Below are 1153433 nucleotides of genomic sequence, written 5' to 3'. Positions count from 1 at the left end.
GTGCTACAACCTGGTGCTTGGGACCTGCGACCCCATCCTGGCTGCTCCGCCCACTTACACCCCCCCCTGCAGACATGGGGCTCCGGCCTCACCAAGCTGGGCTGGGCAGTCCTGAGTCTCCTTGGGTTCTGACCGGGGAAGAGGTCAGAGGTCAGAGGCCACTTCTCTTCTTAAAGGTCTAAACTTACACTGAGGTTTAAGACCCTCTTGGGGGCAGCCCAGGGAATGGCGGGGGTGGCGGGTGGGGGGGCGGAGGCCCTTTGCCCTTTGCTCCCCCCCCCCCAGTGCCCCCTGCCCACTCCCAGCCCAGGGGTTGCTCATCCAGGCACACCGGTGGGGGGTTGGGGTTTTTAGGTCATCCCCCCACCAACCCCCACCCCCTCCCCACGATCTTAAACTTTGGTCTCAGGGTTTGCTCTAGGTTCTAGGAATGCAAAAACCCTCCGTTTACCCTCTGTGCCGGATGCTTAAAGACCCAAAAGCCCCGGAGGTAGTGTAACAGGGAGCCCTAGCAGAAAAACTCATTCACTCTTAGTCCAAAATACCTCTCAGCATCTGAGAATGGGAGCCTGCCCCGCCCCGGTCCCAGAGCAGCAGTGGGTGAGACTTCATTTCCCCTCTGAGTGGAAAGAGCCTTCCGAGAGAGCATCCCAGACATCTCATTAACAGGATGCTGGATGCCCGGTGCTGGAAGGGGCCCACAGGGAGACCTCGGTCACCTTTCCACACTGAGCCTGAACCCATCCGTGTCACCGCAGTGCACGTGTCCTGTAACAGGGAACTCTCTGCCATAACTTTGAGATGTTGCTCACTTGTAGAAAATTCCTCCTTAATTCAAGGCAAAAATCTGCCTTTCTGCGACTTCCGCATGCTGATTCTGGTTCTGTTCCCCAGACGGGAAAAAAAACAAATAAACAAAGATCCTCCCCCAGAGAGCCCAGGTGGGGGCAAGACAGAAAGCGTGCTTCAATGATTTCCAAGAGCTAAACATTCCCCCTTTTTCCCCCCAAAGTTTATTTAGTTATTTTGAGAGAAAGAGAGAGAAGAGGGGCAGAAAGAGGGAGAGAGAGAGAGTATTAACAGGCGCTGCACTGTCAGTGAGGAGACAATCTCCGGGCTCGAAACTCACGAAACGTGAGATCGTGACCTGAGCTGAATCCAAGGGTCAGACGCTTCACACGCTGAGCCGCCCAGGCACCCCCAAGAGCTAAACATTCTTGAAGTGTGACGTCCCTGGGTCCCCCAAGGGCTCCTCTGGTGATCGGGACTCCAGGGCTCTGGGGCTAGGCTGGCCCTTGGCTGGTAGCATAAAGCAGGAAGGGAGAGCAAGAAGGCCAGGCCTGGGGCCAGGTCGGCCTCCTTGGGAACCCAGCTGCTGGGATGGGCAGGGAGGATCCCATCTGCTGGGCAGATCAGAGCCTTCAAGAGGGGATAATAGCGGATTTCGACTGGCGCCTCCTGGGTGCTAGGATTTAACTCATTTTATCACAACAAGTCTATAAATTAGGTACTATCATTTCTATTTAGCAGATGATGAGACAGAGGCACACAGAAGTTGAGTAACTTGCCCCAGGGCACAGAGCCAGGAAGACGTGGCTGCACCACGGGGCGCCTGCGTGGCTCAGTCGGTTAAGCGTCCGACTTCGGCCCAGGTCAAGAGCTCACGGCTCGGCTCGTGAGTTCGAGCCCCGCGTCAGGCTCCGTGCTGACAGCTCGGAGACTGGAGCCTGCTGCGGATTCTGTGTCTCCCTCTCTCTCTGCCCCTCCCTAGCCCACGCTCGCACTCTCTCTCTCTCTCTGTCAAAAATAAATAAACTTAAAAAAAAAAAAAAAAAAGAAGTGGCTGCACCAGATTCAACCCCCTGCCCCCAGTTCAGTCCAGAGTCCACTCTGCTAATCACTACACGGTGTAGCAGGGCATTGCTCAGACGTGGAGGGTGGGGAGGGGGACTCTAAGCAGCCCCTGCATTCTCACTGCTTGTTTATAGACTTGGACTTGGCTCAAGATACCATGGGACTCAACACCCACTTTGCAGATTCAGGAGCGGATGCCCACCCAAGTAGGAGCTCGAGCTCAGGCAGGGGCTGCCCGGCAGGAGCTGGATACGGAGGGAGGAGCTGTCGGTGGGAGTGGGAACCCCAGAGGGGACTTCGTCACTGCTGGAGGCATGTTCAAGGCAGAGAAGGAGATGGGGACGGGAAATATACCCTGGTTCCTCTGATTCTCCTAACCTCCAATCTCTTGTCGATACCTCTCGTTGGCTGAACCCAGCTGCCAACGGAGCCAGGAAAGGCAGCTTGTAGGGGGCAGACCCTGTGGTGAGCGCAAAGCAGGGGAGTGGATGCATGCACAAAGAGGTAAAAGACTGGCACGTTTGCAGATAGGTGACCTCCAGAGAAGAGGTCTCAGAAGCAGGCTGAGGAGTGATCATCTCATTGGGCCAAGGTAGCCACTAACTGATTCTCAGACCAGATGCCATGTCTGTTACATCTTCTGTCATGAGCTCGAGCCCTGTGTCTTCGGGGGGCAGTCATGGATGAGAAATCATGCTTCTTCTCAGCCCTGGGGGACCCCCTGGTCTGTTGGCGAAGGAAGCAGGACAGAGAACGTCAGCCGGATTTCCAGCTGCATGAAGTTCCAAGAGGGAGTCTTGGGCTAGTCTATTGCACCTGCTTCAGGGACCTCAACATTAACAGAGCTATGCCTTTGAGTGGCTGGTATGAAGAATTGAGTCCTTCTTCACTCAAATTGTATCTATTGATAAGTGAAAGGGACCCCCCCCCCTTTTGTACTGGGCATAGAACTCTTACGATGGTTAATTTTATGTGTCAACTTGGATGGGTCAAATGTTATCCTGGATACTTCTGTGAAGGCGTTCGTTGGATGAGATTCATATTAAAATCTGTGGTCTCGGAGTAAAGCAGATTACTCTCCCTAATGCGGGTGCCATCTTCCAATCAGCTAAAGGCTGTAATAAATCAAAGATGGACCTCCCCCAGGCAAGAAGGGATTCTGCCAACAGACAGCCTTTGGATGTAGATGGCAGCTCTTCCCTGAGTCTCCAGCTGCCAGCCTACCCTGCAGATTTTGGACTCTCAACCTCCACAAATGGTGTGAGACAATTTTTTAAAAATAAATCACTCCCTCCTCTCTTTCTAGCTCTCTCCCCGCCCCCCTCTCTCCATACCGTTGGTTCCATTTTTTCTGGAGCGCCCTGGCTAATACACCTCCAGTAGACTAAGGATTTGATTTAATGCTCCCTTTTGGAGACAAGGCACATGGACTGCCACACGGGTGGACCTTGGAAAATTGTCCCACTTTAGCATGCCCAAACGTCTCGTAGGGTGAACCATGCTAGCACGACTCTCTACGCGAGCAGCTCTTGGGGAAATCAGTCTTGTGGATGGAACATGGCATTCCTTCCAGGCATGATGGCTTGACCTTTGAATGTCCTATGTGTGCTTGCTACGCTAAGGGGAGTCTCAAGCCACCTGCACCCATTCCGGGTTCCAGGCTTTGTCCCCCAGGACCTTAGGTGGCACTAGAATTTGCAGCACATCCTGCAGGGTGGAGGGACTGGCCTTGTGTGCTTTTACGGGGACTGTTGGACCAATGCTACCTCTGCTGTCCCCTGGGAGAGGCCCCTCGGGATTCAAGCCTGTCTTTGCATCCTGGAGCATGAGTCACTTTCGACCTGTGGACATGCTGGCCAGGAGCGTCCAGCTCGCTCGAGGCTCAAGACCACTGCCCACCCTGGACGCTACGTACATGGGCGCGTGTAAGGTTTCTGGGCTTTCCAGCCTGCTTGACATCATCTGTTCCCTCCTCTTGGGAGCCTCTTAAAGCTTCCTCTTGAAAACACAGTGTTCTTTTTATCTTCCCCTCTCCAACCCCCAGCACGAGGCTGAGACGGTAATACATAATTCATGTTTGTTAAAGAAATGAATGAATATTACCGGCCCCAAACGATGGCCGAAGAAGCGAGCGTATCACAAGCTGGAAGATTTCTACCTTATGCTCAGACCACTACTGGGGGAAAAGGCAGCAATGTTGGTAGATAAACTGCTCTTTTTCTCTTCATCTTCCTGCTTGCCCCCCAGCCGCCCCAGGGGCAGACCCTAGGAATAGCGGCGTGGTGGGTCACAAGGCTGTCACAAATACCCCAAGGGAACCTCCGGGTTCCTTAAGTACACCACCTTTCCCCTCTGTCAGCAAACATACTGGACGTCTCTTGAAAAATAGGTTTTTCACGTACCCAGGAACATTTGTAGTGAAGTGCATACATACACTGGCCATTACTTTGGATTGTCCTTCAGTTTTAGGGGGTTGGGTTTCTAGAGTCTAAAAGGAGCTCTAGGAAGCCATTCCTATTGCCAATGATAGTCAGCTAAAAGGGGCACTCGGTTTCTCTCGGGCGTCCTCCCTCGTCCGAGCTGTAGCACGTTTCCAGAAAGACTGGAGGGTTGTAAAATTGTAGCAAGAAACACACATTTTGAGTCACTGGCTCTTGGCAAAATTTCTAAACTCCTTTTCAAAAGAACTAAAGAGGACTCAGTCTAAGACCCCCGCCGGAGGTCAGAGCGAAGGTGGGATTCCACCCTATGATTCCGAGGGGTAGAGCAAGTCTGGAAATGGGCGAGGGCACTCAACGAGGTTGGCGATCAAGACCAAAGGTCAAGTCCATGGGCCAGGACACAGGGATGAGGAGCCAACCCCGCATGGAGTGAAAAGCAAAGAGGCATTGGGGGCAATTGTGAACACTGGGGGGCCTGAATGGTGTCCCTTCAGAATTCAGATGCTCAAGTTCTAACCCCTCGTGCCTCAGATTGTAATCACGCAAGTTCCAGCTTTGGAGATAGGGCTTTTAAAGAGGAGATTGAGTTAAAATGAAGTCCTTAGGGTGGGCCCTGATCCAATATGACTGGTGTTCTTATAAGAAGAAGAGATTAGGACAGAGATAGACACGGAGGGAAGACTGCGTGAGGACCTATGGAAAAGACAGCTGTCGACAAGCCCAAGAAGAAAGAAGCCTCAGAAGAAAACAGCTGTGCTAACACCTTGATCTTGGGTTTCCAGCGTCCGGAACCGTGAGCGCATAAACGTCTGCGTTTTAACCACCCCGAACAGACGAGGGGGGCTAACGGTGCTCTTGCCTCAGTGTTGTTGGTCACCAATCAGTTGAGTCAGAGCTGAGTGGGGCTGAGTTAAGGATATGGGTAACTCTTATGTGGCTTCCATAAGCTTAGGGAAGAAGGGACAGAACGGAAGGTGGCTGTGAACGTTGCCTGAGACAGAGTTCCCCGACCCTTCAGTTGGAGTGAGCCTTGTGGGAGGATGGCCCCTCCCCTGCTGACCCTGCTCTGAATGCTGAGTCTTTGCACTTCCCCGGGTGCTGAGACGCCAAGGGGCTCAGGACTGTCAGCCCGCCCTGCTCTGACTCAGCCTCTGCACCTGCTGTACCCCCACATCCGGCTCCTGACGAAGGCAGATAAGGCAGAGATGGAGACTCCCCGCTCAAGCCAACGTTGGTAGAGAACTTGCCCCATCCCCAATGTGTTACATCTGCCTTCTTGTTCCTGTCGGGCTCGGTCAAGGCAGAAAGCTCGCTTTCATTGAACACCCCTTTTGGTTGGTTGAAAGCTCCGCGATGGTGTGACTCACTTTGCAGGGGCCTGGCCTGGAGGGATTTAAACGTGTCTGGAGGCTGGGTCCATAGATGCTTACGTACCCGGTTTCTAGGCGAAAATGAGTCTAACCAGAGGAATTTTCTCCCACTACTGTTTGTTTTTACATCGAATGTATTTTATGTCCCCGGAACAAGCGAAGCAGTGACAACTTTAATCCAGCATAGTAACTCATCGCTGTGCAAAGCCTCATAAGTTGCGGTGCGTTTTACTATCCCTGCTTCCTCACTCGTGAGTCACAAACACCCCGAGAGGCAGGCAGGATGCGCATTGGTAACGCCTGTCTTACTAATAGGGGAAAGTAGTCAGCGGGTCTCGGATCGGATGTTCCAGTTCTGCCCCGGCACCGTTTCGATTTCTCGCTGTTTGATTCTCGTGGATAATACTTTCCCGGTGAACTGCCTGGCTTTGCAGTGTATACTTTCCCGGAAATAGCTAACCTGACCCACTCTGTGACCGGCTACAGACACAGCCTGGGACACATGCTGACACCCGCTAGGTTCTGCACCTGTAGGAAAAATCTTTGTTGTAGTCCTGCCTCCAGCTCGGGGAGCTGAGACAGGAACTCCGATCCTTGCAAGTGAGTGTTAACCTCGCTGTGCATCAGAATCACCGGAGAACTTAAAAAACTTTTTTTTTTTTTTTTTTTAAACCGATGTGTTTGGGTCCCACCCAGAGATCTGGGTTTCATTGGTTGATACCGTGGCTATTTTTAACTCCTCCAGGTGATTCTTACCCGCGGAATGAGCGGGGCACCACTGGGCCAAGTTGTGACCCATTTTACGTCTGGTCACCAGTTGAGGAAGCGTCCCTGGGGAGCCGGGCCTGAGACGTTAGAACCATCATTTCTCCTCAGCAGTGCCGCTGGCTGCTTCTTGTACCTGAACTTCTCTGTGGGTCTCCTGCCAGGCTCCTGGTTTCCCATGGGAAAGAACTGGCCATCAGCCGGGTTGGTGGAAAGTTTGAGGCAACAAATCCTACCTGTGTCAGGCCAACACAGAGACATTGGGCTGATGGCTGCTGCAAAAAATACCTGTAAACTCCTTTTTCTTGTCCTTCCTGAAGTCTTTTTTTAAAGATATTTATTTATTTATTTATTTATTTATTTGGAGAGAGAGTGAGCGGGGGAGGGGTAAAGAGAGGGAGACAGAATCCCTTGCAGGGCTCGAACTCATGAACCATGAGATCATGACCTGAGCCGAAAACAAGAGGCAGATGCTTAACTGACTCAGCCACCCAGGTGCCCCCGTCCCTCATGAAATCTTAAAAGTTGGCCTAGGGGCGCCTGGGTGGCGCAGTCGGTTAAGCGTCCGACTTCAGCCAGGTCACGATCTCGCGGTCCGTGAGTTCGAGCCCCGCGTCGGGCTCTGGGCTGACGGCTCAGAGCCTGGAGCCTGTTTCCGATTCTGTGTCTCCCTCTCTCTCTGCCCCTCCCCCGTTCATGCTCTGTCTCTCTCTGTCCCAAAAATAAATAAACGTTGAAAAAAAAAAAAATGTTGGCCTGGCATGGGGGGAGGCAGAAGAGGCAAGGCCAGAACTGTTGACCCACCCTGGCGGGCATGGCCACAGTGGCCTTTCCTGGACCTGGCTCTGGGTTGCTCCCTGAGGTGTTGGCTCTATGTCAGGGGCTGCGGGGGAGAAGCAGGGCCTGAGGAAGGCTCAGGAAGTGTTCTCAGAGGAAGCAACATTGGAGGTAAGCTTGGAGGGGGAAACGGAGGTCCCAGAAGTCAAGATGGGAGGGGACGGGAGCTTCCTTGGCCAAGCGTAGAACAACTTCACTTCCCAAACTTACGTATTGCTGTTTCCTTGGAAGGGGAGAGCGGCACTGGCTGATTCGGGCCAATGGAAAGGCGTAAGGAGAGTCTGTGCTTCCTCGGACGCCTTGTGCAGCCGTGGCTGAGGACCCCGTGCCCAGGGGGCTCGGCGCACTCACAGATACTGCAGTTAGAGCTGGGGCATCCACAGGGACCGGAGAGTTCACTCTGAGCCCTGTGGGATCCATGGTGCCTCTTAACCCTCACCGTTATCACATAGTAAGAACCATATTGGCTCATCAACCAACGGCACCGTCGTCTCCCAATCCTGTGCAGCAAACGGAACAGGGATCACTGTCCCCATTTGGTAGATATGGAAACTGAGGCTCAGGGGAGTTAAATGACTTGGTGAATGAACAGAGCGGGGACTAGATATCTGCTGCTTCTGGGCTCTGGACGTGAAGGGCTCGTGGGTTCTTTTTCAGGCAAACCTACGCGTACATTGTGTGAAGGAGGTTAAAATAGCCTTTTGTGACATCTCCACCGTGATGACACCCATACCCGGCCCCGTGGGTCACTGACAGTAGCATTTTAACTCACTGTTCACTATGAACTGCTCCGAGCACCTTACTCCATGAATTCACTCAATCCTTAGAATGCCCAACGTTTACAGACAAGGAAGGTGAAACACAGGTGTTAGGTGACCCGAGGAACCGTCCCTGCTCTTAACCGTGAGGCTCCACCACCTCTCAAGGAGGCAGGGGCTTCCGAATCAGACCCGGCAACTGTGAATCCGGGCCTGCTGTGTGTTCGCTGCAGGACTTCAGGTGGCGACTTCCTCATCAGAGGCTTCTCGCACCTGCTGGGCCAGGGAAACCCTCACCCTGCTGGCTTGTAGAGGTGAAACGAGGTCACGTCTGCAAGCGAGGTCACCGCCCAGCACGGTGCGGGGGACCGGGCCATGTTCACCCTGGAACTAACATCGTCCACATGGAGCCGGTCGGTGGGACCGTGTAGGAGGCTGGGGGAGCTCCTCGCAGGTCCACCGAGGTGACCGTGCTCTCCTGTGGGCCTTGCAAGGCCCCGCACACCATTCTGCCAAGGCGGAGCGTCTACCCGCAACTGGAAATGTGGCATTAAAAAATTGCCGCGGCAGAACCAGCAGCAGTTGGGAATCCAGGCAGTAATAAATTAAATGATGTTCCCAGCTTCTATGGCTTCGTCGTGGCCTCCCGGGAATACATTTCAATATAAATAATTTACCAGGTAAAGGGATATTGAGCCTGCCCGGAGGAGCTGCAGGGATCATAATAAATTCCGTTTTTGTGAATCAAAGAGATGTGTCACCTTGTAAAGCGAGGACCCTGGACCTAGAGTCTGAAGTTCTGGGTCCCTGTCCTAGGCTGGCCACCAAGCAGCAAACCCACTGGGTGGGTTTGGGCAAACCCCATCACATCTCTGGGCCTCCCTCTCCTCCCTGCACGGCGGCCTGCTCAGGCCGCACAATCCTGGAAGAATTTTCTTCGTTGTTCTCTCGCCTCTTGCTAGCCGCTCCACAGACACAGTGCATTTTGGCCAAGTCAGGCCACCTGCAGGTTACTTGAGAGGTGTTTCCTACACGTGCCCATGCACACACACGCACACGCACACATACGTCGCAGAAAGAAAAAGTCCTTCTCCCGAGGATGAAAATTAATGTAAGCGATTTTTTTTTTTTCCAAGGGAAGCCAGAAGGCAAGTGGACAGGAGGGCGAAGTGGAAATTCGAATTGCTGGAGCCTCTGCATCGAAAACATTAACTCTCTCCTCGCGATAGCTTGGAAAGGAGCGCGCAGTCCATGACGAAGAGAGTTGGATGTGTCTTTGCCGGAGCCTCTCCAAACCTCCCTCCTTTTGCCTCAGGCTGGGTTGGCTTCTTGGACCCTGAGATCATTTTCTTTCCTCCTCTGGAGCACTACCCCCGCTCTGATCAGGAATCTTACTGTCATAGCCCATCGTCAGACCCAGGGACCTCTCTCCCTGGCTTGCCCTGCATTCTACGTCCAGCACCAGCTCGCGTTGGGGTTGTCGTCTGCTCTCTAGAAGCTGCTTGCCTTGTTCCCACTTCCCCGAGCTGTGACTTGGTCAGGAGCTGAGTGCCAGAGCCGACAGAGGCAGCCAATCCCATCTGTCCACCAGGGAATGAACAACCAGAGACGTGAAAAGCTCTTCAGCTCCAGATCAGCACCAAAAAAAGACTTTCCATTCTAACCGTACCTCGATTCCAGAGCAGAGTAAATTCCACCACCCGCCCTGTAGTCAGAAATGCGTCCTGGGTGCGTAGAAAGTCACCTCGGGACGCAAGAATTCTTTCTCTTTCTCTCTGTCTCCTTCCCTCCCTTCCTCCCTTCTTTACGGAAATACTCCTCGAGCACATGTGATGAAGAAGAAACTACAGACAAAGGAGGTGGGGAGTGAAGACAGAGGTTTGAGCTCCCCAGTGGGAGACGCGGAAACATCAGGCAACAGTTACGAAGTGGTGCATTAAGTGCCGTCAGAGAAGAGACAGAGGATGCTGGGAGTGTAAGGAAGGGGCGCCTTATCCAACCGGGCAATAAATAAGCAACCGATGTCAGCAAAGCTTCCTGGGGGAGGAGATGCTCAAGCCATAAGAACAGGGCGGGGCATAGAACGCGAGCAGGGTGCTCTGGGTGTTCTGTAATTCCGCTCAATTCTGACACTATCTAGGGAGAGCATCTGATCCTCCACGTGAAGGGCTCAGTCCCACAACGCTGCCCCCACACTTCAGGTGCCCGGCACAGATCCAGGTGGTCACGTGGTCTTCTGAGGCGCTATAGATTGGAGATTCCAAAGACCCGTTTCTCGAGTTCCTTTCATTCGCTGGAGTGGCTCATTCAGGGAGAACCCAGGGAGATACTTTACTTTCTGGGTTACCAGTTTATTATGAGAGGGTATAACTCAGGAACAGACAGATGTCGGAGATGCACAGGGCCAGAGACGGGGGAAGGGAACAGATCTTCACGGTCATCTCAGAATGCCACTCTCTTCTGCATTTCCATGCGTTCACCGGGTCACCGACCCAGAAGCTCTCCAAACCCTGTCTTGTTTATTTACTTTTTTTTTAGGGAGGCCTCGTTGTGTCGGCATGATTGATTAGAATATTGGCCATCAGTGACCGAGTCAACCTCTAGCCCTTCTCCCTCCTTGGAGGTTGGGGGTGGGGCCATAAATTCCAACCTTCTAATCACAAGGTTGGCTGCCCAGGTGACCAGTGCCATTGTGAGGTGCAGTCCCAGAGTAGCCTCATTGGCATAATAAGAGACACCTTTATCGTTCTCAACATTGGAAATTCCGAGCGTTTTGGGAGCTCTGCGCAGAAACGGGGACAAAGACCAAATACGTATTTCTTAATTATAAACCACGTGGTCACAGGTGCAATGCCACTGCTTGGGCGAAGCTGACACAGGGGAAGGGAAAGACCCTTTGCTTCCCACAGAACCTAACGGGGACCAGCGGGCACCGTGGTTTGCAGAACCCCACCAGGAGCGTCACAAAGCAGAGCATAGACCGTCGGTGCGCCGCCGAGGGCTAAGAGCTGAAGAATCGGCCCAACGCTCTGGGTGCAGTGTGGGGAGGGAATCAAAAGGGTAGGGGATCCAGTGAGGAAGAGGACATCCTTCTCTGGTGAGGACACTGTGGGAGCCCGGGGTCAGGCCCGGAAGAGGAGTAGAGCTGAAGTGAAGAACCGTGGAGGTCCAACCACGCAGGGGTGCAGCACGGAAGGACAGATGGGAAGCAAGGGTGAGCCGCAGACACCTACTTGGGTAGGAGGGGACAGTGGTGGCACTGTTCCCAGAATAAGGCATGTGGGGGAAGAGGCAAGTGAAGAATTAGGAGAGAAAGAGGAGGAGAAGCAGGCATTCTTCCTCTGCTTATCGACTTCTAAGAAAGGGAAGGTCACTCCTCTGCAAGACGTCGTTCCGCTGTTGGCTAGAACGGCTAACGACCTTGCCCTTTGGTGAAAGAAACAACCTGCCTTTGCGTAGCTGCTATGCACAGATCCTAATGCTGCCCTCCAGAGCAGCCTAGAAAGTTTGTCTTTTCCCAGACAAATATTTGAAAGCAATAGTTAGCCAAAGGAATGAATAAGAGGTACGTTAGGGCTCGTAATTCAACATAAGATGCTCAGAGCGTTTGTTTGTTTGTTTTGGCTAAAAGCCATGATAGCTAAGCTCCTGTTAATAGCAGGCTGTGGCTTGAGGCAGAGAGGGGAGGTGACGGATGTCTCCAGGCCGGGGCTTTCCAGGGACCTCGATGAACCCGGACAGGAGGATACGACGGAGTCAAATGCCAGCCCCTCGGAGGCCCATCCTGGGATAGACAGGGGAGTCTCAAAGGGTCGGCCTACATATGCTACTGAGAGGAGGAAGATGTGATGGACAGAGTGTGGTCTTAGCCTCGGACATTCTCTGGTCGAGAAGAGGTGCCTGATAATGCCTGTGGGGAAACACACCTCGCTGCTGAAATATCAGACCAGAGGAGACATAAATCCCACCCATGGCCGCCATGCAGAGACCGATGAGGAGCCTTGGGAGAACCTGAGGGGCCAAAGGAGACCTTGGGAAGAACCCTTGTACCTGTGCCCACGGAAGACGCAATGATTGAGATTGTGGGGGGCAAAAAGGCTGTGGGGACTGAGAGTGATAAGAAAGATAGGATTTCTGATAAATCCCCCATGCTAGTTTACTAGGGCTGCCATAACAGGTTCCCACAGACGGGGTGGCTTAAGGAACAGAAATTTGTCTTCTCGTGGTTCCGGAGGTTGGAAGTCTGAGACCAAGTTGTCCGCAGGGTTGGTTCCTTCTGAGGCCCCTCTCTTTGGCTCGTCTTCTCCCCCCGTCCTTCCCTGTGTGTGAGTACCTGCTCTATCTTTTCTCCTAAGGGGAGCCATGTTGGATTAGGCCCCACCCGAATGACCTCATTTCAACTTAATTATACCTATTTAAAGACCTGCAAATACAATCCCATTCTGAGATATTCGGGGTCCAAACTTCACCATGTGAATTTTGGGGAGGGACACAATTTAGGTAACACCCTTTACTGCTAATGCTCTTTTGACAGTGCTCATTCTCAAGCCCTGAACACAACGGATCTATTATAACTGAATAGCACACGTGGTCTGGACCCGTCCCCAAAGCATCCCTCATTTGTTTTGTTGACTTCTGATCACCGTTTCAGGGCCACGGCAGACCCACAGTATCCTTCCAGGCTCTGCCTGAAAATGCAGCCTGAGTTAACAGCTCTCAGTAAGCTGGGAAATATTTGTGAATGAAATCTATCAAAACCTAGCAAACTAATTATTCATGCAGTGTCGTATGGAATAATAACCTGTTGTCTCACTTTTTTTTCCCAGAAGCCTATATAGATTTTTAAATTTTGGTCCAGCGGGAGGTAGATATTAATGATCTTTAGGAGAAAAAGTTAATAATTCAATATGATGCATCATGGCACTTCTGTACAAATGTGGATCTGTCAATGTTTCAAGAGGTTTAGAGAAGGAAGTGATGTGACATGTTCTTTTGCTCGTAGGTCCTCTGAAAAAGGCAAAGGAAGCCTAATCCATCAAGAAACCTGCTGGAGTTCTTTCTAAATTTTTCGAAGCATGAATACCCAATATAGATATCTTTATATTTTCCCTGTTGGATTTCTAATTTTAAATAGGCATGAAGACTCGTTTCTTATATTGCTGGACCTATAAAATTTACACTGAAGCTTGCTATTATACTCAAACATAAAATATCGTACATTTTTTTTTATCTCACATGAAAAACCAAATTCATCAGAAACTTATGAATTCAAGGTTGCCTAAGAGCTTCTGATTCCTAAGGCTTTTTAAAAGATTATAGTTTTACTCCACATGCCTACAGAGGAGGTTTCATATTATTAATAATAATGGCTAACTTTCATAAAGTTTTTACTCTGGGCCAGGCACTCTGCTATGTATTTTACATGGCATCATTTCATTGAATTCTAACTACATATTCCCAAAGCTTAGAGAGCTCGCATAACTTGTCCAAAGTCACGTAACTAGAAAGTGTGGGAGCTGAGAGTCAAACCCAAGGCTGCTTGTCTCCACAGCCTGACTCTCCCAATTCCATGCCACACAACCTCCTGTATTATGGGGAGCAGTGGGATCCAAGATGGCGGCTAGGAATCCCTACTCTGTCAGCAGATATCGACTGCATGCACTATGGGGAGACTCTGTGCTAGATACTGTTTATACAAAAATGGAAAAGAAATTGCCCTTGCTTTCCAGAAGCTCTGAGCCTAGAAGAGGAAGACAGCCACATACAGAGTAGACTGGCCCATGACATGTTAAATGACGTAGCAGGAACAGCCCAAAATATGTGAGCACAGAGGAATGTGCATCTCACTCTGCAGGGGAGGGGGCAGAAGTTTGCAAGAGGTCGTTGACATTTGCTCTGCGGTTAGAGGTAGGAGTAGGAATTTGCTAGGCAGAGGAGGTGCCCTCTGAAAGATGGGGGACTAGGGTTCTGAAAGTGCCCTACTGTGGAGCAGCGAGAAGTTCAGAAGGGATGTTCAAGAACAGCTCTGAGGCTACCAGCTTGGGACGTTTGGTGGATGGCTGAAATCAGGCAGAGAAAAAGAAAACAAGTCTAGTGGTGGAGTGTGGAATTTCTGAGGCTTGCGGTACTTTCAGGGAGAGATCAAGAAGAATAAGAATGGTAGGGGCACGGATTTGGGCATCATCAACAGACAGGGGATTGTGGGAGCCAAAGTAGTTGATAAGTCACCCAGGGCTGGGGGGCATGTAGAACAAGGGACAAGGATAGCAAAGGTGGAACCCTGGGCAAGAATGAAATCTAGAAGGCAGTTAGAATGAAATCTAGGGGCAGTTAGAGATGGCAGAACTGGACAAGAAGACAGGGAAGACCATCATCAAAGAGGTAAGGGGCATACCAGCAAAGGCTTTGAGACCTAAGAATGGTCAATAGTGTTAGATGCTGCATAGACCACTGAGCAAGAGGTTGGGAATAGTCGACTGACCAGTTATTAGTGTCCCATTTCAGCAAAATGGTCCAGGTTGAAGAAGGAAGACAGTGTCTATGGGGAGACTTGAATACGTCAATGAGCCAAGAGGTTGGAAATGGAGACACTCGGGTTGAGGTGGTTAGCAAGCAGAGTAAGGTGAGGAACATGGGGACAGGGCTGAGACCTCTGTCATAGAGAGAGACAGTCTTTGGAGGAGGTGAGAAACATGTATCTTAAAGTTAGGAGAAGGGCGCCTGGGTGGCTCAGTCGGTTGGGCGTCCGACTTTGGCTCAGGTCATGATCTCGCGGTCTGTGAGTTCGAGCCCCGTGTCAGGCTCTGTGCTGACAGCTCAGAGCCTGGAGCCTGCTTCAGATTCTGTGTCTCCCTCTCTCTCGGCCCCTAACCCACTCACATTCTGTTTCTGTCTCTCTCTCAAAAATAAATAAACATTAAAAAAAAAATTAAAAAAAAAAAAAAGGTAGGAGAGAAGGGTAGGTGTCTCCATGGAGACAGAAGGAAGGGAAGGAAGGAAGTCAAAGGAATTCTTGGGTTGTGACTTCTCTTGGCCCCCGGGGAAGATAGGGGAAAGTCACCCGTGAAGAGCTGGAGGAGGGCGGGACATGGAACAATTTTAATGGAACAATTATGGAGCCAGTGAAGATAGTAATAGCCAATGGAATGATGGGTCAGGGCCTGATCAGGGACTGGCAAGGGTGTCAGAAGCCATCTATAAATTTGTGGTCTTTTTTTTTTTTAATTATTCATTTTTTTTTCTTCCCAAATTTAATTTAAGTTCTAGTTAGTTAACATGTAGTGTAATATCAGTTTCAGGAGAAGAATTCAGTGATTTGTCACTTACAAACAATGCCCAGGGCTCATCCCAGCAAGTGCCCTCCTTAATGCCCATCCCCCATCTAGCCCATCCCCCCACCCACGTTCCTCCATCAACCTACAGATTTCTAGAAGTCTTAGGACCTGGAAATTTATGTAACCTTCAGTCACACTTGACCATTTTGGAGGAAGGTTTTGTTTTTTTTTTTTAAATAGGCAGTTGGATAGATCCCAACCTAAGGATTTCCACGCAGGGGTGGTAGGATAGAAATTTCTAAATAGAAATCTAGAAGAGATAAAAAGAGGGGGGGGGGACGGGCAGGAAAAGAAGAGGAGTGGGGTTGCGGGTGCCTTATACGACTTCTGAGGAAGTGCTTTCTGAGTAATGGCAGGGGTCCAGCTAGAAGCGAGGCAGGAGGTCAGGAGTACAGGATCTGCTTCCCTTTGCTATACCTCCTTTCCCCATTCACACCCGTGTCCCCCAGGCTCACGTCTGGCCAGGTTTCTAGGCTTTTCTCCCCGCAGAAGACAGAGTTGGCAGTGGGAGGAGCCAGGGAAGTCTACTCCCCAGGGTGAGGCCCACCCCCACCTCACACAGGCCTCCTCGCCTGGGTCCTGGGCTCAGCCGGCAGAATTAGCCTGAGGGATAGATGGGTCACTACCCTCACCTTCTCCCATCCCCAGAGTTTGGGGAGTGTAGCTAGTGAAACGTGAGCTGGGTACACTGTATTTCTTTTCTTTTCTTTTCTTTTCTTTTCTTTTCTTTTCTTTTCTTTTTGTCTTCTCTTCTTTTCTTTTCTTTCTTTTAACTAGAACATGGTGAGCTGATCCCTTTCTTCATCCCTCCGAGATCACTGGGATGGAAATCAGGAAGTACCTATTTATTGGCTACAGGTGAGAAGCCAGGTAAACTCCCCCCTCCCCAAGCCTGCACTGGGTCACTCCTGATCATTCAGGAGGCCCCACACACAGGGCCTGATTGGGATTCTGGGCACTGCACACACCGGGGCCGTCCTGTGGCCTGGCGGAAGGGAAGCAGGCCTGGATCACCAGCCCATGACAGGACGTCGAAGGCACCGCACCTCACCGAGCTGCATCATCGATTAGTCCCTCCTAGCCCCGCACCTGCCAATAGCTCTCTCAGCAGCCTTGCGGATGCCTGACATGCTTGTCAGGGGATCGGGAGTGTCAGCGACATCCCAGCACCGAATCAATGAGGATCACCTACAGAATACTGAGCGTGATAAAGGACAGAGGGTCAGGGGAGTCATAATAATTGCGTATGGCTGGGCAAAAGCCCCTGGCTGAGAGCATTAAGGGGATTTTTTTCTCTCTCTCTCTCCAAAGACTCTCTCTGTGAAAGACACAGAAAGCAGGCCCTGGAGAAGCATTCACAGCTTCTCTGCTCAATGAGGCCGGATGTCTTTGCTGCATCAGAGCGGTCTGCGTGGCCAGGGCTGATAAAGGATGGAAAAATACTTCTGTCTCCCCTACCCTGAAGTCTGGATCGCAGGGAAGCCGGACCGGTTTACATCCACACTGAGGCGTCCAGGTCAGACCTTTCTGGTTTCTTCCTGCTCTGTGATTCTGTGCCTAAAAGGTAACATCAGCGACTCAATTGAACGTGCAGTATTGGGTTTTTCTTTTTCCGTGCACTTGAAAGTGCAACGCAAGTAGCAAGTGCTATTCTCTCTCTCAGCTAGAGCCTTCGTTCCAAAGTATGACTTGGCTTCTTGGCAAGAGGCTCCAAAAATAAAGTAGTTAAAAGTGATGCCTTCGGGAACTTTTAGGACAGCAGAGCGTCTCCAGTCCAGGCTGCGACTGTTCTAAACACCATTGCTCTTAAAAAAAAAAAAAAAAAAAAAAATCCCTTACCCAAAAAAGCAAAGGCTCTCAGTTTCCTCACATTTCTTCGGTCTCTCCAAAAGGCAAGCCTGCCAATGGTAGGAAATGACGGTGTGGCAAGTCGCCGAGAAGTTTCTCTTTCAAGGACACGCCGCCAGCCACTTCTGGTGGCTCTGGACTCCATCCTAGCTGGTTGACCCAGTTCGGCTGAGAATGTGATGCTAGAGAATTCTCCAGCCCTCCCCTTCCTGCTTGCACACAGGGGGACGGCCTCTACTGTAGATGAGGTCGTATTCCTTAGAAAGCTTCACGGCGCGCTGGCCATCAGCAATGCCATACGTCCACGCGCGACCAACACTGGCGCTTGTCTGGGACCACCGAAGACAAACGAGCCTCTCCCCAAGCCTACAGCTACCGCGAAACATTACAGCTTCTCGTGGAGTGCCCGAGAAGCGGCAATTATTGGTTAAAAGCCATTTGAAGGTCCTATTACGTTGTCATGTAAAGCGGTCTTTTTCCCAGCGCATGTTCATTGTCAAAGTCATACTCTAACAACATTAAGGTTATGAAAAACAGGAACAGTCCACTTCTAATAGCTTCATCTGAACACAACTGCCATAAATAATAATACTGCAAGTACATTTCAGTAATAAGTCTTTGTCCACTTTTCTGGTTATTTCTTCCTAAGGTCATATTCCTAGAAGAGACATTATTGGCTCCAAGAGCCTGGACATTTTTAAAGATTATTGATACGTTTTGCCAGATGGCTTTCCAGAAATAGTGTTTTACTGCCTCATTGTTGTCTAATTTACATTGCTCAGAGTATTAATGAGCTGGAACGCTTCAAATGTTTATTAACCATTTACGTATCTTTCTATGAATTATTTGCTTACTTCCTCTGTCCCTATACCTTTTTTGTCAATTTGCGTGGGCTTTTTCTTTTTTATTAAGACTATCATATTTGTTGCCAAAATTTTCATTTGTCTCTTAATGTTACTGACATTTTGATATACAGAAATTCAACATTTTTATGTATTTATTTTATAATTTTTTATGTTTACTTATTTTTAAAAACATTTTTTTAAATGTTTATTTATTTTTGAGAGAGACAGAGACAGAGACAGAGCGTGAGTGGGACAGGGGCAGAGAGAGAGAGAGAGAGGGAGACACAGAATCCAAAGCAGGCTCCAGGCTCTGAGCTGTCAGCACAGAGCCCGATGCGGGACTCAAACCCATGAACTGCAAGATCATGACCTGAGCCAAAGTTGGATGCTTAACCAACTGGAAAACGCAGGCATCCCTACTTATTTATTTTTGAGAGAGAGAGTGAGTGAGTGGGGAAGGAGCAGAGAGAGAGGGTGAGAGAGAATCCCAAGCAGGATCAACGCTGTTAGTACAGAGCCAAATGCGGGACTTGAACCCACAAACTGTGAGATCATGACCTGAGCCAAAACCAAGAGTAGGACGCTTAACTGACCGAACCCCCCACGAGCCCCCCCAACATTTTTATGCATCTAAATTTATCCTACTCTCCCTCGTTAATTCCTGAATAATAATAATAATATCATTTATTGGGCACTTGTTATATGTTAGGCCATCTGTTAGAGGCTTTGAGCTTATTTTCTATTTGGTCTGTAGGTAAAGCACCAGAGATAGGTTACGATATACCCATTAGACTGATGAGCATATGATAATAATGAAATAAAATAATAATAATAATAATAATAATAATAATAATAATGGCTGACAGTGAACAATTACCGTGCCCTGGGTGTTGTTATAGGTACTTTAAATGTACTATTAGCTCATTTAAGACTCTAAACACTCCCACAAGGTAAGAATGATTATCATTCTTGTTTTATAGAGGAGAAAACGGAGGACAAAGAAGTTAAGTAAATTGTCCAAGGATACACAGCAGGAAAGTGGCAGAATTAGCCGGTGATAAAGATACAGATCTCGGTCTGACTAAATCCACAGCCCAGATCTTTCTGCTTCTCTGTATTCCTTACCTATTCAGTTGTAACACTTGGCTTGGCTTCTGTCATCCCATATTTAAGACCTCCATTTATATGGCTCTTGTTTTCTTCTTTTTCTCATGTCTTTTGTTGCCCGAATTATGTCTTCTGTTGCATGATATTTCATCTGTTACGTAGCTTTGGAAGATAAACATCTTCTATTTTATTCTGTGGGACCTCACAGTATCTGGGTTTTTGCTACTTAATGCCACACACCCCCCAGGCAAAGTACCATAAAAATAATATATAAAAAACCATCAGGATGATGCTTTGAAGGGAGATAACACTAATTTCTCTAACGTGAATTGTATATCTTGGTTTTATCCTTTTGTGTTGAAGGCTGTGGCTGTTTCCAGAAGTCATGCCTCTATATAATTGAAGTGAGTAGTTGGGACGTTTAGACCTTCTATAAATTTTCTTTAGCAGAAGCTCACGAGACCAGCAGGAAGGGGGGAGGCTGGAAAGAGTGTGGTGTGCAAGGGAAGAACAAACGTATGGAGCACGTTCCAGAGCAAAGGGCCAGCATTGACTTTAGGGTCTTAGACAGTGGAACAGTGCGATTGTCACGGGCAGCTTTGCACAAATGCACGCTCTAGAGCCACCATGTGAGAGAACGTTTTCCTTCTTCTCGGAATGCCTACTACTTTCAAATTTTGTTCTCACGGGGAGCTCGGGGCAGGCAGATAAGTTACTTGTAGATAACTTTTATCCCTCTGAGCTTTGCTTTGCTGGGGTGGCCTCTGAGTAGCCCTCACTCCAAGGATATTAAGCTCTCCGCCTAACGTGGGGGTCTCTGGAGTCTCCACCGGATGATCAGCAAACTCACCACTTGGGCTGGTTGGAACTCAAGAGTCCCCCAATTCTTATTCTGCTAAGTGAAGTAAGCCAGGCAGAGAAAGACAGATACCATATGTTTTCACTCCTATGTGGATCTTGAGAAACTTAACAGAAGACCATGGGGGAGGGGAAGGGAAAAAAAAGTTACAGAGAGAGAGGGAGGCAAACCATAAGAGATTCTTAAGGACTGAGAACAAATGAAGGGTAGACGGGGGGTGGGGGAGAGGGGAAAGTGGGTGATGGGCATTGAGGAGGGCACTTGTTGGGATGAGCACTGGGTGTCGTATGGAAACCAACTTGACAATAAATTATAACAAAAAGGGAAGAAAGAAGAGAAAAAAAGAGTCTCCCAATTCTGTGTGAGCTCTGGGACTTGTTGAGCTTGAAGACCCCAGTCATTCTCAAATAAGTCTTGCTTATTTTGGTGCTGCGTACATAGACTACCACTCAAGCAAAGAATCAAGGGGACCCCTGTGCAGATTTACGGTGCACTTTTCTTGCAAAGCTTCCTGCTTTCCAAAACTCTGCCTTGAATTTCCAGCTGCCTCAGCCTCCCTAAGTTTCAAGCTCTATCTCCTCAACTCGGCGAGGCGGCCCTGTTGTGTTCCCTACTCACGTTTTCTCAAGGTAAAGCCAGACAACCATACGGCCACCTCGTCTGTTTCTCTTCCCCTGGGTTCAGGGTCCTGTCCTACCCATGGCCCCAAAGTCTGAAGACTTTGGATTCGTAGTCCGAAGCCTGAAAACACCATGTTCGGTTTTCTGGGTGTTTATGGTGGTGATGTGGGGACGTCCAATCCTTATTACTCCCGTGTGGTTCCCACAAGCGTGAGAACGATCGCAATACCACAGCCTAATGTGCCTGATGAGCGAATGCCCCTGTGTGAATCTGCTGCTCCCTCGATTTGTCTGAGGGTACTCAGGCTTCTCTGGGCTGAGTGTTCATATGTTGTTTAAAAAGATGTATTTTTTCCCTACAATATGGCCCTCTCGGTTCAAGTCAATTACTTCATCTGGTGCTCATTCGAAAAGCAAAGATCTGTCCCAGCAGGAGGAAAAACTCCCTGGTTGGATTTACTGAAGGTCCCGCTGAGCTGATTTTCCAAGGGCCATTTTTACTCCACACAATTTTTACCTTGTGGGCTGACTTAACCCCCCCCCCACACCTCCCCCCTCCCCCTTGCCAAGACACAACTTCAAAATACTTAGATCCCCTTTCAGAGGTTGGGTGAACCTGCAGTTCTGCTTAGCAGCCATAGGGGTGAGGAGTTTTGCTTTCGGCTGAGGGCTGATCGCTTCTCTTCTCAACTGGAGTTCCAGAATGCTCTGCCACCAACCTTGCACTGTTTATGAGTGCTCGTGTCCATTTTAACCCAGGCCTACTTCTACCTAATGACATGTTCATACCTATTAGCTTTCTTTAATGAGAGAATCTGGGTATTGTAAATCTGGGCGGTTTGGTATTAAATTTTCACTCTTCCTCCTGCAAGGTAAGCCTTCGTTTGCTCATTTGTAAGTGGTGGTAATGATTCCCACCTTGTGGGGTAGTTGGGACAATTGAATGAGTTCATGCCCATTTAGTGTTCAACTCTCTGGCATGGCCTCTTAAATTCACCTCTCCACGGAAACTGCTTCCGTCAGAGTCACCGATGTCAATGCCTACCATGTTGTCAAATCCAAAAGACTTCTCTGCTTCCCTGTTTTTCTTTTTAATTTTTTTTAAGTTTATTTATCTTGAGAGATCGAGAGAGAGAGAGTGAGCAGGGGAGGGGCAGAGAGAGAGGGAGACACAGAATCCGAAGCAGGCTCCAGGCTCCGAGCTGTCAGCCCAGAGCCCGACGCGGGGCTCGAACTCCTGAGCCAGGAGATCGTGACCTGAGCCAAAGTCGGACGCTTAACCGACTGAGCCACCCAGGCACCCCCAGGCTTTTCCCTCTTGATGTCATATCCATATATGTTTGCTAATTCCTTGAGCACACCAAGCTGTTGGGTTGCCCTTGCCCTTGCCCTCAATCCTGTCACTTTCCCCAGAATTCTGATCTCTGCCTGCCTACTTCCTAGTCATTTTTTAAGAGTCAGCTGAAAGGTCACTTCCCTAGAGAAATTTAATCCGTCTTTTCCTTTCCAGCATCTCTACCCCTTTCTTACTTGTTCTCGGATTTTCTTTTGGCAAGTGAGCAGTCTTGATGGGGCAGGGTGTCAAGGTGTCCAATTTCCCCCATTCATTCCCACCAGCCCTCTAAGGAGTTATCACATGACCCCAGCTAAGCCAGTAAGTTGAATTTTGCTCAGATTGATCCAAGGGAGTAAAATAGTGGGAACATATTTCTTCTGAGGGTGATGCCTGAGTAAGTCCGTTTGTTGGCTCCCGCTTCCAGATCCCTGAACTCCCATGGTTTCTGTCCTTCCCAAGGTTAACTTGTCCCGTGTTAATTTTGATTCTCTGGGCTACTCTATCTCCTTTGAGCAAATAGGAATAAAGGGATTTATTTAAGGAATAAATAAAAATTCCTTATTTTTGTGTCAGGTGACACCTCTTTATGTTATTTACTCGCACAGAAGCTGAACTGATATGCATCCCAATCTAAAGTAGGCCCCACCTGGTTTTCTATCTTATACGACCCCGTAACAATTTCCTAGGGTGGCAGTAACCAAGTAACTCAACCTGGGTGCCTTAAAACAACAGAAGTTTATTATCTCACAGATTATGTGGCCATCTTGCCTCTCTCCGTCTCTGTCTTCAGAGAGAGGCATTCTCCTCTCTGTGTCTCTCTCCTTTTCTTATAAGGATACCAGTCACATCGGATTAAAAGCTGACCCTCCACGAATATGACCTCATCTTAACTAGCTAATTACATTTACAATGACTTTATTTCCAAACAAGGTCCATTCTGAGGTACTAGGGGCTAGCATTTCAACATAATTTCGGGGGGTGCTCGCTTCTGCAGCACAAGTTGGAACACCATAATTTTGGGGGGACACAATTCAATCTAGTGCCCTATTTTTTTTCTTTTGTGGTGCTTTCATTGTTTGCAAGTACATTTTTACTTGTGAGCCTACTTGTTTAAATCTTGTCTGCCCTATTAGTCCCTGAGGGCATAAACTGGGTCAGTTTTATCACCACTCTCAACCCCGAGCCTAGCTCAGTCCCTTGTTGAACAATGATGTCAAATAGAACAACTAGCTAACGCCTGGCACATCCAAGACTCCAAGAAATGATCGTTCTTTTTGATTCTTTACGGAACTACTGGAAAGTTCTACACTAAGTGTTTTACCAGAATCTACTGTATTCTGTGTATCCAAGGACAGGAAAGAGGATGGAGGTAACATCCCCAAGAGGTATGTGTGTTCTTTTTTAAATATTAAGAGTCATGTGTAGCTGAAGAATGGAATGGCCCTGCCTGGCCCCAGGTGTCTCTCAGGGGGCCATGAGCTTCCAAGTATGAATAAAAAGGCCCCCTCTATGACATTGTGGAGCACAGGGAGCCCTCGAGCTGTCTGAAAGAGTGTCTGCATCCCTGCCAGTGTTCATCCTTTACCTGGGCCATCCATTTCCCACTGGCAGGGCTTTCGCTGTCTGGCTCAGGCATGGAATATGAATCAGGCAATCCCCGGTATCCAGAATTAATCATTTCTCCTTCAAATGGATTGTGTACCCCCAGAGCATTGAGTTGGGCCAGAAGCTCGGGAGTCTGTTGTCTAAAATGATTTTCCAACTTGGCAAGAATGTTTCAGCTGGGAAGGGGGAAGAGCTGAGTTAAGGAGGAGATTGTTAAAGCTTTGGGATAAGAACAATTATTGTGCAGAGGTGAGGTGACATCTGACTGCTCACCGGTAGAAGGATGGCCAGGCCGTAGTGGGAAGGGTGGCAGGCCTGATCAGGATGGGGGATCATGAATCTGCAGTGGCCTTTATCTGAGGGTGGTCTAAGTTTCTGTAGCAGGGCTCAGTCACCTGAGACCCAAAATGTGGATTTCACTCAGGGGGTGGGTTTTGTTGGAGGGGAGTTGTGCCGGAGGTGGGGGTAAGCGATTTGAGACTGGAAATTTCCACAGGGCAAAAGAAAGGGGGGGGGGTAGTCCCTGAAAGGAGGTGAGGTTATAGTGTAGAGCATTAGCGTTTCAGATTTCAGAAGTGCAGGCACGCCGAATGAAAGGGAGAGATCCATTGCAGATGGCTGAAATGGAGTAGAAGTGGAAGTCACTGGAATTGAAGAGGTCAAAGGCCCGGGAGGCGAGGGCAGCAGTGGGCTACTCTCTTTCCTCCGCATCTACATCTCCAGGCCATGCCAGGCAGGCTTTGGGCCCACCAGTCAAGGGAAGCCATTCTCATCAAGGTCAACAATAACCACCCACTGCCGAATGTCTACTCCTCTTCGTATCCCACCTGTTGGCAGCATTTAAGAAGTTGACCAATCCCTCTTCCTTGAAATGTCTCCTTACTCGGTGCTTGTGTCCATCTCTCCCAGCCACCCACTGGCCACTCCTTGTCTGTCTTTCGGACCGTCTAATGTGGACGTGCCCAGACTCTATCCCCGCACCTCTTCCCTACACTTGCCCCAGGTGTTCCTTCCCACCACCATGGTTTAAATGCTGTCCCCACCCTGATGTCTCCCAGCGTACATCCCTGGTCTCTGCCTTGCTCTTGAACCCTCGGTGCCTGGATCCAAACACTTTCTTGATGTTTCCAGTTAGGTGCCTAATTGGCAGTTCAACTTTATTTTTTTTTTTTTTTCAACGTTTATTTATTTTTGGGACAGAGAGAGACAGAGCATGAACGGGGGAGGGGCAGAGAGAGAGGGAGACACAGAATCGGAAACAGGCTCCAGGCTCCGAGCCATCAGCCCAGAGCCTGACGCGGGGCTCGAACTCCCGGACCGCGAGACCGTGACCTGGCTGAAGTCGGACGCTTAACCGACTGCGCCACCCAGGCGCCCCTTGGCAGTTCGACTTTAACATGCCCAAAATAGATGATTCCCCTCCGACTAGACTTCCACCCCCACTGGTCCTCAGCTTAGATGCTGGTGATGCCATCCTTAGGCCTGCTGCACGATGCCTCGCTTCTCTGTGTTCTTGTTCTCATCTACGGAACAGAGTGAATAGTGGTGCTTACTATACAAAACTCTTACAAAAAAATTAATTGAATTATTGCATTTAAAACTTATTATTGTGTCCCAACTCATAGAAAATGCTCAATAGTTGTTACCTGTTGTTGCTACTAATATATATATGCAAAACCCTGACTCCGCATTGCCTCCGGTTAACTGATAATGAGCTCTTGATAATGTAACTGACCTAAAGTGGAGCTGTTCTTGCTTAAAACCCATTAAGTCTGGCTTAACAAGAAAGAGCTCAAGTAGGCACGTAAGACTGGGGGAGGTAAGAAATTCCTTATTGCTATTTTAAATTTTGCTTTGGCCGCCAAAACATCTGCATAAAAATGAATGTTACATCTGGATGAAAAGGAACATCTCTGCTTTCAGACATTCTGAGCCCGTGAGGCCAAGCGTCTGGTCTTTGGCAAACCTTGGGCAAACGCATTCCCCCGGGAAGCCTGTGCATGTCTGGGGGCCCAGCAGGTTTTTGTGACGCAGGGCCCAGGCTTCAGGGTAAGATTGGGCGGTAGGGAGAGCTCCCCGGCAAAGCTTTGTTCCAGGTTCTAGGAATTTAAATAAATTCTGTTTTCAATGATCTGCGCCTTTCTTAGCAAACAGATGTTTAACATCACCTAGCCGTGATATGACAATAATCAGTTGGATTTTCCAGGCGGCCAAGAGGAAAGGGAAGGAGCCATCCACCTCTCCTGGGGCATGACTGCAGGTTTTGCTTGCTGGGATCCTGCACCTTCTTTTTCCCCTCCCCCAACCCCTTTGGCATATTCTTCTGTGAGAGAAGATGTGACTTCAAGCCCCCACCGCTCTTCTTTCACAGTCGCCATCTTGGTCGCCCAGGCCTCTTGCACATGGATCTGGAGTTGGGGGAAGTCGTCTTCCATCTTGCTGTGCCTGCAGAACACCCCTCTTTGTGTGCGAAGACCGTCCTCTTCCACCAAGATGCGGCACTGGATGGGATGCCTTCAAAAGAGTGAGAAGGGGGCACTGCTCTCCTGGGCAATCCAATCAGCAGCCTCATCCTGAGGGGTCAGTGGGGTGCTCCCAGCCGGGTTCCCTTCACCTCCAGGATGATATTTACGGCAGCTCAGAGGAGTAGGCTTTAAATTAAAAAAAGAAAAAGAAAAGAAAAGAGAAGAAAGAAGGAAGGAAAGAAAGAAAGAAGGAAAGTCAATAAACCAAGGGATGCTAAATTTAAACTGTTCAGGGGAAATCAAATCTAGAGTCTTGAGAGAGAATAAAAACAAATAAATGAAGAGATTAACCTCCCTGGGGACTCTGTTACCGGTTTCTCTGACTGCCTTAAGTGACAATTTTTATAGTTCTGAGTATTCTTGCCCCCGAAGCTCTTGTCATCTAAGTGGAAGGGGCACAGAGACGATTGGAGAAAGGGAGAGGGACGGAGGCTATGTCTCGGCACGTGTCTATACATCCCCACCACGAAATGAACCCGCCATCCAGCATGCATGTATTTCGTGTGCATCACCTCGGAGAATGTACCGGCTTCATTTGCAACTTCCCACCAAATCTGTAATTAAATACTTGGTATTTATGCCCACAGCCTGACAGAGGACTGGGCATCAGTTTTCTTGTTTCCCATGAATTCTCCCCAAGACTTAGGGAAGGACGTGGGAGAGAGGGGACGTCTACGGTAGAACCTGTGACAAATTAGTCGCTGGAATTTTCTGGCCAACAGAAGATATAGAAGAATTTGTGAAGAAGCATCAAAGGGAGTAAAAAGAGAAGGCACAAAGAAAGAAGAAGAAAGGAAAAAGGAGAGAAGGGCTATTATGTTACAAAAGAATAAAACGAATACATGGTGGGCAAGAGAACTCTGTCCCCAAAGCCAACGAAAGGTTTGAGAAGCAGGAGTGAAAGGGCTGATTTCAAAAGAGAATTACCCCCTTTCAAAGCAGTCCCTTTGAAAGTTGCGTCCCTTCCCTGGAACTATTTTGACACGAGCCTAAAAATACACAAACCTAGAAAAATGTCTATATAATTTGGACAGTCATCCTTTTCCTAGAAGCCATGCTTAATAATACGAAATATGAAATAGTTTTGTGTGCACACAGATGCATCGCAACGAGTGGTTCTCAGCCCTCTTTGAGCTTTAGAATTACCTGGGGAGTTCATGAAAAAAAAAAAAAATTACTGGTGCCCGGATCTCCACCGAAACCCTGCTGTGGAGCTCCAGTAGGGCCGCTGGTGGTTGCTGTTGTGGTTGTTTGTTTATTTGTTGTAAAGCTCCCTGGGGGACTCCAATTTCAAAGCCCAGTCAGATTGGATGACCACTGATGGGGGTCTTTGCTTGACGGGGGCCCTCACGCTGTTCAAGATTAACTCAAGTCTCATTCCCTTCGGAAGGTCGCCTTGACATTCTATCCGATCTCCTCCCTCTCCCCAGATTCTTTCTCTGTTTTTCTGTTTCCCTTTCCTCGAGATTTGCCATTTCTTTCTTTCTCCTTGTCTTCTTTTTCTCTAAGAGGATCGTATGTTATTATTTCTTTTTGGTCTCGAATTCAGAAGACCCCTGCTTAGTGTAGTGGGTAGGAGGTGGGAGGGCAGGTGAGGGGGTGATGGGTAATCGGTTGTTAAGACTATAGCCCAGAGAAGGCCACAGAGAAAGTGCTCTTGGCTTCTGTGGCCTCCCCTATTTTCTGCAGCAGCACTCAGGGCCTCCTACGCTCCAGGTTTACGGTGTTTCCATGACCCCCCCCACCCTGGGGCAGCCTCTTCAGCTGCTTGGGTCACTGCTCACCCATTTAGGGGATGTTACAAGAATTCCTCAGGCTTTGTAACTTGCAACCCACCTTCTGGGTTAGAAGCTGCACTGAAACCTGCTCACCAGAATCCTCCACCAGCTACCACTTTTCAAAGCGTAAGCCAGGACCTCTTGGGCCCTGGGGACTTTGGAAGCTGTCTCTCCCACTGCAACTTTTTCTACTCTCTTTAGCTCATTTTGTTAGCTTGGGGAAGAGGAAGAGTCACCGCTTGACTCCAGCATCTTTATCAGGAAGTCAGCAAAAAAGTTTTCAGTAGCATATAATAAAATGCTAATATTATGGTGTTCAATCAAAAAAACCCCAGTGATCGGTTTTGATAGTGACTAGAGTTAATATAAAAAATGTGGGCAGAAACACAACAAAATGATAACAGCAATGGAACTCTCATGGAGGGATTATGAAAGAGGTTAATTTAAAACTCTTCAGCAGGGGCACCTGGGTGGCTCAGTCGGTTGAGCGTCCGACTTCAGCTCAGGTCACGATCTCACGGTCCGTGAGTTCGAGCCCCATGTCGGGCTCTGGGCTGATGGCTCAGAGCATGGATCCTGCTTCCGATTCTGTGTCTCCCTCTCTCTCTGCCCCTCCCCCATTCATGCTCTGTCTCTCTCTGTCTCAAAAATAAATAAACATTAAAAAAAAATTAAAAAAAAAAAACTCTTCAGCAACTCCTTAACTTCTCCACAACATTCTTACTTCGTTTTTACAGTGATAAAAGTGCTGTAAAAACCCCAACATACAGCACTCCTCTTTGGAGACAGAACGCTTTATTGCATAATTCTGTCCCTGCTCGGAGAGTTAACCCTGCTTCTTTGAAATTGTCCTGATTCCGTGGTCTCTTCTATGACTTTCCTAGTTGGGGCTTATCTTCATCCAAAGCCTTGGGCCAGTTTGGTGATTCAATGAGTGATCCGGCTGGGAAATCCCACTTTACCCCACTGATGGTTGAAAAGTGTGGCTGAGTGGTTGGCTTCGAGTCTCCTCATAGGGAAGAGCTTCCAGATGCTTTGCACGCTGACAACAGCTAATGTGTCTCAAGTGCGTGCCCTCTGCCAGGCACTGTCCCAAGCGCTTTACATGTTTGAGCATACTTAATACACAAGGCAGCCACATACATTTGGAATGATTTCAATCCCAATGATGTAGAGGAGAAAATCAAGGGTAAACAACTCGCTCAAGATCCTTCAGCAAGTGGCCGAGCTTGAATCTAAACTCTTGGGCCCAGACTCTCAACCACTGTTCTGTTCTAACCCTTGCAGCAAGATGGCAGCATCATTGGAAAGAAAGCAATGTCCTGAGGAGAGACCTTGAAGAGGGCAGCAGAAGACTTGTATGGGTGTGATAGATCTGATGTCATTGGTTCCAAGCTGCCAGATTAACTGTAGATGGTGTGTGAATGAGTGGGGGAACAGAGTGGTGGAGTGTTATTCATATTGGGTCCCGACCTGTCCCCAAGAGCATGGACGCCTGACTAGTGTCAGCCAGAGAGCCTGGTACCTACCAAAGAAGGCACCTCAGGACTCATTCGGCATCTACATGAAGACCCTCACCTGCCATCCTGCCTTGGGAGGGGCAATTGGTCAGACAGGACAGCATTCAGGGCACCGTCGCATTTTTTCCCTTAGGACTCATTACCTCGCAAGCATGCACCTGCACACGCCCCTTTTCCTGGGCGCTAATAGGCGCATTTAGAACTTTAGAAGCAAAGGCAGGGCTCCAGTGCTTCCGGTCAGGGCTGATGTATGACCCGCCTCCCTTCTCTCTCCCTATCATCTTCCCTTTTCTCTTTATCCTTTGCTGGCATTCCTCCCGCCCTCCTTCTTCCTTCACTCACCCTCCTTTGAACTGTGTTCCTAATCTTTGGAGAGGTCAGAGATGCCTTTGAGATTCTGTGAAAGGTATCTACTCTCTCCCCACAAAACACGCACACGCGCGCACATGCACACACACACACACACTTTCACGTGTGTGTGTGTGTGTGTGTGTGTAGTTTTACCATGGACCAGTCATGAGCCTCTCAGAGCCTTCAGAGATCCCTCTCTGTGGGTGGGATTCTTCCTTCTTCCTTTCCACTCCAACTGCAGGAAAGAGCATGGCCTTCACGTCTAATGTCCTGTCGGTCAACCAGGGAGTGAGCGTGCCAGCTCCCACCTCCCCACTCCCCTCAGGCCTTTCTTGTGGCCCCGAGGTTGAAAGCATGGACCCCATGGGCGGGTCATCTGGGTAAAAATTCTGGGTCTTTTCTTCAGGTATCCGCCCTTGATCAATTTTCTTCACTAGTGAAGGGAGAATAACTTTAACTCCCTTATAGGGATTTATTATGATTACTTGCATTAATAAATATAAAAACCCTGAGAACGATGCCTGGCAGGGAGTAATGATATAACTATTTGACAGTTTTATTGAGTGCTAGGTGAAAGAGGGAACAGAATGAGCCTTTGTTTAGAAGACTCCAGATAGCTTCCTCCTCTCTCCTCCCCTCCTGTTTACTAGGGGATAGTAGAACCCGGTAAGAACAGTCCTAAATAATTTAAACATCCAGGAAACAATTAAGCCCTTCGGGATGACCAAGATCCGATTATTACCATCAAGGAGCTTAAAAGTTAGCTCCAGAAATAAAATAACCAAAACTACTATAACGCAAGGCAGAATCTGACGAATCGTTCAAAAGAGGAATAAATCAGGGGCTGAGGAAGGGATTTTGTCCAGCTTTGGAGGTGGAAGGCTCCAGAAACCCAGCCAAGCTAGCTTGCATAAACGGCAAACTATTTTGTGACTGTGGTTTCCCACAAAGTCCATGGAGTATAGCTGGGCACTCCATGGACTTAAACTGGAAACAGGAAGGAAGTGCCCATCTGGGAATCTTTCACTGCCTCCTGTGTCTGCCCCTCCATGTTTTTGTCTCTCTCAAGTCTCTCTCTTACGTGTCTCTTCCATTCTCTTTCCTTGCTCTCCAGCATTCAAAGTCACAAGCGGTGGCCCTAAACCCACATCCACATGATCTCTGGGGTCCGTGTACCAACAGATCAATTCCGTCTCTACAGAGCTTCTGTATATGGTTGGGCAGGTTGGGCTGTGCACAAGGGTACCCACCAAAGGGTAAGTAGTGGCTGAAATCTGGTGAAATTCTCTTACTAATGTTTATTGACAAAGCAAGGCCCCTGGGCACATTTCAAAGGAGGTGGGGATGTGTGTTCCTACCATGGGACTTTGTGGGCCCAAAAGTATTTGGGAACAGCTCTAGAACACAGGCCACAGGACAACCCGTCCTCCTGAAGACAGACAGGTGCCTGCAGGGAAAAAAGGACCTGGGCATTTGCTTATCTGGATATCATACAAACTGGTGGAAAATAGTAAACGAGGAATTTTAAGGATTGGTTGAAGGCCAGGTGTGGACTAGGATGTGATGTGAAGCTCCTGGGGGCTCTAGTCATGGGGGAGGAGATTCCTACCTTTTTTTAGGCTTTTACTCCTGGAGCCCCACCAAGCTCTCACAGGAAGGATGGGGAAAATGCAGAAACATTGGTGGGGGTGGGGGGTGGGGAGAGAAATGACAGCCACTGTTGAAACTCCACAGAGAGCTTTCTCCCTTACAGAGCAAAGGGTTTCATCTGCAGGGGATGTATATTGTCAGGGGCCACCCGGCCCAACCCCAGCCTCCATGTTTTACCGAGGGGGGTGGGCAGGGAAAGCCTTAATCTGCGGGAGGCTCTCCTCAAGGACATAGACAGAAAATGCTGGGGGCTACTCACTGCTGGAAGGGAAAGGAATGTGGGTGCAGGGACAACAAAATCTATCTACTTTTGGAGCAGGGACAGAAACAATGAACAGTTCCATCCTAAGGAACTGTATACTCCAAAGATATAGGCCACTGTATACTCCAAAAACTGGGACTTGATTAGAAAATTAGAGAACACTCCCTACCCCTCACATGCAAATAAGCAGAAATGGAGAAACACCTTTAAAGTGTTGAAAGCGGGGCGCCTGGGTGGCTGAGTCAGTTAGGCATCCGACTTTGGCTCAGGTCATGATCTCATGGTTTGTGCGTTCGAGCCCTGCATCGGGCTCTGTGCTGACAGCTTGGAGCCTGGAGCTTGTTTTGGATTCTTTGTCTCCCTCTTGCTCTTCAGGCAGAAGGAATATTATTAAGATAAGAAATTTAGATCCGCACAAAGAAATGAAGGGTATTAGAAATGGGATAAACAGGGGCGCCTGGGTGGCGCAGTCGGTTAAGCGTCCGACTTCAGCCAGGTCACGATCTTGCGATCCGTGAGTTCGAGCCCCGCGTCGGGCTCTGGGCTGATGGCTCGGAGCCTGGAGCCTGTTTCCGATTCTGTGTCTCCCTCTCTCTCTGCCCCTCCCCCGTTCATGCTCTGTCTCTCTCTGTCCCAAAAATAAATAAAAAACGTTGAAAAAAACAATTAAAAAAAAAAAAAGAAATGGGATAAACAAAGGTAAAATGTTGTATTTTTTCTTATTTTTCTTAGTTGCTCTAAAACAATAACTATATAAAGCAATAACAGTAATGATGCATTGGAGTTTATATCATATGTAAACTTTGGAAATGTATGGCCACAATGAGGAGGGATTAGAGGAAAAAAATGGAGAGTATGTTGCTACAAGGTCTTTTCACTACACATGAAGTGATATAATGATAAAATAGAGGTATGATTAAAAAATGGACTCAGATAATTTAAAAATGTAGATTGTAAACCCTAGGGACACCACTAAAAAGTTAAAAGGAAATATAAATAATAAGTTAATAGAAAAGATAAGATGGAACAGAAGATAAAAATGCTCACTTGAGAGCAGAGAAGGAAAGAAAAAAGAGGAAATAAGCACAAAGAACAAATACAACAAAATGAGCTAGCAAAAGGGATACATTTTTATCTAATTAGATAAATAATCACGTTGGGGGCACCTGGGTGGCTCAGTCAGTGAGTGTATGACTCTTGATTTTGGCTCAGGTCACAGTTTGTGGAATTGAGTCATGCATTGGGCTCTGCACTGACAGTGGGGAGTCGGCTTAGGATTCTCTCTCTCCCTCTTTCTCTCTGCCCCTCCCCTGCTCACTCGTGCTCTCTCTCTCTCTCGCTCTCAAAACAAACAAATAAACATTAAAAATTTTAACTATATCAATGGTCACTTTAGATGTGAAAGGTATAAATGCACCTGTTCAAGATAGACAATGCCAAAATGGATTTAAAAAAATAAAGGCTCAGCTATATTTTGTCTAAAATGAATACATTTAAAAATATAAAGACATGGATAGGTTAAACGAGAAGTGATGGAGAAAAATATACCATGAAAATATTAACCCAAAGAAAGCAGGAGTAGTTCTATCAATTTTGGATAAAATGAACTTTAGAATAAAGAAGACTATTGAGGATCAAGAAGGATATTACATAATAATAAACAGTTCAATTCTCCAAGAAGGCATCACATTCCTAAACTTGTATGAACCTAACAAAAGAGATTCAAAATCCATAAAGCAAAACTAGATGGGTCTGAAAGGAGCTATAGCAAATCTACAATTACAGTTGGAGACCTCAATACTCCTCTCGTGTCATAGAAGTCTTTATTTAACAACAGCAAAATACACGTTTATCTCAAATGCACATGGGACATCCCTCCAGATAAACCGCATTTGGGGCATAAAACAAACCTTAATAAACTTAAAAGAATAGAAATTATACAATGTGCATTATTGGCTCATATAAAAATTAAACTAGAAATCAATAACAGAAAGATTTGGGGGGTAGCCCAAATATTTGGAAATGAATGAATGACCTGAGTCGAAATCAAGAGTTGGATGCTGACTGAGCCACCCAGGGGCCCCAAGGGCATGTGAGTTTTACATTTGGAGGGATATGATCACACCCATTTCAACCAAGGCAACGTCAATTTACACGCCCAGCAGTGGGTGTGAAAATCTCAGTTTCCACATATCGTCATCTGCACGGTGCCTGATCAGTCCTTTATCCTCCACTAGTCTGATTGGTAGAAAATGGTGTTTCTTCTTTAACCATTCCTTTTCATGTATTTCCAAGTTAATTGTACATATTTCTCTATGAAGTGTTTTTCCAGGTCCTTTGCCTACCCAATTGTCTGCTGATTAGTAATATTCTTCTTATTGATTTAAAAGTACTGTTTATAGTTTAAGGAAACCAACCATTTCTCACATATGAATAATTTTCCACACTTTGTGTTTTGATTTTGTTTATCGCATTTACTGCCATCAAATTCATGAATCTTCTATTCCATGGCTTGTGGTTTTTGTGGGCTGCTCAGAAAAGCCTTGCCCATTCTGAGATTATTCTATTGTCTCATTTTTTACTTCTAAATTTTTGATCCATCTGTGATTCATTTAGGTATAAGGAGTATAAGCCATTAAACTTTAAGGTTGTTATCAAACATTTGAAAAGAATCTTGTGGTCTTTTTCCCCCTAAAGCTTGTATTTTTTTTTTTTTTTTTTTTACAAATGATTCTTACTTGCTGAAAAAAATCTGAAAATACACAAAAGAAATAAAGAAACCACACAAAACAATTGCCCAGAGATACCTACCATTATTTTATTATACAACATTTCTCTATTTAAAAAAACCACTATGTAAAGTTTTCTTTAACTACTTTTAATTTTTCCGGAAAAATATGGAAGAGCGTTTGCACCATGTTCTATCACCTGCACTTTCCAGCACACAGCAGAGCGTGACTCTCTGTCCAGGTGCATGTTTTCAAGGCCGTTCTGGGCTGAGCATGAGGGTGAAGTTGAGAAGGGGAAGGTGAGGGCGTGGAGGCTTCTGGAAGCCCTCCTTCTCTACGGAGCTCAGCAGGGACAGGAAGTCCGAGGACCAGTTGGGTTGAGGAGTCATACGTTAAGGATGGAGGAAACCACCCTCTTGCCGACCAAGGCACTATGGGGGAAGTGAGAAGGGATGGAGGGAGGACGAAAGCAGAGGGAGGAGGAATGTTCTTGCCAGTAGATGAGAGAAAAGGAGGGGAGGGTGTTGAGGAGGTAGTAAAGCCGATGCAAGAGGGACGGATTTTAAGAGTCTCTTCTGTGCCATTCCAACCTCCAAGAAGCAGACGAGGTCATCGGTTGAGCGCAGCTGGGACTGGTCTCCAGGAAGTGGGAGCATTTGGACCAGAAGCTCTGGGAGATTCAGCGGGGAGCCAGCAAAGAACGGCAGTGAGAAGCCGATTAGGGGAACATTCATGGCGGCCACACGGCTTCCTCCAGCACCACTTGGGACTCCAAGAGCAGGAAGGACAGGAAAGAGGCTGGGGCATGGCCAGGGTGCAGGCTGGGGAGATGGGCACAGGAGAGCCCTCTGGCCAGGAGGAAGAATGCTTGGGTGTCCCGTGCTGGAGGACAAATGGAGGGAAAGCTGACCTTCATAAGCGCCTGCCCTGCCCACTGCACAGGTGGCCTGCCTTCTGTCTTCTCCTTCTCTTCCTCCTCCTCCTTCTCCTTTTTTAATGCTTTATTTATTTTTGAGAGAGGCAGAGCACAAGCAGGGGATGGACAGAGAGAGGGGGGTACAGAGGATCCGAAGCAGTCTACATGCTGACAGCAGAGAGCCCGACGCGGGGCTCGAATCCACAAACCCTGAGATCATGGCCTGAGCCGAAGTCGGAAGCTTAACTAACCGAGCCACCCAGGTGCCGCCCCCACCTTCTTATCTCAGAGTTTCCACGTATTCCCCTCCCCCATCTGCTTGGCCCCGCCTGGCTTCCAGCTCATCATCTGTTTCTTCCTCACAGTCAGGCCTCCTGGTCTCCAGCTGCAGACCGCCCCCCGTGCCCAGATCCCAGGGAGCAGGCAAATCAAGCAGTGCCCCTATCCCTGCATTCCTGAACTGTTCAGCAAGGTTGGTGGGTTCTCCACATACCCTCCCATCACCACTGGGTCCCACCTGTTCAACGTGACAATGTCTTGAGTGTCTTGCTGGCATCAGGCCCTTTGCTGGGCACGGGGGGTCCAGACATGGATCAGATCAAACCACTGCCCGGAAGCAGCTCAGAGCAGGAGGTGCCCGGGGGAACTTATACCTCATCCAAGCAAATGAATCTGATGCACGGGGTCCTGCAAAGGGCCGGAGAGATGAGCCCGTGCGCAAAGGCTCAGAGTTACCATGAGCCTGCAGCGTGGGGTCCCCAGGCATCAGAGTGACTAGAACCCTTGGCTCGTGTGGTGGCTTTGCTGCGGGTTGGGCTGTGGTTCCTCAGTTGCTAAGATGGGACCTCAGGAAGGCCCCACATGAAACTGGCCGGGCTCTCAGGGCTGCCTGGCCACGTGGGTCCCAAGCCTGCAGAGGGGGCGTTCTGCTCTCTGTCCTCTGAGCTGGATCTCTGCTGTGGGAAACCGCTCTTCTCTCTTCCCAAGAGGCTTGAATTCCTGCCAAGGCCTATTAAGCGTGGGGGGGGGGGGTGCCCCTCGATCCGTGTTTCATGGAGTAGGGTGTTTCCAAGCAGGGCCACGCCCTCTCTCTGGGTGTCAGTTTCTTGACCCTGCGGGGAGACAGGGGGGTCTGGAAGGCGCGTTAAGTCTCCGGGCCTGCGGTCCGTGCGCCTGGACCCCAGCCTGTCCTCTCTTGCCTCTTCTCCCTGCCCTCTGCTGAGGCTGCGATTTATTCTAATCCTCTCCAGCAGGACACATGGTGCACCGCGCTCCATCATATGCTAATAATGTAATTATGCGGTTATAGGATCAGGTCAGCAGAACACTGGCCAGGATGGGGGAATAAATCAGAGCCGGCATTTCAGGGAGAAGGTCCAACTGCCTCTTCAGCAAGGCCTCTCTGGGCTCCCAGCCCGGGGCGTGGGGCCTCGAAATGGGGTAAAGTGAGGAAGCACCATTAATTTGTAAGGAAAAGGTTTTCAGCATTCCCAGACCCCCAAAGTTACCTCTCGTAGGCTCTTCTTCCCTTGGGACGCATCTTGCAAACGAACGCACACTGCGTAGAGATAAAGCCGGGACGCTGGCCCAGGGTTCAAAGCTCCGGCCGCTTGTTGCTGGGAGGCTGAGTGTAGTTCCCGGGGAAGGTGCTAGGTGGCGCCAGTCTTGCTGCCCCGGGGCGGGGAGGGGCGCGCTGCCTCCCAGTGGCTCCCTGCAAAACCAACGCTGAACCCTACTGTCACTTTTAGCCTTTTTTTTTTTTTTTTTTTTTTTTTTGGAAAAGTGAAAATCCTTTTCGGATTTCTTTCAGTAGGTGAAAACAGGTCCTAATGTCTTTTCGTGAAAGCAAAGTGGCATGTGAACCTTGGAAAAGCGGGGGGGGGGGGGGGGGGGGGGGTGGATACCTGGGTTACTCTTTCACTCTCACAAGGATACCGGAGCTGGTGGAGGCGGGGTAATGAAAGACTGGCTACGCACCCTGGGGACTGAACTTGCGTCTTAAACTTGCACGGTCAGGGGCCATTTACCATCCTTCCCTGGTATCCACACAACTGCAGTGGCCGGGGCAAATCCATCACCGCTGGGCAGGGAAGGGTTTTTGCAGGATGTTGGCTCAACACCTCGTCCCTTGGCTTTCCTGTGTCTGACTTGCATAGATGCAGGCGGGGCCTCTCCCTCCCAATCGTGGCAAAGATTTGCTTATGGAAAAAAATAGCAGCACCGTGTCCACAGCTTCTCCAAGTGAGATGTTGGCTTTGCAGGAAAGAGTTCTCTGGGGGGATGTCTTAGGACTGCTTAAAAAAAAACACAACTATATATATATATATATATATATATATGTATGTATGTATATATATATATATATGGCATCTGGGTGGCTCAGTTGGTTGAGCAACTGACTTGATTTCAGCTCAGGTCATGATCACAGGGTCTTAGGATACAGCCCCACATCAGGCTTTGCACTGAGTGTGGACCTTGCTTAAGATTCTCTGTCTCTCTCTCCCCCTGCCCCTCCCCTGCTCATGCTCTCTCTCCCTCTCTCTCTAAAATAAAACAATAAAAAGAGAAAAAAATCTATATAAGAAACAAGGGGCCATAAGAAACAAGGGGAGGGGCACCTGGGTGGCTCAGTTGGTTAAGCGTCCGACTTCGGCTCAGGTCATGATCTCACCGTTCGTGGGTTCGAGCCCCACGTCAGGCTCTGTGCTGACAGCCTGGAGCCTGCTTCAGATTCTGTGTCCCCCTCTCTCTCCGCCCCACCCCTGCTTGTGCTCTGTCTCTCTCTGTCTTTCAAAAATGAATAAACATTTAAAAAATAACATTAAAAAAAAAAAGAAAGAAACAAGGGGAGAGAAGTCTAAGTATTAAGGAGGAACAAGAAAGCAAGTTCAAGGAGGCCCCACGACGGCCTCCGGGAGGCAGCCGGTAGCTCATCCCCTAAAAGGTCCCCTCTCCTCAGCTCCCAATGACCTTGAGATTTCTACTCTGTCTGGTCAGCCTTAGGGTCACTGCTATGAGCTCTAGAGGAGGGCCACGCCTCCAGTTTTCAGTCACCAACTCTTGGGGTGTAAGGGGAAGAGACGGGACGAAAAAGAAGGAGAACAAAAATCTTTCAAGGAAGCTGAAGTCGAGAAGGTAGGAAGCAGACTGAGTGAAATGAGCCAGGGCTGTGGGGAGCTGACTTAATACTTATCAGACCCTAGTGACAGGGCCCCTCGCTTGCTTTCCTCTGTCTACTGGAAGGATGGGCTTTCCAAGGCGGGGACCATGAGCCCCGAGCAAGGATTTGTTTATGGAAATGCAAAAGGAATGTTAACGAGGCTGTCCAGAGGCCCCCTCTCATCTCCTCCTGGAAGCGCTCACTCCCAGGAGCCCCTTCCCCTCCAAGAACTTCCCAAGACCTGGATTTCATTAAATACCATGGAGATAAAACACTTGTTAATCATCTGCAAAATTTGGACTCTCAAAGGCCCGTGTCCGTGGTTCTCAAGATGCAAACCCCGGGCCGGCAGCATCAGCAGCACCTGGGAACACGCTGGAAATGCACAGGCAGCTAAATTCAGTATCAGCAGCAAGGGCTGGAAAGCATCTCTCCTTCAGCAGCTTCCCCTCTGGCTGCCGGTACCCAGGGAAAGTGCCCTTGTCCTGCAGAAGCAGGGACAGACCAACACGAGCAGAGCACCTCACAACAGCAGGGCGAGGCGGGTAAGCACCCGATGCCCAGGCTGCCATGATGATGCCATGACGATGTCCCGGCGGGCTATTATGTCACTTCTTTTCTGTAGCTGAATCACCCAACCACATCCCCCTCCCCCCCCCCCCCAATCACTGGGGCAGTCATGCTGGATGTTGTTAGGGCGAAACCCAGAAAGCTTCAGGCTCCTCACCATGGGGTTTCTTGGCCGCGGTGCTCCTTCTTGTCTGCGCTCATGTGGCCCCAGAACCGGGTGTTGCCCGGGGCCCCTTCCTCCCTTTCAGGGCCACCTTGCTTCCACTGACCATTTGCAACGTCCCTTCTGCCACAGCTGGAGACCCACGAACAACTGTTAGTCCTTGTCCTTGAAAAGCCCGTTATGCCAGTAGAGAGAGGAGATTAAGACGGCACCCATGGGACGAGATAAATATATTTAGGGACAATAATGGCGGAAGACGGGCCAGACGGGACCAGGCACTTAATCAGCTGGGAGAACCAGGGGCGAACTACGTCGCTGTGCGGGTCGGAGACCCCGCAGCCCAGGATGCGCGGCCGAGGAGGTGCCAAGGGGTGGGAGTGTCTTGAGGGGTGAAAATGTGGGGGAGGAAATGTCATGCTCACTCACTCTCAAGGCTTCTTGAGAAGCAGCCTGCCCGGGGCTGGAGGGTCATAACCGCTCCAGCAGAAGAGTTTTGTGTGGTGTGTCCAGATTTTGAGCAGCCACAAGGACCTGTCTGTCTCCTGCTGGGCAGGAGTGGGCTTGCCTCTTGCTCCTGGTGAAGTAGGAGTTCTCCCGGGGCTAGATGGGGCTGATGGGGAGCCATCCAAGTCAGAGGAGACAAGGGGAGACACAAGCTGGAGAGGGGACAGGCTGGATCCTGAGAAGGCTGAGCTGGGCTCGGCGACTGTCCCCCGGGTAGAAGCCCCTGCTTTCAAGGGACCAGGGCATCTCGCCAGGGGGTGCGGTTCCACAGCCCAGGGCGGGACAGCAACCCTGCCTGGATGGCACGTCCGGCCACCGTGCTTTCTCGCTCCTAAAACCTCTTCCCTCCCTTTAGGCAGGATGGAGACACTCCCGACAGTCAACAGTCACCATGGGATTGAGCCTCTTTGTCCTGAGGGTTTTGTTCAGGTGTGTTTAGTTTCAACCTCTTTGTCTCTTGAAAATTTTCATTAAGAAAAAAATCTTAAAAACCTGTAAGTTAAACATGCTTGGGTTTACCCTGTTTTGAAAATCCTCCCTGTGTTAAGATGATCACGGATTAAATGCATTTAGAGAAAAATGCCCTAAGATCCCTGCCATCACGTTGCATCAATGCTGAAATTCAAGGGCAGGCTGAGGCCGTGGCTGACAATGATTCCTAGGACGTCAGCAGACCTAGCAGCCAAGGGCATCTCCCCTGCCTTCCCCATGTCACAGATAAACACCTGAAGTCCACGGAGGTAAGTTAGGGGTCTTGAGAGATGAAGGCAGGTCTTCCGAGAGATCTGGTGGATGGCTGTTGAGGGCATCCGGGCCACATCAGCGGCCCTTGTGCCCATCGAAGTCTCTGTGTGTTTGCAGGGGGTTAAACTGACAGAGGCCTGATGCTCTGGGCGAGGCTGGCTTCAGGGCAGCTCTGATTCTAAACAAAGGCAGCCCCAGCCTGAGCACTCTGTCTGCCGGCCTCACTTCTCTGTGGCCGGGTTCCTACTTAGAAAGAGAACAGCACACACAGGATTAGCAACCCCAGCTGCCAGTCCCCCACCACCCGCTGTGTTCCGACACTGGCCACCCGCTGTCCCCAAACGCCTGACACACAGTGCCATATTTCATTCTTACAACAGCCCCATTTTGCAGCTTTGGAAACCGAGGCACGGAGTGGCTAAGCTTTAAGTGGACGGGGACAGAAACCTTCCGGGTTTGACTTACAACGGACGGAAAAACAATCGAGTCAGCACACGTGGGTGGGCACAGTGATGCCACCAAGGAGATGAAATGCTCTCTCCAGGAGCTCTGCAGAAAGGTGACCTCTGAAGCTGCTCAGAAGAGCAGGATGGTCCTGCTGGGGAGGACCCAGTTGGGAGCTGGCACGCGGCCGAGGAGAGGGGATACTGGGTCAGCCATAAGTCGTGGAGAAACCCCAAGTCATCAGACAAAAGAAGCTAGAACCGTGGCCAGGGCCATGAGATGTAGGAAGGGGGTTCAGCGATAGAGATGAGTTAAGCTAGTTTCCAAAGAGGCAGGATTAGATGGCCAGGAACTGGTCGGATGATAACAGAGCTTAGGCACCAAGACGAAGCGGGAGGGAGAGACAGGTGTGCAAATAGGGCTTAGTGGAGAGACGTGCCAGGACCCCCAGGACTGGTCATCGAACCCAGTTCCAGCACATGCACTAGAGAGGAACTGTGGTTTAGAACCAAAGTTAAGGCCCAATATGATATGCTGCCTTGACATCCGGTGAAACCAAGAGGGCTCGGAATGGCTCACCGCAAGTTCCCCTCCTCAGATGAGTTCCGCCTTGTCTGCCCCCATGGATAAGGGCCCCCAGCCAAGCGGCCCCTCTCATCAAGGGGACCAGGCACAGTTCCTGCTTATCCCTCCCCGAGGAGCGGGTTCCAGTTCCCTCCAGCTCGTGGAATTATTCAAGCAAGCCAATCATATCTTCCTGAGGGAACCAGGAGTTACCCAACCCTCTTTTTTTTTTTTTAATTTTTTTTTAATGTTTATTTATTTTTGAGAGAGACAGAGACAGAGTGTGAGCGGGGCAGGGGCAGAGAGAAAGGGAGACAGAATCCGGAGCAGGCTCCAGGCTCTGAGCAAGCTGTCAGCACAGAGCCTGACCCAGGGCTCGAACTCACAAACTGCGAGATCGTGACCTGAGGCGACTTGGGATGCTTAACCAACTGAGCCCCCCAGGCGCCCCTACCCCACCCTCTTAATACCACCAAGCCTGCCCCTCCCAGCTCCTCCTTGATCACTCTGTTCCTGAGCATGGTCCTGCGAGGAGTACAATGCCCTCTTCCCCCAGGCCATGAGTATATGGGATCAATAAATGGCCCTTGACCTCATCTAGCCAGTGTCGGGTTTTGTGTTTTTGGCCATGTCTATAGTCCTAGGGAGGAATCCTTCCCTCACAAGTCAGGTGAGTAGAAGATGATTTATAAGAACAGGCCCTGTCTATGTCCTCAAGGAAGCCAGCTGGGAAGACAAGTTGTGACAGATAGGGTTGCACAGACCAGACAAGAAATGCGAATCATTCATTCACTTGACGAACAAGAAGTGAGCCCCCAGTCCATGTCAAGCACTGCTGTGGGCCCTAGGAAGGAAACAGACAAACTGTCTAGAGAAATACAAGCAGAGTCCAAGGGCTAGAAGGACTAGGGTAAGCATGGGGTTGCTATCTTGTTTATACAGGGCGGTCACAAAAGACCTCTCTAAGAAGATATTTGAACAGCACCTTAAAGAACTCGAGGGAACAGGTCACATGAAAATCCAGGGGGAGAAACATTCCCAGCAGGTGGGAGAGCCAGAGCCAGAAAAGGCACTGAGATAGGATGGAGGGATCGCTGAGCGCTAGAAGCTTCTGGAAAAGGGGGACTTAAGTACACCTGAGGAATGTGCAGGTTGACCCAAGAAAACTTGTGAGCTCCTATGTTGGTCTCTTGCATCGGCCTCTTTGCCTGGTGCCCAGGAGCTCAGACACCTGTAAAGAGAGCCTGGTGACACTGGGACTTAGACCCCAGGCTAGATTCTGAGACCAGCTCTGCGTGCCTCCATTCCTACTCCCGCCGGACAGGACCCGGTGCTTACAGCTTGTACTCACTGTAGACCTGTGCAGGGGTCTGTCTCCAGAGCAGATCGGGACGCATGGCGGGGGCGGGGGGGGGGGGGGCACAGACATTTGCCTCAGTGTCCCAACACCCACTTCTGTTGACCACCAGATGCTTCCTTCCCACTAGCAGTGTGGGGGTGCTCCTTCCACGAAGGAGCTCACGACCTGCTCCCTCTTGCTCCCCAAGGGCAAGGAAGTTTGCTTAAAGTCATGAAAAAAATATGTCCGAGCTGCCTCCAAACCGTGGGCTGTTCTGTTCATGGAACAATTCCTGATGTCTTACTTTGGGCAACTCACTGTCCTAGGTGATGGCCTGTCTAGACATGAAAAGACAGACACGGAGCTTGTGCCTGATTTGTCCAGCCCCGCGAGACCCCTTGAAATCAGAAAGGCTGCAGTACCTCTTGGTTCCTGGAGTTGACACTGCTCAGTTAAGTGCCCCGTCCCACCACCGAGAGCCAAGGCCATGACCCCCGAGCTGAGCCACTGGCGTGGCTGCTCGCCCACCTCAAAGCAGACACAGGCTGTGGGCACGTGGCCGCAACACACGGATACGCACACACATGCACATGCACATACACCTGCACGCACACGCCTACATTCATGCGCACATGCGTGCACACACACACACACACACGCAGTCCTTTCCCTGCATAGGATTTCTGCCTTCCATGCCAGCGCCTTTCGTCCCGATTAATTGCAGCATTTTTATTGTGATTAAATTTACTTATTTAATACATCACACATATATCTATAGAAGAGAAAATATATGCATTTATATGCATAGAATGTATCTGTACATAGGCAAGCGTTTGTGGATGAAACAAACCTCTGGAACTGGCTTGCAAATGTCTCAAGCTCCCCCAAACTGGGAGGCATGCATTTGTGAGACAAAAATAGCAAAACGCGGTCATCGTTGAAGCTGGTGTTTAGTATACGATCGTCTCTACTTTTGGAAGTGTCTGAAAATGTCCAAAACCGAAAGGTAAATAAAAGTGAATCAGGGATGCATGTACCAACTGGCAAATAATCATGAAGCAAATGCCCATGTAACCATCACCCAGGTCAAGAAATAGACAATCGCCAGCACCCCCAAATCCTCTGTCCTCCTGCCTCCCCAGACTTTTGTGCTGATTATGCTTTTGTGAGCATAATCTCCTAGATCCCTTTATAGTTTTACTGCCTATGTAAACATTCCTTTTTTTTGGGGGGGGGGGAGAGCAAGAGTGCAAGTGGGGGAGGGGCAGAGGGAGAGAGAGAGAGAATCCCAAGCAGGCTTCATGCCCAGTGTGGAGCCCCATGTGGGGCTCGATCCCACCACTGTGAGATCACGACCTGAGCTGAAATCAAGAGTCGGACGCTCAACTGACTGAGCCATCCGGGTGCCCCCGTGTGCAAATGCTCCTGAACAACACAGTTCCCTGTTACGGAGCCATGCAAATGGAATTGCATGGTATGTGTTCTTTTGTGACAAGAGGGAAGATGATGAGACCATCTGGGGAGAGAACATGGGTGAACTGAGAACAGTATTAGTCTGTCCTTCTTGTGTGAAAGAGGAAACCAGGGCGCAGAGAGGTGGAATTCTTGCCCACGGTGCCGCGTGAGGAAGAGCTGAATACCCGGTCTCCTCACCGTAGGGCAGAACTATTCTGCTTGTCCAAGTTTTGTTCAAGGTTATATATTCTGCAGTAAGACTGGGAAGAAGGCCATCACAATGGCTTGCATGAACTTCACGAGGACGTCTGGCCACCAGACGGATTTGTGCACAAGGCAGCTTGCTCAAGGAGGTGTAGTTTGTGAGGTCACACAGGACACGGCCCCCTGGGAGCAACTTTAAGGACAGCGTCATAGAACGGGAGGGCTAGGGCTTTACTTTTACAGAAATGTGGGCCGTACATGACAGGATGCAGGTGGGCCAACGATGGCTCCCGAGGTGTCCACACCCTAGTCACTAGAATGGATGTCACCTGTGGATGTTACTTTAGATAGTGAAGATTTTGCAGATGTGATTAACTTAAGGGCCTTGAGATGGGGAGATTATCCTGGATTATCTAGGTGGGCGCTAAATGCCATCACAGGTGTCCTTATAAAGGAGAGGTAGAGGGAGATCGCAAACAGCAGAGAAGACAACGGGGCCCAGAAGTAGACAGCCGAGTGATGCAGTCACAGGCCGAGGATTGCCAACAGCCTCCAGAAGTAAAAAGAGGCGAGGGACAGATTCTCCCTCAGAGCCTGCAGAGAGAGCACGGCCCTGCCAACACCGTGACCGCCCAGAGAAACTGACTGCAGACTTCAGGCCTCCAGAACCGGCGAGAGTAGAAATCTGGATTGTTTCAAGCTACCAAGCTTGTGGGAATTTGTTCCAGCAGCCATTAAGAAAATAATACGGATGTATTTATTGAATGTCTACTGTTCTGGGCGCTTGTGACGAAAGAGTAAGTTGGACCAAGTCCCTGATGTCGAGGCGTCGGAATAATCCGGTGGAAAGAGGGATATGTCAAGAGGGCTGCGTGGAGGAGGTGATGCGGGGGTCCCACCCCCGCATCAGACGCTCAACCGACCGTGCCACCCAGGCGCCCCACGGTCTTGTACTTTTAGCTTCCACACTCAGGTGGGCTGTGTTAAGAGGGTACAGCTGTTCGACGGCCAGAAAGAATGACAATTATCACTCCACCAGAAACGGAGGGCTGGATTTAAGGATTTTGAGGACATCGTCAGAGATAAGTGTCTCCACTACAGAAGGAAATTAAGAAACCCTGACGCCTGATTATTATGCTTTTATTAACTCCCAAGGAGAGCCCTTCACTGCCTGAGCGGAAGCTCTGACATGGCAAGTTGAATGCCGCTCTCTGTCGCTACATAATGTTTTATGATCAGCACACGTGGATGCTGTCCTTTATGAACCATCGTCCATTATAGAAACAGCAGGTGTTTCAATTGCTACTTCTCTGATCAGCCCAGTCTGACATTTCGAGTATTTTATATTTCAACCCAGAAGGCAGTTGTTAATGGCTTTATCCTGAGCATCTCGGGAGGCTGAAGAGGTGATTCCGGGGAGCTACTTCATGCCTAACAGGGACTTGTGAGCCCCCAGGGCATCTTGGATTATTCAGCCAGGCCTGGCCTTACTTCAGAGAAGTGCTCTCCCTGGAGCGGAATCTTTTCTTGCTTCTCCTTCTGCAGGGATTTCCACAAATTCGGAAGGACCTTGGAAGGATTTCCATTTTTCTGGAAGACTGGATTCGCTCTTTAATTGTCGTTGTTTTTATAATAACAAACTTTCTTTTTTTTTTTTTTTTTTTTTTTGCTAAGCAAGGATTATAGATTTCCTTTACTTAATGCCACAACAGCGTGAAGGTGCACGGATTCTAATCCACATTTCACAGCTGGGGACACTGACCCAAGAACAGCTGAAGTGATTTAGGCAGCAAGGGAACCAGGATGTGAGGTCAGGGCCATCCGATACCGGGGAGTGCCTCCTCTCTCTGTGCACACAGCTCTCATGTTTATCCTTAGCTGTGGCCACTCCCAAGACAGGTAGAAGGGCTTCCCGCTTAGATGCTGCTACGGTGACGGAAGCTTCTGGAAGCGGTAAAGAAAGGCGGGGGTTTGCGGCAACTGGAGATCCTGGTGAGACCCCTAATGCCTACCTGAGAAGTACGGATGCTTGCTGTAGGAAAATTAAGCGAACAACCGTACCATGTTCAAGACTTGGGACAAAGCGGCCACGCCCCGAGTGGTGGAAGTGGCCGTGGCCTAAGAAGCCGGCTCCTGACAACAGAGGTTGGTCAGCAGAGGCAGGAAGAGGCACAGTCAGGGGCAGAGGCAACACCAACAACGCCAGAAGCATATGGCGGGGTGCAGGTGCCGTCAGGGTTTGACTCACCATCAAGCCGGAGGGGCTCCGTGCCATGGCCCTTGGGAGGAGAGCATTGGTGACCCCTCTTGTGCCTTCAATTTGGCAGCGGCCAGTGGGGGGGGGCATCTGGGTTACATCTGTTCTCTGCCCACTTGGTCTGTGCCCACTCGGGCTGCATTTCTGCTGCGCGGCTCGCATCTATCTTGGCCACTCTCCCTCCGGGGTGATCACCGCTTGACCCCTCTCAGACAGAAACATTAATGCTGTGGGGAGTGGTTATTAATAGCTCAGAGTTGTCACGTGGCTAATTTAGGGGAGATAAACGGCTTTGCAGCTTTCATCTTCCCCAAATGAGAGAGAAAAGGAAAAAAATTGCCAGTACCAAAATAGATATTTCTGGATAGCGGCTTCTAATATGAGAATAACGCCGAGATTTCCCCCATTTATTTGATGTGCTATGAAGTCAAATCATTTCCAAGCAAAAACAAACACATTACCGTATTTAAAAAAAAAAACCAGATTATTTGAAAATGCTAACTCTTTTAGGTATCTGGGAAAACTAACAGAGGTGGAAGAATGGGGGGGAGAGGGGGCGGGATATGATGATGTCTGCATTTCAGAGGATGCTGGGCTTGACTGAGATAGTTGGGCTTCCTTGGGTCTGGAGTGTGCCCATCTGACCAACGTCTTTCCCGATTTTCTGCTCTTTGGCCGGACAACCCATCACCTGCCACGAGCTGGGTACTAAAGAATACGGCAGGATGTGAGTGCTGGCGTGTAAAAGTGATCCTGATCCATTACCTTCTGGTACAGAACTGTAGGCTTGGTCTTCGAGCCCCAAGCGCCTTAGCTGCCAATGGAGAAAATTTTTCTTTCCCGGAGATAAATCAACCCACCGATGTGACGTAAAACCATAAGCGACCCATGAATTTGTTATATCTCTTTAGAGTCCTGCAGCCGTGGGCACTGTGGGCCGCTTAACCCTCCTGCCCCCATTTGCTTCCCTAGGATAACAATTTTCACATCGAAACGAGAGAAAAGACTGCCACGGCCGGTGAGACACCAAGAGGAAGCAAACCGTGTAGAGTCGTTGATTCGCTTCTGAAAGTAAAGATGACCGCAGCCAAATTCTAAACCCAAGCAGTGTTGCTGGGTCAGGAAACGGAAATAAAGCTGTCTCATTATTTCGAGCTTTTTCTGCGTGAGTGTGATGTGTTTCAGGGGACTCAATTTAGAGAACAGCCAGAGGACCCTTTGCAAGACTTTTGTGGTCAACCGGGTTCTGTGGACACCCTGCGATCCGGGCAGAGTGGGAAGGCCATTAGCAGTCTACACTACTGCAGACTAAGTAATCACTTCTCTGGGGCCTCAGCTCAAAGTCTTGAGACGCGAGCCCCTGTTTCAGACGTGGCCACTTTGGGAGCCAATTCCGCCAGAGCGGATTAAAGGCGCGTGGTAGAACAAATCTCTTCTTCTATTAAAGGCATCTTATCCTTGCCTTTTGAAGATATGACACTGCTAAGCCACAGTCACCAGCATGTAAACTAGGAGCTGTTTTCCCAGGAGTGGAGAGGGATTTATCCCGTTCCATCCACATGTTCTGGCCTGCTGCTTCTGCGAGAATTGTCAGGCACCTGGCCAAGGTCAAGAGAACCGTCCTTGCTCCAGAGGCTGGGACTCAACAAACAGGCTGAGAGAGGGAGGGACGCTGTGATCCCTTCAGCCAGCAAAGCTCATCAAGCCCCAAGGGCAGAAGCAACGATGGGGGGAGAGAAAGCTCCGTTGGAGGAAATATCACCTCGATTTGCTTCATTGTGAAGGCCTCAACACCATCCCTTTTAATCAGAGCATTCTCCACGAAGCCTTTAATAAATGGCCCCATCCTTCCATTTAGTAACATCCTCAACTCCTTCTTGGGGGAAAAGGCTACAGGGATTGAGACACAGACAGATACCACGAAGGAAGTATAGACCTAAATAGAAGATAAGTCTGTTAGCAACCCAACAGATATATATGATTGAATAAGGCAAAAAAAAAAAAAAAAAAAGCTATCACAGTTGGGGAGAGTGGGGGGGGGGGTGTCCCATTCCCCAAAATCAGAATTTGATTTATCACAAATACTCATTGTTCTTGAGTCCCACCCACCCCCCCCCCGAATTATATTAATTCTTCAGGATAAACCAACATCTTCTAGATCAATTTTTTTTTTTCATATGGAACATCATAGGAAGGACAAAGCAAGAGTTTCAGCATTGGGTCTGTAGTAACGCAGGGGTGAGTTTTTATGGCAGTCTCCCCTGGCGTTCCTCAGTGTAAGCAGAGGGGCCGTCTGCTGCGGGAGTGAAACAATATAGCCTTTTCCAATAGTTGGGTCTAACATCCTCAAGCTGCGGTATAGATCAGAATCATCTGTGGAACTTGTTAAAAAATATAGATACTGGGGCCCCTCGCCATAGATTCAGACTCAGCCAACTGGACCGGGCATCTGTATTTTTAACAATCTCCCCAGGTGACCCTGGTATCTGCCGAAGACTGAAAAACCTCTGGTCTCTTCAGGTTCTGGAACGTCAGCTTTTCCAGGCCGCTCGTTCTACCGGCCAGGGTTCTTCTCTGGGGGCTTGTTTTTATATTTGCTAGACATGTTGAGCTACTTTAGGTAATTGCTTCAAAGGACACCCCACTGGACTTCTCCAAGTAAACAACCAAATCAATAATCTCTAGACATTTAAAGCTTTACTTTTATATACCAGACCAACAAATGCAAGAAGGAAGTTTCCCCCATGTCTGGAATTTTCGCAGATTTCAATTGGATGGCATGAATTAAAGTTGTATTCATTAAACACCAGGAAGGTAATTATGTTTGAGAAGATATAAATGCTTTCCCCTGTGGCTAGGAAGAAAGGCATATTAGAATCTCTACTGGATTCATTTCCCTTTCTCCTTGTAAAAATTTTCTCTTTCCAGGATGCTTTCTGTGCATCTGCATAGGGCTCCCGTTTGAGTAATTTGGCTGAAGTGGCCAGGTGAAAAGCAGTCACTGTGGTAAAAAAAAAAAAAAAAAAAGTTAATGACGTTGTTTCTTATTAATTAAATAAGTAGCAAGCATGTTTAACAAAAACTGGTCTTAAAAACCCACAAAACTATTTGTACGTGCATACCACAGTTGTTAGACGAATCATGAAATATGGTAGCAAAAGATATATTCAAATATCCATGAGTGGAGGTGGCTAATCCATGAGTGGAGGATGGGATCATGTCATCATTAAACGTAGTCCAGTCACCATTAAAAGGAACAAAGTTCTGATAGATGCCACAAAGTGGATGAAGCTCTAACATATTATGCTAGGAGAGAAGGATGACATTAGCAAAATGGCGGAACAGGAGGTTCTCAGCTCACATTCCCCCGACACAAGTAATAATCTGGCAGCCATTCGTGGACAGAAGTGCCTCTGTGGGAGCTTTGGAAACCAGATAGAAGGTTGCAAAACCCTAGTGAAGCACAAGGCCGAAGGGAGCTGAGGTGAGAAGGCTTGCCCACGTCCTAGTGGCAGCCTTGTTGAATGTGGTCCACTGCAGAGGGATAGCAGTGCCAACGCCATCCCCTTGTGGGCCCAGCTCTAGCTCCCCTTGGCCATCGTTCTGCAGCCAGCCCCAAGCGCCAAGGGACCCGAGAGGAGCTACACCTACCCATGACCTTGGTAAGAGGCTCGGCACGCTTGGCATTAACTGCAGATTCCGAGGCCGCCCTGTGACTCAGCTACGGCCCTGCTCTCCCGTGGTCCAGAGTCAGCTCTGCCTGCCTTGGGACCCAGCCCTGCCAGTCCCAGATACGCTCCTGGGATCAGGCCCATCGAACTCAGTCCTGATGGTGGGCCCTGAGGCAGCCCTGTGACCGGCCCCAGCTCTACTTTCCTGCAGTGTCAGAGTCAGTTCTGCCTCAGAGGCCCAGCCAGGAACCCGGCGGAGCATGCTCAGGGACACAGTCAGAGCCAGACCCAGCTGCTCCCCTGATAAGAGGCCTGCTATTTGCAGATCTGGAAGTGGCTCTGAGAACTGGCTCTCTGGAGCCTTCTTGACTATGGTCCTGTCGGTATTTCCTTCCACCTAGGGATCCAGCCGGAACCATTCACCCACACCTTTGGTAGCAGGCTGTCCAGCCATGTACCCATCCATACACCTGGCAGTGGGTACCTGACCCGGCTCCAGCCCACTCAACTGTGATTCCAGACGCAGTCCCATCAGGAGAAGGTATTTACCTGCTAAAATTGGTCTATAAAGATGTGTTTGCTCCTTCAAGTGAAGGAGCATCGTAGACATCAATGTAAGGCTATGTAAATAGTGAAAAAAATCGAGCAAACATGACACGACCAAAGGAAATTAATAAAGCTCTGGTAACTGACCTCAAAGAAATAGAGACCTATGAATCGCCTAACAAAGAATTTAAGATAATGGTTTTAAGAAAGATCGGCAAACTACAAGAAAATACAGACAAGCCAACAAAATCAGGAAAATACATGAACAAAATGAGAAGTTCATCAAAGAGATAAAAACAAAAAAGAACCAAACAGAAATTATGGAGCTGAAGAATACAATGAATGAAATGAAAAATGCAGTAGAGAGCTTCAATAGAAGAAAGAATCTGTGAAGAAAGTAGAATAAAAAAAATCAGTGAGTTCAAAGACAGATCATTTGAAATTATCCAATAAGAAGAGAAAAGAGAAAAAAGAATAAAACAGGATCAACCCAAAGAAGATTACCCTGAGACACATTATAATTAAATTATCAAAAGTCAAAGACATAGGGATGCCTGGGTGGCTCAGCTGGTTAAGTGTCTGACTTCAGCTCAGATCATGATCTCACAGTCCATGAGTTCAAGCCCCACATCGGGCTCTGTGCTGACAGCTCAGAGCCTGGACCCTGCTGCAGATTCCTTGTCTCCTTCTCTCTCTGCCCCACTTGCACTCTGTCTCTCTGTCTCTCTCTCAAAAATAAATAAACATTTAAAAATTTTTTAAAAAAAAGTCAAAGACAGAGAATTTTGAAAGCAGTAAGAGAGAAATGACTTGTCACATACAAAAGAACGCCCATATGTCCATCAGTAATTTCTCAGAAGAAACCTTGCTGCCAGGAGAGAGTGGGATGATATATTCAAGAGCTGAAAGATAAAACTCCCAAACCCCAATTCTATACCCACCCAAGCTATCCTTCAGAAATGATGGAGAGATAAAAAATTTCTCGGAGGAACAAAATTTGAGGGAGTTCAACGCCACCAGATCTATCTAACAAAAAATGCTAAAGGGAGTTCTTCAAGTCGAAACAAAGATGTTAATTAGTAACACGCAAACATACGAAAGTATAAAGGTCACTGGTAAAAGTAAGTATATAGTCAAATTCAGAATACTCTAATATTGTAGTGGGGCATATAAATCTCTTATAACTTTAGTATAAAATTTAAAAGATGAAAGTATTAAAAATATGCAATGATTTGTTCATGGGTACAGAGCATATAAAGATGTAACTTGTGGCATAAACAACATAAAATTTTGGGAGTAATAAGCTATTAAATGTTTTATACAAGCCTCATGGTAACCACAAGAAAAAGTCTCTAGTAGGTACACAATGATAAAGAAAAGGAAGTAAAGCATGCTGTTACAACAAATCCTTACAAGGGAGGACGGCAACAGAAGAAGAAAAGGACAAGAGAGCTACAAAACATTCAGAAAACAACACCATGGAGGTTAAGTACTTACATATGAATAAATTAAAGATAAAATAGATTCGATTTTCCAACCAAAGGGTATAGAGTGATTGAATGGATTAAGAAAAAACAAAAACGAGGGGCGCCTGGGCGGCTCAGTCGGTGAAGGCACCGACTTTGGCTCAGGTCACGATCTCACGGTTTGTGCGTTTGAGCCCAACACCAGGCTCTGTGCTGACAGCTCAGAGCCTGGAGCCTGCTTTGGATTCTGTGTCTCCCTCTGTCTCTTCCCCTCCACTGTTTGTGCTCTGTTTCTCTCTCTCTCTCTCTCAAAAATAAATGAATATTAAAAAAAAAACAAAACCTAGATCTAATTATACGCTGCCTATAGGAGACTCACTTTTACTTTAAGAAAACATATAGGCTGAAGGTGAAGGGACAGAAAATATATTCCATGTAACCAAAAGGGAGTAAGCGTGGCTATATTTATATCAGACAAAATAGACTTCAAGTCAAAAACTGTCACAGAGACAAAGAAGGTCATTATATATTAACAAAAGGGTCAATTCAACAAGAAGATATGAAATTACAAATATATATGCATCCAGCATCAAAGCACCTGAATATATAAAGCAAAACATTGACATATCTGTGGAGAGAGATAGACAGCTATACAATATTTGTAGAAGACATCAATACCCCACTCTCTAATGGATAGATCATCTAGACAGAAGATCAATCAGGAAACAGTCGAACTGGACAACACTGTAGACCAAATGGGTCTAACAGGCATATACAGAACTTTCCACCCAATAGCACAAGAATACATGTTCTCAAGTACACGTGGAATGTTTTCCAGGATAAATCACATGCTACGTCATTAACAAACTCAAGAAGAATCATTCCAAGTATCTTTTGTGACCAAAAATGGAAGGAAGCTAGAAATCAGTAACAGGGAGAAAACAAGACAATTGACAAATATGTAGAAACTAACAAACACACTCTTGAAAAAACATTGTGTCAAAGAGGAAATCAAAAGGGAATTTAAAACATTTTGAGACAAATTAAAATGAAAATGCAACATACCAAAACCTATGCGAGGTAGCAAAAGCAGTTCTAGAGGGAAGTTTATATTAATAAGTTCCAACATTAAGAAAAAAGAAAGAGTTCAAATAAATGATCTAACTTTACACTTCGAAGAACTAGGAAAAGAAGAAAATCTAAGCCCGATGCTAGCAGAAGAAAGGAAATAATAAATGGCTTCATGAATGAATTCCACCAAACATTCAAAGAAGAATGAATACCAATCCTTCTAAAACTATCCAAAAAATGGAAGAGGGAGGAACACTTCCAAACCCTTTAAGAGGCTAGCATTACTTTGATACTAAAACCAAAGACACTACAAGAAAAGAAAACAACAGGCAAAAATCTTTGGTGAATAAACCAAATTGAACAGCACATTAAAAGCATTATACGCCATGACCAAGTGGGGTTTATCCTTGGGATGCAAGTATGGTTCAACATCTGCAAATAAATCAATGCCATACATTACAACAACAAAACGAAAGAGAAAACCACATAATCATCTAAGTAGATGCAGACGAAGCATTTCAAAAGTTCAACATCCATTCATGATAAAAATTTCTCAACAGAATAGCTATAGAAAGAACCTACCTCAACACAATAAAGGCCGTATGTAAAAATCCCACCCCTAATGTCATAATCAATACAGAAAACATTGAAAGCTTTTCCTCTGCGATCCAGTACAAGGCAAGGATGTCCCCTATCACCACTTTCATTCAACATAGTACTTTAAGTCCTAACCTGAGCAATGGTACAAGAAAAAGGATAAAAGACATCTCAATCAAAAAGGATGAAGTAAAATGATCTCTGTTTGCAGATGATGTGATCATATATGTAGAAAACCCTAAAGACTCCACAACACAACACAACAACAACAACAGCACCTGTTGGAATAAATAAATTTGGTAAAGTTGCAGAATACAAAATCAACACACAAAAATCAGTTGAGTTTCTAAATATGAACAATAAGCTATCTGAAAGGAAAATTAAGAAGAAATATCCATTCACAATAGCAACAAGAAGAATAAAATACCTAGGAATAAACTTAGCCAGGGAGGTGAAAGTCATGTACACTGAAAATTCTAGAACATTGGTAAAGGAAATTAAAGAAGATATAGATACATTGAAAGACACCTCATGTTCATGGAATGTAAGAGTTAATAATGTTAAAATGTCCATACTACCCAAGGAGATCTATAAATTTCTATTAAATCCTGATGACATTCCTTAGAGAAATTCATATTTCCCAAAAATTCATATAGAGCCACAGAAGGCCCCAAATAGCCAAAGCAATCTCGTATAACAACAAAGCTGGAGGCATCACACTTCCTGATTTCAAAATATATTACAAAGCTACGGTATTCAAAACAGCACGGCACTAGCATAAAAACAGCTGTAGTAGACCAATGGAACAAAAAAAGACCAGAAATAAATCAACACATCCATAGTCAACCGATCTTCAATAAAGGTACTGAGGACATACAATGGGGAAAGGATAGTCTTTTCATTAGATGTCATTATAGGTCATTCATTCACAAGACAAGTCTTAGCAAATTCAAGAAGAATCCTTCCAAGTATCTCTTCTGCCTAAAATGAGATGAAGCTAGAAATCAGTAAGAGCAAGAAAGCAAGTCTTATTTGGTTGTGGGGAAACTGAACATCTACATTCAGAAGAATGAAATTAGACTCATCTCACACAACATGCAAAAATCAACCTGCAATGGATTTAAGTCTTTTTTAAAAAAATTTTTTTTAACGTTTATTTATTATTGAGAGACAAAGTGAGATAGAGCATGAGCGTGGGAGGGGCAGAGAGAGGAGGAGACACAGAATCCGAAGGAGGCTTCAGGTTCCGAGCTGTCAGCACAGAGCCCGACGCGGGGCTGAAACCCACCAACGGTGAGATCCTGACCTGAGCCGAAGTCGGACGCCTAACCGACTGAGCCACCCAGGCGCCCCGTAATGGATTTAAGTCTTAAACATAAAGTCTGGAACAGTGTAACCACTAGAAGAAAGCAGGGGAGAAACTTCCTGACATTGGACTTGGCGATGATTTTTGGACTGTGACGCCAAAATCACGTGCAACCAAAGCAAAAATAGACAGGTGGGATTGCATGCAACTAAAAACCTCTGTACAGCAAAGAAAACAATCAACTGCCTGAAAAGACAACCTAAAGAATGAAAGAAAATATTTGCCAACCATATATCTGGTAAGGGATTGATATCTCTACCCAATATCCTGTGCAAACAATAGCAAAAATGATAGATAAATAAACCTCAGGTGAAACAACGGGGACTCAGAGAAGTTATATAACTTTCCGATCGTCCCAGAGCTAATCCAAGTAGGAGAAGCAGAGGACCATGGCTTCTGAATTTAAGTCAGTGTTCCTCTTATTCTGCGATGCTTTGAGAACTAGATTAGAGTAAGCCTTAAATGATAGGTCTGACATCAGAGAGAAAGGTCCCAGACTCCAGACTCACAAAAGCGAGCAGCATAACTCGGATTTTTCAAGAACTTTTATCTGGCCACCTGACTCACCATAGATCCATGGGTTTTTGTAAGGAGGTGTACAGACGGAGCAAAGCACACTTTGGAAATGAAGGATCAGTCTGGCTACGAATTTGGAGGTAGGTTGGCGCGCAAGTGGGGAAGAAAAACTCAGTTGGAGGATGTTAAGTCAAGTAGAACTCACCACTTCAAAATTCTTCTCACTCATTTCATCTTTTATTGAGCGTCTACGATGTGTTAGGCACTAGGCCAGGGTGCTAGTGTTTCTTCTTCAATGTCACGAAGAGGTCCAACAATACCTCACCATCTTACAACCCTTTCCTTGTGTCCTTCCACTGTTCAGACCTTCAATTATAAATCCGGCCAGCAATATTTGCTGACCAGGCCCTATGCTGAGTTAGAAGAGGCACACACAGAAAAGATAGGCTTCCAACCTCTGGTCCAGGAATGAAAAAGTCAAATAAATGATGGAACCGTGTTAAAATCAAAGCCTCTGAAAAGACGCAAAGTAGATACTGAAATTTGATACGTATTTGGAATGGCTTTTAAAATTATTGCATAGTGGTGAGATAGCAAACAATTTGCAAGACCTTCAACTTGGATCCTTACCTGTACGATAAGTAAATTCCAGATGGATGAGAGCGTTAAAAACAAAGAGGAAAAGAAAACCATAGAAGAAATTCTAAGATCATGTTTCTCTCCTCTTTAGATGGGAAAGACCTTTCCAAGCATAAAAGCAAGAGACGAAACCATATAAAAATATCCATAGACCTAACTTCACAATTTTTTTTAAAAAAATGTACACACAAAGAAAAATACTATAAATGATATTGATGGAGGTCTCCCAGAGCAATTTGGTGCTGTGAGTTCACAGGTTGAATGATGCCCTTTGCTAGAAACTCAGCAATGATAGATAAAACACAAAAGGCAAAACTAAAGGATAGATTGAGGCTCAAGTACAAGATAAACATCTCCTTGGACTGGATGCAGCAGAAACTCAAGCCAAAGTCCTGGGTTTGCTGGACCCCCGGGTCTAGCGTCAGGCTGAGTGTAGCATTCCTAAGCTACAATCACTGCTCTGTTTGAGGACGGGAGCTGGAGAGCGGCTTTCTGAACTTGATCATGAAAAGAGCCCGAAAAATAAAGCTACACACTACTACAGGTGGAAAATAGTTTCAAATCATACACCTGATCAGAAACTTGTATGTAGACTAGATAAAGAATTCATACAACTCAACAATGAAAAGACAAATAACCCAATTAAACGTGAGTAAAGGATTTGAATAGACATTTCTCTAGAAGAGACGCAGCAGAATCCCCATTTATCCGTGGCTTCACTGTCTGAGCTTTCAATTACCTACAGTCAACTGTGGTCCAGAAGCAGATGACCCTCCCCCTGACATATTGTCAGAAGGTCATTAGCAGCCTGATGCTGCGTCACAATGCCTATGTCATTCACCTCACTTCATCTCATCACATAGGCATTTTATCATCTCACATCATCACAAGAAGAGTGAGGACAGTACCATCAGATAGTTTGAGAGAGAGAGAGAGAGAGAGAGCACATTCACGTAACTCTTATTACAGTAGACTGCTATAAATTGTTCTATTTGGTTACTAGTTATTGTTGTTAATCTCTTACTGTGCCTAATTTATACATTAAAGCTTATCACAGGTATGTATGTATGTATGGGGAAACACATAGTATATATAGGGTTTGCTACTCTCTGGGGTTTCAGGCATCTGCTGGGGGTCTTGAAATGTATCCTCTATGGATAAGTGGAGGGGGGGGACTATTGTACTCAAGCCACCAATAAACACATGAAAACGTGCCTGACACATAGCCTTAGGGAAATGCAGATCAAAATCACAGTGAGAGGTCACCTCACACCCACTGGGATGGCGCTAAGAAAAACAGTGGATGTTGGGACACCTGGTGGCATCTGACTTCAGCTCTCTCTCAAGAATAAATAAATTTCTGTCTCTCTCAAGAATAAATAAACACATTTAAAAAAATGAAAACAATGGATGACAACAAGTGTTCTCAAAGACGTGGAAGAAATGGAATTCTCATACGTTGTATGAAGGGATGTAAAATGGCGGAGGTGCTGTGATGTTCTTCAGAAGGTCAAACCCAGACTTACGATGTGACCAAGTAACCCCATCCCTAGGTCTATAGTCAAGAGATTTGAAAATACATATCCATACAAAAACTTATACAGAAACGCTTATATCAGGTTCCATGAACTGAACTGTTCCCCCACTCCAAAATTTGTTATTGAAGTATGATGGTATTTGGAGATGGGGCCTTTGGGATACAATTAGGTTCAGATGAGGTCATGAGGATTGGGTCTCCCCATGGGATTAGTGCCCTTATAATAAGAGACACCAGAGTGCCACCCACCTTTCTACCACGTGAGGACGCTGCACAAAGGTAGCCATCTTCAAGCTAGGGAGTTCACACAAGAACCCAACCATACTGACACCCTGACCCCAGGCTTCTAGTCTCTAGAACTGTGAGAAAGACATTTCTGTTGCTTTCCCCTCCCAGTCTCTAGCATTTTGTTATGGTGGCCTGAGCTAACTAAGACAGATTGTGGCACCAAGAAGTGCGGTGTTTCTGTAAGAAATACATGAGGTGTAGAAGGGAAGCGGTTTGGGGACGGCGCAGTGGGTAGAGGTCAGCAGAGTTTTGAGGTGCACGACAGAAATATGGACGTCAAAAGTGATTCCGTTGAGATCTTGGATGCAAACGAGGAACACGTTATTGAAAGCTGGATGAGAGACCGTCCTCGGTATCCAGGCACAAAGAACGTGGCCAAACTATGTTCTAGTGTTCTCTGGAAGGTAGAACCTGTGAATGATGACATTGGGTATTTAGCCGAGGAGATGTCTAAGCGAAGTGTCGAAGGAGCAGCTTGGTTTCTCCTGACTCCTTACAGTAAAACACACAAGGAGAGGGACGAATAGAAGAAGGAGGCGTGAGACAAAAGGGAACCGGAACTTGGAAATTTGGAAACATCTCAGCCTATCCACATCGCAAAAAAATGAGAAAAAAGTGTTCCAAAGAGTGTTCTAACGGTGTGACTGAACAACCATTTGATAAAGGAAGCCTGGGTATGACTCGTGGACTTGATCCGGCTCAGCCATCTCAGCAGGAGCCAGGAATAGAAATGGTGTTATATTAGCAAAGACACTGCCAGTTTGGACCAAAGGAGACAGAGAGAGCCTGTCCAGATGAAGGAAGGCTCTCAGACTCCCTGGATTCTACAGGGACTGGACTAGAGAGATATTCAGCTATAATGTGCACTGTTTTTTTTGTTTTTTTGGGTTTTTTTTCCCATAAAAAAAGGAAGAATGACCCCAAAGATGATTCTGAGATCAGCGGTGCTGCCTCTTTGGTTTCAAAGAACAAAGGCATCACCTCAATTTCAACAGGCCGGGTAGTCTCCATCTCAGAGCCTTGGAGGCAAGACCTCTGCCTGGGAGAGCCAAGGGGAAGGGAATGCCACCCCAGTGGGTCCAAAAGTGGGATATAGAGTCAAAGAGGATTATTCTCAAGACTTAAGACCTAATGGGATTTACCTCACTAGGTTTTGGAATTGCTTGGGACCCATCACCCCTTCCTTCTTTCTTATCTCTCCCTTTTGGAATGGGAATGTTTATCTTCTGCCTGGCCCATGATTGTACTGCACACAGGTTGGTTTCATAGGTTCACAGCTGGAGAAGAATTTTCCCTCAGGATGAATAGTACCTTGAATCTCACCCGTATCTGATGATACTTAGATGAGACTTTGGACTTTAGAGTTTTTGCTAGCAAGCGCTGAGGTTTGGGGACTATTGAGGTGAAATTAATACATTTTGCATGTGACAAGAACACACATTTTGGAGAGCTAGGAGCAGAATCTTCTGGACTGAATTTTGTCTCCCCACCTCCCCCAATTCATATGTTGAAGCCCTGACTCCCAATGGGCTGGTAATATAAGGAGACAGTCTTTGGGGGTGATTAGGTTGAGATGAGGTCAGGAGGATAGGGACCTAATGATGGGATTAGTGTTCTCATAGGAAAAGACCACGTGAGGACACAGCAAGAAGGTGCAAACCAGGGACACAGGCTTCACTAGAGACTGACCGTGCTGTCACCTCAACCTCGGACTTCCAGCCTCCAGAACCGTGAGACATTAATTTCTGTTATTTAAGCCACTGCGTCCACAGTATTTTCTTAGGGCATTGAAGATGACTCATCCAGGAGAATTATTCACAAATGGAAAAGTAGAAAGAGCCCAAATATCCATCAGGTGATGTCTAGATACATAAAATGTGGTTTGGCCATATAACGCAATCCTAGGGAACCCTAGAAAGGAATCAAGTGCATGCTATAATACACGTTACAGGCTGCAATATGGAGGAACCTGGAAAGTACTACACTAAGTTGAAAGAAGCCAGACACAGAAGACCACATTATATCATTCCGTTTGTATGAAATGTCCAGAATAGGCAAATCCACAAAAATAGAAAGCTTAGGGGTTGTCAGGGGCTGGAGGTAGGGGGGAATTGAAGAATGATCGCCTATGGGTGCGGTGTTTCTTTGGGGGTTGATAAAAATGTTCTGGAATTGGTGGTGATAGTTGTACACCTTTATAACGGAACTAAAAACTACGAGGGTGCCGGGGTGGCTCAATCTGTTAAGCAGGTGACTCTTGATTTGGCTCAGGTCATGATCTCAGGGTGGTGGGTTCAAGCCCCACCCTGGATGTGGAGCCTGCTTGAGATTCTCTCTCTCTCCCCCCCTTCTCCTTCCCTGCTTGAGCTCTCTCTTTCAAAAACAAACAAAAAGCTACTGAATTGTACACTTCACAAGCATGAGTTTTAGGGTATGTGAATTATATCTCAATAAAAGCTATTATTTTAAGGATGCTGCCTAGGGTTATATCTCCTGGCAAACTGTAGCCCCAGGGAGGAAGGTGAACATAAACTTAACCTTTAGATTAGGATACCAAGGGACGCCTGGGTGGCTCAGTGAGTTAAGAGTTCAACTTTGTCTCAGGTCATGATCTCACTGTCCGTGAGTTCGAGTCCCTCATTGGGCTCTGTGCTGACAGCTTAGATCCTCAATCCTGCTTCAGATTCTGTGTCTCCCTCTCTCTATGCCCCTCCCCCACTCATGCTCTCTCTCTCTCTCTCTCTCTCTCTCTCTCCCTCAAAAAAATTTTTTTTGTTTTTTAGATTACGATGCCAAGACATGGGCCAGCTCTGTCTCAATATCAACACAAAGCCCAGTCTGGATCCAAATCCTAAGGGATCAGGTGGAAGCAACTGCAAACCACTAGACAGAGAGGATTAAATAATGAAAAACAAACAAAAACAAAGCCCATAGAAAATTGCACTGTAAACCAAAATATCAAAATACAAGAACATACGTCCCATGGAAGCCAACAAATCAACATTCAGGACAGAACAGAAATTCATTTGTGTGAGATGAAATTTATAGAACAGTCTGACAAAGACTTTAAAATAGATATCATCAAGATACTCAAAGAGAAAAAGAAGACATATTCTCCATTAAAAAAAAAAAAGAAACTATAAAAAACAAGTGAGGCTGGGGGAAAAAAAAACCAGCAAGTAGGTACAAAAAAGAATCAATTAAAATGACACAATCCCAGAAAAGGGATCGCTACAATTTCAGAAAGTGGAAACAAAAGGATGATTAATTAATCAGACAGAATTGAGAAATTCACCCAAAGGGTATCACAGAAAGGCAGAGAAGGCCAAGCAAGAAAGAGCAGTTAAGAGACTTAGAGGATAAGTTGAGATGCCTCAACATTTAACTGGTAGGAATTCTAGGATCTCTAGGATATGAGAATGGTGGGAGCAATGGAATTTTCTTAAAGAAATAATTGGTAGAAATGTTCTGGAATTTCATAACAATAGTCTTCAATTTGGAAATGCACTGCAAGTATTGAACATGATGAAACTATATAAAAAGCTCAGGAACATACCCTCAGGAACTCAACGTATGAGGGAGACAGCATCATAAATTAATGGGGAAAGTAGTACTTTTTTTTAGTTTATTTATTTTGAAAGAGAGAGAGAGAGAGATAGCATGAGCGGGGGAGAGGTAGAGACAGAGGGAGAGACAGAGAGAGAAATAGAGAGACAGAAAGAGAGAGAGAGAGAGAGAGAGGGAATCCCAAGCAGCCTCCACACTGTCAGCACAGAGCTGAATGTGGGGCTCAAACTCATGCAACCGTGAGATCACGACCTGAGCTGAAACCGAGAGTCAAACACTTAACCAACTGAGCCACTCGGGTGCCCTGGGAAAGCAGTACTTCTAATGAAATATGGAAACTACTATGTTCTTATTGCATACCATAAATCAAATAAATTTTAAGTGGGCTAAAAACCTAAGTTTCAGAGGCAAAGCTTTAAAACTTTTGGAAGAAAATATAAAAGAATATATTTATAATCTTTTGGTAAGGAGGGTCTGCTTAAAAGAAAGCACAAGACATGAAGGAAACATTGGATAAATTGGATTACTTTAAAATATAAAACGTCCTTATAATCAAGAATCTACACACTTAGAGAAGATATTTACAATATACGAAACAAATAGCTATTTACAGAACATTTAAGGAATGTCTACTGCCAGTAAAAAAAGGCAATCTAACAGAAAAATGGACAAACCATATGAACTGGCAATTTATAGACGAGGAAACCCAAATGATGACTGACTATTTATTTAAACATTAAACAGTGAAAGGTCTCCATTTCACAAGTAATCATGGAAAGACAAATTAAAAAAAAACAATGAATGTCAATTCACACCTATCAGATAGGCAAAAATTTAAGTTTAACACTACTGAATGTGGGTAAGATTGAGGAGAAACAGAAACTCCATTACATTGCTAGTGGGTGTGCACATTGCTATAACAACTTTGGAGGTAAATTTGATCGTATCTAGTGAAGCAGATTTTTTAAAAGTGTATTTATTTATAAGTAGTGTCTACACCCAGTGTGGGGCTCACACTTACAAGCCATAGTCGTGTGCTCTTCCGACTGAGCCAGCTGGGTACCCCTAAAGCAGAAGATTTTTTTTTTCAACGTTTATTTATTTTTGGGACAGAGAGAGACAGAGCATGAACGGGCGAGGGGCAGAGAGAGAGGGAGACACAGAATCAGAAACAGGCTCCAGGCTCTGAGCCATCAGCCCAGAGCCCGACGCGGGGCCAGAACTCACGGACCGTGAGATCGTGACCTGGCCGAAGTCGGACGCTTAACCGACTGCACCACCCAGGCGCCCCCAGAAGATTTATATACTCTACCGCTCAGGAAAGAAATTCTCACCCACGGCCAAAGGAGATATACTTACGAATACTCTTTGCAAAGTTGTTTGCAAAAGCAAAGCAAAACTAAAACAAAGAAACGAGGAAAAGAAAAAGGAAACAATAGGAATATTCAATCCATTCACAGAATGGAGTAATCATTTGTGGCATGGCATGTTAATAGAGTAAAAATGAATGAGTTACGGTTACATGTATCAAAGTTGGCAAATGATGAAACAATTTTGAACGAAAAGAGCAAGATGCAGAGGGAAACATGCCAAATACACATTATATACATACAATGAAAATATCAAAAATGCCAACACTTCAGTACTAACAGATAAAATAGAACCTTGGGAAAGAGTAATTTCTAACATGTGCTGGACAGGTGCTCAAGGTTCTCATTGTATCAACTACTCTTGTGAAGCAACGAAAATGAGATGAGCACGCAAAAGGAAGTTGGAGGAACAGGCAACTTGCAAGAAGAGAAACACGAGCGACCCGGGAGTTCAGAAAAGCGAGTTCGATATCACCGCGAAAATGCAGGGTGAAGCGGCAACGCAATCCGCTTTTTAAATTTACCAAATTCTAGGAATGTACCTGCAGGAGGTGACCAGGAAGTCTCATAGAACTTTACCGTCAGGGATATTTGTGGTGAAACAATTAAAGTGGTGAAAAAATATATATATGGCCATAGAATGGGTGCATCAGTCCAAGCCAGCAACCTGGGAGAGATTCTTGATTTGTCCTATCTTTGTACTCCCCATCACCAAAGACGGACAGTTCTACTCAACTAAATTCGCTGTCACGCCTTTGTGGGTCACAGTTCAGCACCTGGGAAGTTGGGATGTGTCTTTCCGTCACTGCCAGCCAGGGGGCAGTCATGACGTGGCCGTCCTCTTCCAGACTCACTCATGGAAACTTGCAAAATAGGTGTTACTTTCTTCTTTAAAGCTTCATGCTGCTAGGCTGGAGTTCAGGGAAATCAGCCTCTTTCTGAGAATTGCAACAGGATGTAGCCGCTTGTGGTTGGCACAGTCAAGTTCAAGTTCCATCCGGGCGTGGCTGTATGTAAGACCAGCTTTCCCAATTGCCTTCTGGCTCCATTTTAGGGTCCCTTGACATTCCTGACTCCACTTCAGATGTTTCGTTTCACAAGTTGAAACCGGCTAAGGGAAACAAGCAGGTACAACCAGGAAATGGCATTGTTAACGGGAGCGAAATGTGAGGAAATTGAGACAAAACGAAGCAGTTCATGTCAAGCTCAGAATCTATCATCCTTGAAGCCAATCGCTTACAGGGCATTAACGCAAGTTCTGGTTGATGCTAAACAGTTTATGCGGGGTGTCTGGGTGGATCAACCGGTTGGGCGTCTGACTTCGGCTCAGGTCGTGATTTCATGGTTCGTGGGTTCAAGCCCCGCATCGGGCTCTGTGCTGACAGCTCAGAGCCTGGAGCCTCCTTTGGATTCTGTGTCACCCTCTTTCTACGCTCCTCTCCCACTTGCTCTCTCTCTCTCTCTCTCTCTCAAAAATAAATAAACATTTAAAAAAACTGTGTTGGGGCTCCTGGTGGCTCAGTTGGTTAAGCATCCAACTTCGGCCCAGGTCAAGGTCTTACGGTTTCTGAGTTTGAGCCCCACGTCGGGCTCTGTGCTCACAGCTCAGAGCCTGGAGCCCCTTTCCGATTCTGGGTCTCCGTCTCTCTCTGCCCCACCCCTGCTTTCTCTTTTTGCCCCACCCCCGCTTGTGCTCTGTGTCTCTCTGTCTCTCAAAAAATGAGTAAACGTTGAAAAATTTTAAAAATAAATAAATAAATAATAAAAAAAATAAACGGTGTAATAAACCGTTTATACGCAGCCAAGCTCAAAAGTCACATGTTCGCATCAAAACTTCACGGTGCTCACTAGAACTATAATTAACATGTAACTGAACAGTTTATATTGAACCAAAGACAGACTTTGTATATTCCTCTCCAAAGTAACATTTTAGGATGGCTTGGAGTGTGGATGTGTCGTTCAAACTAATGTGTGTATGTGAAGCCAAGCTCGAGATCACGCACTCATTTCAAACAAAACTCATAAGCTTTGTAAACGCTGTATGTGCAAGCAAACAGAAGAAATGGTCCCTGCTCTGCTTATCAAGAGGTCATTGGATTCAGTGACCTCTTGTTCCCCACCCAGTTAAAATCAGATATGGGTTGCTGTGGAATGAGAAGGGTAATCTTAGCAGCTCCACTGGGGAAAGCAATTCAGGGACACACAAAGAAGCATCTGTAGGTGCTCTAAAGGAACGTACAAAACAGTGACGGGGGATAAAGAGTTAATATCCTCATTGTATAAAGGGCCTCTAAAGATCTGTGAAGTCTCTAATAGATGTATGGGCCAAGCACAGAGAGCTCACAAAGGAGGACATACAATCAGCGAAGGAACATTTGAAACATATATAAGCTTGAAGGAAATCAGAGAAATGCAGACTAGGACCAGAAGTTCATTTTACCTATCAAATCCCTAAAGATTGAAATGATAAACCATCTATCTTTGTTTAGGTTACAGTGAAACAGGAAATATTATATCCTTGTGGGAAGGCTCATTGAAAGTCGCCTTTCTGGAAAGCAAGTTGCCAATATGTAAAAAAGAGACTTAAAACATCCATGCCTTGGGGCGCCTGGGTGGCTCAGTCCGTTAAGCATCCAACTTCAGCTCAGGTTATGATCTCACGGTTCATGGGTTCGAGCCCCACGTCAGGCTCTGTGCTGCGAGCTCAGAGCCTGGAGCCTGCTTCGGATTCTGTGTCTCCCTCTCTCTCTGCCCCTCTTCCGCTCATGCTCTGTCTCTTTCTCTCAAAAATAAATAAACATAAAAAACAACTTTTTAAAAAACACCCAAGCCTTGCTCATTTATGCAAAAAACAAGACAAAAACACACCGCAGGAAGTATATACTGAAAAATGAACAAACTGGTTATGGAGGCGTGGGGAGGCATATGGAGAAGAGGAAAAGGAGAGGAAATCATAAGGAGAGACAGGGAATGACACTTCTCTGAATTTATACGCCAAGCAATCCTAAGATGTTACTTTTGAGAAGAATGTTCAAAGTCTGTCTTTGGTTCAATATAAACTGTTTAGTTCTGAGATTTAGAGACAGACCCCCTCAAAATAAATGAATAATTTAAATCAGCCAAGGTATGGAAAAACCCAGGCTAGAATACAGATGGCAACAACTGAACCTAATTGTGGAACAAATAATTAACCTCACTGATAGTGGTGAAGAAGAAAAGAACTAACCTTAGTAACATTGGAAAATAGGGTTTTGACTACTTACTGCAAGACCAAAGACAAAAAAAAAAAAAAAAAACAGTATAAAATACTGCGCTCAGGCTAGTAAATGTATTTCTAGCAGGGGTATGGGCTAACAACTCTGAGATGACTTTATGTGCACAACTAGGAATGAATGAATGAATGAATGAATGAGTTGTAGATAATATCTGCAGGGTTTCTCACTGTCAGAGAAAGTAGTTAGAAACAGGGAAAGGGGGGTGGGGGAGGCTGGGTGGCTCAGTTGGTTAAGCATCCAACTCTTGGTTTTGGCTCAGGTCATGATCTCAGGGTTAGTGAGTTCGAGCCTCACCCCGGGCTCTGCGCGGACAGCGCAGAGCTTGGCTGGGATTCTCTCTCTTCTTCTCTCTCTGCCCTTCCCCTCCCGTGCTCTCTCTCAAAATAAATAAATAAAATTAAAAAAAAAAAAAAAAGAAACAGGGAGAAGGGGAAAGTAAAAAAAACTTACCCTGTGGTTTTGAGTTGCAACTGGAGATATCAACAGGAGCTCCTAGTTTTCAGTAGAAAAATGCAGAAATAAACATAGAGGGGTTTGCGTTTGTGGACCGCTATCCATACATGCATTTTCTAGCTGTGTCAATTGAGAGGGCCCGGAAGCAATGAGGACACTCAGCAAGCAGATCTTTATTTCTAAGTCACTCCCAATAACTAGAATCAAGACTTCCTGGAGAAGCGGATGATGAGCCTGGAGCATTTTGTGTTGCCAGAAATTAACGAAGTGCTGAAAAAGAAAGGGGGTGTGTCAGAAGGGCATAGGAGCCAACACTGAAGAAACTCCTCATCGCCAAGGATGCACTCAACGGAATGAAAATGCAACCTGCAGAAGTGGAGAAATTATTTGCAAACCGTATATCTGATAAGGGGTTCGTGTCCAGAATATATAAAGAACTTCTACAAATCAACAACAAAAGAATCAAATAGCCTAATTAACAAATGGGCAAAGCACTCATATATATACATTTCTCCAAAGATGGTGTACAAATAACCAATAAGCACATGAAAAGATTCTCAACGTTACTAATCGTCAGGAAAATAACACCACACCGAGATATCACCTCACACCCTTTAGGATGGCTACTATAAACGACAACAACAACGACAAACACCCAGAAAAGAACACGTGATGGCAAGGATGTGGAGAAATTGGGACCCTTTCACGCTTATTGGTAGGATTGCAGAATGGTGCAACTGCTCTGGAAAACACTATGAAGGTCCCTCCAAAAATTGAAAATGGAAGTACCAGGGGCACCTGGGTGGCTCTGTCGGTTGAACATCAGACTTTTGATTTTGTCTCAAGTCATGATCCCAAGGTCGTGGGAGCAAGCCCTGAATCATGGGATTGAGCCCTGCATTGGGCTCCACGCTGAGTGTGGAGGCTGCTTAGGATTTTTTTTCCCCCTCTCTGTCTCTCTGTCTCTCACTCTCTCTTTCCTCCACTTGCATTCTCTTGCTCTCTCTCTCTAAAAAAAAAAAAAAAAAATATATATATATATATATATATATATATATATATATACCAGAGGATTCAGCAATCCCCACTTCTGGGTATATATACCCCAAAGAATTGAAAGCAGGGTCTTGAAAAGATATTTGTACACCCCTATTCACAGCAGCATAGCCAAGAGCCAAGAGCCAAGGGCCCGGAGCCGGGAGGTGGGAGCAATCCAAGTGTCCGTCGACAAATGAATGAATAAACAAAGCATGGTATATACATCCAAGGCAATATTATTCAGTCTTAAAAAGTAAGGGGATCCTGTCACAGGCTACAAATGGCAAACCTTGAGGCCATTATGCGAAGTGAAATAAGCCAGTTACAAGATGAATGCTATATGATTCCACCCACGTAAGGTACCTAGAATAGTCAAATTCACAGAAACCGAATGTAGCGCGGTGGTTACCGGGAACTGGGGAGAAGGGGATACGGGGACTTGTTTATTGGGTATAGAGATTCAGAAGAAAGAAAAGAAAAAGAGGAAAAGGTTCTGGAGATCTGTTTCACGATATGAGCAGAGTCAATGCTCTGGACTACTGAACTACACTCTCAACAAGGTTTAAGATGGTAACTTCTATATTATGTGGTGGGTTTTTGTTTGTAATGTTTATTTATGTTTGAGAGAGAGAGAGAGAGAGACAGAGTGCGAGCAGGGGAGGGGCAGAGAGAGAGAGGGAGACGCAGAATCCGAAGCAGGCTCCAGGCTCCGAGCTGTCAGCACAGAGCCCAACACAGGGCTCGAACTCATGAACCGTGAGATCATGACCTGAGTTGAAGTCGGATGCTTAACCGACTGAGCCACCCAGGTGCCCCTACACGGTGTTGTTCCAACCGCAATATACATAAATAAATTGATGATAGATAGATAGATAGATAGATAGATAGATAGGGGTGACTCAGTCATTTAAGCATCTGACTTCCACTCAGGTCAGGTCGTGATCTTGCGGTTCATGAGTTTGAGCCCTGCACTAGGCTCTCTGCTGTCAGCACAGAGCTCACCACAGATGCTCCATCTCCCTCTCTCTCTCTCAAACATCTAATAAATAAACATTTAAAAAATAAATAAATTTTGAGAAGAAACAGGATGTTTGCATAATGTTAAAAAATCTCCCATCATCCAAATATTTATTCATTACAAAGGCAAAAATAGTAACTGCACCGTGGAGAAAACTGGCAGACAGACATCACCTTAACCGAGCGATCAGGGTCAACATCACCCAAAAGAAGACTCATCAGCCTTAGGAGCCTCCTGATGTGATGCACCGGGAAGGGATACAACGTCACGTCTGTGATTTTTCTTCCCAACAAATGCATAACCTCAGTCTAATCATGAGAAACCATTGGGCAAACTCACATTTAGGGACAGTCCACAAAACACCTGACCAGTGCTCTTCACAAGGCCTCAAGGTCATGAACAGCAAAGAAAGACTGAGGAACTGTCACAGATTCCTGTCCACAGAAAAATATGATAACTAAATATAATATGTAACCCTAGACTGGATCCTGGACCAGATAAAGGACATTATTGAAAATACTCATGAAATTTGGATACAGTCTATAATTTAGTTAATAACATTCTTCTAATTTCTAAATTTCAAGAGGTTCACATTAGGGGAAGCTAGATGAAGGTTTATAGGAACTCTGTGTACTATTTTTGCAACTTTTCTGTCAGTCCAAAATTATTTCAAGTTGCAATTAAAAAATACCCATACACTGGGAGAAAGCCCCCTGGAGTTTCTTTTCTGGCAAACATTCCTAAAGAAATACAAAAGATGTGGGGCATGGGGCGCCTGGGTGGCTCAGTCGGTTGGGCGTCCGACTTCCGCTCAGGTCACGATCTCACGGTTCGTGGGTTCGAGCCCCAAGTCGGGCTCTGTGCTGCTAGCTCAGAGCCTACAGCGTGCTTCAAATTCTGTGTCTGTCTCTCTTTCTCTGTCCCTCCCCCACTCACACTCTGTCTCTCTCTCTCTCAAAAATAAATAAACATTTTAAAAAATTTGTGAGGCGCCTGGGTGGCTCAGTTGGTTGAGCGTCCGGCTTCAGCTCAGGTCATGATCTCGCAATTCATGAGTTTGAGCCCCTCATTGGGCTCTATGCTGACAGCTCAGAGCCTGGAGCCTGCTTCGGATTCTGTGTCCCCACCCCCCCCCTTTGCCCCTTCCCTGCTCACGCTCTGCCTCGGTCTCAAAAATAAATAAACATTGGGCTAAATGGGTAAGGGGCATTAAGGAATCTACTCCTGAAATCATTGTTTCACTATATGCTAACTAATTTAGATGTAAATTTTAAAAAATAAAAAATAAAATTAAAAAACAAAAAAATAGAAAATAAATAAATAAATAAATAAATAAATAAACAAACATTAAAAAACAAGTTAAAAAATACAAAAGATGTTTATGGTGCATTACTAATAATAATGTGAAAAATTAGAAACGACCTATATGTTCCTAAAAAGGATGCTGGTTAGTAAATTATGGTCTCTAGGCTCTTGGATTTAAACATAATCTGTATGCTGTTGACACCCAAATATATGTCTCTGCTGATAGAGCTGATGGCTGGGATCATATCACCGCTTAGAGGAAGGTCTAAAAGGCACATCAAATTAGTGTGCACAACTCCAACCTCAGTCTTCCCTATGGCTTAGGCAAAACCTACAAGTCATTCTTTTTTTTTTTTTTTAATGTTTATTTATTTTTGAGACAGAGAGAGACAGAGCATGAACGGGGGAGGGTCAGAGAGAGAGGGAGATACAGAATCCGAAGCAGGCTCCAGGCTCTGAGCGGTCAGCACAGAGCCCGACGCGGGGCTCGAACTCACGAACTGTGAGATCATGACCTGAGCCGAAGTCGGATGCTCAACCAACTGAGCCACCCAGACAATTTCATTTCCTTGTCTTCCAGACTTGCTCCAGTAACAAGTGCCTTTGCTCTCTCCCTCCAAAACATTGCTCCCCGGGACGGAAGCCACCGCCATCTCTCCTGGACCACCGAGCAAGGCTCCTCACTGATCCCTGTTTCCTCTGTATGCTCTCACTACTCTCCATGCTGCAGTCTGAATGATGTTAAAAGAATACCATAAAACCTTGGTTTGCGAGCATAATTCATCCCAGAAACACGCTTGTAATCCGAAGCGCTTGTATATTCAAAGTGCGTTTCCCCATAAGAAATAATTAGAGGTGCCTGGGTGGCTCAGTTGGTTAAGCGTCTGACTTCGGCTCAGGTCACGATTCCACGTTCGGGGATTAGTGCCCGCATCAGGCTTTGTGTTCAGAACTCAGAGCCAGGAGCCCGCTTCGGATCCTGTGTTTCCCTCTCTCTGCCCCTGACCCACTGACGCTCTGTCTCTCTCTATCTCTCAAAAATAAGTAAACATTTAAAAAGATGTTTTTGAGGTAAAGAAATAACGGAAACCCGGATGATTCATCCCACAACCTGAAAAGATTCATCTAAAAATGATTATAATACTGTAATACCATACAAAATACTAAAGAGAATAAAAAGTATAAAGACAAATAAACAAATGAACCTGCACTTACCTTTGAAAACCTTCGTGGCCGGTGTGAGGGAGACAAGAGAGAGGAGGGTTGTTGTGTAGGACGACTTTCACTACCACTAACGGAATCACAGCTATCTGTTGGCTCAGTGGAATCTTTTTCTGCCTGGGGACCATTGTGTACGTTCACGTGGATGTTGACTAGAGGACAGTATTAATAAACTCTTGTCATATACTGTGTTTAATGTAACTGGCAATCAGGCAGCAGAGGAAAGGGTCTTTATCTGCGGGCAGCCTGACCTAGAATGAAGCAAAGCATTCCTAAGCTTCCTCTTGTCTGGAAAAGCAAAGGACTGTCCACAGGTGCGTGGAAGGGACAAAAAATACACGAGTGCCAGTTGAGGGCACCTTCCAACGTTCTGAAACCTCACTGATTCCCGCTAAACACTGCCTGAGACGGAGCATCCAAGTACGGGAGACAATCACCGACAATCCCACAGCGAAAGAGAGATAGAGAGAGAAGAACCATTGGCTCAGCTGTGATCATGTGATGTTCAGTGTCACATCCCACTCATATTGCAAGACACTGCCCGTTTATCAAGTTAAAATTTGTTAGAAGTGTTTGCTTGTCTTGCGGAACACCCGCAGAGCAAGTTATTTGCAATCCAAGGTTTTACTGTGCAATGACCTGATCCTCCTCTGCCTAATGCCTTCCAGTGGTTCCCCATCACACAAAAAATAAGGTTCAACTTCCTTAGCGTTCCCTACTGGATTCTACAGGAGCTGGCCAGGCTCTGAGCTCCAGCCCTGTCCCTCATTCTCTCTGCTCCTCTGTCCTGGGTTCTGGCCACAGTGGCTTCATTCAGTGTCTGAAACAGGGAGCCTCTGCCCAGAAGTTTCTTTGCCCAAATCTCCCCATGGTTAATACCTTCTTGTCATTCAGGGATTGAAGCAACTGTCACTTCTTTGAGGGGCCAACTTTGACCAGTTAACATAAAGCATCCCCCACCCCTACCCAAGCATCATTCCCTATGTCAACGATGTCTTTTACCCACCACGTCTGAGCACTAGTAATAAGTGACAGTCTAAAATTATTTTGTTCCTGCATTTGCTCGATGGTTAACTTTCTGCCTTTCTTGAAAACATAATCTTCATGAGAACAGTTAAGTTGGGGGTGCCTGGATGGCTCAGTCGGGTAAACGTCTGACTCTTGATTTCAGCCCCGGTCAAGATCTCACGGTTCATGAGTTCAGGCCCCATGTCAGGCTCTATGCTGACAGAACAGTGCCTGCCCGGGATTCTCTCTCTCCCTCTCTCTCTGCCCCTCCTAACTCGTGTTCTCACACGCATTTTCCCTTAACCATTTGGAATAAGTTGCAGACATCATGGCAGTTGACTCCTCAAGGCTTCCTCATGCACTTTCTAAGAATAATGATGTTTTGCTACATAGTATCCATATCATAATTAAGAAAATGACTAATTCCATATTGTCACCCAATATAAAATCCAAATCTCTCCAACTCTCCTCGAGATGCCTTTTATGTCAGCTGTATGGGGTTTTTTTTTTCTTCATCCAGGATCCAGTCTAGGGTGAAGCACTGTGTTTGATTATTATGTCTCTTTAGTCTCTTACCTTGTCCTTTAATTTTTCATGAGGTTAACTTTTGTAAAGCCTGAGTTCTTCAAAGGGCCCAAAGAGTCCATGCAGTGTACTCTGAATCTGCCTGATTATTTCCTCACGGTGTCAGTTGACTGTATCTTCTGTGTTTTCTTTCAGCTCAAGGCTAACTCCACAGCTGCAATCCAATATGGCGGCCCCCTGCTGCATGGGAGCCCTTGGAACGTGGCCAGTGTGACTGGAGAAGTGAATGTTCCCGTTTACTTAGTTTTCATGAATTCATTTTTAAGTGTTTGCACGAATGCGCTCTTCAGTTATTGGGAATTTTAAAAGTATGTTTGGGATGACTTGAGTATGTGAATCTGCTTTTTGAGCTGTGTATTATGTTGAGAGTTGCATAGAGTGGAAAATACCGACTGACTTTTGAAGACCTAGAAATAAATTAAGGATCCCCATCCACCCATCCATTCGCCAAATCTGAATTCAAACCATGGTTTAAAAATTCCAACAACACAGCCCCCCACACAAGCACAATTTAAAAAGTCAGAGAGAGGGGCGCCTGGGTGGCTCAGTCGGTTAAGCGTCCGACTTCGGCTCAGGTCATGATCTCACGGTCCGTGAGTTCGAGCCCTGCATCGGGCTCTGTGCTGACAGCTCAGAGCCTGGCCTGTTTCAGATTCTGTGTCTCCCTCTCTCTCTGACCCTCCCCTGTTCATGCTCTGTCTCTCTCTGTCTCAAAAATAAATAAACGTTAAAAAAAATTTTTTTAATAAAATAAAATAAAATAAAATAAAATAAAATAAAAAGTCAGAGAGGAGGGGTGCCTGGGTGACTCAGTCAGCTGAGAGTCTGACTCTTGATTTCGACTCTGTTCATAATCCCAGGGTCATGTTATCAAGCCCCCCATTGGGCTCCACACTCGGAGCCTGATTAAAATTCTCTCTCCCCCTCTGTTCCTCTCTCCTCTCCCCCCACCCCCCCCCAAAAAGTCAAAGGAGCAGGAAGGCAAGGGCTAGCTGAAAATGACTCACCAGGTTGTAAATTCTACCGGGTGGAAATCACTATCTCCCACTCAACCAGTGTATCTGTGGTGCCTATGCAACACCTGACACAGAGTTGATGCTTAATGGATATTTTTGAATGAATGAGAGTGAGTGAGTGAGTGGTCAGGCCTTTGAGGAAGGAAGAATGGCATTGCTGGGAGCTGAGGGGGCCCTTCGAGCAGCAACAGACAAATGGTGATGCCCCAATCTAGAGCGAACAGAGACAGGGAGGGCTGGGAAGGCCTGGCAAAAACCCAGGGCAAGGTGCGCACGCACCTTGCCCTTCCTTGGGCAAGGTGCGCACGCACCTTGCCCTTCCTTGGGCATTCTTTGCGTGGGCCTGTTTTGGCGAAAGAACCCCCTGAGAGTGGCAGCCTGGCATGGTCCCCGCTCTGGGACGTGTCCCCGGCAAGCAGCACTGCTGGGTGACACTGGCATTGGTAAGTGGCCTGGCAGTGGCACAAGCCCCGGGGAAGCTGGATCTGGCCTCCCAGTGCCCCGAAGAGGCGCACCCACAAGAACTACGGCAGAGACCCTCCGTCCTTCCCGGCCACAACCCTTGTCTTTCTTTTGTAACGGAGGAACAGGCGGGTTGCAGATGGGTATCTTGGATCACAAGAGTTCGCTGGGCCAGGTACTGAAATACCATCCGGGCACCATCCTGATCCCAATACACACTTGGTGAAGAAGGTATGAGCATCGCCAGTTTAGACAGGCAGAAACGCGATTTCAGATGGGTTGAATAATTTACCCAGAGCCCCACAACAGTCAAGCGTCTGTGCCGGCTTCTGAGACGAGCAGGGCCCCAAGTTGATGCTGTTTTTATTCGTCTACCTGTCTCCGCAGGCAAGTAAGACTGTATAATACCACCCCTCCCTGGGGGTGTCCTTGCACAGGTCTGGAGTCTGTGCGGAACAATAACTCGATCCTGTTAAGTTGTGCTCCCCTAGATATGCCGCTTTGTACATTTATGGCTCGACATAAATCTTATACATATGTATGTGCGTATTCCATATTTACATTACGTATGCACACATATACATTCATAGGTATGGGTAGCAAGACTTTCTGTCTATACATAACTAGAAAAGATGTTATAGAGAGAAAGTCTTGCTACCCAAATTTCTGGATCGTATTATTAAAAGCTTGAGGGAAAACCTGTTAACTCGTAAGTCAACTGTCATACACCTATCTCTCATAAAAATGGCTTTTCACATTTGAATCTGAGCCAGTCCCTGGAACAGCATAGAACTCTCTTCTTGCAAGACCAGCACTACCAACAGAGTCAGAGGTTATTGTTTTTTGGGGTTTTTTTTGTTTATTTATTTATTTTGAGAGAGAGAAAGAGAGAGAGAGAAGCACAAGCTGGGAGGGGGGAAGAGAGAGGGAGAGAGAGAGAGAGGGAGAGAGAGAGAATCCAGAGCAGGATCCACACTGTCAGCACAGAGCCCGACTTGGGGCTCAAACTCGCGAACCGTGAGACCACAACCTGAGCTGAAATGAAGAGTCAGCAGCTTAACTGACTGAGCCACCCAGGCACCTTCGTTTACTATCAAATCGTAGCCTTGGCTAAAAGTGCCAAAGCTTGGAAGGCAACCCTATGCCGCTGAATCTAGGCAAAGGCAGTGGCTCGGATGAGAAAATCGGGTAAAAACTGAAAAGATCTGGAGGGAGGGAGGGCGAGAGGATGTAACTCTGTGACCTACTTGTTCGCGTGTGTGGGATCCAAGGCCATCTTGAGAGGGCTTCCTTAGGCAGGCAAAAGCCTTCTGTGTGCTTTCCTCAACATCTGCCTAAAATGAAACACATCAAGTTAAACTTGTTAAAGTCAACGTCAGAAAGAAACTTTAAGTAAACAAGACAATGGCTTGAGGATGTAAAGGACAAGGCTTTGCAGGAGTGCGGACTTGTAGATTAATTGTACACGTACAAGAATTAGCGTGTTTTCGTGCCATCAAGTTACATCCTCTCTTTCACTCACATCATGTACCCTCTGGTGGTAGAGGCTGGGAAGTTTCTAAAATAGGGTACCTGATGCAGGTGGCTGCTCAATCGGTTAAACTTCTGACTCTAGGTTTCAGCTCTGATCGTGATCTCATGGTTCATGAGCTCAAGCCCTGTGCTGGGCTCCATGCTGATAGCACAGGGCCTGCTTGGGATTCTTTCTCACCCTCTCTCTCTGCCCCTCCCCAGCTCACACACACTCTTTCTCTTTGTCAAAATGAATAAATAAACATTAAGAAAATAAAGAGGGTGCCTTGGTAATGATTCTCATTTCTTACAACTAAAATATGGCTCTACCTAAAGGCCCCCGTAGCCTCTCATGGGAAACTGCCAACTCCCTAGAATGTTTTTCTTGCCATCAACTGCTACAAATACCTTTGAGCTACACATTTCTGAAATTCATCAGGAATTTTCTTTGAGAGATAGACCAAAATGTCTTTCTTTGGATTTGGAGGTTTTATTTTTTTGGCTATCTGAATTCTGCACTTGGCCAGATGTCGTAACCTGCCATTATGCCAGCATCAGTGTCATTATAAAACCGCGCTGAAATAATTTCTGTGACAGGTTTGAGTAGTAAATAGAGAGACAGCTTAGTGTAGCAAAACATTTTTCAATTTTAAGTAAAGAATCGCTTTTAAAAGAAGGAAAAAAATCCTCTTCCCATACCTCGAGCGTTGACTCAAGTCATTTTTATTTGTTACTAAAACATATTCAAACATTAAACAAGACATGAATTCCTTAGGTTTTTATAGCTCCTAAGCTACACAATCAAAATAAATATTAATATTAAATTTAAACAAAATACAGCAAAAAACAACAGTACTTTTTGTTTGTTTACATTTATTTATTTTTGAGAGACAGAGAGAGTCAGAGCACAAGCGGGTGAGGGGCAGAGAGAGAAGGAGACACAGAATCCGAAGCAGGCTCCAGGCTCCAAGCAAGCGTTCAGCACAGAGCCCGACGCGGGGCTCGAACTCACGAACGATGAGATCATGACCTGAGCGGAAGTCAGACGCCCAACTGAGCCACCCAGGTGCCCCAACAGCACTTTTAAATTGATGACACTGAGTTCCTCTATCGTTAGGATATAGAATGTCATGGCCGATGATTACTCTTGTGTTAATGACTCAAAGATAGCTGGATAAATGAAATTTCACATATTTTTCTTTATTTACTTTATTTATTATTTTTTTAAAAGTAGACTTCGTGCCCCGTCCGGAGCCCAATGTGCTACTTACACTCATGACTCTGAGATCAAGACCTGAGCTGAAATCGAGTCGGATGCTCAACTGCCTGAGCCGCCCAGGTGCCCCGAAATTTCATGTATTTTTAAATATACCAGAGAGCTGTGCAAATAAGTTTAAGGGAATAAATTCCAGAGAGGAGAGAGTCCTCTCTAGGGGAGGCAGAGATCTCACCTAGAGGTCAGCCAGCTTCCTTCCTAGGGGCATTTGCCAAATTTGGGCACAAGCAGAGATTCAGGCTTACGTTGGCAGAGAACTCCATGAGGGAAAGAGACACCATTGATTGTGATTTTTAGTGACCTTGTGGACTGGCATGAAGAAATGGAAGATGGTTTTTCCTACCTGTCAGTTTCTGATCACACAACTTTTTACAAAAAATGTTTATTTATGAGACAGAAAGAGGAAAAGAGAGAGAGAGAGAGAGAGAGAGAGAGAGGGAGAATGCACATGTAGGGGAGGGGCAGAGAGAGAGAGGGAGACACAGTATCTGAAACAGGCTCCAGGGTGTCAGCTCAAACCCTGATGTGAGGCTTGAACTCACGAACTGTGAGATCATGACCTGGACTGAAGTTGGATGCTTAGCCGATTAAGCCACCCAAGGGCCCCTGATCACATAACTGTTAATGAGTGCTGTGGCTGTGATTAAAAATAGAGCTTGGGGGGCACCCGGCTGGCTTGGTTAGTTAAGCCTCCGACTTCGGCTCAGGTCATGATCTTGCGGTTCGTGGGTTCGAACCCCACATTGGGTTCTGCTGATGGCTCAGAGCCTGGAGCCTGCTTTGGATTCTGTGTCTCCCTCTTTCTCGGCCCCTCCCTAACTTGTGCTCCCTCGCTCTCTCTCTCTCTCAAAAATAAATAAACATTAATTAAAAAAAAAAAAAAAAGAGTAGAACTTGGCTAAAAAGGCAGAGGAAGAGTCCCTTTAATCTGGTTCTTGAAAAGGATAACCCCTGGGGGAAGCCCTGACATAGACACGAAAAATCTCACCTTCAATATGCTTGAAAACAAAGGGGAACTAAAAGTAACTGACACTGCAACCCAGCCCCAATGCAGCTCAATTCACTGATAGAGAAAAAAAAGCATGTTTCATCTGGGGAGAATAGCATTAGCCTCAGCCTCTGCCTTTTTTAATGCACATTATCTGGCACGAAATAAAGAATGAAGAGCTTTTCAGGAGACTATGACTCATGCTACTTTGTGCATTTATATTTGAACATAAATGTTACATATATGTGTATGAGTATCATATATATGTATATATGTGTGTGGCATTTTTCCTACTTATGGGAAGAAAGTCTTGCCATTCAAATTTCTGGATCATATTATTAAAAGTGAGAAATAACATGATTCCAGAGAAATAACATTCTATTGAAACAGACTTACAGACAGCTCAAGCTTTAAAATTAGCAGAGGACTTAAAAATAATTGTATAGGGGCACCTGGGTGGCTCAGTCGGTTAAGCATCCGGCTTCAGCTCAGGTCATGATCTCGCAGTTCATGATTTCGAGCCCTGTGTTGGGCTCTGTGCTGACAGCTCAGAGACTGGATCCTTCTTTGGATTCTGCGTCTCCGTCTCTCTCTGCCCCTCCCCCACTTGTACTGTTTCTCTCTCTCTCTCAAAAACAAATAAAAACATTAAAAACATTAATAATTGTTATAGGTATGTTTTAAAAAAAATAAAATCTAGACAAAAATGGATGGAAAGGTAAAATTGCAAGAAATAAATGGAATCCTTATCAATGAAATACCATCCTGGAACTTAAAAATATAATATTTAAAGGGAAGAAAGGAAGGAGTGGGGAGGACAGGAACTTCCAAAGTGGTGGAGTGAAAAAAAGAAGGGCAAACTTTTTAATTTTAAAGAAGTTCAGTTTATTCATTCTTTTCTTAAAAATAACATTTTTAGTATTATTCTAAAAATTTTTTACTTAACTCAAGGTTAGAAACATTTCTCCTAGGTTTGTTTTCATCAAGAAGTTTTGTAATTTTCTCTTAATTTAAGTCTATGATCCATTTTCAGTTAATTTCTGTACATGGTTTGAAAAGAAGTTCTGAGTTCCTTATTTTATTTTTTATTTATTTATTTTTTTAAAAATCTTTAACGTTTGTTTATTTTTGGGACAGAGAGAGACAGAGCATGAACAGGGGAGGAGCAGAGAGAGAGGGAGACACAGAATCGGAAACAGGCTCCAGGCTCTGAGCTGGCAGCACAGAGCCCGACGCGGGGCTCGATCTCACGGACCGCGAGATCATGACCTGAGCCGAAGTCGGCCGCTTAACCGACCGAGCCACCCAGGCGCCCCATGAGTTCCTTATTTTAAATATGGATATCCAGTTTTCCAGCATTATTTGCTGAAGAGACCCTCTTTTACCCCACTGACTTGCCTTGAAGGCTTTGTCAAAATTAATCCATCGTAAATGAAAAGGTTTATTTCTGGACGTTCTATTCTGTTTAATGAATATATATACCTATTCTTTGAAATCTGCTGTTGGGAGTTCTGAAAATTTGTTCTTGTTCAAAATCATTTCAGTTATGGATTTCGATGAGAATTGCATTGCGTGTATTGCTCAACTTGGGAGAACTCCTGTCTTAACAACATATGAACATGGGATGTATCTTTACTGAATTTCTCTCGCTACGATATACGTATGCGTAGATCTCTCTAAATTTACAGTAGAGTTTACTGAACTTATTGGATGTATGTGTAGACTATTTTTCATGACATTTGAGAAGGTTTCATCCATTATTTCTTTGAGTATTTTTTCTGCCCCTTTCCCTTTCTTATCTGATCTGGTTTCCTACAGGTCTCTGAGGACCTTTTCTTCCTTTTTTCTTCCTGTTCTTCCAATTAGATAATTTCTGTGGGTCTGTTTTCAAGTTCATGGATTCTTCCTTCTGCCAGCTCACATCTGATCTGCTTTTGAGCCCCTCTGATGAATTTTTCATTTCAGTGCTCTTCAACTCCAGTTTTCTTTTTCTTATTAGTCATTTATATCTTTTAATTTATATATAAATGAAAATGAAAATCACAATATAATAAATACCGCATCACACCTTCTTACCCACTAGAAGGACTCTAATAAAAAAGATTGACATTAATAAGTTCAGTGAGCATGTAGAGAAACTGGAAACCTTATGGTAGAGGGAATGTAAAGAAGGCACAACCACTTTGGAAAAACAATTTGGCAGTTTCTTAAATAGTTAAACCAACACTTAATGATATTACCCAATAATCTCACTCTTAGGGATGTATGAAGAGAAATGAAAATCTGTTCCCACAAAAAGACGTATACGTGAATGTTCATGGTAGCATTATGCATAATAACCAGAAACTGGAAACAACCAAATTATCCATCAACCGGTGAACAAATAAACAAAATGTGATGTTTGCATGCGATAGAATGTTCCTCAGCAATAAAAAGGAACACACTATTTATACATGTTACAACTTGATTGAACCTCAGAAAAGGTATGCTAAGAAAAGAAGCCAGACACAAAAACTACACATATTTTAAAACTATATTTCTAGGAAAATTCTAGAAAAGAAATCTCTAGACACAGAAAGCAGATCATCCCATTGATTATCTGGGGCTAGGAAGAGGGGTAATATTTTACTATAAATGGGCATAAAGGAGCTTTTAAGGGTAATGAAAATGTCCTGACACTACACTGTGGTGATGATTGCACAACTGAATAAACTTACTAACAGCCATTGTACCATATGCTTATAACGGGTAAACTTTACAGTATATAAATTACATATCGATTAAACTGTTATAAAATCTGACCAGGTATTGCAGTAAGGAAAAATTACAGGCCCATCTTACTCATGACCACCATGCAAAAATCCTACCCAGAACATTAACAAACCAAACCCATGAATATATAAAAAAGGATACTATATCGCCATTAGATTGTGTTATTCCAGGAATGCAAGGTTGGTTGAACATTCAAAATTGGCCCATGCAGTTGTCCCATCAGCTTCTGTCGGGTCAATGGTGAGGGCTCTGCCGCCTGACTCAGTGTGTGCTCCTTACTGGTTGCTTGTTTTGCCAGGTAGTTTGGGGGAGCTCCGACCCTTGGTCCCAGGGGATCTTCATTGGAAGCATGGTCGGGTTTTGTCTGTGCCTAGACCATGAGGCAGATGCTTACTTCTGCCTCAGTCAGATGGAATGGAACTTTGGCTTTGGCTGTAAGCAGATGGGATTCCCCACAGTTACTCTTTCCGGAAAAGCAGGCGATGACCTTCCAGTCCTTGTGCTTACTGGCCATTACTGTGGTTGGGCTGGTGCTGGTAATGGAGTTGTTCATAAGACGGCAGGGAGCCTAGGAAGGAACCCATACTACAGAAGCACTAAAAATCCATAGGAATTCATAGGGAATGTGTAAAGAAGACTTGTGTGTGGAGGAAATCCTCAGCGTGGCCCCTTTTTGTGTGTTATCGGAGAATATTTAACACTCCTACAGAAGCAAGAAAGTAAGAGGCTGGGGTGAAACTGCTAAGTTATGTTAAGCATACACAAGGAGTAATCTATTAGCTTGTGGGATAAAACACGAGTAGGGATGTGTGGGTAGGTAGTAAAACTAAGATAAAACAAGGAAGAGCTTAGCATGGACTGTTACAGGCAATACCTGAACATACATCCCTAACCACCTTTCTTAGAACATTCACTAAAAAGGTCTTACAATTCTGAAACTTCCCTCTGTCCCTTTGAGATGTATACATACAACAGCCTACAACTCCAGAGTGTCTTTGTCAAGGACCCGAAAGCCATTCCTTTGAAATATAATCCTGGGAAAGGTAGGGTCTCTGTCTCCCAATCTCCGTAGGAGGAAAGCATCCTAACTCTGAGAGTTGCCAGCAACAGACAGAGCTGATGTAATCAACATTTACACTAAGCAACCCTTGGTAATTTTTCACTTCCCTGACTCTACTGACCCTTACTCATCCCCCTCCCCAATTCCTTGTTCTCCTATTAAAATACCCAGTCACCTCTGCACAAATGAGAGTTCATCTCAGTTCGGTTCAGTTCAGTGTGGACCTCTTCCCTACTGCAGTAGTTTATTACTGTTCAAAATCTGTCCTTTTCAGTCTTCAGTTAATATCTGGCTTTGCCTATCTCTGACACCACAAAAGTCGGGGACAGGAGGATAGTGATGGGCAAGAGTGCTGGAGTGGAGGGGCTCCTGGATGCTGAAGTCCTCTTTCCTCACTAGGGCGGTGGTTATGCAAGCAGCTGCTCTGTGTTGAGCTGCCCGTTTTTGATTTGTAAACATTTCTGTAGATGTGTTGCCGTTCATGAGCTTTTAAAAGGGTTAAACAAAGAATAATTGGCTCTGCTGCTCCCCAGAGGCTCGCGCTACACGAGTTGTTTCCTAAGAATGTGAACATAAATGCCGTTCGTTATCGGCTTCAGGAGAAAACCTGCACAGATTTAGGTATTGCTGATATGATTCATTGTAGGAAGAATATAGATTTTTATGTATTCATGGCTTTCTGAGAAGCCACTTGTATTAGATTTTAAAACTTTTGATGCAGAATCTTTCCATGGACTAATGGTTTTTTTTTCCTTTCTTGAAGTGTGTATATGACAGCACGGGAAAGTCATCGGGAGTAATATCCTGGTAAATCTTGGACTTTGAAGGATGTTGCATATTACTGTAATTTTTTGTGTCTTTCTTTATTTAATTTTTAAGAACAGCAAACACCTACGTAGCGCTTACTATGTGACAAGGCCTAAGTGTATTACATGGATATTATTAACCCATTTAATCCTCAAAATAAGTCTCTAAGGTAGGTACTATTTCTATGTCTATAGACAATGACACTGAGGACCAGAGAAGTTAGGCGGCTAGGTCAAGATCACACAGCCAATAGTGGTAGAGCTGGACTTTGAACCATGTGGCCAGACCCCCAAATGTTCTTAACCAACAGGCTATGTTGTCTTCTAAATGGAGATTTAGAGATGAATAATGGTATTGGATACGGCAAAACAACAACGTATTACGCAGTTTAAAACATATATAGGGGGCGCCTGGGTGGCTCAGTCAATTAAGCGGCCGACTTCAGCTCAGGTCATGATCTCGCGGTCCGTGAGTTCGAGCCCCGCGTCGGGCTCTGGACTGATGGCTCAGAGCCTGGAGCCTGCTTCCGATTCTGTGTCTCCCTCTCTCTCTGACCCTCCCCTGTTCATGCTCTGTCTCTCTCTGTCTCAAAAATAAATAAAAAACGTTAAAAAAAAAAAAAAAACCATATATAGGATTAAACTAAGTGTGAGTGCCTGAGTATACGACAGACAATGGCCAGACCATATATAAAAACAGAGCTAGGGCCCACAGTCTGCAGTAACCAGCCGAGGAAACTAACCTATCAGCAGAGTAGCCGGCCATGAATCAAGCTTCTGTCTCTTGCAGGAAGTCAGACAGCTTGCTTCCAGCAACTGGCCCAGGACGCTAAACAATAACCAACAATACATGTTGGCCTCAAATGACCAGGATCTGATGCAAACACCAACAGCTTACCTAATTTTTGTCCCCACTTGGGCTCAGGATCAATCAGACAAAGTGAAATACACTCTCCAAGCCAATGAATGGTGTGGCATGCTTCCTGCCTAGGATCCCCCTACAGCTTCCCCAGGCTGACCGCCTCCCCTCAGGGCCCTGAAGGCCTCCACCCACCCCCACAAAGCTCTCCCCCCCCCCGCCTGCCTTTGAGTCTCGGCCAAGCCCACGTGATGGTGGCTGACTCCCGGGGCAATCACAAGTTCTGAACGCACGGCCTTTGCTTTTTCCCATTTGATTGGTCTTTGTTTATTTCCACAAGAGACAACAATTAAAAAAATTTTTTTTAATTGTTAAAAAACTTTTTTTAAAGTATTTATTTGTCTTTTGAGAGAGAGACAGAGCTTGAGCGGGTGAGGGGCAGAGAGAGGGAGACACAGAACCTGAAGCAGGCTGCCAGCACGGAGCCCGCCGCGGGGCTCGAGCCCACGGACTCCAAGATCATGACCTGACCGAAGCGCGTAACCGACTGCACCCACCCGGGTGCCCCCGGTTCCTGCTTACATTCCCTCTGCATACCAACCCTTCCCAAGCTTCTAGCCAGAATTCATTCCCTCTTTAGACCGCCAAGGCAGGACTTGGTCTCCAGTCCCAAACAATGAATGAACTTTGGAAGAGGTTTCTAAAAAGGGCCTCAGAATTTCTTTAGGGCGGACCACATGCCTGTGTACCCCGGGGGCTATTCGATGGGAGGCCCCGTCAGGACTGGTTCCAAAAAGACAAAGGAAAAGGGACTATTTGACTTTGAAAATCCCTGTTCCAACTGCGAGATCCTGCACTTTTCTGATTAGACAGAATGAAGGATGAAGCCTGGCATTTACCCATTAAAGCAATGACGAGTAGGTCTAATTTGTGGTATCTCTAACTGATAGTTTGCATTTTAAGGTTAAGATATTTTATTGCTTCCAGATGGTCAGCTAACTTCCAGCCAGAGGAACATTACTGCGGAGTTTAAGAATAGCTATGATGCAAAGAGAGATTTTAATTATCATGTAAAGGATCTAATTAAAAAGACATACAGTAGTCGGCTTTTCACATGCTCAAGCCCATAAAAATCAGTAGTTTAAAAAATTACCTTAAGAAAGAAATTGGAAAATTATTCAGTTTGAAGCAGAGACACTTGAGGAATTTCTCAAATTGGGGAACCAGAATTAGGTTAACTGTTTGTTCCTAGAGGCCTTGATTTCCATGTTGTTCCTTGCATTTTGTTTTATGGCACAAACTGGTGGAAGGTTCAAGTCTTTTTGCTTCTTTGTTAGTTTGTTTCTGGAATAAGGCAGATTCTCTTCAACGAAGCAAGCAAGCAACCAACCCATCAAGTTAGTAACCAAGTGATGAATTTCTGGGTCTCTGAACTCGAGACTGAGATTCAGAATCAGATTCTTCCACTTACTGGGTGACCTTGGGCAAAGCACATAAGCTCTGTGAGCCTCGGCTTTCTGGTGTGTAAGATGGTAAGTCCTCTCCTGAGGGTTTCTGGAGGGTACCATGAGACAATGAAAGTCAGCTATTGCTTACCTGCAGAGTCTTAGAACGTGCGCTCATTCACAGAGGAGGCCAAAGACTCTGGAAGACCTGGGCCTGGCAGGAATTGTACCGCGAGATACTCGACAATGTGCTGTTGTCTCTGCGACTTCCCCTCCCTGGCTCCTGAGCTCTGCAACACAGGGACATTTTGCAAGAGGAACAGAGGGGTTTGTAGCAGGGATGGGATAGAGAGTCTTGCTGCAGGGAAGCTGAGCTCTTTGGACTTAATGATTTGGAACCAGGTGGCTACTGACGTGTGACACGCTGACAATGAATAGACACCGTCTCTCCACGATGCCCCTGCACCTCCCTGCTTCAGGACCTCCTGATCCACCTACCCCAAATTCTCCGTGTGATACCTTGGGGCTGGTGCTGAAACAAAAAGCTGCAAATGGGAGCCTGGGTGGCTCAGTTGGTTAAACTTCCGACTTCGGCTCAGGTCATGATCTCACGGTCGGTGAGTTCAAGCCCTGCGGCTGGCTCTGAGCAGACAGCTCGGAGCCTGGAGCCCGCTTTGGATTCTGTGTCTCCCTTTCTCTCTGCCCCTCGCTCACTCTCTCTTTATCTCTCTCAAAATAAATAAAGAAAGGTAAAAAAACATTTTGTTAACTCGAGTGACAGTAATAGCCTTTCCAGAAACTGGTGGGTTATAGGTAGCTAATAACTCCCTAGAATGTCCTTTTCTTTACTCTTCGTACCTTCCCTTTTCTCCTTCCTGCCTACTATGTTCAGAAGTCCGATTTCATAGAATGAGAAGGTTCTAGACCATACCTCTTTTCCTCCAGAAACAAAGCACAGACTAATGCAGCATGTGTCCACTGTATCCAGAAGCCCAGTATAGTTTACATAACTATCATGGACAAGAAGCTTCCAGAAAATTAGGAAGGCAACTGGGTTAGGGCAAGTGACTCCCTACAGCCAAGTACATAGAAGAGTGGGATTTGTGTCTAGAACATATAAAGAACTCTTACGAGTCGATGATATCATAAACAACCCATTTAAAATAGGAAGAAGAAGGGCCTCTGGGTGGCTCAGTCGCTTAAGTGACTGACTAGATTTCCGCTCAGGTCACGATCTCACAGTTCGTGAGTTCAAGCCCTGCATTGGGCTCCACGCTGGCCGTGCGGAGCCTGCTTGGGACTCTCTCTTTCTCCCTTTCTTTGTCCCTCCCCAGCTCACTGTCTCTCTCTTTTTCAAAGTAAATACACTTAAAAATAGGAAAAAGATTTGAACAAATATTTCATGAAAGAAGATTTACGAATGACTTACGAGCATATTAAGAGATGTTTACTGGGGCGCCTGGGTGGCGCAGTCGGTTAAGCGTCCGACTTCAGCCAGGTCACGATCTCGCGGTCCGTGAGTTCGAGCCCCGCGTCGGGCTCTGGGCTGACGGCTCAGAGCCTGGAGCCTGTTTCCGATTCTGTGTCTCCCTCTCTCTCTGCCCCTCCCCCGTTCATGCTCTGTCTCTCTCTGTCCCAAAAATAAATAAACATTGAAAAAAATAAATAAATAAAAGATGTTTACTGACTTTTGTCCTGTGGCAAATTAAAGTTGCAATGACATACAATTTCACACCCACTAAAATGGCTAAGAGGAAAAAGGCTTGCCATACCAAAGCACTGGTAGGATATAGAAGAACTTAATCTCTCGTATGTTGCTGATGAGGATGTAAAGTGGTACAGCCCCTCTCGAAGCCAGTTTGGCAGTTTCTGATGGAGTTAAACATACATTTACCTTATCTGCCAGTGATTCTCCTTCTAGGTATTTACCCAAGAGAAATAAACAATTTGTCCACACGAAGACTTATATATGGGTGTTTATAGCAGTTTCTTTATATTAGCAAAAACTGGAAACAACCTGATTTCCAGCAACAGATGAATAGATACATAAATTGGAGTATCTGCATACAGTGGAATATTACTCAGCAAGAAAAAGGAATGAATTATTGATACATGCTCCAATATGAATGAATCTAAAAATAATTATTCTCTGTGAAAGAAGGGAGCCAGACCAAAAAAGAAAAAAAAAGACTGTGTATTGTATAACTTTATTATAAAGAAAGCAAATGAATGTCTTCCTGGGGCTGGAGTTAGAAGACATTGACCACAGAGGGGTATGAGGGAACTTTCTGGGGGTGATGAAAATATTCCCTATCTTGGAAGGAGATCCTGACATTTGCAACGACATGGATAAACCTGGAGAACATTATGCTAAATGAAACAAGCCAGACACAGAAATATAAATAACTGCATGATCTCACTTATATGTGCAATCCAAAAAAGTGAAATACGTAGAAGGAGAGATAAAAATAGCAGTTAATAAGGGCAGGAGGTAGGGAAAAGGAGGTGATGTTGGTCCAAGGATACAAAGTTACAGTTATGTAGGATGAGTAGTCTAGAGATGTAGAGCACGGTGATTGGAGTTAATAATACTGCATTGAATACTGGAAATTTGCAAAAAAAGAGTAGATTTCAGGTGCTTTTATCACACGAAAAAGTAACTATGTGAGCAGATATATTGATTAGCTAGACTGTAGTAATTATTTCACTATGTATATGCATATTAAATCATGTTGTTCGCCTAAATATATACAATTTTTGTCAAAGAACAAAAAGTAAATAAGCAACTGGCTAAATAAAAGAAAGTATTCTCGGGGCTCCTGGGTGGCGCAGTCGGTTGAGCGTCTGACTTCAGCCAGGTCACGATCTCGCGGTCCGGGAGTTGGAGCCCCGCGTCAGGCTCTGGGCTGATGGCTCAGAGCCTGGAGCCTGTTTCGGATTCTGTGTCTCCCTCTCTCTCTGCCCCTCCCCCGTTCATGCTGTGTCTCTCTGTGTCCCAAAAATAAATAAACGTTGAAAAAAAAAAATTAAAAAAAAAAAAAGAAAGTATTCTCTATCTAGAAAGTGATGGTTGTTACATGACTAAACGGATGTGTTAAAACTCACTGAAATATACACGTAAAACTGATACCTTTTGTTGTATGTCATTTACACCTCCGTGAAAATGAGGAATTACCCTGGGGGAGCGAGAGCTAAAACTCGCAGTAGGAAGGCAAATCAGTGGTGCCAAATAGGAGGTTTTTGGTGTTTCTTTGAGACGGATTTTTTCCCAGCAGAATTTTCCCACCATTGTAGCGTGCACACAGTTTTGTTTCTGCAACTAAAATAGTGGTGTGGCTGGTGAAGATTGAAAACCAGAGAGTGAGCAGGTAGCTCTACATAAAATCGCATCTATCATGCTGCGTAAAGCCAGGCTACCTGTAAGTGGCAGAAGGTAATGGGAAATCAGTTTTCTGAGCTCAGAGAATGTCAGCTAACCTGCTTTGATAGGCTTGGAGACATGAATATTCTAAGCTTAGGGATGCTATTATGGGTCTGGAAAGCCCAGGGCAGATGTTCTGATGTTGGTTTTACGGATACCCACAAAGAAACTCTCCTGTGTGTTGGACACAAATAGGCTTTCACCTCCTATCAGATTCAAATATCTCCATTATTCCTTTTCACGGGAATACAACTCTGGATGTAGAATCATATCTCAGTGGGAATTCTGCATATTTCAGGCTGAAGGACATAAACAAGGGCCAGTGTGTGTCACCAGCACGACCCATTCAGACCAGCAGCCGTTCACTTATGTTTTCAGTTCATCAATTCACTCACTTAGACAATATTCATTTTGCAGCTTCTGCGTGCAGAGTGTCCGAGAGACCATGTTTCTGACATTGTCTCTCACAGTCCGTTTGGGGACAGACATGTGAACAAATAATTCTGATGTAACGTGATCATCGAGGTGAGTGTTCGCGGAGCTGTGAGAATTCAGACAAGGGGGTAAGTCACACAATCTAGGGAACTAGGAAGGATTTTGCACACACCCCGGGCACATGCAGACACTGAGGCATAGACAGAGGTGTCGAGGGCCAGTTTGGTGAGAAATCCCTTCCCTTAAACAATCCATGTGAGGATCTCATCTGTGGATTTCTCCTAGATCCATTTAAGGCTGAAAATAACCAAAAAATGAGGAAAGTTGTTTATAGAGTATCTCCAGCTCTGGGCTGAAAAGGATCGGCAATCCTATTTCCTTCACCCAGCTAAGGTATAAGCCATCTTCTGGGTATGAAGAAAATACCACTCTGGTATAATTTATTCATTCACCTTACTTATTAATGTGTGTGGACGTGCTTATTGATTGCCATTATTCAATTGTACGGATACATTTCCCCCAAATCCACAGGGTGCTGGGATCTGGTTACATCATTCTTTTTTTCTTTTTTTTTTAACTTTATTTATTTATTATTTGAGACAGTGTGTGAGTGGGGGAGGGGCAGAGAGGGGAAGAGAAAGAATCCCAAGCAGGCTCCGTGCTATCAGGGCAGAGCCTGACTCGGGGCTCCATCTCACGAACCTTGAGGTCATGACCTGAGCCAAAGTCAAGAGTCAGATGCTTGTTTAATTGACTGAGCCTCCCAGCCCCCCGCAGGCCCCCCTGTTCCATCATTCTTGATTTTTATTCTTTCTGCCTTTTCCCCCTCTCTCTTTGGATACCTCTACCTGCTTGTCCTCCTAGGCAAAAAGATCAATAAGAAAAGATGTCATTTGCAAACTTTGCAGTTACATTCTGAAAACGCACTGCCAACAAGGTTAATAACAGAGCACTCTGGGGCTGACCGTGTAGCGAGAGAGTGGAGGCAACGATTCCGCCACTGCCTTCTCTGCCTTCCTTCCAGTTGTGGGGTTTTGCTATCTACCTGCATGGAGGTGTAGTGAAGATGAAAAGTAATCACTTGCAGGGGCGCCTGGGTGGCTGAGTCCGTTAGGCGTCCGTCATCGGCCAAGGTCACAATCTCGCGGTTTGTGAGTTCAAGGCCCACGTTCGGCTCTCTGCTGTAGGCGCAGAGCCCGCTTTGGATCCTCTGTCCTCCTCTCTCTCCGCACCTTCTTCGCTCTCAAAAATAAACATTAAAAAAAAACATTTCTTAGGGGACCCTGGGTGGCTCCATCGGTGAAGCATCCCATTCTTGGTTTCGGGTCAGATCAAGATCTCGAGGTTTCCTGAGTTCGAGCCCCGTGTCTGCCTTTGCACTGACAGTGCACAGCCTGCTTGGGATTCTCTGTCTCCTCTCTCTCTCTCTCTCTCTCTGCCCCTCCCCCGCTCGCGCTGTCTCTGTCTCTCTCAAAATAAATAAATAAACTTAAAAAAAATAAAAGGTACACAGTCGGTTAAGCATCCGATTTTGGCTCAGAGCCCCGCATCGGGCTTTCCCACTATCATCGAGGAGCCTGCTTCAGAACCTCTGTCTCCCTCTCTCTCTGCCCCCTCCCCTGCTTGCTCTCTCTCTCTCTCTCTCAAAAATAAACGTTAAAAAAAAAAAAAAGAAAAAAAGAAGTAGTCATTTGCAAGGGTCAGCTCTGGGGCAGGGTTTGTTAAACTCATTTGCAAATCCCTCTGGTGGAACCTGAGAACCAGGCGGTGGTCTATGGATGGGCGTATTTTGTGAGAAAGGGAATCACTTAATGTGCATTATAAGCATATACAGCTTACAAAACAAAGGTGAAAAAGGCAGCAGCCTGTAACGGTTCAAAGCACGAACTCTCGAGTTAGACTACTTGGTTCAAATCCTGGCTCTTATCTTTACCCGCTGTTGAAACTGAACAAATTAGTAAATTTCTCTGTGCCTCAGTGTCCTCATTTGTTACATGGGCATGATAATGACAGTACCCACCTTATAGGGTTCCCGTTTGGACTAAACTGAATTAATGCATGTAAAACATTAATCAGTCACGTAAGGAAAACATTAAATAAATTAAAAACACGACCCACAGCAAGCACCCGATAAAATTTGCTTTATTATTTTGTGGATATTACTTTCTCACACGTAGCTAATTGAAAAGAGAAGTGGGTTCGTTTAAATGCAAAAGTTCAGGGGCGCCTGGGTGGCTCAGTCGGTGAAGCGTCCGACTTCGGCTCAGGTCGTGATCTCGCGGTATGTGAGTTCGAGCCCCGCGTCGGGCTCTGTGCTGACTGCCTGGAGCCTGGAGCCTGTTTCGGATTCTGTGTCTCCCTCTCTCTCTGCCCCTCCCCCGTTCAAGCTCTGTCTCTCTCTGTCTCAAAAATAAATAAATGTTAAAAAAAATTTCTTTTAAATGCAAAAGTTCTATAGATAATGATACAATTGGTACTTAAACATTAAAACATTAGTGAGTGTGGGTGGTTCTGTCGGTTAAGTGAGCGACTCTTGTGTTTTGACTCAGGTCATGATCTCATGGTCGCGGGAGGAGTTCCACGCAGGGCTCTGCACTCAGTATGGAGCTTGCTTGGGATTCTCTCTCCCTCTCTTTCTGCCTCTCTCTCGCGCTCGCTCGCTCTTTCAAAGTAAATCAATAATCATTAAAAAAAAAAAAGATGCGGGGCGCCTGGGTGGCTCCATCGATTGAGTTGTCGGACTCCTGATGTCAGCCCAGGTCATGATCTCACGGTCGGTGGGGTGGAGCCCTGCCTCAGACTCTGCGGAGACAGCACAGAGTCTCCTTGAGATTCTCTCTGTCTCCCTCTCTCTCTGCCCCTCCCCTGCTCTCTCTCTCTCTGTCTCAAAACAAATAAATGAACATTAAAAAAAATTCTCCTGCTCCCTCTGCCCCCCCCCAACTTTCACTCAATAAAACAAACAACAAACAAACAAAACATTGCTGAATATATCCACAGTGCGGAAGGTTGGGGTGACTGTAATGAGCAGAACCCCCAAATTCAATGGTTTCAAGACAAGAAATGTACTATGTTGTAAATAGTACAGGGTAGATGTTTCCAGTTAGCAGGTGGTTTTGCACCATGTGGTGTCTGGGAGCCCCAGAGTCCTTTCGTCTTGAGGCTCTCCCGGCCCTGTGAGCCTCCCCATTACCTTCATGGCAAGGGCGGGTGGCCACCTTGAGGTTCTAGCACATAATGGGGGAAGAAGGTCCCAGCTGTCTTGAAGTCCCTGGCCCGGGAGGGGCCACCCCTGTTGGCTAAAACTTACTCAACGTGTTCACAGCTGACTGGAAGGGAGACTGGGAAGCACTGGGTTGCTGCGTCCCAGGTTTTGACGGACAGCTAGCTGACTCTCAGTGTGAATGGTTGATGTGTGGGAAACACTGCCCTTGGGGTTACTGGCAGGATTCTTCTTGGGGCTAGGACCAAGGAGCAAGATTGCAGTCAAGGGGTTCCCGGTGACAGGGAAGGGTCGGTGAGTTTTAGGCCCCCTGCCATTTAACACTGAGCTTTACTTTTTCCTCTTCTGCATTGTGATTCCCATGATACGCTCGACTCTTAGGGAAGATCTGTTACACAGAACGGCCTCGAGTTGGAGGTGCCTGAAGTGTGAAGGATGGGACGGTGATGGGCAGATGACCCACCAAGGTGTCATCACCCTAATCCCCAGAACCTACGAATGTATTGATTTACGTGGCAAAGGGACTTTGCAGGTGTGGTTAAGATTTAAAGACCTCGAGGGCACCCGGGTGGCTCAGTCCCCTAAGCGTTGGACCCATGATTTGGGCTCAGGTTAAGGTTAGTGAGTCTGAGCCCTTCATTGGGCTCTGAGCTAACAATGTGGAGCCTGCTTGGGATTCTTTCTGTTTCTCTGCCCCTGTCCCCCACACCCCCCAAATAAATAAACTTAGAAGATTAAAGACCTTGAGAAGGGAGGGGCACCTGGATGGCTCAGTTGGTTAAGGGCCTGACTTCGGCCCTGGTCATAACTTGTGGTTCATGGGCTTGAGTGCTACATCGGGCTCTGTGCTGACAGTTCGGAGCCTGGAGCCTGTTTCAGATTCTGTGTCTCCCTCTCTCTCTGCCCCTCCCCTGCTTCTGCTCTGTCTCTGTCTTTCTCTCTCTCTCAAAAATAAAAACATTTCAAAAAGTTTAAAAGACCTTGAGAAGGGAAATTAGTCTGGAGTTTCTAGGTGGGTCCACTCTAATACTATGAGTTCTTTTTTTTTTTTCTTAGAGAGAGTGAGAGTGGAGGAGAAGAGAAGAGGGAGAAAGGAGAGAGAGAGAGAGAGAGAGAGAGAGAGAGAGAGAGAAAATCTTAAACAGTTTCCACGCTCAGCATAGAGCCCTACTTGGGGCTCAATCCCATGACCCTGGGATCATGACCTGAGCAGAAATCAAGAGTTGGACTCTCAAACGACTGAGCCACCCAGGCGCCCTGTAACCGTATGAGTCCTTATAAACAGAGTATCTTTTCTGGCTGCATTCAGAGAGCTAATGTGGCAGGATGAATTCAGCCTGAACTGATTGGCTTCAGGACGGAGAAAGGGGGCCATGAGGCAAGGGATGTGGGCAGCCTTTAGAAGCCAGAGAAAGCAAGGAAATGGATTCTTCCCTCGAAGCCCCAGAAAGGAGTGCAGCTGCCAAACACTTTGATCTTAGCCCCGTGAGATCCATGCCAGACTTCTGATCTATAGAATTATAAGATCAGCTTCTGTCGTTTTAAGCCTCTAAGTTCGTGGCAATTTTTCATAGTTAATACAGGAACTTGTGTCCTTGGTTTGGAAGAGATGGTGAAGGACGAAGCATGGAGACATGGGAAAAATACTGACTGGAAATCCAAGGGCCATGAGCATGAGGGGACAAGGACAGCCAGGCTAAGGTGAGCAACCCCGGAGAATCTTACCCTTAGAAGCACTTGGGGAGGACGTTAGGCTTCTCATCGCAACAACAATGGAGGATCTAAAGGAAAGGGTGACCCAGGGGCTGGGGGAAACCTGGGGACAGTCAGTTTACACATCCTGGACCATGAAGTAAGTTGACGATAGCCAAGGCAAAATCCCACCGACTTCTATCCATCCCGGAAATTCTCCCTGCACCATGAGGATTCCAGTAGCCTTGCTCGTTTTCCGAGTACTTGCTCGTTTCCAGAGTACTTGCAGAGTATTTTGGGCTGTTCCACGTGGACTATCAAAAAAATACACTTTCCTAAGAATTTTCTCCAAATGAGCTGCTGCATTCAAGCAAAATGGCGCAGGAAACTCTGGTTTCAAAGGCCACCTCCTGGAGCTTCGTGAAACCACCCAGCAGAGTGAGTCTTGAGCCCAAACTACCACCCATTATAGAAAAGTTGTTGCTCTTCACTGGCCATTGCATATATAATGAGCAAGTCCTCATGGGGTATGTCGACATGCATTTCATATGCTCTGGTGCATCAGTTGGTAGGTAGCAGGTTGTGAACAAAGGAAGATGTGTCTAGAATACCCAGAAGCAGAGTTTTCATCCTGGAAAAAAAGGCAGGAGGTCAGTGGTTTAACAAATGCCTCCAGCTCACCCACCTCTGACATCTGTTCTTGGAGCCGGTCTAACCAGGTTGGACTAGAGCTGGCACGGCGCTGAGTGGGGGTCAGGGAGTGGGGCCCGAAGCACTGCAGGGTGGAGAGACTCCACGACTGTCCCTCTCATGGATGGTTGGAGCCTCTGGCCACCTACTTCCTTTGTGAGCTTCCTCATCCGGTCAGGCCAGAGCCCTTCTGAGCATCATCACATGGCATCCATGTGACCCATCGTGAGGAAAGCCTAGTGTCTGGGCCTCTCTTGCACATACTCATACTTACCCCAAAGCCAAAGCAAACAAGGGTCCAAGAAGGGCCTTAATTCAGCGGAGCACCAGGCAACAAACAGGCAGTGAAAAGTCACTTTCGAGTTCCTTATTCGCACTTTTCTCTCTCCCTCTTTTTTGTTGTCACTTAGAATCAGCGACAGACAATCTTTTGGTTGTTATAAATGTCCATTCAATTCAGAAAGTTGCATATACAGTCTGGTGGTTCTTCAAAAAATTGAAAACAGAAATACCGAATGATCAACGAATTCCACTACGGGGTATTTATGCAAAGAAAACACTAATTCGAAAAGATACATGCCCTATTTGCTGCAGCATTATTCACAATAGCCTAAATATGGAAGCAACCCGCGTGTCCATTGACAGACGAGCGGATAAGGAAGATGTGGTGGGTATATATAATGGAATACTACGCAACCATATACAGGATGAGATTGGGCCATTTGCCACAAGTCAGGTGGACCTAGAGGGTCTCGCGCTAAATGAAATAAGTCAGACTGAGAACGACAAACATCCTATGACTTCACTCATATGTGGAATCTGAAAACAACCCAAATAAAGAAACAACAAAAAGCAGAATCAGAGCCATAAATACAGAGAACAAACCGATGATTTCCGGGGGGGGGGGGGGGGGCAGGGATAGGCAAAATGGGTCAAAGGGACTGGGAGATACAGGCTTCTGGTTATGGAACGCTACGCTTGTGGTGAACGTAACATAACATATAAACTCATCCGGCCACTATGCTGTATACCTGAAACTAATGTAACATTGTGCGTCAACCATAATAAAAACGAGTTGCATGTATAAATAAAAGAGAAGGCTTGGGCACACAAAGGACTGGAGTGAGGTTCATCTACATCTGAGATGTTTCCATATTGAGGCCTTCCCAAGGGAGCTATCCTTGGGAGGGGTGTGGGGCGGTCCTTGAGTGAAAATAAGAAGGGGTCCAGGGGCAGAGAGGTGGGAAAGGGAGTCGCAGAGAAGCCAGTTGCCCTGAGGCCTCTGAGCTTGGAACTCTGTGACTCTGAACAAACAGGCCCAGCCCACCAGTGCCCCATGGTTAGGCCGAGTTATTTCTCCTAAGAGCAATTCAATAATTTGGTGTTCTGATTTATCCGTTACTTACCTCTCCTGCCCACAACAGGCACATGCCGAGTACTGGAGAAGTGTCCAATTAATGAGTAAATCAATGAATAGGTACTTGGTAGATAAATCTATGGATAATTTGTAGATAAAAAGCTCCATATGTTAGGGGTTCTCCCCCATGGCTTCCTGGAAGCCTGGGATGCTAAGCTGGGCCTTAAAAGGGACTTTGAGTTTAAAAGGAATCCAACTTCTAGTAGAAGGAAAGGATTTTGGTGAAAATATAACCCCAGGACTTGCATGCAAGTTGGCCAACAGGCAACGATTGCGTTTGAATGGTGGACCCTACCAGGAAAAGATGTGAAACATGCATGGCCATCATACGTGCAGTGATTTAGAAATTATATCCATGGGCGACTCTCGTTGCATGTATCAAATATCAGTAAAGTTTGATTTCTTTCTTCTTGTGGATAACAGTAAACAGAAGCTCTAATATTTTCTTCCCATGCCCCAGTGGGTTGCCTTCTGTGCCCACATGCTACTGGCTGATGAGATTATGGTCGGAAGAGAAGGCCCTGGGTTTGGGGGGTGGCCTACGTCTCTTGGACAGGTGGATCTGGTTTTGATGCGTGTTTCTACTAGCGACTAGCCTTTCTCCCTTCTAGGGATTTTAATAACAGATGATAATAACCAGCATGTACTGAGGGTTGACAGGCTGAAATACAAACGATGTCCAGACCGTATGGGGCGGGGGGTCTCTGATCATCTCAACCTATGCAGCATCCAGCCTGAGAAGCCCACCGCAGCCTCTCCAAAAGTGGTTCTAGATGGTGAGGACATGCTCCGTCACTGCCGGCTTCCCTGATTTTTGTCCCTGCCTCCAACTTAGGACCAACCAAAGAAAGTCGAATATGCTCCCTTATTCAATCACATAGAATGCCCCACTTCTCGTGAGCCTGCCTTTAGCTTCCTAGACCAACAGCCCGCAATCAGGGCTTATCTGAAGCATCCCCCGCCTCTTCTACTATAAAACTCTTTCCTCTGTCTGCCTTTGAATCTCTGCCAAACGCAAGTGATGGCGGCTGACTCTCTCTTGCAGCAAACTCTGAATAAACAGCCTCAGCTTGTCCTCCGCGGGTAGTCTTTGCTTATTTCCACAATGCTTACTATATGCCTCTCACTGGCTGAGGGATTTACATGTATTAGCTATTTATTCTTCGTGACGTAGTATAGTGGCTATTATTCCTGTCCATAGCTGGGGAGGCAGGTGATGCCCCAGAGAAGTTAAGTAACTTGTTCACGGTCACACAGCTAAGAAGAGGTACACCTAGGGCTGATACGATAGGCACACAACGCAGCTTGGTCTCTCCCCCTCTACTTAACCCGCCTCTTATCCTCCCCCCACACTACAATCTTATCCCTCCCCCCCTTACAATGTGCCGTGAATTCTTGAAGGGGAAGAAGGTAGATTCGTGACTTTGTTTTTTTCCTCCTCAAACAAAGCAAACCTTCCAGTGAAATAAGTCAGGCGGAGAAAGACAAACACCGTATGATCTCATTGACATGTGGAATCTAAAACAAAAACAAAAAACCGAACTCGCAGATACAGGGGACAGATTGGTTGGTGGCTGCCAGAGGTGGGGGGGGGGGGGGGCTAGGAGGGGTAGGCTGGCCAAACGGATGAGGGAGATCGAAAGGCACACAACTTATTTGTAAGTCGCGGAGAGGGTAGGTCGTAAAAGCTCTCATCACACGAAAAAAGAACTGTACGGTGACAGGTGTTACCTAGACTTACCGTGCTGGTCATTTCACAAGGTAAACAAATCTCAAATCATCACATTGCACACCTACAACTAATATAATGATATATGCCCATTATATCTCATTAAAAAAAATCAAATGAAACCCCCAGTTTGTGCTGCTCAAGATTTTATGGGAATGAAGGCCCCATCTCTCTGCTTCCAGCAAGAGAGAGTAGCTTGGCCAAACCTCTGTAGAGACATGAGCCCCTGGTTTTCTTGATGACCTCCAACTGTTTCTCACTTCTGTGATAGGCCAGGGTGAGATGTGAGATATTCTTAACAGGCCAGGAAAGGTGACACAGCAGGAACCATGGCTGATGAGTGAAAACTGTATGTGGAATCGAAATCCTTCATTAACCATGGACAGAAATGCATTCATCTCCTTCCTTTCGGTGTGCTACACAAAGACAAAAATACCAATGAAACGTTTGGTAAACTATCAAAAAATGTTTGTGGTTTCACTGAGTTTTATGATTAGGAAAGATTTTTGGAGCCATCCAAGAGGGATTTCTTATTTATTCTTTTTAAATTTCAATGCTTATTGTTTTGAGAGTTAGGGACACAAAGCGAGGGAGGGGCAGAGAGAGAAGGAGACACAGAATCCAAGCAGGCTCCAGGCTCGGTGGTCAGCACAGAGCCCGACGCGGGGCTCGAACTCACGGACCGTGAGATCATGGCCTGAGCGGAAGTTGGATGCTTAACCGACTGAGCCACCCAGACGCCCCAGAGGAGTTTCTTATTTTAAAGTCAAGAACCGATTTGCTTCTTGGTAACAAGTGGAATAGAGCCAGGATCTCCTGGTGAGCCAGCCACATGGCCTCGGAGGTGTAGTTTTGTTGGTCTTACAAGCTGGATTGGGGCAAGTGTCGGGTAGACAGATGGCTGTCGCTGATTGAGGGAGGGAGGTCACCCACCCCTCTGGGAGCCTCTGGTTACCAGGCAATGGATGACTCCGTAAATGGGTCCTTCAGTCTTTGTATCTGTGGTTTAAATGGCCAGGTGGGTTCCTTCCGGGCCTGAGAATTTACTCAGCAGGAAGACCCTCTTCAATTCAGTTCCATCATTTGTACAAGCTGCCGGACTTTGTCCAGAGTGTCCTTTCTTTTAAACAATTTTTTTTGATGTTTTTTTTTTTTTTATTTATTTCTGAGACAGAGAGAGACAGCATGAGCAGGGGAGGGGCAGAGAGAGAGGGAGACACAGAATCTGAAGCAGGCTCCGGGCTCTGAGCTGTCGGCACAGAGCCCGACGCGCGGCTCGAACTCACGAGCCGTGAGATCATGACCTGAGCTGAAGTCGGACGCCCAACCAACTGAGCCACCCAGGTGCCCCGCAGAGTGTCCTTTCTTCTATCAAGATATGCAAGCCACTAAAGAGTTCCACCAACTTGGAGTGCCTTGGTGCCATCTGATTTCGTAAGCAGCTGGCATACAATAAATATGGAACTGATTACGGTTTTTGCATATCCAGGCAGGATTTTGACTTTTTGGTGTCACTGACCACGTTGAGAATCTGATAGAAGTTAGGGCTCTTGTCCCCAGAAAAACATCCATATGACACACATGCACAATTTTTTTTAAGTTTATTTATTTTGAGAGAGAGAGAGAAAATATGTGAGTGGGGGAGGGGCAGAGAGGGAGAGAATCCCAAGCAGGCTCTGCGCTGTCAGCACAGAGCCTGTTGCAGGGCTTGAACTCACGAACCGTAAGATCATGACCTGAGCGGAAATCAAGAGTCTGACACTTAACCGACTGAGCCACACGGGCAACCCCCCCACCCCCCACGCACAAATTTTTGTATCGGTTTGTGTTTATGGACTTTCTGAAGTCTTTCCTGGGCACCTCTTGGGTGGAGAAGCTGGTTAGGTTCATGGAATAAAGAATTAAGGATCCAGGAGCATCTGGGTGGCTCAGTCAGTTAAGACTTCGGCTCGGGTCATGATCTCGCGGTTTGTGAGGTTGAGCCCCGCGTCAGGCTCTGTGCTGACAGCTCAGAGCCTGGAGTCTGCTTCTGATTCTGTGTCTCCGCCTCTCTCTGCCCCTCCCTGCTTGTGTTCTGCCTCTTTCTGTCTCTCCATACTAATAAATAAACAAAAAATTTTAAAAGAACTAAGGATCTGGGGCGCCTGGGTGGCGCAGTCGGTTAAGCGTCCGACTTCAGCCAGGTCACGATCTCGCGGTCCGTGAGTTCGAGCCCCGCGTCAGGCTCTGGGCTGATGGCTCAGAGCCTGGAGCCTGTTTCCGATTCTGTGTCTCCCTCTCTGCCCCTCCCCCGTTCATGCTCTGTCTCTCTCTGTTCCCCCCCCCCCAAAAAAAATAAAGAAATAAACGTTGAAAAAAAAAAGAACTAAGGATCCAGTTCAAGTTAGATACCTACCAACTGGTAACGTCTCCCAGCTTTGGGTAACGTCGTTTTCCCTAAACACGCTCTCTTGCTTGGGTGCATGGGTGCGAGAAAGGAGATGGTGAGCCTGATTCAGAGGTCAGGTATTGCTGGGCTGGGGGCAGTGGGAGAATACGTATATATGAGGATGTGTGAACTGTGGCCACCACTGGGAATGTGTTTGAAGTATACAAGTAACCAGAACGAAAGAACAACCAGGAAGGGTAGAGAAGGAACTCGGGAGGGGATGGCAGCGCTTAGATACTTGGAAGGGAGAGAAGGGTTGCTGGTGTCTGGAGAGAATATTCGTTTGGGATCGTGAGTGGGAAATTTCCAAGCAGGACTGCAGGAATGGAGCACTTCTCTGGGAAGACGGTGCTTAGGATGTGAGCCTGACAGCGGATCTCTCACCGAGTCTAGGGTGTTGGATGTCATTGACGAATGTATGCACGCGGAAGGTGAGGAGAGAAGCCTGTCTGCTGCATGATAAGATCATTGGTTAATTTGCGCCAGGGATCTCTCCGCCTTCAAAGGGAGAAAAGAAGTCTCTCTGAAGTTGAATCTTGCCTGGAAACGTCTCCATTGCTCCGAGGGGGGGTCTGCTGCTACTTTGCTTCCTGTCTCCTACTCCCAAACAGGCACCTGCTTGGAAGCCTGACGCACCTGGGTTTAGAGCCACTTACCTCCGCGGGACCCTAGCCCAGTGCCTCGGCCTCCCTAGCTTCCGTCTTGCAGCTGAGTAAATGTTGGAAAATTAGCTTTGCAGAAGCTTCCACTGATTGTGCCAGCTTCCCTCTGGGTACTCAGGGACAGGTACAGTGGGGACCCTGCCTGCCCCGGTGCCTGTCATGTCACACAGCTGCTCAGTAACTCAGGTTTCTACCCTCTCTGTTCCTTTCATGCCCAACGCTGGTGGGTCCCTTGGGGCTTCTGGACGTGGCTTTTTCATCGAACTGCTTTGTGTTCACTTTCTGTAGGTGATATAAAGCAAAACCAACAAGATCCAATTGAACTCGGGCACAGAGTTCCAAGGGAATGAAAATTTAAAAATTTGTTATATTTTTCAGGCACGCTTCTGTTAAAAATTGATATCTAAAATAATAAATAAGCAACAAAGCAAGCCCGCACACCAAAGACCCAGTAGTAAAAAAGAAATAACTTCAGTGCGATAGAAATGGTGAGGTGGAAACCACCAGATTCATGGCCCTCTACTGCCCAGCCTTATTTGTTCGGCAGCCTCCTTTCTTTTTTTAGGCCCAAGGAATTAAGTGGATCAAGAAGGGTCTTTGAATTCCAGCCTTTCCAGCTCCTGGCTTGGGGAAGAGGAAGAGATCCTGGAAATCCAGTAGCCCAGATGGGCTTCTTAGGATAAAATGAGGGTGGGCGCAGAAACCGTGACTCAGACGACTAGAATTTTCACTCCGAGAGAACCCACCCAGCCCGCTAACGCGCGGCCTGGCTCCCAAAGTAACAGAATCCGAGTCTCCAGGCCAGATTTTCCCTCTAGCCATTCCCGGCCACGCAAAGCGGAGCTGCGAGCACACAGAAAGGGATGTCTTCATCGCCTCCCAGGATGGAACAAACCCGCCTGCTCGGGGAGTGCTGAGAACCAGAGGGTCCCTCCGACGCCGCCAGCAGCCAACATGACTTGACTGCCCCCATCCCGCGCGGTCCCTACTCGCCGGGCGCCCCCACCCTTTCCGGGTGCGCGCGCACGAGCGGGCGAGCCGGGGAGCTGTGCGCCTGGCAGCCTGCGGGTGGCGGCGGCCGACAGGCTCGCGGGGAGAGGGGTGGCCAGGGGCGGCGGAGGAGGAGCTGGCGTTGCAGCCGGTCCCCTCGGGCCGCGCCCCGCCCTCCGCCGCCACCTGCGCGTCCCCTCCGGGCTCTCCAACCCCCGGGCCAGGGCCGCGTGGGCTGTCGGTGCCGCAGCGGCCGTATCACTGCGTCCGCCAATTAGGACACTCGGCGTTTGGCTCCGTGGCGCGCGGGACGAGCTGAGCTGCCCGTTCTGGCGAGCGGAGGGGGCGCCGGCGCGCGTCCCTGCCGCCGCGCTCCCCGCGACGTTTTCGGCGGGGGTAGAGAACTGCTGTGACTTTTGAGGTCCTGCTCCTCCTTCCGGCCGGCCTCGCGACGCGCCAGCTCGGAGCGAGGCCAGTGTGACCGGCAGGCCCCGAAGGCTCACTGCGTGAGGTTGGGGCTTGGAACGCGTCCGGGCGCCCGCGGCGCTGTGCGCGCTGGTGAGTTTGGTGGCGGGGTGGGGTATCCCCGGCGCGAGGGGCGGAGAGGACGTCGCGCTCTGCCCCTTGGTCCGCCCCCTAGTGCTGCCCCCACTTTGAGAGTAATTGAGACTTGAGCGTGACTGCGGAGCCGCGAGGATGCGGGCTCCGGGCGCGGGCTTTCCCTCTGCCCGGCGTGATGGAGCGGGTCGCTGAGCGGAACAAAGGCGCCCGCCCCGGGGAGCGGGTCCTGGGCTGAAGACCGCGGGCCGCGCGCCGCGACGGCCGCCTGCGGACGAGGGTGGTGGCCGTGTGGCCCGAGGCGCGGCGCGCTCCCCCGCGGGCGGGCGGCAAACCCTGAGCCCGGCACCTGCGCGCCACTCCCGGGCTTCGCTCCCGGCGGCCCGAGGAACAGCCGCGAGCCACTTGCTGGTGCCGCGGAGAGACCCACGGCCCCCGGCCCTTCGCCGAGAAGCCGAGGCGCCCGGAAGGGGCCGCGAGCCGTGAACTGAGCAGGCGTCTCCGGGAGCACTTCTGCACACCGAGGGCTTCCATGGGAGCGATTTCGCTCTCCCCCTGACCGCCCGGTCCTCCCAACCGTCTCCGCTGCCGGAGCATCCGCGCTGTGGGGCCGGGAGCCGCGGGGCTCCCCGCCGGCAGTCGGGAGTGTGAGGCTCGCACGGCTCCCCGGCAGCTCCGCGCCTCGCGGGAGCCCGAGGGGGCGCGGGTCCGGGGCGCGGGCCGGCCGGGCGTGTTTGATGGCTTCACTGAGAAGAGTCAAAGTGCTGCTGGTGTTGAACTTGATCGCGGTGGCCGGCTTCGTGCTCTTCCTGGCCAAGTGCCGGCCCATCGCGGTGCGCAGCGGAGACGCCTTCCACGAGATCCGGCCGCGCGCCGAGGCGGCCAACCTTAGCGCGCACAGCGCCAGCCCCATCCAGGATGCGGTCTTGAAGCGCCTCTCGCTGCTCGAGGACATCGTCTACCGGCAACTGAATGGTAAGGAGGTGCGCTGGCGCCTACGGGGGCTCTGCGCGGGCGGGCCGGGCACCGGTAAACCCCTGGGGCCCTTCGCGCGGTGGGGGAGAGCCGGCGCCTCCTGGCTCCCGCAGGCTCCCTCTCACCCCTTCCTGCCCTGTCTTGGCCGGGAGGCCGGGGCTGCTGGAAAGAATTGCCTGCTTCTACTGTGCCCCAGCTGTAAGTTTGCTTTTATTGTGGAAACATGTCAGTACAGCTGGCTCCGGGTCCCCGCGTGCGGGAATCATTACCTGGCGACTCCAGCCCGAGTGCAGAAACTAGTCGCGCGGCCAATTGGGACCGGAGGCGCAGGCCGACTTGGAGAAAATAGCTCTTGCAGCTTTTAGCGTTTGGTGGGGTCAGACAGGGAGGGACGTTGGCGGGCTTAAATGTCTGCAAAGTCAAGGCCTCAGGTCTGGAGCTAATGCGCTTCGGTAGTAAGTTGGATGAATATGTCATCTCTGCGAGAGGTGGGGTGCACAGCGAATACGGAGGACTCCTCCCTTCCTGCTGCCTTGGTGGAGGCTGCTGTTAAAAACACACCCCGTTTCTCGCCCAGAGCTGCCCGAGGGCGAATGTTACAGTTCGCTGGTGGGTCGGGGAGGCAGCGTTTCAGAGCGTAGCAGTTAATGACAGTTGTCAGAATCTGCCCCATCTAAAATGTTCTCTTCAGCGCTCGGCGAGCAGGGGAAGACTTAATGTGCCCTGGTCACACCTGGTCCAGGGACTGATGGGTCACTGGACACTTGCTGTCCCCGAGGTCAGAGTATTACCTACCCAGAGTGCAAGCAGCTCTCCAGGGTCCACAGGGCTGGTATCCAAGGCAGACCCAAGGCTGCCATCCCCCTTCCGGAGCTTCTAACTCATAAGAGTTCTAGAACGACAAGTCATTGCAAAAGAAGGAGGGTATCAGATAGTTCTCTCCCTGCACCCCGGGGAGATCCCTGCTGGGTCCTTCTAGGTGGGCTGTGGTCAGATCTCTGCGCGCCCTTTGACGTAACCCTGTGGTCTTCTTAATGTCCTGTAACAAGTATCCAGGGGATGCTTTGAACTTGTATCTGCCCTGGGGAGCTGCAGTCCCCAGTTCATTTCCGGACAAAGTAGGAGCGTAGGGTGTGCTCCTTATGATTCTGCACGGATACCTGCTATAGACCCACCCGGAGGACCCAAAAGAGAGAGTGCGAGAAAGCCTGGGTCTCGCCGTCAGGCTGCACTTAGGGACACAAATTATTTTAGTATTGGTTTCAGTTAGGAAACAAAATATGGTATAGCTACACCCCCAAATGCCTCAGAGAGGAATAATAAAATTCGAAATGATACTTACTAAGTGCACAGACATGCAAGGACTCATTAAGCCTTTATAGCAATCCTAGGAGGTAGTAGCTGATACTGCCCGCTAAGGAGCTTGGTCACAGTCAGGGGGTGAACTTGGACGGTCTGTTCCAGAATTGAGGTTCTTAGCTGCTACATCAGCCTGCCTCAGTTTTTGGCACGTGTCAGAGTCAGATGGAGGGCCCATTAAGACACGGGTTTCAAGGGCGCCTGGGCAGCTCAGTCGGCTGAGCGTCAGACTTTTGATTTCGGCCCAGGTCATGACCTGGCGGTTCATGGGATTGAGCCCCGCATCAGGCTCTGCGCTGATGGTGCGGAGCCTATGTGGAATTCTCTCTCTCTGTCTCTGTGTCTCTGTGCCCCTCTCCTGCTCTCTCTCTCTCTGTCTGTCTGTCTGTCTCTCTCAAAGTAAATAAACATTAAAAAAGAAAAAAAAAAGACATAGGTTTCTAGGCCTCACCCCCAGAGCCTCTGATTCAGTAGGCCGGGGGTGGGGGCCCGAGACTTTGCATCTCGCCTAGCTGTGGCCTGGACCGTGGCCCACTCCCTACACTGAGCAAGCAAAGAGGAAAATCCATTCTCCCCAGGCCACTTGGGTCCAGCTGGGTGGGGGAGGGGGGAGGAACTTCTGAGAAGCCAGGAGCCCGCTTCAAACGGGCTGGGAGTCTGGCTTCTTTGCCCGTGTGCTCTTCTGTCTTGTTAGCAATTCCCCGGGGGCTTAGGGGTGCAAGCCCTTTATTCCTCAGGAATTAATGGGGGCCTCTGGGAGCCTGGCACCGGGCATAGCATAGGAACAAGGCCACTTGGGTCCAGCCCTTTGGGTATGAGGTGGGAGCTGGCATTTTCAAGGTTGCTGAGCTTTCTCAAACCTTCCCGTGAACTCCTATGAAGTTCCGACAGGAGGGACTCAGGGACAGCTCCGCACCCCCCCCCCCCCCCCGGCCGTGAGCACCGCTACCCCTACTCACTCTTGGGACAGGTTTGTTTCGCGTCCCGAGAGGGGGCCCGCTGGGCTGGGCGGCCAGGGTGACCCAGGCTTCCTCAGAAGCCAAGTGTCCAACTCCTGAGTCCTGCCTTTTGCAAAAAATGGTTACAGGTTGTTATCCTTCCTACAGGCTGAGAAGGACACTTTATTTATTTATTTTTTAATGTTTATTTATTTTTGAGAGAGAGAGAGAGACAGACAGAGCATGAATGGGTGAGGGGCAGAGAGAGAGGGAGACACAGAATCCGAAGCAGGGTCTAGGCTCCGAGCTGCCAGCACAGAGCTCGACGCGGGGCTTGAACCCGTGAACTGCGACATTGTGACCTGAGCGAAGTCAGGCGCTCAACCAGCTGAGCCACCCAGGCGCCCCGAGAAGGACACTTTAAAGAGAAGGCCGAGATGCTGGTATGGAGGGGAAGCTCACAGAGAGAGAGAGGAGCTCGTTTGTTCCCCTCCAGGCTCTGTCTTGCACCTGTGTTCCCATTTCTTTCCGCGAGGGCCCCACTGCTGCCCCCTGATGTTGCGGCCGTACCCTCTGCCCAGGTCCTTGCCCTTGGTCTCTTGCCCGCCTTCCACCCAGCACACGTGGCTCCAGCTACCAGATTGGGAAACACCCCTTCCCGAGGACCCAGCTTCCGGTGGCTTTCTGTTTCCTCAGGAATCACGGGCAAGCCTGGAGGCCGCCACCGCCCCAACCAGCGTGTCCCATGCTCCCACCCTTGCCCGTTACCTTCCGCCTCTTCCGGCCAGACTGACCTGCTTGCTGGGATGCCCCACATTTGCCTTAGGATCGTAGCCTCCACATGTCAGCCCCAGCCTTCGAGAAGTTGTCTGGGTGTGCCGTCCCTGCTCCCTTTCTATAGTCCTCCATCCTTGAAAGTTTGTCTCAAGGTCCTTGCCCTGGTGGTGGGAGTGGGGTCGTGCCAGGCCACACGTCTGAGCTCTTCCTGCTCCGAGTTGCTTGAGGCTTCCTTGTCAGCACTGCTTGGTAACCCTGGCTTATATTCTTGTGCCTACGTGGGTTTATCTTTTGAGTCCAGAACTGGATGGTAGGCTTTTTCAGGGCTTGAACCATATTTTGGACTTTTTAGTATCACTCATATCCTTCAAGCATCTCCTGCACCACCTTGTACGGGATGCGGGCACCTAAGGTTTATGGGCTGATTAATTGGGCGGTAGGTATACATCGGAGGTAAACAGTAGACACAGAGGAAATAGTCTGGACGTTGTCGTGGCTGGATTGGGCTGCGTGGATGTGGTGAGGGGGAAGGGGCTGGAAAGACATGGCTGGGGAGACTGAGCGTGAGGAAACCACCCTGCCTCTCGCATCTCCCTGCCGCCATCTTGCCTGGGCCATCTTGAGGCTGCTTTGGTCCTTCCCCCGCCTGCTCGAAGGGCTCCAGATCCTTCAGAAGGACCTGGAAGTCAAGCAGTTGTCTAGAATAGACAGCAACGCCTTTCGGTATGTTTTCTTTCCATGTGTGATTTTATAATATGAATATGGGTTTATATCCCTTTTTTTTTTTGTAGGAGAAAATTAATTCGTGTTTATTGTGGAGACTTGGAAAATCTAAAAGACTTGCATGAAAGACAATAATGCTGTGTTTAAAGTATCTTAAGAAATGGCGGCTTGGTACCAGCATTAGGAAAAATGGACCAAGGGATGGACAGATTTCTTGTTAGAATTCTCCTGGAGCTCTGTACTTGACTTGGGACTTTCTTGTCACCTTGTGAGGAAACTATTTGCTTCTCCCATTTTAGAGCTGAGCAAAGGGTGAGAAACAGAGATACTGTGCGACTTGGCCGCGATGACATAGGCGGAGAAGGGCAGAGCCAAGATTTCATGAATATTACGGTACTTGTCTCCAGCCCAGCGCCCTCCCGAGGAGTCAGGGTGAAGAGGGAGGACGGGTGTGATGTTTCACTTGCCTCCCCCTTCCCCCCCATGCAAGCACCGGGCTCTGGCTGGGCACCCCCTCCCTCATCACGCCCCTGTGCAGTGAGACGGAAGGGCGCGTGTCACTCTCCACTAAGCCCGGGGCAGCTCTGTCATCGGAGGAAATGCAATCGATTCCGGGTAGGTTCCAAATTTAGATTTTCAGAAGGATATTGAGCAGAAGCAGGGTTGCTTGAAGAAATTGAAAATCTTTGCGGGAACAGAGGGAAGTCAAAATTACCTAACCGAGGCCTGCCCCCAAGCCCCAGGAGGCAGACCGAGCTGTGGAACCCACCAACAGGTTCTCGGTCACCCGAGCGCGGCCTAGCCGGCCTGGTGCCTCCAGACGGAGGGACAGGGGTGGAGATTTGCCCTCGTAGGCCTCCACGGTGGGGGGGGGGGGGGAGTCAGCAAGAGAGGCTGGCATTTTAGGCATGTCTTCAAGGATGCCAGAGCCAGCCCGGAGCTGTTTCCCCTGTGCTGCCAGGATACAGATGGGCGCGTGTGGACCCCCAGCACTGGATGGGACCGGCGTTTGCTGTGGGAAGGAGGTAGGGGGAAGGAGGCGAGGGCCAACGTTTGTGTTAAAAATCACTCACTGCGATGAGCGTCAGGAGGAAAGCGGAGGCAGCTGGAGCCTTCGTGGGCTGCCTGCAGGCAGGCCTCTGTGGCAGGCAGGGGCCCCAGCTCCATGCACAGGGGGGAAGGCTCAGTCCCTTTCCCTCCGATGGCCTAGAAGCGTCTGCTGCAGCCAGCCCCTCCTGGAGACACGGGGAGCCCGCTCTTGGGCTGCCCTCAGACGCGGGCACAAGTGTGCTGGCCGGTCTGTGCGACAGGCAGCTTGCCAGGAGGTTCAGCTGCTGCCTGCCCGGCCCAGAGGTAGTGGGGAAGAGGCCGCCGTGTCATTCTCGAGGAAGAAATCCAACCCCCTGACCTTTGCTGTTGCCAAATCTGGAGTGTCCTTTGTGGACAGGAAGGAGGCTCGGTAATTAGAGCCAGACTTGACGACGAGAAGAAGGAGCGGGGACCTAGTAAGGCGAGTGTCAAATGAAGAAACTCCGAGATCGGAGAACCTGCAAGCCTTTTTTTTTTTTTTTTAAGATACAAAATTGGAACGGGGCACATGGGTAGCTCAGTCGGTTGAGCGTCCATCTTGGGCTCAGGTCACGATCTCAAAGTTCGTGAGATCGAGCCCCGCGTCGGGCTCTGTGCTGACCGCTCGGAGCCCGGAGCCTGCTTCAGATTCTGTGTCTCCCTCTCTCTGTGCCCCTCCCGCGGTCACGCTCTGTCTCTGTCTTAAAAATAAATAAACGTTTAAAAACATGAAAAAAAATACAAAATTGGAAGAAAGTGTGTTCACTGGGGCATCAGGCAGACTGCACTGGCTTACTGATTCCGTCCCGTGTTAGCTGTGTGACCTTGGACAAATCACTTCACCTCTCGGCTGTGAAACGGGGCCCTTGTGAGTCGGGATGAAATGGAATTTGGAAGGTGTGGCCCGAGCCCTGGGGCCCGGTGTGTGGCACCTGGGAGAACACAGACACCTGGAGGGAAGGGACTCTGCTGGCCAGTCCCCCGCCCCGCCCCCCACATCCCTGATGGTGGGAACTGCACTGGCCCCTCATCAGTGCTCAGCAGATATTTGTGGCCCGAACGGATGAACCGCTAGCCGTGCTCTGTGGCAGAGGGTGGTCACAGTTACCTGTGACGTAAGGCTCAAAAGGGGTACAAGGAGGTCCTTTGCCGTCTCACTTGCTTGGTCTCTGATTTAATTGGACTCCTTCTCTCTTCCGGTGTTTGTCGGAGGCCGCATTCCGTTTCCTTCTTCCTCCTCCTTTCTTCCTCTCCCTCTTCTCCTTCTACAGATGATGCCTTTGGGTGACGCGCTTGAGGCCGAGGAGATCTGTGTGCCTCAGATCCCGTTGTAGAACATGCTGGTCCTTCACGTGTGTGAGGAGCGCTGCCTCACCGCCGGGCGTGGGCGGGAGGCCCGCACACAGAGAGGGTGTTGGAAAGGTGCGTTTGTGGTTTTAACAGGTGCACGCACTAGGTTCTGGAAGAGTGTTGGCACAAGTGTGGAAGGACGGAGGCGCGGACTCGCCCCACGGGAGGTGCTTAGCCGGCAAGGGCTCAGCTTGAACAGGAGAACTCAGAAACTTAGGACACGGGGACCCGAGGACGCAGGTGGGGAGAGCACCCCGGGGCCTGAGGTGGAAGCAAGTCACAGAAGACAGTCCGGGCCCGGGAGCGGGAATCCGCAGGGGGGCTGGCGTGGGGAGCAGTGTAGAGGCGCACGCGTGCGGGGATCTAAGGCAGGCTGCGTGGCGGGGGAGCTGGTTCGGAGGGCCAGGTGGAGACTGCTTTGAGCCCCAGGCTGGCTTGGACTTACTTCTGTAGACATGGGGGGTGGGGGGGGACCGGGTGGCCCGGGGCACCACGGCGACGTAAGGGAACCGATGTCACGGTTCAGGGCCAAATAGGTGGGAAAGTGGGTTAAGATCCAGTGGTGGGTATGAGCTGCCTCTGCTACAAGACGCAGCTGGCCCTCCGAGCTTCAGAGGCCGGGGTGCCCCTCACTTTGGAGCCCTGTCCTTGGCCGCATCCTGTGCCAAGAGCCAACACCTGGAATCGCCCCCTCTGGAAAATCCGAAGCCTTCCTCAGCGCGGAGCCCTGCGCGCTCCCCTTGAGCTTGCTCTCCCCTCACCTCCCCTGCTGCTCTCCTTGTGGAACCTCCCAGCCCCCTCCGCCTCCCTCCAGTCTTCTCCAGCTCAGCTCCCTGCCGGGGCTCCCCTGGCGAGCCCGTCGGGAATCCTTCTGGCGCCTGATCTCTGTGTCCTCTGCTCCATTTACCTGTTGTCCCCCTCATCCTGAATCAGCTTATTCCCCGGGGAAAAGTCCCACCACGGCGAGGGGGGCACCCTTAGGACGCACGCCGTGCAGTCTTATGGTGGGAGGGGTGGGGGGGGCGCAGCTTGTCCCGGCACTTCTAGTCCACATACCACACACAGCTTCCTGTTTCCCCGGCCAAGAGGCAGCCTAGGGGCTGGGGGACTCTGCGGAGGGTCATGGTGGGGATGAGGGGCTGGGGAGTTCTCTGCTCCAAGCCCAGTCTTGCCCTCCCCCTGCACGTGTCTGGCTTTGTCTCAGCTGTGGCTGCTACGACAACGGTCCCCCGGGCCTGCCTCCTGGGGCCACCACCCGGCCTCTGGGCCCTGCCACCCCATGGAGTGCCCTGTTGCAGGGCTGCACCTGCTTCCCTGCCTGGGGCCCAGGGGACCGAGAGATGGAACCCAGAAGTGCAGGAGAGCCAGCTCTCAGAGGGATGGCCTTTGACGGGGGAGGCGGGGGGACAGAAGCTCCCCGCCTCAGCAAGGAACTTCCTTTCCCTCCCTGCTTTCCTGATGCCCCGTTGCACTCGCTTGGTGGAAGGGCCTTCTTCCGCCTTAAGTATTGCTCCTCGTAGGTCTTTAGACTGTTCTGACATATGGATGGCAATTGGCTTAGCCACTGATAGAGAAGTTCTCCCTTTTAATAATGTCCCTGTCATTGCTAACTGCCGAGCCTCAGCCTTGCCATGCATGAGAAATAAACCGCTGCCATCATGACAGGCGGCCACATCCAGACACCGACACATGAGCGAGCTGACGGTTAATAGGGGGCAGGATTCTCCAAGTGCCTCCTTCCATCCTGGCCCCAGACACGGTGGCTAATTGTGTGATTAGTGTTTACTGAGGGATGTCTAATGGCCATCCATGCCTTGTTAAGTGCTGTACCTCCCTGTAGAAAGAACACTGAACTAACGGGAGACCCGGGTTCTCATTCTGCCGTCTTTCTAGGGACCAAAGTCTATGCATGTGTAAATGAGAGTTAGGTGACTTTAATTCTCGGATTATGGGTCACACCCTTCTCTTCCTTCTCTTTGCCTGGGTCTGCTTTTAGCCCCTGTTCATCTCTGCCTCGCATCATAATGAATTGTGTATACGCGGCGGACCCAAGAGTTTGCAAGAGAATACATTTTCTTTGTTTCTAAAAATCCTTCTCTAGGTCGTTTGGGAATCAATTGGCCATCAGGTGACTTGTTCTCTCTTAGCAAGGCCAGAAGTAGTGGCTTGGCTTGGCATCATGAGGTCGTCATGATGATGTAATGTCGGAGCTAATTGTATTTCTCTTGGTCTTCGTGGTGACAAGATGGCTGCTGCAATTCCAGTCATTGCCTCTCTGTACAAAGAAGGAAGGGGCCACATCTGCTCCTGCTGTTGAATCAGGAAAGAAAATCTTTTCCAGAAGTGCCTCTGGCGTGCTCTGCGTGTGGTCCAGAAAGTGGCCACGTGACCGGCCTTTGCTTTAAGGGACTAGAAGATGGGACTCAGAAGTCCCGGAGTCAGCCAACTAGAGATCTCTAAGGGATGGCCTTTGATGAGGGCCAACAAGGAGCTCCGCCCTCAGCAGGGGAATCTCCCTCCCTTCCAGAGAATAGTTGCTTTCCAGAGAGAGTATGGCGGAGGCAAAAGAGGAAAGAGAGCATGGCATTTGCATTGTGAAGCGTGGTGCCTGCCAGCCCCTCCACACCCCCAAGTGCATTTTCAGTGAATATTAAAATGAAGCAAGAGTCTTTGCTAACTAAACGTCCATGAACTAGAATACTCAGATCCTAGGGTTAGCTTGGATTTGCCTTGAAGACATCTCACCGATTGAAAACGACCATGCGTAGCCCTATTTGGTCACTGCTAAGGTGCACATTTATGTGTCTCTGAAATGGAGATTCATTTTAGGGTCAGTCATGTGTCATAGTTTAATTGGTAGCACTTTTTCCTCTGCGAGTACACAAACATGGTAAAAAAAAGTTTAGAGTTGAAGGCGTCGTAGATTTGGGGAATGTCAAGTATTTGTATATGTGTGTACCGTAGTTTACCCTACAAAGGATTTTTATTGGGCACGTAGTACGTATCAAGTGTTTTGCGTTACTTGATGGTACATCAGATCTTCTTACACCATGAGGCCCGTTTCACCAATGAGGAAGCCGAAACTTTGAGAAGTAAGTGAGTTGTCCGCAGGCACCTCTCTGTGTCTCCCTTTGTGTGAGTTGTCCGGAGGCACCTCTCTGTGTCTCCCTTTGTGCTGAGGTCGGTACTCGCCGACCCCTGGATGTGTGACCCAGTCCTGATCAGCGTCGGTGGCCGGACCGGGGATTGCAGAGTGGCGGGCCTGGGGGTGCAGTGACACAGTGGTGGCGGGGAACCTTCCTCCCCTCAGGTTTTGCAGTTACCAGCGTGTAAAGTTGTAAAGCTGTTAGTTCTAGGGCTCTCAATTATGCTGTGAGAGCTTCAAATCCAGCCCATAATTAGAACAAAATGTGAGAAAAGTGAAATTGATATTAAGTTAATTAAAAGGCTTTGCTTATATTTGCAAGGAAATTAGCGCCACAAGAGTGCTGACAAGTGCACATTGTTAGTTTCTTCTTCGTGTTGGGCAGCCCTCGGCAGGCCTGAGGCAAGCTCTGTCCTTGGCTTCTGCCCTGTGCCCTCTCTACAGTCTAGTCTCCAATTTATTGGTATTCATGGTGGCTTTAATTGGGCAAGCTCGGTGTGATCCTGTGAGGGTCATTCTTCAATGGAAAACAAGTCTTGAGTAGTAGCCACACCATCCAGCCGAGGGCCCCGGACCCAGAAGTGTGTAGACACATCCTCCTGAGAAGCTGATGCCACGAGCTGGTCCGCGGTTCTCTTGAGTCCAGAAGGGAGGCCCTTTGGCTCCAGTGCACCTTTCTTCTCATTCCCATTCACCATCCTGATCTGTGCTGGAGACTTGAGGTTGAGTATGTGGTGCAGAACTTTAGTTGGGAGCTCCCGGAAGGGAGGGACAAGTCTTTTTTACGACACTGTTTATACCAGATCAGGGTCTGCATTAGGGAAACGGACGTCAGGCGGCCCAGAACTTTCCTTGCCTCTAGCTGGGGAGGCAGAGCTAACGCCTTTGTTCGCCAAGGCATTTTCCTCTCCTCTTGGGCACACAGCTGATCTTCAGAAAGCCTCGCCTGCAGTTAAGTGGGGCCATGTGACTGAGTTCTCGATAGAAGGTGGGTAGAAGGGATGTTCGTCGCCGGTAGGCCTGGTCCACAAAACCCCCTGTGGAATCCACGCTTTATGTCATTACCTGCTAGTGGTGGCCTTGGAGTCCACCTCTCGGGGGACTGTAAGGTGGATGGATCCTTAGTCCCTGAATGACTATGTGGAACAAAGCACTATCCTCCACAGCTCTCTCTTGATGTCCTCGTGCATTGGACCATTGTTTTAAGCCCTTGAGATCGTGGAGCTTCTCTGTTACAGCAGCCAGTGTTAATTATCCTAATTCCATTAGGTAGGCCTACAACACTTGTCCGGAGGCTAGACCCAGAGACTCTGGGTCTCTGTCCTTGACCAATATGATCAACATGTACTGATTGGGTTGAACAGTGAGTGGGGGTGGGGCAAGGTGGTTGGATTGAAATCTACCTGGTTCTGGACTAGCTTCTCTCTGTCTGATCTCTTGGCTTTAAGAAAAGAGTCTTGTTCCTTAGTGTCCCGGTGTTCTATTTACAGAATGATGGAATGATTGTAATCATCCCCTACTTATGCTCCATGTTGGAGCTGAGGGATAAGTATTGAAATATAGCTAAGCTGTTTGCAATTATAAAGAACTAAATAATATATGCATTGTCTTTATTACGGCTTCTGCTGATAGGAACTGGCATTTTTCAAGAGGAGACAAACTGCAAAGGTTAGCTTAAGAATTAGCAATTTAAAAAATCATGATCTTTGCTGCCGCTGCATTTTAAATCATGCAAACATTTATGTTTGTGCCAAAGTTCCACAATCTCTTTTAGAGCAATTACTGAAATGCATTCACAAGATAAAAATGGAGTTCAGGGAAGAATATTTAAGAGCCCTCTAATGATGTTACAAACTTTGCTAATTTGCCAAGTTGTTCTAAAATCCACTTTCCTTTTTTTTTCTTTCCCCTGCCTCCCCATCTTCCCGCAATTGAACTGATTCCAGAAGATTTGAGGAACGGGGCTGAAACTAATAGTAAAATACACAACTCTTATAACGTACCTTTTCAGGAGCTCCGTCTCTTCCTTCGTCAGCCGAAGGGGAGCACTCAGGAAGATGTAAGCACCCCCGGGCTGTGTTTAGTTGCGCAAAGTGGTTTGGGGAGAAGACAGCAGTTACCAAATGGATGCTTTGAGTCAAAAGTCTTCTGCTGCTCTTCAGGAACTTGTGTTCCGCGACCCTTGGGGAAAAGTAGACTGCCCTATGTGTTCCTTCTCCCCCTCCTCCTCTCCCTCCTCCTCCCCCTCCTCCTCCTCCTCCTCCTGACTCAGAGGCCAGCTTTGCACAACAGCAGCTGGTGACGGGCTTGTGGTCCCTCCCCTCCCAGCCTCACTGCTAGGTGGGTGTCCCAGCTTCCTCTTAAGGGCTGCGAGAACCCACATCTGTCCTCCTTCCCCACAAGAAAGGATCTCGTGTTAACGGTGCACAATTTTGTCAGAACGTGAGTTCATGGTTACCTCTCAGGGACGGTTCTATTGAAAGCCTCATCTTAGTGGAGACCGTTCGATGCCCCTGAATTCTGGACAAGAGCCAGATGGGCGACCCCGGCCCCGCCAGCTGCTTCCCTAACCAGCTGATCTCCAGGGAGGGCCATTCGGTGGACTGAGCATGGGCTTTCGCGTTTGACAGATTTTTCTCGAACTTCCTCTTGGCTACGTAACAAAGCCAGACCCAACCTTGGGTTTTGGGCAGCTCCGTGTTGCTGAGCCTCAGTTTACCCGTCGGGAAAAACAGTAGCTCCTCCTGTGAGTATGATAAAGACCGGATGAGATGACATCTGTCGAATATGTTGCAGCATGCCTGTAAATAGGAGAATATTGATGAATGATTCAGTTAATACTGCCGCAGGGGGGGTCAGAGCCATTATCGCTCTCTGGAACAAGACGGCCCGGCCCCTCTGGGACTGCTTTTCTCCCCAGCGAAATCTAGATGGGCTCTAAAGTGTGTTCAAGTTCTGTAATTGTGTGGATCAGACAGGTAGAGTCAGTGATTCAAAGGCGTCTTTTCCTGTAGACAGCGGTTGGTCAGCATTGGTCAGATCTGCATTGTTCGGCAGCAATAAAAAGTTCGGTCCAAAGGACCGAGAAAGGATTTCTGTAACGTGTGGTGGTTTCAAAATGTGTCTGCAATTTTTTTTCATCCCTCTTCCTCGCAAAAGGTGGAGTGCTTCCCCTCCCATGGATCATCATCGGCTGGCCTTAGTGACTGCCTTTGAGAGGCTAGAATTCAATGGAAATGATGTCGCAGGACTTCCTAGGCTGGGTGGTAAAGGACGATAGAGTTTCTAGCAGGTGCTGGCTCTGCGGATGTGCTCCTTTGAAGCCTTGAGCCACCTGTCAGAAATCAGGCTGACCTGAAGCCGCTGTGCTGGAGAGAGACCCCCGGGGCGGGGGGGGGGGGGGAGAGGAGGAAGGGAAGGGGAGTGGCGGGGGGGGGGGGGGAGAGTCTCAGCTGTTTCTGTCTTCCCAGAGCAGGTGCCAGACGTGTGAGTGAGTGCGCTTCAACCCTACCCTACCCCCACCACCCTTCCCCACCTCTCCGCCCCTTCCCACCCCTCACCCCTCTCTAGTCTTCACCCCCCACTTCTCTCCCTTCCCCACCTATCCCTCCTCCCCACCTATTCCCCTACCCCACACCACCTTGGCCTTCAAGCCTCCCTAGCTGATACCAGCTGGAGCTGAGAGGAGCCATCCCCACACCCCCAAGTTCTGCTTCATGAGCAAAATTACATGGAGTTGTGGTTTTAAGCCAGTAACTTTTTGGGTGGTTTGTTAAACAGCAAGAAATAACCGGAACGCTGGGCCAGTACCTCTGTGCTCAATAAGGTGTTCTTTTTCTTCTTAACCACAAGAAACAGATTCCTGGGCTGCCTGGTTGGCCCAGGGGTTGAGCATCTGAGAGTCGATCTCAACTCTTGATGTCGGCTCGGGTCACGATCTCACCGTCGTGGGATCGAGCCCCGCATCGGGATCCGTGCTGAGAGTTCGGAGCCTGCTTGGGATTCTCTCTCCCTCTCTTGCTCTGCCCCACCCCTCTGAAAATAAAGAAAATAAACATTAAAGAAATAGGAGATTACTGATGATGATGGCGACGGTGATGATGCTAACAGTGATAACTATGACAGTAGCTAACATTTACTGTGCATGTGCTTCAAGTGCCCAATACTGTTCTAAAGACTTTATATGGACGTAAAAGTGGGAAATGAATTCTTTTTCTTAAGTCTTGGGTTTATATGCCACTGATAGGCTGTGGGTTGCAGCGTGATTATCGCAGGGGGGGTCAGGTTGGCCAAGAATTTCAGACATCTTTTCGCCAAGTTCCTGACTCGGCCAGGACGCGCGTGCGCACCCCTGGGGTGCTGAGGCAGGAGAAGGAAGCGTGGCTTTTCTGCGGCAGCTCCTTCCCGCGAGGGCGTCTCCCTTCGCTGAGCTTGAGCATCGTGTCTGGACTCACGGACTCTCACGCCAAAGTTCCTGACATCCCACTGTACTCTCACAAACCTACCCTCTTCTTCACCAGAAGTTAAAATAAGTCCCTTGAGCTTCTTTTCTTCTACTTAAGCAGACTGAGAAGTTGGGGGCTTGTCTGGACTATGGTCTTTTTCTTTTTTTTTTAATATATGAAGTTTATTGTCAAATTGGTTTCCATACAACACCCAGTGCTCATCCCAAAAGGTGCCCTCTTCAATGCCCATCTCCTGCCCTTCCCCCCCTCACCCCCCATCAACCCTCAGTTTGTTCTCGGTTTTTAAGTCTCTTATGCTTTGGCTCTATCCCACTCTAACCTCTCTTTTTTTTTTTTTCCTTCCCCTCCCCCATGGGTTCCTGTTAAGTTTCTCAGGATCCACATAAGAGAGAAACCATATGGTATCTGTCTTTCTCTGTATGGCTTATTTCACTTAGCATCACACTCTCCAGTTCCATCCACGTTGCTACAAAGAGCCATATTTCATTCTTTCTCATTGCCACGTAGTACTCCGTTGTGTATATAAACCACAATTTCTTTATCCATTCGTCAGTTGATGGAAATTTAGGCTCTTTCCATAATTTGGCTACTGTTGAAAGTGCTGCTGTAAACATTGGGGTACCAGTGCCCCTTTGCATCAGCACTCCTGTATCCCTTGGGTAAATTCCTAGCAGTGCTATTGCTGGGTCATAGGGTAGGTCTGTTTTTAATTTTTTGAGGAACCTCCACACTGTTTTCCAGAGCGGCTGCACCCGTTTGCATTCCCACCAGCAGTGCCAGAGGGTTCCCGTACCTCCACATCCTCGCCAGCATCTATAGTCTCCTGATTTGTTCCTTTTGGCCACTCTGACTGGCGTGAGGTGATATCTGAGTGTGGTTTTGATTTGTAGTTCCCTGATGAGGAGCGACGTTGAGCATCTTTTCATGTGCCTGTTGGCCATCTGGATGTCTTCTTTAGAGAAGTGTCCATTCATGTTTTCTGCCCATTTCTTCACTGGATTATTTGTTTTTCGGGTGTGGAGTTTGGTGAGCTCTTTATAGATTTTGGATACTAGCCCTTTGTCCAATATGTCATTTGCACATATCTTTTCCCATTCCGTCGGTTGCCTTTTAGTTTTGTTGATGGTTTCCTTTGCTGTGCAGAAGCTTTTTATCTTCATGAGTGGACTGTGGTCTTATAACGAGGAAACGCATCACCATCTCACTTTTCCCAGAGTGAGAGCGTTTCATTTCAGTCCAAACTAGGACAGACGATGCCTACGGCTTTAGCCCTTCACTGAAGACCAGGGGACGCCACAGACCAGTGGTTCCCATGCTTGTCCGAATTTCATATGCACTTGGGGACCTTTGGGGAAGTACCAAAGTACCAGCTCCCAGATCCCTCAACCCAGAAGTTCACATTTTGCAGATCCCGGTCAGACATGGCTCTGGAAATCCTTATTTTTCAAAAGCTCAGTAGGTGATTCTCATGCGCAGCTGGGAGGCACCGAAACAGTTGCCGCCTGTGCTTTGAAGTGCTTCTGAGTCCTTTCCTCACGGCAAAACCTTTCCCGCCTTCATACCTGCAGACTGCTTCTTGGAGAGCAGATATCACCCCTGGTTTCAGTGTCTGCATCTGTAAAAATATCATCGATTCCACCGGGCTGTTGGGAAGCTTAGATGAGTTTTACTCGCATGGGATGTTTGATACGTTCCTGGCTTCTGGTAGCTTTTTCTTTTTTAACTTTCAAACGCAATTAACGTGACTGCCAGCATTTGCCTCTTCATTTCAAGATTTCGAAACGTGCCTTCAAAGCTGCTCTTTTCTTTTTCTTATTGTAAGAACGCTTCACATGAGACCTGCCCTCCCGATCAACAGGTGTTGCTGTGACCCAGGCAGGTGGCGCCTCCTTTTGGGGCTCACGGCACCTCTGTTCTGCCCACGCCACACCCACATCTCATGGCACCTGGGTGTCTTTTGTTGGGTAAGCTGGATCTGGGTGAATGTATTTCTTAAAATTTTTTTTAATGTTTATTTTTGAGAGAGAGAGAGAGAGAGAGAGAGAGAGACAGACAGACAGAATACAAGCAGGGGAGGGGCAGAGGGAGACAGAGACACAGAATCGGAAGCAGGCTCCAGGCTCTGAGCCATCAGCACAGAGCCTGACCCGGGGCTCGAAGTCATGAACTGTGAAATCATGACCTGAGCTGAAGTCAGATGCTCAACCGACTGAGCCACCCAGGCGCACCCCCGGGTGAATAGACTTCATTCTGTTTGCTGGGAGTACAGTTTTATCTTTTTCTGTAAAACCTACTTGTCCTCTGATGTTTGCTAACTCAGTTGACCGTGGTATTGACCTTCTGGTTTTACAAGCCTCTGCCTTCAATCTGTTCGTAGACAACGGTAGCTACCGACAGCAGACTCGTGAGACCTCTCATGTCTCTTCTGTCGCTTTCTGCTCCCTGTGCCTGGTGTGGCCCCATGTTTGACCGAGGACTTGGGAATTGACTCTGGAAGGTTTCCATCTCCGAGCTCTGCTCCTGGAAGTCTGTGTTGCACTTTGCCACCACTGCGGTATCCCCAGCCAAAGTTTGGATCAGGCCACTCCCTGTGCTCTGGTTGCCTGTTTATTTTTTTTTTAAGTTTATTTATTTATTTATTTATTTATTTATTTATTTATTTAGAGAACGAGCAGGGTAGGGGCAGAGAGAGAGGGAGACAGAAGATCTGAAGTGAGCTCTGCCCTAACCGCAGAGAGCCCGATGCGGGGCTCGAACTCACAAACCGAAGTGTGAGATCATGACCCGAGCCAAATTCCAGCCAGGTGCTTAACCCACTGAGCCACCCAGGTGTCCCCGTTCACCTGGGTTTTGTTCTGTGCCCCCTGGCAATGCTTGTCTTCCCTTAGCACGAAGGCGCCTTCCCTGAAGAAGGCGACCTGTCATCTCAGAGCTCCTGAGCGTGATGGGAGTCTGTTTGGACCTGATATCTTAGTCTCCGAGAAGACAGGTTTCTGCAGTGTGCGGAAACTTTCCACAGCTTATGAATTCTTTCCTGATCCTGTATGGTTGTCTTGCCCACATCTAATTGCACATGCCTTAACGTAGCCTTTTTTTATTTTCCCCTTGAGTCTTTCGAAAGCGTTCAACTTGGTTCTCACTCATAATGCCACCCATTTATGTAATTTAATAGAATTGTGTCATTCCGGTAACAAGCACGGCTGGCGCGAAGAGGTTTGGGAAAAACACAAGGGGTTGTTGGCAGGTATACAACTCAACCGGTAAGGGCAGAAGCAGAGGTGGGGGGGTGCCCCCCAGCCTGGTCAACTGCACGCTGGCACCTGTCTGCATCCAGTTCCACGGAGGTGATGGAGGGGTGGTGGCCAGACTGTCTGCGTGTCACTTAGAGAGCATCCATGGTTTGTTCGCTGTGATAAGTCAGGAAGCGGGGAACATCAGAAATGAGAAAATAAGACTTACAGCTCTGTAGCATTAAGATAAGAGCCTCTTCTTCCTTCCCTGTTAACATTCTTAACATCTTTAAGATCATGCTTGCATAGAAATGTTTGCGTCCTATGCTTTCTCTTAACATTTTTATACAAATACTTCCCCGTGCTACTAAGCACTTCACAAACATTAATTTTGGTTATGGTACGGTATTTTCATGCAACGGTTTTAAATTTTTTTTTTTAACGTTTATTTATTTTTGGGACAGAGAGAGACAGAGCATGAATGGGGGAGGGGCAGAGAGAGAGCGAGACACAGAATCGGAAGCAGGCTCCAGGCTCTGAGCCATCAGCCCAGAGCCCGACGTGGGGCTCGAACTCACGGACCGCGAGATCGTGACCTGAGCTGAAGTCGGACGCTCAACCGACAGAGCCACCCAGGCGCCCCCATGCAACGGTTTTTACCGTAAGTCTCTCTCTGTCCCTTCCATATAGGCAGAGATACAGATTACAGCATTAGAAAAAACTCAGGTTTTTTCCTTCCTCTGTGGGGAAAAAACCCGGTTCTTTCCTCCTGTTTCTGTCCTGTGTGTCTCCTTTATTACTCACAGAGAACACTTCATTTCTGACGCTTCTGGTCACCAAATGTTGTGGGTTTTCCCCACCAAGCAATTCTCTGTGCCTCCAGCTGAGGGGTCTATAATGCAACTCAATTCTGATGCTGTCTACCTGGGGAGAACATCAGATGCCATAGGTTAAGGGCTCAGTTTCACAAGGCTACCCCCCTCCTCTCCCCCGCAATTCAGATGTCCGTCACAAGCCCGTGTTGTCCCCTGAGCTTCTGACCAGCTAGCTCTAGATCAGAGTTTCCAGGGACCCCCTCCTCAGGTTCGATCGATTTTCTAGAGTGACTCACAGAACACAGAAACTTTCTTACTCACTTTCATGGGTTTCTTATAAAAGGATATGGTAAATGATACAGTTGAATATCCAGATGGAAAGGATGTGTAGGGCTGGAACATGGGGGCATCCATGCCCATTTGGGGCACTGCACTCTCCCAGCCCCCTGATGCGCTCAGGAACCCGAAGCTCTCGGAACCCCATCCTTTTGGGATTTTACGGAGGGTTTGTCATAGAGGCACGATGGATCATTAACTCCATTTATACCCCTTCTCTTTTCCAAGGAGAATGGGGGGCGAGGCTGAAAGTTCCAAGCTTCTAATCATGGCCCAGTCCGTCTGGTGCCACCTAGAGTCACTGCGTTAGAACAAGACCTTCTTATGACCCAGAAATTTCCAAGGGTTTTAGGAGCCCTGTGTCAGGAACCAGGGTCAGCGATCACTAGAGAACAAAAGATGCTCTCAGTGCTCTTATCACTTAGGAAATTACAAGAGTTTTAGGAGCTCTGTGCCAGGAGCTGGGGCCAGAGACCAAATATATATTTTCTGTGATCTCACAATTGCTTTCAAATTTTTGTTATACATAACGGTGTGATGAACATCTTTATATATAGAACTTTATATCCAGCATCTGATAGAAATAGTCTCATGTGGAATCGGTAGACCAAAATGTATGGGCTTTTTAAAGACTTTTGATATATTTTGCCAAACTGGTTTCCCATTAGGTTTGTAGGAGTTTATATTTCGCAGCAGTGTGTCAGAGTCCTCGCATTACCTTTGTCTTCTTTCACAACGAAGAGACGGTACAGTTTCTAAAACCTTGCTAATTGGATAAACAGTCACATCTTCTCCTTTTAGCTTCCATTGTCTTGATTGGTAGTGAGATTGAATATTTTTCCAAATACGATTTATTTGCATTTGCTCTTGGTGAAATTTGAAGCTCTGCTTGATCTGTTAAAAACAGAATTTATCTGTTGATTAATGGAATTGTTGATTTGCATGCATTTCTTATGTGGTGAAGAAATTATCTTTGTCTTCAGTATTTATCACACATGTGCTTTCCAAACTCCTCGCTTACCTTTTAATGTCGATGCTTTCTTTGGATGGGATGTAGTGGCTTCACATTTTCCTGGAACATTTAACTTCACAAGTTGTCTTTGATTCGGGGTTTGAAAAAAATACTCGCATGTATTTTTTCTGGCTTTATTTAAAAAGTTAAGTTGAATTTTTAGCTTATCACTAAAAATATACTTGGGAATTATGCTGGGGGATTATACTTGGTAGTTGAAGTTCTAGCTTGATCTTTTCCACTTACTTTAGTTATTTCAGTCCCATTGGTTGACCTTCCCACTGACTCAGGCTTCTCCTTTGTCCTGGTCTCAACTGTTATATACAAAAGAATAATGTTTCTGACATGTCTGTTCTGCGAATGTCGTGTCTCGACTTGAATCAGTACCAGGTTGTATTAATGAATGCGATCCTACTAGTCCTCATCATTTATCTTCTGTTGGTCTTTTTGTCCTTAGATACTTATTGCCATGCCTCTTTTTGGTCACAACATCCACGTACTGGAATTCCTAATTTTGTCGGTCTTTCGCAGACCAGTACCATTCCTGAGGGAAAGGTATGTGGATGACAGATTTTCAGAAATCTCGTTTTATATTTTTCCTTGGCTTTTACATATATGTGCCTTAAGTACAGCATTTCTTTCTTGGAGTCTTTTCCCAGCAAGCTGCGGCATTTTATTCTGATAGTTAGTACTGCACTGCAGAAGTTGAGTCCGTCTGTCCGGCCATCCACTGATCCATGGATCCATCCATCTATCCATCTAGGACCAGCTATATAATTCGCAGCGCCCACTGCAACATGAAAATGCAAAGCACCTTGTTCACCCATCATGAACAATTTCAAGATGGCGACGGCAGGACATTAAACCAAGTGCAAGGCCCTTTACGTTCAGGGCTTTTTGATTTCACGGGCGCTTACGGAGCCCGCGCTACGTGTTGTGTGCTCTCAGGGAAAGAGCCAAGGTACAGTCCGGTGGGGGGGGGGGGACATAGGCCACTGAGATGTAACGTTGTCCATACCTGATGGAGGTGTGCCCAGGATATTGTGGATGCACAGAGGAGAGAGAACTCCGCCAGACCTAGTTGCCGGAGAAGGCTTCTGGAGGAGACGGTCCTTTTACTGGTGTTCCAAGGCTTTTGTTCTACGTGATGCTGGGAACCTTTGGAGAGTTTTGAGCTTCAGCTGGTGGGTGGCATGCCCCAATTCGGGTGTTTTCAAGAGATCACCTTGCTGTGTGCCAGTGACGTTGTAGGGGACGGCGTGAAAGCAGGAGTGGAAGAGATTGGAAGGCCGTTGCAGCATTCCAGGCCAGGGGAGGTGAAAGTGGTGGCTTGGACCTGTTTGGAAGTAGTGGAGGTGGTAGGAGGTCTCACATCCCAGGTGTATTTGGAAGATAGCACTGGGACGATCTGTGGATGGAATAGATACGAGGTAGGAGAGAAAGAGAGCAATTAAAGAGGACTCTGGTTTTACTCTAATCAGTTAGAGAATGGAGTTGCCATTCACTGAGATGGGAAGACACGTAGGAGGGCAGGTTTGGGAGGGGATGATGCATCCAACTTTGGACACCTTGAATTTGGGATGCCTATTAAACATCCAGGCAGAGGGGCACCCGGTGGCCCAGTCGGTTGAACGTCCGACTCTTGATTTCTGCTCAGGTCATGATCCCAGGGTCGTGGGATCGAGCCCTGTGTCGGGCTCCACGCTCAGAATCTCAGAGAGAGAGATTCTCTCTCTCCCTCTGCTCCTCTCCCCCACTTCCATGCTCTCTGTCTTTCTAAAATAAAGACAAACAAACAAGACATCCAGGTGGAGATGTCGAGTAGACAGTTTGATGTGCGGTTCCGGATCTCGGCTTGATCTAAGAGAGGGGGCAAAGGTTTTGCCCAGGAGGTGGCTGGAGAAGTGAAGAGAAGCAAGGAACTGGCAAGAAAATGTTTTTTATTGTTATTTTTTATTCGGGTGTAATTAACATACAGTGTTATATTAGTTTCCGTTGTACAATGTAATGATTCAACAATTCTGTACATTTCTCAGTGCTCATCATGACAGGTGCTCTCCTTAGTCCCCTTTATCTGATTTATCCATCCCCCCCCCCAGGGCAACCACCCGTTTGTTCTCTGTATTAAAGAGTCTGGTTTTTTGTTTGCCCCTTTTATTTTTCTCTGTTCATTCATTTTGTTTCTTAAACCCTACATAGGAGTGAAATCATATGGTGTTTGTCTTTCTCTGACTGACTTATTTCCCTTAGCATCGTACCTTCTAGGTCCATCCATTTTGTTGCAGATGGCAAGATCTCATATTTTTTTTATGGCTGAGTAATATTTATATACATATATACCACATCTTCTTTATCCATTCATCTGTGAACGGACACTTGGGTTGCTTCCATATCTTGGCTCTTGTAAATAATGCTGCAATAAACGTAGAGGTGCATATATCTTTTCGAATTAATGTTTTTGTTTTCTCTGGGTAGATACCCAGTAGTGGAATTACTAGATCGTATGGTAGTTCTGTTTTTAACTTTTTGAGGACCCTCCATACTGTTTTCCGCAGTGGCTGCACCAGTTTGCATTCCCACCAACAGCTCACGAAGGCTCCTTTTTCTTACATCCTCGCCAACACTTGCTATTGCTTGTGTTTTTGACTTTAACTATTCTGACTAACCTGCTCGAGACACAGAGGAGGAGGAAACAGGTTAAGAAAATGACATTGACCCACTTTTAAGGCTCTTTCCCCCTCATTCATTAACCAGACAGGGGTTCTGGAATATGGAGTCATGTCTCTTTCTTTTGGAGAGAGCCAGTCTGGTTCACATTTTTTTTGCAGGAGATGATGAAGGTAATTTCTTGATATTCATTTATGATGAAGACAGAATCACTGCCACTTAAATGTTGCATTATTAATGATTTAGGAGGAAATGACTTCTTTCAGAAACACCAATTCTGAAGGCGTGTTAGATGGAGGCTGGGTAGTAAATTACCTCTTCCAGGGGACACGCCTAAAGTATTGATGCGCGTCAAAAACGATGCAGTGATTACCTTCTCTGGGTTGGGTTCAGGCAGTCATGATTTTGGAAGGAAGTCCAAGATCAATTCGCTTATAACACTCAGCACATTTTAGAATCCCAGCTTTGCTCATAGAATTCATTACAATAGGATTGATCTATTACTAGGGGGAAAGCGGGGCTTTCTAGAATCAGTGAATTTGGAACTGAAACAGAACATTTTCAGATTCAGGGAAGAGCCAGTGGGTCCCATCCAGGCCATTCTCATCTGACCTTGTGAGACAGTTCTGCCATTATGTGGCTATGCCTAGGCATGATGGTAAACTATGCAGGGACACGCAGCACGTCCTCGCCCCCTTTCAAAATTAAGAGCAATTTTTGCAGAGAAAGGAAATACCAGAGAAGTGCACTTATGTGGGACTTGCCATGTGTATTCTGTCTCCTGTCTGAAACTCGGTGAGCAGACAGGGACAACAGAGAAGATCATTTTAGTCAACCGGGTAACCTGGTGAGTGTGAGTGTGTGGGTGTGACAAGGTATGCATTTTATCATTATCCCATTTGCTCACTTTCAAAAGAAGTTGTTCTCTGAGGCCATTTGCTGTGTTCCGGAATGGATTAAAACCTGCCTTTATTTCCAGTGAGTGATTTAAATATTGTATAGCTCATTTATAATTGAATGAAAATGCGGTGGCTCTACAGATTTTGAAGACATTCTCTCCAAAAGGCTGTTTTGTTTTCTCTTTTTGAAATAAACATGAATTAGCATAAGAAATAAGGAGGCTGGGAAAGGAATCAATAAAATTAACTGGAATTGGATTTCACACTTTGAATGCATTACACGTCCCTATTAGGGGAGATACGGAGCAGAAGGGAATCAGTTCAAAGAGAAGCTGAGGCTCATGAAAGAGTGACCTACTTCAAGAGGATGAATATTTAAAATAGGAAAAGCTTGAAAAATAATTCGCTTCACATTGATGGATGGAAGTGCAAAATAACAGGGAAGCCTAACGGAAAGACAGGTGTTTCCATGGGGTGCCTGTGTGGCTCAGTTGGGTAAGCGTTGGACTCTTGATTTCGGCTGAGATCATGATCTCATAGTTCATGAGATCGAGCACCACGTTGGGCTCTGCGCTGACAGCATGGAGCCTGCTTGGGATTTTCTCTCTCCCTCTTTCTCTGCCCCTCCCCTGTTCTCGCCGGCACGTGTGTGTGTGCGTGCGCGCGTGCAAGTAAATAAATAAAAATTAAAAAAAGAAAAGTAAAGACAGGCTTATCCAGAATTGAGTAAGGCTGGGCTGGCACCGTGTTGGGGCAGCCCAGAGGTATGGGGAGGAAGACCAGGCTTGGATTCTGATTTAGGTTTGGGTTCTGGTGCTGCTGATTAGTTTATTTCAGATCTGTGTTTTCATTGGCACTCTTAAAACTGTTTTCCTTTGCATTGCAAATGAAATTGACTTGGCTTGACTCGAATGTTAAAATTAAGGCTGATAAATGTTTTTAGGTCAAACAATGTGCAAGGAATTTAGGAGTTCAGACCAAGCTAAGAGCCTTCGCGTGGAGGGGCAGAGTATGGGGAACGAGTGCCTCTACAGAAACGACATACAGCCCTCCTGGACTAGGTGGCCAAGGACTTCAGGGAAAGCCACCTTCCCTGCCCGAAACTCTCCTGCTTTGGGGGCCCTCTGAGCAGGGAGTCATTTACGACATGATGGATAAATATTCAGGGCGGTGAAGTTCCTGCTTTCTGAAGAGTTGTCTTTTGCAGAATTGCATTGACTTTATAGTTCAAATTCAGTGTGCGCATCTGTTGATTTTTCTTTTGCAAATGAATGTTGGTGCTCAGCATAGAGCAGCCCTGTAGAACCCAAGTAAAGTTTTCCCTTTACCTGGCAAATAAATGAATTTCCTCCTGACCGAAATGGAGATAATAACACCCATCGGATTTGTGCAGAATTCTCCATTTCTTTATACTTACTTGGACTTGGAAACAAACCTCAAGAGACTCTTAATGATGAAGAGGGTTGATGGAGGGAGATGGGTGGGGGGATGGGCTAGATGGGTGATGGGCATTAAGGACGGCACTTGTTGTGATGAGCCCTGGGTGTTGTATGTAAGTGATGAATCACTGAATTCTACTCCTGAAACCAATATTGCAATATTAAAAAGTTTTTTTTTTAACAGCTTTACTGCGGTATACAGAACACACAATAGATTCTACTTGTTTAAAGGGTACAATCGGATAAGGTTTGAAATATGCACGTTCTAGAGAAATTGCCACCATCAAGCAAATGTATGCATTCATCACCCCCCAGTTTTCTTGTGCACGTTTGTAATAATGCTTCCCGCCCCTCCCACCTGCCTTTCTCTAGACAACCACTGATATGCCTTCCGGCACTATAGATTAGTTTGAATCTTTCCCTAGCTTTACATAATGGGGAGGGGATAATATAGTGTGTATTCTTTTCTGGCTGACTTCTTTCCCCCAGCATAATTGTTTTGAGGCTCATCGATGTTGTGCTTTGTATCAATAATTCATTCCTTTTTATTGCCGAGTATCTTCCATTATGTGAGTAGCCTGCAGTTTATTCATTCTCTCATAGATGGGCATTTGGGTTATTTCCAAATTTTGGCTTTTCCAAATTTTGGCTATTCCAAATAGGACTGCTATGAGCATTCGTGTAAAAGTCTTCGTATGGATATGGGCTTTTGTTTTTCTTCAGTAAATACCCAGGCGCAGACTGGCTAGATCATGTAGCAGGTAGATACTTAAGAAAGTATTTTTTTTTTAATTTTTTTTTTTTAACATTTACTTATTTTTGAGACAGAGAGAGACAGAGCATGAACGGGGTAGGGGCATAGAGAGAGCGAGACACAGAATCGGAAGCAGGCTCCAGGCTCTGAGCCGTCAGCCCAGAGCCCGACGCGGGGCTCGAACTCACGGACCGCGAGATCGTGACCTGAGCCGAAGTCGGACGCTCAACCGACTGAGCCACCCAGGCGCCCCAAGAAAGTATTTTTTAAGAAACGACCAACCCGTTTTCCATTTTATATTCCCGCCAACAGTGTATGAAAGTTCCAGTTCCTCTGGATCTTGTCTGTACTTTTATGTTTGAGCCATTTTAATGTGTGTGGTGGTATCTCTCTGTAATTATAATTTGTATTTCCCTAATGACTAATGACGTTCTGCGCTCACTCTTCGCACATATTTTAGTTTTCATTTCTCGTGACTGAGTTTTGAGAGTTCTTTGCGTATTCCTGATACAGTCTCCCCATCAGATATGTGATTCATAAGTATGTTCTCCCAGACCGTGGCTTGTGTTTTCACTTTCCTTAAAAGCGAATTTCCAAGCGAGGCTTTAAATTTCAATGAAGTCCATCCAGTTGATCGGTTTGTTCTTTGATGGATCATGCTTTGGTTATCTCATCTAAAAAGGCTTCACCTAACCCACCGTCACAAAGGGTTTCTTCCATGTGTTATTTTATACATTTTAAGTTCTGGTTTTACATTGAGATCTACGATCCCCGTTGGGTTCATTTTTGTATATGGTGCAAGTTATGGATGGAAGTGTATTGTTTTGCCTTCTCGTATGTGGATATCCAGCCGTTCGATCGTTTGTTGGAAACACTCCCCTTCTCCCACAAATTGCCTTTTTGTACATTTGTCAAAAATCTGTTGACCACGTATTTGTGGGTCCGTTTCTGTTCTCCCTGTTATGTGCGTGTCTGTGTTTACAATAATACCACACTGCCCGATTCCTGTAGTTTTGTACTGAGTCCTAAAATGGAGAGTATTAAGCCCCTAACTTTGTACTTGTTTTCTAAATGTTGTTTTGGCTGTTCTAGGTCCTTTGTATTTCCATATGCATTTTGGAATCAGTTTCTGCAGGTGGGGATCCGCTCCAGTTGACCATCTTTTAAATGCATTGTTGAATTGTGTTTAGAATTTCTGCATCTCTGTGTCTGTTGGCTGGTGGCAACAGACACTACTCCTGACCCAGTGTGAGTCCTGGCCACTGTTAACCTCTCATCCTTCTGGATGGTTCTTTCCCCAGCCTTGGCTTCTTTCCTCACACCGATGCCTTAATCAGTATTCCGTTGATGTCGGAGGGTGCCCCTGTGTAGACCTCTGGGATGTTCTCTCTGTGCAGTCACCCTCTCCAGTGCTTTGTCCTGTGAATTCCAGCTGTCTCCGTCTCCCTGGACCCTCATCTCTATCCCTCCAACTCAGGAAGGCTGCTGGCCTTTGCCTAGGTTCCTTCTTCCTGTAACGTGGCTGGGAAACTCTCAAGGTTGTGGCACACCTCATTTGGTTCCTCTCTTTTGGCGATCATTGTGCCTTGTTGCCTGATGTCCAGCGTCTTGAAAACTTTTTTTTTTTAAATACATTTTGTGAGGGCGTCAGCGTGGCTCAGTCGGTTAAGCGTCTGTCTCCTGATTTCGGCTCAGGTCGTGATCTCACGGTTGGTGAGTTCGAGCCCCATGTCAGGCTCTGAGCTGACAGTACAGAGCCTGCTTGGGATTCTCTCTCTGCCCCACCCCCAGTCTCTGTCTCTCTCTCTCTCAATCAATAAACATTTAATACGTTTTGGTGATTTCAGGTGGGGGAGTAAATTTCTCCATCTTGGAGTTACTCCATCTTGGAAGTAGAAGTCACTCTCGTGAGTTTTACATGATGTTTTCTTACGTTGTTTGGTCTGGTTTCTAGATGGGGTCTTGCCCTAGCCAGGCTGTCTGGCCTTCTGTATGGGAGTACAGGTTCTTTCCATCCAGAGTCCTCCTTCCTTTGTCTTCAATTTATAACACCTTATCTCAACTGTGGTCATCGTTTTTATTTCTTTCTTTATTTTAATTATCTTATTTTTAAGACTTTATATTTTGAAAAATTTTTTAATGTTTATTCACTTCTCAGAGAAAGAGAGCATGAGCAAGGGAGGGGCAGAGAGACGGGGAGACACAGAATCTGAAGCAGGCTCCAGGCTCCGAGCTGTCAGCCCAGATCCTGACGTGGGGCCCGAACTCACGAACCGCGAGATCATGACCCGAGCTGAAGTTGGACACTTACCCGACTGGGCCGTCCAGGCTCCCTTTTAAGATTTTATTTTTAAGCACTCTCTACACCCAGTGTGGGGCTCGAACCCATAACCCCGAGATCAAGAGTCACATGCTCCACCGACTGAGCCAGCCAGGTGCCCTTGTTTTGTTTTTAATCGTTTCTCTTTTCCATTTGACCCCAGTCAAATTAGACTATAGGATTGTGACTGAGTTTTATTTACATCTTGCTCTGGTAGCAAATGTTTGTTTATATCATAAAAAAGTGAATTGAGAGTAAATGAAATTTTCCATTTCCATAGGGGTACGTAGGTTGCTGTTTTTCCCCTTCCCCCTTCAGAGAAGCAGATCAGCAAAGGATATGTGCTGTGTGAAGGGTGAGGCTTTATTCAAAATTTAGCTTATTTGGAATTTCGGGTGTGTGTTCATGTGCACGCATGGGTGCCATGGTGATGGGGTGCTTGGTGTTTTAACACTGCGAAAGGATGGCTCATTGGAAGTTATTGGCCCCCAAATAATTCATGGTAAATTTCTCTCCAGGAGATACAGGTCTGGGGCCGTATGGTCCTGAGCTCTTTAATGAAAGTTGATGAAACAAATGCCATTATGCTTTATAGCTATACAATCTTGGCTGTATAATTCATTTCCTTATTTCGCCCAGGTCGCTGAATGGGATAAGGGCAGAATTGCCAAAATATGTGATCAAAAGGAAGCCTCTGTGGGAATTTTGTGTCTTATCTCTGTGAAGCCACTATTTTAGAGAGAAAATCTATGGTCTCAGAAATATTCTCGTCAGAAATGTTTGATTTCCAATGACTCGCAAGTTACTAATCCAGAGAAGTGCATTTACTCATTATTACTGCCATGCACTCTGCTCCGTTCTCCGCGATTGGTGCTTGTAGCTGCGGCAGAATGCAAAATGCAAAGCAAAGGCAGACTGGGTTTTTCACTGTATTCGAACAATTTGGAAACTTGCATCCCGCTGTAATGGAATTTGCCGGCTAGTGCCGAAGGATTTTTTGATTCCGAAGTTTTTGTGCTATTTGCGTTTGCTTTATTTGAAAAAGGTTCTGGGACGTTGCCAAAGACAACTGGGAATTGCTTGAAACTATATTAGAAATACACGCAATGTGGTTGAATGTGGAAGCATAGCTGCATATGTTGTGAGTCATTCCCAGAGTCCTTGCGGGGCCGGGTATGGCTTTTCTTTAAGTAGTTGCGATCACATTTGTAAAGAGACTGGCAATCATGTGAAGACGGTGGGGTGATGGGAGTTTTTACCGTTAGAACAACTTGAATGAAAGTTTCTAGAGTGTTTTCCTTGACTGTTTTCGATTTTCCACTTGGTGTAGATTTCTTTTTGAGAAAAGACACACCCTCCCCCAATCCACTGTCCACTCTTCCGGTCTTTTGCTTGACTCTTTTTGGCCCTTGGGGGCACCTGGGTGTGCTAAAGTGAGAGTGGTTGTAGGGAAGGCGAGGGATTTGAGGACTCCGTAAGAGAAAAACACATAGGACGGAAGAAAACATGGTAGAAGGATTTCGGAAGAGGGTGAAGAAACAAAACAGAGAGATTAAGGCATACGTGTTTATCAGAACTGTTGATGAACTTAGCCAGGTTTAAGAGTGGATTGTAAGAGCCCTGAAATAATCCTTCTGGTCTATTAAAATTTTTAAAAATGGTTATTTATTTTTGAGAGAGATTGAGACAGAGCACGAGTAGGGGAGGGATACAGAGAGGGGGAGACACAGAATCTGAAGCAGGCTCCAGGCTCTGAGCTGTCAGCACAGAGCCCGATGTGGGGCTCGAGCTCACGAACTACGAGATCATGACCTGAGCCGAAGTCCAGCCCTTCATCAACTGAGCCACCCAGGCGCCCCCATCTCGAGTCTTATCTAAGAATCTTGGTTATCCCCACAGCAATGGTTAGACGAGATCTTGGACTGCTCTTTAGAAGGACTGAAGCCCCCACAAAGACCAAGCCCTCTAGAGTGAAAGCTACCTGAGGGCAAATGTGTCACCATCTCCCAGTTTCTGCCTTGCCTTGCACATAATAGTAGCTTAGTAAATGTTTACTGAGTAAATCAAAATCCCTGAGCCCTGAAATTGCCCCACACTTCATTACTTTGTTTTTAAATAAGAAGAATAACCTGATTACTGAGATCAGCAGTATAGGGTGGCTTTGAAATGTCCTGGCAGCTTCCTCTTTGGTTTGAAACGAGGATATTGTTGTGTCCTAAAGGTGAGGAGAAGAGCAATTATGGATGAACTGGTAGCAAGGAGAGAAAAACCCGGGGAGGGAGATGGGGCCGGGCAAGAGCAGATGTTAGAGTAAGGTTTGGGTTTTATGTCCCGGCAAAGTGACTGTGTAGTTTTTGCTGTCATGATTATGACTGATCTTTTTTTTTTTTTTTTTCGTATCACAACACAGTGCATGGTGTAGCTGCTGGCCACTGGCCCTCGACACTGTCACACCCATTCCAGGAGAACCAGCGGGGGCGATGGGCAATAATTTGGTTGTTTCCATGAGCCTCAGATGGGGTAGTGTGCGTAGGGCCCTCCGGAATCCCCAAGGCTTGGCAGAATGGTTCTGGATATGGGTTCCGGCATCCCAAGCCAGGAAACAAGATGGCGGACCTGCGTTCCTGGGGTCACGGTGTGATGATAGACTTGACCCCTTGGCCTGTGCGTGTTTTGATAAGGTGATGTGTATCGATGCTTCATGGAGGAGGAGAGTGTTTAGTCCAGTGACATGACTGAATATTTAACTTTCTAATATTATTATTATCTTTCCTTTTAAAAGTAAGCCACACGCACTCAGGGCCTTTGTCTGCTTTACTCACGTTGCATTCTCAATATACCTGGAGCAGTATACCTCTCAATACCTAGGCACCCCGTAGATAGTAGTTGAATTTTTGGACGGCATAACTGCAATGCACGGGGGTCAGGGAAGGAGAGGAGGACCGAATGCCCTTGTGCTTGAACCTGTTGCTGTTGGCGATCTTTTCTCTGAGGCAACGGAAGAGATTCTTCAGTGCTTACCATGTGCTAGGCACTGATTAGACAGATGGGTAAGGCCCAGCCCTGCCCTTGGGGAGCTCTCACTTAATAAGGAGAGTTCTGGGGGCAAGGAAGCTGTAGCCATAGGACTGCCGGGGGCGGGGGGCGGTCCGCGGCAGGTGCAGGGGGAATCTTGGTAGGATCTCGGGGGTCAGGGAGGGCCTCCCAGAGGGGACCTCTGAGTCCATCAACACTGGTGTTGATACCTGCATAGGATGGCAGGGAAAGAAGCCGGAGGGGTTCCTTTATGCAGAGGCCATGTCAGAGCACAGGTACCAGGGTGTGAGACCTTGACCCCATCAGGGATGTGCGCATGGTTAGGTGTGTCTGAACCCCCGGAGCTTCCGGCGGCCGGGGGGGCTCCAGGCATGGACCAGAATTTCAGCGAAGCCACATGAAGAAGAGGCCCGTGTGTTGTGCTTGGGAATTTGGATTTCCATCTGTGAGAAGTAACCGGAGGTTTATTGTTGTTTTCCACAAACCTTTCGGGCGAAACATTTCAAACACCGTGTAAGTAAAGGCAGGAAGGACAGCGTATGATAACCCTACGCTCAACCCCTAGATACTACAATTCAGGTTTTTCCATATTTGCTCTAGCCATCTTTCTTTTTTGTTTTAAGCTTATTTATTTATTTTGGGAGAGCGCACGTGCACACACACGCATACGTGCGTGTGCACAAGCGGGGGAGGGACGGAGAGAGAGGGAGAGAGAGAGAATCCCACACAGGCTCCGTGCTGTCAGTGTGGTTTGATCTTGGGGTTTGATCTCGAGGTTTGATCTCACAGACCGTGATATCTGAGCTGAAATCAAAAGGCAGACGCCCAAATGACTGAGCCACCCAGGTGCTCTGCTCGTGTCCATTTTTTTATATCTCACATGTCCATCTGTCCGTCTGCCCATCCATCCTAAGCTGTCGGTTGTCTGTAGGATTTTTTTTTTCAATATATGAAATTTATTGTCGTCTGTAGGATTTTAAGCAAGGGAGTGATTTGTTTCAGAGGAGCCCCTCTGGGAAGAACAGGGAGGATGAAATAGAGAAGGAAGGGAGTGGAATTTGGAAAGACTCCTTGAGCCCGTTGAAATTGTTGAGATGAGACTTGACAGTGGCCTTGATGGTGGCCCAGGTTTGATAACTGGGTTGGAGGGCAGAGGGCTCAGAGATGTTTATGAGGCTATTCCAGTGATTATGGCTCTGTAACAGATTGTCACAAAATTAAGTGGCTTAAAATAGTGACAGTATTAATTTTGCTTATGAATCTGCAATTTGGGCAGGGCTGCTTTGTTTCTGGTCTACCCAGTACCACCTGTAATGGCTCAAGATCAGGGTTCTAGAACCATCTGAAGCCTCAGTCACTGACATTGGGGTGGCTCTTGGCCAAGATCTTATTTGGACACCTAGATGTGTTCTCACCATGTGGCTGGGATTCTTCACAATATGGTGTGTAGATTATAAGAGTGAGTATCGAGAGAGAGAGAGAGAGAATGAGGACACTAGTTGGAATGATAGTAAATTTTACGGTGTGGCCTCCAAGGTCACATCCCATTGCTTTGGTCACATTCTGGTCATCAGGGCAGTCTCAAGTGCAAGAGGAGAGACAATAGTCCCCACCACTTGATGAGGAGTGGCAAGATTCCAGAGGGGCGTGTGGGTCTCGAGATACTGCTTTTGGCCACTTTTGGAAAACACAGTCTGTCCAGGGACCGAAATGGCGGGATTTGTACTTGGATGTGGGGAGAGAGGAAGTGCAAAGAATCTGAGCTCACATTCAGACCTCTAGGGTGAGGGGGGATCATTCACAGAAAGGGCATCGTGGGTAGGGGGACAGGCTGTGCCAGGGGGATGATGAGGAAAGAGTTTGATTTGGGGTCCCCTTGATTTGTTAGTAAATCCCGCATCAGAACAGTGTCATAAACGACTGACCTACAAGTACAGCATTATCCTGGGAACAGAGAACTTGAGTTTTCTAGTTGTTTTCTGGTAGCTTTGGGCTGAGTGGGGTTTCCTGGCCTCCCTGCTGGCTGGGAAAGCCATGGCCCTCAGCACCTGCTTCCTTCAGTGGAGTCGGGTCAGGACCCAGGACTTACTGAATTCATCTAGCAGGTATTTATTGAGCACCTCTCGTATGCAGGACAAAAGAATTCTGCCCCAGAGGAGAGGGAGGCCCAGCCTCCATACTCACAAGTTATGGGCCATTTATCCCCCTTACGGCTCTCTTGGTCCCTAAGTAAATCTCAGCATCAACTAGATTACATCCCCTCCCTCTGCCCCTGGGGCAGGAGGCAGAGCCGGTGTCCAGACGACCCTGCCCAGCATTGCTGTCTCCAGTCATCCGGTGTCCCAGAAAGCCTGCTTCCCTGGGAACCACCCCCCAACCCCAGCTTCCCGGGTCTGGACTCTGATTTCGTTATCATCCTGCCTGGGTGGTTCTGACACTATTTATTCTGAAAACCCTGACTGAAAAATCTGATTCCCTGTAGCTTGTACACAAAGGACTATAATTCAAGGTAGAAAGCCCTGAAATGCTGAAAAAAGTTCCATGGAGGGAGGGAACACTTCTGCCTGGGGAGAAGAGGGCAAGTTTATTTGAGGAGAGGGCATTTGAGCTCTGCTTTGGAAGTCAGAAAAAGCTGGATAGACAGAGATGATGGAGATGATGGAAAGAACATTCCAGTTAGAGTCCCAGCTTGAAAAGAAGAAGAAAAAAAAAAAGCGGGGAACAGGACAGAAGTGTGTTTTATTCTAAATGATTTAAAAACATTTTTTTAAACATTTTATTTACTTTTGAGAGACAGAGTGTGAGCAGGGGAAGGGCAGAGAGAGAGGGAGACACAGAATCCGAAGCAGGCTGCAGGCTCCAAGCTGTCAGCACAGAGCCTGATGCGGGGCTTGAACCCACCAACCGTGAAGTCATGACCTGAGCTGAAGTCGGACGCTTGACTGACCGAGCCACTCAGGCGCCCCAATTCTAAATGATTTTTGTCAGTGATATCTTGATAGGAGCATGCATGTAGTTTGTGTGGGGCCCTTTTCCTTTATTTGTGTCTTGACCTTCTTGTTAAAATTAGTTCGTGTTTCCTCCTGCCTAGATGCAGACATTTGCTTTTATCCAGAAACCTGAGTAGAACCCTCCCGCTGAATCTACACCGGAGGGTGTCTGAACAGAGTCAGCAAATTGGGAACAGTTTGACTTAGTCACAAGTTGTGAAATATTTTGGAAAGAGTTCTCACATTTTAAAACCAATACTCGAGTTTGATACGGAACGTACATTTATTTCTGTTAAGGTTAGGAAAAACCAGGAAGGTGAAGTGTGCTTGCCTGAAGATTCAGGTAATCTTCTGGAATGTGTATTTTCCAGTAACCCTCCATTTCTAATTCGGAGACCACTTCATACGTTTTATTTCCAGTAACATTCATGCCTTCCTGTAGATTTGAGTTACCACCTATAGTCGTTTGTCTTTTGCTTCCTTTTCCCTTTTTCTTTCTTTCTTTCTTTCTTTCTTTCTTTCTTTCTTTCTTTCTTTCTTCCTCTCTCTCTCTTTTAATTTTATTTATTTTTGAGAGAAAGAGAGAGCGTGAGCAGGGGAGGGGCAGAGAGAGAGGGAGACACAGAATCTGAAGCAGGCTCCAGAATCTGAGCTGTCAGCCCAGAGCCCGACACGGGGCTTGAACTCACGGACCGCGAGATCATGACCTGAGCTGAAGTCAGACGCTTAACTGACTGAGCCACCCAGGTGCCCCGAAACTGCACGTATTTAAAATATACAACTTTCGGGGCACCTGTCTGGCTCCGTCGGTGGAGCAGGTGACTCTTGATCTTGGGGTTGTGAATTCGAGCCCCATGCCGGGTGTAGAGATTACTCGAGAATAAGATCTTAAACAAAAATAAATAAAATATACACCTTGTAAGTTTTAATGTAAGTTTGTGCTCTTGGTACCGTCACTACGATCAAGATAACAGTAGGTTTTTGAATTTTTTTAAGAGATCATATGGCTCGTTAATGTCTTGTGTTTTGCACATTGCTTTCTGATGCAGTGCCTCATTTTGGTCTTCATAATGTTCCTGGGTTATGGACTGAATGTTTGTTTCCCCATTCCCCCCTCCTCCTCCCCGACCCCCTACCCCAGTTCATATGTTGAGATCCTAACCCCGGATGTGATGGTATTTGGAGGTGGGGTCTCTGGCGGGTGCTTGGGTGATGAGGGTGGAACCCTTGTGAATGGGATTAGCGCCTGGATCAGAAGAGGCAGGAGGGCTTCCTCTTCTTCTCCGCTCTGCAGCGTCCAGGAGGCCAACCAGGAAGCGGGTCCTCACCGGACATTGGATCTGCCGGCACCGTGGTCGTGGATATCCCAGCGTCCAGAACTGTGAGAAGGGAATGTTTGTTGTTTGAGCCACCCAGCCTCTGGTCCTTTGTTCCGGAATGAAGACGCCCTAGTGAATGGACTGTGGCTCTTAATGTCACCCTTCTGCAGATGAGACATTGAGGTGACGTGTTCGGTGACGTGGCCTTTTCACGATACCCGCCGTGCTCCCTTACACCACTACCCCCCTGTGATTCTGAGATCCATAAATTGTGGCCCTGTCTTCGGGAATTCAGTTTTATTTCGAGCGGGGAGAGGAAACCGCTCAGAACAGGGCCAGGTGAGTCTGGGGCCGAAAAGGGGGAGACCGTGGAAGTTAAATAGAGGCGTTTGGACCCGATGTGGGGTGCAGCGGGGAACAGGGCAGTGTTCGAGCAGAGGAGTCCTGGGGCCAGTGGGTGGCGGTGTGTGGGCCTCAGGGAGAAACAGGCAGGGAGCCTGGTTTGGGACGCGTCGTGCCATAGGCTGGTGTAGTGTGATGAACGTGGTTGCGGAAGCGAGAAGGAAAACAGTAGAGCCTTTACGAAGGAAGGACTAAGGGGAAATAGGAGATGGTTGTAAAAGAGAAAAGAGGAAGGGTCCAGGGTAGACTGCTCCTTCGTGATGTCTGTGTCCTTTCACTGCAGAAGTGCCCAGTGAATGTTGGTTGCAATAAAGCAGATGACGGTGGGGGAGAAGGGAGACGGGGTAGAAGCTTGCTTACAAGCCCCTAAATTACCACCTCCTTAGCTTGTATGCGCATCAGAATCATCTGGAAGGCAATTCCTGGGTCTGTGGGTCCGGAGGGCGCTCCCCCAATTTGCATTTCTAACCAGTCACGCACACACTGCTGGCACAGGGCCCCACACTTTGGGAACCAACGGCTCAAAGTCAAAGTCAAGCGAACGGTTATGAATTCTGCTGTCTGCCCTTTACGCTTCGGGGCTGACTGTAGAGGAATGTTTTCCTCTCGGTTTTGTCTGCTGGGATTGACAGTCAGAGAGGTGTCTTTGGGATCATGAATCACGATTTAACATTTGCAAGAAATCTACTTTATGACCTCCCGTCAACTCCGGAGCCTTGTTTCGGGAGCCTCTCGGGTAACATTTTGAGAGCACTGTGTGTTCTGCCACAAGTTCTCGGGGAGCCAACGAGAAGGCTTTCCGAACGTTACAGAAGATCCTGGGTCCTGGGAAGGACAGAGCCGGCTGGCTCCGGCCGCAGACAGATTGGGAGGCACTCCTGGGATGGCGTTCTGCTCATTAGCTCATTCGCGGAATCCTGACTTCATGTGTCATCAGGTAGGGCATCCTGGGCATTCCTCCAATTTGTCAGGGGTCTTCTTGAGTTTCTGCTTGGCTTGCAAAGAAGAGAATGTTTCTGTTAAGGAGGCACCTGGCGTGCTCAGGCTTTGCGAGCGGGGCCTTTGGATGCAGAGGGTAATTGTTTCTTAGAACAAACCGTGTGCATTTCGTGCCAGTGCAGGGCTGTGGGCGTGTTGTGCACCTGGAGGGGTTTGCGGATTCTTTGAGGATTTGAAGACCCAGCTGTGCAAAGTGACGGGGTTCAGCCTTTTTCTTTTTTTTCCATTTAGTGCCAGTTCATGGCAAGGACTGAGCCTGAGCACTTGGGAGCACGTCCACTCTCTACCTGGACGTGTAACCATTTCACCCATCTGGTCTGACGGGACTGATGGCTTTGCTATACCTTATCCCTCCCAGTGAAGCCCCGAAGACAAGACGAATCATCCCGGGCACATACCACTGTCCTGGGGCTGGCACGCCCTCCACACATTGAGGTTTTCCTGCTCTGAGGGGATGAGTCTTACAAAGCCCCCACTCCCACAGTTTTTGAGAGCCAGGGGCCTTACCAGGGGTACTGAATTCCTCCTCTGAAGGGATTTTCCTTTCCTTAGCAGCTTCCCTGGGTGAAAGTTGATTCTGGGCATTGCTCACCAGGACCTTGAAGTCTGACCCCTTCAAGAACCACCCCCCCTCCCCACCATAAGCTCGAGTCTGGTGCCCCTGCGTGTCTGTGAAAACCAACAACTAAAAGAAATGGCAGCAACAGCCCTACCTTCACTGAGAGCCGCCTCACAGCGTGTTAGGGGCCGAGCTGTGCCCCCACAAAGTCATATATGAAGGTCCCAGCCCCCAGTGCCTCAGAGGGTAACCATGTTTGGAGATAAGATCTTGAAAGAAGTAAAGAAGTTAAAATGGGGTCTTCAGGGTGGGCCCTCAGACCATGTGACTGGAGTCCTTGGAAAACGGGAGATTTGGACCCAGCAAAAATGCAGCCATCTGCAAGCCAAGGCGAGCGGCTTCCTTCCTTCCCGAAGAAATCCACTCTGCCCTCATCTTGATCTCAGACTTCCGGTCCCCGGGCTGAGAGAATCCATTTTTGTTGTGTAAGCCCCCCACCCCCCGGCCCGGCCCCCAGGCAACTGTTGAAGTAACCCAGATCTGCCAGATGATGTAACCCTTCTCTGAGCTTGGGTGCCGTGGCCGAATTGTGCCATCGCCCCAGTTCTGTCCCTCAGGCCTCTGTAGAAAGTTCTCATCACACCCAGCCCGTCTGCTGCTGTCCCTGTTGACACACTTCACCTCACGTCAGTCCTTCCCATCTCAGCCCCACCATCTGAGAGACTTACCCTCTGAGGATGGGGCCAGGAGGCCGTCTCTGGCTAAGTTTTCCAGCTCCCAGGCCCAGCTTTCCGACTTCCCTTCCCTCACTCGAGATGCAAAACAGCTAGTGGCCTTAAAAGGGCTGTCCGCGTATTTCCCTTCTTGGTTTTGTGGCATGGTGGGTGTTATTAAAGGCCCATTTTACATTGTTCTGTGCGTAGCTACCAAGTTGGCATTAAACAATTCTTTTTTTTTTTTTTAATTATTTTAATGTTTGTTAATTTTTGAGAGACAGACAGAGACAGCACGAGCAGGGAGGGGCAGAGAGAGAGGGAGACACAGAATCCGAAGCAGGCTCCAGGCTCCGAGCTGTCAGCACAGAGCCCGATGGGGGGTCTCGAACTCTTGAACTGCGAGATCATGACTTGAGCTGAAGTCGGGACATTGGACTGCCTGAGCCGCCCAGGCGCCCTGGCATTAAATGGATTTCTAAGGTAACTCTCACAGCAGCACTAAAAATTGTATGGGAAATGATAGAGGGAGTTTAGGGCAGTGCATGTGAGTTCTGAATCTGGAATCAGCCTGCCGTACGAACCGTGGGGCTTGGGGGCATTATCCAATTGTCTACAACTCAGTGTCTGTATATCTACAAGATGGGGGTGAATCGCCGTCAGTCATGGGGTGTCGTGCAGCGTAGAGATACAACATATGAAGCCGAAGCTATCTGGAGCGAACACTCAGGAATGGTTGCTTAGCTGTTAGCAATATTACTTTCGTGGTAAGGACCTCCAAGATAATTCGAGACTCCGACGTGCCCTCTAAATCAATAGAGATCTGCCCTGTCGGATACACTAAATAATGGTGCTTATGATCTTTATGTGGAGCATAAGTTACTCTATACAGGTTCTCCAAAAATGGTAATCCACGTAAAGAAACCGTGCACGTGGCTGATTTTTGAACAACGCGAATTCTGCTTTTTTTGGGAGTCGGTGAGTCCTTAGATTTATAGTTCCGGGTTAATTTCCTTTTGTTATTTGAAACTAGAAGTTAGATGGGGCGCCTGGGTGGCTCTGTGCGTTGAGCGTCCGACTCTTGATTTCGGCTCACGTCACGACCTCATGGTTTGTGGGATCGAGCCCCACACCGGGCTCTGTGCTGTCAGTGCTTGGGATGCTCTCTGCCCCTCCCCCACTTGCTCCCATTCTTTCCCTCTCTCTCTAGATAAATAAATAAACCTTAAAAACAAAAGAAAAAAACTAGAAGGTGGAACTACATTTCTCCCTACTTTCCCTTCTCCCTTGCTCCTCTCCAAGAGAAAGGAGCTCTTTCTTCTTGTTTGGCTTAGAATCGAGGACCCCCGTTTCTGGTGAGGTGGGCCGTAGCTTGTGAACACCCCGTGCATGGGAGCGTGGGCTCTTTGGCTTTGTCTCGTCCGTGCTGCGGCCCTAAACTGAGCAGGGCCCCACCTCCTGGGTCAGCCCAACTCTCTTTCCGTTTTTGCTCTGCTCCTGTGGGCATTTCATTGCCTTCATAGCGTAAGGGGCGCGTGGAAAAGCTTGCATTTTGGGTTTGGGCTTAGTAGAGAGACTTGTAGAGCTCGATCCTCAACCCCGTGCATCAGCCAGGTTGCACTTCACGTTGGCCACGGCCCTTGGGGTCTGACCGACCTCACGAGCCCGACGGAAGGGACAGGTTTATTAGCCTTCTATCATCAGCACTCCAAACTCAGTTGCCAAACAAAAGGGTCTTAACGGCCATTATTTCTCTAGCCAGTACCAAAATGAGAATGGGTTTGGAGCAAACTTAGCTCCCTGGTCCTGTAAGTCAAGGCTGATGCTATATTGGGAAAATAAATATTTTCCCTAAGGCAGAAAAGCCTGAGCCTGCAGCAGGTAGCAACTTCCCTCGGGTCTGGGCCCGTGTTTCTCGTATTTTCTCTTTTTTCTCCTCAATGGTAAACATACAGGCAGATCACCGCCCTCACCTGTGCTCCCCAGATTTCCTTCCTGTTTTCTCTGGATTTTGCATTTAAAAGCAAAGCTTAACATCTCTGACAGATGGTCCAGGCCACAGGGTAAGAAGGACTAACCGCCAAGAGGCAAGGACACCTGCCTTAAAACGACCAGTCATTCCACCAAGAGGATCTGGGAGCAAGACGCGGTGAAATTTTTTCGAGGGGCGGGTAGAAAGCTCTCCCGAGTTTTGCCGACTTTTGTCTGCTTTGTGTATTGACAGCTGACACTGTGGTTAGTGTGGGTAGGTGGTTTTCTTTTGAGAGAAGCCACAAAAAGAAATTGCTTCCTAACGTCATTTTGTCCCCCGCCTTGTCCATTTTCCATCGTGGGATTCTTTGTCCTCGAGAGGAGAGTTTGTGCTTAAGAGGAGAGAGATGCTGACCTTGTGGTAGGTAACCTACAAGATGTCCGGGGTATGGTGCTGCCTGTTCAGAGCCAGGCCACTTGATACAGTGAAGTGTCTGCTGCAAAGCTTCGGACACATCACCGGGTCACTGGACCCAAGCGTATCTCACCAGAAATGGGCCCCAGGGAGAGTGAGGATACAGGGAAGGTTTGGTTGTGTCTTTTTGCGGCCGTAGCTCAGCGTAAATGTAGAATACACCTGGGTAGGTTAAATGTGTGTGTTTTGATTCATGCCCCACCGCTCTTGAATGAGGTTTCCATACAAGAAAGAGAGGAAGATGGCAAAAAGATCGGATGCTCCTTGGAAGGCAGCCTGTCTCATGGCCCTTCTCTCGGCAGTTGTTTCTGCCAACAGGGGCCGTGGGGTCGCGTGCGTGGTGCGTATGGGCCAGAGCCACTGATCAGAGCTGGTCTGCAGTCCCAGTCCCTGGAGAGGATGGGCTGTCAAGGGAAGGAGTGGGGGAGGTGGGAGCGATCTTGGCCATGAGGGCTGACAAGTCAGTGTGATCCAGTGGTCAGGGCAAGGGGAAAGCTAGGATGTGGGTCATTGACGCTGTGGCCATCCTCTGAGGAAGCCCCTGTAGGGATGTCATGGGTGGGGGGCAGGAGAAGGGTTGGCCTGGCCTCCGCTGTCCTTCAACCGGAGTGTCTTTGCTTTGAACTTCTCACATATTGGGCCTGTCCCGCAGGACTGTTTGAACAAAGACTGTAGATGAAATAAGATTAAAAACCACTTCTGAGGAATCCCAAGGGGCCTGAGGCTTGGTCATTAGGAACAGCTGGTCATTAAGAAGGAGCAGCTGTACAAGATGGGCTCGAACTTGAATTTCAAATGTCAAGTGAAGAATGCAGAGTCTAAGAGAAAGACAGCCTAGTTTAGGGGGTCAGATCCTACCCTTGTGTTTTTTGAAGAAAATAAATAAAAGGTTTTTTGTGTTTTTTTGGATTTCTAAATCGATGTTTCATGTACACATGGAGTGAAATGTAACAGGTTTTAACTGTACAACTTTGATCAGTTTGATCAGTTGCATTCGTGTAACACCAATATATAGACCAATTCCATCACTCCAGAAGGTGCTCTTACCCCCCTTCCCAGTCATTCTCCATCCACCAGAAACAAGCACTATTCTGGTATTTTCACCGTAGATTAGATTTGTCTATTCCAGTACTTAACAGAAATGAAATCATCAAGTACAAACTCCTGTTTCTGGTTTTTTTCTTCTTCTTCACTCAGCGTAGCCTTTCTGCATTTATTTTTGTCAGAGGTCTATCGACTTTTCCTTAAAGAAACCAATAATGATTATTTTAGGCTCCACAAGGGTTAAGTCTCTGACGATATGCAAATGACTGGTCACTGCTCTGTTTCAATAAAACTTTATTTACAAAAACAGGTGGCCATTCCACAGGTGGAATTTGCTGACCCTTGCTCTATGTCTGTTTAACAAATTTTTTTAAATTACTTATGAGAAGTATTCCACGTATGAATATATCACAATTTATTCAAACCTCTGTTGACGACACCCAGGCCGTTTCTAGTTTCTAGTTTGTGGCTATTATGAATAAAGCTACTATGAATGTTTTTGTGTGAAGACTTTCATGAGCCTAAATTCTGATTCCTCTTGTAGAAAAACCCTGGAGTGTGATTACGGTCACACCCCACTGTCATATAGGGTAGGCGTATGTTCCACTGTTAAAAAAAGTAACCAGTTCTGCGAAGTCGCTGTACCAATTTATACTTCTGTCAACAACGTATGAGAGTTCCGGGTGCTCCTCATCCTTGCCAACGTTTGGCATTGTCAGTCTTTTTTCATTTTGGTGGTTGTCGTGGGTGTGGGGTCGTGTCTCATCGTGCCGTGAATCCTCGACTGATACGGTTCCATCCTAGGAGTTGTTATTTCGGAGTTATTTCTGAGGTGGCTGGAAAGACCATGCTTCTTCCTATGATCAACCTTCCAAGCATTTAATAGCTTCTCTTTACATAGACTCTGGATGAGTGAGTGGCATGGGTATATTCAGCCTTTGACAGAATGTATTTTCGTCTTTAATCATCGTCTCCTTTAATCGTCCCCATGAATCAGATTTGACACCGATATCCCTGTGTCTTCTTTGGTGTAAAATATCCCACTTCCTTGGTTCAGTTGGTGGAGTAGAGCTGGGAAAAGGGTGTTAGCAATGACGTCATTTCTGGTTTTACAAATGTCATGCTTAGAGCTTTAAGACCGGGCTGGTCCTCGTTTATCAAAACACCCAGTTGATTCCTTCCTGCCATATGGTTGATTTTCCCTGGGGGTGAGGGGAAAGATGGAGAAAACAGACCCATCTGCTGCTGGTGATTCTGTCTGTGTTTGGATGTGGAGTTTAATTTGTATCAGAAAATAGCGGTATTTTTATTCCACTGATTTCCTTTTTTTTTTTTGTTTGCTTCTTTTCTAAAAGAATAAAATCTGGGAAATTAGCTACAGAAATAGCAAGTAAATAATAAAATAACGTGGTTTTGGTCCAGGTGCAACAGAAAAAAAGGAATGTAGTAACATGCCCAAGGTCACTTAGCTTGGACGGTGGTCCTACTTGAGTGGGTATTTGAAGTTGCAAATTACTTGGTGTTTCATGTGATACTTCAGTGAATATTTTTTCCCTACCCCGAGGGTGGGGATTTGGCATCTTAAGGAAAAAAAAAAAACAAGCAAAAAAAAACTTCTGGATCCTCAAGTTCAAATAATGGTATTCCCAGGAAGGTCTGATATTGGAATTAGAGGAAGGAGAAGGGTGAGGTAGATTTGGGAGAAGAGAACTTTTTCTAGAGATTCAGCCATGCGATGAAATAGAGCCTACCCCTGGCATTGTGGCTGACTGGTGGGGACACGAGGTGATGGGGGCAATAGCCTGGGTGTTGAGGAGGAGTTTGATTAGCCCTGCATCCCTGGCTGTCATCGTTGAATCTCTCTGTACCTCTGTTCTCTCATCTAGAAAATCGGATCCTTGGATGTGATCTTTCTCCCCTCCATCTCTAAACTTGACTCATTACTTAGAGCAACTTCGGTTTCCTCCATTTTTGTTACCCCTTTCAATCCAACAGTGATGTCTTGGTAAAGTTGTGAACCACACACCAGCACCCGTCGGTGTTCCAGTGCGGTCTCAGATTTGTATGGTCCTGTTGTAACAAGGTCTTTAAGGAATTAAAGGGAACAAAGAGATGGGTAAGAGCTGTCTGTCCCTGTGTCTGGAGACGCTACAATGGCCTCTGGCCACAGCTTCTGAGTGTTACACCCACCTTTAGGTCCCAGGGATGTGAGTTGACCTAGACAGGTGTTTGCCTGGCCCTCGGCCTGGGGTGGAGGGGCTAAATGGGGATGCATTAGTAGCTGACGTGTATTGAGCACACAGTCTGTGTTTGGCACCTGCTGAGAACTTTACACACATTACCTTATAATGTATCCTTAGAACAACTCTAATGGGTGGATATTGTGATTAATGCCATTTTACGAATGAGCTCACCCTAAAACCTTTAAGTAATAACACACCTAAGATGACAGAGGAGGGGTTTGGACCTCGGTTGTTCAATCTGGAGCCGACGATCTTAACCATTATTTCATGAGTAGCATCATAATAACAATATCGATAAGCCAATATTTCTCGACACTTGCTCTTGGCCAGGCGCTGTGCAGACCACTGCGCGTGGGCTGGGAAGCTGTTGGTGAGGATAAGGTTGGTTGGCAGGGTGGGCCAGATTTAGGGCAGGGGACATGCCGTGGGTTGGTGTTCTGTGTCTTCTTAGATTCTGTGTTTATGTCTTTGGCATCCATTCATTGCAGAGCCAAACTAACGGCCAGAGGTGTTTTGTCCTCCCCTGTGATCCAGAGCCCATACTCTGAACCGCCTTCTATCTAACTGTCACTCACCAGGCCAGTATCCCCCCCCTGCTTTACATCAACCCAGGGCCAAGTGCGCAGACAACTGGGGACAGCTGCTCTGCCCCAAGTGTGCCGGAATTATTCAGACTGCCAACCCTATGCTGTTTACCTGCCCTGCTTTGCTGTGGCCTAACCTTTTGCCTCAACTCCTTCTGTCTCCTGAACGACTCCTGGTGTGTCCCCAGGTGGCCCTGTGTGGTGTGGTTGTGTGTGTGTCCCCTTTCTCTCGGGAAATGTAAGTAATAAATGTCTTCTTTCAAAGGCATTGGCCTCCCCGGTTGTGGCTCAGTCACTTCCATAAATTAAAATCCTATGGTACCATTGGAGCGGTGACAAGGCGCTGACCAAAGAATGGTCCTGAAAGGAGATCCAGACACTGGAGAATGGCATCGTCGACTCTGGGCACGTATATATTTAAAAACCTGCCAAAGAGTCCGTTGGGTCTTTGGGGAGATACTTGAGGAACAAGTTCGCGTAGCAGAGCCGTAGAACAAGAAGAAGCCTGGCACCTGCCTAGCCTGGTGTGCAGAAGAGATTTAACCTGGCAGACCAGAGACCGTTATCTTCACGGAGATATCTACCTAACAGGTTGGCCCTTGGCTGGCATCTGAGAACTTGGATTTTGAGAGAGTTTCCACCCTTTCCTAGCTGATACGAGTGGCCCACGGTGCCTAAGCTGTGCAAATAATATGGTTTATGCTGTGCCCCTGCTTTCCTGCTGGGAGGCTGGAGCTTAGGTATGTGGTGGGCCTTTGTGACCAACCCCCAGTCATAACCGTGGGCACCGGGTCTCTGATGAGCTTCCCTGGTAGGAAATTTTTCACGTGTGTTGTCACAACTCCTTGCTGGCAGTGCTAAGTGCATCCTGCGTGACTTTACGGGGAGGAGATTCTGGAAGCCTCTGCCTGGTTCTCTCTAGGATTTGTTCCTTGTGCCTTTTCCCTTTGCTGATTTTTTGCTTTGTATTCTTTCCCTATAATAAGTCATAGCATGAATGTGACTTAGTATATACTGGGTCCTGTGAGTCCCCTCCTGAGTCATCGGCATGGAGGCGGTCTTAGGGGTCCTCAACACACCCGAGTTTGAAACCTGCTTATGCTGCTTAATACTGCGTGGCCTGGAGACTATCGCCAAAGTAGAACCTTATTCCTCCCCTGTGAAACAGGATGAAAATACCAATTCAAATGGGTATGGTCTGGGGTCAGTGAGAAATACGCAGCTAGTAGCCTTCAACAAATACTAGTTATTTTCTGCCATCCCATCCAAATAAGTAGCACTAACCAACTGAGTGATGTTAACCAAAATGAGTGATGAGTAGGTGGATGTTGCTTGCCAGAAAGGAAAGACCTTCAGGTATCTTCAGTTTCCGATTATCGTTTCCTTAATCGACTGGGTTATGTTCCTTGCTCTCTGTTGATCTGGAATATACGTATTAATAAACTTGACCCTGTACCAGAGAGTGAGAAGAAGCCAAAAGACTTGGAACCCCCCGCATTTTCCCTAGGATGTCTTGACTAGCAGTAAAGGACTGATGCCAGCACAGAACTCTAAGAATGAAGGACCTTGCCGTTACCCGTCCCCTAGCTTATGTAGCTCTGGAAGGTGGGGATCTCGCGTTGGCCAAGAAGCCCCTGTACTCCTGGGGTCTGCAGGTGCTGTGGCTGAAAAATTCAGTATTGAAGGGATTTTTATGTCTGCACTGCATCTAGAAGGTCTCCGTGTTTCCCATCAGGGAGACTTTTCGCGTGTGTGTGCTCCCCTCTGCTCTCCTAAAAAAAGAAATCTGGGTCAAAACTGAGTGTGTAGTTCCCTTCATTGATGTGCTGGCCGCAGGGGTTCTTGAACTCCAGCTGGCTTTATAATCACCTGGAACATTTGTTAAAGCACAAATTGCAGGCACCATCCCCAGAGTTTTTGATCCGTAGGTCTGGGTGGGGCCTGAGAGTTTCCTTTCTAAATGGTTCCCAGCTGCTGCTGCTGGTGGCCGTCACACTTTGGGCAGCTCTGTTACGAGGATGCAGCTTCTGTTACAGCATAGCTGGCTCTGGCTAAGGAACGTCTCTCTTGTTTGTCAAGAGTGACTCATTTAAGCACCTGACTATGCTGCGTTCACCCTAATTAATGGCCTAGGGGCTTAAGCCTAATTTACAGGGTAAGAAGCCCTGAATTTTCTCTTTGAATGATCTCACAAATAATCTGTTTTTTTCCACAGATGACGTTTCAAGTCTCTTGTTTGTTCTCTTGTTTGACTTGTGTTCAGAATACCACTATTGCTACTGTTGTAACTTTTGTAACCCACTGGTATATATAAGTGGTTTGAGCAGCTGCTTGTGGATTAGGATTCACGATCATCCATCCATCCATCCATCCATCCATCCATCCATCATTCCATCCATCCATCCACCCACCCACCCATCCATCCATCATTCCATCTATCCATCCATCCACACATCCATCCATCCATCCATCCATCCATCCATCCATCCGTCATTCCATCCATCCATCCATCCATCCATCATTTCATCCATCCATCCATCCATCCATCCATCCATCCATCCATCATTCCATCTATCCATCCATCATTCCATCCATCCATCATTTCATCCATCCATCCATCCATCCATCCATCCATCATTACATCCACCTATCCATCCATCCATCATTGCATCTATCTATCCATCCATCCATCCATCCATCCATCCATCCATCATTTCATCCATCCATCCATCCATCCATCATTCCATCTATCCATCCATCATTCCATCCACCCATCATTTCATCCATCCATCCATCCATCCATCCATCCATCCATCATTCCATCCACCTATCCATCCATCCATCATTGCATCCATCCATCCATCCATCCATCCATCCATCCATCCATCCATCATTTCATCCACCCACCCACACATCCATCCATCATTCCTTCCATCCATCCATCCATCCATCCATCCATCCGTCATTCCATCCATCCATCCATCCATCCATCATTCCATCCACCTATCCATCCATCCATCATTGCATCCATCCATCCATCCATCATTTCATCCACCCACCCACACATCCATCCATCATTCCATCCATCCATCCATCCATCCATCCATCCACTCACCTATCCAGCCAGCCATCCAGCCACCCATCCATTCATCAGTCCATCAAACCTCCTATCTGTCCAGCCATCCATCCGTCCATCCATCTGCCCACTCACCCAGCAACTCATCTACTCAGTCATGCACCCACCCACCTGTCCATCCACCCATCTATCCACCCAGCCAGCCAGCTAGCTAGTCAGCCAGCCAGCCAGCCACCCTTTTACCCAACATAATGTGCTGGTAGGCTGTAGAGTTATAAAGAAAAATAAGAGGATGTTCCTGTTCTCAAGAGGTTTATGGCAATAAAAACTCCTCTTTCTTGTCTTCCCTGGAGAAAATGTGTGTTTCTTTCTTCCTAGTGAGTTGTGATTAATAGTTGAATCCATTGGATTAATACCATCACTTCCCTGCAAGCGTTCATTTCCTCAGAAAATGTTTTGAGAAGTCTGCTGATTTCTTGAAGTAAAGGCGTAAATGTTTTTAACCCAATACCTTATGTGGAAAGGCAGTTCAAGGAAGCTTTTCATAGCCTCTGGGTGTTAATGACAGAAAGGTTTTCTTTGAATTAGGATGCTGCTTTTCAGAAACCTCTGCCATGGTATCAGGTTATCCAGAAAGACCCATGTCTGTTTCAGTAAGCCCAGCCAGCGGCTCTGTGCAGGATGGTTGGGGAAGGGGGCGTTTGCAGTGATCGAGCACCCCTGTGAATAATTCTAGAACATCTTCCTGGGGCTTCTTTGACCAGGGACCACTTTGGCTTTCGCTGCTTTAATGGTTCTTACAGGCCATTTCTGAAGGATTTAAGATGATGTCTTTGCTCCAAGTGTCAGAAATCTGCATTGTAAAGTTTTCTTGAAATATCCGAATTGGGGCGCCTGGGTGGCTCAGTCAGTTAGGTGTTCGACTCTTGGTTTCAGTTCAGGTCGTGGTCTCACGGTTTGTGAGTTCGAGGCCCACGCTGGGCTCTGTGCTGAAAGTGTGGAGCCTGCTTGGAATTCTCTCTCTCTTCCCTCTCCTCTCTCTCTCTTTCGAAAATAAATAAACACTAAAAAAAATCCGAATTATTTTCACCTCTTCTTTTCCTTGTCCCATCTTAACGTAAACAAATAGAGCTCTTTACATGGTTGTAGTCATTATGGATATTCAATTTTTTGGCTTTTCTCACTTCGCATTATTTGGTAAATGTTCTTTTTCGCTCCTACATGGCCATAATGACTTGGTAATAGTTACAGTTTAATATGCTTGTATTGCTTTTCGATTTTCCATGGCTGGATATTAGGTCATTTCTATTTTTTTAACGTAACTAAATGCTTCTGCACCTAGTATCTACATACATACAGAAAGAAAAAAACCAGGCACACTCTTTTTTCTTCTTTGGGATTATTTACATTCATTTCGACGACTGGGCTATTGTTCGTGTTGGTATAGTTTCAATTACTCTTGATACAACGTGTGAGACCTTCTTCCCGAGGAACTGAACCCATTATCTCCCTGCCAAAATTGAGCTTAGTAATTTTTCTTTGTTTTTCCAATTTAATAAGTTAAAAAAATTCTTTTAATGTTTTTATTTATTTTTGAGAGAGAGAGTAAGACAGAGCGCGAGCAGGGGAGGGACAGAGAGAGAGGGAGACACAGAATCCGAAGCAGGCTCCAGACTGTCAGCTTGGAGCCCCATGTGGGGCTCGAACTCACAAGCCGGGAGATCATGACCTGCGCCGAAGTCAGACCTTAACCAACTGAGCCACCCAGGTGCCCCTCCAATTTAATAAATTTTAAAGTGTATTCCCACTGTTTTGGTTTATACTTCTTTAATTACTAATACCATTTAACCTTTTTTCAGTTATTGGTTTACTAAAGGAGTTCTGTTTACCCTCGTGTTCATATTTGTGCTGGAGACTGTTGATATGTGATTCCTTTGTTATAGATGTTTACATATATACTCTGTGTGTGTGTGTGTGTGTGTGTGTGTGTGTGTGTGAATAATACTTAGGTCTGGAAATTTCCAATGCTGTGTTTTCTTTTTAATTAGGTTTTCTTGGCTTCATAAAAGCTGATGACTTTATAAAAATACATAAAATAACAAGTTCTGCCTGTTTGGAACTCAGATATTAATTGAATGGATGGATATTTGAAGACTCTTCTAGTATAAGTTTAGAGCCACTTGGGGGAAGGATGTTGTTACTACGTTTTAATTTTTTTATTCTTTATGCTGTATTTTCATTTCCGTGACTTAAAAACTCTTGAATTTTATTTAAGCAAACTTTACCACCAACAGAGGATTCGAACTCATGACACCAAGATCAAGAGTCATGTGCTCCCCTGAAGGAGCCAGCTGGGTGCCCAAGTGTCATTTTTTTTTTTTTAATTCTAGCTTTTCTGGTGGGTTTGATTTGTTTTATTTAGCGGTTTTTGCCACCAAATTCAGATAAGGTATGGATCTCAGCTAGTTTGTCTCCATTTTGTCATTTGGTTTCTGTCCTAATGTTTGCAATTACGTATTTTTCACTTACGCGTTGATTTAATTCTTAAAAGTTTGGGTCATCTTTGAGGGGCCTCTTGTGTCTCAGTGATCTGTGGCTTGGCTTTGAGCCATTATCACTGTTTATGATATGCTTGTTGTGAACACATTCTGATATTTAATGGAGAAAGTCCTTTTTATCCCTTTCCTCTGAAAAGTAGTGTTTTTCCTTTTTTTCTGTTTTTAATTGCATTTTACGTACGACAGTTAAAATAAGGAATGAAAAGCTTTACGGAGCAAAAGGTACTTTTAAGAGCAGCCCTCCCCTCTCTACCAGGGAGATATACTTAGAAGAGTGTTAATTATTAATTTTTTAGGAATTCATCACCCATAACTGTAGTCATCTATTTGCTATGTACCTATTTTTAGAAAATGATTATGTCGTACACCTAAAACTGACACAGTTATATGGCAGTTATATTATTTCAATAATAAAAAAAATTTGTCACACAGACAATATTACAACAGTAGTAAAGAAAATAAAATGAAAAAAAAATCACCCACGGTCACCTGTAATATTTTTTGAAGCGTGTATATAATTCTGTTTAAGTGTATCTGAAGTTTTATATGGTTTTAATGCTAGCTAAACTTTAGTTTCATATTTTAAATGTATCCATTTGACTTTATATCACAAATTTCTCCATATTATTATGTTTTAAATGATTATTGTTTTACATGGCTCAGTAAACTCTCTTCCGTTGAGTCCGTGTTTAATAATTGATCTAACCAGTTCCTTTGTTAAGTATTTAGGCCGTTTTTATAGTGTTTTGCTGTTACAGATAATATAGTAACAAATGTTGCAGTACATACGACTTTTTCTTATTGAGAATTATTTTTGGGGATATTACACCGCAGTGAGGTCACTAGGCCAAAACGTATAGACGTATGGGTGTTTATACAAATTGCCAAGTTGTTTTCCCAGCTTGAGAATGTGTGCAAATTGCATAATGTAAACGAAGCCTAGGTGAATTTTACTACAGCTTGGCTTTCTTACATAGATGGGTATAGTTACCTTTGCACCTCCTCAAATTAGCAGTATGTCTATTTCATGAGAACAAGGAGACACATACTGTATTTCTTTGAAGTTGACCATTTCTCCATTTGTTTATTTATATGATGCTTCTTGTAGGAGTTGGGGCCCCTGTCCAATGTTTCCATTCAAGGGAGCTTTCTTGAGCGCCCCTCGAGGGCCAGGAGGCACAGACTCATTCCCCCAAGTTCCTTGCCAGGGATTCCCTCAAGGTAGCACCAAATAGACAATGTGCAGCCTTGATTCTAAATTAGCATTCGTGTATCTGCAGGGTTTTCTCACGTGATTCCATTTCCCGTGTGAAGTCTAGGGAGAGGTCCTGGTGTTCGCGCAACAAAGCTGGTGGGTTTCCAGAGCAGGCTTGCTGAAAACCTCCACTGGGGCGGGGTCCTCTATTTTTATGGCTGGAGGATGCACACCATCTCTGGGGTCTGATGCTTCGCCTCCTTGTTTTGTTCGCACTGTACAAAGTTCTGCTCTTCTCCTCGGGACTGATCACATGTACAGTGTCTCTGAAATCTACCAGCCTAACATCATGATTCCTTCTCCTTGTCCCATTAAAGAGAGCCCTTCTCATGGGGCACCTGGGTGGCGCAGCCGGTTGAGCGTCCAACTTCGGCTCAGGTCACGATCTCGCGGTTCGTGGGTTTGAGCCCCGCGTCGGGCTCTGGGCTGATGGCTCAGAGCCTGGAGCCTGCTTCCGATTCTGTGTCTCCCTCTCTCTCTGCCCCTCCCCCGTTCATGCTCTGTCTCTCTCTGTCCCAAAAATAAACAAACGTTGAAAAAAAAAATTTTAAAGAGAGCCCTTCTCTGAATTTCAACTTTGATCAATTGTGTTCTGTTTTTTAGTAAACAACTTATATTTAGACTTTGATCCAGTTTCAGTGGCTTTCTGTGTTTAAACTTGTAAGTTTAAACTGTGCCCCTTTGTTGTCAGGCCGTATTTTTGTTGTTGTTGTTTGACTTGTGACATGGCATATTTTTGAGCTGCTCCCTATCTTCCGTGATATGGAATCAGAATAATTTTATTTACCTTCATCTTCTGTAGTGATCTGGAGGCTAGATCCCCTATTGAAGTCTTCTACTCATGTGCACTAAGGCCTGAAGGAATTTCATCTGGCAACATGGATAGTAGGGGTGATGGAAACTCGTCGGGGTGAGGGTGGGAATAGGATAGGAGGCATGTCCTATCAGGTGGACTCTCCGAGAAAGGGCTTTCCAAGGTAAAAACCGACATGCCACCATGAGGAAGTGTCACCAGTGCCTAGACTTTTGGGGGAGAGTAGCGAGAGATGAACAGACAGCCAGTGAACTGGTCTTGGGGGCCTCGCATGCCATATTGATGCGAGTGAACTTGATCTTGAAGTCACCACGAGCTATTGGAGCTACGCCATCAGCATTTCTTTGAAATGGCAGAGCAAAAGTTCACCGAAGAAGGTTTTCCGGCCACTGCTTTTGCCTGGGTATTTGTCAGAGGCACACGTTTGGAGTCGGTGACGTATGTTCCGGAATGAGATCGACGCAGAGCCATAATTTTGATTTAAACAAGATGGTTCCGTGAACAACAACACGTACCTGCTCCCAAAGGGAGATTGATCAGGGGAGAAGTAGCCTCCTCACAGATTCCTGCAACCAAAAAGCCTCCGCCAGACTGACCCACAACAGATTCCCCCCGAAGAAGCAGGTGTGACGTGGCTTTCACGTTGTGTTTGTTTTAATGTAATCCATGCTCGTAAAATCACATAAGGTATTTCTGTTTCTTTTCTTGTGTAAGAAGTTTCAGTATTTTCATGGTATGATACGTAATTCCAGAAATGGAATTTCTTGTTAATAACATTATACTCACAGGAAACAAATCATTGATTTCTCACTACTCGACTTGCTACTTTTGTTCAGTAATTGATTAGGTCAGGGGGTGGCAGACTTCTTCTGAAAAAGCCTGGAGAATACATAGTTTCAGCTCTGCGGGCCATATGGTCTCTGTCAGAACCATACACCCTGCCTCTGTAGTGTGAAAGCAGCCACAGGCACTACGTAAACAAATGAGTATAGCTGTGTGCCAATAAAACTTTATTTTTGGCCCGTGAAATTTGAATTTCATATAATTTTCATGTGTCACAAAATATTATTCTTCTCTGGATATTTTTTCCACCCTGGAAAAATGCAAAAATCTTCTTAGCTTGTAGGCTGTACGAGAACAGGCCATGGGCTGGACTTGGGCCATAATTACTGGCCCTCTGGCCTAGGTCGTTGGGGTTGTCTGGATAGCTGTGATTTACATAACTCACTCCATGTGCTCGGTTCTGTGCTGCACACTTTTCGCGCATCAGCTCCCATAATCTCTCGTGAAAACCCTGAATTATATTTATTTATAGGCAGGGAGACTGAGGCTTCCTGAGTGCCCAGGGTTATGGAGTCATCATGTAAAATGGATGATGGGGTGGCATAGTGAACTGAGATCTGCCTGAATTTAGCTTGAACTGTAAATCCCTGTTCTTTTCTTTTCTTTTCTTTTTTTTTTAGAGAGCGTGAGAGCAGGGGAGCGGGGCAGAGGGGCGGGGGGTGAGAGAGAAGGAGAGAGAGAGGGAGAGAGAATCTTAAGCAGGCCCCACGCTCAGAGTCCAATGCGGGGCTCAATTGCATTACCCTGGTGGGATCATGACTTGAGTTGAAATCAAGAGTTGGAGGTATAACCAACTGAATCACCCAGGCGCTCCTAAAAATCCCTGTTCTTGAGGAGTTTACAGAGTTGTGGGGAAGAGAGTGGGCAGTTCAATAATTTTGTAATTGTCATACAATGTCATAATTCAGCCAGTGAGCAGATTTCCTAACTAGAACGTACTAATAAATAAAGCCTGGGATGATTCCTGGGTCTTTATCAGACTCAGTACAGGAGAGAGAAGAAGTTGTCTAGGCGTGAATCTGGCTTCACTAGTTGGAAGTTGCATTGACCTTCAAGTTATTTATTCTCTCTCTGCCTCAGTTTCCTCATTTTTACATGCAAATAAACATAGTTGTTTGCATGGGGGAGTTGTCAAAAGGATTACATGAGCTGGGATATGCTAAGTGGCTGGCACGTTAAATGGGAGCTGTTGTTACTATTCTGAACTTCCAGTCAAGTAAAACCCCCATAGCTATGTTTAAAACTCATGCTGCTGCTAAATATTTTCTCCCCATTCTATTTTGATGAACTTATTTTTGGTGAAAAAAGATTACATTTTATGGGCCAGCAAAGTTGTTCAGTGTATTTTGCCTACATTCAAATATTAAACTGCAGGAGAATTTACTTTTGTATGTAGTCCTTACTAATGTTTGGGGTGACTTCTTTCAGGATGAACTATATCACACACCTTCTCTTCCTATATTTAGAATTATTTCGCAGGGCTTAGCAGAACCCTTACATTTGTTAAACTTCATTGTAGGTCTTTCAGACTTGGGAGGGCTTTGTGGGTATATGTGTCCATACGTGTCTAGTTTTTTTTTTTTTTCTTTTTTTTCCTTTCTGTAGTTGTGTATCTTCCTCCAGCAATCGGTTTGTTTAAACTTTATATTTCTCATTGGCTTGGTATTTTAAACGTAAGAATTTTTTTTTTTAAGTTTATTTCTTTATTTTGAGAGAGATAGAGAGAGCATGCGGGGAAGGGGCAGAAAAAGAGGAAGACAGAATCCCAAGCAGGCTCTGCACTGTCAGCATGGAGTTTGACACACGGTGCTCGATCTCACAAAGTGTGAGATCGTGACCTGAGCCGGAACCAAGAGTCAGATGCTTAATGGACTGAACCACCCAGGTGCCCCGGTATTTTAAGCTTTAATAGAAAAAAATATATATAGGTATATTTATATAAATATAAAATTTATTTAGGAACGTGTAATTTATTTACTTATTTAATGTTTATTTAACGTGTATTTGTTTATTTAATGTTTTATTGGCTTATTTTTTCATGTTTATTTATTTTTGAGAGAGAGAGAGAGCGTGTGAGTGAGCACAGGGGAGTGGCAGAGAGAGAGGGAGACACAGAATCAGAATCAGGCTCCAGGCTCTGAACTGTCAGCACAGAGCCAGATGCAGGGCTCAAACCCACCAACCGTGAGATCATGACCTGAGCCGGAGTCGGATTCTCAACAGACCAAGCCCCCCAGACGTCCCTATTTACTTAATGTCTTAAACATTAAACATTTAAAAAACAAGAGAGAAAATTATAAATTACCCTAGAGATACCAATATGACTATGCATAGTATTTTCAAATGACTCTTCTCCATCATATGCATTGTTATTTCTCATATGTAATGTTGTGCGTTTGTGTTTATTTCTTGTTTATATTTACCTGAGGAGGGGGCACCTGGGTGGCTCAGTCTGTTGAGTGTCCGACTCTTGATTTGGGCTCAGGTCACGATCCCAGGGTCGTGGGCTCGAGCCCTGCATTGGGCTCTGTGCTAAGTGTGGAGCCTGCTTAGGACTCTCTCCCTCTCTCTGTCCTCTCTCTCCCTACCCCCACCCCGCCCCTCTCCCCTGCTCTCACGCACTCTCTCTCTAAAATAAAATTAAAAAAAAAAATAAATTTACCTGAAGATTTTGTTTTTTTAGAGTTTTGAAAAAAACAAAACAAAGCAAAGACGTTTTTGTGTGTTTTATTAACAATTGTAATCAGAGAATTTGACTTCTATAATAGTTACTTTTCTGTACCTAATGGCATGTACTATATTATAAATTACTGTCCTATTGCCTTCTCTGAAAAGGAGAAACATTCTGTTTTCATTTAATTTGTTCTGATTTTCCGCTAATTAAGCCCTATTAATTATATTGTTCAGATGCATGTCATTGCTCTTAATGTACCAGATTACCAAATTGTAACAGCGTGGCTTTATGGTAAATCACTACTCTGGCGATTCCATCAAGTTCTCTACATTGGGCAATCAGTCTTTATTTATGTATTTCACTGACATTTGTTATTTGAGAAATTGTTCGACATTCTTTGGTTTTCAGTTCTTAGTTTGCCTTTAACAGTTTATAATGACCATATGTAATTTGTTAAGTGAATTTTGACTCACTCCGTAATGTATCCATTTTTACCTTTTTAATTGAAGGACAATTAACAAGCGGTTTTATGTTAGTTTCAGGTGTATGACAGAAGGATTCAACCATTGAACTACTCAGTGCTCATGGAGATAAGTGTACCCTGGATCCCCTTTATCTGTTTCACCCATCCCCCCACCCACCTCCCCTTGGGCAACTACCAGTTCTGTGTATTTAAGAATCTGGTTTTTTGTTTGTCTCTTTATTTGTTCATTCGTTTTATCTCTTCAGTTACACATACAAGTGAAATCATATGGTATTTGCCTTTCTCTGACTCACTTATTTCGCTCAGCATCATACTCTAGCTCCATCCATGTTGTTGCAAATAGCAAGATTTCGTTCTTTTTTGTGGCTCAATAATATTCCATTAAATTTAATGGAATACATATATATATATTCTATAATATATATTCTATATATTCTATTACATATATTCTATACATATATTCTCTAGTACAGGTATTGACACTGGACTTGGTTCCATATCTTAGTTATTGTAAATAACGCTTCAATAAAAATGCATGTATCTTTTTAAATTAGTGTTTTTATTTTCTTTGGGTAAATACCCTGTAGTGGACGTACTGGATCATATGGTAATTCTATTTTTAATATTTTGAGGAGCCTCCAGACTGTTTTCCACGCTGGCTGTACCAGTTTGCATTCCCACCAACAGTGCATGAGAATTCCTTTGTCTCCACATCGTCCCCAACACTCGCTATTTCATGTGTTTTTATGTTAGCCATTCTGACAGGTGTGAAGTGATGTCCCATTGTGGTTTTGATTTGCATTTCCCTGATTATGAGTGATGTCGAGCATCTTTTTATGCATCTGTTGGCCATCTGTAAGTCTTTGGAAGAATATCTATTCGGGTCCTCTGCCCATTTATTAAATTGAATTTTTGTTTTTTTGGTGTTGAGTTGTAGAAGTGCTTCGTATATGCTGGGTATTATCCTCTTATCAGATCTATCACTTGCAAATATCTTCTCCCATTCAGTAAGTTGCCTTTTTGTTTTGTTGATGGTTTCCTTCACTGTGCAGAAGCTTTTTAAAAATTTTTTTTAAAACTGTTTGTTTATTTTTGAGAGACAGAGACAGACAGAGAACAGGAGAGAGAGAGAATCCCAAGCAGGCTCCACACTCAGCACGGAGCCTGACATGGGGCTCGACCTCACCACCGTGAGATCATGACCCGAGCCAAAACTCAAGCTGGACGCTTAACTGACTGAGCCACCCAGGCGCCCCTGTACAAAAGCTTTTTATTCTTGTGTTGTCATAATAGTTGAATTTTGCTTTTGTTTTCTTTGCCTGAGGAGACATATCTAGAAACATGTTTCTACAGCTGATGTCAAAGAAATTATTGCCTGTGTTTTCTTCTAGGAATTTTATGGTTCCAGGTCCCACATTTAGGTCTTTAAATCTGTTTCGAGTTTATTTTTGTGTATGGTGTAAGAAAGTGGTCCAGTTTCATTTTCTTGCATGTAGCTGTCCAGTTTTCCCAACACCATGTGTTAAAGAGACTGTCTTTTGCTCATTGTATATTCTTGTCTCCTTTGTCATAGGTTAATTGACCATATAAGTATGGGTTTGTTTCTGGGCTCTCTCTCTCCTGTTCTATTGTTCTTTTGATGACCACAGCTTTGTAGTGAATCTTGAAGCCTAGGGTAGTAACCCTTCCAGATTGCTTTGGCTGCTTGGGGTTTTTGTGTTTTTTTTTTCATGGTTCCATACAAATTTTAGGATTCATTGTTCTAATTCTGTGAAAAATATTGTTGGTATTTTGCTAGGGATTTCACTAAATCTGTAGATGGCTTTGGGTAGCATGGACATTTTAGCAATACTGATTTTTCCAGTCCCTGAGCACGGAATGTCTTCTCATTTGCTTGCTTCGTCTTCTGTTTCTTTCACTGATGTTTTATGGTTTTCAGAGTACAGGTCTTTTAATTCCTTGATTAAGTTTATTCCTAGGTATTTTTTATCGTTTGTTTTGTGCGGTTGTAAATGCGATTGCCTTCTTAATTTATTTTCCTGCTTCTTCGTTATGAGGGTATAGAAATGCCACATGTTACTGTCTACTGATTTTGTATCCTATTTTACTGAATTCACTTACCAGTTCTTGTAGTGTTTTAGTGGAGTCTTTCGGGTTTTCTATATATAGTATCATGTTACCTGCAAAGAGTGAAAGTTTGACTTCCTCCTTACCAATTTGGATGCCTTTTATTTCTTTTTCTCGTCTGACTGCTGTGTCAAGACTTCCAGTACTATGTTGAATAAAGGTGGTGACAGCAGACATCCTTGTCTTGTTCCTGACCTTAGGGGAAAAGCTCTCAAGTTTTTCCCCATTGAGGATGATGTGAGCTGCGGGTTTTTCCTATCTGGCCTTTTATTATGTTGAAGGATGTTCCCTCTGAACCTACTTTGTTGAGAGCTGTTATCGTGGATGTTGTACTTTGGCAAATGCTTTTCCTGCATCTATTGAGACGATCATCCTTGTTTTAGCCTTTTTCTTGTTAATGTGATGGATCACATTGATTGATTTGAGAATATTGGATGGACTTTGCGTCCCTGGGATAAATCCCACTTGGTTGTGGCGTATGATTTTTGTTTCGTTTTTGTGTTTAATGTAGTGTCAGATTTGGTTTGCCAATATTTTGTTGAAGACTTTTGAATCTGCGTTCGTTAGAGATATTGGCCTTAGAGTTTTCTTTTTTTGTAGTGTCTTTATCTGGTTTTGATATCAGGGTAATAATGCTGGCTTCATAGAATGAATTTGGAAGGCTTTCTTCCCCTTGGATTTTTTGGAATAATTTGAAGATAAATCAGCATGAACTCTTCTTTAAATGTCTGGTAGAGTTTACCTGTGAAGCTCTCTGATGCTGGACTTTTGCTTGTTGGGAGTTTTTCGATTACTGATTCAGTTTCATTGTTAGCAAGCAATCTGTTCAGATTTCCTATTTCTTCCTGTCTCAGTTTTGGAAGATTACATGTTGGTAGGAATTTATCCCTTTCTTTAAGGCTGGCCAACTTGTTGGTTTATATTTTTTCATAGTATTCTCTTACAGTCCTTTGTATTTCTGTGGTGATGGTTAATACTTCTCCTTCATTTCTGAATTTGTTTACTTGAATTCTTTTATTCCTTTTTTTTAAAAATCTGTACACATCCTTTTATAGTGACTTTTTATTCATGTGTAACAGATTTTGCTTACTAATCCAGTCAGGAACTCCTTTTTTCCCCCCTGCATGGGATAATAATTAAGTTCTTTTATATTTGGCGTTACGTTTGGATCATCTTCTGTCATCTAATGATTATTTTCATATTTTTAGTTCTTTTGACATTTCTTTCCAATTATGACTGCAGAATTCTGGCCATTCCTCAATGGCCGTATTCCTCCTTCTTCTTCTTCTCCCTCCCCCCCCCCCCATTAATTTTATTTTTCTGGTAACCAGACTCTACTGTAATATTACTAAACCATATTGGTCAGCAAGCATTATATCTATGTACATACCTTTAAGTTTTTAACTACGTAGGGGCACCTGGGTGGCTTGGTCGGTTCAGCGTCGGGACTCTTGATTTCGGCTCAGGTCATGATCTCAGGGTTCTTGAGTTCAAGCCCCATATCAGGCTCTTTGCTGATAGCTCGGAGCCTGCTTGGAATTCTCTCTCCCTCTCTTTCTCTGCCCTTCCCTCACTCACTTGTTCTCTCGGGCTCTCAAAATAAATAAACATTAAATTTGTAACCACTTAACTCAAACCAATAATTTTGGTTTAAAAATACTTTAAATAACAATTATGTGTATTGAAGGTGATGATTTGATTGAAGCATGATGATTTGATATACCACGGCATGGTGCAATGGTTATTATAGTCAAGCTAAGTTAACCTATTGCTTCTGGACATAGTTACCATTTTTTTTGTGTGTGTCTGATGGGAACACCTGAAATCTGCTGAGTAAATTTCCAGTATTCAGTACAACGTATGAACTACAGGCATCATCCTGTACATTACAACGTTAGACTTCCTCATCTTGCATAGCTGTAACTTGGCGCCCTTGGAGCAAAGTCCTTCTCTCCACCTCCCTGCCCCCCGTTTAACCACCATTCTACTTTGTGTTTCTGTGTTGCCACCTTTTTAAGATTGCACTTGGAAGTGAGATCATGCAGGGTTTTTTTTTTTTTTTTTTTCTTCTCTTTCTGTGTCTGGCTTATTTGACTTAGTATAATAAATCCGCAATTTTGGATCCTCTCAGTAGAAGAAGAGCAGGTGGGTCCCCCTCTCCCCCCAGGCCCTGCACCCAGTTCCCAACTTTTCCTTTACACGCAGAAACTTTGAGAAGCTCAGAGAGGTTTTTGTTTTGTCTTTGATGCCATACTTTATCTGGTTCTCACTGATCTGTGATTGGATTGATTCTTATTCCTCACAGTACGGCAGCCCTTCCCATTAGTGTCCTTTATTTATCTTTTGGAGTTGGCATTTAAACTCAGTCGCCGCTTTGAAGTAATTTCAGAAGTGAAATTTGTCAGAGCCATAAATAATTCCTTCAGGAGTTGGACACATTTAGGTCTTCTGTTGGAGGTGCTCTGGAGTGACAGCTTTGCAGGGCAAACAATGCGTGGAATTCTCTGCTTTTACTTCTGAGGATTTATGTGTATGGCTGAGGTCTAAGATGAGAATTCCAAGAAAAGGCTTATTTGTTCTGTTTGTTTAAGATGCGATTTGTTCTTTTCCTTTTTCAGTGCATTAGGAAGGCATTTCCTAGGAGAGATTGGGATCTTCCTCCTTGCTTGTGGATGCTGGAAGGAACATCGAGAGCAGCATTGGTCTCCAAACTAAGTTTTTAAACAGTCCAGGAAACCCGTCTCCTTCCAGAGCACGTTTTCCTTTATTTTTTGATACGGCTTTTATAGGCGCTTTTCACAATTTGAAGGTCAGGTTCCCCTTTGTATTCCTGTGTCTCTCCTAATTTCTCTACGTCTCCTCCGTTCCCTGGAATATTGTTTCATTGATGTGATGTTTTGCAGAACCACTATGGCTTTTGACTACATTTCTGGGATGTTCCTAATTGGTAGCATTTTATTGTAGTCTTTTTTTTTTTTAAATGTTTATTTATTTTTGAGAGAGTGAGAGACAGAGCAGGAGCAGGGGAGGGGCAGAGAGAGAGAGAGACACACACACACAGAATCTAAAGCAGGCTCCAGGCTCTGAGCTGTCAGCACAGAGCCCCACATGGGGCTCGAACTCATGAACCACGGGATCGCGACCTGAGCCGAAGTCAGACGATTGTAGTTTTCTTGTAAACCTCAGTTTAATCTTGATTGATTTTTGTAATGCCACCTTTCATCTTTTCATGAGAAGATGCCAGTTGTTTCCTGAATGCCATTTTTGATTCTGGTAGTTGTTACATGTTGGTGATCAAAGTGCCGTTCCCAGCCCGCCCCTCTGGCCGGCTCCCCAGGGCTTTGAGCTTCTCGCATGGAATACATTTTCGTCAATCCTGGGTTTCTGATTTTTTTTTTCTTTTTATAGTGTTCAAATTTATTTTTCTGGTTTAGTTGTTTTCTGTTGCATTAGTATTTTTAGTTGGAAGAGCTTGTTTTGTTATCTTCCGTTGCTGGAAAGTTTTTGTGATCATTTTTCAAAGTGATCTATTACTGTATTTTACTTATTTCCCTGATGTGGGTATGTGAACTATTCCAACTTTATTATATTCATTTGTATCTTGGTTATATTGTGATAATAAAATTGAAACTTCTAGACAAGAGAGGATTGTAAAATGTTCTCTCATGTACCTCATGTAGGTAACCACCTGGCTTTAGTAATGATTTTTTTTTTTTAGTCTCATTTTATTCACACCCCACAGACCCAGTGTTGTCCTGCAGCATTAAAAAATTTTTTTTTCCACATTTTTGTTTATTTTGAGAGACAGAGCAGGAGCGGGGGAGGAACAGAGAGAGAGGGAGACACAGAATCTGAAGCAGGCTCCAGGCTCTGAGCTGTCAGCACAGATCCTGATGCAGGGCTTGAACCCACAAACTGTGAGATCGTGACCTGAGCCAAAGTTGGGCGCTCAACCCACTGAGCCACCCAGGCGCCCCTGTCCCGCAGCATTTTCTTTAAAATTTTTTTTAACGTTTTATTTATTTTTGAGACAGAGAGAGACAGCATGAACGGGGGAGGGGCAGAGAGAGAGGGAGCCACAGAATCGGAAGCAGGCTCCAGGCTCTGAGCCATCAGCCCAGAGCCCGACGTGGGGCTCGAACTCACGGACCACGAGATCGTGACCTGAGCTGAAGTCGGCCGCTTAACCGACTGAGCCACCCAGGCGCCCCTGTCCTGCAGCATTTTCAAGGGAAGCCTAGATGTTACGTCATTTCACCCGTCAATGTCACATATCAGAGTCCTGGGCGTGGCTGGTGCTTCCTCATGATGGTCCCTGGCTTTGCCCCCCTGACCCCCGTATTTCCTATAAACTGGTAGTTGGATTGAGAGCAGGTGTCCTCCAACATTGTGGCCTTAGGACCCCTTGGCAATCCTACTGGTTATCGAGGACCGCAAATGCTTTTATTTACGTGGATTGTATCTACTGATACGAAGTACGTTAGACATTTAAAACTGAGCAATGTGTAAAACACAAGTTGACCTCAGCTTGCCCTCCATTGGTCACAGAGGACGTCATCATGTGTCATGCAGCTTCTGGAAAATACCGTATACTTGGGAGAGAAGAAGAGTTTGAAAGTTGTCTTCCTATTATCCAGAAAATAGTTTGGATCTTGTAGATTCTGTGAGAGGTTCTGTGGTTCTCCCAGAGGTCGCAGATCGCTGGAAAGAAGCACATTCACGTTCCTCTTTTTGGGGTGGTGGTGGGGACAGGGTTACTTCAGATGGTACCACGTTCCCTGCTGCATCCCATCGGGGGGCACGTGAGGTCTGCTTGTTCCCCGTTACTGCGGCTGACATTGACCCCTGGTTATAGCTGAGACCACGCAGGTGGACCCGGTTTTGGAGCAGGTGTGGTGTGCATTTGAGAAAAGCCCACGTTCCGCGTCTCCTGCACCCTGCTTTTACGTACTTGGTTCCACTTTCTCAAATGCTTTTACTTAATAAGCATTTTAATTTTTCACTTGGTTCCCATTTCTTCTGCGAGAAGAATTTTTCTGGAATTCATGACGTTTTTTGCCTTTAATATATATTGCCGCAATATGGTTTGGGGATGCAACGCTAATATTTTGTTCGTGTATTCTGTCCTCTGTTGTTTATACACTTCCCGTGTGTGTGTGTGTGTGTGTGTGTGTGTGTGTATGTGTGTTTTAGTTCTTAACTTTTTTGCTTCTGTTTTCACTTAGTATTTTTGTCTTAAATTTTTCATTTGTGGGTATAAGGCTGCACCTGCATTTGATTAACCCGATTTTAATCTTTATTTATTTATTTATTTAGGAAATGATATTTTGTATTTTAACCCTAGGTGTGCTTAGTTTCCGTGAGCTTTACTTAATCAGCACATTGTTGCACTTGATTTACTCCAGATGGAGAATTCCCTTGTCAGACCAATCAGATTGCTTTCATCCAGGGCTATTAATATTTAAAATCGCTTACATCATTCCAGTTTTCCCGCTATTTCATTTTTACCTCTCTTAGTCTTTTCTTTGTCACTTTTATTTATTTATTTATTTAATTTGTTTTCATGTTTATTTATTTTTGAAGGAGAGAGAAACAGAGCGTGAGTGGGGGAGGGGCAGAGAGAGGGGGAGGCACCGAATTCAAAGCAGGCCCCAGGCTCCGAGCTGTCATCACAGAGCCCCGATGCGGGGCTCGAACTCACAAACTGCGAGATTGTGACCTGAGCTGCAGTCGGACGCTTGACTGAGCCACCCAGGCGCCCCTCTTTGTCACTTTTATAAAAGCACCTAAGTCACAGGTACACACGTTATTATTGGAAACTTCAGTGATTGGGGAGCAGAAATGCAGAAGCTTTTCCACGAGTTTATCCACACTCCAGGTCAACAACCCAGCGTGTGCCTTTTCAAAACCTTTTCTTTGCGCCTATCTGCAAATATTGCATCGTTGAAATGAAAGTAAATACTTGGGTTTTAAAATGGGTTTTAGAAATGACAAATGGCTGTGGACCCTGGGTTTTTTTTGTTTTTTTTGTTTTTTCCCTGCAGCTTTCTTTTTCTTTGTCTTGTAACCTGACACTATGTCTTGGAGATCCGTCCACGTTGATGCAATATCTGACTGTATTCTCGTAGATGCTACGTGGGCCGGTGTAGATGCACCAGAGTTCACGTGGCCGGCCTGCTCTTGATGGGCATTAAGATGTTCCCCTGTTTTCCTGTGGCACCACTGCCATCGTGAATATCCTCATTGCAGCCCGTTTGTGATATTTATGGCGTTTCTCCCGGAAATAGGAATACAAAATGGAAAACTGTCCATTTTGAAGTGTAATGGATGCCGTGTTCTCCCAACACAGCTGCACCAAGCAGATTTCCGTTCTCATCCCTTGTCCATTTTTCCATCGGGTTGTTTGCAGGCGCCGTTTACAAGTTCCGGGTGGTGGGGCGCCTGGGGTGACTCAGTCAGTTAAGTGTCCAACTCTTTTTTATTATCTGTTTTGAGGGAGACAGAGAGAGCACAGGGGGGGAAGGGGCAGAGAGAGAGAGAGGGAGAGAGAGCATCCCAAGCGGGCTCCGCGCTGTGAGCTCAGAGCTCCGCACGGGGCTTGAGCCCACAAACCGTGAGATCGTGACCTGAGCTGAAACCAAGAGTTGGCTGACTGGCGGAGCCACCCAGGCGCCCCTAGCGTCCAACTCTTGATTTCGGCTCAGCTCGTGATCTGACAGTTTGTGAGCTCGAGTCCCGCGTCAGGCTCTGCCCTGATAATGCAGAGCCTGCTTGAGATTCTCTCTCTCTCTCTCTCTCTCTCTCTCTCTCTGCCCCTCCCCTATGTTCTCTCTCTCTCAAAATAAATAAACATAAAAAACACACAAACAACCCACGTTCCAGGTATTAATCCTTCCTTACGTTTGATTTAAGGACAGTTATTTGCTTCTAGTGTTTTGCTTGGCTTTTAGCCTTGTCAGTGGCTTTTTAGTTTTTAATCTTTTGGAACCTGCTCATTTTTTTTTTTTTTTCTGCACTAGGATTTCTCAATCCCTGTATTGTCTGTGTGATTCTGTGCTTTTGCATCTTTTAAATGTTCCAGTGTCTGGGAGATAATCTTTTGACTTCTTCGTCATGTGATTCCACGGTCCTCAACACGTAAGACAAATTATCTTCGTGACTCCACGCTGAGGGGGAAGGCCAGTTACTGGGGAGACAGGGGTCTTTTCCCCGGCAGACGAGACCTCTTTTCTTGTACTCTGTCCTCAGGTACCAGTAGCTTGTATTTTCTAATCCCTCCACGATGCCTCGTGCCTCTATGCCCGGATGTGTGTTCTTTTCCAACTGGAAAGTGCCCCTCTTTTGCTAGCCTGTTGGTTGCTGGATGCTTCGAACGTGCGGGGCATGCTGGGAGGCACTTCATATGTAATATGGCCTCTCTGCTGCCTGCCGTTCCCCTCCCAGGGCTGGTCGGTCCTCTCCAAAGGTGACCCTGGATGAATCATCCCTCCCACACTGGATCCATGTGGCCAGTGACTTGCTCTGGCCAGCACGGTGTGGTGTAAGTGAGGCCATGATGATTCTGCGCATCAGCCTTAAGAAGGCCTGTGCGCCCTCGTGTGCCCAGAGCTCCGGTGTCCGGGAGAGGCCCTGAGACGAAATGGACACAGGGAGGACGAGAAGGCCGGCTGTACCAGCGTCCGGCCGAACCCTGCCGTCTATCCGTCCCGGCCAGGGCGCCACACCGTGGGCGAGGCCATCGTGAAGCTCCATCCGTCACCTGACTGTAGTCCTAAAACCAGCAGGAGAACCGATCAGCCGAGCCCAGTCAACCCACAGAAGCATGAGCGATCATGGGAAGTAAAGAAATGGTGGTGATTTGAAAATGCTAGGTTCAGAGGACGATCTTATGCCACGGTAGATAAATGGAACGAAGAGGCACGGGTAATTGCTCTGACATATAAAGGCCAGGGATTATTTGAAAAGGCTGTTAGCAAGATGGTCAGCAGGAACTGTACTTTTAATCAAGTGTCTACAGGGGTCCAGGCATCGTGTAGATAATGCCCACGTATTTTGCGGGGAAAACAGCTGCGTGTTCTTCGTGGATCGTTAATTTTATAAGAACCTGAGTAATAACAACTCCAATTTATTGAGCAGCTAGTACCGGCCAGACGTTTCCTCTACACACTTCGTGTGAGTTACTCTTAGCAGATTCATATACTGTGCGGGTTATTCCTGACCGACTTCCGCTCACGCTTCAAGACGGTGGCTAAAGGGAGAAGGCCACCCGTATGGGCTGCCCCGATGGCTGTCACGTCCTTGCTCCCCCTGGCCTGTACGGTGCCTGCCGTCCAGCTCCGGGCACTTTGCGCCACACCCTGTCTCCCCCTCTCCTGACACCTGCATGTGACAGTGGTTGGCGGGATTAGCATTGACCTTCGTGTGACTGTGTATGTGCCGTTCCCTGATAACCCAGGGAGCCGTGATCGCAGTTTCAAGCTTGTACGGCTTTCGGGGTTAATAATTGCCTCGCTTTTTTTTTTTTTTTCCTTTTCCTTGCTTTTGGATATTTTTTTGTTTGTGCTTATGGTGACTATCCCATATGCTGCAACAAAATTATAGACCCCTCTGGATGCTCTTTTTCCACATGGCCAAGCACATGAGTTCCATTTTCTGTTGTGTTTGTGTTCTTTCCTGGGAGACGGTCCTCCTGGGGCCCCGTGGTTCCTGCTGTGAACCCTCCTCCTGGGGTTCCTTCTGCCTCCTCCTGTGCTTGGGGCCGTTTCCAGGAGCTGCTTTTCTCTTTTTGATTTGTTCCCTCGAGATCATTGGTTCGACTGTATATGTATTTGAAATCTTTGCCTCCTGTCTTTTCTGGAATGCTTCTCCATCAGGTGTTGCACCTCCTCGATTGAACCTCTCTCTGGCTTTACTTATTCCCCTCCTATGTTTTTGCCTTTTTGTCTTTTCATCCAGTTTTTTTTTTTTTTTTGGAAGGCGGGAGGAGGTTTGGTCTCCTGACTCTTCTCTTAAAAATTTAAAATTTCTGTTCTGTTTGGGGCGCCTGGGTGGCTCAGTCAGTTGGGCATCCGACTTTGGCTCAGGTCACGATCTTGCGGTTCGTGAGTTCGAGCCCCGCGTCGGGCTCTGTGCTGACAGCTCAGAGCCTGGAGCCTGCTTCAGATTCTGTGTCCCCTCTCTCTCTGCCCCTCCCCTGCTCATGCTCTCTCTCTCTCTCTCAAAAATAAACATTAAAAAAACTTAAAAAAAGTTAAAAAAAGAAATAAAATTTCTGTTCTATTTAATCCCTAAAGCGTTTTCTTGTCCTATAGTGCTCCTCTTCTCATCTCAATACCCCGGTTCTGTTTTGTGAGCTCAGTACCTGGCCCTTGAGTCTCTGAGGATCATGGTGGGGTTTCCCTTGTGCTCTGCATGGGGTCTGCACGCTTCACGCTCCAAGCGTGGTGTTATCTGTTCTTTTTTGGCACCTGCCCTCGCATTGCTGATTTTTCCTTAAGGCCTGGTTTCCTTAAGACACTTTGTTCTTTCTTACCCAGGAGGAAGTTGCTGAGGCGTTAGGGAACTTTCTGTACCCCCTGGGGTAGAACAACGCTGGTCCCCACCAGTGGACACTCGAGAAGACATGGCTGTTTCACTGCGTGTCACAGACTCAGATGTGTCACCCCAGCTTCGTATGTTGAAGTCTTAACCACCTACCTCAGAATGTGACCGTGTTTGCAGATAGGGTCTTTAAAGAGGGAACTAAGGTATAAGGAGGTCATTAGTGTGGGTCCTAATCCAACGTGACCCGTGTCCTTACAAGAAGTGGAGCTTAGGACACACACACACACATACACACACACACACACACACACACACCAAGACCGGGTGAAGCCTCAGGGAGCAGGCAGCCATCTGCAAGTCAAGGAGAGAGTCATCTGCAAACTCGCATGGTTCATAGATTTTACAATTCTTTTATTTCTGTTTTGGGAAGTTTTCAGTAGGAAGCCCAGAAGCCTATGTTCAGTACAATGTTTTCCCTAAACTTTGTTGATCACGGAGCTTTTCTTTGTTTCTTCTGATGTTAATTGTGATTTTTTTTTAGTTTTGTTATTTATTGAGAGAGAGGGTACGTGTGTGCGCATGAATGGGGGACGGGCAGAGAAAGAGGGAGAGGGAATCCCAAGCAGGCTGTACGCTCAGTTTGGAGCTGAGGCGGGCCTCGATCTCATGAACTGTGAGATCAGGACCTGAGCCGAAATCGAGAGTCAGATGCTTAACAGACTCAGCTTCACCCCGTTCCCCCTGTTATTTTAATTTATATTCACTGTTGTCCAAATCAATAATCTCTGCCGTGGACATCTGTCAGAAGGCTTGCACCCTGTCCTGGCCTTTCCAGACACGGTAACCCTGAATTCCCTCCCCCATCCTCAGCCTGGCGCACTTGGAACTGACATTATACTTAACTGGAGCATGGGATCCTACTTGGTTCAAAACATTTGGCCCACGCCGTCCTGGTCAGAACCACCAAACCACGAGAGAACCTTCTTCCCCAGAAGAAACGTGCTGACGCCTTGATCTCAGACTTCCAGCTTCTAGAAGCACGAGAAAACGCATTTCTGTTGTTTGAGCCTCCCAGCCCGTGCTCCTCTGTTCTGGCAGCCCGAGCAGACCAATATACCCGGCGAAGCCTGCCCATCAGCATCTGTAGATCTTTCCTCTGGGGCCCTTCAGTTTTCCTGGAGAAGAAGTTCCCCGTCTTCTGCCAGGTGGGAGGCCCTCCATGAGCATCTGTGGCTCAGGATGGGGCTCGGGGCGGGGAGCTAGACTTCCATCGTGACCTTGCTCTGTTCCCCTGGATCCCTTGGCCTCCTCCTGGGACAGCCTGGCCACTGGGATTTCCTTGTGTTTCATGACCTCGCGTGCCTGGAGAGCGTTGGTCAGGTCTGGTAGAACGTCTCTTCATTTGGGCTCGTGTGAAGTTTTCTCAGGCTTTGACCGAGGGTTTTGGATCTGGGGGGAAGGACACCACAGAGGGGATGTGGCCCCTCCAGGGCGTCAGGTCAAGGCTAGGGTACCTGATCGAGAGAACTGGTGATGTTCATTGAAATGACTTGCGAAGGGGGTGTCTGCCGGGTTTCTTGCCCATGAAGTTCCAGTGTGGGGGTAAAGCTTTCTTCTTTGTAACCAACGTGCCTTTGGGGGATGCTTGAAGCCTATGCATGCATCCCATTTCTCCTTAAACTTTTACCCCCCAGTTTTTAGCATTCATTGGTGGGCATTTCCGGAAGCAGTGATGACTGTGGTTTCCGGTGGAGATTTTCTGTTTCTCTTATTCCTTCCATACTCCTCCCAAATGGAATTCTGTAAGGAGAAGTGGTCCCTTCTCCCCCATTTCTGTGTTTATTCAGTCATTTATTTATATCAGTAGGGATAGATGTAGGCATACTGATTTTATTCTTTGGGCCATATCCAGTACTCCGTTTATTTCTTTTGTTGCTCAGATTGTTCTCGCGTTGGCCATCGGGAGCTCTGTCAGATGGTCAGGTTGGTTCTTTTGTGGTTTTGATGTGCATCCAACTTTTTTTTTTAATGTTTGTTGTTTATTCTTGAGAGACAGAGAGAGACAGAGTACAAGTGAGGGAGGGGCAGAGAGAGAGGGGGACACAGAATCGGAAGCAGGCTCCAGGCTCTGAGCTGTCAGCACAGAGCCCAACGCGGGGCTCGAACTTGTGAACCACTAGACATGACCTGAGCCAAAGTCGGATGTTCAACCGACTGAGCCACCCAGGCGCCCCGCAACTTTTTTTTTAAGCACTTTCTTACTTTCTGATGCCACAAGATGTTCCAGGCTCATCTTGTATAGTTCATAGGTTTTTAAAATTCTTTCACTTCGGTTTTGATGAGGTTTCAGAAGGAAGCAGAGAAGCATGTGTTCAGTGTTTCCTCTAAACTTTTTTGATCATAAAGGCTTTCTTTGTTACTTACAATGTTATTGTTATTTATTTATTTATCTGTAAGTTTATTTACTTATTTTGAGAGAGAGAGAAAGAGAGGTAGGGGGCAGAGAGAGAAGGAGAGAGAGAATCCCAAGCAGGTTCTGCACCATCGGCAGGAGCGTGATGTGGGGCTTGAACTCATGAACTGTGAGATCGTGACCTGAGACTAAATCAAGACTCGGACGCTTAACTGACTGAGCCACGTGGGGACCCCTGTTATTTTAATTAATATTCATTGTTGCCTAAATAGTCTCTGAAGTGGACATCTATCTGTTAGAGGGAGTGCATCCAGGCTCCGTCTTTCCAGAAACCGTAACCTGAATTTCCCGCCCCATCCTTAGTCTGGTACACTTGTGGCTGACGTTATACCTACCTCGAGCAGAGGATCCTGCTTGGTTGAAAACATTTGGCACATGCCATCCTGGTCAGAGTCACCAAACCACGAGAAAATCTTTCCTAGGGCTTTTGGGAAGGGGGGTGGGGAATGACTAGCTCTTTCTTCCATAGAAGCAACCAGAACTGTTCTCCCTTTTGTTGGCTCATGCTGTGTTCTGGAACATCAGGTTTGGAACTGCCACAGCCGCTTTGCCACCGTGAACTGAGAGTCAGGTGCTGCTGTCGGGAGCTGTCACCAGAGAGCCCGAGGGTGAGGCCAACCCAGGAAGGGACAGGAAGCCAGAAGACCCTGTACCTTGGGGCTTCGTTTGAGTTGCTGCTGTAGAAAGCCTCACCCAACCTCCGTCTGGACATCCAAATCATGAACCAAAAGACTTCCTTTAGTGTGGAGACCAGTGTGTGTGTCATTTTCGGATAACTTCACTTTCAACGAATAGAATCTCTTTCTTACAGAAATCGCGCTTTATTGCCTCAAATGTGCAAGCAGGGTATGCAATAGAGATAGGAATGATCTCAGTTGATCTGCAAATATTTTGAAGCAAGCGCAATCTTATTTTGTGTTTCCAGGTTGGTGAGCGCTTTCCGCTCTGTCATGAGGGCAGTGATTACGCTGGAAGCTGCCTCTTTGACAACTGAGGTGTTTAGGACCGTAAACTCCCTGCCTGGGGCCATTCTCTTAGAAAGTTAGAATCAAGTCCAGTCCGTAAGCAGGGCTGTCTCTTAGTTTTCACGTACGGAGCAGCCCCGTACTGTGTCACCTAAGCAACTTCCCCAAACATCTTCTTGCCGTGGATGATACGGTCTGCCTTTTGACCAGGCAGTTACCTCTTAGGAAATTATCTCGAGGAAGTAAGTAGGTAAATGTGTTTATACAACATGCCAGAGGGTTATTGCAGTGTTGTTATTACCCAAGAAAATTGGGTACGGCGTAAAGGGCCAGTAACAGGCAATTCTGTTAAGGAAATTATGGCGCATTCACACAACGGCGTGCTATGCAATCACGACCCAGCGATGTCCGTGTATATTTTGACATGACGCGATGCTTATAATGCACTATTAGCTGAAAAAGAGAGCAGATTAGGGGCACGTGGGTGGCTCAGTCAATTAAGCATCCAACTCTTGGTTTCGGCTCAGGCCGTGATCTTATGGTTCGTGAGTTTGAGCCCCGCGTCGGGCTCTGTGCTGACAGTGCATGGCCCGCTTGGGATTCTCTCTCTCCCCCTCTCTCTGCCCCTCCCCGGTGCTCTTGCTTTCTCTCTCTCTCTCTAACACATAAAAAACTTTAAAAAAAGAAAACGTATTATATCACCGTGTCGTATGATCGCCTTTTGTAAAAAGGCGTGGTTTTATGTGCATATAAAAATTAGCGGTTCTGTTGTAGATTTTTTAAGTCCCTTTGGTTATTTTTTTAATTTTCCTAAATCAAACCTACAGCACTTGTGAGTAATGTATTAAAGCTAATTAAAGCCAAAATTAGCTTTGCGACACCAGTACCCTTCTTCAGGAGCTTAAATTTCTGAACAGGTGAAGCGTGTATGAGGGGCAACTTCAATAATTGGTCCTTTAATGAGCTGGCAAGGCCTTCCGGGGCCGTGACTTAGGTGTTTTCCCCACCACCCCACCTGGCCCTTCTCGGGCGCTCGGCTCAGGCAGCCTGGGGTGGGGGAGTTAGGGCATCCTCTGGAGAAGAGCACGGCGCCGGTGAGTACGAAAAGCAGTGGATCTGGATTCCAATTTGGGAATTTCCATTTCCGACCTTCGTGATCCAGTCTGAACCACTCCTCTGTTGCGTTGGGCCGTGACAGTGGCTTTCTTTGCTTTGCGGCAGTGTCGTCACGGATGAGGTCCTGCACCTGGAAGAACCTTGTAAACTCCAGGAAAACGTCATCGGAAAGGCTCCGCGGTCCTGTCACGTCTTGTTTGGGACAGAAGCTGCGACGTTGGCCCTGCCCCTTACATTTCTTGGCTGGAGAGTCTGTCCCGTCCTGTGCTGCCTTCTAAGGAACCACACATCAGAATGGAAGGGGGCGGGAGGGCAGGGGGATCATCAGGTCCTCTCCAGCCTTTGAGCCCCTCCTTAGAAACTTTGCTTCATGCCGTCAGGAAGGGAGACCCTGGAGGTCAAATGGCAGGTCCTGGAGCTCTGGGGAGAACCCGGTTCTTTCCAGGCCACCCTGTGTGCGTCCTGTGGGCACCCTGTCTGACCACCCTCCTCGTACCGTTCTTCTCCTTTGCGTGGCTACACGATTTGGATGCTTTGGGCTCTTCCCATAAGCCGTGATTATGTTCCTTTGGCAAGAGACCTCTGTTATCCCTCCTGCCCCCTTTGCTTGATGGCTTAATTTCGTTTGCTCCCACCATTTGATTTGATTTGATGGCGTGCAGCATGACGTCCCCAAATCATTTCTGCCTGTTAAGCAAACATATATTTCTGGGATTGATGTTTTAATTTAATGAAACACATTCTAATGAGGGTCAGCTGCAGCCATGAATTTTTTATGAGTGATTTGCTGAAAAGCACATCAAATGGTAACATCCTGTGCTTGGCTGAGTGAGCCTGAATCCTTGTTCCAGCACATGGACTGAGTGAGACATGAGACAAGATGCTGCTGGCCTTGGGTCCCTGGCTTCTCATGCTGTGGGTTTTGGTCAGTCCCCTTTTGCTTCTGTGTTACGGCTCATCGGATGCCTTATTCCCAGGCCTCCCTTTCGTTGTTACAAAGAGGGAACATTTGGGAATGTTCAGCCCATTAGAGGAGGAGACGGTGGTCCCAGAGTACCCCAGCTTGGTATTTGCTCCAGGGACTCGCCATCAGGATACATCGGGGCAGGGAATTATGAGGGCCTTGCTTGGCGCGCGCGCGTGTGTGTGTGTGTGTGTGTGTGTGTGTGTGTGTGTGTTGGGTGCAGGGTTGGGAAGGAGAGGTCAGAGTCTCTGTGAAGGAACCTAGGGATTATAGAGGTGGTTTCCTACCCCAAAGCCATTTTCCCCCGTGTTTGTTTCTTGTGGCAGCTGTAACAAATCACCACGGACTTAGTGGTGTAAAACACCAGATGTATTCTCTCGCGATTCTGGAAGCCAGATGTCTAACCTCAGTACCGCTGGACTGACATCAAGGTGTTAGCAGGGCTTTACTACCTCCGGATGTTCTGGAGCGAATCTGCCTCTTCCCGCTCCTGGTGGCCCCGAGCAGGCTGGTGGCTGCCTGGCTCCAGCCTTTCGGGCCAGCTCTCCGGCTCTGTCTTCCCCTTGACTTCTCCTCTCCGGTACGTGTTGGTTGAATCTGCCTTTGCCTCTCTCTCTCTCTTTTTTTTTTTTAATTGATTTTTTTAAAGTTTATTTTTGAGAGAGAGTCAGAGTGCGAGTGGGGGAGGGGCAGGGAGAGGGGGAGACACAGAATCCGAAGCGGGCTCCAGGCCCTGAGCTGTCAGCACAGAGCCTGCTGCGGGGCTCGAACCCACGAACTGCAGGGTCATGACCTGAGCTGAAGTTGGACGCTTCGCTGACTGAGCCACCCAGGCGCCCCAAGCCATTCTTATTCTTGCTACGGAGAGAAGTCCCCCGGCTGTCCCCAGCAGCCTCTGATGTCCAGGCGAAGAGGTACGGGATGGCTTGGCTTTGCAAAACGTTCCCAACTCAACCCAACAAATGAGGTCTGTGCTGGTGGCTAGGCCCTCCTCGTACGTGGGATGTGTGAGAAGTCACGGAGCCACCCACCCCCGTCATTCAGCTCAGCGTCTGTGACCAGCTGTCCCCAAGGCGGGGCAGATGCCTACTTAGGTCACCCCAGGCAGATGGCGAATAGCAGGGTGGGGCCGAGAGCAGCAGCGTGCATCTCTGATGGGCCCACACTGCCTGAGCCAGCGGGCCGCTTTGCTTGGAGGGACGTGCAGGGCAGGCCTCGGGCATCACCCAGCGCAGAGGACGCTGGGCTGAACTGGAGTCCATGACTAAGGCTGCCGGAAGAGGCGCCACGGCGAGCAGCCCCAGCGGATGGATGGGCCTGGACCCGAGAAGAGGAAGCAGAGAGTGCTTCTTGCATTATCATTATTGCTGCTTCTGCTCTGCGCCTCTCCCTCCCCTCCGCGAGACCGATGCTGACTGATCAGTGGTTAAAATTCAGGTGGAGTCCTCGTGTATCTGTCGAGATCCGTCAGCCTCACGACACAGAACACCAACTAACCGCACGTGGAAGAGGGGTGTGTTTTCCTCCCAACCGGGGATGTGGGAATGGGCCGCTGCGGAATGGCCGGGCTTTCCCTCCCTGCGGCAAGAAGGCTGCCACAGCTCCAGGCGCGCTGCCTACGTTCAAGAAAGAGGGAGGGAGGGTGGCGACAGCGTCTGCGGAGCAACAGATTTCTCAGCTCCCCCAGCCTCCGGCAGACTTTCCCTTTGTCCCTTTGGTCGGAACTCTGGTACACGGCCACTCTTAGTTGCAGGGGAAGCTGGGACGGCGTCTTTGGGGCCGGGAATGAGGCTGGGTTGGGCGGACAGAGAACTTGGGTGCCTGCCGGGAGAGAGCGTTATGACCAGCGGAGCCAAGGAAGGCGGAGGCGAATCCAGACCCACCCCTGGGCGTGTCTTAGGTGGTGTGAACTTCAGGTTCTGCAGATCCCCGACACGGGCGTGTCCAAAGGTAGGTCGCATAGGCCTGGTTCTCAAAGTGTGGTCCCGAGGGGGTACCCTCAGCATCGCCTGGGAACCTGCTACAAAAGTAAACTCTTGGGCCCCACCCAGGCACACTGGATCTGAAACTCTGGGGGGGGGGGGACCAGCGAAGCCCCCCAAGTGATTCTAGTGCACGCCCAGATTTGGGAACCACTGACTTGGAGGCTGGGACGTCGGAGATCAGGGTGGCAGCACGGGCGGGTTCTGGTGACAGCCTTCTTCCTGGCTTGTAGATGTGGCTGGCTTCTCGCTGTGTGGAGAGAGGGAGGCAGAGGGAGGAGGGGGCGGGGGAGAGGAGGGGAGGGGGAGGGAGGCCCAACTTCCATCCTCACCCCCATCCCCCTACCACTGCCTTGGGGGTTAGGGCTTCAACATATGATTTGGGGGGGGGCGCACGGACATTCGGTCCATGATGACCGGGCAGTGGTTGGTCTCGCCTGGGACACATGAGGGTCTTTAGCGTTCCGGCCTTCCCTGAGTTATGCTCAAGGTCACCATTCACTTTGGAGAATTCCGGATTGCCACAGAGACCACTGAGCCCTGGGATACTCAGTGGGTGTCCACCAGCACTAAGTTTGGGACGTGGGGCCAGGATGGCAGGAGCAAAGCGAGAGGAAGCCGGATCCCGCCCTCCAGGGTCGTGTGCTAAAGCCCCGAGGAGAGGCCTCCATATCCTGTGCCCTAGACTGGACTGTTTGTCCCCCGGCTCTAACCAGCCCGTCTCATTCATGCGGGAGTGAAGGCTCCCCCTTGGGGCCGTGGTGGCCAGCGTCATTGGGGCGGGTACAGCTTTTCAGAGCATGCTCTGCCTCCAGTGACCGCTCCCGGGTGACTTGTATTTTCGGGAGGCGGGGAGGAGGCATGAATACAGAAGCTAGAGCCGCAGGAAGAGTGGAAGGCGAGGGGGGGGTTATATGTGATGAAGAGTGGGTGCATTTCCACCACGAATTCCGAGTTCACACACGTCTTGTCACGGAATCGTTGGAACAACTCTGTGAAGGAGGTTACGCTCCGTGTTACAGAAGGGGAAACTGAGGCGCAGAGCGCCGGAGTCTGCTCCAACCCCCGGGTGCAAAGCTGGCTTTGACACCCTCGGTGTTGTGATGTGCACATGATGACCGTAGCTAACACCGGTGTGTGATGCACAGGAAAGGTGTTAACAGAGTAAATCCTGAGTTCTCAGCACTGAGGAAAAAAACCCTCTTTTTACTGTCTCTATGTGAGATGGTGGTGCTAAGGGTACTGCAGTCATCATGTCACAAAACACGCAAGTCAAGGGGTGCCGGGGTGGCTCCGTCGGTTAAGCATCCAACTTCGGCTCAGATCGTGATCTCACAGTTCGTGGGTTTGAGCCCCGTGTCAGGCTCTGTCTGTGCTGACGGCTCAGAGCCTGGAGCCTGCTTCGGATTCTGTGCCTCCCTGTCTCTCTCTGCCCCTCCCCTGCTTGTGCTCTGTCTGTCTCTCAAAAATAAACATTAAAAAAAAAATACACAAGTCAAACCATGAAATGGGACACCTTAAACTTACACGGTGATGTATGTCAATTCTACCTCCATAAAACTGGGAGAAAAATCCCTTCGGTGTTCTTCCGAGAACCCCAGTGGCCTCTTCACCAGACACGCTGTTCCCTAACCTTCCTTTCCATGCATGGCATCTGTAAGTGATTGCTCTGTCCACAGCCTGGGGCTGGGGTTACGCAGATGGCAGTCCCCCTCACCTCCTGGGCTTATGTCCCATTTCCCAGAAGTGGGGTGGTATCAGAGAGAGGACAGAGCCAGACTGGGGAGCCCCTTACGTAGGCTGTGCACCCCGGATCCGCGTCTCGTCCTGGGTTCCGAAGCCTGTAAAGGTGGAAGAAGCCATGTGAGGGACTCGTTCACTGCAAGTCACATTCAACAGTAGACCCCAGAAGGCCGGTAAGTTGAATTGCAGGAAGAGATGTGCCTGTTACAAGGCCTAGAAAGTTCGCATTGGCTTGACCGGCACGAGAGCTCTCTGTTGACCACATGGAAAGCCAAAGAAGAATCAGAAGTTGACTTTGGGAGCCTAGAACCCAAACCGGCTGGAGGAATGTGTGGGTGATGGCAGCGATCTGGGACAGAGGATACACCTGTGGTGCCTCGTGGAGCGGTGGTCTTGCCTTTGGGGCTCTCCTTCCGTGGTTCATGCTGCCCCATGGGTCTCTGGAGCACATGCTTCTCGCTCCAGATGGTTTATTTTTAATGTTTATTTTAATTTATTTTGAGAGCGAGCGAGTGAGCGAGTGCACAAGTGGGGGAGAGGCAGAGAGGGGAGACAGAATCCCAAGCAGGCTCCACATCTTCAGCGCAGAGCCCGATGCGGGGCTTGAACTCACAAACCGCGAGATCGTGACCTGAGCCGAGATCAAGAGCCGGACACTTAACTGGCTGCGCCCCCCCTCCCGCCCCGGGCGTCTTGCTCCAGATGTTTTCACACGGTCAACCAGGCTGCAGTTTGGGAGCCATCCTGTCTCTTTCAGGTGACTTTGCACGGCTGATTTCTGAGCTAGTGCACGCTGACGTTACATCTGATCTTGGAGGACAAACCGGAGGTGAAGGGCAGGGGGTGGGGTAAAAGGAGAACTAAAGCAACCTTCATACGCTGGTCGGATGTTCTGGGATGGATCTTGGCTTCATCCGTGGTGCTCGTTAACCTTGTTCTTACTTTCTGCAACGGGAACCCCCAGTACTGGGCCAGGTTGCTTTTATTCCCACCCTTGAAGCCAGTCCCAGTGTTACGGATGCTGATTGCCAAGTTTGGGACCAGGAGATTTGTCCTGGCCTCAGATGCCTCTCTGCGCCTCGCCTTCTCCTGCGTCGTGAGATCCCTGGAGGTTTGACTTTGCCCCTCGCGATAAAAAAAATACAGTCTGCTTCGCTTGGTTTTGCCCCCGTTGGGAATACAACCCTCCGCCCAGGGTCTGTGGCTTTACGACACCGAATCCCACGTTACTCAGGGTCCCCGGTTGTCATGCTACAACACAGTTTTATTTTGCTGTTTTTGTTTGCTGAGGACCTGCGGTGACTTGGATGGAATTACTGCTGGAATAAATGATGTATGAAATGAGAAATCTTTGTCCAGTGCTGCCAGAGGGAGGGAGAGGAGAGGAGAAGGCTTTCAGCAGAACCACCGTTGTGCAGAATTAGTCCTGATACAGCCAGAAAGCACAATAGAATAAGACAATGAATCGTCATATATTTCTTTCCATTTTTACTGAAAAGCCAGGCTTTTATCACTTTTCCATTACCCCTTTGAGGCTCCCGGCAAAGGAGAGTGGATCTTACACCAAATGAGAGCAAACTTTCATGTGGTCCAGCCCTTCCCAGGGGCCGAACACAGGAGGGCGTGATGAAGGGGTATTTTTCTTCTCCCCACCCGTGTTCTCACTTTGGGGTGACCCTTTCTTCTCCCTGGGTCCCAGCGCCCTTGCCCTGTTCTCTCTTTGGCCTGGACAAATCTGCTTTCTTAGGAAAGGAGTGGCCGAGCTCATCCACACTGAGGTTTCGGTGGAGGCTAATGCTTCCTTGCTCAATTCCCTTGCGGTGGTCGCAGGTGGGTAACGTGAACGGTGGAAAACTGAGATCCAGGGTCGGAATCAGGCAAACGCAGACTTTGTAGGGCAGAAAGCAGGTTGCGCATCTCTGGGCCGGTGCCCGTGAGGTTGAGCGATATGGCCACACTTCCCACAGCCTGGCTGCCGGGTGGGCCCGGTCTCCTCGTCGGGTCTCAGAGCTCTGCAAACCACACACACTTGCCTGCCTGTCAGGTGGCTTTGTTTTCTTTTTCCAAGGAGTGGGCGATTGCACCGTTTGGCCCCAAGGCTCCTGCTCTCCCACCTGGGAGGGCCGGGCCAGTGTTCCTTCCGCCACCACGAACTCCTGGAGCTCCAGATGAAGCCTCCAGGCTGTGCTTGGAATCTGCGACAAGAGCGACAATAGCCAGAAACGTGGAATCCAGGCCAGCCCTCAGCGGGGCACCTGCCCTTGACCTCACTCACAGCACTTCTGTGGGGGTGTTTACAAAAACTGCACCTGCTGTAGTAGCTGATGGCCGTGCTGGGGAAAAATAATAATCTCAGCCACTGGAAAGAGAAAAGGAAAGAAAGTCGGGCCGGGGAAGGAAACGCCCCATACCCTGCCCTACTTTTGTCTCTGCTACATGCTCACGGAGTGTCCTTGAAGGAGTCGCCTTAGCTCTTGGTCTTGGTTTGTTCCTGCCCTGGCAGAATTTCATGTGTGGCTTGCCAGAACTCCCAGGGAATCTTGTGCCTCCCTGGCAATGCACAGGCATACTGGCACGTTTGGGGCGGGGGTAGAGAGTGGGAGGTAGGGCCATAAGTCATGGGAGTGGAACAGGTTCCAAGATGAGAGAATTGAGGCTTAGGTAGGTCAAGTTATTTTCCTGGGATGGAGTGTGAGAATCTCTCCTTTTCAGACTCCAGCACGGAGACTGGCACGTAGTAGGTGCCCCATAACTCGTTGGTGGCTTAGTAGGAGTTTGGGGCCTGGGGGGGGGGGTGGTGTTTATCCATGCTCCACCCGTGTCTCAGTGTCTTGGTTGATTCCCCTGCAAACTCATGTGCGCTGGATCCTTTGCTTGTGATGGGAGATGGCTTGGGGGTGGTTGCGGTGAGGGGCACTTGTCAGCCCCCTTTCTAGCCCATCTGAGTTTGAAATCACTTGCACGACAGGCACAGGAGTCAGGCCAATGGGATGAAAATCTATCAGCTTTATGAGTGATAGAGGCTGGCCTCTGAAGGGTGTGGCTTCAATCCATGGCCGTAGTGGGTTTCCTACTTTTACCCCACAATGACACTTCTCCGCCAAACACAACCGGAGCTGGACAGCTCCCCTGTGAGACAGCACGTCCCACATGGCAGAGGATGTATCAGCCACACTCTGTCTGGGCAGGTAAGACTGCAAGAGAGAGAGCCCCAGAGGGGCCGAGCTAGAGCCACGACTTTCTTCTCCGCTGTCCTAATCAGGCAAGTCAGTCTCGTTCTGGAGTGGGGACAGGGGGAGAGGTAGCTCCATCCACCATTTATTAAATCAGTGGGTTAAATACCAAAGGCTGGGGGAATACAGGTTCCCTTAGCCCTGTGATCTCTTGGATCCTGTGTTTGCTCTTGTCCCAAGTAAAATAATGCCTGATGCCCCTCTTTCTATGCAGTTAAAGCCCATCCTCTATCAAAGCAAGGAAGTCATAAGCAGGACCCAGTATCCGTGCCTTGGGCATTTATGCTCCGGTGTCATCCCCCCCTATGAGTGTGGGTAGGACTAGTGAGTCATTCTAATGAACACAGTACAGCAGGAGTGACTTGTGACAGTTCTGAGATTAGGTTATAAAAAGGGCGTGGCTCCCAATCTGGGGCACACTCTCCTGGGACGCTTGGCTGGGAGAACCCAGCTGCCATATGGGGCAGCCCTGTGGAGAGTGCCACGTGGCAAGGGTGCGGGGAGGCCTGACAGCAAACATGTGAGTGAGGCTGCAAGTTGAGCCTTCAGATGAGACAGCAGCCCCAGCTGACAGTTTGACTGCAACCTAATGAGAGACCTTGAGCCAGAGGCACCAAGCTAAGCTGTGCAGATTTCCAACCCGTAGAAACTGAGATAATAAATGTTACTTCAAGCCACTCCACTTGGGAGTAATTTGTTATGCAGCGATAGCTAGCTAAAACAGAAATCCTTCTCCTTCCTTCCACTAGGGCCCTCCAGGTGGCATTACCAGGAAGGCCTAGGGATATCTTAACCCCATGGCTTTTTTTTTTTTTAATTCTTTGTTTATTTTTGAGAGAGAGTGTGTGCACGAGCACGGGAAGGGCAGAGAGAGAGAGAGGCGAGGACAGAGGATCTGAAGCGGGCTGTGTACCAACAGCAGAGAGCCTGATGCGGGGCTCGAACTCACAAACCCTGAGATCCTGATCTGATCCGAAGTCAGACGCTTAAGCTTAACCAACCGACAGAGCCACTCGGGCGCCCCATGTGGCCCGTTCTTTGTAAGGAGAAGAGACCGCCTGTTTGAAAGCAGCTCAGCCAAACCAAGCCCAGGATTTTTTTCACCCCAGGCCCCAGACTAGGGATACAGCCGAGCTGGACCACGTGATTAGGCTCTGCAAACAGGTTTAAAAATAGCTTTACTAGCTCGCACTTTGAAATTCCAGCCATCCATTTAGGAAATACTGCGTGTAGCTAGAAAAATGATTTTTACATTATTACTTTTCAGGAACAAAGTGATAAGTGACTTTGGAGTCAGGAAGTGGTTGTTTGCAGAGTTTATGAAAAATAAGGTGTCATCCTTGTCCTATATTACATTGGAGTCGCTGGGAGTTAGAACTTAGTTTTCTTAAATTTGGGTGTTTTGAGGGACCTTGGACATATTGAAATAAAAGAATGCCTCACAGCTACACAGAAGTGACATTTCCCACTTTTCCCCTCCAAGGATAGAACAGTATGAGCATGCTGACTCTTTTGGGTCCTTACCAAGGGGCTCCTGCGCAGAGGCCAGGGAAGAGCCTGAAATAGATAGAGACACATGTGTTGCCCCAGCCGCCTTAGCTGAGACCAGAAGAATTGTCAATTATATTTAGAGAAGACATATTCTCAGACCCCAAATATACTTTCTAACGGCATTTGGGGGATCAGGCCGTTCTGTTTCCCTGGCTCTGAGCTTGTCCATGAGATCTTTGCAAGCGGCTTGTTTTGACATCATTCTGTGCATATTCCCAACGTTCCAAATCCCCAAGGAGACAAGTGCCTTCGGGCGCCTCTTTGCTTTCTTGTTCTTTCTCTCCTTCTCGGTTTGGCTGTTCTGGTGAGGGCTCCGATGGGGGAGTTGTTTGGGGGAAGTGGGATCCTTGGGGACAGGTACCCTGTTTCTGTTGTGTCCTTCACCCTTTGCGATCAGGACTGTCAGTTGGCCCATCTTCCCTAGACACGGACTTTGCCGCTGGATACGTGGCCACCCAGGAGAACACTGCATTTGCCAGGCTCCCTTGCGGTGTGGTGGCAGAGATATGATCTAATGGGATTTGAACAGAAGTGCCACGTGCATTTAAAGGGAGGGAGAATGTGCCCCTCTGCCCTTTCCCACCCCCCACTGGCTGGAACGCAGGTGTAGTTTTGAGCCAACTTGGACCCTAAGGAAGAGGGGGCAAGCTAGAGATGGTGAGGAAGAGCCAGGGCCCCTGGGGACTTTGTCAAGCAAGGCTGCTCGCCACGTGCCTCATTTCAGCCGGTGTCACTTCAGGTCTCGGTCACACAACAGAAATCATGTCTCAATTCATTGACCCGTATGTCCCCCAGGGTGGCTGTCACTGGGCCTACTATGGAAGGGATGAATCATGAGTCGATGAACAAGTCACCAGCCCAGGTAAAGACAGCCACCTCAGGTGGACGCAGAAGGCCCCTTCCTTCTTCAGTCTGTGGCCTCCAACTACTGCTTAGGCCATTAGAACCGTAGGTTTGGAGAGAATCTTCCAGATCCTCTCTCTAGTGCACTCTTCACTGACATCAACTTCTGTGCGTCATTCTTGGCCAGTCTGGCTCCCAGCCTGATGACAGAGGAGGAACATGACAGGGTTAGTGGCCAGAGAGAGAGTTGGGACTGAGGAGAAGGTGAAGAAGCCGGGCAGGCAGAGCAGGCTGGGGGGGGCGGCCATGATGAAATTGGGCAGCTCGGTTCTGAACAGAGGGGACAGGCAGTTCATCCTTTGAGACCAGGGGGAGTGGGGCTGGATATGCTGGAGGTGTTTGCTCTGAGGTAGAGGTCCAGGGGCCGAGGGAGATGAACTTCATGGAGTGAATGAAGCAGCAGGCAAGGTTGTGTGCTGAGCCCGGTGTGCGGCTTAAACAGGACGCTTGAGTGGCCTTGTGACGATGTGCCACAGCCCCAGTGAGTGGGGAGCCTCAAGGACCTGTGTAGGGCTGACCAGGTGCCCAGCTGAGGTACTAGAACTTACCGACAGTCCACACTGCGGTGCGATGCTTTTGGGAGGTCTTCAGCCGTGGTGATACGGGCCCAGAGGCGTGGTGTGGATTGTAGCCTTGGTCCAGGGGAGGGTTAGGTTGAGGAGTGCCCCGGGGGCCCTGGGGGGTTGAAATGAGAATGGAGCAATGGTTTGGGGGCCAACCTTGGGGACTAGGTGGGGAGAGAAAGGAGATACAAGTGATGCTGGCTTGTTGGGGCAGTTTCCGCGCGAACTGGGAGAGGAAGGAGGAGTATGGAAGGCCTGGCCTGCTTTCTCCCACACACTGGGACAGTCCTGTGACTTTTCCTGACCATCCTCCTTTAGGGTAGCCTCCTCGAGTCTCTTCTTGCCCGCCCCCGGCCCCCACACCGGCCCACCCCTGCACAGGACACATTCCTCCCGGCTCTGCTAACGTCCTCGGAGCTGGTCTAGTTCGGCGCACCCTCCTCAGCTCCCACCTGCTCACCGTGGGACCGTCATCATAGAGGACAAGCTTGCCGTGGTCATTCTGGCTTTGACCGAGCGCCCAGGCACCGCCAGCCATTCCCCGCTTTCTAACCCTCTGGCATTGATTGTGCGGCTTGTTCGTTCTTTGGAGAGAGACAAAGAGCTTGGTGGTCAGGAGCTGAGATTTTGGAGGGACACAGACCTAAGTTTGGTTGGACTTTAATTCTGCCTTTTATGAGCTGTGTGACCTTCAGTCAGTTATTCAGTCTCTGTGAAATGGGGGTAATGGAGGTGCCAACGTAAGGAACAAAAGATTGCTTGCGAGCTTTGTGGGAATGATCTCAGGATGAAGACAGAGACAGGGATCCTTAACATGGCCTAACCCGGGATTAGAAATCAGCCACCGGGGGTGCCAGGGTGGCTCAGTCCACTAAGGGTCCAACTCTTGGTTTTGGCTCAGGTCGTGATCTCACGGTTCATGAGATCGAGCCCCACCCCGGGCTTTACAGGCGTCGGACCTGCTTGGGATTCTCTCTCTCCCTCCCTCTCTCTGCCCCTTCCCTGTTTGCACTCACTCTCAAAATAAGTAAATAAATTAATAAAAAAAAAAAAAGCGATCAACCAATGAAACCGTCCATCTTTTGGGAAGGACTCCCATGAGTCCTTCTGAAGAAAGGCAATTAACCTGTGTCACACAGCCCCACCCTAGACACTCCCAAAGAGCCCATTGTGCTTGTGTTGTTTATTCGCTCACAGACAACACACAGTTGAGTAATTACACTCTAATTCTTGGGCACCCAGTCGTTCCTATCTTCCACCCACCTACTCCGTGGAAGCTTTGTTCCAGCCTACAAATAACGTGACCGAGATCTGTGGGTTTTTCTACCCAGACACACACTTGTATCCCGCGGGGGCCGTGCTGACAATGCGTGCTAAAAAGTCAAGCGACGGCAAAGCCATCTTGATTTTGCGAAGCACACTGCAGCGCCTGGATATAGAGGAGGGCACCGGTGTGAAGTAGCCTACGTTAATTGTGACACTCCAGGCAAATTTGTCGTCCTTGGGCTGGAAAGGAGGCAGCCGAAAGAGTAAAGCAGCACCAGGCCGAGCGCAGTTGGAGACCCACGACTTTGCCGTGAAAGAGTAGGGGCTTTGGGGGCACCTGGGCGGCCCAGTTGGTGAAGCGTCTTGACTCTTGATTTCGGCTCCGGTCGTAATCTCGTGGTTCGTGGGTTCGAGCCCCGCATCGGGCTCTGTGCTGACAGCTGGGAGCCTGGAGCCTGCTTCGGATTCTGTGTCTCCCTCTCTCTCTGCCCCTCCCCCACTCACCCTCTGTCCCCCTCTCAAAAATGAATAAACATTAAAGCAATTGAGAAAAAATAAATACCACTTAAAAAAAAGAGTGGGTACGCTGCAGGCACCCCAGGCATGCGTGCAGTTTCTCGTCCTGAGCCCCGAAGGTGACCAGCCCTGTGGACGCTGGGGACTGAACTGGGTGGGTGGGTAGATTTTCCGACTGTCTGACGGGCAGAGGCTGGAGATCATTAAAGGGAAACCCATGTGCAAATTAGCATTTCAAATTAACTTTCTGGAGATGGAAATTTTGAAAAAAAAAAAAAAAGGCACCGAAATCACTCAATAAAAACTGGGGGAACCAACACAAGAAGGCGAGCCTGAGTCGTGAAGCTTGCGGAGGGTAGAATTGTTTTGCAAAGAAGTGAACTTGCTACCCGATATGGTTGAGGTTTTGCCAGGACCCAGAGGTTTCCAGCTAGCTGGTGGCCTTGTAAATTCGGAGTCACACTTTTGGAAAGCCATTTGGAAGTACGTATCATGAGTTATAAAAATATTTCATAGCTTCTTTAATTGGCTCTTTTTTTAAAATGTTTTTATTTTATTTTTGAGCGAGGGAGACAGGGTGTGAGCAGAAGAGGGTCACAGAGAGAGAGGGAGATCGAGACACAGAATCTGAAGCGGGCTCCAGGCTCTGAGCTGTCAGCACAGAGCCTGAAGCGGGGCTCGAACCTACAAACAGTGAGATCAGACCTGAGGCGAAGTCGGACGCTTAACTGATTGAGCCACCCAGATGCCCCTTTTATTTATTTTTTAATTGGCTCTTTTTTTTTTAAATGTTTTTATTTTATTTTTGAGAGAGACAGAGAGAGAGACAGGATGTGAGCAGAAGAGGGTCACAGAGAGAGAGAGAGAGAGAGAGAGAGAGAGAGGGAGGAAATATTTCATACCTTCTGAACCGGTAATCTCCCTTCTGGGAATGTATCCTAGGGCAGTCAGTCTGAAAGAAGGAAAAAGTACCACGTGCATGATGATGCTGCTTGTCTCGTTGGTTTTCATACTAAGCACTTGGAAGCGAAACTTAGGGGCACGTCAGGGCTGGAATGGTGACTTAAATTATGGCGTATCAAACCACAGAGCATCCCCCATTCATTATAATTACGAAGAGCACGGGAGCGATTGCGTTTCCTTTTCGGACCTCCGTTGTGGGAATTCTGCTGAAAGTCAAGTTCTACTTTGGTCACGGAAGCATTTAAAAGAATCATTTTGTCATCTGTACAACGGGTGTGATGATACTGCATGAGGTTAGCAGCTCATTCCCCACCCCCATCCAGGCTCTGTTCTTGGTCTGTCCATCTGTCAGCTCTTTGAGTTTTCCCTTCGACCCGCCTTGGGACAGTGCCTACAGACAAGTGAGCTTGGACAGCTCGTCGCAGGAATGTCAGAGTTGGGCTTCCCAGTGCACGTGGTTTGACGCGAAAGGCAACACCCTTAACTACCAACCGGTTGGGTCTGCTCTGCCTCTGCTTTCTTGGCACTTTTCTAAGAGTGTTGTAGAGGTAACGTATGCTCCCTCTGGGCTTGGCATTTCGTGGGAACTCCGTAAACACTGGCTGCTAATCACCATCCTCATTATGCTGTTTGTATAATAAAGTAATAAGAAAAAAATAACAAAGGTAGAATTAGTACCTTGAGGTTCATGGATATGGTGGGTAAGGCTTCCAGGTAATGCTTCCAGATCCATGTTCTATGGTAATGAATATAATCTTATGGTCCCTCTTTAAATAACAGCATTGATTACAGATTTTCTTACTGTAACAAAGCCATGGTAGGACGAACACTGGGCACTTTCAGCCTGGATGAGGCCAGAATAGCACAGATTTCCGGCCAGTGGGGTCAGAAATAATAACAGTTCATTTTAGTATGGACCTCTCTCTTCATTTATGATGCTGTGCCTCTCTTTGGCACTGTATCCTTTTTTTTTTTTTTAATTTTTTTTTAACGTTTATTTATTTTTGAGACAGAGAGAGACAGAGCATGAACGGGGGAGGGTCAGAGAGAGAGGGAGACACAGAATCTGAAACAGGCTCCAGGCTCTGAGCCCGATGCGGGGCTCGAACTCACGAACCGCGAGATCATGACCTGAGCCGAAGTCGGACGCTTAACCGACTGAGCCACCCAGGCGCCCCTGTATCCTTCTTTAAAAGCGTTTTCATAGCTATTTTTTCTCTCGTTTATTTGGTTACACACACGTAGTAGTCTCTTCACTTAGCAGGTTAGGGGCTCTAACCTTTTTTTGATTGCGTACCCTAATTGGCGAAATTTTTTGAGCGCACACCTCCTAATACTTGCGTATTTGTTTGCTTACAAATTATACGTGTGGCTCACAGTGCTGACAGATCGTATGTGAAAGCATGAGATGGTATGATGAAATAAACAATGTTTAAAAAAATACTTTTCATAACATCTGATTTAATAGCACAGCAAACCTTTGTGTGCTCATTAAAATATCATTACTGGTCGTATTTTCAACGAGAGCCGTGTTAGTGAATATGTTTTGTCGTTTTCAGAATCCTGCCTTGGTACTTTGTGGTACGGTAGTTCAAATATCTGGTTTTAATTCACTTATTTTTGGTTTCAGTAGCTGCAGAGGTACCTAAAGAAGATATGTAGACCCAAGTGGGAGAAGCTCGTAGGCGGGAGGGCTCACGAAATTGTGATGCTCATTTTTCAATCCCATCCGTGTGCTATGCAAAGGTTTTTTTTGAAATTCAGCTAGTAAATTTTCATTTCTCATGATGTCAGTCCCTCGTTCTTGCATCGTAGCTGAAAGGTGTTGCATTTCAATGTTTTTAACAAATGGGTTCAAAGCCCGCTGAAATTCTTCATTTGAAAGACATTTAAAAGACTAGAAAAATCCGTTTCCAAGTTTTTGAAGTGTGCAGATATGAGTTTTTATAAATTGAATTACAGCATTTTCGGCCACAAATCATTAATCATGGAGACCTTTCCAAACATCCATTTTCAAAAATGCCTCTCCAGTGGTACAAGTTTTTTTTCTTTTTTTTTTTTTCCTTTTGGAAAGCATTGCTTTCTCATTCATCGTTAAAATGTCGTCTTTACCTTGAGGGAACAAATTAAGCATATGTATTTTTCCTGAAAATGTCTGTCGGATGCCATATGCTTTCCATAGTCACCTGGCACCCAAGAATAGGCCATCAAAGTTTGATCTTTAAAAAAATAATACTGTGCCATTTCATTTAAATCTGCAACTCATCTTAAGTTCTTGGACGTGAGCTAACCAGGGAACTGCTGGGTGTTCCAGAAGATTTAGGTCGCTGCCCATCTCATTCCAGAAGTTTGGTAAAGATACGACTGCATTTTAAAGATCCTGTGTCTTCACAGTTGATGTCCTCAAGCCCTTGGTGGCCTTTGCTACGGTCACGTGCCAGGAACGATGCAGTAAATGAATTTCACTGCGCAGCTGTCTCTCTTAACTTAGTCCCCAACCCTTGTTTTTATTCCCGGCAAAGTTTACCATTCCATCAAGAGCTACGTTCAGTTTCCTCCTGAAACAGAGTTTTCATTTAGGAAGTCATTTACTTCAGAGTATGAATTTCCCGTAAATCTTTTGTTAATTGACTCCCCCCCCCAAAACAGTGCCGTATGCGTGTCATTACGGAGATGGAATCTAGCAAATGCCGCAAACCGAACCATGCTGAGGAACCCTCACCCCAGAGCACGGCCAGCCTCCAGCCGCGCACATCTTCCTCAGGTGTCCCTCTTCAGATTGTCACCGGCATTTCCAGTGCATTTGCCAAGGGTATTTGCTCACAGAGAAGTGCGTTTATTTAACTTGTGTGCAGATTGTTTTGCGTGTGGTAGTTCAGCTCGTTTTGCTACGTTCGAAAGCACAAGGGTGTCTCCAACAGGGCTTACTACCTTTCGCTACTGGTAAGAGAGCTTAAAAGAGAATCAGAATGTTTGTTATTTGGTTCCGGGAAAATCTGGAGGGCACTTGGATCGTGTCTAGTACGATGTTAGTTATCGCTGGAAACATTGCCGGAATTCATCTTCAGTTTCTGGAATGTTCCAGTGTGTGTGATGGTCGCCTGCTATGGCTAGCTAAAAGCTCAGGGCACACTGTATGCTTGGGGTCAGGGTCACTGTTGTGATAGTGGGTATGCGCTCACGTACTTCAGTTCTTTTCTCGGTGATTCCTTTTCTTGTTAGCGGCTCCGTGTCAGATTGTCACTGCTTTATCTCATGTTGTGGCTGAAGACAAGCTCCCATCGGGGGGGGGGGGGGGAGAGTGTCAGCTGTGCCCTGTTTGGGTGCTAGCTTGTGTCCACCCTACTCCCGTCACCCTCAGCGCCCACGTTCTTTGCAGAAAACCTTGAAGCCTCTCACCTGTTTGATGGAGGCCGATTTTGTTAAAGCTCCGCCCTCGAATTGGTGCAGCCACGCGTGGACATGTGTAAACCGTGTGCTCCGCGCCGGGCTGTGATCCAGCCCCCCACCCCCCGGCAGAGTGGGTCCCTGGTGCATCCTCTGAGCTGCAGGAGTGCTGGGCTTACTTGGGCCACTGGACTTTTTTATTGTATTTGATTTATTTTTCTTTTTTTTTTACCATATGTGACATCTCCCCCAGTGGGATGCCATCGTTAGGGCGTGCATTACATGTGGTTAGATTCAACATCCTTATGTTTTCAGATCAGTAAGCATTACTGTAACAAGTTGGAGTGTAGGCTTGTAATCTTTCCTCTGCAGTTCTGAGACGCAAAGGAGAGATGGCATCCGAACCCACAGAACGTACCCCACCACGAGTGACCCCTAATGTAAACTGTGGACATTGGGTGATAATGGCATTCAATGTAGGGTCACCGATTATTGCAGATGTGGGGGAGGCTGTGCGTGTGCGCGGACAGGGGATACGGGGAAAGTGTCTGTCCCTTCCTCTCAGCTTTGCTGTGAACCTAAAACTTCTCTAAAAAATAAAATCTTTATATTTTTGTATCTTTTAAGAATGATTTTTTTTAAAGGTGGTAAAATCTAAACCCTATCTGAACATAAGGCCATTTATGGTGTGCATTTATCCCATTTAGTGGGACTGTGGTTTTTTTTTTTTTTTTTTTAATTTTGTTTTTCAACGTTTATTTATTTTTGGGACAGAGAGAGACAGAGCATGAACCGGGGAGGGGCAGAGAGAGAGGGAGACACAGAATCGGAAACAGGCTCCAGGCTCTGAGCCATCAGCCCAGAGCCCGACGCGGGGCTCGAACTCACGGACCGCGAGATCGTGACCTGGCTGAAGTCGGACGCTTAACCGACTGCGCCACCCAGGCGCCCCAGTGGGACTGTGTTTAATATGTATACTGCAGGAATATTTATGTGTTTATTTGGGGTGCTGGTCAGGGCCCATCAAAGAGTATTAGGTCATATATATATATATATGTATATATATATAAAACCCGCCCCAACCCCATTCTGATTCTGAAACCGAGCTGGGCTCAAGGTTTTGGAGAGGGGACGTGACCCTGTAAGCTCTTCGCGTGGCCCTGTGGATTCTTCGGCTCTCCCTGGTGTGCATGCACCCCACTCTTGAGCACCCCACTTTTGAACATACAGAGAGTGAAACCAAAGCCCAAGGGAGTTGTTGCTCGCTCCCAAGTCACCCAGCAAGCTGGAACCAGGAAATGAGACCGGGCCAGCACCGCGTCCACTGAATCCCATCCTGTTGCCCACCTGAGGAGAAGATTCTGGGTCTGGCGGCGTCAGCCGTGAGAGCCATTGTCAGCCAGTGGGACGAGTCTAGAATCACGGAACGTTCCAGTCAGAACATTTTGTCAATGGCTTCCTTTCCATTTCACTCACCCATTCAACAGCGTATTTCTTGATCCTGTGCTAAGAGTCACGCTAAGGCTGTGGAGGCCAAGGTGAAATGTCTGTTCGTTACCGCCTGCCCTGAAGGTGTCTTCCGTTTGCTGCGGGACAGACGGGGATGTATGCAGGCTGCATGCATACGATTCCAGTCCAGCGTGCTAACCGCTTGAGGCTCAGAGGAGAGTCCGTTCTTCCCTCTGCAGACTGGGTGAGGATGGGCCCAGCGGGAGAAGAGCTCTTCAGCGGACACAGGAAGGTTGACTAGGACTTTCTCAACCTAGGGAGGGAACAGCATGGGTAAAGGCATGGAGGTTGACTGGGAGACTTGCTATGTCTCACTGCATCTTAAGGTTGATTTATTTATTTTTGAGAGGTGGGGGAGGGGCGGGGGCGGGGGGAGAGAGAATCCCAAGCAGGCTCCTTGCTGTCAGCATGGAGCCCAACAACGGGACTCAGTTTCATGGACCGGGAGGCCATGACCTGAGCAGGGATCAAGAATCAGACGCTTAACCGACTGAGCCACCCAGGCGCCTCCCCCCCTTTTTAAAGTTTATTTATTTATTTTTGAGAGAGCGCGAGAGACAGAGTGAGAGAGAGTCACTGTATCTTAGTATATTTCAGTGTTGGTATGTTTCAGCTCAAGGTTAGGAGGGTTAACTTAGAAGTAAGCAAGGTGGGGGAGAAACCAACCCAGTTGGTAGGGGTCCTGTCATCCCAGACCCTGTGCTGAGGGGTATAGATTTCCCCTGTGGAGCTAGTGAACCCGTTTGAACAGGGGAGGGATGAGAGTTTGTCTAAAAATGCTCCCCCCATGGGGTCTACCCCCCCCCTCAGCAGCTCCTTATGTGGCATCTCTGTGTGGATGATGGAGTGGCCTCTGTGCGACCACTTCTGGGACATTACTGGGTTCAGGCAGAAATTAATTTCTTTGGCGTGGCTCACAACGTGTAACTTCCACTCGTTTTAAAACCTGGTATTTTAGGGCGCTCGGCACAACCTCAGCGTGCCCTTTTTTTGGGAAGTGGGTGCAGGGTACGTCTGTTTAATTCCTCCTGCTTTCGCAGAGCCTGGTTGTCTTATTATTCTTAACTATTATTAAAAGGAATGATAAAAAGTAATTAACCATCTGGAACAGATTCATGCTTCCCATTAGTCAGGGCCTCCATTATAAAACCTCCCCAAAGTTCAGCCTTGGAAATAAATTCTCCAAGTAGGTGGATTAGCTAATGAGTTTTTCTTCTCCAAAGGCGAGCGTGTTTTCCCGCACAGCCGGTACGTCTCTGCCCATTTATCAAAGGGGGAAAAAGTAGAAGTGAAAATGGAAACAACGTATCAATATAATTTACTGTGCCAAAGTTATAGATTTGATATGGTTTTTGTAAGGCTTCTGCGCTAGACTTTCCCACTAATATTTATGGATTTAGTGCGGCTAGTAACGTTGGCTTATTCAGCCAGTGCTCCCTTTGGGGTCCTGGAAAACAGCCCCCGTCCTTGCAGTCTATGATGGGAAAGCTAAGGATGGATGTGAAGCGGGAAAGCACCAAGAGGAGAATGTCAGGGGCCTCAGCCTGTCTTGTCTGGGTCCCACTGTGAATTTTAGGGGTACTCGGAATTTGCCCCAAAGGGAATCATGTTGTCGTAGGTAAGGTGTGCGTCCTGCTTGCGTTCCATGAATCACTCTCTAGACCCACCGCATCCTGGGCATGGAGAGGCCGTCTGACTCCCCCGAAGACCCGTGTGACACAGTGGCCCGACCGTGTTGGACTGCCACACTGGCTGTCTGTACACATGAACCCAGATTGTCGCTTCCTTCTGCTACTTCCCTGGTGTCCCACCATTGCCGATACCCAGGAGCTGGGCTGGGATTCGTCATCATTCATCATTCCCTCCCGATTCAGGGTTGCCCTTGAGCTTCCATAAGCCTAAGCTTATGTAGACCCTAAAAGTTCCCCCTTGGGGAGAAGGGTCTGCCCTTGGTGCTTCTTCCTTCCTTGAACATGGGACCAGGCCTCCTCCGAGGGCTGGAAGGCTGATGCCCCATCATCTGTGTCAACAAGAAACATTTGATCTTCCCCGGGTCTGAAGCTGCTCACGGCGTTCAGAGTTCCCAAGGTGCAATGCTGATTCGTGGCCAAGAGTGAACTCTTCATGCTCCGTGAACTCTTCTACAGTCTTGTATCAGCCTGATAAGGTTTAGCTTAAGTACACTTTCCTTCATGAAGCTTTGATAATGCTGACTTACAAGTCGATTCCATTCAGCAAATATTTACACAGTGCCTTTTGTGTGCTGAGCCCCGTGCCACACTCTGAAGATACAGGGACGGATGAGGCATAGACCTGTCCCTTAGGAGCTCTCAGTTTGCTGACAGATGCCTGTACAGAAAAGTTACAGATAACTATGGTAAGGACTATCAGAGAGCTCTCCAGAATATATGCCACGGGAGCCTGGAGGAAAGCCTTCCCATCTACTTTGGAGGCTTGGGAAAGCCTTCACAGAGAGGAGGATATTTCTTCTGGGACTTCATGCACTCATAGGAGTTTGCCAAGTTGAAAACAGGATGGAGCAGGGAGGGAAGTTGAGGCGGGAGGACAGTTGTACGCCATGCTTAGGGCTTGAGAGGCCGTCGGGCGGGGCGCGGTGTTTCCTTGAGACCGAGGCTCAGGGTATTCGGACATACAGGGTGAGGCTGGAGCCCATCCAGGTTGTATCTCCTGATGTTGCATTCACCTTAGACCCCGAGCCTGGCACGCCGCGCCCACTAGGAGCGAGGGGCTTGGATGGGGACCCAGGATGCGTTCACGGATGAGGGCTCATGTCCGTGAGCCCTGAAGGAGCACCTCCCTTCAGGAGGGGTGACTGAATATGGATGTCTGGCAGATCCCATGCCCAGAAGTGTGGAAGGCAGCGGTCAGGGCTGCAGGTCCCTGAGTAAGAGGAGGGAGCCCCAGTGAGGAGAGAAAACAGGAGAAGGTCGTGCCAGCTGGGGATGAATGGCAGTTGCATTTTCCGGTTTCACACATGCTTGTCTCTACCCTTCAGATAGATTATACATATACTTGAAGGCAGAGGGGATGGCTTTATGTTTCTTCTTAAGTCCTATGCATTAGGGGGGCGCCTGGGTGGCTCAGTCGGTTAAGCGGCCGACTTCGGCTCAGGTCACGATTTCGCGGTCCGTGAGTTCGAGCCCCGCGTCGGGCTCTGTGCTGACGGCTCAGAGCCTGGTGCCTGTTTCCAATTCTGTGTCTCCCTCTGTCTGACCCTCCCCCGTTCCCCCGTTCATGCTCTGTCTCTCTCTGTCTCACAAATAAATAAACGTTAAATTAAAAAAAAAAGTCCTATGCGTTAGGGTCTAGCAAAGTATTGTCAGAGCACGTGAGAAGTCGTGCTCCTTGCTGACAGTTAGAGTTTGTGGGGTAGCGGAATGAGAGGTCTGGGTGCTTCTGGAGGCTGTGGTCCTAGATGACTACTGGAGACGGCGTGTTTTTGTCCTCCCCACCCCCACATCCATATGTCGCGAGCGAACCCCCAGTGTGATGATATTTGGAGGTGGGACCTTTGGGAGGTGATCAGGTCATGATGGTGGAGCCCCCATGAACGGGATGAGTGCCATCGTAAAAGAGCCCCAGACGGGTCCCTTGTCCCTTCTACCACGTGAGCTCACAGCAGAAAGACGGCTGTGTGTGAGCCGGAAAGCGGGTCGTCATCAGACATGGATTCTCCTGGTGCCTCGATCTGAGACTTCCCAGACTCCAGATCCGTGAGAAATAAATATTTCCTGTTTAGGCCACCCCGGTTTTGACGTTCCGTTGTGGCAGCCTGAACGGACTGAGACAATGGCTTCCGTGTGGACACCGGTAATGAGTGGCCCCTGTCCGGTGGGTCAGATCTCATTCAGAGAATGTGCTTCGTAGACAGTGTCAAGTATAAGAAGGGACATGAACAAATTAAAGTGTATGCAGAGGACGGAGATCTGCTGTCCTGTGTCTTGTCCTGTGAGCAATAAGGGAGCAGAGAAGATGCCAGGGAGGCCTGTGAGTGTCGGGTAGGTGGGTGCGAATCACCGTCATTAAATATTTGCGGGAGCGTCGTGCGGAAGGATTCATTTTGGCCCATGTGGCCTCAGGGGCAGTGGACAGAAGTTGCATTGAGGCAGTCTTCTGCTTGCCGCTGGTGCTGCTTAAAACTGCACCAGGCTATTTAGAAAGAGCCAGACTCCCCGGATGAGAGGCGAGCACGGCAGGGGCATCGTCGAGGAGCTTCCTTCTCTAGGTGGGGGATCCCACCAGATAATCTGCAACGTCTCTTCCAGTTGGGGGTTTCTGTAAATCTCTTGACGCTTCTGTCATTTTGCCATCCTTCCCTGGCTTCTGACAGAGGCCAGGCTGTGTGAAGACCTCAGAAGCCGAGAGGGTGGCTGACTGACACCCAGCCTTTGTCTTCATTATTTCAGTGTGTGGGATCCATTTGCCAAGAAAAAAAATGGGGAAAGTATTTTTAGCCAAGGCATTTGCTTTCATGGGACCCAATTTCCTAGAAAAACTCTGTTCCTCCCCTTTTATGCTAAACCTTATCATTCCGCAGGATTTTTACTCCTTGCGGTGCTATTTAGATTATTTACTTTTTTCATCTCTTAAGCCAGTTTGGTTCCAGAAGGATTAAAACCCAGGTGTTAAATTTCACCCTGGAGAGACAGCATCCTATTGGCTGCTACTGACAATACCCCCCTCCCGAGTGGGCAGCTGACTTCGGAGCGGGGTTCTCAGCCTTGCCTGAGATCTGGATTCACTTGGGAAGGTTCGAAACAATCCTCATACCCAGGCCATGTGCAGACTGGTTGGATCAGAAGCCCTGGGTGGGGCCAGGTGCCAAAGGTTTTTAAAGCTCCCAGGTGGTCCCATGTGCAGCCGAGTCTGAGAACCATGATTTAAGATACATTCTGGACTCCCCCCTGGATGACCTCTTGGCTTCTGTTCCGTTTTGGACCTTAAAGGGATTGAGAAAAGCAGCTTGCTGGTCCCACGCCTGCCACCTGTGTACTTTGGGGAAGTTCGGAGCCTCTCGATGGAGCCCCTAAGAAGGTCAGTTCTATGTGTGTTGTGTCCTTGACCTGGTTCCTGGAAAGGAGCTCACTCGGGTGCTGTTGGCTATGATGATGACAGTGTTGATGATGTTGGTGACGTTGGTGATGGTGATGACGACAGTGTTCATGATGGTATTCATGGTGATGACGGTGTTGATGATGGCGGCAATGACCACTGTGGTGTTGGTGCCGGTGATGATGATGATGACTGTGTTGATGATGACAGTGACAATGCTGGTGACGGTGTTCAGGACGACAGTGCTGCTGCTGGTGACAGTGTGGATTGATGATGGCAGTGATGACAGTGAGGTTGATGTTGGTGATGGTGATGATGACGGTGATGATGACAGTGATGATGATGGTGTTCATGATGATGACAATGACATTGATGACGATGACAGTGACAATGCTGGTGACGGTGTTCAGGACGGCAGTGCTGCTGCTGGTGACAGTGTGGATTGATAATGGCAGTGATGACAGTGAGGTTGATGTTGGTGATGGTGATGATGACAGTGATGATGATGGTGTTCATGATGACAATGACATTGATGACGATGACAGTGACAATGCTGGTGACGATGTTCAGGATGGCAGTGCTGCTGCTGGTGACAGTGTGGATTGATGATGGCAGTGATGACAATGAGGTTGATGTTGGTGATGATGAGGACAGGGATGATGACGGTGTTCGTGATGATGACAATGACATTGATGACGATGACAGTGACAATGCTGGTGATGGTGTTCAGGATGGCAGTGCTGCTGCTGGTGACAGTGTTGACGATGGCGATGATGATGGCGATGATGATGTTGGTGATGATGAGGACAGGGATGGTGATGACAGTGACGATGACAATGATGTTGATAATGGCAGTGATGGTGACGATGAGGATGAGGGTGACAGTGTTGATGGCATGATGATGATGATGGTGACACCCCTGATAAACACCAGTTGGGCATTTTCCCGTGTAGCTGTGTCCTCTGTGCCAGGTGTTTTGCACATGAACTTCATGTATTCCTCTAAGTACTCATAGGTGGTGATTACTATTAATACCTCACCGTTTCCACATTACCAGTTCCATGGAGAATGATGACATTTGTGGAGCACACTGGAGTAAAAGTGTGACAACTGCAGGGGCCGGGGGTGATAAGCCTGGTCCCTGTTCCAGGAGCTATGAGCACAGAGGGGATCAATATCTCGGGCAACCCCCAGAATCCCACCTTAGGGCTGGGAAGCTCCGCCTTTTCCGCATCAGGATGGTGGTGGAGAAGAGTGCGAGGATTAATTGTTCTGTTGGTGTCTTCTGTACATGTCACTTCTCATTGGCAGGTGTTCACAAGGCATGTTTTTAATTCCTAAGGAATGTTCTAGGCTAAATGGTGTTCCCCCAAGTTCGTACATTGAAGTCCTAACCCCCCAGCACCTCAGAATATAACCATGTTTGGAGAGAAAGCATTTAAAGAGATAATTGAGTTAAAACGAGGCCTTCAGGGTGGGCATTAATCTCATATGACTAGTGTCCTTATGAGAAGAGGAAATTAGGACACGGACATGGAGAGAGGGAAGACCATGTGAGGACACGGTGAGAAGGGAGCCATCTACCAGCCAAGGAGAGGGACTTCAGAGGAAACCAACGCTGCCCACATCTTGTTCTCAGACCTCCAGCCTCCAGACACCGTGAGAACACATATTTCCGTGGTTTGAGCCAGCCAGTCTGTTACCTTGTTCGGGTAGCCCACGTCGGCACATCAGGGACAGAGTCCTCTTTGCCATTTTCTGGAACCTGCCTTTAGATGTTCCTTGGGTTTCTCCTGCCTCTAAAAGGGTGGTTCTCAAATTTTGGCAGACTTCAGAACACCCCGCGGTCTGATCGGAGCAGATTGTTGGGCCTCACCCCCAGAGGCTCCGATGTCCCAGGGGGAGCCTGGGAATTTACGTTTCTAGTACGTTCCAGGTGTCTTCGTCGGCTTGGGCTGCTGGGAAGTGCCGGGTCTGGAGGCTGGAGGTCCGAGATCTGGGTGCCAGTTTGGTCAGGGTCTCGTGAGAGCCCTCTTCCGGGTTATGGGTTGCTGATGTTGGGTTGTGTCCCCACCTGGCGGAATGGGAGGGGCCAGCTCTCTGGCCTTTTCTTACCAGGTCACTCATCCCATTCACGAGAGCTCCACCCTCACGACCTAATTACCCCTCAAAGGCTCCGCTTCCAGATACCATCACACTGGGGTCAGGGCTTCGACACGAGAATTCTGGGGGACACAGACTTTCACCTCATGACACCGGGGGATGTGGAGGCTGATGGTTTGGGGACGGTACTTTGGAAAGTGTCGTTCTCACAATCACAAACCGGTAGGTGGCCCCCGGCCGGCCCTCCAAGTGCCTTTTGGATACTTTGACTTTGGGACCGACGAGGGTCCATCTGTGTTCACCTGCCCGGGGCAGCTGGTGTTTCGACGCCTGCCCCTTTCTCTCCCTCTGACCCTGTCTTCAGGGTCTGAGGGTGCAGTAAACGCTTCATTTCTCATAGGTCTCTTCGTTGGCCAAGCAGAAGGGCATAATCTTTATCCAGTTTGGAGTCCCTCTGTCCATGTTTTTGGGGTTCCTCTCTGTCCTTGTCTCACAGACGCACGTAGATCCCTGGGGTTATGGAGGTGATGGAGAAGGCCAGCAGCTGTGTTCATAAAGCTACTGGAAAAAGGTCATGAACGCTGACCTTTGTGTTGAAGACCATGTGAGGACAGAGTGCTGAGTGGCTGCTTGGCACAGGGAGGAAAGAGAAGACTCAACAGAGCTACGTAGGGGCGTCTCACCTGGGGTGTGCCCGAGGAGCAGAGATTTTCCCGGCACAGAGGAGTGCGGGGCTCCTGAGACTGTGGCACATGCAAAGGCACGGGGGTTGGCAGCAATCCAGCCTCCCGGGGAAAGGGTTGAGGAACAAAGGGTGGCTTGAAGCAGACGTTCTGTGGGTGGAGCATGGAGGGAGCCGAGGCAGGAGAGAGAGGTTGGTGCCGCCCCCGGGAACTGGGAGTTTGGGATGTATCTTCAGGAATGAGGACACGTATCTCATGCTGTTTCTGTAACAAATGACTACAGGCTCTGTGGCTTCAAACAACACACATTCATTCTCTTGTCAGTTCTCGAGGTCAGAAATCCAAAATGAGCCTTACGGGACTAAGGTCGATGTGTCGGCAGGGCTGTGTTCCTTCTGGAAGCTCCAAGGGAGACTCACATCTGCCCCTTGCCTCTGGCAGCTTCTAGAGTCTGCCGCCATTGCTCGGCCGCCGCAATGGCATTTGATTCTCAGCTTTTATGGTCACGTGGCCCCTCTGATTGCTTCTCGTGTGTCTGTCTTATGAAGAACCTTGTTTTTAGTATTTCTTTATTACTATCATTTTATTCATTTGTTTTTAAAGTTATTTTACTGTTTCTTAACTTTATTTTTGAGAGCTTAAGTGGGGGAGGGGCAGAGAGGGGAGGAGGCAGAGGATCTGAAGGGGGCTCTGCGCTGACAGCAGTGAGCCCCCAGGGTGGGGCTCGAACTCCCAAACTGTGAGATTATGACCTGAGCCAAAGTCAGATGCTCAACTGACTGAGCCACTCAGGCGCCCCTGTTACTGCCCTTATTTACGGCCTGGGGCTCGCCCAGACCATCCAGAATGAGATCCCGGATCAAGATCCCTAACTTAACACCTGTAACGCTCACCGTTTTGCCAGGTAAGGTAACATTCGTAGGTTCTGGGGATCAGGACTGGATGCCTTTTGGGGGCCATTATTCGGCCTGCTGCAGGGCAGCTGAAGAATTGGAAGTCACCTCAATAAGTTGAGAGAAATCCAGTGTGGAAGCCCAGCTCTGCTGGTCCCCAAGGGCGTGTGACACTCAAATGGTGTCATTGGGGGTGGACAGGGGACGGGGGCTTGAATGGAGAGGAAAACAAATTGGAGCGAGTTGCGTGAATTTGGTAGCGGAGGCTCAGGGCGTAAGAAGCATTTAGGATGCCTCTTGGGTTTCCAGTGGTGTCATTAATCAAGAGGAGTACAAGTCCTTCTGTGCCTGGCTCACTTAGGACTCTCAGGAATCCTCCCCAGCATGCCTGCTAAGGTCCCTGGTGCGCCATGCTTCCTGCTGGTAGACGACACGCTGCCTGGTGCATCGGCCTTTACTTTACATTTTTTAGGTTGCAAGTTTTTTGAGCACCTTGCAAGGTGGCGGCTGCATTGTAGGCTCTGATTTCTGTCTCGTCAGTTTCCTGTGTTTGTGTGTGTAGACTTTCGGGTGCACATGGGCAGCAGCTGAAGCCAGGAACCGTGAGATCCGCTGGTTGCTAGGACACCTTTCTCACTTTCCATACCTTCCAGTAACGACGATGGGAGCTGAGTTGTTAACCTTGATCTCCTTGGTTATGATTTTTTTTTTAGTTTTCTCCCCTCCAGGAAGTCATGTATCTTCCAGGATGTCATGTAGTCTTTAAAATGGGTGTAAATAAACCTAATAGCTGAAAATGGCTTGGAAATCATTTGTCAAGGAGGGATAATTCAGCTGGAAATATTAGAAAGCAATTTTCAAGGCCACTTGCCTGGGTATTTCCAGAAACGTGCTCTCCCTTGAGATAGTATTTCTTGCATCCGTTTCAGTAAATATCTGTTCATTTGCTGATGGATTTTGAAACGTTCTGTCGCCTGTGTGTTCTGGCTCTTCCTTAGCCTCCTTTATCCTGCTTATTCCTCACAGCCACAGAGAGTAGTAGATTCCTTTGTGTAAAAGCAAGAAATGGGATGTCGAAGGGGACTTTCCTTTTGCTTGGGAATTTCGGTTCCTGTCCCAAAGCTGAGAGCAATGAGAGAGGGTTTTCCATTGTGCAAGGATGGTGGGATTGGTCCACACCCTCAGCAGCTTCTCCTCTGTGTGGACGAGATGTGTTCGTGGAGGAGAGTTGGAGGAGAGGTGGGGTGCTTGCTTTTTCCTCAGTGGGAGTGACTCCCCCAAATAAAGCAAACTCCACAGAGATTGGGGGTGCCTTCCAGAAGAGGAGTCTGGCGTCTCCTCTGGCTGGATGCTTGCCAAATCATAGCTCTCATGATGGGAGCAGAGTTTGATGAGAACCTTCCCGGAAGCCCTGGAGTGGGGAAGAAATTGACACGAGTCCTCAGGAGGGGGGAGCAACTGCGGGGACACGGGGGCCCTGAAGGCAGGAAGCCAGGAGCAGGCAGGGCAGACCCCCTGCAATGTCTCCCCTGCCTCCAAGGCAAGCAGGTGCAAGTCTCCTGTGGCCTCTTGGAGGCCTGGGGGGGCGGTGGTGCTGGAAGGCAGGCCGGACGGGGAGGTCTGCTGTGGGGAGGCCCCGGGCACTGAGATGACCAAGGTCAGGTCCAGGGAGATTTCCAAGAGAGCGGGTTGCCACATCCGGGGGCCCTGTCCTGTGGAGGTCTTCATGGCACCAGCTGGGGGAACCCCTCAGATGTGCCCTGCAGGCGAGCCGACCTTGGATCGCCCGCCAGACCTCAGCAGCAAAGTCTTTGACAGACAGGTGTTTGCTTCTCTTGCTTTATCTAATCCATTCTCCCTTCACCTTCAAGGAGTCAGGAGGTGGGGTTGGAGGAGGAAGAAACTTGGAGGACCAGCGGGTGGTCCCCCTGCCTGTGCAGGCCCTTGACCCGTGTAGGGGTGGGGGGGTGCTGGGCGGAGGTGGGGGGGCCAAGCTGGGAACTGGATGTGGATGGAAGCATTCAGGCTGCGCCTTTTAAATCTGAAAACGGAGTCGTAATTTCCTGACATGTTTTGTTCTTATAACTGAGAGTGACGGGAAGGCTGAAGAATCTGCCTGAGGTGATCACCGGGCAAGAAAGGGGGTGGGCGGAGCTTGGCTGGGGCAGTGACAGAAGAACCTCGAAGCCATTGCCTTTTCATCCCCCTGAGTTCAGCCCATTCAACACCTTTGTGAAAAAGGCTGACTGGAGCACAGCGCGGGGCATCAACCCAGGATCGGTGATTTAATATATTCGGCGAACCGCGTGTACTGATTGAGCGGCTTTAGGAACTATGCGTGTGTGTTTGTGTAATCACATCGCTGCGTATAATGTCCAGCATACAGTAGGCACTTAGAAATGTGTCGCCCTGAGGGGTGCCTGGGTGGCTCAGTCACTTCAGCGTCTGACTTCGGCTCAGGTCACGATCTCACAGCTTGTGAGTTCAAGCCCCGCGTCGGGCTCTGGGCTGATGGCTCGGAGCCTGGAGCCTGCTTCGGATTCTGTGTCTCCCTCTCTCTCTCTGCCCCTCCCCTGCTCACGCTCTGTCTCTCTCTCTCAAAAATAAACATTAAAAAAAAAAAAAGAAATATGTCTCCCTGCTTCCCCACACATCTAATACATGTGCTTTAACCTCATTTAATCCTCACGGCCATCTCGTGATCAGGTACTGTCAGTGCCATTCTCCAAAGAGGAAGCTGAAGCCCAGAGAGGTTAAGAAACTCACCTAAGGGTATACAGCAAATGTGGAGGAGCAGGGACCTCTCCAGCACCCTGGCCTTCTGGCTCCTTGAGCCATTTTCTCTTTCTCTTTCGCCCCCTCCCTTTCCTTCTTCCTCTCCCCGTCTCCTCGGTCTCAGTATTTTTTTTTTTTTATTACAGAATTTTCCAAACACACAAAGTAAAGAGAATAATATAATGGACCCGATACACGCTCACGCAGCTCCAGCTATTCTCAATTTATTGGCTGTGCTCCGAACCCCACGCTCTTCTGCCTTTTTTAGCAAATTTGTTTGAGGTGGTGGATGTTTGCTGAGCGGACGGATGAAAAAAAAAAAAAATAGTGAGGAGTAATTGCCTTTTGACACAGAACCGAAGAGCTTAGCTTCGGTTTAAGTTGCCATTCCCCCTCCCACATTCTGAAGTTCAGCTGCGTGGAAAAAAAAAGAAAAAGAAAAAAAAAGAAAGCAATTCAAGGAATTTAAATTCTGCATGCTGACTTAGTTTTGTCCTCATCTTATCTGACCTTATTTAGTAAGACAAAAAAAAAAAAAAAAAAAGAAGAGATCAGGAAGGCATTTTCCAGGGATTTCATCATGACCCTTTAAATGAATTTCCCATTTACACTTATATAATTGTTTCATATTGGATAGTCTTAATAATATCAAGTTTCATTTCTAAAGCAAGCTGACAAAGGCTTTTAAAGACACACTCATTCAAATGTGTTAGAGAAGCTGAGAATAATAATGTGCTGCCAGTTCATTTACTTTCAATATTTTCTGTCTAAAGGTGCCATCCTTTTTCTTAAAAAAAAAAAACCAAAAAACAAACAAAAAAAAACAACCCACAGTACAGAAAAAAAAAAACCAGTCCACCCAGATCCCTGTCCCCAGTGCTGTCATGTCAGAGATGGCCACCCTTTCGAACCCAGCCTGCATTCAGCCTCAGACCTGTCTCCGAGACCTTGTGCCCAGGAAGCTGGCTTTGCTTAAGGAGCCAGTAGCGTTTTTTGAAAGACTCTGATCTTCCGGGAGAGAATTGAAAAACCTCTGGCCCTCATTCAGGTTTTTCCTTTAAGTGAGATTGATCGAAGTCTAATCTTCAGGTGACAAAATTCACGTTTGTGGGTGTGCAGCTCTGCGAGTTTTGGCAAAGTGGATAGCCACGTATCTGTCAAGACCGTGAGGATCCAGAGCTGTTTGGTCACCGTAAAAGCTTCCCTCGTGGCCTCTTGTGGTGGAAGCCTAACCCCGTTCTCGGGCAGCCACTGATCTGGCCCCTGCGTCTATGGTTTTGCTTTTTCTAGAATGCCATAGAAATGAGAATCATGCAGCATGTAGCCTTTGGCATCTGGCTTCTTTCGCTCAGTAGAGTGCTTCTGAGGTTCGAGCCGTGTGGCTGCATGTATCAGGAGGCATTCCTTCCTTCTTCATGCTGAGCGGCTGTCCAATGTATAGAGGCACATTTGGGGTGTTTCCAGTGTGGGACAATCATGAATAGAGCTGCTGTTAAAGATTCATATGCAGTCTTTGTGCGAACATATGTTTTCCTTTCTTTTGGGTAGAGAGGTACGAATGGGATCGCTGGACCCCCCGGTGACCCAACAGTTGCTCCTTGTCCTTGTCGACACTTGGTATTATCTGGTTATCTTTTTAGCCCTTCTGTTATGTGTGTCGAGTTTTCTACGTGCAAGGATAGGAATGCATTATTTAAAACCTGGCCTCAGTGATTGCTCCCGTGAGCCTTTCTTGAGGAAGTTGCCTGCAGGATCCCTTGGGTACGGGTGCACTTTGCTCCACGAAGTGAGTGAGTGCTTTGGTGAGGGAATTGGCCGCGTAGCGCCTGGCGAGGCGGGCACGGCAACGGGCATGGTGGGAAGAACGTGGTGTTGGCAGCCTGGGACCAGATTCTCTTTCTGCCACTTATCGTGCCCTCAACATCCAGCAAATCACTCATAGCCTGCGCCTGCCTGTCCCCTTCTGTGAAATGGAGATAATCATGGCGGCTTGCCCACCCTACCGGAGAGTGAGGAGGAACCTTGAAAATGGAAAAGTGCCATCCGCAGAAGAAAGAAGGGCATGATTATTTTCATTGCTATTGGGTTGCTGCTGGCTAAAACCCCAGGACAGAAGTAGAGCATTACTGTTATTAGCAGTGAAGGTCGAGGGGACTGGTTTTCATCTGCTTTGTTATTTTTAACCATTTTATACACATATAATCCCATGAAAATGCCAAGAAACTGCCGGGAGTAGAAGCAGCAGGTTCTGCCGTGATTTTTAATATAAAATTCTCTTTAGGCGAACACGACCTCTTGTAATCACTCACCTTCCTTCCCAGATACCAATCCCCTGCAATGTGATCGGAGACCTTGCTCATAAAAGGAGCTGTTTATATAGTTTGTGGATTATTCCTTTCCCCCCCACTTTGGACCATTTGTTTTACTGCTCAGTGGCATTCTCAGTTGGTTCAGACAGGAGGAATGGAATATAATGAAATGTAGGCTGGATTATTTTTTCCCCTGGTGATGGCTGTTGTTGAAGGTTTGACTAAAATGTCGTGTTTTGGGCTCTCTGGGGATCTGAATTATTCATGCTGTATATACCCCTTTTCCCTCTGGTAGCAAAGTCAGCAAACAGTTGAATGAAGGTGGACCATGGTTTCTATCTTCTATGCCCCAGAATATCATGTTCAAAGTTTGTGTGGAGCAAAATGTATTAGGAGCTTGGTTCTCATTTGTCCATTGGAGACAACAAATACTTCTTTCTGGGAAGCAAAAAGGGGGCAGAAAAAAAGAGCCTCTGGCCAAGCATTCTCTGATGCATCAGGTTACTGATGGTCAAGTGCAAAAAGCGACACTTCTAAAAAATTTTCTTTAATGAGATTGGGTGGGGGGGCGTGGGGGGTGCAGGGAGGGAGAGAAGAAATGAATCCGAGGTCTCCACTGACCTCTATTTTAGTTTCAGAGACTCGTTTTAGAGATGTAAACCCACAAGAACAACGCCTGGCTGCGAAGCACAGCACGGAAACACTCATGTTCACATTCAGGCAGTGCTGTGCTGGCAGAGGCAGGCTGAGCTGGTGTGTGGGGGGTGGGCTGGGGGCCTTGGCAAATGTTCCTGCCATGGTCAATTTCAAGCTACTGGTAATTGACAACTGGCTTGCAAAGTTTCAGAATATTTAACAGCCTGCTCGCAGAGCCGACTCCAGCACACCATTCATTTCGAGAAGCATTCTGCTTTTGTCAGTGATCCACTTTCACATGCTTCATTTTCCCACAGATCCCCTTTAGAAGACGTTTGTCAAGTGCACATCAGTGCACACAGTACTAGGTTAAAACACATTGGCAGATGTCACCTGCCTGATTCTGGTTTGACTGGAAAACGCCCTCACCCCTCTGCCAGGTGCTCCAGGCCTGTGGATGCCCCAGGTACTGGGCGACTGGGAAAGTTCGGGGCTTTCTTCTGATTTGCATTTCAAAGTGAAGGCCGGAACTCCTGGAGGAAAAGTTAGTCTTCCAACCAACAGCTTGGTTATTGAGGTAGCGGTGTGCAGGGGACCAGTCTCAGACCCACCTCTGGGGGTCCGTGACCCCCTGTCTTCTGGTCCCTGGTCTCTGTAGAGGGGCTGATGCAGCCTGCAAGGGTCTGTCTCAGGAGTCAGGTCCCCAAGAAAAGCGCTGAGTGGTGTCAGTGGTGGGGGGCCCCATAAAGCGAACGCAGAAATAACAGGAAGGGTTGGTGTTGGTCTCCTGCTGTCCTGGCGAATGGTTTCATCTCTAGAACCCCAGTTTCCTGCCTGGGTCAAGTAGATATAATCCCTCCATTATAGCAAGGGTTCTCAGATGGGGGTCCCCAGATCAGCAACAGCAGTAATGCAGATTCCTGGGGCCCTCTCCAGATCCGGAACCAGAAGCTCTGGGGGTGGGTCCAGTGATGGGCCAGTGCTTACTGAGCTCTGCAGGTGACCTCAATGCCTGCTGGGGTGCAAGACCCACGGAATCATGGGGCGGTGGATGTGAACACTTGGCCCGGAGCCTGACACAGGCTGCGTCAGCCGCGGTTCCCCTGGGGGCACTAGGAGGCAGAAAACATTTCAGGTGGTCTGCAGGTTGTGGAAGGGGACAGATAATGCTGCCAGCTCTTTGTTGGTGACTTTGTGGGAAGGCGTGGCCAGGAGGAGGAAGGAAGCAGGGTTGCTTTTGCAGGATCAGGCAATGAAGCACCTCTCTCTCAGGTGTAGGCTGCCTCATTCTATTGTTGCCCAGCTTACAAAGCTCCCTTCTCTTAGTTGGGGCGCGGTGCTTTGACTCGACTCACGGAGCCCTAGGAGAACTTGATCTTGCTGCAGAAGGGGAAACAAAGGCACGATGGACCACCCTTCCTACAGTTCAACCCGTCAGCTTCCATCCCTCCCCGTGCTCTTACTTGCTTTGTTTTCTCCGTAACACTCATCACTCGCTGCACTTAAGTTTATCATTTGTTATAATGTTTACTTGTCTCATGTTTCCCTTGCCTAGCAGATTATAAGTACCATAAAGGTGTGCCTTTGTGTCCTCCGTTAGCCTAGTGGCCAGCGTGCAGTAGAGGTACTCGTAAAGGTCTGTGGATGGCAAGGGCGAGAGGATGAGGGAGAATTGTGGGAGACAACAGCCCAGGGCACTTCACAGATGGAAGGAGACGTGTTTTGCATCTCAGTGTGTCTGAGCTTTCTTAGATGATCTGGAAAGCACTGAAAAAGGCCATTAGAAGGCAGAGAGCAGGGATGCCTGGGTGGCCCAGTTGGTGAAGCATCCGACTCTTGATTTTGGCTCAGGCCACGATCTCACAGTTCATGCGTTCAAGCCTCGCATTTGGGCTCTGCCCTGGCCTGTGCTGAGCCTGCTTGGGACTCTGTCTCTCCCTTTCTCTGCCCCTAACCCACTCATGCGCTCTCTCTCTTACAAAAGTAAATAAAACCTTAAAAAAAACAAAACAGAGAGAGCAAAACAAAACTGGAGGCATCACCCTTCCTGAGTTTGAAATAGATTACTACAAAGCCATGGGAATTAAAATAGTATGGTCCTAGCAAAAAAGACAGACCTATAGACCGATGGAGAATAAGAGAGCTCTGAAATAAACCCGCACATTTGCCGTCAACCGATCTCTGAGAGGGGTGTCAGGAAGGCAGCATAGGGAACGGATAGTCTCTTCAACACATGGTGCTGGGGGAACTGGATGTCCACGTGCAAAACCAAACCAAATCGGACCCTCATCTTACACCATTCTCAAAAATCAACTAAAAACTGGGGCACCTGGGTGACTTAGTCGGTTAAATGCCCGACTCTTGGTTTCAGCTCAGGTCATGATCTCACGGTTTGTGGGTTCGAGCCCCATGTCAGGCTCAGCGCTGACAGTGAGGATTCTCTCTCTCTCTCTTTCTGCCCCTCCCCTTCTCTCTCTCTCTCTCTCTCAAAATAAATAAATTAATTAAAAAAACCCAGCTCATAACAGATTAAAGACTTGAACGTAAGGCCTGAAAAGGTGAAACTCCTAGAATAAAATCTTTTAAAAAAGCTTCTTGACCTTGGCAGTGATTTCTTGGATATGACACCAAAAGCACAAACAACAAAAGCAAAAACAGACAAATGGGACTGTGTCAAACTTAAAAGCATCTATGCAGCAAAGGAAGCAATCAGCAGAATGAAAAGGCAGCCTACACAATGGGAGAATATGTTTGCAAGCCATATATCAGATAAGGGTTTACTAGTCAACATATATCGGGAACTCATGCAACTCAATAGCATAAACCCCCAAATGATCCAATTAAAATACTGGCAAAGACTTGAATAGGCCTTTCTCCAAAGAAGACCTACAGATGGCCAACAGATACATGAAACGTTGCTCCACCTCACTAAGTACCAGGGAAATGCACTTCAAATGAATTACCACCACATGCGTGTTAGGATGCCTGTTATTAAAAAACAAAACAAAACCCCGAACTAAAAAACCCAAACAAACCCAAACAAACCCGAAAAGCTAAGTGTTGGTGAAGATGGAGAGGAACTGGAACCCTTATACATTGTTGCTGGCAATGTCCGAAGGTGCCTCTGCTATGGAAAACAGTATGGAGTTTCCTCACAAAATTCAAGATAGGATGGAAAGAATAGACTAGAATTACCATATGATCTAGCAGTCGACTTCTGGGTATGTATCCGAAAGAACTGAAATGTGGATGTCAAAGAGATGTTTGAACTTCTCTGTTCTTCGTAGCCTTATTCACAATAGCCAAGAGGTGGAAACACCCGAAATATCCATCAACGAATGAATAGGTAAAGAAAATCTGCTATATACATACAATGGAATGTTAGCGTGAATGAAGGACATCCTGCCATATGGAAGAACCCGGAGGACATTATGCTAAGTGAAATAAGCCCTTCGTGGAAAGACAAACACTGCGTGATTCCATTTATATGAAATATCTAAAATAGGACCAGAGAGGGGAATGGGGTTTGCCAAGGGATCGGGGAGAGGGGAGCTTGATTTTCCATGGGTATAAACTTTCAAACAGGCAAGATGAATGAGTTATGGACATCTGCTGTACAACGTAGTGCCTATAGTTAACAATACTGTACTGCGTGCTTAAAAAATTTAAGAGAGTAGATCTCATGTTAAACGTACTTAAACACCAGTACCACACGCCCCCCCCCCAGCAGAAAAACCCCAAAATCAAAGGAGCCCAGGGAGACTTTGGGAGGCGATGGATATGTTTATTATCTGGGTTGTGCTGATGGCTTCAGGGATGTATGCATGGGTCGAGACTCCCAAATGGTTTACATTAAATATGTGTGTGGGGAGGTTGTATATTAGTTACACTTCTGTGGAGCTGTAAAGAAAGAAGGGAAGGAAGAAAGAAAGTAGTCCTGGGGAGGGGAGACGTTGCTCCTTTTAGGAATACCGACCAGTACGGTGTCTCTTCCCAGGGTCACCACCTGTGGTCCTGTTTTCATTTATTTGCATGTTGCTTTCCTGCCCTGCGTGGTCACCCCTGAAGGAAAACATGTCAATTACACAAAGGGGGAAAGAAACTTGAAATCCATTGTTCTTTTTAGTCTGAAAAATTAATTTGAGAGTAAAGCTGGTATTTGGAGCCTGAGATAATTGGGCACGCTTTTTTGAAATTCTGTCTGATGGGACTTAAGGGAAGGTCAAGTTAGGTAATTCGTTTCACCTTTGAGGTGTGCCCAGGGGAGGGAGGGAGGAGGGATCCAACAATAAGTTATGGTAGTAGCATAATATATAATAATAAATAAAATAAAATCATTGAGTGTATAACAAGTAATAATTACATATAATTTACAATGACTATGTATATACTTATATTACTATTATGTATTATATATTATTGTGTATTATATTGTATAACATAACTAATATGCATGTTGTGTAGAATATGTAATACTCATTTATAAATACATTATTAAAATTTATAAAATATGCTACATATACATAATGATATTATCATTACTTAATAAACTTGATTATTATAATTATTACTTGTGCGTGTATATATATGTGTATATATGTATATATACACATATATTTATTATATATATACATATATATATAATATATATATGTTGAAAGGGGAAGATTTATTATAAGAATTGGCTTGAGACCCAGGAAAGCCAGTGGTATATTTCAGTCTGAGTCTGAAGGCCTGGGAACCACGGGAGCCGATGACAGTTTCCCCTTCCGAGGGTAGGAGGCGATGAGGTGAGCTATCCTAGCTCCACAGTGAGAGGGGTTAAGTGACTTGTCCCAGGTCACCTGCACCCTTGTGTTAGTTTCTCAGGACGCTGGTGACACATCGACCACAAACTGGGTGGCTTACAACACTGAGCATCTGTTCTCTCAGCTTTCTGGAGCCTCAAAGTCTGAAGTCAAGGTGTCCGCGGGGCCGTGCTTCCTCTGAAGTTCCAGGGAAGGATCCTTCCTTGCCTTTTCTAAAAGCTCCCGGTGGCTGCGGGCCATCCTGACTGTTCCTCGTCTTGTAGGGGCATCACTCCAGTCGGTGGTTCCATCTTTACATGGACCTCTTCGTCTGTGTGCGTGTCCTTTTCTTATAAGGACGTCAGTTGTTGGATTTAGGGCCCATCCTAATCTATCATGACTTCATCTTCATTACATCGGCAAAGACTTCGTTTCCAAATGAGGTCACATTCTGAAGTTCCTGATGGATATGAATTTGGGGGGGGAAACACCGCAACCATTATAACCCTGTGTGTCTGTCTGACTTCGGAACCGTGTCTTCTCTGATGCCCTGTGCAGGCTACAGCGTGAGGCTTCCGTGGAGGTGTGCCCCAGCCTAGCGGAGCAGAGGAAGACGGGGGGGGGGGGGGGGTGGGGAACAGGGTCTGGGGGCGGGGAGAAACTTCCACCAGCGGGTGACATTTGGCTTTGTGAACGTTCTTCGTGCTATTTGGCACGTCAGCTTTCTTGCCTTGTTGTGTCTGCGCTGGAGATTGTACGTTTCGTCAAAATTAAAGAGTTCTCTGACTCATTTAATGTCTATTTCACAGTCCTCTTTGACATTAACCTGGAATTCTTTGTTTGTGTTTGGCCAATATATCTCGGGGCGTGCTTTTAATTGGTCTGGGTGGTGATGTTTCGAGCGTGTTTTTGTACGAGGACAGGGAGTAGCATTTTTCTGTCCTGTTGGGAGCTTTTTACCTTTGGATGGGAGTGAGGAACATATAGGGAGGGGCGTCCCTGAGGCTGTGGGAGGGGATGGGGGCCAGGGCGCAGGAGGGCACAGGGAGCCCCGCTCTTAATTTCCTCTGGTCTTCACGGTACCTACCTCACAGGGGCAATAATCCTCCTAGTGCCTTGGAAGTTGAGGTGTTAAGCAACCTCCCTGTGGTCACGTGGCTTATTGGTGGCATCGCAGTTAGGTCACTGTCCCAGCGTGCCTCTACTGTCCACTCCCACCAGGACAGGAAGGCGGCAGACGAGGGCGGAAGTGAAAAAAAATCAGGGTTAGGACATGGATTTAGAAGTCTATTTGTCTAGTCATCGAGGCCCTCTTGGTTCCAAGTGACGGAAAAACCACTTTATCCCTGATTAAACATGAAAAGGAGGAGGCAGGAATTTATTAGCTCCTGTAACTGGGAAGTCTAGGCTTGGGATGAGGTCAGATCCAGGCGTTCAAGCGATGTCTTCAAGACTCTGCCCCCTTTCTATCTGGTAGACAGGCTTTTTCCACGTGGGAGCTAAGGTGGGAGCTGGAGGAAGAGACTCCTCTGGGAAAGTTCCATCAGATAAGTCTTAGGAAAGTCTCTGGTCTGGATTGAGGTGCATGTCTATCTCTGAACCGCTCATAGGGGCTGGGGATCTAGGGTTTGTGATAGGACTGGTCTTTATCACATGCCCACTCGTGCCTTAAGAGAGTAGGGTCACCCTTGTCTGCATAGGGTGCGCCTTCACATGGAGGAGAGGAGTTCTGTTCCCGCTAGAAGGGGGTCAGGATGCTGCACAGGGAAGAGCCACAGATGCCCGGAGGTGGTGGTGGTCTTACCATGAGAGGAGATCGCTTCAGCCCATGAATGCAAAAGAGTTGGAAAAGTTGGAACCACAGGAGCAGCTCTTGGGAAAGCCTGGGGCTCCAGGTTTGAGAAGCAGTCAGAGGGGAGGCGGGGCTGAAATGAACACGGTGTTATTCCATGGTGCCAAATAGCACGCTGGGCACCGTCTGGGTGGACTGTGGATCCAGATGTAGGCTGTCTCCTCTCTGGCTGCTGTAATAAAAATATCACGGACCCAGGGGGGCTCAGACAACAAACATTCGTTCCTCCCAGCCCGGGAGGACCAGCATACCAGGAAGTGGCTCCTCCCCATATGTCCGCCTCCTCTCCGTATCCTCATCTGGCAGAGAGCTGAGAGGCGGGGCTGGCTGTATTCTTCTGGTAAGACTATCAATCCCCTCATGGGTTCCCCCCTCGTGACCCCATTACCTCCCGAAGACCCTACCATCACATTAGGGTTTCCATTTGTGAGTCTTAGGGAGACGGGGGGTGGGGGGCGGGGGGCGCAAATATTCAGTCTTTAGCAGGAGGCGCGGCAGGGTGGGGGTGGGATGGGGGGAGCAACGGCCAGGCCATAAAAGGAGAATGTGTTCATAGATGGGCCAGTAGAACATTTCCGCCTTGATATATACACAAATCGATTACGTTTCAAAGCCTCCCTTGAAAGTTAACTTCGGGAGAAACCCATCAGCCACCCTCGCTCTACACTCTGGCCGATTCCCTGTGTCGCCCCCGGCCCTAGAGCGTGGGCCTGGTGACTTGCACAGGTCGAGGCGATCCCGATGGCCTTCCCCTGCTGTTGGAGGAGAGGTGGCCATCTCGGATCGCCAGCATGTGGCTGCCCCTCTGAGGGAGGGAGACAGAATGCCCTTTAGCTCAAAGGAATTGGCCCCCTTGAGCTCCAGCTCCGTGCAGACAGGAAAGTAGCCCACGTGCTGGAATCTGAAAATGTCCAGATGTAGATGCGTGGGCCCGAGACGGGTCATTTGAGACGTGCTGCTGTGGCCTGGACTGGACTTGGCTCCTGCATGCCGTGGTGGCCCAGAGCATGACAGGGCCCGTGAGGCAGCTTCTCGGTTGAACTAATGAATATCACATAGAGGTGCATTGTCTCTTTTATTTGTGCTTTTCTGCCATCCCTTCACCTTTTCCTTTTGATCATATCACCGGATTAAGCCCTTTCTGAAGTCAACTGGCGTGTCAATGCGCCACGGTTTCCTTATGCTGGAAATTGTGTCAGTAGTTCTGAATTTGGGAGAAAATTATATATATTTTCTGATATCAGAAAAATCCATTTTGACCTAACCACCTCCCTGTGCGGGAACAATCTTCTACTCAGTGTTTTGAAAATTCATTTGTAGTGGGAAAAAAAAGGGACCCAGAGATTGCAGGTTATACTCCTGGGATGAAGACAAGCCGTCTTCAGGAGCCAATTCTATTCTGGAACGAACCTGGTTCCTTCTCATTCCCGTGAGGGTCCAGGGGACTGGCTGTCCCCCATGTGTTCACTGTTTCTTTAAAAAAATTTTTTTAATGTTTATTTTTGAGAGAGAGAGAGAGGGAGACAGAATGCGAGTGGGTTAGGGGCAGAGAGAGAGGGAGACACAGATCCGGAGCAGGCTCCAGGCTCTGAGCTGTCAGCCCAGAGCCCGACACGGGGCTTGAACTCACCAACCGTGAGATCATGACCTAAGCTGAAGTGGGACACCCAACCGACTGAGCTACCCAGGCGCCCCAGTGTTCCCTGTTTCTTTCACAAGGTTTTCCAAGCTTCCCCTGGGTGATAAATGAGAACTCCACTTTCCCTGGGCTCCTGGGTCTTTGCCGAACCTTGCATTCATGGGAATAAACTCAAGAAGCATCCACGTGGTGAAGGTTGCTGTGTGAAATCCCAGACTCATTCAGTGGGATGCTTTCTTCTGTGAGTTAAAAGGCAAAAGCCTGTTCGTCCCAATGGTGACTGGCGTGCTTGCGCCCCCGACAGCGAGAGTGAGACCTTATTTCCAGCTCGGTTGAGCAAACATGTGGGATTCAAGACACAGCTCCATGAGGACCCTTGAGCCCAGTGGCAGAGACAGGGATCGAACCAGGGCATCAGCAGAGTGTGGGCACAGCAGTGCTAGGGAGAAGGGAAAGTGCTGTAGCATTGTGTCAGGCATTTGGTGGATGCTCCTTCCATATTGGTTGAGTGAATGGATGGATGGATGGATGGATGGGTGGATGGATGGATGGATGAATGGATGGATGGGTGGATGGATGGATGGATGGATGGATGGGTGGATGGGTGGGTGGATGGATGGATGGATGGGTGGACGGACGGATGGATGGATGGACGGACGGATGGATGGATGGGTGGATGGATGGACGGGTGGATGGGTGGACGGACGGATGGACGGACGGACGGATGGACGGACGGACGGATGGGTGGATGGATGGATGGGTGGATGGGTGGATGGGTGGATGGATGGGTGGACGGACGGATGAATGGACGGACAGACAGATGGATGGACGGACAGACAGATGGATGGATGGGTGGATGGGTGGATGGGTGGATGGATGGGTGGATGGATGGATGGATGGATGGGTGGATGGATGGACGGATGGGCGGACGGGTGGGCGGACGGATGGGCGGACGGATGGGCGGACGGATGGACGGGTGGGTGGGTGGATGGGTGGGTGGATGGATGGGTGGATGGATGGATGGACGGGTGGGTGGATGGACGGATGGATGGGTGGATGGACGGATGGACGGGTGGATGGGTGGACGGACGGACGGACGGACGGACGGACGGATGGGTGGACGGATGGACGGGTGGATGGGTGGACGGGTGGATGGGTGGATGGGTGGATGGATGGATGGATGGATGGATGGGTGGATGGATGGATGAATGGGTGGATGGATGGATGAATGGGTGGATGGATGGATGGATGAATGGATGGATGGATGAATGGATGGATGGACAGAAGGGCCTCAGCCAGACTGGACAGCATGTTTATATGGCAAAGGGAAAGCCTAGCGCAAAGGAGGAGGAAGGCAGTGCAAATGGGGGAGAGGGGGTTGGAGAGAATGTCTCACGTGGACTCCGGACTTGAGTGAGCAAAGCAGCTGTGATGTGCCTTAACCGTGTGGTTCCCAGGACATATTTCTCCCTCTTGCTTGCTCTTATAATTTGTGCTTCTATTTTTTGTCTTGGGTTAATTATTTTAATTGATTATACTGCAAGCTGCCTTCACATTATCCTCCTATGTAGGTGTGTGCATATAAATCAGTTAAAAAAAAAAGTTAGGCTTTTCATTGAGTTATAAAAGCCAGGCTCGCCTCTCTGGGAGTCAGCATCATTGTGCACTTGGGTAAGATTATTTTTCCATCTCTTCCAGACAAAGTATTTTCTTACAGGGTTCTCGACAAAGGGTTCTGTGAGCTTTCATGGTTAGAAGGTTCTTTCTCTTCCATAGAACTGTTCTACCTTCTGCTGCTCAAATCTGTTTTCTTTCGGTCCATGGTGGAGATGCTTTAAAATTAAAGCGTTTGTGTTTATGAAAGGAAACTCTGAGCTTCTTTTCATAACTCAGCCAACTATTCGAAGGAACAAACATTAGAGCACTGATGTGCTCTAACCCTGATTCAGAGTTTACTGGGGCTTGAAGCTTATACCATTTTGGCTTCCCTTTTTAAAAAAAGGAATGCAGGGGTGCCCGGGTGGCTCAGTAGGTGGAGCATCTGACTTCGGCTCGGGTCATGATCTCACGGTAAGTGAGTTCGAGCCCTGCGTTGGGCTCTGTGCTGACAGCTCAGAGCCTGGAGCCTGCTTCGGATTCTGTGTCTCCCTCTCTCTCTGCCCCATCCCCACTCATGCTCTGTCTCTCTCTGTCTTAAAAATAAATAGAAAGATTAAAAAAATTTTTAAAAAGGGAATGCAAATTTAGTAATATGAAATTAGGTGCAGAAGTAAATATCTAGAATGAGGGAAAAGATTTAAAAAAAAAAGCCAAGTTAAAAAAGCTGACAAATATCACAGACATCACAAAGCCTGAGAAAACAGTGTGTTTTTATTAGCTACCTGATACACCTTTATAATCCTTTTTCTTATGTTTTTGACCGCATGTTATTATTAGACTTGTCATGTGACAACAATTTGGAATGTCCTTTCCTATTGAGAGAGTATGAAGTAATTCAGTCTCTCATCCTTGGCTGAGAAGGATGAGAAGGATGAGAAGATTGATCCTTCTCTTTTTTTTAAAGAGTTGATGCTTGGGGCATCTGGGTGGCTCAGTCAGTTAAGAGTCCCACTCTTGATTTCGGCTCAGGTCATGATCTCGCAGTTTGTGAGATTGAGCCCTGCGTCGGGCTCTGTGCTGACAGTGTGGAGCCTGCTTGGGACTCCCTTTCTCCCTGTCTCTCTTTCTCTCTGTCTCCAAATACATAAATAAACTTAAAAAAAGGAGTTGATACTTAAGAAAATTAATTTTAGCCTCGCCACTCAGTATTGGCAATGTCCTCTAAATTTTGGGATTGTTGTTGAATTTGGGGTGGCTCCTATCCATTTGCTATATGAGCTGTAGGATTTCAAGGCTTTCACTTTTTTTTTTTTTTTTTTGTGGTCACTTGTATTAAATATACTTTGAATTGATGACATTATGAGCCTTCTTGGAAGCTATTCCTACCCCAGGGAAGCTCACCATTATATGAAAGACAGAGAACTGTCAAACGCGGACCCCACTGACCTTAAAAATAAATGTGTTGGGGCGCCTGGGTGGCTCAGTCGGTTAAGCGTCGACTTCAGCTCAGGTCACAATCTCGCGGTCCGTGAGTTCGAGCCCCGCGTCGGGCTCTGGGCTGATGGCTCAGAGCCTGGAGCCTGTTTCGGATTCTGTGTCTCCCTCTCTCTCTGCCCCTCCCCCGTTCATGCTCTGTCTCTCTCTGTCTCAACAATAAATAAACGTTAAAAAAAAAAATTAAAAAAAAAAAAAAATGTGTTCCCAGCTTAAATGTCCCAAATCAGATCCCAAATAACCATCTTTTCTGGTACTCCTCCCCACCATTGCGGGGCCGGGGGGAACTGTCACAAAAGTAGACAGGGCACTTAGCCAATTGCGATGAAAATATTTTGCTTTTGCAAATTTTATAGAAACCTCTGACCATGTGCACTCACTGTTAGCACCCTTTCAAGGGCCTAGCAGGGGCCCGTGTACGTGAGGGACCCTGAAGCGTAAGCTTATTCAATAGCTTCGTGGTAAATCCTAGCTCAGTATTCGTTGATTACTTCTGAATGTGAATATTTACTAAGCCCTCCCGGGTGAAGGAGCTGGGATTGCACACCCTGGTGTTTTCTCTTCTCTAATGGACCTCTAAAATTAAAAAAAGAATTTTTTTTTCTTTTTCCCTTGAAATAGGCATTAAGAATACTTGCCCAAATGATAATTACATTTCCTAACATCTGTGTGGTGGTTTACAATTTGCAAGGGATCACAGGGCTTTATTTTATCTCCACTCCACTCCAGCCCTGTGAGCTAGACAGGGCCAGTACTATTCCTGTGTGCAAATGAGGAAGCTTGCTCTGAGCCGGCCGCGGCTCCCATCTGCCTCTCAGGAGGTTCCGCCTGCAGCAGGGGGCATCTAGGTGTGAGTAGGGACCACGGGGCACCATCCCGAGGCCCGTGACGGTGCTGGCTCCAGCTGGCCCGTGTCCTCATCTGTCAAGGAGCGATGACCTCCTAGAGGTGACCCTCGGGCCCTTTTCCTACCCTGTCCTCTACTTGGTCCAGAGCAGGGTTCCTGCCTCTTGTCTCAGATCCAAATATCGGTAAAGGGGCTTTTCTCTCCCTTATTTCTCTGCTTTGGTAACCTTTTCCTTCCTGGCATCATCCCGAAATTCTCTCACTGTGTCTTTTCCGGAATGTGTGCCCGGAGGCGGCTGGATCATGGTGGAAATGATTTCCCTGCTCCTCGGATTTCAGAAGCACGTCCCCGACTCGCAGGCTGTTGCTGCTGCTGTGGGTGCCCTGGGCCCAAGGGCAGTGCGGTGGCCCTGCTTTTTGGACAGGTTCTCTTGACTGTGGTTCCACTGCCTTACCTCCTGCTTTGATGCACACGTGCGTCCGGGCATTCAGAGGGTCCCACAGTTTCAGAACCGGGTTAGAACAATACACATTGCTGGCAGAAGTGTAGCCGGAAGGTGCAGGAGAGGGGAGTCCATTGTGGACTCCAGGAACATTCTGGTTCTGGATACATTTCTTTCGAGGGGACTAACCTCTCATCATATTTAAAAAAAAATTATCTATTTAAATAATGCTGAAACATGCTTTAGTTCATATAATTGAAAAAGACTGTAAACTACATAATTCATTGTGCCCATTATTTACCTATGGGGAAACTGAGGTCCAGTGATGGGTGGTTAGGAGAGAGAGAGAGAGAGAGAGAGAGAGAGAGAGAGAGAATCTCAAGCAGGCTCTGCACTGTCAGCACAGAGCCCGATGCGGGCTCGAACTCACAAAACCATGAGATGACGACCTGAGTTGAATCTGAGAGTCAGACGCTTAACCAACTGACCCACCCAGGAGGCCCCATAGTTTAATATTTATATTTAAGTGTTTTTTCCTTCTTTTAGTTTTCTTTTTTCTTTTCCAATTTAAAAACATTTTTTATTTTAGAGAGAGAGGAAAAAAAAAGAGCAGGGGAGAGGGGCAGAGGGAGAGAGAGGAAAAATCTCAAGCAGGCTCCACGCTGAGCTCCCACGCAGGGCTCAATCCCACAATCCTGGGATCATGACCTGAGCCGAAATCAAGAGTCGGGTGCTCAACTGACTGAGCCACCCAGGCAACCCTCCTTTTCCAAATTTTTATGTTTTTATCATAAAAGTGACATAGCATAAAATTCATCCTTTAAACCGAAGTGGATTTTATGTATTTCCATGCTGTACAGCTATCACCACCGTCTAATTCCAGAATACTTTCATCAGTCCCGAAAGAAACCCCATGGCTTCAGCGCCTGGGTGGCTCAGTCGGTTAAGTGTCCAACTTCAGCTCAGGTCATGACCTCCCCGTTTGTGAGTTCAAGCCCTGCTTTGGGCTCTCCGCTGTCAGCATAGAACCCGCTTTGGATCCTCTGTTACCCTTTCTCTCTGCCTCTACCCTGACAGCCCTCTCTCTCTCTCAAATAAACAAGCTTAAAAAAAAGAAAGAAAGAAAGACACCCCATAGCTTTGGTGCCTGGGTGGCTCTGTCTGTTAAGTGTCCAACTTCAGTTCAGGTTATGACCTCCCGGTTTGTGAGTTCAAGTCCTGCTTTGGGCTCTCCGCTGTCAGCTTAGAACCCGCTTTGGACCCTCTGTTACCCTCTCTCTCTGCCTCTACCCTGAAAGCCCCCCCCCCCTCAAATAAACAAGCTTAAGAAAAAAAAAAAGAAAGAAGCCCCACAGCTATTAGCCCTTGAATTACAGGTGGATGTGTCCTCTTTCAACTTCATGAGGAGCGTCTTTGGCAAGATTTCTGCCCAGGCAAGATGTTCCGGAATGTGTTGCTTGTTGAACGAGCCCTGGATCACAAAGCCTTCTGTCTCATGGCGGACCTTGCATGGGGAGGGGGATGGGAGGCCCTGGCCAGACTTCGTCGGAGTGGTGGTGGTCGGGGGGGAAATAGATGCCCATGGAGCCCCCTGTGCTTTCCAAGCCCTGGTGAGCCACAGCCAGTGCGTCAGGAAAGAGCTGAGCTGCAGAGGGACTGTCTGCAGAGAGGCAGCGTGCCACAGTCCTGGTCGTCTGGTCTATTAAAAGCTCCCTCGACACCTTTGGCAAAGGCACCAGTGTTGGCTGGTCACATCCTCCTTTGGATCCTTAGCTTCTGCCTCTGAAAACCCTCCTCGCTGTTCCCTTTGCATGTGTTGTTTTGTTCTGAGTCTCTCTGCTGTGGATTACTCTTGTTCTGCAGGCTCGTGTGCGCAGACCCCAGAGAGCCGCGTTCCGTTACCCCAGGCGGTAATTGGAACCCGTGTGGTTGGACAGGCGCGACGCTGGCCTGCGTGCTCATCTTGGCCCCCTGCCCGGCGCTGTGACCCTGACTGAGTCACTCACCTTCTCTGGGCCTTGGTTTGCTCGTTTCTAAGTGAGTTGGTCGGAACAGATGATCTGAAAGTAATAACACCTGCTTTACAGGCGTGGTCGGGATTAAATGAGATAATGCCTGCAAACCCTTTGGCACAATGCCTGGCACATCGCTTACGTGTCCCCCAAACACTGTTAATATAAATATACCTATCCTTATTAATAAAGTAACAGTAATAAACTGGCTCATCTGTCCAGAATTAACTCCTAAATAGCCGATGTCCCAACCCCATTTGGTAAATAATTTGTAACACCATCTTTATATCACCTTTATTTATTAGAATAGGTTTTCATTTTGACTTATTTTAGTTATAGTGGCTTTATTAAACTTGAGAAATTTTTTTAGCGTTTATTTATTTTTGAGAGACAGAGAGAGAGCACGAGCAGGGGAGGGGCGGAGAGAGAGGGAGACACAGAATCCGAAGCAGGATCCAGGCTCCGAGCGGTCAGCACAGAGCCCGACGCGGGGCTTGAACCCACGAACCGTGAGATCGTGACCTGAGCCGAAGTCAGACGCTCAAGTGACTGAGCCACCCAGGCGCCCCAGCTTTCTTCAAGCTTTTAACATCTTGGAGCAACCCTCTTACCATTTTAAAGAAAAGAATTTTAACTCTTCTTGTCTTTCTCTTCTTCTATATAATTTCTGTAACTTTGTATCGCTTGTGTAGCTATTTTGTCAGGTTGACCCTGGACCCCACTGGGCTGGTGATCAGAATTGAGTTCTATTACACCTACATCTTGGTTTGTGAAAACTGGTGACCTGGATTCTTTGGTCTTTTCCTCTAGTAAGAGGATGTACCTTTCCATTGGCTTACATGTTTTCTGTCTTTCTAAACATGTATTGTCAGGTTTCTTCCTAGACTGTTACTTATTAACTATTTTGACTGCTATTTTCCCCATCTTGTGTTCTAATTGGATTTTGCCTCAGGAAAGGTGTTGGTTTTTAAAATTTTATGTTGTATTTACCTTCTGCCCGCTCATGTCTCTGACCTACGCACTAATTTTCAGAATTATTATTTTCATTGTCTTGTGATTTCTATACATATAATCAATGAATGTGCAAAGAATGATAACTTTCCATCCTTTATAAGGTTGATTTGCCAGAAGATCGTCTCTTTAATTATTTTAAATCATTTTCCATTTATTTATCCAACTGTGCAATTTGTTTTTCTGGTTTCTGATTCGTTAGTGTCTGCAAAATTTTATCACTGTTTCCCCCTCCCGTTTTCTTTCTTTGTTTTTCTCACTTCTTCAACAGAATGCTTGGGGTTCATTTATTTTTTTATTTTTTTTTGCTTTAATAATAAATTTACTTAAGGCCATGAGTTTTACTCTGACTAGATCCGGGTGCATATAACTCTAACATGGATTATTTCCATCCTAGATATTTTCAAGTGAGTTATCGTGGTAGATTTGGTTTTCTTTTTGGATTCCTAGTTTTCCAGTTCTCCCTCTAGGAGAGTGAGGTCAGTAAGAAGGTGTCACTCTATGTAGGGGGCCACGGAATGCAAAGGCAGACAACAGGCTCTTCAATGTGGTGCTCCAGACTCTGGGCTGTATAAGCCTATAAAGGTCTGTGTAGACAATGGCGGTTAATCACAGGATTGTTTTCAAATCTTCATGCAGTGTGGATTCTTTTTCATTGAAAGGTCATTGTTATCATCTTGTTTCATTGTGTTGTGGACTGCATGGGGGCTGGCCAATTTTTGCTTCTTAAAAATTTTTTAAGGTTCTTTCTTGTGGCCCAATGTGTGATCGGGTGTTGTAAATGTTCCATGGATGCTTGGGTTGAGAGCATAGCATCTGTTTATAGGATACACGTATTTACTTATACATCCGTTAATTCAACGTTATATATCTCCAAATGCTTTATGTTATTATTTACGTGGTTATGAACTTGACGTTTCAAGTATTTAAAGAAGTTTCTGGAAAGAGCTGTCTTGTTCATTTTCTCTGACGATTCTGGTATTCTCTTATCTGCCCACTGCCCCGCCCCCGGACATGATAGTCTATATTAATTATGAATTTTACCTTTTGTCGGTTTATAAGTCATAAGTCCTATGTGGTCCTTTGACGGCTTCCCCATACTTTGTACTGTTCCCTCACTCTCAGTCTTTGACTTCATGGGTAGTATTTTGTCTTTCTTGTTGCCATTAGTAATTCTCTTTGAAGTTAAGAAGCACCTCTTGAGCCTATAGATCTCTGTTTATCTGAGGCAAGAATGAAGTACTTTCTTTTGATTCCTCATTGTGTAGGAGCCAGTCTAGTATTTCTTACCCCCTCCCCTCACAGACATGCAGGCATGCTTTTGATTAACGAATCCTTGACCTTCGGGACCCAGGGTGTGTGTGTAGGTGTGTGTGTATTATAACATATTCCCGCATATTACGGCAGCTTTAACACATACTACAAATACGTATATAAATATAATGTAATAATACACGTAATATATTGAAATATGGTGGATGTATATCGTTGGGCATAGATGTGTGGACACACAGACGCATGCATATACACACGTATGTATTTTTCCTGCCGTGTGGATTGAACTCGGCCCCCATCGTGGCACATGAACCTGCCTTGCTGGTAGTTTGGTAGATTCCTCCTCCCAAGGCTGCAGATGTCAGGAAAGATATGGACCTAAGCCAAGTTCTTTAACCCAGGTTCTGCCACTGTGGCTCTAGTGGACTAAGGGGAAGCCTTCCCTCACCCCCACTGCCCGCACTTCGTTACGTTCAGATGGATTTAGTGGAAACAGTCGGGGCTCTTCCTCCCGCACCCCGGAGAAGCCATGTCTCACCTGTGGTGTGCTACATCTGCTCTGGGCCTTGATCTTCCCTGAGGCCACAGTCTCGAAACTGATCTTTTAGTTAACAAATGAATTAATTCTTTTAAGTTTACTTATTTTGAGAGAGAGAGGGAGTGAGAGAATCTCCAGCAGGCTCTGCCCCGTCAGCGCAGAGCCCAATGCGGGGGCTCGATCTCACGAACCTCGAGATCACGCCCTGAGCCCAAATCAAGAGTCAGATGCTTCACTGATGGAGCCACCCAGGCGCCCCGCGAAACCGATCTTACAAAACAAGAGGGATTTGGATCCAATGTTCATAGCTGCGTTACTCATGGTAGCCCTAGACTGGATTCCACCCATATGTCAACCACCGGGTGAACGGATGTATAGACTGGTGTGTTCGTATTGTGGGGGACCATCCAGCCGTACAAAGGAATGAACTTTGTACTGACCCATGATCCAGCCACGTAAAGTAATGACATGAGTAATAGAGTGGATGAGTCTAAAAGAAGTATCGTGTTGAAAAAAGGAAGCCCCTACAATAGGATTCCATTTATAAGAAGTGCAAAACAGCAGAAGCGGCCTCTGGTGATAAAGTCACCATGTGTTTATGTCTGGAGGAGGGGACAATAGACTGGAAGGAGGCATAAGGGGACCTTACCACGTGCTGCAATGTTCTACATCTTGTCTTGAGTCGTAGTTGCCCATCAGGTGTTCACAGAGCTTTGAAGTGAGTCGAACTTTGGGTCTGTGTATTTTATTTAAAAAAAAAAATTTTTTTTTTTAACGTTTATTTATTTTTGGGACAGAAAGAGACAGAGCATGAATGGGGGAGGGGCAGAGAGAGGGGGAGACACAGAATCGGAAACAGGCTCCAGGCTCTGAGCCATCAGCCCAGAGCCCGACGCGGGGCTCAAACTCACGGACCGCGAGATCGTGACCTGAGCTGAAGTCGGACGCTTAACCGACTGCGCCACCCAGGTGCCCCAAGGGTCTGTGTATTTTAATCTCGGTAAGTTATATGTCAATAAATTACATGGCCATGGTTGTTGCAACAACAAATGGGGGAATGAGATACCATTTCATAACCACTAGGCTGTGGTGAAACAAGCAAAAACTAACAAGTATTTGAGGATGTGAAGAAGTTGGAAGCCTTGCGCCTTGCCGGTGGGAAGGTGAAGTGATGTAGCCATGTGGAAAAGAGTTTGGGGGTTCTTCCAAAAGTTAAACATAGACTTAACTGTATGACCCAGCAGTTCCAATCCTGGGTACATACCCTAAAGAACTGAAAACAGATATTCAAACAAGTACTTGTGTGCGGATGTTCATAGCAGCATTGTTTACAAAAGAGCCAGAAGGTGGAAACAACCCAAATGTCCGTCAGTGGATAAAGGGATAAACAAAATGTGGTACGTCCATGGAATGGAATGCTATCCGGCCACCAAAGGAATGAAAGTCTAATACAGGCTACAAGGTGGATGAAAGTCAAAAATACTACGTTGAGTGAAAGGAGCCAGGCAAAAGGTTACATATGGCATGCTTCCATTTAGAGAAATATCCGGAAAGCAGATTAGTGGTTGTTGGTGGCAGGGTGGGGCGAGAAGAATGCGTGATGAGTGTGGAGTTCGCTTAAGGGGTGATGGAAACGTTTTGGAATTAGAGGCGGTGGTAGCACAACACTGAATGTACTACATGCCACGGAATTGTGCAGTTTAAAACGGTTCGTTGGGTGTTATGTGAATTTCACCTCAATTTCAAAATATCAGTATCATGTAAAACAAAAAAAAAAATCGGGGGAATAAAGTAACACGTTAACCTAAATTCAATACGATTCATGAACAAAGCAGCTGAAATTGAAGCTGAGGGTTGGCCCAGGGGCCAGAGGTGAGTGTCGGCATCTATCTCCTCGGGCTGGTCCCACAGGCAGGCTGCTCCCCTGTCTGGTTCTGACCCCGCGTTTTCCTCTGAGCTGACCGTGGAGGCGGCCACAGCCCGGCTTTCCTGTCTTTGTTCCGAGTGGCTGGGTTTTTCAATTTCCAAAAGTAAAGGTATGTTCAGACCTGGCTTCATCAGATTTGTACTTCGTTTTTATTTCCAGCGATTTCAGTGTGTGTGTTCGCCATGGGTGCATGGGCCTGTACCTTCTACGGGATATGGATAGAAATCTATTTTGGGGGTGGAGAGACCTGTTTCGGAGGTGCCAGACTAAGGCTGTTTTAACCCCAAGATATGGAATATGATTTTTTAAAAAAAAAACAGTGGCTGCCTGTGGGAACTTGGCAGGGTAACGGTGCTGATGGTGTGACTTGTGGGTCTGTCACATCTCCCCGAGTGGGCACGTGAGGGTTTTCACCCCAGCGGCTTGTAGACGCTGTGTCCCTACCCGTGCAGCTGACTTGCAGGGTGTGAACGCCAGAGGCAGAGCCTTCTGGGCACCTACAGGCAGAGAACGTTACACCTGCTCACAGGACCTTGGGTCATCTTACAGGTGAGCAGGCCCGAGCCCCGGAGACAAGCGACTTGAAGGGCTTGTGGGGCGCTGGGGGCCCATCTAGGAGACGGGTTTTCTTGTCTTATGATTAGCTTTTTCTGGAATGCTTTTTTGATCCGTGTTGGTCTTCGTCTTGTGAAGTAACCTCCAATGTGCCAGGTGCTTGACCTGTGTCACGTCTTGAGTTCCTCGCAGCAGACCCGTGAGGTGGGGGTTATCTACCCCACTGAACAGACAAGGAAACTGAGGCTTAGGCAGACTTAGGATCTGCAGCACTTTGACTCCCCTCAGCCCTGGCTAGATGCCTGCTGTGTGCCAGCCCCTGAGCACACTCTCCTGTCCCCGTGGGCTGTTGCCTCCCCGGGGGCCGGATGGATAGGGTTGAGCACAGAGATGACGTGTGGTGGGGCGAACGGCAGTGGTCAGGCAGAGCTGTGTGTCCTTCATGTGTCTGTGCGTTTAGGTCCCTGGGGGGGGATGATTCGCCCTCATGGTCACAGCCTCACAGAGCCTGCTCTTCCTTGGCGTCTGGCACTGATGGAAGAAAAATGCCTGCTATATTCAATCAAACTTTTGAAGGAGATGATTTAAATTGTTTTGATAACACCCTTGGGAGTTGGGGCTCCTTTTGATAATTTAGGAACGTGTGCTCTCATTAAAGACAGGAGGTGGATTTGAAGTTTTCTTCCTATAGGGAGGCTTGTTAAATTCACAAATCAGACTGGCACGGAGGTCGGCGTGCTGGCCAACAGGGAGACATCTGCCTGTCTCCTGTCCTGTGTCCCCCCTCCCCGCCAGCCACAGCTAACATGGCCGAGCTCTTCCAAATCACTGGCTATTGGACGTTCATGGACTTGGACAGGATAACAAATGGAAGGGGGTTATTTTCTGATTCCAATAAGTGAGAAACGGCTCTTCTTCCTAGCTTGGAAGGCAAGTCATCGGTTTCCTACACACCCTGTGCACACATCGTTATCAGCGTGCTGCTAGGCACAATTAAAAATTGCACACGGTATTTCTAAAAGGGGAAGAAGAGAAAAGGCATTTCCAGAATCCACACATGCCCGCTGCCCTTGCATCTCCTCACAGCGTGGACGCCGTGTGTACAGTCTTGTGCACACGGTGTGTTCCTGAGCGGCACCTGACCCTGACCTCGAGCCTCCAGGCCCTCCCTCCACCCCCTGGCATAGGCTGAAGAGACGTGAGCTGCCGTCAGGGCCTCAGAGACTGAACTTGGTCTTTTTTCCATAATTTGTCATCAGCTGTTCGTTGTGCTGTAACAGAAGCTTGTTTTTTTTTTTTTTTAAACAAATATTGAATCCATTTACATTTAAAGGAGCTATTGATAGGGAAGGATTTCCTATTGCCATTTTGTTCATTGTTTCCTGTTAGCCTGTACTTCTTTTGGCTGTCTTTCTACAGGCATAAAGTTTCAGTTAAGCAGGATGGATACATTGCAGAGGTCCGCAGCACAGCATCGTACCTACGGTTGACGATGCAACGTTGGATACTTACAAATTTGTTAAGAGGTTCAAGCGCGTGCTGAGTGTTCTTATCACGGTAAAATCAAGTTGAAAAAACAGTGAGTAATGTAAATGGTAGATAAATTAAGGAGTCTACTTAGATGAGAAAAGAATTTAACTTTCATCTGAATGAACCTTTTCTTGGTAGCTTCTGGTTTTCTTTACCCAGGGGAGGATGGTGAGGCACCTGCTATGGGTGATAACTTTAAAAATAGTCTAGGGGCGCCTGGGTGGCTCAGTCGGTTAAGCATTTGACTTCGGCTCAGGTCATGATCTTGCAGTCTGTGAGTTCGAGCCCCGTGTCGGGCTCTGTGCTGACAGCTCAGAGCCTGGAGCCTGCTTTGGATTCTGTGTCTTCCTCTCTCTCTGACCCTCCCCCGTTCATGCTCTGTCTCTCTCTGTCTCAAAAATAAAAATAAACGCTTAAAAAAAATAGTCTAAGTAGGTACAAAGCATGATCATAAGATGGGTTCTTAAACATACACTGAAATTTATGTTTCAAAAATGAGCATTCCCTAAGTTAAATGGCCACCTTGGAACTCTATACAGTAATTTCAGGGATTGAAAGATACAGGCATACGTGTGCAAGGCTGTGTGTGCACATGTACCCTCTCTTGATTGTTCTGGGCGCACAGTCTTGTCCTTTGCTTCCAGGCTGAGGTATTTTCACCGCGCGGAAGGTTACCGCAGCGGGGAGAGGTAGCCAGGCTGAGTTGGTGAAAACCCAGAAATACTGTTTCACTGGATTTTATTAGTTATACCAAATTTCTTATTTCCAGAAATATAGCATGACTCATCTGGTTCAAAACAAAACAAAACAAAACGAAAACTGTCTCCCTTGCAATTCTGTTGAACTTGCCTTATTCAACACGGGGCACTCATTTGAGATCAGGAGAAGCAACTTTCATGCATTATATTTCATTTCATTAGTATACTAAGTATACTTAGCATACTAAGACCCTTAAAAATAGGATGGCTTCTGTAGGTTAGGCATGCCAGGCTTCTTGGTGTCACTTCATTGCTATGTTTTTGTTTTGTTTTGTTTTTCATTTGCTTCATAAATTACACCAAAGTGAAATTAGCCAGCCCATTCTGCGTGAGCGATCCCTGAGTCCGAATTGGTGGGGTCTGTTAATAACCGCCGCTCATATATACTTTGGGATGCCTGAGGGGAAAGAGAGCGTGGTCAAATACAGATACGGTGCTTTTTCTGACTTGCGCTGCAAAGATGTCTGATTCTAATCTTTCTTGTTAAGACCGTCATTATGGATACTTAGCACATTGATCCCTTCTTCGGGAGCGATTCACAGATACTCTCCTATTGGGAAATGACTCTCTTTGTTTCTTTGTGACTCAGATTAGGTTGGCCTCCCCTCTGAAGAAGACGCCCTTACAGTTGATGAAGAGCCACATTCCTTGCAAGACTTGACCCTGAACATTTGCGATTAGCCCTTTGTATTTCTCTTTCTGGACGTCTAACAAAACTTGGAACATTTGTCTCTCCAGGATCCAAATACGAGCTGAACTCCTCAGGGGCGGCTGTGAGGCAGGTATTTTAAAAACGACCACATCAGAGTTATCTGGAGAGAGTAGGCAAGAGCTGGCTTTTATTTCTCCACACGTGTCTTCGGGAGCACGTGTGTGTATTTGGGTCCATCAAAAATATGAAATGAACGTGTCCCTCAAGAATGTCCGCGAAGCTTTCAACTCTAACTTCTCCGGCTCAGCTCTCAAGCATACCTTGCTTGTTTGTACAAAACACGCCTAGATCCCGCTCTTTGGTTTTGGCCAGCTTTCCTACTTCAGGGAATCGGCAGAACTCAAGCGGTATTCATTCATTCATGGATTCAATTTGCTCTTTTTCACCCAGCAAATAATTTTTGAGCATTTACAAAGTGCTAGGCCTGGTGTAGGCTCTGGGAACGCAAAGTCCCTGGCCTCTGGGAGCTTATTATCTGGAGGGACTGACGAAGCAACTGTCTACATACTCCGTAAGGTGACGATGACGGCTGGGAAGAAAATAAGGCCGGGTAGGGGATGGAGGATGGCAGGAGGTTTGCTTTTATTTAGGAAGGGAAGAAGCCTTACAGAAGGACTTTAGGCAGAAGGGGCAGCATGTGCAAAAGAAGCCAGGGGATAGCAAGGAGGAGGATGAGCAGGTGGCTTTTGGGGCACACGGTAGTGACGTGGTGGGAAGAAGTGGTCAATGTTGGGTGTATGTCAAAGGAAGGGCTGACAGGGCCTCCTGAGGCCTTTGGCGGGTTGAGGGCAGGTGCGGAGCCCCAGAGGGCGGCTGGAAACCTGAAGCTGCTCTGGGATGAGATGGGGGGGGGGGCACGTGGGAGGGGCGAGTTTGGGAGGGGCCGTGGGAACTTGGGGCTGGGATGCTGAGCTTGGGATGCCTGTGGGACACCCAGGGTGAGATGCTGTGTGCACCGGTGGGTATCCGAGTTTAGAGTTGAGGGGAGAAGCTTGGGATGGACAGAACACCGATGTGTGGTGAGTATTTAGCGCATGGGACTGACTTTAGGGACTTAGGCAATGAAGGGAGCCTGAGAAGGGAAGAGAAAGAAAGGAAACAAGCTGAGGATGAGCCTGGGGCCATCTTTTGAAGCCAGAAAATAAGAAGGAATCTCCAAAGGAGACTGAAAAGAAGCCACTGATAATAGGATGGGAGAAAAAAACCAGGAGAGGTTAGTGTCCTGGGGTGGGGGGTGGGGGGGAAGGGAGAGAAAGGTATTTATTGTAGCAATTGGCTCAAGGCACTTGTGGTGTGATTCAGTCTGAGTCTGAAGGCCTGGGAAGCAGGGGAGCCGATGACATTATCCCCGTCTGAGGGTAGGAGATGAGGTGAACTTCCTAGCTCGACAGCGAGGCAGACAGTAAAAGGGGATTGAATTCCCCCTTCCTCTGCCTGTTGTTCTAGCTGGGTGATGGTACCCGCACTGGGGAGGGCGGCCTACGGATGGGTGAACAGAGTCCGCTGGTCCACCAGCAACACCCACACAGACACCCCCAGAAAGAATGTGTAATCTGGGCTCCCTGTGGCCGGCCCAGTTGACACACAGAAGTAACTACCACGCTTTTACTCAATCCATCACAACAACCCTATGAATTAATCCTAGTATTAGTATCCCCCAGTCACAGATGAGGAAACTGAGGCTCAGAGAGGTTAAGTGACTTGTCCCAGGTCACCTGCACCCTTGTGTTAGTTTCTCAGGACGTTGGTGACACATCGACCACAAACTGGGTGGCTTACAACACTGAGCATCTGTTCTCTCAGCTTTCTGGAGCCTCAAAGTCTGAAGTCAAGGTGTCCGCGGGGCCGTGCTTCCTCTGAAGTTCCAGGGAAGGATCCTTCCTTGCCTTTTCTAAAAGCTCCCGGTGGCTGCGGGCCATCCTGACTGTTCCTCGTCTTGTAGGGGCATCACTCCAGTCGGTGATTCCATCTTTACATGAACCTCTTCGTCTGTGTGCGTGTCCTTTTCTTATAAGGACGTCAGTTGTTGGATTTAGGGCCCATCCTAATTCAGCACGACCTCATCTTGACTAAATTACATCCGAAAAGAAAGGAAGAGAGAGAGAGAGAGGGAAAGCAAGCAGAGAGAAACAGAGAAAGAAAGAGACAATGCAGATGTGACACGACTAGGGATGGGCAGGGTGAGCCTCAGACCGTGATACAGATCTGACAAGAGTCAGGCTCTTGGTGGATTCTTGGTTGTCTTTCGCGCACCGGGCAGGAACGATTAGGCGCTAGTATCCTGGCCGTGTTCAGTCACTGGCTGGGGCTGCCCGGGAAGACCGTGGCCACTGCGCCCAAGACGAGGCCGACCCCAAAGGTCCTAACAGCTGGGGGCTGTGCACTGGCAGGTTCTTTCTGGAAGGGAGAGTCGGGCACCACATGTGCACGGCTGCTGTTCCTGGTGCCGTAGTTTCTTGTGTATTTCAAGGGCTAGTTTCTTGTGTATTTCAAGGGCTCCTGTGGAGGGAACCAAGGTGGTACTCCTCTTTCCTCATTGTCGGCTCAAAATGCAGCTTTGCCCCTTTTGTCTGGTTTGTTACCACTCATCCATAAACTGGCCAGCCTCCCAAATCCTTCCTATTGCCTCCTTTTCTGCGTGCCCCGTCCGTGAGGATTTGTGCCTTAAAACGTAAACCCCTCTTCCGACGTGTTAGGTGGGGTGCTGGAGAGACGACAAAATTACATAGGTACGCTCAATCTGCCATCTTTCCTCAGAAATCTAGTATTTGTTTCCCCAGTGGAAAAAAAGACAAAGCACAGAAGAGGAAGGGAAGTTAGGCGTAAAAAATACTGACTTCCCTATTGGAAGAGTCAATGACGGAATGTACAGGTCTAGAATTGAATGAAATGAAATGGGATGGAGAGATGGGTTAGGGATCCGTCAGTGTGCAGGTGGAAACTGAAGCTATGGGGGAGGGGACGACCACATGGGTTCAGGCGTTGGGTCTCCCTTTGCAGCTTGAATGACCTTGGGGAAATTACCTAATGACCCTGAGTAGTTCTGTAAGTGTTTGGTTACATTCAGTCAATGGGCAAACCGCTGGAAGTGGAGAGGGTTTTGATGAAGCAGTGTTACATGCGGGTTTTTGTTAGGAAATGCGTCAAGGGCATCATTCTTGGACTATAGCAAGGTCTGATCGGGAGACACCACTCAGTTTGCAGGGGTGCCGAGATGCAAATTCCTGACGTTTGCCTACCTGTGCCGACGGGATACCTGCCGTTTGGAGAGCTTCCGTTCGTGCTTCCTATCCGGGTGTTTTTGCTAGAAAATGATCTGCTACATGAGCATCCGTTGCTAGTTTTACCGGAAAGTTAAGTGTTTTACTTAGAGGTGTAGTATTTTTCCCTCACTGGGTGTTAGGGACTGAATTGTGTCACTCTAAAAATAATATGTTGAGGTCCTAACCCCAGTACCTCAAATGTGGCAGCATTTGGGGAGAGGGCCTTTGAAAGGTCATTAAATGAAGATGAGACCATCAGGGTGGGTCCTGATCCAATTTGACTGATGCTCTTAAAAGAAGAGGAGGGTAGGACACCAAACACAGAGGGAAGACAGGCATCCCGTCTGTAAGCCGAGGAGCGACAGCCCCATTGGCGCTTTGAGTGTGGACTTCCAGCTTCCAGAACTGTAAGAAAATAAATTTCACCCACTTTGTGGTGTCTCATTAGGGCAGCCCCCGCCCACTAATACAGTGGGGCATGGAAAGAATAAGGTTGGAATTGAGGTAGATGTAGATACAGATGCAGGTGTACAGACTCTTAAAATTAAATACCTTAATCCCTGACTTCATTATTTTTCTTCTGTCAAACATAATCCGATTTGGAGCAAAAAAAAAAAAAAAAGGCTTCGAGCGCATTTTAATTTTTGCTAGTTTCTTGGGAGGGGCTTATTTATTTATTTATTTTTCAAACTCCCGTTCCCCAGACTAGTAAATTAGTAAATGCTCAGACAGAAACTTTCTGTGTTAGCAAATCTTTCCCCTACTTTTTTTTTTCCTGCGGTGACTCTCCTTCAATTGCAGATCAATTCTGGCTCCAGGCGAAAGCACCACAATTGCTTTCTTTTCTCTCTGGCTGACCCACGAGGAGAATACGTTTTTCTTTCCCTCAGGATGGCAGATTCTGTCCCGGAAATTCACAGGAGTGAAATTGTTAGCAGTTGTTCTTCAAATCTGGCCCTATCTTTTGTGGAAACTGTTGTCTTCTCCGACATTAACTTCACGTTTAAAGAGGAAATCTATCGACCATTATGCTCAGAGTGCCCGTTTTTTGGTGGATGTCCTATAGTCGGCCACAGCGGGGCCCCGCTCCGGGATGCTGTCCTCATAGCTCCACATGGGGTCAGTGGCAAAGGACACATCAGGCTGGTTATCAGGTGTCCCCGCCTTTGACTGTGGAACTGGAGAGTTTCTGTGTTTTAACTAACATTTTGGATCTTGCAGAGATCTTAGTTGTTAACTGGCCACTGAAGATGGTTCCCGAACAATTCATTTGCAACTTTTTTTTTTTTTAAATAGTCTAGGTTCCCTGGAAAACCACTGGATGTCATAAGCAGGAGAGTATCATGATTTGATTTATACTTAAAAATTTTTTTTTAAATTGTGGTAAAATAGACACTGCATGAAATTTACCATCTTAACCATTTGTAAGCATGCCATACGGTCGTTTTAAGTACATTCACTGAAACTCTAGATCCGTTAAATGACCCCTCGGTCTTGCCTCTCCCCAGCCCTTGGCAGCCATCATTCTCCTTTCTGTCTCTGTGAATTTGACTCCTATAGGGATTTTATATAAATGGCATCATACAGCGTTCGTCTTTTTTGTGACTGACTTATTTCACTTAGCACAATGTCCTCCAGGCTCATTCATGTTGGAGCACATGTCAGAATTTTCTCCCTTTTTAAGGCCAAATAATATTCCATTGTCTGGATAGACCATTCTGCTTATCCATTCATCTGGATGAATGGACGTTTTACTTACTTGCACCCTTTGGCTGCGGTGAGTGATGCCGTGAACATTCTGCCTCGTGAATGCAAATATCTCTTGGAAGACCCTGCTTTCAATTCTTTTGTGTGTATACCTAGAAGCGGATTGCTGGGTCGTCTGATAATTCTGTTTTTTACTTTTTGGGCGGGTGGCGGGGAGCCACCACACCATTTTCCATAGCAGCCGCACTGTCTTACATTCCCACAGTGTATGAGGTTCCAGTGTCTCCACACCCTCATCAACCCTTGTTCTTTTCTGTGTTTTCTTGTGGTTTTTTTGTTTGTTTGTTTTTTCTTTTTTTTTTTGTTTTTTCTTTCTTTTTTTTGTTTTTGTTTTTTGACATAGCCATCCGGTGGGCGGGAGGTGGTATCTCTTTGTGGTTCCCAGCACCTTTGTGACTTTCCGCTGGGGGTGCGTCATGTTCTCAGGTGCTGGTGCTCAGAGACAGTAGGATCCAGTTTCTGCCCTGAAAGAGGAATCTCATGGTCTGTTGGAGGAGAGACGCATCCAGACAGAAAACTATAATACGTCATGCATGCGTGGCGATGGAGATACGTCTTAGGAGAACACGGAGGGGATGCCATCAAGGAAGACTTCCCCAAAGTGGGGATTCTTCTTGGACGTATTCTCCAAAGCCCGCTTGGGAGAAGGAACCAGGACAAGAGAAGCTAAAGTTAAGCTCCAGGCAGTTGGTAGGTTTGGGTTGGAGCGATCTTTTGGGAACGGAACGTTGGTGGACGTGTTTTCTTCTTTTAGCGTAGGTGTCTGTCTGGCTCTGAGAGATGGTAAAGGGTACTTCATTGGGATACGTCCTTCACAGTTTGTGGTTGTCCGCAAGGGGCCAGACTGAGGCGAGGCCTTTGGGAGAAAACGGGAACGGGGGCAGGTGGAGCCTGATCCAGGGTGATGGGTGTTTGAAGGGGAAGGTTTGAAGGCTGTGGGTTAGGGGGCGTGCAGTCACGTGGGGGAGAGCCCAGGGGCAAGATGGCAAGACTGGACGGAGAAAGTACATAAAGGCCTGCTATGTAGGAATGGTGCCACTGTTGTCATGGTGACTCACATTTGTCGAGCCTCAGAGGCTATGTGCAGAGGAAGAGAGAAGGACTGAATTGCAGTCGGAGGTGGGCAGTCTGGCTGCCGGGCCTGGGACTGAAGCGGTGTGTGATCTCACCGGTGTTTCTGAGGGTTGTCCCGACACCGAGGCTGCTCCGTTTCCGCTCTCATGCCTCTGCACTGCCTTTTCTAGGATCTGATGTCACGAGATCTGTATGCTTTTCTCAGGGAGGAGACACACACACACACACACACACACACACACACAGCATATAATTTTGCTGAACTTCTGTACTAAACACCCCCCCCCCCCGTTTGATTTAGCGCTTACGTATTTAGCGTGGGCTCCTTGTAAGGCTCCCTGCAAACTTGTCTATCTGTCAGAGAGGACTGAGAACCCCTTGTATCCCCAGAACCCTACAGAGTGTCGGACACTTTGCAGATTAGTAAACATGGCGCGTGAATGAGTGGATGCGACGCATCTTGGGAATATGGAGGTGGCCTGGCCAGCCCTCTGGGCTCCGCTCCCGGAGAATCTTTCCTTCCTCTCTGCTCTCTCTACCCACCGCATCTCTTGGCTCAAGTCCTTTTTCCTCTGACTTGGACAGCTGAGGTCACCTTCAAATGGACTTTTCTCCCTTCAGTGTCATTCTTCTGACTTGTGTCAGTCAGGGTCACTTTGTATCATCACACGCAGACCTGGTCACGTGTTTTCTCTTTCCCAAAGAGAAAGAGACCCAGAAACCCAAACCCATGAGGCTCTGCAATCTGATTCCCGTCTGTTCCTCCGGCCTTACCACCCTTCCCAGCTCGCCTCTCTCCCATCTCTTGCTGCCCCGAACTTGCCTCTTCCTTCTGTGATTTGAAGTTGATGCCTCTCCTTTCCCTGGGAACATGCTGTTCCCGCCTCTCTTTGGCCTGGCACACACTGCATGCTTTTCGGAGTGAAATCCTCATGTTGCCTCCTTAGGGAAGCTGGTCACGCCCCTTGCAAGGCGAGGGCGCCATCACTCCCTTTGGGTTCCCATTACCTTTGTGGAGACCTTCACTGTGTCACTTACCCCACAGATCCCCTCAAAGTATCTTCTACTTGTATTTATTCCCGTACTGATTTCAAAAATGGTTTAGGCCACAGGAAAATGAGATACAACAGAAGGACCCATATGGATATCGAACGTTATATTGTAGTGGCAGTCGTAGCTGTGTGGAGGGGAATTCGTGACAAGGGGACAGCAGGAAGGAAGCTAGGCGCCACGTGAACTTGAATAGCGTTACGCGTTCGGTTCCGCGCATTTGCCAGAAACGGAACCGGAATCTGCGCTGGTGCTTTCGACGAAGAGATGTCATCCAGGTGGCTCAGCTCGTCTCCGGGATAAAGCGGGTCAGGGGCAGCACACCCAAGCCTGGTGCTGAGACCCTAAAGAGAGTTCCCGGAAGTGGGCTGACCCCGAGTCCTATCACGGTGTCCTCAAGGGCATGTGAGGCAAATTGTGCCTCATTGCGTTTGTTTGCAAATCCCGGAAGAGCTGGTGGTGTCAGAGACCATGAAGACATTTACTGTCTACCTAACAGGAATCCTAGAAGTCCAAGGTCCCAGGCTCTTTAGGAGCTCTGAGGTGTCAGGTGCGTGGTTCTAGTCCTGATCGCTCGCACTGCTGGCTTCGTGGTTGATCCAGATGTCATGCCCTGAGGGTGGGCATCTCAAGCGGAGTCAAAGGGCTTTCCTTTCTATCAGAGAGGAGTGGTTGCTCTTTAGGGGTCTCTCCCCTATATTGGCCAGAGCAAGGTCACGTGACACCCCTGAGCAGCACAAGGGCTGGAGAAGCGTCCAGCAGTGGGGCGCGATGGGCTTACGCCACCTTGATCATTGTGGGGCTGGGCCGATTGCCACCCGGTCAAGGTTCTGTTAGCAAGGAAGGAGGTGCGAGCGGAGGAGAAAGGGTTTGGGAAGACAGCTCAGAGGGACGGCCTCAGTAGGCCCCTAACACACCAGTCCAGTAGACCCCCGTTTTCTAGGAGGCAAACCCAGTGTGCAGCTCAGCGTTGATTAGATTTATTCCCAAAATAACTCTCGAGTCTTCAGAGGGATGGCCGCCCTGTATTTCATTTCGGAAAGCCTCTCTGTGGATGTTATTTTATTGCTACTGACCTTCTCTGTAACCTGAGCAGCAGGGAGCTTGAAAGTGAAGCTTCCTGACAATATCCGGAGTGAGGGTTTGCTGTGTGGCCAGTTAACTCTGTGTTGTGTCCGTGAGCCGAGATGGGAATAGGGGACCACATGCCCTCGGCAAAGTTGACGAACCCAATGAGGATGCCTGGTTCTCAAAGGTGTGTGGTGTATGTAGGCTTGGCAAAGACTCATGTGGCTCAGGCCTTCCAGCTAAGCCACGCTGGGGTGGGGTTCACTGGTGATCCCACCAGATGAGGAAGCTTCTTATGGCTGGAGATAGCCTGAGGGTCAAGCCCCTCCGCAGGGAGTGAGCCAAGGGTGTGCTACTGGAGACGATGAAAAGGCACAGTCAGAAAAATGCTGCTCTAAGGAACCTGTTGGGCGGGGAGGAGGAGGGGAGTTTCTCCCTTGGCTTGGATCCTACATGGCGAACCAGTGGGGGACACGTATCAGGAGAGAACCGAAGACCGTTGATCGCAGGTACTACAGTTAAATGACTTAGCTCTGAAAATAGATTTGATCATCCATCAGGCTTGAAAACCCCATAGGAAAGCGAATGTGCTCTTTGGGGGTTGGGGGATAGACTAGAGGTTGTGGAAGCCCAGTTACAGGCTCTCCCCTAAACCCCAAGGATTTCACCAGAGCGCAGGCAGAGAGAATGGCCCACCTATGGTTCCAGGTTTCCATATCCTTGGTAGGTACCGCTTGCCCCAACACATTATGGGTGAGCTACCCCGTGAGACACAGCGTCTGGCTTTGCAGCCGGAGTTGGGCTGAGCTCCGCTCCAGTCAGCTACTCTGGAACCTTCATAAGCTCAGAGAAGTTGCTTCCTCCTCCTCCCCCACCAAGGATAGGTTTCCAGAATTCAGCCAAGAAGGGAGGAAGGAGGGGGGCAATTCAGAAATAAGCATCCCAGAGGTCACAGGTTGGATACAGGCAAAGCCAATGGTCCCCTGGTTTCTTCTCTCCAGGAATGGCTTCCCATTCACCACTTCCTCCACATTGTGATGGATTTGGGCCTAGTTTGGCCCACATCCAATGTCTAATGGTACTGGTTTCCAAACCGTCACTTCCTCATAGAAGGATCAGAAAGTTCTGTGTTTCTTGAATCGTCCATCTGGTAACTTAGATGTGCCAACTGCACGCTCTAGACCTGGGGAGCATTACCTGGAAGGTTGTAGGACCGTTCGAGGAGGTGTATTTCTGGAGAGCTACGTTAGGTGGTCTGGGAAGGCCTGGGGGTGAGGGAGCCTCTCTGCGTAGCTGAGGGAGGGGGTGGGAAGAATCCCTCCCCTGTTGCCCTTCCCAAGACCATATTGGCCAATATGGAAATGAATTCTCAAGAAACACCGGTGTCCTAAAAGGACGGCAGAAGGTTAAGGGAGTTTTCAAAGCAAGTAAGCCAACAGAAAGAAAGTAAAAATGTTTCCAGACAATAAAACAAGGCACAAATTGAGATTTCTGATGAAGGAGATAAGCTGAAAGTGACAAGGTTAAAATTTTTAAAAATACAAAATAGAAGGAGTAAAATTTGAGACAGGTGTTAAAAGTAAGTTGGTAAGAGAATACTTTTTGAGTGAAATAGAGTTTAAAAAATAAACACTTGAGCTAATGAGAACAAAGGTGGATGGAGAAAGAATTTTGGGGGGGGGGGTTAGAGGATGAATAACGTACAAGATCGAGAAAGTGGAGAGGGATCCCAGCTTACGCTTCTGTTTTGCCTGGAGCACAGATCGGATGCTGTGGTTCAGGACGAGGTCCGCGATTTGTAACTGAGGAAACTCCCAGAACCGTGGAGAGATGACGCAGGGTAGCACAGCTGGTCCGTGTGGAGTCATGACAAGGACACAATTGGGAGGGTCTTCCCTTGACTCCTTAAATTTCTGAGAAGGGCCGACGAAGGGATAGGAGCGTTCACGTTTAAGGATGTAGATGCTGTGCTGGGCGTTTGTTCTTACGGGTCCCTTGTGTGGGGGAAGCAGAAGACGCTGCAGCCGAGAAGGACCTTGGCGGTCACTGAGACAGAAGAGGACATCACTCTAGAGTATCGCTTACCTTCCCACACCAGCTGTCCCTGTGTCTGCCTCCGCCCGTCAACTTTCACCATTGTCTGTTTGCCTGGATCAGAACCTTGGTGTGGGCCGCCCCTTCCACGTCACCATTGCTAAAAAGCCCTTGAGAATTTGGCAGGGTCATCTGTGAGTGTGTTATCGGTCTGCTGGGGCTGGCATAATATAATATAACAGACCGGGGCGGGGGGCTTATAGAACAGGATTTCGTCGCCTCACAGTTCTGGAAGCTGGGAGTCCAAGATCAGGGTGCCTGCGGGATGGGTTTGCCCCAAGGCCTCTCTCCTTGGCTTGCAGACGCCCTCTCCACATGGAGGTCTTCCTGCCTGTGCTCATCCCTGGGGTGTAAGAAGACGCTGGTCCAATTGGATTAGAAGCCACTGTGGTAACCTCATTTGAACTCCGCCACCCCGGTGGAGACCCTCTCTCCAAGTAGGGTTACATGCTGAGGTCCCGGGAGTTGGGAACTCAACACCCAGCAACATGTGACAGGGCGTGTGCATGCAGTACACCTCACCTGTTGCCCTTGACCTACTTTAATTACTTGTGTCATTAGTTGCTTCGTGTCCGTTTCCCCCTTTAGCCTGTAAGGTGCATGAGCCCAAGAATTGTGCCTGTTTTCTTTGTGGCCAGATCTCTTCTGGGGCAGAGTAAGTGCCTCACGGATCTATGTTGGCTGACGGGAATGACTCTCTCCCTTTCTATTCCCTTTGGTGCACCCCTGACATGCGTCTCGCTGTGGCCACCGCCTTCCGAGCCGTGCTCACAGCGGATAGTGCACTGGTTGTGCTCGGCGGGCTTGGCAAGGAGGGGCTCCCCCAAAGAGAGATACCTAAAATTCCAATCCAGAGTCCACGCTGGGGAGAGCCGTAGACTTTCCCACTTTATAGACCTCGTTTCTCTTTAGCAAAGAATAATTATCTAGAATGAAAGCAGCCTCAGAAAAAAAAAATCTTCAATGTATCAGGTGAATATTTTGCAAAGGAGACTCTTTGACCTTAAAAAATGGTGAGCCATAGCTCAGTGAAAGCTAATTAGGGAGAGAGCATGCCTGTGAGGGGGGGGGGGGGGAGAAAATGCATATTGACTCAGAGTTTCTCTCTATGAAGGCAATTTGTATAACAATGAGTACATATTGGGTTGGAGGCCGCTACTGGCTTATTGGAAGCCTTCCAGGGCAACTATTGTGGTAGATGCCGAGCCCCCTCAGAAACCTGGTTTTAAAAGGAAATTAAATGTGACGGGTCGAGTTGCTGCAATTGTTAGCCTCGGGGAGGGAATAAAGGGGACATTTTGTCATGTGAGATGTCAGGAAAATTCACGAAGAGCTCGCGAGTCTGTCCACTTGAAAAAAACTCCCGCCCCTAATGGAGTTGGAAAAAGATCATTTAAGTTTGGCTATTAGGCGCTATGGCGGGGGGCGGGGGGGGGGGTGCAGATGTCCTCCTTCATCCTTATAGGGACAGTGGGTTTTTCTACTTTTGCAAAATAAAACACACCTGAAGGACAGTGTGGGTGTGTAGTTTATTGCTCTGCAGACAAGGGGATGAAAAAGTTATAGTAGTTGGTTATTCCTGAAGAACAGAAAATTGGGGCGCCCGGGGGGCTCAGTCGGTTAAGCGTCCGATTTCGGCTCAGGTCATGGTCTCACCGTTTGTGGGTTCGAGTCCTGTCTCGGGCTCTGTGCTGAGACAGCTCGGAGGCTGGAGCCTGCTTCTGTCTCTCTCTGCCCCGGGGTTAGCTGTGGGGGGGGGGAGTGGCCCCGATACCAGAAAGAAGGGCCACGGAGGCCCTCTTTCCGCGTGCATTCACTGCAGCTCTTTGGAAGCGGAAACTGGCATGTCTGTGTTGGGGGTCTCTTAGGGTGCATGTGTTGTGTGGGTCATCATTTCTCCCAAAAGGCTTCCAGGTTCTTCTCAAGCCAGGAGCAATAAATTCGGGGTGTTTCTCATAGGTCGTTTCCACTAACCCTTGCCACGAAGGTCATTTTCTACGAGGCGGAGAGTGGCTGGGGCGTGAGACTGTGTTTTCTTTTGGTCTGTTGCATTCACTTGCATCTCGGTTTAGTGAAGTGTCCAGACTCTTCCACCTGCCTAAACCTGCAGCCTCCAGGTCGAGGCTGTTGGCCGCACTGAGAACCAGGGCCGTAGGCTTCTCCGTGGAACACTTAACCTCTGCTCTGCCTCCTGTTTGTTTTCCTCAGTGGGGGGCTCCAGCAAGGGAAGGAAGCAAAGTGACATGGGACATAGAGGAATCAGGAGCATGTGAGACGATCCGGGAGGAGAAAAGACGGAGAAACCTGTCCCGGCCACAGAGGCCTTGTGCTCCAGGGATGGTGGCGACAGTGATAGTTCCGGGGCTCAGAGGAAGCCGCCTTTTTCTGTGTGTTCCCAGGCAGAATTAAGACCAACGTGTGAAATATCAAATGGTGAGGCCGATATTAACCCTATTCAGAGAACATCTAAAATGAACCCAATGGGGGCGCCCGGGTGGCTCAGTCGGTTAAGCATCCGACTTCGGCTCAGGTCATGATCTCACGGTTCGTGAGTTCGAGCCCCCGTCGGGCTCTGTGCTGACAACTCAGAGCCTGGGGACTGTTTCAGATTCTGTGTCTCCCTTTCTCCCTGTCCCTCCCCTGCTCACGCTCTGTCTGTCTGTCAGTCTCTCTCTCAAAAATAAACAGACATTAAAAAAAATTTAAAGGAACCCAATGGAGGAGGCTGTTTGGGGGCTCGCGTGTGAGCTTGAACCTCCGGAGGCGTTTATTCTGAGGCTGGATTCCATCCCGGCGGCACAGTGGAGGAGGTGTATCCTGCATTAGGTCGAGGACTGGAGTGGCCCTGGATGAGCCCAAAAGCCTGAGATTTGGGGATTCATATATTTGGGGGGGCTCTTTTGCATCTGCTGAATTTATTGAATCTCCAAGAGGTTGGATTTTGCCACTTGTCCACGGAGCGATCAGTCCTAAGCTAGTGCCTGTGTTGCTGTAGCTGGGCCCGCCCAGGTCCGGAAGGATCTTGCCTCTTGCTTCCCTCCTTCTGGCTTACTGCGATGCCACGGGGCTCTGACACTCTGTGTCGGGTGTTGGGACCTCACAGCTGCCCACTGTGCGGGCCGCACGTAACCGCGGAACCCCTGGAACAAAGGCCTTTGGAAGTCTGCTGATCTCCAGATGCCGCCAGGTTATTCCACATCCTTCGTTTCCTGACAGATGAGCTTTCTTGCTCGTGTCCTCATTCTGTCACATACGTTTTCACACCGGGGCTGCACGGAGAGGAGCGTGGAATCTGAGAATACAAGGGGTCTCAGACACTTTTCAGCCCCCATTTCACACGTGCGAGTTTCGTGGCCGGGATTTGCGTGAGGCCGTCGTCCCACCAGGGCAGAGAGGGCCCTGGGGTCCACAGACCCACATCCTCTGCATGCCAAGGCTTATTTATTGATTGATGCTTTTGTCAGGGTAACTGTTTCCCGTAATGATCTAGAATAGAAGGAACGCCATATTTCTCTGCTCTTTCTTACAGAGGCGCCTTGGAAGCATTACCTGTACCTGCTGCCTTCATTCGTTCTCTCTTGTTCTCTCTCGAGCCTGCGCCAGGTTTTGGTTCCCTGAAGCTGGTCTTGTAGGATTTACTGGTGCCTTGGCATGACCAAATCCAAGGGAGCGTTCCCGAAATCCACCATTTCCGGGTTTTCTGTCTCCATGCCAATTTTCTTGTCACGGCTCTTCTCTTTCTGTCCCCTGCCTGTTGGAGTGCCCAGGGCTCAGCGTTCAGGCTTCCTTGTTCTCTGTGTATCTCTGTTGCCTAGGTGACTCAAGACCATGTCTTTAAATTCCCTTCGGACACTTGGGTCAATGCTAATTTTATATCTCTAAAGCTGACCTCATCCCCTATATGCTTGACATCTCCATTTGGACGTCTCGTGGGTGTCTCCAACTCAGTGTGTCCCAACGGAATGCTTGTCTCTGTGTCACGCCCACTCGTATCCAAAATCTTTTCCTCCCCCCGTTTTCCATCTTACTGAACGGCACCGGCGTCCAAAATTCTTTGTTGCTCAGGTAAAAAATGTAAGTGAGCTCTTCCTGGAGTCTTTCTTTCTCTCCTGTGTCTTCAGATAGACGAATCTAGCCTGAGTTTGGCCGGGCTTGCTTTTTAGCTACAGATGGCAGCCAGCTGTTCCGTGTGCGTCTCATCCTCCTTGGACCAATGGGCCACACAAAGCCTGTTGTCATGTTGAAACCAGGTGAAGAGGTGAAAGCCGCCAAGCGCGAGCACATTTCAAGCTTCTTCTCGGGTCACGTCCTCTAGTACCTTGTTGACCCAAGCCAAGCTTCATGGCCAAGCCCAGAATTAAAGGAGGGGAAGTAGCCTTTGCCCAGCAAAATGGTCAGGCCCAACATTAGTGGGGTGGGGATGTGTACTCTTCCCAGGGAGGTGGGGGGCAGAAAGTATGTATTTCCTGAACAGAAGTCTAATGTAGCACGTTGGAGAAGCATTTAGAGGGGAAATGTCCTTATCAGTCAATGGGATCTTTAGCCAACAGGGTCTCTTTATGAGGACCTGGCTGTTCATTTTTAAACTTGTGGTGCTTCTGAGTAGCTCTTTGAGAATGGGTGTTTTATGATTTCTAGTTCCTAGAAGCAGGGATGGTCATGGTAGCGGTGGTGATGGTGATGTGGATGATGATTGTGGTGGCGGTGGGGTGTGTGTGTGTGTGTGTGTGTGTGTGTGTGTGTGTGTGTTTGCGGACGCGCGCATATTAAGGGAAGGTGATGCTGGTGATTTTTAGGAGCGAAGGAGATAGCAACACTTCCCTAAAGGGGTGCACTTTTATGTTGTCTTCTCTTCCTCGTCCCTTTTCTGATTTCGTAATTTACCCTTATGACGTGGCCACTGTCGTCACTCAAAAATCTGTGGATGTCTACGTATGGTATTGAAAACGTATATGCTTTTTACAGAATTTGGTGAAGGTTAGTTCACTGCCTTCTCCCCCTCCCTTTTTAACCCCTCTCATTAGGAATAGAACCCTAGGAGGAGGGTTCAGGGCATGAGAAGGGAGGAGTGGAAGTTTGCTCTGAAACCTCTTAGGACCGGCAGGTGCCAGACGAATGTGGCAAATGGCATGGTCGGCAATGTCTTGCATGCATTTGACGCCAGCGAATTTTGTAGGTCACGGCAGGGGACTTTCTCCAATTCAGCATATTTCCCACCCAGCCCTAGGTCAGCCTTTTTTCCCCCTTGTGTAGTTTTTATGAGTGATGCGAGGCTAAGTGACACAACTAACCCGTGCAGCCAGCGTCTCTCATCCGTCTGCTCTAAGCAATCTCGATGATTGCCAAGTGCGTTGCTTCTTTATTTTATTAGAAATAGTTTTTTTCATCTACACGCTCAGACATATGCATCAGCTAGAGCCTGGGCCAGCCCGGAGGCATGTGCTCATCACCTCCACGCACAGGGGGATGTTTGTGCCAATGTCTGCTTGGCACGAAGAGGGAGATTCAGGCCCTTTTGGTCCTTTTTATCAAGCACAAAATCTGAGAGTGCATTTCCTTAAGGCATGTCTGGCAAGCTGAAACACATCGACCCAGGTTCTGGCTCCACCTCTGACTGTCCTCTGTGGTCTGAGGGGCCTTCGTAATCCTGACTGGGCCTCCCTTTTCCTTTCTGCGGAATGTGGATAGGGCTCTTCTGAGGATCAAATTAAATAATCTTTGTAGAAAAGATTCCAGGGAGTATAAAGTTCATAATACATGTACGATATGTCATTTTGTATAAAACTGCAGTTTGAAAATTTATGGACAGTTTGTTCCAAAGGCACTTCAAGCACATAACAATGATTCATATCTCTTGGAATTGCAAATGCTGCATGAACAGTTTGGTTAATGGGCAAAAATGTACTTCTAGTATTCTGGGCTCCCGGGGGGAGCCACATCCAAAGACCTATTAGTCATCATTTTGTCTTCTAGGATAGAATCCAATGGCGGACGACCATGGGTGATGGAGTGGATGTATGTATCCCCTTCTGCCAAATTCAGATGTTACTGCCCCAACCCTCAATGTGATAGTATTAGGAGGTGAGGCCTTCGGGAGGTAGTTAGGTTTAGAGGAGGTTATGGGAGCGGTGTCCCCGTGATGGCACTGGTACCCTTAAGAGGAGAAGAAGACACCAGAGCTTGCTCTTGTTCTGCTACGTGAGGACACAGCAGTCAGGCGGTTGTCTGCAAGCTGAGAAGAGAGCCCTCACCAAGAACCAAAGAACCAGCACCTTACTTTTGGACTTCCCAGCCTCCAAACCTAAGAAACAAATGTCTGTGGTCTAAGCCTCTCGATGTATGGTATTTTGTTATAGCGACCTGAGCAGGCTAAGACATCATGGAAAATTGGAAACCATGGTCCTATCACATGACTGAGGAGTGGGTATGTTTAGCTTGGAAAAAAGAGAATACGAAGACAGGTCATGATAATGTCTTGAAATATCTGAAAATAACAAGAAAGTGTACTTATTTGCATGACAGATAAACCAGGAATGCCCTGCCCTGCAAGGTGGTGAGTTCTTTGTTTCTAGAGGACTATAGCAGAAACTGGGTGGCCATCTCTCTGGAAGTCCCGCACTGGATGGTGGTGTGGAGAAGCAGCTGAATTTTCCTTCCTTCCAACTCAGGATTCTGTGTCGGATCCCGGGGGCACTCTTGCCATTAGATAGAGGAACGATTTATTCCGTTCTCTTCTGCCAAGAAGCAGCTGACACGGTTGAACTCTGTGAGTTCGTTCAAGATATCAAGACTCACAGAACCTTCGGACATCATGTCTGAGAAGCACTGAGGATACGGGACAGGAAATGTCAAAATCATTATAATGCAGATGTCAACAAATGTCAAGATCATCACGCTAATAAATGAGCTGGGGATTTTATAATGATTTGTTAGGAGTTCATGAAGCAGGGCTTACCAGTTTCTGACATGTCTCCAGGAGATGTCTGTGTCAGCACTAGAACATACGTGGTAATATATTTGGCCAGTGCAGCTCATAATGCACTCGTTCACTTATTCATGCGTTCAGTGGCTTGGCTCACTCAGCTATTCGTTCACGTGTGCAACATGTACGAAGCGCTTCCTATGTGCCAGGGCGTGTGTAAGACACAGAGAGGTCTTCTTGTTCCCAGGAAGTGTGACTGAGTCGTCAAGGGCATATATGATATGATAGGATCCGTGCTCTGGTTCAGATTTCCACCAAGAGGCATCTGACTCTCTGGCCAGGGCGGTGTTCAGAAAGGGTCTGCAGGTTTGTGTCGAGTCGCGAGGATGATTGGCGGAGGCACGGAGGGGCAGTGACTTTTTAGAGGCGTCAGCAGAGTGTGGGATAGCTCAGAAGAAACTATGAGGCAGGGGGAAGGGTGGAGGACGAGGCTGGGCAGGGAGTCAGCTAATGAGCGGCTTTGTATATTACATGGAGAGTTTGGATTTTTCCCGTAGCAGCAGGAACGCACTGATGAATTTTAAGCAGGCAGTGATCAGCCTGGTGTGCCTCACACCCTGGCTTAGTCTCCCTCTGAGGGCTGGGTTAGGAGTTGACTGCAATAACTCGAGGACTTGGGCTTGAATCCAGGGATGCAGAGGAGGAACAGGGTCAAGAGATACGCAAGAGGGAGTCCCGAGAGTCGTTGGAGTAATGAATTAGAAATAATATGCGTATGCGATGGGGCACCTGGGTGGCTCAGTCAGTTCAGCGTCTGACTCTTGATCTCGGCTCATGTCTTGATCGCATGGTAGTGAGTTCAAGCCCCACGTTGGGCTCCATTCTGGACGTGAAGCCTACTTAAAAAAAAGAAAAAAAATATTTATATATATATATATAAAACACAGATACGATTAGCATATTTGTTTCACATAAGTATTGTATACTGATAGTTGAAATGCTTAGTACAGTATAGTGCTTTGCATCTAAAGGACATTTGTCAGTCTGAGTAATTATCACTAATATTTGTGTCCCAGATGGTACTCTCCTCTCTCTCTCTTTTGACAATGTTTCCGGGCTAGCTTTTCCATTCTGCTCATGGGCCTATCATTTCTTGTTCCATTGTCTAGCTGTCTTAATTATTAGAGATTTTCCGTGTGTTTTAAGCCCCTCCGTGGCCCCCTCTTCATGCGTTTCTGAGGGGTGGTCCCTGTTGAGAAGTTGGCCGGGAATATGCCTGGAATATTGCTTACTATGAAGTTTATGGCTGCAACGTCCCGATTGTAAGGTTTACAACTTCCAAATGCCGAAGCATCGCAGAGGAGCTCCCTGAGACTCCGTGACCTTCAGGAGGCGCCGAGCCTCTGCAGAGACCCCCCTCGCACGCGCTCACCCAACTGGGCCGCGTGGCACCGTTGGCTGGCGTGTATGTGTGCGTGAACGGGCACACACGTGCCGTGGATGTTGAGGAGCTTTACGAGTTGACAAGGCACCAGACCGTATTTCGCTGCAGACTCCATCCGTCCTGGAGTTTGTGTGTCTGTTGTGAGTGCCGTATCCCTACTTCTGGAAGAATAATGCTGGTTACCTGTAAACTTGTGAGTTTAAACTGTAACCCAGGAGAAAATTATGTCCTCCGTCGTACGGGGGGGGAGGTAGGAAGGTGGCTCGGATTCGATTTACAGCCGTGGCTCTTTATTTTTGCTGCCACCATGGAGCCTTTGTGGCTTGGGCCTAACCGAAGATGGACGTGGGCCGAGCGATTGAGTTTTTCCGAGCGGTCGTCGGGTCTCTGCAACTCCAGATCCCCGGGCTCCGTGCGAGATGGGCAAGGCTCCTCTGTCATCCACAAGTTAGGTGTTGACCCAAGTGCACTAGAAGGGAATTTCTCAAATTTCAAAAGTCGGGGTTATTTTTATGGCTTAATGTTTGGAAGATGGGATGACTATCCAATATTTAGAGGCTCGCTTCCCAGTGGATATGTAGAATTTCCTCCCGGTGACCCTGCCACTTGAATTCTTACTGCTTTTATTTGCTAACTTAATATTGGATAGGGCCGCCCCGCCCACTTTTCTTCTTAAAACAGAAAAAATCTAAGTTTTCTTACCTCTGTGTTCTGCTGGGGTAATTTTGGAGTTTCCATTCCCTCTACATTAAAGGGGAGAAATTTATGTCTTCACGGCATCGCACCTTCTAATTCAAAAGCACGTCTCTCTGCCAAGTTAGATATGTCTCGTTTTATTCCCTTTATTAGAATTTTATAATTTTCTCCCTATTGGTTACAGTTATTTCCAGATGTATGGTCATATTTGTCGTTTTAATAAATATCATTCTTTTTACATGATATATTCTAGTGGGTTATCGCTAGAATGCAAAACACCGGGAGCTCTTGGCTCATGGCTCTCCACATGGCTCCAGCTCAGGGGTCCCGACTGAGAAGGGAAATTGCCTCCTGCCCCTTTTCTTCTCTGCCCTGGAGGTGCCTGCTTCCCGGATGTGCCAGTCTTCAAGGGCACCAGGGCCCTTTCCACGGCCAACTCAATGGCCTTTCTCAGGCTCGACTTCCCTGTGACATTCATCAGCGTGGACTCTCTTTTTTTGTTTTTAATTTTTTAATGTGTATTTATTCTTGAGAGAAAGAGAGCGTGAGCAGGGGAGGGGCAGAGAGAGTGGGGGACACAGAGTCCGAAGCAGGCTCCAGACTCTGAGCTGTCAGCACAGAGCCCAATGCGGGGCTCGAACCCACGGACTGCGAGATCAAGACCTGAGCCGGAGTCGGATGCTTAACCAACTGAGCCACCCAGGTGCCCCTAGACTCTCTTCTTTATGACTGTATATACAACTGTAATATGCAGTCTTTTTAAAATGTTTATTTATTTACTTTTGAGAGAGAGAGCTCAAGTAGGGGAGGGACAGAGAGAGGGAGAGAGAGATTCCCAAGCAGGCTTCACCACAGAGCCTGATACAGGGCTCGAACTCACGAACCGTGAGATCGTGACCTGAGCTGAAATTAAGAGTCGGACGCTTAACCGACTGAGCCACCCAGGTGCCCCTGTAATAAGTAGCTTTAATTGTTCTTCTCTTAGTAGACGTTATCTCATGGACACGTAGTTATGTTCTTTCTTGACATCAACTATTCACTTTATCACAAATGGCTCTGAGTTGAATCTCCAGATCTTTCTCTACTCATCCGTATACTCGACAGTTTTTAAGACCTCCCCGGGCGTCAGGCACTGGGGTGACTATGTCCCTGCCCTTCAGGGGAGTGCCAAGATGTGGCACCGCGGGAGATGCCACCCCCCGGGGATAGGTGGGAGGCTCTATCTGTCCGTATCCCAGCAGGAAACAGATGGCACACCCAGAAGAGGGATTGAAGAGAGTTTAGCAAAATATTTACCAAGTTTCAGAGATCCACAAGATTGACAAGGGATGCTGACTCACCTAGGGATCGCCACAGAGGAGAAAGCTGTTGGCCTGCCAAACCCTGCAGGGGGGGAGAGGAGGGAGCGGTTCACAGAACACAGGGTTAGCTATAACCCCGGGGGTAACCCTAGGACAGGGCTGCCCTGTAGCAACAGCGGCATAGAGAAAGCAGCCTCTATCCAACCACTGTCTCGTCGGGAGGGAGCTGGGGAGTATGTACCCCAACTTCTCTCTCTTTCCATCCATCGTGTCTGTTGGTGGACTCCATCCCAAAGCCATAGGGCAGGGGAATCCCTGATGCTGTCTCTGTCGGTCTGTCTCCCGGGATAGGAAGCAGGGAAAGAGGGTGGACGGTGGATCTGGAGAGAAACGTGAAGATTATTTGGTAGAAGTGGTGGGGGATGGTTGACCTCAACTGGCTCTTCCTCCCTTTATCTTTAGCTTGACTCTGCAGACTTCAGCTGAAATAACTCAGAAGGCAGGGCCCGGAGGAGGGAATGATGAGTCTTCCCAGGCCGAGTGCCAGGCAATGACTCTATTCCCACCCCTCTGTCCCTCTTTTCTTCTTCTTCCCTTTGCTCATCGGAACTTCCGTGCCTACAAGCTCACTGTGGTCGGCGGCGGCCGTAACTGTTTCTGGCCAGATCGCAAAGGCACTTTCAGAAGAGAAGGTTCCCAGATGCACGGAGTCATCCCTCCTTGCTCCAGTGCTCACCTTTCCTGGCTAAGTGAGGACCGACTCGAGCCTTGTCGGTGATCTTGAATTCTTATTTATCTTTGCCACTGCGTTCCGGGGCCTGCTAAGTAGGCACATGAAAATGCCAGTGAAGATTTTTGCTGCTTTGTTGAACCTTTCTGGCAGATTAAATTGGGGGGAAAATGGGAGCGCACGGACCACAAAATATATAATTCGTAGTTGTCACACTGCACCGTGAAAAATGATCTTTTTTGAGGCTGCTAAGTGGGTGCCTTTCACAATGGAAGAAATAAAGCTACAGAAAGGGGGGAAAAAAAGACTTCACCGGGAAGTGTCGTTCCCTTTGTGTTCTTGGTGGGATTAACATGCATTCCTAGTCTTAATTCCTATGCCATTTCAAAAATGAATTCCTTCCCTGGCCCTTCTGCCTGTTTGGGAAAGGCTGGCCATGGACGATGCGGGGCAAACACAGCTGGGATGCATTTTAGCTCGGAGGTGGCATTTAATGGACAAAAGAAATGCTTTATCATCAGGGGAAGAAAAAGATGCGCTAACCCAACCACCCAGATGACGTAAGAGGAAGAATCAGATGTTTTCCATTGAAGCTGCTCGGTTAGATTGAAGGTCAGTCGTGCCCCATTCCAGTCATCTCCCTCCTTGACCCTTGGGCTCTGTGCTGGCAGGAAAAGCCATGAAAGGCCGAGCTGGTGGCCTAGTGACAAGAAGGGAAAATCCAGGGTGAATGGGCAAAAGTGCACAAAACAAGGAGGAAAAAAAAAACTCCCCTGAAGTAGTCCCTTCATCATCTTTTTTATTATGCATGACGTCATCCGTTATATACATCACGTATACGTCGGGTAATAATTCTGTAATGAATACTGGTCGCTTCCCAGTGGGGCATTACCAGGCCCTCTGAGGCCCTTTGTGTGCGTTACCCAGTGAGGACCCCGTCTCTTTTTTGCGGTTGTTTCTAGTTTCACGAAATAAGTTTACAGCTTCGAACTGTGTTTTGATTAGCTTTTGAAACCTTGGAATTCTATGCGTTTTTAAAATTTATTTTTAATCCTCATTTTTTTTTTTAACATTTATTTACTTCTGAGAGAGAGAGAGCATGGTTAGGAGGGGCAGAGAGAGAGGGAGACAGAAGATCCGAAGCAGGCTCCTCTCTGTGAGCGCAGAGCCGATGCGGGGTCTCAAACTCACGAACCGTGAGACCGATGACCCAAGCTGCTGTTGGACGCTCAACTGACGTAGCCACCCAGGAGCCCCCATAGGCATTTTTCATGTTTGCTTTTCACTTGCTTTTCACTGAGTGTCTGAGATTCATCTATTTATCCGTGCATTTTCATAGCTGTGCGGTATTCCTTTTAATGAGTTCCTGCCATTACTTTGTCACCATCATGCTTTCCCATGGTGGTTTGTTTCTTCCCAAAGAATTTCCTGGATGGAACATTCGTGTGTGTGTGTTGGAGGCTCCATTACTTAGGAAGGTCAAATAATTAATCCTTCAGATATTCCATTTCTTCACCTGTCAAGGGATCCTGGTAACACCAACCTTGCCTGGTTAATGCAGAAATGGATGTAAAACCATTGCAAATATTAAAGTCAAAGCAGTGATCATTAATAGGTGGAGGGAGGGTGGTCGAATGGATCTATGGAGACAAGCAAGCAGCTTAACGACGTGGTTCGCACTGGGATCTTTCTCCATTCCATTAAGTCTGGGTTCCTTGAAGTCTTGAACTTGGAGTGTACCTTCAGTGAGGGAGCATATAGAGTGGTGAAGATAGAAGTTTTGAAGGATGCAATTCCTCCTCTAGATATCGTGAAGTTCCTGAGCATCATCTGTCTTTCTCCTTCTTGCTGCTTGATAGCTGCCCCCAGCCTTTCCCCCCCTGCCCTCTGTCGCGGCTGTGGGTCCTATCATGCTGGCGGCTTCCAGGTTCATATCTTGGGTTTGTCTGCCACCTGAACTTCCCTGGTCCTATGTTTCAGCTCCAGACGGGACATCTGAGTCTATCTGGATGTCCCTCGGGTGCCCCAGAGACTGCAAACGCAGTACGGGGCTCATCTTTGTGAGTGGTGTTACCGCCCGGTTCCTGCACCGGAAGCCGGGCTCACTCACTTCTTCCCACGCTTTCCCACGCTAACACTTGCTGTCTCCTGCCCTGTGATGGGATCTCTTAAATATCTCCCAAATCTTTCCTCTCCTTTTGATCGCTGTCACCACTGCCGTGAAACGAGGTCCCCGGCATCTCTTGTCTGCTGCTGCAAGAGCCTTGGAACTGGTCTCCTTGTTTGTCGCAGAGGCCGGGTTTTGCCTTCCTTTGGATTTCTGACTGTATCCAGAAGCCCAGTCTGCCTTCCATTACCAACTATGGAACTTTGACAAAGTTCCTACATTCTCAGACTCAGTGACCTCCTTTGTCAAACAGAGATCTAAATAATACCTTCCTCATGCAGTTGTCTAGAGATTGTGGTACAGTACATGTAAAAGCACTTAGCAGGGCGCCCAGCACGTGGAAAATGCCCCTCTGTCCATGGTAGCTGCCCCTACTGCTCGTGACTGGGGTCTGTCCTTGTGCGATCCACCTTCTAGGAGAAGTTTGTAACTTATGCCTTAGTCTTGTTACTTTGCTTTTCTATGCTTTAGGCCCCGTCACTTATAGATAAGAATCTATATGACTTTTGTGGGCTCTAGGTGCTTTGGCCTTCGTGAGTTTCTTCCTCCATTAAAGATGGTATCAGAAATTCTATTTTATAACTATGTTGTTTTGATTTTAAAAGAAATTTAAACACTTTCCTGGGCCCCTAAAACTGACTCTAGGCTCTGTGTCTACTGTGATGAATAGATAAATCTTCTGTGAAGGGTACATGTGCCTTCTATCTATCTATCTGTCTATCAATCATCTATCTATCTATCTATCTATCCATCCATTTATCCATCCATCCATCCATCTATCCATCTATCTATCTATCCGTCCATCCGTCTATCTATCTATCTATCTATCTATCTATCTATCTATCTATCCATCCATCCATTTATCCATCCATCCATCCATCTATCCATCCATCCATCCATCCATCCATCTATCTATCTATCTGTCTATCTATCCGTCCATCCATCCATCCATCCATCCATCTATCTATCCATCTATCTGTCTATCTCTCAGTTGACTGAGTGATCAATCGATCGATCCATCCATCCATTATCTATCCTGATCTAGTCTTGCTGAAGTTAATCCCCCCACCTTTTCTTTTCTTTTAGTTTTTCCCTTTCCCCTCCCTCTGCCACTCTCTCCCCCTCTTCCCTTTCTTCCTTCCTTCCTCTTTCCCTCCTTTCCTCTCTCCATGCCTCCCTTCCACTTTTTCCTTCCTTCCTTGCTGTCTTTCTTTTGTGTGCGTGCAGTCATTTATTTCTGTTCTTTTGTTTATTATTGCTTTCTTTGGGTTGCCTCTATCTTCCTAACTCCTCAGGTTAGATGCTTACCACATTAATTATCAGTCTACCCCCCCCAATATATGCATTTAAGGTTATATAGTTCTTTCCAAGTATTGCTTTAGCACTATCCTACAAGTTTTTTAAAAGATTTTTTAATGTTTATTTATTTTTGAGAGAGACAAACAGAGCGTGAGTGGGGAAGGAGCAGAGAGAGAGAGAGGGAGACACAGAATCCGAAGCAGGCTCCGGGCTCTGAGCTGTCAGCACAGAGCCCGACGCGGGGCTCGAACTCGCAAATCGGGAGATCATGACCTGAGCTGAAGTTGGATGCCTAACCGACAGAGCCACCCAGGCGCCCCACATCTAAAATATTCTTAAAAGGGTTTTATTCAGCATTTCTCGGTATATTACAGGAGACTTTTCATGTTGTTTTAGCCTTCCATCTTGTTGGAAACAGAATCGCCTATCACAGAGTGGGTTTTCTCTTATAGCTTTATTGAGATATTTTTCGCATACCATATCCTTCATCCACTTAAAGGGGTACAGTTTTGTGGCTTCTAGTATATTCTCAAGGGTACGCAAATATCACCACAATCTAACTCCAGAACATCATCCCCACCTAAAAAGACAGCCCACATACCTTAGCAGTCACTCCCCGTTGCCTACCGCAATGCCCTCAGCCTGAAACAGATACTTACCTACTTTCTGTCTCTGGGGATTTGCCTGTTCTGTACATTTCACACGAACAGAATCATACCTACATAGGTCGTTCCTGACCAGCGTTGTTTACTTGGCATAATGTTTTCAAAGTTCATCCGTGTTGTAGTGTGCATCGCTATTTCCTTCCTTTTTTATTGCTTAATAGTATCTCATGGTGTGGTTCTGCATTTTGGGTGTTCATGCATCAGTCGATAGACATGGGGACAGACATAGGGGAATAATGCCCCTACGAACATTTCCGTCCAAGTTTTTGCGTGGGCGGATCTTTTCATTTTTCTTCGGTCCGTACCCAGGAATGGCTGGGTCACGTGGTCAAATGATGCTTTAGCGTTTTGAAGAACTGCCCGACCGGTTTCCAAAGTAGCTGTGCCACCTCACGTCCCTACTAGGAATGTTCTGCGATGAGTGAGTTTTAAACCCAGCACAGGTGTTCGTACTTGACGTGGGAAGCATTCTTAGAGATTTTCGAACATTGTGAAGGTGAGGTTATCTGTGTGCGTTAGTGGCACACAGATGGTGGGTGGAATGAGAATTCAAAGATCGGGAAGTTCATGGGAAGTGTTGGAATGATCTCGTTCTCTGTTGATGGCCCCTCTGTTGGGATGATGGCAGGCAGGAAAGATGTCAGGGTGCCTGGAGGTCATAGCGGACAGTGGAAAGGATTCTCAGGTAGAAAAATGATGTTCACCTGCGACCACGTCTGAGATGCTTGCTCGACCTCTGCTTTTTGATCTTGATCTCACAGAAAATACATTTCTGTTTTCAGAGAAGCAGGAAAGTCTTGCCATTACGCGACGGAGCCCCGTTCTGTGACCGGAGCAGATTTGTTGGCCTTTGACTGGTCTAGGGATGCCTTCCTGGGAGGTTCAAATCCTCCTCAGCTTTATGGGCCGCCCATCATGAAAGCTGAGGGCACGGTTGACATCTCTCCTCTGTGCTCTTCCTGCCAGAGGCAGCAATGGGATTCTTACGGATAAAGTGGTGTGTGTGTGTGTGTGTGTGTGTGTCTGTGTGCGTGTGCGTGCGCACGCATGCCCGCGAGCATGCCTGAGTGTATGCTGAGTGGCTTGAATATTTGAAATGGCAAAAGGGAACGAGAGCCCTTAACAACAAAAGTTTTCTAGGCCTGAAGTAAAATCTCCCGTAACTCTTGGATTTCGAAATTGCCCATCAAGCTGTTTATCGTATAATGGAACAGTAGGTATAAAGCTGCCACCATTCTGGGAACTTCCAATTGCTCAGTGAGGCTTGTTACAGAGGCCTCCTACTCTGCTTGGCACAGTTATCACCCTTATGGGGTTTTTCTGTCTATGATTTGTTCTCAAACATTCTGTATTTCCTTTTGCCATTTAGATGAAATTTAAATAAAACCATTAGGTAAAGAACTGTGTCAGGTTGTTACACACTTTAAACTCATGATAAAATCAATCTGTATGTCATTCTCTGTTCAAATGAAGCAAAAACACTTGCGGGGTTGGCCGTTCCTTGTTACTGGCTGTTCTCATTCTGTGTTGTACGCGTATCTCGTGGAATATGGAGCCTTGTAATTGCCCCACGGAGAAAGGAAAGCCGGCCTGGCTGAGCCTCAGTTCTGTCCCATTGTGTGTGTCCTTCTTGGTCTGCGTTGCTCCCAGTTTAGATGATCTCTTCCCTTTTGTAGACCTCTATCCAGTCTGTTCCCCAAAGGAGGGAGAGGCTTCTTCTTGGGAATTAGACTCAACCCCAGAACTCCCAGTTGCCCTGAACTTCCTCTCAATATGAATGCGTTCAGGGCATAGTCCTGGATTGATAAATTGGGGACGTAAATTTCTCTGTGACAGGTAATGGTAGAATTTCCATCAAAGCCATAGCTCAGTTTGAGTGATGTGTCCTGATGTGGTGGTTTTCAAATAATTCTTTTTCCCTCCTTTTTCTAGGCTTATCCAAATCCCTTGGGCTCATCGAAGGTTATGGGGGACGGGGCAAAGGGGGCCTTCCTGCTACCCTTTCCCCGGCCGAAGAAGAAAAAGCCAAGGGACCCCATGAGAAGTATGGCTACAATTCCTACCTCAGTGAAAAAATTTCACTGGATCGTTCCATTCCGGATTATCGTCCCACCAAGTAAGTTCTGGTTGGGTCATTCAGAGCGACTTGCCACGTCATAGGGTTGGGTGTAGACCTGAGTCTGTGACATGTTCTCATGTTGTTTGTAACTAGCAGAGGAGCTTTGATCTCACTCAGTCTCCTTCACAGTCAACAGACCAAGTACTGTTGACCATGAAATATGATCTAAAGTATTTACATTTAAAAAAATAATTTATAATTATTGTTTGCTTACTTGTTTTTTTTTTTTAATGTTTATTTTTGAGGGAGAGAGAGTGAGGACAGGTGGGAGGGGGTGGGGGCGGGGGACAGAGGATCCAAAGCGAGCTCCGCACCGACAGCAGAGGGCCCGATGATCTCGTGAACCTCAAGATCGTGACCTGAGTTGAAGTCAGATGCTTAACCAACTGAGCCACCCGGGTGCCCCCAATAAAGTATTTAAATTTTTATAAAAGGAACCGAGAAACGTATAGGAAGGTCCTCAACCTTAAAACCTTCAGTTTTAAGTAAAAAACAAAAATCGCCATGATTTCTACCTAGAGACTGCAATTTGTCAAATATTAGTATATTGCCTTTGAGTCCGCCTTCTATACAGATTTATGATTATGTGATATATTGTTTGTGTCCTTTTTTCACTTAATATTATTTCATGAGCACTCTCTGATGTTATTAATTATGCTTCATTATGATCATCATTATTTCCATTTTCGGAAATTTGGTTTATTGTCAGTTTTCCATAAATACCAGTTTCATAAATAACAATTTGATGGATGTCTGCGCACTCAAATCTTTATGTGTCGTGATTTGGTATTTATTTTCTCAATCCACGCTTCTTAAAAGTACAATCCTTGTAGCATAGCATAGGACTACGTTTGGAGACTGGTGATACATTTTGGGATCTTGTCCTCTAGAAAGTTTATGGCAATCCTCACCCCAGTTGGAGTAGTACCTGTCCCTTCCCAGACTGGGTACTCGCCTTTCAAAGACGCTTTGCCAAGCTGATGGGTGAGAAAGTATGTTCCGTGATTGTTTCAACTTCTACTGTTTTGATTGAGTCTTACCTTTTAAACAAGTGGTTTGCATCTTGATTGTCTCTTGAAAGGCCTTTGTTCTGCGGGCTCAGATTCAGGAATCATTTGTTTTCTCCTTGGGAAATGGAGAAGAGGGGTTGGTCATAGAATCAAGATGCTGGAGGAAAACCTGTTTTCTAGGGAGGCATCCACGTTGGCTTAACGGGTTCTTTGTTTTCTGTTAGATTTGTAGTGTCTCCTTTTTCCCATTTAGAGTGTGTCCTTGCTTAGAGTAGATGATTCCTTTTTCAAATGGATTTTGTACAAATCAGTTAAGTATCCTGGTTACTGAGAGAAATAGATTCAAGATAAAGAAAATTATCTTAAATGGATTTAAAATTACAGCATTAGCCGAGAAACCTGTTAAATCTCTCTCGCTCTGCCTAATAAACATATATTCATTTTGAATCGCTAAGAAAACATACGTCACCCCTGTTGGAAGCTGTTTTGTGTTCCTGGACTTTTGCTCTCAAACACATCTGGCTGTTTTCATTTCCTGGTGCTCTCTGATTAGCCTTTCTTATTTGGATGTTGGCAAATAAACAGAGCAATGTGGGTTGTTTTTTTTTTTTCCACTCCTTTGGAAATGAAAATGTTTCCAACGTGGAGCTTGCTGGAAGTGGGTCAGTTGAACAGATATTAGTGAGCACCTATTATGTGCCAGATGGTTTTCCCCATATTAGAGACAGAATATCGGCAAAGACACAGTCCTTGCCTGCTTACTTCTTCTCTGGGGATGGAGGCAAACTTGTAGGCAGATTGATTTGGCACATTGTGGTCTGTGTGGTGTGTGTCAAGCCAGCGACGTACACAGCGTGATGCCTGAACTTCATCTCAACCCTTTCACCCCATGAAGGGTCAAAGGGAGAAAGATACGGATGGACCAGGCACTGGAACAACAGCAGAGTTGGGGGCACAAAGAAAAACATGGTGAGCTCGGCGGGATGGGGGGGGGGGGGACGCGTAGCTCAATCGCGCTCTGTTAACTTAGCATGGTGTCTTGAACATACGACCTGCATCTGGCCCCTCCTGGAACTTTATTTACTAAGATGATTGGAAAGAACTGGAGAAGATGGTAATCTACAAGGGACAACAGAGCACGTTAGGGGATGACGTCAAGGAAGAAACACCTACACAATTTTGGAAGATCGAAAGAGGAGGGGTGAGTGGTCACTGACAGAAAACTGGATGAGGCTGGGACCCCGCCTCCTGCATATGGTGCAGTGGGGTGGGAAGAGCTGAAGAATGCAGCCCAGTCACATCTCAGAACCCCAGAGACTCAGGCTTTGGAGGCCCTGGGTACTTCTGATGGCTGGGAGGTAGATTGGAAAACAGGGATTGCAGCTGTATCCCCAAATTCTTTCCCCCACACCACACAGCCAGGTTCTGCCCTTCCCTGCCTGGAAGAATATGGGAGATCTACTCTCCAGAAAAGGCGAACTCTGGGCTTGAACTCATAAGATATAGGCTAGGACAGAGAATAGGGCCACATACCATTTAGGGACACCCTCAGCATCATTAATTGCCCCCCGCAGACTTTCACACCCCTGTAAATGAGTACAGTTTGAAGCATCTATTCTCAGGAAACCAGGCTAAGAAACAGGCTGACCGATACGATAGTTGGCTCCCCTCCCCAAGTTTCTGAGTTCAGCTCAATTTTTTTAAACAAATATTTAATGTTTATTTATTTTTGAGAAAGAGAGACACAGAGCACAAGCAGGGGAGGGGCAGAGAGAGAGAGAGAGAGAGACACAGAATGTGAAGCAGGCTCCAGGCTCTGAGCTGTCAGCACAGAGCCTGATATGGGGCTCGAACCCAGGAACCGTGAGATCATGAGCTGACCTGACGTAAGGCACTTAACCGACTGAGCCACCCAGGCGCCCCAGAGTTCAGCTCACTTAGTAGTAAGGCGTGCCTGTTGTAAAGCTCCATTTGTCTACACATAGCTGTCTTAGTCTGAAATAAGAAAGGAGAGCCAGGATCCCTGGACGTCTCTGGAGAGTCTCCGTTACAAAAGGCCTTAACAACAGCAACAACAATAGAAAAGGCGTCTGGAAGAGGAAGAGACTATAAACTTGAAAACTCGAATTGGTGGCTCAAATCATGGAATGTCTTGTTTTATTCACGGAACAAGACCTAGTGCTCTGGTAAAGTAATAATTGGAGAATAACAGAGAAGCCTGGGAAGTTAAAAATAAGGTGGAAATAAATAATTCACTAAAAGAGTGGAAGATAGCACTGAGAGAAACTTCTGGCAGACCAGCCGGTAGACATTAAGTAATAGGAATATTAGAAAGAGAACAGAGAAAACAGAAGACAATGGTCAGATTAAGGTACCTGGGTGGCTCAGTCAGTTAAGCATCTGACTTCAGCTCAGGTCATGATCTCACAGTTCATGAGTTCGAGCCCCGCATCAGGCTCCATGCTGACAGCTCAGAGCCTGGAGCCTGCTTGGAATTCTGTGTCTCCCTCTCTCTCTGCCCCTTCCCCCACTCATGCTCTTCTCTCCCTCCCTCCCTCTCTCTCTCTCTCTCTCTCAAACATCAACATTAAAAAAAAACAGGAGAAAATGGTCAGATTAATGATGTAGCATAATTTTCCAGGACTGTAGTTCATAAGCTTTCAGGTTAAAAGGTCCCGCCCCATGTCTGTGGAATCACTGAAAAGAAAAATTAAACCCACATCATGGCATGTGAATGTTTTTGCACAACTTCTTAGATCACCCCTCTGTTTTCTAGCTGGGATGCTGCCTGATTCATGAATGAATCATTTAATAAAGCCAGTGAGATCTTCAAATTAAAAAAATATGTAAATGTAAAATTTCAGAACAGCTTGGAGGAGGAGAGAGTCCTAAAAGCTTTCGGAGAGGAAATGTGGATCAAATAAATCGTTGGTATTGGATTGCACAGTAGCAACGCTGCACTCCAGGAGAGGAGTTGAAAACACTGCTTTCGACCTCAAATTCCGTGGTCAGCCATTGAATTCTTTGTGCCAAGAGGGAGCCCAGAGTAAATATATTGCATTTCTGTAGGGTCTCCGCAATTGCCCCCTTCCCTGCATCTGTTTTCAGCAAGCTTCTCAAGGATATGCTCCAGTAAAACAAGGGAGTAAAGTGAGAAAGAGAGTGGTGATAGTATTGAAGAGACAGGAGGGTACTAAAGGCAGATCCCGGGAAGCCGATGAAGGAATGTTCCAGAGTCACATTTCAGGGTGACAGCTGTGTAGCCGGCCAAGAGAGCAGGCGTTCCGCGTTGGAACAGGAGGATGGAGGGCTGTAGGCGGTATGTCTCCGAGGGAGGCCAGGGGACAGAATTATTTGATTACCTAATGTTTTTGACTACAGTAAGAATAATAATAATAATTATTATTATTGCTATTGTTGAGGCAATTGACATACATTATATTAGTTTCAGGTGTGCAACATAATGACGCGTGTGTACATTGTGAATAGACCGCGGCAAGTCTGACCAGTGTAGTTAACGTCTGCACATCGGTAACAGGTTGTTTTTTCTTTTGAGATCTTCTGTCTCAGCAACTTTCACATGTGAATACACTATTACTAACTGTAGTCACCACGCCGTACATTACATCCCCAGGACTTACTTTATTACTGGAAGTTTCTTCCTTTTGACTCCTTTCACCCACCCCCCTGCCTCTGGCAACTACCAGGCTCTTCTGTCAATGAGCTTGTTTTCAGATTCCACATATATGTGAAATCACCCAGTGCTTGTCTTCTTCCAAATTATTTCACTTAGCCTAATGTGCCCTCCAGGCCCACCCATGTTGTCACAAATGGCAAGATTTCATTCTTTTTCATGGCTGAATGGTAGTCGTGTGTGTGGGGGGGGAGGGAGAGAGAGAGAGACATTTTCTTTATCCATTCATCCACTGATGGATGCTTACAGTGCTTCTGTATCTTGACTACTGTAAATAATACTGCAGGGAACATGGAGGTGAAGGCATCTTTTTGAATTCGTGTTTTCATTTCTTTTTTCGGATAAATATCCAAAAGTGGACTTGCTGGGTCTTATGGTAGTTCTATTCTTTATTTTTTTGAGGAACCTCCGTGCTCTTTTCCACCAATTTACATTCCCGCCAACGGTGCATAGGGATTCCCTTTTCTCCTCATTCTTGCCAAAACTTATTCTTGTCTTTTTGATATCAGCCACGTGTGAGGTATTATCTTGTGGTTTGGATTTGCATTTCCTTTATGATGAGTGATGGGGAGCATCTTTCCACGCGCCTTTCGGCCCCCTGTATGCCTTCTTGGGAACAATGTCTGTTCAGCTTTTCTGCCCATTTTCTGATTGGATTGTTTATGGGTTTTTGTGCTATTGAGTTGTAGTACATTTCAATATTAATCCCTTCTCAGATATATGATTTGCAAATATCTTCTCCCATTTAATAGGCTGCCTTTTCATTTTGTGGGTGGTATTTTGCTTTGTTTTGTTTTGGTTTTTGCTGAGCAGAAGCTTTTTAGTTTGATGTAGTCCCACGTGTTTATTTTTGTATTTCTTGTCTTCGCAAGATTTTTTTTTAACCATTCTTTTCAAAAGTTTGGGACTGAATTAGTGATAGAAACAGAAGGCAAAAAAAACCAAACTTCTGACAAAGCAAAGCAATTGTTAGCCACACGGCGGGGGGAGCAAGAGTTTCTTAAGAAAGGAACTTTAATTGTATATACACTCTGGCTCAGCTGGGGACAATATGGTCACGCAAATGTAAACGCTGGATATTTACTTACCCGCAAATTATGGTATAGCTGTGTTAGGAGAAGGAGGGGGGCAAAATGTGTGTGGAGGCGTGGGGTGTATCAGGCCATTCAGTCTCCATCCGCAGAAACAGAAAATCAATTGAAAAGATATAAAATTTAAACATGAAGAAATAGTAGTGTCATCATTGTTGTTTAGGTACATGGAGATTACAGAAAGGAGACGGGACTGTATAGGTTTGATTTTCATAAAATGAAAGTTTAATGAAGCATTCAGTGTAATCTACACCAGGAAAACATTGAGCGCAGGCTAGGCAGGGCGAAAGTATGGGAGAAGAAAGGAAGAGATAGGTTCGGTGACGTGACCACATTTGCCTTTTTTAGGTTGTTCTGGCAGCTATCTGGAAGCTGAATTGGAAGGTGGAATGGGGGATGAACTTGAGGGATTGCTCATGGGCCCTATAGGGAAACCAGAGGTACCACTGCAAATAAATTCTGGGTTCCACGGCAAAAGTTACCAACTTAACCTTTGCTAAATTGCGGATTAACCGTTGCCATCCAAGAGGGGCAAAGGATTTACCTGTAGAAGCTCTGACATCTGAGCCCTGGGGGTGCCGCAGGGCATTTAAGAGAAGATAGCCTGGGCCAGAGGACTGGGCAAGTTCTTGGATTTGAGGGTGCGGGGAACAGCACATCCACTTTGGGCTGGAATAGACCTTCGGGAGTGAACTGTGGAAAGAGAAATTGGAGGGGAGGCAGGTGGCCAGATTGTGAGGGACTTAAGTGCCCGCCTGGGTTCCAGCGGGGACTTTATCGTGGTCAGTGGAGGGGAGGCAGGTGTCTGGGGCCGGGGTAATTTCCTTCCTCCCATGCAGTCCGAGCCCGGGAGAAAGTATCCCTTGATGGGCAAGATCCTTTTTGTGAAGTCCTCCCAAGTGTGGGGGATTTAAATCAGCTGGTTTCAACTGAAATTTTGTACAGAAGCTTATGTTGCTTTAATTCTTACTGTTTTATTCTCATGCCATGCTTAAGAAATTTGTTTTTCTTATAAATGTGAAGGAAGTTTTAGATAGTAGTGGGATTAACCATTTGTTTCTGTTGCACTCAAATGGCTTCCAAAATGTTGTTTTCCGTTTCATTTCAATTCTGTGTGGTTTTTTTTCTTTCTTCCACCGGACAGATAGTTTAAATCTGTACGAATCCCAGACTGTCAATCTTGCCAATTTCATTTCTTCACTGCTTTGAAGCCGAGAAAGATACCATCCCTCGGAAACACTTAATAAATATTCTATTCTGTTCATGTTGCTTTTCCGTGACTCTTCTGTTTAGCTCTTTTATCCACCTAGGGTTTATTTGAGAATATGGTACCAGGTATGTATCTTTTGTGTAAAATGGCTGTCCGTTTCTTTTCAAAGCAGCTTTTGCCAAAAAACTTGTAAATCACTCTTGTTTGGAGGTGCTATGTTTAATGCAGTTTGTATGTTTCATCTATGTGGGCTTCTTTTCTAAGTTGTACACTGTTCCTTTGGCCTCATGGTTTTTTTTTCCTTTCTTCTTTCAAAAAAGCTATTAAAGATGCTTTTTAAACAATTTTTAATGTTTATTTCTGAGCGAGCAAGAGAGACAATAGCATGAGTGGGGGAGGGGCCGAGAGAGGCGGAGACACAGAATCCAAAGCAGGTTCCAGGCTCTGAGCTGTCAGCACAGAGCCCGACGCGGGCTCGAACTCATGAACCGCGAGATCATGACCTGAGCTGAAGTCGGATGCTTAACTGACGGAGCCACCCAGGCGCCCCCAAAATGGTTTTTGTTGGAAGTCTCCAGTCAATCTGCCGGGCACTGTGCTGGCAGCACGGAGAGGAGCCAGGCCCTCTCGGAAATCCGAGAGCGGGGGAGGCAGATGGATGTTCGCAGGAGTCAGAGAGCAGTGCAAAGGTAGCCTTGGTCATACTGGCCAGAGGGGAGTTTTTCCTCCAAAGAGAAGGCAGGGCATTTAAGAGAAAACAGCCTGGGCCAGAGGACTGGGCAAGTTCTTGGTGCGGGGAACAGCACATCCGCTTTGGGCTGGAACAGAGTTTCGAGAGTGAATTGCAGAAAGAGAAGTGGGAGGGGAGGCAGGTGGCCAGATTGTGAGGCACTTATGTGCCAGCCTGGGTTCCAGCAGGGACTTTATCATGGTCAGTGGATGCCGACGAAGGGCGTGAGGCAAGATGGTACTCTTGGTACAATCCCTTTTTTTTTTGATTTGATAATGATTAACTCTGACAGGAATGCGTAGGATAGGTTGCAGCAGGTGGGGGCTGGTAGCAGGTTGGCTGAATATATTTAGTCTTTTCTCCATCCACCCATTTGTGGAGTGCCAACCGAGTGCTAGGCCTTATCCAATGGGGAGGATATTGTCCCTCTAATAATAGAGTTTTATTATTATCATACTATTTTTATGGAAATGGTTTCTCTGTAGCAAACCAAGAACTAGGCAGGGATGGTGCGGGCGGGCACATTCGAGAAAAACTTTCTGGGAATCGGTCAGATGAGGCCATTAATTGGATATGGATGAAGTGGGCACAGTCAGAAGTTTCTAGCTTGGGAGACCGCGTGAAGTGATTTCGTTAACCGTGAGAGAGCCCTGCAAAGGCTCGTGTTTTGCATCACAGACGGTAGTTTTGTTTGTCCGCGTTTTCCCTTCGGGGGGGGGTTTTCTCGAGGCAACCACGAGACGAATGTGCCAGCTTTGTTCATCACGTGACAACGTGTGTGCGCTCGAGGCGGTGACATTTGGTGACACCAGCAGCCAGCTAAGGCTTTAAAAACCCCACTCCTGTCCCTTGCGGAGGTCTCCCGTTCTATATCGTATCATGTGGCGTATTAACGATCTGCTTGCCTGATTATCTGGTAATAGGGGGGAGGTACCACCCAGCAGCACAAAAATCCGTCTGTGCTTATGAAAGCCACTGCTGAGATCCTTGCACACTTTTTATGGCTGGCCTCCTCCTCCCAGATCGTGTCGGTAATTTATGGGCAGTTTCTACTGCTGTTATCTTCAATTTCTCCTTTGGCCTCCTGCTTACAAATCCACATGCCAGGTTTCTTTGGAATTCATTTTGCTTCACTTAAAAAGCCCCCTCTTTCCTTCATTGCCACAAATTCTAACCGGTTACATTCCAACGATGTCCCCGCATTGGACACACCTGGCCGTGGGATGTCTGTGGACCGTCTTCGTGTCATATCCAGAGGACAGCTGCACGTGTGGGTATGGAGGTCAGGAATGACATCCGGGCTGACCATGGAGATTTGAGAAGCATCCAAGTCCAGTGGGTATTGTGGGCGGAGTCTGTGTGTGTATGCAGGTGATGGTGTTATAATTACCCGACTCGAGTTCTCTGCCCCCTGTGAAAACGAAGCATCTGATTATTGAATCGGTGACTGGGCTTTTTTTTTTTTTTTTTTCTGAATCGTTTCTCCGGTGATCAACATCCCGTGTCTCGTAGGTTGGTTTTCTAGTAGAGCGAACGCACCTTAAAGAAGGTCAAGAATCCTGTGTTACACTTTGTCTTTCACAGATGTGGGCACAGAGGGTAACTGTCCCATAAATACTTGTTGGTCGACGTTATAAATCGGTGCATGCTTAGGAGTGCCTCTGAATCACTAACCACGATAATTATTCCCTTTTATTGACTGCCTTTTATGTTTTGTCACTGTGCTGCATGTTTTATTGATCTTGTTTAAATTTAACTGCTCTCTGAAGGAGCTGTTCCCCTCTCTGTTTTATAAATGAGTTGAAGGAGGTTAGGAGAGGTTGAGCAACCTGCCCGAGGTCGCACAGCCCGTAAGTGCTGGAGCCTGGAGTCACACGCAGCTCTGTGTGCATCTTCGAGGCCTGTGCACTTGCCTGCACACCAAGGTTCCTCTTCAGGCCGTGCCCTGAACCTTCTAGTCCACGCTGGCACCGTCAGAAGGAAGAGAGATTCTGAGTCCGAGGAACAGGACAGTTTCTTCGGAGGTGTGTGTGTGTGTGTGTGTGTGTGTGTGTGTGTCCGCGTGCGTCTACTTCCTTCGTTTGCTTCTCTTCGTCCCTTTTACCCCTTCCAACTGTAACAAAATTCCCCCACCACGAAACTGCATTTTGAATTTGATTAAGTGGTGCACATAAGGCCCCCTCGTATGTGGTGTGGTATAATTGAAACTCTCTTTAAGGGATACAGTATTTTGGGGGGCAAAACTCAGAAAAAATGAAGAGTGCGATATTTATAAGTTTAGGGAGTGTCTTACCATAGAGTTGATTTCCTCTAGAGGAAGGAACTTCTTTGGCTAGAACTGGTCCTCACCCACAGTGATGGGAATATGCAAACGGCGGTGCCCTTGGTTTAATGTCCCATCATTCCCAAAGTATTTGTGGGTGAACGTCGATCCCACTTTTGTGGGTTCCCTGGGTCTGAAGAGCGTGTCTACATCACTTCAAAACCTTGATCCGAGAGCTTTTACAGAGGTCAAGAGCATGGACTTGGAAATCTGTCTGAGTTCCAAGCCTAGCTTTGCCTCTTCCTAGCTCTGCGCCTGTGGGCAAGTTATTGAACCTTTCAGTGCCTCAGTTTCCTCATATGTAAGGTGGTGATGTGATGGTGTTTACTTCATGGAGTTGTTGTGGGGAGTAAATCGATTATGTCTTGGGAGCTCCATAGACTGAACTACCAGGCCACCGTCTGAGCCTTTTCTCGTATACGAATGATACCTGATCCATAAATATTAGCTGTCGTTACATCTTAAAGATCCTTCGTCGTACATACCTCTTATCCTTAAAACACCTTGCATGTAATGACAGAATCATTGGGAAAATATCTACCTGAAGAGTAGGGCACAGCTGTATGTCTCTAATTTGGAAAACTCAAATCTAGCGTAACGAGCATTTTCTCGTCGTCAAGTCGGCACAAAAATCCAGGGGACCCAGCCTGAGACAGATGCCAGGCTGGGATGAGCTCCTGGGAAGGACTTGCCCAGGATCTTCCCAGCTGACTCAGAAGGCCCAGCTTTGGGATCTACCATAGCCTCCGTATGAAGGAAGGTCAGTTGGGTGTTCTGAGGGCATAGGACGCATAGCACCGCCTGCCCCTGCTTTGCCATCATCGACAGCAATTTGACTAAAAAAGACAGTTCACAGTCAGCCCTTGAATGACGTGGGGGTTAGGAGGCGACAATCTGCCTATAACACATGGCTCCCTAAAATCTTAACTACGAATAACCTACTGCCGACCAGAAGCCTAACTCGTAACAGACACGGTTGATTAACACATATTGTATATGTCACATGCATTGTACGTTGCCTTCCTACCCTAAAGTAAACTAGAGCTAAAAGGAGATGCGATTAAGAAAACCATCAAGAAGAGAAAACACATTTACGGGAGTGTTCTGCGAAAAATCCGCGAATGAGGCACTCACGCAATTCAAACCCTGCTTGAGTCCAATTCAGACAGTTCAAGGATCAGTTGTAATCTGTGTTCTTTACCTTTGCAAAAATTGAAATGATTTCTTTCACCACATGTTAAAATATTTTCTTTTTTTTTTTTCCGTGTGAAGGGCTGAATGTTGAAAAGCCCAGAATGGTTCTCAAAGGAAGTTCTTTGGAGCTTGCAAAAGAAGTAGGTTGCTGGGCTCAACGGAGTCCTTGGTCTGAAGTCTTGGCCACTCTCGATGAATCAATTCCTTATATGGAGAACCTCTGAGAGGGTAAGAGAGTTTTAAGAGATTGGATGTTGTTCCGCTGTGGCCTCGTGTTCTCAGTGAAGTTTTGAGTTTTGAGACTTTCTGTGCAGCCGCTCCAAGGTGGAGCCTGACCCGGCCTCTGAGGCTGGCCGTTGGCCTGGGGCAGCTGCGGGGAGGGCGAAGGAGGTTCTGCCTCATCTTCCAGGCTGGTCTGGGGTCCGCACAGCACAAAGAGAACCCTTTGTTGCCTCAGTCAGATGCTCCTGCCTTAAAATCCCCGACCGTTACAGTCAAGAGGCAGATGGCCCAATTTTCATCATTATTTCCTGCCTTTTTTTGCAACCGTGGAATCTTGGAATAAATGTGATTATTCAGACAGGGGTCTTCTGGAATGTTCTTTGGGTAAAAGTGTGAAAAGTGGAAGCTCTAGGGCTCCCATCCCTGCTTGTCTAAAGGCATGGATTCTCCCAACATGGCAGTTCTCAGTCTTGACCAGGCATTGAAATCACCTGGGGAACTTTCCCCATTGGGATGCCGATACTCTCCCCGACAGCGATCGACTCACAATCTCGGGGAGTGGGGCCAAGCATCAGTATTGTTTTCTGTGGTTTTTGTTGAAGCTTCCCACTTACCCCAGTATCTCATCACATTGATACTCAGCAGGCTTGTCATGTTTCTGGAAGTGTGGCCCTTGCATTTGACTTAAATGTGAAGTCTTGGGGTGCCTGAGCAGCTCAGTCCGTTAAGCGTCTGACTCTCGATTTCGGCTCAGGTCATGATCCCATAGTTTTGTGGGATCGAGCCCCGCATCGGGCTCTGCGGTGACCTCGGGAGCTTGCTGGGGATTCTCTCCCTGTCTCTCTGTCCCTCCACTGCTTGCACTCTCTCTCTCTCTCTCTCTCTCTCAAAATACATTAATTAAAAAAAAAAGTGTCAAGTTTTTGGCCCTGCTAGTTAGATTCGCCTCCCAGTTAGCCCCCTAGAATGGGGAGCTATAAATCTTCATCCTCACAAGCTGATTCACCTGTGTGATTTCACCTGCATGATTCTTATTTTTAAAACTTTGAGCGTCTTGGGACCCCACCATTTTCTGAGATGGGAGAAAGTTGGTGGAAGAGAAAACGAGGGGCAGGGCAGGGCAGGGCAGGACTTTGCACGCTTGGGGAAGTTCTCATCCTTCGTTATTGGTTTACCTTCCCTCCTACCCCTGTTCCCTCCCATCCCATGTCCTCCAGAGCATCCATTTGATAAATGAAACTGAATAGAAATCAACCTCATTTTGGAGCATCTGGGTGGCACAGTCAGTTAAGTGTCTGACTTCCACTCAGGTCATGATCTCGCTATTCATGAGTTCGAGCCCCGCATCGGGCTCTGTGCTGACAGCTCAGAGCCTGGAGCCTGCTTTGGATTCTGTGTCTCCTTCTTTCTCTGCCCCACCCCTGCTCACGCTCTGTGTCTCTCTCAAAAATAAATAAACACTAAATATTAAAAAAAAAAAGAAATCAACCTCATTTTGAATGATCTTTCTTTTTGTACTTTATTATACCCCCGTGAAACGGTGGAGAACCCTTCAGAGTGTTTCAAACATAGAGACTAGGGTCGAAAGACAGATTCACAGCTGAGATGCTGCTTGTGCTACCAAGGGCATCGTAAGCACGGGGGTCAAAGATTTAGCTAATTTTTAAGAAAGGACTCCACTTCTAGAGGCAATGCCAGCCTGGCTGCCCCAAAATTTATGAATTGGCAAAGTTAATTTAATCTTTCATTTGAACCTGAGAGAATTCTCATCTAAATGCATTAAAGCGAGGTTGCAGGAAAGATTCCCTTCCATTTCGGTTCCAGAGAGCTTCCTGGACCAGTTCCAGTTGCTTGCATGGGGAACTTGAAATCTGCAGAGAGAAACCCAACGTGAACCTCGTCCTGTCTATGCAAATGCATCCGCTCTGTGGCGTGTTTACAACGGCCAGGGTTATTGAGTACCAAATGCATGTTCCCCAGATGTAGATGTGACCATGGGAAATGGAATTCTTGATTTATAACCTTACGTCAAACCAGCGTTGGGATTTACAGCCGTGGTTGTCCTTGCTTCTGCAGCCCTTTGATGCTGTATGTCAGGACTGCAGGCATGTCTGAACCATAGGCAAACAGCTCACCTCTAGTAATATTCAGAAATTCCCACAATGCCTGTACCTGGGGACTCTGGCAGTCTGCAACCTGTGTCCTTCTAGGGGATTCTCCTGCCTGCCCAGACCTACTGCCTCTCACCGTAGCAGTGCACCTGAGTTCAAACAAATTCCCTCTCTCTCTCTCACACACACACACACACACACACACACACACACACACACACACACCCCACATGAGAAAGCCCAAGCCAGCCTACACGAGCCCGGTGTATGCAGCCTGCCGAATTCCACTCTGATTTGTCTAGTGGCTAGTTATGTGAAATTCTCTCCTGAAAACATTTGTTTCTCAGCCTGGATATAATCAATAGAGGCAAATGTCTCTGCAATCATCAGGCCTTTTTTTTTTTTTTTTTTAAATGTGTGGAGTTCTTGGTTGTTTTCGTTCTGTGAATAAACGTCCCCCGAAGTGGCAGCCGGGGAAGTGCCACGGTGCTCTGTAACAAGGTGAGATTTACAGCGCTGTGAGAGCTGGGGGGGGGGGGGGGGGATGCATGAGGCTTCTGGTGGAATGGGCGAAATGGGCTAAATTCAGGTATTAATGGGAGTGCTCTGTGCACACTGCAGAGGGAGACAGGCTCATCAGTATTACAGATGGAATGTCCTTGGAGTTAATTTAGAAAAAATTCTGATCAGCCGACAGAGCTTTGAGGATGGATGCAGGCAAAAGAAGACTGTGGCATATGGAGAGAACATATTTGTTCTTGGAAAATCAGGAGAAAATGTTTAATGTCATCATAACCTCATTTGCATAAAAATAGTCATAGGCAACAAACCAAATGAAAGCAAGAGAAGACGTGAGAGAACCAATGCCGGGTCGAGTTGCGTTTCATTATGAGGAACATAAATAATTCAGTCGAATAAATAAATACAAAATCGCTTCAAGTAGACGTACCGCGAATTACCATTCCTTGAAAACCCCTTTAATGGTACGTGTTGCGATGGCGAGGGAGCAGGATGTGCCTCTGTGGGCAACACGTTTCTGTACGCTTGACCCTTGATGAAAACGTCGAACTCTCCACAACTCTCAAATGCTTTGTGGACACACGTGAAATTTTCTGTAACACAGGCCTATTCATAACATGACCTTGAAGAAGGTCTTAGATCTTTGTCACTTACACAGTATCTGATTCACTTACACAGTATCTGATCACGGGAAGTTTGAGGAGTCTAGGACTGCCCTACGCCAGATACAGAATTCTTTTATTTTAAATTTTTTAATGTTCATTTATCTTTGAGAGAGAGACAGAGCCCGAGTTGGGGAGGGCAGAGAGAGAGGGAGACATAGAATCTGAAGCAGGCTCCAGGCTCTGAGCTGTCCACACAGAGCCCAACATGGGGTTCAGACTCACGAACCTTGAGATCATGACCCGAGCCAAAGTTGGGTTCCTAACCAACTGAACCACCCAGGCACCCCCAGAATTCTTTTTTTTAAAATGTTTATTTATTTTGAGAGAGAGAGAGAGAACAGGGGAGGGGCAGAGAGAGAGAGAGAGAGGGAGAGAGAGAGAATTCTAAGGAGGTTCCACACTCAGCACAGAGCCCCACACGGGGCTCAATCCCATGAACCATGAGATCACAACCTGAGTCGAAATCAGGAGTCGAGCGCTCAACCAACTGAGCCACCTGGGTGCCCCAATACAGAATTCTTAATAAATGTTTGGAACCTCGGTGGCAGCATTGGAGCCATTGTTGTTGTCTTACAAAGTCTGTTCAGGAGAATTCTTTGTTTGACTATAAATTGTGGCATGGAGGAAATTGACAGAATTTATTAGCTAATTGATTTCAATAAACACTTTCAAGGACTATGTAGAGAGCCAGGGGCAGGTTCTGTGGGAATTGTAACAGATGGGTGTCACACACACAAACATGAATGTATTTCTTCATTCAGCAAATACTCACTGATCAGCTCCCATGTACCAGGTACCGGGTTGGATGCTGAAATGGTAATGAAAGACAGATGATAAACTGGGAAAAATAAAGACGAGATGGATATAGATTGCGGTAAGTGCTTTGAAGTAAATAAACAGAGTGCTGATCTACAGAGTAACTGGAAATGAGGGTGTGCTTTAGAGGAAGGTCCACTGGGGAAAGAGAGGTGTCTCTGATGGTGACCTCATATAGAAATATGGTCTTTGCCAATGAAACTAAGTCAAGATGAGGTCATACTAGATTAGGGTGGGCCCTAAGTCCAAGGTAACTGGTGTCCTTATGAGAGGAGGGGAGACACAAAGACACAAACAGACACAGAAGGAAGAAGGATGTGGGAAGACAGCGACAGAAGGTGCAGTGATAATGTATCTACAAGCCAAAGAATGTAGCAATCTCCAGGAGCTAGGAAGAAGCAAGGGTGGATTCTTTTCTAGAAACTTCAGAGCGTGGCCCCAAACACCTTGATTTCATACTTCTAGCCTCCAGAACTATGGTTTTTGTTGTTCTAAACCACCCATTTTCTTATGGAAGCTCTAGGAAACCAATTCTAATAGTAACAGAAGTCACTGGAGTTTTGATATAGGGAAGGGTCATGATCTGGTTTATGCTGTTAGAACATCATTCCGAATTCTTTTGGAGCATGGGCTATACAGAGCAAGAGTGAAGCAAGGAGTCCAGTTTGGAGGATGGTTCAGGCAGGGGATGATAGCAACTCCGATTAGGTGAGCCTAGGGAGGTGAAGAAATGAGAAGAGGCTTGTGTTGGAGGTAATCAAGGGAGACAGCCAGGTTTTAGATGGAACCATATGGGTGGATGGTAGTGCCATTTATTGAGCTGAGGACCGAACACCGAATAGATTTGGGGAGATATTTAAGCATTCTACTTTGGACATCTTAAGTAGAATTATAGGATGAGCATCCTATGATGGGAGATATCATATAGGTGATTGAACTATCTCTGAATCTGGAGCTCAGATGGGAGGTTGGGGTTGGGGATACACCTTTGGAGGCAGCAGCAAAGAGATGTCCATCAAGACTGAGGTCACTAAAGAGGGCTGGAGATGAGGCAAGGGCTCGGGATTGAGTGTTGGGTCATTCTAAAATTTAGAGACAGGAAGAGGAGACAAATTAAGTAATGGATGTCAAGAGGGAACAGCAACTAAAGAAGGAAGAATCTGGGAGAATGTAGTGATCTGGAGGCCAAAAGAAGAGCGTATTTCCAGAAGGAAGGAGTGGTCACTAGCCATGAGTGGTGCTGAGATGCCGGAAGAGTTCAGTGGGTTTGGCAACAGGAAGTTCACTGATGATCTCCATAAGGGTATTCAGCCCTGATGGGGATTGGCAAAGGAAGGAATGGGAGAGCAGAAGTGGGGACAACAAGTTGACTACTCTTGGTGGTTTTTATTGTGAAGAGGCGAGGAGTCATGGGATTGCATCCAACGGCTTTGGGAATCAAAGTAGGTTATTAATATCATTATGTTTATCTTAAATTTCCATTATGATATAACTTCACACAGAAAAGTAGCAAGAACAGTATAAAAAATTTTACCCAGATTCCTCAGATGTTAACATTTTCTAATATTTCTCTCTCTCCATATGTACATATTTTTTCCTGAACTGTTTGAGAATAAGTTGCAGACACGATGCACCTTTCCCTCTTAATACCTCAGCGTGTGTATCCTAAGAACAAGGACATTCTCTCATTAAATAAAAAAATTTTTTTAATGTTTATTTTTTGAGAGAGACAGAGTGTGAGCGGGGGAGGGGCAGAGAGAGAGGGGGACACAGAATCCGAAGCAGGCTCCAGGCTCCGAGCTGTCAGCACAGAGCCCAATGCGGGGCTCGAACTCACAAGCTGTGAGATCATGACCTGAGCCGAAGTCAGACGCTTAACCGGCTGAGCCACCCAGGCGCCCCACGTGACATTGATATTTTCTGTTTTTTTTATTTGTTAAAATTCTAGCAACTATATATATATATATATATATATATATATATATATATATACTACATATATATGTTTATTATATATGTGTATGTAAACACATATATAACACATATGTAGGTTCCATGCTGGGGCTCTAATTCACAACCTCAAGATCAAGAGCTGAGCTGAACAAGAGTCAAGACACTTAGCTGACTGAGCCACCCAGGCACCTTGACATTGACATTTTTGAAGACTGCAGTCCAGTTATTTTGAAAACCATCCCTCAATTTGGACACGTCTGTTCTTCAGAATTAGATTCAGGTTATACTATTGTGCAGGAATACTCCCAAAAGTGATGTGTTCATCTCAGCACGTCTTATGAGGACACATGTGGGATCTATTTGTTTCATTACTGGTGGCATTAATGTGGATCACTTGGTTAAAGTTGGTGTCTGCCTGATAGTTACATTTCCTGAGCCCTCCAGTAAAATGTTGAATTAGTAAGAGCTAGGGGGCTCCGTTGCCTCATTAGGACGATAGTAAAGTTGTGTGCCTGGTTAAGAAAGTAACAATTCCGATTTTCTTGAGTTTTTTTATTAGGATAAGTCGACATTGTTGAACGGTTTTCAGTATTTTCCATACTTCTACACATAATCGTAGATTTTCTTCTCCCCATATTGTGTATTATGTTATTAGAGTTTCTAATACTGAATCAAGTTTGCATCCCCGGAATAAATTCCACTAGGCCATGGTGTATCACTTTCTGAACGTGATATTCACTCATATCATGTTAGAACTTTTGCAACAAAATTTGTAATTCTCTCTTTATCTCTCTCTGCGCTCTCCCTGAGAGGTTTAGGTATCGATACCTACAAAAAAGACTTAGGAAGTTTTCTCCCTTTCCAATGCTCTGGAACAATTTATGGAGAATTATGACTGTGTGGTCTTTGAACGTTTGGTAGAGTTTACCTGTGAAACCATCTGGTGCTGGGAGTGCTTTATGTGGTAACTCCTTGATGGTTTTTTCTATTTCTCCTTGGGAAACAGGTCTACTAAAGGTTTCTGTTTCTAATGAGGTCAACCTTGGTAAACTGCCTTTCCCTAGGATATTGTCCAGTCCATCTAGGCTTTCAAATTTATTTGTATACACCTACAAATAATTCTTTCAAAGAAAACTGTTTCAGTAGTGATTTTTCTCTTTGGTTTCTTATATTTTTGTGCTTTTTCCTTTTTTGATTAAACTAGGTTGGCTTGTTTTGTAAATTACTTTTTTAAAAACTAGAATTTTGATTTATTGATGAGATAGTGTATTTTTCCCTTCTCTAGCTCATTGACGTCTGCTTTTGTATTTATTATTGCCTTCTCTGTATTTCCTCGTGGCTTACTTTGTTGTTCTTTTTCTAGCTTTTTGAGCTGGTAATGAAACTCAAGGATTTTTATTGCTAAAAGAGTTTTTTAAGTTTATATTTACTTAGAGAGCACACACAAGGGGGGGAGGGACAGAGAGAGAGAGAGAGAGAGAGAGAGAGAGAGAGAGAGAGAATCCCAAGCAGGCTCTGTACTGTCAGTGGCTCGATTCCAGAAACCGTGAGATCATGACCTCACATGATCACGTATCAGACGCTCAACCGACTGAGCCACCCAGGTGCCTCTATTGCTAAAAGTTTTTAAGGCTTTGAATATTCTTATTTAAGGCTTGAAGTTCCCCACTGACATTATGTGATGTTTTCATAATTATTTCATAATTTCATAATTATTTCAATAATTATCATTATTTTTCAGAAGTACTTTAATTTTGGTTTCTACTTACCCTGGACTCATGATTTGTTTAGTACTTTTTTAAAAAGTTTCCAGGCTGATGGCTTTAAAATATTTATTAATAATTTTTAATTTTATTGCATTGTGATCAGAGAGTGTTGTTTGTAATATTTCTGTTTTATGATAGGTACTGATGTTTCCTTTGTGATTATTTTTTTAAAACTTCTCCCAAGGTTGAAAAGAAGGTATATTGTCTTTTTCTAGGAGTGAAGTTTGATGAATAACCATCAATTCTGTCATATTGATAGCATTATTTAAGCATTCTATATGTTTACTCCTTGTCTCTTTGGTTTGCTTATGCTAAGAGTGGGGTGTTAATATTTCTTATCAGTCTGGGTTCTTGCCTATGTTTTCTTGCATCTAGTGTATTGATTCATAAAGACAGTTCCTGCACTATTTGGTGCATAGATATGAAAAATGTTTATATCTTCATGGTGAATTATGGCTTTTAGCATTAAAAAAATCACCTGTGTTCCAGTTAATTGATTGCATTTAATGCCTTTTGTCTTGTATCCATTTTCGGTGGTATTGGGATCATGAACCCTGCTTTTTCCTTTTTCTACTGTTAATGATAATTTGAAGTTTTGAGGGTTCTTTGTCTTACAGTAAAGCTATAATTTTATTTGTTCTTTTACACATTATTTATTACTATTTTGGAAAATGTGGTGAGAAATTGGGATTTGGGGAGCCCCAAATTCTCATTGCTGTTTTTTTAAAAAAAATTTTTTTTTAATGTTTATTTTTGAGAGACAGAGAGAGAGACAGAGAGAGACAGAGCACAAGCAGGGTAGGGGCAGAGACAGAGAGCGAGACACGGAATCCGAAGCAGGCTCCAGGCCCTGAGCTGTCAGCAAAGAGCCCGACGCAGGGCTGGAATTCCCGAACTGGGAGATCATGACCTGAGCCAAAGTGGGATGTTTAGCCGACTGGACCATCCAGATGCCCCTCTCGTTGCTGTTTTTAAGTTGGGAGATAATTGGATTTAAAGTTCGTTACTGATGAGCATATTGACCTACATTGATGAAGCAATTGCATCAAAATCCCATGAGGTTCTTGGTGGACTTCTTAGACTCCACTCTATGTAGACTGGATTAGAATCCCTGGAAGTGAGGCCCAGCAGTTTGTATTTCAAGGGACGCCTCAGTGGGTTCTTTGCTCATTAAAGTTTGGGAGTCACTGGTGTAGGCGGGAAAAATGATAAAGTCAGATACGGGAACAATTACGCTTGGTCACAGCACTGCAAAGCTAGAATTTGGGGGACTTCGGGTAACTGATGGGATATTTATGGGCCCCACCATGTCATCATTTAGGTATCCATTCAACAAGAACTTATTGGTCACCAGTAAGTTCTTTTAGGTTCATTTATTTCTTGATGTAAATTATAGCCGTCAGAAAGTTAAAAAAAAATCTCTCCATATATTGTATTTTATACCTTGCTATTAGAGAGGAACAAATGATAATCTGGTATCTGAGATTTAGTAAAACCAAAAGCCTTTTCAGTGTCTGTCGTTATACGCAGTTCAGGCCAATTTCCCATGCCTCGTCTGTCCGCTGGGTTTAGAGCGTTGGCTGCTGTTCCGTGGCCACGTTCCTGGGAACTTGCAAAATGACTCTTCCATCACCAAGTACTTCTTCCTTCTGGGACCCTTGCTTCACTGGCTCCTGTGACCTAGAAATCACATTTCTTCCTTTTCCTTACAAGTTGCGATAACAGAGATCACATCTTATCTGAATTGGTGGTCTTACTGTCTGGATGATCAAGGGCGTCTGGGTGGCTGAGTCGGTGAAGCGTCTAACTTTTTTTTTTTTTAAGTTTTATTTATTTATTTATTTATTTTTGAGAAAGAGAGAGAGAAAATGAACGAGTGGGGGAGGGGCAGAGAGAGGGAGACAGAGAATCCCAGCGGGCTCTGCACTGTCAGCATGGAGCCCAACTGCACCAAACCGTGAGATCATGACCTGAGCCGAAATCAAGAGTCGGACGCTTAACTGACGGAGCCATCTGGGCGCCCTTAAAGCATCTGACTCTTGCTCTTGGCTTAGGTCTTGATCTCAGGGTCATTCAAGCCCTGTGTTGGACTCCACCCTGGCCTTGGAGCCTACTTAAAAAAAACAACAACAAAACTGGATGATCAGACGAACTAATTTGTAAGCAAACGAGTTCACTAAAAGTTTTCAGACAACAGCTAGGATATCACCTTGTTTGGAGTAGATTTAGGTTAGACTCCGTGTATCTTCGCTGTAACGTGGTCGAGCCCATATGAAATTGCCGACACTTGCCCAGAACTGGCAATTTTCCTGGGATGCAGCCTGTCACTTCGGTTCTCTGAAACTTGGCCCTGGGTGTGGTTTAGCTACTGGCTTCCTGTTAGTCGGAATAGGCAGGTAATCACTTTATGCTTTTTGCTTTATTATGGGTGAATTATTTACTTCGACACCTTGTCAGATTTTTAAACAGTTCCTTTTTATGCAACCAAGGGCTCAATGAATTATTTCACACTCGACTGGAAGACCTTGAAGGGAAATCGGCCCAGGCTTGGGTCATCGTTTTTCAAAAACTGGTCTCGCATTTTCGTTGGGAGTTGGGAGTCAACTAGCTTGATCAGCGTGCCTCTCGTGGCAAGCCTGCCTTAGCACTTGAACCCCACTGCCTGCATTCTTCGTTTCTGGAAATGGCCTTGACACTCCCTTTCCTTTTCACGCTCCTTTCCTGAGTGAACGCTCTTACGCTTGGGAAGAATCTTCAGTTGAATTCAACAAATAGCAGTTGTGTCTTTACCGTGTGGCAGACACAGAGCTAAGAGCTTGAGGAATGTGGAAATGGACGCGATGTGCTCCCTGACTGCAAGGAGGTTTTAATCTGGTGGGAGAAGTGGGCGTGTGTGGCTGGAATACTTGGAGGCGTAAAATAGCCGTGACATTGACTTCCCACTGAGCTTTACTCTTGTTGCATAGATTGAACGCCTCCCGCTTCAGGTTGCAAAGCCTGGCGACACAATATATGTTGTAAATAGCATTGCATCTTGGCTATAAATGAACCCAGGGAGAGAGAGAGTGGGGAGAGAGGGGCAGAAAAGGTGGAGTGCAACGTGGACATTTGTTGTGGACATTTGTGGCTGGGCCCCGGAGTGCCGTTCACGTCTGGAAGGGGCAGGCTCTTTTCCCACGTGAGATTTTTGTCTCTGTGACTAAGAACACTTTTGGTGAGCGGGTCTGTGTGCAAACTTGCATTCTGCCCGTGAGCCTGTGTGTTCATGCTTAACTGATTCAACGAGTACATTTCCCCCAACATATTACACCAAATGTACTTAACGGCAATTAGAATGTTTGCCGCCTGCTGTGTGCAAATCTCCCCAGAAAACAAAACTCTCCTAAATGGCAGTATAAGTAATTCTGAAGATTAAAGCCAGTGATTTGCAGAGTGCTTGGTTTGTTTGCTTCCTGCAAATATCAAGATTAACAAAGAAACTCATTGATCCCATTTCGCCTCCTCGAAGCTTGCGCGTGGGCCTGAGGGAGTCCATCCCACGTGGCCGCGCGATTCACATGAAGACTTGCTCGTGCTTTCTTTTACGGCCAAGATGCTGATTCGGGGGGCGTTTCTCTTGGCAAGCGTGTCTCAACAAAACAGATCGGCTTATGTATATTTTTGCAGGAAACGCTCCACCCAGCCCTTCCCCAGCCATGGCCCCCTCGAAGGGTCCGAAGCAAAGCGCGACCCGTTTACGGCTGTTGAAAGGGCAGCTCAGGTCCCAACCCAAGAACGTAGTCTGGTTGTGTGATGTTGGCTGGATCTCAGCCACTCTGGGCAACTGTGAAAACAGGGCCTTGAACAAAACGCTCTTCAAACCTCCCTTCCATTGCTAATGTGGTAATTTGCTCCAGGCCCAATAATTTTGGACCACGGATGGTGTGCCCTGGGCTGAGCCAGGCGCTGGTAAACACGGTCGCAATCGTGAGGCAGAGTCTTTGCCGGTTGGAGCAGAGACGTCTTCTCCAAACACACGTGATGTCCCGGTTCCCTCTGGTTTTTTTGTTTTTTTTTTTAAGTTTATTTATTTATTTTGATAGAGAGAGCACAAGCAGGGGAGAGAAAGAGGGAGAGAGAGAAAGAATCCTAAGCAAGCTCCACACTGTCAGCGCAGAGCCCGATGCGGGGCTGGAACTCACGAACTGTGAGATCGTGGCCTGAACTGACACCAAGCGTCGGATGCTAACTGACTGAGCCACCCGGGGGGCCCCACTCCGTAGCCACCAGCTGCCCATGCCAGCGGCCATTTTAGACAGTTTCTTGGGACAGCGTTACCTCCCCATTCCTTGTCATCCAGACCTTCCTGCCCCCACTGCCATCCCCCCGCTTGGAATTCTCCGATTTCCAACCGTCTGCCCTTCGTCCCCCATCCCAGGTCCTTCCCATTCCTCGCTCCCCACCTGGACCCGATAGATGACTTGCCCATAAGCTGGTAAGTGGCAGACCCAGGATTCAAGGTCAGTCCTGCTCTCTATCTTCGATGCCAAGGGTGGCCCGTGTACCTCTGGCCTCCTCATCAGCTGGGACTTGTTAGAAATGCGGGAGCTTGGCCCTCGCTCCACACCCACTGCATCAAAATACGCTTTTTAACAAGATTCTCTGGTGGTTCACCTACATCGTCGAGTCCAAGAAGCCTGGTCTGAGACCGGCACCCTGACCCAGACTCTCAGTAAGCTCGCAACCACTGAGGCATCCTGGCCGAGTCCCCACTAGCCAGGCGAGGTCGGAGGTGGCCTTCAAATGCCTTGACTTGCACACCTCCTGTGCTTCTCTGGTGGCTGAACCTACGGAGCAGATACCCCGGGGCAGAAAGGCTGTGCTGCCCTACTGTTGTCCAAGCCCGAGGACTTTGCTACATCTAACGTCATTAAAAGCCACCGGGGCAGTGTGGGAAGGTCAGCGGAAAGAACCGTATGTCCAGTAATTTTCAGCCAAGATAAATGCAGCAAAGGGGGTTCCCAAAGGCTGTTGAATAATCGTACGCGGACCGATACGGAGGCAAAGCGCACGAACTCCCGGACTGATGAGTAACCACTCAGCGCTTTCTTCCACCTGCCACACGCATGTTTGCACCCTGGCTGCTTCTCTGCACACCCACAGGCCCACGGCCCTCCTAGCACTAGCCAGGACTGGGAGAGTCTGCTACCCATGACCGGACATCACCCTAAGAAGTCCCAGCGGGAGGTACCCTTCAGCACTCTTCTCGGCATCCGTGCAGATTTCCCTCGCTGGTACTTAAAGGCGGCTACTTGGGGCTGTCTGTGTCTCCAGAAACCCTCCGATATTCCACCCTGAGCAAGCCCCATCGCTGCCAGTAATTTTGCATCTTCTGTAGTCTTGTGCTGTCCCTACCGCCGCACGTCTACCTGGACACAGAGACTGTGCGCGCAGGGAAAAGCTATGGAATTCTCCTGGGCCACCGCCAGCCCCTGTACCTGGAGCAGAAGGAAGACGGATGTCTGGAGCCAACCTCTTCCTTCAGGGAGGCTCCCCGTTCATCAGGACAGAAGACGCAGCCCAGGGGTACCTTCGCAGAGGCTGGGGTCTGCCTCGCGCCCGACCTTTTAAGCCAGCCCCTCTTCTGTGAGGTGTTCACGTGGGAGTGGAATTTCCAATTTAACATCACTTTGCCAAGTGATGGCACCCCTGTAAATATCCGTTTGCACCAGTGTACAAAGTAGAAGATTTTGTGGGGGGTTGCAGACATTTTGCCGCGTATGTATATATTTTTTTATTAGAACCCGTTGGCAGTTACTCATTAAGGCAGTTTTTGAACACAGACCCACACAGATCCAGAGTCAGGGAGTAACATGTCTCAGGACGAGAAGAGTCAGATGTGCCAGGACACTCGTTTTGAGAAAGCCATGACTTCGCCTGCTAGACCTTAACATGCTTCCTGCCTCCCATCAGTCCTGCTGGCAGAATAGGGAACAAGATTCTTTAAGGCTGTAGGCGCACGGGACCAGAGGGACTCATTTGCTGGGGCTGAAGGCCAAGTGAACATTCCTCTTTTTAAACTTGCTTCTCTGCTCTTTCCTTTTCATCCCTTGCTCTGGGAGGAAGCTTTAATTCACCATATCTATTCTTCCCCACACTGCTCCTCGTACAAAACACGACATTGAAATATACAGATGTTGCCTATGAGTTTCTGACGGCCATACCCAATAGATTTTTCAAGTCTTTTTCTAATTTACTTTGTTTTTTTAATTTCTATTTTAAGCTTATTTATTTATTTTGAGAGAGACAGAGAGACACAGCATGAGTAGGGCAGGGGCAGAGAGAGAGGGAAAGATAGGATGCCAAGCAGGCTCTGCACGGTCAACGCAGAGCCCGACATGGGGCTTGAACTCATGAAATCACGAGATCATGACCTGAGCTAAAACCAAGAGTTGGACGCTTAACCGACTGAGCCACCCAGGCGCCCCTAGTGTTTCTAGTTTATTTATTTATTTATTTATTTATTTATTTATTTATTTATTTATTCTTTTTTTTTTCAATGTATGAAGTTTATTGTCAAATTGGTTTCCATACAACACCCAGTGCTCATCCCAAAAGGTGCCCTCCTCAATACCCATCACCCACCCTCCCCTCCCTCCCACACACCCCCCACCCCCATCAACCCTCAGTTTGTTCTCAGTTTTTAAGAGTCTCTTATGCTTTGGCTGTCTTCCACTCTAACCTCTTTTTTTTTTTTTTTTTCCTTCCCCTCCCCTATGGGTTTCTGTTAGTTTCTCAGGATCCACATAAGAGAGAAACCATATGGTATCTGTCTTTCTCTGTATGGCTTATTTCACTTAGCATCACACTCTCCAGTTCCATCCACGTTGCTACAAAGGGCCATATTTCATTCTTTCTCATTGCCACGTAGTACTCCATTGTGTGTATAAACCACAATTTCTTTATCCATTCATCAGTGGATGGACATTTAGGCTCTTTCCATCATTTGGTTATTGTTGAGAGTGCTGCTACAAACATTGGGGTACAAGTGCCCCTATGCATCAGCACTCCTGTATCCCTTGGGTAAATTCCTAGCAGTGCTATTGCTGGGTCATAGGGTAGGTCTATTTTTAATTTTTTGAGGAACCTCCACACTGTCTTCCAGAGTGGCTGCACCAATTTGCATTCCCACCAACAGTGCAAGAGGGTTCCCATTTCTCCACATCCTCTCCAGCATCTATAGTCTCCTGATTTGTTCATTTTGGCCACTCTGACTGGCGTGAGGTGATATCTGAGTGTGGTTTTGATTTGTAGTTCCCTGATGAGGAGCGACGTTGAACATCTTTTCATGTGCCTGTTGGCCATCTGGATGTCTTCTTTAGAGAAGTGTCTATTCATGTTTTCTGCCCATTTCTTCACTGGATTATTTGTTTTTCGGGTGTGGAGTTTAGTGAGCTCTTTATAGATTTTGGATACTAGCCCTTTGTCCGATATGTCATTTGCACATATCTTTTCCCATTCCGTTGGTTGCCTTTTAGTTTTGTTGGTTGTTTCCTTTGCTGTGCAGAAGCTTTTTATCTTCATAAGGTCCCAGTAGTTCATTTTTGCTTTTAATTCCCTTGCCTTTGGGGATGTGTCAAGTAAGATATTGCTGCGGCTGAGGTCCGAGAGGTCTTTTCCTGCTTTCTCCTCTAGGGTTTTGATGGTTTCCTGTCTCACATTCAGGTCCTTTATCCATTTTGAGTTTATTTTTGTGAATGGTGTGAGAAAGTGGTCTAGTTTCATTCTTCTGTATGTTGCTGCCCAGTTCTCCCAGCACCATTTGTTAAAGAGACTGTCTTTTTTCCATTGGATGTTCTTTCCTGCTTTGTCAAAGATTAGTTGGCCATACTTTTGTGGGTCCAATTCTGGAGTCTCTATTCTATTCCATTGGTCTATGTGTCTGTTTTTGTGCCAATTACCATGCTGTCTTGATGATAACAGCTTTGTGGTAGAGGCTAAAGTCTGGGATTGTGGTTCCTCCTGCTCTGGTCTTCTTCTTCAAAATTACTTTGGCTATTCTGGGCCTTTTGTGGTTCCATATGAATTTTAGGATTGCTTGTTCTAGCTTTGAGAAGAATGCTGGTGCAATTTTGATTGGGATTGCATTGAATGTGTAGATAGCTTTGGGTAGTATTGACATTTTGACAATATTTATTTTTCCAATCCATGAGCACAGAATGTTTTTCCATTTCTTTATGTCTTCTTCAATTTCCTTCATAAGCTTTCTATAGTTTTCAGCATACAGATCTTGTACATCTTTGGTTAGATTTATTCCTAGGTATTTTATGCTTCTTGGTGCAATTGTGAATGGGATCAGTTTCTTTATTTGTCTTTCTGTTGCTTCATTACTAGTGTATAAGAATGCAACTGACTTCTGTACATTGATTTTGTATCCTGCAACTTTGCTAAATTCATGTATCAGTTTATTTATTTATTTTTTAATTAAAACAATTTTTTTCAATCTTCATTTATTTTTGAGAGAGAAAGCACAGAGTGCGAGCAGGAGAGGAACAGAGAGAGAGGCAGACACAGAATCCGAGGCAGGCTCCAGGCTCCGAGCCGTCCGCACAGAGCCCAGCGCCGGGCTCGAACCCACGAACCGTGAGATCGTGACCCGAGCCGAAGTCGGACGCTTAACCGACTGAGCCACCCCGTGGCTCTTTTTCTAATTTAAAGAAACTCCACAAACAACAGTTGAATGTATTACTTATAAATTATGTAGATGTATATAGAGCAAAACACAAAGTCCTTCTAAAGCCCCAGACCCAAACCTCACTGTTCTCAACAAAGGTGACCACTCGTGGCTGCTTCCTGTGTCTGTCTGACATTTGCTTATGCGTGGATGTGCCAGGCATGCTCATTTTTAATTTTGCAGGGTGCTGCTAACTTGTTCTTTAAATGATTTTGCCTGCTTATACTCGAACCAGCAGTGTATGAGGGTGTCTTTCCTCACATTTGACAGGACTGTGTAAGATCTGTCTTCAATTTGTTTTCCCAACCCAAAAGATTAAAAAAAAAAAAAGTACTTTGTTACAGCTCTTGGATGCATTTCTTTGATTACTATAGAGATAGATCATCTTTTCATGTATTTATTGGATATTTTTGTTTCCTTTGATTTCTGAGAGAGATGTGGTGAATATCTCTCAGTATGACTGTGGATTTATCTTTTACTTCTTGGATTTTCTTTTCTTTAAATTTTTTTTAATGTTTTTATTTATTTTTGAGGGACAGAGAGACAGAGCATGAGCAGGAGGAGGGGAGAGGGAGAGAGGGAGACACAGAATCTGAAGCAGGCTCCAGGCTCTGAGCTGTCGGCACAGAGCCTGATGCGGGGCTCGAACTCACGAGCTGTGAGATCACAACCTGAGCCAAAGTCAGATGCTTAACTGACTGAGCCACCCGGGCGCCCCATACTTCTTAGGTTTTCAGTACCTTTTGCTTTGCATGTTTTCAAAGCATGCTATCAGGTGCATACATTCATGACCGTTTAATTGTCCTAAATCATACCTTTTATCAAAAAGAAATATTTCTCTGACCCTTGATCCCTTCATGTTTTTTGCCAAGTGACTCTACTTATCTTCTCATTGATTACCTCCTTCTCTTGCCCCACCTTTTCAAAACTTCTTCTTTGTTGCTTTGGAGTAGCTTTCTAAATGTGGTTTCAGGGGCGCCTGAGTAGCTCAGTTGGTTAAGTGTCCCACTCTTGGTTTCCGTTCAGGTCATGATCTCATGGTCTCGTGAGTCTGCGCCCTGTGTTGGGCTCTGAGCTGGCAGTGCAGAGTTGATGAAGGATATGGGGCCAAATTCTAATCCCCAGGGGTTTCTCTTTATATGTGGGGGCTGGGAGATGGTTCTTGCTTGGCTGCCATTGTGATGTGTGGTCTACTGGCCTCGGATGTAGGCAGAGATGCCCTTCTGTTGGACATGTTTATTGCTGATTTCTTGATGGGTCCCTCTGAGCTACGTGAGTTTTCTGGTAAGGGGTGGGGCCTGGTTCAGGTGAGGCCCCCTAATGCCAGAGGCCTCTGGGAAATCGAGAAATCAGATCTGGCAAGTTGCCCACTTTTTTGCCGGGTCTCACCAGCCCTCTGGGTCCAGAGCTCCTCCCAAGTTTAGTTTCAGAGGTCAGCTCGTTCCCTCTAGGGCTCTGCCTATAAGATAAAGTGCCTTGTTCACAGTTTTGACTTGAACTGAAAAACATTAGTTTCTGCCAACCACGTGGTGAGCTGCTAATTTATGTAAGAGATCAAGGAAATACTTTTTGTTATGTTCTTTCTTCAGGATGGGGTAGACAGGGCCCTGCCAAAGATCCACCCTGAGAACTAGTGGGTAGGCCAGAGCTTTGGGGCCTAGGAGAGGAATCGGAGTGTCTGAGCCAAGCCTGAGTACCTTTGGAAGATGTCTCTACCGGGTCATCTGTAGAGCAGATGAGCGGGCTCCGTGAGGACCTGGGGTTGTGATCTGGGCGGTCTGGAATGAATGAGCTTGTTGGGCAGGGAACTTACGCACCCATGTCTTTTCGAGAGCTCAGAACTCGGCCTCTGAGGTCGCATCTTGGCCTTGCTTGCAGGGATGCTGTTCTTTGATTTAGACACATGCCCTGTGCTGTCATGCCTCTTCCCTGCTCAATAATCCTTGACTTCATGGCTTCGCACTGCTGGAGGACTTAGTCTGAATTTTCTAAACTGCCTTCAGAGCAACCTGGTTGACCGTTGGTTTCTTTTCTGCATCCCGGACATGCCCCGAAACCCCGATTTCTGCTTCTTGGCGGTGCACTGTACGTTTTCTCTCCTCCGTTTTTACACATGCTGTTCATTTTGTTTTGCTCAGAGAATTTTGCCCTTTGTCCCGTCTCTCCCTTCACCGGTCCTCACCTGGAAATTACCTACTAATGCTTCTTGGTGAGGGCACATTTTCTCTCCGCTGCAAAACCTTCCCTGGGTCTGGGTGGGACCCCCATCTGTCTCCTTGAAGGCAGAGATCTCGGACCATCCTGAGCAAACTTCCCTTGTGACATGTAGCATTCCGTAATCGTAGTTACGATTTACCTAGCTTTTTCTCTTATGGGGCTGTGAACTTTTCCAGGGTAACAGTGAGGTTTTTAAAAAACTTTCTGTATCTTCAACACTTTGCTTGTCCATAATCGATGTCCAATATGTGCAAATGTCACCATCAACCTGTTGTTTCCAGGTGATCTAGATACACTGGTCCTAGGGGTGTGGGAATAAAAGAACAAGTGCTTTGTTTTTTTGTTTTTAAGAGAGACACAAGATCCATGTCAAAATTGAGGGATGGGCGCTGTCTTCCATCTATCATAAAATATTTGGAGTTACACAAAGTCATCATCCTCAGGCGGGAGAGCTTTCTCTCCAGTGATCTGACGTGGCATCTTCAAACAGGTGTAGGAGGTACCCTGGGAGGAGACTCAGTCTTCCTACAAGTCTAGGGTCTTCATTAAATCTGTAGGATTCCAGAACTGGGCATTCCATATAACCTCTTTTTGCCACACATGACTAGATGCCTTTTTTCTGTTTATTAATGTATCTTACAAATACTTTCTGAGCATCTGGGATGAGCCCTTCCTGTGTGCTGGAAATGTATCAGCCGAAGAGATGTGGTCCCTGATCTCATGAAACCTACTGGCCAGTGATGGGAAGGGTAAGGGTTGGGGCCTTCAGCTGCATGGACAGATTTATTATTACCACTGTGCCTCGTGTACCGTTTTCTATAGCTCCCTTGCTGGCCCAAGATAGGAGGAATTGAGTCAATGCGTTATAGGTCTCCAAGTTAGCATAAGATCTTACCCGTGGGTTTTTTTTTTTTTAATGTTTATTTATTTTTGAGACAGAGAGAGACAGAGCATGAACGGGGGAGGGGCAGAGAGAGAGGGAGACACAGAATCGGAAGCAGGCTCCAGGCTCTGAGCCATCAGCCCAGAGTCCAACGCGGGGCTCGAACTCACGGGCCTCGAGATCGTGACCTGAGCTGAAGTCGGACGCTTAACCGACTGAGCCACCCAGGCGCCCCACCCGTGGGGTTTTAGAAAGGAAGGCATTACCTGGAGGAAGGTTGAAAACTGTGAAAATTACCTGTTATTAACATGTCTGAGAGATGGTACAAGGTGACAGGGAACATTCTATAGGATATCGAGAAACCACTGGGAAAGGCATTTAAACAGGAATGAAGTTTCTTTTCATGCCCTTCTAGTCCGGAGCAGAAGTATGTCCTAGTGCAGAAGTCATGGGGTTGTTTGATCAATCGTTATTAATGGGCTAGACTAGCTGCCTGGCAGGCTCAGTTGGATGGCTCAGTTTCTTTGTAAAAGAAACCCATGCTGGGGCTCTCATCTCGTGCAGCATTATCATCATTGTAAATGGGCAGTTCCCATCACCTTAAGAAATTGGCAGATGGCTGGAGCTAACGCCGCCACTTAAACAAAATTACAGTTATTTCATATTTAAGTTTCTCTTGCCCTTTCAAAGCTATGTGTTGACTAACAGAGGAAGGCTTACAATCGCAGTGATCGGTTTTATGTTTATTATACCTTTATGGTATAAACCCCTTATTATATAAGGCCCTCTTGGAAAAGCTTCTGGGTAGAGAAAAAAGGTGGAGGTCCATTTCAGTCGGTAGGCATGCTTGCTTTCTAGAATGGATAACGTGAGATCAGGCCACATGATTCTTTTCCCCCATCTGCATTTCAACAGGTGGAACAGTTGTGATGTTGGTTTTGACTCAAGACTTCTGTCTCCGATTGTGGCCTCAGAAGGCCTGTTGTGGGGATGACATGGTTGTTTCTTATTCATGCCAACTGACGTCATGCTCTCGTGTGAAAATCCAAGAGCTTGTAGTCCGGCATTGCGACTCCCTTTAATTCTGCAATATGGCTCAGTCATTCGTGTGTTAATCTAAACTGATGTGTTTTTCTGTGTTACATTTGCTCACTCTAAAAAATAAGAGCAGGAAATGTACAAAGAAGCAAGAAAAAGTTATTGACAATTCCACCACATAGAGGCAAAATGACATCTCATTATTGTTTTGAGTCTTTTTTATTACTCGTGATGGTCTGCCTATTTTCATATGCGTGGTGTTTATTTCTTTGGTTCTCTGAATTGTCTGTTCATGTTTTTTGTTTATTTGTCTGCGTTCTTTGGGCCCTCATTATCTTCTCCCCTTGTAATTGCTGTGAATTTTGCGGGGGGGGGGGTAGTTTGCTGTTTCAATTTTATTTTCGTGATCAGAAGTTTGCAAATATTATCAAACTATTGGAGATTCTTCGATATCCGGAGTTTGCATGAATATTCCCTCACATTTTTATGTTGCTTTCCTTTTATTTTGAGTTCTGCACTCAGCCAGTTTGTTTATTTAAAATGTTCTTTTTGGGGGCGCCTGACTGGCTCATTCGGAGGAGCGTTCTAGTCTTGATCTTGGGGGTCGTGAGTTCGAGGCCCACGTTGGGTGTAGAATTACTTAAGTAAGTAAATAAACTTAAAAAAAAATAAAATTTACTTTTAGTTTGTTCGTAGGGGGGACTCTCACTGTTTCACCCAACAAAGAGTGAGTAGCCCTAACATCATTTATTGTGGAAACTTCTCGGCATAAATTCTCCAAGATCGGATCTGTTTCTAGCATCTTACCTCTGTTTCACATGTCCATCATCTGGTTCTTGATTAGATGCTATTCACTTGACATTGACTCCCCTCAACCGTTTTGTTATTTATTCTCGCCTGTTTATTCTTTCCGGTCAGTGTTGGGATTATTTGTCAAGTGGTAAAGTTAGTTCTATAGAAATCTTTGAAAAAGTAACATTTGTAGTATTTCTAACTTATGAAAGTAACGCATATTTGTATAGAAGGTTGGAGGTTACCGTTAAATGTCAAGGAATAAGCACGTTAAAAAAGAGCATTCAAGCAAAGGAAATTGGAAGGAGGGTGGGGCAAGGAGTGATTAGCCAAAGGAAGGATTGTTTCAGACAAGGCCACCTTCCCTTAGTGGGGATGGCTGGGGGTCTTTTTCGGTGGGTTTACCTCACTTTGCTCTGTGAGGGATGGAGAAGGGCTCCTGTGACCAATGACCTCATCAGAGCCAACCAGAAAATTCCTGACTGACTAGTGAAGACAACATTTCTGGGGGAGGCGGAAACTGCAGTTAGGTTAGATGTTCGGCCCCAGTTTGGTGACTTGGCTTAGCATTAGTGACGTCATCATGCCTGTGGCTTTGTTTAGTAGACAAAAGCCAAGACATATGTCTCTGCTCAGACCCTCCTGGAGAAACGGTTTTGTTTTTCAGAGGCTAAGACAAAGGTCGTTGGAGTCAGGTAGATCTGGGTTTGAAGTCCAGCTCTGCCTACTATTCACTTGCCTCTGGTCTCAGTTTACTCATCAGTACAATGGGTATACCTACATTCCTGGCTTACCGTGAAAAGTAATGGGATAATGCGTACACTGGAAGGTTCTTGGCCCAACGCACGGCTGCAGAAGCTGGGCTCACACACGTGTGTGTGTTTGCGGGATGGGGGGGGGTCACCTTTTGTTACTCATCCTGCATTGCCCTCTCGGAGCAGAGGGCCAGCCCAGCGCTTCTCAGGTGATGGCCAAGGGCACGAGAACCCCTGGAGGCTCACGCTTGGACCCGCAATAGCCCCTCACCTTGTTCGGAAAGTCAAAGCCGATCGTGTGGCCGCGCCCAGATCCCGTGGGTGGGGAGATAGACTTGGCCTCTTCAGTGAGAAAAACCTCCTGGAAGAAGTCACTTGGCAAAGGAGCCACGCACACGGAGGGGTGAAGGGTTAATGCCTTTTGCCACACAACATAAACAGAATCTGCTGAAGCCTCTGGCGGTTCCGGGAGGGAGAAGGCGTTTTCGGATTGAGTAAGATAAGCAGCATCAGGTTAACACTAAGCTGAGGCTGGGGGTGGGGGGGTGGGGCTGGTGTGTCGGATTTGAGTCCCATGGTGGAGGGCCTGCCCTTGGGGATGGCTTTCTGTGTGGAGGTACCATAGCACCAAGGACGGAAGGGTGGCCCAGATGCAGGAATGAACAGAAGTGTTTTTGTGGTCAGTGTCTCTGAAAAGGCAGGCTGGACTGGCCAGTTTGACCAGAGCAAGGAAAGGAAAGGAAAGGAAAAGTCGTCCATTGGGTAATATGTTTCTCACTGCCTCACTGAAGTTCTAGAAGACAACTTTGGCCCCAGATTGGAGCTCCGGGAGGGGCTGGGGTGGGAGAGTGAGGCTTCGGCTGAGTGCAGAGCCTTTTTAGGGTCCTTCCGTTTCTCTGAAGGATCAGATTGCCCACATTTTGGATCTGCTGGGCCTTGGAACAAGGCTATTTATTATTTCCAGTTGGGATCATTTCCTAATGCGTTTTGGCCTCCTGTGGCCATGGGGGGGGGGGGTCCCCGTTCATCGCACTCCCCTTCGGAAGGTTATGGGATAAATACCATGTGTGAATAACTTAGGCAGCATTTCTTGTGCCTTAAGTGCACTGAGGTTTTCTTAGCTCTGGCCTGAAACTGTCTGCATTAATTTACCCTTAATTGCTTTTAGAAATTCTGTTCCTGAGCCATTGCTTAATAAAACTCCAGGGTTTTTCTTTTCTTTTTCTGTTCTCGTCAGTTGGCTACAACAAGATTAGCTTCCTCATGCCCGGAGAGATCCATCTGTTGAGCTGAGAGTCTGAAGGATGCCCCTCCCCACCCTTCCCTTCCTCCCCCCCCACCTCCATCATCCTCTCCACCCTCCCCCCACCCCCCATGTGTGGCTCCTCCCTTCCCTTCTAGAAAAAGCATGCTGCACAAAGCAGGGACCCGTGGTCAGAGTTGAGGGTTAAAGAAGATGAATCAACCCTTTTCACTTACGAAACAAAACAAAACCTTCCAAAGATAAAGAGACACAGGTAGGGGGTGCCCATGTCATGACCTCCTGCCATATCTTGAAACTGTCATATCTGCCACCTGGCCAAGGACGCTGAGTCTCAGACCTTGTCCTTGGAAAAGCAACTCTTCAGGACTCGGAGAAAGAGATGTCCCAGGAAGCCTGGGAGATTCCATGGTACCTGTAGGTAATCAGCTCAAGAATCAAAAATGGCTTCGGGAATATTCCAAGAGAAATGTTTGTAGGAACCAGGCTGGCAGGGGAGGCCTAGAGCTTTGTTGATCCTTTGGTGCTTGAAAACAGGGTGTGGGCGGGGCACTGGCCTGTCACTGACGACTGTGCCCTCTGGCCATGTGCCCTGGGTTCTACCCTTCCTCTGTGCTTCTGTGGGAAGCCCACAAAAGGTGTGAATTCTCGTCCCAGGGAAAAAAAAAAATTCCTACGCCCACCACATCTCGCATTCAATTTGGGAGGCTTTTCCTGGGGGGCTCTGTGGACCCCCAGGATGGGACCCCGTCTCAGGCATAGAGCAGGCTGCATCTCGATTCATGAAAATCGCCCCAGTGTGACTGATCTGCGGGAGGCACAGGAACTCAGATGCTGAAGTAGGCAGTTCGTCCCAGAGCCTGGCTGCGTAGGAACCGAGCTAATGAGGTGTGGAGCTCCTTCCTGGATGAAGTGCCGAGCTCAACTTGAGGAAATTAAACCACTCAGCAAAGTGTGCCTTCTCCCTGGTAATGAGCGGTCCAGTAGAGGGGCCTCGTGCATCCCGGTGGCTCAGCCCCCTGTCTTGTTTTGCAAGGTTTGCTGTTGCTAAAAATGATAGCGCTCTTTCCGTGGATTATAGGAGAGGCTTGATGAGGAAGGGAGAAAGAGAGGGGCTGTCGGCCTGGTTAATGCACTTGACCTAAACAGGCTTTCGGAATTTGAGTTCTGATTAGTAAATCAAAGGAGACAGCAGGCAGTCGAGTTCAGGGTGGTGTCTTTTTTAAGTGTTGAGGTGCCATCACTGATGTTATAATTCGGGAGACGATAAGTGATGTCTTTGATCATAAAAAGAGCAGAGAGAAGAAATAGGAAAGGTAGGAGGGTTTTCACGGGTTCGTGCAGTAACCATTTATCTGCCAAGGACTGGGCTGGGCTCTGGGGAAACAAAGGGAGCCCAGCTGCCCCGAAGTGGGAGAGAAGAGAGTGAAGGGCATCAGGATGGCAATTTGCAGAGGGGGAGAACGCAACAGAGGACAGGGACCTCACATCAGGCCAGGACGTGCCTGGGGTGGGGCTGGAGGGGAGGGGCGTGTTAGGTCCAAGGAAAGGCGCTTTAGGCAGAGGGGAAAGAGTGTGCATTGAGAGAGGGCATTCCTGGTTGCGGGAAGTATGGCTGCTCCACGGTAACTGGGGGCACGAGGTAGGAGCTGAGGTTGGAAGGATGAGCTGGGGCTGAACTGGGTGCCAAACAAAGGAGTTTAAACCTGACTCTGAAAACAACGGAGAAGGCGAGGAGATAGTTACAGGGGGAGGGTGTCCTGATCCCATTTGCATTTTAGGAAGGTCATGCTGGGGGCACCTAGGTGGCTCAGCGTGGGCCTCTTGATCCCCAGGTTGTAAGTTCGAGCCCCGTGTTGAGTAGAGATCACTTAAAAATATAATATTAAAAAGAAAGAACATGCTGGCAGCAGTGTGGTGGATAGAGTGAGGCTGAGCTGTAGAGGGGGCCGGCTGGAAGCAGGGCTCCAGTAAGTGGCTTTCGGTGACATCCAGGAGGGAAGCGTTGAGACGTGGAGCCAGGGCAGTGCAAATGGCGGCGGGGAGAGGGGCGAGTGTCACAAAGAGAACCTCAAGATGGCAGAATCTTCAGGATTCGGTGACCGGCCAGATGAGGTGAATGGGTCGTGATTCTAATGTGCCTCCCGAGAAGAGAGGGCGGTCCCCTGCGATGGAGACAGGAAGGCACAGACAGAGCGGGTGTCAGGTTTAGGCGTGCTGACCTTGGGCTTGCGAGGCGTCCAGGTGGCCACGTCCAGTGGGAAGCTGTTGCTTAAGCCGAGGTCCAGGCTAGTGATGCGGGTTTGGAAATTGCAGGGCGTGACAGTTGGAGCCATAGATTAGGAAGAGGTCGCCTAGTTAGAGTCAGCCAAGGGCAGAGAAGGAGCCTTGAGGAATTTGGGGATTTGGAGCGGGAACAGAAAGGGCAACCCGGGAAAAAGAACAGGGGGCTGGGGCCGATCAGGTGGGAGAGAGAGTGGAGGTGTGACTCCGGGAACCCTGGGTGTGCCAGCACCCAAGAGTGAGTCACATTTATATGAGGTGAGAGGCAACAACGTTAAATCCTGCAGCAATGATGGTCGGGAGGTATCTGCTGATTCCGGCCACACGGATGTCATTGGAAACTAACAAGAGCGGTTTTTGTGCGAGAGGGTAACTTGAGGCCAAAGGATGAGAGTGGAGTGAGGAACCAATGGGAGACATGGGAGACGGAAGGAGACAAGGAGAAGAAAGACATCAATGAAAGCTGTGGGAGAGACCCACATTGTATTTAAATGGGAGAGACCTGAGCGTCTGGCTTCCTGACTCTGCTTCCTCCGGGGGAGGAGGGACAGAGGGTCCTTACATGTGCGTGGCTTCTCTCATCCGCACCTGCAGAGGAGCCACGATGCGGAGCTTGATCAGGATGGGGGCCCAGGGTCTGCCCGGTTGCCAGGGGATGCTGACCGACGCTGATGCTACAGGCCCGTGACCACTTTTGGAAATTCCTGCCGATGGCCTTGATGGCCTTGATTTCCTCGGTGGATTAAGAGGCACGCTTCCCTGCAGGAGGGAGATGAGCCAGAGGGGAGACTGGTAAAAGCAGAGAGCAGTGGGGAGGCAGGGGAGGGTTGGAGGCTTTGACCTGCCTTCCAGAGAAGCTTCAGGGCAGGTCCTCTGAGGGCCGTGAAGACTGGAAACCTCGGATTTGTCTTGTCATCAGCTGCAGGTGTGAGACGTTCTCTCTTTATCTGTCTCTATCATTATATCAAATATCATTATATTTACAGATGGATGGAGAGAGAGAGAGAGAAAGGGGGGGAAGGGAGAGCTAAAGAGAGAACGAGAAACATTTATTTAAAGGAATTTGGCATACGTGATTGTGAAGGCTGGCATATCCAAAAACCTGCAGGGCTCACCTGCAGCTCGGAGACCCAGGGAGGAACTCATGTTGCAGCAAGGATCCAAAGGCAGTCTGCTGTCCGAATTCCCTTTCCCCCGGGGGGACCTCAGTCTTTTTTTTCTCTTCAAACCTTCCAACTGATGGGATGAGGCCCACCCACATTATGGAGAGTAATCTGCTTTAACCCAGGCCTACTGATCTACATGTCAGTCTCATCCAGAAAAAAAAGTACCTTCAGAAACCTCTAGAATAACGTGTGGCCAAAAGACCACGGCCTAGCCAAGTTGACCCATAAAACTGAGCATTAGAAGCAGTTAGATGTGCTTTGCGATCTGACTTCATCATCTGGCCCCCCCGTCCACAGTTGGCCGGGGAGAGGAGGGAGCAGTTTGTCTCCTTGCTGGACGGAAAGTGAAGTTGCCGTTGTTGATGTGACACAGGAAGTGAGTGGAACGTTCTGAAGTTCCGTGTCAGTTGGCAGGTGTAGTGTCAACGTTCATGGCCTTTTCCGGGCTCAGGAGCTTGGGAATTTTTGCAGTAGGGCTTCCAAGGAGGAGTCCCATTTCTGTTCTTGATTGCCCATAACCCATGGGTTGGCATAGCTAAGATTGGCACACGCGAGCCATGTCTTTGGTTAAGGATGTGCCTTCAGCGTTTACGGACTCACGGAATTCAGGCAGCGGCAAAGAGGTGACCGTCTGACGCATTTGCCTTTTCCTTTCTGATTACCTCTATCTGGCAAGTGGGCACCACTATTTGGAAAATGAATCCCCTTGCTAAGTGGCTGGGCCACAGCAATGCATTCTTGGGGATGGGGCCCTTTTGCCTCTCAGTTGGAGATGGCGGGGTCTGCTGTGGATCAAGGAGGGTGAGCCCAGGCCAAGGAAGCGTGTGGCCATCCAGGTCCTGGGAGCTGGTGTGCTCGTTCCGGAAGCCCAGGGGATGGTAGTACACGGGTACGTTCCAGGCTTTCTCTCGTACGTAAAGCGCATTCAGAAACTGAAAGGTAGGGACGCCTGGGGGGCTCAGTCGGTGAAGCGTCTGACTCTTGGTTTCGGCTCAGGTCATGATCTCACGGTTTGCGGGTTCGAGCCCTGCGTCGGGCTCTGCGCTGACAGCTACGAGCCTGCTTGGGATTGTCTCCCTCTCTCTCTGCCCCTCATCTCTCTCTTTCTGTCTCTCAGACAGAAATAAATAAACATTAAAAAAAAAAAAAAAAGAAATAGAAAGGTAGACACTCCAGGACCCGGACCCTCCATTTTGACGTGGATCTGAGGTCGGGCAGCCATAGAGGAGGAGGCCTCACCTGCCACCACTACCCACAGCAGTGGAAGGAGCGGATGGGAAGATGTGTCTGCCCCAAGCCTGTGGCTGCTTGGGGTCAGTCGAGGTGGTGTTTCCTGACTCAAACTACCTATTCCGTTTGATTCCCCCCTCTTTCCTCCCTCTGGTTTCGCTCTGGGCTGCCGACACTGAGAGGGCATGGGCTCCATGTCCACTGTAAAGAACCTTTATTAATTGGCCTTTCTGACCCTATGCATGTGTCTGGTGCACTTGGGAAATGAAAATGAATCACCCTGGTAGGAATTTGCAGAGCCGGCTGTGACCCTGTGGTTCCAAGCCCTGGCTCCCCACTGCTCCGTCTGTGAACAACCTTAGCTAGATTCTTCTGGAAGGCCCCGGAAGGGAAACAGAAGGGACCCTCGTCAACCGTTCGGCATTTAGCGTTTACCGCACTGCATTCCAAGCTGCCTTGTTCTAAGTGTTGAACGTGTTTTAGCTGCAAACCCCAGGACTCTTGGCTACTGACGGCAGGATTGGGGCCCGGGCAGTGCTCGGTCACGGGTCCCCACACCCTAGTGAGACGCCCCAGAGCCAGAGCTCAGGGTAAGCAGCCAGGAAGGCCCAGCAGATTGGCCACGAGGTGACCATCCGTGTGAGCTGAGTGACGGGAGAGATTGGGTAGGCCCTGGAAGGGGAGCCCTCACCTTAGGACCCGAGGGATTAATGCCCAAGTGGGACCAGAGATAAGGAGTAGAGCCTGAGTGCAGGCCCTGTGGGCGCCTGCCCTGAACTGGCCCCGTGTGCTATCCCGTGTTTGGAAGAGTCAAGACATCAGATGAAGAAGTTCCCTTCCAGGCACCCTTGCTGCTGTCTTCAGGCAGCTTGTGCGACTCAGGGCAAGTGACTTCACCTCTCTGGGCCCCCAGTTTCCTCCTCTGTGAAATGGGGATGATAATACCGCCTACCTCAGAAGGTTGCTGTGAGGGTTAAATGAGACAGAACAGTACATAGAAGCTTCCAGAAACTTCCGACTCACAGCCTGCACTTGTATAAATGTTGGCTAGCATCACCGTCATCCTCGTCTGTAAGGTCCTGAGATCTCCTGGCCCACGTTGCATCTCCATTCTCTTACAGCAGTGCAGTGGGGATGTTGTAGGGTCATTTTGTTGCCAGGTTGGCAAACTGGGTCACAAGCGTCACTTGGCCCCTCTGATCTGTGTACCACGTGGGGCTCACGTAAGTTGTCCTTAAAAGGAGGTCCTGGCACGGGCAGCTCCTTGGGCTTCATTTCCTGCTTGGAGGCCTGGTGGTTTCCGAAGTGGCCAGTTCTCTTCAGCTCTCTTCTCCTCGCTCAGCATCAACCAAGGGAGGTCGTGGATACTTTTGGTGTTAAATGAAGTCAATGCCGGGGCGCCTGGGTGGCTCGGTCGGTTAAGCGGCCGACTTCGGCTCAGGTCATGATCTCGCAGTCCGTGAGTTCGAGCCTCGCGTGGGGCCCTGTGCTGACAGCTCAGAGCCTGGAGCCTGTTTCAGATTCTGTGTCTCCCTCGCTCTGACCCTCCCCCGTTCATGCTCTGTCTCTGTCTCAAAAATAAATAAACGTTAAAAAAAAAATTAAAAAAAAAATGAAGTCAATGCCAATGGCTCTGCTGTGAGGGCGCCGAGAGAAGGGGAGACAGTTATCCTCGGGGAGCTACCAAGTTCAAGGGAGTATCCCAGGCATGTGGAGAGATGGACAGACAGACGTAAGGATTGATAGAAGGTGTCTGACAGATCTCACGAGGTTGGTTGTTTGTCTCTGCTGGCTCTTCTCTGTGAGATCGGCTTTCCAGGGACTGTTCTCCTCGTAGCCCTCGGAGCAGAGGGCTGGGCTTGAGTTGCTTTGTAGCCTCTCTACGGGGCTTTAAGTGTTTATTGACAATTATCCAGACTTCTTAATGGGCGCCTGGGTGGCTCCGTCGGTGAAGCGGCCGACTTCGGCTCAGGTCACGATCTCACGGTTCGTGGATTCGAGCCCCGAGTCGGGCTCTGGGCTGGCAGCTCGAAGCCTGGAGCCTGCTTCGGATTCTGTGTCTCCCTCTCTCTCTCTCTCTCTCTGCCCCTCCTCCCCCCACGCTCTGTCTCTCTGTCTCTCAAAAAGAAAAAAAAGAAAAAAAAGAAGAAAGTTATCCAGACTTTAAGACAGCTTGCCTGCCAACCATCTTCTTTAAGACAAGATTGTTTCTTGCTCACTGACCCGTTTCTGAAAGGAGGCCTGTGATTTCTGGGACCCAGTTCCGAGCCCGTGTTGCTAGAGGAAGCCCACAGGATGCCCCCCCCGGCTGTGGATTTGGAAGTACTTGGCAGTTGCTGTGGCATAGCATCCTCTGCTCATTCCTGGGTGCCTCGCAGATCCCGAATCCGTTCTTTTATCCTCCTAAACCTTCCAGGCTACTCCTACCTGGGTTTTGCAGCTGGAAGGCCATCGGGGCGGCAGGAAACACGTCGGGTTCTGTGTGTTCCACTGTGTACAGACGGGGGCGGGAAGCCAAGCTCTGAAACCGACCTCTCCTTCCCCGAGTCGGCCTGCCCTGCCACCCCGGCCACCCCCGAGAGCACTGTGCACGCCACCGAGGCAACTGGGCGCTCAGCACCTTCTGCCTCCTCGGCTCTGCGGGGACTCGGGAGGGAACGCTTGGCTGTGGGTCATCAGGCCACAGCGGGAATTCAGTGTCAAGTCCTACGGGCAGGAGCCGTTCTTTCTCTCTGCATTTCTACGGCCAGTGAGCCTCTCTCCCGGCAGCAACCATCCTTCATCTTCCGCCCTGTCTGGCCCCGGGGGTGTGATTGTAAGTAACGTGTGTATGAGTCAGCACCTACTCCTCAGTGCTTAAAAGCCTCAGTGAATAAATAAATACACTTAAAAAAAAAAAAAAAGACCAAGGAAAGAACTCTGATTTTTATGACAGTGACTGTATTCATCTCGTCTGCCCATTGGGAAAGCCTGAGGACATGAGGCCCAGGAGAGGTGCACTGTCAGCTGGGCAAGGATAGAGACCCGGGTGGCCACGCTGGGGAGGAGACTCCTGGGTGGGTCCTGCAAGGAGGGTCTGGGCTGCGTGAAAACTCTGGAAGCCTGGCCCATGCGTTGGGGAGCATACAGAAGGGAACGGAGGAGCCGAAAGGGGGGGTGGGGGGGGCAGCCGGGCAGACTGGGTCCTTCCATCAGTTGGTACATTGCATTGTCACGGGGCTCTCAGATGACCCTTGTGAGGTCTCAGGCAAGCACCACAGCTAGGTGTGGTGCAGATTATTTTGACAGTTTTAGAGGTGAAGACCTATGAACAGTGTACCCCGTGTGTGACGGAGCGCTTTCTCATTTTTGAAATCCCTGTCCCCCCCCCCCCCCATCCACCGTGATTTACCAAATGGCCACCTTGGCCCATGAAGGGGCAGGGTGGGGGCTTTGAGGCTCCCCCATTTCCCACTTTACCCTGGGGGCGGGAGTTGCCTGCTCTAGCCGAGAGGCTTGACTCAGAACTCAGTCCTGATTGCATCATGACCCCGTTGCCTGTGGGTGGGAGAAGAAGGTGCTGGGACACTGCAGTCTGGTCTTTCTGCTTCTGCGTTCCAAGCGCCAGAAGCTGTTAAAAACCAAGGACCAAAGACACTTAAGCCCTGGGGCTGAGCGCTGGGAATAGGTGGGCGCGTCCGGAATGTGTGCTCACAGGGACGGGCTGGTGAGTAAGCTGCCCAGGTTGGTCGAGGGGGCTCGGAGGGACCTTCTGGGGTGCCCTCCTCCCTCGGATCCCCGTGCAGCAAATGAGATGATTCCCGCCGACTGCCCGGGAGCCCGTCAATAACCATTCTAATCTCCCTGGCAGCCCCAGAAGTGAAGTTACAGCGACGTGGTAAAAATGAGGCTGCATGATCAATGGATCCCTGGACGTTCTCCAGGAGACACAAATGTATCTTGTAACAAAACTTTATTTTCTTCCGAAAATTGCCTGCCTGATTAATATGGCCCGACACAGCCCAAGCTGTTCCGCATAAAAAACAGCCGTTTTTCTTGCTCTTTCTTCAGTGCTCTTCCCCCTCACTCCATTCCTTCAGCTCGTTGCCTTTGTTTTTTCCTCTAACACCTGTGCTATATATTGTCCGCTCTCACACGAGGAGGAGGAGAATGTATTGAAATGCCTTAGCGCCCTCTCCCATGCTGTTTGGTTTCCGCTTGGTATTTCCAATGCGGCTCAGCCTAAGCAGAGGACCAGATTCGTGAGTGCTCCCCTGGACGGAGCGCGGTGTTCCCACGACTGAGCCACGCACGGCATGTTCTCTGGGTATCAAGCTTGCATCACCGGGAGCTCCAGGGAGGCCAGAGCTCGACACCCCTGTGTCCAGCCTGGGTGAAAAGGACTCTTCTCTTTTATTCCGGTTTTCAGGGATGAGGGAGCTGCTGGGTCTTAGGAGGGAGGACCTCAAAGGCAGGCGGTCCCGTCTCCTGCCCCCCCCCCAGGAGATTCTAGGAACGCGTGCCAGAAGAGATGGGGTGTACCCGGCAGCACGCTCCTATGCAGGCCGAGGACCCGCTTCCTTGAATACGATTATTTACATGTGCCTTTCGTGTCTGATTCTAGAATGCAGGCTCCACCCGAGCGGGCTGCTTGGTTTGGGTTCCCTCAGAAGCAGACCCTAAGACTAAGATTTGAGTGCACCATTGATTCGGAAGGTGGAGAGAGCAAACACCACCAGGGCCGTGGGGAAGTAGGACCTGGAAGGGAAGGCCTCCCCCTTAGGGTGTGGTATGCAGATGGCTACTGTGGGTGATGGAGGGGGGGAACCCTCCCTCGTTTCACTAGGGGGACCCTGGGAGCCCTTGTAAACCGCTGCCCTTGGAGTCAGCCTGCTCCTGGGGTGAGCGAGCTGGGGTATTCATGCCTCAACTCTTGGCCGCCTCTGGATGGGAGCAGATGGGGGTGGGGCGGCAGCAAAGCAGGCTCCAGGCATGGAAACGCAGGTGCCCGAGTAGGGAGTGGGGCAGGTGGGCAGTAAAGTGGGACCAGGCGGTGTGAACGGGCACCCAGGCCGCCTGGGAGACGCGAGATACGTACCCGAGACTGCTGCTTCTGGTTCCTTTGGGGCGGCAGGTTGAGGAGAATTGGGGCTGGACCCCTTAACGATCTCCTCCTTAGGTTCCAGTCTTTGTTCTCAGCCAAGGGGGGCCCGGAGGGAACTGGTGACGCACACCTTGGGCGCACGTGGGCCGTGTCCATCCGCAGCGCCCATGCCTTCCGCCTTCCTCTGACTCTACTCGGCTGGCTCTCTTCCCCCAGGTGCAAGGAGCTGAAGTACTCCAAGGAGCTGCCCCAGATCTCCATCATATTCATCTTCGTGAACGAGGCCCTGTCAGTGATCCTGCGGTCAGTCCACAGCGCGGTCAACCACACGCCGACGCACCTGCTGAAGGAAATCATCCTGGTGGACGACAACAGTGACGAAGGTATGGGGGCCGCCAAGCTGCACGAGTGTTTTGGAGGGAATCGTGGGAGCGCGCCGTGTCAGCAAGGGGGAAAATGCCACTTGCATTGTAACACGAGTCCACCTGTCTTTGTCTCCTGTCCCTGGGGCATAGCTACAGAGAGGAAGACATCTGGGCGCACGAGCACTGGCCCATTAGACCTCGAGGCCTGCAGGGCTCTTAGGAATAAATGACTGGCAGGGCACCCTGGGTGGCTCCGTCGGTTAAGCGTCCAGCTCTTGATTTCAGCTTTGGCTGGTGGAATCGAGCCCCATGTCGGGCCCTGCACTCACAGTACAGAGCCTGCTTGGGATTCTCTCTGTCCCTGTCTCTCCCTGCCCCTCCCCAGCTTGCTCATGCTCTCTCTTTCTCTCTCAAAATAAAGAAACATTAAGAAAAAACTAAGACATTACCGGTGGGGCGTCCAACTTCGGCTCAGGTCAGGATCTCGTGATTCGAGCCCCGCATCGGGTTCTCTGCTATCAATGCAAAAATTAATAAACATTAAAAAAAAAAAAAAAGAAGTTACTGACCACATAGATGGACTCATTTTCCCTTCTTCATATTACCTAAAGTAGATGACAAGAAGCACCTAGATTCTTCCCCACTCCCCGCCCCAGCCCTACCCACTGCCACGGTCCTTTCACAAGAGGTAAAATAAAAAATGAAATTCTGGGGGCACCTAGGTGGCTCAGTCGGTTGAGCGTCCGGACTCCGGGTTTTGGCTCAGGTCATGATCTTGAGGTTTCGTGAGTTCGAGCCCTGCATGGGGCTCTGCTCAGGTAGGGTAGAGTGTGCTTGGGATTCTCTCTCTCTCTCTCTCTCTCTCTCTCCCTCTCCCTCTCCCTCCCTCCCTCTCTCTCTGCCCCTTCCCCACTTGAGCTGTCTCTGTCTCTCTCTCAAAGTAAATAAATAAACTTAAAAAACAAAACAGTGAAATTCCGTCCTGGGAGGGGAACCACTCATCTTGCATCCGAAGTCCTCTCTGGGCCGCCGAGCCAAAAATGACTGGAGGTAGAGACGAGCAGTGTTCACAGGTGTTTTGGAGGTCGGCTCCCTTTAGAATAGTGGCTCAGTTTAAAAAATATAAAACAGGCGGGGCGCCTGGGTGGCTCGGTCGGTTAAGTGTCCGACTTCGGCTCAGGTCATGATCTCGAGGTCCGTGAGTTCGAGCCCCGCGTCGGGCTCTGTGCTGACAGCTCAGAGCCTGGAGCCTGTTTCAGATTCTGTCTCTCTCTCTCTCTCTGCCCCTCCCCTGTTCATGCTCTGTCTCTCTCTGTCTCAAAAATAAATAAATGTTAAAAAAAATTTTTAAAAAAAGTTTTAATTAAAATATATATATATATATATAAAACAGGCAGGTATTGGGCAGCAGGAACAAAAATCCTCCGGGGTCCCTGGAGGCAGGTCAGGGGGAGGCCTGGTGTCCAAGTGGCGGCGGATGAGTCTTGCTAACCGTGCCCTTGTGTTGGCTCCTGGCCTAAGGTAATGCGCTGTGCTCGCCGCAGGGAGAAACCCCCACCAGCTGATGCCACAGGAGAAAGCCAGCCAGGGTGCGCGCTGAAGGCCAAGGAGGCTTATCTTCTGAGCCACGGGAGGACTAGGGCAGGCTAAAGCCCTGGCTCTCAGCGTGCTGGGTAGAGAAGGAGAAAGATTACCCCGCGTGTGCTCCCGGGCTAGGAGAGGGTGAACAGGAGCCAGGACGATGCCACGGGTGCCGTGTGGCACCCGGCTATCTCCGGGAGCTCAGGGCTGAGCCACGTCATTGGCCCGGGCACTGAAGTCCCCCTGCCCCTTCTGAACTGGCTGGCTGGGCCCCCGAAGGGCTCCCGTGCACCTGGGCCCAGCAATATCCCAGTCGGGTACCGCCTTCTCCGAGGCCTCCAGAGTTGGAGGACGGAGGGGTCACTGGCTGTATTTTTCACATCCTTATTTTTCTCTTTTTACCTTTGGCCGTTCCGCCAGGTGTACATTCTGCTAACACTGGCCCTGGCGGTCTTCTTGTGAGAACATGGCGCGTTCAGTTCCTTGGAGCCTCTAAGCCATCTGGCGAAGCCTGTCTCCCTGACGTGGCTCCCAGAGCCCCTCGCGGCATGCGGCGTGCCCACCGTGGACCCCTTGCATCAGCAGAGGGCATCCCTGATCCTCCTTCCCTCCAGTTGGTGGCTGAGTCCCACCCACTTGTTCCCCAGGTGTCCCCTGTGGGTGCCCTGCTCACAGAATCCTTTGCTGCCGTCCTACGGCCCTAGCTGGGTGCTCCCCCAGCACCCATTCCCCTGCCCACCCAGCACGTAGCACGTGATACCTCCCCGTCTTGCACAACTGGCCTCCCACGGTGCTGGATAGGACGGGGTTTCTCAGGGCCCGTCTGGCATCGGCCCTCGGTGAGTCTCACCCAGCCTGGGAGTGAGTGACAAACATGAACGAGGCTTGCAAAGGGCAAGGGGGGGGGGGGGCTAAGTGGCCTTGTGGCAGGAAGCGGGGCAGAGAAGAGCTCGCACACCCAGAGAAAGCGGGTGCCGGACGGCATTGAGGTGAGGACCCACGGCCAGTGGGGCTCCCTCCCCTGAGGAGATCTTGGCGGAGCTCAACCAGAGAGAAATGGGGGTCCAAGCTCGTCTCAACCAGAATGGAAACTCCGGTCTCTGGTGGGCGTCTTAGTTTGGGCTGCCCCAGGAGCAGACCCTGAGACAAAGATTTGAGTGTGTCAGTTGATTTGCGAGGGGGAGAGAACACCTCGAGGGGCTGGGGGGAAGTAGGACAGGAAGGGCGTGATATGCAGGTGGCCCCTGTGGCTGAGGCAGCTTAATCCCACTTGGGGGACTCCGGGAGCCAGGGGTGTAAAGCCCCCTCCTCTTCTGAGCCAGTCTGCTCCCCGGGGTACTTAGGCACCTTCTTCAGCTTTCCCCTCAGAACCTCCTGGAGCCCCACCCTGGAGGAAATTCTGCTCCAGGAGGTCTGGAGTAGGGCTGAGAATGTGCATCTCTTACAAATTCCCAGGAGGTGCTGATCCTGCCCCTACAGGAACCACACAGTTGAGAACCACCGAGTTACCATCTCAGGGGTTCGCATGTAAATAAAGCTGTTCAGTGGGTGAGAAACGGGGTGGGAGAGATATTCGGTCCAGCCTGATCATCAAGTTAATTCCCATTCATCCTCCTCTGTCCCCCCACCCACCCTGCAAATCCCGGTGGACCAGGAGGAGACTATATTAACACTCTTTCCCCCTTTTCTGTCCTTCCTTCTAGCTTCTGTATTTTCTCCAGGCTAGAAATACCTTCTCTTTAACTGCAAGAGGGACTTAACATTTTTTTTCTCTGTTGAGATTTTCTTTGTGACTGGTATTATCGAGTTTTGTAAATGTTCTATATACACTTGAAAAGACCCCCCCACACACACTGTAATCATGGAATTGAATTCCTGCCAGACATCAATTTTGTGTATTTAGATAGACTACGAGTTTATTTTCTTAAGGCTTTTTGATGATGGTGTTTTCAAATCTCCTCCTACGATGACTTTTCCTTCCCATATCCCTAATAATGCTTGATTTCTGTATCTCGTTGTCAGTTTCTTTGGTAACTGTAGATTCGTGTCTGTGTGGTTTCATCGTTAGTGGTGGCTATCACCCTGATGTAATACTCCCTTTATCTTAAAAGCATCCTTTTTTCCTTGCCTCGAATTTAGTTCATCTAACCTTAATATTGTTATCCCTGCTTACCTTCTGCTCAAGTTTGATTAAACCATTTTTCCCCAGCCTTACTGTATTTTCCGGTCTTAAAAGTAATGCGTGCTCTCTTTGTAGGAAACTTTGAATGTATCAAAAAGTAACTGGAAAATACAAATACCGCAGAGAGTAACTGAAGGCAACTGTTCATTCCCCCCGTTCTCCCCTTCTTAAAAATGTTTTTTTTATTAGAGAGAGAGAGAGAGAGAGAGAGAGAGAGAGAGAGATCTCAAGCAGGCTGCATGCTCAGTGCAGAGCCTGACATGGGGCTTGATCTTATGACCCTGGGATCATGACCTGAGGCAAAATCAAAAGTATGATGCTCAACCAACTGAGCCAGCCAAGGGTTCCCCCTCCCTTTCTTTTTAAAAAAATTTTTTTAATGTTTATTTTTGAGAGAGAGAGAGACAGAGTGTGAGCAGGGAAGGAGCGGGGGGGTGGGGGGGGGCACAGAATCTGAAGCGGGCTCCAGGCTCTGAGCTGTCAGCACAGAGCCCGATGCGGGGCTTGAACCCACGAACCATGAGATCATGACCTGAACCGCAGTCGGACCCTTAATCGACTGAGCCACCCAGGCACCCCACCCCCTTCTTTTTTTTTTAATGCAGGTGTTACATAGTTGAGATCCTATAGTAAAAACAAGTTAATATTCTTCCTGTTTCCTCCCCTGAACTGTGAAGCATCATAGCTCTCTTTTTATTAAAAAAGATCTCCAAACATCATTTTCATGAGGGTAGAGTTGTCTATTCTCAAGCCGGTCATGCCTGGCTCAGGTGGGAACTAGAATCCCACAGCTGTATGTTATCATATCCATTAAAGGAAAACCAAGCTTTATCAGGAAAAAAAAGAAAGAAAGAAAGAAGAAAGAAAGAAAGAAAGAAAGAAAGAAAGAAAGAAAGAAAGAAGGAAAGAAAGAAGAAAACAGAGAAAGAAAGGAAAAAGGAGAGAGAGAGATGGAAGGAAGGGAGGGAGGGAGGGAGGAAGGAAGGAAGGAAGCAAGGAAAGAAAGAAAGAAGAAAACAGAAAGAAAGGAAAAAGGAGAGAGAGAGAGAGATGGAAGGAAGGGAGGGAGGGAGGGAGGAAGGAAGGAAGGAAGCAAGGAAGCAAGGAAGAAAAGAAAGAAAAACCACCTGGTCCAGGGAGTGTGTGAATAAAGCCAGAAGGCTCAGGACCTGTGTGTACAGGTAAGTCAGGGTCTTTCACTTGTTAGGTTTGTTTTTACATTTGTTTCATTCGGCTTGAGTACTGATGTTGACCCAAGTTAAACCCAAGTGAGATGCAATTCTTTGTGCTCCTGTACATTAAACCGAAATCCCTCGGGCAAAATTTACCAGTGATCGCGGCGCACCCAGTCCAGCGGGCACTTTCCTGCTCTGATCCGGCCACGTCTGACATTGTTGGTGGCTTCCTTCCTGGCCCTTGTCTCCTCCTGAGACCCCAGCACCGCTGTCTTCTCTGCCTTGGCTCCCTGCTTCGAGGGGATCACTCATGATTCTCAGTGTCGGGACACGCGGGGCGCTTCCTCCCATGGGCACATGGTGAATGGTCTCCAGATCCGTCCCTGCAGCGCAGAGCAATTCAGCCTCTCCCCTGAGCTCCAGACCTGCGTCCTCTCTCTCCTCAAGGGCCAGGGTCCCTCTGAACCGTAAGCTCAGTCTGTCCTATGACTAACTTAGCATTCTCCTCTTGGCCTCGCAGACCTGCTTCTCGTTATCTCCTGTCAGTGAAGGGCTTTACCTCGTCACCAAAGACCAGAAGGCTTTTCATTCTCTTTCTGCTCTGTTTCTCAGCATCTGCTTAGTCCCTCTTGAGCGTGATCCCGCCTGGCCGTGTCCCAAGCCACTGGTCTTTGTTCAGATCATCAGCATTTTCCCGCTTTGATCTTTGTTTGGGGGGTTGAGGCTGAGGGAATTCAGGTGCACGGAATTGTATCAATCATCACTCTTGCCACACCCCGCCACGGTCATCCTTTATGATTTTCCCTTACTTTTTTTTAAAGTTTATTTATTTTTGAGATAGAGAGTGCAAGTGGGGGAGGAGCAGAGAGAGAGAGGGAGAGAGAGAATCCCAAACAGGCTCTGAGCTGTCAGCGCAGAGCCCCACGCGGGGCTCAAGCCCACGAACCGTGAGATCATGACCTGAGCCGAAATCAAGAGTTGGATGCTTAACGGACTGAACCCTTCAGGTGTCCCTCTTGTCCCTTACTTCTAATTGAGACAGAATTCACATACCATCAAATACACCCTTATGAAGTGTGTATAGTTCAGTGGCTTTCAGTATATTCACGACGTTTTGCAACTGTAACCACGATCTAATTCCGGAATATTTTCATCGTCCCCCCTGAAGAGATCCTGGACCTGTTTAGCCATCTCTCCCAGGTCCTGGGGCAACCACCAAGTATTTCTGTCTCTATGAATTTGCCTCTCCTGGACATTTGCTATCAATGAAATGTACAGCCTGTAGCTTTTGGTGTCTGTCTTGTTTTCGTGCAACGTACTGTCGCCCAAGTTCATCGTGTGGTGGCATGGATTTACGTCATTTCTTTTTGTGGTTCAGCGACATTTGGTTGTGTGGAGGTAGCACATGACCTTTCTTTATTCTTCCATTGATGGATAGGTGGGGCGTTACTGCTTTTTGGTTGTTACGAATAATACTGCTAGGAACGTTCATGTAAAAGTTGTCGTGTGGAATGTTTTCAGTTCTCTTGGGTACCTACCTAGGAGTGGAATCGTTGGGTCCTGTGATAATTCCACGGTTCATATCTTGAGAAGCCATCAGACTGTTTTCCCCAACGACACGGTTTTTCGCAGGAGCGGCACCATTTTGCATTCCTACTGGCCATGTATGAGGTCCCAGTTTCGCCACATCCTCAATATTTGTTATTTTCCTTAAAAAAAAAAAACAAAACACAAAGGCCACCGTGGTGCGTGTAAGGTGGTATCTCATGGTTTTATTTGCATTTCACTAATGACTGATTATTTTGAGCATCTTTTCGTGTGCTTGCTTGCCATTAGTCTGTCTTTTTATTTAATTTTTTTTTTACTCTTATTTATTTTTGAGAGACAGAGCACAAGTGGGGGAGGAGCAGAGAGAGAATGAGACACAGGGTCCGAAGCAGTCTCCAGGCTCTGAGCTGTCAGCACAGAGCCCGATGCGGGGCTTGAACCCACAAACCATGAGATCATGACCTAAGCCAAAGTAGGATGCTCAACCGACTAAGCCACCCAGGCACCCCCATTAGTCTGTCTTATTTGGAGAAATGTCTATTGAAATCTTTTGTCAACTTGAATTTTATTTATTTATTTGTTTGTTTGTTTATTATTTTTTGAATGTTTATTTTTGAGTGAGAGACAGAGTGCGAGTGGGGGAAGGGCAGAGAGAGAAAGGGAGACACAGAATCTGAAGCAGGCTCCAGGCTCCAAGCTGTCAGCACAGAGCCCGACGTGGGGCTCGAACTCATGAACTTTGAGATCATGATCTGAGCCGAAGCGGACCAACTGAGCCATCCTCGTGCCCCCTTTTGCCGATTTTTAAAATGGGTTATTTGTCTTCTTAGTGTTGAGTTGTAATTGCTTATGTCTTCTGGGCACACACTCTTATCAAATATATTCTGTACGTAATTTTGCAAATGTATTTGCAGATATTTCCTTCCATTCTGTGGATTGTCTTTTCTCTTTATTGATAGTGTCCTCTGATGCACAAAAGCTTTTCATGGTCATGAAAGTCAAGTTTTTTATTTTTTTCTTTGCGTGTTTGAGCTTTTGGTGTCATATCTAGGAAACCATTGCCTAGTCCAAGGTCACAAAGATTTACACCTATATTCTCTTCTAAGTGTCTTGGAGTTTTAGCTCCTACATGTAGCTCCATATCCATTGTGAATTCATGTTTGTGTATGGTTTGAGGTAGGGGTCCAAATTATTATTATTTTTTTGTCCCATGAGGATATTCAGTTGTCCCAGTACCATTTGTTGAAGGAACTGTTCTTTTTCCCATTGAATGGTCATGGCATCCATGTCAAAAATAAATTGCCTTGTAAGTGTAAGGGTTTATTTTTGTACTTTAAATCCTATGTCATTGATTTATGTGTCTATCCCTGTGTGAGTACCGCCTTATCATTATAACTCTTCCTTTATAGCAAGTTTTAAGAATCAGGAAGTGAGTCTTCCAGACTTATTCTTCTTTTTCAGTATTGTTTTGTCCATTCTGGGTCCCACGTGTTGACATGTGAATTCTGGGTCCCACGTGGGACATATGACACGTTTGTCCATTGCTTCAAAAAGGCAGTTGGAATTTTGTCAGGGATTTTGCATTGGATCTATAGGTCAATTTGAAAAGTATTGTCATCTTAGCAATATTAATACTTCCAATCCATGACGTGGAATGTCTTTGGTACCTGGCTGGCTAAGTCAGCAGAGTGTGCGAACTCTTGATCTTGGGGTTGTGATTTGGAGGCCCATGTTGGGTGTAGAGATTACCATGACATGGAGGGTCTTTCTGTTTATTTAGATCTTCTTTAATTTCTTTAAACAATGTTTTATAATTTTCAATATGAAAGTCTTGCCTTCTGTTTTTTTTTAAAAAAATGTTTATTTATTTATTTTGAGAGAGAGCGAGAGAGCACACACATATGCATGAAGGAGAGGGGGCAGAGTGAGAAGGAGAGAGAATCCCAATCCTGCTGAGCGTGGATCCTGATGCAGGGCTCGAACCCACAACTCTGAGATCATGACCAGAGCCACAATCAAGAGTCGGATGCTTAACTGACTGAGCCACCGAGGCTCCCCTACAAGTCTTGCTTTCTTTGTCTAAATTTATTCCTAGATATTTTATTATTTTTGATGTTGAATTGTAAGTAGAATTGCTTTCTTTATTTCATTTTTGGACTACTCACTGCTCGCGTATAGACATGCAGCTGATTTTTGTATATTGATCTTGTATTCTTCTACGTTGCTAAACTTGTTTCTTAGCTCTGATTGTGTGTGTGTGTGTGTGTGTGTGTGTGTGTGTGTATACTTCAGAGCTTTCTGCCTGTAATGTCACGTCACCTTCAAGTAGTGACAATTTTACTTCTTACTTTCCAATCTGGATGCCTTTTATTTATTTATTTTTTGCTTAGTTTTCCTGGCTCCTGTATTCTTTTCGTGCACTTTTTACGAAATGCCTGATATCCTATCATGTCAAGAACAAGAGTACTGACCCGTGTACTATCTTAATTGTTTCCAAAGGCTTCTTCTGGAGAAGACAGCTAAGTCACGAGCGAGCTCAGGGAAACACAGGACACACCCTTGTGGGGACATCTGGCAGGCTGTTGTGTGCACCAGTGCTGGGGATAAGGCAAAAATCGGGACCGAAGGAATGGCTGCTCTGTGTTTTCTGCCGGCGACCTCATCAAGGCGCATTGCCTACTCTTAGAAGGAGGTCGAAGCAGACCACGTCTGGGGGATGAAATGAATGTCCTCCGCTGATCCAGGCAGCGGGCATGGTGAGAGAGAGCACAGACTATGTCAGCCTGTGGTCAGAATATCCCATTATAGGGAAGAATGGGGACAATCTATCCTCATTCAGACATCATTTGACTCATCAGAGCAGCAAAGATGACAAAGATTAGTAAGAGTCCGTGTCGGTGAGGATACAGAGAAAAAAGACTCTCATATCCTTCTCATGGGACAGAACCGCATATCTGAACAATTTATCAATTCATATTGAAAGTTCTGGGCTCATTCAAGCAATCTATCCTCAGTCGAAAATGAGGTGAGTTTGCAGAAGCAAGAGTAATGGCAACTCGCCATGTGTCCGCCTCAAGTCCCGCTGCCCCGCTGTGGACAGTTGGCTGCAGTGGCTATAGGTCATTGTCACCTTGGATCCCTCCTCACCATCCTCCTGGGGACCTCCTTTGCCCCCTCTCCTATGCTAAATTCCAGGCTTTTCTCTTTTCTTGGTTTACGTGCTTATTTTGGTGCAACATAACAGCTAGGAGCCTCCTTAAGGGACTACGAGGAAGATAAAGTCTTTTGAGATCATCCGTGTCTGAAGAAAGCTTTATCCTCATTTTCTGTGTGATCGATGGCCTGGTTGAGACAGATATTCCCTTCTTTCAGATTTTAATGTTTTGGCTTCATTATCTTTTTTCAATGTTTCGTAAAGGAGCCAAAGGCATTCCGATTTCTGATTGTGTGTGTGTGTGTGTGTGTGTGTGTGTGCGCGCGCGCGCGCGTGTGTGTGTGTGTGTTCTCCTTTCTGGAAGCTGGTGGAATCTTCCATTTTGTCCCCAGAGTTTTGAAATCCACGATGATGAGCCTTAGTGTGGGTCAGTTTAGTGGCTTCAATCTGGAATCTAATGTCTGTCAGTTTTCGGAAAATTTCTTGGAACATTCCATTGATAATCCCTCCCCATTTTCCTCGTTTCTCTATTTCAGCGTCTCCCACTATTCCATTAGTAAGCCTCTTGGGTGGAGCCTTTAATTTTCTTATTTTTTCTCTGCCACCTTATCTTTCCTTATATTTTTGCCCAGCTTTGTTTGCTCTCTCTTGAGTTTTATCTTCCTTCCCTTCTAGTCAGTTTTTTTTATCTCTGCCATCATGATTTTACTTCCAAGTGCCCATTTTTACTCTCTGAGAGTTCCTTTTTATAGCATATTGTTCTTATTTAATAGAAGCAATATGTTTTCCTATCCCCTGGAGGATATTAATAATATTTCGTCTTTTGTTTTGGTTTTTTGTTTTTCTCCCTGCACAGTCTGGTTCCACATGGTTTTTGCTCTTTGCTGTTTGGTTTCTGTCTCCCCGAGCTGAAGCCCCCCGCCGAGGTCTGGCGAGCCTGCTGTCTGCTCAGGATCGCCACCAGTTTTGACAGTAGAGGGTTGCAGGGGCTGGAGCACAGGGTAGGGATGGGGATCTAGTGATCAGTTTCCTTTCGAATGGCCTTCCTTCTGGTGCCCCTCATTTCTGTTTCCCCAGTTTAGTCACCCCCAGTTCAAGAGGTACCCGGTGCGTCTGGCTTCATTATCTCTCGAGGATTCTCCGGTGTGTGTTGAATTGGTTTCTCAGTGTTTCCCATGGTAGCTGGAGGTCGGCTGCTAGACATCTCTCAGCGCACTTTCTACCACTTTCCAGCTTCCCCGGTATTGTGGCTGGTGTCTCCTCTTGTGTTTTCTCTGACCCTGGGAAAGCATGTGTGGGTTTCTTTCATATTAAAAAAGGAATCAGTGTTTTCGGGGTTTATGCTTCAGGGAAGCATCTCACATTCGTGAGTTAAATTCATCTCCCCCCCCAAATTCCATATTAATTTTTAATAATTAAAAAAAAATTTAACGTTTGTTCATTTTTAAGAGTCAGAGAGAGACAGAGCGTGAGGGAGGGGGCAGAGAGAGAGGGAGACACAGAATCTGAAGCAGGCTCCAGGCTCCGAGCTGTCAGTATAGACCCCGACGAGAGGCTCGAACTCACGGACGGTGAGATCGTGACCTGAGCCGAAGTCGGACGCTTAACCCACTGAGCCACCCAGGCACCCCAGTTTTTAAGAACTTTTAATATGGATTGATAAATTGCTCTCCAGATATGTGGTCTGTCCCACGAGAAGGATATCAAAGTGTCTTTTTCTCTGCATTCTCATCGACACTGATTCATTATTTCTTTTTTGTCTTTACGGTTCTGATGAGTGAAAAATGACATACTTTTAAATCTACATTTTTTTTTTAACCCTAATGATGACGGGAACTTTTTCAAATGGTTAATTGTCTTTATTTTGATAGAGATTTGCCAGTTGATGACCCCTCATTTCTTTTTCTCCTGGAGAATTTGTCTTCGCTTTACTGAATTGTGAGAACTTTATAGATATTAAATAAACTTCTTTCACAGTCATCTTATGGGCGTTTCTCCCCAACCTGTGCTTTTGACTTTAATTTGTTTATTGTATTTTTTGACAAATATAAATTATACATTTCTACATAGTCAGATCCATTAGTCTTTTCTTTTAGTGACGCCCCGAGAAAGTTACTCATCATCCTCAGGTGGCGCAAATATTCATGCATATTTTCTTACAGGTAAATCGTTTTGTTTTTTTTCAAAATCAATTCCCAGTGGATTAAACATTTTCGTGTTCAGGTATAAGAGTTTCAGCCTGGAGACTCTGGTCTCAACATGTGCTTATCTCAATTTATTTAATACTCTATCCTTTAACCACCGATTTGAGATTTCCTATTTTCATATGCTACCATATTTCAGATGTGGAAACATGGCGGCTGAATCACATGAGGACTGATTGGTTTTGGAAGAGGGGGAAGAGGAGGGAGGAGTTATGGAGGGGTGTTGCCTCCGGGCACAGGATGGGTATTGGTGCTACTCATTAAGAGGGGGAATGTAGGGGCACCTGGGTGGCTCAGTCAGTTAAGCGTCTGACTTCGGCTCAGGTCATGATCTCGCGGTCTGTGAGTTCGAGCCCCGCGTGGGGCTCTGTGCTGACAGCTCAGAGCCTGGAGCCCGTTTCAGATTCTGTGTCTCCTTCTCTCTCTGCCCCTCCCCAGCCCATGCTCTGTCTCTCTCAAAAATAAATGAACATTGAAAGGATATGGCAGAAGTGGTGGGTATGGGAGGGGGACTGAGTTCACCTTTTTGGATATGTCAGGTGCAAATTCCTGTGGAAGTTCATTGTGCCTTCCAAACTCAGATGAGGGGTAACTTCAACTATCAAAATAGTATTAATGGTGGGGCACCTGGGTGGCTCAGGGGGTTAAGTGTCCGGCTCTTGACTTTGGTTTAGGGCATGATCCCAGGGTCGTGGGATCGAGCCCCACCTTGGGCTCTGCCCTGGGTGTGGAACCTGCTTGAGAATCTCTCTCCCTCTGCCCTTCTCCCCGCCCCCTTCTCCTTCTCTCTCTCCATAAGTGGCTTAAAATAGTACTGGAATAAAATAATATTAAAAGAACATTAGAGTCTTCTTCATTTCTACTGTCATAATCCTTAATGCATTTTCAAATAGGTCTTCTCCATAGTTTTCAGCTACTTTTTAAAAACTTCCCAGGGGCGCCTGGGTGGCGCAGTCGGTTAAGCGTCCGGCTTCAGCCAGGTCACGATCTCACGGTCCATGAGTTTGAGCCCCGCGTCAGGCTCTGGGCTGATGGCTCGGAGCCTGGAGCCTGTTTCCGATTCTGTGTCTCCCTCTCTCTCTGCCCCTCCCCCGTTCATGCTCTGTCTCTCTCTGTCCCAAAAATAAATAAAAACGTTGAAAAAAAAATTAAAAAAAAAAAAAAACTTCCCTCATTACCTTCTTTGTTCTTAAGCAATAGCATGTGGAGGAAAAAGCAGAATCGAATCTGGTGTGGTGTCGGCCAAGGCACTTACCTTTTCCGGTGTTGAGTACTTTGGGGGAGAGCAGTGGCTTTGAGGCAGGGTTTAAACTGTCAGCTTTAGAGTTAATCCTTGCAAAAGCCCACAGTGCAAGTCCCGGGAGGTATGATAAAGGATGTTCCCACTGAGGGTGCTCGCGGTGCTATTGGATTTGCCAGCTCCAGATCATTCTTGGACACTCTTCTTCTGGGTTACCTCCCCTGGGAAGCCTTCCCGGATTTCCCAGCTGCAGCAGGGTTCGGGGCCCTTCGCCTCTGCTGCCCGGGCATCACTGTGGGGTTTGGCCCCCCACTTGGCCTGCCGCCTTGCTTTTGCATACTTGCCCATCTCTGGACAGTCAGACCCTTGAGGGCAAGAACCACAGCTCCTTCTGCGCTGCCTTCCCAGGGCCCCCGCACGCTGCTGAGTTACAGCGATTGCTGAATATGTTCAGTTACTGCGCGAGCGCGAAGCTTTCTTTTTTGTACTTCCTCTGACATCATCCTGGGAGGTTCTGCATTCGGCGTTGCTGTGCGTGTTTGGGCTTCGATGCTCTGGTTCTCGTGGTTTAGGTCTCAGAAAGCACTCATCTCTGGGAATCATCTCTTGATGATCAGGTGTCCACTTGGTCCCTACTCCTTCCCTGGGGGACCAGCCCACCCGGTCAGGCTCTTCTCTTGGGTGACTCATTCAGAGGGTGAAAGCAGGGTGGTTCGAGTTAGAAAACTTTTCTGCGTGGAAGGTTACACCCTCCGGACTTCCAGAAGGGATTTTGGAGACGGCGCAACGGCATTGTTTGCTTTTCTTCCTGGTGTATAATTGCGGGGATAGGAGGAGTCCTGTGTTTCTGGAAGATAACGGTTTCCCCTGTGTGGTGGAGGCTCTGAGTCAAGCAGCCAGGAGACAACTTGTTATCACGCAACTCCATGCCCCGTGCTGGGCCAGGCTTCCTTATTGGAACGTCACCTGCCCTTCCCCTTGCCTGTAAAGAGCCTTCCTAATCAGAAACAATGCTTGGTTTTGTCCCCTACCAGATCACCGCAGTGTGACGGCGTTTGCTCTGTGGGTCTGTAATCACAACTAGGTTGTGTATTTACATTTCTCCTCATGTATTTTCAGGCCACGAGGGGGAAAGATTAAGAAAGAGAGTGTAGGGGCACCTGGGTGGTTCATTGGGTTGAGCATCCGACTTCGGCTCAGGTCATGATCTCGCAGTTCGTGAGTTCGAGCCCCGCGTCAGGCTCCGTGCTGACAGCTCATCGCCTGGAGCCTGCTTCGGATTCTGTGTCTCCCTCGCTCTCTGCCCCTCCCCCCCCCCCCGAAAAATAAACACTAAAAAATTTAAAAAAGAGAGTTTGTGTGTCTTTACACTGGAGATCGTGAAGGAACCCCAGTGAAAGCTTCATAGTCTAACTGGCTTTAAAAAAATTTTTTTTTAATGTTTATTTATTTTTGAGATAGAGAGAGATAGAGCATGAACAGGGGAGGGTCAGAGAGAGAGGGAGACCCAGAATCTGAAACAGGCTCTGGGCTCCGAGCTGTCAGCACAGAGCCCGATGCGGGGCTCAAACCCACGGACCACGAGATCATGACCTGGGCTGAAGTCGGATGCTCAACCGACTGAGCCACCCAGGCGCCCCCTAACTGGATTTAAAATTCACTACTAAGACAAAAACCCCTCGCTATTCTGAAACAACTATAAATTCGCAAGAGGTTGCAACAATGTATGAGAAGTCTTATGTGTCTCCACTCAGTTTCTCCCAATGGTTACCATCTTGCAGAACTCTAGTGGAGGCTTATAACAAGTGCGCTGACTTGGGTACCATCCACAGAGCTTAGTCTGATTTCACCAGTTGAACACGCGTGTGTGTCTGTGTTGGTGCGTGTGTGTGGAGACAGTTCTGTGCAGTTTTATCACAGGTGTGGATTCTTATAACCAAACACAATTAAGGTACAGAGCTGTCCTGGCACCTCAACGCTCCCCGACGCTCTCCTTCGATACCCTTGACAACCACTGATCTGTTCTCCAGCCTATAGTTTTGCTGTTGCAAGACTGTTCCCTCGGTTGAGCCGTACGGTATTGAATCTTCGTGATTGGCTTTGTACACGCCGCATGAGTCCCCGGAGATCTGTCCACGTTGCGGGGTGCAGTGAGTTCATTCCTTTTGACTTCTGCACAGAGTTCTGTCATACGGCTTCACCACAGTCTGTTTGACCCCTGGCCCGTCGGAGGACACTTGGGTTGTCTCAGTTTGGGGGTTTTCGCAAATAAAGTTGCTATCAGTGTTTGCGTACAGATGTTTGTACGAAAAGCAATATTCGTCTCGGTGCCCAAGAACACAACTGCTGAGTCTTATGATGCCTGCAGGTTCAAACGAGCTCTTTTGGTCATTTATTCCATTTGGGTGACATCCCCTCGGTGCAAAATCCGATTAACTCTTGGTCTTCCAACCCAGCCTCCCGTGGAGGAGAAGTTTCTGTTTTAACCTTGGTGTCCTGACTGTAGTGCCAAAGGGGATAGTTGCACTCTACAAGAACCAGAAGTTATCTAGAATATGTGTTGAAATGTTTGCCTTGTGGTCAGACTTTGGGTTCACACTGATAGGAACCCAGTAAGAATGCTGGAGGGTCCGACGCATCCTAGTGATAAGAGTGAGGTTGGGCTAGGGGCCAGTCAGCCCCAGGCATTTAAAAGTGTTTGCGAATGACTGGCCGTCTCCAGAGAGATTTGGGACATATGGAAATAGGAAGAAGATACAGTGGGGAGACGTTCTCAAATAGAGGCAGGGAAGCTTGGGGCACACAGAGGGAAGGGTGTAGATGGGATTTGACTTGTGAGAACTGATGGATGGACTGGAGTTTCAGAGAGAGGGCATCTCAGATATTGAGAGCCTCACCGAGCCACAGGATTAAGGAAGGGGAGTGTTGATGTTCTCCAGCAATGCTATGCAGCCTCAGAGCAAGAGGGATGCCAAGGGCTGCTTGAATAGCCCAGCCCGGGTTGGGGATCCGCCAGGATAGAGGTGGGACAGGTGGAGATGTGGAGCAAGGAAGCCCAGGGATGGTTGAAATAGTTGTCAGGACAACCAAATAAAATCACTTTCACCTTTGTTCCTCCAAGAGCAGTGTTCCAGCTTTGACCATATTTTATTGGAAAAATGAGCTGGGTACTTGAGTTGGCATTGACACGAGTGTCTGTAGATTACTTTAGCCCCAAGCTCTGGTCTGCTTGCTCTGGTCTCAGGCTATGCTACGGGGTCTGGAAAGGCCCCTGACCAAGACCAGCAGAGAGCCTAGAGCAAACCCTTTACTTACTCTCGCCCTTATGTCCTTATGGCAAGATGGCTGCCTTCAGAGTCATGAGGGTAGGTCCTGACCGGCCACCGATTTCCTGCTCTTCTCACGCGTGAGAGAGGACAACCAGCTGCCAGTAGTTCACCCCCAAGGGATGTACAAATGCAGAGTGGGTGTCATTCGGCAGCTCAAGATGAGTGCTTCTGACCAGGCGTGGCCCTGCCTCCCCAGGTGCCCCTGGCTCGGTGTAAATGCAACACAAATACGTCTGGCCCCACAGCACTCCCTCTTCGCGAGACTTTGCCGGTTTCATTCTTTTTCCACATCAAAACATCCCTGCCCTGTGTCGCCAGCATGCTCCTGTGCAGTAGTCCAGCTCATATCTGTTCTGCCCGGTCTGTGCCTGTAGTCTACATTTGGATGGTCACCTGGGTTAGCAGAGACACACGAGGTTCTGCAGGCCTTCGGGACCCTAACAAAAGCTATTTACAGAAACACTGTCGTGCTACGTGACGCTTCAACACGCGCTGTTGTTTTGTGAGCACGCACTAGCGTCTTCCTTGTGCGTAGGATCTGCGCTGCCGTTGACCTTGGAGCATTCAGGGCTCTGAATACAGAGTCCCCAAATGCTAGGGAAGAGGGGGCTGACCAGATGCCTTGCTCTAAGTTATTGCATTCCTGGGCTTGCCAATAGCATTTAAAGAAAACTCGAAGTGACCAAGCGCCAAGATGTGACCCCGTTGTCTCCAAGGCTTCGTGTTTCTTGTGTTCTGTTTTGCTCTCCCCCCCCCCTCCGCCCCACCCCTGCCCTTAATGATGGTGACTTTTGCTATTTCAAGGAAAAATTTTTGCCAGCTTCAGAGCATTCAGAATCAATATCACAGTAAATAAGAAACATAATGAAAGAAAAACACACTCCAGCCTGTAGACAAATTTTATCGCTTAAATTCACACGTTATTATTAGAATCAGCTGCAAATACCAGACTTTCTACTGCCTTTTGATGGGGCAAGGTAGGAGAATGCTCTTTTAATTTGGGGCAGCAACTTGGAGGCACCATCTATGGGCATTATGATGTTTCCCATTTGGGCTACTTGTCTTTTTTTTTTTTTTTTTTAAGGTGAAATTTAAATGGAAGAAGCAGTGGAGAGGAATTTCTTAACAAAGGAATTGAAATCAGGGATGGCTTTCCTTTTCAAAGCGCCTCTCATGAATGCACAACTCTGTGTGATATATTTAGTTTAACACTTTGGTATTTTGTGCCTCACATCCCTTTTCTTGCTTCTTTTCGTCTTTTGCTTTCTTTGGTCCTTGCTTTGATCTCGCTGTGGAATAGCCTTTAAAACGCTTTCACACACAGCAAAAACATCTCTTTTTAATCTCCTCCATTCTTGCTGAAGTTTTCTGCTCCCGCCTCTTTTTTTTTTTTATTCTTCCGTCCCATAGTCAGAAAATGCATTATTTAAGTCACAAAGCTGAGAGCTGCCCAGAGAGTAAAATATACATCATAGCTGCCTTCTGTGTTATTTCAGCATGCATTTTCGCATGCTCGCTTTCTCTCCATGGCTGTTCGTAAAGGCCAGGATTTCAGAGATAGTGGAGAAGGGACCCTGAGTCACTGCTGTCCCTTCAGGGTCTGGTGGGACTGTCTGGAGGAGCTCAGGGTTCAGCAGGTTCTTCTAGATGCCTCCCAGCCCTTTTGAGCCTCTCCATCAGCCATGGGCTCGTTCTCTGGAGAGGGCCAGCCGGCATCCATGGACAGGTGCCTAGAAAGGTAAATGCATGTACCAAGCCCAGAGGGAGTGAATGGATGCTTCAGAGTTACAGAGAGGGCCAGTTCCAGGACAAACCTGGAGCCTCAACGGCCTTGTGTGAGGTGCAATTCTATGTGAGCAGACGAACAACGTCGGGTTTCACAGCCTCGCATCCACAGGAATCAGAGGCAGGATGACAGAGAGCACGGCCATGTCACTTACACTTACAGTCACTGCGTGACTTTCGGTAAGGACTTTACCCTCTCTGTGCCTCCTTTTCCCCACTCATAAAATGGGGATAATAACAGAGTCATCATGCGGGTAAAAAGAGTTGATCCAGCCGAAGTGGCCACAACAGTACGTGCAACTTCGTTCGTGCCAAGAAGTGTTAAATGTTAAAGCAAAAATTGAAAACAAATAAATGTTAAAACCCAAGGGGAGCACATCTGAATAGTGCCCGGGAGCATCTCGTGATTAGCTGACTCTCTCAGTCAGCTTGCTTAGCAGTTTCGGCATCTAGATGTTTCATTATAGATACGGACGAGCATAGTGTTTGAAATGTTTGAAAAGTTGTAATTATTAGTGAAAAGGAACTCTGCATCCATGAAGTCGGCCTGGCCAGGGTGTGCTCAACTCTGAAGCTAATGAAACTGATGTTTGGGGACCTCTCCCTGGCTCGGTCCCCCTGACAATGTGTTCATCCCAAAGCCCTTGTGTTTTTGGAAAACGTATGAAAGAGAGATTTTCTTTTCCTGAAAGACGATCTTCCAAATTTTGCAAACTTTAGGTCCTCCAAAACCCAGATTTGTTTCTGGAACTTAATATCTCCATTTGACCAACGTGAAGCCCTTGTATATAGTTCACGGCCAGGACAGGCAACCAGGTTTTTCCACCTTCCCTTTTTTAACTTTAAAGGTAATTTTTTTAAAAAATGCCTTATTTGGGGGCACCTGGGTGGCTCAGTCGGTTAAGCGTCCGACTTCGGCTCAGGTCACGATCTCACGGCTCAGGGGTTGGAGCCCCGCGTCCAGTCTGCTGCCGTCCGCAGAGTCTGCTTCAGATCCTCTGTCCCCCTCTTTCTCTGCCCCTTCCCCCTCTCAAAAATAAATCAAGATTTTTAAAAATCTCATAAAAAAAAAGACACTGCAGAAATGTAGGGCATCGTGACTAATGGCTGCTAAAACCCTGTGTTGAAGACCGTGTTTTCTCCCTGAGTGATCTTAATGCCCCCAAGCGCAGTGAGCTGAAAGTTTTCATCAGGGATGGAGAGGAGGCTGGTGCCAGGGGATTCTAGGGGTATGACACCGATCCAAGGGCTGGGCCCTCTCCTCAGAGAGGCCAGAACCCCATTCACGGAGCCTGGAGTTGCTTTGGGAACACGCTTCCGGCCAGATGACCCAAATGAGGGTTGGAAAAGCAAACTGGCAGCAAAATACAGAAGCAGATCTTCGGTGAGGCCAGGTGTTAACGTTCACACTGAAAACACCTCTCTTTCCCCAACTTCCAAGTTGACTCCTGCTTGCACACCGAAAGGCCACATGCTGTGCGATTCCATTTTTATGAAATATCCAGAAGAGGTAGATTCCTAGAGATGGAAAGCAGATTAGTGGGTGCCAGGAGCTGAAGTGGGGATAGAAAGTGGAGAGGGACAGCTCAGTGGGTGCAGCGTTTACGTTTGGGGTCATGGAAAGTTCTAGAACCTGATAGCGGTGATGGTTGCACCACACCGTGAATGCGCAGAATGCTACTGAATCGAACACTTCAAAAAGAAGCAAAAATGGTCGATCTCATGTCATAAAAACAATGAAAACGAATCCATCTGTGCTTTCGAGAAGTTTTGGGTTCGTGTGAGAACTGTCTGGGGCGCTGGTCAACCCTGCGAATGCCAACTAAATGAGAAACTCTTCGGGTGTGCCTGGGGACCCGCATGTGCACAAGCTCCCAAGTGATTCCCTGGTAGGGACCCCATTCTAAGGAAGGCTGGCTTTGAGGCAGGCGCTTTTTGGGTTTTTTTGCTCTTAATCGGAACATGCCATATGTGCTGTTTTCTCATCACAGCTGTCGCAACCCATGCATTGCCAGCTAGCGGCATGCCCAAAGCTCAGCAGCCGCTGGCAGGGAGATGCATTGGTTATAAGTGGCTGTGGTGGTGACAGTGGCACTGACGGTGGCAGATGTAATATTGGTAGAATTGTGGCACTCGTAGCGATAGTAAGAGGAGTCATGGGAATGAGGCCAGAGTCCGGGAACACATGAGGTCCTCATCAAGGGACTGACGTAATTGTGAGGTCACTCCGCGCAGGGGTGACCGGCAATGGGGATCCAGTTTTGGAAAGACAAACCCTTGCCGTGTAGACTGAGTTCACCTTCAAGGAGCTCAGTCTTTCAGATGAGGCAAGAGAAGAAGGTTCAGGTAGGGAGAAAGGCAGAGATGGGCGGTGGCACCCCTGGGATTCTGCGACTTCTGCTCAGTTCGGATGAGTCCTGTTGCACACACAGGGACGGATTCATGCGGACAGCGTTGCAGAGGTGGTCGTCTCTAAGCCAGAGCCGCCCAAAGGGTATTCATCAGGAGGGTGGCAGCAATAGCCCTTGGGAACTTGTTAGAAATGCGAGTTCTTGGACCACGCCCCAGGCCTACTGGTGATTCTGATGCAGGTCAGCATTTGAGAGACGCTCCTCTAAGCTTAGACTCATTCTCCTGTCGCCATTTTCTTGAGAATTAGGACATTCGGTAAGTCTCATCGCCAAGACATAATAACCGAGTGAGGGTTGAGAGGCGCAGACGTGGCCCAGCCCTGGGCCACCTGGCCACCTCCAAGTTTACATCTCTGTGGCACCGAGGTGTTCGGGAACAGGGAGAGATGGTCCGCAAGATCAACACTTGCTTCCGAGCAGGGCTTAGACACGGGACAGATGGTTTATTTTCTAATATCCCTGAAAGGGTGGGATCTAGATATAACTCTGTAATAATGTTTCCGCTGTAGTTCTCAGTCTTTATAACTTTCTTGTTGCCAATATGTACTCCTTAAGCCTGGATGACAGGTGCTGCTTTCACTGGTAAGAACAAGATTTATCTCTCTTCTGGTCCCTTCTGATCACAGGCGGTGTCTGCTTCTTCCCCCTTGACCTCCCCAAATGCTATTTACTGAAACCTTAAGAAACACAAAGATTCCCAAATGACTCTGGACCAATTTAGTAGTGGATTTTATAACACTGGAAGGCAAACATTTATTTTCGCAGACATGAGGTTTGGTTTCTTTTCTCCGCGTTTGCTGGTGAGAAAAATAACGTGTAAAATGTTTTTCTTCCTGTTAGGATAATATCCAAACGTGGTTTCGTCTGTCAAGGATGATAAAGGATCGTAGGTGGTGGAGATGACATTTTTTAGCACTGTCAGGTTGGGGTCACCTTAGCATTGTCACCTTCCCCGGTGAGCCTGGGGCCTCGATTTTACTTGGGTTGACTTGTGGGCTCTCTCGCTTTAAGGCGATTTCCGAATCTCAACACCCCAATGCCTCAGACTGTTAAAACTGTGTTCCTCCGGGATTAGTCTTTCTGGAACTCTCCTGAGCTCTCCTACTCATCCACTTCTCTTGATGCGAACCTATCCCTGCAGGGCACAGCTGTTTCCAGAAGGGAATTCCTTTTCCTCTCTGGTCCCGTCAGGAGCCTACTGTTTGTCTAGATCTCTGGGCCATTCTCAGCTCTCATTTTCTCGAGTGCATTTGACTTCCGTGACATTGGATGTTGGGTTACACTTTGAGGATAAGAACTGTGTCATCCTCAGCCATGCAGGTACCCTGTATGTATTTGTGGAATGGGTACACGTGTCTTCCTTTTTGGAAACTCCACCCTTGACGGGATTCCGCCCCCAAGACGCTGTTCGAGCCAGCCTTGCTCCTTAGCTCTCCTTCCTGCCTCCTTAACGGGCATGTGTCCCAGCCTACTGTTCCAAGTCCTCGCTGGCATCTGCAGTCTCTCCTATGGCATCATATCTCACCATTGCGTCCCCTACACTCTGTGCCTTTCTTGTCACCTCTGGGTCACTTGTTTGGTTCAACAGTCTACCCGAATGTCTGCCGGCACCTCAGCCTGTCCCCAGGCTGTTCTACTTTTCTTCTTTATCTCTTTTTTAATTAGTGACATCTTCCCCGTCCCCCAGACACTAGTGATTCCGCGGTACCTAAGAAGACTGCTTCTACGCTTCCGTATTTCACTGCGTGTTTACGTATCCTGGGGTAGTTAGAACACATGTCCAAACCTTCCGCTTAACTCGAACACTACCTTCTTCATGGGCACCCCAACCAAAATACTGTCTCCCTCTTTGTAGCACTTCCTTCTGTGGCCATTTGTCTTGGGCCGTCAACTCCATTTTTCTTGTCACACTGAATGCCGTCAGTTTTGGAACATCTCGCACGTGCTTAACTAGATCGTAAGCGCCTGGGGGAAGCAGATCGTGTCTGAAGCGATTTTTAAAGGCAAGCGAGGGCACGAGCCACTACCTTCTGAAGTACAGAGCCATGTACAGGGACTGGGAAAAGAAGCCTGACCAGTGCCACTTGTTCCCGGATCCTGCTGTGATCCCCCAAAAGCCCATAGACCGACACTTCTGTTGCATTTAGAACAACGTGTCCCCAAGCCTTGCAAGTGAGGGTGCTGTCTACCCCTACGTAGGCGACCCTCAGACTTCAAAATGACATTGACTAGCTAGAAAGAGAAGCTGTCAGTCATGGGAAGTTATAAAATTGACCTCTATCGGTAATATTAATAGACCGATTATTGTTAGAAGTGACTTTTATTGAATGCTTACTACTAAGGATTAATGTGTTCATGTAGCATCTCATTTAACAGCCCTAGGGCCGGTACCAAGGCATTATCCCTCTATACTTTTCAAAGCCTTTTAATGCCCGTATCTCAGGAGCCTTGAGGTGTAGAAGCCAGTGGTCGTGAGTGACACTGTCCCGTCACTCTCTCCACCCTGGAGTCGTAGTCACAACCACTGAGCAAATGAGGAAACCCCTCGGCATTTGGACACAGTGACTGGCACGTATGGGAGCTGACACCCAGGTCCCAGGCAGAGCCACAGTGAGGTCCCAGGCAGCCAAAGGGTAACCATGCCTGTGGGTCTCCTGGCGGGTGCTTAACATGCAGCGCTCAGAGCGTCCTCCCTGCACTTACGGAGATTCCCAGAATTCCTCCCACCGTGGGCCAATCCAAGCGAACGGGCCGGTCTCCCATTATACCTTTCTGTAGGCGCGGTGCCCACGCGGGATCCAGCGCCTTCCGTGGCACGTCCCTCCATCCCCTGCCCACCTACCCGGTACTCACGAGGAGGACTGAAAAACCAAGCAGGCATGGCCTGCCCAACTTTCTTGCTAGAATTCTTGTTCTGAGAAATGTAATTAACAGGACGATCCAGCCAACGTTCAGTCAATAGATGGTTTCTAGAAGCCGAGGACTATTTGGGCACCCCAGTCCCATGTATTTGGTCATCTTCTCTCACTTACCGTGAGTGAAGAGGCAGAGGGTCCCCACAGCCTGGCTTCTCCACCAGCTCCCTCCCCAGCCCTGGGGTGACGGCACGGATATTAGCAATACTGGTGAGACCAGTCGGTGAAGACGTCGACGCTAAGTAACTTGTTTTTTAAGTTTATTCATCTATTGAGAGACAGAGAGAGGGGGGAGAGAGCGCGGGTGGAGGAGGGGCAGGGAGAAAGTGAGAGGAGTCCCAAGCAGGCTCTGCGCTGTGAACACAGAGCCTGACGTGGGGCTTGAGCCCATGAACGAGGAGGTCGTGACCTGAGCCCGGACCAAGTCAGACGCTTAACCGACTGTGCTGCCCAGGTGCCCCAACAATAAATAACTTCTTGAGGGTGTGTGATGTGCCAAGCATGCACCAAGGAAGCCCTGTGCATTTTGAGCTTAGCGGTTCTCAAAGTGGTTCCCCATAGCACAGCATGGGCACCCCCCCCCCCCCGGGTCTTGTTAGAATCACAGATTCTCATGGCGCGCCCGGGGGAGCCCCGTTGATCAAGCATACGATTCTTGCTTTCGGCTCGGCTCGTGATCTCAGGGCCCCGGAGATCAAGCCCTGCTCCAGGCTCTGCACTGACAATACGGAGCCCGCGTGGGATTCTCTCTCTCTCCCTCTCTCTCTGCTCCTCCCTCACTTGCATGCATGTGTGTGCACATGGGCACATATTCTCTCTCTCAAAAATAAATAAATAAATAAATAAATAAATAAATAAATAAATATTAAAAAGAAGAAGAAAAGAAACACAAACACTCAGGCCCCACCCCTGACCTTTTGAAAAATGAAACTGTGGGGGAGGGGCTCAGCAATCCGTTTCAGCCCCTCCAGCTGATCCCTCCGCTTTGAGAGCCATCGTTCTAGTGTAGAGGCCCTTTTCCATCTTGGGTGCATCTTCCTCAGGCCCCCTGGGTGGCTCTGAAACCTCTCCATGTGCCCTCCACCATGTGGATGGAAAGAGGGAACATTCTTACCAACGCCGGCTACCTACTCAGGGTTGAGCAGATATTTACGCTATGCCAGCGATCATTCTAGGCATTCAGTCTCTCTCTCTCTTTTTTTGTTTCAAAGAAAGAGAGACGAGAGGGCACACTCATGGGCAGGGGAGGGGCAGAGGGAGAGGGAGAGAGGGTCTCAAGCAGGCTCCACGGTGTCCGTGCAGATCCCGACACAGAGCCCGACCTAACAACCGCAGGATCATGACCTGAGCCGAAATCAGGAGTCAGACGCTCAAGCAGTGAGGCCACCGGGCGCCCCGGCGTTCTGTCTACATTGACTGGTTCACTCCTTATCACCACCGTATGAGGTTCTTACTCTGATTATCATCGCCTTGTGCAGATGAGGAAATTGAGGCATGCACGGATCGGGTGAATCACCCAGGTGCACTCAGGTGATAAATGGCAGCGCTAGGCTCTGAACCCCCGACAGTCTGACTCCAGTGTAAATACCCAAGTGCACCTTATATCTCCTCAGAGGTTTCTGCCCCTTCCCCACTCAGGTTCCAGTTTCCCTCCTTTCCAAACTAATACTCCCCTGTATCAGTTTTCTTGGGCTTCCATGACAAGGGACCACAGACTGGGGGGCTTAAGCAACAGAAATTTACTTTCTCACATTTCTGGAGGCGGCAAGTCCAAGATCAAGGTGTGGGCAGGGCTGGTGTCTCCTGAGGCCTCTCCCCTTGGCTTTCAGATGGCCACCTTCCCGCTGTGTCCTCTGCGTGCATGGCCCCTGGTGGCTCCAAATCTCTTCTTACAGGAACACCGGTCAGATTGAATTAGGACCATATTAACAACCTCATTAAATTCTTTTTTTTTTTTTTTTTTTTTTAGTGTTTATGTAGTTTTAGAGAGTATGAGCAGGGGAGGGACGGAGAGAGAATCCCAAGCAGGTCTGCCGTGTTAGCACAGAGCCTAAGGGGCTCGATCTCACGAACCATGAGATCATGACCTGAGCTGAAATCGAGAGTCGGACGCTTAACTGACTGAGCCACTCAGGTGCCCCCAACCTCACTTAAAATTAATCAGCTCTTTAAAGTCCCTATCTGCAAGTATGATGATATTCTGAGGAAGTGGGGGTTAGGGCTTTGACAGATGAATTTGGGGGGTACACAGTTCAGCCCGTATCGTTCCTGTGTCTCCACCATCCGTGCATTTGGCTGACAGGACCCATTCCGTGTCTCTGTGCCTTGGGGACTCTCTGGCTCCCATCCGTCTGCACACCCCGTGCTCTATATTTCCTCCTGGGTCACATGACTGCATCCTTCCTGGGGAACAACAGCCGTGACCTAGAGAGCTCAGCCTCCACCTGTGCTCAAAAGTATGGCTCTAAGCTCCCCAAGGTGCTGTGTGTAATTAGGAAGAGAGACGTCTGTATGACGTCTATCAACACAACCTTTTGGGGTTTCTCTGGAGTGAAGTCAGGGGTAACTGTATCTCTTAAGGTATTGTTTGCGGACTATTTGCATCAGAATCATCTGGACTGCTAGCGACCTCCAGCATGAGTCTCTCCAAGAGGGGGTCCTTGCAGTGTGCCTGTCTCTGAATCCCCTTCCAGGCAGCCCCTCCCCCTCCCCCCCCCCCCCCACCTGGTGACTCTCTGCACAGAGAGGCGTCAACCGCCCCGTCTGCGATGTCAGGCACCTTTGGCTGTGTCTCAGCTCCTCCCGTTTCTAGGTGTGTGACCTTGGGACAAGTTAGCCACCCTAATTGTGTTTCTTAATTGGCAAGGTGGAATTAATGGAATTAATCTAGCTACCTCCTAGGTTGGGGTAAGGATTAATCTAGATCATATAAAGAAAGCACTCTCCACCACCTGCTTGTTGCAGAAGGGAAAGCGTTCAGTTTCTGGTAGCATTACTCCTGCTGCCATGGCACTACCAGGAAAAGATTGCTTTGTTATCCTAAGACCAAAGTAGCAACCTTGTTAACTTTGCGTCTGATGCGCGACTGTGGGTTTGGACCACCCAGGCCATGTCCTATGAGAGCCAGTGTGTGTGTGCAAACGGGGAAACCCATACAGAAGTTGATAAACAGGACCCAGGGGACAGTAGGAGGGCAGGAATGCTGGCCTCGAAAGGAGGAAAGACCACCGAGAAAACAAGCCTCGAGAGACATCTGGTGGCCTGCGGCAGTCAGGATGTAACAGCCAGGCGCCGATTCTGTCCAGCTGTCTACCTTGGATGCTGGGAGGACGTTGCCATCCCGGGTCAGGGTGTCGGCAATGTCTTCTGACTCTCAGGCTGCCTGAGTTGTCTTTTCTGCTAAGATCACCAGCGTGCCAACTCTTCTGCGTCTCCAGCCTTCCTGGAGATCTTGTTGGCATCACGGCGGGTTGGACACACGTTTGAAGTGACACGGTTATGGACCTTCTTGCATTTTGTCATTTGTAGAGGAGCTGAAGGCCCCGCTGGAAGAGTACGTCCAGAAGCGCTACCCTGGGCTGGTGAAGGTGGTACGCAACCAAAAAAGAGAGGGCCTGATCCGAGCTCGCATCGAGGGCTGGAAGGCGGCCACTGGCCAGGTCACTGGCTTCTTCGATGCCCACGTGGAATTCACAGCAGGCTGGTAGGTCACAAGCTGGACCCTGGGGGCACCCGGCACCTGCAGTAGGGTGGTCGGGAGGAGCTAGAATCTGGGAGGTGGAAACGTTGCCTGTTCCTTCTGGGGCTAGTAGAACAGTGGAGAAGGGTTGGTTGACAAAGAAGGTGAGAGCCATACTGTGGGATAAAACTGGGAAGCAGGGAGAAGTTTGCTGTCTACCCGGTTCTCTGTTGTTGTGGCCTCCACCAACCACCACCACCATCGTCATCAAAATGCCCGGTGAAGGGGCGCCTGGGTGGCTCAGTCGGTTGGGTGGCCGACTTCGGCTCAGGTCATGATCTCTCGGTCCGTGAGTTCGAGCCCCGCGTCGGGCTCTGTGCTGACAGCTCAGAGCCTGGAGCCTGTTTCGAATTCTGTGTCTCCCTCTTTCTGACCCTCCCCCGTTCATGCTCTGTCTCTCTCTGCCTCAAAAAAATAAATAAACGTTAAAAAAAAAAATTAAAAAAAAAATACCCGGTGAAAATGACACACTGATTGGACAGAACTCGAGATGATCCTTGCCAAGGGGATGAGACAGCCATGTCTCTTCTCTTCTCCCACTTTGTTTGTTCCCTTTTCTGAGGAGGATGGTTGAGTGCTATTTGGAGGGAAGAGATCCATTTATAATTCCACCTACTCGGGTAAAGCCTCCTGGAACATAAGGGATTATCTTTAACATCATTTGGAGGAAGGGAAGGGTGGATCTTTGCAAATGTGGCCCCGATGGTTTCCCAGGTGAAAAGCACAATCTAGGAGAAACTGGAGGCCACCCAGAGAGGAGAAGACTTAGGACTGCAAGAATCGTGAAGCATCAGAACGCCCAAACCTTCAGTGGGCATGCTTATGGTTGAAAAGCACGGTCATGTGGCTGTGACTGACTGCCCAATGGGAAACTGAGTCAGAGGTGAAATAACCTGGGTTCAGTTTGCTTACTTCCTAAGAAGCAGAGTCTTTAATTTCACAAACGCTGCTTGTAACCTGTGTTAACTCAGTGGCACCATCTTGAATATGATCTTGAACTTGATCTTGATCTTGAACTTGAATACCCTTCGTGGTACCAGATCGGAAGAGCCAGTGCCCCGTTGCCCATTAAACATTACAAAATCTGTTCTTCTTCATTTGCAACACATCTTAGAATCCCTTAAGGGCCGGACCAAAAGAGAATGGCTATCACTTGGGCACGTGACGATCTGCACCCTGGGATCACAGGTAACACAGGCCTGTTCAAGCGCACATGGCTGTCCATTGCCGTCTCAGGCACCAGTGTCCTGCCTGATTTTTCTGCCACCGTTAGACCCTGGTGACACACAGCTGTAGGTTTGCAGCCCTGATCTCCTCTAAGCTTCAGGGTTGTTTATCTTTTAGAGTGATGGTTGTCAGAGTGTGGTTCCCCGGACCAGCAGTGCCATTGGGAACTTGCTGGAGAGGCAGAGGTGGGGGCTCCCCTCAGACCTGTGAAATCAGAAGCTCTGTGTGGGTCCAGCACTCTGTTTTAGCCAGTGCTCCGGGGACCTCTGAGGCTCGCTCAGGTTTGAGAAGCGTTGAGCTGGAAGCCTTCTGAACAGAGGCCCTCGAATGTTCCATGTGGAACTTCTTGCCTTTATTTGCCACATCCTTGCCTCCCCGTTTCTTTTCTGTCAAAACTGGCGACTCTTCCCGCGTCCCTTTCATTGGCTCCTTCCGTCCCCATCACGTTACCCACCCGGTCAACCTCCAGCTCTGGCTGCTCTTCCCTTCTGTTTCGCCCATCTGCCCTTCTCTCTTGGCTTTGACCTCCGCTTGCCCATCCTCCGTCTTCATCACCATGCCCCTCAACGAATAGCGGGCTGCCGGAATCCTCCTTTTGACAGATGTTTCCTGGATGCCTACCACTGTCTGAAACACTGTCCTAGGCTGGGGTTGGGGTCACCAGCTGTTTGGACTGGCCTGGTGCTGAGGGATTTCCCAAAACGCAGGACTTCTAGTGGTAAAACCAGAACAGTCCCGGGCAAACTGGGACAGTTGGTCACTCGGCTGGGGTTCAGAATCTGACAAGATTCGGTATCTGCCCTCAGGTAGTCTGTAGTCTAACTGGTCTCTGTGAGAGAGAGGCTGTGGTCCTTCACACTCAGCTTCCACACGTCGTCTGCATTCTGAGACCCAAGGAGGTCTTTGTTGTGACTTTAGGTACCTTACTAAAGTCAATGGGATTGGTAATAGCGACTTTTATTTATTCAGGAAAAAAAAAAATGTTTTTTTAATGTTTATTCATTTTTGAAAGACAGACAGAGACAGAGCACAGGCAGGGGTGGGGCGGAGAGAGAGGCGGACACAGAATCTGAAGCAGGCTCCAGGCTCCCAGCTGTCAGCACAGAGCCCGACGCGGGGCTCGAACTCACCAACGGTGAGATCGTGACCCGAGCCGAAGTCAGACGCTTAACTGGCTGAGCCACCCACGCGCCCCTGTAATAGCAGCTTTTAAAACTGGCATCAGTTTTAGAATATTTGCTGAAACGTAGTTCGGAAAAGAATGGACGTTTGGGTTCAGTGGCTTATAATTTGTAACTCTAAAATGGCTCAATTCTGTACGGATTACACACATGGCCATTTACGCAAAGTCCTTCCAAGACTAAATACTTTTTGTTGAAGAAATTGGACTTTGTTCTCCCTTCTTGGAGGGCAACACTGATACTGAAGTTTGTGGAGCCTGTCACCTCATATACGTAAAATGGAAATATGACTATAGGAGACAACGTAGGAAATGAGTAATCGTGTTATTTTATTTTATACGCCAGTCTGCTTTATGTGAAAATATTAGAGGTTTGAATCAGGACTTGTGGAAACTTAGAGCACTTAAGCTGTTCACCGTAAGGGGTAAACTAGGAATTGCTCAGGGAATGGCTGGACTACTTAAGTCTGCATTTGTTACTGGGCTAATAAACACTGTTCAGACAGCCACCTAAGGAAAACTGAAATTTTGAAAAATAAGACCTGCAGATTAACAGTTGGTTGGAACGAGCGCTGGGCGTCGTATGTAACCGATGGGCCACAGGGAATCTACCCCCAAAACCAAGGGCGCACCACACACACTGTCTGTCAGCCAGTTTGCCAATAAATCACATTAAAAAGATAAAATAAAGTCTGCAGATTAGCAATCTGATCGTTGCTAAAGCGGGCCGTTTTTGTTCATGGCTTTGAGGTAGCTCGGGTGGCACCCTAGATATGCTACAGTTCCCCCTGGGTTTTTTTTTTTCTTTTCTAATATTTATCTATTTATTTTTAACATATAATGTATTGTCAAGTTAGCTAACCTACAGGGCACACTGTGGGCTCTTGGTTTTGGGGGTAGATTCCCGGGATTCATCGCTCGCTCCCTGTTTTTAAAATCCAGGAAATTAAAAAAAAAATTTTTTTTTAACATTTATTTATTTTTGAGACAGAGAGAGATAGAGCATGAATGGGGGAGGGGCAGAGAGAGAGGGAGACACAGAATCGGAAGCAGGCTCCAGGCTCTGAGCCATCAGCCCAGAGCCCGACGCGGGGCTCGAACTCACGGACCGCGAGATTGTGACCTGGCTGAAGTCGGACGCTCAACCGACTGAGCCACCCAGGCGCCCCTAAAATCCAGGAAATTTTAGTTATGGGCGACAGGTCTGGGGAACACGAAATAATTTATTATTATCTAAAACCATGGCTAGGTGGTGGGCATTTCAGCCAGAGCATTTAGGGCCGCCCAAGGGTTTGAGTGACTGCTCCCCCTACTCGGCACTGGGGTGGGACAGGGGGGTAACAGGTCACGTGGACACAGGATCGGCGGCTGCTCCACATCGATGGTTAGCTGCTGAGCTTCACTGGAGATACGCTTCTGGCTGGAAACCGCAGGAATGGCAGAACGCAGACAATTTTAAAATCTCCCGTACAAATCAATATTGAAATGAGAAATACATGTCCTAGCTCTGCAGTCTGACGTGACAGGACGCGGGACCCCGTCTAGGACGTACCGTTCTCGTGGCTCAGGGAGGAGAGCCTTGGCCGCGGCTATTAAATGTTGCTGTAGGATGTGACGTCATCTCTTCGGCTCATCGCCCATTGGCCAGAGTCGGTCACATGTCCAAGCCGACCGTTCACGGGGTGGAGGGAGGGAGTGCGCCCCTCTGCGGGCCCGGTGGTCAAAAGCGGGGTGTCTCCAGTGAGGGGTGCGAATAACTGGGAACAGGTGCACCTTCCCTCGCGGACTGGGAGGTCCCCCTGTGCAGTTCCAGAAGCGTTAGAAGAACCAAGGTCTTCTACCCTAGTGCCCAGTAACCTTCACCGGAATGCTTCTTTCCATATCCAGGCCACCAGACCAGCTGAAGGAAGCGTGGCCCAGCATAGGACACAGTGGAGCTTAGAGTTAGGGCGTGAAGCCAGACCATCCAGCTTAGAAACCCGGCTTTGCCACCGGCTGGCTGTGTGGCCTGGGGCGAGCGACTTAACCTCTCTGGGCCTCAGTTTCCTGACTTGTCAACTGCTGCTCATACTCTCTGCTTCCCAGGACCGTTGTGAGATTTCCGTCAGTCGGCTTGGCCTGCGTGGAATGTTTAGAATGGTACCTAGCATGTAGTAAGTGCTCCATAAACATCAGCTACCATTAGCCCAGTAGGAGAAATAATGTGTGTTCGAGATCAGCAAAGACAACGTGTGGACAGAGTGACTTTTGACGAGGTGGAGAAGATGGAACAAGAGCTGAGAGGAAGGAGAGAGCTTTCCCTCCAGGAGAAATCAGGGGAGGCTTCTCGGGAGAGGCGGCACTCGATCTGGTAAGACTCCATCGGCAACTAGACTTCCTGCCAGCGGCCAAGGGCATTCCCGGAGGAGAACAGCGTCGGCAGATGCTTGGAGGGGTGAAGCTCGGAAGCATATCTGAAAGCCGTGGCAAATCAGTCCCAGTTGGCTTCAGCCTGTATGGTGTGCGCATAAGCAACGGAGGCAGTAAATGGCCCAGGGTATATTTTATTGCTCGCTTTAAATAGAAAGATGAGATGAGCCAACAGGTAATTCAATAGCTTGGAAATGAAAAGAGATGGGAGGCAGGGCGAGGGTTCTCATTATTCTTCCAAATAATGCAGAGGAATGGGATTTTCACTTGACTCTTTTCCAAAGCCTTAGCTCTGTTCGAAGCAGGGAGATTAATGCCCTGGCTTACGAGGGCCATCTTTTCCTTCTGGAACATGGGAAACGGCGCTTTCCTACGTCTGCCTCGGAGACGCACACGAGCGGGGAAGTCTGACCATTTGCTTTCCCCTAAGCTAGCGGGGCTGCACCTTGGGCCTGGAACCAGGTCCCTGCCTGTCTCCCGCTGTAGCCCTGAGGGGACAGGCTAGCTGGGAGGCACGATTCTGCCTGCCTTTGCTTTTAATTAGTTCTCGCCTGCCATCGCTAACCAATTCAATTAGATCCCTTTTAAGAAATCAATTAAGTAATCAATTAAACCAACTGAAATAGTCACGCACACCGAGAAGCTAGTGAAATGCTTATTAAAACCAGGCCGTCCAGGGCAGAAGTGACCCATTTTGGGGAAGAAAATCCGGCTCCTGCAGAAGAAGCAAGGAGCGTCACCCGGAGCCCCGAGGGGGAGATGGAAACGCTAAACTCACTGGTAGCCGAGAAGGCCTTGCCTTGGCTGATGTCGTCAGCACAAAAGAGAGGCCTCGTGCTTTCCGGGGGGTACCCCCCAGATTCCGAAATCTTGCTCGGGGCCTCTCAGGCCGGGATCCCCCTTGGGCCAGGGCCCGAGCCGCCCTGTGTGCTTACAGCTGCACGACCCACCTGGGGCAGGTCACTCCCGTGCCTCAGTTTCCACCTGAGCCCCAGCCTCCCCGGGGCCCACACTTCCCCGTTCCTTCTCCATGGTGCCCGAGTCTGTGCCCGTTTGAGGGGTGGGCGTGCCTCAGGAGAGAGACTTAACTAGATCTACTTCTCTGTGTTGCAGGGCCGAACCGGTTCTGTCCCGAATCCAGGAGAACCGGAAGCGAGTGATCCTCCCGTCCATCGACAACATCAAACAGGACACCTTCGAGGTGCAGCGCTACGAGAACTCGGCCCACGGCTACAGCTGGGAGCTGTGGTGCATGTACATCAGCCCCCCGAAAGACTGGTGGGACGCCGGAGACCCCTCTCTCCCCATCAGGTCTGTGGCGGGCAAGCTCTGGGAGCCGTCGCGTCCCCAGATCCCCGGGGACACAGGAGCCCCGGGGGGGAGGGCGTCTAGGAGGGACCGCCTGGGGCAGACCGGCGGCCTACAGAAGCTGCTTTAGGACTTCAGGGTATCTTCCCATCGTGGTTTTCTGGCTGAGGAAAGACATTGCTTCTTGAGCTTAAGTTTTCAAGGGCAGCTCAGCAGACGGCAGTACGGAGAGACTGGCACGATAGGAACGTTCCCCTCCCTTTATTCTCCCTTCGGTCTTCATGTCTGGTGAGCTGTGTCCAGGAGCTGTGTGGTTCGAGAGGCGTCCATTCCTGGGGCTTCCTCGTACCTGCAACCTTCCCTCTACCCTTTTGCACGATGCAAGAATGCGTAGAAACAGACACTCTTTGTGTGACCCTGGGGCAGCTGGAGGGCCTTGGGCTGCTCCGCGTGACCCTCGCCCGGGTCCCACCCTGCTGCCCCCGGAGACAGGGAGACCAGTACCCCATGGCGCAGCCGTTGGGGGCTCGCCTCTAAAGGATGTTGAATGACGTGGGTTGACTTTGATGCCGTGTTCGTGCCCCGTGGCCGCTGTGGCAAATCTCTATCCGTGTGGTGGCAGGAAGCTCCGCAGATGTATTCCCTTCCATTCTGAAGGTCTGAAGTCCGAAATGAGCTTTACGGAGCTGGGCTCAAGACGTGTGCAGGGTGGAGGTCCTTCTGGAAGCTGTAGGGAAGAGTCCATTTTGTGCCAGCTTCTAGAGGCCCTCATTTCTCGGTTTGTGGCTCCATCACATCCCTCTTCCTCCCCTGCTGTCTTCGTCACATGCCCATCCTCTCCCTTTGGCGTTCTTGCCTTCCTTGTGATGGCATTTATGGTCCGCGCGGATAATCTGAGCTAATCCCCCTGCCCGAGGTGAATCACGTCTGCAACGTCCTTTTTCCCATATAAGGTAGCATTTACAGGCGCCGGAGATTAGGGGGTGGATTTTTGGGGGGGGAGGGGGCATCGTTCAGCCCACCACGGTTGCTCTGATTTTTAACCCAGATGATGCCTGGTTGCCGTGCGGTGCTTTCTGTGAGTGCCGCCCAAAGGCCAAACCCACTTGAAACTGTCACGGTTCTTTCTTACGTTAGAAGAGGGGGAAGAGGCTTTCCTACCTTGGCTTGGTTCTAAGGCAGTGTTTGTTGGTATAAAGGGGGAGTACCAAGAAGGAATTGTGGAACAGGATGAGAAGCTTCTCCCAAGTAGTCGTGAAGTTCTTCCTTGTGGCATTCTAAATAACTGGGAAGCCTCATGTTCCTTTACTTTCCTGCCCAAATGGAAGAGTACAGAATTGATCGCATTAGAGTGGAGCTGCCCGTGGCAGATTTGTGCCACAGCCTCGTGAGGTTTTGGGCCAGTAACTTCCTCCACCAGAGATGCCTTGTGACTCAGTTTCCATCCCCACCTAGACATTCAGTGTCCTTGTGCAATGCTTCGGGGCCACGCTCTTAGAATCCTCGCAGGTAATTATGCAGGCTCATCACTAAGGCGTTTTCTGAGAAGCAAAGCATAACCTTTGAGATAATTTAAGTTTAATGGGTGATATACCACCTCATATCCCTTAGGATGGCGACTATCAAAGAAATAAACAAGAGTAGAAAACAAGTGTTGGCAAGGATACGGAGAAATTGGAACCCCTGAGCTTTGCTCGCGGAAATACAAAACCACGTAGCCGCTATGGAAAACAGTGTGACGGTTCCTCAAAAAAATTAAAAGTAGAATTACCATGTGGTAATTTTCACATCCGGGTACATACCCCAAAGAGTTGAAAGGAGGCTCTCGAAGAGGTATTTGCATGCCCGTGTTCACAGCAGCATTTTTTCACAATAGCCAAAAGGGGGAAATAACCCAGATGTCCGCCAACAGACGAATGGATGGATTCAATGTGGTCTATACCTACAACAGAATATCATTCAGCCTTAAACAAGGAAGGAAATTCTGACGCATGCTATGGCATGGAGGAACCACGGGGACATCATGCCAAGTGAAATAGACCAGTTACCAAAGACAGATATTATACCTCATAGAAGGTACTTAGAATGGCCAAATTCATAGAGACGGGCAGTAGAAGGGGGGTTGCCAGGGGCTGGGGAGAAGCCAGGATGGGGAGTTGTTATTTAATGGTTATAGAGTTTCAGTTTTGCAAGATGAAAAGCGTTCTGGAAACTGGTTGCACGATAACTTGAATGCAATTAACACTACTGAACGGAACACAAAGGGTGCTTCATCCCTGACCCACAGGGAGGGAGGCTGACCTCCAGCCTTAACCGATAAGAGAACGGAGGTGTGATGGTGGTGTTAGCCACACAAGAGGGAAAGAAGCGGGTGCATCCTAACGCTGTAACATGCCCTGAAAACCTAGCTATTCCCCATGGATGAAAGGCGCTAGGCAAAAATGTAGCTTGTATTTTATGAGTTATGGTAACATTAACAGATGATTAATATGCACTTAAAAGAGACTCAAGAAAATAGAGTTGTGATCACGAGTCATTAATATTACATGTATCTCTGATGCCCAAAACAGAACCCAATACCGATGATCTCTTTTTAATGTATCCTAACTTACAAAATGCTTAATCTGTTAATAGTTGATGGGGATACTTAACTGTAGGAAGGAATTCTTATGGCCCTTCTGATGCTGTTAGGCAGATACGATGTGATTTCTTAAATGTTGGGACATGGTAGCTTCCCCCTCCCCACTGTGATTCTAATATTTTGATAGTAATGATTTTATTCTGGCGAAGGATGGAACGAGGAGAACATTTTCACAATCGAAATGGCATTAGACTGGATGAGGCCGTGGATACTGAATCTTCCCAGCAGACAACATAACGTAGGAGATTTTTTCCGTTAAGAAAATGTACATCCTTCGTTTTACTTCTTTCCCTTTTTCATATTTGTTTGTTTTGTTTTGTGGTTTCTCCTGCCTGGTAAACAGTTTATTTCCCAAGTTTCGGGCAAGGAGAGAGCACAGGTGCCATGAAAGAGAGCAGAGTCCAAGTGTATGAGGGGTGGGGGGTGGGGACTGAAGAGAAGGCTCACCAATAAGGAGGCAGCTGCTCTTAGCCCCGCCCTGGGGGATGGTGCTGGGCTGGGGGATGGGGACACAGGCTGGCTTTGTCAGGTCCTCAGACTTTTTTTAAATTAAAAAAATTTTTTTTTAATGTTTATTTATTTTTCAGACAGAGAAACAGAGCACAAGTGGGAGGGGGCAGAGGGAGAGGGGGAGACACAGAATCTGAAGCAGGCTCCAGGCTCTGAGCTGTCAGCACAGAGCCCGACATGGGGCGTGAGACTGTGACCTGAGCCAAAGTTGGACGCTTAACTGCCTGAGCCACGCAGGTGCCCCCGGGTCCTCAGACTTTTAAGAGAAAACACAAATCCAGATCATTGCATGAAATCTTCTGGCTTCTAAATGTTGGCCAAAAAAAAATGCCTCTTCTTCAAAGCTCTGGGAGACCTGTATCATTCCCGGGACAGCTGTGGTCCATGCTTCTCACGCTGGGGGCTGTGGGCACCGCATGACTGGGGGATTTGGGGACAGTGTTACTCAGAGTTTTAGAGCTTGAGTTAAGCCATGCAGGGTCCCGCTGTCACCTCCAATATGTCGCTGCCCTCTGCTGCTGAGATTCTCCAGTGAAAGACCTTGAGGAGCCATGAGCCAACTCTCGCCTCTCAGAGGAGGGTCTCAAATCTGTCTTAAGCCCCGATTTTTCTCCAAAGTGCCATCAAGTGCAATGTCACATCAGTAACCTATCATCAGACCAGCAGATTTTAAATGTTTTCGTGTCAAAGGCCTCTCGAATCATCTAATGAAAGGCGTAGATCGTATCAGCCCTGAACACGTACAAGCGGACAGAACTTTGCGTGCAGTTTCATGCAGTTTATGAATGCCTTAATGATCCACAGGGCTTTTATTAAGAACCACTGCTAGGTGTTTCTACTTGGCTCTCCCAGTTGGAGAGCCTCTCTTTACCGTTCTTTATCACCCACGAGACTATATGCTTTAGGAAGCCAGGACTGTGACTGGTTCACAGTTGTATCCCCAGTGCCTAATTACTCCCTTGGCACTTAGTAGGTTTGCTGGAAGTCTGTAGCGAATGAATGAATGGATGAGTGACATCTGAGGCTCCGAACGGCGATCAGGGCTAGCGATTAGATAGAGACTGGGATTGCCCAGAGGTCCCTTAGAGAAAGACAAGGAGAGCCCCAATATTTCTGGGATGGAGGGAACCTACGTAAGAGCAACCAGCAAGTGATGATGAATGGTCAGAGAGGTAGGAGGATGATCCGTGGAGTCCAAGACTTAAGACCAGGAAGACCGGAAGCACCATTGGGCTTAAGGGGTCCACTCATCACAGCCTTGGTGAAACCATTTTAAGGGACTCTTGGAGTCTGAAGCCAGTTGGCCGTGTATGGAGGAATGAATGGGATATGGAGGAGTGGTGGGGGGCGTGGTTTGAGAGCAGATTATGCTTTTGAGATGTTTGGGGTAGACTCAGAAAGGTGAGGCGTAGAAACTATGGAGGCGGGTAAAGATCAAGTGATGTGTAGTTTATTTATTTACTTATTTTTAAAACGTTTATTTGTTTATGAGACAGAGTGGACAGGAGAGGGGCAGAGAGAGAGAGAGAATCCCAAACAGACTCTGCAGCATCATCTCAGAGCGCCACGCAGGGCTCGAACTCACCAACCGTGACATCACGACCTGATCCAAAATCAAGAGTCAGGCGCTTAACTGACTGAGCCACCCGAGCACCCCTCTTCGTCCTTTTTAATCATGACCACCTTTAAAGTGGCCGCAGGCCAGCATTCCTTCTGCATCCCGTATCTGGTTTCCAGGATTCACACACCTTAGTCCTGCATGGGAGGGAAGAGGCGACTTCCCCCCACACAAGGCTCCCTCTACTTCACAGGCCACTCTCCCTTTGCTAAGCCCGAGTCAGGCGGCAGTGAGGATGTTTCTTGTTGCCAGAAGCATTCACCGCCGGGCTTGGGGACCGATGGTAGGATCCCCATTCGCTCCGGGGAGCACTTCACTCCAGGGAGCCTCTTCTGACACAGTCCTCTTCCTAAACTCCACTTGCTCGTCAGCTGTTTCTTGAACTTCCTGCTTGATCTCCTTGAATATGACATCTGTTGTCTGAACACCCTCTTCCCGAATGAGGACGCGAAGAGTGCTATTTTAACACAGTACGAACAGTTGAGGGCACCGAGCAAGGGGAGGGAAGGTCTGAAGGCATCGGAAGGAGGCAGGGGGGCTGGTTGGGAACGAAGGACCCCGCAGAGCGGCGAGGAGGTCAGGTCCAGGACATGAACCGTGGTTTGGTCTTGAAGAGAAGAACAGTGAGCTCATGCTTTGTGACCCACATTTTCTTCAGGAAAGAGGAGGAGAAATCATCCTTAAGAGTGAGAGCTAGGCGGGGTGCCTGGGTGGCTCAGTCGGTTAAGCCTCCGACTTCCCCTCAGGTCATGATCTTCATGAGGCTCATGAGTTCAAGCCCAGTGTCGGGCTCTGTGCTGACAGCTCAGAGCCAGGAGCCTGCTTCGGATTCTGTGTCTCCCAATCTCTTTGCCCCTCCCCTGCTCAGGCTCTGTCTCAAAAATAAATATAAACATTAAAAAAAATTAAAAAAAGAGTGAGAGCTAGGCCTTGCATGGGGGTTACAGGAAAGCAATAAAGCTCTGGAATGATTTCTGGAAGGAATAGGAATGGGCGAGCCGACCAAGAACAGAGAAGTCATTGACGGCGGTCTTGAGGGTCCAGGAATATACATTCACCAAACTTTCTGTGAGAATTCCCTGACAAAAAAAGCTACTGTGAATTCAGTTGTCCTTTGATATAAGCTTGAATTTTATGATCTATAACATTAGGCACATATGTGTGAAAAATAGTAGCAAAAAATAAGGACGAGGGGATATCACCCATGTAGCCTGGAGGCACCTGGGTTGGGTGCACCATGAATTCGTGGAAGCCTAGCTTAACTCAGCAGTCTTCAGAGATGTGTCGCTCACAGCTTGGGAAGTGCTGATCTTTACAGTTCTTTCCAGCTGTAAAATCCCGTGCCTTTTACCAGCCGGCAAGGGTCCGAGGTGTCACCAGAGATGGGACATTTTACAGCACATTGCTTCCAGGGCACTGTCTGGGGCTGAGTCAGGCACCCTCTGTGAGGTGTCAGTCGTGCCTTGCTGCTCTGGGTTAGGTGACCCTACAATTAGTGGCATTGCTCATTAATACCTAATTCAGGCCGATGATTAATAATTAGCAATCTTAAAGCCAACATATAATTTGATAATAATTATAAGGTATAGGAGCCATTAGAGGCTGTTAGATTCTTAGTTGAAAGGGCTGGCTTGGGTATGCGTGGTTGCTGGTATCTCAAATTCTGTACACAAATGTATATAAAGGAGAAGGGTTTTATTTATTTTTTCCCTCCCTGGAGGAAGATGACTGGCTTACACAAGGGGGAAATCCTTACGTGAAGAATCAGATTTTCTTAGACTTTTAAATAGAGAGCTCTTCCCTGTGCACCAGCAGATATATTTTAGGAACCAATTGTCTGCTCAGCGTTGTAGGAACTTTTGGGGGGACGGTGTTGGTAAATGACATGATCCTCCTGAAGGAGATCGTAGGCTGATTGGAGACAGAGGACCCAAGTGCGCACAATTGCCCTTTGGCATCGGTGAGTGTGCATTTATGGGAGGAAAGGAACTTTGTGAGAGGGGTGGATGGGGGAGCTCATAGACACCATAGCTAATGTTGGAATTTTCTACGCGCCAGGCATTAATCATACGCTTTACGCATTGCATTTTACACATTTTATACATCGCGGTATCCATTTACATCTGATACTAGCCCTTGGAGGTAAGTATTGGTATGGTCTCCACTTCACAGGCAGGGCTGCTAAAGCACGAGGGCAAGCACTTTGCCCAAGGTCACACACTCTGTAGGGCATGAAGCTGGGATTCCGGTCCGGTTACCCAGAGTCTACACTCTTGCCCATTGTGCTGTCTGTCCTGGGAAAGACGGGACCTTCTGGACCTTGCAACCTGGCACGGTAGACGGGAGACAACACAGTTAGAGGCCCGGTGGTGAAATTGGGTGTGTTTGGGGACCCGCAAACCTCAGAAAAGCAGTGATGCTCGCGATTACCGATTTGTTACAGCCGAAGGGTACAGATTAAAATCGGTAAAGGGACCAGATGCATAGGACGGTGTCCAGGAGAAACCAGGTGCGAGCTGCTGGACATCCTCTTCCATGGAGTTGTGTGGACAGTACTCCGTGTCCCAGCGGTGAGAGGTCACAGCGGGTGTGAGGCATGGTCAGCCAGGGAAGTTGACCTGAGCCTTAGCTTGCAAGGTCTTTAGTGGGGGGTCGGTCATGGAGCGCCGTGTGACTAACCTCGGCTACGCAGTCTCCAGCTCCCCACGCCCAGAGCTTTAAACTAGCACGGTCCAGGGCTTCTGGCAGGCAGAATCACTCTTATCAGGCAGGACATCTCAAGGCCTTGTTAGTTATCTCCCTGGGCCCTGGGAAGAGCCAGTTCTTTCTTTGGAAGGTGCAAGGTTTGGGCAACCCAAGTCCACTGAGTTAACCATTTGCCTCACCACGAGCTTGGGTATTTTGGGCACGGTGAGGAAGCTAAAGGTAGGGAATGTGCATTAAAAAGGAGAGGCAAGACGGGAGACCATGTAGATCAAAACAGGAAGTCTGCTTGATGGAGGGTTCTAAAAACCAAACAGGGGAGGCCAGACTCGATCCAGTGGTCCAATGAGATAGATTAAAGATGGGCAAAACACTAATCGGGGAGACAAGAAGTGTAAGAGCAGTTGTCTAGGCCTGGGGAAGGGACAGGGAGAGGAGAGACGGATGATGAGTCCAGGGCTCTCGGCGGGGAGTGATAAAAATGCCCTAAAATTGATTCTGGAGACGATTGCGCAACTCTGTGAACATGCCGAGCGCTGTTGAATTGCGCACTGTAAATAGATGAATTGAATGGAATGTGAATTCCACCTTAGGAGCTGATGGCCATCAGCAGATGGCCGATCTTGCAACAAGATGAAGACAGTTGGGTATGAACTCGTGCCTTCTCGTCTTGTGTGGTCCCCCTTTTGGGGGAAGTGGCAGGGCAGCACCGAGCACAGCGGGCAGTTAAACTGGGGTCACATCCCAGAGCAGCAGAATCTGTCACGGCTGAGACTCAAGCAGGGTTTCAGAAAACGAGGCACATCCTGGGCAGAAGGTGACCGTCTCACTGAGCCAGGGCCTCGTCTTGTTGACCCACCTGGACTGTGTATATGATGCTGGCCGTCCTGCAGCATGTGTGGACAAGGACAAATTAAAGACCACGGTGCTTAGGACTTCCCTTTGGAAGCCCTTCCCTAGGAAAGGAAAGTCATAAAAGGAATCTAGCTCCAGGGCCATCTGAAGTCTGTCCCAGTTGAGGAAGAGAAAAATCACAATGGAAGAGTTCTACCTTCCTTTCCTGCCTTGCAGTCTCCCAGCAACAGAGGACTGACCTGTTCGATTTTGCCACCAACAGGGTCTGTGTCATTAGGCCGGTCACCCCTCCTCTGTAGATGAGCTTTTCATTTTCTCATCCCTAAACCATGTAAAGCGTGTAAAGGTGTTTTTCCCAGGAGGAGAAAATTTCCATAACACAACTTTGGGCTCCTCTGATGAAAAGCACTCATTGATGCTCTCATGATCCGGCAGGAGGTGTTGTAGGTAATCAGTTTCAGTGAAGAGTTTTACTACAGAAGCAAGACGTGAGGCATTTCACAGTTAAAAATAACAACCCTCCACAAAAGTCGGCTTGCTTTCCTAGGGGGCCAGTCCTGGAGGAGCCCAGTGAGTTGATAGAAGGCATTCGTTTGGTCAATCCTGGTCAACCGTGGGGTTTTACACCCCTCCGCAGGAAGCATTGTTCCGAATACGATCAGGCCTAGGGGTTGGCTCCTCTTTGCTTCGTGAGCCTTTGTCGATTCCTCCTGTGTATAAACCTCTGTTCAGAGCAGAATAGAGGCTACTCCACCTGGGCTTCAGTCCTTTGCAAATTCATCCATGCTTGTGCATTTTTGAGACCCCCAACAAGAATGGAGTGAATGAAAACGATCGCTGGAGAAGCCATGAGTGGGTGCTTGTCCTGTGAGAGTATCCAGGGGAAGACATGGCCACTTCTTTACAGAATTTGCTGTGTGGTCAGATGCTTAGCTGGAAAGAATGTCTAGTAGTGATCGCAATTGATCGGGACTGTGAGGAAGCAGCAGCATCCTCAACTTTGTCCCTTCCTGGGAAAACGGCAGGTACACCCACGGGGAAACAGAGGATGGCACACGTCTGCTCTGCCTAGCCATCCCCCGGTGACCGCGGCCTTCTCGCGGTGCTCAGAGCTAGGAGCGAGCGCTTGTCAATGACTCCGTGTGTCTGCAGCACGATGGGATGGAGAAACATCGCCCAGGGTCCCAAGACCTGTTTGGGGGCCAGATTTGACCACCGGCTTTGAGCCTCCGTTTACTTCTCTGCAAAAGGGCTAGATGTGCTGCAGACCCATTCGACGGGACCTCGGACAAGCTGCTTTACCTCTCTGCTCCTTAGATTCTTCAGTAGTAAATGAGGGTAATAATCTCTTTTTTGGTCCATTCGTACAACTCTGAATGGTTATGAATGATTATGACAAATGACCTGCTCATTGGATTAGCCCTAGTCAGTATCCTACGAACGGAGCAGAGTCCTGAGCGCTAACCAAGAAGTGGCAATTTCAACGAAAGCGTTTTTGCCCAGAAAGAGAAGAGTCCCACGGCCTTCAAGTCGGTCCTTTCCGGGAGGCTGTTCATTATAAAACAGAAGTGTGCTTGCACATTGGTGAACACACTGCTCTTGGGTGAAATAAATGGTCTTTCTTGACATCACCTGTGTACCCTCAACACCAGCCTGGGTAGATCAATTCTTATCTTGGCGTGACACGCTGATATCGCTGCTGGTTGCCTTGCTTTTGGAAGCAAAATTCCCAGGCAGTGCCCTGGAGCCAGAGCAAGGCTTTGCAGGGTAACCGTTCTCCGTGATGACAAGCAGAGACCTGCCTCCATCAACCAACATGTGTTATGACAGCTCCTAGCAGCCAGCAGGTAAATCTGAATAATGCTGGGAAGGCTTTCCTCCCCCCTTGCAAAGAGGCTCAGTGTGCTGCGCTGCCAAGAGCAGATAAGTTTCATTTGAAACGTAAAGGCTTTAAAAATAGAAGATGCTTTGCCTCTGAGTCAAATGCCCGGTTCCTGCATTATTGCCGGACATAAATAGGGACGCAGCGGTACCGTTAATTTTCCAGATTGATCTGGCGGGCCTTCAGATCGGTTGCAGCTGGAGAGGTGTGACTGCGGAAGGAGCGGGGAGGGGTAGGCTGCAGCCATTATTTTGGTAGCTTTAATTCCCCTTTTCTAGATGACTCCAGAATGTGCCATCTTCTGGCCTTGCGTAGGTTTTCCTTCCCCTGCCCTTTCTCACATTTCTTTTTTCCACTCCATCCTCAGAGCCCAAAAAGCAGTTGCAGAAGACGCGCGGATTGAGTTCAGAGCAGAAAATTCCCTTTCCTCCTTTATTCCCGGCTGCCCCATCGTTTTCTCTACAGTGCAGTTTAGAACTCTGGCCCATCCCGTCCTCCGTGTGTGATTGTTCCCCGCTGTTTTTGAGGGTGTCCTCTGGACGAGATGACTAAGGTACAGACTCTAACGTGTTCCCACGCCCGGTCAGCCTTTGCCATTTGCTCAGCTCGCCGGTGCACTGGCCACAGTTCGCCGCCTCCGCACAGGTTAGGGCGGATCAGGCTTTGCCAGTTGCGCGTTTATTACGTTTGCGGCTCCTTGTGGAGCCTAGCCCCTATCCGTTTTTTTTGTCCCCTCTTACGGAAACACGGGAACATGTGACTTTTATTTCTCTTAGATTAGAAAGAGAGCAAGCAAAGTCCTCTGTTAGTCTGGGAAATTAATTGTTAAGTACCGATGGCCGAGTTGTGGTGGCCAAGTAATGAACTTCTGGCCGTCCAGCCTACGTAAATGACCGTTTCCTGCTACCTTGGTGGGCCCCGAGGGGTTCCTCCTCCTGCCGACCCTGCACGGTTTCCAAGGCTGTGGGAGTTTTACCCAGACCTTCCCAAAGTAGGGAAGTTCGGGTTGACGCTTCACAGTATCTCTCTGGAGTTCGAGGTGGAAGTCTTCGCTGGTGCCAGCGTGGCTCTAAAAATAGCTTCTGCAGCCAGGCACACGGGAAGTCAGGGGCAGCGGGCTTCATTTTCTCCCCGAAGTCCGGGCTCCGGGGTCGTTAAGCCACTCGGGTGACGCATCCTCATAGCAGCCGAGAGGCTGCGACAAGCTTGCTCTGCTGTTATGGACAACAGAGTGCGAGTGCCGTGTGTGGAGCAGTGGCCCTTTCGAAAGCCTTCTGAGAACGGGCAGTGTGTGAGGTCCGGTAAATCTCACCCGCACGGAGCGTCCTTTGTACCCCTGGTAGGGTGCCCAAGTCGATATTTTGGAGTTTGACCTCTGTGCGTCAAGTTCAGTGGACCCCCAGATGCCTAAGAAGGAGAAAGGAGAGCGATGTGCCTCGAGTGCCTTTTATGAACGTTGAATTTCCGACGGCGGCGGACGCGGTGGCTGCAGACGGTTTGGCAGACAGAACCGGCCGTAGGTTGAACCATTCCTGCGCTGTAACCAAATCTGGGGTTTCGAGTGGAAAGATGGGCTCTGAGAACCACTCTGGGCAAGTCCCAGCTTTTCGCGTGGGACGCTGGCTTCGTCTCCCATCCTAACTCAAAGAATTTGTGAATTTACGTATTTATACGTAAATACGTAAGTTTGTGAATTTCCGTACTTATACCTTTTTGCCATCGCTCGGGAAGGTTTACAGCAAGTTGGCTTTCGCCTGCACGGAGGATCATACGGACATCTACTCTGCCGGGTTTTTTTTCAGTTAATTTATTTATTTTGAGAAAGAGAGAGAGAGCAAGTTGGGGAGGGACGGGGAGGGGGCAGGAGGAAGGGGGAATCCCAAGCAGACACCAGCACGGGGCTTGAACCCGTACACTGTGAGATCATGACCTGGGCCAAGATCAAGAGTTGGACGCTTGACCGACTGAGCCACCCAGGCGGCCAAACTGACAATAACTATTAATCCAGCAGCTGCTGTTACTTCTATACGTACCACTACCAACAGGGACCGACGTGTTATTATGAAGCAAATGGATCAAAAAGGCAATGAGGCCAAAGAAAGGCCATTAACGTGCGTTTTTTTTTTTTTCCACCCCGTCCCCGGCACCCTAGCCTCAATGAAATGCTCTGATGTGGACACAGACAATAAAACAGCACACCAGCCATTAAGTTGTTAGGAAGAGTCTTTAGTTTCTTTCAAATGTCTTGGACAGACAAGTGCAGAATATGGAATCCTTCATTGACGTACCAGCAAATACGTATTGAGCCCTCGCGACACGCCGGGCTCATCAATTCAGAAGTCTAGGGACCTGCCGCTGGGTTTCTGTTATTGTCCTTATGGAAACGCTCAGCCTCGTCCAGGAAGAACGCTCAGTCTCAGACGGCGTGTGGGGGGTGGGGGAGAACAGGTGTGGCGACAGGTGTGGGGACAGGTGTGGCACCGGTGGGCTTAGCCCCCCTGTGGCCAAGTGGAAGCCTCGGGGTCTCTGTGTGTCTCTCCTTCCCTTGGGCGGTGTCCCCGCGCCACCTGGCAGCTCCTGGCCCGGCCACCGTCGCCAGTAGAGGACTCCGGCCGGCCTAATCGCGATCTGACCTCTCGGCTTGGTCAGGGCCCATCTGCCTCCGCGACCTGGGACTTGTGCTGGTGGCAGACACCTGAGCTCGGTCATCTCTCCGCCTACCCATCCCAGCCTCAGCTGCCGGCCCATGTTGCCTTCAGGAGAGACCCTCAGCGGCTCTTCTGGATTTCAACTCAGCCGCCCCCTTCCCTCCAAGGGAGCGGGGCCTCTTGCCCCACGGCCACGCTGTTCCATCATAACCCGGCTGATGAGACGGGCCCCAGATGGATACGGGGCCACCTGGGGCAGGCTCCTTCCACAGCCCCCGTAGACAACGGAGGCACAGGCCCCCCTACGCCCTCTGCGCCAACCTCACCGTGCCGCACTTCACTCCCTCTCTCTGTGCCGAGACCGGGTGCACGTCACTGCTCATGGCCGTCCTGCCCCTGTCACCTTCCCATGGGACCATAGGCAGGAAACCGCAGACTTTCATTTAGAGAACATCTTCCTCCTCCTTGGCCCCGGCCCCCCGTCCTTGGCTTTAGGGGAGCAAGAGGGTTTTCCTCCAGTTAGGAGAGCCCCGTGCCCTGCTTCCTCCGAGCTGAGCGTCACTCCCGCAGGAGGCGGAGAAGGCCCCGAGAAAACTCCCAAGTCGCCCACCTTGCAGCTTAGAGCAGTGGAGTGAAGGTCATGTAACCCAAAGGAGGAAAGCACGTGGGTGGTGTTCGAACTGTCACCTGTGCCACACAGGCTGTGCCTTTTCTGGAGCAAAGAGAGGAGTGTTTCTGAAGGATAGCTTCCCCGAGGCCCTTCTTCTGCTCCACGTTCTAGAGGACACTTGGGGACAGCGGTGATGACCTCTGCCTTTCCCTGGTTTGTTTATTCTCCAGCTCCTCTGAGATCCCTGCCCTCCTTTCTCATCTGCAGACCTTGGCCCCACTCTGGTCCTGGGACCAGGGCAGCCGACACGGAGGCCCCAGCTGTGGTCCCGGCCCCCACGGCGCGAGCCGAGAAACAGTGTCCACCTCTTGAACCCTGAGCCACTGCGCATTCCTGCAACTCTTCTTCCTCCAGGGAGGGCACGCTGCTCCCATAGGCCTCTGTGTTGTTCCTGAGGCTCCTGGAGTGGGGTCTCCACGTCGAGACCTTCCGCCCCACCAGTGTGCTCTGTCCCAGAACTCTGGCTTCTTGGCGGCCAGGGGCCTTTCCTTTGTCCAGTCTCTCTGTCAGGGCTGCTCCCACTGGGAGTCCTAGGCTGCTGGAAATCGTTGCTGCCAAACCTTCCTGGCCTGGAACCACACCTCTGAATCCCGTTCCTCGGCTAGCCTCCTGCACCCCCGGCCCCAGCTCCATGGCTCACTTTGGATTTCCGGCCACCCCACGGCTGAGCTCTGATTGGAAGTTGCTGGAACCCTCACTTTGCCATAAGGACTGAACTTCTCCAGTCGACCTTTGGGCTTCTGTGGCTGGAACGACCCCATTCCTTGACTCCAAAAGAGCACCTTGACCTTTCCACCCCGCCCCCCACCTTTGTGTATCCCTTTGAATATACTCTCGAGCCTCAAAGTGGTCAAGAATGGTTGTCTTGATGGATTGAGAATGTTTACGTGACCGGGGTGACCATCCTCTGCCAAACCCTACAGTATCTCAAAAGTAACTATGCACAGAAAAAAAAAAAAAGAAAAAAAAAATCACTGATGCTTGTAGACATCCCTGCAAAACGGGAATTTTTGCTTGGAGAAACTTGAAATTGCAGAGACTTCAAATTCGAAAGAATATGAGGGGGGAGGAGCAGAGGCTGACAGCCATGAAATTAGAGCTCTATAATTTGTCTATAGGCATTCAGGAGGGGAAGAAATAGGAGTCATTTTCCGCTCTGCTTCTAATCCAGATGTTGTCTTCCAGCCCAGCAGAGGAGAACAAGGACAGTGGCGAGGAGACTGGGGAATTTGAAAATCACCCTGTAAAAACACTTCTTTTTTTTGTATTCGTATTGTTATGTATTCATTGTAAATTTAATGTTCGCTGTAAAAACTTAAAAATCCAAAAAAAAAAAAAAAAAAGAATTAGATAATCACGCGTCATCATGCTCCTGCTGATAACCGTGATTAACATTTCATTAGGGTCTTACATGTTTTAAATTATTTTGTAGCTTTATGGAAATGGCATACGTCTGTGTTTTAAAAGTCTGATCTATATTCTGCAAGGCTCTCTTCACTCTCTAAAGGGACCACTCTCTACTCTTAAAAATGATCCTTTTTGTCTACCTGTCTCTCTCTAAATAACATACATCCAGTCCTACTTGTTTTTTTGAGATTGAGGCATGATTTCTTGACTTCCCACTACGGGGGATAGGATAAAAGCTCTTTATCGCTCACTCACACCTACCCCTGCCACATTTTACATCTCTTCTCATCTCTTCCCCGTCCTCCATTATAGTTACATTCTAATTTTGTTCAGTTCATTTAAAAATATTGGTATTATTGTAATAGCATACTCCTGATCCCCATGGTATACGTTGATTATTTCCCCTGCTCGGCTTTTTGTTTTTCCTGTACTTAATCATTGTCTATTTATTTGTTTACTTTGTTTTCTATATATTTTAAACTAATTCAACTTCAGACCCTCTGGCTCTTGTCTGAATTCCCTCTCAATCATCTCAGCCACATTAGATATTCTGTCCAATTCATCTGTTTGAAGAAAAGTCTCAAGAGTGCTCTGGCCCTTTCCATTGGGACTGGCTGTGCAATACAACACAGATTCTAGGGTTCCCTTCCCCTCTCTCCCGTGTTCTGATCTCATGTCTTTATTTTCTTGGCTTACTCCTTCATTTTAGTGATGCATATCCTCAAGTAAAGTTTTTAGTCCTTGCATGTCTAAAAATATCTGGATTCAAGCTTCCCACTTGGAATGATTTTTCTTTCAGATTTTGAAGGCCGTGTTCTACTGCCTTCTAATTTTCAACGTGGCTATTGGGAAGTTCAGAGCCATTTTGACCCTGGTTCTTTGAAGGTGACTTGTCATTATCTCTTTTTTTTTTTTTTTTTTTTTTAATTATACAGCCACTTTTGAAAGCAGTTTGGCAGTTTCTTTTTTTTTTTTTTTTAATTTTTTTTCAACGTTTATTTATTTTTGGGACAGAGAGAGACAGAGCATGAACGGGAAAGGGGCAGAGAGAGAGGGAGACACAGAATCAGAAACAGGCTCCAGGCTCTGAGCCATCAGCCCAGAGCCTGACGCGGGGCTCGAACTCACAGACCGTGAGATCGTGACCTGGCTGAAGTCGGACGCTTAACCGACTGCGCCACCCAGGCGCCCTGCCATTATCTCTTTAGAAATCCTTTTATCCCAGGTATTTTGAAATTTCCTGATGATGTACTTTGGGATTTACTTTCATTAATTGTGTTGGGTGCTTGGTAGAACTTTCCAATGGAAACTCATATTTATTATTGATGTTCTTTATTTGTGTGTGAGGGGGGTGGTGTTTGTTCTTCATTTTTGGAACTCGTTTTATTTGTGTGTTATACCTCCTGGGTCAGTTGTCTAATTTTTTTTTTTTTATCTTTACCCTCCTACTTTTCATTTTAGGACTTTTGACTATCCATTCTGGGAAATTTTCTTAACCTTCTTTTCTAAACTTTCTATTTCTGCTTTTGTATTTTCATTTTCAAGGGTTCTTACTGGTTCTCTAACTCATCTTTTGCTACAGCAGCCAGTTCTTGTTTCATGAATGTGATATATTCTCTTAATTACCTGAGGCTATGAATGCTATTTTTTCAAAACAAAAAAGCACTAACATCTTTCAGACATAATGTACAATCAAAGAATCCAGATCCCAAATAGTATACACTGTTGTATTCTTTTTATAGAAGTTTCAAGATCAAGCACAACCAATCCACAATGTTAGAACGCAAGATAATTAACCTTTGGGCAGGTAACCACAGAGTAATGACTAGGTGAGCACACAGGGAGATTCTGGGAGTCTGGTCATCTTCTGGGTCTTGACTTGGGTGACAGTTAAATGGGTGTGTTCAGTTTTTGAAAAGTGACAGGGCTGAACACTTGAGATTTGTGTGCTTTTTAAAAACTGTCTGTTCTACTTCGATAAAGAGTTTTCATTAGGAATGACAACTGGCCACATTTCTGGAGTCTTTATAAGTTCTAATAATTTTTGTTGACTTTCTTGATTTTCTTTTATTTTTCAAGATAGAGCATCACATTATGAACAAATAAACATAGCTTTGCCTTTTTATTTCTTTTCATTATGTTTACCTTTTTTATTGCCTTGGTTGAAATCTACAGAGCAATATTGAATATTGATGGTGATGGCTTAATGAAATGCTTGAATTATTTTTACCATTATAACTAATATTGGATGTTTGTTTTAAGAAGATAACAGATTCGGGAAATTTTCTTTCTAATTTTGTAGGAGTTTTTCTTGAGAATACATATTTAATGTTTTCGCATGGCTTTTGGCATTAATCAACGTGATTAATTTTTCTCTTGATTTATTAATATTTTGGAATTATATTAATAGATTAGATTATCTAAAATAGGGCCATATTTGTATTCCTGGAATAAACTCTACTTGGTACTGGTGTGTTAGTTGCTAGTATTTTTTGTTAAAATTTTCAATCCTCAATTGATTAGTGACACTTATATATAGCTTTTCCTTCTGATTGTGTATATGCTGTATTTCTTTAAAAAAACAAGCAAAGGCCTTCTCGAGGGGCACCTTGGTGGCTCAGTCAGTCAAGCTTCCGACTTCAGCTCAGGTCATGATCTCACGGTTCATGAGTTTGAGCCCTGCCCCGCGCTGGGCTCTGTGCTTCCAGATCGGAGCCTGGAGCCTGCTTCTGATTCTGTGTCTCCCTCTCTCTCTGCCCCTCCCCCACTCACGCTCTGTCTCTCTCGAAAATAAATAAAAAAAATAATTTTTAAAAGAGCCTTCTTGAATATAATTCACATGTCCCACGTTTTATCCATTTAAAATGTATAATTAAATGAGTTTCTGGTATATTCAGAGTTGTGCGACCATTACCATGATTTTAGTACATACTCATCACCCTTAAAAGAAATTATTTACTCAGTTCCTCTGCCCCCCACAAAAAATGACAAACTTTTCCATGTTCTTTTATGCTCTGGGCAACTTCATTCAGATTGCTTGGTATTTTTCTATTCCTAAAAAAAAAGACAGAATTTACTTGTAGGACAATCTAGGTCTAATGCCTTTTTGGATAGTAATCTTGGCTGACTTTTCCAGGATTTTAAGTGGTTGGCCTATGCCAGTTTTCAGCTCTCTCAGCTTTCTGGATTGACATTTCTTCCATTCATGTGTCATTAAAACATGTAAAAGCTTCTTTATGTTTGTGGTCAAAGCCCTTTTCAAGTCCTAATGGCACTTACATGGTTTTTTTTTTTTTTCTCTCCTTTTAAAATTAGATTTAATTTTATAATCTATTTAGTTGGCCTTTTCAAAGAACCAGCTCCTGACGTACAGTCCCTCTCTTTCCCCCTATTTGAATTCTACACCTTGTTTTGTCCTCTCCCCCTTCCCCTTGGTTTCTTGCTTTCTACCCTTTGAGTTGAAATCTCCATTCATTTATTTTCCTTTTGTCTTGCTTAATAGCAAAAGCATTTAATGTTATGTGTTTTCCTCTGAGAACAGACCTTGCCACAGCCCATAAGTTTTTATATGTAGTGTTAGAATTGTCACTATTTTCTAAATAGTGTATAATTTCAGGTTTTATTTTCTCTTTGATCTAAGAGTTATTTGGAAGTCTTTTTTTTTTTTTAATAACCCAGTGGTTAGATTTTAGAAATGTAAACATTTATGCTGAATTTCTTGCTTTAACTTCATCGCGGTGATTTTTTTTTTTAATTTGTTTATTTTTTAAGTATGAAGGTTGTTTTGGAGGAGGGCTTACTGTATGATCAACTTTTATCATGGTTATTGGGAAAGAAGCTGTGTTATGCATTGGGCAGAACACTGGTATGCATTTCTCAGTTATTGGTGTTTGTCTGCTCACTTCGCCCCTGAGGAGTCGTGTGATCTGGGCTGAGCAGGGGTGATGCTCTGTCAGCCTTCCGTGCAATGTCTCAAGGGAAGGGGGATCTCTGGGCAGCACAGGCTTAGGGGCTCTGGAGCAAGCCTAAAACATCTTGCACTTTTTTTCTTTATTTTCTGGCAAGTTCTGTTTCATGAAGTGTGGTCAGAGCACTCGCTTTGCTGAATCCTGGGTAGCTGCTTCTCCATTTTCCTCCATGTGCTTTAAGAGGATTGCCAACTCTGCCTAGACCCTGGCCCTCAATTCTCTGTCACTCCTCATATTCTTACTCGTCCTGGCCATCATTTCCTCTGCTCTCCTTGTTGGTTCAGCGAGCCCCAGACTGTGAACTCCATAAGGGTAAGAGTCATGCTCGCCTTGTTCATTATCCTCTCTCAAAGGCGCAGACTCCGGCCTGAAACGTGGTAAGCCCACATTTTTTTTGCACGAGTTCAAGTTGAGAGTGGCTGCCTGGGTTGGGTGGGGGGAGGGGGCGTTGTGCCAACGAGATTTCATTTACTCATCATTCATACTTATATTGCAGGTTTGGTTTGTTTGTTTGTTTGTTTGTTTTTGTCTAGCGTAATACCCTGGGTGATCAGCACACTTGATTCCAAAGTGCACACTATTGGCATTTTTTGTTCTCTGCCCTTTACATGTAAGATAGCCCGGTGGGGGGCGGAGGGGGAAGCGGATGTGGAATGGCGAGGAGGTAAGCGGGGTGTGGGTGCTCTTCTGTCCTCCTCTTTGTTTCTGTTTCAACTCTTCTCGCAACGCCCTCTCCCCTTCTCCGCAGATCCCTGGTGGACGCCTAGTGTCTTCAGATCCCTTCGGTCAGTGTCAGCAGACGCGCACTGATTGGCTCCTTCAGCTTCTCTGTTCCAGCTCCTAACTGGGCTTTCCACGTCCCTCTTTCTGTCTGCACCCTCTCTGCGACTGACTTGCTCATCTCCTGTAAATTCGTTCATGCTACAGTGCTAAAAGATCACAGGACACTAAGTTCCAGGAGTATCACAACTTTTTGGGTTTGGGGGTTGTGTTTTGGGGTGTTTTGAGTTTTAATGAGAGTCTTTATGCATCTCATTTATTCGTTCAGCAAACGTTTCGTGAACCTCACTGTGATTAAGGCACTGTACCAGACCCTGTGGGACCAAAGATGGCCCCACTCCCAGAGAAGACAGCTGTCTTTCATGAGCTTGCAGTCCATGCTCCCCAGTCTGGGTTGGGGAGAAAGCTTTCCATCTGGACCCTCAATCCCATTGGGCAAACACAGCCCTGAGCAGGTGATGACTTCTCTTTAAGGGGTCATCATGTTTGCATAAGAGAATAAGTCAACTGTAGGAACCAAGTAGACCTGGATGAAACCTTGGTCCCAGGACTTGTCCGCTTTCTGTCTGGTTAATTTCAGTGGGTCTCAGATCCCACGAGAAGTCTCAGGAGAGATCGTGGCCACTGGGGCTTCCGTGAAAGTTAAGGTAGATGACATGTCGTGACTCCATCTACCTGAGGGTAGGCCGTATTGTGGGAGCCAGCGTGCTGTTAGCTCTTTGCTACACCTCTGGAAATCAAGTGTGGGGCCTGGGAGGGGAGGGATGTTTGTGCTGTTGCATTGGCATTTTAAAATAAGCCTCTTTGTAGAAAGGAGCTGATGACATTTTATCTCAACAGCAGGCAGAAACAGAAGGCAGGGCCCACAGCCACCCCCTGCCCCCCGCCGGCTCTGTGAAGTCATGCTGTGCTCCCCAGTACGGCCCCTGTTCTCACCTACCCCCATCCTGCCAGAGAGCGCCACAACAAAGCTCATCACGAGGGCTTGTTGAAGACGTGCTGCCAGCCTCGGTAGCCGGCTGATCCTTTCCCACCACACGTGTAGTGGGACTCTCGGTCCCGTCTACCAGCAGACGCACATCTGATTGATCTTTGGTTGCCCCAGGAACAGAGAAAGTCGAGCTCTCCCACCGAATTAAAAGCTGCATGGAGCAGTAGATGGGCACATCAGATACCCAGGCGGGGCTAGAGATTTCCATCAAATAGGCAAGGATGTCAGTGTTGGACCACAGCAACGGGGGCAGTAGTAAACCGCCATGAGACTTCTATTTCTTAAGTAGAGTTTTTGGTCGCAGATGGCAGATAAAAATAAATAGAAACTGTAGGGGAGGAAAAATCTCCTTTTCTGTTCTTCTAGGTTGTCAGCTAGGGCTCCTGTAACAAAAGATAATAAGGGAAAGTTTTAAAAAACAGAAGCTTATTAACATGTGTATCTCTTACATGTACCTGGGAGAAATTCAAGGATGGGTAAGCTCAAAGAGGTGGCTTAGAATTTGGGCTTAAATGCCGTGTTCTGTTCAACTAAAACAAAGTAAGAAGGGTGTGGAGGAAAGCATTTACAGGAAAAGTACTGTAAGCAAGGATAAGGTTGTTTTTTTTTTTAATATGTTTATTTTGAAAGAGAGAGAGAGAGAGAGAGACATGGAGAGATGAGCAGGGGAGGGGCGGGGGGGGGGGGGGGAGAGAATCCCAAGCAGGTTCCACGCTGTTACCCCAGAGCCCGACGTGGAGCTTGATCTCATGAACTGTGAGGTCATGACTGATGAAGTTTTAGGGTGATGGTGGGGTTTGTGGGGTTCGGAGCTGACAGCCAAGAAAGAATTCTTGAAGATGTCTTTGGTGCAAAAAGGTGTTTTATTAAAGCACGGGGACAGGACCCAGGGAGTTCCTGAAGTTGATTACCTTTTTCTAATAAAATGGTAGACACTTTTATCAGTTTGACCATCTGTTTTTTTGTCCTTTATTGTTTCTGGGTAGCCTGGAGTGTCCAAGGGATGTCAGACATATCCCATGGAGCGGGGGTCGGGTGGGGGGCAGCGGTGGTCAGGCTTGCTTCTGCCTGGCCTTCAATTTGCCCCATAGTCTCTCATCAATGACCTGAGCCGAAATCAAGATTCAGAGGCTTAACGGATTGACCCACCCAGGTGCCCCAAGGATAAGGAGTGTTGCTCGGGTTTAAGTCAGAGCCTTCTCCGTGGATAAGAATCTCTTGCGATTTGGAGCCCTCCTTCGCCTCCTGGCAGAGTGAGAGGCACCCTTACAAATGGATTATCTCCCTTATAAATGTTAATTTCCCTTACAAAAGGGAAGCTTCTACTCTGTTTCCAGAGCTGCTCCTGTGTCTACTGTTTCTCCAAATAGTCAGCTCAAAATAATCTTTATGCCAGAGAGGCATATTGTGGGGTGCCACATTCCTGTCCCCCACAGTGATATCGTTGCAGGTTTTTTTACCTCAATACCCAGGGTTCGTTGTCTCACTGCTTTGAAGAATGAAGAGGTGGACCCAGGATGAAATGGGCAGCAGGCAAAAGTTTATTTGAGTAGAAGATCAGAAGGTAAGAATAGTATGAAAGCTCTCTTTATAGAGAGGGGACGTTTGAAAGTGAATGCCCGCAACTATAAGAAAGGGACTTTGTTTTATACGGTCGTGGTCAGCCCTGTTCCTTCTCCCTTGTTCGTTCTCAGGTTCTCCCCTTATTGGCTTGATAACTCTAGGTGCTGGGTTGTCCGTTCCTGATTGACTTGATTCCACTGTGTGAGGAGTCAGACTGATCATACTGTCCCTTGTATAACAGAAATTTTATGGTTTACCTGTTTCAGTTAGGTATTTTGTTTGTCAGATTCCTGAGGAAAACCGGAGGGGGAGTGGGTGGTGTCTATTCCATTTTTAAGAGGAACCTTATACCCCAGGGAATTTGCTCGAGGTCAGATGCTCCCAGCATTGTTTTAAAATAGGTATTTTCAGGGTGCCTGGGTGGCTCAGTCGGTTAAGCGTCTGCCTTCGGCTCAGGTCATGAACTCATGGTTTGTGAGTTCGAGCCCCGCATCAGGCTCTGTGCTGACAGCTGTATTGGCCAGACTGTCACCACCCCATTTGTCTAGGTCTTACAGACTATAGACGCCATAGACTTGTCAAGGGAAAGCCAAGTGTGAACACTGGAAATACCATCTCGTGGATGTTAGATGAACACCTTGAGGGGGGAAAAAATGGAGACGGAATGCGGGAGTGAGCCTTTCATTTTTCTTGAGCAGAAGGCACCGAAATAAATTGTTGCCCTATTGCACTATCTTCTCATTAAGAAGCTGAGTATCTAATGACTTCTATGCTAAGCATTCAAAACAGGGAGGTGATAATGGAAGGATTTCTTCCAAGCAGAGTAAAATAGTCCTTCATCCGAAAGCAGTGGAAGAGTACTGGAGAGTGATTGCCGAGGGCTGGTTTTCTTTCATGTGTGTGTTAATTCAGTGTCCTTTTTACCCAGTGGGGCATAAACATACATCATTTAAATTAACATAAAAAGTCAGAAATGGGACCTCCATTAACATAGCCTCAGGAGGGAATAAGTGCTTCCATTTGATTGCTTGACTCCCTGCTGGGCCTCCCTGAGCTGGGCCACCTGGCAGGGGTCTCCCGCGGATCCCCTCCAGGTTCTCTGCCTTTCATGGTCCTGCTCTGGAGTGTCATTCTCAGCGGCTTGTCTCATCTCTGTGCCCTGTCCCACAGATGTCCCCACAGGTCTGAGTTATTTATTATGTAACCGCTGTAGGCTTGTCGCATGACCCCCTGGAACAAGAAAGAATGTATGTCTTTAGGTTTTGAATAAAGTAAAAATTGACGTAATTGGCTAGATGTCCAGGAATGCCACTCTTCTGCTCTCCTGTTCCCACCTGCTTCAAGAAGGATGCAGGCGTCCCAGGAAAAGCAGAACCTTGCACTCAGTGATGGTGGGGATATGAGCTGCTTTGCGTTACAGATACACCCCTCCTGGACATCTGGAGGGTTCTACCCTCGTTGGGGTGCTGTGGGGACCTGGGCATAGGACTCCCCTGTAGCGGAGAACCGGAAATCAGTCCCTTGATCCTCCTTCCCGTGTCAAGGATACTTATGCCCACCCCCAGGCATTCATGCCCTCCATTCAAAGGGTGTTTAAGAAATGGATGACTCTTGTTAAAATCATCAGGAAGACTTCATTCAAGACGATTGTAACAGGGCTTACCTCTGTTGTAATAGGGGAGAGAGCTCAACTCTAAATACAAAGACAAATCGGAATTTATAGCCAAAGAGCAGGGTGACGGGGTCAGTGAATAGAAAATCACTAAGAGGGAACATCACCGGTGGGGGGATTCTTGCTAACCTGGCCGAATGGGATTCTTCCCAAAGGCAGGCCAAGTGCTTAGGCATCCAGGGTGGGGGATGAAGAACCTGATCATATTCCAGTAGTGGCGGATTCGCTCTAAACTGACTTTGCAGGATCCCTGCTAACACAAGACTCGTCAAGGAAGGACCTAGAAGTCCCAGGTGGAGAAGAGGGCTCAGAGGAGCCTTGCTGAAGTTTGGTCAAAGACAGAGTCATCATTAAGGGATGCTCTTGTACTCTCCCTTTCCTCCATGCCCTAGATGCCCTAGCTATAAACAGGGGTGGGGTGCAGGCTTTCTTTGGAGATGCCCTGAAACAGAACAAAGCTGTTGACTGGCCCTTCATTCTCTTCCCCCAGCATAACCTTCAAACCACAAAGAGTCGCTGGAAAATGATCTTTCATTCTTTCCTGTCTCCTTGTGCAAACAAAAAGGACAGGGGTTAAAGTGCTCCTTGGTGATCCTTTCACGTTGCTTATCTGTGACTCCCACTGGGTCTGTGCACGGCATCAGGATCCCTAATACCCCGGTGCTGGGGAGCTGGAGAGGCCCGGAGAGGCGGTTGCCTTCTTTTCTGGTTGTTTCCCTTCCCTACTGCTGTTGTCTCCAGCCTCCTAAACACACTTCAGTTCCAGAGTTCCAACGTAACATGTAGAAGAAAAACGTTAAAGAAACTTAACTTGAACTACCCAGCTTGCTCTCTGGAGAGTGTGCTTTTTCCTATGGGAGGTTTGATCACCTTTGCTCCCCCCACACAAGATGAATGCAGGGCAAGACCACATACAAAAGAGATGATGCTTTCCTACCCAGCTTCATGTCCTGCTACCGTGTCTAAGCCACACACGCCCAACATTGGTGGGAATGAAATTCCAGAACAGCTTCTTTCTTTGTCAAGTCTGTTTAATAAAAGCATTTGCTCCTGCTGGGCCTGACCCTCCCCTACTTTCTCCCTTTCTTGGGTCTAGTACTCTTTCAAGTTATGTCTGTCCACAGTGCTTGGGAGGACAGCAGTTGGGGCTACAGAAGCTGGAAAGAAGAGGCTTAAGGGGCCACCTGGGTGGCTCAGTCGGTTTAGCGTTCGGCTTCCGCTCAGGTCACGATCTCATGGTTCACAAGTTCAAGTCCTCTGTCAGACTCTGTGCTGACAGCTCAGAGCCTGGAGCCTGCTTTGGATTGTGTCTCTCTCTTTCTCTGCCCCTGCCCCACTCACGCTCTGTCTCTGTCTCTCTCTCTCTCTCTCTCTCTCTCTCTCAAAAAAAAAAAAAAAAAAGAATAAACATTTAAAAAATAAAAGAAAAAGAAGAGGCTTAAGGACAGTTGTGTCCTTGGCAAGGAACTGGGGTGGAGTTTGCAATGCGTTGGAGCCACTTGCACGTCAACTGTACTGTTGTTATACATCGGTAGGGTCAGCTGTGTCTCCCAAGTATGCTTGTATTCGTGAAAGGTCCATACGCGATTAACTGCTGACTGTATTATTATTATTGGATTAATTCACAGTGATGGGGGACACGGTGATGTCTAGAAGATGGTGATCATCCATGGAGAAACACAAAGGCGATGAGCCCTATTTTTCATCAGCTTGTTTTATGTAAAAGACGCGTGCTTGAAAAAAATGGCCTCAAAAGTAATTTCTGCATTTTAATACTAATTCTCTGCCCCCCTCCCATGGCAGGACTTGGCCTGGTATGCTACCAGCTTAGTGATGGAAGATTTGGGGTCCTGGGGACCCGAGGTTCATGCCACTGAGTTCCGTTGTAGATGGCAGAAAACATAGATAGTCAAAGAAAGAGCTCAAAGTCTATAGGGACACCTGAAGCCCAAATACTGGGAAAATCAGACATGAAGAAAATTAGTGATGGGGACCAAAGATCTTCAGAGCCAAGGTCTATTGGTAACATTACATAGGTGCACCAGGGGCCTGGGGCGGAGCTTCTACACCAGCTGGGCCTTGCGTCTGGATTTTATGAATTGGCGTGTGGGGGAGGGTGCAGGTGTGTTCTAGGACATTCTTGATATAAGAGATGGGCTCCCCTAAGCTCACTGGTTTGTGTTCCTCCCATCTTGACCTTGGACTGGCAGCATCTGCCCCAGCCCAGGCCACCTTGATTGCTCGTCCCGGGGCTTCTTGCCTTCCTGTACTTATCTTTCTTCTATTCTGTCACTCGTTCATTCTTCTGTCGTCCGGTAACAATTTACTGAGCTGTTAATCCTTGCTGGGTTCAGCGTCACAATCATAAGCCAAAATAGAAGTTTTTTCTTAAGGAGGTTGGAGATTGGGTGGGCCATCACACCGATGAACTCACAGTGACAAAGTAAGCCAAGTGCTTGCCAGTAAGGAACGTAGTGCTGTAAGAAGGTAATCAGGGAAGTTGTCCCCGTGATGGGGACACTGGAGTAGAGATATGACAAATAATAGGAGTCCAATAGACAAAGGAATGGGAGAGGGAGGAGAATGTTCTGGGCTCTTGGAATGGTCAGTGAAGGTTCAGAGATGGGAAACAGTATCATAGATTCCTGGAATCTCTAGGAGGCTGTTGTTGGAGGGAGGAGGGACGGAGGAACTGTGTAAAAGAAGGTTCTGGAGTCCCAGAGATCTGGGTTCAAATGGTGGCTCCACTGTGTCGCTTTGGGCAAGTTATTTAAACTTTCTGTGCCTCAGACTCATTTGTAAACGAACAGCGCTGCCAGCACTATGACTAGTTAACAATACTTAAAATTGCTGAGCGAGTAGATAGTAAATGTTCTCACCACAAAAAAGAACACACGTGCATCAAATCATCGTTTTGTATATCTTAAATTTACACCATGCCGTATGTCCGTGATATCTCGAGAGAGCCAAACAAACAAAACAAACAGTAGTAGCAATCGCCTAGAACAATTCCTGGTCGAGTGTTTGTTACCTTTGAAGACTGCAGCCAGGGAACAGAGGATCGATGTGGCTTTATCACGCACTTGGAGATGTGGTCCACTGGAAAAAAAATGTTGGTCCCAAGATGTGTCGTACCCTTCCGTTAATATTGTAGTCGAGCTCAGAAATGAATGCCAGTGATATATTTCCAAAACTAAGAGAGAAGATATGAATACAAAATTAAGTTTTGGGGGAACGTTGGCTAGTTGGTTGGTTAGTTGATGTTTTGACTCTCCTAGAATGGAGAAGAAACACCAGTAGAAGTCAGATTAAGGGGAGCATTTTGAGTTGAATGTCCCTTTCCAATGCCAGTCATCTGGAGTAATTTGTACATCTCTCTCCGGAAGGACAAAAGCCTCTTTTTAAACTGCCAACTTTTAGAAATGGAGACGTTGATCCAAGAAGAAGGAGGGAGATGATGTAAAAACCATAGCAGAGATTTAAAGCAGATCAGAAAATGAACAGACTGGACTTTGCTTAATTAACTAAGACACCCAAGGGCACCCGAGTTCTGCAAACAGGTGACGAGGAATCACAAACGGGATCAGTTGTCTGATGCTCACATTTCAGAGGGTGAGGGTGTGTGTTTTGCATATTGAATCATATGCGGGCTCATATTTTTTTTTATATTCAGAGGGATCATTGATTGGTTTTCTCTGCTTCCCCCACCCAGTTTTTAAGAACTTTTTTTCCTATAGAAATTCATTATTTGGGATGCTGCTGTGGACTGAAGTCCTGCCCCATCGGATTCCCCAAACCATGGCTAACCCGTCGGACATTTAGAACAACGTCCGTGCAGTTTTAAACTCTAATTACCTGTGATCCCAACGTGACTGGGCCCCTGTGGGAACAGCCTCCGCACCCTTCCAGGAGTAGGGCTCGGCACCATATGCTCAAAAAACAAATTCGGCTCTGCAGAGCATGTTTGGTGTGAAATAGACTGCACAGGCAATTAACGCAGGAGGAAGCAGAGAAGACCACGTCACCTGCCACAGCAATATTTAACAAAATTGCTATGAAATACCTGATTCTACCCTTTTGTTTCCTCATTGGCTGCCAGTCACCTTCTCCTCCTCCCTGTATCTTCCTGTTCTCTTACACCAAGCACGGTAACTCCTAGCTTTTCCCATCTCGCTTTTCCCACGTCCATCATCCCTCTTAGCAAACAAAGGACCCTTCTCTGCGGCATCCTTTGCAGTTGGGAATTATAAACAACAGACAACGCTTTCCTATCACAGATAATTTGTTTTGCGGTTTGCATGTGTCTGTTGGTTCAATCCTAATGTTTGCGTTTTATGATTGTGCTCTGAAGTAGTTGAAAAATATCCCGCCTCTCCCCAACCAGGCACAGCATGTGTCTACCCTCAGAGAGCCTGATCAGTGCTTCATTTTCTGTGTGGGCTGTTGTGAAAGATGTTTACTGATGTTTACTATTTTACCCAAAGCAAACTACAGGCTTTTATGGAATCCTGGCAAAGCCAGCTTAATAGGACATGACTGGTCACTTGGTCCAGCCATCGCGTTATGACGGCACAGCTCAGTGGGCCCTGAAGCCAGACCTTCCTTCTTAGCTGGGTGACCTTGGACAACTCTCCTAACCTCTCTGGGACTCAATTTTATCATCTTTAAAATGAGGATAAACAATAGCACCTATCTCATGGGCTTGTTTCAAAGATTAATGAGTTGATGTCACTAAAGCATAATTTAAAACCGTGCTCTGCCTGCACATAGAAAGTGAAAACATAACATTTCATTCAAGTTATTAATTCACAGAAGAATCAATAAGATGTTAAGTCCAGTTCAAATGAAAGTTTGATTTACAGAGATTTATATCCTTTACCAGAAAACAAAATCATTACAGGTAGCATTTGCCTGTTCCCTGCCTGTTCTCTAGAATGCAACAGCTACTCCTGCGGTGAACACCCTCCACCCCCACCCAAAGATATGCACATCCTCACCCCCAGGACCTGTAACCGTTATCTATATGGTGAAAAATGGTTTGGTGGCTGTGATTAAATTAAAGATCTTGAGATGAAAAGATTATCCTGGATTATCTTGGTGGTTCCTACCTAAATGGAATCACATGTATCCTTCTAGGAAAAAAGCAGAGGGAGACTTAATGGGCACACACACACACACACACACACACACACACACACACACACACACACTGAGGCAGTGTGACTACAGATGCAGAGTGGAATGACATGGCCACAAACCAAGGAATGCCAGGAGCTACCAAAGGGCGGGAGAGGCAAGGAACGGGTTCTCCCATGCGGCGTCTGGAGAGAACACAGCCCTGCAGATGCCGTGATTTCAAAGCCCGGTGAAACTGACTGATTTCTGACTTCTGGCCTCCAGAAGGAGAGAGAGAGAGAGCATAAATTTCTGTTGCTTTAAGCCAGCAAGCGTGTAGCAATCTGTAACCACAGCCCCAGGAGCTGACTTCAGAGGTGTAAAATAGCCTCCTGAACAAGTCAATCCAAAGCCCGGACTCCCTGGAGGGCGTGCTGGACCACACCCAGAGGACTGCGGAAGGGATTTCCAGGAATCTCTTTTACCCATTTCTGTCTCTGGATATTTCTTCCTGACAACCTTGGGCCGGGGTACCTGCACAGTCTACAGTCCTCAGGACATACACGGAGCATCTGATCTGTGGGAAGCATCACTGTGCAACAGCTCTAATACTCTGCTCTTACTACAACTAATTCATTACCATCATTGTTTTTGTGTTCCCAGCTGGTCCTTGTCTCTGTGTGGGCTGTGTTGATGGGGACCAGTGATTCACTTGACTAACTGGGACCCATATCCTATGGAAAAGAACGATGGGATCATGCTGGGGGGGGGGGGAGGTTGTTCTCGTTGTGATTTGTGTTTCAGCACTTAAGTGCAAGGGCAAAAGCGTCAGGTGTTGGCGGTGATGGGCTTTGTAGTATCTAAGCCTCCCCAGCTCGATGTCCTGAGCTGCTGGGGAGATACAGAGAGCAAAATGGATAATTAGGTGGAAAGATGTGTGGTTTTCAAGGAACAAGAGTCACGGAGAGTACCAGTAGGATACAAAGAAGCTTGCTCACAAACCCCCTGGATAGCAGACGAAACTGCCTTATTGCTAGCTTAAAAAGAGATTGAATTATTATTATTATTATTTTTTTGGATGAAGGAGGGAAAACCATAGGCTGATCAGAACTGAATGTGACATTTAATAGCGTATGGAATTAATCTGGGACTGTGGCTGTCAAGGAGGTTGGGGGAGGGTTTTGTCCCCCAGGGGACATTTGGCAGTGAATGGTGACATTTTTGGTCAGCACAGCCAGGGGTGCCGCTGGCATTGGTTGGTAGAGGGCAGGGGTGCTGCTGTTGCCTGCCCAGGATTGCCTTCAGTGAGGGCTTTTGCAGCCCTAAAGGTTAGCAGTGCCGAGGCTGGGAAGCTTGCATCCGGGGCCGAGAGTTCCAGACTCCCAGAATCCGAGCCCCCAGAGGGACCCTAGAGATCATGAAGTTGAGTGGTTTCCAGAGGACATCCTTCAGATCCCACAGGGTGGGATGAGCAGGCCCTGGGAGCTACAGCAGGCCCAGTGCAGGGTGCGAGGTGGTCCCCAGGGGCCACCGCGTCACCAGCCCCTCTCTCCTCTGTGTTGGCCTGGGACTGAGCATTTCAGCTGGGTGCTGTTGCTACTCAGCAGAAGTTCGAAAATGACGGGCGTGCTTTAATCCTTCTCTTTTGTAGCTGAAAAGTACACGTCCGGCCGCCGGAGCTCCCAGGCAGCGACGGCGCCCTTGGGAGCCCAGCGTCCCGTCTGCCCCCGCGCCATAGCCGACCCTCTCGCGTGTCCCCTCAGACCGCGTCGGAAAAACCTGTGGCTCTTCAAACCATTGTCTGAGAAATCTTTCCGACAGGAACTGGTTTAGTTTCTGACCGTCATGAATGGTTATTTGAGGATCTTATTGAGACTATTTACCGAGGCATTCACCAGCCCACCCTGTTGTTGGCCCTGAACGTTCAGAGGGTATAACATTTACAGCTGAGATGATCCAATTTCAGTCCACATGGTAGGAGCTGGAGTTTTCAGTAAATCCACAGCTTCCGTGTTGGCCTCCTCCACGCAGAAAGTGGCGAGGACCGGGAGAAATAAGCACACACTGGGTGCCCCGCTGTCATCCTGTGTTCCCTCTCTGTGGCTGCCTGGCCCCTGTGACCACCCTCCTCCTGTTTCGGGGGAGATGCCACCCCACGTCCAGCCTTTCGGAGATCGGAGCGGAAACTCGCCTCCCCGCCTCCCTTGTAGCTCAGGTCTGAGGCAAGAACCAGCTTCCCCAGCCAGACTCCCCTGGGGGAGGGTGGGGGAAGACGGCCATCGAAAGACGCATCAGCAAGTCCATTCACGTGACGGGGAGGAGAAGCCTCTGAAAAGCTAAACCGGTGCCTGTTTTTGTCGGGGTGTCTTGTCCCCTCTTGGCTGAGGGCCTCCAATGGTAAAGTCCTGTGCAGGCGAATCAGCTAGGGTCAGTTCTGTAGGTAGCCACTCAGAACAACTCCTGGGGGCGCCCAGGTGGCTCAGTCGGTTGGGTGTCCGGCTTTGGCTCAGGTCATGATCTCGCGGTTCGTGAGTTCAAGCCCCGCATCGGGCTCTGTGCTCACAGCTCGGAGCCTGGAGCCCGCTTCGGATTCTGTGTCTCCCTCTCTCTCTGCCCTTCCCCTGCTCGCACTCTGTCTCTCTCTCTCTTTTTCTCTCTCTCTCAAAAATGAACATTAAAAAAAATTTAAAGAAAAAAAAAAGAAAAACTCCTGATGCAGAAGAAGTAGGACACTAGAACTATCTCAGAGACCAAATCACTTGGCGTTGCTGCATTTCTGTGAAATACCGTAACCCTCACACGAAGCTTCACCGCTCCCTCCTTCTCAGCGTCGCCCACCCTAATTAGGCAGCTTTTGGAAACACTCACGCTAGTATCTTGTCTAAGACCAGAAATCGTCCTTTACCGTTGAGTTCAGGGCTGCTGGCATTAGGAGCGAGGCGTTGCACGGCCCATGGCGACCAGATGCACGACTGACTCAATCTCTATGCTTAGATTTCTAAAAATGTCTCAAGTAAAGTAAAAACAAAAAGTTAAAAGAGTTTTCCCCCCAGCTTTTCACCGTGTCGCTTCCGCACGCTCGGCTTCAGGTGGGCTCTGTCTTAAACGGGTTCTCGGGAAAAGCCACAGAGCTGTGGCTGCGACAGGCTCAGAGAGCCACCCTGATGACCGTCAGCACGGCTTGAGGACGCTCCGGTAGCTAATTGATTCGGCCAAGAGAATTTGTGGCTGATGAACGGCACAAACCTTTTCTTCTCAGCCGGTCAGTGAGAAGGAAGTCTCCCGAATTCCGTCTTCGCGGGGGACTTTTCTTTCTCTTGTGGGGGGACGCGTTCATTTGCAAACAGAAGCATGTTTAAATGTCTCCGGAACTGTCCAGAGACTGTGAGATCCAAGATTATGTTTGCAGAGGCCGCGCGGGGCTCATGCTCGGTTGGACAACAAAATTGCCTTTGAACGGGCCGGGGCTGGAGGACCTGCTAATGGTCTGAGTCAAGGATCCCTCTGATATTCTCGGGCTACAGGGCCCACTTTGTCGCCACTCCAGCCATTTTTCCAGAAAGCGTTCAAGTGGAGACATTGCACCAGAGCTGCCTTTATGAGATGTGTCACGTCTTCGTGCATGAGGCTGACAGAGCCATAGTCTCTCTCCTTTTGAGGTGAACCCCTTCTCGACCCAGCAGGTCTTTCCGCTGAGAAGAGGCCCTCTGCCCCCCTGGCGTGTGTCTGTCCTTTGAGTGTATAAAGCCTGTGTTTCCCAGGCCGTGCTACGCCAGTTGGGCCGATGTTAAAGCTCGGTCCATGATAACAATCACAGATCTGTGGCTCTTGGGAGACCCCTCACGGGGCTTTTGCAGCGTTTGGCTGGGCTTCTTCCCGGGCAGGGTCTCTGCGGTCAGGCCACCCGGCTACCGCACAATCCTTTCATTTCTCTCTCCTGCTGTGCTGTCTCCTGTTCCTCTGATGCCCCGGATGCCAGTCCCATGGGTGGCATACTGCCCGACACACAGCTGTCCACACTCACCCGAGGTGCTTTGGTGCCTGATGCCGAGGACTTGGTCTGTCGTCATTGCAGAAGGGGCCGGTGTCTATCGTGCTGAGGCTTTGAGCTTTCAAACCCAGTGTTTTCCGGGGCGCCTGGTGGGGGGGGCTCAGTCGGTTAAGCATCCGACTCTTGATTTCGGCTCAAATCGGGATCTCACCGTCTGTGGGTTTGAGCCCCGTGTGGGGCCCTGTGCTGACAGCGTGGAGCCTGCTTGGGATTCTCTCTGTCTCGCTCTCTTCTCTCTGCCTCTCCCCTGCTCACACTCTTGTTTATTAACTTTAATAAAGTTAAAACATAAAAAACCCACAACAATATTTTGCTGAATGAGCCCTTTCACGGCAAGCTGGTCAGCCTGGAGTTTGAAAGCCTTTGCAGTTTGCCCGTGAAGATGAGAAAACACACAGCCCACATCCTGGCCTTGTGGTCCCCTGTCGCCTTAGACCGTGGCCCCCCAGCTTTGTACCAAACCGGTGCGCTTTCTCAAGAGGTAGCTTGGAATCCCTCATAAGTACCCATGGGATGAGTCCTTCCAGAAGACACAGTCTGCAAGATAGCTGGGTATGGCCGCTTGGTGCTGTGACGGTGGGCCTGGCTGGACTACACTTCCCAGAATTCCCCTCCCTGTAGGTTTCCGATGGGGTGGCCCACAAGACTCCTGGGGGAGATGAGAGTGGAGGTGAGGCAGTGGCCACGTTGTGCACGTCGCACATGCTGTCGCTCATCTGCTGGCTCGGGTAGCCAGCCCCTCTGTGACTGCTCTGCTTTTCCGGTAGCTTCCAGAGCTTCTCCAGCTCTCTCGCACCGGATGTGAGTATTTAGCTCCATGAGGAAGGGCCCCGGCTTCTGTGGGAAGCCCCAAACCACCGAGGCCAGAGACAGCAAGACACCCGGACAAGGTTTGTCTGTTGGCCTGGGCTTCGGCGCGTGTCTGGATTCCAGATTGTTCTCGTTTCTCCTCCTTATATCCATCATCTCCCCTCCCTGACCCTCCGCCCTGTGGAATTCAAGCTCCAGCATCAGACGTGGAGACAAGAGCCTTCCAGAGTCGGCTTGACTGCTCCCACGGTGGTGGCAGCTCAGATCCCTGCACCACACCCGACACCCTCACCCCCACCCTTCCCTTCCGCCTTCCTCCCTCCCCCTCCCCAAGTAAGGCCCCCACCCAGGCTATTCACGGTGGGGCATGAAGGTCCAACCCCCTTGCCTGACTGGGGGCATCTCTGTAGGACGGCTGGCTTCAGCAATAGTCTGCGGTCCCTGTCCTGTGTGCATCGTAGTTCAGCTTCTCCTCCGCCCAATCCTGGACGTGTGCTTGCGTCTCCGTGGGGGCGGCCAAGTTTCTCCTCCTCAAGCATCTTTCAGTCTCCTACTAAATTTGCTGGAGCATGAACAACACGAGTCTGTCATCTCCTTCCTCGGCCATGCTTAACTGATAACAAGATAGACCATAAGGAAACTAGAATCTGGAATCTAGAGCCGGTGGGTCAGAAGTTTCGTGACGGTACTGAAAGCCCATCCAGGGAATCGCTGGGAGCTAAGCTGAGTCCAAGCAAGAAGCAAGCCCTTAGACAGAACGAGGGGCAGGTGAGGAAGAGCGAAGGGCCCTGCCAGCATGGGGATCGTAGAGTGTCTGGGCAGGCAGGCTAAGGGAGTGCACAGCAGAGAGCAAGACCCAGTGTCGCATCGGACCAGAATCCCGGGGAGGCATACGGTATTTGCCGCGGGGAATGTGAGGGAACTTTCAGGAGAGAGACAGGGTCTGCACAAGGAGCAAGACAGAACCCCTGTCACTCGTCGGAACACCAGCTGGAGCCCAGGTTCTGAAACTTGAGCGGCATCAGGATCACCTAGAGGGCTTGCTGAAACGGTTCCCAGCCTCGCCCAGAGATTTTCTCATTCAGCAGGCCGAGGTGGGTGGGGCCATGCAATTTTTTTGACATGTTCCCAGGTAATCCTGATGTTGCTGATCTGGAGAACCCTGACATAGAGCAAGACCAGAAGACAGGTGAGCCTGATACGGACACCTGAACACCAGCTCTGAAATGCCTTACTCACCATCAGCTCCTATCAGCAAGGACAGAAACCCGAAATAAGGTCGGAGAGTCGCGTGAAACAGACAAGCTGATCTTAATCGATAGACTTTGGAGTCCGATGTTCTCTATGGGAAGTGAGTCTGCTACTCTGAGCCCGGTCCTTCATCTGTAAAAAGGTATCAGGTAGGGTTCCGGTAAGAATTGCCAGAGGTCAGATGTGGAAGGTGCTAGCGTGAAGTCTGGCCAGAACAAGCCCTCACTAGACAGAATGATTGCCCGATGGAAGAATTAGATGGACCAATGGAATGATCCCAAGCCCTTCATAAGTGTTTGTAGGGCATGTGGGGTGGTCGGGGGATGAAGGCGAAGGGGAACGCCATCTTAAATGACCGGCTTTGGGTTCTGTGGGCAAAGGGAGCCAGTCCCTCCGGAATTTTGGCCTTCGGGTCCCTTGGGCTCTGAATCATGCTCATTCTGCTGGACCTCCCTGGTAATACTGAGTAGCTGGGGGTGAGGGTGGGCCTAGCGGTAAGAGTAGTGGTACAGGTGATCTTTATTTTTCCTCAGGGAATGTGAGAAGCTGTCCGGATGGCTTTTCTCCACCAGTTGCATTTTACAGCCTATGATTTGTAGTGAGGGCCGTCATGGCCACAAAGCACGCGGCATTATTTATATGTTTGTTCCCTGCCTTGTTCCCGAATGATTTAAGGCAGCTGCACACCCTAGTAAATTCATCCACTATCAGTGCCCGCGGGGAGAGGCAGAGTTTCGTTATCAGCCCAGGCAGGTCGGCTTGGTGGACTGGTCTTAGCAGGAGACCCCAGTGCCATCTTGCCGTCCGGAAAAGATAACCCGGAGTGGCCGTACGGAGGACTTGTTTGAGCACACGCTGCTGAGCCCCACGATTGTCCGGTTTATTAGGTCTAAGGCAGCCCCGAGGATACGCATTTCTAACAAGTTACCCGATGCTGCAGATGCCGCTGGTCTGGGAGTCGCGCTTTGAGAAGCACTGACCTGGAGAAATTTATGCTGAAGTCTCTCCTCTCAAAGCGTGAGCTGGGTACCGTGTCCATGCCCCAGCGATAACTGGGCCTGTTTTAGGTTCTCTCCCCACCCACAGAGCTGCCGGGAGCCTCTCACTTGTACCCACCTTCCTCAGGCATGTCGTGTTCTAGAACTTTCCAACCCTGGCTCCTGTGGAAACCCTCAGTCCTCTGGCTGTCACTTTCAGGGCCGTGGCCGGAGCATCCTCATTCAACCGTGTTTTCACTGAGACATGGGATGATCTGATGGGTGGCTCTTTCCTGGTGGAGCAGAGGGAGAGAGAGGACTGAGCCTTTGGTGGCAGATAGACCTGGCTTCAGAAAGAACGTGGGCCAGGGACGAAAGTGGGTAAGTGACCCCAGTCCTCTCACTCATTAATCTGCAAACTGGAGAGAATACAGTTTCGTGGAACGGCCGTGAGGAATCGGTTGTACAATACAAAGTACAGCTGACCCTTGAACAACACGGGTTTGAGCTGCACGGGTCCACTTACACATGAATTGTTTTCAATGAATACAGTACAGGACTGGAGATGTATTTCCATCTCTTTTTGCTTTTCTTTTCTTTTTTAATTTAAAATTTAGTGAACTTACAGCGCAATATTGATTTCAGGAGTAGAATTCATTGACGCATCACTCACGTATAACACCCAGTGCTCATCCCAAGTGCCTTCCTTAATGCCCATCACCCATCTAGCCCGTCCCCCACTCACCTCCGCCCATCAACCCTGTTTGTTCTCTATCATTAAGAGTTTCTAGTGGTTTGCCTCCCTCTCTCTTTGCCCCCCTTCCCCTGTGTTCGTATGTTTTGTTTCTTAAATTCCACGTATGAGTAAAATCATATGGTATTTGTCTTTCTCTGATTATTTCACTTAGCTTAGTACTCTCTAGCTCCATCCACGTCATTGCAAATGGCAAATCTCCTTCTTTTTGATGGCTCAGTAATAACACCCCATTGTGTGTGTATATATATGTATATGCATAGGTATAAGTACATATACATATGCTTATATATATATACATATACGCATACATATATATGTATGTATATATACATATATTTATATATATGTGTGTATATGTGTATATACATATGTGTAAGTACATATACATATACTTATATATACATATATACATACATATACATGTATGTATATATACATACATACGTGTATATACATACGTATATATACATATACTTATATATGTGTGTGTACATATATATTATACATATGTATAAGTACATATACATATACTTATATATATACATATATACATACATACTTATATATGTGTGCGTATATATGTATATACATATCTATAAGTACGTATACATATACTTATATATATACATATATACATATGTATGTGTATATATACATATATACATACATATGTATGTATATATATACATATACACAGGTATATACATATATACATATACTTATATATATGTGTGTACATATGTATTATACGTATGTATATATGTATATGCATATACTTGTATATACACATCTATATATCTGTATATCTATCTCTATGTATATATCACATTGATGAGGATGTGGAGAAAGGGGAACCCCCTTGCACTGTTGGTAGGAATGCAAACTGGTCCAGCCACTGTGGAGAACAGTATGGAGGTTCCTCAAAAAACTAAAAATAGAACTCCCCTACGATCCCGCAGTTGCACCGTTAGGTATTTATCCTTTTGATTTTAACACTTTCTTTTCTCTAGCTTACTTTATGGTAAGGAGTTGGCATATCAAAAATATAACGTGCAAAATATGAGCTGATCGACTATGTTGTTGGTAAGGCTCCTGCTCAACAGGATATTAGTAGTTGAGTTTTGGGGGAGTCAAAAGTTGTGCTCGGATTTTTCCGCTACACAGGAGGTCGGCACCCTCACCCCTACGCTGTGGGAGGGTCATCTATATTTGACACCATATTGTCATTTTCCCCTTTTCCTTCCAAAACACATCCTAACAAGAGCCGTATCTTGAAGGAATGACCCACACGGAGAGATGGGGGGCCAGGGTCTCCCTTTAGCATTCCTTAGTTCACATGCTTGTGGATGGATGGGTTTCTTTCAGCCCCCCGGTTTCCCCTTGGATCCAATCAAATTGCATGAGCAAATAAATATTTTAGTGGAAATGGTCAGTGTCCAGAGGAAATAGTTCTGACTTCTGCTACTGCTTGTATTGAAATTTGGACACGTCCCAGGTGTCTGGGCTGGGTGTTGGTGCAGAGATCAGCACAACATAGTCTTGTCTCCAGGGAGCTCAGTCTAAGCCCCACTCGTGCCGGGGTTGGTTGGGGCTCTCTTGGGGCCTTTTCCACCTGAGCACCGAGTGCAGAAATGGGTCCCTCGGCCCCTCTGCCAGGGCACATGTGTGCGTCCTCTACTGTCAGGACGCCCTTGACGGGGCCCTGATTCACCCTCATGGTGAAGAAATATGTGCACTTGGTGAGGAGAAGGAAATGAGTTTTGGTTGGCTCCCTTCTCTGCCCTTCTCCTTTCTTCTTCACATCATGCAACACTCTCCATGCCTTTGCCTCTCCTCTCTGAACAATGCAAGTATTTCTGTTTAGATCTGTCAGGTTCCTTCTCCCTCCCTCCCTCTTTCTCTCTCTCTCTCTCTCTCTCTCTCACACACACACACACACACACACACGCGCACACACACACACACACATCCCTTCACTATTTTCTTTCTTACTGAAGTCAGGTTGACCTACAATGTTATAGTACTTTCAGGTGGTCAATACAGAGATTCGACAGTTCTATACATTACTCAGTGCTCATCGTGATAAATAGTCATCATCTATCACCAAACGTCGTTGCTCCAGTAGTATTGACTTGTCGGGCTGACCCCTGGCACCTCAGCATGGACTGTATTTGGAAGCTGGCCTTTAAAGAGGTCATTACGCTGGGGCCCCTGGGGGGCTCAGTCGGTTAAGCGTCCGATCTCACAGGTCATGATCTCACGGACAATTCCCTTGCTTCCTGTCTCCGTGAAGTTTATTTTATACCTGCAGGTTTGAACCTCTCAGATCCCTTTATTTCACCAACCCCTCCACCCCTCTGGCGACCCCTAGTTTGTTCTCTGAATTTATGAGTCTGTTTCTATTTTCTGTTGTTGTGGTTTATTTTGTTTTTTTTAGATTCTACATATAGTGAAATCGTAGGGTCTTTGTCTTTCTTTATGTGACTTGTTTTACTTAACGTAACACCCGGTAAATCCGTCCATGTTGTCTTGAGTGGCAAGATTTGGAAAACAGTATGGAGGCTCCTCACAAAAATGAAAAAGCAGAAATATTATATGCTGCAGTAATTCCACTACTGGCTCTTTACCAAAAGGAAACAGAAACACTAATTTGAAAAGAGCATGCGCCCCTGTGTTTATTGCAGGATAAGTTATTTATAACACTCAAGATATGGGAACAATCAGAGCGTCCACTAACAGAGGAATGGATGACTATGGGGTTTATACACAGTAGAGTATTACTCGGGCATTAAAAAAAAATACCTTTACTATGGATGGCCTTGATGGCTCTACTTCACGTCGTTTACACACAGGGAAGAATGAAGTCCATCAGCTTTTTTACGAAGCAGAGGAGAGAAGCCGAGGAGAGCCTACGTGGGTCCTGGGTGAACAATGACCACGGAAATAGCTGTCTTTACTGAGCACACATTACCATGTGCCAGGGCCTGTGCTAACCACCCTCCATAGATTAATAACCTATTCTTCAAAAGAGGGCTGTAGATGAGGCAGAAAGACCTTGCGTCGTTTGCCCACGGCTAGCAGTGGCAGGGCCAGATTTAAATGTAGTGCCGAGGTCTGACCCCCAGCACGTGGGGCCCTAACCACCAAGTCCTGAGCAGGCTTGGGAAGGGAGTCGTGTCTTGGCACAGCCCCCGTCACTGGAGGACGTTTGACGGTCGCACTGGAGGCTGGTGACCTGTCTGCTGGAATTGGAAATGACCCTAGTGCGCCTCCAGCCCATCGTCACCCTTCCCTCCTCTCTTCAAGTGTGTGGGAGGTCGGAGGGTTCCGGGAGTGTCTGTGCTTGGCCCAGAGAGTGGTAAAATCCGCAAGCCCAGTGGCTGCCCGTGTCATCAGAGCTGAGGGAGCCACGTGTGGTGTGCCCGGGAAGCAAAGAAAGGACTCAGAAGGGGTTCGTGTTCATGGAAGCACATAGAAGAAGCTCTCCGGGCTTAAGGGTGAGGGGCTTTGAGGCGGCAGGGGCAGGTCCCACAGGAATGCCCAGGGGGCTGCAGACCACCAGCAGCGCGCCTTCCCACCTTCCCCGGAGTGTCTGCGGGCACGAAGCTGTGATGGAGTGAGTGGGACGCATGGCCACCTCTCTTCGGTGAGGGTGGGGAGGCCCTTGGCATTAGAGGGGAACATTTCCCCCAGAGAAAGCTGCAAGCCACATGGCCCATTTCGTGCCCACCACGTTGGTGAGGCCACTAGCTATGGTTTGAACCGAGGGAGCCAAAATGAGGCCCTGCCCTCCCCCTCCCAGCACTGAGAGCCCCCAGTGACACGAGACACTCTCTGCCTCCCCTCTCAGGCCCGTCCCGCCCCGCCTTCCTGTCCTTGTCCCTGAGAAGGAGGGTGAGGAAGAGCAGGTGTTTTGGAGCCCGACACGGCCTTCTCTCCTATTCCAGACTCTTCCAGCTGTGCTGGTACAAGGTAGGAGGGCTGGGGCAGAAGGAGATCATTGTTCCTAACTGTCCCAAGAGGGAAATTCGGATCTCTGTCCTCCACCCGGGAACAGAGCCTAGATAAATCATCGGATGTTTCTGTCTCAGGCAGCTAACCCGCCTCTGTGTCTTAGTCTCCAAGGCTGCCGTGACAGTTTACTGCAGACTAGGTGGGGGCGGGGGGGGGCACTCTAGCAACAGGTGCTGATTTTCTCACACTTCTGGAGGCTGGAAGTCTGAGGTCAAGGTGTGGGCAGGGCTGGTTTTCTCTGAGCCCTCCCTCCTTGCCTTGCAGAGATGGCCGTCTTCTCCCCGTACCCCCACAGGGTCGTCCCTCCTGTGTGTCCGTGTCCCTCTTCTTATGAGGACAACAGCCACCTTGGATCAGGGCCCACCCTAATGACCTTGTTTTAACTTAATTACCTCTTTTTTTTTAATTTTTAAAAAATTTTTAAAATATTTACTTGTTTTTGAGAGAGAGAGAGAGAGAGAGAATGCAAGAGGGGGAGGGGCAGAGAGAGAGGGAGACACGGAATCCCAAGCAGGCTCCAGGCTCCGAGCTGTCCGCACAGAGCCCGATGCGGGGCTGGAACTCACGAGCTGTGGGATCATGACCTGTGAGATCGGACATTTAACCGACTGAGCCCCCCAGGAGCCCCAACTTAATGACCTCTTTAAAGACCAGTTTCCAAATACAGTCCATGCTGAGGTGCCAGGGGTAAGGACTCCAGCAAGGATTTTGAGGAGACCGCGTGAATTTCGCTCCCGAATACTCCATTACATGTGGCCCACTGCGGCCCCGTGGGAAGCACGCCGGTTTCCTGGAACGCTGGCTCAGATTGCCACCAACAGCCTGCTAGGGTTAGTGATGTCCTCCGCGGCTGCCCACGCGTGTTCTCGTTGCTGCGGACGGATGGATGGCAAGGCCAGAAGTGCCAGGAACACCATCTGTGGGCTCAGTAGGAACAGCTTCGAGAATGCAGGTGCTCTGTGCAGCGACTCGTCCTACAGATGGCTGCGACTTTGGGGAAGAAGAACATCCACAAAATGTATTCTACTCCATGAGAAAAGGCAGTTTGCAAAACAGATAGGACAGCATGATTCTATTTTAAAAGGATGTATGTGTCCACTTGCACGCGTGACCATGTCTTGTATCTGTGCAACCAAAGATGTCTGAGGGCACAGCCCACGGTGGGGTTTATCCTTGTGGGCAGGAAGGTGGGCGGTTGCCATTTCTGGAAGTTCTTAACCTGTGTTTGCCGTGTGTTCTATGATGACTTTATATTGCTTTTGTAACAGAAAAGAGAGAAAGGGCTATGAACGAAGGGAAAGGGAGACCCAGAGAAGGCAAATGCTCTGCCTCGGAGCTGGGAGTCAGTGACTGGAATTGGGATTTCTGGTCCAGGACTTGAAATGTGTCAAAAATCCAGAAATACCAAAATTAAAAGCACCAGATCAATGAAAGAGTGTTTAGTAAAAGTTTATTGTGCATATAAGAACAGTTTGCTAACTGGGAGCTTTCACGCCCAAAACTGATAGGAAACTCAGCGGCGTGAGGTTACAGGATGGCTTATAGAGTGAATATGGGGATGTCGTTGAACCTTTACGATAATTCGCCATTACGTGGGGGGTTTCCAGATGGCAGGGGATTGGTTAAAAGTGATTTTCTTACATTGTCTTTAGGGCCGTGACTTAAATCTCTTTTATGCTTATCAGAGGCATTGACAAATACCCTAAGTTGTTTTTCACTTATGGTCCGTGAAATACTAGGTTCCCTTTTGCTTGTGTGGTTTAAGGGGTTTCTGTCTGCTCAGGGAATTTTCAAGTCTGGCCTCCATTTTGTGTGGAGTTAGGGGTTGGGGTCCAAGAGTTAGGGGTTGGGGCCCAAGAGTTAGGCGTTGGGGTCCAAGAGAGAACGGGGTCCAAGAGAGAATGGAGGGGATGAACGTTTGCCCAGAGTCAGGATGGCCGGGAGAGGATGGGGATACGGCAGAGGCTGGGACCCCATCTGTACAGCCATGAAGCAGCCATGAGGTAACTACCAGGCTGCCTCAGAAAGCCCTGCAGGTGGATGTCCAAGCAAGAGCAGATAACCGCATCAAAGAGATGAATAGGGTTGAAAGATGACATTTAATGTCCCTCCTAACCCTGAGAGTCTGTGATCCTGTAAAAATGCAAAAGCCCTAAGTTGAGCTGTCTTTGAGGACACGGTGACATTTGATGCTAAGAGCATCTGTTGATATTTTCTTTGAAATCTGCACTGTGCCAACTCTACCTGTAAGGATGACCCACAGGACGTGGGAATACTTTGTAAGTCTCCATAGCAACTCTTTCGGCAGAAGTGTATTTTTAGGGGGATCCGAAGGCAGGAGGACAGCGGGGCATTATTTTTTTCATCTGTATACTTCATGTCCGCATTCACTACCGTTTAATGAAATGGCATTTCTGTCTCAGATTCTTCCTTTACCTGTATTTTAATACCATCACCTGTCATGGGTTCCCAGTTCGGGCCGGGTGTGCAGATGGGCTGATCACGGACAGGTGTTCTGCTTGGACCAGGAGCGTTTCCGGTCTCAGGGGATGGCGACTGGGAGGCTATTTCCTAAGTGGGAGAGATTGACTGTAACCAAAACCTGGTCCAAGCGTGCTGGCTCAGATCACCGGCAAGAGAAGGTAGTGCAGATGGGAGCATTTTCGTTTCATAACGAGTGGTCTGGAGATTCCCAGGAAAAGCGTCCTTAAACTCGGACAAGTCACGAACAAGGCCATTTGCTCTGGCCTCCATCTGCTTGAGATGCGCTCCCGAGTTCTTTTTCCCCCTCCAGATTTTACCTGTTCCACTAGAGCCATTTCAAATTCATATTCTTCCTCTATAAATCCAACCCTGGCTCCTCCATCCCCATTGATGGCTTTCTCCTATAAATTTCCTGGAGCGATTATTGGCAGTTCACTGCACCGCTTTATGCTGTGTCTCATTATGCTCTTGAATGTCTACGAAAACATTGTTGTGTGCTTCTGTCTCCTCAGTGTCAAGTCAAGTGCTGTGAACATGGTAGGCATTCAGTAAAGACTCTCTGTGTGTTTTGAAGGCCATGGTGATGGTGGGCAGTACTTGTCTACTGCACATTGATTTTGTACTTGGCTGAGGTTGACCTGGATGGCGGTCCTCTTTGTCCCTCCATCCTGCCATCGTCGCAGGTGACTTCAGCGTCTCCAGGGCTGCCCCTTCTAGCACACTGGCTCTCTGATCCTTGGCTTCCTCCTCTCCACCGTCCTCCTGCACTTGGCTTTGTACCCCCACTCTTGTGGCCACACCTCTAGAGCTCGTCATAACCTACAAAGCAGTAATGCAGACATGCGTCCCTTGATACATCGTTGCTTGCACCACTGGCGTTCCCACTCTGGGCGTTCTTTGATGGCATTGGAACTTGGAGAACACGACCCCCTCTTCTTTCTGTTGTGGGGGCTCCTCTTCCATCACCCCCTCCTTCCCTACTTTAGATTCCAGGGCTCATCATCAGTCATGCCGTTAACTACACAGTAAGTGCTCCGGGTCCTTCGTCTCTTTGTCATACACGTATGGCAGAGCTCAACCCTGGATGGGTCTCTTCCCGATGGACTCGTGCCCTGAGTGGTGTTAGGGACCCTTACTCCAGGGAAGACGGGCTCCTGATCACCAAACCCACAGTGTAAGGGTGATTCCGACTCTCCGTAGTTAGTGTTTCAGTTTGGCCACCCTCCCAATCCAAACTTCTGACCACCCTTCTCCCATGTACCAAGGGAACACATCCTCTGTCACCGAGGAAGCAAAAGATATCCTCAGCTCCATGGCTGCAGACACAGACTTCTAGAAACATCACCACCTTCTCCTCCTTCCCTCCTATTACACTAGAGGGACGCTGTCTTCTCCTAAGTGGGTTCCTTCACCTACACTCAGGATGCAATCCCCTGTCTTCATAGGCTCTCTGTGCTGTTTATTAATAAGCCCTTTCCTCTTTATTCAGCCTTCCCCCACCCGCAAAGAGGTCTGTCCCACTGGTCTTCAAACATGCCTGAGCTCTTGCATTAAAAAACAGAACAGAGGTGCGTGGCTGGCTCAGTCGCTGGAGCGTCCAACCCTTGATTTCAGCTCAGGTCATGATCCCAGAGTCGTGGGATCAAACAAACCCTGCTTCAGGCTCTGGGCTGAGTGTGGACACTGCTTGGGATTCTCATTCTCTCTCCCTCTGCCTCTCACTCATGTTCGTGCTCTCTCTCTCTCTCTCTCTCTCTCTCTGTCAAAAAAAAATAATGTAAATAAATAGATAAATAAGTCATTAACAACACAGATCAATGTCATATTTGCTGGTATCTACTCTCTCTTGTCCCTCATGGCCATAACTCTTAATTTTTGCTCACCATTTCCTCACCTCCTGTCCATTCCTGTAGCAGATCATCTCTTCCAAAGATAACCACACCAGTATAAATCCCACCTCTTTTGCTCTTCTGACACTGTATCACTGACGTGGCTCCACTGAGAAGTTGGGTCCTGGGAAGACCTTTGGAACTGTCTCAGCCAATAGAATGTGGTGGAGTATTGCTGTTTGACCTCTGAGGTTGGGTCATAACAGGCAACATGGTGTTTCTCTTTCTCTCAACACACATCTTGGGAGCCTTGAGTCAACATATTTGGGGGTCTGGCTTCCCCAAAGCCGCCATGTTGGGATGGCCATGTGGTGAGGCCACATGGACACAAAGAGAGATGCCCAAGGAGCCCTGCCGTTTAAGTTTTCCTAGTCTCAACCACCAGGCATGGGCATGAGGAAGACTTTGGATGATTCCAGGCCCCCAGCCTTTGAATTGCCCTAACTCACACCGAGGAGAATAGAGACAAAGCCATCCCCACAGAGCCCTGCCCAAATTGTAGATTCACAGGCAAAATGTATGAGCAAAGACACTGTTACAGCCCACAGTTCTGGAGTAGTTTGTTAGCCCAGTCAACTCTTAAGGTATCCCAGGCCACCTTTCCCCCATCACATGTTTAAAATGGCTCTTACCATATTGCTACGTCTGGCAGGTTATTGCTTAGACCTTCTTTCTCTGGACAATTAGCCTCTACACTGTTGACCGCCCATCCCTGAACTGCTAGATTCCGTTGGGATCCATCGTATAACCCTCTTCTGGACTCTCTTGATTTTCTTCTACTTCCCAGGCTACTTCTTTTCCCTTTTTATACATGATTTTGTGCCTGTTAAATGCAGAAATTGTTCAAGACTCAAGCCTAGTCTTTCTTCTGTTTCCATTCTCTTCTCCCCCATCTAGGCAAGTTACTCTAGGTTCACATGTCTATGAACCCCTTCTGCGGATGAATCACAATTTCTATCTTCTCCGGGCTCCTGACCCATATGTCCAGTTTCCTGCTGGCAGTTCCCTCTTGGGAACGTCAGTGTTAACCTCAGATTCAACAGGGCCAAGATTTCAAAACTGTACTTGTGATCTGCTCCTCTCTCCACCTGCTCTGCCTCGAGGTTCATGAAATTCAGTCATCGCTTGGACGCTGTCCTACCAAGACTTTGCGTAAGACAGGGAAAGTTCTTGCTCTCGTGAGCCTTTGTTCTAGATATTTGGAGCAGACAAATACATAAGTAGGTAAATAAATACATTGAAGGATAGGGACAAATACCAGACAGCCAATTCTACAAAAGGTAACGCGCCGAAGACAGTCTGGCCGTCATGAAGAGAGGACACGAAGGCAGAGACACGAATGATAAAAAGAGCCATTGTGCAAATGAGAAATGAAATACTGGTAGAGGATATGTTCTAAACCCAATTGTGGTGATCGTCGCACAACTCTGTGACCATACGGTAAACTGTTCATTTACACGCTCCGAGGAAGCGGATCGTGGTTTGTGAATTATAATCCCAATAAGCTTTTGTTAAATAAAACTGAGCCACCACATAGAGACTGGGGGGGGGGGGGGGTGGGCGCGGAGAGGAGCATTCATGGCAGAGAGAACAGTGATGAAAAGCCCCCGAGTAGAAACAAAATCTTGGAATTTGCGGGAAGGTCAGCGGATCCCCTTGCACACTCGGGACAGTGAAGGGAATGACGATCGGAGGTGGACCGAAGAGGAAGGCGCCAGCCGGATCGTGCGGCGAAGCCGGGCCTGGGGCTTGAATTGTGTCCTAAATGGGGTGAAAACCATGGGGTAGAGGACGGAGGTGGCAGGACCCGGCTTGATAAGATCCCTCCAGCTTCTGGGTGGAGAAGGGACTGTAAGAGACACACGCAGAGGCCAGGAGGCCAGCGTGGAGGCTGCCGCAGGAGGCCAGGCAGGACAGGCAGTTGGTCAGACTGAAGGGTGGATGCGGGCTGTGGGAAGAACTGGGTGTAGTGGGGCTGTGTTTTGGCGCTGCAGTCAACAGAACCTGTGGGGGGCATTCAGTGCAGGGGACAAGGGCCCGAGAAGGATTGAGCATGATCCCTAGACCTTGGCCTGAGCCGTGGGGTGGAGGGTGGTGGTACCATTTCTAGGTGGCAGAGACTTGGGGGCGAGTGCAGAGCTCCACTTCGGCCGTGTTAAGTCTGAGAAGCCCATTGGGCATGCAGGTGGGTGGAAACGCCTCGTAGGCAGCTGGATTTATGAGCCTGCGGAAATCAGGGCTGGAGTGAAAGCTTTGGGAGCTCGGTGTTGTTATTTAAACCCACGGGGCTGCAGAGGTCACTGAGGGAAAACGGGTAGTTACACAGCGAGGACAGGAGACAGGGTGCAGAGCCCTGAGGACACCGACATACAAAGAAGGAACAGCCTTTGAGCAGAGAGGAAACCCGTGGACCTTTGACCAAAAAGGAAAGTGAGGGGTCCTGCCGCCCGGCCGGTTACCCAGCCGGAAGCATCGTCCGCATCCCTCACCCGCTGTGTCCCACTGAGCCGTCGATGCTAAGTCCTGAATATTTCTCTGGTCTCTCCCACTGTGGCGCAGTCACTGCACGGGTTGACCTCCACCCCCTGCTCGTTTCTATCCCAACTGCACGCTTCGGGTTTGTGGCAACATGCAAGTTGGATCATGGCCCGCACGCTCGAGTGCCCCGACACAACATAATGCAATGGTTGCCCTTGGCTTTTGGAGCTAGGAGTCTAATCCTTTACTTGGCCCTAGAGTCGGGGTGCTCTGGCCTCAGGTACCTCACCAGCCCCGGCTGGAACAGTTTCAGCCTCGCTTTGCCCCTAGCACACCAGCCCTCCATCTCTTCTGCCTGCCACATCACCCCCCACCACCACCACCACAGGGCCTTTGCACATGCTAGTTCCTCTGCTGGGATGTGTTTCTTTGCCCCCCTCTTCCACCAGTTAATTCCTCCTCATCTCTCTTTTAGAGCGTCTTCATGGCGTTCTCCAGGAGACCAGATGCCTCCATTATATGCCCTTAGCATGCGTCTCTCTTTCTGAGCGTCCAGCTTTGGTGAATTGCGTGATTCCCTTTGATCCCATTCCCCACCCCCATCCCCGAAGACAAGGCTTTGGAAGGCTCCCCACAGATGCCTGCCTCCAGAGAACTTGACAAAACAAGTGAGGACAGAGAGAAAGAAGCAGGTACTTATGCTTTGTGACATCGAGTACTTCTCCCTTTGTTCAACCCGAAGCTTTGCTTAGCTCCTTGATAAAATAACAGATTCCACAAAGGTGGGAGGCCACACGCTCCATTGCTCCAGTTTTCGTCTTTCTGCCTCTTGGCCAAGGCAAAACCAAGAATCCAAACCAAAGAGGAGTCACACTGGCTGGGGTGTGGAGGGAAGTCCTCAGAAGGCACGTGTCGTGCCAGCATCGTAGGGTTAGGCGTAGACCCGCCCTCCCTTGTCTGAACAGTTTCGATCCTGAACTTGGTAACTTCTTTTGTCCTGCAGTGAAGATTACATTCAGCCAGAATGATGAAAACACTTGACGTTTATGCATAAGCCTAGGTGATTTCTGGAGAAAACCTCGTCGTGGGTCCAGAGTCATCACAGGTCCAGAATAACTTCGAGATGGCTCCGTTGGAACGCCTCGCTGGGAACAAACACTTATTCACAGTCCCCCTTTGACCCTGAGGTCGGAGTCTTTTGTGGGCCGGCCTTGACACACCGAGAAAATTCACCCGGCTTGTGTCTGTGAGCACATCTGGGCCCTGAGCCGACGTGTTGCTTAATCTTTAAGCTGCATTCCTTTAACGCAATAGCAATTTGCATCTCCTGATTACCTATTTATTACCTGCCGGATAAAAGAGGGATCCAGAACACCACGCACGCTTTCCCACAGGAGGAAAGGAGCCGGGCCACGCTGCAGGTCTGCGTGGCCGGGAAGTGTTTGAACGAGGGACGAGGGAGGAAGAGGAAGCACCTTCCTCCATGATAAGCTTAATTGTTTTAAGCAAGGGGATTTCAAGTCGCACACACCTGGGATCAGCATTCAGCTTACAGGTTTTGCTAAGCTTGTGTGACAGGATAATCTCCTTTGTTCAATGCCCGAGGAGGATATTTTCTGCATTATTAGACAAGTCAATGAAGATAAAACAAAATATTAACTATTTTAAGCCGCACTAGTCCACCCCAAAGAAATTAAGCTGCCTCTTCTAATCGTGCCCAGCTTCTTTGTCCTGATGAGAAGGGGGCTGAGCTGCGGGCCGTGAGGCGGGCGGTTTGCAAGGGCCCGCGGCCCCCCACTTGTCAGGTGCTAGCAAGTTAGGTGATCTGTGAAACTGGGGATCTTGGTTGCAGGCAGGGAAAGAAAGAAAGGAAAAGTAAATGAAATCCACAGCAGCGTGACGTCCGTCAGCATATTTTAAAAAGGCATCTATGTCTCTTTTGCAATTATGTTAAGCCAGCTAATCCTGTGTCTGGAGCTTCGGCAACTTGGAAACAGCAGAGCAGTTCGGCAGGCAGCAGGGTCCTGTCATGCAAAACCTGCCGGTCCCGTCTCTGCCCCTGGGATCCTGTATAATTTCTAGTCGGCTTTTTAAGACAGAAACCTGGCCACCGGCACCCGAACAGTGACAGCATCCGCCGGCTCTTCTGGCCCCTTCGAAGCGGGAACCGTCATTAAAAACCAGAGAGGTGAGCTCGCGCGGCCCTTCCCTGGCAGGTCAGCTGAGCCGCTGGTGTTTCACGGGAGCCGCTGCCCTTGCTGGTTTAGGTGGTCGGTCCCGGAGCCGCCAGGACGAGCCAGACCCTCCAGATCCCAGCCTTGGCCAGGCGCGGGGGCTGTGGCCGCGGCTTTGCAGATGAACGACCTGCTGGGGGTGTCACAGGCTCCCGGCTTCTCTTCAGAGGACCTGTCCCTCCCCCTCGACGAGCCTCACACCCACAAGCCGCCACAGGACACGGGCCTGGCTTTACAGTTTTCCACTCCAGAGCCTTTGCCCGGTTGCAGAACGTCAGGGGTTCCCCGGGGGCAGACCGTGGACACCTGTGTGGGTGCGTGCGCACCTGAACCCGAACGTGGACAGCCCCTCACCTGCGTCACCTTCCGGCTGCTCACCTGTCCTATCTCTGTTAGTTCTGGTGCTCAGCACCGTTCTGGGTGTTTCTATTTGCTGTCTTATTTAATCCGCACAAGACAAGAATGTTCATGAAGTGGGTATAATTATCTCTGTTTTGTAGCTGAGGAAACGCTTGGCTTCCCTGAGCCTTCAACTTGCCCAAAGCTCCTAAGTTTGTGGCACAGCTAGGATTCAAACCAGAGCCTGTGTCCTTGCCCGGGATGTCCCCAAGGACCCGGAAACTAGGATTCGGGGCAAGAGCTTTAGTGGGGGGGGGGATGATCCCCAAAAGCACTGTGAAAGTGTATGCGTTTGGGGGTATGTTTTTGTTTTTGGTTTTTTTGTATGGCAGCCTCAAGCAGAAAGAGCATTGTACCGGGAGGGGTCACTGCCTCTCCCCGGGGCCTCAATGGATTTCTTTAATAACTGTGCTTCCCCAGGGACGCACTTTGTCTGGCCCGACGCCCCTGGGCGTCGGGCCAGAACTGCACCCGGGGATCAGGCCCCAAGGCTTGCCAAAGTGGCTTCTAGTGTATTCACAGTGCTGTGTAACCATCGCCACCGTGGATTTTATAGTAGTTCCGTCATCCCAGAAAGAGACCCCATACCTCATCACCATCATCCCCTAGTCCCTACATCCCCTCCAGCCTAGACAGCCGCTCCGTCTACTTTCTGGCTGTAGATTTGCCCGACGCTGGGGCCTTTGTCCCCCATCAGCCGGGTCGCTCCTGATGCTGATTCCCTGGCACGTCCAGCCTTCCCAGAGTGCAGGCCCCCAGGCCAACCCGCGTCTGCCCAGAGAGCACAGAGCACACCCAGGCCGAGAGGCCTGGGAGCTGGAGGCCGCAGCGGGTGTGGGAGGGCCTCAGGGATGCCGGCGAGGTGCTGTGTGCTCTACCCATCCGTGTATCTTCTCTGCTTCCGTCCATTAAATCACCTCTTTTCTCCCAAGATTCAGGAAGGCTGATGTGGAAAGCCTCTGCTCCTCCGGTCCATCCCATTTGGTTGGTCCTCTTCCCAGGTGGGAGAGTAACGTAGCTTTAGAGGGTACGGTCAGGGCATGGGGCCCGAACAGGGAGGTGACGAGGCTTCCAGGTGCAAAGCAGGGCAAGCGGGAGTTTGCAGGGATCCGACCGGAAGCCCGGGGCCCAGAGTGGGTGCAGTGAGGGGCGGGGGGCATGAGGAAGTAGGGACGAGAGGGTGGGAGAGGCAGATCCTGCAGGAGGGCTCTTGGCGACCTTGGTAAGGAGTTGGGATTTTCTTCCAAAGCAAGGGGAGCCAAGCTGTGAAGCCTGGTAAGAAGGGATGTGACCTTCTGATTTCCTAGTCCGTTTGCCTAGGACTTTGGCCCTTTAGCACTGGATTCCTGTTGGCCTTCTCCAACCCCACCAGTTTCTGTAGCCCTTAAACTCCAGTCCAGTGACACGGACCCCGTCAGTAGCACCCTTGCTAGCCCAAATAGGACTTTGTGCAAATTAGGGTAAGGCACAAGACACTTTAGTGCCATCTGCTGGAAAACCATCATAATTAATGTACCTGTGTATGATGGTGCCCCTTAGAGTTGGGCAGTGCACAACCTGCATAACTGTATAGGGCAACCCTGCCCGCCACCCACGACAAACTTCTCTGATACTGTTGCTTGGATCAGTCAGGGTTCCCTTCTCTTGTCAGACATCCCAGAATCCCGCTTCTGCTTGACATTTTTGGTAGCAACTGCTACCCATCGCCTGGATGGAAAGGAATTTTTTCTTTTATCTGCAGTAGAGTTCCCTCAACACTGACTCTCTGTTAACAAACAGCTAATTTGGGATCCAGCCTCCCAAACCATGGGATGCGTGCTGCATCACTGAGGTCAGCTTTCCTTGCCCAGCTGTGTCAGAAGCGGCCTGACAGGGAGAAGCCACTTAGGCTGGTGGTGTTTCTGGCTCTCTCCTAGTCTCCCGTGGGCACAGCCCCTGACTTCAGCATCTGGGTCAGCCTAGCTCCCCGGGCCTCACACGAGGTCTGCGGTCTCTCCACCGGCCTCTCAGAGAGATGCCCCTTGAGAAGATGCCTGCCCGGGTCATCAGCACAAAGGCTCAGGGGACAGCTTTGCTTTCTGGCTCCCTCGGTTTCCCTGGCGGCCCCCTGAGAGACGCCGGAGGCTGGGCGGATTTTTGAGGCTCTCAGATCTACCACCTGGGAAGTGGCCCACTTTGGCTGTGCCACATTTATGCCAGTAGTGACTGAGCCCCAGTGCTGCCCTAGGCATTATTCTTCCTGTCCCTTCCGACAGCCAGCGTGGGCTCGGCTCCCTGCGTGTGGGCAAAGGTGGGGAGCGACGGAGGGGAGTGTGGGGGAGAAACAGGCCCGAGGCCCAGGTTGCCTGTCAAGGGAAATATTTCATTCTTGTCTAATGGGCCAAGATTCCTTTAGCAACAACCTGGTCTCCTCTTTTCGAGCACTGCGATTTCCCAGAATGGCCAATGGAAACTGTAACAGTACATTAAGTAGAGTTTCTATGCAATTAAAACACATTAAAATGGCAATTAAGTTTCACAAACAGCCTTCTCTATGTTCCCCGGGTTGATTAGGCCGTTGGTGCTGTTTTCAAGGAGGATTGTTGCAACTAAAGGCTGAGTTGTCATTTTACAGATTGAGCCGTTCTGTGGGAAGCAAGGAACCCTGCGTTCTAGGTCTCTTATCCTTCCCTTGGCAATTTCGGGTTTTTATTTTCGTTTCTCGATTATGGAAAATTTCAAGCTCGTGCAAAAGTTGAACGGTATAACCCACCTCCACGCCCCCCGTCACCCAGCTTCAGCAGTTAGCAGCTCTCGGGCAGTCTCCCCTCGGTTATTATTTTTTCCTAAAGAGAAGACCATGTAAGAGGATTCTGGTAAGAGAAGCTGATGTGGATTAAAAGCTCTCTAGATCCAGGAGACCCCCGCCCCTCCGGGCAGAATGCAGGCAGGTTGGGGGGGCTGGGGGGACAGTCCTGGGCAGATGTCCCTGCTCACTGCCTACTGAAGCTTGGCCGTTGGGGAACAAACTAGATCTCCCATCTTTCTCTCCGGCTGCCATTTTTCCACGGGTGGGCTTCATGGTCTAGAAGGCACTTCACTGGGGCTGCCGCTAGGGCCCGATGAGGTCGGGCTTCCGAGGAGCACCCCCCCCCCCCCACCAAAGGTTCCGACGGGGCCCTTGGTGGCGCCCCCTCCCTCCTCATTCGCGAATGCCGACCCCTCTTCGCAGGGGCTCATCTTTTCTTTTTCGCCTTTGCTTTCCCTGGGTGGGGGAGGGGAGCTAGTACCCTTCTCATTTTGATCATCGAGGAATGAGGTAACTGCTCAGAAGCCACAGGGACTAGTAGCAGAGAAGGAGTAGGACTTGGGTGTCACTGTTTCGGGCGGGTGACAAACAGCTGCTGTCCTCGGCGTGTGTCCTCACGTGTCCCTTGTGGGATCAAGTCGAGAACCCCTTCCTTTCCCATGGCCGTCCGGGGAGGTGGAGAGACGGCCGTTTTTCTTCACCTCCTTGCCGGCCTCCTGGGCACCTGGCGCCAGGTCCCCAGGCCTCCTTCAGAGAGCAGAGGGGGTGCAGGATACGTCTCCTTGGGGCCGTAGGCTTCCTTGGGGAAACGGAGACATGGAAGCGTGTGGAATTACCCCAGGCCGGCCCAGAGCAGCCCCACCCGCTGGCCCGAGCCCACGGTTGACACACGTTTCCTTCTCTTCTGCTTGTCGCTCTGTCGTCCACGGCAGAGTCCCTGTTTCATCCCAGTTTCTGCCTGGGAGGACGGCTTTCGTCCTGCGGGGCCGAACGTGCCACGTTTGTCCCAGCCAGAAGCGACCACGGCCTCTCGGCCTCATGCTTGGTCTCTCCGAGCCGCACGGGCACAGCGCCGTCCAGGGGGTTTCCTGGGCCTCCTGGGATGGATGCCGTCTTGGCCGGTGTTTCTATTCCATCGGGGCCACTGTTCCTCAGGGCCTGAACTGACCCCTGGGGCTGCTGACAGTAACGCAGAAGTGTCAGAGACCTCAGGACGGGAGCCCTGTTGCCCCGTTGGCCCGGCCGTATTGCTGTATTGCGTAGCTCGTTGATTTTCACGTGCCGCGTTTTTAGGAATAACACAACGTGGAAGCTTCTGTCTGGCCCATCCGTGTCTTTACATTCTCTTTCCGGTTTTGTGGCTGCCGTTCCTATCAGATCAAACATCGCTCTGTAGAAGACATCGAGATGGGTAATAGGATCATAAGGATCAATCATTTGAGAAAAAAATATTTACCACCTGCAACTACACGCCAGGGGCGGTACTAGGTTTAAGGATTTCAGGGATGAATGATAGAGAGGGCCCCTCCTTTCGTGGCGCTTACAAAACTACAGTAGGGAGAGACATGAAACCAATCAGCCCCCAAGTAAATGAAAACGGAAAACCTAAGCCTGTGATACATGTTGTGTAGGAAATTGAACAGAGGGGTGCTAGGGTGGCATGGGCACCACTCCAGTGAAGGAGAAAAAGAGCCAGCTGTTGGGAAAGGGTTGGGACCAGGAGCTCTCATCTCTGAGGGGGCAGCTCGTCCAAGATCCCAGGGGAGGCTTGGTCCCTCATGGGAAGGAGAGGGTGGGCAGTGGGCAGGAGCCAGTGGGGGAGGAGAGAAGGGATCGAAGGCCAGATCGTGCAGACCTTCTCTGCCAGGGCAAGCAGGTAGCATTTATTCTTAGTTCAAGGAGAAGCTCTGAGAGGGTGTTGAGCAGGGGCATGGCATGATCTGGTCCAGGTTACAAAAATCGCCACGATGTGCCAAAATGCTTACCGGCAATTGTGTGTGTGTGTGTGTGTGTGTGTGTGTGTGTGTGTGTGTGTATTTCCTCTCCTATCTTCTGTTGTTTCTGCACGTTTCCTGTTTCCCTTGGTTTCTGAAGAAGCCAGTTTTTTGATCTTCACATTGTCATTTCCACTCGTCCTTTCCTCCGGGACCCAGGTTCTAACCCAGAAATGGCTTTCTTCAGGGAACTCTGGCTGGGTCGTTTGCCATCTGTTAAAAATCATCGTAACCCGTTATGCTTTGAATATGGTACTTCTGAAAGTCCTGGATACGCTGTGAGATTTAACCAGGATACCGTTAATCACCCAAGAGACACAGTCCACCGCGTGCTCCTAAGATCAATGTGGCCTGAGATTGTTATTTCCAGAATGCCTCCTCACTCCGTGAGTCACCAGGAAGCTTCAGAATGGCTGTATAGCTCCACAAATTTGCAGCCTTCTCTAAACATGATTTGGAAATACTCTCACGCCGCCCCTGGGGTAGAGGGAGAAAAGATGGATGTTCTGAACAGCGCGTATTTCTAAAAGCCCACTGCCAGACAAGATTAAAACCTCTGCCTGGAAAGAAATTGGAAGATTCTCCGCGCCCCAGTAAATGGTTCCGTGCCTGGTTTTTTGTTTTGTTTTGTTTTGTTTTTCTGTCTCTTGCATGGATTAGGTAAACGGTTTAATCGGCGAGCATTGGCCAGTTCATTCATTTATTTACACATTCATTCATTCTGTAAGCATACCCTCCGGGCCAGATGTCCCGGAGGGTGTTGAGCAGAGAAAGACCTTGGCTTTTCTCTTCAGGAAATCATGAGGGTTCTCCGGAGTCATGGTTGAGAATCACGGGGGCATATTTCTGTTCTCTCAGTGACAGCGTTAGCAGCAGGTTGGGGCAGCTTCAGCACAGATACAGCCGGGAGGGACCAGCAGGTTGGCTCAGGGAGAAGGACAGCAGGTTGGCTCAGGGAGAGGCGTGATCTGGGAGTGGCTGTAGCAGCTATTCTAAGGAGGCATGCTTAAGTGCTGTGTAAGTGCAGGAGGCAGGAGGGCTGGGGGAGTGGGGGCAGAAATGAATGAGGCTGTTAATCTAACCAGAAGGCAGCAGTATTCACTCATTCGGTGAGCATCTGTTGAGCACTTACTGTGTGCGGGGCTTGGTATAAGACTCCGAGAAATCAGTAAGATGCAGTCTTGGCCCTTAAAGTGGTCAGAGTCCAAGGGAGAGACACAGATTTAGATACGGAGTTGTATACAATGGGGTCAGACTATGGTCCATGTAGGTGCATGGTGTCCCTTGGGGACCCAGGACCTTGCGATCCTGTGTGGACTCTCCAAGGACTCTTCCTGAAGAAAGCGGTGCTAGAATTGCATGTGAAAGGAGGTGGGAAGGGATATGCAGGCAGCGGGACCAGCACGGGCAAGGGCAGGATGGGGTGTGTGTAAAGCTACAGAAGCATGCTTCAAGTGGGTGGTGGGAAAGACCGCTGAATGGTGGGACCTTATTCTCGGTCAGCGTGATTCTCAAAAACATGCTTGGGCAGGAAATGGGAGCTGGAGGTCAGAGCAAGCATGGCGGGAGAGGATGGGGTCAGGGACGGGGGGACCCAGCAAAAGGACCGTAGGACGAGAGACTAGGAGAGAGGCACAGGAGCTTGGATTGCACTTGCCGAGTGGTGGATGATTGTCACTGCCCTGTCTCACCAGGACACCTGTGCTCATCTGCTAAGGGCTCAGTGTGATCTTTGAGCACTCTCTGAAGTATGATGCTGACCTCCAGGTAGCCATGGGTGGAGAGCCAAAGCTGCCTGGAGGAGATTCCTGAGGGCCATGGGAGCCACTGAAGACTCTGGATGTGTGTGTGTGTGTGTGTGTGTGTGTGTGTGTCCATGATGGGTTCTGGGCTTCCGGAATGTCACACGCACCTCTTTGTGGCACAATAGAGCTATGACTGTGGGCACTCAGACAGATGCTGGCTCTGTCCTTCCGAACCCAGGTCCTAGGGCTGGTACGCATTTGGATGTTTGCGCGTTTGTGTGCTCGCAAGTCAGGCGCGGGCCAGGCTTAGCACACCTGTCTCCAGGTGGCCAAAGCAGCCAGGCCCCCCGAATGTGAAGGCTGCCTTCTTCCTCCATTCTTGCTCATGCGCCCAGGGAGCCTCCTCAAGCCCCTGCTCATCTTTCCCCGGCGTCCGGGTCACAGACTTCCAGGGCCTCTCTGGGAACGCATCTTTGTATTAACCGTTGCTTCCTGTAACTTCTCCACGGGAACCTCTAGAACCCTGGTGCCAGCCAGGCGGCCTCGTTGCCTCCCTCTCCCCTGCAGGTGAGGACGCTCAGGGTTCAATCAGATCACAGTGGCTGAACCCAGCTCTGGGCCTGCTGCCGACGTAGTCTGCTCCTCTCTCTTCCTTCGTGGGCTTCTCGTGTCCAGGTGCCAAGCCCAGCACGCTTCATTACTCCAGCTTGCTTGGAAAATGGTCTCTTCCTGATACATGTGGCGGCAGGTGGGATCTCATCCATCACACTGCAGGGAAAGGATGCAGATTACCAGCTGATGGCATTGTTGCGTTTATGACACGTCTGAAACAGTAACAGATGGTCTATATTAAACGTGAAACTGTTGCGTGAATATTCCCATAATCGTAGAGATTTTCTCCCCCGAAAGTCTTGATTCTGGAAGGAGTCATAGAACGTGAGACCATAAGGTCCCCCGGGAGGCTTCTCGTCCAAATGTCTTATCCCACAAACAAAAAAACCTGAAGCACGGTGACGTTACGTGATTTGCCAAGGGTCACTTGGGTAGTTCGTGATGAAGCAGCGAATGAAATTTGGGCCCAGGCCATTCAGGCCTGTGTTCTTTGCACAGCGCTGTGGGGCTTCCCGATCCAGGCTTTGTCTCCTCTGGGAGACCAAAAAGCAGAAAAAGCCCACAGGGTTGATACATTCCCGGCACAATCCCTTCTCTGAGCTTCGAACAGTCGTCACGCCCTTTCTGAGGTGATGCAGGTGATTCTTGGGGCCTCTGCTGGTGTGGACTGACCACACCCGCTAGCCGTGTTCTTCAGGCCTCCTACCTGGTGGAATCTGGTTTCACCTGGGGTCACTTCTTGAGTCACGGGGGACGTTTGGATGAGTAAGGGGAGAAATCCTCTAAGTCGTTGGTCTCAAACTTGCTCCCTAGACCAGCAGCATCAGAATCCCCTGGGAACTTGCTAGAAATGCAGATTGTCTGCCCCACCCCCAGACCTATCAACCGGGAAAGTCCTGGTTTGGGCCCAGCAAATCCAGGGGACCGTGGAGCTCTGACAGTACTCTACCCAAAATCCACACATGACCTCGGTCTCCAACTGGCCGAGCAGATGATCGCAGCGTAGCAGAGGCACTTACTAAAACATGCAGTTACTGCCCTTGGAGAAGGTTGTTGAAGAAAGTGAGGTCATCGTGTTCCGGAGAGTAGAACTTCTCTGTGTTAACCTCACAAAGAATAATGAGAGGCAGTCTTATCAGTGCGCGTCTTCGATTGACGAGAGGTAGGGAGCATCACCTTTCACTGTTCTGATATTTGTACCACTCACAGTCCTTGTTTGTTTGTTTCTTAAGTTTTAATTTATTTATATTGAGAGAGAGAGAGAGAGAGAGAGAGAGGCAATGGGGGCAGAGAGAGAGAATCCCAAGCCGGCTCCCTACTGTCACTCAGAGCCTGATGCGAGGCTTGAACTCACGAACCGAGAGATCATGACCTGAGCAGCGATCGAGAGTCTGACGCTCAGCCAACTGAGCCGCCTGGGCGCCTCAGTCCTTGCTTTTTTTAATTTTAAGTTTATTTATTTTGAGAGAGAAAGAGAGAGAGAGAGAGCTCGAGGAAGGGGAAGAGAGAGAGAGGAAGAGAGAGAGAATCCCAAGCAGGCTCCCACTGTCAGCGCAGAGCCCGTTGTGGGGCTCGACCTCCCTAAGCGGATGAACTGTGAGATCATGACCTGAGCCAACATCAAGAGTCAGATAACTCAATCGACTGAGCCACCCAGGCGCCCCTGTCCTTGCTTTTTTGTTGTTTACTCTTGCCCACCTTTGAAACTTTTGTGGGTCATTTTGTTTTGAGCCTGTTGCTTGCAAGCAGTATGTGGATGGGCTTTGTTTTTATGTTCTGAGCTCGGGGATGATTGTCAGAAATAGCACCATCACCCTTACTTGGCATCCTGGGTTACAGCTTCTCTGCTTCCTTGGCTTTTGTTTTCCCTCTTTTCCTCCCACGTGGGCAGGTCTTTGTTTTTGTCTTTTCAGGAGATTTGTGGAAAATGCACATTTCCCTTTTGATTCCATTGCTTTTCTTTGTGTTTTTAGAAATTCGCGAAGCCTGCATTTTCAAACGATCAGAGTCAGGAAGATATCTCTGTCGGTTGAATTCTCTAAATACAAGGTGTTTAACTAATTTCAGTGTTTCCTGCTCCCCATTTCCCTCTCTTCTTTCCTTTTTTCTATGAATAAAATCTGAGGCTGTAGGTCGACATTATCTGCTTATTAATTTTCCCATTAGCTAAGCTCCCTTTGAAGAATAAGATTTAACAGTCACGTTTACTTTTGCGACCGCCTCTATGCTAATGATCAGACTTCCCTGTTTAGATGATTGTAGTGCCAGCCACAAGTTCTTTGAGTCTAGAATATTCCCCTTTGCCTTCATTGTGATTCTCCTCTTAGGATGTTGAACTTTTTTTTTCCCCCTCCGAAAAGAGTTTATATGACTGCTGCCTGCACACGGTGCCAGGAATAGAAACAGGACCTTGGTTATTTCGATTTCCTTCTCTGTCGCAAATGCTGACATCTTTTCCCGAATCTGTACCCGGGTCCTCACAAACTGGTTAAGCCTCGTCAGAGGACCAGGCGAGACTTTTCATGTTGAAGTGCAAAATATATTCTTTTGCAAGCTGCAACCACACCATGCTTTTTAACATTTCCAGGCACTGCCCTGCTTCAGTGACTTTACCAGCACAGTCGCATCTGGTTAAAATGCCTTCCTCGTCCACTGATGCCCAGAGGAGCGGCGTCAGCCACCTCCTCCATGAAGCCCGTGGTCATCTCCAAGCTCAGTGCCATCTCTCCACGGTCCCTTCATCTTGTGGCACCTCACTTGAGGCAGTGATCATTTTCTCTGCTTTCTTTCTTAAGAAAGTTCACGTCCCCATCCCTTCTGTCGCTGTCTGAGCCCTATTAGATTCTTTCATTAGAATTTTAAGGTAGAATCTGGTCCCGTTTATCTGTTTATTTTTGGGTCCAGCCTGTATCTAGCACAAAACGTATTGCACAGGAAAGGCATGCCATCCATGGTCGCTGTAATGATAATGATTGTTGTCGGGGACAGCCAGCAAGCTCTAAATGAATGAAGTTAATTCAGCATCTGTGAAAACATCCCTTCAGTAACATACTAAAAGGGAAGGAAGGTCTAAAGATAGTTCAGCACGATATAGAAAGTTCCTGCAGAAACCCATCAGATAGGTCATTAGGCAATGCAAATCCATAGAAGAGAAAAACTGGAACAAAGTCGTCCCATAACACCACCGTTTAAGTGTGAGGAACTGGTGTTTTAACCCTGATCATGTAAGACCAGCCTGTGAGAATGCCATTAGGTTTCGCGGTAGGTAATTGAAAGGAGCTCGGGAGATTTCAAAGCCACAACTGCACGGACATCCCTTTTCCCTCTTTCCTGTGGCCTGATTGTTACCCTGTCCTCCTCAGGCTGTCACTGAAGGCTCACTTGACTCTTGTCGTCAAGGCTTGTGTCTACTTTTAACTGTCTGGTCTTGTTTTGTGCTCGTTTTATACTTGGTTTGTTAATCAATATTTTCCATCCATAGCAAATCTTAAACTGTTGCAAAATCTCGAAATGTCTACAGTAAAAAGCACGAGACAAGAAACTTGGCATTTCATAAGAAGAGACCTTGGGCGCCGGGGTGGCTCGGTCGGTTAAGCACCCAACTTGGGCTCAGGTCATGATCGCACGGTTCGTGAGTTTGAGCCCCCTGTCGGGCTCTGTGCTAACAGCTCAGAGCCTGGAGCCTGCTTCGGACTCTGTGTCTCCCTCTCTCTCTGTACCTCCCCCGCTTGTGCTCTGTCTCTCTCTCTCAAAACTAAATAAACATTAAAAAAAAAAAGAAGAGACCTTTATTTTCTCCTTAAATACATGTGCTCACACACATGCACACACACATTTCCCACCATAACCCTCCTTCCCTGTTTATTCATCTTTCTTAACTTAAAAAAAATATTTTTAATGTTTATTCATTTTTGAGAGAGAGAGAGACAGAGCATGAGCTGGGAGGGTCAGAGAGAGAGAGGGACAGAGGCGATTTTAATTTTTTTTTAACGTTTATTTATTTTTGAGACAGAGGGAGACAGGGCGTGAGTGGGGGAGGGGCAGAGAAAGAGGGAGACACAGAATCGGAAGCAGGCTCCATGCTCTGAGCTGTCAGCACAGAGCCCGACGGCCTCGAACCCACGAACCATGAGATCGTGACCTGAGCCGAAGTTGCATACTCAACTGACTGCGCCACCCAGGCGCCCCCATCTTTCTTCACTTTTGAGATATGATCGCTGAATCAAGGTTTTTGCCAAAATTCCCTTGAGTTTTGGGGGCTAAGTAATCAAGGCAAGTGTGCCAAGCCCAAAGGGTCCCTGCAGGGAGATACAAAATCGGCAGAGAGCCTGAAAATGATTCATAAACTCTCCTTGCAACCTAGGAACCTCAATGGGAGTTCTCACTTCCGTTGTCTCTGCTGGAAGGTTTTAAACAAGCGTAACACATGCATGTCTCTGACCTCACGTCAGGTTGTCCTGTGAGCTGATCCCAGCTGGGAGTGCTCCATCAGACGTGGCCGGTGCTCCAGTCTTGCCCTTTGCATCAGCAACAGCGAAATTAAGAATAGTGCTTATGCTGTGTTATGGGGCATAACCAGTTGACCCCTGAATTGTAATGGCTTCACCAACAAGAGGTCGTTGTCGCTTATGTCACATGTCCTCTACAGGTAGGAAGCCACGCTGCAACCCCATAACGCTTCTCAAAGCTGTGGGTTCACTGAGCATACATTGTGTGTCTTCTTATTTGGGGGACCTTGGCCATTGTACCTATGTGTACGTCATTATGTATCATGTGGTATGTGTTATCCTTATGGAGGGGACAGGAGCAAAGACAGCCAAATGGCACCAGAGCACTTGAAGATCTCGTTTGAATGTGGCCTGCGTCACCTCCGTCCACGGGCCATTGGTCCAAGCAAGTCACACGACCAAGCTAATGGTCAGTGAGGCGGGAAGGTCCTCGGGAAGGCATGGTCAGAAGGGGAAGGATGTGAACAGTTGTGTTCAATGAATGTAATCTATCTCCCTTTATAATTCCACTGCATCAGGGGGGAATTAGGAACCCTAGTGAACTTAGTTACCAAATGGTAGCTGTCACTCACAGCAAGGAAGGATCGTTTGGCTGGATGGGTGGATGGATGGATGAACTTACAACAGAAAAAAATAAATGAGAAGAGGCTCGACAGCAAAAACACAGATACCTACGATTGAAACCCCGTGATATAAGATTAAATGTGAAAACAAACAAACAAACCGAGATTGAGTGTAAAAGAAAACGTAAGGCTACATATGACATGGAAATATAATGCGCCAGTGATTGAAATGGCCCACCTGGTGGCCAGGGCGAAGATAGAATGATGGAATACCTAGCTCTCTTTTGGTGGTAGTGAGGTGTGTAAACAGACATTACGAGCGACAACTTCTCCCAGCTCTTGGCTGGGCTCCAGGAAGGCTCTGTCATTTGGTTCTTTGCGTAAAGGAATTGAGTGGTGCATGGGATAATACCCTCGGTGGATGAGGCATGCCGTGCACAACGCCTCTGGAAGAGGGGAAGGCGAGTCACAGCTAGGTAATTAATAATCCGCGAATTTTAGTTATGTTTACCTGAGGATTTGGAAAGCTGATTGTGCCATCAAGAATTCATTGTGTCCAAAGTGTTAAGTTGAACGCTTGGGCTTCTCTATGGAGGATTTGTGAACCATAATTATGCATAAAATGTAAACAAACTTTTGTTTAGAAATAAAGATTAATTGTGATAACGAACCTAGAAGCATTTGCTCAATGGCGAGCTTTGTGATGAGCACGGTGAACAGGAACAATAATTAACAATAATTAATACTAATTAACAATAATTTCTGGCTTAGCAAAGATATTTGGCTACCTATTTCTCCTACTTCCCTGGTCACCTGTCCCCTAACGACAGAGGTCCACTGAGAAGGCGGCAAGTCCTGGGTCCCTGCCGTCCCTTCAGCATAGTTCGTATAACTCCTGATCACCCGGGTTGACTGAGGTTTGGTCTTAAAATGGCGTCATTTCTAAAATGTTAACTTCTAGAATTCTGGTTCATCGCGAATTAACAGCAATCTGTGTTTGTCTGTGCGACACACACACGCACTCGGTTTTCCTAAAGACTTTTTTAAGAGGCATGTTGGGAGATGAACACCCCATTCCCCACCTCGGTTATTCTTAAAGTGTGCTCCGGGAACACACAGCACCTGAGTGCACCTGAGGCTCACTGTTCTCAACACTGATTGCACAAACCTTCGAAATCAGCGTCTTTTGTAGGAGTGCGGGAGTTTTATTTTTAACAAGCTCTCTTGTTGATTCTTAGGCACAGAGTAATCCGGATCAGCATTGCCCAACACAGCTTCCGGTGAGGATGGGGACGTTCCATTTCTGCGCCATCCAACATGGTAGCCGCACGTGGCTACGCGGGCCCTTCAGACGTAGCCCGTGCAGCTGAGTGACTCAATTCTTTATTTCATTTTGTTTTAGCGGAGGTATATTGAAATGCAAATAGTTACACGTGGCTGGTGGCTGCCACTGTGTCGTTTGATGCAGAGCTAGATGAGAAGTCAGCAGCAGTGACAGAGGCAGTAACAGTAATCACAATAGCTGTTCTTTGTATGTGATCTGACTCTTGGGCTTTTCGAGTTTGCTAAGTACTTCCCGTATATTAACTCACTGAAGCCTCACAAAATTCTAGGGTATTTCCTAATGGCAGTGAGTCGGGCAGGGATTGCTCAGGGACACAGAAGCTGGGCTGGGGCGGGGACGGGGGGCGGGGGGGGGGGAGGTGGCGGTTCCAGCAGAATATTACGGCAGGTGTTCGTTTCACCTGCGGACCCAGTGCGGGTGGTGCCAGGACCTGTGATCTCCACTGGAGTTTGGCACTTCTGTCCTCCTTCACTTTTAAAAAACATTTTTTTTAAGTCTATTAATTTTTGAGAGAGAGAGAGAGACAGAGCGTGAGCAGGGGAGGGGCAGAGAGAGAGAGAGGGAGACACAGAATCCAGAGCAGGCTGGGCTGAGCTGTCAGCACCAAGGCCGACGCGGGGCTCGAACTCAGGAACCGTGAGCTCATGACCTGAGCCGAAGTGGGACACGTAACCGACCGAGCCACCCAGGCGCCCCTGTCTTCCCTCACTTCTTGAGAGATGTAGACCCAGTTTGAAGGCAGGAGATGTATCCTGTTTCCTTCGCCTGACTTCAAGCCTCCTGCCAGTGTCTCCCATTGGCAGAATCTAATTTTATGGCACATATAATCTGTAGAACCTAATTTAATCAGAACCTAATCAGAAATCTAATCAGAATATAATCAGGCAGAAGGGTCTGGAAGATGTCATTTGGGCACTCCCTGTCCCAGAATCTCAGTGCAGGGTTTAGAAGCTTGGTGCTGGGAGAGAATAGACAAAACGTCTACATAGAGTTTTGCGATCAGCATTTCTCTGAAACTTCTGTGTGTCGAAATGTGTCGATGATGTCATCACTTTCCAAGCTCCACAGCACAGGTCAGACAGTGTCTCCTGGGATGCTTGGATCTGAAGGACCGAATCTTGACTCATCGTCAGTGTCCACATTCGCTTCAGCCAGGATGTGTGCGCAGGTGTATATGCACGGGGGCGGGGGGGCGGCCAGCCCCTTTCACGGAGTCTTCACCCCTGTTTTGCTAATTGGGCTCCTCTCTGATGAGCCTCGGGGCTCCCTTCTGCAGACCTTGGAGCTCTAGAGACAGCCCTGAGGAACCTGCTCCTTGCCTTTTCTGCTGGTCCAGTCCTGTCCATAGTTCTCCAGTGTGCTCCTCCCAAGTGGGGAGAAAGAAAGGAATGAAAAATACACGGAAGCGAACTCGTCTCTTGCTACACCTGTTTCAAGCTTCTGTGCTTCTCCCAGTAAAATCCCCATGGCCTTCGCAGGGTCGTTTGTCGCCTCCTTTTACCGGCTGTGTCGTACGGTTGCCCGGGTTGTGCAAACTCTTCCTCTTCGGAGCTGGACTAGACACGGCGTCCACCCCCATCTTCCATCCACAACCTCAGGCCAGGGAGAAGCATCGTCAACACTCACATTTCTCTTTTACCCGACACTCAGACCAAGACATTGGGAAATGTATTTCTCGGTAAAAAAAAAAACAAAAAAAAAAGCCTGACTTCTCTAAGGGACGCTCTCTTCCTCACGTGGCTTGAACGTCCTCACGCGGACGCGAAGCAAAGGAGTGAGGACCGGGACCAACACACGTTAGCCACACGAGGAAACTAGCTCGTGGATTTAGTAAGCTGTACGGGAACAAAAATGTGTCCATCTTTTGCCAGAATCGATGAAACATATACGAAGTGTGACGTCTTAGAAAATCAGGGAGGAAGGCATGAGACTATATATCCTCGTCTCTTGCAGTGGTTGATGACAAACTTTTTTTTTTTTTTTTAAATTTCTGGTTTCTGTAAGCAAATAACTTCAGAGCTGTATTCATTCGTGGAGGCTTCAGCGAGATGGTCTCTTTCCCTAGCACTGCAGAGCTTTTCCGCAGACGCTCACCCTCAGGAGACGTGCCAGGCAAGGTGATTGATTACGTGGGGTTGGAGTTGCCTGTCAGAGCCCATTTTCCATTATTCCAGGGGGACGGAAGGATGTGCGCAGATCACAGGTGTACTTCTGGGAGTGTTGTTCATGCAGCTCTGCTGGGCTGAGGTGGAATCATCTCTGTACCCCAGCCCTGGGAGTTTCTCGGGTGCTTCAGGCATCGGAGGGAGAATGATACAACCCGACATCTTGCTCCCCAAAGTGATGAGGAGCCGGGCTGCCCGGCTGTCTGTTTCCCTCCATCTCTGAGGGCAGGAAGATAGTGTGGAAGGGACATAGAGCTTTCTTCCCATCATCCTTTAAGAGGGCAAGAATGATATTTCAAGAGGGAAGCCACATTTGTGTTTCTCTATCCAGCCCTACTGACTTGTGGTGAGCAGATATTTCTGCCAGATTCTGGCAGTAGGTGGCCTGAATCCAAGCTTTGGGACGATTAGTAATTTTTCTTTTCTTCGGCGTCTTCATCCATCTTGCTACCTGATGAGAAGGTGGCAAGAGGGGGGTGCGAGCCAGATGCCAACTGACGTCTGAGTCGAGCTCATGCTGTTCTTCTTCTGTTATCTCTTTGTCCGGAAGGGTTACCCAAGATCATACTCCCTGACGGATGGGAAGCCCAGATCATATCTGTATGGGAGAGAAGGGCCATTGAGTAAAATCGGGTGCATTTCGCTTAATGGGTATGTATTTTCACCTGTGCAGTAAAAGTGTGCAAAAATTCTATCTAGGGACCATTAAGTGCTGCTATTTACAGATGATCGCGCGCACGCTAAGTCATCCACTCTGTGGTGCTCCCTTCTAACATATGGCCTGCTAATGACCACGCTGGCTGTGTCTCTAGAGTTGGGATCAAGCATCTGTGTTAGGAAGAGCGGTGGGCGTGAAACCCTGGTCACGTGGGCATGATTTCATTTTACCTGCTTATTAAGAAGACAGATGTCACTTCTGGGCCAAGTGTCAAGACCCGACAGGGTTACTTAGCAATTGGAATATTCGTCGGTAAACATTAAGCACTTCTGCACCTGAGACTGATTTCCCCCAGGCAACTTAATTTGTAGAAATAAATGCATTTAATTTCTAGCAGTTGGAATGTTTGACTCCGCGTACCGTAATGCTGAAGCCGTGTCTACGTTATGGCCCAGCCAGGCCATTATCGGGGCTTGTTTAGTAATAAAAATCAATGATTTCAGCTTAACGGCTCATTTTATGACTCAACTGACTGTCTTAACCATCAGTCTATTTGGGCATTTAGCTATCAAAGATTAAAGACGAAGCATCAGTGACTGTGCATAGCAAGAAGGATTGTTTATCAACTTTGGTCACTGCTCTTCTCGCTAAGCTCCTTTCCCCAGAGATAACTAAGAAGGCTCGACATCATCAGTGGACGTGTTCACCCGGGTTGCTGATTACACCCAACACTCTGCTTTTGGGAGGCCCCTACGTCTGGGCTTTACCCTTTTACCTGGCACAGGTTACCCAAGCCCCGGATGCAGCCATGTTCACGTTCAGGTGGGAGCAGGGGAGACAGACTTTCAGCCTCGAGGAGCCTCTTGTATAATGGGCTGTGCACGAATATGGATAAGCTGGGAGTTACTTTAAGTCTGCCCTGGAAGGGGTGAGTAGTGGCAGGTGGTTGGCAAGACATGAACTTGGAAGAACAAGATCTTTTACGTCCTGACCTCACAAGGTCAACCCCGTCTTCTGGTTCCTCCTTCTTTGAGATACCCACGCAAGGACTCTACGCTCCTGTCCCCTTGGGTTACTTTGCAGGCCCTGAACGTACCCTGCCCATTGAAACCCCCTACGTCCCCCCTCTCCGTGAGCCCATGATCCTTCTGCTGCCTGGGATGCCCATTGTCATATCACTGCATCTCTGCCTGGTGATTACGTATTCATTCTTTAAGTCTCAGCCCAACACCTCCTCCTTTTTACAGCTTTCTCCTGAGTCAGTCACTCAGCTCTAGGACGGTGGTCTCCATCCACCTTTTATATTTTACATTGCATAGTATCACCTGATTATTACACCTAACAAACCACAAGCTCTTCAATGGGGAGAATTGTGGCCTGTGTATCCTTGTGCCTTCAGTGTCTAGTATAGGGTGGTGCATTGAATGGTGGCCTCCCCAAAAGATAGGACCCCTGGAGCCTGTGATTGTGACCTTGTGTGGAAAGGGGGCTCTTGGCAGATGTGGGTTCAGGATTTCTAGATGAGACCGTCCTGGATTGTCTGGGTGGGCCCAAGATTGGACCGCAAGTGTTCTTACGGGAGACAGAGGAAGAAAAGACGTGGACACAGAGGAAAGGGCCAGGACTGGAGCTATGGAACCACAGGACAAGGAACGCCTGGGGCCACTGGAGGCTGGAAGGCGCAAAGGCAGATTCTCCACAGGAGCCTTCAGAAAGGGTGCAGCCTGCCTATGTCTTGATTTTGGACATCTGGCCTATAGAATCCTGAGAGGAAGGGTGCCTGGGTGGCTCAGTCAGTTATGCCTCATAATCTCACGGTTCGTGAGTTTGAGCCCCGTGGTGTCAGTGCAGAGCCTGCTTGAGATCTCTCTCTCCTCTCTCTGCCCCTCTCCCTCTTTGTCTGTCTCTCAAAATAAACTTAAAATTAAAAAAAAGAATCCAGGGGCGCCTGGGTGACTCAGTCAGTTAAGCGTCAGACTTCGGCTCAGGTCATGATCTCACAGTTCATGGGTTCAAGCCCGGCGTCGGGCTCTGTGCTGACAGCTCAGAGCCTGGAGCCTGTTTCGGATTCTGTGTCTCCCTCTCTCTCTGCCCCTCCCCCTCTCATGCTCTGTCTCCCTCTGTCTCAAAAATAAATAAACATTAACAAAAAATTAAAATCCGTAGGGCACCTGGGTGGCCCCGTCGGTTAAGCATCCGACTGCGGCTCAGGTCACGATCTCACAGTTTGTGGGTTCGAACCCCAAGTTAGGCTCTGTGCTGACAGCTCAAGAACCTGGAGCCTGCTTCAGTTTCTGTGTCTTCCTCTCTCTCTGCCCCTCCCTCACTCTCTGTCTCTCAAAAATGAATAAATATTAAAATGAAAAGAATCCTGAAAGGATACATTTCTGATATAAACCACCCAGTCTGTGGCATTTTGTTACGGCAGCCCTAGGGAGCCAGGATATAGAGTGACCGATACAGAGTCAGAGCTTAGCTGTTAAATGAATAAACATCGATAATTCTGTATTTGGAGCACTTAACCGGTTAAAGATATTTCGGCAGAAAAGGGAAACTTTTGAATGTGTCTTCTGCCCACATTTTTATGAGCCCGACTGAAACCCCGAAATCTGAGCTCAAGCACGGTGCTCCTCCGTGAAGGACCACGTCGCCTCGTACGCCTTCGAGCCCACAAGGCAGCCGCACATGTGGGTGAATCCGTACCCTCCGCTTCCAGCAGGGATGAGAGACTAAGAACTCTAGTTTGAGCCCTGCAGTCAACCTGACAAGACATGGCAGATTGCAGAACAAAAGTGCACAGGAGAGATCATCAATTAACCTAATAAAATTGATTTAAAGGCCTTTAAACTTGAGAGTGTGTTCAGTGCCTATGAAAGATCTTTCTAGTCCTTTGAAGTGATGAGATAAAATGATCAATCGCCCTTATCAACCTCCCTTTTTTGGTAATGTGATGGCGGGAATAGCTTCTCCACTGTCATATTAACCCTCATTTTGTAAAGGGTCTCTACACTTTTCTTCGCTCCTGAGTGCTCGGGAGCTGAGCCCGTGAAACTCATCTCTCCCTCATCGCTCGCCTCACGGTGCATCAGAGCGGCCGTAGGAAGCAGCACAGGACAAGCACTGCCCTTTCTCTTGGAGGTTTTCTTGGAGGCGGAGTTTTTAAAAATGCCATTCGAATTGTAAAAACAGGAAAAGGTTTGTCGTAAAAAATTCAACCCATATGAGGGTTACGTAAGTCAAAAGCCCCTTATCTTCCTCCCTTCCTCTGAACAGTTGGGCACATAGACTTCCAGACGCTTTGTTTTATGCATTTACCAATATACGTGTGTGCGTGTGCGGGTTTCTGTGCGTGTGTGTATGCCCGTAAATATACATGACATCTACAAAATGCAGTACATTCACCAACTGTTTTCCCGACAAGTATTTTGATGGCACCTACGATGTGCCAAACTTGGAGTACCTCATTCCTATTATTTTGCAGCTTGTTGTTTTTTGTTTTGTTTTGTTTGTTTTGTTTGCTTAATCCACCAAGGACACATTATTAACTGGAATTTAGTTCCTCCTCCGTCTTTTTGGCAGGTGAGTGCCATCCTGTTCATCTTGCAAAAGAATTATTTACTGAGCACCTACCATGTGCCAGCACTGTTCTAGGTGCTGGGCTTAAAGCAGTGCACACAATGGATAGAGGAGTCTGTCTGTCCTGTGGGACATTTTCATCAAGACCTATTATTGACGGGCACTTGGTTATTTCTATTTTTTTCTCTTCCAACAAATGCAATAGTCAATAGCCTTAAATGTATGCTTTGCTATTTCTGGGCCAGTTTCCCAGAAGTAGATGTGTTCTGTTCAATCACGTGAGCTTGATGGTATTGTAATTCACCAACTGGAAAAAGAGGTTCGAACTGCCCATCAAGACAGCACGCAACGGTGGGCCATTTTCTTTCTTGGCCCATAACACCTGTCAATAGCTGCGTTATTAGGTCTGCTTCTCCTGCTTGGAATCCCCACTGTGCGCTCACCTGCCCTGGATTCTTGAAGCCACAGGACAGAGCTGTGCCAAGGGACCAATGGTCACTTGCCACCAAGTGGTATGGAGAGTTCGTTCTCGGGTCTCCTAGACCCACACAGCTCCCATTCATAACCCCCTCTCTCTGTGTAATCTGGACACTACGCTTACTCTTTCCCACCCCCCAACCCCCGACGATGTGAGGAGAGATGAACTGGAGCCCCTTTCCATGAAATCTTCCTGAGAACCCAACGCGATCGAACTGCAAGTCTGAAACCGCGACGGGAAGGACAACCTCATTACAAATGCGACCATTTGTTGGCTTGCGTGTAATTTCTTTCTGAATTATTGCTGCTCTCTTATGAATACACATGGAGGCCCCTTTTCAGAGAGGACTTCTTTAAGCAGAAGGGTTACTGAGGAAAGAATGTGCTAATCAGGCCCGTGCATTCATTTGCTACCCGATAAGAATTTATGGAGTACTTACGAAATGGAAGACACTGTGTTAATTGCTGTTGATGATACACCAGGGGACTAAAACAGGGGCACAGTTTTAGAGCAGGAGAATGAGATCATGTAGGTGAATGACTGCATGGTAAGGTGGAGGGCCTTCAACACCCGAGAGAGGTGCAGAACAAGGCTTGCTTCGAGGCCGCAGGAGGCAGACGTCACTTCCCTTGGCCATTGATGGCCCCGTGTCTCTGGCAGAAGCCGTTCTTCTTTAATAAAAGATAATGATAATCTCGAGAAGGTTATTGAGATTGCCAAGGATGTAGTGGGGGCAGGATACACAGATCTGCGTTCTACATCCCCTGCCCTTTTGAGAATTAAAATATACCACAGGTATTTTTCAAGCAGATTTACCCAGGCTCCTTCTGCCAAGGTTAATGAATCCAGAGCCTCATCAGATTTAAGATCCCACCTGGCAGATGTGTTGAATCCCAATAACTTATAAATTTGAGCTATCAGAATAGAGAAATCAAGCCTGTTTGGTGTGGGAGGGTTTTTCAGGAATGAGATGCCTGAGCAGTTAGTTGGTTCCAGGGTCTCCAGGGGGCAAATACTTGCCCTTTTAAAAAGGGAGCCCACGCTCCAAAAGAATGTCATTTTTCCTTGTCCTTTGTTCCAAGAGTTTCAGTGACTGTGGTTGGGGATGTTTCTCATTCTGTGCCCCGCCTGTGAAACTGACCCTGGTATATTTCCCATCCAGGTCATTTCCCCCTAACATAGGAAGGAAATGAACGATGCGTTCTCTCTCTCCCACCAAAAATGATCAAGTCCAGAGTGGCAGGAGTTCATTCGGAGAATGGGCTGTGGCGAGCAGTTTCCCCCTTTTTGCAAGCCAGCCTTGTCCTGTCGTTTATCCTCTGCAGCTGTGGGCTAATTCGGCCTGAGCAGGAAAAGGGGGCTCGCCACACCAAGGAAGGAGAGTTGCCTTGTGGTCCTGGCCGGGGGCTGTTGCGTTAGCCCCGTGGACCCTGAGAGTCAGTTAATTTTGCAAAGTTTACCCTATTAGCATCCCAGTTGGCATCTGCCAGGGTCTGAAAGTATCTCCCTGCAAAGAGCCCAAATTCATACCTTGAAATCCTCCTGCCCAATGTGATGGTATTAGGATGCGGGGCCTTTGGGAGGTGATTAAGTATAAAGGCAGAGCCCTTATGGCTGCGATGAATGACCTTATACAAGAGGTTTGAGAGAGCCCCTTTGACTTTCAGCTTCATCATTGATGAGCTAGCGGTCTGATTTTGTGCAAGTCCCTTAAATGTCTCTGAGCTTCCATTGCCATCCGTAAGGTGGGTAATTTGATACGTGCGTCTCCATCACGTGGATTCTTTGTGGATCAAATGAATTACACGCATTAACCTTGAAAGCTTTATTGATAAATTATAAAACTTTATTCAAATGTAGCACACTTCGTAATCTCCACTGTTGGCAACAGAGAGACATTGCCCAGGCTCCAGGACCTTGCTGGCCAGTGTTTCCATGGCAGGATCCAACTTTTATATCTTCTAATCCCTTTTGCATTCTTTTCTATCTCTTTACATGCACTAAGGGTAATTTCATCCATCTGTCCCTTTGTTCACTCTGTTTCGCTCTTCATCTAGGCATGAGTTATCATCCGACTCGCCTGTTGTGTTTTAGATTTCAAAGTCTATACTTTTCATTTCTAGAAGTTTTGTTTCATTATTTTTCACATCTGCTTGTTTATTTTTCATAGGGTCTTATCCTTATGGTTTTGACCCCTATTTTGAGGTTTTTAACATTTGGAACATTTCAGTTTTGTGCTCTCTCTCTGGTAGTTCTGTTATCTCAAGTTCTCGGGGGTACTAATTCCATTGTATTTGCTGATTCTCGCTTATGGTAGATTGTTCCCTCGTATGTTTGTAATTTTAGATTGTGAGCTCACCTTCTGTGGAGCTTCTGGGTGGGAATTCTGGGTTGCATGTGGATCTCTCCAGTGAGGTTTTTGTTTTGTGGTGTTTTGTTTTTTATCGAAGTATAGTTGACACACAACGTTACATAGTGAGGTTTTACTTTTGCTTTTGCTACTCACTCCTGGGTGTCTTCACGCTGGGACTGTATTTCATGCAAATTTCTAGGCTTGGTGTTTCCTGACCGTGCAGCCAATGTAAGTTAAAATCTCAAACCCTCTTAGGGGCAAGTAATTATGAATTTTCAGAGGACACTTGTTTCAGGCACAGAGCTCAAGAGGAGACAGGCAGGTTTCCTTGGGTTTCCTTGTGATTTGGGCTTTGAGCAGATTCTCTGAAGGCAGACAGTCTACACAGTCACTGGGCTGAGAGTTGAGGGGACCCAGCGTGGCATCTTCTCTACCGTGTTAGAGCAAGCACCCGCGTTTTCTATATTTCAGCATGCCCAACTCTCGAAAGCAGGTACCATGACTTGTCTAAAAGCGTTGCCGTGAGAATCAGATGGACTTACAAATGTATGTTAAGGTCATGGCCTTGAACCCACCGTATAGGGAGCAGTCCATCCGTGGTAGCTGTTCTCGGTCTTCCCACTGCGGAGGTGAAGAAACTCAGACCCAGAAAGAATCAGCCATGGACCGCTGGATGAGGCATTGTCCCTACTTCATGGTCAGGCCATTATCTGTCCCTCATCAACCCTCTCATGGGCCCACTTGTTCACATTTGGGTAAATTGGCCTGCCCTTAAACAATTAAAAGAGCTGAGGGTTTTATTTTTTTATCTTTTTCTTTTTCTTACATTCTGTCTCAAACTTACAACAGCATCCCTGACTTGAGCCTGCAGCGGGAGAGAAAGCCAAGCTGAAAGAGGAGGGACCATCACTGTTTTCATTGATAATGAAGGCAATTTTCCAACGATAAAGAAGGCACAATAAAAGCTATCTCACATAATGGCTTTCATTACCCATTCTCCAGTCTTTTCTAAACAATAGGTTATTAGCCATATGCAATAGGGGCTGAAGCTAATTGTTTTCCCTATTTTTCAAATAAAGAAATGAGTTGTACGCAGTGATTTCTTAAGGACACTTGTAGCGCTAATATTCTGTGAATTGATTTAATGGAGAGCACTGTGGAACAGTCAGAAGTTCATGGAGACTGGGAGTTCTTTTCATCTTGGGTTTTCTTGAGTGGTAGAGACACATCCCTGTTTTACTCCAAATGACAACAAGAGCAGCCTTTCCTTACAGCTTTCTGCACGTGGCTTATCTAGGTTCCGTGTCGCCCATCCCTCCTTTGTCACAGGGGAGGAGGCTGGCTGGTCTAAGGGTTCAGCTTTCGCAGCCATTTTCTCGGTGACTCCGAATCAAGAATTCCCTCAGCCGTTGACCTGCTCATCTGCGACGGGACTGATTCCCACCTGCCTCCTGTACAAAGTTACCGTGAGATTGTAATGAGATGGACACACTTAGGAAGTGTGGAATCTGGCATAAATGGAAAGGAGGGACAGCTCTGCTGGGGTGTTAGATTGTCTGTTTGGATTATGTGCAGAAAACAGTTAACATAATAGGCCCAACTATTTATTCTCTAAAACCGTTTATTCTTTTTTTTTTTAATTTTTTTTTAACGTTTATTTATTTTTGAGACAGACAGAGCATGAACAGGGGAGGGGCAGAGAGAGAGGGAGACACAGAATCCAAAACAGGCTCCAGGCTATGAGCTGTCAGCACAGAGCCCGACGCGGGGCTGGAACCCACGGACCGTGAGATCATGACCTGAGCCGAAGTCAGACGCTTAACCGACTGAGCCACCCAGGCGCCCCTAAAACCATTTATTCTTGACACTGAGAAGGTTGGCCCTTGGCTGGCATCTTGGAGTGGCTCCATAAGAGTGGCTTATTTCACCCAAACTGTACAAACAATGTGGTTTATGCCAAGCCCCTGCCTTCCTTCCGGGAGCCTGGAATTTTGGGACCTGTTAGGCAGAAGGTACCTCCATAGTGAACAAAAACGCTGGGTACTGAGTCTGTGGGGGGGTCTTCCTGGTAGATGGCATTTCACACATGCTGTCACAGCACTTGGTTGGGGGACATCCTGTCTGACTCCAGTGGGAGAGGATCCTGAGGGCTTGTGCTTGGTTTCTCCGGCTCTGTTTCATGCACCTTCCCTCTGCTGACTTTTCCTTCTCTCCGTTTGCTGTAATAAATCATAGCCATGACTTTGACCATATACCGAGTCCTGTGAATCTTCCCAGTGAGTAAGTAATTAAACCTGAGGGTGATATGAGGGATACTGAGACCCAGAGGCCAGGAGGTCTGTGGCTTGGCCACCGCATTGCACCGGACTCCCCTATATACCTCATTCTCCCCAGGGCCCTGACCGCACAGACTCAAAAACAGAGACTGTGACTCTCCACAGGGCTAGTGTCTCGGAGAAAGAACAGGAGGCAGTGGGCCTGGCTGAGGCAGGAAGAATGGAGGCTACCAGAGCTGGGAAGATACACATGCTTTAGAGTACGGGGAGGCTCTGAAGTTGAGATAGAACAGGAGGAATCTGCCTGAAGGCTGGCCTGTGCCAGGGGAGGGCCCGACCCACGTAGGCCTTGTGGACCACTGCCAGTAGTGTGGTTCTCCCTAAGGCCAGGGTCAGAACCCATCCAAAGGTGACACAGACTGGTGGGGGAGAGAAAACCCCATGAGCTTTGTCTGGGAGAGCTTGGGGTTCAGGTCTTGGTTACACACTTACTAGTGATTTGCTGCTGGGGAAAGGATTTACCTCCTGTGTGCCTCAGTTTCCCCATCTTTCAGTTGGGTATATTAATAGTACCTCCCCATAAGCTGTTGGATGGAGTAAGCGAAATAATGTATGTAAACGCTTAGAACAGTATCTAGGACGTACCAAGTACTCAATAAAACAGAACTGTCAGAACTATAAGGGGGTTCATGGCAAAACTGTAAATTTAATAGCCCAGGAATCCCTGCCCCTCAAGCCAGGCAGCAGAGGCTTACAGGGCACACGGGGAGAGGTACCCCTGGGCCCATATAAAAATCACAGCTGCCCAGTCAGTCCTACATAAACATGCATCTGTTCTGATTTTCATTCTGTGACTCTTCTCTCTGGGTCTGGATTTGACTCTGACTTCACTTGGACTTTCTGATCTCTTCACTGGAAAACGTTTGGAGCCCTGTCTTCTGAACTCTGAACCTGGCAGGGGTACCAGGCGTAACCCAGCCCTGTACGAATGGCCAGCCTCGTGCCTGATCTCCCCGGCTTTCTCTCTGCCAAGCTCCCTCCTCCCACCCAGCTGCTCCCCATGCATCACGAGTCAAAGCTGTTCTTAGTAGCTCATTCCCTCTTGGCTTCTTCTCAAATCTCCCAGTGACAGAATTATTCTGCTCTTTTGGACCCAATTTGATGAGTGTGGATGGCGGAGAGGCAGTGCAGTCATCATAGCTATTAAAGGTGGAAGCGTGCTCTACAGCCGATTTGTGCTGTCCAGGCTCTCCCATTGCTGAATGCCCATGACAGGGAAAAGAGCAGTGTGGCCATTTCCCCAGTCCTGGGGCCTGGACGTATGGGTGGGGAGACACAAGACAATGAAAAAGAGAATAATACCCTTGCCAAAGGAATGCTAGGGACAACAGGGACTCTAGGGGTTGAGAGCTGCTGTGCTAAGCTAGTCAAAGGATCCATGGAGGCAGCTGGGCCAAAACTAGCCCCATAAAATACAAGGACTTGAGTGGAAGACAGCAGGGGACGGTCTAAACACAGGGGAAGAAGCACAAATAATCTTGGCCTTTGAGTGAGGAGCAGAGGGTTCAGAGAGGGAGGCGATTCTAGACAAGTTGAAAAGTTTTCCTGCTGGAAAGCTAAGAAAGGGCCAGATCTCAGTGAGCCTTGAAGGAGCGCTGCCTAGAAGTTTCGAATTCGTCAGGTAGGTGTTGGGGACACCTTGAAACTGAGGCATTGGAGAATGTTCCCAGGCAGAGCCGGCGGGTGTACCTGTGCTTAGAATCCGCGACTCGTCTCTCCTTCCTCATAACAAACACAGCTAGGAAGGAACAATTTCATTAAGGAAAAAGGCAGCAAGAGTCCTGTTCCTGTAGAGGTTTGCTTAATGACATATGTTACATCTCCTGGTGATTATCAACTCATCAGCCTTCTAAGGAAGTAACCGACAACATTCGCAGTTTATTTCTCCGAGCCAGGGAGTAAATGAGGGTATGTAAGAAATCGCTTTGCTTTTGAGCTCCTGGGAGTTCTGGGTGAAGTCCCTCGGCAGCCTCTGCGCTCTGGTAACCATGTGCCCTCCATGCTTAACTCCTTCCTCATGCCATTATTTCCAGGAGGGCAGGGATGACACAGTTCATGTTTGATGTTATTCTAGTGAGTTCTGACACCGCCAGCCTGCTTGACCAGGATTGTCGACCCTCTGGACACCTGATCCTTTGTTGATCTGACTCTTAAGTGGAATTCCAGAGGCTATTAGACCATGTGGGTTGAGAAGGTGATCGAAGGATCACGGTCCTTCATGAGCCTTTGGCCTTGGCATCTACAAGACCATGAGAACAGATCTTAATGTAAATCTGATTATAATATAAGATTTAATATGTCTCAGTATACTGAAAAAATATTTCTTTTTCTCCTTGAGTTGTATTAGAAAAAAAGCCCTTTTCTGTCATCCCAGCTTGATATATGCCAGGCCCAGTAGGGGACGGGGAAATGACAAACTCCTGGGAGAATTTTAGAGGAAAAAGAATCCCGTCCTGTCACATGGGTTTTCTGGAAGAACAGAAAAAGAGGTGTAGAGGAAAAGCTTGGTAGATTCTCCACAGAAGCATCTAGAAGAGAATATGTGACATTCTCAGCTGTATACTCCCCCTGCTCACTTAATACCATGTTTGAGCATAAGGCCCCCTCTCGCCTGTCTTTCAGTGCATAAAACTTAATGTACTTAAAACCAGAATAAGTAGAATGTGACATATGCAAAATAACTACTAACTCAAATGAGTCCTGCCCTAGTTTGAAATTGAGAGCAGTGGTTGCTGGTGTTATATTTTTAAATGTAACTTTCTCTACATCATTCAGTATTTTTTTAAATGATGTTTTAACAGCTCCATCATGGGCATATGCCAAAATACATTTAAGTGTTTCTCTGTTGGTGGAAATTCAGAAGGTTTTTGTTCTCTGTGACAAATAATGTTTTGCCTAAAATTCTTACACAAAAACTTTTTTAAAAAATCATTATTTCTTTTTCTTTCCCCATCAGACTACTTATAAGATTATATCTCCGTTTTTTCTTTTTTTAATTTCATTGTGATGTGTCTAGGTGTGGATTTCTTTTTATTTTTTCTGCTTGAGATTTGTTGAGCTTTTTAACTCTGTGCGTTGATGTCTTTCCTCAGTTCTGGGATATTCTCAGTCATTACCTCTTCAAATATTGCCTCCGCCCTTTTTTCCTTCTCTTCCAGCATCTCACAAACCTGTGTCAGGCCTTATTGTATTCTTGATATAACCTACCCTCTTTTATGTATTTTTCATCTTTTTGTCTCTCTGTGCTTTGTTCCAGAAGGTTTCTTCTGACCTATCTTCCACTTTAATAATGCTCTCTTTATTTGTGTCTAATCCGCTATTAAACTATCCATTGAGCTCTTAATTTTAGTTAACTTTTCAGTTCTAGATTTTCTCTTTTTTCTTTTTCAAAACCTGCTGTCTCACTTTTTATATAGTTTCCAATTTCCTGCTGAAATTCCTGCTGAATTTCCTGCATGAACTGGCCCTCCACCGTGGTGATGGGGAGAGGTGTCTGGGTTGCAGGCTCTCCTCTGTAACCTTCCTGGGCCTTGTTGACGTTTAAGCTTGCTTAAAACCTTTCTGTTGTCTCTCATTTCTACGAGCTTTACATCTGACATCTTGACCCTAATGCTTCTGCTTATCTTTGATTATGTGTTGGAGAGTGTGTTTGAAAAATTTGTTACTGAATGAATTTGAAACCCAGGATGATATTACTTGCCTCTAGGCAGAATTTTTGTTCACTTCTGTCAGGAGCACAGGAGTACTAGTAACCCTGATTCCTTTAATCAAAATTCAAGAGTTGAAGTCCTCTGGGCTACTCAGATGAAATGAAGTAGACTTGTAGCTTATGGGAGGGCAGGCTGATTTCCAGTAGACAGTTACTCTTAGGTCAGCCTTTCATTGTCCTGGCCAAAAATAGAAGGTGGTTTATCAGGTTGCCTATCATGGTGGGCCCTGACATCTATCTTTTAACTCCCTGGTCTTTTGAGGCTGCCATAAATGCAGCCCCTCTTTCTGTACTAGTACATAGCTCTGGGCAGAAGCAAACCTAGTGTTGGGATTCTCTCCCTTTATTCCAATCTCGGCTAGATCTCAACTCAATACTTTACATCTTGTTCATCTGTAATGGTTTCATTACAATTCGAAAGTTGTAACCCAGTGTTTTCTCATTGGCTTTAGTTGGAAAGTTGTCCAAATCATGTAATCCAACGTTCTCAGAGGCAGAAATCATTATTACTCTCTGGGATAAATTCATAGGCATGGGGTTTCTCCACGTAAGACATATACACTGTGACGACTTGTGCGACATTTTGCCAAATTACTTCCCAGAAAAGTTGTTTTTCTTATGTGACTCCTTTGTTCTTTCCTCTCCTAGTTTTCTGTTGGTGTCTTAGAGTCCGTTCACTCTTCTAAGTGCTCCAAATCCTGTAGCAAGTTTTAAACTGTAGTTGCACATCAGATGTGGAAAACGTTGACTTTGTTTTTCTGTATTTGAATTCAACTTGATCTCTAGTCCCCATTTTCACTGATGATGAAAAAGAAAACTAATCTTGTTGTCTGAAGGAAATTCAGTTTCTTTGAATTTAAAACTGCATTCTCTGAAGTCATTTGCTCTGTTAAATCATGATTAAACGGGCTGTTCTATGTAAGCACTGCTCTTTCCCGTCAAAGGGTCTTCCTCTCCTGCTTCCCCTCTTGAATAACTCCTAGGAGCAAGCATGAACTGGCCCTCCACCGTGGTGATGGGGAGAGGTGTCTGGGTTGCAGGCTCTCCTCTGTAACCTTCCTGGGCCTTGTTGACGTGTCTCATTCCTCTCATACGTGTTTTATCCCCTATTCACTGCTGATACCCCTGGTCCTGGTCCTGAACCCCAGGCACAATATCTGCATATTCCATGCCCTCCATTTCCCTGACTCCCTTGATCTAGCCTTTTGCTACCATTCCTCTGGGAAATGAGGGAGCATCAGGATTTCTGGCAAGTCAGGAGCTGGCTGTGGGCACTGGAAACACTATTTTAAGTCTTCTGTCTGCCTACACATCACTCAACCATCTCTGCCCCACGGCCTGGGTATTCTGCAAGGCATTTTCCCTCCTGCAGAGTGCTAGGCAGTGTTGGGAGGAAGAAATTCTCTTTTCCTTTCAAAGTCCTTCTAGCTGGACTAAGAACAAAATTAACAGGAGATATTCACAGGAGAAAATCAGGTTTAGTTTTGTACCTATGGGGAATCCACAAGGACACGAAATTCTAAAGACATTGAGGCAACGCGAGGCTTCTATGAGCTAAGGAGGGTTGTAGGGGGCCTGAGGATACAAAGGGGAGGAAGACCACTAGCAGGAAGGAGAGAGGCGCTGTTTGGAAAACAAAGGTTGCCCTATTATGCAGATACATTGTTTTAGGTAAGGAGGAATCTCTGTGAATAGCTCTCATCCTCAGGATCCACATATGAGTGAAAACATACGGTATCTGTCTTTCTCTGCCTGACTTATTTCACTTAGCATAATACCCTCCAGTTCCATCCACGCTGCTACAAATGGCCAGATTTCATTCTTTCTCATTGCCAAGTAGTATTCCATTGTATAGATAAACCACATCTTCTTTATCCACTCATCAGTGGCTGGACATTTAGGCTCTTTCCATCATTTGGCTATTGTTGAAAGTGCTGCTATAAACATGGGGGTACAAGTGCCCCTGTGCATCAGCACTCCTGTATCCCTTGGGTAAATTCCTAGCAGTGCTATTGCTGGGTCACGGGGTAGATCTATTTTTAATGTTTTGAGGAATCTCCACACTGTTTTCCAGAGAGACTCTTAAATACTGAGAACAAACTGAGGGTTGATGGGGGGTGGGGGAGGTGGGTGGGAAAGTGGGTGATGGGCATTGAGGAGGGCACCTGTTGGGATGAGCGCTGGGTGTTGTCTGGAAACCAATTTGACAATAAATTATATATATAAAAAAATAGCTCTCATCCTGGTACGGGCTGTCTTTTCCAGTGTAAATTTAGGCAGTCGAGAAGGAGGCAAAGTTTTTTTCCTGAATCTGCTGGGTTTTTATTGCCTTTGACTCAAAATAATCATCGCACTAAAGTGGCCCATCTTGGAGTAGCCTGTCTTTAACCCTCAGGCAGCAAGCAAAACTCTTGCTTTCCTAGGTTCAAATCTATTTGCAGAGTTTCTCTTCCCAACCCGGACTCCCAACCGAGATGGTAGGACTAAACTAAACACCGCTCAGAGGAGGCCTGGCTTCAGGTCTGTCTCCCTTTCTCCGCTCTCTACGGACTTCGCCCCCAACCCACAAAGAAGTAGCCTCTCTTTGGGATTGGAAAGATTCCATCCGCCAGTGGTTCTAGACCCCGGTCGCATGCCCTTTTAAATCGAATCTGGATGTAGATCGGTTGAATCCAAGTGTCTGGGAGTGAGCCCAAGCACAGGTCGTTTATGAGTGCTCCCCAGGTGATCCCAAAGTGAGCCAGCGTTGAGACCCACGGCCATGTCACAACCTCCATCTTGTGTTTGCCTGATATTTCAAAGGAGGTTCAGACTCAGAAAACATCTTTCTCCAGCGCATGGCTAATGCACTTAAAATCCTGATTTTGAGACGGTTTCGGAAGTTAGTTTCAAGAGTCAGTTTCACAGTCACAACTGAAAATTAACACTTCTTTGCTTCTTTTCATCTTAGTTCTGACAGTCTTTACTCATCTCAAAGCTATGACTGCCTCTGGATGAAAGTGAAGCCAGAATAGAAAAGCAAACTCATATATTTCAAAATACATATTTTATTTGCCTGCTTCCTTATAGCTACTTTACTGCTAATCTAACCATAAACAAACAAGGCCATCAGAAAGCTATGTTCTTACTTTGACCTCATTTTGGCCCTGAAAACAATTGTCCTCATCTTATTATACTTGGATAAATGCTGTGGGCCGATGCCAAAGAGTGTTTTAAGAAACAGAATTGTGGAGCGTGTGGTGTTACTAAAGTAGTGTTTTGAGGGGACGGTTGACCAAGTTCCTCAGTGGAGAAATTTGGGCGGGGCGGGGGGGCGGGGACTTAGGGGCCAAGTGTCTGTACTTGTCTTTTAAACATACTTTAGACACTGCAGATGATTCCAGTAACTGTGTTTGCAATGACTGCCAGAAAGCCTGTGCTGCCTTTCTCCACACCTTTATTAAGCGTACGTTACGTACGTTAAGCTCACCCTCGGCATTATCTTATTCTGCTCATTTCCCCTTTGCTCTGTGTTCCCATTTAGTTCTAATTGTATTTTATCCCACAGCGCCCGCATTTCTATAGGATGTCCTCAAACCTTCTCAGAAAGATTCTCTACTATGCACACATCTCAGTACTCTTCCTTTAGTAGGGGAGGGAAAATGATTTTCCTTTTACCCTTCTAGGTTCTTGGCTGAGGTCCCCCCTGTTATAAAAAGATTCATAGGAGAAAAACAAATGTAAGTTTAATAACATGTATGCCTTCTAGATAGATGGGAGAGACCAAGGAAAACCGAGTAACTTCCCAAGGTGGCCCAAACCACCACCCTAAACACCATCATCAGCTAAACACAAAAGAAATATGGTGCAGAGAAGGGAGGTCTGTCAATGGTGGGTGGGGGGGGGGGGTACCAGAAAAAGCACAGTCAAACAAGGGTAAGGTTTATTATGGTGACTTAAGTGGGTGTCTTCTCTATTGATAAGAGTTTCCTTCTCTTCCTAGTACAGAGACGGAGACACCCTTACAAATGGAGCTTTCCCTTATAAATGGAGATTTCTCTTTTCCGAAGGGTAGGTTTTCAGAGCTTCTCCTGTGTCTGCTGTTTCTTAAAGATAACCAGCTCAAGGTAATCCTTGCGCCAAAGAGGCATATTTGGGGCGGGCAAATTACGCGCCCTTTCACTTTCTTTGCAGAACAAGGTGTGTTGCCAGCCTAGGTGTGCACTTTTGAGTGTGCGGCCCAAAGCCTTCATCAGATTTGCTCTGACATCAGCCCTGGTGTCTGGAGGGATGCTCACCCATCTTTTAAGTCTTTCTCTCCCCAAGTCCCTTATCTGTCCTTTTCAAAGTTATCTTTCTTCCAGTCACCTGGTACCACGTGGCCCCACATGGAGTCTCTACTTCCCTCCAGGCCTCATGTTCTAGGACAGAGTTCAGTAAACTTTTTCTCTAAAGGAACCGAACAGTAAATATATTAGGCTCTATAATCCAAAAGAAAAATTCAAGGCTATTACCTAGATGCCTACAAAGAAGAGGAAAAAACAATTTCCACAAATATTTTACCGATGAAATCCAAACTGTAATAATCATGAGTACAAATTTTTGGAGTTCATGTCTACTAATGAGGATAATGGAATTTTTGTTGGGGGGAGGGGTAACATGTTGCCGGTGTTCTCACCCGCACGTCCGTATGTTCATCTATAAACAGCATTCTTGGCTCTCGGGTTGGACAAAAACGGGCGGTATAATGTGCTGACCTCTGTTCTAGACCTTTCTTCTTTTTTTTCTCTTCCCCAAACATTCACCCAACCTGTACTTGATCTCACAAGGTAGCTAACCAGACCCTTAAATACACACATATATGAAGTGTTGATGGCTGATAATGGCTTAATGCCTTACCGCTTCTTTAGAAACTTTGTGCTTTTGCAAAAATTGTCTTCAAAGGATTATTTGCAAATCGATTTCCCGAAGCCTACAGAAAATGTGATTAGCAAAGAGCCAAAGTGTTATGCTGAGAAGATTACTTGGAGGAAACATCTTACTAGAGAGTTTTGATGTGGTCTTTGTTTTAATAAAACAAGCCCGGGCAAAATCAGCCAGCCAAGGAAATGCTTTTGGAACTGGCAACTTCAATCCCCGCTGGCATTTTCTGCATCTGTGAAAAATCACACTCCAGAGAGATGAGCCTCTCCTTTATCCTCCGCAAGGAAAGGCTCTTAATACCCAGACAGTTCACTTCCCAATCTGGAAGAAGTTGTTGTTTCGGTGTGAATTATCTCCTCGGCAACAAAAGAGAGAAGGGCTGCCTCCATTTAACAGACGAATCACTGGCCTCTGGGTCCGATTTTCTTGTGAGATATCTGTGCGCTGGATACAGCATTTGCTTTTTAAAAACGCAGCGCGGTCCTTACCCTTTTGGTATTTGTATGTATAGCAGAGGCAAATGGAACTCTGAGTATTAAATTACTGTACTGTGCCAGTTGAGAATTCTATGCAAGCCAGCCAGCTCCTTCCCCCAAATTGTATTTTTAGTGCGTAGCAGCTGCAAGTTCCCAGAAATCTTCCGAGCGGGACCACTTACCCCACCCAGTGCGAGAGCTCTTAGCTGCTGCCTGTTTTTGGTGATCTTGTTTGGGAGACAGCCGGGATACCTAGGAGGGGGTGGGGTCAGACACACCACCAGGTTGCTCCTGGCTCTGGGCTTAACGTGCACGTGTCTGCCCTTGACCAGTTCCCCTGACCCCTAACCCCCGATTCCTCGGCTGGAAACTGGGACGAGTAGTATCTACCAACGAGAGCTGCTCTGAGGGTCAGGGACAACTGGATTGTCCCAACGCAGCATCGATACGTCCGTTTTTTCGGCACGGGGCGTTGTTGGCCTGGATGGTGTGCCCAGTTCTTCTCCCCCATCCCTGCTCTGTCCTTTGGTCACTTGAGCACATCGGCATCTGCGCCATGGGGTGGCCGAGGAAGGGCGACATCCACGTGAGACACCCCCTTCTGTGTGTGAGGAAACGGTGTCAGAGTCCTCGTCATTTGAAAGAAAGGCACTGGAGTGAGTACATTGCGATTAAGCAAGCTGTCTATTGCTGAAGAAGTTGACAAGATCACCCAAATACCCAGGGCTGGTTGTACCCTGGGAACGAGATTTGCGGAAATTCTTCGAAGGATAACCCCAGGGATGGCGTAGAGTTTTCTAGGCTTTTCCTGCAAACGGGGTCTTGGCGTTAGAAGGTGCTCCGCAAACAGACCTGGCCGTCAGCTAAAGCAGAGCTGGGACCAATGAAAATGGCAGGTGTTTGAGTCTGAGGACCGAGGAAGGCAGCGAGTCCCGGGGAGGCAGGCCAGCTGGAATCATGAGAGGAGAAAACAGGGTGAGCCCTGGATCCCTGACTCATGAGCCACGAATTTGGAGACGTGGCCACCAGAGATGGGGGCCAGGGGGCAGCTGGGACCTATGAAAGCAGCAGTGGGTATGAGGCAGGCAGGAGCGGATATCTCAGCTCTAATACCCTCCGCGGTGACCAAGATCGCGAGCCACGCCGTGACATGTATGCACCCTGGTAGGAGTAGTCACTGCAAATCAGGAGACCGAGGGGCAGAAGAAAGACCCTGGCCAGTGGGGGCCTTCCTTCTGAAAACAGCACATCACCTAGTCCCATGGGCCACAGATCAGCAGAGTCTGTTTTCTAGCACCTTCTTTCCCCTCTACCCCTGGAGCCTGCTCTTTCCCTGGAGCCTGCTCTTCCCCCTCCAGTGGCCTCGCTCACCCATGATAACAAGGGTGCCGTCACTGCAACCACGAAACGTTTTTACTAAGAACCCACTACCGAAAAATCGTGTTTGCTTGCTCACTAGGACGGTACCTACAGAAGTCCTCAGGACTTCGCCTGACATAAAAAATTCTTTTTTTTTCAGAAAGAAAGACATGTGCTTTGAAGGGCGGGTAGGATTTGGATGGATGGAGGTGGTCCCAGGGAGGGCAGTTCAGAAGAAGGGACACACCGTCTGAACAACGAACAGCCCAGAGTCGCCAGGCCGTTGCATCTGTGGGGCATGTGGCTGGGACGGTACCGAGGAGGACTTGGGAGCGAAGGATGAGCCCGCCCTCAACCGAGGAGAGAATAGGGAGCCAACGAAGGGGTGTGGTGGTGGGGGGGAAATACCTACAACCCAGACGGACCCGTTGGCCCTTACGAGGAGAGGAAGTGTGGACGCTGAGAAGGCTTTGCATTTGGTGGACATTCTCCCTTCCGCCTCCCCCTCAGCTGGAACCGTTGTATGTGTTGCGCATCTTCTGTGCGACAGCAACAATAAAAGTGATTATTTTTAATTTCTGTTCTTCTCCTCTGTAATAGAGCTATTAGACTTTGGCAGATCCCTTAATATGATTATCATTTTTGAATGATTCTGAATGGAAATGTTTGCACTAATGGTGGTAATCACAGTTGAGTCTGAAGAACTTCACGTTCCGGGATCCCGTCCGCCCCGAAGCGCAGTCGGCTGTGGCCGGCAAGGCCGGGCAGGTGGTGAGGAGACCAGAGGGGAAGCGGGGCAAGGTTCGCCTCTTGGTTCTCAGTGGAAGGCCGGGTCTGGCTAAGCCTGCCACCCCTGGGGCAGCTCCCAGGTGGGGCTGGAAGATGGCCTGCTATAGCAGAGACCCGCTTCTCCCCGGGCGAGCCCCAGCGGCTCATCAGCGGCCAGGCGGTTCCAGAATTCAATTTTTTTTAACTTTTTTCCTTTAATGTTTATTTATTTTTGAGGTGGGGGGAGGGGCAGAGAGAGGGAGAGAGAGAGAGAGGGAGACACAGAATCCAAAGCAGGCTCCAGGCTCCGAGCTGTTGGCACAGAGCCCAACGCGGGGCTTGAACCCACAAACCGTGAGATCGTGACCTGAGCCGAAGTCGGACGCTTAACTGGCTGAGCCACCCAGGCGCCCCGGGTTGTTCCAGAACTCAAAGCAGTTGTCCCGCTGACCTCACCAGCAATGCCGGCCTGCCTGGCGGGGGGGGGGGGGGGGGAGACCCAGACCCAGTTTGATGTTGGCCACCTGCTGGGAGTCTTGCCCTGCCCCCAGCACTGTGGTCTTTGCTTCGCGGAGGCCGCCTCTGGTTCCGGCCTCCCTCGTCCACTGTCCTGTCAGGTGCCACCTCGCGAGAGAGCCGAGACATGGAATGGCGTGCTCTCTCTTCTTGACACACCAGCAGGTTTCTCACCGTGACCTTTCGGGGACCTTTCCACATGCTGCCACCAACGATAACGGTCACATATTTGTTCCACGTCTGCATTTCCTTAGGGCCGGTCACCTTGCCTTTCACCTTCAGCTTCTGACAGCCACCCAGGATGCATACAGAGGCCTGCTTTCCCGTGGCCATGGGCCCTGGTGCCACCCTGGCCCGGTTTCAGCGAGGAGGCCCTAAGGGACCTCTCAGTTCTGCTGCGAAGGATCCTGGGGCTTCTGGTAGAGAACCTAGCCGAATGTGCTGAACAGAGCTGTGACCAGCAGAGAGGGGCCCCGGAGCGGCTCATACTGTGAATTCCCTCCTTGCCACCACGGGTGAAAAATCTCATCCAGATAAAGCCAGTTACACTAAAATATCATGCCGCTTGACAGGGCATATTTCCCAAAGGGCAATGCGAGAGGGATCTGGAGGGAACGAGCAGCCCGTCTACCTTCCGTGACAGCGAACATTTCGTGCTTTGACGCCCTCCCTCCCCCGCTCCTTCCTCCACGTGTCTTCCTCCTTCTCTCGGCCTTCTCTGTTCTGCGCCCCTCCCTGTCAGCCCCAGCTGTGGCACACGCCCCTGCTGTCCTCGGCTTCCGGTCCGGGTAAGCAAGCCAGCATGTCCCAGAGATGTCACGGAGCCCTTCCCCAGCAGGGGCGGCTCAGCTCTGTTAGATTCATTCGTTTATTCAACAGTAGACAGCGGGCACCTGCTCTGTGCCAGTAAGGGCAGTAGGTCCTGGGAACAAACAAATTAGAGGGACAACTTGATGGCTCTGGGGGAGATGGCCCCACGGGATAGGTCTGCTGGCACCAACACAAATTCCTAAGTCCCTTCTCTGTAAACCTGGTTCCATGATCCTGGGCCGCACTCAGGGATCTGCATTTTCTTTCTTGCTTTCTTTCTGTCCATCTGTCTCTCTTTTTTTAAATGTTTATTTATTTTTGCAAGAGAGAGAGAGAGAGAGAGCGTGTGAGTGCAGCAGGGGAGGGGGGGGGGCAGAGGATCTGAAAGCGGGCTCCATGCTGATAGCACAGAGCCTGACTCGGGGCTCGAACTCACGAACCGTGAGATTGTGACCTGAGCCTAACTCAGACGCTCAACAGACTGAGGTACCCAGGTGCCCTAAGAATCTGCATTTATCTAAAGAGCCGTCCTGGTGATGCTGGTGCCCCTGGGCCAGTCTCAGAGAAACATTCTTTCACCCATGGGGTTGTGCCCAGAGCCACCCGTCCAAGCGTGTCTGTTGACTGACTGTGCCATCTGATGTCGGCTGCCTTGCTTGCCCTCGAGGGGTTAGAAAGTACAGCATCTTGGAGCAGGAGTTCATTATACGTGTCTGTGAAGGTTGGGAACTTGGCGCTGCTGAGCACGGGCTTTGGGGAGATTGCCTTAGCATACCCGAATTTCTTGATGTGCTCAGCACTTGCTCTCAAAATTGAGGTGGCCCGGGTGCTGCCTCATGTTCCCCCTCCTCTGCAGACCCCTGCACTTTGCTGGCATTTCTCTATCACTGGGGGGGGGGGGGGGGGGCTGGCTTTTAGCTCTCCCGGAATGACCCTCCCCTGCAGTTTGCCCCTCCTGGCTGTGTGATAACACATCCTCCACCCCCCCTGCCTCCCTCCCCCCCCCCCCCCCCCACCGATGGTAAGTAGGAGACAGCCTGTGTTATCATCACTGGTTGCAAAGAACAGAAAACTATCTAACACGGTTTGAGTCAAGGAGGTAGAACAGAATGACGCGGGGGGTCCCACGTGACCCAGGGGCGGAGAGCAGAGCCCGGGCCTGTCAGCTGATGGGAGGCCAAAGTCATTAGGCAGTCCCTTGCCAGGGCCTCACACCCCCACCGGACGTCTGCGTCCTGCCTCCGCACAATCGTGCACTTACGCGGGGGCCCCTGCAGCTGCCCCAAAGTGGCGCCCTGAGTCCTACAGACGAATGAGACCAGCAGCCTCCTGATTCCAAGTCTCAGGAATACCGTGATTCGGTGGACCCAGTTTGGGGTTTGGTGCACATTCCCGGTTTAGGTAACTGAGCTCAGGGAGGGTGGGCCCGCAAAGTGCTTTTCCATTCTGGGGGGGGGGGGGCGGTCAGCTGCCTCTCCCTGAGGGGCGCGGGGCTGGGAGAAAATGAGCAAGTGACGTGCTTCCTTTCCCTGGTGTAGCGGGCATGGCAGAGGGTGGCGTCCCATATATAGAGGTGTGATTGGCATATGATTTGTGGAGACAACATTATGGATGGGCCTCACAATGAGAGGGCAAAGGAACAGCATTCACGGAGCCCCTCCTGTATGCCGACTGTATCTCTTTTCACAGCAGTACTCTGTAGGGACTTCTCTGGGGTCCAGAGCACTCCGTTAACATCCCATAAGTACGGTTTCCAGTGGGGTGGTGCCGACATTCACACCAGGCTGATCAACTCCGAGCACTGATTTTTCCAGTGTTCCAGCAAAAAATGTGTGCTTAATAAATGGCTGTAATGAAAAGAGTAACAACCGAGAGATGTTCCATGGAGTCAGAGATCTGGACATTAAGGTGAGAGTCAGGTTCAAAACCAGGAGCCACTGAAGATCTGACATTGAGGTTTATGGTTCGGCTCAAGAGAATTCCACCGAATTAATACTTCCTGGTGGCCCCAGTGGGGTTTCACCTGCCTGCCTGTCTCTTTTCTCGAGGAAAGCATCTCAACAGCATCTCTGGCCTTTGACAGTGTGGGCGTTTGCCGGCTCCTCTCCAAAGACTTTTCTGGAGAGTACAGTGCAGCAGAAGGGCCACGGTCAAGGACTTTGAAGTTTGATGGGTCCTCAGCCCTACCCTGTGTCACCAAATATCCACGGGCCTCAGCTCTTCCGTGGCGATGGCCCCACCTTCTTCCCAGGGCTGTGGAGGTTTTTAAACGAGACGGTGCCTGAAGAGGGCTTTGCCCTTGTGCTTGAGGCTCCTTAATTGCTTAATAAATGGCTGTGATGAAAATAGTAACATTAATCATAGTACATAATATTATTAGTATATAACAATATTAATTTGTTATTAGACTTAGAGTTGCTCGAACACGGGAAGTATGTTGTGTCTTTCTCTCCCTGCTACAGCACTGGTAAGAGGCCTTAGATATGGTAGGTGGGAGAAAATATTTGCTGAATGAATTTATTATACGGGGTACCCATAAAGTCTAGAAGCAGAGGCGAAAGGGCAGAGTCCAGGATCGGCTGGTATGACCCTGCAGTACACGATGTAATACTATATAATACCAGACAATATGTAATGTATCGGCATGCCGTCTGTCCTTAGAAAGCGTGGTTCTGTGCTTCATGGGGAATTGCAGTGAACGTGGTAGATTAATACCGCAATCCTGTCAATTCCGCACATACGTCCTTGATATTTTGCTTCAGACGGTGTCTGTCTCTGATTTTCGGTGAGCCAACTCGTGCCTTTGGCCTGCCCTGGAAGACAGAATGAAGGGGATCAATAGATACAAAAATAAAGACTGAGTCTTTGTTTCCGGACTTGATGGTCACGGGCCACCCTGCCGATCCTTTTCGTCTTTCCTGCTGGGCATCCCCTTCTCGGCGGGCGGAGGCGGTCTCTCTGTGGGCACCAGTGGCCTCCTGGATGAGTCTTCTCCCTTCTCGTTCCTCACCTCTGAGCTTCTCCGCAGCTGCCCAGGGATGCGCATCCCGTCACATGGCCGTTGCCAGACATACCATGAGAATCGTTCCCGTGTTTGCAGACCCCACGTGTCATGGGAGCCCATCCTGTGCAAGCCACCCAGAAGCTTGGTTGTCGCTAGGTGGTTTGGGTCCCCGAGTTGGTCTGAAGCTCAAACAGAGCTTTATGCAAAGAGAGCGTGTGGGAATCGAGGATTTCAGGGAAGCTACTTGATTTGCCGGAGTGAAACCCAGCACCTGTTGTGATGGCTTCTGGTTTTGTCACCTGAGTGGCTTCAGCTCCCCCTTTTTTCTTCATAGAGACGTAATTACCATATAACGCTGTGTAAAGCGTACATGTTGACTTGATACATTTATACGTTGCAGTATATTATATATTGCATATAATATTATATATTGCATTATATATTGCATATATGTTGCAATATTATATATTGCAATATGATTACCACCACAGCATTAGCCAACCCCTCTGTCACATCACGTAATTATCATTTCATTTTGTGGTGAAAACATGAAAGATCTAATCTCTTAGCATCTTTGAAGTATATGGTACAGTATGCTTGACTATAATCACAATGCTGTGCATTCGATCTCCAGAACATACTCATCTTGCGAGTTTAGACCCTTTGACCAGCATATCCCCCACCCCACCCCCAGCCCCTGGCAACTACCATTCTACTCTTGGTTCCTCTGAGTCCATACATAAGAGACAACCTACGGTGTTTGCCTTTCTCTGTCTGACTTCTCTCACTTAGCGTGATGCCCTCAAGGTCCACCCGTGTTGTTGCAAATGGCGGCATTTCCCGCTTTCCCATGGCCGAATGATACGTCGGCTGACTGTGACTTCGTTCTCTCTCCTGCAGGACACCAGCCATGATTGGCTGCTCCTTCGTGGTCAACAGGAAGTTCTTTGGTGAAATCGGTCTCCTTGACCCTGGCATGGATGTGTATGGAGGAGAAAATATCGAACTTGGAATCAAGGTTTGTGCATGGCATCCTTTCCCCCTGGTTTATTCGTGTTTGTGAGCACCGCCGCCTGATCGTCCTTCGTGTGTGTTTTAAAGCTCCTTTAGCTGGTGAGTGGCAGGATCGTTCACCCATCCCCCTCTCCTGAGGATGTGCCAGCCCGGCTGTCCCAGGGGGAACGTGGGGAACCCTGGGCTTTCCCTTCTCCAAAGGTTGAACAATGTGTTTCACGCCTTGGTGACCCAGCTTGGACCTGAGCTGCAGAATTCGGTCCCCACATCCACCCAGTTTTGACTCTTCCATTAAATGTTTCTTAAATTCAACTGTCTCCTTAAGTAGTATCCTATCGTATACATGTCGACGATTCAGGTACCTCATGGAATCATAAGATGCCAGAAGAGAGAAGGACCATGTTCTGTGGGACCCTTCCTTTCCTTAGAAATGCTTCTAAGGGGGTGGTTAGGGAAGGGTAATGATAGAACATTACCCAGATCAGCTTCACTGTTGAGATATTTTGGGTACAGTTGACCCTCCAACAACGTGGGTTTGAGTTGCACGGGTTCACTTACATGCAGACTTTTTTCGATAAATACAGTACAGTGTTGTAAATGTATTTTCTCTGCCTTAGGAGTTTCTTAATCAGGTTTTTTCCCCTCTGGCTTCCTTTGTTGTAAGAATACGGTATATAATACACATAACACAAAATATGTGTTAATGGGCTGTGTACATTATTGGTAAGGCTTCCGCTCAGCAGTAGGCTGTGAGTAGTTAAGTTTCTGGAAAGTCAGAGCTTGTACATGGATTTTCAACTGCACGCAGGTGGGTGGTCAGTGCCCTGAACCCCTGTGTTGGGTCAGTTGTACTGTGCTTTGCTCAAGATTTGCTTTGAAAAGCGAATTCCAGTGTAGAAAAAATAAAAGTTGAACACACTGATGCATTCCGACCTCTTTGTTTTAGAGTGAAGTCAAATGAACCCCAGCCAGGGGTTTGGCTTGGGTGGCTCCTTGAGGACCCAGTAACCACTGAACTGGTATGTCTTCCTCCATACCACAAAGAGCAGGTGGTCGTTGTGTCCCTAGCTGGAGCCTCTGTGCCCACTGTCCTTTGTCCTGACCCTTTTCATGCCTGAGCCCCTGAGAATCAGGCTTGTTAGAAACAGCTCAGGACACAATACGAAGTTTTTAAATATATTGACTTTCCTTTGCTTTCCTCTTCTGCATTCCCGTTTTTGTTCTACCAGGCGGACACTCAGTCTGGATCCCCTACCCTCCTCAAAGCCTGCTCTCTATTTGACTCTCTCATCCCTCACTGCCCAATACCTTCCACCAGCCCCTCGTCTGTACTGAATCCCCCTTTGTGGGACGAAAGGCGTCATGCCCTCGTGATGTAATGACCTCCTGGGATACATGAGTGAAAGGGGATGGTGAGGACGTTCCCTGGATCCTAAAATCGCTCCCTTTTGGAGACTGCAGACTCTTCCTGTGCTGTCAGTGTCAGCCTGGGTTCTTTCCTCGATGGAATTTGCATAGGATTTCTTTGTAAAGCCCATCAATTAAAACGCCTATGAATATGATATTATAGCGAATACATTTGTCATTAATCCGTTTGGAATTTAATTGAAGGAAAAGATCTGGACCCAGCACGATGAACTTGGCCTGTGACTCAAACCTCTACCCGTCCTGTTCCCGTCCATTTCTCCTTGTTCTGTTCTGCCGCTTTGTTTTCTCTTTTCTTTTCTTTTTTGTTTTAAAGTTCTCACTGACCTGTAGCCTGCCATAGAATTTACTTACTTATTAGGAGTGTTGGTTTTCGTCGACCTTGCCCTCAGTAGATTGCCCTTTACGGGGCCCCGATCTTTGCTGTTTTCACCTTTGTGTTCCATGCATGTAGAACCATGCTTAACACATGGCCCGGTAGGTGTCTCTTAGGTTAATGCTTGAATGTCTGTTAGGAATCTGTGATAACTTGTTCCAGGTACCTATCTGCAAAGGAAATGAGCTGATGGGAGCCCTGCCTTGAAAAAGTTAACCTTTTTTTTGTTTGTTTTTAATTTTATTTTTATGATAAGAGATTTGAATGTCTCTATATGCTGTTAGAAGGAAGCCGGTGAAGGGTAAGACATCACCAAGAGAGGGGAGAACCAGATGATGGGGGGGAAACACTGCCCCTATGTGACCAGGCACATAGGTAGAGGAGTTATGGGGACAGGAGGGACTCTCGGATTGATTGCCACTGCCTGCTGTGTTCTGGGGGAAACAGAGGCGGTGACAGCAGAATTCACGGCTAAGGCTTGCTAAGACGTTGGTCTCCCCACGTTTGCAAAAGTATTTGCCTTGCAGTGACTTGGAACTTGCAGAGGGCAGCGTGGGGGGCTCTGCCGGGCTCCGTGGAGATGGTGGTCCTGTGTGGCTGGCCCCAGCCATGAAGGGGGCAGGGGGTGTGTTGGCTTCTACCCCAAAGCACAGCCCGAGACACCAAAGCCGGCTGTACCACCATCCCAGGGGCCAGTGGGTCCTACTCTGCACGCTCCCCAGGAACAGGCTAGAGTGAACGGCCCATGGAGTCTGCTCCCAGTCCTGGCTTCCCTATGGTTCAGCTCCTGGCTGTTCTCTGCACGTCTTCATGAGCACTTCAGATGGATCGAGGCATGGATCCCACCCTCCTGTGCACTTACCTGCCGCTTACTGTATACCCAGGCATATCCAGCATCCACGCTGGAGGTGTGGGATTGTTTATGCCGTATTCCCGTAGATTACGTCGTCCTGCCAGTTGTGAGCTGACTCCACAGAAGCCTTGGTTTTCTGCCAGTTCTCTTTTTTTTTATGTTTATTTATTTTTGAGAGAGAGAGACAGAGACAGAGTGCGAGTCTGGGGGGGGGGCAGAGAGAGAGGGAGACACAGAATCCAGAGCAGGCTCCAGGCTCCGAGCTGTCAGCACAGAGCCCGACGCAGGGCTGGAACTCATGAACCGCGAGATCATGGCCTGAACCGAAGTTGGACGCTTAACCGACTCAGCCACCCAGGCGCCCCCCCCAATTCTTTTTTTTTAAGTTTATTTATTTATTTTGAGAGAGAAAAAAAAGCACGAGTGGGGGAGGGGCAGAGAGAGAGGGAGAGAGAGAATCCCAGACGGGCCCCATGCTGTCAGCACAGAGCCCAATGCAGGGCTCAGTCCCACGAACTGTGAGAGCATGACCTGAGTAGAAGTCGGACACTTAACCCACCGAGCCACCCAGGCGCCCCGGTTTTCTGCCGATCCTTAAAGCAGGAGTCGAGTGCTGTTGGTGCCATAAAGACCAAGACCTGGGTTCAAGGTCCACGTAGTTACTGTCTACGTGGTACTCTGTGGTTCTCAGGGTGTGGTCCCCGACAAGCAACATCGACCTCATCTGGGGCTTGTTACAGATGCAGATTCCCAGGCCCCATTTCGCACCTGCCGAATCAGACACCCTGAGGTGTGGCTCAGCAACCTGCCTGGCGACAAACCATCCAGGTGATTCTATTACACACCCAAGTTTGAGAGCTGCTGGTCTACACCACAGCCTCAGCCAGCTTCCTGGTTAAACACATGCCTTTTCTCAGAAAGTAGCTCGGGTGAGGGTCCACACCTTTCAAGGCTGGGTGCCCCTCACAGCCACTGCAGGCCCTCAGGGCGCCCTTCCCCCTCCCCTCACCCGCAGCCCACCTTAGCCGTCAGCACCTTAAGTCGTCCTTAACTTCAAGGGCAGGTGTCTGGACCAAGTGACTATAAGGTTCTTGAGGACAGGGCTCCCTTTTACATGAGGTCATCGATGTAATCTATTTTACAAACTCTGTTCATTCTCTTGCATTTTGTGCTATTTCATGCTGTTACGGACACAAATTAGATGACAAAAAGGGGCACCTGGGTGGCTCAGTTGGTTGAGCATCTGACTCTTGGTTTCAGCTCAGGTCATGATCTCATGAATCAGGAGCCCCACGTTGGGCTCTGCACTGACAGCTTGGAGCCTGCTTGGGATTCTGCCTCTCCCTCTCTCTCTCCCTGCCCCTCCCCGGCTTGCACTATGACATTCTCTCTCTCTGTCTCTCTCAAAATAAATAAACATTTAAAACAAACAAATTAGGTGAATAATAAATACATTGTTAAGAAAGCCATCCCCACTGCTTGAAAAAAAAAATCAGAGCTTTGTTGAATATACACACACCTGTATGGAATTTTCGTTTAGTGCCCATATACAGTTATACACATTGACCTGTAAGAAATGACACATCTCGTGCTTTAGTTAAGTAGGAAAATTTTAATACGAGCACGCTGTCTTTCTTTGTGATTTTTTTTTCACCAAGAAATAGGTCCCCCTGCAATCTTTCTAACTGTTCTTTGAAATTTTTGTTGTTGCCTTTTCATTCCATCCTAAGTGAGTAAGGATGAATCACGAGAGTCGGCATGCAAAGTCTCACTGTGGTTCAGGGAAAGATACTAGCAGGGTTGACTCCAGGGCCGTTGCTCAGGTGGAAGGCAGCTTGCCTGTGACCAAAACGATCGATGCAGGGAAGGGGTGGGGGTGGGGGGAAGCTCTTCAGGACTGAGAGAATAAATGAGATGAGAAATTGAAAGGTTTCATCTTGTTCTGAGTAACATTAATCAGAAACTATTAACAAGGCATATTATAGCAACATATCTAAATGGTAAGAGCAAAGAAATTCTCCAAGGAGAGAAGACCACTTAGATTCCTTTTAAGTGGTGTAAAAAATCAGATGGCTTCAGATTTCTCCAGTATGTCCGACTTCTCTGGGAAGAGAAGGCACTGTCTTATTCTGAAGCCTTGTAAAAAAGAGTGACACACAAGTTTACCGAATCCTGTTGGGCACAGCCGTCCCTAAAGGGAGACAATAGAAAGACATGATCAGATCCTCTGGCTCTCGGAAAACATCTTTCCTTGGTCAGAAAGCTCAAGAACTAGATACAAGGCAGAATTCCTGTGTGTGTGTGTGTGTGTGTGTGTGTGTGTGTTGTTGGCAAGTATTTGCCAATTTGTGGCAAGTATCCTTGCCTGCTTCGGATTCTGTGTCTCCCTCTCTCTCTCTGCTCCTCCCCCGCTTATGTTCCCTCTCTCTCTCTCTCTCTCTCTCTTTCTCTTTCTCCTTCTCTCTCTCTCTCAAAAAATAAATAAACATTTAAAAAATACTGTACTGTATACTTAAGTATTTGCTAAGATCTAGAGGGTGTGGGGAGGCACAGCTGGGATAATCTTCTTACCTGGCTCAGTCCAGCCTAGAACCTTCCCTGTGGTTCAGCTTTTGCAGGAGGCTCCACAATGGTCGCAGCTGAGATTCAGACCCATCACGATGAGTGATGGCAAAGGATGGATGTATTTTCATTTGCTTAGAGTCACGATAACGTTCTTAAACAGCAGAGTTTGACCTGGCCGCCACAGTTGCCGGTGGCAGAGTACGTAATGGCCCCGGGCCACACCGTTTTCCTAAGGAGTTTGGATGCCATTGTCATGACCCAAAGGGCCCAAGGTTGGCAGCCCCGCCATCTTGCCCAGTCCAGTCCACTTGAACTCAAGACACTGAAGACCTGCCTCGTCACCCATTTGGACCTCCCGGGCTCAAGTCTGCTGTATCTATTAAATGTTGTGATTTGGGTAATGGTCACTCCTGGGGGAACCAGACCACTGGTTCGATTTAGTTTTCCTGATCCTTAGAGTGTATGAATCTATTCCCCCTTCCCCACTGGCGTTGGTCATGTCTGGCCATGCAAATGACTTCGTAGTGCAGGATTAGAGGGTGTCTGCGATAAAATTCAGTAACTACCAGTGTGATCAGTGTGAAAAGACAGGCTGGGAGGACGCTATGGGAGAATCTAGCAAGGGAATATAACTTAGTCTAGGGATTGGGAAGAGCTTGCCTAAGGGAGTGATATTTAAGACTTTAAAACTAAGGTGAATTGAAATAGGCAAAGAAGGCGTGTGGGAGAAAGAATGTTCGAGGGAGTTTCAGTTAGACGAGATGCGTAAGTCCTAGAGAGCCACTGCACAGTATAATGCCTATGGTTAATACTCTGTTGTATACTGGGGAGCTCAGGTGGCTCAGTCAGTTAAGCATCCGACTTCGGCTCAGGTCATGATTTCGCGCTCTGTGAGTTCGAGCCCCACGTCGGGCTCTGTGCCAACAGCTCAGAGCCTGGAACCTGCTTCGGATTCTGTGTCTCCCTCTCTCTCTCTGCTCCTCTCCTGCTTATATTCCCTCTCTCTCTCTCCCTCTTTCTCCTCTCTCTCTCAAAAAATAAATAAACATTGACAAAATACTGTACTGTATACTTAAGTATTTGCTAAGAGGGTATACCTTGTGTTTTTTAAATTTAATTAGCTTATTTTATTAGGATAGACTTGACCTATGTCACTGTATACATTTACGTTTTACAGTATGATAGTTTGAATTATGTATTTTGTGACACGATTACTGCACTAAATTTAGTTAGCATCCACCATCTCATATAGGTACAATAAAAAGAGAAAGCAAAAAAAAAAAAGTTCCTCATGTTGAGAGCTCTTAGGATTTACTCCCTGAACTAACAACTTTCATATAAATCCTAGAAGTGTTGACTATAGTCATCGTGCTGTACTTGTTACGTCCCTAGTACATATTTATCTTATAATTGGATGCAGCTTTATTTTTAATATCTTTTTTTAATGTGAGAGAGAGAGAGAGAGAGAGAGAGCATGAGCAGGGGAGGTGCAGAGAGAAGGGGAGACACAGAATCTGAAGCAGGCTCCAGGCTCCGAGCTGTCAGCACACATTCCTGATGCGGGGCTTGAACTCATGGACCTTGAGACATGACCTGAGCCAAAGTCGGATGCTCCATGCACTGAGCCACCCAGGCGCCCCAATACTTATCGTATAATTGGAAGTTTGTACCTTTTGACCACCTTTCCCCCTCACCCCTTCCCCTACCTCTAGTAACCACAAATCTGATCTCTTTTTCTAAGAGTTTGTTTGCTTGTTTGTGTGTTCTTAGATTTTGCATATAAATGAGATCATGCAGTCTTTGTCTGACTTATGTTATGTAGCATAATGCCCTCAAGGTCCATCCATGTTGACACAAATGGCAGGATTTCCACGTTGTTTTTTTTTAATGGCTGAATAATATTCCATATATATATATATAGATATATATATATATCTATATATATATCTATCTCAACTTCTTTATTCATTTATCTGGTGATGAATACTTAGGTTGTTTCCACATCTTGGCTGTTGTAAGTAATGCTGCTATGACCATGAGGGTTCATGTATCTCTTCAAGTTCGTGTTTTCATTCCATTTGGATACATTCCCCAAAGTGGAATTGCCAGATCATATGGTCATTCTGTTCTTCATTTCTTTGAGGATCCTCCATACTGTTTTCCATAGTGGCTGCACCAATTTACCTTCCTACCAGGAGTGCACAGGGGTTCCCTTTTCACCACATCCTCGCCAACTCTTGCTATCTCTTGTCTTTTTGATGATGACCATTCTCACAGGCAGGAGGTGATAGCTCATTGTGGTTTGATTTGCATTTCTCGAATGACGGGTGATATTGATCATCATTTCATGCACCTGTTGGCCTTTCGTGTGTCTTCTTTGGAAAAATGTCTGTTCGGGCCTTTTGCCATTTATTGATTGTATTTTTTTATTATTGAATTGTGGGAGTTCTTTATAAATTTGGATATTAACCCCTTATCATATATGTAGTTTGCAAATATTTCCGTAGGTTGTCTTTTCACTTTGTTGATTGTTTATTTTGCTGTGCAGAATCTTTTTGGCTTGACGTAGCCCCCACTTTATTTTCTATTGTGTCCCTTGTGCTGTAAGCGTCAAATCCAAAATATCATTACCAAGACCCATGTCAGAGAGCTTTTCTTCTGTTTTCTTCTAGAAGTTTCATGGTTCTGAGGCTTACATCTTCAGTTAATTTTTGTGAGGGGTGTAAGCTAGGTGGCTAGTTCCATTTTATGACATGTGAATATCTAACTTTCCCAGCACCATTTATTTAAAGAGATGACCTTTTCTCTTTTGAGTATTCTCGGCTCCCTTGTCAAATATTAGGTGATTATATATGTTGGGGTTTATTTCTGGGCTCTCGATCTTTTCCATGATCTGTCTGTTTCATGCCAGTATCACACTGTTTTGACTGCTATAGTTTTATAGCATAGCTTGAAGTCAGGAAATGTGATGCTTTCTCTCTGAACTTTTTTCTCAGGATTGTTTGGGCTGTTTGCGGTCTTTGGTTCCATATAAATTTTCATATTTTTTTCTACTTCTGCAAAAAATGCCATTGGAATCTTGATAGGGATTGCATTGACTCTATAGATGGCTTTTGGCGGTATGAACATTTTTTTTAATGTTTATTAATTTTTGAGAGAGACAGAGAGAGAGAGAGAACAAGTGGGGGAGGGGCAGAGAGAGAGAGAGAGAGAGAGAGAGAGAGAGAATGCAAAGCAGGCTCCAGGCTCTGAGCTGTCAGCACAGAGCCTGACACGGGGCTCGAACCCACAAACCATGAGATCATGACCTGAACTGAAGCCAGACACTTAACCAACTGAACCACCCAGGTGCCCCTGGCAGTATGAAGAATTTAACAATATTAATTCTTTCAATCCATGAATGGGGGCTATATCTTCATTTATTTGTGTCTTCATCGATTTCTTTCCTCAGTGTCTTAAAGTTTTCAGAGTAGAGATCTTTCGCCACCTTGGTTAAGTTTATTCCTAAGTATTTTATTGCTTTTGATGCTATTGCAAATGGGATTGTTTACTTTATATTTTTTGGATTTCATTGTTAGTGTATAGAAATTCTACTCATTCTTCCCTGTTAATTCTGTATCCTAGAACTTTACTGAATTGATTGATTAGATCTAACATTTTTTTTTTGGTGGAGTCTTTAGTTTTTTCTATACATAAAATCGTGTCATCGGCAAACAGAGAAACTTTCGCTACCTCCTTTCCAATTTTGATGCCTTGTATTTCTTTTTCTTGACCGATGGCTCTTGCAGGGACTTTCAGTGGTTGAATGGGAGAGGTGAGACTGAGCACACTTGTCTTGTTTCTGCCCTTAGAAGAAAAGATTTCAACCTTTCACTATTGAGTATGATATTAGCTGTGGGCTTATTATATATGGGCTTTATTATGTTGAGGCACGTTTCTTCTGTACCTAATGTGTTTAGATTTTTTACCATGAACAGCGTTTGGTCAGATACTTTTACTGCATCTGTTGATGATCGTATGATTTAAGTGTTCTTTTTTTTTTTTTTTTTACCTTGTGTACTTTATTTTTATCTTTTAAATGTTTATTTACTTTGAGAGAGCACAGAGCTCAACACGGGAGGCTTGATCCCACAAACTGTGATTTTGACTTGAGCCGAAATGAGGAGTTGGACACCTAACTGACTGAGCCCACCAGGTGCCCCAAGGATTCTTTTATTTTAAGTTTATTTATCTTGAGAGAGAGGGAGCACACCTGTGCCTGAGTTGGGGAGGGGCAGAGAGAGAGGGCGAGAGAGAATCTCAAGCAGGCTTCTCACTGTCAGCACAGAGCCTGATGCGGGGCTCGATCCCGTGAACCGTGAGATCATGACCTGAGCCAAAATCAAGAGTCGGGTGCTCACCCGACTGAGCCACGCAGGTGCCCCTGATTTAAGTGTTCTTATCACAAAATAATAACCATGATACTAACAGTAATAAGAATTAATAATAGTAATTAATTAGTAATAATTAATTAAGAATGTGGCAGGAAATTTTGGAGGTGATATGTTTCTAGCATAGGTTGTGGTGATGGTTCCACAGGTATATACATATCTTCAGACTCATCAAGTTGTATACATTAAATGTGTACAGCTTTTTATATGTCAGTCATACCTCAGTTAAGTGACTTAACAGAGAGAAATGATATTTTAGTTAGAGTAGTATGTGCAAAGGTTTGGAATCCTGAGAGGGAAATACTCTTGTAAGTAAGAATTTGGCTTTTCTTTAAGGACCAGTGTGAACATTTTGAAAAAAAATGTTTTTGAAAAATAAAAAAGATATATATACATACACATACACACACACACACGTGTGTGTGTGTGTGTGTGTGTGTGTGGTCCCACATACCCATCACTCAGCTCCTTTGAAGAGATTTAAAGGAAGTGAGATCATCCAAGTATTTGTTTTTTAAACACTTATTTATTTTTGAGACAGAGCATGAAAGGGGGAGGGTCAGAAAGACAGAGGGAGACACAGAATCCGAAACAGGCTCCAGGCTCCGAGCTGTCAGCACAGAGCCGGACGCGGGGCTCGAACTCACGAACCGCGAGATCATGACCTGAGCCAAAGCCGGACGCTTAACCGACTGAGCCACCCAGGCGCCCCCAACTATTTTTTTTCAATAAAGGATCATTACGACTGCCGTGTGGAAAATGGATTGTAAACCTGAGTTAGATTCAGAGGAAGAAAGCCTCAGTGCGGGAGCTTGGACTCTGGTTGGTTGGAGCAGTGGGAGAGAAATGGGCAGATTCAGAAAGTAGAAGAGACAGCGTATGAGGAGGGCTGAGTATCTGAAGGAAATGGCGGAAAGTGTGGGGGTGGGGCTGACTCCCACGTTACTAGCTTGAACAACCAGGAAATGCCCTTGCTACTCTGACATAAGGAACACCACCGGAGGAGGTTTGGGAGAAGTAGAAAGGCAGTGCGTTCTGTTCGGTTTCTGAAACACTCAAGTTCATCCAGCAGGTTGTTGGCTCTGTAGGGATCACGCCAAGGAAGAGAGGCCTAGGCCTGAGTGCGGGGGGGAGGGGCCTGGGCATCTTCGGTCCGGGGATCACATTCGAAGTCGCTAGAAGGAAGAGGTTGTGTAGAGAAAGACAAGAAAGGATAGGACACAAGTCCAGAAAAAAAAAAAATCAACATTTAAGGCGTGAAAGGAGCAGCTGGAAAGGAGACTAAGAAGGGGGCACAGAATAGGAGAGAAGCCGGGAGAGTGAGCTCATGGCAGGCGAGAGAAGGCCACCTGTAATCACCCAGGGTTGGTCCTAGGGACAGGAGGCATGGGGAGGAGGTGGGGAGCTGAGCACCACTGGGGAGGTATAACAGCACCTGGTGGGTGGCCGAACCTTAGGAATGAATGAGAGGCGAGTGTGAAGGAGGCTTCCCGGCTTTCCCGGCACCTGGGCGGATTCACGTCGTGAACACTGGCACAGAGGAAGGTCCGCGGGTGGAGACTCGAGGAGTTCCATTTTAAAAACTTTGGGGGTTTAAAAACGCAGCGGCCTGTGACCCGGTAGTGAGATATCAGAGGGAACGCGGGAGTAGGATGGGGTCCCAGCCAAGAGTGTGAGTTGGTTGGCGGGGGGGTAGGTTCCAGCACAAGTGCGGGGTGTTCACTGTGGCCCTCGGGGTCTGTGAGGTGCTTTAGGCGTGGGCTGACCTACAGGAGCTGGGGCAGGGTGACTCCTTTTGTGGTTTGAGCCAGTGGCTTATTGAAGAGTTAGGAAAATAGTGTGTTACTATTGTTGTTTTTATTGAAATGTAATTAACATGCAGTGTCCTATTAATTTCAGGTGTATCGTGTAATGATTCAACAAATTCCATACATTACTCAGGGCTCATCACGATAAATATATTCTTGGTCCCCTTTCTCTATTTCGCCCATCCCCCTGCCCACCTCCCCTCTGGGCAGCCCCCAGTTTGTTCTCTATATTTAAGAGTCTGGTATTCTGTTTGTCTCTTTTTTATTTTTTAAAAATAGTTATTTATTTATTCATTCATTCATTCATTTATTTAGAGAGCGAGCACACACACAGATGTGCATGGGCAAGAAGGGGAAGGGGAGAGAGAGAAAGAGAGAGGGAGATAGAGAATCCCAAGCAGCCTCCATCCTGTCAGCACAGAGCCCAGTGAGGGGCTCGAACTCATGTGCCGTGAGATCATGACCTGAGCCGAAACTAAGTTAGTCACTTAGCTGAGCCACCCAGGCGCCCCTGTCTCTTTTTTATTTTGTTTGTTTTGTTTCTTAAATTCTGCATGCGCGTGAAATCCCACGGTGTTTGTCTTTCTCTCTCTGACTGACTGAGTTCACTTAGCATTATGCCCTCTTGTAATGGCATAATATTACACATGGCTGTAAATGGCCAGAACCTACTGGATGGGAGAAGGTATTTTCAAACGATATATCCAGTAAGAGGTTAATACCCAAAATGTATAAAGATTGTCAACACCAAAAAAGCAAATCATCTGATCAAAAAATGGGCAGAGGACCTGAATAGACATTTTTCCAAAGAAGACATTACAGATGGCCAGCAAACACATGGAAAGATTTTTTTAACTGCGTATTTTTGGGAAAAGATTTTAGTTTTTTCAGGATGTTTAGAGTGTTTATATCTCTGCTCCATACTCTAATTTCACCCAAGTACATGAGTTTCCTGCCTCTCCTCCCGTCCCACCATGCTTGTTTCTATGGCACCTCCCAAAAGGAGATGGTGAGGCCCCCACAAACTATCAGAGCAACAGCCAAGGAGCCACCTACCTGTAAAGATTTAAAATCTGCAGTGACACCTTGCTCTTATCACTGCTGGGTGATATTCTCACCATGGGGCAGGATAGTGCTTTATAGGGCATGGAAAGAGCAAGAGAAAGTTAATTTAAGCAGTTTATGGCATTAGATAGCAGGCTCACTCTGCTATCTCTACTCAAATGTATCACCATCCCCTTAAAGATGAAAAATAAGCTCATATATGTAGAAAGCTGAAAACACACACCCACGTGTACATGCACACACACCTCAAGAGACCTTCCAAAGGACAGCCAGCAATGTGGTGTCGGTTGTAGAAGAAAATGGCCTCCATAGAGTTGCTAAAAATTTTTAACGCTAATTTTGTATGTGCTGGGAATCCCACCGTGAGTGGGTGAGGGGGTGTTGATTATTTTGTCTCTTGCTATTTTTCCCCCTCAGAACAAATTGGAGCATGAAGAACTCAGTCATTACATTTTATGTTAATTTCTTTTATTTTAATTCAAGATTTTATTATGGAAAATTTGAAACATACACAAAAATAGGACAGTCTAATGAATCCAAATGTACTAATCATTTAGTTTCAACAAATAACAACATTTCGCTATGTGTTTTTCAGTTACTGCCCCTCAGCTTTCTGAAAGCAAATCCCCAGACGTCTTGTCATTCAGCTGTAAAAACTTTAGAGTGCATGGCTTAACATAAAAAGAACTTTTTCATCACAGGCTCAACATAAAATTACATTTAGTAAAATTCAATACCCAGGCCATGTTTCTCAAGAATATTTCTCAACATTCTGGAAGATGTCTCTGTCCGCCCCCCCCCCCCCGCCCACACCCACACACCCACCCACACACACCCACACACACACACACACACTTACAGTTGCTAGAACATTCCCTACCTTTATTATTCTCATATCATTCATTTGTCGAAGACACCACGTCCTTTGTCCAGGAAAGTTTTGCACAATCTGGGTTTGGAAGATTGATTCTTCTTATTGCCTTTAATGTGTTCCTTCTGATCACCATTTTCTCTAAGCTGTGCGGTAGTCCCCCCTTAACTGGGGTTTCGCTTTCTGTGGATTCCATTATTCATGGTCAACTGTGGTCCAGGAACAGGTGACCCTCCTGACTTAGCGTCATCAGGAGGTCAGTAGTAGCCGAACGCTATGTCACAGTGCCTACATCGGTCAGCTCACTTCATCTCATCACGTAGGCATCTTATCATCTCACATCTTTGCAAGAAAGAAGGGTGAGTGCCATACGATCAGATATTTTGAGAGAGACCACATTCACATAACTTTTATTACAGTATATTATCATAATTATTAAAGTTATTAGTAGTTCTTCCTGTTAATCTCTCACTGTGCCTAATTTATAAATTAAACTTTATCAAGTTTTTATCACATTTTGTGATGTTGAGTTTCAGCAGCGGCTTTGTGTATTGTCAACCTAATTCATCCATTATAAAAGTTCCTCATCAACCTTTCACCTAAAGGTTTTAGTAGCCAGTAATGATCATTGCCTAGATCCATTATTTCATTAAGGCCTACAAAATGGTGATTTGTAAATTCTGCATTAATTCTGCATTTATAAGCTGTAATTCTATTTAAAAGGAACCTTCCCTCATCAACTATTTGGATACTCAGAAATACAGTTCAAATAGGAAGGGCAGGGTAAATGCTTAATTCGTTCCTTTTATTTAAACATTTTGTAGAATAATGAATTGGTGCCATAGCAACCCCCAAAGATGACCAGTGGGGTCTTTTTCCCCCAGTAATATTATGGACTCATATATATATATATATATATATATATATATATATATATACACACACACACACACATAATGTGTCTAAATCCATTACAGTCATTATTGATTTGTTTCCCCATTATATATATGTTTTTGTTGAGGTATTATTTAATACAATAAAATACACAAATTCTTAAAAATATTTATTTATTTTTGAGAGAGAGAGACAGACAGACAGACAGAGTGTGAGCGGGGAGGAGCAGGGAGAGAGGGAGACACAGAATCCGAAGCAGGCTCCAGGCTCCGAGCTGTCAGCACAGAACCCGACACGGGGGCTCGAACCTACGAACCATGAGATCATGGCCTGAGCCCAAGTTGGAAGCTTAACCAACTGAGCCACCCAAGTGACCCCAAAACACACAGACTTTTAGTCTGCAGTGTGATAGATGTTACAGTTGTATACCTCCCTATAATCACCTCCCAAAACCTGATATCGAACATTCCCATTGCCTGAAAAAGGCCCCCTTTGCCCCTTTCCTATCATTTCCCACCGCTACCCTACGCCGCATCATCCAGGCAACCATTTTCTGATTTCTGCGACTTGTTTGTGTCTTGAGAACTTCACATAAAGGGGATGGTATCTTACATACTTTACTCTTTCAGCGCGAGTAAAGTTTTTAACATTCCTCCTCGCCGTTTTATTTGTCAGCAACTCCTTCATTCTTATTGCCGAGAGGTATCTACTGTGTGAATATGTGATAAATTTCTTCATTCATTTCCCTCCTATTTTCTGAGGAATAGGGGGTTGGTTTCCAATTTGCATCTGTTATGATTATTCATGAGAAAGTCATTTTTGGACAGATGTTCTGGTTTGTCTTGGGGAGATACCTAGGAATTGAATAGCTAGAATATAGGGAAGATGTATATTTAACTTTTTAAGACACCACCAAACAGGTCTCCAAAGTGTCATTTACCACTCCCACCAGCCCTGTATGAGAGTTTCGGGGGTGTCACATCTGTATCAGTATTTGGTGTTGTCAGTGTTTATTTTAACAAATCTAGTACGTTTGAAGCCGTACCTCAGTGTGTTTTGAATTTACATTTCCTTCATGGCTGATGACACTGAGCAGCTCTCCTTGTGCTTTTGGGTAATTTGTGTATCTTCTTTCGCCCATTTTTAAAACATTGTGTTATTTTATTGTTTACTTGTAGAGGTTCATTATATGTGTAGTGGATACTAACTTCGTATATACGTACTCTGACTATTTTTCTCCAATCTGTAGTTTATCTATCCACTTTCTGCTCTGTTTCTTCTAGAAGCTTTATGGTTCCAGCTTTTACATTTAGGTCTATGAGCCATAAAACCCCTGGAGAAAACCTAAGAGAATATATTGAGGTAGGCAATACTATTTTGGACTGGACACAAAAAGACACTAACAATTTTTTTTCTTTTCAACGTTTATTTATTTGTGGGGCAGAGAGAGACAGAGCATGAACGGGGGAGGGGCAGAGAGAGAAGGAGACACAGAATGGGAAACAGGCTCCAGGCTCTGAGCCATCAGCCCAGAGCCTGACGCGGGGCTCGAACTCACGGACCGCGAGATCGTGGCCTGGCTGAAGTCGGACGCTTAACCGACTGCGCCACCCAGGCGCCCCAAGACACTAACAATTTTTTAAGTGACTAATGAGACTTAATCAAAATTTAAAACGTCAGCTAATCAGAGCATACCATTAAAAATGCGTAAACAAATCCACACCCTGGGGAAAATATTCACAGTGTGTGTATCTGAGAAAGGAATTTTACCCAGATTCTATATGACAAATCTTAAAAATCGTGAGGGAAAATTAGCAAGAGATTTGAACACCCACTTTGCAGAGCTTTCTCAGTTTTGGTCTCATTTTGTATATTTCTCATCCCTGACCTGGAATCAGCCATTTCTACAAGAAGCCCTATTTCCTTCCGATGGGAAATAGTAAGACTTTGGTATCCAACCTATTAGTCAGGGTGCCCATTGCTGTTGGAGTATCACTGTGTTGCCTTTTCAATGAGCAAAGCTAGACAATATTGAGTTTTATAGACTGAGAAATGTAGATCATGAGTTTGTACTAATATTAAGAATTTTTGTTTATTTATTTATTTTGAGAGACATAGAGATAATGCAAGTTGGGGAGGGGCAGAGGGAGAGAGGGAGAGAGAGAGAGCCCAAAAGGGCTGCCGGCGCAGAGCCTGATGCGGGGCTTGAACTCATGAAACAGCGAGACCATGACCTGAGCCAAAACCAACGGTCAAATGTTCAACTGGCTGAGCCATGCAGGCGCCCCTCATGCTCCTATTTCTAATTCAAGTTTATGATTACAGGGTTTTTGCTTCTTTGCTTTTATACTTCTCTTTTACTGAAAGACTTGGTTCCTGTTCATGTAATTTCTTATTTGCATGGTTCTACAACTGTATAAATAATGGTTTCAAAATAAGAATGCCAGCTAGCTAGTTAACTGAGTGAAACTTAATACTTCTTTGTGGTTTGTTTTCACATTCTTGGTAAAGGATGTCAGCACTGTATGGCAATGGGCAGTAAAGTTCACTTGCTTTTCTCTTTTAGCCTTGACAAATCAGTTGGTTGGAGTCATTTGACCTAAAGTTTTGGCTTGAAAATTTTGTTTACAGCAACTTTAGGCTCAGAGTCAAATTGACAGAGAGGTACAGAGATTTTCCATATACCCACTGCCCCCACACATACATAGCCTCTCCCATTTCGATATCCCTCACCAGAGTGGTACGTCCGTTACCCTTGACGAACCTACGTTGATACATTGTTATTACCCCAAATCTGCTGTTTATATCATCGTTTTCTCTTCGTGTACGTTTCGTGGGTTTGGACAAATGTATAATGACGTGTATCTATCATTTAGCATCATACAGAGTATTTTCGCTGCCCTAAAAATCTTCCGTGCTCTGCCTCTTTATTCCCTTGTCCCCTGGTCCCTCGCAACCACTGATCTTTTTACTGTGTGCGTAGTTTTGCCTTTTTCAGAATGTCATATAGTTGGAATTGTACATACAGTACATGCAGTTGGAATCGTAGAGTCGGAATTTATTTTCAGAGCTGAATAGAAGTCCATTGTCTGGGTGTACCACAGTTTACTTGTTCAAGAAAGACATCTTGGTCGTTTCCAGGCTTTGACGGTTAAGAATAAAAGCGCTCTAAACACCCCTAGGAAATTTTGGCAGTCCTGTGTATAGTCACGGCAGCGTGCACCAAACACAGCGTTCGGGCTGATTTCTCTCCAGCACCCTCTCGGGCTTTCTGGTTCCGGTGCCCGGCAACGCTTACTGCCAGAGGAGCTGCGAGTCGGGACAGCCGCTTCACGTGGAGTCATTTTGTTAGTAAATCTGCCCCAGCCCACCTTCCTTGTGGCTGAGCTTATGGATCCAATGAGAAGGGGGGTCTGTCACTGTTATCATCATCATTATTATTGCTAGAGCGTTGGGAAAAAAATTCAAGAACTGCCAGGCATAAAAAGAACACTGAGCCCCTCCCCCCCCCCCAAAACATCTTCTTGATTGTCAAAGCTAAATTAAATCCTCACGTACGAGAACTATGTCAGAGAGGAGAAATAGCCCGTTCCGGGGTAAAAACAGGGCCCCCGGAGCTCTAAAAGGGGGAACAGAGCATGACCGTCATCAGTGAGTGGAGGGAGGGAACAGAATGGACACCAGGGAGAAAAGCCCACAGGCCTCCTCCGTATCCTTCGTCGCGTGGTGCGTGTTTGCACCATAGCTAATCTGTATTCATGGTGCCTGAGAAGATAAGCAAGGGGGTAGTGGACTTGAGAATGGGCGGCCACGAATGTCATTGCATTTACATAGGAGAGGGAAGCACCTAAAAATCACGCCTGCCATCGATTGGCGTAACACTGGGCCAGACACTGTGCTAGGCACTTTATAAACATCAGGTTAGTCAGTCTTCATGACAGATCTGTGAAGTAGCCGTTATCGGTTCCGTTTTACAGATGATACGAGGATGGGCAGAAGCCAACTAATTGGTCTGAGATCTCACAGCTCGTGAATAGAGGAATCAGAACTCTACCCCAATCTGTCCGACTTCGGAGCTCTTTGTGGCTTTGCTCACCTGTTGCTTGGTGTATTTATTCATCCAGAGCCTCATCCATCCACCCCCTGGGTAGCCGTGAAAGCTGCAGATTATACCCCGGTGTCATCACATAGTAGGTGCCCAGAGTGTTGTCCGTATACAGTACAGATCAGAGAGTCATTCCGTTTGTAGTCGATACGACGTCCATAATTCCTGTGTAGACACACAAATAGATCCCATGCCCGTACATCTATTTCATGTGATACACTATCTCATATATAGAGAAGTGTAGTCATGTAATAAACAAAAATGTGTTTGAAACAGCATGAAATTGGATTTCCTCATCCATAAATTGTGTTATATTTATGTCTAAGTTATAGTTCGAGAAACAGAACCGCGATGTTGATATTTTTATAAATGGTGTCTAATGTATTTCTATTAAGGGGAGATATATTTGCTGTGCCGAAATGTATTATCATAATAGCCAAACCATTTACTCTACCACTGGAAAATGGTGCGGTATTCTGCCGGAGATTCCACTTGCCTGCTCCCAGGCTGCCAGATCTATTGTAAATTATTGTAGGCGTCTGTGAGTTATTTTATAGGAAGCATCCATCTATTTTTACAACTCCGAAAAGTCTGTCACTCTCATTCATCTCCCTGGGAATAAAGCAATAATGTGATTCTCTATAAATGTGAACCTGAATTTACACCACCCTCTCCAGTTGGGACGTCAGTGATGTGGGTGATTTATAGCTCTGTTGTCTCCGGGGCAGGGGACTGGAAAGTGGCATCCTGGCCCGGTGTGTTTGTTGCCATTTTCAATTATTTCCGCAGAAAAAAAGGGGTGGGAATCCACCTGTCCCCATTCGACGTAGGATGTCACTGATGTGTTCCCTGTACCATGTGGGCTCGTTAAATGCCATGGCTCAAGGGCCGGTCCTAGGGTCCTGAGCCACTCCGTTCAGCTCTGGGTCCCATAGTTGGGTGAGATGTCTGTAAATGTACCCAGGGCACCGTGATGTGCTTCAGCCTTGAGAGAGCATCACTGCAAATGCTTACATTTCAAGGCTTCAGCAGGAAAGTGGTCGAATATTTGGGGGCTTTTTAGGGATTTGCTGCCCTGTGGATGGGCCTGTTAGGCAGACCCACATTATCCATCTACAAGAGCTTGTCTAGGAAATGTCCCATGTTTCATCCCTTTTTCCCTTGATAGGATGCCAAGAGGGGGGGGCATCCTTTTGTCGGTTGCTTGGGACCAAGGCTGTTTGGGCCTGAAAATCTGGCTGCTTCCAGGACCAGGAAAGTAGGCAGTGGGAAGAGAGCCTGAATACTCACTAAAATGTTGAGGTAGGGGATGTGAGCAGGAGTCAGGGCTGGAGTTTGTAGCCAGAGAACTGGAGTTCCAGAAAGACCAGAGAGATGATGGATGGGGCAAGCGATGCACAGAGAAATCCTGGAGGACTGCCGGAGGCAGGTGAGATCTGGTGCCCTGGGCGGGCTTTCCCGTGCATTCTGCAGTATGGTGCTTGGGTGGGCTGGCTGCACTTAAAGGTCCTCAGGATAAGGCAACTCATCCCTGAGCTGTTGTCCCCACTGAGGAGTCCAGATTCAGGCATGAAAGCCTCTCTGACCTCTCTTGATCATATTCTGACTCTGGAAGGTTTGTGCTGGGGGCTGTCCCTAATTGAAACCATTTTTCCTAGAAGGTCGGTTATCCTAAGTGTTACACGCCAGTCTGGCTCAGCAAGAAAACTTTGCATATGCAAATGGCCTGTATTATTGCGGAAGCTCTTATTTAAATGACTTCGTTTGGGGAAAAGAAGCCTAAGTGGAAATAGGGTGGCTGGATTTGCCAATTGGGACCCTCAACTTTGCGGCCACTGTCCGTCCCTTCGCCCATGCGTGGGCACTTCTAGCTGACAGCCACATGTAGCCACTGTCTGCTTCACAGAGTATGAAATGGCTTCCCATTGGACTATTTTGCAATTAATTCTCTCCCCTTTTGAAAATCTAAGTGGGAAATATATTGTGCATTTGACAACTCCATAAATTTTAAAATACTCAAGCTTAGAAATGCAACTCCGTGCTTCCTCTATGCGACAGGAATAGAAAGAATTAAAACCTCGCATACTTTTCAAAATTTGCATTTAGACTCTTCTCAACCTTTTTGAGGTGCATTCCAACTCCATTCCCCCTGCCCCCCACAAAGACACCCAGGTAGGAAATGATAAAGGTCCATCCTGTTGATGTAAAAGAGGTGAGAGGAGTGTGCACATTCAGGGAAGAGTTATCATCTTCTCTTTTTTCCCCCAAAGTTGTCCTTTTTATTTTCTCACCCAGAAAATCAGCCAGTTCTTCGGGCTTGGAATGGATGTGATAAATTCGGAGCTCTTTTTGGGGGGGAAGTTATCAAGGGAGAGTCATCCTAGAGGCATGCCGCGGATCTGGAACAAATTAGGGTGGCTGCCAGGGTTAGAGGGCACAGGGGCAGCTTTGAGGCTTGCTCTGAGGGGTGGGGATGCGCTCTGAAGATGCTCAGCCTACTTAAAGAGACCCAGCAGCTATGACAAACTCTAGGAAAGCTGTTGAGATGGGAAGAGATCTCCACCCAGGGGGGAAAGTGGGACACACAATTTCTTGAGAACCAGAAGACAGAAGAGGCAGATGGGTTGGAGGGAATTGGTTGATGTTCAAGTTCTAAGTGTATGACCAACAGCCCCAAAATAAATGCCTTAAAATAACAACAGTCTTTTTATTATCTCTTCTGGGTATCCAGAAGAGTATCCAGCGACACACAGGGTATGAATTGTGCCCCCCGCCCCCACCAAAAGATATGTTGAAGTCATAACTCCCAGTACCGGCGAAATGACCTCATTCGGAAGAGAACTATGAGTCAACGTATTTCTTTTGCTTTCAGCCACCAGTTTGAGGTCTTTGTTACGGCAATCCAAGGAAACTAATAATACAGTGGGGATAGTTTGTCTCTGTTCCAGGGTGGTTGGGGCATCCGCTGGAAGGATTTAAAGGATGAGAGTTGGAATCATCTGGAATGTTCACTAACATGCCTGGCAGCTGATATTGGTTGTCACCTGAAACCTGAGCTTGGCTGTCACGTAGAACACCGGGTGGTCTCTTGGATGGGCTCCTTTGGGCCATTTGACATCGCGGTGCTGGGTTCCAAGAGCATCTTTAAAGAGCCAGGTGGAAGTTGTATCACCTTTTATGACCTTGCCACCGAAATCACGTAGTGTCATTTCTATCGTAGTTTCCATTCGGGGGAAGCCCTGGGCTCAAGAAGAGAAGACCCCGCTTCTTGACGGGCAGGATGTCCAGGTCACGTTCCAAAAGTGCGTGTGGGATGGGATAGACAGTTATAGCATTTGTGGAAAATACAGCCTGTACATTAGAGAAGGTTCCACCCCGCAGCTTGTGTGGATTAGACAGCCCCATCGAAGGGCAGGGGCAGGGACCGTCTCTCCTTCCTCCCGTCGCTTTTTGATTCTGCCATCTCCTTTATGGCATGTCTGTGCTGCCACGTTCGGTCCTTGCAACCATGGTCTGGTCCCCCACCAGAGAAGGAACTAAATTCTGTCCAGTAAACATGTTCGGGGTCCTGTGTGCAAGAAAGCGAGCTAAATCCTGTGGCAAGCCCTGTGTCTGCAGAGAAGAAGGTTGCTGGCCCAGAGGAGTCCTAGTGATGGGCCACAACAGACGTGCCCCTAAGGCCAGATGTGATTTACTGCTGTACATCACGTGGAAGCAGAATGTGGGGGAACAAGGAGACCGAATGGGGTCCCCATTGTCAGCCCCCCCCGACACCCGTTGCTGCATGATCGCCTCGCATGACAAGGTGGAGCCTGTTGGTCTCCTACGCTCAGCTGTATTAGCGCCCTGGGCTCATTTCTTACTCTGAGGGGGATGTAGTTTTCTAATTCAGAAGGCAGGAACAGTCCACGTTATAGAAGAGGCGGGTCTCTCTGCCAGATATTGGTTGACGCCCTCAGCAACGGCAAAGTGGGTCCTTGACGTCCTGCAGTTGACCACTGGCTTTTCTCCGTCAGCAGGGATATGGATAACACGGAACGTATCTGTTGATCTCACACATGTGAAGGTACACCAGCTGTGTTTATCGTTTGTCTGCAGTGGGCGGGAGGGGTTTTTTGTTTCCAGGGTGACTTTGGGGTTTGTTTGGAGCCTTTCTTCTTCTTTTTTAATTTAGTAGATGTAAGGCAGAAAGTCCTAGGAGATACCTCTGCAGACGCGAGGTGCCTCAACCCACTTTCTAGAAATGTTTTCGCACGCAGTTAGAGGTGAACAGAATCCTGTGGAAATGCCTATAGTTCAGCCAGTCAACAAATACTTAGTAAGCGTCTCCTGTGTGCTGGCCTGGGGTATCGGGAGGTCTCCCACGTTGTAGAGTTGATGGTCTGGTTGGGGGATCAGGCGTTAAGTAAGTAGGCATGCGCAAATAGATGGTAATGCATTGGGGTAACTTATGTGAAGGAAGAGAATTGAGCAGGATAAGAAAGGACGGGGGGTCAGGTGGTGTGCTGGGGACATTTGTGGGTGGGGAGGTCCTCTCTCAGGAATGGTATTGAAAGCATGACCTGAAGGGGAAAGGGAAGAGCAGGGAGCAGCCAAGAGTGATCCAGACAAAGAGCAGGACGGATAACATCTCCAGAGACAAATGGAATCGTTGGGTTCCAGCCCCTGGGGAAAACCTGCGTGGCTGAGCAGAAGGCTCAGGTTGAGAGAGATGAGTTTGGAAAGGCAGGAAGGGGCCAGGTCTTACACGGTCTCGTAGGCCACCTGGCTCACTGGGGACTTTGTCTAGAGTTAATGAGAAGTCCCTGAAGGAAGAAACACATGGTCTGTAACAGACTTGAGTAGAGACAGGGTTAAGAGGAGGCAGACTGGTCTGATCACATCGGCAAAGCCCTGACCAAATGTCTATAGGGGTTTTGCTTTCTTATATTTAACGGGTCAAGGCCACGCTGTGGCAGTCGGACCCTTGAGTCTCTGGGGGACAAGGCCTTGGGCAGGAGTGGCCAGAATTTGGGGCTCGGCGGCCAGTGGAAATTTAAACCCAGGATATTTCTTCTGCCTGATCGAGCTCTTAGGGTCATCCATTAGAGCAGAATTTCTCGCGTAGACACTAGTGACGATTTGGGCTGAGCCATTCCTTGTTGTGGGGGGAGGGGGCGTCCTGGTGTTGTACGATGTGTGGCAGCATTCCCAGCCTTTGCCCACCAGATGCCAGTGGTGCCCACCACCACTGCCACTTTGTGATGACCAAAAACATCTTCAGGTATCGCCGAGTGTCCCTGGCGGGGAGGGGCGGGGATCAGAGCTGGCCCTCGGTGGAGAAGCACTGATTTAGACCATGCCTTCTCAACGGGGTAAAATGCTCCCTGGGCGGTAAAAGCAGAGGTTCTTGAGGAGTGAAAATCGTCGACATGACAGTGGTTTACAGCCCTCCAAAGGGCCACCGTACGTGAACAGATATATAGTGTATCCGTGGTATTAAAATTGCATGGGAGAGGAAGGCAATTGAAAACAAAACATGTCTAAGAAGGCTTCTTGGGAGGGCAGTAATAAAAAACAAAATTGAGAAACACTGCTCTCGACCAAGGGAGAACGGTTTTTTTTCCAGGAAGCCGGAAACCTGGCTGAAATGGGCAACCAGAGGGCCCAGCAGGAAGGGTCCTGGAAATCGAAATGGGGAGCCAGAGGGCCCGGCAGGAAGGGCCAAGTAATCACTAACAGCAAAGGCTAACAGTAATCACTGATCACGTGCCACGCATGGGGCCGAGTGGTTTGAGCGTGCCCGGCAGCACCCTGACGTAGCTGGGACACTGAGGCACACTCAGATTCACAATAAACAGCGTCCAGAGACCCTGCCCTCTACCGCAGTGGGCCAGGGCCAACCCGGGGGTGGAGGACCATGACCTCAAAAGCCCATCAGAGGGGTTTTCAGGAAATGGGGGGACCAGAGGGTCCTTGGGGGCTGGGAAGGGAGCAGAGGGAGGCAAGGTAGCAGGGAAGGAGTGGGCAGAAAATGGAAAATTGAGAGGTTAGACCAGGAGGGAGGGAGGGAGCCAAGAGTCCAAGAGGCATGCTAGCGAAGCAGCCTCAGAGTTCAGTGAGATCCTTGATACAACCTTCTCCGGGTTCTTCTGCCTTCTGTCTCTCTCCGCCTCAGAGGCTGCATAGTGGGTTTGGAGTGGGCGGGGCCGTGCCGCTGAATTCTTCCCAGCCGACCCATGCAAGGCTGGCCTTGGCCGCTTCTTTTCCCACCCGCCAAGTAAATCACTATGGCTCCTGACTTCCCTCTGGGGCCTGTCTCATCTGAGCTCGCTCTTGTCCTAAGTTCGTGATCTTTAGGAAAGGAATTTTGCAAGCATCCCTGATTTAAAAAAAAAAAAAATGCATAGAGTATATTCCTCCCAAGCTGTATATCTACACAGAGAAATAACACTATTTCATGCTCGCTCTCTCTCTCTCTCTTTGGCAAATATTGCTGTCTTCTCAGAGTTGGAATTTTAGCTCTTTTATCCTCACTCTATGTTGAGAAAGGGTTTTAGGTTCCAGTTTGAAGGTCCCGTTGCCGGGGAGGCAGCTCCAAGCCCCCAGGACGTACCTCGAAACAGACTGACCCTCCTTTGCTCGTCGAAGGCGGTAGAAGCTGACTCTTGGGTGTTTCAACTTTGAAAAGTTACGGTAACGTAGAGTAATTGGAGCATTTCAAATTAAGAATGGAATTGTGATAATTGACTCTACGTGTCGTTCTCTCCAAAATAGTTCTTGCACGCAGATTACAGCCCGCTCCTGCCTCTTTCTCTGCAGCTGTTAAGGGTCCAGAGCAGCTGCGGGCACGTTGGAGGGGAGGTGTCCCCAGGTCACTGGCGGGCTCCCGGATCCACCGTCGAGTTTTGTTGGGAGGGACCTCAAGGTTGCTGTGATGGGAGCATGAACCGGGTCTGGTGTCAGCCAGCCTGTGCCTGAATCCCTCTGACGACGAGGTGGCTTGCCACCTAGCACCCGTCCTACTGCTGAACCACTCGGATCCCCTGGAAGTCGTGTTTTTAGCAGCCTGCATCGTAGAGCGCTGACCAGACCCTATCGCTAAGTTCTTGTGACCTTACTTCATTCCTAGAACTGCCCGGCGAGCTGTTATCGCTATCACTGTTGCAGAGAAGGGGAAGTCACAGAGCTGGCAAATGTAGGAGCCGGGTCTTGGCCACGGGAAGCCTGACCCCAAGGCCTAATGAACCACTGTGCAATATCGCCTTATGGTCTATGGCACTGTCGTGTCAGCAGGACGTCTGCCTGTGGCTCTCATGCAGCGGTACTGATGCTGCCCGTTGCCATTTTGGGAGACGAGTTCAATTCCCCTTCTGCACAAAATTCCTCAGGCTGCTTCCCAAAGGCGTGCTTCCCTCCCTTCCCCCTTCGGCCCCCTTTAGTCTTTACTGCCGGAGGAAGAGAGTATGTAGGTAAACACACCCAGTTCCTCCCTGGTTCCTTGAATCTCACGCTTCAAGATCCTACTGGCCGGGGTCTTCTCCTCTTGTGTTGCCCAGAGAAGAAGCTGACTCTTCATATGTGGCGAAGAGCGGGACCGGGGTGGGGACAAAGAGCACAGCCTGTTCCCCGTTCTCGAAGTTATGCTTAAAACCCAAGATCACATCTCGCCGTGGATAGAGTGGATAAACCCGCTTGTTTTCTCAACAGGCAAAGGGATGCTTGGGAGAATTCCCTTCCGAATGAATCACAGAAGCTACACTGGCAAGACATGAATCAGGGATACCTAGGAAGCTCTCCCCAATCTTCACGCCCAGACTTGACTCCTGCTTTGGCACTGTATGGGTAAACTTCAGGACGACCGCCCGTGTGCCAACATTCTTATTCATTCCCTTACCCATTTATTTCTTCACTCTTGACAGAGCGGAAGAGGTTCTACTAAGGTTTCAAGCAGAGCACTGAGTTTGGGGGATATACACATGAAGAAGGCATAGGTCCTGTTTTCAAGGAAGAAAAAGAAGACGCCCGTAGTTACAACAGGGCCCGATGAGCACGAGAATACAACTGTGCCGGGAATCATTGGGATTACGGGAGAGACTTAAGGCTGGAGGATCTGGAGGCGCTTCTGAGGACGCCTTGAAAGGCGCACATGAGTAACGGTGTTCCAGAAGAAGGAAAGGACACATGCCGAGGAAGGTGAAATCCCTTCCGCCTAAGGGAAACATTCCAAGACCAAGGGAGGCCCGTTGGTATAAATCACATTGGAAGCGCTTCCCAATTTAAATGTTTATGCAACTAATGGTACACAGTCCTTCACACGTCGCTCACCCCATTCCAAACCTGTCACCATTTGTGGCCCGTGCGCTCAGATGGCCAGCGCTTAGTATGAAGAGAGTAAAGGAGGCTCCACAGTTCTCAGCAATATTATCTTTTCGTGAAATTGTCCTTTCTCTCGTCTCCTTCCCCCATGGGGATGTCCTCTTTTCATTGATCTTTTATAGCCTCTGATCTCATCTCATGGCGGTCGTGATACATGTCTATTTTCGTACGGTATCTGAAGGAAGTCTTGTGGTGTCCTGGTGGTCTGCTTATGGAGTCTCATCTCTCAGTTGGCCTGACACCCACCCTCATGATCCCCTGTCCTGCCTTTATGGAAATGGTCATAAGATTCGTGAATATTTCTTAGGAGATCCTTGGCTTGGCTGAGTTTACTTCAATTAGCTTTAGCCGTTGTAACCCTCATTCACACACACACACACACACACACACACACACGTGCGCGCGTGCATGCACACCCAAATCCCATCTTGATTTATAATCTTAGATCACAGGTCTCTACGATAGGGTGAAATAGACTGATACACTCAAGAAACCACAAGCAGTGTTGATGGAGAGTATGATGAACTTGAAATAGGTGGGGGGAAGGCAAAGCAACAAAATTCCTTGGTGGTCAGAAATAAATGGCCCATACCCATGGGTCTACTCCTCAACTTGGATGTCTTATTAAAATACAAGCTGATGTCACCAAGACTGTGATAGGATGACAAGCTTATGAAAAATGCTTCCGATACCAGGGTGCCTGGCTGGTTCAGTGTCTGACTCTTGATCTCAGTTCAGGTCTTGATATCAGGGTGGTGAGTGCAAGCCCCGCGTTAGGGTCTGCACCGGGCATGAAACCTACTTAAAAAAAAATGCTTCCAGTACTGCCCGAGGAATAAAAGGGTGTTATCATCAATTCATGAACTCAAGAAGGTATGTGAGTGCACACACACACACACACACACAAAACCAAAACAAAACAAAAACAAAAAACAAAAAACATCGAAAGCCCTGGAAATATTTTGTAACACAAAAGAATAAACTCATTAGAGCATAAAGTTGCACCGGAATAATTTCTTACTTGAGACCAATGGAAAAGTTAGAAATCAATTATTACACATTCTCAACAAGGTAGAGGGAGGATTTATATCTGTTAATCATAGACAGGGTGGTACATCATAAGAAAATGGAATTAAGACTCTAAGAGACCATGAACTATTTTTGGGGGGTGCACTAAAAAAATTTTAAAGGGCCCTGAAGAAGATAAATAGATAAACAAGAACGATTTCCGAAGGATTGTGGGAAAAGACAACTGACATAGAGGTGTAATCGACGAAGAATAGGAGTGCCCAAAGAAAAAGAGACAGAAACCTCTCCAAGGAAAAGAGGGCGAGAAGAATCTCCTCCCATCTGTTCAATTTCACCCTTCCTCTAGTGCTTTCTCAACAGAGCCAACCAAGTGCAAACAAAAGCCCTTCAGTCCTTGTTGATGGTCAACGCGTTGGGAGCCACACTGATCCTTCCCAAAGAACTGTGTTAGTCAGGGCAGGATAAGCCCTGCGGTGGTAACGACTTCACCCTGAATCTTGAGTTGCTTTAATACCTAAAAATTTTGTCTCATAAAAAGTCCAGCAAGAGCTTTGGCACTCTCCACGAAAGTCGCCTTCAAGGGATCATTTAGGAACCCAGCCTGCTTCCAACCAGGACACCCACACTACCACGTCTCCGGGAAAATCCTGTAGTCCTGGCATGATTATGGCAAGTGCCTCTTTCGCTCCCTGAAATGTGCATGTGAGTGCATTAAGTTACGTGGTCATCCTATCGTTGCACGATCTGGAACTGGCTTCCAGGTCACTGCAGCAGGGAAGAGGGAAACTGGAGACCCTTGTGCCGATTGTGTTCCTAAATGCTTTGGCCCAGGGCGATGCCTGCTGTTTGCACCTACCGCTCATTGGAATCACAGTGATTTATTCATCTCACTGTAGGGAGGCCAGGACACGAAGGCGGGCACACGGAGAGTCAACAAGCGGGAAATATCGCTGTCACAATAACCTTCGTAAAATCCGACATTAAAGGGAAAGAGCTACACAGATACAGCATCAAAATAATGAAGTCTCCAAGAACAGTCCCATAATTTGAGCCCATCCGCTATAACCGCAGAAGGGATCCAAACTCTGCCTGGTGTTTTTACACTACCTGCCTGGGTCCACACCAAACACCATCTCATTTTTTGACCCAACTGTGTATATATAGTTCTTGGACATCCTTTATTCTTCCTGATCAAAGCCACCTATCTAACTCCTCGCCTCCAGGGCCTTCATTACCATTCCATATCTATGGCTGACATTGGTTCGCTTGTTCTGAATCTTCTGCCTGGGCTCGCCTAAGGATATTATGGATGCAGAGTGAGTGAGCATTTGAGGGGTGGTCAGGTACCAGCAGGCCTGAAGCAGGAGGAGTGGCGACACAGATGTCCCTTTGTGAGTAGCCAGAGCCTTCAGGAAGAAATTATATAGCTGATATGAAAGGTATAATTAGTTAGACTTAATCATATTTAACAAACACTTATTCATCAATTACATGACGAATGAGCAAATGAACACACATAATTATAAAGGTAAATATTTTTAGAACTTGAGTACCTCCGAGAAGGAGAATGGAACTTCTTTTCAAATGCCCGTGAATCAGTCACAAAAAAATTGATCGTATCCTAGCCTGCAAAATTGTCATAGATCTTAAAAAGCACAAATGTTTCAGATCTGGCTCTCTGATCACAATATCGTCAAACCAGAAATCGGTAACATGGGATTAAATGAAAAGAGCACGGGGGGAAAGAAGTGTTGGCCTTCTCTGGGCACCTGGGTGGCTCAGTCAGTTAAGCATCCGGCTCTTGATTTCAGCTCAGATCATGATCTCACAGTTCATGGGATCGAGCCCCACGTCAGTCTCCATGCTGACAGCGTGAAACCTGCTTAGGATTGTCTCTCCCTGTCTCTCTGCCCCTCCCCTGCTTGCACGTGCTCTCTCTCTCTCAAATAAATAAATAAGCTTTAAAACATGTAGTGTTTAAAGATGCCCCAAATACAGCATCGTTGGTCAAAGGAGAACACCAAGAAAATCCATAAAAGCTGCTAAAAAAATAATAAGCGGAAACAGTACTTGTCAGAACCCCAAGGAATGTTGCTCAAGTACTGCTCAAAGGGTAGGCGGCTTTCGTGGCCGTAATTGTGTGTGGTGCTGGGGGGTCAGGAATCCTGTGTCTCCACCCCTATACTCTGTTCCACATCCAGTTCATCCAGGAGTTCCCTCTGGGCACCCTCAGGCTGTCTGCCGGCAATACCTACTTTCTGTGCCCATTGCCTGCCCTCATGTAGTCCCGTTTCCACCCATGTGGGATTTTCCAGCAACCTCCTCTTTCTAAAACAGGGACGGGCCTGCTGTTCCCCTGTGAGAAACATGTACTGTATCCCTACTGCTGTCAGGTTGAAATCTGTCCTCTGTGGGTGGGCCCTTCAAGGCCCCTCCCACGGAGGACCCCAGTCGGACGCACTGGATTTCGAGATCCCAGCTCAAGTGCCAGCTGGCCTCGAACTTACAAGTAACCGATCGTTCAGTCCAGCCCACACTTCCCACCTTGCTCATGGTGGGTGTGAAAGTGTTAGATTGTAGACCGACGCACGTCTGTTGACTTGTCTTTTCCCCCCGGTAGCTTTTAAGCTGCTTTCCCGTATTCTTCCACGTCCCTGAATTGCTTTGCCCCTCGTCTTCCTCGCTGGGCCCCCGCACAGGGCTTTCAGGACAGAAATACAAGACCAACACATGCTACGTGACAGAGAACACTTCTCAGGTCCTAGAGCAGATGTAGGCATCCAAACAGCAGTTCCTCTTGTTGGTGTTAATATATTAAACTCTTGGGAAAAGGGGAGAAACTCCATATTACCGTGAAAGTGCCACAGGAATTCAGAGAAAGAGGAGGATCATGGTGTAGAATGACCCAGGGTGCCATGATATGTTGCTGGCTTGGCAGAGGGAAAACCCTGGAACGGTGAAGGAGCTCATGGCCTGGGATTTCTGGCTGGAGGGATATGGTCCAAAGAAGAGAGAGGGAGTAAGCGTGGGGACAATGGAGGGGCTGCCTTAGCTGAGGGGAGAGTCCCCAAAGGGGAACCCAGGACATGAGTTTGGACGGTTCCCACAGCCACCCCCCAATCACAATTTGGGGCACGTGGGCCAAATCTCATATCTGTAAAACATCAGCGATTGAAGCCACCAGTGTCATTCAGACCGAAGTAGGGTTTCTTACATTCTTTGAAAACGTTCAGCCGGCTCAACAATGTCTATAAGTTCCAATGGAATATCCCCCCCAATGTAGAAGTCTTTACTGTTTGCAAACTTGACTAAGAGAGTGAGGTCAGACCTGAGCTCGTGTGAGTGGGAGAAGAGAGAATTTGGCTGAATTGTTTGGATTTTTCTCTGTGTTGGTTTTCATCCCACACCGCACAGAGGCTAAGTCTAGTACAACAACACATACCCCATCCTAAGGGCTGTGCACATGGAAATAGCCCTTGAGGCGCTCAGAATTAGTCACTTTATATCGTGCATAATTCCCCTGCCCACATTTCGGTATGGACGACTCGCCTTCAGCTCATGCCCTTCGTGCGTTCAGTTAAAATTAGTTAAATCAAAAGAATGTGTGGAAAAGAGATTGTGTTTAGCAAGCCATTGTGCTGATATCTGATTAAGTGTAAGCTTTCTAGCCTGCTGTGTCAATGAGATGTGCTCTCATATTAATAAGCTGCAAATTCTAAATAATTGCTTGATAGAATGAGAACCTGAAGCTGTGGCTTCCTTTCCAGAATGCTGATTATTCCCCTCCCAGAAGGCAAGAGGACCCATTCCTACAGACGCTTCCCTTTGGGAAGAAAGGGACATTTTTGTCCTGGCGCATTGACAGAGAAGACTAAAACTTTCCTTGGTGACTCTTTTGTTTCCTTTCGTCCGAGCTTCTGGTTTAGTCCCGCGTCTGCAGACATCAGCTGGGCAAGGTGAAGGCTCCCGCATGAGCCACTCCTATTTGCCAGGCCCCCTGAATGGCAGCTACTTCTCTTTCTGGTCAGAGAATGGAAATTCTGTTTCCTGAGCCAGCAGAGTCCCCACAGACAAACAGAGTTTCCGCGGGGGGGGGGGGGGGGGGGTGCTGGGGGCGGGGGGTGTCATAACCCAAAGGCGGACGACCTGGCCACCCTCTCTCTCTGATCTCTAGGATCTAGCAGACATTTTTGATGCAGAGAGGCTCAGCTCTGAACCCAAGCCAGCACTGGTTGTTGGTTCCAATTAAAAAGCAATTGCATTCCCAGTAATTCAAGGCTGCAGCCAAAAATACAGCATGTTCAGAAAAGCATGATCGTTTTTGAGAGGCAGTAACTCCATAAAGGGCTAGATGCTGCCAGGGAAGGCTAATGATGGTACATGTGTATGTGATAAAAATTCTGAAGTTCAAAGACGAAACCATAGTAAATGATTTACTTTATTTGTAGATGGCTCTGAGGGTTTCCTGTTGCTCTCTTTTTTTTTTTTTTTTCCGCTCCAGCATTAAGCAGCCCATTTATTAGAGGACACATAGAAATTGACCTTTGTCAGACAGCAAGGAAACAGAGCAATCATATTAAGGAAATCAAAAGCGAAAATGCCAAAGGGTCTGCATGAACCAGCCCTGGGAAGCAGTGTCATTCTGTAGGTGCGTCAGCCAGATCAGCATCTGTCCTATCTCTGCTTTCTTGGAGGACCAATAAGGACCCAGAGCTGGAAGAGGCATTCCAGATCATTACGTATGGTCTCTTCCACTGGTTGAATGGTTATGTCTGGGTATTTCTAGTAACCTTCTCTCTCTGGCTTGCCTCCGGAACACAGAATTTCAGACAGTCGTGAACCCTGATTTTTTTTTCAGGTCTAGCTCACTGTAAGATCTGGGCGAAGTCGCTGAACCTCTCTGGGTGGGTGTTGGGAGTTGTGACTCATTTTAGTTTGCTCCTCTTGGTTCAGGGTTTTACAATAAAACGGTTCAACCTCGTCTCCGTCGAAATTAACATTTCAAAACAAAACGGCCCCCTTAATCTCCCTTTTGTGTGTCTGTATGTACCTATTAAGTGGGGCCAAATCCGGTTTCTCTTCCAGCTGGAAAGAGCCAAGAGATCACCCCCGGGGGTCATTTCTAACTTCACACGTCTAGTTTTCCTTAAGGAGGGAAGGATGACTGCTTCCTACCAAGACAGCTTGTTTCAAGACCAGCGTGACTGGCAAGAATCTTCCGGCACCACCGTGGTAGTTTCTAGCGGGTTAGTGTCTTGTGGAGAGGATCATTGCCCCCAAGGGAAGGTGCCGGGCAGGGGGTGGGGGGTGTGATGGAGCAACAGCACCCGCACAGGGCTTAGCTCATTGCCAGTGCTTCATGTAACCGAACAGACTGTTTGTCATATTCAATTTCAGATGTAATTGTTCAGTCAGGACCTTATCCAGACTAGCTTCCAACCCACTAGCCCGTTCTGCCCCCTCGTCCTGGGGTCTGTGACTCTGTTGTTTTCCCAGCCCTGTGTCCACTGGCCAGCCCCTGCCTGGTCACCTAGGTTGTTGGCCACAGGTGTGGCTTTTCCAGCCCGTGGAGCAGATTCAAGCATTCTGGCCCCTCTTCTGTCTACTCTTGAGAAGCAGAGTGTTTCCTGCTTTCTTACTCGCTTACTCTACATCAACTTCTTTTCTATCCAGTGGACTCTGAATGAATGCGGCCATGAGAAGAGGCATGGCCTCTACTTGGCTTGGTGGGAGGAGAGCAAAGAGGCTTTCTCTGATGATTCCAGGAGGCATCACCCTCACCTCTCCCACCTCTGACAGGGGCAGGGGCAGCACAGGGCAGCAGGAAGAGCCCTGAGGTCGGAGTCTGAAACCCAGGTCCCAGTTCTGAATGTGGGATCTTGATGGGCCAAGACCGTGCCTCTGCCAAATGGAGCAAGTGCCTGTTCAGCTGACCTCACAGGTGGATGGGGTGGGAGGCCCCGAGATAATACATATGGCGGCACCATGGGAACTGTTACCATCTGCACACCTGTGCCCAGAAGGTGGTCTCCCAGCCTCTGCCTCAACCAGATGAGAATGGTGCTCGGACGAGAATCTGGGAATGTTTGTGGGGCCTGAGATGGACAGTTCATGCTGGTACCTCAAGAGAAGCTTGAAGTCTTCCAAATCCAAGATTCCTTATCCTCCTTTCTCTTCAGGAACTTGTTGGCTGCTCTTGTCCTCCTTTCTTCGACCCTTCCCTCTCCTTTTAAATTGGCCAGTCTCCTCCCCTTCTAGCTTCAGTTTTTTTCTCCCCCCTGTTCCTGGCTCCCAGAAATGGGGAAATGGGGCTCCCACCACCCCTTCCTTCAGATTTCCTCCCTCTGTCTCCTCTGGATGGCTCGTCTGGAACTGTCTTCCCTTCAATCACCAGAGACTTTGCGTGAACATTTTGAGTTCTTGTCCTCCTGAACCGTCCTGGCCTTTTTCTCCTTTCTGGTCTTCCCTTGCCATCCTCCTCCTCCTTCTCCTGAGGGCATCTGCTTTCTAGTTCAAGAAAGAGCCAAAAGGTAGCTTGGCTTAATCATCCTTCTCTGAGCTCTCCCCCTGAGATCAGGAACACGACAGGGATGTCCACTCTCACCTCTGTTGTTTAACATAGTGTTGGAAGTTCTAGCATCAGCAATCAGACGACAAAAGGAAATCAAAGGCATCAAAATTGGCAAGGATGAAGTCAAGCTTTCACTTTTTGCAGGTGACATTATACATGGAAAACCCACTAGACTCCACCAAAAGTCTGCTAGAACGGATACACGAATTCAGCAAAGTCGCAGGATACAAAATCAAAGTACAGAAATCAATTGCATTCTTATACGCTAATAATGAAGCAACAGAAAGACAAATAAAGAAAGTGATCCCATTCACAATTGCACCAAGAATCATAAAATACCTAGGAATAAACCTAACCAAAGATGTAAAAGATCTGTATGTTGAAAACTATAAAAAGCTTATGAAGGAAATTGAAGAAGATATAAAGAAATGGAAAAACATTCCATGCTCATGGGTTGGAAGAATAAATATTGTTAAAATATCAATACTACCCAAAGCTATCTACACACTCAATGCAATCCCAATCAAAATTGCACCAGCATTCTTCTTGAAGCTAGAACAAGCAATCCTGAAATCTGTATGGAACCATAAAAGACCCCAAATAGCCAAAGTAATATTGAAAAAGAAGACCAAAGCGGGAGGCATCACAATCCCAGACTTTAGCCTCTACTACAAAGCTGTAATCATCAAGACAGCATGGTATTGGCACAAAAAAACAGACAGGCAGACCAATGGAACAGAATAGAGACTCCAGAGTTGGACCCATGAAAGTACAGCCAACTCATCTTTGACAAAGCAGGAAAGAATATCCAGTGGAAAAAAGACAGTCTCTGTAACAAGTGGTGCTGGGAGAGCTGGACAGCAACATACAGAAGAATGAAACTGGACCACTTTCTCACACCATTCACAAAAATAAACTCAAAATGGATGAAGGACCTGAATGTGAGATAGGAAACCATCAAAACCCTAGAGGAGAAAGCAGGAAAAAAACCTCTCTGACCTCAGCCACAGCAATTTCTTACTTGACACATCTCCAAAGGCAAGGGAATTAAAAGCAAAAATGAACTATTGGGGCCTCATGAAGAGAAAAAGCTTCTGCACTGCAAAGGAAACAATCAACAAAACTAAAAGGCAACCGACAGAATGGGAAAAGATATTTACAAATGACATATCGGACAAAGGGCCAAAGGGCCAAAATCTATAAAGAACTCACCAAACTCCACACCCGAAAAACAAATAATCCAGTGAAGAAATGGGCAGAAAACATGAATAGACACTTCTCTAAAGAAGACATCCAGATGGCCAACAGGCACATGAAAAGATGCTCAACGTCGCTCCTCATCAGGGAACTACAAATCAAAACCACACTGAGATATCACCTCATGCCAGTCAGAGTGGCCAAAATGAACAAATCAGGAGACTCTAGATGCTGGCGAGGATGTGGAGAAACGGGAACCCTCTCGCACTGTTGGTGGGAATGCAAACAGGTGCAGCCGCTCTGGAAAACAGTGTGGAGGTTCCTCAAAAAATTAAAAATAGACCTACCCTATGACCCAGCAGTAGCACTGCTAGGAATTTACCCAAGGGATACGGGAGTACTGATGCCTAGGGGCACTTGTACCCCAACGTTTCTAGCAGCACTCTCAACAATAGCCAAATTGTGGAAAGAGCCTAAATGTCCATCCACTGATGAATGGATAAAGAAGTTGTGGTTTATATACACAACGGAATACTACATGGCAATGAGAAAGAATGAAATCTGGCCTTTTGTAGCAACGTGGATGGAACTGGAGAGTGTGATGCTAAGTGAAATAAGTCATACAGAGAAAGACAGATACCGTATGTCTTCCCTCTTATGTGGATCCTGAGAAACTCAACAGAAGACCACGGGGGAGGGGAAGGAAAAAAAAAAGAGAGAAAGGAAGCCAAAACATAAGAGGCTTTTAAAAACTGGGAATAAACTGGGGGGTGGGAGGGAGGGGAAAGTGGGTGATGGGCATTGAGGAGGGCACCTGTTGGGATGAGCTCTGGGTGTTGTATGGAAACCAATTTGATGATAAATTTCATATTTAAAAAAAATCATCCTTCTCTGTTAATTGGAAGAAGATGTCCTATTCTTGAACTTGTCTGGTAGGGGGTTAAAGGTCAGAAAGCAAAAAGACCTGGATTTTCCACGGGAAAAAAAAAAGACGACATGCCCCCTTTAAGAATGGGAGCTCACCCCCACATGTCGCCAATCACGCACCGGTCGCCTAAGATGCACCCTCCATTCTCAACATTATCTTGACCCCTTGATTGGGGAATGGATGGAGAGGGGCCTTCTTTGCCGTGTGCAGAACCCTGGACTCATAGATTCACGGTAGCCCTGGAGATTCTCTCTGCAGATGGTTCTATGGACTAGAGTCAAACTTTGTCCACGCTCAGTGGCCAAGGGGAGGAGAGACTGTCGACACCTGTCCACACGCTTTCCACTTTAAGTGGAGACTGCATCCATGGGTCTGGTGCCTAAGGTTTGCGTTTGGCCACAGGTCCCTCTCTGGAGAGTGGGTGTGGAAGGTTGCCTCTGTCGACCAAGAAAACACTTGCTCTCCAGCCACTTCCGCCTGGGGACTCCCGCGTGCAGCTGGAGGTGGGACCCTTGTCAGTCTCTTCATCCTTTCATCAGTGTGACTGAGATTCCAAAGAAGGGAGGCAAGTGCCGTTTCACCCCTCTCCCCTTTCCCCTGGGAAAGTTGGATGTGTGCAAGGACACGGGTCCCATCGCTTTCCTTCTGCTGTTACATGCGGGGAAATGTGAATCTCTTGGCTTCCCTCTTGCGTCAATCCATTGCTCATTTTTCACGGTTTCTGGAAGTTTGTCGAGACCATTCGTCTCACTCAGAGAGTCATTTTGAAATAAGACGGGGAGAATTGATAGGAAAAGGCACCAAACCCATTTGACAGGAGAGGAATGATCGTCAGAAGCATGAAGCCTTTCCGGGGTCAAGTTTCCACTCACCTCTTCAGCCTTCTGGTTGTCCTTCTTTTCTGGCATCAGAAAGCACGTCCCCCCGCCCTTTGGATAAATACCAGGTTTGTTCTGATTCTCAATTCACATAAGCTTGCAAATTCAGATCACACTTGAAGACCAAATTACTGCCTTTGGGACAATGGCCTTTGTCTGATTGCTAATTGGGGATTTAGTAAATAGCCCAAGAGACAGGATTTGGGTCCCAGATTTCACTGGGCTGCATTTTTTAGAAACACAGTTAATTATAGGCTTAAGTCATGTATTCAAATGCAGATAGGAGAGAGACCACATTCCCACATTTTAATTGGATCTTTAGGTAGAGAGAGTTTCAACTGTGTATTCATTCAGTGTGAACACACTTTCATTTTAATGCCTGGCTTTTTTTTTTTTTTCTCTCTCTCTCTCTCTCCCTTGCCTAATATCCATGCCCTGAACATCTTCTTTTCTTCTCATTGTACTTGATACTTGTGACAGCTTCATCAGTATCCTTATCTGTTACATTGCAAACTCCCTAAGAAAAGGGTCTGTACCTATTTTATTTATCAGTGCGCCCCCTGGTATCTGGCATGTTGTAGGCCTTAGCAAATTTTTGTGAAATGGATGGATGGAAGGATGGATGGATGGACGGATGGAAAATGCATAAAAGTGTCTTTTCCTGCCTTCTATTTTTGAAAGCCGTGATAAGACCATAGGACCCTGAGATGGAAACGGAACCTTCACTGTGCCTCAGAGCGCTCTCTTGGCTACTCTTCCAGATTAGCCACGTACTGGGTCCCTAGGAAAGGGATCTTGTCCTTTACTTTAGAAGTTTAGTAAAACTATCTTTTCTTCGATCATGGTCTCTGGGGCTCATTTTTTAAAATGGGTCAACATAAGAAAAGAGACTGTCTCTCCCGGGTAAAGGTCTAAGAACCTGTTTATTGTTCACTCCTTGGTGCTGAGGGACCAGTAGACCCCAAGCGCTCGTCTGCCCAGCTCCTTTGCTTCCAGGGGATTTTTCCGACGCTCAGTCCTTTGGAACGATGGTCCTACGGGAAAAGAGCCTGAGGGGCAGGGCCACAGGCTGGCCGGCGTTAAAGCATATCACGCAGGGGAAGGGGGACCCAGCACGGAATGCACATGAACGGAGCCCCTGGAGCGTGCCACACGACAGCTGTGATGTTGGGCAGGTAGAAGTCCTGCTTTGCAGGCTGACGTTGTCAGATTGCTCTGTGTATTCGTCCGACTCTTCTGGGCATTCTTTTCCTGGGGCTCGCTGAGCACAGAGTGATAGTTTTACTACGCATTGAAATAAAAAACGAGAGCCTGCTTTCCCAAGTGATAGAAGCATCAGTTCAAACGCCGAACACAGCGGCCGTGAAGACTTACCGCGAGCGGCCGGAACCCTGGGTCTTCAGAAGAAGTCCTGTCGTCCCCAGAATGAGTGGCCTGTGTTTGCAATGCTCCATGGGCCTCTTCTCACGCGCACCTGTGTCTCCCTTAGCTTCGCCAGGCTTTATTCTCGGATGCGGGCGCTCACCCTTGCTCTAGTACAGTTTGAGGTTTCTCCCTGTGTCACTTTGGGATCTGCTTCTTTCTGGATGTGGCCTCTCTCAGAAGCTGACCTGACTCCGTCCAGTGGGGGCTTTACCACTACCGTTCATAGGCCGGGAGGCTGGCCTTCGGGTCTGGCTTCCGGCAGGAGGAGATCCAAGGACCGAGGCCAGAGGCCGACTCTTCAGTAAATGTGGATTCTCCCAGCCACGTCCAAGACCCTGTGGCAGCGGGGAGTGGACAGTCAGCTTTTGGGTATCAATGGGAGTCTTCCTCACAAGACCCCAGGCTGGACTTTGGGGGGTCCAAAGGGAGACGAGCCGGGGGTCCTCATGCTTAGACTCTCCTCACAGCCCATCTGCTCCTAACATCACCCCCTGGTCCCCCTCCTCTCCGTCTCCTCCCCCCTGCGTTTTGTCCTCTTCAAGGCCAAGTTCTCCCTCTAAGTTTAAGTGTCTTTTGACCGACACCCTTCACCTGCCCCTTTCTGTCTCCCTGGATCTGGATCTCCTTCTTTCTTTCAGAAGATGAGCTCCTCAGCTCCCTGGAGAAGGGCACGGGGCTTATCAGAGGCTAACGAAGTGAGCGATGGGGAGTTAGGGAGCTGCCCCAGCAGTCGACATGCCATCCTGGGGTCCCCTCTAATCATGGCGGAGGCAGTTCCCATGGAGCGCGGGGAGGTCAGCGTGGGGTGGGAGCAGCCCTTAGGTCAAGGTGCTCGTGGGTTCTCGGTACCAATTGCTGCCTTTCTTCTCAATGAGGGCCTGGGGGGGGCAGGTGGAATTAAACCAGATCTTAAAACAAACCCACTGGGGATGCCTGGGTGACTCAGTCCATTAAGCATCCAACTCTTGATTTCAGCTCAGTTCATGATCTCATGGTTCGTGAGTTCGAGCCCTACATTGAGCTCTGCACTGACATTGTGAAGCCTGCTTGGGATTCTGTCTCTGCCTCTGTCCTGGTCGGTCTTGCTCTCTCTCTCTCTCTCTCTCTCTCTCCCCCTCTCTCTCAAAATAAGTAAACTTAAAAAACAACTTTAAAAAATCCACTGGAAGGAAAAATGGCATAAAGAAAAATTAAGGAAAATGACTGGTGATTTCATCAGTAACCTTCATCCGTTGTCTAGCGCCCTTGTTCTCAAACTCTTTGGTGTAAGCTCCCCTTCACAATCCTAAAAATCATGGGGGACCCTCAAAGGGTTTTGACGTATATATCTCCTATCTATCTGTTTTTACTGTGTTATAGAAACTAAAGTGGAAGTTTCAAAAATATATATTAAATCATTCAGAACAGCAACATACATATGTTTCACATGTTTATGAAAAGTAAGTGTATTTTCCAAAAAAAAAAAAAAAGCTATAAGGAGATCGTTCCGCTGTCTTGCAAATCTCTGGATGTCCAGCTTACTAGACAACAGGTGGTTCTCATGCCTGCGTCACGCATTCCATTAGTCGTCAGAGCAATGGCATCATCCCACATCATGGGCCCTTTGGAAAATTCCACTCGTGAGACAATGACAGCGAAAAAGGTAAATGACATCTCGGTATAACTCTGACCTCGTGGGCCCCTGGAAAGGTCTCAGGGACCGCAGGGGTCTCCCGGAGCGTACTTTGAAAACTGAGGCTGAACTGCGTAACCAACTCCGCGTTGCTTCTTTGGTCTGCAGCCTTTATAAAACCAGACTCCAGGTTGTTAAGGAAACAGAAACATTCAGTGCCGCCTGTGCAAGATGGTAAGCAGACATCATCGAGGACCACCGTGACAGGCGCAGGGGCCGGTGCAGTGGGAGGTCTCAGTCGGGGAGAGGGACGGGACTCCACTCTGAACCCAGCGTGGGCAGGTAGGAATTTACAGCCATGGAACAGGGTCGGGGGTGGGGCGGGGGTCAATGGACAGGAAATTGTTAAGAGGAAATTTCCAGGGGTGAAGGGAGTTTTGGCCACACCCACCTAACAGGACTCTTGCTGAAGATGGGCCAGAATGTCAGATAGTACCTGGGGGATGGTGGAGGACGAGGAACCTGATTGGTCAGATACCCACGTGAGGGGTTCTTGGCCAACTGACTTAGTGGGGCTCTAGCTGGAATTGGAGTGTCCAAAGAAGTGTACAGACGGGCCCAGGAGAAGATTCAGGAGGTTGTTTAATGTTTAGTCAAGCAAAAAAAAAAATCTTTGTCCAAGTATTTGCCTTGCCTTGGAGACTTATTTTTTCTCCTCTCTTTTTAAAACTGCTTATAAGTTTTTAGCGTTTCTGTGTTTTGTTTCTTCTGTGGGTGGGGACGTGGGCCAGAGTAGTGGTTCAGAGAGGGGGGAGTCTGACGGGTGCCCGGGAAGGTTCCTGGGCTTACGGGCGCTGTGAACCCTGGGTTTGAGTCCAGGGCCCATGAGCTGCATTACTTCTCCTTTCTGGACCTCATTTTTCCAGTTTCTGAAATGAGCGAGTTCAATAGCCTTCAAAGCTCTGACAGTGCGTGTGTTTCTTTAAGACTTATACTAGCGAGGGGGGCCTGGGTGGCTCAGTCGGTTAATGTCTGACTTTGGCTCAGGTCATGATCTCAGGGCTCATGCGTTTGAGCCCCATGTCGGGCTCCCTGGAGCCTCCTTCGGATCCTGTGTCTCCCTCTCTCTCTGCCCCTCCCCCGATTGCACTCTGTCTCTCTCTCAAAAACAAATATGTTTTATAAATTTGAAAAAAAGACGACACCAGCAAGGCCAGCTACCTTCTCCCACCTGTCACGAGCTAAATTATTTCTACCTGACAGTCATATGCTTGCGCCTAACTCCCAGCATCTCAGAGTGTGACTGTATTTGGAGACAGGGTCTTTAAAGTAGTAACTAAGTTCAAATGAAGTCATTGGGGTGGGCCCTAATCCAATCTGACTGGGGTCCTTCTAAGAAGAGAAGATAAGGACACAAATATGCACAGAGGGAAAAAAAATGGCCGTCCATGTGCAATCCAAGGAGAGAGGTCTCAGGAGAAACACAACCTGCCAACACCTTGACCTTGGACTTCTAGCCTCCAGAACTGCGAGAAAGTTGATCTTTGTTGTTTAAACCTCCCAGTCTGTGGTACTTTGTTACGGCAGCCCTCGTGCATGAATGCACCGTCCGGGATGTTCTCTGAGCCCGCATCCGAGTGTTCAGCAGGCTATTGCTTTTAACGTGGTCTGAATTCTTTGCGTTTGAAACAGCTCCTCTGGGAGAAGACGAACATAAGCTAAAGATTCTTCTGAAGAATCTGAAGAATCATCATCTGGGCAGTTCCAGAGAGTGCTCAGGGTGCCTGGGCACTAAATGTGTCTGTGATGCTTCTGTAACTTTGGTTTGTCTCCCAAGCGAAGAGAGGGTGAGAAATGATAGGCATCTTCAAGGTAGAATGAATCTACCTTTGGTTGAGGAGAAATCAGGAAATGAATTTGAGTCTTTGGTGTCTGGCCAAGGCTCGAGCTAAGCCTCGGGAAGAGAGGGTGACCGTAGGAGCCATGATGTTCCTCAGACTTTCTACCAGGGCAGTTCTAGGCAGGATTTCAAAGCTGGCGGATAGGGTGTGAGGGCACTGGTGTCGGCACCTCCAGCCGATCTGCGTGAGCCCAGCTGGAGACGTTCTGGTTTTTACTGATGGACTTCCAATGACCTGTGGCCTTGGGGAAAAGGAACATGAGTTAACAAAACCTCGGGCTCCTTTTTTTCCTCCTCACAGTGCGTTCCTTGGAATGCCAGTTCCATGGGTCGTCATAGGTGTCCTGAAAAATTAAAGTAGTTGTATGTAAGCAAAAGTAATAGGGTTCGAAGATCCTGACAGAAATGGAAGTTAAGGGGGCTTCGCTACTGAGTGGTCTTGGTTTCCCAGCTCTTTGCAATGCTGAGTGTGCTGCAGGTGTATCAGAGAGAAGCAGTTCCCAGACTGGTGCTTTCTGCAGAGAAGCTTGCTGTGCACTCCAGAACAGCCCCTCCAGATGGTGCACGGGGCTCCCGTTGGCTGCCCTGAGACGTCCGAAGGAAGAGCAGTGAGTGGTCACAGGGTAAATGGCAGAGGAGCAAGAATATTGAACATGACCAACCAGATGCACGACCGTGGCTGCCTCCTCCTTCCCTTCCTCTCCCTCTTCCTCCCCCTCCCCCCTCGTCCTCCACCTCCCCCTCTTCCACCTCTCCCTCCTCTGTTATCTCCTCCTCCTCCTCCTCCTCCTCCTCCTCCTCCTCCTCCTCCCCTGCCAAAGAATCACAAAACCCAACAGGTAGTTTATAGATAAGGGAACCTGCTAAAATCCATAGTTAAAAAAAAAACCAGTGTGTATACCCTCACTATAACACACAAGGGACATTGAAAGGTGATTTGCAAGAATGTGTATATTTCAACCCTCCAGCACAACTACCAACTGACAAGACCCCCTCCCCACATACATTTCCAGATCCCCCCTGGCGGCAGCCCAGCACCACGGCGATGCTGCTTCTTTTTTTTTTTAATATGAAATTTATTGTTAAATTGGTTTCCATGCAACAGCCAGTGCTCCTCCCAGCAGGTGCCCTCCTCGATGCCCATCACCCACCCTCCCCTCCCTCCCACCCCCCCATCAACCCTCCGTTTGTTCTCAGTTTTTAAGAGTCTCTTATGGTTTGCCTCCTTCCCTCTCTGTAACTTTTTTTCCCCCTTCCCCTCCCCTATGGTCTTCTGTTAAGTTTCTCAGGATCCACATAAGAGGGAAGACATACGGTATCTGTCTTTCTCATCACACTCTCCAGTTCCATCCACGTTGCTACAAAGGGCCAGATTTCATTCTTTCTCATCGCCAAGTAGTATTCCATTGTGTATATAAACCACAATTTCTTGATCCATTCATCAGTGGATGGACATTTAGGCTCTTTCCATCATTTGGCTATTGTTGAGAGTGCTGCTATAAACATTGGGGTACAAGTGCCCCCATGCCTCAGCACTCCCGTATCCCTTGGGTAAATTCCTAGCAGTGCTACTGCTGGGTCATAGGGTAGGTCTATTTTTAATTTTTTGAGGAACCTCCACACTGTTTTCCAGAGCGGCTGCACCCGTTTGCATTCCCACCAACAGTGCGAGAGGGTTCCCGTTTCTCCACATCCTCGCCAGCATCTAGAGTCTCCTGATTTGTTCATTTTGGCCACTCTGACTGGCGTGAGGTGATATCTGAGTGTGGTTTTGATTTGTAGTTCCCTGATGAGGAGCTTCATGAACCATATGTGGCCTGCGTGCTTACTGAGAGTGATATGGTCCCCAACGGGACGCATGCAAACAGACATACAGAATGTCTGTGGTGTTAAAATTTCATGGCAGGAGAAAGAGTGGGTGGCTGCTAGGGAGAGAAAAATTGCTACAAATGTTCCAGTTTGGGGCAGCAGGGACAGGGGGGTGGCAATAATGAAAAGAAGGTTGAGAAACATTGATGTGTAGTACCAGACCACATCTTTTCTTCCAGTCGATCACAAGCTGATACTCTAATAAAAGGCAACAAAAATGGATGTCTAGAAAAATAAAATGGGGGGGGGGGGTAGGGAGAAACAAGCACAAGGCCCACGTTTTTATTATTAAGTTCAACTGACTGAAAGTTACTCACCTGAATTACTATAAATGCCTTCAAAGCTTATTCACAATTTCCATCCGAATCTTTTTTGCAGACCGTTCGGGGACAGGCAGCGGTCTGTGGGCCACACTTTGCGGAGCCCTGATCTGGGGACGCTGGTGGGGGGAGAGAAGCAGGGGTGCGCGGGACAGGCCTCGGGGAGGGCATCCCCGGAGGGTGTCGAAGCAGCAGCGGGAGTTGGCTGGTGGGGAAGGAAGAGGAGTGTTTTAGCAGAAGGTGCAGCCTGGACAGAGGCACCAAGGCGGAAGCTGGTGGCCCGATGGATGAAGATGAATGACGAGGTGTGGCTCCGGCAGAGGCAGGGGGCCGAGGGGGAGAGGAGGCCAGGCAGATTCTAATGGAGATTCTAGATTGAGATTCTAATGGCACCCATGGACCCCCTTCCCGAAGACTGAACAATCTGGGGGGATGGTTTTGCCATCCATGGGTCCATTGGAGGCTCCAGATTCAGAACTGGGTGCAGACAGTGGAGCTGATTCCTCTGAACCCTCCTTCGGAGGTGAGCTCCTTCCCTCCCTATGTCTGTGGGTCCCAGCTGTGTGCTGACCAGAGATCTGGGGGGAAAGCCAAACCCTTCCCTTGGCGGGGCTTCTATGCCAGAGGAGCAGAGTTACTAAACCCTAGACATCCCGTGAGGACCAGGGCTTGATGTTCTCTGGGCACCACCTCCCTGGCCCCAGGGCAGTCTGGTTCTCCTTCCCATCCCCCCCCCCCCGACCCGACCTCTCCCTGTCAGGCCACCTCTGCCTGTGGATCCCCTCTTGTGCACTTCCCGTGAGCTGCCACTGGATGAGCTGTGGTGGCGGAGGCCACTCGAGACCGGGATGTCATTACGCTTTGGGGATTGGCACATATTTAGTGGGCAATTTCATCCGTGTTTGTACGGATTGAAAAAAAAAAAAAATGAACCAGCAAGTGGAAATGTACCCAGAGAGGCAGCTGGGATAATTGGCCTTCACAAACACACAAGAAGTACTCTTCTAAAAATACCGGGGCAACACTGGCAAGGCAGGCCAGGGACTCAACTCAGCAAGAGTTGAAAACGGCAAGGATGAAATGTTTGGATCTTCTGGTACAATCCGGAAACAGTGGAGGTTGGGGCTGGGGACCCAGGGGGGAGGTGCCATTTTGGATGTAAAGAAATGAGGCAGAGCTGCTATGGGCCGCACGGTTGGGTTTGTACCCCAAATACCAGGTGTGAGTGCTGAGGCCGCGGGCTCAGCAGCCGGATCTCTGGTTCGTTTCTTTGTTCGACAGATATTCATCGAGCACCTGCCAGGCCCCGTGCTGGCACTGGGAATGCAGCATAGTCCCTGCCCTCATGGAGCAGACAATACGCAAATACATAATATGGAATAAGGGGACAGAGGTTGGGGATGGGGGGAAAGAAGACCGTTTTGAGTAACGTAGGCGGCGAATGTTTGGGGGATAAGGAGGTATTTAAGTAATAGGCCCGAATGAAGTTAAGGGACAAGTCATGTGGACTTCTAGGGGAAGAATACTCCAGGCAGAAGGGACAGCAGGTGCAAAGGCCCCGCGGTAAGAACAAGCTTGGCCCAGTTGGCGACAGCGGGGGATCAGTGTGGCTGGAGTGGCATGAGTGAGAGGTGATGGCGGCACAGAAGAGGAAGACCATTGCCCGTTCTTTGAGTTTGCCGTGTGCTCTGAGTAAGGTGGGAGCCATGGGAGGGTTTTGAGCAGAAGAGTGATGTGTTTGGTTTACATCCTATAGGATCCCTCTTTGCTCTGTGGGGATTCTACTGTTGGTGGGGCAAGAGCAGAAATGGCCCGGTTAGGCAGTTAATAATCCAGGTGAGAAATCACCAGGTGGCCTCGACTCAACTTGAAGACGATGACAGACTTTGGAGAAGAGAAAAATTAGCCAGCAGCCGGTTGAAGATTTTGAGAGCCTGAAGCAAACCTTCCAGCACCCTCTGCGGGGGTCCCAGAGGCATGTCAGATGGGGATCCTTTAGATGATCTGGAGATGTTTAGCCCAAAGACAGAAAGAAAAGGGACAGGGGGCCTGAACCCTTTCTTCAGATACCTGAAGAGATGCTCTTAACGAGGAGAACCATTAGGGCTGTAGATGAGGAAGTGTCTCTGTCCAGCCTCGCTCTCCCCGCAAGGACAGGCTGCTTGGGTGATATGAGGTCCCGTCACCGGAAGTGAGTGAGCCCTGAGGGCCCCTCTGCCAGGATGCTATGCATCCTGGGAGCCGCCCCAAATCAGAGTCGCCTGTGCATTCATTCATTCACCACTGAAATCTACAGGGTGTGACTATCGAACACGATCTGGCCCAGCCCTCGGAGAGGGGAGGCAGTGCTGGGGGGGTGCCAAGAGGGCACAGAAGGGTGGTCACTGGGGCCAGTGTCGGGAGCACAGCGCCATCAGCCGTGCCGGATGGATCTGCGGGTCTGTGTGTACAGGGGGCCTGGCTGAGGAGAGGACCTGGCTCCTTTGTAGACACCGACAACCCGGCAGGGGGTGTGGCGCGTGGGAAGGAGCCGTGGGGATGGATGCCCAAGGCGCCAAGTTCAGGTAGGCGGACAGGCTTCCAGGTGCCGGTCCCCGCGGGAGGCATGCGAGGTGAGTTGTGCGCACATGCGTCGCAGCGTAGGCGCCCTGCCCGGGGTTCTGGCATTCTTTTCGATGTTTAAAATGCTGCGTCAATCATCATTTCTCTCGACTTCTGGGTTTTTACGGCGCCCTTGGAACGCTGCGTACGGGGAGTGCCTCACTCGTCTAGCCCCAGACGCAGCTTTGCTCTGGACCGGGAAAGCTTCCCCATCGGCAGCCTCCATGGGCAATGTGGGAGGTTTGCATCATAGCAGGAGGCCTTCGAAACCGTGGCCCATGCACCCGACGCCTTATGGAAGGGGCAGCCAGGCTGGACGGTTCGTCCTGAGGTCCGGGCTTACCCCTCCGGTTGGCCGGTTACGTCTGGGGAGGGCCCGGCAGCACCCATCCGAAGCGGGACCCCGTTCCTTTACCCAGCAGGGAGCGTTCAAGGGGACCGTGGCCGAGGAAACGAATGCAGCTGTGGGTATGTGCCGCCTCATTATTTATTTATTTAGGGAGATCGGCCGCTCTCTCCGCTAATCTTCATATAACATGCCTCATTGCCCGCTGAAGGGCCTGAGAGGTTGCTTGGAGCATTTGTTTGGCTGAATTTGTTTTCGAAGTCCTGTTTCTGGTTGCTCATTAATCGCTCGCCTGGAAACACCACAGAGGAAGTGAGTCGTACTCGAGGGAAGCCAGCGGATGGCCCGTCCCGGGCACCGTTGGCATCGGCAGGTGGGGACCGAAGGAAGAAGCCCATTTTGACTTTCCATTTGCAGCCATATGCTCTCGGCTGCATCAAGAATTGTGAGGACAGCAGCGCTGGGCGAGGCAGGGACAAAGGAGGGGAAGCTTGTGCTTAGGGCCCAGACCCCGCTCAGAGGGGGCACCTGCCTCACAGTGGAGCCCCCCCACCCTCTATGAGAAGGCCCCTTCCCCTCCCCGCCTGTGTCTGAGGCTGCCAGGCCTATCCACCCTGGTCCTAGACCCCACCCGGGTCCTAGCTCCCCTGGAGTTATGTCCTGAGGAGTATCCCATGCCTTCCCATCCCCACCCCCCAGGGAGCGCACTTTGACAGAGGACCAGCTCCCTGGGGGATGTGAGGCCTGGGGCAGGGGTGAGGAGGCATTAGGGAGGGGGCTGTTTGGACGGGTGGGTCTTCCCTCTGCACCCAGGCACTGGCCCCTGCGTCTTCTCCAGCTTCCCTCAGACCCCTGGGCTGGGCTGGCCCACCCCTTTGGTGGCTCTGTCGTCTCTGGCACCTCCTTACACCTTCTAGGCCATGGGATTGTTTGCAGATGTCTTTGATTCTGGGGCATTCCCTCCCCATGCTTTCTCCAGAAGAATGTTCTGGGTACCTCAGCAAGGATTAGGCCGAGGCAGCCAGACTCAGTTGTCTTCAGGCCTCCATTACTCAGTGGCTATTTTTTTTTTTTAAGTTTATTTATTTATTTTGAGAGAGAGAGAGAGAGAGAGAGAGCACGAGCAGGGTAGGGGCAGAGAGAGGGAGAGAGAATCCCAAGCAGGCTCCGCACTGTCAGCACAGAGCCCGATGCGGGCCTCAAACCCACGAACCGTGAGATGGTGACCTGAGCCGAAACCAAGACTGGGACGCTTAACTGACCGAGCCCCCCAGGCGCCCTGCTCGGTGGCCCTTTATAAACAAGGAGCATTGTTTCAGTGAATTCTGTTTTCAGAATTTTCCCCCCTCGAATGCCGTTTCCAACAGGACCTGCTTCCTGCCCTGTGCAGCAGCCCAGCCGCCGTCCCTGGGGTGACGGGGTGAGGTGCAGGCCCGCTCTGTGTCCTGAGGCTGCAGGTCTGAAGCCCCACTGGCCAGCCTGGCTCTTTCTGGTGCCCAGTTTGGGTCACTTTCTGTGAGACGGGCCGAAGGTGGGCGGGCCCAGAGGAACACCGCCAGGGGAGCCACTGACAGAGACCTCTGTTCCCACTTAGAGCTCCCTCGGGAGCCCGGGGGGCTGGTGGTACCAGGATCGCATGCCACACGTCCACCCTCCTGCCTTGCGAAGCCCCACCATTAAGCACAGGGGAGAAGACCAGTCAGAGAGCCTATTTCCTTACGCGGCGGCGTGTGTGGACAAGCCAGAAGTGAAATGTATTCAAGAAGGGGCTCGAGCAATTTGGGGGATAGGAGTTCAACAGGTAATAATAATTAAAACATGAGTTGGTATCTCTCCCCCCCCCCCCCCCCGTTTTGGGGAAGGCATCACGGAGGGGAACGAGGACACCCAAATCCGAAGTTGCAGGCCACGTTCTGCCCCTCGTTCGCTACGAAGCAAACGCCGCTTGACTTCTCAAAGCTGCAGGGTTTCGTTATGAAGTGGAAATTCCAATTGTGGGAATTAACTGAAATAACCTACAGAGTGCCCAGTCCTGGGCCTTGCGCATTGGCCATGGAATTCCTAGGTTTCAGATGATTGTAACGTTCATGTAACAAGGGCATCCCAATGTCACGTGTCGGCAGTGGGGGCCTCGCAGATCATAGAACTGACCTGAGGAGCCGGTTTTATGTTCGGAGACCAGGTTTCCTGAGAATCCGGAGCTCGCCAGTTAATATTCTGCGAATCGGCAAACGCCCGCAACGTGTGAGGCATCGCTGTCGGTGTGCTGGGGTTGTGACGAGGGATCAGAGAGGCAGGCACTGGCCCTGGGTGACTTGATGGCGTGCTGGGGACATGAACAAGTGAACAGCAAGCAGAATGGAGATGCTACGGCTGAAGAAGTAAGGATACGTGTGTCGGGCAGGCAGCCCCGATCCAGGGCCAGGGAAGCTTCTAGAGAAAGCGACCTCACGATGGGACCCGAGGATGAGGGGGAGAGGTGGTGGGGTGGGTGAGGAGTGCTGTGGGCATTTGGGATTGCAGGTGGCAGAGCCCACGGCAGGGACTGACACAGTCGCCCTGGGGCTGGAGCAGGAGAGGTTCGTGGCGGGGAGACGGGAGCAGACCCTCAGACGCCCGCTCTTACGGGCCTTGTGGGCCTTCTCAGGGCAGCATGGAGCCACAGAACAGATGGAAGAAGGGGGCACCAAGGCACGACTTGCACGTTAGAAAGTGCATCCTGGCGGAGGCGTTGGGCGACGGAGATGCAGTGAGACCACTCAGGAGCCCCCCCCCCCCCCATCCTCCCAGGAAGACAGCAGATCAGGAAAGTGGCAGCAGAGATAGAAAGAAGCAGGTACTTTTAGAAGCTGTTTCAGAGGGAAGACCACCAGATCCTAGCGGTAAGTTAGCTTTGATATGAAAGGAGAGGGAAGGGGGTGCCTGGGTGGCTCAGTCGATGGAGCACCTGACTCTGGATCTCAGCTCAGGTCATGATTTCACAGTTCGTGAGTTTGAGCCCCGCGTCGGGCTCTGTGCTGACAGCGTGGAGCCTACTTGGGAGTCTGTCTCTCCTTCTCTCTGCCTCTCTCTCACAATAAATAAACAACTTAAAAAATAAAGAAAGAAAGGAGAGGGAAGTTCCCAGGTTCCTTCTTTGGACAACTGGGTGAGTCCCATTCACTGAGATGGGAGGAGCACATTTCATGGTGAGTTTCGGATACGTTTCTGAAATCCGCAGCCCATCCAGGCAGAGGGAGGAGTTAGATTTATAGGTCAGAAGCTCAGCAGAGAAATACAAGCTGGGGACTTGGCGTCAGCAACGTGCACACAGCCACCCACCACGGGGGGCTGGTGAGAGGGGCCCTGGGGGAGCCCCAGCACACAAAGTCCAGGGGAGATGCCCTCCAGGGAGGAGCCACCAGCATGGTGGAAGGACCAAGAAGCCAGCCAGTCCTTACCAGCTCCCTGCTCCCTTCTTGGCGAGGGTGACTTTACCTCCTGTCTGGATCACTGCTGGAGCCTCCTCCCTGCTCACCCTGCCTCTTCCCTGCCCCTGCCCCCCACAGCCCATCCTAACACAGCAGTCAGAGTGATACTCTTAATACTTAAGTCAGATCACGGCGGTCCTCTGCTCCAAAACCTTCACTAGCTCCCCATTTCACTGGAAGGAAAAGCTAAAGTCCTTTCTGTCTCCTACTGACCCTCCAGGGACAGACCACCTGCCCGGCTATTCTCCCGCCTTCTCTCCTTCAGCCCCACTGACCTCCTGGCTTTTCCTTGAGCTTCTGCCACAGGACCTTTGCTCTAGCGCCTCCCAGTGTCTGGAATGCTCTTCCCACAGCTCGTTCTCACCACCTTTGTGTTACAGCTCTCCCTTCCGCTGCCCATAACCCAGCCCTGCTGAGTCCCCCACCTCCCTTCGCTTCTTTTGTCTATAGACTTATTACGACCTTCCAATGTGCTACATAATTTACTTACTTACTTCTTATGTGTATCATTTAGTGTCTCTCTGCCCTTGTTGAAATATCAGCTCCACAGGGCAGGGACCTGTCAGCATTTTTTTTTTCCTGGTGCCTGACACATAGCAGGTGCTCCCTAGATGAATGAGTGAGATAGGGCTGAGCACTGCAGACAGATTAAGGGGTTAAGAGTGCCCTTGGATTCGGCGCAGGGCGTCATCTGTCACACTGGGGACAGTGGATTCAGGAGTAAGACAGGGCTGCACTGCGTTCAGGAGCGAGGTGACCGGGGAGTAAACTGCTCTGAAGCTTGACTGTATGGTTTCGGTATTGGATTTACTTTGTATTGCCTTTGGGGAAATAGAGACTTGGGCACATTTCGCACTGATCAGAAAGATCCAGCAGAGAGAAAGGGAGACCCTGCAGGTGTAAGGGGCAGAGAAAACCAGTGAGATAAAGCCCTGCGGGAAGAACAGGGCTGGAGGGGCCGATGTACAGGTGGAAGCCGCACCCCCCCCCCCTCCATAACAGGAGGAAGCGGGGAGCCAGGCAGGGCTGGAGGCGAACTAATTTGGTGACAGAGGGTGGGGCGGCTTCCACCTGGTGGCTTCTGTTTGCTGTCATCAGCTGAACGTGAGGGGCGGTTGGAGGTTTGAGAACAGACAGGGAAGCTCGCAATTGCGGCAGCGGGGACCGAAGAGGGAGGCTTAGCTCCTCCGGCAGCATCCAGGGTCCTCCTGAGGACCTCTTTACGGCGACAACCAGTGTCTGTATGCTTTTCCTCCAATAGTAGTTTGGGTATGGGTCCAGAGAATGCAGACCGTCGGTCCCCTCCAAGATTGTGGCTTTGCCAAGGGGACGCAAAAGAAGGGACGTGGCGCAGAGGTTACAAGAAGTGACAGAGAAGGGCCTGTGAGCTGAAGAGGCACAGGAGAGCAAGGGAGGGCCAACGGCGGAGGCACAGTGTAGGCAGACTGCCAGGGTTCAGACCCCAGCTCAGCTACCATCCAGCTCGCCGATTCGCGCCTGGGTCTTAATTTATAAAGGCGACTGCGTAATGACGCAGAGAGAGGTCAGTGCCACTGAGACAGAAGTGCACTCTGTTCATAGTTCCCCAGGAATGAGAGGTTGTCCGCTCCACACAGGACCACAGCAGGAGGCACCAGGTTTGGTCAGGAGGCCGAGAGAGGGGTGACTGGGTTTCCATGGAGGGGGCAAGGCAGGACATTCAGCCGAGGACTGCCTACCTTGAATGACTCAGGCCGGCCTTGGGACCGAGGGGCTGTGCCTGGTTCCCCGATAGCTGACCCCGGGAGATTTAGGGCCGGGGGGACACTGGCCTGGTGTAGGAGTTAGACAAGAAGGTGGTTCAGGGTATGGGCTCTGGTCCGCCGTGAAGACGGAAACAATCCTGGCTGTTAGTTTGGCTCTGTGATTAACGAACACCAAATAGATACACGATCTAAGACAACACAGTGAAGACACTGGGTGTCCCGGGGCAATTTGCTTAAACTCTCTTTGCCTCAGTTTCTTTGTTTCTGAAGTGAGCAGCGTAACAGCACATAGCTCGTGGCGTCATTATGTGATTGAGTTAGTAATGAGTCAGTAAATGCCAAGTGCGTGGAACACAGTTAAGTGTTAGCTCGTTACTTTGTTATTATTTTATTATCCCAGGCATGAAGCGGCCTGAGGCCCTCTTTCCGGAACACGTTTAGTGGGAGAGAAGAAAAAAAGCCTGAGGTCAGAGTGGGTCACTCTGAATGCAGCCAGGGTGTAACCGTGGGACCAGGGGCTTGCCGCGGAGCAGGGAGGTCAGTGGAGAGGAGGAGGTGGGGACAGTCCTCCGCGCTGGTTCAGTACGCAGCTCACGAACGGGAACCACACGCGATGTCCCCGTGCACAGCCGGCATTTTAGACCATCTGCTGCATCTGTGAAATAATGGCACCGGCACAGAGTGTTATAAAATGAAGATAGGGGGCTGGCCCTCCGTGGGAGGGTCAGGGCGGTGCTTTCTGGGGAGGGTCCCTGGGCCTCGGAAGGTGAGTGGGATCTGGATGGGCAGAGAGGACAGGAGAGGGAGCCTCTGCCATGGGCACAGGGCGGGTAGTCACTGAGGTTAGAACGGACGGGAGAACATGCGGTGAAGTCTAATGGGGATAACGGAGGAGGTGAGTCTGAACGTGGAGGCTTGAGCCACAGTAACAGATGGAAAGAATGAAATGGACCTTTTGATATTCTGATGTGGGTACCTGCCCTCCGTGTGTAGTGAGGCCGCTGAGTCTGGATGCTGGGTACCGAGGCCCATGACGCTATGTGACGGGAGAGTATTGCTTTAAGGGGAGTCCACAGAAAAACGGTTTGAGTGGACACAGGACGGTTTGATGAGACAGTCCCACACTCCCATCTCCATGCACACAGCTGGGAGAAAGGCTCCCCTTCTCCTCCCGGCTGTGCCCACAGGTGTCCAGATGGCCATCCGTCCATGCTTCTCTTCAGGCTGGTGTCTGTTCCACCACCAGAGGCTCTGACGCAGAGTAGGTGCCCAAGGAAGTCCTTGGGGACGGCTCGGCTCACTGCCACAGGTGAACGTGAACTCCCCGTTCCCTCTGCCATGGAGATGAATAACCGTGAGCAGCCTGGAAACACTGAGACTCACCTACACTGCAGCACACAACTGGGACTGCAAGCAGGAAGGAAATGCTTTAAGCTCTTAAATGCTTCGTGAGCGTGCACAAAAATCCTATTATCCCCGGTATCTATGCAAGAGCTCGGCGCACCAAACTTTCTGGGGCTCATAAAGCATCGTTCCTAGTTGCAACGTGGAGCTTCTTGTTTTTGCTTTATCCATTTGAACCTTCAGGTAATCTCATCAGAGGGGGACGCGCTCAGACAAGGCGAAGGAGAGGGTGGCTGATTGCGGGGAAGAACGCAGCCCTTTCCATGAATATCTCTCCGGCACCATTTGCTCTGAATAAGGATAATCATTTCTCGCAATCTGGAAACCATGTTATTTAGAAAATTAGGATAAGTGCAAAACAAAGCAAGAGTGGGGGAAAAAAATAACTTTCATCTTCGCATACAAGAACGCTGACAACAAGATAAATCAGGCGCCATTCTCCCCTGCGAGATTTGCATGAACGTGATTTCTTGTGGTGGTTCTTCCACCAGTGATCGTTAATTTTTATATCGATCATTTCATCCGGCCCCTTGGCGAGGAAGGAGAGATCACGCAGGCTTCACGTTGGCAATGGAAATCAAGCGTCTCTTTGGCTTGATTTTGCCTCTTGTGACACCTGTGTTTGTGGAGAGAAGGCTCTTCATATTCATATTCTCCGTGTCTCAGATTTTATAGGCGGCCACAACCCCGAAACGAGAGCGGTTAGCCTGGGGTCCACACATCTCCGAGGAGTCTTGTGATAAAATCAAGGGGGGACTGTAAACTTGGTCAGGAATGTAAAATACCTGTTTGTGTTCACTAATCTCCATCTGGCACTGGTGCTACAGGTCTGCGTACTATCAGCCGAACCCGGGTTATTGTCTCCAGCGCTAATCACAGACCTGTACACGTCGTGTCCCAGTTCTTTGTGGACGTCTTGAAATCCTCCCGTCTGCGTACAAATTTATGATAGTCGTTAAACCCACACTAGATCTTGTTCCTGAAAGTGTTAAAGAATCACATGGGGGCGCCTGGGGGGCTCAGTCGGTTAAGCATCCAACTCTCGTTTCAGCTCAGGTCATGATCTCATGGTTTGTGGGTTCGAGCCCCGCGTCAGGCTGCATGCGCACAGCGTGGCGGGCCTGGCATGTGTATTTTAATGAGCTTAGAGAATCCACTTATCTGGAGCTTCGTAGAGATCTGAAAACGTTTGTGCCACGGACACCTGTGCACTCTGGTGAAGCCTACGGAGCCCTTCTCAGAATACAAATGCTTCAATAAAACAAAATGCACAGAATTACAAAGGAAACTAGTTTTCTCTCTGCCTCTCTCTCTCTCAAAATAAATAAATAAACTTAAAAAAACAAAACAAAACAACAACTCCCCAGATGATGAGAGTGCAGCCAGCCCATGTCCGAGGTCTGTTATTTAGAAACCTCTGACTTAGGGACCCCTGGATGGCTCAGTCGGTTAAGCATCTGACTTCCGCTCTGGTCACGATCTCGCAGTTCATGGGTTTGAGGCCCGTGTCAGGCTTTGTGCTGACAGCTCAGAGCCTGGAGCCTGCTTCCGATTCTGTGTCTTTCTCTCTCTCTCTCTCTGCCCTTTCCCTCACTTGTGCTCTCTTTCTCAAAAATAAATAAACATTAAAAAAAAAAAAAAAAAGAAGCCTCTTACTTAGATCATCTGTATCCCAATAACCAGGACTCAGAATTTGGGGTTGGTGGCACTGATGAGAGGCTTGCTCACAGAGGGGCAGGGTCTTCTTAACTTCTGGAAGTGTGTGTGGTGAGAAAACATCTGGGCCCCTCACTCCAGATGTGTGTGCCTGGGGCATGGTCCCCGGCCTCCCTGAGCCTCAGTGTCCTCATCCACAACACAGGCTTGTCGGGAGAAGGGAAGAAAATAACGAACAGGGAGCACTTTGCAGGGAGGCGGACGGGTCGAAAGTCAGCCGCCGTTGTTTCTGTTGATGCTGATGATGCCTCGTTTGGGTGCTAGAAATTCCGAGGCTGCCGAGGGAAGCGGTGCTTGTGGCACGACAGCAGGACGTGGCTTCCAAAGTTTGGTAGGTCATTTCTGCTGGAGGTGGCAGTCTGCTGTTAGAGGGGCTCCAGCCTGGGGCCGACGTGCCACCGGGAGTCTGGGGCTGCCTACTGACACCCCTTCCACGAGAGTCCAGTGTCACTCCTGGTTCACCCCCCTCTTTTGGTATGAAACCAAGCGTCTCATTTTGCCGCAAAGAAGCCCCTTCCTGTCTGCGAGCCAGAAGCTATTTTTCCTCTGTATGGAGGGACTTGGAACAAATCTCTTCTGTTTCTGAGAGGGGATTTAAAATGGTTTCCCGAAGCGGGCCTCCAAGCTAATAACAGAAGGTGCTGAGGTTTCGTGGGCAGCCGAATGCTTCGCGTCTTTCAAGATTAAGTGCTTGGAAGGAATGTTTTCTTTTACGGACTTCCTTCTAGATTTTTCCAGAACCTTCTATGGGCCTGTCTTAGGTGGGTGCCCCTAAGGCAGTACCCTGTCATCAATCCAGGGAAGATGTAGGAGGGATATCGTATTAGTGAGCCCCGACTGCCCTAACAAAGCACACAGCCGAGGTGGGCGTCACAACAGAAATTAGTTTTCTCACACGGCTGGAGGCTGGACATCTGAGATCAAGGTGTTGGCAGAGTCGGTTTCTTCTGACACGTCTCCCCTTGGCTCGTACAGATGCCATCTTTTCTTGGCACTCTCATACGGTCTTCCCTCTGCGTGTGTCTGTGCCCTAATCTCCTCTCTTTTTTTTTAAAAAAAAGTTTATTTTATTTATTCTGAAGGAGAGAGTGTGCGTGCAGAAAGAGCAGAGAGAGAGGGAGAGAGGCAGAATCCCAAGCAGGCTCTGTGCTGAGAGCACAGAGCCCGATGCGGGGCTTGATCTCCTGACCGCGAGATCATGACGTGAGCCGAAATCAAGAGTCAGATGCCTAACCGACTGAGCCACCCAGGCACCCCTAATCTCCTCGTCTTATACAGGCACCAGTCGTGTTGGATTAGGACCCACTCTAGCGGTCTAGAGGTCATTAAATCTTAATTCCCTCTTTAAAGGCCCTGTCTCCAAATATAGTCACATTCTGAGGTACTGGGGGTTAGTATAAATGTGGGGGTGGGGACAGGGTTCAGTCTCTGACATGATTTCTTTCTCCTCCCTGAGCACTCCTCAGACGACCCAGGGGTGGCCCGAAAATACGGGCGCGTGTGACATCCGTTGGGAACGTCACACACGAAGAACTTCAATCACAGGATGGATCGTGCTTCAGATTCTCCAGGACAAAAGCTGGGGAGGCCTCTACACATACCCTGAGCTGATGGTTCTTTAAGGTTTCTAGATCAATGCTATTCAAATGGCACCCTATCTAAGAAGTGTCAAAACCCAACCCCCCACGCCCCGGCATCTTTACAAAAGTTAAAAAGAAGGGTGCATTCAAGATCATACAATGTCAGCCTTGTGTTTTCTCGGAGCCAGAGAGTGGGTAGACATATTTTAGTCAAGTTGGCTTTCTTTCTGAGCGAGCCTTCTGTGAATACATAGTACTGACACACAGTCTGCCCGACGGGCTCTGTGGGAGCCAGGCTGCTAAGCGGCTTGCGGCAGCAGAAGTCAGCAGGTAGGACATGACATTTTAGAATTGTTCAAATAGACCCCCAGGCCTAGCAGATATGCCGGACATTGTGTTAGGCGAGCAAGAACAAAGCAGCGCCAGAAAGGACTGTTTAAAAATTTAAAAGAACCTTTCCCTTGATCAGCTGCACTGCTGGCTACTATTCCAGCAATTTCCAGAATGCGAAGCTGGCCCCAAGCAGAACAGAGAATAGAATGGAAGAGGGCAAATTGGTGACATTTTCAATATCCATGTACAATACCCAGCATCCATGGAAGCAGAGGAATAGATTGTTTCCTGGGAGAGAAACTGAAATAAAATGATCAGATCGGAAGGACGCTCGGTGAGGCCACCTGCTTCGGGACGTCTAATCCATTCAAAGCATGGGATTCCTGTATACATTTTAAAACTCTACACACTTCCAAGTCCAGACAGGGGATAGCGATTCCCCGGCCGCTGGAGCAAATCGAACCGCCTCATCTGGGTGGCTTGCCTGAGGTCTTCGTAAAAGCCCATTTGTGGATGGATGTTCGAGGTTGGCAGGCGGCCTTCCGTGAGGTCATTCAGGGACCTCGGCTCCTTCTTCAGGTGACTTCCGTGAGCGACTTCCAAGGTCCCTGTGCAGCAGGAGAGAAGGAGTGGCAATTCTGTCAGGCCTTGGGTGACGCAACTCCCCAGGCTCATCCACGCTGGTAAGGAGGAGTCTTGTAGGACCCCTGGCTTCGGGGAAGCCTGGACGCACGACGCATCGCGTGATTGCCTGGTCCTTCTAGGAACCAGAATAGCGGTTGGAATTCAGCAAAAGGACCGCTTTCCATCATTTTCTCAGTATATGAGAGTCCCCTCCAGGTGTTAGGATTCTTTCCTGCTCAAAATCCTAACGGTTATGCGGAAAAACTGACAAGATTGTGAAATCTACTGGTGCTGTAATTCATCAAGCTGCAAGCCACCAAGCTACAGACCCAGAGTCACTTAGGAGGGTCATCTTACGGTTCTGAGTTTCATTTTGTGCCTAGCCCCAAGTGAAGCAGATCCGTTTGCCTTTTCTCGTCTGTCAGTCACCCAGCATCCCCCAGAGCACCGAATGGCCTGAAGGCATGTAATTTTTGGTCTTCAGACCCTACTATGCTGACAGCTTCCTCGTCCCTAAGGACGCACACCCAGGTCCCCCCGGACTACCGGGTCAGGCATTTTGTCCCTGACTTACTGCGCCCCAACGCTCCACCTTTTCCTGACTTCCAGCTCCTCGTCAGCTTCAGAGACCTCACGGTTCCCCGACACCTCAGGCTTCTAACCCGATTTTTAGTCCAACATTTCAGGGGCGCCTGGGGGGGCTCAGTCGGTTACGTGTCCGACTTCAGCTCAGGTCACGATCTTGCAGTTTGCGAGTTCGAGCCCTGCATCAGGCTGTCTGCTCTCAGCAAGGAGCCCACTTCAGATCCTCTGTCCCTCTCTCTTTCTGCCCCTCCCCCACCTGTGCACTCTCTCTCTCTCTTTCTCTCTGCCCCTTCCCTGCTTTTGCGCGCGCGCGTGCACACACATGCACTCTCTCTCAAAGATAAATTCCAACATTAAAAAAAATTAAAATCGGGGCGCCTGGGTGGCGCAGTCGGTTAAGCGTCCGACTTCAGCCAGGTCACGATCTCGCGGTCTGTGAGTTCGAGCCCCGCGTCAGGCTCTGGGCTGATGGCTCAGAGCCTGTAGCCTGTTTCCGATTCTGTGTCTCCCTCTCTCTCTGCCCCTCCCCCGTTCATGCTCTGTCTCTCTCTGTCCCAAAAAATAAATAAACGTTGAAAAAAAAAATTTTTTTTTAAATAAAAAAAATTAAAACCTATTTGATGCTCTTAGCAGTGTATGCAAAAAGAAAAAGACTGGTAGGGAATCGTTGGAAGGGCTCTGGCGAACCTCCAGCCTCGGAGGAAGCGGTGGATGACCCGGCTCAGGAAGGCAGGACCACCACTGCTGCTCCCAGCACATCAGCAGGCTCCCGCCACGAACCTTCTCGCTAACTGATCGGCTACCTGCGAGGGACTCGGTGTCTTTATATCTTCCGAGTGGGAGGTGGAGTCCGCTTCTCTTTAAATTTAACTTACGGTTATCGCTCTCTCGCTCGCTCTTTTTCTTTGCCGACCCTGGGAACATGAGTGCGTGTCCCCCAGTTCCCAGGGGAAGGAAGTTGCTTACGCTCCTCGTTTCGGCTCTAGGAGAAGCAGAGGGAGGGATAGAAACCTTCCTACACCCAGACTGTGCTTCTTCACAATCCCTTACCGGGAAGGCCAGTGTGTTTGGTGATGCTATCCCTCCAGGAACGTCCAAAGCTGCTGTTTGTAGATGGTGACGGGGACGGGGGCACGGGGGTGCCTGGGCGGCTCAGTCGGTTAAGCGGCCAACTTCAGCTCGGGTCATGATCCTGTGGTCTGTGAGTTCAAGCCCCGCGTTGAGCTCTGTGCTGGCAGCTCAGAGCCTGGAGCCTGCTTCCGATTCTGTGTCTCCCTCGCTCTCTGCCCCTCCCCCACTTGCTCTCTCTCTCTCTCTCTCTCTCTCTCTCTGTCTCTCGCTCTCTCTCAAAAATAATAAACATTAAAAAAATTTTAAAAAGGGGGGGATGGGGAAACAGGCTGCAGTTCCAACCCGCCCCATTCGTCCCACTCTTAGGAGAACTGGAGAGAAAGAGCATCAGTGACACTCCCTGTTATCGACAGGCTGGCTTCCCGCCAGGCCCCGGAACCCCACAGCTTCTCAGCCCCCCAGCGCTGCCCTGTCTGCACCTCCCAGGTGGTGTCTGTGGCCACAGTCTCAGGAGGACCAACCTCAGGTCGCATCGTGACTTCCGGGCCAGTGCTCAGGTCCATGTGAGTGTCTCCTATGTGGCCGTCCTTGCCCTCTGAGCCTCCGTGAACACCCGGCACCACTTTACAGCAGGTGCACGCTAGGAAATGCTCCGGCCTGACCCCCTGGGGAAGGATCAGGGGGCTGAAGGTCTGTCCAGCCAGGCAGGGCAGGGCCAGCCATAGGAAAGCCCACATCCAATAACAGATGTGGCTTGGACAATACCCAAACGTGCACAAAGAGACTCATGGTGCCCCAAAGGTGAGGCCTGTGTCCCCTGCCCCAGCATCAGCAACCCTTGCTCTCCCCGCGATCATAGGGTCATTATCTCCCACCTGCCCCTCCCATGCACACTACGTGCCTGACTGGCCGCGTTATAATGAACGGGAGGTTCATCTGACAGCTAAGGGGCGGACGGGCCATTTCATCTGCTGGAGCGGTCAGTGGGTCAGTCCTGGCCTCTCCCCACCCCACCCCACCCCCAAAGTACCGGCAACCCTGTACCCGCTGTCCCTTTCTGCAGATTTCTGAGAGTGGTAATTGGCAAGGCCTTTCATTTACCCCAGACCAGGTTGGTTTCAGTTATGGAGCTCTAGAAAGAGCAATGACACCCTTTGAGGACATTTTGAACCAGGGTGACGGGATACTCTTTGAAGCATGTGGACATTCCCGTCTCCTTCCAGATCACCGTGCTTGATAAAACTCCAGCCCGTTGGTGTCACAGACACATAATTAAATATAATTCACTTTCCTCCTATGGCGAAGCATAGTTTATCTCTAATTGCACCCTACCAGCCCCTCTTTTATCCTAAGTGAGATTGCAGGCTAAGTGATAGTAGAACATGGATGCATAGGGAGGGGAATGAAGGCTGTTAGCACCCACCCGCCTTCTGGCTGCTTCCACACCAAGGTTCTAAAGCAATCTTCAACACTTTCCTGGAATTCTAATTTTAAGCTCTGAGAAAAGAGCAAAGACTGTGTGTCAGATGTGCATCTAAATTATCTTTAGTTCCTTGGCAGCATTTAGCTCTGAGCTCTGGTCTTAGTAAACGCGTAGAGGGTATCGAATTGGGTGACCAAAGAAGATCGGTTATTACAAGTTGAGAGCATCAGGCTGGGAGGGCAGAGGGATACATGCTTAATACCGACTTACTTGGAGCTTCTTACACAAGGAGGGACTGTCCAAGGGAAGGAGTCTGTGAACAGTGGGAGGACAGAAACAAGAATGAGGGAAGACCCGCATAGGGAGATCCTCAGTGGTGGGGAAGGCACAGGGCAGGGGCAGAATGAGCTGAAAGTGCATGATTGAGGCTGTTTGGGGCTCTTTTCCTAACACAGAACCCTGGGTCCTCTCCAACAGTAACATGCTACCAGGCTGGGCAGCAAGGCTGGGCTACATTTTAAACTGGTAAGAGCATAGACCTGGTCTTATTTGTCCCGCCCCCCAATATTATGCTTTCAAACACATAAGCAGCAACCACACAAGTGGAAAGAAAAGGAAAGAGCCCTCCCACCATACCTTCCGTGCTCGATAAGTCAAGCTGCTTTCAGAATGTATGCATTTCTCTCCTCCTCTGACTCACGTGCCATTTTACCAAGCTTCATTTTAATTCCTCATCTTGTATTAAGAGAAATGACTCGCATCCACTGGCGATCGAATCTAGGTATTTAGAGGTTCTTGCCACTGTGGTGCTTAAATTGAGATATGTCTTCAGGTCCATATTTGTAAATCTTGTTTCTGAGAAACGGTAATAAATCAAGCAGAAGATTGAGATTGAATTTTTGTTAAAGGACTTTAGGAGGAAAGCCATCACGCATCTGTCCATTTTAGTGGGATAGAACAGACATTTCGGCCACAAAAAGCCAGCTCGCCATCTCCAGGATGGCAGAGGGGAGCACGGAGGAGCAGGGCCACCCCCTGGGATTTCGAAGATGAGCCCGTGTCTTTGGGAGGTGGGTTACCAGAGAGTCCGCAAAAGAATTGGCCGGATGGGAATAACAAATTAAAAGTTCTCTTAGCTAGGAATCTATGTTATTTTGAACAGATTTTACCAGCAGACAAAAGGCTAACATTTGCCTGCATTTGGATTACCGAAATGGGGTTATTTACATAATTTCTGTGTTGAACGTTCCTCTGGTGTTGCTTTTAGCAATGTAAATGGGCTTAAATGGCTTCCACAGTGATTTCAGCGTGATACCAGGAAGAATTTGTGTCCATGGGAAGGAGGCATCTAGAAGACCAGCTTCAGAGAGGCAGGGCTAGACTCCCTGGGGGAAGGGACAGAAGCCCCCAGTATAGGACTTCTAGGTTCTGTGGAATCAAATACACAGGTCTGGCCGTGAGAGGAGTCCAAGCTGACGGAGATCCTGTAGCTGAAGGTCAGTCAAGTCCACTTCTCCTCGGGGGATGGCCGTATCCCCCGAGAATCTCAAGGTGCTGGTCACCAACCACAGGAACACATCAGTGTTTATCGAATTCTAGGCTCTTTGACTTCCCTCCCGCCACCTTTTTTTTTTTCAAGGGGCGAGATCTTTTTCCTCTTACATTCCAAGTCTACATGACAAAATAGAGAGAAAATCGTGTTTTCTTCTCTCCCGAGAGATGTCAGTGATGTCCCCTGTTACTTTAGGTATATGTGCCCGTGAGCTGGGGAGAAAGCTTACTGAAGACAGAATGGAGGTCTTACAAGGAAATTTTATTTCCTGCACCCGTTGCTGGCCGGCTGACCTGTCAACTCCCTTGAGATTCTCCCATTGGAATCCAGATATTTATCGTTCTATTCTAGAGCAAAGCCAACTCTAACTTGTGAAAAGCAGCATCTTGGAAGACACCAGAGAAAGACACCGAGTGACTGGGGTCTGAAGAGCTGCCTCGGTTGGCTTGCCTCTTTGGCCAACAGACTGGGATGGACAGCATTGGACACCCATGGTTGCCCTGGGAACAGCACAAACTCTGGAGATGAGGGTGGGGTAGAGGAGAGAAAAAAAAAAAATCTTCCCTTCAACTCTTCTAGGTTCTTAGCTAGGGCCCCTGTAAGAAAAGACAGATTAGCAGGAGAAAAGCAAACAGGTATCTATTAACGTGTACATCTCACATATACCTGGGAGAAACTCAGGGATGGGAAAACTTCAAGAGGTGGCTTAGAACTTGGGCTTGAGGGGCACCTGGGTGACTCAGTTGATTAAGTGTCCGACTTGAGCTCCGGTCATGATCTCATGGTTCGTGAGTTCGAGCCCCACGCCGGGCTCTGTGCTGACAGCTCAGAGCCTGGAGCCTGCTTCAGATTCCGTGTCTCTCTCTCTCTCTGCCCCACCCCTGCTTGTGCTCTGTCTCTCTCTGTCTCTCAAAAATGAATACACGTTTAAAAAAAATTTTTTTAAAGAACTTGGGCTTGAATACCATCTTTAGCTAAAACAAAGGAAGAGGGGACCAGTTATGGGAAGAGGACCGGGAATAGTACTGTAAACAAGGATAAGTCTTATTATGCAGAGTGAAGTCAGTGCTTTGTCTACGGATGGGTCTCTTATGATTTGGAGGCATCCTTCTCTTCCTGGTACAGAGGAGAAGGTACCCTTGCAAATGGAGATCTTTTATAAATACAATTTTCCCTTACCAAAGGGGAACTTCTGCTCTGTTTTCAGAGCTTCTCTGTCTGCTGTTTCTCAAAATAATCAGCTCAAAATTATCTTTATGACAAAGAGGCATATTTCAGGGTGGCATATTCTGGTCTCCTACAGTGGCTGTGCTTGGGGCCTGAACAAGGAGAGACAGATAGAGACGCCAAGAGGCACCTCTCTGCGGAGGGCCCCGAAGGGCAGAACCCCCCCCACACACACTTCAGACACAGACTTGGACGTTTCGGGGAGACCGTTAGGCTGGAAAAACCAGCACAGCTCATCGGCATGCCTGTTCTGCCAGTGTATCCAGTGCTCAATCAAGAAGAAACCTTCTAGGAACTCAATCCGGCCTATTCTCTTCTTAGTTGGTGCCGGGAGCAGAGAGAGAATAGGGGATCAGAAATCTCGACTTGGAGTGATGGTAATAACGATGGCCCAGATGACGTGTATGGAGAACTTTCTTGGAGCCAAGCGCTACTCTAAGCATTTGACAATGAGATGTGCTAACATCTCATTTAAACACCACCACGATCCAGAGAGGTAAGGACTGTGATTGTCCTTCACTACACAGGGGAGGACATTGGGACAAGTTGCCCCAGGCCAGCTAGCAACCAGTGGGGCCAGGGACGGAAGCATGCAGTCTGAAACCTGGGTCCAAGCCCAGAAGTTACATCACTGATCTCCCTTTGAAGGGCTGGAAGGCTCTATGGTGTCCCTACATTTTTACCTCTATAACCTCAAGTGGGCCCTCATTACAGCTCTGTGGTACAGGCAGGTAGGTAGTACAACTCCCATCTTAGAGGTGAGGACGCCTTAAGCCTGGGAGGCAAGAGGAAAAGGACTTGTTTAACATCACACAGCTAGTCCTCGGAGGAGGCAGGACAAGAATATTGGCCTCTGGGGGCGCCTGGGTGGCTCAGTCGGTGAAGCGTCCGACTTCGGCTCAGGTCATGATCTCGCGGTTCATGGGTTCGAGCCCCGCGTCGGGCTCTGTGCTCACAGCTCCGAGCCTGGAGCCTGCTTCGGATTCTGCGTCTCCCTCTGTCTGCTCCTTGCCTGCTCACACTCTCTCAGTAAACATTAAAAAAAAAGAACACCAGCCTCCGCTGCACAGTTCTTTTCCTGCACCTCATGGCCATCTCCATGGCAGCTCTACACAGGGAAGGACTGATTTGAGAGGCCTTGAACCCTAGAGCATTTGGATGATGGAAAGCAAGGAGAGGGAGTGAAATGACACTGGAAGCCAACTTCATTTCCTCCACACGGCCTCTACTAATACTGAAAAGACAAACGACCCAGTTACAAGTTGGGCGAAGGGTCTGAATAGACATTTCTCCAGAGAAGAGACACAGATGGCCCATAAGCCCGTGAAAAGATGCTCAACATCATTAGCCATCAGGGAAATGCATATCACAACCACAACAAGAGGCTACTCCACGCCCAGCAGAATGGCTATCATCAAAAAGATAGACAATGGCAAGGGTTGGGGAGAATGTGGAGAATTTACACTGCTGGTGGGAATGTCAAATGGTGCAGCCACGTTGGAAAAGATCAGCAGCCCCTGGAGAGATTAAACGTGGTGTTACCATACGACTCTGCAATCCCACTCCTCGGTGTATACCCAAGGGAGACGAAAATATGCCCATATCCGCACCAAACCCTGCAAAGTCAGATGCTCAACTGACTGAGCCACCCCAGGTGCCCCCACTCAGCACTAGTTGAGATCTGAGATCTGGTAGAGTCAGTGTCACACCCTATGCCAATACAAGGAAGTGCCATCCAAGAAATGTGTTCAGTAAGTGGCACGGTCGGGATGTCGACTGGTTCACAAGGAGAAAAAACCAGCCTCGGTGCGCGCCTAGAGGCTGCCTGTGATAGAGGGTGCACCCTAGGTGCACCCAAGGCAGCCTGGAGATCTGATTCAGGGATAAACCGGTGGTCTAGATAACGTGCCTGAATTCATTAGTTGGGGGATTCTTGGTAGTCTCAAGATTATTCCCCAAGAAGGTCAACGCTGGGGTGGCCAGCGTAAGGAAGCCGGTGCCCTCCCCTGGTGATGACCCTGACCCTGAACCCTGGGCCTGTGGTCTGTGGTGTAGGGAATCACAGACTTAACACCAGGGCCAAAAGAGGCTCGGAAGTAGCCCCCCCCCCTCGTTTATAGATGAGGAAACCGGGGGGTGAGGTGGGGTAGAGTGAGTGTGCCCAAATTCTGGGAGAAATGGAGCCCGTGGGCTTTCTTTACCAGATACCTGCTCAGTATTTCTCAGCTTGTGCTAGAGAATGCCTCCCGGTGGTGTCCAGGCTGGACTGGGCCGGCTGGTGGTGACTACTCCAGGGTAGCTTTGCACTATGAGCTAGGGTGCCAAGGAACCGCAGTCCCAGAAGCACGAGGGTGGTTTTGGGTTTGTGGGCCGAAAAGTTGGGGAGACTCAGATCTTCCTGGTGTTGAGTCCTATAATAAAGGCCCTTGGTCAATCTGATTGTCCTTTCTGTGCCTGTCATGTTGTATCTCTAGACCGTTTCTATTTTTTCCCTTCATTTCCTCCCTCTCTGCCCCCGTCTTATGCCCTCTGTCTAGACCCATCCTACGAATTCGCCCTCCGTCCCCACTGCATTCATTAGTGTGTTCACATTCGCCCATTGAACAAGAATTTGTCAGGTGCTTACTGATGTGCCAGACCCAGCGCTGGGCACTGGGGACACAGGATGACATGGGTCTGGTCCTCAACGAGCTAACAGCCCAGTAAGGAAAAGAGAGAGTGATACTCTCATACACCCACTGTGTGTGTGCGTGGCACACTCACACAATCACAACTGCGGTAAGTTGTACTTGCACAAGTGTGTACAAGTACTACGTGAGTCTGCAGTAGGGGGCTCTGCCTTTATGGAGGGGCTTCCCTGGGGAAGCAGCGGTTGAGCTAAAGGCTGAAGTTGGAGGAAGAGGTAACCAGGCAGAGAAGGAAAGAGTGTCCCGGGCAGGGGCTCAGCAAAGGCTCCAAGGCTGGAAGGACTGTGGCACATGAAAGAAGAGAAAGAAGGCTCGCTGTGGGGGAGCTGCACACGAGGGTGAGGCGGGCACGGGAGTCCTCCAAAGCCATGTTAGGATTCTGGACTTCATTCTCAGAGCAGTGGGAGCCCACGAAGCGTTCAGGGGAATGACGTGATCGGATCACGGCACTCTGGCTGCTGAGTGGAGGCCAGACGGATGGCGCCATGGGCACGTGGGTGCCGCGGTCCAGGTGGTGACAGCTTGGAGTGGTGGCGGAGGAGCCGGTGGTCTGGTGGTCGTGGTGGGTGTTTGGGGAAGTGGCTACAATCGAGCCACAGTTAAGAGGCGTTCGTCTGCGGGACTTGGTGACGGACTGACCAGTGTCTGGGGAGGTGAGTGCTGAGCATGACACCCGGATTTCTTTCTGGATCCGGCAGCTTCCTGTTGAACCTTAATGACTAGGGGGTGGGGGAGACGGAGGTGCAGACCCTGTAACACCATCCAGGGCTTTTTCCAGAGACAGCTGCCCCCAGATGGCACCTGGGGCATCTCGGGACAAGTAGCTTTCATGTTCACTCGCTGTTCACACTCTAGTGTCACGGTTGAAAATTCTCACTAGATTACTTTGGCTCCAAACCTACTCGTTCCTGAACAATACTTTCTGCTGCTTTGAGCAACAGCTGGCCTCTAAAAATGGTGGAATGGGACCCAGACCTCGAATACTTGAATTCTCGTAGTGGTTTCCAAAGCTGGACAGACACACAAGATAATGCACTGGGGTCCAAGGGGAATACATTAGCACCTCCATGGCTGTATGATTTTTAAATGTCTCTGTCCTTAAATGTATCGTGTGTAAAATACATTAGTACGATAGCACGGGCATATATTTTTAAATGGATAAAGTCAACATATTGGCCTTCAGCTGTTCTTTTTCCAGTGGAGAACATATATCAAAAATGTTTAGAGGCCACTGCCTCTGTGATATAAATGAATCAGCCACATTGGCTTCAGCTCCTGGCTTCCGCCATGTTTCCTGGCCTCCTCCACGGCTGCTCACCTCCACCAAGGTGGTGACTTCCGGCTCCTTGACTTTGCCCCCTTACCGTCCAAGCTCCTTGGTGATGGAGGCACCAGGGAGAGCATGGTCTGGGCAATACCTGGAACTTTAGATCCCCAGCATTCCTGGAGCCATCACCCAGTGGTCTGAGCTCTGGCCAGGCACATCCTACCTTCTCTTTGCCTCCAGTCATAAAACCACAGTCTCAGAAAAAGACATGAAATGAGTTTAGGCCAGTGGTTCCCAAACCTGGACACATCACAATCACATGGGGGATTTTTTAAACCACCCAGTAGTCCCTCAGTAGTCTCCTCAGAGAATGTGATTCATAGGTCTCGGGTGGGATCCAAGCGTTTGTTATTTTAAAGCATCCCTTGGGGATTCGGAGGCACAGCCAGGTTTGGGAACCAGCAATCTAGGCCAGCTTCTCGTCCTGCCCTTGAAGGGAAGACGGAGACTCTGGGAAGTGCAGAGGGCATTCAGGGAGATGGCCAGACCGGCTGAGATCCAGGCATAATTCCGGAAATACCAACTTTTGCCTAGTCTGATGACATACTTTCCATCATCTTTTTTTTTTTTTATTTTTTTTTTAACGTTTATTTATTTTTGAGACAGAGAGAGACAGAGCATGAATGGGGGAGGGTCAGAGAGAGATAGGGAGACACAGAATCTGAAACAGGCTCTGGGCTCTGAGCTGTCAGCACAGAGCCCGACGCGGGGCTCGAACTCACGGAGTGCGAGATCATGACCTGAGCCGAAGTCGGCCGCCTAACCGACTGAGCCACCCAGGTGCCCCCTTTCCATCATCTTTAAGACTCTAATGAGTTAGTAAAATACTTGTTAGACAATATGAGTTGAATGAATGAAATTCACCAAAAGATGGAATTAAGCCAGCGCACCCTCGAAGACTCTCCCCGTGGAGTGATGGTGGAGAACTCAGAAATCAATGGCACCCTTTGACATCTGTCTCCCATAGTGTCCTCTTCCCCCAGGGTATCATGTGTCCTAAGCAGAAAGGACGTGTCCCGCCTAAGACTCTTGTGATGCTTTTTTTCTTCCAGAGCCTTGGGCAGGCTTTCTGGCCCAGGGCACGATGCCACCACCCTACGTCCAACTACACAAGCAAAAACCCTGGGAGTCATTCTTGATCCTTCTTTGTCTCCGCCATATCCAACCCGTTGCTCAAGATTTTGCCTGCTAAAAAGCCTCAAATCTGTCAACATATCTGCTTCTATTCCATTGCCCTAGCCATTTCTCCCAGCAGTGACGTTAAGACCCTCCTGCCTCCTCTGCCTCCCCTCGCCTTCCTGCTAGTCTGTTTCCCACGCTTCAGCCAGAGTTCACATTTTCAAACTCATACCTTTCGGTGGCTTCTCATTTAGAACGAAGATCAGTTTCCTTCACGTGGCCTGCAGGCCCGGCTGGTGCAAAGCCTGCCTGCCCACCCAGCTGTATTTCATGCTATTGTCCTCTCTTCCACCCTTGCCCCGACGCAGCCGCATGGCTGTTCTTTCAGTTCCTTGAATACTCCTTGAATATTCCATTCATGCGAGTTGTTTGTGTAAGCCCACAGTTTAGTGACTTAAAAGAACAATTGATTTGCTCATGATTCTGGAGTCTGGCAGTCTAGGCTGGGGTCTGCTGGCCGATTCCTGTGCCCCTCATAGCATTGGTGGGCTCGTTCACGCATGGGTGGTCAGTCAGTGGATTGACCGGAGGAGCCCCATCCAGCTGAAGCTCCGGGCACGTGAGTGAGCCCAGGCTGGACCCCCTTCGCCCCCATGGTCTTTCATTCCCAGCTCCTCCTTCACAGCATGGTGGACTCAGAATCCCAAGAGGGGGACAGTAAAACTTGCAAACCCTCCCAAGGCCTGGCCTTGGAGAGTGCAAAAGCTTCTACCGCATTCTACTCACCACTGCAGGTCTGAAGACGAGCCCAGATCCAAGAGGAGGGAAAGTCGATCCAACTCGTTGATGGAAGGAGCAAAAAATCCACGTTGCAAGGGAGCGTGGGAGAGATTGTTGCAGCCGTCTTGAACCCAGACTTTCCCCCCCACGAGGCTGCTGCATCTGTGCTGGCTGCCCCCGGAGTTGGGCTCTTGTCCAGTTAGCCCACCTCTTTAGCCAGGTTAGCTCAGTCTAGGCTTTCTGATTTCACCTTACCTGCCCCACGTCAGGGATGCTTTCTCTCAGCCTAAGGGCCTGTCCCTTTGTTGGATGCTGGTTTTTCCAGCACTGTGTTGCTTTCCTTCATTGGAATTGGCTCTGCTTCTGAGAAGGCACATCTGCCTGTGATTATTTAATTAATGTGTTTCCCTTTTAAGATCATCAACTTCGTGAGAGCAAGGACTTGTCCCTCGACACTCTCCATGACATTCCCATGCTGGAAAGCAGGCTCTGAGTGGAATTTTTTGGATGAATAACTATGAATTAATTAATATGTGTTATTGGGGTCAGCACGTCTCCTGATGGCCACCACTTCCCAGGCAGAGGGTCACCAAGAGCCTTGCTATGGCTTCTATCCCACCAGGACTTGTCCCCGAGCTTGGACTGTGCTATCTTCCTGGCCCATTCCAGCCCATCTGGAGGGCCTACCTCCTCCTCTGGGGAGGACCTCCGGGCCTGGAGTGCTATTCCAGGACGGTCGTTTCCTCTCTTCTTCCTCCTTGGCATCACAGATGTGCCAATCAGTCTTTCATCCCCACCTACTTATTCATTTCCCCTGGTATAATGTCCCCCAGTCTCCATAGAACCTCGCCATTTGGGCCGACAAACAGTAACGGAAGGAAGGATAACTTCCTCGGGAGCAGCTGTACTTGAGACGCGTGTAGCTAGTGCTTATGTCTGGCGGAAGGATGAATCGATCACTCCGTTTATGGAGCTACCTTTTTGCTTTCATAGCTCTCAGGTAGAGTAGGAAACTGCGTGAGTTATCAGTCCCCTGGATCAGCCCTCAGCAGCTGCCTTAGTTAACCTGTCGCTTTGTTTCTAAGGTATACAGTCTACCCTCGTGAATGGCTTCACTTCTACACTACATCTACACTCAGTCATTTGACCACGGGCAGACTTCACGTCACCCTGTCAACACTTAGGGCCAGCTCATGAGCTCTGCTGTGACCACTCCTGCCAACTTGGAGAAGAGCCTCCCAAGACTTGAGAATCACTTGACCCACTGGCTCCTTCCGTTCCCCTTGCATCGCACTGGAGATGGCTTTGTGCGGCAGGAGGCTGACCTTGGCACCCCCAACGATGACACCCCTGACCCTGAGGGTATCGTTGGTGCCACTTCGGGCCCACTGAGTTTCCTCAGGCCATGGATGCACACCCTGTCCCCCTCACTCACCCCACCCACAGAGGCACTGGCCAGACATCTTGAGTGAGGTGCAAGCTGTGGCTGAGGAAATTCTGGAGGATCCATGACCGCAGGCCCGCTCCCCCTGGATTGGTGGGGTCAGAGCTGCAGGTGCCCACCGAGTAAGGGCTGGCCTGTTGGTGTGGCCCGGGGTTAGGGTGTGGTTCTGGGTCCCCCGCTTACTGGCTATGGATTGTAAACAGCTTAACCTCTTGGACCCTCAGTTTCCTCATCTGTGAGGATTTCATGAGGTACTTGGTGTTGGTGCCTGGTTGTAAGGATTTGGCTGGTCCTACGTTTTGGAGCAGGCCTAGCGAAGACACTTACCTCTGTGAGTGGAGGGTCTACGGAAGTGGAGGATGGAGGAAGGATAAAGCAGAGAGGAGGCTAGGGCTGCTCCTCAAGGCCCAAAGGACTGGGCTCAGTTTGCCTCCCACACCTACTGGGTGTTTGTGTGTCTTTCTTCTTCTTTTTCTTTTGTTTTTTCCTTCCTCTCCCTTCCTCCTCTTCTTCTTCTTCTTCTTCTTCTTCTTCTTCTTCTTCTTCTTCTTCTTCTTCTTCTTCTCTCTTCCTCCCTTCCTCCCTCCTTTCCTTCCTTCCTTCCTTCCTTCCTTCCTTCCTTCCTTCCTTCCTCTCTTTATTTCTTCCCTAACTTTAAATTACCCCCTCTGCCCGGTATCTCCAGAGTAGTTTGCAGCCTGTGTGTTTCAGTGCTGTCATTTTCTGTCTCATACAAGATCTGCTGTTGCTAGTTGCTCGTGCTTACGACCCTAAATCCAGTCCAAGTCACTAGAGGTGACAGACTGAGGTGTAGACCAAGGCCAGGCTGGCACAGGATGGTAACAGGAATGTGTTCCAGGCAGAAGAGGTCTGTGATGATGTTACAGGCATCCGGGCCAGTGCTGACACTGGTCATTCACTCCAGGTTTGCTGGGCCCAGGAGAGGGCTGTCTGTAACATCAAGATGCTAAACAGTCCGAGAACCCTTTGCCTCTCCCCAGACCATACAGGAAAACCTAAGTGGCTCTGAGTTGGTGTCCATGAGTATGCCAACTGGTATCCACATGGCAGAGTCCAGAAGAGGAAGTCACGGTCCCTGCTACACACGACAGATGTGCTGTGCGGCCTGCCTCCCAGCTGGCACACCATCTCCCACTCTTGTTTAAGAGGCTTGGGGTCTGACCTGGACCCTCTGCTCTGTCAGCCCACTCCTAGCAAGGGACATCTGAAACAACTTTCCCTAGGGACAACCTGAAACAATCGGAACAATCCCGATCTTGGTCTATCCTGACCTTGGTCTGGACTGCTTACAGAAGACTGGCACCAAGTTGGTCTGCCTGTGGGTTCTGTTCCCGCCTGGAACCTCCGTTCTTGTTACGGGGTTTCTGGCTTTTGCTGAGGCCCCTCATACACCTGCACACGTTATCCCTACTCCGGAACTGGTTTTCACACAACTCTGCTTTGGATTGCATTATTTCTCCTTAGCTTCCCAAACTGGAATCTACTCCTTGAATCTTCTTTTCCCATCTCTCTGGGGAATTACTTCTCTATCTGTTTATTTTTGTCACCGCTTTGTTGAGATCTTCACATACCATTACGATTCACTCATTTAAAGTGCACAACTCCGAGGCGCCTGGGTGGCTCATTCGATTGAGCACCCAGCCCTTGGTTTCAGCTCAAATCATGATCTCACAGTTCGTGAGATCCAACCCCGCGTTGCGCTCTGCACTAACAGCGTGGAACCTGCTTGGGATTCTCTCTCTCCCTCTCTCTCTCTCTGCCCTTTCTCTGCTCATGCTCCCTCTCTCCCAAAATAAATGAACAAACATGAAAAAAATTTTAAAATTAAGTGCACGACTCAATGGTTTTTAGTATATTCAAGGAGTTGTTCAGTGATCACCTCAATTGATATTAGCACATTTTTTTTATCACCATAAAAGGAAACCCCATCCCCACTCTACCTTCCTCCAACCCCACCCCTAGTCCTAGGCAACCCTTAATTTTCTTTCTGTCTGTATGGATTTTCTTATACTGAACATTTCACATAAATGCAATCATAGAGTACGCTGTCCTTTATGACTGGCCTCTTTCCCTTAGCATAATGTTTTCAAGGTTCATCCATAGGGTAGCACTTACTGGTTTTTGTCGCTCAATAATATTCCATTGTATGGATATATCATCTTTCGTTAATCCTTTTATCAGTTGGCGAATATTTGCCTAGTCGTAGGTTATGAAAATTTGCCCTTATGTTTACTTCTAAGAGTTCTACAGTTTTAGCTCTTACATTTATGTCTTGGATCCATTTCAAGTTTGCATATGTTGTGATGTGGTGGTCCAGATTCATTCTTTGGCATGTCGTCCCAGCACAACTTATTGAAAAGACTATTTCCCCCCGTTGGATTGTCTTGGCACCCTTGTTGAAAGTCAGTCAGTTGTAGAGGTGAGGGTTTATTTCTAGACTCTCCGTTCTATCCTGTCGTCTATCCTTATTCCTCCACCGCACTGTCTTGATTATAGTAGCTTTGTGGTAAGTTGAAATCAGAGGTGGAAGTCCTCCAGCTTTGCTCTTTCCAAGGTTTTTTGGAGTCTCTTGTATTTCTACATGTATTTTAGGATTAGTTTGCTAATTTCTGCAAAGAAGCCATCTGGGGTTTGGATGAGGATTGTGTTGTCTTTAAATCAATATGGAAAGTGTTGCCATCTTAACAATATTGGGCCTTCCAATCCATGAATATGGGATGTCTTTCCATTCATTCCCTGAATCTTGAAACTGCAATGCCACATACCTGTGCCACTCTGTATCTTTGCCTATTGCCCACCCCAGAAATTCAGCTACCTGGTTTTACCTGGTAAGGTCTCTTGCCCCCATTCCCTACAGGCATTGGCCGTATTTGCCTCCTTGACATGGCTTCCTTCCACTGTCAGCAGCTGCCATGACGACGCAGGGGGAACCTAATGGTCAGGTCCCCAAATCAAGCTCCTCTGGACCACTCACTGTCTACCAAACCCTTAGCTTACAGTCTCCTCCTTGAAGGTGAGGATTCATGGTTATGGGCAGAATTTTCCATCTGTATCATTTCCCTATGGTGCAGCCAGAGTTGGGAAATAGAAACAGAAGACCACACACACATGGGTCTTGCCACCGAATTCAATCAGTGAAGATCCAGGGATGGTGTACAAACCTGCAGGAGGGTCCCAGTATCCTCAAGAAGGGGGTCTGGGAAAGTAAAGGTAGAGGGGCTTGAAGTATCCCAGGTTGGGGTGAGCATATACATTGTCTGTGCTGACTGGGTCAGCTCACCAGCACACTCTCCCCACCAGTACGTTTATTTCCACAAAATAGTCCTTCCTGACAATCAGGAGTGCTTTGTTTTGCCTGCCTGGGACTGGGAGAAGTTGGACAGTTCAGCTTTTCCATGCAAGCAGGGCCTTTTGGGCCTGGATGCCTGCCATGCCCATGCAGAGAATGGCAGGTGTCACTTCCTTGGGCTTTTGTATCCGTCAAAGGCAACTACCATATCAGCCTTCCACCCGCATGTTCCAATTCCAGCAACAACAAGGGATGCCCGCCCATGATACCATTGGGGCAAATGCTTCCAGAAGGCTGGGCATCTGTGCTCTTAGGACTCCATCATAGAGCATATTAACGATGCGTAAGTAGCCTGTTGTGCCCTTGGTGCTGATATGAATAAATATGGTTTGCTTTTCAGTTTGAATTTTCTGTTCTAGGTCTGCAAGGCCCGACTTCAGCCAGGTGGGAAAGAAAACCTCCATGGGTGCCAACTGTGCACTACGAAGAGCTTAAGAAAATCCATGTGTCACCAGGAGCCACCTAACTAAGGCTCTGGGCCTTAGTTACCCAGAGCTCTATTTTAATATCCTAAACTATTTTATCTGTAAAAGTCTCCCAAGCCTTCTTTTACACCTGTTTTAGTTAGGTTAGTCTACATTGCAGTAACAGACCAACCTCAAAATACATTAAAATGTACTTCTCACCCATGCTGCGTCCCCTGACCGTTGCCTTTGGGCCTTGGGGAGGGGCAGTGGCCTCTAGGGATTTCCCTGTCAGGCTGATCAAGTCCTCCCTCCTCCAGGTATGGCTCTGTGGGGGCAGCATGGAGGTCCTGCCTTGCTCACGGGTGGCCCACATTGAGCGGAAGAAGAAACCCTACAACAGCAACATCGGTTTCTACACCAAGAGGAATGCTCTCCGGGTTGCTGAGGTCTGGATGGATGATTACAAGTCTCACGTGTACATAGCGTGGAATCTGCCACTGGAGGTAGGGCCCCAGCAGCCCTTCCCCATCACCCCTGGACCAGTGATCCTGTCAGACAGGTCACTGATGGTGTCTCCTCAGAAAGATGCTTACACTTGCAAAATTGTAAGAGCATTTTGAAGTGGTTCACAGATCTCCAGGTGTTGGAAACCCTGCTTTACGTGGGGCCTGGCACAATGGAACTCTCGAAATCCAGTTACAAAGAGTAGAAGGGTCTTATTGAATTAATCCCAGCCATACTGTAGTCATCCGGATGCCCTGCTCCTGAACGTCCATGGTGTTCTGGAAGCTTCTTAACCAACAACTCCACGATTTGCCCTCACTTTGTGCCCTCCCACGGAGCTCCACCTGCCCCATGACATACACCCCTACCAGTTTACATGGCTCTTCAAGTCTCCTCCATATTCTTTCCAGAATACAGCCTAAGAAAACCCCCGTGTTGCCAAAGCCTCACAGGAGTATTGTGTGATGGCTGTGCCTTGATTTGGTTGGAATCCCTGCTCTGCCGCTTACCAGCTATGCAGTCTTGAACAAATCCATTTACTGTCTCCATCCCTGAGGCTCCTTGCCTAGAAAATCCTTCTGAAGGTGACTGCGGGAACTGAATCTAAAGTACTCGCTTAAGTAATAAGTACTAAAGTACCCCCATCTAAGTACTAGAGTACTCAGTTTAAGTACAGAGTACCAAAATCATCAATCTAGGTGCATGTAATGCACTTAGATCCACAGCACAGCAGGGTGACCCCCCAAAGTTGGGTTTATCTCTTCAGTCAGAGTACCTGTAGGTGTCTCAGCCATGCCCTGAGAGAGTCGCCTAGAATTGTTCCCTCTGAGGACCGGCAGATTTCAGGTTTCAGGAGGCGGCAGCCCAGAGCCGCAGACTGTGTGCAGGATTTCTAGATAAAGAGGGTAAAAGTGAAGAATTTGTATCATGTTGTTACAGTTATTGAGATAATGTTCCCAAGCATTGAAGCCCTTTTGGCCATAATAGCACTTTGTAGCTGTTAAACCAGAAGTGATTTGACATGTGGTTATTTATATAAAGATAGGTACCCCTTGCTGAGCCCTGGCTATGTCCCTGGCACTCAGGAAGTATGATCAAAGGAGTCCCCTTAAACGTACTCCCTAAGCAGTATCTCATTTAGCACCTCCGTAACGACCTCATGACAGAAGAACTTTCTGCCTCAGTTTCCTTGCCTATAAAGCAGGGATTGTTGACATTCATCTCCTGGGGCTCTTGTGAAGATAAAAACAAGGCTTAGAGTATAGCAACTGTGAAGGGCTCAATACATGCTAGCTTGATATTATGACGTCCATTTTACAGGTGAGTAGACTGAAACTCTGGGAGGTGACGTGTGACTTGCGTAAGGTCCTACGTGTAGCACACGGCAGGGCAGGGCTGTGAACTCACATCCTTCCTCGACTCTCCCCACAGCCCTGTGAAATCAGTGCAATCAGTATTATTATTCCCGTTTGTGAATTTACAGTGGCAGTGTGACTTAGGGTCATAAGCGCTCAAGGCGGCTGGCCGTCTTCCGATGCACATTTAGGGGGGTTTTCCTTTAACACCACCATTTGGCTGTTGAAAGGAGAAATCTTAACGAAATAATATGAACTTCCCCTGGCCCCCGAGCTGCCGCCTGGCTGCCCGCCATTGTGGAGACAGCGTCCTGTCCCTCCTGGTTCGCGGCCATCTTGCGGCGGAGCCTGTGGAGTCCTATTTCAGCTAGTTTATTTTCCCTTGTCAGCATGTAATGAACCCATTACAGGTTCATTTCTGTAAAAGCAGAGTGAATTATTCATTAGAACATCATTACAAGCTTTGCAATGGAAAATTATTTTCACCTCGGTGTATAATGAACTTCACAAAGAGCCAGCAAAGGGGGGAATCACACGTGTATAGAGAAGAAAGACAGGAGGTGGTTATAGGCATTTATTTTCCTGTCTTAATCAAATAATTCCTCTAATAACTGGCTCTGAGAGTCACTGAGGAAAGGAGGGAAGATGCTGGGAACATAGGTTGTCAACATCAGTGCGTCCTAGGATCCCTTTTGTGTGGTGATGATAAGGACGGCTCCTTTGGGGGGCTGCGTGCTGCACTCAGGGGACCGTAGTCTAGCCTGGGGCTCTGGGATCAAATGAGTCCCCTTAAACCTACTTCCCAAGCAAGGATGCAGGACATCAGGTTTCTCTCTGATGGCTTTCCTCAAAAGCCACCCGCCTTCTTCTCTGGCCAGAGCTCCCCAGTCACTAATGCCCCTTGCTTCTCTGTACTTTCAGAATCCAGGAATTGACATTGGTGATGTCTCCGAAAGAAGAGCCTTGAGGAAAAGTTTAAAGTGTAAGAATTTCCAGTGGTACCTGGACCACGTTTACCCAGAAATGAGAAGATACAATAACACCATTGCATATGGGGAGGTAATTAAGACCACACATGCCCTCAGCTTGGATGGCTGTGCAGTAGGCTGGGGATTGCTCTGATGGGGGAAAATAGAGGACAGATCCATTCATTCATTCATTCATTCATTCATTGAGTGTTTTTCGGAGGTACAGACCTGGCAGCAAGGCTCTCACCAGCTGGTGGGGGGACACATGTAATAAATGTTACAATGGGGGGACCAGAGGCTCTGGTAACCTGTTCTGTCTGGGGTGTAGAGTGCATGATCAGTTCTATTTGGGACATTTTGACTTTGAGGTCCCCCAGGACCCGTAAGAGGGACGTTGAGCAGGAAGTTGGAGATAAAGACAGGCAGTGACTGGAGCTGTCCACTGCTCAGTGCTGGCGGCCAGAACAAAAGGACAGACGCTCTTAGATCTTCTATGACGAGATAACATCAACTCTCTAAACATTGAAATAGATAGACTTTTCTCTTACTACAAAGGCCATTAGTATGCATTTCAGAAAAATTTGAAAATACTAATAAGGGGCAGCGAACACGTACAAGAGCTTTTGATGCACCAGGCACTATTCTAAGTGCTTTTCACCTGTGAACTCATTACCCTCCCTTTATGAGTATTATGTCCATGTTGTTGACAAGGAAGCTGAAGCTGAGACTTGGATGAATTAAATAATTACCGAAGGTCTCGGGCTGTAAGTCATGAAGCCGGCCTTGGACACAGGCATTCTGACATCATAGGTGATATGTACATTTTGATGTGTGGTCTTTGGGTGTGTGTCTGTGTGTGCATTTTTTACTAAAAATATACACATATGTATATTTTTATAAACACATCTGTATCTATGTATTGCTGCAGCCATGGTGTCCACGTGTGTAACAATTTGAAATCATAACATACAAGGAATATCTGTGTCATTTCTGCAGCCTTAGTAATGACTGTGCATGATGCCACCTTTGTGTGCCGTGTTTTGCTCGATAATACAGACGTTTGTGTTATTTCTATTTTTTCAATATCGTAAGCACCACTGCTGAGAACGTACTGTGTATAAGCCTTTTTACTTCCTTCCGTTGTGTGTTTGGATGAGGCACAGAGTGAGGCCACGGCGCGGGGCGCCAGATGCACCAGACCCGCTGGTGACACCCCCCACTAGCTCCAGTATTCGGGCTGCTTCCCAGAGCTGCTTGCGGCTGAAGCTAAGGCTCTCTTTGACTTACAGTGTTTCCTTTTTCTGTAACTGTGTATTTTCCCGCTTCATGCCCGATGCCTTTTATGGGAAGTAAATAAGGGCCAGATTAAACTGTCAGGGTGTGGGCAAGGTGTCCCTCTGCAGCCAGAATCTGGAATGGGAAGCATGTGCCTTGCAGGCACAATCCATATAGTGATTAGGGGCGCGTGAAGACTGAATCACTGCACAGGGCTATCGGGAAGGTGAAACGAGCCGGGATATGTTGAGTTTTTAGACCAGTAGCTGGCACTCAGCAGTGACTATTAACAGGCGCAAATTGCCTTATCTCTTCTTCTTTAAAACAAAAGTGTGGTCTGGGGGTTTAGGGTTATCAAAGTAAGGTCAAATAAAAGGAGGCATTGAAAAACAACAGGCTGTAAACGGATTATTCGTAAGACAATTGGGTGAATTGCCTAGTTCTTTGGAGAAGAAAACAGTTGAGATCCTTGCAGCTCACCATATCCTGAAGTGTATTTCAGATGAACTTTAGCGTTAAATGAAAGAAATGATAATAGGACCATACGGAAATGCATGTGCAGCTGGTCTCTGAAAGGGCCAGAGCTTCCTAAGAATGAAAGGCTTGGAAGAAAATGCAAAAGTAAAGGATAATGGATCCGAGCTTATAAATATTAAAATAATCTATACATCAACTGAATAGAGAAACAATATGCCAAACCACAAGAATAGTATAGATGAATGGACAATGCAAATAATATCTAATGAGCTCCACAAACTGAATCACATCTTAATAATTAATTTAAATAAGAAAATAAAACACCCCCAAAGAAAAATAAAGTATAAGAGAAAACACAAATGGTTGAAAAACATGGACGTTTTTCGTTGATTTCATCATCGAAGACATTAAAATGCATTGAGGTCGCTTTGTGCTTCTGCCAAATAAACAAAGGTTCATTTTTGGAATACATGTGGGCATCCTGCCAGTAAGATCTTGGTTATATGAAAAATCACAGGTCCTCTGGTGAGGGTGTAAATTGAAACAAGCTTTTTAAATAGCAGTTTGAACCACATGTATTAAAAGGCTTAATGAGAGTCGCACTCTCATCTCTACCCTTATCCTAAGCAAATACTTTGAAATGAGCACAAAGATTTGAGAGTAATTGTTCATCTCCGTGACTTTTTTTTTATCAAAAAATTTGACTCTCACTTGAAGGTTAGTTAAATATACCATATTAATCGTTTGAAATATTTGCAGCCATTTCGAAAGGTATGTACAAAAGTTTAATGACTTGAGAGAAATGTTGATAGTCTAATTCTTAAGAGGAAAAGGTCAGGATTATAAAATTGGATTAGCTACTTACTATTTTAGATTGAAAGCAAGTGAGAAAATAGCATGGGGAAATGGAGACACGGGTTCTAGTTACCTCTGGGTGGAGAGACAGGCAGCTTTTGTGAGGGTACTTTGTCATGTGTTCCCAATTATTGCTAATGTTTATATGATAATACCATAATGAGGAGGAAAACAGTATTAAAAAAATAAGGAATAAAAACGGGAAAATGAAAGACGATGGCCAGGACCCAGTTCCACAGGCTGTGCACTGAACAGCTCCAGGGCCTGTCATTCACATGAAGTACGATGTAAATGATGTCTCTGGAGCTGAACAGTGGGGTGGCCATGGAGTCAACGTAGAAATCATAGACTGGTTTTGGGGAAAGGGGAGGCTTTTGTTTTTGCAAATCTCTCTATCTCTTTTAAGTAAGAAATTCAGTGCATACGCTCTATAGGAAATATAAAGATGAAACAAAAGTGATTCCAAATCCCAATTCCCAGATATGATCAGTGTTAACATTTTAGGGCATTTGCTTTTATCACTCCTTCTCGGCTTGCTGAGCTCAACATATGCTAAAATATATTTCATATGGACTATAACATTAAATGAAAGAAGTCAAACTAATCAGATTCAGTTTGGTAACAAAATCTACCATTATTTAGACAACTCTATTTCTAATACTCCCTCCTACTGGTTCTTTTCACCACACCAGGCCCCCGAGCAACAGGAAAAAGAAGAAGGCAGAGTGAATATCGTACTATATTTGCAATTTATGTCCTCCGGTTTTCATGTACAATGCTGTTTGAGAGTCTTTCCCCAGGCCAGTGAATATCTCTGGGTTTAATGCTCCTTGCTCCTTCCCAATTTTTTAGCGGGCTTGTTTCTTGGCTTTAAAAAAACGTCCTCGTCACGTGAATTATCTGTGTCTCGTTGTTAATTGCATTATGGTAACCTGTAACATTCTGTTAAGTTTTTACTTAACTTCTCGTTAGTTCAGGGGCACCTGGGTGGCTTGGTCGGTTAAGCATCTGACTTCAGCTCAGGTGATGATCTCACAGCTCGTGAGTTCGAGCCCCGCATCAGGCTCTGTGCTGGCAGCTCGGAGGCTGGAGCCTGTTTCAGATTCTGTGTCTCCCTCTCTCTGCCCCTCCCCTGCTCATGCTCTGTCTCTGTCTCTCTCTCTCAAAAATAAATAAAAGATTTTTTTTAAATTCTCATTAGTTCACAGGCAGTGTAATGTTAGTTTCAGGTGTGCAGTGTAGTGATTCGACCCGGTTATATTATACTCCACTTGACTCTTCATGTTGGAGACTCAGGGATGAATTTTTTTCTTTTTTTTCAAAAAACGTTAGAAGCAGTGAAGTTCCTGGATCATGGGGTGGTTCTAGTTTTTGAACCTGTTGCTCATCACAACAAGTGCCCTTTTTAATCCCCATCCCTCCCCCACCCCCCATCCCCCTCCCCTCTGGTAAGCATCACTTTGTTCTCTATAGTGAAGAGTCTGTTTCTTGGTTTGCCTCTCATTCTTTTTCCCTGTGTTGTTTTGTTTCTTAGACTCCACATGTGAGTGAAATCACATGGTGTGTGTCTTTTTCACACTGATTTCACTTAGCTTAATATCTCTAGCTCCATCCACATTGTTGCAAATGGCAAGATTTCATTCTTTTTTATGGCTGAATAATAGTCCATTGTGTGTTTTTTACCACACCTTCTTTATCCATTCATCACTCGATGGACATTTGGGCTCTTTCCATAATATGGCTGTTGCAGATAGTGCTGCCGTAAACATCAGAGTGCAGGTACCCCCTTTAAATTAGCATTTTTGCATTCTTTGTACCTAGTAGTGCAAAGATGCTCGACCTCACTCATCATCAGGGAAATGCAATGAGATAGCAACTCACACCTGTCAGAATGGCCTAAAATCAACAACACAAGACACAACAGATGTTTGAGGATGCGGAGAAAGAGGAACCCTCTTGCACTGTCGGTGGGAATGCAAACTGGCGCAGCCGCTTCGGAAAACAGTATGGCGGTTCCTTAAAATTTAAAACGAGAACAACCCTACGATCCAGCAACTGCGCTACCTCTAATGTTTTGTTTTGTTTTTAATTCGTCCCCGAGTCTCCAAAATGAAGGGTCAGGGGGCATGTAACACAAGAACGTTAACACACTTTCTCCTTGACTGAGAAAGTTCATCAACTTCTCAGCCTTTGCTAATATTATCTGGGGTTTGGGGCACAAACATTCTTTTCCTTTATTTCCTTTTTATACCTCTCAGAATAGCTTTACGGTTAAATTTGTTTCAGTAACAAGATGTACGATTATTCAGGCAACTGTATTTTAACACTTACTGCTAGCAGTCCTGTTTGCCATGCCCAGACCCCAGCGTGGTGACAGAGGGAGACAGACACCTCTGAGCAGGTGTCAGCCCCAGTGTTTTTCATCCTGACCACAGCGATGGCGCCCAGGCCCACTTACAGAGTAAGCCACCTTCCCTTGCTTTTTAAATGTCTATTCACCTCTATTAGCTGGAATGCTTTAACGTGATTTTTTAAATTTTTTAATGTATTTTGAGAGAGACAGCGCAAGCAGGGGAGGGGAAGAGAGAGAGAACAAGAGAGAGAGAGAATTCCAAGCAGGTTCCGCACCGTCAGCGGGGAGCTCCGTGCGGGGCTTGAACTCATCAACTGAACCGTGAGACCATGACCTGAGCCAAAATCGAGTCGGACGCTCAGCCAACTGAGCCACCCAGGCGCCCCTGCCTTAACATAATTTTTAAAGAAAGACATGTGCCCACTTTATGACCTGATTCTTCCATGTATGAGATACTGCTTTTCCACATGTAAAAGCAACTCAGTGAGCACAAAAACATTCACCGGGTCTTTGGTCAAAATTCTGTGGTTGGCTCATACTGTCCTCGTGGCCTGAAGTGCCTCTGCCCCTTGTTTGATTTTATTCATCTTTGTTTTTCTCTTACCATTATTTATATGAAAGACCATGCACATACGGTATGCATAAAGCATACAGGTGCAGCATAATAATATACAGCAATATAATAATATACAGATGGAATGGGGACGTGTTTTCGTTGCCGTCCTGGCAAAAATTCAGTCTTGCACGAGCTCTTCCTGTGTCTGTCTCTCCAGACCATGGACTGTTTCAGGGCAAGGACTGTGTTGTTTATTTTTGCATTCATTGAACTTAGCACAGTCCCAGGCACGTATGAGGCCCTCCATAATATTTATTAAGTTACTGAATAATAGATTTCTTTGCATAAACATTAGAGACAAAATTGAAAAGCCTGGCATTCTGAAATCATTATAGGGAACAAATATGCCATAAAAACAATACCTTAATATATTAGGAGCGCTTCTAAATCTACAATAAAACCACCAGAGATCCCAATGGGGAAATAAGCAGATAATTCTTAAAAAGGGAAACAATTGCTACACTTGAAACTCTCCAATTTCCTATTAATTGGCAATTCATAAAAACAAGAATGTCTTTCCTCACCTCTCAAAACAATATTCTCTATCACCTGTAATTTTTATTTTAGACTTCTCTTAAAAGCTTCATTAGACTCCATTGGACACATTTTTATAATACTGCTCTTGTGTAGACATTAAAAAAAAAGACATAAGCAAAATACATTTGGTAGATGTTATCACTTTCAACATCTTAATTCTTCTGAATTACTTTTTGACTCAGAAGTTTGCTTGGGTTTTTTTTTCCACGTAATTTATCCTTCGCCTCATTGAAAGCATCGACAGTGAGCGTGTCCTCAAAGCATCTACAAAAGAACTAAAACACAGCACGGGGCTCCAAGGCGACTCAGCAGAGATCTCTTGCTTGGGACCTTTTGTCCAACATATCTGATTCATCACTTCTACCCCTCTGCATACATTTTTGGTAACTTGGGTTTAAAGCAATACCCCCGCCAATTTCTTTAGAATTTTTCTTCCAAGCAGCTTTCTTTTTTTTCCCTCCAGCTTTATTGAGATATAATTGACATATAAAGCTATATAAGCTTAAGGGGTCCAACATGTTGATTTGACACACTTACATATTATAAAGTGATTATTGCCATAGAGTTAGCTAACACCTCTGTTACATCCCCTAATTACCATCTCTTTTTTTGGTGATGAGAACATTTAAGATGATCTAATCGCTGGGTGATTTTCCAAGTATGTGATACAGTATTATTGGCTATGATTACCATGCTGTGCACTAGGTTCCCCAGCATCTAAGTTTGGATGTTTGTATACTTTGACCAACACAATATTTTTAAAGCATGAAACTCAGGACTAATAAGTCTTTACATACCTTGTGGATGGGAATAGAAATTAGTTTGAAGCTCCCGGAAAGGATTTGGACGGCAGGTTTTGAGAACATTAAGGCAGCCCTAACTTCTGCTACCGTAACCGCAGTTCTAGGATTATTTTCTTAATAAAACCTGAAGGGTGAACAAGCTTTACACAGTTGCTCATTATGGTCCAACTTGAACAAAACGAAATTGTCTCAGAATTAGGGAAAAAAATTAACCGAATTCGGGAAAGGATGGTGAGCGATTGTTACTTTCTTCTACAGTTTTCAAGATATCTCAGTAGGATGGGGCTATTTTTGTAATCTTTAAAACAAACAAAAAAAAGGCAGTGAAACTCTGCTCAGTTGCCTGAACCTAAACACAGTTTGGGAGCACAGAAGCCAAGTGCCCCTTGCCTCCCTTCTTGATTTGTCTCTGGTTAGTTTGGTTTCCATGGAGGAGACCGAGTGTAAGACCAACAACGTTTTCCCACCGGTTTGAGATTGCAACATGGCGGGTGGGATGGACACCAGTCTACGTTCCAACGAGACAAATTCTTCCATGTTCCCAGAGAGATGTGCGTAGCTAGGTTCTGGGCTTTTGTCTTGGGGACTTCGGTCCGTTCTGCCACTTCCAAACACCTAGCATGGTACCTGCCACCGTCTAGGCATCCAGTAAGTATTCTTTGAATATGTAGATAAGTACAGAAATATATAAATAAATTGTTGCTTGGCGGCAGGGTTTTTGTTTGCTTTGGGGGATTACTGGTTTTAATGCCTCCATGCCAGCAGTGACTTCAGAAACTGACCCATGATTCCCGGGGTTATTAAAAGCAGTGTTGGTGTCGAGGCCCACTCTGGATAACCAGTGGGTAACTGGTATTCCTATGTCCAGATGTTCCCTAGGCTTCTCTTCTGTGCTTGGGACGGGGGAGTTGTGTGTCAGCAGGGGCTAGGGGTGTCGCAGGCAGAGCGCTCATGCCTACACCGTCCGTTGAAGGACTTTGTCTTTCTTGCCAAAATGATCACCTCACAGAAAAGTCCGAACCAAGTCATGGCGGAACAAGGGTTGGGCAGCGGAATTTCCACCAGATGAGCTCTGATGGGTGATGTTTTGCCTATTCCTACAGCTTCGAAACAACAAGGCTAAAGACGTCTGCTTGGACCAGGGGCCACTGGAGAACCACACAGCAATACTGTACCCATGCCATGGCTGGGGACCCCAGGTAGGAGCCCATCTCTGACCAGGAGGGGAGTAAAATCACCAGCCTCCAGAGGATCTGTGGGGCATCTGTTGTTCTCTACTTTGTAGCTGTTCTGTGTTCTGAGATTTTAAGGAGAAGGGCGGGGCGGGGGGGGGGGTGCATTCTGGTTGTTCCTGCGTAGCAGTTGGGAAAAGATTCATGAGTGTTTGCATCAGCACAGATATTAAGAGGATCAATGGGCACACTGCATACCGGATAGAGAATGTGAATACATTTCAGAGCCATGTGCAATTAGGCAAGTATCTGCCACATGGGCATACGTTCTAATCATAACTAAATATGCCCGCTTACATGTACTTCAAAGAAATAACAGACTTCCTCATGAGAACATGCCTGACATGTTCATCCCGGAGGACCAGCTGGGTGGTAAGTGTGACCGGGTCTGTAAGTACAAGAGCTAAGTGCTAACTGGGGAAGAGAAACGTGCCAGTAGTAACATTTCAGAGAACACACGCCTTCTCCGGTTTCTCAGGAGAACACAGAACAACTCAAAAAGGGCAACACATTCGACCAACATTGTGAAAATAGAGCCTAGTCAATGAATTTCCCTTGGCAACTTTGTGCTAACCCAAGGTGTGTGCGCACATGTATGCATACGTGTGTGTTTACGTATGTATGTGTGTGCATGTGTGTGAATAAAGAGCTTCGCAGAAATTGTCTGAGATTTGGGAGAAAACGTACCCAAAAATGTCATTAGACTTGACATTCACAAAAGTTTAAGACATTTTTTTTATGTCAACTAATAGGAATAAAAGGCAGGCTACAAACGGGGAAAACATTTATGATGCGGTCCTCGTGGAGCACCAGACAGGTGATTCTGAGCCAGACTCAGTGATTCCCTCTCTCTGGATCTCAGTTTGCTCCTCTGTAATAGGAAGACACTGGACAAAATGCCCCGTCAGCTCCCTTGGTCCGTCTCTTGTTCCGTGAACCCAAAGACATTCAGTTGCCAATTCACATTCAGGAGTCACGCGCACACGTTCAGGCAGGCATTCGTTACGGCTCATGGGTTTCCTCTGTTCCTGGCACTTTGGCTTCCCGTTAAGCCAATACCTGGAAGGAGAGGAATTGTGTTCTCTCTACCATCATGACAGGTAGTTCTTTCCCTTTTTTTAAGTGTACTTACTTATTTTGAGGGAGAGGGAGCAAGCGTGAGCAGGGGAGAGGGAGAGAGAGAATCCCAAGCAGGCTCTGAGCTGCCCAATGTGGAGCTCAATCCCATGAACCGTGAGATCAGAACCTGAGCTGAAATTGAGAGCCAGACATTTACCCGACTGAACCACGCGGGCTGCCCCATGGCAGGGAGTTCTGATAGTCCAGACCCTCAGCATCCCTTCAGTGTGTGACAGGTCCTCTGAAGGTGGATAATGGGTACTGCGAGACAGATCGAATCCTGAGCCCTTTGCTTCTGGGGGGTAGACAGGCAGCATGGGGAAACTGAGGCACAGAGGAGCGAGTGCCTGTGAGCAAAGCAGACGAGAACCCACGCCCTCCAGCCTGACTAAAGTGCTCTACATTCAAACCCAACCCATGTACGTCAAGATGATTTACTTGGCTAAAAGCACGCGTGGGGAGCAGGAGAGCGACCAGGCTCTCCACAGGGAGGCACTCCAAGCAAAGGCATTAGGGACTAACGAATCCAGGGAGTGTCTCCGTTCATTTATCCGTTCGCTCAACAAGTGTATCTTTCTCACTGACCGCAGGTGCTGGTCACGAGTATATATGGCGGTGGGTAGGCTTTGGTCCCTGCTCTCAGATGGGCTCCACTTGAGGGAAGAGACAAAGAGACAGGAGACTCTATAGTATAGGAAGTGTGGAAAGAACAAGATAGCCCGGGGGCTGGAACACAGAAGGCGGCCCAGCATGGCTGGCGCTCAGAGTTGCGAGAGGGGAGGGCTGGCTGGGAGATCATGCAGAAGGACATGGAGAGGTGGGTCTCCCAAGGCCAGAGAAGGCATGCTCCAAGACACAGGTCCTTGCCTTCATGGTGCAGCAGAATCACCTGGAAGGCCTGTGAAAGCCTTCTGGGTTCTGAAATTCTGCCCCCCACCCCCCCCAGAGCTTCTGAGTCAGGGGGCCTGGGGTGGGAGGGGAGATTTTGCATTTCTAACAGGTTACCAGATGATGCCACGATGCTGGCCTGACCAGTGTGGGACTCGACTCTGGGGGTACTAGGGAACCACCAGGGGCGCCGGGCGGGTGGTGGTGATGGCTTAGATCGGGCTTAGATTGAACTCTCGGAGGAGTTCAGAGAGGGGTGGATGCTACGGAAGCATCCTGGCCATCGGCCCCCGCTGACTCTCCAGCTCTTCCCTCGCAGGGTCTGGAGGTGACAAGGACCCTGGAAGCCTTGGTGACCCGGGCAGTAGAGGTGGGGAGCCGTGGCCTGCAGGGGATGGTCAAGTCAGACATTTAAGAGGCCGCATCTTGGGACAGGCCATATGACAAGCTGGCAATCGAGCCCAACTGGTGCTGGGTGAGCTGGCGGGGAGGGGGACATCGGGACGTGGTGGTATCGCACCAGGAGGGCAGCGGGAGCCTGGACGCTAAGCCCTGGGGATGCCGGCTTCTGAGCCACACTGCTGTATGTGACTGTCATTCGGGAGATGCCGGGAGTAGCGTTTGGAAAAATACTTAACTCCCAGGTTTCTCCACCCAGTGTTCCGAACAGGTAACATTTGAGCTAAGTACTTGCTAACTGTGGCATAACAGACCCTGTCATGTTTAGATATCTGCATAATCAAAAACTGGCCTGTGAAGCCAACCTCTGGGCATGAGAAAAGGAATCAAGGTGGTCTAATAAATGTCTCCCAGAGATCTGAGGGCTTCCCTGTGCGGCTCCGGAATTCATCTTTCCTGGGTTCCATCTGCACACAGGGCTTTTTCCAATGGATTCTCCTCCCATTTAGCGGATTATAGAATGAAAAAGCAAGGGAGGCTGTCCATTGCCCCCCCCCCCCCACGCCCCAGCACTGGGATGAACACCTAGGAGGGGACCATGGTTGTTTTCCATCAGCTGATTTTTTTAATTAAGTCTAATGTTGTTTTCTGTTCTACCACATGTTCTGAATTGAGAAGGCACCCTGGGTACTTCTCGCCAGCTGCCAGGCTGACCCCCCCCCCCCCACCGTCGCTCGTCAAGGTTTCCTCCCCCTCCTTGCAAAACCACTCCCTCTGCGCTGGGAGTGAGTTCCCCACCAGTCACCGTGCCTTGGCATCTTTTAAAACCGCTCCGTAAAGTGCTTTGGGCAAACAGAGACTGAATCAAAGCTCCTGGAAGGAGGCAACTCCCAGAAGAAGAAACTGGCGTTCCACGGACATTGTGAGCTTAATTAATGGACTCTCGGTCGTAATTTATTATCCGACAGCAATTAAACAGAGAGAAAATAAGCACCGAGGAGGGTGATCGCCTGTCTTCCAACATGTGTTTGCCAACAAAATGGAAAAGGTTCCTTGCCACTCGGAGAGCCTGCTCTCTCACAAGTGTCTATCAGCGAGCTGCTGACCAGCCTCGCTCTTGTCCGGTTACTAATGTGGATTGGACACGTGCCCGTTTCTTTTCGAGCTCAAGTTTTACCTAAAAATGGGGTGTCAACGATGCAGCAATAGCCTCTGGTGTCAGCTCGACCTCATTGAGAGCCGGGGTTCTTGTCTAAGGAGGCCCTCGGCTCCCCCACCCGACTCCAGGCTGCCAATCTGGGCCCAGGTCAGGTGGTTGCCCTTCAGGTCTACCAGCCATGAGATTGGCCTCTTCTGTCAGCCCCTTCCTGCTCCCTCCCCATCCACCTGGTCAACCTGTCAGCCACCCCCGGCCACTCCTTCTGATTTCCCTTGAGGACCAAGGGCAAGGAGAGAGAAGGGTGGGCAGTGCTGCCCCCAGGGGCCCCCAGGCACATGCGCATCTTCCTTCTTACCCTTAAACAGCCCCAATGGCTCTGGGCTGCTCTCTTGAGCCCCTGCCGCTGAGCTGTTGCTGAGGTCCCAACGGACTGTGGCCCAGAGCTTCATGGCACAGCCCTGAGCACTGGGCCAGAGCCATGGCTGGGCGGAGACAGGGAATAGAAATGCTGGCGATAGGGGCACCGGGGTGGCTCGGTCAGTTAAGCATCTGACTCTTGAGTTCAGCTCAGGTCATGATCTCACAGTCTGTGGGTTTGAGCCCTGTGTCGGGCCCTGCGCTGGCAGCGTGGAGCCTGCTTGGGATTCTCTCTCGCCCTCTCTCTCTCTTTGCCCCTCCACTGCTCGTGCTCTCTCTCTCTCAAAATAAATAAATAAACATTAAAAAATTGTTCATGCTGGCCGTAAACCCATTTCTGTTTTTAGTGATATGTTTAATCCTACCGGGTGGGTAGTCCCCCCCCCCCACCCCCGATTTTACAAAAATGAGAACATTGAGTAGCACCATGACATTTTTCAAACTCAAGTCCTGTGACTCCTGGTCGTGAACCCTGGGCTGTGGCATCTGGCACGTTCTGGGAAGCCTGTCTCATTCCCTTGAGTGAGCCCCCATGGTTCGCTAGCCCACGGGAAGGCATGGTGGAAGGACCTGTGTTGAGCACGGACACAATGCTAGGCAAGAGGTAAGGGCAGAGGCATGGAGGTTGGTGGGGAGAACATGCATATGGCATGTTCGGGGGACAGTGATATGGTTGTTGTAGGGCAACCAGTAGGGACGGGGTATTGAGAGCCCTGGGTGCCAGGAAGAGGGGCCGGGGCTCCCCCCTGAGCATCTCGGGTGTGGTCCGGAGAGCCGTGAGCCACCAACAGCGCGTCACAAAAGCCGACTGGCCCGTGAGTCCAACCCCAGACCTCCTGAAGCTACGGCCTGAGAATCTGCATGCTGTCATCTCCAAGTGTTTTCCTGTCTCAGTCAACACCGTCTGTTGGGCGTCCATTACGGGCCAGGCTGTGTGACTTACAGGTCAGATACATCTGTATTTGCCCGACATGAGGCCCAGTGTCCCAACCGAATTCTTCTTTCCAGTTTATAATACTACTACTTCTATATAATCGGGGTTGGTTTTTTTTTTTTTTCATTTTTGCGGTAAATTCATTCTTGTTAGCGTTAACTGCAAGGTTTCCCTGACACAGGCCGTCAGGTCACCCCACCTCAGTCGAGGTCTGCCACCTCCAAAAGTCCCTTGAGCCCCTTTGTGATTAATCCCTCCCTCTGTCCCCAAATTTGAGGCCCAACTTCACCTCCTGGAACGGCCCACCAGGCAACAGTTCTGGTACAGTTTCCTCCCTGAGCCGAGGCCCACAGCCAGCACGCCAGCACAAGGTTGGAGTCGGTGGTCCCCTGGGCGTTCAAGGCGCTCCCCATGAAACAGCCCCTAGCTGTGGCGGAACATTCTTGGAGGTGTGTATCACAGAGAGGGGTGTCAGGCTCTGTCCCAAGGGCCCCTGTGACTCCCTGCACTCCAGGGAGGTATCGGAGGTCTCTCTTCTGCTTGCCCCCCCCATCAATACGTCTTATTCTTTCTCCCCCTCCTTTTCAGAGAAGCTCCCATTCCTTGCCCTCGGTGAATTCATCACCAGAATGACAGATGAGAATTCTTTTATCCTGTAATTAAATTTAATCTGATCTTCGACTTATTCTTTGATGGCTTCATCTTTTAAGTGATACATCATCCAAACACCTTGTCACGATGATGCATTGTGCCAGGAAGGCGCTGGTGCCCCCCTGGAGTGACGGGGCTCCCACAGCTATTAGCACGCGGAAGGCACTCGGAAAACGCGGAAGTTAATGACATCCAAGCAGCCTCTTGGCTTCCAGGCAAAGTCATGTAAGCGTTGGGGCTCGGGCTGGAACTGTTGAGAGCGCACTGAAGGTACCAGCCCCGGAAGGATGGCTTTGCCCCAGAAAACAGACCTGTGACTTGGGGGACGGGCCGTTCGCATTTGGTAAGAAGCAGGCCCGGGAATCCCTTTCAGTTCCTGGAGAGCATCATGAGGCCAGAGCTGGGGAGCTTTAGACCTTGTGGGAAAATCGGGTTGGAGGAGGGAGGGCAACTACCCATGTTAAGGAAACCTGCAGAGACAAAAAGAGGAGGGAAAAGAGAGAGGAGGGGAAAGAAAACGCCAGCGCTCTTTGACACATCCGAAATATGACACCACCGAGTCTCTGTACCATTCATTTCCATCTCTCATCTCCTGTGCGGTATTTTTAAAAACCCTCTCCTTGCGTCCCAGTGCAACACTTTATAAATTCATTTTGCCTCGTTGCAGATAGCAGGAATATTAAGCGCTTTGTTGTTGTTGTTGTTGTTGTTGTTCTGACTCGTCTTCTCTCGAGATATTCAAACTGCTTCTGATTTTATTATTTCCAGGTTGTTAGCTCCTGCCTTCCAGGCCCTGCCTCCATCCAGCCTTTGTGAGCGTCCCTGGTGCCCACCTTCTCTGTAGACCTCCATGCGCTTTGCACTTCTGAGACTTTCCCGAGGCTTCAGCTTTGCTTCCCTGTTTGATTTCCGATCCCCAGTTCACTTTTTTAAATTACCCCTGACAAGTGGGTCTTGAGGTCCACGTACAGGAAGCAGGAATGCCCAATTTCCTAAATGGCATTCGGAAGTAAATGCACGTGAATTTTATCTTGCTTAAGGAGGACTCCAGGGTTAAGGAGGAATTACTGTATTACTGCTCTCTTGCCAGAATGGGTTGATGAACTATTCTTTCCAGAAAATCAGAATTCTTTTCCAGTAGAGATCCTTTTTTTTTTCTTTTTTCCTTTCTTTCTCAATTTCAGAGAGAGAGACTGAGGGAGGGAGAGGGGCAAAGGGTGAGACACATAGAAAATCTCAAGGAGGCCCCATGCTCAACATGGAGCCTGACCCAGGACTTGATCCCATGACCCTGGGATCATGACCTGAGCCAAAATCAAGAATCGGACGCTCAGACGACTGAGTCACCCAGGTGCCCCTCCAGTAGAGATTCTTAGTTAAAACTCTTATGTCTGCTTAGAAGTTTAGTGGATTTTTTTCTCCAGCTACAAAAAGTGATCCAGGTAGATTTTGTGTTAATATTAGGTATGGAATAAGGAAACTCACACTGAATAATCAGATGGTGACCACATTTTCAACTGAACCTTTCTCCCTTCCTTGCCCAGAGCTGTTTAATTCAAAGAAAGTCACTGCTAATCTTTTCCTTTTCTACTAAAGATGCAACAGCATTGCAATGAGTTTGGAAAAAAAAAAATTTAATCATCCATAATCTCGCCATCCTAAAACAACTATGATCATTTCCGAGGTGGGCTTCCAGCCCTTGCATTTTCAAAGAAGTATGTTGCCTTCCTAGGCTGTTCACAAATCGTTGAATTAATAACATCCCTTCTTCTGAAGGACAAGAAGAGGGAGGTGGAACCTACTGGTGAAGAAGTCTTCAGTGCCTTAGCACTACCAGGAGCAGTGGCGAAAGAGGAAAACATTACAATAGCCTCACCCCCTGGCCATTTAGTGCTGAGAGTTTCAGCGCTTCTTTGGAACAGCAAGGTCTGTCGAATGGTTATTTTCAAAGACGTTGCTTGTTCAGAATGGAGACGGTCTGAGAACCTGGCCAGTCAGAGTTAAGGGCAGATCCTGAAGAGTTTATTGCTAGTGCAGCTCAGGCCGTTGGTCTAAGATGTCAGGGCCTCCGAAGTCTGAGTTCCCATCAGAGAAGGCCAGAGGAAGACCAAATGTCAGTAGCACAATGTTCTAGACTGTTCTTATCTACCGTCCTACCACCTGCCTGGCTTAGAAGGTAGGGGTGCCAGGTTTGGGACAACTTTCTGGAATCCCACCCACATGGGGACCACCAAGGGTGCCATATACACTGACATTGGTTCCAGAAAAGGGCCTTTTGCAGATTTCTCTGTGCCGTGGTGGTGTCATCACCAACCCCCTTCCTGAGAGTGCTGCCCTGCATGGCCTCCTGGCTTCCTCCTGCAGCTACAGGGGCCAAGTGTCAGGTGACGGAGCCTACTTTTCAAGAGATTCCTATCTTGCCTTCCTGATACTCTTCCCAAAATTAAATGTCTGCAGGGCTTGAATCTGTGGCCCTCCATGGAAATGGAAATGTCAACCAGCCAAGAACTGAACACCTTCCCAAGAAGCCTTGCAGGAAGGCTTCGTGCACAAGGATGTGGGTTCTCGTCAGCTCGGGCTCACTATCCCCTACTTAAATGGTTGGTTTGGCCATGCACAGGATAGGAGATTTCAACCTGGGGGACGTATGGTCACCCAAAGGCCCACGCTTGCACTCCAGATACTTTTTGTCATGGCATTCTCTGTTGGGAATGAGGCTCCTAATTGCAGTCATCTGTATTTGAGCCAAGGTGGGTAGGAGCTAACAAGAGCCATGCATGGCTAAGTGGAGATCTCTGATCTCTGCACCTTAGCGAGACTGGAAATCAGGAAATGATACTTCACCCACATCTCACATCAAAGTTAATTTTTTCATGGTGATGCTGAGAGGTACCTTTCTGTGTGTGGTTGGCTTCTAAGCTGTGATCTTGGGCAAGACACTGAAGCTCCTCGTACTTCAGTTTCCTCCTCTGTAATGTAAATATCATAATAGTATCCACCTCATAGAGATGCTGTGTCAGTTAAACAAGCTAATCGATGAAACGTTCTTAGACGAGGTCCACGGCACATGTCATAGAAAGATGATGTCCATGGTGCTGAACGTGAGACCTTGGGAAAGCTTCAGTTTTCTAAGAGTCAGTTAGGTACACAGTATTCTACTTTTTGAGGCTATAAAAACCAGGAACAAATAGCAGTGAAAACTTGAACATCCCCAGGCACTTTGAGCACCTCAAATCCTCGTATACCTTGCAAACAGTAGATTGGACCAGTGATATCCAAGGTTCCTTCCAGTTCTCAGGTTTTGGGACACATGAGCCTTCCATCATTCAGCTAGACTTCTAGCTTGGTTCAGTTCTTCAAGGCAATGTTACCTGGAAAGCGGGTTATTTGGAAAGATGGATGAGACATGGAGACTCCTACCGCCTAGGAATTCATAGTTAATTAAGGTGTTATTGTATAAAATAGCTTGGCGATTGGCTGAGTCCAACCACCAGTATTTTTTTTTTTTTACTTATCAAATTTTTGCATATTTGCAAAAATTAAAAAATTTGAGAACATGGTCCAGGTTCTGGAGAAAACTCCAGCCTCATAGGTTGCCGATAGAAATACAAATTGGTGCCATTTTTTTTTTGAAGGGAGTTTGGCAATCCTTACCAAAGCTACAGTATGCTTACTTTTTGACCTAGCAATCCCCTTGCAAAAATCTACACTGAAGATACATTTCCAACAATGTGAAAACACACATGTGCCCTCCTGTATTATTTGCAGTTGCAAAATATTGGAAACCACTTTAATGCCTATTCATAGGCATAACATGGGCCATCCCTGTGAACTCATACTGAGTGATTTCCCCATACGGTTAGATGCAAAAGGCAAAGTACAAAGGAAGATGCTTAGTATGCTAACCGTTATTTAAGACAAATGGCCTCTGAAAAGTAAATACCTTTATCTGCTCATTTGTGCAAGAGATTCAGGAAGGATAAACCAGAAACTGATGAGATTGGTTACCTGCTGGAGGTGGGTGAGAACAGGGTGGACAGAACGTGGGAGCAGAATAAGGAATAAAAGGGGAGTGACACCTCTCAGTGCAGTTTTCTGTCAAGTCCTGACTCTTAGAACCACCGTGATATTGAAAATCTCTGAGAAATAATAATAATTTCAACATTTGAAGATGTAAGGAAGAAGACCCACAATAGGATGCAAACAGTAAATGAAAAAAAAAATTCACCCCACTAAATGAATAACATAACTGCACTGTTGGATGGGGAAGAATAACGCCAATCTCAATGGCTTGGAACTGGTTTGGACAGTTTTGACTGGATTCTAGAAACTTAAAGGAAAAAAGAACCATTGCCAATAACGCATTCTAGTCAGTAAGCTTGTTTTCCACAGGAGTCTGGGTTCACAATTCTGAAACTACTGTATGTGAACAAGTAAGTATATAAAGTATGGATAACGGACATGATTTCACTCATAGGTGGAATTTGAGAAACGTAACAGATGTTCATACGGGAAGGGCAGGAAAAATAAGACAAAAACAGAGAGGGAGGCAAACCATAAATACGGAGAACTCTTAAATACGGAGAACAAAATGTGGGTTGATGGGGGTTGGGGGTGGGGAAAATGGGTAATGGACATTAAGAAGGGCACTTGTTGGGATGAGCCCTGGGTGTTATATGTAACTGATGAGTCACTGGAGTCTATTCCTGAAGCCAAGACTACACGGTGTGTTAACTAACTTGAGGAGAAAAAGGAAAAAGGAAAAAGAAAGTATGGATACTGGGAACCTGGTCTCTTGCTGTTAGAGAAAAAGGTTATAAATAAGGAGAGGGTATGGCTAGAATGAATGTTGAGTTGCAATGTGAGGGATCAGGATGAAGTTATTTTATAGGTGTATGTAAAAATATATAAATATACATGTATAAAACATACAGCGAGGTGTAGAAATAAATTTGTAGAAAATGTAGGCATAAAAACAAATGTGCCTATGGGTTGGTGTACATACATATATTTCCTAGCTCTGAGAGCGTCTAGAAGCAATACAATCCAGTAGCAGTGAACACATCTAGCACCCAGATTTTGGATGACCCCAGGGATGGAGCGGAAAATACAGCGTAAGCCTGGAAAACCTTGTGGGCGGTGTCAGAAGAAAAGGAAGTGCTCTTCAAAAGGTGTTGTCTTCTCAACAGAACGTAGGAGCCACCCCGAAAGGAGTTCCTTACGTCCAAAGCTGGAACTATATAGCTGGAACAATAAAATATTGGATTGTCACTCATATGACTTTTTAAAAATGCATGAGTCCACAGTGACATAAACTCATGGAGAGAGAGGATAGCTCTTCCTTCAGTAGAAGTCCGCTTAGCAAATGTAGAAGGAATGTGGGAAGTGCAAATCACCCCGAGGCAGTCATGCCAGTAATATCTGTTGAAGTCCAGAAGTAACAATGGACGCTAAACTTGGTGGGTGAAAATATGATGAAAACGGAGATATTTTCAGTTTCTGAGTATCTCCCTTTATAAAGGGAAAATAGTAACTTCACAGTTGAGAAGCCCAAAAGACACCGCCTTAACCAAGTGATCAAGGTTAACGTCACTAGTAATGAGACCTCACAGACCCCTGATCTGATGCCCCGAGAAGGGCACAGCCTCACCTCTGTGGTTTGTCTCATTAAAAATGCACAACTATGACTTTAATCATGAGAAAACATCGGACAAACCCAAACTGAGGGACATTCTACAAAATAATTGCCCGGTACTCTTCAAAAGTGTCAAGGTCATTAAAAACAAGGGAAGACTGAGGAGCTATCCCGGATAGGAGGAAATTAAGGAGACGTGAGAACAGAATGCAGTGGGGGATCCTGGAAGAGAAAACATAGATGGAAACTGCTGAAATTTCTGGGAGGTCTCCGGATTAGTCCATAGGATTGTACCAGTGTGAATTCCCTGGCTTGGGTGATCATGCCATGATTATGTAAAAGATACTAACTTTCAGGTAAGCCGGATGCCAGGTATACTGGAACTCCCCGTACTATATTTGCAAATTTTTTGTAAGTCTAAAATGACTTTGACCTAAAAAGTTTTTAAAAAACATCTTTTGAGAGGTCTAGTTGACTGGAATTATTGGAGGAGAGGTCAAGGGAAGGGGTGAGGGAGGTTGGAGGTGATACTCCCCTGGCTTCACCAGGAGGTAGATAGTGGTGCCATTGTTGAGATTGGAGACATGGGTTTTGGAGGATGATGTGAGTTCTGTTTGGGGCGGCGTGAGTTTGGGGGGGGTGGGTCTTGGAAACCCCCACAGTGATGTCCTCCAGGCAGCTGAACATTCCAACCAGGTGCTGAGGACAGAGCGGGAGAGGCAGATGGGGCTTTGGGGGGGGGGGGGTGCACCAAGGGAGAGCAGAGCGCCGATCCTAGGACAGACCCTAGCATGGCTCCACATTTAATGCTGCTGCCCCTCTAAAGGGGTGGCTTTAGAGATGTAAAGCTGAGTTCTGAGAGTCCCCTCCAAGTCCACTCCAGGCAAGGGCATGTAAGATCTGGATCAAACTGGGGGAATGAAGTGTGGGGTGGGGAAGAGAAGGGCAGGAGCGTAGCAGGAGACCCTGCTGTGGGATCCAGCCTTCTCTGGATCAGGGATCCAACTAGAAGTTACCCACAGACCCAGCCAGAGAGAACCCAATGGTCCAGGTAGCCACCTGGGGGTACTCGGCTTCCCGGAAGTATTGTTGGGGCTCTTGGGCCAGCAACCCTTGGACAGATAGCTCTGAGAATAGGCAGAGAACGGGAAGGAAGCTGGGAGTGGCTGAGTGCCGGGAAGGAATGGGGCCAGGAAATGCTGGCCCCATGAGGCCACGTGGGAGCCCATCGGAAAGAAAAGAAGTCTGGTGAATTAGAAACAAGGCCCAGTTCTCAACTGGCACATGAGGTCAGGGGGGAATAAGAACAACAAAACATACAGGGCTTCCTATGCCCCATGCCTTCTTCTCACTAATTTACTTAATTCCACAACTACCCTATGACTTAAATTGTAAAATTATCCCCATTTTGAAAATGAGGAAATAGAGTCTCACAGGGCTTAAGGCCTCAGGTCATAAAACCATTATGTGGCGGTGCTTAGATTTCTAGAGCAGGCTCCACGGTCCAAGTCTTTAGCCATATAATAGACTGCCTTGTTGATGACACAGCACAAAGCCAGGAACCCTGTTTCAATTGGCAAAAATGAGAAGGTGAGACAGATTTAATTAAGATCTTGCTAAAAGGGGAGCCAAGTGTTTGCCGGCATTTCCACACTACACCCAGATAACAATCCTACCTTCTTATGACACGCCACAGAGGCAAGAAAGAAATGTATCTGTTCATTGCAAAATAGAGTCTTTGCTTCCTGTAACTCAGGGTGAGCTTTGGAGGCATGCTTAGGAGTTGTCTCCAGATCTCTGGGGATTGGAGTGAACCTGCTTGCCAGCCCCTCTCCCACTCAGCTCCTCTAACCCTCATCCTGGTGCTGCCCTCATTCCAGAAGGCTCCCAGCTCTCTCCATAAAGTTATGGCGGCCAGACCCTGCCATCCCCCGCCTCCACTGGCGATGCCTTTCGTCTATCCACTCCTCAACCTATCTCTGCAGGAAAACCACCCCCAAGGTTTTGTGGCATGAATGTGTTTCTCTGTTAGTTCTTGGTAGCGGTGCATTTTCTGGAAATCTAACACTTTCATCAAGCATGATGAGTCCTAATGGTGGAAGAAGACTGAAGAGGGAGGCCTTTGGAACCATCCAATCCCCTAGGAACTAGCTCTCCCTACACAAAACATATCTGGTTCTATCGCCTACCTTCTAAGCTCCCAGGTAGATTTTTAAGTCAACTTTATTGAAGTAGAAGATCAGCACAATACACGTCATCTATTTCAAGTGTACACTTGGATGAGTTTTGACAGGGTACGTGCCTGCAGATCTCCCTTCCTGATCAAGCTACGCGACATTTCCGTTTCCCCCAAAGATCCCCCCTGCCCCCGTTCTCCGCCCCCAGCTGCCAAACACCATGTGTCTGCTTGAGATACAGTTGGAGACATTTTTCTTCCCTATTCATTTTGGGATCAGGCACACTCTGGACAGTGACAGAGAAAGTCTGTTTGTTTTTAAGAATGTACATATGCACGCGTAATCACCAGAAACCACTCCTTCGGCCAAGCAGCAAACAAATACATTCAGCCTACAGCAGGTTCAAATCGATGGAACCCGTCTCCCTGTGTCCGGAGTAGAAGGTGGGGAAAATGCATTTTTTTCATTTACCAGTGTGTTTCTGCACTGACTAGGCCTGGTTTTAAAATGACGAGAAAGACCCTTAATGTGAAAGCAATTGCAAGCCATGTTTTTGTGGACAATTCGATGGATTGTGCTGTGCTCCAGAGTCATTCCACAATCATTTGGCTGGTTTTTGTTTATTTGGCTATAACCTGCTTATTTCACTTTTCCCTCAAGGCTCTTCAATGTGGGTTAATAGTTGTGTGTGCCTCTTAGATCATCTCAAATAGAAAATTCTTTTTCTCCGCTAAATGAGAATTAATTGTATTTGAGCTCAGAGGGTTTTTTGTTGTTTTTTTTTTCCTAATGCACTAGGGTTGTGGATAACGGCATTCGTTTCTCCTCTTGGGCCCAGCAGCCAAACCTAGAATAATCCCATTCAATTCAAAAGGCATTTATAGAGCGTTTGCTTTCTGCAAGATACTTTCTCACTCCTTGTGCAGTATAAAAACGAGTAGGATGCTGCCGTCCTAAAACAATAGCAGCAACAACAACAACGAAAAGCTATAGCAAGGAATGTCACAGAACACACAAGTAGATCGCATCTGGGCAGGGGCTTTGTGGAACCAGGGGAGATCCGATAGGGGTAGGGTGGGGATATATTCCACACAGGGAAGACTTCTGGCTGTTTTTGAGAGACCTCAAGTCACCTGTTGGACCGAGCCAAGAAACAAAGAGTTGCAGCTGAAAAGCTAAGCTGGGGACTTATAATAGAAGATCATGGTTAAAAAAAAAAAAAAAAGTTTATTCTTAAATCAGAGGGTACTAGAGCAACTGAAGGTTGAAGCAGAGACTGATAGGATTTGAACGTGCAGGAGTAGGAAGGACAAGCAGAAACTGGAAGGGCCTGGAGGTGGGAGATCAGGAGGAAACACAGGAGAGGGGAATGGGAAGACTTGTAGCTTTGGGGATGGGGGAGCGCGTAGGGGGAAGATGACCCAAGGTTGCAAACCTAGAGCCTGGGAAGAGCTCAGGAGTACGGGTGTATAACAGGGAGCTGATTGCCTGTGGGCCATAACTGGGGAAGCGAGAGGCAACAAGTTTCGGGCAGTTACCGACTCAGAGGAGGAAGCTTCACCCATTGGCTCCTCGGTGGAGCACGTGATGGGTGAGTACATGCTTCTCCTGCTCTTTGTGGGATTGCGTCGCTAGAACATCGCAGTGAGCGTCGCAGTGAGCGTCGTACTGAGGTGGCAAATCCCACAGACAGTGGCTTGGCCGTGACTTTGTGGGGGAGCACGTGGGCAGAAGGTGAGAAGACAGCTTCCAACGACAGAGCAGATTAGATACTTTGAAGGGTCTGCCCACCGCTGCATAACCAGATGCTAAATCAACTACAACAAATATCATTTTAAACCCATGCTAGCTGCACAAAAAGTGGTTGTATCCATTACAATGATTTGCTGCATTAACAAATCACCCCAAGACACTTTCAGATAAAGAATCTGAGAGGGTTTCCTATGACAGATAGTCACCAAAGGAAATACTTCTTCTTGTAGAAGGAGATTGAGCTCAGAAGAGTGTCCTGAGGAAAGAATGAATTATAAACAAAGAAATTTATAAACATACAAGTCAATCCAAAGAAACGTTTCTTGGGGCGCCTGGGTGGCTCAGTTGGTTAAGCGTCCGACTTTGCCGCAGGTCATGATCTCACGGTCCATGAGTTCGAGCCCTGCATCAGGCCCTGTGCTGACAGTTCAGAGCATGGAGCCCATTTCAGATTCTGTGTCTCCCTCTATCTCTGCCCCTCCCCTGTTCATGCTCTGTCTCTCTCTGTCTCAAAAATAAATTAACGTTAAAAATTTAAAAAAAAAACAACAAAAAAACTTCTCTTACGTAATAAGAATAATGTCTACATTGGGGCAAGGAAATATAACCAAAGGCTGAGCAGTTAAAAGGAGGTGACCAAATTTAGTGTCCTAACATCCTTGAATTTTATTGAGTGGAGTAGACATTTGAATATTGAATAATTTGCAGGGCACCTGGGTGGCTCAGTCAGTTAAGCATCGGACTTTGGCTCAGGTCATGATCTCACGGTTCATGGGTTCGAGCCCTGCGTCCAGCTCTGTGCTGACAGCTTAGAGCCTGGAGCCTGCCTCAGATTCTGTGTCCCCCCTCTCTCTCTGCCCCACCCCTGCTTGTGCTCTGTCTCTCTCTGTCTTTCAAAAATGAATAAACATTAAAAAAATAAAATTTAGAATATTGAATAATTTGCTCAGTAGTTAACATTACATTTCAAGAGTGAACCGTAAAATAATAGAAATGAATAGAATTTCCAAATCCATAGAGGAGAACAATGAAATATGATAATATTCCAACAAATCAAACTGAACCAATCCCAACTAAAGCAAATAAAGGAGAAAAGGGAAACAGAGAAGGCTGGATGCACAGAAAGCAGAAAGAAGGATGGTAGAAATAAGGCCATATATATCATTAAGTGCAATAAAAACAAATTGACTAAACATTTTGGCTAAAAAACATAGATTGTCACCCTAGTTTTTTTTTTTTTTTTTAATCCAGGAGTATTGTGTTTCTAAGAGACACATCTAAACATAGGAGAGAGAGGTTGAAAGTAAAAGCATGGAAACAGGCAATTCTAAAGGGCAGGATGCTGGGGTAACTAAACAAAGCACCTTCCACACAAAACGGATTCTTAAAAATGAAGTGTTCTGTTTCATGACAATGAAACTCACCAGGATGGTAGAATCCTTCTCGGCTTGGGTGCTCCTCTCACATCTGTTATCGTCTCCCCTCTTTCAGTGCAACCACTTGAGTTGAGACCTTCATCAGCCCCTTCGCCTTCCATCATGTCCCGTGGCAGGTCATTGCCCATTTGGCAGCCAGTGTGGTTTTCCCACAAGTCAGGTGGCTCCTCAAGAAAAAGCCCCAATCCCTAAGCGCCATGTGTCCACATAATGCAGTCTCATCTGCACTCTCTCCCACCTCCCCGCTTCTGCCCCATCACAGCCATCACGCTCCCTCATGGTGAGCGATGCCTAGATCATCCAAAACACTGCATTTCTTCTGGTCTCTAGGCCTTTGGATATGTGCTCACCTTGTCTGATCTGACCTGCCCTCTCCTACTCAGTTGTTCGGCTGACTCCAACAAAGCTTCACTCAAATGCCCCTTCTTCTCGGATGCCTTTTCTGACCTCCCTTTTCTGAATCAGGGCCTCTTCTGCTCTGGCTATAAGAGCCCACTAAGAGGTGGGGATAGAGCCATGAACAAAAAAGACAAAACTTCTGTCTCATGCCTCTCACATTCTACTGGATGGAGCCAGACAACAAACCCTATAAATAAGGAGAAGATATCATCTATAAGGAGATAATATGTGCTTGTGAAGGATATAAAGCAAGAAAAGGGATATAGAATACATGGTGAGGGTGAAATTTTAAGTAAGATGGTCAAGAAGATGACATTTAAGCAGGAACTTGGAAGAGGTGAGAGAGTGAGCCATTCAAATACCGGGGAAGGAACATTCAAGAGAGAAGAACGGCCAATGCAAAGACTCTGAACAGGAACAAGTATGGCCTATTCATGGACCAACAAGGAAGCCAGTGTGGCTGGAGTGGAGTCAGCAAAGGGTACAGTGGTAGAAGTTGAGCACAAGCAGCTATTATTAGGTAGCATTGGGTCTTTGTAGCCCTTTGTAAGGATTTGACTTTTATTTTGAAGGAAATGGGAAGCCTTTGGAGGATGTTGACCTGACTCCAACTTGAAATAACATCATTTTAAATAATGTAATATTTTAAAAGCAATCATTGATTGCCAATATGGCAATCCAATGCCATATTGAAAAAAAAGACCAAGGGAGGCAAGGGTGAGAGCTGGGAGACAAATTAGGAGGCCATTGTACTAATCTAGTCAAGAGACAAATGTGGCTGGGTACAGCGAGGTAGCAGTGGAGGTGAAATCTGAGTGTAGTTTGCTAATGGTTGAATATGGTGGGTCAGGGGAAGAGGCGAGGACGAAGCCAAAGTGTTTGGACCCAGCAACTGGAAGGATGGAGTTCTCATGACCAAGATAGAACCAATACTGTTTTGATCCTATAAATCTGAAATGTTTATTAGAGCCCCAAAGGTATGTCCAGTGGCGAGTTAGATAGACAAATCTGGAATTGAGGAGAAAGTTTGGTTCGGAGATAGAAACTTGGCGCAATTAGCCAAGTTAGCGTATAGATGCCACTGATAGGCCCTAGAATGGCAGGCTCTCCAGGAGAGGTGGTTTCACCTGCACCCTGCGTAGTGTCTGGCCCACAGTTGGTGCCTCACGGGAAGACTAAGAAAAAACAATTGAAGTTGGTAATTAATGAATCCTGTTGACCTTCAAGAGAGCAACGTCAATGCAGAGTTGTGGTAGCAGCCAAATTGCAAGGCACTAAGGAAAGAGCGAAAACCAAGGACAAAATAAGGAGAATGAAAGCTGTGACTGGAGATTTTCTGGGCATAAAGATCTGGTTATGCTTGCAGCTTGGAAGAAATGAAGGAGAAGGGAGAAATAATGATTTAAGGCACCTGTGGAGCCAGGAGGAGACGGAGCTGCAGGAAATGAGCAAATGTGAAGGAGGGGAAGTATTGAAGGGTAGAGAAGGTAACTTCTCCATAAAGTAGGAGGCAAAAATCCCCTTGACCAGTGAGGGCCCAAGACACCACGCTACAGGTCAGGATGAAGGGCACATTTTAAGAATCTAGACCTTGCTGGGGACGGGAAGGATGCGGGCTGGCAGAGTCACGTGAGGCAAATAGATAAGATGACTTGGGGCACCATTGGAATATGGGTCCGCAGCGGGTGCAGGCAGTCGGCATCTGGCCCTGACCCTGTGGAAGCAGGAGCCAAGGGCACCTGCACGGCCAGCAGTCCTGAGCGACCAGGAGGTACCAGGGTGGCTGCCGGTGGTTCACAGAGATATATTAAAGACCCTGCTTGCACTAGCAATGGACATTCCAAAAAGGAAATTAAGAAAACAATATCAGTGACAGTAGCATCAAAAAAGATAAAATACTTAGGAATAAATTAACCAAAAAAGTATACGTCTTGTACACTGAAAACTACAAAACATTGTGGGAAAAAAATGGAAGACCTAAATAAAAAAAATATACACTGTGTTCTTCGATGGAAAGACTTAACTGCTGTTACGGCAGTACTCCCTGAGTTAATCTACCGATTCAGTGCATTACCTATCAAAATTCCAACTCCCTTTTTTGCACAAATGGAAAAGATAATCCTAAGATGCATGTGAAAATGCATCTGGACCCAGAGTGGCCAGAACAATATTGAAAAAGAACAAAGTTAGAAGACTCACACTTCCGATTCTTTTTTTTAAATATAATTTATTGTCAAATTGGCTAACATACCGTGTGTACAGTGTGCTCTTGGTTTTGGGGGTAGATTCCCCCCCACGCTTCCAATTCTTAAACTTACTACAAAGCCATACTAATCAAGCCATTCTGGTGCTATCATAAGGATAGGCACATAGATCAATGGAACAGAATTGAGAGTCCAGGAATAACCCTTCACATTTATAATCAATTTTTTTAACAAGGATGACAAGACAATTCAACAGAGAAGAATAGTCTTTTCAACAAATGATCTTGGGACAATAAATATTCACCTGAAAAAGAACAAATCTGGACCCATGCCTTACCTCATATTTGAAATTAACTCAAAATGGATCAAAGATCGAAAGGTAAGAGCTTAAACTCTAAAATTCTTAGAAGACATAGAGGTAACTCTTCATGACCTTGGGTTTGGCACTGTTTCTTGGACATGATATCAAAAGCACAAGCAACCAAAGGAAAAAAACTGATAAATTGAACTTCCTCAAAATTAAAAACTTTTGTGCTTCAAAGGACACTCTCAAGAAAGTGGAAAACCAACCCACAGAATGGGAGAAAATACATGAACTCATACATATACCTGAAAAAGATCTGGCATCCAGAATATATAAAGAACTCTTACAACTCAACAATAAAAGGACAATTTGTCCATGAAAAAAAAAATGGGCAAAATATCTGAGTTGACATTTCTCCAAAGAAGATCTACAAAGTGGCCAGTAAGCACATGAAAAAATGCTCGATGGCATTAGTTACTAGGGAGATGTAAATCAAAACCACAATGAGATACCACTTCACACCCAGTCGATGACTAGAATTTTTTTTTAAGGAAAGAAAACCAGACAATAACAAGAGTTGGCCAGGATGTAGATGAATTGGAACCCTGGGCATGTAAGCTGGTACAGCTGCTTTGAGATAGTTTGGCAACTCCTCGAAAAGTTAAGCACCAATTTACCATATGACCCAACAATTAGCATTTCTACTTCTAGTTATATAGTTAAGAGAATTGAAAACCTATGCCTCACAAAAACTTATATGGGAATGTTCATAGTGGTATCATTCATGATAGCCAAAAAGTAGAAAAAAGCCCAAATAGCCATCACTTGGTCCATGGGTACCCAGAATGTTCAAGAAGAAAATGAGATACTCCCACACCACCTTGGAGGGAGACACCAGATCATGTTGCACCAAAGACTTGAGAGGAGATGCCGTGGGGGTGGGAGAGTTACAGAAGACCCTGTGGAATGGAGAGAATTGCCCTGAAGTCTAGGAAAGTTGAGGACAGAATATTCTAGAAGAGGAGTAAATAGCTTTTCTAGTCAGGGAAACAGCTGGAGCAAAGCCTTGGAGGTGGAAAAGCTATTGTACCTGTAGAGGACAGGGAGCAGAGGTCCTTAAGGAAGGAATAACATGTCTTGGGAGCTGGGAGGTGGACTAGACAGTGGTCCAAAGACACCACAAAGACTCGTGATCTGGGACTGAGACAAGAAGGAGGATGTGGTCGGCATGAGGTCCAGACATGCACCACGTGCATGAGAAGCAGTGTGAGATCTGTTGGCGTAACTTTAGTACCATCGTCCTTTCAAGACCACAGTCCCCTTCCCACGACCCTTGGCCAGGTCCGCAGAGCCTCTGCTTGTGCCCTCCTCGTATGGGTCTTTGGCTTGGGAAACCACCTTCCCCCAGATTGGAAATCCTATAGGACCCTCCTCAACCCTCCCTGCCCAACTCCCTTGGGGCTGGCACTTGGCCTTTGCAGGTCCTACTGGCTGGGATCTCGTCCTTTGCTCACAGACCCTCAGAAAAGAGAGCCTCTGACTCCTGGTGGCATTTAGCTTCACTCTTTAAACATCTGGGTCACAGATATGCTCAGTTAATTAATGTTCTTAGCACTGTTCATTTGCCTGCTGGATAATAGATTGATTCATAATTTCAATAAGCAGCTGTGTATATCTTTCCCCTGAACATAAAGGCAGCCTGCTGTCATTCATCACTTTGCATTTGGTGAATTTGAGTATATTCAGAGAGACATTGTTTAGGGAGGGGTGAGGAGGGCTTCTGATTTTATCTTTTTGCCTCTAACAATCACTCTGATTTGGAACTAATTTGGGTTTAAAGCACACGTTACCCGCATCTCTCACAAGGGCACTTAATAAAGCCCCTGTCACTTGTTTCAGAGGGCACCAGGTGGGCTCTCCTTTGGTGATCAAAGCAAAGGGTTTCTGAGTGGTTGTCCTCAGGAATGAGGACCCCTGCAGAAAATCCCATCCCCTGGAGAAGAGGCACTGAGCAGAGCTGCCTCCTTGCTCCGTTCCTGACCAGAAACGCCCAGGCTCTCGGGAGGAGCCCAGGGTCACATAGGAGGAGGCCCTTCTGCTGCCCAGCTCTGGCCCAGGGCGGCCAACCATCGGGTCTCTAGGGTCCCAAGGAGAGAGGCCAGGACCCTGCCAGGTGACCAAATGTCCTCATTCCTCAGTTTCTTCGTCTTTAAAATGCGGAGAGCAGTAGAAACCTATCTCAGAGTTGTCGTAAGAATTACGTTCTTTATCCTCTGCGAGATGCTTAGAAATGGTGCAGGGTATGCCTTTAATACACGCAAGCTGGTCATTTTGTTTTTTAATTCATTCAGCACCAGCTGTATATTAACGATCTTCACTCCTGCCCCTGCCCACCTCCTAGGACGTGAGAGCAAAAATGAGAGATGTATCTTCCTGTCTCATTGCCCTCACCAGCCTGCATTGGCGTTATCTCAGGGGGAACACAGCCCCATCCTTACATTCCCAGAAACCTGTTCCCAGGCTGGGCACACAGAGAACTCTTCAAAACTTGCCTGTTGGAGTTTAAACGAATAGACATGGCTGCATCTTTTAAATGATGTCGTTCACCACGTTGATAACATCCACAAACACATTTTGAGCACTTGGTCTGTCATTTTCCCCCAGCAAGGAATGAAATTAATTAGACGCAGTCTCTGGCCCCCAAAAGAGTGCAAAAGACAGATGGATGCATTCGCTCAAAAGTTGGTATCCAGGATTATAAACAACGTGGACGAGCGGGAGAGGGAAGCCACTGAAGTAGCATGGACCCTGCCGTGGGAAGGGTTAATAGGCAACAGCATCTGTGTATCAGTCAGCTCTTGCTGCGTAACAACTACTCCAAACCTTAGTGGTTATCATTGCCCATGAGTCTATAGGTCAGCCAGACGGTTCTGTGATCTGGACCAGGCTCGGCTGACTTCAGCTGGGCTCATTCACACATCTCCTGGCAGCCAGGAGGCCGGCCGAGGGCTGCCGAATCTAGGACAACCTCATCCACTTGTCCGGTGGTTGGCTGGCTGTTGGTTGGGCCACCTGTCCCTCCTCCTCTGGCAGGCCATCCAGAGCTTCCTGCCAGGGTGGCAGCAGGTTTCCAAGAGCAAGAGGGTGGAAACATGCAAGGCTAAAGGGCTAGTCCAGCACGTGGCACATCCTCCCTTCCGCTATGTTCTGTGGGCCAGAGCAAGTCGTCGGTTTTCAAGGGATGGGGAAATAGAGTCCACTTCCTGATGCACGTGGCTCTAAAAGTCACAGTGCCCAGGGTGTATAGAAGGAAGGAGTGAAGGATGTGGCTGTTTTGGCAATCTACCACAATCCCCCAGGATTTGTTGCTGTGCGTGGAGCCGTCAACAAGTGCCAGGACTGTGTCACACATTTAGGACGCTTCTGCTTTCTCATCACTGTAAATAATGGTGCAGTAAAGACCCTAGACATGCACTCATGTTTGCGGTTGCGATCGTTACCTTGGGATGGATGTCTGAAGGGGAATTTATTGGGTCAAGAGAAGAAAACATTTTAACAGCATGGAGCCTATATGTTGAAATTCCCTTTTTGACCGGCTGTAGCAACTTACCCCCGCTCCAGCCCATGACAAAACGGGAATAGGGTTGTTGCTGTTGTTGTTGTTGTTGTTTTTTTAATGCGGTATCGCGTTGCTGTTTTAGTTTATCTATTTTAACACCTATCAGGTTGAATGCTTTTTAATGTGTTTCTTTTTTGGTGAGCTGCCTCTTTGGGCACTTTACAGCAGGGTGGAATGAATGAACGAATCCCAATTTACAAATGGGGAGGAAACACCGGCTCAGAGAGGTTAAGTGACTGCTTCGAGGGGGCCCCGCCAGCTGGAAGCAGAGCCAAGCTTTGAAATCAGATGTCCTGTGCTTTTACTGATCCCTGCTCCCCCCGCGTTGCTGAGCAGAAGGCTAGAATCCAGAGACGCTGACCGAGGGCATGCTTAGAAGAAAATCAGACCGGCCCTGGGGGAGCAGGATCCAGCCAGGGAGGGGGCTTCCTGAGCAGGGCTCACCTGTGAATTGAGTGTTTGGTGGCCAGGACCGCGGCACTGGCAGAGGCCTGGATGAGACGTGCGAGCCCGAGCCCCCTCTCCCCACCTCTCGTCTGCTCTCTCCCCAGCTTGCCCGCTACACCAAGGAGGGCTTCCTGCACTTGGGAGCCCTGGGGACCACCACGCTCCTCCCTGACACCCGCTGCCTGGTGGACAACTCCAAGAGTCGGCTGCCCCAGCTCCTCGACTGTGACAAAGTCAAGAGCAGCCTGTACAAGCGCTGGAATTTCATCCAGGTGGGTACCCCCTGGGAAGGGCCAGCACCCCAGAGCAGGTAAGGCTGCTGCAGACCACAGGGAAGTCCGACCTCCCCAAGGAACGGTGCCCAGGAAAGCACACCAAAGGTCTCCAGCCCCGGGCCAGCCTCGTGAACCCAGGGCACGTCCGGGGGGAACCGGCGGTGGCGGGGGCCTTCCACCTGGGACAGCTTCCGGGTCCCTTCGGCAGCACCAGGCCGGCTGGGCTCCGGCAGATCTCGGGAGGGGAGTGTGGGTGATGTCCCTGAAATCTGCTGTCTACAGCCACTGCGATTGAGAAAGCCAGACCTTGAATATCCCTGCAAATTCCACATTCCCACACCGTCGCCCATTGGGGCCGGTCCCCTGGCTCAGCCATTCAGACTTGGTGAAGCGGATGGCCATTCTGACTTCGGGGTTTCTGGATGGTCCCTCCCCCTGGGCAAACAATTTTGGTGGGACTGTTCCCCAGGAGAGGCCACGCGCCAGGACTCTTTCTCTGTCTCTCTCCCTGTCTTTCTGTCCCTGTCTCTCTCCCTCTCTCTCTCTCTCTGCCTTTCGGCCTCTTTTTCTCTCATGGTCTGATCCCTCTCTTTCTCTCTCTATCGGTCTTATTCTCTATATCTCTGTCTCCGCCGATCTGTTTCCGTTCTCTGTGTCTCTGTCTCTGTGTCTCTCTATGTCTCCCTGTCTATGTCTCCATCTGTCTCTCCGCCTTTTACCCAGAACGGAGCCATCATGAATAAGGGCACGGGGCGCTGCCTCGAGGTGGAGAACCGGGGCCTGGCTGGCATCGACCTCATCCTCCGCAGCTGCACGGGCCAGAGGTGGACGATTAAGAACTCGATCAAGTAGCGGGGAGGAGCAGGGGCCCCCGGAGCCTGGCCCCCGGGACAAGGTCTGCCCGTCTTCTGGGCCAGCCGCACTGGTGAAGAGACAGCGAGGAGCCAGCCGGGGCTCAGCAGCCCTTCCGGGGCTTCTCCAGGGGCCCCGGATGGAGACTTGGTGTCCCCAGTGGGCGCCCAGCTGCCGTGAGGCTCGTGCCCCCTGGAAAAGCCCCCCGACCCTTCTCTGGGAACCCGGGAGCCGTGTCTTCTGCAGCCTGGATGTGGACCTCGTACCATGGAGTGAACCCCCCACGTCCTCCTCGTCGTCTTCGCAGCCACAATCAGGACTGGGACCGGCAGGGGCCCCTCCTCGTCCTCATCTCTTGCAGCTGCAGCAGCTCCTGAGTGCCACCCCGACCCTCGGCAAGGTGGGGGGTGGCGCTCAGTCACATCCTATCTGCCCCTCCTCAGAGGAGGCAGTCAGGCCCTGGGACTCCGTTTCCCTGGAGGTTGCTTCTGCCCCGATGCCCATTTGCAGCCCGAGGCAGCCTCCACCCCAACCCTTAGCGGCAGACGGCTTTGGTGGCTACGGCCCTGGACTTTTCTGGACCCTCCCTTAGATGGCCTGGAAGGAATTAATGCTTCCACGGGCACCAGGGCGCTAGGCTCTCGCGTTCGGGGGCCAGCTGCTCTGCCCGTGCCCGCAGGGAGCCAGACACAGAAAGAGGCTGAGCACGTAGGGAGGTCATGGCTGTGAGGGGCCCTCTGGGCTGGAGCCGGGCCAGTGCGGCTCTGCCCTCGGGAGACCAGGGGGCCCTGACTCATGACCAGGGAGGCCGCCATGGGAGCCTCCACCTGGAGCTTTAGGACTGAGGCCAGCACAGCACGGGGGTCGGGGCGGGGTGAGGGCAGGACCCTGGAAAATGCTCCAGGTTCATCTCATCTCACCCCATGCTCTGCTGGCTGACAGGGGAGAAGGCAGTCGATTCCTCTCTGCAGAGTAATAATTGTTTTCGATTGCCCTCTGGTTAGGGTGCACTTGTAAATCAGAGTTAATATATGGACGCGTGTGCATGCCTACGAGTGTGTGTGCCTGCGTGGTGTGCGTGTGCGCGTGCATGTGTGTGTCTGGGCGTGCGCCTCCGAGTGTGTGATAGAGCGGGTGTCAGAGTGTGGCCTCGGGCTTGCCGCTTCGTCGCTCACCTGGATCAGGGCGAGGCTGCTGGAAGTATGGGGGGTTGGCCACGCATCTGTGGCCAGGAGGACGCGGCCCAGCCTGGCCCCATGTGGTGCCCCAGATGGAAGGCTGTCCCTTCTCCCGGGTCCCTCTCTGTCCCTCATGCTGTCCCCAAGGGCCAAGCCCTGCCCAGAACCAAATCCTGTAGTTGCCCGGTTTGGGGTTCACAGTGTCTCATTTGGTGGCATCTTATTGGTGATCCCCCTCCCCCAATTCCTCCCTTGTGAAATAAATACATGTGAGCACTTCCCCAAGCAGCCTTGTTTGCTTCTTGGTTCCTCCAGAGCCCGGGGTTTGGGGGGGTAGTTCCTGGAACATGGCAGAGGGCTCTTTCGGGTGGGGGGTTTGGTCTTACTGTAAGCAAAAGCCGTCGCTCGCAGCACGAGGCTGTGACAAAGCCGGTCGGCACTTGCACTCACCCCCCGAAGCAGGACAGAACCTGACATTTTGGTGCTCGTGTACTAACCCCCTTGCGGACCCCAGCTTAGGAGGCTCAGGCTGGTGCAGGAAGCGGAAAAGGGGAGGAGGGTTGAGATGACCTGGCTGAGCCCCTCCTGCTCGTGGCAAAGTGAAATCCTTAAAGATTCCAGGCCTTCCATCATGGAAACGGGTATGGGACTCACGGTCAGGGGTCCCCTCAGCTGTGACAGTCCCTCTTCCCTTCGAAGAAGCCCAGAAGGTCCGTCTTCTTTGACGTCACACAAAACACAGACACGCGCACCAATGGCAGTTGCCATGTTTCTTTCGGGTTCTAGGAGAATCAGGGTCCAGGAGCGTGCTGATGGAAAATGCTGGAGTCTCGGGGTGACCGTGAAGTGAAAAGAGCTGAAGGTCTGCAGGTTCCCACGGGGCTCAAGGGATAATATCACAGTGTGATGCCTTGGGGGAGGAGTCCTACCCTGACTGCCTCATACTCCCTCTGTGTGGGTCTGAAAGCACAAATATGAAGAAGGAATCATCCTGTTTTACCATTTGCTGAGGTTTTGATCCCAGATCCCGGTGAGGCACCAGGGAGCACCTGGGAGACCCAGGGAGGCCTGGGGGAGGCCTGGGAGGGCACCAGGGAAGATCCTTCATTCTACAGGAAATGGGCCAAATGGCCTCAAACCAAAGTAAGCCTCGAGGCCTGCTCAGTTCTCTGAAGGAACAGGAACCCACACCCTCTGGGGCTCTAGCACACTCGCTGGATGTGGGGGTCCTTGGTACTCCAAGCCGAACCTCTAAGGATACAAGGCAGCAAGGATCCTGGAACTTACCAGAGTGAAGTACTCTTCTTCAGTGTCACACGCAGCAGGACAGGATGTTTGGGTTGGCTTATTTATGTGTGTTTGTGGGGGAGGGTAGTGGTGCTGGTTCAGGACCGTGGGACACCCTCTGCCTCCGAACACCAGTGCATGGGCCCCGAGTCTTGAGTCCAGCATCCAGGAGGCCTGGGCTGTCCGTTTATATCAGCACCTGCCGTCAGCACTCACCTGGGTTACCTCCCAAAGACTGGGCCCCCTGGGGAAACTGGCCCGAGCGTGAGGCCAGCATCCCAGGACGGCACCCTCTTGCCGCCACAGGGCAGGAGGTGGGGGGTGGGGGGGTGGGGTGGGGGATCAGAGACCAAGGCAGAGAGGAGGAATGAGCAAAGTTAAAGAGGGAGGAGAGAAAAAAGCAGCAGGGCCCTGAGGGAGCCTTGTGTCCAGTCCTTTGGAGGACTTTGGAAGGTCCGGAGCCCCACATCTTTGCGCGGTGGCATCAGCTCCAGACGTCCGGCTCCAGGGGCATCTCACACGCCTTCAGCAGGTGTTGGGCGTTGGCACCGTCTGTATCCCCATACCTCCGTCACCCCCAGCCCTTGCAGGGGGGATGATGCACAGGGAGTTGAGCCCCGACAGCCTTTGCTCCACACACCCCTTCTGTCTACTTAGTCCCTCACCTGTGCCTCCGTGCCCCTGTCTGGTGACAATTTCTTCTGCTTTTCTCTAAGTTCCCCTCTCTGTTTATATGGCAAAAACATCACAGATGGTATTGCTGACACATGCCCAAGCCCCACCACAGATGTCTTTGAATCTATATGTGTTATTTCTCAAATGTGTTCTCTATTCTTATTCTGGTGGCCAGAGAAGGAGAAATGCGGAAGGCTGAGAAAGCACAGTCTGGGCCGGAAGCCGCCATGTTAACCCACTCCAAGCCCTTTTGCTTGGTTTCCTGAAGCCGTTCCTTTGCATCTCATATATTTTCCCCGCCATTCTTGAATAGCATCCCGGTTTCCCAAATGGCAGAAGTCAGGCCCGGCCAGAGCAGGCAACTCCCCCAGGGCTGTCGTGTGAGCTGTCCCTGATCATGCCGTTTCTCTCCTTCCACCTTGCTTGGGACTGCTGCTCTGAGAAAGGCTGAAGGACAGCCCTGCCAACTGCCCCCATTCCCCCACCCACCCTGGAATGACGGTCCCCCAGGGGATGGGCTTGGGAGAGGCCGGGAGCCTGTGCAGGAAACCAGAAGGCCCAGAGAGAGCATGCGCATATGCAAGGTGGGGCGGGGTGGGGCAGAGAGAGTGGGAGAGAGAGAGAGAATCTGACACGGGTTTCATGCTATCAGTACAGAGCCCGATGCAGGGCTCTATCTCATGAACCGCGAGATCATAACCTGAGCCGAGATCAAGAGTCGGATGCTTATCCGACTGACCCGCCCAGGCACCCCGATTAAGCTTCTATTTTAATTCCAGTTTCGCTAACCAACTGTGCTGTATTAGTTTCAGGTGTAAAATGTAGTGATTCAACACTTCCATACATCACCCTGTGCTCATCACGACAGGTGCCCTCCTTAATCCCCATCAGTCATTTCACCCATGCTCCCACCCACCTCCCCCCTCTGATAACCATCAGTTTGTCCCCTATCCTCAAGGCTCTGTTTCTTGGTTCGCCTCTCTCTCCTTTTTCTCCCCCTTTGCTAGTTTGTTTTGTTTCTTCAGTTCCACGTATGAGTGAAATCATATGGTGTTTGTCTTTCTCTGACTTATCTTGCTTGGCATGATAGTCTGTAGCTCTATCTCTGTTGTTTCAGATGGCAAGATTTCATTCTTGTTATGGCTGAATAATATTCCAGTGTGTGTGTGTGTGTGTGTGTGTCCATTCATCTGTGGATGAACGCTTGGGCTCCTTCCATAGTTTGGCTATGATAAGTCATTGCTGATAAGTCATGAAAGGCACCTTAGCCTCTTGTTTCAGTCCAGGCTCCAGATCAGCGGTTGGGCTGGCAGGTCGTCAGCTCCTAATCAGTTGCCCTTCCTCTTGGCCCGAATCATGAATCTGAGTCTCTTGGCCACTCTGCTTTCTCACTTATCAAGCAAGTTCCCGAGACCACGTATTGGCAATCAATGGTGGGCCCCAAACTCCAGAGGCCCATTTCAGTTCAGTTCGACAGTTATATTTGGACACTGATCCTTTGGCTTGCGTTTTAAGACTTCTTGGAAGAGAGAGAGAGAAAAGGCAGAAGGAGCTAAAAGACAGCGAATATCTTGGTCTTCAGCCATTAAAGATTATCTTTGAAAGAAGAACATAGGGGCGCCTGGGTGGCGCAGTTGGTTAAGTGTCCGACTTCAGCCAGGTCACGATCTCGCGGTCCGTGAGTTCGAGCCCCGCGTCGGGCTCTGGGCTCATGGCTCGGAGCCTGGAGCCTGTTTCCGATTCTGTGTCTCCCTCTCTCTCTGCCCCTCCCCCGTTCATGCTCTGTCTCTCTCTGTCCCAAAAATAAATAAAAAACGTTGAAAAAAATTTAAAAAAAAAAAAAAGAAAGAAAGAAAGAAGAACATAGACACTAGGTATTGGGTAGTCATGAAGTGGGGCCTACTCCCATCAGCACAAATGGGGATCTTTTTACAGATTTCAGTGTTCTTTCCCCAAAGAGGGCCCAGCTGATGGCTCTTGCAAGCACGCTTCCAGCTCGAATTAATCGGCTGCCTGTTGACGGGGGCTCCCCACACTGCCCGAGCACAGAGAGCCAAGTTGAGGAACTAAGGAAGCCAAACAGGGATCATTGGTGCTGCCGATGGTAACACGACACGAGACTGTCAGACCCGGCTAGCTCTTATCGTCATCCATAACAAATAGAGGCTTCATAAAACACCAAGATCAAACATCATCTCGTTCACTCTTTCGTTGGATGCCCACTTACCTTAAGCACTTAGTACCAACTCCGTAAACAGCTTGTTCTGGAGCGGAAAACTCATTCTGATGGTGAGCCAAGCCAAGGCCACATCTCAGTAACCTCCTCCCACCGCCCACCCTTGGAGCTCTGACACGATCAACTGTCCCTTAAAATCCACAGTGTGCCTTAAAGCCAGTGCCCTACCTTGAAGTTTTAACAGGGCCAGTTATAGCTGAGAGAAAAACAGCCTGTATTCCAGTTGTATCTGTGGACAGAGGTCACTTCTGCCATCCAGCGAAATGGTTAACTTTCTTGGCTAGGGAAGCCGTCTCCCCTTTGCCGCAGGATTAGTTACATGTTGTGGAAAAATGTTCATCTACTGTTTCTTTCTTTTTTTAATGTTTATTTACATTTATTTTTGAGAGAGAGAGCAAGGAAGGGGCAGAGAGAGAGACAGACAGAGAATCCCAAGCGAGCTCCCTGCCGCGAGAGCGGAGCCCGACGCGGGGCTCAAACTCACGAACCACAGGATGGCGATCTGAGCCGAAATCAAGAGTCGGATGCTCAACCAACTGAGCCACCCAGGCGCCCCCTCATCTACTGTTTCTAAAGAAAATTAATGGATGGAATCCTTCTCAAGAAAAAAAAAAAGATTCTCAGACCCTCAGGTTTGACCTAATTTATTTTGTACTGCAGTGTTTCTCAAATATGTATGAACATAAAATGGCTTTTTCTCATAGCTCCGTTACTGCTATAAAATAAAATAAATTTACAAGTCGATACAAACGAATCTACAGAGTCAATAAAACTTAACGTTAGCATTCATTCAACCTGGTGGCGGCCTGGCCTGTTGACGCTAAGTTGCGGCTGCTTCGACTGCGGTGATGGTAACAACGGCCTTAGCAGAGGTCGTGTGTCTTGTGATAACCTGATCATTCCACCTCTTTTCTGTATCCCAGCTGCTTTTGAAATACTTATTCACCATTCACTAGTGCAGCCCAGATTTACGAGCACCCGGGACGTAGCTAAGGGTAGAGCCGTGAGCGAAGCAGATAGAGACCCTGCTTTCCAGGAACCCATATTCCACTGGCTTTCCTGAGGGGCAAACACATTGATATCAAAATCTCCGCTCCTTCCTTCTCTTTCACCTGGGACAGCTCCTGTAGAACTATTTGGTGCCAATGCTGTTGTGACACCGACTCAAAGCCCTGTCCCAAATTCACGATGGGCGCTAGCTGACCCCCCAGCTGATTCAGAAGATGCTTGTATTAATTTTTAGGCAATTAGCAAAATGAAGACCCAACATTTGAAAATCTGACAGATGTCCTACAGCTGCAGGAGTCCGAGAACCTGCAGGTGCCGTTGGAGAAGCAATGCTCGGGTCTCTTTGCATTCCGCAAAGTTGGATAAGGACGCAGTACCCGCAGATCTGTGATGGGTCTCATCCCTAGGGGACTTGTTTCCAGCTCTTGCTTTTCTTCCAGCTGCTCACCTTTTGGTCACTCCCAAACTTGGTGTCCTATGTGGACGAGAGCAAACCCTCCTAACTGAAAAAAATCACAGGATTGTTTTTTTTCTTCTAATTTTCGATGTGAAGCAAGAAATTGCACCACAGGACTTTGGAAAGCATTGGTCAGAGCGATATTGGAGAGTCTTGGGGAGCTTTAGCAGTATGACTGGGACTCATTTTTTTCAATGTTTATTTAGTTTTGAGAGAGAGCATGAGTAGGGGAGGGGCAGAAAGCTAGAGGGGGACAGAGGATCCAAAGCAGGCTCCGCGTGAACAGCAGACAGCCCAATGCAGGGCTCGAACCCACGAACTGTGAGATCACGACCCGAGCCTAAGTCAACAGTCGAACGCTTAACCGACTGGGCCGCCCAGATGCCGCTGAAGGGGGCTAATCTTTTCACTGAATACGTAGTTCCTCGGTAGCTAACATTATAAAACCATTCTCCCTCAGTCCTGGGAGCCTGGGCTTGCACATCCCAGATCCAGGCTGGCAAGGCAGGAAAAGTGGGGTTTCCGGTGGCCACAGTGAAATAGGCACTGGGCAAATAAACGTCAGCATGAACTTCAGACGTTGAGGTTTCTGCAAAAGCCTTTGGCACGGTCGCTGGTTAGTTATAATGCTGGTGTTTGTAATGCAGCCCTGCAGATAACAAAAAAGAATATACAGGCCGCGTGGTGTTTAAATGTTCCCCTAGACTTTTTGACACTGAAATCACACAGAGAACAATGAAACCTCCCCATCCTGGCCCAAGGCACCAAACCAAGTTCTGGTGCCCAAGTTCACGCCTCCAAAGTCCTCATGAGTAACCAGCATGGTGCTAGGCTCGAAGCAGGTGACAGGTCTAGAGGAAACAGCTCCCTGCAGGAGCCTGGGGAGAGAGGAGGCCAGAAACTCCCATCAACCCTGGGCCCAGTCTATCCACAGCCCGACTATGACCTGACCCTGACCTAGATGGAGAGCCTCTGCTCTCTGAGGCTCCCCCCCCCCACCCCAGGCCTGTGACAATCTCACAGAGGTGTCATATCAGTCAGGGCTCAGCCCTTGACAGCTGCGACGTAAAAATGAGAGATGACAGCTTAGCAGAAGAACGTTACCGCCTCTGAGGAAGAAAGAATCCGTGCTGTGGGTAAGTGCTGGTGGGGAGTTTTTTGCTCTGGTTTGTTTCCATTTTGTGTTCTAAGTTGTTTTTTTTTTTTAAGTTGATGTATTTATTTTTGAGAGCGAGAGAGCAAGCAGGGGAGGGAGAGAGAGAAAGAGAGAGAGAGAGAGAGAGAGAGAATCCCAAGTAGGCTTCAGCGGCCAGTGCAAAGCCCGACACTGGGCTTGATCCCGTGAACCGTGAGATCGTAACCCGAGCTACTATCAAGAATCGGCTGCTTAACTGAGCCACGCAGGCAACTAGGTTTTCTTTGTTTTAAATTATGCGCTCTTTAAAGATCATTCTTCCCCACAAGGAATTACCCAAAGGCCTGAGGAGCCTGGGCACAAGCGCCCAGAGGTTAACGCAGGCGAATGCAGGCCGGTATTTCTCTCAAAGGCCGGGAAGGTTTGGTTTGGGTTCCGATACAGTTTGGGTAGTTTTGGTTTTCATTGCTTTCCTCCGATTGCTATTGGTTTCTTCATCGGGCTGGTGCGAACCGCCTGTGTGCTTGGCGGGAATTTGCTGGTCAGACCGAGCCCGCCTTGTGCCCTGGAGAGCGGGGCACCTAAGTGTGATTATCACTGTAACTACAACCACCACCATTATCTGAGCACATGCTGTGTGTGTGTTCCCAGCAACCTCTGGGCAGATGCTACCATTTTCCCTTCACAGATGAGACACCGAGGCTCAGAAAGGTTAAGAACCTGTCCTGACCTCACGGGGCGTGCAAGTGGAAGGTGTGGGTCTGTCTCTCTCCAAAGCACGTGTCCATAACCACGAAGCAACACCGTTCGTGCAGGCAGCTGTGCTCGGCGGCCTCTGTTCTGATACGAGACCCGCAGATTCGAGAGGAAGCGGACGATTAAGCTGTCACCAGCACGATGTCCAGGGTCTGCCGAGGTTCGTTGACTTCAGTCCCCGGGGGGGGAAGCTTCATCCCAACGAGGCAGCAGTTGATTGAGAACAGCCAGTGCTGCCGGAGGCGCCGGCCTCCTGTCTCAAACCTCTACTCCCCTGTATCAGCTTGAAGTTCCAACAAAACGCGTGCTCTGAGGAGTCACAGAGGACGAGTAGCCAGTTCTGCCTGAAACGGCTCAAAGACTCCTCCGCAGGCTAGGAAACTAATCTGATTCGAACAGGAGCAAGCTGCACACATTAATTGATGGTTGATGAGAGAAATTAGATGATACAAGTAAGTAATAACAAGAGGAAGATAACATTAATAATCCCACCGCCCAGAGAGACCTTGAAACACTATTCGTTGCATTTCCGAACATCCTTCCCTACCCATAACTTCGTATCTATGACACATGACGGGGTTGTAACATGATTAACCGTAATGAAATAAATGGAAGTTTCTGCACTTTGGTCCGAAAAGCCGGCTGTACTAATGTATGCTAGGGGAGACACGGCTTAGCAAGCATCTAGTATAAGATGAAATGAGCTTTATTTAACAGTTGCCTCCATAGGAGTCAGCAAGCTCCAAAAGAAGCCAATGGAATCTCGGAGCGGAAAATCCAGAAGAATCCGGCGCTCATCCTGCCACCTTGGAGTCCACTCAATGAATTCTATTCCAGGTAATGAGCCTGGAAATCACATCTTATTAAGGAAGAAATGAAGTGTGTTGAACGCAGCAGAAATGGCCACTGCCTTGAGGGCTCAGTGGACCACCAAGGGTCGGGGCGGGAGAATGTCCACGGGAGACAGTTCGGATTGCTTCTTCGTGACCCAGAGAGTCAGAATGAGGCTAAACAGATGGAAGCCAGGCTATGGCTTTGAGTTTAGTGTAAGAATCCGCTTTCTAAACAGAGCCACGCACCCAAAGCTGGAATGGGGGGGGGGGTCTCAGAAGGGCGTGAGTTCCGCTCCTAGAGAGGTTCAAGCAGACGAGATGGCCCTTAATGTTACTGCCAGTCCTGTGCTTATAGGACTCCACTGTCCTCAGCTGAGTCTTCTGATGGCTCCCTGTCCCAGCCTCCACTGTTGGTAAAAATGTGAGCTGTGCTGTCAGAAGTGGGTGTCAGAGAGCTTTTTTTTTTTTTTTTTTTTTTTACAGAGATGCGCATGACAGCTGGGGGATGAAAGCTGTACTTGTTACGTGTCACTTGTGAAGAGGTGGACCGGACTTGACAGTTCCCAGTTTATTTAACTGGATGACTCATGAAAAGGAAAATAAAGCACATCGTTCCTTTAAAAAAAAAAAAACAACACATTGCTTAATATTTAATCGTGGGCAAAGTAAAAATGCGCACTCCCCAGTGTTTATTTCAGACAAAGGCAACAGGTTTACTTGAGGTCTAGCACTGAGAAGGGAGGAAGCTACCATAGACTCTTGTGGTTGTAAATTTTCTCCATAGGAAGAGGCATATTTCAGGTATAGAATTCCGAGTCGATTATGTAGATACTTCACCTAACAAAGGGAGAACATAACCCCCTACTCCTTACATGTGGCTTCCTTCCAAAGAATGCAGTGTGATGGAGGGAATAACTTGACAGTGGAGGAAACTGGCAAGCACTACTTCAGACAGGTGATGGTCAATGTCAACACAAATCATACTACTGATATGATGTGATGAAAATGGCACTTCCCTCTGCTGTTTTCCTCCAAAGAAAACAGGAAAAGGAGAAGAAGAAGAAGAAGAAGAAGAAGAAGAAGAAGAAAAGAAAAGAAAAGGAAAGAAAAACTCAGAACTGCAGTCAAATCATTAGAAAAACATCAGGCAAGTTCCAGTAGAGAAGCATTCTACAAAATACCTGACCACATTGCTCCGCAAAACCATCAAGGTATTAAACACAAGCTATGTACAATAGCCAAGATATGGAGGCAGCCCAGTGTCCACTGATTGATGAATGGATATAAAAGATGTGATACACACACACACACACACACACACACACACTGGAATATTATTCAGCCATAAAAAAGAATGAAATAATGTCCTTTGGTGGCTAAAATTAACAACTCATGAGACAACAGATGTTGGCAAGGATGCAGAGAAAGGGGAATGCTTTTGCACTGTTGGTAGAAATGCAAACTGGTGCAGCCACTCTGGAAAACAGTACAGAGTTTCCTCAAAAAATTAAAAATAGAATTACCCTACGACCCAGCAATTGCACTACTAGGCATTTATCCAAGGGATACAGGGGTGCTGTTTCGAAGGGACACATGCACCCCCATGTTTATAGCAGCGCTATCAACAATAGTCGGGGGCGCCTGGGTGGCTCAGTCGGTTAAGCAGCCGACTTCGGCTCAGGTCATGATTTCGCGGTCCGTGAGTTCGAGCCCCGCGTCAGGCTCTGTGCTGACAGCTCAGAGCCTGGAGCCTGTTTCAGATTCTATGTCTCCCTCTCTCTGACCCTCCCCTGTTCATGCTCTGTCTCTCTCTGTCTCAAAAATAAATAAACGTTAAAAAAATTAAAAAAAAACAATAGCCAAATTGTGGAAAGAGCCCAAATACCCATCCACTGATGAATGGATAAAGAAGATGTGGTATATATATAATGGAGTATTACTCAGCGATCAAAAAGAATGAACTCTTGCCATTTGCAACAACATGGATGGAACTACAATGCATCATGCTAAGTGAAATAAGTCAGTCAGAGAAAGATAAATATCACACGATTTCACTCATATGTAGAATTTAAGAAACACAACAGATGAATATAGGGAAAGGGAAGGGAAAATAAGATAAAAACAGAGAGGGCGGCAAACCATAAGAGACTCTTAAATACAGAGAATAAACTGAGGGCTGTTGGAGGGGAGGTCGGTAGGGGGATGGGCTAAATGGGTGATGGGCATTTAGGAGGGCACTTTTAGGGATAAGCACTGGGTGCCATATTGTAAGAGATAAATCGCTGGGTTCTACTCCTGAAACTACACTGTATGTTAACTAACTTGAATTTAAATTAAAAAATAAAAATAAAAATAAAATAAAATGTTGTTGCATCATCACAAAAAAAGAAAGAAATCTTGCCATTTGCAATGATGTGGATGGAGCCTGGACAGTAATGCTAGGGTGGAAAAAGTCAGAGAAAGACAAATACCATATGACTTCTCTCCTATGTGGAATTTAAGAAACAAAACAAACAAGCAAAGAGAAAAAATGAGAGAGAGAGAGAGAGAAACCAAGAAACAGATTCTTAGCTGTAGAGAACGAACTGATGGTTACCAGAGGGGAGTTTGGTGGGGGGATGTTGGAAATAGGTGATGGGGGTTACCTGTCGTGATGAGCACTGGCTGATGTATGGAAGTTTCAAATCACTATATCATACACCTGAAACTAATATGACACTGTATGTTAACGACACTGAAATTACAATAAAATGTTTTTAATTAAAATTAAAGTAAATTAATATTGGTTAATTATAACAAATGCATCGTACTAATGTGAGGTGTTGATAATGGGGGGGAAACAGTGGGTTGGGGGACATATTGTGAGAACTCTGTATTATCTGTTCAATTTTTCTGTAAATCTAAAACTGTTTTTTTTTTCATTTTTTAATGTTTATTTATTTTTGACAGAGAGAGAGAGAGAGAGCATGAGTGGGGGAAGGGGCAGAGAGAGAGGGAGACACAGAATCCGAAGCAGGCTCCAGGCTCCGAGCCATCAGCACAGACCCCGACACGAGGCTCAAACTCACAAACTGTGAGATCATGACCTGAGCCGAAGTCGGACACTTAACCGACGGAGCCACCCAGGTGCCCCTAAAACTGTTCTAAAATAAGTCTACTATTACTATTACCACGACTACTACTACTGAGAAAAAGACGGTGTCCATGGGCATTGTCTCTCCAATCATCGCTGAATGCCACGGTCTGGGAATTGGCTGTGCATCTGTCCAGGAGACAGCCCTGCCATCCTCTTACACTCAGCCATGATTACCCATAACAAAGGAGGCATGGCCTGGGGGCATTTTTCAGAACCATAAAAGTGCAATGACAAAGACAGCTTAGTCGATACCATTAATGGCTATTATGGAAAAGCCAATTGGGATTTGGAGTTGCAGGATTCCATCTTTCTGCTCCCTTGAGGAGAAAGAAGATAGATCAGAAATTGCCAGCTCCAACCCCCCCCCCCTTTTTGGCACAGAACCTTGGCATTGCTGTGTGCAGCAAGGCGCCCAGCTAGGAAACCCCATTTCCCAGCGCCCCTCATGGATGGGGGTAAGTAGAAGTATTTCCTCTGTGGAAAGAGGCCCATTTGGCTTGGGGATCTATCCTTTGGCCCTTGACCTCTCGTTCTTTTGCTGCCATGATATGATGGCTACAGCTGCAGCAACCATGTTGTAAGTATAAGGTGACTTTGAGAACAGTGCAGTAGAAAATAAAGATACCCTGGGTCCCTGATGAAGCTATGGTACTAACTCTGGGTTGCTACTTCGGAATTTCTTTACACGGGACACAAATAAAGCGAAACGTAAACCTTTCGCTCATGCAACCGTTATTTGGGATTCTCGATAATGTGGCATTGAACCACATCTTACTGATTCAGAGACAAAAATCTCTTCTGATTCAGCAAACTTGATTCAGGGTGGCCTAAAATGTCTGCTGCAATGGCTCAAGCCTGAAGGTACAGATATATACATATCTATGTATGTATGTAATATATATATATATATATATATATATATATGCCTCGAGGATTTAGGCTAGGCATATACTGCCTACATCCATTCCCTCCAAAATGATAGTCCCTAGCCTCTCACTCTCACGCTCTCTCTGAAAAGAGAGAGAGAGAGAGCACAAGAGTGAGTGGAGGAGGGACAGAGAGAGAGGAAGAGAGAGAATCTTAAGCAGGCTCCACGTTCAGCACAGACCCTGACTCCGGACTCGGTCTCACAACTGTGAGATCATGACCTGAGCCAAAATCAAGAGTTGGACGCTCCACCGACTGAGCCATCCAGGTGCCCCTTTAGTCTCTTTTGAAAATGGATGAATTGGTGACATCAGGTGTCTACATTTCCCCCCCAAGACACCGTAGTGGATGTGATGGGCGTCTCTTTGGGGCTGACCTTTCACTGAAGTGTGTTTGCCTCCTCACACTCCCTTTCCCCTTCTGGGCCGGATGCAGACACCAGTGGGATCTCAAAGGACAGTGGAGCCATAAGGTGGAAGGATGCTCAGCCCCTGAACGACTGCATGAAAGAGACCCTCTCATTGGCCCGAATACCAAACCAGGGTTGTTTTGTTGAGCCATTATATGTTTGGGTCTATTTGTTACTGCACTGTAGGCTACCCTAGCTAATACAAGCTCATACATATAAAAGCTAATACAAGCTTTTATACATTGTGTTGGCTATCTATTGCTGCATAACAAATGATTCCAAAGCTTAGAGACTTAGAACAACATTTGCACCCTCACAGTTTCTATGGGTCGGCTTCTGAAGGCAGCTTCTCTGGGTTCTCTGCATGGGGCTGGAGTCATTTCAAAACCGTGCTAGGAGAAGATCTCCTTCCAAGATCTATGGTTGTTTGGATGATTCGGGTGGACTGAGGGTTGGAGTTCTTTGTGGGTGGCTGGCCAGAGGCCAGAGGCCTCAGTTCTTTGCCGTGGGGCCCTCATGACACGGCAGCTTCATCAGAGCAAGCGAGAACACCAGAGAGAAAAAGAGCTAGAGAGACTGAAATCAAGATCTCGTGTATCCTAACCTCAGAAGTGAAATCCCATCACTTCTGCCATTTGCCATTTTCTAGAAGCAGGTCACTAAATCCGGCCCACCCTCAGGCAGAAGATACACAAGGGCCTGGATGTCAAGAGGCAGCAGTCACAAGGAGCCATTCAAAAGCTGCCTATCACACACACGAAGGCCCCACAAGAACCCTGCTTGAATCCGGTATTTACCCTGATTTGGTGAGGCCTAGCTACATGAGGAAACCAAGACCCAGAGAAGTTAGGTAGCTTGGTCAGGGTCCTCGGTGGTAGATGGAGAACCATGTGTGGGACCAGCACCTGTGTTCGTCTCACCGCACCACCTTCCAGGCTTCAGGGACATCGTGTCCAGCAGTGAGCCCGGATGTCTGGGCTGCAGGTGCATTGTGTCTGGTAGTGACCTTGCATGGATGGGGTAGCAATCCATTGCATGAGAGCCTGAAAAAGAGGCTGTCCACCCACTTCAATCCCTGTGCAGGGTCCCTGCTTTCAGGAGCTGCAGTCTGGTCCCCAGCCCCAAATAGCTGATCACAGCCTCAGTGTGTGTGTGTGTGTGTGTGTGTGTGTGTGTGAGAAAGAGAGGGAGAAGGAAGGAAAGAGAGGCAGGAAGGGACAGGGAGTGACAGTAGAGGCATATATAAAGAGAGAAAGAAACAAGTTCACAAGGAAAGGGAGGAAGAAACAGCATTGGAAATGCAGATGAGACATTCAGAGAAAGCCGAAGAGATAGAAAAAACAACAGAGAGAAAGGAAAAGAAAGAAGGAGCAAGGTACGTAGAAAGTGTGGGAGACCGGCAAGAAAGAAACTAGCAGAAGGGAGCGGGCTGGTGGTCCTGGGTCTTTTGCCAAACCTTCTCCCCGGCCCCGCCCACCCCGCCCACCCCGCCCTGGAAGAACTGTCCGGGGGCTTCTCTCACCTGCAGGCCCAGCGCCCCCTGCTGGAAATCTGGGTTTACATTCCTCAATGGTGTGGAAGCCACTCCCCCTGCTACCTGTTAAGAGGACAGTAAATTGGGGGATCTGACGGCTGGGTCTGGCCCCGGTGTGTGGAATGGTTGCCATGGTTGCCGAGGACGGCGGCACGATGTGCAGCTGGGCGGCCGGGCATGTTGGTGGCTGGATGTGTGAACAGAGGCTGCCTGGGCCCCGCGGATGACCTGTGTCCCGTCGGCGGCCCAGAGCGATGCTGCCACACCCCCTGCCGGCGCCCGGCATTGATTTCTGTTGCTCCTTTCTCTAAAATGAGTTCAAAGAACACGAGGGGGGTTGTGACACTTGAGTGACTTTTCAGGGGATGGCGAGGAGGAGGAGCCCAGAACTCGCTGGTACCTTCCCAGGGCGCTCTGGTCTGACAGGCGGTCCCAGCCCCGGGTTGACCTGCTACCTCCTGGCATTTGAAGGCCCGCCAATCATTTTTAGCGTTTTCCATGCAGGGGAGCCTCTTGGCGGTCGGTGGAAGCCTATAGACCCCTTCTTAGAATAACATCTTAGAGGGGCGCCTGGGGGGCGCAGTCGGTTAAGCGTCCGACTTCAGCCAGGTCACGATCTTGCGGTCCGTGAGTTCGAGCCCCGCGTCGGGCTCTGGGCTGATGGCTCAGAGCCTGGAGCCTGTTTCCGATTCTGTGTCTCCCTCTCTCTCTGCCCCTCCCCCGTTCATGCTCTGTCTCTCTCTGTCCCAAAAATAAAAATAAACGTTGAAAAAAAAATTAAAAAAAAAAAAAGAAAACATCTTAGAAATGTGTGAGATAAAGTACGTAGCGTTACAGAGAAACCCGGTTCTCCAGAAACACACAAATTTTATGGTACAGAAATATACGTACCTTTTTGTTAATACATTAAATAAAATATATGAAGAGCCCGATCACTGTAATTTCAAAGTTGTAGGAGTACATACATCACAAGGTTTCTGCAACAACTAACCCGACGTGAAACTGTGATTTCTACTGGTCACATTCCATCTACTGTGGATGGACTTTCATAATGGAAGGAAATGCTAAATGTCACTGGGAGGTGAAAGACACGAAGGGTTCAATGATTTTCCCACCCAAGTTCACGGACTCCCTGAGTTCTATACATGGAGCCCTCAGGCGTCCGTGGGTCCTGAGGTTTAGAAACTGCAGATATAGAGAGTTCTTGTCCAGGTCTTACTTGCCGAGGCACTTCTGGACGCCAGACAAGTTTTCTTGGAGCCTATCCCTACGTGAGTTAAAGGCAATTCCATGGATGTTGCCCCAGCCACTGATAATAGCGATGACAATAATACACTTTGGTAAAAGAAGAGTGGCCAAAGCATCTCCCATGTTGACACCCATGCAAGGGGCTTTATTTCATCTGATCTGTCCACCCCAAGCCCCATAAGCAGCCCAGACAGCCCCACAAAATCCCAGAACAGTGCTGACTTCCTGGGTCATCACAGCCAGCTCCCATACCAGGGTCCTGGGGCCGGCGGGGGCGGGGTGGGACGGTCGTGAGCAGGTCAGCAGGGAATCTGGGAGCCTGCCTCTCAGCCTGCCCTGGGAAGCCCCTGCCAGAGGCTGTCAGCAAGAATGGTTCTAGAAACCAGCTCTCCATTACTCTTTGCTCCCAGCTTTCCTGGTTCCAACTTCCATTTTGCCACGCACCGGGCCAAAGATGCTTGCCTCCGTCACCTACTTTGAGGACCTACTTTCAACACGTTTCTCCGGTTTGATCCCAGGGGGAGCATTTGCCCCATAGGCTCTCTCCCATTACATATAGGAAATACTTTGGTCCTCCCCTGGCACCCATGGGGCCTGGTATAGCCTTTCCCGTCAGGCCTTCTTGCTGGCAGAGGATGATTACGAGGCTAACAGATGCTGTCAGGCCTTCCACAGTGTGCACTGGCCGACTTCCAAATGTCCTTACCCGTGTCTCTTAGCCTAGGGGCTTTCCACGGCCACCAAGCAACGCCTGACGGGAGTCGTATATAAATATCCAGCTTCTTCCTGCTCAAATGGGAAAAGTCTGAGCCATCAGAATTTGGGGAAGTCATCCATGCCAATTCCCCGAATCTCCCCCACAGAATTAAGCTCAGGTCATCCAGGCGGTGGCTGGCTTTATCGGCCGCCTTCCTGTCCCTTCTGGGGTCCTGCTCGTCCCAGATAAACTGGCTGCACTTGAAGGTTTGTCGCAGTGTCTGTGTGTGAGGGGAACGAGCTAAGACAAACAGCTACCTCGTTCCCTGGCAGGCTTGTCTCTGGGGGAAGGGATTGTGGTCCAGGGGCATGGAGCTGGTCTAGAGTCCTTTCCTGTTTGAGGAAGAATCACAGCTAACTGGATCCAGCCTCGGACCCCAGGCCAGGCCCTGAAGCCCCTCTTTAGATGATTTGTGAGGGGTAAAGGGCTCTCTGATGGGGTCTTTTGGAAACTTCCATGCATGTGCTCATCAGCTGAAGTTACAGGGGATGTATCTATGGGGCAGGAAGAGGGTTCCCAATATTCAACATTCTCCAAGTCTGGGAACAAGAATCTCTTTCCTTCTCTGTGCCCTCTGACATACTTCTCTTTCTAGATTCTTCCTGCAGGATGGCTAGTGAGGGCTCCTCTGTGAGTTCGGGATTTTACAAAGGATAAAAGCAGCTGGCTTCGGGGGCACCTGTGTGGCTCAGTCGGTCAAGCATCCAATTCTTGATTTTGGCTTAGGTCATGATCTCGCAGTCACGAGATTGAGCTCCCTGTTGGGATTCCCTTTTTCCCTCTCTCTCTGCCCCTCCCCTGCTTGCACTCACGCTCTCCCTCTCAAAATAAATAAACATTAAAAAAAATAAGCAGTTGGCTTCGAACACTTCAGTGAATGACCTGCCATAATTTCCCCTCAAAGTACAGCTGTAGCTAACCTTCCAGAAAATATGGGGGAGGGGTGGGTTATCCAGCTGTGCAAACAATGCCTACATCTGTGATCAGATCCTTTGAATACAACAGCATCTGGGCCACAAAGCAAGGACCAACCCTTGTGTCTACAACAGACCCAAGGTCACTAGGAATCTAGAGCTGGTTAATTCTGCCTATCAGGGCACCTGTACAGAGAGGCCAGTTACTGTGCCCACATGTCACAGGTGGGCATGGCCAGGAAACCCCTTGACCCTCGTAAAGTGGCCAATAGGACAGACAAATGTGCTCGAGACAAGCTCTAAGGTTAAATATGGAGTTCGAGCCACCGTGGACACCATAGAGAGGACAATAGGGAGCAGACCACTGAGTGAAGACCTCTGGAAACTTCTGGCCTCCTGGGCCCTGCCTGTGTCTGAGCCTCCTTCCCAGAGGTTTCAGAAAGAAACACTGCGCCGGCGCCATCTAGTGAGCAAGAGAAGAAGTGCCACAGTTGAGATGATCTTCAGCTCGGAGCAGAACCTCTAGCTTCATCGGCCGACCAAGCCCCCTCGGTTCATCGAAATTTTAGACAGTCTCTTCCTGACTCTAGGCCCCCGGCCCCCCTTTCCTAAGAGCATTTACTTTAGAAAACTTGCCAATGAAAAGTCTTTCTCCGCCCTTTGGAAAGATGTATAAATCGTCTCCTGCCTCTTGCCAATTCTGCAACACAGGAATGTCTTTCTCACGGACCTGGGAGCCGTCCCTTTGAACTCTAGTCATGGAGGAAGACAGCAACCTTATCCCACAACTTCTGGGGGTGGGGGTAAGAACCCAACTTAGATGGATGCCCATTAGCAAGCGCAGATGGCCGAATCACAGAGAAAACCATCTGCAAACTTGGGAGTAACTCAATGTACTGGACACATCCTATCGTTTGGCCTCCTCCCTGGCCTCCTCCAGGGTTCCCTCCCAGCTCACCTCATTGCACAAAAACTCTGCTGCCTTTTGCTTCAGCAGAGTTGCGGACAATCTTTCTCCCCTATTGCCGTCGTCTTGACTAAAGTCTTCCTTGTCTGCTCCTCTTGTCTGATGCCATTTTTCTTTGACATTCTTAACTTAGCTCTCCTGAGGCCCCTTCTGCAGGGCCTAACGTCAGTCCCAGGAGGCCTTAGGACCAGCAGAACCTCTCCCGCCCCATCCATCAGGGTAGGCAGTGTCCGCCCCAGTGCTCCCAGGGTCCTCTTGCCCAACCCACTGCCCTAATTCAGGCCACTGTTCAGCAGAGCAACCCCACCACTCTGAGTCCAGAAGTGTGGAACAGAGAGCTTCTGGGATGCTCTGGGAGAAGGTGCCATTGACTAGGCCCTCACTAATTTATTCCCTTTGAAAGCTGTCTTCTCTGTTGCTCATGGGATGCTGGGTAGAAGGGGTGTAGTCAGATGTCAGGCCGCCATCTTGATTTCATTCCCACACCAAAGAGGCTGTGATCCTGAAACAGGAACTTGGGCACACAGACTCCTCTTCCTGGGACACCTGTACTTTGGTGCCGCTCCCCAGCTCATTGAAAAAATTTCAATCACCCACTGTCTACAGCTTCAGGCTTCATGGTCCCCAGTCTCAAACCACAAGGACCAGTTCTGAAAACTTAGGTTGTTGGCAGTTGTATGAAGAACCATCTTTAATTTCTTCAAAGATTCCAGAGCGTTTGTTTACCTCGGTGGTCAACTTGTGGTACAGTGTCCCCTTAGAAGCTAGAAGAAGGGCTCTCAACCCCCTTTATAAACAGAGCAGAGAGAGGGGCGCCTGGGTGACTCAGTCAGTTGAGCGTCCGACTTCAGCGCAGGTCATGATCTCGCGGTCCGTGAGTTCGAGCCCCACATCGGGCTCTGTACTGACAGCTTGGAGCCTGGAGCCTGTTTTGGATTCTGTGTCTCCCTCTCTCTCTGCCCCACCTCCCCCCCCCCCCCCCACACACACACACTCTGTGTCTGTCTCTCAAAATAAATAAACGTTAAAAAATTTTTTTTAAACAGAGCAGAGAGAGACGCAGTCCTGGTCAGTGGTGACTGCGGTGCACGTAAGACGCGAGCTTCCTTCATTTCAAATTTTAGAAGTGAAATTACGAGTGTGTCGCCGTGTGGGTGACTTTGGCCGGGAGGAAGTTTGTGTCAGGAAAACTGTTTATCTCTGCACATTCTCCTCAAATCTTCTTTTCAAGACAGGATGTCCTGGCGACTTAGAGGCTTCCAATAGTTTGTATGTGTCTCCTGGGGTCCATAAATGAGCTGCAATTTTATGAAAATGGAATTGACTTGACATGTAGGGTCTCATCCATTACTGCCAAGTAAGCGACAGGTGGGCAGTTGGCGATAAACTTAAGCGTTCATTTCCAGCCATTCAAAAGCAATCCCTCTAGGTAAATGGGTATTTCAAAGTTCAGCCTTCCTCTCTCTTTTTTCTCCCAGTTTTACTGAGCTATAATTGACATTGTATTAGTCCAACATATACCACATAACGATTTGATATCTGTAGGTGTTGCAAATTGATTCCCCCAATAAGTGGGACGGGATTCCCATCACCACATACAGTTAGTTACACATTTTCGTGTGCGTGATAAGGACTTTTACGATCTATTACCTTAGCAACTTCCAAATGTACAATACAATATTGTGGTGGTGGTGGTTGTTGTTGTTTTTCATTTGAGAGAGAGTGCACGTGTGCACGCGGGAGGGGCAGAGGGAGGGAGAGAAAGAATCTTAAGCAGACTCCACGCTCAGTGTGGAGCCCGACGTGGGGCTCGATCCCATGATGCTGGGATCACGACCTGAGCCGAAATCAGGAGTCAAGACGCTCACCTGACTGAGCCGCCCAGGCGCCCCACAATATGGTATTGTTAACTATTGCCGCCGTGCTGTGCATTGGATCTCCAGGACTCAATTGATCTTATAACTAGAAATTTGTACCTTTTGACCACCCTCATCCATGAGTTCGGTGTTTTAGATTCCACACAGAAGTGAAATCGTATGGTATTTGTATTCCTCTGTATGATTTATCTCACTTAACATAATGTTCTCAGGGTCCATCCGTGTCGTGGCAAAGGGCAGGGTTTCCTTTTTTGTTAGGGATGAATAATATTCCACTGTGCGTATATACCCCATCTTACTTATCCATTCATCCGTGGACGGATACTCGGGTTGTCTCCGTGTCTTGGCCGCAGTAAAATGGGGGTGCAGACATCATTTCAAGAAAGTGGTTTTGTTTTCCTTAGATAAATACCCAGCAATGAAATGGCTGGATCACAGGGTAAGCTCTATTTTTAATTTTTGGGGGACCCTCCATGCTGCTTTCCAAAGTGGCCTTGCACTCTCACCCACAGTGCACCGGGATTCCCTTTTCTCCACATCTTCACCAACGCTTGTTTTCTCTTGTCTTTTTGATAACAGCCACCCTAACCGGGGTGAGGTGACATCTCATTGTGGTTTTGATTTGCATTCCCCTGACGATGAGCGATGTTGAGCACCTTTTCATGTACCTGTTGGCCGTTTGTATGTCTTCTTTGGAGAAATGTCTGTAAGTTCCTCTGCCCATTTTTAAATCAGTTTGTTTGCCTTTTGCTATTGAATTGTAGGAGCTCTTTATGTATTTTGAGCATTAACCCCTAAGAGTACTTGCAAATATTTCCTCCCATTCCGGAGCTTGCCTTCTCCTTTTGTTGCTGGTTTTCTTTTCTGCACAAGACGCTTTTTAGTGTGATGTCTCTCTCATCGCTTCAAACGTACATATCCTCATATATCATGTGCCTCATATATATGGCACATGTGGGGTGCAAGTGGGGTGGCGGGGGTGGGGTAGGTATCTCTGGTTTCCTTGCAGTCCGTGGGGCCTCTGCTGACCTCTACTGGAATGTTCTTCATTTTGTGTCCCAGGGATGGGCTCAACAAGTAACTGAGTTACGTTGGCATCTACCTACAATAACCAGAGGTGCCTTCTGGGCACAAGATGCCATATTTTGTGGCCACTTTATCCTGTCCCCAGGCTTCCTCTGTACCATTGTTCCCCTCACTGATTCCAGGTCCCTACAGTGGTGCCTGCAGAAATTTCTAGACTCCCTATGGGCCCTGCCTAGGCCATAGGAAACTGGAAACCTCATCGGTCTCACTGGGCTGGACACCATCTCTACAGTACTCTGACCACCACATGTTGGCACAGGGCAGCCTATAGGTAGTTGGTTTTTCCACTAAATTCCAAAGCTCTGTCTTCTTTGGCTTTCTTTCCATCTTTCCTCCCTTCTCCAAATCTCTTCTGCACACCTCCGTAACTGAAAGGGGAAAGGGGATTGCCCTCCTTCCTGTGGGCACCAAAAATCACCTTCCTGCACCAAAAGTCGCACGAAAGCCTACATTCAAACCACCCAGCTTGGCTCTTGCTCCATAAAGGGAGACTATTGGATGCTAGAAATCCTTTCCTCTGTCAGCAAAGCCTACAACTGCGGGCTTCTATTGACTGGGAAAAGTGGAATTTGAAACACAGAACCACACAAGGACCTTTTGTCTCAGGCCACAGCCACCTTCTCTTCGAAACAATGAACCTTCTCATCTGATAGGCGAAGGAGAGACCTCGTGGCCCAACCAAACGTCAGGAATTATTGGGAATAAAATTACATTGCTTTATCATCTAAGAACACGTGAGTCCTTGTTAAACAAGATTTTGCACGTACATCCATTTGGGGGGAGGAAAGCAGTCAAAGCTTCCATCACATTCTCAAAATATCAAATTACCAAAACAGAACCGCTATTTTAAGGCATCTATCTGGCTAGTCCTGACAGTGTAATTTGCCCCAGACATTAACGTGTCAACCTGGAAAAGCTCATCATGATACCTTCATGCACACTGGAGTGCCCCAGCATCTCTTTGTGGCACGCAGAACGATATCACGACCCTGATCTTATAGGTAAGAAAGACAAAGCACTGGTCCAGCAGCCAGTGAGTGTGGCCAACTTTCGGGAATGTCTTGGCCAATCTCATTGGTTTTCAGGGGAGGAAATGAAGCTCTGAATGAGACACTTACCTTCCCCACCCCCACCCCCCCACCACCATCGGTGCAGAAACAAGACTGGAAGGACTGAGAGCCTCAGGAATGGAGCGGGACCAATCGTGGTGCCGAGGCCCAGACAGGCAGATGATCTCCCATCCTGGAAACAGTTTCTGTACCTGAAAATGCTGTTGCCGATCATAACCGGCAAGATCAAGGTGTGATGGGAAACTGAAGATGGGAGGAGGGGGGTTAAAGCAGCATTAATGACATATTTTAAGACACAGCCGATGAAAATTCTATAGGGAGTCTCTTCTGAAAACAAATCAGGGCGCCTGGGTGGCTCAGTCAGTTAAGTGGCCGACTTCAGCTCAGGTCATGATCTCGCGGTCCGTGAGTTCGAGCCCTACGTAGGGCTCTGTGCTGACAGCTCAGAGCCTGGAGCCTGCTTCGGATTCTGTGTCTCCCTCTCTCTCTGACCCTCCCCCATTCATGCTTTGCCTCTCTCTGTCTCAAAAATAAATAAAAACATTAAAAAAAAAAAACAAATCAAATTCCATGGCATTGAAGACTCTGTCTTGGAAATGATAGTTTTCCCAAATCACCATCTTCAACTGTTCAGTAATTGTCAATAGCCCCATGATCATCTAGGGCAACTTGTCCTGCAAGTTTTACGGAAAGCAAGACAAACTTTTTCTCCCTTTAGTGTTTGTGACAAAGCCCGTCCCTACTGGCTTTGTTAATTGCCTTCTCCTGTTTCCCCTCCCTCCCTCCCTCCCTCTCTCCCTCCCTCCCTCCTCCCTCCCTCCGGCTTTCCTTCCTTCCTTCCTTCCTTCCTTCCTCCCTCCCTCCCTCCCCCACCCTCCCTTCTTCCCTCCCTTCCACCTTTCCTCCTTCCCTTCCCCCCTTCCTTCCTTCCTTCCTTCCTTCATCCCTCCCTCCCCCCACTTCGTTTTTCCCTCCCTTCCACTCTTCCTCCCTCCCTCTTCCTTCCTTCCTTGCTTCCTTCCTTCCTCCCTCTTTCACCCTTCTTTCTTCCCTCCCTTCCACCTTTCCTCCCTCCTCTTTCATTCCTTCCTTCCTTTATTCCTTCCTCCCTCCCTCCCTCTCACCTTCCTTCCTTCCTTCCTTCCTTCCTTCCTTCCTTCCCTCCTCCCTCCCTCCCTCCTCCTCCATCCTCCCTTCTTCCCTCCCTCCCCCTCCCTCCTCCTTCCTTCCTTCCCTCCTCCCTCCCTCCCTTCCTCCCCCACCCTCCCTTCTTCCCTCCTTTCCTCCCTCCCTTTCCCCCCTTCCTTCTTTCCTTCCTTCCTTTCTCTGATCCTTCCTCCTTCCCTCCCTCCTCTTTCCTTCCACCCTCCCTCCCTCACCCTTCCTTCTTCCTTCCCTTCCACCTTTCCTTCCTTCCTTCCTTCCTTCCTTCCTTCCTTCCTTCCTTCCTTCTTTTCTTCCCTCCTTCTTCTCTCCTCCTTCTTTCTCTTCTTTGTATTTTTCCCCACGGGCCACCGCTCAGTATTGTGAACCCATATGCGGCCTTTTCATAAATTACTGCCTCTCTGGGTTTGATCTTGGCAGCATGAACCTGGAGTTTGCAGCAGAACACAGCATGCTCCGTGCTGATGCCTCGTCCTTCCAACAAGCGCCACACGGTGGCGAGAGCACACTTGTTCTGGAACGGTTCAGTTTAATGGGGCTAAACTGGGTTGTTGACAGGTTTTAAAAGACCAAGGATTTTCAATATCTGGTTTAGGCATAAAGCTGAATTATTTCAAAAACCTGGGTGGAAAGGAAGACATCCAGATGGCCAACAGACACACACGAAAGGATGCTACACATCACTCACCGTCAGGGAAACGCAAACCAAAACCACGGTGAGATGTCACCTCACACATGTCAGAATGGCTGAAGTCAAAAAGATAACCCATAACAAGTGTTGACGAGGATGTGGACGAAAAGGATCCCTTGTGCACTGGTGGTGGGAAGGCAAACCGGTGCAGCCATTGTGGGAAACAGTACGGAGGTTCCTCAAAAAATCCAAAATAGAAATACCACACGAGCCAATAAGTCTACGATTGGGTATTTACCCCAAGAAAATGAAGACACTAATTTGAACAGATACACGCATTCCTCTGTTTACTGAAGTATTAGTCATAGTAGCCAAGATATGGAAGCAACCCAAGTGTCACAATAGACAAGTGGATAAAGAAGATGTGAGATAGATAGATATATATATATGTATATATATATGTGTGTATATATATGTATATATATATGTATATATATGTGTATATATATATGTATATATATGTCTATATATATATATGTCTATATATATATATATATATATATGACGGAATATTACTTAGCCATAAAAAGGGACAAGACCTTGCCATTTGCAACAACATGGATGAACCTAGAGGGTATTTTGCTAATTAATCACACCTATAAATACAGAGAAAACACTGGTGGATGTCAGAGGGGAGGGGGCAGGGGGTGGGGAGGGGGGAGTACAGGTTTCCAGTTAAGGAATGTATCAGGCATGGGGATGAAAGGTACAGGGTAGGGAGTACAGTCAAGGGTATTAGGTCGTATGACGACAGATGGTCGTTACACTTGTGAGTGTAGAATAATGTACAGAATTGCCAAATCCCTATTTTGTACACATGAGACCAATGTTACGCTGTGCATCAACTATAATCAAGCGAACATATTTTTTTGAAAAACCGGGCATTTTAAACAATTAAAAAAAAACAAACTTCAGACGGAGAGGGCTTGTGCCTCCAGCTTTGTGATACAGAGTCATCAGCAGTTCCCCCTGTGACATCTGGGGAGCGATTAAAAATTCAGATTCCTGCGGCATGCCTGGGTGGCTCAGTCGGTTAAGCGTCCGACTTCTACTCAGGTCATGATCTCACAGTTCATGAGTGCGAGCCCCGCGTCGGGCTCTGCGCTGACAGCTCGGTGCCTGGAGCCTGCTTCGGCTTCTGTGTCTCCCTCTCTCTCTGTCCCTCCCCCGCTTGTACTCTGTCTCTCTCAAATATAAATCAATATTTTTAAAAAAATTCAGATTCCTGGGCCCCACCCCCCCCCCCCTACTGGTTGAACCCCTTGGTGAGAGGCCTGAGAAGCTCCGATTTTATCAAATTCTCCAGTGATTCCCATGCAAAGAACCCAGCGCTGGCTGGTAGGAGCTTGGGATTGCCATGGCTGTGGTAGCCTGGGCGGGGGGGGGGGGGGGCACGGCGGGGGGTGAGGAGTGGGGGACAGGAGCAGGCATTTCCTTCCAGGCTCCAACCTGGCCCCTTTGGCAATCAAACTCCATTCGGTGATCTGAGCCTGGGTCTCCAAACCAGCACTTGGTCTGACCCCTTGGGTGGCGTTAAAAGGGTACGTTCTGGACACACAGAGCCTTCATCTCTGACCACTGTAAGGACTGGAGTCCTTATGCCTCCACTTAGGGCTTGTTGGAGGTCAACTGTCTTCAATGCTTTCCTCACCACCTGCCCCGGACTTACTCGGGGACCTCACGGCAGCTCTTCTCTCTTCAGAGAGGAAGAGATCGTAAACGATCGAGCACAATGCGGAATAAGTATGATCATCAACATCGTTGCCTGTGGAAGGCAGGGTGTCGAGGGTCCCCGTGTCACCCTGTGTCCCGTGATTCGTAAGACAGACTCCCAGGAGCCAGAAAAGCGGTCATCCCCCAAATTATGGTTTATTTCAGTGGAAAGGTACAGCTGAAAATCAGCAACCGAGAAAGGCAAGAGTCCAGGAGAGACCAGGCGGAAGCTTCCGGTTGTGCACGCCCAGTGGTCACGCAGACAGCACCAAATCCTCCCCGCGTTGATGTGGGGCCTGTACGAGGTCTCGTTGATGTGGGACCTGTACGAGGTCTCGCCAGCCAGGGAGGCTCACAAGAAATTGGCCCAGGGCTCTTCCTGGGGGTCATGTAGGCCTGAAGCAGCTCACTGACCTTAGGTACTCAGTACCCAGCCCCTCACCCCACCCCCAGAGGTCAAAAGGATAGACCCCAGGCAAACAAAAGCAAACACTCATCATAAATCACTTAGCTTACGCACACAATGACCCCCTCATCAGCCAGGATATTCCAAGGGGAGGCTCCCCAGGGGTCTGGAAAAGCTAGTCCTGAAGGCCTTTGAAATGTGCAGGGTCTTGGGGGGGGGGGGTGCTGCTGCTGAGTTAACCAGCTAAGCAGGCCAGGCAAGAGTTACTGTCAACATCTGATGCACTGGGAGACGGAGATTGACATATGACAAACGTCAGGGCACTTGGGTGGCTCCGTTGGGTTAAACGTCCAAGTCCTGATTTCCGCTCCGGTCGTGATCTTACAGTTCGTAGGTTCGAGCCCCGAGTCTGCTGAGGGCGCAGAGCCTGTTTGGGATTCTCTCTCTCTCTTACTCTCTCCCTCTGCCTCCACCCTGCTCGTGCTTTGTCTCTCAAAAGAAACAAAACATTTTTAAAATTTAAAAAAGAACTATGACAAAGTCACAGAGGATAAGACAAGAAATGAGGTGTCCTACCGCCAAAGGGGTACAATTCAAGACAGGGAAACTGTGAAAAAGCGACTGAGTGAAACGAGCAGCGCTGACCAGGGTTGCTGCTGGTGGAAAAACCCAGCCAAGGAGAGCGGCTGTTGGAAATGCCCCTGGGCGACCGTGTGCGGGGCTAGGGTGCTGAGACCCCCAGCCTGCAGCCGGGCTAGGGGAGAGGATTGTTCATATGCTCATTCGACTTCCGTCTGCAAGCTCAGGAAACGCACAGAACCAACAGCTTCAGCATTTAAGTCAACATGCGGGGGACAGGCTTGCAGGTCCGGGGGCACAAACCAGGGTTCAAGGGCGCGCCCAGCCTGGTGCCAGGCTCCGTGCGGGAAGGCAGAGGGCAGGGGTCCTGGTCTTGGCACCAGCCCGTATGAGGTCACAGGGTCCCACTCTGCTCTGCTGGCAGCAACAGAGACAGTCACATGTCACCTTTCTTTGTGTTTCTTTTTTCTTTTCTTTCTCTCTCTCCCCCTTCCTTTTCTTTCTTTCTTCCTTCCTTTCTGTTAAATAGACAAAAAAAAATTTTTTATTCGAGAAAGAGAGAGCGAGCGCACAGGTGGGGTAGAGGGGCAAAGGGAGAGAGTTTTTTTTTTTAACTTTAAAAATGTTTATTTATTTTTGAGACACACACACACACACACACACACACACACACACAGTGAGAGTGGGGGAGTCACAGAGAGAGAGGAGACCCAGAATCCAAAGCAGGCTCCAGGCTCTGAGCTGTCAGCACAGAGTCTGACACGGGCTCGAACCCACCAGATGTGAGATCATGACCTGAGCCAAAGTCCGAGGCTCAACCAACTGAGCCACCCAGGTGCCCCGAGAATCTTTTTTTTTTCTTTTAAGTTTACTTACTTTGAGAGAGAGAGAGAGAGAGAGAGAACAAGAGCAGGGAAAAGTCTGAGAGAGAGGGAGAGAAAGAGAATCCCAAGCAGGCTCCGCAGTGTCAGCGCAGAATCCGACGCGGGGCTCGAACTCCCCAACTGTGACATCATGACCTGAGCACAAATCAAGAGTCCCGTGTTCAACCGGCCGAGCCACCCAGGCGTCCCACAAATGTCACCTTTTTGGGGGGGGGGGGGCTACAAAATTGTTAGAGCAGCAGCTCCCTGGTGTCCTACCTGCCGCCCCAGAGGATCTCCCTCTACCCGGAATTCTGGTCATTTTTTAAAGAGAAAATGCTAAGTACTCAGCATAAAAACAAAACCTTTCACAGCTCAGAGTCCAAGCGGGTGCAGCCCCACAGCCGCAGGAGCAACAACAGCAGTACAGGATGGGCTAGGACTCGCGGGGGAGGGGGGGACGACGCTGAGCTGGATGCCCACCCCGCCCCCACACGCTCAGGGTTCAGGGTCACCCTGCCCAGCGGGCGGAGGGCCCTGGAGAGTCCTGCGGGGCGGCGGGCGGCGGCGGCAGAGAGCACCGATCGCCGCTAGAGGGCGCCCCGCGGCCGTCACCGGAGGACCCGAGACCAGCCGCCGAGAGCGCCCCGCTCCCTGAGCTCTGCCAAAGGGACCCTACCGCCCACGGCCTTGCCCTGCCCTCCCCCCCATCAGCCCTCGCCCTCTGGGCCGCTTCAGCCAACCCAGCTCAGCCACTTCTCTGGTCCCTGGCACCTGGACGCCTCCTCCGTGCCGCCCTCCCTGCCACACCCCGTGGACTGATTATGGATTCTGGTTGGTCCCAGAGGCTCCAGGCGAAGGTCTGGCCATCCGCCTTTCTGCCCACCGTGGGTTTGCACCTTTAGGGGTGACCCTACGAAAGCTGGGGGCCCGCGACCCGCACGGTGGTAGGGAGAAGCGCGTCCCCCACCCCCCCACCCCACCCCCCCGCCCGGGTGCCGATGTGTCCAGGCTGTTGGTGTGGACAGAAGCCAGTGCCAGTAGGAGGACCGCTTCCGGCCCGAGGCCGCCCTGGTGTGGCTGACTGGGAAAGCCAGGGTCGCACAAGGAGGAGCAGCCCCACCAGCCCAGCGTCCTTCTTGACTCCCAGGCGGGAAGACAAAGAGAGGGTGCTGGCAGAGGACCCCCTGGGGCAGGAGCCTGGAACTCCGCCAGCCCCGAGAAGGGCCTGCTGGGTCACCACCGGCAGGTCCCTCTGTCTCTCTGCTCTCCACACCTCATCTGTGGAGTCCTCGCTTCAGGATAGGATTTGCCAGGAGCCTGGGGACAAATCTATGAGGACAAGCTTTGTTCAGTAAAGGCCATCTAGGTGGAAAGGGAAGGTAGAAAAAAGGAAGCAAGGGAGAGAGAGAAGAAGCCTGTGCCAAAAATCCAATGCTCGCCATGACCATGTGGACAAAACAGCAAATCTGGTATTTTCCTAGGTGCCAACTGGCGTTGTGATACCCTGTCCCCCCAGGAACCTCACTGCCTGCCTCTCAGTCCACCCAGTGCCCTGCCCTGCCCTGCCCTGCCCTTCCCTTCCCTCAATACCATGTTCTCAGAGCTTCCAGAGACAACCTTGATGGAGGAGGGAACAGAGTGACCCTGCGTGCCCCCTCCCATCTTCGTCTCTGACACGGGGTCCCTGGGCCTCAGTTTCCCCATTTGCCAAAAAGGCTCCCCTGATTTCTGAAGTTCCTTTCTGCTGGCTTTCAAGTAGCCAAATTGTCCAGATTCTCAGCCTTCCCTGGTTCAGATTACAACTGCCTGGGGAGCTTTAAAATATTATGGTCTGGGCGCTCCTCCTCACCCTCCCCATCCTGATGTAATTGGTCTGCGGTAGAGCTCTGCATCAGTATTTTTTCAAAGTTCCCCAGATAATTAGAAAGTGCAGCAGAGGTGGGAACCTCTGGCATCGAATTCCTGCTGAGAAATATTTGCATCCTCTTAGGAGACTCCTGGAAACTGCAAAGTCCCCACTCAACTCCTCCCTAATGGTTGAATAACAAGCATACTCACAGGGATGGAGTGATATTTGGGGACAGCCCCCCTCGAAGACTTGTGAGCCTTGTGGATAATAGGCGTGACAAGCAGAGAGCCTCTTTGTCTCTCTGTCCTGCCTCTCTGCACCTTCCCCCCCCTGCTTCCTGCCTGGTGCTACCTCCCTCCCCGCCCCCCCCCCCCCCCCCCCCCGCCGCCACGCACACCCATCTGGTGGCAGTTGTGTTGACTGATTGGTAGAAGGTTCTGCCATCTGGGATGGCTTTCTTTGCAGTCTTTCTCCCCAGCTTCATGCCGTCCTTCTCTAGGACAATGTCCCTCCTCACCCTCCACAGGAAAGGACTCTTTTCCTTCCAAATGTCCACAGCCTGAGCTGGCAATCAGAATCCTACTGCTGAGGGTCAGGGGTTTGGACAGGAGAGCCCAAAGGGAGGGGGTGATCTCTAACAGCGACATTCCCTGGGCCACATTTGGAACAAACTCAACTGCATCCTCATTGTCCTGATTCAGACCATTCTGGGAAGTGAGATTCTGCAGCTTTCAGATTGTTGGGAAAAGCTGTAAGGGAAAAGGCAGGGTCAGGACTAGGGGGACCTGGTTCATGTCTTAGTTCTGCCATTAACTACTTGGTACATGACCTTGAGCTTGGCACTTCTCTCTGAGCCTGTAAAATGAGATACTACCAACTATTCCTTTCAGCGATGACTTTCTATGACTTCTGTCACTCTCTGTGGCACATCCTGGATGCCAGAGAGAACAAAATGGTCTTATGGCAACAAACAGGAGCCGGTTGAAATTTATTCCATAATTACTTGAGCACCTCCTATGTTCAGGACACTGGTGTAGGTGCTGGGAATATGGCAGTAAACTTGGTAAATCCCTTCCCTCCTGGGGCTGGCAGTGTGGAAGGAAGCCTGGCATTGGGTATGGGGCCCTCCCGTTGCACCTTTTACATCCTGGCAGGGGGAGGCACTGTAGGAGCCCCAGCAGTAGGGTTCTGTGGAGCCCACAGAAAATTCAGGGCAAGGTGCTACTGGTAGGAGCTCTGAGCTGTAGAGACGTTGAGTAAAGAGCTTCCAGGCACAGAAGCCAGCACTGAACCAAGAAATCTGTTACCAAAAGTGTGATTCTACAGTCTCACTAAAGTCTAGTTGCTTTTTTGGGAGATTTTATCAGATTTTCCATACAGATAATCATGTCTTTTGCAAGTAAAGACATTCTAATCTGGATGCATTTTATTTCTTTTTCTTGCCTTATTGCACTGGCCATGGCCTCCCCATACAAGACTGAATAGAACCAGTGAGAATGAACATTTTTGTCTTGTTCCTGATATAAGCACAAAAATATTCTGTCTGATACCATTATGTCTGAATGTTAGCTGGGTTTTTTGTAGCTACTGTTTATCAGGTTGAGACGGTTCCCATAATTTTGGGGGCTCCTGGGTGGCTCAGTTGGTTGAGCATCTGACTTCAGCTCAGGTCAAGATCTCATGGTTTGTAAGTCTGAGCCCCACATCAGGCTCTGTGCTGACAGCTCGGAGCCTGGAGCCTCCTTCAGATTCTGTGTCTCCCTCTCTCCCTGCCCCTCCCCCACTCACACTCTGACTGTCTCTCTCTCTCTCTCTCTCTCAAAAATAAATAAACATTAAAAAAATTTTTTAAAGAATGGATTTTGGGTTTTGTCACATGCTTTCTCTGCATCTATTGAAATCATTTTACATTTTTCTTTTTTAGTTTGTTATTATGATGAGATTTACATTGATGGATTGATTTTTAAATGATAAACCAAGCTTGCATTCCTGGGATAAACCTCTGTCAGTTATGGTGTGTTATTCTTTTTATACGTTATTGAATTTTATTTCCTAATGCTTTATTAAAATTTTTTGCATATGGGGGCACCTGAGTGGCTCAGTCGGTTGAGCTTTCAACTTCGGCTCAGGTCATGATCTCACAGTTCGTGGGTTCGAGCCCCTCAACAGGCTCTGTGCTGACAGCTCGGAGCCTGGAGCCTGCCTCGGATTCTGTGTCTCCCTCTCTCTCTGCCCTTAACCCACTTGTATTCTATCTCTATCTCTCAAAAATAAACATTAAAAAATTTTTTTAATTGTTTGTATGTAAATTAATGAGGGATATTGGTTTGTAGTTTTTTTTTTCTTTTGATGTTTTCTTCAGAGGTTTTAGTATTGGAATAATTGTGGCTTCATAGAAAAGGTTCGGAATTTTTGTATCCTTTTTAATTTTCTGAACGAGTTTGTGTGGGCTTGATATTAATACCTCTTCAAATGTTTGGTAAAATTTACTGCTGAAGCCATTTGAGGCTGGAGTTTCCTTGGTGGGAAGATGTTTAGCTAGACTCACCCTTTCAATACTTATGAAAATCTGTAGTGATATCATCGTTTCATTCCTGATACTGACTGTTTGTGTCCTTCTTTCTTCTTTTCCTTCTCAGTCTGATGAAAAGTTGTCAATTTTACTAATCATCTCTCCCCAAACCAGCTTTTGGTTTCATTTATTTCCTTCACTATTTTTCTGTTTTTGTCTTCATTCATTTTGCTGCCTGATCTTTATTATTTCCTTCTGCTTTAAGAACGACTTTACTGTAGTAAAGTAGATATACGGAGTATGTCTGCTGGTGACAAATTCGTTCAGCTTTGGTGCATCCGAACACTCTTTACTGTGTCTTTGTCTTTGAAAGATATTTTCCCTGCATAAAAAATTCCAGGTGAGCAGATCCTTCTTTTCAGCATTTTAAATATATTTCTTCAAGCACTCCCATGTTGTTTCCTGATATCTACACTCACTGTCAGTTTGATTCTTTATACATGATATCTTTCCCCACCTCCTGGATGTTTAACTCTCTTTGTCACTAGATTTAAGCAATATATTGTAATATATTACAGATATAATATATATTGTATATATAATTGTCTTCATATTTCTTGTGCTTGGAGTTCATTGAACTTCTTGGATCTATGGTTTGTAGTTTTTGTCAAATTTGGGAAAGCGTTAGACATTATTCCTTCACATATAATTTTCTATTGGATGCCCGAGATTGTGAATTTTACCTTGTTAGTTGTTGGATAGTTTTGTATTACTAACAAAATTTTTGAACTTTTCTCTGGAATACACTTGATTGCCTAGGAAGAGTGAACGTTTCGGTCTTGCTTTTTTGTTAGGCACCAAATCAGCATTTTAGTCTTGGGTTAACTTTCCCCATGAGTGAGACAAGACCTTGCTTAGTACTTTTATTGGGTTGAATAATGTCCCCCCTCCCAATATTCATGCCAACCTGGGAACCTCAAAATATGACATTATTTGGAAATAGAGTCTTGACAGATGTCAGTAGTTAAGATGCCGTCACGGCGAATTGAGGCGGGTCCTGAATCCAAAGACTGGTGTCTTTATAAGAAGAGGAAACAGGGGCACCTGGGTGGCTCAGTCCATTGAGCACCCGGCTCTTGATTTCGGCTCAGGTCATGATCTCACGTTCGTGGGTTTGAGCACCACTTGGGGCTCCAAGCTAGCAGTGTGGAACCTGCTTGGGATTCTCTCTCCCTCGCTCTGTGACCCTCCCCAGCGGGCGCACACATGTGCACACGCTTTCTCTCCCTCTCTCTCAAAATAAAGAAAGAAAATGTAAAGAAAAAAAAAGAGGAAACAGACACAGGAATGATAGCCATGTGGAGGCAGAAGGAGAAAGCAGGAGTGATACAGATTGAAGCCAAGGATTGACAAGGCGTGCCGTAAGCCCCAGAATCTAGAAAGAGGTGAGGGAGCATTTCCCCTTCGAGACTTCGGAGGGAGCATGCCCACCCCACCCCCCGCCAACATCATTATATCAGACTTCCAGCTGCCGGAGCTGTGAGGGAATAGATTTCTATTGTGTTAAGCCACGCAGTTTGTGATCATTTGTTACAGCAACCCTAAAACACTAATACGGTACTTTCACTGATGTCCATAATTGAATTGTGAGGTTTCTACGCTGGATTTGGGAACAGGCATTATCTGAGCTGTTTTCTCCCCCAGAATCTGATAGAGTCCTTAACGCACATTTGATGGTCAGCGACCGGATCCTGCAGGAAATGCTCTGCAGGCCCTGAGTCCTCTGTGTGCACCTGTTACCTCTCCAATCCTCCGCCTGTAACCTCCAGCCACTCGGCTGTCTCCGAGTGTCCAGCTCCGATTTTTCAAACCAGGAAGCTCGCCAGCCTCTGGCTGACGTCCAGTGTCTCGCAGAGCTTCGTACGTTTGTCCTTTTGTCTGATTTTGTCACGATTTCATGTGGAGTGATCAGTCCTGGTTACTCCATTTTGTCTCATATATTTTTTTGTTGATCTCAGGGAAGAGCTTTTCCTGTCTTCAGTAGGGAGCTCACTTGTCATGTGGGCTTAAGATTTTTTAAATGTATATTTGTTATTTTTTTATTACATAAATTTTAATTACTGTTGTTCCCTCCTCCATATCTTTAAAGTTTTTAGACGTATAGAAATATTGAAAGAAATAGTGAAATGAACACATGTATATCCTCAATCTAAATTCAGTAATTATTAACATTTTCCCACCTTTGCTTTCTCTTTTCAGTTCTCTCCCTCCCACCCATCTCTCTCCCAATGTGACTACTAACTCATAATTTTTTATTCATTGTGTTAAAAGCAATCGTGGTTTCTCTTCTCTTTTTGAGGTTCAGATCATTCCAGATTTGGCCAGTGGCATCCCCTTCATGCTGAACTCTGATGGATCTCCACTATTCTTTGAAATTTGCTTAATTACTGGCACAACTGTATGTCCCAGATTCACTCTGTATTTTCTGAGCCCAGCTCTAGAATCAACCCAGTTCTTTCTGGTGGCTTTTTGAAACCAAGCTCTGGTCACCAGGTGTCCTCATGGCTGTAAGAGTGTCTTTTCAGCTGTCAAAAAGAATGAAATCTTGCCATTTGCAACAAGGTGGATGGAGCTAGAGTGTATTATGTTAAGCAAAAGAAGTCAGAGAAAGACAAATACCGCATGATTTTACTCATATGTGGAATTTAAGCAACAAAACAGATGAACGTATGGGAGAGGGAGAAAAAGAGAGGGAAACAAACCATGAGAGACTCTTAAATACAGAGAACATACTGAGGGCTGCTGGAGGGGAGATAGGTGGGGGATGGGCTAGCTGGGTGATGGGCATTAAAGGAGGGCACTTGTTGTGAGGAGCACTGGGTGTCGTCGTATGTAAGTGATGAACCACTGACTTCTCCTGAAACCCATACTGCACTGTATGTGAACTAACTAGAATTTAAATAAAAATTCGGAAAAAAAAAAAAGAATACCATAGTGCCAGGATAAGCAAAAAAAAAAAAAAAAAAAGAAAAGAAAAGAAAAGAAAAAAAAAAGTGTCTTTTCCTCTATGTCCTTTCTGTGGAAACAGCCAGGGAATATGTTAAAGTGAAAAGTCATGAGTTCATTGACATGCCCGTTTCAAAATAATCATTACGAATTTTGGTCCACTATTGCATTGCACAGTATTTTTAGTTGTTTATGTCTTTGTGAAACGAGTATTACATTCTAAAAACACATTCTTAAACTTTTACTTCTGTAATTCCAAGTTAGGAAAAAAATCTGTAGGCGTTTTCTCCTTTTATGTAAAACGAGGAGAAAAAGTATCTTTTCTTAACCGGCCCCCTTCCCATCTCTTGTTAGGTCTTCATTAATTTCATCTTAGAGTCAGACAGAAGATTTAAATCAAGGATCTGCTGTTTTCTTGATTTGGCTCACCTTGAGAAAGATAGCTAAACCCTCTAAACCCCCCTAGTTTTGCTGCCCTATCAGGATTAATAATAAAATCTGTTTTATATGGTGATGCTTAGGATTCGATGAGATAATAAAACTACTTAGCCAAGTGCTCATAGTGATCATTATTAATGTTATTATATTTTATTACTCATTTTGCGATATATGTCTCTTTCGATTTGGGGGGTTGAGGCTAACACTTACTCTATAGTATTTGCCACAATAATTTAGCACCAGCTCTATTAAACCCTTCTGGGCTTCGCCACTGGTCCCTTTATGGGACAAGCTCTTCATTTTTGAGCGAGTAAGTTTGAGGTCTGTCTCAGGTTGTCCAAATACAATCTGATTGCTTTAAAATGTAGGTATGTTTACACTATTTCTGGTACAGTAAACACTAGCCACGTGTGACTATGTAAATTTCAATTCAGAATAACTAAAATTAAAGAAACTAAATTATACAGTTCTTGATTGGCACTGGCCACATTTTGAGTCCTTGATAGCCACATATGACTTACGGCTTCTGTATTGGACGGTACAGATAGAGAACATTCTCATCATAGAAAAGTCTATCAGAAAGCATTGATATAGACAATACTATATTGTTTTCTGATACCTAGAGGTTCTTAGAACAGTCCAATTTTACGTTCCTTTGGAGATAAATCACCTTTCTTTTTTTATTACTTATTTGAAGACTTATAAGACTTTTTCCTTTATCCTTGAAATTCAAAAAAGAGAAGCCCTTTCGTTCGTTAGCACAGTAAATTTTTTTCCACTGCTTAATTTAATAAAAGTACACCAGTGATATGTGAATGTAATCATGGTGTGCGTTTATGAAATTTTAAACAAAGTCAATATTTTCTAATTGAAATAAAACATGAAATGCCAAAGTGTATGGAATTAAAAATTAAACCTCCTTCATTACCCCAACTCTTCTCCCCAGGGGGAATTACTGTTAATAATTTGGTATACATCCTTAGGCATGCTTTATGTAAGTAGATATTCACAAGTTAAAAGCGTGTAATTGAGACGTTTTCCATTAATTGGCTGACACAGCATTTACTGTTCTATAACCTGCATTTTTCACATAACAATATTTATTAGAAATCTTTTTGTATCTATTCTATTTTTTCTAAGGCTGGGGAAAATGCCCTCCTGCTGAACATTTGAATTTCAATTTTTTTTTCTTTTCTAAAAATGTCATGATGTATATCTTTAACATGTACTCTTATGCCCACCAGATGTCTAAAAGCCAGTGGAAGCACTGGTTGAATAATACATACATTCACATTTTTTTTTTTGCCTCCCCAAAAGACTTCTCCAGTTGATAGCTCTATGAACAATATAGGAAGATATCAATGATACAGTTTTCCACACTGCTGTTAACACTGGAGAGTATGATTTACCATTTGTTTTTGGTAAATTATATGGTAAGACTTAACTTCCATATTGTCTTAATTGGGTGGGACCAACTTACAAAGTCATTCTGAAAAGAGTCCTTTATATTCTCTGAATATTGACCCAAGGACTCCTCTTCTCTGCACATGGGACGCGTAGCTTAGGGTCTCTCCATGTCTATATAGCGATATACATTCTCTTCCCCTACAGCTTTCTCCCCAATCTCTGGTGTTTGGACTCCTCCTGCATCCACTTGGCCACCGATATAACCTCCCTCCCATCCTCTGAACACTTGTCAAAACCACAGGGTCTCTGATGACCTTTCTCTACTGCTGATGACATCTGACTGGACTCTGAAGGTAGGAGGGAAGGAGACATGGGTCCTCTATTTTTGTGATTAATTATCAAGGTTCCTGTCTATACAGGAATATTTAAATAAAATATATTGTACATACTTTGAACATGGTTTTTACGCATTATTTCACAAATATTTATATGCATTAAATGTTCTACATCTTTAAGCGCTGCATTATCCACTGTATGGATATTTCATAATTTATTTCATCAACTCACTATTGACACATATAAACTGCTTCCCAAACTTTTATATCAAAAATAAGTGTGATGAATATTTTTGTAACAAGAAGTGAAATAGTTGGGTTAAACATATATATATATATACACTAATATATACATATTAGTATGTATATTATATACTATATGTTAGTATACTACATATATACTATATTTACATACTATATATTAGTATATATATTAGCATATATACTAATATATTATATATTATATAATATATATTATATATACTATATATATTAAGATTTTATATATATATTAAGATTTTATTATATATAAATATATAATATATATTTATTTTATATTTATTTATCATATATATTTATATATATAATATATATATATTTATATATATATTAAGATTTTATTTTTAAGTAATCTCTACACCCAACATGGCGTTCAAATTTACAGCCCTGAGATCAAGAGTCACATGTTCTACTGACTGAGCCAGCCAGGCGTCCCTGATGGGCATATATTAATTTAAGGCCAAAGACAGCAAGTTTTCTCTAGATATACTATACCAATTTATGATCTCCTCGGTGATGTATGAGGTCCTAAAGAATTTTCCTATATATATATTTTTTAAATATTTACTTCTTTTGAGAAAGAGAGAGTGTCCACACACGGGAGCACACGTGCAGGGGAAGGGCAGAGAGAGAGAGGGGGACAGAGGGTCTGAAGCACTGACAGCATAGATCCCAATGGGGGGCTTGAACCCATGAACCTTGAGATCGTGACCTGAGCTGAAGTCAGATGCTTGACTGATTCAGCCACCCAGGCACCCCTTTCCAATGTTTTCTTACTTAAAGTTTATTACTTAACCTTTTACAGAGAAGACTATGTATGAGCCATTTAAAATTAATGTTTTTAATGGTGTGAAGTAGGACTTCTTACACTTTTTAAAAATTTTGTAAATAGTGAAATTGAATAATCATGCAAAAAGTTTATAAAACATAAATAGGTTTCTTATTACTACCAAATGAACATTGTGTGGTTTCTCACTTAGTTAGAGAAAAAGAATATAAACAGCACCCCAGGCCTAGCCAAACCAAGGCCACAAAGATTTACTCTTATATTCTCTTCTTATATTAAGGTCTGTGATCCAGTTTGAGTTAATTTTTCTGAATGGTGTGAGGTAGGGGTACAAATCTATTATTCTGCATGTTTATATCTAGTCCTAGCACCACTGTTGGAAAGACTATTCTTTTTTCCACTGAATTTTATTGTCATTCTTGTTGAAAATCAGTTGACCATAAATGTGGTTTATTTCAGGACTTTGAATCCTATGTCACTGATTGTGCCAGTGTCACCTGTATTTGTTTGCTATAATTTAATAGTTTTGAAATGTGAGTGTGTGACTTCTCCAACTTTTTTTTTTTTTCAGGATTGTTTTGACTCTTCTAGGGTCCCTTGTATTTCCATATGAATTTTAGGATCTGCTGGTGAATCTCTTTAGGAAAGCCAGATGAGGATTTTGGTAAGGATTGTGTTGAATCTGTAGATGATTTGAGGAATATTGTCATTTTTACAATATTAAGTCTTCTGATCCTTAAACATGGAATGTTTAGAGATAGTTTTACTTCTTCCCTCCCAAATTGGATACTTTTAATTTTTTTCTTCTCTAATTTCCCTGACTAAAACTTCCAGTACAATGTGAGAATGTACATCTTTGTCTCATTCCTGATGTTAGAGGGAAAGTTTTTGGTCTTTCACCATTAAGTACCCTACTAGCTTAAGGGTTTTTGCAGATGCCTTTTTTAGGTTGAGAAAACTCCCTCCTATTCCTAATCTGTTGGGTGTTTTTTTTAACATAAAATAGAATGTTTAATTTTGTCAAATGCCTTTTTTGGCAACTATTGGCATGATCGTGAGGATTCTGTATTTTATGCTATTGATACTAATGCTATTACACTAATTGATTTTTTTGATGTTAAATCAACCTTGCATACTTAAGTTGCACTGGGTCATGGTGTATAATCTTTTTTATATGCTGCTAGGTGGTTTACCAGTAATTTGTTGAGGACTTTTGTGTCCATATATTTATAATGGATATTGGTTGGCAGTTTCCTTTTTATTGTGATCTCTTTGACTAGCTTTGGAATCAGGATAATGCTGGTCTCATAAAATGATATGTGAAGTGTTTCTCCTCACTTCTTTAAATGTATGGTAGAACTGACCAGTGCAACCATCTGGTCCTAGATTTTCTTTATGAGAAGTTTTAAGTTTTTTTGCTCACTCTTTTTATAAGTTCATTTTATCTTCAATTTCTTCTCGATTCTGTTTTGGAACTATGTGTTTGGTCTACAGTTGTTCATAGTATTTCTTTATAGTCCTTTTTATTTCTGTAAGGTCAGTAGTGTTGTCTCCTCTTTCACTCCTGATTTTAGGACTTTGAGGTGTTTTTCCTTTTTTCTCCCCCCTCAGTCTAGATAAAGATTTGTCAATTTTGGTTGATCTTTTCAAAAAACCAAAATTTAATTTTATTGGTTTTTCTCTACTGTGTTAGTGTTTTTTAAGATAATTTTTTAACTGAGATAAAATCCATGTGACATAAAATTTACCATTTTTAAAATAAACATTTTCATCACCTCAAAAAAACCAAAAAACCCTGTACCTATAAGCAGTCACTCTCAGTTCCCCACTCTTGCCACTCCTGGCAATCACTAACCTGCTTCCTGTCTCTGGATTTTTCCTTTCTGGACATTTCATAAAAATAGAATTATATGATGTATACTTGGTGTTATATGATGTTACTTGGTGAATTATATGATGTTACTTGGTGTCATTTCACTTAGAATAATGTTTACAAGGTTCATTCGTGTGGCAGTTTGTATCAGTACCTCATTCCTTTTTATAGCTAGATAATATTTTATTGTGTGGATATACCACATTTTGTATACTTGTTGATCAGTTGGTGGATATAGGTTTCATTTCTATTTTTTTCACATATTATAATGCTACTTTGAACATTCTTATGCAGAATTTATTTGAACATATGTTTTCAATGCTCTTGAATATATACCTAGAAGTAGAATTGCTGGGTTGTATGGTAACCCTATGTTTAATGCTTTGCCAAACTGTTTTCCACAGCAGCTATATCATTTTACATTTCCACTAGAATGCATAAAATTGTTGACAGTTGAATTGCTGAATTGTTCCAAATTCTCCACGTCCTCCTCAAATCTTCTTATTTTCTTAAAAAAAAAAAATCATAGGCAACCAAGTGTGTGCAAATACACTGTGGTTTCAGTGTATTTCTCTAATGACTAATGATGTTGAGCATGTTTTCATATGTTTATTGACCATATCTTCTTTGGCAAGTTATACATTTAACTCCTCAGCCTATTTTATTTTATTTATTTATTTTTCAACGTTTATTTATTTTTGGGACAGAGAGAGACAGAGCATGAACGGGGGAGGGGCAGAGAGAGAGGGAGACACAGAATCGGAAACAGGCTCCAGGCTCTGAGCCATCAGCCCAGAGCCCGACGCGGGGCTCGAACTCTCGGACCGCGAGATCGTGACCTGGCTGAAGTCGGCCGCTTAACCGACTGAGCCACCCAGGCGCCCCTCCTCAGCCTATTTTAAAGGTTGGATTATTCCTCTTTTTCTTGTGAGAAACTATTACAATGGTAGTAGTTTTTCATATATTCCAGATACTAAATCATTATCAGCTATATAATTTCTAAATATTTTCTACCATTCCTTGGGTTGTCTTTTCACTTTCTCGACAGTTTTCTTCAAGGTATAGAAGTTTTTATTTTCTATGAAGTGTGATTTATCTGTTTTTACCTTTCAGTGCTTGTGCTTTTGGTGTCATATCTAAAACAATGTTGCTTAATCCAAAGTCATGAAGATCTAAACCTATTTTTTTCTTCTAAGCGTTTTATTGCTTTAGTTCTTACATTTAAATCTTTGTTCAATATTGAGTGAATTTTTGTATATAAGGAAAGAGATCAACTCCATTCTTCTGCATGTGGATATCCAGCTGTCCCCCAACCATTTATTGGAAAAACTGTTATTTTCCCCACTGAATGGTCAACACCTTTGTCAAAAATCATTTGACAATAAATGTATATAGATTTATTTATGGGCTCTCAATTTTATTTCATTTGTCATTTATCCTTATGCCAGTATTACACCTATTTGATTAACTTGATTTTGTGGTAACTTTTGAAACTGGGAAATGAGATTCTTCTAACCTGGTTCTCCTTTTTCAAGACTGTTTTCGTTGTTCAGAATCCTTTGCATTTCCGTCTGAATTTCAGGACCAACGTATCAATTTCTGCCAAAAAGGCCGTGGAATCTTTTTAGGGGTTTTGTTGTATCTGTATTTAATGTTAAATCTTCCAATGCACAAACATAGAGTGTCTTTCCATATAGGTCACTTTCATTTTTTTAAACACTATTTTGTAATTTTCAGACTACAGCCCCGCACCTTTTTTAAAGTAAGCTTTACACGCAACATGGGGCTTGAACTCATGACCCCAAGATCAAGAGTCACATGCTCTACCGACTGAGCCAGTCAGGCATCCCAAGACTTGCATTTTTCTGATTAAATTTATTTTGAAGTATTTTCTTCTTTTTGATATTATAGCAAACATAAGTGCTTTCTTGATTTCATGTTTAGACTTGATTGTTAGTGTCTACAAATACAATTAATTTTTGTATATTAATACTGTATCCTGCAATTTTGCTGAACTTGTTTATTGATTCTAATACTTTTTGTTTGTGTGGATTGTTTGAAGTTTTCTACATACAAAATTATTTCAACAGGTAATAGAGATAAGTTTATTTCTTCCTTTACAATTTGAGATCACTTTACCCCCATACCAATTCTTTGGCCCAAGCCTCCAGTGTGGGCCAAAGAATGGACATCCTTGTCTACTTCCTGATATTAAAGGAAAAGCTTTCAGTTTTTCACCATTAAGTACATTTTTAGCTGTGGGTTTCTCTAGATGCCCTTTATCAAGTTGAGAAAGCTCCCTTCTATTCTTAGGTTTTTGAGGTTTTTTTTTTAATCATGAAAAGGTATTAAATGCTTTTCCTGATACTACTGACATGATCACGAAGTTTTTGTCTTATATTGATATGGAGTATTAGAATCATTGATGTTTTTGGATCATAAGCCAATTTTGCATTCCTATGATAGATTTCACTTGGTCGTGGTGTATGATCTGTATCGTGAGCTACTTGATTTGACGTGCTAGAATTTTGCTGAGGGTTTGTATGCTTATATTCAAAAGGGACATTGATCTTCAGTTTTTTCATGTGATATTTTTGTCTGGCTTTTGGAACCGGGATAATACCGGTCTTATAAGAGGAGTTGTGAAGTGCTCTCATATATTTTACAGAGATTTTAAGAGAAATTATGTTAATCTTTCTTTAAACATTTGATGGAACTCACCAGTGAAACCAGCTGAATCTGTCTGGGCTTTTCTCTGTTGGGTGATTGTTTACTGATGTAATACATTATCATAGATAAGTTCAAATGCAAAATAGCAAATTCAGAAAAGATTTCTATTTTTTGTCTTGAGTCAGTTTTGGTAATTTACATATTTCTAGGAACTTGTTGATTTCATACAGGTCATCTAAATATTTAGAATACAATTGTTCACAATGTTCTGTTACAATCCTTTCTTTTTCCATGAGATCGGTAAAAATGTCCCTTTTCTCATCCCTAATTTAGTAATCTGAGCCTTCTCTATTTTTTCTTGTGGTAACTCTAACTAATGATTGTATATTTTGTTGATCTTTCCAAAGAACTAAACTTTGGTTTTCTGTGAGTTTCCCTGTTGTCTATTTACTTTATATATACCCTCCATCTATATTATTTCCTTTCTTCCTCTTGTTTTGGGTTTACTTTCCTCTTTTTTTCTGACTTTTTAAAGGTGAAAAGGTGGGTATTTGATTTGAGGCTGATATTTTTCAGTGTATGCATTCACAGCTATAAATTCCTTCCTAAGTACTGGGTTCACTGACTCTCTTAAGTTTTGGTATGTTATATTTTCGTTTTCATTCATCGCAAAGTATTTTCTAATGTCCCTTGTGATTTTTTCTTTCACCCATTAGTTATTTAAGAGTATGTTGCTAAATTTCCACATACTTATAAATGTTCCAAATTTTCTTCTGTTATTGATTTCTAACTTCATTCCATTGTGGTCAAAGAACATACTTGGTATGATTTTAATTTTTACAAATTTAGTTAGGCTTATTTTGGTCTATAACCAAACAAATGGCTTTCCTGGAAAATATTTTCATGAGCATTTGATAAGAATGTGTATTGTGATGTTGGGTGGAGTGTTCTATAAATGTCTAATAAGACTACTTAATAGCTTTTCAAGTTTTCTATTTCCTTGTGATCTTCCATCTGATTTTTGTTCCATTAATGAAAGTTGGTTATTGAAGTTTCCAAATATCATTGTAAAAGTATACATTCTTCCTTCAATTCTGTCGGTTTTGCTTCTTTGTATGTTTTGGAACTCTGTTGTTAGGTACGTGTATGTTCATTATTTTTATATCTTTTTGATGAGTTGGTCCTTTTTAAATTATATATCCTTTTTTTTTTGTCTATAGTAACAATTATTGCTTTCATACCTATTTGGTTTGATATTAGTATAGTCACTAGAACTCTCTTTTGGTTTGTATTTGCATGGACTGTTTTTTTATTGTGGTAAAATAGGTATAACATTTTCCATTTTCATCATTTTTAAATGTACAACTCAGTGGCCTGAAATAAATTGACAGTGTTGTGTTAGCCATCATCATCTATTTCAAGAAGTTTTTCATTATCCCAAACAGAAACTCTGTACCCATTAAATAATAACTCTCCATTCCCCCACCCCTCCAGTCCATGGTAACTTTTATTCTACTTTTTGTTTCTTTTTTTTTTTTTAATGTTTATTTTTGAGACAGAGAGAGACAGAGCATGAATGGGGGAGGGTCAGAGAGACAGGGACACACAGAATCCGAAGCAGGCTCCAGGCTCTGAGCTGTCAGCACAGAGCCCGATGTGGGGCTCGAACCCACAGACCGTGAGATCATGACCTGAGCCGAAGTCAGAGGCTCAACTGACTGAGCCACCCAGGCGCCCCTCTACTTTTTGTTTCTATGAATTTGCCTATTCTTGATGCCTCACAAAGTGAAATCATATGATATTTCTCTTTCTGTGTCTGGCTTCTTTTGTTTAGCATAATGTCCTCAATGTTCATCATGTTGTAGCATGTATCAGAATTTCATTCATTTTTGTGGCTAAACAATATTTCATGGTATTCGGATGATACATTTTATTTGCCCATTGATGTGTTGATGAACTCTTGGGTAATTTCCACTTTGTGGCTATTGTGAATAACGGTGTTGTGAACATTAATGTACAAATATCTGGTAGAGTCCTTGCTTTCAATTCTTTTGGATATAAAACTAGGAGTGGAACTGGTGAATCCTACAATATTTTTATGTTTAACTTTTTGAGGAGTTGCCAAACTATTTTCCACAATGGCTGCACCATTATCCATTCACACCTGCAATGTATGAGGGCTCCAATTACTCTAAATTCTCAGCAACACTTGTTATTTTCTGTGTAATAGATAACGGCCATCATAACACATGTGAAGTGGTATCTCATTATTTGGACTTGCATTTCCTTTAGAACTAATGATGTTGAGCATCTTTTCATGTGTTTATTGGTCATTTGTGTATCTTCTTTTGGTAAGTGTCTATTTATGCCTGTGCCCATTTTTCAGTCAGGTTGTTTGGTATTTGGTCTTCAGTTGTAGGAGGTTTTTAAATATATATTCTGCATATTAATGTGTTATTGTAGGTATGATTTGCAAACACTCCGTCCCATTCTGTGAGTTGTGTTTTTACCTCCTTGATACATGTCCTTTGATGCAGAAAGGTTTCAATTTTGATAAAGTTCAATTTATCAACGTTTTTCTTTTGTTGCCTGTGCATTTAGTGTCAGATCTGAGAAATCATTGCCAAATCCAATAACATGAATATTTTCCCTATTTTTTCATCAAAGAGTTTTATAGTTTCAACTCCTCATTTAGGTCTTTGACACATTTTAAGTTAACTTTTGTATATGGTATACAGTTAAGGGTCCAACTTCAGTCTTTTGCATGTTGATATCCACTTTCTCTTCACCATCTGTTGAAAAGACTGTTCTTTCCCCATGAATGGTGCTGGCCTGTTTGTCAAAAAATGAATTGACTGCACATGTGAAGATTTATTTTGAGGGCTAATTATTTCATTTCATTGGCCTATATATCTGTCTTTATGCCAGTACCATACCCTTTTGATTACTGTAGATTTGTAGTAAGGTTTGAAATTATTTTTGGCTATTTGGGGTCCCCTGAGATTCTATATGAATTTAAGAATGCTTTTTCCATTTCCTGGAGAAAAAAAACACCATTGGTATTTTGATTAGGGATTGCATTTAATTTATGTCTTATTTCATTTCTTCCACCCCCTTTTATAGTTTTTGATGTACAAATATTTTACTGATTTCATTACATTATTCTGAAGTATTTTATTCTTCTTGATGCTATTTCAAATTTTTTTTGGATATTTTTTCATTTTTGAGACAGAGAGAGACAGAACATGAACGGAGGAGGGTCAGAAAGAGGGAGACACAGAATCCGAAGCAGACACCAGTCTCCAAGCTGTCAGCACAGAGCCTGACGCGGGGCTCGAACTCACGGACCGTGAGATCATGACCTGAGCTGAAGTCAGACGCTTAACCGACTGAGCCATCCAGGCGCCCCTTCTTGATGCTATTTCAAATAGAAGTGATTTATTTTCCTCTTGAATTGTTCGTTGCTAAAATGCAACTGATTTTTGCATGTTGGTTTTGTGTCATTCAACTTTGCCAAATTAATTTATTAGCTTTAACAGTTGTGCGTGTGTGTGTGTGTGTGTGTGATCTTTATGATTTTTACATATAAGACAATATCTTCTGTGAACAAAAATAATTTTACTTTCCCAATTTGGATCCATTTTATTTTTTTCTTTCCTAATCCCTCTGGCTAAAACTATATTAAATAGAAATGATGAAAGCCAACATGCTTGTCGTGTTCCTGATTTTAGAGGAAAAGCTTCAGTCTTTCACCATTGAGTGTAATGTTAGCTATGAGTTTTTCATACAAGGTCTTTATTATGATTAAGGTAGTTCCCTTCTGCTGTTAGTAGTTTTTTTTAAATCATGAAATGGTTTTGAATTTGACAAGTGCTTTTTTTGCATTGAGATGATCATGTGTTTTCTCCTTCATGCTATTAACGTGGTGTATTACATTGATTAACTTTCATATATTGAACCACCCTTGCATTCAAGAATAAATTATACTTAGTCATGGTATATAGTCACTTTAATATGGTGCTGAATTTGTTTACTAGTATTTTGTTGTGGAGATTTTTGCATTAATATTCATAGAGGATATTGGTCCATAGTGTTTGTGTGTGTGTATATGTGTGTGTGTGTGTGTGTGTGTGTGTGTGTGTGTGTGTTTTCTTTGTCTGGCTTTGGTATCTGGAAAATGCTGGCTTCATAAAATTAGTTAGGAAGTGTTATGTCCTTTTCAATTTTTAGAACACTATGGAAAGTGTTTAGGTTAATCCTTCTTTAACTGCCTGGTAGAATTCATAAAGCCATCTACTCTAGGTTTTTATTTGTTGAGATATTTTTGATTGCTTATTTAATCTCCTTCATATATCTTTAGGTCCATGCATATTTCTATTTATTTATGAGTCAGTTTCATAATTTATGCATTTCTAGGAATGTTTCTATTTTTTTAGGTTATCTAAATTGGATATTAAAAACTGTTCATAATTTTCTCATAATATTTTCTATTTATGTGAAGTTGGTTAATGATGCTCCCACTTTAATTTCTGATTTTAGAAATTTAAAACATCACTCTCTTCTTTTTGTAATCAATCTAGCTAAAAGGTTGTCCATTTTTTAAGAATCTTGGGGCGACTGAGTCGGTGAAGCGTTTGACTAGTGATTTCAGCTCCGGTCACGATCTCACAGTTCGTGAGACTGAGCCCCACAATGGGCTCTGCACTGACAACAGTGGAGCCTGCTTGGGATTCTCTCTCTCATCTTTCTCTCTCTCAAAATAAACACATAAAATCTTTAAAAAAAAACAACAGAACCTTTCGCAGAACCACACTTTGTTTCATTGTACTTCTCTACTGTTTTTCTATTCTCCATTTCATTCGTCATGTTTTAGTCTTCATTATTTCCTTACTTTTTCTACCTTTGGGTTTCTCTTTTTAGTCCTTTGAGATGTACAATTAAGTTATTGACTGAAATCTTTCTTCTTTTTAATCTGTTTACAGCTATAAATTTCCCTCTCAGCACTGCTTTTGCAGTATCCCACAAATTTTCATATGTCGTGTCTTCACTTTCATTTGTCTCAATATATTTTCCAGTTTCCCTTGCGATTACTTCTTTGAAATTGGTTGTTTAGAAGTGTGATGTTTAATTTCCACATAGTTGTGAATGTCCAAGTTTTCATTCCTTTATTGGTTTAGTTTTATTCCACTGTGATTAAAAACATACTTTGTATGATTTCAACTTTTAAAAATGAAATTTTAAAAATGTCAACATTTAAAAATGATTTCAACTTGTTTTACATCCTAACATGTGGTTAAACCTGAATAATGCTCTATGTGCACTTGGGAAAAAAGTGTATCTTGCTGTTGTTGGGTGTAACGTTCTGTATGTGTCTGTTAGTTCTACCTAGTGTATAGTGTTGTTCAAGTCCTCTATTTCCTTATTTTTTTATTTTTTTTTATTTTTTTTGACGTTTATTTATTTTTGAGACAGAGAGAGACAGAGCATGAACAGGGGAGGGGCAGAGAGAGAGGGAGACACAGAACCGGAAGCAGGCTCCAGGCTCTGAGCCGTCAGCCCAGAGCCCAACGCGGCGCTTGAACTCACGGACCGCGAGATCGTGACCTGAGCTGAAGTCGGACGCCTAACCGACTGAGCCACCCAGGCGCCCCTTCTATTTCCTTATTGATCTGTGTGATTGGTCTAAGAATTATGAAAAATGAGTCTGTTGTAGATAACATTTGGATGGATTCTATTCTATTATCCAGTCTGATATTCTCTACCCTGTAACAAGAGGCTTAATTCATTACATTTAATTTTATTACTAATAAAAAAGGATTTTTCATAAATAAATATATAACTTCTGTTATTTATCTATTTATTTTATGTGTCACTTTGTGTTCTTATGTGTCACTTATGTTCTTTGATTCTTCCATTATTTCCTTTTTTGCTGCTTAGTATTTTTTATAGTGTACTATTCTTTTGTTTCATTTTCTATATCTTTTTTAGTTCTTTCCTTAAGAATTGCTTGGGGCACCTGGGTGGCTCAGTCATTTGTGTCCTACTTTGGCTCAGGTCATGATCTCACAGTTTGAGTTCGAGCCCCGTGTAGGGTTCTGTCAGCTCAGAGCCTGGAACCTACTTCAGATTCTGTGTCTCCCTCTCTCTCTGCTTCTCTGCTGCTCACACGGTCTCTCTCTCAAAAATAAATAAACATTAAAAAAAAAAGAATTGCCTTGGGATTATAATTAATATCTTAAGGTGATAACACCCTAGGTCAAATAATAAAAAATTAGTCAATAGTATACATCTGTTTTCATACATTTCCTTCCCTCTCCTTTTATATTTTTATTGTTACAAATTATGTCTTTGTGCATTGCATGCCCATTATAATAATTATTATTTATAACTATTATCATTATTATTTATAACAATACATATTTATAATTATTATTTTATAACAATTATTTATTTTACTTATAATTATTATTTACAATTATATTATAACTTATATGATTATAAATTTATAATTATTATTTATGGCCTATTAATCAATATAGAAAAACAGAAGTTGCAAACCATACCAAAAGTACAATAATACTGGTTTTTATATTTACCTATGTGGCTAACATTACTAGTATTCTTTATTTTTTTATAGCTTCAAGTTAATGTTTAGTGTCCTTTCAATTCCTCATGAAAGATTCCCTTTAATATTTCTTATATGGCAGGTCCCAATAGTAATAAGCTTCTTCAGCTTTTGATTACCTGAAAAAGTCTGGATTTATTGTTCATTCTTTTAAATGTTTGTTTATTTTCGAAAGAGAGAGAGATTGAGAGAGAGAGAGAAGAGAGAGAAGGAGAGAGAGAATCCCAAGCAGGTTCCATGCTGCTAGTACAGAGCCCGACGTAGGGCTCAAACCCATGAACCGTGAGTGAGATCATGACCTGAACCAAAATTAAGAGTCAGATGCTCAACTGACTGAGCTACCCAGGCACCCCTCGTCTTCGTTCTTAATAGCTAGTTTTGCTACAAATCTATTTGTCTTGGTTGCTACAAATCTAGTGTCTTAGTTGACAAATATTTTCCCCTTGGACTTTAACAATATCATCTGATTGGCCTCTATCCTCCATGTTTTCTAAGGAGAAATGAGCTGTTAATCTTATTGAAGGCTGCTTGTATGTGACGAGTTGCTTCTCTGTTGCTGCTTTCAAAATTCTCTTCTTGTCTTTGAATTTTGACAGTCTGAATATGACATTTTTAAAAAATTTTTTTAACGTTTATTTATTTTTGAGACAGAGAGAGACAGAACATGAATGGGGGAGGGTCAGAGAGAGAGGGAGACACAGAATCTGAAACAAGCTCCAGGCTCTGAGCACAGAGCCCGATGCGGGGCTCGAACTCACGGACCGTGAGATCATGACCTGAGCCGAAGTCAGATGCCTAACCAACTGAGCCACCCAGGCGCCCCATGAATATGACATTTTTTGATGTTTATCTCCCTGATTTTATCCTCCTTGGAGGATAGTGGACAAGCAGTATCTCTTTAAATTCTTTGAGAACCACTTCCATCTGTGAGGTTTAAAACAATAGTCAGCCTCTGTGCTTGCCCCTCAGCAATCAAAGCAAATATCAGAATTCAAAACACACAACCTTGATGTTTGGAGGACATGAGTCTCATTGCCCATGTTGGCTCCAGCAAGATACACAAGAATGCTGGCTACTCTCCCCACAGCTGCCTACTGTGGGGTTGGGGGCTGGTATGCAAAAGGCCATAATTCACTAGAATTTATTGAAGTTCACTAGCTTCTTTACCAAGTTCTCCCATGGACACACTGCAAGTGTTCAAGTAGATGCCAGAGTTCTCAACTAGTAATTTCAAACAGTTTTTGCCAGCTCAATAGTTGCTTAGGTGGAGGGACAGATTTCTAGATCTCCTGACTCCACCATGTTCTATGATGTATAAATTTTTACATCTTTTTACTTATCATTTGCAATTTTGAATCTGTAACAAGTCTCTTGCAGACAGCATGTAGTTGGATCACGTTTTGTAAATCTAGTCTGCCAATCTCTATCTTTTAGAGAGTTTAATCCATTTACATTTAATGTAATTACCAACAAGGAGGCATCTCTGTCATTTTACTACTAATTCCTATATGTCTCTTTTGTTCCTAAATCCTCCATTACTACCTACCTTCTTTTGTGTTAGATATGATTTTCCAGTATACCATTTTATTCCCCTATCATTTGTTTTCCTACATTTTTTGAGTTATTTGCTGAGTGGTTTCCATGGGAGTTGTAATTAATATCTTAATTTGTAATAAACTAGTTCAGATTAATACCAGTTAATTTTCAATAGAATATAAATACTTTGCTCCTATAATATCTTGGTTCTTTCATGCTGTCATTTTTACAAATTATACCTTTACACATTATGTGCCCATCAACATAGATTTACAGTTATTGCCTTTTTGCAGTTGTCTTTTGAGTCAAATAGAAAAAAAGGAGTTACCAACAAAAATGCATTTATGCTGTCTAGTTCTCTCGATAGAGAATCTGTGATTGAGTTTTTTTCTTTCAACACTTTGACTATATCATACCATTAGCTTTTGGCCTTCATGGTTTCTGATAAGAGACCAGCTGTTAGGCCCTAATCTAACAGCATTCCCCAGATGAGTTCAATATAGCATTTACAATATATTTACAATATAGTAAATGTCCCTAGGATGGAGAGTTTCTGGCTCCCTTAAACCACAGTTGTAGGGAGTAATGAAGAGAAGGGACCTTTATTAAATCAGAGAGATGAAGACATAGCTTGTTCTACTTTAGGTCTACTTCAAGTAGACTCCCTTCTTGTAGTTTGGCAGAGTTCTTATGGCTCGGAAGGAGGACTATGTGTTGTTAATCCATTATATTTCTTCATTCAGTCTCATTGGTTCTGAAGTTATTAGGAACTGCCCTTTAAACTCTTATCTTTGGTTTCCAGGGTTGTATTTTCCCATTTTTACATCTGCACGATTATTTTAATAACACTTGGGAGAAGGAAAATGAAGCATTATCCATTATCTTTCAACAATGCATATAACTTCTCGAGTGGCTTTTACACCAAGAGAAACAGTGAAGTAAGGAAAAGCATGGAAAAAAAATACCATAAGAAACTAGAAGCCCTGGGGCAGTTGGCTGGCTCAGTCAACAGAGCATGCAATTATCCATCTCAGGGTTGTAGGTTCGAGCCCCACATTGGGTGTGGATTACTTAAGAAAATAAAATAAAATCTTGAAAAACAAGAAACTGGAATCCCCTCACGAAAAGCTGTCTTTCTTTGCTCTGTAGAGTGGCAGACAAGAAACTTGTCAGGAGGGCACTAATTTGTATGAATATATAAATCTCTTATAGTTAAGCTATCTGTGGTCTCACATTCCTGTGGTTTCAGTTACCTGTGTCAACTGAGGTCTGAAGGCAGATGATAGCACCCCCCGTTGCTATTCATGATGCCTACGTTATTTACCTTCATTTCATCATGAAAGTGTTTTATCTTCTCACATCACCATAAGAAAGGTAAATGCAATACAGTAGGATATTCTGAGAGAGAGAGACCACGTGCACGCACGTATTTATTATATATATTATAGTTACTTTATTATTAGTTATTGTTGTTCATCTCTTCCTGTGCTTAATTTACAAATTAAACTTTATCATAGGTTTGCACGTATAGGAAGAAACATGGTGTATATGGGGTTTGGTCCTACCTGTGATTTCGGCCATTCACTCGAGGTGTTGGAATGTGTCCCCTGCAGAGAAGGGAGACTACTGTATTTGGAAACTAAAGAACATCCACATAAAGCCACAAGTCATTGCAGGAATCAGATTGTGCGGTGAGGGTCTCACATGTATATTTCACATCGGTTCTTGCCGTAAAGGCTTCTATCCTGACAGGAAACTGATTCTCAGGGCCCTCAATATGTGACATGAGGTAATATGTAGCTGCAGTGAGGACATTTGAGAAATGGCTCAGCGCTCAGACACCCTCATAAAAATTCTGGAATCTCCAAACTTGCTGAGAGAAGGCAGGGGCCGTAGTATTGCCAAAATGAGTCAACCAAAGAAATTTCACTTTTTTTTTTTCTTTTTAACCTCTGGGAAGGGAGTTCAAAGCATATTATTTCCGAAAGCCAAGCAAAGAAAATTCACTCCAATGATATGGATATTTGACTTTATACTTCTTAGGCAAGATAAACTATTCTTTTGTGTGGGCCGACGTTGAGACTCTTGCCAACATTCTACTTGGGTTTAATAGGATAGATTACCTCGGAGCTTCCCAGAGTCAAAACAAGCAACCAGCCGAGGTTGCTGAAGTCAGAGCAGTAAGATCTTCCAGAAATCACAGAGGAACCTCAAGTTAAAGAGAAAAACCACAGGAGTTCAACTTGATTTCAACCCTCACATTTCCTGGAAATCATTTGCGAAAACCCAGGTTTGGCAATGAATCTGTTAAATAATTGAGCTAAGGTCAAGATTAGCAATGTGTGTGGTGGGACGGTGGGCTCATGGCCAAGAGGTTTGATTGACCAACTGCTTAGGTGTGCACATTGTAGAAGGGCTTTAAATGAGCCCTGTGCTGGGCTGTTCATTTGAGTTGAGAAGAAGCCTCTCGGGATGGTGTCCTGATCCCACAGCCACTGCCGCTGCCTATTTAGACCCTAGGAAATCCATAGGTTTTCTCTCCCAGTTGTTTTGGAAGTTGATGGCTACAAAGGAAGCAATCACATGGGGCGCCTGGATGGCTCAGTGGGGTACGCATCCAACTCTTGATCTCAGCTCGGGTCTTGATCTTAGGGTGGTGAGTTCAAGCCCCGTGGGGGGCTCCGCGCTGGGTGCGACGCCTACTTTAAAAAGAAAAGAAAGAAACAATGACAAAGTCCAGCAGCAGGATTTCTTGTAATGTGGAAACTGAGACACCATACTCTGTCTCCATGACACCAGCCTGGGTACCCACTCAGAGACGGCTTTGATTTTACTCCTACCTTCCAGCCTGCCGCTGGCACAAAACCCCCTCATCTGCCCAGTTTCTGCAGAGCCAGGCTGATGCGGGGCGTACATGCTACCGACGCCTGAAGGTGAGCAGTTTCCCTGAACTCTGAGTATGGGGACGTCCCCACGCTTGGATGGTGGAAACTAACCAAGACAGGCTGCAGTTTGCTCTCTGGCCGCAAGGTGGAGAAGGAAGAAACGGCTGGGGAAGGTTTGAAAACAAATTCGTTTAGGTGGCTGCCTTTTTTGGCGGCTTATCGAGGGCAGAGAGACCAAACGGCCACTTGTTTTTCGGCAGCAAAAGCTACTTAGCCCAAATCTATCTGCTACCGGTTGGATACCCCAAATTTGCTCAAATTTATCATGATTTAAACTAAATTCAGTGACTCCCCCACCCCTTCTCAAACCAGAACCCCAGGTCTCCCTCAAGCCACATCAAGTCAACCACCAGGCACTGTGGCCTCTCTTTCCCCAGTCTGGGTCCTGACCTCTTCTTCCATCCCCACTCTCACTTTTTGCGGCCACGATCGCATGTCTCCCCTGGATTAATGCAAAGTCTTCCAACAAGTCTCTCAGCCAAGTGCGCCGTGCCTCTGGGCTTTGCACACGCCGATCCCTCTGCCTGTCACGCGCCATCCCCCCTCTGCCCGGCCGACTTCTTTGTCCTGCCCCTCCAAGAATTCCCCTACAACAAATATAAATGCGAACAATTTCAGGAAGGTGGCGTATCCGAAGAGGGAGGGGAAGGGAGAATGATAGATCTGAACTGCAGTATCCAAGGCATCTTAACTGTTTTCCTTCTTCAAGGAGGGAGGGAGGGTGGGGGGGCGGGGGAGGGAGAGAGAGCGTGAGAGTGCGCACGCCAGAAATCTCAACCAGAACATTGACATCTATTAGAAGTGGATGAAAGGTATACTGTTGTCTGTTTTACGTGGGTTTGAGATATTTCGTAATTGAAGAGAAAAAACGTGTTAACACAACCGATGTTCCTCCTTGGTGTTGCTGTTATCTTTTGTGGCGAATCCTTCCATAAGGCTTCTGATCTTGGGCTGTAATCACAGGCTTACCTGTCTGTGCTTTCTATGAGACTCTAAGCCGCCCGGGGGTCTTGTTTATGTTTCTATCTGCCTCCTGTTAGTCCCCAGTCGACACCTGCCAGGTACCCAAATAGGTCTGTAAAGAATTGGCCGGATAGTGAAGGCTGGTGCTCCGCGGTGGGGTTGGTGGTGGCAGGTGTTGAGGAAGACCCACAGACATGAGAGGAGGGATGGGTGTAGACCAGCTGAAAGCCCGGCCCCCATCCCAGCCCAGGGGGACCGAGCATTAAGGCTGTGAAGACCTTGATCCCGGCTGAGACCAAGCCGGTGGCATAGATGCTGTGGCTTTCAGGGAGGGTGAGGGGAGAGCCAGCGGTGAGCCCAGTTCTTTGGTGCCGGATCCTGTAGGTAGCGCCTTCGAGAAGCTTAAGGCGCTGAACCTAGCGTATCAAGGAGGATAATTCCTAGACCGGCTCGAGGAGCTCAGAAATAACCAAACATGTAAACACAGGCTCGCCTGATTTTGACCAAGGCTTGGGAGCCAGGGTGCAGGGGCGGGAGGGGAGGGAAGGTGATGGAGGGGAGGGCGGGCACAGGAACCTTGTGCTCCCAGAGAATTCGGATATCTGGGCGACGTGAGGTAATCTGGTTTGTTTATTTATTTAGCAAACACTTATTGAGGACCTACTAGGTGCTGGGCATAATACGACACGCTACATATAAAATGATGAGAAAAATAAGTTGTTGTGTGTCGGTCACATGGCTGGGGCTGCTCGCTCATCTGAAGTTACAGATGACCGGGAGTCTGCACAACCCGCCTCCACCCTGCACACAACAATCCCCTTCTGGCCGCAGATGCCTCAGGGGCTCCCCAGCCCCCCCCAAGTTCTCTTTTCTACGACAGGGCACTTCATCCTTGGAAGAGAAGCCTGGTAGGAGGCACGGAGGGCCGGCGCTGGAGAGACCCTGATCAAGAAGAAACAAGTCTGTGTGGTTCCTGGGCCACGGGGGCTCGAACACGTGAGGATCGGGTCTGGTCCTTTGTGCCTAAAGGCCGGGAAGAGCCAAGCCTGTCCCAGGGGGTGGGCTCCTGCCTGCTCTGCCATTGCTTCTGAGAGGCAGGATTTTCTGCCTGGGGCAACCGGGAGCTGGGCCAGTTGCCCCAGATGACAGCCTGAGGCTCGCATACACGTGAGCACCTGAGAGCCTCCCCATGCCTCTACCTCCTGCTTCTTTGTCTCGTTCAAGGCTGCTTTTGTGCTCATTTTTTATAACGGCCTTATTGAGATATAATTCACACACCAGACAATTCATTCCCCCTTTCCGCTCTGTTTTCTCCTGCTGTCATCCAGATTATTAACCTCAGGGAAGACCGGGGAGGGGGAGTGTCATCTATCCCACATACACCGCTCCCACCCCTTTGCTTCCTGGCAGCCATGGCTTTGGCTTTGGGAAGGCAGGTGGGGGAAGGCCACGAAGCGCCTCCAGTTCAGGAGCCAGCGGCACCTCCCTGGGAGGGAGAGCAGAGGTCTCTGCTGCCCCACACACGTCTCTGCTGCTGTGCTTAGGACATGCGAGTTACAACTGCAACCCCAGCCTGGGAAATACTTCCCGAGAAGGCTTTACTAGGAGCATTACTGAGGGACCGCCCGGGGAGATGGCTCCCCATCCCTGGCCTGCCACTTGAGGCAGTGAACCCAAATGGTCTGAGCCAGCGTGTCCCCTTAGCACAGCCCAGAAGCTCTTCTGCATCGAGGCACCTGCCCTTCTTCCTCATCCTAGGACATTTGGATGTGAGAGAGCAGGGTTCTGGCTAGCTCTGAGCTGCAGGGCTGATTGCTGAACATCGCTCAAGCCAGAAGAGCTTTCTGGCCACACAAGTGGCCGGCACCACCAAAATTGTGGAAAAATCCCCATGGGATTCAAAGGTACGTTCATAACTTGAGGGAGAGCTTTGATTTACCAGGTCTGAGCCAATGTTCAGGCTTCACTGTCTCTGTGGTTCAGGGGTCAGAGATTTGTCATCCCACCCCACCCCCGTGGGACTTTTATCCTGCAGGACACTCCATGCTGGGGTAATTACCCCAGAAGAATACATATTCGTGACTAAATGCTCCTTGATGATAAAAAAATATATTAAAAATCAGATCAGAGAGGATAAAATCCAAGTTATTATCACTGGAATTTGCCAGAGGCCCCCTTTAGCAGAGAGAAAACCATGTGTTTTATGCCAAGAACACCCTATTTTTAGAATTTTTAAACGATAACAAATGCTTAGTGATGTTACCTTGTAAGTTGCCCCCCGAGAAGGTGTATAAAATGCAACAGTGAACAAGGGGTCTCCTGGGAGATCCTGGGAGAGTCTATTCAAATGGATACTCAGCTTGTTGCCTCAGTACAAGACATTTGGGGAAATGTGTGAAAAGTGCTTTACTTTTGAAAAGTAAAGAAAAAATAAGAGATGCCCTCATGGTTTCTGGCATCAGGAGGTCAAGGTTCTGGTCCAAACTCAAGCGGGATCTCTTAGTGTCCTTAATCAAGTCACTTAACTTTCTGGTGTTCTTCTTTTCCCTATTGATAGAAGGGAATGGGTGTCTCTTTTTATGCTAGAGAAGCTCCAATAACACTGCAAATTCCAGAAGTTTAAGGGAAAGCTATGTAATGCCTGAATGCTAACATTGGGGAAGAATTTGGCAAATGCAATCCCGAAAGGGTGACACCATTAGCTTGGGTGTCTGCAAATGTCTGCCCTGGCCAGAAGATGTTTTGTTCTTCTCACCATATGATCCATAACCAGCTTATCCCCCTTATGCCAATCATTCCCTTCCAAAGCCCGACCGTGAGGACCAGATCCCCAGCCGCTTTCCTGATCCTTGCTTCTAGGAAGAAGGTGATGCCGGACTGCCGTCCAAATGGGTCTGGTTGCCCTCCAGGGTCACAGGAGTGAATTTCGTGACAGGTTTGCAAGCCACACCACAGATAATGAACTGAATCTCTCCTCAAAAGAAAAAAAAACTTTTATTTTTTTCTATTGCATAAATAATGGTAAATTAGACTCTTTTTTTTATACAGATTATATATTTACAGACAAGTCTGGTTACAGAAAACATCTGGTAAATATGGCAGTCAGTTTTCCTTTATACACTAAGAGGACATAATAATATATACTTCATTGGATTAGTAAGTTGCATGCCAAGTTAATTTATATTAATATTTACATTTTATATAAAGATTTCCTTTTGACTAGTCTGCTGACTCCCATCACTTAATAGCAGAAATAATCATCTAACACGGAATGAGAAAAAAAAAAAAAAAAAGGAACATGAATGAGGTAAATGGGAAGACTGTGACCCAGGATTTCAGTCTGAGTGGCCCATTCTGGAAACGAGAGCTGTCAGGCTCCAGGTATACTGATCCTAGGATCCTCAGTTGTGCTCCAGTCTGCATCCAGCCACTATACTGTGCTTTGAGAAACAAGTCACGTCTCCAGTCTAATGACTCCTAGGCTCACTGACCCCACCCCTCCCATCCTCAAAAGATGACAGTTTGCCAGCCTACTGCCTGACCAGACTTTCTGGATCTGATTTCCATCCAAGGGCTCGGTCTTTGGTTAGTCCTTGGATAAACAGCTTCTTCTTGGATTTCAGAACTGGTGGTGGGGTCGGGGGGGGGGGGAGTCAAACCCCACTAAGAAGCCATTCAAGGACCCCTGAAACCAGATTTCCAGGTCAGAAAGGAGGAATATTCTTTGATTTTCTTTGGGGAGAGCCGAGAGACCCTGGCTTGTGTAAGATTCTACCAGGAGCCGAGAGGACCCTTTCCTTTCCGGACCAATCTGGGTCTTTCCAGGGAAGGTCAGTAGGGCTTCTATGAAAACAAGCTTATGTGAAAATCTCAGTCCAATTCAGGTAGAGGTAAAGGGACAGAAACCTAGGATGTTATGTTGTCATGGGGCAGAAGGGCTAGGGATTTTATGCGTCCAGCGGTCACTCTTGTCCTGCCCTCCACCCCTCACCAGGGTCGGTGTTTCCAAAGCAGGCACCTGTGCTCAGCATCCCTCAGCCTCCAAGAGACCATCCCACAGCGGCTGGTCTCCCCAGACTGCTAATCTCATTCCTGACTATCGTGAGAGACGGTGACTCTCTCCCTTCCGCAGTGTTAGGAATAATTGCAAACCATTATCACATATACCGGAATGGCCAGGAAAAAAAAAAAAAAAAGAAAAGAAAAAAGAAATGACCAGAAGTTGTGCTCTTTATTCAGTAGCTTCTAGTTAGGCTTTCTCAGATGGAGAGACACCCACTTTGTCCTGGGATCTGGCTTTCTTTCACTCTACTGATCCCGGAATTCTCATGCCCGTGATCTGCCATCAAGTGATCAAATCCCCTTACTTTTCACCCTGGCTAAGCCCATCTTTGATGTTCCCTTGAGTCAGCAAGACCTTAGGGCGTCAACAAAACCTCTTACTTGCAACACACCACGCATTTGACGGAAACCAATTTGCATTGTTTCACCTACAGACAACGGACACCAAAAGAGATCCTTTATTACAACTGCCTCTTGGGACCCGTGTGAGAAAAGAAACCGCCAGTCCCCAGTTCATGCGGGAATCCGGCCCCTCTCAACCCTAGGCATCATCTTGACTTGTTTCAGACAGACAGAGTCACGATGGGCGGGCTCTTCTGGTTTCCCTTTCCTTTTGCTTTAGCGATGAGAGAGCTGAGGCCAGGAAGGGAACGTCACTCAAATGATCGGGCTGGTGGGCGGCCGAAGCACGTGAGGTCCTGCACGCGATCGTGCTCCCTTACGTCTGGCTCTACCCTCTGCTCTCCTGGCCTCAGTTCAACAGGTCTGAGCCCAGACACAATGCCCCCCGGGGGGGAGGCATTTTGAGCTTGGCAGATGTCCCATCCCCCAAGGAAAGACGAGCTACGGCCTCCACTTGACGTCTGCCACCACCCGTGTCACTGGGGTCAGGTTGATGGGCAGCCCCGTGGCACTCAGTCCCCCGCAGGCCACAGATTCAGGGAAAGCGTCCAGAGACCAGCCTCTGCAGCCCTTCACAATCTTCCTTTTTCTCTCACAGGTCCAGTGATGCAGCAACACCACCCTTGAAGTTTTCATTCCCTGGAATATTCCTTCCTAATTAGCCTCCTCCTCTACTCCCCTGGAAAATCCCAGCCCTGCAGCCCTTTCACTCGGACAATAACTTCTAACATTGTGAGAAGCACTGTTTTGAAAGCCAACCCATCAAGCTCAAGGAAAAGAGGTGGATGAGGGCTCCACCCACCATGGGTGTTGAACCGATTAAGCTACCCAAAGTCGGGGCAGGCAGGGGGCAGGGGGCTGGGCGAGTCTTTTCCGGGTCCAGAGGGCTGTCTTATGGGACTGGCAAAACCTGATTCTTTGCGGCTATTACCTCAAGCCAACGGAATCAAATTAATTTTGCCGTGAAGACTTTCCGAGCTTTGTCACCGCGTCCCTTGAGACCATAGAAAGAGGGTCCCAAAACCAGTATAAAGTAGAAACCATAGTCATGCGCTGTGGCCATGCGCATTAGCAAACGAGCACGGCAGACTAAGAGAAGTGTGTGGCTGGTGTGTGCATTTGACCTTATTCCTCCCCCAACCAAGTGTCAGTGGCAAGGCCACATAGCTGAGGACAGTCCCCTGAGTGATTTAGTCAAAGGAAGTATGAAGTGAAGCTGGACAGTTCTGACATTTAGATGGCTGTGGAGACAGGGTCCACAAGGGGCAGCCCGCCCCTCCTCCACTTTGCTAGTGGTTCAAATAATTCCACTGGAAACCCCTAGCTGCTGAAACATGTTACTTTGCTATTTCTGATGGATCTTTCCCTCCCCCCCAACCCCTTCCGGGACGGCCGAGTAATGAGGAGGTGAGGAAAGACGGCTATGGTGAGGGCTTAAGGTTCCAGACTCTTAGCCCCGTGAGGATCCCTGAAGAGGCCAATGGGAAAGTTGTGAACTCGGGTCACTGCAGACAGACGTTCTCCAGAGAGTAGTCCTCCTGGGAATACAACCGGTATGTGCCCGAGTCCGGAAGCCTAGGCTCGGCCCATCTGTATCATCGTGGCGCTATGGGAAAAGGGACTGTTCCCTGCAGTGGGGTTCCAGATCTCCCTACAACTCCGTGGAGCAGGGTGAGTAATACTATCGCCATGGGCTTTTGGAGAAACAGTGCAGTGAAATGACCCAGTCTGGTTGGGGACCTCCAGCTGGGAGGAGCAGAGCTCAGCAGCGACCGCGACCATGGAGAGAAAATGGCACAGCAGAAACAGGGTTTCATGACATGTAGCCACACACGTGGCCAGGCCAGCCAACCCCAGGACCTGTGCTTGGCCATCACACCCTCCCTCTTCAGTCATGGTCCCGGGGAGGCTGCCAGCTACAAGCTAAAAGCAAAACTCGCTTTGATTTATAACCTGAGTCTGAACTGAAGCCTAGAGAAGGCATTTAGAATGAACGAGAAATTTCCCCCTCCCAGTTCTTAGATGCATCACTTAACGATTCTCTGCATGGGAGGTGAGGGGCATGACCCTCAGCATGACCTTGCCAGCTTTCACTAGGTTCTCTGGCTAACCGCGACAGACCACTCGTCATGTGCGACTTGAGACGGGGGACAGGTATGGAGAAAGGACACGCCTCGCGGTACACGTCTTGTTCTCTGCAAATAAAACACCTAGAAAGTTCAGAAGCCTCTGGGCTTGCCTAAGACCCCACGTAAACCTCAGTTCACTTCAGTTCACATTTCTGGCTTGTGGGAGAGCCGTCTCAACAGGCGAACAGATGCTTTTAAAGATTGAGGCTTAAAATATTTTTTGCCTTCCAAATGACATTTCTGCCTTTTCGCCCAGATGAAGGGGTCCTTGCTCTGGGCCCTGGGAAGGGGGGGGGAGGCGGGGTGGGGAGAATACCACCCGGCTTTCAGGTAGCTCCTGTTCTCCTGAGCACATGGAAGGACGGTTTCAAAACACCAGAGAAGGCAGAGAAACCGCCAGATTTTTTTGAGAGTAATTTACCCCACCAGGGGGGATATGGGTGCCCGGAGCCCGGTGTTCTTTAAGAAAATGTTCCCTATTTTTGTGTGCCTTGGCAAACTCAGGGTGGAATGCGAGGGTTGCCATGGCAACATCACCCCCCCTCTTTTTTTTACAGATTGGTCACGTGGGACCCACGCACATTCTGGAAGCCACTTCTAATAGTTCCCATGCTGGGTCCTGTCTGGGGGCTCTGTCTGCTTCTGGAGCGATAGGAGACAGCTTTTTTGTGGGGCCAAGGAGACCAGGGTCTGCATCCCTTGTCCCCCTAGCAAAATGCATCCCCGATCATCCCTTGTGTGCTCTGGGGGGCACGTGTTCTTACAGCAAGAATGAGCCACGCTTTAACCATGAGCATCATAAGTGCTGTGTGTGGGTGGGCGGGGGGGGGGGGCACGGGGCTGAAGTAGCTGTGGAATGGACAGGACCTGGGGTGGGGCTGCAGAAAGTCAACATCTTAAGTCTTACAAAGAATCCCGACACCTCTGAAAGACTGTCCAGGCAAAGCAGCCAGGGCTAACCTCGCAGACACAAGCTCTCGCCTCCCAAAGTGTCAGGAGCGCCTCTAACTCTGGGCTGTCTCCCCACACTTCAGCTCCTGGGTGCCATGCGTGACGCCACCATGGTGGCAGGTCAATGCCAGCCCACCCCAGAGGAAAGTTCTATAGCTTCCTTTTCGTCCTCTCTCCCTGCAAGGGATGCCTGCTCCTCGAATCCCTCCTGGGTAGGATTCGCGGGGCACTGGGAGAGGAAAAGGGTCCTGTTCAGGGAGAGGATGCCGAGGCCTCGAACAGGCTGTTGGTGCCTCTCCAGAGCTCTCTTTACTCTCCACCCCTGCACAGCGGCTCATTTCTCTTCTAAGCCGCACATCCTTCGGGGACCTGGTTCTCCAGGGGGAGGCACAGAACTTGCAGCCAGCCTTTGAAGAAGCGTTGCGATCCCCTCTCACGGGGCAGCGGCCTTTGGGAGTCCTCCCGGGGTCTCTATTTAGTCTACTTTGGCTCCCCAGGAAGGCACGGCCTAGAGGTTCAGGGGGTCCTTCCCATCCAAGTCCAGTTGTGGGCGGGGGGGAAGGTAAGCCGCTTGGGGCAAAAACTAATGACGCAGTCATCTGTGTTAGTGTTCTGCGCTCGGACCTGTCCTCCTTCTGGAAGCCCATCCTGAAGGGACCGTGGGGAGTTGGGCAGGGGGAGAGAGAGGAGGCAGACGTGCACTGGGTATTGTGGCAGGGTGGAGCAGGCAAGGGGGAGAGGCAGGCTGTTGCCTTCCTTGGCCTGGAAGGAACTCCTGGTAAGACTCTGGGCATTTTCCCAGCAGGACCCTCAACCCCCAGGGCTCTCGGGAGCTCACACCTGCTCCGTACTATGGCTCAAACCCTAGTTTTACTTGTGCTCATCAGGAATATTTGTGGGCTCCCACCGTGGGGAAGTTTCTACAGCTGCCCCCAACCCCCCCCCCCCCCCAGGCTGCTGCAGGAAGTGCTTGCAGAGTCGAACTGGAAAAAGACCCTAAAAGGACAAGTCAGGTTGGAAAAGGCGGAAAGGGAGAAAACGGAGAGGGAGGGGACCCTGAGGGAGGGGTTCAGGGGAAGCCCCCCCCGCAAAACCTAGAGATGAGACATTCCGGCACCTCCATACTGGAAGACAGGGGAAAAGGGAGAGGGAAAAAGCACGTAGCTTCAGGATGCAATGGAAAGAAAGGGGCGCGACACCATTCTACTACAGAAATAAAGACCTGAGCTTGGAAAAGTGCGAAGGAAAACACGGTATGGAAAGGTTATGGGCCGATCGGACTGTGCAAGCTTGAATCAATAGCGGTGGCTGATACGGCGTCTGGGAAAAGTCGGGAAACTACAGGTTGACATGCCACTGAAGAGGGACCCTGGGCTTCGGGTCCCTCCCCCCCCCAGCGGAAGTACTGCGCAGGCAGGAGCGAATTACCTGCTGGCTGCGCTGCTTCCCGTCTCTTTGTTTCCCCGGGTGGGGGGAAAACGAGTCAGTTGCAGAATCTGACCGCTGCAAGAGGTGATGTACGTTTCCGTCTTTCCACTGTGGACCGTATTTCTCTTTTGCTCGGGGGACGACTAACAAAGCAAGTTGGAAATGGAGGAGAAGATAAGGTGCTCGAGGCCCTTCGCTGACCGAGGTCTGCTGGCACGGAGGCGGGTTCCGGCTCCGCGACTCCGGGCGAGTGGGGTGTGAGGGTCCCAGGCCCTCCCCGCACCCCCCACCCCCGAACTACCTGGCCCACCCGAAAGAGGCGGGGACGCATGTCGGAGGACGAGCTTATACCGGGAGTAAGCGATTAGGAAAGGGGGATGTCACACACGAAGGAGCCCAGTATATACGTCTGTCTACATGTCTATGTTACAGGGATGCCCACGAGAATGCTTTTTTTTTTTTCCACTAATGGCAGCACAGGTGGCAAAAGCCGGGAGAAAGGCTCTCTGCAGATTCCAAAATGCTGGTGCGCGATGGGCTCTAGGAACAGAAAGCCAAGTGCCGACGGAAACCGAGAGCTCCCTAACTCTGCCAACAAGAGTCCTCTAGAAAAGGCAGTAAGAACGGAAGCGAAGGGGTGCGGCGCTGCACCCCGCTCGATGGCTTTCCCCTCACGCCTTGGGGTGGGGGGTGGGGGGGGGCTCCACTGGGTGGAGGAAGGAAGCCCCCTCTTCCGTAGCAACCCAGCAGCCAGCCTCTTGGGACTGAGGGTTCCCGCAGCCGGGAGTCTCCAGCGGACCCCTGGGGTTGAAAGGACTGGGGGCACGGAGGTGGCCGCGGGCTGACGCCTCGCCCTTGCTCTCTTAACACCGCCAGCCTGGGTGGCCCCTGGAATCCCGGGATGGAAATGAAGTCTCTCTTCAGAGTTCCTAGGGGTGGTTGAAGCAGTCACTGGGAACTCCTGGCTATTTTATTGCATTAGGAAACAAAACCATTAAAGCATTTAAGACAGCCCTTTGGTGTCCCTGCCAAGGAGATGAAGTGAATGGGCAACACCTGTTGCACTGCAGCCTTGGGGGGGTCTTCGCCCGACCGTGCCTGGTCTGCAACCGTATCTGCTTTTGCGGAGGAACAGAGTCTGCCCGCTGGGCATGCGCATGCGCGGTGAGCTGGGCACGCAGCCCGGTGGGGGGCGGCCTACTCCATGCCGCTCCGGAGGATCTGGTTGGCCGCGATCAGCATGACGCTTATGATGAAGGCCATGGCGAAGGCGCAGATGAGGCTCTTGCGGACGCAGGTCTGCCTGTTCTGTTTCTGCGCGTGCACTGGGGTGGGGGTTGGGGTGGGGGAGCGGAGGGCAAGGAGACGCGGGGTGGGGGTGGGGGAGTGGGGAGAGGGGGGAGAGAGAAGAGAGAAATGACACAGTGAGACAGGCTGGCCTCCTCCTCGTCAACAAGCCCAGTTCTGAGGCTGAAGACGGGTCACACCGACAAGCATGCCCCGGACCATCCTCGGACACTGAACACCACGTCCTCTGGCAAACCGTGCGAAACAGTCAAAACTTGACCAGAAGCCAAGAGAGATGTGATGCTCAGAGGAGGGTACAAACTTCCGGGTGCAGTAGAGCGCCAGTGACTTTCTGCGCAAGAAGAGAAATGTAACGTTTTGGAGTTTCGCAAAAGGCACCGTCCGGGCACGGCTGTGTTGGTTTCTGCAGAACGCCGGGCTCCCATTTCTGAGGCAGCTGCTAGATTCAGATGCTTCCCTACGTATTCACGCTGGGCCGGAAAGCAACTTACCTTCCAGAATTGTTCTTGGGTGGCTGCTGGTCGGGATGACCCTAAATGACTTCTGGCATTACTTGAGTTACGCTCGCCAGGGGGGGGGTTCTAAGGAGGGGTCCCTGGGCAAGCAGCATACACATCCCTGGGAGGTTTTTAAAAAAAAAAATTTTTTTTAATGTTTATTTATTTTTGAAGGAGAGAGAGACAGAACATGAGCGGGGGAAGAGCAGAGAGAGAGAGGGAGACACAGATCCAAAGCAGGCCCCAGGCTCCGAGCTGTCGGCACAGAGCCCGCCGTGGGGCTCGAACTCACGAACCGCGAGATCATGACCTGAGCCGAAGTCGGAGGCTTAACCGACTGAGCCGCCCAGGCACCCCCATCCCTGGGAGCTTACTGAAAATGCAGGTGCTCATGCTGGACCCCACGCCCAGTCTACCGAATCAGAAACTCCAGGGATGGGGCCAGAGATCTGTGTTTAACCAGGTGATTTCGGTGAAGTCCACATGCTGTGTGGACAGGACCGGTGGGAACCCAGGAGAGAGTCACAAAGCTCTGTCAGACCTCTCACAGGCAGGGCATCCCCGCCCCCACATCCTGCGGCACCAGGGGTCTGCCCTTGGGTCCTGGGATTGTATTCTTTTCATCCTTTTGTTGGGCTACGTCTTGCAACAGCGTTTTTATAAGGCCCTTAAGAAACCATTGGTAGGTCTGCATCAGTTGGGAAAGTAATATGGACCAGAGACAGAGAGATGGAAATCACCAGAAAGTAAAGTTTTGGTCAAGTGTGCCGAGGCAGAACAGATCTCTCTTCCATGCATTGCTTCCTATACCAGAACTTTTCCTTCTTTGAGTCTGCACCACCCCCTCCCCTCCCCATCTGTCTGTGCATCCGTGATCTTTGCACACAGTTTACCACTTAGCGTAGGAAAGAAATCTGTGCCCTGGAGGCAGCTGGGAAGCTGTGTACAGCAGAGCTACTCACTGGACCAGTGGCAACAGCACCATCTGGGAGTTTGATGTAAATGTAAATTCTTGGGTCCCACCGCAGAATTCCCGAATCAAAATCTCTGGGGGTGAAGGCCAGGAATTTATGAATGAATAAATTCTTCGGGTGATTAGGGAATTGCTAGGCCCCACCCCCAGAATTTTTGATTCAGTAGGACTAGGTGGGGCCAAAAAATTTGATAGAGTTTGAGTTGCTGGGGACCTGACAGGTGTGTGTGTGTGTGTGTGTGTGTGTGCGCTCGTGTGCGCGTGTGTGTGTTAGGGACATAGGGTGGGGGGTATCGGGGAAGATGGTTCTTCAGATTCAGACGTTAAGAAACCCAATGCCAGGGGGCACCTGGGTGGCTCAGTCAGTTGAGTGTCTGGCTCTTGACTTTGGCTCAGGTCATGATCTCATGGTTGTGAGGTCGAGCCCCATGTCGGGCTCTGTACTGACAGCATGGAGCCCACTTGGGATTCCCTCTCTCTCCCTCTCTCTCTCTCTCTCTCTCTCTCTCTGCCCCTCACCTACTCACGCTCTCTCCTTCTCTCTCAAAACAAATAAATAAACTTAAAAGGAAAAAGAAAAAGAAACCCAATGTCAGAAGAGCAGCAGAACATTTTCAGATTACCTTCCATTTTGAAAAGAGGTCCTTCTGCTGGATGTTATACTCTACCTTTGCAAACCTCCAGCTGAGGGAAAGTGGGTTTTCTTTGAATCGGACCGGATTATGGCATGGAGAGAGGAGGTGTGTGTGCGGGCGCGGGGGAAAGAAATGCAACTTCCCTTCATATTGCTTGCAATCTCTCTGTACGAAAGAAGAATGGCAAGAGAAAAAGGTCAAGGTAGGGTCCACATGCCGTTCAAGAACCTAAAAGTCATTCAGTTTCAAGTACGTCTTCCCGTTGACATTCGGGGGCTCCTCTGAAATCCCTGGAAATCACATGGAAGAAGTGGGAAGCCGGGGATGTTTCCAAAGACAAATGGAGCTTTCCCTAAGAGAAGGGGTGTCGGGGGCTTGTCAGGGGGCCTCTGTAAATTACATCAGGAGGGTTTCTCCAGCAAGCCACGTTTCACAGAGACCCAGGGCCCCGTGACGCAGCTCTGCCCCCACCCCCAACACTTGTTGATTATTTCTGCACTCTTAGGTGCTGTCTTTTTTTGTTTTAATGTTTTTATTTATTTTTGAGAGAGGGAGAGAGAGCAGGAGCGGGGGAGGGGCAGAGAGAGAGGGAGACCCCTAATCCGAAGCAGGTTCCAGGCTCCGAGCTGGCAGCACAGAGCCTGACGCGGGGCTCGAACTCACGAACCATGAGATTGTGACCTGAGCCAAAGTCGGATGCTCAACCGACTGAGCCACCCGGGTGCCCCTCTTGGGTGCTGTCTTGTTATCTTTAATCCTGGATCCCCTGGGCTTTTGCTTCCCTTGGGTGATTGAAAGTATTTTTGGTTCCGTTCTCAACTTGCTGATCATATCTGGGTCTTAGAATCTTACAAATTCTTACCCAGAGGAACAAGATTTCTTTGGTGCCAAGATGCCCCTGTCCCAGGACTGGGCAAATATAAAAAAAAAAAAAGTGCCAGCCCTCCCTCGGTAAGGAAAAAAGGAGGTGGCGTTTAAGAAGGAAAGATCCAGGGCTGAAAATAGGAGGATGGGAAAATGGCGTATCTGGCACTTTCTGAGGGCTGGCTAATTTATTCTGGGAAGTTCCTCAGCATAAACATGCTTCTGAAGGCAGTCATCTACCTTTCCTTCCTGAGGGCTAGCGAAGGCCGAGAAAAATTGTGTGATTACGCTGAGGGAGAAATTTTTGGCTGAAGCCCTTCTTTGTGAAGGACACTCGGAAAACAAGGTTACAGGCGACAGGATTATCCCGCAGGAGAGCGGCTGCACCTTTGATCTGAAAATCCTTCAAAGCAGTAGGAGGGGAGAGATAAGGAAGGAGGAAAGGCCTGGAGACCTAATAGGGTGTACTTGAGGCCATGCAAATCCCAGTCTAGACCAAAGTCCTATAAGCAGGGTGGCACTCCCAGCTTGCTCCTCTCGGTGGCCCTGAAACATCATCATTTCAGCCTCTGTGCCTCCACAAGAATCCTGTGACATCCAGTTCTCACGTTGTCATAAATCGTGTGGCAGAGTAAAAAAAAGTCATGATTTCGGAGCCAGACCCAAGTCTAAATCATAGTTATTCCACCTCTCGGCTGCGTGACCTTGGGCAAGCAAAACTTCCTCCGGCCTCAGTTTCCTCATCTATAAAATGGGAGCATCTATAAAATGGGAGTAGTAAAAACTGCCTTGTTGTGAAGAGTGAGGATATATGAAGGTACTAGGGTATGTTTGTGCCCACGGAGTGCCAATTCTCTTTTGTAAACCTTTAAAAACTTTTTTAATGTTTATTTTTTGTGAGAGAGAGGGAGGGGGAGAAAAATGTGGGGGGGGAGGGGCCGAGAAAGGGAGACAGAGAATCCCAAGTGGCCTCCGCGCTGACAGCGGAGAGCCGGATGCGGGGCTTGAACTCACGAACCGTGACATCGGGACCTGAGCCGAAGTAGGACACTTAACCTACTGAGCCACCAGGGCGCCCCCGGAAACCTTTTCAAAACTTGCCTTCACTTACTGAACCCCGCCTGAGTAGGCCAGGCGCACGCCGCGTGCTCTACACGTGTCATCACAGACCTGCATGGTGGCCGTCCCCGTGAGAGCTGGGTGTGTAACTGTCCCTTGACAGGTGGGAGCCTCTGAAGCTCCACGAGGTGGAGTCCAAGTTCATTTGGCCAATGGCGCAGGTGGGGCTTGGGCCAGGGTCTGGTTCTAACACCCGGGTTTAAAACTTCTGCACAAACTCTGCTTTCTTGACCTTTCGCTTAGCGACAGGACACTCAGCGATAGGAAGATCCAAAGAAAAGCCACTTCAAACCCCTGATGTGCTTGACGGTACAGCCCGTCCCGGGTTATTGTGTTTGTTGATAATAATTCAAGGCCCGTCTTCGGCTCTCACACATTTGCACTGTGCTACAGTTTGGGGTTTTACTCTGTGTCTAGGGTTTGCTTCCCCAGCAGAACTCGGGCTCAGCCCAGGATGACCTGTGACTCCGGGTTAGGGCTTCTCTTAACCACCGCGTAGGAACAGCCCCGGGGCAAGCGACTGAACCTCTCTGAGCCTCAGTTTCTCTCTCTGTGCAAGGAGGTGATGCTAACTGTTCTGCTAATGTCGAGCATCATCTCAAAGATGAATGAGCGGATACAAAAAGTGAAACCCACACCCAGCTGTGAATTGCCAGACAAGTGCAAGAAGTCCTTGTATCCCCTGAGGGCTGGAGGAAAGGTCTGCTCATTTTTCTCCCGTGCTGGAGTGAGCATCCGAGCAGTGCTCCCAGACCTTTGCCGTGGTCCCTTCCCTCGTGAATTCGTTCCGGGCTGCAGTGAAACTCACCTTCCCAAAGCAGCACTTAGTATGCGCCTCGGATTCCCGCAACCTTTCTGCAAACGCTTTCTTGCTGGGGAAGCGCGTGCCATCCAGCATCTCAGCTCAGCTGGGAGGACCGCCGACCACCTCCTGTCCCTTTCCCACCTCTGCTCCTAGACCACTGTGCCTCCTTGCCGAGCAGCTTCTGTTTCAGGTGAGCAGGGGTCCCCACGCATCCCCACACGAGACTGTGCGATGCAGTCCAAGGCTTGGCGCCCGTTCTCTCTGCTGGGGGTGCCCGCTGACCTTCCCTCTCATTTCTTCTGGGCGTACCCCAAACCTCTCTTCCCTAGGAGGCTTCTCCTGAATGTCTTGCTCTCATAGAGCCTGATCTTTAAATTTTTATAATGATCGGACTCTTTTTTTTTTATGTTTATTTATTATTTTGAGGGAGAGGGACGGGGAGAGAGAGAGAGAGAGAGAGAGAGAATCCCAAGCAGGTTCCGCACCAGCAGCGCGAAGCCCGGCCTGGGGCTCGAGCCCACGAACTGTGAGATCACGACCTGAGCTGAAACCAAGAGTTGGATGCCTAACGGACGGAACCACCCAGGCGCCCCATGGACTAGACGGTCTGTCAATACTTGCTTATTTTTAATTGAGATGGCATTCCCATACTGTAACATTCAGCCTTTTAGCGTGGACAGTTCAGTGGCATTCACCAGGTTGGGAAAGAATCCCCACTACCCAATTCCAGAATGTGTTCCTCACCCTAAAAAGAAACGCCACACACATTAGAAGTCACGCTTCGTCCCTTCATTCCCGCCTCCCCAGCCCCTGGCAATCGCTAATCTCCTTTCTGTCTCTATGGAGATACCTCGTCCGGGCATCGGGCATAGCAGATACATGCAAATGTACAACGTGTAGCCTTTTGCGTCTTCCTTCTTTAACTTGGCCCAGCCCATGCATGCTGTAGCCTGTGTTGGTCCTTTATTTCTCTTTGTGCCACCTTTTGTTTCTCCGTTCACCAGCTGATGGACGTTTGGGTTGTTTCCAGTTTTGGGCAATTATGCATAATGCTGCTAGAACATTCTTATACAAGTTTTCGTGTGGACGTGTTTCCAGCGCTTTTGGGTCCAGATCCAGGTAGGAGTCCAATTTCTGGGTCATATGGTAACTCTTTTCGAGGAACTTGCAACTGAACACAGAAAATGGCAAGAATGTATCATGCTGCTGGCAATCTTTTCCATGTTTCTCTTCCCATGGGGCCCGAGCTCTCTTTGCAGCAGAGTGGTTGACATAGGAGCCCAGAAGGAACATGGGGGGAAATTGACACAGGAGCACATAGAAGTGGGGTCTCCAGTTTTCTTGAAAGCTTGGTAGCAAGTCCTGAACACCTACAGACTCCTGGATGCTATATGGCAGGACCTGGGTTTGTGAGCTCAAGCATCAGACAGGTTTTGCTTTGTTACTTTACCAGATTTAGGGGCGCCTGGGTGGCTCGGTCGGTTGGGCGGCCGACTTCAGCTCAGGTCATGATCTCGCGGTCTGTGGGTTCGAGCCCCGCGTCGGGCTCTGTGCTGACAGCTCAGAGCCTGGAGCCTGCTTCCGATTCTGTGTCTCCCTCTCTCTTTCCCTCTGCCCCTCCCCTGCTTGCTCTCTGTCTCTTTCTCAAATAAACATTCAAAACAAAACAAAGAACAAAACAGATTCACACTGCTCCACTCGGCAAATGACAGGCAGTGACTCTTGGAGTTTTCTCCTGGAGTCTGCACGGATTTTGCCACGGACCGGCTGGGTGACCCTGGACGTATCGGGCTCATAATCCCTCTGGCTCAGTCTCTTCGAAATGGGGCTGCGTGTCTGGAGGCTTTGGCTCCCAAATGAGGCGAACCAGAATCATAACAATTCTGATTAATTGCCCCCACACAGACCTCTATGTAAGTGATATTTCTGGCAGGGAGCTCGGGGCTCAGGAATGTTTAAAAACAAAACAATACAAAACCCATCTTAGGTGATTCTCACAATGAGCCAGAACTACCAAGTCTGGGAGCTATTACTGCTCTGTGATCCTTCCAGGTCTCACATTTTATGATTTTATGAAACTGAATATTTCCATAGCCTAAAGTGGAACTAATTAAGAGCTCCTGAAAGTGAATATTCTTTTTTTTGTCATTTTTAAAAAATATTTTTAGTTACTCTTGAGAGACCGAGAGAGCGAGGGAGCAAGCACGAGCGGGAGAGGGGCAGAGAGAGAGAGGGAGACCCGGAATCCGAAGCGGGCTCCAGGCTCCGAGCTGTCAGCACAGAGCCCGACACGGGACACGAACTCACGACCTACGAGATCATGACCTGAGCCGAAGTCGGACGCTCAACCGACTGAGCCACCCGGGTGCCCCTGAAAGTGAATTTTCTATACATCAGCGAGACCAAGAATGCTCAGGTACCCCAGGCAAGACCTGGAGACAGAGATAGATGATGTGGCCGAATAGCAGTGAGACTGCCATGTTTTATGATACCTGTTAAGGGGAAGAAGGGCCACCCCTCCTTCTGGCTCCTTCTCTACCATAAAATCGTCTCAGGTTTCTAGCCATCAGACGGCCAGGTCTTGCTTGGAGGGTTCCACTGTGGACCCTTGGTGAGGTGGCCAGGTGTTGTTCTGGCCTTTCCGACAGACCTTCCTCTTCTGGGAACGTAATTCATCTTTTGGTTTGGGGATCTGTAGCTCAGTCTTCAGACTGATTGAACTCTTGGTCCAGGGCTCCACCTTCCCCCTGCAGCAAACCAGACTGGCCAAGTAGAGTGTGCCAAGCTCTTGGCTGGGTTCAGGGTTAGGCATACGGGCCAAGCAGGATTGATGGGAGCCCCTTCTTGGAATGGAGGTGAATCTTCAGGGAGAGAATCCTGTCACTTCGGGGAGAGACAGCCTGCCCAAGATCGAAGCCAACAGAGAGGAAAGAAGGACAGAGACTGGGAAGGAGACAGTGACCGACTGGGGGTTGGGAGGACGAGGGAATGTCGCTTGAGCTCTTTCGATCCAGGTCAGCCAAAGTTCATCCCTTTGCCAATATTTTTTAGTTTAAGGGTGTCTGGGTTGAGTTGCTGCTACTTAAAACCAAGAGGCCTGACTGGTAGTTTTAGCACCTCCGATGTTGGCATCGACTTGACTTTAGGAGTGAAGGTGTCAAGAAGAATGTTCAAACCCTGCACATTTGGTCCCTGTGCCATCCTTCAAAGACGATGTGGCATTCTAGCAGTGGGGACGCACGACGTCTCCGGGAAAAAAAAAAAATCAAATCAGGAGAACAGACCTGGGGCCAGGGATGAGCTAGTTCTGTTTCGTTGTCTGTTTCGAGTGCTCACTCCTGTGTTCAGCCTTATACAAAGTAATCTCACGTGTCACCTCATGTCCCAGCCACACGAGGCAGTCATTGTGTGATTCCCATTTCATGGATGAAGAACATTAGGCTCTTACTGTGTATGTAAGTGTCTCAGGCAAGTGACCTCAGACAGGACAAGGCAGGATTTTCAGCCAGGCCTGTCCAGAGTGCAGAGTTGGAGTCCTCAACGACCAGGCGTACTAATCAAAACCAGTCCTCCAGCTGTCTACCTCGTGTCTCGGAATCTCATCACTCCTCACTCGTGGCTCTAGAAAACTTTCCTGCCGGACTGCTGTGAAGGATTCCCAGATAGAAGAAAAAAATCCCTTTCTGTCTGAAGTCCCAAATCTCTCTGAAAACTGTGTCCTGTCTCACCACCTGCCACGGACCCTCCGCTCCACCTTAACCTCCACCCGCAGAGAACAGGTTTTATTTAAGGAAATTCATGGCACCAGGCAAACCGAGAGCAGATGGTGTAGGAGACGTGTTATGCCCTTTTCATTTGGACGGGCCTGAAATACCCAACGTGCACGGCCAGGTGATGGGACAAGGCTCCCCATCTGGGTGTGCATTTGACATCCCAATAGGAATTCTGCAGCTTCAGCAGGGATGGCTGGCCTGGAGACCTTAGGTTTGGTTGCAAATTCTTTCTGACCTTCCGCTGAGCCAGAAATTGTTGAAGCTGGATGTGACCGTCATTGTCCAATCTTTGCATTGCAGAGGTGAAGAAGAGAAGGCTGAGAGTTTCTAGAGAACTTATGCAGGGTCACATATCTAGTCCAGCCAGGGGTGGGCACGTAACCCGCATGTCTGCGCAGTGATGCTTTGGGAGCTAGGGAGCTACCCGGCCCGCGTCCCCTCCTTTGACATTTATTTCTCTCGTCCATCATCCCGAGGCACTGGATGGCGCAGAACAGCTCTGCCATATGCCTTTCACAGAAACGATTTCTCCCCCCCCCCCACCGTTGATGATTTCGCTTTACTTCCTTCTGCCGCGCGTGTTGTCAGAATGTCTAGAAAAATCTGACAGCTGGTATTCCATTTAGGGACAACATTTGGGGGATGTGTCTTGAAAGGGCTCACACACAGTCTTGCCGCGCCTTCTACTCAACTTCCAAATATAATATGACTTTCCTGGCGATGACATGAAAAACGAGTGACGATGAAGTGCCATTCCGTAAGGGGGCCTGAGACGCCTATGTCTGGCTAAAGGGAGCCAGAGGAACAAATGAAGGGGCAGGGCCTTGTCAGATAGCCCCGGGTTCACACCCTTCCCCGGTATTTGACCTTGGACGAGTGACACCAGTCTGCTGAGCCTCGGTTTCCTCATCTGTACCAGAGGGGCCACAGAACTTCTCTCCCAGGACACGCTGACAGGTGAGTTGCTCGTGTTAACAGGTGACCGCCCCTGGCTGCCATGCCAGGCAGTTCCCTCCCGTCCCTTTCCTCTTGGACTGTATCAATATGGAGGAAGCAGTAACACATTAGAAGCGGTAAATCAAACTTAATATATATAATATAATTTGTTAGGTGAACCCTTAATAAGGATCCGGTGACAGGCAACTAGATGACCACAAGGTCAACCACAAGACCACTCGATTCCTCATGTGTCAGCAACTGGACCCAAATAGACAAGAATTTGTCTCTCAGCGTCACTGGGCTTCTGTTCTCCAAAAGTGAAATGTCTGGTGATTATAAAGGAATCACACGGAAGCAAAACGTCTTAAACCTCTCATGTAGCCCGGATGGTGAGTGGGCATTGCGGGTAGGCACATAGTCCGGTAACTAGCCCATTTCAGTGAATGCTGACCTATTTATTTTTCCAAATAGTTAGAACACACATATTGAAAACTGACAGCTCAGAACATTGAACATAATTGATCTTAATGAGGGAATTCAAAAAGATCTGGGGCGTTGGGAACACCTGAAAGGCATACTTTGAGTTGAGGATTCTCTTTGGACCGGGGGCTGGGTAGACTGCCAGCTGACGGGTTTTGCCGGAAAGCCCCTGAATTCAGTGCGATTCAATGATCTCATGCCCAAAGCACCCAGCACGGTGGGTGACACTTGGTCCGGTGTTTGACTCAATCTGAATAATTTCTCATCTGGAAGCCAGGTGTGAATAAAGGAAAGGTCCACTTCAGAACCCTTGAATTAGATTCTTCTGGTCTCTTCCCGGCCTTAATAAGGGCTTCTGTAGATGACTTCTTTGGGTGCTCCAGGAAAATGGGTTCTACACATGACATGAACCCCCAACTCAAGGGTTTCCTGAAGACAAGTCAAGAAAGCTGTCCTTCTGTGTACCTTGGAATCTCATCCTAGTCCTCTTGTCCTTCCCCTGGGAGAAGATGGAGACATTCCTGCCTCCTTATGATCACAGAGCCCTATCTTCCGTAAAGGTAAGGCAGATTAGAACGCGTGAGGGGCCGTGTGGATGTGTCTGTGCGTGCACGCGTAGCTGTGGTTTGCGTTGGCCTAAGAACCAAACGGGTAAAGACAACAAAATCAAGCCAAAGGGAAAACTAAAAGGAGAAAAAGAAAAACATAAACCTCTCCCACCAAAGGGGGCCACATCCCCCCCACATCCATTCATGTGGAAGGAATGATCGAGATTTCCTGACTTAATGGACAGAACCTGAACACGTTTGTACAAGTCTCAGACCCAAGATTTGTAAAAGCGAAAAGTATCATCACTGGTGTAAAACAATGCTAGGGCCTGAGGAAGGCCTCCTGTTCGGCTCTAACAGGCTCCACGTCAGGTCGTGCATATCAGCATTTTCAAACCTCTGCTACGCTCCAGAATCTCAGTCTTGACCCCCAATTTGCTGAGCTCAGAGTTATTTGATGTGCGCCTCTAAATTCCATTCTACCAGGGCGCCCGGGTGGCTCAGTCGGTCGAGCATCCCACTTCGGCTTAGGTCATAATCTTGCAGTTCGTGGGCTCGTGCCCCGCGCCGGGCTCTGTGCTGACAGCTCAGAGCCTGGAGCCTGCTTCCGATTCTGTCTGTCTGTCTGTCTCTCTCTCTCTCTGCCCCTCCCCTACTCGTGCTCTCCCCCTCTCTCTCTCAAAAATAAATAAGCATTAAAAAAATTAAAAGAAACAAATTTCCATTCTACCGCACATCAGTTTCATTGACCAGCTCATCCTTCCTTGCTCAGAGACAGGGCAAAGACCTGCACTTTTAGGTTTCTTTTTTGTTTCTTCATTGGTTCCTTCCTCTGACATAAAGTAAGGCAAGATTCCCAGTCCCCTTGGATCTCCAGGCTTTCCAGGTTGAGCTGATCAGCGTGGGTATATACCTGCTGCAGCCAAGTTGTTTGGTTTGATTCGTTTTTTGCTGCAGCAAAATTTTAACAAGAGCAGGAGGGAAGAGCTCCCTGGGAGGGTAGGGAGGAGGTCAAGGTCGGCCACAAGGCCTCAAATGGACTCTTCCAGCCCTAGGGCACCAGCAAGGAGCTCAGCTGAACACAAACCAATGAGCTCACATTTCAGGCCAAACGGCACTGACATAATATTAAAACAAACACAAAACAAAAAAACCCTCTGATGTGAAAACAAGCAAAACGGCTCATGTAATCCACGTTGCAGAGGGCATTCAAAAAAGCAATGTGCTAATTACAAAGCAATGTTTCTCTTATTCAAGAAGGCCACAAAGTTTAAAGCATTCAGCACAGCAACTGGAACGTATCAATAAACCCCACGGTTGGTAGCTGTTGCCCATGTTATACGTACGAATCAATTAGAGCGGACTCAGGAAGACTTCGATTTGGAAACCCCTTTCTCCCTCAGTTTATTAATATATGAGCTTTTGAATAATAAAAAGACATTGCTTAGGGTTCAGATTCCTTCCCAGTGCAGTCTGACCTTTCCCAAATTACTAAGACTTGTGACATTTCTCTGAACAAAACACCGATCCACAAACGAAGGCTCTTGTGGAAAACAAGATGTCCAGAAATACTCCCCTCTCCCATCTCCAGAGCATTTGCTGACAGTGGGGGGGCTGGAGCCCCCGATGCTTCCATTGTTGGAACACACAGTCTGTCATCAGGGTGGAAAGAGCTGGGTCAAGATGGATGGGGGAGGCCAGGCCTGCTGTTTTCTCAGGTGTTCCTCCCATCTCTGCCTGCCTCGCCCCTACTCACCCTCCCGATCCCCCTGCCTGTCCTGCTGCACATGTGGCTTTGCCTGTGACCACCCTGCTCTCGTGTGGTCTCGCGTGGCTCCAACTCCAAATACAGCCACTGATGCCCCAGCCCACGTGTCACATGCAGGCCGACCGGGGCAGCTTCTGGACCACAACTGGGTTTTGTTCGCCACACACAGCGTTTTTGAAAGATGTTTGAATGCCTACAGAAGGGGGCACAGCTCTCAAGTTTACCCCAATCCCTCCCTATCCACCACGCCCCGTCTCCCTGGCTTGAGTTAATCGCACTTATCACCTCAGAGTAGAAGCGTCTCTTCCTGTCATGGCCTTTAATCCTGCACACGATGCAGCGGTGTGGCCCGGACAGGACCCCTGGGGGCCCAGGTCCGAATGAACCACTGTGGCCCCCTGGACTAACTGCGTTCTGCATAGACTCCCCGCTCGGCCGGCTCTAACGTGGCGGCTCCGAGACCAGGCAGGGCGAATGCCATCCTGGTGGCTATGAGACAGCTTCCCAACGGTGTGCCCCGATTTGTGTAAGTGTTCGGGAAAAAGAATAGAAAAGAGTGGCTAGACCTCTTTAAGAGATCCCAGCCCTGAACAAGTTAAACAGGCCTGATATCCTGTTTTAATGTCATTAAAAAAATCTTTTTTTTCTATTCATCAGGGTTGTTAAAGCAGTTCTGATTTTCAAAGTTGAAAGAGGGATTGAATTATTTAGCTTCCCTGGAACTTTCTACTGATTAGGGGATCAGGTAGGCTGGTTTTGTTTTGTTTTGTTTTGTTTTGTTTTTCTTACCTTTTCTTTCATGAGCCCAAGAAAAATGGCCTCTCGTGGGTCTATATTTTGGCCCCAGGGAAAGCTTCTTTCTTCTGTAAGTACAGGGTTAAGTTCGCGAGAGTATTTTTGTGAATGGGGCTGTTTCTGACCAGTGCCTTCAGGGAGCAGAGCACAGAGGCAATCCTTTCCTAAGGGTCCTGCGAAGTAGGTGTAATTATCCTGATGTTTATAGGTCAGGGTACGCCCTCAGAGAAGGCACACCTGGTGGCCAAGGTCGCGCACTTAGCCACTGGACTTGACCCGAGTTGGGCGCTGGAGTTTGTACCACTCCACGCAGCGCCCTGGTGAGTAACGGCAAAGTACCACAAAGCTGCCCGTCTAATCACAGACCTGAGAGAGCCACTGGGGAAAGACAGGGTCCCTAGAGGTCCTGCAAAAAGGCAGGGTTTGGGGGGGAAAATGGAAAAAGGAAAGGAAAGGAAAGGAAAGGAAAGGAAAGGAAAGGAAAGGAAAGGAAAGGAAAAAAAGAAGAGAAAAGAAAAGAAAAAAGAAAAGAAAAGAAAGGAAAAGAAGAGAAAAGAAAAAAGAAAAGAAAAAAAGAACCTATTGCATCTTTGCGGAAAGGATCTTGTAACCTCAGTCCTGGATTCTTGGCTTCAGGACAAGGCCCTCCAGCCCCGACTGTAAATTCACTCTTCATAGCGAGGATGTGAAGGTGTTGGCCGGTCCCAGACCAGGTAGGGGGCGGAATCGGGGGCACCTACCTCCTTCGAACTCTGTCTGGCAGTTCTCTGAGGTCTCCTGCAGGCTCTCCTCCTCGTTGATGATGATGTTCTCGATGTCCTTCATTGTCAAGTGGTCCCGGAAGGCGTGGTAGAGGATGTGCTTCAGCTCCTCCAGAGTTATCCTCTGCATGTCGAACTGTGGGGATAAAGAGGGATGAGCAGGTCTTGGGCGCATGGGGCTGAGAACTCAGCCTGGGGCATGGCTGCCAAGCCCCAACAGCCCAAAGCTCCCGTGTGGAAGCTCGGCTCAGCTTTCCAGGATATCAGATGAGCAACATTTCCATCGTGTTCTGCTCCAAGCATACTCGTGAACTTGCAGGCACTTACTGGGGATACAGTGAGCGCAACATATCCCCCTCGGTTGAGACTCCCGGAGGAAAAAAAAAAAAATGCCACCTGCTAGTTGGCCTCCCACTCACCCGGCCATCTGCCGTCACCTCCGCACGCCATGCACACCTCACGGGCTTGGAAGTTGTGTCACACCTCAGATAATGCACACATCTCTAAAGATATTCTGTATCTCCTGAGAAGCTGGCCGTTCCCGTCTTGCTTTAGATACGCATCATGTTCTAACAAGATAACATCCAAGTTCAAAGCCGTGTTCATGAGGAAGGAAAGCTAAAGGGAGGTGTGGCATCCCCCAGTATGGTCTTCGTGTCCTCGGGAGAGTCTTATACTCTCCTTCTCCATTTCTACCGGGTGTGGTCCTGTCACTTCCTTGGCCAATGAAATGTGAGCAGAAGTCACATCCGCCGCATCCAATTAAAAGCTCTAAAGGCCACATCATGTGCTCTTTCTCCTCTGCCACGAGAATGGCGTGCCCCATGTGGGGGCTGTTCCTTCCGTCTGGGCCCCAGAACAAGGATAAGGTGGGGAGGATCTGCAGATACCCCATTAAGGAAAAGGAAGACGAGTACGAAACGCCCTTCATTGTTATCAGCCGTAGGCATTTCAGGCTTGTTTGCTAACTGGGTTTAAGTCAATGATACAGAGATTATACAAACCATACAAAGCATATTTAAAAAATAATACAAAAAATTTCTATTAAAAAAAATACAACCACGCACAGAGGTCAGAGGCTACCGTAACAAACATTCGAAAACACCATGTTCCAGGGCCAAGGGGTGGGAGATGAGAAACACGTGATTGGAGGCTGGAAAGATAAAGACCCACGGATGTTATGCAGAAGCATGACACTCGGTTGCGGCATTGCCTGTGATGATTTGAAGGACAGGTATATGTGGGAGGAGTTTGTGGCCTTAGGTAATCAGTCTGGGGAACAGCATGGTTGCAACTGGTGGTAACGCACAGGGTGAAACCAGAAAGAGGTGGGCTCCTAACATTAGCAACTCAGGCAACGACAGGTGCTGGCGAGGACGTGGAGAAGGAGGATCCCTTTGGGGGATCCCAGGTGCTGGCGGGAAGGCAAACTGGTGCAGCCCCTCTGGAAAACAGTATGGAGGCTCCTCAAAATATTAAAAATAGAACCACCCTACGACCCAGCAATTGCACTGCTGGGTATTTACCCAAGGGGTAACAGAATGCTGATTCGAAGCGCACGTGCACCCCCGTGTTCACAGCAGCACTATCAACAACAGCCGAAGGAAGGAAAGAGCCCAAATGTCCATCTACTGATGAATGGATAAAGAAGATGTGGTAGGTATAGACAATGGGATATTGTCCGGTGATCAAAAGGAATGAAGTCTTACCATTTGCAACAATGTGGATGGACCTAGAGTGTATTGTGTTAAGCAAAAGAAGTCAGCAGAGAAAGACAAATATAAGAGTTCACTCATATGTGGCATTTAAGAAACAGAACAGGTGAACCCAGGGGAAGGCAAGGAAAAACAAGATAAAAACAGAGAGGGACACAAACCGTAAGAGACTCTTAAATACAGAGAACAAACTGAGGGTTGCTGGTGGGGTGTTGGGTGGGGGGACGGGCTACATGGGTGATGGGCATTAAGGAGAGCACTTGGCGGGATGAGCACGGGGTGTCATATGTAAGTGATGAATCACTGAATTCTATTCCTGCAATCATTATTACACTCTATGTTAACTAAATTGAATTTAAATTAAGAAATGCGAAAAAAGAAAGAGGTGAGCTCAGAGTGAAATAAGTCAGAGAGGAAGACAAAAATCATATGATTTCACATATGTATGGAATCTTAAAAAAAACCCCAAACAAACATAACAACCTTGAGCTCAAAGATACAGAGAACAGATGGCCGATTGCCCGATTTGGTGGGTAGGCGGTAGGTGAATGAGGGAAGGGAATCAAAAGGTACATGCATTCAGTGATGAAATAAATAAATTCCGTGGGTCTAACATACAGCATGGTGACTGCAGTTAATAACACTGTACTGCATATTTGAAACTAAGAGAGTAGATCTTAAAAGTTCTCATTGCAAGGGAAAGAGTGTGCAATTACGTGTGAGGAGGGATGTCAATTAAATTTATTGTGGGGGCGCCCAGGTGGCTCCGTCGGTTAAGTATCCGGCTCAGGATGTTGGCTCCGGTCATGATCTCACGGTTTGTGAGTTCGAGCCCTGCAGCAGGCTCCGTGCTGACAGCACGGAGCCTGCTTGAGATTTTTTCTCTCTCTCTCCCCCCCGCCCCTCCCCTGCTCATAATCATTCTCTCTCTCTCAAAATAAAGAAATACACTTAAAAAGATGATTGTGGTGATTATTTTGCAGTATATACAAATATCCCATCATTATCAGACACACAGGAAGCCAATGTAATGTTATATGTCAATTATATCTTAGTTTTTTTAAAAAAGGAAAAACAAAACAAAACAAAACAAAACAGGAGAGAGAGATGAGCTCAGGAAAGAACAGGCCAGGAACAGAGACCACTCAGAAATTCCTGGTCTTGCAGAATGGAAAGAAGCAATTGTTTTTCATCTTCAACCAAGAAGAGATAAAATTGAGAAATGCTATAAATTACAAAACAAATCAGAGTGGTCCTTATTAAAACCTCTGGAAATGCTAAGTGACTCTCCAAGGAAATTGGTTATTAGGTTTAGAGAGAGTTATGTCTCAAAATAATTGTGGATGTGGCTATTAGCAAAACACAATTGAAATCAAGATTTAAAAAAAAAAAGACGAATTTTTTGAGAGAGCTCTACTGGGCAAGAACCAACAGCATGGGATTAAAAGGCTCTATCACTACTCAAAACATAAAATGATCTTTGGGCTCCCAACCTTTTATGGGCACAAACCATTAGGAGAGTAAGTGACATAGGCCCAAAGCAAGGTGTATTCCAAGGCCCTCATCAGGAGGGAAGGAGACTAGTGGAAAAGGGCAGAAGGTCTCCCAGATGGTGAAGCTGGGAATCATTCTTGACATCATTCAGTGAAATCAAGAGCAGTTTTCAGGAAGCAGAACCAGGATCTAATCAAGGAATATTCCTCACCCCAAAGTCTGTACGGCAAGATTTTAGAATTGCTCTAAGCTTTTGACTGCTATGTGTCTTCCACTGTTTTCTTCTTTCTTTCTGGATGGGATTGTTTTGGGTGGTTAACCCGAGTCTGTTCCACCCTTATATGTTGAGTGTGTTGGGGGCGAGAGGAGAGGGATTTGTTTTTTTAATCCATATGTCTCCAGATCAGGAGGAACCATACCCAGATTTAGTGTATATCATCAGGGTCTAGACCTTGAGTCTTTTTGTTCATTTATTTTATTTATCAAGAGACAGAGACGGGCAGAGAGAGAGGGAGAGGGAGAGAGAATCCCAAGCAGACTCCACACTGTCAGTGCAGAGACTGATGTGGGGCTTGATCCCACAAACTTTCAGATCGTGACTTGAGCCGAAATCCAGAGTCGAACGCTTCACCAACTGAGCCAGCCAGCTGCCCCTAGTATCTTGAGTCTTACGTATTGTAATTGGACGGGATTTTTGAGTGTTTCTCTTGGGTAGGGATGAGTCTATTTTGTGGCTAAAGGGAGGAAAATGAATATTTGCGAGCAAGGGTGTGGGCTGTAACAGGTTTTACTGTTTCTAATGATTTTTCCCCCTCCCTGTGAGAGGATCCTATCTCCCTGCCCATTGTCCCATTGATGTCAGGCTTGGGCCAATTGAATGCCAGTGAAAGCCATATATGAAAGTGATGGGTGTCCAAAGAGAAGTCTCAAAGCCGTCTTGTGTTCTGCTATTTCTTTTTTCCTTCTGTCACAAAAACACTTGTACCAAGTAGGGGCTGCTCCTGCACTGTGGCTCCTGGAATGAATACGATGTGGAGCTAACCCACAAAGGGCAGGCGATTTGAGAGAAATAAACCCTTATGTTGGCCACTAAGACTTTGGGGTCTCTGCAGTATAACTCACCCAAGAATGCATACAGAAATGTTTTAATTTAATGTGGATCACGGTGAAAGAAAGTTCTCGACCTTTTTCTTTCCCGGCTCTCTTGGTAAAGCAGTCATTACCTTGCTTGAAATATGCCCTTCTTCTAACAAATGAAAGGGGGTTTGAAATTTGCCGGAAATCGAAATGATTTAAATCTAAATGATCTGAATCGAAATGACTCAAGTTTGCCGGAAATCGAAATGACTCAAGTTCAAAGCCGTTTATATAAGTAAGAACAACTGAGGTGGGTGTGTAAAGTGGATTTGTCTGCTGCATCACAGTTTAGTGACTATGGAGTGAATTATGAGACGCACCTAGGGTTGACTCGCGGTCTAAAGCGTCCTTTAGATTTGATAGGGGAGCACGTGGTTGCTAGTCTGGGTGCTCCCAGAAGGTTGGCGAGATGCAGGAAGAGGGTGATGGACGTCACAGATGAGAAAATTTGGGCACGCCATCCACCGTGCCGCGATCAGAGACTGAGAGTGACAAAATCAAAGAGACTCTGAGAAAATGAGTAAGAATTTCCTGGAAGGCCGGAGGAAGGACCAGAGGAGCCGGAGAAATCCAGCTGAGACTCTGCTGAAAATCAGAAATTAGGTGAAAAGAATCAGCCAGAGTCTGACAAAGTCAAGGCAAGATGCAGATTCCAGAAATCTCTATTTTCCTTTCATTCACCTATCTGGGTCATCTTTTAATAATAGGATACTAATATTTAAACAAAATTAATTAAGTAGGATTCCAAGTTTCCTATGTTATCAGAATAGATCTCTTTTGCAAGTTTGAAAGGCATCACTGTCAAACATGATGCCAACAAGGATTCCTTCCAAGATCATCAGTCCCTGAGCTTTTTAATTTTACTTGAGTCAATTTTGGAATGATGTGCTTTTTTTTTTTTTTTCCAGAAAACCGGCCAAAAGATCAGCAGGCAGCTATACTCAATAGTGCCGCAGTTTTAAGTTTCTCTCAGTACTTTTTAAGAAATTTTTTAAAACATTTATTTCTTTTTGAGAGACAGCGAAACAGAGCACGAGCAGGGGAGGGGCAGAGAGAGAGAGGGAGACACAGAACCCGAAGCAGGCTCCGGGCTTTCAGCACAGAACCCGACGCGGAGCTCGAACCCACGAACGATGAAATCATGACCCGAGCCGAAGTCAGATGCCTAACCAACTGAGCCACCAGGGTGCCCCTCTCAGGACTTCTTACATCCCATTGTTTACTTACAATCCTACTTGTGTTTCTTTCTCCTGGGTTTGGTTTTTGTTGTTTCATTCTGGTTTTACTAGATCATGGCTAAAGAATGCAGCCGGTACATCTGTTCTTTTTCAGGAACATAAGAAGTTTTCTATTATGATATCTCTGCAGGGTCAATCGCACAATCATATTTATCTCCATTAATTATATTACGTAGCCTTACAATTCTAATCTGCTATCTCCTATAACCTTATTTTCTGGGGACTACTTGATTTGTCAAAGACCGTAAGTAACTCATTAAAGTCTGTGAAGGGAGTTATATCTCCAAGTCCTAATATTTCTTAAATGAGGCCATTCCTTAGTGCAGAAAGATTGATTTCCTAATCCAACAAATAGTTATTGAGGCTGACTCGATGCCAGACTCTGATGGAGATGCAAAGGTGAACAGGACATGGATCTTGCTCTCAGAAGACAAGCCGATAAGTAATTTTAATCCAGTGTGTTGTTAGCCAAGCCAGGGGAAGCACAGGATGGCTTGGGAACCCCTGGGAAAGGCAGCGGGTTCTAGAGAGCTTTCTGGAGGACGGGGCTGCAACCAGAGACCTACAGACGTTTGCTGGGTGAGTGGGCATGGGAGACAGGCAAAGGGAAGCCATGTTGGCCACGTGTCACGGCTCTACCAAGACCTAGGGTGTGAAAGTTGACATAGTCCTTGAGTGGCCATAGGTTGAGGTCTTCTGGGGTCTGGGAGCAGGAGACAGTGGTGGAGGATGCAGGGAGAGTCGTGGGGAGGGTGCTAATCAGTGAAGGTCTTGTGTGCTCCAGTAAGGGACTTGGTTGCTTTTTGTTTGTTTTCACTTTTTTGTTCTTATTGTGGTAAAATATACATAAGCACAAATTTACCATTTCATCCATTTTCAAGTATACAATTCTGTGACATGAAGTACATTCCCATCATTGTGTAGTCATTACCACCAGCCATCTCCAGAACTTTTCCCATGTTCCTCAGCTGGAACCCCATGTCATGAAATGCCATCTCTCCATTGCCCCTCTCTGCTACCCACCCCCCCCCCCCCCCGCCCCTGGGACCCACCATTCTACTTTCGGTAGAGAGTCTAACATGCGGGGCTCAACAGTCGGTTGAGCATCCAACTCGATTTTGGCTCAGGTCATGATCTCAGGGTCGTGGGATCAAGCCCCACGTTGGGCTCTGTGCTGAGTGTGGAGTCTGCTTAACATTCTCTCTCTCCTGCTCTCTCTGTCCCTCCCCTGCCTGTGCTCTCCCTCTCAAAAGAAAGAAAGAGAGAGAGAGAGAGAGAGAGAGAGAGAGAAAGGAAGGAAGGAAGGAAGAAAGGAAGGACAGAAGGAAGAAAAAAGAAAGAAAAGAAAAAGTCTTAACAGGAGTCTAATACCTCATAGAAGTAGAATCATACAGTCTTGTCCTTTTATGGCTACCTAATTTCACTTGGGTTTATCCACGCTGCTGTGGGCCTGCAAATATCTGATCTTGCCCTTGCTCTCAGTTTTCTTGGGTATATGCCACCCAGAAGCGAAAGTGCTGAATCATATGGTAATTCTAGGTTTAATGTTTTAAGGAATGGAGGTTGGCTTTTATCTTTTGGGTAGAATGGGGTGCCATTCAAAGATTTTCGCCGGAGAAATTACTTCCTCAGGTTTGGGCTTGAGAAAAATTCTCCTCCGTGGACAAGGGGCAAGGGGACCAGACGAGAGACTATTAAAGCAACAGCTTTAGAAAGCATGGCGGTCTTCACATAACCTTCCAGGCCCAGGAGGGAGCCGTTCCTGCCCAAGGTGCCACATCAGCACACCAAAGCTTAGATAACTGTTGTGTCCTTGTAAATGCTCCTCTCCACCAGAAGCATCCAGTGAGTCGATTCCCAAACACCAAGCCAGCGCTGGGCCTCCTCGCCCCAACACAAGGAAGACCGTGGGGCCCCAGCCAATCAGATATTTTCTCTTTGTCTCATCCTTATTCTTTATTCCTTATCCTGTAAAAGCCTCCGGCCTTCCGCCCCACTTTGCAGTTCTCTGAATGCAAACTGTCCGCTTCACGAAGTGTAAAAGTTTGCTTTTATCACCCAAGTTGTCTTCTTCGATCCCTCTTTAGCAGCGGGCCGTGGTGACAGAATCACAAACCATGCAAGAGCGTGATGGGCAGGACTCAATGATTCATTGTGTGTGGAGTGTGAAGGAGAATGAGCCAATCAGGATGACGCCCGTGCTTTATGTCCAGCCGGATGGGGACACAGAAAGAAGGAGCCTAGAGAGAAAGGTGACCAACTGAATTCTGGATGTGTGAGCTTCGGAGGTTCCTGAGGGACAGCCCAACGAATAGCCCGAGGGGATATCTAGATATGGGCTAATGATACAGCTTTGAAAGTCACTTGCCTACAGATGATAATAAAAGTCATCAGAAAGGATGTCAACACCCGGGAAGAGGGTATGGAGTGTGAAAAAGCCCAGGAAAGGCACTGGGAGGACATCAAGATAAACAGGTTACAGGCTCCATCCATTACAGAACGGGCAGTGACACTGATTTGTAATAAATTTATATTTTGCTCTTCCGTTTTTTTGTTCCTGGTTCCTCGCTCACAGTGCCCCAAACCCTTGGAATCTCCAAAGTGATAAGAGCAACGGAAGCATCTTTTGGTAAAATATTTGGTCTCTGGTCCTCAGTTCCTGCAGTTGCCTTTGGCCATAAGTGGGGGTCTGGTTATTCCCAAGCCCCTTTCAACTCCAACTGGGTTTATGTTAATGAGGTGACTTTTGGAAGTCTCTGTAAGACGGGGGAGCAGGTGGCCAAGGGAACCAATCCTGCACAGATGGTTTGTAACTTTCAGTTCCACCCCCGGATTTCCAGGGAGGAGAGGGGCTGGAGGTTGACTCAGTCACCAGTGTCCAATGTTTTAATAAATTGTGCCTAGATTGTGAAGCCTCCATAAAAACCCAAAAGGAAGGGATTTTAGAGAGCTTCTAGGTTAGTGACACTTCCCTGTGCCATTGGGTCAGGACCCAAACTCCATGAGGACATCTCTTCCTTTGTTTGGGATCTCACCCTATGTATCTCTTTATCTGGCCATTGATTTGTATCGTTCAGTATCCTTTGCGATAAACCAGCAGTCTAGTGAGTAAACTGGTTTTCTGAGTTCTGTGAGACGCTCTAGCGAATTAACAGAACCCAAAGGAAGGGTGTCCCAGGGACTTTTGATTCATAGCCTGCCAGTCAGAAGGACGGGTAACAACCTGGATTTGCAACTGGCAACTCGAGTGGAGGGCAGTCTCGCGGGATTGAGCCTTTAGCTTCCGGAATCTGATACTGTCTCCAGGTACATGGTCAGAATTGAATTGAATCACAGGACCCCCAGCTGGTGTTGCAGAATTGCTTGGTAGTGTGAGCAAAAAACTCCCCCACACAATGGGATTGGGTACAGGACTGCAGTATACCTTCAATCAATACACACAATCAGCCATTAAAAACTTATGCAAGTGCCAAAAAGAGACTAATAAAACAACAGCAACAACAACAACCCACCTCAGACTCTTAAATATGGAGAGAACAAACTGATGGTTGCCGGAGGGGAGGTGGGTGGGGGATGGGTGGAGTAGGTAAAGGGGATTAAGGAGTGTGTTCGTCATGATGAGCACTGAGTCATGTATAGAACTGTTGAATCACTATATTGTACATCTGTACCTAATATAACACTGCATGTTAATTATGCTGGAATTAAAGAAATAAAAATTTAAAACCAAAACCAAAACCAAAAGCTAGGAGCCTAAAGTTTCAAGATATATCAAATTATTTTTCAAATCACCTGTGGTGTCAAATGATACTAAATTTATCAGGCATATGTTATCCAAAAATAATTCAAAAAAAAAAGTTAAGTGCCTTCTATTTGAAAAAAAAATGTTTTTACATCAATATTGCTGCACCGGTTTTCTTTTGGAATCGATTTTCTGCTAAATCTTTGTCTCCTTTTAGGTTCTTTTTAAAACGAAAAGTTTATTTATTTTAAGAGAGAGAGTGCATGAGTGGAGGAGACAGAGAGCTAGAGAGAGAGCTAGAGCGAGGGAGAGGGAGAATCCCAGGAAGGCTCCATGTTCTCAGCATGGATTTTTTAAAAATGTTTATTTTTGAGAGAGAGAGAGAGAGAGGAGAGAGAGAGAGAGCAGGGGAGGGGCAGAGAGAGAGAGAGAACGAGACATAGAATCCGAAGCAGGCTCCAGGCTCTGACCTGTCAGAAGAGAACCTGACACGGGGCTCAAACTCACAAACTGGGAGATCATGACCTAAGCCAAAGTCAGATGCTTAACCGACGGAGCCACCCAGGTGCCCCGGATTTAAAAAAAAAAAAAAAAATCTAACCTGAAAAAAAAATTAAAAAAAAAAAATCCAACCTGAGATTCTTTGCTTTTCAATGGTGGAGGCTAATTCCATTTTTATATTGTAATAAACATGTCTGGCTGGACTTTTATTTCATCCTCTGCTTTCTCTATGGTTTCCTTGCTTTTTATCTTTTGCAAAACATAAAAAATAAAATAAAACCCCAAACCTATAGTTGTTCTGTTTTGATTATACCGGTGGATATCTTTCCATTTATCAAATGCATTGCTTAGGCCATGATTTCTTATATTATCAAATTCAAGAAATTAAATTGCATTTTCTCATCTTTGCTTGCATATGATAAGAAATTTTGTAATACCTTTATTTCTGACCTCTTATCCACCACTTTATAGCCTTGCTAAGTTTAATTGGAAATTTACTATGACACATTTCCTACCATGAGCATTTTTCTAGAATAGTATTTGGCTTCTGCATTTAATTTTACAACAAAATTTATAACAGCTTTCTGCTACCTCATTGTATTTAATTGATTTCCATGCTCGTTTCCATTTTTCTACGACTGTCCCAACGCTGAGTACCTGACTTTCATCCAAATATCTGCTAAGAGAATTTTTGAAAATAGTTTGATAATGAAGCATTTGTGAACACTACCTTTTCTGAGTTCTTATAATCTGATACTTTGCTCCCACCATCTCCTATGACAGAAAACTCAGCTTGGTATAAAATTCTAGAATCTCACAAATCTCCTCAAAGCGCCCTCGAAACTTCTATTGTTTAATGTGAGGGAGGAGCAAAGAGGTCAGATAGTGGCTTGCGTTTTTACTTGGATGATCATTTCTTTCTTCTTCCTGGACTCTAGTGGGAATATTGCATTATGACATTTGAAAAATGTTTTCCATGCTGTGTTGTTATATGATTTGTATTTATTTATGTTTACCTTTAAGATTTTATTTTTTAATTATTATTATTATTATTATTATTTTTTTTTGAGAGAAAGAGAATCTCAGGCAGGCTCAATGCTCAGCCCAACGTGGGGCTCGATCCCACAACCCTGGGATTATGACCTGCACTGAAATCAAGAGTCTGACGCTCAGACGCTCAGGCGCCCCTGAGGTTTTATTTTTAAGTAATCTCTGCACCCAACGTGGGGCTCAAACTCACAACCCCAAGATCAAGAGTCATAGGCTCCACCAACTGAGCCAGCCAGATGCCTCAAGTTACACGTTTGGCATTGATCTGGGCTGGGGTTTTGTGAGGGGTGTTTCATATTTACACAAATGTCAGTTTCTGCCTCCTGCTGTTTCCTGACAAGGACTTTGACTGCTGTCTTTCTCCTGTTCTATGAATAGGTCCCTTCCGGGAACACAAATTGTTCTAAAGTCTCTCCCCATTGTTTCTGTACTTTTTACCTCTTCTCTGATCATTTTCATCTCTTTGCTTTGTATTTCACATCACTGCTTCCCCTCTCCCCCCATTGTTAATTCCGCTCCTATGATCCCCGGTTGAAGGTGTTAATTCTGCAGTGTCATTTGATTCCTTCCGCGGTCATTATTTTAGTTCATTCCCTTTGTGCCCAGACTGTTATTGTTGCTTTTTTTTTAATTGATCCAACATCTCTTGCGTTGCTTTTAAAGATTAAAATATTAAAGAACATCAAACAGGCATCTTCTACAATTCTTCCCTGATGCACTTTGCAGGCACGCTCCTCCTCTCTATGCTTTTCCTTAGGCATGCTACATTGTAATTAATCCGATGCTACAGTTGCTGGTGTTTCTGTTTACCCATAAATGAATGAGGAAATGTAGGCCTTGCAGAAGAGACCAGGTGGGATGTCTCAGTGACTCAGAGACTCAGTGCCGGGTTGGCTGTGGGACCTTTGCTGAGCATCTGCAGCTGTGGGTATCTATGATCTCCCACCTGCAGCTCCTTGGGCCATTCCTCAGGTGCCGCTCTGTGGATTTGTGGATGCAGGTTACTCTTGCTCAGGAAGCATGGCGCTCTCTCTCTGTCTCTTTTAAGTTTATTTTGAGAAAGAGAGAGAGAGTGGAAGAGAGAGAGAATCCAAAGCAGGCTCCCCGCTGTCGGTGCGGCCGAACCCGATGTGGGGCTGGAACTCACAAACTGCGAGATCGTGACTTGAGCCCAAGTCGAAGGTTTGACAGACTGACCCGCTTCGGGTGCCTCAGGAGGCGTGGTTCTCTTCAGGTGGGAAGATCCTGAACTCGTCTAACGCAGAGGCTCTAAAGTGTATTTCCTGGACCAGCAGCACCAACGGCACCCGGGAACTGGTCGGAAATGCAATTCCTTCAGCCCTATCCCGGGCCTCCTGAGTCCAGGATTCTGGGGGACGGAATCTAGCAACCTGTATCCAACAAGACTGCAGGGGATTCCCTCGCTCACTCGACTTTGTACCAATAGACATGAACTTCTAGTGCAGAAGGGAGACCCAGGGCAGGCTGCCCCCGTGTGGCCATCTACCGTGCTGATGAAACATGCCAGTCCTTCACGCTCTGCTCTCCTCCGCGTCATCGATGCTGGCGATCATGGTCTCTAAGTAGGTGCGTAAACAGAGGAGTTGGTGGGACCCATTGGTACCGCAGGCTTCCCGGAACTCCTTACCACCGCTCTCCCCACCAGGGGTTCTTTGGTCTGTTCGCGCACCTCTGCCAAGAGGTGGTGGGCACTCTGAAGGCCTGCGCTGTGCCTTACACGGCGTCCACGGCCAGTCCTGTCACGGAGCCTGGCCCCGGCCGGCTGCAGGACAGATGTTCGCTGAAAGAATAAGCGTGAGTCCTCCATTTGTTCTAAGCATAGTCCTTCCTACGTGCCTTCCCTCTCCGTCCAAGCTCCCTCCACCCAAAATCCGACAGAAGGCCGGAAAGAGCCCCTGTGCCATGGGACCCGCCATGCTCAGATTCTCTATCATTTCAAGGTGGAAGAGCAGCGTCATTGAATGCATTTTCCTGCTGTGAGAGGAACCTCAAGGGTGCCTGAGTTTTTAGCGAAGCCCTGAATTCTTGATAAGGTGTAATACTCGGCTGCTGGACGGATGGAGCTCTCTTGCTCTCTGCTGGGCTCTCTGCTCTGTGAGGAGACAGCGAGACGGGGGGCCCCCGCTTCCCTGACCGGACGGATTCAGGTGGATCCAAACTCCCTCGCCACGGGAAGGCATGAAATTAATTCGATGACATAGTTCGTTCTCCTCCGGAGAGAAGCATGGGCTGAATGAGCTCCGGAACATCGCCCACTTCTACTCTTTTCTCCGCCCATCTGCAAAAGGCCTCATCCTACCCAAAGACAGCTGCCCAAATCAGTGGGCCAGAGCTTGTCAACCAGGGGGTGGAGCTGTTTACCATGGTAGTGACCCCTGTCATCTGGGACGTCCGGATGGGGTCTTGGCAGCCGGAGTTCCGCTGCGTGACTGAATGCTCTCACCCATTTATCTTGGTGCAGCATAAACATACAGCCGTCTTCTCTAAGTGGGCACCCATGGGGCAAGGCCACACAGGGTCATTTGATCTGCAGAATTTCCTGCCCGTGCCTCCACCCTTCCTGCTTGGCCCCACACCATGGACAACACAGCTTCCCCCGTCTAGTAAGAAGTCCTCTCCCGAGAAAGGGCATGTCTTGCCATCAGCCTGCCAACCGTGTCCAGGGGTGAAGCACAGGAGATGCCAGGGTAACCAGAGAGACCTCCAGAGTCCTTCCTGGCCCCAAGATTTTCTCACATGGACAACCAAACCGGGAGACTGGGCTGTAAAGGCATGGGGAGACCCCTCCCCACCGTGAGCAAAGGGGCAGACACATCTGGAGCCTGGACAAGATGAGCAGACCGGGCAAAGGAAGAAGAGGTTGGTGGAGTTGACAGCGGGCATCAGGCTGTGATGGATCCATTGGACTCACGAGAGTCCCCACACTTGATGTGGGGACATGAGGACAGAGAGGAGGAGAGTGCGGTGTTCCATGGTCCCATAAGGAACCGGCGCAGGTTAGCCCGGGGATTGGCTCAGCCTTTGCAAACACCCCAGTGCAGTGGTGACCCAGAAAAGAGATGAAGACCCATCACTGCGCCACGATTGAGATTGAGTACCTGTTTACTGCCGCATTCTGGAAGACGGTCTCCACTGACTGCCAGCCCTGTGGAGCAGCCCTGTGGCTCCGAATCTATGGCTGACATGGCAGAGGCTTTGCCCTCCGGGAAAGACTCACCATTCTGAACGAAAGCAAGGAGCAGCTTTGACCTGCCCCTGCCATCACCATGGCAGGTGCCCCTCCCCAGCCCCTGCTCCAAAAGCAGCTCAGAGCCCGGCCCCGGCCGCTCCTGGCTAAGTGATTCTCCTTCTGCTCCTCCTCAAAGGCCATCTCTGACAGGGCAGCTTGGAGGGGACGCTGAAGTGGCCCATGTCCCCACAGCCTGCCCAGCACTCAATGAAGCAAGATGTGCACGCGTCGTGCCTCATTTGTCCCAGGCTCCTCCACGTGTGGTGGCTCACCCAGACGCAGCCCCGAAAGTGCCTCCAGCCCCATATGTCTTACGGAGGGGGGCCCCGAGCACACACTCACACGGTGCGGCCAGGGTCCAGGGCCACTTTACTCCCTGCGGCTCGTGTCTCGTCGTAGAACCCAGGCTGCACGGTAGACGGGCTCCCCTGCCGTATGGGTAACAAGCGATCGCATTTGAACTGGCAGTGCCTTTCCGGGTGAAGATCTGTAAATACAGACAACTGGCTTGGGACGCGCGCCCACCGATGGGTCCTCTGGCTGCGAATCTGAGACGAGACGCCCAATGAGACCAGACTGCATGTCAAACTCGTGGCTTCCAGTTTGACCGGTAGCAGGTGGAAGGAGAGGCTGGACGTAGAGCAAGCTTCCTCTGTGCTCGAACTTGGACGGCGGGCTGGGCCTCGCCGGAGCCTCATGGTTAACTAATGGAGCCGACGGAGCAAGGGAGTGAGATTAGGATCGGGATTTCGGATTTCGTCTCTGCCTTCTCCCTTCTGCCAGGGCCACACGCTCTGCTGCTTTAATCTGAACTTGGGTTTGGGGATGTGCACCTTGCTTACCCCGGTGTGACTGTTAAAACGTGCTGGCCAGGTTCCCCTGTGACGGGGGGCACAGCCACAGGTCAGACTCTGACTCTGACTGTGGCTGCGATATTTATGTTCTCTGGAGATGTTGCTTTCACTTATTCAACAAATACATTCTGAGCACCTGCTAAGTGGCAGGCCCCGTCGTCGTAGGTGCTGCGGACACATCAGGGGGTGGGACAGAGAAAATTCCCTGTCCTCACGGAGCTTAGTGTAGTTGGGACAGACCGAAAGTGTGAACAGAATGTCAGATGGTGAGGTAGGTCGCACGCCCAGGGGCGCCAGAAGGAGGTTCTTGGCGACAGTGATGGCAAATTTGTTTTTGTTTTTGTTTTGTTTGTTTTGGGTTTTTTATCGTTCGTATTTATTTTTTTTTTAATTTACATTTTTGTCAGTTAACATATGGTACAATATCGGTTTCAGGAGTAGAACCCGGGGATTCATCACTTACATACAACATTGGGTGGTTCACTTTTAAATGAGGAGGTCGGGGTGGCGGGGGGTCCTGCCATTTGGGCAGAGACATTAGGAGGTGAGAGTGGATGGGGTGGCTCTTTGTGGGGAGGAGACTCCAGGCACACGGAATGGTTGGTGACAAGGCCACGAGGCGGGCAGCTACTTGGGGTTCGGGCCGGAGGGGCTGGAGGGCAGGGAGCGAGGGCGCACTGGTCTACAAGAAATATGTCTCATGTTCAACAGGAAACTGTTTCTCCTTTTAAAATGGAGATAATCGGGGCACCTGGCTGGCTCAGTCGGTTAAGCCTCCGACTTCTGCCCAGGTTATTAGTTCGAGCCCTGCATTGGTCTCTGCACTGGCAGTGTGGAGCCTGTTTGAGATCTTCTGTCTTCTTGTCTCTCCCTCTTTCTCTCTCTCTCACAAATAAACATTAATAAAACGAAACGGGGCACGTGGGTGGCTCAGCCGGTTGGGCGTCCGACTTCGGCTCAGGTCACGATTTCACGGTCCGTGGATTCGATCCCCACGTCGGGCTCTGTGCTGACAGCTCGGAGCCTGGAGCCTGCTTCGGATTCTGTGTCTCCCTCTCTCTCTGCCCTTCCCCCCCTCACACTCTGTCTCTGTCTCTGTCTCTGTCTCTCTCTCAAAAATAAACAAACATTAAAACAAAACAAAAGAAAGTAAAATAAAATGGAGATAATCAACGCACTACAGCGTAGTCCCTGTAGGGTAAGGTTAAAGGGGTGGTAACTGGGTACAGGGCAAATGAGAGGACATTCACAGCTCATCGCTCCCAGTCTCAACCACCACAGTGACTGGAGCCTTAGCCTGAATAACAATTCACTCACCCAGTACCTTTCCGCCAGCTTGATCTGTCCCACTGGAGTGTGAACGTGTGAGGAGTCCGGAGAACAGAGTTTTTTGGAGCCCTCCTACGAGTGGGTTTTGTGGAAGGCCGAAGAACAGCCCCAAAGATATCTACATCCTAATCCCAGGGTTTGCAAATCGGCACCCTAATGCGGTAAAAGGGGCTTTGCGGGTGTGACCGAGTTAAGGACGTTGAGATGGGGAGATTATCCTGGATTCTCTGGGTGGGTCCTAAATGTAATCACAAGGGTCCTTACAGGATGGAGGCCGAGGGAGGTTGGGCGCAAGAGGACAAGGCAATATGATAAGGCAGTGCTGCCCTTAAAGATACAGGGAGGGCCACATGCCATGGGATACAGGCAGTCATCAGAAGCTAGAAAAGACAAAGAAACAGTGCTCCCCACCCCAGAGCCACTAGTAAGAGCACAGCCCTGCCAACACCTTCATCTCAGCCCAGTGAAAGTGATTTCCGCCTTCTGAACTCCAGAATGCTAAGAGGATAGATACATTTATGTTACTTCCAGCCACAAAGCTTGTCACAATTTGTTATAGCGGCCATAACAAGTTTATGTTTGGTTTTTGTTTATAAAATAAAGGCATTTTGCCAAGAGCTCGCTCAGGTCTGGGAAGAACTCCTCTCACCTTCGAGAGTTCGGACCCAGGGGACACCATGGTTTGTCAGGAGAGTGTCGCACAGCTACCAGACTGTCCAGTTTGGGGCCAATGGCAAACTGTGAACACTCTCCTTAATAGTGGGCTCCCGTGAGACCGGGGCAAAGGGTCCCAAGAGGGAGCCCACTCTACCTGGCCCCTGGGAGATGTTTAAAGTCTGCAGTGTCTTGGGGATGATGGAGTGGGACGATCAGAGACAACTAGGAAAAATATCTGTGCGCTCAGAGCAACTCTTGAGAAGCAAAAACATACGTAATTCCCCTTTGCACGTCTAACGGGGTTGGTGTTATTAATGTGAGGGAGTGTTAAGGCAAGCATGTATGACAGATCTGATTGAAAGTGAAGGCATAATGAAGAAGCCAGTGGTGTGCGTGTGTGTGTGTGTGTGTGTGTGTGTAAGTCCTTAGTTAGGAATACATTGAGAAAAGCCCCACAACCTTGGCTTCTGTCCAGACACTGTCGTGTAGGGCTGTGTGACCCAGTCAAGGTTTCTAAGCTTCTCTGTTCCTTAGTTTTCCCCTATGGAAGAACACAGTGTTATTGATATCACCGGATTGTTCTGTGGATGAAACCCTTTTTATCCTAAAATGCACAGCTCCTTGTACTTCGTACAGGTTGCCTGCTCTGTTGTGGCCCCCCATGAAAAGTTAAGTGGATCCAGTGTCCCTGGGTCAGTTATCACAGTGGTAAGACTCGACGGAGGCTGAGTCCAGGGTCTGTTTTCGCCCCTTAGTTGGTTGCCGTGGCAGTTCCGGAAAAATGGGATTAATCAGCTGGGTTCTCCGTATCCCCGTGCAAATAAATGCAGAGTATTTGTGCCACTGGTTGATGCAGGGACTAATGGAATTGTAATCAAGGATGGATTCTGCCACTAACTGGCCGAGCGTCCTTAGGCAGGTCACTTAATAGCTTGGGATGTGTTTCTTTACCCGTTTAAAATATAATGATGATGATGATGAGATAAGAATAGTAATAACGAAGTAATACTCATAATAATAGTAAGAAGAATATCTGTCTTACCCATCTCTTAGAGATCTGGGGAGTCTCAAATAAAATAAGAATGTTAAGTCTTTCTAATGAAAAATGCAAGGTAATGCAAATATAAGAGATAATTTTGATAGGCCTATTCACGATGTGATGTCTGATTTCATCTCCGTATTTAGGCTCAAGGAATCCACCTCTGCTCCAGGCTGGAAGCCGAAGTCGGCCGACACGTAATTCTGTCTGAGAACAGTGAAATTCCAGCTCCTCGTGGCTGCAGCACACCTGTGGGGTTTTTTTTTTTTTTCCTCATTTAAAGACTGTCACTTAGGCTTTTAGGATTCTCCTGACAGCTTCCATCTGGCATTCAGCAGAGCAACAGAGGAGATGTCATTGCATGACTTGTCTCGTTCTGGAACATTCCTTTTCCCATACCCATGACCCCAGGCAAGTAATTCTTAGTGACTATCCTCAGATAGAGAAGAAAGCCATTTCCGATGGGCTGGGGGTTGGGGGAGAGGAGCCAGCTAGGAACCACCTGTAAATGCAGATAAGGAATGTAGAGCCGGTTGGCGGCTTGGATTGCCTTTGCGATGAGTGGGACCTGTCTGGATCCGGGAACTTGTGGGGAAACAAGGTGCCGGAAGCCAAGGTGACCTGTTGAAAATCCACCAGTGACTCCCTAGGTCTCTCATCATCGAGTCCAAGTCCTTCAACACTTCCCCTCACACGTGATACACATTATCCCATACCCGGGTTTATCATCACACCTACAATGGTGTATGAAAATTTCCCGCTGACATTTCTGCCTTGTTGTTAGACCAGAAGATCCTTGAGGACAGAGGTGTATTCCGTTGGTGGTTTTATTTCTACAGCACCTAGCAGAAGTTAGCCCGAGCTTGGCATTGGCTAAATGGAAGAATGAGTGCAGGTTGTCTTGAGAAATGGGTAAAACCATCGATGCATCGAGGAAAGCTCCCATGCCCAGAGAAGCAGGGCAAATGGAAATGCCCCAGAAACGGGCCACGATCACATATGAAAGTTAAAGCAAGAGGATGAATTGAACAAAATCCAGGGGCAATCATAAAAGGTAAAGATGGGACGACATGGGATGCACAATGGACGAAGAGAAGGTGACCAGATACAGGATGAAGAATCAAGAGACCAGAATCAAACAGGTCTCGGCTGAATAGAGGGCAGAAAAGAAACAAGCACACAGAAACGAGAGAAAAGAATGGCAAGGTAGGGCTGTGTGTCCCTTCCAGGATAGAGAATTAGTAGCATTCGTGGTTAAAAATTAAGAGAACTAAGGTACTTTGTTCTGAGATTGAGAAGGGAAAGGAAGGTGGTTATTTTTTCCCTTAGAATCCAAAATTAGTTAGAATATCCTTGACCCAATTTTAGTTCCCAGAGGCAACCCATGCAGTTCAGAGACCTTCCTCCTCCAGGAAAACGACCAGACAGGAGTCCAGGGGTAAGCCCGTGGCTCTCTGTTCGCGAACCAGATCACAAATGCAGACCATTTTAAGCCATATGGCCCTTTGTTGTAGGAACTGGAACCCAATCATGGTGTGTGGGAATGTGGCACGGCGCTCTGTTTTCGCAACCGGATCACAAACACGGCACTTCGTTAAGCCCTTGGCCTTATGTTTTAGTAACCGATCACAAATACAACATTCGGTTGGGCTGCAGGGTCCCCTGTTTAGCAACCAGATCGCCAATACGGCACTTGGGTTAAGTTACGCTTGCTTCTGTTTTGTGTCACCAAATCACAACTAAGGCATGTGGTTTAATAACCAGATCACAAACGTGGCACATGGGTAAGTGGTGTAACTTTCCAACGTAGGAGCCAGAGACAATCTGGAGACTGTGGTTAAGCTGTAGCCTCTCTCCCTTTTGCTAAGCAGGTCACACGTCTAGCAGGTGGCCCTGTGTCTCAGATCACAAATTGAGCACACAGCTAAGCTGTGCAGGGCTGCGTTTGTTGGATTCAATTACACATCCCGACCTCATCTTTTAAGAGTTTATTTGTTGCCCATGAAATTTTAATCAGCTAAAGATAAACATTTTGGAAAACAAGATAACTGAGGCCATGAAACCAGCAGCTCCACGTAAACACTTAAAAAGGCAGATTGAGCTCGTGTCAGGGAAGTGAGGGAGGTCAAGGTGAGGGATTCTGGAGGAAACATACCACCCCTGCCAGAGCTGGTGACGTGAGGACATCAGAACAGCGATGGGATAGACCAAGGCCATTTCATTAGATGCTCTTTGCCACTGTGGATTGTCACACTGGAGAAGAACTCGGCGTTATAATTTGAATTACTGCAAGGCAAATATTTAGTCCCCACACTTACGCTATGACTGGAGTATATTCTGGCCCCAGTGGTGTGGGACTTGGCCATGTGACTCGCCTTGGGCACTAAGATGTCAGAGGAAGTGGCATTAGCAGAGGTAGCTGGGCAGCACCTTCTTGTACCAATGACATCTCAATGCAAAAGCCTTTCTATGAGTTTTGGCTGCCTGGGCCCAGAACAAACACAAGTCGGGCAGACCGGACCCCAACTTGCACTGGAAGCAGAGCCTCCCAGCTGACCCTCAGCATAGATCAGCTGACTTAGCAGAGCCATGAAGGTCCCTGTAAGTGCCTCTTGTTACACATCACTGGGTTTGGGGGTGACTTCCTGTGCAGCATCATCGTGCGACATTAACTGATACACTTGGAATTTCCAAGGGCAGGAGTAACCGCACCATGGGAGCGGGAAGCGGCACCAAGGAAAAGGCCACATGGCCGATGTGGCTCTGAGTGAAGGTCAGGTCTAACAGAAAACAAGGGAAGAAACGCTGACCCAGATTCACTGGCTTTACCCTTCATGGAGAAGCAGCTCTACAGAGATGAGCTTCCCCTCACGCACCTGCCCATGCTCCTGGCTCCCTCCACGCTTAGGTATGCGGCCAGCCCACTGACACTCATACTAGTCGATCGCAAATTCTATTCCATTATTTACCTTTCCTTATGCAAAGGACGGTGTGCTGGAGGAAATGAACACACCGAGTTTGCAACCTGTGAAAAGAATTCAAGACGTAAAAATGGCAGGAGCACTTCCGAGGCTGGAGAAAACATACGTTTGAAAGATATAGGAAATAAAAGTCAACTCCACACAGCAATTGCTTTGTGCTCCCCGTGGTATTCTTATATACATATATTTGTTGATTAGATGGAAACGAGTTAATATGTAAGCAGTAGTGTCTTAAAAATCTAATAACGCTATAGCAGAAATGACGACAAGAGCAAGGTTTATAGGAGAGAAAATGGACTCAGTGATTCAGATGGCAAAATAAATATCATTAGCTCTGACATGCAGAGAGAAGGATCCAGAGATGAAAAGCATACGAGAGGAGATGATAAATATAAGGGGCATAGAATAGAGATATACAGAAAACCATTATTTCTTAAAAAAATTTTTTTTTAATGTTTATTTATTTTTGACAGAGAGAGAGAGAGAGAGAGAGAGAGAGGATGAATGGGGGAGGGAGAGAGAGAGAGAGAGAGGGAGACACAGAATCCGAAGCGGGCTCCAGGCTCTGAGCTGTCAGCACAGAGCCTGACGCGGGGCTTGAACCCACAGGCCGCGAGATCGTGACCTGAGCCGAAGTTGGACGCTCAACCGACGGAGCCACCCAGGCGCCCCAAGAAAACCATTATTTCCAAAGAAGAGCCAAGAAGACATAGAACAGAAGCAATAACCAAATAATATGATAATAATAAGACAATACATCCTAAAAGTTTAGTTCTCCAGATCTTTAGGCCTTACTGTGTAGCAAGGAACATAATTTCAAAGATGCCAGCGCTGAGACACATCTGGATGAGATGTTTGGAATGCAAAAATAAAAACTGTTGCAAAACATCTCAGCGTCAAGAGCAGGCTACCTCCCAAGTAAGAAAACCGGGCCTTCTTAGACACGCGCTGTGCAACCCTGAGCTCCAGAAGGCAGTGGAGAGATATCACTGGGACTTTAAGAGACAGTGCTTTTACTTAAGAATTTGACACCTGGTAGGTTCTGATTCATCTTCAAAGACAACAGACCTTGTAACAGCTCTGCAAGAGTTCAGAAAGCATAAAATCCACCACCCTTCCTAAACAAATCATTTAAAATGCACATCAGCTCACTGACAGATGAATAAAATGAAGAGTTCAGGAATGGGGAAAGCAGGACCTCAAGGGACTGTTTCTGAGAACTGAAACCATCCAATCTAACGTGCAATTTAAAATGAATGTTGTAAGCATGACTATAAAGCAAAACGCAAATAAAATAAAGATGGCTGTTTCTTAAAAATAAAGGCATAGTATGAAAAACCAGTAATTTAACCATAATAAATTGGATCTAGATCCCATATTGCATGATTGAAGATCAAAACATAAAAAAGGGAGAGATAATAAGGGTGGAAAAAAGTACTAATTTCTTTTTTTTTCTCCCCATGAAATACAGGATTGTGATACCTCTAGCTTTGTTCCTCTTTCTCAAGATGGCTTTGGCTATTCAGGGTCTTTTGTGGTTTCATACACATATTAGGATTATTTATTGCAGCTCTGTGAAAAATGCTGTTGCTTTTTGATAGGGATTGCATCAGATCCGTAGATTGCTTTGGGTAGTACATACATTTCAACAATATAGGTTTTTCCAATACTTAACAGTTTTGGCTATCCATGAGCATGGGATATCTTTGCATTTGTTTGTGTTATCTTCAATTTCATTTGTCAATGTTTTATGGTTTTTCGAGTCCAGGTCTTTCACCTCCTTGGGTAAGTTCGTTCTGGAAAAAAAAAAGTACTAATCCCTTTATTTAAATGGGGGCAGAGTTCTTATTTAATCGCACTGGTTAGTAGATTAATGTTAAGTGATCGTTGTGGCAACGGGCATATTTATCATGTTTCTGATTTTAATGGAAATGCCTTTCAGGCTGTATCTAATTATATTGTTTTTTTTACAAATTTTGTTCTATTGAAGATAGGCCCAGGAAGTGAAGTGCTCTTCTAAAATAACTACATGAGGGGCGCCTGGGTGGCTCAGTCGGTTAGGCGTCCGACTTCAACTCAGGTCACGATCTCGCGGTCCGTGAGTTTGAGCCCCGCGTTGGGCTCTGGGCTGATGGCTGATGGCTTCCGATTCTGTGTCTCCTTCTCTCTCTGCCCCTCCCCCGTTCATGTTCTGTCTCTGTCTCAAAAATAAACGTTAAAAAAAATTAAAAAATAAGAAAAATAATAAAATAAAATAACTACATGAGTAAATAGACTTTCATGGTAAATATGAATGAGGGGGTGCCTGGTGGCTCAGTTGGTTAAGGGTCCGACTCTTGGTTTTGCCTTGGGTCATGATCTTGCGGTTTGTGAGTTCGAGCCCCACATCGGGCTCTACACTAGTGGTGTGGAACCTGCCTGAGATTCTCTCCCTTTCCCTCTCTTTCCATCCCCTGCTTGCTCCCTCTCTCACTCTTTCAAAATAAATAAGCATTTAAAAAAATAATAAAAAAATATGAATGAGAAATATAGCGTATTATTCCCCCTACTGGAAATTAGAAATATAATTAGTATAAATGTTTCTGACCGGTCTTGTAGTCAAAAAATCAGTTGAATTTTCCATAGGGTGGTGTTTGCCAATAATTAAACAGGGAAACCTTTTTTCAGGTGATACTGTCTCAGCCACTGAGGTTGTCCCCATCCTGTCTTATCCCAGGTAAGCATGTGACTCACTTTTGACCAAAGAGATATGCTGTGATGTCTGCTGGGGGTCCTGGGAAGCATTTTGTCCTTGAGAGACAGAGCACCACAGAAAGAGAAGACTCCTCTTTAAGCTCTGGGCACCGTCAGGTCTAGATGTGATGTCTGGAACAGCCACAATCATCTTGTTCCTGGCACGAAAATGACACTGTTCTCGTCACTATGCTTTGTCTCTGCTCTACAATGTCTGGGGTCTATTTGGAAAAAGACTGGGAAGCTGGGGTGGCTTGACAGTTGTGGCCGAATCATCTGAAGGCTTGTTCACTCACGTGTCTGGTGGATCCGAGGAAGATTCTGAGACCAGCGTTGCCAAGGATGGAGCCTACCCATGACCACTTCATGTGGCTTAGCTTCCTCACAGCATGGCCGCCACAGCATGGCCGCCACAGCATGGCAGGCAGTTGGACTTCTCACATGGCAACTCAGGGCTCCGAGTGGAACTGTTCCGGCAAACAAGGTGGATGCTGCCTGGCTTTTCTGACCTAGTGGTGCATCGTTTCCACTGAATTCTGTTGGTTAAAACAAGTCACAAGCCCACCAGACTCAAGGGAGTGAGAAGGTGGACCACCTCTCTACAGGGGGATTGCCAAGGTCATGCTGCAGAACATGTAGTGCTACGGCCATATTTGGAGAACACCATCTGTATTTGGAGAACACCATCTGTGTAGGCATCAACACACAGGAGGAGGAAGGGGGTCAAAGCTGTTGACTCAACCAACCCTGAAGCTCCTTCTACCCCACGCTTCTTTTTTTTTTTAATGTTTTTATTTATTTTTGAGACAGAGAGAGACAGACCATGAACAGGGGAGGGCCAGAGAGAGGGAGACACAGAATCGGAAACAGGCTCCAGGCTCCGAGCTGTCAGCACAGAGCCCGACGCGGGGCTCGAACTCACGGACCGTGAGATCGTGACCTGAGCGGAAGTCGGACGCTTAACCGACTGAGCCACCCAGGCGCCCCTCAACTCCACGCTTCTGTTCACTGAGATACTTCCTTACCCCTTCAGCCAGTTCAAGTTGGTGTTTTGGCTGCTTGCAACAGAAAAGCATTCTAACAGAAACAGATATTGATATCCTGCAGAGCCAAGTGCATGGAGAAAACCGTCCAGAGAATGCTTGTATGTTAGTACAGAATGCACAGGTTCCTGGAAGGCAGATCTGTGGTTTAATTGCTGAGTCTTCTTGGGCATTTACTGAATCTCTCCGAGCCGAGCCTCAGTGTCCTTATCTGTAAATGGGAATAATAATCCTAATAGGATCGTAGGGAGGATGGAACGAACCTGCATCTGTAAAATGCTTATTGTTGTCCCCGGCACAGAGGAAACCGTAAGTGACAGCCTACACCAGCCCTGTTTTGCGGTCGAGTATGTGTTGTCCCCGGCACAGAGGAAACCGTAAGTGACAGCCTACACCAGCCCTGTTTTGCGGTCGAGTATGTGGCAGCATTTTGGGGAAAAGCCACATTTAGGATGTATCCTTTCTATTACCAGGGTGTGTGTGTGTGTGTGTGTGTGTGTGTGTTCTAGGTTTTTATTGAAGTGCTCTTCCTTCCCCCTCTGAAAGAATGCCCTTTTAAAAGGAAGAAAATCGTGGAAGGCTTTGTCACAAAATGATAGCCAAGGGATCTTTATTGTCTTAGTGCCAGAATCCTGTCAAAAGCAGAAATCCAGCCAAACCTAGTTAAGCAACAAACAGGGGCTGTTTTAAAAGGATACAAGTGTGTGTGTGGTGGTGGGGGGAGGCCGGGGGGGGGGCGGTGGTGACACTGAATCCTAGGAGAGGAAGCGAAGGATAGGACAGTAGTTCTCAGGACCCAAGGGCTGCCGTCCTCCCTCGGGTGACTAAAAGCGGAACATGGGGACCACCTCCCTTCCCCCAGAAGGCAGCCGTCACTCCCTGTCCCTTCCCGGGCTTTAAGACCCTCAGTTCTTTCTGTTTCTCTGTATCCATGGCTGGAAGGGGCCCCGCTCAGTTCACGCCAACAAAGACTGAACATAATCACGGGGTGGGGGGCAGGGGGCAATTGCAACAAGAACACCACCTCCCAGCCCATCCTGGTTTAAGGCTCACCCTGGGTTCTGGATGTTCTATGAGGGAGAAGTGTTTGGCTCCTACCTCATGTAGAGGGACTGGGGGTAGGCTGGGCATATCCGGTCACGTGATGGCCTTGGAAGGGCAGGATTCACTGGGCGTGACATTTGGAGAATCACAGCTTGAGCATGGGAACTTGGATGATTCAAGAAAGAAATGCCAGGCCGCCCTGCTGGGGCTGCTTGTGTCTCCCCACAAGGGAGTACACAAGTGGGGGGGCTCTGCACTGTCCCATGAGCTGACCCCAATGCTCCCGGTGGCCCTTTCAAATTTCTCCTCAGATGTTGACAGCTGCCATTTTGTGTGGGCTCCGGGAGAGCCCAAATACATCCCCAGGGGACTCAACACTAGTTTCAGAAAATCAGGAGATGAGTCGGAGCTCTTGGTATTTTTTTTGCCCCCGTGGCTTAGCTGATTTCTTCTTGCGATGCTGCCAGCATGGTCGGTGGCACAAGAGCAGGGCGTCCAAGTTTACAGTCAATTCTAAATTAAGAAAACCTTGGTGCAGCCTGGAACCCAGCCAGAGAAACGCACCGGTACATTAGCTTCTTCCATTTGCAGCCTTTACGAATGCCAGCAAGCTGTGCTTGTTATATAGGGGGCTTTGATAACACGCTAATACGCTTAGCGAGGTAAAAATAAATAATAGGGCCTCTTGGAGCTCTCCTGGCTTTGAATCCCCCCCCCCCCCCACAACTATGAGTACTTCTGTAAGCAATGATTCCAAACAGCCAACAGGTCCTTCCCTGCACCCCCTGGCATTGCCTCACATCGGAGTTACACCTCCTTGGAATTGCATTTAGATTGTAACGTAACTACATTAGAATGCAACGCTGCATTTGAGCCGAACGAAAATCTGTTTCAATTTTATCTGCTTTACAATGTTTCTTGGAAAATTGGTGAAGGAAAACCCTGGACCCCCGGAATCCCGGGGTGGTGAGCGGGTTTTACTTTGTTCTCCGCTAGGCACTAATCGAGATACAGATGTGAGGATGTGCCTCCTTAAAGTAAGAAATGCGAGCAGAAAAACAGGATTTGTAGTGATCGGATCCTTCGTGATTTCTACGCCGTACTCTTATTCTCCCCCACCCTTGATTAACAGGGAGACGGTCACCTTCCCCTGGTTAAATATTTCTTTACTGTGGCTCCTGAAGATCTCTAAGCAGTTGGGACAGCCAGCAGGTGCCCTGGACCGCCATACTGGGTTTAGAGATGCTGGATTCCCTAGTGATTCCAACAGTGAGTTAATTCTCCATCCACCCAGAAGAGCCTTATCGGAATCAGTTTGACTTTCCTTTCCCCCGCAAGTTCTTCTGGAGCTACACCTGTCATCACCAATCCCTGATAGTATCAGCAACAAACAGACATAGGGACAAATACAGAAAGGGGTGGCCACCCACACCGGTGCATCATTCCTGAGTAAGAGTGAAATTAAAAAAAAAAAAAAAAAATCAGTCCTTTCTCCATTTAAAAATAAATGTTTTAGACATATAGACGGTCTTCATTTTGTTCTTTCAGTCTGAACTGCGCCGGGCCCTGCGAGTCCTGGAAGGTTGGTCCCAGCAGCCAGGATGCCGAAGCAGCCTATGTGCCCAGGGCTTCTCAGGGGCAGCAGAAGCCTGGAGCGCTGAGATGCTGGAGGCAAGGACAACCCAGTCCTAGGCCAACAGGACTTTGCGGCAGAGACTGCCTGTTGCCTAAACACTATCCGCTCTCCCCTTTGTCCTATACTGTTGAAGTGGCTAGGTGCCCAGATTGTCACAGACATATGCAAAAGTAATGGGCAGGCTTTGGGGGGAGCACTTGAACAGGAAGTTATGTAATTGGGCAACCTTTTCCATCCCTCCTTCTGCTTCCTTTCTGCCTAGTCCTGATGGCTGGAGCTGCAGCAGCCATCTTGAGACAACGAGGGAAGGAGCACGGGAATTGCACCCCCCCCTCCACCCCAGCCCTGACATCTTGAGCTGCTGAGACAACAGCAAACACTGCCTCCGTAGGTGGGAAAAATAGATTCTTATGTGCTTATGTCATTATAGTTAGTACTCTCTACAGGCAGTCGGATGCAATTTCCATCTCTATACACAATCTGTCTTCCTTCCATAAAAGGCCAAACAATGGAGTTGCATGAGTCCAGCCCTGGTTGCTGTTTACTTGAGCAGGATCAAGTGGGCTTTCTGGTGTCACAGCCATGGTCTAGGAGCAAAACCTTGAAGTCCCTATCTCTGTTTGTGGTCGATGCTATCAGGGAGTGGTGACGACAGGTGTAGCTCCAGAAAAACTTGGGGGGAAAGGAAAGAAAACGTCAAACTGATTCTGATAAGGCTTCTCTGGGTGGATGAAGAATTAACTCACTGTTGGAATCATTAGGAAATCCAGCATCTCTAAATCCAAAGAGTCTTTATTAACTGACTCCTGTAAAGATTCAGAGAGAACCGGGGAGGGTGACAGGCGTCATTAACTAAAATGTGATAACAGGTCTGGTCATGGGGAGAGCCCCACCAAGTCACCTGTCTGTATAAAGCCCACTCCTCGAGTGACCAGGCCTTCCTGAATTTTGACTTCTCCCAGGGCTTAATTCTTTGGTGCAGTAGGAAGACACAAATGAGATCAATTTCCGGCTCCAACGCGTGGCGTCGTGTGAGCATTTGTTCCAGGCAGGGGCACGGCCTTGTGAGTAGAAACACTACGGTGTCGTTAAGGGGTTGAGAGTGCAGGCTCTCAGAGGTGCCTCAGTGGCGCAGTTAAGCCTCCGACCCTTGATCTCGGCTCAGGTCACGATGTCACAGTTCGTGAGTTCAAGCCCCACGTCAGGCTCCGCGTCGATGGTGCGGAACCTGCTTGGGATTCTGTGTCTCCTCCTCTCTCTGCCCCTCCCCTGCTGGTGCGCTCGCTTTCTCTCTCTCTCTCTCTCTCTCTCCCTCTCTCAAAATAAATAAGTAGACCTCAGAAATCGATTTAAAAAAAGAGTGCGGATTCTTGGCCATTATTCCTGGATTCAGATCTTAGCTCTACTTTCCCTCCCCCTGGGGGCTTAGGACAAGCTGCTTAAGCTCAGTTCACAGCTGTAAAGTGGGGACGATCATAATACCGTGGTAGGACGCTTGTGAGGATACACCAACAGTGCCTGACACCCCTATGGAATAAGTGATGTACGTCCTCTGTTATTTTCACTAATAATGAAGTTCTTCATGGGGGCACTGAGCCCCTCTTCGCTGGTTTGTAAAAGGGGGACGCGACGGAGCTAGTCCATTGCACTCGCCTCAGGGGCTGCCGTGACATATGGCACGTTAAATGCCTGGCAAACTGCCCTGCACCAGCAGGCCCTTGAGAAATGTTCCCTTCTTCCCCTGCCTCCTCTTTTCTGTGCTGTGACTGAAGCCCTCACAGCAGATGGCCCGGGTGAGTGTGCGCGGCGGGCTTTATTTTGCGGATTGGTATTTCAGGGGGAGGGACCGGTAAGGGCAGCAGACGGGCCCCTAGAAGGCAGGTTACTCAGGCATCCGTCTCAGCAGCTTTGGAGCCGGTGGCAGGCTCGACATTCTGCTGTTGACAAGGGTGGGCCTTAAAGCAGGAGATTCCTGTCACTTCTGCACGCGGAGCGCATGGTGATATGTCTTCTCTTTCTTGGTCGGGCGGGTGAAAAGGGAGGATGCCTGATGTTCCCGGGTTGGGAGAGCTGTATTTCTGAAGCTCCACGCTTGGGGCGGATCCTCATGATGGGGCCCAACTCCCCCCCACGTCAGATGTCCCTCCATGACCTCAGCTGCCATTTGCCCTTCGCAGGGAAATGGCTTCAAGCGAGGCCCAATTTCTTCTCCGTTAGAGTCTCACCTGACTCCTTAATAACGACCCAAAACCATGTTGTGACAGGACACGGCTCGGGTTCCAGGGTTATGCTCCGCTCACCCTGGAAAAGCTGGCTCAGGGCTAACCGGCTTGGCGAGCGTAAATGTGGTCTCAAGCATTGGAATATCCACAGGCGGATACATAACAAATGAAGAAAATTCAGTCATTTAAGTTGGAGCAAATTCCCCACATATCTTCTTGTTATCACTCTGATGAATCAGACTCCGGAGTTCTTAGGGAATATATTAAAACAGCTAATTAAAGTGTTTGAGAAGCTGGGGAGGGATTAATATTAAGGGGACTGGAGTGACAGAGGGAACCACAGCGCTCGACGGGAAGGGTGGAAGGCGAGAAAAGGAAGGAAACCTGAACTGAGATGTGATCGTTAAATGGACTCTTTGCTGACCAACGTGCAAGAGCTTCGTAAATTCTGCCTTAACTTAAGGATCTGTGAGTTACTGGAAGCATCACACACGGCAAACAGGACACAACAGACTGAGCTCTGTAAATACGCCTTATTAATTTAGCTTCACAACGCTCCTGTCTCCCGAGAAGACGAGCTCAGTCTGAATATCTATGTCAACCGAGCTTTTGATATCGGACCTCCGTATCGACAGACTTTCGGCACACACCCTACCTTTCAGGAAGAAGGGATTGGGGGGTGGGGGCGGGCAAGGTTCCCTTCACTCTTGTCCTTCTCTAGGTGTGGCCCAGCCCTGGGCGTTTAAATAGCCCACCCCAGCTCCACTTTTAGAGGCTGACGTCCAATGAAAACAGACTCTTGGCATCTTGGCGTTGTCCATGCCCAAGTCCTGGCCTTCCTTCGACCTTGTCCTCAGCTTCCCGACTTTGTGCAAGGCTCTTGACTTTTTGCTTCATGACATTTTGGCTTGAACCCTTTCTCTCTAGTCGTCAACCCTAATGCAGAGGTTCATCGGCGCTTCTGGGGAACTTGTTGGAAATGGAGAGACCCTGGGGGTGGGGCCCAGCACCCAGAATCTGGGTGATTCTGACTCGTCACTTCTGGTGCTGCCCTGGGTTTTCCTGTTGGGTTCAGATGGCACTATCCTGGATCCCACCTGCTTCTGACCACTGCGAGTAACACCACCATATAGGAGGAGAGCTGATCTCCAGCAATGACTGGGGCATTTGGGATATACCAACAAAGAATCACCCTGTGAAGACAGATAAACTTCTCATTGGGTATATATTTATGTCACGGGCTAGTTGAGACCCTTCAAATGGTATATTTTTTGCAATTCTGATTCTCTTATTTTACAGAAATTAGAGGACGCTTGGGAGATGCCAGGCTGAAGTTCTAGCCAGAGCAAGGCCTTGTCCGTGGTTATGAAAGTAACAACACTGACCTTTCATGAGGAAAGAAGGGCTTTCCGTTTTTTCTTTTTTTCCTGAGTAGGAAAGACAACAAGCACTGCTCCTTGCAAAGTTGTATTAGTGAGGGTTCTCCAGGCACACAGAACCAACAGGAGATACGTATATATCTCCTGTTTATTGTGAGGCTTTGGTTATACAATTCAATATAAGGAATTGGTTCATACAACTATACAGGTGGCTGACAAGACCCAAGATCTGCAAGGTGATTTGACAAACTGGAGATCGGGGGCGAGCGATGGCATAGTTCCAGGATGAAGGCTCGAGATCTAGGAAGAGCTCACATTTCAGTTCCCCTCTGAAGCAAGGCAAAAAAGGCCAGTTAGAAGATAGCGAGGCCCGAGGAATTCTCTCTTTTTTGGCTTTGATGTTCTATTCAGGCTTTTACCTGAATGGATGAGGTCCACCCACATTAGGGAGGACAGTCTGCTTGACTCAGTCTACTGATTCAAATGTTAATCGCATCCAAAAACACCCTTGCAGACACACAGAGAATAGTATTAGACCAAATATCTGAGCACACTGTGGCCCAGTCAAGTTGACACATGCAGTTAACCGTCACAGAAGTGAAGTCAGTTTCAAGTATGACAGTAAGAATAGGCACCCCAGGAGATGAATGCCTTAAAAACGCCACTTCCTGTACATTGTTCTAGTTAAGAAAGGACTACAAACTGTGTCAGAGTAGTCAGAAATGAAGCATACTCCCATAATCAGAAGAAAGGATGATAGATCAACTTTCACAGAACAGCACCAAATTTATGCTTTGCCAATTAAATTGGGTGCCAGCAGCCATCTTGAAACTGAGTGGCCTCTTCAGTTCAAGAACCGAGTTTGGAATCTGACTGATATCCAGAAGGCCAAAGAGGGAGACAAAGAAGAATTCATCCATTCTGTGCTCTGGAATCACCACCCCAGTCTAGCTCTTTCCTCTTTGAAGGATAAACAGGAAAAAAAAAAAACACACCAAAGAATATTTCAAAGAATATTTCTGTGTAGTGAAAATAGAGGTACCCATAGAGGTAGAGAAAAGGTGTGACACTCAGAAGGTTCATCACAAAAGAAAAGCTCACAAAGCATTTATTTTGTGTTCTAAGTGAAAAACACACGTGCACACACACGTACCCATGCACCCCACAAAATTTTATCTATGAGGCAGGTTCTAAAAACATCATAGGAAAAACAGCAGCAGAGGTAATAAAGAGCAGGGCCAACGATGTTAAACTGACTCAGGTTTTAGAAAACAAACTTGGAAAGTTCACCAGAAATGCAGAGCTAAAGGACAGAGAGGAAAATGATGATGACCTGGCCCGGAATTGCTTGCCAATAAAAAGCATAGCTGAAGAAGAAACCAGAAGACAAGCCGTAATCAGGAGCATAACCAGACTCGTGTCAGCAGATTGACAGAGTTTATTATTGTTCACAGAAATTTTAATGAATAAGAAAACACTCCAAGATAGTCAGATACAGCGTCGGCACACAAAAATCAACACTTTCCCATCATCGATGATAACTGACTAGTGAACATAAGGGTAAAACAAATGCCATTTTATTACAGAAAAACATTGAAGTACCTAGGAATAAATCTAAGAAGAAACCATTAAAATAGTCATAAAGGCCATAAGAACTCTTTGATAAAATGAGAGAAACAGTGTATTCCTGGATGAAAAGACCCAAAAAGACTTGATCTTTCAAATATATCCATTATGAAATGAATGAACCATTCAATTCAATCCCAATCAAAACCCTCACAAGATTTGTCATGGAAATAGTAAATTGATCCTAAAATGTATATGACAAAGAAAATAAACAGGAAGAGCCAAGATAAAAAAATAAAAGAGGGGCGCCTGGGCGGCTCAGTTGGTTGGGGAGCCAAGTCTTGATTTTGGCTCAGGTCATGACCTCATGGTTTGTGGGATTGAGTCCCATGTTGGGCTCCCCGCTAACAGCACCTGCTTGAGATCCTCTCTCTCCCTCTCTCTTCCCTGCTCACGCTGTCTCCCTCTCTAAATAAATGAACATTAAAAGTTTTGGAAAATATAACAGAGCAGAGACTGACACTAACAGATATCCGGATATATCATAAAACCTACATAGGCAAATAGAATAGAGTCTAGATCAGTGGAATGGTAGGTGGAGTTCAGAAATACACCAACTATATATAAGAATTTAGCATGGGGGCGCCTGGGTGGCTCAGTCGGTTAGGCGTCCGACTTCGGCTCAGGTCATGATCTCGCGGTCCGTGAGTTCAAGCCCCACGTCGGGCTCTGTGCTGACGGCTCAGAGCCTGGAGCCTGTTTCAGATTCTGTGTCTCCCTCTCTCTCTGACCCTTCCCCATTCATGCTGTCTCTCCCTGTCTCAAAAATAAATAAACGTTAAAAAAAAAAAAAAAAAAGAATTTAGCATGAAGGTCGCATTTCAAATCACTTAGGTTAAGGATTCTGTGGAATTGGGATAACAGCCTATCTATTTGGGAGGTAAAAAAGACACATGCTTATAATATTTATATTGCACATAGATGAAATACACATAAAATTTCTAAAACAGAAGCAAATATAATGCATATATAATTATATAAAATATATTACTAGTATATTAATAACATATATGAACATACAAATATAAATATATGTTGAGATAAATACCTTAAACAAGACAAAAACAACAGATAGAAGGAAAAGATAAAGGGCTTTAACTCAGTGAAAATTTGAAACCTCTGCAAGGTGAAAGCAGAGTTTTGCAACATTCATAATCAGCAAGAGATTAGCTTCCAGACTATAGGAATGGGGAATAAATAGAAAAGGATACATAAACCAAGAGTAGAGTGGATAACTGATGAGGAAATATGAGTGAACAACAAATACACGAAAAGCTGTTTAACCTTAATTAGAAATCAAAGCGACGTGACTTAAAAATATAAGCAGCAATTTTTAATCTATCAAGTTGGTAAAAAATTTAACATTTGATGGTCTTATGGGTTGGAGAGAATGTGGCAAGGAAAGGTCTCCCATTTCAGTACAGCAACTTTTTTTAAACGTTTATTTATTTTTGAGAGAAAGACAGAGTATGAGCAGGGGAGGGGCAGAGAGAGGGAGACACAGAATCCGAAGCAGGCTCCAGGCTCTGAGCTGTCAGCAGAGCCCGATGCGGGGCTCGAACCCACGAACAGTGAGATCATGACCTGAGCTGAAGTCGGACGCTTCACCGGCTGAGCCACCCGGGCGCGCCTCGGCACAGCAAATTTTAAAGGTAATTTGAGAAGATCTACCAAAGTTAAGAAAGTGAGAAGCCAATAATGCCAATTTGATTTCCCTGTGTACTCCCCTAGGGAAACCCTCAAGGGTGTGTGCACGTGAAGGCAAGAATAGGCGTGTTTCCTGCAGGATTTTTATCAAAGGAAAAAAACACTGGAACCCACCAGGAAAATGGCCAGGTGAAATATATCATGTCCTTAACATGGAATCTGCACAATAGTTTAAAAGGTATGATTGCTCAGCATACTGACAAATTGTTGAGTGAAGTAAAAACAAGAATGCTAAGCAAGTATGGTATTATTTATGGAAAAAGAAAAGGAACTCAACAAAGAGTATTTTTGCCTGGGATTAAGCACAAAAGACATCCTGCAAGGATCCATACTGACGTGATAATAGTGATTAGAGACTCCTGGGGTTGGCAGGTGGGTAGCAGTCCTGAGGTGAATGTGCACACAGCAGCACAGCTAAGTCTTAAAAACACAGCTTAAAGGGACAGAATGAAATAGACTTTGTCAATTTTGACTACTGTTGTATCCCTGTGTCTACGATAGTTCCTGGCATATAGTGGGTGTTCAGTAAACATAGTTTTTTATTTGAGAGAGAGAGAGAGAGAGGGAGAGAGAGAGACAGAACACGAGCAGGGGAGGGGAGAGTGAAGGAGAGAGAGAGAGGGAGGGAGAGAGAGAGACAGAGAGACAGAGAGAGAATCTTAAGCAGGCCCCACGCTCAGCACAGAGCCCAACGCAGGGCTCGATCCCGCGACCCTGAGATCATGACCTGAGCCAAAATCAAGAATCAGATGCTCAACCGACTGAGCCACCCAGGCGCCCCCAGTAAATGTTTGATAAATGAATGAGAAAACACAATACCATTTATGCCCATGAGAATTTACATGCACTCAAAACAAAAATACAAACTATATCCTAACAGATGTGCAATAAAATGTGACGGAGGTAAAATAGGAGTAGGAAAAGGAAATAAATTAGATGAGAGGGTTTTTTTTTTTTTTGCAAGGATCTGAGGCGATATTGTGCCATACACTGAGAAATGTGACTAATTCAATTCTATACTTGATGCGCAAAAATGAACAAAGGCATCTGAACTGGCAGAAAAGCAAAGATTCTTCAAACTCTAAGTGCAAGCAGGAAACCAGAGAATTAAGGTACGCTCTAAGCTAGCTTTCTTCCTAAGAGGATCTGCCAGTCGTCCTGGCCATCAGCCATGGCTTTGATGACCCCGCACAAATTGGGGACCACACAAGACGAGGGGTCTATAAGAGGTTCTGCATAAATCCTGGGGAATCCTAAGGAGCAGACACAATGGTTGTGAAAATCGTTCATGGTATTTCATGATTCATTCATTCCATTTTATCACTGAACAGGACTTCACTGCATACCTTTGCTACAATTTTGTTTACTCATAAAGTCTCCTGTTGATGGACATTAGGTTGTTTCCGATGTGTCGCTGTGGTGATTAAGGCGGCTATGAACAATCTTGTACACGTTTCATACATTTTTATTTCTCTTGGGAAATTACTTGGGAGAGAAATGCTTGGGTCATTGAGTAAATACATGTTTAACTCTATAAAAAATAACCAGTTTTCCAAAGTGATTGCACCATTTTTTATTGTTATCAGCAACGTATTAGAATCAGGTGTACTGTATGTTCTTGCCAACATTTGGTATTGTCAGTCTTTTACACTGTAGTCTCTTTTTGTGGACAAAAAGTGGGTAATTCATGGTTGTTTTAATTTGTGGTTTTGTATATTTTAATTTGGGAAGTGGCCAAATGCTGTGCACATTTTTTATGGGGTTGACTTTTTATTATTATTGAGTTGTTTATTATTATTATTATGGCTGAGTTTATTATTATTATTGTGTTTTATTATTATTGAGTTGTTTTCTTTTTTAAAAACACTATTCTCCATACAAGTCTTTTCTCAGATAGGTGAACTGAAAATATTTTTTTTCCCTAATCTGTGGCTTACCCTTTCATATCCTTAGTGGTTCTTGTTAAAGAGCAGAAGTTTTAAACTATGTTATGTTCAGTGTATCAATTTTTTTGTGGTTAGTGATTTTGTGTTCTGTCCAGAAACCTTTGTCTGTCTCTACATTGTAAAGATATTCACTTATTTTCTTCTGGACTCTTTACAGTTCTGGCCTTTTGGGTATATAAACCACCTTAAATTGGTGATTGTGTGTGTTGGGGGGGCGGTGGGGGGCGGAATATAGGGTAGGGGCCAAGCAGATGTTAGAATTTGAACTTAAATTTGGATCCTTGATTTTTGCTTACAAATGATCTCCAGAAGACATCCCAAACTCATGACAGTGGTTTCCTCTGAAAAGGCAGGCAGGGGAGAGTACGGAGATGGCACACAAAAGGGGTATCAGCTAGATCAGTACTGTGTTATTTATTTTAGGAGGAAAGAAAAGGTCAGAAGCTATTATAGGAAGCTGGTGATGTTTGTTAGTTTTGCATAAGAGCTACGTTGGTGTTTGTGGAAAAGGTCTTGTTCTTCTTATTTAAAAAATTTTTAAATGTTTTATTTATTTTTGAGAGAGACAGAGTGTGAGTGGCGGAGGGGCAGAGAGCGAGGGAGACACAGAATCTGAAGCAGGCTCCAGGCTCTGAGCTGTCAGCACAGAGCCCGACGCGGGGCTCGAACTCGTGAACCGCAAGATCATGCCGTGAAACAAAGTCAGACGCTTAACCAACTGAGCCGCCCAGGTGCCCCACTGTTCTTCTTATTTTAAAAAATTTTCAGAATTCAAAAAAGTACAGAATAGTATAGCAATAAAAAAGTTACTTTAACAATGAGGACTGGAAGTTTCATTAGACAATACAATTAAGTGTTGTAAACAGGGCCAAGTCACTCTCAAAAGATCGCAAATTTTCAAACTTAGAGACGCAATGCACGGATTCATTTGTTGTCAATATCTATCAGTCAGCAAGTGACACCCGTCAAGGTATCAGAAGAAACTAGGGGTGTCTGGGTGGCTCAGTTGGTTGAGCATCTGACTCTGGAGTCTTGATCGCAGCTCAGGTCATGGTCCCAGGGTCATGGGATCGAGCCCCGCGTTGGGCTTCACACTGAGTGTGGCGCCTGCTTAGGATTCTTTCTCTCTCTCTCTCTTCCTCCCCCCACTTGCACACTCTCTCTCTCAAATAAAAAAAAAAGATATCAAGACAATCTATTTAATGTGAAACTAAACATAATTTAAAAAAAGAAACGATCAGGGCGCCTGGGTGGTTCAGTCGGTTAAGCTTCCGACTTCAGCTCAGGTCACAATCTTGCGGTCCGTGAGTTCGAGCCCCGCGTCGGGCTCTGGGCTGATGGCTCAGAGCCTGGAGCCTGCTTCCGATTCTGTGTCTCCCTCTCTCTCTGCCCCTCCCCCGTTCATGCTCTGTCTCTCTCTTTCTCAAAAACAAATAAACGTTAAAAAAAAAAAAAAGAAATGATGGCTTCATTAAATACGAATAGCACAAAATCTCAGCATTCTTTGATACATCTCAACCTTATACTGTAATTTAAAACAGTGCTACAGCTGCCATGACAAGGGGTATCTATTGTAAAAAGCTGTGTGTTGTTCTGAGATGCTGTACAAAGAGCAGCCAATGGCGGAAACTGATTTAGAACATTCTTCACACCAAATGTGAATATAGCTTAAACTCAAGCTTTGTGCTAATAAAGAAGAAAGTGATAGATAATTACATGCATCGGTGCCACAGTCGGTGAAAAAGAAATACGCGCTTTAACGTAAGTGCTGAAAGTACAGTCTGGGGAACAGCAATATCGGTGTCACCTGAGCCCTTACTACAAACGCAGGTTTGCAGGTCTCACACCAGACCCACGCAGCTTTAAGAAGAATCCACGCTTTCTGAAGCTCTTCAGGGGATTCCTTTGCTAAAGCTGGAGAATTACTGCTCCTAGTAGGAACCTGATGATTTCTTTTAAGATGCGCGGTAGCTGGGATGATGAACTTTATGTGTCAACTTGCTTCGACTAACGGATACCCAGATAGCTGATCCAATCTTATTTCTGGGTTTGTCTGTAGGGGGGCTTCTGGGAGACATTAGCGTTTCAACTGGTAGACTGAGTAAAGAAAGTCGCCCTCACTGTTGTGGCTTGGTATCATCCAGGCTGCTGAGTGGCAGAATAGAACAAAAAGGTGGATAAAGAGCAAACTGCTCTATGCTTGAGCTGGGACATCCATCTTCTGTCCTCAGACATCAGCGTTCTTGGTTCTTGCCCCTTTGGACTCAGGCCGAATTACATCTGTGGCTTTTCTGGGTCTCCAGTTTGCAGATGAAAGATTGTAGGACTTCTTAGCGTCCATAATTGTATGAGCCCATTCCCATAATAAATCCCCTTTTCTGTGTGTGTGTATGTGTATGTGTACACACGTCCTGGAGATTCATTATATTATTATAATGAATAATCATTATAATTATTATGTTTATTAATAGTATGTACATGTCACATGCATTACAGGAGTGTTTATACATATTCCCTATATAAAAATGCGTGTATGTATATATGTATGTGTGTGTGTGTATGTATATGTCTCTTATGGGTTTTGTTTTTCTGGAGAACCCTAAGACAACACCTAAAGTTCCTTCCTGTGTTTGGAGAAGCCTCTATCTTATGATTAAGATGGAGAGTCCTCTATCTTGGGACGTAACATCCACCTGAAAAGCCAAGGTCACCAACCTCCCATGCAGCTGGGATTTGGGCAAGTGACCCAGGCTTGGCACATCAGACAGACCAGCCCAGGCTTTCGATCTGGAGCCAAGGCTGCAAAGAAGCCACTAAGGAGGGTTCCATGTGACTTGAGGCATGGCCCTTAGTGGCACGCCGAATCCGGGAGTGCCAGTAGAGGTCTCCCTGGAAGAGTTCTGTCCTGAAGTTTGGACTCTGGACAAACTTCCTGTTTCCTTGCCTCACCTATTTCCTATAACTCCCCCAAGCCTGGCTCACCAGCCCTCCTATCAATTTAGTGAGCTACCCACGTCTTAAAATCAATTTCTTTTATTTATATTAGCTTAAGCTATTATTTATATTATTATACATATTTATGATTCTATATTATGTGTATTATTTATATTATCATATATATTTATTATTTATGTTAGCCAGAGTTGAGTTCTGGGGCTGACATCAAACATTCTGACTACATATGCATTTAATACAGTGCTTATTGATTTTATTTTTTCCTCCCAAAGGCTCTTTTCACACGGGTGGTATGTTTTGGAGTTGAAGGCATTTTAGAATAAAAAATAGTTACCTACATGAACATCCATCCATCTGTATGTGGAGGGAAAAAAAATCTAAAAACTGAAATACAGAGAACAAACTAAGGGTTGCTAGAGGGGAGGTGGGTGGGGGGATGGGCTAAATCGGTGATGGGCCTTAAAGAGGATGCTTGTCGGTGAACTCTGGGTGTTATAGGTAAGTGACGAATCCCTGGGCTCTACTCCTAAAACCAATACTACACTCTGTGTTCACTAACTTGAATTTCAATGAATAAATTAAAAAAGAACCTAAAATGAAAAAATAGACCGGACTATTTAATGTTTTATTTTCCACTTTTCTGTATTTTTATACCTGTTTTCCCACGAACAGACATTAATGTTCAAATAAAAAAATTATTAACATGTTCTAGGTTTTGGACAGGATCATGATGTGTGTGTGTGTGTGTGTGTGTGTGTGTGTGAACTCTAAATTTCTTAAGCCTTAAGTGTAGAAATCCTGTTATTCAAATGGACCAGTCTTCTTTAAAAAAAAAAAAATCAGAAGTTCAAACAAAGATTGATGTCAAAGGTAGCCATTACAGTTATTTGTAATTAGCACAAAGGAAATGAGTTAAACAGCCTCACAAACGGGCAGCCGCTAAATCAATTTTGGTGCATCCATACTCTGTAATCTTAGATGACCATGAAATATTCAAGTTTCCAAGATGTGTTCAATTACGTGTCTTCATGCCCCCGGCACCATCAAAGCAAATGTCAACATTGCTCTGAGTTAAGAATTCAATAGAAAGGAGCCGTAAGACATTTGTGAAATGGGAATTTGGTCTGTGAATCAAAGGAAGTTCGACGGAGGGGCTGGAAGTTCTACCTGGGACAGCCGCTCCAGACTGGCTGAGAGCTGCTGTCTGGGGCATCTCAAGGGATTGACCCCTGAAAACCATCAGGGGAGGTTTGCACCCATCTACTCTTTCATTCTCGTCTCCAATCAACTGGCTGTCTTCCCAACTCCTTTTCCCTTGTCTGTCCTGCTCTCTCGGCTGACAGAGTTGCCCACACTCACTTAATCAGGGCAGAGGCTGAGGCTGGGCTCTGGGCTTTCACTAATTCTAATGTAAATTGCTTAATTACTCCTCCCATTGGAGAAGGGCCAAGGACCCTATCTTTTTAACCAAGATGTTTGATGAAAATATAAAACAATAATTAGAAAAGGAAATAATAAGTACTAAGTAATAGCTGAGTTCCTCACGGGTCAGAGGCTCCAAAGAGCACCCCGTGTTCATGGGAACATTGCTCATTCTGGATTTCTGTTATTAAGAAAGCAGGCCAGAGAGCTGCAGGATCCTGGTGCATAAGACATAAGGCAGTGATGAAAATGTTACAGAATATTTAAACTGAACGAGGCTCCCTGAGCTCAGAGTGGCGGGGCTCCCCTCCTTGGGAACCGTTTTTCCTTTGCCTGTTTCCTTAAGGACACTCCATCAACCCTATCACTCAGGGCTGTCTTTGAAAGGAAGGTCGTGGGTTGTTCCAGAGGCTCCTGGGAACTTCGATTTCTGCTTCAACCTCTCACTCCCAATTTACATCACGACCCTTGCTTATCGGCATTAAAGACTAAGAGTTGACCCTCATATCCAGGTGTGCCCTGTATTCATCGGATCTGGTGCCTCCTCCCATTTGAAACTTGAAAGTCTCTGCACCAGTGACGGATGTCAAACCAGGACCAAATCCAACATCGCCCTTCCTGGCCACCTGGCACTGATCCATCGGTGCATTTGGATGAGTGTAGGATGCAACAGCCATTTGCTGGTAGTTCACCCTAATGGAGCCCCGGGTGACCCAGACCCATGGTTATGACTTAAGCCGTAAAGAATGGCATGGCATGGATTGCCAGGCCGACATTATGCCGCAAGCTTTTACAACCACCTACCACTGCCAAGGAAGGTAGCCGAAAGTGAAAGAGAAAATAGGCGGTGAGGAAGTCTTTAGAGCAATGGGTGCACATAAAAGGACACTTCCAGGGAGCCCTCCATCTGGGCTGCTTAGTGCCTGAGCTGTCTGCAATGCTCCCCTCACGGAAGCCATAGGGAGCATTTGCTGAGGAGACATTTACAGCAGAGGGAGACTCCACAGAGAACTCCAAGGGATTGGTAAACCAACAGGGATAAAGGAAAACATCTAATTCAAGGCAGCCTAGATTATCAGATTATTACCTGGTCCCATGTGGATCTTCAAAGAGGACCATTGGGGGGCGCCTGGGTGGCTCAGTCGGTGAAGCGGCCGACTTTGGCTCAGGTCATGATCTCGCGGTCCGTGAGTTCGAGCCCTGCGTCGGGCTCTGTGCTGACAGCTCAGAGCCTGGAGCCAGTTTCAGCTTCTGTGTCTCCCTCTCTCTCTGCCCCTCCCCCGTTCATGCTCTGTCTCTCTCTGTCTCAAAAATAAATAAACGTTAAAAAAAATTAAAAAAAAAACCCAAAAAACAGAGAGGACCATTGGGTCAGATACACAGAGATAGAACAAGGAAAGAAGAACCACCCAGACAGACGGAACAGCCACTCCCTACCCGTATCTCCAAAAGGGTTTTTCTAATTCCTAATGCATGGAGGTGTGTGGTTAACCCTGCACCCCGGAATGTATGAAGAATGAAGCAAATTGGCGTGTGTGTGTGTGTGTGTGTGTGTGTGTGTGATGCATTTGCAAGAGCGAGTCAGTCACTCCATAAACATCTCTTGGGTTTCTACTGGCGGTAGGCGCCGAACCCTCCCTGACGTCATGGTGCCCGTAAACGCTCTGTCCATGATTTGGAATCACCTCTGTTCACTTAGGTCTCTTGTCCTTATAACATCTCCTTTTGAATCTCTTCAGCTATTCTTTAACAGTGTCAGGTGTAAGTCAGATTTGGTCTGTGTCACCCTGGGCTCCAGATTTCAGAAGGATTCTGTAGACTATCAAATCTATGTTCAAGAGTAACGTCCAAAAAATGTGGATTGGGTTTCCTGCCTCAGGGATTTCACTTTAACCTGAAATGGGCCTTTTCAGGTCCCTAATGGCACTGAAGGCAGTTTCCTTAGAGGATTCCAGGGCTGTTGGTCTACAAGGTGCAAATCCTTGGCCATCCAAGAGATCCGAATAGACAGAAGCAGGAAATGGAGGGGTTTCACGGGTTAGCTCCTGGTGTGTGAGATGTGCCTGGTTTCTCAAAGGGTAGCAGTAACGCTAAGATGTGGTCAACTGATCTTTCCTTGACCTTTTTGGGCTGGACAGAGATCCGGCACATAACTCTGAGGAGCAACCAGCCTCTCGTAATCAGCAAAGGTAGCTTCTAGGAGGAGTTCTGGATGCCAACTTATTCTCCCTCAGACAATCGAGGGTAGGGCTGAGTTAAGATTAGCTCATGCTGGAGACTTTATGTTACGCTGCTAGGCCCAAGCACCTTGAGCTAGAATAGACAGTCAAATCTATTCCAGATTCCAGATCTGGAATTTCCAGAAAGATTCAAGTGATGTTGACAAGGTCACATATTTTTATACACTATCTTGACCCATATCCAAATTCCCAAATTTTGCTCAGTGTTTGATTACTTCTTTTTTTTTTTAATTTTTAATGTTTATGTATCTTTGAGAGACAGAGAGGGACAGAGCACGAGCAGGGGAGGGGCAGAGAGAGCGAGAGGGAGACACAGAATCCGAAGCAGGCTCTAGGCTCTGAGCTGTCAGCACAGAGCCCGATGCGGGGGCCCGAACTCACCAACCGTGAAATCATGACCTGAGCCGAGGCCGGACACTTAACCGACTGAGCCACTCAGGTGCCCCAGTGCTTCATTGCTTCTAATTTCCCTGGGTCAGCCTATCAAAAACCTGGCCATGGCAAGCACATCAGAGCTGCCCAAGATGAGAAACTATTAGAAACTAGAAATTTAGGCAGGAAGTTTGATTAAATGGGCAGAGAGGAACAAGCCCCATCCAATGATAAGAACTTGCCTCAACAGAGGATCTATAAAGACAAAGAAAAACCTGACAAGTTGGTGGCATAGGAAATATAATGCAAAACCACGGGGCCACTCCAGGCAGGAGTCTGTCGATGTGCCCGATTGTAAGACCAGGAAATATAATTTAAGAAATCGTGGCATCTGCACTGGTCTGCTGGTCTCTCTAGCTCTTGTCTCCTAGTCTCTCCTCAAGTCTCTGGAGCTGACATTCTACTCCAGCTGATGATTCCTCAATCCCATTGCCAGCTCTGATCTCTGCCTTGAGCTCCACGTGTATACATCTGACTGTGAACTCTCTGCTGGGTGCCTAGCTAGAGCAGGAATCTGGAATGGAGGCTGCTCTAACTTAAGCTCTACATTTTCACCTCCCTGTTCTTCGAAGTTTATTTATTTATTTCCTTTGAGAGAGAGAGAGAGAGAGAGAGAGAGAATGCACATGAGCAGGGGAAAGGCAGAGAGGAAGAGAGAGAGAATCCCACATAGGCTCTGCACCATCAGCACAGAGACTGATGTGGGGCTCAAACCCACAAACTGTGAGATCATGACCTGAGCCCAAACCAAGAGTCAGATGCCACCCAGGTGCCCCTCTTCCCTGTTCTTCCTGATCTCAGAAAATGGTACTGTTTTCTTCCTGGTTATTGAAACCAAACTCCTACTACACCTCCACATAGCACCCAGTTGGCTTTGTTCTTTATGGATCTTCCATTGGTATTAGTTTTCTTTAATGTTGAAATCGGATCGCCTAGCCCATGATCGGGATCCTTCAGATAGCCTCTCAGGGTGCTGGTGTGGCTCGACCATTAAGCGACTGACTATCGATTTCGGCTCAGGTCTTGATCTCATGGTTTTGTGAGTTTGAGGAGCCCCACATTGGGCACAGCATTGATGGGGCAGGGCCTGCTTGGGATTCTCTCCCTCGGCCCCTCTTCCCCTTATGTGTACTCTCTCTCTCTCTCTCAAAATAAATAAATAAACTTTAAAACAAAATTCCAAATAGCCTCTGCTGGCAAATAGAAACAATGAAATATTTCTCTTTTTGTAGCGATCTGTAGAATTCTGAGATTACCCGCAGTGACCCACCAATCTTCTATGATTCCCTTCCCTTTGGTGTGGGACATCACCGTCATGCTTAGGTTACTAACCAGATGACTTTGAGTTCATCAAAATGGAAATTACACTGGGAGAGCCTGACCGAATCAGAGGAACCTTTCAAAGAAGGTGAAACCAGTGAGATACGCTCTTGGTGGCCTGGGAAAAGCACGCTGCCACATGACTATGCGGTCCGCATGACCAGGAACCGTGGGCAGCCTCGAGGAGCTGGGAGGGACCCCCGGCCCACAGCTAGTAACTAAACAGGGATTCAGTCCTGTAGCCAGAAGGAACTACATTTAGACAACAAGGTGGGATGAGCCCGGACAAGCCTGAACTCCACATGAGCACCACAGTGCTGTGAAGACGGTGCAAAGCCTTGAGCAGATCATCCAGCTGAGCCATGCCCGGACTCCCGACCAACAGGGAAGGGGGAGAGAACGAGTTTGCATTATTTTCAACCATCCAGTTTGTGGCTGTCTGTCATGCGGTAGTAGAAAACTAATCCGTGGTGGCTCTCAGAGCCCTACCTTATCTGACTCTCCCCTGCCTCACTGGCTTTAGTTGCTATTACTTATTTCCCTCCCTCACAACGCAGCCATTAAAACATGGTTGGTCACATGGTTAACCTTGGAGTTGAGTGAGTAGGAGGGGCGTTCGAGGGCTTCTAGAGTGCTGGTAATATTTCATCCTAGATCTGGGTGCTATTCGGTCAGGTATGCTAAGCTTATGAAAATTCATTGAGCTGTACCTTAGGATTTTGTGCACTTTTATTTTTGCAGGTTAGATTCAATACAAAATTTACTTAAAATTACCTTTGTAGGAGAAAACGTACTGACATGACAAAATGCTCATTTTATTTAAGTGAAAAAAGTCCAAGTAAAAATTACCAATTTTGGAAAGAATAGCAAATAAAACTTAAAAGCATATTAATAGAAGTTTTCTCAAGAATGCAAACCCTTTTTAATATTGGGCAAATTTTAACGTTTAAAAAATGTTTACTTATTTATTTTGAGAGAGAGAAAGAGAGCGAGGAGGGGAGGGGCATAGAGAGAGGGAGAGAGGGAATCCCAAGCAGGCTCCACACTGTCAGTGCAGAGCTCTAATAGTATCAGACAAAACAGACTTTGCTGTAATAGCTCTACAAGACTTTACATGAAATAGGTCTACAATAATAGTTAAAGATTTCAATACCCTACTTATAATAATGGATGGAACAACCAAACAGAAATAAGTAAGGAAATAGAAGACTTAACACAACAGATCAAGTAAATCCAACAGATTTACATAGAAAGTTCTACCCAACAAGAGCATATACATTTTTCTCAAGTGCACATGAGACATTTTCCAGGATATGCAGTAAGTTAAGACACAAGTATCAATAGGTTTGAAAAGCTACATACCATACAAAGTATCTTTTTTGACCACAACATGATGAAGTCAGAAATGAATAACAAAAGGAACACTGGAAAATTTTTTAAAATGTGAAAGACAACACACTTCTTTTTTTAATGTTTATTTATTTTTGAGAGAGAGAGAGAGAGAGAGAGAGACAGATCCTGAGTGGGGAGGGGCAGAGAGAGAGGGAGACACAGAATCCGAAGCAGGCTCCAGGCTCTGAGCTGTCAGCACAGAGCCCGACGTGGGGCTCGAACTCACAAACTGTGAGATCATGACCTGAGCTGAAGCTGGACGCTTAACTGACCGAGCCACCCAGGCGCCCCAAGACAACACACTTTTAAACTACCAATGGATAAAATAAGAAATCACAGAAAATGTGGAAAAAGAAATTTAGAGGTGAGTGAAAACAAAAACACAGCATACCAAAACTTATGGGACTTCGCAAAAGTGGTGTGAAGCAGGTGTTCATAGCTACAAACACTCAATTGAAGAATAAGAAAGATTTCAAACCTACAACTTAATCTTATGACTTAAGGAATTTAAAAAGCACAAGCTAAACCCAAAGCTAGCAGAAAGAGGGAAATAATAGAGTTTAAAGCAGAGGTAAAGGAAATAGAGAACAGAAAAACAATGGAGAAAATTACCGAAGCCAAAGGTTAGTTCTGTGAACAGATCAGCAAAATCACCCAACCTTTAGCTAGATAAATTAAGAAAAGAAAGAAGACCTGAATTACTAAAATCAGAATGAAAGCAAGGATATTACTAACAATTCTATAAAATAAAAAGGTTTATAAGAGAGTACGAGGAACAGCTGTATGCCAATAGATTGGACAACCTAGAAGAAATGGACAAACTCTTAGAAACACGAAACCTACCAAGACTAAATCACGAAGAAATAGAAAATCTGAACAGGCCTATAATTAGAAAGAAGATGAATCACTAATCAAAAATCTGACAGATAAAAGACCTTAACTTGATGGCTTCATTGGAGAATTCTACCAAACATTTAAAGAAGAACATATATACCAATTCTTTTCACGCTTTTCAAAAAATTGGGAGAGGGGAACACTTCCTAACTCATTCTTTGGGTCTGGCCTTATCCTGGTATCCAACCAGGCAAAGATAACACAAGAAAACTACAGACCAATATCCCTTAGGAACATTGACGCAAAAATCCTCAAGAAAATACTAGCAAACTGAATTCAGCAGCATATTTAAAAGACTATACAGCATGGTCCAGTGGGATTTATTCTTGGAATGCAAGAATAGTTCAACATAGGAAAATGGATCAATGTAATGTATCAGTTAACATCAGTTAGCAGAATGAAGGAAAAAAACCACACGATCATCTCAGTTGATGCAGAAAAAAAATCATTTGACGAAATTCAAAACATGTTCAAGAAATAAACACCATAACTGGGAGTTCCAGCCAGAGCAATTAGGCAAGAAAAAGAAATAAAAGGCATCCAAAGTGGAAAGGAATAAATAAAAATCTTGATTTGCAGATGATACGATCTTATACATAGAAAACCCTAAAGACTCCACACACACAAAAATGTCTAGAATAGATGAATGTGGCAACGTAGCAGGACGCAAAGTTAACACGCAAAAATCAGTTGCATTTCTATACACAAGTAATAAGTAATCTTGAAAGGAAATTATAAAAACAAGTCTATTTATAAGAGAACATCAAAAAGAACAAAATATTTAGAAAGTAAGTTAACCAAGGAGGTAAAAGATCTGTACAATAAAAAGTGTAAAGCATTGCTGAAATAAAGAAGACATGGATAATTGTAAATGTATCCCATATTCATGGGTTAGAAGGCTTAATATTGTTAAAATGTCAATATTACCCAAAGTGATATACAGATTCAGGGCCACCCCTATCAAATTCCCAATAGCATTTTTTTTCCGGAAAGAAAACCGCCTTATAAAATTCATATGGAATCTCAAGAGACCCAGAATATCCAGAAAGAACTTGAAAATGAATACAACTGGAGGATTCACACTTCTCGATGTCAAAACTTACTACAAAGCTACAGTAACGAGAACAGTGTGGTACTAATGTAAGACAGACATATAAACCAACGCAATAGAATACAGAGTCCGGAAATAAACCCTATCATATATGGTCAAATGATCTTTGACAAGGGTGTCATGATTATTCAATGGAAAAAGGATAGTCTTTTCAATACATGGTGTTGGGAATACTGGATATCCACATGCAAAAAAAGTAAAGTTGGAAATGTTCCTAATACAGCTACAAAAATTAACCCCAAATGGATCAAATAGTTAGCTGTAAGTAAAACAATACAGTTCTTAGAAGAAAACAAGACAAAATTTTCATAATTTTGGGGTTGGCAACGCTTTCTTGAATATGACACCAAAGGCCCAGACAACAAAAGGAAAAATGTACAAATTAGGTTTCATAAAAATGTTAAAATGCCATGCATCAAAAGGCACCATCAACAGAGTAAAACTACAACCCACAGAACGGGCAAAAAAAAGTTTGCAACTTATATTTCTGATAAGGGATTAATATCTAGAATGTAAAAAGAACTACTAACACTCAGAACGAAACAAAACAAAACAAAAAACAAGCAACCTGATTCAAAAATGGGAAAAGGACTTGAATGGACATTTCTCAATGGCCAAGAAGTACCTGAAAATGTGCTTAACATCACTAATCATTAAGTAAATGCAAATCAAAACTACAATGAGGTTAACACATCACACCTGATAAGATGGCTGTTATCAAAAAAAAAAACAAAAAAAAAAACCAGCACAAAAAACCCAGAAAACAACAAGTACTGACAACGATATGAAGATGTTGAAACCCTTGGGCACTGGTGGTGAGCATGTAAGGGGGTACATACAGCTGCTGTGAAAACCGGTATGGCGGCTCCTCAAAGAATTAAAAACTTAATTACCGTATGGTCCAGCAATTCCACTTCTGAGCACACGTATCCAAAAGAACGGAAAACAGATGCCTGAAGAGTTATTTGTCTACCCAGATTCACAGCAGCATTGTTCACAAGAGCCCCCAAACTGGAAGCTGCCCAAGTGTCTGCCGAAAGATGACTGGATAAGCCAAACAGACAGTGGAATATTAGTCAGGCTTAACAAGGAAGGAAATCCTGACACCTGCTGCAACGAGGATGAACCTGGAGGACGCTACGCTAAGTGGAATAAGCTAGTCAGAAAAAGGCAAACGTGGTATGATTCCACTTCGTGAGGTGCTTAGTGTAGTCAAAATCATAGCCACAGAAAGTAGAACGTTGGGTGCCAGGGGCTGGGACGTGGGGAGAACGGGGAGTTACAGGGTTTCAATTTTACAGGATGAAAAGGGTTCTGGAGGTAGACGGTGGTCAATGGCTGCAACACAGGATGCATACATTTAATGGCACTTAAATTGGTGAAGTGTGCATTTAAAAATGGTACACTTAAAAATGGCGAAGAGGGTAAGTTTTCCGTTAAGTGAATTTTACCACAATGGAACTACTGTAAAAAAAAAAATTTTTTTTTAATTATGTTTACTAAGTCTATCCTCATCCTAGAATCAAAATAATTGAGGGGGAGGGAGAAAGCATGATTTGCTGTGTTGATATCAAAAGAAGATGGAAAGTGACAAATTCCAATCAGTGTGTTTATTGGCCCAAGAATAAATGTAACCATTGGAATGTGAACTGACTCCAGAAAATAAATGGCCAAAAAATACAAACAGAAAACTAATAAAAGAAGCTATGCCCATAGCTTTTAAGCAGTAGGAAAAAAACACCCAAACTAATAATGAAATAATAGAAATAACGAGACACTTTTAAAAACACCTAGCAACTAGAATCAGCAGTTCCTTTGTCTTAATTTGAAAGCACCTAAGGAACATAGACTTAAAGGCACGGAAATGAATCTTTAGATTGGCTAAATGAAACTGAATTTGTTTTTCCTGGAGATTCATCACTAATTGTACGCCTTCTTCACTGAGCCTGCTTCCTCCTGCTCTGCCAGTGGGGAGAGGGCGGTGGTACACTTTCTTTTCTTTTGGAGGGATTGCGGCCCCACCCATAGAGCCAGCTAGGGCTTAACTGGGATCAGGAGAAAGCCTTGACTGTGCCAGACTTGCGGTTTGGTCAGGAAGAGGTGTGGTTTTCAGAACTCAGTCCTCAGAGGCTCCCATTTTGGGGAGCGAACCCCAGTTCTGCCATTATCCTGCCCCTTTTGGCTTCGGTCACGGTGTCACACACAAGACTGGTAACAGTGACAGTTTCTGAGGCCACCCTGAACTTCTCTCCCCCTTTCATCAAGTCCCATAGAGGCTTTGTCTTAAAAGTTCAACATTTTTCTTTTGTTCTCCCATACCTAGGTCCCCCAAATCCCTCCACCAGCTATGCACGGCCATCTTGTGCATCCAGACAATTGTGTGTTTATGCAATCATTTCTTTAGTGTGTTTTTATCTAAAAGTGTCCCTCTGTGCTATTTTGCCAGGTTGTCAATAGCAGCCATGACCCCAATCCAGTTAGCCTGCCTTCCTTCCGTTCCTTCCTTCCTTCCTTCTCTCCTGTCTTCCTTTGCTCCTTCCTTCCTCTGTCGTCCCATCCTCCTTCCGTCCATCCCTCCTTTTCCTTTTCCACGTTCTCTCTTTTTTATTTGTATTTGAGTCCATCTTTTCAAAAAAACAGCTTTACTGCGGCACCTGGGTGGCTCAGTTGGTTCAGCATCTGACTCTTGATTTTGGTTTAAGTCATGATCTCACGGTTGGTGAGATCAAGTGCCACGTTGGGCTCCATGCTGACAGTGTGGAGCCTCTTGGGATTCTCTCTCTCCCTCTCCCTCTGCCCCTCCCTGTCCCAAATAAATAAACTTAAAAAAAAAAAAAGCAGCTTTACTGAGGAATAATCAACATACACTAAGGGGTGTGTATTTAAAGTGCACAATTTGGTAAGCGTTAACATATGTATATACTCACGTAAACACAGCCACATTCGATATAGTGAACATATCAATCACTTCCCCCAAGTCTCCTTGTGTCCCTCTGGTATCCCTCCACACTTCCCCTCCCCCACCCTTCTCCATCCCCAGGCAGTCCCTGACCTGCTTTTCCTTCTTCACTGGCAATTAGTTTGCATTTTCTAGAATTGTATATGAATAGAATCACACATTACGTTTAGCTTCCCGTGTCTGGCTTCTTTCACTGAGTATAATCATTTTGAGATTCATCCCTGTCGTTACATTATCAATGGTTCTTTTTTCTTTTTTTTTTATTTTTTTTTAACGTTTATTTATTTTTGAGACAGAGAGAGACAGAGCATGAACGGGGGAGGGTCAGAGAGAGAGGGAGACACAGACTCTGAAACAGGCTCCAGGCTCTGAGCCATCAGCACAGAGCCCGACGCGGGGCTTGAACTCACGAACCGCGAGATCATGACCTGAGCCGAAGTCGGACGCTGAACCGACTGAGCCACCCAGGCGCCCCTGTGGTTCTTTTTTTCTATTGCCGTGTAGGACGCTATTGCTTGGATATGCCACAATTTGCTTATCCATTCACCTGTCCACGGACATCCGAGCTGTTTTCAGTCTTCGACTATTATAAAGAAAGCTGCAATGAACATTCACGGGCACACACAGGCTTTTATGTCTCTCGGGAAAACATCTGGGAGCAGAATGGATAGATCCTATGACCGGTAAATTTAAATATTTATTTATTTATTTATTCACTTATTATTTTTTAAAATGTTTATTTATTTTGAGAGAGACTGAGCGAGAGCAAAGCAGGGGAGGGGCAGAGAGAGGGAGAGAGAGAGGGTCCCACTCAGGCTCTGCACTCTCAGCACAGAGCCCAAAGCGGGGTTCCATCTAACCCCAAAGTCAGGAGTCGGATGCTCAACTGACTGAGCCACCCAGGTGCCCCTCTTTGGCCATTTTTAAAAATTGAATTGTTTTCAGATGGCTGAAGTTTGAGAGTTCTTTACATATTTTGTATACAAGTCCTGCCAGAATGTATTATTATATATGCAAGTATTTTTCTCCAAGTCTGTAGCTTATATTTCCCTTCTTTTAAAGGGTCTTTGGCAGAGGAAAAGCTACTAATTTTAAAGAAATACGATTTACCAAGTTTCTGTTTTCCTTTTTCGGATCATGCTTTTGCTGTCATAGCTAAGAAATCATTGCCTAACCCAACATCAAAACAATGTTCTCCTATAATTTCTTCTAGAAGTTTTGCAGTTTTGGTGTCACATTTAGGTATGATGCATTTTGAGTTAATTTTTTACATGGCGTGAGGTACAGATCCAAATTGTGTGTGTGTGTGTGTGTGTGTGTGTGTGTGTGCGCGCGCGCACGTATCCAATTATTCCAGGGCCATTTATTGAAAAGACTAACCTTGCTCCACAGGATTGCCTTTCCACCTTTGTCCTCATCACCTATTTTGCCCCAGGCACAACATCACCACCTACTTCCTTCATGCTGGTAATGACCATGGCAAAGGCAGAGGGCTAAGCCCCGCATGAAGGTCGTTTCCAGGTTAGCAGGAGCTGCTTTGAGAAGTCCCACGAAAAACTTCCTTGACGTTATCAGGTGGGGTTGCCCGGGTCCATAAACCACATGCTAGACAAGACCCAGCCTCTGTCCCCTCTCTTCCTGCACAGGGGCCCGTGTGGCACTGGCAGGAGAGGAGACGAGATGCCAGCTCAGCTGATTCCTTCTGAATCCTTTCCTCTTAGATTGGGTGATCTCCTTTTCAAAGGCAAGTGGGTGGGGTATCTCCATTTGCAGCAACCTCAGTGGGAGTGAGCCCCTCTGTGGCAGGAGGGACAGAGGGCTTCTCCTTGTCTCTTGCAGTGGCAGAAACAAAACGCCTCCAGGACCTAAACACTCCCATTACCGGAGAGCTGTATACCAGAGAGTTCATCAGACTTTTCCAAGACCCGGAAAAAATACTCCCTTGGGTTCTAAGGCTGTTGTCCTTAGTATCCTGGTATCCTCGGTATCTCTTCATATACAACATAACAGGCACTCAGCATTTCTCTGAGTGTGAATCAGAAGTCAAGAGAGAGCAAATCGGACTACTTTACAGCCATGTGAACCCAGGAATCATTTCATTCTTTTAAAAAAAAAATGTTGGGGCGCCTGGGTGGCACAGTCGGTTGAGCGTCCGACTTCAGCCAGGTCACGATCTCGCGGTCCGTGAGTTCGAGCCCAGCGTCGGGCTCTGGGCTGACGGCTCGGAGCCTGGAGCCTGTTTCCGATTCTGTGTCTCCCTCTATCTCTGCCCCTCCCCCGTTCATGCTCTGTCTCTCTCTGTCCCAAAAATAAATAAACGTTGAAAAAAAAAGTTTCTTTATTTTTGAGAGAGAGCGCGAGTGGGGGAGAGTCAGAAAGAGGGGGACAGAGCATCTGAAGCGGGGAGCTGTCATGACCTGAGCTACCCAGGTGCCCCAATAATTTCATTCTCATAATGTGTTGCCTATATCTGAATATTTGTATGAGACAGTCCATTTTACACTCCATGCTTTGGGTTAGTGTAAGGTGTCTGAAGGAGAAAAGGGAATCTTGTAATGTAGCTGAAAAATGCTTTTGAAAGGTAGGTGGGCAAGGCTACTGGCCACCCCAATAGTGTCTTGGGGGTGGGGATGACCACCTCCGTGGACCGGGCTGAAGCTCTGCCCACCAAACCCCCCAGGTCTCCTCACATGGTCAAAACCAGGAAGCCAGATCTAGAAGAGCATTGATTAGTGAGCTGTAGGCAACAGCCAAGGGCAGTAAGTTACGTCTGGGGAGAGAAAGAACGGTGAGAAATGGACATGAGCTTTACCTGGATCTATATTTTATTTCTTCAGAAACAAAGAGTGCTCTAAAGCAAATGTAGCAAAATGTTAAGATCTGTTCATCTGGATTGCTTGTTAATTATTTTCTGGGCTTGTCTGTGTGTTGGAAATGATTCATAATTAGAGATTAATTTTTAAGCAAAACAAGGCTAAAAAGAAAGGCGAAACATTATTAGTGACTGAAGAGTAGGCTCGTTTCCCCTCCTAGTTTCTACTTTTGTGCATTTTCTGAAAGCTTTATATTGCGTCTTTATTATTTTTATAAATGGGAAAAAAATAATCCCACTTTAAAGCCACAGAATATCATCAAGTGAGATAAATAGGGATGGACTGAGGAAGAAAAAAGGATCCAAGCACAATGCTGATAAAGTGGCTGCTAAAAAAAAGCATAAAATGGGGGCGCCTGGGTGGCTCGGTCGGTTAAGCGTCCGACTTCGGCTCAGGTCATGATCTCAGGGTCCGTGAGTTCGAGCCCCGCGTCGGGCTCTGTGCTGACAGCTCAGAGCCTGGAGCCTGTTTCAGATTCTGTGTCTCCCTCTCTCTGACCCTCCCCTGTTCATGCTCTGTCTCTCTCTGTCTCAAAAATAAATAAACGTTAAAAAAAAATAAAAATAAAAAAGCATAAAATGTGGTTAAAGCCCGCTAATTTGTACTTTACTCATTCTGGTTAATGAGTGGACGATTTGGTTGACCCTCGCACAGTTGGTTCGAGAAGACTTGCTTATTACTACCAGGTGACCCTCCATCCTTAATTCTCAGGCTATTCTGGAGCCCAACCCCACCGGTCACGCGGGTGGGGGACACATCGCTTGTGCGTCTGGTTTTGCCTGCCAGGGAATCTCCATTCCAGGGCCTTGTGGGCCCGTCAACTGGCTGAAAACCCACTCTGTGGAAGGAATGATTCAGCAAAAAAACAAAAGGTGAGCAAAATTGCAGGAAGGCTCTTCAATCTACTTAAGAGAACAAACTCTTTTAATAGCTGTTAGCTCATGAAGTGTTGAAATGTAAATATTGTAGCTAATTAAATAGTTTTATTTATTCCTTTTAGCAGATCCAGCTGAACATCCATCACAGAATACAGTTTTAATGAAGAAAAGAGCTTTTTTTTTTTTTTTTTAAAAAAAGGGTTTGTTAACACAGACTGGCCTCCTTTTTCGATTAGCGTAAGAGATCATAAAGCCTCATTTCCCCGCGTCTCTGTAGCCTGTAGGACTTTCTCAAACAAATATTGGGAAATGTCCAGCCCTCCACCTCTCCGGGCCTGTACCCACACAGTTCAATGCGGCTGGAGAAAAACACGTGGCCTCGTCTCACTGGAAACTCATCAGCCCCCACGCTGCATTTTCCTGTTCATGCTCTCCTGCTCCCCTAGACAAGGAGTCCTCACCTCTGCCTCTGTCCCCTCCCGCACACCTACGCCTCCACCCTTTCTCTCAACACTGATTTGAGCTTCCTACTTTACTGAAAAGCGTTAAATTGGGTGTAAGAGAGCACCCGCAAGGTCCCGAAACACCCCCCGCCATTGCTCTGCACTTGAGCCAGTGCACCTGTCCTTCTCTTCTGTGCCCCTGGGAGGGCCCCCCCCCCCCCGCCTTACTTGTAGCTCAGCCCCACTCATTTCTCTGAATGTCTTCTCTCTATCCTGTATCATCAATTTTCCTCTCTACTGGATCTTTCCCATCAGCATACAAATGAGCTGTTATTTTTCTTACATTATAAGAACAAAAGCTAAAACTAAAAACCTGTCTTGACCCCGTTTCCCTTCCAGCTACCTCTCTAATTCTTGTCACGGGAGAACTCCTCCAAGGACCTGATGATGCTCACTGTCCCCCAAACCTCCTCCTCCTGCTCTCTCATGAACCCATTCCAGCACGCTACCCCAATCCTCTCGTCAAGGTCACCAATGACCTCCATGTTGTTAAACCCAATGGTTATTTCTCACTTGACCGACGACGAGGAGGGTGACAGTATAATTTATTGCAATGCGGATGTTGACAGTGAACATGACACGATGACACCTGTGGCAGGATAACAGGTGGGACTCCAGAACTGTGTCCAGCAAATCAGGAAGGAGGTAGGGTTATCTGACACCTTGAAATCCTTTCTTTTGTGTTCAGGGATGCCACACCCCTAGATCCCCTCCTTCTCTGCCTCCTGTGTTGGTTCCTCCTCACCACGGAGACCTAAGAATGTTCAAGTGCTCGGGGGGTGCTAGGAATGCTTCTCAACCTACCCTTACCTGCCACGAGACCTCGTCTAGTCTCATGGCCAACATACAGGTGATTATCAGAGACGCATCTCTGGCCCGGACCTTGCCTCTGAACTCCAGACCAGGCATCCCATTGTCTCTTCCACTTTTTCACACGCTTGCACGTTTCAGTGAATGCCTGGGTCAGTCCTGCCAACTGCTCAGGCCCAAACCCTTGACCCCAGTTGGCTCATCCCTCACTCTCCTCCCTTACACCTGACACCCAGAAAAACCCTCGTCTCTACTTTCACAGAGTATCCAGAACTTGACCGTTTCTTCCCACGCCATCGGTACCATGCTGGTCCAAATAACTATGAACTCTTATTAAGGCCACAGTTGATCTGTGAACACGGGGGTCACTTCCAGGAGAATTTTTCTCAGTAAACACAGCACAGGACTGTAAATGTGTTTTCTGTTGCGATTTTCTTAGTAACATTTTCTTTCCTTTAGCTTACTTTATTGTTAAGAATACAACATAGAATACGTATAACACACAAAATACGTGTTGATTGATGGTTATATTATCAGTGAGGCTTCCAGTCAACAGTAGGCTATTAGTAGTTAAACTTTTGGGGAGTCAAGGGTTATACCTGGATTTTTGACTGTGTGGGGTGAATGCACCCCCATCCGCCCTACCCCCCCCCCGCCATTGTTCAAGTGTCAGCTGTGCTGTGAAAGTCTCCCGACTGGTCCCCGCTTCAGCACTTGTGCTCTATCTATGCACCACACAACAGTGGGATGGCTCTCCAAACGAGAAGGGACTTCCTCACTGTGGCAGGTAAGGTGGTACTCCCCACTTTCCACCTCTGACTTCGTCCCCTGCACCTCCCCCACACCACATAGATCTCTGTATTATTTTTGGACCACCCTAGACGTGGCTCCTCCTCAGGGCGTTTGTGCATTCTATTCCCTCTCCTGGAATGCTCTTCCCTCTGCTTTCCCATAGTTTGCTTTTGTGCCTTTCTTCAAATGTCACCTTCTAAGAAATATTCTCAGATCTAGTTAAACAAATTGTTTTTAACATTTATCGATTTTTGGCAGACAGAGACACAGAACGCAAGCAGGGGAGGGGCAGAGAGAGAGGGAGACACAGAATCTGAAGCAGGCTCCGGGCTCTGAGCTATCAGCACAGAGCCCGATGCGGGACTCGAACCCACAAACCTGAGCCAAAGTCAGATGCTTCACCAACTGAGCCACCCAGGCGCCCCACTCTCAGATCTATTTAAATGACAACTCCCCTGTCCCCGGCATGACCCGCCATCTTGCCCTGCATTCCTTTCCACCATAGTCTATTTCCTCTTCTACCGGTCTAGATCAGCACTGTCTTCTAGAACCTTCCGTGATAATGGAAATGTTGATTCTACCCTGTCCCAATATGGTAGCCACTAGCTACATGTTCCTGTTGAACACTTCAGAGTGGCTAGTGCAACTGAAGAACTTATCTTTTAATGATATTTAATTTTAATTAATTTAAGTTTAGATAGCCACATGGTACTTATAGCTACTGTCTTATACTATACCATAATTCCTTATTCTCCCACTCGTTTGTTCAGAGTTGGCTGACTTTAAATATGATCTTCATGACAGTACGATCCATAATACACTTATCCCCTCCATTAGAATGTAAGTTCCACGAAGGCAGATTGCTTCTGTGCTCAACACATAATAGGTGTTCAATAAATACTTGCTGAACGAGTGACCTTTACCTCAAGTGTATCGTTTGAAGGGCCAAACTTTGTTTCTGTTTTCAACATTCTTAGAAATTCTTCACAGACTCTATCTATGTCGTTTTCTTAATTTAGTGCCAGAATATATTGTTTCCTTGCAATTTCAATGTCACTATTCTGTACATAAATTGTGATGTTGCCATAAATTGTGTCCTCAGAGACCATTAATGTCATCCCTTCGTTCTCTACACCAGATTGCTAGGTTTTTATAGACTGTCTACTAACTGACTATTTATCGTTAAGTTCTTCCTACTGCTGTCTTTAGTATGTGCCTTACTTTTCAACAGAAGTAACTGGATAAGGCTTGAGGGTACTTCTGTTCTCCCCCCAGAGCTAAATTCACAGGATTTGTGATGACTTTTATTGCGGGTACATTCAGTCTATTCAAAGAGGTCGGTTGCCTGGAAATGCAATCTGCCTGAAAATAAGATCTGTGGTTAAGAACAAGGGCACTTACTACTATTCCTCTCTTAGAGATTAGAAATTAAAATCCAAGACGACAATCGCAGGCCAAGGAGCTGGAATTAAACTTTGAGTCCAGCGTCCTCCCATCTAACCCAGTTCTGCTCAAAGATGTGGTTCAGGGGCGCCTGGGTGGCTCAGGAGGTTAAGCGTCCGACTTTGGTTTCAGGTCATGATCTCACGGCTTGTGTGTTCGAGCCCCGTGTCGGGCTCTGGGCTGACAGCTCAGAGCCTGGAGCCTGTTTCAGATTCTGTGTCTCTCTCTCTGACTCTCCCCTGCTCGCACTCTGTCTCTCTCTGACTCTCAAAAAATAAATAAACGTTAAAAAAATTTTTAATAAAAAAAAAAGATATGGTTCAAAACCACTTACTAGAAATCACCTGCTGTGGCCCTCCCACTAAACTTACTGGCTCAGAATCTTAGGGGCAAGGGTTTGAGACTCACTGTGCTATTTACTTGCTGGCTAGAAGTACTGTATAATGCTATTCTTTTTTGAGTTTTTATTCCACCGGGGAAAGAATGATGGTATTTTTATTAGGTCCCTGCTCATAAACTTGTAGCAACTGCTGTTGCAAACCAAATGAGGATTTTAAGCACTGATACATTTGTTCCACGGATCTGCCTGCCCTGTACTGTAAGTAGAGACGTGATTGATAAAAAATACGTCTCGGGAACAGATTACAGGTCACGAAATACTTCCAGATTCTCTCACTGCCTCCCGGAGAGCGCACAGATCCATTTGTCAAGTATGAAGACCTCAGAGGATATCGTTGCCATCAAGATTAACCATGGGAATGTGAAAGGTGATTATTCCTTGAGGTAAAACAAGGTCACCTGCAGCAAAGGCAAATGCACGTGCATGGCCGCGAGGCTCCCTGTGCTCCAGCTTGCAGTCCAGAGCTCGCAGCCTGGGATGCCAGCCTCGGCCCACACGTGGACTGGCACAGCCTTGCGTTTGGGGTTGTCTGTCCACAGCTTCCAGTCACTGCAGCAACCAGGTCCGGAGGAACAGAGAACAAGTCCCTTGTTCTGCGACTCCCCGGGGCCATTTCTAGCAAGAAGCGATCCTGGCAAAGCTTTTGGTCTTTAAATGTGATTTCTGTGACTTGGGGTGGGACAAGGCAGGTCTAGAGGAGCCCGGGGTTCAGTGGGAAGTCTTAGATAAAGGCTCCGAGTGGACACAGGATCTGGAGAATGGGTTAGTAAGGAGCCACCTGTCTCACCTTGGAAGGGGAGAAAGGGTTGGGTGGACGGAGGGGGAGGGTTGTTAATGGAGCCCAGGTAGGTTCTTACCCCACACGCTGGACAGGCTCAAATTCCAGAAACCCCAGAAGCGTCTATCCCGGGGGGGTAGGGGGGGGCGGTGCACGCGCAGATTGTGGCTTTTGTTATTTCCTGCTCAGTCCACTGTGGCGAGGAGAAGGTAGCGCCCACAGACCACGGTCCATAGGAAAGGTGTGCCTGCTGATCAGCAGGTTCAAGGTCAGGAGTCAAAAGGAAGCCTACATCCCTGCTTCCACAGGAGTTAATTTAGCAGCTGAGAAGCTCGGGGCGTCTGGCCAAGAATACGACAAGGGACTCCCTGTGCTTCATGGTAGGTGAATTTTTGGCAGTTAAAAAAGGAAAAAGAAAAGTCTTCTTATGAGCGAAGAATCTTTACTGGGGAGCATAGAGCTAATTTTTGGCGTTCCTTGCCATTCACATTACGACAGCACACTGGGAGACAGCTACAACACCCTGTTTAGCAAGGGGGAAGGTTGAGATTTAGCAGAGTGAAGCCAGAACCAGAATGGATCTGCCTAAAATGCTTAGAAAAACTCGGTGAGAATTCCAGACATGCTAGCCGTTTGTACTAGCTGAAGTTGTCCAGTTCACATGGGGCAGAACCAAGATATGAACCCAGACCCGTCTGACCTGGAAATTTGGGCTCTGACCCTCTACGCCATTACTGTCCCCAACTATTAATATTTGTCATTTTGTTTGGCTTCCCGGTCAAAGATGAAGAAGCCGCCCGAGTAGGCGCGCCCGCATTTGTGTTCTGGCTCATCACACTCATGTTTTCCCCGTGGCTTCTGGGCTTCAGATATCCAACTAAGCAATTGGAATCCTGGTTCTTTTTTTTTTTTTTTTAAGTGAAACTAATAAGAAAAATTTATCGAGATAGTAATTTGTGTTTCCTTCATGCTTGCAGAAAGATACTCCAAAACATGAGAACAATGCATTAAAGGAAAACACACACACACACACACACACACGCACAGGAACATATCAATAGATGCTAGAAAGACATCTAATAAAAATCAACAGCCGCTAACAAAAATCCTGATTAAAATAAAGCTAGAAGGAAACCACTTAAATGTGTTCAAGATCACCAAAGTCCAATAGTAAATACTGTTCCGCACGTTGAAATAGTGGAGCCATTTCGAATTAAACAAGAATCTGACAGGCGCGTGTGCTTTTGCTGTATTTTTCAGCACTGCTTTGCAAGTTCTAGTGAAAGCAGGCGTAACAAGGTGGAGAAGTGTATAAACGCAGGAGAAAAAGAAACAGTTACATTTGTGCTGGAAATGTCACTGTTGAAAATTACAAACTACTGGAATTAATGAGAATTTAACAGTGACTATGTGCAATATTTACTTGTCTTAGGGTTCTCTCGCAATTCTAGAAATGAGGAGAATCTAGAAATAGAAATGGAAGGATTTAACCCAATACAGTGGTCCCAAACTATAAATTATTCAGGAATAAATCTGACAAGAAAGTCAGAGAAGTTTTATGAAAATAAACCAATACAACCCAATTTATGATAAATGAGAAGACGTTTTACAATCTCAAATGTGAACATTTAATGTTACAAAAATGCCAATTACCTCAACACGAATATATAATTTATTGCAATTTCCCATTGGAAACACAAGCTTTTTTTTTTTTAATTGGTTGAAATTATCTTAATGCTCATTTGAAAGAACAAATGCTCAAGATGAGCCAAGAAAGTCTGGAATACAAAAGCTAATTAGGGGGAATTCGCCCAATGAGATCGTGTCCACATCAGCATATACTGGAAAACCATCTGAATGCACCCTCAGACATTAGCATGCATCAGAATCTCCTGGGAGGGCTTGTTAAAATCGTTAAAACAGATCGCCGGACCCCCCCAGAGTTTCTGATCTGCGAGGTCTGGGATAGGGCTCAACAATTTGCATTTCTAACAAGTTCCCAGGTGATGCTGATGCTGCTGAGCTACAGGACATTCTTTGAGAACCATTACTGTAACAAGTCAACATAACATTGGCCAAGAAAAAAAAAAAAGACATACCGGTGAAATAGACAAGAAGCCAGTAACTACCGAATGCATAGGAGTATTTAATAAATGATAAAGGCTATCCATAAGGTGTGACTAAGAAAAATATGCTACGTAAAAATTTGTATAACGTGGTCTTAACAGTGTGTGTGTGTGTGTGTGTGTAAGTATATATATTTTGTATATATGTGCCTGATGAACAAAGGTTGAGGGAAACGAAGACTGGAGAGAAGAGGCAGAGAGGGGCACCTGGGTGGCTCAGTGGGTTAAGGGTCCAACTTCGGCTCAGGTCATGATCTCACGCTTCGTGAGTTCGAGCCCCGCATGGGACTCTGGGCTGACAGCCCAGAGCCCGGAGCCTGCTTCGGATTCTGTGTCTCCCTCTCTCTCTGCCCCTCCCTACTCGAGCTCTCTCTCTCTCTCTTCCTCTCTCTCTCTCTGTCTCTCTCAAAAATAAACATTTTTTTTAAAAAAGGAGAGGAGAAATAGAGAGTTCAGTCAAAAGGAAAAGAATAAAGCAGCACTAAAAAATTACCCAATATATATGATATTATCACACCGAGGCATTTACATAAAATTACACCCGGCCATGATTAATGATGTGCTCACACAGAGTTTGAGCTATGACCCAAGGACAATAGAAACTACATTCCAAAGTGAGATGCCAGACATTCCCATTTATCTTTCCCTCCACAAATAAATACTAAATGGTTCCTCTATATGAGGCTCTGATTTGCATGGGGAACAAAATAAAGTCCTCTCTCTCACGTGGCTCACATTCTAGTGAACCTGCACCGTGAGGACTTAATGAAAAGGAAGGTGAGGGAAGCTTGTTACTGGGCTCTGGGTGCTCACCCCCACCACGGGGGTTGGTGCCATTTTGGGGAGAGAACACTCAGAGAGAGCCATCAGCGGGCTGTGAGTCCTCCTTCCTGGAAACGGGAAGAGGGGGACACCCGCCCTTCCTCTCAAGCCTTGCAGAGGGTCTCCCGTGAGATTCCTGCAGCTCAAGCACAGAGGGGACTGTGGTGTGATGTCTGCCTGGGAAATCTAAAAGGCTGGCTAAGGGGTAGAGGACAGGATGGGGGAAGGAAGGAAGAGAGGTTGTGTTGGGTATTCCCTACTCCAGAAGTTGTGGATACAGGTAGAGTGACCACATCCCTTTTTCATCCCCAGTGGGGCCCTTTTGTGAATGAACGTATTATGCTGGGCAAACAGTCATGCACAGGACAGTCCTGGGCAAACTGAAAGAATAGCCCCTGTACACACAAGACAAGTTCCTCATGGACCAGATGGGCCATATGAGACAGAGCTGGTATGGGAGTATCCGGACGGCCACTGTAAAATAACAGAAAACATTTACGTTGGTTCCTGCCCCTGGTTCCTGGCACTGAGCTTCTAAAACCCTTGAAATTTCCTCCATGATAAGAACAATGGGAGCGGTTTTTTTGTTCTAGTATTTGGTCTTTCAGCCTGGTCGCTGACACAGAGCTCCTAACTCCTTTGGAATCTCCCTGGAGACAGGAGCGTCTTTTGTTTTAATGAGATGACTCTTGGGATCTCCTGGACGGCTTCAGAATGGGGGCTGGCCACCAGAAGGGCCAAGCCATTAAAGCCACAATGAGATAGCACCTCATACCCGTTAGGATGTCGATTACCAAAAAGACAAGAGGTACCAGTATTGACTGGGTTGTGCAGAAACCTGTGCACGGCTGGTGGGAATGCAAACTGGTGCGGCCACTGTGGAAAATGGTACGGAGGCTCCTGAGAAAGTAAGAACAGAACTACCGTATGGTCCAGCAATCCCACTTGGGGGTATATATCCGGGGGAAATGAAGTCACTATCTTGAAGAGATATCTGCTGTCTCGTGTTCAATGCTGCATTCTTCACAATAGCCAAGATACAGAAACAACCTAAGTGTCCATCAACAGATAAGGGAACAGGTAAGGGGATAAAGAAAATGTGGCATATACATATAAAAGGGAATATTATGCAGTCATGAAAAAAAGGAAAATCCTGCCATTTTGGTGACAACATGGATGGACCGAGTGGCATTAAACTGACTGGATTAAGCCAGAGAAAGACAGATAACCATATCACCCCACACTTATATATCGAATCTAAAACAGCAACAACAAAAAAGTCAAACTCATAGAAACAGAGTAGGGTGGCGGTTGCCAGGGGCTGGGGGTGGGGGAAATAGGGAGAGTCAGGGAAAGAGGTACCATTTTCAGTCGTAAGATGAATGAGGTCTAAGGATCAAATATATATCAAAGTGACTATAGTTGGCATTACTGTATTGTATAACTGGAATTTTCTAAGAGTAAAGCTTCAGTATGCACACACACACACACACACGCACACACACGCACACACATGGGTAAATGTATGAGGTGATGGATATGTTAACCGGCACACGGTGAGCATTCTCTCATGATACATACATATACGTATACAAATCATCATGCTATACGCTTTGTCATTTGATTCGTTATGTCTATCTCAATATAGCTGAAAGGAGAGAAAACGATGAAGAAAATGTCCTTAACACAAATTGAACAAACAAACAAGCCATGCTTAGAAGCTTGGAACTTTTCAGCCCCATATCCTCCAGGAAGAGAAGAGAGGTTGGAAATTCCTATCATGATCCATCATGCCTGCATAACGGAGCCTCCATAAAAATCCGCAAAGTACGGGGTGTGGGGAGCTTTCGGGTTGGTGAACACATCTGTGTGCTAGGAGGGTGGCGCACCCCAACTCCGTGAAAACAGAAGTTGCTGAGCTCAGGGCCTCACCCTGGGTATCTCTTCATCTGGCTGTTTATTTGTATCCTTTGAAGTATCCTTTGTGATACATCGGCAATCATCAGTAAACTCTTTTCCTGAATCTTGTGAGCTGCTCTAGCAAATTATTGAACCCAAGGAGGGGGTCACGGGAACCCTGATTTATAGCTGCTCGGTTGGAAGTACAGGTGACAGATAATGATGAGACCCTCAAACGGCATATGAATGGTGGGGGGGGGGGGTGGGCAGAAGCAGTTGTGTGGGGCTGAACCTTTAGCCTGTGGGATCTGATGCTGTCTCCACACAGTTAGTAGCGGAATTGTGTGATGTGGGAAACCCGCACATCTGGAATCAGAGGTGTTGTGTGAGAGTAAAAGAGAAACGGGGAGATTTTCCTAGACAGCCACCTAGAGGGGACAAGGGATCTCGGTGCAGAGGAGCTAGAGGTATCACCCAAATCCCTAGGGGCTGAGGCAGAGGGAAGTGGCAGCCTTCACACGGGAACTGCAGGGGGGAGGTCCTGAGTGCAGAGGGCAGGGGGTGTCCTGGAAAACATGAACATGCCCACGTGAGAAAGAGGCTTTAAGCAGATGCCCAAGCCTGGAGAGCCGAGCCTGGACATCACAGCGGTGTCAGCGGCTAGAACACCCCCCTCTTCTTTACCGCACCCCTGCTCCCGTCCCTGCTGGCTCTGAAACCATGGCTGTGGAGCTGGAGGAAGAGCAGTGGGAGAACCAGATGGGATCCAGAGAGGATTCCCCCCACCCAAACTGGGGGCTCCCCGGGAGCCAGGGCTCTGGGAGAAATGATGACTTTAAATCCGATTTAGGGTTCTGGTCCGGCGCGTTAACGACTCTTACTTGACTGAAAGTAACCATCGCACAGAACACTTTTAGTAAGAGCAACCAGAAAAATCCCACCATGTTTTCCCCCGATGATGGAAGAACAGAGTTTGGGGACACTGGGAGACCAAAACAGAGTCGCCTTCTTTCAAGGGTGCGTGTGTTTAGTTTAAGGGTGCTATATAAAATCATAAAATACTGCAATGAATTGCAATAGAGAAAGAGGAGACGAATTCTTCTCCATCAGAAGAATGTTTCCCCCTGTGCTCTGAGCGGGGGGCCCCAGGTCTGGGGGGCCGTTAATGGTCGTAGAGTTTCGGCGCCCAACATGGAGTGGTCCGGCATCCGGGAGACATCCCTGCCCACACTGCCCTGTGAAGCCTGGTGGGGAGGAGAAGGTCCTTGCAGGGGAGGGTAGGGAAATTCTTGGAGCGGTGGAAAGGCAGAATTGGTTTCCTATGGGTAGAAGCTTCCTTTTCAGAGGCTGAGAAAGGGCACGACTTGTGGAGTCCCTACTGGTAGAGTCCTGGCCTTCCTTGTCGCTATTTCCCAGACGGGTTGAGCGCCAGATACTGTGGGGCCGGCCAGTCTTTTCTCAGGCTTAGAGAGTGACACCCGAATGGAAATGATGCTCTGAGGAGGAGGAGGGAGCATGTGGGCCCAAGAAATGCAGCGAGGAGCCCAGAGCATCATCCCAGAGCCACGGGCAGGAAGGTAACTATGGCGACTTCCACAGGAGCGATCCAGGTACCACTCGGGGGTTTCTCACGCGCCTCTAGGGATTAGGAGGCATTCCTGAAATGTGGACGAGATCAAATTTCTTGCCACGCTGGTGAGAGAGGCTCAGAGCCCGATCAGATCCGATGGGGAAGTGAAATAATAGCCGCTCTGGAAGACGACACACTTGGGCTATATCCGGCTCTGCTCTGAACACATACTGTAAGTGAAACCCACAACAAGGCAGAGGTTTAGAGAGTTTCGCGCTCTCCAACAATTGCGCAGGATTGATGAGTTGGGTCCTTGAATTGAACTCATTAACCGAAGGGGAGGCCAGGAAAGAAATTAACTGGGCACTGTGCTAATTCCACATTCTACTGCACTCTCCTCGGGTTGATTTCGATTTCCTCTACTGGCTTGTATTCTGGCTCGGAAGGAACGTGATCGCTTCATCATTACTGGTGAGTGCACTTTGCTCTTTCTGTGGCCACGTGGCTCTCGCAGCCTCTGAGTTCAGGAATGGCCCAAGGGTCAGTGCCCCCTCCACACACTCCTTTCCGTCTCTTCTCCTCCTTCTCCTCCCTTCCCATCTGGCTCTCTGTCAAGAATTCTTTTATTTCTCTGCTCCAGCTCCTCCCCTGATGAGTTGGAAAGACCCACTCCTCCTGTGTTGCTATTTGACTCACACTTATTACTACATGCACAACATTCTGGCCCCACGGGTGGTGGGTTTTCTCCCACACTGAGAGATTCCGTGCGACACCAGCTGGTTGTCTGGTAATTCAATTCAAAGCTGACACTGACCAGAATTTGCACAGATCCCACAGCTTAAGGGGTCAGCGCCCCCTCCCCCCATGACTGCCTCCTACTTCAGATGCCAAGTTACCAGGTTACCAAGATCCCCAGGTTACCTACAACTTTTGTCCAATTTGGTGACAAATTGGAGGTTCCATGAGCTCCCCACGTTGGATACAATTATTTGCTAGAACAGCTCATAGAACTCAGGGAACTCAGAACTCAGAGCTCCCACTTAGGAGCTCTGTCAGGAACCTGGGTCAAAGACTAAATATTAAAATAAAAGATACCTCTAGTTCTCATATCACTTCGGAAAATTACAAGGATTTTAGGAGTTCTGTGCCAAGAACCAGGGGAATTTATATATACAGATACACACACTATTATTTCACACCTGAGTTCTAGACTTGTATATAAAGCTGATTACTAAATGTCTCACTTGGGCATCTAATGACCATCTCAAAATTAAGTCCCAAACAATTCTTAAACCCTCCCTTCCTCTAAAAATAACAAAAACCAATTTTAATTAAATAGCCAACAATAAAACACCCCAGACTCCTTCCCTCCCGATCTTCTGCATTTCAGTGTTGGTAATTCCATTCCCCCAGGTGCTCTAGCTAGTTTCTAGGAAAGATCCTCTCTACTTGTCCTCCTTGTATTTCTTCAGTCCAGTCCATCAGCAAGTCCTGCTGTTTCTGCCTCTGGAATATTCCCAGTGTGACTCCTCCTTACCCCCCCCCCCACTGCCCCCACACCACTTCTCTCTATCTGGTCCCCAGACTTCAACTTCTCCTTCTCTGAGTTTGTATCCCGCTCATGAGCCAAAACGACTCCGTAAATACACAAGTCAGATCACAGCTCTCCTTTGCGTGGAACATTCCCGTGGTTTTGATTCACACTCAGATGAAAGGTCAGTATCCTTACCTATAAGAATACTAGGTCCTACATAATCTGACCCCTGTATTAGTGTCCTGCTGCTATTGTAACAAGTTGCCCACATACTCAGGGCTTAAATAACACAAACGTCTTCTCTTACAATGATGGGAGTTTCGAAGTCTAAAATCTGGGTGTCAGGGGGGTTGTGTGCCTTCTGGAGGATGAAGGGCAGAATCTGTTTCCTTGTCTCTTCCAGTTTCTCCAGGCTGCCTGCATTCCTTGGCCCATGGCCCCTTCCTTCAACTTCAAAGACAAGAGTCTAGCATCTTCTCTCATCTCTGACCTCTGCTTCCTTCTATCTTGTCTCTATCCATCGAACTCTCCCACCTCCCTCTTATAAAGACCCTTGTCATCACACTGGGTCCACCTGGATAATCCAGGATAATCTCCCCATCTCCCCATCTTAAGGTCTTAACTTAATGACATCTGCAAAGCCCCTTTTACCCTGTAAAGTAACACAGCAACAGGTTCCAGGGATTAGGATGTGGACATCTTTGATGGACACTTATTCAGCCTACTGTCCGCTTAAATGCAACTGTGTCTCCTAAACCCCATTCTCAACACTTCGGCCTTGGACACATTGGGCATCTTGCCGGTCCTGGCTACATTAAACTAGTTCTGGATTGTTGCTAACCTCTCAGAGAGGTCTTCTTTTTCCATCCAGTTTGGAATAGGACCCCCTCCATATTTTATTCCCTCATGCGTCTTTTTCATAGCACTTACCAATGATCTATTAGATATTTATTGGATCATCTTTTTTTCTCCCCCACACTAAATTCCATGAGAATCGCGGTAGGGGCACCTGGGTGGCTCAGTCGGTTAAGCGTCCGGCTTCGGCTCAGGTCGTGATCTCACAGTTCGTGAGTTTGAGCCCCGAATTGGGATCTCTGTGCTGACAGCTCAGAGCCTGGAGCCTGCTTCGGATTCTGTGTCTCCCTCTCTCTCTCTGCCCCTCCCTCACTCGTACCCTGTCTCTCAAATATAAATAAACGTTAAAAAAAAAAACAGTGGCACACACGCACACATTTTGTTGTTCACTTTCATATCTCGAAAAGCGTATGGCACAAAACAGGTACTCAAAAGTACTTGATGATACATGAATAAATGAACGAACCCCTGTTTCTCTAACAATATAGAACGGGATCAGGAACGAGAAGCTACCTTCAGATGTTTCAGAACTCAGGAGCGTCTTAAGTCCCCAAATTATAAAGCTCTCGTGACACAGGATTCCTATTTCTTCTTAGGAGTACAAAGAGCGAGAGGAGATGTAGGCATTTTCTACATCTCTACAGGTGTGCCTCCTGCTTCCCTGCCCTCCATCAACACACCGGACAGGGCTGAAGCATAACCCTACCATGCCACAGAATGCCACAGACACCACTGGAATAAAAAACCTGGACAAAGACACAGACCCTGGGGCTGGGGAAGGTGGGTGCTGGGGCCATGGGGTCAACATGGAGTCAACATGCTCCCGACTTGGGGGCAGATCAGCCCCTTGCTGGTGGTAGTGCACGTTGGGACTTGTAAAAAAAAAAAAAATAACATTGTCCTCGTCTTCGAAAGGAGTTGTGTCAGGGCAGAGTGAGCCAGCTCAGGAAAGTGCTGAGCTTAGCACATACACTATAAACAAAACAAATAAACAAGACTGAGATGCACTGACCTGGAGCAAAGAGATTTGCCAAATGTTTTTGACTATTACAAATCCCTGGCTCTCTATCCCTATGATTCTATTTTCATCCTTTCCTCTCTTTGGGGAGAAATTCACAGGAGCATTGCAAATGTTGCTGTACAGCCTGAAAATCAGGAAGGAACCACAGAAGTAAAAAATTCATTTCCATAGTAACAGGCTTGGAACCATCCCGGCTGCCAGTAGAATGAGTCGATTTGATTCATTCCAGCAAACATATTCACAATTTTCTTTAAAATGTGAATGGCACAAAGAAGTCAATCGGAGGGTCCAGAGAAAACGGCTAGCTCCGAAGTTCAGGGTGGGTTCCGAATCCTACCACACCCAACACGATTTAAACACGCCTTTAAGAGACAGTAGCAAGTTTTCTCTGCTTTGAAGGCAGTGATTCATCATCTCACGGTGACCTACTAAGTCCTCGCCCCCTGAGGCAAACGGCCCCTTTGAAAGCTTCATTATTAAATCAGCTTGGTCCACATGACAAGTCAAAGTCATGGCAGCCACCGTGGGGTATGCTGGCCTGAAGTGCCCCAGCAGGGACTTGACAAAGCCAGCTTTTCCTTTCAAGGTCCAGCATTTGAGCCACTCCTGTTTGCCCTTAGCAAGTCATGTCCTTGTGTTGGAAAGGTTCATTTGCTCATTCGTTCATCCATTCATTTGCTCATTCATTCGCCCATTCATTTGCTCCTTCATTCGTCCATTCATTTGCTCATTCGTTCGTCCATTCATTCATCTACTCATTCATTCATTCACTTGTTCATGCAATTAATCAGCAGTTATTGCTTTCTTTCCTTTCGTGCGTGTAGTATTAGATACTGAGGATCCCAGAGGTACCCCAGGGGTACCTGTCCTTGAAGAATTCACATTCTGCTGGGGGCACAGGAATGTGTACCAAGATCCCAAAACCGCGGAAATGCCGAAATAGGCTGAGGCACAAGGCGCTGTGGGAACTTAGGGGGAAGGTGTCTACCTCAACCTACATCTTAGAGGACGAGAGAGATCCTACGGGGAGGTTCCTAGCAGAGGAAATTCCAAACGGTTTCAAATATGTGGAGGTTGAAACGGAAGGCACGTGTGGGGAGCATCACACATGTGGGATGCGTGTGGAGGGGTGGGTGTGCAGGAGGAGAGGGGCATGAGGCTGGCAGGGCAGACAAGGTTCTGCTCCTGCAGGACCCTGAAATTCTACTCCCATGTTTGGGCTTGATCTGTTGTGCGAAGTGCACTAGGCACACACCAGTGATGGCTCTTTGGCCAGCAAGATCGTGGTTATGCCTGTGGTTTAGGAAAGGAGCCCTGATAGCAAATCTGGAGGTGGGAGCCCGGGCAGGTGTGTGTGTGTGGGGGGGTCTCTGCAAGAGTCAAAACGAGGGGTGGTAATGTGTGAACTAAGGGAATAGTGCAGGCATTGGGGGCAGGGGGTGCAGACAAGACGTGCCTAGGAATTTAGAATCATCAGAGCCTTGGCGACAGGCCGGAGATGGAGGGGGAGGGCGAGGGAGGAACACAGAAGGATGAGGATTCCCTTGAGCGACAGGCGGCGACACTGACATGTGCGTCAGAGGAAGAGCATCTCTGATGGCAGAACAGGTGAGTGGGCACGAAGGGCAAGACATGTTGAATTTGGGACCCACAGAATTTGAAGTGCTTGAAGGCTAAGGGGGCGGGTCTGTGCATTTGGAAGATGTAACTGCGGGACTGAAGCCTAGGATTGAGGTTTGGCAATAGTCATTGCCGGGTTGCAATCACAGGCTTGAGTCAAGACCTCCTCGAGTTCGGGACTCACACGATATGTCAAGAGAGCTGAGGAGGGTGGTCTGGGGAACACTGGAAGAAGACACTGGAAGAAGACACTGGAAGAAGAAGAGAAGACAGGACCAAAAAATGTCAAAACCAATGAACCAGGGTGCCTGGGTGGCTCAGTCGGTTCCACATATGACTCCTGATCTCAGGGTTGTGAGTTCAAGCCCCACGTTGGGCGCAAAGCTCACTAAAATAAACACACACACCACAAAACCAAAACCAATGAATAGAACACCAAGTGGGTGAATTGGATGGGGTGTGAATTATATCCTCACAAAGCTGTTACATTTTTAAAAAGGAAGAAGGAGTTTCAAAACGAAGACAGGGGGTATGTGTGTTAAATACAGTCAAAGGTCAAGAAAGAGAAGGGTTCCTGAGTTTCCCAACTAGGAAGATAGTGTTGATCTCAGTCAAAGAGATGCCAAGACGCCTTCAAAGTGGAGGAGACAGAAGCCATATGGCAATGGGTTGGAAGAGAAGTAAGCTAATTGTCTTAAGGATCGGTCAGTCGTCAGCAAGTTTATAGGCCAAGAATTGGGAGCCTGCCGGTAAGAAGTTGCAGAGGAGAGGCAGAGAGAGGGCTGAACTGAGGTGGCACAGCCCTAGAGGACAAAGGAGGAGGGAGGTGGGATCCAGGTCCCCCCATGGGTGGGGGCCTTGGGCAGAAGTGGGCACAGTGACCCCACTGAGTTCGGTAAAATAGGCCAAGGAGGTGGCGGACATTCACTGCTGATGCCTCTCTGTTGTTCTAGAAGTAGGAGGGAGGCCCCTGCTGAGGAGGGCGGAAGCTTGACGTACCAGTCCCAATGGCCAGGACAGGAAGGTGCAGGCAGGGGACAAAGGTAAAGGATGTACCACAGAGCCTGGGACCCAGGGGAGGCTGAGAACACAGATTCTTGTGCCCGTGGAACGAACTGGATCACTTTAGCATCTACACCCTGGGAAAGGTACGGCAGTGCCTGACTTAGAACGGGTCTGGATTGACTCCTCCATTTTCCCTGGATGTGGGGAGTAAGAATGATAACAGGGGCACCTGTATGGCTCAGTCAGTTGAGCGTCCGACTTCAGCTCAGGTCATGATCTCACAGTTCTTGAGTTTGAGCCCCGCGTTGGGCTCTGTGCTGACAGCTCAGAGCCTAGAGGCTGCTTTGGATTCTGTGTCCCCCTCTTCTCTCTCTGCCCCTCCCCTGCTTGTGTTCTGTCTCTTTTGCTCTCTCAAAACTAAATAAGCTTTTTAAAAAATCTTAAAAAAAAAAAAAAGAATGACAACAGAACTTTTAGGAACAGAATCGAAGATGGGCACATCCACTGTGACAGAAGGAGCCAGGGTGGTCACTGTGGCCTTTTCTGTCAGGGAGGCCTGGGTCCAGTCCATACCCTGGCTCCTGACAAGACTCAACGCCCTTTCCTCCTTTCCTGACTCCCTCTGGGTCCATGCTGTGTTTCTCCTTGATTCTATCAATAGTTCGTTAAAAACCTTTTCTTACGATAGCAACACATGCTTACCATACACAAGAGAGAAAGAAGAAAAAGAAGAAATTTCTCGATGAAATTGAAGTGAAATTTTCTTGAAAGAAATTTCATCAAGAAGAAAAAGAACCACCCATAATAAATAAATAACCACACATCTACTAATAGCACTTGGCGTCTTTCTTTCCAACATCTTTCTCTGCACCTACATGTTTTTAACATCGTTAACATCAAATGTGCAATTTTGCTTCCAGCCCTTAACGTAAAGTTCTTGTCTGAACACCTTCCATGAATATTTTTAAAAATCTTACTGCAGACATAATTTCAATGCCGCCTAATAGTCCCCTGATTGGATATACCATCCGAGAGGAACATTCTTCCACTTTTAGGTTGCTTCCATTTTTATTTTATTAAAAATAGAGCTAAAGCAAATGACTGCGCAATTTTTGTGTGTGGCTCTTGTCTCCCAGAAGTAGAATTACTGGTCCAGGGCACCATGAATATCTCAAAGACTCTTACCTAATACATGCCGTCCAGTTGCTTTCCAGAAGGTTCATCCAACTTACCCTCCCGCCATCAATGTCTGAGAGAAAGAGAACCCCTTGCTCTGTTCGTTTATCCTTCCTCAGTCAAAATTCCAGTGAAACGTTTAATGATATGACAGATGGAGTCTAATTCCATATGGAAAAATAAAAACTTGAGAATATGAAGAAGAAAAAAATTTGCTTGAGTGATGCTGGAAGGAACAATTAAGCCTTGTCCAACTGGGTATTGAAACACAGTTGTAAAGCTGCAGTATTTAAATCTGTAGGATCTGCAAAGTAATAGGTTGGTCTAGAAATAAGCCCTGGTAAATAAGAACGTAGGATATGCTATGGAGATACTTTACGTCAGTACAGGGGAACTTAATACATAGGGCCTGGGAATCTAGTTAGGATACCGGGTACCAGGACCCACGTTCAGTAGCCAAGGGATTTCAAATCCTGGTGAAACTTGACAGAATATACGAGACCAATGTTTCCAAGCTTGATAAATCCTAGGAGATTTTCTAGACTTCCTAATGTGTGGCTGGGCAGCACTCTGGGAGGTCGCCCACAGCTGGTTTGCAGGGGAAACATTCACAAATCCTCCATTGATGACCTCTGGCCCCATATCATCTTCTCAGATCCGCCCTTCCCTCCCCTCAAAGGGTCAAATCTGAAATGAGGAGAACAAACGAGGCTCAGAGGGAACCGTAAGGGCTCCCGTCATGGTATTTTCCTTTTGACATTCCAAACATAGCCTCGGACATCCCAGAAACATCTGATTTTAGCTGGATTGCGTTCTTCAGGTTAAAACGGGGTTTCTCAACCTCAACCTCATTGACATTTAGGCCCAGATAATTATGTGCAGTGGGGGTGCGGGTGGGGGTGTCCTGGACTTTGCAGGGTGTTTAGCAACATCCCTGGCCTCTGCTCCCCGGGTGCCAGTAGAATGACTCTCACCCCTCCTGGATGGTGACCATCAAAAATTGTCTCCAGACATTACAAAATACGCCTCGGGTCGGGGGTGGGGGCAGGGATGCGTGTGTGTGCAAAATCTGCCTGGATGAAAACCTTCGGGTTAGAGTTGTTTATGCGGGAAAATGTGGATTGCAAGAGTGGTTTTCCAAAGTAATTGGCTGAGGCCGAAACCCAGGAAATTATTAAATTGAGCGCGTTGGCTTTTTAGAGACAACGTCAGGTTGAGACAATCTCCGGGTTGAGATTCACCTCGACCTATCACGCCCCCATTATCATTGTGAGCTTCCCCAAAGCGAGGTATTTGGGGCCCCCCCAAAATAGCTGTGATCCTTGATTCTCATCTTACGCACCAAAAGAGGTACAGATGGATTGCAGAATTAAGAGTTTTAAAACTCAGACCATATAAAGAATAAAAGGAAACAGAAGTCAGTGTTTTTCAAAGGTCTGCATGAGGGCTTTCTAAGTCTCTCCATGCCATCCCTCTGTGGTTAAAGACCAGCACAGATGAAATTAAATATCAAACAACAAACCAGGAAAAGTATCCATAACACTTAGGAACAGAGTATGCTGGGTCTTTCTTTTATGAGAAAAACACGAGGACCTCAATGGTTAAATGAGGAAAAGGCCAAAAGCAGAGACAGAAATGAACACAAGCAGAAAATCGGTGGCTAATGATCATTTGAAAAAAAAAAAAAATCTATCCACTTCAGGGGCGCCTGGGTGGCTCCGTCGGTTAAGCGTCCGACTTCAGCTCAGGTCGTGATCTCACCGTTCGTGGGTTCAAGCCCTGACTTGGGCTCTGTGCGGACAGCTCAGAGCCTGCTGCCTGCTTCGGATTCTGTGTCTCCCTCCGTCACTCTCTCTCAAAAATAAATCAACATTAAAAAAATTTAAAAAAAAATCCATCTGCTTCACTAATAATCAAAGAGATATACATCCAAGCAAGATGCAAATGTGTGACTGTCAAATCAGCAAAGATTAAATAGCAGTGAAACAGCCCAACGTGGACCAGTTTCTGTGCCTTTCGGGGAACATTTCATTTCTCGAGCATCTATGTGTCAGGCACCAAGTAGGGACCTCTGGATCCCGGGAGCAGAAAGATGTGGTCACTGCCCACAGGCTTCTGGCCTGGTAAGTCAGTCAATTTAATTTAACAAATACCTATCACATGCTAGAAAGGCACTTGACGAATGTCGACACTTTCACTACTTCTCCCAAAATACGTATGGAATAGCTACCACTATCATTCTACTTTACTAATGGGAAAACTGAGGCACAGAGAGGCTAAGAAGGTCACCTAGTCACACAGCTGTGGGCTGAGATGGGCGACCGCTGTAAGCAGTTTTGTTCCAGACCCTGCTCTCAACCACTGTGCTAAGTGGGCTCCAGACGGTGTGATGGTCCGACGGCAAACATGAAGAAACAAATCTGTGTCTTTGCTCTATTTATTTTGCCATCTGAGAGCATGATAGGGCTTCTCCATTTAATCAGTTTCCATCTTAGTGCTCAGTAATTTGGTTTAATCCCGTATGTTTCTTATTAAGGTTATTCCTGCATCCTTTATATTTTTGTTGTTCTTAGAAATGAGGTCTTTTTCCATAGTTCTGACTGGTTGGACTGTGTTAGAAAAATTGGCTCTTTAATATTTATGCTGTATCTGGCTACCTTGCTGGATTCTCATTGTAATTCTAGAGTTATTCCTAGTGATTCTCTTGACAATTTTCCCTCAATTGTTCCTTTTGTTTTTATTTCATTGAATTGCCTACGACTTTTCCAAAGAACATCAAATAATTGTGATGATCTTGATTTTGTGTATTCATTCAACTAATGACTTGTTTTGTCTCTGGGTTTTGTGGGAACGCTCCCCATGCATTGTCTTTGGCTGGGTAGATTTTCCCCACTCCCCAGTGAAAATCTGATTTTCTCTCATGGGGACTGAATTCTGGTATCAATATTACACTCATGCCATGTGGCTACCAGAACTTCCCCTAAGAGCTGTGGTAGAATAACACAACAATAGGAAGGGGAACAAAATTACCTCGAAAAAGGAGACCTGCAAAGAAGAATTAGGGCTTCCAGGAACGCACCCACTGAGGCCAAGGTCTGGTCCAGCCAGACAACGATGCCACATCCATCTCAGCCAAGGACCGAGTTCTATGCAAATAGTTCCACAGCATTGTTAACTTAGAGTCTTAAAAAATTTTTTTTTTAATGTTTATTTTATTTTTGAGATAGAGAGAGAGACAGAGTATGCGCAGGGGAGGGGCAGAGAGAGAGGGAGACACAGAACCGGAAGCAGGCTCCAGGCTCTGAGCTGTCGGCACAGAGCCCGATGCAGGGTTTGAACCCATGAACAGTGAGATCACGACCTGAGATGAAGTCGGACGCTTAACCAACGGAGCCACCCAGGCGCCCCAACTTAGATTCTTTTTTTTTTTAATTTAATTTTATCTTTTTTCCAACTTAGAGTCTAAACTACTGGAGGGATGCTTCAAATTCCACTTGTTAATAAGCTTGGAACCACACTGTCCACAGAAATATCTTAAACTGTTTATTTCCGGAAAATAATGATCTCTGTAAGCTCTCTGATATAGGAGGAGAATGCCTGTAGGATACCTGCTGTGTCTCAGAAGTCAATTGAATTCTACAAAGGGCACCAATTATTATGAAAATAGCACATACCATGTCTTTCAATTTCAATAATAGATGCTTAAATTTTTTTTAACCATCTGTTCGCTTTGGAATCATCACCCAGATGCAAGAAAAGACGTGACTTCATTGGGAATGTCACATTCCTTTGCAGGACGCCGAACATCGTAGACAACATGAATATTTGAAAATCTGTGACTCTATAAACTTGGCAATTGACGGCTGATTCGTCCCAAACTATCATCTCTCTTTATTAATTCAGCATGTCCCCAGAGAATTTGTTGCTCTTGCAAACTCAGCAGTTCCTAATGTTTAATAAAAGATTCGGTTTCCAAGAAATAGCTGAGCTGGTTAAAATGGAATCAGCTTACCAGTCCTGATGCAACAGTTCCCAAATTCTCGCTAAAATATTTGTGAAAGAACAAAAATCCAATAAACTGAAATCAGACCAGAATCTCGAAGGAATTCACAACCGAGGGCCTGTGGTGCTGGATGAACAAACATAATAGGACGCCTCGTGTAGGTCCATTAAGCCTCCTCCTCTAGAGCATGAAAGGAAGGACAAACCTTTGCCATGTCCCTTAAGCCCTGAGAGCCAGAGAATGAACCAACAGAACAGCTGGCCAAACTCCTCTGTTTTGGGCAATGTCTACCTTAGTCTCTTCCTCTATCCACACAGAGCCTGAAACCCCCAGAGGACACTCTGCTTCCCAGCAGAGGAGGACTGGCCAGCTTCCTGGGAGGAGACTTCTCACTTGCTGGGCACATGTTCCAAAGAGGAGAACAGAACGTGCCCGGGCTGAGGTTTTTCCTGTATCGTACCTTCCCATGTTTCGGAGATAAGAGCATGAGAAGACTCCATCTGAGTCCGTAGAATCTTCATGGATGAAGATTGGCCAAAACAAAACAAAACATAAACAAAACCATGGAAATTTGCAAACAGCTGTGGAATCAAATGCTTCCTCTAGACCTGGATATATCAGGGTGATTGTACCAGCACCCAAAGGTCCGTTGAGCAGAACCAAGGATTTGCCACATGGGTGGCCTGTTGGCAAACACTAACTCTGCATATGTGTCTTCCTGTTCAAGGGCAAAAAAAATCAGAAACAAAAATCCTACATCGAACCCGTGGAAGGCGACTCTAACACGAGGTAAAGGGAACATAAGTGTGAGTATTCAGACTAAGTATGTATTTTTGAAATGTATTGCCTAAAGGAAACAGTGGGATGGAAATCGACCATGTGTTCAGTATCAACAGGCTGCAAAGAGGGGCTGGAGGAAGATGATCCATTCTGGGCCTCAGCGCTCTATGTAGTGTTCAAGTCCGATGTCCAGCAAACGGTAAAAACTAGTGTGGCACATGGAGAGGTGACACAATGTGAGCCAGAACCAGCAGAACAACTGAGAACAGGAACAGACCCGCAGGGACTTCAAGACAGAGGTTACAGACACAGACTGTAAAACATGGGGGTTTACAATGTTCATGGTGAAATAAACCAAGCGTCACAATTGTGGCAGTGGATTGAAAACTATAAGAAATAACCCAGATGCTGCAAATTTAAAAATGGAAAGAAAGAAAGAAAGAAAGAAAGAAAGAAAGAAAGAAAGAAAGAAAGAAAAGAAGAAGAAGAAGGAAGGAAGGAAGGAAGGAAGGAAGGAAGGAAGGAAGGAAGGGTACTGAAAAACAGAATAACCCCAAATGAAGAACTCAGTGGATGGATTTAAGAGCAGATGAGACACAGCTGATGGAAGGATTGAAGACCTGAAACAAAGGTCAGAAGAAGTACTCCAGGATGAAACAAGTGGAGGCAGGAGAGTATAAGGAACCTACAAGAGACAGTGAGGAGATCTGACAGAAAGTCCAAGGAAGATACGTAAAAGGAAATCCACAACTGGTACTTGTCAACAGTAGAAATGCAAAAGGGAAAGACAAAGCAAACTCTCGAAAGCAGCCAGAGGAGAAAAATGAGATTATCCTCAAAGAAGCAACAGATCGACTGAGCGCTGACAAATAACCCTCAGAGCAATCATCAGCGGAGAGTGGTTTTCCCAGCACCCACAGAGGCAAGAAGACGATGGAATATGGCGGCACAGTGGGGATGCGGAAGGGGCTATCTGACTAGAATTTTCTTCTAGAAAAAAGAGAAGACCAATTGTAATTACTGAACTCTGTATAATCATGTACGTCTATTAAATGTAAGAGACTCAGATTCAATTGGATTAGTTAAATTCAGCAAAACCCAATGGCTTATCTGCAGCCCACGTTAACACAGGAGGGGAAAAAATGCCGCTCACAACATACACACATTTCCTCACTCCCTCTCCCGTCCAGGCCACCCTCCCCTCACACATACTTTTCAAAAAATGTCAAGGAATAATGCTAACAAGAAACGTAGGGGGCTTGGATGGAAAACATGAAAATCTCTACTGAAATTTATAAAGGGAAAACAAATATTTACTGAGCCATTCCCCATTTCTGAATGGCAAGGGCCTATATCTTAAAGGTGTCAGTCCTTAAAGTCAGGCAATAAACACCCCCAATGATATTTATTTTGGAATTAGAAAGAACATTCTAAAGTTCATGTCAAAAATAAACATGGAAGAATAATGTGGGAGGACGGTACCTCCAAATACTAAAGCATATAAAATGGTTCAGAATAATTGACATGATATGGTAATGGTGACCTAAGCAACATATGAATCCATGGCACAGAATGTATCTAGACAGAAAGACACAGTAGGTATTTGCTTCTCCAGGGGTGAAAAAAAATCAAGGGAAATCCTCATCGTGTAAATGAAGGAAAGTTCTAGAAGGGTTGAAGAATTTAATGTTGCTTACTAAATCAAATTATAAACCATAAAAATGACAAGGATTGGTTAACTAAGCACTAGATGGGAAAAGGCCTTTCAATAATCGTAAGAGCTTTTCAAGAATCATAAAAGCAATACAAGAAAATAAAACATTTGTGGACTTGTCAACTTCAGATTTTTTTAAAACTCTGCCGTGTCAAAAACAAGAGAAACAAAACGAAAACACAAAGGGAAACTTACAAAACATTTTCAATGACTCTGACAGACAAACATTGAACGTCCCGAGTCCTGGAGTTTTATACATCAGTAAGTAAAACAGGTAAGGCCTCAGAAAAGAAGTGCGAATACCTCTGGTTATCTTTAAAAACGGCAACTTTAAATGAGAAACTTGGAGAGAATTTTCACATTGGCAGAACTTTAACAAGCATCTAGGGGTGGACACTCTCTACCGCTGCTGGAGGCCGTGTACGTGGTGCAATCTCTCTGGCATGTTCTGTCACTCGTTAATATAAACACTTTATGCTGTGGAGTCTGGCAGCAGGTAAGCATAACTCCATTTTCCAGGCTTTGGAAAGTGCTGCTCAGATGTAGACGATGTTATTTCCGGGGCCGGGAGCCAGCAGGCAGTGAGGGGGGAGAGCTCAGACGCCGATCCAGACTTGGAATGTGCGGGGAGCTCTTTAAGGGATTCAGAATTGAGGGGAGAATACAGGGCGTCGCTGGAGTTCCAAAGGCCAGGACGGCGGGCACGGGTGAAGGTCAAGTTAAGATCGGTGGGCATAAAGACTCAGTTACGCAACATGAATAAGCTCTACGGATGTGCTGCACCACACCGATGTCAACCATCCTGTTGCACACTTAACAATCTGTTAAGAGTGTAGACCTCGTGTTAAGTTTTCCTCGCACAATTAAAAAAAAAAAAGGCAGGAAAAGAACACTTGGTCTGGGGCCAGGAGAACAGCAGACAACAAAGGCATGTTAAAACAGTACGGAAGATCGATCCATTGACCCAACGAATACTACAGAGCAGGGGTTTCTAGACGGGGACCACGTAAATGCTGGCAGTGTGATGGTGACAAGACAGGTGCTGTCTAGCACCCAGGAGCTGACAGTGTCGTTAGTGGGGCATCCCTGGAAACAAGATAAAAAGCACTCGAATGGGCAAACAGGCAAAAGAATGCGAGGTTTCACGAGCATGCGTGATGTAATAAGCAGGCATCAAGACAGCGTTAGAGCGCAGGCCCTAAATTCAGAGTAAACCAGAAGGCAGGGAGGGGAGACCGGCCGCAGCCCCGGTGAGGGTTGGGTTGCTGGGGAGGCAAACAGGTAAAGTGTCTCTTTCTGCAGAAGGAGATGGCTGCGTGTGGTTTGGGGGCTTACAGCTCCGCTCCACGTCCTGCCTCTGTGTGGCCGGGCTGGGGAAGGGTCCTGGCCGGGTTCAGGTGACAGAGGTGGAGGGCCCACGTTTGCACCTGCCTCCACCCTGGGCCAGGTCGGGCTGACAGTGGAGAGGGGAGTGGTTCGTGTGCAAGCTTCCTCTGGCCTTTTCTGCTTAGGATAATTGAACATTTAAGTGATTGTTCCGCTTCATCAAGTACGGTCCAGGGAGGCACTGTGCAAATTGCTAAATCAATTTATTTTTAAACAGAAATGAGGTAAAAAAAAAAAAACAACCCCCCAAAACCCCAACAACTTAATGAAGGCTTGATGTGTTTCGTGGCAAGGGTCTATAGGACACTGCATTTCCCTCCCCGTGAAGCCATTACCTTGCGTTCTTGTGTGACAAACCGGAATGACCAATTGGGGGGGGGGCGTTTGAATGACGGTATTCTGTTTGCTCGCTTGCAAAGGTCAGTGATTCTCCATGCATAAACTCTAAAGAACACCACGCAGGGCCTCAACCTCAGCAAATGATGGGGGGAATAACTACCTGGTCTGGAGTCAGAAAAGGAGCCAGACTCCAATGTCAGCTCCTGTGGTGTGACCCTGGGGCAAATTACTTCACTTTGGGGCCTCAGTTTCCTGGTGGTTAGTGATCATACCTACTTTGCCAGGTCTCACCGAGCCTTAAGTGGGTTTCTCCTCGCTAACCTATCTCAAGCACTCGCAATCTTCCCGGCGCGATGTTTAGCCCTCCGTGAATTCTCAGACGTGAGTATCCCCGGCAGGTGGAAACGATCTCATTCCCATTTTAGAGCCCGTATCTGTAACGTGTGCAGCGGACAATACTTCTTCCACCGGCCCATCAAACGACTCGTCATGCTCCTAGTTTGGATTCCAAGTGTTAGATCGGAGGATATCCCCTCCCAGAGATAAAACGCGAACAAGACGTGTGTGTGTGCGTGAGTGTGCACACACGTGCAGGGGAAGAAATGGCTGCTTGGAATCAGAAAAGGTTTCCTACAGTAGATTGTGGTGGGTCTTGGGTCTAGGCTTTGAATTACGGTCCTAATTATTTTTACTCAGTTCTGTTATCCTTCAGACACATGGCTTTTCTTGGCTTCTCATTTCACATCTGCGGTTAACTCAGATTAAATCCTGTTTTCTCTCTCCCACTTACCGACCCCCTTTGCCCCAACCCCCACCCCCCAACCTCCACCCAAAAGCCATCTCATTTGGGGCCCCAGTCTCCCCCAGATTGGAGCTTCGGCGTTGCAGACCTGGACTTTTCTCCTAGACTTACATCATACAATCTCTTTAAAAAAATCACATTGTTTTTACTTTGGACTTATCTTCCTTCCAATTTAGAGCCAATCACAGAGCACAGAGTTTGGTCAAGAGCAGCTACTTTCGATGCCAAATGGGAGACAGAACATAAATCAAAAAGTTAACATCGAGAGGTTTCTGAGGCTCCTGAAGACGGGCCAAGCTTAAAAGTGACCTAGGAAGTTTGGCCGGGAATGGAAAACAAGAATTACTTTGCTTAATTTTCAAAGTTCTCAGTTTCAGGGGAAAAGCAGATGTGTTAAAACAACACTGGAAAATGTACTGAAAAATAAATATAACGATGCATACCTCAGCTGCACTTTACTCAAAAGCCTCTCCCTTGTGCCTGGCTTGCTACCTTGACCGCATCCTCAAGAAGTGGGAATAGGTAAGCGGCAGAAATGTCTTCCTCGTTCTTCACTCTGAAAGGGAAGCCAGCTCGGGGCTCCTCCCATGGTCAGCCTGCTTGAGGTCAAGACTGCTTGGGCCCACCAGGACAAGCCACCTGTCTCCGTCCCTACCCCACCTCCCAGTGAATGACCTGAGTCTTCTGATTGAAGGTAAATCGGGGGGTTGTAACTAAATATACAAAAAGTAGATGTAGTCACCGGGAAACTCTGATTAGCCGCTTGGTTGTAATTCATTAGTGCAATAATTCATTATTCGTTAATTCAGTCAACCCACTAATTCCTTGTTCATTAACTCAATTAATTCCTGTAGCTATTTCTATCTCCTTTTGGGAAGCCAGCCACTTCCAGCTGTGTATGTCTACGTTCCTTCGTGTTTCACTTCTGCACGCATAATCTCATGACGCCTCTATGATATTTGATTTCGAGTTTCCCACTGCATCATACCAGCTTCTGGTGCGGACAGAACTTCCCTGACATCAAATCACGTGTGTAGGGATCGGCGTATGTTTCTTACACAAAGTCACCGTCGATTCCTCCTTTGTACAAACACCCCCTGGGTAAAAAGAGTAAATAAATATAACCGAGCTGGCTGCTACTGGAGGCATTTTGCGCCTGACATCCTAGGTACATTAGCTTTCTATCCAGTAATAATCCTCTAAACCTGGGCATGTCGGATTGACAGAGTGAAATTAGGCAGAGGCACGTCTGAACAGGATTGGGATAAACTCAGAGGCTACCCCATGTTTTTCGCCATAATTACGGTGCTTTAAGTTGCACGCCAGATGTCTTGCCAAGTTATGTGGTGGGATAGTTAACATCTCTGTGTTCCCTTGAAAATATGAACCCTCTGCAGGGCATTTTGTAAGTGGGTGCACTTGTTAGAAGAGTCTAGGATATGCTGTTGTAACAACCCCAAAGGCTCTGCTGATGACCGTCCCTCAGAGACCCAGGTGACCGAGGTTCCTTTAGATTCTGATGCTGCCGTGGGGACACGAGGCCCACGGCTTTGCCACGGTGAAGGAAGGGGAGAACGGGCAGACTCACATACCGGCTCTTAAATGTTTCCATTCTGCCAATGCCCCATACCACTGGTGCTCATTTCATAATTTAATCGAGCCGCATGTTTACGTCGAAATTTCGGGTGATGGGAAAGGTATCCGTCCTCTGTGCTGGAACTTCAGGAGGTCGGGAAATATTGGTGAACACTAGCAGCAGGCAGGACACGTGTGGGTTGTGGCTGTTCAGCGTCCACACGTCACCGGGCAGGTAACTCAAGCCGGGCCAAAGGGACCCTCTCTCCAGGGTCTCTGATCCGCTGAGTGCTTGCGAGGGACAATCCCAAACAACGCTTATTTATCCTGCAACACCAATGAACCAGCTGGAGATCAAAGTCTCTCCAGGGACCCTCACTCTTGCGTGGAGCTACCAAAGAGCAGAAAAAAGCACTCGTTCATTCTAGCAGCCTCGCCGTCCAGCCCCCCCCCCCCCCCCCGCTACCCCTTGTTGTTCAGCCTGTTTCTTTAGCATTCCCATGAACTTTGAGGGCAACCAACACTCTCCTGATGTATTCCTTTTCTGCTTAGTAAGAGTCGGTTTTTGTTACTTGCGCCTAAAATGTTCCCCAACAGGAAACAAAACCCTTAAACAAAATGCCCAGCTGACGTGATCCGCCGGGTCCTGTAAGATTTATCTACGGGTACGTGCCGGAAGGGCAGAGGGGGAAGAACACCTGGTTCGAAGCCACGAAAATCACTCTGCTCCTCTCTTTGCCGTGTGAACTTGAGCAGACCCAGAAGCTCGTCTGTCAAATGAAGGTCTGGGACAAGTTTACCTTCCAAGTCCTTTCTGGCTCCGGTGGACCGCGACTGTGTCATTTTGGGACCCGCTGAAATGAGCCCACACCCTGTATTTTGGTCCCTGATTGAAACCGAAAACAGGCCCCACACTTTGATAAATAACCTGTCAACTCTACGCTTTCATTTGGAATCACATTAGCCTAGGAAACTACGGGTTGCTTATATTTTACATTTCAAATGCACAGAGATCCTGGCATCCATCTGAGGACCTGCCATCCACCTGGGGGCTCTGCCTTGGCAGTAAGGGTGGAATCCCATCCAAGCGATCACGCTTGTTACTCATCTGATTCCTATTTGTCGAGGACTACGTCCTTTCATTATTTGAGATCGGTCAGGTTCCTTCATGTGTGTCTGCTTAGTACCCAGGAGGCAGAAGAACCAGGCATTTCCAGAACATTGTGATATATTAATGTCAATAAAAGTAATGACTTGCAAGACCCTCAGCTCTCTGTCTCTAATTAGAGGAACACTAGGAGCTGGGCAGAGAGAAAAATCCCAAGTATTTCTCAGCAGGCTGGTGCGCGAAGAAAAACGAGATGACTTTCCCTGTGAATAAGATTCACCTCTGATTAAAATTCTGCCTGGGGAAAAAAAAAATCTGCCTAGAATTAAAAAGGTGATGTACTGAGATATGAATGACTCACTTAATCAGAAGGGCCTCTCTGTACACATTATTCTCCCTGCCTTTAGCCAAAGTTGACTCTCTTGCACTCTTAACGTTAGAAAAAAAGGGGTTTTTCAGGGTGCCCTGCCCTGGCAAAGTGAGGACAGAGACCAGGAGGCAACAGTGACATTCTGCGACACAGGAAGGGGCTTCACTGAATCAAAGAAGACCATGGTCAAGGGAACCTCGGGGGGCTTTGGTTCCATATGCTGTGGTCAGAGGGCAACCTTTGGTGGTGGATTTTGTTTTTCCTTTCTGCGAGCTACTTGACCGCAAAGGGCTTAGTCTAAGATCTGGGTCTCTTTGCCCCAGGAATGAAAAAGTGGTCATTTTAAAGGGGATTTCAGTGCATGTTAATCTCCCGGTTGAGGTGAGAAGAGGGAGAGAAAGAAAGAAAAGACTCGAGTAGCTGAGCAGAAGAGAGATTGGTTGCTCAGACATTCTAGAAGCTTCCAACAAGCCAGGGCCCCTTCCTGTGAAGTCCGAGGCTTTCTGCTGGAAAGCAAAAGGTGCCCAGCAAACGCCCCTGGTAACCAGTCTCAGCCGAGGACAGCAGACAGCGCGCTCTGTCCAGCCAAAGCGCTCGGCAATTTGAGAGTCTGCTCCTTCTCAGCAATTTGAGAGTCTGCTCCGTCTCCAGGCTCTCCAGTGTTTCAAATGCAGTTTGTCTTTTTACCACAGTGGCAACCTCTCCACTTGCAGCAACTTAAAAGCAGAGGAACCGGCCACGCAAAATAGGGTGTGCGCTTGCGACCGAGGTCAGAAATGCGGCTTGACAACGTTTCCGTCTTTTGTGCAAGGTAGGGGATTTTTTTTTTAATGAGTTCCTTCTCCCTACTTCTGGCTATTTCTCAGCTAGGACTCACCCAGCAGATTAACTGAGTTTCTGCTGACCTTGGCAGGAGAGAGCAAACCCAGGAATTTGGCAGAACGGAAGCTATGCCCGGGCAACCTGAGAAACCACACGTCCCGACTCACGGGTCGGCGGGTTTGGGGTGCGGATTATCCTCTGGATCCGGGAATCTGGGGGTCCAGGGATCCTGTTAGGACCTGAACTGTGGAGCTGGCAGCTCTGTGTTGTGTCTTCCGGTGTCGGGTTTCAGGACACCACCTTGTAAAAACAATTGGCACACGAGATTCTCATGGGCTCGGCGGTTTGAGCTCAGGCTGGCCCGAGGGGCTGAGCCAGTGCTGCGACTGAGGCAGAATTCCTCGGGGCGAAGGCTTGGGGTGCTGAGCCGGGGGCGAGCCAGCACCTAGAAAGTGGAGGCCGGGAGCGGCATCCAGCACAAACATCTGCAGATGAACCGAGGGATACTTCCCATTGCGAGCTGATGCGGAGGCCAGATGTGCGCACTCCCCGGGGCCACCTCATCCCCTGTGGCTGCTGCTGACAGCTGCCCGCCAGGAAAAGGCAGAAGGTGAAGGGTGAGATGGAAAGAGCTGTGGGAAGTTCGCCAGGCCCCGCCTGGAGGCTGGCCTCCATCGGCTCCGAATATTCCAGCAGTAAGTCACTTGACCGTGCGCGTCAGGGGAGCCCTTGCTGCTTTGCTAGGCGCAGCCCGACAGCCGCCCGTAGGAGGGCGCCTCCCAGCTTCTGCAAGTTCCTCTAGCAGGGAATCATTCGGAAGGTTGGAGGGTCCGTGACCCCCTGGGGACAACGTGTCAGCCTGGGGAGGTAAATGGTCTCCACTGCGCAGGGACTAGTTACAGAAGTCAGGCGCTGGCTTCTGCCTCTTACGAGAGAGGCCTGGTCCAAGGTGCCTGGTACAGGGCCAAGCTGGAATTCTTTAATCTGCTACACGGCTTCTCTAAAACTAAAGTTCATAAAAGGCCTCCAACTCGTACCGATGGATAATACGCTCGACACGCAGGGCGTGTATGCGATCGCTTCTGGGTGCTGTTTAAGGCAAAATCATCCAGGGATGAGGGCCTCCGCAGGAAAACCTTGGAGAAAGCCCGTTTCCTCCTCTTTATAACCTCCATTCTCATTACAGGCCTCAATCTCCCCCTCTGCGAGGTTCGAGCTCCTCAGGGCAAGAGATCGAGCAGAGATGAACTCTGTCCAGCACCTTCTACTTCCTTCCTTCAGAACAAGACAAGAAACGAGCCATCTCAATAGCACTGCCTTTTGAAGACAGGTGAACCAATTAGGTTTCTGACAGTTTCTATCTCCCTTTCCACTTCTTCCTCTCAAAATAATCACATCAGGCTTTGAAACCAAATGTCTAGGAACAGGGACACAGCCTGGCGGATGTCAAGCGGCTACAGAAAAAGTATCGATAAGAAACGCCCACCTGACCAAGGGGAGGAGCAGGGCCCGAGGCCAAGATACTATCTTTAGGAGCCGGTGCTTGAGATTTCCAGGGATGCGGCCATGTCCAGTCCCCTCCTCCCCACCCCCAAAACAGGGGACATCGTTGTCACTACATGTGCCCAGTAGCTAAAAAGACGTGACCCGAGCTCTCCCAGTTCCGGGGATGAACGAAAGCAACAGTGCCATAGCACCTCTCCGCCTCGTCCGGTCCCTCCACCCCCCCACCCTCGGCCCAGCAGACCTCACCATTGTCTCCATGGTGAACTTCCCCGGAAACCAGTGCTGAGGAAGGGCTATTTTCGTAACACGGGGATACGACACCTGAGTGAAGGTCGGAGGTGGATTTTCAGAGCCCAAAGGCCTCGTGCTCGTTAACGGTGCACGGGGCAGCGGTCTAAGAGAGAGAATCTTGCCAGGGAGTCAGGGACAAAAGGTCCCATTTCCCACCAGGGAAAAGGGCACAAACCTCGCAGAGAAGGCAAATACCAACACATGCGCTGTAAAGAAAATGGACTTCACAGCCTACAAGAGAGACCTGAGCTGGCTCAGAAAGCACTTCCCAGAGAGAGTCCAGGCAGCCCAAGCGCCGGAATGGTCTCATGACCCAACCATGTACTTGGGATTGGGATGGACTGCTGGGAACTTTAAGTGCCCCCGGGACCTGGAGATCCAGATTTAGGAGCAATGCATGTAGGGTTGATGACATACAGCTGCAAAATAATACTCTTTGGTTCCTCATTTTGCTCCAGATTCCTCACCTACATACAGTGTGGGTATTAATCTCTGACTTACCTAGAAGATAGCATAAGGATCAAGCTAAACACTGCACAGACAAGTATTTTGCAACACGTACAAATATATGCTTTCACCGCCATGTGTGCTGCCTGGGTGAATTATTTTTACGAAGACCTGGGAAAAGTGGCTCTTGTCATCTTTGTCCAACGGACGACTCTCGAAGACTGTCCAGCTGTGAGGCAGGTGACTAATAATCTGTTCCCTTCGAGGCGATATATCGATAGCAAAGGACTTGTCGAGACTGAGCTGATGCTAGACTGAAACTGAGCAAATACGTAACATCTCGGAGCCTCGAGTTTCCACATCTGTCAAATGGTACCAATAACTCAGCCCTCTCAGGTTTCCAAAGATTAAAGGAGGTTGTGTATGTCAACAGCTTTCCCATGAGGAGAATTTGAGGCATGTCAAGGCTCTTGTTCCTTTGTTTTGCATTCAAGCACTGGAATTAAAAAACTTGAAAGAATAGACAGTTCGCCCCGGGCCTGAAATTCTCAAAGAAGGTATGGGGGCCAAAGATCTCCCCAGGCAGAAAATGCATGTCCCCCAAAGGGAGAAGGCAGGCCTGATCTAGCTTTGATCGGGGACCCTGGCTGCGACTCACCATGGAAGAGTCATTCTTGGGGTCCACCTGATTCTCAGTCCAGACCCTGGCCCCTTGGAATGCCGTCCATCTCCTAAGGCCAAGTCCTCCCTCCTTTGCGAGATAGTCTCAGGCCTCCTCGATTGCAATCTCCATGGTTTGCCCAGTTCTCCCACCTTTTTCTAAAATTTTTTTTTTGGTTTCACTATAAAATATACTTGAGAGGTTGCCATAGTTTATTTTGTGTGTGCTTCTTGGATTCATCTTGATTGATCTATGAGATTTTGGAGAACAAGAAATATGTAGTTTCATCTTTGTATCCCTATACTGCCCTGTAATAATATGGGTTTTTTTTTTTTTTGTGGTTTTAAAAAAAATGCTTAATGTTTATTTTCGAGAGGGAGAGAGGGAGGGAGAATGAGCGGGGAAGGGGCAGAGAGAGGGAGACACTGGATCTCAGGCAGGCTCCAGGCTCTGAGCTGTCAGCACTCGACAGGTCGAACCCACAGACCATGAGATCATGACCTGAGCTGAAGTCGGACGCTTAACGGACTAAGCCACCCAGGTGCCCCATGATATCTGCTTTTTGAATAAAATATATTTCCAGCTCTTACCTCACCATCCATCGAAAGCCAATCCTATAAATAAGCAACGAGAGCTGTCGTGGCCATCATCACCTAAGCCTTGGATGCTGCAGCCTCCCGGGTTCATCTTCTTCAAATGTCGTTTTAAGATACCATATTCAAATTTCCCATTCAAATTCTTTGCAAGGTGCAAACTTGAAAGCCCTGAAGGTAAGGGTCTCCACCTTACCTCCAATCCAGTCCAGCTTTTTAAACTCATTTAACCCATGCATTCCCAAACCAGTAAGGCTGACTCATTCACTTATTCATTGATTTTTTTTTTATTCATTCCTTCAAGTAGGGTTGAGTGCCTATTATATGCCAGCCATTGTGTTAGGTGATAGGGATCTTTATACAAAGATATCATCCCTGATCTCAATGCCCTAGCCATCTGGTGGGCTGGCAGAAAGTAAAGGGCCTATTACAATTCTAAGTGATAAGACATACTGGGGTACAGAGGAGCCAATACCCAAATTGGCCTGAGGGAATCAGCCAAGGGTTGGCAGAAAAGAGACCAGAGTACAGTGGTTTCCCAGAAAGACTCCATGCACTGGGTAAAGAGAGGCCATTTGAGACAGAGAGAAAAGAATACGCAGAAAAATTAAGGACGTCATGAGAATATGGTATAAACTCACGAGTGGCTCCAGACGACCCAGCTGGGAGCTAAACTCAAACACAAGGGGGATCTCCAAGGTTTGTGATGTGGTATTTATTACCTATGTCAGTATTTCTCAACTTGTGTCCTGGAACCAGGTTCTGAGAGACATCAGGCAGATTACCAAGGCCAGAAACATTTTTAAAGGGTTCTGCGGTCAAAAAAAGTTTGCAAAGTAAATACGTGCTTTCCCCCTCCCCCCCCCACTTGGAAAGTTACAATATTCACAAGCGTATTGAAGGTTCTGCTAAGCCTTGCAATAAAACAAGCTATTTAAAGGGTCCCAAACTTATTTATCCAAAGAAAATGACACCACCATATGTCTCCTGCAGGATGGAATCCAAGGACCGACAGGTTTGGAAGTGCCGGTCTATACGCTACCACACTCATGAGGCACATCCGTCCTTGGCCCGTAAATTGAAGGCATGAACTTCACATACAAACACACACAGATTTGAATCCTGTTTCCAACACTTCCTTCCTGTTTGAACTTGGACAAAGGCCCATCTTTGATGGACCTTTTACTCGCCTATAAAATGGGCATAAAACATGCTTTCTCCACAGGGTGGTTTCACTGAGGCCTTCCGCCTGACCCAGAATATGTGCTTAAAGAATTTCCTTTCATTTATTATTGGTTAACAGTTACGAATCTAATCGATCAGCCAAAATAACCATAAGCACCTTATGAGGAATATAGCTTTGCTCACCGAATTTCCAGCATCCTGGCAAAGCTTCTCCACAATGTCTCCTAAAGGATTCTCGTTTAATGATACTCAAAACTGAGCACAAAAGGATTCTCTGAAATACTGCATTAGAAAAACTGCGATAGAAAGAAGAAAAAGCAACCCAATCCACACATCGTTAGGAATGTACTGATTTTTTTTTTTTTAACGTTTATTTATTCTTGAGACAGAGAGAGACAGAGCATGAACGGGGGAGGGGCAGAGAGAGAGGGAGACACAGAATCGGAAGCAGGCTCCAGGCTCTGAGCCGTCAGCCCAGAGCCCGACGCGGGGCTCGAACTCACGGACCGCGAGATCGTGACCTGAGCTGAAGTCGGACGCTTAACCGACTGAGCCACCCAGGCGCCCCAGGAATGTACCGATTTTCTTAAATGAGGTATTCTAATGTTCACAGTGACTCCATACCCTCTAGTGACTGAAAACTAAGTTATGTATATACTCAATGGAATACTACTTGGCGATCAAAAAGAATGAAATCCTGCCCCTTGCCAACAACGTGGACAGAACCGGAGTGTATTTTGCTGAGTGAAATAAGTTGGTCCGAGAAAGACAAATATGATTTCATTCATATGTGGAATTTAAGAAACACAACAGATGAACATAGGGGAAGGGAGGGAAAAATAAGATAAAAACAGAGAGGGAGGCAAACCATAAGAGACCCTTACATACAGAGAGTGAACTGAGGGTTGCTGGGGGGGGGGGGGGGGTGTCGGTGGGGGGATGGGCTAAGTGGGCAAGGGGCATTAAGGAGGGCGCTTGTTGGGACGGGCGCTGGGTGTCCTATGGAAGCGATGAATCACCAGGTTCTACTCCTGAAACCAACACGACATTGTATGTGAACTAACTTGAATTTAAATAAATCAATTACAAATAAAAATATAGAAAAACAAACCACATAAAATATGGTCCTAAAAAGAGAAATATTTGCCATGTGAAGATGAAGATTATAGCCTATCAGAGTTGGTAGGAATTTTAATACACAGGTTTTTTTAAAAAGCAGACGAAGAAATGCTCTTCTGTGTGTGGCCTGGGACACATGCTCTGTCCTTGGCCTTGAAAACCCTTTGCTTTGGCCCTGTGGAACCTCTCACACATCCTTGAAGACTCAACCCAAGCATCACTGCCTTCGTAAAGTCATCCTTGATTCCCCAGCTTGGGTTAGGTAACACCCCCCGGGCTCCTATAATATCCGTGGACACTTCCATTAGGCAACATCCACTGCATTCTTACCACGTGGTTGCTATGGCCACAGCACTGGAGACGTAATTGATGGCCAAATAGAGGCGGTCCTGCCCTCAGAGCTTATGGTCTGATAGGACAGCAGACACCTTTTAGATAAACAGACAAAAAACGTATTGCAAACTGAGCAAGTGCTGTGAGGCAATAGAGGAGACCTAATAGAGAATCAAGGGGGTTCTGTTTTACTTGTTTACCTTGCCATCTCCTCCACCGGCTGTGAAATATTTGAGTGCAACCCTGTGCACATCTGTGCCACTTGGCACGGTATTGTGGCACAGTGCATTGAACTTGGCATGCATTACCTCTTGAATGAACGAATGAGCGAATGAATCAATGAATTCAATGAGTTAAGGGTTTGCCTAAGCTGACAACTAATTAGTTACAATTTTGACTGCTACCTTTGTTTAAAGGGGGAGAATACTTGTAAACATATACATATATATGTATATTTTTAAATGTTCATTTATTTATTTTTGAGAGAGCGAGAGAGGGTGAACAGGGGAGGGGGAGAGAGAGAGAGAGAGAGAGAGAGAGAGAGAGAGAGAGAATCCCAAGCAGGCTCCGCACTGTCAGTGCAGAAAACAAATTCTGCCACTCGATTTCCAGTCCTAGGCAACAGGTAATTGTTTGGAGCCCTTTCTTGACTCCTGGCCCAGCTCTGGCTGCTGTTTGCCGCGAAAAAACGAGTGAGTAGCCACACAGTGGGTTTCATGCAGCGCGACGCAGCGAAGACGCTCTCTACGCACATCTGTTCTCTAGGACGGAAAGAGCCCATAGCCAACCTCAGGGCAATTACTACTGTGTTCTGTTGATACTTGGTTTTATTTGGCTCCTTGGCTCTCCCGGGCCCTGTGGAATCGCAAACATCATCAATGGCTTCCAACTAGAGCTGGCTGGAAGGAAGAATACGTTTTATTTGGAGAATGGTGGCTCCCCACGCACTTGTGATAAAAGAAGAAGGAAACATGTGGATTCGCCCAATAACCTCAACTGTGTGTCGTGCAAGCGGGGTCCGGACAGACGACTCACTCCATGATTCCGAATCTTTCATGAAAACGATTCCATCAGCAGCCCACACTTGCCTGCCTTCCTTGTGATTCTGTGGGGCAGACAGTGTGATTACCTAATTTAAATAAAGAGCTAGCTCATTGCTGGTTTTTTTTTCTTTTCTTTCTTTCTTTCTTTCTTTCTTTCTTTCTTTCTTTCTTTCTTTCTTTCTTTCTTTCTTTCTTTCTTTCTCTCTCTCTCTTTCTTTCTTTCTGTCAAGAAGATTTAGAGCAGTGACCTGGCTCAGGGATAATATTCTCATAGAATTTTCAGATTCAGTGAAAAATTAGGAAGTGCACATAAGGACGTTCACATCCCTCCTGGAGAGAGCCGGACGGAGAGGCACACACATTTTTTAGAGCATCACAAAAGATAACACTGCTCCCTCCCCCAACAGCGCTTGATTTTTAAAAGTCACCAATGTCAGCACTGCCTTTAATGAGTCTGTAACCAGAAGTCTGCACCCGAAGACTAGGATTTCAGGGTTTTCTTTTTGTACAGCAGCTGACAGAACTCACCCCTCACCTCAGAACCTGGTTTTCCAGGTACAGACTACCTTTTTTTTTTTTGTGGAAGACATGACGTGACATGATTTCCAAAACTTGAATACAATATTTAACGCGTACACAAGAATGTGTGTATGTTCTGTGGTTTTTTTTGCAAAGCTATGAAGCATAATGGACCAAACCCCTGGGTACAAACACCCATGAAGCCATTATCCGTTACCATCTCAAAAGCCAGGATACCACCAATGTACGTGAATTTCTAGAGACTCTGTGGCCCCACCCACCGCGCATTATCTCAGATAAATCCATATGTGAAGTTGCTGTTTCTAATTCCTTGCCCTTAAATAGCTCTACCTTACTTTGTTTTTCCTCTCTATACTGTTTCTGTTTTATTCTGTCTGCCTTTGTGATTTCTCTTTACTTTAGATTGTCAGCAACTTGACTGTGGTATTAACCTTCACATAATACAATGATACACTCAACCCGAAAACAGTATCCTTTCAACTGCTCCCTTGTATCCTTTCTTCCACTGCCGTCATACGTTTAACTTCACATGTGCTACAAACACAACACCTTAGGACTATTTTTGCTTTAAAGGGTCAATTTTTAAAAAGGGATTAAAAAATGCAATTCATATCGTCCTGCACTTCAGGACAGAAATCTTCATTTCTTTATGTAAACCCACGTTTCTCTCGCCATCTTGTTTGTTCTGCTTTGGGACTGTCCTTTGCCATTTTTTACAGCACAGGTCTGCTGGCAATAAATTCTCAAGGTCCTTTTCGTCTGGAAAAGCCATTATTTTGCCTTTGATTTCAGAAACTATTTTCACAGGGCATAGAATTCTGGATTGACAATCTTTTCTGTCATTTTAGAGATGTCACTTCTTGTTTCCGATCTACATCGCTTCTACCAAGGGGCCTATTGTGACGCTTATCTTTTTTAAAACCATTTTTAAGTATTAATTAATTTAATTTTAATTCCAGTGTAGTTAACATTCAGTGCCATATTAGTTTCAGGTGTACGATACAGTGATTCTTCAATTCCAAACATCACCCTGTGCTCATCACAAGCCCACTCCTTAATCCCCATCACCTATTTCAGCCGTTCCCACCCCCTCCGGTAACCATGTTTTTCCTACAGTTAAGAGTCTGTGTTTGGGTTTGCCTCTACCTTTTTTTCCCTTTGTTTGTTTTTTGTTTCTCCAATTCCACATGTGTGAAATCATATGGTTTTTTGTCTTTCTCTGACTGGCTTATTTCATTTAACATTATACTTCCTAGATCCATCCAGGTTGTTGCAAATGGCAAGATTTTATCCTTTTTTATGGCTGATTCATATTCCATTGTGTATATACGTATATACCGCATGTCCTTTATCCACTGATCTATCGATGGACACCTGGGCTGTCTCCATAATTTGGTTATCATAAATAATGCTGCAATAAACAGAGAGGTGCGTATATCTCTTTGAATTAGCGTTTTTGTATTCTTTGGGTAAATACCCAATATTGCAATCATATGGTAGTTCTATTTTTAATTTTTTGAGGAACCTCCATACTGTCTTCCGCAGTGGCTGCCCCAGTTTCCATGCCCTCCAACAGTGCATGAGGGTTTCCTTTTCTCCACATCCTCACCAACATTTGTTATTTCCTGTGGTTTTGATGTTAGCCATTGTGACAATGAGTTGGTACCTCATCGTGGGTTTGATCTGCATTTCCCTGATGATGAGTGATGTTGAGCATGTTTTCATGAGTCTGTTGGCCATCTGGATGGCTTCTTTGGAGAAATATCTGTTCATGTCTTCTGCTCAGTTTTTAATCGGATCGCCTGGGGTTTTTTGGTGTTGAGTTGTACAAGTTCTTTATTTATTTTGGATACTAACCTATTAAATACGTCATCTGCAAATATCTCGTCCCATTCACATTAGGTGTGCATGTGTATGTACGGGTGTTATTCTATGTGTCTTTTTCCTGCTTGGGGTTCAGGTCAGTTATCTACCCCTGCCTCTCAGCTCTGAAAGCACCTTCCCAAGTGCTCTGTGATAAACAATGGAATTGCTTTGAGCATGTCTGTTTCGAAGTGAACACAATGGAGGTCCATGGAGCAGGGCCCGTGGGTATGTGCAAACCTATATTCTCAGGCTAGTTCACACTCACAATCTGGAAATTTGTTAGAAATTTTGGCCGAATTCTTTCCCACTAATCTGGCGCTGGGCCTCTCTCCCTCTGTGACCCCCTAGCGGTGACTCCGTGCTGTGTCCCATCTGTCCCTGGAGGTGTCTGTCTTTCCATACGCTTCGGGCTACGTGTTTGCTCTGGGGCGGGCTTCAACTCTCTGATGGATTCGAGAATATTTGTAATTTTTGTAGTTACCCCAGATTTTTCTGGTTATTGCAATGCGAGTGAAGCTCTTTCCTGTTTCCCATATCCTAGGCAGAAGTGGAAGTTCAACTATAATGCAAAATATTTTATTCTCTCCCCTTAATCTACTTGTTAGGTCTTAGGTAAATCCTCCGAAACTTTTTTTCTTAAGGTTTATTTATTTTTGAAGGAGAGAGAGAGACAGAGTGTGAGTGGAGGAGGGGCAGAGAGGGAGACACAGAATCCGAAGCAGACTCCAGGCTTGAGCCGTCAGCACAGAGCCCGATACAGGGCTCGAACCCATGAACCGTGAGATCATGACCTGAGCTGAAGTCAGATGCTTAACCGACTAAGCCACCCAGGCATCCCAGTCCTCTGAATCTTTACTAATTTTTGTAAACTATTAATAATTTAGAGAAGTGTGTTAAAATTTCCTCCTATAATTGGCCAATTAGTGTTCATATTTTATCAATATTTTGCTTTATATATTTTGATATACAATAATATGTCACATACCACTTATGATAATAGGTACACAGAATTTTAAAAAATTCTCTCCTGTTGGTTAATTAAATAGTTTATGACCAAATACTGTCTCTCTTTGTGCTAATAGTGCTTTTTTCTCTTAAAATCTAATTTATCTGTTTTTCTATTAATATAGTCACCCCATGTTTCTTCTGGTTATTCTTTGCATGTTATTTTTTTCTATCCTCTTATTTTCAGTCTATGTTCATATATTTTGGATGTGTCCCTTAAGTAGCATTTGGCTGATCTGTTTAAGAAGAAAACAACCCGATGGGGCGCCTGGGTGGCTCAGTCGGTTGGGCGTCCGACTTGGGCTCAGGTCACACTCTCGTGGTTTGTGAGTTTGAGCCCCGCGTCAGGCTCTGTGCTGACAGCTCAGAGCCTGGAGCCTGCTTCAGATTCTGTGTCTCCCTCTCCTCTGGCCCTTCCCCTCTCGAGATCTCTCTCTCCCAAAGATAAAAAAACATTAAAACAAAAAAGAAAAGAAAAAAACAACCTGATATGCTCTTTTTCCACAATAATTATTGAAGATTTTAGAACTGGCTTATTGTAATGTCATTAATATTTCTGCCACTGAATACAGTTCAGAAATTCAGACCTAGAAGTCCACACTGAATTGTGTTATTACCTAGAACTTCTCCACCTCTGAAATTGTTAATTGAAATAGTTCTCGGACTTCATTTTCTAATGAATGCTCTTCTGTGCCTCTCCCAATAAATTGTCCTTTTGGTAACATCGACACCCTTAGTCTCTTGGTTCTAAGTTCCATCTGGCTTGATCACTCCCAGGCGAGATGGCTATAGTGTCCTCCCTCTTCTCTTTACCCCCAATCATGCCACCTGTCGTTGTCATGCGTCCTCCATACTGTTGCCAGAGTGACCTAAGGTTCGAAGACGATCGGGTCACACTGCCTTGCTTGCGATGCATCAATAAAATTGAGATCACACTGATGAGCATACGTGCCCTGTGCTACCTGCACACTACCTATGTCTCTATTCTGGCTGTTTCTCTGCTGCATCATTTTTCCCCCCATCAGAAACCTCCCGTAGTTCCATGAACTGACTGTGTTTTTTGAAACAGCTTTACTGGGATATAATTCCCATACCATCCAGCTCACATATTTAAAACATAACCACTCAATGATTTCAGTATATTCACGAGGTTGTGCAACCCTCATGATTGTTTCTACAATTTTAGATTATACACCAGCACTCGTTATTATTTATGTGTCTAAATTTGTCATTACGGCCATCCTAGCGTGCACAGAGAAGTATCTCATTGTGGTTTTGATGTGCATTTCCCTAATGGCACGACATTGAGCGTTTTTTTCACGTCGTCATTGGCTGTTTGTGTGTTTTCTTGGGGAACTGTCTTTTCAGATACTTTGCCCCATTTCTTTCGTTGGGTTGTGTGTCTTGTTATTCTTGGGTTGAAAGTGTTCTTTACATATTCTAGTTACAAGTCTTTTATCAGCTATAGGACTTAGGACTATATCATTTCCTCGTGTCGTTTGCCTCTTCACCATCTTGGTTGTGTCATCTTACAATTTTCTAAATGAGGCTTTAAATGTTAATGAAGTCCAATTTATTTTATCTTTTGTCCCTTGTGCTGTTGGTGTCGCATCCAAGAAGGCTTCACCTAACCCCAAATTATGAAGATTCACTCGTTAATTTTCTTCTAAGAGTTTTATAGTTTTGGCTCTTATATTTAGGTTGATGATCCATTTTGAGATCATTGCCATGTCTAGTATGACGAAGGAGTCCAACTGCATTCTTGTGAACATCCCGTTGTCTCGACTCCTCACATTCTTGTGCTTCTCACATGCTGCTTCCTATGCTTTTAAACTCCTTCCTTTCCCCTCTCCATTTTTAAAATTCTTACTTGCATTCCAGATGAAGCATAACCTAAGCCAAAGTCTTCTCCGACTTCCTGGTCTAATTTAGATGTCCTTTTTTGGTGCTTCTATAACATCGTGCATTCTTTTTTTTTTTAATTTTTGTAATGTTTATTTATTTTTGAGAGAGACAGAGAGACAGAGCCTGAGCGGGGGAGAGGCAGAAAGAGAGGGAGACACAGAATCTGAAGCAGGCTCTGGGCTCTGAGCTGTCGGCACAGAGCCCAATGTGGGGCTCGAACTCATGAACCACAAGATCACGACCTGAGCCGGAGTCGGACGCTTAACTGACTGGGCCACCCAGGCATCCCAACATCATGCATTCTTTTTAGATCAAGCATCTGTGACCTTTTTTTTATGGGGGGGAGGGTGGGTAAAGGGCCAGACAGTAAATATTTTAAGCTTTATATGCAGAGAGGCAAAAGTCAAGGATATTCTGTAAGTACTTAAACAGTGAGAGAGAAAACAAACTACCAAAAAAAGTAAAATAATGAAATTTAAAATGTAATAGTAATAGAGTGCTTTTTTGGTCATACAGATTTATGAATGAGAAAAACCAAACTCTTTTTTGAGAGGAGATAATATCTTGCTTACTTGGGTTTCACATTTAGTATTCCCGATCATTAAATTAATGGCACATGTTCATCTGCGAAAACCATTCTCAGCTTCGGGCCATACAAAAGCAGGTGGTGTGCTAGATTTGGCCGATGGACCACAATTTCTTGGCTTTGTGATAGATCAAAAGTTCCAGCCCCCTTCCAGACCTGACATACCTGTGGCATGGAGGGCAGTCCCAGCCATAACTGTGGATGGCTACAGAGGCATCCTCTTTGGGGAGGGCGGTGAAGAGGTTTGCAGTGGCAGGTGGTATAGACGAGCTTAATCAGTAGCCTTGCCAATGCTCCCATATTATAGATTATAGAGTCTGGAGAGCTGGCACTCATTATCTTTCAGCCTGTCTTGTAACTAGGGGTCGGCCAACCTGAGGTACTCACGTGACCTGTTGATCTAGAAGTGAGAAGATGCATGGGGAGGGGGGCAGGGCATGAAGCACGCAACCTGGTGTGGATTACGAACCTAGTGGTGTAATTCTGGAGCCGGAAGTTGTGGTAGCTGGAGTCAGCAGGTGGCTTCTAGAATCACCGGCTTCCCTGTCATGGTAAAGGCAGTAGGTTCTCTAGTGTGATATGGGAAGTGGTTCTTCGAAGCTGAACCTTTCCAGTAATACAGGGAGCTCTCTACTTCTCTAATAAGACTTTTCTTTTTAATTAAAGTTTTTGTTTGTTTGTTTATTTATTTAGAGAGCGCAAGCAAGTAGGGGAGGGGTAGAGAGAAAGAGAGAGAATCCCTGTGGGGATCCTCACTGTGGGTGCAGAGCCTGAGGTGGGGCTCGAACTCATGAACCGTGAGATCATGACCTGAGCTGTAATCAAGAGTCAGACGCTTAACTGACTGAGCCACTCAGGTGCCCAAGCCCTAGTAAGACTTTTAAAACTACATTAGGGGCACCTGGGTGGCTCAGTTGGTTAAGCATCGACTTCAGCTCAGGTCATGATCTCGCGGTCCGTGAGTTCGAGCCCCGCGTCGGGCTCTGTGCTGCCAGCTCAGAGCCTGGAGCCTGTTTCGGATTCTGTGTCTCCCTCTCTCTGACCCTCCTCTGTTCATGCTCTGTCTCTCCCTGTCTCAAAAATAAATAAAACGTTAAAAAAATTTTTTTTAAATAAAATAAAACTACATTAAGTAGAATCTTTTGTCTTCCAACCTGACCACAACAGGTACATTAGAATCTAGGGGGGCATGGAAAGTTATTCTTATAAGCATCTGCCCCTTTGTAGTGCCAACTTTGCATAATTCCAGATAGTGCACATATCGTATTATAAAGAAATGGTTGGTTTTCTTATGTATTTTCTCCAACAGATTGCAAGAATTTTGTGAGCAGGCACTTTGTCTTAATCAATTCTGAATCACTGGTGCCTGGCGGTCAGTAAAAGCTCAGTGAGACACCTGAAGCATAAGCAACAAAATAAAGAATAAACAAGCAGGACTACTTCAAACTAAAAAGCTTCTACACAGAACAAGAAACAATCAACAACATGAAAAGACAACCTACGGAATGGGAGAAATATTTGCAAGCCATGTATCCGATAAGGGGTTACCTTCCAAAATATACAAAGAACTCACAGCATTCAAGGAATTCAATAGCACAAACCCCACAAATAATCCAATTTAAAAAAAATGAACAAAGGACCCGAATAGACATTTTCCCAAAAAAGATATACGATCGGCCCACAGGTACGCGTAAAGATGTCCCACATCAACAATCATTGGGAAATGCAAAAAAAAAAAAAAACCAAAAACAAAACAAAAGGTGCAGCCACAGTAGAAAACAGTATGGAACGTCCTACTGTTTGATTCAGTGATTCCACTTCTGGGCATATATTTCCCCCAAAATAAAAACAGCATGTTGAAGGGATAGTTGTGTCTCCATGTTCACAGCAGCATTAGTGATGACAGTCGAGGCATGGAAACAACCTAAGCGTCCATCAGTGGATGATCGAGTAAGTTGTGGTAAGTCTGCGCAATGGAATATTACTCGGCCATGAAACAAGAAGGAAATCCTGTCATCTGTGATGACGGAGATGAACCCTTAGGGCATTAGGCTAAGTGAAATAAATCAGACTGAGAAAGACAAACACTGTATGATCTTAAGGGAGATTTTCCACTTATGTGTGGAATTAAAAAAAAAAAAAAAAAAAAACCTCATACAAAAAGAGATTAGATTTGTGGTTCCCAGAAATGGGGGCTAGGGAAAGTGGATACTGGAGGATTATGGCCAAAAGGTACAAAGTTCCAGTTACAAGATGAATAAGTCCTAGAGATTTACTGTGGGATACTTGAAAGTTGTTAAGAGAGTAAACCCTAAGAATTGCCATTGCAAGGAAAAAAAATTTTTTTTTCTTTTTTCCTTTCTTTTCTTTCTTTCTTTTTTTTTTTTTTTTTTGTACCTGTATGAGATGATGCATGTTAACTAAACTCATTGTAACCATCATTTCACCATGTATGTAAGTCAAATCATTATGCTGGACACCTTAAACTGATACAGGACTGTAGGTCAATTACACCTCAGTAAAACTGGGAAAAATTGCATTAAATTAATGCACAATCTGGCTATATAGGCACTCCGTTTTTATTTTACAACGTTTGTTTATTTTTGAGAGACAGAGAGAGCCAGAGCACGAGTGAAGAAGGGGCAGAGAGTGAGGGAGACATAGAATCTGAAGCAGGCTCCAGGGGGCGCTTGGGTGGCTCAGTCGGTTGAGCGTCCCACTTGGGCTTGGGTCATGATCTCTCAGTCTGTGAGTTCAAGCCCCGCATCAGGCTCTGTGCTGACAGCTCAGAGCCTGGAGCCTGCTTCGGATTCTGTGTCTCCCTCTCTCTCTGCCTCTCCCCTGCTCATGCTCTGTCTCTCTCTCTCTCTCTCTCTCTCTCTCTCTCTCTCTGTCAAAAATAAATAAACATTAAAAAAAATTTTTTTTGAAGCAGGCTCCAGGCTCTGAGCTGTCAGCACAGAGCCCAGTATGAGGCTTGAACCCATGAACCTTGAGGTCATGACCTGAGCAGAAGTCGGACACTTAACCAACTGAGTCACCCTGGTGCTCCTGGGCATTTCTAAGTTTTTTAGTGTCCTCTAACCAATTCCTCTATGCAAATATGTTACCTTCTTACCCAGGGAGAATCTGAGCTCCTTTATGCTGAGAGACTTTTTAGAGTAAAATATTCCCAGTTACATCGCAAGGCTCGGAGTACTGATAATTACGGACCTCGGAGGAATCGAGGAGGGTCAACCCCAGGGCCAGGCGGGTAACCTAAGTGGAGACACGGGACGGGTGCAGAGCAGTGGGGGTGGCAGAGACAGAGGAAAGGCATGTCCCTGTCCAAGGTATGAAGCTGGCTACGCTCAGCATCATCAGGGTTGCTGGGTGGGAACACAGGCCTGCCCTTTTCAGAACAGCTCATCTGAATTTTTATATGGAATCGCCCTCTTTTAAAATGTGGTCGACCAACCCCAACAATTTTAACTTGGGTTTGCCAGACTGACTGGCTTGTGGGCCAGCTGTTTGCAACCTCTATCTCACATGGGTCTCACGACATCCTCCCCCCCCCCACCAAAAAAACCCTTGAATTATCAAAGAAAGATCATATTTAGTGAGAAATGTGCTTCCATCTAATATCTGAGAAGGTTCTATTGACCAGAATAGGTGGACACCCTGGGGAGGGTTGTCAGTACTCATGGGATACGTGGAGCAGGGGTCACCAGTGTAGATGCGGTCGTCTCTGGGTCTGTAGATGCAAAGGTTTTGTGTGGCCCAAGACAAAGCAGTGGTGGGGAATTTTCTGGAAAACGACTGGACAGAGGGCTGCTAACGTGCATCCAACGGGCAACGGAACTGCTTTAGCTATTTCGAGATGGGAGAGGGCTGTAATGAAGACGAGAGCGGGGCGCAGAATACAAACGAGGGTGAAAGAAAGACAAGGTATCATGGCCCTAGTGAGGAAGGACGAGGTCTGTCTGCCAGGCGCAAGGCTGTCTGGAGAATAAATCAGCGGCTGTCGAGGAACGAATGAAGACCGTCACAGCACAAGGTCGCTGCTTTTCCCTTCTCCCTCCCCTTCAGCCACGAGAGAAGGGAAGACACCCATCTGCCCAGGGGTGATGGAGGTTTGGGGACACTCAGCCACGAAATGCAGTCTACAAGTTAAATACGCCTTCCGTAGTTTCTGCTCTTCGTGCAGCCTGTCCCTATGACCTCATTTTGACAACGCAGCCAAGTGGGGAGTGCTGACTTTTCAGCGTAGTAGAGACTCCCAGGTGTGCTGGGTGAACTTGTACAAGGACTGGGATGTGCTTAAAATAATACCCTGGAAGTTCTTCTCTGCATGACTAGAAAGCACGCCAGGCCTCTAATGGCACAGCCCGCTGCGTTAGAAAAAAGGCTTCCAGAAACCACAGGTCTCATCTAACAATAAACAGCATCCAGGGACTCTTAGGCATGGCTGCATAAATCTGGTTGCTTAAAAATAGACATGCATAAAGCTTTGCTTCACTCCCCTGGCACTGAACACCAAGTCAGAAGGGGCAGGGGGACTTTTGAGTCCTCTGGGTCCAGGAAGTTCAGGTCGGATGTCAACATGGGACTCTGGGCTCCAGGGCACCAGGACTCTGTCCGTGTCAGATGTGGGCTGTGACAAAGGCTGGGTGGCGATGTTTGGGTCTTGTCCGCCAAGCTGCTCTTCTTTCCAAGGTATGATGGAGCCTATGCTTCATCAAGCTGGTTGTCCTTTTTTGAAGCAACACTTATTTTATCCATGTCTGAATTTACTCAATGTAGATTTAGGTAGCATTCAGAGAGCTCCCTTGGGGTAGTCAGGGAGGGTTTGACATTTTAGGCAACATCTGAGCTGAGGCTTGCACAAGAAGAAAGAGTTAAGCAAAGAATGTTCCCAAGAGACAACATCAGAGCGTATCACAGGGATGGGGTTGCATTCGTTCCTGACGCCATGGGGTAAGCAGGCTTCCTCATTACCCTCCGCCAGGAACGCTGGACCCTCATTCGCTCTCGACAGTTTCCAGAAAGAAATTGTTCCCACTCTGCCAAGAAAGATGTGGCACAGTAAGGACTGGACAGTTTGTTGCTTGTTCAGAACTACGTCCCCAGTGCCCAGAACAAAGAAGGTGCTCAATAAACACTTGGTAAATGAATGCCAAGTGAATGACACCGCATCACGAATTGAGGGAGGCAGGAGCACCTGGGTGGCTCCGTCAGTTAAGCGTCCGACGCTTGGTTTTGGCTCGGGTGGTGATCTCACGGTTCATGAATTCGAGCCCCGTGTCGGGCTCTGGGCTGACAGTGGGGAGCCTGCTTGGGATTCTCTCTCTCTCCCTCTCTCTCTGCCCCTCCCTGCCTCTCTCAAAATAAATATATTTGTTTATTAACTTGAAAAAAAAAAAAAGAATTGGAGAAGGCCTCGGGGTGGCACAAGGCTTAGAAGAGCAAGAGACAGCCAGCTGTTTGCAGTTAGTCCGTGCTTGGGAGGATGAATGAGTAATTGAAGGACCGAACCAAAAGTGGAATGTGGGAAGGAAACAACAAATATAAGAAAAAAAAGAAAAGATTTTCAGCAAAGTTCTAATAAAAGAATAAGAGGGCAGAGTAAAGGCAGGTATAAATGTTAAGCCTCTTGCTACACAAATGATAGACAAGGGCTAGTCATGTCAGGGATTAATATTATTAGGCAATCTCTTTCGTGATACTAAATTTCTTTTTAATATTTATTTATTTCTAAAAAACTTTCTTAACGTTTATTTATTTTTGAGAGACGGAGCATGAGTGGGGGAGGGGCAGAGAGAGAGAGAGAGAGAGAGAGAGAGAGAGAGAATCAGAAGCAGGCTCCAGGCTCTGAGCTGTCAACACAGAGCCCGACGCAGGACTTGAACTCATGAACCGTGAGATCGTGACCTGAGCCGAAGCCGGTGGCTCAACCGACTGAGCCACCCAAGCGCCCCTCTTTTGTGATACTTGATGCTATGCAGGAGATGCTGTCTAGCCATAATACAGTAATGCCCACGGGTTTATAGACGGTAGTTGTAACAGTCATGATGTTTTTCCCATTTTATAGGTAAGGAAAATGAGGCAGAAGGAAGTAACTTGCCCAAGTCACATTGCTTGGAATGGGATTGGGCTCCATCTGGGTGCTACATACTTCTACAAAACAATAGACCGAGATCCAAGGGTGGGGTTCGGATTGCTGCTAAGGTGGAAATCCAAAATGGGCTGCTGGCTTCCTTCCTGAACCTATCCTGGAGATTTTCCAGGAGCAAGGATGATACGTCGCTATTACCCTATCCTTGACTACATTCCTTATGCCGCGTCTTTATTCCTGTGACTTACGCGCCCCACAACTGGGAGCCTGTATCTCCCACTGCATCATACTTCATAAGCGCCACGCTGGATTTCAGTGAGAAATGTTCACATTTCACCGAGCAAATCCACCTCAACAAATGTATCCCTCAGGGGTGCCTGTACCTATGTGATTGTCAAAACTACAAGGTTGTCTCCGAGAGCTTGCAATAGTGAAAGCCTGAAGACCATTTTTATGACCATCCATAGAGGAACGGGATAGAAAGGTTATCTAGAGAAAACATATGGACTCCATATCTCACACCGTATGGTAGTGTCCATTCCAAGGGGATTCATATTTGAATGCAAAAAATATATTACAAAGTACTAGAGAGGCATGGAGTGGGGGCGGATTTCCTAACTATGACACACAAAGCAGAAGTCGTGAAAGAACGATTGACAAGTTTGATCATATAAGAATTTTAATAGACACGTTCGCTATAAAAGACAAAAGCCAACTGACAGGCCAAAGAAATCTGAGACTTTAATTACATAAAAAACCACTAACTTATTTATTACATTAAAAGCTCCTACAGGGGCGCCTGGGTGGCTCAGTCGGTTAAGCGTCTGACTTCGGCTCAGGTCATGATCTCGCAGTCCGTGGGTTCGAGCCCCGCGTCGGGCTCTGTGCTGACCGCTCAGAGCCTGGAGCCTGTTTCAGATTCTGTGTCTCCCTCTCCCTCTGACCCTCCCCAGTTCATTCTCTGTCTGTCTCTGTCTCAAAAATAAATAAACGTTAAAAAAAATTTAAAAATAAAAGCTCCTACAAATTCAAAAGACCAGCAACCAAGAGAAAGATATAAATAAACTCACAGTTCACAGAACAAGAAATACCAGTGTCTCTTGAATATATGGATTCCAGCATAATCATGCCATTGTGGTTTCTTTTTGACTTAATTAGCAGTGTATAGAAGACATTTCATTTCTCTTTTAGCTATTGATTTCTAGCTTAATTCCACTGCGATCAAAGAACATGCTTGATTATTTCACGTCTGAAATTTGTGGAGACTTGTTTTAAATTCCCCCATGTGGTCTATATGTGGGTACATGTCCCATGTGCACTTGAAAACGATATATGGCGTGCAGTTGTTAGATGAATGGTTTTTATTATCGATGAAGTCCTATTCGTTATTCAGGACGTTCAAACCTCCTTCGTTTTCACTGATTCACTGCCTGTTTGCTCTTCCAGTTACGGAAAAATCGTTTTAAGGTTGAGAAACATAGCTGGATTCATCTATTTCTCCTTTTAGTTGCCAGTTTTTATTTTATCAGTTGTGAAACTCCACCACGAGGCACACAGAAATTGAGGACTGCTACATCTCCCTGCGGAATTGACTTTTGATCTCTAGCAATGCTTCTTGTCTTAAAGTTCACTTTGATATTGATATAACTACACCACTTTTGTTTTGGCTCATGTGTGTTGGGTACATATTTTTTGCCTTTATATTTAAAAAATTTTTTTTAATGTTTTATTTATTCTGTACCACTTTTGTTTCGGCTCACGTTTGTTGGGTACATATTTTTTGCCTTTATATTTCAAAAAAATTTTTTAGTGTTTTAGTTATTTTTGAGAGAGAGAGAGAGAGAGACAGAGTGTGAGCAGGGGAGGGCAGAGAGAGGGGGAGACACAGAAACTGAAGCAGGCTCCAGGCTCTGAGCTGTCAGCACAGAGCCCGACGCGGGGCTTGAACCCACGAGCCGTGAGATCATGACCTGAGCTGAAGTCGGACGCTTAACCGACTGAGCCACCCATATATATTTACAATATTTCTGCATTCCATATGCGTCTCTTGTAAGCTACATACTGATGGATTTTGATGATCTTTCAGTTTGAAAAATCTTTGCCTTTTATTAGACTATTTAGTCCATTAAAAGAAAATGTCATTACTGATATATTTGGGCTTAAATATACCATGTTAATTGCATCCCTGAGCTGTAAAACATGATCTTGAATTAGCACACCCAGCACTTCTGAGAAAATGCAAGGACCCTACAACACTTTAACCCAATCTACTTCCTTTCCTTTTTGTACTATTGTTACCACGCTTTTAATTCTGTATCTTTAAAACTCTACACTTTATTCTTTTATCGGTTGTTTAAAACACTCAATGTTCATCACTTTTCCCACATATCTACCACATTTTTATCTTTTCTAGTCCTCTTCTTTTCTTCCTGAATTATCCTATTTCCACCTGGGATCATTCTTCTCCTGCCTGAAGAATTCTCCTTCGTGGTTTCTTTCAGTTCAGATCTGTTGGCGATGTATTCTCTCCGTTTTGGTGTGTCTGTAAATGTCTTTCTTTCACTTTCATTTTTGAAGGAGATTTTTATGGGTATAGATTTTTACAAGAGTGGGTTTTTTTTTTTTTTTCTCATTCTGCGCTTTAAAGATCCTGTCTATTATCTTCTGACTTGTACCATTTCTCTGGAAGAGTCGGCTGCCAGTGTTGTAGAGAATGTCTTTTTCTCTGACTGCTTTTAAGATTTTTCGTTGTCTTTCCTTTTCATCAATTTTACTGAAATGTACAGAAGGGTGATAGTCTTGGTATTTATCATGATGAAGGTTCACAGGGCTTCCAAGGAAAAAGGACTCAAGGCCTTGGCCAACTCCTAAGCTGTAAAATGCACCCACGGCTTGATATTTATTTTATCGGTTTTGGAAATTTTTCAGTTGGTAGCTCTTCAGACGTTGCTTCTGCCCAATCTTCTCTCAACTCTCCTTTGGACGTTCCAATGACACATAGGTTACAGACTTGTTAATTATATCTTTCTGCATTCTTCATTTTATTTTGCTTTAATCCAGATATTTTCTCTCATTTGTCTTCCAGTTTGTTTATCCTATTTTCTGCTGTGTCCGATTTGATGTAAAATCGATTGAGTTATTAATTTCAGTGATTATGTTTCTCATTCCAGAATTTTCATTTGGACATTTCTTTAAAAACAGACAGAAACAATGATTCCAGCCAGGCCTCTAGTAAGTTTTTCTATCTTTTTATCGATTTCCTTGAATATATTAATCATGGTTCTTTTCAAGTCACATCTGATAACACAGATGTAGTTGACTTTTGGGTCTGTTTCCACTGTCTATAGTTTCTACTGGTTTTGGTCATATGGCCCAATCTCTTGGTTTGTCTAGTTATTCTTTTTTTTTTTTTAATGTTTATTTATTTTTAAGAGGGAGAGAGAGACAGAGAGAGAGCACACGTGGGGGAGGGGCAGAGAGAGACAGAGAGAAGCAGGATCCAGGCTCTGAGCTGTCTGCACAGAGCCCAACGTGGGGCTTGAACCCACAGCCGTGAGATCATGACCTGAGCCAATGTCAAGACACTTAACCGACGGAGCCACCCAGGTGCCCCTATTCTTCATTCATAGAGCATTCAATTTCATTCTGTCAGGTAGACCGGTCAGGATAAGTTTCATGGTTCTCTAGTTTTTCCTCACTTTGGGGGCAGATCCCTTTAAGGGTCTCATCCGGAAGCCAGGGGTGTTCACCAGGGATCCTTCTTCTTTGCAGACCCTGAACTCCTAGTTTTCTCTCCCTGGCATCGTGAAACTGACAAGATCTCTCTGATGAAACACTTCTCCTCTTAGACCTTAGAAACAAAGATATCTGGAACTTGCGATGTTAAAACTTCTAAGTTGGCAAATGCCCTGCGGTAAAATTTCATGCAGTCTTTTTTCCTGGCAGTAGGCCCTTCACATTTAGGTTGCCTTCGTGGCCCTCAACTCCAATTTTGTCTACTCGTCCCTGCGGGGATATCGCAAGCTGAAAGCCATTGCTTTCCATTCTGCTTTATACTGTCAGAGAAAAATTATCTCGTGACTTTGCCACAGCATTCTACCTCATCCGTACTCCACCTTCCTCTTCTGAGTTTCTGAACCCTCAAGTCTTAAGTTGCCTTGGTTACTTTCCAGTGCCTTCAAACATCGGAGTTTTTGTTCCTTATCCGGCTGTTACAGTTCTTCACGACAGAAGTTTTATCCAAACTGGATGAGTTTGTTTGTTTAAGTGTTTGGTTTTGGTGCCGGTTAGGTTTTATCGTAACCGGATGTCTCCTCTTCAGTTGTTTCTCAGAATATCGGTTGTATCAGTATTGGAAGTATAAACAGGTACCAAATACACAGAACATAGAAACTATTTTCTTAACTAGCCGATCGCCTGATAAAAGTACGCAGGCAGGGGCCAAATGAACGGAAGCCACGGTGTCTCCCTCTGCACGGGAAACAAGTTAAGACAGATTTCCGATAAGTAATTTTGTCCACAATTACTCCATTAGATTCAGAAGTAGGTGCCTAGAGGAGTTATTCTAAAAACAAAAATTCCACATTCAAATAATAGAAGCCAAAAAGTCAGTGGATTTCATCATGTCCACATTGGGAATTTATTCAATGGAGTACATGACAGAGGGTACCTGCAATCGGCAAAATTGACCAACAGCTGGTACCTAAGACGTGAGATGGGAGACCCAGAATAGAAGATGGGCAAAAGTCACGAACCAGCAATTCCCAGAAAGGTAAACCAAACCACAAGTTTCTGAAGAGATGCTCAATTTCATGAGTGCGTAGAGAAATGAAATGAAAATGCAGACAATGTTATGCCACTTTATAATAATCAAACTGGTAGAAACTGGAAAGTCAGACGATTGTTTATGAGAAGTTCGGGAAGAAAAGAATCGTTTTATACTCATGGTAGGAGAGGTAGCATCACCATCCTGGAAATTAATCTGCCAGGCTGTAGGGACTTCATAACCCAGAAATCCTCTTCCAAATGATATATTCTAGGGAAATTCACACAGGTCTAGAAGGGGACAAGTATGAGAATATTTACGTCAACAATGTTTGGGGATTGGGAACTGGGACACATTCTGTGCGTCCATCACTGAGAAAATAAGAGTTAACTGGGATGGATGTGTACGAGCGAATGCTATGTGGCAATTAATGAGCTAGGGGTACTTTTTGCAACTGTTTAGATTTTATTTTTTTCAAGGTTTTTTTTTAATGTTTACTTATTTTTGAGACAGAGACAGAGAGAGAGAGAGAGAGAGAGTGTGAGCAGGGAAGGGCAGAGAGAGAGAGGGAGACACAGAATCCGAAGCAGGCTCTGGGCTCCGAGCTGTCAGCCCAGAGACCAACACGGGGCTCGAACTCCCAGACTGCAAGATCATAACCTGAGCCGAAGTCGGATGCTTAACCGACTGAGCCACCCAGGCGCCCCTGCAATTGTTTAGATCTTGAAAACATAACGTGGAATGAAAAAAAGAGTAAGGTATAGAAGGAGATTTATAGCAACCACCATAAGATTCAAATACATTCAAAAACATAAATACACAAGACAACACACTACATTTTGGGGTTTGTTTTTTGTTGTTGTTTTCTTTTTAAATTTTATTTATTTTGAGAGAGAGAGAGAGCACATGCATGCATGTGGGCAAGTAGAAGAGGGCAGAGAGAGGGAGGGAGAGATCCCAAGCAGGCTCCATGCTGTCAGCCTAGAGCTTGACACAGGGCTCGATCCTACCAACTGCGAGATCATGACCTGAGCTTAAACCAAGAGTCGGATGCTTTACCAACCGAGCCACCCAGGTGCCCCAACACACAATTTTAGATAAATGGTAGATACAGTCCCGTGGAGCATGTACAGACCAGGCCTTCTACATAGGTTGCCTGGGTTGAATCCTTTCCGTGCCATCAAATGGGTGACCTTGGGAAAATTACTGAATGTTATCTGTGCTTCGGTTCCTCATATGTTAAGTGGGAACGATAAAAGAATTTATCTCATAGTGTGGCTGGAAGGATTAAAAATGATAAAGTAGACAAAAGTGCTTAGGACAACAGGGCCTTGGTAAATCCACTTAGAGTTGGTAATAATTATTATTTTCAAAGGCATTGATTAAAAACTTCCAGGGTAGGTATAAGCAGTTAGGATGAAAATGGGGGTCAGGATGCCGATAAAAACATAGTCGAATAAGTCGCGGTGGTGTGGGGAACCCCTCTCCCCCCATAGACACACACATCACTATTATTATTTTTTAAGTAGACTTCATGCCCAGCTCAGAGCCCAAGGCGGGCTCGAACTCACAACCCTGAGATAAAGACCTGAGCCGAGATCAAGAGTCAGACACTTAACCAACTGAGCCACGCAGACAGCACCTCCCAGCACGCAGAGGTTATTTAATCAGGACCTTTGCATGAGCTGGTGGTCATAGTATGCTCTGAACTGATAAGAATAATGAACTCAAATTTCTGAGTTTAAGATTCCCCAACCTGAAAGAGTTAAACTCAAGATAAGCAGCCCCCATCTCTGGGGCATGGACTTAGCCATTTCTGAGTAGTAAACTTTCATTGCCCTCTTCCTAGGAGGAGCTCACCGGTCTAAATTAATATCTTGCTTATACGATATGTCTGTGGTGTTGAACAAGCCTGCCGAGTAAATTCATGTAATCATTGCCTATTGTGTCTGATTAAGTCATTCTTAAAACAACTAGTTTCTGTGTAATTATTAATTACTTATTACGAATCAATCAATTACTAAGTCCCAGGTTGAGAGTCTGTTATATTTACAGACACTTGCTACACTCCCTCTCTGATCTCTGACCTGTGTTCATGCAGAAATTGGGTGCTAGTCCGGTACCCGCCTCCTAGTATCCTTGGAAATGAAGACAGAAAAAAACCCCACATTAATGGTTTGTCTTAGAGGGGACCACGCTGAAATCTCGTGAGGTCAACAAGATATACAAATGACACACTTAAGTACCGAGACAAGACTGAACATAGTGAGTATGAAAACAAGTGCAGGGGCACCTGGGTGGGTCAGTTGGTTAAGCCTCTGACTTCGGCTCAGGTCATGATCTCACAGTTGGTGAGTTTGAGCCCCACGTCGGGCTCTGCGCTGACAGCTCAGAGCCTGAAACCTGCTTGGGGTTCCGTGTCTCCCTCTCTCTCTGCCCCTCCCCAGCTCATGCTCTCCTTCTCTCTCAAAAATAAATAAACATTAAAAAAAAAGGGAAAGAAAAAAGAAAAGAAAACAAGTGCAGACCAGAAGTGCTCCAGTTCAGGCGAGGTAACAAGGTGAAGCTTCTGGGTGGCTTCTATGGGACCAATCCACTCAGTGGGGTTCTGCTGAGGACAGACATGGGGTAAAGGCGACTTGGGGGATAGCCCCTGGTGGGAGCCTGTGTGCCAACTCTGTAGATTGGTTAGGCAGTTCGGGTCCTAAAGCATTTCTGGAAATAGTAGACCCTCGGGCAATGGCAGGCTCTGTTCATTTTCTTTTAATTAGCTGAATAACATCATGAGTGAAAAAAGTCCCTCCAAAGGAGGAAAAATCAGGGTACCTTCACCCATTTCTATTTTTGTCTGTTTCCAAAGACCTTGAGTAACAAAATCCTATTCATATAAAAATAGCAATGATGATAAAGGTGGTCTGAATTTATGTATCCTCTTATATCCAGAGGGCTCCAAGAACTTTTTATATGAACACATAATTTTTCTACACTTGTCTCAGTGAGGCAAGCACTGTAAGGCCTTTTTTTTTTTTTTTTTTTTTTTTTTTTTTTTAACCTGAAATAGAAAAGAGCCTTCAGGCACAGGGCCATACCTGAGACAGGTCTAGAACCAGGCCTCCTGATTCTGACTCCGGGGCAAGTGCGTGATGGCAAGGAAGGAAGTTTCCAACAGCTGAAACCGGGGTGGGGGGGAGGAGCAGTTGCAGTGACAAATGACAGGTGTCACTCACTGAGAATCTACCAGGTCCCAGCTCTTTGCCATGAGTTTCGTGCTCGTTATCTCAGTTAAGGTGACCACACCATGAACTAAGGCACTTTTACAGACCAGACTATGAATCAGAAGGCACGAGCAACTTGTGTAAGTCGCAGTACTTATGATCAAAATTAGAATGGCACCTTAAGCCCCAAACTCACCACGTAGTTTCCCTGTGCCACAGTCTGTTGGGGAACTTCTGAAAACATTATTGGACTTAAAAATGAAAAACTAAATTGTATGGAAGCTTATTTTTTACCTAAAAAAAAAAAAAATCCACACAAACCAGGCTGCTTTATAATACTGTTCCCGTTACGCACTTACGACCAGAAAACTCAGGGCTCAAGTCTTCCAGGGAAACTTCTAGGCTAGCTGTAGGATTCTTGCCTTTCCCTCCAGTTAGGGGTAACTCAGAAGGAAGACAGCTAGGTGTGTGGACGAATTCAAGATATCTAGTCCCAAAGCAAGAGAGCCAGACTGATAGAGGAAGGCTAAAGGAGGCATGAACAATAAAGACAGAAAGTTCACGCAACCGGCATCCCTGAGGCCGTGCCTTGTGCTTTCTTTGTCTCCTTTCCAGGGAGGTAGAAATAAGGGTAGATCTGTAATGGTTGCAGATCTGCCCTGGGGGGCCGATGCCCAGATTTTGTTCAGGTCATCACGCGTCTGCCAGACTCACGAAAAATACGGTAGCGGCGCATGACAGGAGGGGTTCACTGAACAGGCACCCCTTGGGGAGACAGTAGGCATTATGGTGACCCAGTGGTGGGTCTAGGCAAGGTGTGAGTGTCTGCAGAGAGGGGGCCGCTTTCCTACACGGACTCTGCCCTGGGCAGGTGGGAGGGGTGCCAGGCGGCCTCCTCCCCTGGCCGGGCAGCGAAGGTTCCTCCCCGGGGCACGTGGCCAGGAGAACTGATTTGACAGGTGTACAAAATGACGTGACAGGTCTTCAAGATGCTCGATCTCTCCGTCACGCCCCAGAGGCCAGGGAGCCGTGGCCATCTGAGAGGAAGGCCTCACTCGTGCTCCTCTGGGACCCAGTGGAATTTGTTTTCTGTGCTACCCGTGGTCATTAGCACAGCGTGGCCTGGGCTGAAGGGCCGGCCATAAATATGATGGACATTCAGAGGAAGGATGCTGTTCCTTGACTGTCTGAAAAAGAAGCTCCTTTGGGGTAATTACTCACACCTGTTTCACCTCAGCGCTCGGGTTTGGGCAAGTGGAGAAAGATCCTGTGCGGGACCTGCTCCAACTCCCTCATTTTACAGATGGGGAAACTGAGGCAGAGGAACTCCTCCAATGGGTCGAAGGGCTGAGAATAGGAGCTAGGTCTCTGACCCCCACTACTGTGCTTTTTGATATTCCAGACTATTCTTGCTGATGCAAATCTACTCCCTGCTCTCCATCTCTCACACCTCTGATCTACGCTCACCTGAGTCGGCTTCTGAAAAAAACCACGAATCCCATCAGGACGCCCTGGTTCAGACTCACAACGGCTTCCCAACTCGTTGTGACGGCTGCGCACTCCCACCAATCCACCCCTGCCCTCCCTCCTCCCTCGCTGCACTCGAGCCTCGCCAGCCGTCTTGCTGTTCTGGGCATATGCCAGCTTGTTCCCACCTCAGGACTTTGAACTTGCTGTTGCTTCTGCACAGAAAGCCATCCCCTCAGTTCTTCATAAAGCCTGCTCCATCTTCTCATTCCTTCCCGAGCCATTTCACCTCCTCCAGGAAGCCCGCCCTAACCAGCCATGCCCACGTAGCCCCCCCCTCCCCCCCCCCCCCCCCCCCCGTCTCTATTCTATCACTCTGCCTTGTTTTCACCATAGCACTTAGCAGGAGATGACACTTATTGACCCGCTGATTCATTCACTGCCGACGCCCAAAAGCTGCCTGGCACATCGGAGGCTCTTAACTGTGGGTTGAATTACTGTGGTGAAGGATGACTCCCGTGGCCGCCCCTTGGGCACCACACACCTTGGTTGGATGGCGTAATGGAATTTGATCAAAGCGTTCTGGCACCAGGCGGCCTCAGGAAAACACTTCACTTCCAGTGACGAAGTAAATACCAGAAACGGCTTTCCAGCTTCCGAGAGAACTCGGTGAGGAGTTTGGTTTGTGGCGGCCTCTCACATGTACCCTTGGGATTCGAAGGTGTCGCATTCCATGCTGTGACCCACACAGCTAATCACCAGAAAGGCCAGGAGCTTTGGCTCGCCCTGAGCCAAAGCGCTTGACTCTAAAACGCACTCGAGGACCCGAACCGTCGTGGATCTTCTTCCTTCTCCAGCTTTTTCTGCGTTCTGGTTTCTCAAACTGCTGCAGCCTCCCCCCAAACCCCCCTACTGGGAGGGCACGCTCAACCCATCCATCACTTGCCCAAACTAGCAGATTTGCAGCTTCTGATTGCAGAGTGAGGACTAGGACAGGACCACCCCGGCATGGAGTCTGCTTTCTGGGGCATCTTGGAGAGAAACAATTGCTCACTGAAGCGTGAACGATGAGCCAGCCCAGCCATTCCAGCAGCTTCCTCCCTGCGTCCCAATCAAGTCACTGATCTGTTGAATTGGATAGGCTGACTGCAATTGCTAAATTGAAGGAATCAGAAGCAACTGGGCGGCACTTTCCCGAGTCATGAAACCCTCAAACTCAGCACCCTCAGATTCTTGGCTCCTGCCCTGGTGCCTCCACATCCCCCCAGGGGCTCCCACGGGTAACTTCAATCCTTTCCTCCTCTACGATGTCTGTGCTTTTCAGCCCCTGCCCCCCCATCTACATGAGACCCTCAGCCATTACCTGGATGACTCCAGGAGCACCCTTGCTACGCTCCAGGCTCTGGACTGGTCCACCTTGTACAAATGGCCAGATTATCCTTTCTTCTTTTTTTTTTTTTTAATTTTTTTTTTAACATTTTATTTATTCTTGAGACCGGGAGAGACAGAGCATGAACAGGGGAGGGTCAGAGAGAGGGAGACACAGAATCTGAAACAGGCTCCAGGCTCTGAGCTGGCAGCACAGAGCCCGACGCGGGGCTTGAGCTCACGGACCGTGAGATCATGACCTGAGCCGAAGTCGGCCGCTTAACCGACTGAGCCACCCAGGCACCCCTGGATTATCCTTTCTAAAACCAAGGTCTTGTCAACTCAGCGCTATTGGTTTCGAGCATCCTCACCTTCACATTCAAAGTCCATCAGAACCTGCCCAGCTTCTACTCATCCCTCAAGCCGTCTCCGCAAAGTCTTCTTTGATTCCTCCGGGGGTAGAAGTGCTTCCCCCTCTAAACTTGCACAAATGCCCGTGCATTTCTTTTGTGTCTCAGTCATCCATACTTTCTACCTTGACTTGTCAGTGCCCATGGCTTCCCTCCTACACCTCTTTGTTCATCTCTGTGTTCGCCACACCGCCTTGCGCCCCACGCTGTTTAAATTTTTTTTTTCAACGTTTTTATTTATTTTTGGGACAGAGAGAGACAGAGCATGAATGGGGGAGGGGCAGAGAGAGAGGGAGACACAGAATCGGAAACAGGCTCCAGGCTCTGAGCCATCAGCCCAGAGCCTGACGCGGGGCTCGAACTCACGGACAGCGAGATCGTGACCTGGCTGAAGTCGGACGCTTAACCGACTGCGCCACCCAGGCGCCCCGCGCCCCCGCGCCCCACGCTGTTTAAATAGATGCCATCAACACACGCTGGTGTTGACAATAGGTTCATTATTGTAAAGAGGTTCAGTGATCGCCCCAGATGAATACAATAGCTGCATCAGCAGCAGGAGAAGGACGCCATTACCTCTTTCTGTCTTTTAGACATCATCAAGGTTTTCCTGAGAGGTCTATCTCATTTTAATATATATTCTTTTCATAGAGCTTTTAGATTTCTTTTTCTTTTTTTTAATTTTTAATGTTTATGTCTTTTTGAGAGAGACACAGAGTGTGAGCAGGGGAGGGGCAGAGACAGCGGGAGACACAGAATCCGAAGCGGGCTCCAGGCCTGGAGCTGTCGGCACAGAGCCCGACGCGGGGCTCGAACCCACGAACCATGAGAACGTGACCTGAGCTGAAGTCGACGCTCAACTGACTGAGCCACCCAGGCGCCCCAGTGCCTTTAGATTTCTAAGGTGTTTTCACATCTGTTACGGCATTTTATCTGCGTGCTAAGTCTTCCAAAATGTGGGTAAAAGCACACTGAATCACTGTAAATAAAATTTCCTTACAAATAAATATATACTAAGCGCTATTTGTGTGCTAGGCATTGTGCAGGGTACTAGGGGCCCGATGGTTAGCAGAGCTTGCAGGCTTATGACAGATAACAATTTCCATATTATGTGGTAAGTGCTCTAAGGGCAGCAGGCATACGTTTCTATAGGGGCATAGAGGAGGCACCCCTCTCCCAGAGGAATTGAAAGCTAGGGACAATCTTGAAAGGCAAGTTGGGGGTTGAGGTTTGCAGTGTAGAAAAAAAGACACAGCCTCAGCTCAGGGATAAGAGAGAACCTAGCCTATTGGAACAACTGAAATTAATTCATTATCGCTAGAGAATCCAGAGCGGGATGGGAACGGTGAGTGACTGCCATTAGTTTTAGGGCAGTTATTAATACTCCATCCTTATAACGTGGAAACTGAGACTCAAAGAAGGGAAGTCACTTATAAAGATCTAATGCACACCCCAAATTCTTTTGGGAAGACCCCTGTGGAATCTCCAATTCTAATCATAGTCTGGGTGCACACCAAGCTCACGCTGACACAGCCTTCTTATTATCTCTCACTTTACATCAGAGAGTTCTTGAATCTTCTGATTTCTGTCACTATTCTTCCCTAAGAGAGTTATCAAAGGACATCAAAAGAATTCTGAAAGACTGAGAGAGGAGTCTTTACATGTACATCAGTTTGACTTTGGTCATTGGTTAAACATCTCTTTAAAATGCTTTTAGTGGGTAGCTATCGTTCAATAAATGTGTGTGGCAATGAAATGCCCCTAATCTTGTCACCACTTTTCATCGGCCCCAGCTAAAAAGAATACACCATAATGCAAAAAACACATTTTTTTGTATGATGCTTCAGACCTTACAAATAACAATACAATAAAAAGAAAGATAGGTAACATTAATAGAACAGTCAGGTAATGTTCTAAATGCTTTGCAGTTAACCGCATTACAACTCCAAGAGATGGGTTCTGTTAGCACCTTTCTTTACATTTGGAGGAAGACAGAGGCCCAGAGGAGTAAAATAACTCACCCAAGGTTATAGGCTACGCACTGTTGACATCAGTAATCTGCACTTCATCACTTTGCTACATCTTCTGTAAAGACCAAACATTTGCAGGTCTATTGTATTTTTTAAAAAAGTTAAAAATTTTTTTCAACTTTTTATTTTAATTTTATTATGTAATTCGTTTCAAGTTAGCTAACAGAGAGTGTATGCAGTGTGCTCTTGGCTTTGGGAATAGATTCCCCTGATACATCACTTACATACAATACCCAGTGGTCGTCCCAACAAGTGCCCTCCTCAATGCCCGTCACCCATTTTCCGCCTCCCTTTGCCCTCCACCCCCATCAACCCTCAGTTTGTTCTCTGTAGTTAAGAGTCTCTTATGGTTTGCCTCCTTCTCTGTTTATAACTATTTTTTGCCTTCCCTTCCCCCATGGTCTTCTGTTAAGTTTCTCAAATTCCACATATGATTGAAAACATACGATACCTTTCTTTCTCTGACAGACTTATTTCACTAACCATAACGCCCTCCAGTCCTATCCATGTTGTTGCAAATGGCAAGATTTCGTTCTTTTTCATTGCTGAGTAGTATTCCATTGTGTGTGTGTGTGTGTGTGTGTGTGTGTGTGTGTGTGTGTGTGTGTCACAGCTTCTTTATCCATTCATCAGTTGATGGGCATTTGGGCTCTTTCCATAATTTGGCTATTGTTGATAGTGGTGCTATTTATTTTTGAGAGAGAGAGAGAAAGAGAGAGAGAGAGGGAGTGTGTGTGTTGGGGGGGGGGAGATTGGGGGAGGGGCAGAGAACGAGACAGGACCTGAAGCAGGCTCCACCCTTCAGCACAGAGCCCAACGCAGGGCTCAAACTCACAAACCACGAGATCATGACCTGAGCCGAAGTCAGACACTTAACCAACTGAGGCACCGAGGTGCTCCTCTATTTTTTTTTTCTGATATTATCAACTATGAGAGTCAAGGCAGAGGAAATATTATAAACACCTCGTTTTTGGTATATTTTAGAAACTGAGGTTCTGACACACACTGTGGCTTGCCCATAGCCGCTCATCTGATTTCTTGGCCTTCACGGCCCCCTCACCGGCCTCATCTATCCTGTCTGTTTGTATATGAGGAGACATTTGGGCTTTTTCTGCAGTTGTGTGAAGAAAGGAAAGCCTTTCCATAGGCAGGTACCCAAGTTGGGTAGAAGCAGGAGCCCCCTGGAAGCTTCTTTATTAATAATGATGATGACAGAAGTGATGCCTTACATGCAGGTAGCACTTTTTAACTATTTTCAGTGCATCTCTATATGTATTATCATGTCTACTCCTCCCAGTGTCCTTGGGGGGTGACTAGAAGTTGGATTTTTTTTAACCCATCTGGTTAGGCGAGGAAACCAGAACAGAGGTTTCATAACTTGCTGAATGAATTTATTCACAACAGTGTGGTCGACAAAGAGTTGTCTTCACATGTGGGCGAGGATCTAAAGTGAACAAGGAAATGAGCCCTGCGGTGTCTGGGGGACAGGTTTCCAACTAGAAGAAGACATAAGTGCAAAGGCCCTGGGGTGGGTACCTGCTTGATGTGTCTGAGGAACACGCAAGAAGCCAGAGTGGTTACAGCAGAGAGCAGGAGCTAAGGGTAGCAGAGGCACGCCAGGCAGGATTTCAGCTTTTAGAAAACACAAGGGGGAGCAAAAGAGTGACACAAGCTGTTTCACACCGCGACTTCAAGTCTGGTTATATTAGTAAAGGGCGGCGGGCAATGGCGGACACAGGAAGACCAGCGAGGAGCTACTGCACTAATTCAGGCAACAGACAGTGGTGGCTTGAACCAGGAGGAGAAGGGGGAGAAATAGCCAGATACTGGATTTAACACTCCCCCCCCCCCAGGAGGGTTAGAAACATAACACCTTTCAGGAGGGCCTGGGGGCTCAAGACTGAAATCCACTGTGCGGTCTGGCGCCCAGGCTTGCCGAGGGGCTGGAGACGGAACATGACAAAGTGGTGACATCCAAGAGAGGGTGTCATAGGAGTCTGGGGTTCAGAAGAAGTGTCTGAGCGTATGAATTTGGGAGACTTCAGCATATACAGGTATTATCATGGAGGTCATCAGTGACCTCGACTGGAGCTTTATTACAGAGTAGGAGCAGGAATGGAAGTCCGTCCCATCAGAGTGGACTCAGGAGTCAAGGTGAGGACAGACTGGATGGCAGTGAGGGAGTCCAGACTACTCTTTGGAGGGTTATCCACGGAGGGCAGAAGAGAAATGAGTTATGAGCCAGAGGTGGCGGGGGGGGGGGGGGTGTGGTGGACAGGGTTTCATTTGTTCTTTTCAGGACGAGAGTTGTCCTAGAAGGTTTGTATCCTAACAGGATGACGCAGTGGAGAGAGAGGGGACGACGCACATTTGACGTATGTTCGCTCGTGAAGCCTCAAGATGCTCAAGAAGATGGCCACAACTCCCACTTTATAAGCGAGGAGCATAAGTTAGCGAATTTGGAGATTGCACAGTAAAATGGCCCAGCTGGGGTTCAGACCCGGGTCTACCGGACCTCAAGATGAGTGCTTTCCCACTGTTCTGTGTGGGACGTGGAACATGGCACATCGGTTTCTTCGGGTTCAAAAAACCAATCAATGTGGGGTCTGTACATAAGGTGGACCTAAGGGTTTGAGGGTACCCAGGCTCAACGGGCCCAGAATGCTTTGGGGCTCAGGAGAGCCACCTAAGCTGCAGCCAAGTTCTAGCAAACCCTAGGATATACTTAATGCCGAATAGGCGGGGCGGCCCGCCCTGGGAGGAGGGTGAGAAATACAACATCTTTCAGGCGGGCCCGGGGACCCAAGCCTGGAATCCACTGTGCAGTGTGGCAGCCGGGTGGGTGGTCCCAGGCGAGCCCAGAGCAGGCGGATCGCTGAAAGCCCCCCGCCTAGGAAGGGAAGACGGAGCGGGCGGCATCTCTGGAATGCCAACAGCAGGAAAGAACTCCTGTGAAGGATGGGATGATTGGAGCACGTATGCATGCTGCAGGGAAGCAAACTACAACCGGGAGAGACTGCAGATAAGAGTTACTGAAAATTTTATGACTCTGTGTCATTCCAACTCAAAGTCTTGATTGAACTTAGCAATGCAGATCCGGTGAGCCAGGAGCATTTATATTTCATATTTTGAGAGCTGGTCCCTTCGTTTCCCTTCACGGGGAGCTTTATGAATTGGCGGAAGGTGAGGAAAGCTAAATGAGACACTGAAAGCGACGGTGCAATTAATCATCTTGTTTTTATCACCGCGAAAGTCGTGGCTCGGCCACTGGCGGAATCTAGCAGCCACTCCCGGCTCTGATCGACAATCCCCTTTCATTTTCCGTGCAAGAATTTTGATTTATTCTTTTTGGTGAGGTTGATAGGAGGGAGGTGGGCCTGTGACTCTTTGATTCATGGTTAACGCGGAAATTTTTCTTGACTGCAAGAAATTGAACATTATTGATTCTGGAAAGATGAAAACATGAAGCCATCTGATATAAAAGCAGAAAGGTCAAAGCCACAAAGGTCTGAGAAAGAAAACAAAGACAGCCTTTCGCAGGAGGGAACTTGGGCATGAAATACTTCACCCTCCAGAAGCTCAAACCCCCGGAAGCCAGCGCCTTCACACTTCGACGTTCCCCGCCCCCTACACCACTGCGGAGCCCTCAGCTTCCGGTTACCGGGATTCTCACGGAAAACCCGAGATGTTTTCTCAGCTCACCGGTCACAAGCCCCACCCCCGATTAAGCATCTTCAGTTCGCAGACATCTGAATGCATTGTGCAGCGGGGTGACTTAGGCGGAAATGAGCAGGTGGATTCTTTGGATTTCTGGTGTTGCTGGTGTTGTGGATTATTTGAACAGGGGAGGGAACAAGGGAGGTGTTTCATTTTAAGGCCAGGAAAGGTTGCTGTGACATGGCATGGTGCATTCGGTGTTTGGGAGGCTGGGGAGGTGGCACGGACTGACTGCTGTCCCTGTCACTGCACCCGCACTGCCGGCAGTGGATCGTTCTTCACTGCTACCTAGTGTTCCAGAGAATGAGCAAGCCACCATTTAGTCTTCACTATTTTTTTTTATTTTCTTTTAAATTTTTTTTAAGTTTATTTATTTTCAGAGAGAGAGAGAGAGAGGGAGGGGCAGAGAGAGAGGGCGAGAGAGAGAACCCCAAGCAGTCTCCTCACTGCCAGCGTGGAGCCCGATGTAGGATTTGAACTCACGAACCCTTGAGATTGTGACCTGAGCCGAAATCAAGAGTCGGCTGTTTAACGGACGGACCCACCCAGGTGACTCTCTTCGCTATTTTTAAAAAATGTTTATTTATTCATTTTTGACACAGGGCGAGCACAACAGGGGGAGGGACAGAGAGAGAGGGAGACACAGAATCCGAAGCAGGCTCCAGGCTCTGAGCCGGCAGCACAGAGCCCGATGCGGGGGCTCAAACTCACGAACCATGAGATCATGACCTGAGCCGAAGTCGGAGGCTCAACCGATGGAGCCCCCCCAGGCACCCCTGTTCTTCACTTTTTGATGGCTATCTGGGTGGTCTCCAGTTAGAGCTGGGAGGGTACTGTTTTGAATACTGGCAGCTCATGGGCCTTGGCGCTCTGTGCGCTCTCCTCTGTAAGGCACGCAATGGGAGAGGGATTCTCAGGCACCGGTATGCGTGCCGTTAAGACGGAGTGCCAACCCGTTTTCCAAAAACTGCATACCCGCGCTGGTAGGAAATGACTCTGGCTGCTCCTTGTCCTTGCCCACATGTGGTAATGCCATCCTTTTCCATGTTAACCGTGCAGGTAAGTGCGCAGTGGTGTTTCATTATGATTTCTTTATTGATATTTTTATCCAGCTTTACTAAGGTATACTTGACACGAAGTGGGGAGTCTGGATGAGTGCATATACCCGTGCGACTACCGCCCTGTCACACACACATGCACACACACATACCTGGTTCTGGTGAGTTTTATTCTTGGTGTTACACACAGTTCCGTAAACCTGATTGACTCATGGTCTTTTCTGAAGGCCTGAGAGACTATTATAACCATCACCATAATCAGGATATCAAGAAGTTCCTTCATCTCCCTAAATAGTTTTGAGTAAACCTTTGCAGTAAAGCCCTCCCCTCACCCCCAAATCCTGACAACCACTCCTCTGCTGTTCCTATAATCCTATCTTTTCCAGAATGTCCTATAAATGGAATCATACAATATCTTTTTTAAGACAAACTTTTTTCATTCAGCCGAAAGCCTTTGAGATTCACTGACATTCCTACATATATTAATAGTTTACTCATTTTTTTGTTGCTGAGCAATATTCCATGTTTTCCATGGTACCACAGTTTATCTGTTTACCAGCTTATAGATAATGTAGGTCATTTCCAGTTTTGGACAATTGTGAAAAGAGCTGCTATAAACGTTCATGCACAAGTCACAACTCGTGTGTGTGCATAGATTTCTTCCTTCCTTCCTTCCTTCCTTCCTTCCTTCCTTCCTTCCTTCTTTTCTTTCTTTCTTCCTCCCTCCCTCCCTCCCTCTCTCTCTTTCTTTTTCTTTCTTTCTCTTTCTTTCTTTCTTTCTTTCTTCCTTTCCCTTTTCTTTCTTTCTTTTCTTCCTTCCTTCCTTCCTTTTCCTTCCTTCCTTCCTTCCTTCCTTTCTTTCTTTCTTTCTTTCTTTCTTTCTTTTCTTTTCTTTTCTTTTCTTTTCTTTCTTTCTCTGAAGTAGGCTTTACACCCAGTGCAGGGCCCAATGTAGAGCTTGAACTCATGACCCTGAGGATCAAGACCTGAACCGAGATCAAGAGTCCAACGTTCAACTGACTGAGCCACCCAGGCACCCCAAGAGTTCTAATTCAACTAGGGTAAATTCTGAACGGGGGTGTTGGATCATATGTTAATCTTATGCTCGACTGTGTTTGAAAATGCCCAACTGTTTTGGCAGTAAAGTGGCTGTGCCATTTTACATTCCATGAGCAACATGTAAGAGTTCCAATGGTTCTGAATGCTCACTGACATTTAGTGTTATCAGGGTGTTTATTGCTTTGTTTCATCTGTTTGTTTTAATTTAGGCAATCTGACAGGTGTACCTCCCTGTGGTTTTAACTGCATCCCCCTCTAATGACTCATGATATTGAGTATCTTTTTTCCCTCTGCTTATTCACCATCCACATCTCTTCTTTGGTGAAGTGCCTGTTCACATGTTTTGCCCATTTTTGCATCGGGATGTTTGTTTACTCACTGTTGATTTTTGAAAGTTTCTTTGTATATTCTGAATAGGAACCCCTTTTGGGATGTGTAATTTACAGATATTTTCTCCCACTCCACTTTCCTTTTCATCCTTTTAACAGTATATTTATTTATTAATTTTTTTTTACAAAGCTTTTGATTTATTTTCATAATTTTTTTTCCGTGGAAGTACATTGGCATAAAATTTTCTATTAGTTTCCAGGTACACATTTTACTGATTTGATTTTTTTTTTTTTACATTATGAAATGATCCCCGTGAAAAGTCCAATTACCATCTGTCACTACACAAAGTTATTACAATATTATTGACTATATTCCCTCTGTTGTACTTTACACCCTTGAGACTTCCTAATTTTATGACTGGAATCCCCTTCACCTATTTCTTTTTTTTTAATTTTTTTTTTTAACATTTATTTATTTTTGAGACAGAGAGAGACAGCACATGAGCAGGGGAGGGTCAGAGAGAGAGGGAGACACAGAATCCGAAACAGGCTCCAGGCTCTGAGCTGTCAGCCCAGAGCCCGATGTGGGGCTCGAACTCACGGACCATGAGATCATGACCTGAGCCGAAGTCGGATGCCCAACTGACTGAGCCACCCAGGTGCCCCACCCTTCACCTATTTCATCCATATTCCGCTAATCCCCTCTCCTCTGGTACCCACCACTTGCTTTTCTGTATCTATGGGGCCATTTCTGTTTTGTTTTGTTTGTTCATTTGTTTTCAAAATTCCACACCGAAGTGAATCATATGGTATTTGTCTTTCTCTGCCTGATTTCACTCAGCATTGTATTGTCTAGGGTCATCCATGTTGTCACAAATGCAGGATTTCATTTTTTATTTTTTTTGGCTGAATATTATTCCAGTGTGTGTTTGTGTGTATATGAAAAATGCTGTAGTGAACATGGGGGTGATAAAGCTCTTAGAATTGTTATTTTTATTTTTCTCAGGTAATTACCCCGAAGTGGAATTGCTGGATCATGTGGTAGGTGTATTTTTAACTTTTTGAGGCACCTCTGTACTGTTTCCTGGTTCATTCCTACCAACAGTGTACTGAGGCTCCTTTTCTCCACAGTCTCACCAACACTTGTTATTTTTCATCTTTTTTTCTTTAAATGCTTATTTATTTTTGAGACAGAGCGAGCAGGGGAGGGTCAGAGAGAGAGGGGAGAAGGGAATCCCAGGCCGGCTCCACACTGTTAGCACAGAGCCCGATGCAGGGCTCGAATTGTGAGGTCATGACCTGAGCTGAAACCAAGAGTCAGAAGCATAACCCACTGAGCCACCGCGGCTCCCCTCCGTTTTGTCGTTTTTGATATTAGCCAATCTGACCAGTGTGAGTTGATATCTCACTGTGGTCCTGATTTGCACTAAAAGTTTTACTTTTGATGAGATCCAATTCCCTTTTTTTTTCTTTTATGGCTTGTGCTCTTGGTGTCATATCCACGAACTCTTTGCCCAATCCAAGGTCATGGAGGTCTTTGCCCAATACCAAGGCCACAAGTTCTGATTCACTCCCTACGGTTCCAATATCGGTTAGTTTGCAAAGCCTCTACAGTGCTATTCAGATGTGCCCTGGGTGTGTGCAATCCACTGGCCAGTCTACAACCTGGGTGATTGTCTACACTGTGGATCTGTCCTCAAAGCCTTTGGTATGCTGTTCAGAATCAGACCTATGCGTGTGCAACCTGAGTGTGAGCCCACAAGTTCATATGACTTTATGGACTTGCTTTCCAAGGTCTGTCTTCCATGTGTGCTCAGGGCCCCCCCTTCTTGGCCTTCTGGCTAAACAGTGGGGCTTTAGCTTCCAAGCTCTACCATATACTTTCCACAGCCGGTTCTGCAAGGAATGACAGAGAAGACACAGAGAGGGGGAAATGCAACCAGCTGGATGGTAGAGGAAACAGGAAGGACAACAAGGATTCCTCCCAGGGCCCTGGCATGAAGGCTTAGGCGCCACGAGGCTGGCACTTTTGCAGCCTCCTCTGCAGCAGGGCCTGGTTTGGGTGCTGGGGCAGAAGACAATGGAAAACATACGAAAAAAATATCCCCTACTCTCTATGTCCCAAAGGGGCCTGTTTCCCATTCCACAGACCAAAACAAAAGAAGGATTCTCCCGAGGGTCTTAACTTTCTGCCCCTCGTGTGCGCTTTGGAGGCTTGGGGATAGCTTTGAGTCTGAGCTTGGGGGACATCGGAGAATAAGAATGACAGGCAAGTCGCTGTCAGTTCAGTGGCACTTTGAGCTCCCCAATCCACCTGCTGGTGTTTACTTCTCCGAGTTCACAGATAGCTGCTCCCTGGGCATTATGCTGTTACATTGTGTGAGTGCTCTCTCCTTGCTCAGAACTAGAACGTCTCTCACTGTGAACTGAGTTTGCCTTTACCTGACGACTGATAATCTTCCTAGAAGTCTGTCGGTTATTTGAACCTACTCTTTCGTGAAGTGCTTCTTCAAGCCTTTGCCTATTTTTCTATGGGGCCACCTGTATCTGGCTTCTTGGTTTCTTAGTTATTCTTTATATATTTTGGAGATGTCCTTCTATGTATGTCTGTGTACATATGCATGTCTGGAGATAGATGGAACTATGTTCTCCCAATCTGTGACTTGTCTTTTTACTTGCCTTAATGGTGTCTTTGCATGAACTGACTTCATTTTTTTTTTAATGTTTATTTATTTTTGAGAGACAGAGAGAGACAGAGCACAAGTGGGGAAGGAGCAGAGAGAGAGGGAGACACAGACTCTGAAGCAGGCTCCAGGCTCTGAGCTGTCAGCACAGAGCCCGATGCGGGGCTTGCACTCACGAAATGCGAGATCACGACCTGAGCCAAAGTCGGCGCTTAACCGACGGAGCCACCCAGGCACCCCTCACTTCATTTTTAATATAGTCCTAATCATCAATCTTTTCCTCTATGGTTAGTGCTTTTCGTATCCTACTTAAAAAGTCTCTGCCTCCCCAAGGTCACAGGGATATCTCCCACTTTCTTTTTTAAAAGCTTCATTGTTTTTCAGTTAGCAATAATTGCATCTCGGACAAACCTCATTGGCTCCAATACTGCCAGTGCACAAAGCTGTAGAAGCCTTATTATTTCCACTTTTCACATTGAGACTTATAATTTACCTCGAGTTGATACTTGTTTATAGAATAAGATAGGGGCCCAGATGTAACCCGTTGACATCTTTGGAAAGGCTGTCTTTCCTTCACTGCATTGTAGTCTCTCCATTGCCATAAATGAACTAATCGTATTCTTCACATGGGTCTGTTTCTACACCTTCTGTTTTGTGCCATATGCTTTGTTTCATTCTTGCCCTGGGAACCAAGCCAGGCCATGAGACAGAAGTGGTGGAGAAGCCATACCATACAGAGGGACAATAAAGGCATCTGACCCCCCCCTCAGTTCACTGGTGCTACACCCCAGTTTGCTCCTGTCCATGGCTCCACTCTCCTTTCCGTGGACACTTGTTTAAAAACACCTAGTCTTGGGTGAGTCAGTTGGTTGAGCGTTGACTCTTGGTTTCAGCTCAGGTCCTTATCTCACAGGTGGTGGGAGAGCTCTGTGCCGGGCTCTGCACTGACAGCATGGAGCCTCCTTGGGATTCTCTCTCTCTCTCTCTCTCTCTCTCTCTCTCCCTCTCTCTGCCACTCCCCTGCTTGCACACATGCACTTTCTCTTTCTCAAAATAAATAAACATTTAAAAAATTAAAATAAAAACGCCTATCTTTGTGACTTGGGAAATACACAGGTTAATTTTCCCCTGGGTAATAAGCATCCTTTCCATGTAGATGATGCTTAAATCCACCAGAACAGTGGAGCTTTTCATATCGGGCCTTCCATGGAGAATTGTGTATTCTATAATCAGTGGTTTCCATGGCATGGATCACTGGATTGGGGGTAATCTGTTGTCAGGAGTCACAAGCCAGCAGCAGAGAGTGGGGATGAGGTCAGTCCTAGGGAAGAGTCCTATACCTCCTGATCGACATTAGTGAACTTAGAGTTGGGCTTCTCACCCTGCTCTCATCCTGGCCCATCTGAAAACAACTCAGTGAGACCCCTGTGGATAGTCTTCCCATTTGTCAGGGGTCTTATTGGTTGTCCCAGAGATACCTGGAATATACAGTTCTGGAGGGAAGGGAAGACCCTTTGACTTCTCCTCATGAGGACTTGACTCTCCCACCCATCTTAGGAAATTGCCAAATCCATGAAAACAATAGTCTCGATTCCCCAATCCTCTGCCGGTGGTCCCCTACTAAAGGCACTTTGAGACAACTTGCTCAACCTTTGGAACTGACCTGACCCATCACCGTGTACCTAGACAGGCTCTGTTTCCCACCCAACCTCAAAATAGACATTGCCCGCTGCATCTTCTTGACTGAGAAATTAGACCCTCAGGTCACTTCCCTACAAGTTGCCTGACCATCCATATTGGCTTTCTCTATGATGGGTGACCTTCATATGAGGGTTAAGCCTTCAGATGCTTCTACTCTGGGGGGCTTATAAGTCATAAAAGATGAGGATGGGCTGCTTGATCTAAAGCATTCCACTCTGTGGAAAGCTGTGGCATTGTCTGAAGTTAGGATAAATGGAAACCTGAATGATTTGCCCGCCTCCTTTTTAATCAGATTTAGTACCATCCTCAGAATGTTCACCAAAAGTGACTAACAATCCTTTCCCAACACATGAGGATAAGAGCATACCAGTTTTTTCTGATAAGTTTTAATACTATATGTGTAAAAGAGATTTAGAGTTTAGGACATCTCTGTATATTGTAGGCTTTTGACTTTTTACATTTCTGACTTTTGGAGGGTGAGGGGTATGGGCAGTGAATACTTACAGCAAAGGCAAGAAACAAATGCCATCCCACCTCCATCTCTATCAGCACAAGAGGACCATGGTCAAACTCCATGGCTCATAGGACCAGCACCTATTTCTAGTCCTGATTCCTTTCCATTCCTTGGCAAACTGAATGTGGTGCACCTTAGTTACAACCCTCCACTTGACCATCAGGGTGCAAGTCCCTACATGACTATCTGGTCCTGACATTAAGATCATTTATTTTCAAAGAATTTGACACAATTGGCCAAGTCACTATCATTATCCCTGAATTGGATGTGGATCCAATGAATCCGTACCTAGACTATTTAAGGTGCACCAGCATCACTTCCCATTCATTCATTCACAATGAGCCAGGAGGCTGTGTGGGAGACGCTGGGTATACAATGGCGTAGAAGACAAAGAATTGGATACGGAGCTTACATTCCCTGGGGATCTCTCTTTTAAAGACAGATATTTAAATGTTCATAGAAATTTGCCTACCAAATATATTTATAAATAGAACTGAGTTGTGCTCCATGATAGCATATGAAATACATGTGAGGAAAATGTTACCTATAGTTCTACCCTGGGAATCAGCCTCGTAGACCAGTAATTTGCAATCTCTTTTCTGGCATAAGATACTTAGCAGATTATGTTTACATTTGTACCATACTCCCATGGGTACTGTTAAATAAAATTCCCAAACTTCTCTCCTTGTTAAGAAAGAAAGAAAGAAAGAAAGAAGAAGGAAAGAAAGAAAGAAAGAAAGAAGAAGGAAGGAGGAAGGAAGGAAAGAAAGAAAGAAAGAAAGAAAGAAAGGAAGGAAGGAAGGAAGGAAGAAGAAGGAAAGAAAGAAAGAAGGAAAGAAAGAAGGAAGGAAGGAAAGAAAGAAAGAAAGAAAGAAAGAAAGAAAGAAAGAAAGAAGGAAAGAAAGAAGGAAGGAAGAAGGAAGGAAGGAAAGAAAGAAAGAAAGAAAGAAAGAAGAAAGAAAGAAGAAAGAAAGAAGGAAGGAAGGAAGGAAGGAAGGAAGGAAGGAAGGAAAGAAAGAAGAAAAGAAAGAAAGAAGGAAAGAAAGAAAGAAAAAGAGAGAAAGATTGAAAGGTATTCTGACAGTTCTCCATTTGCCATCCCCCAATCCATTCTCTTCCCCCTCTCTATCCCATGCCCAGGGAAGCCGACACCTGTGGGGTACATCTCCTAGACAACCTTGCGACTGGCTTCCAGTTGAGTTAGGCCAATGGGAGACAATGGCAGGAAATCTGAGGGCAGCAGAAGAGAGAGGTCAGGGTGTTTCTTCCCCGTTCACCTTCCGATAGGTGAGTGGGAACACCTCCCATCTGTGTGACCCTCGGGGAGCCTCACAATCTCTTGTTTGTTCCTTTAACCTGCCCACGCTATGTAAACAGTCTCTTCATTAACGCCTCCTCATTTGTATCTGGGTGCATTCTGTTTCTTCATGAAATTCTAATACACAGTGCAAGTGATAAAGAGGGAAATTGTGATTGGAATAACTCGAATCCACTCATATATGCACAAAAAACTAATGTTGGTAGAAGCAACTTACGTGTAACACACCTCACTACCAACACCGCTTCTAGGTTGGGGAACAGCTGCCCAAGACCAAGGCATATTTGGCCCCTCTGTGCTTGTGCCCAACGTCCAGATGGATGTTCTTGGACAACAGGAAGACTGAATACGTCCCCTCCTTTGAACCCTTTACCGTGGCGAGACTGCGGTGCTAAACACTTAAAGACAGTTTTACTGGGGCGCTTGGGTGGCTCAGTCAGTTAAGCCTCCGACTCTTGATTTCGGCTCAGGTCACAATCTCACGGTTATAGGATTGAGCCCCACATTGAGCCTGCTCGGGATTCTCTCTCCCTCCCCTCTCTCTCTGCTCCTCCCCGGCTCATGCATGCATGCTCTCTCTTCCTTTCTTTCAAAATATATAAATAAACTTAAAACAAAAACCAGTTTTATCTATAGCCTGCCACAGCAGACGTGGGTCTCTCCCTTCTCCTGCTTGATTTGTCAGAGACTGCCAGAGCAAATAAAAAAGAAAAAAGAAAAAGAAAAAAGAAACAATTAACATAAGGAAAGAAAGCAAATCCCGATGAGAGTAACGAAGTGGTAAGGGAAAGTGAAATCAGAAGAGATCGGCAGAACTCCCGTCAATCCAATTCTTACTCAAAATGCTAGTAACTGTGAAAGATTCAGGTACAATAAATTCTTATGCAGGAATCTAAGTTTGATTCTCAAATACTATAATGAGGACAGGTGTAGACACAGGTATCCAAGATTCGCAAGTGGTATTGAAGTTTTGGAATCTCAGATACCAGGGAAACCGGGAAAGTTTACTCTCCCCCGTGTCACAAATGAAGGTCCCCTGCCCCAACAGTAAGCTCTAACTTTCCCACCCGCTGCCTTTTTTTTTTCTGCCTCCCTTCTTCATCTCTAAATCCCACTCTTTTTCCTTTCTCCTCTTTGTCACCCACTCTAAGGTATTTGATACATGTCTTTAGGCAGGTTCCTTTGCAATAATAGTTATGATAGATAATACTCTGGGAGCACTTACCATATGTTCTAAATGTTTTGCATACATAAACTCATCTGATCAGAGTAACAGTGCAATGAGGTGTCGCTATTTTACAAATGGGAAAACTGAGGCACCAAAAAACGAAGTAGCTTGCTACAACAAGCAGTAAGTAGTGGAACCTGGGATTTGGACCCATGAGTTCTGGCTCCAGAATCCATTCAACTGTCCATGTGTTTTAGACTACATAAATGTATCATGCTATGAATCTCGTTGTGTTTCTTTGTTGACTGAAGAATCCATTTTTATGATTTACCCACATTGTTATAGATGCACATCGGGATTGTTGCAAAGTATTTCATACTGTTCACACGCACCCATTCCCCTAGGGATGGACACCTAGGCTACCTCCAACTCAGTACCACAAACAGATCATAATAAGCATCCTCCTACATGCCCTTCTACAGTCCTGTATGAGAATGTCCCTAGGAAGAATACCCAGCCTGGGATTTCTGGGCATATGCCCACTTAATATCATTAAATACTTACAGATTGCCCAAGCAACTTTCGAACTGAGTAGAGGAAATATTTACCCATTCTTCCCTCCCTCCCTCCCCACCTTTCATCCTCCCTATGTTATAGGCCCTGAGCTAGAAACCGAGGATATAAGCATGAACAAGAAAGATGTGGACCCTAGTCACACTGAGCTTACAGTCTAGCTCCTACCCAACTTAAAAGTGTTTCCATCAGACAAAAACAAATACTGTATGATCGCACTTGTATGTGAATCTCAAAGAACCCCAAACTCATAGATACACAGAACAGATCGGCAGGGGTAGGGAGGGTGTGTGAAATGGATGAAAAGGTACCAAAAAAAAAAAAGTGTTTCCATGGATATGACCTTATCTAGTTTTATCCTGTGACCATTAATATCATTTTCAAAAGGATAACTCCTTATTCCCTTCCAAAGCATAAATATATTTAATTTATGGAGCATCGCATTCAAAGTGTATGCCTGTTTTCCTCTGTATACATTACAAGTCTGAGCGTCTCAGACAATATTCTACATGAGGTGGTCTTTAGATACCGTGCTTCCAATATTGGCCAATGCAATTAGCGCATGGAGTAATCTGTAGGGGATCAGATGGTTTTATTGATTTGGGTTGAACACAGAATCAGCACCTTAAAAATACCACTGGGGTGCAAGTTAGTAGAAATAGTTTTTGAAGATTCAGGGAAGAACAGAAATGCCTTCTGGCTCACGTTTTTTTAAGTGTGCCTTTAATTGCTTAGATAACGACTTTTGGAAAAGCTTAATCATTTGTGCGCGCTCTTTTCCTCCAACGTTCTGTAAAACAATACTAAAAAATTCCTCCCGTTTGCAGACATGATTTTACTGACCTGAGTCAGGAGTATCTTTACCAGGCATCGAACCCATTCAAGAAAGGAGGGTTTCAGAGTTAATGTTAAGAAACAATAAACTATGGGGCACCTAGGTGGGGTCAGTCAGTTGGGCAAATGACTTTGGCTCAGGTGATGATCTTAGGGTTCGTGAGTTCAAGCCCCACATGGGCTCTATGCTGTTAGTGCAAAGTCTGCTTCAGATCCTCTGTCCCCCTCTCTCTGCCTTCCCCTACTTGGGCTCTTACCAAAAGTAAACATTAAAAAAGTATATATATTTAAAAGAAACAATAAACTAACAAAGAAAAAAAGAGACAAAAAACGAGACTCTTAAATACAGAGAACAAACTGGGGGTTGCCAGACAGGAAGTTGGTGGTGGTGGTGGCGGGGGGGATGGGTGAAACAGGTGAAGCGGATTAAGAATACACTTATCATGATGTCTGGCGCCTGCGCGGCTCAGTCGGTTAAGCATCTGACTTCGGCTCAGGTCATGATCTCACGGTTCATGAGTTCCAGCCCTGTGTCGGGCTCTGTGCTGATGGCTCAGAGCCTGGAGCCTGCTTCGGATTCTGTGTCTCCGTCTCTCTCTGCCCCTCCCCCACTCATGCTCTGTCTCTGTCTCTGTCTTGAAAATAAATAAACGTCAAAAAAAAATTTTAAGAATACACTTATCATGATGAGCACTGAGTGTTGTGTGGAGTGGTTGAATTGTTATATTGTACATCTGAAACTAGTGTGGCACTATATGTTAATTACACTTGAATTTAAAAAATAAGTAAAAATTAAAAAAAAGAAGCAACAATTAACAAACACAAAATGCATATAACCTACCACTGGATTCTATCAGAACAACTGAGATATGTCCTTGGTTCAGCTTCCCCAACAGATGCTGTTTCTGGAAATGTTCTTTAACAAAACGTCATTTGACCTTTATTAAGAACTGTTTAAGAACAATCTCTTTGAACTCTTAAACACAGAGAACAAACTGAGGGCTGCTGGAGGGGAGGTGGGTGGGGGGATGGGCTAGATGGGTGATGGGCATTAAGAAGGGCATTTGTTGGGATGGGCACTGGGTGTTATATGTAAGCAATGAATCACTAAATTCTACCCCTGAAACCAATACTACGCTGTATGTTAACTAGCTTGGATTTTTAAAAAAAAGAACAATTCTCTTTTTAACGGATTCACATGTCTATTCCAATAATGCAATGGATAAACTGTTCAAAACTGATACAATCAAAATATTAAACCTAAAATGAGAAAAACATATAGAAGAAAATGCAGGAGGCCCCCCCTGAGTTAAGCAAAGACTTCTAGGTAGAACACATAAAATGTGAATCATAAGACAAATATGACAAACTGGACTTCACAAAAATGGAAGGCTTCTTCTTTCAAAAAGCACTGTTAAGGCAATGAAAACACAAACCATCATCAGGCATAAATATTTACAAAACAAATACCTGTTTAAAAAAAAAACTTGTGTGCAGAATATATACAGAACTCTCCAACTCAACGATAAGGAAATAGTCAATACAGTAAAAGATGGGCAACTGATACAACCATAAATATCACTACAGAACAGCAAGCAAGTGGAAAGAAAGCTAATAAAAGTCATGATAAGTTACCACCAGAAACCTACTAGAGTGTCTAAAATCAACAAGGAATAAAAAAGGTGAGAATGTCAAATGTTGGCAAGAATGTAGAGCAACTGAAACGCTCAGACATTGCTAGCGGGAATTAAAAAGGGTACAACCACTTTGGGAAACATACACCCACCACATGACCCAGCACCCTACCTAGGTATCTATGCAAGAAAAATGAAGACGTACATCCATATGAAGACTTGTACATGAGTGTTAACAGCAACCACATTCATCATCACTCTGCACTGGACTGAATGCGTGTGCCCCACCCCACCCCCAAATCCCTATGTTGAAATCCTAACCCTCAAGTTGGTGGTGTTAGGAGGTGGGGTCTTTGGGAAGTGCTTAGGTCATGAAGACTGAATCCTTGCAAATGGGCCTAGTGCCCTTATAAAAGAGATCTCGGGGAGGGAGCTCTCTTGTTCCTTCTGCCATGTGAGAACACATGGCTGTCTGTGAACCAGGAAGCAGGCCCTACCAGAACCAATTCTGCTGGTTGGTTCTTGGACCAACAATTCTTGGACCACCAACTCTGCTGCCTGATCTTGGACCGCCCAACCTCCAGAATTGTGAACAATAGACTCCCGTTATGGATAAGCCCCCCCAGGCTACCATATTTTGGGATAGCAGCCCAAATGGCCTGAGACACACTTCAGACTGGAAATAACCCAAATGTCCACTAATTGGTGAAGGGATAAACAAACTGGGCACAAGCTAGAGTAGGGCACTGGAGTATTACTAGGCAATCAACAGGAACGGACTGTGGACAGATGCAACACAGATGAACCTCTCAAGTATTCTGCAGCTTGAAAGATGAAAAGGTTACATCTTATATGACTACAGGATGTTATAGAAATGTCATATTTCTACATTACTGTAGACAGTAAGACCAGATCAGTAGTTGCTAGGGGCTGGCTAGGGGAACCAAGTCCGAAGGGGCACGAGAAATTTGGGGGGTGATAGAAGTATTTTATATCTTTCTTGTTGGTGGTGGTTACACGAGTGTATAAGCTTATCAAAATTGATAGAACTGTACATCTAAAAGGCATTTTGGAAATTACGTATCTAAATATTCCACCCAATGTCCTTTTCACACGGAGCCACAGAAGAAATGTCTGAATACCAAAAACGGTTGTATTTCTCTTGAGTACCGGGGTTGCTGTTATCTTTTGGAGACTGAATCACAACTGATTAGTTACCTCCTTGCCTCAGCTGTGAAGGCAGGGAGCTGAGAACACCCATGTATTGGGTATGAATCTTACCCTTGACATCATTTGATTTCTTCTTCCTCTTGACCCGATTTCTTCCTAACAAATTCTTCTATCTTAATGTCATCTATGTATTTTTTGGAGACTAAATATTTTTTTCATCAAGGTACAGTACAGTCAAGTAAATACATCATAGGACAGGTAGTAAGTCACAGAAGTGTTTCCTCCTGATATGCATTAATAAAAGTGCACGCCATAAAATCCTAACTCGTTAAAGCATACTATCGTGTAATACCTAAATTTGTCTTATTCATTTTTGGGTGCTTCCATTTATAAGGAATGAGGGTCAAACATAGCATTATAGGGACAAAGTCAATAGGATGTTATGTAGCAAAGAGAGGACTAGTGAAGTTTATTTTGGAGAAGCGAAAAGGCAGGGCAAATGTGAAAGCTGCCTTCAAATAGTTTACAGCTTCTCAGGCAGAAGAGAAGTGAATTAATTCTGTTGGATCAGGAGTGGGATCAATGGGTGTAGGCTATCCCAGGACCAACTGGGGCATAATATAAAGAATAGATTTCTAACCGAGCACAGCAAAGATGCGATACATTATCCAAGGAAAAGTTTCTGGCAATAGATAACACCAAACAGGTTAGATAATCATTTGGTTGGGATCTCATACACAGATCCATTTAGATAAATTGTTGCTCCCTACTGATCCCAAGATTTAATAGTTATTTAATTCTGTTAGAAAATAGTGTCCTTCCAATATGAAACAAACTGGTTTTGACCAAGCAAACACCACTATTTTTTTTTTACTTATCGTGATTTATTATACTAATAAATTAATAAATTAATAAATTGCATTATAATCCCAATGTGTTACAAATAAAAAGGTTGTAGCAAGTAAACATTCTTAAGGCTATTCTGGGATCCGGCCCTTGCAAAGTCAAACACAAAATTGTAACTAGAGTTTTAAGGACTCTTATTTGCAAAATACACCCTTTTCTGGCAAGGCAAGCTGACCTTCCGTGCCCTCTGGAAATAGACACGCAATGTAGCACTCTGAATGGAAGTTAAAGTAATTTCCCACTTTGTCCTTGTGCTTTAACACTTAGGCAATAAAGCTCATGACATTTTCAATAAAAAGCAGAGAAGGAGGAGTGCTCCTTAGTCACGGAAGAGCTCAACCCAGCATCACCCGGGCATTCTCCCATTTGACGAAGCCCGATCTTTGCTAAGCAGCCAGACCTACGATTTAAAACTCACTTCCATCAGCACGAGGGACCTGGGGGTAATTGGTTCTGCACAAGTGAGAGCTCATTTCAGGCTGGCTTGAACGCCTAAGTTCCAAGGCTGTGTCATGTGTCAGTTCACCCAGAATTCCCAATAGACAGAAGTAACTGGTGAGAAACACCCTGAGGGCATGTTAGGTGTAATAAACAAACCAGGAACTGAGGGAGAGAGGGGAGAAGCAATAGGGTAGTAGGACAGGGAATTACAGACAAGTTGCTACAAAAGAAGACTGGAAGATGGGGGAATAATGAGCATGTTTAGTGGGAGGTACAGTAGAAACAGATCAAAAACAAAGGACCCGAGGAGACAGTTTTTCCCAAGAAGACATACAAATGGCCAACAGGTGCATGAAAAGTTACCCTACGTTGCTAATCATCAGGAAATGCCAGTCAAAACCACAATGAGACATCATCACATGTGTGTTAGAATGGGTATTACCAAGAAGACAAGAGATCGCAAGAGTTGGGGAGGATGCAGAAAAAAGGGAGCCCTGTGGGTGGGAATGTCAGTGCAGCCACTATGGAAAACAGTATGGAGGTTCCTCAAAAAATTAAAAGCCGAACTACCATTAAAAATTCCACTTCTGGGTATCTACCCAAAGGAAATAAAACCACTCTCTCGAGGAGCTCTCTGCACCTCCATGTTCACTGCTATTGTTCACGGTTGCCAAGACACGGCAATGACCTACGCATCTCTCAGTGGAGGTACAGGGAAAGAAAACATACACTGGAATATTTTTCAGTCATAGAGAAGAAGGAAATCTTGCCATTTTCAACAACACGGATGAGGGTGCTGGGCATAATGGTAAGGGAAATAAGTCAGGCAGAGAAAGACAAATACTGTATGATCTCACTATTATGTGAAATCTAAGAAAGATGAACTCATAGAGTAGGTGGGGGGTTGCCAAAGGCTGGGGGTGAGAGAAATGGGCTGATTTCTCTCAGGAAGTGGTATCGTATCATTATCCCCATTGGACAGGTATAGAGGCAGGTTCTGAGTGGTTAAGCTGTCTAAGTTCAATCTAACTAAAAATTGGTGAAATGTGCCTACAAGTGAATCCAACAGATGGACACAGAACGGCCTCCACACACCTGGACTCTGAAATACTGGAATTTTCTTGCCTCTCTGAAACCTTCAGGCTTCCATGGATACATAGGTCCCATGCTTAACACTGACATTCAGCTGGTTTTGAACTTCCCAGGGTACCTCTCGGTAGTGAGTTTGCATTCTGTTGCGTGCCTAGAGGAAAACCAATTTTGTGTATTATCTGGCTTCCAAGTGGTTTGCCCACCAGACCTCAAGTGACGTGGCCTCCAGGGGGAGGGGAGTCATTATATGGAAGGTTTGGGTTTTTTTTTTTTAAATCGTGTTGGTTGATATCTGAAAGGGGAACATTTTTACCTTGTCGTCTATTTATGTCTGCTGAGAGGAAGTTCAGGCACCTCTACACATGCAGGAAAAAAAAAAAACAAAACAAAACCCAGAACCAAAATGTGATAATTTGGTCAAAGGCGTGTCCACTTCTCTGTTAGTATTTTGTCACGAGTGATAAATGATGTCCGACAAAGCTGTCGGACGAGATTCAGGTGTGCAGGGAGGGAGCCATCAATTTCCAACTTAGGGAATTTAACAGATTTTAATGACTCTACAGCTTGATGACTCTACAGCTTTAGATTTCAAGCTTCACTGCCACGTGTGCTTGGCAATGACTGGAAGGCGTTTATACTTCCCTAATTTGATTCCTGTAAGGCAACCAAGCGTCATTGGCTGTCTCGGCTGCAGTCAGGAGACGCTGGTTTGCAGACCGGCAAAGCACGCGGCCAGAGTGTGGTTTCTCGCGATCTCTTGTTCGTCCCCCAGATTTTGCAGCTCAGAACAGTCATCTGATGCCAGCTCTAAAAAAGACCAACCGTGCCACTGGCACTGAGCCCCAGGAGATGTCTAGCAGGTCACAACCATGCTTGCCTTTGGAACCCCTCACACCATCCCCAAAGTGGGTGGCGGGGGGCGGGGGGGTCCTTTGAGAGCTGACGCTTGGTGGTCTCCTAGCACCCAGCACAAGTAGGTGCTCCATGCGCTTTTGAAAAAACCGCCCTGCACGGCTTAACAGAGGCATTTCCTGAAAATTGAATTCTGCTTCAAGAGTTTACTGTTTCTGCTGTGTGCACCACAGGAAAAAAATGGATAAACTAGTAGATATGGGTCTGTGAGCCAGTATATAGCAGACTCACTGCGTGGTTTGAACAGAAATGTGTCTTTTTGCTTCGGGTGCCCGGGGGGCTCCGTGGGTTGAGCGTCCAACTTCGGCTCAGGTCATGATCTCACAGCTCCTGAGTCTGAGCCCCGCGTCCGGCTCTGTGCTGACAGCTTGGAACCTGGAGCCTGCTTCCGATTCTGTGTCTTCCTCTCTCTCTGCCCCTCTCCCGTTTGTGCTCTCTCTCAAAAGTGGCTGAACATTTTACAAAAAAAAAAAAAAAAAAAAAGAAATGTGTCTTTTCCTTGTTCAAGATGTAGGCTTTTGAAACCAAAGATGTATTTATATGCTATAAACCCTCGTTAAGAATTTTGGATGTGGCAAATTTTTACAATGTCTGATGATCTGATGGGAGTACAGCCTAAGTCTTCCTTTTCGCTGTCATTGAAGAGGGACCGCCTGAGCAAACAAATCGGGTAAATAAAATTACATGGCTGTATTTAAGTAACTTAAGAAGAAAGACTGCTAAGCACTTTGGCAGTTTAATTGAGGGTATAAAAGGATGCTAATTATCAATGTGTCTCAGAGCTTCCATTTAAAAACACTTTTTAGAAGTAGCAGCTAATTCCAATTACCTACATACACAACAATCCGGTGAAATACCATGATAAAACGCCATACCCTGAAAATGCCTACGTAATGAGGTATCTCTAACTAATTCAGGCTGACCTTGCCTACGTAGCCCGAATGGATGCAGTTCAACCACATAGGCAGTAAATACAATGATCGCCTTTATTGATTGCGAGCATCCTTGCAAAGAAATCACAGCAACCAGGGCTATATTCTCGGCTCCTGGGAAGGAAGGAATGGCCAGTTCTTCCAGGCTCTGGGGCACTGGCTCCACTGATTTCTTGGGGTGTCTTCTGCTGCCATTTGAAAGGGCGGGCCTACGCCCGCGGACTCAATCTTGTTCTGCGTCGTCACCTAGACCACGCCTCCTCCCCTTGAGTAACCTTCTGCTCACCCATTCAAACTTCCTGATCAAAACACGCCCAGCGACCTGCGTAACAGGACTCCGACCCTTCCCCAGCCAATCGGCCGAGGCCACGATCCTTCTCCGGCCAATCGGCTGAGGCCACAGCCATTACCTCACCAACTGCCCCTAGACCCCTATAACACCTTTGCTTTTGAAACTCGCTCTCTCTCCCCGATATCTCACCGCTGCGTCGGTGCAGGTAGGGGATTGAGCTCGAGCTAGCTCGAATAAAGGCTCTTTGGCTTTTGCATCGGACTCGGCTCCCTGGTGGTCTTTGGGGATCACGAATTCTGGGCATAACACAATTCTACCTCATCGTCCCATCCCTAAAAGGCTCTAGGACAGAATTTGGTGGACAACAGTGACGTGAGATACCCTGTGACCTGGATGAGCTGGCAAGAATGAGTGGGCAGATACCAGCAAGTTCTAAGGAATAAGCCATCAGCAGAGACAGCTGTGACTTGGCCAATGTCAGAGCAGATGTTCTTTCCCCGGCCCTGCTGTCAGCCGGAAGGAACTTTCCCGGCATGCGGTGCGGGGGGGGGATGGTCACAACCTGGTCCCAGCTCTGCTTGCAGCTCTGCAGCCCCTGCCTGGACGGGGCCAGTTCCGCTCAGATTAGCAGTTAGGTTGGAAGCCAGCACAGGCTCCATTTGGGCAGCACTTCCGGGAGCTGGGACCAAAACTCCTGAGAGATGCTGGTGTCCGTTCCCATTAACCTTCTGTCCGGGGGAGGGAGGGCCTGTCCTCCAGCCAGGAATCCACACTGGGGCTTCACGCCCGCTGGGCCTTCCATGGAATCCAATCAGTCTCTGGCTCAGTGTCGTCTCAGCAGAAAGAAGACCGCTGTGCACATACAGACGTGCTTTTCTGGGCAGACCCACCCCAAATAAGGAGGCCCAGAGAGAGCACCACAGCGGAGGCACACGTTAAGTAGGGAGTTTGGGCCATGTTTTCGCCTCTTCTGCCACCCGTCTGACATTGACCCCTCTGGTCGGTGGCGTCTGTGTTCCAGGTCATTGAAAAGGGTGCAGTTGAGGGGCGCCTGGGTGGCTCAGTCGGTTGAGTGTCGACTTCAGCTCAGGTCACGATGTCACGGTCCGTGAGTTCAAGCCCCGCGTCGGGCTCTGGGCTGTTGGCTCGGAGCCTGGAGCCTGCTTCCGATTCTGTGTCTCCCTCTCTCTCTGCCCCTCCCCGTTCATGCTCTGTCTCTCTCTGTCTCGAAAATAAATAAACGTTAAAAAAAATTAAAAAAAAAAAAAAAGAAAAGGGTGCAGTTGAAATGCTAGCTCAAAGAGACACCTTCGCCCCCACATTTCCTGCACCATTGTTTACAACAGCCAAGACATGCAAGCAACCTGAGGGTCCATTCTTGGACGAGCGGATAAAGAAACTGTGGTATGTAATTATATATATATATATGTGTATATATATATATATATATATATATATATATATATATATAAATAAAATGTAATTATATATAATGTAATTATATAATCAATTATCTAATATATATAATTATACTAAGTATAATTATACATATTATACGTAATCATATGTATAATTATACATATTATAATTAATTATATTATGTACAATATGTATATATTATATAACTAATATGTAATTAATTATATTATGTAATTATATAATGCAATTATGTATATACAATGTAATGTAATGTATGTAATTATATATCTATAATTCAGCCATACAAAAGAATGAAATCTTGCCATTTGCAGCAACATGGATGGACCTTGAGGGCACTACACTAAGTGAAATATTGAAAGACAAATACCGCATGATCCCACTTAAACGTGGAATCTAAAAACAAACCAAAACCCAAACTCATCAATACAGAGAAGAGAATCGTGGCTGCCAGAGGTGGGGGGGTGGGGGGGAGGAAATTGAGGATCAAAAGTTACAAACTTCCAGTTGTAAGTTTAAGAAGTCTTGAGGACGTAATATGCAGCATAGTGACTATTGTTAATGATACTGTATCGTATACTTGAAAGTTGCTAAGAGGTGAGATCTTAAAAGTTCTCATCATAAGAAAATAAAATTGTGACTACGTGTGGTAATGGAGGTCAATTAACTAGATTCATTGTGGTCTTGTTGTCTATATTGTGCTCATTTCACAATATGTACAAATATCGAATCGTTATGTTGTACACTGAAACGAATATAATGTCGTAGGTCAGTTATATCTCAACTTAAAAATTACCCAAAAAAGATGAAGTTTAAGTCCAACATCAGAACCAGTGTTTCTATTCTCTCTTCCATCCATCCTCCCTTGTTAATTTTCCTGACATGATCTACACCCAACATCTACCATGCACTTCACGGGAAACACCTATAATCTTGTAGGCTCTGTGCCTCTTGGTCCCTCCTTTTATGCACTAACTTTCACACCCGTTTGCTGCTTCACCTTCTCTTTATGATATCAATTCCAGTATGAAACACCGTATTATTAGTTACATTGTGGTGTTTCCATTTGATGTCTTGGGTACCCCCCAATTACACCAGACTTAGTGCTCCAGGAGAGACCATTTCCAACTACGCACAACTGATTTAGACGATTCTCAAGATAAACCTTTTTCGGTGGGGGGAGACAACCGGTGACTTGGGACAATGATTTCAGTTAAGAACAACAACAAAAGACATCCTAAGACAAAGTGTGCACACGAGGGTAAAGAACAAGGTTGCCCACTTGGTCATGGCGGGGCCTCAACGGTCATGGACGCTACAGTGTCTCTGAGCGGGGCTGACCAGGGAAGCAGAGGAAAAGGCAAATCTGGCAGCTGGACAGGCCATCCGAAGAAGCCCTTACTTCAGAGACGTAAGTGCAGGGGATGGTCTAGGACCACACACTCCTAGTGCTGAGCTCTGTTCTTCCTCCCAGAGCGGCCGCCTCCCCAGATGCAGAAATACAGAGGATTTGGTCTTTGAGCCATGGTTACCTCTACAGATTCCTGCATTTAAACTGGCCCAGGCTCCCATCAGCTGGGAAGAAGGGCCAGGTAGGGGAAGGGCTCAGGTGTTCCCAGAAATGAGAGGGTGAACTGCCTTTGACATTTATCCTATTTGAAGATATGTGCTCTTGAAGAGGGCTTACAGCCAGGAAAAACCTGCTTCCTCCCACAAGATTTTACAGTCAGAGGGGCTGGTATATGGCACTCAGCCTGACAGGCCTGTCACATGGATGATAGATACCTATAGGGGCTTACCTGATAGATGCACGTGCCACAGGGCTCACAAAAAGCAGTGCAGACAAAACAAAATCATCCGTCTCATGCCTATCATGAATCACAGCAAAGCAAACTAATACATATATTAGCTGCTACCAAAAGTGTATATTAAAGCAAAGCACAGGCTCAGGATCCGAATTTCCTTCTTGTGTCTGGAAACTTCCCCAGCATAAGTGTCTTGGTGAGAATCTGAGCCCATTCATTCCTCAGAATAAATCTTCAAAAAGTCAGCTCCTCTGCCTCAGGCTTGTCGAACCAGACACATTCACCCAGGATCTTGGATCCTCAGCCAGTGTTGCAAAAGATCAGGGACTCTAGAAAGTTCTTTATGGAGTTGACAGAGGCACAGCAGTGGCCCAAGTACGGAGGGTTGGAGGGGGCACCAGCTATGCCTCCAGGGATGAGAGGCAGAGGCTGTGGGGTCCTCTGGGACCCAATCTCGACAGGCCTTTGCCAACCAGTCTATCCTCCCAATGCAGAGACCAAATTCTCCCCGCATTCATTGCTGTTGGCTCCTAGAGCTGCAGGCAACACTAAGATCCTCCCTCATTGCAAGGACTAGTCTGCTTTTTCTACACCACCATTAACATAATGTGCATCGTGATGGAAGAGAACCATCATGCACTGAAGAGAAGACTTTACTGAGCAGCCACCTGCTCAGAGACAATTCTCCTTGGGCCTTTCACATTTCTGCACGTCTTACAGCACAACCACCGACTGCCTTTGCTTAGGACTATCTTCTCAAGGACATCTGCAGAGAGAACAGCCTTTGAAGGTATGATGTCTTCTCCAAAGGGCAAGTTAGATCATGGTCAGGTATGATAAAGATGGCATGTCTCTCCAGGACAAAGGCAGGTAGGTTTACTGCCCATTATAAAAGATGTGGGTACCTTAAGCTCAGGGGTCCTCTGCTGTAACTCTATGCAGGTGACACCGGGCCCTCCAAGTGTCGTCTTGTAGGAATTAGGGCTCAGAGAACCAGCTCAAAAAGCTATTGCTGTCAGCAACAGGCCTTGTCTCTGACCAGGAGTCTTGTATCTTCTGCCAGCATTCATGGAACTGTGTCAGGCGCACCTGCTAGGTTGCAAGTAGTATAAACTCACAGACCTATAACATTCTCGATGTTATTTTACAGACCCAGCGCAGGGCTCCTAATAGAGACACAGAAATTAAGGAAGTAGTTCTTGCCCTCAGGAAGCCAAAAATCTGGCACGAGTGCACCAGTCAAGTTGGCACCAGAAAGGCACGCTTGGAGCATCCCGACCCCACTCCAATATAAGTAAGGAAAAGGAAAGACACGGTCCCGCTAACGAACCAAGTTATCATTTCTGTAGCCAAAACCTGAGCCAAAATTGAAGGCAGAAAATTGCATTGAATGTGCGAGCCTGCCGGCTGCAGGTACAGTGACAGACAGAGGAAACAGGGAGGCTCCTCACCTGCTGGGAAAAGAGGACTGAACCTGCCCAGGTGAAATAAGGGAGGTGGGGCCCCCTGGCACTGAGACCAGCCCCTGCCGGGCTCAGGAAAGGCCATCAGGCTCCAACAACCCCCTGGGCTCACACACAGCTAACCCCAGGGAGGCCAGAGGAAGCAAACAAACGTCACCCCGGGGCACGGGCCAGGACGTCCTAGGAGTCACATTGCGTCTACATGACAGCATCAGGGTCACCCAAATTCCAGACAACAATCATCAAGGACACGAAAGTGGCGGTCACTGTCTTTCTTAGGAGGGTCATGGAGATACTGAGTAATTTTGAACTTTGTAAAAAAAAAAAAATGTTAAAACATGTAATTTTTTAAAATTTTTTTTAATGTTTATTTACTTTTGAAACAGAGAGAGACAGAGCATGAATGGGGGAGGGGCAGAGAGAGAGGGAGACACAGAACCGGAAGCAGGCTCCAGGCTCCGAGCCATCAGCCCAGAGCCTGACGCGGGGCTGGAACTCACGGACCGTGAGATCGTGACCTGAGCTGAAGTTGGACGCTTAACCGACTGAGCCACCCAGGCGTCCCAAAACATGTATTTTAAAATGTAAAATAACAGAAATGTGGAGCTTGCAAATCAAGCAGGAAAAAAGGTGTGTGTGTGGGGGGGGGGGGCAGTAATCTATTCAATAGGAAGAGAATGCAATCTATCCAATGGTGAACAGACAACACAAAATAAAGGCAGAACAAATGATTCCTAAAGTGTCTATAATGTCCTGCCCAACCCCTACACATAAAGTGTACATTTATTTCTTTAAAGACAGACTATTGGTTGGAATTTTTAAAATTCAGCTATCTGCTGCTTATAGAGACTGACCCCTCCCCCCGCCCAAAACACACACACACACACACACACACACACACACACACACACACAGAAATGTTGAAAACAAGTCAAAGGGAACTATGTCACAGAGCAGACGTGAATAAATTATGATCTAAAAGCTAGGGAAGGTAAGAAACCAAACCAGAAAATACTAGTTTGAAAAGACTAGTTTGAATATGAGTTTGAAACAGATGGATCTCTAGCTAATCTCAATTTTTTTCTATAAATTATTAATGATAAACAATTCCTCAGGGGTGCCTGCATGGCTCAGTCGGTTAAGTGGCCGGCTCAGGTCATGATCTCATGGTTCATGAGTTCGAGCCCCACACTGGAAAGCCTGCTTGGGATTCCCTCTTTCCCGCTCTCTCTTTCCCTCCCTTGCTTGTCACCCCCCCCCAAAGAATAAATAAACTTTTTTAAAAAGTTTAAAAAAAAATCCAAAAAACAATCTCTTACAAGGAGGTCAGGATCAACAACCTGGCTACCTAACCAGCACAGTTAATAGATTCAGGTGGAACAGAATAGGTCAGGCCTTGCAGAAAGAGTCAGATCTTACTGGAGGGTGCAGGAGAGAGCAAGAGAGAACAGGCAGAAGTGTGACCGTGTAAATGAGGGGACCAAGCAAACAGTAGGAATCCAATCAAGTAGAGTTAAATGCTTCAGCAAGGCTGCAAGGCGTGTGTGTGATCCACTCTGGTCTGCCCTGGCACCGGGACCCACGCACCCCGTGAAATAGTAATTGGAAGAGAGATTTAGTGAGCCCCCGTCAAGAGTCACCGTAACAAAAAATGCGAGAATGATGTTATGAAGAGGAATAATTTGAGTTACGTATAGCAGGGTTCACTTGCCTGGGAGAACTCAGAAGGGTATCTGAGTAACGTTAATGGGTCTCAGCATCCAGTGATGTCAGCGGAGCCAGTCTAAGAAATCAACCACGGGGTTGCAAACCCTGCAGTTACCCAGCCACGCTAGCTTGACTATTTTACTCATCTCGTCTAGATTCTTCTACGGGAAAAAGATGGAAGTTCTCTCTCTCCTGGGATTGTGATGATTTGGCTGGAGTTTGTAGCCAGAGAGGCTTAATTTATTCTACTTTTGCTATTACCCAGAAGCACTGAGTCACCCAGAGGTAGGAGGAGAACAATGGGTCAAACAAATCAAAAGGAAACGACGCACCACCAAATTGAAACTCTGGCAAAGAATACGAACAGGCAAATCACAAAAGAGAAAACCCCAATGGCCGATGCACGTGGGGGAAATGGCCACCCTCTCCAGTATTAAAGGCAAAACAAGCCAAAAGGACCACAAAACGTCATTTCACATCTTGGCAAAGATTTAGTTCCCAAGGATGCAGATAAGCGAGAAAGCATTGGTGGGGGGTGGGGGTGGGGGGAACCTGGGGTGGGGGGGGGCGGAACCTGGGTGCCCGGTTAAGTGCTCGACTCCTAACTTCGACCCAAATCATGATCTCAGGGTCCTGAGATCAAGCCCCGTGAGCAGGGAATCTGCCTCAGGGTCCCCCTGCCCTTCCTGTGCTGGCGCATACACGCATGCGTGCGCACGCTCTCAAAGCGAGCAAGCGATCATCGGTGGGATTAAACATTGTAACAAGCACTTCGGGAAACATTTTGGCAACTCTTTTTTTTTTTTGTTCCCCCCCCCATTCTTTTTTTTTTTTTTTTTTAATTTTTAATTTTTTTGGCAACTCTTAATGGAGCCGATGTTGTGCCCACACCGGGGCGGTTCCGCTTCCGGGTGTCTGTCCCAGCGATCAAAACTTGCGGACCATCTAAATGACCAATGACAGGACGCTGATGGCATCAGTAATAGTACAACGGGCTGCCCTTCGGCATTTAAAATAATCTCAACCTACACACAGCGACATAGATAAAGCTTAAATAGCCTCCTGAGTAAAAATGAAAAACAAAAACAAAAACAAAAACCCAGCCAGTGGCAGTAGGGCACATTTTAGACGGAATTTTAAGAGGAGATCTTGTTCTAGGCACACGTAGTATGTGGGAATCCGGCCGGGTGGAAGTGACAGTCTTGATCTTAAGGCCACAACAGTTTAAGGGGGTTGCAGGCATCACTTCCTGTTGGCCACGTAAGGGGCACCAAGTGTATAACGTTTAACTTCTTAAATTCTGAAGCAAATATTATCACGTTACCGTTTGTTCAATTGTTCAATATACCACTTCTTATGGGACGCGCTAATTCGCTCTGTACTTTTCCGTATGAGTAAAATATTTAAATTCTTAAATGTCTTGTGGACCAAAAAAAAAAAAAAAGTTTTCATCCAGGAGCAGAGTGACGCGGCTGTAACTGGATATATGTTCAAGGGGCAAAAGGGGACAAAAGTAAAGCTATGCTTTGTTGATGTCACAAGTGTCACTTACTTATTCCGCGTTCTGTTGCCACAAGAAACCACGGATTTCAGGCAGGTGGCCCGTGTGCTGTTACAGCAGCTGACACAGGACACGGCGAGGACACGGGAGCAGGGCCGGGAGTGTGCTTCCTCGGTGAGGGCTGACGGAGACAGAGGCTGCGCCACAGGGTGGGGGCACAAGGGTTTTCCGAGGTCTAGGGAGGAGGGTGGGAAGGGGGGGGCTGTCCCGGAAGGTATGAGCCAATGGGAAGGTGTGGAGGCGTGGTCAGGACCACAGGTAATTCTCAGGGCTCCAGGGCCAGGCTTGTGACCGTACCGCCGGGGACGGGACGGGGCTGAAGTGGAGAGGACAGATGGTACAACATTTTGGAATTCGGATTCTGTCCTCAGGAAGCCGTGGAGTCTCTGAAAGATTCTGTGCAGAGGCATGACCTTGAAGGATCCTTCGGTTCAGTTTCTTGCCTTTAGGCAGATAAATGTCTAAGGCTTTCTGGAGGGTGAGCTTTTTCTGGACGGTGGGCTTGTTTCTTATTCTGTGTCTCCAAGGACAGGGACTCTGCACATCTGTCGCCGTGCACGTGGAGAAGGTGACAGCCATGGGGAGAGAGAGACGGGAGGGGAATCAGACCCAACCCGCCGAGTCCAGCAGGCACAAAGACGCAGACAGCAGGGAGGGGGAGGGTGGCAGTGGAAGGCTGAATCAGGCCGGCAGAACACAGCGGGCCCGGGAGAGAGACAACGGTGGTGGCTGCCATCATCATCACCACCATCAACATCACCGTGGCAAACATGATACTATGCTCACCATGTGTCAGGACCTGTCCTAAGGGCTTTACGCGGTTCAGCTAACCCTATGTGGCAGGTAAATCATTATCCCCATTTTATTTAAAAAAATTTTTTAATGTTTATTTTTGAGAGAGAGAGAGAGACAGAGACAGAGAGTGAGCAGGAGAGGGGCAGAGAGAGAGGGAGTCACAGAATCCGAAGCAGGCTCCAGGCCCTGAGCTGTCCGCACAGAGCCCGACGCGGGGCTCGAACTCACGAACTGTGAGATCATGACCCGAGCCAAAGTTGGACACTTAACCAACTGAGCCACCCAGGCGCCCCTCTCCCCATTTTAAAGATGAGGAGAAGGAAGCAGAGAGAAGGAGAGGGAGTCTGACTGTGGTCCCACAGGTCTTAAGGAGCAGATCTGGAAATGACAGGCAGCCTCAGTTCCTAACCTTCCACTATTGCTGCCTCTCCACAAGGAATCCCGGGAGTATCCTGCCAAGCAGAGAAGGCATTCCCAGACCACAGTCCATGCGGAAAGCATCTCTAGATATGAAGCAGGCTCTGGCCGTGAGAGAACGGGGTCCAGACATGGACAGATTCTGAGTCAGGAGAGCAGAAGCTGGTTGACCAGAAGTTCAACTCGATGCTTGCTATTTCTGTGTAGAGTATTTGGAACAGGAGGGCGGGGGACTAAACACACCAGGTGCCACGCACCTCAGATGTGGTATCCCATTTGACCCTTCGTGTGGATGTTCCTATTAGCTGAGGAAGCCGACGCTCTGAGTACCAGTGATGGGCTTACGTTCACACAGCACACACAGGCAGAGCTGGAGGGAAGTCTACTCGCTCGGATGCCCTCTGTTTTTCCCTATTACCGCACACCGCCTCTCCGAGGACTTCCCGAGTACCCACCAACCGGGTCTGAGTGCTGGCCCAGCATCATTTCCTCGCTAATTTCGCCAAAGAATACACACAGAAATAAATAAAAAGGAAAGACACCCAGCACCAACTGTGAAATGAAGATAAGAGAACACAGGCCAAATCTTGGAGGAATTTCCATGAAGGGCCGCGTTCCTGGGGACAGATGTAGAAAGAAACCACCACCTATACCCTCTGAGCCACCAGAGGAAAAACACAGGCCCAGAGAAGTTGGAAAACCACACTAAATTACCTCCGTGCTCTGTAACATATCCCAGGACACTGGGGCAATGTGGATTAGAAAAAAAAAAAATGTTAACACAGTACTTTTGAAAAGATAACGAAGAACAAAGGGAAAATAAGCATTACCCTGATTAAGGGGGATAAAGATCACTGGAAAAAAAACTTACTGTTCACACACACACAAATATGATGATACTTGAAAATATCTTAGGGCCTTCGAGACATCCAAGAGGATTTGGTCACAATGGAACAGAAATAGGGAGCCACAGGAGGAGGAAAAAGTGGAAATAAAGAAACAGAGAAGGATTTCAGGAAGAGAAAAGAGAATGTTAAGGAGCTCAAAAACGCAGAGCAAAATTAAAATGATTTCAAAGGTCATACACAGCGGGACGTCCACCCCACATACCAGGAGTCACATGCAGCAGAGCAGTGTCAGAGGTTCTCAGATTGTGGATGGAAACAGAAGAAACAGAAAAAGAAAGGTTAACGAATAAGAAGGAAGAGGCAAAACACACACACACACACACACACACACACACACACACACACAAAACAAACAAACAAAAAAACAGGTCCGTCTTAGGGATTTTGTGTGTTGCACGGGAGAAAAACTAAACAGAGCAAAAGCAGTAATTAAAAGTTTAGTTTTGAGAGGGACAGCTGAGTGGGGGAGATTCAGAGAGAGAGGGACACAGAGGGTCTGAAGTGGGCTCTGTACTGACAGCAGGGAGCCTAATATGGGACTAGAACTCAAGAACCAGGAGATCATGACCTGAGCTGAAGTTGGACGCTTAACCTACTGAGCCACCCAGAAGCCTTAAGAGCAGTAAAAAGAGAATACCAGAAAGCTGTACCGGGTGGAAAGGCCCGAGTTGATCTATCAGAAAAGCTCCCTGAGATCCAGGCAAAGTAATAAAAAAAAAGATCTATTCTGCCCATCATGTGATTGTACATAAATAAGAAACATTAGAAGCATCTGGCCGAACAAAAGAGGTTCTCTACAAGGAACATAAGCTGAATCAAGCTCCCCTCCAACTTCTCTACAAAGTACAAAAAACAATGAACGCATACCTGAAAGAATTTTCTTTCTTTCTTTCTTTCTTTCTTTCTTTCTTTCTTTCTTTCTTTCTTTCTTTCTTTCTCTCTCTCTCTTTCTTTCTCCTTCCTTCCTTCCTTCCTTCCTTGCTTCCTTCCTTCCTTCCTTCTTTCTTAAAGTTTATTTATTTTGAGAGAGACAGAGACAGTTGTGAGCGGGGAAGGGGCAGAGAGAGAGGGAGAGAGTGAGAATCCCAAGCAGCTCCCCGCTGTCAGGAAGGAGCCCAACACGGGGCTCGAACCCACGAACCGTGAGAAACCGAGTCGACCGAGCTACCCAGGAACCCCACCTGAAAGTTTCCGATGCTGTATTCTGGCTGCCATTTTCCTTCTATCTTCCTTTCTTAAAGAAACCTGATCTGATTTGGGAGACCAATGAGTCAAGCCCCAAGGGTGGATCATAACACATCTAAGCTAGGCAAGCGACCACATCCCTCCTTTCCAGGTATCTATCTTCTCAAGTCCCTTGTATCTTACAAGTCCCTTGTAGCTGGGAGCGGACATGCCATTCTGTTATGGCCAATGTCATTTAAAGGAAACACCTGCCGGGAGCCTTCTGAGAAAGCTTTCCCTTTACTTATAAGAAAGAGAACCATCAGGGCAAAGAAGGTCTTTGGCTGCCAAGATGATGATGGCTGCCATCGTTGCCTTCATCATCATCATCATCATCATCGCCATCACCATCAGCATTACCAGTTCTGGTGCCTGAAGGTATAGCAGCTGTCCTTCAGCCGGAGGGCAACATGGACGAAGGTGAGGCTTCAGCAGGCTGAGCATCGTGGGACCGAAGACCAAGCTTCAGGATGACATCACTGAGCCTTTCCTTCCCGTCCTGACGGCCCACTCCAGACATCCTACTAAGTTAGATCTCTGTCCTTACTATTGAATCCATGGGTAGGTTCTCTTTGACTTGTAACAGAGAGTATTGAGGATATAAATATTAATAGGCAAAGCACAGAAAGACATTCCAACATCATCACATCATTTGCAAAATGACGGGCCACACAAAATTGAACGAGTTTGCCAAATGCAGGCTGTGTCAGAGTTTTCACAAACTAGTGTCTTTTATGGGACTCCAAGAGATGAACTGCATGAAGTAGGAGACATTCCTACGATTTATTGGACCATGGAACTTGAGGAAGCACATGGAAGAGTGGGATTCTATGTAAAATACTATGAGAGATGATTATAGGACACCAAGGTTAGCATTTTGTGACCCAAAAACTAACCATATTTTTGTTTTGTTAGCAAAGTCACAGAAGGATCATTTCAAATCTGCAAAGGGCTCGAAGAACATCTCTCTTACATAATCCCCTGGTCCCCACTATGAAAAATTGCAAACATACACACACACACACACACACACGCACACAACCAAGTTCTCCAGCCAACTGAGAGAACTGTAATTAACAATTCAGACATAAGAAATTTAGAGTATAAAGAAAAATTTTTAGAGATAAGTACAATGAACTGTTGTAAATATGGATACAAAACTAAACACAGACACTGAAAATATTCTGAAAAAAGAAGACTTAATGATGGCAAAAAGAGCTGTTTAATAATGATGGACATCTAGCCCAGATAACATGGTATAGACCCATTTCTCCCTGCTTCCTCACCAAGTACCACGATAAGCCATGGAGATAAGGTAGGAGATAACCAAAGGAGAATTCTCAAAGGTGCTAAAAGGAGGAAGGTAAACCTGTTAGGGACCTAGCACCGGGGAACAAAATGGCAGCAGAACATCTTATATTCTCCCACCCAGTGGAAGGAGGTAACACAGATGCAATGCATCCCGTCCCTCAAACCGAGCAATAGAAAGAAGCATGGGTAGGCACTTCCCTCCCTCATACTGAATGGGAGCTCCTCAGACAACACTGGACAAACCCACGGTGGACCATGGGGATCTACTGGGGGCCCCGCTAATGATAAACAGCTAAGGGAAGTGCTCTCCTTCCCTGGAAGCCCTGAAATGTCCCTCCCCCCCTCCCAGAAATTTAATAGGGAGGCCCCAGCAAGAGGGACCTCCACCCAAACAAATGGCCCAGCCCAAGAAGACTTTGTCCCTGTGGGCCTGAGACTCTCCACCTCTGCCCAGAGACTGGGGGCAACAGCGATATGGATCTCATCATGGCTCCAATGGATTAAGTGGATCTCAATAAGCACTTGACCTTGGAAGCATTCTTTGTTCCCCACGGTTGGGGAGAACGCCATCACAAGATGTGCCTGGCTTAGGAAAAGTCTTGCCTGAGGACCCCCTCCCCCACAGAGAGACACCCATCATCCTGACCCAAGGAAACCCTTTCCACTCCACAAGTAGCATGAGGAGGGATGAGTGGGAGACCCGGTAGGAACAGATAAACCGAGCAGACTAAAATATCACCACAAACGCTGTGAAATGAAACTGTCATTTGGAAGCATGGCCCACAGAAGTAAGCCAGGACCTGCATGTAATCCTACACAGGGTGACTACCTACTAAAAATAAAAGATTTAAATAGAACCCAGCATCCACTAATATATTAGGCAAAGTGTCCAGGATACGATAGGAAATCGCCCATCACCTCAGGAACTGAGAAAATCACAACTTGAATGAGAAAAGAGATTTAGTGGACACCAATATGTATACGAATTAGACGTTGGAACCATCTGGCGAGGATTTTAAAGAAGGCATCATAAAAATCCTTCAACAATCACACGTTCTCTTCACACAAGTGAAAAACAAGAAAACCTTAATGAGGAAATAAAAGTTATTAAAAAGAACCAAATGGAAATTACAGAACTGAAAAACACAATTGCAGAAATAAACAATTCATGAGCTGGGAGAGTAGAGATGACAGAGGTTAGAAAAGGTGAATTTGAGGACAGATCAAGAGTTTACACAATATGAACAACAGAAAGAATACAGACATATATAAATTACATGTGTGTATATACGATTGTATAATAAACTTATGTAATTTATATAGCCAAATGTATATATGTACAGATATATGTAATATATTATGTATATGTCTATATATAAAAATTTCTTCCATATAAATCATGGACTTACATGTACAATTTCAAACTATATAATGGCACCCGGGTGGCTCAGTTGGTTGAGTGTCCAACTCTTGGTTTCTCCTCAGGTCATGATCTCACGGTTGGTGGAATTGAGCCCTACACCGGGCTCTGTGCTGAGAGTAGCGCTTGCTTGGGATTCTCTCCCTCCCTCCTCCCTTCCCCTGCTTGTGCTCTTTCTCTCTCTCTCAAAATAAACAAATACACATTAATTTTTTTTAACTTTTTAAATTAACTTTTTAAAATTTTTATTAGAGAAAAAAAACCAGACAATTTTTGTGATCTAGGCCGAGGCCCAGAGTTCTTAGACGTGAGACCGAAAGCACAACCCGTAACGGGAAAAGCTGCTAAGTTTGGACTTTCGCGAAATTAAAATTCTTTTGTTCGCCAAAGCCCGTGCAAAGAGGAGGGAGAGATACGCTGGGTACTGGGAGAACATGCTTGCAAGCAACCTATCTCACCAAGGAGTGGCACCTAGAATATATAAAGAATTCTCAAATCTCAGCAGTAAAACGAAACCAAACAAAAACAACTTGTCTAATGAGAATATGGGCAAAAGACAGACACAGACACGAACGGATGACGTAGAGACGGTAAGTGGGAAGTAAACACTGGAAAGGATTAGCCATCGGGGAACTGCAAATCATGCAGTGGGCTATCACTGCACACCCACCAGAAGAGCTGAAACGGAAATGGCGACAATACGAAAGCTGGTGAGGACGTGAAGAAAGGGGACCACTCGCACGTTGCTGGGAAGAATGTAAAACATGGCTGTCATGCTGGGAGACCGTTTAGCAGGTTGTTTGCTGTTTGGGGGGTTATTTTTTAGAGAGCGCGTGCGAGCGGGGAGAGGGGCAAAGGGGGGGGGGGAGAGAGAGAGAGAGAGAGAGAGAGAGAGAGAGAGAGAGAGAATCTTAAGCAAGCTTCATGCCCAGCACAGAGCCTGACACAGGGCTGGAGCTCATAACCTTGGGATCATGACTTGAGCCTAAATCAAGAGAAGGATGCTCAGCCGTCTGAACCACCCAGGCACCCTAGCGGTTTCTTGTAAAACCAAACACACAATTCACAGGCAGATGGTTAAATATACTATGGTACATCCATAGCATGATCTATTATTCATTCAGCAGCAGAAAGGAGCAAACTACTGATACACACAACTTGAGTGAATCTCGAGGATACAATGCTGAGTGAAAGAAAAGTCATTCCCAAAAGGGTAACAAAGTGTATGCTTGCGTTTACAAAAAAATATTCTACACTGGCAACACGTTAGAAGTGAAAAGCAGATTAGTGGTGGGCAGCAGTTAGAGATAGGGGGTTGCGAGGAACTGTTCACTGTATCGATTGAGGAGGCAGACGCACAAACTTACACATATGACAAAACTATACAGCAGTAAACATCTATACACACAAATACGGGTACAGGTAAAACTGGGGAGGGGCGCCTGGGTGGCTCAGCTGGTTGAGCATCTGGCTCCTGATGTTGGCGCAGGTCATGATCTCACAGTCTGTGAGATTGTGTCCCGTATCAGGCTCCATGCTGAGCACGGAAACTGCTTAAGATTCTCTGACTCCCCCTCTCTCTGCCCCTTCCCCCGCTCACAAGTGTGCATGCTACGCTCTCTCTATCCCAAAAAATAAAACAAGTAAAACTGGGGAAATCTGAAGAATACTGGTGAGTTTCATCAGCGTCAAAATCCCATTTATGATACTGTACCGGGACTTTGCAAAACGTTACCATTTAGGGGAAAATTGGGTGGGGTGTACTTGAGATCTTTCTAAATTCTTTCTGAAAACCGCATGCGAATCTATAACCATTTCAATAAAAAATTTAAGAAGACAGAATGTATAATGCCAGATTAACATAAGTGCAAAGTGAAAGTAGAGAATAAATATAAGCCGAATTTTGTGTTAAGGAAAAGTCAAAAGTTATTTATTCTTTTGACTTAAATATTCAGGCAGATATCATTTTAACTACATATTTCATAAAAGTCAAAATCAGTACAAGGATTATAACAAAAAGAGCCACCTTTATATTGAATTTAAAAGATAAAGCATATAAAACAATCTGTATAGCAAAAGACAGAAAACAAAGGACATGGCTTCAAATCAAAAAGAATAATATAGGCCCATCGAACTGTGAACAAACACCCGTTATAAAAGGATTGCCAAGGGATTAAGGACAAATTCTATTAAATTTGTCTATTAAAAGACAAATTCTCTCTGGCCCATAAAAACCAATCTGACACCATGAGTCTTTTAAAGAGAAGGCTACCTAAAAAGAATTTTTTGAAGGAGGAGGATGGATAAGGATATACCCAGTCACAACAATAAAATGAAAATGAAATGAGTTTGGTATTAATATCAGAAGAGGAGCATTTAAGACAAAAATGGTGGATGGGCCAAGAAGGCTCTCTGTAGGTATAAATGGTGATAACGGGTCCATCCTGGGATTGCCACATTTTAATTTGGTGACTAGCTTTCCCTCTAGAATAACACCTGTGCCTGTCCCCTTCTCACTACCTCAGCTGCTGCCACCCTAGTACAAGCCATCAGCCTGTCGCTTGACTCCTGAAATAATTTCCTCACTTCCCATTTCCGTTCCAGCCCCTGATAATCCTACGCAGCGGTAGTTTGCATGTAAACCAAATCATGCCACTGTATTGCTTAAAACACTCCGGTGAGTACTTTTCTACATAAAATTATATCCAAACTCCTTGTCTTGCTGGGACCTGAGACAAAGAGTTCTTCTCTCAGTGTCAATTCATGCTTCCTTAATAGCAATAGGCTCCTCGATTTTCAAATCTGGGAACATGGCTGTCCAGAGGAAAGACTACATTTCCCGACATCCCTTGCTGCTGGGCGTGGCAACACGGCCATCTCCCGGTCAAACATGTGACTAACTTCCCACCAATAGGACATAAGTAGAAGGGATGTGGGCAACTTCTTGAAAGACTTGGGCTCCCCTTTGCCTTCCGTTGCTTTTGGGTGGCCGAAATGCAGATGGGGACAGAAGCCATGTGGGTAGGACGACACCCTGGCGCTTCGGGGCAATGGACCAGCTGGAGGCTGAGCAGTACCGCACCAGGCCCGAGCGCTGTGCAGAACAGGAGCATGTGGCCACAGACTTAGGTGCGAGTGTCTGCACCACTGTGAGGTCATCTCAATCATCTTCCTCTGAACCTATGTCCCCACACAAGGCCTGTGATGTCCCACAAGAGCTGGTCTCCGCCACATCTTCAACCTCATCTCCTACCATCCTTCCCTTGCCTGGCAAACTCGAGTCAAGCTTGTCCCACCTCAGGGCCCTAGCAATGGCCGTCGCCTCCCCCTGGCGAGCACTGTCCCCAGAGCTTGACAAGCGAGAGCTTTCTCTCGATTTAGGGCTAAGCCCAAATGCCACGTCCTCCTCACCTTCTCTTCACACGCTGTTGAAAGTTGTAGAGTAGGTACCCTGACTGCCCCCTACGGTAGTATTCTGTTGTATATATGTCACAGAACTGAATATTAGGATATGTTATTGAGTGTCTATCTCTCCCTACCCCTTACACTAGAATATCAGTTCCACGAGGGCAAGACACTCATCTACTGTTCACGACTATATCCGTGCTGGCCCAACAATTAGCCTCTCAGTTAGCATTTGTTGAATGGGTCAACCAACCAAAGAATGAACGGCAATATCAAACACACACCACACCACACGCCCCACAGAGAAAATGAAACAGCACTGAGATCCTCAACGCCATCAGTCTAAGACAGACTGAGTAGATACAAAATAAACCAGGCCATTCAAGATTTTCATGTGAGAGTATATAGTTCTATTGCCTACAAACTGAAGGTAGTCTCTGCAATTACCAAATCACATTTACGCAAAGTGAACACATACTGAGCCACATTAAATGGGCACAATAAATAGTATAAGAAGAGACTACATAAGTGGTATTCTATGGCTGCCATGTAATAATAAAATGAGAAACTAATAACAAATTACTAAATGAAGTATCCACTAATATTCTTTGAACAACTGTTGAGTGACGAAAGGCATTACCTACAATTACAGACCATATAGTAAATGATAACACTATCTCAGCATGGTGATAAAGCTATACTAATAGAAAAATTCATATCCAAGTTCTTTCATTCATAAAGAAAAACTAAATAAAATAATCCTTGAACACAGGTCTGATAAATAATAACAGTAAGGAGGGAAAGCAGAAAGGAAATGAAGATAAAAGTTACAAAGACCTGAATAGAAAACAGGAAAACAATCCTATTAATTAAATAAAAGAGTTTCTTAAAAAAAAAATCAATGAAATAGATAACTTTATGACATACATTAATTAAAAGTAAGAAAAATAAAAATTACAATTAAGAGAAGCTACAACAGGAGCGCCTGGGTGGCTCAGTTGGTTAGCGTCTAACTTCGGTTCAGGTCATGATCTCGTGGACAGTGAGTTCGAGCCCCGTGTCAGGCTCTCTGCTGACAGCTCAGAGTCTGAGGCCTGCTTTAGATTCTGTGTCTCCCTCTGTCTCTGCCCCTCCACTGCTTGCACTCTGTCTCTCTCTCTCAAAAATAAGCACACATTAAAAAATTTATTTAATAAATAAAATAACATTAAAAAAAAAACAAACAAGCTATAACACCACACTTGTGGTGAGCATGGTCTACCATATAGAAATGTCAAATCACTTTGTTGTAGGCCTGAAACTAATGTAACATTGTGTGTCAACTCTGGTCAGATAAAGAATTGTTGTTTTAATTTTTAAAAAGAGGTACAAATTTCCATTCATACGATAAATAAGTACTAGGGATAAAATGTATAACATAATAACTATAGTTAACTCTGCTGTATGGCGTATTTGAAAGTTATTAAGAGAGTAGATTCTGAGCATTCTCATCACGTGGAAAAATATTTTTCTTTTTTTGTATGGCAGATGTCAAACTTATTTTGGTAATTAATTCACGACATATGTAAGCCAAATCATTGTGATGCATGTCTTTAATTGATACAGTGCTCTATGGCAATTATTTCTCAATAAAACTGGTCAATAAGAGAAAAAGAGAGAAGCTATAATAATGGTAAGAAGGTGCTTTTGAAGAAAGTTTTAGGGCACCCGGGTGGCTCAGTTAAGTGTCTGACTTCGGCTCAGGTCATGATCTCGCGGTTCGTGGATTCGAGCCCCATGTCAGGCTCAGAGCCTGAAGCCTGCTTCAGATTCTGTGTCTCCCTTTCTCTCTGCTCCTCCCCGACTTGGGCTCTGTCTCTCTCTCTCAAAAATAAAATAAACATTAAAAAATTAAAAAAGAGAAAGTTTTAAACAATTGTGTGTACAAGCCGATGCTCATAAGTTAAGTCATTTTGAGGACCTGGAAACTTCCTTAAGACAATATAAATTTTCAAAACAGACTAAAGAACAATCAAATGTTATAATCAAAGAAATACCTCAAAAAAAAAAAAAAAGAAAAAGAAAAAACCCAAGCAGTTTTATGGACTAGCCTGCTCAGATTTAAGGTCTTAAATAAATCTATACCATATAGAACTTATTGCCAAAAACAACAACAACAAAAAATGACTGAAACTGGACAAATTGATTTTATCATGCTAGAACAATTGTTTCAAAACCTAACAGAGACACTTATAGTTCTGTATAAACTATAGGCTGCTCTTATTGATAAATATGGATGAAGAAATCACAGTTGGTGTCAACTCAAATTTTAAAATTTCATTACAAAGTCAAATTACATTAAGAAAATGACCTACCATGACAGCAAATGTTAATCTTAGGAGTGTAAACATTGTTTAATGTTGGGAACTTATTAATCATTATATCATATCAATAAGCTAAACGTGAATACTCACGTGCTCCTATAATGAGAGATTCGAAGGACATTTGCTAAAAGCTATCATATATTCATATTAAATAAACCGTTGGTAAGTAAGACACATCAACATCGAATCTCACCCTCCTCATGTATAACTAATCGTCAGGTTTCAGTCAATATATGTGGGACTAAAATAGACAGTGTCAGATGGGGCAAACAAAATTGCGGCAATGTGGAGACAGAGTCACATACAGAACGGAAGAAAATCAACTGAAAAGCATATGACCACTAATGAGAGAATCCAGTAAGGAAGCCAGATAAAAGTCAAAATTCCAAAACCACAATACTGGCAGAAAGTGGTGAGAGACATACAATGACAACATCAAACGCTTATTCAGAATAGCAAAAGTGGAAAAAAAAAATACACAGTTGTACCTCAACAAGAACATGTGGGGACTACGACCCAGAGCCCCAAGGGGCGGGAGCTCGGTGAGAAGGGCCCACGCACCAGTCGGCAGGTGGCTGAGATCTCTTCTTTCCACCTCCCTGACCAAGTGACCCTCAGAAACTCTGTCTTATGGCAACAAGATCTCTGGAACTGTGGTCAGAAAGTGTCTCCAGCGAACACCGAATGATCCCACTTATATGAGAAATCCAAGAGTCAGACTCATAGAAACAATAGAACGTGGTTGCCAAGGGCTGGGAGTAGGGGCAAGTGGGTAGGTCATGGTCAAACGGTACAGTTTCAGTTATGCAAGATCCACGAGTTCTAGAGATCTACCACACAGCACAGTGCCGACAGCCAACAATATGGGATACTTAAAATTTGCTAAGAGGGTAGATCTTAAGTTATGCATTCTTAATCACACACACAAAACAGCCAATAGTAGGTGTTTGGCCTCAGGAATTTGCATTTACCTCCAAACTCTGAGTTGTGTATATTACATATGGACAGTGTCTCCAGGGCACTGACCATGAAGCACAGGACCCCCGTTCTCTACAGAAGCCTGCCTTTGGGTGCCGCTTGTGGTGGGTTTTCCATGATCTGTCTGCCCGGCCCCGGGAGGTCCCCAACAGCTTTCACGCCTGCCTTGTTCCTTTCTCTGCTTCTGGTGCACTTTCATGCAAGATTCTACCCTTCACAGAATCAGCCAACCACTTTTCCTCTTCTCCAGTCCTCTGTATTTAGGTAATTGTGAATGAGAATTCTACGCTTGCCCGAGAGTCTATAGTGTCCTTATTACACATAGACCCTGTTAGACCTCTGAGGTTAAGTTGATTGAATAAAAGAAAATGACCTTGCATAAAACTTGGGAAGATTCTATTTGGCTATCAGAATTAAGTCACTGGTGCCAGGACTTTCCGGATAATGTGACCAGTGACGTTCTCTTCCTGCTGAGGTCACTTGTCAGCCCACCCCAGCCACAGACTCAAGAACCAGTCATGAATTTACTTAGCAAGGGTTTGAAAAATTATTTTCAATTTTTTTTTTCCTGAGTATAAAAACGTGCTGGGGGTGGGCAACAGTCAGCCTTGAGTTTTGGGTGGGGGGCCACCATGCAGAGGCTTCCATGAGTTTTTCCTCCCAGGGGCTGGTGGCTGAAATTCTGATGATATGCCTTCATACTCTCGTATCAATGTTGTGCCTTGTTCACCATGACAATGGGCACATATGTTAGAAACTCCAATCATCTTCTTTTGCCATTGAGAACACTTGTTTTATAATACGATTTTGTTAACTTGAGGTCTTGGTAATTTCACTGACAAGTAACAGAACAGATCATACCCTAATGTAGAAACTTCAGGAAATAGAAACAAAGATAAAGAAAAAATTACATTCACCTTGATCCCAATCCATAATAACTAATATCGTCGGGAAGATTGTGTTTTCTCTAGTGTTGGTCCATGAATATAAATGGATGTCTAACAGATGTAGAAAAGCAATGTAATTATCCTGCATATGCAATCTCTACGGACTGTAACATGGAAATATTATTTCAAATAATTGTATAACGCTCCGTCTTTGTAAGCGCCTCTTCTACCTCTCCGACTAATTTCATACGACAGAGCCTTAGACATAGAATTATTTTTAATTATAGGGTCTCACGTTTGAAGAGTTGTAGCTAAGTATCACCAGACAGTTTTCGGGCAAGTTGTACAATTTACATTTCTACCAGCAGCATACGAGCATGTCCATTTCATCCAACTCTTGACTGCACTGGGTATTATCCTAGTTTTATTCTTTTCCAATCTGATAGGTGAAAGCTGTTGCCCAATTACTATTTTACATTTCTCAGATTTCTAGTGAGGGTGAACTGCTTTGACCTGTATATTGAAAATACTGACCAATTACTGCTCCTTATTCCATTGCTCTACCGTCAAGAGGTTTTCACATTGCTGTCGCAATGTGCTTCACGTATGCTTTATTCTGTCAGTTACCATATCTTTTCCTTTTTTTGTTTTTAAATATTCTTTCAAATTTAACTTTTAAATTTTTAAATATTAAATTTAATACTTAATATTAAATTTAAAAATTTAAATTTTTAACTGTTCTTTCAAATTTAATTTTTAAATATTTTTAAATTTTTAAATATTCAATTTAGGGGCGCCTGGGTGGCGCAGTCGGTTAAGCGTCCGACTTCAGCCAGGTCACGATCTCGCGGTCCGTGAGTTCGAGCCCCGCGTCGGGCTCTGGGCTGATGGCTCAGAGCCTGGAGCCTGTTTCCGATTCTGTGTCTCCCTCTCTCTCTGCCCCTACCCCGTTCATGCTCTGTCTCTCTCTGTCCCAAAAATAAATAAACGTTGAAAAAAAAATTAAAAAAAAAATTCAATTTAATATTTAATATTAAATTTAAAAATTTAAATTTTTAAATATTCTTTCAAATTTAATAGTTTAATACTTTTATTTACGATTCTTCCATTGGTTTAATGCTTAGAAAGGCATGTCCTGGAGGCACCTGGGTGGTTCAATCGGTTAAACGTCCGACTTCGGCTCAGGTCGTGATCTCGCAGTTCATGAGTTCGAGCCCCACGTCGGGCTCTGTGCTGACAGCTCAGAGCCTGGAGCCTGCTTCGGATTCTGTGTCATCCTGCCTCTCTGCCCCTCCCCTGCTCACACTCTGTCTGTCTGTCTCTCAAAAATAAACATTAAAAAAATAAAAAAAGAAGGCATGTCCTACCAGAAAACTAGCTACTATTGACATGTAATTTCTCCACCTTTTAAAACAGCTGAAACTTACAGACTAACAACCAATTACACTTATAAATATGGATAAATAAAAGAAAACCACAAACTACCAAGGTCTGACTCAGACCCGTAAGCTGGACCAGATGCCTGTCCCACACACCCGGCTCCCCAAAATCCCAGTGGCTCAATGTTTTTCAAATGTGAGCGAGCATCAGGGTCACCTGAAGGGTTTACTGAAACCCAGGCTGCTGGACGCCCTCCCCCTGCCCCCCTGCCCCCGCACCCCGCGTTTCTGATTCAGTGTTTCTGGGGTGGGGCCCAGGCATTCGAATTTCTAACAAGCCCCAGGTGATGCCTGTGTTGCCGGTTCCGGGAACCACACTTCAAGACCCACTGCTGATGCTAATGCTTTCCATACTCCACACTTCACAAGTCAAATCGCTTTGGGGATTCAGGCACTTGCTGTCAATCTAACAGGCCTCGTGATGGGCATCGCTCCTGAAAGCTGTTGTGGTTCTGTTCAATGATGAAGATCTGGGGAGCGGCAGTTTTGGATCTGATAGAGTGGCAAGTTGACAAAATATTGGGGAAAGAAGGAGACTGTTGGTGCCAGATTTGACGCGAGGAAAGACTCCGCTTGCTGGAACGCAATTTATCCTTAACGTTAAAAAAGGAAAGATCTTGGTGTTTTCTAAGTCGTGGCCCCATGTAACAAATGCCTCACGGGATCAGCTATGATTTCTCCTGTTTTTCCATTTGCTTGCCCTGCAAGTTTTACCAACGGTCCACCTCACGGGACTGGTAACCTCCAGTGTTACGGATGAAAACAATGTAGATATTTAACAGATTCTTGACTAGCTAGGAACCGCATTTTCTTTCCTTTGTTTTCCTTTTTTCTGATTGCACGATTCGTGCAGGCCCACTGTTGAGATTTTTGGAAAGCACAGAAAGATGGGATCACTCATCATCCTACCACACATGACAAATCGCTGTGAATGTTCTGATGTATTTCTTTCCCGTACTTTTATGCACAACAGATCTGGATCAAAATGTAGCTCTACATAGCGCTTTCTTCATAGGTCGTGAGCATAGAACATCAAGTGCTCTCAACTGCCTGTGAGTCAAGAATTGTAAGCACAGCTCCTTGGCTTGTCTTAGCCACGGCCCTGGGGCCGGCACGTAAATGTCCCCAGCAAAAGCCTGGGACCTGGGCTGGAGAGGACTGGCCTCTGCATCAGAGCATAGGTCAGCGACCAGGACTCCAGGGCCATAGCGGAAACGGAGAGCCGGGAAAGACAGGAGACCAGAGAAAGGATTCGGGATGGAGGGACAGAGGCCAAGCCTGGAGAGATTCCTGGGGAGCAGCTGCTGTTGTGTATTATTCTACCAGATGGGGAGGAGTGGACAGCTAGAAAGGAAGCCTCAGGTTGGAGAAGTTGGCGTGGCAGCCGCTGATCTGGACCGTATCTGGGAATGGGTGTCCCATGCACTTTTATGTTAGGGTAACTTACAGTGTCCTGAACACTGGACACAGCTGTGAGTTTCACAGAAGTGGTGGCTGGACCCTGGGGCCGGGAGAGCTAGTTGATTTCCTATGATCCTTGCCATGATCCTCGCCATCGTATGCTTTCTGCAAACTCACTGCAGAACAGTTCTGCACAGCACCGGCGGTCAAGGGGGGAGAAAAAGGTAAAGGGCTGCCCTTAGTGACTCAGGAGTGGGGCTCTGTCCCCTGCCACCAGGGGCCATCTCCTGTATTGAAGACTCCTCTTCTCGGGTACAAGTGGAGTCATGTTTGAGGACCCCACTTCCCGGCAGGTGCCATCCACCCGAAACACTGAGCAATGAAAACCATCCCCGGTCCCAAGTCCCCGCACCTTTCAGCCCCACCCCTCCCTCCTCTCCACTGTCAACACCCACCAAGTCCTAACGCTGACTTCAAACACCATTTCGCATTTCCTCCCCAAGTAAATCACTGCAGGAACAGTAAACACACAGAAACCTGGTGAATGAAGGGTAAGAACACAATAAAAATTTCCACCAGTTATTATCTACTTAAGAGAGAGGCTCTGAACTGGCTGCCAAGAAACCTGTGAGCCTCATACCCAGAAGGCTGAGGACCCTGGAAAGGCGGAGATGCTGGGGTATGGCTCTCAGATCGTCCTCCTTGGGAAGGAGGCTGTGTTAGTAGCCAATTACATCCCCCTTCACGGATACCAATTTCCTGCAAGGAGCCAGGGGCTCATAACTTTTGGGATGAGTACCAATGGATAAATAGCTGTTGCTGCAGAATCCCGGCTGATTTTATGTTACTCTTGGTACTGTGGGCTGGGACGGTGAGGAAGGAGCCCAGGAGGACGGATTTAAATTAGCAAGACGAGCCTACTGCCTGCTCCGATCGCTTCTCAGAACGCAGAGACATGGTCACAGTTTTCCCCTGGGGTAGGAAGAAACCAAAGCCTGGGGAAAATGAAAGGCCATGGTGGCAATGTCGGATCGGAAGATAAGCCAATTACAGAATCTTCACCCTTGGTGGTAGCCAGTCTCCAAGATGCACCCCCCCCCCCCCCCCGCCCACCGCCGCCGACGGTGACCATGGCCTCTGGGTGTTCGCCAGGTGTTCCACTCCCACAGTGACTAGGGATGCGCTGTGTAACCAAGATATTGGTTCTGGACATTCCAGAAACGATGGAGTTTGACTTCCAGGAGTAGGTCATAAATGACACCGTTGCCTCTGCCTTATACTCTCTCTTGGGTCATTTGTTTGGAGGGAAGCCAGCTGCCGTATCACAGAGACACTCAGGCAGCACTCTGGAGAGGTCCAGGCCTCCTCCCGACAGCCTCCGTCACCTTGCCACCCACATGGCTGAGCCACCTTGAAGCACTTCCGCCAGCCCCGGTCAAGCCTTCGAATGATCACAGCGCCAGCCGGCATGTTGACCGCAACCGCGGGAGATGCTGAGCTGGAACCACTCTTGCCGATTCCCGACCCTCAGAAACCATGTGAGATTGTATACGTGTACTGTTGTTTTGTGTCACAATCTCTGGTGTCACCATCTACATTTTGTAGCAAATAGATCACTCATACGCCCCTGCCAAGTGTACCATCCTGTTTCCACAAGAAGCTGACTTTGTCCCTGGTGGGAAGCCTTGTCAGAGTGTCTTTTTTTTTTTTAATTTTTTTTTTAACGTTTATTTATTTTTGAGACAGAGAGAGACAGAACATGAACAGGGGAGGGTCAGAGAGAGGGAGACACAGAATCCGAAACAGGCTCCGGGCTCTGAGCTGTCAGCACAGAGCCCGATGCGGGGCTCAAACTCACGGACCGCGAGATCATGACCTGAGCCGAAGTCGGCCGCTTCACCGACTGAGCCACCCAGGCGCCCCCAGAGTGTCTTAAGTAAACGATCTTCTCTGTGCTAGAGTGTCTCCACCTCCTGATATCAATATCCCCTGCCAGAGGCGGAAAGCTGCCGTTCCGGTACTCTTCGACATCCGCCTCAAACACTGTAGCAAAGTAAACACATGCTTATACACACGCATATGCAAACGTTCACACGCACAGAGCTTTCTTTTAAGCCTGAAAAAATCACTCAAGCACTGGGAAAATGAACGTTTTTCCAGGAAGGACCGGATGCTCTAGATGTTTTAAGTACCATTTATTCATGCTGTCTCTGCATAGACAGATGGAGGGGGGCAGTGTGGGAGGGTACAGCTGACTACTGAGAATTGATAGAGGTCTCTGTTCTCCTTTGCTAGTCACAAAATTCTGAGCTGTGTGAGGACCAGCAGGTGAGGAAAGCCACTGTCACCGAGCCCGTGCATTCCTGCATTCGTTTAAATATTTCAGAATGGAATTTCTCCCCCTTTATACACTTTTCCCCACCCTGTTTATCTCCCTGGGTGAGGAGGAGGGTCTTTAAGAAGACAAAAACACAGAGACTTTGTGAGCGTAATGGCATGTGCGGATTATGGTAGAGGCAGTCAAGATACAGAGGGAAATATTGCCTTGCTGTGTAGACGCTCTACTATGAAGAACCTGGGAGATACGAGGCCTCTACTTAAGGTGCAGATTAAGAACCTAGAGCTCCTTGCCCTCCAGAATGGAGGTCAGGAAGGATGCTCAGAGCCTAGAAGGCTACCGGGGGCCACGAAGGCAGAGGCAAAGGGTAGAGAGAGCACTCAGAGTGGGGAACAAAGCAGAGCAGAGAAGAAGGGAAATCGGGCAGAGAAGGAGAATGTTTGTCCAGAGCGAATCTGCAGGGGCTGAAACACGGCCTGCTGGGAAACCATGTTCCCCCACCTTCTTAACCAGGTATTCATTTTTTATTTCTGTCAAGGGCCTCTACCTGTCTGTCCTTCCAAGTGTTGAGTCATATCTGAAGGCTTGCATCAGCAGTGAAATATTCTCACCACATGGCAAGTAGAACCATGGAGGTCCTTCTCTAGGGAGAGTCAGGACGGATCATAACCACAGGCTGGGGAGTCAATGTGGGGATGCAATTCTTGTGCCTCACTCCCCTGGATGTCCTCCAGAACCAGGTCCTGTCTCTGTGCTCATCTTCATTTGTGCAGCCTCTCTTGGTGAGCTCATCCTTGCCTATGATTTCACCCACCAGCTCCGATGAATAACACATCTGGCTCCTCGTCTGCCATCCATCCCCGACCGTAGCTCCGTGTGGACCTGCCCCCCTCTCTTGGTTGTCTGACCCTCCTTGCACTCAACAGGTCCAGCTGAGAATTCAATTCCACACAAAGACTTCTTTTCTCCATGACCTATCCCTGACCTTGGGATCATCTCAAGACTTCTCGTTGCTCGGGTCCCGAAGCCATTCTGCCGGCGGGGCCTGAGGTCTTTCCCTTCAAACTATACCTTCGTTATGGACAATGACTATCCTATGCTCACTGCCTCCACTCTAATCAAACGCATCGTGACCAGGCTGGAATGCTCTTTTTACTTCTTTGTCTCTTACGCCCTGCCACATTTCAAAGTTTTCATTTCCTAAAGCCTTATCTGACCCCTCAAGACCACATTTGTCTCCTTTCTAGAACTTCTATTCATCCTATTCAAAAATTGGTTATTGAAGGTCTACGGTATACAATGTGTGAGGTGCTGAGGGCACGAAGAGTGAAGTACCAGGCTTCAAGGAGATTAGACTAGTAACCATCACACCAAACATCTCGCCTTTGTTTTCTCTCTCTTCATTGTGTTTCCCCAGCCAAATTCTTAAAGATCCAGGACTATGTCTTAAATGTCTTTTGTGAACCCCACGGTGACAGACTATAGGGCATAACATATTCCTATCAAGCGCTTGTTCATTATATGCAAGACGGGTGGCAGAAAAAGACAAGAGATACATGTCGACTGCAGTGTTTTCCTAGATTAGAGAATTATCTCTGGTTAAGACAAAAAAAGCACATCAAAGAAATTAAAGAAACCAGACTGTATTGGAGTAGTGTTTTACAAGTCTAACCAACAATTCAATGTCATTTGACAAATTATTTGATTCAGAGCTTAGTAGTAGTTGGGAACCCCTTCCCAAATTCCATAAGCATGAACTGATCGTCACATATTATGATTAAAGAACTAATACGAAAATGATTTGTAGCATCTTAATAATGTAAAGGCAGATGTTTGAAATGTCCGAAGAGATGTTACAAGATAGAAGTAAGAGCAAATTGAGAAGCAGCAAACACAAATTCTCAGATAAAATCGTTCTGTGCTAGTAAGGACAAGAAAACTGATAGGATCTAAACACATGAGGCAATCCTGCCATCCACTCTGCAAGGTCCCTTGGAACCAGGGACAACACAGGGCTCAGGCAATACCAATGATGTCCTTTCTATGTGTCCCCAGGAAAAAATTTTTTGTGAATCACAAGTGGAGGAATATCATTTCCCCCAAATGTCAAACCGTTTCTAAGAAAAAAATTGGGAGATATTTCACTCGTCTAAATTGTAAGTGAGTATAGTTTGATTCTTTGAGGACTGGTATGGACCTCTACTTAGACATCCAGTCCAAGGAACACATGTCACTCCATCCCAGAAGAGATCTTCACATGCTGAACAGAAGCTCAAGAATTCAGATTCAAAAGTTAGTCCCCGGCACATGTTTACTGTCAAATTTCATCTTTAAAAAAAAAATGCGTACTCACCTGCCAGAATATGCTGTCTATTGTGTTTCCGAGAAAACCATCGCGCCCTTCGGAAGACACGAGTTTGGGGCCAAGAATTGTCATGAATTCATCAAAGTCCACCTGGCCATCCCCTGGAAGGAGAAAATAGAAATATGAGTTGAAAAGTAGTTGAAACTGACCTACTGTCCCCAATGAAATAAACATCACCATGCTTTTCTTCTTGGCATGACCTCAGTCAATGAAGAGTTGAGAGCATTACTGAAAATTGTCCAGCTGTACATGATAGAAATTTCAGCTTTATCCTCGTCACCCACATATAAATTTAGAGATCAAGTCTTTCCCTTCTTCCATACCTGTGCCTGCTCGATCTTCCTTGTTCATTCAATCACCAGTCCCCTTCTGAAGATTGTGGTAGGAAAACGTTTCCAAGAATTAACGTTCCCAGTTATAATTATGTTACTACTGAGATGGCTGTCCGCCCTCACACTCTTACCACCACACCGTCTCCCATACAGTTCTGAGTTTACACCCCCTCAAAGCATAAATGATCATGCTTTTTAAACATCAGTGGCATCTTTTTTTTTTTAAACATTTATTTATTTTTGAGAGAGAGAGAAAGAAAGACAGAATGTGAGGGAGGGAGGGGCACAGAAAGAGGGAGACACAGAATCTGAAGCCGACTCCAGGCTCTGAGCTGTCAGCACAGAGCCTGACGTGGGGCTCGAACTCACAAACCATGAGATCATGACCCGAGCCGAAGTTGGATGTTTAACCGACTGAGCCACCCAGGCACCCCAGCATCAGTGGTTTCCTTATCTTTGGCAAATAACACAGTACAGCATTCAGGTCCCACTATCCCTTTCGCTGCCTTTTGTTCCCCACCCCTACACAAAATGCCATGCTCTCTCAGAACTTCATGCCCCTGTACATGCTGTTCCCTCTACCCAGGATGCCGTCTCCCCACTGGTCTACCTGATGAACGTCAACTCATTCTCTAAGACGGAGCTTAAATATCAGGTTCTCTTTTTGTTTTTCTTTCTGACCCTCATCTCACTGGACAGAGTTGGCCAAACTCGATCTATCATAGGCCCTATCAGTCCATGTCCCAGTCACTGGTTTGCATACCTATTTCCCACCTGCCATCGTGAGCTCTGCAAGGTCACGGACCCAGTCTGAAACTTCTTTGCATATTCCACGTGATGGCGGGTACTCAGTATGTACTTACAGAGTGAATGAATATCTCTTACTTGTTTTTTCTTTGCTCAGTGCAGCATCTTTCATGCGAGATCTGACACTGTCCACCAAAGGGTGGACTTGAGCCAACTTAGACAAAAGCAGGCCTTCAAGGTATTGTCTGAGCCCCAGTGACTCATCAGTGTGGCATTCTGTGCCCTTAGAACTGCTCAAGGGGGGCGTCTCCACCAAGAGCTCTCCACATGTTAGCCCAGCTGGTGCAGACGGCCCAGGTGTCTGCACACAAGTTTGGCAAAGTGCAGACGCATCAATCCATTCCCAGAGTGCAATCACCTTCAAAGAGTCCTCGTTCAAAACCTATTTCAAAAAGCTGAGCAGATGTCATCATCAAGATGCCAACAATTCCGAAAAAGAAGTCCAGAAACAGATCGCGGTGTAGATAAAACACCCTAGGGGGTAAGGGAGGCGTGGAGAGTCAGTGGGAAAGGAAAGATTTAGTACCAAATGGATAGGACAGTCACTGGGCTACTGGAGGAAACTGATTTCCTTCTCACGGTGCAACACGACAGAGGCATCTAAAATTCCACCCTTACTGGTCATCGTGAGAAGGCTAATTCAAGCAACGATGAGTTACCATCTTACCTTTCAAATTAGCAAAGGCTTCTAGAATGCTGGCAGAGATACAGAGAAGAGATGGGCTGTCTTATGCCTTTCTCATCCCGGATACTGGATACGGACTGACAGTATTTTAGATGCTGTAACATGCTGATTCCTTTTGATCTAATAACTTCACTTTTTAAAGAGAAATACGAGGCAAGGAAACTATCTTAAATGCAGACCAATATATTTGCCCCCAGATAGTCCTCCAGTATTTGTGAAAGTGGGAAATTGGAAGCGTAGGAAAAGAAGGGCCCAGTCTTCCTGGCAATCACACTGAGCTAGCTCCATGTGGCTCCAAGTCTCAGACAGAGGCACACTCGTTATCCACCTGCATTGACCCTCTGCTCACCCTGAGTCACCCTTGCTTGTCTGGTGCCAGATGGCCAAAAAATCTCAGACTAGAATATGCATTCTCTATAGATATGGTATCACCCTTGATGAGGTGAAAATTGATTCCTAGGAGATAATCTTAGATATTACAATGGTTTGTGACCCTCTTAGGGTCTTAGTACATAAGCAGATACACAAATCATCTGTGCTATTAATATCCCATGGGGTAAGGCACTAGGGGAACAAATGTCTTAAAAGTCTCCTTGTAGTGGGGTGGCTCTGAAGAAGGAGGAGAAAGAGATGGAGAAGGAAGAGCAAAAGAAAGGTCCAGAAACACTGGACAAGAAGATGCCCCAAGTACTATAGTTCCCCTTCCCCAGCCCTCCTTCTGGACTATTGTTCTATTAGCAGTGGGCATCATCCCAACTGTCTGTCACCTGAGGCAACATCTAACGGTTCACAAAGGCTTAGAAGCTCAAGGGCATGGATCATTTTTTACGAAGCCCTATGACCTTAACTAAAATGTGTTCACCAAGCCGGGTCCCTCAAGCCCCTGGCCATAGTGTAGTGAGAGCTGCTTTCTCTCACTTGGAAGCCCAATGGGGGGGGGGTGGCCTATAGGATGTGGCGGGGCACCTGATTCTCAGAGCCAGGAGAATCAGGGCTGTCTTTGAACAGTCCGCTTTCCAGGTAGGAGGACAGAGACCATTCACCTCTCTGAAACCTCCCCTCCCCCATAGGGTGATGGGACTGGGGCAGTGCAGAACTGGTATATGTCAAGGGTCCACACGGAATTGTGGCCAAAGTCCTCAGGGAGTGTTCACAGATGGTGCCCTTGGCTGAGAACACCAAGCCCGAAACTGACCAGCAGAAATGGCCTCCGCGGCAGGAGCAGCCCATCCACCACTCAAATCCTTGACCAGAGAGAAAGTTCTGGGGAAGGGGGGAGTACGGTCCTATGGGCAGTGCTAACTGCAGTGCAGGAATACAGACTTTCTCAGCACAGACTTTCTGTGACTTGGAGGGGAGATCCAGTTCGTGGGAGAATTTGCTTCTACCTATTTAAGAGAAGACATTTGGGACTTCAGAGTTTTTTGTGATCAAAATATGATCCCCCTTGTCCCCCCACCATTTTTTTTTTACTGTTATGGAGCAAAGGGAGATTCCTGCAAGCCCACACGTGGCAGAAACAATCGAGGTGGGGCCCCGTCACCTCTCTTAGGATTTTCAGCTTTGGCTCCTGAGTAAGTGCATACGTAGCACATTTTCTGTAGACCTACCGTAAATGAAGACCCCTTCTCATAATGCACAGCTCAGCCCCAGTCCAACCAGTAGTACAAAGTTTTATTACGATTGAGATGGAGGAAAAGCTCTCTTCGGCAGATCCCAGTTTCCTGGACAAACAGAACTGGGAACACCCCATAAGCTATCAACGCTGCTCCCAGAAGTGTGGCCCCACATCGCCACCCCCCCCCCCTCCATCCACCCCAGGAAAACTGAGACAAATAGAATCTCAGAGGGAAGTCTTTCATTAAGTCCCTTATGCAAAAACCATTCCCAGGCAGAAGCAAGGTCCGGAAGGTCTGATGACAATCAAAATATCTCCCTTTTACTGAGCACCCACTACGTGGTGGGCATTGCTTACAGAAATTTCCATACCCTAGTTCACTGAAGTCTTCCAGCAGCCCATTTCCACAGAGGGGGGAACGGAGGCACGGAAAGGTTCAGTGTCTTGCAGAAACTCACACAGGGAGCAGATCTGGGATTCCACTCTGGGAGTAGACTGACGTATCTACACTTTGACAAATTGTGTGCAGACACCTGGGTCTCCTCTGGGGAAGCAGGGTTGTGGTTGGACTCCGTCTGGAACATTCCTTTCCCTGACCCCGGCACTGCCTGGCAGGGGATGGCTACGGCTGCCTGGTACATAGAGGCGAAACGAAATCAAAATTGCTCCCTCTGGTCTAGCTAATGGCCTTCAGCTCAACGACTAAGAGATCTTTCTTAATCATTGAAAAGAGTCACAATAAGTAAGGAAGTATTTATTTAACACGTGCTCTATGCCAGATGCTGAGCTCAGGGCTTTGTGTTTATCATCTTGTCTGCTTCAACCCCAGCACGATGAACAGATTCTCCTCTTCCACGTTTTACCCATGAGAAGACGTAGGCAAGAAGGGGTTAAAAGGAGATTGCGGCCCCACAGCTCGTATGTGGCCGCAGAGGGGCTCCGCCTGGGCTCTGTGATCAGCCTCCACATTGTCCAGCTGCCTGCGCATCAGAGACCCCGGGACAAGTCCCAGTACAGGCTCGAGTCTGCACGCTTTGAGAACATAAAAGGTCTTCCTAGCTGGCCACTTAGGAAGGAATTTAGTGGGAAATTGGGCGAGATGGCCTTCAGGGACCTTAATACAAACGAGCATTGCCTAAAAGCCATTTCTTCCCCAAATTGCCACTCGGCCTGCAGTTGGGGGTCTCGGTGATTCTCCTTGGATGGTCAACTCCCAGCGGACCCAGGCCTCTCGCATACGACCCTCCAGGCATCTGAAACCTCTTCCGCTGAAAAGAACTGCTCTAATAAACGAGGCCTGTCCAGGCCTGGCCCGGTGACATCGGATTGCCATTCTGGAGTCACCTGCCCCCAGAGACAAAGGTGGGCGGCTTCCCAGAGCCACCACATGTCATGGAATGTGACAGACTGAACAAGCGCTCTCCCTTTGGTGAAATTATTTCACGAAGCTCGAGCGAGAGAGCACCTGCAGGATAAGAAGAAGGCATTCGCTCCTGGCCTCATCTTCCTTTCTCAGACTTCCAGATATCACGGTGCACTTAGTAAAAAGGGCAGGAAGAGAACCCTGCTAAGGACTGAGTCCTGTTTCGTCCCCCCGCCATGGATGTCAAAGCAATGCACTTGAAACTGGGGCAGGAAGCCTCAGGAGGGTCAGGACCACACATCGTTCGTTAAGACCAACCAGCTGAAAGATTCACAATGAGGCAAAATTATAGTAAAAATCACTGCTAAATACAAGGAAGGAAAGGACTACACACGAAAAGGGGGTGGGCTCCGAACAGGGACACGGGTTAGGAGGAAGGCACAGTGTCTGACTCCACTGACATCAATTAACCACAGGGGCGCCTGGGTGGCTCAGTCGGCCGAGCGGCCAACTGCAGCTCAGGTCACGATCTCGCAGTCCGTGGGTTCGAGGCCCGCGTCGGGCTCTGCGCTGACAGTGGGGAGCCTGCTTGGGATTCTCTCTCTCTCCCTCTCTCTGCCCCTCCCTCGCGCCCCGTCGCTCTCAAAATAAATACATGAACTTAAAAAAATAAATAAGAAAAGAGAGAAATCAATTAACTGCATTCTGAAAGCATGCCTGCAAAGGGCCAGGTGTGGGGGCTGTTTTCTGTGGGGCAAAAGAGAGGAATAAGGCACAGGCTTACCCTCCGGGAGCCTGCAGTCTGTTACCTAGGACAGAATCAAGTGGGTGCTGTGATTGACCTAAAAGTAATGTGCCAAGGCAGGACAAGGGCAGAAGTAAAGGCCCCAGTTAGGAAATTCTCAGCGGCTCGGCAGTGAGCCTCTACCGAGGAGAAGGATTCTAACAAGCTGGAAGGGGTGATGAGGTGTGCCGCCTGAGTAACATGGGGGACACCGGAAAGGAGGCAGAATGGCCAGGAGCAGCGGCCGCCCTCCCTTCCTGCTGGGTTCCTGCAGGAGAGAAGCCCCCGCATGTCCCTGATGCCAGTCAGGGGAACGTGTCCCAGTCAGGAAGAGGGAGCATGAGCACACGGCCCACCGTTGGTCAGCGGGAACAGTGCTGGCTGGACGGGGCAGTGCCGGCTTAGAAGGGGTGTTCCATAAGACAACAGGAGAGGAAGGACAGGGTAGAAATGGGGTTGGGGTGGGGGGGGAGGTGGAGAAGACGGGAGCCGGGGGAATGCATTTCCAGCGCAACTGACAAGACCTGGAAGGACAAGAAGGGGAAGAGGCGACGATGACCCTGAGGTTTGAATCTGGGACACCTGGCAGACGATGGAGCTCATTAGGAATGATGGAGAAGTCAGGAGGAGCGGGTCTTTGGGACATGCTGGCTTTGCGGTGGTGGCGGGGTGGGAGGTGAGAGCCTAAAAGCTAAAAACGAGGATCTAAAACACTTCAGGATCTATGGACAGATTACTAAGATCTTTAAGACAGACTCTCAAGGGAAAAGAGCAGGTGTGGAACTATTATCATAATATGCTACGATCTGGATTAACAAGGGGGTCAAGGAGGAGATATACTCCTATTTGCTTAAATATTTATCCCCCCTCCTGCTCCCCCGCAAAAAAAAAAAATACTAATAATAGTTACTGGTTTCTTCATGTGTGAGTCTGGGCAGACAGGCAAGGCACAGGAATGGGACAGCATCTCACTATATATTTTCTCATACCTTTTTGATCTTTGAACCACCTGCTCAAAGAATAATGAAACCATGAAGTCTGTCTTCAGTATCCTTCGGGATGAATTCATCAAGAGCAGAGGGGGAGGGAAAGAAGGGGGCAAAGGAAGACCAAGAAGGGCCTCGGGAGAGCCCACGCAGCTGGTGTCTTGGATGCCCTGGCCTCCACGGGAGGCAAGCAGGAACCACTTTACTTTCTCCCAATTCCCTGTCCAAGCTCCCCTGTCTTACAGCTCTCTCCTGGCTCTGGGGGAAGCCCTGGGCTGGTCCTGTAGATTTGTTATTGACTCTCAGGAATCAGAAGCCCAGTCCAGGCTACCGACCGTGTTGACTCCAGACCTGCCTTAGTAGAAAAAGCATCTTACCCCCTCCTTGGACTGGGGCCTGACCCAGCCTAGTGGTCTGCAACAGAGAAGAGGAATAGGTACATTTCCTCGGTCCTTCCCAGGTCCACCTCCCTCCCCACCACCCAGCTATGGTTTCTGGCCTCACCTGGGTTGGAAATGGCCAAGGTGGAGGGGGAAGGGAAAGAGGCATCTCAAGCTATAGTTCCTCCAAGTGGGCTATGCCTCTCTGCCCTTTGGTGGGTTATAAGCCCCCTGGCCTTCCGGTGGTCTCCCCCTCCGTCGGGATGCTATCAGTCCCACAGATGGTCCTCAAGGCAACCCTAAACCGACTGCTCCTTTGCCGCTGCGTTAGCCAGCTCTTCCCAAGGCGGCCCGACTATCTCTGCTCGGCTGCCCGGATCAGGGAGCAGCTCCAGTCCAGGTCTGTAGGTGTTTCTCGTGTGGGGGGGTGCATTTCCAGATATTCTCATGGAACGCAAACTGGTGCAGCCACTTTCCATACTGCGGAAAACAGTGTGGAGGTGCTTCAGAAAGTTAAAAATAGGACTGCCTTATGATCCAGCAATTGTATTACTAGGTATTTACCCAAAGAATCCAGAAATACTAATTCAAAGGGATACACACACCCCGATATTTGCAGCAGCGCTATCTACAACAGCCAAACCATGGAAACAGCCCAAGTGTCCATCAACTGATGAATGGGTAAGGAAGATGTGGTACACACACACACACACACACACACACACACACACACACACAGTGGAGTATTACTCAGCCATAAAAAAGAATGCAATCTCGCCATTTGCAACAACAAGTTGGAGCTAGAGCGTATTATGCTAAGTGAGATACGTCAGTCAGAGAAATACAAATACTATATGGCTTAACTCCTATGTAGAACTTAATACATGAAACAAATGAGCAAAGGAGAAAGGGAGAGAGAGAGAGACACACACACCAAGAAGCAGACGCTTCACTAACTGAGGGTTACCAGAGGGGAAGGTGGTAGGGGAGGTTGGGTGAACTAGGTGGTGGGGATTAAGGAATGCACCTATGATGAGCACTGGGGAATGTTTGGAAATGTTGAATCATTGTATTGTACACCTGAAACTAATACCAAACTGTATGTGAACTAACTGGAATTCGAAGAAAAACAAAACAATTGGAAACCCTAGGTTTGCAAAACAAGTTTAAAAATGTATTAGTTGTAGTTACACAAAGTATCCCATAATGCTTATTTCTTTTATATTTGTTGCTATATATCTTTCCTCAGTTGTAATTTTATTTGCACTCTTCTAGATTTGATGTGCCAGTCATTTATGTTTCAGAGTTTTTCCCAAGAAATTTGGTCTTTTTTTATACACTGGTTACGATACGTATACAGGTGTGTATTTTCCAATTAATTAATTCTGCCCTCACTCCAATCTTACTGTATCTTACCCCATTATTTTTATGTCTAACTTTTTTTCTAAATTTTTCTTTGAATGTTTTCTTTCGTTTTTTCCACACTCTTGTAAAATAATGAAATTATTTTTAATGCTTTGAGTTTACCTCTGGGGAAAGCTTTGATCAATACCTACATATTTGAGATATGTAACATTCTTGTCATTTTCTTTAAAATTTATCTTGAATTTGCATTTTTTCCCCCTAATTTGTATTCTTCATTGATCAGGAGAGTGTTTTCCAACTGCAGAGAGGTTTAGGGACTTCTGTTTAAATGCTGATTACTATTAAATCCTGCTTTCTTTGGGTTTGAATAGGAGAATGTGGCCTGCTAGTATCAGTTCTAGAGAGTTAGGTGATGCTTCTGTAATTTTGCATATAATCCTGTATTTATAAATGTTTCACAAATATTTTGAGAGGTACAACGTTTGTTAGCTGCAGCAGTCAGTATACGGCCGATGACTTACTTATTGTGATTGTATTGCTTGGATTCTCATTTTGGAAGCCAACACCGCCTAACTCAAAGAGCAAATGTTGTGGAGTCAAGATCAACCAGGGTTCAAGCCTGGGTTTCGTCTCAATCAACGGTGCGGTCAGTTATGGGTGACGTTATCTGGACCTCCTTCATGCCTTCATGAAATGGACACACTCATCTCTACCTTTCAGTGTTGTTGACAGAGATAAATGAGGCCCCTTCAGTCAAATCCCTTAGCAATGCTCCTGGCCTGCAGTTGGTCACAATCAGTGGCAACTCTTATGAAGTTTTGTCTGCTTGAGCTGCTCTTAACTGATAGAATATCAGACAGTCTTATCTCTTTCAGCTCAGGAAAATGTCTTCGTATGATTCTTTTGAGTATTCCCATGCTATTCTTTCTTGTGAAATTCAAGTCTCCAATTTCTGTTTTTCAACTCTGTCATTTTCTCTTGCATCATTTTATTTTTCTCTTATTTCCCTCTGTCTTTACTTAGAGTGAGTTAGGGCTGTAGGTTATTCATAGAGCTGTCTCTGCAATTGCTTCCCCACCCCCAACGTAATAGGTTTTCCAAAGAGCATTGATGTTCACCTACATAAAATGAATACACTAATGTATTACTTCCTAAGTAACACATAGAGGAGTGTACTAAGTATAACTGCATTAAGTAGAACACTGTTAGTGTTCTCATGTATTCTTCTCACTGAAGCTGGGTCTCTCTTTCTTCCATTTGTGCCTCAAGATCTTATCTTCTCACCTCATCCTCCAATATCCTTGTCTGTGGAGGGCTGTTTTCACCTACCAGGTTGGGAATACAAAGCAGGTATTCCTTAAACTTTTTTCTTTCTCTATAGTGAACAATTTTCGGAAGGAGATTTTTTTTTTTGTTTGGGTATCCAGAATAACGTCCCTCTCCTTTTTGTACCAATCCTTGCATTTTCTTCGCTTTCAATTCCATGGGTCCCAATGTTGGCCAACCATCAGCATGTATGGATGTCACTGACCACCTTCGAATACTCCAGTTGTGAGGTCAAAGTTTGCAATGCCTAGTGCAGTTTCTAGTGTCTAGTAAGTATTCAGTAAAAGAATTCTGAACAGAGTTTGTTCTCCTGCCTCCATTCACCAATGCTCTAAATCTGGTGAGAAGTTATGGTTGAAGAATTATGATCAAGAAGCAGTATATTAAAAAATGACAACCACTCCCAAGACTTGTTACACTCTGGGTTTCTACTGTCTCCAGCCTGCTTAGGGCACTGCAGAGGAGACTGGAGCTTGCAGCCCCCACACCCACCATAGTGCTGCCTGTGGCTGGAGCTTTTGTCCATGTGATATTCTGGGGTCGTGCCTACAAACGGAGGACAAAAGGAGGTACCATGGAGGAAGGGACAAGGGAAAATAAGAGATGGGAACAAGATACTATGCTTTTTTTTTTAATGTTTATTTTTTAGAGAGAGAGAGCAGAGGAGGTGCAGGGACAGAGGGGGCGGGGGACAGAGGATCCAAAGTGGGTTCTGTGCTGACAGCAAACAGCCCATGCGGGGCTTGAACTCACAGGCCGTGAGCTCATGACCTGAGCCGAAGTTGGACGCTCAACTGACTGAGCCACCCAGGTGCCCCTCTCATGTTGTTGATTTTAGCCATTCTGGCAGGTATGAGGTGATAGTCCTTTTGATCTGCATTTCCCTGACGATCGTGATATCGGGCATCTTTTCATGTGTCTGTTGGCCATCTGTATGTCTTCTTTGGAAAAATGTCTATTCATGTTTTCTGCCCATTTTTAATTGGATTACTTATTTTGGGGGTATTGAGTTTTATAGGTTCTTTATATATTTTGGATACCAACCCTTTATCAGATGTGTCATTTGCAAATATGTTCTCCCATTCTATAGGCTGCCTTTTAGTTTTGTTGATTGCTTTCTTTGCTGTGCAGAAGCTTTTTATTTTGATGAGGTCCCAATAGTTTATTTTTGCTTTTGTTTCCCTTCCCTGGGGAGATATATCTAGAAAGAAGTTGCTAAGGCTGATGTCAAAGGAGTTACTGCCTGTGTTCTCTTCTAGGATTCTTATGGTTTCCTGTTTCACATTGAGGTCTTTAATCCATTTTGAAGTTATTTTTGTGTACGGTGTACGAAAGTGGTCCAGTTTCATTCTTCTGCATGTCGCTGTCCAGTTTTCTCAACACCATTTGTTGAAGAGGCTTTTTCCCCATTGGATATTCTTTCCTGCTTTGTTGAAGATTAATTGACCATATAGTTGTGGGTTAATTTCTGTGTTTTCTTCTCTATTTCATTGATCTAGGTGTCTATTTTTGTGCCAGAACCGTACGGTTTGATAACGTGAAGTCTGGAATTGTGGTGCCTTCAGCTTTGCTTTGCTTTTTCAAAATTGCTTTGATTATTTGGGGTCTTTTGCGGTTCCATACGAATTTTAAGAAAGTTTGTTCTAGCTCTGCGAAAAATGCTGTTGGTAGTTTGATAGGGATTGCATTAAATGTGTAGATAGCTCTTGGTAGTACAGACATTTTAACAATATTTCTTCTTCCAATCCATGAACATGGAATGTCTTTCCCTTTCTTTGGTTCATCTTCAATTTCTTTCATCAGTGCTCTCTAGTTTTCAGAGTACAGGCCTTTCACCTCTTGGTTAGGTTTATTCCTGGCTATCTTAGAGCTTCTTGTTTCTGGTGCAACTGTAAATGAGATTGATTCCTTCATTTCTCTTTCTGCTGCTTCGCTATTGTTTTATAGAAATGCAACATATTTCTGTACGTTGATTTTGCATCCTGCGACTTTACTGATTTTGTGTATTCGTTCTAGAAGTTTTCTGGTGGAGTCTTTCAGGTGTGAAATTAGTGCTTTTATTGAAAAGGGGCAGTTTGTCAGTAGTGATTTAAGAAAAGACTGAAAAGCAATGGAATACGATTTAAGAATTTATAAAGCAATTCTAATAAAATACCTGAAAAGCTTCTCAAATGGGAACAATCGCACCTTGAGTTTTTTTCATATTGTTGAGAAATAATATTCTTCTTGTCATATAAACTGTTCCAGGATAAAGCAAAAGAGGAAAAGCAAATGTAACTCTGATACCAAAATACACAAGAGGAAAACTACTGACAAACCTCACTTACGGATACAGGTAAAAGTCCTGAAGCCTGAACTTGAAAATCTAATTTGAAATATACTAAAAGCACAGCTTACCACAGCTGCATACAGATTATTCCAAGACTTGAGTACAATTTAATATTGGGGAAATCAATTAATATGATAAATCACATCAATAGATGCAATTCCTTAAAGTGCTGGTCTCTATGGATCTGATTAAAATATAATATCCATTCAGGACTTTTTACACTGGGCAAAGAATAAGACTTCCTAAAAAAAAAAAAAAAAAAAAGTAAGAGTGATGGATCTCAAGACAACAGCGGACATCCGCATATGTGGAAAGAATCTGCCTTCAAATAAGCAAGGAACCAGGATGCTTGTTACCGTTTTTATTCTAATCATTCCCAATAGGCTGGCCAACAATATGGCAGGAAACAGAAGTAAAACATATGACCACAGGAATGGAGAAACCAAGATGATCACTATTCTGAGGACAGTATGATTGTCTGTCTAGAAAAAACAAAAGACCCAACTGTGATTCTGGGGAATGTAGTAACGGTGGCTAGGTACAGACAAACATTTAGAAAATCAATGGTTTTCTTGCGTGGCGGCAAAAACCATTTAGATCTTTTTTACAGGAAAGAAGAGCCAAGGGACTTCTGGAGAAGACAGCAGCAGGGGCTCCTAAATCATTTCCCTCCAGCCTCCTGGCAGGTCCCCTCTGTGGTGGGCACAGGTCTGGGCAGAGAGGGCGCCTGGAGGGAAGGTGAAGGAAGGTAGAGGGAGGGTGTGGAGGGTCCGGCTGCCTCACCTGTGAGGCCCCTGGGGAAAGAGTGGCACCCGTTCACTCCGGCAGGCTGGTGGGTAGTTCCTGACCCCACTGACTCCCAAAACACTTGGAGAAAGGCTGTTCTGTAGGTTGGGGTCTCCCCGCCAGAGAGGGGCTTCCTCCTCAAGCCTCACTGGAAGAGGGACACCTGTTCTCTGCTCAGACACAAGATGGGCATCATGGGGTCCCCCTCTACCTGTGCGTTTCCCAATGCCCAAGAACCCACGCCTTGGCAGAGAAGGAGGGCAGAAAACTATAGGCAGACAAAGAAATAGCAGCTCCCTTCAGGGAGGTGTGGTGAAAAGAGGGAGGGGACCCGACCGCTTTTGGTGCACTTGGCTCCCCCTGCACCGCGATGGGAGGAGGAAGAATGTACCAAGAGAAAGAAAACAAAAAGAAAGGAAATCTGAGCTCTCAGGGAGTGAAATCAGAGGACACAAAGGCTCCCAGGAACTAAAAAGTTTGATTTCCAAAGACGCAAATTCACAGGCACACTGGAATACTGGGTGGTAAGCATTAGAGGTGAGAAGGGGCCTGGACAGGAGGTTCTTAACCTGAGAAGGACAGGGACGCCAAAGAAAGAACAGCAGAACAGATGAGTGCTTGGAATGACCTGAATTAACGCGTTCGACTGTTGATGCACACGGACGAGGTGGGTCTTAGTTCATGACCTAAAATCAGCAAGCAGAAACCAGCAGAGGTTAGGTCCCGTGTGCACTGGCCAGGCCTGGGCCAGCTGGGGTCTGAATGCCGGCAGTGTGACTCCAGCGTCCTCGATGTTAACCACAAAGCCAGCAAAGATGAATCAGCTCTGATTAAATACATGTTAGAGAAAACGACCATCATCCAAAGAGAAAAATCTCTATGATCGCACAGAAAGGACAAAATAACCAGGAATAAACTCGAAAGTGATATTTAGGACTCAGATGAGGAAACCTATACAACTTTAGCGAGATATTTAAAAAAACCTTTCAGAGCACCCAGTTGGCTCAATTGGAAAAGCTTGCGACTCTTGATCTCAGGGTCGTGGGTTCGAGCCCCACGTTGGCTGTGAAGATTGCTTAAATAAATACAAAAAACACACAAGCAAATAAACTTTAAAAGAAAAGCCTTTAAAGAAAACGCAAATGATACTATGCTTCGTGATGGAAAGGTTACTGCAAAGATGTTCATTTAGATGTTTAATTTCAATAAAAATCCCTATGGAATTTTTTTGGCAAGCTTTCCCAATGACTCGGAAGGTCATTTGGAAGAATGAACAGGCCAAGAAAATCTTTAAAGATAATTAAGAACAGTAATGCCATATCTATTAATAAAATGTATTACAGAACTACAATAATGGAAAAAAAAAAAGTACTGATGTAAGAATGGACAGGAGATAAAACAGGACTGTCCAGAACTAAGTCCTTGTAAATATGGGCAATAAATAGAAATAATTGAGTAGAGAAAAGGCTTCCTTGTCAAATGGTGTTAGGAAGAGAAGAATTACAACGGAAAAACCAATTTGCTGTTCGTATTTTACTATAAAACACTAAAGACATAAATTAGAATACACAGGTAAAATAGGAAAAACGTTTCTAAGCTGCAAATCAATAAAAGAAAAGCAGAAAAGTAAAGACTCACAGAGCTGCTAACCTCCTCTGTATGTTAAAGATGTCAGAGACTAGATTAAATATTTAGCAATAAACTAGGAAAACTGTATGCAGTGAATACGGGAACGGGATAATACTCTTCAAATACAAAGGAACTCACGAAGGCGTAAATGCTTGAGGATGTGAACAGGTAACTCATAAAGGAAAAATACAAAAGTTAAACATGTGGAAAATGCTCAACTTTCAATAGTATGAAAATAAATGCAAATTAAAAGCAATAATGAGATAGCATTTCCCACATCCCCAGTATGCAAAGATTGCATTTTTTTTATGTTTATTTATTTTTGAGAGAGAGAGAGAGAGAGAGACAGAGCGTGAGCAGGGAAGGGGCAGAGAGAGGGGGAGACACAGAATCTGAAGCAGGCTCCAGGCTCTGAGCTGTCTGCACAAAGCCCAACATGGGGCTCGGACTCACCAACTGTGAGATCATGACCTGAGCCGAAGTCAGAGGCTTAACCGACTGAGCCACTCAGGTGCCCCAAGACTGCATTTTTAAGTCTGATTTTAAGATCGAGTCCGCAGTTCACCACGACTTCACATTCACATTGATGGGAACAGGCCTTGGCACAGCCTTTCTCGACACGAATTTGGCAATACCCCTGAGATCAAAAGTCCCTTTTTAATACTATTTTCCTTTGATTCAGTAATTCCTTTTCTGGACTCCATCCTAAAGACTTCCATCAGAAATTTGGAGAAAGATCCCTGCACTATGTTGCCTATCGCGGCATTATTTGTAACAGTGAAAAATGGAAATGAATGAAGAATGTAAATATTAAATTAAAAATCAACCCACCCCCCAGAGGTAACATTACCGTATTTTCTCCTCAGCGAATAAAGAAAACTATGGAAGTAATACTTTCCTGTCCTTTCTCCTTGAGGTTCTATGGTGAACATCTCCCGTGAGATTAAAAATCTTTAAAACGTAATGAGCCCCATAACACTCTACAGAGAGCTAGAGTTTTCTCAATCAGTCCCCGATTTTTGGAAGGTCCAATTGTTTCCAGAAGAGCACATCACAGGGTTATAATACAACAGTAAGTCATTTCTCTTTCTTTGATGAGTTACGTGTCCATCTGAAATAGTTCTTCAGGGGTAACGGTTCTGCAGGACCAAGAGTATAGCCGAATCCTGAGGACGTCCTCCGTGGAACTACAGCTTTCTGAATGGTACCGAAGTAAGAGTTTGCTCGGCACCGACCCATCTTATACAGAACGTTAGACAATCACCACCCATATCATTTCACATGAAATGAGAATCGCATAGAAAACTGCTCTTCTGAGGCCCTGTCTCCATAACACATATTAAGAAAAAATCACAACACCGTAAACATCTACGTCTCGTCCCCATGAGTCCCTGGATGACGATGAGTCCAATTATTCTACCTCCAGTAATCATTAGCTTGCTCGAGTGCAAAGTGGGAGTAAATATTGCGTGCTGCCTGCCGGGGCTGTTGAAAGCTGAAACTACCCAAAATCTTTACAGCGCCCCCACCAGTGTGTCTGTCATACGGGATCCACACGCTGGGCAGAAGGCCAAGGGTTTGGGACTTTGAAAGATGACTTCTGAACCGAAATAGTTGAGGACAATAACTTCACCAAATCCCCTATGAAAAAAAAAAAAAAACATGTGCTGTCCCGTGAAGATCACAGGCACCAGGCACCCTGAGAAACAATGCAACACAAAAGGACAGTGATGTACAAAAGCTAGGACGCTGCCTAAACAAACGGAAGTTGAAAACAACCTCTGGAACTGTCTGCCTTTAAAACCTGGCTGTCGCCAGTGGGGAGACAGAATCATCTTTACCTGTTTCCATTTCACTGAAGATTCAAGGTTTTAAATGTGGACTTAGACCCAAATGTGATGCTTCCTGGATTGTGAATACCCAATTTCATTCACACTTTTAAATGGAAATTCTAGAAGTGTATGAAACAGCTTTAAAACTTCTAGGATATACAAGACATGGGGAATTTCTTTCTTTTCAACGGTCTCCTAAAACAATCTTTATCAAGGGAAATGAAGGAACCACACGTAGAAATGGCGTCCCACCTACGGTGTGCAGGGTCATTCTCCGTTTCTTTCTTCCCAAGATCTAGAGCCCCAAACCTCGGTCAGGAGGGACGACTTCCTTCTGACACTAACCCTGTCTCTTCTTAGCAATGCAAGGATGATGTCTAAGAGCAATGCTCAAGCGAGAGTGTTAGGGACACATGCCAAGGGGCGCCTGGGTGCCTCCATTGGTTAAGCATCTGACTTGTGATTTCGGCTCAGGTCATGATCTCATGGTTCATGAGCTCGAGCCCCCATGTTGGGCTCTGCACTGAGTGTGGGGCCTGCTTAGGATTCTCTCTCTCCCTCTCTCTCTGCCCTGCCCCCACTCCACCCACACTTGCGCGCTCTCTCTCTCGCTCTCTCTCAAGATAAAAAAATAAAAATTTAAAAAATAACATCTGCCAAGTAAATATGTACAGACTGAACCAAAAATCCTGACGTTATCAGTACTTAGTACTCCTGCACTGTCAGAAGCTTCCTGAAGGGAAAATTCAGTAAAATCAAGACTCTAAGCTAAATGTATTTAAAAAAAATTTTTTAACATTTATTTATTTTTGAGAGACAGAGAGAGACAGAGCCTGAGCAGGGGAGGGGGAGAGAGAGAGAGAGAGAGAGAGAGAGAGAGGGAGGGAGACGCAGAATCCGAAGCAGGCTCCAGGTTCTGAGCTGTTTGTCAGCACAGAGCCAGATGCGGGGCTCGAACTCATGAACTGCGAGACCACGACCTGAGCTGAAGTCGGACGCTCAACCGACTGAGCCACCCAGGCGCCCCGGACTCTAAACTAAATTTAAAGGAAACTATTTGGGAATGGGTTTACTCTGAAATCTTATTGTAAGCACAACATTCCAGAAAACAAACAATTCTAACAGATTTCAGAGTTTGGCTCTCAAGATGGAGATGACTGTCAATCATGGACCCAGGCATTCACAGTATACCAACAGTGGAAGACTCATAGCAGCCTATATCCCTATTTCTTGGAGAGTCCTGCAGCATTCCCTCAGTATTTTATCTTATTTTAACATTTATTCATTTTTGAGAGACAGAGTGTGAGTGGGGGAGGGGCGGCGGGGGGGGGGGGGGACACAGAATCCGAAGCAGGCTCCAGGCTCCGAGCTGTCTGCACAGAGCTCGGGGCAGGTCTCGAACCCACAGACCGCAAGCTCATGACCTGAGCTGAAGTCGGACACTTAACCAACTGAGCCACCCAGGCGCCCCTCACTCAGTATTTTAGAGACACCTGATTCTCCATAGCACAGGTATAGTGACTTAGTTTATGATACAACATTTGATTCACCACTGAAGCCGAAGAGACCTTTTGCGAACGTTTTCCGAGAGTTTCTGGCTATGGGTAGATGGAACAACATTCTACCCCGTCTCTCGCACTGAACGTGGTGGCTATGAAACCCAGACAGAACGTGTGCAGCAGCTACGTGAAGAGTCTGAGAGGTAAACATTAGCAGGAGAATTGGGGAAGAAGACCCGAAGGTGACGCACAACAAGCCAGCAAAGAGTTCACTGTATTTCCCTTCCGGCACGCCCGAGCTAGGAGCCAGCCTGAGAATGGGCCCGGTGTGGGCAGCAGGAGCTCCAGGAAACCCTCTAATTCTGACTTCACGGTGCAAAGGGGGTCTGTCAATGCTCAGAGAGAGTGAGGGAAATACTTAATGCTTTTTTCATGTCTCCAGTCCCTCGGGCCCCAACCTGTAGGCACCGAGAAGGTCTGAGGAAGAAGAACCTTCCCCTTGGATCAGAGGAGCCATCGTCTTCGGACAGGGGAAACCCCTGATGCTTTTTTTCTCTTTCTCTTCTCTTGTCATTTGGATCAAGAAGCTGGCACAGCCACTGTGTAGCAGAATGGGACAATCATAAAGCCCCATATTTCTGGCTGTACGAATAAAAAGGACCAGAACTGGAAAGGATCAGGAAGATCTGGGACAGCGAAGGGCTTGGCAAAGCTACCCCATAATATCGTTTATGAAATCCTGGGCTCACCCACAAGCTGTTCACTCAGCTGACCCTGACGAGTAGCCCATAGACTTTGAGCAGAAAAACAGGACTGACTTCTACTCAGGTCCCAGGATGGCAGACTAGATCTGAATCGCAGCGCAGAGGCTCTGAAAACTGACCGGGCACTAGACTCACAACCCAAAGAAAGCTGGTCAGAATTTGTGGCTTACACCCAACCAAATCAACTCCTGCTTAAACAAGAATATTAACATTCTCCGCGGGATTTTGAAAGGCCGAGAGTCTCATAACAAAACCTTCAAAATGTCCAAGGTGTAATAAAAAATTGGTCAGCCTATGAAGAACCAGGAAAGTCTCAACCTGCGTAAGAAAACACAATCTAGAAATGCCAATGACACGTGTTGGAATTATCTGGGGGAAAAAAAAAAGCTTAACCACAATAGCGATACTGCAATGAGTCAGGGCAAATGCTCTTGAGAGGAATGTAAAGATAGAACGTTTCACCAAAGAAATAGATGATATAAATAAGAATCTAACAGGTACTTTAAAACTGAAGAAAAAAGCCACTCTCAACAACATCTCTGTAGAGAAGGTCAACTACAAAATAAGAGTGGTAGAAGAGTTAGTGAGCTTGCATAGACATCAATAAAAATTATGGGTTATTCCCCTCTCCTCTTCTGTGATTAATGTCCATTCTATAAGAGTCCCAAAAGGAAATGAAAAAGGCTATAAAGAAAAAAATATGTGAGGGAATAAATGACCGAAAACTTTCCAAGTTCGTTGACAGAAATAAACGGTCAGGTTCAAGAAATTCAGTGAACCCCAAATAGAATAAATCTTTAAAAAAATGCTCATATAGACCATAATCAAATTTCTGATAAATAAAGATGAAGAAAAAAATCCAGAAAGCAGCATTATCAGCAGGGAAGCAATGATTTGGATGAATACAGATTTCTCATCATGAAATACGAAGGTCGAGTAGAAGGGAGACAACAGACCTAACGTGCTACGAGAAAAGCATAGTCAACCCAATTCTAGATCTGGTGAAAATATGCTTCAGGAATGGAGGTGAAATGAAGAAATTTCCAGATGAAGAAAAGCAGAGAAAATCATTGTCGGCAGGCCTACTCAAACATAATTTTTAAAGGAACTTCCTCAGAGAGAAAATGAAACTCAGGACCTCAGGAATGAAGGACTGGGTAACTGCAATAGCCTATTCTTACCCCGTTTTGTTCTTTAAAACCGCTTGACGGCTGAGGACAAAAATTGTAACATGCCTGATGGAGCTGTCCATGTAGGTAGAGCGATATCAACTCTGAGCAAGGATGACAAAGGAAATGTACTGGTTCCTCAAACAACCCAAAACTCGCCAACAATGAAAGACAGGACGGCATAAACTGAATAGTCCTACTGAAGAAATTAGATTCATAATTGAAAATTTTCCGACAAAGAAATCTTGAGGCCCAGATGGCTTCATTGGCAAATTCTACCAAACATTTGAAGAGGAAATAATATCAATTCTACACAATCTCTTCCAGAAAATAAGAGAGGAAGGAACACGTCTCGACTTGTCTTATGAGGCTAACGTTACCCTGATACCAAAGACAGTCAAAGGCATAAGAAACAAAGAAAACAAAACAAAACAAAACAAAACAAAAACTAGAGCCCAATATCTGTCATGAAGTTAGACACATGAGGAGATATTTTGGCATGATCAAGCTGCTCCGTATGGATCAGTGGTTACATGAACCTACGCAGGTTAAAATTCAGAGACCTGTATGTTACTTTAAAAATTCTACTGTATGTTAATTAAAACTTAAAAAAATAACTCTTCTAGGCTGATAGCTCTCCGCTTGCATGAATCGGCAGGCTTGCACATCTGCAAACCATGTTAATAATCTTTCAAAATGGTGTGGCGCCTGATGTCCTATAAAGGAAGAGAGTTGGGGGTTGCTTGGGAAAAGCTGCCCTCTCTTTAAAAGGGGGACACACCTTGCTTTGGATGTTGTCCTGTGAAGATGAGACACACAGCAGATGTCTTGTATCCACGAGGAGAAGCCGAGAGAACTGCAGAGTTCTAACTTCAGGTTCCGACATCGCGAGTGGCTGAGTTAACCAGCCAGGAACTCATCCTACCTCTAGATTTAATGCGAGAGTCAATCAAGCTATGTCATTTCATATAGTGGCAGCTGAAAAAGTCTGCCTTGGATGGTATACCCGAGTGTATATTTGAATTACTGTGCCCAGCTTTTAGAGAATGGGACACATGACTTCTTAAGAGCAAATAAGAAAAAAAAAAAGTTTCACTCTATGAAGATTCTATGAACCGTCAAGGTGCAATTGAACTTTTTACTGAGAAAACTATTCAGAGCCAGTTAAGGTAAGATAAAACTAATTGCTTTCGGCAGGCACTTTTGTTTGCCAGATGGGCAATTCTAAACAACTCTATCGGATTGGGTAACTCAGCCAGGGAGGTGGGGAAGGCTTTTGTGGCCAGCTCGTCCCGACACACTACGGCGATGTAATCCCACTGAAAACTGCCTATTTTGAAATAACTATATTATTTTAACATAGGAAGAGGTGCTTGCAGGCGCCCGGGTGGCTCAGTAGATTAGGCATCCGACTCTTGATTTGGGCTCAGGTCATGAGCTCAGGGTCATGAGATCAAGCCCCACATTGGGCTCTGTGCTGAGCATGGAGACTGCTTGGGATTCTTTCCCCTTCTCTTTTCTGCCTCCCCCGTACTCTTGCTCTGTCTCTCTGTCTCTCTCTCTCTCAAACTAAATAAATAAACATTAAAAAAAAAAAGGAAAAGAAAAGGGGTGTTTGCAAGCCCCGGCATCAAACCTTCGAACTCAAGGTCATCTCCTTCATGCTCTGTGAGGCAGGACCCCTGGCTGTCTCGTCAGTACTTGGTCAGGCATTTAGCTGATCCCAGCTCATCTGGGGCGGGGGGCGGAAATCCTGGCCCCGCTTTTATGTGGTTCGGGGGTTACTACATTTAGGCACAAACAAACACCAGGGTATTACATTTAAATAATCTTTGTCACTGGGGCGCCTGGGTGGCTCAGTCGGTTGGGCGTCCGACTTCAGCTCAGGTCATGATCTCACCGCTCGTGAGTTTGAGCTCCACGTTGGGCTCTGTGCTGACGGCTCGGAGCCCAGAGCCTGCCTCGGATTCTGTGTCTCCCTCTCTCTCTGCCCCTAACCCCCTTGCATTCTGTCTCTGTCCCTCTCAAAAATAAATAAGCATTAAAAAATTAAAAAATGTAAATAATCTTTGTCACTTATACATTTGATTTTTTAAAAAGAACGAACCGCCTTTAAATCAACAACATGATATACCCTTAAATCTTGACTATTAATCTCAACTCTTAACTACTAGTTTTAAGGCGCCCTCCCACGCAGCCCAGTCACCTGTAGCCTGCTGGACATGTTGCCGGTTATGGTATTCCTTATTTCCCCTCAAACTCTGCCTCCACAGCATCGGCTTCCACCCACTGGGCCTTGTTCTGGTCCTGAGGCCACTCAGAACGTCTGATTCCTCTTCAGCATGACCGCCCTTCAAATATGCAGTGACACCCTAAAGTGCTTGAAGACAATTATCACGTCTTCACAGAATCTTCTCCATAGAGCAAACATTCCCAACCCCGCGTGTGATTCATCGGAGAACGTGACGTGGAGTCAGGCTGGGACCCTGGTTCTCTCCGTCACAGGTCCTCTATGGGATCTTAAGGTCAAGAGGCCAGACCTGAGCCCCATACTTCATCTGTGGTCTAAGCGGCAAGGACAGAGGGGAAGAATTACTTCCCTTGTCGCAATACCGTACTCGTAACAGCACGGTCTAGAAGTAAAACTCTGTTGTTGACAGTCCCGTCGTCCCATGGATCCACGTCGAACCTCGTGCCAAGCACCGGAACCCTGTGCTGAAAGTTGTCTTCCTCTTGCCATGTTTTTCATCTCCTAATCTTGTAGGGCGGGTTGTCTGGGTCCAAGGGCAAGACCTTACGACTGTTTTTGAGAAATCGCAGCTTGTTGGACTCAGCCTAATTGTTCCAGCCTGTCAAGACCTTTTTGGATCCTGATTCCATCATGCACTTGCTTCAGCAAATCACTGCTCAAATGCCAAAGCAAAAGGAAGCTGGAGACAAAGGCCTGTGGCAGGTTACAGGGAGCCTTTCCTGGAGCACAGTTATAAAGCCACCTAATTTAGTAGCATCCAGCCTCTTTTTGTCCATCTTGGCTTCAGTACTTTTATATATCAAAAGTAAATTGGTCAAATGCCTTGGTGAAAACCAGATACCCTCCATCTAGGGTAGCCATTTTCCCCACTTTTGTGTGTGTGTGTGTGTGTGTGCGTGCATGTGCGCACATGTGTATTACAATAAAAGCAAAGGTTTTCAGGGACCAAAGGTTTTCAACGGCCTTTTCCACTTACAACTAAATATAACCATACATGAGCTGATCTGCCTTAGGTAACAATCACTCTATGAATTTTAACAGTGATTTGAATCTTCCATAGAAACAATACTACAATTATAATGGAATTCTGAGATTTGACTTCCGCAGAGGCCAAGGAGTGCCAGAAGTCAGGAAGGACCAAGCTTTGAGAAGCTCCTATACCGGGGGCACTAGTTTGTCCTGGGGAGCTGATGACACATGGTAACATTTACAAAATTTTTTTAATGTTTATTTATTTTTGAAAGAGACAGAGTGTGAGCAGGGGAGGGCAACACAGAATCTGAAGCAGGCTCCAGGTGCTGAGCTGTCATCACAGAACCCGATGCAGGGCTCGAACTCATGGACCGTGAGATCAGGACCTGAGCTGAAGTCAGATGCTTAACCGACTGAGCCACCCAGGTGCCACGACACATAGAAACTGTTTAAGGGACCCCAAGAGTCATGACAGACATCACAGTTGTGGGAAGGGGTGGGAGGTCTCAGTGTCCGAGGAGCTCAGGTTCAGAGGACTCTGGGAGCCTATTTCAAAGGGCTCCCACCTGACATTAAGGGTTAGACCCATGTCAGTATTAGATCTACCCCTTTCTTGGTCACTTTGATAACACCAGTGAGAATATAAGCTTATACCTTTTGACCACTTATGTGACACGCATTGTTCTAAGAAATTTAAACATCCAGTTCACTTAGACATCATAACGGCCTTATGAAGTAGGTACTATTTTTTTTAATATGAAATTTATTGTCAAATTGGTTTCCATACAACACCCAGAGCTCATCCCAACTGGTGCCCTCCTCAATGCCCATCACCCACCCTCCCCTCCCTCCCATCCCCCATCAACCCTCAGTTTATTCTCAGTTTTTAAGAGTCTCTTATGGTTTGGCTCTCTCCCTCTCTAACCTTTTTTTTCCTTCCCCTCCCCCATGGTCTTCCATTAAGTTTCTCAGGATCCACATAAGAGTGAAAACATATGGTATCTGTCTTTCTCTGGATGACTTATTTCACTTAGCAAAACACTCTCCAGTTCCATCCACATTGCTACAAAAGGCCATATTTCATTCTTTCTCATCGCCAAGTAGTATTCCATTGTGTATATAAACCACAATTTCTTTATCCATTCGTCAGTTGATGGACATTTAGGCCCTTTCCATCATTTGGCTATTGTTGAAAGTGCTGCTATAAACACTGGGGTACAAGTGCCCCTCTGCATCAGCACTCCTGTATCCCTTGGGTAAATTCCTAGCAGTGCTATTGCTGGGTCATAGGGTAGGTCTATTTTTAATTTTTTGAGGAACCTCCACACTATCTTGGAAGAATAAATATTGTTAAAATGTCAATACTACCCAAAGCTATCTACACATTCAATGCAATCCCAATAAAATTGCACCCACATTCTTCTCAAAGCTAGAACAAGCAATCCTAAGATGTGTACGGAACCACAAAAGACCCTGAATAGCCAAAGTAATATTGAAGAAGACCAAAGCGGGAGGCATCACAATCCCAGACTTTAGTCTCTACTACAAAGCTGTAATCATCAAGACAGCATGGTATTGGCACAAAAACAGACACATAGACCAATGGAATGGAATAGAGACTCCAGAACTGGACCTACAAAAGTATGGCCAATTAATCTTTGACAAAGCAGGAAAGAATATCCAATGGAAAAAAGACAGTCTCTTTAGCAAATGGTGCTGGGAGAACTGGACAGCAACGTGCAGAAGAATGAAACTAGACCACTTTCTTACACCATTCACAAAAATAAACTCAAAATGGATGAAGGACCTGAATATGAGACAGGAAACCATCAAAACCCTGGAGGAGAAAGCAGGAAAAGACCTCTCTGACCTCAGCCGTAGCAATCTCTTACTTGACACATCTCCAAAGGCAAGGGAATTAAAAGCAAAAAATGAACTATTGGGCCCTCATCAAGATAAAACGCTTCTGTGCTGCAAAGGAAACAATCAACAAAACTAAAAGGCAGCCGACGGAATGGGAAAAGATATTTGCAAATGACATATCGGACAAAGGGCTAGTATCCAAGATCTATAAAGAGCTCACCAAACTCCACACCCGAAAAACAAATAATCCAGTGAAGAAATGGGCAGAAAACATGAACAGACACTTCTCTAAAGAAGACATCCGGATGGCCAACAGGCACATGAAAAGATGCTCAACGTCGTTCCTCATCAGGGAACTACAAATCAAAACCACACTCAGATATCACCTCACGCCAGTCAGAGAGGCCAAAAGGAACAAATCAGGAGACTCTAGATGCTGGCGAGGATGTGGAGAAACGGGAACCCTCTCGCACTGTTGGTGGGGATGCAAACGGGTGCAGCCACTCTGGAAAACAGTAGATACTTTTTATCCCCTTTTGTTACAGGTAAGAAAATGAGGCACAGAGAAGTTAGAGGTCCTGAAGAGGGAACTACTTAAGTACTTAAGCCTCCAGGTAGGGCTGGTCTGAAGTGGAAGGAGAAACTACTTCTGTGTTTTAGTCCGGCGATGGGGACAGGAAAACAGGGGCAGAAATTCGACCTGAGCCTGACATCTACAGAGACAAAATGGATCCCCCCCTCACTCCCTTGTCTGTGGCTCTCCTGAGCCTCCAGAACACTCTAGAGAGCAATATTTTGTAGAGAAAAATTTTTAAAAAAAATAAAAAAATAAACAGTATGAGGTATCTCTCCTCTCCAAAGAGGTACAGGGGAATTGGTGAAAAACTTGCTAAGATAGAGTCAGCATGGAATGCCCAGCGACCTAGTGAATGGCCTGCCTCTGCTGCGTGTCCTTGATAGCATGCTATCGTCACGGGCCCTTGCCCAGCAGGAGGGACCCCAGGCCACCTTCTGCTGCCTCCGTAATCTGCATCAAGTGGCAGATACAAACCATGGATCAAGGGCAAGGAAGAGCAGCTGATTCTATCCCATCTCACACAAACCGTGGAGTAATCTTAATTTTTCAAAAGTTAATCCCTCCCACCCCCCCCCCCACCCGACCCCCGCTCCTACGCGCATGGTATGTGAGTCACTGTTTACATAGCTGGTCCCCTCCTAGACGATGAGTGAAACCAGACTAATTTAGTAATCTCATTATCACCAGCCAATTTGTGTCCACGTGTTCATGCAAAAATATCATTCTGAATCAAATCTCTCATCATCAGTTTTGGCTAAAAAGGACAATGGTGGGGGAGAAGAGCAAATCTCTCTACTTTCTTAAAAGCATACACTGCTATCAGTAAAAGATTTTAAAACATACATGACATTCATTTATTCATAAGTTATATGCACATACTGTTTACTTCTAAAATATTAGCAAAACTCAGCTTTATTCTTAATTTTACACACAAAAAAAATTTTTTGTAAGGTTTATTTGTTTTTGACAGAGAGAGAAAGCGAGCGTGAGCTAGGGAGGGGCAGAGAGAGAGGGAGACGCAGAATCCAAAGCAGGCTCCAGGCTCCGAGCTGTCAGCACAGAGCCTGACGCGGGGCTTGAACTCACGAACCGTGAGATCACACCCTGGGCCGAACTCGGGCGCTTAACCGACTGAGCCACCCAGGCGCCCCCTTAATTTGGCATTTAAAAAGATATGAGGAAGTTCTGGTATTTTCTTCCCATGCCTCAGTGCATTTTTTCCATAGCCCTTACAGTGTCCCACGTTGGATACCTGTGATATAGACCATGATAAAATTAAAGGAATACTGAATTATAATCATGGCTTTGACATTAATTACATAATGATCTGGGGCCAAATTATTCTTCCTTTTTGTGTCTCATTGTCCATATTTTTCTGTTGGGCTAATAATACTCACTTAGCTGCCTTGCACAGATGGTAATAAAACCTCCAAAGAGGTTAAACCGTATGTCGACACAAAACAGTGCTATTTTTACGATTGTGACTATTGTATTGATGATTGTGGAAAAGCTGGGGATAGGCACACTGCAAACTCGCAGAAGTAGACTGATTCTAAGTTCCAGTAGGGCTCAGCACCATAGCTGAGCACAGTGAAAATCACATCCCTATCAAGGATGATTCGGCTAGTCAACCAGAGTATTAGAAGTCAAAGCACATGGGGAGGGGAAAGGACTCTGAGGAGTGGCTGAGGGCATAGGTATTGAATTACAGATCTCCTGAGAACCATCAGAACTCTTAGATCATGGGATGGGCTGCCACAGAAAGTACTAGAAACAGGAGGGAGTTGGGCAGGCACACATCCATCACGGACCACTGTAGGGGGACGTTTGCCTGGATGGGTGGCTGTACCATGACACCCTGTATCTGCTTCTTGCGGCTGCTATCACAAATTGTCACACCCTTGGTGGCTTAAAACAAGAAAACTCTTCTCCCGCAGTTTTGGAGGCTAGAAGGCTGAAATCAGTATCACTGGGTCAAAATCAAGAGGACTCCCTCTGGGTCAAAATCAAGGGCACCCGGGTGGCTCCGTCGGTTAGGCATCTGGCTCTTGATTTTGGCTCATAGGTCGTGATCTCGCGGTCATGGCCTTGAGCCCTGCATCGGACTTTACGCTGGGTGTGAAGCCTGCTTGAGACTCTCTCTCTCCCTCTGCCCCTCTGTCACTTGCTCTCTTAAAAAAAAAAGTACTCCCTCTGGATGCTCTAAGGGGAGAATTCATCCCTTGCTTCTCTCAGTTTCCAGCGTTTGCTGAGTTGGTTGGTGGCCACATCGCTCCAATCTCCGCGTCCGTCTGCACGTGGCCTTCTCTGAGTGTGCCAAATAGCTCTCTGCTTCTGCGTCATTGCATTTAGGGCTCACCCTGATAATACACGATAATTGCTCTAGCTCAAGATCTTTAACTTAGTCCCATTTGCACACTCTTTTTTCCAAATTAGCGGACACCAGTTCCAAGGGTTAGAACCTGATATCTTTGGGAGGCCCCTTTTCAGCCTACCATACTCCTCTCTGGTTTCCCTGTACCCTGAGATCCTATGACACCATAGTGAGGGCATAGGCAGCAGCACAAATAAAATAAGGTATTGTAGGGGCGTGTGGGTGGCTCAGTTGGTTAAGCGTCTGACTTCGGCTCAGGTCACGATCTCACTGTCCGTGGGTTCAAGCCCCGCGTCGGGCTCTGTGCTGACTGCTCAGAGCCTGGAGCCTGTTTCAGATTCTGTGTCTCCCTCTCTCTCTCTGACCCTCCCCCGTTCATGCTCTGTCTCTCTCTGTCTCAAAAATAAATAAATGTTAAAAAAAAATTAAAAAAAAATAAGGTATTGTATAAATGGCATGAGTGTGAAAACAGCAGGCGATGGAAGGAGGGCCCAACCACGGCCTGTTGGGGGATGTACAGAGGCCCCTAGAGCATCAGACCCAGAAGCACATGGAACAGAGGAAAATCCCAGTGCCTGACAGTCTCCATGCAAGTCCCCCAGCCCTGGCCCGTCCTAGTTTCTTCTCCCTTCCACCTGATATTTTCTAATTGCTTTAGGAAAAACTCTTGTCACTACGAAGCAAACAACCTCTCTGTCAAGACCGGTTTGGTCAGTCAAGCACAACAGCACATATGAAGGCAGAGGGCAGATGAAGGTGAAGGGCTGTCGGGGATGCAGAGCACTTCCCACTCTCCTCTTTTCCTTTCCAGAATGTCAGAAGACTTGCACCAGGCCATCATTTCTACATGGCCTCCTGGGGAGGCCGGGCCAGAACAGGGAAAGCGTGTCCTGGGACAGAGACTCCATCCGGCTGCCTCGGGCCCTCGAGGCTCTTCCTGGCCCAGCGTTCTGCGGCTCACGGAGGCCTCAGGACTCAGCCGGGTTCTCCTCCTTGAAGGCAACCTCAGACATTAAACGCATCCCGCCTGCTCTGCACAGCTCTTTGTGATCTGTGAGTCTGCCTGCGTCCCTTTGGAATCTCTTCATAGCCCCTGCTTCTGTCCCCTTCAAAGGGGTAAGAGATCCCTGAGCTTATTATGGGCCTATAGAGTAGGACTTAGTTTCCTGTGTCCCAAACTTCTCGCTCGAAATAAAAAAGATCTCGAAGGATCAATTTCAAAATGTCATGTACAATCCTGGGTTAGCTGTCTACAATTATAATATTACAGATCTTAACCTTGTCCCCCTTAGTGTTTGCATCTTCATTTGCAGGGGACCAAACTTTGTCATATGTTCCCAGAAGGCCTCCCCCACCCGCCATGGCTCAGTGTTTTAAGTCCTCTTAGAAGTTTGGCTCCTAAAGCCTTGCTGTGACATAAAGCAGAAGCACATGCAGTCCTCAGGCCTGACTGAGCTCACCCAGAAGGCTAAAACACAACCAGGTGGAGAGACTCCGATGGGTCCTGCTTGTTTTTATGGTTCCCTGTGGTTTAAGAAGCGACAATTCCAGATACGTGTGGCTGCTGAACCTTAACGAGGGGAGACGAGGGTATCCTAACAGTGTTTCCCTAGGATCGTAAGAGGTGGGATTCGGGTTGCATTTAGTCCCTCCTTTAAAAAATATTTGTTGAACACCTACTAGGTGCAAGGGGTCAGTTAAGAAGGAAGGGAATCAAATCTCAATATGACAGATCCCTGCCCTTAAGAAGCTAACTGTGCTGGGGCACCTGGGTGGCTCAGTGGTTTATGCGTCTGACTCTTGGTTTCGCCTTAGGTCATGATCTCCTGGTTCGTGAGTTCAAGCCCTGCATCGGGCTCTCTGCTGTCGGTGCAGAACCTGCTTCAGACACTCTGTCTCCCTCTTTCTCTGCCCCTCCTCTACTCACACTCTCCCCCTCTCTCAAAAATAGTTTATTAAAAAAAAAGAAGTGGGGTGCCCAGGGGGTTCAGTCAGTTAAGCATCTGACTTCAGCTCAGGTTAGGATCTAACTGTTCATGAGTTCGAGCCCAGCCTTGGACTCTGTGCTGACAGCCTAGAGCCTGGAGCCTGCTTCAGATTCTGTGTCTCCCTCTATCTCTGCCTCTCCCCCACTCACACTCTGTCTCTCAAAAATGAATAAACATAATTAAGAAAAGAAGCTAACCATTCTGAATGGATAAACAAAATGTGTACATATATGTGAACGCACACACACACACACACACACACACACACACACACTCAGAGTAGGATATTATTCGGCCATAAAAAAGAAGGAAATTTTGCCATTTGCAACAACGTGAAGGGCATTATGCCAAGTGAAATAAGTCAGGGAAAGACAAAACCTGTATGATCTCACTTACATAGGAATCTCTGGGAAAAACAACAGCAACAACATGGGGAACAGATTGAAGACTGCCAAAGGCAAGGGACATTGGGGAGTGGGGATAAAGGTGGTCAAAAGGTACAAACTTCCAGTTACAAGATAAATTAAGTCCTGGGGATGTCACGTACAGCACGGTGACTACAGTCAAGTATATCGCATCGTATATTTGAAAGTTGCCAGAGGAGTAGATCTTAAAAGTTCTCATTAGGGGCGCCTGGGTGGCGCAGTCGGTTAAGCGTCCGACTTCAGCCAGGTCACGATCTCGCGGTCCGTGAGTTCGAGTCCTGCATCGGGCTCTGGGCGGATGGCTCGGAGCCTGGAGCCTGTTTCCAATTCTGTGTCTCCCTCTCTCTCTGCCCCTCCCCCATTCATGCTCTGTCTCTCTCTGTCCCAAAATAAATAAAAAACGTTAAAAAAAATTTAAAAAAAAAGTTCTCATTACAAGAAAGAAAAAAATTAACTACACGTCATGATGGATGTCAAACAGACTTATTGTAGTAATCGTTTCACAATGCATACATATATGCATTATTATGTTGTATACCTGAAACTAATATAATGTTATATGTCATTTATATCTCAAGTATATGCAGATATAGACATATAGATATAGATAAAGAAGTAGACCATCCCACAGGGAGCATAAACTGTGAATACAGCTACCAACCACATCAGCCTTTCTGGATGAGATGTCAAATCCAGCCTTTGGCTGGCCGAGAAAATGAATCAGAAAGCAGATATCAAAAATCATGTTATGGGCTCAGAAAAGAAAAAGATCACATTTGGAGGCCTAACCCAAATTGAAGAAACAGTCCAAGCTGGATCTCAGAGACCCCTAGTCAGAGGGGTAGGACCCCTCAGGGTCCACATCTTTGAGTCTGTGTGGCCTGTTCCCCTTCACCCCCCAAATAGATTGGCATGGCTGCCCATTTTATGGGAAACGTGGCACCGGATTTGGTTCCCTGACAACCTGCTGACCAAGTCCATGGACATTCATCAATCCCATTAATCGACAAATATTTATAGAACGCCTATCACCTGGAGAGCACTGTGCTAGGAGCCAGGGGGGGCCAAATGTAAATTGGAGTAGATCATACCTGGAAGAAGTTTCTACTCTCATGAGATAAAAGTCTATAAAGAAACAGATGTGGAAGAGTCATCAGTGAAAGGCTATGAAAACTGAAGGAAGAAGATATTACTTCTAGCCAAGCAGGAAAGATTTACAGAGAAGAAAAGGCATCTGAAGATCAGAGCTGGATACAACCAAAAATGTCCTATAACCTGTTTCCCAGAAGAGGAGGTAAGACCTTGAATGATGTTTAGTCTTCTTGATATCCAATACGACAAATACTACAAAAGATTTTGATATTTGATATACAAATACTACAAACGAAAATTAACAACACTTAAAGACTATGAAATAGGGGCACCTGGGTGGCGCAGTCGGTTGAGCGTCCGACTTCAGCTCAGGTCACGATCTCGCGGTCCGTGAGTTCGAGCCCCGCGTCGGGCTCTGGGCGGATGGCTCAGAGCCTGGAGCCTGCTTCCGGTTCTGTGTCTCCCTCTCTCTCTGCCCCTCCCCCGTTCATGCTCTGTCTCTCTCTCTGTCTCAAAAGTAAATAAACGTTAAAAAAAAAACATTAAACAAAAAAAAGACTATGAAATAAAAATCGATAAATCTTATGTTACATGATAAGGGAATATGGAAACAAAGGTATTTATATATATATATATATATATTTTTAATAACAAATATATTCATATAACAAAACGAGGAGGGAACACTCATGACAACTACAGTTCTCTCTGTAACTGGTCACGTAGTCCAGAACAGGTAACCTTCCTCTAATGCCAATTCTGTTCCCCCTTTGCCTTCAGCAACCACCTCCGCCAACTGCGATTCTCTCCATGGTGGGGTGACCCGAATCTTCATTCCCGAAGGGTTAGGGCCAATAGTAAGTAGTCCTGCCTGGATGGTGCTGTTATGGCTTTCCATGGACTTTAATCACAGGGCACGGTAACACCAAGAGAGCCCTCAAGGATCTCCCGCATCCAGACATACTCTTCCTTACCTCCACCGTGGAACAGCAGTCCGATAATTTTGCCACGGCAGTCAGGATCAAACACCCCAGCCAGCACAATCAACCCCTTCTTTGCCTTGTTGGCCAAGAAGCATGAGGAGGCCAAAGTGGCCAGCGGCCATCTTAACTTTCAGTTCAATGGAACCATTGTCCTGTCTCCGGAGAGAAGCATTCCTCCATTTGTAACTAAGGCCTCCAGGCCAGCAGAGGACAAGACCACGGGGACAGTATGCAACAGTTTTGCCAGCGAGTCCCTAGGAGTAAAAATGGAGTGGACTACTCCTATTTTGAACCCATGAATCCTGGCTATAAGAGAGACGGAGCCTCACACTGTATACCTACCGATTCAAGTATATATTGCCTTCTAGACAACCCTGCCCTGGCCCTGAAAGGTGTTGCCACCTAGCCGGCCCTGTAACAGAGTCTTCAAAACCTTTTTCCACTGTCCCACTAAAGCCAGCTGCTTCAGAACGGTGGGAAGCACGGTAAGACGGGTGAATTCCCGGGGTGTCTGGGTGGCTCGGTCGGTTAAGCATCCGACTTCGGCTCAGGTCATGATCTTGCGGTTTGTGAGTTCAAACCCTGCGTCAGGCTCTCGGCTGACAGCTCAGAGCCTGCTTCAGATTCTGTGCCTCCCCCTCTCTCTGCCCCTCCCCCACTCACACTCTGTCTCTCTCTCTCAAAAATAAATAAATGAACATTAAAAAAAAAGGATATCGGCGAATTCCTTGAACACGGGTCCACTGCCATACTTCATTTGCTGCGAAGGGAGTTCCTTGATGAGAAACAGTGCCGTGTGGAGCGCCGTGAGGGTAGGTAAGGCATTCTGTAAGTCCACAGATGGTAGTCTGGGCATAAAGGGAAGGCAAATCTGTACCCAGTGTCTACTGAAGTTAACAAACCCTGCCCCTTCCATGATGGAAACAGTCCAGTATAATCAACCTGACTCAGCGCTGGTCTCTGTGGCTGGCAGACTGGGCACTCGGCCGTGCCTGCAGCCCAGTCAGCCTTGGTGAGTGGAGGTTCAGGTCTCTGAGCCCACGTATGACCTTCGTTCCTGCCACCGTGCCCACTTTTTTCACCAACTCATCGGGCAATGCCGGGGTGGCTGGGGGAAAAGGCGGACTGGTATACACAGAACAGGTCGTCTTATCCACTTGATTAGCAAATTCCTCCTCTGCTTGAGGTCACTCTGTGATGAGCATGCACTTGAGACACACATATTTTCATGTTGTTTACCCACTCACATATCTCTCCCCCAAGTTTCCCTGTCACCAATCTTCCCATCACGTTCCTTTCAAGGCCCTGACCATCTAGCCAAACCACTGGCCATGGCCCGTGAACTGGTGTATAATCATATGTCTGGTCCTTTCTCTTCCCAAGCAAAGTGAAAAGCCAGGTGCACTGCTTGAAGTTCTGCCCAGTGGGAGGTTTTCCATTCACCAAGGTCCTTCAGGGACTCCCCAGAGAGGGGCTATAGAGCTGCAACTGTCCATTTTCAGGTGGCATGTGCCTACTGTGTAGAGCCATCTGGAAACCAAGTATTTTTCTTCTCTGCCAACCAATCAAAGGGAGCTCCCCATGGGGCCACAGGTGCAGGCTGCAAGAGAGAAGTCAGTGTAGCAGAAGTGGGGACCATGGGCATTTGGGCCGCTTCATGTAACTTACTTGTATCTTCAGGGAGTGTTTGGGCCCGGTCACATACGTACCACTTCCATTTGACAATGGGATGCTACTGTGCGCACCCAACTTTATGGCTTGGTGGGGCAGATAACACTCAGCTCATGATGGGCAGCTCAGGTTGTACAGTAACATGGTGGCCCATGGTCAAGTATTCAGTCTCTACTAAGGCCTAGTATCAGGCCAAGTGCTGTCCACACCACTGGACCCCTAGAAATTTCACTGAGGTAGAAGACCCCTGAAAGTCTCACATTCATTTCCCATATTCCCACTCTGGCATGCAAACGTCTAACCAGGAAGTCCAGACCAGTTGCTACTTCTCGCTCACGAGGTCTCACTGGCATAGTGTCATTGACATAATGGACCATTGTGATATCGTGTGGAAGCCAAAGACAAGCAAGATTCTGTAGACTAAATTGTGAGGAGCTGAGGAGTTGATACACCCTGAGCTGGGACAGTGAAGGTATACTGACGGTGTTGCCATCGGAAAGCAAACCGCTCCTGGTGGTCCTGCTCGACAGGAATGGAGAAAAAGCCACTTTCCAGATCACTAGCTAAATACCAGGGAGCAGGGGATGTGCTGATTTGCTCAAATAATGAAACCACATTTGGTCCAGTGGCTGAAATTGTTGCCACCACCTGGTTACGTTTAAGAAAATCCACTGTCACTCTCCAAGATCTATTTGTCTTCTTCATAAGCCAAATAAGTGAGTTGAATGGGCGTGTGGTGAGTGGGAATCATCACCCTTCTATCTTTCAAGACGCTGATGGTGGCACTAAGCTCTGCCATCCTTCCGGGAATCTGGTATCGCTTTTGGTTCACTATTTTCCTCGGTAGAGGCGGTTCTAGTGGCTTCCACCTGGTTCCTTTCACCATAATAACCCTCATTCAACAGTCAGGGAATAATAGTGGGGATTTGGCCACCATCTAAATACATCTATTCCAATTATTCATTCCAAAACTGGGGAAAATAATCACAGGAGAGGTTCAGAGATCCATTGAGCCCCTGTGAAACAGACCGGACCCCCATAAGTCCCCACTCTAACTGGTGGACCACATACCATTTTGGTTCTTGTGGAATCAGTGTCAGTGCCCACTGTCTCCAAAGGATTGGTTATCTCCTTTCCCCCACTGCATGGTGGCCCTGGTAGAAAGCTTTGGGTCCCCCTGGATTAAGGATTAACAAGTATAAAGTTGGTCAGTGTACTGAGGCCTTCCTTCAAGAGGACCCGACCTCTCCTTCATTTAAGGGGTCTAGGTCTGTAAATTGGCTCAAGTCTGGGGATTGATAGAGGGACCATAACTCTGTTTTTATGATTCAGGTTAGACTTTTGTTTACTTGATCTAGAACTTTTCTGATTACACAGATCAAGTGAGAATTTAGTAGGCTGCCCATCTATTTCACTTTTATGATCAACTAGCTGTGAGAGTCAGACCATACAGATTGCTTCTTTGACTTTACTGCCTATCACAGCAACCATGTCCCCCTTGCCTTGGTAGGTGAGTACCACCACTTTGCCCTGCCACCCTAGGTTTCCCAATTCAGTGACTATAGTTGCCACTGTAAGGTTTGGCCCACAGAGAAGAGGTACCACAGAGATCTTCAAGGATGACAGGGATCCCCTCATAAATGTATTCTTCACAGTATAGGTGAAAGGTATATCTTCTGGACCCCCACCCCGTGCTGGTGAGTAGGTCTTAAATGACAAATCCACTGTAGCATTCCAATATCCCTGTCTTTAAGTCCCTTCCTCTACATTAAATCAACGGAGGTCCAGCATTTCCATCTCACTCACTGTGGGCCACCTTCTGGTCCATAGTCCAGCCAACAAACCAAATTGTTAGAGTCCTTTCTAACTCCCAAGCTGCAACACTAAATGCAGAATCTCTGCTTGGTGAGCCTAATCCAACTTTCTGTTCCTTCCACCATTTTTCTGCACCCTTAATTTCCATTCCCTTACGTGTTCCCAGATTTCTGTCCATAAATTAGAAAACTCAAGTAGTTCTTTCGGATTGTAGCTCATGGGTCACATTGCGTACATTGTCTTTAGGGTGCTGTTAGGACTCAAGTCTAGTTAGCAAAGAGGGATGGGGGGGGGGGGGATGGTTCCTGAGGAGATTCAGCATCGTCTTGCATGACAACTGCCTCAAGGGAAGGCATTACAGTTTTCTCAGAAAATTCAGGGTTCATCCCCTAGATGGAAATACTGCTCCAGAGGGGATCGGGTAACTTCTTCCACTGACAAAGAAGATTCATCAGAATTTGGGGGCTCAAAGTCTCCAGCTTCATCAGGATGTTCTCATATATCCCCATTCCACTTTGATGACCCCATTCCTTCCAGTTGATGCCTTTCAATAGTAGGCATTCTATGAGGATGGAAATTCAACTTGCATTAACTCAGCCAGTTGGAGGATGAGATTCTGGGTTTGATTTTCAGTAATCTCAGCCTTTCAGCGACAAGAGATAAGGTTCTCCTTCAGGGTACGCATGGAAACTTTCAGATCATTCATGTGGCACTTGAACTGAGAATTTGAATTCCTGAGCACATCCTTCATTTCCTTGTTCTGTCCGGCAACATGAGGAACAGTCAATCTCATTATATTTGTTAGTTGACCAAAAAGGTTTGAAGATTTCATATATACAATCAGCCAGATCCATGCCTCTTATAAGTGGATGATTAGAAGGATCCAGTGGTGATTATTTTCCATATCTCCCATTGCCAGATCACCCCGCACACCATCAGTGCTCTGTTTATCACTGGAAATAGTCATTAGCATCTTTACATCTAATCAGATTAGAGAGCCAATTTAAACTCCAGAACCAATTCAGAAAGCTTATCCTTAAAATTCTATTCCTCTAGAACCATCTTTGGTATCTGTACAGTTAGGGTTCTCCAGAGAAACGGAAGCAATGGGATGCTTACATAGAATATATATACATCATGAGAGAGATTTATTATATTTATATGTACAAGGAGATTTATATCTCTCTCTATAGACAGACATATAAAAAGATTTATTATAAGGAATTGGCTCATGCCATTACGGAGGCTCGAGAAGTATCAAGATCTGCATTTAATCAACTGGAGTCCCAAAGGAACTGATGTTATAGTTCCTATCCAAGTCCAAAGGCCTGAGAACCAGAAGAACCAATGATGTAGTTCCTGACCAAAAGCCAGCAGGCTCAAGACCCAAAAAGAGCTGATATTCCAGCTCGAGCCCGGAGGTAGACACATACTGCTGTTTCAATTCCAGCAGCAAGTTGGAGGAGGTCTCCCTTCCTGATGAGAGAGTCAGCCTTTTTGTGCTCTTCAGGTCTTTAACTGACTGAATAAGGCCCACCCACATTAGGGAGGGCAGTACGCTTTACTCAGTCTACTGATTCAAATATAATCTCATCCAAAGACACCCTCAACAGACACCCCCCAAAATATCTGGTTGCCCTGTGGCCCAGACAAGTTGCCACATACAATTAGCCATGATAAGTAGGAATAAAGACAAGCAGGTTGGAAGGTGAACAACTTGCACCAAAAACATCCCACGCTTTAGTTCAGCCGGAGCAGTTCCTCATCTTTAGAATAACTTGGAGCTCTACTATTTTATTATGGTCTTTTGTCTTCTTGTTGAACCTGTGCCGTAACAGTCCACAGCCCACCTTGAAGGGGAATGGCTACAGAGAAAGTACTGAGTAAACACCGGGTGGGAAATTAGTGCTACCCCTCCTCCCCACCAGATAGCATTGTCCCTGCCTCTCCTGGGTAACCTTGCCCTGGTCCATCCCCAGCCCCTGACCAGCTCTGTCTCTGCATCAATTCATTCAGACACCCTGGGACACTGGCAGGGTCTCACTATGGAGTATATTCCTCCATCGGATAGTTTGATCAAGTTCTCTCCGGTCTTTCCTGCCCTACATCCCTGGCTCCCCTGCCACGTCCCTAAAGGCCCCGGAGCCGTCACTGAGGCCTCAAGCCATCAGAGATGAGATCTCAACAGAGAAATCTGAAAGCGGAGGAGGGGAAGCTAAGCTTAGCAGAGAGAACAAACTGAGGACGTAAAAGGCAGAGGAAGTACTCACGGATCTTTCCAGGGCACAGGGCAGAAGCACTTATGGCCAAAAGAGAGGAGCACACCCAGGTGCAGTGTCAGGAGGAGAGGAAAGAAATGCCCACCATCCATAAAGCCAATTCATCCATTCCATGAATACCTCCTGAGCACCTACAAACAGAGCCAGGCTCCGCTCCAGGCTAGTACGTGATCAAGCTCAGTGGAAGTCCTCAGGGATGGAAAGCTTAGGGTGGCTGACAACCTCCCTGTGAAGCACAAACCTGTAGCAGCCTTCGTGTCCAACTAAAGCAGAAATGGTTCTGAGCTAGGTCTCTCCAGCTGTCACTCCTTTCTCCAGGATGACAAGGAAGACGGCATCAGGCAGCTGCCCCTGGAAAGCTGTTTGCTATGCCTTGGAAAGTTCTTATTTGCAGAGCCAGGCCATTTGCAGGTGGGGTGAAGGATGCTTCAAGGTCCCTGCCGTGGGCCAGGATCCTGGGCCGGCCGGAGGTGGAGAAAAGTTTAGGACACACCTTCAAAGTCTCCAGCTCCTCCCTCACTTTCTCCCTAGTCCCAGCCCTCTTTCCTGCCACCCCCCCACCTCCCCCTACCCCCCCCCCCCCGCAAAGAAGTCTTGTCCTCCCTGGAAAAATCTCTAGGGGAGTGTGTGTGTTTGTGCACATGTGTGCGCGTGCGTGCACGTGCGCGTGTGTGTGTATGTGTGTGTGTGTGCCAGATCTCACACAGATAAGAAAAACAACACCAATGAAATAAGAGAGTACCCACTGTGTTTGCATCGGACTATCTTGCACCGAGGGACAGGCACAGGCAGGGAACCAAAGCCAGGGTTCTGCCGACTGTCTTCCAGAAACATGCTGTCCTCCCTATGCCCACTTACAGACTATCGGTAATGATCACTTACAGACCCCTGGAAACCTCTAGGCTCTTGCTCCCCCAAAACTCTCTCCACCCGTCAAGTGCTGGGAGAGTAGGAGTCTTCCAGACTGTTTCCCAAATGAAGCCGTGCTGGGCCCACAGGTCTGTGTCTGGAAGGCACAGTTGCCATGGCAACCCTAGCTAATGAATAGGTATGTAAATGAGGGAAGAATTCTATTCATTATTAGCTGGAGGTGCTAAGTGCCTGCCCTTTCCGAGGCTTGGGGGGAGTGAGGCGCAGGCAGGCTGTTAGAGAAGCATTTGTTAAAGCAAAATTTTGGTGAAGTGTTTGTTTGCAGAGCTCACCTTAAGAAATGATTCTTTTGGGGGGCCTGGGGGGCCCCCGCTGGTTAAGCGGCCCACTTCAGCTCTGGTCATGACCTCAGGGGTTTGTGAATTCAAGCCCCGCGTCGGGCTCCGGGCTGACAGCTCGGAGCCTGGAGCCGGCTTCGGATTCTGGGTCTCCCTCTCTTCCTGCCCCTCCCCCTCTCATTCTCTGTCTCTCTCTCAAAAATAAACATTAAAAAAAATGTTTACAAAAAAAAGAAATGCTTCTTTTCGGTGGTAGCCTCATGAAGTGATTTTTATCTGCGGCTCCCCCCCCCCGCCGAGAAGGAAACCGGGGTTCCACAAAAACACACGGAATAGGCCACCTGCACTTGTGCGCCTCAGGAAGAACCACAGCACACATTCATATCGCAAGCAGAGAGCCCCAGTTTTGGTCCACATCGGTAGTTTGTGTCATAAGTAAGGCTTAAAAGACTCCCAAGCTGTCCCAGAGCAGCCTAGCAGTGTTGGCTTAACCGTCCCCTGATTCCCCATTAAAATGCCCTGAAAATCCATAAACAGACCAGAACTGGCAACAGCAATTCACCCTGAGGACCAGAGGAAACAAACCAGAGCCCAGATCCGAGGACCTTCAGGCAAGAGGTGGACCCTCTGGGGGAGAACACTCCAGGGGCCATGATAGCTGGAAGGAGACAGCCCCTCTCGCGCCGCAAAGAATTCTGTTCTGGCCTTTTGGGGAGACCTGGGGCAATTTACTCAATTTCTCGGTGCTTCCATTTTCTCATCTGGAAAATGAGAGCAGTAAAAGACCTACCTCATAAGGCTGTTGTGCGGATTAAACGAATTAAAGTAGGTAAAAAGAGTAGTTTCCCACTAGGAGGCAAACTCCACACAGGCAGGGAGTGTGTGTGTGTGTGTGTGTGTGTGTCCCAGATCTGTGCCAAGTGCCTAGAACAGGACAGGGCGTGTGGAGGGTGCTCAACCAACAGCTGGCAGTGGAATGAATGAAATGACTGTTAACTGCGAATGTGGAGTGTGGAGGGGGTGAGGGGGGTAACAGGCAGCCTCCCCGGGGCATCTGGCTCGGGAGGAGAGATGTCAGCAGAGGGGTGAGAAAGGGCCTGCTGGGGGTCTCCAGGGCAGGCAGGCGTCATGCACATTGTTTGCTCTGATTTGGACAGAAAACAGGACAGGGGTACCAGGAACTGGAAAGATGCTCACTCAGACCAGCACTGGATGCGTTCTGACTTGCCTGGGGACAAGAGGAGAGCCTTGCTCAGTAGATCTGAGACACGATTAGCATGGGCTAAGGGCAATCCACGTAGCCTCTCATTTGGCAAATGTTCACTCGTTTCTCACTCGAGGACCAATATATGGCGGTGGTCCTGTTCTGTCTGTAGGATGTAAGAGAGGGGTTTCCACTGAAAACATAATCTGCAGGAACAGCATACTCTGGAAATGAATTTTATGTCAGAAACCACAAGAAATGTTGAGAAAGAATCTACTTCATATTCTCAGAAACTCCTAGAAAATATCAGCTCTCAAAGACAAATGAAAAGAAACTAGGAGATTGCCCTTTTGGCTGGGATGCAGAACGTCACAAGAGACCATCCTCCTCGCCTAATAACGAGAACAGCGGAGATAAGTCACAAATCTTCCTTCCTCCCTCTCATCAGAGAGCTAAGGAATGAAAGACATCTACATGAACCGAACTGCAGAAAGTGAGGAGCCCTTCTGGGAGCGAAGAGAATCACAGCTCCTTTCACTCATGGCAGATGTGGGATGAAGGAGGAATCAGCCTAACTTCTCACACCCTTGTCACCGCTGTGACAGTGCGGCAGAGCGCTCTGTCCCCATCACGACTCCATCGCATGGACCGTCCCTGAGTGAAGGCAGCGAGCAGGGTGAAGGCCGGGGGTAGGGCCGGAGGGCTGAGCGGAACCCCTCGGAGGCCTGTCAGGCTTCGCGGAGTGTCCGCACCTGCTCTCCAGTGACCATAACAGGTGGCAGAATGGAGAGCTCCTAAAAACTCGGAAAAAATCCAGGGTGGAACCGCAGTGCGGAGACAAGTCCCCATTGAACAAAAAGCTGGCTGCCTCCGGAAAGCTTGGCGGCTCAGCTATGAAGCCTAAAGACATCTGCAGGGTCTTGTTAGCACTCAGATCGCAAGCCCTGGTGAACAGAAAGTCCTGACACCTCCCTCAAAATCTTTGAAGTCACTGTGAACTAAATCTAACTAAAGCTGTACCGAAGCCCCCGACCGGCTCAACTGCGGGTTACATTGACTAAGACCTCGACACAAAGGCCTGGCTAAGAAGAGTCCTGCCCACTTCTCTGGGGGTAAATTTTCTTTATTTCAGTCTTCTAGGTTCTTTTACACACAATATCTAGCATTCGATAAAAATCATGAGAAGGGGCGCCTGGGTGGCTCCATGGGTCAACATCTGACTCTCGATCTTGGCTCAGTTCATGATCCCAGGGTCGCAGGACCGAGTCCCACGCTGGGTTCTGTGCTGAGCGTGAAGCCTGCTTGATTTTCTCTCCCTCAGCTGCATTCCCGCTCATGCATGCACACTCTCTCTCTCAAAATAAATAAATAAGTTAATTAATTAATTAATTAATTAATTAAAATAAATAAAATAAAAATTATGAGAAAAAACAAGACGGTATGACTGATAGCGCAGAGAGGAAAATTCAAGACGCACACCTAAGAGACGGCCCAGGTATACTCATGGTCTGACTTTAAAATAACTATATAAATATGTTAAAAGATCTAGTGGTAAAGAGAGAAAATACGTGAACAAGTGGGGAATTTCCATAGAGACATGGGAACTACAAAGAAGAAACAAATGAAAACGCTAAAAATAGAAAAAGAATAGACATGAAAAACTCATTGGATGGGGCACCTGGGTGGCTCAGTTGGTTGAGCGTCTGACTTTGGCTCGTCGTGATCTCACGGTTCGTGGGTTCATGGGTCTGTGGGTTCACGGTTCTGTGCTGACAGCTCAGAGCCTAGAGCCTGCTTTGGATTCTGTGTCTCGCTCTTCTCTCTCTGCCCCTCCCCCACTCATGCCCCGTCTCTCTCTCTGTCTCTCAAAAATGAATAAATGTAAAAAAGAAAAAAAAAAAAAACAAAAAAACCTCATTGGATGGGTTAAAAGCAGACGGGACCAGGCAAATAAAAGGATCTGTCCATAAAAAGTATCTGCTGAAACAGTCACACACAAAGGGGAGTGGAAAAAAATCGAAGCACAGCACTGACGATTTGACAAACAGTATCAAATGGGATAACAAGCACATCACTGGGCGTGCCAGAAGAAAAGATAGGGAATAAAAAAGAAGAAACAGTCCAAGTGATAATGACCATGGGTGTACCAGAATCGATGAAAGATATCAACCCACAGTCCAAGCAGCCTGACGCACATCGAATGCAAAGAAAATCATGCCCAGGCACAGCGTCAACTGCCGAAAACTTGCAAAAAAATCTTCAAAACAGCCAAAGGAGAAGACACAGCAACTGACAAAAGGTAACCACGGTAGAAATAACTGTGGATGTCTCATCAGGAACAATGGAGGCCAGAAGATAATAAAATGATATGTTCCAAATACCAAAGAGGCCCCCAAACTTTAATCTGGAATTGTCTATTTTTTACATATCATCTAAATGTGAATATAAAATAAAGGCATTTTCTTCAAGCAGATAGTGATCACCAATGTTCACTCCAGCATATTCACAGAAGCCAAAAAGTAGAAATAACCCAAGCGTCCACCGACAGATAAATGGATAAACAGAATGTGCCACAGACATACGATGGAACATTATTCAGCCATCAAAAGGCATGAAGTTCTGATTCCTCCTACAACGCATGAAACTTGAAAACGTTAAGCTAACTCAAATAGGCCAACCACCAAAGGGCAAATATTGTATGATTCCACATATATCTAGAATAGGAAAATTCATTGAGACAGCAAATTATAAGTTATCAGAGGTTGGAGTAATATGAAAGTATTGCTTAATAGTTATAGAGTTCCTGTTTAGGATGATGGAAAAGTTTTGGAAATAGACAGCGGTGACAGTTGTTGACATCATGAATGTACCTAATGCTACTGCATTCTCCCCCGAAAAGTGCTTAAAATGGTGAATTTTACAGTATATGTATTTTATCACCATAATAGAGACAAAAATGGAAAAAAAAGGCATTTTGTCAGTGAAATGCTGAGAGTATTCTTCTCTGACAGAAATGCAGTGGAAGAAATGCTAAAAGGACGTCTTTAGGCTGAAAGGAAATTAAGCCAGAAGAAAGCTCAGGTATGCAAGAAGGAAGAAGCAGCAGAAAAGGTGAAATGATAATAAATACAATAAAGTATGTGGGGAAGCAAATACATGGCAATGTCCATTTATATGTTGTAAGATTCTTACATTGCTCATGAAGTAGCATAAGATTATTTGAAGAAATAGTGTAAGTTATTGCATATTGTAATCTCTAGAGTGACCACTAACTACACATATACAAAGCAAAATAATAAAACGGTAAGAGACACCAAATAGAATGACTGAAGCCCCCTCTTTTCAACTGAGAGAAGGCAGGAAAGGAAAAAGAGAACACAGAATACATGATTCTAACAGAAAACATGTATCAATATGGCTGACTTACACCGACTCTTACCAACAACTACACAGATCGTAGATAGACGCTAAGAAGATCGGTTGGCTAGATAAAAAAGAGACCGGTTATTTGCAGCTTATAATAAATACAAAGACAGTAACAAGTGGAAAGTAAGACAGTTGAAGAAGTAAGCCATATATGTGCTTAGCAATGTCCCCAAAGACTTCAAGACAAAGAGTGTTATCCAACATTTCATTACAGTAAAGGCTTACAGAGAAATGTATAAAGAAAACACTTTATGAAGAAAGTATCACAATTTTTAACGTGCATGCGTCTCGTAAGAGAGCATCAAAATACACGCACCAAAGTTGTGGAACTAAAGGGAGAAATCACCAAGCCCGCAGAGTTGGGAGACCTATGGACGGAACTGACATTTATAGACCACTACACCCATAACACAAAATACACATTCTTTTCGAGCGCACAGAGAACCAAATGCTGGGCCATAAAACAAGACCTGGCAAATGTCAAAGGACCAAATTCATTCAAGATACGCCTTCTGATGGCAATGGTAATGAAATGGTAACCACAACATACCTCGCTGATATTTGATAATGACAGTAAGATTTCTACACAATCTCTATTATTTAGAAACTAAGCATGGTGTTTCTAACCAGCCTAGGAGTCAAAGTCAAGAAAAACACACAAGGGCATTAGAAAATAGTACACTGACCAGGAGGAAAGCAACGCACTGTGACCTGTGGATTGAGAAGCACCTTGAATGCTTGGAGAAGACAATGCAGCGTTCTTTATGCAGCCCTGGAAAAGCAGGCGTGGCCTCCTGTCTCCCCGTTCCTCTTTTCTCCCAAGACGCATCCCGACCATGCAGCCCCACACCCACGCATACTGGTCATTACAAGAATGCTGGGGAAACAGAGGAGAGAAAAGAGGTGAGGACGCTTTCCAAACTTTAAAATACTCTGCAGAAGTAAATAATGCATGTATTTAATGTGCTGTTGCCACTCATAGTATTACAACACTCCAGGATTTATCTTGTCCAGGTGGCAGCAGCAGGGAGTGGGGGCCGAAAAGGTTGGAAGTGGAATCCCAGCCCCATTATCTACCAGCTGTGTGGCTTCTTGGGCAACAGAAACTCATCTGGCTCTTGGCTTTCTCATCTGTAAAATGGGTACATGCTGCCTTCCTTACCACGTGCAAGAAGCTAGCCATCAATGTTAGTCTGCCTCACTTCTTCTGTCCGATTCAAACCAGGCCCAATTCCCTGACATGTAATAATGTTTACTATATATTTTTTAAAGGATTTATAGAACGTGGCTGAAGGCTTTAAACAGACTTGTATTAAAAAAGAGGTTTAAAATCAACGATCTGAACTTTCACTCTAACAAGTTAGGCAAAGAAGAACAAATTAAATAGGGGTAACTTGAAAAAAATAATAAAAAATTAAGGCAGAAATCAGTGAAATAAAAACCAGCAATAGAATTATCAAAGTCGAAGTTAGTTGTAAAATTTATTAAGAAAATTGATGGCTGATGAAGGGAGAATGGAGTGAAAGCAATTAACAATATTAGGAATCAAAGATCCTATGGACATTAAAGGGATAATCTCGAAATATTAAGAAAAACTTGGGTCAAAACACTGATAATTTACTAAAATGAACAAATTTCTTAAAATACAAAAGTGACCAAAAATAATGCAAAAGAGAAATAGGAAATCGAGGGGCACCTGGGTGGCTCTGTCAGTTAAATGTCTGACTCTGGATTTCCGCTCAAGTCACGCTCTCACAGATTGTGAGATCCAGCCCCGGGTTGGGCTCTGTGCTGACAGCAGGAACCCTGCTTGGGATTCTCTCTCACTCCGCCCCTCCCACACTCACTCTCTCGCTCTCTCTCTCTCTCTCAAAATAAATAAATAAACATTAAAAAAAATAGAAAATCAAAATAGCTCTATGATTTCAAAGAAAGAATTTTATAATCAAACAGTTTCCCATAGAGAAAGATGAATAGGTCTATGGTAAAGCATTCAGCATTATAAGATCAGTGTCATGAGTATATAGGTGTTGACTATTCAACTTTTTTCCATGACTGAAAATTTTTATGATATAACATTAGAGAAAAAAATCCTTCTAACAAAGAAAATTCCAGGTCCAGGTGGCTTCAAATAAACATTTAAGGAAGAAAAATGCCAATCCTACAGAATTCTTTCAGAATATAGATGAGGGGTAAAAAACACTAACCAATTCATTTTAGGAAGCCAGCATAAACCTGATACGAAACCTTGACAAGGACATTTTATAAGAAAATTACAGATCAATATACCTCATGAACACAGACGCAATAATCCTTAACTAAATAATGAGCAAATCAAATCTAGCAGTACCTGAAAAGGAAAATACAAACTGACAAAGTATGGTGTAATTGTAGGAGTATGAGGTTTGTTCAACGTGTGAAAATATATCAATGTAATTTACCACACTGGCAGAACATGAGGAAAAAATGATCGTTTTAACAGATGCAGAGACAGTATTTGAAAGAATTCAATACCTATCCAAGATGAAAACTTTCAGCCATCTCAAGTAGAGAGAACGTATTTAATCTGTTGAAAGCATCTTCGAAAAGCCTACAGCTAACTACGTGGTGGAAGAGTTTCCCTGAGATCAAGAAAGAAATAAAAGCGTCTCCTCGTATCACTTCAATTAATCCTAGCTGGTGCAATAAGGCAAGAAAAGAAATATAAAAGGCATAAAACTTTGAAGGAAAGAATTGAAACTGCCAGAGACAACATCTTTGAGTCTGTAGAAAATCCTGTAGAAGCTATTAAAAACTCATAGAACTGGCAAGATAAAAGACTGTAAAATCAATTGAAAAAGCAACAATTGTTCTCTACATAATAGTAGCAGATAATCTAAAAGTGAGATTTAAAAACAATGCAATTTACAATGGCATCAAAAATCACCCAGAACCTAGGAATAAACCAAGTCATCCACAATGAAACATACAAAAACACGATGAGAGCCAAAGAAGGAATGAAGAAACATACCCTTTGTAAAACACAAGTCAACTGTTGTTAGTATGTCTGTTCTGTTAAAATGTGTCTACAGTTTTAACACAATTGGAATACAAACCCCAGATAGTTTTGTTGATAAAATTGACAAGCTGACTTTTATTTTTTATTTTTTTAAATGTTTATTTATTTTGAGTGGGGGGAAGGTGTAGAGAGAAAGTGAGTACGTACAAATGGGAGAGGGGCTGAGAGAGAGAGAGACAGAGAGAGAGAGAGAGAGAGAATCCCAAGCAGGTTCTGCACTGTGAGCACAGAGCTCCACTTGGGGCTTGATCTCGTGAACCATGAGATCATGATCTAAGCTGAAATCCAAAGTTGGAGGCTTAACCGACTGAGCCACCCAGGCACCCTGACGAGCTGATTTTTTTAACTCTGTGTGGAACCATAAAGGATCTAGAATAACCATAAAAATTTGGGAAAAATGAACAGTTTCAGGACCTATACTTCCTGATTTCGAGAGAGCATAATACTATAGGATTCAACACAATATGATGTTACTGTACACAAAGGAGGAAATCGATCAAAAGAACAGAGAATCCAGAAACTGTCACAGTCCAGAAACAATCAATATCCAACCAAGGTTTCAGGTCAATTCAAAGAAGAAACAAAAATCTTTCACAAACTGTGCTTAGAATAACCAAAAACTAATGCAAACAGAATCTCAACTTGTACCTTCCTCCATCCACTAAAACTAATTTCATGTGGCTCACAGACCTCAATGTGAAAGCCAGAACCATCAATCTTCTAGAAGAAAACATAATCAAGTATTTCTATAACACTGATACAGGCAGGGGCCCCTGGGTGACTCATTCAGTTGAACATTTGACTCTTGATTTGGGCTCAGGTCATGATCTCACAGTCGTGGGATCGAGTCCCACATCGGGCTCTGCACTGACAGCACAAAGCCTGCTTGGGATTCTCTCTCTCCCTCTCTCTCTCTCTGCCCCTCCCCTGCTCACAGCCCCTCTCTCTCTCAAATAAAGAAATAAACTTAAAAAAAAAAACAAAACATTGATGCAGGCTAATTTTTTTTTAGATGGGAATCAAAAAGCACTGAACTCCAAAGGAAAAAAAAAAGTGATAAATTGGCTTTAATCAAACTTAAAATGTCTGCTAATCAAAAGACACTATTAAGAAACGAATACATAAGCCACAGAAGTAGGAACAAATATTTATCAAGGAATTATTTTGTTCAAATCTTACAGTGGGGTAAGAGTTACACTGCTGTATGTAACTGTCAAAACTCATCCAACTGATCACTCAAGAACTGTGCATTCTATAGTATTTGAATTGTGAATCAATTAAAAAACAGAGATCTGTTGAGAACAGGCTGCGATGAAAAGGAAGCTGGGGAAATGATTAAAAAAAATACAACAAAACTAGAAAACACTACAAGAAAAAAAATACAAATAAAATAAAAACTCCTAGCAGAATTAGAATCTACAATGTAAACCCCCAGTCCCAAAACTGAACTAATCTCACTGCTAATCAAGACGGTGATAACGATTCTTGGAGGAAAAAATACATATTTGCAAGGAAGATCATCTGGAAATCATATTAAGATAAAAGAAATAAAACAAGCATATGTGCAATTATCACAAAGATGATGTATTTACAGAATTAAAAGACAATAAAATATGAAGAATGACAAGCAGACATTATATTAACACATTTGAAATCCAAAAGAAATGGGTAATTTCTGGGAACAAAATCAAATTTACTAAAGAAAAGGACCATTTGAATAGGTTCATAAATATGATATAAACTAAATACTGGTAAAGAACCATTCAAGACTGTTTTATGCTTACATGACTTTGTAGGAATGCGTTCAAATATTCAAAACTGATTATTTTATAATCTCTTCCAGCGCATAAAAAGATGGAAAACTCCCAAATACCTTTATAAAACCAGCAAAAACTCTGATACAAAACCCTGCCAAATGGAAAGGAAGGGCAACACATCAATTATTTTTTATGGATGTAGATGCAAAAACCTAAATAAAAAACAAAACACAGCTAGTCAAACACAATAGGATATTGAGAGAGAAACTCATTTTAATGAAGAAGGAATCTTCCTGAACTGCAGGCGTTTTTTTAATTTTAGTAAATCCAATTAAATAATATATATCATCAACAGGCAAAATAATAAAAACTATGGATTATCTCAGTAGATGCCAAAAAGATACTGAGTAGCTACTACTAATTTAAAGAAAAAAGGTAAGCCAAAAATAGGATGTTGCCCTACCATTATAAATAATATCCATCCCAAACAGCAATCAAGGCCATTTGCAAGTTTAAGTTCAACTCTGGGGACATTTCCATTAAAAACAGAAACTAGAGGGGCACCTGGGTGGCTCAGTTGGTCAGCATCTGACTTCGGTTCAGGTCATGATCTCGTGGACAGTGAGTTGTGTGTGGACAGTGAGCCCTGTGTCGGGCTCTATGCTGACAGCTCAGAGCCTGGAGCCTGCTTTGGATTCTGTGTCTCCCTGTCTCTCTGCCCCTTCCCCGCTCACACTTCATCTGTCTGTCTGTCTGTCTGTCTCTCAAAAATAAACCTTAACAACAACAAAAAACAATGAAAACAAACAGAAACAAGAAAAAATGTCTGAAGTTACTATTATTTGATCTAAAAGTTATACCCACAGAAACAAGACAGAAATGGGAAAAAAACAGGGACCCCCACATAGTGCAGATCCAGAAATTTCAGGGAGAATTTTTATAGGGATCCCATGCATACCCAGACCACAAGAGACACCTACTCAGTTTCTCTTCAATTTCCCTAGGCTTATAATAACCTGCTTATAGTTCCCTCACGTCACCCCATTCTCTGCCTGGTGCTGGAACGGGATCTGACTGCTGCCCGCACCCATCTCTGCTGGAACCTAGTCCAGCTTGACCCTGAGTCAGCCTTGGGCAAGATAGATCTGCCTCTACTCTGAAAACTCAAGAGACCTGTGTGCGAATTTCTTGGTTCGAAAGTCACCAGCAACCGTCTCAGAACTCGGCAACTGCCTCACTGCCAAACGGATTTACCAAAGAATGTTTGGGAAGTATCCGATTTATTTCCTCAACCACACTGAGAGGATGCCACCTCATCCAAATTAGAAAAGTGACAGGAAAGATGACACAGACCTGAGAAAGTATGGTTACAGAAATAAAACCCAGTGATCAGTACACGGTTCACAGGAAAGCCTCAAAGTAGTGAAGAAGTCAAGATAGGTGTATGATATAAAAGTATATATGAGAAATCCAGAAGACGGAAGAATGACAGAATGGACATCTGTGAGGGGAAAATATGGAGACCACAGCCCAGGATCTAACCCGCACAGAAGGCTAGGAGACTATAACATCTGATGAAGCAAAAACAAAAAACAAAAGGGGCAAAAAAAAAAAAAAGTTTCCTAGGGAAAAACAAAAACCAAAAAACCTCAGTCTAAACATCCAGAGTGTGAATCACATCATAAGCCCTAAGAGCAGCAAGAGCCAACTTACTAACCAGCATGAACAGTGACAAGCCAGAGAAGCAGAGAAGGTGAGAAATTCACACTTCGCCAGTAATAGGATGCGCCCCGCCCCCACCACAATTAGGTTGATTGCAAGAAATAAACAGCAGGATTGCAATGAGCTTCTTGATGTCAAAAACCCAAAATAATGGAGTAGAAATCACTGAACTTTAAAAGAGGCCAAAACCCAAGAATCTTGTACCTAAATCGAATTGTGTGTGTCAACAGAAACATTCTCAGGCAGAAATAGTCTCAGGTAGGTATAGGGTTGAGGTAAACCTCCTGAAAAAAAAAGAAAAGACAGAAATTTTGGAAAGTTTATGCCAGAACAGATGTATATTAACTTTTAAAAAAAGAAACAGAAAGCGTGGTAAATGTGGCTGCGTGTAAGCACTGAAATTAGTTAAATGTACAGGCAAAATAATTGTTTCAAAAATAGCTATAAAATTGATAATATTCTTTAAACCCGAAAATTATTTTTAGAAAGGGAAGGGAAGCACATTTATAATAACCATATGTTGAAATTAACAAAGAATAGAAAAGAGAAAGAAAGGAAACATTTCATTTCTCATCTTCCATAAAAAAGACTGTTACTAATTTGTAACTGATGTTAGAGATCAGTTCACCAAACCTTTACTAGAAAAAGTGAAATCAAGAAATCTACCTTCCAAACAACTGCAAGAATACTTAGAGAAGCAAACAAACATCTTTTGTGCACAGCAAAGGAAACCATGAATAAAATGAAAAGGCAACCAACAAAATGGGAGAAAATATTTGCAAATTATATATCTGATAAGGGGTTAATATCCAAAATATAAATAGAACTTATATGACTTAATAGCAAAAAAAACACACAAAAAACAACCAAACAATCGATTAAAAAATGGGCAGAGCATCTCAATTGACATTCTTTCAGAGAAGACCTACAGATGGCCGGCAAGTACATGAAAGGGTACTCAACATCACTAATCATCAGGGAAATGCAAATCAAAACCACAGTGAGACAGAACCTCACACCTGCTAGAATGGCTGTTACCAACAAAACAACAAGCATCCGCCGGAAGTGGAGCAAAGGGAACCCTCACTCTCTGTTGATGGACTTGCAAACGGTGCAGCCACTATGGAAAACAGTATGGAGGTGCCTCGAAAATTTTAAAATAGAGCTACCAGATGATTCAGCCATCCCACTTCTGGGTATTTATCCAACGAAAGCAAAAACACTAACTTGAAAACATACATGCACCCCCATGCTCACTGCCGCATTATGTACAAGAGCCAAGACATGAAAACAACCCAAATGTCCACCAATGGACGAATGGATACAGAAAATGTGGTGTGTGTGGATAGATGGATGGATGGATGGGCAGGTAGGTAGATGGGTCAATTGATCAATTAATCCAGGGAAGAGATTGGTGGTTGCCAGAGGTGGGGGCTGGGGGGGCTGGGTGAAATGGGTGAAGGGTGTTAAAGATACACAGTCCCAGTTATAAAATAAATAAGCCATGGGGACATAATGTACGTCATGATGACTGTAGCTAGTAGTACTGTATTACATAATTTAAAGCTTCTAAGAGAGTAGATTTTAAAAGTTCTCATCACAAGAAAAAAAATTCTGTAACTATGCATGGTAACAGATGTTAACTAAACTTACTGTGATCATTGTATCGTGATATTGAAATATCGAATCATCATGTGCACCTGAAACTAACATAATGTGGCATTACATGTCAGTTATACTTCAATTTTAAAAAACACACTGCAGTTTAAAAAGACAAAGAAAACAGTCAGTACACATGGAACCAGCCTAACGCAAAATGAAGAATTAAGACCCGATGTAAAAGTTCTGAAATAAAGGATAGGTTAAGGTTGCCCATAAAAAGGCTCTCAGGATAATTAAAAATGAAAACATCCTTGGCACAAGAACAGACACTCTGATCCATGGAACAGAATACAGAACCCAGAAATGGACCCAAAAACATATGGCCAACTAATCTTTGACAAAGCAGGAAATATCCAATGGAATAAAGACAGTCTCTTCAGCAAGTGGTGCTGGGAAAACTGGACAGCGACATGAAGAAGAATGAACCTGGACCACTTTCTTACACCATACACAAAAATAAACTCAAAATGAATTAAAGACCTAAATGTAAGACAGGAAGCCATCAAAATCCTCAAGGAGAAAGCAGGCAAAAACCTTTTTGATCTTGGCCACAGCAACTTCTTACTCAACACGTCTCCAGAGGCAAGGGAAACAAAAGCAAAAATGAACTACTGGGACCTCATCAAAATAAAAAGCTCTGCACAGAGAAGGAAACAATCAGCAAAACTAAAAGACAACCGATAGAATGGGAGAAGATATTTGTAAATGACATATCAAAGGGTTAGTATCCAAAATCTATAAAGAACTTATCAAACTCAACACCCAAAAAAACAAATCATCCAGTGAAGAAATGGGCAAAAGACATGAATAGACACTTCTCCAAAGAAGACATCCAGATGGCCAACTGACACATGAAAAAATGCTCAACATCACTCATCATCAGGGAAATACAAATCGAAACCACAATGAGATACCACCTTATACCTGTAAGAATGGCTAACAGTAACAACTCAGGCAACAACAGATGTTGGCAAGGATGCGGAGAAAGAGGATCTCTTTTGCAATGTTGGTGGGAATGCAAGCTGGTGCAGCCACTCTGGAAAACAGTATGGAGGTTCCTCAAAAAACTAAAAATAGAACTACCCTACAACCCAGCAATTGCACTCAGGGGATACAGGTGTGCTGTTTCAAAGGGACACATGCACCCCCACGTTTATAGCAGCACTATCGACAATAGCCAAAGTATGGAAAGAGCCCATATGTCCATCGATGGATGAATGGATAAAGATGTGGTATATATGTACAATGGAGTATTACTCAGCAATCAAAAAGAATGAAATCTTGCCATTTGCAACTACGTGGATGGAACTAGAAGGTATTATGCTAAGTGAAATTAGTCAGTCAGAGAAAGACAAATATCATATGGCTTCACTCATATGAGGACTTTAAGAGACAAAACAGATGAACACAAGGGAAGGGAAAGAAAAATAATATAAAAACAGGGAGAGGGACAAAACAGAAGAGACTCATAAATATGGAGAACAAACTGAGGGTTACTGGAGGGGGTGTGGGAGGGGGAATGGGCTAAATGGGTAAGGAGCACTAAGGAACCTACTCCTGAAATCATTGTTGCACTATATACTAATTTGGATGTCAATTTAAAAAATAAAATTAAAAAAAAAAAGCCCTTCAGATACTAAAAAAAAAAAGAAAAAAGAAAAAAGAAAACATCCGGGCATATATTGTGTAGAGGTTTCATACAGAGAGGGCAGGAGTGCACCAGGCTGTGTTCCCTGGAAGAAGCTAAAATAGTGGTGAATGTTCCCCAATGACCACACTTTAACAATAAATGATATGCAAACACGGGCAAAAGGTTATGCGGCAAAAATCAACATAAGGCAAAAGCATAACTTAAAAGTGTTTAAAGAACACTGATGTTGATAAAAGATAAAATCTACTATGAGGGCAGACAGAGAATTGAAAATCGTAATGAAAATTCCTTGGAAGTAAACCAAGGAAACAAGGTAACAGCAGTGGGAGATTTCAACACATCAAAGTTACTTATCTCAGATGAAATAACGAAAAATACAGGTGGAGGAAATACAGGTAATATGAAGGTAACTTCTATGCACGTACGAAAGCCTCATACCATAGAGGCGATACCTTCATAAAAGCTCATATTCTTGGTTACAAAGAAAATCGTCCCAAATAGGTCATATTTACTTTCCACAATGCAATAAAACTAGAAAATTTAAATGTAAACTAGAAACTCAAAATTCCAGTGACTTGGAAATCATAAAACGCTTCCCTAAAGAATCTGTAGAGTGGCAGAGAGAATGAAAACACACAATAAAATATTGTGAAGCAAACAGTGAAACAATAAAACTGGGAGACATTACTAAAGCTCTTCTCAGTGGCAAATTTCCTGCCTTAGTTGCCTTAGTTAGTAAATAATAAAAAAAAATTAAAATAAGTCAGCTACGGAAGTTGCTAGAAATGACAACAAATAAAGAACACGGGAACACACACAGAAAGACGAAACAAACACAAAAACATTGTAGAATTAAAACCAAGGGAAAGGAAGAATGAATTGCCATAGCAGTGGAAGATCCCCTCACCATTCACTGGTCCTAAATTCAGGCACCGTGCCACACTCCAAAGCCTACAGGGCCTGAGCTAGTCCATCTAAAGGGAGGAGGCATGTGTAAGACTATAAGGAATGGCAGAGACTGTGGCATTTGCCTTGCCTAGAGGGAGAGAGCCACTCAGTTCCACCAAATTTTTGTAGTGAAGGAATTCGGTCCAGTCTTGTTAAATTCTCCAAGGTTTTAAGAGGAGAGAGAAGTGCATATTTTTTAAGTTTTTTATTTGTATTTATTTTGAGAGAGAGAGAGAGAGAGAGAGAGAGAGAGAGAGAATCCCCAGCAGGTTCTGTACTGTCAGTGCAAAGCCTGACGCAGGACTTGATCCCAGGAACCGTGAGATCATGACTTCAGCTGAAATCAAGCGTCGGACACTGACCCAACTGAGCCACCAAGGCGCCCCAGAGAAGTGCATATTTTTAACATGAGGTTTTCTGCTCTATAAAATGATGTGTGAGCCCAATAAAACAGGGCTATAAGCTGTATTTGGCTGGTAAGCCGGCCAGTAGGCAACTTCCAGGTTGGACTACTTACTTGGGCTTGACTTCATTTCAAGAATTTATATTTTCCAGAAAAATCTCCATTTCGTGTAGATGTTCAAATGTATTTTCACAAAACTGTATCAAGTATTCTTTTTTAAATTTCCCACATTTTTTCATTCCAGTTTTAGTGGCGACTCTATTTAATTCTTAATTAAATATGCTATATTTCTCAATTTATTGCATTTTTTTCTAAGAGTCAACTCATGAAATTATTCATTAAGTTGGAAGGGTTTTTGGTTTTTAATTTTTAGATTCCAAATGGGTAGGATCCTTAGTCAAACTTTTATTAATTTCTGGTTTATTTTTTTTTAATTTTGTTAATGTTTATTTATTTTTGACAGAGAGAGAAAGAGAGAGAGAGAGAGAGAGAGAGAGAGACAGAGCATAAGTGGGGGAGGGGCAGTGAGAGAGGGAGACACAGAATCTGAAGCAGGCTCCAGGCTCTGAGCTGTCAGCACAGAGCCTGAAGCTGGGCTCGAACTCACAGACCGCGAGATCGTGACCTGGGCCGAAGCCGGATGTTCAACCGACTGAGCCACCCAGGTGCTCCAGGAACGACTTATTAAATAACGCTCAATACTGGTCGGGGTGTTCTGAGATGGCCCTCTCACGTATTCCTTTCGGTACACCTTGCCTGACAGAAATGTTATTTACGTATGAAGGACTGTAGCAAGTTCTTGTCTTCCACATAATGCTCTTGCCTCTAGAAATCCAACACGGTTTCTGTGTTCATGATGTAGTGTGTATACCAGGAAGAAACAACCTTCCCAAATGGGATTCTGAGACTGGTTTGCTCACCTCTATTATTAAATGAAGCGCTGACCTTCCTGCCAGTGAAAAACGGGATACGGGTATCCTTGACAGAAGTGGCATCATAATTAATTAAATGTCATCTGTGGTTTCTTGGGATAAAATAATTATTGAAAGCAAGGCTTTCGAAGACCCATGTAGTTCCTGTGTTTGACCTTTACGGCAGCAATGATGACTACAAGGAGTGTGGAGGGCGGGCTGCTTGTGAACGCCCTTGAGAGAGAAAACAAGCCCAGACCTTGAAACTCTCAGCTCTGGTCACAGTCAGGGAACAAGAGTGATTCCAAGGTGGCCCCAAAAGAATCACGTGCTTCAGGCAACTGCAGGCAGGACCCCAAGGTTCACTGTGTGGTCTGTAGAGTTGTTAAGTTGAGATCATGGACTCCCCAGATCTCTGATGTAAAATAAATTTAGGGCACTGATCGGAAGGAAAGGAGTGCGATCTAAGACTTGGAATGGGGATCTCTGGGTGGATTCAGAATACAGAATGCCCGAGTCTCCCTCGTGTCCTCTCTGAGATCTCCCTGAGGTCAGACAAGACCAGCTTGAAGACCTGGAAGAAACACAGCTGCAGTGGCTGCCTTGAAGGGGGATGCCTATTTTCAAGATCTACTCCCACCGAATTTTGCTGCCTTTACACCCATGATTACGATCAGATCGGACATGTCCCAGGAGAAGTTTCAAGTCCGGTAGGAGAGAACACAGAGAGGTGAGATGCTGGTAATTTCTATCAGTGTTAACACTGGATTCCAGGGCTCTAAAACAAAGGAAAGATAATATAATATCAGCTGAGGATGCTCTTACTGAAATGGGTACTCATTACCAGAAATTGTTTTTATTACCTTGGTTTGGGTAGTTAGAAGTGGCTCAGACAGTCTGATCTCTGGCTGAAGGTTGGATTCAATATGGCCAACTATCAATACGTTTAAGATGGTACACTTTCCCTGGCATAACACAGAAGAAGGAATTGCTCCCAGAGTCAGGAAGCTTGAAGTTGATTTTTCATGAACATCTACCCCAACTATATATCCCCAGAGGACCTAAAAAGGATTCCCCTCATTAAAGCAACGAGCAACCATCCTTCAATTCATAGACTCTGTTCTAGGGTCAGGCTTGACTCCTACCAGCATAACCTCGGAAGTGGCTGGAGCTTGTCATCCATCCAAAGGTGACAGCAGGAGACTATCTGGAACAGTAATTGGTAACCAACACATTCACCTATAGGTCTGAAATACCTAGGTGACGTCATGACCCTGGGGTACGTGTGTATGTGTGTGTCCTGTTTAGTCACCGCTTCAATGCCCTGTCACCCTAAGTGACCTATACCTACTAAAATCACACACACACACACACACAAATAATGTATCTACAAGATATGTGGTTAAGACCTTAAATTCATATGGTCTGACCAGCAACATGAACCAGGCAAGTTACTTACTTCATTTTTGTCATCTACAAAAATGAGAATCCTACTACTTAGTACCTATGATAGGAGAACAAAGAAGTTAATAAAGTTAAAAAGTTAATAAAGCCTATAACAGTGTGTGGTCAAGGTAAAGACTGCACCTGTGTTATTCTGCTGTTATTGGGGACATGGTGAGCTTACATAAATGTTGGTCATCGTTATCCTTACCCAGCTAAGACTTAACCATGGCAAGATCCAAGTACATTCAGCAATAATGCACTGACAAGGAGTGACATATATAATAGTTTGATGCTATTTGTGAGTATTCACAAAGGCAAATATTTGGATATATTCCTGTAACTGACCTCCGCCAGGACTTTGGCTTTGTGAATTACTTCCAGTTTGTAAGTTGCGAATCCCTGGGCGGCGAGTTTCTGGCAGGAGACTGGGGAGGGGCCTCACTCCACGGAGATAACCTCAAATAAGGAAACACCTTCTCAAAGTTGTGCCTTAGACTAGCACTTCTCAAACTTTCCTGCCTATATGTATAACCTGGGACTTTGGTTAAAATTCAGGCTCTTGGGGCACCTGGGTGGCTCAGTCCAACTTACACGTCTGACTCCTGATTTCAGCTCAGGTCATGATCTCACTGTTAGTGACTATGAGCCCCCACATGAGTACAGAGCCTGCTTGGGATTCTCTCTCTCTCTCTCTCTCTCTCTCTCTCTCTCTCTCTCTCTCTCTCCCTCTCTCTGTCCCTCCCCCATGTGAGCTCGCTTGCTCTCTCTCTCAAAATAAGTAAATAACTTTAAAAAATGCAGGCTCTGAATCAGCAGATCTGGGGTGGAAATGAGCTTTGGCATTTTAAGCAAGCTCCCAGGTGATGCCTAGTCTGCAGGTCCCTGGCCCGCCGACGGAGGAGGGAGAAAGCTGGGGCATCCGGAGGAGTGAGGTCTGTCTGGGAGGGATTCCTGCCTTCAGGCAGGGCTGGCCTACCACAGACTGTCCTCGTCCTTCGTCAAATTCCCAAAGGAAAAATCTCCTCTGCCTTACAGGCATTTACCTCTAACTTAGACCTTCTTGCTCAGACAAGTGCTCACAGCTTTAGATTTTTCCTTGGGTCCAAAGTCCCCTGGTTATGTCAGTGGACACACTGCTGTCTGTAACTTGATGAGATGTTAAAGAAGGTTGCAGGCTTCTGGACCCTGCTGTGAGTCTGACTCTACTGGTCTGTTTTTTAACACGCCCCCCAGGTGTTTTCTGATGTGCATCAGGTTCAGGACCTTGGGGCTACAAAGACCCAAGTGTCCCTCCGCCCCACTATACGCCTTCTGCTTCACTCATGCAGCCTGTGGGCAAGCATCCTCCCTCACACACAGGAAACAAGCGTGCATTCTAGCTCACGGCAGTCCCAGAGCATCCAAACCAGTACCAGACTTGCATGAATGTGAGGCAGACGTGAGCGCTCCTCCGAATTAGGCTTCCACTTTCGCCTTCTAGGAGATCGCAAATGGTCACAAGAGAGGTCATGATCGTGACTAATCGGCAAAGGACATACCTGTAAGGAACAGGCAGCCGAGGTGGGGAAGACGTGCATGTGAAGGTGTGGGCACAACAGGCCCATTGCTAATGGTGCCACGTGACTCCGGCCACGGTTTTGTTCTTTGCAGTTCAGTGACTTGTCTCAAAATGAACCAAAGTGAACTTGGCCAACCACAGAAATAAGCAAGTTCACACACAGCAGCCGCCAGATAAATCTTTTCAAGGTCAAGCTAAACGGGGTCAAATTCACTCTCCAGACAGAGGTGGGCCTAAAAGCAAACTACGAACCCGTTAAGAGATAGGAAGTCATTTCAAAAGCCCACATTTGCTGGAACTTCCTGACATTCTGCACCTTCAAGAGGCAGAAAGGAAATCGAGGAGAAAGAAGGCAAGGTCTACCTTGGTTTCAAAAGAGGGCCTTCTGTTCTGTAAGGGCAGGAGCCCCCAAGGAAAGCTTGCAGGGGGAGAGGTCGGCATCAGCACCCGCGAGTGGGGCCCTTGCAGAGGCCCCAAGTGGCCGAAAATGTCTTCTGGTTTGACTGCTTTTGGGAAACTGTGTGCAAAGCTAGCGGGATTCATTCCAGATGGCCACATGGGTGTGGCTGGTGAAACTATTAAAATCTGGAGAGCAGTCAAAACTAGCCCTTGGGACTTGAAGACACCAGGGCCTTATTCCCCTGTGAAGGAGGCTGCAGGCTCGGAGGGGCCCCTGGAGCCACCGTGGGAAACGCAGAGGTGCGAGGAACAGACGGGTCGTGGCAGAAAACCCGAGTCCTTTTCAAGCAGCCTTTCTCAACCCGCTTCTATGAAAGTGGTAACCTTTGCAGATACTGTTTTTGGGTGCAGATACTTTTTGGGGTGACTAATTTGTCAATTCTTCCAAAGACGGCACATGACCAGTAGCAAGAGGCAATGGAGAGAAGTTGCTTCCCCCACATGCGAGGCAGGCCTTAGGGCGCTGGGCTTAATTAAATGCCTCCAGGGGCTGCATTGCGAGTTCTGCAGGCTTGCAGTTTCTGGGCTGAAGGGGAGATCCTGGCCAAAAGCATCCAGGAAAGGCGGATTCTGGTTCCCAGCTGGCGTTCGGGCAAAAGTCCCCTCGGCTGCAGAGGCTGATAAAACGGAAGAAGAACCGCGAGCACCAGGGGGTGTGGAATGGAGTCAAAGTGGCGAGAAAGAGCCTCTGCAGTCAAGGGCCAAAGAGGAAGCAATGGGCAGCAGGCGCAAATTCTGGTTTTCTGTTTACTTAACTCTGAGCACATCTGCCCTCACGGCGCACACACGCGTGTGCACGCACACACACGCGGGGGCAGCACTGAATGCAAATTGGCCACAGGCCCAGACAGCAATCCCAGACCCTGCAGCCTGCCTTCCACGGTGTCCTCTGGAAAACCAGCTCCACACACACAGGCTGCAGCTGTCTGGCTGCGGGCTCTGTGTCCAGGAAATCCCGCCGAGCTGCCTAATCCAGGGAGCTTGCTATTACACGCTTAGGCGGCAAGGCACCCCACTCCTGAGGAACCACCTAATGAAAGCCTCATGTGTCAAATTGGGTTGCACAGACACACTTAGGCTACTCCAGCCGGGCCTTGTGCCGAAGGTATGACCTCACCGTCGGGCAGACCGGCAGGGACCCCAGAAAGAGAAGAGCGGTGTGTGGGCCAGACCCGCTCCTAATCACGGCCAGCTTGCACGGACGGAGGCACTGCCCCCTCTCCCGCTGCCCGGGGACACCGGGGTCTGCGGGCCCGGAGGCACCATCATCTTACAAGCTAAGCATGGAGCTTAGGCTCCAGCCCAGACACCCCGTGTTTTTGGCATTATCCCCATAAAAATTTCTGCCACGCCAGAAGTTTCGTGCCAGAGAATAACTTAATTCAGTAAGGCTGAATCTCCGTGGAGAACTCCCAGTTACAGAAGCTAGAAAGGAAGGATATAATTAGGACCTATTTTTTTGTTTGTTTGTTTTAACAGAAGCTCAAAAGGCCCGTTTCAGAGAAAGACACTGAAAAACAGTCCATCCATATCCAGAATGCAGTACCCCAGAAATGTCACTTACCAGCGTCATTTGCAGAACTCGTAAAGACACGGTTCAGTCTCAGACTGGGCATCTATCACTTAGTTCTTTTCACGCTTAGGCAATTAATAAACTGGGTAGAAAGTTCCTTCTCTGTGCACGGCTGCCCTGTCTTCATACCTTCTGTATTAAAGCTTGTGTGGGCAACAAAACAGAACCTCGAAGAAGCTGAGCTTCAAATGTAAAGAAATGTGGGGCGCCTGGGTGGCTCAGGTCATGATCTCAAGGTTCATGAGTTTGAGCCCCAAGTCGGGCTCTCTGCTGTCGGCACAGAGCCTGCTTCAGATTCTCTGTCCTCCTCTCTCTCTCTGCCCTTGCACTCTCTCTCTCTCTCTCAAAAATAAATAAATATTAAAAAAAAGTAAAAAAAAAAAATGTGTCTTTACCTGATGGAGTGACTGCAAAGCAGCTGATGGCCTCAGCTTTTGTTAAAGGAACTAACAGAAATTCTCTGCAAGAGAACTGTCAAGTTCTTTTAACTTCTGGGAAGTTCTTCCTTCGGCATTCCTTTGAGTAAGATGAGTGGTAAGTTGGTGACACTTGAAAGCTCTTAAACCGAACGGAAATTTGCCACGGGTGCACAAGATCCCTCGGGACTCCAAGACCTCGAGGAATCAGGGAAGATTTGCAACAATGTAAAAACTCCCTGTGAGCTGAGAGATCTGATGACTGAATACACAAAGAACTGGAAAGAACTTTGAGGCAGACCCCACGATTTCATCGGAGTAACTCACCCCCAATAGCCCTGGCTCGTTTTTTTTTGTTGTTTTTTTTTTTTTTTTTTTTTTTTTATTAAATGTAACTAATTCCATTTGCTTTTAGTCCATTCCACTTAGGTTTTGTTATACGAGTTGTGGGCAGAGACTCAAAAGCGCAAAATCTTCGTTCCACGAACAGAGGTATAAATTAAGATCTCTATTATTTTAAGAAGGAAACTTTTTCTGGAAATGTATCTCCGAAATGATGATGGGGGTCAACGGAAACAGACTTTGCTATACGATATGTGCTTCGCTCCGGCTTTTCAGAAATATCTAAAGCAAGCAGCTAAATATAAAGCAAGGTCAAATCAGGCCTGCAAAGACATGGTGAATCACAATCAATCAGAGCCGTTAAGGACAAGGCTGGGACTGCTCATACCGCTGAACACCCCTGATGAAACATCTCTTTCCTGAACCAGAAAATAAATGGTCACAGCTGCGCTTCGTGGTTGGCGCTGGGGTTCATTCGCCATATGGCCACCCTTATTATCATCCTTCCGGCAACTCCAGCAAAGTAACAGGACCGAGCGGTTTCTTCCAATCAGCCTGCAGGCCAAGCAAACATCTCCCTCCCATGGTCCTTTCCTTCAAAGGACTTCCTGACCCCATCATCCCCTGCTTCCTTTTTTTCACTTACACGCTTCATGCTCTACCTGAGAGTCCCAATGCCCACCACGCTGGACCCCTGAGGCCCGGGATCAAGCTGCTTTTCAGAGGGGGGGGAGTGTGTTGAAAAAAAAATAAAAAGAAGGCTTTTTCCTGGACCTTCAGTCAAGGCAGAATCTGAATGTCGGGAGGGTCACAACAGGTTTGGGGTAGCCTCCGGGTTTTAGACGAGGAAAGAACCTCAAAGATGTCAGGTGTTGTTTTTTTAGAACTTTTTGAAAGTACAGTGAAACCTCACTCCCCCACCCGCCCCCGTCCCCGTGAGGTTGTATGTAGAAACCCAGTAAGTAAAGCAGATAGGAAAGAGCTGTTATTCCCAGACAACGGCACATGATTTGGCCGTAAAAAAGAAAAAAAAATGTCCTAATACATGCTACAATATGGATAAACCTTACGAACATTATGCTAAGTAAGAGCGGCCAGTCACAAAGGACCGTATGTTGTAGGATTCCATTGATATGACATGTCCAGAGAGGCACATCCACAGAGACCAGTAGATTAGTGGTTGCCTAGGGCTTGGGTGATAGAGGGATTGAGAGGTGGCAGCTAAAATGCAGAGCTTCTTTTCGGAGTGGTGAAAATGTCCTAAAATTGATCATGGCGTTGGTTACCCAAATCTGCGAATACACTAAAAGCCACTGGTTCACACAATTTCAATGGGTGAGTGTTATGGCATGTGAGTTCTGGCTCAGTAACGCTATTTAAAAGAGAGGGAGGGGAGGTGGAGAGAATTATGGTGGCTGTTCCACTCGCCCAGCCTCCTTCTTCACCGTGCCCTGCCAGTGGCCCCAGAACCACCTCTGCAGGGCCTTGGGACCCCACGGAATATTGTTTGAAAAACCCTAATCTAGCCCTCAAATGTAAACTGAGACATGAGCCCAAGCCTTCTGACCCCAAGTGCAAGGCCCTTTAACACCAAGGTCTCGCTGGGGCACCCGGGTGGCTCAGCCAGTTAAGGGTCCAACTCTTGATTTCGCCTCCGGTCACGATCTCACAATTCATGAGTTCAAGACCCGGGTGGGGCTCTGCGCTGACAGTTTGGAGCCTGCTTGGGATTCTCCTTCTCTCCCCCTCTCTCTGCCCCTCCCCTGCTCACACTCTCTTTGTGTCTCAAAACAAATGAATAAGCTTGGGGGCGGGGGGGGGGGGTGGGGAGTCTCGCTGACAAGCTGGGGCTCATCTCGGGGGCCATGCCGCGTGCCGGGGTCTCACCGTCCATGTCCAGGCGCTGCATGATGATGGCCAGTTCCACCTCACTCGGCATGTACCCCAAAGAGCGCATGGCCATTCCTAGCTCCTGCTTGGAGATGAAGCCGTTCCCATCTCGGTCCAGAACCCGAAAGGCCTCTCGGATCTCTACAAGGGGAAAGCAAAGAAGGTCCAACGGTCACACGTCTTGGTCTCTTGCGCTGAAATGATTGGCGATACCCCGCTGAACACTCCTAACTGCTTTACGAATAGCAATAGGTCAGAACCGTTTAATCAGATAAAAGAAGCAGCCAAAAGAGGGACAAAAGAAAAGAGAGGAAGAAGAGAAAGAGCACACAGAAAGGAAGAGAAAAGGAAATGAGAAATAAGGAAGGGAAGGGGAAAAAGAAAACCAGCTTCGGAAGGCCCGGACCATCCTAAAACCCCGCAGTCGGCACACAGTTGGACTGTGGTCCCAGTTGACGCTCGTGTTAACCGAGGACACTTCCTGAGCAGGAACGAGCAGTTGAGTTTCAGCTGTGAGGAGAGAGCTGCCTCTTAACCTGGGCCATTCGTTTGCAGGAAAGAAGAGATTCCCCTTTGCCCACCGGTGTCTCAGCTCCCTACCGCTGTGGAAGAGGTACAGAGAGCTCTTTCAACCTCACAGGAAGACAGGAGTTAAGTATCCTTCTGTTTTTATCTCATGCCTCTAATTTACAGCTGTTTTATGGCTATAAACAACCTCGGATCGATAAGAGTGTCATAAAGGCCCAAAAGGCATCTTTAATCACATCCTCTCCAGGCCGGCGGAGAATTGGACTCTGCTATCAATAAGGCCACTGCACTCGGCAGGTGATCGCCTGTCCTCTGACCCCAACCTGAGCTGTTCTGCGTTCTGCCCAGAGCCCCTCCCTCCAGAGCCCCGGCAGCCCGTCAGTCCTGGGTGGGCTGGGTGCATCCCACCACATCCTAGCACCGCGAGGCAGGGCACAGGGAATTCATTCGAGACCGTGGTCTCAAGAGGACAGGCTCATCAATGGGATCTGAACAGCAGACTTGGCCAGCTTTGACTGCTCATCAATAAAGCCGGTGCAAGCCCAGGTATGGCAGCTGCCAACATCCATCATGCTGTTCAACAAGTATTGGCTGTCTGTACCCAGGGAGCATGGAATTAAGTGCCGCAGAGAACGAACAACAATCTGTTGGGTGCCATGGTTCTCCTCCAGAACCCTACGCTCCAGTCGGGAGGGAAAGATCCATGCAGAAGCTTGCAGGAATTCCTCCAACTAACACGAGACACCGGCCCTAACCCCTTTACCCACTAAATACCTCTCTAAATATCTGGCCGTGCCCCTGGCAAATACCTTGAACCACACCCTCACCCAAACAAGCTTCGTCCCTTCCCGTTGGTACCAATTTCCTGCGGCTGCTGTCACAAATCACCACAAACGTGGCGGCTTACAACAACAGAAATTTATTCTCGAAGCATCTGGAAGCCAGAAGCACGAAATCAGTACCACTGGACCAAAATCAAGGCGTGGACGGGGCTGTGGTCTCTTAGGGCAGAATCTGTCCCTTGCCTCTTCCAGCTCTTGGCGGCTGCCTCTTGTTCCTCGGCTTGTGGCCAGGGCACTCCAATCTCTCTGCCTCCATGGCCCCATCACCTTTTCCTCTGCTGTCTCCCATCTTCCCCTGCCTCTCACTTATCAGGACACTCATGACGGCATCTGGGGCCCTCCCAGGTAATCCAGGATAAGCTCCTCACCGCAAGGTCCTCAACTTAACATCTGCAAAAGCCTTTTTTTTTCCCAGGAAATATTTACAGGCTCAAGGATGAGGGCCTGGTACCTCCAGGGCCCCGTTTTCCACCTGCTGCACTGTCCCAGCCGGTATTTCCACCTGAAATGCCCTGTCTTCCTCTTTACCTGCCCAAATCGTGTCAGGCCTCCCACAAAAACATCTTTGCCCACCATGGCCAATGTTCTCTCCCTGTCTGCTACTGGTCGCGGGGGAGGGGGGGGGGGGGCGGTGGTGGTCATCCGTCTTCGGACTCCCACCCACACCCTGAAGGGGGCGCTACCCAGACAGGTGTCCAATGGTGGATCCTCCCTGCACAAGTAAGGATCCCATGTCAGCAGCAGATTCACCATCGGTACGAATTCTGCCTGCTGAATGCTTTCTGAGAATAGGTGTGGGCTCCAGCAGACAGAAGACCAGCCTGTGCGCCGGGACCCTAGGCTCCTGGCCAGGCGCATTAGCTAATTAGGTCCACAGCCAAACCCTGAGGCCTCAGATTGCTCATGTGTAAAATGAGCTGGGTTGGCCACGAGGATCCCTAAGGTCCTTCCAGACCTTTTCTGGGGATCTGTGGACATTGTTAAAGTGTTTAAGAGAAGAACAGGAAGCCTGTGTTCTCCTTCATACCCTATTAATCTGCTGTTCAAACGCCCCTCTTTTTTTCCATTGAGGATAAAGAAAAAATTTCAGTCTGGTCCAAATTCTGAATCAAGGGGTTTGTCTGCACTTTTAGGCTTTTCTCACCAATGAAACATGCCCAAGATTCCCTAAGGCAGCCATATGTTTTCCTACCAAGTCCCAGGTGGCCCGGAAAGAGCTCAGAGCCACTGCTCAGCTTGAGGTCATGGCACTCAGCACTCAAGGACAGCGGGGCGGAGACCACGGCCTCATATGGCCTGAGCCCAGATGCCAAGGGCAGGAGGATGCAGACGCAGGGGCTCCCAAGGTGGGAGTCAGCCCACCAGGAAGTCAGCCTGACCCTGCCCTGCAGCGGGGGCGGGCTGCTCCCTCAGCCTCAATCCCCCCTTCTGAAAAATGGGTTGGGTGCTAGCCTCTACATCAGGCCTCTACTTTCAGAACTGGCACAAAGCATGCGGCAGTAGAAAATGTCAGATGATGACAGGGGCCCAGGCTGGAGTCAAAGAAGAGGCCAGGGTCCTAGGCGGGCCATCTGGATGGCCGGCTTCCGCCTGACCTCTGCCCCCTGTTCTCCTTTCCCGAGTCATATCTCCACTTCTCCTCCGTCTGACTCAGTCGTGAGCTCCCTGGCCATTACAGGGCTTGGCCTCTTTCCTGGGATCCCCTGTATGTCCTAGATCTTACAAACGAACTGGCCTGTATCCCTACACGGGACACCCCGGAGAGGCCGGACCAGGGATGTTTGTGAACTCGACCTGGAAATGAGGGCCTCCTGACCCCCACCTCACTGCCCGGGCTGCTCTACAGCTGCCTCCCCCTTGGGCTGCTGGAGTCGGACAGCGTCCATCCTGGAACTGCCCTGTGAAGGGACACGCTTCCCCAAGTCCTCGAACCCCCACGGTTTGCTGTTCTGTCGTGGATAACCAGGCCAGCCCTGCTCTAGCCCTACTCCAGCACCGCGCAGGTACACATCAGCTCAGAGTTCTGTTTTCTGTGGCCCCTAGTAAGTGGGACAAAGCTGTAATTCTGTTTGCCCAGAATATCTGCTCCTGGCTCCTGGGTAGAGAGAGAGAGAGAGAGAGAGAGAGAGAGAGAGAGAGTGTGTCTGCAAAGGCAGACAAAGCTCACTAACTTCATTTGCTTTCAAAATAACAGGGACAAAAAAAAAAAAAAAGTACAAAACTAGAAATCCATCATAGGAGCCTCTGGAGATTTAATCTTTCCAGGGTAGGGAAAGCCCAGGCAAACGAGAAGCTTATTAGAAGGAAATGGGTCTTGCAGCCGGAGACATGTGATGTGTGCCTCGTTTTATTTTTATTTTTAATAGCAGAACAGGGTGCGAGAAATATGCCCATAAAACCAGCGGAGACACGGAAGCAGGCCGGATCCCCCTGCCTGTGGCTACAGGGCAGGCTGCTGGCAACACGAAGGGGCTCTGGCCACTGGCCACATCCTTGGGAAGTGGGGACCACAGATCAAGTTGCAGGAACAACCCAGTAATGCGGAACACTTTTCCCTGGAATTTATCCCCTCTCTGGGCTAAAGTCCCTGGTGCTTCAGGGTTACATAAGCGTGCTGTGCTTTTGGTCTTTAAGTACATTTCATGCTCACACAATACGTGCACATCAGGCAACGGTATGTGATTCTTCTGCCTCCAAGATGCCTTTGCAGGCCACAGTAGAGGGGACAGTGGCGGTGACGAGAGCCTGTCCCACTGCCAGTTTGTGGTGTATGAAAGTGGCCGTGGTTTAAGTGCCTCTCTACCCTGACGTCCTGGGGCCGAGCAAGGGCTTGACTAGAAAGCACGCTGCCCTAGAGCCCAAAAGATTTACTTCTCATTACACCAGCAAGTGTATTTTCTTAAAAATATCAGAGCGACCACTGGGACCACCTGTATCCCTAAGAACCAGGCTTTGGGTCCATGACGCTCCCTAGGGACATAGCCAGTTCGGGCAAAAACAATGGCAGAGACCGGGCTATCATACAGAACGGATTCATCAGTCAGGTCAGTCCAATAAAGTGTGCATGAGATGACATCCAGCCAGAGTCAACAGTCGTCGGCTAGCGTCCTGGCCTTGAAGAAGCAGCTGAAATTCACAGCGCTAATTTGCAAACTCAACTCGGTAATGAAGAACAATACTTTTTCCTATCTCAATCCCTGCTAGATGCGAAATCTGTTTAGTCTCCACAGACATGTGTCTCTAGGAAGAATATGGGCTTCAGCCACAAGAAGCGATCACTCTGTTAATGAACAAGATGTGTTCTGTTGATAGAGGTCACTGAGAAATGGCAGAACCACAGACATGCAGTTCAGCATGGCAATTATTAAACACCCACAGAAGTGTACCAGAAAATACACGATCGGAGCCTCGTGGTCTTTATTCAGGAAAATTAATAGGACAGGGACTGGGTCAATGAGAAAAGAGATTTAGAAGGATTTGTACCTTCTCTGAGAAGGACGAATGAATACTTAGAGGTGATTAATACAGCCATTCATTCAATGAAGAGTTGCTGTTTACTTATTACAGGCCATATGCTGTGCTGGAACAGTTGGGTGGCAAAAGAAACTTTCCAAGCTATGAGAAGATTATAGTCTAGTTGGTCTAGTCTAGTCTAGACCGAGAGGTAACGGGATCTTCATACCAGAGAATGACAAGAGCAGGAATCGGAGTCCACACAAAACCCCATGGACGTCCTTCCATACAAGAGAGATGACCCTATGGAAGGGTCACACCGGAATCCTTTGGCATTAAGAGATGAGGGGAGACTGGGCGCCTGGGTGGCTCAGTCAGTTGAGCATCCGACTTTGGCTCAGGTCACGATCTCACGGTCCGTGAGTTCAAGCCCTGCGTCGGGCTCCGTGCTGACTGCTCGGAGCCTGGAGCCTGCTTCGGATTCTGTCTCCCTCTCTCTGACCCTCCCTCGTTGATGCTCTGTCTCTCTCTGTCTCAAAAATAAATAAACATTAAAAAAAAAGAGAGAGATGAGGGGAGGAAGTGCACGAGGACGAGATGGCAAAGGGCCTTGGGAGCCATGTGACCTTTACCCTGCAAACCGGGGGTTGGCAAATGGTGGCCTGTGGCCAAATGTGGCCCCACTTTATTTACCTGTTTGGTAAATAAAGTGGGGTTTTTCTGGAATGCATCCATGCTTGCTCATTTACACACCCTACTGCTTCCGCACTACACCTGTAAAATTGAGACGTCGTGACAGCGACGGTTTGGCCCATGACGCCTGAAATACTCACACTTTGGCCTTTTATGGTTAAAATTTGTCAAGCCCTGCTGTAGGCCACAGGGAGTCCTCAGTGGTTATAAATCCAATCAATCAATCAATCAATCAATCAAGGAAAGGATCAGATTGATTTTTTTAATGTTTATTTTTAAGAGAGAGAGAGAGAGAGAGTGAGTGTGTGTGTGTGTGTGTGTGTGTGTGTGTGCGCGCGCGTGAGCAGGGGAGGGGCAGAGAGAGTGGGGACAGGATGGGGACAGAGGATACGAAGCGGGCTCTGTGCTGCCAGCCCACGGGACTCCAGATCACGAACCGTGAGATCATGACCTGAGCCAAAGTTGGACACTTAACCGACTGAGCCACCCTGGCGCCCCGGGATCAGACTGGTTTTTTTTTTTTTAATTTTTTTTTTTTAACATTTATTTATTTTTGAGACAGAGAGAGAGCATGAACAGGGGAGGGTCAGAGAAGGAGGGAGACACAGAATCTGAAACAGGCTCCAGGCTCTGAGCTGTCAGCACAGAGCCCGACGCGGGGCTCGAACTCACGGACCGCGAGATCATGACCTGAGCCAAAGTTGACCGCTTAACTGACTGAGCCACCCAGGCGCCCCTAGACTGGTTTTTAAACCAAGGGTTCCGGCATCGGGGTGGCTGGGAGGTGAGAAGCGGGGGCCTTACTGGAAGGACTCACCACAGTCCACGGGAAGGTGAGGAAGCTGGGCTTACCCCCACAGCGCTGCTAACAGGGTCTGAGGCTTTTCTGCGTGGTCAGGCGGGAGGGCTCGGGAGTCCGGGGTCTAGGAGAGGGAGCGTTGAGGATGATGCTGGGGTTTCTGGTTGGCCTGATGGGGTGAGGACCGATCACATTAACCGAGAGAGAATTCAGGAGGAGGCACACACTTGCAGAGAGGGAAGGGAAGGGGCGTTTTGGTCACACGGCGTACAGGACCGTGAGACGTGGCCAGGCAGCCAGGTCTGGTGAGCATTTGGCCATATGGGACCAGCTATTGCTGACAGTAATGCTGGGTACCCAACCAGAACGGAAAGTGGGAACAGAATGACCATAATTGCCCATAAAACGCTGGTTCGATCCCAGTGCGGGTTTTAGCGTGAATGAGTTCCAATTTAATTCTGTTCAATCAGTCCACAAATACAACTAATTGGTTTCAATAAGCAGGGAACACGGGGGTGAGGCCTCCGACAGCCAGGGGGGCGGGGTCCTCAAGGAGGACCCATGTGCCAGGAGGAAGTGGGGTCAGAAGTGTGCCCGCATTTCATAATAGTGAGGGGACAGGCCACAGAGACGGGGGCCAGGATGGGGCTCCGTGCTGCTTTGTATAATGCCCTTTGTTAAGCTGGATTGTTTTTTCGTGGTACTCTCTTCAAAGGGCTAAAGGATCCTCACTCCTAGGTTATTTGCTGTTGGAGGTGCGACTCCATCCGTTTCGACAATGTGATCGTTCATTCTGTGCTACTTGCACAGACGCAGATGGTAAGGAACACTACTAAGAGGGGTCCCAACCCTGGAGGCATTTCTCTATTTCTCTGTTCTTTATCTGTTTAAGTGGAGTCCTGTTTCACAAAGGAGGCTGAAAGAATGCAAGGTGTACCCAAGGAAAAAGAGAGTGCCCAGGAGATAGGAGAGAGACGTTGAAATAGAAAACACCTGGTAGGGGCGCCTGGGTGGCTCCGTGGGTCAAGTGTCCGACTTCAGCTCAGGTCACGATCCCACGTGAGTTCGAGCCCCGCGTCGGGCTCTGTGTCTCCCTATCTCTCTGCTCCTCCCCTGTTCATGTTCTCTCTCTCTCTCTCTCTCTCTCAAAAATAAATAAACATTAAAAAAAGTTTTTTTAAAGAAAACACCTGGCAATTACATGGGGGAGGAGGTGTGCTGCCTACTGATGCGTTATGATCGCAAATCCATGTGTCGAAAGCTTATTTGTGGTTTGAATTTGTTCTGAATAACGTGTTTTGGTGACATTGTGCTGAAGGTGGATTTGAGGACCTTCTTATCCAACTCTCGCACCTGAAGTAGAGGGGACCACTGTGTCCTTGACACCACTGTGACGGCAACGGTGCCCATCACGTGATGGGCTTTTCCATTTCAAAAACCAGGAGGTGCACCCAGCAACGTGAGAGCATTTGGTCTGGGCAAGGCCACTCTTCGCCGATCTAAATGGCTCTCCAAAGACCCTGCCACACACTTGCTCTTGCTGTGCCAGGCTCATCTTGGTTGGCGGTGGTGCTTAAACTGTGCAGCAATCTCAGGAAGAGACGGAACGTCTCCCCACAGTCAGCGGTACAAGCCACGTAACTGTCCCTGGAGTAAAACCATCTTCAGAGCCAACAAAACCTTGCCAAAAGCCAACCTTGCAGCCAACACAGGTACCGTCACCTCCTACCTCCCTGCCCCAGCAGTGAACGACCTAAGCCGGCAGCTGGTACCCAACTTTTAGTAGGAAGGACGGACTCTACCAAGAACCAACTCATAGAAAGGCACACCTCCAACTTCGGGCTTTCTTTCTTTCCTCTCCCCTTGGCCTGAACAATAACGTCAATAATCTCTCCCTAGCCTGAAGAAGGCTATTCCTTTATTGGCTACTTAGGAGGCATTCTCCTGTATGCTACTGGCTTATGATATATTACTATTATAAATGATAATTCCCACAATGAACCTGATTAAATGAATTATCAGCAAAGGCAATCTCAGGATCTAAGCATAATCTGTCTCGAACCAAACAAGGTGAGCCTTAGGAGAGCCCGGAAGGAGGCTGAGGACTGTAGTCAGTGCAACAAAGAGGGCTTTCCGGTAGGGGCACAGCGTGGGCGAGGGGGCAGAAGGGATGTACTCTCCCAAGAGGGTGGCAGGCAAGGGCCCCTGTTGGGCGGCACCTGCAAAAAGATATGGCTGGCAATAGTGACCATCCCTCCCGGATGGCATAATTGCCTCTGTGATCTAAGGTTAGAAGACAGAGTTGAGCAGGGCTCCTGTAAGTGCACCAGCCCCAGACTCCCCATGAGTCACTGGTAACCCTGGGAGCAGACAAGAGCCTGTGTTGAAAAACTTCAAGGGCCTTCAAAGCACTCAAGACTGGCAGGCCAGCGAGGCATTGCTCATCCTGGGTATCTCAAGCACCCCCATGCGTCTGGCCTTTTTCCTTACCTCATGGTCAAAACGCCACCTTGCATTAAAAAACAAAGCCAACTCCTCCCCTAGCTGGCGTTCAGAAAGAAAAGTATCTCAGGAACTCAGGAGGGGGTGAAACTAGACAGACTCCATATCCCCAGGTCATGAAAGATAATCATTTCTTTCCTAAAATTGGGTGGCACGAGGCAGTCAAAAAGTTAGGGCCATTTGTAAGGGTTTAGGAGCTGGCACAGAGTTTATCTGTCCCCAAATTTACACCTTCGCAGATAAAGCAGAATTTATTTTAGCACGCCAGGTTGCTTAAGCTGATGGAAAATTCCCCAACAGAAAAAGAGCAAAGCAAATTAGAATAGACACTAACAATGAAAGCCCATCCCAGCCAGGGGCACCCTGTGTTGGACAGAATGTTCCAGGCAGGGCTGAAAGGAAAAATCATTAAATTAGATGTGAATATGTATGACGGTGAGAATGGCCGGAGGGTCTTTATACAAAACAACAAGCTCATGAGTGAGGAGAGAAGAAGGGAAGTTTTCTGTTCTTGGGGGGGTTCTGGACTTGACCTCTGGGGTCAAAAGACCAGAGCTAGACCCGCACAGGGATGCAACATTTCACAGGTTACACACTGATGTATGCTCTTCAGGAAAACGCCCCCTAAATGTATAAAGAAAAAAAATAATCATCTAATTCACCGGCCAGCAATAACCACCACTAATAATACATTATGGCATTTTATTCCAAACTTTTTACATACAAATATTCTTAATTACATTTGGATCATGCACTCTTTATAGCTTTGCACGTTTTTTTCCATTTAACACACAACCATCTCGATCTTCCATATAGTGTATTCGTCTTTAGAGCATCACTTCTGATGGCCACATGGCGTTCCGTAATATGCCTACAGCGCAACTGGGCTCACCACGCTCCGAGGGTGGGACGTTGAGATCGTTTCTGCTCTTAGATAATGCTGCCTTGGAAATTCGTGTATGGAAATTTTCACGTGTGTTGATGCTCATTTCCTTAAGATGATATCCCAGGAATGGAACTGCTGGGTCAAAGGGCAGGAACATTTCTAAGGCACTTAATACATATTGCCAAGTTGCCCTCTAGGATCCATTTCTGCTCACAACACCTGACACCAGCTGGGGGGGGTCCCCACCCCTACTAATTCTCCAACTCTCTGGATATCCATCCGGCGTCCGGTGATTCCATCCAACCCTGACACTAACTACTGCTCACAGGTAGTGTAGACCTCACAGGTCAAGCCCCACAAAACTGGCCTCGCGTCAGACGCCAGCCGCAAGTCTAGGCTACCCGTACTTCTGAATGCCCAGCTATGACGTCTGGGGTTCCCAGGGCACCTGGGCGGCCCCGTCGGTTAAGCATCTGACTTCGGCTCAGGTCGTGATCTCGCGGTCTAGTTTGTGAAGTCATGCCCCACGTCAGGCTCTATGCTGACAGCTCAGAGCCTAGAGCCTGCTTCGGATTCTGTGTCTCCCTCTGTCTCCAAGTCCCCTGCTCGAGTGTGTGCGCTCTCTCTCTCTCTCTCTTGCTCTCTCTCTCTCTCAAAAATAAACATTAAAAAAGAATAATAATAATAATAAAGTCTGGGGTTCCCACGATCCCGCCTGGGGTTTGATCATCACTAGAACGGCTCACAGAGCTCTGGAAAGCTCCTTACTTAACATTTACTGGTTTATTATAAGGGATACAACTCAGGAACAGCCAAATGAAGAGATGCCCAAAACAAGATCCGGAACGGGGCTGAGGGGGTGTGGAGCTTCCTGGGCACACAACCCTCCCAGCACCTCAATGTGCTCACCAAGCCGGGAGCTCTCTAAACCCTGGCATTTAGGGCTCGGCAGGTTCTGTCACGTAAACATGGCTCATGAAGTCACTGGCCACCGGGAATCGAACTCGATCCGCAACCCTCTCCCCTCCCTGGAGGCCGGGGCATGGGGCTAAAGGCTCCGACCCTCTCATCATACCTCGGTCTTCCTGGCAACCAGCCCCCACCCTGAAACCATCCAAGGACCCCAGCCACCCATCATCACATTAGCAGACAACTGACACTCTTTCACCACACCAGCTCACAGGGAAGGAGGGCTCCCTGACGAGGCAAGAAGAAGGGTGAGTGGAGGAGAGCTATGCTTCTGACCCCGGACTAGATCTGCTTCGGGGGCAGGATGTGGGGCCGTTTGCCCCAGGAGGAGACAGCCCAGCTCCCATGGCCCAGCAGACCGAACAGCTTCGTGGGGACCAGCCTGGTGCCTCTGCACCAAAGGAGCCACGTCTCACACAACAACCAGCACCTTCTCCGAGAAAATGAGGCAAGCAGCCCGGGACAGAAACCTAGGCGCCGGACCATTTGGCATCTACGGCAGTATCGCAAGCAGCACATCGAGTGGGATTTATCTGTGAACAAGACGGTAACAATCAATACGATTAATTTTTCATTAAGTCACACTGTTCCTGGGCTACCAACGTTAATATCCTGAGATCGGAGAATCATTAACATCCGAGAAAACAAAACCATTTTGTGGATTTAGCACCCACGTGGAGGCCAAAAGAACAGGATCCAAGTTCCAGAAATAAACCAGAAGCAAGCTGAGTGGAGAGCAGGAGACATCCTCTCCGGAGTGGCTCACACCCGGTTCTCTCGAGAAGCTAAATTTCTCTGCAGATCACTCAACTCCATTCAAGCCAGCAAATAATGTCTCGGGCACCTCCGGTGTGGCGTCGGCACCACTCTAGGCGCTGGGGGCCTCGTCCCAGGAGACGGAAACCGAAGAGCAAGAAGGACAGCCGACGGGGAGAGGGGGACCCACTCTGAGCCCACAGTGGGAAGGGAATGTGGAGGACAGCTTAGTGGTTGGAAGTCAGATTCTTTCTCTGGCCCTCCCAGAGGATCATTCTAGACACCAGATCTTTCCCCCGACCTCTGTGATCTCTCCTGCGCTGGAAAGAGGAGACAAGTTTACAACAGAAGGACCAAGAATCAAGCCCAAGGAAACACGAGGGGCTATCACTGTTTTTGTTTTGTAATGAGGAAAAGATTCGTTTTTTTAAGTTTCTTTCTTTTGAGAGAGACAGAGAGAGTGCGCCAGCAGGGAAGGGGCAGAGAGAGAAGGGTACAAAGGATCCGAAGCAGGCTCTGCGCTGACAGCAGAGAGCCTGACGTGGGGCTCGAACTCCCGAACTGTGAGATGGTGACCTGAGCTGAAGTCGGACGCTTAACCGACTGAGCCACCCAGGCGCCCCCAAGGAAAAGATTCATTTTAAAGGAGGTACAGCTTTGTTTTGATTCTGTCACTTCGTGCCAAGGGAGAAGGCTCTGTGCAGCCCAGCACACGGGGTTCGAGAACACCCAGGAAGAGGGTCTGGGGTTGAGCAGGAGGGGGGCTCAGGCCTTCTGTGTGACCCACTACTGAGTAAGGGGGGCCCTTAGGAAGCCCACACATCCATCCATCCTTAAAGGACAATGAATGGAGGAGCGACAGACAAAGCACGTCATGGGCACCTTCAGAGCAAAGGGCTTATGAAAGCATCACATTTGGTTATTAAAACCTTTGCCTCATCTCCACGTCCCGCCAGGGGAAGCCAGCGTAGCACGCGGCCTTTTCATTCCGCCCCACGGTAAGAAACGCATTGCACGTCATGACAGACGCATAACGTAGCTATAATACACAGAAGGTGTGCGTATGTGTGTGCATTAGGTCAAACCATACAAAATTGCTTTTGTACAGCTAAAAAATGGTCAAATATCAGCAGTTTCTTCTGGTTCCAACTACTATGTGATAGATAGCTAACGTCGATTATGGGCTCGGTCTGTACCAGGTACTGCTCTGAGCATTCTTGGTGTATTAGCTCATTTTTTTTTTTTTTTTTTTTTTTGGAGACAGAGAGAGGGCACAGGTGAGCGAGGGGCAGCGAGGGGGAGAGACAGAGCGAGAGAACTGGGGCTCACCCGAAGGGGGGCTCGAGCTCACGGGAGGTGGAGCTCCAACTCACGAACCGTAAAATCATGACCTGAGCCGAAGTCAGGTGCTGAACCGACTGGGAGCCGGCCAAGCACCCTGGCGTATTAGCTCATTTATGCCTCACAACTCATGAGGTAGGTTCTGTCATTAGCCCTCGCCCCAGGCCATGTGGTTGCGTGGGTTTGTTCTCCTAAGCTTAATTTTCGACCTCTTCAAACACATACATACCTCCTGAAAGAGTACACACCCTTTCTGCTGGTGACACTGATGTTTTCTATTCTATTTCTTTCTTCTTTTCAAAGCACGCCCCGGTTCACTCTGCCCGAGTAGTTCAGGACCCACACTTGGAGGAGGGCTGGCCTGTCCCCTGTGTTGGCTTCCCCGGGGGTAGCCTCTATCTCACGATCACTCTAAGGCCCTCGCCCTTCTCGTCACATCAGGCTCTCCCCCAGCAGCCTCCTGAGCTTGCCCCAAGATCTCCCCGTCGCCCCTGAACCAGTGTCTTCCCCCATCACTGCCCCGGTAGTGGGATCATCCCGTTTCCCATGTCTCCACTGAGCAATTAGCCCTCGCTCACTGCCAAGGAAGCGGCACAGGGTACCCACCTCCGTACCAACGTCGACTTAACAACCACCTTCCTGGAGTCCCCGAGGGATGTGACATTCTGGAAGATCAGAGAAAAGTCTTTGTTTTTGTAGCCCCCACAGGCCTACCAATCCTTTTTTTAAGTTTATTTATTTATTTTGAGAGAGGGAGAGAGAGAGAGAGAGCGCATGAGCGGGGAGAGGGGCAAGAGAGAGAGAATCTCAAATGGGCTCTGCATTCTGACAGTGGGGCTGGATCCCACGAACCGAGAGATCATGACCAGGCCTAAATCGAGAGTCAGATGCTCAACTGACGGAGCCCCCCAGGTGCCCCCCCAGGCCCCCCCAGTCTTAACACATAACACCGGCTGAATGACAGATTTCGTCCTTCAGGTCTGAAAGCTCCCAGCTGCACCTCCAGCCCTGGCCTCTGCCCCGCCCGGAACAGACTCGGTCACAGATCAGGAAGGGAGGCGGAAGCAGGCAGGCCCTCCTGGCCATAGGCATCTACCAGTTTTAGAGGCTAACCCGGCAGCACGAGAGGACAGCGACGGTCACACCTGTTTCCCTTGACTTCTCGGCACCAAATTCACCCATCCTTCGGTCTCTTCGACCGAGGCGGGGCCGGGGCCCGAAAGAGGGTCCAAGAGACTCAAACGCTGCCTGGGCAGTTCAGCCCACAAAACAAGATTTCTCGTAACGTCACCTTCCACGTAATTCATGGCACTGAGACTCAGGGCGAAATGACAAACGGTGGGAGTTGGAGACATTGGCTCCATTCCAGAAAACGATTCCCCTCCTGTTGTGTAATTTGTCAATTTTGACTCATCAAACCAGGCCTTCCTTTTCTCACGTGCAAGGACACACATAAGCATGGCCCAGGTCTCGTTCCTACTGACCTCACAAATAGAGTCAGCCCCGGAGTTGCTGCCTAAAGAATGGTAGCCAGATGAAATTTAAAACAGCGTGAGCCCGAGCCCCCCTGGTAAAGCGTGAGAAGGAAAAGGCACAGGAGGTTTGGGCTGACACAGGGCCGCTTGGCCCCTCGGAAGCCCACGGGATGGCTCCCTCCCCCAGCTCACCAAATTCCCACATGCCAGCCTTCCCATCAGCTCCGGCCACACCACTTGCCACTCCATTCTGCCTTCCGGATCACCGATAAAGGGCCTGGATACGAAAGAAATTGTTCTCCACCGCAGGCTGCATAAATATCCCATTATCAATAGGAAGCAATTTATTTGCTTAAAATTGCCAACTCTCTCATTTTGTTTTAACACGCTGGTTCTCTATCAAAATGAGTCTGCACCTTTGAAAAGACTATTTTCAAAGCCTCGCACTGGCTCGAGCATGAGAAATAAAACTGAAATCAGCTGAGGCAGACTGGCCTCAACCCAGCCCTCCAGTATTAAAAGGGCAGCTCAGATAAGGGGGGGAAATTGCTTTAGGAATTCTACCCAGACACTTAATCCTAAGTGAGTCACAGGAGAGTGAGCCAACTCTTCCAGAAGACACGAGTACGTGCAGTTCGGCACACGCGTGCACACACACTCACACGCATCATTCCTGATTTCTCCTAAAGCGCAGGTGACCCAGCTGGGAGGAAGCTACCGGGCCACACACGTCCACGCAGACTTCCAAATCATGGAAGGAAACGGCATGATGAGGCGACAATGAAACCATGGAGAAAAGGATGCGTCGCCTAATATCCAGGGCTGAAATAATCAGTTGAGAACCTGGAAAATATTAAGTTACAACTGTCCATCACACATCTGCCCAAATCTGCTTTTGAAAACTTAACAAATAAAGGGAATTAAAGCAATGAATTGGACAGCAAAAAAAAGAAGAACATCTTTCTAAGGAACTGGAAGCCGGTTCCTACATTTAAAAAACTGATGAAGGCAAAAAAAAAAAAAAAAAAACCTGGGGAAAGGAAACCAAAATAAATTGACATATGGCAGACAAAGGGATGGTCAGATATGCAAAAGATTTTACTAGGATGCCCCAACAGAAAAATGGAAAAAGGCACAGATTTCCCCCCAAATGGAAAAACACAGACAGCCAAAAACCATATCAAAGAGAATTACATCCATTAGTGTTTTTCACTTGCGCTATTTTTTTTACTATTAATTTTCTAGCGCAAATAGGGTCTGTCTGTCAAATTCATCGTCAGTCAATAAATATTTGCTGGGGTGTACTGGGTGCGACACACTTTTGGGAGCTAGGATATGACTCCCACCTCACTCAAAGTAAAACCCACAGCGCTGACAGTGGCCTACAGGGCCCGGCACAATCTGCCTTCCCACCCTCATCTCCCCGATATTACCGCCTACTTCTCTCCCCACTCGCTCACTCCACCCCACCCCGGTCCCCCGGCTTCCTTGCCGTTCCTCTAGCATACCCAGCTCCTGTGCACCTAGGAATTAGCAATGACTGTTCCCCCTACCCTTCCCGCCTCTGGCAACCACCAATCTATTCCCTGGCTCTGTGAGTTCCGGTCTTGTGTGTTTGTTTTTGAATTTCAATCCGCATCGTGAGCACAGCAGAGAGTCCCGACGCCGTGTGCTCGTGGGCCCAGGGGAAAGACAGACAGTAAACAGTAGGCCTTTGGTAAAGTTAAGTAACGCGGGGCGTAGAGGCGTGGGAGGAGCTACAGAAAAGATAAGACCGAGGAGGGGAGCAGATAGCACTGCAGAATCGTGGGGGGATGGGGGTTGGGTAGCAGTGTAAGTCCAGAGGTTAGGGCAATGGAGCTGCGATGAGAAGACATTTGAGCAGATGAAAGGAGTGGTCCACGGGTTATCTATGGAAGAGTGTTCCAGACCTAGGGAACAGTCACTGCGACTCCCTAGGGGCACATGAGCCCGGTACACCAGAAGAGCGGCAAGGAAGCCAGGGGACCGGGGTGGGGTGGAGTGAGTGAGCGGGGAGAGAAGTAGGTGGTAATATCAGGGAGACAGAGGTGGGAAGGCAGATCACGTAGGGCCCTGTAGGCCACTGTCAGCACTATGGGTTTTACTTTGAGTGAGGTGGGAGCCATAGAAGGTCGCTGAGCATCAGAGTGACTTCCTCTTATTTGCGTGTTAAAACGATGAAGATATACAGGATGGCCGATATGTACAGACAGAGGTGCTTAACGTCACCAGTCATGAGGGAAATGCAAACCACAGTCACAGTGAGATATCATGGTGCACCTGTCAGAATGGCTATTATCATCAAGACAAGAAATGACCTGTATTGACCAGGCTGCGGGCGAAAAGGGAGCCCCGGCGTACCACGGGTAGGCAGGAGTATAAATTGGTGCAGCCGCCGTGGAAAATAGCACGAAGGTTCCTCAAAAAATTAAAAATAGAACAACCATATGATCCAGCAATTCCACTTCTGGGTATTTATCCAAAGAAAATGAAAACACGGACTCGGAAAGATATATGCCCCTAATGTCTGCTGCAGCATTACATACAACAGCCAAGATAAAGAAGCAACCTAAGTGTCCATGTACGAATGAATGAATGAATGAATGCAGATGCGCTCTAGGTACACAATGGAATACCACTCAGCCGTAAAAAAGAATGAAATCTTGCCCCTCACAATGATGCGGATGGACCTTGAGGATACCATTATGTAAAGCGAAGTGAGTCGCACCGAGAAAGACAAATACCGCGTAATCTCCCTTTGTTTTGGAATTCAAAAGAAACACACAAAACCCTGAGACAGAGAACAGACCGGCGGTTGCCAGAGGCGGGAAGGGTGGGGGGGGGTGGATGAAATAAGTGAAGGGGGTCGAAAGGCACAAACTTCCAGTTATAAAACAAATGTCATGGGGATGTGACATACAGCGTGACCGTGGCTGATAATACCGTACGGCACATGTGAAAGTGGCTAGAGAGTAGATCTTAAAAGTGTTCAACACAAACAAACAAATTTTGTAACCAAGTGTGGTGACGGATATTAACTAGACTTACTGTGATCATTTCCCAATATATACAAATCTGGAACCATTGTGTTGTGCACCTGAAATTAATATCGTGTCGTATGCCAATTACACCTCCGTTTAACAAAAGGGCGCTCTGGCTGCTGTGTTAACACACTTTGGGGAGAGCTCAGGAGCAGAGAGGCTGCTGCAATGGTCCAGGCGAGAGAGGATGACTCACGCAGGAGGGAGGGGCGATCAGGTTCTGGATGCGTTTCAAGGTAAAGCCGGCAGAATACCCTGAAAGGTGAGGTGTGGGACGTGAGAGGAGGAAGGGAGGCAGGAGGCCCCCGTGGTTTCTGGCTACAGCCCCTGGAAGGTCAGCAAGGCTTGTCGGAGGATGTGCCCAGAACTGTCGAAGACACGGGGTAAAAGCAACTCTCACATATGCTGGCAGAGGGGCACACGGGTGCACTGTCTGCGGGCCAATCAGGGAGGTAATTACAAAAGCCTTAAAAAAAATCTGGACCTTGTTTGAATCCTGATGAGGGCAAATCTGAAACGGACACTTTTGAGAGAACCGTAAGAAAGAAATAAGCTAATTTAAGTTAATTAGAGAGATTTATGGATCCGATTATGGATGATGATACAGAGAGTCTGGGCTTTGCTTTAAAATACTCCAGGGGGGTGTGGGGGGGGGCTTGCGTGGCTCAGTTGGCTGAGCATCCGACTCTTGATTTCAGCTCAGGTCATGATCCCAAGGTTGTGGGATGGAGCCCTGCATCAGGCTCTGCACAGAGTGTAGAGCCCGCTTCAGATTCCCTCTCTCTCTCTCCCTCTGCCTCTCTCCACTGCTCGCGCACGCGCTCTCTTAAAATAAAAAAGTAGCTAATTAAAAATAACACTTCAGGAGAAAATGCCTGGGGGCAGAAAAGAGAGATGAAATACGATAAATAAAATGTCGAAACTCATTGACGCTCCATGATGGCTACTCAAGGGCTTACACTATTCTCTCTGCCTTTTGGTATGTTTGACAATATCTATAATAAAGACATTTCAAGGTGTCTTCAGACACGGCAATTCCGTTTGCAGGCATTTATCATAAAAGAGGTGTGTACAAAGATTCATCCGCAAAGACATGTACCACAGCCGTATTTTTAATAATAAAAAATGGGAAACTACAAACAGTAAGTAATGAGCTAAATATATGATAAGAAGCCACTCTTTTGAAAAAAAAAGTAGTTAGATCAGAAATCTATCTCAGTTAATACAGAAACTGAGTATATGAGAAGAGTGCATTTCAAATAATGTGAAAGGGTGGCTTCAACAAATGATGTCAGGACAACTAAGTAGATGGCTGAATAAAAAACTTAAGAATAAAACCACAGTCCACACTTTCCACCAAAATAAATTGTGGAACAATCAAAGGTTCCCGCCAAAAATAAATTCCAGAAGAATCGAAGGTTCAATACACAAAATGAAGTCCTAATTATCTTAGAAAAAAGCCACGAGGAAATTCTTGTAAAATCCCAGAGTGGATAAAAGGCTTGTACAGGCTGTACTAAGCAGGGAACAAATACCAAAAGCTGTAAAATAAAAGATCGATAATTCTACACAATTTTTAAAAGCTTTTTAAAAAAGCCTTTTCAGGGCAAAAAAAAAAAAAAAAAACAAAAACCCAAAAACCAAAAACCAAAAAACAACCCTACAGTACCTTACGACAAAGATCAGAAACAAAATGGAAACATCTGCAGTGTATATTTCAAAGGAGGTGCTCATTTCCCTTATATTGAAAAAGCTCTCGTGGACATCAATGAGAAAAAGGCCACCAAACCCAAAGCAGAGCGTTCAGAGAATACGAGCAGCTAGTTGCCAAGAAAGGAATTACGAAGCACGCATAAAACAATGTTCGCCCCAACTCAGGATAAGAGAAATGCAAAGGAAAGCGACATTTGTATAACATATTTCAGCCGGGAGGCAGGTAAGCGCGAGAAGTTTGGTAACACGCTGTGTAGGTAAAGCCGCGGGAAACGGACCCTCTACACATGGGGTAGTAGGGCTGAAAACTGATAGAATCTCTTCGAAGCGCGGTAAGGTGAGCTCTGTTCTATGAAAACCAGGGCACACGTGGGGCGCCTGGGTGGCTCAGTCTGTTAAGCGTCCAACTTCGGGTCAGGTCATGATCTCACAGTTTGTGGGATTGAGCCCCGCGTCAGCACAGAGCCGGCTTGGGATTCTCCCTCTCCCTCTCTCTCTGCTCCTCTCCACGCCCCCCTCCCAAAATAAATAAATAAACTTAAACACACACACACACACACACACACACACACACACACACAGTCCCAAGTTAAAGCTGGGTGATGGGCCCCCACGGGGGTACTTTACCCTTGAATTTTCCATAACAAGACATTGCAAATTACAGAGATCTGAATCAATTCAAACACCCATGCACAGAAAATTGGTTAAATCAAGTATACTACACCCAAACAATAAAAGACTAGGCAGCTGTAGAGAGTAAGAATTTTCTTTACATCCTGATGTGGAATGACCTGCAAGAACTATTGTGAAATGAAAAATGCAAAAAGGTGTCGGTCAAATACTACTATTGGTGTAAAAAGAATTAAAAAAAAAAAAACAGGGGCACCTGGGTGGCTCAGACGGTTAAGCGTCTGACTTCAGCTCAGGTCATGATCTCACAGTTCGTGGTAGGAGCCCAGCATCGGGCTCTGTGATGATGGCTCAGAGCCTGCTTCAGATTCTATGTCTCCCTCTCTCTCTGACTCTCCCCTACTCCCACTCTGTCTCCCTCTGTCTCTCAAAAATAAATAAATGTTAAAAAAAAATTTTTAAAACCCCACGACACAAACTTGCTTGGGAAAGTACAGGCTGTCCTGGTTACAGGAATCCAGTAACCGAGGCTCTCCTGCAGAAGGGAACTGGATGAGGGGAGGAAGGATAGGAATAGGGGGACACTTTCACGACAGCCACTTTTCTGCCTTTTGAATGGTGTGCCGTCAATGTGCTAGCTATTCAAATTAATAAATAAGATTTAGGACTGTAAAAATCTACACTAAGTCACTAATAGTGGCTGTCGCTGGGGGTCAGGGTTATGGGTCATTATCACTGTTTTCCAAATATTCTACAAGGAACATGTATCTTGAGGGGAGAGAGAAGGTTATGTCTGAAAGGGCAGAAACGAGGAAGCGACTTAATCAAAGAGCTTCTCTCAACCATCGAAGAGAAAGTGATCCGTGGCTCCTGGTGGCTACAGCCCTCTCCTTGCCAGCAACTCCACGTTGCAATGTTCTGAGCTCCCATGGGGCGTCAGGGACCAGGCTGGGTGGGGACCCGATGCAAGGTGAGATCTGGCCCTGCCCTGCCAGCACTCACGATGGGGCAGGTGGGGATGGAGGCAGAAACGCGGACAGGCATGACAGCACCATGTGATGAACACTCCAACACCCACAACTTAAGAAAGCTGGGGGTGGGGTGGGGCGGTGGGGGCGGCAGGCAGGGGTCATGGGAGGAACGGAATTTCGCAGTAGGAAAATGCATGAGACCTTTACAGACGGATGGCAATTGGCTTCCAGATTATATGGTGATGATTCAGTTAGTGTCAACGATAGAATAGCTGACCCCATTTGTTAATTGGCATCCCTTGGTGACTCAACCTTGGAACAGTTCCTCACCATTTACATTGGTCCTCCAGTGCCGGGCCGAGCTAAATTTGCTAACCATTCCTCTTCACGCCTTTACACTTCTGCCGCGTCTCAGCTCAACAGTCTTGCTCCGTGCCCAGCCTCCTGCTGCTGTTCCAAGTGACCTCGAGATCCTGAACCGCTGCTTCCCTCCTATCTTTTACCCCCACTCCACTCAAGGAACCTCACCCATGGCCCCCTCCCGATCCTCGCCCCTACCCAACCTGCCTGCCACTCTGAACCTTAAGCTCTACCATTTCACTCTCGTACCACAAGCTCCTATTTTTTCAAGGGTGACTCCCATCCAGCTTCTCTTCGGTCTTCTGAGACCTTCAGCCCTCAGCACTCTTCCAGACCGCCAGCCCTCCCGGTTCTTCTTTGCCCGTTCAACGCAATTAGGAGTTGCATCCCACAGAGCCTCCCCACGTCTGTGGCCAGAGACAATCTTTCCCCCAGGCCTCTAGGCAAGACCTTCATGATTCTTCCCAAACTCCAAGTCCCGCTTTCCAAATCCTTCCCCCAAACCTCACTGAACACTGTTGTCCTCCAAATGCTCTTCAGAAAAGAGGTCAGCCCAGAACAGTTTTAATTCCTCACCCCTCCTCCCACGTAGGCTTACCTCCCATACCCTTGGTCTCTTGGTTTGCGGTAGCCATTGCCAGTGTGGGGCGGCTCAAATCAGACTCCCTTAGGGCCGGGTGGCCCCAAGGCCTGAGGCCACTGCCAGGGTCTCTCGCTCACACATAGTTCCTAACTATGCACCACACTCGTGTGTGCGATCTTGCCTCCCCAGGGGTGGTCAAAAGGGCTAAATGACACACTCCAGAAGTTCGTGAGTATTAGCTTCCTGCAAATTCACTTTTGGCCAGAGAAGAAAGCAAAGAGCTAGGAAATAAATCCCCTCTCCATTCCTCTCTCCAGTGGATGGTCCCCAAACAGTGTTTGTATACAGCCTATCCGGACACATCCCGCACAGCTAAGACCTCACAAAACAGTGGCTAACGTGGCAACGGATCACTTGCTGTTTGCTTCTCATCCTTCCCCCTCTTGCTTCTCTATCCCCTCATTCTGTTGCCCTGGGTTTGCACCTCCCCAAAGACTTTAGCACTTAAGCCTTGCCTCAGGCTCTGCTTTCCAGAGCTAACATGCCATGCATGCTATAAATTCCATTACTTCCTTCCTGTCCAGAGAGTTAGAGCCTTATTCTCTCACTTCTATAGCATGTTTTTTTTTTAATATAAATGCAGAAAAGCCAAGAGAATGTTGTAAGTGAACCCCTGTAAACCCACAACGATGTCAAATCTTAACGTTTTGCGATTTTGATGAATTTTTTTAGAAAAACAAAAAGAAGTCGGACATCACAAATACAAGCGATGCTCCCTGATCCCATATCTGTCACTCCACAGATAAAATCACCATCTTGAATTTAGTACCGATCATTTCCGTTCAGGTTTTAAAAATTCTTCCTATCGTAAAATATTTCAAACGTAAGACTCCATCAGAGAAAAGAACATTATAGTAAACGTGTGTTTACCTAACCCAGCCCCTTATCAAGCCTACACATTACACCATATTTACTTCAGATGTCTATTTTTTTAATGGCTTCATGGAAATATAATTTACATATACCAGTTTGAAGCCCCTTATAGATCGTTTCTCTGTTTCCTCTCCCTCCATCCAGTTGTAACCAGTATCGTGTAGGTGGGTATTGGGCATGCATATATAACGGATACGAACACACATATACAAACATAAACATCTATACATTGATGTATACAACTTGAGATTGTTTAAACTACTATGTAATAGTCTATCTCCAGCCGATTGGTACATAGGCTGCTGGAATTTTTTTTTTTTTTTTTTTTTGAGAGAGAGAGAGAGAGAGAGAAAGAGGGAGCACAGGGGAGGGGCACAGAGAGAGGGAGGGAGAGAGAATCCCAAGCAGTCTCTGCACTATCAATGCAGAGCCTGATGCGGAGCTCAAACTCACAAACTATGAGATCATGACCTGAGCCGACTCAGCCACCCAGGTGCCCCTAGAAATTTTTTTGATCATTTTTAAACGTTTATTATTTATTCTTGAGAGAGACGGAGAGAGGAGCCAGAGTGTAAGCAGGGGAGGGGCAGAGGGGAGGGGGGGGACACAAATCCAAAGCAGGCTCCAGGCTCTGAGTTGTCAGCACAGAGCCCAACATGGGGCTAGAACCTATGAACCATGAGATCACGACCTGAGCTGAAGTCAGACGCTTAACCGACTGAGCCACCCAGGCGCCCCTGCCCCTGGGAATTTTTTAGATGAAAGGTAGCCCCACAATGAATCTGCATCCTGGGTAGACAGTGCCTCTCTAGCAGCTACACAATCAGTTACAAGCTGGAGGCCAAGGAATCATTACCCCCGAATGCGCTGGACTCACTCCTGCTCTCTGTGCTAACTCTCTTTCTGATAACACTGCGTGTCCCCCGTCTAATGAAACGAGGGTCTTTGCATGTGAGAGAGGTTTCTTCTCAGAGCTTCCCCCGCCCCAGAAGAGCTGAAGCATTGAGTACATTGGATGGACACCGTGCACTGTCTAAAAATAACACTGTTAAGTCTTAGTAACATGGAAAAGGCTCGTTATTTATTGTCAAGTAGAAAACACATTTCTAACTATTATGTGTTGTGTGACCATCGTTTTCAATGACGAGATTATACTGGAAAGATCCAGGAACCAGCCCGAAAGGGGCCGATGGTAACATGAAAATAAACAACAACCGGAAGAGATAATGATCTGTTGAATAAAATGGGAATTGATGAGCCAATACCGATATCAATGAATGAATGGATGCGGATAATAAGAGGCTCCTGCTTACTGCATCATACCAATAAATGCAGAAGGAACGCTGGGCGCTGAAAACCCATCATTTGGTAACTACCATTGTCACAATTGATTCAGGCAAGAATCTCTAATGGCGGGAGTGAAAGTTTGATGAGGAAGAGGTATTTATAAATTTCAAAGTATTTCCCCACTGCGTACTTATTAATTATGAAGGGGAAAGAGTCCCTTTACGTTGAGAAGCCTGGCACACTGAAGGCAGCCATCAAAGTTAGCATCACGAGTCAGGGGCAGATCATCACCATGCGTCACCTGACCCAACGCCGTGAGGGGGGCACGTCGTCATCCCTCTGTCCTATTTCTGTAAAAGCTGCCAAGCTCAAATCTAAGCCATAAGGGACAAACCCAACCTCAGGGACATGTTACAGAATGATTGGCCTATAACATCACAGATGTCCTCATAGTAAAAAAAAAAAAACACAAAACCCAAGGCACCTTTTGAAATGGGGGGGAGGGGAAGACATCACAGATAAATGCTAAATATGATCTTGGATTGGATGAATCTGCCAGAAAGAGCAGTACCGGGAGATCTGGGGAAATCTGATGAGTGGCTGTGGATTACACGGTGGTACTACCCATGACTAGTCTCCCGATTCTGATAATGATATCATGATTAGCCAGGAAACTGTCTTTGTGCAAAAGGGGCACAGAGTATTCAACAATGGTGGGACACCATTATCTGTTGCTTACTCTACAAAGGTTTTGAAAAAATAATCAGACATATTTGGGAGAGAGAAAGCAGGGGAAGGCACATAGAACCAAATGTCAACAATCAGAGACTATGGGCGAGGGATATTCGGGAGATCGTTGCACTATTCTTGAATCTTCCCTGTAGGAATAATTGAAATCATTGAAAATAAAATGGTAAAAACCAAAAAACTATGTGATGTCAATTTAATTACATCCACGTGGTCAAGTAGGATGCACAAGCAAAAATCCCATTTCTAAATGACATGAGAAAACCTACTGTTTTAAATATCAGGATAAAAATTATATAAGCAATATGATTTGCACTGTAAAAACATATGCCTCGGGGAAGAAACACAGGAAGTAAATCCAACAAAATACAGACATGAATTATCATCGAACGGTGACATTCCAGATGACTGCCAGCAGCTGTGGTGGTCAATACACTATTCTTTATTTACAAATGCATCCACCTGTCTGATTTTACAGGAACCGAATGTTATTTAAAAAAAAAACAAAACCAAAGCAATGAATGAACTGAAGACATTCCTAGAACTGCCCTCTCCCTTCCAGGGTCCATTTTTCTGAGACGCTCCGAAGTCTCAGAGCGCAAATCTATTTTGCCAAAACTCCAGGCCTCTGTTCTTATACCGGATTCTTTTGAAAACTCTTTTTTTTCCCCCAGCTCGTATTAGTCAATCCTCTGTGAGGAGCAAACCGGTCACAGACTCTGCCCTTAGAAGGGTTTACAAGATACGTATTTTAGCACAGGCTAAGAACTGAGTTAGCTAATCTTCAAAGAAGGCGCCTGCCATCCCATTCAACCCCATAAAAAGTAATTTGTTCGGGGGGAGAAAAGCCATTTCAACATGAAAATTGGTTCACAACGATACGCCTGATAAAAACAGCACATACAGGAGGTTCTGGCAGACCCGTCTCCCCACCTCTGCCCCCCTCCCTCACTTATTACCCTTCTCTCTGTGTGTCACTCAAATGGAAAATGAGGTGCTCTCAATGGGAAAATAAGTTGGGACACTTTTTTTTTTTCTTAATTCTGGAGCAGTAAACCAGGACTATTCACACATTGTACGAAGAAGCAAAATAATAATAATAATAAAAAAAACTGAAATTAAAAATAACAAACATTTGGGGCGCCTGGGTGGCTCAGTCGGTTAAGCGTCCGACTTCAGCTCAGGTCACGATCTCGCAGTCCGTGAGTTCAAGCCCCGCGTCCGGCTCTGGGCTGATGGCTCGGAGCCTGGAGCCTGCTTCCGATTCTGTGTCTCCTTCTCTCTCTGTCCCTCCCCCATTCATGCTCTGTCTCTCTCTGTCTCAAAAATAAAGGTTAAAAAAATTTTTTTTAAATAAAAAAATAACATTTACTCCTTCTGCTCTTTCTACCTGAACTTTTTCCAGAGGATTCTCATCGTATCTAGCTCAACCTCAAAAATTCACCCCGGACCCGTCCCCTGCTTGGTGACTGGACCACCTCCCCCCCCCCCCCCCAGCATTCAGAGCTGTGGGTTTAAAACAGTACATCTAGGGGCGCCTGGGTGGCTCGGTCAGTTAAGCGTGTTACTCTTGATTTCAACTCAGGTTGCCATCCCACAGTTCGTGAGTTCAAACTCCACATTGGGCTCCATGCTGACAGCATGGAGCCCACTTGGGATTCTCTCTCATCCTCTCTTTCTCTCTGCCCCTCTGCCCCCCTCAGGATAAAGAAATAAACCTAAAACAAAACAACAGCACATCTAATTACAGATCACTTCAGCATCAAAGTCCTCATTGGCTCCTACCCACTCACTAAGTCGGCATTTATGGGGCTGGTATTTAAGGCTGGGCTGGAGCCCACTGTGATGGGGCAAGGTCAGACCCCCTCTTCCAATGGGCCAGGCTCTTCCCAAACTGGGCCACATGGTCCTCAAACCTCTTGACACCCCCTCCTCCCCTCCAAGCTACACACTGGACACCAGCTCTTTGCTCAATTAAGAGCAGACCTTCTCTTCGAAGTCAACGGGCTATTCTGCTACTCAGAATACCCTCTTCCCTATTTCTTTTTTTTAAGATGTACAGCCAAAGCCAGGTTGCTTACTAAGCTCTTCTTGGGAAGGAAGAGAGGAAGTCACTCTCTCCTCTGGAATCAGTGGGCAAGAGCGGCCAGGAAGGTGTGCTCAGAAGCGCCCAGGCCAAAGCCCCCCTTGACCTCTGGACCTCCTGTCCGAACTGCCCAAATGCTTCTGGCACAGGAACCAATACTGGGAGGTCCCTCAGAGGAAATCTTGGGGAGGGCCTTTCCCCCTCCCCATTTGTTAAAGGAGGGAGGACAAAGGAAGAAGGCCCTTTTGGGGGCTGACACCCCAGCCCCGGAGGCAGGATGTGGTCAGTCTGGGGCTGAGGGCATCTAATGCCAGCCACCTGCCAGATGGTCTTTCAGTCCACGACACGTCCCAGTGAAATACTGTCTCTAATAACTGAATAACTGCTCCTGTAGCTACTGGCCCACCACCCGTCTCCCCCACGGGTGAGATCCTCCTCGATCAACGTCTGCTGAATGCACCCAGGCAGCCCTGGTAAGATTTAAGATGTGTGGGCACAAATGGTGGGGTGGCCCTAGCAAGGCCCCAGAGAAAGCATGGGGTATACTGGGCGGCAGCCTGTTGGGGCTCATCAACTTACAGGACAGGCTAGAATGTGGCTTTGCCTCTCTACACACACAGCCCAGAGCACCCCAGGGCTGTGCGTGGCTGCCCGTCCCAGGCACTGGAGCCTTGCCCTGTGGCCCTACAACAGCTGGTGTCCAGCTCAGGACACAGGCAGCATCCTTCCGAATCTCCTTACATGGAAGGGGAAAGGATCCCCACCTCGCAAGATGAAGCATGGCGGACTCCGACTATAGCAGCCTCAAGGCCGAGCCTGACCTGCTGCTATGTTGGTTGACTGACCCAAGGCCATGGTCACTGGCCCCAGATTCCCTGCCTCCTGGGAAGGATGACAACAACCATCCAATGACAAAGCCAACTTCCTCGTGTCTGCCTTCCTCTTACAGACCCCTTGGCAGGTGAGGGAGCAGGAGGTGGGGGGGGAGGCCCAGTGTGAAAGCTTCCTCCAGCCCCCAGGCACTGCAAAAGGATTAGAAGGACAGACAGGACAGATGGAAGCTGCCTTCTGTTGAGTAGATGACCTTCCCAAATCTGTTGCTTGTGCATCATGGAGCCCAAGCTCCGATTAGGTTGAAAAGGCCCACGTTATTTGAATAATTAAGGGAACTGAGTTACTGAACACTTTCTCTGCTGGAGGAACTGATCTAGTTTCTGGGATAGAGGACTGAAGAAGCCAGCTAAGGTCCTTGTCCTCATAAAACTTACGTTCCGCTGGGTTAAGAGAGATGACTCATGACGGAGCAAGAAGGAAATTTCAGACAGTGGCAAGGGCTGGTGAAAAAAAAAATCATAATAAAACATGCGGTGGGCAGAGATGACCGGGAGAACAAGGGGTTCTCCCTGCAGACAAAGCATTGTGCTGAGACGGACAGAAAAAGGAGCTGGCCAGGCAGAAACCTAGTGGGGAAGCAAGCTAGGTGGGGAGCAGCCAACACAAAGATCCTGAGAGGGTGAGCCTGACATTGAAGAAACAGACCCAACGTATGCGAACTGGAGAACCGTGGGCAGGGCTGGGAGTGGCTGCATTCGGGCCTCTCCACCTGTCGGCCGAATGCTCTTGGGCAACTTACTTCCTTCTCAGTTTCTTAGTTTGTAAAACGAGAATAATACCCATGTTGACCTTGTAGGTTGTCAGACCTCAAGGATATAGGACATGTAAAACATAGCTGGCTCGGTCGGTAGAGCGCGTGACTCTTGATATCAATGAGGTGGTGAGTTCAAGCCCCACATTGGGCGTAGATATGATTTAAAATAATATATATATATAGCATCTATGTCAGGCACATAGTAGATACTCAAGAAAGATTAGTTGTGATGATGACGACGATGGTGACGACGATGATGATGTCATCGTCACGGGCCTGCACTTTGAGGTAATTCCCAATAATGGAAACACCAGGCGCCACCCAGTGACTAGCCCCTGCTGCCACCCGTGAGCACGCTGCCTTCCGGTCCTTGGCATCTTCCTCGTTGGGACTCACAAGCTCGTCACTACCTGCAAGGCCCTGTGTCCTTCTGGTGGAGGTGCGGTGACAAAGCACCACAGATTTGGTGGTTTCAGCAACAGCATTCTACTGTCTCACAGTCCTGGAGGCTGGAAGTGTGAGATCGAGGTGTTGGTAGGGTTGATTCTGTCTTGATTCTTGAGGGAGAATCTGTTCCCTGCCTCTCTTCCAGCTTACCGGGGGAGTGCTGGTAATCTTTGGTGTTCCTTGGCTTGTGGATGTCTGCCTGCACCTTCACATGGTGTTCTTCTGTGTATCTTTGTCCAAATTTCCCCTTTGCAAAAGGACGCCAGTCATATTGGATTGGAGTCCACCCTAAACACCTCATGTTAAGTTGGTCACCTCTGTTACGACCCTATCTTCAAATGAGGTCACATTCTGTGGTACGGGGGGCGGGGGGTGAGGACACCAACATATCTTTGGGTGGGGAACCAATCTGACCCGTAACAGACCCACACCTCACAGCTGGGATTCTGCCATCGGCGTGGCCTCACGCTTGTGGGTCCCTTGACCAGTGCTCTCCCCGCTTCTACATTCCCAGACACGTGTTTCAGACCAGCCAGAGAACATCCTGAGCGTGAGTGGAGGTCTGCCCGAATACCTGGGCCCATGTTCCTGCCCGGTAGAGACACTTTCCTTCTAAACCCAAAGGTGTGAGGGGGAGTCACCAGGCTCACTGCCTCCCCTCTGAAAAGCCCAGCATTCCCCATGCGGAGAAACACGATACTCTGTTTATGCCCGAGGGAGACACTGTCCTAACCGCCGCCTGTGTCTGTGGGTGTCCGGTTTCCTATGGGAGCCCCATTGAGACACTGTCGTTATGAAGCTGGACCTTTCATGGCCCAAGAGGGTAACCAATAGAAGACAACCTTCCAAGGGCCCTTCAATCCATCCAATGCCCCACCAGCCTCCAGTGGCTAAGGACAGGTTTGGCACAACCTACCTCTCTCGGGCCACGGACAAGTGCCCCTAGGCTGTGCATAAGCAGACTCGGGTTTTTCCAAGCTGCAGAAGGTGATCTGAGGTCACCCTGTGCAAGAGAGGTATAGAAAGAATAAACAACTCCAAATAAGGCACGGTTTGTCCCCAGACTGTCCCCGGCCACTTGGACAAATAAACTCAAATGCACAGCTGTTTTCTCAGTGCCTGAAGCGGCATCCCTTCCGGGCTGAGTAGAGCAGGATAAAAACTCTGTGCTTACACCGGGTGCTGCAGGCTAGCCAAACGGAGCCCCTTTCCTTATAAATCAGTCTGAAATGGTGAATATTAAGGCTGACACTTTCAGCTGGCAGCTCCAAATTGTGTTCCAAGAAGCATATTTAAGGACCTGTCTCTAACACCTCTGGGCTGCAGTGGTCCCACCTGCCAACGTGACATCACTGTAGGTCCGTCACACCTGTGTGGGCTCCTCCAACGGGAAATCTGGTCACTGTGCTGACAGCAGTCCCGTCTGCCATCTGTCCTTCGGGAACCTCTGAGGTGGGGGTAAGGGGGGGCTGGATCTTGTTCAGGAATTGTCCGTGCCTGCTGCCGGTGCTGGGTTTCCAGAAAGTTGTCAGACGAGAGGCTCACTCACAGGACGGAGGTCCCCGCAGTTTCCTGGGCCTGTGGCTCCCATCGCGGGATATCAACTCGGAAGATTCTGCGGCCTCAGAGCACTTTTGCCTCATGTCAGTCTGGAGCTGGCCCTGGCTAACCCAGGCTTGGTTTCCAGAAACCACATTCAAGGTGCCTGGCTCTCCTGAGATGAGGCTTTCATGTCTCCAAGGTAGCCTTGAACCATGAACCACTAACAGTTCACATCCCAGCACAGGGGAGTGAACTTTGGCCAGAAGTAACTTTCTCGCAAATTAGGCACTAGCTTGGGGTCCCATGAGGAAGTGTCCCTGGAATGGTGTCAAAGTGGGCTTTCAACAGTACAGCATCAGACTGGATCAGAAAAGACTGGGGTTAGGAACATATAAAATGGTTTTAACTCCTAGAAAGATGAAGTCATAGCTAGGGACCAGACAGACTGCTTCCTTTACTAAGGAGGGCAGTGAGGGAGGGGGAAAGGGGGAGAGAGAGAGAGAGAGAGAGAGAGAGAGAGAGAGAGAGAGACATACTACCAGATCACTGCCACCCTGTTCAGCATCATGACGAATGCCTTATGGAATGACGAATGCCTTAGCCAAATAGAACTTTACCCAAGAACTCTGTATCCTCACTCCTGATGTTCTCAGGAGACATTTCTTTTTTTTTTTTTTTTAACTTTATTTATTCTTGAGAGATAGAGAAAGACAGAGCATGAGCAGGGGATGGGGAGAGAGAGGGGGAGACACAGAATCCGAAGCAGGCTCCAGGCTCCGAGCTGTCAGCACAGAGCCCGATGTGGGGCTCGAACTCACGGATCGTGAGATCGTGACCTGAGCCGAAGTTGGACGCTTGACCGACTGAGCCACTCAGGATACATTTCCAATGACTGGCTCAAAGGCGTTACTCTTGCCCTCAGGGAAGGACTGCCCAAACGAGCTTAGTAAAAACTCCTCAAATACCCCAATTTAGTCTGTGAAGCCCTGAACGACAGAAGCACAAGGTAAGCTCACCCGGGGATCAGTTTAGGGACCGCATGACGCTGGCTCCCAGACCACACACTGTTCTTATCTGCGAAGAGCACAGAGCTCCTGGGATGAAAATGGGCCGCGGGAGGGACCTTTGCCCCTTCTGCACAGATGGGACTGTGTTACAGGCTGAACGGCACTCTCCCTGCCAAATGTATGTTGAAACCCTAACCCCCAACGTGGCTGGGTGTGGAGACAGCCTTCAAGGGGGTAATGACGGTTAAACGAGGTCACATGGTGGGGCCCTCATCTGGTAGGACTGGCGTCCTTACAAGAGAAAGAGACACCAGTGCCTCACGTGCACACGCAGACAGAAGGCCATGTGACGACGCGGCGAGAAGGCGGCCACCTGTAAGCTATCTGTAAGCTCACACCAGAAATTTACCCCGCTGGCACCTTGATCGTGGGCTTCCAGCCTCCAGAACCGTGAGAAAATTCGTTTCTGTTGGTTAGGCCGCCCAGTCTGTGGTCCTGTGTCACAGCGGCCCGCGCTATTGCAGCCTCACCTGGGGTTCAGTCGTGACTGCTCCCATGTGACCAGCGTAAGCCTTTTGTACAAGGAACAGCTGCAACCAAGGTAGGGGCCATACTTTGGTTTTCCCATTTCTGCTGTCACAAGTTACGATAAACCTCGTGGCTTAAAGCAACAAGGATTTATTCTCTTGTAGTTTCTGGAGCCCAGGAGTTTGAAACAGGTTTCATGGGGCTAAAATCATGGTGTTGGCAGGGATGGGTCCTTCTGGAGGCTCCAGGGGAGAATCCTTGACTTTTCTACCTTCTAGAGGCTACTTAAGGCCCCTTCCTCCACCTTCAAGGCCTATATGGCTGTGTGAAATCTTCTCTCTGAGCAAATGCCTCCCTCTTATAAGGGCCCTGAGATTACACCGGGCCCATGCAGGTAATCCAGAAGAATCTCTTAACCACATCTGCAAAGTATAAGGTAACATATTCACCATTTCCAGGGTTAGGAGGTGAACATGTTGTGGGGGGGAGGGGGAGTTATTCAGCCTACTACAGGCAATAGCTGATCTACAAGCACTTTCTAGGATTCTCCAGAAGAGGCCGAGGTCCAGGAGAGCAGGGTCCTGTGAAGTCATCAGAGGCCTGCAATGGGCCTCTGTGTTCATGTGCAGGGCACGGCCTGGGTTTCCCAGGCAGTGGCAGACCACATCCCGGGGAAACAAGAGCCGGGGTACCGTAGGCCAACTAGAGTGGGTCGAACAGGTCCAGCTGCTCAGAGGGGACCCCTGTGCACAGGACCCTGGGAAGAGCCCTATGTCCTCAGGCCACACTGTAGGAGGCACCCTTCAGCAGCATCATGGGCAGTTGGGCCCACAGCACCAGGACCCGGGCCACAAAGCTTGGCTAACGCCCCACACTGATAACCCGGGAGCTGCCGACTCTTTAACTGGAGGCCAGCGGAGAGCGGCCTATAGGAAGAGGCCCAGCTGGTTTCCTCCTTACCTTCCTCCTGGGTTTGGGGCGGCCAGGTACCCCGACACATCGAGATATGCCACCCCCATACAGATACAGGCGCCCTACCCAAGCAGAATGTTCTCTCTGTGGCATGACTGCCTCACTCGGAGGGACAGACCATCCGTGATGGGAGTCCCCCGGGTGGCAGGGATTCAAAACCCACCAATTCCAACATGCCTCGGGATGCTAGAGTGAAGCATCACAACCCGACCGGCATATACTGGCCCTGTCCTGGACATCCAGGGCCTCCGAGATGCCAAGGCATAGACTTTTAAATCACAAGCATTTGATGAAGCCCTAAGTCTGTATAAAGGGCTGGGCAGGGCCTTGCGAGAACACCAGGATTACCAAGAGAGAGCTAACCACAGAGAGGGGTGATTGTCCTGGGCGAGAGGGATATTTACAAAATGCTGGTGGAAAGTATAAAATCATGTACATGGGCAGAATGAACAAACAAACGACCTGAGCCCACCGTGTCCCCGTGGGAGAGCTTGACTGATGACAAGGGAATGAGTGCTGTTAGCTGATTCATTCATTCATTTGTTCATTCACCCATTCTGCAAACATTTGTCGAGTGCTTGGTGTGCCAAATACTCAACCAAGATATACAAAGATCAGGCATGGCTCTGGTCCTCAAGAAACTCCTGATCTAGGAAGACAAACAAGTACATTAAACAAAAACAAACACAAAAACAAAACAGCAGTCAATACGTGTAAGAATGTAGCAGATAGCCAGGAAGGGGAGCGATTGGCTTTGCAAGTGTCTAAATTTTCAGTTTTTCAATCAACTAGTCATTCAACAAATATTTCTTGAGGGCCAACCACATGCCAAGCTCTCTGCTGAGCACCAGGAATCCAGTGGGAACAGACCAACACAATCACTGACCATGTGGAAGTTAGGTTCCAGTCTATGAAATGTCCACAACCAGCACGTCCATGGCGACAGAAAGAAGAGAAGTTGCCCCAAGCCAAGGGGATTGGAAGGGATTGAGGAGTGGCTGCTAATGGCTATTTGGGGGAGGAATGGAATGCGATGGGAATACTCTAAAATTGACTTTGGGTAGTGGTCGCACAACTCTGTGAATATATCAGAAACAATTAAATTGTACACTCTAAATCAATCTATGTATGGAATATGTATTTTATCAAGCAGTCACAATAGCATGTGACAGCTTCTAAGATGAAGAAGTCCAGGGCACTCTGGGAAGTTCTCAGGGGCTTCCAGCAACACCTCTTGAGAGAAACTTCTGGAAGGTTTCCCAGAACGGGTGACGTTTAAACTGAAATTCACTTCTCGAGAAGGACTTAGATCAAGTGAGAAGCCAAAGCGGTTCTAGGCAGTTGGAGGAAAGCATGCGGAGAGAAGAGAACACAAGGTGTATTTGAAAAGCTGAAGAAAGTTCCGGAAAGCTGGAGACGAGTGGAGGAGTGGGGGAAAGCAGGGAGAGGTGGAAACGTACGCACAGACCTTTTTGTGAAAGACGTGACAATTTCCAGAAGATGTGACTTCAGCTGAGAGGCAAAGGGAAACCATTTGAAGGCTTTAAGGGGGATTGACAGAATCAGATGTGTATTCCATTCGTTCAGCCAGCCAACAATACCTAAATATCACATCAGTATCTTTGATGTGTGAGGCCACATTCCAGGGGGCAAAGCCATGAACAGAACAGACGAGATTTCTTCCCTCGTGCAGCTTCCATAATTACGAGCAGTAGTGACAAAAAACAAGTAAGCAGATGAGCAAACTACACACTTTGGAAAGACTCTTCCAGCAGCAGGAGTTCGGGGAGAAAGGCTTGATGGGAAAGACTAGAAAGTCCAGGCGGGAGATGAGTGTGTCTGCAGCAGGTCCTAGGGAATGCCTCCCCCAAATAACAGCCCCATTCCAACCTTTCTTCTGACCAGCAGAAACTGCCTTCCACCACTGAACATGCCAGAAGCTTGCTTTTCCAGCCTTCTTCAGTTAGAGCATGGACAGTGACCCAATCGTGACCCTTGGGAGTAAGGCTGCAGAGGGACACCTTAGGAAGATGCTCCTCATTCACAGAAAGTGACACAAGCAAGACAGGTCCCTCTTCTCTGATGTGGCTGTGCTTGTAAGCGACGCCAAGAACTGTCACAGCCATCTTAACCCCATGGGGGCAACATCACTGTCACATTAAGGGTAGTGGAGTGGGAAATTTAAAAGCACCTGAGTCTTGGTGACATTTTGAACGCACTGAATTAGCCCCGGAACGGTCCTTGCTCTTACTTCTTACCATGTAAGAAACAAACAAAGAGCCTTTTCTGGATTAAACTGCTTTCTTAAGTTGGGTATTCTATTTGCACCCAAAAACACCACCAGGGACTTGAGGTGCAATGCAGGCTGCTGGCAGTGGAGATTTACAGGAAGGAGGCACAGAAAAATATTTAGGAGGAAGGAGAAACAGGGCTTGGTGATTAATTGTCACTGCAGGTGAGAAAAACAGATGTTCCTGAAGATTTCAACAGCTTGACAGGTAGACTGTCATTCCCCGGGCCAGGGAACACAGGAAGAGGAGATGCGGATAATTTGGAGGTTCCTTTGAGATGTCCGATGAAAGACGGACAAGAAGGAACACAAAGGCACAGGCTGGGCTGGGCAACCAACCCAAACAAGTCCAACTGGCATTTCCTCACCCTGTCAGTCTGCGCTAGAAATTACACAAGGACGACACAGCAGATCAGTAGAATATGGTTCTTCCACTGAAGTGTTAGCTAGAGATGAGCCACCCTAAAATTATCAGCTCCCCTCTGCGCTCTCATGAAGGACACAGGCAAGAGGGGACATCGGTCCAAATCTTCAACATTAAAGAATACTTTCTTTTTATGCAATGCTATCGCTAGCCTCTGCTGCTTAGTGGTGACTCAATATGGACATCGTTGATCCGTCCCAACCCTGATAAATAATTCATGGATCCAAAGCACCGTGATAGCAAGGGGATATTTCTCACTTCCCTACAGCCTGAGATTCTGAGAGGCGGGGCGGGGGCATGACGCAGACAAAGGAAGCCGTGTCACTGTGGGGGCATCGCCACGGCTACACTGTCTCCACACTCATTCCCACACCCTCCTTCCATACCCATTCACCACAGAGCCACAAGAAGCAGGACGTTCACCTTCCCGGCCTCCTTTCCAAGTAGGGGGAACCACGGAACCCAGTCATGGACAAGGCAACTGAAGCAGAAACTGTCAAGGAGCTTCTGGGACAGCTTTTGCTTTGCTGATGAAAAGGACAGGCAAGTGGTCACTCTGAATCTCCCTCCTCCCTGCTCTCCTCAGTCGGGTCACCACGCCTGGAGATTCAACAGCTCCTACTGAGACCGCGAAGAGACCAGCAGAAAGACAAAGAAAAAAGAAAGGATGACGTAAAGGGGTGGTGGAGATGGAAGGAGAAAAGGCCTGCGTGGTGTCGTGGATTCTTGGAACCCAAGTTGGTGACTTCTGCCTCCAGACTTCCCATGTAAGAAAAAATGCATCCTATTTGTTTAAGGCACTGGTTTTTGGTTACTTACAGCTAAACTGACAGCTAGCTTCAAGTGTCTAGAATCTGAGACTTGAAAGACTGGCTGCAGGTAACAGACTCTAAAGTGTGGAACTGGCAGAAGGAAGAGGTAATCTGCCAGGCAGAGTAGAATTAATTACTCTGGGTTAACAAGGCAGTGATTCTTGTAATGTGGCGGAGACAAGTCTAGAAGTTGACATTGTTTTGATGCTATTATCGGGGGAGGCAGGCTGAGCTCCAAGATCTGTCTGTATGTATATACACAGAAGTACGGTATATGTTATAGGTACTATAGATAGTATATGACATGTATTATATGGTACATATTATATATAACATATAGCACAAGGTATCAGGTAGTATTGTAATATATATACACCGCTGGGGAGAAATGAAAGAATTTTCGAGCCAGAATTCTATATCCTCCTGAAACCATCTTTCAAAAACTAAGGCAAAAAGAAGACATTTTCAGATACAATAAAGCTAGAGGAGTTTGTCTCCTAGAGCCCTAAATGCAAATGACACTCGATGGAAACTCCATCTATAGGAACAAAGGAAGAGCACTGGAAATGCAAAATAATCGGGCAAATAAAAACGTTTACTTTTTTCTTCCCTTAATTAAAAAAATGCTGGCTGATGAAATTTTTATAAAGTAGAATATTGATGAATCCATGATATAAGTAGATGTCACGCGCATGACAACATTAGCAAACAGAACAGAGAGAATACAATGTTATACACATGTACTCATAGATGGGTAACATGCCGTACAGATGTAATATTCTGTTTATATATATAATTAGAATATCACAGATTTCTAACATTTTACATGAAATGGAATATTAAATCTAAGTAAACTGTGATAAGGGATGTATATTGTAATCCCTAGAGCATCCACACGCACGCATGCATGTGCACGCACGTGCACACACACACACACACACAATCAAAGCAGTATGGCTAAGTATGTAATGGAGGAATTAAAATTAAATACCAAAACATATATCCAATTAACCTAAAAGAAGGCAGGAGAGGAGAAACAGACAGAAAAGACCACATATGGATCAAATTGGAGACAAATAACAAAAAGGTAGAAAGCAGCCCAATTATACAATAATTACATTTTGTGTAAGTCAATTAAACATTCCAATTAAAAACTAGATTTCCTGACAAGATAAAATGTCAAGACTCAGCCGTATGCCACATACAAGATACGCACTTTAAATTAAAAACACAGAGAGGAGGGCAGTAAAAGAAAGAGGAAAGTTTGTATGGCCACATTAACATCAGCAAAAGCTGCCTTTAAAGCCAAACGTATGAACAGAGAGAGAAAGAGACATTTCATAATGCTAACTGAATCGATTCGCCAAGAAGTTACAACAATCCTCAGATAAATGCATATGCACATAATAACAGGGTTTCCAAACACACGAAGCAAGAATAAACAGAATTAAAGGAAGGACAAGAAAAACCCACATCCCTCATTCAGGAATTGATAGCAGAGGTAGGAAGGAAGAAAGGAAGGGGGGAGGAGAGGGAGGAGAGGAGGAAGGGGGAGAAGGAAAGAGAGGGAGAAAACAAAGAAAGAACAAGAGAGAAAATCCACTCAAGGTCAGTAGCCATCACAGTGATTGATGTAAGTTACAATCACAATGGGATATTGGTGTATACGCACTGGATTGGCTACCATGACCGAAACACCAAATGCTGATGAGGGTGCAAAACACCTGGATCCCTCACAACAGTTGGTGAGCGTGTAAAATGGTGTAACACCTTTGCGCAACTGTTTGACAGTGGCTTATAAAATCGACCATATACCTACCCAGCAATTCTACCTCAGAGTATTTACTTAGGATAAACAAGAATACACACACACACACACACACACACACACACACAAAGTGTACAAAAAGTCTTAAAGCCACTTTCTTCATAACATCCCCAAGTGAAAACAACTTGTCCAATATCAAGAGTGGGTAATCGAATTGCAGTACGCACACAATAGAATACTATTCATCAATTAAAAAAAAAAAAGATGCACCCAAGATCAGAGCACCTATATATATGAAGCAAGTACTAACAGACTGGAAGGGAGAAAATTGATAACAATGCAATAACAGTATAGGACTTCAATACCCACTCTCAACAATGGATAGATCATCCAGACAGAAAATCAATAAGGAAACACTGAACTTGAACTACACGTGAGACCAAATAAACCTAACGGACATATACAGAGCATTACACCCACAGCAGCAGAATACACATTCTTCTCAAGCACACACAGGACATTCTCCAGAACAGATCATATGTTAAGCCACAGAACAAGTTTTAACAAATTTAAGAAGACTGAAATCATATCAAACATCTTTTCTTTTTTAAAAATTTTTTTTATTTTTTTTAATGTTAACTTCTATTTGAGAGAGAGACTGTGTGTGCACACAAGAAGGGGAGAGGCAGAGAGAGAGAGGGACAGACAGAATCCGAAGCAGGCTCCAGGCTCTGAGCTGTCAGCATAGAGCCCAACACAGGGCTCAAACTCACAAGTCTGGAGATCATGACCTAAGCCAAAGTCAGATGCTTAACCGACTGAGCCACCCAGGTGCCCCTCAAGCATCTTTTCTGATAACATGGTCACAAATATGTGGAAATTATACAACACTTTCCTGAAGAACCAATGTGTCAAGGAAGACATTGAAATGGAAAAAAAAATCTTGAGACAAACAAAAATGGAAACCTAATATACCAATATACCTATATACCTATACCTAATATACCTATATACCTAATATACCTAATATACCTAATATACCAAAACCTATAAGATGCGTCAAAAGCAGTACTAAAATAAGGTTTATAGCAATAAATACCTATGTTTAAGGAAGGAAGGAAGGAAGGAAGGAAGGAAGGAAGGAAGGAAGGAAGGAAGGAAAGAGAAAGAAAGAAAGAAAGAAAGAAAGAAAGAAAGAAAGAAAGAAAGAAAGAAAGATATAGATAGATAGATAGATCTTGGGCATCTGGGCGGCTCAGTCAGTTACACTTCCGACTCTTGGTTTCAGCTAAGGTTGTGATCTCAGGGTTTGTTAGCTGAAGCCCCACAGTGCTTCTCTGTGCTGACAGTGCAGAGCCTGCTTGGGGTTCTCTCTCTGTCTCTCTCCTTCTGTCTCTGCCCCTCCTGCTCTCTTTCTCTCAAAATAAATGAATAAGCTGAAAAAAAGAAAAGAAAGATCTCAAATAAACAATCTAACTTTACACATCAAAAAACTAAAAAAAAAAGAAGGTAAAGGTATAAAAGAGTAACAAAGCCCAATCAGGGCAGAGGTAAACAAAGTAGAAATTGGAAAGACAATAGAAAAAAATCAATGAAATTAGGAGTTCTTTTGAAAAGAGAAACACGATTGACAAACCTTTAGCTACACTAAGAAAAACAGAAAGAAGGACTCAAATAAATAAAATAAAAAATCAAAGGACAGACCTTACAATCAGCAAAGGATCATAAGAGACTACAATGAACAATCTTCCACCTGCTGATTGGATAACCTAGAAGAGATGGATAAATTCCTAGAAATGATACAACCTATGAAGACTGAATCATGAAGAAATACAATTTTATGATGAGACTAATAATGTGTATGGAGATTGAAAACTTCCCAATAAAGAAAAGTCCAGAAGCAAATACCTTTATGGTGAATTCCACTGAACATTTAAAGAAGAATTAATCACAATGCTTCTCAAACTCCTGGAAAAAACTGAAGAGGAAGGAACACTTCCAAACCCATTCTTTTGAGGCTAGTGCTAGCCAGATACGGACACTACAAGAATAGAAAATTACAGACCAATATCCTGATGAACACATATGTAAAAATCTCTAAGAAAATATTAGCAAACCTCATTCAATAGCACATTGAAAGGATCATACCCCATGACAAAGTGGGATTTATCTTGGAGACATAAAGCTGGTTCAACATACACAAATCAATAAATGTGATACCCCACATTAATGATTATCAGAAAGGAAGAAATATAAATTGTCTCTGCAGATGACATGATCTTATATATAGACAACCAGAAAGACTCCACCAAAACACTTTTAGAATAAATGAATCGGTAAAGTTGCAGAACACAAAATCAACATACAAAAATCAGTTGCTTTTCTATGTGCTAACGATGAACTACTGAGAAAAGCAATGAAAAGAATCCCACTTATATTAGCTTCAAAAAGAGTAAAATACTTAGGAATGACCATAACCAAGGAGGTGAAAGATCTATACACTTAAAACTATAAAACAAGTTGGGACTACATCAGACTAAAACGAGCCTGCCCAGAAAACAAAATGGTCAACGAAATGAGAAGACAACCCACCAAATGGGAGAAAATATTTGCAAACCCTACACCTGATAAGGGATGAACCTCCAAAATATATAAAGAGCTCATACAACGCAACAGCAAAAAAATCAAACTCATTTAGAAATGGGCAGAGGATTGGAAAGGGCATTTTTCCCAGGAAGACGTACAGGCGGCCAACAGGTACCTGACAAGGTGCTCAACCTCACTGATCATCAGGGAAATGCAAACTGAAACCACAATGAGACATCACCTCACGCCTCTTCGAATGACTATTATCAAAAAAGATAAAAAAGTGTCGGCGGGGATGTGGAGAAAAGACAACCAATGTGGACTATTGGTAACAGTGTTTAACTGGTGCAGTCACTATGGAAAACACTGTTCAGCTTTCTCAAAAAATTTAAAATCGAACTACCATATGATCCAGCAACTCTTACTTCTGGGTATTTATCTGAAAAAAAAAAAAAAAGAAAACGCTAATTTGTAAAGATATATATAACCCCCATGTTCACTGCAGTATGACTTATAATAGCAAAGATGGGGGGGGGAAACCCAAATTGTCACTGATGGATGATTTGATAAAAGTATGTGGCATATATGCACCATGGAATATTATTCAGCCACAAGAAAGAAGGAAATCTGCCATTTGTGACAATGTGGATGGAACTCGAGGGCATTATGTTAAGTGAAATAAGTCAAGAGGGAAAGACAAATACCATAGGATCTCACTTATATGTGGAATCTAAAAACAAACAAAAACAAGCTCATAGATACAGAGAACAGATTGGTGGCTGGCAGCAGAGGGAGTGAGATGGGGGAAGGGAGTCAAAAGATACAAATTCATAGTTATCAAATAAATAAGTTATGGGGATGTAATGCACAACATGGTGACTACAGTTCAAAATACTGGCTTGAGGGGCGCCTGGGTGGCTCAGTCGGTTGAGCGTCCGACCTCAGCTCAGGTCATGATCTCAGTGTGTGGGCTCGAACCCCGCGTCGGGCTCTGTGCTGACAGCTCAGAGCCTGGAGCCTGCTTTGGATTCTGTGTCTCCTTCTCTCTCTGCCTCTCCCCTGCTCATGCTCTGTCTCTCAAAAATAAATAAATGTTTAAAAAAAATTTTTTTTTAAATACTGGCTTGAATATTTGAACGTTGCTAAGGGACTAGACCTTAAAATTTCTCATCATCAGAAAAAAATCCTGGGACTATGTATGGTGACAGATGTTAACTAGACTTATTACAGTGATCATTTTGCAATATAGACAAATATTGAATCATTATGTTGTACACCTGAGACTAATATGTTATACACCAATGTTTAAAAATCCCATGGAATTTTTCAGAGAAATAGATAAACACTCCTAAAATTCACATGGAACCACAAAAGACATCAAATAGCTAAAGCAATCTCAAGTAAGAAAAGCAAAGTTGGAAGCAGAAAACTTGCTGATTTCAAACTATACAACAAAGCTTCAGGGATCAAAACAAGTAAGGTATTGGTAACACACACACACACACACACACACACACACACACACAAGTCAATGAAACAGAATAGACTACCCAGAAATAAATGCATGCATATATAGTCAGCTGAGTTTTTTACAAAAGCACCAAAAATAAAGCATGGGAAAAGGATAGTCTCTTCAATACACGGTGCTGGGAATACTGGTTATCCACACGCAAAAGAATGAAATTGGGAGAATGAATGAAAAGAAAAGAATGAATTGCTATACATGAAAATCAACTCAAATCTGATGAAAGAGTTAAATATAAGACCTAAAATCATAAAACTCCTAGAAGAAAACAGGCGAAAAGCTTCTTGACATTGGTCTTGGCAATGATTTTTTGGATAGGACACCAAAAACGCAGGCGACAAAAGCAAAAATAAATAAGTAGAACTATATTAAACTAAATTAAACTATATTAAAGTAAATTAAACTATTAAACTAAATTAAAAGTGTCTACACAGAAAAGAAAACTGTCAACAAAATGGAAAGGCAATCTACCAAATGGGAGAAAATATTTGCAAACCATATATGTGATAAGAGGTTAGCATCCAGAATATGTAAGGAACACTTACAACTCAATATTAAAAAAAAAAAAAAGTAAATAAATAAAAAATAAAGCAAATAGCCCATTAAAAATGGGCAATGCCATTTTTCTGAATAAGATACACAAACAGCCAACAATTATATGAGTAGATGCTCAACACTACTCATCAGGGAAAGGCAAATCTAAACCACAATGAGGTATCACCGCACACCTGTTATAATGTCTATTAGCAAAAGAAAAAGGTAACAAATGTTGGCGAGGATATAGAGAGAAGGCGACCCTTGTGCACTGTTGGTGGCAATGCAAATCGGTGCAGCCACTATGGAAAACAGCATGAAGCGTCCTCAAAAAATCAAAAATAGATCTATCATATAATCCAGCAATCCTACTTTTGAGTGTGTATCTGAAGGCAATGGAATCACTATTTCAAAGAGTTATCTGCACTCCTACATTCATTGTATCATTGTTCACAACAGTCAAAATATGGGAACAACCCATATTGAAGTATCCATCCGTGGATAAAGAAGTATATATCTACATATATCTTTATATATAACTATATATAACCATATATAATGTATATAACCATAATATGTTATTCAGCCACAAAAGGCATATTATTCAGCCACAAAAAGGAGGAAATCCTGATATTTGTAATAATGTGGACGGACCTTCAGGGCATTATGCTAAGTGAAATAAACCAGACAGAGAAACACTAGTATTGTATGGTATCGTTTACACGTGGAATCTAAAAGCAAAGTCAAACACGGGGAAACAGAGAATGAAAGTACTTGCCAGGGGCTGTGGGACGGGGGAAATGACAACATGTTGGTCAAAGAATGCAAACTTTCAGTTATAAGATGAATAAGTTCTAAGGACCCAGGGTATATATAGCATGGTGCCTGTAGCCAACAAGGCTGTATTACATATTTGAAATTTGCTAAGAGAATAGATCTTTTTTCAATATTTATGTTGAGATGAAGGGAGAGAGAGAGAGAATGTGTGCATGCGCAAGAGTGGGGGAGGGGCAGACAGAGACGGAGACAGAGAATCTCAAGCGGGCTCGGCGCTACCAGACCGACACAGGGCTTGATCGCAGGAACTGTGGGATCATGACCTGAGCTGAAATCAAGAGTCAGAGACTCAACCTACTGAGCCACCCCGACACCCGTGAGAGAGTAGATCTTAAGAGTTCTCACACGCACACACACGCAAAGGCAACTGTGGGAGGTGATGAACATGTTTGTTAACCTGATTGTGGTAATCCTTCCACAGGTGTATATCATCATGCTGCACACCCGAAATACACTACAACTTTGTCAGTTACAGCTCAATAGAGCTGGAAAAACAAAAGAATCCTGACATACATAACAATACGGTTGGATCTCACAGACATTAAGAAGACAGACACAAAAAGCACATACTGTGTGATTCCATTCATACATGAAGTCCAAAGACAGGCAAAATACGAATCTGCCGTGACAGAATGCTGCACAGTGTTTGCCTATGGGAGGAGAGGACTGAACAGGAAGGCGGGACTGATGGAACTTTCTAGGGTGATAGTGATAGAAATGTTTTAATGCAAGTGCCAACAAACAGCAGCCCCCGGGCCAAATCCAGCCTAGCTCTTATTTTTGTAAATAAAATTTTATTATAACACAACCACGCTCACTTGTTTACATATTGTCAGTGGCTGCTTCTGTACTACTAAGACAAACATGAGTAGCCGCAATAGAGAATATGGGACACAGGGGTGCCTGGGTGGCTCAGTCGGCTAAGCATCTGACTACAGCTCAGGTCATGATCTCGCGGTTCACGAGTTCGAGCCCGGCGTCGGGCTCTGTGCTGACAGCTCGGAGCCTGGAGCCTGCTTGGGATTCTGTGTCTCCCTCTCTCTCAACCCCTCGTCTGCTCATGCTCTGTCTCTCTCTCAAGAAATAAATGAATATGGTGCATAAAAGAATATGGTGCACAAATCCTAACATATTTACTGTCAGGTCCTTTACAGAAAAATGTCAGTTGACCCCTATCTCCTGTGTAACATACAGAGTAATATAATATAGCAAAATGGGTTGAATTGCATGCCCCCAAAAGATACACTGAAGTCTAACTCCCAGACCTCAGAATGTGACCTTTTTTGGAAATACGGACGTGACAGATGTAATTAGTTAAGATGAGATGCTGGGTGTCATTGTAAGAAGATGGCCATGTGCCGGCAGAGACATACGGGGAGAAGGCCATGTGATGATGAATACAGAGACTGTAATTATGCAGCTGCAGACCAAAGAATTCCAAAGACTGCTGGAAACCACTAGAAACTAAAAGGAGGCAAGGAAGGATTCTCCCTTATACATTTCAGAGGGAGCACAGCCCTGCTAACACCTTGATCTCAGACCTCCAGCTTCCAGAACTGGGAGACAATAAACTTCTGTTGTTTAAGCCCTCTCCTCCCCGCCCCCCCACCCCGGTTTGTGGTCCTTTGTTACAGCAGCTCTAGGAAATGAATACACATGGTTACAGGTGTGTGTGTGTGTGTGTGTGTGTGTGTGTGTGTGTGTGTGTGTGTGTTTAAAAGCAGTGAATATATATATATATATATATATATATATATACTCACTAAATATAGTGCTCGCGCTCTCTCTCTCTCAAAAATAAAAATAAAAACATTTTTTAAAAAAAGCTTTAAAAAAGTATAAGCAAGTAAGAGAAGCCTTACCAAGATAGGAGATTAAAGACCCAGACAGCAAAAAACAGATTCAGCATGACATCAACCCACCAGAACCTATCGTTTCAAATTTCTTCGAGGCAACTGCCCATAAATTTAGGTCTAAGAAGGATGGCAGAACCCAGAAAGTTACAGAAACAGATAAGAGTCATCAGATGTTTAAAAATGTTTTTATTTATTTTTGAGAGAGACAGAGAGGGAGGGAGGGAGGGAGAGAGTAAGTTGGGGGTGAGGGGGCAGAGAGAGAGGGAGACCCAGAATCCAAAGCAGGCTCCAGGCTCCGAGCTGTCAGCACAGAGCCCGATGCAGGGCTCGAACCCACAGACCCTGAGATCATGACCTGAGCCAAAGTCGGATGTTTAACCGACTGAGCCACCCAGGCGCCCCAAGAATCACCAGATTTTTTAAGCGATGTCTAAACAAGATCTTTAGCTGTAGTGCTCACACTTAAAGCTGTCTGGAAATAAGCAGAACTCCAGCAACGAGGCTGTCTCCCAGTAACAGGTGGAATGCACACCAGATACCATGAAGGAAGGGCACGCAGCATGTCCGGCAGTCACCACTGTGGTCCAGGACAGATCCTTTTAGCTGGTTGACCTAGCAGCCGCTCCTAACCTCCCTTCTCCTTTACCATCCTTTACTCAGTGAAAAGCTAAACATTCTCTTTTCTAGCCTCACTGGCAGTTCGGGCTGTCTGTCCATGTCTTACCGCTCTGACCAGTAAACACTTGACGAGAAAGCTTCTGTTCTCAAACAGAGAGTCACAGGAGGCGAAGCTGTTGTGCCCTTGTCTTTTCCTTGACGCTGCAGATGTCCGTGTGATGCTAGTAGATGGCCATCTTGAGACCATATAGCACCAAACATGAGGACAAAAAGCCAACAGCTACTTGTGAGAGGGGAGAAAGCTGAAAAAAGCCTGAAGACTTATGGGCATCGCTGTGTTGCTTCATCTGCTATAACCTGTCCGTTTTCAGATTTCTTATCAAATGACCAATGATTATCTTTGTGATTTAAGCCACTGTTCATCAACAGTTCTGTTACTTGCCGTTACTTAACTGATAAAAACTAACGATTTTATTCCTTCTAACTAAGAGTTCCAGCAGGCAAGAGAGAAAAACGGACCATGGAGGAAGCAGCAAATGAATTGTAAATAGACCAAGTATTCTTCAAAGGCTATGAGTAGATTTAAGTCTACGTGTGGGCAACCTCTAGCATGAAAATATCAAAATAAAAGTAAAGCAGTTGGTAATAAAAGGAGGAAGAGGAGAAGAAAAAATAAGAATTGTTAACATTTATTGATGACTTTTACTAGGCTCTAAGCAATTTACAGGCGTTGCATTATCAACTCAGATGGGAACTATTGTACCATAACGATTTCAAGAACAACACCCTTGTATTCATTGCAGCATTATTTACAATAGCCAAGATATGAAAGCAGCCCAAGTGTCCACGATTAGATGAATGAATGAAGAAGATGAGGGGCTCCTGGGGGGCTCAGTCAGTTAAACATCCAACTCTTGGTTTTGGCTCAGGTCATGATCTCACAGTTTATGGGATCCAGCCCTGCATAGGTCTCTGAGCCAAGAGCACAAAGCCTGCTTGGGATTCTCTCTCTCCCTCTCTTTATGCCCCTCCCCTACTCATGCTCGCTCTCTCTCTCTCTCTCTCTCTCTCTCTCTCAAAATAAATAAGTAAACTAAAAGAGAGAGAGAGAGAGAGAGAGATGCATTATAATGGAATATTACTTGGCAATAAAAAAAAAGAATGAAATCTTGCCATTTCAGGAAAAATGAATGGAACTAGAGGGTATAATGCTAAGTGAAATAAGCAAGACAGAGAAGGACAAATACCATATGATTGTACTTATACGTGGAATCTACAAAAAACAGAACAGAGGAAACAAAACAACACAGAAACAGACTCTTAAATGCAGAAAATAATCCAGTGGTTGCTGGAGGGGCAGTGGGTAGGAGGGTGGGTGAAGTGAAGGGGATGAAAAGGTACAACCTGCAGCTAGAAAATAAATAAGTCACCAGGATGTAATGTACAACATTTGGAATATAGTCAATAGTATTATAACAACTTTGTATGGTGACATCATAACTAGATGTACTGTGATCACTTACAAATATTGAACCGCTATGTTGCACACCTAAAAGTAATATCATATTGTATGTCAATTACACTTTAAGGAAGGAAGAAAAGAAGGAAGTTAGGAAGGAAGGAAGGAAGGAAGTTAGGAAGGAAGGAAGGAAGGAAGGAAGGAAGGAAGGAAGGAAGGAAGTTAGGAAGGAAGGGAGGAAGGAAGGAAGGAAGGAAGGAAGGAAGGAAGGAAGGAAGTTAGGAAGGAAGGAAGGGAGGAAGGAAGGAAGGAAGGAAGGAAGGAAGTTAGGAAGGAAGGAAGGAAGGAAGGAAGGAAGGAAGGAAGGAAGGAAGGAAGTTAGGAAGGAAGGGAGGAAGGAAGGAAGGAAGGAAGGAAGGAAGGAAGGAAGTTAGGAAGGAAGGAAGGAAGTTAGGAAGGAAGGAAGGGAGGAAGGAAGGAAGGAAGGAAGGAAGGAAGGAAGTTAGGAAGGAAGGAAGGAAGGAAGTTAGGAAGGAAGGAAGGAAGTTAGGAAGGAAGGAAGGAAGTTAGGAAGGAAGGAAGTTAGGAAGGAAGGAAGGAAGTTAGGAAGGAAGGAAGGGAGAAAGGAAGGAAGGAAGGAAGGAAGGAAGGAAGGAAGGAAGGAAGTTAGGAAGGAAGGAAGGAAGGAAGGAAGGAAGGGAGGAAGTTAGGAAGGAAGGAAGGAAGGAAGGAAGGAAGGAAGGAAGGAAGTTGGAAGGAAGGAAGGAAGGCAGGAAGGAAGGAAGTTGGAAGGAAGGAAGGAAGGAAGGAAGGAAGGAAGGAAGGAAGGAAAGAAGGAAGGAAGGAAGGAAGGAAGGAAGAGAGGAAGGGAGAGAGGAAGGAAAGAAGGAAGGAAGGAAGGAAGGAAGGAAGGAAGGAAGGAAGGAAGGGAGGGAGGGAGGGAGGAAGTTAGGAAGGAAGGAAGGAAGGAAGGAAAGAAGGAAGGAAGGAAGGAAGGAAGGAAGGAAGGAAGGAAGGAAGGGAGGGAGGGAGGAAGAAAGGAAGGGAGGGAGGAAGGAAAGAAAAGAGTACCAACAAGCATGTTAGAATCAACCAAGTATCTAAGGCTGCTACCAAAATTATTTAATAAAGAAAATACTAGACTAAAAATAAGTAGACAAACATTCTAGTTTTGACACTACTACCCATGTGCTCTGTGAATTTGGAGAATTGCTTAATATCTCTGGGATGCTTTTTCTTCCCTTAAAGGCAAATGTTGGAGAAAATAATCCACAGGGTCCTCTTGCGAGCTAACATCCTAATTTCCAAACTATCTGGTCTGACTCAAGCCACTTGGCTACATTTTTAAGAGTTCAGGAAATATTTATGAAACATCACGGTCATGTCAAGGGAGCTATAGGAATTGATTACCCCAGGCTCCAAACACTTGGCACAAATGGTCAGGGCAGGATAAAGAGGCTAGGATTGTGCCAGTAAGAAGAGTAAATTCCTAAGTGCTAAGACATTAACTTGAGGGGAGAATTACCGTCCAGGTAAGAGGGGTCTGTTGCCACATCTGTCTAACCCGTGTTAATGACCAGAAACCATTTGTATTTGATTTGGGGATATCATGATGGTTTTGTGTTGTTTTGTTTTGTTCTTAGACAGCAAATTTCTCCCCTGAGTTAACATTAAAATTAGTTGACATCTTCTCAACACACCCTTTTTATTTAAAAAAAAAAAAAAAAAACACACCAAAAAAGACAAAAGGCAAAGAGTGACTCGGGTTACGAACTGGGATGAGGTCCTGAGCTGAAATATTCACACAGACGATCCACAAACTCAATGATCTTCCGGGCGGGGAAGCAAAAGTTGATTATTTGTGAAGCGGACTGTGAATAAATTGGGGAAAAAACGAGCTATTCGAGCTGTAGACAATTACATGGATATGTATTTATGTTTAGCATCAGTAGTAAAATTACATTTTCTAGTGACTCTACAGCTCAGAGCTTTAAAATATAGATCTTTTAAAATGCAGCAAGCAAAATTCCAAGGGTTACAAGAAATGTTTTATTTATAATGTTTGCATGAAACGAGACACGGTGCCCATCTGTCTCTTCCAATATATTTTCAAAACCAGATTTACGGATTTTAACTAGAAAACTAAAAAGGATGGTGTTCTGACTCCACGCCAGCTTCATTCAGTCTATTATCATATTTTTCTTCATTATAACCTGGCTGATACAATTACCATAGTACCCTTCACTTGCCGGCTTCATGCTGTGTTCCATTATGATGCATTCTTCCAAGGATGCACCCGGTAATATCTACGCCTTTCTCACCCCTTCCTCTACATTTCCACATACTTGGTGTGGTGGGAGAAAAGGGCATCATCAGTGAATGAAGGACCAGAACTCTCATTACATGGCACCTCCTTCTTTGGAAAAAGACTTGAAGGAGAAAAATGCTCCTCAAAAAAGTGAGATTTCCCATTCACCCTCTATGGCTTCCCTTGCCTATTGTTTATACCCCTTCCCTTCCTCTAACTTCTCTTTTGCTGCTAGTTAGTTCCACCCTCTCATACGTGTCTCCCTTTATGGCTTTAATGACTCTGAACCTAGTTAAGAAAGAATCTCGTGTTCTTCCAGCAACCATCTTTGATCACGGGGTCCACTCTAAGCCAACGAGATGCACAGCAGCTACGACCACTCGCAAAACAACCTTTCAAAGGATTTTAAAAGTTCGTGATCATGGGTTTTAAAAAAAAATTGATTGGAATCGCTTTTTTAAAAAATGTCTAATTATTTATTTTGAAGGGAAGGTGTTAGGGGCAGAGAGAGAATCCCAATCAGGCTCCACACTCAGCATGGTGCCCAACACAGGGCTCGATCCCTTGACCCTGGGATCATGACCTGAGCCGAAATCGAGAGTCGGACACTTAACCGATGGAGTCACTCAGGTGCCCCATGATCTTGTGTAAGTAGAGGCCCAGAGATCAGAAAACATCGGGCATGAGGAAGAACCCCAGAGTCTCAGCTCCGGGCGGAGTGGGGGGTGATTCTTAGCTGAAATTTAGGCATCTGTAACTGCCATGTCTTTACCAAAGATTCAAAACAACTGAGAAATCTATGTATATCTGGATTCTTTGATCTACTCAGAGAAAAACAAAGAGCCATTTATTATATTTTATCACAGATTGGAGATGAACTGAATAATTGAGCTGAAAATAAATACTGGTAACTCATACCTGTGGGAACTTAGGATATAATGATAAATCCTGCATAGGACTTCACGTAGTCAAGATTAAGTATCGGCTGATTTAAACTTGTCACACCAGCTCCCAAAAGACTAGTATGCTTCAGAGTCATTAGCTAGAGCTGTAGACCTCCAAATAATGAAAAGTGTCACCAAATATGGGGCACCTGGATGACTCAGTCAGCTGAGCATCTGACTCTTGATTTTGGCTCAAGTCATGATCCCAGGGTCATGGGATTGAGCCCCGTATCAGGCTCCATGTTGAGTGTGCAGCCTGCTTAAGATTCTGTCTCCCTCTGCTCCTCTCCCTGGCTCACATGCATGCTCTCTCTCTCTCTCTCAAAACAAATTTTTTTAAGTGTCATAAAATTCGTTTCTAAAATGCATGGGGAATGAGATAGGATCTATAGTAAATGGCTGGATAAGTAATGGACGAATTAAGGAATAAAAAAACCTGTAAAACCTGTAAATACCTAGAAAGCAGGTATTAGTTATCCTGCTATGTTCTTAGTACAAATTTGTTGACCTGCAGGACAAAATGCCCACAATGAGGCCTAAAAAGCAGGAACAGAATGGAGAGAAAGAAGTTTTTGAGGATTTACTACGTACTAGGTGCTAATCTCTTCATCTTAGTTCCGAAACAACACTGGGGTCATTCTCATTTTTACACATTTTATATTTACTTCACACGTGAGTAAACTAAAGTTCAGAGAGTTTAAATATTAAAGTACCATTTATGTACACAGACCTTCACACACACACACACACACACACACACGTTATCTTTGATTCTTACAATCTGACCAGGAATGTATCATTATTCTATTTGAAAGACAAAGAAACCGGGGTCCAGAAAGATCAAGAAATTTGTCGCAGGTCACACAGCTATGAAGCAGCACAGCCAGGGTCAGAATGAGAGCAGGAGACGGCCCAGCAGTGTCCCTGGCTTCTGGCCCTTGTTTATTACCACCATTCTCCAACACAGTCACAGACTCACCAGCGAAAGGGCGATCTACAGAGAGCAGACCCACAGATTCCAGGCTGACTGTGACCAGGCAGAGGGCAAGAAACCCGTGGAAAGGCCGAATCAAACAGCGTGCATTTTTACAGCCACTGTTCAAAGCCTTGCTGCGTATCTCTTAGTTTTCCAAGACTCTCCTGAGTAAAAACAGGGTCATCCTTGCTACAAAGGATGCCATGAGGATAGGTGAGATGTCTACCAAGAAAGTGCTTCAATATCTTGTCGGTTGCATTCAGACCGACCATTTGTCACTTCTTCCAACAGCGACCATTGACGAGAACACTCAGAGACAGGAGGCGTCTCTCTGCACCGGCAACACGCACAGCCCTGGTGCTCTGTGTCCAAGCAAGAACTGGAGAAAAGGAAACTGTGCAATTACAGGAAAAGCAAACTACAGTTAAAAAAAAATGCTAACAAACAAAGATACAAACTAACTAAGTAGGGCTTATCCCAGGAATATAAGGCTTGTTTAACATTCAAACATCAAACATAAAGGTAATTGACCATTTCAACAGAATAAAGCAGAAAACCGCTCTGTCATTCCAGTTAGATGCAAGAAGAGCACTGGACAAAATGAAAAACCTATTCATGACAAAACCTCAGAGCAAACCAGGAATAATGGGTATTTTCCTCCATATGATAAAGCCCACAGCTAACACCCCACTTGAGGCTTAAATACTGAAGGCTTCTGCTCCCCCCCCCCCCCCGCTTAAAATTGGGAACAAGTCAACAATGCCCGTTCTCACCACTTGAATTCGCCTTGGGACTATAGGTCTTAGTCACTGTGATAAAGGCAAGAAAAAAGAGAGAGAGAGAGATCTGAAAAGAAGAAGTAAAACTGTCTCTCTTTGCAGATATTATGACTGTTTATATAGAAAATTACAAAGCATCTACAAAATAACTTTAGAACTAACCAATGCATTTAACAAAGTCACAGAATACGAGGTTCACATGAAAATTCAACTGTATTTCTATATGGGAGCGGGAGAAGATGGAAAATGAAATTATAGAAACCAATTCCATGTTGGTAGTGAGAAAGAAAGAAAGAAAGAAAGAAAGAAAGAAAGAAGAAAAGAAACATAAGGTCCATCTAACCAAAAGATTTGCAAGACCTCTAAATTGCAAACTTCAATTTAAGATTATTTAGGTTCTGAAAAAATCTAGATAAATAGGGACAGATACCATCTTTATGGACAAATACTACTCAATGTTGTTAAAAGTTTAATTCTTCCCAAACTGACCTACAGATCTAATGCAATTCCTATCAAAATTTCATCAGGCTCTTACACTGATACTAATAATTTGGATTCCATATAAATATGAAAATGCTAAATATCTACAAAAAGCCCAAGCAATTTTGTGTAATATTTATTTATTTATTTTGACGGGGGGAGAGGGGGAGAGAGCACAAACAGGGGAAGGGCAGAGAGAGACAGAGAGAGAGACAGAGAGACAGAGAGAGGAGATCCCAAGCAGGCTTCATGCTGTCAAGAACAGAGCTCGATGAGGGGCTCGATCTCATGAACCAGGAGATCATGACCAGAGACGAAATCAAGAGTCAGGCGCTTAACCAACCGAGGCACCCAGGTGCCCTGAAGCAATTTTTTAAAAAAAGAACAAACTTATCTCAGCTGAGTTCAGGATTTATTTTAAAACCACAGTAATCAACAAAGAAAAAAAAAAGACAAACAAAAAACCAGACTCTTAAATACAGAGAACAAATTGGTGGTTGCCAGGGGGGCAATGGGTGGGGGGGATGGGTGAAACAGATAAAGGGAATGAAGAGTCACTTATCCTGACGGACATGGAGCAATGTATAAAATTGTAAAATCATTACATTGTACACCTGAAACTAATGTAACACTGTATGCTAATAATACTTCAATTAAAAAATAAAATAAAGTAAATAAACAATGGATGGAGAACCTGAAAAAATATATACAAGAATTATAGATCACTGGAATAGAATTAAGAGTCAAGGAATAGATCTATACACATATGTAATCATTTGATATTCTACGAAGGTCCTAACGTAATTCAGTAACAAAAGACTGGTCTTTGTTGGTTAGTTTAATAAATGATGCTATAATAATGCGCTACTAGGTATTTACCCAAAGAATAAAAAATACTGATTTGAAGGGATACATGCACCCCCCAATGTTTATAGCAGCACTATCAACAATCGCTAAATTATGGAAAGAGCCCAAATGTCCATCGACTGATGAATGGATAAAGAAGATATGATATATATACATATAACACACACACACACACACATATACAGATGGTTATATATACACATACGTACCTACAACGGAATATTACTCAGCCATAAAAAGAATGAAATCTTGCCATTTGCAATGACGTGGATGGAGCTAGACTGTATTATGCTAAGTGAAATGAGTCGGAGAAAGACAAATACCATGTGATTTCCCTCATATGTGGAATTTAAGAAACAAAACAGATGAAACATAGGAAAAGGGGAGAAAAAAGAGAGAGGAAGACAAACCATAAGAGACTCTTAATGATAGAGAACAAACTGAGAGTTGATGGAGGGAAATGGGTGGGGGGTGGGCTATATGGGTGACAGGTATTAAGATGGGCATTTGTGGGCACCCGGGTGGCTCAGTTAAGCATCTGACTTCGGCTCAGGCCATGATCTCATGGCTCATGAGTTCAAGCCCCACATTGGGCTCTGTGTTGACAGCTCAGAGCCTGGAGCCTGCTTCCGATTCTGTGTCTCCCTCACTCTCTGCCCCTCCCCCGCTGATGCTGTCTCTCCTTCAAAAAAATAAACATTAAAAAAAATAGAGGGGCACTTGTGATAAGCACAGGGTATTGTATGTAAGTGATGAATCACTAAATCCTACACCTGAAACTAATATTACACTGTATGTTAACTAGCTAGAATTAAAATACAAACTTGAAAAAGGAAAGAAAATCAATAAAGGACACTGGTAAAGGTGAAAACTAAAATCAAATAAATGATGCTGTAACACCTAGATATCCACATGAAAAAAAAAAACAAACATTGACCATTATTTCATATCATAAATAAAAATGAGCTCAGAATTGACTACAGACCCCAATATAAAAGCTACAAACCATGAAGTACTAGAAAAAAGTAGGAGAAATCTTTATGACTTTGGGATAGACAAAGATTTATTAAACACGAAAAGCATAAATCATACCAGAAAACAATGATACATGTGCTTTAGGAAAATAAAAGTATTAGCACTTTAAAGGTCATTGTTGAGAAAAATGAGAGGGCAAGTCATAGATTGGGAGAAAATATTTGCAACATGTACATCAGACAAAGGTTTTAGATCTGGGATATACAAAGAGCTCTTTTTTCCAAGTTTATTTATTTTTGAGAGAGAGAGACAGCAGGAATGGGGAAAGGGCAGAAAGAGAGAAAGAGAGAGATTCCCAACCAGGCTCCCGGCTATCAGCACAGAGCCTGACGCAGGGCATGAACTCATGAAACTGAGATCATGACCTGAGCCGAAACCAAGAGTCAGACGCTCAACTGACTGAGCCACTCAGGCGCCCCTAAAGAGCTCTTGTACTTAAATATAAGAGAACAGGGGCGCCTGAGTGGCTCAGTCGGTTGGGCGACCGACTTCAGCTCAGGTCATGACCTTGAGGTTTGTGAGTTTGAGCCCCGCGTCGGGCTCTATGCTGACAGCTCAGAGCCCGGAGCCTGCTTCGGATTCTGTGTCTCCCTCTCTCTCTGCCCCTCCCCTGCTCACGTTCTGTCTCTCTCTGTCTCTCAATAACAAATAAACATTAAAAAAAATTTTTTTTTAAAGAGAACCTAGTAAAAAATTGGTACAGACCTTCACAAATGAAGAAATACAAATAGTCAACCAGTAGACATAAGAAAAGATGCAGGTCATTAGGGAAATGAAAATAAAAACCACAATTACATGCCCACTCCACCCCCAGTGGAATGGTTAAAATTAAAAAGACTGATAATTTCAGTGCTGGCAAAGATGCGGAGTAACTGGAAATCTCATACCCTAATCACAGGAATGTAAAATGCCACAACCACTTTGGAACACAGTTTGGCAACTGGCGGAAGGTTAAAAATCCACCTGCCCTACAACCAGCCGCCTTAGCCCATTTGGGCTGCTGTAACAAAAATACCATAGCCTGGGCGACTTACACAATAGAAAAGTCCTTCTCGCAATTCAGGAGTCTTGCAGTCCCACAGTGAGGTGCTGACAGATTTGGTGTCTGGTGAGACTCCACTTCCTGGATCACAGATGCCCATCTTCTTGCCGTGTCCTCACACGGCAGAAGAGGCAAGGAAGCTCTCTGTGCTCTCTCATAAGGGCACTAATCCCAACCAATGAAGACGCCATACTCAAAACACAATCGCCTCCCAAAGGCCTCATCTCCAAATACCTTCGCATTGGGGATTAGGTTCACAACATATGAATTTTGAGGGGACGCAAACACTGAGTCTATAATACCACCTATTTTTAGTTGTTGACTCAAAAGAAATGAAAACACGTGTCTCTATCAAGACATAAACAAGAATGCTTTATTTGGCATCCGTATATGGCTAAAAAATAGCCCAGTTGTGGCATATCCAACCAAGAGAATACTCACCAATAAAAAGAAATGACCTGTGATAGGTAGCAAAATGGATGAATCTCAGAATAGTTATGCCCAAAGAGGCCCAAAGCAAGAATAAATACCACATGATTCCATTCATGTGAAATTCCGCAAATGAAAACTAATCTGTAGTGACAGAATGCAGATCAGTTGGGAGCAGGGTCAGGGCGTATGTTGGAAGGAATGGATTGCAGAGAGCAGATGGAAGTTTGGGGATGTGATGGAAACCTCTGATGTCTTCTTTACTGGGGTAGTTTCATAAGTATATAATTTATCAAACCTCATCACATTGCTTTAAACCATTTAAAAAAATTTTTTTAACGTTTTATTTATTTTTGAGACAGAGAGAGACAGAGCATGAACGGGGGAGGGGCAGAGAGAGAGGGAGACACAGAATCAGAAGCAGGCTCCAGGCTCTGAGCCGTCAGCCCAGAGCCCGACACGGGGCTCGAACTCACGGACCGCGAGATCATGACCTGAGCTGAAGTCGGCCGCTTAACCGACTGAGCCACCCAGGCGCCCCTGCTTTAAACCATCTTAAATATGTGCAGTATAGTATATGGAAACTACATCTCAATATATTTTTTAAAGTAATAAGCCAGAGCAAATTGAGAATAGGGTGAGGGGACAAGAAAGCATTCCATCTAAGGAACAAGACTCTTGAGGAACATAATCACTGCCACCAGGTATCTGGTGGGCCATCAAATGCAAAAGTCTGATTCTGCACTGTCTCATCACAAGGTCCAGGACAAACTGGTGGAATCTGAAGGCAGCAAACTTCATCTGCAAATAAGAAACAGATTCCAAACCCAAAAGAATAATCCAAAGATAAAAGTGGCCGCCATGCTGAAGAGGGAGTTTCTTGGTGCTGGAGGTATTCATGGAGAGGCAGGGTAGACTGGGGTTTTGTAGAAACATTTTGGGGAAGGTAGAGGCAACCCCTAAGACTTCTTCCAACTGGACGATTCTAGGATTCTGCAAGACTAGAAGTTCCCTGTTGTTCGATGCTGGTATAGAAAAGCCCAAGGTTACACCATCTTGCTTCACACCGGGTGATTTTCCCCAAAGAAAATTAAAACATCAGGATAGAATTGAGGAGGAACTTTCTATCCTCTCTATTTGGCGTCTGACTCCCCTGCTTTCTTTTGGCAGAGGAACACTCTCACTGAAGAGAGATGGTTTTTGATTTTGCTCCTCTCCAAAAGCGCGTATCCTCGTGAATAACATGCCTGAAGTTAGCATAAACCCTGGTGACCGAGTGGAAACACCTACTGTGATTCAGCGTGGCTGACTCGCAAAGTCCTCCTCATCAGACATCTAACTCACACCTTCGTCTCCTGCTGTGTTGGAGGGATGCATGGGTGTAATCGTTAAGCATCAGGACAAAACTACAAAAACCATAAGAACTCATTCATGCATGCGTGCATGCATGCATTCATTCATTCACCCGATGAACATGTCAGCATTTTGATGTATTAGGACACTCTCTTCCCTGATCTGTGTGGGCTCTTCTCATTGTTATTTCCAGGGCTTCACCTGACTTAGGGAGGAGGACATTCATAGAAGGAGACGCATTTTAGGAAGGGAAACAGAAATAAAACCTCACAGGCTGCCCCAGTAGGCCTAGCCCGACACCAGTGTTAGACTGATACATAGCTCAGGGTCCCCGTGGGTAATTTCTTATCATACTCGACAGGCTGGGGTTCATCCTATCGGCTAAACTCTATATGAAAAATGGGACACTGCCTGGAGATTTGACCCCACTGTCGCAAACAGGACTCCAGCCACCTAGGAAGCCAAGCTGTTTGCTCTTTCTCGCTCTAGCTCTCTCCCTTGGGGACAGGTCAGTCTTCATGAGCACCTTCACCGGGTGCCGCGCAAGGGCAAAAGAAGGAACCTGCACCAACCCAACCACCTGTTTTTCCAGCCACCTGCTCTCGTGAGGAGAGGGAAGACCTACCTCATTTGGTCAGTAGCTTGATCTGCGGGTTTTTAATTTCATTGATCGCGATGGCCCCAATTTGAAAGCATAATAGGGAGATGTGTTTGCATTTAGCTCTTACAAATAACATCCTGAAAGTGCAAAGGAAAAATCCGTAGGGTAGTCAGAGGGAGAATGAGGGCCCATGCGTACCTGGTGAAGGAATATTCGTGAACCCTTGAAGAGTAAGCAAGGGACAGGAAACAAAGGCAGGGTCAGGCACAAGAAGAAAGACCCCTTTCCAATAAATCAGAACAGGACCCAGTCAGCACTGAGGATTATTTAACTCTAGATTAAAGGGAAATCCTGAAAAAGAAAAGGCAGTGGGGGGGTGGGGGGTGACTGGGTGGCTCAGTCAGTTGAGTATCTGACTTTTGCTATTGGCTCAGGTCATGATCTCACGGTTCATGAGTTCGTCGAGCCCTGCATCAGGCTCTGTGCTGACAGCGTGGAACCTGCCTGGGATTCTTTCTCTCTCTCTCTGCCCCTCCCCTGCCTTGTGCTCTCTCTCTCTCTCAAAATAAATAAATAAAACACTTTAAAAAAAAAAAAAAGGCAGTGGGAAGTGTGACAGTAAAATCTTTGTGTGAGAGATCACGTTGAATAATGTCCAACACAGGGGCGCCTGGGTGGCTCAGTCGGTTAAGCGTCCGACTTCAGCTCAGGTCACAATCTCGCGGTCCATGAGTTCGAGCCCCACGTCGGGCTCTGGGCCGATGGCTCAGAGCCTGGATCCTGCTTCCGATTCTGTGTCTCCCTCTCTCTCTGCCCCTCCCCCGTTCATGCTCTGTCTCTCTCTGTCTCAAAAATAAATAAAACGTTAAAAAAAAAAAAAGAAGAATGTCCAACACAAATTAACTGTAATTACTAATTTGAAAATGGGTTCACTGACATTCTCGTTTTAATTTTTCACATGGTTAGTGTCTTTTAAGCATTATCATAGATGTCTATTTCAACTAGGGGTTGTAAAACTCATTTTGTCAAATTTAGAGTTCATTAAAAGATAAACTGTGAACTCTAAAATGCTTTTATCTTGTATTTTATATCAAATTTGTTTGACAAATCTGAAGTCCAAGCTTTCCCATGTTTTAATATTGCTTTTGCCTTTAGGCATCATGACTTACTTTAAGAGACCCAATTTTGGGGCACCTGGGTGGCTCAGTCGGTTAAACATCCGACTTCGGCTCAGGTCATGATCTCACTGTTCACGAGCTGGAGCCCCACGTAGGGCTCTGTGCTGACAGCTCAGAGCCTGGAGCCTGCTTCAGATTCTGTGTCTCTCTCTCTCTCTCTGCCCCTCCCCCACTCACGCTCTGTCTCTGTCTCTCAAAAATGAATAAACGTTAAAAAAAATTTTAAAGACCGAATTTGACATAAAATACGGTTTTCTTCACAACAAACAAGAACCTAAACGACAATTGGTAAGTTCTTAGATTAAATTAACAAAGCCAAGATTTAGATATTTTCTCAAGTATAGGTAAGATCTTAGTTAAACTCAGGCTTCAGACAGACTACTCAGGTAGAAAGGTGATCTGGATTGGAAATCCTTTAAAATAAATTCCTCATTATGATTTTCAAGGGCACTCAATAACAAATGAAAGCAGATAAGAAAAATATTCTATTTATATGTCTAACCAGGACAGCTCTGGAGACTAAATAAATTTCATGGGTAATTAATATCCTTTGCATGAAGACTAATATGCCTGAGATTAAAAGTTCTTTTTCTTTTTCTTTTGTTTATTTATTTTGAGAGAGTGTGTGTGTGACAGGGAAGGGTCAGAGAGAGAAAGGGAGAGAGAGAGAATCCCAAGCAGGCTCTATGCTGTCAGTGCAGAGCCCAATGCGGGGCTCGATCTCACAAACCATGAGATCATGACCTGAGCCAAAATCAAGAGTCGGATGCTTAACTGACTGAGCCACCCAGACACCCCCAAAAGTTCTTTTTCAAACGACATCTAATTTTCTGGAACATCCCTACTCTGACTCAGAGGGATGGCTGGCCCTGGTGAACACATTTGTCCCAGAAAACCAAACAGGTCAAGGTAAGGGCAACAATTTAAGGCAAACAATTTAAGGCAGACCCCAGTTTCCATCAACTGAAACTGGCAAGTTTTCTAACAGAGTCTTGTCTCATTGGACACTTGAGGATAATTGAACTTATTGCCACGGAAATTAAAACTTAAGTGGAAAACGAATACCCTCTACATATACGCATATGTGCGTGTGCACACACACATTGTGTATGTAGATGTAGTTTCCAAACATGCTCAAAATTACAGAGATGATAAAATGAATCCCCACATAGTCGTAATCCGGATTCAATCATTTTTAAGATTTGGCCACATTTACTTCATCTGTCCTTTTAACCTCTTTTTTGCGGAAACACTGCAAAGCACATGTCGGGTATCGTGTCATTTCACCCCCACCTACATACTTCAGTGCACATCTATTAAAAAAACAAACTTCTTCTTACATAACCGTATCTGTTATCACCCTAACAAAATAAACAAGAATTCCTCAGTATCACCTAATTCCCATGCATAATTCCATCTCCCTGATTGTCTCACGGGCATTATGTTATACGATCACGTCGGGATACAAACAAAACAAACCTGTCTTCTAGAACCAACCACCCTCTTCCCTGCTGCCCCCTCTTTTCAAGGCGTTTTAATTTGTTACAGAAATTAGGTCAACTGTCCTGTAGTCCCACTGCAAAATAATAAGAAATAATATTGGTCTGTGACCCCAGTTCCTGCTAAGATTGATCTTTGACCCTGTTCCTGACTAGACCTCCTAAATCCCACGGCATTTCCGGAGCGACAGGAGGATCTTTTGTTCTAACGAGGCGATTCGGGGTGAGCTCCTGGATGGGGGCTGGCCCCCAGAAAGACCAAGCCATGATTACATGTTTGGAACTTACAGACCCACCCCTCATTCTCTGAGGAGGGGAGAGGAGCTGGAAATCGATCGTGCCTATGTGATGAAGCCTCCATAAAAATCCCCAAACTACAGGGCTCGGGAAGCTTCCATTAGTGAACATACACACATGCCAGGAGTGGGGAGGGGGGGGCATACCTCAACTCCATAGGGACGAAAGCTTCTGCACTTGAGACCCTTTCTAGACTCCACTGTCTATGCCTCTTCATCTGGCTGTTCGTCCGTATTCTTACCATATCTTTTATCGTATAATCAGCTGGTAAATGTGTTTCCTGAGTTCTGTGAGCTGTTCTAGCAAATTACCGAACCCAAGGAGGGGATCATGGGCACCTTGATTTGCAGCTGGTCAGGCAGAAGTACAAGGGACAACGTGAGACTTGCTGGCATCTCAAGTGAGGGCAGTCTTGTGGGACTGAGCCTTTAACCTGGCATCAGACACTAACTCCAGGAAGACAGTGTCAGAACCGAATCGAACTATAGGGCACCCGGGTGGTGTCGGAGAACTGGTCAACGTAGACACATGCATCTGGTGTCAGAAGTGTCGTGGGTGTTTGGGGCCTGTAAAGGACAGCAGCAAGCTTGTCCTGGTCACCCAAGAAGACTGTGTGATGTTATTTAGCTAATCTCTCTGTCCCTCATTTTTCCTAAAAACAGAAGTTGGCCTTAGGGGCGCCTGGGTGACTCAGTCGGTTGGGCATCCAACTCGATTTGGCCTCAGGTCTGGATCTCACGGTTCGCGGGACTGAGCCCTGAGTCAGGCTGCACGTTGGCAGGGCAAAGCCTACTGGGGTTCGTCTCTCTCCCTCTCTCTCTCTCTGCCCCTCCCCTGCTTGTGGTCTCTCTCTCAAAAATAAAAATAAGGAAACTTTAATTCTTTGGAAAATTGAAAAAAGTACAATATAAAATAAAAAAATATGCTGGTCTAGAATGAGACACGTATCACCAGATAAATATAAGAGAATGTGATGTGTTCTAATACTGCTATAAAAATACAGGTGAGTGTACGATTAATCTCAGAGACAAGGTCAATATGAGTCGGGCTTTGAACAATAACTGAAACGCAGGGTTGATGTAAAGGAGGAAAATACTTTCTAGACAGGGAGACCAGCTCCTGCAAAGGCAGGGCGATGTGACAACGGTACAGACAAGAGCTCTAGATTTTGTGTGGCCGGAAGAGAGAACGCATTTGCAAAGTAGCAGAGGAAGGTTGGGTGGGGCCGGGTGGGGAAGGCACTGAACCTCACGACAAGGAGTCCAGACATTAGCATTGGCTGCAGGGAACCTTCAAGGTTGCTAAGCAAGAGTAATACGGTCAGAGCTATGTCCTAAGAAGAAAACTCGAGGAAAAGGGGGGCGGATGAATCAACAGAGGGAGAAAGAAAAAAGATGAGTTTGAAGCCTCCTATCATCCACATGAAAAACAATGAACCCGAGCGGTATCCCTGAATTTGCCAGTTAGACAAAAGGAGGCAGAAATTAAATCCAGATGCGTTTCGAGGGTGAAACATACAGGTCTTGGTGACAGGAAATGTGAGAAGTGAGGCAGGAGGACAGAGGAGGACTCTGAGGGGTGTGGCCGTAAACAGGAAGTAGTTGAAATGCAACCGCATTTACTAACTTGCCAACTCAGAGTGCAAATCGATTAAGAATTAATATTAAGCGTATTTGCAAATAGGCAAGTCAGAACAAACACCTCTGCAAAATAAACTCCTCAGGATTTCTATTTTGAAAATACATGCAGGGCAACTGACGCTTACAGCCTATTTTTAAATTTTAATGTTCCAGCCGTAGTAAATTATGAATGTCCAGTCTGCCAGGATGCCATCCCCAGAGTCGAAGAAGATTCCCAAATTTGAGGGATAGGTTGCCTAGCAACCAGAGTCCCCTGGAGCCGAGAAACACTGACATATTTTCCCCCAGTGAAGACTTTCACAAGATCTAAAACAGGAGCAGAGGGAAATGATCATTAAAAACTGACCTTATGACTCCGGTTCAGTTAAAGAAAACTGAATTTGCTCAACCAGCAGGGGGCATCCCATCTTTTCTAAGGAACCTTTCTAAAATCCTCAGGGCGTGTGAGTACCCATTTCCCATCCTTGGCTAATCCCAAGGCTAATCTCTTCTCAGTGGTACAACCCCGGAGGCCCGGCAGTCAGTTTTTCTATGGTCTTCCCCAAACAGACAGACCTAATCTTGCTGAAGACACAGGTTCTGGGTACTGATTTGAATCCTGGCTCTGCCCCTTACTATCTGTATGGCCAATTGAGTAATTCTTCAATGTCTCTGTGCCTCAATTTCCTCCTCTGTAAAATGGGGAGAGTAATAGAACCTTTCCTCATAGTGTTGAGAGCATTTAAGTAAGTTAATATATTTAAAGGACTGGACACATGATTCTGGCACACAGTGAGCACTCAATAACCCTTGGCTAGGATTCGTATTGCTTATTACAGGTGTCTTCTACTATAAACGGAGAGAGAAACACATTGCATTGGTTATACAAATACGGGATGATATTCTGGCTCTCTCTCCACTGCCTCCTACCCGTCCATTCCACTTTGTAGTAAAATATTCCTCCAGAGTCCCAAAGAAAACGCAGGAATTGTCTGAGAGTTCTATAGCTGGTAGGAGGATAAGGCAGCCAGGAGGAAACACCCAAGGCATCCGTGAATGGATGTGAGAATTTGCAGCCTGTAGGTAACAAGGTCACCGGAGTCCAAGCAGAGAGCCTCCTCTCCCGCAAAATGCATACCAACACATAAAAAGAGGGAACGTTTGCTGGAAATGCTAAAGACTGCCTTAAGAGGAAAGGAAAAGAAGAAAGGAAGATGGGTTGTGACAACTAAGCAGGTGGGGCAACAGCAGGGAATTTTCAGGATTGCTCAGGAAGTTTTCCTGGAAAGACCCCCAGATGAGCAGAGGAGGGCACAGAGCTCACCCTCTCAAGACCCATAAGCCCAGTTCTGTATACAGAACGTGCCCTCCAAGGATGTCCATGTCCTATGAATATGTCACCTGCCAATGGCAAGGACTTTGCAGATGTACTTCAGGGCCTTGGATTCTCCTGGGTTATCTGGGTGGGTCCAATGTAATCACAAGGGTCCTTCCTAAGAGGAAGGCCAGGACGGTCAGAGGAGGATTGCATGACACGGAAACAGAGTCAGACTGATGCAGGGCGGTGAGCCAAGGACCCCGGGGTGCTTCTAGAAGCTGGAAAAGGCAAGGAACAGATTCTCCACTAGCACCTGCAGAAGGAACACAGCCCTGCTGACCCACCTCAGACCTCTGGCTTTTAGAACTACAAGATAAAAAAAAATGTGAGGTTTTAAACCACTGTACTTGTGGTCATTGTTACAGCAGCAATAGGAAAGGGATACACAGTGGAAAAGAGGAGGAGCTTAGCTGCAAAGTCCACGTGCACCCCCAGAATATGCAAGAAGGCAGAGCAGAAGCTTGCAAACCAAAGAAATTCAAGTACCATCTGCTAAAAAGTGACGGGCGGGGACGGTGTTCACAAGATGAAATAGAACCAACTGAAGCCTGACAGAATTTGGCAAAAGGATGTGATTGTTTTTGTCAATTAGGAATTGTAAGAGGGTATTATTATTACTTATTGTTATTATTACCACTGCTCCTACTAAAACTAGTGTTACTGTTCTGCTTTCTGTGTGGGGGGTGCGAATTGTAAGGCTCTGAAATGGACGAAAAGGATTCCCAGGTGTCTGGTCTGACACATTTTTCCAGGTTTTCAGTGTTCCGTCAACTTTGAGCTATTATACAGTCTATAATTTGCAGGAAACCAATAATAACACAAGAGATTCTCATCCACAGAAGTACAGACTAGCAGTACCCTGTAGAATGTGATCACGGCCCAGGGGGTGGATCCTTTTTGCCTCCATTTATAAATCCCCATCAGCATTCCTCATTTGCCTGTATATGTGTGGTTCTTGGATTTTTCCTTGGAACAAGTTGTATCGTCTTACTGGCTCCCTCGATGGAAGACTCAAAATCTTTGACACATGTTCATTTTATATGCGTATGAGATTCATGATTTCACGTTTTCAAAAATTTATCCTGTAATATTTTATGAGGCTAGAAGTGTGGCATAGCTAATAAAACCCAAAGATGTGTGTGTGTGTGTGTGTGTGTGTGTGTGTGTGTGTGTGTGTGTATCTCCATTCCACCTTCCTAGGAGCTGACTTTGTGACACCAAATAGTAATGTCACAGAACCAGGTGCCACAAGAGCCAACACTGTGCCAAAGAATGGGGTCAACACTGGGCTCTCCCTGGGCAGAGGACTTTGTACAGTAGGATTAACTGCTGCTTCCCAGACAATAATGGACCAAAGGCTGACTACAGGAATCGGGTTGGGGGGTAAGAAATGAGGTCCCACGGCCAAAAGCATCAATCCCCAGGATGCTTCATCTTTGTCCCCACACACAGACAATGCTCCCCTATCCTGGTCTAGGAGGGGCAACGAAGTATTCTTTCCACCAAGACTCTCCTTGCCTCCAGGATGGTGATGACATTTTTTAAAAAGAAAGACGAAGAAAGGAATCAGGAAGAGCAAATAACGTGATCCTCAAATCCTGTTATGATCAGGACTAAAAGTAAGAAAATTTTAACTCCCCCAAATGTTCAGGTTAAAAACATAAATTAGCTGCAGAAATGGTGTGAACCTAGTCACGGATGAGCATCATCGTGGATCATCATTATAGGACACTGGCAGGCTGATTAGTGTCCCAACCTTTGGAGTCGATGTTACTATCTCTGCCGTGTGTCCAAAATTCCAAACATCCATAATATTATGGGAATAATGGACATTTTGGCTTTACTCCTACGTTATGGGTGATGATTTTCTTTCTCTGTCAGCTAAACCTTTGGTTCCTGGTTTCAAATGGGATTTTATTGCATTGGAGTTACAAAGCCTCAGTTGGGAATAAATATTGGACTATATTAAATCATTCCACTATGGTTTGAGGTTCCTCTTCTTCTGTTTCTAAAACGATTAATAAGATGTCCTACGTCAATGAATTAGTTTACTCTGAGTTACACTTGCATTCCTAAAACAAGCCTTCCCCATCTTGGGATGCAAGATTTTGAATCCCAATATCCCAGAATCCCAGGTTTTGAACGCATATAGCCACATTCTGTCCACTAATCAATTCTTTTGGACTTTTGTGCCTATATCAGTATTTTCTAAACTGTTTGGCAAGATGTTACTAAATGTGCAATGATTTCTTAGAAGCTTAGAAGGGCTTACTCTCCCAACTTGAGAAATGGTGGGTTGAAACAACATCAGCAGGTCTCCACCGCACGAATACGCAGCCGCAGAAGAGGCTGGCGTGCACCTTGAATCTCAAGGACAGGGAGAGAATGTGCCGCATTTCCCAAACTTATTTGACGGTGGAAATTTTTCCCAGCACATCTATTTACATTTCCCAGAACAGCGCTCTGCGGAACACCAGTTTTGAAAATGCTGGTTAATTAAAGAGCAAGGCTTGTTTATTTTGTCTGTTTCTAAGATAACTTTCATTGAGGTTTGAATTCTGGATCATGATTACCTAACAGAATAAATTCGGTAAATTCGTCCATGTTTCAGAGGGCTTTTTAAATACAGGAGTCATCTATACCTTGAAAATTTGAAGGAATTCACTGTGATACTGTCAGCTATTTCATGGAAAGAGGAGCATTTTGATAAATTGCATAAACTCCTGCCCTAGTCAATTAAAAAAAAATTGATTCCTGGATACTACCCTCTTATCAGATGTGTGATTGGCAAATGTTTTCTCCCTCCTGGGGTGTCTTAAAGAACTCATATAACTCAACAACGAGACAGAAGCACAATTTAACAATGGCTAAAGGATTAGACAGATATTTCTCTAAAACAATATACAGAGATGCCCAAAAGCACGTGAAAGGATACCCAATGCCATGAGTCCAGGAAATGCAAATCAAGACCACCATGAGATACATCCATTAGAATGGTCACTATAAAAACAAGCAAACAGGGGCACCTGGGTGGCTCAGTCAGTTAAGCATCCGGCTTCCCATCAGGTCATAATCTCATGGTCGGGTCTGTGGATTTGAGCCCCTCGTCGTGCTCATAGCTTGGAGCCTGGAGCCTGCTTCTGATTCTGTGTCTCCCTCACTTTCTGCTCCTCCCCCACTCATGCTCTGTCTCTGTCTCTCAAAAATAAATAAGTGCTAAAAAAAAATTTAAAAGCAAACAAACAATAAAGTGTTGGTGAGACTGTAAAGAAATTGGAACTAGGTAGGATGACAAACTGTAACTAGTTTTCCGGTGGTGATCATTTCATAATGTATACAAATATTGAATCATCACGTTATACACTTGAAACTAATATAACAGTGTAGGTCAATTATACCCTCAATATAAAAATGAACATGAAAAGATGTTCAATCAAAAAGAAAAAAATTGGGGGGGGGCAGTTAAATAAAATTGTGTTCCTTTTCTTAAAGATTAAAATCTGATTAGCATTCAGTTATATGTTCTGGTGTTTATTTATTTTTTTTTTTTTTGTGCAATTTATTGTCAGATTGGTTTCCATACAACACCCAGTGCTCATCCCTATGTTCTCATGTTTAAATATGCTTCATGGCTACTGTCATATATGCATTCTAATTTTTTTTTCTTTCTTCTTCTTTTTTTTTTTAGAGAGACAGAGCGCACACGTGGGAGAGGGGCAGAGGGAGAGGGAGAGAGAGAATCTCTAGCAGACTCCATGCTACAGGAGTGGAACCCGACACAGGGCTCGATCTCACGACTGTGAGATTGTGACCTGAGCCAAAATCGAGATTCAGACGCTTAACCGACTGAGCCACCCAGGCATCCCTACACATTCTCATTTCGAATTTTGTTCTATCTTTTGCATTCCTTCACCGAACAAAGATTCCGAAGTGCCTGTTGCAGAGCAGAAACCAGGCATAAAAAAAAAATGGTGAAGTTATCGCTTTGGGGAAACTCGTGGTCTAGTGTGAGAGACAAGCAGAGACAAAAAAAATTGCAATCCCTCATAATAAGGGATGTAATAAAGGCATTCAAATGGGGATGGTAGAGACAATAATAATGTGATTAACAGCCTGGAGGAATTGGTGCCATCATCAAAGCCTTCGGGTCCTAAAAAACCAATAGAGAACCACATAGCAATTTAGGGGAGGCTGCAAATCACGCCAGGGAAGGGAGAAAAATGGCAAAAGGGACTAAAGAAAGAAAGGAGGGAGTCTACAGGGCAAGGGGCAGAGGACAGCAAGGGAATGAGGCTGGTTAGGTAACTTTGAGCCCCAAGCATGAGCCTGTATGGGTTTCCTACTGCTGCTGTAACAAATTAACACAAACGAAATGGCTCTAAACCATCGCAGATTTATTGTCTGATGGTTCTGGAGGCTGAAAGACTGACATGGGTTTCAGTGGGCTGAAATCAAGGTGCCAGCCCACGGTGCTCCCGTCAGAGGCTGTAGGGCAGAACGTTTCTTACCTTCTCCAGCTTCTAGACCCCACCTGCATCCCTTGGCTTATGGCCCCTTCGGCCACCTTCAAGGCCAACAACACCGCATCTTCTTTCCTGTCGGACCTCCAACCCTCTGCTTTCGTTTCCAGATTTCCCTCTCTAGCTGTGACCCTCCCACCTCCCTCTTGACAGAAGCCTTGTGATCACATTGCGGGTAACATCTTCACAGGTCCTGGGGATTCGGATCATGGAAATCTTTGGGGGGCAGAGGGTATTAGTCTCTCAACCACCAGGCCCTCATGTGACTTGTCTTGAGTCTGGGTTTCATACCGCAGGCAATAAGGGGCCAGGGAAACCCAATAAGGGTTTAAGCAGGAAAGTGACACAACCAGATCACGACAAAGAACTCTGGCAGCAGGGTGAAAGACGGCCTGGAGCAGGGGCAGACTGGGGGTATGAAGGGCTATTAAGATCTAATACCAAGGCAAAGCAGAGGGGAGGAAGGCGGGGAAATGGGCAAAAGGGCAAACTAAGTGAAAGAGAGAGGGAGACAAGGGCTTCCAGTTACGGAATGAATAAGTCATGGGGATAAAAGGCGCAGCACAGGAACCCAAGTCAGTGGCACGGTAATAGTGTCGCATGGGGACAGATGGCAGCTGCATGGCGGTGAGCACAGCAGGACGGACGTACAGACCCATCGAATCACTGTGTTGCACACCTGAAACTAATGTAACACTGCGTTTCAACTATATGTCAATTAAATCGATGAAGTTTAAAAGCTAAAAGGAAATAAAATACAAAAAAAAAAAAAAAATACTAAGGCCAAGCAGTAATGGCGGGGATAGGGAGCAGCGTCCAATTACTGAAACAAGCAGGACTTGGGGACTGATTTGATGAAGGAGGGCAAGACCAAAACTCACCCAAGTGGAACAAGTTTGGCGAAGGGGTTCTCCTAACTGGTCTCTGACCCTCTGTTCCTCCCTGCCATTGTGCTCTCCATAACTCCCCCTCCCTTTTCTGTGGTCCCACGTGGGTTCGGTTCACATCAACTACTCCATCTAACACACAGGGTACTTCCTGGTCTGGCCTCCTCCCATGTCTCCAGCTGCACTGGAAAACATTAGGCCGATTGCAGGATGCTAGTTACAAAGGTCACACACTGATTGCCCCTCAATCCATCCCAACCCTCAACCTCAGCAAGTCAAATCACTTGACACTTCCTGCCATGCAATGTGGTACATCATCAGGTGGCCTCGTGCACCAGTTCAGACTGCTGCCACTGCCTAGACCGTCTGTCCCAACTGTGACTGCACACACATGCTCCTCTTTGGGGGCTTTGTTTCTCTGTGCATTTCTCTGTGACTCTTCGAGGAGGAATAACCACTGCCTTCTCCATATCACTGAACTAGGCATGGGCTTCAATTATCTAGACTTGGACAGATACTTAGATCCATAATTCTCCCACTGCTAGAGAACAAGCATTCTGAAATCGAGAACAATATCTTACTCGTCATCCTATTCTTGGTGGCTAACACAGCCTCTTATATTTTATAGCCTCTAAGTAAATGTTTGGTGTCAATGAAGAAAGACAAATAATAAAATAGAGTCATTATGAGTTGTAAGATGTCATATTTAATCCATCAACCGATGAACGGATCACCAAAATATGATATATCCATAGAATGGAATATTACCTAACCATGAAAAGGAATTAACTCTTAATACAAGCTACAAGGTGGACGAATCTTGAAAACATTAGGCCGATTGCAAGATGCCAGTTACAAAGGTCACATACTGAACGATTCCATTCCTATGAAATGTCCCTAATGAGCAAATCTATAGAGGCAGGAAGTAGGCTAGCTGCTTAGGGCCCGGGGAAGGGGCCACAAGGAGAGTGTTGGGTGGTTAAGGCTAAAGGGTAGGGGGTTTCTTTATGGGGCAATAAAGATGTTTTCAAATTGATCATGCTGATGGATGTACAACTATGTAAATATGCTAAAAGCCAGACATTGGACACTTTAAGTGGGTAATACGGTACATGAGCTCTATCTCAGTAAAACTGAGTTACCAAAAGAAAAGATGTCATTTGGAACCAACTAGGACTCACTAATGAGAAAGAAAGGATCAGAGAGACCCTGGGAAACAGGCCTAAATGGTGGTAAATACTCATCCAAGTGGGCAGTGAGGAACAGGGAAGTGAATGCGAGTTAGCAAACATTAAACTCTTCACTCTGTGGCATTTACTATGTTAGGCACCTCACTTGCATTTCCTCCTTTATTCCTAAGAGTTAGAGATTTTTATTCCTATTTGGAGATGACAAAACAGGGGCAAAGACAATCCCAGCCACGTGTCCAGAGGCTCACAGTGAACCGGGGATGGAGGCAAGAATTTGCACTCGAGCCGACTTTCTCCAAAATCCACACTCTTGACCACGCTGCTTTGTTTATAGGCTTGTGGGTGTGTTGGACCTCTTCGTTCTCATTTTTTGCAAGGGAGGATAATCTTTTTAAATTCCTTAGTTGGATGAATTACTTCTTTTCTCGACTAATGAAGCCACTTAAATCTACGAAGTACCTCTGCGTGATGTTTCAGTGAACTTTGGCCACCTGTCATTTGTACCGACCTCATTTTTTTTCTTGTCTGAATCATCTGTTTTTCTCTATTTGATGTCCCTTTTGCTGGTTTTTCATTATCGAATGGGAGGCTTGCTTCTTTAGACTTCTATTACATTATTCCCAGAGAACGTGGCCTGTACAGTTTCTGCACTGAGGGATTGAATACATTTTCTTTTTCCTCTAGTACATTATCAAGTTTTGTAAAAACCCCAGAGACTCTAGAAAGGAAGGTTCCTTCCCTCTTTACACAGGAGGTACCTAATGCTCGCCTTGATACGGTAAATATATTTTATTGCTTCGGGACTTCCAAAAAAGAAAATTCTAATTTCTTCTTAAGTTGTTTTAAAAATAGCACTGGCCTTCTCAGCAATACATTCTTAAGGCGAGCAACATACTTGGAAATTAAAAGAGGTAGAACATGCCTGAGTAATTCAAAAGACCAGGAAGAAGCCAGCCATTTGTAATCAGATATTTCAATATTTTCAAGGCTTTTGACTTCAGCGCGATGAATGGCCATAAAAAGATATAAACCTTCTTGTAAAAGACTTGGCTTCCTCTGCTTTTACATAATCAAGTTGACATTTGAATTTTGGCAAAGGATCGCAGGTACCTTGCTTTATTTATTACCTGAGATTAGATAAAAACATCACTGTTATCAAACCACACCAGGCTTTTTCCTAAAATAAGGTGCAATTTTTCAAGCAAGGATCACTTTGTGCTGACATCAAAGTCTACAGGACAGGATTCCCAAGCATGTCATACACAGAAACCGTTCTCCGTCCTCCCCTCCTTCCCCTCTCCTCTCTGTTCCCCGCCTGCTACACACCCCTCCCCTTAAAATAACCCACCCCCACCAATTCCTTCCTCCACCAACTGCTACATTTATAACATGGCACCAACCTAAAAAAAGAACAAGGAAGTACCAAAAAAAAAAAATGCATCGAAGTTGTGCCAGTGAGGACCGAAGGGTCCTCGGGCACCAGATCTGTCATTCTACATCCTGTACGGTCACTACTGGGGGCAGATAGCTGTCCTGTGACCCCACGCTTGCTTCTCTTTGTCACCAGGAACAGCCCAGGCGCAGATGCAACCGGCCCGCCCCTCCCCAATCCCCAACTGGAAGGCTGGCTTGACGATACCTTCAAGGCACCCCTGGCTCTGCCCATGAAGCAAAGACGGCCGGCTGGGAAGGGTACAGCTGACCTCCACCAAACACCCTTAGTCTTCGCAAAACAGAACGCTGGGGTGCCAAGAAGTGAGCTTCGATGCACCTCCCGCCCCCGCCCCGTCACTCTCCCGTTGTGTTTCTTCCTGCGCTCAGAACGTTCGGCTTGAGCAACTCACAAAGAGCCAAACGAGTATGACGCGCGGGGAGTGAGAGGGGGTGGCAGGGACACAGTGACACATTCTTGAGGCAGCCGGCACAAGGACGTCCGTTTCCAGATGCCGGAGCCGGGCTACCGGGGTGAATCGTCGCATTATCGTCTACTAGGTCGCACGACGATGAGCCAATACCCGAACCTCTCGCGGCCTCATTCTTATTCGTGGCCTGGAAACGTTAAGGTGCCTACCTCTTTGCTAAAAACTTGTGAAGTACTCGGAACAGTGCCTGGCCATAGCACCCAGGAGTCAAGCACTTCACAGACAGCATCTCTTCTTATCTCACTTGCTCATCACAAATATGCCTTGAGTCCCATCGTACAGATGAACAAACGGACGCTCGGAGAAGCTGTGTAACTAGCCCAAGGTAATGCAGCTAGCGGGGCGGAGCTGGAAGTTGATCTGACATCCAAGCAGGGGCGACAGTTAGGTGAAAGGTTACTAGCATCTAAGACCTATGTTCGGAGCATCAAATATCATATTTACTTCTGCAGCTTTAGAAGGACAGCTGACCACCTGTCACCCAAGCGGACACGAAGCACAGCCTCGCACAGTCCATGTGCCCCGTCTGCTGGCAAGAACTACATCTGGATAGACCTGGCTTTGAAATAAAGAGTAAAACTTGGCAGAGAGGTCTGTAAAACCATTTCAGGACTATCCCCCAGCATCCCGGGGGGAAGAGCATGCCTCAAGAGAATTCAAGGACGTGAGGGCTTCACGAAATAGCAAAAATCTATATAGCAAGAGAACAGCCTGTGAGGAAAAGAGAACAGGACGGGATGAAGAGGAATGTGAGTGACACAAGAATTGAAGAAATCAAAATGCCTCTAAAAACCCACACGGAGGTCAGGCAAGACAGACACTGCAGAAAAGTCAAATCAGTAATGTTAAAAATACACTGGAGGGGCGCCCGGGTGGCTCAGTCAGTTAAGCATTCAACTCTTGATCTCGGCTCAGGCCATGACTTCACGGTTCACGGGTTCAAGCCCCACAGCCCCGAGGCTGCTTGGGATCCTCTCCCTCCCTCTCTCTCTCTCAAAATAAATAAACATAAAACAAACAAACAAAGAATATACTTGGAGCACCTGGGTGGCTCAGTCGGTGAAGCAACTGACTTCAGCTCAGGTCATGATCTCGCGTTTGTGGCTTGGAGTCCCACATCAGGCTCTCTGCTGTCAGCACGGAGCCCACTTTGGATCCTCTGTCTCCCTCTCTCTGCCCTCCTCCACGCATACGCTCTCTCTCTCTCTTTCTCTCAAAAATAAACATTAAAAAAGGAAAAGAAAAAACACACTTGGGAGGTTCTCCAAGAATGTGGAGGCAAAGGATAAAGAAATAAAAATAATGAGAATGATAGCTATCAAAAATCAATTTAAAAACTCCAATATAAAGATAATTGATTTCTTGGAAGAATAGAACAGAACAAAAAACAACAAACTAACGAAGAAAAGAAAACGTTCTTTCTTGACCTTTAGGAAAATCATATTCTATGAAAAGAGGTCCTCACGTGGACTTATGCTGGCAAAATGTGAAAACTTTGGAAAAATTAAAACCATTCAAAGATGAGAGGGAAAAAATGCTGAGACAAGAACAAAAACGCAACTGACCCTGGCTTCTCAGCGATAAAATGTTCTAGAAAAGGCTGGAGCACCATCTACACAGTTGAGAGGAAGGTTTAGAGAGGCTGAAGGCATGGTTCAAGATTTTGAAACCACGCCGGTTTATCTGACATCTGTGCCAATAATATCCTTGGCTATTCCTGCTTTGAGAATATATACCACCAATTACCATACTTTCAAAAAAAAAAAAGCTGTAAGGGGAGCCTGGGTGGATCAGTCAGTTAAATGTCCGACTTTGGCTCAGGTCGTGATCTCACAGTTCGTGGGTTCAAGCCTCGCATGGGGCTTGTCCTTCTCAATTTCTTTCATTAAGTGTTCTACGGTTTTCACAGAACAGATCTTTTACCTCTCTGGATAGGGTTATTCCTAGGTAACTTATTGGTTTGGGTGCAAATGTAAATAGGATTGATTCCTTGAGTTCTCTTTCTGCTGCTTCGTTGTCGATGTAGCGAAATGCAACAGATTTCTGTACACTGATTTTATATCCTGGGACTTGGCTGAATTCGTGTTATCAGTTCTAGCACCCTTTGGGTGGGATCTTTTGGGTTTTCTACATAGAGCATCATGTCGTCTGAAAATAGTGAAACTTCACTTCTTCCCTTGCTGATTCGGACGCCTTTTATTTATTTATTTATTTTTGTTTGTTTGTTTGTTTTCTGAATGCTGAGGCTAGAACTTCTAGTACTTTGTTAAATAACAAAGTGGTTCCTGAATGTGGAGGCAAAGCTCTCAGTTTTTTCCCCACTGAGGATGATATTAGCAGGGAGTCTTTCGTATATGGCCTTTATGATGTTGAGGTATGATCCTGAGGGTTGCTGAAGGGGTGATGAGTGGGAGACAGGCTAAATGGGTGATAGGTATTGAGGGGGGGCACTGGTGTTGAGCACTGGGTGTTATACATAAGTGATAAATCACTAAATTCTACTCCTGAAACCAATATTACACCCTATATGTTAACTAATTCGAATTTAAATAAAAATTTGAAAAAAAAAAAAATGGTCAAAAAAAAAAACCCCAATGATCAGCAATGAAATCAATAAAACATTAGCTAAATAAATTTTAACATTAAATAATAAAAATAAATAAATTTATGTGAAAACTGAGTAGATCATGCTATAATAGAACTGTGCGTTTTCCCTTAATTATTTTGCCCCCAAACTCTCGCAACCAGGTAGGGTAAGGATTGTCAGGATGTTTTGGGGGGCCCTGGGCCAGGTTATTCTGTGATACTTCCCTAAATAGCTTCCGTTCTCTGCTTACTTTCTGGGACCAGGATCACATCCTGAACCCTACAGGCCACATCAAGTTTTGCGGACACTTCGAATAACAGCAGGTGTTTTGTCCCACTGTAATCAGCAAAGACCAAATTATTTATACTGCTGCGTACCGTGTAAGAATTAACACAAAGAGCTTTATTTCTGCTCCCCCAAAACAGGATTACATGAACAATTTAAAAGGTGTCTGCATTGCCAAGCAATCTGAAGTCTGGTTTTCTGCTTTCTTATTAGTTAATAACATTTTTTGTAAATGCGGAAGCAATTCACGAGCAACGCCAAAGATACAGAAAAGTACCAAGGAGGAAATAAGCACGCATAATCCCAACACCCAAAGAGAAACACTGCTAAATTTCATATTGTTCAATCAGCATTTCCCCTTTCCTTCTTATCAGAGTACTCATTTTCTTATTAATGGTATTTAACTATGGGGTTTAGAGCTTCCTTTATTCACAAAATATCGTATAATTTTTTAAATGCTCGTATTGAAAACTATTAGTTGGAATGGGTGTACATACACCATTCCATCCCATGAATAACTGATTTATGGTTGACTTAATCCCAGATCGTTGGACATCTATTTTGGACGTAAGAATTATACTATATATTATACATTATATTATGCTAGGAAATAACTAAAAGCTTAGGTTCAGGAGCAAATTTTCCTGAGATCAAATTCCTGTTCTACCATTCATTAGTCATGGGATTTTGGCAAAGTAATTAAACAATCTGTACCTGTTTCCTCCCAAGCATAGTGGGGATTATAACAGTGTATCGATTAAACGGATTAACACATGTAAAGGCTTTAGAACGCTGCCAGCAACAGGATAAACAGTATATATTTAGGTTGTTCTTTGTCCAATTCTTCTCTACAGTGTGAAATGAGCTTCTCTGTGTATTTTTTTAAATGTATATAATTATTTTTTTAAAACGAAATTCTAAAAATGGAATTGCTGGGTCCAGAACCAATTCACATTTTTAAACTTGTGTACATATTGTCTAATCTCACACCAAAAAGTTGTACAATTTTATCCCACCAACAAAGAATGAAAACAGAATGAAACGGCTATTTTCACAAAACAGCCTTGCCAATACTGGATATCTACACTTTTTTCCCCACAGCTTTGCTAAGATAATGGATGAAACTGACATTTTGTTGCCTTATTTTGCATTTCTATTACCAATAAAGCTGTCCGCTTTCTCTGAAGGCTTACTGGTGATTTTGACTTTTCTTCTTTTACGCAAACCTGTTCACATTCTCTGCCCAGTTTTTGTTAGTATTTTTCTACCGATTGCCAAAAAGACTTCACGTATTAGCAATAAACATTTCTATTATGTGTTGGAAATATTGTACTTCAGTTTGTCATTCGTATCAGTTATCACAACAGACTGGTTCATAATTTTTCACATGAAAAGATGCTCCACATCACTCATCATCAGGGAATACAAATCAAAACTACAATGAGATATCACCTCACACCATTCGGAGTGGCTAAGCTTAACACAGGAAACAACAGATGCTGGCGAGGATGTGGAGAGAAAGGGGAACCCTCTGGCACTGTTGGTGGGAATGCAGACTGGTGCAGCCACTCTGGAAAACAGTGTGGAGGTTCCTCAAAAAATTAAAATCAGAACTACCCTACGACCCAGCAATCACACTACTGTGTACTTACACAAAGGATACAAAAATACTAATTCAAAGGCACACATGCACCCCGATGTTTACAGCAGCATTATGCACAATAACCAAATTATGGAAAGAGTCCAAATGCCCATCGAGCGACGAATGAAGTTGTGATGTATATACATATGTGTGTGTGTGTGTGTGTGTGTGTGTGACACACACACAATGGATCATTACTCAGAGATAAAAAAAGAATGAGATCCCGGCATTTGCAGTGACGTGGATGGAGCTAGAGAGTATGATGCTAAATGAAATAAGTCAGGCAGAGATAGACCAACACCATATGATTTCACTCATAGGTGGGATTTAAGAAATAAAACAAATGAGCAAAGAGAAAAAAGAGAGAGAGGGAGAGAGAGAGAGAGACCAAGAAACAGACTTTTAACTACAAGGAACAAACTGATGGTTACCAGAGAGGAGGTGGGTGGAGGGATGGGTTAAATGGGGAATGGGCATTAAGGAGGCCACCTGTTGTGACGAGCACCGGGTGTTGTATATAAGTGACGAATCACTAAATCCTACACCTGGAACTAATATTACACTGCATGTTAACTAACTGGAATGTACATAAAATAAAAACATAGAAAGAAAGGAAAAACAAACAAGAAAACGATTTTTTTAAAAAAAGACTTGTTCATAGTGTTTTTACTTTTTTAAATGCTTCACATTTACAACCTCAAACCCACCAAATTTGTCCTGCACAATTTATGACTTTGGGGTTATAACTGGAAAAGCACTCTCAAACCCAAGTGGATCCATCGTTCACCTACACTGCAATCTCCGACAGCTCTTCATGATTTCATATTTTATATTTAACTCTTTAATCCAAGTGCAATTGATTTTATGCTTTAGCATAAGTAAAGAAATGAACAACTTTCTTCCCAAACATTAACCCATTTTCCCAATCCTGTTTACTGAATCCTCTTCTCACTGACTTCAGACTCTTGCCATATAAACTCAAATATACCACCAGCTTCTCTCTTCCATTATATCACTCTATTCTAAAACTAGCACCACTTTTGGGGCACCTGGGTGGCTCAGCCGCTTAAGCGTCCGAGTTTGGCTCAGGTCATGATCTCGCAGTCCGTGAGTTCGAGCCCCGCATCGGGCTCTGTGCTGACACCTCAGAGCCTGGAGCCTGCTTCGGATTCTCTCTCTCTGCCCCTCTCTGCCTCTCTCTCTCTGTCCCTCCCCTGCTCATGCTCTGCCTCTCTCTCTCTCTCTATCTCTCTCTGTAGGTGTTATTCTGTGTGTTTTGAACTTTTTCTTCATAAATATAAGTCATCGGTGAATTGGGTCTCTGCTGTCCGCCCTCCGTGTTCACAGCCTCGCAACTTGGCTTCATGCCCTCGTGCTCTGTGTCCTCAGGTTTTTCTCAGACCCATCTTCCTTATCACTAGATTCCCTGCAATGTTTCTGTAATAATTCTGTTCCTCACTTCTTCTAAGACGACCTACCAGCTTTGCCTCCAAATGCTCGCTTCCTTACATTCTCTTCTAAATTTTGCCAAATTCATTTTCGTCTTGGTCTGTTGCCTGATCGTAGAAGCTTATCTTTCTTATACTTTGTCTCCTGTTTTAGGGTCTCTGGTCTCTTAAGTTTCCTTCTGACTGAAACAGATGCTGACCAAAATGTGTTTTTGAGCAAAAATCTGTTTTTAAATATGCCCCTTCTTTATCTCTTGCAGGATGTTGGTCTCCATTCGTGTTGCAGATTTCTTCGTATGCCCCACATTGAAGGCTCTCTTCTCCCCGCTTCTTCGGTCTTCACGCAGAACAGACCTATCCCTTCGTGAGATTTTTCTCACCTGGTCACTCAGAAGCTTCAAATATTAAAGACGTGGCAGAAAGGAAAAGACTCTCAGGAACCACTCCAAGTGGTGGTATGATCCGAACTTTGCACCATGCCTGGCAAGGACCTACATGGTCTGGTTCGTCTCTAGTTTCTTCCCCTCCGGTCTTACCATGCTCCAGTCACCCTGGCCTTCGGTCTCTTAGTCAAGGGCAAACGCATTCCCACCCGTGAGTTCTGAGTTGAAAGGAACGCTCTGCCCTTGGATATTCCCACGGCAGACGACCGCTTCCGTTTCAGGTCTCCCTTCGCGTGTCCCTCCCCTGACTGTCCTCACCGCTCCTCCTGTGTCCGTCCTATCTATGTTTGTCACAGCCTGTTTTATTTTCTCAGTAGCATTTGCCAGCGCCTAAAAGCATCTTACTAATTTCTCTTATGTCTCCCCCTGTCAAAAATGTAAACCTGTAAGAGCAGGGGCTTTCCCCGCCTTTTGTCATCGCTGTAACTCCAGAATCTAGGATAGTTTTGTGTAAATAGCAGACGCACAAGAAATGTTTGTTGAGTGGATAAAGGTTATGTAGAAGAGGCAGCATTCTGGATGATTTTTATTTTTCTCTTCTTATTTTTCTTGATTTTTCATACTTGATAATGAATATAGATTACTTTGCTAGTTTACAAATATATTCTGGGGGGTACCCGGGGGGCTCAGTCAGTTGAGCATCTGACTCTTGATTTCCACTCAGGTCACAATCCCAGGGTCCTGGGATCGAGCCCCACATCGGGCACTGCACTAAGCCTGGAGCCTGCTTAAGATTTTTTTTCTCTCTCCCTCTGCCCCTTCCTTGCATGTGCATGCTCTCTCTCTCTCTCTCTCTCAACTAAAATTTTTTAAAAAGGAGAAAATCCTTTTAAAATATGTATATATATATATATGTGTGTATACACACACACATATATATATATACACACACATACACACACATACACATGTGTGTGGATTCTGAAACAGAAATATCTATGCAATTTTATACGGAAAGTTGGCTTCCCAAGTTTTAGCAGCAAATCCTTTTCACAGAATCTTCGTGGATTCTTCCAACATAGAAAAGAGACAAAACCAGTATTTGAGTATTAATCAATGTATTTTGAGGCTCAGATTATCCACCTGCTTCTTCTAAAAATCAACAACTATGACAATGAAGCTCTTTAATGAAAACTTATTGTATTTTGTTTTATTTTTTTTTGAAAACTTAAATTTTAAATTGAGAGGTGTGGATGAAATACCTTACGATATTCTTAAACAGGGATTACAGGAGAAAAGTTATTCTTCAACTTTATACAATAACGAATCATCCAAGCTACGCAAATTCTCACACTCATGGTTTCTAATAAATTTGATTTATAACGCATTTGACTGTGTGTTGTTTTCGTCACAGTTCTAAGTAGACTGGAATATACTCAAATACTAAATGTGGATAAAACACTTAGACCATCACCGAAGCACATCCGTGGAAGAGATTTTGGAAACCACAGGGATTTATCTGCTACTGGCAATTTTATAAAAGTTAACATGCAGAGCAAAAAGAGTTGGAAACAAAATGCACCAATATGTTCACAGTCACAGTGGCTCTATGTCAGCGGTGGCATACTCGGGGAATTTTTGGATGTACGTGTATTAACGCACAATGGGGAAAAATACTCTTAAAGGAGCCCATGTGAATGAATCCCACAAACAGAATGTTGAACTGAAGAAGCCAGACACAATAGACGCTTTGGTTCATTTTACGCAAAATGCAAAAAAGAGGAGAAGCAAACAGGCAGGGTGAGAAGTGAGGGTAGTGGCCGGGAGGTGGGAGGCATCGTCAACCTGGGCTCTGAAATTGGTCCTGTTCTCCTCTTTCCCTTCTCTCCCCTCCTCTCCTTCCTTTTTTCTACACATCAGTCGTTTTCAGTATATTCCCTGATATGTGCATATCTGGGTTACCGTAACAGGCAACTTTAGGACATTTCCATTATCTCAAAAAGAAACCCCATGCCCTTCCGCCATCATCCTCCACCCCCCTACCCCCCCACACCCCCTAAACAACCACTAATCTGCAGTCTGTCTTCATAGATTTCTCTGTTCTGGATACTGCACGGGAATGGAATCATTGATGTCTGGATTCTCTCCTTTGGCATAAGGTTTTCCTCACCCCCTCTTCCTTTTTCCCTTTTGGTGCCACCATCCAAACCTCCTGGCGTGCTGATAGGGGTTTTCTTAGAAGCCTCTTGGTGTATGCTAACAGTTCCATTTCTCCTGGTCCCCCCTATCCCCACCCCGACTAGACTTCTCTTGTGTGTATTCCATCCCCTGGGAGTCTTGTACATGTGAAGAATAAATTATTTTGTGTTAAGATATTTTGAGTCGTCAGAGTAATCATTCCAAAACGAAAATTTAATTGTTACACCTCTAATTAAATCTTTCCAAAGGCTCTCCATTGCCAACAAGATTAGCTCAGGCTCCCCATAGCCAAACCCTCAAGGCTGTGCCTGACTTGTCCCTCGAGGCTGTCCCTGACTTGTCCCTCCCCACCTCTCCAGACCTCAAGTCTTTGCCCGGCTTTTCCCGCCCTGTCCATGATCCCAACACAGGAAGCTAAGTTCCCCAAACCCATGCTGCAGACAAGGGGAGCCTGGTATAGTTCCCCAAACACGTGCACTGTTTTCCATACCCTTGCTTTTGCGAAGATGTCCCTTCTGCCTAGAATGCCCTTCCCTCCAGTTTTCTTCCCTGCCTACCTGGTGAACAAACATCTCCTCATGTTTTTTATTTTTAAGTTTATTTATTTATTTTGAGAGGGGGGGGATGGGCAGAGAGAGAGAGAGAAGGAGACAGAGAATCCCAAGAGGTTCCACACTCAGCACAGAGCCTAACTTTGGGCTTGATCTCACGAACCATGAGATAACGACCTGAGCTGAGATCAAGGGTCGGGACGCTTGACCAACTGAGCCACCCAGGCGCCCCAACCTCTGCTAACCTTGGGGCCCGGCTGAAATACCTCCTCCTGCCTCTCTATGGCAGCACCGGCCAGCTTGTCATCCGTGCCCTGTGGAGCTCTGTTTCTCCTACTGCCTGTGAGAGACCGGGCGGAACAGTAGGTCTCCTGTCTCCTGGCTTCCGGCGAATTGTCTAACCCCCTGAACCTCGGCACGCCCATCGGTAAAACGATGATCCAGATAGAAAGGACTCCACAGATCTTCTCGAGAATAAGACTAGATAACACAGCCAAAGCACGAGAAACAGTGCCTGGCACCTCACACATATTCAACAAATGGTAGCTATTATTTTAAAACTTAATTGGATGCACTTGTTTGTATTTCTGTCCCGTGCTTCTAAAACGGGAGCCCCCTGAACACTGCCGGCCGATGACACGATGGGCCACAAGGGGGGGGTCAGGCCTGGGTTTGAATTCATACTCTGCTGCCCCTTAGCTGGGCCAGTTTCCACATCTCTAAAATGGAAATGCAGGAGTGCAGTTAAGAAGATTAAAGAAGATGGGCGCCTGGGTGGCTCGGTCGGTTAAGCATCTGACTTTGGCTCAGGTCATGATCTCGTAGTCCATGAGTTCGCGCCCCGCGTCGGGCTCTGTGCTTACAGCTCGGAGCCTGGAGCCTGCTTCGGATTCTGTGTCTCCCTCTCTCTCGGCCCCTCCCCCACTCACGTGTGTCTTAAATACCACCCAGGGGCTGAACCTATCCAATGTGGAAGCGAGGGGGGAAGGCTTCAGACCCAGGATTGCGGAGAGCCCCATCCCCCACCACAGCTACTCCAAAACAGTTTCTGCACCTTCGGTCATAGATGCTAAAGGCCTAACTTAAAATAAACATGCTTCTCAAGAGGGTAGCACATTGACCTGTAGAGAGTTCCAGAGCAAAACACCTTAACACAAAACCATTCTTGGATCACCATTGGCACAAAGAACATCCGTGAGGCCAATTTCTGGTGCGGGAGCCCAAAAACACCAAGGAAACTAAAGGAACCACCGGCCCTCCTGGCTGCCAGACCCTCATTTCCCCCCAGCATGTGATCAGATAAGGAACTTCCGATCCAAATGAAAATCAGAAAATGGGGCTGTTTTGGCAGAAATCTTTCTAGCACTAAGACACGTTCTATCACGCCTCGTTATGATCATTGTCAATGCAGCGCGTGTCCTAATTAAAAATAACTAAAATCTGTCAACACATCATCCTTGTTCTCAAAACTCGTAGCAAGCTGCCCAGGAATGGTCACTCTGGCTTCCAGGCCAGAGGAGGCCCAGCGACCATCCTTGGAGACCAATGAATGTTCTGGATCATTTGCTTTGCATCTTAACCTGGGTTCCCTAAACCACAAAGCCAGAGGCAAAATCTTATGGGCCAGAAAAGGCAAATCTAAAGAAGCACAAAGCAGATTAGCGTTTTCCCAGAGCCGCAAGTAGAAGGGGAAAATGGCCACAAATGGCCCGAGGGGTGTTTTGGGGGTGACGGAAATATTCTAAAATTGATTTTGGTGACTGCTGCACGGGGCTGTAAATTCTATGGCATATACGTTATACTTCAGTAATGCTGCTTAAAAGAAAAGAAGAAAGCTTAAGGGCTAACATTTTATGGGGGAAACAGAATCCCAGAAGAGCTAGAGTGACCGGAAAGGGGACCCTGGCAGGGAAGAGGGTACAGTGACTCTGAGGGACTGCACGGCCACGTCTCCTCACCTGACACCTTCGTGAGGGTGCTCTGCTCCAGAATGGTGTGTCCCAGGCAGGGAGGGAGAAGAATGTACCCACCGGCTCCAGCCCCGCACCCCGCACCCCCCACTATTGGGTTGCTCGTGAGCCCAGAGAGGGTTCAGCGGCGTCTTGCACCTTAGGGTGATAGCAACTGAGGTGAGGCACGAGGGGTGGAGGGTAAAGGCCCTCTTGGGACGTGCGCTTGGCCAGCTGAGGGCCTGGGAGCAGCTGCCACAGGGAGCCTGTGGTCTGAAGCAGCAGGGACACACAGGTGACAGCTGTTACAACCACATGACAAGCACGGGCCTTGCCCCGGAGCCTGGCCTCAGCCAGCAAGGCCCGGGCGTGTGGATCTGCGTGGTGCAGAAGCTGAATCTCGGGGCACCTGGGTGGCTCGGTTGGTTGAATGTCCAACTTCAACTCAGGTCATGATCTTACGGTCCGTGGGTTCGAGCCCCATGTCAGGCTCTGTGCTGACAGCTCAGAGCCTGGAGCCTGCTTCAGATTCTCTCTGCCCCTCCTGCGTGCTATCTCTCTCTCTCTCTCAAAAATGAACAAATGTTTTAAAAAATAATAAAAAAAAAAGAAGCAGCTGAATCCCGTCCACTTGGCAATGCCTACCCTGCCAGATGAGGTCATGTTCACACGGGACTGGCCAGAACGGAAAGGGCACACTGCTCAGAACCTCTCCCAAACTCTCAAGTCGGAGGGAGGAAAGGACAGTGAAGCCCCACGGTAGATCACCATTGTCCCGTAATACTTCGAAAGAGCTAAAACCAAGATACAGCTCCAAAGTAGCTACCGGCCTCTCCAGCCGTGGTTACACCTCCAAGAAAGAACCCGCGGGTGCGGCAGCACCTTCCGGATCCACCCTCCCTGGGCAGACTCAGCCCGCGGTGCGTGCGCCTGGCCATTTCTACCCAACCCGGGCCTTCTGATTTGCGGGCTTTGATACAAAACTGCCCACTGGTCCGGCCAAGACTTTATCGGGTCTCCATCACGGTCTGAGGCTCCCCTGGGCAGTCCTCTATGGCAGTCCCCTGGGCAGAGGCTCTGTGGAGGGCTCACCTAGATGATCCACGATACTCTCCTTATCCCGAGGCCCCCTGCAAACTTCATCCCGTCCACAATCTTAATCCCCCCCCCCCCTCCGATGTACAATAGATTCGCAGGTTCTGGGGGTTAGGACAAGAGCATGTTGGGAGGGACCAGTATACTAACCTGTCATGGAGCACATCCCAGGTGGAAGGTCCCTTAACCCTCCGAGGGTGGGAAACGATCAGCATGGTCCCCTAAGAAGCACGGGGTAAGTACCTGTCACGTTCACGTCACTTTCTTTCCCTCGCCTGTCTTCTTGCTCCTGAGGTCTGACATGGGCTAGAGCCGGGGATATCCTCTTTCTGGTGGGCACTGGGCACCCAGTTGGGCCAGGTGTGCCTCCGATCCCAGAATAAAGCACAGGACAGTATAGCTGAGTGTTTGCCCCCAAGCTCTTCTCCAAAGGGGCACCCTTGCCATGCTTTTTAAGCAACATGTGGTCAAAAGTTACGGAAACCAACGAGGACACCAGAAAGGAGTCAGAGAGGTGGCAGTAAGTACCTTTTCGGGAGGAATGTGCTTCTCCGTGGATGAAGCTGTGGGCCTGTCCCACCTCCCAGCTCCCCCTGAGGCCGTGTTGGATGTGGCCAAACGGGAAGGGGGTTCCGGGAGATGGAGTGTGGCTCAGCCAGCTTCTCAGGGTGGAAGGAAACCCCAGGGACTGACAGGACTGAGGAGCCTCCGGGAGGCAGCAAGCCTGGGGCCGGGCATCCTGCTACTCACAGTACCACTACCGCCGGCCCCAGACGGGATTACAGAAAACACCGCCATAAAGCACTTGTCCGGGCCGACGGCGCTCTCTCCCGGGCCCCGTCACCGCTGCTTCTACGGCAGCCAGCGCACTTCCACAGCAAAATATGGAAAACTGAAAAGAAAAATCAAAACTGAAGGCGCCGAGTCCTGCCAAATAAGTGAATTGGCCAGAGAGCCACCTAAAGGCTCAGAGGTCATGGTCAAGGAAAATGCGGGGGAAGAAAATGAGATGTAACGGGTATCTTTGGGTCCAAACCGCCATGTCTGGAAGCACCAGACACGTGACTGGCACAGCGGGTCTGTTGTGATTGACTGGGGTCTGTTCCCTGGAGTGGGGGATTGGCTGGAAATCTCTACCCTGGCCACGTCGAAAACAGCCCGTTTGAGAAAGAACGCTCCAAAAACAAACATCATTTTGCATTAGTACACGAGATCTAAATAAACATAATCGTCCTTCAAAGAAGCAGAAGGAGGCACCAGGAAGAATAGGGTCATCATAGTAATCAAGTCCTTCTTACGGATATTAGTGATTTGACCCCACAAAACATGAGCTCTGAGGCACTGTCTTAGTCTCCTCTGGCTGCTATAACAAAAATGCCACAGACTGGGTGGCTTAGCCAACAGACATACACGTCTCAAAATCCTGAAGGTTGGAAGTCCAAGATCAACATGCCAGCCGGTTCAGTTCCTGGTGAGAACCCACTTCCTGGTTGGTAGACAGCTGCCTTCCGCCTGTGTCCTCACATGGTGGCAACAGGAGGTTCTAGAGACTCTTCCAATCCTTTTAAGGGCGCTAATCCTATCGTGGGGGGAACCTGCCTTCGTGACCTAATCTAAACCTAATCACATCTTGAAAGTTTCACCCCCGAACACTATCACATCGGGGGTTGGGCTTCAACATACAAATTGAAGGGGGGTGAGCCTCCTTACCCATTCAGTGGTACTTTGGCTAAATTCACCTCATCTGTTCTAGTCTGCAGGGGAAAAGTCCTCGGGGATGGGGAGACACGGATTTTGCTGTTCCAAGAACAGCTGGATGCAGATATCACCAGCCGCACACAACTCAAACCGGAAACCGCCCCATCGGGATTTCCCCATCCTGACTCTGAGTCCAATGACGCGCACTTTGACCGAATGTGCATGGCATTAAATAAGCTCTCAGACTTTCCCTTCCTTAATTACCTTCAGTCACTAAGACCTGACCAGCAGCACAGAACATGAAAAACTCCTCTGCAGTGGCAGCCACACAGCCATCCGTAATTGAGCCTAGTGCCCCTCACTGAAGAGTCAACTGAGTCAACATGGAGAGCAACATGTAATACCCCGACCCACATTTCCATTAAAATTCATGAAGACACACACATGTGCAAACACACATGTATACACACACACATGCATACAGACATACACATGTATGCACCTATACACCCCACACACGTATATATACACATGCATACAAACACACGCATGCACACACACACATACGTACATATGCATGGACACACACACATATATGCACCAATACACTTCCCCCCCACATGCACATACATGCATACAAACACATACATGCACACACATACACGTGCACACATATGCATGTACACGTACATGCAGATACCTGCATGCATACACGTGGATACACACATGCATGCATAATACATACACACGGACACATATACATATATATGCATCTACACACTCCCCCACACCCACATACACATGCACACACATATGCATACATACACATGCGTGCACACGTATGCCCATATACATACACACACAGGCAATAGAACAGGAAATTACATATGTATAAGAGAACGTCCTATATGAATGGGAGAAATCTCCATGGCTGAGTTGTCAATAGGGTCAGCGTGAGAAACAAAATCCTGGGACAGGCAAGAGCTACCTTCTCGCCAAAACTACACATATCAAAGAATGCAGGAAAGCACTTTAACTCTGCATAGGAAAAAAGAATTCAATCTCGCTAGTAATCAAAGTAAAACAAAATACCATATTATTTCAAACTACCAAATCGGCAACAACTTTAAAACCGTGAACACAATGTTGGTGAACGTGCCATAAAACGGGAATTTGCATACACGGGGTCGGTGGCAGTAGTAATTGACAACATTCGGAGAAACAATCTGGCAATGCTAATAAGAACCCATAACGTTTACACACATTGACCCAGTGTTTTTGCTGGTACAAGTCTGGATTTAAAAAAAAAAAAACGCACAAAAAACCCCGCCACTAATACAGGCAAAGATTTCTCCTATAGTAGCTCATCAGAGTATTACTTATGATCAGGAAGAAACGGAAATGCAGCTCAGTGCCAAATAACTGAAGGTGAAGGCATTTCTCCATTAGCCGTATTTTCCGGGGCAGCGCTCTCCATTCAGACCCTCCATTAACCTGTGCCTGCCCCACCAGGCAGAATCTGACCCGAACCCGCTTTGCGCCTCCTGCTCAGGGCTGCAGTGAGTCTAACCAAGACAAGGAGTTTATTTTCTGAATGTTAGATGAATTACGTAACCCGGAGCAAAATATCTAAGGGGAAAATGAATAGAGGAAGTAACAAGAGGGCGGAGGGTACTGAACTGGCCAGTAGGTCTCACTCATTTAGGATTTCTACCCTCACATTCTTCCCAAGGACTAAAAAGCCTTGATATCCCTGTAAAACTAAACCCACAAAAAAGGGAGGACAATTAAAAACAAAAATGGGGGGCACCTGGGTGGCTCAGTCGGTTAAGCATCCGACTTCAACCCAGGTCATGATCTAGCAGTTCGTGAGTTCGAGCCCCGCACCAGGCTCGCTGCTGACAGCTCGGAGCTTGGAGCCTCCTTCAGATTCTGTGTCTCCCTCTCTCTCTCTCTCTGTCTCTGCCCTGCCCCCTGCTCATGCTCTCTCATTCTCTCTCAAAAATAAAAATAAACATTAAAAAAAATTTTTTTAAGTAGTAGGAAAAGGATCCATTTAAAATAATAATAGTAATAATTATTTTAATAAAATAAAAATGGAATGGGGGAAAGGGGATAAAAGGGGCAGAGAAAGAGTTGCCACGAGATACCAGGGAGTGATCTAATCATTACAGCCAGGGACTGAATTTAGCACTGCGATTCCTGACAGCTTCAATAGAACAAGAAACACTTTGGATAATAGAGTTCTTATTGTGCGATTAAAAAAGAAGAAGAAGAAGAGTGGTTCCATTGGAGAGATTCATTATTATCAAGTACTGAAATAAAATAGCGATTTTCATGCTTCCTTCGTATAGGGTTTTTTTTACAAGCGAGACGGAACCTCGGTCACGAGCATTCACACCTCTGCACCTTGTCAGTGGCCCTGTGTCTCCCCTCCTAAACGGAGGAGTCCTGTTCGCCTCCCATGCCTGTGCCTTCTCAGCTATAAACTACACCTCTGTCCTAGAAGCACAGCGGAGGTGTGGATCCAGGGCATGTACTGACCTCAGTCAAGGAAAATTGGTCCCAAGGTAAAATGGCATCTGGCCGTCACCTTCGAGACAGCGTCTCTGGACCTCCCACTGGATGCCAGTGGAGAACCAAATGAACCAAAGTCCTAACAAAGAGGAACTTCTACAACCTTCAAGTCACAAGGACACAGGCTGGAAAGCATGGCTCATGGCCCACTGGTGGCCACCATGATACACACGGCCCCAGCTAAGGCCGCCCTCGCCAAATTGTCTCTAATGCCCCAGCCCAGCCCTGCCCATCCCGCCACCGGAGAGGAACATCAGTGCCCACCCACCAAAAAGCCAGCGAGTCTTTCTGAACAAGTCAGCTTCACTACCAAGGGGCACGATAGAACGATCATGGCAGGATTTTTGTTTGGTTGACTGTTTGGCTGTACAAGGCCATTATGACACTTCGCCTGCCCCCTGCTTCTTCAGAGACTCTGCATAAGAATCTGGGGCACGCGGCCCGGCCCTTGTGTTAGGAACTGCTCCCCAGTTCCTGATAATGCTGGCGTGCTCTCCCTTAGGAACCTCGGCCCTACCACGTGGGAGCCTGGTTTGGGGAAGGCAGAGCGGATTCCTCGATCGTGCTGCAGGACCTTCTTTACACCCGGTGGTAAAGGTCTGCCGCCCACGGTGAGCTCCGGGTCCCAGGAAAGCGACTGGCACTGGCACAGCGGCAGTAAAACAGAACAACGATGGCATGTATTGGCCGCCATGTATTTGGTGCGCTGCCGTCAGGCGGAGGGGAGGAGAGACGATCCCATCCTCAGGGAACAGCAGAGCTGACCTTGGTCTGAAACCGTGACTGGAGCCAGCACGCCCAAAACCTACCAGGAGAACTTCAACCCCAGCGGAGTCACTTCCAAAGCCCTGGAGGAGGTGAAACGCAAAGGAAGCATCATCTATGCACCGAAAACAGGAAACGAGCCCACGCGAAGAAACCTCTCCTTTGGCTCACGAGGAGTATGAAAGGTGACGGGTTGTTTGATAGACATTATAGGGGGAGAAAGGAAACGACTGGTTTCTCCCACTGCTGTACAGCATGCTAGAAATAAAACCCAGCGAACAGAAGGAACCCAGTTCCTCTGCTTAACAAGAGCAGGGTAGTCCCAGCGCCTTCCCTGAACTTGCCCTTCATAGACTCTGGTGCCATGGGCTCCAGGGTCGAGATCCAGGCCGGCAGGGCAAACCTCGGGCAGGTTGGTGCTCCCTCCCACCCGCCGCCTGTTTTCCTTCCGGCCAACTTTCCCCTACGAGCCCGTCTCCAATCACCGGGATGGGGCTGGGAAATGACATCCCCAAAGGGCCATTACAAAGAAGTGAGTAGGGAATGTTAGCCGTGTCAATCCATCTTCCAAAGGAACAGATAGGCAATGAAAGGGGTCATTTTCAGTTTTGTGTGCCAAAGACCAGCGGCTCGACAGGAAGGTCATGCAGTGCTCAGTCTCTGAAGGCAGATAATTCAGTGTGTATTCTATTTTAAAGCCGAGCCCTTGGTGCTACCTTGATGATTTTGTAGAATTTACACTGAAAGGGCATTAAAATGTCACACCATCTTGTGCATTTCCCATTTCTATGTGCTCTTTGCAAGAAAATGAAACCCGGCCGCTCTGAACTCTTAGCAAGCCCCCACAATGTCTAAGGCAGGCAATTTAAACTGTGCATATTTTCTGCGAGGCAAAAGGGTACAGGGAAAGAAATAGCAGTGGGAAACTGTTCCTGAAGCCAGGACTCTTTTCTGAGCCACGATTTCCTCTTCTGCAAAATAAGGAAGACCCCCGCCTATCTTCTGGTGGTGACCCGGTGGCAGAAAGCACACAAGCACCTGGAACGGAGTCTGGCACATTCTTAGCTAAGCCTTCCCTTCCCCTTTGGGTCTGTTTCCTTCCCTGCAAGGAAAGGTGGAGAAGAGAGAGCCACACCAGGTGACCCAGCATCAACGCTCTGCATAATGAGGACTCCCCCCGCCCAGACATGTCATCAAAAGTCAAACTCCACCATCCACGTGTGTCCCAGATTCACACGGACAGGATGAAAGTGTTCACGGCCGACTGCATCTTCCACGGAGAAAAGAGAGAGGGCAGGAAGTCTCCGTACCGTTACGAGGAAGAAACACAGAGGCACCAGAAACTGGGATAGCGTTTCCTACGTTACACCGTGGGTGTCAGGCTGCAGGTCTTCGGCAGGCGGGACAGGTACTCTGTCCCAGGACCCACCCGCACTCCCTCCCATAGAGGGGCTTTGCTCTCTATGACCCCTGGTCTCATTCCTGCTGAACTCCCTCCAATGTCAGATTGCAAGTTCATGGCAAACCAGAACAGTTCACAACAGGGTTTAGAATATTGAACCCCTGCAGTGAGTGCCTTTCGACACAGCTCTGCCTTCCCTTGTCACGGGAACTTGGGTCAAAACATCAGCGTTGGGCCCAAGTCAAGGAAGGTCTGTGGTCCCAACAGCTATTTATCTCATCTTAGTAGACTGGCCAAAGAGGCAAAGCCCTGTTTCCTGGGACTAGAAAGGTTCCCTCCCCCCACATTCTGTGTTACCCATAAGTAACTAGTCCTGAGCTTAACATCAGACAATAATTAGTTTAACTGGGGGCACCTGGGTGGCTCAGTCGGTTAAGCGTCCGACTTCAGCTCAGGTCATGATCTCACGGCTCGTGAGTTCGAGCCCCGCGTTGCGCTCTGTGCTGACAGCTCAGAGCCTGGAGCCTGTTTCAGATTCTGTGTCTCCCTCTCTCTCTCTCTGAACCTCCCCCGTTCATCCTCTGTCTCTCTCTGTCTCAATAGTAAATAAACGTTAAAAAAAAAATTAAAAAAAAAATAATAATTAGCTTAACTGTCTGGCTTCCCCAATGCACTAAGAGCTTCCCGAGGTATCTTTTGGGGGTGAGAGATATTTTCTAAAACTCGATTGTGGTAAGGTACACCTACCTCGATTCATTTATGAAAAATCATTGAACTGGACACTTAAAACAGGCAAATTTCATAGAATATAAAGTATGTCTCAATCCAACTATTTCTTTTTAAACTCCACTATCCATTAGTGTGTGGCCTTGAGCAAACTGCCTCTCTGAGCTTCTGTTTCCTCGTCTGTGAAATGAAACAATAATTGGTATTATACAACAGGTGTGGGGTTTGTTTTTTTATTTTTATTTTGTTAGTTTATTTGAGAGAGACAGAGACAGCATGAGTGGGGGAGGGGCAGAGAGCGAGGGAGAGAGAGAGAATCCCAAGCAGGCTCCACACCACCAGAGCAGAGCCCAACATGAGGTTCGAACCCAAACCTCTGAGATCATGACCCGAGCCGGGGTCGGGCACTTAACCGACTGAGCCGCCCAGGCGCCCCTAGTCGTGTGGTTTAAATGAACTTATGTGTGGAAGGCCCTTTGGCAAACACTCCACACGTGTCGGTTGCTATTTCTATTGTCTTATTTTGTTTGTCCAGCACAAAAGATACAATGGAGGGGAAAGAAAAAAATAGTGTGGAAGAAAGCCTGGGTGCTGTGGTAAGTAGAAAAGTATCTCCCCAAGTATGTTCATGCCCTGGTCCCCAGAACCCGTGAGTATGTCACCTCACGGAACAGAAGGCCTTTGGCGATGTGATTGAATCAGGGACCTTGAGTTGGGGGATATTATCCTGGATTAGCCCAGTGGGCACTATGTAAACACAAGGGTTCTTAAAAGATGGAAGAGGAAGGGGCGCCTGGGTGGCTCAGTCGGTTAAGCGTCCGACTTCGGCTCAGGTCACGATCTCACGGTCCGTGAGTTCGAGCCCCGCATCCGGCTCTGGGCTGACGGCTCAGAGCCTGGAGCCTGCTTCCGATTCTGTGTCTCCCTCTCTCTCTGCTCCTCCCCCGTTCATGCTCTGTCTCTCTCTGTCTCAAAAATAAACGTTAAAAAAAATTAAAAAAAAAAAAGATGGAAGAGGAAAGTAGGAGAGTTGGAGAGAGAGAACTCTTGGAAGATACTGATACTGCCTTGGAGGATGAAGGAAGGGGCCACGAGCCCCGGAGAGCAGGCTGTCTCTAGAACTTGGAAAAGGCAAGGAAACGGACGCCCTCCCAGCATCTCCAAAACAAACATGGCCCTTTTGACACCTTGATTCTAGCCTGGTAAAACCCACTACGAACTTCTGACCTCCAGAATTGCAGGATAACAGCTTTGGATTGTTTTATGCCACTAAGTTTGTAGTAATGGGTTACAGCAGCGATAAGAAATCAGGGGCGCCTGGGTGGCGCAGTCGGTTAAGCATCCGACTTCAGTCAGGTCACGATCTCGCGGTCCAGGAGTTCGAGCCCCGCGTCAGGCTCTGGGCTGATGGCTCAGAGCCTGGAGCCTGTTTCCGATTCTGTGTCTCCCTCTCTCTCTGCCCCTCCCCCGTTCATGCTCTGTCTCTCTCTGTCCCAAAAATAAATAAACATTGAAAAAAACAAACAAACAAAAAAAAGAAATCAATACAGGCACGGGGGCACCTGGGTGGCTCAGTCAGTCAAGCATCCAACCTCGGCTCAGGTCATGATCTCGCAGTTCACGAGTTCGAGTCCTGCGTGGGGGCTCTGTGCTGACAGCTCGGAGCCTGGAGCCTGCTTCAGATTCTGCGTCTCCCTCTCTCTCTGCCCCTCCTCCACTTGCACTCTGCCTCTCAAAATAAATAAACATTTTTTAAAGAGAAAGAAAAAAGACATCAGTATGGGCGCCATGTTGTGGAAAGCCTTGAATGTCAGGGTGAGAGTAGATCTAAGAGGGAGAGTCTGATATTGATATTTGGAGTGTGTAAGACACCCTGGAGTAGCAGCAGGAAGGCAGCAGGTGGCCAGGAAGGATGCTATTCCTTTTTTGAAAAAAATAATATATACTGTCTTCTATTAGTTTCAGGTGTACAATACAATGATTCAACAATTCCATACATTTCTCAGGGCTCATCAAGATAAGTGTACTCTTAATCCCCTTAATCAATTTCACCTGATAAGAGGTTAACATCCCAAATATAAAAAGAATTTTGGGGGCACCTGGGTGGCTCAGCTGGTTAAGCATCTGACTTCGGCTCAGGTCGTGATCTCACAATTCATGAGTTCGAGCCCCTCGTCGGGCTCTGTGCTGACACTGTGGAGCCTGCTTCCGATTCTTCCTCTCCTTCTCTCTCTGCCCCTCCCCATCTTGTGCGTGTAAACTTTTTTAAAAATCCAAACTACAAAAAGCATTTTTGTAACCCAATACCAAAAACACAAGTAATCTGATTAAACATGGGCAGAGAACCTCAAGAGATAGTTTTCCAAAGAAGGGCACCATTCATGTGGAACAGAGCGGGGAACAGGTGGGGAGGCAGGCTAGCGGGGAAGGGCATGTGGAGGAGCTGGTGGTGTTGGGAGAGCGGGTGGATAAACCCTATGTCACTTAGCAATCGCCCGGAGGCAAGATCCAACAGAGAAGACCCAAAGAGGACAATAAGCCTGGCCCATGGGAGCACAGTGACGCCATCCACGGGGGTCATGAGAGCTGGTTGCCGCGGCGGGGGCAGGGTGAGGGGGTGGGGACACGGAGAAGCTCCGTGAGAGCCTCGAGCAAGGCTCAAAGCTTGGGTCAAACAGGAGTGCAGGTGGCGGCAAGGATACCGCTTTGGGACACCCGAGTGCCAAGGCGAAAGCCAAAAGCACCAGCATGGTAGGGAAGAGTGTGCAGGAGACAGACAGCTTGAGTAACAGACACGTTTAGGGGTTGGAAGAAGGAGAAGAAGCAAACCAGAAGACAGACAAGCCAAAGGAGAGGAGGGTTTTGAAGAAGCCACCAGGGACCCCTCCAGGGGCTGATTCGACACTGTAGTGACAGCAAGAATCAGATTGCAAAGGGTGAGTGGAAATAAAGGAGTAGAAAAGAACAGACCCATGTTAAGATGGAGAAGGCAAGAAGAGGAGCTACATGGCAGCTTGGTCAGAGAGCAGAGAGGAAGAAAAGCATTTCTTAGAATCAAAGGCTCCCGAACACGCTTGAATGCTTGGGGGAGCACTGGGGTAAATGGTAGATTAGGAGTGGGGGGGAAGGGATGGAGAATTAAGCGATGCGAAGGACATGGTGTTAACAAAGAGAAGAGTCATTTCCTTTCAAGAGAAAGAAGTTGGGGCCTCTGGGTGGCTCAGTCGATGAAGGGTCTTCGGCTCGGGTCACAATCTCGTGGTTGGCGGAGTTCGAGCCCCGCGTCCGTCTCTGTGCTGACGGCTCAGAGCCTGGAGCCAGTTTCGGATTCTGTGTCTCCCTCTCCTTCTGCCCCTCCCGCACCTGCACCCTGTGTGTGTGTCTCTCTCTCTCAAAAATAAACATTAGAAAAATTTTTTTTAAAAGAGACAAGAGCAGGAGCATGATAATAAAAACGGACACAGGTATTCACAGGAAAAAGGTAAGGTTGACAAGAGCTTGCCTCGGGTAGCCTCAAGCTTTGACAGCAAATGGAGAGAGGCCAGCAGAGCCTTGCAGAGTCCGGGGAAAAACAGAGAGAGGTCTGCTTTGGATGTCGAGAAGGGAAACTTCCCTGAGAGCCCAGCCAAGATTAGACCCTCCCCAGAGGCCACCAGCCAGCCATGCATCCCCTGCAAGGTAACACACACGAGGCTCATCTGCCAGGTTGACCTGGTCACAAATCCTGAACTGTCGTTCCCATTACTAAAGTCCACTTGTCTGATCCTCCCAAGTTCTTGAGGGAGGAGACCGTCTGGAGTTTAAGCCTCCATGCGCCCCAGCTCCTGGATCACAGCACCTGCCCCAGTGGGAACCGTGTGATGGTGGAGAGGAATAGAAGGACTAGAAGAGAAGCAATATTTCAGCATGTCCCGACATACTGGCTAAAACTTGCTCTGAAGAGCCACGTGGGTGGCTCAGTCGGTTGAGCATCCGACTTCGGCTCAGGTCATGATCGCACCGTCCGTGACTTGGATCCCCGCGTCGGGCTCTGTGCTGACAGCTCGGAGCCCGGAGCCTGCTTCGGATTCTGTGTCTCCCTCTCTCTCTGCCCCTGCCCACTTGCACTCTCACCCTGTCTCTCAAAAATGAATCAATGTTAAGAAAAAATTTACTTTTATTTTTATTTATTTATTTTAAAGAAAGGCAGACTGCTACGTGCAGCGCCTCATTTGGATGTGTCTGGAGCCTTGGAAGCCTGACTACCCTACGTTCTCCTACAAATGGGCCTTGAGAACTTGTTTGGAGGTTCTAGCAGGGGAGCGCAGCTACTCGTATACCCTTGACCGAAGAACGGTCCTCCTCTATCGGGGAAGGTCGTCCTCTTCGGCCGAGGGCGCAGCTTCGGGAGGGACACACATGGAGAGGTGAGGGAGGAAGGGGACACCCGCCTAGCCAGCCAGATCAGCCGAATCAACCCTGGCGATCAATGGGGTGACAGAGGTCGCGGCCAGATCGCCCTCACATCCTAAAAAAAATTTTTTTTAACTTGCTTTAAAGAAACACAGTAAATAAAAAACACAGAACAGACAAATTAGAGTGTGACCATGCTTTATGGAACTTCTTTAAATACTGAGCTCCCTTAGTGCATTTTAAAAATAATTTGCTTCACAGAAATCCATTTTGGAGGCAACTCCTAAAGAAATATTTCCAGGATATACAAATTATTTAACACCAGCACAGACAGGCTTGCAAATGAAAGCCGTCACGGGCCCACCAGAAGGAGCCCCACACGCTGTGCTGTGGAGCAGAGAAGGAGGCTAAGGCAGCCCTCGTTACCTAGACTATAAAAGTGCTCGGGGCCCCCTCGGGGGACCTGGCACATTTCTAAATGTGTGGGAAAGCTCTCAAGTTCTCCGGAACCCCGGACTTCACCAGGACATCCCTCATCTTGGTGTCTAAGGTTGTTACTAAACCTGCCAATCAGGGCTCTGCCTCGTCTCCCCAACTTAGCACACAATCCTGGAAGGTCAAGTTGTGACCAACTGTCCCTTTGAGCCTTGCTGACTCCCTACCCCCATAGTCACACACTTGACTATGTGTGTGAGTAACCAGCACCAAGGTAGGGCCGTGTCCTGATTAGGACCAAGCCCTGGAGTACTAAAGACCTGCTTTTGTATCCTGGCCCCACCTCCTACTAGCTGCAAAATCTCACAAAAATCACCTAACCTTTGCAAAGAGATTGTCAGTTGTACCAACTTCGAAGGTTTGTTATACACACAACACCTATCACATCCTGGAAGGGCTCATTAAGTTTCAGTATTGTTATTAAGTCTTTAATGAAGTCTTTAACGAATATTTGATTGGCCTATAGGGCCGAAAGGGAATTCACAAGACGCCCATAGTCGAAACTACTCAAATAGTGTTCAGATTTACCCATCTGGCTCATCCGCCAACCAAATCGACCAGAGAAAGAAACCGACAAAATGGGGCGGTCTCTCCCCAAGGAAGTTCTACAGGGACACAGAATACAGAGGTTCAAATATTTTTTAATAAACCAGGAAAGCAGTAAGAAAAACCTGCCCATCAAAACGGTAGCAAAGAGGCAACGAGGAAGCCAACCTTGTCATTCATCTGCTTTCACTGGGAGTTCAGGGCTGCAGACTGTTCTTTTGCATAATGATGGGTAATGCCAGCCCCTCCCCAACATCAGAGTATCCCTACCGGCAGAACCAAATACTCTGAGCTAACTGTGCTATGGAGGGGAGGGGGGAAAGAGAAGCAGGGGGAATGGGGGTGTCACTGGTTTCAACTTAAATGATAGAATGCAGGTATTAGTATCTATCACACAGAAGGGCTCGATAAACGTTAGGTATTAGTGCAACGTTCGAGGTCTATATTGAAGGAGCAAGTTTATGTCCTAGGACACCTTCCAGAACCTGGTTCTACGCCATTCAGTTGATGTACAGAGAAGATGAAGTTTGACGAGCTAGGGATCCTTACTATGCCGATAAGAGGAAGTAGAATGGACTTGAGGCATCATGCCAACATCTGGCAAGTGTCTGTCGGCCAGGAGCTGCTGTCAGTGGTCCTTATCCTGGGTAAGGAAGACAAGGGGAAGAACACAGGACCAAAGAGGCAGCCTGCACCTGCCACTGAGAGAGCAGCAGACCAGGAGGGGTAGAGACAGGAACTGGGATCACTGGGAGACCAGCAGGCCGACTGTGGAGATGGGACACCCAGCTGGACAAGGGCCCAGCATCACGACAGGAAGAAGGGCTGAAGAGGGTGGCTTGGCTTCACTCAAGAGCCATAAGGCCCTTAGCTGGAGCCCCCATCTCCTAGAAGTTTCCCCGAATGCCTAACACAAAAGCAAAAAAGAGAAGGACCCTTCTCTAGACCCTCCACAGCCAGAGTTCCTTTGGCCGCTCATGTGGAAATCGAGAAGAAAAGCGAGACTGCAGACACCAGGGAGATGACACCGAGCAATAAGGAGTGCCCAAGAAATGCTAACATGAGAAATGGAAGAGCCTGCAATGTCATGGCCCTCTCCGCCTGGCATTGTTGGCAACAAATACATAAAAGAGAAGATTTTTACCAGGGTAATACATGTGCATAATCTAATATGGTGAAGCGCTCTGAGAGCAGAGGCAGCTTCCAGAAGCTTGTGAGGGAAACGGAAGCCCTGTGAAGGACAGGGGGAACTCCCCAAAGCTCCAGGTAAGGGCCGGCTATTTGCGGTCTGTGGGTGTCAGCCTTGGGAAACATTAAAATCATTGCTCAGGAGTAGTTATGTTGGTTATGAAGGCACATCGAAAATGAGCTTCGATATTTCAGCTTTTTTTCTTTGCCTTTTTAATTTTAACTAGAGCATGCTCTATGCAGGGAAACACATTTCATTTCTACAAGAACAAGTAACAAGAAGCCTAAGCTGCCAGCACCTGTTCCATAGGAATTCATGGTATAAGAAGTGTCATAAAAAAAACAAACAGACTTTAACGACACAGGACCCATCACAGACACCCTCGTACCAAACTAGACAAGGCCATGGAGGAAAACTGAGAGGTCTCAGACCCCTGACCCACACTGACAATTAACAATCCTGTGCAAGTTTACGCCCATCTCCTGTATTTCAAGTAACATGGCGCCACGCCATTTTTTCTAAACACATCTCCTGGTGCTTCCTGTTTGAATATTCTATGGTGCTCTGCTGCCCCAGCTCCTGAGCACACCTCAAGTGCCGGAATGATATTCTTTTGCTTCTGTTGTTTCCTGCATGTAGTAACCCTGCACAGTAGGAAAATCAACACATAATAAAATTTTAAAGTACTACTACATTTTCTATGAAGACAGAAAAATCTTTCTAAACTCTTCAAAGATCACTTTTCTAAGGTGTTAATTTTCTAAATCCCCAAGCTAAGTGGGCTTGTAGGTCAGTTGACTCAGTTGGCCAACATGATTCTACAGAGAAGCCAAAACCGTGGTTTGTCAAATGATTCAGCATGCCCAGCCCTCACCAGCTAACACTAAATGTGCCTCCACATCAGCAGGGTTTGGAGCAGAGAGTGCGGACTGTTTACAACAAAACACCCCCTTTGTTAAAACCAACAGAACCACCCTCAAAACGCCTCTCCTACCAAAAGTAGGCTAGCCTTGGAAATCAGAGATCAGGAGAGGTAGGGAAAATGCAAATTCAGGACAAAGGAGACAGGACTTGGTGCCTATTCTGAATCTAAGCTCTGCCTGAGTGTCACTGTAGCACTGAAATCAAGTTTTAAGCTTAAATAGGAGTGACACTCTCTTCCAACAAGCTCATTTTGTTGCATGAATAACTAGACAATGTTGGAGAGGACTCTCCCCTAAAGTTCTAACTATAATGACACGACACTGATCTTTTTTTAAAAATTTTTTAATGCTTATTTATTATTGAGAGAGACAGAGCATGAGCAAGGGGAGGGGCAGAGAGAGGGGGAGACACAGAATCTGAAGCAGGCTCCAGGCTCCGAGCACAGAGCCCGATGCAGGCCTCGAACCCACAAACCATGAGATCATGACCTGAGCCGAAGTCGGTCGCTCAACCGACTGAGCCACCCAGGCGCCCCTCGACACTGATATTTTCAACAGACTCTCCAGTGAGCATGGGGGCCACTTAAGGAAGCCACAGGACCTACTACTGCTGTCATTGCTCCAGACACTTTGGAGAACCTTCTTCTGAATGTCCTTCGAAGCCAGTGACAAGGGATAAATATCAACCAGGTCACTGCATAATGACACAAGTGGTCTGGCCAACTTGGTCAGTCACTGGCCCACCCGATTTGACTCTAAAACAGCCAGTAGCTGATGCTAAAACTATTCCTGCCCTCCAAAGACAGAGATTTGTCACCAGGGAGTATATTCCTGAGGATGTCTCAAGGGGCTCAAGACCGCTCCCCCAAAAAAGAGTCCTTCCTGGAGCGAAGGCAGCTTTCTTAGAGAAAAGATGATTAATTTGCAGGTCCTTCAATCCCGCTGGGCTGAACTAGATTTCAGAGTGACCTGTGTACCCGATCCTTTAAATCCCAGCTCAGTCAAGGGACCTTTCCAGGAAACAGTGCTCCCACCAGCCTCCTCAGAAAGAATTAATCCCCCTCCTCTGGCCTTGTACCTCATACTTCTGCTGCAGGGACCGTCCCTCATAATCCATTGCCACAATCGTCATCACTGTCTACAGGGGCCCCTCTCCATGCACTGAAATGGGGTTAAACTATCTTTTCACCCCTTCAACTCAGACCCAGTATGAACTACGCTCTCTGGCACCTAGGAGGTTCTCAGCTAACATTCGCTGAATTGGAATATTTTAGTTCCAGTAGGGGAATCGCATTACTTTATCATCTGCCTTGTCCTCTGTACAGCATCCACCCATTCAGCAGGCACGTAACTGGGACCAGACTGTGCCTGGCATGAGCCGACATGAAAGTGCTAGCAATGTTTTCTGGACCCATCCACTGCAGGTTTTGGGTGTTTTTGTTTTGTTCCCTTTGTAACCATTTGTTAAAAGTCAACAAAGGCAAGAGCACCACCCTTTCCCCCCACCCCTGCTCGTGCAGAAACAAAGAAGGTTCAAATACATCCAACAAAACACACTCTCATGTCTAAAATGACTAAGAGTCTGGGCTGCCTGGGTGGCTCATTCAGTTAAGCACCAGACTCTTGATTTCAGCTCAGGTCAGGATCTCACGGTTCGCGAGTTCAAGCCCCGCACGGGGCTCTGCACTGATGGTGCGGAGTCTGCTTGAGATTCTCTCCCTCTCCTTCTCTCTCTCTCTGCCCCTCCCCCACTCACGCGCACGCTCGCTCTCTCTCTCTCTCTCTCTCTCTCAAAATAAATAAGTAAGCTTAAGAAAATAAATAAAAAATAAAATAAAATGGGGGTGCCTGGGTGGCTCAGTCGGTTGAGCGTCCGACTTCAGCTCGGGTCATGATCTCACAGTCTGTGAGTTCGAGCCCCACGTCGGGCTCTGTGCTGACAGCTCAGAGCCTGGAGCCTGTTTCAGATTCTGTGTCTCCCTCTCTCTCTGAGCCTCCCCCGTTCATGCTCTGTCTCTCTCTGTCTCAAAAATAAATAAACATTAAAAAAAAATTTTTTTTAATAAAAAAATAAAATAAAATGACCGAGACGATAATGCAGCCATACTTCTGTCTACAAACAAGGCAGCGCATGAGATCTGAAAAGCATAGGCCACTATGATGATGGGTTATGCAGTTAAAACCTTTTTTTCTTTTTTCTTTCCTTTAAAAAAATTTTTTTAAATCTTTTAATGTTTATTTATTTTTGAAAGAGCGTGAGAGAGTGGGGAAGGGGCAGAGAGAGAGGGAGGCACAGAATCGGAAGATGGCTCCAGGCTCGGAGCTGTCAGCATAGAGCCCGACGCGGGGCTCAAACTCACGAACTGCGAGGACATGACCTGAGCCGAAGTCGGACGCTCAACCGACTGTGCCACCCAGGCGCCCCTAAAATTTTTTTTAATGTTTCTTTATTTTTGACAGAGAGAGGTAGAGCGTGACTGGGGGAGAGGCAGAGAGAGAGGGAGACACGGAATCCGAAGCAGGCTCCAGGCTCTGAGCTGTCGGCACAGAGCCTGACGCGGGGCTCGAACTCACGAGTTGTGAGATCATGACCTGAGCTGAAGTCGGACGCCCAACCAACTGAGCCGCCCAGGCGCCCCTTTTCTTTCCTTTTTTTAAACCATTTTAACCATTTTTTTAAATTTTAATTCCAGCGTAGTTAACGTACAGTGTTCTATTTAACAAGTTACAGGTGTACGATACAGGGATTCAACAATTCTGTACATTACTCCGTGCTCATCATGGTAAGTATACTCTTAATCCCCTTTACCTATTTCACCCATCCCCCCACCCACCTCCCGTCTGGTAAACGTTAGTTTGGTCTCTATAGTTAAGTCCATTTTTTTGCTTTTTTTTTGTTGTTCAACTGTTTTGCTTCTTAAATTCCACATAGGAGTCAAGTCATATGGTGTTTATCTTTGTGACCAACTTACTTCACTTAGCATTATACTCTCTAGACCCATCCATGTTGGTGCAAATGGCGAAAGTTCATTCTTTTTATGGCTGAATAATATTCCATTGTATATATATCTACATCTTCTTTAGCCATTCATCTATCAATGGATAGTTGGGCTGCTTCCATAATTTGACTATTGTAAATAATGCTGCAATAAACATAGGGGTGCATATAACTTTTTGAACTAGTGTTTTCAAACTCTTGGGGTAAATACCCAGTAGTGGAATTACTGGATCATATGGGATTTCCAGTTTTCATTTCATTTTTAATTTTTTTTTACATTTTTGAGAGAGAGAGAGAGAGAGAGAGAGAGAATGCAAGCAGGGGAGGGGCAGAGAGAGGGGGAGACCCAGAATTCAATTCAGGCTCCAGGATCTGAGCTGTCAGCACAGAGCCTGAGGGCTTGAACCCACAGACCGTGAGATCATGACCTGAGCCAAAGTCAGACACTCAACCAACTGAGCCACCCAGGCGCCCCTCCAGTCTTCATTTTTTGAGGACCTCCATACTGTTTTCCACAGTGGCTGCCCCAGTTTGCATTCCCACCAACAGTGAACGAGGGTTCCTTTTTCTCCACATCCTCGCCAATACGTGTTGTTTCTTGGGCTTTTTATCTTAGCCATTCTGACAGACGCGAGGTGATATCTCATTGTGGCTTAATTTGCATTTCCCTGATGCCATTTTAATCATGGTTAAGTGTGTAGTTCAGTGACATTAAATCCGTTCACACTGCTATGCAGCCATCACTGCCATCTACCTCGAGGACTTTTTTATGATCGCAAACTGCAATTCTTTACGCATTAAACAAAAACACCCCGTCCCCCCTCCCCTCAACTCCCGGCAACCATTCTATCTTCTGTCTCTGTAAATCTGACGACTCTAAATGCCTCCTCGTATAATAAGTACAGTCATACTGTATTTGTGCTTTTGTGACTGGCTTACTTCATTGAGCATAATGGCTTCAGAGTTTACCCGTGTTGTAACAGGTGTTAGAATTTCCTTCCTTTTCAAGGCTAAACAATATTCCATTGCATGTCTATGCCGCATTTTGTTTATCCATTCGCCTTTCGATGGACATTTGGGTCATTTCCATCTTTTGGTTATTGTGAAAAATGGTGCCATGAACATGGCTGTACCAACATCTGTTTGAGATTTGGGGGGCATATACTCAGAAGAGCAGGCTGCATCGTACGGTAATTCTATGTGTGAGTTTCAAATCTTAAATGTATGTTTAACCTTTGAGAATGAGAGGGATACATTCACAATGTTTTATACACTATTGAGAAAATAAAATCCACCGTAGTGGAAATGTCAGGTTTCATCTATTGGTAAACAATTCAAAGAAATAAATGATCACACATTCAGAGACTTCTAGAAATACTGGATAAACACATTTGAAATTTAAAAATCAACTGGCTCGTGATGATTATCAGAAAAAATGATATCAAGGTTAGCCAAGACATTTGAAATCCATAGATATTCCCCAAACCCAATTTTACTCAACTGTCTCAACCTTACCAGTAAAATCAGATAAAGGGAAGAAAGTAAACTTGATTTTCTCCCTGTTCCCAACTGACTAATGTCCATTTGTTTTTGAAATCGCTGTACCTTTGACACTTAGCACTGACTTAGGAGACCTCAGCTGTGCCCAGAAGGTACAGGAAAGATCAGAACACGGAGACTCAGAGGGCCAGCCAAAGTCACAGGATGGGAGAAGGAGAACATGACCCACCCCCCGCCCCAACTCACTGTCGGCACTCTGTGGTTCTCCTGGCTGGGATGAGTGACCTTGGACAAGGCCCCTGCTCCCTCTGAGCTCCTGGGACGGCCAGAAGATCTAAGAAGATCTGTATACAGACAACACGGGGGGGCACAGAGCTGTGGTTCCTGACGAGTACAAGGAAAAGAGAGAATTTTGTACCAGACTAAGGCCCAGAGGTGATTTCTATTCAGTAAGTTTGAGTGGAAATAGTTCTAGAATATATAACATACTTCTGTTGCTTCTGTCTAGCCTTCATCTGCTAGCCAGAGGTCACCATGAGCGCCCACTGTTCTAGCCCCCCGTACGGTACGAGGATCTTCTCGGGAAGATCCGGACGTGATGGGAACCAGAAGAGAACCCAGAGTGACTTTGCTGAAGCAATCCTGTCTGCTGGGTCATGGAGCCTTGAATTTTTCATCGGTGCATTCCCGGTGCCCAGCAGGTGGTAGATACTCAATCCAAGGACAGGGTAAATATCCCTCAAGGTGGATTATTCCAGAATTCTGGGAACTTCAATTCCTTCAAGTCACAGCAATTCCAGGAGTCCACAAATATTTACTAAGTGCCTACAATGTGCAAGGCTCTGTTCAAACACTACGAGAGATTCAAAAATAAATCTGTTCCTGCCCTTCAGGATATACTTGAGTGAAGGAACTCAGACCTACCGAAGTGGGGAGGGGTGCCTGGGTGGCTCCGTGGGTTAAGCGGCCGACTCTCCACCGCGTGTTACTGTGATATTAAGGAGGAATGAGCCAGGTCAGAGCACAAAGAATGAGTTCCGTCCAGCTGGACGTGGGTTTTAGAGGCTCCAGAGAAGCGGTGGCAGCTGGGGGACAGCAGGAATAGAACGCCAGCAGATAAGAAATGGGCAGAAAGGGCTGCCCAGGCAGAGAAGACATATGTATGAGCAGCCTGGAGCAGGAAAGGGGGGTTTTTCTACACTATTGATTCACAGAGAGAATGATCACTGCTTTTCTCAACTCCATATGCAGCCATGACTTCCGCACACACCCCAGAGGCGTCTGGGTGGGCTGTTTCCTCCACCCCTTGGGGGTGGAGGGCTCACTCCCTGCGTCAGGCACCCCCTCCAATCGCGGAAAGAACAACCACCACGGCCGCAGATTCCGGGGCACCAGCTACGGGTGTGCCACTCTTTACCCACGCCCTGCTTGGTGTCCTGGACGTGACCCATTGTGAAGTTCAGGAAACCAAGATCAGAGAGCTGAAGCGACCGGCCAGACGTCACACAGTCAGCCAGAGGCAAAGCTGGGATTCTCACAGGCGACTCAAATGCGTGGTTCAAAGCCGGGGCCTCCGCCCTGCCGGAGCCTCACAAAACACAAAAGGCTCAGTTCTTCTCTCGACAGGGACCGCGCGCTGTACTCGCTCCTTGACATTTTTTTCTTTTTCTGTTCCACTGGCAACAAAGTGCAGAGGAATGTAGCTGCCCACAGAGTCTCCCAGCCCTTGTAGGAAAGCGTATATCATCATTATGCCTCCTCCACAGTTTTTAATTGAGAAAATGTCACTATGAAACACCACTCCGACGGGAGACGTTTCCAGGCTCCCCTTCTGTCTCTCCTCCCCACAGGGCCACACTCCCCCTTCCCCGATGCCAGCTTCCCTGTTATCCGCCGAAAGTAACGCCAGAGGTGAGGTTTTCCGGGGCCTCTGGACGGCAAAAGCCCTGACTCAAGACGCCACCCTCCCTCTCTCAGACATACCTGAAGCGACAGAGGACAAAAGCTCTCATTTCAAACCTAGGCACCGCCTGAGAGGGGTGACTGACCCCATAGAGAGGGGGCAGGCCCCGGGAGCCTCTCTGGACGGACTCCGAGTGCAAAGGCCCAGGCCCTGGGGTGAGGGGCGGCCTGTGTGGGGGGATCGGGTCATGTCCCTTAGCGAGGTGCTGCACCCACCCAACAGAACGAGGAGCTGGCCTCCGTTTCTCCCCTTGTCACTCCCCAAGCTAACATTCAGTGAAATCAGCAAGCCCAAGGCCACGGAATTCGTGAATTCACACAAGGTGCACGTAACCATTATCCCATTCTTCCGAGCACGTTTTGATCAGAGAGGAATCCAAAGAAAAAAAAAAAAAAAAAAGATATTAAATGCTTGAAAATGACCGAAGAAAAAAGACACGAAATAAGGAGGTGACCCTTGGGCCACCATAATGCTCTACGCAGGACCATGAGATTTGTCCTCCCACTCTCAAGCCAACTGTCCTCATTACTCATATAAATTCTGTATAATCATAAGCAGCCCAGTGCATGCCCAGGGGCCATCCCCCTCTACGCCCCCACCCCAGCGCATGGTCACATCATTTTCTGACTGTGACCCTCCTGCCTCCTTCTAATTAGGACCCTTATGATAACATCATTCCCACCAGGAAAATCCAAGCTAATCTCATCTCAAAATACTTAAGATAATCACATCTGTATTGTAAATTTTCTCACGTAAGGTAACATATTCACAGGTTCCAGGAGCAAGGACCTGGACGTATTTGGGGGGGTGGGGGGGGGGGCCACGTATTTGTGGCCTACCACCACATCTGTAATTTGGGGGCAACATTACTCAGCCTACCACCGCATCCGTTACATTTCAATCTCAAGTTTTGTTTTTCAAAAATATAATCTCAATCCCAGTTTGAAAACCAAGATACTCTATAATGGATTATATTTCTGTTGCTGTGGGAAGCATTTTCAAGAGGATGTTTCAAGTTTTAGGGTGTTAAATAGAAGACAAAGGTGCCCTGGCTGGCTTAGTTGGTGAAGCACATGACTCTCGATCTTGGGGCTGTGAGTTCGAGCTCCACATTGGGTATAGAGATTACTTAAAAACATAAGATCTTTCAAAAAATAAAATAAAAGGGAAGAGAAAGGTAAAAATAAAACATTTTAATCAAGAAGATGAAGGGAAGAGGGCACCTAGGTGGCTCAGTTGGTTATGGGCCAGACTCCTGATCTCAGCTCAGGTCTTGATCTCAGGGTCATGAGTTCAAGCCCCGCCTTGGCTCCATGCTGGGCATCGAGCCTACTTAAAAAAGAAAAAAAAAAAAAAAAAAAAAAGACAATAAAGGGTAGGCTGAGCAAAATAATGAAAAATCACATCAGCAGTAGATCACAGATTCCTTCCTTAAAGAAATACTGCAAAACCACATGACTTATGCTAACAAGCAGCTAGAGATCCTACAGTTCCAACTGATCTGGTTACATATGGACATCCAGATTCATCATTCTGCCCCACCTCTTCTTGAGTGGGGACAGGCTCAGGCCACCACTGCCTGGCTCCAGGTTCACTGCTGCTGAAATTCCAACGGTCTCGCCAGCCCCGTGACGCCCGCTGTGAGCCACAGAGGCGCCACCTTTCTGAGCAAAGCACCAGACGCTTGCCCTCGCCCATCCCCTGCAACCATCATCCTAACACTGCAGACGAGCCACCCAAGTTCTTCCACGTCCTTTGTCAAGGTCAGGAAGTCAAGAGCCTGGCCCGAGGTCACATGCTTCATTACTAGAAGGGGCAGAACCGGCCCAGAGCGAACGCTTTCCACCCCGTAGCCACTGACTCCATCGACAGTGGCTCAGTCTGTTGAGCATCCGACTTCGGCCCAGGTCAGGATCTCATGGTTCCTGAGTTTGAGCCCTGCGTCGGGCTCTGTGCTGAGTGGCCAGAGCTCAGAGCCTGGAGCCTGCTTCAGATTCTGTGTCTCTGGCTCTCTCTGGCCCTCTCCCACTTTCACTCTGTCTCAGTCTCTCCCTCTCTCAAAAATAAACATTAAAAAAAATGTTTTAGGAAAAAATAAAAATGAGCCTATCAAAAAAACAAAAATAAAACTGAATGAATAAAAGGGAGCCTATCATCTGAATAAGATGAGCCCGAGAGGCTGAGCCACTGGAGGTTAAATCTGAGGTCCTGGGCGTCAGACAGCCTGGTCTTTGACCTGGCTTCTCCTCGCCCAGCTGTGTGACCTTGAGGCAGTGACTTAACCTCTCTGTGCCTCAGTGTCCCCACGTGGAAATGAGAATCAAAACAGCAAGGACCTGGCTGAGCAGTGGTGGAGACAGAATAAGAGGGGAGCAGGGCGCACGCAGTGGGTCTCCTGAGCCTGCACCCTTAGGCACTCAACATGTCAAATGAGGCGTCCCTTTCCTTCCCCTTTGACCTCAAGGGCCTGGCTTCCCTTTAGTCTGGGTTGTCGGGTGGACTCTCCTCTCCGGCCTCCCGTGAGGTTCTCAGCGGCAGCACCCACAGACATCGGAGCTGAACTAAACTCCGCAGAGAGTTGGCTGTACCTCTTTCAAGCACAACCCTTCCGACTGCCTGCCCACTGCAGCCCCACCCGGACCTCACCAACCTTTCGACCCTGCTTCCCGACGGGCCCACCTCCACACCCGCCACCCTGAACAGGCCAAAGAGCCTCGAAGGCCCAGCACGCACCACACTTCCACCCCCCGGGGGCCACCCTCCTGTCGCAGATCCCACGGCCTTTCCCGTCCGTCAAGGCCCCACGTAAGTGCCTCCCTCTTCTGGAAGCTTTCTCTGACGAATCACGCCATCCCCACCCCAGGACATTATTGCTCCTTCCTCTGAACTCCTATAGCTTATCTTCTGTAGTGCTTGAGGGCATTTGATGGATTAAATTCGTACGGCTTCATTGGTGGTGGGGGTGGGGGGATTTTCTGCCTATTGGCTATCAGTGTCAATATCCTGGTTGTGATACCGTATTATAGGTTTGCAAGATGGGGGAAACTGGGCAAAGGGCAGAGAGGACCTTTCTGTTTCATTTATTACAATCGCCTGTGCGTCTATCTCGCTAAGAAGAAGAAAATTACTACGAGTTAAAAATCTAGTTAGGACCCCCCCTTTGCCACATGCCACTTAAGATATCTTACCTATTTAAGCCTCATTCCTTCCCTGACCTCCAGACGTGAGTATCCAACGGCCTAGCCAAAATTTCCACATGGATAACTAAAATAAGCATCTCGGAATTACATTCAATGCTGACCTCCTAGGATTTTCTCCCTCTAAAAGAATCTCCATTCTTCCGGTTCATCAGGCCACATATCCTGAGGTCATCCCTGACCCCTCTCTTTTATACTCCATACTCACCCATCAGCACACCTTGGTAAATCCACCTTCAAAATAATCCAGAATCCAACCACTTCTCCCCACCTCCGTGGCGACACCCCCCACCCCCGGACCCTGGCCACCATCATCTCTCATCTAGGTGAATGCAGTAACCTCCACCCCACCTCTAACACTTCCTATCGTCTCCTGCTGCCTTTATGTTCAATAATTCATCATCACATAATAGACAACATCTCCTGCCAGCAGCCCCATGAGGGGTTCACTGCCTAGCACAGTGCCTGAAACATCACAGGCACTCGATAAATATTTGTTGAATGAATGACGTTATGCCTTTGGTATTAAAAGAGAACCCTGAGGTCAACATTACTGTCTCATTTTTACAAGTAGGAACACTGAAGCTCAGACAAGGTCACGGGCTCTAGAAAGCACGAAGGCCAGAGTGTCCTATTCTGAGAGCCACGTCCCATCTACCTGCTCCGCCTGCCCTTAGTCTCTTGGGTGGACCCTTAAGGGCAGGATTCATGTCTGATGGATCATGTGGACTTTCGGCACCTGGACGCAGTGCTTGGACATTTGCAGAAATGCCACGAACAGCGGGAGAAGGAATGCAACTTTTCGTCTATGTACCAACACGGAACCAACAGCCTTGGTTATTATTTCTCACTTACGTACTGGCTCTACATACTGGAACCTTCATTCTCACAACTTTCTTCTGTGGGGCAAGGTTGAGGGTGAAATAACGACCCCCGTGTAACTGGGAGACAAACCGAGGGTCCACCTCTTTGAGGCTCTGCCCACTGAGCCATACTGCCTGCCAGCAGCTGGCGCGACCAGACCGGTCCTCCCAGTGCCCGGGACACTTCTGTGCCACTGGTCTTTCCTCCCAGCGCACCGTGTCCTGCAGAATCTCGCTAGGAGGCTTTTATTACTGGGTTTCCCCAGCCTGGCCTTTCTTTATTCTTTCTTTCTTTCTTTTCTTTTTTTTTTTTTTTTGAGGAAGGGACAACGTCTGCTGCTGAGCCCACAGGAATGACATGTGCCCCCCAAGTAAACCTTAGCACCAACCTGGACGTCTTATCTCACTTAAATAAATATTCTTCAAAGAGAGCTATACACTGAACAGATGGGTAAATTTCAAGATTTAACAACTTACGGGGACGTTATTAGTGTCGCATTAGAAGGCAAGTTTTATTGCCCCCATATATCAAAAAAGACACCCCATCTTAAAGAATTCTGGTCTTAATCATTGGCAAACCTGGCCCTGGCCACGCCTGTAAGAGAAAATACACCGAGGCCCTCTGAACCTGGATAGCACCCTCATTTCTAGTGTCCCCACCCACGGAACTTCTCTCCTGTGGCGTCTCCAGCATGTTCGTAAGTGTTCGCCTCCCTCCCCTGATATCCTGGCACGTCCGATCCGATAATGTCAGCAAATGTTGTCGAATAAAAAGTTCACACAACCATGATGGCATGTCCTGTGGTCTGAGGGATTCCTGAGGTTCCAGAAAGAAGGTTCAGGGGCAAGCCAGAACCAGGGACCCCAGAACCAGAGACAGGCTCTCAGCACCGCTGCCCCCTTCTCTCTCTCTCTCTCTCTCTGTCCTTCCCACACTCATATGCACACAGTCTCTCCCTCTCTCTCAAAATAAATAAACTTAAAAAAAAAAGAAACATACAATCATACACACCTACACAAATACAACTACACAAACATACAAATGCATACACAGTCATAAACACACATACACACGCTCACGCAAGCACACAAACATATAAACACAATCGCATAAACATCCACAGACGCGACGACACAAACATACAAACACAGAAACACGCGCGTGCACGTGCCACCCTGATAAGGGATAAAATGATGGCCAGACGCCAGACTCACAGAGAAGACCCCGTTTTATCCCTTCCCTCTTAAATGTCCTTCTCCCTTTCTAGTTTGGTTCCATCAACTCCTTTTCGACTGGCCGGGCAGGTGTATTTGGCAGGGAAAACTACAATCTATTTCTAGGACACCCTGAAAAAACAAATTTTTGCGTGGCCAAGGGCCAGAGTGAACTTCTTGGAAAATCTAAGACAGTCGAGGAGTTTAGACAAGTTTGTGACTCAAACTAATAGAAAGAGAGGGGCACTGTCCCTCAATAAAGCAAATCAACTTAGCACAAATAGGTGACCTATTTTTCAACTCGGAGTCCTCCCAGCTGATAGAGGATTTTGGCTTTTAAGAATACGAAGGAGAGCTAGGGGCCTAAACATGGCGTGTAAGCACAGCCAGAGGCCATAAAGAAGCTTGGCGGGAGAAGTGGTACCCCCAGTACCCTGGCCACCAGCGACACCTGTGATCAAAGGCCTAACTGCCTGCTGGGTCTTGAGGTTCCATCTCTGGCCCACTTTCCTTGATCCACAACTTGAATATCATAAAGATTCCAAAATCTCTCTCTCCCGGCTAAATACTGAGCCCCAGAATTCATCATTCAAGGGCCCCCTGGCCATCGGGACGGCCACTGGGATGATTGGCGGTTCTCATGATCTTCTTTCTATCCTGTTCAAACTCCTTTCTCCCCGGCCTCAGTGACCAGCAGCACCTGCGCCTCACCAGTTAGGTAGCTGAACATCTAACTCTTCGTCCTTCTCGCCCACCCTACCCCCACACGTCAAGACCTGGTGTGGTGGAGACTGTATAACGTGGCAGTTAAGGAAGGGTATGGGCTTCGGGGTCAGAGAACACAGAGTACGGATCTCAGTCCACCAACCGTGAGTTGTGCGACCTTGGGCAAACAACGTAATCGCTGTCACATAATTCCCCTCATCTGTATAACAGGGACAAGAATCCCTCCCGGAGCTCCTGTGAGCACTACACTGGATCACAGAAACACGGTCAAGTGTCTGCACCGGTAAATGCCCAAGCCCACGTCTCTCCAACCCACTGCCACTTGCTGAGGTTAGGTCCCCACTGTTTCTCCCCTAACTATGAGAATGGGCTCCTGTGGGTACCCCAGCCTCTAGATCCACACGCCCCAAGTCCATTCTCCACACCACAGCCAATGCCATCTTTGCAAAGACAAATAGGACCTCACTAGCACACAATGATACACCATGCCCAGTCTTCCCACGGCAAGCCAAACAAAATAAGATCCTAATGGCCCAGTTCACCAGATGGGGATTAGCAACTACTCTTACCCTTTTGCTGAAGCCCCTTAAGAATACGACGAAAGTTGTCGATCCTCTCCCCAGGAGGAAAGCTCTACGCGTAAACACACAAAATATTCCACAGCTCCAGGAGATACACAGACCCCAAGCTCAAAGCCCCTGACTTAGAACATTCTTTGGCCTGACCATCGTTGCTCTTCATAAATCTGTCCCCTAAGCTAACTGCAGTCACTAAGGAGCCAAATTTTGAAATAACACATTTCTTAATTTGCACATACAGGGTCTCCAAAATCTGGCAAGAGAACTCAGCAGTCAGCTCACGGCACTTTTCCCAGAAATGGATGGCGCCTATGAAGAGTTCTTAGAGAGAGGAGCACAAAATCACGATCAATCATGCACTTGAAACTCTCAGAAGTGTTTTGCAGCCTCAATAGGTGCTGGCTAAGAAACTGCACACCAGTGCCTGAGGACAGGTCCCACAGAGGTTCAGGAAATAATGAGTTCTCAGGTCTGTCCCCATGACGCCCCTCCCTCACCTCTCCCCACCTGAGTGCCAGATGGCAGAGAGACTGAGCTCTCCAAAGTCACCTACAAATTGCTCGCGGGCACCAGACCAAGAACTTTAGGACCCGTCCTCCCTGCAACGCTTCTATGCAGACACGCTAAATGGCCACCCAGAGGGTTGCAGTGAGTTACGTATCCTGAGGCTCATCTCACTGGGTACCAGCAGGGTAATAACCCACAAAGTATAGTCGGCTGGCACCAGCCTAGGAAACCATTCCCACACCTGAGCATGAAAACAGTGGCGAACTCTCTAGACCAGCACTACTTTAGGTCCTGGGGCCATTTGTTTTAGCAGCGTTACAGAAAACAAATTACTCTGTGCTCACCATCACCATAAAACTTTAGCGTTCCAAACAAACCGTTAATCCTGAAGTTGGAAGAAACATTAAAACAAAAACGGCCTTGAATTTTAACCAGATAAGGTTACCGGAACCCTGAAGGCGTAAGAAGGAGATGGCAGAGGGAACACAGCGGGAACCAGGGATGCTAATGTTCACAGGAGCCACGCCCAGAAAAACTGATGACCGGGCTCTTCCATTTCCAGAAACCATCGCTAGTCCTATACAATTTCCCACTTCAGAGAGGAAGGAATGAAAATCTGCTTTCCAGTATGTTGAACTCAAAGAGCTGACAACATCCTCTCCCAAAGGGGAGTGCGTTCTGGTCACTGAGCCATGATTTCAGGCTCCCCGTCTCCTATCACCACCTCTGCTCCAACCCATGGAAATAAGCATTGGGGGACACATCAGTTTCTTTTAAAAGGAAATTTATGTCATGTTCACTCCTGATCCTTGGGAGCATCACAGTGAGGACTTGAAAGGCTTGAACTTTCAGCCATCCACAGATGTTTCTCACATCAAAGCCCAGATCTTAGGGGATCCTGGTTCTCTCTCTCAGGATAACACGAGGTTGAAAAGCTAGCATCATTCGGCATCTTTTCCTCTCCATCCTTTGACAATTTAGACTCTTGCCTCTACACCAATGAGGGCAGGGTCTCTGAAAGATAAAGAGCTGAGGGTGGGGCAGAAGGAGTAGGAAAGGTGTCCCTATGGGGCTTACAGCCAAGACATAGAGAATCAAAATGGGATGTCCAGAGATGTCCACGTTGATAGGCCTTTCCAATTAGGGACATTCACATCCTGAAGTGAGCCTGTCCCGCCAGGATAATTGTGCAGGATTCTGGCTAGTGGTCTGTTTTTTTCTCTAAAGAGCCACCTTGCCCCTAACCTGGAAGTGACCATCCTTTGGGTGTGTCTTGTCATTGTCATTACCACTACCACCACCGCCATGGTCAACATCGTCAACACAACGACAGCAACAATTACTACTACTGTTACTATGTATTGGGCACGTATGAAATACACAACAGTAACTCACTCTGCATGTGTTAGTCTACGTCATCCCTGGAAAGTACATACTATCATCTACACCGTGCCGGTGAAAAAGCCAAAACTCATGGAGCACTGCAGTAAGTCACCGGTCCCTACGTGTCATGCATCATCAACCACGCTTCACCGCCATACAGATCATCCCAAATCCACTCTTGTTAGAGAGCGAACAATCAGGAATAATTAGCTCGCTTTGGGACAAACTTCTCGTAGCAGAAGACCTGGCGTCCGTTCATTCAACGAGCGTTTCTGAGCGATCGCTGTGCGCCTAGACTTTGACCATGTTTGCACATAGGGATAAACATAGTGTATATGCGCACTGCCCTCAACATGCAGGAAAACCCACCCAAAGTCAATGACCTCCTAGAGGGCTCCAGGGTCCCTGCCATCCCGCCTGCCCTGTTGGCTCTACCCCCTTTTGCCCTGCTGGGCCTCTTCTCTTAGAATTTCAACAGATGAGTTTGAAATACAGTCAATACATATATGAGAAAAGGGGCAAACCTGCGATGTTTTGAAATTACAGACTCATCAAACCTAATCCTTACCAACAGTGCTTCCTCCTCAAAAACAGTAAGCAGGAGACTCTTGAAAGCAGTTTTGCATGTGAGGCGCTAATTTAAAACTTGGAAATGGGTTTAGAGACTGGATTACTCGTCTGTGGTCGTATGGCTGCTGATTCTGGGAGTTTAGGTTCCGGTCTGAGTGCCAGAGGAACAAGGTGGAAGTGGATTTCTCTCTGTTTCACCGCCGTCAGGCACCCAGGCTCCTTCCGGCTCTGCATTCCGGCCTCCACGGAACTCTTTGTCTTGGTCTCCGTGGTGAAACTCTGTCTTCATGGTGTCAGATGAGGACTTTCCCATCCCAATAATAAGAAGGAAGAAAGGATAAAGAAGAGGCAACATGCACCAAAAGTTGCCCAATGTCACTTCTGCTTACATCTTATTGGCTGGAATTTACTAATATGGCCACATCTAGCTCTCAAGGAAGACTGAGAAATGTAGTCTTTATGCCAGCATCCACAGGTCCAGCTAAAATTTCTGGCATTAGGGGAAAAAGTGATATCAGAGAAGAGCTGCTAAGTGGTACAACTGGGATAAGAACCCAGCGCTGAGGGACTCCAGAGACCCTACTCCGTCAAGAACAGGTAGGCTTTAATTCCTATTTTTATAACCATGACCACCGGTCTTCTCTTCTTCACTGCACAAAGAAACTGCTGTGATTTTAGAATTTTCTATATACATTTCATTAGCTTTTGATTTAATAGCTAGAAACCATCTCCAAGCTATATGGTCTTTGGTGGTTTAAAAAATATACCTGGTAATTCTTCCCTTCAAAAGATGGAGCCTAATTCCACTTACCCTAAGTGTGGACTGTATTTAGTGACTCACTTCTAACACTTCTAATGAATATATATGGCAGAAGTGACAAAATAGGACATCTGAGACAAGGTCATAAAATGATCATTCATGCTAGCAAGAGGCAAAGCCCATGCTTTGAAGTCACTCAAGCAGTCCTATGGAGAAGCCTTCACGGAAGGGAGGGAGGGAGGTGTCCAGCCAAGAGCCTTATGAATGAGCTTAGAATTGGATTCACCAGCCCCAATCAAGCCTTCAGATGACTGCAGTCCCAGGAAACGTCTTGACTGCAACCTTTTTTAAAAAAAATGTTTATTTATTTATTTTTGAGAGAGAGAGAGAGAGACCGACCACGAGCAGGGGAGAGGCAGAGAGAGGGGGGGAAAGAGAGAATCCCAAGCAGGCTCCATACCCAGCATGCAGCCCAACATGGGGCTCGATCCCACCACCAAGAGATCATGACCTGAGCTGAAATCATGAATCAGATACTTAACCAAATGAGCCACCCAGGCGCCCCTTGACTCCAACATTTTGAAAGGTGCTAGGCAGACCAGCCGTCCATGCCACACCTGAATTTTCTGATCCTGAAAAGAGACTTGGGTTTTGGAGGGCTTTTTAAAAATGTTTTTGGAGTATTTGCCACACAGCGATATAATAATTCAGGTCTCAATGTAAATTTAGTGTTCTTCTGGCTTGAGAGTTAGAGAAAGTAGAAATGACCATCTTGGTAGCCAAAAAAATTGTATTTTAAATGGCTGTGTCCCAACTCAGCACCTGCTTTTAAATGATTTGGAGATGTGTTTAGATGAGATGCTCTCGATGCCACTGTGAAGAGGAAAGACCAGTGAGCCATCCCTGCTAGAACATATTGCTAATATCACATCCCTGAGTAGTCCCAGGAAGCAGCTGAACCTGCTGTTAGCCAATTACCACCAGGAAAAACAGCTCAGTATCAATGAAGCCAACATCAGAATGATGAGTTTTGGCAAACTCCCTTCGGCATCCAGATGGATAATGCTGAACAATTCTACTCAACAGGTTACCTTACTTAGTTATGTGGAGAAGCACCGTGGGGTTTAATTACCTCAGGAGATCTGTTAGGATGCATTTCTGTTGAAAGTGGAAGATTCCACAGAAACAGTATCAAGGTTATTTTATGAGAGAGATGAATGGTTGATAGATCCTGTTCCTCAAATATCCCAAGTCAAGGTCATGGTTTATGATGCCGGCTCTTAAACTTTCATACCAAGATATCGCTTCTGCCTACTATCTCCAGAGGAGGAACCAGAGAAACATGTTCTATTGCCAAGGTGGGGTGGGGGGAGGCGGGTCTCAGAATCAGCCAGTGGGAAGACTTTTTAAACTACAACCAACCTTCCCTCGTCTCTCTGCATTTGGAGAGTCTACAATCCTTCATCCTTCACTGAGAATCACCACCATCATAAGCCACTATTACTAGTGGAAATGCATAAAAAAAATAAATAAATCCTCAGAAATCTGAGGGTGAGAAAAAGTTGGTAGCCACCAACATCTCTGAAATAATACAAAATACTTGCATATTGGGTGTTTTTATTATGGGCCAAAGGGTTCCTATTTAAAATACAGATGAGGACACCTGGGTGGCTCAGTCAGTTAAATGTCTTGATTTCAGCTCAGGTCATGATCTCACACCATCCATGGGATCAAGCCCCATGGGATTCTCTCTTTCTTTCTGCCCTTCCCCTGCTCGCATGCTTTCTCTCGCTCTCTCTCTCTCTCTCTCTCTCTCTCGCTCTCTCTCAAAATAAATAAATAAACATTTAAAAAATAAAATAGAGAGAAGATTCTTCTTCCAGTGGGGCACTTTAACGCCATCCTTGGAATAAGGTAACACGTGTAGCCTCTCTGCCCCAACCAGTTGGAAGCTTAGAGCTAAATTTCACACTCATTCATAGTAACTGCATGTTTAAGGGGCTGTCATTTTTTTTTCTTCCTCTTTGTATGTGGAGTTTTATTTCCCACTTCTGTTCTGACAGCCTTTGCAGTTTGCCTCTTCATTTATCATATGATGTCTAGATCCCATTTGGAAGCAAGGCAGCATAGAAATTTACAAATGAATGCGAGGAAAGTGGCAGGATCAGGACTCAGGTTTCTTTCTTGGATGCAGCTACCAAAATGCATTTTCAGAACAAGGGGCAGGAACCTCTAAGAAGACTGAAGCAACTGTCCCTTTAAGGAGTGGGCCCTGGGAAGCAGCTACCATCAGAGAAATCCCTCCTTGGCTCTGCTTGTAACAGAGCTTCGGGGACTCGCCACGAGAGACTTCCCTCTCAAGGCTCAAAGGCAGGTCGCGTTGGTAGATAAAAGACCCAGGTGGTGAGGCTAATTCCCAGCTCTGGGGGCCGAGCTGTGTTTCTGGCACTCCCACTCTTGTTGGATGATGTGCTTCTTTGTGTAGGTTTTATCGCCTCCTCTGGAAGAGAGAACGCGGAGCCATCAACCTTCTCCGATAAGAGTTGCGAGTTTTTCTTCTTGTGACAGTCATGTCTCTGCCTCCTTAAAACCCCTCTTGAAAAGCCTGTCGAAGGAAGTGTCTCCAAAAAGGCAAGTAGGGTGTGCCTCTTGGATTTTTAAATCAACCAGCGAAAGGAGAGGAGGGAAAAAAAAAAAAAAAAAGGAAGGGAGGAAGGGATGGGAGTCTTCTTTACAAGAAAATATATGATGGACCAGATGGGTGGGGGTGGGGAGGGGTCCTTCAGAGCTCCCGGCCCCCTTCTGGCATGAAATCATGCCCATCACCAGCCTTCTCTGGGCTGCAGTGCACCTCTCGGTGAGGAGCACACTGGGCTCACACAGAGCTTTAAAAATATCTCTCCACCCACTGCACGCTTGATTAATCAGGCAGGTTCTCACCCATGTGTCACAGCGGTGGCAGTGATATATACGATAGTGACATGAAGGTGCAGGGAAGGCACAAAAGGGTCTCATCTAGCAGGAAAGAGGAGGCCTAGCATAAAAGTTAACCAGCATGGGCTCTGAAGCCAGGTGACAGTCTGCACACACTAGTTAGCAACCTTGGACAAGGTTATTCCTCGTCTCAATCTTCCACACTTGTCAAAATGGAGTTAATAATAATACCTGCATCAGAGGATTACTGGAAGGATGAAAGGTGTTAATTCATATAAAGCATTCTGAACGGTTCCTAGCACGGAATAAGCACTCAATAAACTTCCGCTCGGGTGATTAAGATGATGGTGACCACCACCAATGTTGCAACTTGAAAGATGGGTTCCAGTAGACAGAAGCAGCTAGAACAAAGGCAGAGAAGCGGGAGAGATCTTGAGGTGGCAAGGAACCATCTGGAAGGAAAGCAGGGAGTCAAGCGGACAAAAAGGAAGGGTCTCGGGGGCACCTGGGTGGCTCAGGGGGTTGAACGTCCGACTCTTGATTTCAGCACAGATCATGATCTCAAGGTGGTGGGCTCCATGCTAAGCACGGAGCCTGCTTAAGATTTCTCTCTCTCTCTCTCCCTCTGTCCCTCCCCAGCCCTCTCTCTTTCTCTCTCAAAAAATAAATTTAATTTTTTTTTTTTAATTTAAAAAAAGGAAGGGTCCAGGCCCCTCGAGACGTCGTATGCTTGTTTCACTAAAGTTCACACAGCTGTAGGCTGTGGAGAGCCATTTAAGAATTATAAACAGGGGCGCCTGGGTGGCTCAGTCGGTTAAGCATCTGGCTTCGGCTCAGGTCGTGATCTCTCGGTTTGTGAGTTCGAGCCCCGAGTCGGGTTCTGTGCTGACAGCTCAGAGCCTGGAGCCTGCTTCTGATTCTGTGTCTCCCTCTCTCTCTGCCCCTCCCCCGCTCATGCTCTGTCTCTCTGTCTCTCAAAAATAAATAAACATTTAAAAAAAAAGAATTATAAACAAAAATGAAAAGTGTAAGGGTAAGTGCTATGTTGGTTGAAAATTGCCTTTAATGGGTCTGAGTAAAAAAAATTAAATTATTAACAACAGACTTCTGCTACAATAAAGTAACTGGTATAAAAATAACCCTCCCACCGTGTACAACCACACCACTGAACAAAATATATAAAATACAGAAAGCAGCTGTTTCCAGGCAGTAGACCATGGACAGCGCAAGACTGCAAGTGTAGGGAGAAGGGAAACTGACCAGGTGAGCTCTCCACCTGGGGACCGCTTCCCAAGCCCAGTTCATACTTTGGGGTAGCTGAAGGCACTAGAACCTTATGGGATAAGGCAGCGGAGAGAAGAAAGCTGCAGAGAGAAAGCCCCAGAAGCCTGCAGGTGAGGTGGGTCTCCTATGAATACTTGGCCGAAGGCTGGACTACCCACATGGAAGTTGAGATTAAACCAGACTTACCAGGAAGCAGCTTCCGGGAAGTTGAGAAGAGAAAAGAAATACTAGAACTGAAGCCATCCCAGATGTCTGAAAAAAACCTCATTAATACCCCAGGCATCCAGCTGAGACACTAGAAGGACCACATCACAAGAATAAAAAACACACTCTAAAGGCCTTCTTTAGGTCCACGTGATCAAAACCTAAAGCCAAGCCCTGATGAGACTCACAAGGAAGACAGTTTGGAGGCTGAGTCCCTGCCGAGTTAGAGGGGCTTGGGAGACATGTTGGGATCCCCACAGCCCTACCCTGAAGAAGCATAAAACCAAACCTAAACAACTTGAAAGCAGCCAGGTAGTACCTGAACTACCTCCTGAGGCAAAAATCAGCCCTCTTCAGAGAAAGATAACAGAACACAGAGTCTCCATAGCATAGCATTACGATGTCCGGTGTACAAACATTAATAGGCATGCAAAGAAACTAGAGAGTGTCACCATAATCTAAAAAAAATAAAAATAAAAATAAAAAAACAATAAAAACCAATCCCAAGATGGCCTAGAGCCCAGATGTTGGATCTAAGTACATAAAGACTTTAAAGAGCTACTATAAATATAGGAAAATTTGTCCAAATAATTCAAGAAAAATATTGTTTCAATGAGTAAGCAGATGAGTATTCCAGCAAAAAAAATGAAAACTCCAAAAAAGAACCTAGAATTAAATTTCTAGAATTTTAGAAATTAATTTTAGAGATTAATTTTAGAAATTAAAATTCTAGAACTGAAAAAAATTGGGTGCATGCCTCTGTGTGTGTGTGTGTGTGTGTGTGTGTGTGTGTGTTGGAAAAAAGGGAGACAGAGAGAAAGCAAATGCTTCAATATTAACAATTAGATGAAGACATACAGTTATTCACTATACTTTCCAAACCTCTATGGATTTGAAAAGTTTTTTAAAGACTAAAGAAACTTTTTTTAAAGTTTATTTATACATTTAAGGAGATAGAGAGAGAGAACACAAGCAAAGGAGGGACAGAGAGAGAGAGAGAGAGAGAGAGAGAGAATCTCAAGGGCTCTGCACTGCCAGCACGGAGCCCGATATGGAGCTCAAACTCACCAACTATAAGATCATGACCTGAGCTGAGCCAAGAGCTGGACACTTAACCAACTGAGCCACCCAGTCTTCTCAAAGATTAAAGAAATATTAAAAATATATACTAATATATTTGTAGGCCAAGAAGAAAAAAAGTTATAAGTAATCAGATAACCTAATCAAGTGCATGATTAGGAAGTATCCCTCCAACGAAATGAAACTGAACTGAGACATGAATGACACTCTAGACGAGGCACAAGGAGATCAACTCCTGGTGACTACAGCTGTCTGGGAGGTGGGGACCTGGCCCAAGACAAAAGCAATGTGGTCAGAGAGCAAGGAATCGTTTCGAGATATGTTGAAAGAAGTCAAGATCTGCATGACTTTGCCAATTACACGTGGGGGGGGGGGGGGGTGAGCGAAAAAGAAGAATCAAGGATGGCTCCCAGATTACTTTTGTAGCTGACTGGGTATGATGTGACATAATTTCCTGCGAACAATTCCAGAGGAGAGGCAGTTTTGGAGAAAAAAGAAAATCCATTCAGCTCTGGATCTCTGCAGCTTAAGGAACACGTGAGGCATCTACACAGGACGATGGGTAGCAGATCTAAACTGCAGGAGAGAGGCAGGGATTGAAGATATGCACATCGAGGCAATCAGCACATAGGTGTCTGGGGGGACAACAACAAAAAACAACCCCAGGGGACTACAGTGGGCAGAAGATGAGGGGCACGCGAGGAACACTGAAAAAGACAAAGAGGTAGAGAAGATGCGAAGGGCCAGCCAGCGACGTGGATGCCAAAGCAGTGACACACGTCAAAACCAGGGGTGTAAGCAGCACCACCAAGTGCTACAGAGAGTAGCACCCCAAACTCAAATTAAAATAGCCCCCAAAGCATGGATAAGAGCACATCCCCAGAAATATTAATTTTGAGATGCATACACACGTCAGGAGTTGAGGAGAATCTTCACTGTTTGCAACACCAAAGAAACCGGAGAAAAGCAATTTCCACCCATCCTGGGAACTACAGAGGTACTTACGGCAGGAGGACATTGACTCACCGCCATTGTTTGCCCCTGCAAACAGCGACCCACAGGCTACCTGCCCAGCAAAGGAAGCGGTCACTCCCTAGTTCATAACAACTGTTTTCCATGGTGACCTATTCCCCAACCCAATCCAAACCCAGCCCAGCAGCACCCCTTTTTGTAAGCTCATCAGGAAACCCTACTCTCCAGGAGCAGCAAGAGCTATGGGTTGCTATGTCCCATCCTGCATTATTTGGGGGGAAGATGAGAAGTGAACCTGGGATCACTGAGTGCTGGATACTAGTTTGGGAATAGGAAGAGGAACAAGACAAGGGAGAAACAAAGGAGTTACATAATTCTGTGGCACAGGAAGCAAACCCAGGAGTAGCGGCAAACAAGATCCCACCTCCAGGAGTACCTGGGCGTCTCAGTCGGTTGAGCGTCCAACTTCAGCCCAGGTCACGATCATGCGGTTCGTGAGCTCAAGCCCCACATCAGGCTTACTGCTGTCAGCGCAGAGCCTGCTTCAGACCCTCTGTCCCTCTCTCTCTGCCCTGCCCCAGCTTGCACTCTCTCTCAAAAATACATAAAACATTAAAAAAGAAACAAAAACCAAAGGTCCCACCTCCACTCAGAAGCCATGGACTTGGGGCGCCTAGGTGGCTCAGTCAGTTAAGTGTCTGACTTCGGTTCAGGTCATGATCTTGTGGTTTTTGAGTTCGAGCCCCACATCGGGCTCTGTGTTGACAGCTCAGAGCCTGGAGCCTGCTTTGGATTCTGTCTCTGTCTCTCTCTCTGCCCCTCCCCTGCTTACACTGTCTCTCTCTCTCTCTCTCTCTCTCTCTCTCTCTCTCAAAAAAATAAATAAATAAACATTAAAAAAAAAAAAGCCATGGACTAGATGAGTGGCTTCTACAAAGTGGACTCTCCAGCTGGGGCTGCCAAGGGGAAAATTATCCCAGGTGCAAGATAAAGTGAAGACAAAACAAAGAAACTAAAGTTTCTTTACAAACCCTGTTGGCTCACAGATTCTGGGCCCGCAAAGGACTTTATGGAGGCACAAAGTAGAACAGAAAAAAGCAAAAGGGACCCTAGAAAAACAACTTCTAACGGGAAGTAAAGGTAGCATCAGCTGGAAGACGTGGAGGAAAGGCTTGTATATATGTGTATCTGTATACATCATGACAAGACACAGAAGAGATTTTCACAAACTGTGTCCACATTGTTCTCAATAAGACAAAGAGTTGAGAGAGAATAAACAAATAAGGCCCCAGGAAGGCAAGAAGTCAGAGGCATGAGGAAAGCACATCCTAAGACTACTGCAGCAACAAAAAAGGGGGATGGTCCGATTATACCTAATAGCTGCAAGACGGCAGCAACCCAAATGCCCATTGAGAATAGAACAGATAAATAATTGTGGCATATTTATAGATGATGGGATACTATAGATTAGTGAAAATGAATCAACTTCAGCTATCCTCAAAAACATGGCTGAGTCTCGCAAATATGTTGAGGAAAAGAGGCTGGGAACAAAAGAACAGACATGGCATTGGCCCCACTGAGATGAAGGGAAATGCAAACACCATGAAATGCTGAGAGGAAACTAGGCTGGTGGTTGTCTTTGAGGAAGAGGCATTGGAAAGGGCCCCGGGGATACTTTAAGGTGCTAACAATACTACATTCCTTAGCCTCAGTAGTTGTTGAATGAATGTTCATGTTCAATAATAACTGAATTGTGCATTAATACTTCCCTGTATTCTATTTTAACCAAAGTTGGGTGTTTTTTGTTTTTTGTTTTTGTTTTTTGTTTTTTAAAGGAAGGAGGCAGGCACCTGGGTGGCTTAGTCAGTTGAGTATTTGATTCTTGATTGTGGCTCAAGTCATGGCCCCAGGGTCGTGGGATCGAGCCCCAGGTCGGGCCCCATGCTGGACGTGGAGCCTGCTTGAGATTCTCTCTCTCCCTCTCCCTCTGCCCTTCTCCTCCACTCACACACCCTCTTTTTCTCTCTCTCTAAAAGAAAAAGAAAAAAAGGAAGGAGGACTACTGAAGTAAAATTAAGCTTCAAGGAAACTGAAACTTCCAGAAAACTGAAGATATGCTCTAAAGGCAGTAATAAAAAAATTTTCTTAATGACTATAGACAAGTAAGTCAATGATGTAGAAGACAAACTCGAGAAGGAATGCAGACTACATAAAATGATGTGAGTAGAGATGTATGATGTGGAAAACAAAGAATGAAAATGTAGCATTAGAACGAAAGGCACAAAATACCCGCACTCAGACATTTCACAGTGGCCAGATTACATCCTAACAGCCTCAAATGGGAAACCCAAATATCCATCCTGAATGAAATGGATACAGAAATTGAAGTATACTGACATACAATGGATACTCATGCCATGTATGAATGAAAACGTATGAATTCAGACAGAGGTAAATTTAAAGATTAAGACAGCAGCATCGTAAGATTAGTCAGTCAATAGGATTAAGAAGATGGTTTTCACAAAATTAGAATTGGTAAACCTAATAAACTTTTACATGATACACTCTGAAAGTGCAAGGTATCGCTAATAGGGGCACCTGGGTAGCTTCGTTGGTTAAGCGTCAGGTTCCTGATCCCGGCTCAGGTCACGATCTTGCAGTTCATGAAACTGAGCCCCATGGGGGGTTCTGAGCTGATAGCACAGAGCCCGCTTGGAATTCTCTCTCTCCATCTCTGTACCTCTCCCGCTCGTGCTCTCTCTCACTCTCTTTCTTCCTCCCTCTCTGCCCCTGCCCCACTCATGCGTGTGCACTCTCTCTCTCTCTCTCTCAAAATAAATAAATAAAAATTTTTTTAAAAAGATACTGCTAATAAATTTTGTATGCACATAAATTCCCTGGGTAGACTGCAAATTCCTTGGGAACAGGTAATGAATATTATACTTATTTCATTTCCTCCTCTACCCAGAAAGCATTTGGGTAAACATTCCTATCATGAATGAATAAATAAGAACGGACAAATGAATTAAATATGAATGAATGAATGTCTCCACCAATTCATCACCGCTGAGTTTGTTTGTTAGGTGATTTCCAACTCCAGTCTGGCCAACTTCATGCAGGTTTGCATGACTCCCTCTCTTTGCTTAAAGAGAAGAAACAGAAACTCTCCAGAGTGTATGTCAGCTGGAGATAACCTGCATGGTGAGTGGCTCTTTTCACACCTCTTCTCAGAAGGTAACCACTCACGGACCGGGTGAGTTTGTCCCTTCCACTGAAGGAAAGGGACATTCTATCCCGGGTGATAAACAGTAGTCGGGTAGGGGAACCTGTCCCCTCGGCGACTCGTAAGCAGGGGATTGCAGCCGCCACGGGGTAAGGAAGGGGGCACAGTGAGGGAAGGCGGTGCCCAACTAATGGATCACAAAGGAAGCTTTGATTCCCCTCAGTGTCCACCACATCAACTCCCTGTGCAATGCCATGTTTCCTCTGAGGATAAATGAGTGGCCCAGAGCAACAGGAAACAGGTCTTTAGGGCTCAGAGAACAGCAAACAGACAAAGCCTCGGAAAGGTGTCTTCCGCGAGAACCAACCTGCGCTTGGTTTTCAGACCCTGACTGCTGGCTCTACCCTCAGTGCACATCTGCACAGCCCTGCCTGGAGCCCCAAGATGCTCGTAATAAAGCATGAGCAGTCATAACTCAGGGTTCACCTTGGCCAAAAGTAAATAAGTAGAAGGAATCTTCCATCAGAAAATAAATGGCCCTTCTCCAAGCTGAGATCTGGATTACCCTCCTGAAGGACAACAGAGTGTCTTCAGCAGCTGGCCTCAGGCCTCAGGCTATAAAGTCTGGCTGGACTTCATTAGGGACTCCGCGGGGCCCCCACTGCTAAGCCTGCCCATGTAGGCTTGAGGGCTGTTAGAATCTCTCCCTGCTATTCGTGCCTGCTGAGAAGGCACCTTTCAGCCCTGCTCGGCTGCCTGGGGCTGAGTGAAACACGCTCCTGAGCTAGGCCACTTGCCCAGGTACACGGAGAGCGATTCCACTGGCCACCCTGGGGGTGGGGGCAAAATCCAGCCCGCAGTCCTCTTGAAAAGCTGTGCGCCCTGGCAGTGGCCCAGATTTAACAGAGAAAAAAGCCGATGCTCTAAGGAGAAATCATCTCTTGATTATTCAGAGCAACACTGGGAGGGAAGGGAAAAGGCAAGGGAAAGCCAGGATCTGTGAGAGCCACAGGTGATTTCCAAACTCCCTTTGGTTAGTCATCTCGACTTCTTTAAGAGTCACCTTTAAACACAGGGACTTCCTGCCTGGATCTCATGGCCTCTACTCACGGAGGCTTCCAGCCCCTCCTGCTGATGACTGAGCCCAGGGACCTACTCAACTAAACACAAATGCAAACACACCCCCAAATCAATGCACCACTTCCCTAAGCGGACTCCCCGGGGGTCTGGGGAAGCCTGGGTCCCGCTCAACATACTAGTTGAGCTTTGGCCTTCTCTATGGTCACCTGGCTTTGGAGGCAGTCAGGCCTCTACTGCCTGCTTCTGCGTCCGAATGTCCTCTGGCCAACTGAAGCCGAGGAGATCCCCCGAGGGTCCTGCTCTCCTCTCCTGCCACCAGCCTCTGTCCAGACGGGGGCGAGCCTGGCTCTGCTTCCTGTCACTCCGGCTTCCTGTCACATGCCCCCACCGGGAACCCTACCCACCAGCCTCTGCTGCCTTACGGTTTACTTATATAAATAAGCCAGTCTTTTAGATGAGCAAGCAATCAAAATGGACAAGAGCAGGAAAGGCTATCAGACGGCCCTGTCCCTCCGCCTTCCTCCATCCTGCCCAGTCTGCAGCAAGCTGGGCTTCGCTGGCCCAGAGCTGGATTTCCCCGCCTTCCTCTTGCGAGTAACGGCCGTGAGGCGCCCCTCTTGCACGGAGACAGCACGCTGGTCAGACCATGTCACTTAAAAGCAAATAGGTGGGCCATCGGGGGTAACTCTGACGTCTCTTTAGAAAGCAAATTTCAACTCCATGCTTTAAAATGGTGTTCACAAGGAACACGGCATCCCAAAACGTCGGGGAGAGCGGATTCTGGCTCGGCCTCCGCGGATGTAACACCTAGCTGAACATCTGGCTGATTCCACCACATTTTCGATTCTCGAAGAAATAAAGTCCTTCTTCCTCTTTGTAATTTTGCTGTTTAATCAGGGGGTTACCAATGAGGAGACGACAGGGCACGGTCCCAGGATGAATTTAGTCATGGTGTTCCCATCCCTATCCCTGCCCTGAACACCCAGGACTACACTGTGTAACAAAGGAACAGAGGCAATTAAAATAATTGCTGTCCATTCCCACGTCTAGGCTTCCAGAGGATTCTGATCTGGGCAGGATTCAAAGCACCATGGCCCCAAGTCAAGAGACAGCCATTAGCAGGGCTTAAAACCTCCCCTACAGCTGGGCCCTGCGTAAATGACAATATGGAAAAATGACGACGCCACTGGTGATCAAGATTCCGTAAACTGGAAAATGTATTTTGGGAGCGGAAGGCTGTCCCCCCCAGTCCGTGTACAAAGAAACCAAATAACGAGGTCTGTCCCGCACAAAGAAGTCATTTATGCAGAATTTATCTCTGAGCCCGTTCCCGTTCTCACCACCGTTAGACTTGGCCACAACGGGTGGCCAGAGTCTGGCACTTTCACCGTAGACGCACAATCGCCTCAGATGCCTCCCGTGGGTGGCTGACCTCCCAGACAGGGCGGGCTCCTTACCGTCCAGCTCCTCCACGGAGATATTAGCAAGCTGCTCGCTGTCGCTGCCCGCGGACAGAGATCGGTTGAGGTAATTCCCCTTGTACAACAAGCCAGCGGTCACATGGTGGAAAGGCATCTTCTCCCTGTTCACAGAGAAGCGGGAGTGGGGAGAGAAAGAGGTCACCGTCCGTTCCTTCTTTCCTTCCTGAAAGGACCACCTTGGTTTTCAGATGGCCGGTTGTCACTTTTAAAAGAACCATCACATTTCTAGAGGGAAAGTCAGAAAATCCCAGGGTCCCCGTGGCCTGAACAACTCCCCAGGGACCCCGAGTTCTAGCGCTTTCTTTGCTTTACGTGCTACTTCACTGTCCCGATTTACTCGTGAGTTGGAACCATGTGGTCCTTGCACGCCGTGGGACATCATGTCATCATCACATCCTCGTCCTCTCCAGGCAAAGAAGAAGCCTCCCTGCTCCTTCACTTGGCTCGATAAACTTTTTTGGTCCTCCTTAAGGAACGCACATCTCAGAAATGCTGGGCTCCCCGGGGACTGGGCGTCTCAGCTGTGACCGTGTGGAGATCCAAGGGTTTGACTTCTCCCAGGTAAAGCAGATGAGCCACTCACACAGCACCCGAATCGGGTGGGAAACGGCAGGCCCTAAGTAAATACAGACAACCTTCCGCACCTGGGAGAAGCGGCCCCCGTGCCAGGCTTGGGTGCAGACACCTGCTGGTCAAAGCCGCTCACGAGCGCAGCCCTCTGGGACGCCGCTCACACCACCCGCCCTGCCAGAAAGGCGCGTGGCACTCAGTGTCCCAGAACAAAGCTGCTTCCAGAATCTTACAGGGAATTACTGCATCCCTTAGACCAGCAAAGCTCCTCTGCCCAGAAGACAGCCCTGGGGCTTAAGAGGTCCCACCAGTGCGACACAGGCTAGGGGAAGAGGGAGGAAAGAGTCAGCGTAGGGAGACAGAGCAAGCGCAAAAGAGAAAGACAAGGCAGCTAGAAAGGTGGGCTTCTCCACAGCACAGAGAACACGACTCTCTGTTACGGCGAGGGAGCCGCTGAGCGTGTTGGGACACATGTTGTGCTCCCCTATCTGGAAAGGGGGCTAAGAGGACTGATCCCCCTTTGAGTGGAATTAGGGAACAGGTAGGAAGTACGGGGAGTCCATTACAGGCTGTGAGTAAAGAACACCTCTTAACAGAGCTCCAGGAAGGTGAACTGGGCAGCACTGGAAGGGGTGATCTCCCCACCCCTGGGGGCATTCAAGCAGTGGTGAGGGCCTCTCTGCCAGGGTTCTGTGGGAGAGAGAGCTCTCTCCCCACACATCCCTCACTCTCCAGAGAAGCCACTTGTGAAGTCTTATTTCTTACTACGGTTTGCACCTGTACGATAAGAGGGAGCAGCCCCAAGGGCCCTCCAGGCACTGATGAGGTAAAAGCTATAACTTACAGGAAGACCACCCCCCCCCCCCGTCTCTGAGGATGACCGCTCGGGACATCCAGCCTTGCTGTCCCTCAAACCCACACTCATGACAAGAACTGTCCTAACCGTGGGAGGTTGGAGCCGGCAGGCACCAGGGACACCCGGTGACAAGTGACAAGTCCTGCAGGACCCACACCCCACCCTCTCTCCAGTCCAGAGCACACACTGGCAGGTCCCTGTTTGGGCTGAGAGCTGCTAACTTACAAACTAACCAACGAGACACCTAAAAGCTACGGGGCTTGACCCGGAACACAGAGCCGGTTAGCAGAAGAATCAGTTCTAGAACACAGGCCTTCTTAGTGCTATTTCCACTAAGCGCGTCAGCTAAGCACCAGACATTTCCACCGGATGTCAAACTCTCATTTCAAACTCAAGATGTCTAAAAACGAATTAATTATCTTCCTGAAAAATAGGCCACACTTCCTGATTTCTCGATTTCTCTCAAAGGTATTTTTCACTCATCGTAACAGACGGGACATCTCTCACAAATGTTCTGGGTCCCCAAAAAGTAAAACAGACACACGGCTGAGGCAAGAGCCAGCCATCAGGCTCCAAAACCACACTCACCCCTCCCCGGCTAACAAAACCTACATCCGCCAGCCAATCACGAACGGCAGGATGCTAGTTACAAAGCACGTCTACACTGGCCAATTACAAGGGGAACCTTCTCAGCTAATTAGAAGTCAGACTTACGCCTCACAGCTGAATCTATCCTCACACATAAAAAACAAGAGTCTTTTGGGGCGCCTGGGTGGCTCAGTGGGTTGAGCGTCCCACTTTGGCTCAGGTCATCATCTCGCAGCTCGTGGGTTTGAGCCCCACGTCGGGCTCTGTGCTGACAGCTCAGAGCCCGGAACCTGCTTCGGATTCTGTGTCTCCCTCTCTTTCTGCCCCTCCCCTCCACCTCTCTCTCAAAAATAAACATTAAAAGAAGTTCAATACAAGAAGCTTTCTCTTGGACAAACACTTCAATTACCATCTCCTCTTTTCACCGAGCAAAGATTTTCAGACCAAACACAGTGAAAAGTGAGAATCAGATGTCTGAAGTAGGACCATCCTCCCTTTTGCCAGGGCCGATCCTAATTTGGGGACAGGGCCATGGGCTGTGCTTAGTTCCTAACACTGGCTTCAGCTTCCCTCCCACCACTGGCCGCAGGACCCAGTCGGCTTTATCAGCGGTTATCTTAATTTCTAAGTCGTACAAACATGGGAAGACACTAATTTCACCAACCGGGGAGAGTCCCCCCTCCCCCCGGCCGCTGAGCTCAGCACATGCGCAGAAAACATCCCCTTCCCCTTTCACCGCTCATCATTCTAGGTTGTCCGCGTTTTATAAACATCTGCCCATTATAAGCCTGTGTGTCTGAGGCTCTGGGGGCACCACACAAATGCCTCCAGCCACAGTGACAAGGTTATCCTCGGTCGGATGTCATCCAAGCCCCTCCTCAGGTTCAGTCACAGAATATATGTGGAGCACTTTGCAGAGAAAACTGGCCACCAGTGAGTCCCATTTGACAGACCAACATGATTTGCTTCTGGAAAAAGCAGCTTGCAAAAGTAGGCTCACAATCAGGGCGCCCAGCCTGCGCCCCCAACTGCTCCACGTAGCGTGGGGAAAAGAAACATGTAAGTGGACCCTGCGCGTGGACAAATGGAGTCGTGTTCAAGAAAGGGAGGAATAAATACAATCCCAAGGAAGCTAAAAACAGCCGCTGCAATTAAAGACTAAATTTCACTCCACGCCACCTGGGGAAACCCAAGCTTTCAGCTGGTCTCTTTGGCCAAGGAAGGGAAATACACACAAGTTCATCAGCAGAGACAAACACGATCCTGCACCGGAACTTGAAGATGGATCCTTCTTTCCAAGAAATATTTTTTCAGTGGCAATTTTATTCATCAAGAGATATTAATTTGACGGCATGTCATATGGACAATTTTTTTTGTGTGTGTGTTTTCTGTAAGGCAGTGCAGTTTCATGGTAAAGAGTCAGAACTTTCTGGTCAAATCCAGGGTTGGGACTGAAATTGTAGCTCTTACCCTTATGGGCCACGGAGGTAAGTTGCTAACCTCTGTTAGCAGCACTCTCCTCCTATGCAAAAATGGGGTTTTGATATACACCGAACAGTATTTTTGTAAATGTGAAAAAAGATAAATTCCAGAAAGCACTGGGTTTAATACTAGACATACTCCCAACAATACCAGTGATTATCTGCTGAAGACTGTATGAAGCAGGACGCAGGGCAGAGACCACGGATTCAGTAGGTTGAAAATAAAACACGCTGGGTTATTAAGAGGGGATCAGTAAGGACCCGGCAGAGGGCGAGCTTCAGAGAGAAGGTGAATGGCAATGTGCACCCGGGTGCTGAGGGATCTGGTGTGTGAACAGCAGAGCACGGGGCGGGGGGTGGGGGCAGGGGGGTGTCCCAATGCCACGTGCTCTCAGCAAGCAGCCAACTGTATCAGGAGCGAGGAGCTATTCGAATGGAAAGCACCAGAACTGAAGATGAGTCTGCTTCCTGGGCACCGGGGAGGTTGGCTTCATTGTCACCTCGAGGGCAAGGTATCAGGAGGCTAAAAAGGGGGTGGGTATAGGGGGAAGGGTGAAACCAATGAAAGGGAGCAAAGGCACACTTATCTTGATGAGCACTGAGTAATGTGTAGAATTGTTGAATCACTATGTTGCAAACCTGAAAACTAACACTATGTGTTCACTATACTAGAAATAAGATTAAAAATAAGGAAGGAAGGAAGGAAGGAAGGAAGGAAGGAAGGAAGGAAGGAAGGAAGGAAGGAAGGAAGGAAGGAAGGGAGAGAGAGAGAAAAAGAGAGGAAGGAAGAGAGGGTGGAAGGAAGGGAGGAGGGAGGAAGGGAGGTGGACGGAAGGAGGGAGAGAGGGAGAGAGGAAGGAAGGAGCGGCTTCTGTTTTTAGGGGCAAGGAACTGGCATGTTTCCTGGCAGAGTAATAAGCAGAAGAGACCCACTCACATCGACTTGAGATGATGCCCGTCGAGGATGGTTAATTTTATGTGCCAACTGGACTGAACATTATTCTGGGTGTGTCTGTAAGAGTGTTTCTGAATGAAATGAACGTTTCAGTCAGTAGGCTCGGGGGGTGGGGGGTGGGGGGATGGGAATTGCCCTCCCCAAGGTGGGGGGGGGGGGCACATCCAACCTGCCGGAGGCCTGAAGAGAACAAAAAAAGCAGAGGAAAGGAGAATGCGTTCTCTCTGCCTAACTGCTAAGCTGGGACACCATCTTCTCCCCCCTTCAGACTCCGACCCAGACTGGCGTTTACACCATTGGCTCTCCTGGGTCCCCAGCTTGCCAACCGCCTTTCATGGAGCCTCTCGGCCTCCATCACCGGGTGCGCCAATTCCTTATAATAAATCTCGCTAGGCATCCCTACTGGTTACGTTTCTCTGGAGAACCCAGACTAATACACCTTCCAAGTTTCTGTCTATCGTCCCAAAGACTCAGGCACACTGCTGTGGGCTGATATTATTATTCGGGACAAATACTGCACCAAAATGTAATTCTGCAGGGCTCCTCAAAGTGTGGCCTGTGGACCACTGCCAGTTGAACACGGCTTACTGCTGGTCCGCACCGAGATAAGGACAGGAATTGAAAGACAGCATAGAAATTTTTACAGCAATTTATAGCATTGTCCCCACATCTGAGGAGGGGACCAGGTGACTTCATGTTCGAACTAATCCTTCCCCACGAATAGTTTGAGAAGCACTGCTCTTTATTTCGGTCGTATAGGTTCTGGTAATGGACCTCAGAGATGGGGAGGGGGGGAAGAAATCTAGAGAAAGGCATTTTACCTTGTCTCTGAAACTTTTTCAAAGGATTTAAGAATTTTTAAAGTCTTCAACGGACTCTGGAAAGGAGGGACAAGACCTCAGCTGAAGCTTGCGCTCTCCGCGGGCACCTGGGGTGAGCACGGAATCGACTGCGGACTTCCCAGAGCGGCCTGTGCAGCCAGGAGACATGCCCTTGCAGATCTTGAAGAGGGAACACGATTGTTTTAGAAGCGCTTAGTCAAATGCCCAACATACAAGGGGCATACAAGGGGCTACCCAAACTCTCTCCTATTTCAGGGGCTCGGGAATGGCCAACCGTGACATCAGGCTATCTCCCTTCCAGACTACGTGGGAATTGCTTTTTAAAAGCAACCTGGGTCGGGGCGCCTGGGTGGCTCAGTCGGTTAAGCGGCCGACTTCAGCTCAGGTCATGACCTCACAGTCTGTGAGTTCGAGCCCCGCGTCGGGCTCTGCGCTGACAGCTCGGAGCCTGGAGCCTGCTTCCGATTCTGTGTCTCCCTCTCTCTCTGCCCCTCCCCTGCTCACACTCTGTCTCTCTCTCTCTCACAAATAAATAAACATTAAAAAAAAATTTTTTTAAGCAACCTGGGTCAAATCCCCGCTGTCCTCGGCACCACTGGGAAGCAGCAACCCCCTTACCTCCAGCTACTCAAGGATCACACCTCCCGGTAGGCCACGTGGCTAGAAATGGGAGGGTCGGGGGCACAGGCCCTGCACGTGGAGATGTGAAATTCGCTGCAGGCACAGGTGTCCGTGAGAAGGACCCTAGGAGCAAAGACCTAGGTGGATTATGGCTTTTCATGTCTTACTTTTGATTTAGGAAGAAATGCAGAAGATCTGAAACACCCCAGAAATGTACGTCTTCTCCTCACAGCCCAGGAGTTCAGTAAGGGGAGACGAGAAGATCCGATCTTCCTCCAGCAAAGATGCGCCACATGAATGCCAGCCAGACACTGGGCATTTGACTAAGCACTTAGAAAACAATTGTGTTCCCTTGTGAAGATCTGCAGGGGCATGCCAATTGGCAAACAGAGTTGGGATCGAGCTCAAATCAGACAGGAATGAGTAAGCAGAAAACACCAACGTGGGGGTCTGCATAAGAAAAGTCTGCATCATTACAGGAGGAAGCACTTTTAAGAAGATGTAAAGCAAAGAACATACTGTCGACAGTGATAGGATCCAAGAAAGAGGACAATTTTACGGTTTCTGGTTATGTCCTTACAAACAAGAAAGAGAGCAGGGTGCCTATGAAATGAGAATGCAAATTCATAAGAAAACCTCCGAGTAGGTGAGGCGATATCAGGTCAAAAAGCAGAAAACAATATACTGAGAGGCAAGCTGGTCTGGAGAAGGGGCAGGCCTTGCAAAGCAAAGAACCCAAAATAGTAGCAGAAGGAAAATCTCCATTAATGGCAATAAAGAGTATTTCAAGCAAATAGAAAATCGAGCAAATAACATCATGCGTGCACGGACCCACCACTCAGATTGAATAGAGGCTGATATTTTACCTTACTTGGCAAAGATTTTTTTTTGACAGTAATAATAAGATTATGTTGATGCCCTGCCCACCTCTCCCATTCCTCCACTTCCTCCCCTCCACTGTGAAATGCATCCTTCCCATCCATGTTTTAAATTCCCCTACATTTGCTAGTAACTGTATAGAATATATTATGGTATTGCTGTATATATCTTTACATTTACATAAATAATATCACACCACACATATGCTTTTACAACGTGCCCATTTCACTCTACATTAAATTTTAGGGATTTGTCCAAATCCATGTATATACACCTAATTTATTTTTAACTGCTCCATAGTGTTCCACTGTATAAATATGTTGCAATTTGTTTATTCACTATGTAACTGACGTCAAAGTATGCTACGGGGAATATCCTCGTGTGTATCTCTTTGTATATTATTTGCCAACATTTCTTTCGCCCAGAGACCTACATAAAATATCACACAGGCTTTACCAAACTGCTCTCCAAAGTGGTTGAGTTAGTTTTCTATTGCGAACGTAACAAATTGCCCTTGAAGTGAGTGACTTAGAACAACAAATATTATCTCACAGGTTCTGTGGTTCAGGAATCAAAAGTTGCCTCGCTGGGTCGTCCTGGCTCAGTAGATCTCATGAGGTGTCTGCAGTCAAGACATTGACCAGGGCAACCACCCTCAGAAGGCGTGACTGGATCTGGAGGATCCACTCCCAAGATGGCGTACTCATACAGCTATTCACAAAAGGTCTCACTTCCTTGTGGGCACCACCGTAGGGCTGCTCAAGTGTTCTTATGAAATGGCAGCTGGCTTCCCCCAGAGACGGGATCCAAGAGATAGAAGGGAGCTTTTATGACTTGGTCTTAGAAATCACATGCCGTCGCTTTCACTCTATTCAATTCATTAGAAGCAAGTGGCTGCCTAAGTATAGCCCACACTGTGGAGTATAGCCCACACTGTGGATTCCTTTGAAAGATGGGTGGTTAGTCTAAGAGCGTGTTTATTTGCCCCACAGCCTTGCCAACATTTGGTATTAGCAGACTGTTACATTTTACTGAATATCCCTGATTGCTAGTTTAGGCATCTTCTTCTATGCCTTTTGGCCATTCTGGGTTCCTCTTCTGTCAATTAGCTTCTCATATTTATGTATTGGGTTGTTTCTCATTTTTGGATTGCCTTGTTCTTCCGTGTTATTGTTGTCCGATGTTTCAGGTCAACCTTCCTTTCAAGCCCTCCCATTATCCGTCGTCGTTGTTGTTGTTGTTCCGTTTACAACCAGAGCTTTTCTAGACTCTTGCACAAGTTCACCAGTTACTCAACTCATTGTTGCTTCTTGCGAGGCACACTTTCCTCTGAGTTCAATTCCTATTTATTTATTTATTTATTTATTTAGAGAGAGAGAGAGAGAGAGCACACAAGAGCATGTGCACGAGCAAGGAAGGGACACAGGGAGAGAGAGACGATCTTAAGCAGGCTCCACACCCAGTGTGGAGCCCAACATGGGGCTCCATCTCATGACCCTGGGATCATGACTTGAGCTGAACTAAATCTTAACTGTTAAATTATTGTATCTTTCACATTCCTTAAATTATTCTTTAAAATTTTTTTTAAAGTTTACTCATATATTTTGAGGGGGGCGGGGCAGAGAGAGAAAGAGAGAGAGAGAATCCCAAGCAGGCTTCATGCTGTCAGTGCAGAGCCCGATGCAGGTCTGGAACCCACAAATCATGAGATCATGACCTGAGCTGAGCCCCAGAGTCAGACGCTTAACCGACTGGGCCACCCAGGTGCCCCGAATTCTTCTTTTTAGTTTTCATTACTTTTATCTGTGAATCTCATAAGCAATTTCCTCAAAATTAAATTCCCCAATTTCTTGTTTTCAATTGTAACTTAATCCGTGGCTTAACCTGTCCACTGACTTTTGCATCGAAAAGACCATCTTTTCCATTCCTGGCCATTTAACTTGGTTTCTCTTACCAATCCTCCTCTCATTGTGCACTGGGTCTGAATCTTTGGTTACAATTTCTAGTCTTTTACGTTTTAGGTTCCTACTTGTTCACATTCTCTTTCAGAATGTCTGTTGTCTCAATTTCTTAAGGCACTAATTCTCCTCTTTGTGCTTCCTGGACGTTCGTTGCCTGGCGGTGAACTGTGGCGGGCGTGGACTACCGCTTTCCGTGGCAGGAACTCCTGTGGCAAGCTCAGCGGGCGCAGCTCTTGCCTTGGGAGCCCCATGCGCTGGGAAAGCCGAGTCCGTGGCACAGGTGCCACGGGGCACAGGGCCTCCCGAGCTCAGGACCAGTTTGTACCTTCATCCTTGGCTTGGAATGCCTGCACCCACGCGCATTCCAATTTGGACTGCGCTTCCCTGAACGCCAGGTTTGAGGTCTGATTTACCACTGGAGCCTTTAGAGCCTTTATCTGGGCAGAAATAAACATCTCTGCCACTTTGCCGAGCAGTGGACAGACTGAGTCTCGTCTCCACTTAAAGGAGGGACAGCCAGACCGTGGTCTCAGTTCCCGCCCCTGCCTGTTGTGGCTCCAAGACCACACTTTTTACCCCAGCATGGACCTAAAACTCAAACTTCCAGAGCCTTTTTGGGTTTTCCTGCTCTGCAGCAACATCTAGTCCTCTGCTCTTCTCTGGGCTCTGAGTTTCCGTCTCTTTCTCTTCCGTTAAGTTGTTTTACCAGGCAAAGTACAGTCAGGAAAACAGAGCCCTGTCAGGTAGTTCAACAAAAGGATTTAGAAACATGGGCTGGGGCACCTGGGTTCAGTCGTTAAACGTCCGGCTCTTGATTTCGGCTCAGGTCATGATCTTGTGGTTCGGTTCGTGAGATGGAGCCCTACGTCGGGCTCTGCACTGAGAGCACAGAGCCTGCCTGGAATTCTCTCTCCGCCCGTCCCCTGCTCACGTGCTCACTCGCTTTCTTTCTCTCTAAATACATAAATAAACTTAAAAAAATAAACAATAATAAAAGTCAATATTTGAATAGCTGCAATGACATTTTGTCCAGCTTTCTTGAGATATACCCGACCTATCACACTGTGTAAGCTTAAGGTGTACAATGAGTCAATTCAATGCACTTAAATACTGCAAAACAATTATCACCCTAGTGTTAGCTAACACCACCATTGTGTCACATAATTACCATGTCTTTTTTCTGTTGAGAACAGTTCAGATCTACTCTCTTAGCAGCTTTCGAGTACCCAATGCAATATGATTCACTGTAATCACCACGTTGGATATTCGATCCCTTGAACTTTTTCATTAAAATTGAATTTGTTGGGGCGCCTGGGTGGCGCAGTCGGTTAAGCATCCGACTTCAGCCAGGTCACGATCTCGCGGTCCGTGAGTTCGAGCCCCGCGTCGGGCTCTGAGCTGATGGCTCAGAGCCTGGAGCCTGTTTCCGATTCTGTGTCTCCCTCTCTCTCTGCCCCTCCCCCGTTCATGCTCTGTCTCTCTCTGTCCCAAAAATAAATAAACGTTGAAAAAAAAAATTTTTTTAAATAAAAAATAAAATTGAATTTGTTAATATACGCTCTCCGATACTTCCTAGATTCAAGTTATTAAGTTAAAATTACAGGTTTATCTTCAAAAACCAAAAATGGAAATAACTCGAGGTATACAGCAAAGTAACATTCAAATAAAATGTTAGGTATTTGCTTTCATTATCCTAAAGAGAAAAAACAAACACGACATAAGTCTTAAATGCTGACTTCTTAGAAAACTAACAACAAAATAAATTAAGGAAACAGGAATAATGAAAGAGATGAATTAGAAAACAGATAAAAGAGCTGGCTATTGAAACAGAAGCAATAAACTAGACGAAACTCTGACAAGTCTATTAAAACAAATAGAGAAAGCACACATAGAAAACATTCTGAAATATGAGAAGTCTATGTGCAACTAACTCTAGACTAATAAATTTAAAACCCTGCTTAATTAAGTGAATGATTTTTTCTCTCCAAACACAGAAATTAGACTTTTTGGGGAAAGTAATGTGATTTGATATCATTCATGCTTATTGAAGTACTTGCCATAACACTTTGTTAGATGCAGTGATTTAAAGATCTGCTTTTAGGTTGGGTGTATTTCCATACTAGATTTTAACATCTGCCGTAACCAAAAATACACCTCAGAAAGAGACACAGATCCAAACTGAAGAAAAATGTCATTGGCAGTATTTACTAAATCACAATATTCACTCTGTACTCCCACCCTACAGGCATACCAAGATTTCTGCTGATATTTGGCTGGTAAAGTTTCTTCTTCCCTAATGTCAATGGATGATTTTGCAAACTGAAAGCAATCGCATTTTTGTATTTTTAACAAATGGGTCTAAAAAACACTTGATCTCTTCATTTGGAAGATTTCTTAAGCGGTTGACAAAGTTCTGTTTCCAGATTTTTTAGCTTCGCAGATTTGAGTTTATAGATAGCATGCTCACATCTTTTCTTTTCTTTTTTTTTTTTTTGCAACAGAATCACATCATGGTTGAAACATTTCCAAAAACATGATTTTCAAAATGCTCTTTCCATAGCATGAGTTTCCTCTAAAAGAAGTCATTTCCTCAAACCTTTGTTGAAGTGTCATCTTTAAGTGTGTGTGGCCAACAGCATCCGCCATCTCAGAAAAGATCAGCAAATGTGGATCACTCCCCTGTTGGTGGCAGAAAGTGTGTGACCCTCTGTGTTTGACAACTCTTTTAAGAACTTTGCCCTGAACTAAGCCCCACACTTGACTGTGACGCAAAAGCCATCTGTAGTCATTTTCCATCCCATTTCAAAGATACAGGCCAGGTTTCATTATTCATGAGAGTGAACACAGATCAACATTTTAAACAGTCTTTTCGCATTTTCCAATGGTTTCAGCCAACTTCTGTCTGATCTGATTGGCTCGTCAGTGTTTTCATTCATAAAGCGCTGATGAAGGTGTCTTTGGGGGAGCACAGGAAATGCCATCTCAGCCGGTGTCTTGAGGTCCACTTGGGCCTGTGTGATATGCATGATCCCAAAGCTGGAGCTTCTTGGCACATATCCTGCCCCTTTTTGGAGTGCTCGTCTAATTAAAATTAATGAGTATAATCTGTGAATCCCCCACACCAGGCATGTGTGTCACAAGTCACTGGAAACAAGGGCATGAGGAAGTCACTGGAAATAAGGTCAGTGCCCCCATGAGCCCACCTGTCCTGAACACATCACCCCCATCACATCAGACCAGCAGGCAGATGAGCAATTGAGGGTCGGTGTCTCTCCACAGTGGACATTAGTGAAACGTAATTTCTTTCTCCTTCTCTTCTCCTCCTACATCCAAAGGGACACCAAACACATCCCATTTTGAAAATCACTGCAGAGGTACTGCCATTAAAATGAGGGAGAAGACAACTTGCCCATCCCCTCTTCTATTAAGTAACACGATCCTAGAAATTCTACTTAATGCCGTAAGACATGAACGAAATGAAGAGACTGTTTAAAAGGAGAAGACCAAGAAATCAAACGATCGAAACCTGGAGTGAATTATATGTAAATATCTAACCCCTCTTTCATAGTCAAAGGACATTCAAAGTTAAAAGGGAACCACAGAAATCACAAAGGAAGAGGCTGAGAGCCTTGCCGGTATAAAAATATAAACTTTGGAGCATTATAAACAGTATCACTAAAAGGAAGAGGCAAACAGGGAACACAAAAAGAACATGAACACAGAATTCACAAAACTGGAAAGACAAACAACTAATAAGATATATGGAAGTAATAGTTGATCTCATAAGCCACCAAAGAAATAAAATTTTTTTATGCTGTTTTTTCAGCATGGGACGGTTTTGTTTACATATTTTTGTTTGTTTGTTTTTAGCATCCTGGGGAAAATATAATGGGCGGGGGACTTTGTGGCCACTGAAACAACAGCTTAGAGAAAACAATTTGGCAATTATGTATGAAGAGTCCAAACACTGGTTCTCAGCCTTTGACCCAGTAACTCTATTGTCTGAAATCTATGCTGAAATGTGTTCAAAAAATTGTGCGCCAAAAAAATTGTACTGCGTTGTATTTAAAATGGAAACAAATGGGTGCCTGGGTGGCTCACTTAAGTGTCTGACTCTTGATTTCGGCTCAGGTCGTGATCTCACAGTCTATGGGATCGAGCCTCGCATCAGGCTCCATGTGAAACCTGCTTGGGATTCACTCTCCCTCTCTCTCCTCTCTCTGCCCCTCCCCTGATCGTGCTGTCTCTCTCAAAATAAATAAATAAACTTTTTTTTTTTAATTTTGAATGGAAGGACAAAGAAAGTAAAGGAAGAAAAATAAGAAAAAAATCTTAAAATATAGAAATCAATAAGCAATGCACATTAATCAGAGTAGGCTGCGTATCAGTGATGTTTGCTAAAATTTTAATGACATCGGAAATCTTTATAACATACTGCTAACTCTAAAAACATTTCAAACATAAAAACAGAACAGACTTCTCTCTCCTCAAATCCCACTAAAACCATGGTATCGAAGAACAAACTGGAATACGTTCATAAAAGCACAGAATCCGGAAGAAGGGGACCACCATCACTGGTTCAAAACAACGGGCAGAATGATTTTGCTCATCTTGATGGACAAGGTTGAGCAGAGCAAGTCTCGGCTGAACACATGACAAGGGGAAGGCTGAGGTAGAGAGATGCACTGTGGGACAGCATGAGCGCCCCGAGTTGGCAGGTACTAAGAGCTAGAGCAGGTACCAAGTCCACAGGGTGGAATTGGGGGTGACTGATGAAAGCCCTTTACTTGGAACAGATGAGCGGGTCTCCCACCCCAAAGAAAAGGTCCTCTTACTGGAGTGAACTTCCTGAGGGTTGGGTGGGTACCCCAGGGTGAGGCCCTCTTCCTCTGGCATTTGCTTGGGGGCGGCCTGTTCCCCCTTTCCCGGCCAGAAATGGAATCCATGCCCCACCCCCCTAAAGGTCTGCAGTCATTCCTCACGTTCAGGGGCAGATGCTGGTGTTGATGACACAGGAACCCTGAAGGGACTCGATTTTAGAAAGGCTCCAGCTGTCCCATTTCTCCACGAGGCCCCGTGTACTCACATTCTGTATGTCACCTTGCCCTTGAGTAAACCAAAGAAGCTATGTTCCCGCCCAAAGGGGGAAGCCAACAAGTTACTCATTCTCTGAGTTTCATCCTCGGCCCCCACACACCTGATAATATCCAAGAAGAACCAGATCCCCAGCAACAAGACATTAGCCTCGAACAAACCTCAGTCGCCACTGGTGTCAATGCCCCTGACTTTGGGGGTTTATGGAATAACACCTGTTACTCAGCTGACAGTCGCCTTTGATCGGACCCTACCCAGGATTCCTGAAGGAACACATATCCTCGACCCCTTTCCAATATAAAACCCCAACTCCAAGAGACGGGGAGACTCACTTCTCTTTTTCTGAGCCTCCCAAACGCTCCCTCTGCTAATACCCGTGTCATTTGCTCCATTCAGTAGACTCTGCTCTCACTTCCCCCTTGTCTGATTTCTATCCTGGGTGAAGCCAAACGCGCTCTGCGCTGGTCCCGAGGGGCCCGGCCCCCTCGGGGTCCTGGACCCTTGCCGGCCTGCGTCATGGACAGTAAGCCTGACTTGTACTGGCACTTGCTTTCTTTTTTTTTTTTTAATGTTTATTTATTTTTGAGAGGAAGAGACAGAGTGTGAGCAGCGGGGACGGGCAGAGAGAGAGACAGAGGGAAACACAGAATCCGAAGCAGGTTCCAGGTTCCAAGCTGTCAGCACAGAGCCCGACGCGGGGCTCGAACCCCCGAACCGTGAGATCACGACCTGAGCCAAAGTCAGACACTTAACCGACTGAGCCGCCCAGGCACCCCACGTGCTGGCACTTTCATTCAGAAAGCTCAGAAATGCCAATGCCAAACCAGGACTGCTGGACCCTTGAAGACACTCAGCATCCCCAAGAGGACAGCAAAGGTGACCCCAGAAATAAGAAGGAGGATTCTGGAAAGAGAAGGCACCTTGGAAGAATTTTAACATAACGCTTCAGGGAGACCTGACAGGCTGCTTAGAAAAGTGAGCGGTGAAATCAAGAGCTCGGGAAAGTTAAAATTCGGATTGGAAAAAAAAAAAAATCAGTACAACTAGAGGGGAAATTTATGCACACCACACAATATAGAAAAATAAAAATTTTTCACTAATACCCAGGATTAATGCAGAAGGGCCACATCCACGTCATAAGCATTTCAGGATGACAGAACAGAGAACTTGAAGGAAAGGAAATAATAGAAGAAAAATATCTGATGATATGAAGCTCTGGAGAAAAGGCCCATCAAGTAGCTCAAGACTCATAAACAGCCCCAAACCTCATAAGGTTACAGAGCACGGGGATAGAGAAAGGACTCTAAAGCTTCTAGAGCAAAGGACAGACAGCTTCCTGATGAATGATGATCACACCAGCAGTAGACACGTATCAGCGTCCTCGGACACTAGATAACGGAGCGGACTGCTTAAGTCTCATAGGAAAAATTACTTTATACCCAGTCCAAATCCAACCAGGGCAGGCACTTAGAAAGTGTCCAATTCATACACACTTCCTAACAGAGTCACTCAATCAACTGTGTCGGCAAAACATACAAGGAATCCAAGAAATTGGAGAATGGGATCCAGCCCGTGGATGGAATCTAACCAGAAGGTGCGCTCCCAGAAGGCCACCGCGGGAGCAAATCAGACCAGGGCAGGGACAAGAGGAACCCGCAGGAGCCAACGATGTGCTGCAGCTGGGTCATCTCCGCAGTCACACGGCGATATCAAATGTCAGACGCAAGTAGAGAGGGCTGTCCTCTCCCTTCCTCCAAGGTGAGGGCTTTTTCATCTTTCTTCTACAAGTGGCACAAGACTGAGGACACAATAGTTGTTTCTGCACAGAATATTTATAATAATAATATTCATCATAATATTATAAACACTATGTTCTTTTCGAATCTGAAAGCGATAGACAAATCATGGAAATTTCAACTCCAGATAGAGCACGAGTGTACGTGTTTGACCCCATGATGGTCTAGTGATACAACTGGTCGAAAACAAGGAGAAAGGAACGTGGGGTGTGAAGTCCCTCATCTCTCCCAGTGGGAGGTCCAAAGGTACTGATTAAAGTTAATAAGGAAAGAGTTAAGTATATGAGCTAACGCAAGGAAGCTCCTCAATTCAAAGATTTAAAAATAAAAACGTGGCCAGCAGAGACAGGAAGGTAAGGACAGGGAGGGCTGTGGGGCAGCGGGCTCCCCTTGTCCTTCATTACAGAGGATGGGGAGGTTCTACTTAATATTTATCTACTGTTTATTTTTTTGAGAGAAAGAGACAGAGTGTGAGCAGGGGAGGGACAGAGAGAGAAGGAGACACAGAATCGGAAGCAGGCTCCAGGCTCTGAGCTGTCAGCACAGAGCCCGATGCAGGGCTCGAACTCCCGAACCGCAAGATCACGACCTGAGCCGAAGTCGGATGTTTAACCAACTGGAACACTCAGGCACCCCATGGGGAGGTTCTACTTAAAACAGGGAACCAAAAACGCAGGAGCACTTCATCTGGAGTGATTTCACCCACGGAGGGTGCCAACAATGACAAATGGCTAAAAGCAGTTGCCTCTGTCGTGAAGGCTTTGACTGACGGGACTCTTACTTTTTATTTGTACCCACTTATATTGTTTTTTATTATCTGATCCCTGTATTACTTTTATGAGGTCAGCCCATAAAATTATATGGGAAGCATAACCACAACTATATAAATATAATTACCTGGTCCCATCTATATTCACACGCATAGTCACATGCATTCATAGGGATGCCCACATACGTGTGCTCACAGGTATATTCGCGGAAAAAAGTTATTGGAAGGAGATAGAACAAAATGTAAATACTAGTTATTGCTGAGCGATGGATGTAACTGTATTCTTATTTGTCTGAACTTTCCATGCTCGGTACCATGGATCTATTTCATGTTTATAGCTGGGAAGAAACCAACAGGGTTTCAGAAACTGAAGAGCCTGCCTGGAATTTCCTGCACGTGAGGGCAGGACCCCAGGGAGCCTGAAGGCAGAAAGAAGGCTGCTTCCAGGCCAGGGCTTAAGAGACCCACAGCCGTCACACGTGAGTACACACTGCGTCTGCAACCACAGGCCCCGGAAGACGGAGCCTGGGCGGGCGAGCATTAAGGGTTACTTACACCCAGCAGTGTGGACCAGATGTGCATCTCTTCTACCAGATCTGATTTACAGTGGAACTGCCTCCCCGAGATTTTCCAAGGATCGAGGGCCCGCAGGTAATCAGACGAGCACACCTGCTGGAAGGAATTTTATTTAGATCAGCGTCACAGGAATGCCGAAGCCAAAAGAGAGGCTTTTGGCAGATGGTTTTGAGTTGTTCTTTCTGAAAGCAATTAGACAAAAAGTTCAGCTGCTTTTTAAGGCTCCTCCTTCAGGCTATTATAACCTTTTTTAATTAATAAGTTGAATGTGAAAGGATTTAATTTTAATAAATTTTTATGGATCCTCATACAAGGTTTTCCTGCTAACTCTTCTGGAAATTTCTGGCTGCTCAAGCATCCAGACAAAGGTGGGGAGTCTTGCTGGCTGAGTCAGGAACCCTCTCGCAAAGACAGTGGGAAGCGAGAGACTGTGGGGTCTGGGGGAAAGAGCCACACACCGTGCCCAACCTTGACCGTGCAGAGTTCTCCAGAATTCTTCACCAGCTGTCTTAGTCTGCCCAGGCTGCCATAACAAACTATCATTGACTGGGTGGCTTCAACAACAGAAATTTATTTTCTTACAGTTATAGAGAGTAGAAGTCCAAACTTGAGAAACTTAACAGAAGACCATGGGGGAAGAGAAGGGGAAAAAATACTTTCAAACAAAGAGGGAGGGAGGCAAACCATAAGAGACTCTTAAATACAGACAACAAACTGAGGGTTGATGGGCAGGAGCGTGTGGGGCAGGGGTGGGGGGGAGGGGAAAATGGGTGACGGGCATTGAGGAGGGCACTTGCTGGGATGAGCACCGGGTGTTGTATGTAAGTGATAAATCACGGGAATCTACCCCAAAACCAAGAGCACACCGTATACACTGTATGTTAGGCAACTTGACAATAAATTATATTTAAAAAAGAAGAAAGAAACTAGGCATCCAAGATAAGAGTGTCGGCATGGTTAGCCTCTGGTGGGCGCTCTCTTCCTGGTTGGTACAGGGCTGCTTGCTTACTGTGTCCTCACGCGATGGGAAGAGAGAGAGAGCAAGGAAACTCTCTTGTGTCTTTTCTCATAAGGGCACTAATCCCATGATGAAGCCTCCACGCCACAATCTCAACTGAACCTGATTATCTTCCAAAGGCCCCACCTCCAGAGAGCAACACAGTGGGGGTTAGGGCTTCAACGCTTGAATTCTCGAAGGGACCTGATCCAGTCTATAGCATGAGCCAGATTCAGAGCAAATATGGCTGAAGGTGGACAAACTCAAGCCAGGCGTCTAAAAGTCTGTTCCTTTGTGTTACTTGTTTAAACTTGAATTAGCACTATATTGCCTGGAAGAGGCTGTAAGAGATTCCTGGAAAAAGGTACTGCACCCCTGGAGATTTAGCCTCATTTGGGCCAATTTACATAAAATGAAAAGCATGTCAATTAGATTCATTCAATCCATCATTCAGATGGAAAGCAGTTTGAAATTCACCTTTTGTTTAGGAGGTGACAGCATAGGAATATTTGGAAATAAGACATAGTGCTGGGGACAAGGACTTCATTATATTTTGAGATTTCTTCTCATTTTTCCATAAATCTGAGGGCACCCAGGGGAAGGCTGCAACCAATCTAGCCACAGGGAAGGTCAGTTCAGCCGGTTGGTTGTTTGGTGGGAGGGACTTAAAGCATCTCTACGCTAGAATCCAGGATGGTGTTATAGCAGAAGTCACAGAACGTGTCCTCCAGAAGTCACAAACTATCAGGATAGGAGTCCCAGAGGTCAGGTAATATCTGGGCCGTGCACCTGAGAATTATGCACAACTCAGGCAGAGAAGAGTGACTCCCAGGAGCAAGCAGCCTTGTTTCGTCCAGGTGGCGTGGCAGAGGGTGACACAGGGCACAGACTTCTTACCTGCAGGCCAGACACGGGTGCCCTGCAGAATGCCACGCCCCAGACAGTCCACAGCCTTGGGAATGTCACAAACAGGACACAAGGTCATCCCAACAGCCAGGCGGAAGACTGAATGCAACGCGGCAGTCACCTCGGGGACATCGGCTGGCAAGGAGAGGGTCCCAGTTGACAGGAGAAACAAAAGGCAGAGACCAAAAATAAGCACACAGGCTGTCCTCCTGGTCAGCATCTAACCTTCACAAAGACACCGTGATGGAGAGGAATCTGCTAAAAGAAGGAGAAGCTTTTCTACGCGCAAGGGACAAACAAATTTTAGAAAAATCAACAACAAAAGTCTACAAAGTACAACCAGACTGTGAGCTCCTTGGACACAAACTTCTCCCAGGATCAAAGCCTCTGTCAGGCACATAAGGAGCACTCAAAAATGTTTGCTGAGGGGCCCCTGGGTGGCTCAGTCAGTTAAGCGTCCAACTCTTGACCTTAGCTCAGGTCTTGATCTCATCAGGGTCGTGAGTTCAAGCCCCACATTGGGCTCTGCGCTAGGCGTGACGCCTACTTAAAAAAATGTTTGTTGAATGCACGCATGAGTGAGTGAAGATGAAACAACTTGTTTTGTTGAGAACCGCCAAGATAGAGAGGAGATAAGGTCTCGACTCCTGGAGTGAAACACATGTCCAGGGCCTGTGGGAACAGAGAAGTAGAATTTGGGAGCTAGAACTCTCATGGAGTCATAATGATGCTAGAAGTTTCTCTGGGGACCATGTCCCTCTGGCATGAAAATACCAAAGAAGATTCTTCAGGATAGGTCATGCATAACAGCAGTGAACATTTGCAGAGGGCTTACTGTGTACTAGGGAATTCTACAAACAATGCTAAGCAATATGTCAGTTGTACCTTGTAAGGCAGGATTAATAGTATCCCCACTTTACAGACGAGGGAAATGAAGCACAGGCATAATAAATAACTGGTCCAGACTGCAGAGTTAGTACCCGGTAGAGTGGGAAGCCAAACTCAAGTGGCAGGGCTCCAGAGACAACACATAAGACTCCCTCTGCAGTGACTGTCCCTGGGATGGACAGACAGCAGCAACTAAAGGCATGTATTCATCCCAGAAATATGTACGGATGCTGGCCCTATTCATCCTTCCGGAGCCATCACATGAGGCATGGCCTCTGCCCTTCAAAACATACATACTAGTCTGTCTGTAAACAAATGTCCTGGAGGCCAGTGCGAGGCTCAAAAGGGTCCAAGGAACTTGGGAATGGAAGCTTCTTCTCTGACAAAGCAAAAGGTCCAGGGCCAGGTGCCGTGGGAGTGTAAAAGGCACTGGAGAAAGCAACGGAGGCGGGGAGCATTCTCAGGGAACTCAAGGAATACAAGGATGGCGCCATGACTGAGGGAAAGGAAGCCACCTTCAAGAGCCCTTGGCTGAGGGCATCAGAGGGAAGCCTGATGGATCAGAAGTGGCAGGCAGGGAAGGACACCAACAGGCAAGACAAACACAAGTGCAAGGTCCCCCCACTGTTTGCTGTCTTCTTTTGTCCCACAGCCAGCCAGGAAAAGCAACACTGGATCACTTCCCACACTCCATTCGAAGCCAAAGAGGTACAAAAGCCAACCTAATTTAGTCATCTTCCCTCCGCTCTCCCCTGAAATGACCTTACTCACCAGGTCCAGGGAGCTGTTCTGCGTTTGAATGAGCAGATTTTTCCCTGTGCTCCCTGCTCCGAGGCTGCCTGGAGGTGGGGGGATTTCAGACCAGAGACCGGAGTGTGAGGAAAGAAGCAGGCTCCGGTCAAGGTGCTGACGTTCCCAAGGGGGGACCTGCCAGCCCACTGCCCACCTCCGGGCTCTGCCCTCTCCTGTCCATCTGTGGGCCTCTCCCAGTCATGCCCCACACCCCATCCCTCTGTGTCATCATTCCCTGATGCTAAGGGTGGCCCTTCTTCAGTGTCCAGTTCAACTCACTCAGCAAGGAGGGCTTTGCCCTAAAAAGAGAAGCAGCGTAGCAGATCGGCCTTCAAGCTAAACAGACCCCAGACCCGGTCCTGACTCTGCCAGGTTCCAGCTGTAAGACTCCAGATGATGCAACCTTCTAAGTCTTAGCTTTCCCACCAGTACAATGGGGAGTCAGAAGGTATTTGCCCCATTGAGCGGTCATGAGTATTAACTGGGATTAGCCAGAAAATACTTCGCACAGGGCCCGGGACATGGTAAGCAACGCGCCCAGGTCCTGGCACTCAGGATATGGCTGAACATGCACAGCAATGGCTTCCATATGGCCGCGTGCACGAACATCAGTGGATAAGGAAGGTCCAGGCGGGGAAGGGACGGTAGGGCAGAGAGTGTGACCTCAGTGACTGTAACACTGATATCACCCTAGTGCCACTTCAGGCGGCACCTTGGGTAGCTCCAGACTCAGTCACGAACTGAGGTGGTGGGGGTGGGGCACACTGAGGCATCTGATGACATCAGCACAGAAACAACAGCAAGAGTGTAAAGTCTTAGAAGGGGCCAACAAGGAAAACGAAGGTGGTCTGTAAAAGGAGTAAAAACGTGGAACGTTTTAAGAGAAGGAGGGTGAACTGTAAAGGGCTGGCATGCCATAGCAAGGACCAGACTTTAAAGAAAAACAGGGATGATCCAAGGAAACAGGAAAGATCCACAAGACGTGCCTAGGAATGGAGTGAGAAAACAGGGAGGAAGCAAACCAAAGATGAGGAAGCAGCCTCAAGGCAGCCGTACCAGTCACACGCAAGGACGACTCGGGTCCCAGTGAGTCCCTCCCCTACACTCTTTTGTTTTTTGCTTTTTGACCCGGGTTGGGCCCACAAACTAGGTTCCCCATAACACACGGCACCATGCCACTTTGAAGGTGAGGGGGCAGAAAATTGTAACAGGTGAGCCAATATAACCTTGGGAACATAACCTTCCTGAAGCATGACTTTGGAAAAGATGCCTCCCGTTTAGAAAATTCTAGAAGGACAAGGAAGTAGAAGAAAAAACAATGTTTTTTTTTGGGGGGGGGGTGCCTGCGTGGCTCAATTAAATGTCCAGCTCTTAATTTCCGCTCAGGTCATGACCTCATGGTTGTGAGATAGAGCCCCGCATGGGGCTCTATGCTGAGCGCAGAGCCTGCTTAGGATTCTCTCTCTCCCTCTTCCTCTGTCCCCTGCTCACACACGCTCTCTCTCTCTCTCTCAAGTAAATAAATCAACTTTAAATAAAAAAGTGGTTTTGACTAGTTGAAAGCTCTGTGACACCTGGATAAGCAGTGACCATAAAGATCAGAATTCTCTTCCCATTAAAAAAAAAATGGTAATTTAAAAATATAAGAAGAGAATAAGGGAAAATTTACCCTTTGGTACATTTTTTAAGTTATTAATAATTAAACCAGGGTAGCACTGGAAAAAGAATAAAAGCGGTAGTGGGTTCGAACTCACAGATGAGAAGTTCAGTCCAAATGAGTGTGGTAATTCGGCACATAACAAAACCAGATGGAGGGGCGCCTGGGTGGCTCAGGCGGTTGGGCGACCCAACTTGGGCTCAGGTCATGATCTTGCGGTTTGTGGGTTCGAGCCCCATGTCGGGCTGTGCGCTGACAGCTCGGAGCCTGGAGCCCATTTCAGATTCTGCGACTCCCTCTCTCTCTCTGCCCCTCCCCTGCTCACGTTCTGTGTCTCTTTCCTTCAAAAATAAATAAACATTAAAAAAAAAAAATTTAAATCGGTGGATGGATGTATTCCATAAGTAGTATTGGAAAAAACTGAAAATCGTTTGAAAACGAAATAATGATGAAGTTAGATCCCTGTATCACATCACAGCCCAAGTAGTTGGTGGATTTAAAAATGTAACGATAAAAATATATATTAGACTTCCGGTAAAAACTGGCAAATCAGCCTCACCTCATTTCTTGTCTCTCCTTTCCAAAACATGGCTCAAACAAGAAGGAAGGATAGCAGGCAGGGAAACATTCCTCTGAAAGCCACAAGGACAAAGAGGAGGGGGGGGGGCTTCAGAGATGTAGAAGTCACAAAGCAGAGGGGGTGGTGTTGAATAGTATTCAACTGTTGAAGTTGCGTGCATTCTGCTACATTAATAAAAAGTGGGGTTTTTTTTAATTTACAAGACAAATTTGATATTTAGAAGTAAATATGTTCGTAATCTTGAGGGTGAGGAAGAGTTTTCTAAGCACGACCCCAAACTTAAATATTTAAAAGGGAAGGATACATGTGATTAGATATTGCTTTAAAAACAAGAAGTTAGGGGCACCTGGGTGGCCCAGTCAGTTGAGCATCTGACTTCGGCTTAGATCACGATCTCGCGGTCTGTGAGTTCGAGCCCCGCATCGGGCTCTGTGCTGACAGCTCAGAGCCTGGAGCCTGCTTCGGATTCTGTGTCTCCCGCTCTCTCTGCCCCTGCCCCGCTCACACTCTGTCTGTCTCTCTCTCTCCAAAATAAATAAACATTTAAAAATATGTTTAAAAATACATAAATAAAAGCAAAAAGTTAAAAAATAATACAAAAGAAATGAAGAGGTGCACCCAGGAGGATCTGTCGGTTAATCGTCTGACTCTTGACTTCAGCTGAGGTCATGATCTCATGGTTTGTGAGTCTGAGCCCATGTCAGACTCTGTGCTGACAGCATGGAGTCTGCTTGGGATTCTCTGTCTCCCTCTCTGCTCTTGCCCCACTCATGCACACACACTCTCACTCTCAAAAATAAACATCAAAAAAAAAAAAAAAAAGAGAGAGAGAAGGAAATGAAGAGATAAACAGCAAACTTGGAAAATTTTGCAACCTATAATAAATAAACAGTACTATTCTCTATTGAATTCATACAAGTCATTTTTTAAAACAGAACACCTCAGTAGAAAAAGAGACATAAAACATCGATACGCAATTCACAAAAGAACAAAATCAAATGGCTAAGAAGTATATGAAAAAGAGAAATGTGCCTGCTTGCTTATGATCCCAGAAATCCAGGATAAAACAACAATGTGAAACTATTTTGGCTGTCAAATTTGAAGAAGCAATCAATGCCAATAGCAAATGTTGGTGACAATGCGTGAAAATGAGCCCTTTCATACGTCCTGGCTGGAAAAAGAATGGAAACAACCTTGAGGAAAGGTCAAGTCCTTGACCTGGTCGTTCCGCTTCTAAGAATTTAATCCTTAGAAAACTACTTTCAAATGTGCAATATTTTTCGATAATAAAGACAAAGTCAAAAATACACACGTCCACTTGCGGACTAGCATACATTCGTTAAAAATGGTGAGGAAGGAGCAGCTGTAGCAATCCAGAGAGACATCCACAATTTATTAAGTTAGAAAACAGCCGATACAAGGGCATCCTGGGTGGCTCGGTCGGTTGAGCGTCCAACTCTTGGTTTCGGCTCAGGTCGTGATCTCCCAGTTCGTGGGTTCGAGCCCTGCGTTGGGCCATATGCTGTCAGCGCAGAGCCTGCTTGGGATTCTCTCTCTCTCCCTTTCTCCCTGCCCCTCCCTCACTTGTGCTTTCTCTCTCAAAATAAATAAATAAACTTTAAAAAACAGCTGATACAAGAGTACTGACTCACCAACCCCTTCTCATAAATAGAGGAATACTTTGTAACGACATGCAACACCCACACCCGCGCTCAGAACAAACTCCAGGGGACTTTAGCCCCAAACTGGGATCTGTGCTTATCTCTGGGTTCTTGGGACAAAGGGTAAATTTTACTTTCTTCCATTTGCTTCCTTTCTAATGTTTGGCCACAAATCTTGCTTTTGTGCTTAACATTTACATATGAGAAAGCAGTGACCAGATGGCAGAGGTTTCCTGCCCTGCGGGGTTGGTGAATTTTCGTTCCCATCATCCCAAGGGGGAATATATTCCCGAACATTTCTAAGTGAAAGTTGAGCAGATCTAAACTGGGCAACTTGAGGCTACAACTGTTTCCGCCACTCTGTTTGCTCTGCCTGGCCGGCTCCGCCTGGATGACTGATGACAGCCAGCATCTGGCAGGATGGGATGGCCAGGCGGCAAATGGCAGGGACAGAGCCGTGGCCGCAAGGCGGGCCCTCGCGGCACCCAGACAGGCCGGATCTAGGGAACCCCCACCCACAAGACCCAGCAAGAAGCTCTGAACGGAGGAAAGGAAGGGATCAGGGGTGTGTGGGAGGCATCCCATCCAGCCCCTCCAGGATGAAGGGCTTAATGCACCCGCCCTCCGAGAGGCGCCTGCTTGTTTACCAAACCTGATAGACACAGGAACCCAAAGGGCGTCCTTGAGAAGAGTGAAATGTGACAATTTGTGCCAGCGTGGGGAAGGCAGAAAACAGAACGGTGACCCACCACACCCTTGCAGAGAATTGCTCTACCCTGTGCACCAGCTCAAACTCTATTTCCCAGGGATCTGCATGATAGAACCTGACCTCCTTGCTGTTACTTCCAAGGAGCTTCTGTTGCTGCTGGCCCAGAAGATCCTCTCAGCCCTCCCCTCCCTCTGCCAATTACCTAATGAGCTGGAAACTTCGCTCAAATTCATGAGGGGAGTTCCTACCGGAGAGGACCTTACAGTGAATGTTTTAACGTTAAGGCAAATAATTACTCCCTTATTCGTCGGGTCCAATGTATTTAAACGGTCCCTTTATAACACACCTTCATTTTACGCGTTGTTTCCTCTCCTGCTTCTCCAAAGAATTTGAGGTATTGAAAGGTGTAGTTCATTGAAGACCTTCTCCTCCCCTACCAGCCACTTCCTCAGGGACAAGTGTCTGTGCCATCATCCCCGTTTGACACTAGAGCAAACGATCACACAGCAAGTGATGGAGAAGATTACTTGCAGTGAGAACCACCTTGCAAACCAGTCAGGGCCCATTCTTACTCCACTGACATCCGAGTCTTAAGATCAAAGAGGCCCAAAGGCGCAGCTAGATCCCGCCCCCGCCCCCAAGTACTGTGCTCCATTAACCTTAAGAAACATCTCCAGGGGCGCCTGGGTGGCTCAGTCGCTTGAGCGACTGACTCTCGGTTTCGGCTGGGGTTATGATCTCGCGGTTCGTGAGTTTGAGCCCGTGTTGGGCTCTGAGCCGACTGTGGGTGGATCCTGTCTGGGATTCTGTCTCTCCCTCTCTCTCTCTCTGCCCCTCTCTCGCTCTCTCTCTCTCAAAATAAATAAATAAACTTAAAAAAAAAAAAGAAGGCAACATCTCTAAACTTGTCTTCCAGGCAAAACACGGTGCCAGGCACCATGGAAAAACCAAACGCACACCCGCACACGAGCAAGCACGCACACATGCACCCCGCCAAGCCCCTTAAAAGCCCTTACGACGTAGAAGAGGGAGAGGTAACTGTAAGTTAGTTCCTGGAGGGTCTATTGCCTCACCGGAAGGTGCCCCCCTTTCATGTTACCTTCCCAGGACTCGGCAGCTCTAAACGTGCGACGGAGCACAAGCCAATAAGTGTAAGAGTAAATGTGCAGATAAGTGTGGCACACACACCAAGGAAGGGGAAAGTAAATTCAACTGCGGGAAGCACGGAGCACTTCACTAGGAAGGTCAGGTTTAACGCGGCCTGTGAGCTGCCGACACAGCACGGGCAAAGACACAGAGGTCTGTCATCTGCTGGAACTTGACCAACGGGTCAATGCCCAAGGAGGTCAGATGAAAGTCACGGAGGAGCCAAAGTCTTCATCTCGAAAGATGCAGCTGGACCAGAGTGGCATGGCTGTCCTCGTGTTTCCAGGGGATGATGGGTCTGTAGGAGCTGGCTCCAGTCCAGGTCAGAGCAATGGCAATGGCGTCAGAATGTCGGGCGCACACATAGAGAAATCACGCGTGGGTGGGAGAAGGGGGCCAGAGGTGACAAGAGGCTTCTTATTCTGAGTGTCTGTCGGGAGCCTTTCCCTCCCGACCCTCAGAAGGAACCATCCTCCTGACAGCTGACTCTTGGACTTACAGCCACCCCAACTGTGAGAAAATACATTTCTCTGGTTTAATCCACCCGGGCTGCGGGGCTTTGTTCCAGAAGCCCAGCAAACACGTACAGAAAGGTAAGAGATGAGAAGTCCAGTCAGGAGAGTTCGTTCAGGAAGAGGTTACATGAGGAAAGGGGAGGTGAAGGGTGTCAAATGTTTCCCAGTGGGAGAAATGAGTCCACATGGTTAGATTTTAAAATGAGGTGAGAATGTCAGTGACCTTGTAAAAAGCCAGTTCACAATATATTAAGTATGTAAGACTTAAAAAGCAGGGGGCCAGGGAAACTTGCATGGCTCAGCCAATCGAGCGTCTGACTTCGGCTCAGGTCATGCTCTCCCGGTTTTTGAGTTCGAGCCCCGCATCAGGCTCTGTGCTGACAGCTTGGAGCCTGGAGCCTGCTTCGGATTCTGTGTCTCCCTCTCTCTCTGTCCCTCCCCTGTTCACATTCCATCTCTCTCTCTCTCAAAAATAAACACTAAAATTAAAAAAAAAAAAAAAAAAAGCAGGGAACCAACAAGTAGGTGTAACAGAACGAAAGTGGGCTCGGCTCGTGGGGAGTCAGAAACTGCACCGTCACACAAAGAAAACTTTTATTTGCAACAACTAAGGAGATCACTCATGGGGAATGGTTTCCAAAGCCATGACTCTCCAAGAGAGGGTGAATGGGTTCCTCCTGTTTGGGGTTAGGATGACTATTTAGATGGGGAAGCCTTGTCATCCTGCGTAGAGGCAGGCATAAGATGTCACATGAGCCCTAAGGAAACGTGCCTGTATACTGTAATTGTATGTTATGTAAATGAGGCTGAGGCTCCTCCCTGGGCCGAGACTTTAGCGTTTTGATGATGCAAAGGTGACTCTAGGTCATTCCAGAGGTCAGCTCATGGTCCACCTGCGTGGGTGGGAGTCATGTTCAGCTCAAAGGATCTGGGTGGTCTGGGCCTGCCAGAGATTTTATCAGGACAGTCACCATCACCAGGGGGATGGTGGCAGGTTTCCTTGATCTGAGTGAAGCGGAAAGCTGGAGAAATGTTAAGACAAAGGTCAGTGAGTATAAGGCCGGGTCTTGGGATCTACACAGGGCTGGCCAACAGCAAAGGGTGAATGGGGCTGACAAGAATAAGGTGGAAAAGTGAGAGCAGCAAGGGGGGACTCTCCTTCTGGAAGCTTTGCATTCCAGAGAGGGAAATGGGGAGGCAGTGAGGTCAAGCAAAGTCTTGCGCTGACTTATGTTTATGAGCTTAAGGAAGGAAAATCTGAGATTTGAGTTGAGAAATGGAAGCCCATTAGATTAATGGCAAAGCCAAGTTTTCCTTGTAAAGGAGTTAAGGACGTCTGTTCCTCTGAAACAGGAAGACAGGTGAGTATCTGAAGGAGAGATGGAGAATGTTGACGTCGAGGGTTACAGGAGATGCAGTTCGTGCCCTTGATCCCCCCAAATAGGAGGCAAGGTCATCCCCTGAGAAGGCATATGGGTGAGAAGAGCAGGGTAACTAGGAAGCACAGAAGTATAGACATAGCAGATAAGACAAGAAATCAGCCTGGAGCTCAGGAGAAGGATTAGTAAAAAGAATCGGGGCCCCAGCTGTTGTTGAACAACATAAATTTTTACTGAAATCAACTGAGCTGGCTGAGAACTTGAAAAAGTAAATGCTTGACTTTATTCAAGGTTGAGGGTTGCACAGTGAAGACAGTAATAGGTCAGGAAGGTCAACGAGTACAGGGTTCTTGGGAATTCAGAGTAGAGGTAGTGGCCCAGGGTTCTACGCAAGGCTTGCTAATGACCTCTAAAGAGACAGAGTCATTACAGGTTACACGTCAGAAGGAGGCAGCTGCACAGTTATCCTAAAGAAGGAGTCCGCCAACCATGGGCCATGGGCCAAAATCTGGGCCACCCTTTGTTTTTGGAAATAAAGTTTTGTTCCAACACAGCCACACTCATTCGTTTACATCCTGTCAATGGTGGCCTTCCTGCTACAACAGCAGGGGTGAGAAATTGCAGCAGGGACCACAAGACCTGCAAAGCCTAAAATATTCACTACCTGCCCCTTTCCAGAAAAAGTTTGCCAATCCCTAAAGGACCGGAACTGTAGTGTGAAAAAGCAAGTGGCAACACCAAGCAAGCAAGAAGGGAGGGAGAGCCAAGACTAGGCCAAGCTGATGACCGAGGCAGCGGGCACGGGATTGGGTAAAGGGCACCATCAGGTGGCCCCAGCCTACGACCAAGGGCAGAGCAACCAGGGCAACCGTGAAAACCCAATGCAGAGAGCAAGTCTGAAGTGAGGGAGACTGCAGGGGTTTCCATTTGTCCCCTAGAACCCCCACAAGAGGCTCATATTGGGGGAATGAGCTAAATCAATATGAACAATCCAGCAAGAATGAGGCAAAGACCTCACCATGAGTTCAGTGGGTGGCCACCAGAGAAGGATAGGGGCCAACACAGAGTCCAGTGGGGGGCCAACATGGGACGGTGGTAGAGTCTGTAAGTCAGAGCAATACAGGTTATCTTTGACCTACCGTACTCACAGGTGCCCCAACTGACATTCCAACCCTACCAACTGGCCGTGGATTCTCTTCTTTGTTTATGAACTAGGGTTTGCCCACATGTGGGTCCATCAAAGGACACATCTCCCGAGAGCCGGATGGGGAAAACAGGACAGGCCATCTGCCTCAGGACCAACTCCAATGGTGTGAGGGAGAGGGCACCCATGTGAAGGCAAAAGTGTGTCCCAAGAGGCGAATGTCACAGTCAGAGTATGTATGACAACGTTCTAATGGAAGTTTCCTGGACAATCGTAATTACAAAGGCAGGATAGCCTGGCAGCTTAAGGGCTCGGCTCCTAGTCGTGAGTCCAGCTTCCCTATTCATTAGCTGAGGGACTTTCAGCAAGGTGCTTAACTTCTTGGTGGTTTGGTCTCCTCATCCATACAAACAGAAACAATAATGGTATCTACCTCACCGGGTTGTTGAAAGGATTAAAGGAGTTAACATATGTGAAGAACTCAGAAGGGAGTACTTACATAACCATTAGCTATAATTATACTGCTTCAATCTTTATGCTAATTTTCATGTGCCCCTCAGTCTTCTACTCTATATAAAGGTTTGATCTTCTAGGGCAGAATACACACAACCCAGAGAAAGCAATGTCCCGTCCATTTCAGTCACAGAGTTTCGCATCCACTGTCTTCGCCTCATGTCAGTTACAAAGCATAAAGCAATGGGCAGGAAACCGTCCCCATCAACACTGACGTGCTGAAACAGGTGCCTGGAGTTGAAAAAGCAGCAAAAAAGGATCCAACAAAATATAATTTATTAGTCATCTGAACACGTCATGGCTGGGTGATAAATGCCAAGCACATCAATTATGAACTATTCTTACAACAGGTTTAACATCAGGGAACGCGACATCAGGGAACCTGTATGTCGCGAACGTTCCTTATTTGTTTCAACGACAGGAGAAAAACATTTGGGGTAAAAACGGTAAATGTAATTATTTTGCATGAAGCAGGGCAGCCTGCATCGGGGTCCCGCCTGGGAGCGGGCTGCTGAACATCTGTCAAAGTGTCAACTCAAACCACAGACGTGAAGAACTTCGTCAAGCTTCCGCGTAGCTAACTGAAGTTGGCGGGGTGGCGGAGGGAGAGGATGGAAAATCACAGGTAGAATACATCTCTCAGTTCTCAGGTGCCTTCAATGTGACTATATCTGCAGTCTTTTCTGGATGTCTCTGTCCTCTGATTCCCCTGCACCGGGAGCAGTGCTGGGGGGAGGGGAGGGACGTTCTCCTCAGCCTCGCTTTCCTCCTCTTTGTCTCATGTCCACAGCAGCCCTGACCAGATGATGTGGCTCAGGGCAAATCACTCTGGCTCTCAGTGTCCTCCCCTCCAAAACCCAAGTGGTTCAGACTGGATAATTCCTAAGGTCCCTTCCAGCTCTCCGAGCTTCTGATCCCAACTGTATAAATGCTGGCCAGAGACAGAGCACGCTGGATCCTGAAGGACAAGTAAATGCAAGTCACTGTACCCATGATACCAACTTTTGGTCTCCAATACCGGAGCGATGATGTTTAAGTGTCCAGAGAACTTTAATGAATATTTAATTGCTCTATTCTTTATAAGAATATATAAAGATGGGAGGCAGGCTCCGGGCCTCCTGTTCTCCAACCCTACCCTGAGGGAACCAAAGATGCTGTAATATCATGGAAAAGCAATGGTTCCAGAAGCCCTCCATGTGAAGCTAAGGAAGGAAGGAAGACAATTCTTCTAACTAGGTCTTGCCCACCCAGGGGGTCCCAGAAGCAGTAGGGCCACTGGGGAAGAGGGGATGGGCGAAATAGGGGAAGGGGATCAAGGGGTCCAAACTTCCAGTTATAAAGTAAATCGCAGGGATATAACGTAATATAACATAGGGACTATGGTAATAATGTTGTAATAACTTTGTACGGTAACACGATAACTAGACCTAGTGAGGTCATCATTTGATGATGTATACAAATATTGAATGACCATGTTGTACACTTGAAACTAATCTAATACCGTATGTCAGTTATAAATCAAGAAAAAGGAAAGAAGAATAAAGGCAGGCAGGCAGGCAGGAAGGCAGGAAGGAAGGTAGGCAGGCTCTAAGCCTCCTGCACACCCAGGCATCAGGATTCACATTTGACCAAGATCCCCAGGTAATACGCAGGCACCTGTTTGAGAAAAGCTGTTCTCGACCCCGGTTCTCAACGGTGACTATACAGTGGAATCATCTGGGGTCTGGGTCCCACCCCAAGATTCTGACATCACCAGTCTGGGATGTGACGGGGCATTAGGATTTTTTTAAGGCTCCCCAGGGGATTCGAATGTGCAGACAACTGAGAAACACTGAACTAAATCTTCCACTTCAGGTTCTAAAACTCAAATCCAGGGGTGCCTGAGTGGCTCAGTCGGTTGAGCGTCTGACTTCGGATCAGGTCATGGTCTCGCCGTTTGTGATTTCAAGCCCCGCATCCGGCTCTGTGCCGACAGCTCAGAACCTGGAGCCTGCTTCGGATCCTGTGTCTTCCTCTCTCTCCGTCCCTCCCCTGCTCAAGCTCTGTCTCTCTCTGTCTCAAAAATGAATAAAAAACATTAAAAAAAATTGTTTTTAACTCAAATCCAGGGCCAGCCAACCTCCCTCTGGAAAGGTCTGTATCACCTTTCCCAAGACCACAGGAGGTCACCCACTCCCAGGAATTCCAAATCGGTACCTGCCTCTTGCATTTACCATCCCCCCTAGTGACTAGGCTCCTATAGGGCACGGCCATTTCCAGAGAGTACTGCCTATCAGCACTGGCTCCTTCGCTCTCTCTGTCTCTCTTGTGCCCACGGCAGTGCTCCAAATCAGAGGACAGAACTTTCTTCTTCGGCAACACCTTTCATCCAGGGATCTCCAAGCACACGCTTTAGTCCCTTCTGCTATGCAAGATTCTGAGTCAGCCTGCAGCACGGATAATAATTGAAGGCTGACAACAATCTCTGAGTGTGAGTCCACTGAGTATCTATCAGCATTTATTTTTCCTTCATTTTTAAAAATTCTTCTTAAAGTTTATTTATTTTGAGAGAGACAGAGAGACAGAGAGACAGAGGGAGAGAGCAGGGGAGGGGCAGGGAGAGAGGGGGAGAGAGAGAATCCCAAGCAGGCTCCACAACGTCAGCTCAGAGCTCAGTGTGGAGCTTGAACTCATGCACCATGAGATCACGAACTGAGCCAAAAGCAAGAGTGGGTCGCTTAACCTACTGAGCCATCCAGGCGCCCCTCCCTCATTTTCAAACCCGTGGTTCCTCCTGTTGCTCACTGCCCTTTGAGGGCTCCATGGATCCCGTGCGTCTGGGTTTCTGAAAGCGGCGTGTATCTCTGGGTATAAGAAGTACAGAACTTTGGTATTTGTTAGGATCACACAAGGCAGAAGCCAGCAGCACTTAAATCTAGCAGAGCAAGACGTGGGTTAGCGTCCATGCGACTAACTTGAGGGCTGGGTCGGAGAACCACCGGCCTCAGCTGAAGGCAGACAGTCTGTCCTCTACCGGCTACCACTTCATGCCTCACGAAGCGGAGCGACTGGGGCCACCCAGGAAACAGACCTGAAAGCCACACACCCCGCAGACCCCTCTTTACGGCTCCACATCCATGAGTTCGCCCAAAACAGTCATTTTTTAAGTGTTTATTTTTGAGAGAGAGAGAGAGAGCACGTGCACACACGCAAGAAGGGGAAGGGCAGAGAGAGGGGGACAACACAGAGCCCGATGCAGGACTTGAACTCACAAACTGCGAGATCATGACCTGAGCCAAAGTCAGATGCTTAACCCGCTGAGCCACCCAGGCGCCCCCCCCAAAAACTGATTGAACCACAGTGATTTCACAAAGTCAGATGCTGATCTTTCTTGCAGGGAGTCTGTCTGTGACAGCCAGGGGAAGGTGGGGACTTCAGCTGGTGAGTCACAAGCCTCCGGGGCCCCGCCTGCAGTGGTGCTGATTCCCTTCCACCACATTCTGACCCTGGACACGTGACCGAACCTCGCTGCATCTCCGCATCTCCATCTGTAAAATGGGGGAAGCACTAATCCTCAGGGAGCTGACTGCACATAGGAAGCACTCGGCAGGTTCGCTATTAGCCCTGTCACTTCCTGTTGGAGGGGGAATGTGTGTTTATGTGTCTGTGCATAAAATGAATCATCAACCATCGACCAGATTAAATAACAAAGCAACTGGTTTTAAGAACACGCAGCAGGAATGCTGGAGGCTGAAATGCTACATCGACGTGCCGTACAGATGTTTGAAGTTTTCTTACCAGACTATAAAAATGTTTACACAGTAATTAGGCCTGTTATCAGTACGCAAACAGATTACACTCTACAGAACGAATGAACAGCTCAGAAACCCATTTTTCATCAGGTTCAGAGCGCCTTCCTAATTCTTGGGTTTACCAAAATAAATTCACTTCCTGACAACACGGAGCCACTGCTGAGTGCCGGAGAGTGGTGCCCGGGTGGGGGAATCTGCGGAGGGCGCGCGCGCACACACACACACACGCACACGCACACACGCACGCACCCCACTTACTCTCTCCGGTCTTCAATTTCCCCCCTGTAAAATGAGACAACCCGAGGCCCCCTCTCCATGGCTCTATTCCATTACCATCATTCTCTTCGGAGCACATACTTGCTCTCCTTTTCATCAAGAAAGGACGTGTTTAATTATGGTAATGATGGGGAAGGTGGTAATTCTGCTGAATCACATAATGAGACTCCAATCCCACTCTCGTTCGGTTACATTAACATGGACTTTGGGCCACTCATTCCTGGCTCGTGAGCCCCCAGATCCAGTCTGCGCGACGAGGCCACGCAGACGGAGGGCTCTTCCCAAACGCATCGGCAGTGGCTTAAGTAACACTTCACTGAGTGTTATTCTTTTCCCGTTTTCAAGGGACGAAAGAGTATTCTGTGGTAATAAGTATGTCACCAAAATAATTGGCTCAGCTCCCTGGTTTGCTCCTCTTAAGTTTCCGTATCGGCTAACTTTTGTTAATGAAAACAATGCAATCGTGATACCACCTTTTGGGCTCCAGTCCTAGAACAATAACGTTTCAAGGCTCGGAGATGAACTTTTAATGAGTATTTAATTGCTCGATTCTTTATAAGTATAAAGCGTGCTTTCAGTGAACACTCTGAATACCAAAAGGGCAAGATTCAGTTTCTCTTAGCTGAGTTATGTGTTCAAGTTTTCCCAATGGTTTTGTCACAAGGGGGGAAAGGTCATCTGGGTAAGAGCTCGAGAGGAAGGAATTTTGCAGAGTAATTTGGATAGGGTGATTTGTTTTAGCAATGTTCCAAAATCCTTCAACAAAGTATGGATGCAGGGATCTGAAACACACACGGAAAAAAAAAAATCGAACAATATATGACCAGAAATGTTAATGGTCTGGGGAACGACAGGGCAGAAAGGTACTTTTATTTTTTTTATATAACATCTCTGTGTTGCTTTAATTTCTTATAAAAGAAAGAGAATGTTTGCTCTCCGCACTAAAAATATTTTTTAAGCATAAAACAAAGCGCCACCGATTGGACAGCTGGTGTCGAATATAAACATCCTCTTGTCTGGCCCAACCAGGACCGTGGGTTTTGACATCAACCTTTCCAGAAATGAAACGGGAGGGGGAAAGTGTGTAGCAGATAGAATCTCACAACACCCCTTAAAATCATTTTTTCCTGGGGCGCCTGGGTGGCGCAGTCGGTTAAGCGTCCGACTTCAGCCAGGTCACGATCTCGCGGTCCGTGAGTTCGAGCCCCGCGTCAGGCTCTGGGCTAATGGCTCGGAGCCTGGAGCCTGTTTCCGATTCTGTGTCTCCCTCTCTCTCTGCCCCTCCCCCGTTCATGCTCTGTCTCTCTCTGTCCCAAAAATAAATAAACGTTGAAAAAAAAATCATTTTTTCCTGATTATAGAAGAAACGTGTGCTCATCTTCAGGAACGTAAAAATCATCTGCAATGCCAACACCTTTGGACAGCAGCATTAATATATTTAGTCCACTCCTTTCCATTATTCTATACCATGTTTTTAAACAAAACTGAAATCATACTAGAAATGTGGTTTCAATTAACTGGTACAGTAGAAACCACTAAATTAAGGTCACCAATGCATTCTCTCTCCATCTGTTACTCTTAAACTCTACATTTTAACTCTGATGGATAAAAACCCACTTTATTGTACCAAGATGGTGCATACAGAATGCACAGCTGCCAGGGTGCTCTTTTGAAAACATAAATTATGTCACTCCCCCGTTTGAAACTCTCCGGCAGCCCCCATCAAACTCAGTGTCAAACCCAAACTCTACAAGGTGACTTCCCAGGCGCCCCATAAATGAGCCCCTGATTCTTTGAACTCGTCTTCTACCACATTAGCCTCCTTCCTGTTCTTCTAACGCACCTGTTTTGTTCCTACCTCAGGGCCTTTGCACTGGCTGTTGCCACCACCCAGAAGTTCTTCTCCAGATCTTTCCCAACTTACTCTGCTTAAATATGGCTCCTCAGTGAGAACTTTCTTGACCGCCCAATCTGAAGTGGCACCTCCAACTGTCTCAGTTAGATCATCAAAGCTCATTGCCGATTTTTGTTCTTCTTACTGTAAGTTACACCACAAGAATATGAAAGCACCACCTCTAATTCACCATCTTCCCCAGACCTGAACCAGATATGCTCAATAAGTATCAGTTAAATGAATGAAAATGTTTTCAGAGTGTCCAGATTTGTGGGGCAGGAGATAAAGCAACCTACTTAAACAGGCCTTATTCACAGCAGCAGGGCCCCTTAATGAGACTCAAAAATAGGTCGTCACCTTCTCCTGCAGCCTGGTCATGGACAGCGGCCCACAGCACCGCCTGTGGGAAAACAAGTGAGTTATTCAGTCTTGGCCAGACCTTTGTTTTGCTTATCCAGACCATTACCTAAACCGGAAAGCCAGTGGCCACACTATACCCTTCCCTTTCTCCTACCCCTACATCAGTTACTTAGGAAGTCCTCTCTCCTGTGAAGGAGATACCTAACATCTATGCCACCATCTTCTAGCAGGATCATTCCAGAAAACTGCTCTCCCCACCCCCGATGCCCTACCCAAAGCTCTGCTAATTGGACACTTCCTCTGAGCGCTTGGAATGTAGCAGAATAATGGAATGAGGAAGAGGAGGAGGAGGAAGAGGAAGGTGATGGAAAAGTTGACAGATTATTGGTGCTTCCATAATACCCACTGGTATGGAACCGGAAAGCAAGTCTGCCTCGAAGATCCCCACCACCACCTAACTCTCCCCGACTCCGTGTCTGGTTCTTCAGCCCTGTGACTTCCCATCACTACTGCCACTGCGGTCTCTTTGGTTGCCTCAGGTTTCAGCCAGAGTTGCTGTCGGTTACCCACAACCTCGCTGGTATCCACGCCCCTGGTCTCCTGCCCGGCAAATCCATTCTCCTCCTTGTCTCCAACCAGACTTCCCTAAAACTCGAATCTGACCACACTGCCCACCCCCAACAGAGAAAGGCTGAGCCCCGAGTCCTGACCAAAGGTCTCCATCCTATCATTCCGGCCTCTTCTCTTGTTGCTCCCTCCCTCCACCTTCAAGCTCCAGGAACTGCGAACCCCAGGCTGCTTCCTCCTAGTCTCCGTGCATTTTCCTGCCCCTCTCACCCCTGGCCGCCCTATTTCCTCTGCATTGGAATACCCATTCAAGGCCGACCGCTTCGCAATCATCTTTTAAGCTCAGCTCAGACATCACTGCCACGCTAGGCTGGATGCCTTCCGTCTCTGCTCACAAATGTGTAGCCCTAACACATGGTCTGCCTTCCCCACTAAACTGTGAATGTTTTGATGACAGGCGCTGTGTCATATTCATCTCTGTATCCGTAACCACATAATAGGCACGGAAGGCATTTTGGTTAGATGTTAAGTGATTAAAAACATAATTCACTTTGAAAACCCCAGGTCGGATGCAACAATGTGTTTTCGTTTTCCTCCTTTCTGACCGTATTCAGAACTACCCTCAAACTGAGCGACCGAGGGATCAGCCAGGGCTCTGCCCATCACGAAGGATGATCGCTTGAGAGTCACGATGCACACTGTTTTCAAAAGCATCAGAGGCTGTCTCTGGTGGTGCTACCTGATGGTTCCCCATCACAAGAGGACCTTTCAGACACTCTGACGACATCAGTTTAAGCCTCCAGTGAAGGGCAAAGATGCCCCCTACCCCATACCAACGTGGGCACAGACAGAGAACGTGCGAAGAAAGCATCAGCAGCCTACAATCGAAGCAACCTGGTCTGGAACTTGACACGGCTCCGGTGTGGGCGCACCTGGAGGGCAGGGCACCTGCCTCCAGAGCTCCTCCGGTGCCCGGGCTTCCTCATCGGGAACGACAAGCAAACATAGGGTGCCCACTAAGGGGCTGGCGCTAAAGAAGGCATGGAAGGTCAGAGGCTACTCAAACATTCTTCAGCTCATAGGCAGCATTGTGGGCTTAGACTCAGGAATCCCAGCCTCTTAGAATCAAACCCTAAACCCTGCCTCTCACCCACAAGCTGCAACAGCCTAAGGAAAGGTATTTCGCCTCCCTGGGCATCAATTTCCAAATATGAAAAACAAGGATAACGTGAACTCAGATGTGGAAGAGTGTCCCGGTACCAAGTAGGGTCCCAGAGACAAGGTCTCCAAAGACCTTAAACCTCCCGAGTCCCACCAGAACCTGGGAGTTCATCTCACTGTAACAACTAGCGCCCCCTTCTGCCACCCAATGAGCACTGCATGGGCTGCCCGTACTGGTCAGGACTGGCAAAGCTGGGGCCAGCTAGGACCAGGCTCAAGGACCAGCTCACAGAGACCTCTCTCCAGCTGTTGACCCAGGAGCACACTGTCCCTCCCAACGCCACTTGCTATGGAAAAGAAATTTCTAGACTGGAGCCCAACCCTGCCCAATATTCAAGCCCTGATCAGAGGCCTCCCGCCGTGGAGACAATTGTTCAACTCACCTAAGCAGCTGTCCCACGCGCACCCTCACCCCCCACCCCATCCCCGCCGCCCCTTAGCGAGGAAAGCGGGTCGTCTTCTCCACGGAACCAGCTGGATTAAACTATTTTCTTTCTAAAGAGCCCCCTCTCCTGCACCCGCACCGAAGGCCTGATTACTGGCAATGAGCAGCACTCAGAGTTCAGAGAAAGGTGATCTTGATGAACAATTCTAAGAAGATTTAGCGCTCCTCCAATCAAATACGCTAGGGATTGTGTTACCGGACTGTATTGCTTTCATTACTCCGCGTGGATACATCCAGTAACCAACTTGGGTGTTGTGGACCAGCTTCTCGGTAAACAGAGCCTGTCTTCAGACAGCTAGTCTGAAGTGTCTGCAGTGAGCTCAGAAAGGGGGGCCACGCGGCTGGGCTTCCGCCCGCGCAGGCCGCTGGGGAACGCAGACCCGGGGATCCACGGGGCATCCGTGGGGGCCGCCACCGCCCGCCCAAGAGACTGGCAAAGTTCCGCAGCTCCGGGAATGCATCCTAAACCGGGTGTCACCGCAGAGCCCAGGAGAGGTCGGAGTGGCCCCCTCAGACTCCAGTCAAAGCCTCAGATAAACAAGCAGCGAATACAATCCGGACTCCACCAACACTTCCTTCTTCGTCCCCCCCAAAACTCCCTTCCACCCCACAAAGAGGAAATACAAACCACCAACAAGCCAAGGAGGAGAGCTGGAGTCCAGCTTCGATTAAAAAAAAAAAAAAAAAAAAAGCCCTGCTCTAGCCTCAAGACAATTTCACACCAAGTGGCTTTAAAACCCTTCCCAAAGCTCTGATGCCTGGATTGAAAAAGAGTTTATCTCTTTGACTGAAAGCCAGCGGTGAAAGCAGCAGAACGGGGCAATCTTAGGAGTTAGTTTTCCCATTTGCACAAATGCGGGGTGTCTGGACATCCCGAGGGCAGAAACCTACCCATTCTTCCTAGAGAAGGTCACCTAGCTCTAACGCGGAGGAGGATCTTATTCGCGTGAGACTGTCGTTATTAATTAGCACGCCTCGGGCTCCGGTGGCCACGACCCAGCACGGCCACACGCGGCACCGGCTGCTGATCTCCGAGCCCCCGGCAAAGTCTCCTTTTCTGCGGAAAAACAGGCTCGGGGCCTGGGGATGGCGCCCCGGTCTTGGCACCCGGGGAACTGCAGGCACACTTCCACCACCTGGGCTCAGGGCTTCAAACCAACTGCAGGGAAAGGCGCCTTCTTCACGCACGCCTCCTCAGAGCGAAAAAGAGCAGTGGGAAACGCTGCTGCGGGTGGGGGCAGAGGGCGCACGTGGCGGGCGCCTCGGAGGCGAAACGCGGCCCTGGGTCCCCGCTCGGCAGCACCGTCCGGTCGGCGTGGGGCGTCCTCCGCTCGCCCTGGCCCCGGGGCCCGCCCCAGAACTACCTGCTGCTGCCTAGGCGCCCTCAGGCCAAGTCTGAGGAAGTTCACTCCCCGCCGCGCCAGTCCGGGGAGGCCGGGGCGCCGCGTAAACCCGGACTGCCCGGAACAACCGGAGCCCGCCCCTGCCCGGGCGCCCGACCCCGGGAACTGCCGGGGACCCGGGGCCGGCCGAGCAGCGGCCAGGTCCCAGCCTGCACTCCCGAGGCCTCCCGGGTTATCCCGCGCTCCCCGGGGCCCGCGGACCCCGGGCGGGTGGCGGCGAGAAGCGTGCGCCCGGGAGGGCTGGCAACCCGCGCCGGGGGCGGGGGGTGCCGGAGGTGGAGGGAACCCTGCGTCCCGCCTCTCCCGATCGCCATGACCCCGGCTTCCCGGAGACCTGGAAGCCGCGCTGCTCTCCCACCTGGGCTGCGGTGCGGCTCCCTCTCCTCCCCTTCCTTCCCGCCGCCCGGGCGCCCGCGGCCGGGGGCGCGCAGCCCAGCGGCCCCCCGGCGCCGCGGACTCCGCGAGCGGCGCGCAGCCTGCAGCCCGCGCGGTCCGGGACGCCCGAGCGGGACGTCCGCGGCCCTTCCCAGCCCCACGCCCCCGGGCGGGCGGCCAGCAGCCACCCCCAGGGGAGGGCCAGGTGGCTCGGGCGGCCCCCAGCCCGCGCGGCGCCCTCCGCCGGAGCCAACAGGTACGGGAGGCGTTGTCCGCGGCCGGCCGGCCGCCCGCTCCGGGGCAGGGGCTCCGGCGCCGCGGAGAGGGGCGAGGACGGAGGGGAGAGGCGGGGGCGGAAGGCGCGGGAGGGCGCGAGCGGGCGGCGGCACTCACCTCTGGCTGGGCCGGGGCCGGCCGCGCGGCCCGCTGCCCCGAAGCCCGGGTTCCGAGGCGCCTCCGCGCGGCGCGGGGGGCTTCCTCCGAGGCCCGCAGGGAGGGGGCGGCGCGGCCGCAGGCGCCGGCGGGCAGCGCTCAGCCTGGCGCTCACACCCCCAGCCGGCAGCCGCGTCCCCGCGCCGGCATCCTCGCTGCCGCCGGCTCCCACGGCGCCCCGGGCCGCTCCCCAAGCGCGCGCCGGGCCGGCGCGAGCCCCTCGTCGGCTCGGAGCGCGATCCGGGCACGCTCCTCCCTGTCCTTGTCCTCTGCTCCCGTCTGGGGACGCGTGCCCCGCACCCCGGCACGGCGCGCTCCTCTACCCCTCCCGCTCCCGCTGGCCGTGCAGAGCCCCAGCGCGCGGGCTCAGCCCATGTGCGCGGCTGTCTCGCTGCGCCCCGGAGCCCAGTGGCCGAGGCCCCGCCGGAGTTGCGCGCCCTAGAAACTCCATGCAGCTCCGGCCTCCTCCCCGGCCCCTCCCCGGCGGGCCCCCCGGGGCCTGGAGGCCGCCCGCAGCGCCGTCCCCGCTCTGCCTCCGGCCGCGACAGGAGCCGGGGTCCAGGGCTCGCGTCGGCCACCCGCGCCCCGGCTGCTCCGAGGGACGGGGAGCCCCCACCCCCACCCCTTCGCCTCTCCAATGGCTCCCTCGGTTTCCAGGCAGCGCAACCTGAGGAACGCCTCGGCGCGCGCGCACTCACACTCGCGCACACACACACACACACACACACGCACTGCACACACAGGCACACACGCGGGGGGCGAGCTGGAGCTTGGCAGACGGTCCTCCTTCTTTTCCTCCCCAAAGAAGCTGCCCACGTTAACTCCGGCAAACTGCTGTTTCTCCGTATTGGACAACTCGCCCGAGCGCCCCCCACCTTAACTGCTTCATCCCCGGTGCCCACACCCTTGGGCCACAGTCCACACCTGCATCCCCGCCCGGGGGAAGGATGGGAGGCCGAGTCCAGGGGCGGGAGGGGGATTGAGCATGCCCACCCCTGCCACCATCCAGGGAGGCCCGACTGCGGCCATCGCTCCCCTGGGACCCGGGAACACTTGGTTTGGCCCCCATTTCCCTTTCCAAGGTCACACACAGAATGGACCCCATGAGGGGGAAAGGGCGTTTGGACACAGGTGTGAGTTAGAACTCTCAGAGACTCTGTGTAACCGCCCGGTGCTGACCTCCGCCAAGTCCATCCTCAGACCCTTTTTCTGTCTGCCCCGTGCCTCGAGGACAACATTATAGCTCAGTCCCCAGTCAACTTTCCAGTCTCCACCAGTCTACCTCTCCTGTGCCTGGAAGCTGACAGAACATGCGTTGCCACGAAGGTCTGTGTCGGCAGGTAAAAGAAAGAATCAAAACACCGAGACGGGTCTCAGACTGTCCAGTAGACAGAGTCAGGAGCCTGCCAGTCCCTTTCTGCTCCTCCCAGGAGTGTGCCAAAGGGGTAAGGAACAACCCACCTGGCTGGAGCAAGCTAGTCTTTCCTTACTGCACCCTCCTTTCCACCGTCCCAAGTTTCTTGCCCCCCTCTAGGTGGCAGAAAGACCGCTCACCAGCTCAGATGCCTCCGATTCCCAGGACCAAAGAAAAGGTGTATCTGAAAATTCTCACACCAATCAGCAACCGAGCAGGCGACACTGCCATAAAGCCTCTGGTCCAAACAGCTCAGCAATCACCTCTCTGCTGGCTGGGGCAGCTGCCAAGGGAATGTGGGAAATGGCCCTGCCAGCCAGACACGCAAGTTAATCAGGGTCCCCTCCTCGCCAGGCCTGCAGCCTGGGTATGGTTCCCCTGAGCCTTCATAATATTCATTGCGGGCACCAGTCCTCTGGCATTTAGCATTTGCTAGCCTGCGTTATTACTGTCTTTTCTTGAGCCAGTCTTGCTTCCCAAATTATGTTCTTGAGCCACTGGCTGCGTCCTTTGTCCTTAGTTCAGATGCGCGTAGAAGTCGTTTTCAGGGGTTTTCATGAAGAGCTGTTGGCAGATGAACCAGCAGGGTCGGTGATGCTTTCCTGTGATCCCTTCGTTTGGATGAAAGCTGCATCATTTTCTAACAATCTGTTGCTTTCTGTAAGCGATTGTTTTGTCCCTTTCTGCATGGCAACCGGGTCACCAAAGCCCCTTGGCAAGACTGTATACTGTTGAAGGAGAAGGAGGAGGAGGAGGGGGAGGGGGGGTGGGGGGGAGGGGGAAGAGGTAGGAAACTGCAGGCCCAAAATGGTGTCACTGAGACCGCGTTGCCAAATCCCCAATGTAAGTGCAGTTTTAACCTCCCCCGGAAATGTAATCTTAACAGGTTGGCCAGGAATTTGTCAATCCACACCAATGACTCCAGCCCCCAAAGGAAGATGAGGTCATCTGCATGATAAGACCCCAGGTTTTCCCCCTAGAAAGCAGGTCTGACCTGGAATAATCCTTTCCTTTTGCTAATAACTCTCTTGCCCCTACCTTCCATCTATAAAACGCTTCCATTTTGTGCAACCCCTCAGAATGCCTCTCTGCTTGCTGGATGGGACGCTGCCCGATTCACGAATCATTCAACGAAGCAAATTAGAGCTTCGAACTTACTTGATTGAATTTTAACAACACACACCTGACGGAGTTCCTGGTAGAATGCAGGGGCACCATTTAACCAGAATAGGATACATCGGCAGAAGTTCTCTGCCCTTGCTTCCTGCCTGTGGGGATTTGGGCCAGCTTGTTCTCTCTAAAGCTCGCTGTCCTCGTCTGTAAAATGGGAATGATTACAGCATCTACTCTATAAGGCTGTTGTAAAGGTTAAATGTGATCGTTTGAAATAGTTCCCGTCTAGAGGAGCTACACAAATCAATTCTAGGCAGAAAGTAAGCTTTCAACAAACGTTGGCTGTTGTCATGATTAGTGAGTAGTTAATACATACCAAAGACATTACCTTGGGTTTCGTCCCCAGATACTAATCTCTGCAGACCTCAAAAACTAGAGAAGCCAGGTGGCAGACTTCGGCAAGCATGCCAAAGGCAGTTTCCTGGTTCTTACCGACAATGACTATTTTGAGATTTCCAGGGTGAGTGTGTAGGTTCAACAGGCCCTGATACCCTTGCCCCAACTTTCATTCGATATATATCTATTAAGGGTCAAGCATGTGTCTTTTCCTTCCTATTAAAATGCCAAAGAAACTCTTGTGCTGATTAGCAGAATGGAAGCTAAAAGCAACCTAGAAAAAAGTGGGTGGGAAGAAGGACTGCCCTTTATCTTGCATTTGTAGCTGGATTTACATAAGTATTCTCTCCAACCCAGAACAATACAGCCCTCCAGGCGAAAGCTAGGGATAGGCAATAACTTCATTCTACCACCCGGCTTTGGGACTCAGAGTTACAAACCGGGACACCTGGATAAATAGCAGCCTTACCACGTGGTCATCATTTTCTGACATGGCCAAAGCCATTCCTGCCTCTACCCATCCCTTCCCCTAGCTTTCCTTCTTTGCTTTTACTTTTTTTCAGATTTTTTTAATCTTTATTTATTTTTGAGAGAGACAGACAGAGCACGAGCACAGGAGGAACAGAGAGAGAAGGAGACACAGAATCCGAAGCAGGCTCCAGGCTCTGAGCTGTCGGCACAAGAGCCCAACGCGGGGCTCGAACTCACGAACCGTGAGATCATGACCTGAGCCAAAGTCAGCCGCTTAACCGACTGAGCCACCCAGGCACCCCTTTGCTGTAAATGAACACATTTACTTTCAGTGCCCAAGACACCCAAGGACAGAGGGTAAGGAAGGATCAGTGGAACAAACTTTGGTACCTGGAAGCCTACTACCGCTACAGCAAAAACTAGAAACACTGGCCTTGGGATTGAACCATAGGCAACAGCCGTGCCTTGAAAGACTGTTTTAAGTCAAAGCTGCCTCAGGATAATAATGTGACACATGGGAAGGTACCTAACGAACTCATGTATCTGACAAGGGAGGTTTCCAAGTAGAACACAGAAAGGGCCAAAAGGATTTTTCTGGATGCCTATGATAAAAGACAAGCACAGATGCATTAAAGAAGACACTATTCTTTAGTAGAATTTAGAGGAAATGGAAAGAACCAGAACATGCTGGTTCCTTCTAGCATCTCCGAGCAACAGTTTACAAATCTAGAGCAGTAAAATGTGGTCTCCGGATAAAGATTAAGTTAAGGGTGGGGCTATTAGATCCTTTAAGACCGCACGCATTTTTAAGGGCATTCGGGGAAGAGCTTCTAAGAATCTGAGCATGCGGGGAAGAGCTTCTAAGAATCTGAGAGACATGGCCCCTTAGCACCCTCACCAGGAGCTGAAGAGAGAGAAGGACCTATTCTTAAAGAAATATGCAAGTCTGGCTTTTGTCTCCTGGATGAATTATAATTTGAAGCAAAGGAAGTCTTCAGTGGTGTAAAGAAAGTATACTAGCTTGGGACAAAAGGCGACAGAGACAGCACAAAAGGAAAGGAGACCGTTGGATCCACGATCCTCTAAAGGCAGCAAACAGGCTGCAAGCATGTAAACAGGCTGCCGTTTCTTATGGAAGACAGATGATGACTCAAGAGTGGAACCGAGAGTCCAAAAGCCCAAAGTGTAAAGGCAAGAGTCAAGGATCACTCCCAAGGGGTAGGACCAGGCCCCAGTTAAGGAACTAATGACTTATTTCCAGCCGGATTTCCATGCTGCTCTGGATCAGTGACTGCTACGGGAAATAGCTTCCACATCCTCCCTTAGTGAATGCGATGCCTGTTACAGTGTTTACACTTCTTTCTCACCTGTGTACGTTGAGCATTTAAGCAAGAGCAGGGAGGGGTTCACAGATCTGCAGATGGAGAAGAACTTCACCCACGGAGGCTCATCTATGCCTGAACCTGCTCTAGATGAACAGATCCAGGACCTCAAGCCTGAGCCTGAGCCTGAGGCCGGAGGAGATGAAACTTTTCGAAGCTTTTCGATGTTTCTGGGTGTTTTTCATGTAGGAAGAATGTAAATAAATTTTTAGTATGGTGGATTAAATATGGCCACAAACGCTTTGATATTCCTCTTTTCAAGAGCTGGGATCTACATCTCCCTACATCTCCCTTGAATCTGAACAGAATCTATTGCTTTTTAAATAGAATATGGAAGTTATTCTGTGCCCGTTTCCAGGCCTAGGACTAAAGACACTGCAAGCTTTCATTTCCTGGCCCTTGGAACACTCTCTTGGAGCCCAGAGTCACTCTGTAAGAAGTCCGGTTACATTTTGTGAGGCAGCCCGAGCTACCTGTGTAGAGAGGGTGTGTGAAGGGAGGGGGGAAGAAAAAAGAGAGAGAGGGGAAAGAAGGAATGAAGGAAGGGAGGGAGGGAGGGAGAAAGGAAGGAAGCAAAAGGAGGGAAGGAAGGAAAGTAGAAAGTGAAAGGAAAGAAAGAAAGTGAGAGGAAAGAAAGAAGAGAAGGAAGAAAGGGAGGAAGGCAGGAAAGAAGGAAGGAAGGAAGGCAGAAAAGGAAGGAAGGAAGGAAGGAAGGAAGGAAGGAAGGAAGGAAGGGAGGAAGACCTGGACAGTCTCCAACTATTCTAGCCCCTGCTGCAAGAGTCCTCCTAGCTGAGGCCCAAGATACTGTAGGGCAGAGACAAGCCATCTTCACTGTTCCCTGTCTCAATTCCTGACCCACAGACTAGAAGAGGTAGTAATAAAATGGTGTTGTAAGCCACTTCATTTTGGGATGATTTGTTACATGGCAGCAGATAACCAGAATGATTTGCTACCTTGAAAAGAGTCCAGACTATGTTGTAAAGTGGGAAAAGCAAATTGTAAAATAACATACATGATACCATTTTTGAGAAAGAAAGCTTTGTATGTGGCATCCATATATACGCAATGTATCTGCACAGACTATGATTGTACTGCCATCTTTCACCTGACTAAAGAATCAATATTGGAGAGACTTCCACTTTTCAGATATGTATTATATACATGCTCTACAACAAATATTTTTAATATCGGCTGATTTTTTTAATGAGGAAAACATGTCCTGCATTTATTTTATTTCGAAGAGGTAAATATGTAGTATATACCTACAAAATGAATAACACACTCTACCCTTAAAAAAATAACCAAGGTTTACTCATTACAGGCTTATTAATGGAAAGAGATTATATTGACGCATATGCTGATAGTTCTTTTGATATCTAGGATAAAGACAAATTCAAATTATCAACAAAGAAAAAAGAAGTTATCAGCAAAGGGAAAAAAAAATCAAGATTGGCTTCAGGAGTAACACTAGATCACAGAATAAAAATGAACCCACAAACTTGGAAGGTAAAATGTTATCACCCAGAGTTAATTCATCCAGTGAGGTTGTTATCATGTATGAAAGTAAAAGAAAAATATTTTCCTAATGAAACAGGTGAGGGAAGAAATGGCTTTTTACTTTTTCTTTAAAAAAATACTCAAAAACTTGTAAGGCTAAAAGGAAAGGAGTACCTCAAGGGATTTTGAGGTTTTGGGGCGTATCAGAGGCATAGAGAGAAAACGATCAGGTTTCAGCACTTCTGAGACAGGTAGGACAGGAGGGACAAAAATGCATGGGAAAGAAACCCTCAGAAAAGTGAAAGCATCGGTCTGCTCTGCTTTCCCCCTAAAGAAAGGTGCCTCCTTTGAAGCTGTGTGGGGTGAGAGGTAAAGAAGAGAACTAAGAGGGTACACCGTGAAGAAGACTATGCAGGAGTCTCAGGGGCCTGCAGAACAAAACTTGGAGGTCATAGCCTACCAAGGAGGAAGGGGACTGATGAGCCCCCAGCGTTTCAGGTGAAGCTCTTAAAAGACTATCCACAAAGACAAGGGGCAGAGCAAAAGCCTTTGGAGAGTCAAGTCCATCTTCAGACTATCTCAATTATTGGTCAGCAAAAGGTGATATGCGTGTGTTCTGTCTGCCAGATGAGAATTTCAATCTCTCTGAGGGGACAGAACAACACATAGAGACGGTATAATATATCATATATAATAGCTGGCATTTAATCCAAAATTGCCAAGCATAGCAGGTGACAGGCAAATTAAGGAAAACTGGTGAAAAAACAGACAAGAAAACCATAGGAGATCCAGATATTGGAGATGTAGAAATAATAAACAACCAAATTGGGATAAATTTTCAAGAAAATAAATGGTAAGACAAAGAATTCACCAGGGAAGAACTAGAATGTATTTTAAAAACAGAATTAAATAATAATAATAATAATCATTAAATAACAAATATAATAGCTCACTAGATGTGCTTAAAGCAGATTCAACAAAACGAAAGAGATTGCTGAACTGTTCATTAGTTTGGTGGAAAATATACTACCAAAGAGAAGAAAGAATCAAAAATAGAAAAAAGAGCTTAAGAGACACATAGAATATGGTGAATAGACAAACATATAATTGAGGTTTGGAGAGAAAGAATGGGGTAGATGCAGTATTGGCTGAGAATTTTGCAAAACTGAGAAAGATATTGAGCCACAGATCCAGGAAATCTTCGAAACTCTAAGCAGGATATGTTCAAAGAAAGCCACACAGAGATAGTCATCATGAGACTTTCAAAAACCAAAGACAAAATATTAACAGAAGCCAGTCTCCCTCAGTCTGACTACTTCACTTAGCATAATACCCTTCAGGTCCATCCATGTTGTCACAAATGACAGAGCCTCATCCTTATGACTGCATAATATTCCAGTGTGTGTGTGTGTGTGTGTGTGTGTGTGTGTGTGTGTGTGTGACATCTTCCTTATACATTCATCTAATGATGGACCCTTAGGTTGCTTCCATATCTCAGCTACTGTAAATAGGTCCACAATAAACATAGGGATGCAAATATCTTTTTGAAGTAATGTTTCATTTTCTTTGGATAAATATCCAGCAGTGGAGTTATTGGATCATATGGCATTTCTATTTTTAATTTTTTGAAGCATGTCCATATGTTTTCCACAGTAGCTTCACCTAAGAAATAAGTTGGACTGGGAAAGACAAACACCATATGACTTCACTCATATGTGGAATCTAAAAATAATGATAAATAAACAAAAAGCAGAATCAGACCTGTAAGTACAGAGAACAAACTGATGGTTGCTAGAGAGGAGAGGGAAATGGGGATGGGAAAGACGGATGAAGAGGAGTGGGATATACAGCTTCTGGTTATGGAATGAATAAGTCATGGGAATATAAGACATAACATAATATAACATATAATATATAATATATAACATAGTCAATGATACTGTAATAGTGTTATACGGTCACAGATGGTAGCTACACTTACGGGCATAGCATTGTGTATAAACTCGTTGAAGCACTATATTATACACCTGAAATTAATGTACTATTGTGTGTCAGCTGCACTCTAAGTCATAGGATAAAAAGTACAGCAAAGGGAATATAGACAATAATATTGTAATAATACTGCATGGTGAGATTGTAACTACATTTATGGTGAGCATCGTGTAATATATAAAATTGTGGAATCACTATGTTATACACCTGAAACTAATATGACATTGTATGTCAACTATACTTCAATTATAACATTCTTTAAAAAAAAAGAAAGAAAAGCTAGTTCCTTTTTCCTTTACACACACGTGCACAACTTTCAAAAGAACAGCCAATGACATCTCAACAGAAATGATAAAAAGTGTAACTTACAACCGTTGACATAATCTTTGGCATGCTAAAAGAATAGAATTGTACACCTAAAATTCTGAATGCAGTGAAAATACTCATTAAAAAGAAACCTAAGGAAGTTTTGCTTCTGAGCTAGTACCCGTCTTGCCCCCAACTGTTCATTAGAACGCTAGACAAAATATATGAATTCACTGTTTTCAATAATTGGACGACAGCCAGTACAGGACTCTGATCCATTTGAGAAGAGAAAAAAATGAGATGAGCCCTACAATTGGCCAGCTTTCTGCCTGGAGGCATTTTTCTGTACCATTGTAAAGGAAAAAGAAACCAAAATGGAGCACAGTGGTCTCGTTGACTTGAGTAGATAGAGATCAGAGTTCATGGAGGCTTAGGCAGCTGGAATTTGTCAAGCAGAGAACTGAAGAGAGAGAGCTATGCACATAAAAGAGCTGAGAAAATCTTTCTAGGGATTATTTTGAGTTCCTGGTTAATAACTAAGATCTGCATGTATAGGAAAAATTCCATGTGGTCAGGCAAAGGTGGAGAGCCACAAGTTGAACAATTTCTAGAGGTAATACAGAACTGGGAGGCATTCAAGTTCTGATGGACCCGAGTGGGGAAAACACCCGGGATTACAGTAGAGACTCTAGGTAGATGGCCCCTTAGTAGTTGGAATAAACTAGTATTAGGGTAGAGGCTATTTTATTGCCCTCACAAAGCTTTAAAAACCATCAAAAGGGTCAAGCTAATTTTCAAGGAACTTAACCGCCTAACAAACAAATTTCAAAACTCCCAAGAACAACTGCAAAATTCAGAGATTCTACAATGTAACATTCACAGTGTCCATAGAAACAGAAGCAAAAATACTGGGAATGATGGACTTAGCAGACAAGGGCTTTCCTATAGCTATCATAAATGTACTCAAGGATTTAAAGAAAAATACAAACACAATGAAGAAAAGAATAGAAACTATTTTTAAGAAGCTAATGAAATTCTAGAGCTGAAAAATATAATATTTAATAGTAAAAGGTTACTGAGAGACTTAATATAAGATTAGATACCATAGAAAAAAAGAAAATGAACTTGAAAACACAGTAATAGAAACCAAAGCACAAGAAGAAAAATGACTGACTTGTAGGACAATATAAAGCAATCTAACATATGTTCGATTTTAATACATGAGGTGTGTGTGTATGGAGAGTAAATAAGGCAAAATGATTTGAATAAATAATGGCTGAAATTTTCCAAATTTGATAAAAGCTATACATACACAGATCCAAGTGGCTTATGCACCTCAAGCAGGATAAAATGGAAAACCACACCATGGTACATTATAACCAACTTGCTGAAATCCACTATCAGAGAAAATCTTAAAGCATCCAGAGGAAAAAGATACATTGTGTCAAGAGAACAGAGATAAGAATCAACTAACTCCCTTTCAGAAATAATGCAAGCCAGAGGACAATGGAACAGCACCCTGACTATAAAAGACAACAAAAATATTCTTCTAATGTGAAAGTGAAATTGAAACTTTTTAAAATATTCTTTTCTTTTAATTCTTTTATTTATTTTTGAGAGGGGGGAGGGGCAGAGAGAGAGGGGGACAGAGGATCCCAAGCGGACTCTATGCTGACAGCAGAGAGCCCGACCTGGGCCTGGAACTCACAAAGCGTGAGATCATGACCTGAGCCGAAGTCAGACACTTAACCGGCAGAGCCACGCAGGTGCCCCGAAATTAAGTGTTTTAGATAAACAAAAAGCAAGAGAATTTATACTTTCCAGGCTAAGGTAAAAATGATAACAGATCAAAACTTAGGAATGAATAAAGCTAGAAATGGATAAATATGTGAGTAAATGCAAGCAATTTTTTTTCTCATTTTTCAGTTTCTTTAAAAGATAGCTGCTTATTCAAAGAAAAATTAATACAAATGTATTATGGAACTTATATGTATAAAGTAAAACGTATACGACCAAAAAAGCACAAGAATATGGGAGGGAGGAAATAAAAGTGTATTGTTATAAAGTACTTAAATTATTCATCAAATAATGTAATATGATTTGGTATTATACTGCTGTATGTTAAAGGTGCATACTGTAAATCCTAGAACAAAAAGAGATGGGGCAAATAATCTCAAATGTAAGAGATAAAAGGGCATATTTGAAAAAAATTAATAGCAAAGAAGGCATGAAAAGAGGAAAAAGTGAACAAGGAACAAAACAGAAAAGAAACAGCAAGATGTCAGATTTAAACCTAAACGTATTGTGAATTACATGTAAAGAGTCTAATGCTACAATTAAAAGGCAGAGACCATCAGGCTAGATAAAATACAATAAGACCCAATCATACACTATTTACAAAAAAAATGCTTTTTAAATATACAAATACATACACAAATGGGTTAAAAGTTTAAGGATGTAAAAATATCAGGAAAATATTAATCATGAGAAAACTGGAACAGCTATATTAATGTCAGACAAGAAGTATGGCCCAAAATAAATAGGGTTAATTCATAATCATAAACAATCAATTCGTTAAGAAAAGACAACAATCCAAGTGTAACTATAACAAAGTTTTAAAATACACGATGTACACCATATAAAGGAAACAACAAATGGGAAATTTTAACACACCTCCCTCAGTAATGAATCAAACATGTAAAGATATAGAAGATTTGTCAAACACTAGCAAATAACTCAACCAAATTAAATTTATAGAGCACTGCATTGACCACTAAGGATACAGTCTTCTCAAGCACACATAGACTGTTCATAAAAGACAGACTGTATGTTGAGCCACAGAACAATTCTCAATAAATTTAAAAGTATTGAGATCATACAGAAAACACTCTCTGACTGCAATGGAAATAAATTGGAAATCAATAACAATAACACACTTGGAAAAATCTCCAAGTTTATGAGTAAAATACAGTATTGCATAATGCAGGAGTCAAAGAATAAATCACAAAGGAGGTTTAAAAATATTGCGAACCGAATGTAATGAAAACACAATGTGTTAAAATTTGTGGGATACAGCGAGAACAGTGCTTAGAGGGAAAATTTTAGCTTAAAGGGCTTATTTTAGAAAAAGATGAAAGGTTTCAAACTAATTTTCTAAGGTTCCACCTTAAGCTGGAAAAAGAACATCGAAATAAATCCAAATAAAATAGGACAAAGGAAATAACAAAGAACAGAAATCAGTGAAATGAAAAATGGACAAACAATAGAGAAAAATCAGTGAAAATGTCAATAAAATTGATAAATTTCTAAGCCAATTTAAAAGTATGGAGAAAGCATAAATTAGCAGATTAGACAAGATGAAAGGGGCTGTACTAAAGATCCGAAAGACACTGAAAATAACAAAAGAATATTATAAACAACTTTATTCCTAAAACGTTGACAACTAAAATAGAAGAATTCTTTGAAAAACACAAATTAATAAAACAGAGCCAAGAAGAGATAGAAAATCCAAACAATCCTGTATCTTTTAAAGAAATTTAATTCATAATTAACAACCTAATTCCAAAAACAAAACCAAATTCCTTTATGCCCAGAAGACTACTCTGATGAACCCTAACAAATATTTAATGAAGAACAAATATCAATCTTATAAAAACCTCTCATAAAATAAACCTCTCATAAAAATAAAATGTATCTCAAGTCATTTTATGAGGTCAGTGTTCCCCTATTGACAAAATCAGATAAAGATCTTACAAGAAAATAAAATGATTTTAAATGTCAAGGACTTAACAGTGTATTACCAAACTAAACCCAGGAATGTAGAAAAAGAATAATACATCTTGACAAAATGGAGTTTTTCTCAGGCATACAAAGTTGGTTTAAATTTTTAAAAATTAATTAGTATAATTTATCATATTCAGAGAAGAAAAAAATCATGATCCTCAACTTGATACAGGGCATCTCTAAAAAAAACTGTATCCTCCCAATGGTCAAAGATTGAATGCTGTCCCTGTAAAACCAGGAACAAGGCATCTTTGAACATTTGTTGGAGGCCTAGCCAGTGAAATAAGTTAATTAAAAGAAATAAAATGCACACGGATCGATAAGGGCAAAACATTTTATTCAAAGTCAACATGATCACATATGTAAAAAATCTTAAGGAATCTGTAAGAAAAGCTGTTAGAACTAATAAGTGACTTTAGAAAGTCAAAATCAAAAATCACAAAGAAGCAACTGGAAAATGAAATTTGAAAAATAGTACCATTCACAATAGTGTCAAGAACATGAAAATGTCAGGTATAAGTTTAACAAAATAAATGGAAGATCTATATACTGAAAACGACAAAACACTGCTGAGAGGAATTCAAGATTAAAAATAAATGGAACTCTATAACATGTACTTGAATTGGAGTTCTGATGTATTTAAGATGTTAATGCTCCTGAAATTGATCTATGAGTTTAACATAATCCAAATAAAAGTGCTAGACATAATTTTCTGCAGAATTTGACAAGCTGGTTCTAAAATTTGTATAAAAATGCAAAGGACAGATGATAGCCAAAACAATTTCTAAAAAGAAGAAAGTGGGAAAGGACTACCTGATTTCAAGATTTAGTATCAAGTTAATCAAGAGAGTGTGGTTTTGGCAAAAGAATAGACCTACAGATCCAAGGAACATAATAGATCAGGAGTAGATCTATACATATGTGATCACTTGATTTTTGACCAAAGTGCCAAGTTAATTCAATAGCAGAAAGGACAGTCGTTTCGTCTGATCATGCTGGACAATTGGTTTTTCATGTGCAAATGAATGATCTTTGATACTTACTTTATTCCATAAACAAAAATTCACTCAAAATAGATCAGAGACCTAAACGTAAAAGCTAGGGGCACCTAGGTGGCTCTGTCAGTTGTGTCTGACTCTTGATTTGGGTTCAGGTCATTATCTCACCATTTACAGGATCAAACTCCAAGTCAGGCTAGAGCTAACGGTGCAGCGCCCACTTGGGATTCTCTCTCTCCCTCTTTCTCTGCTCCCAGCCCCACTTTCACGTGTGCACTCTCTATCTCTCAAAATAAGTAAACTTTATTTAAAAAAATAAATGTGGAGTGCCCGGGTGGCTCGATTGGTTAAGCATCCAACTTCAGCTCGGGTCCTGATCTCATAGTTTGGGAGTTCAAGCCCCACATGGAGCTTTGCACGGACAGTGCAGAGACTGCTTGGGATTCTCTCTCTTACTCTCTGGCCCTCCCTCACTCACTCTCTCTCTCCAAATAAATACATAAACGTAAAAAAATAAATCAATGTAAAAGCTAAAGCCACAAAACTTTTATAAGAAAACATAGGAAAAAAAATCTTTGCAACCTTGAGTAAGTAGAAATTTCTTAAATAAGGCACAAAGAGCACAAATAATAAAAGAAAAATATTAATAATATACCTCATCAAAATTAAAATCTTTTACTCTTCAGAAGACACCTTTGAAAAAACTGAAAAGACAAGTCGCAGAGAAAATTATACATAGGTATAATACATACCTATGTATATACATAGGTATAATACATACCTATGTATATACATAGGTATAATACATACCTATGTATAATATAATATACATAGGTATATATAGGTATATATGTATATAGGCATATATGTATATAATTACGTATATATAATACACACATGTATATATATATACTACTTATAAAATACACACATATATATACTATTTATATATAAAACATATATAATGCCATACATATCTGGAAAAGAACTTATATCAAGAATATGTCAAGAAATCTTGCAACTCAATAAAATGAAAATATACAACTTAATTTTTTTAATGGGCAATGATTAGAATAACAAGATATACAAATGGCCAATAGCACATGAAAAAGTACTCAACATCAGAAGTTATCAGGGAACAGGGTGTGTGGGTGGCTCAGTGGGTTGAGCATCTGACTTCGGCCCAGGTCACGATCCCACACTTTGTGGGTTTGAGCCACGCGTCAGGCTCTGTGCTGACAGCTCGGAGCCTGGAGCCTGCTCCGGATTCTGTGTCTCCCTCTTTCTCTGCCCCTCCCGTGCTCACACTCTGTCTCTCTGTCTCCCAAAAATAAATAACCATTTTAAAAAATTTAAAAAAAGAAGTTATCAGGAAATTCAAATTAAAACAACAATGAAATGCTACCCATACAACCAGTAGAATGGCTAAAATTAAAACACCTGACAATACTAAGTGTTGACAACAATGTACAGTAACTAGAACTCTCCTATAATGCTGTTGGGCATGTAAACAGTTCAACAATTTTGAAAAACTGTTTAGCAGTTTTTTTATAAAGTGAAACACACAACTACCCTATGATTTAGCAATATCAGTTCTAGGTATTTTTCTTAGAGAAATAAAGTCCACAATATGACTTTCACATGAATGTTCATAGCATCTTTCTTCACAACAGTTAAAAACCAGAAACAATCCAAATGTTTCTCACTAGGTGACTGGATGAACAAATTCTGAAGTATACTCAGCAATTACAGGAATAAACTAGATCCCCACAACAGCATTAGTTGAATCTCAGAAACATCATTCTGGATGAAAGAAGCCATACACAAAAGAGTATGTACAATATTACTTCATTCTTATGAAAGTCTAGCGGGTAAAATAAATCTATGGTGACAGAAATAAATTAACGGATGACTGCAAACAGGAAACAGATTGACTGCAAAGGGGCCAAAAGGAATGTTTTGGATTGATGAAAATGCTTATTATCTCTTGACTATGATGATGGTTACAAATTTGTGTACATTGGTCAAGACTTGTCCAACTATACACTTAAGGTGAGTGTGTTTTATTGTATTAAATTGTTCTCAATGAGATTGCTTTTAAAAGAAAAAACAAATAAAAAAGTAAAGCCCAACAAATGCGACTGAAAAAAAACTTTTTTAAGATGAAATTTGTACCTTTTAAGACACACAGGTAGAGAATTTGTCATCAACCCCCATCCTAAAAGAAGTATTAGAGTGAGCTGTTCACACAGATGGAAATATGATTCCTGATGGAAGAATGGAGACAGAAAGATAAAGAACACTGGAAATGGTCAATATGTGGTAAATCTAAATAACAATTATTATGTTTGAATTTAATAATAATAATCTTAATAATGATCCGTCGGTTGTTAAATTCATGAAGAAATAAAATACGTGACAATTGCACAAAAGGTGGAAGTTGGGTAAATGGAGTCAAAGAGTGTTCTTGGCTCTTTGCATTGTAACAGTGATAAATGTACTAACTTAGGATATGTACCAGGGGGTCCAGGGTACATGTTGTAAGCTCTAGGTCAATCACTAACAAAATAATGACAGCATATAATTCGTAAGCGGGAAATGGAAGAATAAGAACACAATGCATTCCATCAAAAGGAAGGAAGGAGTTAAAGGAGAACGTAGAACAGATGAGATGACTAGAAAGCAAATAGTAAGATTATAGATTGAAATCCAAAATAATCAGTAGTCATCATCCATATCACCAGGCAAAATGTATTCTAACATCAAGACAAAGATTGTTAAACACTAATATGGAAATGTCCAAGGAGATTCTGTTTACAATAAATACACAATAACTATGAGGACATAGGAGTTTTTAACATGAAAGGATGGCATATGCAAAAAATCACTGAAAAAAACAACTGGTATGGGTATACTAATACCAAACAAAATGAATTTTAAGGTAAAGAGGTTTTACTAAAGATGAAGAATGACATTTCATAATGACAAAAGTGTCAATTTCCCAGGAAGATAAAACATTTCCAAAACTGGGTAAACCTAATAACATATGCTCAAAATACAGAAAGCAAAATTGATAGAATTGCCCAATCTGACTGATACAGTAAATAATCAAAGATCTAAAAATAGAACATAAATCAAAAGAAGAGAATCAAAAATATATTATCTGATGGCAAACAGACACATGAAAAGATGCTCAACATCGCTAATCATCAGGGAAATACAGGAATGAGATTTAAGAATTTTATTTTTTAAGAGTTTTTAAAGTTGGGGAGCCTGGGTGGCTCAGTCGGTTAAGCATCTGACTTTGGCTCAGGTCATGATCTCACCGTTCGTGGGTTCGAGCTCTGCGACGGGCTCTGTACTGACAGCTCAGAGCCTGAAGCCTGCTTCAGATTCTCTCTCTCTCTCTCTCTCTCTCTCTCTCTCTCTGCCCTTCCCCCACTCACGATCTGTCTCTTTCTCTCTCCCTCTCAAAAATAAAGATTTATTAAAAAATAATAAAGTAATCTCTACTGCCAGTGTGGACCTTGGACTCACAGCCCTGAGATCAAGAGTTGCACGCTTCATCCACTGAGCCAGCCAGGTGCCCCAAGATTTGCATCTTTTGAAATGCACCAAGGAGACTCATGCCAAACCAACTGAATCCAAATTTACAAAAGTGAGGCCCACAGGACTGTCATTAAAAAATATTTCCATAATGATGGGGGTGCCTCGGTGACTCAGTCAGTTGAGCATCCAGCTCTTGATTTGGGCTCAGGTCATGATCTCATGGTTCCTGAGCTCAAGTCCCAAATGGGGCTCTGCACTGACAGAATGGAGCCTGCTGGGATTCTTTCTCTCCCTCTCTCTGCCCCTCCCCTGTTCTCTCCCTCTCTCTCAAAATAAAAATAAACATTAAAAAAATATTTCCATAATGAGACAACATTTTTAGCTCAACCAGTAGGTAAAAATTAAACATAATCGTGACACCCAGTATCGGCAGAAGTGTAGAGAAATAAACATGTTCATAGGAATACCGAGGGGAGAGGTAGTGGTCGGAAAACTCCTTTTCTTGGATTTCATGTTCCCACGTGGAGTCATATCAATTTGAGGGTAATTAACCCTCTGCTTCCTCACCCACTTCTCTGGTTGGTAAATTTGGAGGAAGGAAAAGGACTGGCAGCTCCGCCTGCCCTCCTGTCTCGCACTGTTTGGCCTTGAGCTCGCGTGTGTCCATCACCTCCTGTAACTGGCCAGGTGGTGAATGGTCTAATTCCGGGCGCAGTATCATGACGTTGACATTCTGATCCTCGTCTGCGTGACCTCAGTCTTTTAACACATTTGAACCAAAGAAAAGCGCACTTTATTGACTTCTCTCAATCTGTCATCAGTCGCAAAGTCAATAAATGTAAAAATGATAGTTAACTGCTACCCACTCGACAAACCTGCCACCTTCGGGGCACGCGCCTTGTAGCCTCTCTTCCTTCTTCCCCCACTGAAAGGCCCAGTGTCTCTTCCTGCCCCTGGCCGGTCCCTCTGCTGAGCTTAGGACTGCATTCCTCCCTAGGTCCCAGCAACCCTGCCCTAGGCCTGATGACTTCTATTTGTAGCTTTTAGTTCGATAATTGGCATAACCCTCTCTTTTGAAAGCCAGATCGCTTTGGAATCATTTTTGGCTTCCTCGACCCCATTCCCAGTCCATCTCTAATTCCCCGCACACGGTTCAAAATTCGGAAGTAAAAGCACAGTATGCAGTAAAACATCTCTCCCACCTCTTCTGGCTCTTCTGCTTTTCCTGTATCCAGCAAGCGCTCTTAGTACCTGTGTGTCTTTCCCAGAGATACAGTACAGATGTTTGCTATTTCTCCATATAAATGGTGCCACACGGTATGTATTGTCTTCCAAGAGGAATGCCACCTGATAAGCGGAGAAGGAATAATGGAAATTGAGACGTCGCCATGTTGAAACCAATTAAGGAAGGACTGATAGAAGCAAGAAATCAATCTACCCGTTTATGCAAGGCTTGGGTTTAACACAAACAGACAACTCTAGAGGACATTACGGCAATTATGGCCATACTCAAGGAAATCTTGGAGGGGGGGAAGTCTGTATGTACTTTAGTATATCAATGTTAAGTTTCCTGGGTATGATCGTTGTACTGTGGTCATGTAGAAGAATGTAATTGTCCTTAGGAAATATGTGCTAAATATTTAGGCGCGAAGTCTGTCATAATGTCTTCAATTTATTCTCCCCTAATTTTCAAATGGGTCAGGGGCAGGGTGGGTGGGGGAAGAGGGTATATGGGTGGGTTTTGTGTTTTGCAATTTTTTCTAGGTTTGAAATTTTTTAAATAAAAAATTGAGAAAGAGTAAAAACATCGCATGTTTCTATAAGCATAGAAAAAAATGGGTTTAATAAAAAGCCAAACTGGCATCTCTGAGAGATGAGAATGAGACGGCATTAGATAGAGGAGTAAATACTGTCACATTCCTCAGCCAATTTAGTTCTGGCTTGTTGGCATTTGCTATTAAGAATGCATTATTTTTATCTTTTGTATTTTTTTAGAAAGCTCACTTTTTGTAACTTTAAAAAGTCTCCATAGGTTATTCATGTATAAATCAGAATTACATCTTTCCAAATATCCGCACTGCCCCTCACACCACCCCCCCAGAATCCCTCGATTTCCTGGATTGAACAACCAAGGCTCAGCAGGAAGCTTCTAGAACCCTGATAACTAGGGCTGGATGCTAAGTCTTTTGGATATCACTCCCCATAAAATCCACTAATATGTAGAATGGATGTTGAATTAAAATGATTTCACCCACATCCAGAGGTTAAATTGGACACGTAGATGTTTTTTAAAAGTTTACCATGATGTCAGGCACTGGAACGAATGACATCACACTTACACGAAGGGTAGTTTACCAAAAGCTGACCAGGTTACTGCATATCAGACTCAGGAAGAATGGAGAGACAAGGAGGAGAGGAGAACAAGGAGGATGAGGAGAAAGACATGGAGAAGCTGAGAGAAAGTAATGTTTCCTTATCTTCCAGAGGAAAGATTCAAATGGAAACTGTTCAAGTGCCTTAACTGAAAAATATTTTTAAGAAGGTAAAGTAAATTAGTGGAACTAAATACCCACAGAATATACATTCTAAATCACCGAAGAGAAAAAAGATTTTTAAGTTGCATGACGCATTATTTTTCTAAAGATAAATGCATGTAAAACTCACCTTTTAAAAGAAGTGCCAGGCTAGGTTTATGTTTAATAGACACAAAAAGTTGAAAGTAAAAGAATTCATAGCAGGCATTCATTGGTGGGAATGTACATGAGTTAAATATTTTTAAAGGGCTCTTTGTAATACACGGTAAAAATCAAAGCATGTGTGCCTCTTCACCCAGAGGTTTCTTTTGTAAGAACTTATCTTACATGTGTATTTGAACAAGCACACAAAGATTTTCATGGAAACATTGTGGTAATTTCCAAAAGAAGGAAAAAGAACCTAGGAGTGACGCTAATTCCCACCAAAGGGTTTTTTTGGTTGGGTGTGTGTTTGTTTTAGAAAGTAAGCAATGGTGTATTGACTGCAACAATTTAAAATAATGAGGTCAAGGTTGGTTTAGATGTAATGATATGGAGATAGGCCCGAAATAACTGAAAATAGCAAATTGTAAAACAGCATATGTTAAATGTAGTTCCATTTGCATAAAAGCAATTTTATTTACGTGCTGATATGTGCACAGAAACTCTAGAAGAACATTCACTCAATATCAGCAGTGACTATTTCTGGGTGGGGGATTATGAGTAACTTTTGTTTTCTATATAAACATTTTTTGCACTGTTAAATTTTTAGGTATGTGTTCTATAATAAGGAATTCGTCTGGTCTTTGCCCCTGGTTTTCAGCACAGATCTTCTAAAACTCTTGGGATCTCCCAAGTGATAGACACGTTGGCTATTCATGAGCCCCTGCAACACACCCAAGGCTATGCTAATGAGGAGACTGATGGTAGGCCCTGAGAGAGCTTCAGGATGGGGCTGGTCACCAGAAAGACCAACTTTGTGATTAGAGGGTTGAAACTTTGACCTCCAAGCAGAGAAGAAAGCCGGAGATTGGGTTCAGTCATGTCACCAGTGGTTTAATCAACTGTACCTATGGCAAGAAAGGCCAGTAAAAACTCTGGGCAGTGAGGCCTGGTGGACCTCCTGGTTGGTAGAGGACATGCCCTAGGACGTCCCTAGGACGGCGATGTGCCCTAGGATGGCGATGTGCCCTGGGAGGTGGCACAGAAGCTCTGCCATCAGGACCCTCCCAGACTTCACCCTGCCTGGCTCGTCATCTGGCTGTTCCTGATTTGTATCATTTAGAATCACAAGTAGAGCACTTTCCTGACTTCTCTGAATCATTCTAGTTAATTATTGAATCTAAGAGAATATTGGGTACCAAATTTATAGTTAGTTGGTCAGAAGTGTGTGTGACCTGAAAACCCCATAAGCTTGAGGCTGGTGTCCAAAGCAGGGGCACTCTTACGGAGGATTAGGCCTTTAACTTGCCGAGTTGGCACTAACTGCACGTGGTCAGTGCCAGAGCTGAACTGCAGAACCAGGTAGGATTGGAACAGGATAATTGGCACTCATATGACAAGGGTTATTTCTTTTGAAATTGTAGCAAAAAAGTTTTAAGTAAAAATATGGGAAATGTAGGCCAATTCAAACAATAGAATGAAGCCCAGGAGAGGCAGTTCAGCTTCCATGGTAAGCATGGGAAGATCCTGAACTCGCCTCCCCCCATGGACACAACAAACACAACATACAGCTACATATGCAAAATATTCCTCTGAAAAGGACATGAAAGCTAGCTGAACAGCTTCTCTGAAACAGAGGCTAAAAGGACAACATTGAGATGGGTGGGAGAAGAGATCTGGCCTCCCCACAGTCCCCACCTTTGGTGTGGCAGCCCACAGTCAGGACGGATCTCACAAATGTGGAGAGTCTCCCTGAGGAGTGAGGAGTTTGTGTCCCACATCAGGTACCCAATCCCTGAGACCTTCATGGAAGAGATGAGTCCCCAAAATGTCTGGCTTTGAAAATCGAGTGGGGCTTATGTCCAGAAGAACCACAGGGCTGTAGGAAAGGGAGATTCCGCTCTGAAAGGGTTTGCATGCAGATCCACTTACCCTGGGACCCAGCACAAAAGCAGCACCTTGACAAGCACCTAGACCATATGAGAAGGAGATTTGTTTGCTAATCTGACAGCGTCTGCTAAAGGGGCAAGATCCTGTTAGAACTCTCTCTAGGGACTGGGGCACTGGCAGGCACCATCTTTGTGTTTTTCCTGATGGTGGGAGTGCATCCTGCCTCCACACTGCTCCCACAGCCCTACCAAAGCCAGGGGGGCAGTGCCCTGCCCCTGCACCACTCCCGTGGCCCTGCCAAAGCTGTGTACACAGCCCAGACAGGGGATGTGTACTGAGTACATAGCACCAGTGGATTGTGTTCGGGGCCCCGTGAGTCTGAAACAATTGGAGAAAAAGCTCTTGGCAGGCTACCACCCCCAGAACACTGCCTAGACAGCAGACTGAAACCCACCACAAGTCTTTCTGTGAAAAAGGCCTATTTACTTTTCCTGGAGCTTCAGCTTGAGGGGCAGGCTTCAGGCCTTCCATGTATCTAAAGGCTACAGGAACGCTCTCAGGAAACATGGGCTAGGGATTCCATCTTCGTACTCTCCCTTTGGTCTCACTACAGCTTGTCAGGTCCCAGAAAGGAACTCTTACACTTATCTGGAGCCTTGATCTTTGCAATAGTCACCAAAAGGATCAGGTGGTCTGGAGGACAACAAGGTTTACAATTGTGACCCCATAGGACTGCATGCATACCTTATGCATACCTTAAAAGCTGCTGTCTGAGGGTCTAACTTTCAACTAGTCTGAAACTAGGTGCTGAGACCCTTCCCTCTGGATCACTCACAGGTCTTGGCATATCCTCAACAACCGGGTCCTATCAAGGATGAGTGAGGCCGTTTAGAACATCACAAAGGTCTGAGAGACAACCAAGAGCTAGGGCAAGGTTAAACGATAAGGTTCATCTCCTACAAACAAGCAACACATACGTACATACACAGAGTAAAACAAAATGAGGAAACAGGAATATATTTCAGATGAAAGAATGACATAAACCCCTATATGAAAAACTTAGTGAAATAGATAAAGAGATCAAAGTCATGGTCATAAAGGTGCTCATCAAACTTGGAAGAAGAGTGGATTAACAGAGTGAACACTTCAACAAAGAAAGAAAATATAAGAAAGTACCAAACAGAAGTCACAGAGCTGAAGAATGCAATAACTGAACTGAAAAATATGTTAGAGGGGTTCAATAACATATTAGATGAAACAGCAGAAAGAATCAGTGATCTGGAAGACAGGTTAATGAAACTCACCCAAAAGGAGTAACAACAAAGTAATTTTTTTATTTTTTATTTTTTACCATTAACACTTTGTTTATTAAACTTTTGCAAAACAATGTCTATGGCACATGCCTTGAAATGCAACTGCTTATCAGTAAAGTGTATGGCTGGCTGTTCAGCTTTTCAAGAAAGTGCCCAATTATTTTCCAAAGGTTATAATTATTTACATTACAGTGAGGAGTTTATATGTCCATCAACTGATGAATGGCTAATGAGAAAGAATGGAATCATGCCATTTGCAGCAATGTGGATGAACCGGAAGGTATTGCGCTAAGTGAAATAAGTCAGTCAGAGAAAGACAGATACCATATGTTTTCACTCATATGTGGAACTTGAGAAACTTAACAAAAGACCATGAGGGAAGAGAAGGGGGAAAAAATAGTTACAAACAGAGAAGGAAGGATGTAAACCATAAGAGAATCTTAAATACAGAGAATAAACTGAGGATTAATGGGAGGGGATGGAGAGAGGGAAGGGGGTGATGGGCATTGAGGAGGGCACTTGTTGGGATGAACACTGGGTGCTGTATGTAAGCGAATAACCACAGGAATCTACGCCCAAGATCAAGAGCACACTGTACACACTGTACGTTAGCCAATTTGACAATAAACAAAATAATTTATTTAAAGAGGAGATAGCTTAAAGAAACTATAGGACAGCATCAAGCAGAATAACATTTGCATTAAAGGGGTCCTAGAAGTAGAAGAGAGAAAGGGGCGGAAAACTTATTTGAAGAGATAATGGCTGAAAACTTCCCTAACCCGGGGAAGGAAACAGATATCCAGATCCAGGAATCCCAGAGAAGTGTCAGATAAGACGAACCCAAAGAGACCATATCAAGACACATTATAATTAAAACGTAAAAAGTAAAGAGAAAGAGAGAATCTTAAGAGCAGCAGAAGAAAAGATAACTTGTTACAGACATTGGAACCCTCATAAGGCCATTACCAGATTTCTCAGCAGAAACTTTACAGGCAAGAAGTGAGTGACATGATATATTCAAAATGCTGAAAGGAAAAAAATTCCAACCAAGAATACTCTGCCTGGCAAGGTTATTATTCATAACTGAAGGAGATATAAAGAAATTTCCAGACAAGCAAAAGCTAAAGGAGTTCATCACCATTAAAGTAGCCTTCCAAAACATGTTCAGTCTTTCAGCTGAAAAGAGAGGCACTAATTAGGAACAAGTAAACACATAAAACTAAAAATCTTACTGGTAAAGGTAAATATATAGTAAAGATAGTGAATTAATCATTTACAAAGCTAGTATAAAGATTAAAAGACAAAAGTAGTGAAAATAACTACAGCTACAATAATTAGTTAAGGGATACATAAAATAAAATGTTGTAAAATGTGACATCAAAAACATAAGACATGGGGCGTCTGGGTGGCTCAGTTGGTTAAGTGTCCAACTTCAGCTCAGGTCATGATCTTGTGGTTCACAAGTTCAGTCCCTGCATTGGGCTCTGTGCTGACAGCTCAGAGCCTGGATTCTGCTTCAGACTCTGTGTCTCCCCTCTCTCTGCCCCTCCCCTACTCATGCTCTGTTTCTTTCTATATATCTCAAAAATAAATAAATATTAAAAATTTTTTAAAACATAAAACATTGTGGGAAGGGAGTAAAATGTGGAGTTTTAGAATGTATTCCAACTTGCTTTCAACTTAAAATAGACATACCTACACATTGTTATATATGAGAAAGCTAAAACCTATAGTAGATATACTAAAAATAATAAGAAAGGAATCTAAACACAATGCTATCGAAAATCATCAAACCACAAGTGAGGAAAGAAAAACAGATAAGAACAGAGAAGAACTACAAAACAACCAGAAAGCAATGACCAAATGGAAGTAAATACATATCTATCAATAATTACTTTAAATGTAAATGGACTAAATTCTCTAGTCAAAAAACATCAAGTAGATGTATGGATAAAAGAAACAAGACCCATCTATATGTTACCTATAAGAGACTCACTTCAGATGTAAGGACACACGCAACTAACAGTGAAGGGATGGAAAAAGATGTTTCATGGAAATGGAAACCAAAAGAAAACTGAGGTAGCTATACTTATATGAAAACCAAATGGACTTTTTTTTTAATTTAATGTTTATTTTTGAGAGAGAGAGAGAGAGAGAGAGCACAAGTGGGAGAGAGGCAGAGAGAGAGGGAGACACAAAATCTGAAGCAGGCTCTAGGCTCTGAGCTGTCAGCACAGAGCCTGACACAGGGCTCAAACTCACGGACGGCAAGATCGTGACCAAATGGAAGTTGGACACTTAACCGACTGAGCCACTCAGGCACTTCCCAACTGGACTTTAAAACAAAGACTTTAGTAAAAGACAGAGATGGGCATTACATAATGATAAAGAAATCAATTCAGCAAGAAGATACAACATTTGTAAATATTTCTAGAGTCAGTATAGAAGCACCTAACTATATAAAGCAAATATGAATAGGCCTAAAGGGAAGAATTGACAGTAATACAGTAATAGTGGGGAACTTTAATACCCCACTCACACCAATGAATAGATCATCCAGACAAAAATTCAATAAGGAAACATCAGCCAGAAATCACACATGAGACCAGATGGACTTAATAGATATATACAGAGCATCTTATCCAAAAGCAGCAGAGTATATATTCTTCTCAAGTGTACATGAAACATTCTTTAGGATAGATCATATGTTAGGCCACAAAACAAGTCTCAGTAAATTTAAGAAGAAGATAAAAATCATATCCAGCATCTTTTCTGACTCCAATGGTGTGACACTAGAAATCAATCACAAGAAGATTGGAAAAATCACACATATGTACAGATTAGACAATACGTTACTGAACAACTAATGGAGAAATGAAGAAATAAAAGGAGAAATAAAAGTATCTTGAGAAAAATGAAAATGGAAATACCTTATACCTAAATCTATTGGGTACAGTAAAAGCAGCTCTAAGAGGAAAGTTTATAGAGGTACAGGCCTATCTTAAGAAACAAGAAAAATGTCAAATAAACAACTTAACTTTATACCTTAAGGAGCTAGGAGAAGAAGAATAAACAAAGCCCCAAGTTAGTAAAGGGAAAAAATAATCAGAAGAGAAATAAATAAAAGAAAGATTTAAATGACAATATAAAAGATCAATGAAGCTACGAGCTAGTTCTTTGAAAAAGATGAACAAAATTGACAAACCTCTCGCTAGATTCACTAAGAAAAGAAGACAGAGGACTCAAATAAAATCACAAATGAAAGGAAGTAACAAGCGACACCACAGAAATATGAAGGATTAAAAGAGACTACTATGAAAAAGCATACGCCAAAAAATTGAACAACCTAGAAGAAATGAATACATTTTTAGAAACACATCACCTTCCAAGAATGAATCATGAACAAGTAAAAAGTCTGAGCAGACTGATCACCAGTAAAAACATTGAATCAGTAATCAAAAAACTTCCGACAAGCAGAAGTCTAGGATCAGATGGCTTCACTGGGTGACTTCTACCAAATAATTCAAGATTTAATACCTAGCCCACTCAAACGCTTCCAAAAAATTAAAGAGGAGGGAACTCTTCCAAACACATTTTACAAGGGCAGCATCACCTTGATACAAAACCAGACAAGGACAACACACACACACACACACACACACACACACACACACACACACACTACAGGCCAATATTCCTGATGGGCATAGATGCAAAACTCCTCAACAAAATATTAGCAAACTGAATTCAACAATACATTAAAGGGATCCTTCACCATGATCAAGTGAGATTTATTCCAGTGATGCAAAGATCAATAAATATGACACACCGCATTAACAAAATGAAATATAAAAACCATATGATCATCTAAATAGATGTAGAAAAACATTTGACAAAATTCAACATCTATTTATGATAAAACTCTCAACAATGTGGGTAGAGATGAAATGTAACTCAACATATTAAAAACCATATATGACAAGCCCACGGTTGACATACTCTACAGGGAAAAGCTGAAAACTCTTCCTTTAAGATCCGAAACAAGACAAGGATGCCCACTTTCACTATTTTTATTCAACATAGGATTGGAAATCCTAACCAGAGCAATTAGGCGGGAAAAAGAAACAAAATGATCCAAATCAGAAAGGAAGAAGTAAAATGGTTATTATTAGCAGAAAACTTGATTTTATATATAGTTTTATATATAGTTCTATTAGAACTAATAGATTAAGTAAAGTTACAGGGTACAAAATCAATATATAGAATTTGTTACATTTCTATACACTAACAACAAATAATCCAAAAGAGTAATTAAGAAAACAATCCCACTTACAACTGCATCAAAAAGAATAAAATACTGGAATAAATTTAACTAAGGGGGTTAAAGACCTGCACACCGGAAACGATAAGGCATTGATGAAAGACACAAATAACTGGAAAAATATGTTATGCTCATGGATTAAAATAATTTAATATTGTTAAAAGTGTCTATACTACCCAAAGCAATCTATATATTCAATGTAATTACTATCAAAATTCCAAAGGCATTTTCCACAGAAATAGAACAATTCTAAAATTTGTATGGAGCCATACAAGATGCTAAATAGCCAAACTGATCTTGAGAAGAAAGAACAAATATGGAGGCATCATGCTCTCTGATTTCAAACTATATTACAAAGCTTTAGTAATCAAAACAGTAGTATTTGTATCATCATAAAAACAGACACATATCAGCGGAACAGAATAGAGAGCCCAGAAATAAACCCACACGTATACGGTCAGTTAATTTATGACCGAGGAGGCAAGAATACTCAATGGGAAAAGGACAGTCTCTTCAACAAATGGTATTGGGAAAACTAGTTAGCTATATGCAAAAGAAAGAATACGGACCATTATCTTACACCAAACAAAATATTATCTCAAAATGGATTAAAGACTTGAATGTAAGACCTGAAGCCATAAAATTCTTAGAAGAAAACACGCATGGTAAACTCTTTGACACTGGTTATTGGAAATGATTTTTTGATCTGACTCCAAAGGCAAGGGTAACAAAAGCAAAAATAAACAAATGGCACTACATCTAACTAAAAAGTATCTGAATAGTGAAGGAAACCACCAACAAAATGAAAAAGCAACTTATTGAACAGAAGATATTGTTTTTCATTATTTTTATTTTTAATGTTTACTTACTTGTTTTGAGAGAGAGAGAGAAAGAGAAAGCATGGGGGAGGGCCAGGGAGAGAGGGAGAGAGAATCCCAAGCAGGCTTCATGCTGTCATCACAGAGCCTGATGCAGGGCTCAAAGCCACAAACTGTGAGATCATGACCTGAGTCAAAATCAAGAGTCAGACGCTTAGCCAAGTGAGCCACCCAGGGACCCCAGGAGAAGATATTTTCAAATCACATATCTGATAAGGGGTTAGTATCTAAAATATATAAATAACTCACACAACTTAGTAACAACAGCAACAAATCCCAAACAATTTGTCTGAAAAATAGCCATTTTCCTAAAAAAGACATATGGATGACTGACAGACACATGAAACGATGCTCAACGTCACTAATCATCAGGGAAATGCAAATAAAAACCACAAGGAGATCTCACCTCACACCTGTCAGAATAGCTATTACCAAAAAGACAAAAATAACACGTGTTGGCAAGAATGTGGAGAAAGGGGAACCCTCTTGCACTGTTGGTGGGAATGCAAACTAGGGCAGCCACTATGGAAAACAGGGTGGAGGTTCCTCAAAAAATTAAAAATAGAACTACCCTATGGCCCAGCAATTCCACTTCTGGTATTTATCTGAAGAAAATGAATACACTAATTTGAAAAGATATATGCACCCCTATGTTCATTTTAAAATAATTTACAATAGCTAAGATATGGAAGCAACCTAAGTGTCCGCTGATAGATGAATGGATAAAGAAGATGTGGTATATTATGCAATGGAATACTACTCAGCCATACAAAAGGATGAAATGTTACCATTTGCAACAACATGGATGGCCCTTGAGGGTATTCTGCTAAGCGAATAAGTCAGACAGAGAAAGATATATGATGTATGACTTCACATATATTTAGAACCTAAAACAAAACAAGTGAACAGCAAAACAAAACTCAGATACAGAGAACAGATTAGTGGTGGCCAGAGTGGAGCGGGATTTAGGGATAGTGAAATGGGGATCAAGAGATACAAACTTCCAGTTGTAAAATTAATAAGCCATGGGTGTAATGCACAGCATGGTGACTATGGTCAATAATATTGTATTGCATAGTTGAATGTCGTTAAGAGAGTAAATCCTTGTAACTTTGGGTGGTAACAGATGGTAACGAGACTTATGGCGATCATTTCACTATGTAGACAAATGTCAAATGACTATGTTGGACACCTGAAACCAATATAATGTTCTATGTCAATTATCCTTCAATTAAAAAAAAGAAGATGGGCACCTGGATGGCTCAGTCAGTTAAGCATCCGACTTTGGCGCGAGTTATGATCTAACAGTTCGTGAGTTCGAGCCCCACGTTGGGCTCTGTGCTGACAGCTCAGAGCCTGGAACCTGCTTCAGATTCTGTGTCTCCCTCTCTCTTTACCTCTCCCCCACTCACACTCTGTCTTTCTCTCTCTCTCAAAATAAATAAACATTTATAGAAATAAAAAATAAATAGAATTTTAAAAAAAGAAAAGAAAGCTCACAATTTAAATACCAAACAAAACGGAATTCAAGATGAAAATGGTTAAACAGGACAAGGAGAGTCACTTAGTAATGACAGAGTATAATCCACAGTGAAAATATTTGTAATGTACTATTATACAACAAATAACCTAAGACCAAATCATGAAAAACTCTCAGGAACAGTATGGGAATTCACTTAAGTGGGAAGTTATAAAAATACATACCAGAATCAATAGCTTTCTTATATACAATAATAATAAGGCATAAAATATGGAAAACGAGAAATAAAATTCTATTCACAATAGCAACCAAAAATTAATCTATGTGGAGAAAAATTTTAAATTCTACTGAGAGACATAGAAGGACACATGAATAAAATGAATTCTTGAATAGAGAAGTATACTTTTTTATTTTATTTTATTTTATTATTTGAGAGAGAGAGAGTGGGGAAGTGGGGCACAGAGAGAGAGAGAGAGAGAGAAAGAGAGAGAGAGAATCTTAAGCAGGCTCCACACTCAGTGCAGAGGCCAACATGGGGCTCGATCCCACGACCCTGGGATCATGACCTGAGCCGAAATCAAGAGTCAGATGCTCAACTGACTGAGCCCCCCATGCACCCCTAGAGAAGTATACCTTATTATTAGATAAGTAAAAGTATTGTAAAGATGTCAGATCTCCCTAAATTCATTTCAAAATTCCAGGCAATCAGAATCAAAATCCCAATGGGATTTATACTGGAATCGGATCGACTGATTCTAAAGTTCGTCTGGAAGATTCAGTATTTACAAAGAGGCCAAATAATTAATGTTGAAGAACTAACTCTACCTGATATTGAAATATCCTATAGATCTATAGTGATTAAAACTTCCTCATTCCAATTCAGGAGATGAATTAAAATGAATACTTCTGGTTTATTATCTGCCTTTGTATCTTCCTCTGAAAGGGAAGCTCCATGAGGAGAGGAGTTTTGTCTCCTTTTTATACTGATATAGCTCAGTTGATTATAAAGTGCCTGGCACATAAGTATTTGTTGGATAAATGGATAAACAAAGCAACGGAATTGAATTCTTAGTACAGAGTAGACACGCAGAGACTTAGGGATTTGGATACTGTGTAAAGTGGCATTTCAAATTAAAATGGAAATAATCAATCAAAGTGTTATTTGGAAAAGAGTCAAACCAAACTCTTCATTCCATATAGTTAAAGAGATTTCAAGTGTGTCAAAGATGTAAGTGTAACAAAGCCATAATACTATAAGAAAAATAGAGACTAATATTATAATCTTCAGGTGAGAGAATCCTTTTAAAGCACAAAACAAAAGCCAGACACCATGAAGACAAAGATTTATAAAGTTGATTCCATTAAAGAAAAAGGTAAAAACAGTAACAGCAACATCAAAAATGTGTACAAAAACAACAACCACAACACATATAACCCAATTAACACGTAAACAAAAACCTGGAATAATTATTTACAACATAGATAGTCAAAGGATTATTTTGTCAGCATATAAAAAACTCCTCTAAATCAATGATAAAAAGATAAAAATAATGGCAAAGTGCATAAAATGAGAAATACATTCATAAAAGTATGTTTAAAATCACTAATAAAGAAATATAACTTAATGCAAAGATGTCAGGGTATTCTTCTATCTGACTGACAAGAGTTAAAAACATACATAAAATCCAATGTGAGTGAGGATATAGAAAAAGATTCCCTCTTAGTAAATGCTGGTGAGATTGCAAGTTGTACGTTTCAAAAAGGTCATTGGACAATGTGTATCAAAGTGTCTATGCACATGGGCAACAATTCCAGTTTTAAGCATTTATCCTAAAACCATAATCAGTCAGCCAATTGAACAAAGATGTTTATAGGTATATGGAGTATTTTGTTGTTTCTATTAATGAAAAATCAGAGGCGAAGCAAATGCCCATCAATAAACAACTAAATGATTAAAGTACGGTACGGTCACATAGTTAATACCACTAATTGACATGGAAACATACCTATGACGTATTGTTCAGTGCATAAATCAAGTTAGAAAACAGTATTCGAAGTTAGGTACATCTAAATTGCATGTCTATGACCCAGCAATTTCTCTCTTAGGTATATAACCAATAAGACAGCATTCATGTGCTCGCAAGAGACGTGCACTAGCATATTTATAGCCGCACTATTCATAATAGCCCCAAACTGGAAACCACCCAAATGCCTATCAACAATAAAGTGGATAAATAAATTATGACACAGTCACGTAATGGAGAGATAGCTCAACAATGGTGAATGAACCCCCTAAAGCCATATAGATGAGCCTCACAAATATAATGCTGATTGAAAGACGACAGATAAAGCAGAATACATGCTTCATGATGACATTTGAATAAAATTTAAAATCTGGCGAAAGTAACCTATGTCATTAGAAGTCAAGACAGTAGTTATCCTTGGGTTGGTGCGGAGTGGGTTGTGACGGGCAGTGGGTACAAAGATGGCTTCTACGAGGCTGGCAATATTCTGTTAACTGAGCGCTGGTTACCTGGGTATGCACGCTTTGTGGTCATCTGTACACTTAGGAGCTGTATACTTTTCTGCGTACACACGCACATACAAACACACACACAAAATGGTTTGCACAGACAGGAAAGATGTCAGGAAGTAGCCTGACAAAAATGTCAGCAGTGTTTTAATCTGGAGAGGGCATTTAGCATGACTTTGGCTTCCTTCAGTATATTTGTCTATATCAGTAGACACAATTATATACAGGAAAATACAATTTAATTGAAGGAATAGAAATAAATTTACTGAACATTCAGCTCAAAAATTTAGAATAGCGCTCACTTCGGCAGCAAATGTACTAAAATTGGAACAATACAGAGAAGATTAGCATGGCCCCTGGGCCACGATGACACATAAATTTGTGAAGTATTCCATAAAAAAAGAAAAAAAAGAACAATAAAGAAAATGAGAACATGGGATGAATGAAGTGATAAAGAGCCAGAAAACAATCAGATACTATGGAGGCTGACTGAGAGCGATCAATATGCTTCCTCCCAAATGACCGTTAATGAACTTAACAAATTTACACAAATAGACAATGTGGGAAATAGCACTTTAACCATGAGCCAAAGAACTGGGGGAATTTCTGCTGATTTCACCATCACAGAGAATGATTTAAAAACCCATTTGGGGGATGCCTGAGTAGCTCAGTCGGTAAAGGACCTGACTCTTGATTTTGGCTTGGGTCATCATCTCACACTTTGTGAGATCAAGCCCCGCATTGCTGTGGAGCCTGCTTAAAATAAATAAATAAATAAATAAATAAATGCCCATTTTAAAAGTAAGCTTATTGAAGTGTAATTAACATATAATAAACTGCATATAAAGTATTCAATTTAGTAAGTTTTTATTTTTATTTTTTTAGTAAGTTTTTAATACATATACACACCCATGAAGCCATTGCCTCCAAAAGTTTCCTCATATCTCTTCCTTCCACCTCCTTATCCTCTCCCCTCACCTGTAAGAAACATGATAGTTCCCTTTTCTAGAGTTTTATAGAAATCGAATTGTAGAGGGCACCTGGTTGTCTCAGTTGGTTAAGTGGCCAACTCTTGACCTCAGTTCAGGTCATGATCTCATGGTCCATGAGACTGAGCCCCACGTCGGGCTCCATGCTGACAGTGAGGAGACTGCTTGAGATTCTCCCTCCCTCTCTCTCTCTCTCTCTCTCAAAGTAAATAAATAAACATTTTTTTTAAAAAAAAGAGAAAAAGAAACAAAATTGTAGTATATGCATTTTTGTAGTCTGGTTTCATTATTCCAGCATAATATTTTGAAATGCACCCCTAATTTTGTATGTAACAAAATTTTGTTGCATCATAGTTCGTTGGATGAATACACCATAATTTATTTACTCAGCAGTTGATGGGTATTTAGGTTCCTTCCAGGTTTTGATTATCATGGATAAAATGAGCAACGAGCAATTTGGGGTCATGTTTGAGTCTTTATATGAACATATGCTTTCCTTTATTTTGGTTACATGCCTAGAGGTAGAATGGAAGGTCGTATGACAGATATATTTAGAATGGATTAAATTAATGTATTCCCATGTATGTTTAACTGTTTAAAAAACTTCCAAAGTATTATTCAAAGTGATGGTACCATTTTGCATTCCCACCAGCAGTGTATGAGCCTTCCAGTCGCTCTACTTTCTTGCCATCACTGGGTATAGTTAGTCGTTTTAGTTGTAGACATTTTCATAAGTATGTGATGGCACCTCACTGTATTTGTTTTCTTTTTATTTTAGAGAGAGAAAGCACGTGCGCGTGAGCAGGGGAGGAGCAGAGGGAGAGGAAGAGAGAGAATCACAAGCAGGCTCCATGCTCAGCATGGGGCCCAGCGTGGGACTCAACCTCATGATCATGACCTGAGCTGAAATCAAGAGTCAGACACCCACCTGACTGAGTCACCCAAGCACCCCTATGATGGCATCTCTTTATAGTTTTGATTTGCATCTCCCTAATGATTAATGATGTTGAATATTTTCTCAGGTGTTTATTTGCCAGCTTTGTTATCTTCTTTGGCAAATTATCTGTTCATATAATTTACCCACTTTTATATTGAGGGTTTTTTTAATTGAATTTAGAGGGCTCTTTATATGGTTTGAATACAAGTCCTTTATGAGATATATGATTTGCAAATATTGCCACTCAGCCTGTGGCTTGTCTCCCACCCCCCTCCCCCCGCCCCATGGCTTGTCTTTTCCTTCTCTTAATAGTATCTTTTAAAAAGAAAGTTCTTAATTTTTATGAAGTCTGGTTTCTTGATTTGTTCTTTTAGGAATCATACTTTTGGGATCATATTTGCCTAACCCAAGGTCACAAAAGTTTTCTCCTAGAAGTTTTGTAATTTTACGCTTTACATTTGGGTCTAGGATGCATTATGAATTAAGTTTTGAATATGGTGATATGGACAGATTGAAGCATGTGTATGTATAGTGGATGTATATTGAAATATGGTCTATATTTGTATGTACTACATATGTATATCCAGCATTTGCACCAGTGTTATTGACAACACTATGCTTTCTCCATTAAATTGCCTTCGCACTTTTGCCAAAAAGTCAATGGACCATGCTTCCACTTCAGGGTAAGGTGAAGTAAGCCTATTAAACCCATATATATCCCACTGAGTGTAGCCTAAAAACAGGACGGAATGTATGCAGCAGCTATCCGAGGACTCTGAAAATAACTACTAACAGGCAGATTGGGGAAGAACAGGAGAATTCAAAAGACCACCCACTGGTGATGAGTTTATCATTACTTTCGTCTGGTATTTTCAGGTCTGAATGTAGTGAAACCTGAAACCGGAAAGTGAGAATTAGCACAACAGAGAAGACTCCAGGAGATGCCTCAAATTCTGACTTACTGTATGCGTAAGTGGTTTCCTAAAAGAGAGAATATGAAATTCACAATCATTCTTTCTTTTTCTCTTTTCTCTCTATCATCTTGTATCTTAGCCCCCAAACAACCCATGGAAGCCAAAGCAGGAGGGGCAATGAGAGCCAGTAAGAGCCTACAACTTTGAGGAAATAGCGTACAAGACAACTATAATATAAAAGTAGAAAATAAAAGGACTTATGTTGGCGGTAAGGTCTCTACATTTTACTTGAAGTGATAAAATAGCAAGTGATATCAGTGAAACTGACGGAATGGGGAACTCTAAAATTTTGTTACTCCAGGGGCGCCTGGGTGGCTCAGTCGGTTGAGCATCCGACTTCGGCTTAGGTCATGATCTCACAGTTTGTGAGTTCGAGCCCCGCATCGGGCTCTGTGCTGACAGCTTAGAGCCTGGAGCCTGCTTCACATTCTGTGTCTCCCTCTCTCTGCCCCTTCCCTGCTCATGCTCTGTCTCTCTCTGTCTCAAAAATAAATAAACATTAAAAAAAAATTTTTAAATTCTGTTACTCCATAAAAGTAATTTTTTTAACTGGCAAAAAAAAAAAAAAAAAGTCAGAATTAACTTTTTTGGATGTCCGGAAATTAGCCAAAATTTTGTGGAAACTATAGACCAATATCCCTCATCAACGTAAATGCAAAATTCCTTTTTAAAAAATCAGCAAATCAAATCCTGCAAAACTGAAAGGACAATGCAACGTAACCACGTGGTATTTATTTCAGGAAGGCAAGTCTGCCTGTAATATTCAAAAACAATCAGTGTAATCCACCATATGAAAAGCCCAAAGGAAAAATAAACAATAAATGGTCTCATAAATAGATGCAGAAAAAAAACACGTGACAAAATTCAACCTCCATCCATATTTAAAAATTCTTAACAAACTAGGAATATAAGAGAACTTCTTCAACCTGATAAGGGGCATCTACAAAAAAGCTAAATCTAACACACTTAATGGTGAAAGACTCAAGGCTTTCCCCCTAAGAACAAGGCAACACTTTTACTATTTCTCATTATACTGTCCTGACTTTCCCCAAATGCTGACTCTGACCTTGAACAAAACTTAAGCTTTCCTCATGTCAGGGTGACCTTCCAGCTTCCTAAGAAATAAGCTTATGTAGTGCTTGCTACTCCTCTGAAAAGGAGTTTCTAGTAACCTAGAAAGCAATGTGCTTCCTCATCACGTTTTATAAACTGAGCTGCAACCGCAGAGAGCTGAGTTTCTTACCTCTCGATTTTGAAGTCTCCCTGTTTGCAGTTTGTTTCTCACTCAACACAATATTCACAAGTAAAACCCTCTGGATTTTCTTTTGACAATGTCATTAGATTTTCTTCATTGGTAAGTATGGTAAACAAAGTTCTAAGATGGCTCCCATGACTTTCCTCTTCCCAGTCTCCATGCTTTTGTGTAATCCTTTCCCCCCCCCGTAGCAAAGGAAGAACTGTAACTAAGAATATGACAAAGGTGAAGGGATAAATTTCAAAGTTGCAAAAGGAACTAAAATATTGAATAGTCTGACTTGTAGGTTAACCAAAAGGCAGATTATCCTGTCTGGGCCTGAACTAATTAAGTGATCCCTTTAAAACATCTATAGGTCAGAGACGCAAAGTAGTAAAGTCTCTCTCTCCCTCTCTCTATCTCTCTCTCCTTCCAGTCCCTTCTCTCTCTGTCACTGGCTTTAAAAGAACAAGCTGCCATGAATTCTATAGCTTCAAGGAAATTAATTTTGCCAACAACTTAAAGGAGCTTGGAAGCAGATCCTTCCCTAGCCAAGCCTGCATTATGAGAATGAAGTCCACTGAACATTTTGATTTTAGCTTTCCAAGACCCTGAAAAGAGAACCCAGGTACACCTAACCAGACTCTTGACCTACAGAAACTTAGAGACAATAAATAGGTGTTTTAAGACACTAACTGTGTAGTAATTTGTTATTCAGCAATAACAAATTAATACACCAGCTATGTTATCTGTAAATATAGACAGTTTTACTTTTTCCTTTTCAATCTGGATGCCTTTTATTTATTTTTCTTATCTAATTACACAGGCTAGAACCTTAGTACAATGTTACATAGAAATGGAAAAAATGGGTATAGTTTTCTCATTCTTGATTTTAGGGGTAAAGCATTTGATCTTTTACCATTATGATGAGGGTAGCTATAAGCTTTTTGTAGATGCTTGAATCAGGTTGAGGAAGTTCCCTTCTATTCTTAGTTTGTGAAAGTCTTTTTTTTTTTAATCAGGAATAGATGTTGGGATGACTATATGATTTTTTTCTTTTAGTCTGTTATAGTGAATTATGTTGTTTGATTTTAGAATGTCAAGCCACCTTTATGTTATTGACATAAACCCCACGTGGTTGTGGTGTATTATTTTTATATAATGCTGGATTTGATTTGTCAAAATTTTATAAAGAATTTTTGCATCTATGTTCTTGAAGTATATTGCTTTGCAGATTTTTTTGTAATGCTTTTGTCTGTTTGTAAAAAATCAGAATAATGCCGGCTGAGTTAGGAAGTATTTTCTGCTTTTCAGTTTTTTGTAAGAGTTTATGCAGAACTGATATCAATTCTTTAGCAAAATTTGTTCAGTAGAATTCACCAATGAAATGATCTGTCTCTGGAGTGTTTTTGTGGGAAGATTTTAAAGTACAAACATTTTTTTTTTTTTTTTTTTTTTTACTGAAATAGGACTACTCAGGTCATATATTTATTTTTGACTGGGCTTTGGTGATTTGTCTTTTTTTTTTTAATTTTTTTTTAATGTTTATTTATTTTTGACACAGAGAGAGACAGAGCATGAACGGGGGAGGGTCAGAGAGAGGGAGACACAGAATTGAAACAAGCTCCAGGCTCTGAGCTGTCAGCACAGAGCCCGACGCAGGGCTCGAACTCACCGACCGCGAGATCATGACCTGAGCCGAAGTTGGATGCTTAACCGACTGAGCCACCCAGGTGCCCCTGGTGATTTGTGTCTTTTAAGAAATAAGTCCATCTAATCTATACTGTCCAATTTACTGACATAAAATTATTCACAATATTCTATTTTTGTTCTTTTAATCTGTAGAATCTGTAGTGACGTTCTCTCTCTCATCACTGATATTGGTAATTTATGACTTCACCTTTTTTTACTCAATCAATCTAGCTAGAAGTTTATTGATTGTATTGATCTTCTCAAAGAACCAGCTTTTGGTTTCATCAATTGTATCTATTGTTTTTCTATTTTATTGAATTTTTTTCTGATCTTCATTCTTTTCTTCCTTGCTTTGGATTTACTTTCTCTTCTTTTTCTAATTTCTTAATGTGGAAAGTTAGATTACTGGTTTGAGATCTTTCTTCTTTTCTGATATGGATATTTAGCCGCATACATTTCCCTTTAAGTAATACTTACCTACATCCCACACATTTTCATATGATGCATTTATATTTTCATTCAGTTCAACATACTTTCCAATTTATCTTTTGAGTTCTTTGACTCATATGCTATGTATGAGGGGGCTTTCCCAAATATCTGCCTGTTATTGATTTCTAACTTGATTTCGTTGTGATTCATGAACATATCTTGTAGGACCTGAATTCTTCTAATTTATTTATTTACAGTTCATAATATGGTCTATTTTGGTAAATGTTCCATACCCACAGAAAAAAGAATGTGCATTCTGCTGCCGTTGGTAGGAATATTCTATAAATTCTAACTACGTCAAATTGAACGATCGTGTTATTCAAGTCAAGTTTGTTCAAAATCTCCAACTATAATTTTGGGTATGTCTATTTCTTCTTGAAATCCTAACCGTTTTTGGTTAGGAGCGTTTTGACGCTCTGCTGGGTCTGAGTTCCTACTCTCTGAACTGAGGTCCAGAAACTCCTCAGGCAGTAAGTTGGGGCAATCATAGGGCTCACTTTGCTTCCCGTTTCTCAGGTTCCTCCATTTATCTCTTATTGTGTTACTGTGAAAAGCATTGTTTCATGTATTTTCTAGTTTCTGTTGTTATTATTGTATCAGGTGGGAAAGTAAATCCAATTCATGTTATTGTTTTTTGACCAGAAGCAGAAGTCTCTTGAAACCCCATTTTTAAATTAAATATGTTCACCACTTGTAGTTGAACAGTACAAGCAATTTCAGAGAATGTTGGGCAGGTTTTGAGTCAGACCTACTATCTACCTCTGACTCCAGGGAAAGCCAGTTCTAGACTGAAGAGAAGCTGAGACAGCTAATAATTTGGTTCCTCTTCAAAATGATTTTCTTTCAGTATTGGTCAATGTTTAATGGGAATTTGGGGGCTTACATTTCCATTTTAGAAACAACTCTCTATTTTCAAAATAAGGACTTTCTTATACGGGACAAAACATTATAACATTTTCCCTTGTGAATTGGTACTAATTTGTGAGTTTTGCCCTCTCACAGAGTTGGCTGGAATTAATACCTCTCTAAAAAAATGAAACAATTTACAAGAAATTGTGATAGAAGCCTTGTTGGAAATACATTTGAAAACTAGAATTTCCCACTTTCTGGTCTGGATAGACTCTATTAAGACTCATGATCTGTTTCCCCTTGTCTCTTGCAGTTAGATTGGTGCCAGAACGAGTTTAGCCAATGTGTGCTAAAATGATTTATACCACTTCCAGATAAAAACAATTAAAAGCTGGTGTGTTTCCTTTTTTTCCTCCTCCCTTGCTATGTGCCTCTGGAGGCCGTGTTCCCCATGGCATAGCTCCCAGGTGGGACAGCAGGCCTCCATCTGTATCAGCCTTCTTGGGAGAGACACATACACTTTATTTATTAATCCACTAAGATTTTAGGTTACTATGACAAAGTCTTCCCTAATGAATAGAGTTTATTCTTATTTTCTCTGACAATAAGGTAGATTTTAAAGGATACATTAAAGAGTTTGACTTTAGATAAGGTGCATTCAATCGAATACAATTTAGTATCTCATTTAATACAACAATTACACCAGTGAAACGACTCAACCTATGTAAATAGCACTACTCCGTTCATCATGTCCCTTCAGAATTCTGACTGCCAACTCTAGGTGACGCTCAGGTTTTTTCTGGTCATGGTATTAATGACACAGACCAAGTTTCCCTTTGCAACATGTGCAAACACATTCGCAAAAATATCCAACAGGACTAGGGCACTACCATGAAGAGCGTTCTTGACACTATTTGAAGGTATTCTTATTACAATGATAGCAGGACCGATCGATATTTTACCAGTTACGTAAGGTGTGCATAGCAATCTAAATTAACCACTGTCACAATTCTCATTTATTCTAGAAACATATTAGCACGCCATAAAGAGATGGCTAGACAGTTTTTATCTGTATATACCATGATTAGATCTATCTATCTACAGTGATTTTCATATACTATATTTCAATAACAAATATCCTATTTTCCATACTTTTCCATGTATACCATATGCCAGGAGGCATACTTGGTTTCTTGCAGAGTAAGACTTGTACAGAATTGAAGCAGGAAGAAGAACTGAATGGAGGAGAGAGAGAGTAGCATACTATGCTAGCAGCACCAGAAAATATTTTCACGCACCTGAGAACTGACTACCATGTCATAGCACCAAAGTAATATTAAGGGAGACACCAGTTGGACAGCTCCTCAGAGTTTCCATAGATACACAGGTATAGTTACAGATATGCAGAGGCATAACTATAATGATACCTATGTCTCCATATCTATCTATCTCAATATTTAAATTGTAATATTTAAAAATTGAGTAATATTTAGAGGCGCCTGGGTGGCTCAGTCGGTTAAGCATCCGACTTCGGCTCAGGTCATGATCTCGCGGTCCTTGAGTTCGAGCCCCGCGTCAGGCTCTGTGCTGACCGCTCAGAGCTTGGAGCCTGTTTCGGATTCTGTGTCTCCCTCTCTCTCTGCCCCTCCCCTGTTCATGCTCTGTCTCTCTCTGTCTCAAAAATAAATAAACGTTAAAAAAAATTTTTTTTAATTGAATAATATTTAGATATTACAATACTTAATATTGTAATATTTAAATAAAATAGAAATATTACATTGTAATATCTAAATATTGAGATATTTAATATTTAAAGCATTGTAAATAGGATATTTGTTATTGAAATACAATATATGAAAAACATTGTAGATCAAGAGTTGGAAGCAGTGGGCATTGTTTTTGTTAATTCTGTAAATTCTTTAGCAGAGTCAGGAAATCCAGCCATCAGAAAAATAGAACATCCCACACAGAGCCCAGAGCCCCTGACCAAATGGATACCAGTTAAATTCCACAAATGGGTAAGTGCCAAGCTGCAGTAAGAATGAAGAAGCCAAACGCGGAGCCTATCAGACAACATCATAACGTGTAGGAAGGGATATATTGCCCAGAAGGCTCAAGAAAAGAGCCTATTCTTAAAGATGCATGTTAGGAAACGGAAATAAATTTTAGAAACCATATCCTTGGGGCCATGATAAAGGGTAAGGAAAGCATGAGCTATGTGAGCCTGGGACAGGGGGAAGACAAACCAAAGGGAGGGCAGGGACACAAGTGGGGAAAGGAAAGAAATATCTGGTAACAGAAAAACAATGTGCATCAGAGGCAATGAAGAGTAGATGTTTCCCTGAAGAGTAAATCAAAGCTTTGACATGGGAGAAAAACAAAAAGATCCCGCACGCAGAAGGAAAGGATGAAGATTAAACGTTTTAGAAAGAAAATGTCCCAGGTGTGTAGGGCGAAGAAATAGAGATGCAACATTAGAAATACATGGGCTCCCTAGGAATAAACCCAAGCTATAGAAAAGAGGTAGCAATAATAACAATCATAATAAAAAGGATTTTTTTTTTCTCAACTGACTAAAGAATAAGTATAAAGACCAAAGTGGATCACACTGTCCTGGCAAAATTCATGAGACTGACACATAAAATGTGTGCTGGAAAATTTGTTGGAATTCGAGGATGATGGCGGGAGGGGATTCACGGGGATGTACAGGCCAAACGCAACACGAAACCGAAAAAACCCAAGCCCTCCTGGAAAGACTCAAAACAGTACGTGTCAGTGATCAGCCCTTCAGCTGACGGGGGGCCGTGGGCACTGCCCAGCTGTGTCCCAGCACTGGCCACATCCACGAGGATCAGCATTAGAAACCCTCCTGTCAGGCAGCAGAGACTCACAGGAGAGGAGGCATCACCTTGATGCTAAAATATGATGGACAAAAGGAGACACATGGCGACTGTCAGTCAAGAGTCAAATCATGCACGCAGACATGTGAGGCGTAGCTAGGAGGCTCTGGGAAGTTTACATTCCCAAAGAGCGAGTGGCAGGCAGTCAGACAAATGCTATTGGTGACCGTTGTCACAACTTCATTTGTAACTCCAGTCTATTTTCGGTTAGAATGTGAGCCCTGGAGAGCAGGACCTACGCGATACTGTCTTCACTTATGTCTGCAGCAGCTGCCACAAGAGGTCCTTGGGTAACTGCAAGCACATGGCTTTAGTCTCACCTGCCAGGGGTCGTTCTGGGACAGCTTGGGGGCGAGTCTGTCTACTGAGGAAGAGAAAGGCCCTTTCCAAAAACTGGCTCCCGCCCAGTCAAGGGGAAAAGTGATGATTTCGCAGCTCATTTCCAAGCCACAGTGAAAGTAAGCAGTTGGCTCTGTTGTCCTATTATCGTCACAACAATACCCATTTCTTATATACAACTGCATCCCTGAGCATGACTTAGCGAAAGAAGGAGGAAAAATGCTTTGTCCATTAAGAGCAAGGAACATCTTGCAGTTACGTCGCCTTTTAATAAAATGATTTTCTTCTTTTGTATGGACTTACGCTGAGCTACCTCTGGAAATTACTGGAAATTGGCATGGGGAGGTGAGGGCTTGCAAATGTGCTGTCTCCGAGAACTGCTCCTCGGAGACCAGAAGACCACAGAGAGAACATAAGCCTATGTTGACTTTAACACATGGTTCTGGCACGATTGGACACCTGTATGTGAAAACCTAGACCCAGGTTTACAAAAACCGGTTTAAAATAGACTATAGACCTGGGCGTCCAACACAAACTATACAATTTCTAGAACAAAATATAGGAGAAATCTAGGCGACCTCATGGCTAGTAAGGGACATTTAGATCAAACACCAAAGGCACGATCCAGGAAAGAAACAAATGATTAAGTTGGACTTCATTAAGATTCAAATATCATGCTCTGCTAAAGGGATCACCAGGAGAATGAAAAGACAAACCCACCTCGGGAGAAAATATTTGGAAAAAAGTACATATCCGGCAAAGGGCTTATAGCCAACATATACAAAGAAATCTTAAAATTAAACAATGAGAAAACAAACACCCCCACGGAAAAAAGCAGAGGAAAGATTTGAACAGACAGCTCACTGAAGAAGAGCCACAGATGGCAGAGAAACGCATGAAAAGATACTGCACATCATAGGTCATCAAAAAAAAAAAAACAATGATGAGACCCTGCTACACCCCGATTAGAATGGCTGAAATCCAAAAACAAAAAAATAAGAATATCAACTGCTAGTGAAGGTGTGCAGCAAGAAGAACCTTCTTCCTTGCTGGTGGGAGTGTAAAAATAGTACGCAGCCACTTTGGAAGATAGTTTGGGAGTTTCTCACAAAACTTAACGTAGTCTTATCATGCTCTCCAGCAATCATGCTCTTTGGTACACACACACACACACACACACACACACACACACACATATATATATATATATATAGAGAGAGAGAGAGAGAGAGAGAGAGACTTATAGCAACTTTATGCATAGTCACCAGAAACTGAATGCAACCAAGATGTCCTTCAACGGGTGAATAGATAAACTGTAGTACATTTATAAAGTGGAATATTATTCAGCCAGCAAGAGGAAGGAATGAGCCACACCAAAACAGAAATGGATCTGAAATGGACATATATACATGAAAGGAGCCAGTCTGAAAAGGCTGTATACTATAGGGTTCCAATGGAATAACATTCTAGAAAAAAAAGGTAAAACTAGGGAGACATGAAAAGATTGGTGGTTGCCCCGGGTTCAGGGGCAAATTAGGAAGGTTGACCAGGTGAAGCGCAAGGTGTTTTTTAGGGCGGCAAAACTATTCCTCGCGGTACTGTATTTGGGGATATGTGACAGCATGCATTTGTCAAAACCCACGGAACTTCAGTCCGAAGAGTAAACCTTAATGTATGCGAATTTTAAAAAAATCATTTAGGAGGTCGGCAGCATCTCGGGATGGAATGCAGAATGTGACAAATCAATCTGTATTCAAATGTATGAAACAGCTTCTCTGAAGGGATTGGGGGTGTGTGCTGACGTAAGTAACTTTGGAAATGAGTGGAGTCTGTAAAACGAAGGGCAAAGGAATTGCACGCAGAGCATTGTCATTTATAAAGTTGCTTCCCACAGGTATATGTGTTAGCACCTCTGACACGACCATGAATGTGTGTTGCAATTAAACAATTAAGTAAATGGATGGTGGGTGGTAGGAGCTGGCTTTCTCACCGATGGAGGGGAATTGACGGGTAAGTAAGAGGAAGCAGCTAGAATGATCTATGTGATAATGGATTAGACTTGAAGACTTCAGAACTCCCCTTTAGCTTAATATGGACTCACATGGTTACATATAGAAACACATATAGATACATGTGCTTATACATAGGTTCATGCACACACACATATTCCTTGCTCTGTTGACGGAAAGGGCCTAGAAGCGACAATGCCTCAAGAGCAAACAGCACACCTAGGGCTCAGATACTGGTTTCTAATGCCATTCTCTAATAGAAGAAACCAGGTCAATGCTCTGGGGCAGGAAAAAACCAGGATGAGCCCGGAGCACCTTGTAGGGCCAGAAAGTAAGGAAGTACTCAAAACACAGGAGCCAAGAGCTCCCACTGGCCAAAGCTGCAACCATTTGAGCAGCAAAACAAATAAAGTTGTATTGAATTATTACCCGAATTGTGAAGTAAATATCCCTGAGTCCATATGTATGGAAACACATGATTGAATAAAGACAGAATCTCTTGTTACAGGATTCCAGATAACTTACGTAGATATTCTGCCCTCAGAAATGTAGATGGAACATAACTCCTCACTTCTTATGTGTAGTCTGTGCATGGTAACTTTCTTGCAAAGAATACAGTATGCAACCCAGTAATTCCACTACTGGGTATTTACCCAAAGAAAATGGAAACATGAATTCAGAAAGACATATGCACCCTTATGTTTATTGCAGCATTATTTAAAGAGGCAAGATGGGGAAGCAACCTAAGTGTCCATCAGTAGATGAACGGATACAGACGTGGTATACACACGCACGTACACACACACACACACACTCTCTTATAGACATGGTGGAATATCACTCAGGCATCAAAAAGAATGAGTTCTTGCCCTTTGTGACAACATGGATGGACCCAAAGGGTATTAGGCTAAGTGGAATAAGTCAGACAGAGAAAGACAATACCACATGATTTCACTCATATGTGGAATCTAAAAAACAAAGCAAAAGAACAAACACACAGAAGCCAGAAACAGACTCAAACACAGAGAAGAAAGTGGTGGTTGCCAGAGGGGAGATGGCAAGAGGATGGGCAAACTAGGTGAAGAGGACTGAGGGGGTCCAAACTTCCGGTTGTCAAAGAAACAAGTTGTGGGGATGAAAGTTACGGCATAGAGAATACAGTTAATAATATTGTAATAGTGTTACACAGTGAGAGATGGTAACCATACTTAATGGTGGTGAACACTGTGCGATATATAGAATCGTCAAACCACTACGTTGGATACTTGACATTAATAACAACATCGTATGCCAACTCTACTCAATGATAAAGATTTTTTTAAGAGTACGGTGTGGGAAGTGTAGAAAATTTAGGAGCTTTACCGTGGAGAATCCTGACAAACACCTCAGCCAGGTGATCCAGATCGACATCGACAGTGATAAGTCGTGCGTGTTGTATGTACCTTTGCTAGGACGTGATAAAAATGGCACTTTCTCTCTGTGATCTTCCCCCCACAACCCATAACCCCAGCCTAACCATAGGAAAAAAACATCAGACAAATCCCAGCGTACGGACGCTCAACCTACCTGACCAATACTCCTCAAAGCTGTCAACGTCATCAAAAACAAGAAAAGCCTGAGAAACTGTAACAACCAACAGGAGCCTAAGGAGACATGATAGCTAAATGTAACATCACACCCTGCATGAGCTCTTGGAACAGAAAAAGGATATTGGATAAACCGTAAGGAAATCTGGATAAAGTATGGACCTTGGTTATAATTGTGCGTCAATATGGATTCATTACATGTAACATATGCATCATCCTCATGTGAAACGATAATAGAAAAACGTGAGCGTTGGGGATAATGGGAACTCTGTATTACCTTCTCAATTTTTCTGTAAATCTAAAAGTGTTGCAAAAAAAAAATAATAAAGTTTAGTCTTAGAAATGTTTAGCCCCTCCTGTTGTCTCCCCAAGTGATGTGTTTCTTGGTCCATGGTCACGGGCATCCTACTGGCCTCCAAACCTGAAACTCAGAACTGGCAAATAGGGCTTTTCCTAGTTTGTGCAGCTCTCTCAGGAGTCCTGGGATCTGCCCTTGCTATTTGGCCGCCTCTCAGCTCCGTGTGGCTGCATGTCCCTGAGTCTCTGCATGGCCAGCCATCCAGGTGTGGCCCAGGGTTCTGCACACGTCCTCTGTTCTGGGGACACCTTGGCGTCCCTGTGGCAGACTCACTAGTTCGTCACTTAGTGTCTGTGCCCCAGGACGGAGTGAGGTTCAGGCTCTCACCTTGTTGCCTTCTCCACACACTTAACTAGACCAAAGGAGCATCGTAGGGCAGGTGCCTTATCTGGTGGGCTCCCGGAGTCCCCATGGAGGGGTAAGGCAGGAGCCTCAGTTCCCCGGTGCTGAGAGGGAGAGAGAAGCAGTATAGCCTTCTTAATTCTCCTACCCCTTATCATTTGTCCTTCTCCTCCCTCCAACCCATGACCAGAAAACTGAGAGAAGTTTCCTTTACATCTCCTGTGTCCTGTGCTCCTTCCTTGCTGCAGCCCCACGGTTAAAGCTGACAGCTGGTCAGGGGTGTCTTCTTTGCCCTGGGAGAAGAACTCAAAAGTCTGAGGCTCTCCTGTAGCCTTTGATTGTACAGATTTTCCCTGTCCATGGAGCTCGGCTCTGAAGCCTAGTGTCTTCCTACAAAGTCAAATACCTGTCGTCCAGCCCCGGGGTAAGAAGTCTCTTGACCCACGCTCAGCCTTGATGTTAGCATGCACCAGTGTGCTATTGGCCAAAATATTATTCCTATTACCCACTGCCAGGGTGTATCACTGAGCTTCTGTGGCTTGTCCCCATGGGAGAGGAAGTCAGAGGGTTAGAGGTTGGGTTTCCTAAAGAGAGACGGAGATTTGCCCTGGGAAGGGCTGAAGAAGGAAGCACTCGCTCTGAGAAATGAGACAGCAGGGCCGCCCCTGAGGCCAGGCAACACGGCTAAGAAATGCACCAGACAGGGGTCCTGGGGGCCTTTCATCCCGCAGGGGGCAGGGGCCTGGGGATAGAATTCAAGGGGGCTTCTGTGAATTTGGATGGGAAAGAATGTATCTTTATTTTCATCAACCTCGAAATGGAATCTAGCATTTTCTCCAGCTGTAAACACAAGCCACGAGGTGCCCTGGAATTAGCAGCTACTGTGACTTTGTCACTCATTTTCCTACAAGGTTACAGCTGTAACCATTATAATGTTGTTTACACCCACCACCACGACATTTCAAAATTATGATAGCTTATTATTTAAGGCATCAATCTTATTATTTAAGGCATCAACAAAGAAGCATATGTATGATTATATCACACACTTATTTTGTTTAATATTTTGAGACTGTACTTAAATGTAATTGATTTCCTTTGTTGTTGCCTCAATTATTCTATTTCATGCATTTAAAAACATAATTCACAGGCTTCATCGGACTGCCAAAGGGATCCGCGCATAAAAATACCCCTTTAAAAATATGTTGGGGGGACTCTAACAAGATTTATTTGTATATTGCAATCACCCCCCCCACTTGAAATTCCCCAGTTATTCCCAAGCTTTGGGTAAAACCTGTGATTGATATCCATCTGCTGTGTGTTTGGTGGGGTTGCAGGGATTTGAGAGAGGCTACGGCAAGGGAAATCGTGCTCCTGCATCAGCACCCGGGCCCCAGAGGCTGGCGACTCCTCTCGTTGTCCCAAGAGTCCCAGGTGTGAACCCCAAGTGAAGCTGCCCGGGTTGAGATAGTGCTCAGCCAGTAGATGGGAGCAGGTAACAAGAATCAGGAGGATTGACTCGGGAACAGACCTGAAGCCCGCCTGTTTCCCCCCACATAAGGAGATAACCCCGGAAAGGGAGTGAGGCAGACATTTGAGTAACAGCAGCGCAGAGGAACTATTTATTGCTTTCCCTTAAGTATGTTTCATCAAAAGTCTGTGTGAACACGGGCCAATTAATTACACGCTCTAAGGGCCCCCTCTGGTTGTGGAGGGCACCACTTGCATAGTGATATGTGGGGGGCCCTCCATGGAATGTGCTTGTTATCACTTTTCCTGAAAACCTGGCTTGGTTGCTGCTTCTGCCCCTATGGCACCCACAGGTCGGGATAACTTAGAGACCAACGCTTTTCTACCACGATGTTCAGAATTATCCACCGGCTTCTTGGATCACTGGGAATGCCCTTATCTTTACTACGCCCCCAGCGTCTAGTTCTGTCCGTGTCCCCTGGAAGCAGAGACACAGCACTGGGAGCTGGCGGATCCAGGACCCGTGAAGGAACACCGTGGTAGCTTTCCAATATGGCCCCCAAGTTCTTTGAACCTCCTCCCACCGATAAGTGAGGTCTCTGTCTCCGCTTCCTGAATCTAGGAGGATTTGAACTGCTTTGACCACTAAACGTGCCGGAAGTGATTTTTACAAGGCAGTGTCGTAAAACGGCCAACCAGGTCCTAGCTGGTCCTCCCAGAAGGCTTGTCCCTACTTGCTTGTCTTCAGACCCAGAGGCCATGCTATGAGAAGCACAAGTCACATGGAGAAGTCACACGCTCCCAACTGAGCCGGTCCTTCAGCCTTCCCAGCCCAGGCACCAAACATGTGAAGAGTGACCAAGTGGATTCCAGCCCCAGCCACCGGAGTCTTCCCAATGGAAGCACCAGACATCACAGGGCAGGAATGAGCCATCCCTACTGGATTTCTGACCCATAGACTCCATGAGCCTCAGATGTTTGTTGGTTTGTGACACCCGCCCCCGAGTTTGGGGTGATTTATTACAAAGCAATAGTAGCCAGACTAAGGAGAAATAAGAGATCCGGAAGGAACAGGCTCCTACAGTGGCCACATGTGGGCCACTGGACTTGGCTCCAGTAGGAGAGACTGGAGGAGGAGCACCTAATGGGACAGGCCTGAGGGGCACTGTGTCTCTCAGTTCCCTTTGAACTCTGTGATGGGCAAGACGAACTTGATCCTGAGGCAAAGTGCTGCTTTATAGAGCCTTCTGCTAGCAGCAAGAATATTAAGGCACGCATTCCGCTGTCCCTCCCCTTCTCTGTCCCACTTTCTCAACAGGAGCAAAATGCTCAAATTAAAATTTGATTCAAACACCAGGGGTGTGCTGGATGTGTTTGGTCTCGCCCAACAATTCTAAATTTTTTCCCAAAAGGGCTTCTGAGAATTATGGGGTCATAGCCCAAAACACAGCCCCCTGCAGGCAAGAAACCTCTTTGGCCATTTTTATCTTAAAAACTAGCATTCCAGAGGTGCCTGGGTGGCTCAGTCAGTTGAGTGTCCGACTTCAGCTCAGGTCATGATCTCACTGTTTGTGGGTTCGAGCCCTGTGTCGGGCTCTGTGCTGACAGCTTGGAGCCCGGAGCCTGCTTCGGATTCTGTGTCTCCCTCTCTCTCTGCCCCTCCCCCACTTGTTCTTTCTCTCTCTCTCTCTCCCTCAAAATAAATAAACATTAAAAAAAAAACTAAAAAAAAAAATCTTTGTAAACCCTAGCATTCCACACCATAACATACCAGCTTTTGTTTGAATATTAATCCATCTAAGATCACTGGCCAAGAGGTGAAATGGACGTTGGCATGAACGTGTGCCGTGTTTATCCTATGATGTCGATACGTTCTGGCCCGTTGCTACATCCCCTGTACAAGGACCAGAAAGACAGGCAAACACACTCCTTATGCCCAAAGCCCTTCCCAAGAAATCAAATTCCTAGGGGCTAATTGGCTTATTGAGCATGGAGTGCCTTTAGAGGATGCTTATTAATATCAATGTTGATCATCGATTTGTGGCATGTTTTATTAGAAGAACCACACAGAAAACAAATGGATCCTTGGTGAAAGGAGGATTTTGGAATCTCCGGGCGGGTGAAAGACGGATCAAAACTTCTTAGCTACGATCATTTGTTATATTTTCTGAGCAGTCCAGAATGGACACTCGGTGCATCTAGAATTTTTTTGCTTCATGAAGACTGCGCTCTTGACCCCTTGCTCTCTCACTTCCTAAGGGACGCTAGTCCACTAATTATCACCTTCAAGCCCTTCTCCTCTGTTGTCACCATCCCCTCCATTCCAGTGTCCCCTGTCCTCGGAGGCCCTTCCATTAGGCAAATTGGTACAATAATTCTAGAGAGCGATTTGGCAAATCCAGCGAAAGAAAAAGCACGTATACTTTCTGACCCAGAAATTTCACTTCTAGAAAATTTATATTTAGATATACTTGCACTAGTTCATAAGGATAAATATACAAAGATGCTCATTGCAGCACTGCTGGTGGGAGCAAAAATAGAGCAGCCTCAACAGCCATCAACAGGGCACTAAGTTAAATAAATCACAGTACAATAGAAAACCATGTTGGTAATAAATTGTTAAGTGAAAAAAACACTTGCGGGGCGATGTGACTACTAATAACAACAAATTGTGCATATTTGGATGGATAAGTGTTTATTTATTCTATCTACATTATACAGCTGCAGGGGGGTGCCATTCACGTCGGGTACTTGTTTTGGAAGTGAATGTTGTACCCTGGAGCTGTACCACTACGTGTGTGTGTGTGTGTGTGTGTGTGTGTGTGTGTGTGACATGCTCTTAGGCACGCCCTGTGCATGAATTTATCTAACACATAAGCTCTATGGTATTAATCCATCTCTTCCATGAGCTTAAAAACCACACGGGGAAAAGATTATTCACCTTATCCCCAGCACTCAGCACAGAGCCTGGCACACCAATTTAGGGTGTTTGAATGCATATTGGTGTGAGCATTCACTGGGCCTAGGGTGTATCAGTTACTTATCATTTGCATTGATCTGAGAACCAGGCATGTCCTAAGGAGAGGAAATCAACATTTAGTATGTGATTTCTAGGCTCTTACACAAACACAACACACACGCCCAGTGTTCCAGGCTCGAACTGTGTTTGGAAAAGCTGAATTAAACAAAGATAAACCGCTTGCTTTGCTGTAGAGCATCTCTGAGATTTTCATAGGCATGGATATTCTCCAAGAGGTAGATAGATCATGGATGATCATCTGAATTTTGCTGACCGTGAAGCACTTTTAGAGGAATATTTATTTACACTGATGTTCAGAGGCTCCTCAATTTGTAACGTGCTGCGCTAGAAGAATCATCACAAGTAAACAGAAGCAAGTAAACCCCGGATAAAAGAGGACTCCCAAGGTAGGGTCGGACAATCTCCTGAAGAATGAGAGTCATTCTGAGTCTCTTAGCTAAGATCATCTGAAATCCCAACTGGGCGGCTGGGACTGGAGGGAAGGGAAGGGAAAAGAAGTGGCCAGTACAACAAGGGAGAGAAAAGCATGATTGCTGCTGTGGCGATGTGGCAGCAGAAACCTCCCCTCCCCACCCCAACGGGGGCTTCTGGGGACCTGGCAAGGCTACCAGTGAACATCCCAGAGAGAAGGGAATTGGGGTCAGCAGATTTATGGGTTCTTTTTGGAAAGTTCCTGATTTAGTAGGCACAGCCCACCAACCATAGCGTTTGTAAACTCACCCAATAGATTTTGATGGGCTAAATTTTGAACTGGCTCATATCTTGGCATTGCCCCTTCTACCTAACACTCTCCTTTCTTCCAGCCAGCATATGACCAGTGGACTGACAGGGACAGAGGCCAGATCACAGTGAGGGAGGGGTGAGAAGTAAAAGAAAGGTAGAGCATTAGAACAAGAGTAGGAAATGTTTTCAAGAAGTCTGAACAAAATGATAACATATCAGCTTTTTTTAAAAAGAGAAGTGACATGAGAGCGAATATTTATGATTGGGGGAAGAAGAAAGAGATTGAAGAATAATAAAGGAGACAAAATCGATGGAAGAAGGTGAGAGAGGGCGCCGGAAATGAATGCCCACACACATGTGGCAGGTGGTCCTTGGACAGGTAGAGGGACCCCCCTCTTTCACCATAATGGGAAGGGAGGAGAAAAAATGAGCCGGAATGCAGAAAAGGTGACAGGAGGATGGGTAGAAAGTTGAGGACGTTGTTTCTTGGGGCCTTTGTTGTATTTGTGAAGGAGGAAGTGACATGGTTTTTAGGAGAGTGAACAGGGGTTGAAACAGTCATGATGAAGAATGTGAGGGGACCTGACCACTAGAAGAATCTAGGCCACACGGAGGACCCACTGGGGTTGAAGGTTGTGAGTGTGTGAGGTTGCCTACCCATGCCCCGTATCCATAAGGGATTTTCTTTCACAGTGTTTCCACATCCGGAAGTGGGAACAGCAATGGTAAACATCTGTAGAGTGGGTTGTCAAAGAGAGGAGCGCTCCGCGTGAGCTCTCAGAGGTGAAGTGTTCTGGAAGGTGATAAGATGATGGCTCAGGCCACAGGAGTGAAGATGGAGAGGGAAGAAAGTCACTGGAGTTGAAGTTGAGGAAATAGGAGGTGAAAATTTTGGCTGGCCATCCACAGGTTGTTTTACTTTCCTCAGGACGGATACAAGACTTAACAAGCCGCTAATGTATTCAAGAAGTGTGGTGATGATCAGAAGGAAAGCAGATGATGGTAACTAGGAGAGACTGGAGGCGAGATTTTTACACAGCTCTTAAGGGTTTGTGATATGAAGGTCTCCCAATAGCCTGTTCGGGTGAAACATGGCACTGTTCCTCTCAGGGGTCCTGGAGGACCTCCCCATTCTCCCAAGTGTGTGTGTGTGTGTGTATGTGCACACACACACACACACACACACACACACACCTTGCTCCAACAAGAATGGGTCCTCTTCTCTGTTTTAAGTACTAACATTCCCCATAAGACATTTTAGAAAGGTTTTTGTGAGCAAAAAAGCTGAATATCACTGATGAGGCCCAACCCTTCCTAACCCAACAATGAGCCCAAGACCATCTAGTGAGTTGATGGAGGTTCCCACCGCTGAATCCCACTACGGTAGTGTATGTGTGCACTCTCCCCTAAGATGCCCCCATGGCTACTGCTCATTGATGAGGCACCCTTGTTAGGGCTGATGAGTTGAGTGCTGTTGAGGTCCGGCAGAGCCTGGAACCCAGGGGAGGGAGGAACAGTGGCCATAGTGGGGCCATGAAATTCCTGGACACCTTGGGACAGGGTGGAGAGGATGAAGAAGAGAAATGAGGATGGGCAGACTGGGGGAGGGCAGATTCTGGTTGATTCCAGCCCAGCTAGGGAGGCCAGCTTAGTAAGCAGGCAATAAAGGTTGAGTTCCTTCTGCCTTTCCTATGCAGGACCTTAAATCATGGAGGAGTTTATGGGTCTTGTTTATGTAGAGACTCTTTTTATAAGCTATTCAGAACAGGGGTGGGAGGGAGACATAGGGAGAGAAAAATTCCCTTTGAATTTCCATTGCTTTCAGAATCAGCAATTTAATGAGTCATGCATTCTGAATCCTTGCTTTGTCTACACGTTTTCATTTCAAAATACTAAAAACACTTTGTTTGGAACATGGACTATTTTTAGTTCATATATCAAGAGTCCACATCCATTTCTCCCCATATTAGAAAAACTTCCTTCAGATTGGGTTGGGGCAGCACCAAAGCGGTAGGGCTGTTTACTTAGCTGTAGTTTGTGGAAGCCACCTGGGCATCTCTCTGTTTCCTGGGGGCTCCTTCCAGCTGGCCATCTGGGCCTACTGACAATCCATGGGTCAGCTCTAGAACTGGCCCAAAGACCCCAGATCCCATAGTCTGGATAAAAGGGGAAAAACATCCCCTCAGACCTCCAGGCTGAGGAATCAGCACCCTGGCAGGCTAGAGGCAAGTCAGGTCTTCATGCTGACTCAAAGAAGTGAAGGAGGTCCCCATGGATAGGTCATCTCCTTCAGGTACATCAAGAGAAAGCCTACCCACACTTAAGCAAAGACAGGAATAGATTCTGCTGCAGGGTTCTTCTGTAAATCTCAGGAGGAGATCTGGGAGGAAGGCTGGAGGTACCAAAGGTACCCTACTTCTCCAGTCCCTGCCCTCTTCATAGGGTCTCTCTCCACCCTGCACTTAGAGAGTGCCCCCAGCCAGTTTTATCTACCTCACTGTTTTTGTTCCATCAGTGATAATTCTCTCGTCTGGGGACCACTTTCTTTTAAACCCTCCAGCTTAGAGCATTAATTGCAAGTACCTTTCTAGCACTTAATGGACAGCCAGCCAACTTCAAGAATGGGTTACGAAATCCAATATCTCAAGGAAGTAGGGTGATGAGGTACCCACTTCTCTGGCCATTGCCTTCCTCTCCCATCTGTGTATTTATAGTGGAAGAAACCGTGTCCGTGCCCTCTGACTCTCTTCCCCTGGACCCTGTTGATTTGATCTCGAATGGACAACAATGAGCCTATTCCCGGGGAATTTGAAATTGAAACCATGCTGATTCTCAGTTGGGGCTAGTTGCCAAATTGGCAGCTATCTGACATGGATAATTTTCACATGGACAGAGAAACTGAGGAGATATAGATAGGCAGAGAGAAGTAGTTTTCTCGGGTTTACTGTGTCCCCCTAGGCCCTCATTCCAGCCACCTCCGAGGCCTTGGATTCCATGAGGCAACCCCCATGTCCCTAACCCCTGCCTAAAGTCTTCCAAATATATTTCCCTTTCCATCTAGGAGAGCTCTACCTGACTTCTGTTACTTGCAACCAAAATGGTACCAGGAAGGGGGAGAATGACCTGGGGCAGGAAGATGGGACACATCGAGGAGAGGCCTCCCTACTTTGTAATTTTGCCTACTCTGCCCGCACCAGGCATAATCATGTGGGCCACCACACAGCCTACTTCAGGGGCTGAGGAGGCCTCTGATGCTCTGTAGGCTAGCCCTAACATTGTCCCCTCTGAAGGAGTTTCCAACCAAGGAAAAAAGGACCGGGACACAATGTGCTCCGCGAGACAACGTTGCTGGGGACTGTTGTGAGGACATGCTTCCGGTGGGCCGCATTCCTGTCCCCTCCATGCCCAACCCTTGTGTTGAGACCCAGACCATCAAACCCCCCTCCCATGGCCCCACCTCATCCTTCTTTTTAGCCATCTTGCTCTGTCCACTGCACAAGGAAATCTTTGAGAAATGTGTGAGTGTGTCCCCAAGGAAGGAGTAAGTAAATATTGGTTTGTGGTGATGTGAATGCATGATAGGAATAATCCAGGAGTCGTAGAGACCCTCGGTGTGGGGCCCACAAAGAATTAATGCCAACCCCCCAGGAGAAGCCGATGGTGTGGGAGAAGCAGATTCTTTCCACCTGGGCCACTGCTGCCCTTGGAGACGGGCGAAACTAATCCGTCCAATTCATGCCCATCACAGCTCTGGCCCCAAATCCTAAATCCCAAAGCCACAGAAGCAAATGAGGAAATATTTTTTATTGTGGGAATATGTTGAGCAAAATGGTCTTTCTGACTCCATCAGACTTCTTTGCTGCTTCCTGTACGATATCGTCATGGCCAGTAGGGTAGATGACTATCCTTTCCACATTTGCCATTTGCCACAACCCCCACAGGACATGCAGAAGAGTTTCTCTGCCCCAGTCCTGACCTCCCTCCCTCAACATGTCCCCTACTTTCCCAGGGCAAGCACCCAGGATTCGATCACTTATCCTAGGCTGAGGAAAGGCCGACCAGGAAATTCACCCTTGGAAAGGACCATTCTTCCTCTTGGGGCTCCTCTCCTGGAAGCGGTGAGCTGGAATGGGGAGGCCCAGCCCAGGTCCATCCTCCCACCCTAGCCAACCCTCCTGATCAGAGACTTGCTCCAAGCCTGCCCTTCAGCACACCATGCCCTTGGCCACGGGTCTCATCAGCCCCCAGCTTTGATTTCCCGAACAGTAAATTGTGTTGGAGAAGATTCTGGATTGAACCTGCAGTCTCGTCCCCAGCCCCTGGGAGAAATCACTAAAAAGCAGGAGCTGTAGTCACCAGATATGTTCCCACTTCCTTTTTCCCTCCTGCAGCCCAAACCATAAACTCACGGCCCCCACCATAAACACTTTCGGTCCCTCCTGGCAACCGGTGGCAGAGATGGCTGGAGGGCCCATTCCCAGTAGCCCGAGGGAGACCATTCCAGAACATATCCGATTCTATGACTCACCGCAGACCTACTCCTTGATCACGTAGATCAAAATTTCCCTCTGTACAAAAAACTTCCCGGAGGTGAAATTCCTCTTGAGTTTTTACAGCCTTGAACGTCTCCAAGGGCAAGAAAGAGAGCAGGACTGAACCCCTGCGGCTCGGGGAGCACAAAACCCTCCCCCTCAACCGACCTCCTCACCTGTAAGAGGGGAGAGGCAGGCAGGCCAGTGGTTACGAATGTAAGTTTCGGATTCAGAGAGATTTGGGCAGGAATCCTGGGTTTCCCTTTGCCTGGGCCATCTGGAGAAAGTTGTAGAATATCTTACTTTTCTCCCGTAAAAATGGGGTTAATAACACATCCTCCGGGGTTATCGTGAGGGAGACTGGGAGACTGCGAGATTATCTTTGCCAAGCTCCTGCTCTCATGCCGCCACGGGGTACGCACTCTATAAATGATATCTGTCCTTAGTAACAAGCACCCCCTAACCTAATCAGCTCCTGACAGGGTCAGTTTGCAAACCCATCCCCTTGCTCTGTCCACACGTCTCAGATACAGCCCGTGGAAACCTGTCAGGCTCAAGATGTGCGGTAAAACCTCTGTACCCAGCTGGGACGCGCATCCTCTCAGGACCCCTCCCAGGCGTCCTGTCCTCGCCCCCACCCACAGGACACTCAGACGCTCAGCAGCAAAGGCTCCCAGCCCCCGCCCCCGCACCACCCCCTACCTGAGGGCTGAAAACAATCAAGTCCTGAGCAAACACTCGAGAAAGCGCTTTCTCCGGGGGGTTTGGGGGGAGAAGACTTGCCAAGTGGGGAAGTCGGGGGCCTGGCTCCTCGGCGGCTCCTCTCCCCCTCCGGGGGCTCCTCTGCCCCCCTTTTCCTCATTCTCAGGCTTCCCCTCTCCAGGTTGCTCGGGCAGCCGCATCGGAGGTCCAGGGCGATGTTCTCAGGGAGATTTGCGAGCACATCAAGGGAACGTCAGCGGAGACACACGGTCTGCAAGAAGTTGACAGAAACTTACTGCCCGCACGGTGCTGCTCGGTTATTTACTCAACGTCGGTTGCCTAAATTATTTACACCCTCCCTTCCGTGTTTAAACAGGACAATGCACAACCCGCACAATCCTGGCACTAAGAAGTATAATTACAGTTGTGACAGATGTTTAGTTATTAATAAGGCCTCAATGTCACCAGAGGGTATTACACAACAAACCAATAATGTGCCTTTGGAAGCAACCTTTGGAATATTTACAGGTACTTTTCCGCTCGCACTCCCGGGGGCTCTGCTGTAGTATTCAGCTACAGCGGCCAACGTGATTGCAACTTGCAAGAAAGCCCGGCGCCTTGCCAGCATAATTTGTTGCCTGGCTGTTGACATCAGCAGAGCCACGGAATCAAAGTGGGGGCCAGAGTTAGAAATAGCGGTCTTCGGGAGGGGACTCTTGCCAAGCCTCCCGGCGTGTGACGCTGCTGGCGATCCCAGGGCAATGTCGTCCTGTCTTCTGCAGACAAACCTAACAGCGTCCAAGACTAGTTTCCTTCACCAGCTTCCATCAGGCTTGTTTCCCACGTGTACTGAGCGGCTGGGTTCCCTTTACGTCACCATCTCTCCTTTTCTCTCCCACACCTGGTTAACCCCTTCCCGTCCTTTGTGACGGGGCTCAGGTTAAGACCCCCCTCGTCTGGGCCCACTTCTGCTGTTGCCCACAGTCTCCGCCCCTCTTTCCCGGCAGCACTGCGTTCAGCAAAGCTCCAGGCAGGGAGTAATTCACATGCACACCGTGTCATGGGGGCCTGGGGGGCGGGGTGGGGGGGGGCGGAGGGGACAACCTTAAAATAATTGGTTGTGCAATAAACGCTTATTGAACTAACACTTGATCAATATTGGTTTTCTTTGGTTCCATACTAAAGTTAAAAGGAAAGGAAAATAAAACAGAGTCTCAAGAGGTGCGAAGCACAGAGAGTTCAGCTGGAAGGATCTTGGTGGTGAAACAAAACGAGCCCTGGTCACCCTACACCGAGTCCTCGTCTGAGAGAGCTGGCCCCGGGGGGGTGTCTGCACATTGCAGCTGGCAGTGGCCTCTCCCGGCAACAGGCAAATGGGTCTCCAGCCCTCACTCTGGGTCCCTGCCCATCACCTCCTGGGAAAAGGCTCCCAGCTCTACTTCTAGCCTTCTCGTTCTGATGAGAGGTCTATTTCTATGTCTGGGAAGCCTTCCCCCTGCAGAAGTCAGCTCATAGGGGATAGGCTCAGAAAATGCCTTTAGGAAACACAAAGGCTTGGGGCGCCTGGGTGGCTCAGTCGGGTAAGTATCTAACTCTGGCTCAGGTTACCATCTCGCGATTCGTGAGTTCGAGCCCCACGTTGGGCTCTGTGCTGACAGCTCAGAGCCTGGAGCCTGCTTCAGATTCTGTCTGTCTCTCTCTTTCTCTGTCCCTCCCCCACTCACACTTTGCCTCTCTCTCTCAAAAATAAATAAACATTAGAAAAATTTTAGGAAACCTAAAGCCTTGAAGAGGTGTGTGCGCATGTTATCAGTGTTGTAAACTCTGGTTGTGACTGAATACGTGGTAGGCACTGAATGTCAGCCCCATCCCAGCCCAAATGAGACAGGCTCAGCCATAGGTAAGACACATCCATACAAGCCTACTTATCTCCAGGGTTGCACACACACACACACACACACACACACACACACACATGCTCACAGACAGGTCTTCAAACATTCACAGCCTATGTGTGATCTCACACTCACATCCAGCCCCTGCCCTTGGACACACAGCCACACAGCTGCACACACTGTCCCCGTCAACACGAGCACCCACAGGAACCCTCACACATGTAGGCACACAACCCATACCCGCACGCACTATGGCACCTGCTGACCCACACGTGCTGCGCACACATCTGTACTCTTGTCATCATCTCTAGTTACCACGTTAAGTTAAAAAGGAAAAACAAGTGTCCTGTGTCATTACGGTAGAAATACAAAACAAAACAAAACAAAACAAAACAAAACAGTGTCATTTTATTTTCAGATAGGCTTTTAGTTGCCATGACAGGCTTCACACCATGAAAGTTGTGATTGGTGGCAAACACAGATTTCAAAAGAGAGTAATTAGCTCCCCATATACAAGAACTTCCGAATATGCTGAGTCCCCTCCCTCATCAGTCCCCTCCACGCAGAGTAGACACCAGGGCAGGGGCACCCCCCCCCCCCCCCCGCAGTGCTAGCCTGGCCGCCAAGGCAGCACTAGGACCTGCCAAGAGCTCTCAGCGAAGGATGTCCAAGCTGATGGTCACAAGGGCATTAGAACCCAATCCACTTAATTACTTGGAACTTGCTCCTAGCTCAACAGGAGCAAGGCCCTCGGGGTGCAGCTTCCCCATAAGGAACAATTACACCTGCTCAGCTGGCCTCTGCTGCCCTTCACTGCAGCACTCGTGATGTGTCAGAGAAACACAAAACTGGGGGCTGGTCTCTTGGCCAAAAGGGGACTTGGCTCTTCCAGCTGGAAGCTATCTCCCCAGAATGCTCCTCCCCAGGTCAAGGCTGGCCTGTCACACAATGGGGGATACCAAAGGAGCCCTTCATAGGCTGGGGCTGACGGCCCAGGGTCAACTAAGTCGGCATCTGGATAGAAGATGGACGTGCATCCTGCCATTTCTCTAGGAGATTCTCGAAGACAAGAGCCATGGTGCACACACCTGCCAAGTCCCTGGTGGCCCTTATGCACCTTGAGACCCATAGTAAATACCTGCTGAACATAACTCTTTGTCCCCAGATTAACTGCTTATCTCTTTTCCTCATGAGAATCCTAAGGGCAATTAACTTCTAGAATTTCTCCTTCATGCCCCTTTGCCACTTGTCTTTATTACCATCTGAAAGGTCAGCCAGGAGCTGGTTTCTGAGCCCACGTTTTGAAGTTAGAGCTTTGGGCTAATTCCTGGACCCACAGCGGTGTCCTTCCTCTTCAGCTTTTCATTTCAACAAATGACCCAATCACTTCCTTTTACATCTAGAATGTTCCCTGAGCACTGCCCATCCACTGTGAGGCACTCAGGGCCACTCAACGTGTCCCATCTACTCCATCTCTCTTACCAACGCATAATATGCAGAGACTGGGGGTGGTGAGGAGTTTGAGAACACGGATAATTGAATCAGGCCATGCAGGTCACATCCTGACTTTGCCGGTTATGGGCTGTGTGACTTTGGAGAAGTAACTTAACTTCTCTGTGCTTCAGTTCCCCCATCTGCAAAATGGGTCTCATAATAATGGCACCTACTTTTTAGGACTATTGTAAAGCGCTTGGCACAGAGTAAGTGCTACGTATGCTAGATATCATTATTAATTCCTTTCTTTTGCACCTAACAGGCTGAACACCCACTCTGTTCAGATGGGTGTTGGGCTGAACCTATAGGAGGATAGGGACAGACACAGCCCCGAAGAACCCAGAATCAAGATGGGAACACAGACACAAAGCATAGACCAAAGAAGGGGCTGCTCTTGCTTCTTCAGTTCAACGAGTCAGTTTGTCGTAAAGAGTATCCAAGAGGAGGGGTGCCTGGGTGGCTCCGTCGGTGAGCGTCTGACTTCGGCTCAGGTCATGATCTCACGGTCCACGAGTTCGAGCCCCGCGTCAGGCTCTGTGCTGACAGCCTGGAGTCTGCTTCGGATTCTGTGTCTCCCTCTCTCTCTGCTCCTCCCCCACTCAGACTCTGTCTCTCTCTCAAAAATAAATAAACATTAAAAAAAAAAAAAGTATCCAAGAGGGGAGGTTCTAATTCTTCCCTTCAGTCCCACCATTTAAGAGCACAATGGATCCCTGTGCCTGCCTCTGCAGAGGGGAGAAGTAGGGATGCAGTCTCCATGAATCGGTCAACCTCATCATTCCAGCATCCATGTCTATGAGCATCCCGTTGGGTACACGGGTCACCGGCAAACTCAGTCCTTGGTAGACTGTCGTCCCTTTTGGAGTGTCTGAAATTGCAATCACTGTGGGAGTGAGGTATGGCTGAAAATCTAATGTTTATGATTGGAGGGCACCAGCTTGCATTTTTTGGCATAAATAATTCACAAATACGGGGTGGATGCACCCCAAGTACTGCCCAGACTGATTATTCAGACTAAGACCCACTTCGAATGTTTGCCAAGAATGCTCCCCCCATTCTGACCACACTGGGTAGTCTTTTGTATCTTGTAGCCCCTGCTACATTTTACAGTTGTTGATAGACACATTATAAGCACAACTGTATCCTCTGTAATGCTCAACAAGGGTTTTGCAGGTGGATCTTTTCTCTCAAAGTCCTCCGCCTGTGTCATCAGATTGATCCACAAATAAAATTTATTCTTGTTATAATGGAATGTAATTCTAATTAACACTTTGTTCATCACTTCTTTCACTTACTACTTTTTAGCATAGTTCAAGTTTATTTTTAGCATATTTCCCGTACTGCACATTATTATTATTTATAGTCATCTTGCTGGACTTCAGGTCTCTAGAACATATTCATCTCGTAACTAAAATTTTGTAACCTCTGACCAACATCTCCCTTCCCCTCCCCCACCCTCTACCCCCTGGAAATCACCATTCTGTTATCTGTTACTTCTTTTTTTAGATTCTGTATATAAGGGAGGTCATGCATTATTTGTCATTCTGTATCTGGCTTATTTCACTTAGCATAATCCTCCAGTTTCATCCATGTTGCAGCAAATGGCAGGATTTCCTTCATTTTTTTTTGACTGATTAATATTCCAATGTCACACACATTGGAAATGTCACACACATTGGAATATTAATCAGTCAAAAAAAAATGAAGGAAATCCTGCCATTTGCTGCAACATGGATGAAACTGGAGGATTATGCTAAGTGAAATAAGCCAAATATGTGTATATCTGTATACACACACACACACACACACACACATATATATATATACACCATACACACATATATATCATATGGATTATATATATATATGCATATATATATATATATATTTAAGAACCTAAGTGCCCATCAATAGATAAATTGATGAAGAAAATGTGATCTATATGGGATCATTCATTCATTTTCTTCATTGATTTATCCATTGATGAACACTTAGGTTGTTTCCATACCTTGTCTACTGTGAATAATGCTGCACTCTACATGAGAGTACAGATATCTCTTTGATGGTGATTTTGTTTCCTTTGGATATGTCCCCAGAAGTGTAATTACTGGATCTCATGGAAACTCTATTTTTAATTGAGGAAACTCCGCACTGTTTTCTACCGTGGTTGTACCAATTTACACGCTCACCAACAGCGCCCAAGTGTTCCCTTCAACACAATTATGTTTGGAAGTTACCTTTGGACAAAACGTTGAGCGGAATGAGTGGTATTTAGCGAGGTACAACTTGCTGAGAGCAAGAAGTCAGAGGTAGAGTGTGAGGTCCAGCCAGCCCCAAAGCTAAGTCTTGCATTTACTGGAACACGTGGGCACTGGAGTGCCTTCTATAGGATGCATGCTGTCAAAGAAGAAAACAGTCTGCTCAACGCGCTGATGAGCAACAAATTCTGACCATGGTGCTTTGTGCTTATTGTCTCTGAAGCTGTCCTCCTGCAGAGGACACTTCACTTACTATATTTTCATACCAAGGAATATTCAAAAGCTCAAATAACAGATAAAAACTAAACTGCTGGTTTGCATTAGGAAATGTCCACTGAGTTTCTGAAAAATACAAAAGCACATGTAAATGTTCCCTTAAACGTAACATAAAAGTGAAATTCACTTTCTCCCTGTTTCTACCCCAAGTCACTTAGATATATAATAATAACATGGATACCCAGACAAAGCCAAGATTCGAATCCACGTCTAAAAACTGTAAGTAGTTCCTCAAAAGCACCTGCAACATAATTCTGCAATTGCTACTCTTCAGGAGTCCCAATGTCCCTTCATGTCCTGGCTGAGAGTCACATAAGCAAAACATCCTAAATCCTGGTTCCTCAAAATGAAAACCAAGAAATATAAATGGCTCTGAGCAACTCAATCGAAATTGAAAATCGCAACGCAGTAGGAAACTGGATACTTCCTTAACATAAATACATATATATCCACACCAGTTTAAGAGTCAGTATCCAGCCTCTTCCTTTTGAGAAAACCCCAGAGACTTAATTGCTAAAATCAAGATAAAGACTCTATCCTCACTACTATTCACTGTATTGTTACTGTCTCTGTTACTATTCCCACTGCATCGGCGGCATTAACCAATATGATTAGACAAGCAATTAGGGGCATAAGATTAGAAAGGAAGAAACAAAATAAAACCAGTTCTCCTTCAATAATATAATTATATATCTAGAAACCCAAAAGAACCCATGAAAAACCTATTGCACATAATAAGAGAATTTAACAAATTTTCAGGATATAAGATTAACATATAGAACTTATTAGACTTCATTATATAGAAACAAAACTGAGAAGAAGTAACACACAAGCAGAGCCTGTTCATAACGGCAAAAATAAATAAATTAGAAGTGTTACATATTTAAAAGTTCTATCAAAAGGAAAAGTAAAGGAATTCCTAAAAGTAGAAAATAAACTAAAACATGCAGACACAACTATATTTCAGGTCGATGCTTAACTTTGGAGAGAAGGATTTTTTTTAATCCTTTAAAACTTAATATTTTGATTGCACATCCCAAGTGAGATAGAGCCTAGGGGAGAAATCATAAATAAATTAATGTTATTAGGAATCAAGATTTTCTGTGGTGCAGAAAAGAGACATAGATATAAAATTTTAAAGTGAAATAAGAACCCGAAAATTTAATTTGCATAACAATATTAGTATGACTTCAGGATTTATTTTTGTCTTTCAAGAATATGCATGTCCCAGGGTGCCTGGGTGGCTCAGTCAGTTAAGCATCCGACTTAGGCTCAGGTTGTGACCTCAGGGGTTCAAGAGTTCAAGTCCCACATCGGGTTCTCCCCTGCCAGTGTGGAGCTTGTTTCAGACTGTCTCCCTCTCTCTGCCCCTCCCCCACTCTCCTTCCCTCCCTCTGTCTCTCTCTCTCAAAAATAAATAAGCATTAAAAAAAAAAAAAGAACATGCATGTCCTGGCTTTGTCACTAAAAAGCCTTGACAGTTGTAAAAACAGCAGCAATGAGCACCACTAGAACTCATACTGTGGTCTCTAAATACCATTTTCAGCCATAAGGACTCAGCTCCGTGGGAGGAAGCATAAAAGTCAGGCCTGGATACAGATAAGCTCCCAATGACGTCATGTGATAGAGGAGGCCAACTTTAAGACAGGTCCAATGGCCAGATTCGGAATAATCCATTACTCTGAAAATGGATATGAATGTAACTGCTAGGGCACCAACTACTCACTATTTTTTTTAAAAGAAATGATAAATGAAAAGAAATAATCAAGCAATTTACCCTGCCTTTCTATATAGACTGTTGATGATAAAAAGTTCTTTAGAGAGGCATCACAAGTAAATTCAGAAGGAATGATAAAATGAAAACAACCCCATTTGCCACCTATCATGAAATAATAGATCTAGGTAATGATCATCAATGGCTATTAAAATCATAATGTGTAACATTGATAGGGAATTTGGCCGGGATGAATCAGGCTGATAGAACCTCAATCTTAACATCGACAAAGTGGGACAACCACATATTAAGCGCCTTCTGATGTGAGGCAATAGGAGGCACACAGCAAACCTAAACATGTTCTTTACGTAGGAATAGAATACGAATTGGGGCACCTGGGTGGCTCAGTTGAGTGTCCAACTTCAGCTCAACTCATGATCTCATGGTTCATGAGTTCGAGTCCCATCTCGGGCTTTTTGCTGTCAGTGCAGAACCTGCTTCGAGTCCTCTGTCTCCCTCTCTCTCTGCCCCTCCCCTGCTCGTGATCTCTCTCCCTTTCTCTGTCTCTCTCTCTGTCTCTGTCTCTCCCAAAAATGAATAAACATAAAAAAGAATAGACTATGAATATAATCAAGCCCTCAGATATAAATACAGGGTCATAGAGCATAAAGAAATATGTTAAATAACACGTGAGACTAGAGTAAAACAAAAACAGAATATGGCGAGTCCTACAGGACAAACTAGACGGTTTCTGTAACAAATAAATGGTATGGAAAGAAAAGGAGGGCAACTATTACGGATTAAAAGATACTTAAAAGAACTATCAATTAACTGTGATCCATGTATCTTATTTGGATCTTGATTTGAATAAACTACATAATTGAGGCAACAGGGAAAATCGAACATGGGTATGATATTGAACAATTACTGTTAATTCTGTTGAGAGTGATAATAGTATTTTAGTTCCATAAATAAAAAGCATCTGTAGGGGCGCCTGGGTGGCTCAGTCAGCTGAGTGTCCGGCTTCGGCTCGGGTCATGATCTCACGGTCCGTGAGTTCGAGCCCCACGTCGGGCTCTGTGCTGACAGCTCTGAGCCTGGAGCCTGTTTCAGATTCTGTGTCTCCCTCTCTCTCTGCCCCTCCCCCACTCGTGCTCTGTCTCTCTGTCTCAGAAATAAATAAACATTAAGAAAGAAAGCATCTGTATATATTAGAAATACATGTTGAAGTATTTATGTGTGAAATTACACACCATACCAGGAAACATAAAACAAGATTAAAAGATACCCATCATTATCGGAGTTTGTGTTTCATACATCTAGTTCCATTACACTAGTCTCTATTTTTGTAATTTTTTGAAAAACTTGAAACTTTCCATAGTAAGAAGTTTTTAAAATGGTTAGAAACAAGGTGTGATAAGTATGGACCTTGACACCTTATCTTGTGTGTAAAGGGGACACAATATGCTCTGGACACATGGTCAGTTTTGCATTCAAGAGGGTTGGACATTCACTAGTGTTTGCTGAGGTAAGTAGATGGAGAGGCCAGGTTAGAAACGAGAGCGCGGGACAGGGGCTTTTCCTTAGCTTTCCTTGGCTGAGTAAGATGGCATAATAGAGTTTCTGCCACCCTTGCTGTGATCACTGGCATGGTAGCTCGGATGGTCCCTGCAAACGTGCTCAGGGTTTGGAATTAGTAGACACCTAGTAAATGTTTGTTGAATGAATGTGGGATGCTATGAAGCCCGCTGCCTACAGGATGTGCTGTGAGGCATTCCAAACAATCCGCCCTCACTCCGAACTCTCTCACTTACAAGTATATCACAATGGCTAGAATGTCCGCAATGACAGACACTCCTTTGGTCCGTGCTTGTTACAGGAATTGTTCTTAGACATGGAGTCTCTGGGCAGGGGCGTATAGTGATTTGTTGTAAGGTAAGCGGCAAGCTGTGACTAATGATAGTAAGCACATCTAAGAGAAGAGTATCATTAGTCTTCATAGTACAAGGATATTAGCATAACCAGGGAGTCCTGCATGGAGCGTAGCAAGAAAAGGGGGGGCATCTGCTGTCTCACTTTGATCTTCAAAGGTCCCAGTGGGTTCATCCCAGCAGGATTTGGTGTGCAGCCCCAGGCTGCAGGGCCCACTTAGCCCTGCTGCGACCCCTGACGGACCCCCACCACCTTAATCTCGCCCACTCCCTGCCGTCTTGGACCCACATCCAGCCTCTGACCTGAAGACACAGTATAAGAAGTTCCTCCAAGTGACTCCCACTCATTGTACTGGCAGAGGAGGCAGCATCTAGCTTCCCTTTGCTCTGATCCCCTCATAATCAACACCAAATAATACCATACCTCATGTTCCGAGACTCTAACTACGTTCGTGTTTTAACATCTGTGAAGTCAGGGAGACTTTTACAATCGATGACATCTAAGTTGGATGAAGTACCTAGTAATGGTTGACCCAAATGAAGTACTCCGTGCCAAGTGTGGGGTTCTAGGAACTTGACGTGAATTTATTACTTAATCCTCATGATAACTCTGTGAGGCGGGTCCTAATATTAATATTATCCCCATTCTAGAGGTGAGGAACCTGAGGCACGACGCACAGAGCTGGTGAATGGCGGAAGGAGGAACATGCATGCTGTGTTCCCAAACATGGCTCCTCTCCCGAGCCCCACAGTAGGGCCCACTAAGTTTCTGCAAAGAGGCTGAGGTGGTGCCCGGCTGGTGCCCCTCCTGCCCAGCCCTTGGGGATCCCCCAGAGCATCCTGGCAGGGTCCCTCTGGCCACCCACAGCCTCTCTCTTTATCTAGCATACATACAAATGCTGTCATTCCTGCATGTGCCGTGGCCCCAACCTGGTTGGCAAACGTGGCACCCTATGGGGGACCTTTGGGGGCCAGGCGCGCTCTTTTTGTTTTCCGCTGCCCAGGATTCGGTCATGAACCCCAGTGTGGACCCTGGTTCCCTGCTTCCTACCACTTCCCCTCACTGGGGGGTGGGGGGAGAAGCCCTGCCCCCCGGGTACCCACTCTCTTGGCTGGGACTCTTTTCCCCGGGCAATGAAAGATACTCAAGACAGCTCCCAAATACGGACCCAGAATGCTGACTGCCACCCAGACCCCACCCTGGCTCACTGGGGCGCAGGTGGGCCTGCATGCCCAGGGACAGCCATTGGATGAACTGACCCCCAGCCCCTGTCCAACCCCCCATGCCTGTCCCACTGAACCTGTTTTGGGAAAACCAAACCGGGACACCCAGTCAGTCAGAGAAAGACAAATACCGTACGATTTTACTCATATGTGCAATGCAAGGAACAACACAAATGAGCAAAGGTGGGCGAGGGAAAGAGAGACAAAGCAAGAAACGGACTCTTCACTGTAGAGAACCGTCAGTTACCAGCGGGGAGGTGGGTGGGGGGATGGGTGAAATAGGTGATAGGGATTAAGAAGTGTCCCTGTCGTGATGACCACTGAGCAAGGTGAAAGTGTTAAATCACTATATGGTACACCTGAAATTAATATAACGTTATACGTTATATATATATATATATGTTACGTATTATGTATGTTATGTAATACTATATATAAATATAAATATAATTTATATAACACTATATATAAATTAATATAACACTATACGTTAACTAACTGGAATTTAAATAAAAACTTTTAAAAAATACCTCACGTTCCAAACCAAGCCCCAGGCCTTGGTCAAATTCTCTGTCCCCAGCCTCAGGAAGTTTCCAGAACCTGTCAACCATTGGACAGAGAAATCCCCAATACACCCCGCTCTCCCTGGAGGACCCCTCTCCCCACCCCTAAAAAGAAGCTCCCAGATGATGGAGGCCACACCCCCCAGCCTGGCTTTCCTAGTAGGACAACATTCATCCATCTGCCTCCTGGCCATGGCTGGTCCTGCTCCACCAGCTCCCTGAGAAGCTTCCAGAAGGCCATGCAGGCTGGTGCCTAGAACCTATTTGGACAAGGTCAGTCCCACCCTCTGACCTGGGGGCTGCCTCCTGCAGGGGAAGACATTATTAATACCTGCTTTTTCACTGCTGGGCGTCCGGGCAAGTTTTGCTACTCACACACGTGCATACTTGCACGCATGCCCGCACATGCACGTTCCCCTTCCTTCTGCTTCCACACCATCTCTGAGGCTTTCTGCTTTTAAGAGTCCCCTATTGGGGAGCCTGGGTGGCTCCATCGGTTAAGCGTCTGCCTCTTGATTTCTGCTCAGGTCATGATCTCCTGGTTTGCAGGATCGAGCCCCATGTCAGGCTCTGTGCTGACAGTGCAGAGCCTGCTTGGGATTCTCTGTCTCCCTCTCTCTCTGCCCCTGCCCTGCTTGCGTGCAAGCAGCAAGGTCTGGAAGGACCTCACTCCACCTTTCCCGACCCCACCCCCACTGCCATTCTCACCCTCACCCCAGTACAGGAGCATAGAACTTTCTAGAGATAGAGCAGAAGGGAAGAGTTTGGAAATGGCCAGCGTAAATTGCCAGTGTGGGTTAGTCAAGCAAATGTTTGAGAAAGGATGTCCTGAATTTTCCTTAAGTCTCTCTCTCTCTCCCAGGACTGCTGAGACGCAGGAGCTGTGGGCCAGGGACCATGTGCCCTGTCTCTCCATGTGTCCCCACCCTTTGCAGTTGCCAAGTCTATCCCTCGCTCAAGCATTTGTTCCCATTTTTGTGACATGACTGGATGGCCTGAGACCCCCACTGGTCATTTAATTGCCCTTCTCGACGGTGGTCCTCTTGCCTCCAAATGTACATCCTGAAATCCAGGGATGCTGTGGACTGGACTGTGTCCCCCCCGAATTCACATGCTGCAGCTCTAACCCCCAACTGTGAGTGTATTTGGAGAGAAGGCCTTTATAGAAGCAATTTAGGCCAAATGAGATCGTAAGTGTTGAGCCCTAATCCTTTGGGACTGTAGCCTTATAAGAAGAAAAAACAACCACTCTCTCTCTCCTTCACCTTCTCTTGCTCTCTCTCTTTCTGCCACGTGAGGACACAGTGAGAAGGTAGACGTCTGCAAGCCAGGAAGAGCTCCCACCAGAACCTGACCAGGCTCTACCCTGATCTCAGACTTCCAGTCTCCAGAACTGTGGGAAAATCAATGTGTGTTGATTAAGCCCCCCAGTCAGTGGTGTTTCTTCATGCAGTCAGAGCTGGCGAGGTTTGCACCCTTCTCTTGGCTCAGCACTAGAGTCTAATTCATACGAGTGTGGGATCCTTATTTTAAAGCAGCCAGTCGTGACCCCAGTGCCTACAGGGACTGGGCGGTAACATAAAGATACAAAAAAGCCAAATGTCCAATACAAAGGTGGCAGGAGACCATGATGGAATGATTCCCCTTGTCCAAAGGGGTGGCCACAGCTCATCACCAACTGTTGCTGTCGGGATACGTTCCAGTATGGCCAGATGGAATGTTTAAAAAGGAACTGGAAACGCAGATTGTTAAAGTAATATATCAGCTGATTTTTAAAATGCCGGCAACCACGTCAAAAGTTTTAAGACAGCAACAAAATAAAAAACACAACAACGCAAGAACAACAATGGCAGACCTCTTTGTGGGCTAGCTCTGGTCCGTGAGCCATCTAGTTCACCATCTCATTTGGGAGGAACCTCCTGGACAATTCTGGAAGCCAGAGCAGTGATTCAGATGGTGGGACCCCAGCAGTAGGAAGAGGCCTGTGTGTGGCTAGGGGGCATAGATGTGGCCCACCGGCCTCACCATGGGGACCTGGCTGTCTGGTACAGGCCGGCTCTCAACTGTGGCTTCCCTCATCAGTGGTCATGCAGGTGCCTGTGCCCCATGTACTCCCCGGGGCCCAGGACCTCCCATCTAGAAGCAGCACAAAAGCAAACAGCCTCGGCCCCAGACTCACTTTGCCCGTGCGCTATGGCGACGCTCTTCCAGAAGCCAATCACGATGCCTACATGGGCCCCTTCCCTCCACCTTTGACATTTCCCGGTCTCCACCCGCGATGTCACACCCAGCTGGAATGCACTGGAATGAGCTGGTACAGGAGGCAGAGAAGTGCAGGACAGCAGCAAGAAGCCACAGAGAGCTGAGGCCAAAGCCTCGATCCAGGGCGTGCTTGGCCAAAACATGCTCCAGGCACCAGGACGGCTGCCAGAGCAGACTCACCTCCTCGGGGATTCCCAGTAGAGGCCTGAGTCCTCATCTAGGCTGGAGACCTGGAGACATGCTCAATACGTACGGCTGAGGAAGGTCCAGATAGGGATCTAGAGGCCGGGCTTTGGGAAACACCAGTGCCGTTGGGTGCCCTCCACCCTGCCTCCCAAGGAGGACGTGGACAAGACCTCCCACGCAGTGGACTTTGGTTGCCCAGAGGGCTGGAGGCTGCAGTCTCCGGCATGTCAGAAGCATCTTGCAACCCCTACTTTACCCCTCCAACCCAGACGAGACAAAGATTGGACGCCAGGCAACAAAATCAGGGTACAGAACCACCAGTGGTTTGTGTGAACAAGCTGGCATTAAGGACCTAAACCAAAAGTGACAAGGAAATCAATTACAGGCCCGAGGGGGCTCCGCTCCCACCGAGCTCTCACAGCCCCTCTCCCGCCAGCACCGGTTCCTAAGTGACTATTCCATCAGGCCTTGTGTATTTGAATGTGTTCATTATATTTTAATATGATTATGTTCAATCCAGTAGACTGAAACAGATTTGTCCAGATGTATAATTAGTTTCTAAATGCTTATTATTCTTGGTGGCAGAGTTGGCAGAGGCTTTGAGAATGGAGAGGAGTCCATTAACTCCTCTTGTTCATTAGTCATGGTTGTGGGGACTCATCAATAGGTCTGGGGTAACCCTGGCTTCCCTGGGACACACGGGCCTCAGACTCCGTCGCGGTGATCTTGTGCTCTGAGCCCCACCCAGCGATCGCTGGGTCTCCAGGTTGACCGGGAGCTCCTCCCCCTCTGCCTGCCGGTTCTTCCCCATTCCTCATCTTTGGGAGGAGCTCTGTACCCCCACCCCAGGGGTCTGGAGGATGGCAGTCCCCACATTCACCACGGTGTCCCTAGCACCTAGCACAGGACCTGCCCATGGCTATATACCCACCACTCCTGGGCACGCCCAGCTCACCTAGGGCTCCTGGAACTTGAGAGAGCTTTCCAAGGGGACAACTCTTTTAGATGAACTCTATCTTGATGGGCCTTCAGTGGCTCAGGCTCTTTACATCCTAGATGGTGACTTTGCTTCCTGGTTGGGTAGACCGGCCGATCCACTGAGAAGCAAGGAAGAGAGACGATCCCAGGAACACTTGGTTTTCCCTCACTGATGCCCAGGGGTAGCTCTGGGCAGGGCATTTGCTGGTCATTTTTAACTCAGGGCTTATGTCTGGGTCTTCTTGCGTAATCCTTGGACGCTGGGCTTGGGAAGTACTCTTAGTCCTGACTATGGGAATACTGTCCCAGCTCTCTTTCTGCAGCTGGCCTGGGAGTCATTCCAGGGATCTGCCCCATCTTCTGAGCATTCCCAGGGTGTGTATGCAAATCAGGGTTCACTATAACCCTAAGCCTAACCCTAACCTTAGCACTGTCTGAAGACATAACCAGAAAGCAGCTTGGGAAAATAAAGCAAGGTGCCGCAGACACTTAAGTTGCATATGTGGGCTTTGCTCCAGCCCAGGAAGAAATAACTACCCAATCTCACCCTGCACCCCGCAGGCCGCACGACCTCTCACAACCCCAAACAGGTACCACTTTTCATTAGGTAGATGCTGCCTGGGAGGCTTCGTTCACTGCCGATGGATACCTGAATTTCAGGGCTCCTTTACCCCTGACTGTCATGGGCTGGGGCCAGCAGGGCAGAGATGGGGACAAGCTGGGACTCACCTGAGCACCTGGTCCCTGGGATAAGGGACTTGCCTCTTCTACAACACCCAGCAAAGGCAGTAGAGCTTCAGAAAGAGACAGGCTGCTTTATTTCCCCGGATTCCTGGGCACAGAAACTCGGTGAGGCGGGCGGCGGCCGGGGGGGGCGGGGGGGAGGTCATCATGCTTCATTTCCTCGTTGCCCAGGGCCTTGGCAGAGCAGGTGCTAATTCTGGGAGCTGTTCTGGCCAGACTCGTGAGCGTGAGAGACCACAGCCCCCTGGCTGTCTAAGAGCTTGAAGGGAGGGGGCCCGTGCTGCCTTCAGATCCACCCTTTGGAGAGGGACCCTGGCTGGTTGTGAACCTCCCTCTCCCATCCTCTGCCCCTAACTAGTCTCCTCTCTTCAGGGGACCGTCAGCCCAAGTGGCCCTTGCTTCTGGTGCCAAGCAGCACCTGGCATTGTGCTTTGAGCTGACTTAAAACGTTCCTTTCCAGGGAGATTCAATTTCAATACACATTTATCATTTATGCTGTTAATGCTTGCTCTTAACCCTTCGTGTAAATTTCCACCGTCTTCTTCCTCTCTTTTCACCTTTTTGGTTTTACCTTCTTACTTTGTTGGCTCTCTCTTTGACACTAATCGCATCAGTTTCATCTGATTTTCATCACCTCGTCTTTATTTTTACTGGGTGTTTATTCAGAATGTGTGTGTCTCGTGTGTTTCCTTTTCTCTTTATTCTCTCTTAGTTTTCTTTCCATCTCAAACTTCGACTTTCCTACTTTCTGCCATTCCTGCATCCCTGTGCACAGGTAACCCTATATTTACCTTCATGGCTTTTTTTTCTTCTGCTTTTCCGAGGTGCTAATAGGGCAAGTCTACCCCCAGGGCAGAAAGTGCCAGGCTGCACACATAGGTCAAGGGAAGAGGCTCCTTCCTTCACTCTGTCCTTGGAGAGCTGGCTCCCCAGATAATCTCATCCCAGGAGACCCCTGAGACACTGCCCCTGAGCCAGGGCAAGAATTATTACCTCCTTAGAGGGGGCCCATGTACTCTTGCATCCTGAGGGCCCACACCACGTAAGCATTCTAGAAGGAGGCCTCACATTTTATAATAATCCAGCTGCTAGAAAATACATGCATCTAAATTTGTGCCTTCCTGCCAGCTGGCAGGAGGGGCCCAGCTTCCTGCCCCTGAGCAGGAGCCCCCAAGATTGGCCAACGCTCAGGAAACGCAGCGGAGACAGACCGGTACTGATCTGTGTCACACGTATCGAATTTCAGACCGGGACACCTTGTTTTATGGGATTTTGAGAAGACCCTTCTGTGGGGCAGGTCCTCCAGGCCCGGCTCCACAGAGAGACAGATGGGGCCAAGCAGGGCTATTCTGCTGTGACCACTGAGCTGAAATTCTCAGCTGAGGAATAGTCTCTTAGGAACCACCCTGTCAACTTCATCTAGGGCTTTGTTTTGGGGACAGTGACCAGCTATGGCCAGCACTGACCCCGCTGTATGCTGCTTATCTGCCTCGACCCTGCTGGGGCCCATCACCCACAGTGCGGCCTGCGGTGGGCTGCAATTCTCGCCCACAACTTCGTCTCCCCCTACCTAGGTGGCCAGGCAGCCTGCTCCTCTGCAAAGCCAGAGTGATCTTTGGAAAGTATAAGCTACATCACATCATGACTTGCTGAAAATTCTTCGGTGATTTCTCATCCTATGTGGAACAAAATGCCAGTGCCTTACTGTGGTCTATGAGGCCGTGTGTGATGATCTAGCTGTCGTCCACCTCTCTGACCGCCCACTCATCCCTGCCGCCGAATCCCTTCCTCTCCAACGCACTAAGCCCCTTCTTCCCTCAGCATTTGTATACCTGATGCTCCCTCTGGAGGGTTCACACCTAGATCCATGAATGCCTGGCTGCCCCTTATCATTCAGGTCTCATCTCAATGTCACCTCCTGAGAGGCTGGCCCCAATCATTCTTCTACCCACTCCGCATACACACTCCAGGCACTCTCTATTTTTTGCCATCATAGCACGTATCACCATCTAAAATGATCTCCGTCTACCTACCCACCTGCCTATCTATTTATTTGCTAAGCTTGGGAGTTCTGCTTCTATTCATCACAGAGTAGCTCATATTAAACCAACTCTCAGCTGTAAATAACAGTCATAACAAATAGCGGTCATAAATTCTGGGCAATACGTAAAAGACTCTAGTGCTCAAAAGGCACTGAGAGTGACCAAAAGTAGGAAGACACTGAAGGGGAGTTGGAGTGGAAAGAGCAAAAGGCTGAGCGAAACTGAGCAGCTTCCTGTTTTTATGGCTTTCACCCAAGGGCAGCCCCCCAAAACCATCAGTACCCTGTGAGGCCAGACACTGAAGTCTTACTGCTGAGGAATCGGAAGACAGAGTTGAGGGCATCCCCGGCAGCTAGAAAGGATGAGAGACGCCCCAGAAAGGAGAGGATCACAGAGGGAGGGACCCAAATCTCGTGAGTAATGCTGTCAAACCTCTGTTTGACCCCCAAAGTCCACACGGACAGGGCAGACTTGAGCAGCCCAGCCAAGCTTCAAAGAACTGAGTGGACACTTCAGCCACCATCCAGCTAAAACAAACACATTGACAAACAAATAAATACTCTTCAGATGAACACAACAGAGCCCAGAGTCTCTACCGCATATCATTCGCAAAGTCCAGAGCACAATTCAAAATTACTAGACGTACACACAAACAGAAAAACATGATCCATACCCAAGAGGAAAGGTAATTGATGGACACCAAGTTGATTCAGACTTTGGAATTAGCACCAAGTCATAATAGGCAATATTTGCTACATTTTTATTATCTGTATGTCACCACTAGCATGTGAGCTCTGTAAGAGCAGGAACCTGTTCAGTTCTGTCCCTTTCTCTGTCCCCAGCTTTTAGAATAACAAACGATGTATAGAAAACACCCCAAAACTATAAACATGGAATAAAGCAAGATTGTACTTTTTCCTCCTTGTTTTCTATCTTTATTACTTGAGGTCCCTCCTAGATGAACTGAACACTGACAGAGAACAGAGCAATCTTATTCTTTTTTGAACAGAGAGCACAGTTTTATGGTCATGAATTACTAGTGGCTGTTATAGACAAGTGGCTTTAATCTCTAATTGCTGTCAAAAAGAAAGGAGGTAGACCAGCTATCCTGAAACCCAACGTCATCGTTTTTCAGAAAACATTCTTCATCACTTAGCTGCCGTCGGGTCCAAAATATGTATGTAAAGTTAGCTTGCTCTAGGACCTGGGTGTTCAATTTGTGCCCAGTTTATCTCAGAGGAAATTATGACGTCCACAGTTACACATAATCGGTGTTTACGGGGACGTTAATCACTGAGGTAGATGTTTACATTTTTTCTGGATCAAACTTTTTTCTGCCACAGTCAGAGTTTGGGAAGTCGTTAGACCCTTGGTCTGGACTCTAGATGGGACCCCAAATTCTCCTCGAGGAGTTTCCCAGCCCTGCTCAAGGGCAGGGTGATATTCAAAATTGGTAACAACCCATAGGGCGCAAACTCTGACCGATCAAAATGGATGCCAGTCAAATAGCAACCAATCAGAAGAGGTACCAGCTTTAAGGAACTGGTCCGCCAGGAACTGCATCCTGCCTAGCATTCTGTTCAGGAGGGTGTCCTGGTCACCTCCCCAGTCTCCATGAGAGAGTCAGTGCCACCTCCAGCTCTACCAACTGTTAAAGCATATGGGGCTGGACCCAACCAGCAGCCCAGGGCAGCTGCCCTCCAAGTACTTGTCAAGGAGAATTACCTCAACCTTCACTGCTCAAGGCTCATGCTGTTGGGAGAACCACCGCCCATCAAGTCAAGTCCCTCCCTTTTTCTAAACTGTAATTGTCAAGCTACTATTAGCAGTGGGAGACCTCTTTCTTCAAGTAAGTCTTACGAGGAACCCCAATGTGAAAAATGAAAGGAACAAAGTGGAGAGGGTGGGGTGTGTAAACCCCAGTGCAACCCCCTCCTTTACCATCTCCCTTACACACACACGCACGCGCGCGCACACACACACACACGCACCTTAAACACTGCAGCAGCCTCCGACATTACACCACAGAATCACTCATCATGGAGAACAGCCTGAAGGAAAGGCAGCCTGTCAGAGGCTTAACTCTGATTAGGATTGAGTCAGACCTTCAGAGAGTGTTTGGGGTAGCTCTGTCTCCCTAGCCGTGCCCCCCACCTGGAGGAATGTTACAGCAGTCCGCCCTATTATGTTCCTTGCCATCTGGACTGGCGGTAAGGCGGGTCAGGACGCTGCTGGTCACACTGCACTGTGACCCGTTTTGGGGGACCTGTGGGGGAATATTTCTTTCTGCCTCCAGTAACACGAATAGCTGTGCCTCTCCTGAGCAGCTGGTTTGCTTTTCTCACATGGATGCTGGGTCTGCAACCAAAGACTGCTTCCCTCTCTGTGTTGGCTCAGAGAAAGCCCAGGGCTGCCCTGGAGTTCACCTCTAGCAAACGCAACAGGGTCTGATGTCATGGATTTTGCGTCCTAACCTCACTCCTGGCTCCAGCCTTGCTTCTTCAGTCTTGTTTTCCCGGGGTCTTATTTTCTCCGTCCATTTATTTGTTATTGAATTATGTCTTGCACTTGGACATGCGTCTTTGCAACCTGCCCTGCACCGCATCCTTTCTGGAACTAGGTGGAAAACATATAAATGGATCCTCAACGTGCACCGTGGCTCTCCTAAATTGGCCACTTTACGATCTCCTTTAGCAGGCACCAGTTCTCACACCGGCAATTTCACTGTCTTTTAAAACTAGGAAATCACTGCCCAGCCGAAGAGACAATGCTGATGAACTAACTAGATTCCTCTTTATTACAGACTCATGTGATCTTGCCATCTTGTGGGTGTGAGGCACCGCAGCACCAGTGTGCGGAGGGGAAGTGCGGAAGGAGTAAACCCATCGCTCACCCAAACCCAAATATTTGAATCCAAACATTTACTCCTCTCCCTACACCCCTCCACGGACTATGCTAAGGCTTTGATGGGGCAGAGGGCAGAAGAGGGAGGACTCAGGTTATGGGACAGTCTCAGCGGAGCTTAAGTGTCAATTTCTGCTAGTACAGTTTGGTTTGCCTCCAACTCAGCGACCAGAAGGGCAAAAAGCAATCTGAACCATCCAGTTGTCTTTCAGATACAGGTTGGTCTCCCTACAGCTCCACGCCGGGAAGGCAGCCTTAGCTCCCAGGGTCAGAGAAACGGGTGAACGGGTGTCTCAGCAAAAGCAGCACATGCACAGGAAAGCAGGAGCTGGACCACTGAGCGTCCTCCGCGGTTCGTGTGATGCCGAACTCCGAGGCTTAGGTAGCAGCTCCGCTATACACACAGGGATGAAATAGAGACGATCTGGAGGAAAATCCCTCCCGGAAGGAATGTAAAACCAAAGACTTCTCCCACACTGGCCCCACGCTTCTCAGTTCACCCGGGACCACACAGATGCAAGGCTGGGAGCTGCCCCCCCCCCCCCCCCCCAAGATCAGGGACAGTGGCTGTGGTTCCTGACACTCCTGGGGGAAATCCACGGGGCACCAGTAGATGGATGAGCTCCTGCCACCCCCACCCCCACCCCCCGGGCAACGCCAGGATACAGTCGGCGCAAATGCAAGAAAACCCTCAGCCTTGGCATTTGGGAACCAGTCTGAGCTTTTCATTCTCACTTTCGCTCAGGCAAAGGTGTTTCCGGCTTCAGACTGGCAGTCTCGCTGGTCTTGGGAAGGCAATCGGGGGCCGGGGCTAGAAAACCGATGAGGAGGACGTCGGCCTCGGCGCAAAGGCACGTCTCAGGGGGTTGGAGCCCAGTCCAGACAGCCACCTGGGACCTGATTCAAAATGCGCACTGGGAGCCAGGGGCCGCCCGCACCCCGGAGAATCTCTCTCACGACAGAGGGAGCCTCACCCTCCGACCCACAGAGGTGAGCCCAGGGGACACGCCGGCCTCCTCTCGAAAATGCTGGGGAGACCCCGACAGCCCCGGAAGCGGCTGGCTCCCCGGTGCCGGACCAAGCCGGGGACAGCCTGCACTGCGCTGAGGACTGTTTGGCACCTCCACCGGGTTCTCAGAAGGCAGAGAAAGAAGCATCCCTGCGGGGATGGCAGGAGAGAACGTGCTGGAAGCCCATCTGCAGCCGCTTTCCACGCTGGAACATTCGGTCCCAGGATTAGGGAGGGTGGGCACTAGGCCTTGCGGGGTGTAAACACTGGTGACACGCGAGGCGCAATTGTCTACACCGCCCTCCGCCTGCCCGGGACTCCCCGGAGTGGACAGAGCGGCTTCCTTCCCGTGGGACCGTGACTTGCAGCCGCGGGGAAAGGCCGAGGCCGTGGGGAGAGGCCAGCCCCGCTCTCCGTGAAACTGTGAATTTGCTGCCCCGCTGGGACTCTCTGGAGAATTCCAGGAGCCAACTCTCGGCCTCCCTTTGACAGAGTCACTTTTCATCTCTTTGGCTTCGGGCACAGGCAAAGGCGCACAGGCGAAAATCAGTTAATAACTATGCACATTTTATAATAAATTTTAACAATTTAAGAGTCTGGTACAGCTTTATTATAGTTTTTATTTCAACACACTAATTCAGTGCGTAATAACCTGCCAGAAACACAGAATTCACTTGACATATGCTCTGAGCGTCAAGATAATGGAATATGCTGAAGAAAAACCTTGAGTCACACCCAGCCAGGCAGCTCTTTCTCTCCTGGGGGATCTGGGGAGAGCAGCAGCTCTCAGAGTTGCTGAAATGGAATGGAATCTGGACGTCTCAGCCTGGGTCCCAGCCGGGCTTCCCTGCGAAGGGCGGCAGGGATCTCGGAGCTCAGACTGTGCTGTGTTTAACAGCCCAACTCTGCTGGGATTAGCCTCAGAGCACAGCCTGCCCCACTGCATTCCTTCGATATTTAGTGGCTGGAAGGTGAATGCCTCATCTTCTGGGGCTGGCGGCTGAGAGAAATGAGATCAGCCCAGGGGAAAATCTCCCAGGAGCCAGGTCCAGCCTTCCTCCTCCCCCTCTCCTTCTTCCTGCCTCCCCCACCACCTCCCCTGCCCACAGTACCACCCTGGCATTGTTCTCAAAGCGTGGCCCCCAGATCAGCAGCCTCTGCAGCTCCTGGGAAGCTGTTAGAGGGGCAGAGTCTGGGCCCCACCTCAGTCCTACTGACTCTGAAATTCTGGGGGTGGGGTCCAGGGCGTCTGTGTCTTAACAAACCCTGCAGGTGATGTCGGTGCGTGCCGATCACTCAAGTTTGAGAGATCAAGAGAGAGAGTTCTAGAAGGGTCTGTGGACGCTCTGATCAAGCAGAATGAGCAAGATCTGGGGTCGAGCTCTCCTGCTGCTGTCTCTATCTTGCCAAGGAGACTTCCGCCTCAGTTTCCTCACGTGAGGAATAAGGACACAGGCTGGACACTCACTAAGGCCCCCTGCGGCCCTGACATGGCAACAGATGGCTGAAATGAAGCCCAGCAGAGACCCCACAATGGCCTTCTCTTTAGGGAGAGACCAAATGGACCACATCTTAGAACCGCTCCCCCAACCCCCACAAGGTATGTGGTTGCCAAGGGCCATCTTGGCTTTACTTTTATTTTATTTTACTTTTAATGTTTACCTATTTTTGAGAGAGAGAGAGAAAGAAACTGAGCACAAAATGGGGGAGGGGCAGAGAGAGAGAGGGAGATACACAATCAGAAAGAAGCAGGCTCCAGGCTCTGAGCTGTCAGCACAGAGTCCGATGCGGGACTCGAACTCACAAACTGTGAGATCGTGACCTGAGCTGAAGTTGGACACTTAACCAACTGAGCCACCCAGGTGCCCCAGGGCCATCTTGGCTTTAAAACGAAGGAGAACAATGCCGAGGTGAGGGGTCCTTCACCAGGAAAAGTTAAAGACAGGGAGACACCAAGCTAAGTTGAGCGTGTGTGAGTGCACACACCGTATGAGAATTTATCCAGGTCCCTGCTTCTGTCATTTGTCTTCTGTCCCCTTCATCTCTCTCCTCTGTCTCTTGGCGACCTATTTCTCCAAGAACATGACTAAGTCTCTCCCGTTCTGCTGGGGCATAAACAAAACCCTTCTTTAGGTGTTACAGCCTTCTCTGCCTGCCATCATCTCCCTCCATGCCATGACGATGAACTTTCTTGGAATAGCAGTCTCCCCTCAAACCATCACGTCAAAGCTCCACTTCCTTCCTTGACCTCCGTCAATCTGACTGCGGCCTCCATCGCTCCAGGGAACTGTGCTGACCGCCTCCTACTCTCCAAATCCATGGGCCATTCCCCAGCCCCTACGTTGCTTGATCTCTCTGGCATTTAACACCCTACTACCTCGTCTAGGATCTACCTTCTGACTGTCCCTTGTCAGGCTTCAGATGATACTAAATAACTGCCAACCTTTGCCCTTTTGTATCCTTAGCTTACGCTCTTGCATTTCACTGCATAAGTACATATTTGTAAATGCTATCCAAAATATGTCGTGGAAATAGACAAGGCATGGTCTACCTAATTTTTTCAGTGGCCCTTAAGTGAAACTCCAGAAGAAAATATTCTTTTAGAATGAAAGGCCAGAAAACTTCTGTTTTCCTTGAGCTTATCATCTCGTAAACCTCGAAACTCAAAAAGCAAATCTCAAAACGTCTGAAATGGGCAAATCGATACTGTCAGTTCTGATAGAGCACTGGCTAGAAATGATGACAATTTATATACCATATAATTATGATATGAGAACTTCTTGGATATATATACCATACTTCAGTAAATTTTTTAAGGACTTCCCGCTTTCCCTTTTCTCACTGGGAAACTATGATCAGATTAGTGGCTCAATGACATTCTTTTTTATTCTTTTTATTAAAAAAATGATTTTTAATGTTTATTTATCTTTGAGAGAGAGAAAAGAGAGAGAGAGAGACAGAGTGCAAGCAGCAGAGGGGCAGAGAGAGAGGGAGACAGAATCCCAAGCAGCCTCCACGCCATCAGCACGGAGCCCAGTGCGGTGCTTGAACTCACACACTGTGAGATCATGACCTGAGCTGAAACCAAGAGTCGGATGCTTAACCGACTGAGCCACCTAGATGCCCGAGATCTTGCTTTTCTATCCTAAATTGTGTTTTCCTTGGTACAAAATTTGTATCCTTAGTTTATGATTATATGTTTTCGATTTCACAATATGTACACCTCCAAAATGCTTTATGGAAGTAGATGAAGTAGAAATAAATGGCCTTTCAAGTAGGATAAAGGCTATTTTTTGTCTCTAAATCCTTCATGCCTGGCATATGGTAGTTGTTCGATTAATATTGGGAGAAAGAAAAGTTTATCTGTAAAAAAACAGAGAGAGAAAAATCAGGTAAAAGTGAGTGGAGGATGTAGGGGTCAAGAAGAAGTTTCCTTTTATTTTTAACTTTGGGGGGGGGGCAGAGACAGAGGAGAGACAGAGAGAGAGAGGGAGAGGGAGAGAGAATCTTAAGCAGGTTCCATGTTCAGCATGGAGCCCAACATGGGGCTCGATCCCACGACCCCGAGATCATAATCTGAGCCAAAATCAAGAGTTAGACACTTAACCGACTGAGCCACCCAGGCACCCCAAGAAGGGTTCTTTTTAAGAGGCAAGAGCTCTAAGCAGATCTCCAAGGGGGGTGGAAAGAAGACAGGAGAAAAGGATCTGTTGACAATGAGGAGGGTGATCTATGAATCTTGCTCCCAGAAGAGGAGAGGAGATAGAATGTAGGAAGGGGTGAATTGTCTTAAACCGAAGAGAAACCTCTTCTTCAATCTCCTCGATTGGTTTTTCCTCCTCTCTTCAACCTGTAAATAGTTGTAATGCCTCAAAATTCAGTTCTCTTCATCATAGTCTGTCTCCTGATGATTTCATCTGATATAGCTTGAAATACCATCTGTCCTCCGATGGCTCCCAAGACTGTCTCCAGCCTGGATCTCTGCTGTGAACTCAGGACTGCCCACTCAACATCTCTGCTGGGATGCTCACCAGACGCCTCAAAGTTAACAGGAGAAACACCGAACCCCTGATCTTCTCCCAAACCTCCTCCACCCACAGCCATCCCCATGGGAGGCCAACGAAGCTTGAGTCATCCTTGACTCATCTCTCTCTCACACAACTATCCAATCCATCAGCAAATCCCATTGCCTCCATCCTAAAAAAGGGAGAGAAAGTCCAGAATCCTAGCACTTTTCACACCTCCACTGTTACCCCTTGTCCAGCCACCAGCCCCTCTCACAAGGATTTTGGATTCGCCTCCTCGCTAGTCTTTTTGCTTCCACTCTAGCCCACCTACAAACTTTTCACAGCATGGTAGTTAGAAGGTTCATTTTTAGATGTCTCCCCTCTGCTCAGAGCCCAGGGCTAACTTCCATCTTACTCAGAGTAAAAGCCAAAGTTCTTATGATGCCTCTAAAAGTCTATATTCCAGTGCCACCTTCTCCCTCCCTCCTGTGTAGGATTGCGCACATGCAGGCCCCATCACTGTCCCTGCACCCTACCCTCCTCTGCTTTCTTTCTCCTCCTAACATGCTATTTACAATTTACAATTCACTTTTCTGTTCTCACTGTTTGGCTTCCCCACTGGATGAAAGTTCTACAAGGAAGGTTCTACAAAGTTTCTGTCCGGTTTGTTCACTGCTGTAGCCTCAGAGCCTAGAACACAGCTTGGGATATGATCGGTGTTGATTCAGATTTGTTGAATTCAATTTTCCCAAGTTATTCTCTTGCTTAAAACCCCTCAGTGACTCTTCATCTCCTTCGGAATAAAGTCTCCTCCTTTGTAGGCACCCAAGGCCCTTTGGGATCTGACCACCTGCCCACCTCTCCAGCCTCCTCTCTCACATGGTCCTCCAGAACACAGCCCAGTAGAATTAGCCGCCACTCCTTATGGCGACTTGTCCACCACTGGTCTCCTTTCCCAAGAAAAGCTCTTCCAAAGCCACCTCTTTGGGAACTCATTTTGGGAGTCAATCGAATTAGGGTAGGCCCCACCCCTGTGCCCCCACAGTGCCCTGGGCTCTTGCCTCTCCTGGCCTCTACCAGTCTGCACTGACACCCTTTGTTTACTAGTCTATCCCCATGCTTGAGAGCAGAGGTGCCTCACTCTCAGGTTGGTATCTCCAGCCCCTAGCCAAGGAGACGCTCTGTTAGGTGGTGGCGGTGGTGGGTGGGATTGGTTATTATTATTACTGTTACCTTTGATAAATATTTATTCAATCAATTACTCTCCTCAGTAGTACTAAATGTCCATATGCAGCTCAGCTTACTAATTAATTGGCTGATACATAGACTGGCTTGTTCTACTAACCAGAGAAACATGATAAGTGCCTCTTTGCACCCAGAGCTGTTTTCCCTTTTTAGAACCGCTTCTTCTTCAAAGCATAAAGAAGAGGGAGTAGCACATAATGAGGGAGGGCAGAAGTCACCTTGACTTCTTAGCAATCAGAATGGCTTCAAGGACACCCCTGGAGTCCACAGGCACCTGATATGATCCTAGTGCAGGAGACATTTTTTTATTACAATTCAAATTTCCATACAAAAGGATATATTTTAGTCTAAATTTATTGCAGTCACAGGGCTCTTTGATCTGTCTGGCTTAGCTACATTTCTTAAGTAGACTTGAGTGAGAAGTGATTTTGCTTAGTCATTAAAAATCACCTATGGTGAAGGTTAAGTGTCCACACACCATCGTGTATTCATTCAATGAACCTTTATGCAGTTTCAGTGCCACTGGGAGCTGTGTAATGACACAGAAGAGGCCACCCCTGCCCTCGGAGAAGGCATGGCCCAGCATTTAGCAAAGGAGTCACTAGAGTTATTTACGTAGTTTTATCCTTCACGTGAAGCTTTGCTTAACTGGAGGCAGATGCCTTCACAGGAAGACAAGAGGAAAGATTTCTTCTTCTTCTTTTTTTAAAGTTTATTTGTTTTGAGAGAGAGAGTGAGCGAATGGGGAAGTGGCAGGGAAAAGAGAGAGTTCCAAGTAAGCTCTGCACTGCCAGTACGGAGCCCAACACGGGGCTCAAACCCACGAACCATGAGATCATGACCTGAGCCAGAACCAATAGTTGGAAGCTTAAATGACTGAGCCACCCAGGTGCCCCAAGGAAAGATTTCTTTTGTACCCGCTGTGTACACAGAGTTCTGTCACCTTATTCCATTGAATCCTGACAGCTCTACCATTTCACAGATTGAAGAAACTGAGGCCCGGTGAGATTAAAGAGCGGGCCCGGGCAACATATGAGTAAGTGGTGGCTCTGAGATCCCAGTGAAGGTCTGCCAACAAAGGCCACGCCCTTTCTATTCCACCACCCTGGTTATGCAAATGCCCGCTCAGGCCATTCCAAGAACATCCATGGACCACAAAATGTACAGAGTTGCCATGTCTAAACGAACTCCATTGGGATCCTTTTACAGCTTTTTGAAAGCCAACAGTCATCCAGTAAATTCAAACACACACACACACACACACACACACACACACATACACACACACCATTAAGTTGAAAAGAAAAGTTGACACAAAGTAACAGTCTACTTATCTACTTATTTACCCATCCAAGGACATGGTTGGTGGCGTCTATCCCAGGCCTCTCCCTGCCCTGGGAGGGCTTTGGGGAAGCCCGGGTTCTTTTGGCTTCCTCTAGAAAGGGGCAGAGAAGAAGGGCGTCGACTCCAGCAATCATGCCGAGAGAGGCAGAGGGCCTGTGGCGTGAGGCCCCAAGGGTACAGAGGGTCAAGAGCAAGAAGAGGTACCTATGGCTATATGAGGAGCTCCCAGGTGGACACTCCATCTGTGGGCTCAGGGGAGCAGCCCTGCCTCCGTGGCCACAGTCTTACATCCCAGCTGCAGTGACCCTCAGTGAAGCCATCCGTGGACCAGCCGAAAGCAGAGCCCGGAAGTGGCCACCCAGCCTGCAATGCCACTTCTCTTCACCCTGCACGGTGCCTCCAGCACCCTACATCTATGGCGGGTTTTCGTTTGCTGGGAACATCTCTCCCTGGACGCCTCCCGCGGAATCCTCAAATTATTACACACATCCACTGCCGGGCCCAGTGATTCGGAGTTCCATCCAGTGCTTCATTTGTAGGCTTTGAATAGTCTCTCTTAACCAGAGCGTTTCTGCCACGGCTGAGAGTTTTATTATTCTGAAAATAGGAATCACTTTGCACCCACGGTGTCTGGGAGGCAGATATCCTGCCTTCCCCAGCATTCACCCAGAGAAAGTTCCCATCCTTTGCTGGGGGGTGGGAGAGGGTTTAGCTACACACTCCATAACCAGTGTTCATGTGAGCGATTGAGGATTCTGCAGGCAATAACTTTGGGGGAAAATCCCCACTCCCATGAGCTGTGTTTTGGCTCAGATCCCTCCCAAGACTTGAGAAGTGATGTTAATCATCCAGAGTGTTTTAAAGCTCCTGGAAAAATCAGTGAAAGCGCTCTCCTCAACTACTTTCCCCGGGTGGGGGTGAGCATGAGCCCTTGGAAGCCCCCTCTCAGCACACAGGCACCCATGCTCTGGGCTCCTAAGGACTGTAACTCAGGACGGTAAAAATGGCTCCCTCTGCCAGGGCCTGGCTCTCGGGGACATCTGTGAAGTCGTGTCAAGCTGACTGAAAGGAAACCTCTCCTTCGGGTATGACTCAAGAAGAGCATTTCACCCAGAAGGAAGATGTGGGGGCGAAAACAAATCAATGGAGGATTTGCAGATAGATGTTCTTTGGGCCCGAGTACAATTTACAAAATGCAATGTAAAAGAAGATAAATCTCCTCCCCCTCTCTGCCAGCCGAGAGCAGATTCCTGAATAAAAACAACTCTTTGCAACAGAACCTTAGGCTCAGCTAGAAGTGAGTTTCCTCAAAAGGCACAGGGAAGGGGTTACAAATTCCTGAAATCCCACAAGCATTTTAATCCAGCAGCGTTAAAGTAGGGAAGGGGAGACCCGAGGACAGGGACCAGCGCCGTCTTCCTGCCGGGACAATTTACGGAAAAAAAGTTGGATGGAATGAGTTTTTCAATAACACCGGGCAAGAGCCGCACAGCCATCTTCAGGCCAACCGGATGGCAGGTCATTGATTTAAGAAGCAAGTCAAGCCAGGGTTATTGCCCTTTTAATGATGCCCTGAGGGAAGGGACCCAGCAAGGAGGAAGGGTTCTGCAGGAACCCAGGCTTGTAGAAACACGTTTCCTAGCTCCTGCGAACCACTTGGGCAGCTGGGTGAAGCCAGGACCAAAACAAACACGTTGGGAGCCACCTCCAGACCCCTCAACCCCTCCCCTTCCTCCGAACCCCATGAAAACTTGATTGGTCTCAACTAAACACAAGCTGGGAGACTGGAGGGGAGGCAGAGGGGAAGAGGGAGAGACAGGGGCCAGGCAGTGTCCATGCAGTCAGTGGTATCATTGATTTAGAGCCACACAAGCCCCAGAGTGCCATCGACAAGGATCATACCTCCTGCTGATCTCGGGGGAAATTCTCCAAGATCCATGGCTGGGAGTTTAGGAGAATCTCTAAGCCATCAGGAAGGAGCAGAGCACTGCAGCTCCTCAGAATGATGGACCAGGGCGAGCTTTAATTAACAGGGTCTGATGCCTCTTCTTTTTTGGTAACTGAGCAGATTTAAAGGGCTAGAGTCCCAATTTGGAGGGTGCCGGTGTGGCTCTTCCTGCTGCCGTTGCGGCTGCTCCGGCTGCTGGCACAGCTTCCCGCAGACCTCTCGCTCCAGCTCGGACTCGCGGCTCTGAAGGTGGGAAAGTGCAGCTAGTGACGTGGGGGGTCCCGGGCCGCGTGGTTTGGATCAGAACCGCAGGGCCGTGGACCTAGGCGCTGCCCACCCCTGGGAGAGCCCGGGTCTTCCATGCTGTCTCCCAGACCAGGAGGGAAGGTTGGGCTCTTTGGGTGCAGGTGGCCTCGGGGGCGTCCTCTCCAGACGTGGAGCTGGATGGACGGTGCCTGGGGAAAGCAGGAAGCGTGGGCTCTGCTTTGCACTCCTCTCCTGAGAGCACTGCTGAGTGGCAGCCATCCTGTAAACTGCACGCCTGCCCATGCACACGCCTGCCCATGCACACGCACACGCCTGCCCACGCACACACATGCCTGCCCCTTGCACACACATGCCTGCCTGGGTACACATATATGCCTGCCCATATAAACACACTTGCCTCCCCATGCACACACACACGCCTGCCCAGACACGCACACATGTCTGCCCAGGCACACACACACAGCTGTCCGGACACACGCACATGTCCCCCCTGCAGACATCCAGATGCAAAGCCACATGGACCGCAGCCAGCCAGACGTCTTACCCATACACCTGTGTTTTACAGGTAGATCGCCAAGAGAAGTAGTCGTGACACAGAGCATGGCCAGGAGGGGAGGTAGAGGGAAGACGGTGCAGGGAGGAGGGGAAAAGCTATGTGGGAGTTGCCCACCTCTCTGGCTGCCTTTCCTAGAGCAGGGCTCGTGTCTGGGATAGTTTCAGTTCAAGACCATCACCTCCAGGGAACCCCTCCCGCCACAACGCCTTTCTACTTGCTCCTGCTAGTCTATCCGGGAAGCCTCGTCTTGGGCAAGACCCCAGGGTCTCATCCTCATACTAGTTCACCATATGCTTGGCATCCAGACAACGATGTTGACTTTTCTGGGATGCTTCTTTAGCCAGTACGGTAGTACCTTCCGTGATACCTTAATACCGCTTTCTCCCGGTAAATACACAAAATAAATCCGGCCAGGTGGGGCTCACCAGACGCAGCGTTCCGCCTTGGAGTGAGTGCCGGGGGGTGTTCCAGAGGGAGCCGGGCTTTAGGATGGGGGGGCGGGGAGACCTCAGACCCTTCCGGCTCTGCCAGGAGCACATGTTCGACCCCTTCCCCTCTTGAGCCTGGATTTTCTCATTTGTAAAATGTCACTAAGCCAGCGATGCTCTTAACAGAGAGGGGAAACAAGGAGGGGGACGCAGGCACTTTTAGAAAACGCGTTCCATTAACACCAAGCTTGACCAAATCTTGGCTGACGGGGACAGCACACTGCAGAGGGCATGCGCTAAAAAATCTTGAGAAACACTGTGCAGAATCATCTCCAAGGGCCTCAGCGTCAAGGAGGGATGGAGTGGGTTGGATACACTCTCCCTGATCACGGACTCTGCTCTGAGAGATAGAGCCTGCACACAGCCAGCTCAGACGAGCAAAGGTCAGAAAGAGGTGGTACTTTCTATTCCAACTGAGCCTGAGGGAAAAATCACTGAACAGTACAGTCTCCACAAAAATCTCTCTCTGTGCCCACTTCACCCTTGCCCGGCACTCTCTTCCCACCCCAAGATGCCCAGAGCCAAAGAATCTGCTATCACCCATTTAGACATCAGTCCCATGTAACCTCTGGTCCTCAGTCTTCCTGGAAAACTCGCATATGGCATCTTCTCTTGCCTTTAAAGAAAGCGGGCAAGGGGAATGGTCAGATCAGGGCTGGGGGTGGAGGTGGGAGATGTGTGCCTGGAACCAACCCCGGAGCCCCATGGCACCTCACGGGCGTCTCCAAGGAGGTCGAGAGAGGCTGGCACAGCAGAGAGATGTCCAAGAAGAACGCTTGACAAGGACGTGTCGGAATGGGGAATGGAGAATCACAAATTCTGTTCTTTCCAGCCAGCCCCTCAAACCCTTGGGGTCTCTTTCCTGGTTTTCAGGAATAAAATCAAGCCCCACATTTTTTAGACTGACAACAAAGAGAATGTTCACACGGGGGAGGAACAGTGGCCTCGGCACCCCTTTGCCTGGGGTTTTCTTGGAGTACTTGCCCCACATTATCACAGCCACCCCCATGATGGCCTCACGGGACTCTGCCCTGAATGCCACGGTTCAAATGTTTCCTCAACTCTCTCCACAGCCCCTCAGAACAAAAAGCTATATGGGTGCCTCGGTGGCTCAGCGGGTTAAGTGTCCGACTTCAGCTCAGGTCATGACCTTATGGTTTGTGAGTTTGAGCCCCTCCTGACAGCTCAGAGCCTGGAGCCTGCTTTGCATTCTGTGTCTCCCTCTCTCTGCCCCTCCCCTGCTCACATTCTCTCTCTCTCTCTCTCTCTCTCTCTCTCTCTCTCAAAAATAAATAAACGTTAAAAATATTTTTTTCAATTTAAGAACAAAGAGCTATGAACCCAGAGATTTCGTGGGAAGCCAGGTCCCCTGGAAGAGGCAACAGGCTTATTCAGCTTTGCGGGGCGGGGAGGGGCTCCCGGCTAAGTAGGAGAGGACATGTCGCCTGCAGCATCCGCCACCAGGAAGTGCCCTCCAGAGAACCCTGACCTCTCAAAGCCCACACTGAAGCGAGTATGACCCAGAGAGGAGCAGGAGCCCCCTCCCCTCCTGTCTAAGCTCAGCCATTAGCATCCCATTGGCCCAAAGATGGCCTGCCTCTTCTCCACTGATTGACAGATGGGAATGTTCACACTCTTCATGCCCATCTGCACGAGCTTAACTTTATCAGACTTCTGCAAGATAAGCTTATCAGCATACAACCCAGGAGGCCCAATCTCTGTGTGAGGTAGGAGTGATTTTGTGGCGTCTCGAAATTGGCCCGTCCACAAATCTGCCTTTGTGAATACGGCTATTCCCTGTGGCCACTCAGCCTTGGCCACCCACAGACACTCTGTGGATGCTGGGGCTAATTTCTCCAGACCACTCTTCGCAGGCAACCCCGGCCCACTGGCTTTCTGGTTGGTTCACCAAAGAAGGACTCTAGGAGGATGGGGAGGCCAGAGAGGAGAAAACCACAGAGAGATGACTCCTGTCCCCAGGTGACCTCTGGTATGGCTAAGACCAGCCTCGATACCCCCTGCAACATGCAGTGCCAGCCTTGCCCACATCACAGAGGCACTAGTAGCCAGCTGAGCTATGACCCTCAAGGATCAGACTGCCAGCTGTGCCACACTCCACCCCACCCTGGATGCCCTCGGTCACGGCAGTTCTGCTGGGTTAACCCCTCCCTCTGGGGTCTGAGCACCAGTCCCTTTGGGCCCCTCCTAGCCCAAGAGAGACCATCTCTTCTCTTTTGCTCCCCCAGCTCCCGGGATGGTAGCTGTTCTTGCAATTACTAATTCTTGGGGTCATTTCAGCTTTCCAATTCCTGTGTAACTAGGCCTGTGTATTGAACGCCATCTGTTTGAGACATCTAGTGTGGTTTTGTTTTCCTGACTGGACGAGAATTTTCCTCATAGATCCCAAATTTGAGTGTTCCGATAGTCGTGATCAAGTCATAATCTGAACACCCTGGCACTTATCATGCATTTGAGAATATAAATGTTAACATTTTCAGATTAAAAGAAATGACAAGACACAGCAAAGTGTCAAGATCTCTCTGCAGGTTGGAGCCCGTTGGCACATCTTGTTATTACATATTTGTCATTTATTACACCAAATTTTTACGTATCAAAAAGAAAAAAAATATCCCTCGTCTAATTTTAGATCTACTGAATTCAAAACAAAAGAATCTCAAGGCCAACTTAGGAAGTCAACGGCAAGAAAATGGAATTGAATGCCAGCCCAGCAGGGAAGGACTGGGTAACTCTACACGTTCTATTCTGTTTATTATTCAGCTGTGTTGGGTGTGTTAGGTAAACAGTTATACGTTTCACTGATATTTCGGAACTTGGACAGTGTAGGCTATCAGGGTGTTGGAAGATCTTACTTCATCTCTCATTTCATTCTTTTGGGGGGTCTGTGGTCTGAGAGCAACCCATTGAGAACAAAAGACCCCCGGACAGAGCTTGGACAAGGTGTCCTAGTCCAGGAAGTCCAAGGGACGATCTGGCGCCTTCTCCTCCACACCGAACGCATAATGATGAGAGCTGAGAGCAAATTTTGCTCTGATATCTGCCCAGACGCAGAAAGAGAGGAGTGTCAGGAAGAAGCGGCCCCCAAGGGGCTGGCAAGGCTGCTTTAAGCAATGTCCTGTCCAGGTGGGCTGTTTGCAAAAAGACAGGAAGAGTAATAGAGTGACCATGTGTGGCATGAACTTTCTGAGCACAGGGACCAGAGCTGTTCACTAATGCAGTTTCCGGTCTCAGACCAGTGATTACTGAGTCCTCCTCCTTTGGGAAGGCTGTTGTAGAGAGGGGAAGGCAAAAAAGCAAAATCACAGAGAGCAGAATTATCCCCTCTTCTACAGGGGACAGGGCTAAGAATGTGGGGAGAGGGAGCAAATCACCTTTGCATTCCCTCACATCATCTCTACCTCTTTCTGCTGTTCCAGGACCCACATCAAGTCCGATCCAGTGGGTACCACCCTACAGATGTGGCCCTTCACAGACCTCCCCCTCCACAATCCCACTGACACCGGCTTCACTGAAGCCATTTGGTCTCTCCTCTGGTCCCCTACAAGAAACGTCTAAATGATTCCCCCTACTTCCATCTATCCATAAATAGTGCCCAGTGTCCTGCCAGGCACCAGAGACAAAGCCCAGCCCCCGAGGAGCTCAGGAGATTGCAGAAGAACAAATACCAAACAATTGCAAAGGAGAATGAGGGCAAATAACAATAAATGCATAGTGCTGCTGCCAGTTCTCGTCATGGGACTGGCTTACTCTGGGGAATTGAGGAAGGCTCCTGAGGCTGGTGGTGAAGCCAGGACCTGGAAACTAAGTAGAGGCTGATGACGTGATGGGGGAGAGATTGTTTCCAACAGAACAGGCTCTAGGGCACCAGGCCCCAGGCGAGGCCAGGGAATGGAAGAAAGCCAGCTTGGCATTGCTCAAGAGGAGAGATGGTTCGTGGTCAGAGGCAGAGGTAAGCAGGGGGCACTTGCGAGGCTTGGGGCTTCATGGTCAAGGACAGAGGAAGCTCCTTCAGGGCTCAGCTGGGTTGTGTCATAGTGAGGAAAGCCCCTTGATAAAAGATCTTTCATCCATATGAGACATCTAAGGAATCTGTTGTATAATCTAAGCAATGAAGGAAAATTGAACAAGGGTATACAATTGGAGTACAATGGAATCAATCTTTCTAAAACATAAAACATCTATTACCCACGGTGTTTGGGATAAAATCAAACCCCTTAATCTACCTAAAATGTCCTTTGTGAGCTTCTAGCATCAAGGTACCTTTTGTTACCTCTCCTTCCAGGAGCCTTCCTAATGTTCATCAGCTACAGCCACATGAGACCACTTGCAACTCCCATAAGAGGCTATCCTTACACGACTCTGGGCCTTAGCACATGCCGTTCCTCCAGCCTTGAATATCCTTCCTTGGTGCCTTAGTGAACTCCTACTCATCTGCCAAGACCCTACTCAGATGTCACATTCTCTGGGAGACTTTCTACAAGGACCACCTTTCTCCCTACCACTCCCTTCCCCCACTCAAGCAGAGAAGGCACCTACTTCCGCTGTAGCAATCACCATACTGCGTGGCCATTTTTCCTCCCACGTGATTGTCTTCCCCTCTACAAGGGTAACAACTTCCTGTACTTAGTGCCCGGGACAGGCTGATCCCACAACAAACTCTGGTTCAAATGCACTGGAGGATCTACTTCCACACTGACAAGCTAAGTGAGCTTAACTCCCTGGTGAAAAAATGCAAAATTTGTAAAAGTCACACCTGTGAAGTTCTAATAAAATGTCAACAATCTGTAGCCACTCATGGCCTATTACCAAGGGAAGGTCTGCTCAATAAGTAAATAGCTGTCTTACTTGTTAGAATAATACACAAGTAATGATTTCTTAATTTTTAAAATTTTTCTCACATTAGTCAAACTGTCTAGACTTGTCTCACTGAGGCCCTCCCCACAGAGTTAGGCCACACAACCCAAATGCAAGGACAGTAGGCCTCTGGGAGGCAATCGCTTCTCTAGTCTTGCTCATGAATTGCTAAATCATAGGAAAGGACTTTTTTTGAAGAAAAGGTATTAATTTCCATGAATATGGAATATGGGTGCACAAGATTCAGAACCACCAGCTTACAAAACCACCAAAGTCACTGCACCGACTTACAGGTAAAAACACATTCACCTCATTCTGTGGGTAGCAAAGTGGAGATGAAAATCCCCGCACCCACTGCCCCATGGGACTTTTGGGAACAGATGGGATCAATTGCACAAATGTAAGATGTTGGTTGAGGTCTCCCTTGGGTACCAGATGCAACTTCTTGATCAGCTCTTGTGCCCTGTCCTCTGACATATCATGGGTCAGCCTCCACAGCCATGTTTACCTGGCAGGTGTGCATTTGGCACAGGTGTTGTTCTATGCCCTCTCCTCCTTGATGGCTGGGCACAGAGCTCTACCTTCCGGCATCCCCCATGAATCTGGGTTTCACTCCATGGCCCTGAAGTTCAAGGGTTCACAGGACTTGCAAATAGCAGAAACAGAGAGAACAAACAGGTGCTCCCTGATTCATTCTCTCCAACCATCCTGGATTCCTCTCTCTCCAGTTCTTGCCTTCCTCCTTCCTTCTCTCTATCCCACTTCCTAAACCGAGAGGGCAGCACTCTTGTGCCACAGAATACTTTATGAGAGGGCAGTTCAAAGCATGAACTGGACTGAAGGATAAAAGTGTCATTAGTGAAATCTGTTCCCAAGGCCTGGGGAGCTCTGGGCCATCGGAAACCCCTCTAAGTCCTGACACAGAGGTACAGCCTGGGCAGACGTTGGGTCCCCATGCTCACTGGCTAATGCAGCAGCCTGGGGAAGCAGGGGAGCATCCCTGGGTGAATTTCCTGGAGGTAATGAGAGGCTCACAAACAGCTTGATGGATAGCCTTGCTCCATCCACCTGACCTTGGATACCAGCACAGCTGGCCGTGCCATCTGAGCCTCTCAGAGTACAGCAGCCCCAGCAGGGTGCTCTGGATAATGCATATTGTGAGTGGCAGTGTCATTTCCTTAAATCACATTGCTGTCACTTGGCAAGGCCATCTACTGACACTCAAAGGCCCAACTTCCTCTCCTTATCTCGTAGCCGGAGGAGATGCCAAACTCAACAATAAAACCATTGGCTTCTAAGAAAACAAATCCGTCAGACAAGCCTATATATACAGACACAAGCTGAGGCTAGAAGAAGCAAAGCAGAGTGATGTCCACAGTCCCAGTGTCCCAGTTCCAAACACAGAAAACCCACTGTGGAGAGAGGGCTACAGTCAAGCAGTAGAGTCTGGGCAAAGGGCAGCCCTGTCAGGCGTATGTAAACAGCCACCAACCAGCCCTGCAATCATGGTCCTTTCTGGCCAAGAGATGGGAGTCATGCAAGGAGGCTTGGGTGGGAAATGAAATGGGAGCTGCCCAAAGCATCCACTCCCTTCCTCTAACTAAAAGACCCCTATGTGGTTCACTCCAGCTGGGCCATTTACAGTCCATTATGAGGTTGGACTGGATTTATGTTTTCCCTGGCCAGAGTCCTTGTTAATTTCCATGCAACATCTACACAATCAATACATGCTCATCATTGAAAGCACAGAGAAGTAGTCTCCCCAAATGGCGTCATCCAAGGGTCACTGCCATTAAAGTTTATTTCCATTCATTGCCAACAAAAGCCTGGCAAAAGCTTCCTTCCCCACCACCTGCTTCTTTATACACTAAGGTGGCAGGGCTCTGAGTCTCTCCCAAAGGACCCAGCTGGGGCAGATGCTGGGCCACAGGGGCTCAATTTGGACAGGCTGTCCTTGGAATCTGAGACTGGATCCCATCATTTCCTTCTCAGGTTACAGAACTAGCACATTTTAAAAGGTAAATACCATCATGGAGCCAGCCACCATCTCTTCCAGGGACTTAGAAAACTCCAAAAATCCAAGAAAGCCCAGAGGGGAGGGAGGAAGATCACCACAAGCCTAAAAGAAAAACATGGAGGGATCTGGGATGGCAGAATTGGAACTGGTTGGGAATGGGATAGATCTCATCTCTGACTGAGTCCCTACCTAGCAAACTTCCCCCCAGCTCCCACAGCCCCTGCATAGCTTGTGCAGAAGGGGTAAACATTCATATGGTCTCCCTCCCACTCTGGGAGTTGGGGGGGGGGGGGCGGGGACACTGGAAGTGTGAATAACCCAAAGTGCAGAAAACCCGTGATGTGAGGCTCTGTTGGGTCTTTGTATAGCCATAAATGGATAGATTATCTTTTTATTTTGTCCTGTATGCAGTTGGACTCAGGGACACAGCTAAAAGCCAGGGCAAAGTAGGACTAGTATTACTTTGCAAAATAAGAAAACCTGTTCCTATTTGGTATATTATCATCCCCCAGTCCACCTTTCCTAATATGAAAAGGAGGAGGAGGAGGAGGAAGAAGGAGAGAGTGAAGGAGAAGGTGGGTGGAATTCCTTCCTTGAATTCATATTACAATGGTGGCAAAGTAGCAACAGTAGGCATACCCACCCCAAGGGCATCCCATTACTAGCCCATTCACTCATGCTAATCCCTCATATTCCTGGCTTCTTCCTCTTGCCCTCTGTTCCATATGGCCAACCCCTGCAGCTAAACCTTTCTTAGCATTCCTAAACCCATCTGAGATTATTCATTGAACAAGCCCACTCAAGACTCTCTGATTGAAGCTGCCCCAAGTAATTGTGTAGCCTGAACAACTTCAGCTTTGGGAAGTACACCAGTCAAGTAAAGTTAGAGCAATATCCCCAGATCCCTTCTTCAGCCATCAGAAGAACAGTCACTGATAGTTTGGCTTATGAATCCTCTTGGATTCCTAAATTTTAGTCCTTGAGATAGATGCCATCACATAGCAAAGGCTATCACATAGCTAAAGACAGAAACCACCAATGTCTTACATCCCAAACTGGGACCCATAACTGAGAATCTCCTGGACAGAAATTATGGTGATACCACATATGTCAACCCCTGACTTGACTTTTTGAGGCTTTCTGAGACACCCTAGTCCCTCTTGATGTCTCCACATCTGCCCAGAGTCCCAGAGGAACATCCACAGGTACTCTCGGTCCAGTTAATGCTTCAGACTCCTGGCTACCAAACCCAAATATCCTGGACAAAGCACAGAAGGGTATCTCAGATGCCATTCTCTGGCCTTCCTAGAGCTTGAGAAAGAGGAGAGAATTCAAGGAGTCAGGGTGTCGATGGACATGCTCGCTCCTGGATAACTTTTATTTGTTCTTTATGGCTAAAATCAGACATCACCTCATCCAATAAGTCTTCTGTCATACACAAGGTTAGACTCCCATTCTCTGTGCCCTCAAAGCATCATGTACATCTCACCTAGGTTTACTACATGACATTGTAAGTTCCCAGAGACCTCTCTGCTCCCAAAGACACACTAGACTACATGCTTCTGAGCCTAGGGAATGTGTCTTACTGGTCCCTCTGGAAGGCTGTAGCAGTGACCTCCTGCATTTGCTAGTGGCCTAGACATGCCTAACCCCAAACTTGAGTTTTAAGACCTGGCTTGTGCCTATTTGTACCAAGATTAACATTTTTCTGCTCACCCACACCCCTAATTGCTGTAGCTAGGGGAAATGAGAAGTGGGAATTGAAAACAGTTCTCCAAGGCCAAACCAATAGAAGAGGGTTTTGTAATGTCACAGTCAAGGTCGGGAAAGAGACAGACACTCTTCCAGCATAATAAAGTCCAAAAATTATGCTAGCAGTAAGACATGAATCTTGTATGTAGATCATTGAAGTCTGTAGGCAGGAGATTAACACTTGCAGTATAAGTGATTTGTTGTTTAAAGTCGTTTGGGATGATCATAGAGTAAAAGAAAAAAAAAAAAGTTTCCCACCCAGAAAAGGGTCCCCTCCCTTCTCTTCTCTGACTCCAAGTCTCCCTCTCTTTCTGAGCAGCAGTAAAATGAATGAGGACTTTAACACAATGAGGAGCTGGGATACCTCAACCAAGGGAATAGTCCTAGCCTGGGAAAGAAAGAAAACAACATGAAGCAGAATGAGTATAAAAAACAGGTCCAAGTGGGAGATCTGGTCAACCAAGAGGACTTCTGGGTAGGTGCCAACACCCTAAAGGTCTGGGCAGGAAGGACCCATGCTTGGTATGATGCAGGAGCTTGAGCTAATTAGTTTGAAGTGACAATGCCCACCCCCTCAACCCATTACCATCCCAATGCTATGTATAGTTTACATTCTATCACAAGGACCTGGATTGAAGAACACACTGAACTTTCCTCGAGGCCATGTGTGTGTTGTACATGTGTGTGCACATGCGAACATGAAATTGCCTGGTGAAGTAAGAGAAGGGATTCGCCCTCCTTCCCGTGGTCAACAGGAGACACCTACAGTACTTATAGGGCCATTGACATTGGAGGTAAGAGGACACCTGGAGGAGAGTATCCAGCCACAAGGGAGTCCACAGTCTAGTGTGGAAGGGAACTGAGAGGTCATTTTAGGCATTTACAATATAGTATAGAAAGTGCTACAGAGAAGTGCCAGGATGTTTGAGGACACAGAGAGAGGGCACTTAGGGCTTAGGAAAGCTTTCTGGAGAAGGTGATATCTATGTTGAGCTCTGAAGATCAAGTAGAAGTTAACCAGAAGCATGTCCCTAACATACCCCAATCCCATGCTTGGAGAACAGCTGCAAGCCCTCCTGTGGGTCTAAAATAAGGAGACCAGTGTGGAGTCACACACATCTCGGATGAGTGAGAGCCTGCTTATTCCCCTTGTGGGTCCCCAGGGCTCATAGACCCTCTCACTTACCTATGTTCCTGGAGACGGTTCCAAATCTTTCCCCTGGAGCTGCCAAAGTGGTCCCGATGCTGTTAGCTGGGCTAAGGAGATGGATTTGCAGCGTCCACACGGCCAGGGAGCCCCACCCCAGAGCCGGCCCTGGCCTGGCCCCTCGGAGCCCACTGAAGTCGTGCCAGACACTGGCTAGGCTGCCTGCTCAGACTGCAAGAGGGAGAAGTGTGCTGTGAGCATCCTGGAGCCCGGCCAGGCCTCTCTGGCGAGGCAGGCAGGTGGAGGAGGAGCTGGAGAGAGCCTTGTAAAAACTCCAGAGGATCAGATTAACTCCCGAGGAGCCATAGAACCAGCGGGCTAACCGCCGCCTCTAGGTCCACTGCAGAACCCCACCCAGGAGGGTGGAGGTACATGTCCTTCACCATACTCCTCTGGATACACCCCTAATTAACTTCACCTTCCTGCTTAAATTTGAGTTGGACCCCTATCCAGCAGCACACCCTGGGTAGAGTCCTCTGCTATGGAACTGACTGTTATTTGTCTTTAAGCTTTTTTTTTAAACATAATTTTTATTGAGGTGAAATTCACATAACATAAAACTAATCATTTTAAAGTGAACAGTTCAGTGGCATTTAATACATCCACAATATTGTGCAATCACCACCTCTAAATAGTTGCAAAATATTTTCATCACCACAAAAGGAAACCCTATACCTATTAAATAGTTACATTCCATTCCCTCCTACTCACAGCACCTGACAACCACAATTTGTGTTCTATCTCCATGGATTTGTCTATTCTATTCTGGCTATCTCATTTAAATGTTATCATATGATATGTGACATTTTGTGTCCGGTCTCTTTCACTTACCATAATGTTTTCAGGGTTCATCCACATTGTTGCACATATTAGGACTGAATTATTTTTTATGATCCAATAATATTTCATTGTACATATACACCATGATTTGTTTATCCTTTGTTGATGGATGTTTGGGTTGGTTCTATCCTTGGCTCTTGTGGATAGTGCTGCTGTAAATATTTGTTTGAGCACTTGTTTTCAATTCTTTGGGGTATAGATCTAAGAGTGGAATTGTTGGGTCATGTGGTAATTATATGTTTAACTTAATTTAAACCTATGTTTGTTTTCCACAGTGGTTGAACCATTTTACATTCCTATCTGCAATGTATAAGAGTTCCAATTTCTGCACATTCTCTACAAAACATCTTTTTCCCCCTTAATAGCCATTATTGTGGCTGTGAAGTGCTATCTTATTGGGGTTTTGACTTGCATTTCTTTAATGACTAATGATTTTGAGCTTATTTTCATGTGTTTGTTGGCCATTTATATATATTCTTTGGAGAAATGTCTATTCAAACTTTTTGCCCATTTTTAAATTAGGTTGTCTTCTTGCTGCTGAGTTGTAAGAATTCTTTATGTATTCTAGATACAAGACCCTGATCAGACATATGATTTTCAAATATTTTCTCCCATTCTGTAGGTTGTCTTTTCATTTACTTAATGATGTTCTCTTTTTTCTTTTGAGGATCCAGAACACATTTTTAAACTAAGTTTTTTATATTTTTATTCCAGTATGGTTAACATATAGTATTATATTAGTTTCAGGTGTACAATTCTATACATCACCTGGTGCCTATCGTGATAAGTGTACTCTTTAATCCCCATCACCTATTTCACCCTTTCTTCCATCCCACCTCCCCTCTGGTAACCATCAGTTTTTTTTTCTCTATAGTTAAGAGTCTGTTTCTTACTTTGGTTTCTCTCTCTCTTATTTTTTTTCTTTGCCCATTTGTTTTGTTTCTTAAATTCCACATGTAACTGAAATCATATGGTGTTTGTCTTTCTTTGACTTATTTCACTTAGAATTATACTCTCTAGCTCCACCCATGTTGTTGCAAATGACAATATCTCACATTTTTTATGGTTTAATAATGTTCTTTGATGTACAAAAGTTTGAAATTTTGATGAAGTACAATTTATCTATGTTTTTCTTTTGTTGCTTGTACTTTTTATGTCATATCTAAAAACCCATTGCTAAATCTAAGGTCATGAATATTTGCCCCTATGTTTTCTTCTATGAGTCTTATGGTTTTAGGTTCTATGTTTTTGATCCATTTTGAGTTAATTTTTGTATATGGTGTGAGGTAGGGGTCCAACTTCGTTCTTTTTCAGTAAATTTCCAGTTGTCCCAGCACCATTTGTTGAAAAGATATTCTTTTCCCATTGAATGATCTTGACATCTCTTTCAAAATACTTTGGCCATGGATGTATGGATTTATTTTTGGATCCTCAATTCTATTCCCTTGATATAGCTATCTACACTGTTTTGATTACTGTAGCTTTATAATAAGTTGTAAAATTTCTTCCCTTAATCTTGTTTGAACTCAGTCAAGCAGTGGTGGCCTGAATCGGTATTCCTTTTCTTAACTGGATACCTCATAAGCAACCCCTTACTCTCAAATGTCATTTGAAAACCTGGAGTATGGCTCTAATTCTGAAATCAGGATGAAAGTAGAGAGGGGAAAGAGGGATAACCATGAGAAACAGCGTAACAATTTTCCCTTTCAGGGGGTGGATAAGCAAGGTGGGTGAAGGGGAGTGAGAGATACAGCCTTTCAGATATGGAATGAATAAGCCACAGGGATGAAAGATACAGTATAAAGAATGTTGACAATGATATTGTAATAGCATTATATGGTGATAGATGGTAGCTATTCTCGTAGTGAGCATAGCATAATGTGTAGGCCTGTCAAATCACTGTGTTGCACACTCAAAATTAATGTAGCATTGTGTGTCAACTCTACTTCAATAAATAAATAAACAGGCAAACAAACAAATAACACCCCCCCACACACACACTCAGCTCTTCATAAAAAAGAAGGGGCATAAAACAGTGAAAAGAATATGGGCATGAGTGGGTTCCCAGCCCAACTCTGAAGCTGTTAGCTATGTAGTATTGGGCAACTTATCCTCTCTGGCCCTTGGTTTTGTCATGTGAAAAATGGGCTGTTGTGAAAACTGCATATGTGCAGTAATGCACATAAAGCATTTGGCCCAGAGTATCTACTCAATAAATAACACAGGATGTAATTGGGAAATGACCATGGAAATATGGCACGTCCTGACTACTGCATGTCTGATCTGATCTACCTACTCTGGAAGGGTGTGCAAGGAGGGTAGATTTCTTGACTGCTTTTAATCAGTCACAGGCACACCCTGAGTCAGGCCAGGCAATAGAAGAGACAACATTAGCTCTGTATGTCCTTACCTCCTTGGCTGTAAATGAGCTCCTTGATTAATTAATTTTTAAAGTGTTACGTGGGATACCATAATAGTGAGTAAAGCTTTCTGTAAGTCCACAAATAATGTTGCCAGAAGCTTAGTGACCAAGGAAGGCAAACTCATATCCAGAATGAGGTTCTATTTTAATGATAACCAATCACTGTTCTCTCCCTGAGGAAAGGGATCCAATATCATTAATCATCCTACACCCTGATTAAAGAAACAGGCAAGACAGAGCTTATAGGGTTTTCTAAAGGCTTCCCAGAATTTCTTTTGTGTGAAACATCTCTAGATGGTCAGGTAAATCCCTAAGTGGAGACAGATGTGTTTAATTGGAATCTCCTTTGGAGAGGGAGCCCATTAAGAGCCTGGAAACCTTCAGGGCTGCAGCGTGACTGGCCTGAGCCAAGTGCTGCAAATAGGCTGCGAGCAATCAGCAGGTGCTTATCCCCCAGCCCCCATGAGGAAACATACCTACCTCATCACTGGGCATAGGCTGGGCCTGCACTCTTTCTGGAGGCTGAGTGGCTCTGCACCACCTTCGCCAAAGGGGAACCCATGTGGTCCCTTTCCTCTGTGGGTCACTTGCTTCCAAAGTGAAGTTTGTCCAGGGAGCATGTGACTGGCAGAGTTTCAGTCACCTGCCTGCCTCCAGCTGCAAGGGTATCTGGGGAAGCTTGTCCCGAAGTTTTACGTTGGGGAGGCACTGACATATCAGGTGGGGAATTCTCCCAACACCAATTGGGTGGTCGAAAGAGCTGAATGTTAAGAATGACAGTTGTCCACCACTTGGGTTTCATAATGAGGTCCGATTTAATCTTGGTAAACACAATACTGCTCTTCTCCCATCCCACCAATGAAGACAAAGGAAATGATGTAAAGACAAAACATGACATGGCAGTGTTGCCTTCCCTAGCCCTATCAACCATAGTCACAGAAATCTCCCCACCTGCCACCTGAGCCTGGCATTTACTAGTCATTATATCCTTGTTGAATGAGTAAAGGGACAAATGAAACAGTGCAGAAAGATCTGATTCATCTGAGGCACAACATCTGTAATATTTGGGAGTAAGCCCCCCAGGACTCCACACGTTCCTGGTCTGCCATCTTCCTACTCATATCTGACCCCCAACCCATTGGCCCAATCTGAAAGACGGACCTTTTGCCCTGTTTCCAGTTTTTCATTGGAATGTAGATCCCTGCAGCCTGGAAACCCTTGCTAACCTTCCCACAAGGGATGGGACCTGCTGCCTATATCCCTGGATGTTGACCAGTTATTGGCTCAAGTCCTGCCTTCAACAGATTTACTTCTGGCAACATATTGGGAGAGATGCTGCTACTAGTCTGACTTTGATCTCACTTGCTGCAGCGAACCCTCCTGTCTGTTCCATTTGCTGGGCCAGAGTCCCTGCTGGCCCCAAACAAACTCATGCACCCATGCTTGGCTGAATCAACTCCCCTGCCCATCAACCAAAGCTGCCAAACTCCTACGATGCCCACCTGACTTGGAATGCTCCCTACTAATCTTCAAAGCAATTTTTCCCACTATCTAAGGTACTCCCTAGTCCCCTTTCAGCTGAGTATCCCAAGGCTAAAACTGAAAAAAAAAAAAAAAATGGTTCTAGGCTTTCCAGTTTTATCACTCTCTCCTTCATGGGTATTTTTGGCTGAAACATCAGGGTCAAAATGTTAATTACATGGTTTTCATGCAAATATAGAATGAACACACGTCAAAGATTTATTCAACTTATTAATGAGAGAATCACAGGGTTAGGTAAAGCTGATTCAAAAGGCATTTGAGGAACTGGGTATTTATAGGTTTTTGAAAAAAGCATGTTAGAATAAAGTTGTTAGGTTAGATATAAAACTGGTTAATGTCCTGATAGAGCAAGTAAGACATTTGGAGTTATCTTTTTTGCCAGACGGAAATCAACTGCATCTCCACCAGAAAAAAATCATAGAGTTAACATGTAACTCCACAATGTCTGGGCTTTTAATCAATGATGAATAGTGAGTCAAACAAAGGTACATTCCCCTATAATTAAATAATGCTTTGGGGCCTGTTCAACAATGCCCCTGTGTGACATTGAAAGAAGATGTTGTTCTTTCTTTGCCTTATTTCCAAGATTTAGATGTTTTTCTTAACTCTGTGTATGCGTTGTAAAGGTCTCCTTAGGGCTGAGGAAAGCTAGGCTCTCAGGGAAATGTCTTCAAACACAGGCCTGCAGTGTTCAAAAGCCCATAGTGATGCCCCATGTACCCAGCACTCTGGTCCACACAGACCCCTGAACACACCAGCCTCTTCCATCCTTGACTTTGCCTGAGCTTCCTTACTCCCTGAATCTGAAACACTCTCCCCCTATTTGTTCATCTGGGTTACTCCTGGGCTCACTTCATGATATGTGGTTAAGGGATACTTACTCCAGCTATCCTTTCTGGACCCTCCCAAACCTGGGAGATCGAATCCTCCCAATAGAGTATTCGTAGTGGTAATTCTGACAACACTACCAATTATACTCGGTTCTTATCTAATTTAAATCTTTGCGTTCAGAGTTTGAACAAAGACAATTTTATCCCATTTTCTTTTTGTTTGTTTGTTTTTATTTATTTTCAATATATGAAATTCATTGTCAAATTGGTTTCCATACTACACCCAGTGCTCATCCCAAAAGGTGCCCTCCTCAATACCCATCACCCACCCTCCCTTTCCTCCCACTCCCCATCAACCTTCAGTTTGTTCTCAGTTTTTAAGAGTCTCTTATGCTTTTCCAAATAACTATCACACAGCTGGAAAGTGATTGAGGCAAACTCAAACACAGATTTTTGGGATATGTTCCTCCACTCTAGAATGGTTTACTTTTCACACTGCTCAAGCAGATCTTCATGAATTCCCTGAGGAAATGAGTTTTGTGGCACATGTCCCCTGCACAGAATGCCCAAGAATATTTCAAAATTGAACAGGCCTGGTTCCCACAAGGAAATATGAAAAAACTTGAAGGAAAGCATCTATTGTGGATATGGTTGAGGGCTCCTGGGAATTCTGGAGTGACCTTGGCTGGCAAAATCCAGCCCTTGGGCAAAGTGCACTGGTGTGAGTCACCTCTTGATTGAGATCTCTCAAGTCTCTCAAGATAGGGGAGTTCTGGACATGCTCACAGTACATCTCAGCCTGAGCCTGCCAGAATCCTGGAGGCTTGCACAGCCAACCCCCTCAGCCTTCAAACAGTATCAACCTGTACCATTCAGGGCTGCCTTTTCAGCTTCTCTTCAAACTATGCATTCATTCACTCTGCACAAAGTGTGCTGAGCTCTTACCATGTGCCAGATGCCGTACTAGGCACTGGAAGTGGAGAAAGTTAGCAGATCAGACAAAGACAGTCTTCTGCTGGAGATTAGGCTCCATTATAGGGAGAAAATAACCAAATAAGGGCATGTGTAAGTGTGAAATTACAGTTAGAATAAGTGCTACACAGGAAAGATGCGTGTCCTGAGAACATGGAAGAGAAAAGACCCACTGAGCTGAGACCTAAAGGGCAGAAGAAGCAAAGAGCAAGTTGGGGATTGGGGTTAGAGAAGAGACATGTGTAGCAACCAGTTCACAGGAGAATTAGAAAAGACCTAACTGGTGTTCCTAGAGGCCATCACCTGCTCCTCCTTTTGTCATCTTGCCAAGGGTCATCTCTATGTCTACTGGTTCCTCCCAGGACAAATTCTCCTCTGTGTAACCTCCTCATCACACTTGAATTCACAAAGCATTTTTCTTGCATCCTTACCTTCCTCACTAATTTCTAAGCTCTGTTAAGGCGCAGCTTGTATAGTATTTATCTTGATATTCTCAGGGCCTAGTACATTGCCTGGAACGCAAAAGGCAAGTGATAAATGAATGAATGAATAATTGAATGAATGAGAGCATAACTCCAGGACATCTGTAATCAGCACATGCCATAAGCAGCCCAGCCATTTGGGGCAGATTTATCTCATTGAGGGTATCAAGCCCAGAGGAAGCTCCTGACATCTCAAAGCCTAGTAAGGGTACCTGTCTGCCAGTCTTTCAATACTGCCCCACCACCGACTCCTCCTGATCAGTGTGGCGTCCTGGCACCTTGGTGTGCAGGGATGAATTGCAAGCGTATCAAAAATAATTGGGTAGCAAAAATAAAATCAACATTTGCAAATAATACGATTAAAAGATTAAATTACAGGATGTGTATTACAGTTTGAATTTGCTTGTCCCTAAAGACTAATGTATGATTCTTTATTCATAAGCTTATTTGCCATCTATATGAGTTCTTGGTGAAATATGTGTTCATATATTTTACCCATTTTAATGCATTGCTTGTTTGCTTTTTATTGAGTTTTGAAAGCTCTTTATATAGTCTGGATGCAAGACTTTTATAACATATATGCTTTGCAAATATTTTCTCCCACAAATACATTTCTGTGCCTTGTCTTTTCATTCTTTTAACAGTATTTTACAGACAAATGAATTTTTTAAATTTTGATGAACTCTATCAGTTTGCACTTGTACAGATCATGCTTTTGGTATTTAATAAATTTTTGCTTCTGTGAAAAATCATTTTCACTTAGTGTTACATCTTATTTCACTTAGCATAATGTCTTCCAGGTCCATCCATGTTGTTGAAATGGATTTCCTTCTTTTTAAAGGCTAATATTCCATTGTATGTATATATCACATTGTCTTTATCCATTTTTTTCTGTCAGTGGACATTTGATTCCACTTCCACGAGGCATCTGAAATAGTCAAACTTACAGAAGCAGAGAATACATTGGTGGTTGCCAGGGAAAGAATGTAGGGGGAAAGGGGAACTTGTCGTTCAATGGGTATAAAATTACAGTTATACAAGACGAATAAGTTCTAGAGATCTTCTGTACAACATAGTACCTATAGTTAAGACAGTGTGCTGACTTAAAAAAAAAAGTTTAAGAGTGTAATTCTCACGTTAAGTGTTCTTACCACACACACACCAAAAACAAGCAAAGGGACACAGGAAATTTTTGGACTGAGTACATATGCTTATTACTTTAATTGTGTTGATGGTGCCATGGGTGTATACATATGTTCAAACTCACCAAATTGTGTATATTAAATATGTGCATTTTTTTGTATATGAACTATACCTCGACAAGCTATGAAAAAGAAACTTTTGCTTAACACAGGTTACAAAAGTTTTCTCATATATTTTCTTTTAGAAATGTTATCATTTTAGGTTCTATATGTAGGTCTTTGATTTTGAGTTAATTTTCTATATAATATAGGATATGAATTCAAGCCCCTTTTTGCATATGCATATTCCATTGTTATGGCACTATTTGTTGAATAGACTAGACTAGCCTTTCTTCACTGAATGTACTTGGCACATTTGTTGAAAATTAATTGTCCATATAAGTGCAGATGTATTTCTGAACTTTCCATTCCATTCCATTGACCTTTTATTACTTTTAGGCCAATAACACACTGCCTTAATTACTGTTGCTCTATAGTAAGACTTGAAATCATAGTATTAGTTTTCTAACTCCCCCCGCCAATATGGATGCCTTTTATTTTTTTATTTCCTTATTGTGCCCAGAACCTCTAGTACAGTGTTGATTAGAATGGTGAAAGTGGACATTTAATCTTGTTCCTAAAATTAGGGGAAAATGCAGAATGCCAGAGGGATGCATGAGGGATATCGGCCTGTGGTTTGTTGATGTCTCTTTTTGTTTTTTAAACAATGTCTTTGTCTTGTTTTAATACAGGGTGATGTGTTAGGACATATTCCCTCCCTTTCAATTGTCTGGAAGAATTTGTATGGGATTGGTATTATTTTTTCGTTAAAGGTTTAGTAGAATTTGTCAGTGAAGATGTTTAGGACCAGAAATTTATTTGTGTGAATGTCTGAATCTTCAAATTCAATTTCTCCACTAGATATAGGGTTTTCTGATTATCTATTTCTTCTTAAGTAAGCTTAGATAGTTTGTATCTTTCAAGGAATTTGTATTTTCTGGTGATTAATTCCTTCAATTTTCCCAAAGAACTCTTTCTATTGCTTTCATTTTTGAAAGCTATTTTGCTTCTAGTGTGAAATGTACTTTTTGTTTTTTACTCTTTTAGTGTTTTTGAGATGTTGTTCCATTGTCCTCTTGCCTACTTTGCTCCTAACAAGAAATCCATTGTCATCCTTATCTTGATCTTTTGTATATATCTTTTTACCCTGGTTGCTTTTAAGATTTTTCTCTTTATCACTGGTTTTGAGCACTTTGACTATGATATGCCTTGGTGTTTGTGTGTGTTGTGTGTGTGTGTGTGTGTTTGCTAAGTTTCTTGTGCTTTTTGCATCTGTAAGTTTATAGCTTTTATCAAATTTAGAAATTTTCAGCCATTATTTCTTCAAATTTTTTTTCTGCTTTGTGAAGGAGTCTGGATTCCTTTGTCATGGACTCAAGTTACACATTTATTATTTATTATTTATTTCTTTTCTCCCTGTGGTTTATTTTTTATAATTTCTATTGCTATAACTTCAAGTCACTAAAAAGCCACTTTTATTATGAAATCTCATTTGCCATTAATTTTATCAAATGTATCCTTCATTCAAGACATTGTGGGTTTTATTTCTTGAAGTCTGATTTAGGTATTAAAAATTATATCTCCTGTGTCTCCATTTAACTTTGTGAATATATGGAATACCATCACAATAATTGCTTCAATATGCTATCTGCTAATTTTAACATCTTTGTCAACTCTGTGTTGGTTTTGATTATTGATTTTTCTTCTCATTATGGGCCATGTTTCCCTGCTTCTTTGCATGTCTGATAATTCTTTATTGGATACCAGACATTGTCAATCTTACCTTGTTGGGTGACAGCAGTTTTTAAATTATGATAAATATTTTTGAGGATTTTCTTCCTAAGACACATCTATGTTGTAACAGTTTTATATATTTGGGGGTCTTTACTTTAAGATGTGTTATGTGGGTCCAGAGCAGTGATTAGAGTTAATTATTCTATTGAGAAAAGACCTTCTTTGTACTCCACCCAATGTCCCATGAATCATGAGTTTTTCTATTCTGGTGGGTGGGAGTTAGCTCTATTCTCAACTTGTGTGAGTGTCAAACGGTGTTACCTCTCATCCTTTCAGATGGTCTTCTTACTAGTCTTCAGTGGTTTTCTCTCATGAAAGCATTAATCAGTATTCAGCTCAATACTTGGGGGCTTCCCTCTGCAGATCACAGGATTCCTCTGTGTGGTTTCTCCTCCCTGATGCTCAGTCCTTTGAATTATAGCCTCCTTCATCCCCGCATCCCCCAGACTGTCAGTTATCTCTTCTCAACTGAGGAAGTATGTCAGGCTCTACCTGGCTTTCTATTCCCTGAAACACTATCTGGGTACTCTTTCACATGGGAAACTGAGGAATTGTAAGGCTCACCTCATTTTTTTTCATCTCTTAGGGATAATTGTCATTTTTTTGTCTGGTGTCCGGTGTCTTGAAATGGTTTTTTATATAGTTTGTCTTTTTGTTTGCCTAATTGGGTAGTAAATCAGGTTCCTGTTACTCCACCTTAACCAGAAGTGAAAATCCTATAGTTTCTTGAGCAAGAGAGAAAATGGTGGTGTCTTATACTTGGCTTGCAAGACATGCATACAAACGCACAGGCATATGACTCTCCTACCCGTGTCATCAGTTTTGATGTACCATTAATAGTTTTGAGCATGAATCATCATAGAATGCATTTTGAAATTTTTCACTATTTTAATTAAACATTTTTTAAATGTATGCATAAATCTCATTTAAAAATAAAGAATTAAAGAAAGTTTAATTGATCCTGTCTATGTACACATTGTGCATAAGCTAAATTGATCCGTGGTCATTTTGCTTAATTTAAAAGTTAACTGTGGGGCGCCTGGATTCTCTTGTACGCCCATGAGGCAGATGGTTCAGATAGATGTGGTAGAATTTTTTTTTTCTTCTGAAGCACAGTGACTCAACTGCCAATGATTTGGATCAAGGACTGTTGGGTTCTGTGGGTATGTCAGCCACTCCCTGCCCAACTGAAGAACCAAGTAAGTGGTGGGAATGGATGTGGAGGTTACCACCCCAATACTCCTCCTTCAGGACACAGACCAGAGGGTGTCCCCTTTTTGGAAACGTGTAGAAAAAAAGAACAATCATCCTCCTTTTACCAAAAAGAATCATTATAACTTCTCTAGATTCAACTCAAGACACACCTATGGTCCCGGTCCTCCTGGGGCTCTGATTTCTGACACAATCTGATCTGTAAATATTCTTAGCAGACATAAGAAGGCAGAGTTTGGAGCTCTTTATTTTTGTTCACATTTTCTTTATAAGATTTTTCTCACAGCTTAAGCTTGATGTCCTATGAAGTGTGAGGGATCAGACCGAGGACAGTGAATCTCGAGGAAGAGTCTCTCTCTATTAAAGTGGCTGAATCCCATCAAGCTGGCTCACCTGCCCAAACTGCAGAACTAGATGTTGCTTCTTGGCTGTTTGCCTCAAGGGAGCCTCTTGAAAAAGCCTTTATTTGATGTTCCTGAAAACTGGAAAGAACAAAAAGACAGCGGGGAGAGGATGGAGCAATAGAGTGTGCTCTAGGAGTCAATGAGAATGGGAGGAAAGACCTAATGGGGAGGTGCCCTGTCCAGGGGCAGATCCATGCTGCAGCACCAACCTGCAGCCCCCTGACTGGCTCCCTCATGGTATGGTCCGGCTGCATTCCCTGTAGGGTCCCCACACAGACCCTTCCTCAGCGCCCCCATTCCAGGGCTGCTGGGATATGTACTCCTATGTCTTTGTTGTATACCTGAGGTAAAAAGGAGCTCACACACACCTGGGAACTCACATGCAGCCAGGCCTCCTGGCTACTAGCCAGGGCTCTCTGGACAGCCCAGTGGAGATCATCCCAGATACAGATAACTCTCTTCTGAGTCTTTACTTTTTTAGGCAAAGGATTGCAAGTAAAGCTTCAAGAGATTAGGGACTGAAGAAAGATTGAAAAAGGGATCATGACTTCTCCCTGCCAAATAGAGAAAGGCCTTCCATATTGGTAGAGTGTACTGGAGTTCTCCAGAAATGATTTTGTCTACAGTGTGAATTTTTGCATAGATCTAATACCCAAGAACCCCTGAGGGCTTGGGAATCTGGCAGGTAGGAGACCTCTAGAAAACACAGGATGACTGCAGTTAGGCAAAGATAAAACAAAATAAAAACTGTGAAAACAACAAAAAAACTGGCAGAAAATGGTACAAAATGTTAGGAGGGAAGGTTACATAGTGATGACTCTGGAGTACATTGGACTTGGCTTTTAGTCTCAGCTCTGCCACTTACCGGCTGTGCTTCCTTGGGCATGTTGCCTAACTTCTCTGAAACAATTTCTTTCTCTACACTAGGGAAGAATAGCACATATCTCAAAGAATTATTGTGAAAATTACATTACATAATGTATGCTATTACGCAGCAGAATGCTTAGCACTTAAAATAATGCTCAAAAATTGGAAACTATTGACTAGTGTGGTGAGACTATGGTGACTTTTTCTCTCTATTTTTTGTATCATCCACATTTTGTACAATGAATATATATTACATATGCTGAATCACAGCCTGGCAGGCTGACAACAGTTCTTTCCATCCAAGCTCATTCAGTGAAACTCCTCACGAGGGTCTTCAGGTCTGCTGAGTGCAAACAATGATTCCTTCTGCTAGAAGAGCCTCTGCTCTGTGCAAGGTTGGCTGTGATGGGGAGGGACTGGGATCATGAGCATCAGAGGAGAAGAAAGTAAGGCCACCACAGGCGACTGCATTGCTTTCTTCTTGCTAAGTGACCAGAGACCCTGAAAGAACACCAAGCATCATTTTTGTGCGAGGAGAACACATCAAGATGCCATTTCAGATGCCATGTGTCACATTTCCTTCCTGCAAACATCACAAAATGGGTAGAATCTCCCTCTTAACTAAGATATGGGGCTAACCCTAGAGGCCAAACACTAAGCTTCAGCTGTCAAAGGCAGTTTCTCCAGTGCTCCATCATGCTCCCAGCCGCACCCTCTTGGCAGGCACCTAAGCTGGGCAGGAGGCACTGTAACCATAGATCTTCAAATTATGACTAGTACACAGCAGAGATAGCAAACAGGAAAGAGACAAGTAGAGATCTACCACCTTCTGTGTTAGCCTTCAACAGTGGAACTACATGTGTCCCTGAGAATATATGGGATTTAGAACTGAGGATGACCTTTATTCCCATATGAAGTTCAATTTACTGATATACCCAAGGTCAGAGAGGATTCAGGGAGTGATTGTGGTCAACTCAACCAGCAGAGCCAGAACTAGAAGTCAAGCTTCCTAATTCCCAGGTGGTAATGCTTCCTCTAAAGACGGATTTTGCTTTTCCCACAACTGTTTAGATTATTGGTTCCAGAGAGTATCACCTTCTCAGAGGTGCTTACTGCTGGAGCTGCCTACGAATTGGGAGAGGTCCCCTCTTGGATGCACACTGAGTGAGAATTGGAAGCAAAGCCTGGCCACCTGTGTCGTCCTGGAATTGCTATTTCTCATGGCCACAGACTCCTTTAGACCTCTAGTTAAAGACAGCAGGGTGAGGGCACCGTGCCAGCCTCCAGGTCGGCCCCCATGGCTCCAGCAGAGGGACAGGTGATCAGAATGAGAACTCTGATTTTCATCCAGCTGCTCATTATCTGTGAACAAATGAACCCTTCACAGTACCACAGCAATGATCAGAAAACAGACTGGCTGCCAAGAATCAGAAGAGTCATGTTTTTACATGGATCCCTGCTGGTATATGCTATCCAGGATATAAGGGTAATGGCATGTTCCGTCCTTGGAAAGTCATCATCTCCCTCACAGATGACTTACACTTTCAGGCACTAAACCAGGGGGATAACAAGATTTTAGTTGAACATTATTTATTCTTTATTACAGCTTTGAGATATACTTCATACGCCATACAATTCACCCATTTAAAGCATATAACTCAATGCCATTTAATATATTCACAGAGCTTTTCAACCATCATCTCAACCCAACTTTTGAGTATTTTTTATCATCCCTCCAAAAAGACTCCTCATCCCTGAGGTGTAATCCCCCAATGCGTCCTGTCTCTCCCAGCCCCAGGCAACCACTAATCTATTTTCTGTCTCTATAGTTTTGCCTACTTTGGACATTTCATAGAAATGGAATCTTATAATATGTGATCCATTGCGATTGGCCTCTTGCACTTAGCAATCATGTTTTCAAAGTTCATCCATGCTGTCAATGAATTCTTTTGTTTGTGTGTTTGTTTCTTTGTTTGTTTTAAGTAGGCTTCACACCCAGCACGGAATCCAGTGTAGGGCTTGAACTCACAACCCTGAGATCAAGCGTCAGATGCTTAACCAACTGAGCCACCCAGGCGCCCCCAGTTAACTCTCCTTTTATATAGTTCTCACATCATCTTTTCCAGATCTTACGGTGCCTTGTGGGCTGTCCCCAAACATTCTGGTTACTGTCGAAATTAAAATGGAAATAAATTCTATTTGTCTAAGCTTTTAGTGAGCTAATGTGGACGGCATTGCATTATTACCAAGCTGAGGTAAATCAATTTGTATGTCTCTGTCAACAACCACCAGAAACATTGAGTTCAGAAATGTTGAGCTGTGTTTTGTGGTTGTAATTTTCTGGTCATATATAAATCTATGGCTTATTGCAAGAAACAATTATCCCCAAGATAACAGAGCCATGAAACTTGAGAAAATTCCCTATTTCAACAGATGAATTTTCATGCATCTCAGGGATGCACTACACTGCCCTCTGCTGAGGCGTAGGCCAGGAAGACTAAAAATCAGAAGAATGTGAAGAGATACCAGAGGGCCAGAGAAAATGTTTCTGACAAACTCACCTTTATTTGTTCATTATTCCAATAGCATTTAAAGGTCACCTACACTGTGTCAGGCACTGTGCTGGTAGGAATATAAACACAGAGCAATGATTCTTGTCCTTCAAGAACTCCTTGTTAGAGGACAAGTTCTTTCACTCACATGCTGGGAGTGACTGCTCAACACAACCTCCCCAACTTCAGATTCGCTGGGCCTGAACACTGTTCAGAACTCTTGTCTCTGGTGCCATGTCAAGGGCAACCCAAAGACAGGTGCTAAAATGTAAAAATAGCATAGACTATTCTCTGTATTTAAGAGTCTGTTTTTCTTTTTGTTTGGTTTTTTTTTCTTTGTTTTGTGTTTTAAATTCCACATAGGAGTGAAATCACATGGTCTTTTTCTTTCTCTGTCTGACTTATTTCACTTAGCATTATACCCTCTAGGCCCATCCATGTTGTTGCAAATGACAAGATCTCATTCTTTTCTGTGGCTGAGTAATATTCCGCTGTATACACCCCACATCTTCTTCATCCATTGATCTGTGGATGGACACTTGGGTTTGTTCTGTGTTCTGACTATTGTAAATAATGCTGCAGGAAATGTAGGGGTGCATATATCTTTTTGAATTAGTATTTTAATTTTCTTTGGGTAAATACCCAGTAATGGAATTATTAGATCGTATGGTTATTTTATTTTGTTTTATTTTATTTTTTAAGGAAACTCCATACTGTTTTCCACAATGGCTATCTTAAATGCAGAGACCAAACTGAGAAAAGGCGGGTGGAGGGATGAGTGAAATACATAAGGAGATTAAAAGCACACTTATTGAGATGAGCAATATATACAATTGCTGACTCATTCATTATATTGTACACCTGAAACAAACATAACACTGTATATTATACTTCAATTAAAAATAAATTAAACAAATAAGTAAATAAATGATTTTTAAAAGTTAAAAATAAAGTAAAAAATAAAAACAGCACAGAAAACTGGAATGAGATTCTACATTCCCAAATGTCAAAGATTATGTGTCACAAAATACCCTAAAACCAAGTGGTTCAAAATAATAATAGTAATTATTATCTTTCATCCCATTTTCCATGGGTAAAAAATTCAGGAGTGGCTCAGTTGGATGTTTCTGGATCACGGTCTCTTGTGGGGTTATAGTCAGATGTCTGCTGGAGCTACAATCATCTGAAGGTTTGATGGGGGCTGGACCATCTGCTACCCAGGTGGCCCACTCAAATAGCAAACTCAGGCTGGCCAGATTGTTTCCCTCCACAAGGGTCCCCCACAAGACTGAGAGTCCTTACCACATGACCGCTGACTTCTCCCAGAATGAATAATGCAAGAGACCAGCTGTCAACTGCAATGCCTTCTATGACCTGGTCTTAGCTGTCACCTACCATGACTTCCACACAGCCTGCCCCAGTTAAACGTGGGAAGGACCTACACAAGTACATAAATACCAGGAGGCAGGAATCATTGAGGGCCATCTTGGAGACTGGCTACCACATTACACTTCAGTTTTTCTTCCATTTACCACCTTAAAGATCAAAGTCCAAATTCTTATTTGTTATTTGAATCATCTCTTTAAACCTCTGCCATATGTTTATCCAACGTCTGCCTCAATCCTTGTGGGCAGGAGTTCAAGGTCCTCCAATTCTGAGTGCTCTCTTAGCAAATGGTACTCATCCTCTGATAGCTCCTTTTCAGATAGAGTCACTTCCTCTTCCATGCCTGACCTGCAAATACTTAAAAATACCAATCATGTGCCTCCAGTAAACATTGATCAGGACCTATTCTGCGCCGTCCCCATGGTGTTAGCTGCTGGGAATACCGCAATGAATAAGATACACTCTTTGCACCAAAGAGCTCATTGTTTAGCTTCCTTGGTCTATTCCAGCAGGCACATGCCACACCCCACAAGCAAAGGGTCCCTGGTCTTTTCTATATGCGGTCTCAGAGAACTCTCTTCTCTTTTAGCCAAAACTTTTCTGGTAGAGATAATAAAAAAGAGAGAACCAAACTCAAATTGCTCCAAGAAACCAGATATAGGTGAACAAGAATTGGGATGGTAAAGTCAGTCCGCATCTGAAACAAATCTTTATTGCTTTTAAAATATAATTTAAGAGACCCGAAGCTGATATGTAAAAAGCAACAGATTTCTGGCATCCTTCTTCAACTCTTATTATAATTCAAGTTTCTCAATAGATTGTTTTCGATTTTCATATCATCTGCAAATAATTCAAGTTTTGTTGTCCTTTCCAGTTCACATACCTTTTCTTTCTTCTTGTTTTGTTGCACTTGTTAAGACCTCCAGTATGTGGAATAGAAGTAATGATCATAGACATCACTACTTTATTTCTCAATCCTTTTTTCTTCCAGCTCTAATAATGGCAGGGTACCTAGTATCAGACAAAACCCACGTGCTCATAACAATTGTTATTTATGAACAAAATACTGACAACTGTATAATATCCATAGACAGTAACCAAAAGCATGCAGAAATTAGGGGGATACAAGACTTGGGAGAATGGAAATAAACGCTATGAGATTCTCATTTGACCAGGTTTTCTCCTGAAGGCACTCCCCAATCAGCCTAAAGCATAGGAATTGGAATTCAAGCAAAAAGCAACAGTCTCACTAGGCTGAAGAGTCAGAGTTGGAAGTTTGGAGCTGCCCTAGAAGTTTGCAATTGAGAGGGGTGGGGAAAATATGGGAAATGAGAGGGCCATAAGATCTATATATAAATACCCCCTCAAGTCCTTGATGACTTTGAAAATGCATATGCAACAGGGGAAAACTCCAATGAGCACAGAGGAAAAGAATAGCTGGAAGGTGGAAGATGCTGAACAGGAATATTAGTAGAAAGACAGACTTTAGTGTTCAAGACTCCCCCCAGATTAGAGGGGTGTGGTGAACACTTTAGGCTTTTCAACAAAACTTTAAAAGGATCATGCCCTTGGGGCACCTGGGTGGCTCGGTCCATTGAGCGTCCAACTTTGGCTTAGGTCATGATCTCGCGGTCTGTGAGTTCAAGCCCCGCATCGGGTTCTGTGCTGACAGCTCAGAGCCTGGAGCCTGCGTCAGATTCTGTGTCTCCCTCTCTCTCTGCCCCTCCCCCACTCATGCTCTGTCTCTCTCCCTCTCTGTCAAAGATAAATAAATATTTAAAAAAATTTTTTTTAATATATGAAATTTATTGTCAAATTGGTTTCCATACAACACCCAGTGCTCATCCCAAAAGGTGTCCTCCTCAATACCCATCACCCACCCTCCCCTCCCTCCCACCCCCCATCAACCCTCAGTTTGTTCTCAGTTTTTAACAGTCTCTTATGTTTTGGCTCTCTCCCACTCTAACCTCTTTTTTTCTTTTTTCCTTCCCTTCCCCCATGGGTTTCTGTTAAGTTTCTTAGGATCCACATAAGAGTGAAACCATATGGTATCTGTCTTTCTCTGTATGGCTTATTTCACTTAGCATCACACTCTCCAGTTCCATCCACGTTGCTACAAAAGGCCATATTTCATTCTTTCTCATTGCCACGTAGTATTCCATTGTGTATATAAACCACAATTTCTTTATCCATTCGTCAGTTGATGGACATTTAGGCTCTTTCCACAATTTGGCTATTGTTGAGAGTGCTGCTATAAACATTGGGGTACAAGTGCCCCTATGCATCAGTACTCCTGTATCCCTTGGGTAAATTCCTAGCAGTGCTATTGCTGGGTCATAGGGTAGGTCTAGTTTTAATTTTCTGAGGAACCTCCACACTGTTTTCCAGAGTAGCTGCACCAATTTGCATTCCCACCAACAGTGCAAGAGGGTTCCCGTTTCTCCACATCCTCTCCAGCATCTAGAGTCTCCTGATTTGTTCATTTTGGCCACTCTGACTGGCGTGAGGTGATATCTCAGTGTGGTTTTGATTTGTATTTCCCTGATAAGGAGCGACGTTGAACATCTTTTCATGTGCCTATTGGTCATCCAGATGTCTTCTTTAGAGAAGTGTCTTTTCATGTTTTCTGCCCATTTCTTCACTGGGTTATTTGTTTTTCGGGTGTGGAGTTTGGTGAGCTCTTTATAGATTTTGGATACTAGCCCTTTGTCCGATATGTCATTTGCAAATATCTTTTCCCATTCCGTTGGTTGCCTTTTAGTTTTGTTGGTTGTTTCCTTTGCTGTGCAGAAGCTTTTTATCTTCATAAGGTCCAGTAATTCACTTTTGCTTTTAATTCCCTTGCCTTTGGGGATGTGTCGAGTAAGAGATTGCTCCGGCTGAGGTCAGAGAGGTCTTTTCCTGCTTTCTCCTCTAAGGTTTTGATGGTTTCCTGTCTCACATTCAGGTCCTTTATGCATTTTGAGTTTATTTTTGTGAATGGTGTGAGAAAGTGGTCTAGTTTCAACCTTCTGCATGTTGCTGTCCAGTTCTCCCAGCACCATTTGTTAAAGAGACTGTCTTTTTTTCCATTGGATGTTCTTTCCTGCTTTGTCAAAGATGAGTTGGCCATACGTTTGTGGGTCTAGTTCTGGGGTTTCTATTCTATTCCATTGGTCTATGTGTCTGTTTTTGTGCCAATACCATGCTGTCTTGATGATTACAGCTTTGTAGTAGAGGCTAAAGTCTGGGATTGTGATGCCTCCTGCTTTGGTCTTCTTCTTCAAAATTACTTTGGCTATTCGGGGCCTTTTGTGGTTCCATATGAATTTTAGGATTGCTTGTTCTAGCTTCGAGAAGAATGCTGGTGCAATTTTGATTGGGATTGCATTGAATGTGTAGATAGCTTTGGGTAGTATTGACATTTTGACAATATTTATTCTTCCAATCCATGAGCAGGGAATGTCTTTCCATTTCTTTATATCTTCTTCAATTACTTCATAAGCTTTCTATAGTTTTCAGCATACAGATCTTTTACATCTTTGGTTAGATTTATTCCTAGGTATTTTATGCTTCCTGGTGGAATTGTGAATGGGATCAGTTTCTTTATTTGTCTTTCTGTTGCTTCATTGTTAGTGTATAAGAATGCAACTGATTTCTGTACATTGATTTTGTATCTTGCAACTTTGCTGAATTCATGTATCAATTCTAGCAGACTTTTGGTGGAGTCTATCGGATTTTCCATGTATAATATCATGTCATCTGCAAAAAGCGAAAGCTTGACTTCATCTTTGCCAATTTTGATGCCTTTGATTTCCTTTTGTTGTCTGATTGCTGATGCTAGAACTTCCAGCACTATGTTAAACAACAGCGGTGAGAGTGGGCATCCCTGTCGTGTTCCTGATCTTAGGGAAAAAGCTCTCAGTTTTTCCCCGTTGAGGATGATGTTAGCTGTGGGCTTTTCATAAATGGCTTTTATGATCTTTAAGTATGTTCCTTCTATCCCGACTTTCTCAAGGGTTTTTATTAAGAAAGGGTGCTGGATTTTGTCAAAGGCCTTTTCTGCATCGATTGACAGGATCATATGGTTCTTATCTTTTTTTTTGTTAATGTGATGTATCACGTTGATTGATTTGTGAATGTTGAACCAGCCCTGCAGCCCAGGAATGAATCCCACTTGATCATGGTGAATAATTCTTTTTATATGCTGTTGAATTCGATTTGCTAGTATCTTATTGAGAATTTTTGCATCCATATTCATCAGGGATATTGGCCTGTAGTTCTCTTTTTTTACTGGGTCTCTGTCTGGTTTAGGAATCAAAGTAATACTGGCTTCATAGAATGAGTCTGGAAGTTTTCCTTCCCTTTATATTTTTTGGAATAGCTTGAGAAGGATAGGTATTATCTCTGCTTTAAATGTCTGGTAGGATTCCCCAGGGAAGCCATCTGGTCCTGGAGTCTTATTTGTTGGGAGATTTTTGATAACCGATTCAATTTCTTCGCTGGTTATGGGTCTGTTCAAGCTTCCTATTTCCTCCTGATCGAGTTTTGGAAGAGTGTGGGTGTTTAGGAATTTGTCCATTTCTTCCAGGTTGTCCAGTTTGTTGGCATATAATTTTTCATAGTATTCCCTGATAATTGTTTGTATCTCTGAGGGATTGGTTGTAATAATTCCATTTTCATTCATGATTTTATCTATGTGGGTCATCTCCCTTTTCTTTTTGAGAAACCTGGCTAGAGGTTTGTCAATTTTGTTTGTTTTTTCAAAAAATACGAAACTCTTGGTTTCGTTGACCTGCTCTACAGTTTTTTTAGATTCTATATTGTTTATTTCTGCTCTGATCTTTATTATTTCTCTTCTTCTGCTGGGTTTAGGCTGTCTTTGCTGTTCTGCTTCTATTTCCTTTAGGTGTGCTGTTAGATTTTGTATTGGGGATTTTTCTTGTTTCTTGAGATAGGCCTGGATTGCAACGTATTTTCCTCTCAGGACTGCCTTCGCTGCATCCCAAAGCGTTTGGATTGCTGTATTTTCATTTTCGTTTGTTTCCATATATTTTTTAATTTCTTCTCTAATTGTCTGGTTGACCCACTCATTCTTTAGTAGGGTGTTCTTTAACCTCCATGCTTTTGGAGGTTTTCCAGACTTTTTCCTGTGGTTGATTTCAAGCTTCATAGCATTGTGGTCTGAAAGTATGCATGGTATGATTTCAATTCTTGTAAACTTATGAAGGGCTGTTTTGTGACCCAGTATGTGATCTATCTTGGAGAATGTTCCATGTGCACTCGAGAAGAAAGTATATTCTGTTGCTTTGGGATGCAGAGTTCTAAATAGATCTGTCAAGTCCATCTGATCCAATGTATCATTCAGGGCCCTTGTTTCTTTATTGACCGTATGTCTAGATGATCTATCCATTTCTGTAAGTGGAGAGTTAAAGTCCCCTGCAATTACCACATTCTTATCAATAAGGTTGCTTATGTTTATGAGTAATTGTTTTATATATTTGGGGGCTCTGGTATTTGGCGCATAGACATTTATAATTGTTACCTCTTCCTGATGGATAGACCCCGTAATTATTATATAATGTCCTTCTTCATCTTTTGTTACAGCCTTTAACTGAAAGTCTAGTTTGTCTGATATAAGTATGGCTACTCCAGCTTTCTTTTGGCTTCCAGTAGCATGATAAATAGTTCTTCATTCCCTCACTCTCAATCTAAAGGTGTCCTCAGATCTAAAATGAGTCTCTTGTAGACAGCAAATAGATGGGTCTTGTTTTTTTATCCATTCTGATACCCTATGTCTTTTGGTTGGAGCATTTAATCCATTTACATTCAGTGTTATTATAGAAAGATATGGGTTTAGAGTCATTGTGATGTCTGTATGTTTTATGCTTGTAGTGATGTCTCTGGTACTTTGTCTCACAGGATCCCCCTTAGGATCTCTTGTAGGGCTGGTTTAGTGGTGACAAATTCCTTCAGTTTTTGTTTGTTTGGGAAGACCTTTATCTCTCCTTCTATTCTAAATGACAGACTTGCTGGATAAAGGATTCTCGGCTGCATGTTTTTTCTGTTTAGCACGAAAGTTTGAGTTTTATGTTGACTGACATGGAAAGTCATTCAGAAGGTCTTCAGCCAAAAAGTTGGTGTAGTTCAAGTTACCTTCCAAAAAGTGCACTCTGATTGCTCTGCAGAAAAGTAAACTTTGGGACAGGGATGGAAAAAAGGAAACCAGTAACCGTAGTTTTAAAATTCTAAGGCACATATTTTTTTCACATTTTAACCTTTCTAAAGTCAATGTATGTCCTCTCTTAGCAGGTGGCACAGTTGCCCTGCCCCAAACCCACCCAGATATTAAAAGTGCCTACATATACCTCCAAACAAGTGTCAACAGCTTATAAGAAAAACCTGATAGCACAATCCATAGAAAGCAAAGGGCTGAGGAAAAGGGGGGTGGATGAGACAAATCAGAGATGCTTAACAACATTCTCCAGCAGGGGTAAAAAGTGGGCTGGCTCAAATGGCTTTTTTGCAAAAACTGACAAGCTGATCTTAAAACTCATATGAAAATTCAAAAGGACCCAGAATAGACAAAACAATCTTTAAAAAGAACAGTTCGAGGAGTTATATCTCCTGATTTTAAAACCTATTACAATGTTAACATCATATATTTTGCCAGTAAGTGGTACTGGCATAAGAATAGATAAATAGGCCAATGGAAGGAAATTGAGATACTGCTCCCCACCCCAAATCTCTACATTTCCAGTCAATTGATCTTCAACAAAGATGTTAAGAAAATTCAATGAAAACAGAATAGTTTTTTCAACAAATGATGTTGGGAAAATTGTGTATCACAAGAAAAAAAGATAAATTTGGGACACTATATACAAAAATTAAATTAATCAAAGATCTGAATGTAACAGCTAAAGCTCTAAAATTCCTAGAAGATATAAGAGAAAATCTTCATGATCTTGGGTTAGGCAATTTTTTCTCAAGTATGACACCAAAAAGTACAAGCAACTAAATAAAAAACAGATAAATTGGCCTTCATCAAAATTAAAAATTTTTGTGCTACAAATGGTACCATTAATAAGGTAAATAGACAACCCAGGGAATGGCAGAAATGTTTGCAAATCATATAGCTAAGGGACTTGTGTCTAGAATATTTTTTATGAAGTTTTTGATTTTCATTCCAGTATAGTTAACGTACAGTGTTATATTGGTTTCAGGTGTACAATATAGTAATTCAACAATTCCACACACTAACTCAGTGCTCATCAAGGTAAGTGTAGTTTTAATACCCTCCATCTCTTTACCCACCCACCCCCACCTATCTCTCCTCTGGTAACCATCAATTTATTCTCATGTTGCTAAGAGACTTTTTCTTGATTTCTCTCTCTTTCCCTTTGCTCATTTGTTTTGTTTCTTAAATTCCACATAGGAGTGAAATCATGTGGTATTTGTCTTTCTCTGACTGACTTACTTTGCTTAACATTATACTCTCTAGCTCCAGTCATGTCATTGAAAATAGCAAGATTTCATTCCTTTTCATGGCTAAATAATATTCCATTATAATATATGTCACATCTTCTTTATCCATTCATCTATTGATGGACACTTGGACTGCTTCCATAATTTGGCTATTGTAAATAATTCTTGAGTAAACATAGGGGTGTATGTATCCCCTTGAATTAGTGTGGAGTTTTTTTTGTCTTGTTTGGGTAAATACCCAGTAGTGTGATTGTTGGATCATAGGGTCATTCTATTTTCAACTTTTTGAGGAATTTCCATACTCTTTTCTACAGTGGCTGCACCAGTTTGCATTCCCACCAACAATGCACAAGTGTTCTTTTTTCTCCACATCCTTGCCAACACCTATTCTTTCTTGTGTTACTAATTTTAGCCTTTCTGTCAGGTGTGAGGTGATATCTCATTGTCATTTTGATTTGCATTTCCCTGATGATGAGTGATGATGGATATCTTTTCCTGTGTCTGCTGGCCATCTGTATGTCTTCTTTGGAGAAATATTTGTCGTGTCTTCTGCCCACTTTTTAATTGCATTATTTGATTTTTGGGTGTTGAGTTTTATAAGTTCTTTACATATATTGGATACTAACCCTCAATTGGATATGTCATTTGTAAATATCTTGTTGATTGTTTTCTTTGCTGTACAGAAGCTTTTTATTTTGACATAGTCCTAATAGTTTGTTTTTGCTTTTGTTTCCCTTGCCTCAGGCAACGTATCTAGAAAGAAGTTGCTACAGCAATGTCAAAGAAGTTTCTGCCTGTGTTCTCTTCTAGGGTTTTCATGGTTTCAGGTGTCACATTTAGGTCTTTAATTCATTTTAAAATTATTTTTGTGTATGGTGTAAGAAAGTGGTTCACTTTCTTTCTTCTTTATGTTGCTTCCCAGTCTTCCCAACACCATTTTTTAAAGAGACTGTCTTTTTCTCACTGGATATTATTTCCTACTTTGTCAAAGATTAATTGACCATATAGTTGTGGATTTTGTTTCTATTGATCTATGTGTCTATTTTTGTGCCAATACCATACTGTCTTGATCACTACTACTTTGTATATAGCTTGAAGTCTGGAATTGTAGTGCCTCCATTTTTGCTTTGCTTTTCAAAGTTGCTTTGGCTATTCGGGGTCTTTTGTGGTTTCATAAACATTTTAGGATTATTTGTTCTAGTTCTGTAAAAAAAATGCTGGTGGTGTTTTGATGGGGATCGCATTAAATGTGTAGATTGCTTTGGGTAGTATAGACATTTTAACACTATTTGTTCTTCCAGTCCACGAGCATGAAATGTCTTTCCATTTCTTTGTGTCTTCTTCAATGTCTTTCACAAGGTTTCTCTTGTTCTCAGAGTACAGTTCTTTCACTTCTTTGGCTAAGTTTATTCCTAGGTATCTTATTATTTTTGGTGCATTTGTAAATGGGATTGTTTTCTTAATTTCTTTTTCTGCTGCTTCATTATAGGTATATAGAAATGTAACAGATTTCTATACACTGATTTTTGTATCCTGTGACTTTGCTGAATTCATGTATCAGTTCTAACAATTTTTTGGTGGAGTCCTTCAGGTTTTCTATACAGAGTATTGTCATCTGCAAATTGTGAAGGCTTTACTTCTTCCTTAGTGATTTGGATGCCTTTTATTTCTTTCTGTTGTCTGATGGCTGTGGTGAGGACTCCCAATATTATGTCAAATAAAAGTGGTCAGAGTGGGCATCCTTGTCTTGTTTCTGACCTTAGGGGAGAGACTCTCAGTTTTTCCCCATTAAGGATGATGTTAGCTGCAGGTTTTTCATAGATGGCCTTTATTATGTTGAGATATGGTCCCTCTAAGCCTATGAGGGCTTTTATCATGAGTGGATGTTATACTTTGTCAAATGCTTTTTCTTTTGAAATGATCATAAGGTTCTTATCCTTTTTCTTATTGATACGATGTATTATGCTGATTGATTTGCAAGCATTGAACCACTCTTGCAATACAGGAATAAATCCCACTTGATTGTGGTGAATGATTTAATGTACTGTTGGATTCAGTTTGCTAGTATTTTGTTGAGGATTTCTGTATCCATGTTCAGCAGGGATATTGGCCTACCGTTCTCCTTTATAGCTATGTCTTTATCTGGTTTTGGTATCGGGATAATACTGTCCTTATAGAATGAATTTGGAAGTTTTCCTCCCGTTTTTATTTTTTGGAATAGTTTGAGAAGAATAAGTATAAACTTTTCTTTAAATGTTGTAGACTTTGCCTGTGAAGCCATCTGATCCTGGACTTTTGCTTGTTTGAAGTTTTTAAATTACTGATTCAATTTCATTGCAGGTAATCAGTCTGTTCAAATTTTCTACTATTTCCTGTTCCAGTTTTGGTAGTTTTTAAGTTTCTAGGAATTTGTTAGCATGTAGTTTTTCATAATGTTCTCATATAATTGTTTGTATTTTTGTGGTGTTGGTTGTTATTTCTCCTCTCTCATTTGTAATTCTATTTATTTGAGTCCTTTCTCTCTCTTTTTTTTTTTTTCTTGATAAGACTGGCTGGAGGTGTAACAATTTTATTGATTTTTTTTTCAAAGAACCAGTTCCTAGTTTCACTGATCTATTGTTAGTTTAGTTACTATATATTTCTGCTCTAATCTTTATTATTTCCTTCCTTCTGCTGGTTTTAGGTTTTGTGTGTTTTTCTTTTTCTAGTTCCTTTAGGTGTAAGGTTAGGTTATTTATTTGAAAATTTTCCTGCTTCTGTTTTAAAAATTTTTTTAAGTTTATGTATTTATTTTGAGACAGAGAGAAAGAGAGCGAGCAGAGGAGGGACAGAGAGAGAGGGAGAGAGAGAGAGAATCCCAAGCAGGCTCTGTGCTAGAGACTGCTACGGGGCACAAACTTACGAACTGTGAGATCATGACCTGCGCTGAAACCAAGAGTTGGATGCTTAACCTACTGAGCCACCCAGGCACCCCTTCCTGCCTGTACAGGTAGGCCTGTATTGCTATAAACTCTTAGAACTTCTTTTGTTGTATCCCAGAGGTTTTGGACCATTTTCATTTTCATTTGTTTCCATGTATTTTTTATTTCTCCTTTTACTCCTTGATTGACTCATTCATTGTTTAGTAGCATGTTATTTAACTTCCATGTATTTTTGGTCTTTCAGATTTTTGCTTGTGGTTGACTTCTAGCTTCATAGCACTGTGGTCAGAAATCACACATGGTATATCTTCGATCTTCTTGAATCTGGTGAGGTTTGTTTTGTGGGCCCATATGTGATCTATTCTGGAGAATGTCCCATATGCTCTTAAAAGAATGTGTATCTTGCTGTTTCAGAATGGAATGCTCTGACTATAGTGGTTAAATCCATCTGTTCCAGTATGTCATTCAAAGTCATTGTTTTCTTGCTAATTTTTGGTTTAGATGATTTGTCCATTGACATAAGTGGGATGTTAAAGTCCCCGACTATTACTTTATTATTCTCAATTAGTTCCTTTGTTTGTTATTAACTGTTTTATGTATTTGGTTACTCCTATGTTGGGTGTATAAATATTTGCAATTGTTATATCTTCTTTTTGGATTATCCCCTTTATTATTATATAGTATCCTTCTTTGTTTCTTGTTAGAGTCTTTCTGTTAAAGTCTATTTTTTTCCAATATAAGTACTGCTACTCTGACTTTCTTTTGACATTTACGTGATAGATGCTTCTTCATCCCTCCACTTTCAATCTGCAGATGCCTTTAGGTCTAAAGTGAGTCTCTTGTAGGCAGCATATAGCTGGGTCTTGTTTTTTGCTGTTTTTTTTTTTTTAATCCATTCTGTCACCCTATGTCTTTTTTATTGGAATTTTTGGTCCATTTACATTCAAAGTAATTATTTATAGATATAGATATGTATTTATTGTCATTTTATTACTTGTTTTCTGGTTGTTTCTGAAGATTTTTCTCTGATCCTTTCTTGTTTTTCTCTATTTCATGGTCTTCCAGTTTTCTTTAATGATATATTTGGATTTCTTTCTCTTTATTCTTTTCATATTCATTAGTGCTTTTTAGATTGTAGTTACCATTAGGTTTGCATGTAACCTCTTCTGCATACAGCAGTCTATATTAGGTTGATGGTTGTTTAAGTTTGAACCATTCTCTACTTCTCTCCTCCCACATTTTGGTATATAGTGTCCTATTTTACATCCTTTTATTTTGTGAGATCCTTGGCTGAATTTTTTACATAAATATTCATTTTTGCTTCTTTAGGGTTTTCTACCTTCATGCTGTCACTTTTGGTCTCTCCTTTCCACTCAAAAAGTCCCTTTTAATATTCCTTGTAGGGTTGGTGTAGTGGTCATGAACTTCTTTAGTTTTGGTTTGTTTGGGAAACTCATTATCTGTCTTTCTATTCTGAATGATAGCTTGCTGGATAAAGTATTTTTGGCTGCAGATTTTTCCCACTCAGCACTTTGAATATATCATTCCCCTCCCTTCTGGCTTAGAAAGTTTCTGCTGAAAAATCTGTTGATAGCCTTATGGGATTTCCTTTGTATGTGACTGTTTTCTTCTGTCTCGGTACTTTTAATATTTTTTCTTTATCACTGTACTTTGCCATTTTAATTACAATATGCCTTGCTGTGAATCTGCTTTTGTTGATTTGTTGGGGGTTCTCTGCCTCTTGGATATGTTTCCTTCTCCAGATTAGGGAAGTTCTCAGCCCCCTTTTTTCTCTCTTCTTCTGGGACTCCTATAACATGAACATTATTACATTTGATGGGGTCATGATTTCCCTAAGTCTATTCTCATTTTGCATAATTCTTTTTTCTCTCTTTTGTTCAGTTTGATTACTTTCCATTACTCTTCTAAGTCATTAATCTGTTCCTCTGCTTCTTTCAGCCTGCTATTCATTCCATCCAGCAAGTTTCTCATTTCATTTATTGAGGCCTTGATCTCTGCTATTTTATTCCTTATCTCTATATTAAGGGTCTCACTGATGTGCTCTATTCTTTTCTCAAGTCCAGTGAGTATCTTTATGATCATTACCTTAAATTCTCTATCTGGCATGTTACTTATATCCATTTCACTTGGGTCTCTTGTTGTGGTTTGGTCTTGATCTTTCATTTGGAACGTATTCCTCTGTATCCTCATTTTGTCTAACACCCTATGTCAGTTTTTGTGTGTTGGGAACATCAGCAATGTCTCTTGCTCTTGAAGGTAATGTCTTTGTGAAGAAGAAGTCCTGTAATGCCTTGCAATGCAGTGTTCCCTGTTCCCCAGGAACTGGCGCTTCAGGGGCTGTCTCCCATATGTACTGCATGTGCCCTGCTGTTGAGTCCTAGGCCTTTTTTCCTTCAGTATTGTAGTCTGCAGAGGCTCTCTTTGCCTCTTGTGGGCAGTATTTGGTCTCCAGTTGGGTGGGAAACCTTTTGACAATGTCTGCTTGCAAAATGAGATCTGCTGCTGCTGACATTGGAACTGAGATCTCACAAAATGCACAGGTCAAAATGCAAGGCACTGATGGGGTTTGTGCTGGTCTCCTGATGGAGGGGTCCTGCAGCACAGGGATTGAGACCAGAATGACTGAAAAGGGTGGATCTGCTGAAGCACAAGGGAATGGGGCTTGGTGCAAGCAAGTTACATAGTGAGTGTTGGTGCCATGCTCATTCCCACAAGTGGCCATGTTTATGCTGGGGGGGTGGGGTAGAGGAGGGAAATGGTGCCTGCCAGCTTCTTTGTTCCTGGAAGGGTCTCCCTGTGATCGCTGCCTCTTCAGGACGTGCTCTGAGATGAGTAAATCACTTCCCCTGCTGTTTGTCTTCTCCTGGTGTTTGTCAAACTGCTGCTTCCATGTTGCATCTCCACTGGCTGTTTGTCCTGCTGTCTCTTTAGGGGTGTAGACTCAGTTCCTTCTTGCCTTCCTGGCTCTCCCAGAGCCGAACCTACTGATTTTTAAAATTTCAGGCTTTAGGAGCATCTGTGTAGCTCAGACGATTAAACATCTGACTTCAGCTGAAGTCATGATCTCACAGTTTGTGGGTTCATGCCCCACATTGGGCTCTCTGCTGTCAATGAAGAGCCTGGAGCCTGCTTCAGATCCCCTGTCTCCCTCTCTCTCTGCCCTTCCCCTGCTGTGCTCTCACTCAAAAATAAATAAATATTTTTTAAAAAATAAAGATAAAATTTCAGGCTTTAAATTTAATTTTTAAGTTTCTTGCTGGTTGTTAGGACTCATGAGATTTGGTCTGTCTCACTTTCAAAGCCAAATGTTATGGGGATTCACCTTCCCCATGTGGACTCCCTGATGTGATACTGTTTTTTGCCCTTCTGCATGCACCAGCTCTCTCCCCACCACAGATGCTCATGGTCCATTTCACTCCTAAACTGTGTCTTTGCCCTCCCTACCTTCTTTGATATGACCTCTTCTCTACCTTTAGTTGTGGAGTTTGCTCTGCCAGTTTCCAGGTCATTTTATGGGTTATTTACAGTGATGTGAGTGTTATCTAGTTGTATCTGTGGGGTGAGGTGAGCTTAAGGTCCTCCTACTCTGCCATCTTCCCAGCTGCTGTGTCCAGAATACTTTAAGAACTCTTACAACTCAATATTAAAGAGGTAAACAAGTCAATTAAAAATGCACTCTCTTCTTTCCCCCAAAGAAATAAGAAAATGGCCAGTAAGCACACAAAAAGATGTGTATCAGTTATCAGGGACACGCAAATCACAACTGCAGTGAGATATTTCTTCACACCTCTTGGGATGACTATAATAAAAAGGACTGATAATAACTGTTGACTTGAATGTGGGGAAACCAGAATCCTCATTCATTGCCAGTGAGAATGTAAAATGGTGCAGCCACTTTAGAAACAGTCTGGCAGGTTCTCAAAATTCTAAATGTAGAGTTATCATTTGATCCAGCCATTCCACCTCTAAGTGTATATCAGAGAAAAGGGTGAAAGTCTACAGATATTTGCACTTAAATGGTCATAGCGGTATTATTCTTAATTATTCTATTATTAATCCATCAAAAAATAGGAAAAACCCAAATGTCTCTCAAATGGTGAATGGATAAACAAAATATGGCATGTTCATATAGGGAAAACTATTCAGTAATAAAAGGCAACAAAGTACTGATACTTTGCTACAATGTGAATGAACCTCAAAAACATTAAGCTCGGGGCGCCTGGGTGGCGCAGTCGGTTAAGCGTCCGACTTCAGCCAGGTCACGATCTTGCGGTCCGTGAGTTCGAGCCCCGCGTCAGGCTCTGGGCTGATGGCTCAGAGCCTGGAGACTGTTTCCGATTCTGCGTCTCCCTCTCTCTCTGCCCCTCCCCCGTTCATGCTCTGTCTCTCTCTGTCCCAAAAATAAATAAACGTTAAAAAAAAAAAATTAAAAAAAAAAAAACATTAAGCTCCGTGGGAAAAAAAATCCACATGTATAAAGAATACATATTGTTTGACTCCGTGTATACTGAGTGTCCAGAAAAGGCAAATCGATAGAGACAGAAAGTAAATCAGTGGTTGCCTACGACTGAAGGTGAGAATGGGGAGTGGAGGTAAATAGGAATGAGATTTCTTTTGGGGTGATGGGAATGTCCTAAAATTAATTGTGGCCATGGTTGCACAATTCTGTAAATATACGAAACATCATTAATTATACATTTTAAATAGATGGGTTTTGCATTATGTAAATTACATTTTAATAAAGCTATTTTTTAAAGTAGACAGGGTCTGTATAATTGCAAATCCAGTCAAAAAGCCTGGCACCAATGGCTCTTATTCTTTTATGGATTCTTCTTAAAAATGCTGCATCACCTACACTTTTAATGGTTCACAAAATTGTGGAAAAATCGTGCACATTAATGACTTTGAGTTAAAAAGTGATTCAGAAGAGTGGACTCTGAATATGATGAAATATTAGTCATATCTTTAATCCAGTGTTTCTCGAAATGCCGCTCCTGGAGTA

At 46.5% G+C, this 1153433-nt stretch overlaps 2 protein-coding genes, 2 long non-coding RNA genes, 1 other non-coding gene and 1 pseudogene across 10 annotated transcripts; 3 read left to right on the top strand and 3 right to left on the bottom strand.

Annotated features, from left to right (window-relative positions):
* Positions 1-49294: 49294 nt before the first annotated feature.
* Positions 49295-73564, bottom strand: LOC128313712 (uncharacterized). Its single transcript, XR_008294766.1, has 3 exons — positions 73243-73564; positions 71653-71810; positions 49295-49715 (listed from the first exon to the last, which is right to left on the bottom strand). It is a non-coding gene; the product is annotated as an uncharacterized LOC128313712 (long non-coding RNA).
* Positions 73565-101980: 28416 nt separating this feature from the next.
* On the top strand, positions 101981-541835 carry GALNT17 (polypeptide N-acetylgalactosaminyltransferase 17). Of its 3 annotated transcripts, none has more exons than XM_015069888.3 (11): positions 101981-103667; positions 258731-258914; positions 303859-304025; positions 331060-331234; positions 337200-337397; positions 429327-429444; positions 505048-505233; positions 507511-507648; positions 515577-515672; positions 539350-539517; positions 540244-541835. In XM_015069888.3, the coding sequence occupies exons 1-11, from the start codon at positions 103430-103432 to the stop codon at positions 540370-540372; spliced, it is 1797 nt and encodes a 598-aa protein (XP_014925374.1). In that variant the 5' UTR covers positions 101981-103429; the 3' UTR covers positions 540373-541835. The 3 variants fall into 3 exon arrangements, with proteins under 3 accessions (XP_014925374.1, XP_053069830.1, XP_053069831.1); XM_053213855.1 differs by lacking the exon at positions 101981-103667 and adding an exon at positions 108049-108079; XM_053213856.1 differs by lacking the exons at positions 101981-103667; positions 258731-258914 and adding an exon at positions 297751-297952.
* Positions 541836-601140: 59305 nt separating this feature from the next.
* Positions 601141-1121683, bottom strand: CALN1 (calneuron 1). Of its 4 annotated transcripts, none has more exons than XM_053212930.1 (7): positions 1121461-1121683; positions 1080376-1080569; positions 982477-982597; positions 854355-854498; positions 790768-790880; positions 620723-620879; positions 601141-606803 (listed from the first exon to the last, which is right to left on the bottom strand). In XM_053212930.1, the coding sequence occupies exons 2-7, from the start codon at positions 1080496-1080498 to the stop codon at positions 606676-606678; spliced, it is 786 nt and encodes a 261-aa protein (XP_053068905.1). In that variant the 5' UTR covers positions 1080499-1080569; positions 1121461-1121683; the 3' UTR covers positions 601141-606675. The 4 variants fall into 4 exon arrangements, with proteins under 4 accessions (XP_053068905.1, XP_053068904.1, XP_053068906.1 ...); XM_053212929.1 differs by lacking the exon at positions 1121461-1121683 and adding an exon at positions 1110277-1110763; XM_053212931.1 differs by lacking the exon at positions 1121461-1121683 and having other exon boundaries at positions 982477-982601; positions 1080299-1080436.
* On the bottom strand, positions 748408-748513 carry LOC113594615 (uncharacterized; annotated as a pseudogene).
* Positions 969777-979509, top strand: LOC128313578 (uncharacterized). The gene is made up of 3 exons (XR_008294479.1): positions 969777-970079; positions 972728-972877; positions 978753-979509. It is a non-coding gene; the product is annotated as an uncharacterized LOC128313578 (long non-coding RNA).
* On the top strand, positions 1055428-1055534 carry LOC113594601 (U6 spliceosomal RNA). Its single transcript, XR_003415005.1, has one exon. It is a non-coding gene; the product is annotated as a U6 spliceosomal RNA (small nuclear RNA).
* Positions 1121684-1153433: the final 31750 nt, after the last annotated feature.

This window comes from Acinonyx jubatus, chromosome E3, assembly GCF_027475565.1.
Source record: "Acinonyx jubatus isolate Ajub_Pintada_27869175 chromosome E3, VMU_Ajub_asm_v1.0, whole genome shotgun sequence".
NCBI lineage: Eukaryota > Metazoa > Chordata > Mammalia > Carnivora > Felidae > Acinonyx > Acinonyx jubatus.
The sequence above is the reverse complement of the archived record's forward strand: the minus strand, read 5'-3'. Positions and strand labels throughout refer to the sequence as shown.

Bases quoted from the DNA above. Each gene is read 5' to 3' on its own strand.
- GALNT17 (XM_015069888.3), top strand. From the start codon at position 103,430: ATGGCTTCACTGAGAAGAGTCAAAGTGCTGCTGGTGTTGAACTTGATC. The intron at 103,668-258,730 runs GTAAGGAGGTGC...TCCTTTTTCTAG, and splicing joins CGTCTACCGGCAACTGAATG to GCTTATCCAAATCCCTTGGG. The intron at 515,673-539,349 runs GTAGGAGCCCAT...CTCTCTCCCCAG, and splicing joins GCCATGGCTGGGGACCCCAG to CTTGCCCGCTACACCAAGGA.
- CALN1 (XM_053212930.1), bottom strand. From the start codon at position 1,080,498: ATGCGGCTGCCCGAGCAACCTGGAGAGGGGAAGCCTGAGAATGAGGAA. The intron at 790,881-854,354 runs GTGAGACCCCGG...TTCTCCTTCCAG, and splicing joins GCAGCGCCTGGACATGGACG to GGGATGGCCAGGTGGACTTT. The intron at 620,880-790,767 runs GTGAGTACGCAT...TTATCCCCACAG, and splicing joins TAGACAGCATATTCTGGCAG to TTCGACATGCAGAGGATAAC.